The sequence below is a fragment of the Eurosta solidaginis genome, chromosome 3 (assembly GCF_040869045.1).
Source record: "Eurosta solidaginis isolate ZX-2024a chromosome 3, ASM4086904v1, whole genome shotgun sequence".
Classification (NCBI taxonomy): domain Eukaryota; kingdom Metazoa; phylum Arthropoda; class Insecta; order Diptera; family Tephritidae; genus Eurosta; species Eurosta solidaginis.
Window position 1 is genome coordinate 77,982,852 of NC_090321.1, and position 1,153,433 is coordinate 79,136,284.

The 1,153,433-nt window shown below is 38.3% G+C and overlaps 21 protein-coding genes, 1 long non-coding RNA gene and 5 pseudogenes across 72 annotated transcripts; 15 read left to right on the forward strand and 12 right to left on the reverse strand.

The window, feature by feature from the left end:
• Positions 1 to 4,201: 4,201 nt before the first annotated feature.
• ktub (Tub domain-containing protein ktub) lies at positions 4,202 to 307,298 on the reverse strand. Of its 4 annotated transcripts, XM_067772480.1 has the most exons (7): positions 307,125 to 307,298; positions 295,386 to 295,561; positions 16,570 to 16,876; positions 15,927 to 16,496; positions 15,406 to 15,596; positions 9,417 to 9,554; positions 4,202 to 9,337 (listed from the first exon to the last, which is right to left on the reverse strand). In XM_067772480.1, exons 2-7 carry the CDS (start codon positions 295,428 to 295,430, stop codon positions 9,068 to 9,070), a joined length of 1,521 nt encoding a protein of 506 aa, XP_067628581.1. In that variant the 5' UTR covers positions 295,431 to 295,561; positions 307,125 to 307,298; the 3' UTR covers positions 4,202 to 9,067. The 4 variants fall into 4 exon arrangements, with proteins under 4 accessions (XP_067628581.1, XP_067628582.1, XP_067628580.1 ...); XM_067772481.1 differs by lacking the exons at positions 295,386 to 295,561; positions 307,125 to 307,298 and adding an exon at positions 75,465 to 75,549 and having other exon boundaries at positions 15,927 to 16,493; XM_067772479.1 differs by lacking the exons at positions 295,386 to 295,561; positions 307,125 to 307,298 and adding an exon at positions 75,465 to 75,549.
• LOC137244032 (glycerophosphocholine phosphodiesterase GPCPD1) lies at positions 55,083 to 57,760 on the forward strand. Its single transcript, XM_067772471.1, is given in 1 exon segment — positions 55,083 to 57,760. A coding segment is annotated over 1 exon segment (2,028 nt). The 5' UTR covers positions 55,083 to 55,625; the 3' UTR covers positions 57,654 to 57,760.
• On the forward strand, positions 57,905 to 63,896 carry LOC137244034 (glycerophosphocholine phosphodiesterase GPCPD1-like). Its single transcript, XM_067772472.1, has one exon. It carries the CDS (start codon positions 61,930 to 61,932, stop codon positions 63,787 to 63,789), a length of 1,860 nt encoding a protein of 619 aa, XP_067628573.1. The 5' UTR covers positions 57,905 to 61,929; the 3' UTR covers positions 63,790 to 63,896.
• Positions 71,251 to 73,373, forward strand: LOC137247272 (putative glycerophosphocholine phosphodiesterase GPCPD1 homolog 2). The gene has a single exon (XM_067778369.1). The coding sequence runs from the start codon at positions 71,251 to 71,253 to the stop codon at positions 73,264 to 73,266; it is 2,016 nt and encodes a 671-aa protein (XP_067634470.1). The 3' UTR covers positions 73,267 to 73,373.
• On the forward strand, positions 139,617 to 600,368 carry LOC137244042 (uncharacterized). 5 transcript variants are annotated; one of them, XM_067772498.1, is made up of 7 exons: positions 139,617 to 139,638; positions 535,771 to 535,975; positions 561,470 to 561,577; positions 587,062 to 587,094; positions 587,173 to 587,342; positions 600,020 to 600,173; positions 600,237 to 600,368. In XM_067772498.1, exons 2-7 carry the CDS (start codon positions 535,894 to 535,896, stop codon positions 600,359 to 600,361), a joined length of 672 nt encoding a protein of 223 aa, XP_067628599.1. In that variant the 5' UTR covers positions 139,617 to 139,638; positions 535,771 to 535,893; the 3' UTR covers positions 600,362 to 600,368. The 5 variants fall into 5 exon arrangements, with proteins under 5 accessions (XP_067628599.1, XP_067628602.1, XP_067628600.1 ...); XM_067772500.1 differs by lacking the exons at positions 139,617 to 139,638; positions 535,771 to 535,975 and adding an exon at positions 561,268 to 561,418; XM_067772502.1 differs by lacking the exons at positions 139,617 to 139,638; positions 535,771 to 535,975 and adding an exon at positions 561,272 to 561,347.
• Positions 312,878 to 323,850, reverse strand: LOC137246479 (uncharacterized). Of its 2 annotated transcripts, none has more exons than XR_010951515.1 (5): positions 323,341 to 323,850; positions 323,100 to 323,289; positions 322,797 to 323,027; positions 318,178 to 318,400; positions 312,878 to 313,837 (listed from the first exon to the last, which is right to left on the reverse strand). It is a non-coding gene; the product is annotated as an uncharacterized lncRNA (long non-coding RNA). The 2 variants fall into 2 exon arrangements; XR_010951516.1 differs by having other exon boundaries at positions 323,545 to 323,848.
• On the reverse strand, positions 326,158 to 354,320 carry LOC137246480 (uncharacterized). Its single transcript, XM_067777573.1, has 2 exons — positions 354,133 to 354,320; positions 326,158 to 327,703 (listed from the first exon to the last, which is right to left on the reverse strand). The coding sequence occupies exons 1-2, from the start codon at positions 354,269 to 354,271 to the stop codon at positions 326,946 to 326,948; spliced, it is 897 nt and encodes a 298-aa protein (XP_067633674.1). The 5' UTR covers positions 354,272 to 354,320; the 3' UTR covers positions 326,158 to 326,945.
• LOC137246481 (uncharacterized) lies at positions 402,673 to 409,029 on the reverse strand. The gene is made up of 2 exons (XM_067777574.1): positions 408,668 to 409,029; positions 402,673 to 403,581 (listed from the first exon to the last, which is right to left on the reverse strand). The coding sequence occupies exons 1-2, from the start codon at positions 408,804 to 408,806 to the stop codon at positions 402,857 to 402,859; spliced, it is 864 nt and encodes a 287-aa protein (XP_067633675.1). The 5' UTR covers positions 408,807 to 409,029; the 3' UTR covers positions 402,673 to 402,856.
• LOC137245913 (uncharacterized) lies at positions 429,291 to 430,235 on the reverse strand (annotated as a pseudogene).
• Positions 434,808 to 725,802, reverse strand: LOC137244038 (uncharacterized). Of its 8 annotated transcripts, XM_067772487.1 has the most exons (6): positions 725,580 to 725,802; positions 725,300 to 725,452; positions 711,988 to 712,071; positions 495,686 to 495,808; positions 487,368 to 487,833; positions 486,542 to 487,311 (listed from the first exon to the last, which is right to left on the reverse strand). In XM_067772487.1, coding segments are annotated over exons 4-6 (1,083 nt in total). In that variant the 5' UTR covers positions 495,687 to 495,808; positions 711,988 to 712,071; positions 725,300 to 725,452; positions 725,580 to 725,802; the 3' UTR covers positions 486,542 to 486,695. The 8 variants fall into 8 exon arrangements, with proteins under 8 accessions (XP_067628593.1, XP_067628592.1, XP_067628588.1 ...); XM_067772486.1 differs by having other exon boundaries at positions 725,300 to 725,802; XM_067772488.1 differs by lacking the exons at positions 725,300 to 725,452; positions 725,580 to 725,802 and having other exon boundaries at positions 711,988 to 712,288.
• LOC137244044 (uncharacterized) lies at positions 505,312 to 516,572 on the forward strand. 2 transcript variants are annotated; one of them, XM_067772508.1, is made up of 5 exons: positions 505,312 to 505,426; positions 515,711 to 515,757; positions 515,817 to 516,052; positions 516,117 to 516,270; positions 516,334 to 516,572. In XM_067772508.1, exons 1-5 carry the CDS (start codon positions 505,407 to 505,409, stop codon positions 516,465 to 516,467), a joined length of 591 nt encoding a protein of 196 aa, XP_067628609.1. In that variant the 5' UTR covers positions 505,312 to 505,406; the 3' UTR covers positions 516,468 to 516,572. The 2 variants fall into 2 exon arrangements, with proteins under 2 accessions (XP_067628609.1, XP_067628608.1); XM_067772507.1 differs by having other exon boundaries at positions 505,318 to 505,426; positions 515,814 to 516,052.
• Positions 505,834 to 515,616, reverse strand: LOC137244045 (uncharacterized). 6 transcript variants are annotated; one of them, XR_010950781.1, is made up of 9 exons: positions 514,746 to 515,615; positions 514,249 to 514,689; positions 513,835 to 514,180; positions 513,596 to 513,764; positions 512,159 to 513,456; positions 511,379 to 512,089; positions 511,218 to 511,317; positions 507,098 to 507,459; positions 505,834 to 507,038 (listed from the first exon to the last, which is right to left on the reverse strand). XR_010950781.1 is itself a non-coding variant. In XM_067772511.1 (9 exons), exons 5-6 carry the CDS (start codon positions 512,307 to 512,309, stop codon positions 511,785 to 511,787), a joined length of 456 nt encoding a protein of 151 aa, XP_067628612.1. In that variant the 5' UTR covers positions 512,310 to 512,610; positions 513,596 to 513,764; positions 513,835 to 514,180; positions 514,249 to 514,689; positions 514,746 to 515,604; the 3' UTR covers positions 505,834 to 507,038; positions 507,098 to 507,459; positions 511,218 to 511,317; positions 511,379 to 511,784. The 6 variants fall into 6 exon arrangements, 3 of the variants coding, with proteins under 3 accessions (XP_067628612.1, XP_067628610.1, XP_067628611.1); XR_010950780.1 differs by having other exon boundaries at positions 512,159 to 512,610; positions 512,898 to 513,764; positions 514,746 to 515,614; XM_067772511.1 differs by having other exon boundaries at positions 512,159 to 512,610; positions 514,746 to 515,604.
• LOC137244043 (uncharacterized) lies at positions 700,907 to 718,612 on the forward strand. 3 transcript variants are annotated; one of them, XM_067772504.1, is made up of 6 exons: positions 704,024 to 704,376; positions 704,452 to 704,518; positions 705,822 to 705,854; positions 705,927 to 706,102; positions 706,183 to 706,336; positions 717,624 to 718,612. In XM_067772504.1, exons 1-6 carry the CDS (start codon positions 704,326 to 704,328, stop codon positions 717,788 to 717,790), a joined length of 648 nt encoding a protein of 215 aa, XP_067628605.1. In that variant the 5' UTR covers positions 704,024 to 704,325; the 3' UTR covers positions 717,791 to 718,612. The 3 variants fall into 3 exon arrangements, with proteins under 3 accessions (XP_067628606.1, XP_067628607.1, XP_067628605.1); XM_067772505.1 differs by lacking the exons at positions 704,024 to 704,376; positions 704,452 to 704,518 and adding an exon at positions 700,907 to 701,166; XM_067772506.1 differs by lacking the exon at positions 706,183 to 706,336 and having other exon boundaries at positions 704,009 to 704,376; positions 717,624 to 717,764.
• LOC137244037 (uncharacterized) lies at positions 725,796 to 733,404 on the reverse strand. The gene is made up of 2 exons (XM_067772484.1): positions 729,008 to 733,404; positions 725,796 to 728,944 (listed from the first exon to the last, which is right to left on the reverse strand). The coding sequence occupies exon 2, from the start codon at positions 727,801 to 727,803 to the stop codon at positions 726,331 to 726,333; it is 1,473 nt and encodes a 490-aa protein (XP_067628585.1). The 5' UTR covers positions 727,804 to 728,944; positions 729,008 to 733,404; the 3' UTR covers positions 725,796 to 726,330.
• Positions 730,771 to 820,911, forward strand: LOC137244041 (uncharacterized). Of its 12 annotated transcripts, none has more exons than XM_067772495.1 (7): positions 730,771 to 731,085; positions 731,137 to 731,244; positions 766,558 to 766,590; positions 766,671 to 766,840; positions 816,582 to 816,735; positions 816,799 to 816,879; positions 816,947 to 820,911. In XM_067772495.1, the coding sequence occupies exons 1-7, from the start codon at positions 731,079 to 731,081 to the stop codon at positions 817,027 to 817,029; spliced, it is 636 nt and encodes a 211-aa protein (XP_067628596.1). In that variant the 5' UTR covers positions 730,771 to 731,078; the 3' UTR covers positions 817,030 to 820,911. The 12 variants fall into 12 exon arrangements, 4 of the variants coding, with proteins under 4 accessions (XP_067628596.1, XP_067628594.1, XP_067628597.1 ...); XR_010950778.1 differs by lacking the exons at positions 730,771 to 731,085; positions 731,137 to 731,244; positions 766,558 to 766,590; ... (1 more) ...; positions 816,799 to 816,879; positions 816,947 to 820,911 and adding exons at positions 744,456 to 744,870; positions 745,933 to 746,164; positions 746,346 to 746,737; ... (1 more) ...; positions 754,597 to 754,681; positions 754,740 to 754,806 and having other exon boundaries at positions 816,582 to 816,719; XM_067772493.1 differs by having other exon boundaries at positions 730,771 to 731,244.
• Positions 820,912 to 833,710: 12,799 nt separating this feature from the next.
• LOC137244047 (uncharacterized) lies at positions 833,711 to 847,650 on the forward strand. Of its 3 annotated transcripts, XM_067772513.1 has the most exons (6): positions 833,717 to 834,025; positions 843,772 to 843,804; positions 844,290 to 844,459; positions 846,855 to 847,008; positions 847,072 to 847,177; positions 847,238 to 847,650. In XM_067772513.1, the coding sequence occupies exons 1-6, from the start codon at positions 833,860 to 833,862 to the stop codon at positions 847,248 to 847,250; spliced, it is 642 nt and encodes a 213-aa protein (XP_067628614.1). In that variant the 5' UTR covers positions 833,717 to 833,859; the 3' UTR covers positions 847,251 to 847,650. The 3 variants fall into 3 exon arrangements, with proteins under 3 accessions (XP_067628615.1, XP_067628614.1, XP_067628613.1); XM_067772512.1 differs by lacking the exon at positions 847,238 to 847,650 and having other exon boundaries at positions 847,072 to 847,218; XM_067772514.1 differs by lacking the exons at positions 843,772 to 843,804; positions 847,238 to 847,650 and having other exon boundaries at positions 833,711 to 834,025; positions 847,072 to 847,218.
• Positions 847,651 to 858,332: 10,682 nt separating this feature from the next.
• LOC137244048 (uncharacterized) lies at positions 858,333 to 863,958 on the forward strand. 3 transcript variants are annotated; one of them, XR_010950784.1, is made up of 4 exons: positions 858,333 to 860,515; positions 860,581 to 863,269; positions 863,335 to 863,610; positions 863,727 to 863,958. XR_010950784.1 is itself a non-coding variant. In XM_067772516.1 (2 exons), the coding sequence occupies exon 2, from the start codon at positions 862,108 to 862,110 to the stop codon at positions 863,215 to 863,217; it is 1,110 nt and encodes a 369-aa protein (XP_067628617.1). In that variant the 5' UTR covers positions 858,333 to 860,515; positions 860,581 to 862,107; the 3' UTR covers positions 863,218 to 863,958. The 3 variants fall into 3 exon arrangements, 1 of the variants encoding a protein (XP_067628617.1); XR_010950783.1 differs by having other exon boundaries at positions 863,335 to 863,958; XM_067772516.1 differs by having other exon boundaries at positions 860,581 to 863,958.
• Positions 863,959 to 899,077: 35,119 nt separating this feature from the next.
• Positions 899,078 to 901,224, forward strand: LOC137245914 (tRNA (guanine(26)-N(2))-dimethyltransferase-like; annotated as a pseudogene).
• Positions 901,225 to 901,309: 85 nt separating this feature from the next.
• Positions 901,310 to 905,146, forward strand: LOC137244050 (uncharacterized). Of its 3 annotated transcripts, none has more exons than XM_067772519.1 (4): positions 901,310 to 901,881; positions 901,951 to 902,662; positions 903,987 to 904,349; positions 904,409 to 905,146. In XM_067772519.1, exons 1-2 carry the CDS (start codon positions 901,722 to 901,724, stop codon positions 902,298 to 902,300), a joined length of 510 nt encoding a protein of 169 aa, XP_067628620.1. In that variant the 5' UTR covers positions 901,310 to 901,721; the 3' UTR covers positions 902,301 to 902,662; positions 903,987 to 904,349; positions 904,409 to 905,146. The 3 variants fall into 3 exon arrangements, with proteins under 3 accessions (XP_067628620.1, XP_067628618.1, XP_067628619.1); XM_067772517.1 differs by having other exon boundaries at positions 901,461 to 901,881; positions 901,951 to 902,770; XM_067772518.1 differs by having other exon boundaries at positions 901,461 to 901,881; positions 903,987 to 904,342.
• A 19,625-nt stretch (positions 905,147 to 924,771) lies between these two features.
• Positions 924,772 to 940,447, forward strand: LOC137246482 (uncharacterized). 3 transcript variants are annotated; one of them, XM_067777575.1, is made up of 5 exons: positions 924,772 to 925,053; positions 938,022 to 938,054; positions 938,775 to 938,944; positions 940,080 to 940,233; positions 940,301 to 940,447. In XM_067777575.1, the coding sequence occupies exons 1-5, from the start codon at positions 924,888 to 924,890 to the stop codon at positions 940,429 to 940,431; spliced, it is 654 nt and encodes a 217-aa protein (XP_067633676.1). In that variant the 5' UTR covers positions 924,772 to 924,887; the 3' UTR covers positions 940,432 to 940,447. The 3 variants fall into 3 exon arrangements, with proteins under 3 accessions (XP_067633676.1, XP_067633677.1, XP_067633678.1); XM_067777576.1 differs by having other exon boundaries at positions 924,773 to 925,053; positions 940,080 to 940,237; positions 940,301 to 940,427; XM_067777577.1 differs by having other exon boundaries at positions 924,774 to 925,053; positions 940,080 to 940,241; positions 940,301 to 940,428.
• Positions 940,448 to 969,511: 29,064 nt separating this feature from the next.
• On the reverse strand, positions 969,512 to 979,485 carry LOC137245915 (protein transport protein Sec24C-like; annotated as a pseudogene).
• LOC137247273 (tRNA (guanine(26)-N(2))-dimethyltransferase-like) lies at positions 972,320 to 972,984 on the forward strand. Its single transcript, XM_067778371.1, has 2 exons — positions 972,320 to 972,496; positions 972,553 to 972,984. Exons 1-2 carry the CDS (start codon positions 972,467 to 972,469, stop codon positions 972,982 to 972,984), a joined length of 462 nt encoding a protein of 153 aa, XP_067634472.1. The 5' UTR covers positions 972,320 to 972,466.
• Positions 973,689 to 978,223, forward strand: LOC137244049 (uncharacterized; annotated as a pseudogene).
• A 6,895-nt stretch (positions 979,486 to 986,380) lies between the features above and the next one.
• On the reverse strand, positions 986,381 to 992,784 carry LOC137246483 (cell division cycle 5-related protein-like). Of its 3 annotated transcripts, none has more exons than XM_067777580.1 (5): positions 992,662 to 992,784; positions 992,393 to 992,600; positions 992,216 to 992,333; positions 987,632 to 988,016; positions 986,381 to 987,572 (listed from the first exon to the last, which is right to left on the reverse strand). In XM_067777580.1, the coding sequence occupies exons 1-3, from the start codon at positions 992,704 to 992,706 to the stop codon at positions 992,320 to 992,322; spliced, it is 267 nt and encodes an 88-aa protein (XP_067633681.1). In that variant the 5' UTR covers positions 992,707 to 992,784; the 3' UTR covers positions 986,381 to 987,572; positions 987,632 to 988,016; positions 992,216 to 992,319. The 3 variants fall into 3 exon arrangements, with proteins under 3 accessions (XP_067633681.1, XP_067633680.1, XP_067633679.1); XM_067777579.1 differs by having other exon boundaries at positions 992,216 to 992,349; XM_067777578.1 differs by lacking the exon at positions 992,216 to 992,333.
• A 14,002-nt stretch (positions 992,785 to 1,006,786) lies between these two features.
• On the reverse strand, positions 1,006,787 to 1,010,582 carry LOC137246485 (uncharacterized). The gene is made up of 2 exons (XM_067777581.1): positions 1,010,298 to 1,010,582; positions 1,006,787 to 1,007,651 (listed from the first exon to the last, which is right to left on the reverse strand). The coding sequence occupies exons 1-2, from the start codon at positions 1,010,434 to 1,010,436 to the stop codon at positions 1,006,969 to 1,006,971; spliced, it is 822 nt and encodes a 273-aa protein (XP_067633682.1). The 5' UTR covers positions 1,010,437 to 1,010,582; the 3' UTR covers positions 1,006,787 to 1,006,968.
• A 34,422-nt stretch (positions 1,010,583 to 1,045,004) lies between these two features.
• LOC137244051 (uncharacterized) lies at positions 1,045,005 to 1,058,338 on the reverse strand. 7 transcript variants are annotated; one of them, XM_067772524.1, is made up of 4 exons: positions 1,058,205 to 1,058,338; positions 1,050,235 to 1,052,308; positions 1,050,006 to 1,050,163; positions 1,045,005 to 1,045,932 (listed from the first exon to the last, which is right to left on the reverse strand). In XM_067772524.1, exons 2-4 carry the CDS (start codon positions 1,051,986 to 1,051,988, stop codon positions 1,045,040 to 1,045,042), a joined length of 2,805 nt encoding a protein of 934 aa, XP_067628625.1. In that variant the 5' UTR covers positions 1,051,989 to 1,052,308; positions 1,058,205 to 1,058,338; the 3' UTR covers positions 1,045,005 to 1,045,039. The 7 variants fall into 7 exon arrangements, with proteins under 7 accessions (XP_067628625.1, XP_067628626.1, XP_067628623.1 ...); XM_067772525.1 differs by having other exon boundaries at positions 1,050,235 to 1,052,086; positions 1,057,757 to 1,058,338; XM_067772522.1 differs by having other exon boundaries at positions 1,050,235 to 1,052,177; positions 1,057,757 to 1,058,338.
• On the forward strand, positions 1,057,283 to 1,074,202 carry LOC137245916 (clusterin-associated protein 1 homolog; annotated as a pseudogene).
• Positions 1,074,203 to 1,153,433: the final 79,231 nt, after the last annotated feature.

The following is a 1,153,433-nucleotide window of genomic DNA, read 5'->3' on the forward strand; positions in this document are numbered from 1 at the left end:
ATTGACGACTATCGACACATGTTTGGTATTGGCTAAGCAAATTTGCTGTCGTCATCGCCCTCACACGACGCCATTTGTGTCGACGCTGTTTTTACTGACGACAGAAGGAAAATTTGTAAGTAAAACATTTATTTTTTAATTAATTAAATATACAAATATGTAATATGCATTGTTTTTTTGATATTCAAAATGAAAATAACGAGTGCGCAATAATTCGAGGTTCTTGTAGATGGGCTAGAAAAAATCGGAGTTATTTCTGATTTTTTTTCTATTGAGTCTAAGCTCCTCTTTATTATTTGCGTCACTAGAGCTCATAATAAAACATTTTTGTAAAATCTTGAGATATTTAAACAAATCTAAAATCACTAAAAAAGATACAGAAATAGTAAAAAAATCGAACAGCTGATCCAGAAATGGCAGAGATGGTATATTTTCCCTTCGTTTTATCGATAAATTGTCGTCGTCGTCTCAACAAGCTTAGCCAATACCGATTTGGTGTCGAAGTGACGACGACGTCGATACGATGTGACGTCGACTGAAATACGACGACGACAATGACAATAAAGCTGAATATTCTCTTTCATTTTTATTTTAAATATGTATATAGTGTAGGTACCAAGTAAATATCATAGTACTTAAAGTATTTCTTCAGGTAATCTTTGTAAAACATAAATCAATTCATTTTCTAACTTAAAAACTAAAAAAAAAGGTAATTCACAGTCAGTTTCTTATACCTAAATATGCATATAATAATATATATTCAAAAAAAAAATTTATGAGGTCTTCTCGCTTAAATTTGCAGCGTCTCCAATGCCAGTCTCTTTATTTGCAAGTCGATGTGACTTGCCTCTTTTTGTCTGCCATATTTTTCTTCTTTAATTTGCAAGATGCGCTGCTGCACCAGCAGGAACCGTTCCTGAACGTCCAGCAATCTGTCCAGCTTTTCGTCCAACCTCCTTTGAAAATCGGACACGGTTTTTAAATTTTCTTGCAGTAAGGCCATTTTTTGTTCGCTTGAACTTTTTTGCGGAGCATTTTTGACCGCGTCGTCCTATCAACAATGGCGGCGGGTGGAGCAGTTGATGAACCTGGCAAACAACTTGGTGATTCGTTATCGCTGCTTGCACTATAGCTCTCGCTTTTTTTTGATGAAGTCAGCGTTGCTCGAGCTCTGCCATACGCAATTATATTTTCATCACCTGCTACACAAACCTCAAGGCCAGCCGCCTCAATGATAACCTCCTCGGTGGCAGTTATTGTTTTTTCCTGATAGGGTCTCCCACAAGTCGTTTTTTTGACTGTTTGTTGAAGGAAAGCTTCTTTTTTGCTTGATACTTCTGATCAGCAAAAGCCTGCAATGAAATAAAAACAAGTTTATTACTTTCAAGCATCAAAAGATATAATAACGGCTGTACATACCTTCCTCCACATCTTTGCATCCTTAACTGGTGGCCCTTCAGCATTTAATCTATTAGAAAGTTCCTCCCAAAGTCTATTGGAGGTAATTCTGCCGTTTCCAGAGTTTGGAAGATTATTCTTCGCCAGCCCTGGCTGTCTCGCCATGAAATCCGCCATTATTTCCTTTTCGATTGGATTTAGTTTGTTTGAATTCGACCTTTGTTAATAATAAGAGTTCAAAATGTGTTATTATATTTTATTTATTCATATATTTCAACAATTTTCTTACATTTTTCATGAAATTTGTATGTATACGAATGCCGGTTTGTGATCGAATGAAATTGGAACGTAACGTGTACGTTCAGTCACTCTTCACGTATGTTGCGATCAAAAATTACGATCGAAGTCGTACGTTCACGTATGTCATAATCCGAAAATCATGTTTTTACGTGACGAGTTATACGATCACGGATGTTACGATTCGAGCCCAGTTATGCAAAATCCTTTAGTAGGTTCTAGGGGCATAAACACCCCTTTGAAATGATTCTTACCTCATACTTAAGTTGAGGATTATCATATGTACGTATGAGAAGGGTATGAAAAATCACTTGGACTTACATTCAAACATCTGTTGTTTATTTGCGAAACTATACAAAGCGTCTGAAGTGTTAATTTTGATTTTCACATTTCATCCTTCAACACCCAAGTCTCCCGGTTTGACATTTCCCAAAGTTGGCGGCCCTATCCAAAACTAGTCCCTTGGAGTGAATCACATAGTGAATACGTAGGCACATATATTTACCACGTGAGGCTTTGTCTTTCGCAAGAAGTGGTGAAGTAAAAGCTTTCCCAAGACTGTCGAACCAATGACCGTGTGTGCTACTAGCCTAATGTAAGGGGCAGTCGAACTAGTCTGAAGCTACGCGGTCATCCATAATGAGCTCTTATATCATAAGGCCGGAAAACAGCTTTCACCTTAAAATCGGTCGACTTTCATTCTAAAATATCGTTTTGATTTAACGAAGACTAAGGAAATCAATGTTGTAAACACAAACGTCTGAAAACTTTGGTCTACATTTTTAAAATTGTATCCAGGGTCCTTGTAAAATTTTAATTATGTAGATGCGCCGAGGATTATACGATTTTCACCCATGAGTTACGCAATGACACCCACTTAGTCTGCTTATGATTTCGAGGGCGGCATCTTTGGCCGAATAGTCACTCCCTAACGTTTCAAGGTGTTTCTCTAGTGTAGCTCGGCAGCATAGCGCGACAAAAACATCCGTTAGAAAGTCTTCGGAGCTACACCTAGAGCTTCTAGGAAAGTGACGTCGAGGAATGTATGAGTTCGAACATAGGGAATTGTAGCTCTTACAGCCGAAAAAACTGGAGGCGCCCTGTGCCACAAGAGTCATACGTCTTAATACACCATTAATAGCAACCGTAAGCCGCCTTTGTGCGTGACCTCCAAGGAGCCACAAATTATTTAAAGAAATTGTGTTCGCGACGATTATTAGGAGTTAACCCCAGGTCAAACTACGCTTTGCACGAGATATACAGACAAAAGTGTGACAATTTTATGTATCTGTATTTCTTTTCAGCACGCAGCAGTATCAATTCCAAAGACCGGGGTTAGGTTCGAATCCTCTCTGGAGTAAGTGAACGAGGGACAGTTCCTCCGTAACAACAAAACCTTTCCTAAATATTACTTTTTTAAATAGAAAAATCAAGGTTTTTAAGGTAAGAACACCGGCATATGCCGGCGCGCCGACCACGCCGCCGCCGCCGGTATATAATAGAGCCTACGCCGCCGCCGCCGATAAAGTGATAGGGGTAAACCTCTACTTCACATAAAATCTGAAATAGGTTTCTGAGATAGGCCATTCTCGTATCGGCAGCGAAGATAAGGTGATATTCCACACAGCAGTCTATATATAAAGAAACACAGTAAACGTTTAATAGCACAAGGTTCATAACCTGTAGATATCATAAGCCAAGAAGCTTGAATTGAAATGAAAAAAGTTTCATTTAATTTGAAATAAGTTTCATTTGACTTGATAAAAGTTTCATTTGACCGGAAAATACTATATTGTTATTTTATCGTTGGGTTGTCCAAAGCCTTCGTTGACTAGGTCATGCTCCGGCCAAGAAAGTATTTCAGTCGACACTGCAGTATGGAAGAGACGTCCACTGAGTTGGGAGAGGCTGGTGGAGGTAAACTTGAACTCCATTGGTGCTCTGTTGTTGTTGTTGTTGTAGCGATAAGGTTGCTCCCCGAAGACTTTGATGTAAGGGTCCTTTGCCGGATACAGATCCGGTACGCTCCGGTACCACAGCACCATTAAGGTGCTAGCCTGACCATCTCGGGAACGATTTATGTGGCCACATTAAACCTTCAGGCCATCACCTCCCTCTCCACCCAGGTTCCATGAGGAGCTTGGGATCGCCAGAGCCTCGTCTGTTAGTGAAACAGGATTCGCCGCGGATAGGTGAGGTTGACAATTGGGTTTGGAGAAGCCCGCTGGGGTCCATTGGTGCTCTCATTGGCGGCAGTTATCGCGAAGCGAGGATTGCTGGCCAAAATCGCTTTGGCGGTTAAGCGCCAATTAATGATAATAAATGTCCATTATAATCGTGTGGCGGAACGTACATTTCGTCTTCAGGGATTGGCGTATCGGGGTTGTCTTTTTCTTCGCTATTTAACAAAGTAGTTGCATAATTTTTCTTAAAATATATAAAAGAGCCGTTTGTGATTTAGTTTTTCATTACAGTTTTTATTCTTTTTTATTGCTTCGAAATCTTTTCACTAAATTATGGTCTTGTAGGTACATATCTAAGTATCTTAGTTGTTTTTTTTCTTCTTAATATTAATACTTAAAGTATAAGATTTTTCCTTACGCATCTAGATATGAATGTAGATAGTATCTGCTCACGAGACTGGGCCGACTCCCATACGTCCCATACGTAATAAAAAAGTGGTAAGAGATGGTCCCCAAATTTGGAGCTTGTTGTTTTTTAAGCTCTTTTAAGTACTGTAGTCGTTCTCACATAACATCTTTTTGCGTCTTATAACCGTTTTTTTATAGTTTGATGTAAGGAGAAGCTTAAGTAACGGGGACTCAATACGATTTGAAATTTTAAAACCAAGCCATTAAATGAATATCGAAAATTGGATGTAGGTAAACTGACCGTGAGGACCTCACATAGGCTAAATGAGTCCGTAGTGCTAAAATTGGTTGTAAAATGACAAATGGTTTCGGTAGAATTTAGAAGGATAAGAATATAAAATCGATCATAGTGCTTATGGAGATGTTCCCTTAACCCCCGTGGAGGCGGGGATAGATAAAGCAGCTCTTTGCTAGGATGTCCTGTTTTGTGACAGTTTAGCAAAAACTGCCTCTTCAGCATTTCGTTGTGCTCTTTAATGTTGAGTTCTTTGGCCTCATAGGAGACATCCGGTGGCAGTTCTGATTACAGCTTTATGACAGGCCTGCAGCCTTTTCCAGTATGTGTTTTTAAGGCCAGGCGACTAAGTGACGCGTAGCTCATGAGCGGCCGGCCGGTGATAATTACAGGTTGCGCGAGGTGAAGAAACTGGAAAAATCGAGGAGATAGCTGTTTATTTTAGAAACTAATTCCTCAATTGACTGGCCAGGTTCCGTTGCCATAATCGTGCTGTCGTCGGCTTAGGAAATGATTCTAACTCCTGGCTGAGAAGGGAGTTTTGATATGTAGAAACTAATCAGAGGCGGGGATAGGACACCATCCTATGGTACCCCTTGTTTAATATTCCCAGGCTTGGATATTTCGTTCCTAAATTGAACCGATGCTTGCCGACCACTCAGATAATTTGCAGTCCATATTTTTTTGGAGTGGCGTGCCGTGGTTGACTGTGTTAAAAGCTTTTGACAGGTCAAGTGCCACGAGCACCATCCTATGATGTGGGTTTCCCTGATTTAGTCCGTAATTAATCTGAGTATTTAAAGAATTGAGGGCGGTGATAGTGCTGTGCATTTTGGGCAAGCCATGTTGGTGCGTGGCTAGGCGAAGATTTGCCGTGAAATGAGGGAGCAATGTCTTCGCTACTGACGAAAGGAGTGATGTCGGTCGATATGGCTCGCCTTCATTAGCTGGTTTACTAGGATTTAGTAGTGGAATTATCCTTGCAAATTTCCGTTGTTCAGGAATGACACATGACTTCAGCGACAGGTTGAAAACGTCGTTAGGTTGTTTATTCCCTCAGCGTCAAGGCATTTTATCATTGGCATGGCTATTCCATCTGGGCCTATTGATTTGGGGGGTTTGGCCTTGTGGAAGGCTTCTTCAACCTCTGTGGGGGTGATGGTAATGGGTGGCACCACGTCTGGCTTTGTCTACAGAAGAATGCAGTATACATTGTCGGCGAAAGGCGCTCGCGCATTTCTTCGAATCAGATAAAGTTTTATCGCCGATGCATACTTTATCGTTGTGTTTAGTTGGATTGGACAGGGATTTCAGGGATTTGACGGTTGACCAAAATTTTACAACACCCGCAGAGAGGTTGCAGTTCTTTAGATGCTCCTTCCAATTGGCACGTTAGTGTTCATTTACCAGCTGCATAATATCCAAGTTGAAAATTTTAATATGGGGGCCTCTAGGTCGAGATGTCTCGCCAGGTCACGTTATTTAGCTAAGTGTGCGGCTTTAGCCGGGAAATGCGGTATGATTTTAGGTATTCTACCGGCACGCTGAAGCTGAAGCGATGACCTTTGGAACGCACGCTCGCCCTGCCGGACATCAGACGGTATGGGGAGAGCAGCAGAAGATTGGTTTGTGAAGGTTGTGTAGCTTTCCCAGTTAGATTTTTAAAATTGTTTTAAAAGTGATTTCCAGAGGCGATAAAATTGGCAGGTCGCTGTTCTGAAAGGAGTATGAGCAGGTGGTGAGCCCTGCGCTGACGGTTGATATGTCTGGCGAGCTGTGACAATGACTTGCAATTCTGATGGTGGGATCACCGTTTATCGTGCAGAAAGTCGTATTGTCTATTTGCTCTGCTAGCTGCCTGCCTCTGCTGTCGACTGGCAAGCTGGAATTCCAGAGATCGTGGTGAGCGTTGAAATCGCCAAGGATAAGACGGTTTTGCCACAGAGTAGCGTACTGATATCAGCGCGATAGACACTTAGACAGAAGGTGGTTTGAAGGATATAGATGTTAATTATTTATAAGGCAACATCGCCTGATCGGATGGTTATGCCTTGACTTTTTAAGGTTTTATCACTGTGGCTAATGTTAGGTTGAAATAGACTATATTGCACGGTGTGATGGTTGATAAAGGCAAGGCCTATGCATGTTGTAGCCATCGTAAGTTCGGAGGTCCGAACTGACAGTTAGCTTTGTTTCTTTAATAGCGACTATATGGATATTATTTCTTATTCATGTAGTCAACTATCTCTGCGATCTTTCCCGTTAATTCGTTACAGTTAAGTTGCAGAATTCTGAAGTGCAGAGGGGGAGGGATAGTCGTCACTCTGGGAGTCAGAGATGGGTGAAGCCGCCTTGAAGGATATAGGCTTTGTCGAGTGCGCTGTCCGATTGCCGCGGGGGTACCTGGTGTAGATGAATTGGTACTTGTGCAATGAATGCACTGGTCGTACGGTGGCCATTTCCAAGCCCAGAGCATCTATGGAGGTGGCATTGGCCAAAGCATGAACTGCATTAGACCGATGTCGTGATCGTAAATATTCTTAGCTGGCGTACGGAGCACATGGTTGTTGGGGACTAGGAGTTTAATGACTCCTTACGCGAGTGCGTGTGCCGGAGGGGAGGAACGGGGGTAAAAGCTGGTGCTCGGCATTGCTTTTGTCCGTGCTATGTAGATTGTAGTGACGGGTTGCAGCGGCGGCATTAGCTGGAGTTAAATCCTTTTCCGACATATGCAGCAGAACCACAGCCTGGGTTCAATACCTTCCCGGAGCAGGAGGGTATGGAGCAGTCCAGCTGCAAGGAGCTGCTGCGAGGATGACAATTTGAGGAAGAGGCGGAACAAATTAAATAGAGTTACACTGAAATTACAGCCCTTGGTCTGGCGTCATTCCCTCGGGCGTTATTGCACTGCACCGATGTTATGAAGTGCAAGCCAAAACTGATTTGCTGTTTCCTTTTGTTTTTGTAAAAAGCCCCGTCACATAACCAGTTTTTCATATAGATGTGTTTAACGCAATCTTATGCATTGCATGTCTTTGTATGGATGGGGAGCGCCAATTAACCTATTTGTTGCTCCCCATGCAAATGCATTCCATCTACACTTTTATCAACGCACGATGCTGCATCTTATTGTATGTTCCAGCCAAAACTTATACAATGGACAACATAACCAATTATGAAGGGAAGTGACGTTGCTTCAGTGAGCATAGAGTGGTAAGGGATCTGTCAAATTTTTTTAAGCCACCACGATTTCGCTTAGAAAAAGTTCTAAATTTTTTCTTCTGCATTTATCTTACTTTAGATTTGGATTTAGCTCTTAACAAATATTTGTTTGTCTTTCCTATACTTGCAATTCATACATATGTATGTATGTACATTTATAAAAAATATTAGTGTAAATCAAGTCAGTGCAAGTGCATATGTATGTAGGGGTAAATTTTAGCGCCTTTTAACGCTCTCAACTAAGGCAACAGTTATAAGTTTTTGTTAAATTTAATTCATGCATTTTTTTGATTTGTACGGTACTCTTTTTCTGTTAAATTTTGATTTATTAGGCCTTGTAAAACGGCAGCAATGTGGTGTGGTGATATATAATTTCACCATGGTAAGAAATTATGTTCACCTCTGTCATTAGTTGTCAAGAATTTCAATTCCGAAGTACTTTCAAGGCGAATCCATACCAGGTGGTGGCAAAGCGAATTCAACCAATTCGCCGTGCAGAAGAATGTCAAGTCAAAAGAAAATTTTCATTGATTCCGATTAACTGACGATTTAAAGTACAATTGTATGGAAAATAATCATGAAGAAGTAATCAGCTGTTGCGATAACAACACCTGGTACTGAATTCGGCCTGGGTACTTTGCTATCGCTTGCAACAGGCCCTATATACATTGTAAAGGTTTACAAGAAAGATATGTATCAGCTGTTCGTTCGCAGATGTGCTCACCTGACCATAATTCTTGTTCTATCGCATATTTTGTGGAGGTTATTCGGCAGCGTTGTACTATGGTACAAAATAGTGTACAAGCTGTAGTGCAGTAGGGTGGTAGTAACTGTAGTACTGTTTTTCGCTTATAACTTTTGAACGGGTCGAAAAACTTGACTTCCATGTTTGGACTCTTAATGTTGATATAACTACGCGTCTTTGGATACCCTATTCTACGACTTCTGTAAAATTGTCGATAGGTCCCATATAATGCACTATATATATTTTATGCTAAATGTGTCTGACAAAATTTATCATTACAGCAACTCGTATCTGAAATTCCGCTCCTTTTTTCGCTAATTATAACATCCCTTCGTCGATACCGATAGCAGCAACCACGGCAATTTTGACACTTCGTTCAGTGTCAAACGCACGTTCCACACCTTTTTGACACTTTGGTCAGTATCAAACGGTGTAGTGTTAGAAAGCGGATTAAGCAAACATATCTTGCTTGTAAACCTTTACAATGCCTATATATCTTAATGGTCATAAGTTCACTCCCTACTCGCATGCAATTTTGCCATCAAAACTACTTAAAGCTATGGCGAATGCTTGCAAAGCGCATAACGGATAACGGTAATCCATTGTAAATACATCTTCGGAGGTACGTCCAAATTGCATGACTATATAATCGGGATCAGAATCGTGTACAAGTTGGAAATTCTTCACCGATGCTTGTGTAACACGTCCATGAAAATTAAGTACATAGGATTGTGTTTCGTCATTCCAAACGGGTGTCTTATTATGCAACTCCACGATTGTGTCCATGTTCTGTTATGAGGAGAAAGCAAATTAGTAAAACTTGATCGAATATAAAGTAGTTATTCATTACGCGTATTGATAAACTCACCTTCACCTTCCATAAATCGAGTATACCCTGTTGCTTAGGATCGGCTGAGCTAATTTTAACACGCTGATCTTCTTCCGTCATGCCGGGCAGTATTACTGTCATATTGCGTGGACCTTTGAAACCTAAGATATTTGTATCCTGTAAATAGTGGAAAATACCCTTTTAGAATAGTCATATTATGCAACCTAAACGCTAATCGATCGATAAGCAACTAGTTCTGTAAGGAATTGAAGGGGTTGTGTAACGTAGTTTATAGCTTCTACAACGCAATTGTCAAGCTCAGTTAAGCGTGGTGGATTCTGCTACAAATATAAATCTAACATACACATATTTAGAAGCCGAGACTAGCGAGCCAGCGAACTCAGAAGGCACGACGTGCTCATATCAAACCGAAGAGAGAAATGGTGCTAGTAAAATCAACAAATCGGTTCTGTTGTTCTTGACTTAACGGAGATTCGGTGAAATTGATCGAATTATGGTTAATTCAACTGAGTTCTTTGTCAAGCGAACAAATTAGTTTAGTCATTTCAACAGAAGAGAAATTTTCGCTCTTAAGTTAACAAAATTTTGTAAAATTGACAGACTCCTAATCAATCTAACTGATTTTTCTGTTAACACAACTGATCTTACAGGTCATTTCAACGGCGATAAACTGTCAATACATGAGCAAATTTCAAAGAGAATTTTACGCTCACTGCGCTCTCTACTTTGTACTTATGACGATGATGCCATTTGTTAAAAAAAAACACCAAAATAAGAAAACCATCAAATCGAAAACACACACAAAATGGGAAAACAACAAAAAACTAGTTTTTCAGTTATCAATACAAAACGAAAAAACCGTTTTTTGAATTTACTGTGCAAAAAATTATGAGATACGGGGAACAATAGGGTACAATTTTGCAACTTCTCGTCCAAGCGAAATGCAAAATTGCGCCCTCTTGTTGCAAAAGTTTTGCTTGAACGAACGGGATTTTTCCAAAGTTAGTAACATTTTGTTCAAGTTTTTATGACGCGAACGAATCTAATAAGATAATAAAAAAGATCCTTTTTTAATGTTGATGTTTCCGACAAAATAAAAGTTTGAGTTGTTTTGGAATCGTTTCAACTTAAAGTGTTACGAAAATTAAACTTGCAGAATTACATGTAAAGTTCCTCCAGTGGTGAATTACCTTCCTGCAATTTGATTCTTTACTTTTCTATAACTTACAAGTTCTCTTTTTAAAATGTTATGTCAAACATTTATGCTACAAGTTTTGTTCGAAACAATCAAGTGTGTCAACTACATGCGAGAGAAGAAATTGAGAATGAGCTGAGCTGCAACTGAAAGAATTGAGAATCAGTTTTGTGACTACTATTTTCATTTCTATATTCATATGTATGTATATGTAACAAGCATGCGTATATATGTATTCACATATTTACGTATTTATATGGCGGCCACCGTGGTGTGATGGTAGCGTGCTCCGCCTATCACACCGTATGCCCTGGGTTCAACTCCCGGGCAAAGCAACATCAAAATTTTAGAAATAAGATTTTTCAATTAGAAGAAAATTTTTCTAAGCGGGGTCGCCCCTCGGCAGTGTCTGGCAAGCGCTCCGATTGTATTTCTGCCATGAAAAGCTCTCAGTGAAAACTCATCTGCCTTGCAGATGCCGTTCGGAGTCGGCATAAAACATGTAGGTCCCGTCCGGCCAATTTGTAGGGAAAAATCAAGAGGAGCACGACGCAAATTGGAAGAGAAGCTCGGCCTTAGATCTCTTCGGAGGTTATCGCGCCTTACATTTATTTTTTTTTTTTTTTTTATATGGCTGCCGCCGTGGTGTGATGGTAGCGTGCTCCGCCTACCACACCGAAGACCCTGGGTTAACACCCCGGGCAAAGCAATATAAAAATTTTAGAAATAAGCTTTTTCAACTAGAAGAAAAATTTTCTAAGCGGGGTCGCCCCTCGGCAGTGTTCGGCAATCACTCCGAGCGTATTTCTGCCATGAAATGCTCTCAGTGAAAACTCATATGCCTTGCAGATGCCGTTCGGAGTCGGCATAAAACAGGTAGGTCCCGTCCCGCCAATTTGTAAGAAAAATTAAAATGGAGCACGACGCAAATTGGAGAGAAGTTCGGCCTAAAATCTCTTCGGAGGTTATCGTGCCTTACATTTATTTATTTATATGGCAACATAGGTACTTTCATACAAAGCTGTCGCAACAACTTTTTTTTGTTCATTTGACTACTAAAACGGTCAATTACGAATCAACGATTTGTGCGTAGTTGATTCTACATCTTGTTGCGATGGATAAAAATTGACAGAAATTTCGGTTGAATTGACCCGTATTTTGGTTGATTTTACCAGTCTTTTTCTTTCAGTGTAGTTTCGTACCTGTACGATATCCGTCCAAGAACCAACAACATCGATAGCTTTCTATAAAACCTTAAGGAAATGTATTTATTGCTGAAAGAAGAAGAAGTGGAGTTATTCCAGTTAAAGAAGGATGGTAGTGTCTTATTATCGGAGTTAAATACAGCACAAGCTGGTCTTCTTTCTTGGAGAACTCAATACGAGCCATGCTCTTCGGAATTCAATTATGACGAAATATCGCAGGGTTGTTCATAAGGCAAATGACGACGCTGCCGCCAGGGGGAGAAACATTCCAAGAAGCTTTAGCCTTTTGCCAACCACGAATCGGGTATGCTTCAGCACGAGCCCCTTCTGGTAGCAATGCGGCTCCAACCTTCTGATCGCCTCAGCTTTGTTGCCATTGATTGTAAGAGGTAAAATGCGTCGCATACGTTTACGGGCCTTCGAGTTAAGATTAATGTAATAACGGAAAAGCGACGCACATTAATTTCTCAAGGCCATTTTCATAATTACGGCGAAAACTTGCCCCTATTTTACAGCGGAAGTAGTAGTGTATGTTAGAGCATGCAACCGAGTCCGTCGCTATAATTTACAAGATCCGCAAATCGCTAACCAGGAAAAAAGTAGGCGGATGGTGGGACAAAATAAGCGGGTAGTGACGAAAAGAGTAGTAATGTACAACTCGATGGATGATCTGCGGTGCCATTTCCCCCCGCACTTTCAATATCCTGTTTTCCTTCAAATAAGTTGGTAGTGGTAACTCCAAACGCTATTATCGAAGCGTACTGGACTCGTTTCTAATAATAGGCTCATTTCCGGAAAACTCGGTTACAGCAGAAGGAGCAGGATCTTAAAAAATATAGATTCTACATGAATGCGTCAAATACTTCGAAGTACGATGATCTTCTGAGTAGTGGAGACAGTATGCGATATGTAAGCCACTAATTGGCCAATTAATCCTGCATTAACCGGCGGATCAGGTCAAGTCTCTATCGCAGAAATTTAGGAAGGTATCAATACCCCCAGCGGGTTATGGAACTTAACATATTTTCACGGTAGGCACGCCTGCTGAAAGAGACGGCTAAAGTATACAAAACCGAAGGTTCTGGGGGTCAAAAAACAACCTTCGTGAGGTAGCAATCTCTTTCTCAATGCTGATACTGAAACAGCTCGTTAGTGATTCGGTTGTCGCTCAATGGTTGTTAAGCTCTCTAACTGAAAGCAGTGATAGCCATCGCATATCGGCTTGGATTTTATAAGACGACGATCTAACGCTGAATGCAGCCAGATAAAGTTTGAACTTTGTCAAAACTTTGACGGCAATAGTACGCCCTAGTACCACTGGAGGTAATGAGTACTTCCAACACAACCAGCCAAGTTACGATATATCTTCAGGTGCTCATAGCAAAACAACTCCCATCAGTATTGAAAAGGCTGTATTCGCGAACTTTGTGAAAGCACAGCAGCCAACACTAGAATAAGGTTATAGAACTAAAAACGCCAAAAAAACCGTATAAAAGGGCAAAAAAGATCTAAGGATGGGCCTCGCAGGGGTGTGTCTTTTTGTTTGATTTCTTAAACAAGGCTTATCAATATTGCCGTCAGGTATCATTCATGGACTGAATCTGCCCATTTCTTCACTTCCCGAAATTTTATTTTGTTAAAGATATGTTTTGTGTAAACTTTTATTTTTTTCGCGCGTGTAACTGCGATTGCGAGCTTTTTACTGGGACCCGGTGAATGGAATTGTCCATTGTTATTTCAGGTCTCTTCAGGCGGAATAATGCCTGTTACTCTAGCACACATTCGCTCTGAATACCTTGGTACCCTTTCTACTTAATAATAATAGCCACCTCCCCAAGAGTAATTTCTTCAGATACAACCTCATCCCGCAACGCTCTCACTCTCGCCGAATTATGTCGAAACATGATTCTAGAGCTAACCGTTATATGACCATGGTAAATCATCATGACAAGATTTGTCGGCTGACGGCTTGTTAAATGATGACACAACAATCGAAAAATCAAGCCCACATTCTAAGTAAATGGACAAACAACAAAAATCTATTGAATCCAACATGTTAGAGTATAAGGAATAAAGCCAAGCCATAGTTGTAAATACATTAAATATGAGGGTATCTTGGAAAGGTTAAGTTACTGTTGCCGTGTCGATCTTACTTACTTAATTGGCGCTTAACCATCCAAACGGTAATGTCCCTCCAAAAAGGTGCGCCAGTTGCTTCTTTTTTGGACTAACTGGCATAAATTGGCCATACCAAGGGAACCTAAACATTTTCACCTGGTCCGCCGGAGATAATAATACTTGTTTGGTCGGAGCATCATCTTTCATTCGCATAATATGATCCAGCTGACGCAGCCGCTGTGTTTTAATTCGCCGGACTATGTTGGTGTCTGCATAAAGATCGTGCAGCTCATCATTAACTCTTCTTCCGTACAGGCCCATGCATCATTCGAAGAACTTTTCTCTAGAACACTCCCAGATCCGCCTCATCTGATGTTGTAATAGTCAAGGGCGCAGGACGGTACGATACGTGACTGTCAACTGCCTACTAAGTCCAAAGTAGCATTTGGACCATACGAGCTACCTCCAGGGTTCCAATCTGCTATCACTCGTTATTTCAGGGGATATTCCATAGTTTTTCTAGCAGTGCATAGTAGGTGAAAAGACGAAGGGAAGTTGCGGTTCTCTTTGCTTTATTAATATCAGGCGCTCTATTTTCCACCTAGGGGAAAATGTTCTTGCTTCCAAACCTTTATTTTACTTGTACGGAAGAGCTTGGTACACCTATTTACCACCACGCTAATTAGACCTGCGGGTATTCCTTCAGACACGTCACTGTTGACGGATCTAAATTGGAGACTGTGAATGATGTCGTTTATTTGGGAACCACCATTAACATCAAAACATTATCAGCCTAGAAATCAAATGGAGAGTAACTCTTGCCAACAAGTGCTTCTTTGGACTGAGTACGCAATTGAAGAATAAAGTCCACTCTCGACGAACAAAAATCACGCTCTACAAGTCGCTCATCATACCTGTCCTGATGTATGGCTCGGAATGGCTGTTGGAGTTTTCGAAGGAAAAGTTCTCCGAAAGATTTATAGTCTGTCTGTAAAGTATTTCAGTCGACACCGCAGTTTGGAAGCAGACGAAGGGGGAAACTAACACTGAGTTGTGGGAGGCAGGTGTGGGTGACTTCATCTGCCTTGGTGCTTCAAATTTGCATCAATTATCGCTAAACAGAGATAGGTTGCATGACTTGTTACGAAACGGACAAAATCGCTTAGGCGGTAATGTGCCAATTAATGATCCCTATATGTTGCTATATGGACCGCTAGTAGAATTGGCAACGAAAATCCTTTGACGGTACGCACAGGAGGTTTGCCTACATTGCAGATCGAAGACCTAGATAGGTTGCTGTTATAGGAGTCAGCAGGCTAACCTCTTACCTGCATGCACTACTGTATCAAGCATTTCATAGCTTCGGCGAAGAGAGGGATGCGGACAAGTAACTTAATCGTTTTCCATAGATAAAGCTAAGAAAATCCTATCACGGTCGCTCCAATTTCTGCCAAGAGCTGGACAAAATCAATATCTGAGATTTACTTACATAAATGATGACTGCCAAATCTAGTCTTGGATTCTCCGTAGTATCTTTATTACCATTATCGAACACTGTGAATGAGGTGCCGAACACATTTGAACGCAATTTACCGCAAAAACCTTCCGCATTACGCGATAAGTCCGTAGGATCGCAGCTGATGATGTAGTTAGAGGTTTTACTCTTCTTCCGTTTGCGTCCTGGGAACAAAGTAAATAAGTTATATAATAAGTGCTTCGTAAATTTCACAATATTTCGACCGACCCTTGAAAAGGCCTAATCACAAATCACAATTTAATTCAGAACCGCCAGAATTCGATTTCAAAACCATTCACCTCATTATAAATTTAATAAATTTTCAGATAAGAGCGGGCGATCTTCAACCGAGTTCTTAAATATAATACTGAGTGTAAAGAAATTTGCAACAAATTCCGAGGTAAGTCGTAAATATTAAGATGACACCTTTTTCAACCGGTGGCCGAGAGTAGTCTGAAGATAGTCCTCAAATGTCGAAATCTTATCGTACTTACCACCCAATAGAAATATTTTCTTTCCATAATCACGCTCCAAATGTAAATAGTAGATCGGAAACAGACCACGATCCATTCCTTTCCGATCACGTGTTATGCGACACTTGAAGAGTACACCTTGCTGCGCTGGTTGCATAACAAAGTGCTCAATGTTGCCGACAAGATCACCTTCCGGCTCACCGCTCCCATCCGCCGTTAAAGCAGTTTGCTGCGTACTATTCGAATAGTTGGCAGTGTTGTTGTGTGCAGAGTTTGCCGAATGGTTCGATGCGCTGGCAGCGGCGGTAGCAGCGGCGAGGGTGGTCTGCATTGTATGAGATGCAGTACTATTTGTATTGCTAATATTTAGAGGCATTACAGGTGCTACTTCTTCAATATTGCGATTCACATAATCATCTTCTTCTATTGTGCTACTATCTTGCTCTTGACTGTAGGAACGTTGTTGATGTTGTTGTAACTGTTGTTGCTGGCATTGCCTTTGCCTTTGTTGACCATTATTAGTTATATGATTTACAGGACTGCTTTCATCGCCTTCGAGTTCGTGTGACGAAATCTCTTCAATTAAATCTACTGTGTACAACGGAAGTGCAATAAAAACTGAATGAAAAGTAAAGAAAATAAAAATGCATCGCCTAGTGATTACCTTCAGTCATTTGAGTTGTACGTGTCCGCATGTGATTCGAATTACCACTACGATGCCGTGCATTTGAGCCGAGGGTGGTATTTGTATTGGAGGTGGTGATGCCGTTGGCGCAGTTGTTGCTCAATAATTGATCTGGGTTATGTGGACAGCTAATGAATTGCATGGGGCCATCGTAGGCATGGAGCTCGCGCGTGCTAGGCGCCGTCGTGCGCAGTCCGGACATTGGACGGGTTATTTGTAAGTCGCTGGCTTGTACCATCCCTGGAGAGGCGCGCTTTTGTCGAACATATGCCTCCATCAGCAAGCGCTGCAAAGAATAGAAGACGGATTGTTATAAACGGGTATTTAATATATCATATGTCCTAAAAAGATATGAAGGCAATGGACCTAAGTACCTAAGCAGTATTGAATTATTCAAAAATTATTAAGAAAACTCGCTCACACGCGCAAATGCCTTGTTGTTGGTGTAATAGTGCCTCGCCCCATCTAATAGGTGCGACCGATAACAAATTGTCATCAATGTCCTCTAACGGCAGTCCAAGGAAACTTTCTGTTTCTGGTGTTAGAGGCGTTGGTTCCATTACAATTAAAGAAATGGTTGGTGCCATGTGGGGACACATTGCAAGCAAGACATATATTTCGTATGTCGGGGTTGATTCTGGATATGTAAGAGTACAATCTGACGCGCGTTTCCGCAGGGAGAGTGCATTCCTTTACCGTTAGGCATATGCCTTCTAGTCCATGGACTCTCTTAAATAAATAAAAAATCGATATGAGTTTGCGATGTTTGCAATATTACGGGCAAGTTTTCATGAGTTGCGCTATTGTCATTAGTTTTACTAACAGGCTTCTGAAGGAGTAGACGCTGTTGGTCTCACAAATAGTTTCCATTGTGTGTGGATTGATTGAGTCTATTTTTTGTTTGGGATAATGTAATTCAAGATCCATGTTACCAAATTTTATTTTGGCAATTCCTAGGATGGGACCTCTCATTGGTTGATGACGGACAGGAAATAGGTAGAAGAGCAAGCAAAGCGAAAATAAAGTATTGTCTTTAAGCGTCTCGTTGCGATCCACATCAAAGCGAAGTTATTTAGTCCAGTGTCTGGACGCCTCCGCATTGCTTAATATCGAGTGGGTTGGCGAATGTGATAGATAGAAAATACGCTTCTTTAGAACCCCGATTATCCTCTATCATCCGACTATCATCACAACAAGTGTAACCCTGCACAATTATGAGTAAGTGCTTGAAAATTATGGACTACACACCGAGATATTCAAATATTTAGCTGAATTGAGTTGATTAGAAGCATGTATCAAATTATAAACCACATATGATCGGACGAGAACATGTCTCCAGATTTGAAGTTAAGTTTGCTATATACAATACATAAATAGCTCTATCCTGCAAACCGCGCCAATCTGACCGGTTAGTACTGTGCGAAAGGAACAAATTATGGCTGATTGCTGTTGAAATCATATGGATCGGTCAATGAAACTGCTGATATCCTCTACGAATAATCTTGCAATTTACTGAAGTTGTGACATTATTGTCCAGAGTTTCAAACCAAATGTGCGCCGGAGCTGGGCTTTCGCACATGTGTCAAAAACTCCTGCAAATATTGTTCAAAGAAATTTATATTCTCTCAGCGTGAATTCTAAGCGGCCAATGTCCCCAGATTATGGCGGTAAATATAAAGATTCATTTTCTTGACCATATTAGCAGGTCTTCAGTTCTTAAGTCTGCCATCTTTGTTTGGTTGTCCTGCACGTGTCCAAGGACCAAGAAACCAGTTGCAGACCGCTGCCATCTGAAATGTACCATGCACGTTTAGTTTGTTTGATGTTAGTAAATTACGCATCCCGACCGCCGCCCCAGCGTAGAATAAATCCAATGCCTTTGCGACTTCGTCTCGCTTCTCATTGCCCCCAATGTTCTTGTGATCAATAACCATACTAGTGCGTTGTTTGCGAAGTTAGCTGTTGAATGAGGGGTGCTTGGATGATAGTAGTCGAGTCAGCAAGACTGAAAGCTACCCCATAAGTTGCTCATAGAATATATCTGCTTCCCCCCGGTAGTTCATATTAGTCGCTTAGGTAGGGAGCGAGATATATTCCCTCATGTACACCCCGTCCTCCCATCACCTTATAACTCCTGATAATCTGATGACGGATTTACACCGGGAAGCTTGGGATGATAGCACTGTGACCATACTGCCTCGCGTTTCAATAATCAGACTTATTAAGTCTTACTGCTGAACAAGTTGCAGTTCTCATATGTGAATGTCCAGAAGTAACTGGATCAAGAGCACGTATAGTACTTCTGCTGAACACGACCCTAGTACTATTGTTATCCCTCCGAAGGCTGCTCGCATTCTACTCAGCTTTTTGATATTGTATTGTTTGTCCATAGCCGACATACGCCGTACAGACACAAGTTTCTGCTAACGATTCTATTAGACGAGAAGTATGCTATGAAGTAATTTTCCACCCTACGTTCGATGTTAATTTTACACCCTTCAGAAATAGTAACTCTGCTATCAGATTTTCAGGATACGCTAAACCTTGATTGTGCCATTGCTGACATAGGCTGGTAATAGTGACTTTCGTTTTTTCCTGGCTTGGAGGAAAGGGCAATACAACTCTGATTTTGTGCCTTGGAAGCCACGAGACTTTCATCACAGACTTGAAATTCTGAAAGTCTCCGTCTTTTTAGAAACCATTATGAATAGCGAATATAATGCCACTCTTGCTGTTGAGTGAGACTTTGGACGGATTCGATTCAGAAGTAGATATAGGATTTAGAAGTAGATATAAGCTACGCCCTTCTAGTATCTCATGTACCTGCCTTAATACATATATGGCACGGATTCATCAACGTTGTCAACTGCTGATTGGAGTACTCGAAAGAAATTCTTCTTCAGATTTATGATCCTTCGGCTTATCATAACGAATGGTGTCGAGCACGATTTATAAGCTGTGGAGGATTCAATTCACGTAGATATGGCCATAGTAAAGCGAATGTTACCACAAATTCTTCACTACCAAGGTCGTATTATGCGATGTCAACCACGGAAAGAGGCATAAACGCCACCAATGGCAATTAAATTAGAGCTTAAAATTTTTCGAAATTGTTCGAGAAGAAATGTCTCGCTAGCATCGGCTTCTCGCGAGGTTCTCGAGATAAAATTTAATCGTTACATAGCACAGTGGTCGGTTCCATAGGCCAAAAATAAAAAAATCAAAGTGAAAAGTTTGTTACCAAATGCGTCGTTAGTATCTCGTATTAGAACAGCCATTTAAAATATATATTTGTTTTTGTTGTATTCGAAGTGTACTCTTTAAGAATAGCTTCAAAAGTAAGGTTATGGTATTAGTTGGTTTTTGCAGTGTGAGCAAGTTAAAAATAAAGTGCAAGTTGAAGCTATTTAAAAATAAATAAAAGATCATTGTATTGAAATATGTAAATAAAAATGAATATTGAAGTCAAAGGTAATTACTTCATTTTGAAATAATTTTAGAGTCTTTAACTTGTTGTGTTTTTTTGTTTTTTTAAATTTCACCAGTGCCTTTATTAGTGTTCATATGCACAAATATTTAAATTTCAGCTAAAGGTTTAGCTGGGTTCCTCACCGATTCTCACGTTGGGACTTATATGTTTTTATTAGTCAAGGTTTTAAGATTCTAAGGTGTTAATATCAGCTGCCACTTTCTGCCACTAACTAGGTTTTCGACAGTTTTCTGACAGCGTCACCCTGATAAATTATTGTCGTATGTTATATGTGCTCGCATGTAACATACGATATTATTTTATCCAGTCGACGATATGCAAATGTAAACTTTTGAGTGTGTTTGTTGCAAGATCTTTTAATAACTTAAATTTCTCTATTTAATCCTATTAAACATTGTATGATATCTCTACTGGAAGTATTTTTGGCCATCAACTCCGTATAAGACCGACCAGTGTGCATAGACAGTGTTATATAGATCTTACGATTTCTTCTCGAACACAAGCGAGGATTTCCAGAAAATCACAAGTAAAGAGAGTATATATGATAATGTCAATGCAGAGACTAAATCGGATGTCGGGAAGTTCGCCAGCTTTGCGAGTATTTCGAGTCTCGGAATTCTCGTTTGTGTTCGAGAAGAAATCGTAAGCGCTAAAATAAATTTTATGAATTGGTTAACTGGGAATTTCATTCATTTCCCTACATGTCACACATGTAATCGGACGCTATGGGCTATGATGAATTGACCTTAAATACCTCCATGTTGAGATGAACATTGGATTGCGCTGCAGGTGCACCACAACAAAACAATTAGCAATTTGATAAAATACTTCTCAGTGCAATGCAGATAAAAAATTTAACTTTTAAAACAATCGCAGTTGTATTTTCATCGCGTTTATTTCAATTGCTTCCTCATAATTGAATTTTGTGCAAATTTCAAGTTCAATGTGGGCTGTGTTATTGGTGGCATGCCCCATAGCGATTACGTATCATATTTGTTAATTTTGGGTACGAAAAATTGTGCTGATTCAGATTATACCATGCCAGGTTAAAGACTCACTGAACACGGGACTGTGTAGGCAATTGAAAATTAAAATCCTCTCTCGACGAACAAAAATTACTCTAGAAGTACTCTAGTAGCTTATCACACCTGTCCTGATTTATGACTCGGAACGGTGTCGAGAGAAGATGATATGGCTTTTGGAGTGTTCGAGAGAAAAGTTCTCCCAGAGATTAATGGTCCTGTCCGCGTTGCCGACTGCGATAATAGAAGGAGGTACAATGATGAACTGTTGTTGTTGTTGTTGTGTTAACAGTGCCTCGCCCAATTCAATTGTTGCGTTTACTCACAAATTGGTATCAAAATCCTTTAGCAGCTTCACAGGATTGTACCATAGGGATGTTGCTGCTAGAAGCTTAGGTTCCACATTACAATTGAAAAGGTGGTTGGTGGCATGTGGGGACACATGAGATGCAGAACATATATTACCTATGTCGAGGTTCTGCACAAGTTAGAGTTTAACCTGTAAAAGTACACAGAACGAAGTTGGACCAGAGTTACTCGTGTTTCGCTTGGTTCTGCTTTCTTCTTCTGTAAGGGTTGGATAGTGTTCATGCGGCGTTTTTTTCCTTATCCTTCTTGGAGGGAGGGCTAGATCTAGCAGCTGTTTGCTAGGATATACTGGTTGGTGAAAATTTAGCAAAAACCGTTTCTTCAGCATTTCATTATGCTCTTTTATGTTGAGCTCTTTTGTCTAGCTATGCAGATAATGTTCAGGGGTCAAAAGGGATGTCGGCAGTACTTTGACAGACCTGCAACCTTTTCTAGTGTGCGCTTTTAGGCCAGGCGATGAAACTGGCGACGCGGAGCACATGAGCACCCGGCCAAGTTGTTAGCAGCATTTCTTTATCTTTTCCTCAAGGGCTGGCGGCAAGCGACTTGAGGATTTTGTTGCGGCTTTGCACTTTGGATACAATTTCGGAAGCATGTGCCTTGAAGGTGAGAGTATTATCGAACTTTGTCCCTAAAATCTTTGGGTGCTTGGCAGTCGGTAACGTAACGCCATCGACGTGAACATCCGATATTTGCGTCACCTGTTCCTTTCACGTGGTAAAGAAAATGCTGTGTTGCACTAATGCATTTTTTACTGCCGTTCTGAAAGTGGACCTAAATTGTTAATTGAAGGGCAAGGTCCTGCGGTAATTATCGTGCGTTCATCGGCATAGGAAATGATAGTAACTCCTTCTTGTGGGGAATGATGCTTTGACATGTAGAAATTAAACAGAAGTGGGGATAGGTCACCACCCTGTAACACTGGTTCTAAGTACTGGAGCGATTTGGGATTATTTTGCTAACCAAGGGTTGTCATTTCAGTGCAAACCAATTGATTTATGTTGGGCTGCATGAGCTTTATGCAGATATGAAGATAGTACAGGGAGAAAAGGGCCAAACGCTTCGCTGGCTAGGCCATGTTATAGGAATGGACGAGGACGCTCCGGCCAAGAAAGTATTTCAGTCGCCACCGCAGTTTGGAAGCGAGGAAATGGGAAACTTCCACTGTGTCTGGGGTAGCAACTGGAGGAGTACTTGGCCTCCATATGAGCATACCTATAAACTTAAAAACTATAGATTTCATTCACAAAATTGTGTGTACAATTGTTTTTGCTTTTGTTGGTGTTGCGGAAACCTGTAAGTGGTAAATTGCTGTCCTGGTCGATGTAAACATCATTTATTTTAATTGCATCTGACATGATTCCGTTATTTGCGGATTTCGTTTGCAAATTGCTTCTACCCAAGATAAATTCTAAAATCATCATATAGACATTTGCATGTCCGCCTTCATGTCGTGTGTGTACAACGCAAATGACCAAATACGCCTTTGAGATTTGAAGGCAGTGCCTCAATCAATGATTCATTTTGAAATCAATATTTTATCAAAGACAGATCATTGGACACTAAATCGTCAAATACTAAATAAAGCAAAATTGTATAAACGGAGTATAATGTAATGAAACTTGTGGGTGGGGGTGGTCCAGAAAGTTCAGTGTGGTCTTATTAAATCGCGGAACAACAAGACCACAGGATACTCAAGTATACTAAAAAAATACAGTTTTCTTCCTCCTAGCACGGATCGCTGTGCGACCACAACAGTTGCGGAAAGTGCCTTGCTATGAGCAACAGCATTTCCATATACACGGACGGCTCCAAGCTAAACGGTAGAGTTGGAGGTGGAGTATACTCAAGGGACCTTGACCTCCAGCTCTCGTTCAGACTACCCGACCACTGCAGTGTATTCCAGGCAGAAGTTGCAGCCATAATGGAAGCCGCAGCTAGGATAGCGACATACAATGTCGGCAAAGAAATTTTTATCTTCAGCGACAGCCAAGCTGCCATAAAATCTCTGGGCTGCCACTCGTTCAATTCTGAACTAGCACTAAACTGTCGCCGATCTCTTCAAGAGATGGCTCAACAGAACCGTGTACACCTCACATGGGTCCCTGGACATAGGGATATCGAGGGAAACTGCATTGCAGATGAACTCGCTAGGCAGGGTACAACGCAGGTTCTTCCTGGACAAGAACGCTTAGGTATGCCCCTGTCCACATGCAAGCTAATGCTAAAAGAGCACATCTGCCGTCAAGCCGACGAAAGATGGCTACAAACACCGGGGTGTAGAACATCGAAAGAAACCTGGCCTAAATGGGATCCTAAAAGATCCCGTCACGTGTACAACCTAAGAAGGGATACAATTTCCACACTTGTGGGGGCACTAACGGGTCATTTCCTCATAGGTAGGCATGCAGAAAGGTTAGGAGCGCCTTATCGTCGTTGCTGTAGGAGTTGTAAAGAGGATGAGGAGGAGGAAACGGTGGTTCACCTCATATGCAACTGCCCAGCATTAAGCGGAGCACGGCAGCGCTTTCTGGGAGCTCCATTTCTTGATAATCTGAGTCAGGTTGTGGAGCATGACGTCAAGGATCTGGTAGCTTTCATCAGGTCCTCAAAATGGTTCGAAGAGGAAAGGTAACGGTGTTTTTCGTGGTATCACAACGGGCCTAGTACTACTGGCCTAAGTGTGCCCTCGGGCAGCCACCCGAACCTAACCTAACCTATTAAATCGCTCCCTTAATGGTGTTTCTTACCGGAACGTACCGGATCTATATCCGAAAAAGGACCATCAACTTCTATAACACCCCCCAAAATCTTAAGGTAGTGTCTTTATCGCTACAACAACAACGGAGAGTACTTGTATCGTTGGGTAAGTCTTAGTAACGCGGCTTTGATTCATTATAGTAAAAAACAAGGCATCCAAAACGTGTGAAACCTTTGATCTCGGCACACTTGACTTAAGGCTCACTCAGATTTGTTGTGTTATAGTAAATACATATTTTTTTCCAAACTGATGCAGCCTCGGTTGATCCCTAGGCGTGAACCTTGCTACGTTAAAACAAGCTCCAATGAAAAAAAAAAACATTAATCACCAGATGACCATGGTAAAGGCTAACATCACTGCCGCACAATAAATCTGTGGAATAAGAGAACGCACTAAGATTAGTAGATCTTGGAACTCTCTCTTCGCAAATATTCTTTCTTCTATGAGGTTTACGTGGGTTTCCATGCCATGCAATTAAAGTTGTGTATAAGTTGTATATAAAGAAGTCGGAAACTTCATCCTTTACGACATTAATAACATACGTATTTGCTTAATTGGCGCTTAATCGTCTAAACGGCTATGGCAGTCCAACAAGGCGGTGGCCAGCCGCATCTTCGTTTGGGTTAACTTCCGCCAATCGGTAACACCGAGGGAATTAAAGTAGCTTTCCCCCTGGTCCTTCCAGCGGAGTGGGGGCCGCCCTTATCCTCAGCTTCCGACAAGAATACTTTTTTGGCCGGAGCACCATCTTTCATTCGCATAACTTCACCTCGCCAGCGTAGCCGCTGTGTTTTAATTAGCTGGTCTATGTAGGTTTCTGCATAAAACTCGTGCAGTTAGTGGCGGCTGCCATGATATTGTGAGAGCGTGCTCCGCTTACCACAAGATTCTGGGTTCAAGCCCTGAGCAAAATAATATCAACAATTTAGAAACAAGCCTTTTCAATTAGAAATTTTCGAAGCGCGGTCGCCCCTTGCCCGTGATTTGGGAAGTACTCCGAGTGTATTTCTGCCATTAAAAGCTTCTCAGTGAAAACTCATCTGCCTTGCGGATGACGTTCGGCGTAAATCATGTAGGTTCCGTCCCGCCAATTTGTAGGAAAAATTAAAACGAGCAAGAAGCGTATCGAAGAGAATATCGGCCTAAAATCTCTTCGGGGGCTACCGCGCCTTGCATTTATTTATGTTTGTTAATCATTTCATCTTCTCCGGAAGTCGCTTTCGCCGACGCATAGAGGCCCATAAACCTTTCAAAGAAATTTGCTATCGAACATTCCCAGAGCCACCACATCTGATGTTGTCATGTTGTAGCGATAGGGACACTCCCCGAAGGTCTTGGTCATGGTCCATGTGTCTGCACCATATAGCAGCGCGGGTACGATAAGTGACTTTTAGAGCATAATCTTCATTTGTCGAGAGGGACTTAACCCTGTTCAATGCATACTCAGTCCAAAACAGCATTTGTTGGCAAGAATGACTCTTCGCTGGATTTTTAGACTGACGTTGTTGTTTGTACTGATGATGGTTTCCAAATATACTTACTGCATGACTGCTAATAAACGATATAAATTTTTGTTGCACCGTAGATAGTGCGTACAGGATGGTAATTATGGTTTTCTGCTGAATAGTTGCTCATGCAATACATGCTGGTGGGTTCTATCCAAGGTAATAGCACTTATCCTCTCGAGGCAGTCTTCGAACAAGCGCGTAATCGTGCAGTGAAAACAAAGTTCTTGTACACTTAGTACAGGTGCAGTGGACACTTTCTGATTTAAGCTAGGTCGATAGTACAACTGGCACGATGAGGAATGCTATACCCTACCGAACTACATTTGGTTCGAGCGCAAACGCAAAACAAACAGGTAACAAAGACATCACTATTATCGATAAATTTCCATGGACTTTGTAATTGTGCTAATAAAGAAATAAAAAAAGCTTGGCAATTAAAATAAACCTTATCACTAATTTACCGAAGTAGTCGCATGCATAAATACTGAATAATACACATTTGTATTAGAGACGTTGCGAAAGTGAGGTTACCGGAATCGGAATTTAAGTATATATTGTGACGAATACTATCAACACTAAGGGGTACTATCATCTCTAAGCCGATACTGAGCAGTGACTTGTATGCATATAACCAAATTAATCATTATGTCTACACATATGTACGTACACGCAGCGGAGAAGCAACGCACAACCACATGCATATATCTGAGATACTCCCGAAAGTATGCAATAATTGTGCAAGTATTACTCACATATGCACGCGCATATGAGAAGCTATAAACGTAGTTATAGTTGGTAGTTTTATAGCTGCTAACTAACTAGTAAATTCGGGAATAGAACCGCCTAGAAATATGTCAACGAGGAAACCAAACACTATAATCAGTTTGATTAAGCACGCTATCTGCCGAGCAATAGAAGTGTTATTTTGAAAGTAGTCTAATAAAGACCATTTTGCATTATCGAATATTGGAGTTGTTTATTCAACAGTTTAGTGATTCGAACGTTAGTAGAAGGTTGCAAATAAGAGGAATTGCACTACAAATCGTTACAATATATTTAAATTTTGCTTTATTTGAAGCGAAACCCTTATCGGAAGTCAATAAAGGATACAAGATATACAAAATAATAAAAACTATAATTTAACGCACTTAACTTTGGACGAATCACTAAAGTCAACAAGTGCCGCTTTTGAATATAGTGTAACAAATAAAAGCCCCAAGTGTTCGCTGACTAGGTCAGGTTGTGCGAATGAAAGAATAGGCTTTAATAATAATTCCAAACAGTTTTACCCTCCGAAACCCTCCCAACCGACACGACGGACGCATCCGCATGACGCACGGAATTGTACTTTGTGTTTGCCGAGTTGTTGAGAGGCAGGAATTAGTTAAGCTTCGAGATCTAAAACTGCTTAGCAACAGATAGTTCTCGGGATTTTTCCCGACCAAGGACTGCCATTTCAGCGCTTCCCAAGGCAGTCGGTTCTATGTACCGGAGCGACTCAGGATTTTTCCCGACCAAGGACTGCCTATTCAGTGTAACCCCATTTAATTTGTTGCGTCCCTCACACAAATTGTCATCCTCCCAGCAGCTCCTTGCAGCGGGACTGCTCCATATTCTCTTGCTCCGGGAAGATATCGAACCCAATCCGGGTCCGTCTCCTGACCCCGGTCCTGAGAAATGGTTTTGCTGCATCTGCCGGAAAAGAATCTTTTTAGGACGGTCATACTCTTGTCAGTGTGTCTCGTGTAAGGGATGGTGTCATCGGACAGGTTGTTCTGGGCTAGACCCCAAAACCAGACGTCCACGTTCTATAAATCTTTTGTGGCTCCTTGGTGTTCACGTCCTAGGACGTCCCGTAGTCTGCGCCTTAGTGCTCCCCCGCTACCTTCCAGCAGTCCCGCTGCTGAGCAAGCCACAACAAGTACCCGCTGTTGCTCGCGCCCCACGGCGCCACCAACTCATACGGCTGCTCCCACTCATACCTAAAATCTCCGTAGTAGAGTCGGAAGCAATGCCGAGTATGAGCCCCTGCCTCCGTCTTCTTCCCCCCTCTTTTCCGGCAGCAATTGTGTAGGTCAGGGAAACATACTCTTAGTCCGTACCTCCCTTTGCGCCGTTTTCCAGCACAGAATATATACGTTTGCGACATCCGCCAAATGCAGCACCTGCCATGGACCGTGCCACTTTCCTAGATGTTCTGGTCTCCGCGACGGCAACCTCCCGACGGGTTTCATTGCGCCATGTTACCAGGCCGCATATCCAAATACACCGGGTACCCAATGCCTACTCAAGGGCGTCTAGTCCCAGGTCCTCAACAACAATCGCGTTCTGGCCTTCCACAACCCAGGCGTAGTCACCCGTCACTTACTCCCAGAGTGACGACGTCTCCCCCTATGCACTTCAGAATTCTGCAGTTAAACTGTAATGGATTAACTGGGAAGATCACGGAGATAGTCGAGTTCATGAAGCGGCACAACATCCGCATTGCTGCGATTCAAGATACTAAACTCACAGCACGATCTGCATTGCAGACCTGTTCTGGGTATAATGTCCACAGAAAAGATCGCGAGAGCGGAAATGGAGGTGGCCTCCCGTCTATCATACACCGCACTGTGCAATATCATATATTTGATCCCGACATAGAATTCCCGAAATTCGGCCCCACTTCCCCGCAGAGGCCGCAAGTTTAGCGAGAGAACGAGACCTTATAAGACAGCTCGATCCCGGCGACCCCCAAATAAGGGATATACACCAAGGCATCAGATTACTTGTAGATAAACAAAAGTGGGCGAAATGGGAGGAGCACCTAAGCGGTTGTAACCTCTCTGCCGGTGTAGGTAAACTTTGGTCCACTGTAAAGTCCCTATCGAATCCGTCTAGGCACAATGACAAAGTTTCCATCGCCTTTGGCGACAAAGTGCTGTCGGATGCGAAAAAATGCGCGAGCGGTTTCTGCCGACAATACATAATGCATTCTACGGTCGACAAAAATAGACGGAGGGCCAACAGACACGCACGTAAACATAAATTCAGCGCGTCACCAATTACCATCACCGCCAAAGAGGTTGAGGATGCCATCGGTCATGCTAAATCATCAAAAGCAGTGGGCCCAGACGGCATAGCCATGCCGATGCTTAAAAGCCTAGGGAAAGAGGGTTTCAAATATTTAGCACATGTCTTCAACCTGTCTCTTTCCACCTTTGTCATACCCGAAAAATGGAAAATGGCCAAGGCGGTCCCGCTACTAAAGCCTGGGAAACCAGCTAACATATAAGAGTCATATCGCCCGATAAAAAGTTGAAGATTTAGCTGACTCACTTGAGCGGTCTCTTATTATTCAAGCGAAAGCTCATGAAATGGCAGTCGAACAAACTGTTAACGTGTGTCGCTTAAATGCAAAATCCAATTTAGTAAAAACCATTTTAGCCTCAACGGCATTTACAGATCCGAAAGACGTGGTAGCAAAATTAATTGTAGAACAAAATAACGAAGTAACTGAGCGTCTGGTTCTTTTCGATCTCGTGGTAACAAAATACTGGCTATAGCAACAAAAGTTCATTTGCATACAACAGCAACCGTAACGGTAACAATAATCAAAGATGCCGATATGACAATAGAAATAGAAACCAAAATAGTAACAACAGTAATACGCGTTCAAATACAAATTCTAATTCAAATAATAATAACAATAGAGGTAATAATTCTAGATTATCCAACGGTAGAGGTAGAAACGCAAACGTTCGCGCTTTAAACGCCAGTGCCCCTCAGGAGCAAACACTGGGGGAGGACGATCTAAGCCAGTAAGCGAACATCTATTGTTTAAATTTAAATTACTCTGATTTCATTGAATTACAACTTAACGAGTCACAAACATTTTTTTCTTTCCTAGTAGACACTCAAGCGGACATTTCTTTAATAAAGATATCATGTTTAGACAGAAATATTTCCTTAAATGCGAACGACATTATTAACATTACCGTTCTCACTTCAAATTCAGTTTCGACTTTAGGTAAAATTACCGTAAATTTAAATTTTTCAAACTTTTCTATTAAACATACATTGCATGTAGTAAATGAAGACTTTAATATTTCATCCGATGGCATACTGGGAAAAGATTTTCTGAAGATTAACAAATGCATTATTAATTATGAAAGAAATAGTATTTCCTTTTGGGTAGGCAATGAAAAAGTCGCGATACCAATCCTGCACGGAACAGAAAGCGACAGTTGTATCATTCCTCCAAGATGCGAAATATTCAGACTTTTTGATTTAGGAAATTCACCCGAGCCACTTTTCGTGGACTCGCAGGAAATTGAAAAAGGTGCTTTCACAGCTAGGTGCATTGTTAATTCAAGTAATCCGATAATTAAAGTTATAAACGCCACGGATGATGTCAAATATGTAAAAAGTAACAGCATTCGAACAGAAAAACTTTCAAATTATAATGTTTATACAATTAACAAGACAGAAACAGAAGACAAACGTACGAAAAAACTTACTTCAATTTTAAAAAATCAAATACGTCAACATGCTCATAGTAAACTAATTGACCTTTGCATGGATTATGCCGACATCTTCGCTCTTGACACGGACAAAATGACTTTAAATAACTTCTACGAGCAAAAATTAAGATCGACAGACAACGAACCGGTATATGTTAAAAACTATAGATTGCCATACTCTCAACGCGAAGAAATAAATGGCCAAGTAAATAAATTGTTAGATAACGATTTGATTGAACCCAGTTATTCGAATTACAATATCCTTCGATTGTAGTCCCAAAGAAGGATACTAATGGTCAGGAAGCATATCGTATGTGCGTAGATTTTCGTGCAGTAAACAAGAAACTCATTGCTGACAAATTTCCACTAGCTATAGTTGACGATATTTTAGACAATCTTGGTATAGCAAAATATTTCTCCACATTATATCTTTTTTCTGGATTTCATCAAATCCCCTTGCATCCTGACTCACGTGACATTACTTCTTTCAGCACCTCGGTCGGTGCATTTAGATGGAAAGTGCTTCCATTCGGTTTAAATATAGCACCTAATTCATTCTCACGAATGATGACAATAGCTTTTTCGGGTATACCACCAAATATCGCATTTTTGTACGTCGACGATATTATCGTCATAGGTTGTAGAGAAGCACACCATATTAAAAATCTTTCAAAAGTTTTCAATACTTGTAGATCTTTCAATCTCAAACTTAAACCAAATAAATGCAACTTTTTACGACCAGAAGTTACATTTTTAGGTCACAAATGTTCAGCCAAAGGTTTGTTGCCAGACGACTCCAAAATAAACGCAATTAAAAAGTATACCAAACCTACTGAAAAAGACGCGGTACGACGATTCGTCGCGTTTGCAAACTATTACAGACGGTTTATACCCAATTTTGTGTCTCTGGCAGCGCCTCTAAATCGATTAAGTAGAAAAAGAGTTGAATTCGTATGGGATGCTGAGTGCGAAAGAGCATTTTTATCTTTGAAAGCAGCGTTACTTTCACCAAAATTACTTCAATATCCAGATTTTACTAAACAATTCATCATTACCGTTGATGCTTCCACAACTGGATGTGAAGCTATTTTAAGTCAAGAACAGCAAGGTAGTGATTTACCAATTTGTTTCGCTTCTAAAGCATTTAATAAAGCAGAGCAGAAAAAACCAATTATAGAGTTGGAACTGTTAGCTATTTATTTCGCAATAAAGCAATTTCGACCATATGTGTTTGGTACCCATTTCATTGTAAAATCAGACCATAGACCTCTAGTATACTTATTCAACATGAAAGACCCATCTTCAAAACTTTCAAGAATAAGACTAGAACTAGCTGAATATAATTTCACTATTGTATATATTAAAGGTAAATCAAACGTTGGTGCTGATGCACTATCGCGTATTACAATCGATGAGATTAAGGAGTCGAACAAACAAATTTTAGCAGTACAGACAAGATCAATGACAAAACGGCAAAACGACAATAACCTTCCTAGGAAAACAGACAAAAACGACGAGAAACAAATTATTTTACATGTCTACGACAAATTTTCACTTAATTTGGCAAAATAGATTCCACGAATAAGATCTGAAATTATTTACGATAAAAATAATAAAACAACAAGTTTAAGAATTTTTGCCTATATTAAACATAAGAAACTCGAGTTACTTAGTTTTGAGCTTGTTAACAAAATAATGACTTTAGAGAAATTACTTTTGAGGCTTGAATCAGAAACAGGCAAACGCAAAATTAAGCAGATTGAATGGCCTAAAAACGATATTATGTTCGAACATTATGCTATTACAAATTTCAAAAATATTGGAAATAAGATTTTAAAATCATTAGAAATTATTTTAACAGATCCAGTGGAGACAGTAACAGATGAGGATACAAAATTAAAGCTAATGAAAATTTACCATAATGATCCCATTTCTGGTGGACATTGCGGAATGAAAAGACTATACGCAAAATTGCGAACAAAATTTTATATCGAAATATATCAAAAGTTGTAAAGATTGTCTTTTAAACAAGGTTAAACCTAAAACAAAAGAAAAACTTGTTTTAACACCAACTCCTTGTAGTGCCATTGAACGTAATCATAGAGTTTTTAATGAATACTTACGTGCATATTTAAAAGATACTTTTTCTGATTGGGATGTTTATTTAAAATACTTTACTTTCCTACATAATACTATGAGTAGCACAGTTTTCGACAATCAGTTTTCTCCTTTCGAGTTAGTTTTTGGGAAAAAGGCAACTTTGCCTAATGAATTGACAAAAGAAACAGTTGACCCAATTTATAATGTCGAAAACTATGCCAAAGAAGTTAAGTTTAGGATGCAGAAAACACCCAAAATGGTACAAAACCTAATTAATAAAAATAAATTACAAAGTAAAAATCTGTACGATAAAACCGCACGACCTTTAGTTGTATAAATCGGAGATAAAGTACTTTTACAGAAAGAACCACATCATAAACACGAAAATATTTATCAAGGTCCGTTTATTATAACTAAAATCAACAAACCTAACGTAACTATTTTCGATGAAGTTAAAAACAAAGAAAAAGTAGTACATAAAAATCGCCTAAGTAAAGTAAATTAAGATTACTTTAATACGTCGAAAACCCGTAAATTTGATGAACAAAAAAACATCCAAATTTTTTTTTAACTAGCATGTAAACAGCCAATAAGGCAAAAATAAAACCTACAATATTCTATATGGAAAACTATTTTCTACTAAGTACTTATATATATATATATACTTTTCTAATATATAGATAAGAAACTGAAGATTTCATAATTAAATTGTATTATAAACAAACAAAAAAAAAAAAAAACAAAGAAGATAAGTAAATAAGTAAATACTAATAATGTTAGTGAGTTAAAAATCTAAAATAGGGCTAATCTCACTATATAAAATGAAAAATTGCTTCGAATGAACGAATTACAAAGGAAGGTACACCCTAATTTTCGTTCATTCGAACCAATTTATATAGTATGTATAACAGAAGAATGTGGCAATTACAATCGGCCGAATTGCCAAATTCTTCTTTTTAAAGGAAGGATGATATAAGGAACTTAAGCCTTACGCCAAAATATAATAAGGTATTCTATGTGGTTGGGCCTTAAGTTGTATTTGACAGGCGCGTACAGGTGGCAACGCGCATGTCAAATACAACTGCGGCCCACGTCACTGAATAGAAAGCAGACTGACGCAATAATTTCCGCATTCAAGTGTGACTCACCTAAAATTAATTTAATTGTAAAAACTAAAGTAAAGACAATAAATTTTCGCTCAAGTCGGACGGACGTGTCCAAGTAAAGTTTTGCGCATTTTATTTAAAGATTGTTTTTCTGGATACTGTGGATGGTGTGGCGCCGGCCACCAGTAAGTCAATGGCATCGGATAATCGAGACACAAGGCAGACGTGAGTACAGGAGACAGAAACACCGGGGCACCACATTCTACGTAACAGGGCAGGTAACAGGAGGTGTCATTTTTAAGAACATATATACGGCTAGCAGAGCCGCATAGGTCACAAGACAAAGAAACGCTCATTACCAGCCACGGGCTGTCTTCTTATGTCCCCAGAACACTATCTACATAATGAGGCGAGAATACTCCCCATTAGGGTGAGAAATGAGATGCTAACCAAACAGTTCCTGTTGAATACCCAGAAACCGGGGCATCCCAACAGACATTTGATTGATGAGCCAGCACTGCCTAGGGACTTAAGGAGTCATATCCGTAAGCATTTTGAGGAAATACGGCACCTGAGAACTCAGCCGTATGAAGCAAAAAAAAACACAAGCAGGTCCTTGGTGAACTCCACAAACAGGCGTCGGACCTTTATGCCGGGAATTGCCCGGAGAATCCAGTACTCGGGGAACAGTACCCAAAACTTGCGGAAGAGGAACGCATACTCCCCAGGGAAACGCGAGTCACTCTGGCTCAACTTCGTTCTGGATACTGTAACAGGTTAAACTCTTACATATCCAGAATCAACCCCGACATACAAAATGTATGCCCCGCTTGCAATGTGTCCCCACATGACACCAACGATCTCTTTAATTGTAATGTGGAACCAACGCCTCTAACACCCTTTCATTATGGTCCACCCCTGCCGAAACAGCAAGTTTCCTTGGACTCCTGGACAATTTGTTAACGGTCGCAGCTATTAGGTGGGCGAAACATTGCTACAACAACACAACAACAGATAATTCTAATAATAAAGTAGGGTAAGGTATGGTAAGTACTGCTGACATATAAATGGTTAGAAAAGAACGATTATCAGGTTAGTATGTAGAATAAGTGAATTGCTAATTATTAAGAGAGGAAAAGCTAGATTGTTTAATGCCAAAAAGTGATTCCGAACTATCAATTATGCTTTAGTGAGAGTTATAATCCTGACAGAGGCTGCTGAATGCGGACATTTAATGCAAAATTAGTTTTACATTGTTTCAGGAAAAGGGGCATAAAATGTCTAGTTGTGCGAGAAACAACATTAAAGTTAACTTGGCTTATTAAAAAAGGATTAGAAACCAAGCCGTTCATTAATTTGGTCATACAAGTTACTCGAAGCATCTGTCTACGACTTGCAATTAATAGATTTTACCCGATTGGTATAATGGGTAAATTATGAAAATCCCTTAAGGCAAAAAGTAAAAACTGTTTTTGAATTGATTCTAACCTATCAGCATGAGCTTGATAACGCGGATTACAGATTATCGATCCATATCGACCAATAATAGAGGGTCTAACCAATGTTGTAAACAGGGTTTGCGTAACATAAGGATCGCTAAATTCTTTAGACCAACGATTTCCGAATGCTAACACACCTCTAGCCTTATTGACAGTTGCGTTAATATGAAGGTTGAAACTAAGCTTGCTATTCATCGCAACCCCTAAGTCAACAAACTCATACACTAGCTCAAGGTTATAATTGTTAATTGTATAGAAAACTGGCTGCGACGTACTACGTGAAAAACACATATATTTACATTTCTTTAACTTTAGTGGCAATTAGTTCAAATCCCCCATGGGGAGTTTAGATCTGATTGTAGCAATTTCCTATCTTCGGACTAAAAATAGGAGTGAGAAAGCATTATGGAACCAGCATACATCAAAATTTTTGAGGTTTTAAGTATTGTAGAGATATCATAATGAACAGCAAGAACAGAATCGGGCCAAGATGGCTATCTTGAGAAACCTCGGACGACACATCTTTGACATCGGGTAGCATACTTTTAAAAATCACCCTTTGGGTCCTCCAAGAAGATAAGAAGAGATCGACCGACTGAGACTCGGTTGAAACCCTAGCTGGTCAAGTTTATAGACGAGTAACGAGTGACAAACTTTGTTAAACGCTTGAGTGAAATCAGTATAGACAACGTTCGTATGCATGCCTTTTCTAAATCCATTTGATACATGAGTTGTGGATTCAAGTAAATTTGTGACGGTTGATTTACCCTTACAAAATCCGTGTTGCCAACCGGAAATCATTGCAGAAATAGAAGCAGTAAGGTGATCGGTAACGATAACTTTGAACAATTTCGGTATAGCGGTAAGTTTTGCAATACCGCGATAGTTTTCAGTGACATACCTATTTCCATGCTTGTGAAGTATAAGAAAATATTCTTTTCATGCCGATGGAAGAAGGCCTTGCTTTACAGAAATATTGAACAAGTCAGATAGTAGCTGGTAGATGGCGACAGCACAATTTTTAAGTATATGTGCAGGAATAGTATAAGGGCCGTATTTAATGATAAAGTAAAAAATCTTCGGGTAATAAAATTGGACAATTAACTGCGTTGTTCGAGTGCTACGGAGCCGGATAATTGTGGGGCTGTGAATTGGTCTTAGCAGAAAATTTGCAAAGAAGTTTGAAATACTAAGTTTTTCGCTGGATTTACATTCTTAATACTCCTTGGTTGAAGGAAATCCTTGCACTTTACGCTTAGAGTCTACGAAACCATAAAAAGACTTTGGGTTGAATATATTATTCTTTCTCGTCTTACAGATACAAGGTTTGTAACACTTTTATTTAATTCGAAGTTTTTCTGACGAAAAATCGAATACTGATAATATTCCTAATTTTTTATATAATTTAAGTGATCGTGTTTTTCTATTTTTTAAGGACCTACAGATTCTATGCCAATTCAGTACGTCATTCTTAAAGCAGAAATACTCTCAGATTATCTGCCAAAGCACTGACGCAATCAGAAGGTTCGACGTCTCGGAATCGGAATTGTAGCTTCGTAGTATCCCTAATTCATATGCAAGTACATATTTTAAAACAATAGTATGAGTATTAAAATAAGAAAATAGCAACCACAACACGTGACGATCACTACTCGTCTGTAAACGCCTGATAATGCACGAGAGTAAACAAATAGTAAGAATGAGTAAGTAAAACTGAAATCGATTAGACAATAACAAAGAAGGCAAAAGAAAAATATTTAAACAACAATTAAATTATAACAAGCCAATTGAATTATTGCTGTCTATGAATTGTGCCGGATAGATATTTTTCGAATAACCCGATGCCAAACAATTGACAAAAAATCAAATCAAGATTCGAATAAATAACAGAGCGATTTGAACGCTAACTACTTCCTCAACTTTTGAGATATTCTGATGAAATTTGGTGAGCGGATATATGCACATCTACCCCAATTTATCCGATAAAAATAAATAAATGTAAGGCGCGATAACCTACGAAGAGATTTTAGGCCAAGCTTCTCTTCCAATTTGCGGCGTGCTCCATTTAATGTTTCCCACAATTTGGCGAGGCGACACATACTTGTTTAATGCCGACTTCGAACGGCATCTGCAAGGCAGATGAGTTTTCACTGAGAAGCTTTTCAAGGCAGAAATATACTCGGAGTGCTTGCCAATCACTTCCGAGGGGCGACCTTGCTTAGAAAAATTTTCTTCTATTTGAAAAAACTTGTTTGTAAGATTTTTGATGTCGCTTTGCGCGGGGCGTGAACCCATGATTTTCGGTGTGGTAGGCAGAGCACGCTACCATCGGCGGCTGCCCAATTTATCAGATAGAAGTTTGAAATTTCACCAAATGCTTTCGTATACGGCATATCTGCTGCTGAGTGGAATATCACCCTATCTCGGCTACCATTTCAATAACGCTCTATCACAGATAATTTTTGAAAACGCTCTATTACAGAGTTTGTTTCAAAAACGCCTTATCTGAGCATAAATTCAGTATATTCTAAGATTAAGGCTCGAACGCCATTCGACCGTTGCGTCGTTTTGGCGTTGACGTCAGTTTGAAAGAACGCACCTTGAAAGTTTTTCTGCCACAATGAACTCAAAACGAAATCTCAAATTTTGATTTTTCATCCTTCAAAAAATGTAAATAACAAATTTTTAAGTTAAAGAAAGAAACAATTTTTACATATTAAACAAAATTAATCGAAAACAAAAAAAATTTGAGCAAAATTGGAGAGTTGCAAAAAAAAAAATGAATTGCCAATGCCAGCATAACATAAGGTTTTGAATTTAGTTATTTGCGTTAGTACCAATAAATTATGTATTTGATCGTGCTGCAACCATCCACAATGTGGTGCGTAAATTTTGAAAAGTAACACTATGTAAGCAGCTGATCTATGTATGATAAACATTTTCCTACAGGGAAGTTTATATCTTATTACTTTAAACGAGTAAAAATTGACAGTGTATTACATTCTAAGACTTTCTGCCTAGGTTTTTTTAGTTAGCTTACACTAAGGGAGTTTTCACAAGGTTGCCATCTATTTGAAATTTAAAAATAAATTACATGAGGTAAGCCAATAAGGTATCAAACGAAAAGTATTTCACTCCGCATTCCAATAGAGATATTTTTACTTAGGGTTGCCCCACTGCACCGCCCCCCCCCCCCCCCCCCCCACTTTATCTTAATATATTTAAATTTCTTGTCACGTTATTTGTCCGCGATGGATTACCGATTTCAATCAAATTTGCACCACGTGTGCAGTTTGATTCAACTTGAAAGATAGGATAGCGTTCCTGTGAAGTTTCTTTCCAGGAAGTGGACCAGGGACCGGTCTGTTCAAACAAATTCTATTCACGGTTCGATTTGCTTGAAATTTGGTATATAGATAGCCCTTTGCCTAGATTAGTATTTATGACACTTTTTTCGGGAAATGGAGCAGGGATTGGGAGAGAGGAAGGGAGAGTAAGAGATATTTATTATCATAACACCTGGAAGCACTGCGACCCTTGTGTAGATCTATTGTGCAGAGTAACAGGTAAAAACTGTTTAAAAGTCATACAGATAGACCAAAGCTAGGGCAGAGCAATGTCTGCCGGGTCTGCTATCTGTATATGTATAATGTACATATATTCAGGCCCGCGAGAGGGGGGGGGATGGGGGGATTCCCCCGGGCCCGGGGTTTCTCAGGGACCCGCGATTTAGAGGTACTAAGGCATTTTTTTTTAATTCAGGAGAGTCTTAAGTTGTTTCATGTGCAAATTTTAAGACGAATTTCAAAAGCAACGAATATTAATAATGTTTTTTTTGCCTGGGCCTGAGGAGACAATAAAAACATCAAACAAAAATGTGTTTCTCAGGGGGCCCGCGATTAAGAGGTTTTAAGGCATTTTGTTTTTTATTTCAGGAGAGTCTGTAGTTGTTCCATGTGCAAATTTTAAGACGAATTTCAAAAGCAACGAATATTAATAATGATTTTTTCCTACCTCGTTGTTAAACATAATCTTGCCAAATGGAGAGAAAGTGGAGCGTGACTGGTTAGTGTGGAGTGCCAGTAGCAATGCTTTTTATTGTCTACCATGTCGTCTGTTAAGCAACAATACTTTAAATCGACCTAAAATTTGTTGTGCGGATATTCGAAATTCCAGGTATGGAAGAAGCTATACTATAAACTGCCATCACACGAAAATACTCAAGATCACATTAAATGTTATATTCAATGGCGATCTTTACAAAATCTAATTCAAAAGGAGGCTACATTTGATACACTTATCAATGAACAGCTAATCACTGAAACTCAAAATTGGAAAGCAATTTTATATAGACTTTTGGACACTATTTTATTTGTGGGTGAAAGAGGTCTAGCTTTCAAAGGCGAATATATCTTGGTGAATGAAACGATGGACATTTTTTTGGGCATCTAAGATCTCATAAGCCATTTTGATCCGATACTTAGAGATCATTTGGAGAAAGTAAGGATTTCACAACAGCAGCACAAACGTTTACAAGTTCACTATCTTTCCCCAGACATTCAGAACGAATTTATAGAAATTTGTGTAAAGCACGTGAGGGAAACTATATTGGATCAAGGCAAGAAAGCCAAGTATTTTGCTATTATCGTTGATGCTATGCATGATGCTAGTCACGTTGACTACTTTCATTTTGAGCTAACTCCATTTCAATTCGAAAGCAACAAATTTTACAATTCAAGAACGGTTTTTGGCTTTCGTGAATTGTAACCAAAAAGCTGGTCAGAAAATCGCTAATCTAATTTGCCATACTCTTGGTAAACATGAAATCCCATTAAAAGGGTACGATAACAGCGCCAATATGAAAGGAGCTTACAAGGGAGCACTACGTCATATTCTCGACAAAAACTCGAATGCTGATTACTCGCCTTGTACAACCCACAGTCTCATTTTATGTGGTGTTGATGCGGCTGCAATTGCTTTCTTCGGAGTTGTACAAAAATGTTTTACTATTTTCAGCAGCAGTCCACTACGATGGGACATCCTCAAAAAAAATGTATTGAGCTCTCTTCATAGTCATTCTCAAGTACATCAACAAGCTCGAATGTATCTTGCTGTGCTCAATTTGGTTCAAAATATTGACTACCATTAATGAAAGAAACGTGGTCCTCTAAACTACAGACGCCACTATAGATGTTGAGGTCCGACATCTAGATGCCTTATTAGCTGATTTGAAGTGGATCAGGAATCAATGGGAAACAATTTTAAACGAATGAAAAACAGTTCCTATTCAATTGAACATCTCGCCAAATTTCATTCGAAAGAGAAAACCCAAAAGACGTTCTGAAGATAATTTAAATGAGATGATTGCGCATTATTCAGAGTCTGATTTAAAAAAAAATACATTCCAGGTAATCTTTGATTTGGTAATCACGGGCATTACTGAACGATTTGATATGGGAAATTTGAACGAGACGTTTTCCTTTTAGTGGCAATTTGAAGACATAGATGAAACTACGGTTCGGGCGAGCGCAGCAAAATTTGTCGAAAAATAAAAGTCGGTTATTTCTCAAAGCTTAGAATGCGAAATAATTCACTTGAAACACATTTACGAAGCAAATTTTGATAAAGGTCTGTCACCATTAGAATTGCTAAATGCCATATATGTTCAAAATCTTTATACACTTTTCTCCAACATTTGTTTTGCTTTACGTATCTTTTGCACTATACCTGTCACTGTAGCTAGTGCAGAACGTTCCTTCAGCGTCCTTTCAAGAATCAAAAACTTTCATAGATCGTGTTCATCTAAAGAGCGAGTTTTAGGACTTGCCACGCTTTGTGTTGAATCCGTTTTGGCAAGACAGTTAAATTTTGATATTATTATAAAAAATTTTGCAACGAAAAAAGCAGGAAAAGCCTCTCTTTGATATCCGAATCTTCTATATTGAATAATTAAAATTTATAATCATCATTAAATTTATCAGAAATGTATTAAAATGTTACCCAATAACTAGAAAAGATTATTTGAAACAATATGTGGTGTTAAAAGAGAATTTTATTTCTACGTTACAATAAAATAGTATAAATAGTAAATATTCGGTGTTAATTTTATTTTCAGCCTTAGTCCAAAAATCATTTAGTTGATGTGGAAAAAAATTTTTTTGATGTAATCCATCAATAATGATTCATGAATGAGACACCATTATTTCAAGTTAATCAAATGTATTAGAGGATTTTTTATAGGGGCGCCCGTAAATTGTTTAGTTCCGGGCCCGGATTTTCTCTCTACGGCCCTGCATATATTACACTGTATATCTACTTTACACGATGCCCATTTATGTCTTTTCGGTAGATTGCTTGCTCGTGGGAAAATTGAAAATTCAGGGGTCTAAATTAGGATTATAACGCCGTCGATAATTTGGTTTTCATGCTTGGTATGCCATATGTGGCTTTTTCTAGAGTAATGCGACCATAACTCCAAGAAAAATTTACATATCGTAACAAAATAGGGTACACATACATATTTTCCTTACAGCAGGAAATATTTCTAGTAAAAATGGATAAGATTGGTTAAGGACCACACCCACTTTTATATAAATGACATTAAAAAGGGCCGTAGGCAAACATAATAACAAGAAATGGGAAAAAATTCAAATCTTGAAAAATGGGCGTGGCACTGCCCTTTCTTACAATGCATTTCCCAACGTTTCTGGAGCCATAACTCGACGAAAAATTTGGTGCACATATGCCTTTTAACAGGAAATATTTTCAGTAAAAATGGACTAAATCGGTTAAATCCCCTTCTCTTATATAAAAGCTTTTGTAAAAGTGCGTAGATGCAGGTAATAAGCTATTTCTAGTAAAAGTTGGAAAATTTCGTTAATAACACTGCCTTTCTTATACTTTTTTTGTATATACTTACTTGCAAACAGTAGGGAAATCCCCATATCTGAAGGAAAACTGCATTATTACCCGCTCAAGGTCATTGGTGTTAGCCTCTGTATCCTTTTTGCTTCTTTTAAACGAAAATTAGTTCAGAATAGAACCATATGTATATGTATTATTGCGCAGCCTTGTAACGCTATTAATCACACAAAACAAACAACAACAGCATTTCAAGTGTACAGCTGGGTATGTAATGTTCGGTTTCACCCGAACTAAGACTTCCTTACTTGTTTTTTATAGTTTTTTTTTTCAAGTTCTTTTTGCGGTTAGAGATCGATATGTTTTGAAATTTATTTTAAAAGAACTCAACAGTAAGTAAAAATATATGTACATATAAAAAAAGTTGAATATTTCTGACGAAATATAGAACAAGGTTTATTATTCGGATATTCGAGGAATATCGAGCATAAATCCTCATTCGAACGGGTAATAATGCAGTTACAAAAAAAAAGCATTGGTTCTTAATTTACGGAAGCTATGGGCGGAGGTATAGAAATAGTGTGATAGCCTACCATAACGATGGCCAAAGGTTTAAAAAAGAGACAACTCATATCAAAAAACACTTAAGAAAATCAATCCGAACGGAGTCGCAGTGGTCTGGCAAGTCGTGCGCAACAGGAAATCATTTGCTTAGCCATTGTCGTACGATGTACGCAACCGGAGCCGGATCCCGACCATAAAATTTAACCGAATCCGGAATCGAAATATAGACTGAAGATATGGACATGATACCTCCAGCTTTTAGGAAAAAGTAGAAAGCAGAACACTAAAAAGTTAAAAATATGTTTGGCCATAATCTTTTGCTGTGCTGTGCAGCTTTATCAGCGTAAACGTGATGTAATTGCTCCCTAAAGTGAATCATTATTTCAATGACAATTAATTGGGGTTTATGAACTCAAAATATTAAATTTCATAAGTGTTTGTGGGCGTGTTGTTTATGTAAGTATGTTAAATAATCAGTGATCACATCTGCATGTATATGTAAACAAAACTAATTAGAGAGTGCAAAGTTTTAAGGCATTATCTAATTAATTGATAGTGATGTTTGTTGCTGTAGCAACAAAAACTCTTACCAAAATATTTATTCATGATGGAATAGGAAATATGATGGGAACTCAAATATTTTTTCGCTTACATTTCCAACGATGTGAACGCTTCTCCTTCTTTCGTTTCCATAGGTGAGTACCGATGAGAACACCTTCTGGGATGCAGCATCTTCACACATAAGCATAATAGTCTAAGTAGTCCGCTAGACTCATTAGATACATCTTTGCGGTGCTTCATCTCTCTCGATGGAGAAGAAAAGTACCTGACATGATTGATGAAAGGCCGAAGATGATTATACGTAAGTATATATGTTAAATACAAATATATTTTTCCCAAGCGAAAGTCCGATTCACAAAGCTTAAAACTTGGTGTGTGAGTTGAGAGGAGTTTTAGCTCTTAAGTATTTTTCTAAACCACTGTAGTTTAGACATCTTCAGCGTACAGATATTAGAATTTGGGTTTATAAATCGGAAAAAAGAAAGGTCAAAAAATTAGGTAAGTAAAACCGAACTTCAACAAATCGATACCAATGGGACGCTAGCTCGCTATATCTCACTCAGAAAATAATTTCAGAAGGTTTATCGTGGTCATGTGAAATCGTTCCCGACATGATCGGGCTGGGACCTTGCTGATGCTTGTTATCGGAACATACTCGATAAATGTAGTGTTGCGTGGAATTCACCTCACTTCAAATGCGTTTAACGTTACAAATTTACATACACTCAAACGTTCATATATTACTGACCCAGATAACCACTATGAGTTCATTCGCATTTGCCAAACCGCCCAATATATCGATTCGCCATACCAACCAGCTTATGTGCGGATCATATCGACAATATATAGGTCACTACATTAAAATGCTGACAAACAATTATTTATTATGAAATCATATAATTTTTAGTATGTAAGCATTAATGTAAGTATGTAGGTGTAGGTTAAGAACTTTTGTATAAATAAAAATGGATTTCTTTAATAAAGAAGTATGATAATTTAACGCAAGTCATCAGCGTTTCTCTTCATTTACTTCAACATTTATTACATGGCGATCCTGCCAGTTCGATCATTAAGCATAAAGTTGCTGATCAAGCAACGCTAAAAAGATCCTACTGGAACAGATCCTGCCAAGTTTCTTCTTATTATTTTAAAAAGTATGAAAAGTAATGGCAACAAACTGATTCGAAGCTAGAGGATATTCCATTCTGTAACTGGTATAAACAAATCCAACAAAAGCATTGGAAACCAGAAAAGATTTTCAACAACCAGAAGAGATTTGATGGACTTTCAACAAAATAACAGCAACAGCAATTGGCAGCATAAAAGAAGTGGAATACAAAATTGACCAATAGACTGGCAGCAAAAGAAAGAAGATTCAAGAACGACTGGCGGCTGTTAGCTTTAAATAAGTATATTTAATATTTAGAATCAATTGAGCGGCCTTATGGACGCTTAACCATGAGCAAAAACTTTTATTTTTGCTTAGGAATTTTTTTTTTAAAGTAGGACTTGTAATTAAGTGAAAAAATATAATGCAAAAAGCTACTTTGTCAAAATTTAAAGAAAAATGTTTTGAAAAAAGAAAAAGAAAATTGAAATGTCTTTATTTGAAAAGGAAAATTTTAAATATTAAAATCTAAAGAAGGTTTTTAATGCTATCATTGAAAATGGTATAGAAATTTTATTTTTTTTAATATTTTGAAAATTGAGAAAAAAAAAATACATTAAAATGCTAAAAATCTTAAATTAAACAAATTTTTCCAACAAAATTTTTCTTAGATAATAAAAGTAAAATGGAATGCATAGGATAAAGAATAAAATCAAAAATTTTGTTAAAAATAAAATTTAGCCCCTTTCTCACAAAAGCAGATAAATAATATTAAAGAATTTCAGCATGGCTTGGTAGATAGCACACGGCATAATGATAGCATTAGATATGAATTAGGAAAGGAAAATTCAGGAAACTTAGAAAATAAAGAAACAGAAAATTGAATATTAGAATATGAACCACCAGCTGAACCAGAAACAAAAGCTGCTCCAAACATTCCAGATGTTTGGCTAGCAGTTTTAATCTGCGTAATCGTACTATTGAGCATTGCAATAGCTACGTTACTCAAAAACTATATGAAAATTAAATATAGGCAGCTGAAAACCGTACCAGACCGTATCTAAAATTCGTTTATCCAATTCAAGGAAGAGCAGTAGACATTTAAATATAAACCTTCGTCACATAGTAAACCACAAAATGTCCCAATCAACAATAAAGACAGTTTCTTCACCCCTGTATAATTCAGCTGCCAATCAAGAATTTGCACAATTTCTTTGAAAGCTCCTGATATCATTGAAGACAAAGATAATCAGGAAGCTTCACAATAGTAGTTCTTATGGAAGTTATCAAGGCCGTCAAAGTAGAAAATTTATACCACAGCCCTGATAAAATTCGTGTCAGTGGATATATGCAAAATACAAAAACTATAAAACCAGCCCATAACAACAGCAAGAATAAAGAAAAGTCACGAAGAGAACCTTAAAATATATGTGAAGCGCTAAATAAATTTGTTACAATGAGACATGTCGCGCTCCTTTTCATAGAAAAATAGTAGCGTAAGAAAAACAAGCAACCTGATTGTTAATGATAAGATTGACTTAGGACAATTGCTTATCAGGCTGTGCCTGCAATCTAGGACTTGTAAAGAATAAAAAACACAGTTGTCCTGAGGGACAAATTTGTGAAAAATAATTGAATATATACTGCAGTATGCGAATTTATAAATTAAAAAGGTACACGAGTTCTCAAAGATCAAATAATTGCATCAACTCTAGAAGTTATGCAAGAGACAAATCGCGATAAAATACATGAAATTCTTCATAAAATCATGACGATTCTGTCCTGGTGGCAGCCGAAGAAATCGCATGATATATAAGATCAAAAATATTGCTGGAAAATGCGAAAGACATAAAGATATGAAAATTTTTGCATCCACTGTACCTTTCGTCTTAACCACCACCTGAACTAATTCTACTACTATAAACTACCTTGCCGTAAGTTAAATAATAAGAAATTTTTTTCTTTAACTTATCTACACAGAAAAATTTCGATTTTCGATTATCTTCTAACTATACAAACAAATATTCCACGTTACTCCCAATAAGCACCAAACAAAACAAAAAAAAAAAACAACAACAATAAAGAAATGTAAACAAAAAAAACGAGAATCAGCATAATATGCACTATATGTAAAGCAAATGTAAACAAATAAAAGCAAAGAACACAAAAGCAAACAATTCATTACTTATAGCATCATGTTACCACTATGACATACATACAAAGCAATTAGCCAGCCGATTACGTGCTACGCGTCACCCATATGGTCGTCAAGCCTAAAAATTACCCACTGGAAGAAGCTACAGGCCTGCCGAAATACTGCTCTCAGAATTTCCACGGGCTTTCTTATGTCCCCAGAACACCATCTGCATAATGAGGCGAGAATACTCCCCATCAGGGAGAGAAATGAGATGCTGACCAAACAGTTCCTGTTGAATACCCAGAAACCTGAGCATCCCAACAGACATCTGATTGAGAACCAGCACCGCCCAGGGGCTTAAGGAGTCATCTCCGTAAGCATTTTGAGGAAATACCGCACGTGAGAACCCAGCCGTATGAAGCGAAAAAACACAAGCAGGTCCTTGGTGAACTCCATAAACAGGCGTCGGACCTTTATGCCGGGAATTGCCCGGTGAATCCAGTACTCAAAGAAAAGTATCCAAAACTCGCGGAAGAGGAACGCATACTCCCCAGGGAAACGCGTGTCACTCTTGCTCAACTTCGTTCTGGATACTTTAACAGGTTAAACTCTTACCTATCCAGAATCAACCCCGACATACAAAATGTATGCCCCACTTGCAATGTGTCCCCACATGACACCAACCATCTCTTTAATTGTAGGGTGAAACCAACGCCTCTAACACCCCTTTCCTTATGGTCCACCCCTCTTGAAACAGCAAGTTTCCTTGGACTCCCGTTAGGGGATATTGATGACAATAGGTGATCGGTCGCGGCTGTTAGGTGGGGCGAAGCATTGCTACAACAACAACAACAACAACAACCACTATGACATAAATTACAATTGAATGGGAAATACAAAACAAAAAGAATGTAAAATTTGGTAACACCAAGCAAGTTGACTGGATCATTAAACGTATAATGAAACAACACGGCACACTTATATCAATGACATTAGAGTGAAAGTCTATAATTAAGTGCCAAATTATATACGTTCACTCTTGAAAGGCCGGTGGTGTAGTGTTGCGTGGAATTCACCTAACTTCGAATGCGTTTAACGTTACAAATATACATACACACAAACGTTCATATTTTACTGACCCAGATAGCCACTACGAATTCATTCGCATTTGCCAAACCGCACAATATATCCATTCGTCATACCAACCAGCTTATGTGCGGATCATATTGACAATATGTAGGTCACTACAATAAAATGCTGACAAACAATTATTTATTATGAAATCATGTACTTTTTAGTATGTAAGCATTAATGTAATTATGTATGCGTAGGTTAAGAACTTTTGTATAAATAGAAATGGATTTCTTTAATAAACAAGGTTAGGTTAGGTTGAACTGGCCGGTCCATGAGGAGCTCACATAGACTGAATAAGTCCGTAGTGTTATCGGAGGTTTGTTTTAACGACCAAACTGTAAAACCCTATCAAAAACCAGGACCTTTGTTGCAAAATAACTCTGTTCCCTTTGCAAATACTAGAAGCTTCCTAGAATTTAAGCCACTTGCTGCTTCTAGATCTGATAGCTGTATCGCTCCTAATAGCTGGAGTCATAGCCTGGCAAGCGCAGGGCAAGAGCACAGAACGTGCTCAATCGTTTCCTCCTCCAGACCGCACTTCCTACATCTGCTATCACTGACCAGGCGGAAGGTAGTGTCCAGTCAGAATACCCGTCATGAGTCTACAGTCCTCTCTTTTTAATGATAGAAGCAACTTTGTTAGTCTAAGGTTGTAAGACCTGCACATAATCTTCAACACTTTACAGCCCCGCGCTTGAAGCCACGCCTATCCTGCTTGGTCGATGCGATGTGCACCTCTCGCCTTCGCTTAATTTCGCCCAGTCTAGTTGGGACGTCTACATAGCAAGCCTCAAGGGATGCGCGCTTTTTAGCTAGTTCATCCGCTTTTTCATTCCCATCTATTCCCATATGCCCTGGGACGCAATATAGATGTATGCTTCTCCCTGTCCCGATTCTATCCAAGGACTGCTTGCACTCTAACACGCATTTAGATGCTGTGCTATGCGAGATTATTGCCTTAATTGCTGCTTCACTGTCAATATAAAAGTTAACACGATTGCAGCTTGGGCTATTTTCTTCCAGGGTTTCTACTGCTTTGGTTACGGCTACTATTTCCGCTTGGAAAACGCTACAGTAACCCGACAGCCTGTAGGATCTGTTTATTTCCGGATCAGCACAGTATACCGCAGACCCTACTCCTTCCACTACTTTGGAACCATCTGTGTACACTTGTATCGCCTCGTCTGCCATTTGAGCACCCTTGCGCCAACCCTCCACCTCTATTGTGGCCTTAAGATCGCCCTTGAAGCGCAGATAGGGAATCAGGTAGTCTGTTCGTCTTGTGATTGATGACGCTATACTACTATGGCCGTATGGTCGGCGTTCAAGCTGCCCCGAGGCATCGAGCCTGGTTGCAGTTGTTAACGCTATGTTCTTTGCTACCAGGTCTACAGGTGGAATGTGCAGAATGGCATACAGTGCAGCTGTTGCGGTTGTTTTCAGGGCTCTCGTAATGCTAAGCATTGATAGTCTGCATACCCCCTCTAATACGCATGGTCGGAGAAGGATGGTCTATCAAGAACCATCCAATCATACGGAGCTCAGTGTAATATCCAAGACTTTGCTGGATGTTGGACCAATATATGTGCTCCTGCAATCTGCAAATTGGTTTGCAGGATGTAACAAAATAGAGATTCGCCTCTCTCGTTCGTATCTGCTCCTCCCCACGCATTGCGGTGCGCATTTGCATCCGCGCCTATGATCAACCGCATTTCGCACCCTTCGTCTTGTACTAGCCTCTTGCACTCCATCGGTGGAACCCCCGCAGCATGGGCCATGTAGCAGGATGTCAGGATAAGTGCCTGCTTATTCCTTTGCTCGGCGGCCAGCACTACGAGGTCCTCAGGCAGCATTATGAATGCAGCTGTTTCCTTACCAATACTATAGCTCGCACCCCTCCTGCGCATAGTAAACGCCAAATCCGCGCGCGCTAAGTCCAGAAATCTTTCCTCCCAATGAGAGCCACGGCTCCTGGATCAGCGCCACGTCAAACGAACCCTCCTCAAGGGTTAGGAGTAGTTCGTTCGACGCCACTTTATTGTGTTGGAGGTTTACCTGTAGGACTCGCAGCACCATTGGGCTGTTTGTCCCCTCCAGCACCTTCGTCGTGACGTCGTCATCCTCCCCTTGCCCTTTTGGTTTAGAGTGTTCGAAGCCCCCTTCAGCCTGTTGTAATTGTTAATAAACGAGAATGATAATTTAACGCTACTCATCAGCGGTTCTCTTCATTTACTTCAACATTTATTACAACTTCCTAAAACCTTCACGGAAAAAAAAATGTTTGTGGCTAGAAGTGCAGCATAAGGTGAAAGAAAGATGGATAATTATTTTAAGTGGTGAAAAGCGTCATATCCTTTGTGGCTCGAGAGCGCCCCACTCATCCTTCATTCCAATTGCTATCCTTCCATAATCAAGTTGTTTTATCCACTCTCCCCTTTCGAGAATAAGATTTTGTTGAAGCTAGTGTCAGAGTTATCTGTTTTTTCGGAAAGAAGTCTTAAGTGCTAAAAGTTTATAGCTAATTCCATGAAGCCCAATCAAAGAGCCCCTCTGATTCAACCCGGAGTATATAACGGTCTCCAATCTTTTAGCAGTACTGACTGTGTCAAGTTCAATAATATCGGCTGACCCAAGATTTTATATAGCCAATGAAGAGCATGACGGTGATGAATATATTATAATGAACGAGTTACTCATTTTCTGAGTACATTATTTTTTGACATCACTATTAGGAAAATTGCACTCGAATTTAAGGTAAACGTGCTTGAACTAGTTTTTTTGAATAATAACATTGAATTTCAAACACTAATGATATGCGCAACAACTGTAGTTGGTCAAATACGGTCTCGCTTATAAAAATAGAAGCACCATTTACATCTAGTTTTTGAAATTTTTATAACTTATTTATTTATTTATTTGAAAGTCAGAAGGCAGGGGATACGCAGAATTCGAGTCCGCGAGGTTCGCGAAAAATCTGTCGAGAAATTCGATAGACTTCCATCCCAGTTGTGAAATGTTACTGGTGTGTAGGCGATAGGCAGCGGATAATTCCTGAAGCGTTATATGGATACCCATATTCTAGATGCACAGAATCTCTACCTGCAGTGTGGACCATTTTTCGCTTAGAAGAAATGCCTGTCATGAGCTCTCATCCTTTCTCACAAGAACTTCTGACGAATTAGGACTTCGCTGATCGTTGCTAAAACCCCAGAATATTTTATTGATGTTTGAAAAGGATGTGACGGCGCGACTACCGGCATCGTATGACGCCCATTGCAAAGCAAGGTTACTTGAAATAGCCCTTGATACTTTGAAAATAAATATAAGGTTCTCTAGAACTCAAATAACTCGCTCTAGGTGTCTTTCTAGTATTTTAAAATTACCGAAAGAGTTAAACGTCAAAACCCTCCCTGAAGCTTTGGAGGTATATTACAGATGAAGGCAATACTTTGTTCGATATGAACGCGGAATGCTCCGGTATTAGCATCTTCCAGTACTAGCTCTACTGCAGCCGAAGTGATCTGTTTAGTACCTCAAACCTTTGGGTTAACTCATCTTATTAATCTGTTCTTCCAAGGATGTTGTGAAGCTATGGGATGTTTGAAGCTATGGGCGCCTCCGAAACATATTTTTGCGACTATCCATTGTGGATTCGTTTGAAGTTAAACACAAACTATTTTGCAGCAGAGCTATCACATAGGGGTGGCAGTTCATCCCAGATAAGACTATAGTACGACACCAGAAGGCTCTGTTAACTATACTCTGGTTTGGGGTCGTAAACGATTTCCTCGTGTACCTACAATCCAGTGTTATTCGTATATAGTGACTAGGTAAGCAGAGCCGCGTAGACTGGCTGTATACTCTTGCAAAAAAAAGTTTACTGTTGGTAGTCAGGGTTTAATAAATAACTCAGAAGAAAGCAGTGGGAATGTTTCGTTGTGCTAAGGGGGAAGGAGCTGGTCTTTTTGGGCAGAGGCAATACGCTGACTATTTGAAACACCGCCTAAGTCGTTTTGAACCCGGTGTAAGCTGCAAACTAAAGTTGCCCAATCTTTGTAATGTTTTCCAAACTGAAGTCACCGCTATTAGAAATACGGTGGAAGTTTTGCTTTCCAGTGTTCTTAGGTCTACCAAATTTAATATTTAGTGCTATGCCCTAAGTCGCATATTAGTATGAACAAATCTGGTCTGGAAGTGCCTGACTTCGTTCACTCCCTACGATCATACGTACTTTCTTACCTAAATGGCGCTTAATCGCTTTAACAGTTTTGGACGCCTAAAAATGTACGCCAGTCATTTGAAAACAATAATAGCACTCATAGCGTTTTCCAACGGAGTGGCGGTGTTCCTCTTCTTCTGATTTTTCCGTTGATTGCCGACAACAAAACATTTTTGGCCGGGCCATCTGCGTCCATTGGTCTAGCATGGCCGTTGGGGAAATGTATTAAACTATGTCTTTGGCAATTTAAAAATCTTCTTTGTTACACGGTTACACGCTTTAGCCAAAGCCCTGATCTTTCGAAATACTTTGCTCTCATATAGAATTTCGTTTCGTTTTCGAACGTTGTAATTCTCAGTTGGCTACTCGACTAATATTTCATTTTTCATTTCATTTCATTTCATTTATTTAACAAATTTGTACAACTAAGAACTTAAGTCTTTTATATGTACATCAACTGACATTAAAAGCTTGTGCTAATACATTTTATGTAAATGGGAAGTTCGCAATATAAAAATTTAAAGAAAACTAAAATTTACCTACTGACATAAAAGTATGCGTTTAATATATGCACTTACTTAAATTAATCTTATAACTATTACAAATTAATCGAGACACATGAATAGCAGAGGTACAGAAAACAATGAAAGGAGAAGCAAGGAAATTAGATGACATAAAGATTATTTTAAAAATAGTATTTTAGTCAAAATATAGAAGAAATATCAACATCTGCGAAGTATTTCAATATAATGCTTTTGAAGTTTCTATTATTCAGCCCTACTTTAATTGATTCGGGAATAGCGTTCCAAAGTCTAACAGCGCTAATAAAAAACAATCTGCTAGACGCTAAGTATTTAAACATCGGAACCACCAATTTACGGTTTCTTTGAGACCTGGTAAAATGCAGTTTGTCATAAAGATACTTGGGGAGCTTACAATAGTTTAAACATGAACATGCAGTTTCTGGCAGCCAAGTAATTAAGGATGTTGCATCCCAGAATTTTATCCATCCAAGGTGATATGTGATCGTATCGACCTACCCCATACACGTACCTGGTAACATTATTGAAGGTTATATTGACTCCGAGTCATCTGAGTATCGTAAACTGGACGAGGAAGGTTGTAGAGAATTCGGTGTGCCTTTGGTAATTTGGGATATGATATGTTGTGGGGTAGGAATATAATGCAAGGTAGAGAGCTTGGGGACTATTACAGCATATCATCCATGGCATCTAAAAGAATAATCAACAGAGGGCTTCGAAGTTGCAAAGGGGTTAAATGGGGTTACAATGATATACACAAACCTCTGGACCTCTCTGCCAGAAATCGTCGGCGGACCCCGTTCTTAAGCATTAATAACCTGAACTCGCAGAAGAGGAAAGCATTCTCCCTAGGGAGACGTGGGTCACTCTATCTGAACTTCGATCTGACAGGTTAAACTTTTACCTAGCCACACATGATACCAACCACCTCTTTAATTGCAATGTGGAATCAACGCCTCTAACTTACCTCTCACTCTGGTCCACACCTGTTGAAACTGCAAGTTTCCAATTTGTGAGTAGTCGCACCTATGTGATCGGGTGAAGCACTGCTACACCAACAACAACAACAAGGTTGAAAGGCTAGTTTGTCTGTGAATGTCATTCGCATTGAGCTCCGCAACTCAGGAAGGGTTAAATGTAATCATTTAATTGATGCCTTAAGAAGTGTTCGTGCTAACCTAACGTCCGAGATCGACCATATAACGGCCATTTTTAACGTCCAGGTGCAGAACGTAAGATACCCTTCTAGGGAAGAAAGCATAGAAAATGGTACGGGCCAGGCCCCCTTAGAGGCATTAAAATCCAACTTGATAAAGTCGAATCGCTGTCAGGATGAGGGGGAAACGGCGCGTATTCTTCACTTTCTTCGACAATTTTAAGGACTGCTAAGAAGACGTCTGAGATTTCTGGGCGTGCGGCCAGCGTGAGATATTTGGGTAGAGGTTGGGAAGGTGGATCTTTCACTCCTAGTTAAGCTGATCAGGGAAAGAAAGTGATTCATTTGGGACCACTAGGAAGTAATCCGGTTGGACGAATGTGTCCGGAATTCTTTAAAGGGCACTCAAAATGGACAAAAATTTCTTCGGGTGGAAGTGTGAGAAACTCCATTCACCCTCTAACCTGTCCGGGAAGCGCTTAGCCGAAATCGATTAAAGGCTCAGCTAATCGTTTTGATTGTTGTTTTGAGATGGCACCTTCCAAAGGGACTCCAATCTAAAGCTTAGCTGTTCAAGGTTTGCTTGGATTAGGCGAAAACATTACGCCCCCCTCACAAGCTGATCGCTGAAGTTACAGTGCAGCATTTCAATAAGTAAGCTAAAACTTAAGATAACGTAAGAAAACAAAGGGATATACAGTATGTTTGGCGGCTCTACCTTGTTGTCTTGCCGCCTGCAGACCTAATCACCAAATATATGGCCAGACAAGGCTTAAGCTCTCGGGAAGCTTGAGTGCAGTTCATATGACCATACCAGTATAGCGCCACCTAATATCGGTCAAACGGAATATATAGTCCCCTGCCTACACTACGAAAGAGATCTTGGGCTCACAATTGAGCCGGACGGTTGGTGGCACGATGCACAAATGGCAGAACAAACTATACACGTGTATACCGATGTTTCTGCATTAACGAAAGCGGTCGGGTCGATGAGTTCACAAATCGCCTGAATCTACGGTAGACGTCCCAATCTGTTTGGGAGAAATCAAAAGGAGGCAGTAGTTGCATATGATTTATCAAGCAGGAATGGCGTGAACAGAAGTGCGGGCTGCAAATTTTTAAGATCATTGGCAAATCCTACGACATTAGACTCACAAAGTGGCTCATATCTCTGAAGAGAGTAGACTTAAGGCTTACGATGGGCATACTAACTGGACACTGCCTTCTGGCGTCACATGCTTATAAGCTAAGCGTCATCACTAACAGCAGATGTAGGAAGTGCGAGATGCAGGAAGAAACGGTTGAGCACGTTCTGCATTCGTATCCTGCACTCGCCAGTTCAAGGCTCCAGACATTAAATGCGTCAGAGTTACCAGATCTAGGGGCAGAAACTAAGCTAGGTCCTAGAAAACTTATAGTATTTGCCAAGAATACGAAGTTATTTTATATCATAAGTCCTGGCATCTGATTGGGGCTCATCCATTTGGTCGTAAAACAAATTCTGTTAACACTATTTATTGATCTGCCAGTTCAATCTGAACTAATGTTTTTTTTTGGATGCAACTGTACATATAATAGAGAAATTTAAAATTTGCATAGGTATTGTAATTGCAATAAGTTCTCTGCTATTTATGCAATAAACATTTTGCGCTGGAACTAAGTTTTTGGGGGCCAAAGTATTAGATGGTTTATTGTGCAATAAAGTGCATGCAATTTATTTATTGTTTATTTTTGTTCTTTTTTTTGTTTTTGAATGGTAATTTGTTTTGTTTTAGAATTTTTGCGCTGATAGCAAATAGTGAATTGGCTCGTGCGGGTGATCATTAATATTGTGATGAGTGACTAGATACCTTTATTAAATGACGAAAGCTCGAAAATGATCAGTTCAATTTCTTAATGCATAACGCGAACAACGAAATGCGCCAAACGCGCAAGAGTGATAAGAACTAAAAAAAAAATAAAAAAAAAAAATATATATATAAAAATTAAGGCGCGAACAAGCCCATAAAAACATAAAATGTTTATGCTTAAAACTAATTAAGAATTATTGCTGAAAAAATTAACAATAAACAATTATAACTTAGTCATAAAATTAATGGTCTTTATTGATTGATAATGTCAAGAAATGATTAATAAATGATAATCCAATAATGCGAGTATTTGTTGTTATAAAGATCACGATAAATTTACTTAGCTAAAGACTCTGCTTTGAAGGTGTGAATTTTAATCATTTTACGACGTCAATATGAATATGAGTTCGTAGTGATCGCGCGTATTAAAGAAGGCTTGCATGGGGAACGTGCCACAAGTGCACACATAAGTGCTGTGCAAAAGTACACATCACCGGATAGCGTTACGTAAAGGATACGCGAATTTCCAACCAGCGCGCGATCACAATGTTCTCACTTACAAAACTTGTAACGCTTTGCGTTTTGCTAAGTATTTTTGTCGCACTACCACGCGCCGCGCAATGTGATTCTTCCTACTATGAGAAATACTATAATGCGCGTCGTTTCATACCGCTTAAACGTAACTCGTTGATTCCGTACAACTTTACTGTTTCACTTAATGATCATCCCATCGTCAGCTATGAGCTACTTGCTATGATCGGCAATGTCAAACAGCTGGGTTCATGGCGTGCAGATAAAGCAATCTTATTGAATCGCACACAAGATCATAAAGTGTGGACGGCTAGCGTAGCTTTGCCCGTAAATACAACAATCAACTATCGTTACTTTATTGCCGCCATCGATAATGAGACGGGAGTTGTGCATGTACGCCACTGGGAGTCGCATATTCAAGCGCGTAACTTCCGCGTTGGCACTGTGCCGAGTAATCGTACAGACATCTGTGGTTGGATTGATCCAAAACAACGTGAGCTGCAGCGCGGTTGGCTAAATGCAGGTTATATTGTACAATTCAAATTATTTCGTAATCCGCTAAATGTGAATGAATCACGTGAGGGTAATGAGGAGTTGCGTCTGAAGTTGCAATCGGTAGAGCCGCGTCGCTTGTCTGCTATTCTACCTTCAGCCAAAGCGTATACCGAATATGTACGCATGGTATATGGTGATAGTTATTTACGCCCACAACCGGATTTTGGTGTGCGCTATAAACCCAATGACATACTCATATTCCATTCGACGGTGTCGCAGTTGGATAAAGTTGCATATTTGCTGAAATTGTATGCCACGCAGAATGGCAATGAACTTGTGCGTCTAGTCGGCTATCAATATATATATCCAGAGTTTTTGCAGGGCACTGAGGGCAGTTTCACTATTAATCTCGTGTCGCCAGTTTGGTTGAATGCCATAGGCAGTTTGGAAGTGCAGTATTTGATTATAAAACCGCTACCCAATTCTACAGTTGATTTCCATACGTGCTTCGTGGATTATTGGCGCAAGACATGGACGGGTTTGGATGTGGGACATCGCGGTTTGGGTAAGAGTTTGAAACAGGCTACTAATGCGCCAGCAATTATCGAAAATACTGTCGCAGCGATGAAAGCTTCCGCGGAGTTGGGCGCTGATATGGTCGAATTTGATGTGATGCTCACGAGTGATTTAGTGCCCGTCATATATCACGACTACTTCATATATGTGTGTATGGATCCGAAGACACCCACAAGCAAAGATGACCTTACTAAAGTGCTCATCAAAGATGTTACATACGAGCAGCTGAAGAACTTGAAAACCTATCAAGTGATAGGCAATAAAATTATTGAATATCCCGCACACAATAATGTCGAGCAAGAAGATCAACGTCTGTTTCCGCTTTTCGAAGATTTCCTCACCAAAGTGAATAAGACACTTGGTTTCGATATTGAAATAAAATGGCCGCAGTGGCGTATGGATGGCGTGCTGGAGAGCGTACAAACAATTGATAAGAACACTTATATTGATCGTATTCTGGATGTTATGTTACGTCATGGCTGCGGGCGTTTGAGTTTTTTCACAAGCTTTGATGCGGATATTTGCACTTTGTTGCGTTTCAAGCAAAATATCTATCCGGTAATGTTTCTCTCATCCTCAATATTAGGCGCCTATATGGATCCACGCGCCGATTCAATTTACGATTCAGTGAATAATGCGCAAGCTTTTGATTTGGCGGGAATCGTACCGAGTGCTGTGCACATAAAAAATGATCCCAGTTTGGTTGAGGTGGCGTTAAAGCAGGGTAAGAAGATATTCCTCTGGGGTGATGCTCTGAAGGATTCAGAAACAATTGCTTGGTTTAAAGCTCAAGGTCCAACAGGTGTAATTTATGATCGTTTAGATCTTTCGCTGCCACCAAATAAGCACAGTCTTTTTGGGCTAGAAGACGATGCAACGGAATTGTTTCAATTGCAATGTGCAACGCACCAGTAAAGAGGACCAGTCAATGCGACAATCGAGAGTATACTTAGTAATGTGAATTTGCTATAGAAGCTGTGTAGTTAATTAGAAATGTGTTGTATATGTTACGAACCCAACTTGTGTTAAATGAAATGGAATGTTCCTTATTGTTGTTTTTGTGTGCAATGTTTATCTTATCAATTTGTTTTTTTTTTTTTTGTATGCGATTTCAAACAAATCTGCTCGAAGACAATCTCGTTCATTATGCTTTCTATAATTGTCTGTAGCGGAATATTCGTGCGTAGCTTAATCAAAAAAGCATGCGGATGATAATAATAATTTGTTCAAGATTAAGGTCGAGCTTATCTCCAAATGCTGTGCTGTGGTTCTTTAATTTTATTCTTGCAAATATGCGGAATCCACATGTTTTATGCGGAATTTGCACCACGGGATGCCAAATCACATATGAAGGGGCACCGCTTAGAACAAATGTTATAAATACTAGCGAACTTGGCAGGCGGTGTACTGCTCGAAGACTGGTTTTCCTACATTTAAGAAGTGCTTCTCCCTCCTTAGATCGCTCTTCATCCCATCCTCGTCTACATTTTCGCTATTTCCCCTTCTCGTTCCTGTCCGTTATTCGATTTATTTCCATTATCTTCTCGTTCCACTTCTCCATCCCACTTCAAAGCTCATTTACTTTCCGTTTGCCACTGCGACTAACTCACCTCAAACTCCTCAAGCAAGTAAGTAATCTCTTTTCCAAATATTGGATCCCTGTCTCAAGTAATTGCGGAGTTATAGCGAATTAAAATTTTTCCAAATAGAGAGCATGGTTCCGCCCACTTTTTCAAAATTCCCTACTGCCGTCCATAGCAAAAAAGCAGTACATCATATAAAACAGAAAAATATGAAGTGCGAGTTCTACATTTGTTTTAACTAAATAACACAACCAAACTTAATGAATATGTACTTTTACATGACTTTATGGAGAACCATTATCATGTGATTCTGGTACAAAATTCTTTTCGGAGCCCGAAATTGCGCGCGAATGAAGTCAAGAAGAAATGGACTGCTTTTTTAATTCTTTTTTTACATATAATAGTTAGACCTGCACTGATTTTAAGCTTTAAAATCATTCTTACAGTAAAATTTTATCATAATGCTATTTTAATGTTAAAATATAAAATTTCTTTATACAGACGCGGTCAAAAACTTAGTATTCTTTAGAATTGCAGCACAGCGACGTGGCATTGAGTCAATAAATCTTTGGTCCCATACGCTTTTTACAGTTTTCCATAGTTGCGTATTCGATGTTGGCTTGCGTTGGGGTACTGCCTTCCTGACATCATCAACCCACAACTTTTCAATAGGGTTTATGTCTGGTGACTGTGGCGGCCATTCCATGACGTTGATATGGCTTTTCTCATAACATCTCTGTGCTACTTTGCTGTTATATTTCGGGTCGTTGTCTAGCTGGAACGTCCAAACAAGTGGCATTTCATCTCTGGCATATGGCAGCTTGATTTTATGGAGTATATCAATATATTAAGCGCCAGTCATAATTTTCCTTACTCAATGAATGGGTTCCACGCCCAACCAAAAAAAGCATGCTCAGACAATAATGATGTAAACTCCATGCTTTGCGGCTCATGTTGTATACTTCGGATGGTATTCGGTATAAGGTGGCTGTCTTACATATTCGTCGTGGTCCTTTTCCACCATACATGACAGTCTTCGACTCGTCCGAAAATAAAATGTTGCGCCATACAATATTAATTCAATTAACCTCATTGTTCCTTTTTCCCACTTTTTCAAGCGCTACTAAGATTTTGACTGACTAAAAAGCTGTCGCAACTAAAATTCCATACAAGCATGTTTTGAAGCCGACTTCTTAGTCTAATGGATTTTACAGTGCATAACGAGATATTGTTGCGATGAAAAAAAACTTGGGCACTTAAATGAAATGACCCATATGCACTACTAAGATTTTGACCGCAACTGTATATAAATTTTCAGAGAGCAAAAGCAGTACTATTTATTTCATACTACTTTCTTGCCTAGCAAAATTTATTTGCCTCTTTTAGTTAGGAAATTGAAGATATGCGATATATAAAACAAATTTTAAATCTGGTTTTATATTTAAATTAAAAATTTGAATGATTAGTTTTATAGTTAATGGGTAAATTGGTGCCGCTGAAATATATTGGCATCAAAATTTCTAAAAGGCAGTAAGCGAACTTTTGGCAAACACGCCGAGTGTGTTTCTGCCATGAATAGCTTCTCAGTCAAAATACATATGCCTTGTAGATGCCGCTCAAAGTCGGCATAAACATGTAGGCCCCGTACCGCCAATTGGTGAATTTGCCTAAAATCTCTTCGGAGGCTACCGCGCCCTTGCATGTATTTATTTATTTAGCAATATGTTCATATATTCGCTAATTAAAATACAGATAATAATATTGATATAATAGTGAACTGCGGAAGTACTGCTTATAACAGCTTTGCTATAAATCCAATGCTACTAAGTTCTTGATAGCGCGCCTATTAGTATTCCACACAATTAGGATTAAAAACATATAGAATTATTATGTACCTAATGGTGTATAAAGAAATAACAACAAAAAGGCAACACTTAGAGACCAATTGCAAAGCGAGTAGCGGAGCATTCATAAGGCTGAGTAGATAAACGCATATGCCTGTATGCTAGTATAAAGTATGGATGTTATAGATCTCAAATTCAATACTCAGCTCCCGAGAAGCTACCTGATGAAGAAGTGAAATTCAGATTGTAACTTTTCTCTAATACAATTGTTGAAAATAGCAATATGAGCATGCCTTGCTAATTAATATACAGATATTTTTATTTTTTAAGATTTTCAGCTATTTAGTGAACTATACTTGGATTAAATCAGAATATATAATAAACGTGCTTAGGTATGTATTTTTCCAAAAGACAGTAAATGGTATAAAAAAAGAGAGAAACGCTTTTCTCCACTTCAGCACTGTACATTGGCCAAACTATTCGAGACAGATCAAATGCTAACCAAACAGTTTCTGTTAAATACCCAGAAACCTGGGCATCTGATTGATGAACCTATACCGCCCAGGTTCTTAAGGAGTCATCTCCGTAAGCATAATGAGGAAATCCGGCACCTGAGAACACAGCCGTATGAAGCTAAAAACACAAGCAGGTCCTCAGTGAAATCCACAAACAGGCTTCGGACCTCTATGCCAGGAATTGCCCGGTGAATTCTGTACTCAAAGAGCAATACCCAATACTAGCAGAGGAGGGACGCACTCTCCCTAGGGAAACACGCGTCACTCTAGCTCAACTTCGATCTGGGTACTGTAACAGGTTACCTCTTACTATCCAGAATAAACCCCGACATACAAAACATATGACCTACTTGTAATGTGTCCCCACATGACAGCAACCATCTCTTTAACTGTATTGTGGAACCAACGCCTCTAACACCCCCTCTCATTATGGTCCACCCCTGTTGAAACAGCAAGTTTCCTTGGACTCCCGTTAGAGGACATTGATGAAAATTTGTGATCAGTCGCACCTATTGGATGGGGCGAAGCACTGCTACAACAACAACAGAGAGATCGCGATTTAATTTCTTGAAGGTGAACATTGTTTATGTCTTCCTAGCAATCAATCTTCTTAGATACCAGTGCCATAGCAACAAGAAGACGGGCCTTGGTATTTTGATCAATTAGAGAATATTGAACCATGCCTGGTCATTGGAAAAAACATCTATTCGCGATTTTTAACCCTTGCGAGCCATTTGTGACACTTTTGTTCCTTGTTGACCAAGCTGATAAATAAAGATCCCAAACAGACTGAGTGTGGTACATGGCATGTTTGTTATGTTATCAATCGCTTTGAAGACTTTGATGAAAAAGATGGTCTTGGATATTTTTTATTTTAAACTTTTTCCTTACCCTAACAACTACGGGTTAGTTTTGAACTGATCACATTTGTGTTAATTTTATAAAAGGAAGAAACATTATTTAAAACGAATATGGTTTTTATTGAGCTATGCTGTGAATCCTTTCAAATCCTGACGTTTTAGTTCTGATTAAATGTTGAATGCTGTGATTTGCTTTAGTTTTTGGATATTTTTTGTGTGTTTTTTTACGTTCAAGAAAATTTATAGTTAGAACCACCTTACAACGCAACAACATATTTGTACCTCATGAATTACAGAAAACTTAAAGTGTCACACGATTTGAGTGAGTATTTCAGTACATAAAAACAAAACAGAACCAGAGGGTTTTGGAAAAAATATTCATAAACAAAAATTAAGTTCTTAGCTTTCCCGCCTCGATATCGGATCTCATCTTCAAGAGCGCTAATATGTGTAATCCGCAAGGTCCAGTCGGCAATTTGCTACTAACGGTCGAAATGGTTGGTGCGCGTATTGCACCATACGAATTGGTCGGTGTTATGGGTAATCAAAAATCGCTTGGAAAATGGAGTATACAAGAGGCGCCACTACTCACACGCAGCGAAGAGGACTACAACGTATGGACGACTAACCTTACATTACCGTTACACAAGTGGATACGCTATCGCTACTTTATCGGTGTACAAGACAAGAAAACACAAATTGTGCAAGTTCGCCGTTGGGAAGTTGCAGAGCGAGCGCGTGAATTACGCTTGACACGAACAACGAATGAATGTAATGATCGTTTCGGTTTCATATGTCCATCTAAACCAAAATTACGTCGTGCATGGCTCAATATCGGCAGTATTGTGCTATTCAAGTTGTTCTATGAAGCACTAGAATTCTCAAACTCACGAGATCAGATTATTGAGGAGGGTGAGGTAATAAAATTGAAAATTGAACCTGTTGACCCAGAAAGTTTGCAACCGATTATGTCATCTGCGCGCGCGCAAACTCAATACACCAAAATGATGTATGGTAATAGTCAGCTAAAGGAACAGCCAGATTATGGTGTTGAATACAAATTCAGCACTCTTATATTCCAAACTATTTTGTTAGATCGCCTAAATGTGGGTTATTTGGTGAAAATTTTTGCATTTAATAAGCTAACGGAATGTGTACATCTTGTGGCACAATCTTATTTGCCACCTGATGCTGTGGAAGGTAGCGAAGGTGTATTGGAAGTGCGTCTCTTAAAACCAGACGAAACCGAGCTCGCTGTGTTGGCGATGCAATATTTGGTCATAAACCCCGCACCTGATTGGCAAGTGAAGCTCAATGTTACATGCATGCAGTATTGGCCTGCGCGTTGGAAGGGTCTCAGTATCGGACATCGTGGTATGGGACGTAGTTTTGTGATAAACAATCCAGCGGATACGCTTGAGAATACTGTAGCCTCAATGAAGCAAGCATTTAAACTAGGCGCAGATATGGTGGAATTCGATGTAATGCTCACCAAAGATAAGATACCAATAGTCTATCATGATTTTCATATAAATATTTGCCCTAATTCAGAAACACCCACTGAACAGTGTAGTATTAAAAGCGTGCCCATCGCAAGTCTCACATACGATGAGTTGCAGTCTACAAAAACTTACTTTACAATCGGCGATAATACAATTGAATATCCAGCGCCGAATAAGGTCGAAAACGAAGATGAGCGCCTATTTCCCACTTTAAAGGATTTCTTCAAGAAAACTCACAAGATGTTGGGTTTCAATATCGAAGTGAAATGGCCGCAAGATTTATATGAGGGGGGCGCCGAATGTTTGCAGCATATCGATAAAAACCAATATGTAGATGCCATACTCGATGTGGTAAAACGCTTTAGTTGGGGTCGCATGTGCTTCTTTAGCTCTTATGATGCCGATATCTGCATTATGCTACGTTATAAACAAAACATTTATCCAGTTTTGTTACTGATTTCCGACAAGTCTGTAGAATTTGTTGATCCGCGCACGCACTGCCTGCATCCGGCTGTTAACACAGCACAAGCCTTCGATCTCAATGGTATTGTGATGAATGTGAATATGCTGCGTAAACATCCGGATGCATTGACAGTTGCAAATCGTCAAAATAAATGGGTTATGTTATGGGGTGATCCCTTATCGGATCGCGCCACAAACTATTGGTGTGCGTCGCAAGGCTATAATGCATTGATCTTTGATCACATGGATTTGATTTTGGCAAATGATAAACGCAATATATTCGAGATCGATGAGAAGTTGCAAAAACTCTTTGAGCTGCAGCAAAGTTGTGGTTGCCGTTAAATTTTTTCACAAATTATTAGCAGATTTAATGAATATGTGTAACAGCCAGTAGAAAGGTATTTAAAATTTATAGGAAATATAGTATGCATGGGATAACAGGCAAATAATGCAATGCGCTTTTTAATTTATAATATCTTGGTGACCTAGGTTGGTTCAACTTTGCCATTATTATTTCTGCTGAAATCCACCCCAGTCTTGAAACTTTTCTGTCCTCCCCCGAATTTTTTCCCGTTTATTATTCCTACCAGTCAGCATCTTAAGCACCTGGCACACACGCCGTTCTGCCTCACACCTCTTTCTTGTAAGTAGGCAGATATTTTCTTTCTCTCCTTTAGGATAACGCTGTCATACATGGCGCTTTGCTGCGCCTGTACGCAATGTGACTATAGGAGGCGCCATTTGGACTCGAAAACTGTCGACGAACTGTAAAATATTTTTTTTTTATAACAAGTGTGGGCTTCTTGGGTTTAAACTTGAAATCAAATCTGTGCCCTCATTCTTACGAAAACTGGTAAAATTTAAATTAATAAAAAAAAAAAATTGGTTTGGTTACATACATATATAATAGCTCAGCAAGGTTCCAGATTTAGGTTGAAACTTTGAACCCTGTATGGTATGGCGGTACATTGTCAGGTCGAATAATGCCGTCAGTGATCAGGTGTGAGAGACTGTGGAGTGACATAAGGTCGACGACCAAAAGCTAAATTGACGTTATGACTGTTTCATATGGCCATATTTTCAGTTTGAAGGTTTAAAGTGGTCATAAGGTCAATTGACGTTATGGCCGTTGATCTTATGTCACCTCTCAGTGAAAAACGAGCCTGGAATTTTTTCGGTCTATATATACATAACTTGGTATCAATTTTAAACCAGTGGGGATCTGCCGAAATATTAAACCCTGAACAAAACTCTACTAAGCGAATTCACTAACTTTTAACGATGCGACTTGTCGAAATTTTAACTATTAATTTCTTACTTGCGATAACGACTTTGCTATTCCATAACCCATTTTTGACATCGTCAACGAGGTGACTAATTTATTAATGTCGTCAATAAAGTTACATAGTTTCAGTACAGGTAAGATAACCGGTTTGGCAGTGCAAATGGAATCTATATGAATTCCCCTAAGTTTTAATGCAGTTCACTAGGAATGCTCTCTCCCAATCGTTCGAAACCTGATGTGTAGCAATTTATTTTACACAATCATGGCAAGGTTTTTTGTACAGACCTTTTAAAGGGTGCGCAAAAGTTACATTCCGATAATAGGAAAAAAATTAGTGGAAGTTGAAGGGAAGTCGGAAAAGTTAAGAAAACAAGAGAAAGATGGGGTAAGAATAAGAGCAGTGGCGGATCCACGGGGGAGGAGGAAATTCCTTCTGAAAACAATAACATTTTTCTAATACAAAAGAAACACCTTTTTAATATGTATGGAAGTTTTCTTCAGTATTATAAGACGGCAACCGTCGTGGTGTGATGGTAGCGTGCTCCCCCTACCACACCGACGATCCTGGATTCATGCCACGTGAAAAGCAACATCCAAATTTTAGAAACAAATTTTTAGAATTAGAAGACAATTTTTCCAAGGAGGTCGCCGCTCGGCAGTGTTTGGCAAGCACTCCGAGTGTATTTCTGCTATGAAAAGCTCTCAGAGAAAACACATCTGCCTTGCAGATGCCATTCGAAGTCGGCATAAAACAAATAGGTCCCGTCCCGTCAATTTGTAGGAAAAATTAAAAGGAAGACGACGCAAATTGAAAGAGAAGCTCGGCCCAAAATCTCTTCGGAGGTTATCGCGCTTAACATTTATTTTTTTTTTATTATAAAAATAAATATCATATATTGCGGAAAAGTTTCTTTGCCTATTGCAAAAAATCTATCCAAAAAACTTAAATTTTCGCAACCTTTTTTTTATTCCTTTGTATTAATTAACTGAAAAAATACAACATTGTAACGAATATACTGAAATTCCTCTTATTTGCAACCGAATCACTAAACTGTTGAATAAATAACTCCACTATTCAATAATGTAAAATGGCCTTTATTCAAGTACTTCACAAATAACACTACTACTTCTCGACAGATAGCGTGCTTAAATCAAACTGAATTGCTGATTCTCAGCTTTACCTCCTTTTATACTCTGTACTGTCTCGTTCGCATACTTCTAGGCGCTTCTATTTCTAGAATTTACTCGTTCACCAGCTATAACTACAGATGCGCGTGTATATGTGCATATTGCATACTTTTGTGAGCATCTCAGGTAAGATATTTGCATGTGTTTGTGCGTTTTCTCTCCGCGCGTTTACGTACATATGTGTAGACATAATGATTGATTCGTTTATGTAAATACAAGTGACTCCTTGCTTTATTGTTGTTGTGGCTTCATTTACTTAGCACAGACTAGTGATGTGAGTATCACTTAGTGTCACTAATATTCGTCACACTGTCCTCCACCTAAGTCTGATAGTCCCGATCAGACAAATCTTTCGATCTAACAGCTGCTAGCTTCTCCAAATGAACCACCCTTCTATTTCGTGGTTTCCCAATTGTTTGTATGTGGTAGATGACATCACTGATCCTCTTCATAACTCTGCACGGGCCTTCCCAACTGCACCGCCGGTGAGGGTTGTATAGCAGTACCAAATCTCCCTCCGAGAAACCTTCCGAATTACAGTTCTTGTCATACCTGTGTTTCATCCTACTACTCATTACTCTGGGCCGTTCCCTCACACTCTGTTATTTGGTCAATGAACTACTTCGCAGAACTTGCGCTTGACGGATTGGCTTCGCATAATCAGTATCGTTCCCACGTTTCACAATAGTAGGGCGCCCTGGGTTGAAACTACCCTCGCATTCCTTCTGGGAAATTCTTTCCCTCGTTTTTGTGCGTCCCTTTGGTTTTGTCAATGCCAGTGTTTCTCTCGCAGTACTTTTGATTTCGCTTTATTTGGCCCATTCGATCCATCAACTTTACCTTTGACTTTCGTGGTCTTTGTCGAGTCTTCTCCACCAATACTCTATTACTGCTGAACCCTTTCTCCAAACTAAAGTTAAGTGGTATATCCTGTTTCTTATAGCGCATATTCCTTCTTTGCATGTCGATCCCGATGTCATGGTCAACTAAGATGTCCCCTCCCAATAGACTTCATCAACATTCTCCACCACAATGAATTCGTGTAGAACCATAACCTTGTTATACTCGCCACTGACTGTTATACTCGCTACTGACTTTGTTATACTCGCCAGTGACCGTACGCAACCTTGCTCCAGTTAATGGCTTTACTCTCCTGTTGACCAAATCAGATTGAATCAAGGAATGAGATGCGCCCGTAGCTACAGTCAGTACACGTTCTTTGCCATCCATATTCCCTCTGACGGTAAGACTGCTTGATTTCCTTCCAATTTGCGACACAGATATCACAGGTCATTCAATAGCTGGAGCTAGCTCTCGGTCTCTACATTTTACTCGCTCTTGCTCATCCCCTCCAGCTTTGTTATTAAGACCACACATGCTGTTGAAACCACTAGGATCAAGATCGCAATGACGTGCACTGTGACCGAGCTTCACGCATTTGGAGCATTTGATAACTCTTTCACTCTGCTTTTGCGATCCTTTCAGCGGCTCCAATATTGTGTTCACCCAGTCTGGCCTTTCTACCTCCACACGGCGTGCTTTGAACGCTGGCTTACACAGAAACGATGCTGTTTCCTGAATCAGAGCATGTGATACCGTTTCTGTGAATGTAGGTTTTGGGTTTGCGTATGTTGCTCGCTTCGTTTCCACGTCCCATATGCCATTTATGAAGCTCTGGATTTTTACACTCTCGGTGTATTCAACGGGTACGTCAGCATTTGCTAGATGGGCCAGCCTTTCGACATCCGACGCAAACTTCTGCAAAGTCTCGCTAGCTTTTTGGTAGCCGTTTTGCAATTCCATTTGGTAGATCTGTTTCCTGTGTTCGCTTCCATACCGTCGTTCTACAGCAGCCATGAATGCTTCATAACTGTTACGTTCGAACTCTGCGATGGTCTGTAAGATCTCAGCAGCTGATCCTTTTAAAGCCACGAACAGTGCAGCAACTTTATCTTCGGTATTCCAGTTATTCGCTGCTGACGTCTTCTCAAATTGGAGCTTAAATACCTGGAAATGAAGAGAACCATCAAACGTTGGGGATTTTACCTTCAGAGTAGACGTTGAAGTGATTGGACGGTTCAATTGTAACTCCTGAATACGATCTTTTAAAGCATCTATCTCGTCCTCCATTTTATCTTGTCGACCACTGAACCCTTCCTGGAACTGCGTTAGTTTCTTTTCCATACGCGCTTTCAGTTGTGCAGAGATCTGCGATGATACCTGTGCTGAAATTTGTGCCGACATTTCTAATATACGTGTCTCTTGTGCTTCAATTTTATATTTCTGACGACATTTCTGAAATACGTGTTTCTTGTGCTTCAATCTTTGATGTTATGCGTGTCTCCTGGATTCTGGTTGGCATGCCAGTTGATATGATATATCTGTCTTTTGTACTTAGAGCTGTGTTGACATATCGATTGATATTTGTGACGACATTTGCTTCAGCACTGCTAGTATGGCGTTAGTGTCTACTCTTGCCGATGGATTCGGTCTCTATCTTCTCCTCCAATTTAGTCGCTGGCTCTTCCACATCAGAATAAAAGACATACTCGTCCACATCAATTCCTTCCAACTCCATTACCTCTCGTAGCCGTGCTTGAAGTTCGATCTTATTGCCGGTTGTATTCAATCCACGGCTGTCCAACTCCTTCTTCAGTTGCTGCATCCTCAATTCACTCAACTTTGCCATGTCCAAGTTGTATTCGCAATCTTCCGAATTTATTCAACAATTCCTCTTCTGACACCTATTGTAACGAATTTACTGAAATTCCTCTTATTTGCAACATTCTACTAACGGTCGAATCGCTAAACTCTTGAATAAATAACTCCACTATTCAATAATGCAAAATGGCCTTTATTCAAGTACTTCACAAATAACACACGATCGACAGATAGCGTGCTTAAATCAAACTGAATTGCTGATTCTCGGCTTTACCTCCTTTTATACTCTGTAATGTCTCGTTCGCATATTTCTAGGCGCTTCCATTTCTAGAATTTACTCGTTCACCAGCTATAACTACAGATGCGCGTGTATATGTGAGTGATACTTGCACAAATTATTGCATACTTTTGTGAGCATCTCAAATAAGATATATGCATGTGTTTGTGCGTTTACTCTCCGCTGCGTGTACGTACATATGTGTAGACATAATGATTGATTCGTTTATGTAAATACAAGTGACTGCTTGCTTTATTGTTGTTGTGGCTTTATTTACTTAGCATCAGACTAGTGATGTGAGTATCACTTAGTGTCACTAATATTCATCACAATATGTTCATTTCTGTACATATACTAAGTCTGTACCTGGAATATGTATGTGAATATAAGCTGGAATACGTTTCCAGAAGAGAATTTAAACCAAGCTTCTCTTCCAATTTACGTTGCTTTTTTAATTTTTCCCATAAATTGGTAGGACTGGTCTTACATGCTTTACTCCGACTCCAATCCATATTTTCAAAGCAGATGAATTTTCACTGAGAAATTTTCCATTGCAGAAATCACAGCCGAGGGGCGTCTCCGCTTAGAAAAAGTTTTCTAATTGAGAAAACTTGTTTCTATATTTTTGAAGTTGCTTTGCCCGGGGCTTGAAACCACAATTTTTGGAGGAGGTGGAGCACGCTACGTATATAGTATAGGGGAAATCGAAATTTGAAAAGTGAATGTATTTTTGAACACAATGTTTTTTTTCGAATAAACGTATTTAAATTTTGTTTGCTATTTTAACAAACATTGACTACTAGCAAATGTATTAGGTTTTTTTTTTTAATATTAATAGTTTCGCTGAAGTTTCACCTGATATCAGTGTACCTTACAAACGAATGCTTTTTTGCGATTTTTCACACACGTATACAAATATATCAAACGCAGATTTCTATATATTTGTGTAGATCAGTGATCATCAAAATTGAAACTGTGTCTTTGTTAATCATCGTAGTGGAAATGGTTTAGTTGTTGACAAAAGAGCAATGAGGTCGAACATATGCTCGCATGTTTGTTGACATTCAAAATATAAATTGTAAATATGCCATACAAATATTATTTTGTTGCTTGATTCTAACGAAAAGTTTAAACAAAATACATTGTTAACATTAAACGATTAAAACATTCTGCGCTTTAGCGTTTGTTTGCAAAATATCTTATATGAAATGTGCAAATAAACTCCTCCGATGTTGTTACTCTGATTGTTCAGCGACGACTAAACGAAAGAGAATAATAATATGTGTGGTGTAAGCGCGAATAATTATTCCACTAACTGGCGACCACTGGTATAGATTAATCATTGGAGGGAGCGAAGACATCGGCATTCGAAGGATACTGCGCGAGAGCATTCCAGCATTCCATGTCGGTCCATGAAAATGCTCTCTAACTCCATGATACATATGTCAGTCGGAACATAGGCAATTCCCCATCAAGTGTTGTTATCCTTAGAGGATATGGCCGTTGCCATATATATAGCTTATCTTATCAATTACAAGTTACGTTTTCTCGTTTTCTTTTGATGATTTCTTATTTGCATGTGACTATTCTCATTTCCATATGACTCTTTCGCATTTACGACTGTCTCAAGGCGAATTCAGTACCAGGTTTTGTTATCCCAACAGCTGATTGCTTCTTCTTGATTATTTTCCATACAACACCTGGTACAACAATATGTCAGTTAATCGAAATCAATGAACATTTTTTTTGACTTGACATTCTTCTGCACGGCGAATAGGTTGAATTCGCTTTGTCATCACCTGCTATGAATTCGCCTTGGACTGTCTATTGTCATTTGCAACTGACTATTCTCCTCAATTAAAAGTGACGTTTTCGAAATTTAATTTGACTGCAAGGCGAATTCATTACAGGTGGTGTTATCCCATCAGCTGATTGCTTCTTCTTGATAATTTTCCATACAACGCCTTGTACTGCAACATGTCAGTTAATCGAAATCAATGAAAATTTTCTTTTGACTTGACATTCTTCTGTACGGCGAATTGGTTGAATTCGCTTTGCCACCACCTAGTATGGATTCGCCTTGATTTGACTGTTTCTTATTTTCAAGTGACTATTATCATATCGAAGCGACGCTTTTGTATTTACCCTTGACTGTTCTCATTTCCATATGACGCTTTCGCTTTTACATCTAAAGCTTTCTCATTCACAACTGGAAGTTTTACAGATAGATAAAGGAAGACTGTTGTAAATTTTATTTATTTGGAAAAGACACTAAGAACTCGAGAACGCACTGTATATTTTGTATAATTTTTCATTCCAACTCAAATTTGTTTTTTCTCTACACCGAATTTCTACCAAAGAGGATAAATTAATTTATCCTCTTTGCTTCTGTATGATTGATCTATCAAATAAACATTCGTTGTCAAAAACTATTTGCAGCAAATTAGTAAATAAGGGAAATTGTAAAATTTCAATTTTAAATTTTTGTATAAATGTGCATAAAAATAAGCGAACAATTTTGTTTGATTCCACGAATTTTCATCAAACGAACAAAGCAATGATCAAGTCAACGGTGCTGGTAAATTTTAAAGTAAATTTATTAGGGACGCATATTGCTCCCTACGAAGTTGTTGGTGTCATAGGAAATCAGCGCGCGCTTGGCGATTGGAATATACAATTGGCACCACTCTTAGAACGTTCCGCAGATGATTATAACGAATGGTCTGGATGCATTGAGCTTCCTACACAAAAATGGTTGCGCTATCGTTACTTCATTGCCGCCCTAGACAAAGCGACGCAGCTAGTACAAGCGCGACGTTGGGAAATACAAGAGCGTGCACGCGAAGTACGACTGCTATCGAGGATAACGAAATGCTCAGACAAATTTGGTTGTATTTGTTTGAATAAACCGAAAGTGCGTAGGGCGTGGTTAAACACCGGACATGTGGTGCTTTTCAAATTATTCTTCAATGCCTTGCAATTCACCGCCGATATACCTATGATGCCGGAAGAGGAGGTGCGTATTAAATTGGAGCCAGTCAATCCAGTATTAATGTTACCAATATTGCCATCAGCGCGCGCGTATGCGCAGTACTCTAATATGAACTACGGTGACAGTCAAATGAAGGCCCAACCTGATTTGGGTGTGATCTACAACAACAATACATTAATGTTTCAAGTGATGATGGTGGACAAGTCTATGGTGGGATATATGTTGAAATTAAATTTATCAAATGAGTCGACGGGTTGCGTACAACTTCTAGGACGGCAGTATATACCGCCTGAGGCGTTGGACACAAGCGAGGGTCACTTGACAGTGAGCTTTGCTAGCAACTCGAATGGTTTGGAGATTGCGCAGTTGCATCTAAAATATTTGGTTATCAATGCAATGCCTGATTGGCGCGTGAAGTTAAATACCACCTTTCTGCAATACTGGCCCAAACGCTGGAAAGGTATCGATATTGGACATCGTGGCATGGGACGCAGTTTTACTGACGTCAATGCCGCGCCCATTACTGAGAATACTTTACTATCGATGAATGAAGCTTTTAAAGCTGGCGCAGATATGGTTGAATTTGATGTTATGCTAACCAGAGATATGGTACCAATAATCTTTCACGATTTCGAAATTCTTATAGCGAATGAAACATGCGAAAAGCCGTCTAGCAAAGATGAGCTCTGCTCGAAACTAATCAAAGATTTTAGCTACGCAGAGTTACAGATTTTAACTACATATCGTGTCATAAATGATAAGTTGGTGGAGTATACGGCGGCAATTTATTGCGCTAACGATGATGAACGCTTGTTCCCAACGCTGAAGGAATTTTTCTTAAAAACCAGTCGTTATCTAGGTTGCAATATGGAGATCAAATGGCCACAAGCGTTTTATGAAGGTGGCGTAGAGAGTCGACAAACTATCGATAAGAATGAATATTTGGATGCGATATTACGTGTGGTAAAGGAAGTCAGTTGGGGTCGCGTTTGTTGTTTTAGTTCTTTCGATGCGGATGTCTGTATTATGTTGCGCTTTAAACAAAACATGTATCCCGTCTTTTTTACGGTCTCCGAAACTGTACCCGCCTATTTGGATCCGCGCACCCACTGTTTAGATCCGGCTGTAAATACAGCGCAAGCTTTTGATTTGAATGGCATTGTACCGGCGGCAAGTATATTTGAAAATCATCCAGATGCTGTGGAACTGATTAACCGTCAGAATAAATGGATTTTGTTGTGGGGTGAAGAATTGCGTGATCGCCTTTCCGTTAGTTGGTATAAGAAACAGGGTGTACATGGCGTTATTTGTGATCGCATTGAAAATATTGTAGAGAGTGATAAGCGTTGCATATTCGAAAAAGATGTACGGTTACAAAGACTCTTTGCACTGCAGCTAAGTTGTGGTTGTCGTTAACGATTGTATAGAAAGGTTCTATAAAGCCGAATACTGATGCACTGATGGTGAAAAAAAATTTGAGTTTATTTTAAAAATTTTTGTAGGAATTTATATTTATATATCTACTTGAAGACCCGGCAGACGGTGTTCTGTCCTAAATTTGGTCTATCTGCATAAATTTTAAAGCCCGCGGGCGTTATTTCCTCGGGCGTTCTTGCACTGCACCAGGTATTATCAATTCATGTCTTTATTTCGGCTTCGCATGCTTATTTGCCCATTTTGCCAGGTTGATGCAACTAAATCGAACATCACAATAAAAATTACTTTACTTTAAAGCTCTTATCAAGAGCAGCTACTTTGTTGTATGCGTGGACTAACTATCAAAGTACTAAAATGTACTAAACTGTGGATACTCGGCTGAAAACTGAAGACATAGCTTCCGCCAGAGGCGCTCCTATCGCATTTTCTTATTAGTCCCTCGCAAATTATCGAGAGTTGTTTCGCAAGCTTGTTAGAGGAATTGGTGTTAGAGTATTTGGCTCCACATTCCAATTGAAAATATGGTTGGTGTCATGTGGGGTCACGTTACAAGCAGGGCATACATTAGGTATGTCGGGGTTGATTCGGAATAAGTAAGAGTCTAACCTATTAAAGTATGCAGATCGAAGTTGAGCTAGAGTGACGCGAATTTCGGGGATATGTCCTGCTATAGCAGTCCGACGCCTTTTAGTGGATGTCCATATTGAGGACGCGTAGCATACAGGCGGCTGGACAATTGCTTAATAAGTGGTTATGAGCGTTTCTGCATCCTTGTCCCAAGTGCTGCCGGCAAGAGAGTTAAGGATTTTTTTACAGCTCTTGAGTTTACATACAATTGTGGCTGCATGGTCGCCAAAATGTAGATCATGATCGAACGTCTCACGTAGTATTTTTGGATGTAGGACAGTAGGTAGCGCAATGCCATCGATCTTGTATGTGTTGTAACTAAAGTCGCCGCGGATTTGGTCTTAGATTAGGATTAGGATTTAAAAATACTTAGAAGATGGTCGTTAATAATATCTAGTAGTGGGGATAGGACACCACGTTGTAGCATCCATTGTATAATTCTTCTGTGTTTTGATTTTACGTTCCTGAACTGCACCGACCACACAGATCATTGTAGTCGACTTATTTAGACTGGGAGGAAAGTTGGACCCTTCCCTTCCCTTCGATATGAGTCTCCTACGCTGGTTTCCCGGGATTTAGTAGCGGGTGGTATCATTTTCCATTTTTGAGGGATGATGAAGGTGGACAGAGACAGGTTGAAGACGAGCGACAGATATTTTAATGCTTCATGGCTAAGGTTTTTAAGCATCGGTATGACAGTCCCGTCCGGGCCTCCTGCCTTAGATGGTTTAGCATAGTTGGGGACAGTTAACGATGTTGATTGCCGGATTAACATCTGGTACATTCCCTATAGTAACATGGGAAACTCGGAACCAAAAATAATGGGATTTTCACCAGTGAGTGGCCCACTGATATCACTGATGTAGATGTTGGAATTTTCTAAATTCGCATTGTTCGACCGGCCAGGTATCCTTTGCGTTCCAGGACATTGTCCTTGGCAGATGTCAGTGTGTGATAAAAACGAAGAATACCGCATAGATATAGACGTAACTGGGAATGCTGCGAAAGTTCCCCCCGATACTTATATCATTGTAACGAATTCTAGGAAATTCCTGAAAATTATACACCTTCTGCTAACGTTCGAATCGCTGAACTGTCGAATAAATAACTCTAAGATTCAGTATTGCAAAATGGTCTTTGTTAGACTACTTTGGGAGTAGTACTTCACAACTAGCGTGTTTAAATCAAACTGATTAGTTATTCCTCAGCTTGCGCTGCTTTTATACTCTCTGTTGCCTCGTTGGCTTATTTCTCCTAAGGTCAAGACTTTTCACGAAAATGGAACAGTTGTATCGCATACTTGGTTATTTAGCTATATGCGCTTGTATGCGTGAGCAACAACTTCTGTTCTTAGCTGATTACTACATGTGTATGTGAGATATATCTTCGTTGCCTTGTACATAAGCGTGGCTGTTGCTATTTCTGTTGTTATGATTATTTACTAACAGCATAGTGATGCTAATATTCGCCACACTATATAGCTGATGCAGCAGGTCAAACAGAGCAGTCGTTACAGATATATACAAAACTAAATTTTTTTCAGGTATTACCAGGATGCCGATTTCTAGCATATAGGAAAATGATCTCAGCATGTACATAAATATTATGGAATACCATTATCGTGTTTTCCTACCGAAGGATCTTAATATCGATTTTATCGCGCAAAAGTACCTGTAAAGAAAAATAGAGACAGCAGTTAATCAAATGTTGAAGCAAATTTTTTTTTACAAGAATTTGGGTAAAACATATAAAAATAACAAAATTTCTTATAAGCAAGCTTTTTATAATTAAATATTAGTCTTGTAAGCTATTGAACCATTGGCTAATGAGTCAGCCCTTTATCGACCACTATGTTCAAGATCTAACACCCGCCTCTCATCGCAGAACTGCACATGGATTATTATAGAAATTCGCGTTATCCTATGAAATAAATCCTATAAAATAAAGTCGCTAAATATCGTTGTACGCCCATCACTTCACACATAATGCTTCAATTTTGAAACTTTTTTTTGCATTTTAAAGCCAAGCAACGTGAGATGGACATTTTTAATATAATTTGAAGTTATATATTATAGGGGCGTGCAAAATGTAGTAAACTATTATGAAATTTTTGTTTATACAGCTATAAATTCAAAACGGATAGATCGATTTTAAAATTTCTTGTTTGAGGTAAGACTTTGAAATATTTACCTTAGTCCTGCATCAAAAAAAACTTGATTTCTTTCTTATATGAGCAAAATTGATTAAGAAAGTAACATTTTATTCAAAAAATGCAGTACGTGTGTTTGTTCGTTGTAAATTGTACGCGCAAGTTTGGTTTGAGTGGGACATTCACCAAATTTTATTATGCCCCACACACATACATATGTTCATGTTGAATTAGACCGAATGATGAAAAAAGCCAGCATTCGCTAGCGTTATTTAACTTCGGGAGTACATTTACAGGTATGTATGTATATCAACATTCTAGTTGATATTTAAAAAATCTTTTATTTTGATTTTGTTTTTAAAAATTTATATTTTGTTTATTTTTGAGTTTAGATATTTTCTAACTAATTAGAATTTTCTTTTTTTGAAGTTATTCAAAATTTTAAGTTAACATGAAAACTCAATTAAAATTATTTTAAAAATTAAAGTAAAGAGTACAAAGTAGTTAACACTATATTTACTCCCCCTCCAAGAAAATTTGAAACAAACAAATTATTAATTAATATTAAATGTAACCTTTTTTTGTTTTTTGTTGTTTAATGTATTTGTATTTAAATTAGTGTTAATAAGTATGTTTGCTGGTTTAAGTAAATCAATTGAAATATTTTTAATAGTATTATTGTATTGAATTGTAAATGTTTTATGTTTCTTAGATATAACTTTAAAAGGTCCTTCATAAGGTGATTCTAAATTAGATTTACGAAGAACTTTAACAAAAATATACTCACAATTTTCTAATTGTTTAGGAACGAAAACATTTTCTTTGTTATGATGAAAAACTTTAGAACGAACAAGTGAAAAATATTCTCTTATTTTATGAAGAGCGTCATTAGAAAAATCATGTTCTTTATTACTATTTGAAATAATTAATTCACCAGGTATTCTAAGTGTTTGGCCATAAACAAGTTCAGCAGATGAACATTTTAAATCTTCTTTAATAGAAGTTCGTAAACCAAGTAGAATGAATGGTAAAATGTCAGACCAATGAACCGAGTCGTTTGATGCTATAATTGCTGCTTTTAAAGTTCGATGAAATCTCTCTATCATGCCATTTGCTTGGGGATGGTAAGGAGATGTATGAATTTTATGAGAACCTAAAAGTTTAGTTAATTCTGTAAAAAATGTTGAGGTGAATTGTGAACCTTGATCTACTGTAATATTTAATGGTATACCAAATCGTGGTATATAATTTTGAATAAAAGTTTTTACTATAGTATTTGTTGAAATATCTTTAAGCGGATAAGCTTCAGGCCAACGTGAAAATCTGTCAATAATTGTTAAAATATAACAATTTCCATTTGAAACTGGAAGAGGTCCAACAATATCCATATGAATATGTTCAAAACGGCCTGATGGTATTTGAATTTTTTGGATAGGAGATTTAGTATGTCTTGAAATTTTGGATTTTTGACAATTGATGCAAGATGAAGTCCAATCGTTAACCTCTTTACGCATGTTAGGCCAATAATATTTATTTTGAATTAATTTTCTAGTTGTTCTTATACTTGGATGAGATAATGAGTGAATTTTTTCAAATATAATTCTTCTCATAGAATGTGGAACATAAGGTCGAAAAGGTTGTAGAGAAACATCACACCATATATTTAAATTAATAACTGGAATATGAATTTCCTTTAAATTATTTTTAGAAGTTTGATCAGAAATGGTTTTTTGTAAAAATGTATCAGTTTGTTGTTCTTTATATAAAGTTTCTAAATTTATATCTTGAGTTGAAATTGCATTTATTTCTGGAATACGGGAAAGTGTGTCGGCAACTATGTTGTCTTTTCCACGTATATATTGAATATCATTTGTAAATTGAGCAATATATTCAAGGTGACGTAGTTGACGAGGAGATCTATCTACTTAAGAATTTAGAACATGAATTAAAGGTTTATGATCAGTATAAATAGTAAAAGTTCTACCTTCAAGAAAATGTTTAAAATGTTTAATTGAATTATAAATAGCCAAAAGTTCACGATCAAATGTTGAATATTTAGTTTCTGTTGTAGTTAATTTTCTTGAAAAATAAGCTAAGGGTTCTAGTATATTATTGCTAGTTTGTTGAAGAACTGCTCCAATAGCAACATTTGATGCATCTACTGCTAATGATAAAATACCATTTTTGTCGAAATGTGTAAGTAAAGTATTTTTGGCAAAAAGTTTTTTAACATTTTCGAAAGCTGTTGTGGTTTCATTTGTCCAATTTAATTGTTTAAGTTTGTTTTTAATTGCATGTGTTAACATTTCATGCAGAGGACTAAGTTCTGTTGCTAACATTTTAATATATCTGTGATAGTAATTTATCATACCTAAAAATTTTTGTAATTTATTTATAGAAATTGGTTTTTCAAAATTTGTTATGATTTCAATTCTATCGAAAGATGGTTTAATACCTTCGCCTGAAATTTCGTAACTTAAAAAATTTAATTTATTTACACCGAGAGTACATTTTGAAGGTTTGATATTTAAATTATATTCTTCAAGTCTTTTGAAAACTGATTTTAAATGATTTATATGTTGATCTTCATTATCACTGGCAATAAGAATGTCATCAATGTATGTAAATACAAAATCGAAATCAGAAAATACTTCATTAATAAAGCGTTGGAAAGTTTGAGCACTGTTTCGTAAACCGAAAGGCATTCTTACGAATTCAAACATTCCAAAAGGGGTAGTTATTGCAGTTTTATGAATGTCTTCTTCTGCCATTGGAATTTGGTGGTAAGCACGCACAAGATCAATTTTGGAAAAAAATTGTTTGTTTTTTAAATCAATTGTTAAATCGTGAATATGTGGTAAAGGATACCGATCTGGTGTAGTAATAAAATTAAGTCTTCGATAGTCTCCGCAAGGTCTCCAATCATTTGGTTCTTTTTTAGGAACGAGATGAAGTGGAGATGCAATAGGAGAATTTGAGGGTCTGCATATACCCGTTTTAACTAAAAATTCAAATTCAGCTTTAGCAATTTTAAGTTTGATTGGATCAAGACGTCTGGGTTTCGAAAATGGTAAAATACCTTTTGTTTCTTTCCTGTGAACCGTATGGTGTTTAACTTTTTTAGTATAATCTGGTTCACAGGTAATAGATGGAAATTCATTAAGTAATTTTGAAAACTTATTTTCGACAATAGGAATTTTGAGTGAGAAAATATCAGAAAATCCAGAAGATCCAGTAACTTTAATTTTTGTAGTAGAATCCATTATTTCTTTATTTTTAATATTGACAATAATTCCGAATTTTTCTAAAAAGTTTGCTCCTAAAATTGGTGTATCAATATTCGCAATAATGAATGGAAATTCAAAATCTCTTCTTAAACCTAAATCAATTTTAAGTAGTTTTGTACCGAAAGTTTCAATTGAAGAACCGTTTGCTGCGGTCAAAGTAAGATCCGAATTTCTTTTATAAATTTTAAATTTAGAAAAAGGAATAACTGATACAACTGCACCTGTATCGATAAGAAAATTAAGTTTATTGAATTTATCAAATATGAATAGGCGACGAGTAGGTTTAATAATAGTTCCATTATCCGTCACCGTCATAATGGATCGTTTCAGTTTAAATTTTGTTCGGAATTTGAATTGTGATTTTGATTAAAATTGCATGGGGGTATACATTTAAGAGCGTTATTCTTAAATTTTTTGTGATACCAACAAATATTTGTTTGTGAAGTAAAATTACGATTGTTTGAAAAATTTCTTGATTTTGAAAAATTTCGAGATTTAAATCTATTTCTATCTTTAGATCTTGAACGGATTTGTAATTGATTAATATCATTAGAAATTTTATTTAAATTTTGAAAAATAGCCGTGGTTAATTCAGTTAAATTTTTAACGCATTGTTCTAAAATATTATTATTTATACTTGAGACTACAGGAGATTTGGAAGAATGAGGTTTATTGATTAAATCAAAAAGTTTGTCAGCTAAAATAATAATTTCATCTCTGTTTTGATTATTATTGGAAGTCAAATGAATTTGTATTTCTTGTGGTAATTTACGAATCCACAATTTAAAGAGTAATTCTTGGCTAACTATGGAGGCAGAACTTATAAGTGATTTCATAAATCTGAATAATTCAGATGGTGAACGATCACCAAGTTCAGTTTTTGAAAATAATTGTTCTAATCGTTTTTCTTCGCTAAGAGAAAATCTTTCACATAGAATTTTTTGGATTGTATCATATTTATTAAAAAGAGGAGGAGGGTTAATAACATCTAAAATTTTAGATATAGTATCTCGTTGAAGAGTAATTAGAATATTTTGAAATTTTAAATTATCATCATTGATATTATTAATTTCAAATTGTCCTTCAACAAGTAAAAACCAGGCATCAGGAGAATCTTGCCAAAATTGTGGTAATTTAATAGATTTAGTAGAAGAAAAATTTGTAAAGTTATCTTGTCTTGAAATATCTTGTGTTATATTAGAGATGATGTTTTGTGTTGTATTAATGTTAGAATTTTGAGTTGTATTGTGAGTCATGATGTTATTTGTATGGTTGATATTTTGATTTTCTGAATTTGTAAATTTACGAGTTCGTATTGGTGAACGTAGAACCATATGAAAAGAAATTTAAATGAAAAATTAGAAAATAAGAAAATATTTAAGATTTTTTTTTGGAAAGGGAGTTACCAATTTAAATAAAATATTTAATTTTATATAAAAAATAAGTAAATTTAAATAACTATATTAAAATTGTTAAAATATAAAAATAATCTTAAAATAAATTTAAAAGTTTAAAAGGTTTAAAATTTTAATTTAAATTATAATTGGAAAATTTGTAATATGATATTAAAATAAAAATTATACTTACATAAAATTAAATTAGTAAAAAAATATTCAAATTAATAAGTATTTGATTGATGATTGTAGAGATTTTGAGGGAATAAATGGCGTTTTTTGGGCGTGATAACAATTAAATTCATTGTTGTTGCTGTTTATGCAATGGCTTTGTTGTTTTCTTTATGAATCTCATCATTTTCATCGTGATGTCTTATACTTTAAATCCGTTCTTGTGTGTATTTTGCGTAAAATTGTTGTAATAGCTCTTGTTGTAGTGAAGTGGAAAACTTAACTATTGTTTTAAGCGTAGTATATTGTTTTTTAGAGTTCTTTATTAATTAACGATTCGTAGAAAAATTTTATTTTTATTTATGTTGCATAAAATTTATAGCATGTCTACTAGTAAATTTCTGCTATAAGTACTTTATGTTTTATTTGATTGTCCGCACTTATTTTTTGTTTTTGTTTCGTATATAGAATTTACAGCGACTGTTATATGCAATTTGCACAAAATATTGTTTATTAATTGAAGTATATTTAAGTTTCATTTTTTTTTTAAATCGATGTGCGATTTACAATTATGGTACTATGATTTAACTTTTTAATTTTTTTATTGTTTCTTTAAAAGTTTTAACAATTGGTTAAACTATTTTGTTCATCAAATCTGCTAAAATTTGATTTCCGTTTTCGGGTGTTTCCACACAGTCCATCTACGAATGTCTATGGACTTTCACTTATTTTCACAATAGTAAATGTTTTAAGTACTTTCAAAACGAAATATTTTTAAAGTTAATTATAGCTTCGTATTATAATCACTAAATTCATAATTTTTTGTTGATGGCGAATGTATTTCCAAATTGGATTTTAAGTAAACAAACTGATGGTTGTTCGTTTAGTCTGTTTCGCACAACTATTTAAATCGTTGTAAATATGACGGAGTAGTTACTTTAAAATTGCGAAATTTTTTGTTCAAAAATCATTTATCACAAGCACGAGGTATTATATATACAAGCACGGACAGATATAGATTTAGATAATAAATGCATTTTAATTAAAAATTAGCGAATGGAAATTTTCGTAATCATTACAGTCATTAATGAAATAAAATATTTGCGCAGGATCGTTGGTAGGATCGCCAATATATCAACATTCAAGTTGATATTTAAAAAATCTTTTATTTTGATTTTGTTTTTAAAAATTTATATTTTGTTTATTTTTGAGTTTAGATATTTTCTAACTAATTAGAATTTTCTTTTTTTGAAGTTATTCAAAATTTTAAGTTAACATGAAAACTCAATTAAAATTATTTTAAAAATTAAAGTAAAGAGTACAAAGTAGTTAACACTATATTTATCCATAAATATATAATGTTAAACTATATATTTAAATAATTTTATTCTATGTATTATTTAGTATTTTCACTTTTCAAAAATTTTAAAAATAACTAACTAGAAAATTTTCATTTTGAAATAAGATTAAAAGTATTATAACATAAAAAATAATTTACAAAATTAAAGTATATTTTACAAAGTAGATAACCCTACAGTATGGATGTATGTATGTATGTTCATTTCATATCAGCTTGTTAATGTTGTTATTGGTTAAGAATGCGTACAACTCTTGAAAAATACGCTTTCGTAAAAAATTGTATGTATTTCGTTAAAATTCTTAAATAAAATAATTTTTTTTTGGTATGTTTGTATGTACGTGCTAATGTTTGTGACTTAAGGAGATTTAACCTATGTATCTCTATATATATTGTGACGAATACTAGCAACACTAAGGGGTACTATCATCTCTAAGCCGATACTAAGCAGTGACTCGTATGCACATCAACAAATCAATCATTATGTCTACCCATATGTCCATACGAGCAGCGGAGAAGAGACGCACAAACACATGCATATATCTTATCTGAGATGCTCCCAAAAGTAGGCCATTATCTGTGGAAGTGCCACTCACATACACACACGCATATGAGAAGCTATACACGTGCATCTGTAGTTATCATTTTATAGCAGTAACTAAGTAAATTCTGGAAGCGCCTAGAAGCATGCGAACGAGAAATAACAGAGTATAAAAGAGCAAGCTATTAGTTGCGAAGTATAAGTGTTATTGTGAAGTACTTTAATAAAGGCCATTTTTGCATTATTCAATATTGGAGTTATTTATTCAACAGTTTAGCGATTCGAACGTTAGCAGAAGATTTGGAATAAGCGGAATTTCAGTAAATACGTTACAATTGGTGTCAGAAGAGGAGTTGGTGAATAAATTCCGAAGACTTCGAATACAACTTGGTCATGGCAAAATGGAATGAATTGAAGATTCAGCAATTGAAGAAGGAGTTGGAGAGCCGTGGATTGAATACAACCGGCAATAAACTCGAACTTCAGGCAAAATTACGAGAGGAAATGGAAACTGAAGGAATTAACGAGGAAGAGTATGTCATCTTGATGGCGACGAGACAACAACAAAAATTGAAGAGAAAAACGAAACATTGCAGACAGTTACGAGCACAGACCTGGACATGATACTGACTGCAATAACTGCTCAAACATCGACAGTGGCATCTCAACTGGAATCGCAGGAGACACGTTTAACATCCAAGATGGAAATTCAACTGGAAGAACAGAAGACATATATGACATCTCAGTTGGCTGAACAGTTGAAAGCACAAGAGGCTCGCATATTCTCGCAGCTGGAGGTGCAGGAGATAAGGGTATCATCGAAGCTGGAGGCACAAGATACAAAAATTGTACAACTCGATGATAAAATCGATACTTAGATTGAAACATTGGGAGGTCGTATACAGGAGCTGCAACTAAATCGCCCAGCTGTTTCAGCGAGTAATCCAAAGGTAAAAGACCATCCTTTGCCGGTTCTGTTTCTTTCCAGGTCTTTAAGTTACAATTCGAGAATACCGCTACAGTGAGCAACTGGAATGCTGAAGATAAAGTTGCTGCATTGTTCGTGGCTTTAAAAGGACCAGCTGCTGAGATATTACAGACCATCCCATAGTACGAACGTAACAGTTATGAAGAATTGATGGCTGCTGTAGAACGGCGATACGGAAGCGAACACAGGAGACAGATATATCAAATGGAGTTACTGAATCGCTTCCAGAGGCCTGGTGAAACATTGCAAGAGTTTGCGTCGGATGTTGAAAGGCTGGCACATTTAACGAATGCGGAGGTACCCGTGGAATACACTGAAAGGGTAAAAAACCAGAGCTTTATAAATGGCATACGGGACGTGGAAACTAAGCGAGCGAGATACGCAAACCCAAAACCTACATTAACAGAAACGGTATCACATGCTCTGATTCAGGAAACAGCTTCGCTTCTGTGTAAGCCAGTTTTCAAAGCACGCCGTGTGGAAGTAGAAAGGCCAGAGTGGGTAGACGCAATATTGGAGGCGCTGAAAGGATCGCAAAAGCGGAGTGAAAGAGATCAAATGCTTCAAATGCGGGAAGCCCGGTCGCATTGCACGTCATTGCGATCTTGGTCCTGGTAGTTCCAACTTGGGTGGCCGTAAACGCAAAGCTGGAGGAGATGAGCAAGAGCGTGTCAGATGTAAAGAACGAAAACTTGCCCCAGCTATTGAATGTCCTGTGATATCTATCTCGCAAATTAGAAGAAACTCGGGAAGTCTTACCATCAAGGAAAAGGATGGCAAGGAGCGTGTACTGACTGTAGATACGGGCGCATCTCATTCCTTAATTCGATCTGATTTGGTCAACAGGAGAAAAAAACTGTTACCTGGAGCAAGGTTGCGTACGGTCACAGGCGAGTACATTAGGGAGGGTCGATTTAAAAATCGCTCATTGCTCTGTGAAAATCGTATTCTGGGGATCAAAATAAGAAACTTTGCCGAAGGAACCATACCTCTAAAACGAATTCTGATGTCCCCCAATTTGGGTCGAACTTTTGGGTAGGGGCAAATTTTGAAAAATTCCACTTTGAACCATTTAGAGTGCTCCAATCGAGTCCAAATTTATGACCGACCCCCAATAACTTGGAGGCCCGACCCACCGATGCCAATGGCACACCCCCTGGAACCCCCCTGGGGGTTCACCATACAAACATTTCAAAAAATCGCCGGTTTTGCACTTTACATGAAAAAATCAGCTAAATGGCTATGTGGTAATAAGGCCAATTGACCTTATGGCCGTTGATCTTATGTCACCACACCATCACATTAATGCATTGTCATCGAGCCTTGATAGGTGTGCAAAGTTGCAATCAAACTTATCGCCATTCAAAGTGGTGATAAGGCTAATTGACCTTATGGCCGTTGACCTTATGTCACCACACCATCACATTAATGCATTGTCATCGGTCCTTGATACGTATGCAAAGTTTCAAATTAATAAGACTTCTAGAAACCGGTGAAAATTAAGCTCAAAGATTCCGTAACATACAGGCCAAGCTAATAAAAGCGTGCTAAAAATGAATTTAACTTAGTAATAGAAAAGAAATTAAAAAAAATTATTAGAAATTCGCGTTTTTATAACCCTTTTAAAACCAAGGCATCACTGTGATGCATTTGCATGTCGTAAACACAATGTGTGGGTTTTTTATTTAACCGTCGCAAAATTGCTTGTGTAGTTTTTTTAAGCCACCACAAGACACAGCAGGTAGAATTGAAATTACCATTTCATTCTTATTACCTCGTCTCGTAGACCATATATAACGCAACAGTTTTTGTGAATGCATTAAGTCGTTGTGAAGAACTCAAAGTGTGAAGTGCTAATTTCAGATAAAAAAATATTTAAAAAAAAATAATAAGTGAAGTGACCATTCCAAATCAAAAAGTTTACAATGAATCCACCATCATCTACACCGCATGATGAAGCAACTACATCAACAACTATCGAAAACCCAATGAGTCATATACCCAACAAGTATCCCCACAAATCGACCCGGCCTAGAGTCTATAAATATTACATGGTAAAACCGGTGAGAGCCGAAATGACGTTTAAAAAATTTTTAAAATTCCCACTGCTCTCACATTTTTATTTTAGTTTTGTTTTCATAAAAAAAATATAACAAACTGTAATATATTTGGTAATCCTATACAACAGCATGACACTATTAATACACGTCCAAAAATATTAAGAGGCGTATCAAAATACGCGTTTTGGATCCAGGATCTTTGGGTCTGTCAAGAGATATTTTCAAAAGAAATTTTGAAAATTTGCATGTGGTTGTTGTAATTTTGATGATTTTGTGGTACCCACAAAAAAAATTGTGAGCGTAAGTGTTTTCCGCGGATATAGTTTTGGTCTCCAAACCGGTGTTGGACCCACCCAAGGTAATTTTTTATAAGCGCAGCCAAAGACCGCCAATGCAGAAAGGTGTTCTGCGTAAAAATACTATGGTTCCCACCCTCGGTTACGGAGCACTCCGGGGTCATTTTTCGGTTTTTCGTTAATATCTTTTGAATAATCTAAAATTTTGATTTCCCGCCTTTGGATTATTGTTGTCGAGGTCAGTACGAGTCTTATGACACCTCTCTCGGTATTGTTGGACGCGTATTACCAGTGTCATGCTGTCATATAAAATTACCATATATTTTTGCGTTCTAACATTAATATTATGATATTTTATATAAAACCGAATTTTTTATTGGCGGAAATAACTTTTTTGGTGGGAAAGAAATTTTAGCGGTCAACCGTTTTCCAGACTTGCTAAGCTGCGAAGAGCTACACCGTTTTTGCTGGCGTGGGCAAGTTATGGGAAGATCTCCACTAGGTTCAGAGAACCAGGTGGGGGAAGACTTTGATCTCTCTTGGTGCCCCCTGTTGACGTCAGTCATCGCGAAACATGGTTAGTGACTTGATACGCAACGACCAGCATCTCCTAAACGGTTAAGCGCCCATTAAAAAATTTATCTTCCAACCGCGAGGAAAAGGACCAAAACAAACCAAAGAAACGGAAGTTGTTGGCTATAGAATGGCAATAACCACAAAAGTTATGCTGTTTGAGAAATAAAACTTAACACGCCAAAGATGTTAAATGCCAACGAATGAAAAGTAAAAAAAAAAACTAGAATATCTCAATACCCAAAACTTGTGGATGTGCAAGGAGAGTTGTAGAGGATACCTGTATGTATATACAAAATGATGAATGAAAATGAACAAAATTAAAATGAATAAAAATAATTAAGAAACAAATTAACAACTGATTTCCGTCAAGCCAAAATAAATTATCTCAAAACTAAATTTAATGATAACGTTCCTTCAAAAATTCTGTGGAAAAATTTAAAATCGTTGGGAATTCGTCCGAAGGCTGATAAAACTTGCGTTATTGATGCAAATTTAATGAACTCGTATTTCATAGGAATAAATAAAGGGCATGACCATGTTTCAAAATTTGTTGTGGATCAGAGCTTAGAATACAACCACTCTAATAAATTAGCATTTGTTTCAGGCACTGAAGATGAGATCGCCAAGTGTGTATACGACATCAAGTCGAATGCTGTGGGTGTGGATGGACTTAGTCTACGCTTTTTAAAATTAATATTGCCCTCTGCACTCCCCTCTCTTACACATCTCATAAACTTTGCCATAACCTCATCTACGTTTCCAAACCAATGGAAAGTAGCAAACATTGTCCCTATAGCCAAGAGCAAAAACTATGACTGCCCTCAAAATTATAGGCCTATAAGTATTTTACCAGCTTTATCGAAAGTGTTTGAAAGGTTTATTGCTAATCAAATAACATCTCACCTGAGCAAGAATAGCCTGCTGGCTGACAGTCAATCTGGCTTTAGAGCTGGTCACAGCTGTTCCACAGCCATGCTCAAAGTAATGGATGATATTCGCCCCAGTCTCGATGGCAAATTACTTACATTTTTAATTCTTTTAGATTTTTCTAAAGCTTTTGATACTGTCAATCACGATATATTACTTTTGAAGCTGAAACATTATTTCGGTTTTGACTCAACTTCAATTAAGCTTATTGAAAGTTACCTCTCGAGTAGGCAACAACAAGTTCAGTGTGGTGAAGTAATTTCTGAACGTAGTAAAATTCCCTCAGGGGTACCTCAAGGATCAATCTTGGGTCCTATACTATTTACAACTTTTATCAACGACATCGTTCATTGCTGTCAAAATTCGTCAATACATTTATATGCTGACGATACTCAGATTTATTTTTCACGCCCAATAGGACTTGGGGAAGATCTTGTCTTTAGGCTAAACGAAGATCTTGATAAAATATCAGTTTGGGCAGAAACAAATGGCCTTTGCCTGAATGCGGAAAAAACACAGGTCCTGCCAATATCGCACGATTCGGTTGATCTACACCCATAGTTCTCGATGGAAATATATTACAGTATCAATCCGTCGTTACTAGTCTCGGCTTTAAAGTCAACACCCGCTTAACATGTACACACCACATTTCCTGTAGTATATCAAAAATATACAATACTTTAAGAAACCTGTGGCATACCTGTTTTTGCCTACCTCATAACATAAAACTTAAATTAGTTAAGGCTCTGATTGTGCCTCAAATAAGATATTTTGAAAATGTGTATGGAGATTTAGACTGCGAATCTAAAAATAAACTAAGTTTGACTATTAACAACGTGGCAAGATTCATCTATTGTAAAAGAAAGTTTGACCACATTTCACCATACTCAAAAAATATACTTGGATTTAGCATAGAAGTCTATCTAAATGTCCGAAATGTTTTGTGTTTATATAAAATAATTTAATTTCAACAACCTAGATATCTTTATGTGAAACTAAAATTTGTACAATCTTCACGAACTCACAACTTCGTAGTCCCTAGGCATAGCACAGTAGCGGCTTCTAGATTATTCTTTGTTAGTGCTGTGAAATTGTGGAATTCTCTACCTATTCCAATAAAATGCATTAAGTCATATGGATGCTTCAAAACGGCAGTAACAGATCTCTTCAAACACTAACCCTCCCCTCCTCCTGTTTCAACCTACCTACCTACAACGCCTGTGTCGTATTGTCTAGAACTAATGTTAGCTTAAGCTTAAATTTAAGAAGAAAAATTGTAATTAACCTCGTGAATATGTGCAATGAAAGACTCCAAGTCTTAATGTACTTTGAGATAAATAAATAATAATAATAATAATAAAATTGCTTTATCAAAAAAGTTCGATATTAAAGAAACTTAAAATCGACCGAATTTTTATTTTTTATGCTTCGTTTCGTACCGTTGTTTTGACGTTATCGAAGAGGCAAAAATGAAACACCAATGACACAAAGGCAGGTTACAATATTTAATAACAAATAAGGAAGTCTAAATTTGGGTGAACCAACCATTGTATATACCAAGTTGTAATATATTATGAGATTTCACGTCTTAAGGCCCCTTTTTTATGTACATATACTTTGGTTAGGTTAGGTTGAGAGACCTCACATAGACCGAATATGTCCATAGTGTTACCAGAATTGTTTGACGACTAAACGTAAACCCTAGTTAGATGCCAGGACTCATGTTATAGAATAACTCCATCCTCTTGGCAAATACTAGAAACTTTAAAGGGCCTAGCTTAATTGCTGCCTCGACATCTGGCAACTCTGCGGCCCATAGAAGCTGGAGTCTTGACCTCGCGAGTGCAGGAAACGAACAAAGAAAGTACCCAACCGTTTCTTCATACAGCTTGCACTTCCTACATCTGCTGTCACTAACGAGGCCTAACTTTTCAGCATGCAATGCCAGAGGGCAGTGTCTAGTAAGTTCCTGAGCCCATCGCAAGCCTCAAGTCTTACTTCTTTGAAGATATGAGCAAATTGGTGAGTATAAAGTTGTAGGATTATCGCAAGGTCATATAAATTTTGCTGTCCGCACTGCTTGATGGATCATATGCAACTTCTGTCTCCTTAATGCTTCTTTGCACTCCGGGACACTTCTTGATGAAGTACTGTGTGAGATTATTGACGCCAATGCATCTTTATCCCGCTTCCTTCCAAATTTTCTGTTTTGTTCACGGATATTCGCCTGAAAGACACTACAGTTATCTGAAAACCAGTAGGATCTACTTATTGGTGGATCTACACAGTAAACAACAGACCAGATCGCTTTCGCTCGCTTGAAAACATCGGTAAGTATGTTCTGCCATTTTCGCACCCTTACATCAGCCCTCCGGCTCTATTGTGGCCCCCACGATCTCTTTGTAAACACACCATGTAGTGTATGTAAGTTCCCATATGAGCTTAAATGGAACTTTCTAGTGCTACCAGCAGTAAGGGCATAAGTAGATTAACTCACATGATGCATTTGTTTTTCAAGTATTTGGATAAAAATAGCAAAATGAGGCAAGGTGAATTCATACAAGGTTATGGCAAAGCGAATTCAGCGAATTCGCCGTGCAGAAGAATGTTATGTCAAAAGAAAATTTGCATTGATTTCGATTAACTGACATGTTGCTGTACAAGGCGTTGTATGGAAAATAATGAAGAAGAAGGAATCAGCTGTTGATATACCAACACCTTGAAATGAGGCACTGAATACAAAACTTGTGGCCAATAATATTTTATGGTTTTGTCAGTAAATGTCAGTTATTTGAACAATCGAATCATGATTATTTTTATATCTTTTTGAAAATCTCAAGACCATGATTAAATGACTTCATCATCAGGCCAAAGGCGGATTTATTTTGTTATATTTTTATCATGCCTATTGGACGATTTGCTGCCAGGGGATATATTCGGCTGTATTTCAATGGAGACATCCCGATACCGGGTCACCGCGATGTAATAATAGCTTTACCACAGTGAGGGCGCTGCTGTGGCGAACAGTTTCTCCCCTATATTTAATGTTTGTTAGTCGTGTGGCCAAGATGAACAACTCAATATCTTACGTTAATAGGGGGGATGAGGGAGGGAGAACAGAGTCGCAAGGCGAGAAGAACAGCGAAAGTAGGAAAGAGTCAACTGATGGAACGAGCTCTGTCGCAGTAGGGTACAGCTCAAAGAGCTATCCAACTCTTGGTAGCAGTGGCCGACCCAAAAGACATGGAAACTGAGTGCTTGGAATGGCCCGTGAATCGGTAGAAGTAGGACGAAGGCTGTACAAAAGCTTTTTTGAGAGAAATTCTTGGTGTTGCAGCCTGGCCTCAAGAGGAAGAGAGGACTCAGTGCCAGCTGCGAGGCATGTCACCCTTAGACAAATGGGTCTATAGACGATGAGTGATGTGGCGAAGAAGTCAACGACTGTGGCTCTGGTTGATCGCACCCATCACTTCAGGTTGATGTCTACTGTAAGATGAAGATCAATAGAAAGGGAGCTTACGGGAAGAACCAAGTAAACCAGCCTTTGATTTGACGTGAAGGTACAATGTTGTAAAGATGCGTGCAGAAAAATTACGAGTTTATGATCGCTAGAGAAATTTGTTCTAAACCTCTAAAAGCCCAGAGAGAGTGAGGTGTTGGATAGTCAAAGTATAAATACCGACACAGGATTGGAAGGTACGAGCAAGCGGAGGATATGTGGTACACGCAGCTTCGGAAAATGTCCCGGTACACAGGCAGAACTTCATCAAGGAGAAATACCGAAGATAAAAATAGTAACACGCAAGTAACTAGCGAGGTTTAAGAGGACCTCGAAAGCCTTATACCAAAAGAGCAAGAGAAAGACGTCGACGTCACGACGGGAAGACGATAAACAGCTCGCTGGAGCTGCTAGTATTACGGACAAACTTCCAGCACAGTAAAGTGGCGTTGAACGAATTCCTCTACACCCTTGAGGTGGCGCTTATCAAAGAGCCATGCCTCAAATCGGAAAGCAGGATGAGAGCTGCAATCATGGTAAGGAGATTAATTATACCAATGGGGACCTCGCGGTGGTGGCGGAGGAATAAGCAGGCATTTCTCCAGGAGGCATAATGTCATACCAAACCACATATTAAGTTTCATCGGCTTTTGGTAATGAATTATCGAATTTGTTCCATATATCGAAATTTCGATATCTATAGTTTTGCAACTCTCCTTTCGTAGTTAGAGGAGACCTTTTGCAACTTTTTAGTTTCCCGTAGTAATGAAATGTTACGAAGACATGTGCTTATTAGACTGGCCGTATGCATGTTCTCCATTTCCTAAATTTATATGGTTACAAACACAGCCTGATGTAGAATAGCATTCGAACTTAATGTGGACTAAATGAGTGATTGTAATCCATGTAATGGACAACTGATTTAAGTCCTTTGTGTTTCATCAATGTCACGTATGTGACTTTAAAAGCCTATGTCACAGCTTATATGGCAGCTTTTTTGAAAATTTTACAAAAAATTGTTTTTCTTTTCGACTGTATAAAAAACACGCAAAGCGGTTAACTGAGCCTGAAAAGCGCGCACCGCATGTGGCAAAACAAAAGACCAACAAATGAAACATCAACGCAAATGAAACCATTCATTTCAGGTAGGGATCGAAGCGGTTATAAGTAGGGCTCTTAAAAATATTCGAAGAATTCGATTACATGTACGATTATTAATCGAATTTCGCAAATCGAATAGTTAATTTATTTGGTTTATTCGAACAACCGCATTTCAAAGATTATTCGATTTTCAAAATTGAACTCCGATTACAAAAAATTACGTATATGCAGTGTAGCAGCGAATGTTTTTTCTTTGTTGAATCTTTCTACGATGAAAAACACGGTCGGATGTGATGAGAAACAATCGGATGACATGAGAGTTTTGAGAAACGATTTCGAAATCCTCCTAATTAATAGCAAAAATGCAGATGATTTTACAAGAAACTAAATATAAGCAGAGAGTGTCAGTTTTAATAGCCGATAATATACTACCGGAAGCCGTGGTGTGATGGTAGCGTGCTCCGCCTACCACACCGAACACTTGGGTTCACACCTCGGGCAAAGCAACATCAAAATTTTAGAAATAAGGTTTTTCAATTAGAAGACATTTTTTCTAAGCGGGGTCGCCCCTCGGCAGTGTTTGTAAGCGCTCCGGGTGTATTTCTGCAATGAAAAGCTCTCAGCGAAAACTCGCCTGCCTCGCAGATGCCGTTCGGAGTCGGCATAAAACAAGTAGGAAAAAACTAAAAAGGAGCACGATGCAAATTGGAAGAGAAGCTCGGCCTAAAATCTCTTCGGAGGTTATCGCGCCTTACTTTTATTTATTTAATATACTACCGATGCATTTTGTTACTACTACGTACTGATTACATTACGAGTCTTTCTCGATAATTTCGGGGATTTTATTTCGATAATATTTCTAACAACTTTGAAACTAATTCCAAAAATTTCAGTTCCGCGAATCCCTAAATCTTTCTAGACATATTTCTCACCTACCATTAAATTATATCGATAATAGGCACTTCAGTGCATCAGTCACGTATAAGACAACACACTTGCAACTCCAACTTGTGGCGAATATTAGCATCACTATGCTGTTAGTTAATAATATCAACAACAAAAACAGCAAGCAGCCACACTTATGTACATTTACACATTAAAGCGAGCAGCTACGCTTATATACAAGGCAACGAAGAATATTCCACACACATAACCAGCAGCTCGAAGTGAAGAGATATCTCACATACACACATGTAGTCATCAGCTAAGAGCAGAAGTTGTTACTCACACATGCACATGCATATAGCTAAATAACCAAGAATTGCGATAAAACTGTTACATGTTCGTGAAAAGTCTGGACCTTAGGAGAAATATGCGAACGAGGCAACAGTGAGTATAAAAGCAGTGCAAGCTGAGGAAAAACTAATCAGTTTGATTTAAACACGCTATTAGTTGTGAAGTATAATTGTGAAGTACTACTCCCAAAGTAATCTAAATAAAGACCATTTTGCAATACTGAGTATTGGTTATAGTTATGTATTCAACAGTTCAGCGATTCGAACGTTAGCAGAAGGTGCATAATTATCAGGAAATCCCCAAAATTCGTTACAATATTGTGATCAAAGAAGCCATAAGTTCTGCAAATTGGTACAAATAAGTAGTGTAGGTAAAATTTTGAAGCCGTCTGACAAAGCAGCTGCTGTATTGTGTAAGAAATAGATGACCCTGGAAGTACCGTGAAATAGTCGCCAAGATCATCATGAAATAACTAAAAATTTATTCCGAATTGACCCCGAAAGATCTACAGAAAAGTATTCAAAATTATCCCGAAATTATGGGGAAATGAAATGGTCTCCAAGATCACTGTGTAATGATCACAACCAAAACTATCCCGAAATTATTCTGAAGTGATCTCGAAATGACCTCGGGAGAATCCTGAAATAGTCCCCAGAATCATCAGAAAATGATCGAAAATTGTCCTCGAAATGACCCTGGAAGAGCCACGGAATAATCCGCAACACCATCCCAAAATTACCCCCAAAGTGATCGCTAAATGACACCGGGAGAATCCTGGAGTAGTCCCCAAGATCATCGGAAAAAGACCACAAATTGACCTCAGAATGGCATCGAAAGAACCGCGAAATAGTTCCCAAAAAATCAACCCGAAATGAAAACGAAATAGTCCCCTAAACCTTCTTTGAGTGACTGAAATGAAATAGCTACGACAAACAATACCCTACCTACCATATCGCTCTACTACAGAAACTTGTCGTTCGTAGTTTATTATTTTGCTATTTTCTGTGTTCTAAAAGACGACGTAGCTCATATACGGCCCAAGAGCATGACTATCACTTTTTATGCAATGGCTCGACTCCATAATCCACTCATATTCACAGCCAAAGCAGTAGCAGATTATATTTTTCATTGCTACTGCTGCTCTGGAATAGCAAATACAAACAAGGGTTTAAAACGAACGATATTTAGTTTTTAATAATCGTTCAGCAACGATTATTCAAATAATCGACAATGAGAAATTATTCGAATAGTCGACAATTCACCATTATCCGATTTTAGCTATTCGAATTCCGAGAATTTAAATTAGAGCAATTGAATTATTTCAGCATTCCATTAACCGAATATCATAAGATCTAGTTAAAAGTGTTATGCTCTCCAAAATATGAACTTTCGCTTCCATTGATTGCCCTTAAGGATGAACCTTGGGCAAAAGCTTTACATTACGAATGTCAAAAAGTATCTTACGAACTTCTGGGCTCGGCTTGGTAAACATGGCTTCAAACAAAGTATGGGAGAGAAAAGTTTTTTGCAAGATGTACTGAGCTATATGAGGTTTATCTGGATATGTGCACGGTGCAGCATAAGTCTGTGAGTAGTTTTTAGCGTGGAACTAAGACCGCTTGGTTTAAATTATTTTGTGGGAAAATGCCACATTTGTCGTTATCTAGATAACAAAACAGTTACTGGTTATTTCTTTATTAAAGGTAATTGTTTGAAAACTTCGCGTCATGCTGTCAGAGAGTTATTATACAGATATTCAGTTATTGATTGTCACCATGCAATGTTCTTTAAAACACCAATAAAACCTCGAGTATAAGTGAACCTAATTATGCCTAGAATGTGGGATGCAGCGCTTAACATCAACACTTAGACAGAGGGATCTCGCCACCTTAGACAATGATATTATATGTCCTCTCGATGAATTTGCTCGTAGGAACCAATAACCCTGTTGAGGTTATAATTTTGCACCTCGCTAAGAGTCATGATTTGTGAAGGGGATTCAAGGGGTCGATAAGCACAATACACAGCTTCTGCAACCTGATTATTAACCTCACCTAAGCAAAGCAAATTATGTTACAAATATGCATGTATCATACACATATTTAACAGGCGTGGCTCTGGCGACCCCAAGTTCCTCATGGAACTAGCGGCTGGAAGGCGGAATGGCCTAGAAGGTTCAATGTGATCATATTAAATCGTTCATGAGATGGTCGGCCTGTACCTTAATGGTCCTTGTTACAGGAACGTACCGCATCTATTCGATAAGGGACCAACCACATTGACAACATTCCACAAAGTTTTCGGGGTGTGTCTTAATCGCCACAACAACATTTGCGAATGGATACAGAAACTTATGCGAAATGTGGCTATCGAAAGTTGCATATACTATCAGAGTAAGTGGGATACCTCCATTGAACAGACGAAAACAAACGAATGTTGAGTATCAGTTATCGCAATATGGGTTTAAGTCACTAAGTATAATTCGGTTATCAGCTTAGGCATATGTGTACATATATCCGGTGAGATGATAAACAGTTTTTTACTTCTATGCAATGGGCTTGACTCTTAATAACTATTCAAAACTCTTTATAACTATTCAAAAGTTATTTAAAATAACAGGCGCTTTCGATGTCATCTTAACACGGACTTTCTATCACCCAATTCAGCAAGTTATTAAAACAAAATACTAAAGAAAAGTTATATAATAAATTTATATGCTCACTTTGAATTTTTGAAAAAATTAATAATGAACAATTAATTCAAATAAAATGACCCAAGGCGAACATGTTTTTAAATTGTCCTCAAGAATAAGCGAAATCAGTGATGCAAAATCCTTTAGTAGGTTCTAGGGGCATAAACAGTCCTTTGAAATTATTCTTACCTCATACTTCAGTTGAGGATATATGTACATATGAGAAGGGTTTGAAAAATCGCTTGGGCTTACATTCAAACATCTGTTGTTTATTTGCGAAACTATACAATAGCGTCTGAAATGTTAATTTTGATTTTCACACTTCATCCTTCAACACCCAAGTCTCCCGGCTTGACATTTCCTAAAGTTGGCGGCCCTATCCAAAACTAGTCCCTTGGAGTGAATCACATTGATTATAGCCTATCAACCAAGTTTAAATATCAGCTAAACGTTACGGCTCCTTTTACAAATGTGAATACGTAGTCACATATATTTACCAGGTGAGGCTTTGTCCTTCGCAAGAACACTCAAAGTGGGGAAGCAAAAGCTTTCCCAAGACAGTGGAACTAATGACCGTGTGTGATACTACCCTAACGTAGTGAACAGTTGAACTTGTCTGAAAACTGAAGCTACGCAGTTATCGATAATGAGCTCCTATATCGTAAGGCCGGAAAACAGTAGTTAACAACTTTCAACTTAAAATCCGTCCACTTTCATTCTAAATTTGATTTAACGAAAACTATTTAAATCAATGTTGTGAACACAAACGTCTGCAATCTTTGTTCTACATTTTAAAAATTTTATCCAGGGTCCTTGTAAAATTTTAATTATGTAGATGCGCCGAGGATTATACGGATTTTCACCCATGACGCAATGACATCCACTTAGACTGCTTATGATTTCGAGGGCGGCATCTTTGGCCGAATAGTCACTCCCTAACATTTCAAAGTGTAGCTCGGCAGCATAGCGCAACAAAAGCATCCGTTGGAAAGTCTTCGGAGCTACACCTAGAGCTTCTAGGAAAGTGACGTCGACGAAGGTATGAGTTCGAAGTCGCAGTCGTATAGCTTCTGTACTGGCATATGGTGTGAGGCTCAGGAGGCGTGGTAGCGACTGGTGGTAGGGATTCCTACTGTTCGCACATCGGAAATTTTAGCTCTTAAAAACAGCCGAAAAAACTGGAGGCGCCCTGTGCCACGATAGTCATGAGTATTAATAGACCATTCATAGCAACCCTAAGTCGCCTTTATGCGTGACCGCCAAAGAGCGACAAATGATTTAAAGAAATTGTGTTCGCGACGATTATTAGGAGTTAACCCTACGTGAAACTACGCTTTGCACGAGATATACAGGCAAAAGTGTGACTATTTTATGTATCTCTATTTCTTTTCAGCAGACGCAGCAGTACCAATTCCAAAGACCAATTCGAAGCCTCTCTGGAGCATGCGAACGAGGGACAATCCCTTCGCAAGGAGCTACTCCTGAAAATTTTTGAACGGTCTGCTAAAACCCCGGATCTTTCCGAAATGGCCAACACGTTGATTTCCTTAAATACATATAAACAAAAACTTTACTAAATATTATTTTTTTTAAATAGAAAAATTAAGCTTTTAAAGTAAGAACGCCGGCGTACGCCGGCGCGCCGCCTACGCCGTCGCCGCCGGTATATAATAGAGCCTACGCCGCCGCCGCCGATAAAGTGATCGGCCCAAACCTCTAGTATGAAGCAGCTAGAGAGGATGGGCACCAGCAAGTGCGAGCGGCTTCATGACGGGAAAGGGCAATTGCTTAATGTAGGAGAGATCTCTTTAAAGTGGGCAAAACAACATGCATTTAAATTAAATTCTAGTGCAGATATCATGACTCACTTTTATAATTTTATTAGGTTGTTCAATTTTGGCAAAAAAAAACATAATTTCTAGTCCATGTTTTTGGTTATTTGAGATTTGTTTCTTTTGGCATATATACACACACAATTATTTGACATGAGTATGATAAAAATAATATAAGCTCGCATGTTTGCTCCTTTCACGACTATATTGACACATCAGCACTAAGCGAAACATTTCAGATGGTTCCTTCGGCAAAGTTTCTTATTTTGATCCCGCCCTAATACATATGTATGTCCATAAATAAAAATAAGAAAAAAATGTTTACCAATTTGTAGTGCCAATAAAATGAAAATCGTTCGTAAATGCAACGCATCAACTTTCTCTGCATGCAATTGCAGTAGAACATTCAAAAAAGGATTCCTCGAACGCATACACGTAAAATTGCAATTTAGTATTTACGTGAGGGGTTTTCGTGAATATTACAAAATGCAGTCGGTTTTGACAATACTCATCCTGTTGTTGTTGTTGTAGTGATAAGAACACTCCCCGAAGGCCTTGAGGAGTGTTATCGCTGTTGAAGGTCCTTTGTCGGATGCAGATCCGGTACGTTCCGGTAACAAGCACCATAGAGGTACTAACCCGATCATCTCGAGAACGATTTGGTATAACCACATGAAACCTTCTAGGCCATCACGCCCTATGTAAACCAAACATTGAGGTAGGTTCATTAATCAGAAAGTGGTGGCTGGTGTAAAAATATTTAGCGGCAGAGGTTTCAAAGCAACGATGCTTCAACAAATCAGACTATTTGGCTCTAAGTGACCCATCAAAGCACAGATAGGGTACTAGGCAGTCTGACCGTCCAAGATTTGATGACGTTATACTACTATGACCGTGTGGTCTACGCTCAAACTGCCCCAAGGCATTAAGTCACGTTGCAGTTGTTAGCGTTATGTTGGAAAGTGTAGAATGGCATACAGTGCAGCCATCTCTGTAATTTTCAGGGCTCCCATTGTGCTAAGTATTGATATTTTTAACCGTTTACCAAACAAGAACTCCATAGAATATAATAGGCTTTACACTCGCTCTAAATAACCAATGAGAGAGAGAGAGAGAGATGTCGATATATCTAGGAAATCAGACATAACAGGTTTAATTACATGGTACATATGGTCTTAGAGGATTGCTAATGAGATCAGCAATTTCTACAGCTATTCTGCATTATTTTTTGTTTATTTTTTTTTTCGTAGGTATTTTTTTATGTTTCCCTTTCCGGCAGGGTTGACATTCATAAAAGTGTGCATATAAGCGTGCTAGCGAAAATCATTTTTATTTAATTTAATTTTTTTTAAATCTTGCATACTGCGCGTTATTTATTTATATCATGACAAAAATAGTGCTATAAATCCCCAAAGAGAGTCGGTCATATATAATTCCGTCATAAACAGTGGCCTACAATTGATCTCTTTTACATAATTTCCAGTTGTAAATAAGAAAGCGTCAAATGAAATTTAGGAAGATCTGTCCTCCAGTATCAGTTCAGGCGTAAACAGGTACAATTAGGATTTGTTCAAAACAAAAGAAAACTTACATATATCAAAATCCTCAGCATCGAAAAAAAGTTTGATTAAGCCATGTCCGTTCGTCCGTTAACACGTTAACTTGTGCAAATATTGAGATATCTTCACCGAATTCGGTATACGGACTTATCTGGACCCAGAATAGATTGGTATTGAAAATGAGCGAATTCGATATCGAAAATTTAGAAAAACGAGATAATTCAAAAGCGAATACCGCTAAGCTAATGAAATTTGGTAGGTGGTAAATTTCAAAAAAGTCTTGGAATATGGGCGTGGCACCACCCACATTTAGAGGAAGAAAATTTGAAAGTTTAACAAGCCGTAAATCAAAAGCCGCTATTCGCTTGAAATTTGGCGGAGGCACTATCCTTCCCAAATTATATAAACTGAGTGAAGATAATCAAAATCGGTTAAAGACCACGTCTACTTTTTCTTAATGTCTAACCGTAACAAAGTTTGCAATAACTCAATGGTATTTAATTACATTTGACTGTTATTCTACCTCGGTAGAGCTTCGGCTTCGTTGAGCTCAGGACAAAAATTAAACAAATTTTGAAAATGGGCGTGACCCTCCACTTTTTTTGTTACTATTTCCAAAAAACTTTCAATGCCATTAGGCGAACAAAACTCTCCCAATCCGAAAGAAATTTGGCATAAGCGCTTTTTCATAGCTGCACGTTTTTGTTCTGAAAATAAGCCTGCAAGCCACTACTGAAAGCCTTGCGCAGCCTTATAATACAACAAAACTACATTACAACACACAAAACCAACAACAACAGCATTTCAAGTGCACAGCTGGGTATGTAATGTTCGGTTTCACCCGAACTTAGACTTTCATACTTGTTTTCTACCATATCTGAATGTATTTACATGTACGGTAATTCGCACATGACATTTGTTGGCTTTGGCCATGGTGCAAATGCGCACCTGGTGCTCTTATATTCACGCTACACAGACACACATATACACTCTTAACTAATACAGATAACATGCACTTGAAAATGTGGGACTGTCAGGTGCTTTCTTTATGCATAACGCAAGCGCACACTCATAGCCATAGATAAATTAAACTTTTAAACAAAATATGAAGAACGCTTCAACTGCCGGAAAAGAGGAACCAAATCTTTGCTGTACGTTACACTAAAGGACATCAAGGTGATTAACAAAAGCAAATACACAAAGCACCAAATACAAAGTTTGTTTTGTTTTATATTGCAAAAATGTTAACTAAATTGATAGCGAAGGGCTTTATTTTATTGTTATTGCTGATTGGCGCATTCGTACCAGCTCACATACTATGATACATATGTACATCACAGTAATATGAGAGCTTGTTTGTGCAATCGTATGTGTATGTGTGTGCACGGTTGGTGCACGAGCTCAGTAAAAAGTTGCACGCCATTACAGTATCCTGCAGTAAAATCAACTGGTTGAAAACTGATTCATTCATGAAATGACGTTAATCACAGATGATGGTGGATGTCAGTGGATAGAATCGGTGAATTGGCGATAAACATATAACGAATCAGTTGATCAATTTCCAAGCAACCGTTTGTTGGTGAAATCGATGTCCGGAAAGTCGCAGCTGATGAAACGGTGGATGTCAACGTAGGTTATTTATATGGTGGACTGGCCCCATAGGTAAGGTGGCGGTGAACACACCTGTGTCTGGGAGAAGGAGGGCCTAGGAACTATGTCTTCTCACGCCCAATCTCCGGACACACCAAAAACTACTCAGCTTCCGAGGTCACCTACTGCTCAAAAGTGGCGGAATCACATCTGCTCACGCAAAGTGTTGGCGTAGGTCACGCCTTCGACGATATATCAAACGAAAACTGTTCCTACTACAGTATACATATGTAAGTCGTTATAAACATTTTGAGAAGTTTGCGAAACGCGGTTAGGGGACTGGTGCTCGAATGAAATGCTTGCTCATGCTCATTCGCTATTAGTGCTGCAATTTTTGGCTGCATCAGTAATTTGCGAATGATGAAAGCCTATCTATTTCGGACTAGTTCCATTGAAGTAGTAAAGTGAGTGTTTTCCTACAGAGTACGTACACAGGGATCCGCATTTATGACTTACACTGAATTGTGTTGTATGGTTTCCCTACTTTTATATAACTTTCGTGTTTTACGTTTTTTTTTGTGTAGCTTTTATCGATAAAACTTGTATTTTCAACGATCCTTGTTAACATTGTAATGATAAAATAGTATTTTGAAGTTTTATATACGCACAGACATGCCTACATATATATATTTTCGAAATTACTCTACAACTTTGTTGAGAGCAGTTGTTGTCAAGGTCTAACATTGGCTTCCAAGTATATATCTCTGCAGGTATGTATGTATGTATTAGCTGTTGTTGTATGCAGAAAGTGTAACTAAAAATGAGAGTTTTGAAAATTTGCATTTGTATTAGGAATAAAAAAGTGTAAAAATAATTGAATTATGTTTACATTCACACATGACAAATGCTAATTTTTGAATTCTTCTTAGGTGCATGAGAAGCAAGGCGAATCCAGGTGGTGGCAAAGCGAATTCAACCAATTCGCCGTACAGAAGAATGTCAATTCAAAAGAAAATTTCAATTGATTGCGACTAACTGACATATTAAAGTACCCGGAGCTGTATGGAAACTAATCAAGAAGAAGCAATCAGCTGTTGAGATAACAGCACCAGGTACTGAATTCGCGTAAAGGTTTAAAAAAGGTCGATGAGAAGTATTAAAGGCACTTCGAGTTCAGAAAGGCATGGAAATGTCAAATCATATTTATTTTGTTTCGTTTATTAAATTTTGGACAGCAATTAAAAATTTTTAATTATGTTTAAAAATTGCTTTGTTATTTTAGACTTCTTGTTCAATTGGGTTAGGCAAATTTCATTAAAGCTACCCGATAGGAGAAACTCATTTGGACTGCATGCAGGTCCGTTGTAATACAACCAAGTAGGTTAGGTTAGGTTGAACTGGCCGGGTCAATAAAGACCTCATATAGACTGAATGTGTCAATAGTGTTACCAGAATTTGTATGACGACCAAACGAAGGACCCCAATCAGGTGCCAGTACTTATGTTACAGAATAACGCCCTTTTTTTGAAAAATGCTCAAAATTTTCTAGGACCTAGCTTAACACTGTGCAACAGCCGACTGGATATTGGACCGAACCCACTTTTTTATAGAGATTGAGGCTTATGTAGGCAAAGTACTATCTCCGTTTTTCGAAGTTAGCCTCCAAAAAATAGATATCGGCTTTCGAAGTTCGAAAATCAACATTTCGAAATTTTATTTTTTTGTTAACGCGTTCAGCAAATTAAAATAGTAAAAATGTGGTCGTGGACCCCTTTTTCTTTTATTTGAATGTCTGAATTCTTTCTTTGAAAAATTACAGTACGAGAAATTCCAGTGCAGAGTATGTGCATATCTGAAAGAAGGATCCACTATCATGGGACTATCTGACCTTTCACTTCGTATAACAGCTGTTATACTAAATTTCTCAAAAAAAAAAAAAAAAAGAATTCAACACTTCAAATAAGGGAAAAGAGCGGACCACGACCACATTTTTACATTTTTAATTTGCTGAACGCGTTAAGAAAAAAATAAAATTTCGAAATGTAGAATTTCGAACTTCGAAAGCCGATATCTATTTTTTGGAGGCTAACTTCGAAAAACGGAGATAGTACTTTTTATACCTAAGCCTCAATCTCCTCAAAACAGTTGGTTTAGTCCAATACCCCGAAAAAAGTTGATTTTGTCGCATAGTGTAATTGCTAGGAGGCAGGACGGCACACATTGTGTTCAACCGTTTCTTCCTGCAGCTCACACTTTCTACATCTGCCGTTACTGACGAGTCCTAACTTATAAGCATGTGACGCCAGAAGGCAGTGTACCAGTAATTGGAGAAGTAGCATTTGAAGTAGCAATTGGGAACGTCACGGTACTACACAATTTTATAGTGGCAGGGATTGTTGATAAAATCATAATTCGAGTGGACTTCTTAATCGACCAAGGCATCAAGATCGATATCCAAAGCAAGACGATGAGATATAAGAACATGGATGTGCCACTTAATTTCGGATACGAGAGAGGCTACAGCAGTAAAGGAGTGTTGGTGGAAGAGAGTCAGCAAATACCACCGAAATAAGAAGCAGTAATCTGGGCAAAGGTTGATGGAGATTGTGGGACAAACAAATTGTGGGTTGTCGAAGCAGCAAACAAATCAACACCGAATGTACTTGTAGCGAAAACCCTGGCTATAATTAAATAAGATGGACGTATTCCGGTAAGAGTACTCAATGAGTTCAAGTCACCACTCAAACTGACCAAAGGAGCTATATTGGGAAGATGCCAAGAGGCTGAAGTAGTTATTAACTGTGAGCAGCTCCAGGAACACGTTTCAACTAGCAAGACTAATCTTTCAAATGACATCACGGCATGGACGGAGGGGCTAGAGGAAGCCTATCAGAGTAAGGCAAAACAACTGCTCATAAAGTACGCGAACATATTTGACCAACATGGCTCCAAACCAAGCCGCACCAACGTTGTGAAACATCAAATTGACACTGGAGATGCGAGGCCGATCCGTCAAGCTCCTGTTGTTTTTGTTGTTGTAGCGATAAAGTTGCTCCCCGAAGGCTTTGGGGAGTGTTATCGATGTGATGGTCCTTTGCCGGATACAGATCCGGTACGCTCCGGTAACATAGCACCATTAAGGTGCTAGCCCGACCATCGCGGGAACGATTTATATGGCCACAATAAACCTTCAGACCATCCCTCCCCGCCCCCAAGTTCCATGAGGAGCTTGGGGTCGTCAGAGCCTCGTTTGTTAGTAAAACTGGATTCGCCACGGATAGGTGAGGTTGACAATTGGATTTGGAGAAGCTATATATTGCGCTGGCAGCCTGAAAGGGTTGCGCTACACAGCCCCTTGAATCTGGTATTTTAGTCGCCTCTTACGACAGGCATACCTTCCGTGGGTATATTCTGACTCCCTAATCCGCTGGGGACCGTCAAGCTCCTCATAGTGTTCCACTGGCGGAGCGGGAAGTTGTGAGTCAAATCATATAAGAAATGAGCGACAGCGGCGTCATCGAACCGTCAGCTAGTCCATGGAGCTCACCGTTGGTACTTGTGAAGAAGAAGGATGGAAAATGAGGTTTTGCGTGGACTACCGGAAGTTGAATGACGTCACGAAAAAGGATAGCTACCATTGCCAAGGATTGACGATACTCTGGACTCGTTATCTGGTACGAAATGCTTTTCCACGCTGGACTTGAAAAGCGGCTACTGGCAAGTGGAGGTGAAGGAGGAAGATAAAGAGAAAACAGCCTTCAGTGTCGGTGATGGTCTTTGGCAATTTACAGTGATGCCTTTTGGACTTTGTAATGCACCATCTACTTTTGAGAGACTCATGGACCAGGTACTGAAAGGACTACATTGGAAAACATGCTTGGTGTACCTGGACGACATCATCGTATTGGGGAAGAACTTTGATGAAAATCTGAAGAATGTGGAGGAAGTTTTCCAGAGAATAGCTGGCGCTGGTCTGAAGTTAAGTCCCAAAAAGTGTTCGCTGTTTAAAGAGGAAGTAAATTACTTGGGTCACAAGGTAACGACAAAGGGCATCTGCACTGCGAACGAAAAGATAGCGGCTGTAAAGGATTGGCCAAGGTCACAGAACATACATGAATTGAGAAGTTTCCTTGGGCTGATATTACCGCCGGTTTGTACCAAACTTTGCCAGCGTAGCACATAGTTTCCAAGAGCTTACAAGAAAAAATAAAGCTTTTCAATGGAAGAAGGAGCAAGAAGTGGCTCTCCAAACATTGAAAGAGCGTTTGTGCACTGCCCCAATGTTGGCATATCCGATTCCAGGAGCAACGTTTATTCTAGATACAGATGCGAGTGGAACTATTGCGTTACACGGAGAGAGCTGTTGGCATTGGTGGAGTGCATTAAATATTTTCACAAGTACCTGCACGGCCAGAGATTCCGCGTCAGGACAGATCACGCAGCGTTGAAATGGCTCCTGCAGTTCCGTAATCCGGAAGGTCAATTGGCACGGTGGATCGAGCGACTCCAAAGCTATGACTTATCCATTGAGCATCGAAAAGGCAATACCCATGGAAATGCTGATGCAATGTCACGAAGACCATCTAGTTTGGAATGCAAACACTGTTCAAAAGCCGAGGCTAAAGAAGACATTATAGATGTCCGGCTAATGACTATAACGTCTACGGATGAATGGGACAAGGAACAACTAAGGAAGTGTTAGCTAGAAGATACAGATCTGTCACATGTTATGCTAGGGCTCGAACAAAAGGAAACACCAAATAGAGAGATGTCAGCAGAGAGTCCCATTGCGAAATCATATTGGGCACAGTGGAACAGTTTAGAATTGATATCCGGTTGCTTGGATCGAGTATGGGAGAGTGAGGATGGTCAATACAAGAAGAAACTGATAGTTGTTCCCAGGAAAAGGATTCCTGACGTGCTCAGCGAGCTGCATAATGGTCCAAGCGGAAGTGTTCTTGGAATCACGAAGACGCTCGAGAAGATTAAGCAGAGATTCTATTGGGTTGGTTTCCGCCAATCGGTCACCGAATGGATTGCCAACTGCGAGGTTTGCAGCAGAACGAAAGGGCCCAAAACACGAAGTCACGGCCAGATGAAGCAGTATATTTCACGTGCACAATTTGAAAGGATCGCCATGGATGTCGCAGGTCCATTTCCTACTAGCAACCGCGGAAACAAATACGTGCTGGTGGTTATGGATTATTTCACTAATGCCCAGAGGTATACCCAATCCCAAATCAAGAAGCGGAAACAGTAGCAGAAGTGGTTACAAATGATTGGGTTGCAAGGTATGGTGTACCAATGGAGTTACATTCTGACCAAAGTAGGAATTTCGAATCAGCGGTGTTTCAAGAAATGTGTAAGAAGCACTTAAGGAGGAGCGCTTAAGGAAAGTAGTCGACAAGTATACACATATATCATTATTCTTGATGGCTTACCGATCGGCAGTGCATGAAACAACGGGCCAAACTCCCGCAAAGGTAATTTTTGGCAATGACCTTCGGCTGCCAGCTGATTTGAACTTTGGGATAGATGCCGATGCGGAGAGAAATACCAAGAAATCCATTGGTGTCTTGGAAGAAGAGATGAGAGAAATACACGATCTTGTAAGGCGACGAACGAAGATTATGAGTGACAAGATGAAAGCCAGATACGATAAAGTAATTAATTCGGATGGTTTTCAGGAAGGAGATTTGGTGCTGTTATACAACCCACAACGGAAAAAGGTTTGTCCCGAAATTGCAGTGTAATTGGGAAGGCCCATACAAAGTTGTAAAACGGCTCAACGATGTAGTTTACCGAATACAAACCATTGGTAAACCATGAACCAAAATGAAAGTGGTTCATCTGGAAAGGCTGGCGGCGTTTAGATCGAGAGAGTTGTCTGACCGGACCGATCAGACTTGGGTGAAGGGCAGTGTGACGAATATTAGTAACACTAAGGGATACTATCATCTCTAAGCCGATACTAAGCAGTCACTTCTATGTACATAAACAAATCAATCATTATGTCTGCATATATGTACATACAAGCAGCGGAGAGATACGCACAAACACATGCATATATCGGAGATACTCACAAAAGTATGCAATCATCGGAGAGGTAGTACTCACTTATACACATGCATATATGTATCTGACATACTCACAAAAGTATGCAATCATCGGAGAGTTAGTACTCACATAAAGGTACACATGCATATATCTGAGATACTCACAAAAGTATGCAATCGTCAGCTGAAGTACTCATATATACACATGCATATATCTGGTTACTAAGTAGTAAATTCTAGAAGAATAAACGCCTAGAAGTATGCGAACGAGACAGCAGAAAGTATAAAAGGAGCGGAAGCTGAGTAATCATGAATCAGTTTGATTTGAACACGCTATTAGTTGTGAAGTGCAGTATAATCGTTAAGTAGTCTAATAAAGTCAATTTTGGCATACAGAATATTGGAGTGTTTTATTCAACAGTTTAGCGATACGAACGTTAGTAGAAGGTGTAAAATAAGCAGGAATTCACTAAATTCGTTACAATATATAAAATTAACGATTTTATATGTATTTAGAGTCGATGACTAGAGATATTATTTCCTTCCTCTTTTTCCTTTATTGCTCATCTCCATGTTTTGATAAGTTGGTTGTGGTTATGAATACTTATTATCTATAAAGATACTACAATATTCACCTTTTGGTATGTAAGCAGAGTTACAGTATGATCGTTAAGTAGTCTAATAAAGTCAATTTTGGAATACAGAATATTGGAGTGTTTTATTCAACAGTTTAGCGATACGAACGTTAGTAGAAGGTGTAAAATAAGCAGGAATTCACTAAATTCGTTACAATATAAAAATTAACGATTTTATATGTATTTAAAGTCGATGACTAGAGATATTATTTCCTTGTTGAATAAAAGACGTGTTACGGTGTTCAATGTTCTTCCTCTTTTTCCTTTATTGCTCATCTCCATGTTTTGATAAGTTGGTTGTGGTTATTAATACTTATTATCTATAAAGATACTACAATATTCACCTTTTGGCATGTAAGCAGAGTTACAGTATGTTTACAGTACGTTTACAATTTGCATCTTTACAACTCAGCCAATCCTGATAACGGATCGACTTCGATCACAGAAAGGACTTAAAGTAACTAGTCAATCCGTAGGGGATCATGCTCTGGTTCGTCAGTACACTGTAATAAATTGGACCGAAAATGTTTTTAAACGCCGATGTATAGCGTTAAAATGCGATTGATATTATTTTGGAATTGTCTTTCCTTTTATACAAAATTATCTATTCTACACATACGTATTTACACTAATACTAATACATTACATTCTTAAGATTTACATACTGAGTCAGCATATTAGTTTGACCTACTTTAACAAATATAACTGTATAAATATTTTGGCAGGCGCATTGACGCGGTCACGCTATTAACAAACTCGTCAATGCGCCGGTAGAAATGTAACCGTATACAGGTCTTGCTGTCGGCATTAGTAAGTGATGTTGGACTCCCGCTGCGTTGGGGTAAACGAAATGTATATAGGTCGATATTGCAATGTGAATGCAATATGGGGGTCTGCATAGAAAGTACATTGGCGTATTAGAGTATGCTGCATAATACTACAAACGTATTGACATAAGGAGGTACCCTGCATAATACTACACCATCCACCTTAAAAAGAAAACAGCGTATATGACATTTTCAGAGTCTTAATGACTCACTTTAGTTTTGCTTGAATAAGAAAAGGATTTTAATTGCTTTTAGGTTATACTATAATTTATTGCATAGCGGTTACTTTATATGGGAAACAAAGAGTTATTTACATTATTTTCTGTATACATTTGTTTCCAATATGCTGAATTTTGTTATTAACATTTTTTTTGTATGTTTGTATGTTTAAAATTATGAGTAATGTTTCACATCAAGTGTTATCTATTGAAATTTGTTGTTACATATCAGAATTTTAAGTGTGTCGACCCACTTAAAATCTGCTTATGTTTACAAATTTATATTTAATATTTAGGAAGTAACGGTAACTTGATGCCAACATGAATTTGTATGTTTTTTTTTTGTGATTTTGTTTTTTTACATTTTCTTTCTTATGTATCTATTGTGCTGATTTTTGTTTAGCGAGTAAAGTGGAATGCTTTGTGTAGGAAAAAAAATAGTTTGTTTTGAATTATGTGACTTACTAGCAGGTGTTTTATATTGGTTTTAGCCTATTCTTATGGACTATTATTTCCTTATTTTTATTATTCCTATCGCTATTTTCTACTCTATGGGGTATTAATGTGAAATTGTTATTTTTACAAATTTTCTTTTCCTTATACTGTCCCTTATACTTATTATCTAACTTATGACCCGGGTCATTTCTAACTAATACTAGGTCACCTATACTTATTTCCTTACTGTAGCTACTTCTATAATAGTTGGTTTTTTGTTTTTCTTTAGTCTATTGGACTAATTTCCTAGCTCGTTGTTGGCCTATTTGTAGTCTGTATTTTATTTCTTTATCATAAGCCTCGTGATTATACACTGGGCTTATTTTATTTTCATCTAGAAATTCGTAGGTCGGGTGGTTTTTCGCGAATATAAGCTCGTAAGGACAATACCCGTGTACGGTGGATGGCGTCGTATTGTAACAGTACGCGAAATACCTGAGGTATTCATCCCAATCATCTTTGTCACTGGATATGTATGAACGTACATATTCATTAAACGTTCTGTGACTACGCTCTACAGTGCCCAAAGTTTGATGATGGTATGGTGTTGAGGCTTTATGCTCAATTTTTAGCAGTTTACCATGTCTGTTACGATTGTTTTCATGCAACCATAAGTCAGAATGAAGTGCTCGAATACGGCTTTAGCATCTGTTATCGCATGTTTGCTCGGGACTGGGATTGCTACCAAGTATTTGGTGAGATCGCATATAATGGTAACTGCATATTGTTGTTGTTGTTGTAGCGATAAGGTTGGTCCCCGAAGGCTTTGTGTTATCGATGTGATGGTCCTTTGCCGGATACAGATCCGGTACGCTCCGGTACCACATCACCGTATGCCCAATGTAGCCCTTCAGAGATATAAGCCACTTTGTGAGTCTAATATCGTAGGATTTTCATATGATATTAGAAATTTCGCAGCCCCGTGCTTCTGTCCACGCCTTTCCTGCTTGATGGATCATATGCAATGACTGTCTCCTTTTGATTTCTCGCAAACGGATTGGGACGTCTACCGACGATTCAGCGAGTGCTGCAACCTTCCTTTGCCAACTCATCGGCCTTTTCGTTAACTTCTATCCCCTTATGACCGGGAACACAGTATTGATGTATGGCCCGGAGTGAGTGAAATTTTCTAATGCTTGCTTACATTGCAGGACAATTCTTGATGGAGTGCTGTGTGAAATTATTGCCTTATTCGCCGCCTAACTTTTAATATATACATATATTGACGCGACTATAGCTTAAGCACGTTTCCTCCCAAATTTCTGCTGCTTTGTTCACGGCTATAACTTCGGTCTGCCAGACGATGCAGTAATCTGTAGGAACTATTTATTTCTGGATAGACACAGTAAACAGCAGACCCGACAACTTCAGTTAGTTTGTAACCATCCGTATACACATGTATAGTTTGTTCTGCCATTTCTGCTCCCTGGCACCAACCCTCCGGCTAAATTGTGACCCCAAGATCTCTTTCGAAGCTCTGGGCGGGACCTTATATTCCATTTGTCGGTATTATATGGCGCTGTATTGCTATGGCCATACGACTTGAACTAAAAATTGCCACGAGGCCTTAAGCCTTATTGCAGTAGCTAATACGATACACTTGGTCATTAGGTCTGCAGGCAGGATGTGTAGAATGGCATGCGATGCGGTTGACGGGGTGGTTCTCAGTATAACTCTTGATACTTTGTGCTAAATTTTTCTTGTAGGGTTACCCCTCTAAGCTTAGATTTAGCCCAATTAGGGGCCTTATATTTTCTAGTAAATAACACTATATCGGGTTTTTCTGCATATGCCGAAAGTTTGACAGGACCTCCATCGAACTCGCATAGACCCCATTGCGATGTGATCATTCTAAAGCTTAACATGGAGCCGATTCAGTTTGTCAACGCTGCATGAACTTCAATCGGGTTGGGATTGTCCATGAATGCTCTTTGCGAGACATTGCTGAAAGCTCCAGCAAAGTCCAGAAAAACACATAGGGCACATTCCTGGTGTTTCAGGGCTTTCTCTATATTCATGACTACCCTATGCAATGCAGTATCGACTTGCCTTTGGTGTAAGCATCCACCGAGCAAGCCGATACTGAAATGCTCGATTCTAGTTCAGACAAAAGCAGGAGAGTGAAGCATGAAGTAACGCGATAACCGCAAGCTTCCTTGGACTCTCCTAAGAGTTAGGGGAGTGTTGCAGATGTGGGCAATCTGTCGGATATGAGTCTGGTACGATTCCGTACAAGCTCCTTCTGACAATAGCCCGACTCCCTCCGAAAAAATTCTCCTCGAACATTCGGATCTATGGATTCTAGACGTAATATTCCAAGCCCCTTAACCCTGTGGAGACATTTATCCTCATCATCATCCATGCAGCTGCAGGAAGAAGAGTTTTACAGTAATTTGACACGCACCACATGAACTCTCGTTAGACAGTGCTTCGTTCGATCCCCAATTAATTAACTTACCTCCAAGGGGATTTAGGCCGTGCTTCTATTCCAATTTGCGTCGTACTCATTTTAATTTTCCCTACAATTTGGTGGGAAGGGACCTACATATTTTATGCCGACTGGGGGATAAGTGAAAATTAGTGCGGTGGTGGCTGCACCATTTTAAATTTGTTGACTAGAAGCCCATCTTTAAGAAAGAAGCCAACAGGTGGTGGAGCTGCGAGTTCACTCCAGCCCACCACGATCGGTTAAATCGTACTCATTAGGAAAACACGTGTGACATTTGCCAAGGATACTATATACCCTCGAACCGAGATGATCTTTTTCTTATAACCAAACCACCCCGATCGCAACACGGTGAAGGCCAGGGTCTTAATTGCAGTTTGACTTCCTAGGTATATGTCAAATCTTTCAACCGTAGTAGCGCTATAAATAATTATTACCACCACATCCTGAACTGCGGAAACTTCCTTTTGGAAGGCCTTAAGTGACGGGACAACTTGAAATTGCGACTTGCATCAAGCTCAGACCGAAAACTTCGTCACCGATCTTACGGCCTATCCTCGAACTAGTTACCAATTCGGCCATTGGGCTCTATTTACAGGATGAATATTTGTGTGATTATGCTGGGAAAATCACCTCAGGCTCTCTGCAGGCTGCTTTATTAACAATGTGTAACTGGGAAAGAAGCTTGGAGCTGGGGGTCAACCCAAAAAAAACTGAGCTGGTACAATCGCGGCCCTGAAACTTGGAAAAATGGGCCATGCTAATGTCTTGAGCACCACAGCGCCAGTTTCAATGCCAGTATTCACTGACTATTGTACTCTCTGCAACATTTTCACTAAAAATTACACGACAAGAATGGGCAAATAGGCTATATGGTGTTCAAGGTGTCATCAACATATTTACTGAAGGTTGATGGGGGGAGGGGGGGTGTATATATTTTCCCCGGACCTGGGACCAGAGATCTCCTTCCGCTTCCCGACCGTTATAGCGTTTAACGAGCTGAAATGTTAGCAATACGCGCTGTTGGAAATCATCTGGCACCTGCGATAATTTTCTCGGACATCCAGGCCGCGCTAAAGGCCTTCAACTCATGTGCTGACAGCAGAAAGTCGATCCCTAAATGCCGCAGGTCTCTCAATGCGTTGCCCATGCATTTCAGTATTAGACTTGTATGGGTACCTGGACACAGGAACATTAAACGCCACAGTATAGCTGGTTAGCTGATCAAAAATGGGGAGCGACTGCCAACAGCCTTCCTCAAAATGTTTTGGTAGGTATTCCTATATCCTCTTTTCAGTTCCGTGCGAGCACGAACCCAATAAGCAGGGCTAATATGCTCTGGTTAGCGCTTCCTACATGAAAGGCATCAAGGTGAGTTTGAACTTCCTATGACAGAAGACACACTAACACTCGTTTGACCCTGAATAAGTCAGGGCTTTTGTCGCTGGTAAGGGTTCATACTGGTCACGGTTTAATAGGTAATAACGCCGCTAGGATGTGCATAGAATCTTACGATTACTGCCGCATCTGCAGATGTATTGATCAGGAGGAAAGCATGTAGCATTTTCTTTGTCACTTTCATAGTAAAATTTACTGATTCCCACTAAGAGGCTCGGCCCGCAGTAGCTGCTAGAGTAAGGGTAACTTACCGTTTAGGGCATCACAATGTGACACTAGCAGCTGAATTCAGTAAGCCGTCTCTAGTCACTATTAGAGACTATTTGGGGTGAAAATCACTTTTGAGACAATTTGCCATTCTGTAAGCTGTCTCGCGTCTCCAGCCTCATAAACGCAATCACTAATTTGTGAGCTGGGCCGGGGCAGGTCACAAAAGTGAAAATTTCAGAAAAAGTATGAAAATTATTTGCGAAAAACGCTTTAAATATATTTTTTTTATTCCTCAAATTAAAATAAGCATAAAAAAATTAAAAAAAAAAGAAAATACTTAAGAAAATATCGAACTCTATGTGGCGCCGCTGAGATTCGAACCTACACACTTTGGGATTTTCTATAAAAATTGTGAATGGCGTCTCAGCAAGCTCAGCCACAATACCACCCAAATTTGTGTTGACAAAATGCCATGCTATATTATTTGTTCAATGTATGAGTAAATTGTCATTTTGGTGAATTTTGTTGATATGGTGAATTGTTTTTGTGACTTTCGTTTACTGAATACCGAAATAATCTCAAGTCACAAAAATTTTCTCTAAAGGAAAATCTCAAATTTAGAGACTTGAGATGAGACCGAATTACAGAATTCAGCCGTATGACTTAACTTCTCTCGCAGTCATTTTAACCTAACCTTATATCATCTCATTTCTAACTAGGCTTAACCTATTTGCTTTAACGGCTTGAATTAATGCCAAATACAGACGTCATGTGCATTCTTCATGTTGAAGGGCATTATTTTCATTCCACAACAGCCATAACAGGAAAGCCGAACCTACCGTACGCCATTTGTTGCCATAAATATAGCTTCGGTATAAAGCCAACTAATAATCTTATTCTGCCTTTTCTTTGTATTTTCGCAGTTTTTTCCCATCCATTTCAGTTTTAGTTTCTTTGCAGCGATCAGAAGTGGTTGGGGTATACTTTGAAATTCAATTAAATTTCAATTTATTTAAAACAATGTATTAGTGCAATAAGATCGATAAATGATCTTTTCTAGCACAACAGTTAAATATACAAGAAATATATAAGTTACTCATAGCAAGCTTAAAACTAAATATTAATAGTAATGGTAAAACATTGAAATAAAATGTAAAAATTTAACATTTGCAACACAAAAACAAAAATTATATGTAATTAAAGAATTCAACTAACTATATGATAAATATTATATAAATGAAAACATAAATAGCAAATCTCATCGTTGTACATATATAAATCAGAGAAAGTATGAATATACAGTTTTCTTATAGTTGGATTTATTTAGACTATTCTTAATAGAAGCTGGGATGGAATTCCAAACACGAACAACGTCGAAAAAAATAGTCTTGCAGAGGGTAGGAGAGAAAAGTTGGGAAAAATCAAGTAATTTAGTCGGCCAGACCTTGGAAATATCAATTTCTCATATAGGTAATTAGGCTTTTTCTCCGCCATCAGACGATAAAGAAAGATACAATTTCTTGCCTTTGAATACTCCAAAATTTCACAGCCCAAGAGGCTAGATTTCCATGCAGAGATGTGCTCGTTTCTTGTTAGTCCATATACATATCTCGTGACATTATTGAACACCACTTCAATTTAAGAGCAGACTGGGAGTCCATCTTTCTACAGATGAGTTCAGGATAACAAATGATCGGTAATATAAGTTGTATAGCGAGCTTTCTCCTAATGGCAACCTGAGTATATGAGGCAGAAAATCGTAGGTTACGTAAAACATAATAAACTTTACTTATGATAGAGTTGACATGATCGGTACATGTTAGGCTAAAATTAATGATAAAACCTAGATTAGTATCCTTTGACACAAATTGTACACTCTTATCTCCTAAAAATAGCGGTGGAATGGTTAAGGGGTCCACGCGTCTGTTGCATATAGGGAGAACATAAGACTTAGAGCAGTTCAAGCGGAGGCCGTTTTGCAAAGCCCAAGATGCGATAAATTATAGGTCTTTGTTGAAATCAGAACATAATTCATTAGTCTCCTCAAGAGAGCATAAGCATGAATTTGAGCGGACTGGCACGTACTAAACACGTCATTGACAAACATGCTAAACAGCAGTGGGCGCAGTATAGAACCTTGTGGAACACGAACTAAAAGAGGTCTCAGCTCAGAGCCTTCAGAGGCAACTTTTACACGCTGGTAGCAACCTTCCAAATAACTTTTCATTAGCCGCACAGCAGATTCTCTAAACCCAAAGTATCTTACTAGCTTTGATTACAGTAGTTCATAATTGACGGAATCTAACGCCTTAGAAAAGTCTAGCAAGCACAGCAGCGTCATATGGTTCTTGTCAAATGGTATGCGGATGTCGTCAAGTATTTTCATCATAGCCGTGGTACAGCTGTGCTTGGCCCTAAAACCAGACTGGAACGGAGATAACAAGCCAAAAACATTAACATGTGTCAGAAATTATTTTATATGTACTAAATTGTTGTCAGTGCAATACTTCACGAACTGTTTTGAAGTAAATGCTGAGCCACGGTCGGTGACTATGCGAGCAGGTAACCCAAAATAGCTAGATACCTCGTTCAACGCCTGTATAACCAGTAAAGTTTTAGTACTACGTACCGGTTTCACCACTATGTATTTTGTAAAAGCGTCACTAATCGCAATAATATGTGTATTGCCTCGTTTACTTTTAACAAATGGCCCTAAATGATCAATATGTAAAAGTCGAAATGAAATTGGCTCCATGGGTTCGGTGTATAACACACCTTCTGGTTTTCCACCTTTCGATTTGGAGTAGCAGCATTCCACACAAGATGCCACGTAGTCTTTTACATACTTTCTCATTTTTGGAAACCAAAAATGTTGAAGAATTCGTCTTATGGTTTTCTCGATACCAAATTGACCAAAATCGTCGTGACAATAACGAGCTACACGCCATCGTACTGCCTTAGGAACAACAAACAATAAATTACCATCTATTCGCCGATATAGGCGATTTCGCTGAAGACAGTAATCCTTTCGAATCTGTTTTGATTGAGGTGATTCGTTGTCGCCTTTCAACACTGCTATTACATCTCGTATGGATTGGTCTTTTAGTTGCATTGTCAACAACCAATCATCATCAGCATCATCAATACGAAGAATTTTGTTCGATGGTGCAGGAGCACGACTCATTGCGTCGACGTGAGACATTCTAGTCCCAGATCTATGAATTATTTCAGCGTCGTATTCCATTAGACGGACTAACCATCTCGAAATACGTGGTATGGGTGGAGTTTTAGCTTTTAGAGACGAAATCGCAGAACAATCAGTGAAATTTTTAAACGGCTTACCTAGTAAGTATATAGGGAACCGCTGTAATGCTTCAACAACTGCCAATACTTCGAGTTCATAGCTATGATAACTCGATTCTGCAGGTGTACAGTGACGACCAAAATACATAACCGCTTGCCACTTGTCACCTTCACATTTCGCTTGCAACAAAACTGCTGCGATACCTACACTGCTTGCATCAGTGTGTACGTGATGTTGCGCATTAAAATCGTACAAAACTAGCACTGGTGAGTTACAGAGTCTGTCAATTAAAGTGGCAAATGCTCTCTGTTGACACTCGCCCAATCAAATTTTTCACTACAAGCTTTCGTTGTAAATTTCGTTAACGGTCGTGCAATTAAAGAATAGTTTTCCACGAATTTTCTAAAAAAAACCGGTTAACCGGAGGAATCTTCTAATTTGAGTTTGTGTCGTGAGTGCCTTAAAATCCTTTATCGCTTGCACTTTTCTTTCACCCGGGTTTATACCGTCACGTGATATCTTATGTCCAAGAAAATCAATTTCATCTTTCAAAAATTCGCATTTATCTAAACGTAAAGTTAGACCGTTTTCTTTAACAACACACAAACAATTTTCTAGTTTTCGTATACCCTCTTCTACCGATTGACTTGGAATAATTACATCATCCAAATACGCAATAATGTTCTTCGATTCACACGATTTAATAAGTTTGTTCATAGTTTCTTGAAACACGGCAGGGGCATTCACTAACCCAAACGGCATGCGGTTGTATTCGTAGTGACCTTCGGTGGTCACAAATGCAGTGTATTTCTTCGAACACTCACTCACTTCAATTTGGTGATAACCGATTTTAAAATCTAACGTAGTAAAGAAGTTATTACCCGACAGCTGTGCAAAAAGCTCATCAATAATCGGCATCGGGTACGGCTGTTTTACAGTAATCTTATTCAATTGGCGATAATCAACACACATTCGGAAGTTGTTATCCTTTTTTTCCACGAGCACGATTGGAGACGCGTACGGAGAACTCGACGGACGGATTATTTCGCATTCCAATAAGTCTTCGATAATGTTCTTTACAATAGACCGGCGCGCGAACGGAAGTCGATAGGGTTTCACATTAACAGGTATATCTGACGTTAATAATATATTCATTTTTACTATATTTGTTTTACCTACTGTACCCATTTCGTTGCTAAAACACTGTTTATATTTTTGCAACATCTTGCTCAAGTTACCAAATTCACCATCTTTAAGTTTCAATATTTCGTTATTCGGTTTTTCAATAACCCACATTTGATTGCCTTTGAACACGAAATGTTTATCGTTACCATGTATTACGTTGATACCCAGTAGCACCGGATAATCAATCATATTATCGTCTACCACTAACATTTCCGTGTTACACATATTACCGTATATATTCAACGCAACATTAAGTTTCGAAGTACACTCATATGATGCTCCTCCGAAAACCTTCAATGTTATACAACAATTATCCAATTGTCCAAATTTACGCGCCAAAGATTTTCTAATCAACGTACGACAACTACCAGTATCTACGAATGCATTAGTTTTCAAACCATTTACTTCGATTTCTTTAATAGTAAAATCATTCTCAACTTTATTCACAGAATTACAATTTGTTTTTGCTACCGTCGTCTTGCAATTATTCGTGGAATGACCCACCTTCAAACATTTTGTACATCGTTCACGTTTTTGCGGCTCTGAACAATCTCGCGAAAGATGTCCGGGCTTGTTACAATTATAACAAATAATTTTCTTCGTTTGATTATCTTTCTTTGCACTGGCCTGAGTTGACTCTTCAACGCGCTTTACCACATTTGATGTTTTCACCGTATTATATTTGCAATAATTAATTATCGCCCGTAAAAGTTCATTACACGTATTGTAGTTATTAACCGATACACTTCTCTTTAAATCAACGTCATTCATTTCGTTTAAAATGCATTTTATTATAGATGCATCGTCAATATTACCGCGTCGACCCGTCGCTAAAACTCTATAGTGAAAAGATTCGGCACTTTCACTGTAATTTCGCTTCATATTTATTAGTTCCATATGAACATCAGCAGCATTTACAAAACATTGAAATTCATTCAACAATTCATTAGCAAAATGTGACCAATTTAGAAATATTTCTGCTCTGGCATCTATCCACATTTTTGCTATACCCTCAAGTTTTATTTGCACTGCATACAACAATATTTTACGTTCCAATTATATACATTTCGTAGTTGTTCGACACGTTTTACAAATTGTTCAGAAGTTAAATTCTTTTTACTCGGGTCGTATGTAGGCAAAATTGCAATAATATCGCGAACATCACTGATTTATTTGTATTCGTTTCATTGTTTACATTTCTATACACTTCGTGTGGCAACATTCGTTCTTCTAATGTTGTCATTCCATTATTTCTTATTTCGTTGCTTCTCGCATTCGTTTGTTGTATTGGGTAATCACTCGGTGCTTGATTTCCCCAACAAAAATGTTGACCGTTGCCATTTAAAATTTCGTTTCGACCGAATATGTTAGGCATTCCAACATGTTGCTGCCTGTTCGCGTTGTAGCTATACTGAAGCTCGTTTCTTACTACGTCGTTTCGCTTTCGATCCGCGATGACTGCGCCGTCAGCAGAGAACGTCGGCTGCGACATTATCGTTTGCGTACCCCAATGAACATGTCTGTGATTTTCGCTAGCAGCTGAAATTTGAATCGTAGGCTGGCTTTGAACACCAGACATAGCGTTGTTTGTGTATGTATGTGCCACGGTTGGTACACTATATACATTTGTACTTACATTTACTCGACCATTAGCGTCGGCCGATGACATATATATTTTCGCTTGCCCGTGAACGTTGGGCAAAGTGACTGGGCAAACCGGCGCCGCGCCGCCATAATACGTCGGCAGCGAGATGCCATCGTTGGTTCCCCAACTACTTTTATATATATGCGTTTGCAAAGGCGCCATAAACGTTGCACCATTTGCCGTTGTGGTAACACACGTATTCGAACTTGAACTGGAGACGAGCTACTCAGTGGCCTACCTTCATCATGCGTATGCTGATAGGAATTTTCTAACTCCTTACTTTCATTAAATACCGCACTATTACCGGCGGCAGATAAACCTAATTCTCGCAATTTCTGACTCAATTGCTCCACTTTTAATTCGCTGAATTTCGGCATATTGTATGTATTAAAATAATTTTTATACGAAGTTACGAATGTATTTTTGTATGCACGAGTGTATGCACAATCTACCGCTCGACCGATTGTCGTTCATGCGCACGTATTAACAAGAACTTTTCTTTTTTTATTTTCGCGTGGGCGCAAGCACATATCACTTATGAAAATTGTCAGAAATTATTTTAATTTAAAGTTAATAATATAATGTTTTATTCAGTCAGGATTTCAATTACAGTTTTTATTATCAAGAACATTACAAAAAGACAACGTTGTTACTCTGCGACTACTCGTTTCTCACCATTGTAAACTTTACCAAGTAGCGCAACTAACAGCTGATCGCTCAAAATTTGCACACACACACAAACATCACTAATGGCCATATTACGGAAATTATTATTATTATTATTATTATTATTATTATTAGGAAATCTTAGGGAAATTGAAGTTAAATTTTTAAACAGACATAAAATGTTATAATTTTGGAATATATAGCATCTAGGACACCTTAATTGCAGTAATTGAAAGAAAATGTTTGGTTATACTCAAGTATTTAATTATTTTTTCTAAATTTATCTTTAATATTGATACAATGATTGATCCAATGCAACTCTGGTCTTCCTACTGTTCTTCATTCCACTCCATTCGAGTGCCTATTTTCACGGCCTGCGAGTGCCTTCCACTCTATTCGCAACATAACCTCGAATTAAGCTGCCAAACTATATAGTAAACAATGTTTCTCACTCTCTTTTATGACTAACTAAAATGAAGAAGTACGTGTCAACATGGTCGGCATTACGGCATTGCCACCTTAATAAAATTATGTGACACATGTATATGGATTTGCTCAGACGTAATAGACTCAATTACTTTAGACAGTGCAGGCAAGATACTTATAGGACGAAAATCACTGGGACTACATGCATATTTAGCTTTAGCCACAGGAATCACATTTGCAATCTTCCATACATCAGGAAATCAAGATGTCATGAAGCAGTGGTTTATGATATGGGTAAGCGTAGGTAGGATAATCGGAAGAATAATTTTAATAAATTTTAGGGGAATACCATCTACACCAACTGCATTAGACAGTATTTTAAACACACATTTTGCAACATCTAATTCTGACACAGTACTAAACTCAAATATCTCACCAACAATATTAGCAGGACACGAGTAACTCAGGCGGTGTGCGGGCGAACATGAAAAGGTAGTACGGTTGACAAATGTATGGATGCCATAGCTCATGTCCCCATGACCATTATTTGCATGTCAGAGCAATTCGAATTCAAATTCAAATTTTTCGCCACATACTCCTACATACAATCATAAATTTTTCTGTCTCTCGAATGCATACTTAATCTCAATTTTGCAAGGCGTTTTTAATCATTGCATGGTCTTTGGGGAGCGTAACAAAAGTGCGATAGTTTTATTATATTTGTTGTGTTTTTGAAATGTTTAAAGGGTCTAAGCACCAAGAGTTAAGGACGATCTATGATGTAAGTGAAGGTCCCAAATTGGTTTGAACTGGAAGAGTAGGTTTGCTCTTGCTTTGCATTTTCTGCTGCTTCACATATTTTGGGATGGCAATGCAAAACCGCATCGCTAGTAAGATAAGATGCCGCAGTGGTACACAATAGAGGGCATGTACCTGTAATGCTCGGAACTTTTTAAAGGAAGGCACCCTTGCCGGGTTGGTTGATTGATTGAAAAGGCTGACATAATCGGCCTACAGGTAATGCGATGGTCTGTCTAGAGTATCAGCGTTCTGTAAATAAACTTGAAAGCCATATTCAAGACATGGGATGTGTGATGGGAAAAAAGACTTCTCTGCCAAGTAATAACAAGCCTCCATAATAAAAATTTGTTTTTTAATAGACAAAACAAGAGAACTACTTGAATATGGACTCCATTTTATAAAAATTAGACAAACGCACACTGCCGAGTCTATGATATTAAAATAATGTGTTATAGTTTATGTGGGTACCTGCCAAAGATGGCCTAATACCACGCTGTTCTAATAGAAATGGATCAATATCCATTGATCATCAGGCCAACTAAGTTTGTACCAATGGGCTGAAGTTGGGTGTTCAAGTCAACCAGCCCTGGTGAGGTCGAGGACCTATTTTACCCCACCGTTCCATTTCTTTGTAAATGGTACTTGGTTGCTCGGCAGCTACACCGCAAGTTTTGATATCGTCTTAGTATCCCTCTCTCATCTCATTTCTGCAGCGAAGCCGAAAATGCGACTGGCACAATGAGGATTGGCATGCCGCATTGGAAAATAAGGAAGCCTAGCTTCATACAGAGGCTGCAACGCGCAAAGTAAATGAGCGTTAATGTGACGCAAAGATGGAACAGAGACGCGAACATGAAAACAATAAATGTAAGATTGAAGGTCGAGGATAAAAGAAGCCACAAAACGGATGGCTTATGATGCTAGATTTCAAAATCAGCTCAATTTCTGTGGCAAAATAATGGTAAAATAATAACGGTTGTACAAAGCGTACTTGACTCACCGCGTCCGCTAAGACCACACCTAATGTCTTAGGCTCTAAACGAGGTAGCCATTCGACGGTGGTTTGACAGGCAATTCGAAACTTCTGCAACGAAAAGCTTCTTAGCAAGTGCGTTTGCCTAAACAGAAGCCAGAATAAAATAGTTGTTTCCACCAATTTGCATACAAATGTAAAAATAGCAGCGAAGCCCGCCCAAATCTTCTTAGAGGTATATCATACCAACCATATTTAGGAGTCTTCTTTCACCATACTCCGCCAGGCAGGTACAGCATTTTTTTTCCTAATTAGTCTCTAATTTGTGCCGAACTTAAGTTAGTCTCTACGTTTTTCAGGAATTTATGTAGCATGTATAGATGCATATCTGCCTGGAGGGGGAAGACGTTTATGTATGGTCATACATCATGTTATCTACGCATCGATGACTACTCACACCATGGCATAATGGTAAATACATGGATCTACAAATATAAATTATAATTCATTCTACTTTTGTACATAAAATTGTTTTTTGTAATTCTTTTGTATATATATTAACACGTATAGATACACCTCTAAAAATTTATATGAGCGTGAGAAGGTGATATTCTATACCTTCCATGAACATGAATAAGTATTACAGCTATGTAAGTTATTATAGTAGGATATTTAATAATAGAAGAAGCGATCAATACCCTTATAAGAGCCAATATAACTGCTTCGATTCCTCTAAAAGGGATGAGGAAACATCTCCGTAAACAATATGATGAGATCCGCACATGCATACGCAGCTGTTTGATCCAGATAAGCATAAGGGGGCCTTAAGCCTAATCCACACATAATCGGTGAACGCCTTTGGTAGGTCGCGCACGGTTATCAATATATACTATCAATAGCTTGCGGAAGGAGAAAGCAGACTGCCACGGGAGACCTATGCCCTCCATGCGATGTGTCCGCGCACCAACTATATTTCAATAGTAATTAGTAACCTACAACAGCAACTTTCCTGTTGTCAGTTTTCTTGAACTCCCGTTAGAGGACTTTGATGCCAATTTGTGAATGATCGAACCTTTTGAAGGGGCCGCAGCACTTTTAGCACAATAACAATAAAACGAGCACATACTCGTGTACTTTTCTGAAGCACCGAGTATTTTTCGTAGTCTACTTCTTACCTCATACAAGAACTCCCGAGGTAACGAGTTCATAGGCACTGTATGGAGGTATAGATTAGTCATGTCAAACATCGCATATCATGTTACTTTGCTTTGACAATTTCCGCCAAAATTTAACTTACCAACATTTAGCAGTTTTCCGTATGAAAATTTCGCTCATGAGTTGACTTGTACAAAAGCCGTCGCAAAACTACATATATGCCTATTTTTAAACGGTTTTATTTAGGTTGACTTGACAGGCACGGCTGGCTGGCCAGCGCGAATTTTGTAATTAAAATTTAAGTAACTTCCCGATAAGCTACAAGCTTGAAACTTGGAATATAGTTCAGAACCCGATGACAATGCAATAATAAGAAAAAAATGGCCGCTAGGTGGCGCAAGGATCGAGATATTCACAAGAATCATATTTGTGGTCCGATTTGGCTCATATGTGGAACACATAATACATACAAGAATAGAAAGCGACCTATGAAAAAAATCGCCGCTAGGTGGCACAAGGATCGAGATATTCACAACAATCGTATTTCTGGTCCGATTTGGCTCATATTTGGAACACATAATACATACAAGAATAGAAAGCGACCCATGAAAAAATCGCCGCTAGGTGGCGCAAAGATCGAGATATTCACAAAAATCGTATTTGTGATCCGATTTGGCTCATATTTGGAACACATAATACATACAAGAATAGAAAGCGACCTATGAAAAAAAAATTTAAGCTAAACGGTTGTATTGAAAACAATACTTACATGAAGTAATAATAATACTAAAAGCTAGAAAATAATTAGGTAGGTACTAGTCATCACACTCCTCATCAATCTAGGGCGTGTATCAGACAATTAAATAAAAGCGTTGGTCGCGTCGAATTCCTATTGATAGTCATATATAAGACCTAATCAGGCTATGCTACGCCTCACATTTTTAGAAATTTCACGCGCCCGACGCTTTTATTTAATTGTCTGATCAACGCCCTAGATTGATGAGGAGTGTGATGACTAGTACCTAGGACCTACCTAATTATTTTCTATTTTTTAGTAATATTACTACTTAATGTAAGTATTGTTTACAATGAAACCGTTTAACTAAAATTTTTTTTAAAATTATTTTATTACTAATTACACCGGCACACATAAACAAAAGAAGAGTGAAACTCAAGTACTCACAAGTATTTATTCCAAGATTGAGAATCCTATGTCGGAACCCAGTTTTTATGCATCCATGCAGAAAAACGTTCCGTTAGTAAGGGTAATTGAGGTTATGAATCAGGGGAAGCTGTTTTTTGCACATAGCTTTTACAGAGACTTCTTTTGTTATAGGTGCCTATGTTTAGGATAAATTTCAGTAAGCTTTGTTGAGCTTTTAAATTAGTACTTTGGCGACGATTTTTTGGTATCCATTACTATCCTGGATTCCTTTAAATGAGTAAGGCTAAATAGGAAAGAAGGCGGTATCGGAACAAAACCACCTCTTACTAGATGCCTGCTGATTTTTAGGGATGACGCTTACAATCCTCTCTTGTTGCGCTCAAACGCAACGTGGCTCCGTTGAACTCGATTCAGCGCGACATTCCTCAAGCCATGTTTATCACATTAAATGTGTACCACTTTAAAGATTGCAGTGGCTCCACCAAAAACGATAGGTCTCATTGGTGGTCTCATCCGAACCCTTTTAATGAATTGATTATGAAGATTTTGGGATTTAAGTTTTTATCCTTCTCTAGAATGCAATAAAATAAAAGTATAGTGACATTGATGAAGGGTATACTCATATATTAGTAACATTTTCAAGACGACCGAAGGCACACCTTGTCTCATTTGCTTCTTTTGTTTTAATCAAAACATATTTTCTCGTTTGCCAGCTGCGCTCAGCTACAGCATATATTTCATTTAAATTTATCTTTTATATCACAAAACAATGATTTAGCAAATACGTCCTTAACACACATTAGGGATATGAAAATATGTTTATGTCTTATGAGAACTAAATAATACCGTTATATAGAAATTAGGGTGATTGATCAATATATTAAAATCGACTTACAAAATTTTGTACGCTAGATATTGTGTATAATAGATATTTTTCGAATTTTATCATAATCTTTATATATAAAAATCACGTGTCACTATGTTTGGCGCCAATGGACTCCTAAACTACTGAACCGATTTTGAATTTGTTTTGCACCCCGTGGGTTCTGAGGGGGCCGCGATTTAGAGGTACTATGACATTTTTTTTAATTCAGGGGAGTTGTTCCCTGTGCAATTTTTAAGCCAAATTTCAAAATCAACGAAAATCAGCATTTTGTTTTAATATTATAGTGAAGTGTGAAAAATAAAAATCTATATATATAAAAAGAAAGGCTAAAATGTGTGTTAGTTGGTCGCCGGTGTTTGAAGAGATGCGTCGGTCGATGTTCAAACTTTCACACAAGTTGCGTAAACCTCACGCGGTGGTTACTACATAGGTTTGGTTGCGATCAAGGTACAGGGTCTCGAGATATAGCCGAAACATGGACCCGAGTACCGCTAGAATGTGTTTATAGAATATGGATAACAAATGAAAGCTGTTGATGAGTGCTTTAGTACAGAGTAATATATTATCCAGAGACGGATTGGGACTGGGAATAGGTCTAGGACTGGGACTGAGACTCGGAGTGGGACTGGGACTGGAATAAAATACATACCACCCTCTGGGACAGGCAATATGGGATGCAGAAGAATGAGAAGGAATTGAGAGAAGAGAAAAGGGAGAAGGAGTTTGAGAAAGAGATAGAATGAGAAGTAGATGGAGATAAATGGAGCGAAAAAGACGGAGGGAGGAGTAAATAAAAGGATTAGGAAAAAGTGAAGAGGGGGAGGGCAGATTCAGACGGAAAAAGCTTATTAAAATGTATGCAGATAGGCCAAATTTAGAGCAGGACAACGTCTGCCAGGTCTTCTAGTATAATATAAAATGTTCTTGACTTTTATTATAAAAGTAAAAAATTATAGTTAAAAATTGGCTTTTAATTTAAAATCAAAAATAATAGTTAAAATTTGACTTTTAACTTAAAATTCAAAATTAAATGTCAAAACGGGGTTTTAATTTTTTTATAATCAGATATGACTTGGAAACGAAAAGTACGGAAATTGAGCACGCACTTAACACATACGCAGTAATACCTTCTTATATACAAAGTATACAAAGTTGCTACCGGGATCGTTTTTGCAGCCATTCTGAGGGCTTTCGGGATTATTTAAGAATCATTTCAGAATTATTTTAGGATCACGCCAAGGTTATTTCCGGATCGTTTTCAGATTGGTTTTGATACCATTTCATTAACTATTAAAAGAGCTTGTAATTCTGAACTAGTTAGTGAAATAGCCTCAAGCCATAGCTTAAAATTTTAATTCCAAATCGGGGTTTTTCATAACAAAATACGGTGGCTCAACACGCAGCCAAGACCTCAGATCCCAAAGGTGTAACGGGTGCTTCGATCCTCTGTTCTTCTGCAAAAATAAATAAATTACATAACAAATAATAAAGTTATACAAAAAATATTCGCCCTTCATATAACCAAAGCTTAGATAGTTGTATTGGAGTTATTTCGGAATTATTTCACAATGATTTCAGGACTGATTCCGGATAACTTCGGGCCTATTCGCGATTATTTTGCGTAAACATTTGGGCCTCTTTCACGATCAGTTCAGAATCATTTAGAGACCGTTTCGGGACTTTTTTTGTATCATATTTGGGATATTTTAGGATAATTTTTAATAAACTTTTTAATGTGCCTTATCTCCGTAATTATTTGAAGAATATATACAACACTTATTATGGATATGCCATATGTAAGTAAAGGTTGCAGTGAAAGAAAGAGTGAGTGTGGGAGTGGAAACGAGAGTTGAAGTGGGAGAAGGAGTGAGATCGGGGTGCGGGAGGAAGTGGGAGTGGGAGGTGGAGTGGGAGTCAGCTTGGGATTGGGAGTGGGAGTCGAAATAGGAGGAAGTTAAATGGTTAGAGATGGACAAGAATAAGAAGAACAAGTAAGGAAGGCTAAGTTCGGGTGTAACCGAACATTACATACTCAGCTCAGCTGATAGATTTGGAGACAAAATAAGGGAAAATCACAATGAGAAATGGAATGTGTTTGCATGACATGGGTATCAAATGGAGGGTTTTAAAAAGTATTTCAAAAGGAAGTGGGCCTTAGTTCTATAGGTGCACGCCTTTTCGAGATATCGCCATAAAGGTATACCAGGGGTGACTCTAGAATGTGTTTGTACGGTATGGGTATCAAATTAAAGGTATTAATGAGGGTTTTAAAAGGGAGTGGCCTTTAATTATATATGTGGAGGCGTTTTCGGGATATCGACCAAAATGTGGATCAGGGTGACCCAGAACATCATCTGTCGGCTACGCCTAATTTATTTATATATGTAATACCACGAACAATATTCCTGCCATGATTTCAAGAGCTTTTGATTTCGCCCTGCATAACTTTTTCATTTTCTTCTACTTAATGTAGTAGGTGTCACTCCCATTTTACAAATTTTTTTCCAAAGTCAAAAACCAATCCAATCACAATGTTTCATCCCTTTCTTCGTATTTGGTATAGAACTATGCCATTTTTTCATTTTTCGAAATTTTGGATATCGAAAAAGTGGGCGTGGTCATAGTCGGACTTCGCCCATTTTTAATACCAAGATAAAGTGAGTTGAGATAAGTACGCGAACTATTTTAAGTAAAGATATATCGATTTTTGCTCAAGTTATTGTGTTAACGGCCGAGCGGAAGGACAGACGTTCGACTGTGTATAAAAACTGGGCGTGGCTTCAACCGATTTCGCCTATTTTCACAGAAAACAGTTATCGTCATAGAAGCTATTCCCTTACCAAATTTCACAAGGATTGGTAAATTTTTTTCGACTTATGGCATTAAAAGTATTCTAGACAAATGAAATGAAAGAGGGCGAAACCACTCCCATTTTATTTTGTTGCACCATATCATTACTGGAAGGTAATTTTGACATAATTTACTTAAATACTGTAAATATATTAAATTTTTTGTAAAAATTTGACTTAAAAATTTTTTTTTTAAAGTGAGTGTGTTCGTCATCCGATTTTGCTCATTTTTGTTTAGCACACATATAGTAATAGGAGTAACGTTCCTGCCAAATTTCAGTATGATATCTTAAATGACTGCCAAATTAAAGTTGCAAAACTTTAAAATTTCCTTCTTTTAAAAGTGGGCGGTGCCACGCCCATTGTCCAAAATTTTACTAATTTTCTATTCTGCGTCATAAAGTCAACCCAACTACCAAGCTTCACCGCTTTATCCGTCTTTGGTAATGAATTATCGCACTTTTTCGGTTTTTAGAAATTTTGGATATCGAAAAGGTGGGCGTGGTTATAGTCCGATTACGTTAATTTTAAATTGAATATACTCTATGAGCTCTGCTCAGCTGAGTATAAAAATGGAGGATACAGTAGACGAAAATGGAATAGAGACGAAAGAAGGGAAATGAGGCTGACTTTTTGAATGTAGGCAAACCAATTTTTAGGCAGGACAAAGTCTGCCGGGTACACTAGTAACAAATGAATGCGCTCCCTTTATTGGCCACCGTGGTGTGGTGGTAGCGTGATCCGCCTGCCATACCAATTATGGTGGGTCAAGCCCAATGCAAAACAACATCGAAAATTTAAAAAACAGTTTTTTCAATTAGAAATATGTTTTTTTAAACAGGGTCGCCCCTCGGAATTGCTTTGGCAAGCAGTCCGAGTGTATTTCCCCGATTAAAAACTTTCTTCCGAAAATTGTTCTGCTGTGCAGATGTCGTTCGTCGCAAGGCGGGGGTTATCGCGGGTTGAATTTTTTTTGAAACAACTACATATCTTAAAATTTTCTCGTAGCCATAGAAGTATCTTAAAGACATTTTTGCTTTGGTGATACTAGTAACAATAACTTGGAACGAGAAACTTCAGAGGATATTTAAGCCGAGCTTCTCTTCCAAGTTTATGCCGGCTTCAAAAAGCTGACAAGACTTTTACAACAGTATTTGCCAAGACATTGTCTAGAGTGTTTTGTTGTTGGTTTATCGGCCTTTGGGCCGTTTAAATGGGTGAGAGTGAAAAAATTTACTTGTTTTATATGGACCACTCTAATGTACATATGTATTAGACTGATAAAAAAAAAACATTTGTTATACTTGTAATTTTATTTGGTAACAAATTGTTTTGCTTAAGAATGGTTAGTTGTCGACATAAAATTTGACCTTGAATAAGTTTGGAACAAATAGAAAATTTGTGTCGGAAATAAGAAAAAAAAAACAAGTAAGGACGGGACTGTCTTCGGCTGTGTCGAAGACTTCATACCTTTCATGAATGGGGCTGAACAATAATCTTATCTCGTTCGTAATCTCCAAATAATCGGATGTATAAGATAAGAAATATATAGATGTACATACCTAAACGATTTTTAAGATAAATATAAAATAAAAAAATGGCAAAAAATCCCCTTATCTGAACGATCGGTTGTATGGGAGATATATGTTATAGTGACCCGATCCTACCGGATCCGACAAATGTCTAATATAATACAAAAATACATCCTTGTGCCAAATTTCATTGAGATATCTCAAAATTTGAGGGGCTAGTTTGCGTTCAAACAGACAGACGGACAGAAGGACGGACGGACAGACGGACGGACGGACAGACGGACATGGCTATATCAACTCAGTTCGTCGCCCTGATCAATTCGGTATACTTAATGGTGAGTCTATCTTCTATATTTCTCAACGTTACAAACATCGGACCAAAGTTAAAGTAAGGAAGGCTAAGTTCGGGTGCAACCGAACATTACATGCTCAGCAAAATTTTTAAATTACCTTCTTTTAAAAGTGGGCGGTGCGGAAGTCTATGCTATAGAGAGAACAGCCAGACTGCTACAGTATACTATAGTATGAACCCAGAAAGCAATGTAAAGGTATTTGTCGACAGCCAGACTGCCTTAAAGGTATTGGAACCCATCATAAAAAATCGGTTTCTGGGCACAGCGTTATTTAAGCGGATGAATTTGGAGATTAGATGACAAGGAAAGGTTTCGAAATGTACATAAACGAGGTGGAAGGCTCCGTACGACCACCGCTAAGTTATCTTCTGAGGAAACTAGAGTAATATGATATTAGGGCAACGGACTTGCTGTGGACCAACAGTGTTGATTGCGTGGTTTCAAAATCAATATTTCCATGTTTGCATAAGAAAAGAACTAGCGTTCTTCTGACATGACAGATCATTGCGCTATTGCACCAATGCTCCGACGGTGGCGCATACCAAAAAGCTGCAGAAGTTGCCAGGTTGAAAAGGAGGAGGAGCGGATTCATCACTTTTTTGGCCGATGTTCAGGAATGCAAGCAAGACGACTCATATATCTGGCTGCATGGTTTTTGGACAGTCTTACAAAGCTTGGGAAGGGGGATCTCTCACTCCTACTTAAGTTTATCAGAGAAAGCAAGTGGTTTGTTGAGGATCACAGGGGTATAGATAGTAAACTGGGCCCCTATTACATGTTACGATCAGTGACTGAAAACCGGTTCCACTCAAGTGATAAATATGCAACTGGTTTTATGATAAAAAAGTTCAACTTAATAATGGAAGATCATCCAACGGAGGGAGGTTGATTGCATAGCGAAAATTTTTTTTGATGGTTTCAATACTGTTTCGGGATCTGTTTGGAACCTTGGGAGTTAGTTTTCGAACTATTTCTGGATTGGTTTTGGAATAAAAACTCGCTTGATTTTCTATAAAGAAAGAATAACTGATTTAACTTAAACTAAGGGAAAAGTTGTAACGAAAAGTTGAGCAAGTTTTCGTTTGCAATAAGAAGAACATATTTACCCCAACGTCCACTCAATCTTGCAGAATTTTTTGCTTGTCTTATATTTGCTGATCGTAAATTGCTGCATGGTATGGTATGGTCTTTTTTCCCGAAATGGTCATAAGATCAAACGGAAATTTCGTAAATGACTATAAAGTCAATTTAAGAAAGCACTTAAGGTCAGGCCATTTGAAGTGGTCATACCGTCAATTGACCTTTTGGCCAAGGTCATCACTTTTTTAGGTACAAAGTTCATTGAGGTTGTTTTTAAACGGTTTAATTAGCTTGACTTGACAGCTGGCACGAATTTTGTAATTGAAGTTTAAGTAACTTACCGATAAGCTACAAGCCTGAACCTTGGAATATAGTTCAGAACCCAATGACAATGCAATAATAAAAAAAACTCCGACAGGTGGCGCATGGATCGAAATATTTCAAAAAACCGTATTTGTGGTCCGATTTGGTTCATATTTGGCACATAATACATACATGAATAGAAAGCGACCTATGATGTCCGATTTGGCTCATAAGTGGAGCAAATATTACATACAGTCCGGTAGAAGTGACATCAAAATATTTTGGAGTTGGAGGAGGGACAAGCCTACGCGGCGCAGAGTCGAGTAAAGTCTTTGGAAGGATAATGTATTGAGGACTTAGATTGTAAAAAATTGTCAGGAAAGAGTCCTTGTAATAATGAGTCACTAAATGAACTAAATAGAATAAGAAATAATAGGCAATTCAATAAAGACTAAAAACTTGAAAATAAACTAATTAAAAAAAATTGTTTAAGTTAAATGGTTTTATTGAAAACAATACTTACATTAAGTAATAATAATAATAAAAGCTAGAAATTAATTAGGTAGGTCCTAGGTACTAGTCATCACACTCCTCATCAATATAGGGCGTTTATCAGACAATTAAATAAAAGCGTTGGACGCGTCAAATTTCTATGGCTAGTCATATATAAGACCAACTGAACCTTAATAAGGTTATGCTATGCCTCACATTTTTAGAAATTTCACGCGCCCAACGCTTTTATTTATTTGTCTGATAAACGCCCTAGATTGATGAGGAGTGTGATGACTAGTACCTAGGACCTACCTAATTATTTTCTAGCTTTTATTATTATTATTACTTAAGGTAAGTATTGTTTTCTATAAAACCCAACAGGCATTTCTGTAAATGTTTTTGGAAATAACTTTAAGTAACTTTATAAAATAAGGGAATTATAAACGCTCTCAATATTAAATAAATTTTAATTTTCTTCAATAATCTTGTTGTAATCGTTGAGACCGAATGTTTGTTAATGATTTAGTTTAAAAATAAAAATCAAATGTATGTAGGATAATAGTTAAGGCGGCGACTGTAGTTGATAGGACAACGACATCTGTTTGTCAACCTCAGATAACAATAACTGGCAACGTCTACATGCGTCCCATTAATTACAACACTGATCAGTCACTTGCGCAACCCTTTCGCGTCGCTGGGAAGGTAACCGAAATATTCAAACGTTGTCAGTTGCAATTAGATCCGCGTCACGACAAGTAAAACGCCTCCAATACCGCGCCGGTAGTTCGAAAAGTGAATTTAATTACTTAAATTAAAACTTATTTCTAATCAACTTAACTTAACATTATCTTAATTCTAACTTAATCTAAATATAATATAATAAACTGTTTGTGTTTAAATAACAAGTCTCAAACATTACTTGGAATAAAAGGGGGTGAAAAAGGTAAGAATCCCCACAGTGGTGTCAGAAGTGAAAGAAAATTTGTGAAAAGTACCAGAAATATCAAATAAAAGTTTTGTTAAACTAAAACGTGAAGAAAAAGATTTGCAAAAGCTATTAGAATATAAAAGAAAGCCTTTTAAAAAAGGTAAAAAGTAATTTTATAAAGAATCAAAGATTCTAAGAAGCATTACAGTACTGTGCACAAAAATAGATACACAAATTTTTCAAGTAAATGGAAACGTGAAAATACATAAGATTAAACTATTGAAACTACTAAAAGTAAAGACTAAGAAATTTTTAAAAGGCGTCGGTAAGTGGAGGTGCGGAAATGTATGAAAAAATGTGTCATTGTTTAAAATAAAAGCGAAAAAGCTTTGGTGGCGATAACCATCATAAGGGAATAATTGCGAGTGGGCAAAAAATACGTGCATATACAGCTGCAGATTTGATACGCAAATTGCAGCGTGCCTAAGACAGTGGCGTGCAACAGAAAGTTTAAAGTAGTCCTTAGCGGATGTGTGCATGAAGTGCAGTGGACAGTTTTGTCAGTTTCTATTAGAGGGAAAAGAGCTGTAGATTGGCAGCAGGTACAGTGTTTGGAAAAAACCGAAGAGTCATACTGTGAAAAGTGTATACTGTACGGAAAGTACAGTGACATCGACAGTGGCATCAGGTCACGAAGAAGCAAAGTAAGCTTCGGGCTTATGAAACTCTAAACGGGCGTCCATTGTGGCGTGGTTTGCAAAAAGAAAAATCGTGTGCGATAGAAAAAGATAGTTGACGGCGTCGGGCAAGAAGCCATAGCAACGCTCCGAAGAGTGTTAGTGCATAGCAACAAAAAATAAAACGTTATAATTTGGCGTGGCTTCGTTTTGATAGAAGTAGCCATAACAAAATTCGCATTAGTAAAGTGAGTGCGAAAAAGAGAGCCAAAAGAAAAACTTAAAAGAAAGCTATTGTAACAAAGTTCTCTCTTATGTAAAAAATTTTAAAAATATTTTTATTTGCCTTCAAATATTATAATTTATTAAATTTTAATGAGCTCGAGGCAGTTTAAAAAATTGAAACACAGTTTAAATTTTTATATTTCAATTTTATTTGGTCGATATTTCGATCTCATTCTGAGATCATCCTCGGGAAACAATTGAATTGGGTCGGTAAAACATATTCAATTGTTTCCTGAGGATGATCTCAGAATGAGATCGAAATATCGACCAAATAAAATTGAAATATAAAAATTTAAACTGTGTTTAAATTTTTTAAACTGCCTCGAGCTCATTAAAATTTAATAAATTATTATGTAAAAAATTTAAAAATTGACTGTACACTGTGTGCAGCAATATAAGCATCAAATTTAAAAAGCATCATCATATGCAACCAAAAACGAAGCTAACAGCGGGCAGAAGATCATCAAAATTCAGCGTGAAACAGCAGAGGCAGCAAATACAGTTGCGGACAAGAACATATACCCGAAGTTACGTAAGAATAAATAATGCATGTTATTACAATGTTAAAATTTTAAAGCAGTTCTTAGTTTTGGAAAATTATATAATTTGTTTCTTTTTAAATACTAAATTGTACCAAAAGCGAAGACTAATTTGAATTTATTAAAAATAAAATACAATTTTGTAAAGATTTGTAAAAGAAGCGAAAACAGAAGATTTATTTAAAGATTAAATAATACAAGAAAAAGAAATAGAATAAACATTCCAGATTTTAAAATTGATTGTATCACTTAGCGAAGCTTTACTGTTCGTTTTTACCGCAGTAGTCTCTGGATATTTATAACTTATGTTGTTCAAAAATTGCTTTTGTACCAATTAATTAATAAATTTCATTAATTCTACACTAATAGTATTTAGTTATAAAGTAGATTAGTAATTTGACTAAACTAATTTTTAAATTTAAAACCAATTTTAAAATTTTTGAAATTTTTTTTTTTTGACTGCCGGTCGTAATGGAGCGCGAAGAAATTCTTAGTTTAACGGTAGTCGGGCTTAAGGAAAAGTAAGCAGAACTAGGGTGCTCGATCACGGGTCGAAAGACGACTCTGCAAGTTAGGCTTTGCGAACATTACGGTTTAGGAGTTATGGATGACGATTCGGATTCGGGCGATGGTGACTCAGCTCATTCATGTGTTAGCACGGCTCCTCAGGTAGTATTAGGGCGGTCCAATTTTACTTTGCGTGATATTGAAGATTCACTGACCTCATTCAGTGGCAGTAGTAACCAATCAATCGAAGAGTGGCTTTTAGAATTTGAAAGCAATGCTACGGCTGTTGGTTGGGATGAACTGCAGAAATACATTTATTCTAAACAGTTGTTAAAGGGAGCAGCCAAGATGTTTATTGGGAGTCAACGTAATGTCGTGAATTGGAGCATGCTTAAAGAAGCACTGCGTCAGGAATTTGGGGTGCATGTTTCCTCTATAGATGTTCATCGGGCATTAAGGAATCGTCGTAAGCGAGCAAATGAAGATTATAGGGAATATTTGTACAGCTTAATGGAAATAGGTGCGCCAATTAGATTAGACGAGAGGAGTATAATAGAATATTTTATTGAAGGGATCCCTGATTCAAAGATGGGTAAAAGTAACTTATACCAAGCACGCACCCTGCAGGAACTTAAAGAGAAAATACACGTATATGAAAAAATTCAGGTGGGTAAACCGATTTTTAAGGCAGGTGAATAACAACGCTCAGGCAGTCACCAGACAACTTCCGACGAAACCAAAAAGGATAGAAAATGTTTTAAATGTAGCAAGATTGGACATCTCGCTAAGGATTGTCAGAAATCATCGAACAACTGTTTTAAGGCTGGACACCGTGCTGCAGCATACACATCGGTTAACAAAGAAGTTAAACAAGAATCTAAAGTCGAAAAGAACAGGGCCAACATAATGAGTAGTGAATGGTGCCGTAAGGTTTTTGGTAAAGGAAATTGTTCGATTTTTAAAGACATTTCCTACAAAGGGGTCACCTTTGGAGCACTTTTGGATACGGGCAGTGATTTGTCTTTAGTAAGGGAAGATGTATGGAAAAAGTTCGGAAACATTAAACTAGAACTGGATATAAGAAGGTTGATGGGTGTGGGCGAAGGGACAATCGCAACTATAGGAAGTTTTGCGATGGACGTTGAGATCGATGGCTTGAGACTGGATGTTAGCTTCCATGTCGTTAAGAAAGAAGATATTATTTATGCAGCAGTTATAGGAAACAACGTACTAAAATTAGTGGACTTGTTAGTAACTGAAGATGAGGTAGTTTTTCGGAAAAAACAAAGTACTGAGGTAGTAGAAATGGGAGTCTGCAATACAGCTAAAAACGAGCAGAGGCTTGAAGTTCTCCAAGAGTTTGAAAGTCTGTGCATAGCTAAAGATATTAGCGAAAGGGAGCTGGCAAACCCTAACCTAGAACATCTCGATAAAAATACGTCAGCGAAAGTAGAAAATTTGATAAATAATTATTCTCCGAAAATGCAATACGAATCACCAGTAGAGATGAAGATTACGTTGATAGATGATATACCAGTCTATCAGGGACCAAGAAGAACTGCTTATAGTGAGAAATGTGAGGTAGATAACGCAAGTACAGGAATGGCTCGAGAAGGGTATAATTCAGCAAAGCACGTCAGAGTATGCGTCCCCAATCGTTTTAGTGAAAAAGAAAGACGGGAGTAAGCGACTTTGTTGTGACTATAGGCATCTTAACAAAAAGATCATGAGAGACAATTTTCCTATGCCTCTCATAGACGACGTAGTCGTTAAATTACAAAATTCGTTAGTTTTTACAACGCTTGACCTGGCTAATGGTTTCTTTTATGTACCTGTTGAGGTTAATTCGCGCAAATACACATCATTTGTGACTCATTGTGGTCAGTACGAGTTTCGATACGTACCTTTCGGTATTTCGAACTCGCCAGCAGTATTTTCGCGGTATATCTTTGCAGTTCTGAGGGATTTGGTTTAGGATGGTACATTAATCACATATATGGATGATATAATCATTCCTTCAAAAAATATAGACGAGGGTATAGAGAAATTGGTAAGGGTATTAAAAAGAGCTGAGGAATATAACTTACAAATAAAGTGGAAGAAGTGTCAGTTTCTACAGAGAAAGGTGGAATTTTTGGGCTATGTTATAGAGAACGGGACTATCAAACCTTCGATAGAGAAAACGCGTGCTGTAGATAACTTCCCATTACCTCAAGATCGTAAATCAATTCAGCGATTTTTGGGTTTAACCTCTTATTTTAGATGTTTTATTCCTGGTTTCGCAACAATAGCTAAGCCACTATCGGATCTCCTTCGGCAGGATAGAAAAGTTTGCTTGGCCGATTTGGAAGTTTCAGCATTCCAGCAACTTAAAATGTCATTAGCTAATGCACCCGTCCTTGGTTTGTATAACCCGAAATCTCAGACGGAGGTGCATGCAGACGCATCGAAGTATGGGTATGGTGCGGTCCTTTTACAAAAGTGCAGTGACGATCAAGAGTTTCATCCTGTACAATATATGAGCCGTAAAACGAAGCCAGCAGAAGAGCGTTATCATTCCTACGAGCTTGAAGTTCTAGCTATTGTAGAGGCTTTGAAGAAGTGGCGCATATATCTCTTGGGTATGAAATTCAAGATTGTCACAGACTGCAACGCGTTCGCTATGACAATGGGTAAGAAGGATATACCAGCAAGGATTTCGAGATGGGCATTATTTTTACAGGATTTCGATTACGAAATTGAGCATAGAGCCGGTACCAAAATGCGTCACGTGGACGTATTAAACAGAGTTTCATGTCTAATGTTAGAAGATTCCTTGCAACATAGATTGCGGCAAGCACAGTTAGGTGACGAATGGGTTAGGGCCGTGTTAAATGTCGCAGGGCAAGAGGAGTATGAGGATTTTTACATTAAACAGGGCATACTTTTTAAGGATCCAATCAAGGAACTGGTTGTTGTGCCAAGCTCAATGGAAGATGAGATAATCAGACTAGCGCATCAGCAAGGGCATTTTGCAGCAAAGCGTACGCAAGAAGTAGTAGGGAAACACTTTTATATTCCAAATTTACCTTCGAAAGCAGCAAAAGTAGTAAAAAGTTGCATAGAATGCATAGTCTCTGAGAGCAAGCGGGGTAAAAAAGAAGGATTTCTTTCACCAATACAGAAGGGAGACATCCCGTTAGGAACTTATCACGTAGACCATGTCGGGCCAATGGAAGCAACAAACAAACGCTATTGCTACATACTTGTAGTGGTAGATGGTTTCTCTAAGTTTGTATGGCTTTACCCAACAAAAACAACAGGAGCCGATGAAGTCCTTGATAGGTTGAAAAAACAAGCAGCGGTTTTTGGTAATCCTAGGCGGATTATTTCAGATAGAGGGGCAGCGTTCACGTCAAATTCATTTAAAAAGTATTGTGGAGAGGGGAATATACAGCACCTTCTAATAGCGACTGGGGCTCCAAGAGGAAACGGTCAAGTAGAACGGATGCATAAAATTGTAGTACCAATGGTACCCAAAATGTGTGGTGATACTCCGAGCTCCTGGTACAAACATAAAGAGAATGTTCAGAAAACGATAAATAACACTGCGCCTAGGAGTACGAAAGTTTCACCATTCAAGCTGTTGACAGGCGTTGAAATGCGTATTCAAGGAATTCCAGGTTTGCAGGAAATGTTAGAAGAGGAAGCCATTAAGCAATTTGAGGACGAAAGAGAGGATGTACGTAGGCAAGCCAAAGAGAATATTGAGAAAATTCAGGCTGAGAACCGGAAAACATTTAATCATAAAAGACGCGCCGATACAAAGTACCGTATCGATGATTTAGTAGCCATAAAGCGGACACAGTTTGGAACAGGTCTTAAATTGAGACCAAAGTTTTTAGGTCCTTATAAGGTGAACAAAATTTTACGGCACGGTAGGTACGAGGTCAGTAAAGTTTGTGAACATGAAGGACCGAGATCTACCTCAACTGTGGCTGAGCAGATGAAGAGGTGGGAGCCATCGTCCGAGGCCGAACGATAGTCAGGATAGCCGAGTTGTAGGATAATAGTTAAGGCGGCGACTGTAGTTGATAGGACAACGACATCTGTTTGTCAACCTCAGATAACAATAACTGGCAACGCCTACATGCGTCCCATTAATTACAACACTGATCAGTCACTTGCGCAACCCTTTCGCGTCGCTGGGAAGGTAACCGAAATATTCAAACGTTGTCAGTTGCAATTAGATCCGCGTCACGACAAGTAAAACGCCTCCAATACCGCGCCGGTAGTTCGAAAAGTGAATTTAATTACTTAAATTAAAACTTATTTCTAATCAACTTAACTTAACATTATCTTAATTCTAACTTAATCTAAATATAATATAATAAACTGTTTGTGTTTAAATAACAAGTCTCAAACATTATTTGGAATAAAAGGGGGTGAAAAAGGTAAGAATCCCCACATGTATTGCTTTCTTTTAAAATTTTATGTAATTTTTAATTTTATGTAATTTTATTTTTAAGCTTCTAACCAACCAAACTCAGCGTTTTGTAAGCTTAATATCTATTTCTGTAAACTTTTTCAAAACTTAATTTTTTTACTTTGCTTGTTAGGAACCGTGTAACTACAAAATTGTTTTAAATTATTTTATTTCAATTAACCAAAGTAAACAAAGTAAGACTTTCACTGCTTATTACATTTTCGGTTCTTACTGTTCCTACACATATTTCCAATTGTTTAATTATTTAACATAGAAAATGTTTCAATTTCAATTTCATATGTACAAAAGTTCAATTTACATACTAACATTCCCCGCGAATTTTGTATGCATTTCAACGGCGAGGGTGCTACACTGTGTATACGCAATTTACCTATATTAATGGCCTCAACATGATTTTTAGCAGAAACAAGTAAGAAAATCTAAGTGCGGGTGAAACCGCACTTGAAACGCTGTTGCTGTTTGCTTTTGTGTGGTTAATAGTGCTATAAGGCTGCGAAATAACATATGGTTCTATTCTCAAATCATTTTCGTTCAAATGAAAGCAAAAAGGATATAAAGGCTATAAATCAGGGATGCCCCTTAACGTTAAGCTAATCGTTTATCAAAAAATTTCCACCGTTTCCGTTGAAACACTTCGAAATATTATCGATAAAGGAATTATCAAGATAAATTGTATCTCGTTTTTAACCGAAACGAAAAGCTTTCGTTAACGTTAAAAACGTTAACAAAAACGTGATACTTTATGTTTGAATTGTGCTGGCAATGCTAAGCCATGGTGAAGCCGTAAGGTGGTAACAGCGAGCGGACATACATACAAACTCCATGTAATTTGTTTGTGTAATTCGTTGGTGGTAATGTCAAAAATACTCTGAGAAATGTTCTTACTGTCAAAATTCATGAGAAAAGTTGCAATCAGCTTGGCTAATGCTTTCACCTTTAATGACTCCGCCATCAATCAGCTTTGCCAGCATAGTTTGAAATTACTAATCAACATAAACGATTTGTTTTCGCTTTGATATGGCAGAAAACGAATCAAAATCATTTCGTTAATTTGACGTTCTTAACGTTAATAAACGAGACGAAATGACTTTGTTTCGTTTATTAACGTTAATTATCGTAACGAAATGATATCGGTTCGTTGGTTAAGCATGCCTGCTATAAATATAGGGTGCTTTAGTTTTAATACCTCATTTCGCTTCGGAGATATGTGAAAGTGAGCGTGGTTTTCAATCGATTTGCTTCATTATTATATATATAATACTGTAATGTCACAACAGTACGCTTACCGTTCTTAAATACAATTTCTCTTTAAACAATCGTCCCCTAGAGACAACATAAAGTGTTTACCGCGAATTGAGCGGCCCACTAACAACAAATATTAAATCTATTTATGCAAGTGAATTTCGTTTTGAGGGTCTTATATTCGTGAACAATTTTATTTATATAGCTTTTTTCGTTAGCCAAATATAGCTTTTCGGATTTTACAGACACATTTGCAGAGCTACATATTACATAAAAGTAGGAGTGGCTTTCTGGCGAGTTCGGTCATGTTCAGAGCAAACAGATGTAGCTATGAAAAAAATGTTCTATGCTTAATTTCGTTCGGACTGCGAGATTTTTCTTCGACTTATAGCATTAAAAGTATTTTGGAAAGAGTAATAAAAAAGGGGCGCGTTGCCCTCATTTTCAAAATTTGTTCAAGTTTTGTTCTTAGTTCAACCGTACCACTACTGAGGTAGAATATAAGGCAAATGTAGTTAAATACCGTATAGTTATTGCAAACTTTGTTAAGGTTAGACCCTTAAGAAAAGTGGGCGTAGTCTTTAACCGATTTTGATTATCTTCACTCAGTCTATATAATTTGGCAAGGATAGTGCCCCTGCCAAATTTCAATGTAATATCTTTGCTGCTTGTTAAACTTTCAAATTTTCTTTTTCTTAATGTAGATGGTGCCACGCCCATATTCCAAAAGTTTTTGGAATTTATGTTTTGCGTTATAAAACCAATCCACTAACCGAATTTCATTAGCATTCGCATAATTCGTTTTTGAATTATCTCACTTTTTTCATTTTTCTTAATTTTCGATATCGAAAAAGGGGGCGTGGTTATCAGCCGATTTCACTCATTTTATATACGAATCTATTCTGGGTCCAGATAAACCCGTTTACCGAATTCGGTGAAGATATTTCAATATTTGCTCAAGTTATCGTGTTAACGGGCGGACAGACGGACATGTCTTCATCAATTTGTTTTTTCGATACTGACGATTTTGATATGTACATATATTGAAGTCTATGTCGATCGCGATTCCTTTATACTTGTACCACAACCGTTATCCAATCAGAGTTTTAACACCCAGTGTACAAGTACAGCTGGGTATAAAAATAAAAAGAAAAAAATGATTTGCAAAGAAACAGTCAATTTTCCGCACTCATTGCTTTTGTTACAAATAGTTTTTTTTTAATAATTTAGCATTACGATCCATTCACGCCTCAGCGCACCAAATGAGAAGTTCCTAAGCAATAATAATAACTAATTTTCTACGTTCCCCGCTCTGTCGTTTTACGTACAATAAGCCAAAAGTAAAACAAAGCGAGTTTCATTGAAATATTTTGCTGCAAACATTCAATCTAAGCTTTCAGTGAAATGCTCGTAAATATAAAATGCCAATTGGAGGGGTGACATTGACTCCACAGATTTTATATATTAAAACAATTGTACCTATGTAAGTTTGTATGAGTGTGCCTAAATGCGGGTGGTCCTTATAAATTAATTAAATTATTTGTATGAGTTTAAGCGGGGATTGCTAATTGCTTTAAATGTGTGAAAACATTTATTTGAAGCAATTTTTAATTTATAATTTATTTAATAATTTGGGGCAAATTTAAACAACGTGACATCAGGACGGACAAGGCGACAGCTGTTTCGAGTATACCTTGTAAATCTCTTCAAAGCCTTTTTTCCCGGGAGTGGGATTTGAACCCGCACTCTAACGATGGTTGAAGTGTTACAAACGCATTCAGCCACGTCATGCCTTAGTTGCTGAAATTTTAAAAATTAAATTATTATTATTTTTTTGTCAGTATAGCCCCTTCAGACGGCAATGCTTAGATCACAAATACCTATGATATTTAAATTCTGGTCTACATTGGAGACAATTAAACCGTGCCGCACAGGGGTCAAAGTTGAGATCTCTTTGGAAATTAAAAAACTTAAAATTTATATATTTGATTTACAATCCCCAAAAGGCGTCTCCACTACCCGGCTACTAGTGGACATAGGTTGGTGCAGTACTCATACCAAAGACAAGGCAACCCAAGCATTTGCCCTCGTTGTATCGACGAATGTGCTTCAGTTCGTTTCTTCTAATCGTTATGGAACAAATTTTGGATCAGCAAATTAGGGACGTCCACCTAAATAAAATCTCTCAGTGACGAAATCAATTTGACTATCCGTAAAAAAAGCACGGAGGCGCCTATTCATAGCCTCACGGAAAAAATTTAAAAAGCTTCGGAGTCTAAAAATATAGCCCTTTCCATCTTTTTTGACATCTCAGTGGCTTACGATAACGCGACACATCAAGCTTTCGCACAATGATCTCTCGCTGGGAGCTATCCATACTAAAGAGAAGAAAAATCAGTCTTAAGCTGGGAGGGAAAACTGAGTAAATTGTGTCCACTAGGGGATACCCCAAGGGGATATACTCTCTGCTCTCTTATGGACTCTATTCCCAGATGACTTTCTTCAGATACTGAAATCCAATGGATTTGACACATACGGGTCTGGTAATGTCTTAATATTCTGCCTCACAGGGATGCACAAGGAAGCGATACCCATAAGCCTTGTAATACCAAAGGATTGTTCTCATATCCTAATAAAACTGTCCTAGTGCCTTTTATCGGGATAGGAATATCATCCATGCTGGAGCCATCCCTGGGTGGCACAGAAATCCGATTTTCAATGTAAGCAAAATACTTTTAGGTACATTGGTAATAAAGTAACAAGAGCTTTCTTCGGCTGCACTCCACCTATGCATCGAGTTGGTTTGGTTGGCATTACGGAAGCGATGAGTACGTCCTCTACTGATGCACCCAGTGCCTTCCAGGGAGTACCTTCCTTCCCAAATCTAAAAAAGAAATATGCAACACTTGCTGCTAAGACTAAGACTTCAAAATATATCTGAGCTAAAAAGCGGAGGCATCACAAGGCACAGGAAAGTAATAAAAAATTGCTAAAGTAATCTCATATATGATGCAATGGCCGCTACACTCAAAATCTCACGGAACTTTGAGATATACGTTTGGAACTGAACTCCTTAGGAAACAAGGAATCCATACACTGACCCTGGGTTAGAGATTTGGCTCACGGATGGACCGAAATTCGATGACTATCTATGGGCCATACTTCGAGAAATCGATGCCAATGGGATGTTACCCCACAATGAAATGTAGTCCTAATTGATCTGGGAGCGAAAAGCCAGGGTTTTGTTGGGATGGGTTCCCGGGCATCATGGGCATGAAGGGAATGAACAGGCAGACAACGCAGCCATTCCAACTGGGAAAGAAAGCAGTTCAGACAACACTGCATTGAATGCCCAGGACAAAGGTAGATCAAGCTGTTTATACTCTCAGCAAAGAGTTATCAGTTAAACTCATTAATCTATGACTAGAGGACCTATACACTTTCACTGGGTACTATATGGGACACTGGAGTCTACGATATCACCGCAGGGATTCCCCATCTAGGTGGTGTAATTCTTGATCCCTACGCGATATGGAGTAAAAAGCCTTAAGAGGTGTTAAAACACATTTGAAGCCTCCACATGCAGTAATAGGCTAAAAGGTCAAGCGCAATAGATCAAAATTTAGGTTGCAGTGCATTGGTGCCAGTAATAATAATAATATTTAAAATTGATAACACTATAGTTAGCTATATCACACATATTTTTTGGTACCGATAGGAAATGATTAAGGGGTGTCGCACCAAGTTCTGTTTTTAATAAATTAAGTCGTCATTGGTTAATCTGAGCTTGAATCTCTGTGCGATACCGTCTAACCGTTTCCAAAGGGCACCAAATTTATCTGTGATTTCTCTGATGTAGGTATTACCGTCTGATGGGGTTCGCCTGGAAAAACTTATTTATATGATTTTTAAGGCGCACCCTAATGTACATATGTCAAATCGAATTTCTTGATATTAAAATGTCAAGCAGTCAATGAGTCTACTATAACACATTGCATTCGAAATTTGTTGCCAAAAAACTTTTGTTGGCGCTATAAGACTTACGAAGCGATAATGAGCTATTTTCATGGCGAGCAGTGTATGGCAGGAGTAATGAGTAGTCGATAAATCGTGGTGAGGATAATAAAAAACAATACAATGTATGCCTGGTGTATGTATGTATGCATGCATTTGTTCTAATGGATCGATATCAACAACATAGTGTTGGGCTATGTTGAGACTGATTAACACGTACTGCATACTTCTGGGAACAAAGTTTTTGCTGAGATTATGACACTAAACTGTTTTTATGGCTGCAAACACACTTCTCCCTTCATTTCTAGGCTAACTTCCCTTCTCTTTGAAACTAAACCGCAGAAGCCAGATCTTACTCCACAGCTTTTGGGGAGGTATAGGTTTGTAAATTTAGCTACAGTAAAGACATAGCGACATATAGGCATATAAGGGAGATTGATACCTTCGGCTTATGTATTCTTCGAGATGTGTAAAGACAGGGGTTTTTAAGCGTAGAAATCTAAAACGATCTAAAACTTCTCAGCTACAGAGAAAAACTCACTACGTACATAAGTATACACTGAAAACAATGAAAAAGCTTTATATGAACGGGCTAAGAAGGATGCATCCTTCGTGACTTTTACCGTGGTAGTCCAAATCAGATAGGGTGAGATAACATGACCGACCGAGCAGGAAAAGGAAAAGCGTGGTATCAAGAATGGGGTTGAAAAATCACATTTATATTACAAAAAAAAAAAAGAGAACTATCAGTGTCAGCACGTTCTGTGCTCGTGTCATGCGGCTGCCGGCTAAGACGTTCGCAGGAAAGGCACAGCTATCAAATCTAGAAGAAGCAAGTAGTAGAATTCCTAGAAAGCTTTTAGTATTTTGTCATGAGGGTGGAGTTATTTTATAACATAGCTTTTGATAGGGACTCTTGAGAAAACGTTTGGTAACACTTTGCACACCTTCAGTCAATGTGAGGTCCACACAGTTAGACCTTACTTTTGGCTACAGAGTAGTTGCGGGGATTATGAAATCTAAATCAGAATTATTTCATCATCAATGGAGTCAAATTTGAACTCTTCTAAAGTAGACCAGACAAAATAAAGCTTTCGACGGTATTTGCAGGTGAAACCATATTCAGACATACTACCTCTGCTCTTGAAGCCACGCAGGTAAGAACGAATCAGGTTGTGGGCGAGATTGATTCCTGAATAATTGACAAGTTTGATCGTTATTATTACTCTTGTCGTAGTAATATTTCGCACTGTTCATTTGGTATGTCCATTCATGGATTGTCATCATAAAGATTTTCTAACCAAGAACTTCTAGTACAGTCCTAGAAAACTTGATGTTTTTAGACAGTCGTGCTTTTGATGTTTCAAACACTTTTCTAACGAAGCACGCGAGAAGATGGGAAGCATCGTTCTGTGATACTTCACCTGCAGCATGCGCAGTTCCAGGGGGGGGGGGGGTGGGGGGGCTTTTTTTGTATTGACTGTAATGAAGTAGATAATACAAATCTACATAGTAGTTTCTTATCACACGACGAATTTTGACTAATTTTTAATTTTTCTTGCTTTTTTACGTTCTAAGGGGGGTAAAAAAAGAACTTATAAGTTTAACCCCTCATGTCAGGCTAACTCTAAGTTAAAAAGTAACTTGCAGTTCAGCATGGCGGCCTAAGAGTTAAACTCGTTAAAGTATCCACACCGAGTTTAAGGTATTTAAAATTATGAAACACTGCGACTACTATTGGCTGTTCTTGTTGTTGTTTTAACCACAAAATCTCCCCGAGAGTTACAGGAGCATGACGAATATGTGAAGTCCTTTGCGGCACTTCTGTTGCGTCAATGTTTTTTAAGGGCAAAAACACTCCTCGAAGATTTGTGACTATTTAATCAATTTATCTTAGTAAGTTTGGAGAGAGTCCCAGCAAGAAGTACCTGTTTCGTTTTACTGAGTGTTCGAGAGTCAAAACAATTGTTTGATTCTGAAAAGCCCTTTAAAAGTCGGTATTTCAAATGCGGCGACCAATAGCTTACGCACATGCAAAGGGAAGTAAACGAAATCTCACTTACAGCAGTTCACAGCACAAGTCTCTGGAAAGCTGAGATATGACCTTCCAACTGATGCCATTTACGCAAAGCTTTTGATAAAGTATCCCATAGAATATTTGATTCGTAAGCTCGCCTTAAGTTGAAGAAAGTAAAATGTGATCTTTGAAGATGGATTAATTCAATTCATCAATGTTACATCTGGCGTACCTTAAGGAAACCATCTTGTTAACTCTTTCAAGATTTTGATGTACGCCGATGATGTAAAGCTTTTAAGACCAATTCGATTTCCTAAAGATAGACGGACAATAATATGGCCCTCTATCTAAATAAATGCAAATTCTAGAGTTTTACTGCAAAATTATAAATTGAAAAAAAAAAATTAAATAATTATTAGAAATTGGGGTTCAGACTTACACGCACGTTCCGGACACACCGCGTCCGCTCGTTACTGAGCTCTTTGCATCGGCGCAGTTCTGCGTATATAAAAGCGTTCGTATACAACACTCTTAAATTCTCGTTTATTCCTTTTCTGCATTCATCCCAATTAGTTAGAGTTCTGTCTTGTTTCCATATTAGCAACTGGTATTTTTAACAAGGCAATGTCCTAGGAAATATCAATTGCCAGTCTCTGCATCACCAGTCGTTATATATACGAAAATCATACCAAATGCCATACTAGTCAGTAGACTGGGTCGAAAAAAAAGTTGCTAATGTCCGACCCTAAATTTAAAGATTATGTTTAGAGGGTTTCGGAAAAATTTTTTTTTATTTTTTTATCTTTCGAAATACAGCCGAAAAGGGTTTTTCGTTATAGCTATTTGACGTCCGATTTTTAAAGTGGTTATGTCATTATTTTAGCCTTGAGAAGCTTCTCATTTCCGTTTAATATCCTTTTAAGCTATGAAGTCGTTTTCACATGATTAGGCCAGCTAATAAAATTGTACCCACCCTAAAGTATCCTTTTTTCTTTACCAAACGAAATTACTTAAAAATTCAAGAAAATGTTGCTTTCAAACCATGTTACTCAAATAATAAACAAAGAAGTTATATCACTTTCAATATTTATAGCAGCTGTTATTTTACGTGATTCTTATTATACTTAGACCTGAAACTCATGATATTTTTGGAGGAATAATTATTATTAGGGTTTGCATTGAAAAGTTAATAAAGATATGCCAAATATCATAAATAGTCAAAGTAAATAAGTGAGTCAAACCTGTTGTTTCGTATTTATAATAATAACACTATGCGACAAAATCAACTTTTTTTCTGGGTATTGGACACAACCCACTTTTTTGTAGAGATTGAGGTTTAAGTAAACAAAGTACTATCTCCGTTTTTCGAACTTAGCCTCCAAAAGTAGATATCGGCTTTCGAAGTTCGAAATTCTACATTTTGAACTTTTTTTGTTTTTTTTTTTTTGTTAACGCGTTCAGCAAATTGAAAAAGTAGAAATGTGGTTGTAACAGAGCCTTAATAGATAATAAAATGTCACCCTGTGTTCGAGTTGCTGCAACACCCGTTGTCTACCCACGGGTGTGGAACAACTTGAACACAGAGCAAATCGGCTGGCAGAAGATTAATTAAAATTTTGGACTTGGCGACGCACACACGAAAAAAAGGAAGTAAAGCTATTTAAAAACTAAAATACTTAATATACTCTTACTAAACTAAACTAAGTGAAAATTAAATTATAGAACAGTTGTTAAATTAAATAAAACCAACCTAAATAAAGAACTAAACAAAAATACTGTGTGTGTGGCAATTTGGCGTTTGGGTGAGTGGGGTTACCTGCCCGAAAATGAGTGGCTTTAAGCAGCCGCATTATATGGCGACCGTGAGGCTGGAGCCTGGTCAAAAAAGTGGTGCAGTGGCAGTGGGTATACCAAGTGTGGAAAAAAAGGGGAAAGAAGACATTTTTAATTAAAACGCAAATAAAGTTCTTTAAACGGAATTATTCCTTAATTATGGAAAATTCCAATCGAATCATCTATTATAGAAATATGGTAAAAATTGAGCGGTGCTGTACCATTACATGACAAACGGTGAATTTTGTCACACCATAAAAATATAACGCGCATAACGGCACACAAATACCCACCCCACGCCCTCAGCAGCAACATCAGCAGCAGCGAAACCACCAGCGACTTCGGCACCAATAACGACTCGACATCAGCAGCATTAGCGACAACAGCGGACACTAGCAGCAGCAGCAGCAATAGCGGAAATAGGCAGCAGCAACGCCAGCAGCGAAACAAGTATATATGTATATGTATTAATAAATGTTTGCCTACGGTTTTTTTTATAACTTAAATGTATGTATAGAAAACAGAAAATTTCTTTTATGCGGTGCGTTACAATATATATACATTTTGGATTTTTTACTAAAACGATAAAGTAATGCGATATGGTGCGTTCTAAGTTTATCTATTTCAGTTTCCAACAATTTTTAAATTTTCGAAGCATTTTATAAATTCCAACGTTTTCACCAATTTCTTCAAATTTTTCATGTTTTCAAAATTCTAAATTAAAAATTCATCAATCTATTTTACAAATTCACATATTTACAAGCTTCCGTTCTTCGAATTTGCAATTCATTTCTCAAACCTATTTAAAATTTCAAATTTTGGATTTTCCATTTTTTTTTTAGACTTTTATTTACTACATGTAAAAGGGAAATTTTTTTAGATACGCCCATTTTCCAACATAATATTAATTTTCACCATATAAGACTGCTGTAACGTGTAAATTTTGGATTTTTGATATTACGGTGGTTTTCGAAAAAACCAAATAATTTTTTTAAATATGCGGTGGTTCCGTTAAAAACCAATTAAAATTTTTTTTATTACATGCGGTGGTTCCGTGCAAAACCAATTCGATTTTTAATACATGCGGTGGTTCCATGAAAAACCAAATTGAGATTTTTTTTGAATAAAGCAGTGCGTCCGTGAATACATTTGAGAATTTTACCAATTAATACACATACTTTTGAGCCATTTTAAAATCAATCACTTTTGATAGATTTTTTTCATACAAGTTTACTGCAGTTTTAATTAATTCTTCCGATACATGGTTAAATACCCCCTTAGTGACTATTCACGTGCAAATCAGTTCTCTTATACAAAATTTCCTTTCTCTTTTTCTCAACATTTCAAGTGCAAAAAAATTTTCAAACATTCAAATAAGTACTTCATTAATTTCTTAGTTTGAACTGAATTATCTGCCTTATTCTGATAATTTCATATGTACAACCTTAGAAGTGGTAAGCAAGTGCAAAAAACTTCAGATTCAGAATCCGATTCCGATAAATCAGGCTCAAGCTACGAAAGTTTAGCTTCATATTCGACCGAAAAAGTCACCAACCACGAAAATAGATTTTCTTTATCAACAGATTTTCCAGGCTTCGAAAATTCTTCCATTAAAAATTCAACTTCTAATTTAGTTTCAAATCTTAACGATTCAAATAGTGCAAAACTAATTTCAACTTCTTTTACTTCAAAATCAGATCTTAACGATCCAAATAGTACAAACGTGGCATCACCTTCTGCTAATTCAGCTCAAGATTTTAACGATCAAATCATGGCAACACGTGAGGAAAAGAAAATTTTCATTAACACATGTGCTAATTCTATTAGAGAAAACTACAGTGGTGATCCTCTAGCACTTGATTCTTTTATAGACAAAATCGCATTACTTGAACAATTCGCTACTGCAGATTTAAATGATACTTTTATAGCGTTCTTAAAATCAAAATTAGAGGGTAAAGCCCGTGAAGCACTACCAACACAAGTAACTTCAGTCAATGATATTAAAACAGCTCTACGTAATAGGATCAAACCAGACAAGTCGAAAGTTGTAGCAGGGAGAATTGCAGCGTTGCACGTTAATAACAATAATTATACAGATTTTGCGAAAAAAGTTGAAGATTTAGCTGACTCACTTGAGCGGTCTCTTATTATTGAAGGGATCACTCAAACGAAAGCTCATGAAATGGCAGTCGAACAAACTATTAACGTGTGGCGATTAAATGCAAAATCCAATTTAGTAAAAACCATTTTAGCCTCAACGGCATTTAGAGATCCGAAAGACGTAGTAGCAAAATTAATTGTAGAACAAAACAACGAAGTAACTGAACGTCAGGTTCTAGCTTTTCGATCACGTGGTAATAGTACATTCAGAAATCCACGTGGTAGTTATCGAGGTTTTTACCCAAACCGCGGCTATACTGGTTATAGAAATAATAGTTCATTTTCATATAATAGTAACTATAACGGTAACAATAATCAGAAATATCGCTATGATAACAGAAATAGATACCAAAATAACAACAATAATAATATACGTCCAAATTCCAATTCAAATACAAACAGCGGTAACAATAGAGGTAACAATTCTAGAACATCCAACGGTAGAGGTAGAAACGCAAACGTTCGCGCTTTAAACGCCAGTGCTCCTCAGGAGCGAACACTGAGGGAGGACGAATTAAGCGAGTAAGCGAACTTCCCTCACCAATAGCCATCTATTGTTTAAATTTAAATTACTCAGAGTTCATAGAATTACAACTTAACGAGTCACAAAAATTTTGTTCTTTCCTAGTAGACACTCAAGCGGACATTTCTTTAATAAATATATCATGTTTTGACAGAGATATTTCCTTAAATACGAACGACATTATTAACATTACCGGTGTCACTTAAAATTCAGTTTCGACTTTAGATAAAATTACCGTAAATTGAAATTTTTCTAACTTTTCTATTAATCATACTTTACATGTAGTAAATAAAGATTTTAATATTCCATCCGATGGCATACTGGGTAAAGATTTTCTGAAAATTAACAAATGCATTATTAATTATGAGAGAAACAGTATTTCCTTTTGGGTAGGTAATAAAAAAGTTGCGATACCAATCCTACACGGAACAGAAAGCGATAGTTGTATCATTCCACCAAGATGTGAAATATTCAGACTTTTTATTTAGGAGATTCACCCGAACCACTTTTCGTGGACTCGCAGGAAATTGAAAAAGGTGTTTTCACAGCTAGGTGCATTGTTAATTCCAGTAACCCAATAATTAAAGTTATAAATACCACGGATGATATAAAGTATGTGAAAAGAAAAAGTATTCGGACAGAAAAACTTTCAAACTACAATGTTTATACAATTAACAAGACAGAAACAGAAGACAAACGTACGAAAAAACTGACTTCAATTTTAAAAAATCAAATACCTCAACATGATCATAGTAAATTAATTGACCTTTGCATAGATTATGCCGACATTTTCGCTCTTGACACGGACAAAATGACTTTAAATAACTTCTACGAACACAAATTAAGACTGACAGACAACGAACCGGTATATGTTAAAAACTATAGATTGCCATACTCTCAACGCGAAGAAATAAATCGCCAAGTAAATAAATTGTTAGACAATGATTTGATTGAACCCAGTTATTCGAATTACAATAGTTCTTTGATTGTAGTCCCAAAGAAAGATACAAATGGTCAAAAAGCTTATCGTATGTGCGTAGATTTTCGCGCAGTAAACAAAAAACTGATTGCTGATAAATTTCCACTAGCTAGAGTTGACGATATTTTAGACAATCTCGGTAGAACAAAGTATTTTTCCACATTAGATCTTTTTTCAGGATTTCATCAAATCCCCTTGCATCCTGACTCTCGTGACATTACGTCTTTCAGCACTGACCGTGGCGCATTTAGATGGAAAGTGCTTCCATTCGGCTTAAATATAGCACCAAATTCATTCTCACGAATAATGACCATAGCTTTTTCGGGTATACCACCCAACGTCGCATTCCTGTACGTCGACGATATTATCGTCATAGGTTGTAGTGAAGCACACCATATTAAAAATCTTTCAAAAGTTTTCGATACTTGTAAGTCTTTCAATCTCAAACTTAACCCAAATAAATGCAACTTTTTACGACCAGAAGTTACATTTTTAGGTCACAAATGTTCAGCCAAAGGTTTGTTGCCAGACGACTCTAAAATAAACGCAATTAAAAAGTATACAAAACCGACTGACAAAGACGCGGTACGACGATTTGTCGCGTTTGCAAACTATTACAGACGGTTTATACCTAACTTTGCGTCTCTGGCAGCGCCTCTGAACCGATTAAGCAGAAAAAGAGTTGAATTTGTATGGGATGTTGAGTGCGAAAGAGCATTTTTATCTTTGAAAGCAGCGTTACTTTCACCAAAATTACTTCAATATCCAGATTTTACTAAACAATTCATTATTACAGTTGATGCTTCCACAACTGGATGTGGCGCTATTTTAAGTCAAGAACAGCAAGGTAGTGATTTACCAATTTGTTTCGCTTCTAAAGCATTTAATAAAGCCGAACAGAAAAAACCCATTATAGAATTAGAGCTTTTAGCCATTTACTTTGCAATCAAGCAATTTCGACCATATGTGTATGGTACCCATTTTATTGTAAAATCAGACCATAGACCTCTAGTATACTTATTCAATATGAAAGACCCATCTTCAAAACTTTCAAGAATAAGACTGGAACTGTCTGAATATAACTTTACTATTGTATATATAAAAGGTAAATCAAACGTTTGTGCTGATGCACTATCGCGTATAACAATCGATGAGATTAAAGAAACTAACAAACAAATTTTGGCAGTACAGACAAGAGCCATGACAAAAAAGGCAAACGACAAAAATTTACATAGGAAAGCAGACAAAAACGACGAAAAACAAATTACTTTACATGTCTACGACAAATTTTCATTTAATTTTTCGAAAAAAGTCCCACGAATAAGATCCGCAATTACGTACGATAAAAATAATAAAACAACAAATTTAAGAATTTTTGCGCATATTAAACATAAGAAACTCGAGTTACTTAGTTTTGAGTTTGTTAACGAAATAATGACTTTAGAGAAATTACTTTCGAGGCTTGAACCAGAAGCCGGCAAACGCAAAATTAAGAAAATTGAATGGCCTAAAAACGATATTATGTTCGAACATTATACTATTACAAATTTCAAAAATATTGGAAATAAAATTTTAAAATCATTAGGAATTATACTAACAGACTCAGTGGAGACAGTAACAGATGAAGATACAAAATTAAAACTAATGAAAATTTACCATAATGATCCCATTTCTGGTGGACATTGCGGAATGAAAAGACTTTATGCAAAACTACGAACAAAGTTTTATTGGAAAGATATGACTCGCGATATATCGAAATATATCAAAAATTGTAATGATTGTCTTTTAAACAAGGTTAAACCTAAAGCAAAAGAAAAACTTGTTTTAACACCAACTCCTTGTAAACCATTTGATATACTAGTAATTGACACAATAGGACCCCTACCTGAGTCCAAATATGGTAACAAGTTCGCACTTACCAAGATTTGCGACATGACTAAATACCTGGTAACAGTCGCTGTACCAGACAAATCGGCAAAAAAAATCGCTTCATCTATTTTTGAAGGATTCATTTTAACTTACGGCACAATGAATGCCATAAAATCAGATTTAGGTACTGAATTTAAAAATGAATTATTCGAAGAATTAACAAAGCTTTTAAATATTCAATATAATTTTTCAACTGCATACCATCATGAAACTGTTGGCACGATTGAACGTAATCATAGAGTTTTTAATGAATACGTACGTGCATATCTAAAAGACACTTTTTCTGATTGGGATGTTTATTTAAAATACTTTACCTTCCTACACAATACTATGAGTAGCACAGTTTTCGACAATCAATTTTCACCTTACGAGTTAGTCTTTGGGAAAAAGGCAACTTTGCCTAATGAATTAACAAAAGAAAAAATTGACCCAATTTATAACGTCGAAAACTATGCCAAAGAAGTTAAGTTTAGGATGCAGAAAACGCACAAAATGGCCCAAAATCTAATTAATAAAAATAAATTTTTGTTGTTATATCGGCCTACTGATTTTAAGATCGCGGGTTCGAATCGAGCTCAAGGCCTAACAATAATTTTTTATCATTATTATTGTTATGATACATTTTTTCTTAATTGAAAAAATTTTTAAATTAGAATAGAAGAAAGAAAAAATTTAGACAACTGCCAAAGCTCGTTGTATAGATCCATTTCGGGAACTGCTAAATTCCTTCATCGGCAACGTTTAGGCGCCGCTGCTATAACCATTCAGCCATCACAGCGGTTTTTTGTTTGTCTTCATTAATCCTACTTCTATTCTGGTTCGTGCCAATTGATACTCACAACACTGCGACATCTGTTGCAGAATGGATGTGAAAATTGGACTTGTTTGATGGCAATGCCGCCATAGTGTCATATTTTATTGACACTTTTTCCCCGTGCTCTGGGATGTATTAACAATTTTTGTTGTTATATCGGCCTACTGATTTTAAGATCGCGGGTTCGAATCGAGCTCAAGGCCTAACAATAATTTTTTATCATTATTATTGTTATGATACATTTTTTCTTAATTGAAAAAATTTTTAAATTAGAATAGAAGAAAGAAAAAATTTAGACAACTACCAAAGCTCGTTGTATAGATCCATTTCGGGAACTGCTAAATTCCTTCATCGGCAACGTTTAGGCGCCGCTGCTATAACCATTCAGCCATCACAGCGGTTTTTTGTTTGTCTTCATTAATCCTACTTCTAGTCTGGTTCGTGCCAATTGATATTCACAACACTGCGACATCTGTTGCAGAATGGATGTGAAAATTGGACTTGTTTGATGGCAATGCCGCCATAGTGTCATATTTTATTGACACTTTTTCCCCGTGCTCTGGGATGTATTAACAATTTTTGTTGTTATATCGGCCTGCTGATTTTAAGATCGCGGGTTCGAATCGAGCTCAAGGCCTAACAATAATTTTTTATCATTATTATTGTTATGATACATTTTTTCTTAATTGAAAAAATTTTTAAATTAGAATAGAAGAAAGAAAAAATTTAGACAACTGCCAAAGCTCGTTGTCATATTTTATTGACACTTTTTCCCCGTGCTCTGGGATGTATTAACAATTTTTGTTGTTATATCGGCCTACTGATTTTAAGATCGCGGGTTCGAATCGAGCTCAAGGCCTAACAATAATTTTTTATCATTATTATTGTTATGATACATTTTTTCTTAATTGAAAAAATTTTTAAATTATAATAGAAGAAAGAAAAAATTTAGACAACTGCCAAAGCTCGTTGTATAGATCTATTTCGGGAACTGCTAAATTCCTTCATCGGCAACGTTTAGGCGCCGCTGCTATAACCATTCAGCCATCACAGCGGTTTTTTGTTTGTCTTCATTAATCCTACTTCTATTCTGGTTCGTGCCAATTGATATTCACAACACTGCGACATCTGTTGCAGAATGGCTGTGAAAATTGGACTTGTTTGTTGGCAATGCTGCCATAGTGTCATATTTTATTGACACTTTTTCCCCGTGCTCTGGGATGTATTAACAATTTTTGTTGTTATATCGGCCTACTGATTTTAAGATCGCGGGTTCGAATCGAGCTCAAGGCCTAACAATAATTTTTTATCATTATTATTGTTATGATACATTTTTTCTTAATTGAAAAAATTTTTAAATTAGAATAGAAGAAAGAAAAAATTTAGACAACTGCCAAAGCTCGTTGTATAGATCCATTTCGGGAACTGCTAAATTCCTTCATCGGCAACGTTTAGGCGCCGCTGCTATAACCATTCAGCCATCACAGCGGTTTTTTGTTTGTCTTCATTAATCAGAATAGAAGTAGGATTAATGAAGACAAACAAAAAACCGCTGTGATGGCTGAATGGTTATAGCAGCGGCGCCTAAACGTTGCCGATGAAGGAATTTAGCAGTTCCCGAAATGGATCTATACAACGAGCTTTGGCAGTTGTCTAAATTTTTTCTTTCTTCTATTCTAATTTAAAAATTTTTTCAATTAAGAAAAAATGTATCATAACAATAATAATGATAAAAAATTATTGTTAGGCCTTGAGCTCGATTCGAACCCGCGATAATAAAAATAAATTACAAAGTAAAAATCTGTACGATAAAACGGCACGACCTCTAATTGTAAAAATCGGAGATAAAGTACTTTTACAAAAAGAACCACATCATAAGCACGAAAATATTTACCAAGGTCCTTTTATTATAACTAAAATTAACGAACCTAATGTAACTATTTTCGATAAAGTTAAAAACAAAGAAAAAGTGGTACATAAAAACCGCCTAAGTAAAGTAAACTAACATTACCTCAAAATTTTTACTTTAAATTTGATTAAAAAAAAAAACAAATCCAAAATTTACTTACTAGCATTTAAGCAGCCACGAAGGCTTAAAAACTGTTAAAACAACAAAAAGCAAAAAGAGAAAATTACGCAAATTTTGTATACTCAAAAAAAAAAAAAATAAAATATTTCATAAAAATTGTTTATAACAAAAAAAAAAAACATATTTAATATGTAATACAAATGTAAAACTTTAAATTTAATATATAACCCACAAATATTTACAAAAAAAAACATTCGACATATTTTGTCATAAATTAAAATATTATTAATATTTATACCTTTTATTTAAGTTACAATGAACTATAAAAATGTAACTAAATTTAACTATTCGATGTATACAATCTTTTTTCAATTATTAATAAAAATGGTTCCGAACCAACGAATTAAAAAGGGGAGGTAGACCCTAATATAAATATATATTCGTTTGTTCGCAACAATTTTTATAAGTTTTTGGCCAAAGAAGAATGTGACAAAATTGATCACTTTGTCAATTCTTCTTTTCCTCAAAAAGGATGATGTAACAGAGCCTTAATAAATAATAAAATGTCACCCTGTGTTCGAGTTGCTGCAACACCCGTTGTCTACCCACGGGTGTGGAACAACTTGAACACAGAGCAAATCGGCTGGCAGAAGAGTAATACGGCCCATACATGACACAAAAACCATGCGCAAATATAAAACGACGAAATTTGTGCAAATGAAAATTTTGACATACACGGCTCAAAAACATTGCGCAATATTCATTTTTAAAGTAGCGCAACAAATGAAACATGTATTTTAATTGTATAAAAAAGGCACTAATTGTATAAAAAATCACTATTTTCCACAGTGCTGGTAATTCACACGCACAGAAGCGTTTATTTTCCATTGTATTTATAAAATATATATTTTAATTGCAAGCCCAGCTCAACCCTTGCAGCACTGCGAAATATTCATTTTTCAACTAGCGCAACAAATGAAACATGTGTTCTAATTGTATAAAAAATTATTATTTATTATTGAATTTATGTGAATTCCTGTTACAAGCTAGAGATGGTCCTTGCGCCTTCGATATTAACATTTTTAAGCAATAATTACTGATGTTATATTATCAGGAACCACAGGTAAACTGTGTAAGATTCACCACACACGAAGAAAAAAGCATGTGCAATATTTGCAGACATGCGTAAATATCAAAATCGTTTTGATTTTAGCGCAGTTCTCTGCGCAAATAACGCAACCAGTGCACACACCGGGCAAATACTTGTGCGAATTGGTAATTGGCACAAGGATACTTGAGCCGTGTAATTGGCGTATAATTAAAATTTTGGACTTGGCGACGCACACACGAAAAAAAGGAAGTAAAGCTATTTGAAAACTAAAATACTTAATATACTCTTACTAAACTAAACTAAGTGAAAATTAAATTATAGAACAGTTGTTAAATTAAATAAAACCAACCTAAATAAAGAACTAAACAAAAATACTGTGTGTGTGTGGCAATTTGGCGTTTGGGTGAGTGGGGTTACCTGCCCGAAAATGAGTGGCTTTAAGCATCCACATTATATGGTCGTGGTTCGCTCCTTTCCCTTATTTGAAGGGCTGAATTCGTTTTTTGAGTATAACGGCTATTATAAGAGGTGAAAAGTCAGATGTCAGAGTCTGACTGTAGTCAGAAGCCAGAGTCTGACTTTTCACCTCGTATAAAGTAAGATGTCAGAGTAAGACCGTAGTCAGAAGTCAGAGTCTGACTTTTCACCTCGTATAACAGCTGGTATACTAAATTTCTCAAAAAAAGAATTCATCCCTTCGAATAAGGGAGATGAGCGAACCACGACCACATTTCTACTTTTTCAATGTGCTGAACTTGTTAACAAAAAAAAAAAAAAAAATTCAAAATGTAGAATTTCGAACTTCGAAAGCCGATATCTATATTTTGGAGGCTAAGTTCGAAAAACGGAGATATTACTTTGTTTACTTAAACCTCAATCTCTACAAAAAAGTGGGTTGTGTCCACTACCCAGAAAAAAAGTTGATTTTGTCGCATAGTGTTATTATTATAAATACGAAACAACAGGTTTGACTCACTTATTTACTTTGACTTCCCCTATTTATGATATTTGGCATATCTTTATTAACTTTTCAATGCAAACCCTAATCATAATTTTTCCTCCAAAAATATCATGAGTTTCAGGTCTAAGTATAATAATAATCAGGTAAAATAACAGCTGCAATAAATATTGAAAGTGATATAACTTCTTTGTTTATTATTTTAGTAATATGGTTTGAAAGCAACATTTTCTTGAATTTTTAAGTACTTTCGTTTGGTAATGAAAAAAGGATACTTTAGGGTGGGTACAATTTTGTTAGGTGACCTAATCATGTGAAAACTACTTCATAGCTTAAAAGGACATTAAACGGAAATGAGAAGCTTCTCAAGGCCAAAATAGTGACATATCAATTTAAAAAGTCGGACGTCAAATAACCAAGTTACAACAAAAAAACCTTTTCGGCTGTATTTCGAAGGATCAAAAAAAAAGTAAAAAAATGTTTTCCGAAACCCTCCCAACATAATCTTTAAATTTAGGGGCGGACATTAGCAACTTTTTTTTTGTATGGGGACCACCCCAGTCTACTAGTTCGTCAGTCCTGAAACATTTGTTGGATGCATGCTACAATGCAACGTAAAATGGTCCATGACATGCGATGTAGTAGCGGAAAGAATAAAGTGGCTACGAAGTTTGGAAAGGCTCCTACGTAGCAGCGGGCATGAAACAGCCAAGTTTTGCGTGTTGGGGAAGAAACTGCAAAGGTGGAGGGGATTGAACTAAGCACGTATTGGAGACAATGCCTCTCCAACCGTACGATCAAAAGCAGTAAAGATATACTCTCGTGCAAGGAAAAGCTGCGTCGTAGTAACGCCGACTAGGCAACATTCAAATATCAAAGACGCGAATGGGGAACAGGTTATTTTCATTCGCGCAAGAAAGAAAGTGTAATGAAGCCGTTGCGGACCCCAGCGGTTTAGTGGGTTTATAATATAACCGCGGCAGGTATGTTTGTCATAAGTGGCGACTAAAACACCCAAATTATTTAAGGAGTTGAGTAACACAACCCTCTCAAAGGGTTGCCAGCGCAATTTATGGTCTTTAAACCTCACCTACCCGTTGGTAATCCTGTTTCTTTAGAAACCGAGGCTCTGGCGACGCCAAGTTCTATGGATATAGGGGCTAGGGGAGCCGGATGGCATAGATACTCCTCAAAACCTTCGGGGAGTATCCTTATCGCTGCAAAAACAACAACAACAAATGGTTGCGGCATATCTACGAACTAGAGACAAGGCTTCTCCAACCGTAGAAGTAACGACGTAGGAGTGAAGACGCGGTAGCTCCAAAAGAACCCTACAATGCAACAAGTCGTAAGTACAGACGTAGTATGTGTCAACGCAAGGGTGAGATTAAACCGGCATATACGCATGCGGGTTCGAGCCCTACTTTAAACTATACCATGCTACTGTGAAAGACCCCGAAAGACTTGACGGAGGCACCGGGGGGTAAATGGCACTTAGACGGTAGGAGGTTTAGTGCTGTTGAAGTCCCCCACGGACTTTGAGGCTCTCAATGCTTCCTCCTCTGAAAAAAAAAAAACATGTTCTACGCCTTCGGAGAGTTAAGCGAGCACACTAACTCTATACCAAGATGGCCTATCTAAATTTATGACAAATAAATTTGAGGCCATGGGGCTCCACTTCATTACCGTAAAAAACACTATGTAAGAAAAAGTATTTCCAAACACTTTCCACAGCCTTTCGTTTAACACTTTTACAAAAAATCTTTGTAATCTATAAATCGATTTGTACTGTTTTATGGTCTTTGTATTTACTTACGTAAAACGTTTCACAGCAGCTTTTTTGTTTCTTCTCATTTTGCCACTTTGTGTGCAGCTCTCATTTGCATATCAAACAAAAATGAATATGCATGAGAGGCACGGGAAAATAGCTGGCGTTTTTGAGAAGCATGAAGCGTAAAGCGCCAAATTGTGAGTATTTAAATTACGTATTTGGCTATAAAAAGGAAAAACTTTTACTGCAGAAATGGCACGCCAGAAATGGAGTTGTTAACGAAGCATACAACTGGGCGACACTTCCAAGTGCACTGAAGCTATAAAGGCAATGTGGTATTATGAAATTGTACGTGAGAAGCGATGAATGATGGCGACCAAGAACTGAATAACTGAAGACGCTTTACAAGGAATCTCATTTCATGTCACGTTATAATATTTCTTTTTTTTTGTGTAGTCACGGTGGTAGGCGTGTGACACTTTCTTGAGGCTTGTTTTCAGCCTGCTTGCTGGTTCTTATTTGTCTACTCGCTTGTGGCGTTGCCATGACAATAATTCTCAATGTTAACAAACAAATTTGCTTGCCAAGCACGCGCCTACGCGTCACGTCAATTTGCCACTCATACAAAATGTATGAAAGCAAATGATGTGGAGTTGTGCTTTTTGCAAGATGTGGTTACTTGGTTAGTCTGCTTGAGTGGCAGTTCGCTGCGCTTGACAGGAACAATAATTATTTTAGTCCGGAAAGCACTGCCGCTTCAAAGCCGCAATTCAATTTAATGAGCTCCAGCAGCTGCAATAGGCTCAATGGGGCGTACGATAAGTAGGGTTGCTGATTTTGCACCAATTTATCTAACAAAATGTACTAAGTCAGGCGAAATTAGTTTACGAACTGATTGGACCTTATCAGTGCGGTTTCAGACTTGGTAAATCTACTGTCGACCAGATTTTCACGATATGCCGAATCCTGGAGAAACCTCATGATAAGAGAACTGGGACTGCTAAGTTTGAATTTAAGTTTCCTCCTAAACTCCTTTGTCAAACTTTTATCAACACCACCAACTCCGTAAGAAAATGACCTCTCCCAGCAATTCGATCACAAAAAGGCGTGTAGAAAAGGTAGTCCTTATTGTGCAATATATTTAATAATCTGGTGTTGAAGAAGATAATTCTAGGTGAAACTGGGACCGTAGTTTTGTCTCCACCAGGTAAAGGACGGAGCGGACATTTCAACCGAAAGCATGGTTTCGGGAGAGGGTGATCTACTATAGATGCCATAGTAGAAGTGACAGACGCAGTTAAGGAAGTCGAGACAGCTTGCCACGGCGAAAAACCCATAGTCTTACTGGTCACGCTGGCCTGCAAAAATGCTTTTAACTCAGCCAGGGGACCCAATTTTTATTGCACAAAAATTCTCTTTCAAAAAACCACAATATCTGTTTTAAATCTTAAAGAACTAACTTAGGGAGCGGTGTCTAAGATACGAAACCACTCACGGTCGAAGAAAGGTGAGGATAACAGTGTGAGGAACCCAATGTTCGGTACTAGCTAACGATCTCTGAAATATTAATAACACCAGTAAATATATTAATGACTGATCACGGTCTGCAGCTTGCAACAGCAAAAATTGAGGTCTTCATCATTGTGAAGATAGGGACTCCAACTACAAGAAATATGACATTGGGGACCAACAAATATAAACATTTACCTCAACTAATTTTCGAAGGATGAGAATTAGGCTACTTAACGCAGCACATTCGGGAAGGCTCTGAATGGTCTGCAAACACTATAGCGAATTTTGGTAGATTAATGACAAAGTGGCAGCTGGAATTTGGTCAGCAGATATGTAAGGGGTATACTTCTTAAAAAACGAGAATATTTGGAGCCCTGTCCGTGTAGCTGAAGGCTAGCATTGTGTGAGGTATAATAATGACTTGTATGAGCTTTACGCAAAAAAATTCAAAAGCTACGCTTGCTAGGTATGCGAATGGATGTAAAAACTTCCGTTTAGAAACTATTCGTGCAGCTAACCGCGGAGAAATGGGGGACTTTTACTCAGTTGTAGAGGCAGGTGAAATAAGACTTGCTCTGCCTTGGTGACGCCGATTGGAATCAGTTATCGTGAAAGAGATATAGGTGATTTGACTCAAGTATAGCTCTTACCCAAACAGTGGACGAGATTGAGAGGAGTCTTTAAAGATCAAACAATATGATGGGGGAAAGCGGGTGACATGGACTATATTTATAATTGCAAGCATGAGAAAAGATGCTTTCTTACTACAAACAATTGCCCAGTAGGGCGCAGCCGTGAAGTGTTCAGAAAGGAACAGTCGCAAAAGAGCTCAGAAAAGAGTCGTCGAAGGAGCTGACATGCTATGCTCATAAAGGAACTGCATAACCAGTACGGGGCTAACTAGATTAAGTTAGGTTGAACTGGTCCCAGAGGACCTCACATATGTTGAATGAGCGCGTAGTGTTTTCAGAAGTTTGTCCGTCCTTTTAACAAATACCAGACGTTTTATAGAAACTATGCCACTAGCTGCTTCTAGATCTGACAGCTGTATTACTACTAATAGCTGGAGTCTTAGCCTGGCAAGTTCAATGCATGGTCACAAAACACGTTCGATCGTTTCCCTCTCCAATCAGCGTTTCCTACATCTGCTATTACTAACCAAGCTTAGCATATGACACCAGAAGGCAGTGTGCAGTCAGAATACCCGTCAGTCAGAATACCCTCTCTTTTTAATGCTACAAGTGACTTTGTTAGTAAAAGATTATAAGGCCTATACATAATTAAATGGGGTTACTGCCAAAATATTGCCCTCAGAACCGTCACGGGTTGTTTTGTTATGTCCCCAGAACACCATCTACATAATGAGGCGAGAATACTCCCCATCAGGGAGAGAAATGGTATGCTAACCAAACAGTTTCTGTTGAATACCCAGAAACCTGGGCATCCCAACAGGCATCTGATTGATGAACCAGCACCGCCCAGGGGCTTAAGGAGTCATCTCCGTAAGCATTTTGAGGAAATACCGCACGTGAGAACCCAGCCGTATGAAGCAAAAAACACAAGCAGGTCCTTGGTGAACTCCATAAACAGGCGTCGGACCTTTATGCCGGGAATTGCCCGGTGAATCCAGTACTCAAAGAACAATACCCGAAACTTGCCGAAGAGGAACGCACACTCCCTAGGGAAACGCGAATCACTCTAGCTCAACTTCGATCTCGATACGGTAACAGGTTAACCTCTTACCTATCCAGAATCAACCCCGACATTCAAAATGTATGCCCTGCTTGCAATGTGTCCCCACATGACACCAACCATCTCTTCAACTGTAATGTGGAACCAACGCCTCTAACACTCCTCTCATTATGGTCTACAGGAAGTTTCCTTGGACTCCCGTTAGAAGATATTGATGACAATTTGTGATCGGTTACACCTATTGGATGGGGCGAAGCACTGCTACAACAACAACAACAACCTATACATAATCTCTGACACTTTACAGTCCGCGCTTGGGTCCACTCCTCTCCCGCTTGCAACTCTCGCCTCCTTTTCATCGCGTACAATCTAGTTGGGACGTGTACGCAGCAAGCTTCGAGGGATGCGCCTTTTTATCTGCTTTTTCATTCCCATATATTCTCATAAGCCCCGTGACCCAATATAAATGTATGCTTCTAGCTGTCATGACTCTTTGCAGGGATTGCTTACACTCTAACATACTTAAAATGCACGACTACACTTTAATCAAATTTTTTCCAGTGTATCTATTGTTTTGGTGACGGCTACTACTTCCGCCTGAAAAACGCTACAATTATCTGGCAGCTTGTAGGATCTGTTTTTTCGGATCAGCACAGTATATCTCACACCATATTCCTGGTGCTGATTAGTTGTCCATATTAAACGTACAAACAATGGCTGCTCTCTTAGCTCGAGTATTTAGAAGCACATTTGTTTATTTCTGAAGTACACCTGTAAAAAGTGTCCATCGTCAGACCAGCTTACAAAAATCTTCGGCTTTCAGAAAGCAGTTTAAAGACGCGATAATAAGGCAATCCTATCCAATTGGTCGTCGCTTTATGCTTTGCATGTATTCGACAGCAGTTGCCGCTGAGCCATCTTCTTATTGAGAATTTTCATGCTGCTACTTATTTACTTGCCTGCCAAAAGTTGAAGTGATGTGGCAGTTGCAATTTTTCAACCGCCATCTACTTTGTTGCACTTAAAATTGCTTGAACCTGTAGAAATGCAAATGAAAATGAGCAAAACATTGAAACAAAGCTCTTACCACACAGGTGACATTTGCACCGTGCAAGACGGGCGTAGTTGCAACTTTTCAACTGACGAAACCCTTAAACTCAAATTAAATATTCCCTGTCTTACTAAGTTCGTTGTCTCGTTATGAGTATTAGGAAGCGTTTGTTCAGTTTGTTTCTCTGCTTGGGGATTTCGTGTGACGTACACACACACACCATCAAACATTATAAGGTTTACAACTAAGTTGCTGATATTTTTGCAATTATCGTTTTGAAGCACAATTTTCGAAAAATGTGAATGAAAGGATTCCAGTTGAGCATTAGTCTAAAGCTCTCGTAAGACCTTTCATGGATAAATTTAATTTAATGAAGAATCGATACTTAAGTTCGCCCAGGGGTTGAAGTTAACCTTACCATAAACAAATAGTTTTACGCTTTTTGACAAACATTTCGTAAGCAACAAGCGGTCATGCCAGCATTTTGGGAACCATCCCCAAAAACTTACGTCAACTAGATTACACCACATCGATCCTCTCTATAGACAACAAGTTCTCAATTAGAATCCCAGAGAGGCGCGTATGGGATAACGCCACTAACCTAGACCCAGAGTGCACAACCATCTTTACGGACGGCTCCAAGCTCAATGGTAACGTGGGTAGTGGAATCTATTTAGAGGATCTTTCACTTTCCTTAAGCATAGGGCTGGCAAGCGACTGTAGCGTATTCCAAGAGGAATTAACTGCAATAATGGAGGCCGCCCATTGGCTGCTATTTAATAATCCCACATCAGTAGAAATTACTCTGACAGTCAAGCGGCAATAAGATCCCTCCATGGCAAGAACACTTCATCGAAATTAGCAATAGAATGCAGACAGTCACTAAACGAACTTGCATCGTTGTGCGAGACAACTGTTGTATGGGTCCAAGGTAACAGCGGTGTACCCGAGAACTGTGCTGCCGATGAACCAGCGAGGAAGGCTACTGAACAGACAGATGGACGCTGGAACCCACATGCGAGGTGTCCAAACAAACTTGGCCTGACATAAATGAGAATCGAACTAGGTTCCTCATTAACCTCAACCGTCTCTGCTTAGGTCCACTGATCCGGATACTACCGCGCCATTTCCTGATGGGAATACACGGCGAACGCATGGAAATTCCAACCAACGATTTTTGTCGGAACTGCAGGAATGAAGAGGAGATAGAAAGCGTCAAGCACTTCCTCTGTAGATGCCCTGTTCTGGCCAGTATACGATGGAATATCTGAATAAGTATTTCATCAACTGCTTAGCAGAACTTAGCTCTGCGGAAATCGAAAATATTCTACGCTACATCAGAAGGACAAACTGGTTCAAATTCTTACACATCTAAAGGAGGAAAGGCTATAGCCCCAACAGTGGTATCACAATGGGCCAGCCGGCCTAAGTGTGTCCCTCATATTGCTGAGGGGCAGTCACTTTGACCTAACCTAACCAAACCTATGCTGCTAAGAATCACCCTTGCCAAAAAATGCTACTTTGGACCTGGTAGGCAATGGAAAAGTGAAGTCCTCTCTCGGCAAAGATAAATTACCGAAGAAGATTTAATTAAGAGCTCGACGAGCTTTGCGCAGACATCAATATAATCCAGCATTTAAAAACACAGCGTCTACGATGGCTAGGCTTTGAAAGTATTTTTATCGTAACCCACCTTTGGAAACAGAGGAAGAGGGCAGCTCCACTGCGCTGGAAGGACCAAGTGAAAAACGATTTAAACTCCTTTGGTGTAAGCAATTTGCGTCAGTTAGCACAACGAAGAAGCAACTGGCGCGCCTTGTTGGACGTCCATAACCGTTTAAACGGTTAAGCGACAATTCAGTAAGAAATTAAGTATATGTTTGTTACTGCAGAGTCATCGGCTTCTTATTGATTTCTTATCGGTTTGTTATCGATGAGTTACAGATGTGTCGTCGCTTAAATATTAAGTTTTATCGGTTTCTGTTTCATTAATTTCAGCCGGTGAATTGTCGTTAACAAATTTATAAAACACCAATAATACGTGGAAAAGAAATCAAAATTTGTTTGAAAACAAATCGATAACTTTCGATAACAAATTGAAAACTTGTTGATAAATTATACATAGGTTTCCAAAATAAAAAATAGTAAATGAAGGCGCGATAACCTCTGAAGAGGCTTTAGGACGAACTTCTATTTAAACTTGCGTCGTGCTCTTTTTAAATTTTTCCTACAAACTGGCGGGGTGGGACCTACATGTTTTACGCCGACTCTGAACGTCAGCTGCACGGCAGTGAGAAGCTTTTCCTGGCAGAAATACACTCTGACTGCTTGCCAAATCACTGCTGAGGGGCGACCCCACTTAGAAAAGATGTCAAAAGTTGCTTCGTAGTCGTAAGGAGGTGGTGCGTGTCGTTTCTCTTTTCATTCGTCTGCTACAGGATATGTAATACCTTGAAAATATGATCGGTAGTAGATTTATGAAGCCTGAAGCCACACTGATAAGACGCAATGGATCTAAGAGCTTAAATCTTTTGAACAATATCCAAATAGAACTTTACAAATGATATTAAGCGGAGCACTCCTGATCTCGAATCTGGACGATAATACACGCCCGATGATGCTTTTCAAAATAATTCGTACATGTACACGTCTGTCATCAAGGATAGGGGTATCGGGCTCCTCGTCTCCGCATTTATGTCTTCTAATTAGGCCTCTCTTTTCCTTCTTCGCGTGGTGACAACGACCACTTCCATGTGCCCAATACAGTTGCATTTCTCATATTCATTTCTCAGTATATCCTATTCTGCTTAAGCTCCATCTTATTTCTCGTATTGAAAAATTATATTTGCCACATATCAAACTTAGCTGAAATGACGCTCACCCAAACTCATGACATGTGGCACCCTCATTTATCGGTTTGACATTATTGACAATAGTGACATGCACAACAACAACAGTCAAACATTGCTCGATATTTCTAGGAAATAATACGGCGCTCGTACCCATAAATCCATAATAATGAGTCATATCGTGTAAGTGTCAGGCAAAGCCATAGCTCATTGGTTGGCATGTCCCTGTTTATTTACATCTCAAAAACAAATAATGTACCATGAAAGTAGCTACTTGTGTTAGCAGATATATACATACATATGTATGTAGTTATAAACGTGGTTTTAGTTTGCTTTCCTGCGAGTTTTTTTTTCAGGCTGCTTGTCCATTGCACATTGGGCCAAGAGATGCAAAAATGTAGATACTGACTCAATCAAAATATAAATGCATGAAATGTATTTCCTTGGAGATCTTGTTGATATGCTAGTCTTCAGGCGCCGTTGGATTGGTTCTATGTTCAAGTACTGGGCAAAGCAACACCAATAATTAAAGGAAGGTTGTTTCAATTAGTAAAAAGTTTTCTAAGCGGGGTCGCCCTTCGGCAATGGTTGGATAAACACTCACTCCGAGGGTATTGCTGCCATGGAAAGCTTCTCAGCGAAAACGCATCGGAGTCGGCATACAACATGAAGATCCTATGCAGTGCTAATCCTGAGTATGCCCGTCATATGCTGGAAGAGCAGTGCATTTTCATGCAGATAATTGCATTATTACAGTGTTGAGCAAGATATTGACTGCCATTTCCGATTCCTTTCGCTGCGATGACTGAGCTGTCCCTGCTTTTTTATAACCATATCTAAAGTTCTTAATATTCACTTCGTAGATAAATTTTCAAGCAGCAGCGTTTAACGATGTCTCTTTGTTACGAAATCTGAGATTATAAACCTGGGGATACCCAAATTTTGACCTCTATACCGAAATTAGGAGACTGATTGATCATTCTGCACAAACCGAATGGAAAGAGCACCTGAAGGCCTCTGTCTTTTTTTAATGGGGAGAGCAAGTTATGCCGTCAAATCTCTGCCTTACCCGACTAAACGCAATGACAAGGAATCTATCTATTGCCTCTGGCAACAAAGTTGGATAGGTCCTGAAATTAACGCACTATCGTTTTTGCAAGAAATTTATATCGCATTCTCCGTAAGATGGGCCCAAGTGGCAAGAAATTCAGTACGAGCACAAACAGAAAAGCAAGGAGCCACCGTAAAAGATTAGATGATCGTCTATAAATTTTTTTACCCTAAATATGTAAAAGGTCCTACACGGGGATACAAAGGGTAGGTAGTTCAGATACAAAGCTTTATTTTTCAACTTCCCCGACACTACCTAAAATTTTGTTTCCGAAGGGGGGTGGATGTGAGATGGCAAAGAAGACTTGATATGGAAATATCAAGACGTTCCCGTAATAGTAAATTTAAGACCTTATGCTGAATATCGGATCAATATCTGGGAAAGCGCTAGCAAGATCCATCACATTCAGGTATCTTCCCATTTTAGTCATTCCCGAAGTATGGAAGCATGCAAGAGTAAGTAGTATACCCACAAGGACCTACCAAAGGCACACCTAATCAGTTGGAATCGAATGGAACGTTAACCATCCTTTTCCCAGAAGCGTATGAGCTAGAGACCGTTCTCAATCCTTGCTACGGCGGAATCCGGTATCTAGTTTATTGCACAAAACCCATGACACAACCACGGTCTTAACAAAAACTGTCTTTACAACAAAATCCTTCTCGTCGTAACTGACCTGTCGTAAGCGTTTAACAAGGGTAAGGACGAATCTCTCTTTCAGTACATAAAACAAGCTTCGCTTCTCTCAAGACTATTAGAATGAAACGCATATTATCGAAAGCTACTTCAGAATATCTCCACGATATATCAAGAGGAGTGAAAGAACTCGCGAGATTAACACCAACTAAATCTATAGCCACCTATTCACGACTTGAAATCAGAAGAAAATGGCAATAGGCCAAACCTACGTCGATGGCACAAGACCACCAGCCTATAATGGAGTTTCATCTTCAACGCAAAAGCAAGCGCGACTGCCTCTGAAGAACCGAAAAAAACCTCCTGTTTCTTTCAAACCTCATATATTGTAATCGACCTGCCAACCATGAGCTACGCAACGCATATATAGTATCGACGTATTTGCATCCTGTTTGGGCACATTTCACAATAAGATGCAAAAGATCAAGTTTAGGGAGTACAACGATATACTAAATAAGCACAAAGAATGACTGGTTACCATCATTTCCCAGTTTCAATTTGAAATTTCTAAAGAAGGTCTAGTTTATTTTTGACATGGTAGGTATTATCTAGTCCAGAGGGGTGCTTCAAATTCACGGCGTAGTAAGCCGATGTTGCAGTAACCATAAGTGGAAAACGCCTGCCAAAAATTTGGTCTATGACGTATTGGACGCTTTGGATAATACATCGCTGGATATCTAACGTCGGGTTGGCCGCCAACCGCAACGGCGCTTTATGTGTGTAAATGAATGCTGGAGTGTAGGTGGGGTCTGTTGTCCTCCCCCTCTTATTTGGGTATTTACTACGGTTATGAAGCCTATCCTTTACTGTGAAGTCTTTGCTTGATGAACAGCGAGTATCTTGCTTGGTGAGCAAAATAAAAAATCGTAAGAAATAAGAGGGGTGTTCGCCAGATTAAGACTATAGCTATTATGAATAGATGCTGTATACAGGATGATGAGGTGGAATCATCAAATCACTTTGTGCTTGATTGCCCAGCTTTTGCCAGAACTAGGCGAAAGTCTTTCGTTCGCCACTCACATGGATCTCCGAAGTATTCCAAGGTTGAGATAGGTCTCATTCGAAACTATATCGTTGTTACGCAACGATTCTCTAAGTAGCTACAGCTACGTCACCGTTATTTTATTTTATTTTATGTGTTTTCACAACGGGCCTTCATATTGTCCACGTGAGTTTCCCCTACCATGGCAGCTACCACCTAACCTATTATGAGTAGCACAGCTATCAAATCTAGAAGTAGCAAGCAGGATATAAATAATCTATTTTATAAGATAATTCCAGGTTTTGAAGGATTTTTGTTAGCTTGGTTCTTTTAGGCCTGGTAGTCGATGCCGGTCGGAAACGGAAAAAAATTTAGTAGAAGTTCTGCTGCCCGTTTATTTATATATGTATAGCGTTTTAAGGTTACGAATTTATGTGCTTTGTTTTCGACCGCCTAACCTTGACTTGTTATTATTTTAAGGGAGTAGTAGGCTAGGTAAGCCTTCTTTATTCGTCATCTACTAACGACGCTCCTGCTAAGGCTAATCTAAATTTCTATGCTGAAACACGTAAGACCCAAAGTGAAGGTGAGTGCGGTCTTCTCCCTATTGCCCTTAAATTTGATGTAATTAACCCCACAGTACAATGTGTATGGCCAGCCGCTTCACAAAACTACTTGGCACTGTTCGTGTGAGCGCATGTGACTGCGTGGCATTCAACAAAGTCCTTTGGCCCACGCCATCCATATGGACTTATGTCAGTACCAATAGCTGTCTGGTTCATTAAGCAAACGAGAAAGCTTGGTTATCTGTTTGGTCAGTTGTTTGCATTCGTATGTTTGTCAAGTAGGAAACCAAGCGAATGGGTTGGGTGGATCTCATAGTTGCATAGTTTCGTTGGTTGTAGCTTTTCGTTAATACAAATACTCTTGCTCATTGCTGTTATATTTGTATGTATTTATGTGTATATATGTATATACCTATTAATTTATGTACAATCATGGGTACTTGACAGGTGTACCTTTTTTGTTATGGAACTTTATAAATTACGTACCACGTAAATATATTTTGTAGATATGTATGTTTGCGTATCGAAGCAGCCATCATAAATATATTCTTGCTTTCTATATTGAAATGGGATTATGGATTTTTATTTTGACCTCAACGCTTCTACCATTTTGTTCATTAATAAACGCCCAAGTTATCAGGGTATCAACACATGTAGGTATGTATGTACATTAGACCGACTCGTTTGAAAAAAAAAAAAATAAATGATATTAAATTTTTGCCACTTTTAACTAAAAATATTCCTTTGGTCAGATTTATATCGAACTTCTCGCTCCGTTGATTCGACGGATAGATAAGTTCAATGTATGTCCCCACCAACTTACTTACTTAATTGGCGCTTAACAGCTTAAACGGTTATGGCCGTCCAACAAGGCGCGTCAGTTGGTTATTCGATAGGTTCACTGTAGAAAATTGGTCACAACAAGGCTATTCAAATCGTTTTCTACCTGGGCCTTCCACCTGGTTCCTATGCTTCCATCGACGAGTTCCGATAAAAATTCCTTCTTAGCCGGAGCATCATCTTTCATTCGCATAATATGTTCTAGCCAGCGTAACCGCAGCGTTTTAATTCGCTCGTATATAATTAAATATTCTTCGGTACTAGCTTTCGCCAACACGTTATTACATTAGGTTGAACTGACCGGTGCATGAGGGCCTCACATAGATTGAATGAGAACATAGTGTTACCAGAAGTTTAGTTTAACCACCATACTGAAATACGCTATCAAAACCAAGACCTATGTTGTAAAATAACTCCGTCCTCTTGGCAAATACTAGGGGCGAAGAACACTATCGTCAGAATAGGTGAGGTTGACAATTGGGTTGGAGAAGCTATAAATAACGCTAGAAACTCTTTGAAATGGTTGCGCTACACAGCGCCTTGAATCATTTGAATTACCTCTTACGATAGGCATACCTGCCTCGGGTATATTCTAAGCCTTCAACCTGCTTGGGTATAACAAAAACAGCTATCGCCTTGTGTTGGGTTGTTTAAATTTTCCTCAAAATATTTAAGGGGCTGCAATTTTCCTATGAGTTTGACCCTGAAAATACTGAAAAAGTTTGGGACCACTTTTTTAAGGCTTTCCAAAAGGTGTTTCGCGCAAAAATATCGGAAATTTCTCGATTGATATCATATTCGACGTTTGAAAAGTCGCTGCATCCGACATAGAATGGTCCCATGTTCCTTAAATATTTTGACGATATCTTGAGAATGAAGAAATGTCTAAAACACATAAAATCACTCATTTGAATCGTCATTGAAAATGACACAATGCCGAAACCCTCTCTTGAGAGAAGCTGACGAAAAAAATAAATCAATTATCCACTCTGCCGAAAATTCAAAAAAATTATACCCATACTTTCCTAGAAATCTATAATTTGAAAAATTGGACTCATATTTAGAGATAAATGGCAGCATCGTATTCAGCGAGTAGCTGGCGATATGTACTTTATTTCAAACGGACCGGTGTAATGTACAAGAATATGTGAGAGTGTGCTTAATTTCACCAACATACATGAATAATGCCCTCTGCCTGGCATGTTTCTCATAATTAATATTTCATGTACACCCTTATTTAGTTGAATTAGAAGGTTGGAAAATCATCGAAAAATCAATGAATCGATGAATAACTTCATATCTTATTCTAAAATTCCTCGTTACTTAAATTTTCTATGAACTCGTATCCTTTTTCTAAATATAAATAAACATTTCTTTTCCTTCCTTCAAAGCAAATAGAATTGAGCGTATTGTGCGAAAGAGTGAAGCCCACCGTGAATCGGCTGATTGGGCATTTTCACTGTGTGCCAAATATTTGAAAAACCTACGAAAATAGAATTGACAAACATCACCTCTACGTTGATTTTAAAGCCGGCTTCGACAGCATGAAAAGGAGCTGCCTATGTGCAGCTTTGTCTGAATTTGGTTTCCCCTTAAACCTTTTACGGCTGTGCAAAATGGCGTTGTGCAACACCATCAGCTCAGTCAGAATTGGGAAGTACCTCTTCGAGCTATTCAAAACTAAATGAGGTTTCAGAGAAGATGACCCCTTATCGTGCGATTTCTTTAATTTGATGCTGAAGAAAATGTATGAAGCTGCAGAACTTAACCAGTCTGGGACAATATTCTATAAAAGCAATCGCGGGCACATCGGTCTGAACATCCGAGCTGTAAGTTCTGCTTCGTCCAAACTGAAAAAAAGAAGCGGGAAAGATGGGTTTGATGGTGAATGACGACAAAACGAAATGTCTTCTGTGATCGAGCAAAGAGTCAACACATTTCCGTTTTGGCAACAGACGCTACTGTTGGCAGCCTTTATTTGGAAATACTAAAAGATTTTGTTTATTTGGAAACCAGCCATAACACAAACAGCAACATCAGCCATCAGCTCTAAAACTAAAGTAAAGTTCTCTCTCGGCAAACGAAAATCATGCTCTACAAGCCACTTATCGTACCCGTCCTGCTATATGGTGCGGAAGCATGGACCATGACAAGCGGTTATGGGAGAAAAATTTACGAACCTCTACTCCTTAGCGACTGCGAGTACCGTAGAAGATTTAATGATGAGCTGTACGAGCTTTACACAGACATCAACATAGTCCAACGAATTAAAATGCAGCGGCTACACTGGCTAGGCCATGTTATCCGAATGAAATATGACGCTCCGGCTAAGAAAGGATTTTTATCGGAATCTATGAAAGCAGAGGAAGAGGGCGGCCCCTGCAAAGCAAATGGGTTTTAAATGAAAATTTAATTGAATTTAATTATGTTTTTTATAATGAAGGATGTCTTAGTTTTGCACCGAACATTTCAATACCAATTAAGTATCATCCAAAGCAATTCAATTTGAAAAACTGGCATGCGAAATCCTTCCTCTCTATAAACTTTTTGTATATGTACATATATTTGTGTACATTAGGGTCGTTCTTGGAAATAAAATAAACCAATTTTTCCTGTTTCACCTCTTAAGGTGGTAATGCCTAGGGCAGAAATATGACATTTAAATTTTGGTTCCGATTGGAAAGGTTAAGGAGTGCCGCACAGGTGTCGAAATAAAGACTACTCTATGGAGATTCAAAAAAATCAAATTGATTTTCAGTTTGACAAACAGTTCGAGTGTATTGCTGCCATAAAAAGCTTTAGCAATTCGTAGGAAAAATTAGAAGGGAGCACGACACAAATTGGAAAGCAGCTCGAATTAAATCTCCTCGGGGGTGAATCGTAACAATTTCAGTCCAAAGAGTGATGTTTACAAAATAGCTATCAAAGCTACGTCACATTCAAATTAAAGTATATCACAGTTAGCTTTTATGCTGGCTGAATGAAGTCAGATCTTATTGTCCCGTAAAATAGCCAGCTATAAGCTAACTTTTTAGCAGTTACTACTTTGTTGTGCAGCGTAAATATACAAATCAGAAGATGTGAAACTAAAGATCTAATTTTCTATTAGGAAACGAAAGTTCGTTTCCCGCAGAGACGAATCGCTAATGTATTTGCGCTGTGTTAAGCGATGGCGACATATCATTTGATAGATGCGTTCACCTTCCTGTTAGATATTAAAGGCCGAATGAAAATGATAGAGAATGCAATTGCTAGACGAAATCGTTTAAATGCGAATGAAGCCTGAAGTTTCTGCATACAGTTTGTATCGGAATTTGAAAAGTGCCATTCGGACCACCTTAATATTAATATTAGCGGTTTGAAATTTTAAGAGAACTCTTGTGTAATCTAAACAAAAACTGTAGAGCTATGTTTTTTCATTTGAGACACTCTAATGTATACTTGCATATACTCAGATAAGAACAATGCCCAAACAATACATTTCGATTTATCTTAAGACTTATCTCTTCTCATTTCACTGAAAAGTTAATCCCAATTGTCAATATGTTCATATTGTTTGCTATGAAAATCAACTGATTGTGGCAGAAAAAGTTAATGAACGAATGAATTGAGTGACAGCAAAAAATATCCACAAGAAAGACCAACACAAAAGATTTTCAGCGCTCATTGTGTTTCTTGGCTTTTGGCCAAAAATTGTTTAAGCATTTTTGGCCAATTGTATTCCATGACCAAAGGCCAAAAGCTAAATGTTATAAAAAAAATTGAGAGATAATGAAATGAGATTTAGCAGCGAAATAAAGTAATGAAAATATGGCAATAATTACATTTGTCTGCATTTCTATTAATATTCTTAGTGCTAATGACTAAAATAAATTACTTTTTAGGTAGCTGAGTTTTGTAATGATTTAAATTTTCAGGAATGACAAAGCTGGGCACTTGATATACATTTTTCTCTATTTAGGAAATTAAAATAGATGAGTGTGTGTGTGTGTTTTATAGACGTCCAAAGTAAACTTTTATATTGAAGTGCAAATCACAATACATATACAAAATTATATGTATGTTGGTGTAAATGTGAATGTCATACCGAAGTGCCTTGGCTTCATTTGGAAGTGCTTTTTCTTTGCACTTTTCATATGAAATTCAGGCACTGGTATATGAATCGAATATTTATATGTGAGGGCATATGGGAGAGCTATGAAATTTTGTTATATTCAAAGTGTGATTTTGTATATGTGCCAAATCTTCAGGGAAAAACAAAAACAAAAGTGCGATAAATGTATTGATTGAGCACCTTATTATGAGCGTGAAATACTTTTTCGTTGGCTATACGAAAAAATTTGAAGTTTTGTTTTGTTCATAAAAGTTTTGCTCGATAAAGGTGTTGTGATCATCAATCTTTTGCAATATCTCAGCATACTGTCCTGTTATTTGTGTGATTGCATTTTTTAAGCATTCGAGTAAGAACGGAAGCATACGACCGGGCGACCATATTTTGAAAAAGCGATAATGCACGCTTTTAACCAACGCCATGATCGAACACATTGGCAAGTAGTGCATCATTTCCTGGGTCAGTGTTATTTGCCAACCGAAGTATGTATTACCATTTTTATTTTGGGACGTTCCATCTTATGAAATTGGGGAATCGGCCTCATCATCTCCCTTGCTGCTTAGCAGTGAGGAGAAGTGTTACCTGGCCCCAAATCGCTCTTGATATATTCCGTCATTCGCCGAATTTTGTTTTAGCATTTTCGTTCATTGTTCCGATCATGCTGATGAGGAATATTTTGTTTTGATGTTCGGACCTCTTGAGCCCATAAAAAGCGTTCTCTGGAGTTATGCCTAACCTTGATCATTTTGTCATTGATTGATCATTGAGCCATGGATTTGGTTCCGGGCTTTTTGATCAGGACAAAGTAAAGTAGCCTTTCAGTGTTTTCGATTTGGTACCTAATAATACTGATACCAATAGATCAAGGCGCGTCGAAGGCGTACGGACTTCACTTTTTAATTGCCTTTGTGTACAGTAACCAGATAGAGTATTTTACATTTTCTAAATTATGGAAACCAACTTTGTTGTGGTTAACAAGACGAAATTGCAATGATTCTTTTCAGGATGACTCTTTACATAAAAAAGCCTTATCTTGGATAGCCAAGTTTATTGCAAAAGCTGAACCCCACCGTAAACTAACCTATTGGACCAGAATTTCTTCATACTCAAAATCTTTGAGAGCATCCGCCATCTTGCACAATGTAACAACAGCAAAACATAGCAAATGAAATTTCGAAGGCTTTGCTGGATAAGTGATCTTGATGGAAGTCTCGACTGAATTGGGATAAACAGGTTATTAAAAACTTAGTTTAACGGCTTATCAATAAGCGTCAGATATGTATATCTAGGAAAAGATTGATGGACAAAATTGTCTCTATTAGCTAAGAGCTATAAAGCTCTAAATTTTATTAAAATTACAACTTTTTATGCCAACGAAAAAACATATTTATTGATCATAATAATTATCAAGCAACGTAAAAATAAACGTTGAGAACTAATTATTGAAGGAAAAATAAACACTTATCTTTGACATAAATTTATTACTGAACCAAAATTTTTCAATTTTCATTCACAAATTATTATGAAGCAGCGTTTATGCGATAAAACTTATAACCAAGGCGAAGTTAGTACCAGGTGTTGTAATCCCAACAGCTGATTGCTTCTTCTTGATAATTTTCCATACAACGCCTTGTACAATAATATGTCAGTTAATCGCAAACAATGAAAATTTTCTTTTGACTTGACATTCTTCTGCACGGCGAATTGGTTAAATTCGCTTTGCGACCACCTGGTATAGATTCGCCTTGCTTATAACTATTAAGTACCTGTTTGAAACAGGTATGTGAAATTTGGTATAGAAATTCCAAATATAGAAAAAACAATTAAGGAAGGCTAAGATCGGGTGTAACCGAACATTACATACTCAACTGCCAAATTACAGCTTGCAAAACTTTTAAAAGTGGGCGGTGCCACGCTCTTTGTCCAAAATTTTACTAATATTCCATTCTGCGTCATAAGATCAACCCACCTACCAAGTTCCACTTTTTCGGTGTTTCGAAATTTCCGATATCGAAAAAGTGGGTGTGGTTATAGTCCGACTTCGTTCATTTTAAATAGCGGTCTGAGATAAGTGCTCAGGAACTTACATACCAAATTTCATTAAGATACCTCAAAATTTACTCAAGTTATCGTGTTTACGGGCAGACGGACGGACGGACGGACATGGCTAAATAAATTTCTTTTTTCTCCCAGATCATTTTTATATATAGAAGTCTATATCTATCTCCATTAGTTTGTGCCGCTACGGGGTACCGTTATGCGAACAAAATTAATATACTCTGTGAGCTCTGCTCAGCTGAGTATAATTAAGTGGTAAAGCTGGAGGGAGTAGAAATGAAATTCAAAGTAGGAGCAAGAGTGAAAGTGTAGGTTGGAATGAATGGGAGTGAAACAAAATTTTAAGCATGCTATATTTGGTATACGTATTCCGTATTGTTAGATAGAGTGAAAGTGGGAGTGAGAGTGCGAGTGGGGATATCCAATATTTGGTATACAAATTTCATGTACGAAGTAATTTAGAAGGGAGATATAAAGAATGAGAATGAGAGTGGCAGTGAGAATGAGAATGGGAGTGGAAGTGGGAATGGGCTAGGGAGTGTGAGGGAGAATAAGGGGTGCAGAAAAAGTGAATAAGGAAAGGACAAAAATAAGAATTAGCAATGAAAGAAAAAGTAATAAAGTTGTAGTCTATTCGATGATATAGAGAGTGATAGAAGGAAGGGAAGTGCATTTTCCAAAGATAGGGCAGGACAACGTCTGACGGGTATGACAGTCTATATATAAATACGCTACACGTAAATTTTGAAAGTGCATAGAGATAGCGGCCGCCGTGGTGTGATGGTAGCGTGCTCCGCCTACTACAACAAAGATTCTGGGTTCACGCCCCGGGTAAAGCAACATCAAAATTTTAAAAGCAAGTTTTTTCAATTAGAAGAAAATTTTTCTAAGCGGGGTTTAGCAAGCACTTCAAGTGTATGAAAAGCTCTCAGTGAAAACTCATCTGCCTTGCAGATGCCGTTCGTAGTCGACATAAAACAAGTAGGTCCCGTTCCGCCATTGTGTAGGACAAATGAAAAGGAATACGACGTAAATTGGAAGAGAAGCTTGGCCTAAAATCTCTGCGGAGGTTATCACGCCTTACATTTATTTTTATTTTATACAGGTATTTTTGGTATTGAGCAGGGATTATGCGAAAGGGACTGTGGCACATCTTAAATAAAAATACATTTTTGTATGTGCCATGAATAGATATTTCTATACATACATACATGTAAGGCGCGATAACCTCCGAAGAGATTTTAGGTCGAGCTTCTCTTCCAATTTGCGTCGTGCTCCTTTTTAATTTTTTCTACAAACTGGCCGGACGGGACCTACTTGTTTTATGCCGACTCCGAACGGCATCTGTGAGGCAGATGAGTTTTCACTGAGAGCTTTTCATGGCAGCAGTTCACTCGGAGCGCTTGCCAAACACTGCCGAGGGGCGACCCCGCTTAGAAGAATTTTCTTCTAATTGAAAAACCTTATATCTAAAATTTTGATGTTGCTTTACCCGGTGAACCCAGAGCATTCGGTATGGTAGGCGGAGCACGCTGCCATCACACCACGGTAGAAATATCTATCCAAGTTTAAATTTGCATATCCCTCATCTAAGAATTTTGATTAGTCGATACTAATTACATATGTTCAGTTTTTTTATAAACAAAAGTCCTGCAAGTGTGGTCCTGTATTGCATACAGTACGTTATTTATGTTCATGAGTAATCTCAACACTACTTAAATGATTAATGAAAACAAAAGAAAAATGCTTAAAAAAAATTCTGCGTAGCGCAACCAGTTTTTCATTTCTGGTACGACATGTCGTATGAGTGACATTTGGTCTGCATGCAAAATCAGCGAAATTTATTGTCACAACAAATTATTTATGCAAAGTTAGTGCAAGAAAATATGTGTGATTTATGAAATAGCACGATATTTGCATCAAATAAAGATAAAAACAACAAAACAAGATAAATTACGATTTTCACATAACTTTCGATCATTAAAGTGAGACTTGACAACTGATTTTAAAATTTGGAAAGCGTTTAGTTAAAAAAATTTTTTAATTTACACTTCTTCAGGCGCGTTATTGAAAAATGATAGGAGTGACACCCTAAAATATGTGACACAAAAGTCACAGGTTGGAAATGCAGTTCGCGTGATGTTGGCTGTGAGTTGCATCAAACTTTTTCTTAGTGGGATGCATATGGATGTATGTATGTGTGTATTCGCATAAAAGCTAGCATTCGCTAGCGTTTTTTTCACTTCGGGAGTGCATTTATAAGTATGTACTAATGTATGCATGTATTTTCATTTTATATCAGCTTGACATACATACATATTTTTGCGTGTTAATGTTGCTAATGGTTAGGAATGCTTATATCTCTTGAAAAGTACTCGTTAGTTAAAAATTTTAAACTTTTTGTTAAGTTTTTTAAAAGTTTTTTAAACAAAAGCTGAAAATAATGGTTTTTGGTTGTAGCGGCTATGTTGAGTCATGTTTTAAGAATGACGCCTCTTAAAAATGGGTGAAAATACTCGAGTTCTGTAGCGAAACCCATGATGTTGGTTCTCAAGACAAGTATTTTCAAAAATGGTCATCCTGACCTGTACCAATAAATATATTTTTCGACAAGTTTATGTCTATCTCGACCCCTTTACATCATTACACCACGTTATCCGATTAAATACCTATGAATAAGTTTAGCTGGGTATAAAGTGTATGCTGGCAAGTAGGAAATTTCATTGCTGATAGAGAAATTTTCAAATGAAATACCATTTGACCTAAGTTTTGAATAATGTCATATATGAAAGGTGAGTTAAAGATCATTTTAGCATAAGAAAAAAAGTTTCATTAAATTGCTGATAGAGGGTATTGAATATAAGCCGACGATATGTTTGTATGCAGCTAATGGATACCGCAACCATTCCGCCGATTTTATTCAAATTTGTATGATATCTTCATAATAACCCAGAGAGAATTCTGTTGAAGTTTCTTTCAGGGAATTGGATCAGAGACCGATTTATTCACAATTATATTTGCCTGAAATTTGCTATCTATATAAGTAGCCCTTTTTTTATAAGCTACTGATAACTGATGTTCCGATTCAGTCATTACCGGAAATGCTATGGCAGTGGACATAATTTAAAAATAATTACTTTCGGTTAATTCAAGAATTTATTTTACACTTAACGTAAGAAAATAAATATCTGTTTATTTATTTTTTCAAATTAAAACTGAGCTTTACTGACTTTGCAGACTTTCCAGTAATTTTTTTATTTTATTGTAATTTTTTTTTTTTTGCATGCAGTTAAAAACTATTCGAACATCTTTTAACGTTGAGATTTTTATATTTCGTGAGTTTATAGGATTACCTGGACTAGGACAACTGCACTACATGATCGACGATCGTAAACTTCACTGTGTTACACCAAAAAGTACCTGGGAAGTCATACCATTTTTCTTGCAGATCTTAAAAATCTAAGTTATGCAGTTATTATATAATATTTTTCCCGGACACCTCCAAAATAGCGAATTGCTGGTCAAAAAGCCGGTTTTCGCACCTTTTGACACTTATGAGCCTATAACTGGTCTAACCTAGTGAGGGTTTTTTAGGCCAATTATATCAGTATTGTAACGATTATTTTGTGCTTTCTATTATTGTTCGAATCATTGAACTGTTGAAAAAATAACTCAAATATTCAGCACAGCAAAATGTTCTTTATTTTCAACACTACTATAATAGTAGTAGTTCATAATTAAATTACTCGCGTACTACACTTACAATGCTTAAAATCATACTAATTCATTATAACTTGGACTGCGCTACTTTTATACTCTCAGTATACCTCGTTCACCTTTTTCTCCTAGGGTCTAGACTTTTCGCGAATAGTTGCTTATTTATTTCTCATTTCTGTATCTTATATTATTCAAAGCATCGTTTGGTTTTGAATGACTCCGAGAGCCATCCTTACGGAACTGATGATTATTTTGCAAAGCCCTATTAGCTTTACAGGGAGCCTAAATTCAGGCATAGCAACATACAAGCAATTTTTTTCGCGCTGTGAAAGGCTGTTTTGAAGTGCTGCGTGACGATTTCCTTTTCATGTATTTTCTACATTATCTGGCGTATCGATAAAATCTGAATAACAGTATATTTACCATATCCGAAGACGCAATGATAAAGTCCTATCAGTTCGTTGACTTGTGGCTTCAGTCTTTCGCACAGTATGCTAGATGGAACTTTATACGCAATACTAAGCAGGCTCGTTCCACGCTAAAAAGCCCATTTTGCCGGATTGGGCAAAGAACACTTGTGGATTGGCCTGAGAAAACTTAAACTCCCATTTGGAGACAACTCTTCGCCTCCTTATTGCGTTCGTCTTCTCTCTCGCTATCCTGCAGTGATGAGAGGTGCTTCCTCCGTAACGTATGCACACTCTATAGGTCAATTACCTGGTCGTCATTATCATTCCTACAGAAATCTGCACACTCTTAAAACCTTCCGTCATTCACCGGTTTTTTTGGTTGAGCATTCGGGCATCATTCCTATCAGCCTGCATCTAAAACTACAGTGAGCAAATGTGAGAGCCAAGTGGTGTAATCATGACCTATCACTTTCGAGATTAGCTTTTCAATGGTTAACACTCCTTGTATCACTACGCGCACTTTCTTCGCTGCACAGAAGAAGGAAAGTATTTTGGCTGCCACAAAGTAAGGTCAAAATAGATATTTGGAAGTTGTAGAGTGCGGACATCCTGAGCACTAGAATAATGCTTTCGATCGAGCACGATGGAATTCATTTGGGTTCGTTTTCTGGGATCAGGTCCCCCAAGTAGCAGTTATTACTAGAGCGTATGCTAAGTTAATCAGCTTCCACCCGTTGGGAGACCACCCCGCCTTTAAAGTCGCCAATCATGATTTAGATATCATAGCAGGGTTCGTCGTCTTTTCAGTTTCTCATAGAAGGAGACCTTATGCTTAGACGTTGTAGACACTATTGGTGCGCGAGTACATAAAAACTTTATATTGTAAAATGTGGCCTTGCTGCGGAAGGTAGGGGTAGTCTCGTTCAAAGCTGTAAACGACAGTACTTGGCAGCGAAGTTTCTTTGCCATCACAAAACCAACATTATCGACTTTCTTCCTTGCTCCGTGATATCAACCAGCCAAGCATAGTTGAGACATTCAAAAATTTGCGGTGAATTTTGGATTTAATTTAGTTAAAATAATTAGAATTTTGCTTAAAATTTTGTTTATTAAGCTACAAATTTTCACAGATGAGCTCATGTAATAGCGCGTTAGTGATACTTTTCTACATTTCCACTTACATGGTCTTTATTGACGCAAACTGCAGTGCGCAATAACAAACTCTGAAATACTTGCTATGTGGCTGTATTTTACTTGCTGCCACGTTTTTGAAAATCAAACGCTGTTTTCGACACTTCTATAGCGCGTTATAGAAAAAGGAATCACAAAAATATGAGCACAAAAAAAACAAGAGAAAACCATGTAAAACTAGTTAAAAATGATTCATACGCCCTGGTGCCCTTTGGCTTCAACAACGCGCGCTGAAGTGAAGAGCAGAAGGCGAGTGAATGTGCTGAATCAAATTTTCATGTTTTTGTTGACAGCAAGTAAAATGCAGCACAACATCATGACGCAATAAAACTAGACAGGTGTAGTCATTAGTAAAACAACAAAAATTTTATGGCCCTTATAATGCGGTCATTTATTTTAAAGTAGTAGGAAGGGAATATTTTTGGTACTATTTTGCTACTTTTTAATAACGTGTTCCAGGCAGGAAGCGTGCTTAAGCTGCAGTCACCTCAATATATAAATTGATAGTCAGGCGGCTACTAAGTGCACAGTTTAAGCCTCCAGTTATAAGGAGTGCCACAGCAAACAGATATAGAAGCAGCAAGTAGCACAGGTCCTAGAAAGCTTTTAGTATTTGCCAAGAAGGAGGAGTTATTTTGTAACATACGTCCTGGTTTATGTAAGGGGTTTTTTAGTATGGTCGTTAAGCAAACTTCTAGGAACAACATAGACGAGATTCTCACGGACCAGCCAGTTCAACGTAACTTAACTGAAGAAATATTTCAATCGACTAATTTAGGTGCCCGCTGCAGTGTGGTGGTAGCATGCTCTCCTACTACACCGAAGGTCCTGCGCTAAGAAAGAATAACATCATAATGGTTTTGAAAAAGTTTTTCTAAGCGAGGTCACCTCTCAGCAGTGATTTGGCAAACACTCCATCTGTATATCTGCCATGAAAAGCTTCTCAGCGAAAATACATCTGCATTGTAAACGCCGTCCGGAGCCGGCAAAAAGCGTATTGTTCCCGTCCCTTTAATTAAAAAAATATATAAATCACATTATTTCATTGTTAATGAACTGAAGCTATATATGTATACGTAAGACTCTTAATATTAGCCATCCATACAATTTGTTGTGTTTTTTTTAACAAAACGAAATCGAAACCGTAATCGTTTAAAATGGTTGTAATTCCCAAAACGGAAATCGCTCAAACACAGTCACAATTTCATATTATAAGCCTAAGATTATATATATTGGGACGATTATGAACGACACTAAGTGATACTCACATCCCTAGTCTGATGCTAAGTAAATAAAGTCACAACAACAATAATGCAGACAGTCACTTGTATCTACATAAACGAATCAATCATTATGTCTACACATATGTACGTACATGCAGCTGAGAAGCAAGGCACAACCACATGCATATATCTGAGATACTCCTGAAAGTATGCAAAGAGAGAAGCTATAAAATCGTGCAATTGTAGTTACAGCTGAGAAATTTGAGAGCTGATGTTACTAGTAGATTCTGGAAATGGAAGCGCCTAGAAGATGCGAACAAGGAAATCAGAGAGTATAAAAGGCAGCAAATGTAGAGGCCCTGGAATTCAGTTTCATTTGAGCTATCAATCAGTTTGGTTATTAAGCAAGCTATTCGTTGCAAAGTTTGAGTGTTATTGTGAAGTACTTTAATAAAGGCCATTTTGCATTATTAAATATTGGAGTTATTTATTCAACAGTTTAGTGATTCGAACTTAGCAGAGGGTTTCAAATAAGAGAATTTGCAGTAAAATCGTTACAATATTATAAAAATAAGTCGGGTTTTCCTTCCTGACGCTATAACTCCAGAACGCACGAACCGATTTCCACGGTTTTGCATTCGTTGGAAAGGTCTCGGGCTCCGTGAGGTTTATAGCAAATTCAGGATCGACGCACAGGGTCTCGAGATATAGGCCAAAACGTGGACCCGGGTACCCCTAGAATGTGTTTATAGGATATGGATATCAAATGAAAGCTGTTGATGGGTGCTTTAGTAGAGGGTAATTTTTTTCCCTTAGGTCTCTACACGCTAGTCGCGCTTCGAGAAAATGTATTATTTCTTTTCTGGTATCTTTTCATGTACATAACTTGAATTTAAAATTATTATAACTTAATATATACATGCATGTGAGTATAGTTGGTGATATGATTTTATGAAACAATACTGTCTGCAACTGGATACAGGCGTGAGTTTAAAGTTCAGGTATTTAACTTAGCATACAGTAATGAATATTTGTTATTGCAATGAATTTTTTTTTTTTAATGAATTTAAGATTTTTAGTGTACTAAATATATTACTAATAAATTTCTTGAAAGACTCGATCAATTCTTGATTCCGTGAAATATCTATTATGTGGTATGGTTGTATGTTGAGCTCCTGGCAAAGGGTTTCATGAATTATTCTCGAATTCTGGTACTTGGGACACGAGTAGATTAAGTGACTAATTGACTGTGCTTCTCCTTCGTTGCATGGACATAAGTCTGTATCAATAATATGGAAGCGCTTCAAGTAGGCTTTGTAGAAACTGTGACCAGTTAAGCACTGCGTCATTTCGGATGAAATTCCAAATCTTTCACTGTATATCTCTGCTTCCTTTGGCGACTGGAAGAACATTTTTGTGGTACTGCCTCTCGATTCATCTGTGTATTCGCGACGCCATGCTTCTTGCGTTTCTTGTTGTATAATTGCTTTAGTATAGCTCATTGGAAACTTTTTTAAACAGGACTTGTAGTCAGCCCTGCCGCTTCCTTGGCTGCTTTATCCGCTTGCTCATTTTCGTCGATACCAGTATGAGCTTTTACCCAAAAGAAATTAATTTGGTTTTTTTGACGTAGAAAGCACAACCGCTTATGTATTTACGCTATTAATGGCGTCGTACTGCTTCTATTTTTGATAGCTTCAAGACATGATTGGCTATCACTAAAAATGTGTAGGTTTTGTGTTACCAAGTACCTTTGAGCCCAGAATAGCGCAGGATCGATTGCGTACGCTTCAGCTTGGAACACGCTGCATACATTGTGAAGCTTAAATATTTATTTTTCAGAAGTTCCATCTGGATGGATGATAACAGAGGCCGATACGCATTCTCCCGTTTCTAGTTTGCTACCGTCTGTAAAGATCTCTTTGGTATGATGTGCTATTAAGCTATCAATTTCGGCCTGTCTACTGATTTTGCTATATTCAATGGTTTGCCGATCGGCTGGGTGTAGCAAGTCTTTCGGATGTATATCTCTATCTAAATCAACTTCTACTGGTAACCCAGGTTTCCCGCCTTGTTTTTTGACCTCGTATACTTTGCTTATTTCTGCAACTTTAAGATGGAATGGCGTGAACGCAGCTAGTGCTAGTGCAGAAGTTGCGGACACAGTCAGTGTGAAAGCCACGTATCGCTCTTATAGCAAAACTTCTTTGAAAAGATCGGAGAAGCTTACGGACGCAGTAGTAGTTAGTTGCTCCTCCCCAGACACTTGATGCGTAAGTAATCATGGGCTCGGCAACTTGTCTGTATATTATCGCAACATTTTCGGCATGAATTCCCCATATAGGTCTCACATATTTGCATATATAAATTATATATATATAAAAATTCGTTGGGTTTTTCAAATGATATAGCGTGCATGGCTGATAAAATTTAAATTGTTATCTATTATAATTGCGAGAAGTTTTATAGACTATACGAACGGCAAGTTAGTTCCATTTAAGTAAATTTTCGCTGTTCTTGATTTTTGTGTAAACGCTATTGCCTTCGATTTATCATCACCAAATTGTAGTTTGACATCGGTTCCCAATTGATGTATTTGGCATAAAGCAGCATTAGCTCTACATTCGAGCTCCGCGCGTGTTTTTGCGGCCACGGTAAGGAGCACATCATCGGAAAATGCTTGAATTTGGCATCCATTTGGTAGTGGCATGGTCAATAGGCTATCTAAAATTATGTTCCAAAACGTAGGACCACATATGGAACCTTGGATGCACCCTTTTGACATTGATTTTTTGGCAGTGGCATCAGCATATTCTAATCTAACCGATCGGTTATCTAGATAGCTTTTAATTAAGTTATAAATATTTGATGGAGTACGATGGCATTCCAGCTGTTTAAAAAGTATAGGCCACCAAGCATTATCAAAAGCGGCTTTGATGTCAAGAGAGACGCAAATCACCTGGTATTTCGTGCTTCTTCTTTCTTTTATATGATGGATTACATTGTATAACACGTCGGTTGTCGACGATTGCTGTTTAAAGCCAAATTGCTTATTAGATCACAAATTATTGCTTTCTAAGTGGAAATTCAAACGCTTAGTGAGTAGTTTTTCCAACACTTTGTCTAATATTGGTAAAAGCCCTATTGGTCTATATGATGTTACATCTCCAGCCACTTTATTGGTTTTTGGTATCACTTTGATATACGCTTCTTTCCATTCCTTCGGAAAGTAACCAATTTTTAAACAAGCGTTTTTTACTTTAGTTATTAAATCAGGATAATCTTTGATTACCTCCAAGCATATATCCGATGTTAGGTGATCTAATCCAGGAGCTCTATTAGGGTTCATTGTATTAATAGCCTCGACGACCTCGGCTTCTGTGAAGTCTTTGCCGTCAGGTGTACTTATGCTATTTTTTACCTGACTGCGGATTTCACGTTGGCTTATGGTTATGTCTTCACAATCGTCTGGGTAGAAGTGCTGCAGTAGAACGTTTGCTATTTCGATACTGGTCTCTGTGGTACTTCCTGCATGGTGTAGTGTCGTGGGCGGACGCTGTACGGGTGCATCTTTTATAATTCTATTTGTGACCGACCAAACATCTTCTTTACCCTGGTTTTTGCAAAAATCCCTGAAATGTTGTAATGAAGCTGCCTTCGGTGTTGCTGCATACTCGCGCTTTGCATCGGAGCGCATTTTAACAGTTTCTTCTAATGGCATACCTTGCTTGGACAGCCTATTCAGTCTGTGGTGAAGTTTTATACACTTTTCTTTAAGCGCTTGTAGGTCTTTGTTCCACCAAGGGTTGTATGGTTTAGAACCGCGCCTTATCTTCATTGAGTTATCGAATGCAAATTTTATACTATTTGTTAGACTTGTTACAACGTTATCTATGACGTGGTAAGTGCAGTTTTGAAAATCGGTGTTAAGTATATTTGGTTCTTCAACGCAGCTTTTCAATGTGGCATTAAATTGATCCCAATGGGCGGATTTAGTATTATACATACAAGGGCGTTCTCGGAGAAGGGCAGGGGGGCCGTTGCCCCCCCCCCCCTAACGGATGAAACTGAGCTTTAAAAAATCAACAACAATCATTTTTTAGAATTCCTAGAATACCAGAGATCTAGAAGTTTTTATTAGTTTTAAAAAGTCCAATTAATAATTGGTATGTTTTCATGCAGTTGCATAAGTTGATCAGCCAAATTCAATTAAACGTCATTTGGTTTGATAACTTCGAATAACAAATGCATTTGACCCTTCAATTGTACTAGCAAAGTGCAAAAACGCAGCTATTACTGTACATATCTGACAATATCGATAACCATCGATTACACGTAAATAGCTAAAACAGCTGACAATTGCGATCACTCTTTGTAATTTTTTTGCAAGTGCAACATAAAATATAAGCTATGGATAAGAAAGTTTTTTTGCACCTCTGGGTGTAAGTATCTTTTTATTAGTTAAGATTAGACCATAACCCTTATTTGTTAATACAGCTTCAAAAAGAAGACATAGCCCAACTAGTTCTGATCAGAGTGTGGAATATCCAGCGGAATCACCTGTGGCAAGCAATATTTGAGTTGTAAATTATCATCACAATGACATTGAGGAATGGGTCAATGCCCGAAGCTCAATAACTTTCTCCCAAAAAAGGGAGCCTCCTTCTAAACTGTTGGGTACCACCGGTGCACTATGATTTTTCAGCTGATGCTGAGCATTTACAACGAAAGTTTAATTATAATTGGCTCGAAATGTATAAACCATGGATGGTATATTCAAGCAAGCTAAAAGGAACTTTCTATTTGTATTGTGTCTTATTTAAACCACAAAAAATACGTGGGATTGTAAGTTCCTTTGTTATTCGACCTTTCGTGAAGTATAAGAATATACATGAATACAGCAAGAACCACGCCGCGTCAAATGTACATAAGCAAGCAGCACAGTCAGCACACTTATTTCTAAAGCAACAGCCAGTTGATGTACAAATGCAAAGTGGACACGATAAAATTGTGGCGGAAAATAGAACCTTTTTAAAATCTATTTTGTCTGCAATAATTTTTTGTGGTACACATGATCTTACACTACGGGAAAAGTTAAACAATGAAGGCAATTTTATATATGTACATGTCGTTACCTTAATTCACAAAGGCTCTAACTGACATGAAAAAAATTTTACAGGAGAAACAAAAAACAAAACATTGAACGCATGCAAATAAAGCTTTGTAAATTTGATATATCTCCGTTATTATTACTAGTAACCCTTTAAAATTTGTATATATAAATATATTTGTATATATAAATATATTTGTATATATAAATATATATATATATCATACTAAAATATGTAAAAAAACGCATTTTCGAAAAATGTGTCAGTTAGGGCCTTTGTGAATTAACGATATGTATTTCATGAACTTTCTGGGTAATTTCTCGATACATGTTCTTGTAAATAAGTGTGAATCTAAAACTGAAAGACTGGATGTCCTTTTTCCAGGCATATTACACGGCTTACTGATGCTGAAAATAGAACCTGTAGATGAATGCCTAAAATCAAAGACTGAAGGTAACCAAAATGCACCATATACGTCTCCAAGAATCCAAAATGAGCTGTTAGAAATTTGCGCAAATGTGTTAAAATCATATATTTGCAAAGATATAAAAGAAGCAACGGCATACAGTATATTGGCGGATGAAACAGCGGACATGGTAGGAAAAGAGCAACTTTCTATAGGGATTCGTTTTTTTGATCAGAGGCAAATGCTTATTCGGGAAGAATTTATGGGCTTTGTAGAACTCAAGTCCATGAAGGCAGAAGTAATAGATGATAATATCAGGGAATTTGTTTTTGCATTAGACCTTGACCCTCTAAAATGTGTTGGACTTGGCTTTGACGGATGTGCTACCATGGCTGGTAAAATCAATGGTGCCCAACAAATTTTAAAGAAGTCGTTTCCGAAAAGCCTTTATTTTCATTGTGCAAGCCATAGACTTAATTTAGTAATCAATGACTTGAACAAGGTTGCCGAAATAAGGAACACAATTTCCACAATTAAAGACATAATCGTTTTCTTTAAAGAATCACCTATACGTAGACAGTACGTGCCCAATATCCATTCGCTTTGTGAAACCCGATGGTCGGAAAAATATGCCAGTATAAGCGATTTTAAAAAACACTTTGTTCCAATAGTTATGGCTCTTGAAAAACTAAGTATAGAGGGAAATGCGGCCACTAGAAAGCACGCGTATCAGTTGCACAGCGCGTCATGTAAATCTGTCTTTATTTTATGCCTTTGCATAATTTCCAAATATTTTGTTATTATTGAGCCCGTAGCGAATAAAATGCAATCGAAGGAAAATGACATTATAAAATGCGCCGAACATATAACTAAAATTTTGGAACTAGTGCAAGCGCATAGATCGACCACTGATATTGTATTCAACAACATATTCAAAGATGCTTCTGAGCTGGCTGAAAGTGTTTCTGTTGAAATGAGCATCTATTTTAGAGTATTACCGGCGAGCAGTTTTTGTATCTTATCTAGACTCTCTAGTATGTTCCCTTAATGAGAGGTTCTCGGAGCAAAATAATTCTGCCTTTTCATTGACTGCGTTGCATCCAAATATTTTAAAAAATATGAGTATTGAAGACATTAGCAGCAAACTTGTGGATGCCAAAGTTTTTTATGAATTAGATGGCATCGACAATGAAGTGGAATTGTGGTATATGGCCTGCCAAAATCAACAAAAAATAGAACTTGTGTGTGCCTTCGAGAATATAGGATTTTATCCAAAAATAAGAAACGCTTTTGGAATGTACAATGGTACAAATGGAATGGCAATGCCCTGTACAACCGCTACGGTGAAGCGCTCCTTCAGCACCCTGAAGAGGGTTAAAACGTGGTTGAGAACAACAATGACGGAATCTATACTTAAGGGTGAATAAACTTCTTTTCCAAGAATATATTTAATGTAAATTCATGTATATTTTTTAAGGTTTATGCATGCTAAGTGCGCACAGAAAATTGGTTCAGGAAAACGATGCGGAGATAAAAGATTTAATTTTAGATGAATTTGCAAAAAACCCAAGAAAAATGAAAATTATTTAGCAAATATATAAATTGGCCCCTCCCTTTGTGAAGAGCTGGAAACGCCCTTGTATACATACAAGTCGAATTGCTTGTTGATGCTTGAGTCTTATAATTTTTTATGATTTTAAATGTTATGGCGTTGTGGTCTGAATTATGCATTGCTTCGACATCGACGCGCCAGTCAACAATACGCTGTACAAGGCTCTCTGAGGCAATGGTTATGTCTACAATTGACGTGGCAGATATGTCATGACGGATAGCGTTGAATGTGGCTACATTACCCTCGTTACAGACTGCCATACTTCTAGACGAAATCATGTTTGCTAACAAAGTACCACGTTCGTTATCATTATTTGAGCCCCATGAGGTGTGCCATCCGTTAAAGTCGGCTCCAAGTAGCTGCAGTGAAGACGCTCTTTTCTCGAGAAAATTGCTGATTGAGGTCATTGTGTTAATTTTGTCTACTACGGGCTCCACGTAAGCGCTTCCAACGAATAACTGGCGATTGTCAATATGAAGCCTTATGACACTTAAATTTGGCGTTGAAAACTGGGACATGCCCAAAGATGTCACTAAAATGCAAGCTTTGACTCTTCTGTTCTCTGCAGGAAATTGAAAAGTTAAGATACCACTTGTGGAGGTAATTGTAGTATCTTTTTACATTGGCGGTTCGCTAAATAATGCTATATCTATAGAGTGGGACGTAAAATATTGTAGTAGCTCTTTGTATGCAGTATAGCAGTGGTTTACATTGACTTGTATGCATTTTAGGGGCTTAACACCCATAATCGGTCCGTGCGTTAATACGCTGTTGAATTTCTTTGAGTTGCGGGCAGTATTTAACGCTGGTCGTGGAATGCTTTACATCAACTTTTGTGTTTGATGATTCATTTCGCTCTAAGCAATTGAAACATTTTAGCTTTTCGCAATCTTTTTTAAAGGGGCAATTCCTGAATTGGTGTTCCTTGCTTGCGCAGGGTGCGCTTTGAGAAGTACATTTTCTCTTGGTTTGTCCAAATTGGAGACATTGGAAACATTGTAGAAAGGCACTAAAGTCGGATACGTTAACACGCTGATAGTCTATGTTAAGACGCTCAGACACAAGCATTGTTTTACGGACTAGGGGACCTACTTCAAGGACAGCATTGAACATAAAATCAGGGTTTCGGCGATTTCGCTTCACAAAGCGGAGTTTTACATCGCTGTCTTCCATCATGGCTGAGCCTACATTGGGGTTTTGGATTCTGATAATCGGAACGATTTCCTCTACTTGCACTTCTTTCGATATTCCTTTTATAATCACTAATGGCCATCTAGTTTTTGCATTCTCTGCTCTAATGTCAGATACAATTGATAACTTATTCATTGTTGTGTCGCGTTGCTCTAAGTTGTCGAACTCGATTCTAACTTTGTTATTTGACACAGGGGCTATTTTTAATGGAGCAAAGTTGGTATCTTTAAATGATAAACTTTTTTTAAAACTATTTAACAAAGCCGAGTGATTTTGATTATCCTTAGTTGAGCTGGTTACAATTGCTGGATTGCATTTTTTATCTCCTGATTTGGCTACATTTGCATAACTTGCATTAGGGGACTCATTGTTTGAATTCAAAGATTCTATTAGCAGAGAGAACTCTCTTATTGTGGCACGTATATTGACCGAGGTGTTAGCAGGATCATCATTTGCGTACGAAAGGCAAAAAACTATTTTCATACATTTCACACACGCGCCAATTTTTATGAGTGCCTGGTAATATAAAAATGTTTCTTGCCCAATTATTCTTCTTCTTACACTTTGAAGACAAGGCAAGATGGATGGATTTTTACAATGTCTTTGAAAAAATTAATTCTATAAGTTTGCTTTTGGCCAAGGTGTAGTAGGCGGGAAAGGAAGTTTTTCTCTTAGGTTGTAGTAGTTTGCCCTATATGTACGAGGCCAGACAGAAAATTTGAAAGTGTTGTTAGTAAGCGGAATAAAGTAGAAATAAAAATTTTGTCTGACTTTGATTTTTTGTTCTTCCTCTTATGTTTGTGATTTTGTGGATGAGACGTAGGCGGGAATGTAAGATTTCCTCGCCAAAATCTAAGGTTGTGTTAGTTTTGGCCTATATGTACGAGGCCGGACGAAATGTTTGAATGTGTTGGTAATAAGAATCGACACCAAATCAAAATTTAAGATTTTGTCTCTGGTTTAACTTTTGTGCTTGTGGATGAGGCGAAGGCGGGTATGGAAGTTAGGAAAAATGCTTGCATATTTTAGCGACATTTGCTATTTTATATGGTCGCCTATTACCATGCCAGCTTTCGACGGCTTTGAAATGCCCTTTTTAGCTTTGAGAACAATTTCTAACAATTGAAAGTAATTCAACAATTGTTTGAATTTGTTTAGCTTTTGATTTTGTCAATTGGTTTTAGCACATTATTATATTCTTGCAAAAAATTTTGCTTTGATATTGCATTGTAAGAAAACGGGCTTGTCGGCAAAATTTTGCTATTTGGCGCATTATCAGCATTTTTCAAATTTCAGCTAAAAAAAAAAATAAATAATCCAACTTGTGCGGGATTCGAACCCACGACGACCTATAACAATTCAATAGCCTATACAGCTGTGGCTCAATAGCTTATAGTGTTTAATAGCCTAACAGGCAGTTATAAGCACGAGTTTCAATCTAGTGAGTGGTGAGTGAATGCGTGGGACATATATACAACTAACGGTAATTTCTGACTTGGAAACATATTTATATGTTGTACAAAGGAGATAGCTCTATTATCCTCTTTAAGCCGGAGTCATTGGTGCCGTATGTCGTATCGCTGTATCCGTATCCCTAACGTAATCAGCTGTTTATCGTTACGACGGTAAACCAAAACCCAATTGGTTGGCTATGATACGGTTACGACCTTAGCGGCACCAATAATCGATTGCATTGATTCTCATAAGGTTGGTCGAATCAGCTGTTATAGGGTTACCGATACGGTTACCGATAAAGCACCAATGTCTCCAGCTTAAGTTTGTATAGTACTTTTTACTTAGCAGCATTCATTTAGTAATTAGAGATGCCAAATGCAATTTATATTACTCCAGTAACCCTATTAATTTTTATGATGGCCTGGTGAATCGGGCTCTTTTTCAAATTTTCTGCCTTCCTCTGTGGCTTAGAAAGAAGAAGAAACTTTTTATTGATTTTTGATTGATTTTCAACCACCAAAGCAGAAAAAATACAGAATAAATAAATATCATGGAGTCGACGCGGTAGTCGAACTCAGAGTTTATAAAAGTTGTGCGCGCAGCATAAGGCACTTAACCATATACCATGTGATTTCGATAAATAAGGCGAATGATGCGTTAGGGAGGAAGAGGGAAAAATAAAATTGTATTCACATGAGGAATATGACAAGACAATATGGAAGTAAGGAAATTCGATATGAATAAAATTGTATCATATTGTATGCAAATGAGTAAGACGGTAAAATGAATTGTCTGCAAGTGAGGAAGATGACAATATGGAAATTCGATATTCGAAAGTTAGTTGAGGATGGGGAATTTGTGGTAATATTATTCGAGTAAATATGTTGTTCCCTTTTTCTGATGGCCTGGTAAAATCGGCTGTTTTGGGAAAAATGGGCACTTCCTGTTATTGATGGGTGGGTATGAAGGGACAATATATATATAAAAAATAAAACAACGAGCGGCATTTAAACCACAAGTTGAAAAAAGAAAAAATTAATTGATACAAGTGCTTTACACCTGCACCAAATATGCTATTGAATAATTGCCTCCTAAGACCTTACTTAATGGGGGCAAGTCAATTTACAATGAAACAATACTAATCATCATAATTTATTTACAAAAAATCAGAGAATTAAAATTTGCAATATATTTGCTCTGAGCAGAGAATTTTTTGGTAACAGCGAACAGAGAAAATCTTTAAGAGAATTTTCTGTTACGTCTTGCACCATGTTAAGTTAACATGAATTTTGGGAATAGTGGTGAAGTGCAAGGCGTGTCACATGCAAATGGATCGTAACCAGTGGATGCCAAAAAAACTCCTTCTCATTGTGTATAAATTCTCTGTATAAATGTTACTTTTACATGGGCGTCTTTTTGGAGAAATGTTTTATTTTGCACTTATTTGGTTGAATTCGATTACCCCTAAAGCTGGGACAAGAACAGCCTCGATATATGTAACAAAATCACTTTTTACACCTTGTAAACTTTGTAAACTTTAGAAATTTTATCCGGACTTTGGATATGGAAGAAAACACGTCTGACAAGTACGAGTGTTGTCAACAAAGCTTAGTACCCTTGGAAAGTGATCGAAGCTGTTGCTGTATGCTTTAGTACAGAGTAAGATTTACACCGCTGGGTGACTAGGGTCTCGAGATATAGGCCAAAATATGGACCCGGATACCCCTAGAATGTGTGTGTGTTGTATGAATATCAAATGAAAGCTGTTGCTGAGAGCTCTAAAGTTCATTGTGATATTCGATTTAGTCGCATCAACCTGGCAAAACTGATAAATATTCATGCGAAGCCGAAATAAAGACATGAATTAATAATACCCACATACCTATTTACATACGTCGAATTCGATTTGCCTGAAATTTGGTATATAAATTTGCCTATATTAGTATTTACGATGCTTTTTTCCGGGAAGTAGACCAGAGACGGACTGGGACTGGAATTAGGACTAGGACTGGGACTGAGACTGAGACTGAGACTCGGAGTGGGACTGGGACTGAGACCTGAAATGGGACTGGAGCAAAATACATACCACCCTCTGGGAATGAGATAGATGAAGCGAAAAATACGGAGGAAGGAGTGAATACAAAGATTAGGAAAAAGTGTAGAGGGGCGAGGGCGGAGTTAGACGGAAAGAGGTTAATAAAATGTATGCAGATAGACCAAATTTAGGGCAGAGCAACGTCTGCAGGGTCTGCTAGTTTTTTATAAATTTTTTATTTTGGAGACCCGCAACCGGAATGACAACACAAACAATTTTAAGAACAAATCAATATCAAAATCGAAATTAAGCGTTTTATTGAATCAATTTCATACTTCTTTCTAAATACAAAATAGTGTAATGCTTGGTTTTCACTCGGTAAAATTTAACCAAAGACTTTGCCATATCATGAAAACGGCTTGCCATGCAACTTCAAATGGGTTTGCCGTCCGTTTTGACAACACAGGGCAATTAATTTGACCGATAAGTGATAACGAGTGAGGCTTCAGACAAGGCAACAACTCCTTTTCGTACAGCTTCTTTAACATAATACTGGAGAAAATACTTGTAGCAGCAGAAGTAAACCGCAATCGTAATCGCGTATGCTGATGATATTTATATTATTGACCTGAACAAACGCGCTGTGAGTTCTGCATTCCCGGGATTAGAGAAAGAAGCAAAAAAAGTGGGTCATGCGGTAAATGAAGGCAAGACGAAGTATTTGCTGTCATCCAAGAAGAATCGGTGCATTCGTGCCTTGGCGGCCACATTCCAGAGACTGTGAAGGACTTCGCCTGTTTGAGAACCAACAATGTCAGCTTAGATGGAGAATAACTCTTGCCAACAAGTTCTACTTTGAACTGAGTAGGCAATTGAAAAGTCTTCTATAGTCGAACAAAAATCACGCTCCATAAGTCGTTGTCGTGAGGTATGGCTCGGAATCATGAACGGGGTCGAGAGAAGTAAAGTTTTCCGGAATATTTATAGTCCATGATGCCAACGGCGGGTACCGAAGGAGATAGGCTGTATGAACTTTACGCAGATATCACGATATTGCAGCGTATAAAAACCCAGAGGTCTTCCTGGCTGGGTCATGTTATGCGATTGGACGAAGACTATCCGGCCTAGAAAGTATTTCAGTCGACGCAGCAATTTGAAAGCAGAGCAAGGGGGTTGGCCTTCACTGAGTTGGGAGAGGCAGGTGGAGGAGGAATCGCGAAACAGGAATAGCTGACGTGACTGGTTACGATACGGCCAAAATCGCTTAGGCGGTTAAGCGCCAGCTAATGATGATGAATGGTGATGATGATATAGCAGTGTATTATATATACATAAGCATTATTTAAAAACAAATTTCAAACAGTATAAAATGTCTGGGCTCGTTAAAGTTTCTACTTTGATACTTATTAGTAAAATTTGATAAATTAACACAAAATTGAATGACATTATGTGCATAATAAACGAAATACGCTCGCGGATAAGATGTCAATTACTCATTAAGTTGATTATAAATTGTTTTTCACTTCTTCCCTTCATTAAGATATTCGCAAACTTTCTCAGCTCAATGACTTCAATTTTAAACAATATTGAATATTCTCATTTAGTGATTTGAAACTCTTGCTTAATTTTTCTTTGACAACATCAAAATTAATTAATTTTTGATAAGAATGTAAGGAGCAAAGTAAAGAGTAACAAGTAAGGGGGTCTAAGTTCGGGTGTAACCGAACGTCATATACTCAGCGTTAGTTTCAATTGTACAGTTCATTTCAGATAAATTACTTTTTCGAATTTTGTTACAAGGGATTTAATTTTTTTGAGGCTCTAGAAATGTTGTGTAACGCTTGATCGGAATAGGAGCGTGGCACCGCCCATTAAAAAATGTCTCCAAATTTCCTTTACAATAAAACTTGGTAAGTGAAATATCATTGATACAAAGCACTTTTTCGCTAAGATATAGCTTATTATTCTAGTCTATGACCCTTTTATGCTATACATATATAAAAGTGGGCGTGGCATTTAACCGATCCCGTCCATTTTTACTAGAAATATTTCCTGCTATAAGAAAAATATGTGCACCCAATATTTTACCGATCCGTTATTTTTTCTTCGAGTTATGGTTCGCGAAACATCGAAAAATTGCTTGGTCAAAAAATGGCGGTGCCAAGGCCATTTTAAAAAATTTGAATTTTTTTGTTATGATTCTTGGGAAATGAAACACCATTGATATAAAGCTCTTTTTTGCAAAAATATTGCTCCTTTTATTCATCTACGACCCTTTTAAAAATCTTTTATATAAAAGTGGGCGTGTTTATTAACCGGTTTCCTTATTGTTTTTTTCGAAGCATTCTTTGTAGTAAAAGCAACCTCTGTCAAATTTTGTTGATTGGGTTAAGGATTTTTGATTTATGATTAACAACGTTTGCAAAATTGATTTTATCACAAGTGGGCAGTGCCACCCGCCTTTTCAAAAAGTTTTAAAATTTTGATCAAGGGTCTCAATATCAGTCCAACCATCAAATTTAAACATTCTATATAAATTATTCACTTAATAATCAGGTTTTTTGAGTTTTCCGAAATATTATATATGTAAAAAGTGGGCGTGGTTATCATCCGATTTCACTCATATTAAGTAGCGATGGGAGATGAGAGCCAAAGAACCCATGTACCAAATTTCAAGTTATCATGCGCAGTCGAACGGACGGACATGAATAAATCAATTCCTTTTTTCATCCAAGTCTATATTTATCTCGATTCGTTTATGCCGTTACTATCAACCGTTATCCAATCAGAGCTAATATTCTCTGTGTGCAAAGCACGTTATAAAAAAGAGAAATGCAAAACTAGAAAAAGCGCTTATTTTTAATTTTTTTAGGAATTATTTTCTTCATTTCAGGTCGTTTTTTTTTTTTTTAGTTTGAACTTTTCTCATATCGTTGTTGTAGATAAGACGCTCCCCGCAAGTTTTGAGGAGTGCTATCGATATTGATGGTCCTTTTCCGAATAATGATCCAGTACGTTCCGATAACAAGCACCATTAAGGCACAAGCCCGACCATCTCGGGAGAGATTTAATATGACCTGAACTGAGATTTTCATTGGAGTGTGGTTTAACGTGGCGTGTCCCAAGCCCAGCGCATAACCCGATTGCCGCCTATGGAAGCAGAGGAAAAGGGTGGCCGCCACTCCGCTGGAAGGACCATGTGGAAAACGATTTAAACTCCCCTAGTTGAACAATTGGCGCCAGTTGGCAGAGCGAAGAAGAAGGAAGGAAATAAAAATTGTATCACTCATTAATATGTATTTACGCATAAATATAAACAAGAACCTCAAAAAAAAAAAATTACAGGCACTAACGAAGTCCTTAAGTCGCACATTGTTTGTAATCGCTTGTGCTTTACGGATGTGTTAACTTAAACTCACATACAATTTCGTTGAAAGTTTACAGTTGGCAAGGTTTTATTGACAATAAAAAAGGAACAGCATAGCTACTGCTTTTAAAGAATTTTTCAGCACAAAGCTATTGGCGTAAATCGCTGGCTGTTGGTGCGACAGTAAATACGCGTAAATAAAGCGTATTGGCGCTAAGGCTCAAGCGCCTTAAAGGCGACTACATAAATTTTTCGCTTTTTATGATATTTTTATTCTTATTTAGCACATCTGCATTCAATAAAGTTTTATTTAATTTTTTATACCTTTCATGAAAATGAAATGGTATATTAACTTCGTCACGAATCTCAAAATTGTAAGTCCTTAAAGGAAAATAGATATACCTACCAATAAGTACACCGAAATGATCAGGATTATGAGCTTAGTTGATTTAGCCATGTTCGCCTGTCTGTCTGTCTGTCTGTTTGTATGCAAACTAGTCCCTCAATTTTTGAGATATCTTGATACATTTTGGTGAGCGGGTATATTTAGGTGTCCGATTAGACATTTGTCGGAACCGGCCGGATAGGACCACTATAGCATATTATCCCCATACAATCAATTTTCAGGAAAGAGAATTTTTATCATATCTTCCTCAATTTATCAGATTGAAGCTTCAAACTTCACCATATACTTTAGTATATTACACATATTATTGCCTGAAGAAAATGGATAAGATCGGTCGTATATATAGCATATGTCCCCTACAACCGATTGTTCAGATAAGAAACTTTTCCTAATTTCTGCCCCATTTTAACAGCTAGAAGCTTCAAATTTCACCCAATGATTATGTTTACGTTATATATTGTTAATATAAGTGATTCATTGTCATAGCTATTTCATAGAGACCACAAAAAACGTGAAACTTTGCATCCTCACACAAACTACCTGCCTATTTTTTTTATTTTATATTTATCTTAAAAATCGCTTAGGTATGTACATCTGTTCACTATATACATATTTCTTATCATATACAGCCGATTATTTGGATATTGTAAATGGGATAAAATTATTGCTCAGCCCCATTCATGAAAGTTATGAAGTCTTCGGCACAGCCGAAAGCAGTCCCTTCCTTACTTGTTTTTATTTATGGTTTCCTTTTTCATTCTATCTTAAGCAGATGAGTGCACCATTTGACATGTGTCATAATATAGCTTTTTCTTGTATGACGTAAAAATTCAATTTTCCACAACATTTGCTTTGTGTTGGCGTAAGAAAAATGCATCAGACAAGCGATATTAGATGTGGTTGTGTAGAATAGAATGGACTTGAGTGTTGCAAAAATCGCTTAGGTGGAAGAAGTGCACTGATAAACATAACGCAGAAAATAATAAGTAGAGCAAGACTTTTGTAAACTACAATGAAATGACAAAGTAAAAATGGCAATATCCGCATTCAATTACAACAAGGGATCGGGCTTTTTTGAATTACCTGGCTAACTCTTCCCGTATGAACATGAAAAGTAGATAAAAAGGCGTGCCTACCAAATACTCGTGAAGATCGATGTGTTAACATAGAGGCATAGAGGTTTACATCTAGAAAACTAATACTTCTAAATTAACTAGAGCTTCGTCAGTGGTTGAACTTAAACGACAAAAGAGGCACACAACCAGAGCATGCATCTAAAAAAAATCGAAATGGTAAAAAATAATAAAATACTAGTTTGCCAAAAATTCCAACTAATTAGCAACTGGTGTTTTTAACACGGCGATGACTTACGAAATATCAGTTGGCAGTCTCTACATCAGCATCATACCTGCTAACAAACTAGTCATTATATGCATCAGGGTCATACCAATTAATACACTAGTCAGCCTCTGCGCCAACATTATACCAGATGTCATACTAGTCAGATATACATCAATATTATACCAATTGACAAACTAGTTAGTTTATGCAAGAGTATATTAATAACAGCGTTCTCCGGGTGCGACCTACTTTCCGCACGAAGCTACTTTCCGACTCAGTGTGGATTATGATAATGATCTCCTTATGTTAATCTGGATCAACCGGCTGAGTTGAAAGGTGCCGTATCTCATCGTAGTGCTTGGGGAGATGTTTCCTTAATCCTCTTGGAGTAGTGCGCGGTGGTTTACTGGGTCAAAAGCTTGACAGGTCAAGTGCTTCGAGCTCCATCCCGTTGTGGAGTTTTGAATGGTTCAGACCGCAATCTTGGATTTGTCGCGGTGGCAGTCCACCCTTTACGATCTTAAGCAAAACTTTGAAGTTGTTAATACCCCAAAACCAAAAAAATTCAAAAGATTATTTTGTACTCAGTGATTCGCTTTCACAGGGTAGCCCATCCAACTTTTCGTTAGCCCAACCTTGGGAAAAAAATTATTGTAAAAAGAAAACTTACAATTTGAAAAACCCTCTAAAGCAAAAAAAAAAAAAGAAATGCAAAATAATTGTTTTCTCGCTGTGGTTCGGTTGCCCAAATTTGGCCCAAAATAGCCAACCTTTGAAAATCAAGCCCACTCCTAGGCCAAAATTATCGGAGAACAAATTTTCATGTTGGAAAATCCCCAAATTCAAAAAATGTTTCTTCATTGAGGTTTGTTTGCCCAAGGCTAGCTCAGGACTGCCCACCCTTTTTTCTCAGGGTGGACTAACGAAAACATATGTAGTTTTTTGTACAGCCTTCGGTATATTGTTTTGTTTAGAATATTGAACGAAATCTTACAAAATTCCAATTGTACATTGAAATGTAAAAAAAAGTGCGGATTTTTGGCATTATTTTATATTCATTGAACGCTTGAGGGCTCAGTTAGAAATACTGGGATTTTTCCGTAAACATCTCGTTAATATTTGAGCGCTATTTCAGTAACATTTCGTGGCTGTTTAGGAAAAATTTCATTGGCCTACTTATTGCTGAGATATCGGTTCATTATCCGCTTGTTATCGCCTAAACATCGGCGTCCTCTACATTTCTCACGGCTTGTAATTATGTCACACCGAGTTTATATTGAAGTTGTATCCGTATCAGCTGCATGTTAAATCGATGACAAGCCGATTACAAATTGATGACACGCCGACTGCATACTCGTATCACTGTGATAGCAAATCAATAGCATTTTGATAACAATCAACAACTCTTTTATAAGAAGTCGTCAACCTTTTGACAACAAATCGCTACATTTACGCGACATTTTGATAGTAAATCGGCATAATTTTAATAACAAATCACTTTTTTAATAACTTTTCGAACAATTTTTGATAGTAAATTAATAATTTTTCGATAATAAACCCATTAGTCGTCGATAAAACATCGATTATCTGCGTCGCCGACAGCATTTTTATAGGACTTTGAAAATAAATCGATAACTCGTCTATACCTCGTAGACAACACACCGATAACTCGTCCAAAAGAAATGGATAACATGTCAATAATCCCTCGATAACAAACTGATAGTTCATCGATAACAAACCGTTAATACTTCGCTAACAAATTGATAACACGCCGTCCTGTTTCAGTTTTGGCTTCGGTTTTGCCATTTAATCTTTCCTATCATCTCCCTTCCTCTTTTTACGTTCTTTCCATAGACGAACTGTTCAACCCAAATCTTGAAGAAGACCAATGAGAACTTGCAATTTTTTTGCGATTAAAACCCAGTTTTTAATACTACGTTTCCACCGAACCTTAAATTTTTTGTGTTCGTTCGATCAAACGCCCTTATTGGAGTGCCGAGGAATAGCAGCGAGGAGATTTAAGCTGATTACCACTGAGGAGCTTTTATTTTCAAAAAGCACTCGGAGTATTTTGCGGCCATGGCCGAGGGGCGACCAAGCTTAGAATAATATTTTACAGATTGAACCCAGGACCTACGGTGGGGGGGGGGGGGGGGGGGGGGGGGGCAATGCACGCACCACACCACGGCAGCCGAGAAAACAGGAAGCAATTTAAAAATTCTAATCCAGCGAATCGAAAGCCTTCTGTAAAGTATAGCCTAATTTCTGGAAATTAACACCCCTATTATGAATTTTCATACGATAGACGATAAACGCTATCTAGCGTATCGTAAAAAATCAGCTTTCATATTGCGATTTCCACACGCCCGATAGATGTACTATTGTGAATGACAGCAGAGTTTTATTTACAAATTTTTGTGAATCTATACGAAACAGATAGCAAAACAAAACGTAAATACTAACAATTCAATTGTTTTGTACGTAAAAGTGGCAAACGTTTTTAAAACCTGTAATAATAAAATGTTTTCTGCAACTCTGTTGCCTTTTTTATAAACTCAAATGAACAACTTTATGAAACTTGCATAGAGGTCATAGAAAGAAGACAATTTAGAGATGCTTCCAATATTCTTGAAATGAACTCTACACTGTAAGTATTGACATACTAAAAGTAAAAAAAAAAGTTGAATAAAAAATAGATTTCAGAGTATGTCTTAAAAGAAGTAAAAGGCAGTTTGCGCGCCCGTAAAAATAGGTCATCCATCCCAAATATTTTTTAAGGTTTGTGCCACTTTAAGGTTTCTTTCCCCGGGTGTTGCAACAGAGTGTTAAGGCTTTAGTTGGATTCTTTTGGATTTTTTAATAATTTTATATTTACTTTTATTTAAATAGCTCCCAACGTATCATGCAAAAATTTATCAACGATAGCTAGCGTAGAAAATTGAACAGCTGGTGCGGTAGCGTATGGCAATACCACGATAAACGCTAACGATAGCTTTCACACGCTAGAATTTATTTCATAATACGGTACAACAGATTGCAAGCGTTTATCGTGTATCGTATGAGTTCATAATAGGGGTGTAAATTGTTCGGCCTGTAATTCGTTTTAAGACTTAAACTAAAAATTAAGAGGGCGCCATATACACTTATAGGTACATAGTGGAGCGGCAGGCAGAAAAAGAAGTTCTTTTATCTCAAAACTTTGTACGTTGGCTAGGTCATGTTGTGCGAATGGATGAAAGAGGTTAACCCGTACATTCAATTCCTTACATCTTCAGTTTGAATTATTACTCTTCCCGCTACTGGACTACGCCATAATTTATGCAATACCAAATTCATAGAAAATCCACAAAAATTTACGTATTTTCTAAAGAGCTTCTGAACCATCTATGCGGCTATCCCGTCCACATTATTATTTTCCAATGTATAGTTTCTCGCTGAACGCTTTCAGCTTGTTTTTCTTCATTTTTTAACTCTTTGCTTTTAGACATCATTCGAAAATGTAATTGAGCTTTTTTTCTCTCAATTACGCCTGCACTATTTACCGCTTCGGGTAGGTAGTGGAAAGTAGGGTTGAGTGGCAGCCGCAGATGTTGCTAATTACGGTTAACCTCAGAATAAAATGCGCGCCTAACAATATGCAATTGTTTGCGTTTAAATCAGACTGAGAATAGCCTATAAAACATGCTATAACTTGTTTGATGACCAAGCAGAAAAAACTAATTAAGCACCAGCTCCTGAATTCCAACTTCGCCAACGATAAAACTCCATCGCCAAAAATACCTAAATTAGTATCTAGTGCGCAGTGGTTACTGGAGATAACAGCATAACTCCCATACTTTTACATAGGACTTAGGCGGTTATGCCTTATGGGAATATGATACTACATATAGCAATACTTTTCTGTGCAGTTGATCAGTTTTTAGATATTGTAACAAATGTTAGCAGCACTGAGTGATGCTATCGTCTCTAAGCCGATGCTAAGCAGTGACGTGAATTCACATCAATAATTTAATCATTATGTATCTACATAAACGAAACAATAATTGCGTCTACACATATGTACCATGTACGTATACGAGCAGCGGAGAGTCAATGCACAAACACATGCATATATCTGAGATACTCCTGAAGGTATGCAATGAATAAAGCTATAAAATTGTGCAATTGTAGTCACAGCTGAGAAGTTTGAGAGCTGATGGACTAGTAGATTCTGGAAGCGCCTAGAAGATGCGAACGTTGAAATCAAAGAGTATAAAAGGCAACAAGTGTAGAGGCGCTGGAATTCAGTTTGATTTGAGCTATCAATCAGTTGGTTATTAAGCAAGCTATTCGTTGCACAGTTTGAGTGTTATTGTGAAGTACTTTAATAAAGGCCATTTTGCATTATTCAATATTAGAGTTATTTATTCAACAGTTTAGTGATACGAACTTAGAAAAAGGGCAAATAAGAGGATTTCCAAGTAAATTCGTTACAATTGGTGTCAGAAGAGGAATTGTTGAATAAATTCCAGTGGACAACAAGGACATGGCCAAGTTCAGTGAAGATCCAGCAACTGAAGACGGAGTTGGAGAGCCGTGGATTGAATACAAGCGGCGTTAAACTTGAACTTCAGGCACGGCTACGAGAGGCAATGGAAGCAGAAGGAATTGATATGGACGAGTATGTCTTTCATCTTGATGGCGATGAGACAACAAAATTGGAGGAGAAAAATGAAACACCGCAGACAATGGCGAACACAGACTTGAACATGATATTGGTTGCAATATCGGCACAAATGTCCGAAATGTCATCACAAATATCCACCAACATGTCATCACAACTGGAAGAACAGAAAACGTATATGTTATCACAGATGGAATCCCAAGAGACACGAATAACATCGAAGATTGAAGCACAAGAAACGCGTATTTCAGAAATGTCGACACAGATTACATCAAAGATGGACACACAACTGAAAGAACAAGAGGCACGCATAACAGTACAACTCGAAGCGCAGGAGGCGCGTATATCATCAAAACTCGAAGCGCGTATGGACGAGAAAATAACGCAGTTTGAGGAAAAAATCGAAGCCGAGGTGGATGCTTTGAGAGGTCGTATACAGGAGTTGCAATTACATCGCTCAGCTATTTCAGCAAGCAATCCAAAGGTAAAAACACCATCCTTTGACGGTTCTGTTCCTTTCCAGGTCTATAAGCTTCAGTTTGAGAAGACCGCAGCAGTGAACAACTGGAATGCTGAAGATAAAGTTGCTGCACTGTTCATGGCCTTGAAAGGACCTGCAGCTGAGATTTTACAAACCATTCCAGAGGGCGAACGGAACTGTTATGAATCATTGATGGGCGCTCTAGAGAGACGATACGGAACTGAGCAAGGGAGACAGATATACCAAATGGAGTTGCTGAACCGCTTCCAGAGGCCTGCTGAAACATTGCAAGAGTTTGCGTCAGATGTCGAAAGGCTTGCACATTTGGCGAATGCCGACGCACCCGTGGAATACACCGAAAGGGTAAAAATTCACTGCTTGATAAATGGCATACGGGACGCCGATACATAGTGAGCTACATACGCAAACCCAAAGCCAACATTCGCAGAAACGGTGTCACAAGCTCTGATTCAGGAAACAGCGCCGCTTCTGTGTAAGCCAGTTTTCAAAGCACGCCGTGTGGAAGTAGAAAGGCCAGAGTGGGTAGACGCAATATTGGAGGCGCTGAAAGGATCGCAAAAGCGGAGTGAAAAAGTTATCAAATGCTTCAAATGCGGGAAGTCCGGTCACATTGCCCGTCATTGCGATCTTGATCTTAGTAGTTCCAACAATGTGGGTGGCCGTAAACGCAAAGATGGAGGAGATGAGCAAGAGCGAGTAAGAGGTAGAGATCGAGAGCTAGATCCAGCTATTGAATGCCCTGTGATATGTGTGTTGCAAATTGGTAGAAAATCGAGCAGTCTTACCGTCAGATGGAATGTGGATGGCAAAGAATATGTACTGACTGTAGATACGGGCGCATCTCATTCCTTGATTCGATCTGATTTGGTCTACAGAGGAGTAAAGTCATTACCTGGAGCAAGGTTGCGTACGGTCACAGGCGAGTATAACCAAGTCCAGGGAGAAGTGATATGTGAAGTCCTAATTGGGAAGGTCATGGTTTTACACAAATTCGTTGTGGCGGAGATCGTTGATGAAGTCATATTGGGAGTGGACTTATTGGTTGACCATGACATCAGGATCGATATGCATTATGAAAACCAGGATATACCACTTAACTTCAAGTTGGAGAAAGGTTTCAGTAGTAATCGAGTACTGGTGGAAAAGACTCGACAAAGGCCACGAAAGTCAAAAGAAAAGGTTGATGGATCGAATGGGCCAAATAAAGCGAAATTAAAAGTACCTGCGAGAAAAATACCGGTATCGACAAACCCTAATGGACACACTAAAATGACTGAAAGAATTTTTCAGAAAGAATGCAAGGGTGGTTCCAAGCCACCGCGCACTACTGTTGTGAAACATCAAGACGATAATGATGATGCAAAGTCAATCCGTCAAGTGCAAGCTCTGCTAAGAATTTCATTGGCCAAACAACAGAGTGCGAGGGAAAGGTCAAGAATAATGAGTATTAAGATGAAACCCAGGTACAATGAGAACAAAAATTCGGAAGGTTTCTTGAAGGGAGATTTGGTACTGTTATACAACCCTCACCGGCGGAAAGGTGTTCCATCCAAGATTCGGTGCAGTTGGGAAGGCCCGTACAAAGTTGTGAAGATGATCAGTGATACCATCTACCGCATAGAAACTATTGGGAAACCACGGAGTAGAAGAGTGGTACATTTGGAGATGCTAGCGGCATTTAGATCGGGAGATTTGTCTGATCGGGACGATCAGACTTAGGTGGAGGGCAGTGTAACGAATGTTAGCAGCACTGAGCGATGCTATCGTCTCTAAGCCGATGCTAAGCAGTGACGTGAATTCACATCAATAATTTAATCATTCCCCCCTATTGCGAGTGTCGATTGCAGTAGATAGTCGACCGCTGAGCGATAATCGATTATCTTTATAATGTATACAAATTATGTTATATACATCGAAAAGTTGAAAAAATAGCAAAATCTCTCTTGTATAAAATAACTGTTTATAATTGTCCAAAGATTTGGAGATTAATTTGTATAGTAATACTATTAAATGCAAAAAATGGAATCGACAAATTGTCGATTCTATTCCGATCGACACTCGCAATTTTTGATAGTAAAAGAATAATTTTTCGATAATAAACCCATTAGTCGTCGATAAAACATCGATTATCTGCGTCGCCGACAGCATTTTTATAGGACTTTGAAAATAAATCGATAACTCGTCTATACCTCGTAGACAACACACCGATAACTCGTCCAAAAGAAATGGATAACATGTCAATAATCCCTCGATAACAAACTGATAGTTCATCGATAACAAACCGTTAATACTTCGCTAACAAATTGATAACACGCCGTCCGGTTTCAGTTTTGGCTTCGGTTTTGCCATTTAATCTTTCCTATCATCTCCCTTCCTCTTTTTACGTTCTTTCCATAGACGAACTGTTCAACCCAAATCTTGAAGAAGACCAATGAGAACTTGCAATTTTTTTGCGATTAAAACCCAGTTTTTAATACTACGTTTCCACCGAACCTTAAATTTTTTGTGTTCGTTCGATCAAACGCCCTTATTGGAGTGCCGAGGAATAGCAGCGAGGAGATTTAAGCTGATTACCACTGAGGAGCTTTTATTTTCAAAAAGCACTCGGAGTATTTTGCGGCCATGGCCGAGGGGCGACCAAGCTTAGAATAATATTTTACAGATTGAACCCAGAACCTACGGTGGGGGGGGGGGGGGGGGGGCAATGCACGCACCACACCACGGCAGCCGAGAAAACAGGAAGCAATTTAAAAATTCTAATCCAGCGAATCGAAAGCCTTCTGTAAAGTATAGCCTAATTTCTGGAAATTAACACCCCTATTATGAATTTTCATACGATAAACGATAAACGCTATCTAGCGTATCGTAAAAAATCAGCTTTCATATTGCGATTTCCACACGCCCGATAGATGTACTATTGTGAATGACAGCAGAGTTTTATTTACAAATTTTTGTGAATCTATACGAAACAGATAGCAAAACAAAACGTAAATACTAACAATTCAATTGTTTTGTACGTAAAAGTGGCAAACGTTTTTAAAACCTGTAATAATAAAATGTTTTCTGCAACTCTGTTGCCTTTTTTATAAACTCAAATGAACAACTTTATGAAACTTGCATAGAGGTCATAGAAAGAAGACAATTTAGAGATGCTTCCAATATTCTTGAAATGAACTCTACACTGTAAGTATTGACATACTAAAAGTAAAAAAAAAAGTTGAATAAAAAATAGATTTCAGAGTATGTCTTAAAAGAAGTAAAAGGCAGTTTGCGCGCCCGTAAAAATAGGTCATCCATCCCAAATATTTTTTAAGGTTTGTGCCACTTTAAGGTTTCTTTCCCCGGGTGTTGCAACAGAGTGTTAAGGCTTTAGTTGGATTCTTTTGGATTTTTTAATAATTTTATATTTACTTTTATTTAAATAGCTCCCAACGTATCATGCAAAAATTTATCAACGATAGCTAGCGTAGAAAATTGAACAGCTGGTGCGGTAGTTAGCGTATGGCAATACCACGATAAACGCTAACGATCAGCTTTCACACGCTAGCATTTATTTCATAATACGGTACAACAGACTGCAAGCGTTTATCGTGTATCGTATGAGTTCATAATAGGGGTGTAAATTGTTCGGCCTGTAATTCGTTTTAAGACTTAAACTAAAAATTAAGAGGGCGCCATATACACTTATAGGTACATAGTGGAGTGGCAGGCAGAAAAAGAAGTTCTTTTATCTCAAAACTTTGTACGTTGGCTAGGTCATGTTGTGCGAATGGATGAAAGAGGTTAACCCGTACATTCAATTCCTTACATCTTCAGTTTGAATTATTACTCTTCCCGCTACTGGACTACGCCATAATTTATGCAATACCAAATTCATAGAAAATCCACAAAAATTTACGTATTTTCTAAAGAGCTTCTGAACCATCTATGCGGCTATCCCGTCCTCATTATTATTTTCCAATGTATAGTTTCTGGCTGAACGCTTTCAGCTTGTTTTTCTTCATTTTTTAACTCTTTGCTTTTAGACATCATTCGAAAATGTAATTGAGCTTTTTTTCTCTCAATTACGCCTGCACTATTTACCGCTTCGGGTAGGTAGTGGAAAGTAGGGTTGAGTGGCAGCCACAGATGTTGCTAATTACGGTTAACCTCAGAATAAAATGCGCGCCTAACAATATGCAATTGTTTGCGTTTAAATCAGACTGAGAATAGCCTATAAAACATGCTATAACTTGTTTGATGACCAAGCAGAAAAAACTAATTAAGCACCAGCTCCTGAATTCCAACTTCGCCAACGATAAAACTCCATCGCCAAAAATACCTAAATTAGTATCTAGTGCGCAGTGGTTACTGGAGATAACAGCATAACTCCCATACTTTTACATAGGACTTAGGCGGTTATGCCTTATGGGAATATGATACTACATATAGCAATACTTTTCTGTGCAGTTGATCAGTTTTTAGATATTGTAACAAATGTTAGCAGCACTGAGCGATGCTATCGTCTCTAAGCCGATGCTAAGCAGTGACGTGAATTCACATCAATAATTTAATCATTATGTATCTACATAAACGAAACAATAATTGCGTCTACACATATGTACCATGTACGTATACGAGCAGCGGAGAGTCAATGCACAAACACATGCATATATCTGAGATACTCCTGAAGGTATGCAATGAATAAAGCTATAAAATTGTGCAATTGTAGTCACAGCTGAGAAGTTTGAGAGCTGATGGACTAGTAGATTCTGGAAGCGCCTAGAAGATGCGAACGTTGAAATCAAAGAGTATAAAAGGCAACAAGTGTAGAGGCGCTGGAATTCAGTTTGATTTGAGCTATCAATCAGTTGGTTATTAAGCAAGCTATTCGTTGCACAGTTTGAGTGTTATTGTGAAGTACTTTAATAAAGGCCATTTTGCATTATTCAATATTAGAGTTATTTATTCAACAGTTTAGTGATACGAACTTAGAAAAAGGGCAAATAAGAGGATTTCCAAGTAAATTCGTTACAATTGGTGTCAGAAGAGGAATTGTTGAAAAAATTCCAGAGGACAACAAGGACATGGCCAAGTTCAGTGAAGATCCAGCAACTGAAGACGGAGTTGGAGAGCCGTGGATTGAATACAAGCGGCGTTAAACTTGAACTTCAGGCACGGCTACGAGAGGCAATGGAAGCAGAAGGAATTGATATGGACGAGTATGTCTTTCATCTTGATGGCGATGAGACAACAAAATTGGAGGAGAAAAATTAAACACCGCAGACAATGGCGAACACAGACTTGAACATGATATTGGTTGCAATATCGGCACAAATGTCCGAAATGTCATCACAAATATCCACCAACATGTCATCACAACTGGAAGAACAGAAAACGTATATGTTATCACAGATGGAATCCCAAGAGACACGAATAACATCGAAGATTGAAGCACAAGAAACGCGTATTTCAGAAATGTCGACACAGATTACATCAAAGATGGAAACACAACTGAAAGAACAAGAGGCACGCATAACAGTACAACTCGAAGCGCAGGAGGCGCGTATATCATCAAAACTCGAAGCGCATATGGACGAGAAAATAACGCAGTTTGAGGAAAAAATCGAAGCCGAGGTGGATGCTTTGAGAGGTCGTATACAGGAGTTGCAATTACATCGCTCAGCTATTTCAGCAAGCAATCCAAAGGTAAAAACACCATCCTTTAACGGTTCTGTTCCTTTCCAGGTCTATAAGCTTCAGTTTGAGAAGACCGCAGCAGTGAACAACTGGAATGCTGAAGATAAAGTTGCTGCACTGTTCATGGCCTTGAAAGGACCTGCAGCTGAGATTTTACAAACCATTCCAGAGGGCGAACGGAACTGTTATGAATCATTGATGGGCGCTCTAGAGAGACGATACGGAACTGAGCAAGGGAGACAGATATACCAAATGGAGTTGCTGAACCGCTTCCAGAGGCCTGCTGAAACATTGCAAGAGTTTGCGTCAGATGTCGAAAGGCTTGCACATTTGGCGAATGCCGACGCACCCGTGGAATACACCGAAAGGGTAAAAATTCACTGCTTGATAAATGGCATACGGGACGCCGATACAAAGTGAGCTACATACGCAAACCCAAAGCCAACATTCGCAGAAACGGTGTCACAAGCTCTGATTCAGGAAACAGCGTCGCTTCTGTGTAAGCCAGTTTTCAAAGCACGCCGTGTGGAAGTAGAAAGGCCAGAGTGGGTAGACGCAATATTGGAGGCGCTGAAAGGATCGCAAAAGCGGAGTGAAAAAGTTATCAAATGCTTCAAATGCGGGAAGTCCGGTCACATTGCCCGTCATTGCGATCTTGAACTTAGTAGTTCCAACAATGTGGGTGGCCGTAAACGCAAAGATGGAGGAGATGAGCAAGAGCGAGTAAGAGGTAGAGATCGAGAGCTAGATCCAGCTATTGAATGCCCTGTGATATGTGTGTTGCAAATTGGTAGAAAATCGAGCAGTCTTACCGTCAGATGGAATGTGGATGGCAAAGAATATGTACTGACTGTAGATACGGGCGCATCTCATTCCTTGATTCGATCTGATTTGGTCTACAGAGGAGTAAAGTCATTACCTGGAGCAAGGTTGCGTACGGTCACAGGCGAGTATAACCAAGTCCAGGGAGAAGTGATATGTGAAGTCCTAATTGGGAAGGTCATGGTTTTACACAAATTCGTTGTGGCGGAGATCGTTGATGAAGTCATATTGGGAGTGGACTTATTGGTTGACCATGACATCAGGATCGATATGCATTATGAAAACCAGGATATACCACTTAACTTCAAGTTGGAGAAAGGTTTCAGTAGTAATCGAGTACTGGTGGAGAAGACTCGACAAAGGCCACGAAAGTCAAAAGAAAAGGTTGATGGATCGAATGGGCCAAATAAAGCGAAATTAAAAGTACCTGCGAGAAAAATACCGGCATCGACAAACCCTAATGGACGCACTAAAATGACTGAAAGAATTTTTCAGAAAGAATGCAAGGGTGGTTCCAAGCCAGCGCGCACTACTGTTGTGGAACATCAAGACGATAATGATGATGCAAAGTCAATCCGTCAAGTGCAAGCTCTGCTAAGAAGTTCATTGGCCAAACAACAGAGTGCGAGGGAAAGGTCAAGAATAATGAGTATTAAGATGAAACCCAGGTACAATGAGAACAAAAATTCGGAAGGTTTCTTGAAGGGAGATTTGGTACTGTTATACAACCCTCACCGGCGGAAAGGTGTTCCATCCAAGATTCGGTGCAGTTGGGAAGGCCCGTACAAAGTTTTGAAGAAGATCAGTGATACCATCTACCGCATACAAACTATTGGGAAACCACGGAGTAGAAGAGTGGTACATTTGGAGATGCTAGCGGCATTTAGATCGGGAAATTTATCTGATCGGGACGATCAGACTTAGGTGGAGGGCAGTGTAACGAATGTTAGCAGCACTGAGCGATGCTATCGTCTCTAAGCCGATGCTAAGCAGTGACGTGAATTCACATCAATAATTTAATCATTCCCCCCTATTGCGAGTGTCGATTGCAGTAGATAGTCGACCGCTGAGCGATAATCGATTATCTTTATAATGTATACAAATTATGTTATATACATCGAAAAGTTGAAAAAATAGCAAAATCTCTCTTGTATAAAATAACTGTTTATAATTGTCCAAAGATTTGGAGATTAATTTGTATAATAATACTATTAAATGCAAAAAATGGAATCGACAAATTGTCGATTCTATTCCGATCGACACTCGCAATAGGGGGTATTATGTATCTACATAAACGAAACAATAATTGCGTCTACACATATGTACCATGTACGTATACGAGCAGCGGAGAGTCAATGCACAAACACATGCATATATCTGAGATACTCCTGAAGGTATGCAATGAATAAAGCTATAAAATTGTGCAATTGTAGTCACAGCTGAGAAGTTTGAGAGCTGATGGACTAGTAGATTCTGGAAGCGCCTAGAAGATGCGAACGTTGAAATCAAAGAGTATAAAAGGCAACAAGTGTAGAGGCGCTGGAATTCAGTTTGATTTGAGCTATCAATCAGTTGGTTATTAAGCAAGCTATTCGTTGCACAGTTTTAGTGTTATTGTGAAGTACTTTAATAAAGGCCATTTTGCATTATTCAATATTGGAGTTATTTATTCAACAGTTTAGTGATACGAACTTAGAAAAAGGGCAAATAAGAGGATTTGCAAGTAAATTCGTTACAATATTTTAGGCGATGGAGTTTTAGCGTGAGTAAAGGTTGGAAGTTGGGGGCAGGACTCATTCGTATGTACAAAATAATTCTGTCCCTTTGGCAAATACTAAATACGTCTTTGCATCATAATTTGACAAGAGATTTTTAGTTATACAAGAGAGCAGGGCCTTTCACGCAAGTTTATCAGCTGGCTCAATATGTAAAATAGCTACCCACACCTCAGAGCGGCGTGCTATCGCCTCTTCTGTTCATACTGTCTGTTAATTAAGATCTAGAAATCTTGACAGCATTAGGAAAGTTGGTAGTTGCACAAGTCAATGCCTAACTGAATCTGATAACATGTAACAACGAATAGCGAGCTCAATAAGAACAATTGAGAACACAGCCGTATGAAGTAAAAAAAAACACAAACAGGTCCGCAGTGATATCCACAAAAAGGCGTCGAACCTCTACCTTGCCCGGCGAACCCAGTTCGTAAAAAATACCCAGAACTCGCAGACGAGGAACGCACTCTGCCTAAGGAGACGCATGTCACTCTAACTCGATCAGGTTAAACTCCCAACTAGAGAATCTCCGACATACAAAATGTATGTCCTGCTTGCAATGTGTCCCCTAATCCCCAACCATCTCTTTAATTGCAATGAGGAACCAACGCCTCTAACACTCCTCTCACTCTGGTTCATCCCTGTTGAAATTGCAAGTTTCCCTGGACTGCCGTTTGAAGATATGACGACAATTTGTGATCGTCGCGCTTATTGGATTGGGCAAAGCACTGCTACAACAACAATAAAGAGCTCATGGATACGGCACTTTGCCACATTTCGCTATGGGCAGGGAAATCGAGCTGGAGGAAACCCAACAAAAAAGAAACTTGTCCTGTTAACAAGAAAAACAAAAATCCCTTCTTTTACTATACCGAGGATAAGCGAAATTTCTAAGACAATGTGCAAACCCTACGATATTAGACCCACAAAGTGGTTTTCTTCAGAGATAAGAACGAAGACTTAAGGCCCACGATGGGCTTACCAACCAGACACTGGCTTCTAGCGTGTTGGTTACTTACTTAATTGGCGCTTAACCGTTTAAACGGTTATGGCCGTCCAACAAGGCGCGCCAGTCGTTCCATCTCTCTCTGCCAACCGGCGCCAATTGGTGACACCAAGGGAGTTTAAATCGTTTTCCACCTGGTCCTTCCAGCGGATTTGGGGCCGCCCTCTACCTCTGCTTCCACATGCGGGGTCCGATATAAAGACTTTCTTGCCCGGAGCATCATCTTTCATTCGCTGCGTTTTAATTCGCTGGACTATGTTGATGTGTGCGTATAGATCGTACAGCTCATCGTTAAATCTTCTTCGGTACTTGCCATCGCCAACGCGTAGAGGTCCATAAATGTTTCGAAGAACTTTTCTCTCGAACACTCCCAGAGCCGTTCCATCTGATGTTGTCATGGTCGATGCTTCTGCACCATATAGTAGGACGGAAACGATAAGTGACTTGTAGAGTATGATTTTGGTTTGCCGATAGAGACTTTACTTTTCAATTGCCTACCTAGTCCAAAGTAGGATTTATTGGCAAGATTGATTCTTCGCTGGATTTCAGTGCTGATTCTGTTGCTAGTGTTGATGCTGGTTCCCAAATAAGCGAAGTCTTTTACTAATTCGAAATTATGGCTGCCAACAGTAGCGTGGTTGCCAAGGCGTATATGCGCTGCAGCAGGTACTCCGTTTTGTCCTCATTCACCATCAAACCCATCTTTACCGCTTCTTTTTCCGTTTTGGAGTAAGCAGAACTAACGGCGCGGGTGTTTAGGCCGATGATATCAATGTCATCAGCATGCCAGTAATTGCACGCTTTTATAGAATATTGTTCCAGAGCGGTTAAGTTCTGTAGCTAGTATAGTTTCCTCCAGCATCAAATTAAAGAAATCGCACGATAGGGGGTCGCCCTGTCTAAAACCTCGTTTAGTTTCGAACGGCTTGGAGAGATCCCTCACAATTCTGGCTGAGCCGATGGTGTTGCTCAACGTCATTTTGCACAGCTATATAAGTTTTGCGGGGAAACTAAATTCAGACATAGCGGCATACAGGCAGCTCCTTTTCGTGCTGTCGAAGGCGGCTTTAAAATCGATGAAGAGGTGATGTGTGTCGATCCTTTTTCGCTGGGTTTTTCCAAGATTTGGCGCATTGTGAAAACCTGGTCGATGGTACATTTACCAGGTCTGAAGCCGTACTGATAAGGTCCAATCAGCCGATTCACGGTGGGCTTCAATCTTTCGCACAATACACTTGCCAGGACCTTATTTGCGATATTAAGAAGGCTGATTCCGCGATAGTGTATGCAGTTTGTAGTATCCCCCTTCTTGAGGACTGGGCAAAGAACACTTAGATTCCAATCGTCGGGCATACACTCGTCCACCCATATTTTGCGAAGAAGCTGATGCATCAGCGCCCGCGGCCTTGTTGTTTTTCAATCTGGTTATTGATATTCTGACTTCGTCATAATCGGGTGGGGGCACATTTATTCTATCATCATCGATTGCGGAATCGGATTCGTCATCCCTGTGCGGTAAAGCGCTTTCTCCATTTAGGAGAGCAGAGAAGTGTTCCCTCCATAATCTAAGTACTTTCTGGACATTAGTTACAAGGTCGCCGTTTTCGTTCTTACAGCAGCTCAATCTCCTCGTACTTACGCCTTTCAGCCTCTGCTTTTTTCTTCCTGAAAAGGCGTCGCGCTTGCCTTTTTAACTCGCGATAGCGTTCAAAAACTTCTCTTGTTACGCTCGCTTATACGTAGCTCTGTGGCAGAGTCTTTTTTTTCGGTTGTAAAGCGGCATTCTTCATCGTACCAGTTGTTTTCCGTGGCCGCCGGTAACCAATTTTTTCCTCGACGGCAGTACGAAGTGCTTTGGAGATATGCTCCTGCATCCCTTCAGGCTGAGTTAAGCTCTCAGAGAGCAGGTGTGAGATTCGCGTTGCGAAATCATTGGCAGTCTGTTGCGATTGCAGCCTTTCGACGTCTAGCTTTCCTTGTTTTTTTTTTTGTTCCTTGGTTTTAGCCGCGCAGAGGCGGGTGCGTATTTCGGCTGCGACGAGATAATGGTCCGAGTCGATGTTAGATCCTCGGATCGTGCGCACATATATACCACTGGAGGCATTCCGTCCGTATATTACAACGTGATTGATCTGATTGCGAGTATTTCGATCGGGGGACAGCCATGTAGCTTGATGTATCTTTTTATGCATGAACCTCGTGCTGGATATGACCACTTTTCGACTACCGGCAAAGTGAATCAGCCTCAGTCGATTAGGAGAAGTTTCATTGTGTAGGCTGAACTTTCCCACTGTAGGGCCAAAAACACCTTCTTTGCCACCCTGGTGTTAAAGTCGCCAAGCACGGCTTTTATATCATGCTGGGGGCAGCGCTCGTATGTGCGTTCTAATTGTTCATTAAAAGCGTCTTTCATCTCATCGTCTTTCTCCTCTGTCGGTGCATGGGCGCAGATGAACAATATATTAAAAAAGTTTGCTTTTATTCGGATAGCGACGAGACGTTCGTCCACAGGCGTAAACGCCAATACTTGGCGACAAAGTCTCTTTCCCACCACAAATCATACGCTGAAACTGCGCTTATTTGTATGGCCACTCCAATAGATGTCACAATTTCTAATCTTCTTTCTGCCTTGCTTCGTCCAATGCATTTCTTGGATGGAGTGATCTCAGATTTTGCTTTGACGAGGACATCAACCAGTCGGACATCTGCACCAATCCCATTCAGGGAGAGGACGTTCCAGGTGCATGCCCTCAATTCATTGTCCTTCCAACGTTTGACATGATCGTCATCAATAAAAGGCATTCTTTTTATCCGAGGCTTGTTGTTGTTTTTCCTTGGAGTGTGGTTTGACGTGGCGGGTCCCAAGCCCAGCACACAACCCGCTCAGCGGGGGTGAAAATATTACTTGCACGTTTATATAGCGAGCCGCTTGATCGAAGACAAACGCCCGCTTGCAGCCGCACCTTGTGGTGGGCAAACGCTGCTGATGAAAGATCCCCTGGCTAGTGTAGTGTAAACAGCCAACAATTTCTATGCCAAATGAGTAAACCAGTTTATATGCTACCCTGTAACAAAAAGATTCTAAATTTTCATCAACACAAAAGGGGCATTTGCTAATTGTTGCTGACAGAGCAATTCACACGATTTAATACAGGTGTGTGTACAACGCACGACTAAACCAAATTTGCATTCAGGAAAATTTGCTGAAATTGCGTTTCCCACAGACGTCACAACTCAACACAAATATGTAGGTACATATTTGGGTCGATTTGTATGTAGGTATGTAAGTATGTATAATTAAAGTAAATATGTATGTAAGAATATGTTTAGAATAATCTATATATATAAAAGAAAGTCGTGTTAGTTACACTACCGCATAACTCAAGAACGGATGAACCGATTTGGCTGAAAACTGGTGGAGAGGTAGCTTGGAACCAGGGAACGAACATTAGATACTTTTTATCCCGTTCTGGCTAGGATCTTGAGATCAAAACGTGGACCTGGGTAATCCTGGGATATGTTTGTACAATATGGGTATCAAATGGAAGCTGTTTATGAGTACTTTGATACTAGGTATTTTTCGTACCCCTGGGTGGCTAGGGTCTCGAGATATAGGCCAAAGCGTGGACCCGGGCACTCCTAGAATGTGTTTATACAATATGGATATCAAATGAAAGCTGTTGATGAGTGCTTTAGTGCAGGGTAGTTTGCATACCTGTTGGTGACTAGGGTCTCGAGATATAGACCAAAACGTGGACCCGGGCACCCTAGAATTTGTTTATACAATATGGATATCAAATGAAAGCTGTTTATGAGTGCTTTAGTACAGGGTAATTTTCATGCCTATTGGTGACTAGGGTCTCAAGATATAGGCCAAAACGTGGACCGGGTACCCCTAGAATATGTTTATAGAGTATGGATAACAAATGAAAGCTGTTGATGAGTACTGTAGTAGGGGTAATTTTCATACCTCTGGGTGACTAGGGTCTCGAGATATAGGCCAAAACGTGGGCCCGTGAACGACTAGATAGTGTTTTTACATTATGGGTATCAAATTGAAGCTGTTGATGTGTGCTTTAGTGCAGAGTAATTTTTATATCGCTGGGTGACCAGGGTCTCTAGAAACGTGGACCCGGATACCCCTAGAAGGTGTGTGTAATATGGATATCAAATGAGCTGCGAGCTTTAAAGTAATTTCCATTGTCATATTCGATTTAGTCGCATCAACCTGGAAAAACTGATAAATAAGCATGCAGAGCCGAAATAAAGACATAAATTAATAACACCCACATACCTATATACATATGTACGTCCTATTCGATTTACACGAAGTTTGGTGTATTAGTTTGCCTGTATTAGTAATTACGATCCTTTTTTCCGGGAGCTAGACCAGAGACGGACTGGGACTGGGATTAGGACTAAGACTGGGGCTGAGAATCGGAGTGGGACTAGGACTCGGAATAGGGCTGGAACAAAATACATACCACCCTCTGGGACTGGCAATAAGGAATTAAGAAGTATGAGGAGAACTTGGAGAAGAGGAAAGAGGGAAAGAGAAGGAGACTGAGAAAGAGTTAGAGTGAGACGAAATAGAGATTGATGAATCGAAAAATACGGAGGGAGGAGTGAAGACAAAGACTAGGAAAAAGTGTAGAGGGGGAGGGCAGAACAACGTCTGCCGGGTGTGCTAGTTTAGTATAAATAAGCTAACAATATTTGAATAAAGATTCATTCACTCATTCGCACTTACATCTCACAAAACAGACAATTCATTTTCCACCTTTTATACTAGCCCTTAAACCGATTATGTCAGAGTGGCCTAGACAGGTTGTCGCCTTCTCACATTAGCTCACCACTAAACGGATGTTTAGTGGCTACCCAGAGGATACTTGGCCGCAAGCTACCGTAAGTAGTGAGGTGCTTGAACCGCATGCAAAAAAACCGTTCCCAAGTAAACGGCGATCAGAAGCTTTCCCCACTTTCGTGGACTTCTACATACGGCTCCACCCTCTAGCGTCACGTGCTTATAAGTTAAGCCTCGCCAATAACAGCAGATGTAGGAAATTAGAGCTGCACGAAGAAACTGTTGAGCACGTTCTGTGTTCGTGTGCTGTGCTCGCCAAGTTAAGGCTCCAGCTATAAGGGGCGGCAGACTTGCCAGAACTGAAGGCTGTAATTATGCTAGGTCCTAGAATAGTTCTAGTATTTGCCAAGATGACGGCATTATTCTATAACATAAGTCCTGGCACCTAATTAGGGCTCATCCGTTTGGTCGTCAAACAAATATTGGTAGCACTATGGACACATTCAGTCTATGTGACATCGTAACCTAATGCGAACTTTTAGAGGCTTATAAATTTGATGGACCAAAATTTATTGAGCTGCAATTCGCAGTTCTGCATACTCAAAAAAAAAAAAAATCAGAAAACTAAATAAAAAGTTCGAATTTTTCGTATTTTCAAACTTTTTCGAAAATGCTTTTTAGCTGTATTTGCATAGTTTCAGTTACAAAATGTATAGAAGTTTTTTTTTGTAAATTATCGAAAATAAAAAAGAAGAATTTAACTGTCGAATTTTTATTTTTAACGCCAATGTTATTTTCCTGCTCACTGCTGTATAAAGCCTTTGCCGAAGGAGTTCGTCTTGGAAAGCTTTTAAATCAATATCAACTAATTTTCCATAATATTTCGAAATCGATATAAAAATAAATTTTAAAATTCTTTATTTACTTAATTATTTACTCTTTTAAATGCAAATTGCTTCTCCTTGCATGGCTTGGGTTATTTATTTAAAAACCAAAAGAGAAGTTTTTCAATTGCATATCAATCATACGCCATGTGCACCACCAATCAAAAACATAAATCCGCAATTTAATATGTCAACAAAATCAAAATTCATATCATATATGTACATACATATCTATTTGTACGTAAATATTTTGAGTGTTCTCGAAAACCGCATCATTTTTCATGCTCAATGAAATGCAATAAAATGTGGCTTTTGATTTATATTATTAATGCGTATGTACATGTATTAGTGATGATGCTATGCGTGTGAGAGCATCAATACCGTAAAACTATTTAAAATTATAAATAAAACCGTTTAAAAATAAGAACATGCACTCCTATTATCAATTTGTTGTTCATACGCCCTGGCATACATTTTTCAATACGTGCCAGAGAAATACATCAAGCTTCCGTCATGTTAAACATACTTAAAAATTCATCATATTCGCTGGGCTTGGATGGGTACAAGCAAGTGTGCGACTTGCTTGATTATAAAAATGCTTCTGATCTTTACAAAAGGGGGGCTAACCCTCTCCTTCTCAAATCTGTGGGAAAAATCTGTAGGAAAAAATCAAATTATGACTTTTTATTTAAAACTAGCAGACCCGCAGACGTTGCTCTCCCTAGCTTTGGTCTATCTGCATAACTTTTAAGCAGTTTTTACCTCTTATTCTCGCGTTCCCTCTCTACCCCTTTTCCTTATCTTTTTACTCATTCTTCCCTCTGCCTTTCTCTTTTTTATGCGTCTCTTCCTCCCTCTCCGTCTTTTCCCTGACTTATTTTCTCTTCTATCTCTTTCTCCTTCCCTCTTTTCTCTTCACTGTAGTTCTTCTCCAACCCGTTTTCCCAGTACCAGTCCCAGTTCCAGTCGGTCCCTGACCTCCAATCTACTAGTTTTTGGTATGATTTGGCAGGGATACATTCTTTTCCGGTCTCCCAGGCTAATCTTAATTAGTTGGATTCGTCTCTGTGAAAGCCACTTTAAAAATGTTTTAAGGGATTACCTTCCAAAACCTCTGAACGCCAGCCTAAAAATTCTATCATTTATTATTTGACCCATTTCCCGTTTTGACATAAGCTTTGATTCTTCATCCTGCTTGGATATCCATCGAAACGGTGTATTAGACTCTGCGAATCAGTAAGTTTTCACTCTAAAGCCTAACTTCGAAGAGGAATTTGGGAAAATCATTTTGTGAAAAAATTGTTAAATTTTGGATCTAAATGTTTGAGCAGTAATCAAGTCATTTTCTAGTAAGACGAAACTAAAGCAGAGATCCTTCAACGCAGAACGATTCACACAAATTACGAAACTTATATCGATATGACGAGTGATCTATGGATGCAAGATTTTAAGTGAAACCACGCTTTGAAATTCAGCATTTAACATGATGTTTCTATGAATGTCTCAGCAGTATAACGAGAGCTCAAACTCAACGTGTTACGCAACTGTTAAAATCGCCTGAGCGGTTAAGCGCCGTTTTATGATGATGAAGTTTCCAAGAAAAATGGTGTGGTTTGCGGGCAATGGAATAACATTATTATTAAACCACCCAAGTTAATTCGAAATCTCTTGCATAATTATGTAAGTATGTATGTATGCAAAAATATTCTCACGTAAATCCTACCTGAGCATGCGGCGGAAGCCTTCCATATACTGCAAATGGCATAGTGATAAATTACATTTTGAAGTTGTTTGATGAATTTATGTGAAAACAGTGAACCAAGTTGTTCATCCCTTAGGAAAGTGCTAAGCTCGGAACTTTGCGCTTTTGGATCGTTAAACATACATACATATAAGAGTAATGATCTTTTCAGGGTGCTAAGTAAGGTTAAAAAAATATCAAGTGAATTAACTAGTTCGAAATGCAATGTATGTATGTATGAATGTATTTATGATATAGAAGGGTGGATGACTTTGTATAAACCCAAATTTTGTCAACATCGTGCTCTTCATAAAATTCTATGCAAAAGGTCCATGTGATCACATGTCTAAAAGCAATTTTAAGAACAGTTAACTATCTGGATTTTATTGTTGCTCCATATCTCAAAACTCTTTTAAGATATCGAAACTTGTATCGATTTCTGCCCTATTTTGAACGCTGTATGAATAAAACGTCATGATGATTAATTGGGGTCACAGAGGGATGCAAATATTCAGCACGACTCGACCTGGGACTGTTTTTCGTAGAATAGAAAGAATACGAAGCTTTAGGTGCGCCACCGAAATCGAAAAAAAGGAACGTGAGTACCTGGTTCTCGTGAGGCTCGATGCTTAAACATACAGGTGTACCTCCCGGAAAGTAATATTTTAAAGTTAAGAGCTTGCTCAGGGGTTGAAGTTAACCCACTACATAGGTAACTTTACCAAAAAGAAATAATTTCGGGATTTTCGAGAGAAGCTTCATCGCCTTCTTATTGATAACAAAGCATATGGTTTTATCATCGACTTATTATCGTTGGTAGGTTTCACGTTTTTCATGGAATTTATATAAAACTTTAGAAGGTATCTGTATCATAACACACCGAAAACGTGCCGATAACACTGGTATCATTCGACAATTTTCGTTAGCAAGTCGGTACATTTTTGATAACGAAATCGATAGCTTTCCCATAACACGCCGAACAATAACTTTTTGATATGAATTCGATATCTCTTCGATAAAACCCTAATAAGAAATTGCTATAAGTTTGATACTAAATCGATAACATATCTATAATTTTTCGATGATAAATCAAAAAAAATTTCGATAACAAATGAATAACTCATCGATTTAAAAACGATTTAACTTAATTTTATTTTATTCTATTCTAATATTTTTTATTCTATTTTATTTGGTTTTATTTTATATTATTTAACTTTATTCGAGTTTTTCCGTTTTATTTTATTTTTTTAAATTAAAATTTTAATTATTTTATGTTTTAAGTTTTTTTTTAATTTCATTTAAATTACTATTTTTTCTTAGCTTGCACTTTACTACTTCATATAGCTTCACCAAACCCTAAAAAGAAACTAATTTCAACTTAACCTGAATATCTAACCACGTGCTTTGTTTTTGTAAAAACTTTGTGTATCAGTACCAAAATCACACATTCGCTCATGTTTGCTCTGTCTCTCGATTTCCAACAAAACTGCAGTGTATATGTCTGTTCGAGTACTTGCATGCACAAAAACTGTGAATATTTTCAGAAAATTTTCTATATACATGTATGTATTTATTATTACTATGCCTGGAGGCACTGCGACCTTTGTGCAGATCTATTGTGCATTAGTTCTTCTTTATATGTAAGTGACATGTTTTCCTTTAGCTGCCATGTGAGTTCGCTTATTTCAAGTCCACCACGTACTTTGCTCCTACATTACGCTACTTACACTCTTATTCTATATTAGCCCACACTATGCCTACGCGTATACATTTTCTAGTACTCTTTAGAGTACATTTAACAATATTGCACACTGCGCCTGCTTTTACATTCTATAGTATATCTCTTACAAAGACTACACTTACGCTTAGATTTACATCTTACGCTTACATTCAGGATTCCGTCATACAAAGATGTTTACACATCAAAAAGTTTTACACACCTTAATGTCTAGGGTATCCAAATGGGCTAATTAGGTACATTCAACACGGCGTCCACAACCACAATAAAGCAAAGCTTGACGATAGCCCGATCCAAGCTTTGGATACTTGATTACTTTGAATGCGGCAGCCACAAATATGAATTATAGCAAACAATACCCAAAAAACTTGAAAAAAACATTATTTTGATTTAAAAAACGCCCGAAAGAATGATTTTAGTTATTTAATTCTATTTTAGTTTTTATTGATAAAATAAAAAGGACGCCACTCAGTCACTACCCAAGAATAGAATAAGGTCTATTATGGTTACAACGACATTCGTGATTGATTGTCGTGCTGTAGCGCAGAAAATAACGACTCTCATAAGAAAATGTGTAAAAATAATATGACAGATGTCGCTTTGTAGCCACCGTCGTGAATTTATTCAGGCCTTTATGTACGAATTTCTTTAACATAGCATTTGCTACGAAAACGGATGTAATTAAAAATCGTAAAAACTCTTACTGCGGTTGTGGGGAATAAAGTTCGGAAGCAGAAGCTAACTGCTGCTCTTGATTCTGCTGCTAATTGTTACCATCTATATATGTATGTACATGTGTAAGCTGCTTTCTATATGTTTGGGTGTGCATGTGCATAAATGTTTGTTTTTGATTTTTTGGCAATCTGTTGCATTTGCGGTTGCTAGAATTGGTGTCGATTGTCGCATCATAAAAAAATGTCCTTTCCGTAAATTCAATTTAATTCAGGTAAGCGCACACACATAGCCATTAAAGAACACACATACATTTTTACTTAAAAGTAATTATGCAAATTACGTGTATAGTTGTTTTATTCAAATGGATTTTTAAATACTTATTTCAACCAAAAATCATTACTCGCAATCAATTTCAACTCACAAAGGATTTTCAAGTTTTCATAATTTGCCTATTTGAATCCACAAAAGCTTTTAGGGTTTATAATAAAATGTGCGGAAAAGTACGAAAAAGCTAAGCAATTATTCATGCTCGTATCTGTGAAAAATTCAGAAAAAAAAAGAATTTGCCTGAAATTATTTGAAAATTTAATAAATACTATTAGGCTATGGCAGAGAAGGCGGACCAGGGGGGAACTTTCAATATGTGAGTTTTGAAATGAACTCTTGTCCTTCATATAATTCATCCAGTAAAAAGAAAAGCTGAAAATTCAGAATTGAGGGCAAAAATTGGGCAGAGTTGGGTGCCACTCCTCTTTCAGGAAAAAAACTGATTCTCCATATCTTCGATACATTTTAATTATATACTCGTTTACAAAATAGTCCTATATATAAGAGAGATCCGAAGGAAGGGAACGGAGAGGTGGGAGTAGTAGGTGAAGAGATGAAGTGAGATAGCAAGACAAAAGGGAGGACGGACACTGTAAAGGAAGAATAAGCAAAAGGGAATCGAAAAATTGAGAGGACAGTGAAATACATAAGAAAAAGAGGGAATGAAAGAAAAGAAAAGGTAGGGGGGAGGGGGGGGGGGGGGGAATGTGGGAGGAGGGGAACGATTCTGTATAGAAAATTCGAAAATTTTTTTTGTGCTTTTCTTTTCAATTCTTTTTTGCTACTTTTCTTTTAATTAATTTTGGACATTAAAAAAAAACTGATATCAGACGAAGAGCAACTTTCGAATCTTAAAGATGCGAGGGAAAAATAAAAAGAGATTGGCGCAGCGAAGTTGGGAAGGGTTTGCTAGTATAACATGTAAAATTTATATATTAAAGTTTTCCACCATAGAGGTGAAAAGCTAGAAAAAGTATGCTCTTCTTCATTTCCTTCTCTCTAATCCATACTCCGGTCTCCATTTCCATCTCCCTCTCAATCAGGCGAATAAACTGAGAAGTGTTGGGTGTAAGACCATTACGCTCGATTACTAGCACCTTCGGGTGGTTGCTCAAGTGACAAGTGCGAACGATGTGATTATATCAAGTCGAACAGTAATGAAGCAATAAAAAAAATTTCATAAACTAGATATTAATGATAACGAAGGAGAGGCTGCTATCATTATAGTCCCTTCCGTTATTATCTGGCTTCGGCTGTAGAGCGATTGATGGATAACCGCTGCGCGTCTTGGGCGGACCCACTAGCTCAAGGCTGATACAACACTGCTTCCATACATACTCCTACTATGTAGTATGCAAATCATGAAGGCATTGTTACCAGCTATTGCAGGGAATAAACCGTTTTTTTAAACCCCATCCGTTATCACCGCATCTGTAATCTACTCCATTGGTATGCTCGCCGTTGATACCAATCGTTCTAGTGATCAACTGTTGTCGCATTAAAGCTAAATGAAATCCCTCGATTTCAGCTTCGCTCAACTGAAACCATCAGCCGAGCTCAACTTCTCTGCTTATTCTGCCACTCAACTGTTGCCGACACTGGTCAGCCGTTTAGGTAGTAACAGGGACATTGCAATTCATACGGACGGCTGAAAATTAGAATTGGTCATTGAAATCAGACCGCCACTACTACTGTCATCTGTGAAAGGGGAGAAGGCTATTTGAAAGGCTATGTGAATTTCTGACTTCTAGGTCTAGAATATGCATAAACATATATGAGAGGAATGAAGGCGGCTTAGACAGGGATAGAGTGGTTTTCATCTACAGTGTAAATGTTATCGATAGCCAATGCGTTAAGGACATTCAAAACACGAGTGACTAGGTGAAATATGTTGCAATAGTATATGGCCTCATTTATAAAATGCTTAATGATACTAGATCTAGAAACATAGAGCCTTTCAATATCGAAGGAGCCACAGCATGCTAGTAAACTGATACAATCTACTTACGAATGAAGCGCTGCACGACAAAGTTATTATAATATGCTAAGAATGCATCGATACAACGATGAGCTGTACGAGCTATACGCAGAGATCAACATAGTCCAGCGAATTAAAAGGCAGCGGCTGCGCTGGCTAGACCATGTTATGCGGCCAAGTGTTCCTATCGGAACCCGCCTATGGAATCAGAGGTAGAGGGCGGTCCCCACTTTGCTGGAAGGACCAGGTGGAAAACGATTTAAACTCCCTTGGTGTGACCAATTGGCGCCGGTCGGCAGAGAGAAGGAGCGACTGGCGCGCCTTGTTGGACGGCCATAACCGTTTAAACGGTTAAGCGCCAATTAAGTAAGTAAGAATGCATACGACTCCGGTCAGTAATTCGGGAGAAAGCATGATATTAACGTGGTTGAAATGCACTTCATTAAAATCAACACAGTACTGTCTTGTTTCTTTTCAGTGATTCAGGCTGATGAACCCATGTATCCAATCATCCTTATACGATATCGTATTTGGTCTTTTTATGAAAGAAATAATGCCGGCATATTAAAAAATAAATGAGCTTGTATCTCTTAGGTTAGGTAGGCGAGTATTGCATTACGTAAAGTGGCAAAAGTACATCCAAGACTTAACAGCTATACAAGTCATTGCAGTGCGAACACCACATAAGCAGAGGATTATTTTTAGCAATACTGGGTACTCTATGAGGAAGCGCAAAATACAATCGGCTGATAAGGTCAGCAGATCCAATTTCTCCAATAATGAGCTTATGGATGAGCAATATCTTAGTAATATTCTCCGGTTTTCCAGAGTGGGTAAGCTAATAAGAAGAAGTACTTCTGTATAGAAGAAGGTGGAGACTTGAGTCCCAATTAAGGTCACGTAACGCGAATATCAAAAATTGCTTTTCAACTGACTCACGACGCTTTATATGATTTTGAGAAGCAGGACACCAAGTGCATGAGCAACACTGGAGTATTGGACGTGAGGATTGGACGCAGTGAGGCACGGATCATCGAACTCTTTAGTTCATCTTTTACCAAATCTAAGTATAGCCAACGCTTTGTTGGTAATAGAGGAAATTTGTATATTAAAACTCAGTTTCGGATCAAAACGGACATCTAGATCATTTGCAATAGATAAACGCTCCAAAGGGGTACCATCTATTACATAAGGTTTCAAAACTGGCTTCAATCGGTGAAATGTCATATGCTTACATTTAGAGCCATATAAAGCTAGTAAATTTGTTATGCACCAATATTGGAACGAGTCCAAATCAGCCTGAAGAAAATCCAAGGAACTCAAGTCGGTAGGACAATAAGTGTAATAAAGTTTTACATCATCCACATACATTATGGTATAGGAATTTAATATAATCTATGGCATGTACTTTATGAACAAAGTAAAGAGCAAAGGGCCTAGATGACTTCCCTGATGTACACCGGAGGAAACTCCGAACGATTCCGAGAGATTGCACTTGAACAGGACTTTTTGGGTCCGGTTAAAGGATAGCTTTTCAGCCACACTAAAAGGTGAAACGGAAAGCCCAGTAAATGAAACTTATGAATTATGTAGCTCATGGTTGACGGTATCGGTGGTAAATATACATCCGGCATCCGATGAGAGTTGGTATTCCTACTCAAATAAGACAAAAATATCTGGGTTTGCAAGTATCCGCGACGCATAAAGGTAATCTACATAGGTACGTCAAATGGGAAAAGAGTACATTTTGAACACAGTGGGCCCCGTTCACTGAGTCCTAGATTTGATTTTGAAATGTGAAATTGGAATGAAGTTGTCACAAGACCGTGTTAAGTTGGTATTCCTACAAAAACTTGTTTACATACATAAATATTTTATTTATTTCTTTTTCCGTTTTGCTTCAAACTTAGCTAAGTAAATTGAAATGAAATATGATTTTTCTCTGTCCTTTGATCAGTGTTTTAAACAAACAGACGAACTGATATGAAAATGCATGAATGCGAATGCATTTGATGCCTGGCATAACATCAATCATTCCAATAAGTGAATTTATATGAAAAAAAAACTAATTTTCTTATATTATTTATATTAAAAAATGCCTTTGACTTCCTGTGGCTCCTCACTTCCTTCGTTTCTTCCTTTGCTGAGCTTTCAGAAAAACATTTATTTCCTCTTTCTAACATCGGAAATTGATTTGTTGCCCACAAAACTGTGAATAAGCTTTATAAAACGGCTTTAATGTGGCAAACTCTAAGTGTTTTCAAATGGTTCGCCACTCTTGTGGTTTAGTAGGGAGGTTTCGAATCTAGAACTTTTGATATCAACGAAAGCGAATGCCTAAAAGTTAATTTGAAGCTTCAAATGAGAATAGCATTTGACTCAAGTTTGTGACATAACATCACTCTCCTTCCATAAGTATGAATGTTCATTTTTTGAACGGTTTTATTTAGGTTGACTTGACATGCTGCACGGCCGGCCGGCCAGCGCGAATATTGTAATTAAAATTTAAGTAACTTCCCGATAAGCTACAAGCTTGAAACTTGGAATATAGTTCATAACCCGATGACAATGCAATAATAAGAAAAACACGCCGCTAGGTGGCGCATGGATCGAGATATTCACAAAAATCGTATTTGTGGTCCGATTTAGCTCATATTTGGAACACATAATACATACATGAAGAGAAAGCGACTTATGAGAAAAATCGCCGCTAGGTGGCGCAAGGATCGAGATATTCACAAAAATCGTATTTGTGGTCCGATTTGGCTCATATTTGGAAATCATATTTGACATACAGAAATAGAAACCGCTTTAGTAAAAAAAGTTCACGCTAGGTGTCGCAAAAATTGAGATATTCAAAAAACTCAAGTACTCTGCCCGATTTGGCTCTTTGAACAAATATTATATACAGTCCGGTAGAAGTGACATCAAAATACTTTGGAGCACATAAGTTAAAATTTTGTTAGTGAAATTTCTGTAAAAAATTCATTTCCCGGTAGAAGTGAAGCCAAAATACTTTGGAGCACGTAAAGTCAAACTTTGCTAGTGAAATTTCAGTATAATAAAATAAATAAAAAAAATTTTAAGTTAAACGGTTTTATTTAAAACAATACAATACACGTCCAATGCTTTTATTTAATTGTCTAATCAACGCCCTAGATTGAGGAGTGTGATGACTAGTACCTAAGACCTACCTAATTATTTTCTATATTTTAGTATTGTAACGAATATTAGCAGCACTAAGGGATACTATCATCTCTAAGCCGATGCTAAGCAGTGACTTGTATGCACATCAATAGATCAATCATTATGCCTACACATATGTACGTACGCGCAACGGAGAAGAGACGCACAAACACATGCAAATATCTGAGATGCTCCCAAAAGTATGCAATTATAATTGTGGAAGTGTCGCTCACAAATACACGCGCATATGAGAAGCTATACACGTGCATCTGTAGTTATAATTATATAGCACTAACTAGTAAGTTCTGGAAATGGAAGCGCCTAGAAATATGTGAACGAGGAAACCGCACAGTATAAAAGCAGCAACAGTAGAGGCGCCACAATCATTTTTTGATTTAAGACGCATCTGGCGAGCAATAGTAGTATTATTGTGAAGAAGTTTTAATAAAGGCCATTTTGCATTATCGAATAGTGGTGTTATTTATTCAACAGTTTAGTGATTCGAACGTTAGTAGAAGATTTGGAAGAAGCGGAATTTCAGTAAATTCATTACAGTATTATTACTACTTAATTTTTTTTATTATTTTATTTTAGATATTAAATTAAAGGGATTGTTAACAGAGGGAGCATTTACCGGTCAACAAGAAAAAACCATTCGGTTTATCACGGATAACAACCGATATCTTTAAGCAAAAAACGGCTTTTTTAAAACGGTTATTTTGCGACCGAAATGGCATATCTCTTATCTGCTCTTTTAAAATTAACATGAGTTGAATTTCTTTGCAAGCTAGAAAGAGCTGAGTTTCATAGAAAACAACAACACAAAACAAGCTCGTTGAGTTGGCTAATGGGTTTTAGAGGAAATCGCTTAAGAAACAGTCGATCAAAACAGGTCACTATTGTGAACGAAAGTAACAAAATAACAGCATGGCGGCCGGATGACATACTTAAAAAGAAACATACGCATTCCATGTATTTTGGTTTTTTGCTTCTCTGGCTTGGTGCCAGAAATTGAAATGTCAAAACAGCTAAAAAGAAGTATAGATTAGCTGATTTCCTGCCACCACCTGAATGGTTCCGCCATGACGAAACTGTTTAGTTAGGTGAAGTGTTTTTTCAAGCTCGCTTGCAAAAACAAAAAACACTATTAAATTATTAACATTAGGTTATTATTAGGAACTGCAAGTAATTGTTATTCCTCAAAATGTATACCTCAAAAACCATACTAGGTCCCGATTGTATGTTTTTGGGGCCATACAGGTAGTATTTTCAGCACCCGTTTTCGATAATTTCTGGACTGCTCGGGGATAATTTCGAGAGTTTTCTGATATCATTCCGAGATTGGTTTAGATACTATTCCGAGATCAATTTGAGAATGTATATGGGGAATTATTTGCACGATTTTTTCGGAACTATTTGGAAAGGTTTTTCGTCGCGAAACCTCACGTTTTTTGAGGTCAGAAATATAACAAGAACTAAGAATTCTGGCCACGGACTCGTGTTCAGTGACCCAAAGTCTATAAGAATGAACCAGTATAATCCTTTGACTGTCCCACTTCTTTTCTCTGTAGGGCTGTGTTATTATCGGCACGTTATCGGCATTTATTGGTTTGGAATCGACGAGTTGTCTGCCTGTTATCAATAACAATTTTTCTCGAAGATTTGTTGGTATATTATCGGTGCATTATCGGTTTATTATTGAAACGTTAACGCATTTTGTGGAAAAAGTATCGATTCGCTATCAAAACTTTATCGATATGTTATTGAAAAAAAATCGATTTACTATCGAAAAATTATCGATTATCTATAGATTTTTTTCGTAAAAATTTCGACTTACTATCGGAACAGTATCGATTTATTATCGGAACAACGATTTTTCATAGAAATAACCGATTTGTTGTCGAAAAAATATCGACCTGTTCTCGAAAAGTTATCGACTTGTTATCAAAAAAATTTCCATTTGTTATCAAAAACAATTCGCTAACTCGTCTGTAACACGCCGATAGACAAACCATGGATTACCAATTTAAAAGATCCAAGGAAATTTTCACTGGCCGCAATTTCTTTTCACACCTTGTTCTTCATAAGTTTCAAATTCCCCAACGTTAGTGATGCATTTATGCAAATGAGAATGTTAAAGTTAATGCACTAAAGTAAAAAGTTACCAGCATTTAACCAAACCTAGGGCCAATTTAACTGAAATTTCTGTCAATTATTATCCATCTCAAATAGCTGTTGAATCAACATTGCAAAAAATTGCTGATTCTAAATTAACTGTTTCAACAGTCAAATCAACTAAAAATTCATTGTCCTGCGTAATCCACAGTTTTGTACTCATCAATTAGTACTATCGTTTTAACAATGACACTGAAAACCGCTGAAATCACAGATTTTCATCCACACTAGAACAGCTGTTGAAATGACGATGAAACAGTTCTTTTAACAGAGAAATCATTTTGAATGAAACTTAAAGTATAATTATTTAATTCAAGAATTTAGGTTATAACATTTTAAAATAGTGTAGTAAATTAAATATTTCATTGTGAGTGCGAAAGTTCAGGCGGCTTTGATTATCTTCGATCGACTGTCGGTTACTGTTCAATTGTTGGCGTTGGTTTTATCCTAGTGTTGCATTCTTGGCAGAGTTGCCATTAGTATCTTACATTCAGCCTCTCCTGATACATTGGAGCGCCCCCGCTCCGGCCCTGAGGTATTTTGATCGACCTCGTCTTCATATGTTTCGCTATCATCGTAGAGTGGTAACTCGCACCGCGGTTTTATTTTATCTGATGCGTATACTGACGAATAATGTCGCTGTGTTCGACGATAACCTGGCAAGTCCTCAACTACATACCGGACATTACCAAGAGCCGCGTGATTATGAACGGACCCTTGTAATGAGGCTCTAATTTTTAGAACTTACGATTTCTCGAACTTGTTCGAGAAGAGCTTTCTCGCGAGTCTCGCCTTCTCGCGAGATTCTCGAATCTCGAATTACTCGTAAGGCTCGCGAGCTTCTCGACATTCAATTTAATCGATTCATTGGCTGTTTTATATAGAGCTTACGTTTTTTTTTTTGGAGCACAAGCGAAAATTTCCAGAAAACCAGAACTAAAAAACACCGAAATGTATAGAATACTGCCAATGAAGCGACTGCTTCTCGGGTCCCCCTTGCCTTTTATTTTATGGGTACGGAAGAGTGTTTTTACTATGTCATACATTTCAGATGTAAATAGCTCCCGTGTCAGCATCCTGGCTCAAATCTTTTTTAGTATCAAGGGTTCCTGTTCACATCTTCTCGGAGCTGTTGTTGTTGTCGCAGTGCTACGCCCCATCCAATAGGTGTGACCGATCACAAAATGTCATCAATATCCTCTAATGGGAGTCCAAGGAAACTTCCTGTTTCAACAGGGGTGGACCATAATGAGAGGAGTGTTAGAGGCGTTGGTTCCACATTACAATTGAAGAGATGGTGGGTGTCATGTGGGGACACATTTCAAGCAGGGAATACATTTTGTATGTCGTGGTTGATTCTGGATAGGTAAGAGTTTAACCTAGAGAGAGTGACTTTGATTTCCCTAGGGAGTGTGCGTTCCTCTTCTGCAAGTTTACGGTACTGTTCTTTGTGTACAGGATTCACCGGGCAATTCCTGATATAGAGGTCCGACGTCTGTTTGTGGAGTTCACTGAGGACATGCTTGTGTTTTTTGGCTTCATACGGCTGTGTTCTCCGGAGCCGTATTTCCTCATAATGCTTACGGAAATGACTCCTTAAGCCCCTGGTGGTGTCGGCTCATCGATCAGATGTCTGTTGGGATGCCCGGGTTTCTGGGTATTCAACAGGAACTGCTTGGTTAGCATTTCATTTCTCTCCCTAATGGGGAGTATTCTCGCCTCTTTATGTAGATGGCGTTCTGGGGACATAATAAGACAACCCGTGGCATTTCTGAGGGCAGTATTTTGACAGGCCTGTAACTTCTTCCAGTGGGTAGTATTTAGGCTAGGCGACCATATCGGGGACGCGTAGCATGCAATCGGCTGGCCAAATGCTTCGTAAGTGGTAATGAGCGTTTCTTTATCTTTTTCCCGCAAGTACTGCCAGCAAGAGATTTGAGGATTTTATCACGGCAAGACAGTCGGTAGCGTGGTGACATTGACGTGGATGTTCAAAATGGTCAACATTTGGGACGTCCATGTTGTAAATAAGGTGCTCCAATGATTTAGTCGGCGATAATATCAGGTTTCGCGAGGTGAAACAACTGGAGAGATCAGGGAGGTAGCAGTTTATTTTGTTGCAAAGCTCATCGATCTGTGGGCCTGGGCCTGTGGCCATTATTGTACAGTCATCGGCGTAGGAAACGATAGTAGCTCTTTCTGGTGGCGAAGGTAGCTTATATATGTGGCACCCCTTGTTTAATTCTTCTTGCTTTTGATGTTGCATTTCTAAATTGCATCGATGCCTGCCGGCCACCCAGATAATTTGCGGTCTTCTCGGGGCTCCTCCATTTCCGCTTCTTGCTGTTAGTACTTTTTCTCTGGCTTGGAGTCAAAAATGACTCCTAACTATTTAATTTGATTTAAGTCATTCGACTGAGAAATCTTTATGAAAGGTAGGTAGGTTGAACTGGCCGGTCCATGAGGACCTCACATAGACTGATTGAGTCCGTAGTGTTACCAGAAGTTTGTTTTAACGACCAAACTGAAAAACCCTATCAAAAACCAGGACCTATGTTATAAAATAACTCCGTCCTCTTGGCAAATACTAGAAGCTTCCTAGGACTTAAGCCACTTGCTGCTTCTAGATCTGACAGCTGTATCACTCCTAATAGCTGGAGTCTTAGCCTGGCAAGTGCAGGGCACGAGCACAGAACGTGCTCGATCGTTTCCTCCTCCAACCCGCACTTCCTACACCTGCTATCACTGACCAAGCCTAATTTAAAGGCATGTGACGCCAGAAGGCAGTGTCCAGTCAGAATACCCGTCATGAGTCTACAGTCCTCTCTTTTTAATGATAGAAGCAACTGTGTTAGTCTAAGGTTGTAAGACCTACACATAATCTTCGACACTTTACAGCCCCGCGCTTGAACCCACGCCTTTTCTGCTTGGTCGATCATGTGCACCTCTCGCCTTCGCTTAATCTCGCCCAATCTAATTGGGACGTCTACGGAGCAAGCTTCAAGGGATGCGCCCTTTTTAGCTAATTCGTCCGCTTTTTCATTCCCATCTATTCCCATATGCCCTGGGACCCAATATAGATGTATGCTTCTCCCTGTCCCGATTCTCTCCAGAGACTGCTTACACTCTAACACGCATTTAGATGCTGTGCTATGCGAGATTATTGCCTTAATTGCTGCTTGACTGTCAATATAAAAGTTAACACGGTTGCAGCTTAAGCTATTCTCTTCCAGGGTTTCTACTGCTTTGGTTACGGCTAATATTTCCGCTTGGAAAACGCTACAGTAATCCGGCAGCCTGTAGGATCTGCTTAATTCCGGATCAGCGCAGTATACCGCAGACCCTACTCCTTCCACTATTTTGGAACCATCGGTGTACACATGTATCGCCTCGTCCGCCATTTGCGCACCCTTGCGCCAACCGTCCACCTCTATTGTGGCCTTAAGATCTCCCTCAAAGTGCAGGTAGGGAATCATGTAGTCTGTTCGTCTTGTGACTGAGGACGCTATACTACTATGGCCATATGGTCGGCGCTCAAGCTGCCCCGAAGCACCGAGCCTGGTTGCGGTCGTTAATGCTTTGTTCTTTGCTACCAGGTCTACAGGTGGAATGTGCAGAATGGCATACAGTGCAGCCGTCGGGGTTGTTTTCAGGGCTCCCGTAATGCAAAGCATCGATAGTCTGCATACCCCCTCTAATTTTTTGAGGTATGTTGTTTTTTGTGTGGCTTTCCACCAAACAAGAACTCCATAGTATAGAATAGGGCTTACAATCGCTGTAAAAACCCAATGAGAAAGAGAGGGCGATAGGCCCCACGTACACCCCAGCATTCTTTTACATGCATAGAGTGCCGTTGAGGCCTTCTTCACCCTCTCCTCCACGTTGAGCTTCCATGACAGCTTACTGTCTAGGATGATTCCTAGATATTTTGTGCAAGGTTTCTCCTGTAAGGTCACCGCTCCTAACTTAGGCCTGGTCCAATTTGGGACCTTGTACCTCTTTGTAAACAAGACCATATCCGTCTTCTCCGCATTGACTTTCAGCCCGACATTAGATGCCCAGGTATGAATATCCCGAAGCGCCCGATCCATCAAAGAACTAATCGTTGGAAAGCATTTTCCACTTATGACAATTGCAACGTCATCTGCGTAAGCCGTAAGTTTTACGGGTCCCTCATCGAATTGCCTGAGCAGTTGGTTGATGACCAGTGTCCACAGCAGAGGTGATAGCACCCCTCCCTGCGGCGTGCCCCTGTCCACTGATTTCGTGGCCTCGTACAATCCCCATTGTGATGTAATCTTTCTGCAATTTAACATGCAGCCGATCCATCTGATTAAGGCAGGATGTACTTTAATGTAATTAAGACCATCCATAATCGCACATTTTGCAACATTATTGAAAGCCCCGGCAATGTCCAAGAATACTCCTAGAGCATACTCCTTATATTCCAGGGATTTCTCTATGCTTATTACCACCCTATGCAATGCGGTGTCTACCGACTTGCCTTTGGTGTACGCATGCTGTGTTGTGGAGAGCAGCTTTCCATCCACGTTGGACTTTATGTACACATCTATCAGCCTCTCAAAGGTTTTGAGCAGAAATGATGTTAAGCTAATGGGTCTATAGTCTTTGGGATACACGTGACCGATCTTCCCCGCCTTTGGTAGAAAAGCTACACGAGCAGTTCTCCAAGAGTGCGGAACATGATTCAGTCTTATGCACCCATCGAATATTATTTTAAGCCATTCCACGACCGCCCTGCTTGAGAATTGTAGCATGGCCGGGAATATACCATCTGGGCCCGGCGATTTAAACTTAGAAAACGTCTTCACTGCCCACTCGATCTTGGTATCGGTCACCAAGCCCGGCACCACTAGCTCCGTGATCGAAGTGTGAGTGATGTCTGCTGGTTCTTCTAAACCGTCTCCCGATGGGAAATGTGTATCGAGAAGCACCTCAAGGGATTCCTCACTATCACGTGACCATTCCCCGTTCTCTTTCTTTATTAGTCCCTGGACTATGTTTCCCTTTGCTAGGACTTTTTTCAGCCGTGCTGTTTCACTGGAGCACTCTATGTCCGTACAGAAACTTTTCCATGAGTTTCTCTTCGCCCTGGTAATTTCACGCTTGTAGATCCTCAGTAGATCCCTGTACTCGTCCCGACACGCTTCGCTTTCCGCGGTCTTTGCGAGTTTAAACATTTCTTTTACCTGTCTTCTTAGAAGACTCAGCTCATTGCTCCACCATGGCGGCTTTGCTTTTCCTCTGAATCTTCTTAGAGGGCAAGCTTTGTTATACGCAGTCATAAGCGTCCTTGTTAGGAATTCATTCGACTCCTCCAGTTCCTCTACATTAGCAACCTCTTTGGGTTGTCCCAGTTTCGTTTCTACATGTTTCTGGAATTTAGTCCAATTCGTTGCCCTAGGGTTTCTAAAGGTTCCTCCCTTCTCTACCCTCTTTAGTGGGATGCTGAAGCTTATATACGCATGGTCGGAGAAGGATGGTCTATCGAGAACCATCCAATCATACCTTGATATATCACGCTCGGAGCTCAATGTAATATCCAGAACATTGCTGGATGTTGGACCAATGTATGTAGGAACATTTCCCCTGTTGGCTATCTGCAAATTGGTTTGCAGGATGTAACAAAATAGAGATTCGCCTCTCTCGTTCGTATCTGCTCCTCCCCACGCATTGTGGTGCGCATTTGCATCTGCGCCTATGACCAACCGCCCTTTGCGCCCTTCCTCCTGTACTAGCCTTTTGCACTCCATCGGTGGAACCTCCGCAGCATGGGCCATGTAGCAGGATGCCAGGATAAATGCCTGCTTATTCTTTTGCTCAACGGCCACCGCTACGAGATCCTCGGTGGTGTAATTAGGCAGCATATATGAATGCAGCTGTTTCCTTACCATTACTACAGCTCGCACCCGTCCTTCCGTTTGTGCGTAGTAAACGCCAAACCCGCGCGCGCTAAGTCCAGAAACCTTTCCTCCCGATGAGAGCCACGGCTCCTGGATCAGCGCCACGTCAAACGAACCCTCCTCAAGGGTTAGGAGGAGTTCGCTCGACGCCACTTTACTGTGTTGGAGGTTTATCTGTAGGACTCGCAGCACCATTGGGCTGTTTGTCCCCCTCCAGCACCTTCGTCTTGACGTCGTCGTCCTCCTCTTGCCCTTTTGGTTTAGAGTATTCGAGGCCCCCTTCAGCCCCTCGTGAATGTTGTGCCGTGTGTTCCTCTGTGCGAGTCACAGCACCATTTAGCGGTTGGTCCTCTTCTAGCACGTTCGTGGTGACGTCGGGGACCTCCACCTGTCTTTTTTCCCTTAGGCTTCTGAGGTCCTTTTCGACTTCGCCCACTTCCAGCGTGTTAGGATTTTTATCCTCGGGACTTCTTTTCCTGAGTCGCATGTAAATTTTGCCAGTGCCAAAGGACATTTTGCCAAGCTGCGTGTACAAAATATCCTCCGCCTGCTTGTTTATTTGGAAGATGTAGAACTGACCATCCTCGGTAGGCCGAGATACAGTAAGTACCTTCCAATCCTGTGTCGGTATGTTCGGATTCTGATTCTGCAGAAGTCGCAGTGTATCCTCCGACTTCATCACGCATGGTATCCATACCTTAACTTTTGGTACCGTGGGGATTTGCGCTTTATCCACCACCTCAAACCGCGCGTTCGTGCCTTGCCTTTGGAGGTTTGGAACGACTTCCTCCAGCCACCGCAAGCTCGCGATGTTGTCGCACGCTATCATCTTCACACCATTATACCATCCCCCCGAATCAAAGGTTGGAAGGGGCTTACTTGGTTGTTCCCGCATCATCTTAAGCATTAAGCTAATAAGCTCCCTTTCCACAGATCTCCACCTTTCAGTAGTCATTTGTCCGAACGGACTGCTACGATCAACCAGCGCCACAGTCAGTGACTGCTTTGCCACATCACTCATCTTCTCGGGAAAAGCAGGAGTCTTAGTGTTATCTCCCTTTAGAACCTCCGAGAACACCGGAGTCTTCGCGTTAACTCCCTTTAGCGCCTCCGAGAAAGCCGGAGTCTTAGCGTTATCTCCCTTTGGCTTATCTCCTACTTCCGTAGTTGGAACTTCCCTCTGACTGGCAGCTTTCGAGGTAGTTGCTACCTCGCTATTGGAACCCATCTGTCTTACAGCTTTGGGCCTACTTGTCTTGTCTATGCGACTGCCCTGCCTCGCGGCTCTAGGACTGGGTCCTTTCTGCCTCTTGAAAGCAGGCTTGTCGCCTTCTGCCGAACGTTGCCTCTTCATTCTGCCATTCGACGCTTCTTCTTCCTCGTACCGGTTGCAGAACCGAGGGTTTCTCGCAGCAAACCTTTTGAACTGCCTTCGACCTACTTCTACCGCTTCATGGGCCCATTCCAAGCGCTCGATCTCCACTTCTGTTGGGTCGACCACTGCTCCCAAGCGTTGTACAATTCTTAGTGCTGCACGGTACTGCGAGAGAGCTCTTTTACTTCCTCTGCTCCGTACCCTTCTCCACTCTTCTACTCCGTTTTCATTTGTGTGCTTCTCCAACACGGAGTTCATTGAATCAGCACTACTCTCGCTCCCCGAGTCCGACGCATCGCTTAATTCGTATTTGTCGTCCTTGGATTGCGACTCAGTCCTCCTCTTTACATCCTCCTTATTACATTCAGGTAATGAGTTGTTCATCTTGGTCGTACGACCACCTGCCCGACAAGGCGGGCTCAGCGGTCCAGTATTATATACGGGGAAAGAACCGTCCGCCACAGCAGCGCCCCTTACTGCGGTAAGGCCATAAATACTTCCCGAGATGGCCCGGTATCGGGAAGGCTCCGTTCGAATACAGCCGAATTTATCCCCTGGCTGCAAATCGTCCAATAGGCACGGTCCGCATAACACCCTGGATTAGGGGGTTGGCAGTTCTTGGTCACCGACATCCCGCCGCCCTCCTATGAGGCGAAACGGCGTAGATGTCAGTCCTTAACAGCTCCGCCTCATAGTCGGGCGCTATGGAGTTCGGCTAAGCCCTCACACCAACGACAAGGTGCCTACCCTAGTGAGGGATCTTTATGAAAAGTTCCAAATGAATCCAGCCGAAGTTTATTCTCAAAACTTATTTTTAAAAATATGTCAGTTAAACTTAATATAAAGTCACGAACTCTAAATAAACATATCTATACACATTCCTTATTATTTTTCTTAACAAGAGCATTAATGCCTACTGTTGGATGTCACAGCGATCAGTATGAACGCCACATAACATGACCAGTACGGGAACACACCATTATTTGGTCATCTGTATATTAACATAGACATTTGTAATCTCTATATTCACATTCATGTTATCGATAAGTCAATATAACTTCATAATACCTTTTGTCATCACTGTTTTCGCAAATTCTTTGTACATACACGGCATACGGCAAATTTTCTATACGTACTAATAAACCTGTAAAACTATTGATACCACTAAATCAAATTCAGTGTCTTATTATATTGAAATCCGGTAGTAGTGCAGTTATACTAAGCATCTATTTCGAAACCAAGACCATCGACTAAATTGTAAAGGTCTACAACCATACTCAACGGGAAGAGCTTTTTTGGTTGGTTCATCACGCCATTTAAACAACTGCTGAAAGGTAAGGTGACGAGATCGTTGGCTTCGCGGAATATGACCCGGCATTTCATATAGAATCTAATTTGGATTCTGCTCCCGCCACTGGTCCTTCGAGCCGGATCAGTTTTCGCGAAATACCACTAACTCTGATGTCAAGAAATCGCTTGTGTCCACCTAACCTCAAAAGGCATCGCCAAACACGTTTAGTCAATTCTTCGCAACGCGAACAAAGCTGACTGTTTGGAATCGCCAAGAGCGAACGTTCAACACTACAAAGCTCATCATCATTTCTATCAGCATACACCATCAAGGCCATCCGAATCCGTAAACCCCCCAATTGTGACGAAAGGCAACAGGATTTCGAGGTAAGTGACTGTATCATTTCGTTGGCAATTTTTTTTTCTATACCGACATGCCGGAAACCGACTCACCGGCTGAGAAATCAGTGGCTCTCACTGAAGAAGAGCAACTGGTGGCGGAACAACTCGATCTGCTCGAACGTTTACGTAAAGAGCGACCAAATTTCGATAAAGATGGACCAAATCGACGTTCTAAAGGGCAGTTTGCTACACGCCTCAATCGAATCTCGCAAACTCTTTTAGCCTTCAATGCGAACCATCGCACATTGGTGCGTTCCAGATTATCTCGAGATGACGAATATTTCAAACGGGACATCTTTGGGTCTTTTCAATCTGAGCATGCAGATGCAATCGACCATATCGAAAATGTATTCGACCAACTGTATCCAAATGAAACCCACGAAACCCAAACCGCCTTTCCTAATTCTACTGCATCGGCTTCTGCAACAACGGAAACGATTAATACGATCATACGTGAAGTTCACACCGATAGCACGTTTAGACCTCCTGAGCTGAAAATAGAAAAATTTGACGGCGAACCAACTAAATGGCCAACCTTTTTTGCATCATTTCAAGCTATTCATAATAATCCAAAGTTATCAAAGCATCAAAAATTTGTGTATCTAAAATCATTTCTTACCACAGACGCAACGTCATCCATCGCTCATTTGGAGGTTATGGATGACACGTATGACGAAGCCCTCAATGATTTAAAGGATCGTTATAGTAATGATCAGGTTCTGTTTACAGCATTCATGAGAAAATTTATGAATTTGCCGACTTATAGTCAACGTGAATCGGCAGCTGAGCTTAAATCATTGCATGACTCTGCACGTGCCTACGTTGTTCAATTGAAGAACCTTAAGTTCAATACCGAGGCGAATTCTGAGTTTTTTGCGTTCCATTTACTCGAGAAGCTCTCACCAGTTACACGTCTTGATTTTGAAAGATATCGCAAGGAACCGAAGACAGTTGCAAAACTTCAACAATTACTAGACTTTTTGAAATCGACATTTCTCATTGCTGATGCTGCCGTTCATGCAAGTCACCACAACAATTCCAAAGCATCACTTAATGCAAAGCCTAACAATATATCCACCAAGCCTGTTAACAGAAGGGAAATACGAAATCTTCACGTCGCAAAAAAATCCATCATCTGTCCGATCGAAGGGTGTAAGGGATCACATGTCCTTCGCAAGTGCCAACAATTTTTGCAATGGACCCCCTTTGAGCGCAAATCGTTCGCAAGTACCCATAAGCTGTGCTTTAATTGTCTCGGTCATTCAACCTCAACACCATGTTCTAGCAAACATTCTTGTTTTACCTGTGGTGGTAGGCATCACACTTTATTGCATTTCAACCATTCAAAGTTATCATCAAATACAACATCTCTCCGAGATCCAGAACCGTTATCGAACTCACCTTACGTTAACCATGCGCCTTTGGTTAATCCGCAAATGGTTTCCAACAATTTGGTACACACAAGTTCCACAATTCTACTTGCAACAGCAATTGTCAATGTCATTGATGCATCTGGCCAGCTTGTCCGTCTTCGTGCATTAATCGACAATGGATCGCAGCAATCCGTCATTACTACACGCGTTGTTCAACGACTGAAATTACCTTCATTCCTTTCTGTATAGGTTACCGGCCCATGGGGGAATCTCAATACAAAATTGCTGATAAGGGAGTTATTCTTAGTATTCAATCAATTGTCAATCCTAACTTTAATTTTAAATCGAAATTTGCAGTTCTTCCATCAATCACCTCGGAGTTGCTTTTGCATCCAGTCAAAGTGAAGTCTTGGCCTCATCTTAAAAATTTATCACTGGCTGATCGTCACTATGCAACTCCGGGCCAAATTGATTTGTTATTGGCCGGCGATGTATACGGTCGCATTCTTGAAAGCGGGGTGTGTAAGGGTGAGATCGGTGATCCCGTTGCTCAATGCACGGCTTTGGGGTGGATCCTGTTTGGGGAATTATTTCAACAAAATCATGTTCTAACCTTTCCATTAACTCAGTGTAACCATATTTCCACAACAGAAATACGAGATTTGCTTACAAGGTTTTATGAACTAGAGGAAGTACCTATTGTCAGATCGATATCCAAGGAAGATGAATGGACAGAAAGGTTTTACCAGGAGACTACCCTTCGTCAACGAAATGGAAAGTTTATGGTGCGCCTACCCTTCAAATCCTATTTAGATCCGTCAATTGCATTAGGTTCCTCCTACGAAGTGGCACTTCAACGCTTTCAATCGCTACAACGTCGCTTCAGCCGTGACGACAAATTCAAGGAAGCATATTTTAAGGTCTTTAACGAGTATCAAAAATTGAATCAGGTCAAGTTAATGCACCAGATGCAAGAAAAGCATTATTATTTGCCCCACCATGCAGTGTTTAAAGAAACCAGCCTCACCACCAAACTTCGACAGGTTTTTGACGGCTCGGCCAAGTCTACAAACGGAAAATCGTTAAACGACATTTTGACCACCGGTCCCGTTTTACAAGCCAATTTAGTCTCAATTATTCTAAACTGGAGAACGCACAAATATGCCTTCATTGCAGATATTGAAAAAATGTATCGCTGCATCGACATGCATCCAGACGACACCCACTATCAATACATTTTATGGCAAGACGACGACAATTCGGGCATTCAAACATATGCGCTTCAAATTGTAACGTTTGGCCTCGCACCATCACCGTATGAGGCTATTAAAACTCTTCACGTATTGGCCGAAGAAGCCAAACTCACTTCGCCAGCGGTCTACAGCGCTCTTAAGTTTGAAACATACGTGGATGACGTCACGACCGGAAGCGAAACAATCGAGGACGCCATACAAATGATTCAAGAGCTCATTAAGTTGCTTCGCAGTGCTGGTTTTGAACTTCGCAAATGGGCGAGCAATTCACCCGAAATTCTTAAGCAAATTCCCGTCGAATATCGCGATGAAACCACGATGTGTTTATTCAATCCTGAAGATTCCATTAAAGCACTTGGGTTGGGATGGTCAAGACTCAGCGATTTTTTTACCTTTTCGATGAAATTTCCAACGGCGACGCACGCAATGTCTCCTCGATAGTGGCACGTCTGTTCGACCCACTCGGTTGGCTGAATCCCTTCGTCACCAAGGAAAAAATTTTTCTAAACAAGCTATGGGAACAGAAATTGCATTGGGATGAACCCATAACGTGTATCAATCTACAGTCTGAATTTAACCAAACTATGGATGACCTTCAGTTAATCAAGTACATTGAAATCCCTCGCTGGATCCGTACATCCTCAACGAACAAAAACAACCAACTTCACGTTTTCTGCGACAGTTCAACCAAGGCCTACGCCACCGCGATTTATCTCCGAACGGTCGACGTAAACGGATACGTCTATGTCAACCTATTAGCAGCAAAGAGTAAACTGGCACCCATTCGAAAACCGTTAACAATACCTAGAGCAGAACTATGCGGTGCGACGCTGGCGGTCACATTACTTGATGCTGTCAAACAATCATTGAGACTTAACATCGACAAGGTTTTTATGTGGACCGATTCCACCGTCGTATTATCCTGGATTCGAGGAGATCCCAATCGCTGGGCTGTCTTCGTATGCAATCGCGTTCACAAAATTCTGGCGTCGACTGAAGTTGAACAATGGAATCATGTCTCTTCCTCAGCTAATCCAGCCGATCTCAACAGTCGGGGTTTAACAATTACCGAATTGCGCGATTCGTCACTATGGTGGCACGGACCTCCATTTCTATCTTTGTCACAAGCGGAATGGCCAAACTCATCATACGAACTTCACGACGATGATGATTCCGAACTTCGTGCTCGATTCAAAAGCATAAATCTTACTACAAAGGAAGAGGGTGGATTGGAACCACTCCTTAAACGATTTTCCAACTTCAATCGCCTTCGTCTAGCTGTCGCATACGCCATTCGTTTTGTGAAAATTATGAGATCTTCAATCAACCTCACACGGCAACGTCCATCAATTGCAATGCTTTCGAACCCAATAAGCCACCTCATTCAACATATCCCTCCTCCTACAGTTATCGAAATTCAACATAGCGAATTGTCACTCATCCGCTGGATCCAATCCACGGAATTCTCATCCGAGCTCAAAACAGTTCACACTAAGAAATCAATTCCAAAATCTAGCAAACTATTTCGTCTTAATCCATTCATTGACGATAATAATATTCTTCGTGCAAATGGCCGCTTGCAAAATGCCCTTATGTCGTTTGAAGAGAAATTTCCAATAATACTCCCGTCAAGGAGCCACCTCGCGACGTTAATCGTATACCATTATCATCGCCTCACGTTACATGGAGGGCCCCAAGTCACCGTCAATCAAATTCGACAAATTTACTGGATTTTAGATGTGCGCAATCTCGCTCGTCGTCTCATCCGAAGCTGTGTTATTTGTTTCAGGGCGCGTCCAGTTTTATCTCAACAACAAATGGCCGCCTTACCCACGGTGCGTGTGAACCACAACACTCGACCATTCGCTTCCACCATCATCGATTACGCAGGTCCATATGACATTCGTTCCTCAAGAGGTCGCGGCCAAAAGTCATACAAGGGCTACGTCGCTGTGTTCACTTGCATGACCACCAAAGCAGTTCACTTGGAGGCAGCTGGCGATCTCTCGACCCAAACATTCCTACACGCATTCGACCTTTTTGTGGCCAGGCGAGGATTTTGTCACGACGTATTCAGTGACTGCGGAACGAATTTTGTTGGTGCTGATCATGAGAATCAAAGAAGCCAATCCCAATATCTCCGATCAATAGCAAAGGAAATTATCCCAGCTCTCACGAATCGACATATTCAATGGCATTTTAGCCCACCCGGTGCTCCTCATTTTAATGGTTTAGCTGAAGCGGCGGTGAAATCCATGAAATTTCACTTGGCTAGAGTAATCGGAAAGGCCAAATTGGCTTTTGAGGAGTTCTCAACCGTCCTAACCCGCATTGAGGCGGTGCTAAATTCCAGACCGATCTCACCAATTACGGATAATCCCAACGACTTTACTGCAATAACGCCTGGACACTTCCTCACGGGCAACGCTCTTCTATCTCGACCGCAACCACCATGTGAATCGAATCCAATTAAACGACATCAGCTAATGGACCAAATGGTTCAGCACTTTTGGCAGCGATTCAAAGAGGATATTTTGTCTACTATGCAGATCCGTACTAAATGGCAAGAAAGGAAGCCGAACATTAAGGAAAACGATTTGGTTATCATCAAAGATGATCGCTTTCCAGTTGGTCAGTGGCCCATGGGTCGCGTGATCTCGTTACATCCCGGAAGCGATGAGCTCATTCGCGTGGTAACCATCAAGACAGCCACGGGCAAGTTCAAAAGACCGATCACAAAGCTCGCCTTGGTACCCATCGTTGCTCATTAACCTGTTAACTATTGCCATACGAATTTGGGTCAGTCACTTATTCTCCTATTCGAGTAAAACTATGTGGATTTCATATATATACAACCTGTTTACTTATTGCCATACGAATTTGGTTCAGTCATTTATTCTCTTCTCCGAGTAATGCCATGTTGATTCATATACAACCAGTTTAACGCAGGACTAATGCCAACAATGTTGCCATGGCCGGGAGAATGTTGGATGTCACAGCGATCAGTATGAACACCACATAACATGACCAGTACGGGAACACACCATTATTTGGTCATCTGTATATTAACATAGACATTTGTAATCTCTATATTCACATTCATGTTATCGATAAGTCAATATAACTTCATAATACCTTTTGTCATCACTGTTTTTGCAAATTCTTTGTACATACCGGCAAATTTTCTATACGTACTAATAAACCTGTAAAACTATTGATACCACTAAATCAAATTCAGTGTCTTATTATATTAAAATCCGGTAGTAGTGCAGTTATACTAAGCATCTATTTCGAAACCAAGACCATCGACTAAATTGTAAAGGTCTACAACCATACTCAACGGGAAGAGCTTTTTTGGTTGGTTCATCACGCCATTTAAACAACTGCTGAAAGGTAAGGTGACGAGATCGTTGGCTTCGCGGAATATGACCCGGCATTTCATATAGAATCTAATTTGGATTCTGCTCCCGCCACCTACCTACATTTAATTTCACACCTTGCCATAGAAATAATCATCTTGGGTTATCTCAAAGTATTTTCTGGCTCAAGTGCGACCATGCAACAACAAAGTGCTTTTGCAGCTTACTCATTAAGTGAGAAATGTCTCACGAAGTTATCTAAACTTTCACGCTTCTTAGTTTTCGCATTTCAATTATGTAAACCTTACATGGATTTTTTTCTTTTACTTTATTTGGGATTAATATCCTTAAGTTGCATAATTAGGTTGTCATGAGTATGCGAAGTTCTTCTCCTTAAGCAGTTTTCAATATATGTAGAAAAAACCGAATATCAGTGCACTTAGTTGACCAGAAAAAAAGGTAACATATTTATTCTTCACCTTCTGTATACTAAACACTAGACTGGTCAAAAAAAAAAAAAAGTTGAAAAAGACCGCCACATAATTTAAACACATGAGGGGTAGTCGCTGCTTTTTGCAGATTAAAGGACGTAAGCTTGAACTGGCCGGTTAATGAAGTCCTCCCATATACTCAATGTGGCAATGTGTTAACGGAACTCGTTTGACGACCAAACGGAAAACCCATTTCAAGGTACCAGTGCTTATGTTAAAGAATAACTCCATCCAGTTCGCACTTCCTACATCTACTATTACTGACCAAACTTATAAGCATGTGATGCCAGAGGCTAGTTAGTATACCTATCGTGAGCCTTAAGTCTTCTCTCTTTAATGCGGCTGCGGCTTAAGCGTTTTCCTTCCGGTGGTTCTACTGCTTTGGATACGGCTACTACTCCCGCCTGAAAAACACTTATCTGGCAACTTATAGAATCTGTTTATTTCCGGATCAACACAGTATCCCGCAGACCCTGCTACTGCCCTTCCTTTGAAACCATCGGGTTAGGGGGCTTAGAATATACTCGCGGCAGGTATGCCTGTCGTAAGAGGCGACTAAAATACCAAATTGATTCAAGGGGTTGCCAGCGCAGTATATAGCTTCTCCAACCCTGTTGTCAACCTCACTTACCCCTGGCCCTGTTTCTTCAACAACCGCGGTTCTGGCGACCCCAAGTCCCTCATAGATCTAGGGGGTGAGAAGGCGGGATGGCCTAGAAGGTTTTATTTGGTCATACCAAATCGTTCCCGAGATGGTAGGATCTGCATACGGCAAAGGACCATAAACAAAAATAACACCCCCAAGGACTTCAGGGATGTCCTTATCGCTACAACAACAACAATAACGGGTATTGTTTCGTCCGCCATTTGGGCACCCTTGCGCCAAACATCCACGTCCATTGTGGCTCTAAAAGCCTCTTCGAAGCGCAGATATGGAATTAGGTACTCTGTTTGTGCAGGAGTTGATGACGCTTTACTACTATGAGCATATGGCCTGCGCTTAAGCTGCCCCGAGACTGAGTTGACTGGATATTAGAAAGCAAAAAATGTAATTTTAATTAAATTGTAATTTTTTGAGTATCCACTTTGACGCCTATACGACACTCCTTAATTGTTTCCAATCGGGGCCAAAATTTATCTGTGATATTTTTTTCTTTGGTTTTAACGTATGAAGGGGTGAGGCTGGGGAAAAGCGGTATTTTGATTCGACACCCTAGTATATATACTTAACCTTGTAATAGAGGTTTAAATATAACATTAAAATAATCGAATAAGCATTTAAACGAAGCCAAATGGGATCCAACAGACTTTTCAGCTGCATCCTCTTACCGCTTTTTATAGCACATCCCCTTCCATAAGCTTAACTTCGCTGATAAGCACGAAAACATAAAATACGAAAACATTTCACCTCAATTTTTTCACCAAAAACTAGTTTACAAAAGCAAATTCTATTACTCTATAGAAAAACCATTTAATACAAAATTTTATTGGTATATCACGAAAGAAAAGAGTTGAAAATCACATTAGCACTATAGTTCTGCAATTGTTACCTCATAAAATAGTCTGGATGTATGGGCGTAGATGCAGAGGGGGAGCATGCAAGTAATTGAGATCTGATGACGAGTCAAAGATGGCAAGACATTATATCTCTGAAAACTTTACTGGTGTTTTCTTTCGGGTAAGTTAGATGTGCCACCGGTTAAGTCCGCTCCAATGCTTCATAACCAAAAAAAGCTTTAGGCCAGAACAGATCCTTACACAAGGTCCCTAAATCAAAACAATCGACCAGCTTATCTCGAACTACGAATTATGAAACACTGCTTTTAGAAGTGGCACAGGATTTATCTTTTGTACAGCTAAACTTGCGTCATGGTGGGACTCGGCTCCTCGTTTTCAAAAAAGTTCAACTTTATATGAGCTTTCATTGGGCGTTGCTCGAAGATAGTTACTTATCAAAATCCAGGACTAAGGTTATAAAACACGCCAGTCCTCTGAGGAAATACTAAGGAATTTCTACAACAAAAAATATCTGCATTGGAATATGATACCCGGATGACAGTCGCCCTAATAGGGAGGTAGTGTGCTGACTTAATATGACCAAGGTTTATGGTTCAAATTCCGCGGAATACAACATCAAATATTTTAGGAAAATATGTGTTATTTTAACGATATCGTTTAAACAGTCGTTTGCTGATACCGTTCGAAGTCGACATAAAACATTTTTGTAGGACGCCACAATATGCACATATGGACTGCTGAGAAGAATATCACACTATCTCGTTTAAAAACGACCTATCTCAGAATTTGGTTAAAGAACGCTCGTGTCAGAATTTTTTCCATAAACACCCTCGCTTTTATGTCGAAATGTATTGAATTTTAGATATATAGGGTATTCTTCAACCGAATTCTGAAATTGGGCGTTATTCAAAAGTTTTCTGAGATGGGGTGTTTTCGGAGGGGCAGTCGAGATAGGATGATGTTCCACTCGGCAGCCGATATGTTTATTACATTATTCATACTCTCCCTGGTATTATTCATAAGTCCATTCAATGTAAGGTGATGCTTTACTGTAGCCATACGCAATATACTCTAGCCAATACAAGCCATTGAGGATTGTTGCAGTTGCTTACCATATGTTCTAGGCAATGAGATCTGCAGTATTAGCTGTTGTTTAACCTACACCCGTTATATTGAACTTTAGATAACCAAATATACCCGCTGGTGGCTGTTCACAAAAGAATAAACCTAAAAGCACGATTGAAAGGAGGAGTGGAGGCCTTAGCTGCAGCCCAGCATTCTTTCTGTGAGGACTTTTCTTGCTTTTAATAATATATTAGAATTCTAAGATAATTTGGATGTCTAGCATGATTCCTCCATATATATTTTAAACTGTGTTTCTAACGTGGAACTACTCCAAATTACGACATTATTAGCTAGATCCGTATTTTCAACGTAAGAAGCGAACCCATTATCAGATGCCCAGATATGCGCATTCCAAATTGTTTAATTAATCAGGGAACTATTTTTTGCAGACATTCACACTTTACAATTATTGACTGGTTTCCTCAAAAAACCGCCTAGGTTGTTGGTTGATAGCCACTAGTTTCCCGCTCTGCGTATACCCCATTACGGAGTCATTTTTATGAAACTTAACAAGCGTGATGTGCTTCAATTGGGACCCTCAATGAATGCCCACTTCGATGCCAAGCGACCTATACTGAGATATATTGTTCGTCACCCTTGTCTTGTTGTAAGCTTCAAATAGAGGCAGGAAATAAAGCATTTGCTTTTGCTTCTCTACTGCGATGTGAGCGATATCATGCACAGAGAACACGGAGACCTTCAGTCGCAGCGTAGTCCAATCAAAGTCATAGCCATAGCTTTCTTTATTGGTCAAGATAAGTGCTCTACACTAAGAGTGCACTCAGGTGGGAGCTTCGATATAGCTATATCTGGAACATCAAAACTTTGAAGGGACAGCTTAGAAAAGTGTGCATGTAGAAGCTACTTGACTATGCTAGCATGTATCCTTTCAAATAAGCCCACTCTAAATTGAACTGAAAGCGTAACTAGAACATACAGTCAATAGACCCTACAGAGTTAAGAGTGTCTAAAAAATTACAGTATCCGAAAAGCTAGGTCTGAAGTCAAGCTAACGTTATGGATGTTCAAATCACTGAAACAACCAATCTTATTATATATAGCATTCGTGTGTTGGAAGGAACTCGAAAAGAGCTGCATCAAAAACATGTTGACGACTATCAATCCTTGTAGCAAGGAACTTCATTCCAGAGTGTCCCTAGGATTCGTAAGTGGGACCTCTGTAGGGCTAATAAAAATGGATTATATCTACCCTTTGATAGTCTATTAAACAACCTATCGCTCGTACTATTAATGATTAGGAAGATGTTTAACTCTGCCAGAGTCCAGACAATTCAGTTTCACGGGCTGTGACTATTCCTTCACAGGTTCATAGCTGTGCGTTTCTCGTATTAAACTAATGCGTTTTAGTCTGAAATTTTCGTTATCTTGGTGCAGGCAAAAAGTGACTTTTCAGCATATGGAGTTAGCAGCGCTAAGATCTAGTCCTGTCAAAGAGCTGTCCATGAGCATGGTGGTGGCGTTTATTATGTTTGGTTGCTGGGGCATAGTAATTGAAACGCAAAAAAAACGGAGGCGCGTCTTATCAAGGCTCGTATCTCCCAGCACGGACTTAACAAAGTTACATATATAACTGCAGTGCTTTGAAATTTCTAGGAGTCTTGAGAGAGAGCGTTCCCCTAATTCTAAGATGGGGTATTTTTGGAAATTGTCGATATAGAGTAATATTCGACTCATCCGACAAGGTACACAAGGTACACAAGGTACACATGTAAACCCCTGCCATACAAGCTGGCTACGCCCAAGTCTGCATGTTTGTATGTTTGGACATGTTTGTGGTTTAAGCCAATCACATATGTATGTACCTGCAGTCCATTCGTAAGCATATAAATTCCAAATTGCTATTGTTAATGCTCTGCAAAGCTCTATTCTTTTCACGTACTATTTTTGTGCTGTTTGCTATTCTTTTTTGTCCTAAGTATAGCGGCTGATTCTTTTCGCAAATCCCTGTTGAATCGTTTATTAGCAGGAACAAGTTGCTTTGTTGCTTTTGTAATTTGTTTGGTGCAGGATATTGATGCTATTTTCTGGAGTTATAAAAATTCGCTTGGATTGGGTTAGATTTGTGGCAAGTTTTTATCAAGTTTTAGGGCGTTTGAAAATTATGACCTTTTATTAAATTTTTGGAGCTAAGCTTGTAAAGTGTCCCTTTTCATAATCTACTCCCTCTCTTGATTAAGGCTTCTTTTTTTTAATTTCAAAGGGTTTTACAAAACACAGGTCGCCGTCCTCTTCCTAATTTCTGTCTTGCATCTTCAAAGTACTTCATCCTGTCTAATGGGTACGTTCACTTGAAGGATTATCTTCAGAACGCTCTGACGCAAGACTGGAACATATGGTATTTTAATATTGTGATATACTGCACATCAGTTCGAAGTACTGAATAAAAATTGGGCAAAGAGAGCCTAATGAAAGCTATAAATCAATAGTATCTAGAGATATGAACATATTCCTCATGTTCTCAGCTGTTAAATAAGTGGTAGTATTTCAGTGATTTGGGAAGCAAAGAGGCATGTCTTAATGAGGAAAAGCTACGGCTGTGTATAATAAAAAAATAGCTTCTCAAACTCAATTGTCATTTCCGCAAGTGGTAGAAAATCCTTTTTATATAGCACGCGAGGCTCTAGCGAGCCCAAGTATAGCGTGGTAATATCAAATCGTTCCAGAGTTCGACTAGTACTTTTATGGTGCTTTCCATTTCGCTAAACCTTCGGGAAGAAGAAGATTGTAAATTACGTCGCATGACAGAGAGTTAATTAAATTTTCCACTACCCATAAACTGCATTTCAGGTACCCTTATACTTTGGGAGTTTGCTTCCTTGCCTACTTACTCCTACATTATTCCATGGGATATTAGAAGAGCTGGATGCTAACTCCAAGATTCGAACTAAAATCTTGCAACACTTTCGGCTAAGTCGACAGTTATGCGTCCCCTGGTTTCAATCTGAGATTTTTGCTATTCAGCATACATGAGGCATGTATGGCCTTACTGGGTAAAATTACTACCGTAAAATTACTAGCGTAGAGTAAAGTAGAGTTCCTTGGAAAGTCATACGATGTAGTATAATTTTGAGCTAATCCTAAGACACGATAAGATAATTAGAAAAGATATACTCTGATTAGTTGCTGTTGACATTTGGTGCTCACGCTGTTAGATGAGATTTATAATGCTGCTTAAAAGACAACATAGTAACGACACTCATAAAGGCTACATCATCCATGTCGTCGGATACTCTAAATGTCTTAGGCAAGAAACAAACCTCACCTTGAAAGGATGTAGAAACTTGGCATTTCTTACATATTTTACAACATCCGTCCTCGTGTACGCAACTTCATAGTCGGTCGACAGCGGTATCTGGCAGCAAGGCAAGTCAAAAACCTCCACTGAGTTGAGAGTGGCAGGTGGAAGAATACTTGATGTCCAAAAACATTTCCGAATGCACAAGCGAAAAAGAGGAGCAGAGTTTCTATAGTGACGTGAGTCACCCTGGCATAACCTAGATTGGGCTATTTTAAGAGATTAAGCTCTTTTTTTCAGACTCAACCCCGACGTAGTCGATGTACGTCCTGCATGTGATATACCTATAAGACAAACTGTATTTTGAATTGCTAAATGAAACCAATGGTTCCTTTGAAACGATTAGTCCCCTGGATGAGTGTAGGCGTGGTGTGTGGTGTAAAGGGGAATACATAATAAATACGTAAGTGTTATTTCAATAATGCAATGTGGGAACAATGAACGTGGTAGAGTTAATATAAGCGAAAACAGACAGTAAATCAGGACAACGTAAGTAAAGGAAAGAAAAGGAGAAGAGTTGAGAGGAAAGAAAAGATTAGTAGTAAGAACCGAAACCTGACGGCGTGTTATTAAGTTACTAGTTTGTTATCGACGGTTTTCGGGCAAGTTACCTATTTCTTATTGACGAGTTATCGGTTTGTAGCAAGTGTTATAGATTTTCTATCGATAACGTAGGTTATTAATGAGTTACCGAAATTTTACTATCGACTTAATGGTTAATTATTGAAAAATTTTAACAAATAATTATTTATTATAAAAGAGCTATCGATATCTTTTAAAAAGTTACAGAAAAGTTATTGACTTCGTATTTATTTTATTATCAAGTTAGCGATATGACATCAAAAAGTTGTCGACTGGCTATCGAAAAAGTATATTCGTATGTTAACGAAAATGTATTGAATCGTTTTCGAAAAGCTATCGGTCACCTATCAAAAAGTTATCGACTTTATCGTAGTGTTCCAAGTTATCTATCCATGTCAAGGTTTATCGACGAGTTATCTGTTTGCTATGTTGGCAAACAAATATTGATTTGTTATCGAAAGCGAAAGTTTATCAATTTTTTTTTTCATAAATGTATCGTTTTGTTTTTGGAAACAAATCGATTTGAAATCGAAAAGCCAACAATTTTTTACCGGACTGGTGCGAATTTATTATCAGCAACCTTCGATTTTTGAGACAAACACCGACAAAACTTCAATTCAAAATCAAAGACAATAATCTGTAACCCATCGACAAGAAATCAGTAAAAAGCAACTAACTCGGCGATAATAAGCCGATAACAGTTCGATAACTGGAATATAATAATATGATATAGATATTGAGCCGATAATAAAACAAAAAATTGTCGGTATCGGTTGTTACCGATAAGAAGTCGGCGATGCTCTTCTCAAAAAGCCCGAAATTATTATTTTTTTGATAAAGTTATCTCCATTGTGGTTAAACTTCAACCCCTAGGTAAGCTCTAGTAAACTTAAAAAAATTAGTCTAAAAATGTACACCTGCATGTTTACACAGCAAACTTAAAAAGTACCTAGTACGCAGGCCTTTTTTACCATTTTGATGTAGTAAGTCCACAATAATTCCAAAGCTTCATTGGTTGTGAATTTTTACTATTTTTAAGGAAACAAAATATATGTTTGTATATGTGAGTACATTTTCGCATATGTACATGCATTTGATATTTTCTTAACCCCAAATCCTGCTGAAGCATACAAGTTTATATTTGTTTTTATTTGCAGCCAAAATGCACCACATACAAATATGCAAATTCTTGAGCTGCATCACTTTCATGCAATTGTTTATTTGTTTGATTTTATTGGTTTACGGTTTGACAGCTTCGCGCTCCTGCGGCTTTGAGAATTTGCACAGGCGTTAAATTTGCTTGCCGCAATTGCATTTAAATTTACTTCGTAGCAATGCAATGAATGGCTTAAGAATGTGTTAATTTAAGACCATGTTGTAGATATTTTAATGCAAATGTAAAGTAATAAGTTCGCGAATCTTTTGCCATGCTCTTCCCATATCACAGAGAAGACGCGAATCTGAAATCATTACGGAACATAGAAGCGGCAATCGCGTGGAGCGTCGTCGAGGTTGAGTAACTCCGCACAGTCACATGGCGATCCACCACAAAGGTGGACTGCCAACAATTTTGATGGCCTACAATTGTCGGCTCATTTCAGGATCAAGCAATTAAACCCATAGAGAGAGAAATGGGTCTTACCAGTTCATGATCTGCCACCCTTCCTCTTTAAGATATATACATCAATGTGAATGAAATTAATGTCAACTAACATTATTTCTTCTTCGAAAAAGAATTTAATTCGCAACCCGAAAAATAATTAAGATCAATTGACGCTTTGGAACTATTAAACTTAGCCCTCGAAAATGAGAGCTGGGAGTAATAAAACTGTGAATAACACTATTGGCGGAGACGAGTGAAGAAATTCACGTAAGTGGGGAAAGCTTCTAATCGCCATTCAACAGTAAATGGCTAGGACGATTCTTTTGCATTAGGTTCAAACAATTCACTGCTTCCGGTCGCTTTCGGCCAAGTATCCTATGTGAAGCCACTGTAAATCTGTTTGGTGAGGAGCTAATGTGAGTAGCGACAACCTGACATAATTGGTTTAAGAGTCGCTCCCGCCATGATATAAAATTCGTGCTTGGCGATGTTAAAACCATGGTGAGCGAAAAAGGGGTCCTTGGGCCCAGAATCGAAAAGTATTGTCTGTAAAATGAAGCCTCGCCTTATTAGGTGAGGCAGGTCGAATTAGCCGGTACGCGAAAAGTGGTGATATCCACACCCGATTCAAACTTAAAAATATGCATCAAGCTATCGAAACACTATCGCAAAATCACGCGCCAGCCTCAGCACTGCTAAAAAGAAAAACCTAAAAACCAAAAGAAAGTATGATGTCGAAGGATTGTATTCACAACAGACTGTCAATAAGTCGAGTCTCACACCTGAGAGCAAAAATCAACCCGTGGGAATGCAGGTACAATAGGAGCATATCTCTAAAGCACTTCGCACCGCCGCCTAGGAAAAATGTGGTAACCGGCGACCCCAAAAAAACGTTTAAAGGCTGGAAAGTGACTGCCAATGAGGTCGCACCTCACGCCTGCTCTCTGAGAGCACAAGTCAATCCGTGACTACAGAAAAACACCAGATTCGATGAAGCATGCCATGTTGGAACCAAAAGCAAAGACGCTTTCTGGAGCTGAAAAGAGATACGATACGCATTTTCTAAAAAAAAGAAAGCAGAGTCAGAAATGCTTGATTGCGGAGAGCATGAGCTGATAACCACCAAGAACAGCGTCCAAAAATTTTGCCAAAACAAATTTGTTTGAATGAAAGTTGCAGCAAAAAAGCATGTGAGGATGACTCCTTGGACAGATAGGTTGACGGAAGGTGATGAATGGTGCTTATTCAATGTGCCAATTTTTTTTCGGTTGACTTAAATCGGCTATCGAAACAAAACGCTAGACGCTGCCGACGATCAAGTCGATGGAGGCTACCGTAAAAATTGGTTATTATTTCGTAAAGTTAACCCCCCCCCCCCCCCCCCCAATGTCTCTCTGGATCCGTCTCTGACTGTCAGAACTTATTTAGAAAACTGTAGACCATATTCTGTGTCATATAGTTCATGAGTATATTTGCATTATTGTTGTCTTCTCCGGTGTATTCACAGAGCACATTTTGGCAAACTTATAAATGAATTTTTTTCCTGATATACAAATACATGCGAACATAATAAGTTTTGTCCTTATGGACCTTGCCATGTGTTACAATACGTAGGTAAGTGCGTGTATTTGTTTTTGTACCAGCTTAGAACATCCTGTGTTAAGTCTGTTGTTGGCAGTTTCCATAAATCGGATTGTGTTTTGTTTCTTATTTTTCATTTTGTTTTGTCAGGAAATTGCAATGTTGCAAGCAGCTTCTAACGAACACACAAAAACGCACTTGCCTACCTATACAACAACAACGGTACGTGGGGCGGCACGTCAACATGGAATTCCACCCACAAGCAAAGTTATTTAGCTATTCGTGTAGAATTTACTGTTGCTCCCCAAGCAACTGCTATTGTGGCTTGGATACGCAAATTTTGCGCAAATAAATATTAGCAGCATGAAGTCGTATTTGTTGGATATTCCATGGTGCAGTTCATCATAATTTGATATTTATTATTATTTCCGTCATTTAAAATCCGAGTGGATGGAGCTTAAATGTGTCTAATTTAGCTAATTTCCTTAATGCCCCTTACCCATAAATATTAGACTGTTTCTTGTAATTTGAAAATATACTTTAGAAATTCCGAACGCCGTTGAGGGTAGTTTGTTGTTGTTGCCCCAAGAGAAGTGTTACGGATAAGATCAGTCCTTTGCTGAATATGAATCTGATAATCCCCGGTGCCAGCAGCTTCTGGTACATATCCGACTGCAACAGGCGCAATTTTTCTGACCTCTCGAAACTACGGCTCTGTAAACCCTTTAAGCCAGCAACAATTTATGAACCATCTTATGCCATCTCATCGGTCGTCTAGTACTTTTATTTGCAGGCTTCCTGCACTCTTTAATTATTCAGTCCAATAGCACGAGAAGCAGATAAATATCTCATGCCGCCTGGATATTGAAAAGGTCGCTTTACAAATTCTGTCAGCTTGACAAGCATTGACATCGATATGAATAAAAAAAGTAGTACCTGTTAAAAATCTTGGAGATCTATACAAACGGGGTTGGACTCCTCGACATAACTAATGTAAAGTTAGGTCTTCTGAAATAGCTTTCTATTCGGTTTTTAAACTGATAAAAGGATCACCCGAGTGCAAAGAGTTCATACTGGGTTCCTTTTTTTGACATCGAGGTGGCTGTCAATAATTGTCTGCCGGCTGCTATCGAGAGAAAGCTTCAACAGGGCGACAGAGGGGTGTTCACTTCGCAAGTGGCAATCCTCGTCAGGGGATAATTTGCAGACCTCCGACTGGACCTTCAACAGGGCACCTAGGTACTTTGCTTCGGTGGTCTGGATCCTGCAGATCATCTGTAAGCTACAATAAAACTTAACTACATCCATTTACTTAGAGGCACAACATCCATGGGAGCCATTCGCTCAACTCTAACTCTATCATTGAATGCAATTATGGATATATAACCGATGGATTTTGTTGAAAAGGCAATCGCAGTCCGGGCGTTCTTATTAACTTCTACTTCATTCCTAGCAAGACAAAGTACTGTGCGGCAGATCCTGTCCCGCGTGTGAACGTCACAACTTACATATATACCGCTACAGAAGGACCAGGTTGAAGTACTCATCTAGGATAGGGGTCCGTTTACGGATGGATCCAAAATGGATGTAAAGGTTGCCCGACCACTGCAGCATTTTCCAATCTAAATTCGACGTTGTTAAAGATGTGGCGTAGGGGATACTGTCCAGTGCTTCATATGTTGGGGAGTTTAACACCTTCTGGGACAGCCAGGCGGCTATTAATGAGCTGGGCTCTAAACCTGTGCGGTCAAACATAGTCAGCGAGTGGCTGAAATAGATCACTGTTAAACGACCTACATTTCGATGAAGATTATATTCATCACATCCAATTGTCATTTGGATCTCTAACACTAGCTGGTTCACGCGAACTGGAGGTGAATGCCAGTAGGGACTTTGAAACACCGCTGGTTCCCGGTATGATGGACTTCGTTCAGATAAAAAACCCTAGGCTTAGAGATCCTTCTGAACACTTGTTCATTCAGAACGTTCAACGGAAAACCTAAAGCACCTCTTTCAATAGTGATTGGCGGCTGCCTTCAAACTGTCATAAGAGAATGTCGAAGTGGAGACTTCAAATCACTTTATGGTTAACTGCCTAGTTAGGCGAGGAGAAAGGGTAAATCTCTTGGTGGGGATGGATATGAATCTACGTGAACTCGAGGATTTCTAGTATCGATCTCTATCCAGACGTATATATGTAGTTGTTACGTAGAGCTGCACTTAATGATTAGAAACCAGTGTTGCCTTTAATTAAGGTGGCACCACAAGGAACCGTAAAACTGTTCAAGTGAGTTGTTTTTACCAAGTTGGGCCAGCGGCAACCCAATCTTATATAACCCAGAGTTAAAAATATCCTTCAAAGGTATTGCATATGCAAAGAAGTTGAGTCTCTCTGCTCAACTTTATTCACTCCTTTGTTACAACAAAAACATACTACATATATATGTGCTACGATGGTTTTGGGTACAAATTAGAGAATTCTCTTTCCCACGAGAAAATTTCGGAGGTATTAGGTGCTCACTAAGAGGTTCGATGTGTCAGTTTTCACGGACGAACCTAAACTTACTTGTACAGTGAAAGCGACAGTATTTGCAGTACTAACAGCGAGGTACAAATCGATGCTTCATTCGGACTTAGCGGTTGTGTTTCAATACGAACTTATCGATATATAAAGCAGATATATAAAGCATTACTGGATACAAGTAGTATCTACACAATCGACATGTAGTTTCTTTAATTTGTGTGGCGGAACATTGTAACATAACGAAAAGGAGATGGATGATGAGTTAACACGACGTGAGTCCGCGCATGATTTTACCATAAAAGAGGGTATGCTTGCTTTCCTGGGCACCTACGAGCATGTCGCTTCAATACAACATAATGTGATCTTAATCCCTTCTAAAGATGAGTATAATGTACATACATATGAATATATTTAGGTAGCTAAGTTGCGATATTCACCAGGCACTCTGTAATCGGCGTTCATGCGCCACGGTTCGGATTAAAGTATGTGCTGTGGAATTAAAATAACGCACCAATTCTAATTAGAGTCAGACAAGACGTACAATATCAACCAAATGTCTCAATCCCGGCCTCATATCCGGGCCTTATTAATGCGCGATTCAAACATATCCCCTTAAAATATACCATCTAACACATCTTTCCATCTTGCGATGCTTTCCAAGCCCACCATTACTCTTATTTTTTGCTGAACCTTAATTAATAATTCCGATAATGGATAATTGATTCCTACCTACTTAGCTTAAATTTAAATTAGTATAAAATATTTGTTTAACAAATTAATTATTCTAATTACCCTTGAAGATCGACTAAAATGCACAAACCTGGAACGAAAAGAAAATTTGTATATTAAAAATATGTATGTATCTTGTATCATATTTTGAGAGCGGCAAAGGGTGAGATTGAGAATGGTAGTGGTATAGGCAGATATATGAAGAGGTATGGGTAGAGGTAGCGGGAGAAATATAGGTAGATGTGGAGGAAGACCTTTGGGTTCAAATATCTTAGTCATTAAATATGGCGTGTGATGCTACTGTGCACAGAAGTCGTGCCAAAGAACATTGCACTCCTATATACATACTGGTGGAGCGACGAAATACGGAGGAGCGTATAAAAAGCCACAAAGCACGGCGAAGGGTACAGAGGGCACGCTCAATACCACCATACCTACAAAGCCCAAAGAACAGCGCTAAAACATGCTATAAAAAGTGCAAGAAAGCGTGCTTCAAGGAACTAATGTCTTTGGGGACAAAACGGCGATGGCTAAAACAAAAAGGGCAGAAATCAACCTAAATGCCCGCTACTAGTGAAGATATGGAAATCTCACTAACAACAGAACAGGAGAAACCGGATGCAACATATGAGTTGCAGATAATAAGTGCCCGGGTCCGGCGATAAGGTCTAGAACATCAATACTTATGGACCTATTGAACGCCTGTATCTAAGAAGGCGTCTTCCCATGCTCATTGAAACATCAAAGTTTGGTCAGTTTGTTAAAATCTGGTAAGAAGCCTGACCAGCCATGATCATACAGGCCAATTTGTATATTGAGCTCGACAGGAAAGATTCTCGAGCATATTATTAGTCAGCGTCTGCAGCAGGCCTTGGAAAGCCCAAGTGGCTGGTCAAATAGTCAGTTTGGATTTCGAAAATCAAAATCCACGATAGATGCAATACAAAGAATAGTCAATATAGCCAGTGACGCCATAGCCGGAGGTGGAAATAAACGAAAGCTATATGCTCTAATTACTTTGGATATTAGAAATTCTTTTAACACCGCTAACTGGATGCAGATAATAGCTGTGTTTTTTTTTACATCGACGTTTACGCTTAAACTTTATATGGACTGCTAAGCGTCAAACTTTAAATACACCTCTGAAATTTCTGCGCATAAAATTTTTACTACTCAATTTCAATACGCATTATACTCAGATGTAACTGAAATATGTGTCTATGTTTCACCTCTACACCAATTCTATGTATCACCTCTTAAAATGGTGTGTGTCCACTATTCATCGCAACTGATTCAGCTATATGTTATACATTACGGCCACCAGAGGTTTGTGTCTCCGATTTTAGGTACACCCTGTTGTGTAGTTAGTTATTTAACCACTGCCGCTAGATGGGTCTCCTAAGCATTATCTAAGCGAGGATAAGCGCTTTTTTTACGCGCAAACGTAAACGTATACGCTTGTAACAAAACACGGCTAATGACAGCGCTAGGAAATTTTGGTACACCTGCTTACCTGTTCAGAATAAATGGCTAGCAATAAGACAGAAGTAGTTTTGGTGACCTCAAAGCGAACTGTGGATGAGTAACTCCTAACCATAGGAGATTATGAAGTAAAGTCAAAGCCTTATTGAAATGTTTAAGAGTAAACATTGACTTAAAACCTAAAACCAATATCGGTGGCCCGGGCGAAGCTACCAGTCGGCTATTATCCAACGTAACCAGCTCAATGTTATTATATGCAGCACCAGTATGGCACTGATCTAAAATCACACACCAAAAAGAATTACTAGCAGCCTACCGTATTACTGCTGCATGTGCTTATCGGACGAAGTCAAAACACGCGATCCTTGTTGTGTCTCGGAAAATCCCAGTGGATCTACTGCCAAGTGAAATGGCCAATCTGTATGGCATTGGAATGGGCCGAACATCTGAAGATGCCGAGAAAAGCGCAAAGTCACAAACAAAAGTTAGGTGGGAAGAATCGAGGAAAGGGGCTGGACCTTCATGTTAGTTCTAAATAAAACAGTTTGATCCGAGAGGAAGCACGGCGATTTCAAGGAATATCAACATAAACATATGATAGAGGAGGACCGTTTCTATCCACACTGTCCCACCGAATTGGAAAACGCAGAACTCGTAATATTTCATTGTCCTCGCTTTCACGGCGAAAGACTCTCTGTACATAGAGTTTGTGGACAAGAACCTTCCGTAAGGAATCTAGTTCCACAAATGTGCATACAAATAGATTGTTGGACTGCTGTGATGCATGCTGAAAGGGAAATGCGCATGTGAAGTAGTTTCGACTAAATCGCCTTTCCCCGGGGCGTTATGCCTAACGACGGTCCCACACGTACAGGATTAGCCTGGTTTCATTGCGCCACTTGAGGGCAGTGCGCTGCCCCAACGTCCAATAAAAAAGGTAGAGGTGGAGGTAGACGTAGACGTAAAATTAGAGAGAAAGGAAAGAAAAATTAAAAAAGGTGAACATGGAGAAAGGGACGGAAAGCAAAGGGGTTCCATCTCTCATTACAACGAAAGGTAGAATGTAAAAATTCATCCCAAGTTATTGTTAAACAAAAAACTATGCAGGTTAGATGCGTGTGAAGGCATTGGGTTACTTTGTTTGACATTTACCTTTTTTTTTCAGGGTACGAAAGAAGGAAATTAGAATTCGCACATACAAGGAAATTATAAATTACGACTTCCAGAACTATGTAGCAGATAGGTTTGTGTGTTCTTATGCTAGTTAGGCTTACAACGAGTTCATATAAAATGAGATATTATGAAAATCAGTTACGTTTATTTACTTATTCAGAGTTACGGAATGGAGGTGTAGAGTGTTAGTTAAGAAACCGCATCGGAAATAATTTTGATTAGTATTGGCCGTGCAAACAGTATCTATCTTTTTGAAGAAGATGCCTTGTGATTTCGGCAGCGGCAGTAGGTATCTAGGACGCTGGTGCCCCCTTCCTCCATTATGACTTGGGCAAATTTGACTTCGTGTCATTCAGAGAGTAAACAACCTTGGGTATTTTTTATGCTACCTGGAACATCAGATTACCCCCATTCGAACCGCTGCGAAGTCAATCAGCCTGAGCCCGTTGGTAGATATTACATCTAGGAGGCTGACATTTCTGAATGTTGGATCTAAGACCCATTCTAGCGATAAGTCACCAAACAGGATTTCTAGTTTCTCATAATCTTTATGCGAAGGTGCAACTGCAAAAAAATAAAATGCAAAATAAATACCTCCAGGAAGATTTAGACCCAGCTTCTTTTTCAATGTGCTACTTTTTAATGTTTCCTAAAAATGTTTGTGGTGACTACGAACTGCAGCTGCAAGGCAGATGCTCTTCACGATGGAAATAAATTCGAAGTGTTTGCCAAACCACTTCCGAGGGGCGACCTCGCTTAGAAATTCGTTTTGTAATTAAAAACACTTTTTCTATACAAAATAATGCTACTTTTCGCGGGCTTTAAACACAGGACCTTCGGTGCAGTAGACGAGCGCGATACCAGCGCATCACTGTGGCTGCCAAATAAAGTCTCTCTCCCACTACAAATGCCGTTACACGTTTTGCACTTTTGTAGTTGACGTCGCAAGGACCTATTGTCCTCTTATTTTGCCCATCCATCTGCCTCCTGCATAGCGATAATGTCAGCCTTTGCGTCCGCGTAAACAGGAACCAGCCTGACTTCGTTATTTCTCTGCCCTCATGCCCTCAAATCATTGCCTTTAAAATGTTTGCCATTATTGTCATAAAAAAAAGTCTCCGTCGGAGCTTGCTCTGCTTTTTCATTGGAGACATATTTATATGTGACGGGTCCCAAACTCACCTCAAAAGCCGGAAAAGGATCGTTTCATTTAATACAGAAACTAGCTTGGAACCATGCCTCATGGTGAACAAACTCTGCGAATACCGGCAAACCTTAAGCCGAGTAAGCGGGTGTGTCCCTTCCTTCTCCCCTTCGACTGCCCTTCGTTCTACCACGGCCCTATATATCACACGGCATCTTGCAAATAAAAGTCAGAATTGAGCATGACCGCCCCACTGGGAGTGCTTACCCAACGGTACAATCGCACTCGAAATGAATGGAACAATAAAAGGCAATCATTAAATTCTGAAAGGACAAAAAAGTAATATTAACAGACTCAAGAGACCTTTATATTGACTGGGCACATCTTTTCCACTGTACTGCTATACGAAAGAAGGAAAGCACCCAAGCACAATAGATTGGAGGTCATAGTGCAATCCCCTTATTGCAATATATTCATTAATCTTGTTCTAATCGTATTTGTTATGGTAAGAAACGCTAACAAATCGTTTGAAGTCCATCGCATTTAAATTCACTTAACCCAATTCTGCTGATAATCCCTCGCTTTACTTAGTGGAGTGCACGTCAAAAAAACTTACATTTACTTGTTAGACATTCAAATAAAAAAAGCACAAAATGTTGAAAGGAAGCCTAAACGTCAAAATCATTTTGACAACGGTCACAGTTAGCATGCAATCAAAACCGTAAAAAAACAAAAAATAAAAAAATAAATAAAAAGCACACGAAAAGTGGCCGAAAAAGCTTACCAATAATGGAAAATAACTTGTTGCTGGGGTCAGCTAACTTTACACGTCTCGCCATCTCCATTCACGAAAAAAGCCCACTTTCACGCATTCCCCCATTCACCCCATGTAGACGGAGTAAATCACCACCTGTCAGTAGCTGTTATGAGCAGGGTCGGTCGCCAGGGGTGCCGCAGTAGTGAATGCCCGCAGGGAGTCAAAGCACTGAAGTGACGGTGAGCGTGTGTTGGTCGTCATGGCATACCGCTATGGGCTTTGCTTATAAAGCTAGTGAAGCAAAATTATATTTTTTTTGAGTAAGAAGTATGTACATTAAGCTGGGTCGATTTATTAACCTATATCACGCCATCGATTTTTCGATAGGTTTTGGGCTCAGGAAAAAAAGTTCCACTAAGCATACCCAAAAAAATAATTTTCGAACCTGCAAAATTTGAGTTTTTTGACTTTTTTTTCTTTGATTTTTAAGGTTAAAAAATCCTCTTATCTCAACAATCAGTTGTATGTGATATATCTTATATATATGTCCGATCTTGACGACAACCAAACCATCTATGCCCAATACGTAAGCTTGTAGTAAAATTTGATGTTGCTAGCTGTTAAAATGAGGCAAGAATGGGACAGAAATGACGAAAACCCTCTTCTTGAACAATCAATTGTATGGGAGGTATATGCTATAGTAGTCTATCTATAGTAGATATCTCAAAAATTGATGGTCTAGTTTGCGTTCAAAGAAACGGACAGACGGACGGACAGACGGACATAGCTAAATAAATTTAGCTCGTTCCCTGATCATTTTGGTATACTTATTGGTGGGTCTAACGGAAACATATACATACGAAATGATTTGAAGCCTTGAAAATGAAAAAAATTAATTTCGACCAAAACAAGTCCCAAAAACCAAAAAAAAAAAATCTTTTTATAAAAACTGTTAATGTCAACGTTTTTATCGCATAATGGTAAGTGGGATAGGAACTATGAGACAAGTTCGATTTCATCGGCAACACTTTTGCACGTTTCTGAAGAAACCTTATAAAAAATGGCGAAAAAATTAATTTTTTCACCAAAACACTCCTCCAAACCCAAAAAACAATTTTTTTTGTCAAAAACCTGTTATCGCCAAAGTTTTTATTGGATAATTTTGAGTCGGACAGGGTATACAGGAAAATTTTAAAACCAAACGAAAATTTTTTAAGTAGGTCATGAAAAAAACCTTAAAAATCAAAGAAAAAAAGTCAAAACACTTAAATTTTGCAGGCTCGAAAATTATATTTTTTGGTATGCTTAGTGGAACTTTTTTTTCCAGAGCCCAAAACCTATCGAAAAATCGATGGCGCGATATGGGTTAACTTTCGTCCATGCAAATCAACCCAGCTTAATGTACATACTACGAAGTGATATGCGTTGCCGATTATTCAAAAAATCGGTTTATTTGGGTCCGACTCAAAGCGGGTTGGGTTATAAGAAAAAATTCATATTTTCGACAAATAAATTAACCTCAATTTAGATGCCGCTTAGTTCATTTTTGATGTTGTTATTAGTCAGCTACAGTTCGATTAAGTTGAACTGACCGGTCCAAGATGATCTCACATAGACTGAAGTATTAGCAGAAGTTTGTTTAAAGGCCAAACTGAAAACCCCTATCAAAAACCAGGACCTATATTATAAAATAACTCCTTCCTCTTGGCAAATGCTAGAAGCTTTCTAGGGCCTGCTTTCTAGGACCTATGCCACTTGCTGCTTTTAGATCTGACAGCTGTATCACTACTTATAGCTAAAATAGTAGCCTGGCAAGCGCAGGGTACGAGCACAAAACGTGCTCGATCGAAAGTTTTGAGAACGACCGAATAAGATTTTACGACGATCCGCATAAGCTCTCTGTTCACATCATCATAGTCCACCGGATTTAAACATAGGCCAGCGAATGAAAGAAGGTTATGCGGCCCTCAAAAATTTGTCGGCACCCACCTATAGAAAGGAAGAAAAATTAAGGACCAAAGAGAAAAATATTTGAGTTTCCTTGGTGTTTCCAGTAGGCTGGATTATTGGGCGTTATGACTCGGCTAGGCTCCCACCCATCCCCCTATCCATAATTCGATAGTAACAAGAGTAGACAAACACAGTTTGAGTGCTTGTGTTAAATAGCCACTTCTTTCGCTTTTCTCGAAGGCTGAGATAGCACTCCGTTAAACGGTTTGCGATGTCTGAAGGACTGCAGCGTACCATAGCAAGAGAGTGCGAAACGATTGACGGAGTAGTTGCGTGCTAAAAGTGAAGGATTACTTCTACGATAGGGTGATTTATGTGCAGCAACAATTGTCAAACAAGCCCTGGCATAGGCTGGTGTGTACATATGCAGTTTGACGCAAAGCTAGCTCTGTCATTTTTTTCGAAGGTAGCACTCTGTTAAATGGTCTAGGGTATTACACCGACAACTACCGGCCTACCAAGAGAGTGGACAAAGGAAAGCTTTACGGTGGAATGATTGGTGGGGACAACGACGTAGGAGCTATTGGGTGCCCGAAGCAAAGCTTCTACGGTGGAATGATTGGTGTGCGAAAACAATTGGGAAAACGGTCGCTAGCTGAGGCGTAAGTACCATAATGAACAGCGCTAAGGATCCGGACGGCAGCAGTTGGGCATTCCGCTATATGGAAGAGATTTACGTTCACCTTGTTGCACCGGCTGATCTTTCAGGGGTACTTGTCGGTATGTGCTCGTTCGGCGGGGCCGTTGTCTACAAAAAGAACTGTGAGGACTTGGATGGCTCACCCTCCGCAAAGCGAAGGCAGCGAAACCTCTGTAAATTTTCAGAATCCAGCTTCCGCCTTGCAAATAATTTTGCGTATCGTGTCTGTTTGCTTTCAAATTTTTAAGTACCCAACTTATTTAGATCGATATTTTAAACGAGTATAAAATCGATACCTTTCATTCGATATCGATAACAGAAATATTATTCATTGAATTTACCATAGCCCAGTTTTTACTTAACAAAGATTCTGTTTTGGGGCTGAAAGAAAGCCAAACGATCGTTTTTTTGCCACTGCTATACAAAGCTTCATTTTCAAAAACCGGGTCCATTTCTGTACTTCACTAATATTTACTGCGCGCTTTTGGCATAGCTGCCCTTTCATGCGTGCTCGCGTGTGTATGCATGTGCGTGAGTGAGTACAACTTACACAAAGAGGGATTCCCGTACCCTTTGGGTTGTTGAAATCGCATTTGAGCGCTTTTAAAAGCGGGAATTTCATAACCCATACTACGGGCCATTCGGCCTTTGTGGGAGATGGGAATATTACATATTTGAAGAATTCCTGTTTCTCGATTTAAGTTTTAGGTATGCTTTAGTCAATTGCTGCGTATCAAGTTCTTATTAGTAATTTATGCAAATGATTTAACTACGAGAAATAGCGCAACAATTTTGTAATTTAAACAACGGATATGCGCAGTAGTTCAGGATTTATGGCTATATTTGGACTAATTAGGTTTCGTTGTCCATAATCACATAAAAATTTCTGTTTGCCAATTCGGTCTCGAGCAAGGGAAATGCTTTTTGGCGTCTGTTTTTCACTTCGTTTTGGAACTTTTTTCTTTTTGTGCGTTTTAATAGCAATTCTCTGCTTGATTCGTGTGACTTATACATGTGTGGTTTTGGATAGTTCCGCAAAATCTCTCGTTAACATGGATCGGTTATTCCTAATTAGGGATAGGACATCTTTCTTGAACTGGGTGGTGTTGATCTCTTTGGGCGGCCACTTCTTGGCTTCCTTCACTAAGCCACCTTCGTTGATGCGCGAAACCGATCGTGGGGCAGTGTCATAGGATGATCGTGTGAGTTTCGCCAGCTTTTTGCAAGTAACATCAGGATTATTCGTTCAAATGCACAAAAAAATTTTCTACGTAGCTCTTCGTTCGTATTCATTTTCAACGTTGTTGAAGGCTTGACCATAGTACAGGTTTACAAGTCGGATATGTATGAGAAGGAAGCAAGTCCTTCTCTTTCTAACACATTGCCGTTTTACACTAAGCGAAGTGTCAAACTAGTGTGGAACATGAGTTTGACACTGAGCGAAATGTCAAAATTACCGGGTTACCGTCGTCGAAAGCGACGCAGGGAAACAAAAAAGGAGCGGAATATCAAATATGGGTTGCTTTGATGATAACTTTTTTTAAACGAATTTAGTATGAAAATGTAGTGCACCTATATGGGTCCTATAGAAAAGTATACAAAAGTACTGAATTGGGGTATTTGAGGACGTCCAGCATTAAGAATACAAACACGGGTGCTAAGTTTTTATACCCGTTCAAAAGTTCTCCTCGAAAAACAGTTTGAAACCGAGGTCGACTGCAATAACCCGTCCAAAAATAGGAAAGAGGTATGAAAAGACGCGTTTTGTCCTGGTATCTATAATGCAAAGGCAAGAAAGTATTCGAATTATAAATACCTCCCCCGAGGGTTTTGGTCGTGTTTTAGTAATCATCCCCGGAAATAAAGTATCACAATTTGTTAACTGTTTTGTTAAAATCATATGAATTTTAAAGAGAGATTTAATTAAGTGCTCGTTTGATAATAAATAATGGTGTTTCTTTGTAATTTTACAATTAAATTTTTACGCAGTTTTCGTTAGCAGCTACTACACTTTTTTGGACCTAAGAAGTACAACAGTGCCAAATAGCATCCACAAAAAAAAAAAAAACAAGAACAAGCATTTTATCAGGTGAGCGTGGCTGTGTGTGTGCGTGCTGCTACATATCCTACTTGTAGACCTTTACAATGGTTGAAGGCTTGACTTAAGAAGCTAATATATTTTTAAAAATTGCATAAAATGCTAATTCAAAAATAGTTTATTCAAAGCATACTATGTCATTACTAAAAAACTTATAGGCAGTACTTAATTTGCAGAAGTTTCTGAACCAGCCATATTCCCAAATTTGAAAACTATCAAAAATCTATCGGTGAAGAAGCTAATAGATATACCAGAACAAACCAGATTCTATAACAGTGCTGAACTCATAATGATCCGACACACATATATTTACACTGTGAGAAATAATAAATTAAAAATGTATGCACACAGTCCTTAGAAAGAAAGAACTGTGGAATTTCGGTTAGATACCTTCCGTCAGCTCAACATGCTAAGGCCAGTAAATTATTGCTACAATTTCTATTGAATATCTGTATAAGAAATATTAACTCACTTATTTCAAGCAATTTATTTTACTCATTTCTACATTGCTTCTATCGCATTAAATTAACATTAATAAATTTATCCTGTGCTCTGAAATTCGAATTCATTCACTATCAATAATTACTTAGCAATTAAAACTAATTACTATAAATGTGTGCATATGCCACGCAAATAGCTGATATGATACCTGTGTATGTATATGTTTAATAACATACCCTGCAAAAGATCGTGTGATTAATTCCTAAATTTTTAATACAAGTTAATAGCCTTGAATATTGTAAATTCTTAGATTGAATGAATATAAACAAAAAAAATAAGTTTTATTCATCTTGAAGCCTTTTAGCTCAATAAATCTAACAAATTAATTCCTAAAGGCCTCTGATTGATCTCTTTTGTCTACATTTGGGCATAATTGATCCCCTTTAGTTCCTTTAGGGTACATTTGGGTTTAGTCAGTTTAAAATCTATGTAGCTCATTTTAAGAAATAAAAGAGATTACAGATGATTGAATCGAATTTAGAAAAATGTGGAGCCCTATACCGAACTTAAATTACTGGGACTGAACGACTACTCCGGAGTTAGGGTCAAAATATGTTAGCAAGTATTTTTGTTGTATAGGGAGAATGTTTATAACGGTGCTTCGCGAAACTTTGTATGTGAATGGGCAAGGCGAAATAAATTTCAATTGCCAAGTCTGAAGTTCCTTCATATTTACAAACGCAACATCTTTGTTGATTGTGTCGATGTTATTGGAATGCATAAGCTTGTGTTAAACGCATCTATATGAAAAATGTCATTATGCCGCGGTCTTTTGTGTGTATGGAAAATTATAAATTCGTTTGCTGTTACATACATTATTAATCAATAATATCGGCGGTTGCGATTGTAGCGTGCTCACCTACCACACCGAAGGCCCTGGGTTCAAGACCCGAAATATCAGCTTATAATATAATCAATTAGGTAGTGATTTGGCAAAGACTCCGAGTGTATTTTTGTCACGAAAAGCTTCACAGTGAAAACTCATCTGCTTGCAGATACCATTCGGAAACACCATAAATTCGCGAATTAATTGAATGTTACTATTTTTAAATTATGTACACTGCCATAGCATCTTCCCGCAATGACTGAATCGAAACTTCAGTTATCAGTGGCTTATGATAAAAAGACAAATTTATACTGGTCCCTGTACTAAATTTCAAGCAAATCGCACCATACACTATTCTATTTGAAAAGGTCGGCCCCTGTTTCACACAGCGTACATACGCACGAACAGCATTTTCAAATTGTGACTTCTATGTCACATTTTTTAAAATACCACTATAATAAAGTTTTCATAGCGCGCCTAAAGAAGTTTAACTTCAAAAAATCTCTTCGTACAGCACGTTTCACAAATGCATTTTTTCATTTTTAGACCTTCAACGGTAGGTTTTAACTTTCAGATTTTTTTTTTAAATAAGGTGTGTTTACTAGAGTATAGTTTTAGCTTATTTGGCTTTCTTTAAATCTTAGGCCACGTTTACATATGCCTTAATCTACAATAAATCGGCAATAGATAATCTACGCATTGACATATGTTTCATCCCTAGGAACTAGATTATGTTCTGTCAAATTTTCACGTTTCTCTTTTATTTTGTGCTTCCAGTTAGAGATTACACTCTAGAGGTGGAGCTTTTTCTATGAAAAAAATCCGAATCTCTATAATTGTTTCATTATTACCGATTATTGAAACGAAAAATTTATATGGAAAATCTAGTTACATAATTAAAGATTAGGAGTTAAGTGCGAAAATGAAGATAATATCCGTTAATGTAAACTAGGTCTTAGAAGTGTCTACAAGTTTATATTCTTGGATTACACAGGCCAACAAAATTTAACCAACATTCAGATCCAGAATCCAGACTTATATATTTCCGAAAGTTGTGATGCGCTGAATCCAAATCTGGCCTCATAATTGCTCTATCAGCTCTGGTTTTCGAGATATCCTAACCTAAAAGTGCAAAAAACACCGTTTTTGCCCATATTTGAGGTTATGTAGCCTTGCAGATGTTTTCTTTCACCAAAATTAAAGGATGCATATTTAAATACAAGTAGTCTTCTTCTTTCAAATGGCGTTGAGTTTGCTCAAATATCAAAATATCAAATATCATCTAAATTTTCCTACACCTGAAAATCAATTGAGATAACATAGACATGATATAGTCGATTACTAATTTTCTTGAACTGAGTCTTATTTTTCTTAAAATTTTGTCTCACACCATAAGTTTGCTAACTCACCACACCCCTACACTATGTAACCCTCGGGGACCAAGTCACACATAGCCATAACCCCTAGAAACCACCCCTATGATACCTCAATCAGGCTAACCCACTTAACCCTGGGGACAGCGTTTACTCGCATATTTTTCTTAAAATAAGTCTTATTTATCTACATATCTCACACCACTAGTGGGCTAACCAACTTAACTGTTAACCCATCAACTCCCGTATCCCCTAACCCCTAGAAACCAACCCTACCACACCACAAGCAGGCAGAAACATGAAAATTTCAAAATGCGATATCTCAGCGAAAAAAAAAATAATATTTGAGCAAAATCAACGTCATTTGAAAGAAGAAGACTTGTATTTAAAGATGCCATCCTTTAATTTTGGTGAAGAAAACATCTGCAAGGCTACATAACCTCAAATATGGGCAAAACGGTGTTTTTTGCACTTTTAGGTTAGGATATCTCGAAACCCAAAGCTGATACAGCAACTTTGAGGCCAGATTTCGATTCATCGCTTCAAAATCCTTCGAAAATATATAGTCCGGTTTCTGGGTCTGAGATGCTGTCGGCCTGTGTTATTTTAATGTTTGGGCACTAAAACAATTTTGAAAATCAAAAGTTCTTGCTCAGCTAAGGTTATAGTTTATAACGAATACAATTGAAAAACGGAGGAATCAAACTCAAAAAGTTTAAAAAATTAAAATCGAGTTTCGTAATTTAGATGACCTACCAACAAATTCGACAAATGGTATTGCCAATTGTTATAGGGTGCGAAGCTTCTTCTAAGTTCGTCTAAGTTCACCAGACTTACCTACATATAAACAAAATTTTGGTTCATATAATACATAGCCAGATTAAAAGGGAAAGCTGAAAAAAAACGTATGTGCGTGTCAGTTTGAGCCATCGCTTCCCTCCTGCGTAAGAATTCGACGCATCCTAGGATGTCGCTCCGACTCCTACACTTATTTACGTCCCCTTAGCCTGACATATCCGTCTGTCGACGTCTCATTTCATCATGGTATCCTCATATTCACGCACCATCTAATACACCCGTACAATAACTAACACTAACTGAGTATCTTATCCCGAAATCTTTCTAGAAGCTCAGCTCATTAAATAAATCCGCCGTGGTTTTAAATTAAATTACGCGGGGCCATCGCTACGTGGCTGATTGATTCTGATTCTTGAAGATATACTGACTAAAAAAGTTTTATTGATATGTATGTGTAGATTTTCGCTGCTGGGGTCATGTGATAATTTAAGTTTTCGATATCTGTCGACCTTCTTCTACTCTAACTTTTGACATCACAACCTTTAAGTTTTCTACCACTTGACTTAAACTGACTTCCACAGAAAGCCTTTTATAAGAATTTGCAATTGAGTACAAAAGTTAAGATAAAAATCTCTGCACCAGAGAATATGTCAAAGGTTGTTTCGAAGAATTCATTCTAAAATTATCTTATTCAAATTCCCGCACAGCACTAAACTTAAACAAATTGTACAATTTATTACTAAGTAATTATTAAAAACATAACTTTAACATTTCTATATAAATTGTGAGTGTGTTTGTGACTGACCTTTCGAAAAAGTTACTCACATGGTAGACGGCCGCCATGGTGTGGTGGTAGCGTGCTCCGCCTACCACACCGAGGTCCAAAGCTCAACTCCCGGACAAAATAACATCAAAATTAAACAAAAAAAGTATTTTCAATTAGAAAACGCAATTTTCTAATCGGGATCGGGAGTGATTTGGCAAACACACCGAGTGCCACGAAAAGCTTTTCAGAGAAAATTTATTTGCTTTGCAGATGCTGTCCGGAGTCGGCATAAACATGTAGGTCCCGTCCCAAAAGAGAAGACGGGCCTAAAATCCCTTCGCAGGTTACGGCGCCTTCCATTTATTTATTTACTCAAAATGGCCAAAATAAACAACATCAATTCAAAGTAATGCGTTCACTGAGTGGAGTTCTAGAGAGAAGCACAACAATTTATTATGAAAAGTGAATATGAAAGTGAATAGCGAGGAGGAAGTTTTAGTGGTTATTAAAATTAATGGTCATCTCTAAATTAAAATGTCAAAGAAAATGTAGAGCACATTTCTAAGGTTTGAATGTGGGCTGTGTGAGTGAATAATTATCCTGTAGTCAAACAAACTAACTGAAACTAGCACTTCTACTACTAGTATATATTTTCATTCTTCATTCAGCTGTCCCTAAGCCATTCAACCTACTTTATATATTGCAAAAATTTCGATTAAATAAACACTACCTTGCAGTGAAGGATTAAACTCAACGAAAAATACAAGTTTACAACTATAATTTTCTGAAATCAAACTAGTACCAAAAATACCAAACTTTTACAACTATATATATGCTTTTAAAGTGAGTATCTACCTCTTTAGGCTCAACCTCACGGTGTCAAAACACAACCGATCTAAGTGCATGATCAGTGTCCCGACTATCGGCTCCATGTTCTCTGACCAAAACACTTCGTCGCTGAATCATTGATATCACATTAAATTGTAATCGGGTGTTCAATCACAAGGTCCTACCTTGGTTAGATACGGGTCCTATCAAAACCCTTACCATTTTAAGGCCAATGACATCCGTATGCAAAGCAACTCCACCTTGAGTTCCATTACCACTCCTTCCAAGCATAAATAATTCTGGACAATCGGCATAACGCATTCAGATACGTGATACAATTCTATGTGAAGGGTTGGGAACAACATTTCCATCACATCGAATTGAAATTTTCCTTCACTGTAGGATAGGGGAATTTCCCAGTTTGTAACCACATTGACTCTAGATCCGATGCCAACCGTCAGCATAGCCTAACGTAGTTTTAAACATTTCGAAAAGAAGAGTGAGCATTTACCCCCTCTTTTAATAATCAATGTTTATCCATCAACGATAGGCATCAGCTTATCTACAGTACCCAGCAAAGTTTTATTAAATTACATACAACACAATTTAGGGATGTGCATCTCAACCTTTTTTTTTTTGACATTCCATAGAAGAATCTTTGAAAAATGTATGCTTAGACCAGAGCTGGTTTACCCTTGTAGCAGGCCAGAGGGAAAACTTTATTGCCAACTTTCTTACTAAGAAAACCGCGTTACTTCGAAGAAGACTTTATTGTCTACATTGAAAGGAGAAGAGATCACATTACTCTGAAGGTATTGCTTTATTGCCAACTTTAGCGGAGAAGAGACTGCATTGCTTTGTTAAATATGGTTTTTTGTCAACTTCCCCATAAGTTAACTCCCCAGCATATATGGAAAAAACCAAACATGCGAGATGAAACTGCACCGTACCGTGAATCTCCCACAAGAAAGCAGATCCCCAGGACAGGAGATAGGACCTGAATGCAAGCATCAAGCGATTCATTATATCAGATCGCAATTTGTTTTGTGTCGACCATTATAGCGTCGCGCAAGCTATACACGTTTTCGCATTGCTCCCTTTCGAGTTATCAGCACTCAGGTATGGATAGCCTATTGGTATTTTGCTCCCCTTTTCTGAACGGTATACCTACTGTGGGCATATTCTAACCCTTACCCGCAGAGGGGGTCAAGCTAAGCAAAGAAAGTTCAGACTTTTGGGTTAATATTGAATTATTTAGTAGACTGGGTTGGAGCCCATATGAAATAAAAAAGTAGCAAAAGTTCGTCCCTAAATTTGAAGCTTATGTTGGCAGGATCTCGGAAAGATAAAAATTTTGAGAAGGTCTATAATTCCTTCTAATGTCCTTTTCAGCTCTGCAGCCGTTTTCTACAGCTGCTTTTTCATAATTTGATAAGAAGAAAGTCATACTTTATGGGGAATACAACTGGTTCGGTAGGCAAAACTATTACAAAGCGACTCCAGAGAACTAAATGACATTGAAAAGAATTCAGTAAGAAGTTTTCCAAGACAAATGATATATCAACTTTAAAAATAGGTTAGCAAATAACTTGGTTACGTTGAACTACCGGTCATTAAAGACCTCACGTAGACTGAATGTGTCCAAAGTATTACCAGAATTTGTTTGAAGACCAAATGGAAGAACCCCAATCAGCTCCCAGGACTTATGATATAGAATAACTCGGTCTCTAGAAGTTGTCTATGAACTAGCTCAATTGCTGCCACGAGATCTGCAACTCTGCCGCCTCTAATAGCTGGAGCCTTGAACTTGTGAGCGCAGGACACGAACACACTTCCTACATCTGCTGTTACTGATGAGGCCTAACTTATAAGCATGTGACGTCAGAAGGCAGAGTCCAGTTAGTATGCCCATCGTGAGTGTTAAGTATTCTCTCTTCAGAGATGTGGATCATATATTTGTGAGTCTAATATCGTAGGATTTGCAAATGCTCTTAGAAATTTTGCAGCCCCGCGCTTCTGTCCACTCCTTTCCTGCAAGGGTAGGTGAGGTTGACAATTGGGTTGGAGAAGCTATATACTGCGCTGGAAACCCCTTGAAAGTGTTGCGCTATACAACCCCTTGAATCAACTTGATATTTTAGTCGCCTCTTACGACAGACATACCTACCGCGGGAATATTCTAAGCCCCCTAACCCGCTGGGGACTCAACTCAGCTCGATATCCTGATCATCTCAGTATACTTATTTGTGGGTCTACCTCTTCTCCTTTAAGGACTAACAATTTTGAGATTCGTACCTAACTTAATACATCACTTCATTTTCATGAAAGACTTAAATAGCACCTATCGGTAGTGCAATTTTAGCAACATAAAAAATTTACTTCCCGAAAACCACAGCCCTACACGGTTAATTTTGCCCTGATAATGTACAGAATTCATGAACTTCGAATGACTGCCGCGACTCGGTAATTACAAGCTCAATTAGTGCTGGTTTGTGTTAATTGCAGCGAGTTATTATACATACAGGGAGACAAGGTTGTATTTGCAATCATTAAATCAGTGCCTTTACTCAAATAGACCTTAATCCGTTTGTTGCGCCACAATGTCATGGCAAATTGTTATGTATTTAATATCAATTCTAATTGATGCTTACATTAACATAAATATACACATATTGTAGTATTTAAAAGATCAAATATTGTGTACATATGTAATTACATGAAAAGCTTATCGGTAATCTGGCAACTTCTTTAAAAGGGAAAGTCAAATTACGGCAAAGTTGGTTGTACGATGGGGTTGGCACAAAAAATACTTTGAATGGATGAAGCTTTACGAGTTCGGTAGAAATGTCTTACTTGATGGCGGTCTTCTATGTAAAATTTTGGCCGGGTCTTAATAAACACCAAGGGATGCCAAGTTATTATCGAGCTCGAGTATTTTCAACGAAAGATAACAATGAAATGCGTAACAAGCACTTTCTAGTGAAAGGCAGCATTGCCTGAGGAGAAATAATAAAATCTGGCTATACCCAAAATAACCATTTGAATCTCTAAAACATAGATATATAGGACACCAGCGACGTTAAAAAATTTCAACTTTCGTCCGATGAATACCGTAATTATAGGGCTATTAAAATGTATTGCAAAGAAAGGACGTAACTTTTCTCGATATACTCTCTCTGACAAAACTAAACTCTGAGAGTAATGATGTGCTCAATAACACTGTTAGCCCTATTAAACAAACCTATCTAACGCGAAGCTCACTTTTTGATCTTACCCTGTTGAATCAGCACGTTTTCTAGAAATAGCGTTGGATGATCCCAGTGAGAATTTCACTTTTCGGGTCATTCGGATTGCACGCCAAAAAGCTGTGCCTTGATTTTGAGGAAGGACCACTTTTTTGCCTCGTCATCTAATTTAAATATATCGGAGTTTACGCTCTGAATACTCTTATAATAAATTACTGTTCTGAGGATAAAACAGGTTACTATAACTATCTTCTCTAATTTCAAGTCAAAGAAACGGCACAAAAGGGAGTCGCGTGGTCTGAAGCCTCGTTTGATTTCGAATGGCATGAAATGGTACTTCTCAATCTCTATGGAGCTGGTAGTGTTGCTGAATTTTATTTGGCAAAGCTTAATAAGCTTTGCAGAAAATCGACAGTATGCTGGTACGTGTCGATTACCCTACCCATGCTCATTACCAACTACTCACATATGTGTTTGAATCAGGGACGGAAACTATTATTCCTTTTATAATATATCTAATTCCTTGCACAACTATTAATTTTGGACTTTTAATATATTTGGATCAAGATAAAAATTATTTTCCGATTTTTATTACCTGAGTCCGATAGAACTAGTTAAACTCGGACTTTTAAAAATGAAAGTCGGAAATAAAAGTTAAATCCGGCTTGATAACAAAGAAACGGCTTATCCGAAATAAAATTTTATTTTGGCCTTAAAAAATAAAAGTCCGGATTTAACTTTTATTTCCGGAATTTTATTTTTAAAAGTCCGAGATTAACTAGTTCTATCGGACTCAAAAAATAAAAATACAGATTTTACTTTTATATATGGACTTTTATGGAAAAAAGCCGAAAAATAAAAAGGATGCATGATTCGACATGATATTGCTATAGGGATACCTAAATACTCAAACAGTTTCACCTAGGTCAATTTTTTGACTCGGACTTTTCCCACCCCGAAAAAAAAAATTATTATTTTCCGTCCATGGTTTGAATAGCTCGGCGGGTAGTCCGTCGTAGCCCGACACGATGCTATTATTTAGTAGGAGCACTGTCATTCTCACTTCATCACAAGCAGACGGCGGAACGTATATGTCAGTGCCTTGTATATCGGGTTCTTCTTCTCCGCGAATATTTTGGGCATTTTTATCGACGTTGATGGGCTTTTGCCGAATATTGATTTGGCACTTTCTGGAAAACAGCACCATTAAAGTACTACCCCGACCAGGCTAAATCTTCTAAGCTATCCAGCGCCCTCCTACCGTGAGGAAGTCGCGGTCGCCAGAGACTCGACTGGTAAAGAAATAGGATTTGCCGCGGGTAAGTGAGGTCGCTAATTGGGATAGAGAAGCTATGACTGTGGTTGGGGACAATTTCCACTGCCTAGTTATAAACCCTAGAATACCCGCAAAAAAGAATTGTCATCTCTTCGTCGATAGCGGCCTTCGATAGTACGAAAAGGAGTTGCCTATATACCGCTATGTCTGGATTTAGTTTCCCGCAAAACATACACGGCTGTAGAAAATGACATTGAGCAACACCATAGCTCTATCATAATTGGGAAGCAACTCTCCGAAGCGCTCGAAACTAAACGAGGTTTCCGGCTCTCGAACGATATTCCATAAAAGGCAATTAGTGGCGTATGCTGATGACATTGATATCATCGGCCTGAACACCCGCGTCGTAAATTCTATTTACTCCAAACTGGAAAAAATAGCGTAAAAGATGGGTTTGATGGTGATTGATCATAAATAGAAGTACCTGCTCTCATAGAGCAAAGAGTCAGCGCATATGCCCCTTGGCAACCGCGCTACTGTTGGCAGCCATAGTTTCGAAATAGTAAAAGAATTCGTTTATTTGGGAACCAGCATTAACACAAACACCGATATCAGCTCTGAAATCTACCAAAGAATCTCTTGCCAATAAATGCTAATTTGGACTAGGTAGACAATTGGAAAGTAAAGTCCTCTCTCGGCAAACGAAAGAAAACGCAGCGCCTAAGCTGGCTGGGCCATGTTATACGAATCAAAGATGACGCTTCTGCTAAGAAAATATGAAAGCAGAAGAAGAGGGCGGCCCCACTCTGCTGGAAGCACGATTTAAATTCCCTTGCTGTGACCATTTGCGGCTAGTTAGCAAAGCAAAAAAGGGACTGGGCGCCTTATTGGACGGTCATAGCCGTTAATCAAGCGCCAATTAAGTAAGTAAGTAAGTTAGGAGCTGCTTTACCAGGTTCTAGCATTAAAATGAACAGCAAGCTACACGGCTGTGTCCTGATTGAAAAACAAGAAACCAAATCGCTCACGTAGTGATCGACTGCAGACATATTTTCAGCGTCCTGGATGTGCGCACTCTACGAGGTGCAAATATTGACTCGGAGCACTACCTTGTGGCAGCCAAGATACGTACACGCCTCCGTGCAACAAAGACAGTGCGCGTAGTAACACAGTGATGCTCTACAAGTCGCTCATCATACCTGTCCTAATCTATGGCCCGGAATCATGGACGGTGCAGAGAGAAGATGAGATGGCTCTTGGAATGTTTAAGAGAAAAAGTTCTGTTCGTGATGCCGACGTCGGGTTCAAAGGACGTATAATGATGAGCTGTATGAGCTTTACGTAGATTTGACAAAAGTGCAGCCAATAAAAATCCAAAGGTTTCGCTGGCTGGATCATGTTATGCGAATGGACGAACACGCTGCGGCCAAGAAAGTATTTCAGTCGACGCCGAAGTTTGAAAGCAGAGAAATGGGAAGACCTCCCCTGATTTGGGAGAGGCAGGTGGTGGAAGACTTGACTTCCCAACATCGCTTAAGCAGCTAAGCGCCAATTAATGATGATGATGATAATAATTCCGAACTAGCGCAAAACTATCGCATTACACATGTAAAAGAGATTGAGGACGAACTTGTAATAGTCCCAATTCACTAGAAGACACCAGTTCACAACTAGATATATATCCTACAGGGTATATACATACATATACCCTGCAGCACTTTGGGTACAATTGCCATTTCGGTACTACTTTTGCGAGTTCAACATCGACCGATACCTGCCCAGATTAAAATGGATATTGATCGGTGCGTTAAAAGTAGCCCATGTTACAAATTGTAGTCATTTGTGGCAGTTGTTCTCATTTGTGAAGGACAACTCCATGTTAAATGCGTCACTTATGGGACGTACCAGTGGTGATTGCATAAAAAATTAACTCAGTAGTACCTTCCACTACAGGATATCGATTCATCCACTCAGATTATTTCTCTCAACGACAAAAGTGGGCGCAAGTGAGAGTTGATTTGTTAAGCAATTTGAAGGAAGAAGGAACTTGTATGTCCTCACACGGGCGTATTGAATGCAATAAATTATTTACCGATATTTTTGTTGAAACACCTTGATTATATTCCCTCCTTAACGATAAAACAAACAACTATTGCGGTGTAACTGTAACTGATTGCAGATGTATATATGTATGCGTACAGAATTATGACTGTTATTCGACATACAGGAAAATAGTAAATCGAAATGGAAAATTTATCTGATCCCTAACTGATTGATTTACAAATGATTGAATTGAATCTAAATGCTAATCCGTTTCAGGTGGAAAACTGCATTATACTCAAGGAAACTGCAAAAAAAAACTTGATTGCTAAAAACCAGATGGTAATTTTGATCTACATAAGTCATACTTAGCATTTCAACCCTGAAGGAAACCGCCAGCATTCATACAAGAAGCGATTTTTGAGCGATGGGATCATACAAATATTTTCTTGCAAACTGCCTCCTTACATCTATGGTCAAAGGTCAGCTGAGGGAAGAGCACTGGCATGTATCTATATACCTGCTTCATCTTGTAGCGAAAAGGAGACTTACCGAAAGTTTGGAGGTTTTATCGATGTTGGTGGTCCTTTGTTGGATAGTAATTCGGTATCTACGTTCACGTAAGGGACTAGCCCGACCATCTCGGGAACGATTTGTTATAACCAAGTTGAACCTTCTTACAAACAACAACAACAAAGTCCCATGTCATACCCGTCCTGTTGTGTGGTGCAGAAACATCGACCATATGATGACACGGCAATGGGAGTGTTCGAAAGAACCGTTCTACGAAAGATTTACGGACCTCTAAGCATTGGTGATGGCGAGTAGCGAAGACTCTTTAATGTTGAGATGTGCGAACTTTATGCAGAGATCTACATAGTCCAGCGAATCAAAACACAGCGACTATGCTGGATAGACCACTTTATAAGGAAGCAGAGGAGGAGGGGTCCACTCAGCTGGAAGGACCGATTTAAGTTCTCCTGGTACTACCAATTGGCGCAAGTTAGAAAAGCGAAGTGCCTGGCGCGACTTCTCGGATGGTCAAAATTATTGAAACGGTTAAGGGCCAATTAAGTAAATAAATAACATGACTGCCGAAGCGCGAATGCTCAGAAACGCTCTTAGATAACAACAAATATTTTTCCCTCTCGAATCTAGATGGAGCCTTCAGTGTCTTCTTGACGTTCGTGCTTCAACAGCTTGGGGGTTTCAATAATAACGGACCATGCTGTAAACTTTGGCTTATAAGCAACGGCATGTCTTCGAACTGATGAGTTCAGATCTGAGAGTCGAGTACAGCACGTACAAATATATGTGGGTAGATTTCGCAATTTCTACAAAAAATTGTAGTCCTTCTTTTCATCTGACCCGTCTATCTACTTGTATTTCAATGCATTGAGTCCGAGTCTAAGATTATGTAGATTACTTACTTACTTAATTGGCGCTTAACCGTCTAAACGGTTATGGCCGTCCAACAAGGCGCGACAGTCGCTCCTTCGTTCCGCCAACCGGCGCCAATTGGTCACATCAAGGGAGTTTAAATCGTTTTCCACCTGGTCCTTCCAACGGAGTGGGGGCCACCCTCTACCTCTGCTTCCATAGGCGGGTTCCGATAGAAACACTGGCCGGAGCATCATCATTCATACGCATAACATGGCCTAGCCAGCTGCGGTTTAATTCGCTGGACTATGTTGATATCTGCGTATAGCTCGTACAGCTCATCATTAAATCTTCTTCGGTACTCGCCATCGCCAACGCGTAGAGGTCCATAAATCTTTCGAAGAACTTTTCTCTCGAACACTCCCAAAGCCGCTTTATCTGCTGTTGTCATGGTCCATGCTTCTGCCCCATATAGCAGGACGGGTACGATAAGTGACTTGTAGAGTATGATCTTGGTTTGCCGATAGAGGACTTTACTTTTCGATTGCCTACCTAGTCGAAAGTAGCATTTATGGGCAAGATTGATTCTTCGCTGGATTTCAGTGCTGATGTTGTTGCTAGTGTTGATGCTCGTTCCCAAATAAACGAAGTCTTTTACTATTTCGAAATTATGGCTGCCAACAGTAGCGTGGGTGCCAAGGCGCGTATGCGCTGACTCTTTGCTGGATAACAGCAGGTACTTCGTTTTGTCCTCATTCACCATCAACCCCATCTTTACCGCTTCTTTTTCCAGTTTGGAGTAAGCAGAACTAACAGCGCAGGTGTTTAGGCTGATGATATCAATGTCATCAGCATATGCCAGTAATTGCACGCTTTTATAATATATTGTTCCAGTGCCGTTAAGTTCTGCAGCTAGTATAATTTTCTCCAGCATCAAATTAAAGAAATCGCACGATAGGGAGTCACCCTGTCTGAAACCTCGTTTAGTTTCGAACGGCTCGGAGAGGTCCTTCCCAATTCTGACTGAGCTGATGGTGTTGCTCAACGTCATTTTGCACAGCCGTATAATTTTTGCGGGGAAACCAAATTCAGACATCGCGGTATATAGGCAGCTCCTTTTCGTGCTGTCGAAGGCGGCTTTAAAGTCGACGAAGGGGTGATGTGTGTCGATTCTCTTTTCACGGGTTTTTTCCAAGATTTGGCGCATTGTGAAAATCTGGTCGACGGTAGATTTACCAGGTCTGAAGCCGCACTGATAAGGTCCAATCAGGCGGTTCACGGTGGGCTTCAATCTTTCACACAATACACTTGAAAAAACCTTATATGCGATATTAAGAAGGCTGATTCCGCGATAGTTGGTGCATTTTGCAGTATCCCCCTTCTTGTGTACTGGGCAAAGAACACTTAGATTCCAACCGTCGGACATGCACTCGTCCGCCCATATTTTGCTAAGAAGCTGCTGCATGCGCCTTCCCAACTCCTCGCCGCCGTACTTGAATAGCTCCGCAGGCAATCCGTCAGCGCCCACGGCCTTGTTGTTTTTCAATCTGGTTATTGCTATTCTAACTTCGTCATGTAGATAGATAGATAGATAATTAATTGAGGATCGCGCTGCCACCATTGGCCTATCGTGTCCTCGGCTTCTTCACAGCACCTCATCCAAACCGACATTTCTGATGAACCCTAGCAGTTCACCTGGCTTGAGGGATTTAATGTGAGAAAGCTCTGCCCATGGTGAGCCCATAAACTTAGCCCTGCATCTAGAGATTGCATCACACTCCAGGAGGATATGATCCGCCGTCTCCGCTGATCGATCACAAAATCGGCATGTGTTGTTCCATAGAATGTCCAGCTTCTGCATGTGGCTGTTCAGTATACGGTGTCCTGTAAGAATAGCTGTTACTATTCTTCGGTTATCTTTCTAGAGGCCTATTAATGCACGTTTCTTTGCTGCCTCTCTGGCCAGGCTTTCCGCCTGCTCATTACCCTCAACTCCCCTGTGACCAGGAACCCAGGCCAACAGTAGTTCATTGTGTGCTCCTAGTTGATTTAGCTTTTCAACGCACTCAAGGACCAGTGCTGATTTTATCTCATTTATATTTTTCAGATTATGTAAGACATACCTTAAGCTCCCGCATTACGCCTTTCGACCTCCGTTTCTTCTCTTTAGGTGGGCGTCTCGATTGCCTCTTCATTTCACGACAACGGTCGCCTACGTCAAGTTGCGCATTTAAGCACCATGGTCTGTAAATATGATCCTTCTTTTCGAGGTGCAGGTAGTGTATCATCGTTACTTCTCGTTCTTAGCTGCGGTTGAGTCTGAGAGACAAATAAGCTCTCCTAATCAGTTACTCAGTTAGATCAAAGATTGTTTCTAGATAACGGGAGCAAAATGCGAGTGAAAAATCTCGTGGATCCAACATGAACTTCGCTTTGATCCGGATTGAGGCAATATGCGCAACCAAAAATGCGAACGAAAGACTTTGATGGCGCAGTCTCTTCGTTTCCAAATCCATGTTTGCAGCTGCGCTCCTCTTCCTCTAGATGGTCAGTAGTAGACGTCACAAGACCTGCTATACTTATTTTTGGATCTTCTAGGCCACCCCAGCCCCTAGTTCCATGAGGAGTTTTGAGTCGCCAAAGCCTCGGCTGCTGAAGAGACAGGGTTCGTCACGGATACGTGAGGTTGAAAATTGGGTTGAAGAAACTATAAATTGCGCTGGCAACCCCTTTAAAGGGTTGCGCTACAAAATCCCTTGAATCGTTTGGGCATTTTAATCGCCTCTTACGACAGGCATACCTGTCGGGGGTATATTCCAAGCCTCCTAACCCGATACCCAACATTCCCACTTGCATGGGAGCCAGGGCTTCTATTAGAACATCAATTAGCCGGGCAGGAATACCCAGCCAATTAAGAGTACGTATATTCCAGGCAAATTTAAGTAATAGGACTCGTGGCCTAACATGGCAAGTCCTAGGTACAGCGCATAATCTGGTCCACGGGGTTGAGGGAAAAATATTTGCACGAGCTTATTCGAAGCCAGTCGCCCGTTCGTAGCGGCACCTCTTAATGGAAACACGCTAACTACTTCGGAATCTTTGAATTACTCCTACAGAATTTGTTAACGCAGCTCATACTAGGGATGATCACGTTGGCCAGAGTAATCGAACGAGGATGCAAGTATTGGGATTGTATGTGGTGACAAAACTTTATCTGCTTACTGCTATGTAAAAAGAACCACACTCCATTATACTCTTAAAACTCTTCAGAGACAACAGAGAGACCAATAGCAAAAAATTGTATAAATCTTTAAAAGCTTCAGGTCATTATCTTTTCAATTATTTAGTTGCTACCATTTGGCTTCATATCATTTTAATTCTCATTGTGTCCACAATATAAAATGGAATAAATAAATCCCGTATTCTAGTATTTATTTGGTTTTGAATCTATTATTTCTTTTCATTACTTTTGCTTCTGGTAGATTTTTTATTCATTATTTGCTATTGTAGTTTTGTTAGTGGTTTTGTGTTATTTATACTTTTGTGGTTTTTTATCACATTTAATTTTCTAGTATTTTCATTTAGTTGTGTATGTAGTTGTAGCTTCAACTCTAAACTTTATCCTGATTTCTAAGCTTTACGATTTGTCACTATTACAGTAGTTAAGTTTTATTCACCCATTTGACCCAGGAAAAAAATTGGCAAATAAAGCAATATAAATATGTAGGTAGTATACTAATATACCACACAACAAAATCTATGAGTATGAATTAGGTGGGAGTAATGTCTAATTGACCCTTACAGCCTAATTTAAAGGCATATGCGAAGGCAGTGCCCAGTCAGAATACCCGTCATGGGTCTACAGTCCTCTCTTTTCAATGATAAGAATAACTTTGTTGGTCTAAATTGTAAGACCTGCACATGATCTTCAGCATTTTACAGCCCCACGCTTGGGTCCACGCCTTTTTCGAGCCTGTGCGATTCTCGCGTTCTCTCAATAACGAATAAAGATAAAACACAAAGTTTTTCTTTTCGATGACTTTTTTCCATCTACATCAGGGAGACTGTATAGTGTTGTGTGCACAGTTTATAGCAAATTTTATTACCTTTTAAGAGGTTCAAACCGTTTTGGAATTGTTAAGTGGACCCAATTTTTTTTTTTTTTTGGAAAAAACCGTTATTCGTATATATCTCAAAAACGTTACCATAGAATTAAAAATAACCTTGATTTTCCAAATCAGGGGGTGATTTTACATAGGAATTTCATAATGGCGTCTCTGGTGCACAAAAAAATTGGAATTTGTGATGCAGTGTTATTTTTTTGGGTATGCGTAGTGGAACTTTTTTTTCCTGAGCCCAAATCCTATCGAAAAATCGATGGCGCGATATCGGTTAATAAATCGACCCAGTCTAACTTACATATTAATTAAATTCCGAAATTGTTGGAGTCCCCTGATTGGAAAACATTGATCGATTCGATTGAAGGCAAGCAGCGGTAATAGATCGTGCTTTCGGGAGCATGATATTTGCAGCAAAGCTTTTAACAGAAATTCATGTTAAAGACTCAGTATCTGACTGACATAAAGACAATATTCTGGTGAATAGTAAACCACGAGTTATTTATTCATTGATTGGATGCTTTCCTCGCTTTGGTACTGAAAACTCAAATTAGACTTTTTAGTTCCCAATCATGTATTGAACTAAAAAACTCAACCTTAATTTTCCTCATTAAGGGCGAAGAGGATTTTCATCATCACCAGATCTCTTTATACCTTTCATGAAAATGAAATGGTATATTAACATTGCAACGAATCTCAAAATTGTAAGTCATTAAAGGAAAATAGATAAGTTTACCGAAATAATCAGGATGAAGAGATGAGTTGATTTAGCTATGTCCGTCTATCCGACTGTCTGTTTGTATGCAAACTAGTCCCCTCAATTTAGTTATCTTGATATAATTTGGTGAGCGGGTATATTTAGGTGTCCGATTAGACATTTGTCGGAAGCGGCCGGATCGGACCACTATAGCATATATCCCCCATACAACCGATTTTTCAGAAAAGATGATTTTTGTCATATCTTCCCCAATTTATCAGATTGAAACTTCAAACTTCACCATATGCTTTCGTATTTTGCACATATTATTGTCTGCCGAAGACAGGCCCGTCCTTACTTATTTCTATTATCTTAATCAGATACAGAGTTTTCAGCTTACGTTGAACAAGTCAGTACGTGAGGACCTCACATAGACTGAATGAGTCCATAGTGTTGAGTTTAATTAAGTTTCTGGAATCAAGCGAACTTTATTACGAGATCAATTCAAAGCGTCAGCTCTTTCGTTAAATAGGTCAAAAGCTTGTTGTTGTTAAAGGATAAAGAATATATAGGATATAGATCTAGCACGTTCCAGTAACAAGTATCGTTAAGTTACAATCCCCCTTTTTATATGAAAAGTATGTTACTGATATATTCATATTTATTTCATCTCGAGTAGGTGAGCATGGAAGTTGGGTTGCCGGAGCTGTGAACCTATAAAGTATTGTGTTGCGCTAATCAACCCCTTGAATCCCATAGCTCAAGAGCTCTCCAAGGCTAGCAGAAAACAAAACAGCCGAGCAATAGACAACGCCAGCTCGGACTGCCTGGCTTCATTGACTACACTACAAGAACCTTCGCTGATCTTCTCTTTTCAACTTGTGATATCTGCATTATGATAGATGGTCAAAGTTCAATTTATCAAGCCGATCGGGGATTTAAAGTAAAGACTACACAGTTTTCTCACAATTGTAAGTAAGGTAAATGAGTCTGTAACCTGTTGATTCAAAAGGCTGTAAAGAGCAATATCCTTGTAGCGCAATATCGCCTATCCAATCCAAGCATCAACCACAAATGAATGAAGAGAGGGCTGATGAAAAAATCACGAAGAAAATTAAGCTTACTGCAAATAGCTGCCCTAGCTTTTCTTTTCGTACTACAACAAATACATTGAAAAAATAATCTTCCCCACCAGATGCTAGATACTGCGAGAAAAATGAGAAAGAGGCTTTTGAATCAACGGCTCACAGCAGATATAGAAGATGAGGAAGACTGCCACATCGTTAGTATGGTATCCGGATTGGCACTCCACAATAGATGGCATAGCAGAAGAAGTAGCGACAATCAAGAAAGGGTCAGTGAGATACAACGCTCAGGACTTTTTACAAGGTACCAAAATACCTACAAGATAACTTAAGTGATAATATACATTCTCGCTGGGAAAAGAAATGACATTATTGCTTCAGTGCTACCCCAAATGGGTTAAGGGTGAACCATGTTTCTTCAACAGGCGAGGCTCTGGCAACCCCATGAAACTAGGTACTGAACGGACGAGATGACATAGATGGTTTAATGTGGTCATATTCAGCCCAATTCTAAACGAAAATTCCGTGCGAGTTTTTTCCCTTCTCCCATTCCTCGTATTCTAAATAAAAATTCCTTGTGAGTTTTTTCACTTCTCCCTTTCCTCCTATTCTGAACAATGTTCGAAAAAGCGGAAACCGGTTATGGGAGAAAAGTAGGTATTATGAATGTGAGGGAGAGGGATATTTCTCTGCCATTTCATAGGAGTTTTTTCACTAGTTAAATTAAAGGGAATGCATCAAAATAGTTAAAGGAAATTGGTTATTTTAAGAAAGAACACTTATTTGTACAAATTTGTGCTAAAATATGTATTTACATTCTACCACAATATTCTCACTGTTATTACAACAACCACAATATTCTTTAAGTCGAAAAATTTATCACAAGCAACGGAAGAGCTCTTCGCATATTTGATGCAGCCATCCAGAAATTGCGCAAGGATTTTTTAAGAAGGCTTAAATAGATTTTGGCATATGGCGAAAGGCAAACTCAACTGGACTTGGCCGCCAGAAAATTGCTTTGCAGAATGAATTCAGGCAACTCCGGCGGATTTGTGTTATCCCGCCGGTCTTCTTCTTATGCTCCTCTGTTGATGATGCTGTGGCACCAATTCATTACTCATTTCAGTGAATACCACATGAAAAGCAATAATGTGCATTGTTTATACCTTACTTCTTAATTTCAAACAAATTGGGAACAATAATTAAACTTTACAATTTTTTAAACAAAATAAGAAATGCGCAACGAAATTTCAATTGACAAAACAGTTGACTTCGAAAATTCGAAATTCCTATTCCCCAATTATTCTTCTCCCTAGGAGAATAGAATTGGAGGAGCTTTTCCGTGGGAATAAAAAAAATCCGCGAGAACAAATTTCCGCGAGAATATTTAGAATTAGTCTGATTGAATCGTTGATTTCTAGTTGTCGCAATTCTAAACATAGCATTGGTACTGCGTCAATATCTGCACCCCAAACTCCTATACCGGGGAGATATAGGCTGCGTATATCGCACCTTTATCTTAAGCGAGCGAAGGAGGGAAGAAAACGGTACTTGGCGATATATTCTCGAACAGGGTTATGAATAAGATGACCAGGTGAGATGAAAAATGGGTATGGTTTGCAAATAGGTGAGACACATATTAGGAGGGCTTGCCGAACCGAAAAGGGGAATGAACTCGCGGATGAGATGGCTAGGAAAGGTTCCGACTTAGACATAAGTGAGGTGGAGAGCTCTGTCCGACCGCCGCTGAGTTATCTCCTAGGGAGGATCGACGAATATGAGAACAGCGCAACGGACTTGCTATGGACCAATAGGGTTGACTGCGAAGTGTCAAGGTCCTCATGGCCATGCTTGGATAGGAAAGGCACCAGCTTCCTTCTCAAACTGAACAAATCTGCGGTAAGGGTACTTACGGGTGTCATCACAGGTTATTGTGCTATCGCACCAATGATCCGACGGTGGCGAATACCAACAAGCCCCCTCTGAAGAAGCTGTCAGGATGAGGAGGAAGAAGAGCCGATCTACCACTTTCTCTGCCGGTGCCCGGCGCTTCAAAGAAGAAGGCTCAGATTTCTGGGCTCACGCTTCTTCGACAGCCTGGCAGGGGTTGGGAAGGTGGACGTCTCGCTTCTTCTTGGGTTCATCAGGGAAAGCAAGTGGTTCGATGAGGACCACTAAGAGGTAATGGGGCTAACCGAATTTGCCGCCACTCTGTACTTACTGAGGGCACTCACAATGGACAAAAATATTTCCGAGTGGAAGTGTGGGTAACACCACCGCACGCCCTCTTAACCTAACCTAACCTACCCTAAACTCTCACTCGTCCAGCATCAGCCCCGACCTACGTAATGTGTGTCCTGCATGCGATGTGTCTCCACATGACACCAACCATCTTTTCAATTGTAATGTGAAACCTGCGACTATAACATCAACCTCCCTATGGTCGACCCCTGTTGAAACTGCTAGTTTCCTTGGAATATTGGTGACAAGAACGGGGCGAAGCACTATTAACACAACAACAACAGACGCCTAGTTATATAAGGGAAACGTGAATCCGGCAGCGTGAGAAGAATTTTAGATACTGGCTTGGAGGAGTAACGCCCGAAAGTTCCACTAGACAATCCATCCGAGGACGGTAGTCCCAAGGGCTGAGGCATATTACTGCAGGAACCAACTTACAAAGCGTACTAAATTTATTGATAGAAGACTTATACATACTTTTAAAAACAGATGGATGCATCGAACACGATACCCCAATATCTTAAGTAGAAAATTACGTCCCACTATCCGAATGCAACAAAGCAAGAATGGCAACATTCCAACTTAAAAATGAAAATAAAGCGTAAGGAAACTGCGGAACTGTTTCGAAATCTGTTATGCAAAATATGGTCTCGACTCTCAACTTATCGGCATTGAGGACTTAGTGTGGATGAGGCTTTTCACGTTATTTTGATACAATTTGAGTTCTTCAAAATGCTGTCTGTAACGATGCACAGCGCTCTGGGAATTTAATATAAACTGCTGGTTCAGTACTTCATTTGTTTCTTTCAAGCTCGACGGCCTACTAGACACACGTAGCACACAATTTGCTGACTGATTGCTTTATGCCAGCAAGAGACTTGAGGATTTTGTTATCGCTCTGAATTGGAGGTAACATTGCTTAAAGTTGTCCACTTCATTGAAAGTTCTTAATTTCTTTCTACAGCCCTCTCCTTCTTAATAAGCATAAAAAATAAAAAATAAGTAAGGAATACTAAGTTCGGGTGTAACCGAACATTACATACTTAAAGGTGGACCAGGGGTGACTCTAAAGGTATTAATGAGGGTTTTAAAAGGGAGTGGTGGTAGTTGTATATGTGAAGGCGTTTTCGAGATATCGACCAAAATGTAGACCAGGGTGACCCAGAACATCATCTGTCGGGTACCCCTAATTTATTTATATATGTAATACCACGAACAGTATTCCTGCCAAGATTCCAAGGGCTTTTGATTTCGCCCTGCAGAACTTTTTTATTTTCTTCTACTTAATATGGTAGGTGGTACAGACATTTTAAAAAGTTTTTTTCTAAAGTTATATTTTGCGTCAATAAACCAATCCAATTACCATGTTTCATCCCTTTTTTCGTATTTGGTATAGAATTATGGCATTTTTTTTTTCATTTTTCGTAATTTTCGATATCGGAAAAGTGGGCGTGGTCATAGTCGGATTTCGGCCATTTTTTATACCAATACAAAGTGAGTTCAGATAAGTACGTGAACTGAGTTTAGTAAAGATATATCGATTTTTGCTCAAGTTATCGTCTTAACGGCCGAGCGGAAGGACAGACGGTCGACTGTGTATAAAAACTGGGCGTGGCTTCAACTAATTTCGCCCTTTTTCACAGAAAACAGTTATCGTCCTAGAATCTAAGCCCCTACCAAATTTCACAAGGATTGGTAAATTTTGGTTCGACTTATGGCATTAAAAGTATCCTAGACAAATTAAATGAAAAAGGGCGGAGCCATGCCCGTTTTGAAATTTTCTTTTATTTTTGTATTTTTTTGCACATATCATTACCGGAGTTGAGTGTTGACATAATTTACTTATATACTGTAAAGATATTAAATTTTTTGTTAAAATTTGGCTTTAAAAAAATTTTTTTTAAAGTGGGCGTGTCGTTCTCCGATTTTGCTAAGTTTTATTAAGCATACATATAGTAATAGGAATAACGTTCCTGCCAAATTGCATCATGATATCTTCAACAACTGCCAAATTACAGCTTGTAAAACTTTTAAAAGTGGGCGGTGCCACGCCCATTGGCAAAAATTTTACTAATTTTCTATTCTGCGTCATAAGTTCAACTCACCTACCAAGTTTCATTGCTTTATCCATCTTTGGTAATGAATTATAGCACTTTTTCGGTTTTTCGAAATTTTCGATATCGAAAAAGTGGGCGTGGTATAGTCCGATATCGTTCATTTTAAATAGCGATCTGAGATGAGTGCCCAGGAACCTACATACCAAATTTTATCAACATACCTCAAAATTTACTCAAGTTATCGTGTTAACGGACGGACGGACGGACGGACATGGCTCAATCAAAATTTTTTTCGATACTGATGATTTTGATATATGGAAGTCTATATCTATCTCGATTCCTTTATACCTGTACAACCAACCCTTATCCAATCAAAGTTAATATACTCTGTGAGCTCTGCTCAACTGAGTATAAAATTATATAAAAACGAAACACTCCAAATAACCTACCTGTTGTTCCATTTTTTGATTCCGGCTGCTGCTAATTGCAGACATATTTGTTGTTGTGCTGATCAAAGCGGATTCTTAATAATTGTAAATAATTACTTAAGACTAAAATTTTCTTGTAAAAACTTCAATCACGCTCTTTCGTTTTTTTCACCTCGATTTATATTTCATCATTCGCACTAAAAAAGTTATTCACCAAAAAACACATAATAAAATTTTGTTTATTATTGTTGTAGGTACTAGCTATCATCCGGTGGCAAAATCCTGAGCCAGATAAATAATTTTGCATGTAAATGCAACAACAACGATTTGAGCCAGATAAATCCAGATAGAAGTCTGGTTCAATTTGTGAGCCAAATAATTTGTTAATTACTTCTTTTTAGGTTGGCAACGCGGTCTTTAATATACCTACTTTTGCAAAAATAGATGTCGCTGCTTAGCCTTTCGCCGTATGAGTTAAATGAAAAACGCGGCGACATCTGCCTATCACATTTCACGTGTGCGAAAATTTCACGACATATGCTTCTCAAGTCTCTCAATGAGAATTGAGCGTGAGCAGGAGCTGTAAAACTCACTGAAAGACGGCAACTAATACAAATTCCCTGCAAAAATCGTTGGATCATGTGGTCCACTGGATTACTTACCATTGTACTCCACTGTAATGCAGCAATGGACCAACTCATGTTTCTACACGAACATATTGTAAGCCGATCATTGCTCGTTTTTAATGATTGTAATCACTACACGATGTTTATTGGACTATGGGTACTCCATGGATTACTCTGATGTAATGCGGAGCTGGAGTATATGGTCCAGTCCTAGGACATCGCAATGTTAATTGGACCATATTTTTTGTATGAATTGTGGTTAATTTTGGAGCACTCGGTTGGTCCAAGCCAGTACTACATACATGCATGCATGGAGTACTCGCGATTTTTGCAGGGTTATTTATGTGCACGTCCACACGTCAAATTATTGCAGTGGCCGACGAAGGAGCAAAGAAGAGAAAAATGTGACAGATGTTCACAGTGAACTGATCCAGCCATCCATAAGTAAAACATGAAGCGAATACAAAACATCCGCCCGCACAGAACAAAACACTCCACGGTGACAACAACAACATCAATATGACAACATAATCACTGAAGAGATACCAAACATGACGAGATACTAAACTCAAATGAACAAACATTTTAATATAAGTATGTTCATTTTCACAAGTCCAAACAATAAATACGAGGGTGACTACCTTCATTTTGCGACGCGCCAATATATGTAAACATTTTTTATTTTTAGGGCTTACGCTTTCTGTTCGAGCACAAGCGATAATTGCGAGACTCAAGAAATCGAGAGCTCGACTTAGCGCGATATTTTCGATTCTCGTCGCCGCATTGTAGAGATATACGCCGCCGCCGCCGTCGCCGAATGTCAAACATATCGGCGCGGCGGCGGCGTTCGGCGCGTTACTATATTTCCTACTCATTAAAGACTAAGTCGTCTGTAATGTCCCTACGGTTGTTCAGGCCCTCACCCCGTGTTTCCCTCGAATAAAACCTTATGTTCTGTATCTGAAAGTCAACAATTGCCGTTATATAGTCCGTGTTGGACTTTAGTTTTCTTTGAACACCGTTTAAACGTCCTCTTGACATGTTGTCGTGTATCGTGGTGTGCCCGTCGTCAGCTTATGTATTTCGACATGTTAAATTCTCTTTGCCGCCAAACTCTGTACGAACGGAAGCAGGGCCATCAAGAAAAGGATGGCAGTTATCCCTTGCCGAGATGCACCACTTACTGCACTGATATTCGCAGACCTGTGCACCTTCCAACATTTTTTTAGTTGCTCCTTAGTCGTAAAGTCTGCCACCTGACCAGAGCACCATACTTTAGTATCCGTCGCATGACTGGCAGGAGTCCCCACCTCTTCCCGAAATTCATTTTATAGGTATATACGTTTGTGTCACAAACTAACCCGTTTTGTCATTTCACGATTTTACCGCGTGTCTCTTTGCACAGCACAATGAAACTTGGAGAACTAATGAACCATAGAAACAAGTTGACCCATAGTGTCTAGAAAAGCGTCGAATCTTAAGTTTATTTTGTTCAAATCTTCACTAGTTAATTCTTTTTTTGCCGAGGTATGTCAAAGATTTGTAATTAACACAAATTGTCCATTCATGGTAAAACTCTGATGTCATTTTACGTATACAAAAACTAGACACTTTAAACTACAACATCAAATTGACATATTCACATTGGAATCTCGAAGTTTCCGAAAATTTATGTAGGTAGGAACCCTCGTATGAGGAAACATTACACGCGTCCTTTTGTTGCTATTTTGCCTGTTGTCATATCACCAAATAAAAGTTCGATTTATTAAAATGTAACTAACAAATGCGACCGTGCCCATGTGGCGCTCTGCGGTGTTTTATTTACACTTTTAAACGATTTGGTTTTGGTTTGAACGTTCTTTTTTTTTCATTTAATTTTATCGGCGGTTTGGTTGGCGTGTTGAAGCTCCTTTACTTATTATTGAAATCCTATTAAAGCAAGAGCGGAGAAGGAGCGGTTGATCGGAGCACTGGCATAAATAGAGACAGGGTTGGTCTTCGGGAGTACGGTAGACGATAAGAGGAGAACTGAGACGCCAATAGGTAATACATTTTACCTTAGTTTGTGTATGTGTGTGTTAAAGAGCAAAGGGAGAGTGACGGCAGATGCGCCGTGAATTGGCTGTTGGTTTTATGGAAACAAACAAAATACACACACTCCCATCCTCACGCTTACAGTGTAGTGCAATCGATGACTTCTTATTAAATATTCAATAAAAACGCTTTCTGCCATAAGGACACTTGGGAGCATAATATAAATGCATAAATTTAAATAAAATATTCTATATTCAGCATGAAATTAATATGAAACTTGTTTGAAACAACTATTTTAGTTGGAGAAGTCGATATATTCATATATGTAAATATGATTTGGTCAGACAGCAGGTGTACGAACTAATTATTAATCCTTAATTTCAACATTCGTTTGTTGAAAATGTATATCAAGTAGTATATCACAAAAGAATAATAGAAACTTGGTTATGGGGCTGTGGACTGAGTTAGGTTATGATGAAATTGTGCTTCATTACACGCACGAGGGAACCCGAGAGTTTGAACTTTACATCGATCGTAGTAGATTAACTCTGTTTTTCGAAACATCATTGTCATCACTACAACGATTTAGTCTGCCTCCAAATTCCAGCCTTCACACAGAAACTTAATGAAATAATTAGTCAAGTTTTCTACATTAAAGCCTTAATTGAGCTCAATCTTCCATACAAAATACAAATTCTTAATTATCTCATTATTGCTTTATTGAATTCCTAATGTGAGTGAAAAATCCAGTCGGTTTTGCTTGGTGCTCCGAATTTTATTGTCAATATAACAAATGACAATTAAAAATAAATTATTTTCAATAATTTACGAAAAATATAAAAACAGGAAAAAATTCAAAATTTATTTTCGCTGCATTTGCTGCAAAATATAATATGGTTTTTTTCGAAAATAGGTACATATTTGGTTAGGTGCAACATCTATGGGTAGTTGCGCATGCATTTTGTGTTGATTATATATAGTTAAGAAGGAAACGGCTGCTTTCCATTTTAACTATTTTTTGTAAAAACGAAATATTTTTTTGGGGCTGCTGACAGATGTTCGCTTAATGAAACAAAAGGCCCTGTATAAAAAGGGAAACTAAATTATTTCATTAAACATAATTGTGATTTGATTAATTTTCTATGTAAAAACGGTATAACGCTAAAACTCCATCTTCTAAAATCTCTAAAACAATATCAAGTGAACAAAGTATGCAACATTTCGTACCATATGATTACAATGAATAACAGCCTAACTCTTGTACTTTTATATAAGTTAAGATACTTGGCTTGGATATCATACGTGGTTCCAGGCTCTGGATCAGGGACTGGTATCAGTCTTAGACCGGCCATAGTGACGAATTGTCACACGTGATTGGTTGTCACGTCCTGCACGAGGTGCCCCTGCTTCTACTGATAATGGCGGATCTAGAGAGGACAACTCGATAAAACCCGCACCCCTGAGTCATTGTGCCGAGCTCAGGGGAGGGAGGACCCTGTTAAGGGTCAAGATCGGTACTCAATGGTGACGAACCGGATTGTTAGGGACTTGATTTTGACTATGGATAGGAATTGATGACTTTGGGCTGGTAGGTGCAGTATTCTGCCACCTTAGTAGGTCGGGGTGAAACCCTATCGAAATGGCTGGTAGGCTAATGCTGCACCTGCCCACGTCCCGTTAAAACCGTGGCGGGCCTCAAGGTACGTTCCGGCTCCGTCGCCGTTAAGTTGGTGGTGTAGGTGCGGTTGAAGATTTTCCCGCTTTGCGTCCGGTCTGGCTCTGAACGCATTACTCATAAGGTAATGCGTCAACCCTCGCGTGGCCTCCCTGCGCAGCATAGATAACCACGGGACCGTTGAAGGGCGACTACACAATCGGCTCCGGATAGCGGCCTTGAGGGGGGACTTCTTAGAATGGACACGAAGACGAATAAAAAGGAGGGTAGGAGTGACGGCGAAAGTCGTCATGGTGCGGGGGACGCGACAGGTGCGGGGAGTGCTCCGAAGCAGGTCGCCGCCAGCCGGGAAAGCTCCCGGCGGGTCAAAAGGGCTGATCAGACGGATCAGCGCAGGGGTTTGGTTTCAAACCCCGTAGGTACGGGTAGTTCGGTTAGTGGAGGGGTGTCGAAACCGACACCCAATGTAGGCCCATATGGGGCTGTGACAGGGAAAGGCAGAGGTCCGACGAATGCGACGGAGCAGCCCAGTACTAGTAAGGAAGCCCTGTCGCGAGGAGCTTTCCCAACGGGAGCCCTGGGGTCGAAGCCTGCCGGGAAAGGTAGGCGATCGACGCCGCGTAGGAAAGCTCTGGGTGATCGGCGCTTAGCTGAGAAGATCTTGGAGCGCTACGGCGGAAGGGATGCAGCTCAGATGTCTGAGAAGCATTCCCGGACGCTGGAGTGGGCCAGGAGCGTCGTAGCTTGCGACGACCACACACCGGTGTCGAACGATGCGGGTGAGCAGCAGGGTTTGGGGGCTATGAAGCGGCAAAGGTCGGATGAGCGGAATGCCTCAACGACAAAAAGGGCCCGAGGAGGTGGGGACGCAATTTCGTTTAGCGAAATCGCTAAACGTGCAGGCTCCATCACCCTCGGGGTCCTGGATAGGAGTAGGGAGGATGGTGCCATCTCCCGAGAGGAGTGGCCGTGGGTCGCCAGCGCCATATCAGCGGCCTATATGACCGCTGTTATGGAGAGCCCAGGTACGCGGCCATGCTTCGAATACTCGGGGTGGTATCATGGTTTTAGACTGATTACTTGTGCTGACGAGCGGTCGGCCTGTATCTTTAAGAAAATAATTTCTTTGGTAGGGGAGGTCTGGAGGGGGGCCAGACTCGAGGCCGTGGAACGGAGGGATCTCCCCCTTCGACCGAGGGCTCGGGTGTGGTTGCCTGCCGGGCCATCTCAGCCGGAGAAAATACTCGAACTAATGCGTTACTGCAACCCGAACCTTCCGACGCATAACTGGAGGGTCCTCAGAGTAGAGGAGGCTGTTGGGCCACGTCGGCAAGTGCTGATTCTGCTAAACGCAGAGTCCACCGGTCCTCTCTCTGACACGAGGGGGGTTATCTCCTATGGCCTCGAGCGTGTGGTTCTTAAAATCTACCACGCCGATTCCAGGGGGGATGGTTCCTCTCCCACAGAGACTGTTCGGGAGGTGGAGGCGTCCGCAGGGGAGCCAGTACCCATGGTTGTGGATGCTGACTCCGCTAATTTGGACAGCGAAAGCACTGTTGACGTCCCGTCAATAGCGGGATCTGTCATCAGTGCTAGTCGTCTGGCTGATAGGGCCGAGGAGGAGCTCCTGGCCTCCGAGGGCGAATCATCGATGGCGGGATCCGTCATCAGTGTAAGTCGTCTGTTGGGGGAGGAGGAGGATCTCCTAGTCTCCGAGGGCGAAGCCGCCAAGGATGGGGTGCAGAAGAAGAAGAGTGGTGTTGATGGAAATCCGTCAAATCAATCTTCAGCATTCTAAGGCGGCTTCCGCAAACTTGTTGCTCTGTCTTGAGAAAGGCGGAGTGGATATTGTCCTTGTCCAGGAGCCGTGGCTGAGTAGTAACGGCGGAAAAATTTCTGGATTAAGGACGGGAAAATTCAACACCTTGGTGCATGGGGAGGCAGGTAGGCCTAGATCCTGTGTGCTTATTAAAAAGGAATTTAAAGCTTTCATTCTCTCTAATTTCAGCAATGCTGACGTAACCACGGTCTGCCTCGAGCGAGGCAGTAGCGAATTGTGGGTGGTCTCAGCGTATATGCCCCATGGGGACGTAACGGGACCACCGCCTGTGATACTGGGCGAAATCACCGCTGAAGCAAGGCGGAGAGGTGTTGGCGTAATCATAGGTGCCGATGCTAATGCACACCATAGCATATGGGGGAGCTCGGATACGAACACCAGAGGTGAGTCTTTATTTACTTTTATTGTAGATGAGGGACTTTGTATATGTAATAGGGGGAATGACCCGACTTTTATTACTGCGGTAAGGGAGGAGGTCTTGGACCTCACCCTGGTTAGCAGAGAACTGGAAGATCGGATATCTGGATGGAGGGTTCTCAACGAGCACTCTTTCTCTGATCACCGATATATTCAGTTCTCGGTGAATGAAGAACGTCCCGGTAAAATATCTTTTAGGAACCCTAAAAGTACCAACTGGGACTTGTATTGTAGGAAGTTGGGAGAGCTATTGCCTGAGGTGCCTATCGCTGGTTCGGACCTGTCCGAATCTGAAATAGACGATCTGGTGGAAAACTTCACCTTGGCAAGCAATAGCGCCTTTCAACAGTCCTGCCCACTGAAAACTTACAGGGGGAAGGGCAAGCCGCCCTGGTGGTCTGATTCCCTTGACGACCTAAGAGCGTCCAGTAGGCGGCTCTTTAATAGAGCCAGGAGGAGTAGACTACCCTCGGACTGGGAGCTCTATAAGGTGAGTCTGGGGATTTATAAATATGAAATAAGGTTAGCCAAGCGGGATTCATGGCGAAGCTTCTGCGAAAACGTGGAGGGCTGCAATGAATCCGCGAGGCTTAGAAAAATACTCTCTAGGAATCCCGCCCCTCGGGGGTATCTGAGAGATGATGGTGGGGACTGGTCGATGAGTAGCGAGGAGTCCCTGAGACTTTTACTGGACAATCATTTTCCCGATGTCCCAGTTGCGCAGGGATCTTCGCTTGCGTGGTCGGCGGTTGCTGGCCATGCAGAAATGCCTGCCATCCCACTACGGGAAAGTCAAATATCCTGGGCTATAAATTCGTTCAAGCCCTATAAGTCACCCGGTCCGGATGGCATCATTCCTGCGCAACTTCAAAGGTCTTTAGGGATTTCCTGCCGCTGGTTGGCCATCATCTACACTAACTGCCTCAGGCTTAACTATATCCCTAGGTCGTGGCACACGGTCAGGGTCATCTTCATTCCGAAGGCCGGCAGGGGCTCTCATGTAACACCTAAGGATTTCAGGCCAATCAGTCTCTCGTCGTTTCTTCTTAAGACGCTTGAGCGGCTGATTGACCTGTACCTACGAGAAAGGATACCTGGGGGGTTACTGTCGGCTTCACAGCATGCGTACTGCAAAGGCAGATCGACGGAAACGGCTCTCCATTCGATTGTAAAGCAAATAGAGGGGTCTCTAGAACATAAAGAGTATGCTCTGGGTGCCTTTCTAGACATCGAGGGGGCTTTTAACAATGTTCTACCGGGGGCAATCGAAAGAGCTCTGCTGGGTTTAGGAGTCGAAGCGGCTCTGGTTGAATTTATTAGCAAACTTCTATGCGGCAGAATTGTCGCAGCGGAGTGGGGAGGAGCCATAATAAGGAGGAAGGTGTGCAGGGGCACGCCACAGGGAGGTGTCCTATCTCCTCTGCTCTGGGTTGTGGTAGTCAACGAGCTTCTTGTGGAGCTGGAAGCCAATGGCTGTCGGGTGGTTGCCTATGCAGATGACCTCGCTATCCTAGTCAGGGGCAAATTTCTGGGCACCCTGCGCGATGTTCTGCAGGGATACCTGGATACTGTGGCTAGGTGGGCTGAATCATGTGGAGTGGCGGTCAACCCGGTAAAAACAGAATTGGTTCTTTTTACAAGGAGATATAAGATACCCGACTTCAGAACTCCTTCGATTGGAGGGGTACCGTTGGTACTTACTGACAGGGTTAAATATTTGGGAATTGTTCTGGACAAGAAGCTGTCCTGGAGGCCCAATGTGGAAGATAGGGCCAGGAAGGCCGCGGTTGCCTTGTACTGCTGCAGGGGGGCTATCGGAAAGAGATGGGGGCTCTCGCCAGGAGTAGTACACTGGCTTTATGAGATGGTTGTCAAACCGATTCTGCTATATGGGGTGCTGGTCTGGTGGAAAGCACTGGACACGGCGAGCACCTCCAAAATGCTAGTGTCAGTGCAACGGACGGCGCTTATCGGCATCAGTGGCGCTATGAGAACAACACCTACCTTGGCACTGAATGTCATGCTGAATATACATCCAGTAGATATTGCGGGAAAGGCAGCCGCGGCCCGGTCGTTGGTCAGGCATCGTGATATGGGTTATATGCTTTCTGATTTCGGACACTCTAGCCTTCTTACTAGTTTCGACTTTATCCCGGACAGGACGGACTATTGCATGCCGGTGGCCGCTCCCTATACAACCTTCACCCCAGTCATTCCCCCGAGGGAGGAGTGGAGAAGAGGAATTATCTGGGGCATGGGACCGGTTAACTTGTTCACGGATGGGTCGAAGTTGGACGGAAAGGTTGGCGGGGGGGTCTTTTGTCAAGAGCTAAATGTAAGCCGCAAGTTTAAGTTGGCTGATCACTGCAGTGTATTCCAAGCGGAAGTTGCTGCGATTAAGGATGCGGTGGATGAAATGCTATCCAGCGCTACTACGGTTAGGGAATTTAACATCTACTCTGATAGCCAAGCGGCTATAAAGGCCTTGAGCTCAACTACAGTGCGATCGAGGGTGGTCTGGGAGTGCCTGACCACACTTGCGATTGCATCGAATTATTTTACAATTAAGATTATCTGGGTCCCGGGCCATAGTGATATTCCGGGTAACTGTCAAGCGGATCTCTTAGCCCGAATCGGTACAACTGAACCGGATGAAGATGGCTGTAGGGATTTCGGGATTCCGCTAGCCACCTGTGGATTGCTCTTCCATAGCTGGGCCTCGAGTCAGCTCAGCAAACGTTGGGCGGACACTACGTCTTGTAGGATATCAAGATCTTTCTGGCCGAAAGTGGATGGCAGGAGGTCTGCTGAAATAATTGGGTTCACTAAGGCTCACCTATCAATGGTCATTGGGGTTTTGACAGGGCACTGTCCCATGGGTATCCATGCGGTACGTCTCAATATATTGGAAACTCCATCCTGCTGCAGCTGTATGGAGGATGATGAGGTGGAATCACCAAATCACTTTATGCTTGACTGCCCAGCTTTTGCCAGAACTAGGCGAAAGTATTTTGGTCGTGACTCACTTGGATCTCCCGAGGAGCTATCCAAGGTTGAGATCGGGATCATTCGGAACTTTATCGTTGCTACCCAACGATTCTCTAAGTAGTTATATCTACGTCACCGTTAGTTTAGCTTATTATATGTGGTATCACAACGGACCGTCATGTTGTCCAAGTGAGCTTCCTCTCATCAGGGAAGCTACCACCCAACCTGACCTGACCTAGGCGGTTATCTTTTGATCGTATGGTACAAAATGTTGCATACTTTTCTGTTTACTTGATATCATTTTAGAGATTTTAGGAGAGGACTTTTTAGCGTTAGCGAAAGCTGGAATTTAAGGCCTGGAATTGGACGGCAGATTTTCGTTCTACCATCATTTAGTGACAGTCATATAAATAGAGAGTACACAATCACGGGTCACGTTGTAACTCTAAAATCAAAGGAGGTGTCAATTATAATTCTTATTACGTTAGAGTCGTGTTGCAGGGAATTTTAAGCTTATTCTTTTTTAAACTGCTTGTGAGTTCGAGAAAGGGTTTAGAAAATCTCTTACTCCTTCGCAAAGGGCGATTATTTCTGCAGCTTCGGGGCGACAACACATTGTACACTTATAAAACATAATAGAGTCGTTACTGTAGAAAAGTTGAATTTGATCTTTCTATTTTTCCCGCTTTATTCGGCCTTAGGTCTTAGGTGTTTTGAGCACAGCGACTTCGAAATATTTTTTTAACATATGAACAAATAAAAAACAGGTAAAAATTGATAGTTTGAGAAGAAAACGAAAAAACTCCCTGTATACTCGAAGTTTAAAATATGTATGAACTGGGCTGAAAATTAAAAAAAAAATCATTTACACCTTTATTTAAATATATGCAATATTTTTCTTATTCACTGCATGGGACCAAATTTGAGTCTAAGAAATAACTTGGAACCCGATAGCACCCTTTCTTAATTTATCACAATTTTTCTAAGTATGAACTTTAGTTCGCTTTATCAAACTTGTAAAATATATGAAAATTAAAATCGCTTTTCGCCTAGTATAGTTTATAGCGAGCACTCTGCCGTCAGCCTAAAGCTCGCTGAGAAAAGGAGTCAGAAAAGAAGTCGGACTCGGCATAAAACATGGACTTACATACGCCCCGCCACGCCAATTTGTAGGAAAATATTCTACATGAGCGCTAAATATGACACTGTCAAAACATTTCGTAAAAATGAGTTATGGATCTAATAAGTACTGGTAGACACCATCTCACATATTTACCCATTGCGATTAACCATTTCAGAGCTATTGCGGTTTTAAAAATTGAAAAAGATTTTTTGCGTTCCTTTATGAACAATTCCAAAGTTAATGTTTGGAAATTTATTTTTTTTTCTATACTTTATAAAGAGGTATTTTTAAAGGGATCGCCTTGACAGTGATTTTGCAAACACTCTGAGTGTATTTATGTGATGAAAATCTTCTCAGAAAAAACGCGTCTGCCTAAGAGACTGTGCGGAGTCGGCATATATTATAGTGTAAATTATGAAGTGTAGAAAAAATTATAAATGCTATGTCTAAATCTTCTCGAAATAAAACGTGATCATTTAAAAATTCTGTTATTAAAACGGGAAGATACGCGTTTTTTTTATTTTTTATACTCATATTGTATTACAATTTTTTTGAATTAAATTTTGAGCACTCAGTCGTTGAAAACACTTCACTGTTTCGCTCTACCGCAACTTCACATACACAAGCAAACTCATTTTCACACATGTGTATGTGCGTGTTTTTATTTATACTTTTCAAATACTTGCCGCATAAAAAGTGCTAATTTTTAATTTTCAGCTAACTTTGTTGCCTTTCTGTTATCAACTTTGTTTTGGTTGTTGCATTCGCTAATTCGCGATCGAACTGCAATTTTCATAGACCTACAATTCTAGCGGATACAGTGGCCTTTTTCTCAATACTATTTTGATTTTGTTTAACAATTAAATGTTAATTAGAAATTGGCGATTTCACAAAATGCAAATTACGGACGAATGTATGTAAAGCAACGTCACTGTTGGGCACTTACAAAAATAAAAATAAAAATTTAAGAAACACTGAGGTTAAATTAAGTAGTAAAAACATAGAAAAACGAAGCAAAATGCAATATATTTTCGTTGCGCTTTGTAGTGACTTTCACCTTTGGAAATTCAAATTTCTAAATACGTTTCAAATAGCTTATCACGCAACGTGTGTAGCTGAGTAACTCAAATACACCTTTTATTCTCACACGAAATTTTTCATACCGTACACGGCTTACCAACGAGAATGACTAATTCAAATTTGAAGTGCCGCACAAAACTGAGTTTGTACTATGAACTCGCAACCAGTCGTCCTGTTGGCTGCATATCTTTTTTGTCACTTCTGTTAGCAGCAACAGCAGCAGCGAAGGAACAGCTTGGAAACGAAGAGATCCTTTGCAGACCGCTAGTTTGAAGTAGTATTAGTGTGTTAGGTTTTTGGTTGTGTTGGTGCGATGCCCTTTTAACTCTCACCCGAAAAAGGGTGCAGACGCACACTCTGAGTTTCTGCGCAACAGAGCTACTATGTTAAGGCAAAATGTTCACAACATTAAAATTTCACTCAAACTCTTTTTCTCATTTTCTCTCCGCTCTTGACTCTCACTAACTCTTCCGTAACACCACAGCTGATTTAACAGTCTGCAAGGGCGTTCAGTTAACGAGTAATGTCACAACCCAGCCCAGTCTGCTGACCTCCTACCTACTTTATTCACGGAGTTAAGGCATGCGCTCTCGGTGTAGTAAATGTATATGTACTTATTTGCATATATACATATGTATATCCAAACGAAGCTATAGGAAAATTCACATACTTAAGTACCTATGTTGACTTTGGTTTTTTGCTTACTTGTTATTTATTTATCTGTATCTAGGCACAGCGGCAGATGTTACTTTGACAACAACATCAAGGTGGCTACACAGCGAGTATACCCAATTGGCCATCTGACAAACGAACTACCACAGAAAGCAAAAACGAGCAATCATAAAAAAACATAAATTTAAGGCGCGATAACCTCCGAAGAGATTTAAGCCGAGTTTCTCTTCCATTTTACGTCGTGCTCCCTTTAGTTTTTCCTAAAAATTGGCGGGAAGGGACCTACTCGTTCAATGCCGACTCCGAACGGTATCTGCAAGATAGATGAGTTTTCACTGAAAAGCTTTTCATGGCAGAAATGCACTAAGAGTGTTTGCAGCTTAGAAAAATTTTCTTCCAATTGAAAAAATTTGTTTCTAAAATTTTAAAGTTACTTTACCCGGGGCGTGACGACAGGATCCTCGGTGTGGTAGGCGGATCACGCTACCATCAGACCACGGCGGTCGCTGGGATTAATCGAGCAATCATATGGAGTAGAATAAGAATGGTTAGACGCAGTATTTCAGTAAGATTTTAAAAAACAATTTCAATCAATTCTTAACTTCACTAAAATTGAAAATTTAGTGCTGCTTAAACTATTTTCCAACATAGAAAATCAAAATGGAAATGTTGGAGCTATTCGAACTACGGGAAAAATTGGTTTGAATTGGCCACATATTTCTGACCAATACTATTCGAGAGACTACATACATATGTAAATGCACTTCTTATACAGCTTCTTACATTGCTATGTTATGAATGTCGAAATCTACGAGTTTGTTGCTTATCAATTAGACTGCAGAAAGTATCTTAAGTTTCCCAAGTACTTGCTGGACCTCTCTTATTTCTGTACTGGCTTTCTACGATTATTACACCGTATTAAAGACAAGTGTAAATCAGACCATGATTGTCATTCTGACCATCGAACAACGCCGAACTTTATTGATATATGGCTCACCTCAAATGATGCTCTTGTCTCGGTGCCGTCGATTAAAAAAAAGAGACATGCTACTGTAGCGCCATATTTTACCAATCTCTTACTTTTGGAGTCTTTTGTGGATGTCTTTCCAAAAAGGCATTGATGGTGCCACACTCTGAGGTAGTAATTCGCATCTATCAATTTTAAAAAGTCCTTTTACATTTGTATCCAGTCCTTAGACGAGAGCAAAGACCTAGGTGTTATCTTTGCGCTCTTTCAAAAACTATTTCACCTATATTATTTCAACTGGGTATGCTCTCTTAGGTTTCCTGAGCCGTAATAGTATAAACTTCTGAAATTTTATACCTTAAGATTGCTATACCCATCATTCGATTTAAACTTGACTTAATTTCAAGACCTTATCTCAAATCTGAAATTGACAGGATTGAGGATTGAGAGATTTTCGCAAATTTTTTTTAAAGATCCCCACATCTCTCCGACATTAGAAGAAGGACGTTTTCTTAATTCCTGCAGTCGTTTTCATAAGAAACATTTAGAAAAAAAATATTTTAATAATCTAAGTATTCAAGTATGATTTTACACAAATATTTAATTCAACTACGTACAAATTTTAAATAAGTAGGTTGTGCACAATTACCTCCTTTTGGTGAGACAAAATCTTCCAACTACGCCTTTTTTCAGATATTGAGCATATATGTATATGTATATGATGAATGCAAATGAAAAGGCTTAATATTAAATGTATTTCTTCCAACTAAAGCAAAATTGCACTTATTTTTCATTTAGTAGAATTTTGTTTAGTGAGAAACCCTCACCAGCATAGTTTTAGTAAAATTGATGGAGCCATGATTTTTTCAAAATGTTCTTACACAGTTAAAAAGTTTAGTTTGAATTTTCAACCATTCATCGGCTTAAGCAAATTTTTTAAAACTTTTTTCATCGAAATTAAAAACGTCACCACAATTTTTTTAGTTTTAATCCAGTCTAAATTCCAAACTTAATTATAAATTTAAAACTTCAATATTGTTTTGAATCAAAACCAAAAAGAGAAAATATGCCGACAGCAAGATAAAATGTCAAAAAATTAAAAATTTATTTGTTAAAAGTGTTGGTTTTCATACAAAACTAATTACAAACATATGTATGTACTTGGTAATCCCAAATATTTACGTAAATACCAAGTACATATGTTTGTAATGGTCTTTAAATTAAAATTAACATTTGTAATTTCTTCTTTTTACCAGCAAATAAAACGGAAATGCCCCTGAAGATGCTAAAAAAGTTTTGCGAAACGTCGGGAAAAATAGTGGAATATTTCATTTGCACTAAGCCGCGATTAGATCGGATTAGCCTATGAAAAAATTCAACAATAACAAAACACAAACATTTATATGTTTATATTTGCTGTTGTTAGTTTTAATTCTGAAATTTATCAAGAAATGAAGTGTTATATATATATATATATATGTTATCGAGTTCCGGAAATCCCGAGTCCCGGGCCTCCTGAGCCATTTTGCCATACCGAAACCCCGGGGCTACATTTAAAAAAATTGTAAGATCAAGGTTGGTTTATTTTTTATGTTTTAATTTGAAATCACAGTAAGTCCCCTTTTCCTGGTTAAATAATTCGATTTCAAAGGAAACACACATTTTTCTAAAAAATGTTTTTTGTTAAACTACTCATATTATCATAGGTTTAATTTTTTTTATTTTTGAATCAAAATAAAATAAATCAATAAAAAATAATAATGGTAAAAGTCTCTATGAGATCCAAAATCCGAAATCCAGGGATTGTGTTTTTTAAAAAGATGTGAAAGCTCTAATAAAACTCGATATACCTTTAAGCTTACGGGGTTTACACTTTTTACGAGCATTTCGAGCTTTCATGAGGGGCCTTATTAATAGATAGAGTGACGTATCTGAGCAAAGTTCACAGAGTATATTAACTTTGTTGATGTTACAGTAGGTTTTAGCGGCATAACTCTATCGAGATATATATATATACTTTTATATATGTAGGTATGTATCAAAAAGCTCAGAGTGAAAAAAATTAAAGCCATGTCCGTCAGTCCGTCCGTCTGAAAACACGATAACTTGAGTAAACATTGACCAGCAGCGATTCACATGTTTACTATGTGCTATCACCAGTAAACAAATTGTCTTTTCATAACGCTGACTGGGATAAGACACATTTTCAGACAGTGTTGCATTTACTACATTCTGTTGAGTATGGTATGCTGTTTTGCACAACGGATGTGGGCAATGCAGTTTAAGTTGTACAAGGCGGCTACCATTTGAATACGGGTGGCTCTGATGACTTCGTTTTTTGTGGAAAATTTTTGACAGCATACCCTCTGTACTTGGTACAGCTTACAGACATATGCACTGGGGCATCCGATATTTAACTTTTTTCCACTTTACAACCTATAAAATTTAGCTTTAAGGCTGAAAACAAATTATTTAGACCATAAATTAATTACACTACATTCATTTTAAATCACGATAGAAATAGATAGACATTTTGTATTTGAAAAAATACAAGAACCACCATAATGTGCATTTGCTTTTTGCACAAAGCTCCTGACAGAAGTAACATTTTTAATATCAGCTTTGGGACCATAGTTATTTAGTCCAGTTTGAAAGTTTCTTTTGGTAAATATCTCGAAATTTTTTGACGTGTTTTAACTGCCGACGCCTTTGTTAAGCATTAATACTCTAACTTTTTTTCAGTGCAAAATATATCCCATTTGTCGCATGCTTTAAAGAACTCATAATACTAGCCGTGTTTTTTAACACGCGCGTATACGTTTCGTTTGCGCGTGTTAAAAAACGCCTATCTTCGCTTAGATAATGCTTAGGAGACCCATCTAGCGGCTGTGGTAAAACAACTAGCTACAGCAACAGGGTGTACCGAAAAGCGGAGACGCAACGCTCTGATGGCCATAGAATTAGTGTACAGGGTGAAACAAAGACACATATTTCAGTTACATCTGAGTATAATGCGTATTGAAATTTAGTAGGACAAAATTTATGCGCAGCAATTTCAGAGGTGTATTTATAGTTTGTCTCTTAGCAGTCAATATAAAGTTTAAGCGTAAACGGATATACGCGTGTTAAAAAACACGGCTACTAGTTATTAGTTTGATAATTTATTTCAACTTTTTGAATATTCAATTATTATAAGCCGGTGTTAAGCTCATGAATTCTTAATAATAATTATAAATTGAACACACCATTAAAACAAACGAACATATATTTTTTTCGCTACATACGCTCCACGTGTTTTTTCGGCGATCTGACAGTTCTTTGATATTTTAAAATGTTGGCTATGAATCAGTGGCGTAGTGAGGTTTTCTTGCGCCCGGGGAAAATATTTTTTGGGTTCACGCCCCGGGCAAAGCGACATCAAAATTTTAGAAACGAGGTTTTTCAATTAGTAGACAATTTTTTTAAGCGGGGTCACCCCTCGGAAGTGTTCGGCAAGCTCTCCGAGTTTATTTCTGCCAAGAAAAGCTCTCGGTGAAAAGTCATCTGCCTTGCATATGTAGGCATAAAACAAGTAGGTCCTGTCGCGCCAATTCGTAGGAAAAATGAAAAGGAGAACGACGCAAATTAGAAGAGAATCAAATGCTTGTTGGGTATATTCGACGCCATTTCGAACGAACGCAAATAACTGCCCTACAAGAGAGGTACCCGTTACCTAATCGATTACTTAATCGTTACCAATAACTTGGTCACCAATTATCGTCTTAATGACTTTTACATTGCTGTCGTGAAAAAGGTAACGCATGCGCTCTCTCAAAATAGTGTACGTGTGACTCGCTTTCTCGCTCTTACCTATTGTGTTTTCGACATTCCTTCTCGCTCGATGTTATTTACATTTTTAAGTTACTTCATTAGGTATGTTTTCGTTATCGCTAACCAAAACATATGCAACAACAACACAGGTAACTGGCCTATTGGTTATCCGTACCGGTTACCTTCTGTCAATTCGCTTTTTATATGAATGAAACGCGTCCCTTTTGTTTAATTAATATTTAATTATGAATAAATTATGTATACAATGGTTTTTACAAATAAGGTAATAGTCTAGTTGAGGGGTCGACTGCTAATACGCTACCAAAAATATCAAGTGAGGTGTCAAAAGACGCGTATTAATCTCGAGAACAATAATCCGAAGGCGGCAAAGAAAAATTTTATCTCTGTCGGGAGATATTTGCAGTTGAAGTTGGCGATTTCCATGTGGTTGTTGTTGTGTTTGTACCCACAAAAAAAATTGTGCATCACCGTGGCGGTAGCCACGGTTATACCACACACCCGGACTTGGCATGGCGTAGCCCAGGGTTATTTTTTATAAGCGCGGCCGAAGGCCGCCAACGCAGAAAGGTGTTCTGCGCAAAAATACTATGGATCCGACCCCGCTTTCGGAGGTACCCGCGGGTCTTTTTTCGGTTTTTCGTTAATATCTTTTGAACGCGTTAAAATTTTTATTTTCCGCCTTCGGATTATTAATACTGATGTCAAGACGCGTCGTTTGACACCTCTCTTGATATTTTTGGTAGCGTATTAGCAGTCGACCCCTCAACTAGACTATTACCACAAATAATTTCCTTAATTTTCTAGTAAACCTTACATATGTGCATATTTATATGTACAAACTACATATGTAAAGACATAAACTCATTCGTAGTCGTGCCCTTTCTGAACCCATTTTGAGTTTCTAAGCTCACACTGATGGTGCTCAATTTTTCCTGCGCCGGTGGTGTTGTTAGTATCAGTTTGCATAGATATGTATGAGTGTTGTAGATATAATACCGGAATATATGCAGCCCCATTTCGTGCTATCAAAGTCGATTTGCAGGTGATGTTGAACCTTTGAACTTGACCCTTTCCCATAATATGCGTGGTAGGGCCTTATATGGGATACTAAAAAGGCCGAGGGACAGTTGTCGCAGTTTTCTTGTAGTTTGAGCAAATGTACGTTCTTCTTACAGCCACAGCTGGAATATTGCTATGCCCACATCGTCAAATCGAATTACCTAGAATGAAAAAGAAACGAATATCAGTAAGGATAGATAATAAGTTTTTAATATAACCGGAAGTGCTTAATAAATACAAGATACTCAAGGGGATTTCAGATAACCAGAATCAGGACCTGTAAAGTAAATTCAAGTGAACCTCCACCATGCCAAGGCATCTTCCGGTAGCGGGGGTACCCGAAGATTATAACAAGGGATAATTGATAGATGTTGGGGTAATAGATAGTAAATTAGGCGTGCTACAAAAACAAAAACGAATAAATGCAGATGACTGTTTAATCCATTATGCGAAGTTCTTTGAATGGATGTGCAAATTGAAACGGGCAAAGTACTGCTAAAACTGCTTTCCCCGAGTAACCCGGGAACGAATTGATATGACTACGTCTATTCTTCTTTAGCAGCAGTGCCAAGCACCAATTCCCTTTTGGACAGGAAAGTAAAAGTTTGGTTGTCTGCAAGTTTATCATATGCCAGTACAGAACATACTCGTTTGCTGGATCTGAGCAGTACATCTAATTTTCCCAGATTTTCTGGGCTCAGCGAGGGTATCCTCCTGAATGGTACATGTGTACCCTGCTGCCTTGCCTGGCCGCTCACCCAACAACACCAGGCACGACGGAACTTGCCTTGCGACATCCAAAGTGCACTCACGCTTCTCATGGCTCCAGCGGGTTAGTGGGCTTAGAGTATACCCGTGGTAGCTATGCCTGTCGTAAGAGGCGACTAAAATACCAAATTGATTAAAGGGGTTTTGTAGCGCATTCCTTTCAATGGGTTGCCAGCGCAATATATAGCCTCTCCAACCCAATTGTCAACGTCACCTACCCGTGGCGAATCCTGTTTCTTTAACAGCCGAGGCTCTGGCGACCTCATGTTCCTTATGGATCTACATTTGAAGGCGCTTAGTTAGCTGACATCGCTTTCTTAACCGGTAAATTCTAAAGTAAAAACCAAAACACAAAATATAGGTTAGGTTGAAGTGGCCGGTTCATGAGGATCTCACATAGACTGAATGAGTCCGTAGTGTTACCAGAAGTTTGTTTTAACGACCAAGCTGAAAACCCTATCAGGAATCAGGACCTATGTTATAAAAGAACTCCGTCCTCTTGACAAATACTAGAAGCTTCCTAGGACTTAAGCCACTTGCTGCTTCTAGATCTGACAGCTTTATCACTCCTAATAGCTGGAGCCTTAGCCTGGCAAGCGCAGGGCACGATATTTCTCAGGGGGCCGGGTATTTCTCGGGAGCCCGCGATTTAGAGGTAGTAAGACATTTTTTTTAATTCAGGAGAGTCTTTAGTTGTTCCATGTGGAAATTTTAAGCCGAATTTCAAACGCAACGAATATTGATAATGATTTTTTACCTGGTCCCTCGAACAGTGAGGAGACAATAAAAACATCAAACAAAAATATATGTTTACATGAATCCGAAATCGTAGTTTTCGTGGTAACACTGATGAAGGTTCATCTTCAAAAAGCCTTCCAACAATACCACCAACTCTGTATCAAAGTCTAGATTATTTAAACGACTTCGATATCGGTACCGTGAATAATGAGTTTTTGCGATCTGAAGAAGTCAACGAAATAATTCATCGAGGTCATCAAAAGTGTCCTGTTATTTTTCCACGTGATTGTCATGACGAGGCATTTCCTACCTCGTTGTTAAACAGAATCTTGCCAAATGGAGAGAAAGTGGAGCGTCACTGGTTGGTGTGGAGTGCCAGTAGCAATGCTTTTTATTGCCTACCATGTCGTCTGTTAAGCACCAATACTTTAAATCGACCTAGAATTTGTTGTTCTGGCGAATATTCGAAATTCCAGGTATGGAAGAAGCTATACGCTAAACTGCCATCACACGAAAATACTGAAGATCACATTAAATGTTATATTCAATGGCGATCTTTACAAAACCTAATTCGAAAGGAGGCTACAATTGATACACTTACCAATGAACAGCTAATCACTGAAACGCAAAAGTGGAAAGAAATTTGAATTTTGGACACTATTTTTTTTCAAAAAGCGAAAGGATGGACATTTTTTTGGCATCTAAAATCTCATAAGCCATTATGATCCGATACTTAGAGATCATTTGGAGAAAGTTAGGATTTCACAATAGCAGCACAAACGTTTACAAGTTCACTATCTTTCCCCAGACATTCAGAACGAGTTTATAGTAATTTGTGCAAAGCATGTGAGGGAAACTATATTAGATCAAGGCAAGAAAGCTAAGTATTTTGCTATTATCGTTGATGCTATGCTTGATGCTAGTCACGTTGACTACGTTCATTTTGCGCTCACTCCATTTCAATTCGAAAGCAACAAATTTACAATTCCAGAACAGATTTTGACTTTCGTGAATTGTAACCAAAAAACTGCTCAGAAATTCGCCGATCTAATTTGCCATACATGATTGAAGATTGTCGTGCACAAGGGTACGATAACGGCGCCAATATGAAAGGAGCTTACAACGGAGCACTATGTCACATTCTCGACAAAAACTCGAATGCTGATTACTCGCCTTGTGCAACCCGCAGCTATGATAGCGTTTTCTTTTCTGGATAAAGTGTTACGCAAGCGTTGTTGTTCTATTCTAAAAAACAGGCAACGCCTTTACGGGGTATTTCGTTCTTTTGTGAAAATTCTTGCCTGCTCGCAACGCAAAAGCGTTACACTTTTACCCTGTATAAAATGGCGGTGTGGCAGTGCAACTTTGTGAAACTCTCAATTCGCTCTTAAGTTCCACATATACTCTGTTAATATGAGTGAATTTGGTGAGTTGAAATGTTCTTTGTATGCACTATAAATGTTGACCATTTTCTGGGGTAGGAGTAACTCTATTGTTGTTGTTGTTGTTGTAGCGATAAGGTTGCTCCCCGAAGGCTTTGAGGAGTATTATCGATGTGATGGTCCTTTGCCGGATACAGATCCGGTACGCTCCGGTACCACAGCACCATTAAGGTGCTAGCCCGACCATCTCGGGAACGATTTATGTGACCACATTAAACCTTCAGGCCATCCCCTCCCTCCCCATCCCAAGTTCCATGAGGAGCTTGGGGTCGCCGGAGCCTCGTCTGTTAGTGAAACAGGATTCGCCGTGGATAGGTGAGGTTGACAATTGGGTTTGGAGAAGCTATACATTGCGCTGGCAACCTGCAGGGTTGCGCTACACAGCCCCTGGAATGTGATATTTTAGTCCCCTCTTACGCATACGACAGGCATACCTACCGCGGGTATATTCTGACCCCCTAACCCGATGGGGTAGAGTATTACCATTTACTTAGGCAACAATTTATTTCAGAAAAGAAAACGCTATCAATTTATGTGGTGTTGATGCTGCAGAATATTGTTGGGCTGCAATTATTTTCTTCGGCAGCACTCCACAACGATGTGACATCTTCAAAAATAATGTACCTAGCTCTCTTCATAGTCTTTCAGCCAAAAGCCAAATTTGACTGCGCAAGCATACGGCGATGTTACCGGCATTCTCAAGTACATCAACAAGTTCCTCAATTTGGTTCAAAACCCTACCATTAATGAAAGAAGTGTGGTCCTCCAAGCGAGAGACGCCACCACAGATGTTGGGATTCAAGGGGTTGTGTAGCGCAATATATAGCTTCTCCAACCCAATTGTCAACCTCACCTTCGAGCGGCGAATCCCGTTTCACTAACAGACGAGGCTCTGGCGACCCCAAGCTCCTCATGGAACTTGGGGGTGGGGAGGGAGGGATGGAGCGTATCGGATCTGTATCCGACAAAGGACCATCACATCGATAACACTCCCCAAAGCCTTCGGGAAGTAACCTAATCGCAACAACAACAACAACAACCATAGATGTTGAGGTCCGACATCTAGATGCCTTATTAGCTGATTTGAAGTTGATCAGGAACCAATGGGAAACAATTTTAAACGAATGCAAAACAGTTTCTATTCAAGTGAACATCTCGCCAAAGTTTCCGGACATTCGAAAGAGAAAACCCATAAGGCGTTCTGAAGATAATTTAAATGAGATGATTACGGATGATTCAGAGTCTGATTTCAAAAACAATACATTCTTGGTGATCGTTGATTCGGTAATCACTGGCATTACTGAAAGATTTGCAGCTATGAGAAATTTGAACGAAAAGTTTTCCTTTTTGCGGCAATTTAAGACATGGATGAAACTACGGTTCGGGCGAGCGCAGCAAAATTTGTCGAAAAATACAAGTCGGATATTTCTCAAAGCTTAGAATGCTACGAAGCAAATTTTGATAAAGGTCTGTCACCATTGGAATTGCTAAATGCCGTCTATTTTCAAAATATGTATACAATTTTCCCCCAACTTTTGTATTGGCTTACGTACCTTTTGCACTTTACCTGTCACTGTATCTAGTGCAGAACGTTCCTTCAGCGTCCTTTCAAGAATGAAAGACTTTCATAGATCGTGTTCATCTAAAGAGCGAGTTTTAGGACTTGCCACGCTTTGTGTTGCATCCGTTTTGGCAAGACAGTTAAATTTTGATATTATTATAAAAAATTTTGCAGCGAAAAAAGCAAGTAAAGCCACTCTTTGATATCCGAACATTCTATATTGAATAATTAAAATTTATAATCATCATTAAATTTATCAGAAATGTATGAAAATGTTACCAAATAACTAGAAAAGATTATTTGAAATAATATGTGGCTGTTAAAAGAGAATTTTATTTCTACGTTACAATAAAATAAAACAAATAGTAAATATTCTGTGTTAATTTTATTGTCAGCTTTTAGCCAAAAATCATTTAGTTGATGTGGCAAAAATTTTTTTTGATGTAATCCATCAATAATGATTTATGAATGAAACGTCATTAATTCACGTTAATCAAATGTATTAGTGGATTTTTTATAGGGGGCCCCTAAATTTTTTTAGTCCCGGGCCCGGATTTTCTCTCTACGGCCCTGGTTTGAAGACGCCAGAGGGGATTGAAGCCAGAGTCTCCGGACCCAGAGCCAAAATATCAGTACCTCTTAAAGCACATACGAGCAGCTTTCAAGCGGAAGTATTCGCCATACGTTGGTGCGCTAAGCTGAACCTTCAGCGCTGATACTCCAATGAAACAATTGCCATACTCAGTCAGACAGTCAGGCCCCACTAAAGGCAATTGTGGCGTTCGAAATAAAGTCAGCACTGGTCCTTGGGTGCACAACGTAGTACTGTTGCACTGGGTTCCAGGCCACAGGGGAGTACAGGGTAATGAGCAGGCGGACTCTAGTGTTTAGTTTGTTGCGTCCCTCCCACAAATTATCATCCTCCCAGCAGATCCATACAGCGGGTCTGCGCCATACTCTCCTCCTCCGGGAAGGTATCGAACCCAATCCGTGTCCTTCTCCTGACCCCGGTCATGAGAAATGGTTTTGCTGCGTTTGCCGGAAAAGAATCTTTTTAGGACGGTCATACTCTTGTTGTGCAAGGGATGGTAGCATCGGACAGGTTGCTCTGGGCTTGATCCCAAAACCCGACGTCCTCGTAACTTTTACAAATCTTTTATGGCTTCTTGTTGTTCACGCCCTCATTACATTATGAGAAAATACGGTACTTGAGAACACAGCCGTATGAAGCTGAAAAACACAAGCAGGTCCTTGGTGAACTCCACAAACAGACGTCGGACCTCTATGCCAGGAATTGCCCGGTGAATCCTGTACTCAAAGAAAAAAACTAACAGAGTAGGAACGCACTCTCCCTAAGGAAACGGGAGTCACTCTAGCCCAACTTCGATCTGGATACTGTAACAGGTTAAGCTCTTACCTATCCAGAATCAACCCGGACATACAAAACATATGTCCTGCTTATAATGTGTCCCCACATGACACCAACCATCTCTTTAGCTGTATTGTGGAATCAACGCCTCTAACACTCCTCTGATTATGGTCCACCCCTGTTGAAACTTTCTGTTTCCTTGGACTCCCGTTAGAGGGGATTGATGACAATTTGTGATCTGTCGTACCTATTGGATGGGGCGAAGCACTGCTACAACAAGAGCAGGCGGACAACCCGGAAAGAGAGGCAGGAACTGCATGACCTATCGATCCCGAGCCGTTCCTGTCAGTTGGCTCACAGGGGCATTTATTAGGAGAAGGGGGGGAGAGAAGAACACTGGAGCAATACGCCAGGTTTGAGACAATCTAAGTTACTGTTAGGAAGTTATAGCACAAGTCGATACAGGGCAATAATAGACCTATCGAAAGATAACCGAAGAATCCCAAGAGCTATTCTTACAGGGCATTATAGACTGAGCAGCCGTATGCTGAAAGTGGGCATACTATCGAATAACACATGCCGATTTTGTGATCGATCAGCAGATGGCGGACCATATCCTCCAAGAATACGAAGCAATCTCAAAACGTAGGGCTAAGTTTATGGGCTGTTGTTGTTGTTGTTGTTGTAGCAATGCTCGCCCCACCTAATAGCCGCGACCGATCACAAATTGTCATCAATATCCTCTAACGGGAGTCCAAGGAAACTTGCCGTTTCAACAGGGGTGGACCATAAGGAAAGGGGTGTTAGAGGCGTTGGTTCCACATTACAATTAAAGAGATGGTTGGTGTCATGTGGGGACACATTGCAAGCGGGGCATACATTTTGTATGTCGGGGTTGATTCTGGATAGGTAAGAGTTTAACCTGTTACAGTATCCAGAACGAAGTTGAGCAAGAGTGACACGCGTTTCCCTGGGGAGTATGCGGTCCTCTTCCGCGAGTTCTGGATATTTTTCTTCAAGTACTGGATTCACCGGGCAATTCCCGACATAAAGGTCCGACGCCTGTCTATGGAGTTCACCAAGGACCTGCTTGTGTTTTTTCGCTTCATACGGCTGGGTTCTCAGGTGCCGTATTTCCTCAAAATGCTTACGGAGATGACTACTTAGGCCCCTAGGCGGTGCTGGTTCGTCAATCAGATGTCTGTTGGGATGCCCAAGTTTCTGGGTATTCAACAGAAACTGTTTGGTCAGCATCTCATTTCTCTCCCTGATGGGGAGAATTCTCGCCTCATTATGCAGATGGTGTTCTGGGGACATAAGAAGACAGTCCGTGGCGATTCTGAGAGCAGTATTTTGGCAGGCCTGTAGTTTCTTCCAGTGGGTAGTTTTTAGGCTTGGCGACCATATGGGTAACGCGTAGCACGTAATCGGCTGGCTAATTGCTTTGTATGTGGTCATGAGCGTTTCTTTATCTTTTCCCCAGGTACTGCCAGCAAGGGATTTGAGGATTTTATTACGGCTCTGAATTCTCGGAACAATTGCGGTTGATCCTGATCAAACGTCACACCCAAGATTTTGGGGTGTAGGACAGTCGGTAACGTAGTGCCATCGACGTGGATGTTCAATATGGTCGACATTTGGGGCGTCCATGTTGTAAATAAGGTCGCGGAAGATTTAGTCGGTGACAATGCCAGGTTTCGCGAGGCGAAAGAACTGGAGAGATCAGGGAGATAGCCGTTTATTTTATTGCATAGCTCATCGATCTCTGGGCCTGGACCTGTGGCCATTATTGTGCAGTCATCGGCGTAGGAAACGATTGTGACTCCTTCCGGTGGTGAAGGTAGCTTAGATATGTAGAAATTAAACAAAAGTGGGGATAGGACACCACCCTGTGGCACCCCTTGTTTAATTCTCCTTGGTTTTGATGTTTCGTTTCTGAATTGCACCCATGCCTGCCGACCACCCAGATAATTTGCGGTCCACCTTTTAAGACATGGGGGAAGGGTAGACCCTTCCAGGTCTTGCAGTAATGAGCCATGGTTGACCGTATCAAAGGCTTTTGATAGGTCTAGCGCTACGAGTACTGTTCTATGGTGGGGGTATTGATTCAAACCGCAATTTATCTGGGTGCTAATGACATTTAGCGCGGAGGTAGTGCTATAGAGTTTTCTGAAGCCATGCTGATGAGGGGCTAGCTGCAAATGTGCTTGGAAATAAGGGAGCAAAATGGCTTCAAGCGTCTTTGCCACTGGCGATAGGAGAGATATCGGACGATACGACTCACCTACGTTAGCTGGTTTCCCAGGCTTTAGTAGCGGGACCACCTTGGCCATTTTCCATTTCTCGGGTATGGCAAAGGTGGAGAGAGACAGGTTGAAGACATGCGCTAAATATTTGAAACCCTCTTTCCCTAGGTTTTTAAGCATCGGCATGGCTATGCCGTCTGGGCCCACTGCTTTGGATGGTTTAGCGCCACCAATGGCGTCCTCAACCTCTCTAGCGGTGATGGTGAATGGTGACGCGCTGAATTTGTGTTTATGTGCGTGTCTATTGGCTCCCCGTCTATCTTTATGGGCTCAACATGGCCAGTGCATTCCCACATTTAATCCCTCAAGCCAAGAACTCTGCTAGGGTTCATCAAAGAAGTCCGCTACGATGAGGTGCTGTGAAGGAGATGTGCAAGTCACTGTGCAATCCTCAATAAAATATCTATCTACGTTCCGGTAACAAGCACCATTGAGGTACTAACCCGACCATCTCCGGACCTATTGATATGACTACATTGAACCTTCTAGGGATTGAATATTAATAATGACCGCAATGCGAAAGTCTGCTAAAATTTACCATTCTCCATGGAATGCTACATATATAACTTCCCACGTTTTGAAGCAGTAATGAAAAGGGCAAAATTTACTAAAATTTTAACTGGTTGTGGGTAAGGTGTTGATGTCCTCTCTTAACGCAATGTAATGGCAACGGCGACGCAGGGAAAATAATAAAAATTCTATAAATCTACTGATCATAATTAATTAATCCCTCCCTTTCTATGCAGTTGTATGCATACATACATATGGGTTTTGTTCTCCAAACGCTATTTAAAGAAATCAATTGGTATTTACATGAACTTCGAACTCTTTGGTATTTGCCTTCTTCAGTTGATTATCAACAAAGGCATGACAAATTATCACTAACAAATTCATACATGTTGTTTATATAATTAATATGGTAGGCAATTTACTTACCCTTTCTGGTGCGATGATCCTGGACAATCGGGCCTGACTAGACAAGATTTATTTTGCTTTAACATAGCGTGCTTAACGCGAACCATATCATGCTAGGGCACAATTTCGATTATACAACCAATCAAAGAAATGTCGTGCTTGTAATATTGCTATGATAGCAGCAGCAGCTACCGGTGGCGGCACATAAACAACAGTTGCATGCGGATCAGTTGCATTTTTTGCTTCGGCTACCTATTCAATTTTAATTCACATTACATTATCTACTATTTCAATTTTTAATCAATACAAATCAATATAAATTACCGAAGCAAATACTGGCAAACCAAGATGCGTAGTTCCACCCTTTTTTGGGAAAATACATCCAACCAATTTTGTACCGTATTCCAAAGCATGTTGGTTGTGGAAAGTATCTTGTTTACCGGTAAATCCTTGGCAAATGACACGTGAATCTGCATTTAATTGTAGGTTTCTTGTTGTTTTGGCATATCCTGAGCTGAATCGCACCCCGGCAGAGATGATATATATTATTTAAAAATACACATACGTATGAATGAAAAGCAGAGAGTAAATAATGTTGCTTTGGTTGTAGCTATAAGGACACTCCCCGGGAGCGATTTGGTATGACCACCTGAAACCTTCTAGGCCATCCCGTCGATTCTATACAACTTTCAGATTCTAAAAACGGATCTCGACACGCGTCTTTTGATACCACCTTTGTTTAGGTTGTGCACTGTCTTGAAAACGTTACCTTTTTTTGTTTTGGAAATCGAATCTTCCAATTCCAATTGGTGGCAAGAGGACTTGGCTGCCTCTAGTTAATGCGCCAGGTTAATTTAGAAGTGCCTAAACAGCTAACACACGTCACACCTAAAAGCCCGTAGCACAAGCACTTTTTTAGTTTTTTAGTTTAATTACCACAATTATAGTTTTTCATCGTTTTAAAATGTTTCCCGGAATAATTAATAAATTGCCTTATTAAGATGACGCTGTCATTTCGATGACAGCAAGAAACGTCGATGTGTTAGTGGAGAGCGAAAAAAGCTTTGAATGTGTGGGTGAACTAGTTACCTCCGTCTTGCAGGGTGATAGCTTAACTAGAGTTTAACCCTGCCAGATCGGCCGCTTAATCTCTGCTTAAACTTCACTTAAAGTAGACTGGAAAACGGCAGAATAAGTTTAAGCGTAGTTTAACTGACAAACTGAGTTGAACTTGTACTGAAAAACCGGGCCTAAGTCGTTATTATCCTTGCTTAACAAATTTCCAACGTCTAAGAAAAATCCAAATCAAAAATTAAGGTCATTTAGAACGCGAGAAATTTTACATTCTGCGGAAAAACCTACATCTCTATTCGATTCTCCGGGCATTTTAGGGCGCCTTGTTACACGTTTTACTATTCAATATCCCATTTCTCACAAAGAAACTTCGCTTTTTCTATTGCTTCTTCACAGAGAGTATCTCGTATTCCGGATAGTTCAGTCACTAATGATTTAAGATCATGATACAGTTCTCTAAAATTCATCCCTGTATCTTGTAATCTGAGCTGCACACGATCAATCCTCTCAAAATTTCATACCAGAAATGAACTAATGTTATGAAACTAAAATTTAGTATATTTTGCAACAGAATTGTAGCTTAGCTTCTGATGTCACTTGTGGTGTTAGTGTCCTCTGCTAATTGTTCTAAGTGTTCTACTACATTCTCTAGTCCATCGACGATCACGCCAACCGCCTGTATTCTGGCGCTCCATTGTGTTTCAGATTCACGTTTGACAGTTTTTGTTAAAGCATTTTTTTAATAATTCCCATCGTAACGTTGAACGTGAGAAAAAAAGATATATGTTTCAATTATTCCACAACCTGCCGCAAGTGTTCCGGATATATGCATGCAATTTTTAGTATAGAATTTTTTTTTCAAGAAATTAATATTTTCCAGAAATCTGTTATAAAAAAAATACAAATAATCCAGAAAGCTCTGCTTTGCGGACCATTTGGCGCCCCCTGTGAGTAGCGCCCGGGGCAAGATGCCCCTCTTCCCCCCCCCCCCTCACTACGCCACTGCTATGAATAAAATTTTCTTCTTAATATTATAGCAAAGTGTGAAGAATTATTTAAGAAGTCCTTTTGATTAAAATTTAAGGATAATTATTTCATTTGGTAGTTAGCTCAACTTGCTGTGCAGAAATCAAATTTTCTATAACTCAACTGATGGAAACATATTTGCAACGTATCAATGAAAAGAGTGTTCGCTGAAAGCGCCAATTGTCAGTGCCTACGTTTCGGTACCATATAGCAGGACTGGTAGGATAAGTGACTCGTAGAACTGGATTTTTTTCATTCTTACATTACTTTTCAATTGCCCACCCAGTCCAGTGAATTTTTAAGTTCGCGTTGTTTTTGTCTAAATGCTGGTTTCCAAATCAACGAAGTAATCGAAATGATGGTTGCCAACAGTGTGGTGGTTACGTGGTTTTAAACGTAAACGGTCTGACACTTTGATGTTACTTCGTGCTGTTCCGGTTCACCATCAAACCCTTCTTTTTCGCTTCTTTTTCCAGTTTAGAGTAGGAGGATGTCCTTCCAAATTCTAACTAAGCACATGATGTTGCTCAACGTCGTTTTGCACAGGCGGTGTAATATACATTTAATTATAGGTTTAGGAGATACTGGTTCCATTTTATAAGTACATATATAGGGTTTATCAATATTTTAAAGCTGAATTTCAATCAAAATCTCATTGAAGATCATGTTGGACCAATAGCTCGAGTTCACAAGAGCTCACCTAAATCTGAGTCAGATATATAATATGTATAAACATAAACAGAACTAACTTCAAACTTGGACGAACATTTCAGAAAGTGTGTCAAAAACTCCACTTGTGGTGTGGTGACAGACGTGATTCGCTTCTTAATTGCGTAATCTAAAAGACTTCGAGCTATCAAGATGCATATTTTAATAATAGGTTAATGAGCTTATGTAGCGTTAGCTTCTACTGTACGATTTTCCCAGTCAAATGTTGGAAAACTACACTATTAATCGAGTCGAGAATGATTAGAGAACTATTACAAATTCAATTCACATTAGAGTTCCATTAGAGAAACACATTAAAATTCGATTGAAGAACTAAATTTTCGATTTGACAATAAGCTCGCAATTTGTTTGAGAACGCTACGTTTTCCAATGTTTCTGGAGTCGTCCTCTAAGATAAAAGATTCGAGAACAGGGGTAGCTATCTAATCTTCTTTTAATCTTTATCTAATTTCAGTGTTTGTTGGGTTAATTCCAACGGGAGAACTGACGGAGACCGATACTACACTCACTGTGGTATAATGACTTACTTACCATTGAAAGAAAATCAAAGATATATGAAACTTTTATTTTATTTTAAAGTATAAAAAACTGTTTGTACATTTTTCATGAAAAATTCGATTCAAGTGTTTTTACCAAATCACTTATGGAGATTTCGTTTCAGCAAAAAAAAAAGAAGAAGGCGCCCGGTGGACACTCTCGCACTCTGGCACTCAGCCCTGTGAAAGTGCAACTGCTTGTTTTCTACGAAACGAACACAAAACACTGCTACTTCTTCTATGTGTCATAGCCAAGTCTGCTAGAAAACCAAATTAATTTTGTCGAAATAATTTATATAATAAAATTTGCAGGGCAATCATGCATCTTTTTATGAAACGAACAAATATTTGGTTTGCCGTTTTGCTTTTATATTGCAAGCGAGCAAGCAAAATCAGAAGACAGTACAAATGCGCAAGATGCATGATTGCCCTGCAAATTTTATTATATAAATTATTTCGACAAAATTAATTTGGTTTTCTAGCAGACTTGGCTATGACACATAGAAGAAGCTTGATTGTTTTCGCAGTGTTTTGTGTTCGTTTCGTAGAAAACAAGCAGTTGCACTTTCACAGGGCTGAGTGCCAGAGTGCGAGAGTGTCCACCGGGCGCCTTCTTCTTTTTTTTTTTGCTGAAACGAAATCTATACAATTTATGCTGTTAGCCCTCATTGTTAATGCCTCTTATATTAAAATATATGTAGTTTAAATACTTAAATTAAGATATTAAATTAAACTCTGTAGCCCCTTTCATGCTGCCATTTACGTTTATATCCAGGGCCAACCTCAACCCTATTTCAGTAACATATTAATTATTCAACGCGCCCATTTCCTCAAGCAAACTTTCCTGGCATCGCATTCTCACTCGTAGTTGTTGTATAGGATCCAATTTTTTCATAAACGGCAAAAGTGAGCGGAAAAATGCCATATTTTCAGTTTCATCAGCAGAATCATCACTATCTTTCAGGGCACTCCGGTTAACGTTGGATTCCTTTGCTATTCTTTTTGAAGGACGAGCACTATCGGCTTCCTGGCGTGTCTCAACATCCAAGTCGTCAGTTCCCACAAGCGTATAAACTCGTTTGATACTTGTGAATGCGGGTACTGGTAGTTGGGGCTTCACCATCGCTAACGGAGGAAGGCTATCTTCAATTGGGACTGGGGTCTCAATACATGCCGACTCAGGTTCTTCCTTTATTCCAACTACACTGATATTTGTTCCATTACCCTCCTGTAGGGGCGTATTGCATTGGACTGTATTTTGTTTTGTAGGAGGCACGGTTTTGGAAGCAGCTTTTTCTATGTACGTAGTTCTTTCATCGCCGTCGCAACTATCCGAGTCGGAGGAAGCCCGTATGTCAATTATGGACTCATCTTTAATATTTATAACTTTTTGTTTCGGATTGTAGGTATTTAGAAGGAACATTAAGTTGTTAAAATGTGGCCAATTGGGTTTTTCGTTTTCCTCGATATAATAGGTATCGCCGGTAGTGTATACCGGCACCATTTTCAGGAGCTTGTAAAAATGATCGCGTAGACTTCGCCACTTAATTTTCGCTGTTTCCTCTGAAATTAAATGAAATACGCAATAATTAGTAAAGCCTAATATGCTATTATCGTCTACAGAAATAGTATTTCAGTGTCACTAGGATAGTTGAAGCTAAAACTTCTTAAACAAAATAGAGTCTTATAGACGGGAAGCTCCCATGAAGTATTTTCCAACATCGAGTTAACCCAATAGGCAAAGGCCTTTGGCAAACTCCCAGATTCAATGTACCTGTGAGCTGGTGAGAGTTAAGTTAGGTTAGAAGGGTATTCATGCGATTCCCCACACTTCCACATATTGTGATTCATCGTGAATGCCCGGAATGAGTGCTAGGTGAGACTCATTATACCAACGCTATATTTTTCAAGTAATCCCTATTCCATATGAGTAGAAGCTGAAGTTTAAATGCTCTTATCACCGGAAATTATGAGGCGCTTTCTCTTCCTCCTGATCCTAACAATATATGCAGGGTATATGCCATATTCGAATCATCGGTGAGATGACATAGGTTAAAGGTACTACCTCTGGACTTCTATTGCTTGAGGAAGCCGCCAATCCCAACCGCCAAGATCGTTGTTCTTACAGTGTTTTTTTTTTTCGATTTTAGATGTCACTGCGAAGTAGTTAACCGAATTTAACTTACGTATTTTCACTTAAAACTCGATAGAGGCCCTGCTCAATATGCTTATAAGAACAAATTTCCAAAGACATAGCTTTGCCTAAACGCATACTGCCAAGGCAAATCAGCAAAGATAGCCAGCCATCCATATATCACCCAAAATTGAGCACGGCGTGCCTTTACATACTTTATCCAATGCTTGACTCTGTCTGTGTGAAGCACGTTTGTATTCTACAAGTCTTGTTATTATGATGGCAGCGGATGCGATATTCTTTCTGTGTTTGTGCTCCCGCCTTATAGCTCGCCGTCTGACCTTGTCAACCGAAAGATGCATTATAAATTGCCGGCGAAAAGCGCTAGCTCGATTCCGGTTCCCTAAAGGCGATTAATGCTTTTGCGAAGGCCTTCACGGCTTACCACAGCTTACCAGCATCAGCTTAGAGGTTACTGCTTTGGATATACTTTTCCTATTTGGATCATTTGTTTCGTTTACAAGCTGTCTTATCTCCACATTTAGCTTCCTTATTTGGGTTGGGGGCAAATGATCTGTGTGGAAGGCAGACATTGGTGCAATTGAGGAACGTAATATCTAAACTCATAAGAATTAAACAAGGGGTGATGTCGTTTCCCCGCTCTTGTTTAATTTCTATACACCGAAGCTCTCTTCGCCAACTGAAGGAGTTAATATTATATCCTACGCCGATAACTGCACGATAATGGCAACAGGTCCCGCCCACCCATTGATGAGCTATGCAATAAAATAAACTACTATCTCCCTATCCCTCCAATTTCTTCGCCTAGCAAACCTGACATTGTCCCCAACCAAATCATTATTTACAACGTGGACAAAATAAATGTTTATCACATTGGACGTCCACGTCGATGGCATTACGCTACCGACTGTCTTACATCCAAAAATGCTGGGTGTGAGGTTCGATCAGGATCTATAATTCGGCAAGCATGCATACGCATCATAGCTAGGAAGGACACAGATCTGGCCAAGATGAACATAGCTCCCTCTTTTGTTGTGTGAAAGCATTGGCTTGTGCCCTTTCACTGAGATAGCAAAACATAAATACTCGCATGTCGCTAATGCTGAATCTTTTTCGTCTCCGGTGCGCTGGTTGCAGTTCTTATGGGCATTGCACACAGATATGCGTCCAATGCTTCCAAGCTTTCTGGTTTGTTATTTTTACTGAACATTGAACTCTAGTCTCTAGCGGAAAATATCTATAGCGCCTATTTTTAGAGCAAGTGTAAAATTAAATCTTCTCTTGCCAAACGAGGAGCGCTAATTTATGCAAACTCCGCACAGCATTCCCTAAGCCAAGCGGTTTTAGCAAAAACAAAAAAAAGCACATAAGTATAATGCTAAAAGGTCGAAAAAAGTTGCAAAATACAGCCTACATAAGAATCCATCGGCGGTGGTTTCGCAAGCACTTCGATTGTATTTCTGCAATGAAGTCGGCATAAGATATGTAGGTCCCGTCCGGCGTATTTGTAGGAAAATGAACAAGGAGTACGACGCTAATTGGAAGAGAAGATCGGCCTAAATCTCCTCTCTCCCGGATTTAAATTGTGATAAGTATATATTTTTTAAATACAATGAGATAACGTAGTTACTTGAAATCCGATTTATAAAATTGATATGCCAATATTTTGATCTTGAGAAGCTCTATATATCACTCCAATGTCTTTTCGAGTTCTGAAGTCGGCTTCATATTGTAACGAATTTAAGGCAATTTCGCTTATTTGAAACCTTCTGCTAACGCTCGAATCGCTAAACTGTTTAATAAATCACTCCAATATTCAGTATTGCAAACTGGTCTTTATTTAGATTACTTTGGGAGTAGTAATTCACAATTATACTTCACTTCGCAACTGATAGCGTTTTTAAATAAAACTGATTAGTTATTACTCAGCTTGCACTGCTTTTATACTCTCTGTTGTCTCGTCCGCATATTTCTCCAAAGTTCTAGACGTTTCACCTTCTAGAACTCTTGTATCTCCTGCTTGGTAATTAGTGATATGCGTGTGTATGTGTAAGAACTTCGGCTGATGATTACATCTGTGTGTGTGAGATAGCTCTTCGTCGCCTTCTACATAAGTTTTGCTAGCTTGTGTACATGTACATACGAGTGGCTGCTTCATTTTTTTGTTGTTGTACATTTATTTAGTAGCAGCTTAGTGATGCTAATATTCGTCACATTATAGGCTGCTAAATCAGCTGAAGGCCCTTAAAGGATCATTCTCGGTTTTACAAGCTATGAAAAGCCAACTTTGCATGAATCTTCTTTTTCCGAAGCCCTCTCAACCTAAACTTAAATTTTTGGTGCGGACTTTTGCAAATTTTTTATTTTCAATGGGGACGGGTCCAGTCTAATGTGTTTTATTCTGATTGTCTTATGTTTTTATTCATTCCCCAAAAATAAGCAAAACTTTAAATCATTGGTATCCCAAGTAGCTTGTGAAAAGGTGAACTGCCTATCAATTCATGAAGCTACTGATCTCACGCATGTATCGATTATTTTTTAATTTACTGCAAAAAACTTGCTCTATGTATATGTACCTACTACTACATATTTGTATTGCATTTCTTTGTGCGCATGCCCAACTAATCCAGTTTCGGTCTTGTACTAACTAGAGATATACGCCGTCGATAAACGCCGCCGCCGATGTTTGTCGTTTTTGGCACGCCGCTGCCGAATGTCAAAAATATCGCCGTGGCGGCGGGGGCGGTGGCGTTCGGCGCGTTACTATATTTTATACTCGTTTTAGACCGTTTAGGCCATTTATTATTCATGTCGAAAATTGGTCGGATATGAGCTAAAGTGGTATCAATGGATGCGCATCACTGCAAGTTATAAGAAACTAATTGCGAAATTTAACTCTTTCTAACTGTTTAAAAGTTATTTTAAAACAAGTAAGGAAGGTTAATTTCGGGTGTAACCGAACATTGCATACTCAGTTGATAGCTATGGTGAAAACATAAGGGAAAATAACCATGTAGGAAAATGAACCGAGGGTAACCCTGGAATGTGTTTGTATGACATGTGTATCAAATTACAGGTATTAAAGAGTATTTTATGAGGGAGTGGGCCATAGTTCTATAGGTGGACGCCATTTAGGGATATCGCCATAACGGTGGACCAGGGCTGACTCTAGAATTTGTTTGTACGATATGGGTAACAAATGAAAGATGGTTAATGAGAATTTTAAAAGGCGTGGGCTTAGTTCTATAGATGGACGCCTTTTCGAGATATCGCCGAAAAGGTGGAGCAGGGTTGACTCTAAAATTTGTTTATACGATATCGGTATCAAATGAAAGGTGTTAATGAGTATTTTAAAAGGGAGTAATCTTTAGTTCCATAGGTGGACGCCGTTTTGAGATATCGCCGTAAAGGTGGAACAGGGGTGACCCTAGAATTTGTTTGTACGATATGGGTATCAAACGAAAGGGGTTAATGAGTATTTTAAAAGGGGGTGGGCCTTAGTTATATAGGTGGACGCCTTATCGAGATATCTCCATAAAGGTGGACCAGGGTGACTCTAGAATGCGTTTGTACAATATGGGTATCAAACGAAAGGTGTTAATGAGTATTTTAAAAGGGCGTGGGGCTTAGATAAAGAGGTGGACGCCTTTTCGAGATATTGTCATAAAGGTGGACTAGGGGTGACTCTAGAATGTGAAAGGTGTTAATGAGTATTTTAAAAGGGAGTGGGCCTTAGTTATATAGGTGGACTCCTTTTCGACATATCGCCATAAAGGTGGACCAGGGGTGACTCTAGACTTTGTTTGTACGATATGGGTAACAAACGAAAGGTGTTAATGAGTCTTTTTAAAAGGGAGTGGGCCTTAGTTCTATAGGTGGTCGCCTTTTCGAGATATCGCCATAAAGGTGGACCAGGGGTGCCTCTATAATATGTTTGTACGATATGGGTATCAAATGAAAGGTGTTAATGAGTATTTTAAAAGGGAGTGGTGGTAGTTGTATATGTGAAGGAGTTTTCGAGATATCGACCAATATGTGGACCAGGGTGACCCAGAACATCATCTGTTGGATACCGCTAATTTATTTATATATGTAATACCAAGAAAAAGTATTCCTGCCAAGATTCCAAGGGCTTTTGATTTCGCCCTGCAGAACTTTTTCATTTTCTTCTACTTAATATGGTAGGTGTCACACCCATTTTGCAAAGTTTTTTTCTAAAGTTATATTTTGCGTCAATAAACCAATCCAATTACCATGTTTCATCCATTTTTTCGTATTTGGTATAGAATTATGGCATTTTTTTCATTTTTCGTAATTTCCCATATCGAAAAAGTGGGCGTGGTCATAGTCGGATTTCGGCCATTTTTTATACCAATACAAAGTGAGATCAGATAAGTACGTGAACTGAGTTTAGTAAAGATATATCGATTTTTGCTCAAGTTATCGTGTTAACGGCCGAGGGGAAGGACAGACGGTCGACTGTGTATAAAAACTGGGCGTGGCTTCAACCGATTTCTCCCTTTTTCACAGAAATAAGTTATCGTCCCAGAAGCTAAGTCCCTACCAAATTTCAGAAGGATTGGTAAATTTTTCTTCGACTTATGGCATTAAAATAATCATAGCCAAATTAAATGAAAAAGGGCGGAGCCAAGCGCATTTTATTTTATTTTTGTATTTTGTTGCACCATATCATTACTGGAGTTGAATTTTGACATAATTTACTTATATACTGTAAAGATATTACATTTTTTGTTAAAATTTGACTTGAACATTTTTTTTTGTAAAAGTGGGCGTGGTCGTTTTCCGATTTTGCTAATAGTTATTAAGCATACATATAGTAATAGGAGTAACGTTCCTGCCAAATTTCATCATGATATCTTCAACGACTGCCAAAATACAGCTTGCAAAAGTTTTAAATTACCTTCTTTTAAAAGTGGGCGGTGCCACGCCCATTGTCCAAAATTTTACTAAGTTATATTCTGCGTCATAAGATCAACTCACCTACCAAGTTTCATCGCTTTATCCGTCTTTGGTAATGAATTATCGCACTTTTTCGGTTTTTCGAAATTTTCGATATCGGAAAAGTTGGCGTGGTTATGGTCCGATATCGTTCTTTTTAAATAACGATCTGAGATGAGTGCTCAGGAACCTACATACCAAATTTCATCAAGATACCTCAAAATTTACTCAAGTTATCGTGTTAACGGACGGACGGACGGACATGGCTCAATCAAATTTTTTTTCGATCCTGATGATTTGGATATATGGAAGTCTATATCTATCTCGATTCCTTTATACCTGTACAACCAACCGTCATCCAATCAAAGTTAATATACTCTGTGAGCTCTGCTCAACTGAGTATAAAAACGGGTGCTTTCGATGTCAGCTTAAGACGGACTTTGCATCACCCAATTCACCCAGTTATTAAAACAAAACACTAAAGGAAAAGTTATATAATAAATTTATATGCTCACTTTGCATATTTATTTTCTTCAAAAAATTAATAATGAACAATGAATTCAAATAAAATGACCCGATGCGATTGTTTTCAAATTGTAAAAAGTTGTTAAAAAAAGAAAATTACCCAAAAAAAGAGCCGATTTTTTCCAAAAGTTTATATTGCGATTGGCTGAAAGAATAAGCGAAATCAGTGAAGCAAAATCCTTTATCCTTAATCCAGATTCTTACCTCATACTTAAGTTGAGGATATATTTACGTATGAGAAGGGTTTGAAAAATCACTTAGGCTTACATTCAAACATCTGTTGTTTATTTGCGAAACTATACAATAGCGTCTGAAATGTTAATTTTGATTTTCACACTTCATCCTTCAACACCAAGGTCTCCCGGTTTAACATTTCCTAAAGTTGGCGGTCCTATTCAAAACTAGTTCCTTGGAGTGAATCACATTGATTATAGCTTATCAACCAAGTTTAAATATCACCTACGCGTTACGGCTCCTTTTACAGATGTGAATACGTAGGCACATATATTTACCAGGTGAGGCTTAGTCCTTCGCAAGAAGAACACTCAAAGTGGCGAAGCAAAAGCTTTCCCAAGACAGTCGAACTAATGACCGTGTGTGCTACTACCCTAACGTAGTAAACAGTCGAACTAGTCTGAAAACTGAAGCTATGCGGTCATCCATAATGAGCTCTTATATCAAAAGGCCGGAAAACAGCAGTTAACATCTTTCAACTTAAAATCGGTCGACTTTCATTCTTAAATATCGTTTCGATTTAACGAAGACTATTGAAATCAATGTTGTGAACACAAACGTCTGCAAACTTTGGTATACATTTTAAAAATTTTATCCAGGTTCCTTGTAAAATTTTAATTATGTAGATGCGCCGACGATTATACGATTCTCACCCATGAGTTACGCAATGACATCCACTTAGACTGCTTATGATTTCGAGGGCGACATCCTTAGCCGAATAGTCACTCCTTAACGTTTCAAGTTGTTTCTCTGGTGTATCTAGGCAGCATTGCGCAACAAAAACATCCGTTAGAAAGTCTTCGGAGCTATACCTATAGCGTCTAGGAAAGTGACATCAACGAAGGTATGACTCCGAAGTCGCAGTCCTATAGCTTCTGTGCTGGCTGTGTGCCTGGTGGTCGGTATTGCTATTGTTCGCACATCGAGAATTGTAACTCTTAAAAACAGCCGAAAAAACTGGAGGCGAGAGTATTAATAGACCACTAATAGCAACCGTAAGTCGCCTTTGTGCGTGACCTCCAAGGAGCCACAAATGATTTAAATAAATTGTGTTCGCGACGATTATTAGGAGTTAACCCCAGGTGAAACTACGCTTTGCGCGAGATATACAGGCAAAAGTGTGGCCATTTTATGTATCTCTTTCTTTTCAGCAGACGCAGCAGTACCAATTCCAAAGACCGGGGTTAATTTCGAAGCCTCTCTGGAGTAAGTGAACGACGGACAATCCCTCCGCAAGGAGCTACTCCTGAAAATGTTTGAACGATCTGCGAGATTTTGAGGCGAAAACCCAGGATCTTTCCGAAATGGCCAAAACGCTGGTTTTCTCAAATACATACCAACAAAACCTTTCCTAAATATTATTTTTTTAAATAGAAAAATTAAGAAAAGTAAGAACACCGGCCCACACCGCCGCCGCCGTATATAACAGAGCCTACGCCGCCGCCGCCGATAAAGTGATCGGCGTAAACCTCTAGTACTAACGTAGAGAATGATACAATGTATTTAGTATGTACGCTTATAGCCCAGCACCTGCGCAACTACTGTAGAATGTGTTCGAGACTAGTTCTTTGGTTAGGTTGTGCTGAATTATAAATTACCAGTAAAATAAAACTTTTGCGACTTCTTGAAACACAAATTCTCACACCAATTCTCCTCCTTTCCTAATTCTGGAAACCAAACCAATGTCCAGAAGAAAGCCATTTTAAAGCCTAGGCTCATGCATTTTAAGTAATTGTACAATTTTTGTTAGTTTTCTGTAGTAAGGTTTGATCATAATTTTTAAATTCTTACGAAGAGCCTCGGGCTCTTTCCAATTTTTTTGGGAAGCTTACCCTGGCGAAAATAAGCCCGCCGACTGTTTTCGAAAAAATATCTTAAACATTTTTGCTGTTTATTTTAACCTGTCTTTAACCGTCGGTATTGTAGTCCAGCATACTACTTTTGTTGACTATCTATTTAAAGCGAATGAGAATTTGATACTATGGTATTAATAGCCGACTAGCCGAACGTGCCACATGTGACGTTACGCTCTCCCTCTTTTATGGCGATAACCTCTGCAAAGCACTGCAATGACATTTACATAGATTTTCGAATCACTAGGTCACTTCAGTATACCGCGACTCCATTAATTCGGACCTTCATTCAAGTAACGTTATGGCGCAAGATCGTGTATAATGAGGCTATCGTACAAAGCCTATATACCTTTCATATCAACTTCATGTGTGACTTTTTGTTTATAGCAGCCCGCCAAGGCAGGCTAAGCGGGATGGCCTTAAAGGTTCAATGTGGGCGTGTACGTTTATGGTACTTGTTACGGGATATATATCCGGAAAAGGACCATCAACATCGATAACAATCCCGCAAAACCTTCGGGGTTTATCTTTATCGCTACAACAACACCCGTACTAGTTTTCGCTCAATACCCAACCAATGGGTTCAACTGTCTACTGTACATGCCGATGGCATTAGCACTGCCAATTGTCATCATTCTTCGCAAGTTGTTTGTGACTGGTTCTGCAGCAGATAGCTCTTAGGTAGTTTCGCTTTGGCTAGTTCTCAGCCGGTTACAGTTCTTTTAATTGCGATTATTAGTAAGCCATTATGGATTACTGATAATTCGAAGTGTCTTTTGTGTACCGCGTTTTTAGCCGGTGCAGAAGGATATACGAATTGTCTAGCTGTAGTAATTTTAATACAAGGATGTTATACCCGAAGAATAGATATTATTTTATTAATACATCCTTCCATACGTTGAAGGTCAAAAGGATGCTAATACATTTATAAAAAGATTTAATTTTTAAGTTATTCTGACAAAATACAGCAAGACATTTACTAGCTATACCCTGTTCGTTGTGCCGTCTTTATGTGGGAATGTGGCAGGTGCCTTCCACCCAGGGCTCCCACTAAAAACTCGTCTCCCAACTTTTGCGCGATAAGAGTGTATTAAATTAAATTTGTTTGACTCTGTCATGGTGATAATGGTATAAATAAACGTCACCGATAGTTATGTTTAACCCACTTTGGGGCAGGTACATATGAATGTACGAGTATATGTACATTCATATTGTCATTGAACACACTATCGGCTATTAGTTCGTTGTTCATACTTGGAAAATAGCGATTAAATTCGTGATAATGTTATCTCTTATAGAGTTAGCATATTACGCGGCGTTGAGATAAAGCCCAGACTTTTTATACTCAGTTGAGCAGAGCTCACAGAGTATATTAACTTTGATTGCATAACGGTTGGTTGTACAGGTATAAAGGAATCGAGATAGATATAGACTTCCATATATCAAAATCATCAGTATCGAAAACAAATTCGATTGAGCCATGTCCGTCCGTCCGTCCGTCTGTCCGTTAACACGATAACTTGAGTAAATTTTGAGGTATCTTGATGAAATTTGGTACGTAGATTCCTGGGCACTCATCTCAGATCGCTATTTAAAATGAACGATATCGGACAAGAACCACGCCCACTGTTTCGATATCGAAAATTTCGAAAAATCGAAAAAGTGCGATAATTCATTACCAAATACGCATTAAGCGATGAAACTTGGTAGGTGAGTTCAGCTTATGACGCAGAATAGAAAACTGGTAAAATTTTGGACAATGGGCGTGGCACCGCCCACTTTTAAATGAAGGTAATTTAGAAGTTTTGCAAGCTGTAATTTGGCAGTCGTTGAAGATATCATGATGAAATTTGGCAGGAACGTTACTCTTATTACTTTATGTCTGCTTAATAAAAATTAGCAAAATCGGAGAACGACCACGCCCACTTTTTAAAAAAAATTTTTTTAAATTCAAATTTTAAAAGAAAAGTTAATACCTTTACAGCATATAAGTAAATTATGCCACCATTCAACTCCAGTAATAATATGGTGCAAAAAAATACAAAAATAAAATAAAATTTCAAAATGGGTGTGGCTTCGCCATTTTTCATTTAATTTGTCTAGGATGCTTGTAATGCCATAAGTCGAACAAAAATTAACCAATCCTTGTGAAATTTGGTAAAGCTTCTAGGAGGATAACTGTTTTCTGTGAAAAAGGGCAAAATCGGTTGAAGCCACGCCCAGTTTTTATACACAGTAGACCGTCTGTCCTTCCGCTCGGCCGTTAACACGATAACTTGAGCAAAAATCGATATATCTTTACTAAACTCAGTTCACGTACTTATCTGAACTCACTTTGTATTGGTATAAAAAATGGCCGAAATCCGACTATGACCACGCCAACTTTTTCGATATCGAAAATTACGAAAAATGAAAAAAATGCCATAATTATATACCAAATATGAAAAAATGGATGAAACATGGTAATTGTATTGGTCTATTGACGCAAAATATAACTTTAGAAAAAAACTTGGTAAAATGGGTGTGACACCTACCATATTAAGTAGAAGAAAATGAAAAAGTTTTGCAGGGCGAAATCAAAAGCCCTTGGAATCTTTGAAGGAATACTGTACGTGGTATTACATATATAAATAAACTAGCGGTACCCGACAGATGATGTTCTGGATCACCCTGGTCCACATTTTGGTAGATATCTCGAAAACGCCTTCACATATACAACTAAGGGCCACTCCCTTTTAAAACCCTCATTAATACCTTTAATTTGATACCCATATCGTACAAACACATTCTAGAGTCACCCCTGGCCCACCTTTATGGCGATATCTCGAAAAGGCATCCACCTATAGAACTAAGGCGCACTCCCTTTTAAAATACTCATTAACACCTTTCATTTGATACCCATATCGTATAAACAAATTCTAGAGTCAACCCAGGTCCACTTTTATAACGATATTCCGAAAAGGCGTCCACCTATAGAACTAAGGCCCACTCCCTTTTAAAATACTCATTAACACCTTTCATTTGATACCCATATCGTACAAACAAATTCTAGACTCACCCCTGGTCTACCTTTATGGCGATATCTCGAAAAGGCGTCCACCTATAGAACTAAGGCCCACACCCTTTTAAAATACTCATTAGCACCTTTCATTTGATACCCATATTGTACAAACACATTCCAGGGTTACCCTAGGTTCCTTTTACAACATGGTGATTTCCCTTACTTTGTCTCCACAGCTCTCAACTGAGTATGTAATGTTCGGTTACACCCGAACTTAGCCTTCCTTACTTGTTCCCGTATCGAGTTGAAATTCGCTCTGAATATAAAAAGAGCTCTGACTTTATCAGCCTTACTAAGCAACATCCATACATACATATGTATGTATGTACTAGAGGTTTACGAAGATCACTTTATCGGCGGCGGCGGCGTAGGCGCGCGCCGGCGTATGCCGGTGTTCTTACTTTAAAAGCTTGTTTTTCTATTCAAAAAAATAATATTTAGGAAAGGTTTTGTTGGTATGTATTTGAGAAAACCAACGTTTTGGCCATTTCGGAAAGATCCTGGGTTTTTGCCTTAAAATCTCGCAGAGCGTTCAAACATTTTCAGGAGTAGCTCCTTGCGAAGGGATTGTCCCTCGTTCGCTTGCTCCAGAGAGGCTTCGAACCTAACCCCGGTCTTTGGAATTGGTACTGCTGCGTCTGCTGAAAAGAAACAGAGATACATAAAATAGTCACACTTTTGCCTGTATATTTCGAGCAAAGCGTAGTTTCACCTAGGGTTAACTCCTAATAATCGTCGCGAATACAATTTCTTTAAATCATTTGTCGCTCCTTGGCGGTCACGTATAAAGGCGACATAGGGTTGCTATTAATGGTCTATTAATACCCATGACTCTCGTGGCACAGGGCGCCTCCAGTTTTTTCGGCTGTTTTTAAGAGCGACAATTCCCGATGTGCCAACTGTAGGAATCCCACCACCAGTCGCTACCACGCCTCCTGAGCCTCACACCATATGCCAGTACAAAAGATATAGGACTGCGACTTCGAACTCATACCTTCGTCGACGTCACTTTCCTAGAAGCTCTAGGTGTAGCTCCGAAGATTTTCCAACGGATGCTTTTGTCGCGCTATGCTGCCGAGCTACACCAGAGAAACACCTTGAAACGTTAGGGAGTGACTATTCGGCCAAGGATGCCGCCCTCGAAATCATAAGCAGTCTAAGTGGATGTCATTGCGACATGGGTGAAAATCGTATAATCCTCGGCGCATCTACATAATTAAAATTTTACCAGGACCCCGGATACAATTTTTAAAATGTAGACCAACGATTGCAGACGTTTGTGTTCACAACATTGATTTCAATATTATTCGTTAAATTAAATTTAGAATGAAAGTCGACGGATTTTAAGTTGAAAGTTGTTAACTACTGTTTTCCGGCCCTACGATATAGGAGCTCATTATGGATGACCGCGTAGTTTCAGTTTTCAGACAAGTTCGACTGTCCACTACGTTAGGGTAGTATCACACACGGTCATTAGTTCCACTGCCTTGGGAAAGCTTTTGCTTCACCACTTTGAGTGTTCTTGCGAAGGACAAAGCCTCACCTGGTAGATATATGTGCCTACGTATTCACATTTGTAAAAGGAGCCGTAACGTGTTTAAACTTGGTTGATATGCTATAATCAATGTGATTCACTCCAAGGGACTAGTTTTGGATAGGGCCGCCAACTTTAGGAAATGTCAAACCGGGAGGCTTGGGTGTTGCAGGATGAAGTGTGAAAATCAAAATTAACATTTCAGACGCTATTGTATAGTTTCGCAAATAAACAACAGATGTTTGAATGCAAGACTTTGTGATTTTTCAAACCCTTCTCATAAGTACATATATCCTCAACTTAAGTATGAGGTAAGAATAATTTCAAAGGAGTGTTTATGCCCCTAGAACCTACCAAAGGATTTTGCATCACTGATTTCGCTTATTCTTGAGGACAATTTAAAAACATGTTCGCCTTGGGTCATTTTATTTGAATTAATTGTTCATTATTAATTTTTTTCAAAAATGCAAAGTGAGCATATAAATTTATTATATAACTTGTCTTTTAGTGTTTTGTTTTAATAACTTGCTGAATTGGGTGATGCAAAGTCCGTGTTAAGCTGACATCGAAAGCGCCTGTTATTTTAAATAACTTTTGAATAGTTATAAAGAGTTAAATTTCGCAATTAGTTTCTTATAACTGGCAGTGATGCGCATCCGTTGATACCACTTTCGACCATATCCGACCAATTTTCGACATGAACAATAAATGGCCTAAACAGTCTTAAACAAGTAGAAAATATAGTAACGCGCCGCGCCGCCGCGCCGATATTTTTGACATTCGGCGGCGGCGGCGTTTATCGGCGGCGTATATCTCTAGTATGTACATACGTACATATTACATTTATCAGTATTGACTGCCATATTTCTTTAAACCTCAGATTTACTGCTTTGTCAAAATAGAAATTCTTGACCATGATCGTCACCGCCCCCACAACTGCTATATTCTGACATATGAGCTGTTGTGATAAAGGCACAGGGTACGTGAATATTTGTAATCTATGAATTCTCATTTGAAGAGCTCAGAACATAAAAAAAGAATACTAGTCAGCGAGCAGTGCTCTGAGCACTTATTTATATTACAAGGGTTATGACCCCTGTGCAACGAATAATAACCCAGAGCCTCCACTGTCTAGGCAATGAAAATAAAGGTGGTCTAGCTTCAAAAGTATTCCCATAGGCACTTTTACTTGGCAGCTGAATTTATAAAGCTGTAATACCAAAATTTTACTGGATTAATAATACGGAAGTGGAAGTCGACTTGGAAGTTGGAGTTAGAATTGGTTTGGACTAGGGATGGAGAAGAATAAAAAGAAAAATATAAGATAAAGTAGAGGAAACTAGGATAGAGAGTGAAGGGATGAAGCGAAACTCACGTTTTAAATCCATGCAAATCTATTTTTGGGCGAAACAAAACTATGCTGAATACTCTAGTAATTATATATAGAATGTAGCTATGAGTGTATTGATATGCATCCCATACCAGCTGATCGATCATAACCCAACATTAAAAATTGGTAACCTTATAAGGATGGACATGGACTAAACATTTTCGATATATACGTATATCAAGGGGACTGCAAAATTTCTAAAATTATGTGCAATTCCTAAGATATTTGACTCACAAAGTGGCTCATATCTCTGAAGAGGGAAGACTTAAGGCTCACGATGGGCATACAATCTGGACACTGGCTTCTACCCCAGCGGGTTAGGGGGTCAGAATATTCCCGCGGTAGGTATGCCTGTCGTAAGAGGCGACTAAAATACCAGATTCAAGGGGCTGTGTAGCGCAACCCTTCAGGTTGCCAGCGCATTATATAGCTTCTCCAAACCCAATTGTCAACCTCACCTATCCACGGCGAATCCTGTTTCACTAACAGACGAGGCTCTGGTGACCCCAAGCTCCTCATTGAACTTGGGGGTGGGGAGGGAGGAAATGGCCTGAACGTTTAATGTGGCCACATAAATCGTTCCCGAGATGGTCGGGATAGCACCTTAATGGTGCTGTGGTACCGGACGGTACCGGATCTGTATCCGGCAAAAGACCATTACATCGATAACGCTCCCCAAAGCCTTCGGGGAGCAACCTTATCGCTACAACAACAACAGGTTTTAGAAAACTTCTAGTATTGACCAAAGGGACGGAGCTATTCTACAACATAAGTACTGGCACCTGATTGGAGTACTTCCGTTTGGTCGTCAAACAAATTCTGGTAGCACTATGGACACATTCAGTCTATATGAGGTCTTTATTGGCCAGCCAGTTGAATTTAATCTAACCTCTGTCAAGGGAGCATGGCAAAGCCCGTACCAACTGAATCGTTCATACTTACTTACTTACTTAATTGGCGCTTAACCGTTTAAACTTATGGCCGTCCAACAAGGCGCGCCAGTTGCTCCTTCTCTCTGCCAACCGGCGCAATTTGGTCACACCAAGGGAGTTTAAATCGTTTTCCACCTGGTCCCTCCAACGGAGTGGGGCCGCCCTCTACCTCTGCTTCCATAGGCGGGTTCCGATAGAGACACTTTCTTGGCCGGAGCGTCATCTTTCAATCGCATAACATGGCCTAGCCAGCATATCCGCTGCGTTTTAATTCGCTCGACTATGTTGATATCTGCGTATAGATCGTACAGCTCATCGTTAAATCTTCTTCGGTACTCGCCATCGACAACGCGTAGATGTCCATAAATCTTTCGAAGAACTTTTCTCTCGAACACTCCCAGAGCCGTTTCATCTGCTGTTGTTATGGTCCATGCTTCTGCACCATATAGCAGGACGGGTACGATAAGTGACTTGTAGAGTATGATTTTCGTTTGCCGAGAGGACTGGAGTGATTTTTCGCTGGATTTCAGAGCTGATGTTGTTGCTAGTGTTGATGCTGGCTCCCAAATAAACGAAGTCTTTTACTATTTAGAAATTATGGTTGCTAACAGTAGCGTGGTTGCCAAGGCGCATATGTGTTCATACTGCATATACATATTTGGTACTCACACCTTTAGGAAAATTTGCAATAAGTTAGCGTGGCACCTTTCATACAATTGCATTCAAAGTAGAATATTGAAATTTATAATCAGTTTGGCAATGAAATATGTGACTAAATAGGAGAGTATAGAGTGAAGAAGGAAAGAGAGAGATAAGTGCAGGGGTATTATATGGTTGAACATAATGCAACAAATAAAAGCTCTAACCGAAATTCTGTATAAGATCTTATTTGCATTACACACCTGTACGTACATTATCATCTATTTATGCCTGAGACAACAACTTAGAAAGTCAAGTTGTACTAGTTGCCCGTTACTACAATAGCCAACACGACATACAGCACCTAAACATAATATATTTTACACAAAACGACACACAACACTGTGAATGGCAATGTCCTAACCAGACTGTGGGCTACAGGTCAGTCCAGGGGCTTCAGCGGCCACCTGACTGGAAACACCTTCTGGGTTTTAAAGAGAGAAATTTGTCCGACCTCCATACTGCAGGGAACACCCGTAACAGCAACGCATCCGATCTTGTATGGCAAGTAGGATATCTAAAAGTAGTAAGAACCTACTGCAGTCTTATCTGGGTACATTTTTCTTGAAAGGAGTGTTGAACGAAATTGAATTAAGTATTCGCGCCACCAGTTAAGAACCACTGAAAAGAAGTGCAAAAAAGCTCACTCATACATGGAAAGATAGTACGATTCGGTAGGAAGAACATAACCTTTTATATGTGTTCCTTTTCATCACGTTGTCGGCTAATTGATTTCAAAGAACATACACCTCCATAAATTACTTGTTGACTTTTTTCGAATTTCATCGATTAATACCTGTTTATGTATTTTGTACAAATTTGCTTAAGCCGTAAATCTTGGTATACAAGCGGCTTATGCTTAGTATACAAGTCTTTAAAAAAGGATGAAACCAAATCTCTTTGTTTTTGATTTTAGAGGTGTCTACTTGTTGATGAGATTACCATCGATATTCTTAAAAAAAATTGCAATCATTCTTTACGAGAGTTCAGTACTAACAATAGAGTAGCCATAGATAGCAACTGAAACATACTCCATAGGTATGTTATAAAATAACTCCGTCCTCTTTGCAAATACTATAAGCTTTCTAAGACCTGTCCTAAATGCTGCTTCGAGATCTGATAGATATACTACTCCTTATAGCTGGAGTCTGGAAATCTCAGGACACGAAGACAGAACGTGCCCAATCGTTTCTGTCTTTCTACATCTGTTATCATTGGCGATGCCTAATTTAAAATCATGAGACTACAGTCATATCTCTTTACTGATAGGAATATCTCTGTTAGTGGAGTCTGGTAAGGACTTCTACGGTATAAGCTTCGAGGGTTACACCCTCAGTTTTTTCAATTCCAAACCATCCCATATGACCGGCAACCCAAGATAGATATAAGTTTTCCTCTGTTCCAACCATTTCCGGTGATTTTTGGCACTTTTACACACTTCAAGATGTTGTGCTATGCGAGATTATTACCCTCCTACTCTATTGAGGCTCTAAGATCCCTATCGAAGCGCAAGTACTGCATCAAGTAGTCTGTCCCGCAATCGATGATGATGGAATTAATATCCCTACACCCGCTTACTACGAAGTCAGAATAGCAATTATCAGATGAAAAAAACAACAAAGCTGCGGGCACTGATGGATTGCTTGCGGAGCTATTCAAATATAGCGGCGAGGATGTGGTAAGGCGCATCATCGCGGAATCAGCTTTCTTAATAACGCATATACGGTCTTCTAAGAGTATTGTGCGAGACAACGAAGCCCACAGTGAAACGGCTGATATGACCTTATCAGTGCGGCTTCAGACCAGATTTTTACTATGCGCCAAATCTTGGGGAAAAACCGAGGTAAAAGAATTTACTCACATCACCTCTTCTATATGGCTTTGGAAATGATTGCGAATAGCACCAAGCCGTTCGATACTGAAAGCTGTGTTGCGATTATTTTTAAACATCAGAACATAACCGCTTCTGATGTCATTGATATCATCGGCCTGGCGCGGACTGGAAAAAGAAGCGGAAAAAGGGGTATGTTGGTGAATGAGGACAAAACGAATTACCTGCTGTTATCTAACAAAGAGTCAGGGCATTTACGCCTTGCCAACCACGCCTCTATTGGCAGCCATAATTTATAATTATAGTAAAAGACTTATTTTATTTTGAGGGAGGGACGCAACAAATTAAATGGGGTTACACTGAAATGACAGTCCTTGGTCGGGAAAAATCCCGAGTCGCTCCGGTACATAGAACCGACTGCGACACCAACCATCTCTTTAATTGTAATGTGGAACCAACGCCTCTAACACCCCTCTCATTATGGTCCACCCCTGTTGAAACTACAAGTTTCCTTGGACCCCCGTTAAAGGACATTGATGACAATTTGTGATTGGTCGCACCTATTGGATGGGGCGAAGCACTGCTACAACAACAACAACAACAACTTCTTTTATTTGGGAACCGGCAATAACACTAACAACAACATCAGCTCTGAAAGCCAGCGAAGAATCACTCTTGCCAATAAATGCTACGTTGGACAGGTAGGCAATTGAAAAGTAAATTCCCCTCTCGGTAAACGAAAATCATGCTCTACAAGTATTTGAAGCTCTCGTTACCCATCAGCTCACACTTTCTATATCTTCTTTAATTGCAAGCTCTCAACATGGGTTTTGTAAGGGTAAATCTACCATCGCCAATATACTGGAGTTCACTTACGTTACAACGATTTCTGATGTAATTTACACTGATTTCATTAAAGCATTTGACAAAGTATGCTACTCTCTACTTGTTTACAAGCTTTGTCAGCTTAGATTTCAACTCAGCTTTATCCGTTGGATATCTTCCTATCTCAGCGGCAAAAAGTAATTTATAAAACATCACCTTTCTTCGTCATAGCTGTTTTCTCTGTCGTTTCGCAGGATAGCCATCTTCATCCAATTCTGTTCTTGCTCTTCATAAACCATATTGCTAATACTGTAAACTTTTTAAGTCCTATTTGACGATTGAGAAACGTTATTTACTTCAAACGAATTTAAACAATTCAGTTTATTGGTTCAACGTAAATTATGTGCAGCTCAATCTTAAAAAATTTAAATGCATGTGTTTTTCTCGAAGAAGTTTGCTAATAGCTCAATAACAACCATAGTCTAGAAATTTTAAATGGATTTTTTGACTTGGGAGTCATGATGGATTCCAAACTTAGCTTTTGTTAAAAGGTGGTCAACAGAGTTTAACGACCCTTATTAAACAAAACTGTTTTTACAAGGGCGGCCGCGTGTTACGCCTACCACACCGAAGATCATGGGTTCACGTTCCGGACAAAGCAACATCTAAATTTTAAAAACAAGTATTTTCAATTAAAAGAAATTTTTTCTAAGCGGGGTCGCCCCTCTGCAGTGTTTGGTCAGCACTCCGAGGGTATTTCTGCCATGAAAAGCTCAGTGAAAACTCATTTGCCTTGCAGATGCCGTTCGGAGTCGGCACAAAACAAGTAGGTCCCGTCCCGTGGCGCAAATTAGAAGAGAAGCTCGGTCTTAAATCTCTTCGGAGGCTATCGCGCCTTACATTTATTTATTTATCTTTTCACAACATTAGTTAGGCCAATATTAGAATACCGTTCGATAATCTGGGACCATTGCTATCAATATCATGCAGACAAACTTGATTCAATACAAAAACGATTTTTAATATTTGCCTTAAGAAATTTTCAATGCGACTCTTTATATAACCTTCCACCTTATACTAACCGGTTAAAGCTCTTTTAACTCTTGCTAGTCGAAGGGAAATTGGAGGGAACACTTCTCTGCTCTCCTAAATGGAGGCAGCAATTCACCGCGCAGAGATGAAGAACCCGATACCGCAATCGATGATGATGGAATATATGTCCCCCCGCCCGATTATGACGAAGTTAGAATAGCAATAACCAGATTGAAAAACAACAAGGCCGTGGGCGCTGATGGATTGCCTGCGGAGCTATTCAAGTTCGGCGGCGAGGAGTTGGTAAGGCGCATGCAGCAGCTTCTTAGCAAAATATGGGCGGACGAAAGTATGCCCGACGGTTGGAATCTAAGTGTTCTTTGCCCAGTCCACAAGAAGGGGGATACTGCAAAATGCACCAACTATCGTGGAATCAGCCTTCTTAATATCGCATATAAGGTCCTTTCAAGTGTATTGTGCGAAAGATTGAAGCCCACCGTGAACCGGCTGATTGGACCTTATCAGTGCGGCTTCAGACCTGGTAAATCTACCATCGACCAGATTTTCACAATGCGCTAAATCTTGGAAAAAACCCGTGAAAAGAGAATCGACACACATCACCTCTTCGTCGACTTTAAAGCCGCCTTCGACAGCACGAAAAGGAGCTGCCTATATGCCGCTATGTCTGAATTTGGTTTCCCCGCAAAACTTATACGGCTGTGCAAAATGGCGTTGAGCAACACCATCAGCTCAGCCAGAATTGGGAAGGACCTCTCCGAGCCGTTCGAAACTAAACGAGGTTTCAGACAGGGTGACCCCCTATCGTGCGATTTCTTTAATTTGATGCTGGAGAAAATTATACTAGCTGAAGAACTTAACCGCACTGGAACAATATACTATAAAAGCGTGCAATTACTGGCATATGCTGATGACATTGATATCATCGGCCTAAACACCCGCGCTGTTAGTTCTGCTTACTCCAAGCTGGAAAAAGAAGCGGTAAAGATGGGTTTGATGGTGAATGAGGACAAAACGAAGTACCTGCTGTCATCGAGCAAAGAGTCAGCGCATATGCGCCTTGGCAACCACGCTACTGTTGGCAGCCATAATTTCGAAATAGTAAAAGACTTCGTTTATTTGGGAACCAGCATCAACACTAGCAACAACATCAGCACTGAAATCCAGCGAAGAATCAATCTTGCCAATAAATGCTACTTTGGACTAGGTAGGCAATTGAAAAGTAAAGTCCTCTCTCGGCGAACGAAAATCATACTCTACAAGTCACTTATCGTACCCGTCCTGCTATATGGGGCAGAAGCATGGACCATGACAACAGCAGATGAAGCGGCTTTGGGAGTGTTCGAGAGAAAAGTTCTTCGAAAGATTTATGGACCTCTACGCGTTGGCGATGGCGAGTACCGAAGAAGATTTAATGATGAGCTGTACGAGCTATACGCAGACATCAACATAGTCCAGCGAATTAACACGCAGCGGCTGCGCTGGCTAGGCCATGTTATGCGAATGAAAAATGATACTCCGGCCAAGAAAGTGTTTCTATCGGAACCCGCCTATGGAAGCAGAGGTAGAGGGCGGCCCCCACTCCGTTGGAAGGACCAGGTGGAAAACGATTTAAACTCCCTTGGTGTGACCAATTGGCGCCGGTTGGCGGAGCGAAGGAGCGACTGGCGCGCCTTGTTGGACGGCCATAACCGTTTAGACGGTTAAGCGCCAATTAAGTAAGTAAGTAAGTCGAAGGGAAATGCTTAATATAATAGTTATGGCAAAACTACTAAATGGGTCGATTTCAAGCCCATTTCTTCTGAACGTAGTGAAATTTAGTGTTCCCTCTCTATCTAAGAGACAATACAAACCTATTCTTCTGAAATAATGTAGAATAGAACGAACTTCGAACTAAACGACCTTTTCGGTGTTTTTGGCAAGGTTATAACTGTCACTGAAAAACATTTGATAGCTCGGACTCCTTTTTTCTTAAAAAAAAATACGGTTCTTACCCTACTTAAAGAGCTGTATGCAGTTCTTAAGAAAACCAAAAAATCCATACAAAATAACAGTCAAGAAATGCTTGAGGAAAATTTCGTTAGTACGCAGCTCTTAAGATATTTCTACTACTATCTTCTAAAGATTATCAGGAACAAATTCACCTGGCAATTCTGGTTTTGCGAAGAAATAATTGTGCATTGTTTCTTAAGAATAAATCCAAATTTTTCTTAAGCTTTAAAATAGAAAAAGTTAGAATGCATAAATATATATAAAGTGCTTTCAATAAAACTTTAATTTTTAAGAAATGATCTTAATTTTTTGATTTTTTTGCTTCAAAACAGACAGTTCTTACTACGAAAAATGTCAATTTTGACAGCTGTTGCACAAGGTTTCCCAATGCATATATGTATCATACTGTATCCTGTAAATATAGCTGTGTTTTTTTTTTACATCTATCTATGCTTACGCTTTTCCTGCGCAACTTCAAAAGTCTTTGGGGATTTCCTGTCGCTGGTTGGCCATCATCTACACTAGCTGCCTCAGGCTTAACTATATTCCGAAGTCTTGGCACACGGTTAGGGTCGTCTGTCTTTATTCCGAAGGAGGGCAGAAGCTCTCATGTATCACCTAAGGATTTCAGGCCAATCAGTCTCTCATCGTTTCTTCTTAAAACGTTTGAGCAGCTGATAGACCTGTACCTACGGAAAGGATTCCTCGGGGGTTACTGTCGGCTTCACAGCATGCCTATTGTAAGGGCAGATCGACGGAAACGGCTCTCCATTCGATTGTAAAGCAAATAGAGGGGTCCCTAGAACACAAAGAGTTCGCTCTGGGTGCTTTTCTAGACATGGAGATGGCTTTTAACAATGTCTTACCGTGGGCAATCGAAAGAGCTCTGGTTGGTTTAGGAGTCGAGGGGGCTCTGGTTGAATTTATTAACAAACTTCTATGCAGCAGAATTGTCGCAGCGGAGTGGAGAAGGGCCATAATTGAGAGGAAGGTGTGCAGGGGCACGCCACAGGGGGGTGTCCTATCTCCTCTGCTCTGGGTTATGGTAGTAAACGAGCTTCTTGTAAAGCTTGAAATCAGTGGCTGTCGGGTGGTTTCCTATGCAGATGACCTCGCTATCCTAGTCAGGGGAAAATTTCTGGACACCCTGCGCGATGTTCTGCAGGGCTACCTGGATACTGTGGCTAGGTGGCTGAATCATGTGGATTGGCGGTCAACCCATGAAAAACGGAATTGGTTCTTTTTGCAAGGAGATATAAGATGGCCGATTTCAGAGCTCCCTCGATTGGAGGGGTGCCGTTGGTACTTTCTGGTAGGGTTAAATATTTGGAGTTTATTTTGGACAAGAAACTGTACTGGAGACCCAATGTGGAAGATAGGGCCAGGAAGGCCGCGTTGTCCCTGTACTGCTGCAGGGGAGCTTCCGATAGCTGGGTACTCTCGCCAGGAGTAGTACACTGGCTTTATGAGATGGTGGTCAAACCGATCCTGCTCTATGGGGTGTTGGTCTGGTGGAAAGCACTGGACACGGCGAACATCTCCAAAATGTTAGTGTCAGTACAACGGACGGCGCTGATCGGTATCAGTGGCGCTCTCAGAACAACACCTACTTTCGCACTGAATGTCATGCTGAACATGCATCGAGTAGATGGCGCGTCATTCCCCCGAGATAGGAGTGGGAAGAGGAATCATCTGGGGCATGGGGCCGGTTAACTTGTTCACGGATGGGTCGAAGTTGGACGGAAAGGTTGGTGGGGGGTCTTTCGTCAGGAGATAAATGTCAGCCGCAAGTTTAGGTTGGCTGATCACTCCAGTGTAGTTGCTGCGATTAAGGATGCGGTGGATGAAATGCTATCCAGTGATACTACAGTTAGGGAATTTAACATCTACTCTGATAGCCAAGCGCCTATCAAGGCCTTGAGTTCAACTACAGTGCGATCGAGGGTGGTCTGGGAGTGCCTGACCTCGCTTGCGATTGCATCGAACTATTTCATAATTAAGATTATATGGGTCCCGGGTCATAGTGATAACACGGGCAACTGTCTTAGCCCGCATCGGTACAACTGACCCAGATAAAGATGGCTGTAGGGATTTCGGGATTCCGCTGGCCACCTGTGGTTTACTCCTCCATAGCTGGACCTCGGGTCAGCTCAGCAAGCGTTGGGCGGACATCACTTGGATCTCCCGATGATTTATCCAAGGTTGAGATCGGTATCATTCGGAACTTTATCGTTGGTACGCAACGATTCTCTTAGTAGCTATATCTACACCATCGTTATTTTATTGTATGTGGTAACGGACCTTCACGTTGTCCAAGTGAGCTTCCCTTATCAGCAGGTACCACCTAACCTAACCTAACGTTTACGCTTAAACTTTATATGGACTGCTAAGCGTCAAACTCGTGTCTATGGCACAATGTGAATGCTATATTAGCTGTGTTTTTTTTACATCTATAGACGTTTAAGCTTAAACTTTATATGGACCGCTAGGGGTCAAACTTTAAATACACCTCTGAAATTGTTACGCATAAAATGATTACTACTAAATTTCAATACGCATCATACTCAGAAGCAACTGAAATATGTGTCTATGTTTCACCTCTATACTAATTATATGTATCACCTCTACAAATGGTTTGTGTCTGCGCTTTTCGGTACAACATGTTCTGTAGCAAGTTGCCGCCAGATGGGTCCCCTAAGCATTATCTAAGCGAGGAAAAGCGTTTTGTTACGCGCAAACGTAAACGTATACGCGTGTAAATTAAAAAAATACGGCTTCTATTTGGAATTGAATGCTATCACAAAACCTTGAAAAGTTTGCTTTATGCAGCCAAAACTCCAAATTCCGCAATGCATCGGGAGAAATACAAACTTTAAAGCACTGTAAATTTCACAGCTATGTTGGTTACAGTAAACCACCAACAATTATCCATAACCAAAAGTAATCCGCAAACTGGATTTTTGTTTTGTCCAAGAACTGTAAGCACTGCATACGTAGAAATTTGTCTGCATAGACATTTTTTCAAATTCAGATAAGGGAATGCACATCTGTTGAAACTACCGAATTCATTTCAACCCCTCTGTTTCAACCAATTTATTAGCTTGGGCTGTATGTACATATGTATGTAACGGAGTCTTTGAGCGTAATTTTCACCAACTTCAACAAATTTGGTCAATTTAAAACTTGGCACAATGCAATAATTTGATAGTGGGGTGTCACAAGCTTAAGGAACATAAAGTCAATTGATCTTATGACCACTTCAAATGAACATGAATGAATAACTTGATGGTGGGGTAACATAAACTCAAACGCCACAAAATCAAGTGACCTTATGACCACTTCAAATGGCCATAAGTTTTATTGAAAGTTTGCACACATATTAAGGACTGACGACAATGCAATAATTTAATGGTGGGATGACATAAAGTCAACGTACATAAGGTCAGTTAACCTTATGACCAGTTGAAAGGGGCCATAAGGCCAATTCACCTCATGGCCATTTGTATTGGTCATAAGCTCAACTGGCCATTCAAAGTGGTTATAGGGCCAATTGACTTTAAGGCCCTTCAAAATTTGGTGTAATGACCATTTAGAAAAATTCTGTTTGATCATCTAACCATTTCGGGAAAATGGTTATGGCATATTTTTTTATGAAGTGAGACGACCACAAAGGCAAACAAGCTCCGCAAGATCAATTTTACGTTAATTACGTACTCGAACTAAACAATTAAAAATAAACAATGATTTAAAACAAAACTACGCTTTTTACTCTGAATTTCTGTTAATTCTGTTAATATCTTAAGTTTGAGTAAATTATTTATATAAAATAACTCCACGTTCTACGAATATGACATAAAAAATGTGTGATTAAATTTTTAGTTCGGTTAGCTATAAAAGCGAGTTTTTTTGTTTTGTTTTTTCAAACTGTTCTTTATTTTTTTCTAACTAACTTCTGTCATATCAGCGTTACCACGGCGGTAGTCGGTGGTGAGTTTTTTTAAATCAAACGCGGCATCTATCATCATTAAGAAGTAACGTACTCGGTAATAAAAAAACATTCATTGAAAGTATCGATTACATTCAAAAATTTATCGCATCTTCTTATCACTTGTATTGGTTTCAGCGAAATGCTAATCGTAAAACGAAACGTAAATATGAATTTCTATGCAGAAACTTATTCACAAGCTATACAGCAGGGATGCACCTTAACGTTAAGCTAATCGTTTATCAAAAAATTTCCACCGTTTCCGTTGAAACACTTCGAAATATTATCGATAAAGAAATTATCAAGATAAATTGTATCTCGTTTTTAACCGAAACGAAAAGCTTTCGTTAACGTTAAAAACGTTAACAAAAACGTGATACTTTATGTTTGAATTGTGCTGGCAATGCTATAGCCATAGTGAAGCCGTAAGGTGGCAACAACGAGCGCACATACACACACAAACTCTATGTAATTTGTTTGTGTAATTCGTTGGTGGTAATGTCAAAAATACTCTGAGAAATGTTCGTACTGTCAAAATTCATGAGAAAAGTTGCAATCAGCTTGGATAATGCTTTCACCTTTAATGACTCCGCCATCAATCAGCTTTGCCAGCATAGTTTGAAATTAATAATCAACATAAACGATTTGATTTCGTTTTGATATGGCAGAAAACGAAACGAAATCATTTCGTTAATTTGACGATCTTAACGTTAATAAACGAAGCGAAATGACTTCGTTTCGTTTATTAACGTTGATTATCGTAACGAAATGATATCGTTTCGTTGGTTAAGCATGCCTGCTATACAGTATTCAAGCAAATGAAAAAATTTTTTTCCACCTTTTTCCCATTGGTTTTGCCACAAATGAACACATTATGCACTATGTACATATGTACTTAAATTAGTATACACATTTGAAAAATATTTAATATTATTTACTAATTTTAACAAAAATATCAAAAACTCACTTGGAATCTTACAAGCTTTTCCGACCTCTACCCATAGTTTTTCACAAACTATTCTTTGGTCTCCATTAAGTGGAATTTTTTTTCTATTCCACAAACCTTCTCTTTTGCGTACTTCCGCAACAAACTGTGTCATATTCATCGTGGTGCTATTCACTACTGCGGGCACTGCGTTTATTTTAGTTGACGTTGGGCCATCAATTTCCGCCGCAAACGAAAGCAACTACAAACACACACATATGCACATACATTGCCGTTTCATGCTTGTTTGTATGTATGTAGGTAATTATGTATGAATGCATGTATGTATGTAAGTATGTTTACGGGTGGTGAAAATAAGTGGAAATGTGCGCTTGTTTGGTTTTTAAAAGGAGGTGAGACTTATGTACAGTTGCTAGTCCAAGACCGTGCACGCTTACAAAATATATTTTGAAAAAAAAAAACTTCAATAACATGAATATCCCATCAGCAGCGTGGAAATATCACACTCTTCAAATAACTGGTATTGTATGCCATTTTTTTTGAACCAATAACTAGTATGAATGAGTACATAATGTGAGTAGAAAGATATACATTTTTGGTTGAACTATGGCAATTACGTGCTATCTATCAAGACCATAATTAGAATAATATATCCATAAAGCTTTGCGCAGGTCCATTACCATTTCATTCCCAGATTCGCTCTCTGAGCGTGACGTCACCTTATTAAAGTAAAAATATAATAATAAAACGCGTGCGTACGGTTTTCTCTCGCTCTTGAGATCTACATATTTAAGCGGCAGTTACCCACCAACGTGTGCCGTACGTACGGACGTTTGTCGTACGAAACACGTTTGACCGAACCCTCAAGCCCGTAGGAATCAATGTGTGCGTCTGTGTACATGTACATGTGTGTGTATTGTTTACAGATAAGCGCTGTCGCCATCATTGTTTACTATATAGTTTGGCAACTTAAATTAAGGTTATGTTGCGAATAGAGTGGAAGGCACTCGAATTCAGTGAAAGAGACACTCGAATGTAGTGGAATGAAGAACAGTAGGAAGAGCAGAGTTGCATTGGATCAATCATTGCATCAATATTAAAGATAAATTTAGAAAAAATAGTTAAATACTTGAGTATAAGCAAACATTTTCTTTCAATTACTGCAATTAAGGTGTCCTAGATGCTATATATTCCAAAACTATAACATTTTATGTCTGTTGAAAAATTTAACTTCAATTTCCCTAAGATTTCCGTAATATGGCCATTAGTGATGTTTGTATGTGTGTGCAAATTTTGAGCGATCAACTGTTAGTTGCGCTACTTGGTAAAGTTTACAATGGTTGCCATTGACCAGTTTGCATGCATGCTTATGGAAACATCAACATTTTCCAATTTAATTTTTGATGTTGTAAAAGGCTGGAATTAATATTAAATAAATATAAATAGATTACATATTTATAATCTGCACTTTTACCTAATTATTTCGAATTATTTTCACAATTTTTCAAACTAAGGCAAACGGTCAAAAATTAGCGCACAAAAGTTTACTATGCAACTCTGTCTAGTGAGAGAGCGATCAGCTAACACCTTCTTACGGAAAAAATCAAAATTGTTTTGATTTCTACGTTCCGGGCTACGTACGTACGGGCGTTGCACGTCGGTGTGTTTTCGTTTACATTGCACACTCATAAGATAGGTCGTGTCAGCTGACACGTTTTTGGTACGTACGTTCGTGAGTAACTGCCGCATTATGCTTTGCAAACAGTGTTGCCACAACTTTTTCAGAAAAAAGGCTCGATAGACAAAAATAAAATGCGAAAATATTGGACATAGAGAACAAGAGAAATGCACGAATGACAATGGAAAGTCTTCGCATACAGCAACAACTACACAGAGTGATGAATTTTAAGGAGGACATAGATAAAATTAACAACGTATATACAGCTGTGATACAGTACGGAGGTGGCAGCAAAGCCACCAACATTAAATAAGTTAAGTACAGTGAGTTTAGACATACAAAATATGGGTTTTTTAGTTATTACTAAATAGTTGAATGTGCGTGTGATATAAAATAACCGTTGATTGTAATGTGTATAACTGTTAACGATTTACTTTCTTTTTTAAATAAAAATCAGACTCCCTGAAGAAGATACGACAGCATCGAAACGCGTAGGAGGGAACAGGAAGGAACACATTTTTTTAGGAGAGGAAAAATGTTATTGCCTTAAGTTCATCGGCCGTTAAGCTCCAAATCAGCACATATAGAAACTGGAATTTTTGCCCAATTTTTAAATAAACCATTATATAAAAAGCTAAATAAAATATTTTAAGGCTAAGAAAAAAAGTTAAAAGTTTAAGACAACTTTCCATGTGTTTTGTTATTTTCTTTCATAAAAGACATAACAGAATAAAAAAGTTTAATTAATTTTTACTCCAATTTCATAAAAAATAAATAAACAAACTTACAGAAGATATCTGTGGTTTAACAAAAAAAGATGCATCATTAATCAAACCCCACTATAGTCTATAAGTTTTCGTAATGTTTTTGAGGAAAGTGGTTTTTTTATTTGCAAAATAAGAGCACCGATAAAACCACGAAAGTTGTAAGTTTCAGATTTTACAATGTATGAGTGAGAACCTCTTTTTCAAGTTTTTGGTATGTGCTTTACACCGACTCCAAAGGATTATTGGGAAATTACAACTTGTAAATGAATTTTTGGCACTTTCTGGGCTGGTCGAGCCACTGCTGACGAGTGACCCCCTGTTAAATAAAAATTTTAAAATAAGTTATTATGAATATGAATACATGAATTTTAAGTCTGATGGTTTCTTATAATACGCCCGAGCAATTTTATATGTGCAACTTATAATTAGGTTATACTTATTCATGTAATCTATTTTTATTTTCTTGTATTATCTTATTATAACACTTACATAAGCCTGATTTTGGGTGGCCTATAAGCCTTATATAAAAGGTCCTAATACTAAAAGTAGCATCTTTTAATAAAGCGTAATGTATGTAAGTAAGTCTTATTTACTTTGCTACATAAGCCTTATAATAAATTTGTTATATTATACCTTATGGCTTATAATAATTCTATCTTCTTATTTTATAACAGCTATTAGCCTTACACATAACGGTATCTTTCAAATTAATCGTATGCCTTTTAAATATAAGTACAGAAAAATCAGGAGTCATGCCACTTGTGTGAAATTTGCAAGGGGTTGAGTTCGTCGTTTAAGATAAAGATATCATTGCATAGCTCTTTTGTTTACATGCAGACTTAGAAAACTTATTAAAGTAACGTTCCAATGACGCGTGAACCAGATACGGATAGAAACTTAATATGTGAATGCAAGAACCTTGTGATCCTGATATTTATCTGGTTCAATTTCTGATCCGTATAGCAGTTCTGTTCGTTTTGTTTTCTGTAGTAAATTTTTTGACAGCTAACTACTTTTGAGATGGTAGCGCTGTAATACATATGTGTACATAGGTATATACATAAAAGATTTGCCATATTTAAAAGCAAAAACACGGAAAGAGTAAACAACTTAAAGAAAATGTAAGGAAAATAAATAGTTAAACAAAGAGTGAAACTATTTGAATGAGAATAAAATAAATTTCACTGTTAGGGAAAAGAGAATGTGCGACCAGCACCATCAACAAACCAGATGTTTTATATTAGTGCGGCCAGCTCTCATAAAGTTGATCCAGATCGTTCCAATGAGATTTGAATGTGAGCCAGAGCTCGATAACTCAATGGAGCGCTCCTTAAATGTTTCTAAAATCAAAAACCCAATTTCTCTCGCAAGCAGTTTCGAAGCAGATGAAACAACCAATCGAATCGAGTGGCAAACACACGGAACGAAAGCGATATTATATTGATGTTACTTTAATAAGGTTACTAAGCCTCGATTTCTACCCACGTACATACCATAATGCTAGCATTACCTGTACCTTAGCCCCTCAAAATTTAGTCCAAATTCATTAAATTTTCTTTAAATTGAATCTACTCCAAAGTGGTTATATAGATTTTCCAAAATTTTGAAAAAAACTAAAAAGGGCTAAAAAAAAAGCTAAAAAATTTCTGAAAAAAGCTGAAAGCTAAATCCCAATTTTTTAAGGTAAACGGATGAAAAAAGCTAAAATGGCAACACTGTTTGCAAATGAGTATTAAATAAATGAATGCGGAGATCGTATAAATGTATTTAAAAATCTGCTTTTACTATTACGGTGACGACCTCCTATTTACTTACTTCCTTACTTAATTGGCACCGTCCAACAAGTCACGCAAGCCAATTCGCCGTTGGGTTAACAGCCGCACAGTGGCGCCTCTGCCGTTAAAGCATGGCAAAAATCAAAAAAATCATGAAAGCGTTCGCTAAATCTAATACATATTTCTAATAGAGAATTTTCCGGGGATCAAGAATATACAAATGGTTTTTCACAGAAAATTATAATTACCAGGTAGAGCCGCTCAAAGTTGACCAATTTTCAACATTGGGAAAATTTTGAAATTTGTCTTCTTTTTCGTTGTATTTAAAATGGTTTTGTGAGTAAATAAGGCGACCGGTTGTCGTTTTCTTGTATAGGAATTAAAGATAATTTAATTTAGGATTGAAACAAAAAAAAAAATTGTTTTTTTTTTGTTAAAAGTTGGCGGATATACCTGTTTTTCGAAATGCCTATTTTTAGGCCCTTTTTAAAATTTTGATGGAAACAAAAAAACAATGTTAAAATATTTGCTCCGTCAAATTAACAGTAGTTATTTGTGAAATATTCAGTTATCTAAATTCATAAAGTCTACCTGCGTCCAGCTGCCACTTCGCCTTTTACATCAAATAAAGTTAAACAACCTTGAGCATAAATACGCGCCTGAGCAGGTATATATAATTCAGCACGGCAGTAAGGTCATTTTTATTGTTGGAACTTGTTAACAACATACATTTTTTTAGTTACGAATTGTATACCTGACATTCATTGTAATAATTTGAGTAGGTATATAAAGCTATCCATCATACAATGCACATTATCATTCGTCTTTTGGAGATTAAGGAACTAAGTATTCTGTTTACTTAAATTAAGTGAATAGTATCTTTAAATATAGTTCACAGTTTAATATTTAGTCAGATACACTCGAAGCCAATTCTAATATGTATCTAAAAAACTCGAAACTATTTGCGGTGTTTAAATCTACAAAGTCAAGACGGGACTTCGTTGAGGCTATTATGAGAGAATTAGCGAGTGAAACAAGCATTAAAGAAAAGGAAGCCCGCAAGAAAAAATTGGTTTACAATACATTATGATAGAAATGGAAGGACGTCTATCGTAACAATTCAAAATTTCTAAGTAAGCATGAAAAGTGGCTAGCTGACAAAACTTTTTTGGACGAAGAAACGCATAGCACGTCAACCAATCCAACTAGAGGGAGACCAACAAAACCCATAGAAGAGTTTTCTACCTACAAAAGGAAAAGAAGCTGTCTGATACCACAAAAGCTATGGCCACGACTCATCTTTCGGAAGCACTGGCTATTAAATATAAAAAAGATGAAGAAAACGTGAAATCTCATATAACAGAAGCAGTTGCGGTAGCAAGTCCAGTGCGACTAATGAGGATCAAATGCGCTACCTAGGAAATACACTCCCGAAGAAGCTTTGGCGCTGTTTATAGATCTCGGTTTAAAGAAGAAAAAATATATTCAGCCCAATTCTAAACCAAAATTCCGTGCGAGTTTTTTCCCTACTCCCATTCCTCGTATTCTAAATAAAAATTCCTTGTGAGTTTTTTCACTTCTCCCTTTCCTCCTATTCTGAACAATGTTCGAAAAAGCGAAAACCGGTTCTAGGAGAAAAGTAGGTATTATGAATATGAGGGAGAGGGAGATTTCTCTGCCATTTCATAGGAGTTTTTTCACTAGATAAATTAAAGGGAGTGCACCAAAATAGTTAAAGGAAATTGGTTCTTTTAAGAAAGAACACTTTGTTGTACAAATTTGTGCTAAAATATGTATGTACATTCTACCACAATATTCTCACTGTTAATACAACAACAACTACAACCACAATATTCTTTATTTTAAGTCGAAAAGTATATCATAAGCAACGGAAGAGCTCTTCGCATATTTGATGCAGCCATCCAGAAATTGCGCAAGGATTTTTTAATAAGGCTTAAAAAAATTTTGGCATATGACGAAGGACGAATTCAACTCAACTTGGCCGCCAGAAAATTGCTTTGCTGAATGAAAGCAGGCAACTCCGACAGATTTGTGTTATGCGGCCGTCTTCTTCTTATGTTCCGCTGTTGATGTTGCTGTGGCACCAGTTCATTACTCATTTCAGTGAATACCACATGAAATGCAATAAATACTGTGCATTGTTTATATTTTATTTCTTAATTTCCAACAAATTTGCAACAATAATTAAACTTTTCAATTTTTTAAACAAAATAAGAAATGTGCAACGAAATTTCAATTTACAAAACAGCTGACTTCGAAATTCCTATTCCCCAATTATTGTTCTCCCTAGAAAAACAGAATTGGAGGAATTTTTCCGCGGGAATAAAAAAATCCGCGAGAATATTTAGAATTGGTCTGATTATATTGCGTAAGTCATTATTGCAACGTAGTACCGATATTTTACCTGGATACAAAAAAATTACTCAAGCCAAGAAAGAAGCAGTTCCTTTAAGTCCCAAAATAACCGAAGTATCAGCTGAAATTGAGCTACAAAACGTCTACATGACACCTTCAGAGTTTTACTGAAGAAAAGTTGAAATCACTGCCAAAGGAGCTAGCATTGATAACTAAGTGGGGCTGTGATGGATCATCAGGACAAAGCGCATATAAACAAAGAATAAATGTAGACGATGAAACAATTACAGATAGTAATATGTTTATGGCTTCTATTGTTCCATTACGACTGAAAGATGAAGCTTCAGAATATTGGGAAAATCCACGTCCGTCATCAACTATATTGTGCCGTCCGATATTATTTAAATACGAGAAGGAGTCTTCGGAACTCATAAAAGCTACAGTGAGTGATATAAAAAATCAAATTGCCAAATTAGAACCAGCAATAATTGAAATTGAAGAGGGGAATGCCATTACAATAAAGCATGACTTTCTTCTAACAATGGTCGATGGAAAAGTTTTGAACTTAAATACGACATGTACAATCAAATGTCCAATTTGTAAGAAGAGCCAAAACGACTTTGAAAATCTTGATGATTCAATAACTGACGAACTAACTTATGAGTATTGAATATCCCCTTTGCATGCTAGGATAAGATGTATGGAATTTGTTTTGAAGCTGACTTATACACTACCACAACAAGGAGAAGTTTTCGACGACAATACAACATGTAAGGAGAAACAAAACAGGAGAAAAAAAATAATTCAGGATGCATTCTATAAAGAGATTGGCTTTAGAGGTGACTGTCCAAAGTATGGATACCGAAATACAAATGAAGTAACTCCTCAAGAAGATTTTTTGAAAACGATGAAGTGACTGCTCGCATAACAGGAATTGATAGAGATATTGTGAAAAGATTGGGAGTAATTTTAAATATTTTAAACTGCCATGAACCAGTTAATGGACCCAAATTTGGAGAATATGCATCTAAAACTACAGAGTTTCTGCATAAAAAAGTATCCTGAGAAGAAACTTACACCAACGGTACATAAAATTTTAGCACATGGAAAAGATTTAATAGAGTACCAGTGCTTACCATTAGGAGAATTGTCTGAAGAAGCTCAAGAATCTAAGAACAAGGACTACAATAGATATAGATGTATGCACCTGCAAAGTATCAGGAGTTAGACAAAACGAAGACTTTTTCAACATGTTAGCTATCTCTTCTGATCCAGTCATATCATCTATGAGGTATGTAAGAATATAAAAAGATCTTACAGATGCGTATAGCTCAGAAATGGTTGCTTTGTTAGATATATGTTCCAGTGACGATGACTATGTTAAGATAAAATAAGTTCCTCACTCATCACAACAATGAAAAAGAGATTTACTAATCAATTTTGTTACTTTATTGAAAAATAAGATATCTATGTACAAGTTAATTTTTTATTTCAAATAAAAGAATTAATTAATTTAGTAATTTATAAATATAAACTTTTCGTTATTGCATTTATCTAAAGTTTATCAAATTTATTTTAAAGTTTAAGCATTTCGCCTTCAAACGAGCATTAAATTTTTATAGAAATCAATACGTCTATCGAGTTTGGTACAAATTGGTAAAGCGGTTACTAAGATCAAACTTTTTAGCATAACTGGGCAGTGCCACTCCCCTTTTCCAAAATTCGTTGGCTGTTTAATCTTTAGCTCAAATAAAATTTTTTTGCACCACTTTCAATAACTTTTAGTAATTAATAAAATACATATTTGGCTAGTTAATTTAAAAAAAACATGTAAAATTTTACGACGAATTTTAAAGCACCTTGTTATTGTGGCACCAACAACGTACATTTGAGTTTTATAAGAATATTGCCATTTAAAAGAAACAATACGTCTATCGATTTTGGTAGTTGATTATGTGACTACTTAGATACAACTTTTTATCATAAGTGGGCAGTGCCACGCTATCTTACCAAAATCATTAGTTTATCTTATTTAATGCTTAAATACGTCATTATAAGACAAATCTCATTTTATTTTTTTACTAAAAACATTTTGTTTTTGCATTTTTTTTTTTTTTAAGCACCCTGTATCTGTGAAATTCTGAGCTTTCACACAATAAAACTTCAAATAATTGGCTTTCATTTTAAATTTTTAAAATATCTTCATTGGTTCAAAAGTTATGATTTTTGCAAAGAAAAAACTCAAAAGGCGCCACTGTGAGACGCCCATTGGTAACCCCAAGGGAAATTAAAGTACTTTCTTAGTCGGATCGCGATCTTACATTCGCATAACATGGCGCCGCTGCGTCTATGTTGATGTATGCGTAAAGCTCGTGCAGGTCATCTTTAAATCTTCTTCGGTACTCACCGTCACCAACGCGTAGAGGTCCGTAAATCTTTCTCTCGAACACTCCCAGAGACGCTTCATCTGATGTTGTCATGGTTCATGCTTCCGCACCATATAGCAGGAAGGGTACGATAAGCGACTTGTAGAGCATGGTTTTCGTTTGCCAAGAGAGGACTTTCCTTTGAATGTCTACCTAATCCAAAGTAGCTTTTATTCGCAAGAGTGATTCTTCGCTGGATTTCAGAGCCTGGTTAACAAATAAATGAAGTCTTTTACTATTTCGATATTATGCGCTGACCCTTTACTGGATGACAGCAAGTACTCCGTTTTGTCCTCATTCGTCATCAAACCCATCATTACCTCTTGGTTTTCCAGTTTGGAGTAAGCAGAATTTGCGGCGCGGGTGTTCAGGTCGATGGTGTCAATGTTGTCAGTATTCGCCAGTGATTGCACGCTTTTATAGAATATTGTTCCAGAGCGGTAAAGTTTTGCAGCTTATATAATTTTTTCCAGCATCAACTTAAAGAAATCACACGATAGAGAGTCACCTTGTCTGAAACCTCGTTTAGTTTCGAAAGGCTCAGAGGGGTCATTCCCAATTCTGACTGATCTGATGGTGTTGCTCACCGTCATTCTGCACCGATGTATAAATTTTGCGGGGAGCCAAATTCAGACATAGCTGAATATAGGCAGCTCCTTTCGTGGTGCTGTCGAAGGTGGCTTTAAAATCAATGAAAATGTGATGTGTTTCAACTCTTTTTTCTCGAGTTTTTTTCAAGATTTGGCTCATAGTGAAAATCTGGTCGATGGTAGATTTGCCAGGTCTGAAGCCATACTAATAAAATCCAAATTCCCTAGGTTATGAAGGCTTATTCCGCAGCCGTTGGTGCAGTTCACAGGGTTTCTCGTCTTGTGGAGTGGGCAAAGAACACTTAAGTTCCAATTGTCCTACCATATTTTGCATAGAAGTTCATGCATGCGCCTTACCAACTCCTCGCCGCCGTACCACCCGTTACGGTATTCATAATTTTTCACAACAGAAAAAACGTTAGTAAGAAATTGTTCGAATTAAATTTCAATCCATCATTGAACATTTAATAAAATAATGATTCCGAAAAGGGAATAATGACTAAATCATTTTATTTCATTATTCAGGAATATTCAAAAATATTGCAATTCTCTAGCGCTGAAAGCCAAGTAATAATTATTCCCAACGGAATTAATTCCCTAACAACTCTGGCCGCCCTTGCCCAACAAGAGGAGAGAAGTCAAAATCGAACACCTTCATGACATCAGTTCACTCATATAAAAGGGCATGGTTCATTCCTTATTCACGAACTACTGAGTTGCATGACAGTTACAATGCATTGCATCCTCGTGACGTTCACAGCTGTAACACGTTCGGAAAGAGTGTAATTATTCCAGATAAATACTCAGACCACGTTTCCCTATGTATTAACCTCCTATAAGTAAATGCACTAAAGATGTTCACATGTGGTCCCATCGCTGTAAGCTAAATTAATCTGTCGTTAACGTTTGAGGTTTCTATTTCATTTCATGTTTCCATCAAGAGATGACATCCCATAACCATCTCTTAAAGCATCGTCACATACGCAGTTTTTCATATACATATATGCGTTTAACTCAATCTTATGCATTATGGGTAGATTGCACGTATTTTTATGAGGAACGGTAGATTGATCGACATTGGTGCCATCTGACATGAAAAAGTAGCCAACATGCAAACTTTTGTTGCAAGCAAAGCATAAGAAGAAGAATCTGCTTTGGCTAAGGGTGCTGGCATATTTTGCAAGTAAATTTTTTTTCCCCACTCGTTGGTAACTTTTCTGACATTTTTCGCAATTAAAGACTGCAATATAACAAATGAATACGACACAAAATATGTTAGCAAGTATTTTTGTTGTATAGGGAGAATGTTTATAACGGTGCTTCGCGAAATTTTGTATGCCAAGTCTGAAGTTCCTTCATATTTATAAACACAACATTTGGTTGATTGTGGCGATGTTACTAGAATGCAATAAGCTTGTGTTAAACGCGTCTATGTATATGAAAAATTTCATTGTGCCACGGCCTTTAGTGTAGGATAAAGCATCAGCATCTCTAGAGAAGAGGCATCTGAAGGGATAACATTATATGGGAATCTAGTAATTAAGTAAGTTAAGTACGAAAACAAAGATGAACTGGTATAAGGCAACTTGGTCTCAAAAAATTAATATAATCTATATCAGCTCATCAAACAAATGAATAAGGAGTAGGAAAAGGGCGTGAAAAAGAAGGGTAAAGATTGAGGAGCCGGACAAAGATACCAGAAAATCAAACGACTAAACGAAAAAATTTTAATTAAAAGAGATAGAAAGAGTGCAGTGGGATAACGCTCGGGGAAATAACGATCGCGGGGTCTGTTTCTTAAAAAAAAGGAAGTAGAGCCCGCGAGCGTTATTTCCTCAGGCGTGCTTCCATTGTACCGATAGGAAGTAAGTAGTAACAAATTATATAGAAAGGATAAGAAAAGCAAGGAAAAGCAGATAAACTAACAAATTACGTAAAGGTGAATAATGATCATGATAATGATAGTGAGCATGATAATTATAATAAAGAATATGTTGATAACTAAAGTGATGACGATGAATTGAAACTTTATCAGGGCGATATAAATTTATTTGCGCTTTACTGGCCGAGACATGCCATTTAGTGGCCACGTCCCGGAAACTGACAGAACCCATCGCAGTGCCAGTATATTATGATACCTTAATCCTCTGGAAAAGCAAATGTCGAAATGTGAAACTTAAACAATAATGGGAATAGAACACTACCCTGTTGCTACCTTATTGAATCTTTCATAGATACTTTGTTTGAAATCATTGCCGATAATTCAATTGAAACTGAAATCTCTTTGAAGACATTTTTGAAGATTCGTGATCCTTCCGTAAGTAAACACTCTTTTATTTGCCAAGAGGACGGAGTTAGTTTATAACATAGGTCTTGGCTTTTGATAGGGTCATTCAGTCTATGTGAGATCCTCACGGACCGGCCAGCTCAACATAACCTAATCGTGAGTGTGGTATTTAATATATAAATCACTATTTAATAATAAGCACTATTTATTTTTATAAAATATTGTAACGAATTTGCTGCAAATCCTCTTATTTGCAATCATCTGCTAAGTTCGTATCGCTAAACTGTTGAATAAATAACTCCAATATGTAATAATGCAAAATTGCCTTTATTCAAGTACTTCACAATAACACTTGTACTTTGCAACGAATAGCTTACTTAATAACCAAACTGATTGACAGCTCAAATGAAACTCTACTATTCAAAATAACACTGCTATTGCTCGCTAGATATCGTCTTAATCAAACTGCTTGACAACTCAAATCAAACTGAATTACTTCTTATGCGGCAGTTACCCACCGACGTGTGCCGTACGTAAGGACGTTTGTCGCACGAAGCTCGTTTGACCGAACTCTCAACCCCGTAGGAATCAATGTGTGCGTCTGTGTACATGTACATAACATATTTGTGTGTGTATTGTTTACTGATAAGCACTGTTGCCATTGACCATTTTGCATGCATGCTTATGGAAACATCAACTTTTTCCAATTTAATTTTTGATGTTGCAAAAGGCTGGAATTAATATTAAATAAATATAAATATTAAATAAATATAAATCTGCACTTTTACATAATTATTTCGAATTATTTTCACAATTTTTCAAACTTAATTAGGTGTTTTTGCATAAAACTGCAAACGGTCAAAAATTAGCGCACAAAAGTTTACTAGGCAGCTCTGTCTAGTGAGAGAGCGATCAGCTGACACGTTCTTACGGAAAAAATCAAAATTGTTTTGATTTCTACGTTCCGCATAATGCGGCAGTTACTCACGAACGTACGTACCAAAAACGTGTCAGCTGACACGACCTATCTTATGAGTGTGCAATGTAAACGAAAACTCACCGACGTGCAACGCCCGTACGTACGTAGCCCGGAACGTAGAAATCAAAACAATTTTGATTTTTTCCGTAAGAACGTGTCAGCTGATCGCTCTCTCACTAGACAGAGTTGCCTAGTAAACTTTTGTGCGCTAATTTTTGATCGTTTGCACTTTTATGCAAAAACACCTAATTAAAGTTTGAAAAATTGTGAAAATAATTCGAAATAATTATGTAAAAGTGCAGATTATAAATATGTAATCTATTTATACTTATTTAATATTTATTCCGGCCTTTTACAATATCAAAAATTAAATTGGAAAAAGTTGATGCTTCCATAAGCATGCATGCAAACTGGCCAATGGCAACAGTGCTTTGTTGTAAACAATACACACACAAATATGTTATGTACATGTACAAAGACGCACACATTGATTCCTACGGGCTTGAGAATTCGGTCAAACGTGCTTCGTACGACAAACGTCCGTACGTACGGCACACGTCGGTGGGTAACTGCCGCATTACTCGCTTGCCACGCTTTTATAGTTTACGCTGCATACTTCTAGGCTCTTCGATTTCCAGAACTTATTAGTTGTTTCGGCTACAAAATCGCCAGCCACAACTACGTGCACAAATTATTGCTCTCTCTTGTGACAACTCAGATAAGATATATGCACGTGTTTGTGCATTGCCGCTCCGCTGCTCGTATACGTACATATGTGTAGACGCAATTATTTATTCGTTTATGTAGATACATAAAGATTGAATTATTGATGTGAATGTTTGTAGTTTGCGCACATAGGCATATAAGTAAATGCACCTGTGTGTGACATCTCTCTGGGCTGCCTTATATATGTGTATACTTGATTTAATTATTAACGTAAATACTGCTTGGCATGGCCTTAGCATCGCCTTAGTGATGGGATAATTTAGTGATGCTAATATCCGTGACAATATTTTTATTTAACCGCTCCTAAAAGTATGTTACAAAACGTTTTTAAATATTTCAACCGAATGAAAATTTTTGAAAGACAATATTTTACAATTGAAAAATAAAAATTAACAAGAACAAAAAAAATTCAATTTATTTAAAGTAGGTACATTTAAAGTTGAATATAAATATAACCCTACAATACTCCCCCTTCCGGAGATTTAATGTTAAATAAATTAAAAGTAACTTTCTTTTTTGTTTTTGTGTTAGGTATCTGTATTTTATCAATCATTGCTGGTTTTAAACGATCAATAGGAATAGATTTAATTTCATTGTTTATTTCAATTTTAAAGTTTTTAATATCTTTTTCAATAACTCTATAAGGACCTTCATACGGATGTTGCAAGGAATGTTTGTTTATTACACGTACAAAAACAAAATGACAATCTTTTAAATCTTTTGGAACAAAAATACCACTAGAATTTTGATGATGTTCCAAATTTGATTTAAAATTTTTAAAATGTTCACGCAAACTACTTAAAACATCCGTTGAAGTTATATTCTCTGTAGTTGAGACAAATAATTCACCAGGTAATCTTAAATTTTGTCCATAAACCATTTCAGCCGGTGTTGCTGAAATATCTTCTTTAAAAATCGATCGCAAACCCATAAGTACTATTGGTAACTCTTCATACCAATCTCTGGATCCATTCCTAGCCATTATTGAAGATTTAAGCTGTCTATGAAAACGTTCTATGATTCCATTAGCTTGGGGATGATAAGGAGAAGTTGTTATTTGATGACTTCCAAGAAGTTTCGTTAATTCTGAAAACAAGTTTGAAGTAAATTGAGATCCCTGATCTGTGGTTATTTGTAATGGAACTCCAAAACGTGAAATATATTCTTTAAAAAATTTATTTACAACCGTAACTGCAGAAATATCTCTTAGTGCGAATGCCTCTGGCCAACGTGTAAATCTATCAATTATAGTTAATATGTAACGATATCCTTTTGAAACAGGTAAGGGTCCAACAATATCTAAGTGAATGTGTTCAAATCTAGATTTTGGAATTGGAATTTTCATAACTGGAGATTTTGTATGACGATGTACTTTCGATTTTTGACAACTTATACATTCTTTAGACCAAGTATTAATATCTTTATTCATTTTAGGCCAAAAATATTTCTTAACTATCAAACGACGTGTAGCTCTACTACCAGGATGTGAAATCCCATGTAACATATCAAATATTATTTTTCTTAAATTGTTTGGAATGAAAGGCCTAGGATTTTCTCCTGACACTTCGCACCATATATTAAAGTTAAGAACAGGAATTTTTATTAGTTTCAAATTTAAAAATGTTTGCTCTGAGGTAAGTTTGCTTAATTCACTGTCTTGTTGTTGTTCACTTTGTAAAATTTTTAAATTAATGTCCGAATTATTAATCGCTTCTACTTCAAACGCTCGAGATAATGTATCAGCTACAACATTTTCTTGTCCTTTAATATACCTAATGTCATTCGTAAACTGAGCAATGAATTCCATATGTCTAGTCTGTCTTGGACTGCGTTCTGTTTTTGAATTTAAAGCAAATACAAGAGGCTTGTGATCTGTGAAAACTGTAAATTCACGTCCTTCTAGAAGGTAACGAAAATGTTTAATGTTCAAATAAATAGCTAATAGTTCCCTATCAAATGCACTATATATAATTTAGGATGGAGACAATTTCTTTGAAAAGAATGCAAGTGGTTCTGACTTATTATTAAACGTTTGATGTATGACACCACCTATTGCCGTATTGGATGCATCTACATTTAAAGAAAGTTTTGCATCTTTGTTAAAATGATTTAACAATATCGCAGATGCCAACTTTTCTTTAATGTATTCGAAAGCTTTATTAGATGTATCGTCCCAAATTAAAATCTTGTCTCGCTTCTTATTTGTTCTATTAATTAAATCATACATAACTGTCGTAAACTCAGCTAATTTTGGTATATATCGATGGTAATAATTAACCATACCAATAAATTTTTGTGCCTGCTTAATAGATTTTGGACGATCAAAATTTCGAATGGCTAAAACTTTTTCTTCTGAGGGTCTAATTCCCGTTTCAGAAATATTATGTCCTAAAAAGTCAACATTTGTTACGCCAAAAGTACATTTACTTGGTTTTATATTTAAACCGTACTCCGTTAGGCGCTGAAATAGTACGCGAAGATCTTTGAAATGTTGTTCCTCATTTTCGCTTGCCACTAAGAGATCATCAATATATGTAAAAACAAAGTCTAAATCATTAACTACTTCATTAATAAATCGTTGAAAAGTTTGCGCGGAGTTCCTAAGCCCGAAAGGCATTCGTACAAATTCAAACATGCCAAAAGGCGTAGTGATTGCAGTTTTATAGATATCCTCTTCTGCCATTGGAATTTGGTGATAAGCTCTTGCCAAATCTAATTTTGAAAATATTTTCTTATTTCTTAGATTCATGTTGAAGTCATGAACATGGGGCAAAGGATAATGATCAGGAACTGTTACGACATTTAATCTTCTAAAATCTCCACAAGGACGCCAGCCATTTAACTCCTTCTTGGGTACAAGATGTAAAGGAGATGCTACTGCTGAATTAGAAGGTCTACATATCCCTGTCTTTACTAAAAAATCGAATTCAGTTTTAGCTACTTTGAATTTAATGGGGTCTAAACGTCTTGGTTTAGAAAATGGCAAATTTCCTTCAGTGACTAATCTGTGAACTGTTGTATGTCTAACTGGTTGTGAATAATCTGGTTCAGAAAATAAAGAAGGAAATTCTTTTAGTAACTTTGTAAATTTGTTATCAACAGCGAAAACTTTTGGTAGCGAAACATTACAAACACATGAAATTGTGTTAACTGAAAGACTTGTTATCGGATCTACTAAGCATTTGCGTTTAACATCAACTAAGAGACCATATTTACACAAAAAATCAGCACCGATAATTGGTTTAGCTATATCCGCTATTAAAAACGTGAACGGAAATTCGCGACGCAGTCCTAAATTAATATTTAAAAGTTGTTTACCGTATGTCGAAATCGTTGCAGTTAAAATAATATCTGATGACTTTTTCGAACTTGAAGATTTTGAAACCGGAAGCACTGAAATTTCTGCTCCACTATCTATTAAAAAATTAAGTTTGTTTGTTTTATCAAAAATAAATAAGCGACGTGTAAAGGTGTCTAAATGTCCGTTGTTTGTCGCCGTAACAACGGATAACTTTAGTTTGACGAACTATTATTTTTAAAAGCGCATGGTTGTTCGCACTTCAAAGCCTGATTACCAAACTTATAATGATACCTACAGAGCCAATTTGGGTTGTCACGAGACTTTGATCGATATCTAGAAGGACTTCTAAAACGATTCCTACTAAAAGATCGGGACCTTGAATAATTTTGACTCATCTGATTTTTAATTTCACTGATCTCTAATGACAATTTTTCAAAATTTTTGCACATCATGTTAGTTGTTTGAACCAAATTTGAAATAATTGCATTTTCGCTTTTAGAATTTGGAAAATTACTAACTGAGGCTATTTCATTTTTATTATAAACTTCCCAAATATTATCGGCTAATTTAACTAATTCACTTATTTCATTCAAATTCGAACTAGTAAGAATAATACTTAAATTTTTGGGCAACTTCCTTATCCAAAGCTTTTTAAGAATTTCTTTGCTAAAATTGTTTCCAGAGAGTAGCACTAGAGACCGATAAAACTCAGAAGGTTTACGATCTCCCATTTCTGAATCGGATAACACTCGATCTAATTTGGCATTCTCACTTAATGAGTGCCGTTCAATTAAAATTTTCTTTAATGCAGAAAATTTGTCATTTTCAGGACGATTTTGAATAAAATCAAGAATTGTCATAATTACATCCTGTGGAAGTGCAGTTATGACATATTCATATTTTGTCCCTTCCTGAGTAATGTTCTTTCGACTAAATTGCATTTCAGCATGGATGAACAATGCTTCAGGGCAATTAGTCCAAAATTGGGGAAGTTTTACCGATGTAGCAAAAATTTCATTATTTTGATTCACATATGAATTTGGTAAATCATTTTGATAATTTTCATTATCCAAATCAATAAGTGAATCGTTTACTTGATTTCGTGGTGTAGATGTACGTATATTATTTGATGGTGAATGAAACATTGTTAATAGAAATAACTACAAAAATTATATTATATGAAGAAATAAAAATGTCCGGAAAGGAGCGTTTACAAAACCCAAATTATTAATCTATTTTAATACATATACAGATACATATAAATAATATTAATACTAGATACAGCTCACCAAATATTTGTCTCAATGATTTTAAAATTGATTGATGAATTTAGACAATGTATTGTGCAATGGCTTTAAAATTGATTGATGAAATCGGACAATGTATTGTGCAATGGCTTTAAAATTGATTAATGAAATTAGACAATGTATTGTGCAATGGCTTTAATTGTTTTGTATTTGTAGCTTTTGTTGTTGTTGCTCTTGCAATGTTTGATTGAAAGGCTGATGTTAATGATGCAGCGGTAACGCCTGAAATAATGAAAATCTAAAAATACGACGAAGACGACGTCGTGCAGTTGAAAATAAACTAATTTTATAGAAGTGAATCTAGTTTTTGGACCACCAGGTCTACGTCAAATACGCGCTAGAGAGGGCTCTTGTGATGTTCACGATATATTTGGTATATATTTTCAACTTGTTTTTCAGATAATTCTTCGAGTAGTGAGGACACTTCACACTAGTTTAAAGGTACGAATTACAAAACTTTTAGCGAGTTAGAGCTGGACGTTGCAAGATGTTACGCATCAATCAATTAAAGTTTGTTCAAGTGCACCACCTTTAACAATTTGTTTAAGAATTTGCTGATAAAAACGTAATAAGTTGGATATAGTAAACAGAACTATGGTATCGTTTTCAGAAGTCAATATGGTTTCCACTCGCATAATATATAACTAGGAAGAGAATAAATCGATTTTTGCTGAACATCAACTGGTGGCGTTATTATTTCATACAGCATACAAGAATTAAAATTTGATTCGTTGTTTTTCAAGGACGGTTTTTATGTTTGGCTGGCTAGATCGCCAATGTGGTATTTAATATATAAATCACTATTTAATAATAAGCACTATTTATTTTTATAAAATATTTTTATTTAACCGCTCCTAAAAGTATGTTACAAAACGTTTTTAAATATTTCAACCGAATGAAAATTTTTGAAAGACAATATTTTACAATTGAAAAATAAAAATTAACAAGAACAAAAAAAATTCAATTTATTTAAAGTAGGTACATTTAAAGTTGAATATAAATATAACCCTACAGTGAGTAATTAGGAGGTGAGTATTGCTCTTTATTCGATCATTCTAGTCTACAAACCAGTAAACCTTAGAACATCAATTGTATGGTCCGTACATTCGAAAGTGCACACTCTACTACTGGGTTTGAGTTACATGTTTAAGTTTTCAACTTCACCACAATATTTTAAACAATAACTTGTCCCTAAAGTTGATGTACAATGCTGAAGTTGCATACGGCTTCGTCAGTAAATCGAGTTTAAAATATAATGCATTCAAAATTGAACGAATATAAACGAGTTTTCTAATACGTATGTAGGGAGTCATAAAATAATTGCATTCCCAGCAGAAATTTGTATTAGCGTTTTAAAATATAAGCAATAAGGTAGCAATACCAGTTGCTCCGATTGGATGCAATGCTTTTTATATTATAAAAGTAAAAACAAAAACTTAGGTCGCATCTTGCCACATCTATCTTGTTGTTTGATTTGTGGTGGAACAGCCACAGCGGACGTTATAAAGTTACAATCATTCTCGAAAAGCAACATGAGGAATGTATCGACGCTTCGGTAAATAGCAAAACACGGTATATATGAGCGTTTTCCTGATAAGAAGAATTAATAAGGTTACTCTCCAGATTGTCGTGTTCAGCGTTTTCCATATTTTTAGATCATCTTGAATGGAAAAAATCATTCTCTAGTGTATAAATAATTCTTGAGACCACCCTCTTTTCTGAATATCTGAGTGAGCTGGTAAATAAGTTCATTCAGCTGTCGCTCATTCCATTAAGCCACTTTGCTTGTAGTATGTATTCCAACTTTCTTCAGATAGCTGCACGTTATTATCGGCATTTTGCCGAACAGGGACCGGGCCGTTGTGTACCGCCCGAAAAAGTTACATATTTGCTATTGGTATAGCTGAATGTGGCTGTTGTTGTTGTTGTAGCGATAAGGACACTCCGAAGGTTTGGGGAGTGTTATCGAAGCTGATGGTCCTTTGCCTGATGCAGATCCGGTACGTTCCGGTAACAAGCACCATGAAGGTACTAGCCCGAACTTCTCGGGATCGATGACGTATGACCACATGGAACCTTATAGGCCATCCCGAACTCCCACCTCCTAGATCTATGAGGAACTTGGGTTCCCAGAGCTCCGGCTGTTAAAGAGTCTGGATTCGCTATGGGTAGGTGAGGTTGATAATTGGGTTGAAGAAGCAATAAATTGTGCTGGCAACGCCCCGAAAGGGTTGCGCTACACAACCCCTGAATCAATTTGGTATTTTAGTCACCTCTAACGACCTGTTTATATTTCTTTCTGGTATGTATTTTGTCTCCGAGCTGGTTACGACACAATAGAACTGGCGCTAGCTTTAACGTAAGGTATTATTTCCTTTTTCTAACTTTAATCATCTTATCTCCACCAACTTGGAGTACCTTTGCAAGTCTGGCCATGGATCGGATTCTTAACTATTTATTTAATTAGCATCAGCCCAGCCCATGCCTTGTCATAAATTTTTAATAAGGTCAGAGCTTTTTTGCCGGATAAAGAGTGTCCCACCCAACGGTATTGGGATTTAGAGAAGAACTCTTACTGGTTCAGAGGCTCGATCACTACCTCTGGTTAATACTGCGTTCGCCGCTCATAATCAAGATCGACGATAGTCATAATCGGAGGAGCATATCAACCGTTCGTTTTTGCTCACGTGATAACAGCAGTCTCACGAGACTTAGCATAGAGTTGTTGCTGAAAACTGCTACATACAAATTTCGGCCGCTTTTCATAAGCTTTTTTATTCAAATAATAAAGTGCACATTTTTTGGTGGGTTTAATTGTATGTATATATGAACGACTGTGTGCTCGACTAGACGTAAAGATATGCTATAGTGAACTTAACCATAACTATCTGTTTTAAAATACACCCAATGCCCGTTTAATGTATTAGGGGGGAGCGTCAAGGTGTGAAGTAAAAGACAATTGAGCAGTGTTGCTGTGAGATTAGAAAAAAGTTTAGCAATTTCAAAGCAAAAAATGTATAAAATGCTTCAACGCATCAAATCAATCAATATTTTCTTTAAAAAAGAAATACGTTAAGTAATCCGTACTAATTTCAGTAAAATAAATTTATATATTGTCGCCCTCTTGACAGAAGCTTGAATGAGTTTTTCGATTCTGCGTTATTGCATACTCGGGTTTACGATTGAATGTTCTATAATAAATTCAAATCCCGTTTACCAAGATTATTTAAAAGAAAATCATACTTTTTTAAATCGTTTTCCACCTTGTCCTTTTAACGGAGTGGGAACCGCCATCTTCCTCTGATTCCATAGGTGAGTTCCGATAAAATTTCCTTAGCTGAAGCACAATCTTTCATCCACATAACATGGCAAAGCCAGCGTAGCCGCTGTGTTTTAATTCGCTGGACTATGTTGATGTTTACGTAGAGCTCGTACAGCTTTTCATTAAATCGTCATCGGTACTCGCCATCGCCAACACGTAGAAGTCTGTAAAACTTTCGAAGAACACCATCATCGTAGCTACTATCTCATGTAGACGGCAAAAACTGTGGAACTTTGTGTTAGAATTACCAGAGAATTATTTATTTATATATACAAACTAGCTTTACCAGGCGCATGTTGTAACGCCCGAGATCGAATGGATGTTGCGTTATTTTTTCTGTTTTGTTTGTTGATAATTTAATTTATTGTTCTGTAAATTGAATTGAATTTTGTACGCATATTTGGTGAAATTTTCTGTTAAAACATTTTATTCTTGTATCTTATTGTATCTTATTTTATATTATTGTATTGCTTTTACCGCTGATGATTGTTGCTTTGATTACATTCCGAAGAAGCATGAAGAAGCATTCCTTTTGGTTCTAAGGAGTATAGAAATTCATTTGGATAATTCACAATTTTATCTTCATCTGTAACTGTGTCGATCGATTTATATTTCGTCACTTCACCAGGAAATTGATTTTGAAAGCGATCATTGATTTTGTTAACATGATCATTTTTGGGAGCTAAGATAGTTTTTTCGCATAGCCAAAAAACAAAAATATTTAAATTTAAAATTCTTAATTCTGAAATATGAAAAACTTTCGTCTTGATCGAAGGAACCTGGAGCCAAAATTTGGTGATGATCGAAGTATAGCAAACACGTTTTCATAGGCAACACACACACAGAATTTGATTTTTATAGAAGATGTAGATAGACTGAAGCTAAACAATTTTTTTAACAGCGGCAGATTACTAAACGTCCAAAAGGCATAACAGCTAAACTCAACAATGCAGTCAAACTTTAGGTGTTAAAATAACTTAAGTTTGTACGGCAGCCATAGTTTTTCCCGATTCCACATTTTACTGGAGGTTTTAGGACTTAACGTCACATTGCTCCTTACCAATTTTAATTATCCTACCATTACGACATCCAGATATATGCAGTATAATATATTCCATTTGTATGGGAGGTGCCACGCCCCCTTTTTCCCAATTCCATATTTTCTTGGTGGTGTTAAGGATTGACCTCATATAACTCCTTACTGAATTTCAATATTCTGGCATGTATACCTTCAAAGTTATGCAGTACCAAAGATTCCATTTGAATGGGAGGTTCCACGCCCTTTTTCCCAATTCCGCATTTTCTTGGTGGTGTTAGGTATTGACCTCATATAACTCCTTACTGAATTTCAATGTTCTGGCATGTATACCTTCAAAGTTATGCAGTACCAAAGATTCCATTTGAATGGGAGGTTGCACGCCCCCTTTTTCCCAATTCCGCCTTTTCTTGGTGGTGTTAGGGATTGACCTCATATAACTCCTTACTGAATTTCAATGTTCTGGCATGTATACCTTCAAAGTTATGCATTACTAATGATTTCATTTGTATGGGAGGTGCCACGCCCCCTTTCTCCAAATTCCGCATTTTCTTGGTGGTGTTAGGGATTGACCTCATATAACTCCTCATTAAATTTCAATGTTCCGGCATGTATACCTTCAAAGGTATGCAGTACCAAAGATTCCATTTGTATGGGAGGTGCCACGCCCTTTTATGTATCGAAATTATTTTTAGCCTAAAACCTTCCCGTTGATCGAAGGAACCCATAACCAAAATTTGGTAATGATTGATGTGTGAGAAATACGTTTCCATAGCGAACACACACACACACAGAATTTGATTTATATATATATATGGCTAAACCGATTTGGGATTTCAAAATCAACTAACCATCATCGCTCCTTCCTGTATCTTTCCTAAAAATTTCATGGCAATCTGTCGAGCCGTTCTCGAGTTATGGAGTGACAATCAAAATGTACACTTCTTTTTTATATATAGATACATAAATCCAATGCGACCAACTATTTTGATGTAATGAATTTTTGAAATTTTATCAGATTATTGTTCTGCTTCCTTTATGAAATGTGTGAGGTCTTCGGCATAGTCGAAGGCAGTCCATCCTTACTTTTTTTCCAGTCTAACAATGATATATGATATGGGACGAATGGATATTTGGCAGTAATAGCGGTTATATGCAAGCAGCCATTGCTTGCAAGCGCTTAAAACCTTTTTTCGCGATTACCCTTCATATGCTTAATTGCCATAGAAAATTTTGATCACAAAAATATTTAAATATCATACCCAAGATGATTAAAAACGTTCAAGTTTAAAAGCATTTTCTGTTCGAAAATTAACGTATCGTCGGGAGAAAAATGTACCATAAATGTGGTTATTCTTGAATAATCATTTATGATTCTTATTTCGAAACGCTTTTTATTCATTGTTAGCAATAACTGTACCGCGGAAATAAGTATAGATAACTGAACAGATTGAACCGTTTATTAAGAATGATGAAATATGAAAATTTGTTACGGTCTGCTGCTACGGTATATGGCTGCGATCCACTTGGGAGCGTGTTCACGGGAACACACCTAGAGATGTGGCGAAGGTTGCGATGAAAAATATCGAAAAGAAGGAAGAGACAGACCGGCCATCACGAAAAAAAAATTGGGCTGGCTACCATGAGTTTCCGCCCGATACACACGAGAAAAAAAAACGAGAGAAACTGATAAAAAAGAAAATTACCGATTTTATTAAAATTCGGGCGCAAAATTATAAAAATAATGGAAGTATTATTTTAAAAAATACTATTACTACAATTTCGATAAATTCGTTGAAAGGTATTTGAAGAAAAAGCAACAAAAGGGACGGTTGAACGTGAAGCGCATACAGACAGTTTATTCTCATCGGTGTACAATAAATGCTATAACCGGACTGGAATTGCAGTTGGAAGAATTACGTATTATGGTTATTTGGAAGGAACTAATGTATAGAATTTCATAGATCATTGACTTCTGTTTGGGCTGAAAGTGGAGCAACTTAATAAAATAGCTTAATCGTTGTGTGATAAACCTTAACAAACATACATTATTACTGCTCAACACCTGGCTTTGTTTACATCTGCAAAGTTTTATTAAAATTACTTGAAATGATCAGTCTCCGGTGACAGTATCAAATCATCGTCACCAAGCATAAAAACACACGTATATAAAGCAAAGCAACTAATCCACACCAAAGGACCAATCTTAGTCAACCGCAACCACGCAATTGTTTTTCGTAGTAACATAAGGACAGTCAAGAAACGGCAGCAGTACGCGGCAGCGTAACACCACGAACGCCCAAAATTAGCACCAAGTCATCAAGATCGTAAAGGTCAACACGAAGTTACATTGCCACCAGGTTCATTTGATCACCTCGGACCAGAGCGCAACAACCACGAACAGTACCAACACCAACCTGCAACGACAGCGACAACGGCAGAGCCAACACTAATGGCCTGCAACCTGACTTGGGTGAGTTCGTTCCAAAACCTAAGTAATAATAATAAACAGCAAATGGAATTTTTGAATTAGAAAGCTTAGAAGTTGACAAAAAGAAGAAACTTATACTTAACTTAATTGAACACAATCTAATTAAATAATGCTAGTAATTACATGAATATATAATACATACAACTGTAGGGAGCAGGAATAGGAGGAGCAGTAAGAAAATGTGTAGTATATAGCATAAACATGCATAATTGTACAATGAAAGGGCAAAGCAAAAGCACAAGTATAGCGAAAGTTCGAAAACAATATTCTAGCGTTTAAGTGTGCAAATATAAGCAAACAAAAATCTATACATACATACATATATAGTAGCAAATGCAACTAATATACATATATAAAGATAACATACAACAACCAGAGTAAATAAGTATTTACGGAAATTTGAGTTAAATCAATTGCATCAATTTGCATTAGATCAGATAAGTTCAGAAATCAATAAGTGAAGGCGTAACGTAATTAAAATATACAAACATACATACAAAAATAAAAAAAAAAGTGCGTAGGAGTTGAATTTGTTGTAAATCGAATTATATTATTATATATATATGCAAAAGCGGTAACAAATTATTAAAAGAACATAACTAAATAAAGAAGATAAAGTTAAAAATATGCTAACTTTACAACAGATACTAAAATGACTTTATTAATACACGGAAATAGTATATTATAAAACATACCTACCTATACACAAATTTAAGAAAGTTAAATGTCAGCAAGCTTTCATACAACTTGCAAGAATATAAGTATGTCTACTAGTATATGAGCAAACGAAATGCATATATATATACAGACATATAAAAGAAAAAGGAAATAAATTATAAACCTAAAATCAGCGCGCGTATATAAACGAAATAACGAATATAATTTAAAATAAAATCAGGTTAAAGTAAATTAGAATAAAACTACATTAAAATCAGTTAAAGCGAAATAAATAAATAGAGTAAATAAATAAGACAATAAATACCTTAATACGTAAATAAATACAATAAATCAATAAAATAAAATAAGATAAAACCTCATAAATAAAATGAATTATTAACAAAACCAAAAGGCAATTATAAATGAATAGCAATTGGAAAGGGTAAAACAACTAGCTAAACTTAAACTAAATAACTAAGAACAGGTTAGGAAAAGAAAAGAAAGGAATTCAAAGTAAATTTTTTTTTTGGCTCTAATAGTTTTGCGTTCGGTAGTTAACCTAAACTTCTGATATGGTATTTTATTTCTTTGGAGCCTTTTGCATATTTATACATACCAGCAATTTTGAGGAAATTTTTCAATTTTATTTAATTATTTTGAGATTTTTTTCTTTTCCTTTCATAAAAGTGCGTAAAGCACCAAAATGTAAAATCAGTAGTTAGGGTAACTTATAAATAATAGAAAATATTTCAACATTTGTGTATTTCTAGTATACCTCTGTCTTAATAATGACTTGTGAATAAATTTTGTAATCTAAATGGGAATGCTGGCGTCTACGTTATTTAGAAGGCACTAGGTAGGCATACAGGTAAGGGGCCACCGAAATTTTAGGTGCGTCGGTGGCCATGGTTATTTGAGGGTGGGACAAAGCACCGGGCGTCGCAACACCACCCGCGGCGCCCCCTATGTATATTCGGCCCTTTTCTTTTTTATTTTTATTTTTAATTTTTTTCAGCCTTTTTGTTATTATTTAATTTTTCAGCGCTTCTGTTGAGTTTGATTTAAACTGTTAGTAACCGGTCATCTCCGGTTCGGTAAAATTTTTTTTTGCGGTTATTTTTTTTTGAATTTTAAATTTTTGAATTTTTTTGAATTTAGATTTTGAATGTCAACGGTCTGTCCGTGACATCCGGTTCGGCCGGATGTTGTTTTATTTTGAATTTTTAAGCGTTTTGAGTTGTCTCTGCGCTTCTGTTAGGTTTTTTTTTGAATTTGACAGCTGCTCGTCTTGATAGGCATGATATGACTTTTTTTCTGCTTATGGCGCAGGAACAGTAAGGTTGGCAAGGACCCGCCCCAGCCGACAATGACTAGCCACTGTGCACCAACACATCATGCCGACCGCCTTCCTTACTGCTCCGTTGTAAATGCGTATCCATAACAAATTACAAGCGCAAAATGATATGACACAAAATTGAAAGAAAAATACTGGTACATATATGTATGTGACAGTGCTGCCATACAGTCAAGATAAAATTTCCTTCAGTTGACGGGACGTAACGTTTCATTTGTTTGATGACGTTTGGTAAAACATTCCAAGGAGTAATCCTAAACATCCTGCCCGGTCGAGTCGGCGGACTCGAAATCTTCTTGATCGAAGAGGCGGCACAGTTTCTGGACAGCTCGCTTCATAATTCCACTGGCGGTCTTCAAGGTGACATTGCGTATGGCACCATCGTCGCCAGGATGGACTCCTGTCACACGACCCATGCGCCACTGAGTTGGCGGTAGGTTCTCGCTCTTAACCACCACAATATCACCGATCTTTATATCTGGTTTGCGCCTTTGCCACTTATTGCGCCGTTGCAGTGTGGTCAGGTACTCCTCACTCCATCGCCGCCAGAATTCTTGGTGCACTTGTCTGACCCATTGCCATTGCTTCAAGCGGTTGGTTGGAATATGGCGTACGTCTGGTTCTGGAACAGCCAGAAGCGGAGCGCCGATAAGGAAATCGCCGGGTGTTAACGCAAGTTTGTCGTGAGGATCATCGTAGAGCGGAGTTATCGGACGAGAATTCAGACACGCCTCAATGCGTGCGGCTAAACTCTGTAATTGACCATACCACAAAGTTTGCGAACCAACACAGCGGACCAAGTGATGTTTAGCGCTCTTGACAGCAGCCTCCCAAAGACCACCTTGATGAGGAGCACTCGGTGTGATGAAATGCCAATTCGTCCCTGTGCCCGCTAAGGAGTGTTGAGCGCTTTGCCATGCCGAAAAGTCTTCTTGGAGAAGTCGATTAGCGCCTACGAAGGCAGTGCCGTTGTCGCTGTATAAATCACAACACGGACCACGACGGCTGATGAAGCGGGTGAATGCGTCGATGAAGGCTTGTGCGGACAGGTCGTCAACCACTTCTATGTGAACGGCCTTAGTAGCCATGCATACAAATATTGCCAAATACGTTTTAACGAGAGTACGAGAGCGTTTCGCACCGATACGCAGAGTGAACGGTCCACAGTAATCTACGCCAGATGAAACGAACGGTCTTCCAGGCTTAACTCTCTGCCCGGGTAACGAAGCCATTTGCTGTTGGAACACTTGACCTCGATGACGACGACACACCACACATCTGTGTATACAAGTTTTGACGGCCTGTCTAGCATTCAATATCCAATACCTGCGTCGTAAAGTATGCAGCATCAGCTGGGTTCCACCATGGAGCGTGGTCTCGTGGACTTGTCGTATTAGAAGCTGAACTAATGGAGTAGATTTCGGAAGTATTATAGGAAAACGTTGATCATCCTCTACATCTGCCTTAGCGAGCCGACCTCCGACACGTAACATCTGATGCTCATCTATAAATGGATTCAATGAAATTAATTTATTGGAAGATGACAAACCTGAAGCAGTCGTCAACTGATTCATTTCGACTTTGAAGTGTCTCTGTTGCTCAATGCGAATCAAAACATCCAATGCGTCGTCTCTTTCTCTGGCACTTATGACAGGTTGGCGAAGGTGTCGATATCTACCCAACCAACGCAGTATGATGGCCACCGTACCCAATAATCGCTGCATGGAACTGAATCGTTCGTCCAATGGTATGACCTGACCATCTAGGCGTCGAGTTGCTAGTGGATAGGCAGAAGGAAGACTAGCCACTCCTGAAACGATGCGCATTTCACTACGATGTGCTTCTGATTCGTCTTGACTGAGTAGAATGTCTTGCTCGGCTGACTGAAGTTCTATGAAACCTGGCCCACGCCACCAAAGCCGATGATTCAGCAATTCCTTTGGAGTGATGCCCCTACTCGCGCAATCGGCAGGGTTCTGTGCTGAGCGAACGTGGTACCAGCAATCGGGAGATGTTAGCTCTTGAATCCTGCGAACTCTATTTGATACGAATGGTTTTAGTGTTGTTGGGTGCTTCTTCAGCCAGCACAATACGATCGCCGAATCGGACCATAAAATGTACGGAGATGCGTCCAAACGCAAAGCACCTCTCACATTATGCAAAGTCTCAGCCAGAAGAAGCGCAGCCGAAAGTTCAAGGCGGGGTATCGTCGCACCTTTCAATGGTGCTACCTTTGTTCGTGCAGTTAGTAATGATAAGCGCACCCCATCCGCGTCATTTATTTGGATGTATATAACAGCAGCATATGCTTGTGAACTGGCGTCACAAAACCCGTGTAACGTGGGTTGATTATTCCGAACCATGCCCAACCAGCGATTGATACGGATTTCGCTAAGGGCCTCCAAAGTAGAACGATACTTGAGCCATTCGTCACGGAGTTCTTCGGGTAAAGGCGAGTCCCAAGATAGACCCGCAGACCACATTATCTGAATGAATAGCTTTCCTGTTATGATTACTGGTGCTATTAGTCCAACAGGATCGAAAAGACGTGCCACCTCGCTGAGCACATGTCGTTTTGTAGGTATCTGACTTGCCTGATTAAGATCGACATGGTAGAATAACTGATCGGATACCGAATCCCACCTCAGTCCCAATACCGTTGCCACAGATGCCGTGAACGTGTAACTAGAAAGAGACGGGTTATTAGATAAATACAACAAAACCTTACTATCATTGGAATTCCACTTCCTTAGCTTAAATCCACCGTTGGATAAAATGGTGTCCACGTTCAACGCTAGGTCAACGGCTTGGGAGACATTGTCGCAACTTGTTAAAAAATCATCAACGTAGAACGAATGGAGTATCTCTTCACGCGCGACAATCGCTTTCGTAGTATCAGGAACGGTCGAGTAGTTATCATGTGCGCATTGTTGTAAAGCACGAACAGCGTTGTATGGACTGCACGCCATGCCATATGTGACTGTTTTCAAACGATATATGCTCAGTTCGTCGGAAGGAGACTCTCGCCATATGATTCTCTGATAGTCTCGATGCTCCGACGCCACCAAAACCTGGCGGAACATCTTCTCAATGTCACCAGTAATTGCTACTTGATAACGCCGGAAACGCAACAGGATGTTGAGTAGCGAGTCCTGGATTGTTGGACCCACCAGCTGAATGTCGTTGAGCGATAAACCAGTAGTGGTCGGCGCCGAAGCATTAAATACAACTCGAAACTTCGCGGCGACCGCATGATGTGGGATATAATAACAGCCCTTATGGTCGTACGGTGATTCTACCTTCTCCATATGGCCCAAAGTAGCATACTCTCTCATGAATTTTACGTAGTTTTCTCTCAGTGTAGGGTCTGAAACTAAGCGTCGTTCCAACCGCTCGAACTGGCGCATGGCCAACGAGAAAGACTCTCCAAGCTGTGGAGCGTCGCGCCGCAAGGGCAGGTGTACGACATAACGTCCGTCTTATGTACGGGAGTGTGTGGTATCAAATATTTTAACACTCATCTTCGTCAGATTCATCCGCCGTTGGAACCTCTTCAATCTTCCAGAACCTGTGCACCAGTTCTTCTAGGCGAACGTCATCTTCGCCAACGACGGTCTTAAACGAAAGTGATGAAACATTGGAAACTGAAGATACTGTTGCAGGGCCAAATACCACCCAACCAAAGTGTGTACGCTGGGCGCAAGGTTCGTTTGGTCGTGCACCGATGACCTCACCCTGTACGATTTGTCCCCATACATCTGCACCGATGAGAACGTCGATTGCTCCTGGCGTACCAAACCAAATATCAGCCAGATCGAGTCCTTTCAAATGTGACCACTGGCTTACGTTAACCCTCACTGCGGGAATCTCAGACGTAATGGACGGTAACACCAGTGCTTCAAGTTGTATGCTGAAATCCTTCGTTGTCGACTTAAGTGTGAGCGTTGCGCTGCCATTTGCTCGGGTGTTTACTGTAGCCCCGACGCCTTCCACATTTACATTACATTTACGACGATGAAGCTGCAAAGAGTTTGCCAAGCGATCCGTTATGAAGCTTACCTGCGATCCCGGATCACATAAAATACGAGCCACGCGTTGAATTAAGCTTTCTCCAAAGGCATATGCACGCGCTGTTGCCAAAAGAGTGATTTCCTGGGATTGCGCAACGCAGGCTTTCGCAGGTACGGTTAGTCATGATGTTGATTTTAGCTTCGCTTGATCACTAGCCTCGTCTGGCACTGCAGGCAAAGCCGTCTTGTTGGGTTTGTCACGACATAAAAGCGTGTTGTGCTTACGGCCACAGCTTCTACAACCACCAGAGGGGCACTGACGTGAAGATGGACCACTACGTAGACAATTGTAGCATAACTTTAAAGTTTTGACTGCTTCAAAGCGCGCATCTATCCCCATTGCTGTGATAGCGGGGCACCTTGTGATTCGATGAGCACCTTGGCAATGTGCACATTGTCCAACCTCAGTGGATGCCATGTGAGATTTCACTTGTCGTTGTTGTCGCGCAGATTGCCCACTGGATGGTTCTGGAACAATGCTATGAGCGCGTCTCTCCAAAAATTTAAGTAAATCGTCTAGAGTTGGTATTTCATGCGTCGAACACTTCATGGACCAATCTCTCTTCGTTAGCGCTGGTAATTTCGATACCACAATTGGCACTGCCAAAGCATCCCAATGTTGAACAGGGATTTCCATTACGCGTAGGGCACGAAGAGTCTCGTGCACCGTATCAACAATGGCAAGTAATGCCTTAGCCGATTCCTCTGTAGCAACTTTGAGGTTAAGGAAACGTGACACGTGTATTTCCGCAAGTTGCTTCTTATTGTCGTAGCGCTCCTTAAGAGCTTTCCACACCTCTTCGTAGCCGCCTGAGTAGATTCCTCCGATTAATGGCACTGCGCTGGCACTAACAGCTTGCCGAAGTTTGCCCAACTTGAATGCTTCTGGGAAGGAAGCCCGATGCACTAATGTTTCGAAGGCATCTTTAAACGCCAACCACTTGCACATGTCACCATCGAATTGTGGAATAGCTAATGGATCAAGTTTTAGATCCAACGAACAACCTTCTAAGCTTGCAGTCGGGCTGTTGCGTGTAAGCGCATTCGATGTGGGCAGTGATTTTTCTTTGCATGCGGCAATAAGGCGATTAAGTTTGCTGCACGCTTCTACATACACCTGCTCGATGTCTTCCCACAGGGCTTCATGTGCCGCAACTTCCGCGGTTTCAGCTAATCCAATTAGGTGGTCGTGATTCTCCGTAAATCGCGTAAAATGCGATTCTAGCATTTTCAGCTCCTGTTCCAGCTGAAATACATCCAACTCGTTGACTGTCTCCCTATTTACGCGCTCAAAAATGCGCCTTATTGATTTGACTGCCGTTGAACGCAATTTCAATTCTGCCATTTTGTACTTAACCAAAAAAATTGTCCTCACAGGAGGCACCAAAATGTTAGCAATAACTGTACCGCGGAATTAAGTATAGATAACTGAACAGATTGAACCGTTTATTAAGAATGATGAAATATGAAAATTACAAGCGCAAAATGATATGACACAAAATTGAAAGAAAAATACTGGTACATATATGTATGTGACAGTGCTGCCATACAGTCAAGATAAAATTTCCTTCAGTTGACGGGACGTAACGTTTCATTTGTTTGATGACGTTTGGTAAAACATTCCAAGGAGTAATCCTAAACATTCATATTTGATATCATTGTAAAATTGAGCTTTAATAGTTTTAGAGTAATATTTGACTGCTTTTCACAGTCATTTTCTGATCATATTCGTGAATATATTTCAATCGTTTTGGTTGAGATTTTTGAATCATTTTTGAATGCCATTATAATGCATTTATTCTTCATATCTCATTCAAAATAGGATGCTACATAATAATCTTATTTCATCAGGGGAAGAAAGCATGCGAAAGTGAGCTATTCGAACCACAGCTAACTCGCAAACAAACTCGACCGATATACACCTGCGACTACAACATCCAACATCAGCATTACCGTCTGCATCTTAAAATACGGATACGATACGGGATGTTGAAGCCGTATCCAGGTATGTCAAGATAGTTTCACTTACCTGGGGTTCAAATAGCTCACAACCTATGTATTGTCCAATCATTATGTAGGGGAGAAATGGTTGGGGAAATCTTCGTTCACAGCATTACATTATTTTTGTCTTGAAGAATGTCTTTTGCATAAATAATAAAATATTTATATATATTTTTTTTAGCTTCATGATTGAAAAAATATGTGTATGTAAAAAAAAATAAAATTTTTAATAAAAAATAAAATTTCAACAAGTATAAAATTCATTACTCAGTCAACAAATATATTCATAAAAGATTCAGAAAGCTGAATGAAAAATGATTATAAATTTTTGATCACCTAAGGTAAACACATTTGATTAAAATATGATTCCAAAATGTGATTGAAAAACTGTATTCAAATTTTGATCATCAAAGGTAAGCATATTTGATTATTCTTTTTGTTGGTTTTTATGAAATATTAAAATTTAGTCATTAAAGGACTTCAAAAATGATTCCAAAAAGTGATCGAAAAATCCTTTTTAGTTTTTCATCATCAAAAGTATTCATATTTGATTATTTCTTTTGTTCAATTGTATGATAACTCATTCTTTAGTCAGAAAGAGTAATCAAATTGTATTGATATGTAGGGAAATTCAAAATTGAATCACCTAAATGCTGAGTGGGATATGAATATTTATTTATTTTTAAGTTCGTTGCTTCAGTCTTCTGTTTTCGATATACTCCAAGCAAGAGGATAGCTTTATTATGCAATTCGAAAGAAACTCTTTCGCTTCTGAAAAAAAAATGTATGTCATTTGACAGCTTTCGAATCGAGATACAAAATAAGGCCCCAGAGCTATGCCGCAAACCACCTTCAACACACACACAATATTTCATTAGAATCGGTCCAGTCCTTTAGGAGTTCAAGTACAAAGACTCGTACAAAAGAAATATATATTATATTGTTTGGTTGATTTTCCGACAGGGTGGATAAATGATGTATATTGGAACGATTTTCCGTCATCCCTTGTCAAATTTGGTTTTGAGACAAACCGGTTTCGGCGTTGTGCCATCATCAGTGTCGACTTTCATTTTGATCTGTTGTTGTCATTTGTCCTGTATTTATAGTTCGTAGGTATATGAGCAGGTATTGTCAAATTGATGCTTGTGTATATTTAGTTATGTGTATGTGCTGTGTGTTCGTTCAGAACCGAGGGTGGTTTACTAATCGATTTGTGTGGCTGACTGGGGTAGGTAGAAATCTGTGATTTTAGTCGTTTGACCTTCTTTGTCGGTTTTTTGTTTTGGTGTGTTAATTGTTTTGTGTTTATTTGTTGTTGTGTGTTTGTCTGTTGTACCTGTGTGATTAAGTTGTTTCCTGTAAACAAGTTTTAAAGGCTCGAATATTGTGTCAGAAATTGTGTTTATCTGTTCGTTTATTATTCTACCGTCGAATGTTTTCTGTTTGTAGATTTCCATGTTTTCGAGTACGTTGAGACGTCGGCCCTTTCCTTGTATGTGAAGAACCCTAACTGTTTTGTTGATGTTTGCTGGGGAACATTCATTCTCGACCATGTGATTCGCGAAGTTAGACTCGGGTATAATGTTTGGATTCCGTATTTTTTTGTTGTAATCTCTAATATACATCATATATTATATATTAACTCATCAGAAAAAGTGTCAAGATTCTAACTGTTGAAATGTGGAAGAAATTACGTAAGACCTTTTATCTGAACAATCGATTCTATGGGATATATATTATAAATATGATCGATCTTAAAATGTTTTCATACAATAATGCGTACTTTATAAATATGTAAGCATACTGTGAAATATAACAAAATTAGGAAGAAGTTACGAAAACCCTCATATCCCAAAAATCTGTTTTATGGGAGATAGTTATAGTGGTCCATATATGTAATACTTCTATATCACTACTACTGAACTGTGCAGCCTGTTAAACATACAGTACAGATATACAACGAGAGAAGGAGACAAAATCTCAAGGCTGTGGTTAAATTTTTGTATAAAAGGGGCTTAAATATATGTATGTATATTTCAACAAGCCGTCTTGCTTCTATCAATATTAGCCGTGTTTTTTTCACACGCGTATACGTTTACGTTTTGCGCGTAAAAAACCCTTATCCTCGCTTAGATAATGCTTAGGAGACTCATCTAGCGGCAGTGTTTAAATAACTAGCTACAGCACAGGGTGTACCGAAAAGCGGAGACACAACCCTCTGATGGCCATAGGGTATAACATATAGCTGAATCAGTTGCGATGAATTGTGGACACTCATAGAATACATAGAATTAGTGTAGAGGGTGAAACATAGAAATTTAGTAGGACAAATTTTATGCGCAGCAATTTCAGATGTGTATTTAAAGTTTGTCGCTTAGCAGTCCATACAAAGTTTAAGCGTAAACGTACATAGAAGTAAAAGAAAACACAATTATTGTACATTAGACTGTTTCGTTCCCCAAATGAGAAGTAAGCTTTTGTTTTCCATTAGTATTATAAAATTTTTATTGTTTTAAGAACTCCGCATAATAGCATTACCGATTTGTGCTGAGTGCGCAGATATACGTATGTAAATGAGCCCTTAGTGACCAAAAAGCGACAAAAAATGCAGATAATGCCAACTGACAACTACGAATTTCTCATGCACAGAATTAACAGTTACAAAATATGCGTAGGCGCCACGAATGGCATGAATTGAAAACAAATCTAGTTAGCGGTCGTAAGATTTTCAGCTGTTATAAGTAAATTTAATATCAAACATGTCGAAGCGTTGTTTTTTGTGTGATAAAAATAGAGAAAAATTTAATAATATAGGCTTGGATTCGTGAGTATTTTGCGGAAAGTAAATTAGTTAAATTGTGAAGTTTTTGTTTTAAGTTGTTATTGGGCTTTTTTTTATATTTTTTTTTTTTTATTTTTATTTTCCAAGTGAATGACTTCAAGGCCGGGTCAAGCAATAGTATAGGTCGATTAATGATATTAATGATAATGATTCGTATTATTTCAACACCAATAGCAGCCAGTCCAGTACTCATATTTTGTTTACTTCATCAAAAATTTACTTCATTAAAAAACTCAATATAAGTAAAATTTTGAAAACGTTTATATATCGTTCCAGCTATGTAGGTAGGTAGGTTGAACTGGCCTGTCCATGAGGACCTCACATAGACTGATTGAGTCCGTAGTGTTACCAGAAGTTTGTTTTAAATACCAAACTGAAAAACCCTATCAAAAACCGGGACCTATGTTATAAAATAACTCCGTCCTCTTGGCAAATACTAGAAGCTTCCTAGGACTTAAGCCACTTGCTGCTTCTAGATCTGACAGCTGTATCACTCCTAATAGCTGGAGTCTTAGCCTGGCAAGTGCAGGGCACGAGCACAGAACGTGCTCGATCGGTTCCTCCTCCAACCCGCACTTCCTGCATCTGCTATCACTGACCAAGCCTAGTTTAAAGGCATGTGACGCCAGAAGGCAGTGTCCAGTCAGAATACCCGTCATGAGTCTACAGTCCTCTCTTTTTAATGATAGGAGCAACTGTGTTAGTCTAAGGTTGTAAGACCTACACATAATCTTCGACACTTTACAGCCCCGCGCTTGAACCCACGCCTTTCCCGCTTGGTCGATCATGTGTACCTCTCGACTTCGCTTAATCTCGCCCAATCTAATTGGGACATCTACGGAGCAAGCTTCAAGGGATGCGCCCTTTTTAGCTAGTTCGTCCGCTTTTTCATTCCCATCTATTCCCATATGCCCTGGGACCCAATATAGATGTATGCTTCTCCCTGTCCCGATTCTCTCTAGAGACTGCTTGCACTCTAACACGCATTTAGATGCTGTGCTATGCGAGATTATTGCCTTAATTGCTGCTTGACTGTCAATATAAAAGTTAACACGGTTGCAGCTTAAGCTATTCTCTTCCAGGGTTTCTACTGCTTTGGTTACGGCTAATATTTCCACTTGGAAAACGCTACAGTAATCCGGCAGCCTGTAGGATCTGCTTATTTCCGGATCAGCGCAGTATACCGCAGACCCTACTCCTTCCACTACTTTGGAACCATCGGTGTACACATGTATCGCCTCGTCCGCCATTTGCGCACTTTTGTGCCGACCGTCCACCTCTATTGTGGCCTTAAGATCTCCCTCGAAGCGTAGATAGGGAATCATGTAGTCTGTTCGTCGAGTGATTGATGACGCTATACTACTATGGCCATATAGTCGGAACTCAAGCTGCCCCGAAGCACCGAGCCTGGTTGCGGGGGTTAACGCTTTGTTCTTTGCTACCAGGTCTACAGGTGGGATGTGCAAAATGGCATACAGTGCAGCCGTCGGGGTTGTTCAAGCTAACTCAATTTAAATTATTTTCAAAAACGTGTGAAGAAAAGCTTGCTGGGATGTATGTATAAGTATGTTTTTATACATGTATATTTGAATTTTTTTCATTTCAAAAATATGAATTCATCGCTTTTTTTTTTTTACTATTTATGTAAATAATGTACTTTTTATGGCTGCAGCCCATGTTTAAATAACAAATACATCAAGCCTTATATTGTATTTGTTGGCTTTTTCATTGTTTAATCGACTACACTGAGATTTTATAACATTTAGTATGCAGAAGTTTGGTAAAGGGGATAGTTACCCGTTGTTACCCCTTTAATACTTTTTTTACACACGCTACTACAATTCACTAACACTAACAAAGCCCGCGCATGCGCAGAACATACATTTGCACAGTTTCAGCAAATAACGATTGACAGAAAATTTGCACATTAGGAAGATAGGAAGGTATTGATATAGAAGTATTATATATATGTGTGGTCCGATCTAGTCGGTTCCGACAGGGGATCAGTCGAACACATTCCAACCTCTCACTGAATTTCATCAAGATATCTCAAAAATTGAGGGACCAGTTTGCGTTCAAACCAACAGTCGGAAATGGCTAAATCAACTAAGCTCGTGATCCTGATCATGTCGGTATCTGCAATGGTAGGCCTATCACTTATTCTCTAAGGACTTACACTGAAAGAATAAGACTGGTAAAATCCACCGAAAACTCTGTCAATTTTTATCCATCGCAACAAGATGTTGAATCAACTGCGCGCAAATCGTTGATTCGTAACTGACCGTTTTAGTAATCAAATGAACAAAAAAGTTGTTGCAACAGCTTTGTATGAAAGTACCTATGTTGCCATATAAATAAATAAATGTAAGGCGCGATAATCTCCGAAGAGATTTTAGGCCGAACTTCTCTTCCAATTTGCGTCGTGCTACTTTTTAATTTTTCTTACAAATTGGCGGGACGCGACCTACTTGTTTTATCCAAGGACTTCGGTATCGACATCTGCCCTTAATATTGTAGTAGCTACTTTGAGATTTTTTGCAGAAGGCAGTTACCAGCATGGAATAGAGGCGGATTATAATGTAGGAATGGGAGAGTCAACAGTGTCAAAGTCACTGTCTACGTTTCTGGATGTAAGGCAACCAAAATTATGCCCTCAGTGGAGAACATTTAAACAAAGTGAAGAGGAGAAAATACAAGCGAAGCAAGAATTTTATGCCAAGGCTGGCTTCCCAGGAGTCATCATATCCCGCTTTGTTGCCATTAAATTAGCCAACGTCTCATACTGAACTTGTGTTGGAAACATATAAAAACAATCACCATCAATCCTTTTACGTTTCTCAACAAGTTTTACTTACATTTTCGTTAAAATTCTGCTATAAATTAATAAAAAAATAAAAATAAAATATTTTTCCGCCAAAAAATTTGCAACTTAGAAAAACGGAACTATGATCGAAATGCAGAATACACAAAATCGAAAGATTCGAAGTTGGATCGAAACAAGCCAACCTAATATAAACGCACGCAAGTCATTTTCTGTCAAAAATGTCTCATGCACATTGTTTAGTATCTTTTTAGTATCTAGGAAACATTTATCATATGATAGATCTGGTAACCTCCAATTTTAATAAAGAGAAGAAAAGGTCTGGAAGCCCTGGCCGTGGACTGTCAGATTGAATTTGGATTTTGCATAAACACAAAAAAAGTGGTGATTGATTTTTTTATCTTTTATTTGTTTTATTGGAATCATTGAGGTGAGATTATTTTCCGTTGGGTGCGAAAGAAACATTGGTCCATGTAGAGCCGGATTGTAATCGCGAAGCAAACGAGGACTGAATAAGCTTAAACATCAGGAGTGCATTGTGTGATTTCGCTGTTGGCTTTTATGTACACAATTACATTCAAGTGTATGCAGGTTCGTCTGGATCGTGGATTGGGAGCTGTTTTTTGTAAGTATACATGTGCAAGGCTGGGTGCAGGATGATTCACCCGTTCTCTATGTGATCTATGGGGGTATAAAGGTGAAGTTCTCTTGACAGAGTACATACATAGCCCATAAGAACTGTGCGTATGTGTGTAGTTTCGAGAAAGTTCTTGAAGCGTTTGGAAAATTTAATTTAACGACAAAAGAGAAAGAGTCCGATGTTGACATAGATTCAACTGGACAAATGTGAAAGATGCTTTCGAGCAAGAGAGAAAGAGTCCGATGCTGACATAGATTCAACTGGACAAATGTGAAAGATGCTTTCGAGCAAGAGAGAAAGAGTCCGATGTTGACATAGATTCAACTGGACAAATGTGAAAGATGCTTTCGAGCAAGAGAGAAAGAGTCCGATGTTGACATAGATTCAACTGGACAAATGTGAAAGATGCTTTCAGGCAAAAGAGAAAGAGTCCGATGTTGACATTGATTCAGCCGGACATTTGGGAAAGATCCCTTTGGGGGGTTAAAGAGAAAGAATCCAATATAGTAGTAAGATTACTTGGACATTATGTAAATGAGAAAAAATGGCTTGGGCATGTGGGGTTGAATACATGTATACATATACACAGGTGACAAAAGTGCCAATGTATAGTGAGTCGTTCGGCTTATGCTTCGAATAAAGTAAGGTCGAGTGGTTTGAATATTGCGGCCGAGACTTAAGTGAAATTACTGAAGTAAATTTAAATAAAATTAATCTCGATTATTTATACCTTTTTTCTCGACTTTCAGGCAAAATGGCGGGTGTGCTAGAAAGCATTCGCAAGTCCATATCGCGAATTGAAGAATATACCAGGGCTGCAGAGTTTTCAGAGGCGACCTTGGAGCAGGTGAAGGTTCGAGCTGAAAAATTAGAAATATACTATGAACGATTTGTCAATGCGCATCAAAAGCAAATGGAGCGGGATGCAAAGAAAGCCAATACGTATGATGATGTTGCAGCAGTAGTTGAAACAAGCTTTTTTGCTGCACAAGCGGCATTAGCAGCTAAAATAAAGGAACTCGCTCCTGCGCCGATGATGGCACAAATGACACAACCCCATTAGCAGTGCAAGTGAACCTACCGTACCGCCAGCACGATATGAAGAATACGTGGGGGGATTTCGACGGAACACTGACCAAATGGTCAGGATTTCGTGATCGATTCGTAGCAGCTATTCACAACAATGAGAACGTTTCGCCAGCGTTCAAATTTTCGTACTTAAAGAAATCTCTCGTGGGAAAAGCGGCACGTACCTTAGGTGAATGGCAGCTGACCGATGATAATTATATGGAAGCATGGGATAGGCTTAAGCAGTTGTACGATAGGAAGTACCCTATTTGTTGGGAGCATTTGAGGCAACTGTTAAGACTTCCTGCTATTGAGGGTGCTCCGCGTCCAAATGATTTACAGCGCATGTCGAATGTTACCCATGAAGTACTACGCCAACTACGTGCTCAGGGCATCCCGGTTGAAGGTTGGGACATGATGGTGGTTCATCTTCTTCACGAGCGTTTAGATTCTGAGACCGGGAAGCAGTGGGAGCTCCAAGGACAGACGGAGACACCCACTATCAAGCAGATGCTAGAATTTTTAGATCGTCAAGCGGCAGCTTTGGCAAATGTGGCTGATATGCATAGCAAGCGTACACCTGACAGGCGTGCAGCACCGAACAATAAAAGAGAGATTGGCAACGGTGATAGGGTAAAGCGTGGTCAAGATTCAAGTGGCAATATGGAAAGGCAATTAGGTCAATGTGTGGCATGCAAACGCCATCATGCGCTATGGTCTTGCGATGAATTCAAGGCACTGAACCTGCGCGCAATAGAGGAGTTGATCAATAGGAATAGTCTTTGCCGTAACTGCTTCAAGCGGGGTAATGGTGCTGATAATTGTTTTCAAGGTTCATGCGTACGCTGCCCGGGTCAAATGAAACATAACAGTCTTTTATGTCCAATGAAGGAGATTTCCAAACAGGCCCTCGTGATCAAGGAATCAGGCAGGAGTAGCCGGCAAAATTTCAGAAATGGTACAGAATGGCGTCCAGGGAAGAGACAGAGAAATTCAACTGGTGATCGTATTTATACAGCACAGTATGTTCATGTAGGAGGAAGCGATGCCATTGACGAAGAGATTAAAAAGGTGGACAAAGAGCTAAGCCTACTGGATAAACGAGAGCAACTGATTAAAAAACGCAAACTATTTTCAGAAAAAGTAAACAATTGTAATGAGAACAAGGGAATGGAAATAAACTTGTATGAGAATTATGGCGGAGCCTTTGACTTTAGGAAAGATAAGAAAAATGCGCTGCTGCCAACGATAATGATTAGGTTGGAGGTGAATGGTCAATGCTTTGGGCCAGTTAGGGCTTTACTAGATTGTGGGGCGCAACCGAATTTAATTGCGTCTAGTCTCTATGTCCAACATAAGTTCCCTGTTTCGCCAACTAGCCATAAGATGGTTGGTATAGATGGCAAATCATTCGGGGTTAGTCGGCGTGCGGTCATGAAAGTAAAGCCGTGGTTCCACTCCACGACCTGTATCGAAGAAGAGGGCGGAAAGTATAAATGTATCACTTGCAAACCACCATAGAACAAAAGCCATGTGGCTCTTGCTTAGTCAGGAACAGAAGAAGTATTATAAAAGGGAGATCGTATGCCTAGAATCTGGAAAAAGCATTCCAAATAAAAGTAGGATTGAGTCTCTCAAACCAGAGCTAAAAGACGGGTTGCTAAGGGTGCACGGACGATTGAAAAATGCCAACTTGGATGAGAGTACGCGTCATCCAGTCATTATTCCCGATGGTTCAAGGTTAGCATGGCTTATTATGGATCATGCACATCGTGAAACGAAGCATGGAGGAGTGCAAGTCATGATGCAGTTCATACGTCAAACGTACTGGATCCCACGGCTGCGTAGTTCACTGCGAAATTATTTGCACAAATGCTTGGCTTGTGTACGCCATAACCATCGAGTCGAAGCCCAAATCATGGCGGACTTACCATCTGATCGCGTTACTCCAGGCAAGGCATTCCTGCATGTTGGCGTAGATTATGCAGGACCTGTAGACATCAAAATGATAGACAGAGAAGGCAAGCAAATTGTTAGGCAAAAGGTGTGGATCGCCGTGTTCGTATGCTTGAAGACAAGAGCGGTGCATTTAGACGTGGTTACCGAATTAACCACGATTGCATTCATAGCCTGCTACGAGCGATTTGTTTCCCACCGCGGGCGTTGTGAACGAATTTACAGCGCCAATGGCACAGCGTTTGTAGGAGCAGCAAAAGAGATCAAAAGGGCAATGGACAGATGGCACAAAGAAGACGTTTTCCAGCACTTATCATCGAAGGGAACGGAGTGGCGATTCATGACACCAGCAGCGCCTCACCAAGGAGGAATATATGAAGCCGCTGTGAAATCGATGAAGCACCACCTAGTTCGCGTCATTGGACTCAGAGTGCTGCCTTTTGAGCAATTGAGAACACTACTTGCTCAAGTGGAAGCGATACTCAACTCTCGACCATTACATCCATTAAGTGATGATCCTGACGATCTACAGGCACTGACGCCTGGTCATTTTTTGAATGGGGAGCCGCTTGTTCTTCCCCTACCTTTTTCGGTTCCCGAGAAATCATCCTCTAGAGGAGTGCAGTTGTGGCAAGAGCGACAGCGAATGGTGAAAACCTTTTGGGAGCGGTGGCACAATGAGTATCTGGCAACACTCCAAGAGCGCAAAAAATGGCGCAGATCGTCTGAAAGGGTGCAGCTGGGCCAGCTAGTTCTCATAAGGAGCGAAAATTTCCCGCCTGCTCAATGGGCCATGGGACGCATAATCCATCTCCATCCAAGCGAGGACAGTCATGTACGATCAGTAACCATTCAGACAGCAACGAATACACTTAGAAGGCCAGTACAAAAAATTTGCATTCTGCCTGTTGATGTCGCTGAAGGGTGTTTAACCAAATAAGAATGTCGCTGGAAAACCGTAGGTTTTGGGCGGGAGTGTTTAGTATCTAGGAAACATTTTTCATATGATAGATCTGGTAACCTCCAATTTTAATAAAGAGAAGAAAAGGTCTGGCAGCCCTGGCGGTGGACTGTCAGATTGAATTTGGATTTTGCATAAACACAAAAAAAGTGGTGATTGATTTTTTTATCTTTTATTTGTTTTATTGGAATCATTGAGGTGAGATTATTTTCCGTTGGGTGCGAAAGAAACACACATACAACTTGTATGAGAGCAACCCAAATTGAATTTGCTGCGTGAAAACCTAACTCGATTTCCAATTTTTGTTCTGCGTGACATTTAGATTTGACGTTTGCACACATGCTTTACATTGTCGCAACGCATGCTTATTTGGGTTCGGGCAAAAAACGCCGGTTGTTTGCGTGCGCTAAAAAACGCAGTGCGGTTTTATTAGGTTGGCTTGAAAGAGATTGGAACACAGAATACCAAAGTTGCCAAATCGAAAAAATTCCAATCCAAGTCGAAATGCAGAGTAGGAGTGAATATCAAATTCGATAACACCGTTGTTGTTGTTGTTGTTGCTGTTATAACAATGCTTCGCCCCACCTAACAGCCGCGGCCGATCACAAATTGTCATCAATATCCTCTAACGGGAGTCCAAGGAAACTTGCCGTTTCAACAGGGGTGGACCATAAGGAAAGGGGCGTTAGAGGCGTTGGTTCCACATTACAATTAAAGAGATGGTTGGTGTCATGTGGGGACACACTGCAAGCGGGGCATACATTTTGTATGTCGCGGTTGATTCTGGATAGGTAAGAGTTTAACCTGTTACAGTATCCAGAACGAAGTTGAGCAAGAGTGACACGCGTTTCCCTGGGGAGTATGCGTTCCTCTTCCGCGAGGTTTGGATACTTTTCTTTAAGTACTGGATTCACCGGGCAATTCCCGGCATAAAGGTCCGACGCCTGTTTATGGAGTTCACCAAAGACCTGCTTGTGTTTTTTAGCTTCATACGGCTGTGTTCTCAGGTGCCGTATTTCCTCAAATGCTCCTTAAGCCCCTAGGTGGTGCTGGTTCATCAATCAGATGTCTGTTGGAATGCTCAGGTTTCTGGGTATTCAACAGGAGCTGTTTGGTCAGCATCTCATTTCTCTCCCTGATGGGGAGTATTCTCGCCTCATTATGCAGATGGTGTTCTGGGGACATAAGAAGACAGCCCGTGGCGATTCCGAGAGCAGTATTTTGGCAGGCCTGTAGTTTATTCCAGTGAGTAATTTTTAGGCTTGGCGACCATATGGGTGACGCGTAGCACGTAATCGGCTGGCTAATTGCTTTGTATGTAGTCATGAGCGTTTCTTTATCTTTTCCCCAGATACTGCCAGCGAGGGATTTGAGGATTTTGTTACGGCTCTGAATTCTCGGAACAATTGCGGCTGCGTGCTCACCAAAATGTAGATCCTGATCAAACGTCACACCCAAGATTTTGGGGTGTAGGACAGTCGGTACCGTAGTGCCATCGACGTGGATGTTCAAAATGGTCGACATTTGGGACGTCCATGTTGTAAATAAGGTCGCGGAAGATTTAGTCGGTGATAATGCCAGGTTTCGCGAGGAGAAAAAACTAGAGATATCAGGGAGGTAGCCGTTTATTTTATTGCATAGCGCATCGATCTTTGGGCCTGGGCCTGTGGCCATTATTGTGCAGTCATCGGCGTAGGAAACGATTTTGACTCCTTCCGGTGGTGAAGGTAGCTTAGATATGTAGAAATTAAACTAAAGTGGGGATAGGACACCACCCTGTGGCACCCCTTGTTTAATTCTCCTTGGTTTTGATGTTTCGTTTCTAATTTGCACCGATGCCTGCCGACCACCCAGATAATTTGCGGTCCACCTTTTAAGACATGGGGGAAGGATAGACCCTTCCAGGTCTTGCAGTAACGAGCCCTGGTTGACCGTATCAAAAGCTTTTGATAGGTCTAGCGCTACGAGTACTGTTTTATGGTGGGGGTATTGATTTAAACCGCAATTTATCTGGGTGTTAATGGCATTTAGCGCGGTGGTAGTGCTATGGAGTTTTATGAAGCCATGCTGATGAGAGGCTAGCTGCAAATTTGCTTGGAAATAAGGGAGCAAAATGGCTTCAAGCGTCTTTGCTACTGGCGATAGGAGAGATATCGGACGATACGATACCTATGTTAGCTGCTTTCCCAGGCTTTAGTAGCGGGACCACCTTGGCTTTTCCATTTCTAGGGTATGACAAAGGTGGAAAGAGACAGGTTGAAGACATGCGCTAAATATTTGAAACCCTCTTTCCCTAGGCTTTTAAGCATCGGCATGGCTATGCCGTCTGGGCCCACTGCTTTGGATGGTTTAGCGCGACCAATGGCGTCCTCAACCTCTTTGACGGTGATGCGCTGAATTTGTGTTTATGTGCGTGTCTTTTGCTCTCCGTCTATCTTTGTCGACCGTAGGATGCATTATATATTGTCGGCAGAAAGCGCTCGCGCATTTTTTTGCATCCGACAGCACTTTGTCGCCAAAGGCGATTGAAACTTTGTCTTTGTGCTTAGTCGGATTCGATAGGGACTTTACGGTGGACCAAAGTTTACCCACACCGGTAGAGAGGTCACAACCTCTTAGGTGCTCCTCCCATTTCGCCCGCTTGTGTTCGTTCACAAGCAATCTGATGCGTTGGTTTATATCCCTTATTTGGGGGTCGCCTGGATCAAGTTGTCTTAAAAGGTCACGTTCTCTCGCTAAGTTTGCGGCCTCCGCTGGGAAGTGGGGCCGGATTTCGGGAATTCTCCCGGCGGGAATGAAACGTGCCGAGGCGGATTCAATGACCTTACGGAAGGCACGCTCCCCTTGGCGGGCATCAGTCGGGATAGGGAGTGCAGCAAAGCGGTTGTCTGTAAAAGATTTATATTATTCCCACTTTCCTTTTTTGAAGTTTATGAAAGTGCGTTTTTCGGTAACGATGAAGTCGGCGGTACGCTCGAGCGAAATAAGTATGGGTAGGTGGTCGGATGCCAATGTTACCATCGGCTGCCAGTTGACGCAGTTTACGAGTTCTGCGCTCACGATTGAGATATCTGGCGAACTGTGACAGCTTCCTACCATACGTGTGGGGGCGTCTCCGTTTATTGTGCAGAACGTCGTGCCCGGGGGCAGGGGCTGATGCTCAGCATTGCTACCGACTCTACTACGAAGGTAGTAGTTATGAGTGGTAGCAGCTGTTTGAGTTGCTGGAGCCGTGGGGCGCGAGCAGCAGCGGGTACTTGTTGTGACTTGCTGAGCAGCGCGGCTGCTGGGAGGTAGTGGGGGGCGCTTAGGCGTAGACTACGGGACGCCCTTGGGCGTGAACAGCAAGGAGCCACAAAAGATTTATAAAAGTTACGTGGACGTCGGGTTTTGGGATCAAGCCCAGAACAACCTGTCCGATGCAACCATCCCTTGCACGAGACACACTGAACAGAGTATTACCGTCCTAAAAAGATTCTTTTCCGGCAGATGCAGCAAAGCCATTTCTCAGGACCGGGGTCAGGAGACGGACCCGGATTGGATTCGATGCCTTCCCGGAGTAAGAGAATATGGAGCAGTCCTGCTGCAAGGAGCTGCTGGGAGGATGACAATTTGTGGGAGGGACGCAACAAATTAAATAGGATCACACTGAAATGACAGACCTTGGTCGGGAAAAATCCCAAGTCGCTCCAGTACATAGAACCGACTGCCTTGGGAAGCGGATAGCACCGTCATCATTGTGCTTGAGTTTAAGATCCAAAAAGGGTAACTCGTTGTTGATTTCATTTTCGCATTTGAACTGAATACTATCCTTATATGAATTGAAAAAATTCAGCGTTTTTGCAATTTTGTCTCTCTCAATAATAACAATGCAGTCATCAACGTATCGACAGTAGAAACGTGGAAAAGCGAGCTTTGAGTTAACTGTTTTTCGATTGTATTCATGAACAGATTACAAAGAAAAGGGCTTATACTTAAACCCATTGGCAAACCATCAGTTTGTTCGTAGAAATCGCCTCTAAACTGAAAAAATGATTGATTTAAATCCCTCTTAAAATCCACAAAGGACAAATGTGAACGCCTAGAAAAACCGGGGGTATACTCCGTGACCTGTTCACGGAAAAACAAGGACGGAGAAGAATGCGGCGCAAAATACATTGGCCAATCGATCCGCTCTGTAAGCATCAGGTTAAAGGAACACTTAAAATATATTGAAAATATCTATCCTAGAAGTGGAATTGCCGAACATGCACACTCGATAAGTGAAAGCGACTGCCAAATCATAAAATCCGAATCCAGTGTGAAGAGATTAAACATTTTAGAATCCTTTCACATCTACGTAAATAAAAATGTTTGCGTAAATCGCGATACTGGCCCACTGTATTCAAGTTTGTTCTCAGCTGTTCAGTAAACTTCAGCCGTGTTTTTTAACACGCGCGTATACGTTTCGTTTGCGCGTGTTAAAAAACGCCTATCTTCGCTTAGATAATGCTTAGGAGACCCATCTAGCGGCTGTGGTAAAACAACTAGCTACAGCAACAGGGTGTAGCGAAAAGCGGAGACGCAACGCTCTGATGGCCATAGGGTATAACATATAGCTGAATCAGTTGCGATGAATTGTGGACACACATATAATACATAGAATTAGTGTACAGGGTGAAACAAAGACACATATTTCAGTTACATCTGAGTATAATGCGTATTGAAATTTAGTAGGACAAAATTTATGCGCAGCAATTTCAGAGGTGTATTTATAGTTTGTCTCTTAGCAGTCAATATAAAGTTTAAGCGTAAACGGATATACGCGTGTTAAAAAACACGGCTTTCGTTTGTTTCTGTTTATTGTTGGTATACTTACCAAGTCATTTATTGTTTACTCTTTTTCTGTATTTCTTATTCAATTGTATTTGATTTCTAAGTGCATTGTGTTTGCATTATATTAACTTTTTAATGATTTACTTCGTTTTTGTTAGATTCTTTATGATTATCTCCTATGACAATGTTTAGTTGAATACTACAACTGATGATGACACCACGCGCGTGTCGAAACATGTGTTGAATAAAAACATAATTTAAACGACTAAAAGGTTTTGTTTTTAATTTATATGTTGTGATATAAAAGTCGTTTAGCACTCAATTAAAAAAAATATATATATACTTAAATAAAAAATGGTTTAAAAAATGTATTTATTTAAGAAAAACTAAAGAAATTCATAGTATGAATGAATGAATATTCGTATGTATAAACTACATATAAGAAATAAAATATTTCATGTATTTTGTCTTCAGCAATTAACGAACATTTTTTTCTATTTCAACGCTTTTGTCCCAATTGTTCAAGTAAACTCTCCTGAAATCGCATTCGAACTCGTAGTTGTTGTACCGGATCTAATTTTTTCATAAAAGGTAACAGTGAACGAAGGAATATGAAGTTTTCATTTTCATCATCCGATACTTCAACAGCTCTTGGTTCGCTTTGGTTAGCTACCGACTCAAGTGCCCCTTTTTTGGATGGACATGTAGTTTGCTCATTTTTGGATTTGGTGACATCTAAATCGTCCGTTTCATCAAGTGTATAAACTCGTTTGATACTTGTAAATGCTGGTGCCGGTAATTGGGGCTTTACCATAGCTAATGGCGGTAGGCTGTCTACTAATGGCATTCGGGGCTCCTCACCAATAATAAATTCCGGTTCTTCTTTTATTTCCACGGCGCTGATATTTGTATCATTATCCTGTTCGTACGTTATGCTTGGAAAAGTGTTCGTTTCACTCTGAGTTTTGTCTTCACCGTAGGAACAATTCGAATCGACGGACAACGGTATATCATTTGTAGGTATATCATCAATAATGACAACATTTTGGTCGGGTTTGTAGCTGTCAAGGACAAACATCATAGGTTCAAAGTATTGCCATGGAGGTTTATCGTGTTCCTCAATATAGTAGTTATCGCCAAATATGTATATCGGCACTTTTTTCGCACTTATGCGCTTGTAAAACTGATCTCGTATACCTCGCCATATAGCTTTAGCTTTAGGCCCTGAAATTAAATGGTTGAGATAGTTGGTTTTTATTACAATGTGTTATATCGAAATTTGTTTCTACTAGAGCAACTCATGGAACTCATTAAACCGTCGCAAAGTTTGTAAAATGTGTAAGCCTCGCAAACTTCTCTGAAAAGTATTTTATTTGGTGGTTTCCATGCTTACAACGCTATTGCAGGCATTGTATACAAAACAAGTGTGATATCTTATCCGTCAACTGTCTGGCAGAATGTTCAATATGGCGGCGCACACGGTCGGCTATTTTCAGCGGGTGATATAAAGAGAAACAGGATGAGATCAAGATAGTCACTTTAAAAATCAGGTAATTTGAGGTCTTTGCAGAAGATATCACCCTTGCCTTATCCACAATGATTGCGAGTTTCAATCAGACAGTTTATAAAGAAAATAGATAATAATAACAAGTAAGGATGGGACTGTCTTCGGTTGTGCCGAAGACTTCATACCTTTCATGAATGGAGCTCTACAATAATCGTATCCCATTCGTAATATCCAAATAATCGGCTGTATATGATATTAAATATATAGTGAACAGATGTACATTCCTAAGCTATTTTTAAGATAAATATAAAATAAAAATATGTAGGTAGTTTGTATGGGGATGCAAAGTTTCACGTTTTTTGTGGTCTTCATGAAATAGATATGACAATGAATCACTTATCTTAACAATATATGACGTAAACGTAAGTATTTGATGAAATTTGAAGCTTCTAGCTGTTAAAATGGGGCAGAAATTACGAAAAGTTTCTTATTTGAAAGATCGGTTGTATGTACTATATATACCACCGATCTATAACATTTTTTTCAGACAACAATGAATGTCCTATACGTAAGCATTCGGTGAAATTTGAAGCCCCAGTCAATATGGAAGTAGATGAGAATCAAAAAGCGGATGGGATAGCTAAAAAGAGCGCACCTTTCGAAGCTTGCTCCGTAGTCGTCCCCATTAGATTGGTCCAGATTAAGAGGAGAGGACAGTTGCACATGATCGACTAAAGGCGTGTACCCAAGCGCGGGTTGTAAAGTGACGAAGATCATATGTAGTCTTACAACCTTAGACTTACAAAATTACTCCTATCATTAGGTAAGGTTAGGTGATTAACAAGAGAGGACTGTAGACCCATGGCTGGTATTCTGACTGGATACTGCCTTCTGGAGTCACATGCTTGCAACTTAGGCTTGGTCAGTGATAGTGGATATAGGAAGCGCGGGAAGTTCGGAGGAGGAAGCGATCGAGCACATTTTATGCTCTTACCCTGCGCTTGTCAGGTCTTATTAGGAGTAATACAGCTGTCAGATATAGAAGCAGCAAGTAACATAGGTCTTAGAAAGCTTCTAGAATTTGCCAAGAGAACGAATTTATTTTATTACATAGCTCCGGGTTTTTGGTATGGTTTTCAGTTTGGTCATTAAACAAACTTCTAGTAACACTATGGAATCAATAATTCGATGTGAGGTCCTCACGGGCTGGCCTGTTCAACCTCACCTAACCCTGAGCGGACACACAGCTGCCTTAATATTTTTGAGTTGCAGCTCTTAATTTCGTTTCCGCCATGCCATCTGATCCAAATATGTACTATTTGCTCTCATCACTAAAAAATAGACGATGAGTAAGGATTTTCTTTCTCACCGTCAACGATTTTGATCGTCCGCTCCTTGCCATATTTTCTAATGCGTTTTCTTTTCTTAAAAAAAATGTTACCCTGAACTTGCACTTTTAAATTCTAATTTTTAAACTAGGTCAACCCTAGAGCTTTGCAAAGTGGCTGTATTTGTAAGCTTAAACAAATAAATGTTTCCTTTTTCCATAAATAAATAAATACAGTTGTTTTATTCCGCTTCCGAACAGCAATCAAGTGAATTTTCACTGAGAAGCTTTTAACGGCAGAAATACACTCGGCGGCCGCCCATTTTTAATAGTTGGAACAATTATGGACGAGGTAGAAGGAATGCGGTAAGGAAAGAGAATGGTAGTGGGCATGGGTATGGCAGTTGGAGGGGGAGGGAGAAGAAAAATTAGAAGTTTAAACAAGGATATTATAGAAAGGGACAACCGGAAGGGAGGAATAGTTTTTGAATATAGGCAAATAAATTTTCGGACAGTGCAACGCCTGTCGGGCGATCTAGTCTATTATAAATATGTAGTCCTATGCCGATATCCACAATGAAACCAACCATTCCACTTGCCTGGAGTATGGCACGATGGCAGCTTATTACTGGTCAGAGGATAATTTTTACTTCGAGAATTTAACCACACCCTTTTATATATATGTGTACAAAAAAACATGAAAAAAAACAATAACCATACAACTTGCAACTGCTTTTCACAAATTCATATGTATCAATCTCCTGTTAACATTTTACAAGACGGTGCACCATCTAATTTTTATCAAAAATTATCGAAGGGGTATCATAAAAGACGCGTCTCGACCTCCGTTTTAAGAATCCGAAAAATTTTATTTCTGTCGAGAGTGATTTACAAAAAACCGTAAAAAGACCCCGAGAGGGTCCGAAATATGGGGCCCGATCCATAGTTTTTTTTTTTTTTTTTGCATAGAACACCTTTCTGCTTTGGCCGCGCTTATAAAAAATTACCCTGGGTGGGTCCGACACCGGTTTGGGGATCAAAACTAAATGCGCGCAGAACACCTTTCTGCATTAGTGTGTGTGTGTGTGTGTGTACAACAAATCTGGCAAAAAACAATAACCACTTGAAAATTTTAACCGATTTTTTGCTTATATCTTTTGACAGAAACAAAAATTTAAATTTTCGCTTTCGGATTCTAAAAACGGAGGTCGAGACGCGTCTTTTGATACCACCTTTGATAATGTTCGATAAAAATTAGGAGTTGCACCGTCTTGTAAAACGTTACCGAAGTTAAATCTTTAAATTGTTCAAACCGAAGTCGAAATTCATCCTGCCATTTTTTTACCTATTTAATAGTCAATCCCTGTTATAAATTGCTACCAAATAGGTATCGATATAAGTACCGAAACTTTCGGCCCGATACTTAGTAGGTATCAATATTTTTTTGCTTGCTACTTGCAAGTACAGGTATCGATACCTTCATGCTATCGATTCATTATTTTATTTTTATTTTTCATATTTTTATTTATTATTATACTAGCTGAGTTCTGATGAAGCCTGATCCAGATCCCGATAAATATTTATCAGGCAGATTCAACATCAACATTGTGATCCTGATTTTTATCTGGATCAATTTCGGATCTGTATGGCGGTTCTCTCCATTTAGTTTTTCGTTGTAGATTATTGACAGCTCATCCTTTTTAATTGGTAGCACTTACTGACATATGCACTAGGGTTTCCTATATTTATCCACTTTTTTTTATTCAACACCCCATACATATTTAAGTTAAAGGTTCGTGCACATTATACGACGCGACATATAGCGATAAAATACTCTTTGCATGACCCTGCAAAAATCGCGAGTACTCCATGCATGCATGTATGGAGTACTCGCTATGGACCAAGCGAGTGCTCCAAAATTAACCACAATTCATACAAAAAATATGGTCCAATAAACATTGCGATGCCCTAGGACTGGACCATATACTCCAGCTCAGCATTACATCAGAGTAATCCATGGAGTACCCACAGTCCAATAAACATCGTGTAGTGATTACAATCGTTAAAAACGAGCAATGAGCGGCTTACAATATGTTCGTGTAGAAACATGAGTTGGGCCATTTCTGCATTACAGTGGAGTATAATGGTAAGTACTCCAGTGGACCCCATGATCAAACGATTTTTGCAGGGGTGTTGTTATGCAGCCATACATCTAGCGACAGTCGTACGACACGACACGACCAAGTTTACCAATTAGGCAAAAATGCCGCGAATATTTTGTCGAGACGTGTCGCGTCGTATAATGTGCATGAACCTTAAATCTGACAAAACATTAAAATGGCAATAAAATAATTACATTATATTCGTTTTGAGGCATGCATGAAAAACGATACATTTGCAAGGTCAAAATTTATGGACACGCCAAATTTTTCCCAGAAAATTTCTATTTACAGCAATAAGCTAGGCAATCTTATCAGATATTTAATAAAGTTTTGATAAACGCAATGCTGAATATTTTTGAAGACAGACTATAGCAGAGTTGCACTGCCACACCGCCATTTAATGCAGGGTAAAAGTGTACAGCTTTTCCGTTGCGAGCAGGCAACAATTTTTACAAAAGAACGAAATACCCCGTAAATGCGTTACCTGCATTTTAGAATAGAACAAAATAAATTTACAACCCTTGCGCGGCGTACAAAAAGCGTAACACTTTTGCCAGAAAAGGAAAGGCTATTAATATAAGCATTCGATTGTTATTAGGTTAAAACGCTTTCTTTGATACATCTTTCGAAATTTTTGGACGTGTTGATATCTAGTTCCTTCTTAAGAGAAAACTTCTATATTTTTTATAGAAAATATATCGCATTTGTAGCATAGGTCAAAGAACTAATAATACTAGTTATTGGTTTGATATACATAAGTATATATTTTTTTTTAATTTTAAACTCAAATTTTAGGTGCGATTCGGGGAAAAAATTTTTAAATAACAGGTACCCTACTATGCGTACACATAATTTGAGTGCTGCCAACTCTCATAGAACTGATCCAGATCGTTCCAGTGAGATTTGATCGTGATACAGAGTTGGAAAGCTTATTAGAACTCAACTAACTGTTCAAAAATGTCCTATCGCAACATTTTTTCATAAACGCCTTATCTATTGAACTCGAGCGTTTTTAAAAAATTCTGAATTTTTGAATAAAATTCTGAAGTGAGACCTTATTTAAACTAATTCTAAATTAGAACGTTTTTAATGGCCGGTTTTGCAGTGCGTTTTTAAACTCCACTTAAAGTTAACTAGAGTTTAAACTTGCCACTTTGCTCGATAAGTGGCAGGGTTAAACTCGAATCAACTTCAATTGGAGTTAAAACTCGAACTGAAAAACGGGCATAAGTTTTATGCGATAGGGCGTTAACGCAACACCTGTCGAGATAGGGTAACTTATACTACCTAACCAAACCCAATAACAAAATTTACCTGAAAGACCAAATATTGCGCCGACTTCTTTCCATAGCTCTTCAAATTTTCTTTTATCGTTTGCGTGCAGTTGTCTTGTTTTTCTATTCCACAAAAACTCTCTTTTGCGTACTTCTGCAATAAACGCTGCTTTATCCATCGTGTTTCAACACAGTACTGCGGGTACTGCGCTTGTGTAAGTAGTTCAATGTGGTTCTATGCAAGAAATGAAACCCAAAAGCAAGAGCATGTTTTGTACAGTGTCGATACTCAAACGCATGCATATAAATTACTAACAAGGCATGTATTTGAGAATAGTATACTTAATGCATATATATGTACTCCCATAGCTACATTGTGTATATACAAGAGTGACTCAGGTATATAGGTTGGTATGCATTTATAGTGATAAGTGAACGCGAAGGTTGGCTCACTCATTGTTACATACATGGACAGCTAGATACGCTACTCTGGCCTCTCTGAGAGCGCTGCCAAAATCACTGATAATCATCAGTGATCAAAATGCTCATTTTCGCGGCAGTGTTGCCAAATGTTGTATTTTAATACAACCGTAAAAAAGCCATCAACAAAAAGCATTAAAAAATCGTTAACTTATGCAAACTCTAATACCTTTGTAGTTGTTATTTTACATTTTCTTACGAAAATTCTTCGAAATTATAAAAATTAACAAGTAATTTTCTTTGACTATAACACATCTCACACGATGTACATAAGGGAAGTTCCATGAGAAAGTGAACCTAGGTGCGTAAATAATTTTTCTTATAAATTTGGATACAAAGAACATGTAAAAACTTGAGTAATTATTATAAAGCAAAAGTATATAGACCCACAATTGAGCCATACTTCATATATTGTCCTACTATTTTCTTTATCTTGAAATACTCGCAAATTGATAAACTAAAAAATGCAGAATAAAGATATGCGCTTTATATTAGGCAAACGTTCTAATACCCCCATTAAAGGCATTCTACAAAGTTTGAATTTGATGAGCGTAATAGCGTTTTCTTTTCTGAAATAAATTGTTGCCTAAGTAAATGGTAAAGCCTTAATAGTGTTACTCCTACCCCAGAAAATTCTCAACATTTATAGTGCATACAAACATTTCATCTCACCATATTCACTCATATCACAAACCACCCAAGAAGATTGCGCATGTAAACATTAGATCATCTCTTTTTTATGGGCAATTCTTACGTCATCATCCTTTAGCTCTTGTTTTTTTCTCTCTTTCGTTCAGTCGCTCAAACAGTCAACCTGGCGTAGCTGCGCAGAACGAAGCAATGTTGAACTCGTGAATGCGCAATCTGGTAGGTCATCTGCACTCATATTAACAGAGTATATGTGGAACACAAGAGCGAATTGAGGGTTTCACAGAGTTGCACTGCCACACCGCCATTTTATACTGTTTTCACACAGAAACTTAATGATCTCATTTCACCTGCTAATGAAATCGTAATTTTTTTGCTTTCACACAGAAGTAACTGCTCGATTAGTATGAAGGGTGAGACAGACAATCATGGCGGAATGATACAAGGTGGGAGCATGGTGACATACCTACAAACAAAAAAATTCCATGTACTTGTAAATTCGATGGACAAATGTCAAAATCGTACTGCGCCGGCAGTTGATGTATCAAATCAAATAAAAAAGGTTATAATCAGCTGTTCGATGCGGCCACCTTGTATCGTTCCGCCATGCAGACAATGACATTTGCTTTGAAAACTAAGAAGCGGAAACGGAAGCGGAACGCTGCCAACAGAGTTGCATTGTGCTTTTGACTTCATTAGGCATTCGATTAGCTACTAATGAAATAATAATAGATTCGAATTTTGTAGGGAAGATTGAGCTCAATAAGCGTCTTAATGTAGAAAATTGCCTTTATTATTCAATAAGCCGTCTGTGTGAAATTAGTATTAGGCATTCGATTAGCTACTAATGAAATAATAATAGATTCGAATTTTGTAGGGAAGATTGAGCTCAATAAGCGTCTTAATGTAGAAAATTGCCTTTATTATTCAATAAGCCGTCTGTGTGAAATTAGTATTATACAGGGTAAAAGTGTAACGCTTTTGCGTTGCGAGCAGGCAACTATTTTCACAAAAGAACGAAATACCCCGTAAAGGCGTTGCCTGTTTTTAGAATAGAACAACAACCCTTGCGCGGCGTACAAAAAGCGTAACACTATAGCCAGAAAAGAAAACGCTATAAAACAGCAAATATTTTTCCACAGTATGACGGTATGCCTAATTATCTAAAAACAAGTATTAAATTTAACTACGAGTTTCACGGCAGAAATACGAGGCAGAGTAAACGGAGTCAGAAAAAAATTGTATTTTTTACAAAGGGTTAAAATGCTTTAACGAATTATATGCATATATTAAAAATTGTGATAATAACTTATTTAAGAAAAGATTATATGCTCACGCGAAATTAATGAATATAAAATAAATGTTTGGATTTAAATGGATTTGTGTTACATGTTTCAAATTTAAGTTCAGATTCATAGAAGTGGGAAGAAAGATACAGACTTTATGTATGTTGTCCAAGCACATCATTATGTTATGCTCTTAATAAAATTTACCAAAACTGTGTTACATGTTTCAAATTCAAGTTCAATTTCATATATAGTACATATTATTAATTAATGCAATAATCTAGGCTCTAAGAGTCGTAATAAATAAAACAAATAAATAAAAATTGATGAATTACAAATTTCAATAAGGTTTACCACTCGATTTATAAAAATAACAATAATAATAATAATACCCAACGGATTGATACCCTTCAAAGTACGCCCGACCGGCGCGAGGGGCGCATCCGCATGACGCACGGATTTGTTTTTGCGGAGTTGTTGATAGGCGGAGGTTTGTTAAGCGTTGAGATCTAAAACTGCTCAGCTACAGAATAAAAATCATCAGCTGAGTATACATAATAGTTAGAAATTATACATATAAATACTACATTGTTAAATAAGTGAACATTTTTAGTTTATTTGATTATTATTTTTTTTTTTTTTAAGAGTTAAGATAGGATAAGACAGTTTTCTTTATGGTAAAAAGTGAATCCGTTATATCAAATGAATTATAATGAGTGTTAAAATCATGACACAAACACCGAAAAGGTTCATTTAATTCGAAATTAGTTCTACACTGCCTGTGTATATCTTGACACCCGTGATGGGACGTCAATGTTTACTTCGTTCAAAAGAATTGGACTAGAAATCAATCCATTCAGGAGTTTAGACATAAATGTAACGCCTAGCATTTCCCTACGACTTGCAAGAGTTGGAAGATTGATAAGCTTCAACCGACTACTATAAGGTGGAAGTTTATACGTAGAGTCCCACTGAAAATTCCTTAAAGAGAAAAGTAGAAATTGCTTTTGTATTGATTCAAGTCTATCTGCATGAACTCGGTATTGTGGATTCCAGACTATAGCTCCGTATTCTAGTATCGGTCTAACTAAAGTGATGAAAAGAGTCACTAAATTCTTTGGACCACCGTTTCACGAATGAAAGAACACCTCTAGCCTTATTGACAGTAGCATTAATATGAAGGTTGAAACTAAGTTTAGCATCTATCGTGACTCCCAAGTCCACAAAATAGTTTAATACCAATTGATAAAAGCCCTATATTCTTATTATTATATGTATCGAACAGTATTAGCTGTGTCCCACCCGTGACAAGAAAAAATCGAAAGTTGTTATACCCAAATTGCAAGTAGTTATTTTATTTCATATTCGTTAAACAATGTTTAACACTCGTTTTAAATATATCCAACAATTCAGTTTTGAATTCTTTGAAGTTGTTTAGGAATTATTCAAGAATGAAATATGTCCCAACCGTGACAAGTACGCAGAAACATTTGTTGAAAATAAATAGGTATTGCTAATATCCCATATAAACTTCATAGAGAAATCCACTAATTAGGTCCAGGAGAAATTTTAATCAAAATACGACATCCATGAAGTTGGTTTTTTCACAGCCCTTGAATCTGAGTCAAAGAAAGTACACATTTTTAGAAATGTCCGTAACTCAAATTCATTTAGCCCATGAACTGATTTCATGATGTAAACCATATTTTGATCCTTTGTAATACTTTATTTTCTATAAGCAAGTTCATTGAATGCTTTCAACATTTTGGATAAAACAAATGTGATATCTTATCCGTAAACTGTATTGTATTGTATTGTATTGTATTTATTCCAAATCAATTTTTTACAATTCGTTTACAATGGAAACAGTTCCCGCGAAGCTTGGCGCTTATCTGCGGTTATTCAGATATAACAACAATAAATCTTAAAATTGATGCATTGAGTCTTAAGACTAAATTCACAAATTCTATAGATATGTCTAGACATTAGTTAAAGGAAGATAAGATAAGAGTTGATAGTGTAGGAACAAGGGAATGAGTGGAAAGAAAGATACAGAATTTATGTATGTGCTTGGACAATCATTATGTTATGCTCTTAATAAACTTTACCAAAACTGACCTCCTGGCAGGAGTATTAGGCAAGTTAGTGAGATTGACCGGAAGGTTATTTAAAATTGTAGGGAATTGTACGGTAAGAGTTCTTTTTGTGTAGTTGTTCGAGAATTTTGGGATTCTCAACCTGTTTTCGTTATGCCTACGGGTACCAATGTGATGATCAATGGGTATTCGCCACTTGCCTTCATCGTAAAAATCATTTAGAACTGTAACTGTATATATAGATGTAGGAATAGTACCAACTCAAGTACTAAAATACTAAAACAAAGTAATCTATTTTTGAAGAAACAAAGAAGGTAACTCAGGAAAAAGAGTATAAATGGAATAGAAAAAATCAGATCAGTTCAGTTGTAGAAAAAATATAAAAATAATTACACCGGAACACACAAACACAAAACCTTAATTTAAATTAATTTTAAAAATCTTTTTAAAAAAGAACAATTTCATGTACTAATTTAGTATACATAATTATTAAAATAAATATTTGAATCTAAAAAATGTGTTAAAACCAAATGTTACTACATCTTTGGGGGCTCAACTGCAGCAATATTATTCGTATATATGTGTGCGATAATCCATTTAAATTGAAAACCATAGAACATTTGCGGAAAAATTTTAAAAATATCTGCATGTGTAAATCTCTCATGAAAAGATATTGAGCAAAACAAAAGACAATAAATTGAAAGAAAAATTTTCTAAAATTCATCTACTAATCAAAAATAAAAGTTTTGAATTTCAATCCAAACGTTGTTTGTAAAAAATATTTCAACTCAAACAAATTAATTCTATTGAAAATCGGCGTGAAATACATACCACCATTGAAAGTAAAAAAACTGAAACAATTTACTCTGGTATCAAAATAAAAATGGGTTTGCACCAAATTGAGGAAGACTAACACTAATGATGTAAAGCAGCAGAAAGCAGAACGTGTACCGAAAAGGCAGAAGAAACAGAAAACATATCGAACATCTAAAGGGCCAGATACGTAGAAAAGTTGGTGGAGATCAATACTTACGGAGGGTTTGCATTTTTGAGAAAAAAGAAAATCAGTATTGTGAGTATGCAATGACAATAATGATGTATAAACAAAAAGACAAGAATTAAAACCGATTTAAAAAAAAGAAGACAAAACAAAAAATGTAAACAATGTTTCTAAATATTCTAATGTAATTATTCAAGCCAGTAGGAAATATTATAAAAAAATTTTATTTGAAAATACTTTTCAACTCATATCGTAATTAATTTTGTAAAAATATACATATATGATTTGTATTTAACTTTTGTATTACATAAAACAAATATTTGTAACCGGCGTTTAGGTTTAGTTTTGCTTAGTTGATTTAAAAAAAAAAAATATTAAGAGATGGATCTCCAAACTATTAGAAGTGCAACTGTAGCAGTATTGCGGGAAAAGCTTAGGGAGTTAGGTTTGACTACAGATGGCAATAAGTCGAATTTGCAGTTGCGCTTAATCGAACATTTGGGCCTTTCTGATCGCGAAGATAGTGATGTTGAATCGAGTGTTAGTCGGTACGAGGAAGCTGCTGAAGTGGGTTTACAAACCCGGAATGTTTCACGTTTTACCCTTAAGGATATTGAAGAGAGTGTATCCTCTTTTACAGGTGTAGACTCACTTGACGTTAATCAGTGGGTAAGTGAGTTTGAAGATAGTGCAACTATTGTAGGATGGAATAGTTTTCAAATGTTCATTTATGCCAAGCAATTATTAAAAGGTGCTGCTAGGTTGTATATTAGGGGTGTTAGGGATATACGAGATTGACACTCATTGAAAAAGGCTCTTATAGATGAATTTGGAGCGAAGTTGTCTTCAGCAGATGTACATAACCTTTTGCGAAATCGTCGCAAAAAGCATAATGAATCATTTCTTGAATATCTTTACTCTATTATAGAGATAGGAAAGCCTATCAGTTTAGATAGCGAAAGCATAATTGACTATTTTATAAATGGGATACCTGACCCTAAAATAAACAAATCAGTTTTATATCAGTCCAAAGATGTGAGTCAATTAAAAAGACAAATTAAGATTTATGAGAAGGTTAATCAATCCCAACAATCGCAGAATAGAGGTATATTTTCACCACCAGTAAAACGCATTGAATCAAGGTCAAGTGGTTTAAATACGGAATCAAAAAAATGCTTTAAATGTGGAGATGCATCTCATTTTGCTAATAATTGTCCAGGGAAACAATATCGTTGTTACAAATGTAATAGGATGGGACATAGGTCCTTCGAATGTAACGAGGTAGTATCAAAAAACAATGCTATTAAGACAGGCCAGAGTGTTAATATTTTGCGTGACAAGTGTGGATTAATATTTAAAGATATTCAATTATGTGGGTATAAATTTTCTGCTTTAGTAGATACAGGTTGTGATCTTTGTATTATCCGTAAAGATATCTTAGATATGATGGATAATGAAATTAAATTAAATAGCGACAGACGTCGACTACTGGGTTTGAAGGAAAGTGCCATTGACACTATAGGAAGTTGCGATGTGAAGGTTGACATTGATAATGTAATCATGGACGTTACATTTCATGTCGTAAACGAAGTAGATTTACGTTATGCCGCTATAATAGGTAATTGTGTTCTGAAGAACGTTGACATGTTGGTTAGAGAAGGTGAGGCAATTTTCATTAAAAGATTTGCTAAAACCTTAAATGAGCGTTGCTATTTGTTGAATGAGTTTGAACATATCTCCATGTATGTAGAACAGTTCAAGAAAAACGAAATAGCAATTGATTTAGAACACCTAAGTAGGGAAAATGCAAGTTTGGTGTCATCAATAGTGAATACATATAAGTCAGTAAAGGAAAGAGAAAGTCCTGTTGTTATGAAAATTGTACTTAAAGATGATATACCAGTGTACACTACTCCTAGAAGAACGTCTCATGTTGATCAGGTTTATATTGAAAAGCAAATAAACGAATGGTTAGAAAATGGAATAATTCAGTCAAGTATATCTGAGTATGCTTCACCAATAGTTTTGGTGCCTAAAAAAGATGGTACCAAAAGAATGTGCTGTGACTATCGCAAATTGAATGAAAAAATAATTAAGGATAATTTTCCAATGGCATTGATCGATGATGTAATTGAGCGATTACAGGGTTCAAGTGTTTTTACAACTTTAGACTTAGCAAATGGATTTTTTCATGTATCTGTAGATAAGGATTCTCGAAAATATACTTCTTTTGTTACTCATAGTGGACAGTTTGAATTTTTATACGTACCCTTTGGTATATCGAACTCTCCAGCAGTATTTTGTAGATTTGTTAATTCAGTATTTAGAGATCTTATTCAAAATCGTACCATTGTTGTTTATATGGACGATATTATTATTCCAACAAAGGATGAAAAATCCAATATTGAAAGCTTGAAAATTGTGTTAAAGCGTGCTTCAGAATACGGTCTTAAAATAAGATGGGACAAATGTCAGTTTTTGAAAAGAAAAGTATCATTTCTGGGTTATTTGATAGAAAATGGAACAATAAAACCATCTGTCGAGAAAACTCGCGCTATTACTAATTTCCCTGTGCCAAATAATACGAAGCAAATACAACGTTTTTTGGGACTAACATCCTACTTTAGAAGATTTGTACCTGACTATGCATCTAAAGCTAGGCCTCTTACTGATTTATTAAAGAAAAATGTAAAATTTAAAATGAGTGAAGAAGAATGTTTGGCTGTTGAACAATTAAAAGCAGCCTTAGTAAGAGCTCCAGTACTTAAGATATATGACCCACGAGCAGTGACGGAAGTACATACGGATGCTTGCATGTATGGGTACGGAGCAGTATTATTGCAGAAGGATACTACCGATCAGCAATATCATCCCGTTCAGTATATGAGTCGTCGCACAAGTCAACAAGAAGAAAAATACCATTCGTATGAACTGGAGGTTCTTGCTATTATTGAGGCACTTAAAAAATGGCGTATTTACCTAATGGGGCTTAAGTTCAAACTAGTAACAGATTGTAATGCTTTCACTCAAACTATGAAGAAAGTTGAGGTTCCACTTAGAATTTCAAGGTGGGCTATTTTCCTTCAGGATTTTGATTTTACAATTGAACACCGTTCTGGAACAAAGATGAAACATGTAGATGCATTAAGTCGTGTCGCGTGTTTGTTAGTAGAAGATTCAATTAGGCATCGTTTAAAAGAAGCTCAGATGAGCGATGAATGGATTAAGACAATACGGAAATTACTTTAGAGGGAGCAGTAGTCAGACTTTTTTGTGAAATATGATTTATTATATAAAGATCCAACGACGGAACTGTTGGTAGTACCGTTTGCTATGGAGGAAGAGATAATTAAGATCGTGCATAGTAAAGGACATTTTGGCGTAAAGAAAACGCAGGAATGCTTGGAGAAAGAATTTTATATTCCACAATTACGTTCAAAAGTAGACAGGGTAGTTCGAAATTGTGTTGAGTGTATTATTACGGAGGGCAAAGCTGGAAGGAAGGAAGGATTTCTCTCTCCAATCGATAAAGAAGATGCACCTTTAGGAACTTTTCACATAGATCATGTATGTCCTTTGGCTTTGACTTCTAAAAGGTACAAATATATTCTGGTAGTTGTTGATGGGTTTTCTAAGTTCGTCTGGTTGCACCCAGTAAGGTCAACAGACGCTGCATCAGTTATTGATAGTTCGGAAAAGTTGTCATTGGTTTTTGGTAATCCAAAAAGAATAATGTCCGATAGGGGAACATCATTTACGGCTGGGGTTTTTGAGGAATATTGCAGGGTACACTTTATTCAGCATTTAGTAACTGCGACTGGTGTACCAAGAGGCAATGGCCAGGTGGAGCGTATCCACAGAATTGTAGTTCCAATGTTAGCGAAATTGTGTATGGATAATCCATCCCATTGGTATAAATACGTTGGTCGTGTGCAGCAAATTATCAATAATACTGCACCTAGAAGTACCAAGTGCTCACCATTCAAAATACTGACAGGATTGGATATGAGGTTTACAGACGATTTAGGGTTAAATGACATATTAGACGAACTTATAATAGATGAGATTCATGAGGAAAGGAATGATTTGCGAAAAGAAGTTAAGAGAAATATTCAGAAGATTCAAGAAGAAAATTGCAGGAACTTTAATAGGAAACGAAAACCAGAAAGAAAATACAAAGTCAATGATCTTGTAGCTGTAAAAAGAACTCAGTTTGGGGTGGGATTGAAGTTGAAACCTAAGTTTTTAGGGCCTTATAAAATCATTGCAATGCTTCAACATGGCAGGTATAAGGTTAAGAAAGTTGGGGATCATGAAGGCCCAGTAGAAACCATTACGTTGGCCGAGCATATGACAATGTGGAACGATTCATTCTGGGCGAATGATTCCTCAGGACGGCCGAATGTAGGAATAGTACCAACTCAAGTACTAAAATACTAAAACAAAGTAATCTATTTTTGAATAAACAAAGAAGGTAACTCAGGAAAAATAGTATAAATGGAATAGAAAAAATCAGATCAGTTCAGTTGTAGAAAAAATATAAAAATAATTACGCCGGAATACACAAACACAAAACCTTAATTTAAATTAATTTTAAAAATCTTTTTAAAAAAGAACAATTTCATGTACTAATTTAGTATACATAATTATTAAAATAAATATTTAAATCTAAAAAATGTGTTAAAACCAAATGTTACTACATAGATTTGACATTTATTGAGGGATATTACCGAATCAGGTATATTTTTCTTTCTGCCTAGAATTTTAAGGATCTGGTTCTATCTTGTAAATAGTTGCAATATGTGGATGAACCCCACGCGGTAATACCATGTCTCAAGTACGACTCTGACAGTACCAAATAGGCTTGTTTTAATACATCATACGAGCTGTAAAAACTAAGATGTTTCAGGAAGTATGATGTCGAACTAAGCTTTTTTTGCAGATGGTTGATATGCGTATTCCATTTGAAGTGGTCGTCCAGATGCACACCCAGATATTTGTATGTGTTCACCTTTTCAAGGACCTCGGCACAGTTGCATGCTGCGGCGTTATTATGTATGCAATTGAAGCTATGAAACAGGATATTTATCTCTGAGGATGGAATATGCAGAGGCCTCATATGCATAATTTTAGTTTTAGATGCGTTTATTCTCAAACCGTTGTCATGGGACCACTTGGTAAATATGTTAAGATTTCTCTGCATGATTTTTATTGCTTGGTTAAGGTCTATGTGGGGAACTAATACAGCTGTATCATCAGCATAGGCAAACACTTCACAATTCTTTAGCAGTTGAAGCATGCTGTTAGTGTATAGAATGCTAAAATTGCGTTGTTCTTAACGTCCTTTGGTCTTATACCGTCTATACCGGGTCCTTTTTTGCCATCTAATTTTTGTATGATATCCAGGACTGCCTGACAGGATTGTCAAGATGGCTACTTTTTAGCGTTTTGACAGGATGTTCAATATGGCGGCGCATAGGGGCGGCTATCTTCAGCGGTTGATGGAAAGAGATATAGAGTGAGACCACTATAGTCAAATAAAAATCAGGTGATAGGTTCTATTTGTAATTTTGACGTCAATACAGAAGTTATCACACTTTTTTTATCCACAATGGCTTTCAATTCTAACAGGTCCCACCCGTAACAAATGCTGTCCCACCCGTGACACTTATATTTTAGATTTGAGCAATGAAATTATTTAAAAAAAAATTTATAATTTTTACGAATATTTATTTATTTATTATTTAAAGTCGACGACAAACTATGGTCGACTGCATAATATAAAAGATATATAAATATACAACTCAAAAGATAAAATTTAAGATATATCGAGCTTTCAACAATGTTATATTACAAACAAAGAAATATTAATGAACATTACTATTTAATTCCAGAATATAATACTAATAAGAAATATGAGCAGAAATAAGATCTTATGCCGAAATCTTATACTGGCGGAATGCATCAGATTCCGCTCAGCATGATTTCGGAATGCAGTGGATTCCAATCTCCCTGTTGGAATGCAACAAGATTCCAATCAGCATGTCATGGGAATCCGGCAGTGCTAAGAGTAGTGTAATGAGGATACGCCATCACAAGGCATAAAAAAGTAACATGACCTGTGTTGTTGGAATGCACCGGATTCCAATCAGCTCGATGCCTGACCCATAAGATTATACTGCCGGAATGCATACGATTCCGGTCAGTGACTCATGAAAAAGCATGTTTTTTACGTTGTTGGAATGCACCAGATTCCAATCAACACAGTACTGTCTTGTTCCTTCTTAATGATACATGTTGATAAATGTTCCTCCATCCTTAAGCGAGACAGTTCCTGTTTTTTTATCGAAGGAATAAAATGCCGGCAAATTAAATTAGCTTGTATCTCTTAAATTACATAGGCAAGTATTGCATTACGTATAGTGGCAAAAGTACATTCAAGACTGATGCAGCTATACAAGTCATTGTAGTGCGCGCACCAGATAAGAAGAGGATTATTTTTAGCAAAGTTTCGTCGACAAAGGGGTAAATAGAAAGGAACGTAGTGTCTGGATACTCTAGGGGGAACCGCAAAAAACAAGCGGCTGAGGAGGTCCGCGGAATCAATTTCTCCAATAATGAGCTTATGGATGAACAATACCCCCAGTAATATTCTCCGATTTTCCAGAGTGGGTAAGTTAATAAGAAGAAGTCTACTTCTGTATGGAGGAAGGTGGAGGCTTGAGCCCCAATTAAGGCCGCGCAATGCAAATATCAAAAATTGCTTTTGAACTGACTCAAGACGCTTTATATGCTTTTGAGAAACAGGGGACCAAACGCATGAGCAATACTCGAGTATTGGACGAACCAGCGATGTGTAAAGAACCTTAGTGAGGTACGGATCATCGAACTCTTTAGCCCATCTTTTAACAAATCCAAGTAAACCCAACGCTTTGTTGGCTATAGATGAAATATGCATGTTAAAATTCAATTTCGGATCAAAAAGGACACCTAGATCATTTGCAATAGATATACGCTCCAAAGGCGTACCATCTATTACATAAGATTTCAATGCTGGCTTCACTCGGTGAAATGTCATATGCTTACATTTAGAGCAATTTAAAGCTAATAAATTTGTTGTGCACCAACATTGGAACGAGTCCAAGTCGGCCTGAAGAAGATCCAAGGAACTCAAATCGGTAGGACAGTAAGTGTAGCAAAGTTTTACATCATCCGCATACATTATAGTATGGGACTATAATATTGTCTGTGGCAAGTCATTAATGAAAAGGGCAAAGAGCAAAGGGCATACATGACTTCCCTGGGGTACGCCGGAGGAAACTCCGAACGATTCCGACAGATTGCACTTGAACAGGACTTTTTGGGTCCAGTTAGAAAGATAGCTTTTCAGCCCCATTAATAGGTGAAACGGAAAGCCCAGTAAATCAAGCTTATGAATAAGCAACTCGTGGTTGACGGTATCAAATGCTTTGCTGAAGTCCGTGTAGATGACATCCGTTTGCTTGTTCGCTAAAAATCCTTCCATAACTATAGAGGTGAATACAAGCAAATTTGTAGTGGTTGACCTTTGACGAATAAAACCGTGTTGGCATGGAGATAAAAGACTAGAACACTGATATTGCAGTTGATTGGTGACAATCTGTTCAAAGACTTTAGGAATGACTGAAAGTTTAGCAATACCCCTGTAGTTTTCAACTTTTGACCTACTACCTTTTTTATGCAGGGGTATAATAAAATACTGTTTCCAAAGTGCCGGGAATGACGCAGATCCCAGAGATAGCTCAAATAATTTTAAAATAGGCTCATACATGTTTTCGGCGCAGTACCTAAGCACGCAACTAGGAACACCGTCCGGTCCCGGAGAAAAGGTGGGCTTCAAAGATTGAAGACCCTGAAGAACAATATTATCATCAATAGCAGGATTCCTAATGTAATTCGAGCTATCTAAGCGATAGGGATATTGACCAGAATGAAAACCACTGGATGAATACGTGGACTTAAAGAACCCAAAAAATAGTTCAGCAACGTCGTCATCAGTGCAAGCTTTTTTACCTCCAAAGGTTAATGAGGAAGGATACCCAGAAGTTTTCCGCTTTGAATTTACGAAACTGTAAAACTTTTTTGGATTTCTAAAAAATTGGGCTTTACAACAACTCAAGTAATTTTTGTAACAAAGCTGATTAAGACGGTCAAATTTAGAACGAGCTATTAGATATTTAGAGAGGTCTGCAGATGCTCCAGATTTCTTGAACCTCTTATAAAGCCTAGATTTGATGTTATTAAGTCTGATAAGTTGCCTTGAAAACCAAGGGGGCTTATTCGAACATAGGGTATAGCGAGTAGGAATGCAGGTATCAAAGAAGCTATCAAGCGTACTGTAAAATATAGAGATAGCCGAATCGACATCAGTGCAAGCATAGAGATCCGACCAATCATGGGAAGCCAACAGATCATTGAGCATAATGAAATTCTCTTTGTAGAAGCATCTAGATCGGGGACGAGACTGTACTTGAATCCTACGGGGTAGGCTGATATCAAGTGATATCTCTAGCGTAGGGTGAAGAGGGTCTTCTGGAAGGGATAAAGGTGGTATTTGCGTAAGGGCAGTACTCACCGAGCCATCCACAAATACTAAATCCAGCATTTTATTTCCACTATTTGGAACATTGATAATCTGTAAAAGAGATGAGTCTAACAAGCAATTGAGAAACTCATGTTGAGCAGTGGGAGTTAAAAAGTTTGAATCACTTATATTAACCCAAATAACTGTTGGCAAGTTAAAGTCACCAACAACAACAAGTCGATCGTTATCTCCCAACTGCGAATGCAAATCACAGATGGCAGAGCTATGACTAGCATAAACATCCATATCCGAACGAGGTGGTATATACGAACAGCAAACAATTACGCTATAGCTACCGAATGAAAGCCTAACTGCTATGAATTCGATATGAGAGATATTGTCCAGCGAAATCAACTCAGACGATAGGTTAGATTCAACAGCAATAAGGACACCTCCCGCTCTAGAGATGTGATCACGCCGATAAACAGCATATTTATTTGAAAAAACCTCAGAATTGTAATTATCAAGCTTTAGCCAGGTCTCCGTAAAAGCTACAACTTGTGCAGAAAAGTTGAAAGAATTAAGGAAGAATGGAACAAGTTTTGATCGTAAACCACGAACATTTTGATAATTAATGAGAAGGCGGGACAGATCAGCAATTACCTTTGTGTTGTTATTACTGTGTTCGTCATACCGTTTTTTGGCTGTAATAAAACAGGTTCGGCCCTCGCCTTTCTCGTGAACAAGTGAACCACAGTATGCTTTGGCCAAAAAGAGGAATCAAGTATCTTATCGAAATATTCATCTGAAAGGGATATTTTAAATGAGGAGATGTCTCTCTCATATTTAAAGTTAAATTTATACACATGGATGTTACTAGTGGGTGCAACACCAAGTTTAGAGCAAACGTAATGAGCAATGTCATTTTCGGTAAGCGAGGCGTGTAATCGGGACACAAATACAGCCCTACGAGGTGGCACGGCAGTCACCTGCAAAGGAGTAGCGGATAGCGCACCAGAGAGCTGGGAAGGTGCGGCCGTTATAGCGTTGGTTATCGAGCCCGTACTATTTTTTTAAGGTACACTTGTATCGCTAGCAACAACCCCAGTATCGGTAACTGTTATTGTTGGAGCTAAAGATACCGGTGGATGTGTAGGATGAATTGGGGAGTCCAGCGAAATCAACATTGGTGACGTAGAACAAACAGCCGCAAAAGTACCACTATTAGTTCGTGCATCGTTTAATAGTCTTCTCTTTGTTCGTTTATCTAAAGGTATCTAAACAAAACAAGCTGCTTTCATTTATTCGCAGAGATTTTATAATCTATAACGTCACTAATGGATTGTGTCTATTTTTTGTCCCAGCCATGACAGTTATAAAATTTATTGTAATTTGCATAGATACAATTATATTGACAGTAATTGCTGAATATTTAGTGTGTCAACCTATCAATTAGAACCAGACATCTCCAGCTGTTTTTTTTTTAAGAATGCTTCAGAAATATTGCGTACGACTGCCCCACCCGTGGTGATGGAACAATCCATAAGCTACTGAAGTGTATTTTTTTTTTACAAAAACTGTATGTGGAAAGCAACAAGTCATGTGTACTTACTTACTTACTTAATTAGTCCTTAACCATTAAAACGGTTATGGCCATCTTCGCTCTGCCAACTAGCGCCAATTCGTCACACAAAGGGAGTTTAAATCGTTCTTCAACTGGTCCTTCCAGCGGAGTGGAGGCCGTCCTCTTCCTCTGCTTTCATAGGCGGGTTCCGAAAAAACTCTTTCCTAGCCGGAGCGTTATCTTTCATTCGCATAACATGGCCTAGCCGCTGCATTTTAATTCGCTGGAATATGTTGATGTATGGGTAAAGCTCGTACAGCTCATCATTAAATATTCTTCGGTACTTGCCATCCATCAACAAAGCGTAGAGGTCCATAAATCTTTCGAAGAAATTTTTTCTCGAACACTCCCAGAGCCGCTTCATCTGATGGCGTCATGGTCCATGCTTCCGCACCATATAGCAGGACGGGTATGATAAGTCACTTGTAGAGCATGATTTTCGTTAGCCAAGAGAGGACTTTTCTTTTCAATTGCCTACCTCGTCCAAAGTAGCATTAATTGGCAAGAGTGATTCTTCGCTGGATATTAGAGCTGATGTTGTTGTTAGTGTTAATGCTGATTCCTTACTACTGAGTCTTTTACTATTTCCAAATTATGGCTGCCAACAGTAGCGAGGTTGCCAAGGTGCATATGCGCTGACCCTTTGCTCAATGACAGCAGGCACTTCGTTTTGTGCTCATTCACCCTCAAACCCATCTTTAGCGCTTCTTTTTCCAGTTTGGAGTAAGCACAACTTACGGCGCGTGTATTCAGGCCGATGATATCAATGTCATCAGCATACGCCAGTAATTGCACGCTTTTATAGAATGTTGTTCCTGAGCGGTTAAGTTCTGCTAGTATAATTTTCTCCAGCATCAAATTAAAGAAATCGCACAATAGGGGGTCACCCTGTCTGAAACCTCGTTTAGGTTCGAACAGCTCGGAGAGGTCCTTCCCAATTCTGACTGAGCTGATGGTGTTGCTCAACGACATTTTGCACAGCTGTATAAGCTTTGCGGGGAAACCAAATTCAGACATAGCGGCATATAGGCAGCTCCCTTTCGTGCTGTCGAAGGCGGCTTTAAAGTCGACGAAGAGATGATGTGTGTCGATTCTCCTTTCACGGGTTTTTTCCAAGATTTGACGCATTGTGAAAATCTGGTCGATGGTAGATTTACCAGGTCTGAAGCCGCACTGATAAGGTCCAATCAGCCGGTTCACGGTGGGCTTCAATCTTTTGCACAATACACTTGACAATACCTGTATCGCAGTGTGCAGTATCGCCTTTCCTTTTTACTGGGAAGTCATGTGGGTTGATAGGTAAAAAATAATAGCACATACGTTGGATAGGAGATCTTATGAATTGCACAAATGTAAAAAAAAATTGTGATATGGTCAAAAGAGACTTATAAAATCTTGTAATAACTTTGCAATATCTAATGATCATATAAAAGCAATAAAGTCAGTAATAAATGATATTATTTCTAAGATATGATTCAAGTCGATTTTTCAATACAACTTTATAATAAGTATTTATTATTCGCTAGAATTCTTCCTTTTACCATTCCAATCCAATTTATAAATATTTATGTATGTTTTTTAATGAATAGATGGTTTTAGTTTGCTTTATAATAATGTTACGAATATTAGCGACACTACGAAGTACCTGCTGTCATCGAGCAAAGAGTCAGCGCATATGCGCCTTGGCAACCACGCTACTGTTGGCAGCCATAATTTCGAAATAGTAAAAGACTTCGTTTATTTGGGAACCAGCATCAACATTAGCAACAACATCAGCACTGAAATCCAGCGAAGAATCAATCTTGCCAATAAATGCTACTTTGGACTAGGTAGGCAATTGAAAAGTAAAGTCCTCTCTCGGCGAACGAAAATCATACTCTACAAGTCACTTATCGTACCCGTCCTGCTATATGGGGCAGAAGCATGGACCATGACAACAGCAGATGAAGCGGCTTTGGGAGTGTTCGAGAGAAAAGTTCTTCGAAAGATTTATGGACCTCTACGCGTTGGCGATGGCGAGTACCGAAGAAGATTTAATGATGAGCTGTACGAGCTATACGCAGACATCAACATAGTCCAGCGAATTAAAACGCAGCGGCTGCGCTGGCTAGGCCATGTTATACGAATGAAAGATGATGCTCCGGCCAAGAAAGTGTTTCTATCGGAACCCGCCTATGGAAGCAGAGGTAGAGGGCGGCCCCCACTCCGTTGGAAGGACCAGGTGGAAAACGATTTAAACTCCCTTGGTGTGACCAATTGGCGCCGGTTGGCGGAGCGAAGGAGCGACTGGCGCGCCTTGTTGGACGGCCATAACCGTTTAGACGGTTAAGCGCCAATTAAGTAAGTAAGTAAGTGGTACTGCCCTCTCTAAGCCGATGCTAAGCAGTGATTGTATGCACATCCATAAATCAATCACTATGTATCTACATAAACGAATCAATCATTACGTCTACACATATGCACGTACATGTAGCGGAGAAGCAACGCACAACCACATGAATATATCTGAGATACTCCCGAAAGTATGCAATGAGAGAAGCTATAAAATCGTGCATCTGTAGTTACAGCTGAGAAATTTGATAGCTGATGGCCAACTAGTAGATTCTGGAAATGGAAGCGCCTAGAAGCGAACGAGAAAATCAAAGAGTATATAAAGGTGATACCAGTAGAGGCGCGGGAAGCAGTTTCGATTAAGCACGCTATCTGTCGGGCAATAGTAGAGTTATTTATTGTGAAGTACTTGAATAAAGGCCATTTTGCATTATTAAATATTGGAGTTATTTATTAACAATTTGGTGATTTGAACTTAGCCGAAGGTTGCAAATAAGAGGATTTGCAGTAAATTCGTTACAATTGGTGTCAGAAGTGGAATTGTTGAATAAATTCCGAAGATTGGGAATACAACTTGGACATGGTAAAGTTGAGTGAATTGTGGATCCAGCAACTGAAAAAGGAGTTGGAGAACCGTGGATTGAATACAACCGGCTATAAGATCGAACTTCATACACGGATATGAGAGGTAATGGAGTCGCAAGGAATCGATGTGGACGAGTATGTCTTTTATCCTGATGGGGACGAGACAACAACAAAAATTTAATGGAAAAACCAAACATCGCAGACAGTTACGAGCACAGACTTGAACATGATTTTGGCAGCAATATCTGCACAAACATCGACAGTAACATCAATGTCATCGCAAATGTCAGAAATGTCGACACAGATTACATCCAAGATGGAAACACAGCTCGAAGAACAGAAGACATATATGGCATCCCAACTGGAAAAGCAGAAGACATATATGGCATCCCAACTGGAATCAGAGGAGGTACGTATTTCAGAAATGACGTCGCAATTGTCATCTCAACTGGAAGACCAAAAGACATATATGGCATCTCAATTGGAAGCGCAAGAGGCACGTATATCTGAAATGTCGGCAGAAATTTTGGAACAGGTATCATCAAAACTGGAAGCGCAGGATACAAAAATGGCTCAATTTCAGGCAGAAGTAGATGATATAAAAGGTCGTATGGGGCAGTTACAACTAAATCGCCCAGCTGTCAGCAAGCAATCCAAAGGTAAAAACACCGTCCTTTGACGGCTCTGTTCTTTTCCAGGTGTTTAAAATTCAGTTTGAGAAGACCGCAGCAGTGAATAACTGGAATGATGAAGATAAAGTTACTGCACTGTTCATGGCATTGAAAGGGCCTGCAGCTGAGAGTTTACAAACCATTCCAGAGGGCGAACGGAACTGTTATGAAGCATTGATGGGTGCTCTAGAGAGACGATACGGAACTGAGCATAGGAGACAGATATACCAAATGGAGTTACTGAACCGCTTCCAGAGGCCTGGTGAAAAATTGCAAGAGTATGCGTCGGATGTAGAAAGGCTGGCACATTTATCGAATGCGGACGCACCCGTGGAATACACTGAAAGGGTAAAGATTCAGAGCTTTATGAATGGCATACGGGACGTCGAAACAAAGCGAGCTACATACGCAAACCCAAAGCCAACATTCGCAGAAACGGTGTCACAAGCTCTGATTCAGGAAACAGCGTCGCTTCTGTGTAAGCCAGTTTTCAAAGCACGCCGTGTGGAAGTAGAAAGGCCAGAGTGGGTAGACGCAATATTGGAGGTGCTGAAAGGATCGCAAAAGCGGAATGGAAGAGTTATCAAATGCTTCAAATGCGGGAAGTCCGGTCACATTGCACGTCATTGCGATCTTGGTCCTAATAGTTCCAACAATGTGGGTGGCCGTAAACGCAAACTGGAGGAGATGAGCAAGAGCGTGTCAGATGTAAACAACGAAAACTTGCCCCAGCTATTGAATGTCCTGTGATATCTGTGTCGCAAATTGGAAGAAAATTGAGCAGTCTTGCCGTCGAAGGAAAGCTGGATGGCAAGGAGTGTGTACTGACTGTAGATACGGGCGCATCTCATTCCTTAATCCGATCTGACTTGGTCAACAGGAGAATAAAACCGTTAGCTGGAGCAAGGTTGCGTACGGTTACTGGCGAATATAATCAAGTCCAAGGAGAAGAGTTATGTGAGGTATTAATTGGAAAGGTCATGGTTCTACACAAATTCATTGTGGCGGAGATTGTTGATGAAGTCGTATCGATGGCTTAATATAGAAAAAGCGTATCTACACTTTTCGTTGCTTTTCAGGAGAAGGAAAAAACTGAATAATGCTTAAGATGCAAAAAACATTTCTATGCAATTTTTATTCAAAAAAGGTAACAAATTCAATTCTGGTATAATTTTGTTATTATTTTTAATTTTTTTGAAGTTATTTGAGATGGGGCTTTTTGTTATTATTTTTCTTGAAAATAAATTTATGTTAGGGTTTTTTGTTGTAAGTTAAAATTAGGACAAACTAATATAATAATTCATGTTTGAAGTATAATAAATAGATAATTAAAACTAAAATACATATTTCAAGGCAGATGTTATTATACTCAAAACAAATTAGGTTTTATAAGGTAAATTATAATAAAAATGGTGGAAATCTGCTGGAAGAAATTTTTTTAGATCTTGCTAATGGTCCCACTTTTTTTAGATATGGCTATTTTCTCTTTATAAAGACAATCGGGGGACACATTTTCAATCAGAAACTTTGATCTCTGTGGGAGTAACTGATATTCATTTGTTACATTTGTTTTAAAATAAATTGATCCTGACGAGTCATACGCCAAGGCTCGAAGCATGCTTACTGTATGATCTCCAATGCCCCTGCCTGTAATTTAAGAAAAGCTTAAGTACATATATATATCTAAAGAGTTGTTTCAGTGTGCAATATTCACCTGGTCGTATTGATGTGTATATCTTTGAAATATTTTCGAAATTTAAAAAATAATCATAACGCAAATGGTGCGCTTGTAGAGGTGCTGGAAATTTTCTAGCTTCCTTAATGAGTTGAACAAATTGAGACGGCAAGTTTATTTGTTTTTTATTTATTTTTCTCTCTATAAGGGAATGCGTTGCATCACATTCCATTTACGTATGACCACTTATTAAAAACTTCTGTTCAATTGTTATTTCGTTTTCCTTTGAAAAATTTAACAAGGCGTTAGACAAAACAGTATTACGATTTTGGTGAAAGCAACCATCCGAGTAAATAATAATGTGATGGGTTTCAGGCGATCGAGCATGGAAATTCTTTAAGTGCTTAATAATACATGTAGCAAAAACGGAAGAGACTAAATTTCCATCTGTTTCGTCCCACACATAATTATCTGATTCATGCGTTACAATATTATAGACAGTAAAGTTATATAGTTGAAGCTTCATTTTATATTATGCAGCACTCGCGTTTAGTTGAGGCACTAATTTAACTGCCTGCAAATCCATACAGAATACTGCACATAGTCCGGATTCAGCATTTTTGTTATCGTTTTGCTTTTCTACACGCATTTTTTTGATTTCTCCTCTATGTTTTTCGTATTGCTCATCGGAAACATTATTAGCTTTATGTGATACGCATAATTTGCACTGTTCTTTTCTTGGCTTAAAAATAGAATAATTTAATTCTTTTATTAATTGCGTAAATATTGGGTACGACAATTTTAGGCCTCCATTTTCTTTTTTGGATTCACACTCGTTGACATAAAGCTTGTAAATCTCCTGATATGAGAAAAAATCCGATTCGAAGTAAAACTTTTTGCTATCTTGTCGACAATAATGTGAATCCATTTTTGGCAACTCCTCTAGTCATTCTTTTAGAAAGTCACGTCGGTTTTTGTTGCGCTGACCTATAACTAATGATCGCTTAGCATTTTAGCGAATTTTCAAAGGTTTTCCTTTTTGTTTCAGAAAAGCTTGTAAGACCTGCAACATGCTGCCTCTTTTGCTCCCAGGACATCTCCCAAAACAAACTAAAAATTTCTTTTCGCGTGGACTTATTAAACGTCGAACACTTTCTCGCCGCACTTTTTACACAAAATCGTGATAAACATGGCTCTCCTAATTGCCTAGAAGGTTTTTGACAAAGTTCTTTTTCTGATATACCCAAATATTCCACGTCTTCCATTCTTTTTTTTTTATTTACATTTTGTTTCCATTCGGATTTGTTAGCAATATTTTTCCTTTTTGGTACACCATCTGAATAAGAATTTTCTTTTGCACAATCCATTTTATTAAAACTTTCAATAAAAAAACTGTTTCCAACACAAAAACGTTAATTGAACTGACATAAAAAACAAAAACGCACCGACGAACGCAACGTAGCACAGAAAATATTCTTGTGCTAGACAAACTCGGGGAAATCCCTTTTTCTTTTAAAGTAAATACAAAAGTAAAACAATAAGAATAGACACACAATCAAGGCAACAAAAAAATTCGCCAAGCAAAAACCTAAATTTCGCCATATTAGAAGCAATTATATTCTGACATAATTTTAGTGTTGGCTCGACGAATAGCTTGGCGAAATTTGGTATGGCAATTTCTGTTGTGGCTTTGATTGTGTGTCTATTTTAAATTCAACTTTAAATGACTTAGGGCTTTTTCCTTTAAAAAAAAATTCGAATGAGTTAGGGCTTTTTTTATATGACTATAAATCCGTTATTTGCGATCATAGCCCACTAATTTTTTAAGGGGAGGTGTACTTGATTTCGAAAAAAATGTAGATACGCCTTTTCTATATTAAGCAATCGATATTGGGAGTGGATTTCTTGGTTGACCATGGCATCAAGATCGATATGCAGAGAAGGATGATGCGTTATGAGAACCAGGATGTGCCACTTAACTTCAGTTGGAAAAAGGGTTCAGCAGTAAGCGAGTGCTGGTGGAGGAGATTCGACAGAGACCACGAAAGTCAAAGAAAGTAGATCGAGCAAAGGTTGATGGAACAAATGGGCCAAACAAATCAAAACCGAAGGTACCTGTGAGAGAAATACTGGCATTGAAAAGCCCTAACGGACGTACTAAAACGAAGGAAAGAATTTCGCAGAAAGAATTCAAGGGTGGTTTCAAGCAAGGACACACTACTGTTGTGAAGCGTCGGAACGATATTGATTATGCAAAGCAAATCCGTCAAGCGCAAGCTCTACGAAGTAGTTCATTGGCCAAACAACAGAGTGTGAAGGAACGAACCAGGGTAATGAGTAGTACGATGAAACACAGGTACGATGAGAACAATAATTCGGAAGGTTTCTTGGCGGGAGATTTGGTACTGTTATACAACCCTCACCGGCGGAAAGGTGTTCCATCCAAGGTTCCGTGCAGTTGGGAAGGCCCGTACAAAGTTGTGAAGAAGATCAGTGATACCATCTACCGCATACAAACCATTGGGAAACCACGTCGTAGAAGAGTGGTACACTTGGAGATGCTAGCAGCGTTTAGAACGGGAGATTTGTCTGATCGGGATTTGGTTTTTGGGACTTGTTTTGGTCGAAATCGATTTTTTTCATTTTCAAGGTTCCAAATCATTTATAATGTATATGTTTCCGTTAGACCCACCAATAAGTATACCAAAATGATCAGGGGACGAGCTAAGTTGATTTAGCCATGTCCGTCCGTTCGTCCGTCCGTCTGTCCGTTTGTTTGAACGCAAACTAGTCCCTCAATTTTTGAGATATCTTGATGAAATTTGGTAAGCAGGCATGGTATGATGGGGGATTTGACATTTGTCGGAATCGACCCGATCGGACCACTATAGCATATACCTCCCATACAATCGATTGTTCAAGAAGAGGGTTTTCGCCATTTCTGCCCCATTTCTGCCTCATTTCAACAGCTAGCAACATCAAATTTTACCACAAGCTTACGTATTTGGCATAGATTGTTGTCTGAAAAAATCATCAAGATCGGACTAAAAATCCATTTCGACAAAAATGATGAAAATCCTCTTACCTGAACAGTCGGTTGTATGGGATTATATTATAAATATGTCCGATCTTGATGATTTTTGCAGACAACAATCTGTGCCCTATACGTAAGCTAGTGGTAAAATTTGATGTTGCTAGCTGTTAAAATGAGGCAGAAATGGGGCAGAAATTGCGAAAACCCTCTTATTGAACAATCGTTTGTATGGGAGGTATATGCTATAGTAGTTCGATCCGGTCGATTCTGACAAATAACCAATCCCCCATCAAAATATGCCTGCTTACAAAATTTCATAAAGATATCTCAAAAATTTAGGGACTAGTTTGCGTTCAAACAAGCGGACAGACGGCAGACGGACGGACGGACGGACGGACAGGCGGACATGGCTAAATCAACTTAGCTCGCCCCCTGATCATTTTGGTATACTTATTGGTGGGTCTAACGGAAACATATACATAAAAAATGATTTGGAGCCTTGAAAATGAAAAAAATCGATTTCGACCAAAACAGGTCCCAAAAACCAAAAAAAATTTTTTTTTTAATCACTGTTAATGCCAACGTTTTTATCGCATAATTTTGAGTGGGATAGGAACTATGAGACAAATTCGTTTCATCGGCAACACTTTTGCACGTTTCTGAAGCAACCCTTAAAAAAAATGGCGAAAAAATAAATTTTTTCACCAAAACACTCCTCTAAACCCAAAAAATATATATTTTTTTTTCAACAAAAAACTGTTATCGCCAAAGTTTTTAGCGGACAATTTTGAGTCGGGCAGGGTATACATGAAAATTTTAAAATCAAATGAAAATTTTTTAAGTAGGTCATGAAAAAAACCTTAAAAATCAAAGATAAAAAGTCAAAAAAAATTCAAATTTTGCAGGCTCGAAAATTATTTTTTTGGGTATGCTTAATGAAACTTTTTTCCTGAGCCCAAAACCTATCGAAAAATTCATGGCGCGATGTGGGTTAACTTTCATCCATGTAAATCAACCCAGCTTAATATGCATTCTGCTCGTTTGCTACAACAGCAACAAGCACAGTGACTTATTTCGTTTTCAACGTTAACGATTAAATTTTGAAACGAAATAGATATGAATAGTTTTTCAAGCGTTTCTGTCATAGTGTACCATACTTATCCACAATGAGCTCTGCCTTACAGGTTATATCGCGGTATCCACATCATAACGCTCTAGAAAAATTTCGTAAATATTTCTTGTGTGAAAAATAGAAGCAGCGAAGTAATTTTGACATTTCCGTTATCTATTTTAGTGGTGCACTCGAGAGCTTCGGAAAACTATTCGGCGTTCACATACATACTGATGACACAGATTGATTGAAGATATCTTAAAATTAGCTTCGTTCGGGTACTCCAGTTTTCTGTTCATTTTGCAGGTTTTTCTGTTCGCGTACCCGGCTCTCCAACAAAAAATGAAGAAAAACAGAGATTAAAGTGACATTTCATTTTGCTGAGAGCTGCAATTTTCTGCTGGTAAAATTTTTGCCTACAGCAATAGTATATTTTAAGACCACCCTGCCCCTTTAGTTTTCACGTAGTAGTTCATAAGTATGATTTTAAATTATTTTTTGCTAACTTAAACAAATTTTATTTGATTTATATTTGTTTTTATTAATTCGGCACCCACACGAATTGTGCGTGCATACATATAATTACAAGTTAATAACATTAAGAAGAAAAAATGTATTTAAAAACATATTCGAACAACAACTTAATTTATAAAGTCTTTTTCTTTTTTATTTCTTTTCATCTAATTCAACTTTATAAAGACTGGGATACATCGTAGATTATGGGAGCAGTAGCATCAGGAGTTTCCTCAGACGTGATAATTTTTTCCTCGTCGACTGCCTCGATGTCTATCCACTCCGCGCTTTGCTCCACGATACATCAGATCTCTTCTGGTCTCCTGGAGAGGACATGTAGAGGTCGCACGCGAGACACGTCGTCCACTGCATTACCGTGCTCGTTTTTCTGATGATTTTTCATGGAAATTTTTGACACGAAATAAATTCCACAAAAACACTGCAAGATTTTCTAGAGATTATTGACTACGTGACAAAGCCCCAATCCCTCCCCTCCCCCTGTGACCAGGTGTAAAACCTAAAGGAACCCCCTCCCCCTAAAGGGGTCACTTAATTTGGGTACGTTCCCTAACGTTGTTGGTTTTTTCATTTAAAAATGCCGTTACCAGATCATTGTATTACACAAATATAATGAACTTGGGTACAGAAATTCAGAAATCAGAAAATATTTTACCGATATACTTTGTTGTTTTGTATAAAAAGTTTTTCACAATAATTTGACGTTTTCTGTGCGTGTAAAAAGCAGGAGTAAATTGTGTTTGCAAATTACAGAACTGCGATGTTTTTGAAAGTTAATATTTTTATTAAAAGCGCATAGCATACAAAAGTAGTTAAATAAAGAAAGTTGCTCGAATTGGAATAAAAATTAAAAAATTTCCATAATGCCTTAACATATTTAAATGTAATATTAAACAAAGAAAACACATACATACATACTATGTATATAGTCGGCTTATAATTAATGACTCTTCGGTCATATTTGACAGCAATACCAGCTTTAAAACGGTATTATTGCTTAATACGAATAACGTCCCATTAAACATAGAAACAATATTTCTCCAGCCAAAGTTGAGGGAATAACATTTAAAAGAAGCAAGGATGCAAATTGTGTAAAAAAATTAAGTCAATATATACATAACGTCATAAATAAAAAAAAAAAATCATGTATACATATGTAATACTGCAGTGTACGAATTTTACATTTGAATTCAATTGGAGAATCGTATTTGAATACCAGTTGAGAACTATCCTTTTCTCAACTTGAGAAACAGAATATTTGCCATGAAAAATAGTTTTTTTTTAGAGAACGCTATGATTCTCAAGTTGAGCCACGGTTGAGAAACAAAGTTATTTGCGAACTTCTCAACTTGAGCTCTAATGTGGTTCAAGCATTTTTTTTTTACTAGGATTGGATTTTAATGGTATAAGGAGTCGAAATAGACATAAGCCGGCGCATATTAAAATTATCAGTGTCGAAAAAGTTTTTGAATGAGCTACGTCCGTCTATCTGTTTGCCCGCTGTTAACATTTTTGATAATAACTGCCTTGAGAACCCTGTGAAGCTCTAGATTTCAATAGACAAGACGTCATGCTCAAAACATGGTACAACATACACGCTACATTCAAAAAAACCGAATATTTTCTTTTCTCTATAAAAACTTTGTAAACAATATTTTTTATAAAAATAACTGGCAGGCCCGGCAGACGTTGTTCTGTCCTAACTTTGGTCTGGCTGCATACGTTTTAAGAAGTATTAACCTCTTAATCTCCATCCCCCTTTCCGCCTTTTGCTCACAAAATTTCATGAGAATCGGTCGAGCCCTTTCGAGGGTGTTTAACTACAAACACTGTGACACGAGAATTTTATTTATGTATAATATTTTCATTGGAAAAGCAAAAGGCTCTATTTGGTCATGCATTTTGTTTTATGATTCGTGATCGAAACCAATTTTTTAAATCGCAATATCTTTGAAATGGTTAATCTGGTTAGGGAAGAATGTGAATGAAATAGTAGCTACCAGTACCCATTAGATTCATAAATTGTTCTTTTTTTGAATCGTTTTACAGATTCATATTTGTTGTTTGAGTGAAATTGCTTTTTGACACGTACATAAACTAAGCCTAAAAAAACGGATTTTATTGCATAACGAGATCTTTCATTACTCATAAGTGTACTTTATATTCACCCCTATTCTGCATTTCGATTACGTTCCCGATCTACGCTCCGCTTTAATCGAAGTTGGGTATTCTGCATTACGGCGGAATCGTAACGAGAAGAGGAAGAGCAAAGTATTTTTCGAAATCAGCTGTTTGTACGGAATGTGTGAACATTGGAACAAAACAAATTAAAGACAATTTTTAAAAAACACTGAAAAACGTTTATATTTTATTATCCACGCCATTTTGTACAAAAAAAAGCAATAGAATATATTGCCGCAGTGTTATATTTTTTTGAATGAAGTGCTTTCATAATTGTAAGCGTGTTTTTGTCGTTCTTTTGGCCAATTCCCCGCCGTGGCTACCAAGTTTTGTTAAAATGGATTCCTGCACGAATACAGTTGACATTTTCTGAATTTTATGGATGCTAATTTCATTGCACTGGCCTAAAATACTTTATAAAGGTTTATTTATTCTTTCCGCAAGGATTGCTAACGTTTTCGCTTCACCTTCCTCTACTCCGGCATCTTGCTTTGGCATATAATTGGACCCAACGAACAGACACAAATTATAGCTGTCTATTATAATGGAATCAATAGCCGCGGCATTATTTGTGGAGTTGGAAAGCAACGCATACGAAAATGGCCAGGCGAGAATGGAAAGGCAAATATTGCGAGATTTGTGTAATTCATTGGAGATGAGTGACGAATTGTAAGAAATTGAACTTAAAAGTGGTAAAGTTTAATGACTTCTTTTATTTAGGTTCAAAAAAACTTTCGACTTAATAAGGATGCTTTCAAGTATGTGTTAGATACTTTTGCGGGGCAAATATGTATGTCCAAAGACTTCGACATCGAAATGTTGTTTTTGACCTGGAAACATATAAAAAACAACCATCATCAAGCCTTCTACGTTTCTTAACAAGTTTTACTTACATTTTTGTTAAAATTCTGTTATAAATTAATAAAAAAATAAAAAGAAAATATATTTCCGCAAACTAATTTGCAACTTAGAAAAACGGAACTACGATCGAAATGCAAAATACACAAAATCGAACGATTCGAAGTTGGATTGAAAGAGATTGGAACACAGAATACCAAAATTGCCAAATCGAAAAAATTCCAATCCAAGTCGAAATGCTGAATAGGGCTGATTATTAGGACTTTACAATTTGGTTTTTGCTGACAAAGGTTATTGATTACAAGCCGACGATATTTATAAAACTATTTCAACGGTAAACATACGGTCATAACTTAAATAAAGATTGGAAAATATGTATTTCAATTATTTTATGAGACAAGTTCTTCAAGTATAATTTCCTGCAGTCTCAATCGTAACTCTAGTTGTTTTACTGTATCCAATTTATTCATAAGAGGTAAAACTGAGCGAAAAAATGATAAATTCTCACTGTCATTATTAGATTTGTTACGCAGTTTCAACCAACTGGTGTTAATGTCCGACTTCAAACCTTGTTTTTTTGATGCGGGTCTATATTCTCCTAAATCCAAGTCATCACTTGCTTCGAGTGCATTCGCTCGTTTCATACTGTTTACGGACAAGTTAGTTATTTGAGGTTGTATCATTACTAGAGGAGGCGGCCCATTTACAAATGGGAGTTGATCTCTTGGGCAAGGAATCCGTACCACCTCTTCTAGTGGTGGAGCAGATACAAACGGAATATGATTGTTCAACTTTTCTTCTGTTTTTTGTATAGGGCTCACAATGTCATTGATAACCTGTTTGAGCGTTTTAGGCGGTTGAACGGGCATAGGCATCCGAACATTTGTGAGAACCAATGTCTCCTGCGGAATATTGCTAGTACTATCAATTTCAGATAACGAGCTCATATCAGTTACCGATTCATCATTAATATCGATAACTTTATATTGAGGTTTGATGGTCTCCACGAGAAACAATAGAAGGTTAAAGTATGCCCACCTAGGTTTTTCGCTCTCCTCAATGTAATAACTTTCGCCGGAAGTGTATACAGGCACCTTTTTCATATGTCTGTGAAAAACATCGCGTAAACTTCGCCATTTAGTTTTGGCTTCTTGTACTAGAAAGAAAAAAATATGAGAATATTAATAAATTTTGTTATATACAAATCGACTAATGAATAGGAATATTCAGGGGCTGAAACTGTTACTCCTTTTATTATATAAGTCCTTCCAAAACTATTAATTTTGGACTTTAATTATATTTGGATCAAGATAAAAATTTTTTTCGGATTTTTTTATTTTGAGGGCGATAGAACTAGTTAAACTCGGACTTTTAAAAATAAAAGTCCAGAAATAAGTTAAATCCGGACTTTTATTTTTTAAGGCCAAAATAAAAGTCCCGCTTGATAACTAAGAAACGGCTGATCCGAAATAAACAATTTTTTTAATTCGGATAAGCCGTTTCTCTGTTATCAAGCGGGACTTTGATTTTGGCCTTAAAAAATAAAAGTCCGGAATTAACTTTTATTTCCAGACTTTTATTTTTAAAAGTCCGAGTTTAAATATTTCTATCGGACTCAAAAAATAAAAATACAGATTTTACATTTATTTGTGGACTTTTATGAAAAAAGTTCGAAAAATAAAAAGGATGCATGATTCGACATGATATTGTTATAGGGATACCTGGGAACTTAAAAAACATTTTCAGCTAGGACAATTTTTTTACTAGGACTTTTTCGACTCCGAAAAAAAATAATTATTCTTTTCCGTCCCTGTGAATATTACCTTTTTTGGTTGCCGTTACGAAAACGCGCTATCTCAGAAAACTTTATAAAAACGCCCTATTTTAGAATTTGTTTTAAGAATTTTCCTCAAAAACGACCTATCCGAACATTAATGCAATACATTTTGGCTTAAGATATGTCTGAAATACGATGATCTTTAATTGAGTTCTGAGGTGGAACGTTTTTTAAACAAATCCTCAGATAGGGAATTGGAAAGTATTCTGAAATAGGCAGTTTCGAAGTGGCAGCTAAGATAGAGCATTGTATACTTAAGATTAAAGTGATATGAAAATAGTATTCTTAATAGAGCTACCGATTTCTCGAATTTGTTCGTGAAAAAATGTATCGCTAGATTCTCGGAATACTCGTAAGGCTCTCGAGCTTCTCTACATTCAATTTAATCGCTTCTTTGGCAGTATGAAACAAGTAGATACCATTTTTTCAGAAACATGTTTTCGTGGAACTTATATTTTTAAATACATCCGAACATATCGTCGCTGCCGCGGTTAAATCTGCTAACTCCATCCACAAAAATTGTACGCCCTATCTCAATACTTTTTCAAAAACGCCCCATCTGAGCTCAAATTAAAACGTTCTCTGAGATAGGGTATTTTCGAAACGGCATCCGAGATTGGCTGATATTCCACTCATACCTATATGACACCATCGTATAAAATGAAGATAGTTCTACTTATAAATTTTTAACATATTTGGGAAAATTGTGGTATTTCGGGATGGGAATTTCTTTCAGAATGAAAACACAACGGTCATATGAGACAGTAATAATATGCTATAGCACGATTTATGTGCATACATACATATCTATTGAAAATACAGAAAAATATGTAATTTCACTTTGGAAAACAATAATTAACACCCTCATTATGTTTAGCGAACGAGACGTTTAACGTTAGATTCGTTTGAACTGACTGGTCAATCAAGACCTCACATAGACTGAATGTACGAGTGCAGAACACGAACACATAACGTGGTCAACCGTGTCTTCATGCAGCTCGCACTTCTACATCTGCTATTACTGACGAGGCCTAACTTATAAGCACGTGATACCCGAAGTCAATGTCCAGCTAGTATTCCCATCGTGAGGCGAACCTTTTATATAATGTACATATTCATTGTTTTAAAGTTAGAAAATATTTTCTAAAAACTTGCAAATATTAGGTTAGGTTAGGTTGAAGTGACCTGTAAGAAGGCCCACTAGTGGGCTTATAGAGATACGGCTTAACAATATCACCGATTGCGATGTCTTTTCATCCAACTTAGGCCAGATTTGCTTGGATATACTACATGTAGGTTCCATGGCCCATCTGGCGTTTGCTTGATCCGTGAAAAGAGATCGCAGGTAGTGTTTGCAGATGTTTAGAGGAGGGCTGGCCCAACCAGTGGAGGTTATTATTTGCAGGGTGGTGCCTTCCCTAGCTAGTTCATCCGCAACGCAGTTTCCTGAGATGTCACAGTGGCCAGGAACCCATATGATGCTTAGGTTGTAATTTTAGCTAGTTTGTTGAGTGTTTCTCTGCACTTCAATGCCACTAGTGACGAGGTGTAACTGTATTGCAGGGTTTTTATGGCAGCTTAGCTGTCCGAGAAAATTGAAATAGAATTGGTCACCTGCAAGTTCGCAAGATAGAGGGCTGCTTCCCAGATACGTATAAGTTCAGCCTGAAAAACACTGCAGTGGTCGGGTAAGCGAAAGCTCTCTCTTAGATTGAGGTTCTCCGAGAATATTCCGCTGCCGACTCTGTTGTTTAGTTTAGAGCCATCTGTAGAAACAAAATAAGAGTCAGGTCAACAAAATAAGAGTTTTTTACTTGTAACCAAATTTGGTAGTACTCGGTACCCTGATAAAAACTGTATACTTACTTTTTTAATGCTACGTACAGTTTTCTAGATAGGGTCAAGAACCCCTTTTTAAGAGGTTAAGGCATGTATGGCCCCATAACTTTGTTTCTGTTTATTCTATGCACAATTTTGATGTCGTTCAAAAGAGTACATTTCGCCCCTTCTATCAGTATACAAGTTGTTAATATGTCTTCACAAACGTCAGAGAAATTGCCAAAATAATGTGAAAAATTCAAATTTTTGTTAATTTTTTTCATTTTTAATCACGGTTTTCTCGAATGATTTGTCAACCAGTGCATATGTAAATTATTTTAAAACAATCTCCTATTAATTCTCTTTTCAAAGACATTTAACTATTTATATCCGCGTAGATCTTCCTGGGATTTTCTACGTTAGTACATTTCTACTGTGAAAAAAAAAAAAAACAATTATATTTTATAAAAATTTTTTCCTTTCCCCTTAATTTTTTAAATTTTCTGTAATTAGTACTTTCGGGAGCGCGGTTTCAAGTGTTAGTGCCTTTCTATAAATAAATAAAAAAATTTCAATATCATGTCTTCATCACGAGGTAGTTGTGTCAATGACCCAAATGTGTTTTGCTACATTTGTGGGGAATACACAGTCCAAAAATTCAGGAAAAGTATAAAAGATTTTATAAAAAGTGCTTATTTTTTGTACTTTAAATTGCAAGCTGTAGACAAAAACAAGCCGTGGATACCTGGAATAGTTTGCAAAATGTGCTGTGAACACTTGAGACAGTAGGTCAATGATAAAAGAAGCCATATGAGATTGGGGGGCCTATGCAATGGAGAGAACAAACAAATCACTTCGATGACTGTTACTTCTGCTGTGTCGATTTGCGTGGTGTTAATGTTAAAAAAATTATATATCCAAACGTTCAATCCGCTAAGAGACCTTTACCACATTCAGAGGAAGCACCTGTTCCAACATTTTATTCTACCCGTGAATCATTGAATAGTGAAGTGTCTAGCGATAGTGATATCGAAGAAATAGCGTCTACTGAGTCATTAAACGATCTAATAAGGGATCTTGAATTATCTAAGGAATCTGCAGAAGTGTTGGCTTCTAGATTAAAAGAAAAAAACTTGTTGGCTACAGGTACGAAAGTGACTCTCTACCGTACAGGAGAGCAAGACTTGCTGCCATTTTTTAATTCGGTAAATGATATAGTTTTTTGTTCAGATGTGCAAGGCCTCCTTCTCAAAATGGGTCTTTCAGAATACCACCCAAATAAGTGTGTTCTTTTACACAATGGCAACCAATATGGTTCAGTTCCCATTGCTCATTCAACTAAATTAAAGGAAGAATATCAAAATATTGCACTTGTTTTAGACAAAATCAAGTGTAACGAACATAATTGGAGTATTTGTGTAGATCTAAAGATGGTTAACTTTTTGTTAGGACAACAAAGTGGATACTCCAAATACTCATGTTTTTATTTCCTGTGGGATAGTCGTACCAAGCACCAACACTGGGCAGAAAGGGACTGGCCTGTACGTGAGATGTTGGAAATGGGAAAGCAGAATGTGATAAACCCACCTTTAGTTACAAGAGATTCAATTATTTTGCCACCCTTGCACATTAAAGTGGGTCTAATGAAACAATTTGTGAAGGCGTTAGATAAAAATGGACGATGTTTTCTTTACATAACGAGAAATTTCTTAGGCTAAGCATAGAAAAAAAAAGCGGGTACTTTTGATGGCCCACAGATAAGAATGTTGATAAAAGATACTGATTTTTCAAATTCAATGACCAGTTTGGAACTGCTTGCGTGGAATTCGTTTGTTGAAGTTACTAAGAACTTTCTGCGAAATCGCAAGTTAAGTAACTACTCTGATATTGTTAACAACATGCTAGAGAATTACAAAAACTAAGGATGTAACATGTCCATCCATTATCTCCACAGCCACCTTGACCAGTTTCCGGAGAATCTTGGTTCCTATAGCGAAGAACAAGGCGAACGGTTTCACCAGGACCTAAAAACTATGGAAGAGAGGTACCAAGGCCAATGGGATCAGCATATGATGGCTGACTACTGCTGGGGAATGCAACGTGATTGTCTTGCCATACCTCATTCACGAAAATCACGTAAGTTTTTATGTAAATAAAAAGTTAATAAAATAAATAACAAAAAACTTTTTTTTTTTCACAGTAAAAACTTACCGCGGGTTCGAATCGAGCTCAAGACCTAACAATAATTTTGTATCATTATTATTGGTTATGATAAATTTTTTCTTAATTGAAAAAATTTTTAAATTAGAATAGAAGAAAGAAAAAATTTAGACAACTGCCAAAGCTCGTTGTATAAATCTATTTCGGGAACTGCTAAATTCCTTCATCGGCAACGTTTAGGCGACGCTGCTATATTTCAATAAGGAAAAAATTTATCGTAACAATAATAATGGTAAAAAATTATTGTTAGGCCTTGAGCTCGATTGGAACCCGCGATCTTACAAATCAGTAGGCCGATATAACAACAAAAATTGTTAATACATCCCAGAGCACGGGGAAAAAAGTGTCAATAAAATATGACACTATGGCAGCATTGCCATCAAACAAGTCCAATTTTCACATCCATTCTGCAACAGATGTCGCAGTCTTGTGAATATCAATTGGCACGAACCAGAATAGAAGTAGGATTAATGAAGACAAACAAAAAACCGCTGTGATGGCTGAATGGTTATAGCAGCGGCGCCTAAACGTTGCGATGAAGGAATTTAGCAGTTCCCGAAATGGATCTATACAACGAGCTTTGGCAGTTGTCTAAATTTTTTCTTTCTTCTATTCTAATTTAAAAATTTTTTCAATTAAGAAAAAAATTATCATAACGATAATAATGATAAAAAATTATTGTTAGGCCTTGAGCTCGATTCGAACCCGCGATCTTACAAATCAGTAGGCCGATATAACAACAAAAAATTAGTAAAAATTTACTAAAATTGAATATATTAGGAAGATCTACGCGGATATAAAAAAGTTATATGTCTTTGAAAACAGAATTAATAGGAGATTGTTTCAAAATAATTTACATATGCACTGGTTGACAAATTATTCGAGAAACCGTGATTAAAAATGAAAAAATTTAACAAAAAATTGAATTTTCACATTATTTTTGCAATTTCTCTGATGTTCTTGAAGATATATTAACAACTTGTATACTGATAGAAGCGGCGAAATGTACTCTTTTCAACAAAACTGTGTAGATAGAATAAACAGAAACAAAGTTATGGGGCCATACATGCCTTAACTTTTTAAAAAGGGGTTCTTGACCCTATCTAGAAAACTGTACGTAGCATTAAAAAAGTAAGTATACAGTTTTTATCATGGTACCGAGTACTACCAAATTTGGCTGCACCAAAATCACTGTTGACCAGTGTAATTTTTTAATGATGATCAAGTTCAAATTGCACAATTTAATTAGCTATTCTATGACATCCTTTAGAAGGGATATACCGATTGAAACATAAGGCCATCATCAATAAAAATATTTCGCAATAAGGACACATTAATATATGTTTTGAGCTGTCAGAAGGGTGTTTGAAAAAAATGTCAATCCCGATTAGCATCGTTCTCCATAATGTTTGGTTTTCATGACCAAGTTCACTGGCCTCTGTAACAACCTTATAGCAAATTACGTACAGCTCATATATAATTGAATTAGTACTTCCTGTCATCTTCGTATTCAAATTATAAAATATTTCCACGTAGCGACCGCACACTAGCGACGTGAACCTTTTGCGATGGGGGCATAATTACGTAATTTCAAATGAACCAATCTAATGTTAGTCTTTTTTAATTAAATTAACTATATAAATATTTGGCTCGTATTCATTGTCCCCGCAAAAGTCAGGTGGGTAACGTCACATTAACGGCCTAATTCTGAGCATAACCGTTAACTTTGCAAAAAGATAGTTGCGCAATTGAACTAAAATGAAAGTGTGATTTAAATTATCTTATATATTATTTCTAATTGCTGTTTTTATGTACAGGTCCCTTTTTCACTCTTAATTGGAATCCAAATCTATAAATAAAGCTTGGGTTGTAAAGATGGAGATTCTTGCTATTAGCGAGCTTTGGCCATTATTGGTCGTAGTGCTTTTGCTTAGCTATATTTTATTAAAAGCACACAAAGAAATTTATTTGTACTATGGCACTATTGTGAATATATGATTAGAACTTACACTGCATTACCGACAGTTGCTAACAATTGCCAGATGGCACCGCAAGCGCATGTAAGCATTGTGAATGATAACTAAGTGTGATATCTTCTGCATAGACGTCAAAATTCCAAAATGATTGGATCACCTGATTTGTAATTGACTATCGCTATCTCATTCTGCATCTCTTTCTATCACCCGCTGAAGATATGCGCCGCCATATTGAACATCCTGTCAAAACGCTAAGAAGTAGCCATAGCGGAACGATACAAGGTGGCAACATGGTGACATACCTACAAACATAAAAAAAAATCCCATGTACTTTGTTTTTGTAAATTCGATGGAAAAATGTCAAAATCGTACTGCGCCGGAAGTTGATATATCAAATCAAATAAAAAAGGTTTATAATCAGTTGTTCCATGCTGCCACCTTGTATCGTTCCGCCATGGAAGTAGCCACATTGAACAGCCTGCCAGGCAGTTGACAGATAAGATATCACACTTAGTTATCATTCATAATGCATGTAAGTTTTTTTTTAAAGATGATTGATTGATACAACACTGGTTTCTGATGATATTTGTTATGAGCATTGTTTACTATATAGTTTGGCAGCTAAAATTTGCCCGAAATCCTGAATCACAAAAGGGAGTGTATTAACTACGAAAATGAAAAAATGTAGTTAGGTGTTGCTCCTTTTTTAGCAGGAGATTTGCATTTTAAAAATGTAATATACAAACCAATGTTTATTCTATTACTTTTTTAGCACGAGATTTTCATTTTAAAAATGCAATATATAAACCAGTGTTCCTTCTATTACTCATTTTATCTATGGAGCTTCACATGCACTTTATAAAAACGTGCTTTTTGTTTTTACGAACTTATTCCTCAATGAAAATAAATGAAACACGTATTAATGTAAGCATTAATCATGTTTCTTACTTCTTAAATGTTCTTCTTAAATATTATAAATGTGTTAAAAGTAGCAGGACTAAAATAATATTGACAAATCTGACATGTCAAACTAATTTTGCTGTTTAAACGTTTTTGTTTTTGTATTCAATAATCGAATGTACCTAAATTTAAAATTTTTCTTGTCACACTTGTGCTGCTACATTCACAAAAATTTTATAGGCTGTCTTGTTTCTATTTCGAATTCAAAACACATTGCGAGCATTTTCTATTGTCAATATAGGAGTATTACATATATGGCATTATATTTTAAATTTTCTTTTACCATTCGTTTTGTGCTGACTAAATTTTGCTTATCCATAACTTTCTTTGGCTATATAAGATAACAATTCCAGAGCCGTTTTCACCATCCTCGGTGAACGCTAACAAACACTTTATTTGAAAGAAATCGTTCAGTGATTCGTCAAATAAGGGTTACTTTAAAATAACGGACGTTAAAAGTTCCCCTGTCACATGAGGAAAAATTAAACAACTATTTTTATAACATGAAGAAAATTTATTGGGGATTGCACTGCGACCGTTGATCTATTGTGCCCTCATCAGATTGCGTCGCATTCCAGGATGATATGTTCCACCGTCTCTCCTGATCGATCACGAAATCGACATGAATACAAAATTATGTTTTTTATTTAGTTGAACAGCGATAGAAATTCTTATATTTTTCCAGAAATCCAGAAAACTTCAAGAAGAACCCTAAGTTTTGAATTATTTGTGTTTTGCTCTGACGTTGGCGGTGCGTTACTTATAGATTGAAGCAATTAAAGCGCTTGTGTTCAAAGTCAGATGTAGACGCAACGCAAGTGCCAAAACGACTCAGAAGTCACCTTGCTTCACGTGTTATTTATCGTTATTAATTAAAAATATTGGATCTCGTACGAAGCTAAACCTAGGCAAGATACACACGAGACATAGCTTCGTAGACGCGTACAAAATATTGAATGCAGTTACGATTTTCTACGCCTCAAGATTTCTTATGCTGTACCTAATATGCGTCTATAAAGATACGCCTCGTGTGCATCTTCCCTTAGATTATTTTCAAAGAAAAATGCTTTGTTTTTTAAACTGTGTTAATATTCACATACATTTCTACTACTATAGCCGTCGCTTCCATACTACTATTTCATTATTTAAAAAAAAATTAGTTCTGAAAATGCAACCTTGTCACATGCGTTCTCAAACACGGCTGCCACACCGTGCTTTCATTTAGGACCAAAATACATCGACAAAAAGACCAGATCTCAAAAAAGGACCAAATTTTAGGTTTTTTATTGGTATACAAACAATTGGGATGTTTAAATGGTTTAATATATAAAATTTTAATAAAGTAGAAACTTGGTTTTAATTCAAACTGCACAAACAAAAATAAAGTGCACCTTTAGGTATTATATGTTCACCTTTCTAGGATTAGTCTATGTCTTTCACCAACCAAACGTTGTGAACCTAGTTTTGCTTGGTTGGAATGGAATAAAGTGCATAGCGCAGTTAGGTTTTATTAAAGAACGGTTAAAAAATTTGCGTTGTGGCAAACTCAGTAAATCGTAAATAAAACTAAGCAGTGGTGTTAATGCTATTTTTATAGATGTTTACTTTTTCCCTAACAGTTTAAACTTCATAACAGAGCCTAGATTCAGTATGTGTGAGTTGGAACTCAGACTAAAAATCAAGCGTCTTAAAAGTTTCAACTGTGTAATAACTGAATACCGATCGAAATATCTAACCACTAAAACAAGTATTTTTTCTGATAAGTCCGTTGTTTCATCAAAAATTAATGACAATGTGTTTGCCCGAACATTCAACACTTCCCTTTTTAATGCCTTGCCTAAATTATTTACCGGGTGAAATGTCATTGTTCTGCTACATTTTGTAGATAGAGCAATCTCCGTGGTAAGAATCCCATTGAAGTGTAAATTGGTTAGGTATTTCAATTATTTTATACGATGTTTAATGATTAAATTGAAACACGACTTTTCTAGTCTTTAGATTTACCGGAAGTGCCGGCCACCATATTTATTTTCAAGGTTGGCCTCTATTTTCATATCGATAGTTTTACAATATTTACAATAGTGTGGCTTAACTTCTAATAACTTAAGCTACATGTACATAATGGGTAGTAAATTGAAAATTATGTGTGTGTAATAGATTTGCCGAAAATTTTATTAGCAGTATTTTGAATTTTTGTTTCAGTGAAAAAGAAATAAAAGTACCAAATCCGTGCCGAAAGAAACAAAATTGAGAAAAAGGGACCAGCTGACCATATGGGGTTGAAAAGGGACATTTTTTGTCCAAATGGACTGAGGTGGCAACCGCGTTCTCAAATGCAAGCTTCCACATCAAATAAATACACATATAAGTACTTCGACATTACGAAATACATTGCCGCGTTGTAAGCCAAAGTATTTTTGCATAACACCTTTTTGACCACCACAATACCACAGATTAACGGCGTTATTATCATTGTAAATTTTACCAAGTAGCGCAACTAACAGCTGATCGGTGAAAATTCGGACATTCACACGCACAGTTCACGACTCAGTTTCAAAACAAAACTTTAGATTATTTAATTCAAATTTTAAAGTGGGATAATCCTTACAAATTTATGTATACAGAATATATATGGCGTTTTTGTTGTTATTAAAACAATAGTTTTATTTATATTAAAGCTTTTATCATTTTTTTTAACTTTGAAAAATCTCTGAACCCCATTCCTTCATTACATGACATTCGACTGCCTAGTCCACTGCCTTCCACTCTATTCGCAACATAACCTCTACTTAAGCTGCCAAACTATATAGTAAACGACGCGAAGAGTCACTTTCACCTAAGTGAAACCAAATTCGTATCATATAAGAGCATTCATTCACTTCGGTGACTCTCAGTGACTATAGGTGACTGTAGGTGATTGTATTACGTTTTTTCGTATTACATAGCGCCGCAAAGTGTCACGAACACTCATTTTTGCTGTCAAAATATTCACTTGCTTCTGGGTCGCGTTTGCTTCATTCACTTCGCTTTTTTATTGTCGTTTTTTTTATAATTTTTGAGTAAAAACTGAAGAATCTTAACATTTCGTGAGAAAAATTATTGAAATATTCCATAGACAGCCCATAAAGGTTATATTTAGAACTTCGTTAAATGTGGATGCATATTTCGTCAAATTTTACAGGAATAAAAAAGCGAAACCTATAAAAATTACAGCCAGGGACCCAAACTGTTATTTGTTTTGTAATAAAAGTCCTTCAGAAAAATGTATTGGCGGTATGGCCTAGAAGGTTCAATGCGTTCATATTAAATCGTTCCCGAGATGGTCGAGCTTGTACCTTAATGGTGCTTGTTACCGGAACATCCGGTGAGGGACCATCAAAATCGATAACGATTTATCGCTACAACAACAACAATGAAATGAAATGCTAACCAAACAGTTTCTGTTGAATACCCAGAAATCTGGGCATCCCAACAGAGATCTGATTGATGAGGCTATACCGCCCAGGAGCTTAAGCGGTAATCTCCGTAAACATTATGAGGAAATACGGCACCTGAGAACAGACTCGTATGAAGCAAAAAGCACAAACAGATCCTCAGTGATATCCACAAACAAGCGTCGGACCTCTATGCCAGGAATTGCCCGACAAATCCGGTACTCAAAGAAAAATTCCCAGAACTCGCAGAGGAAGAACTCACTCTCCCTAGGGAAATGCGCGTCACTTTAGCTAAACTTCCATCTGGGTACTGTAACAGGTTAAATTACTTATCCAGAATCAACCCCGACATACAACTTGAAAGAACACTGAAGGAAATTTAAAATAAAATTCGAACACAAAATATTGAAAAAAAAATTTTGAAATTTGGTAATACTCTAGAACAGAGGTCGACTACACTGTTTGTAACGTTGACCTGTTCTTTCTCATAATATAAAATTGAAATTTTTTACGACAAACAAAATTTCTGGTAAAAGTCCAGAACAGGGGTCGACTGCTAATACGCGTCCAAAAATATCGTGAGAGGTGTCAAACGAATTTATATATTTACTCGTTCAAAGTTTATTAACGAAAAACCGAAAAATGACCCCGGGTCCCTCCGAAACCGGGGGTGGCATCCGTAGTATTTTTGCGCAGAACACATTTCTGCGTTGGCGGTCTTTGACCGAGCTTATCAAAAATTACTCTGGCCGATCCACCAATGGGGTGGGATAAAAATTAAATGCGTCCAAAATCCCTTTTTACACAAAATTTTTTTCAGTGCAGACCATTACAACAACCACATAAAATTGCCAACTTCAACTGCAAATATCTACGAACCTACGGATTGTTGTTGTCGAGGTCAATATGCGTCTTTTGACACCTCTCTCTATATTTTTGGACGCGTATTAGCAGTCGACCCCTGTTCTGGACCTTTACCAGACATTTTGTTTGTCGTATAAAATGTCAGCTTTTATATTATGACTATTTGATTATGAGAAAGAACAGGTCAACGTTACAAACAGTGTAGCGTTAACAACTGCAACGAGGCTGTGCCTACGGAATCTTGAGCGCAGCCCATACGGCCATAGTGGTATGAACTTCAAGGCGCATGGTACCAAAATTGCAGCTGTAGTGCAAGGCCGCAACAAAATCCTCAAATCTATTGCCGGCAGTACTTGGGAAAAAGATAAAGAAACATACAAAATTCAACCGCAATTGAAATTAAACAAGCAACTGGTTTTAAAAACATTAACAATCAGACAATCAATATTGCAATTTACACTGTTTTCTTTTTTTTTAAATTGTCAGGTGTTTCGCTGCAATATTGCCAGCTCGTTGAAACGAGGTTATTCCGAAAAAATTGCACTGCGAAGTTTTCCGAAATAACAAAAGTAATAAGTGGCTATACTGGCTATGTATTGGGTTTGATAGTCTCAGTGAATACCTAGTGACTACATAAAAGGACAAACGCGAATACGTAAGAAGTTATAAAATACGAGTTCTGGGTGAATGTGAATGTGAGTGAATGCGACGCAAACATTCACGGTGACATACATAATACGGGCCTAAGTGTAAATTTTCACAAAAATAATAAGGCCCGTATTTTGTATGTCACCGTGAATGTTTGCGTCGCATTCACTCACATTCACCCAGAATTCGTATTTTATAACTTCTTACGTATTCGCGTTTGTCCTCTTACGTAGTCACTACGTATTCACTAAGACTGTCAAACCCAATACTTAGCCAGTATAGTCACTTATTACTTTTGTTATTTCGGAAAATTTTGCAGTGCAATTTTTTCGGAATAACATCGTTTCAACGAGCTGGCAATATTGCAGCGAAACACCTGACAATTGCAAAAAAAGAAAACAATGTAAATTGCAATATTGATTGATTGTTAATGTTTTTAAAAGCAGGTTTCTTTACTTTTCAATTGCAGATGAATTTTGTATGTTTCTTTATCTTTTTCCTAAGTACTGCCGGCAATCGATTTGAGGATTTTGTCGCGGCCTTGCACTACAGCTGCAATTTTGGTACCATGCGCCTTGAAGTTCATACCACTATGGCCGTATGAGCTGCGCTCAAGCTTCCCTAGACACAGCCTCATTGCAGTTGTTAACGCTACACTGTTTATAATGTTGACCTGTTCTTTCTCATAATATAAAAGCTAAAATTTTTCGCGGCAAACAAAATTTCTGGTAAAAGTTCAGAACAGGGGTCGACTGCTAATACGCGTCCAAAAATATAGAGAGAGGTGTCAAAAGACGCGTACTGACCTTGATAACAATAATCCGAAGGCGGAAAATAAAAATTGTATCTCTGTCCGTAGATATTTGCAGTTGAATTTGGCATTTTATGTGGTTGTTGTAATGTTGTGTACTGAAAAAAATTTTGTGTAAAAAGGAATTTTGCACGCATTTAATTTTGATCCCATCCCATTGGTGGATCGGCCAGAGTAATTTTTATAAGCGCGGCCGAAGACCGCCAACGCAGAAATGTGTTTTGCGCAAAAATACTATGGATGCCACCCCCGGTTTTGGAGGGACCCGTGGTAATTTTTCGGTTTTTCGTTAATAAATTTTGAACGAGTTAATATTTTTATTTTCGTTTGACACCTCTCACGATATTTTTTGACGCGTATTAGTAGTCGACCCCTGTTCTAGAGTATTACCAAATTTCTAATTTTTGTTCAATATTTTTCGTTCGAATTTTATTGTAAAATTCCTTCAATGTTCTTTCAAGTTGTATGTCGGGGTTGATTCTGGATAGGTAGTTTAACCTGTTACAGTACCCAGATCGAAGTTTAGCTAGAGTGACGCGCATTTCCCTAGGAAAAGTGAGTTCCTCCTCTGCTAGTTCTGGGAATTTTTCTTTGAGTACCGGATTTGTCGGGCAGTTCCTGGCTTAGAGCTCCGACGCTTATTTGTGGATATCACTGAAGATTTGTTTGTGCTTTTTTGCTTCATACGGGTGTGTTATCAGGTGCCGTATTTCCTCATAACGTTTACGGAGATTACCCCTTAAGCCCCTGGGCGGTGGAGCCTTATCAATCAGATGTCTGTTGGGATGCCCAGGTTTCTGGGTATTCAACAGGAACAGTTTGGTTAGCATTTCATTTCATTGTTGTTGTGAAGGTTTCGGGGAGTGTTATTGATGTTGATGGTCCTTTACCGGATATATATCCGGTATGTTCCGGTAACAAGCACCATTAAGGTACAAGCTCGACCATCTCGGGAATGATTTAATATGACCACATTGAACCTTCTAGGCCATACCACCAATACATTTTTTTGAAGGACTTTTATTATAAAAGGAATACCAGTTTGGGTCCCTGGTTATAATTTTTATAGGTTTTTTTATTCCTGTAAAATTTGACGAAATATGCATCCAGCTCTGCATATAACCTTTATCGGCTGTCTATGGAATATTTGAATAATTTTTCTCACGAAATGTTAAGATTCTTCAGTTTTTACTCAAAAATGATAAAAAACGACCATAAAAAAGCGAAGTGAATGAAGCAAACGCGACCCAGAAGCAAGTGAATGTTTTGAAAGCAAAAATGAGTGTTCGTGACACTGCGTCGCTATATAATACGAAAAAACGTAATACAATCACCTGCAGTCACCGATATTCACCGAGAGTCACTGAAGTGAATGAATGCTCTCATATGATAGGAATTTGGTTTCACTTGGGTGAAAGTGACTCCTTGCGTCGCTTTGCGTTATACATAATAACGCCGTAAATTTTTTCGAAAAATCACACCGAATAACTGCAGTCCTTGTTTACGAATTTAGAAACAATGAGAATGGCAAACACGAACGAGTATGAAATATAATGTCAAAACCATGGTTCAACTATATACAGGTTGGCTCATCTGTAAAGCAACAAAATATGCCTGTTCAAATTGTCAAAATCTGTGTATTGGTGTTGGTGCGAATGGTATGGAATGGAAACATAAAACTTAGCAGTTTTTGTATGTGTAAGTAAAATGTTGCCAATGTGTTGGTTTCATTTTGAGTTTGCCATCTCCTTTTGACAATCCCTTCGACCATGCAAAGACATAAATAAAATCAGCTGATGAGATGAGCCAACCTGTACATAATTGAACCATGGTCAAAACGTATATGCACATGCTATATAAAAATGCTTTAAAAACGCACGAAATTGTTAAATTAAAGTTGAAAAAAAATGTTAAAAACTTTAATATAAATAAAAAGCTTCATTTAATAACAACAAATGCGCCTTATATATTCTATTTATACATCAATTGGTAAGGTTTATCTCACTTTAAAATTTAAGCTAAATAATCTAAAGTTTTTTTTTGAAATTGAGTCGAAAACTGTGCGTGTGAATGTGCGAATTCCACCGATCAGCTGTTAGTTGCGCTACTTGGTAAAATTTACAATAGGGGGACTCATGTAACCGTATAAATGCCTTATAAAGTGTGTAAACGTATAAATTTATCTAGTGCGTAAACGAGCTGTCAAATTTTGTATGAAAAATCATTTACACAATTTGTATAAATTTACGCACACATTTGGTTGTGTAAACGCGGTAAACTCAAAGGAATGCAACCTTGCAGACATTACAGCAGGCATTTTCATCAGAAATCTCCAACATCAACAAGTAAAGGCGTTTTAGTTTTGATTTTTCAATTAATCTTGGCATTTTTTAATTAGTATAACAATCAAAAAATTTTTCTTTGGCAATAATACAGCTGATAAACAATCAAGTTTATCAAGAGTATTACTAGGTGCGTTCATATAACAGCGTGTGTAAATGGATATAATTTTACACCTTATAGGTTTATATGCTTTCATGAGTCCCCCTAATGGTTATGAGACTTTTGTATTTTGTTGCGCAAGATGCGCACGGGTCCGGCCAAGAGAGCCGTCACTCGTTATTTTTTTTGGAATTTACTCGATGTATACTGAGAGGTAGTCGCTACTTTTTTTTGGGCGAGATGTTTATAAATGTCTTCTATACATTTTCGTGGGGTATTTGTGTTTATTTTTCGACTGTGTTTATTTAATTTATTTAATTCTCTTTCCAAAAATCACAGTTGCACAAGGGGCCTACACGGCATGGATAAATGCAAGACAATTAAAAATGTCCCTCTCAGAAAACATTCGGCATCAATTTTTTCAATTTCCAGCGAGATACTCGCCACAAAATAACGAGTGACGGCTCTTATTGTATTTGTCCGGCTAGTTATAAACTTGTATGTATACAATTGTGTTATGTTTTATTCATAAATAAACTTATTAAACACGTAACGGTAACAATAAGTTACCAGCTACCCTAACGGTAACGATACATATTTTACGCAAGCTCTTGCAAGTTTGCAAGTGTTCAGTCAATATTGTAGGCATTTTGTAAATATTTTTGTGAATAGCAAATATCATACATATTGCCTGTATACTCGTTTAGAAGTATTTAGATATAATATCGTCGCTCGCTAGCCAAAAGCATGAATGTGCAAATTTTCCGATTTCGTGTTAGAAGCTTCGTTGGATTACCCTTTAGATTCTTTAGGTTCTACTTAAATCTACTGCTTCCTACCTTACATGGAAACCCCAATAATTTGCAATGCCGTTTTTTTTAATGTATAATTCAATGACATAAAGTTGGGCCAGAAAAATGTTTGTATGACATATTCGTTGATATGGCTCAACAATTTTTGAAAAAAAGGTAGAATATCACACATTCGTACTCATATTTACTACTAATTTTAATTATTTTAAATATTTAATTATTTCAGCACTACTTTGCTGATAATTACTGTGCTATAACAACGGTATCCGAAAAAAGGTCGTCGTTGTTTAAATGAAGGCAAACCGGTTTATTCTAAGCCGTTGCCTATCGCCCAGGCAAAACTAAAAGACTTGATAAAAATGTGCGAAAAACTGGTTATACAAAGAATATCATTCTTTTTATAAAAATCCAAATGGCAACAGTGAGATTCGTGACGCTTTACCCGAACCTAACATTTCAGAAGATTCTGGGGCCCTATTCAGTAACTGTGAGTTTTAAAATGTACACTTTTTCTTCATATAATTTGTATGAAAGAAAAATGTACATCTCAAAACTCATAGTTACTGAATAGGGCCTCTGATTCCGAAAATGAGTACTAGTTCTAAGTTTGCAATAATATCTTAGATAAAAACACATTAGTGTATATGAAATTTAATTTAATGTGTAACTTTTTTAATTTACATACATTCTATGAGTCACAGCCACGGATGTTTTCTCATGTATTGTAATGCTCTGAACCCGAATCCGCCAAAGGAATTGGCCTGACGGAATTTTTTTACGTCTTTTGAAGTTAAGGCCATACCATGACCAGTTGGGCCAATTCTTATAGCGTATTCGGACTCAGCGCATAAAAAGGCACAGAAAACATGAGCCGCATTACGTGATCCGACTACTTTGAATTTTTTTGTATAGCTGTGTTAACAAAAAATTAGATCAGTTTTTAAAACTTTTGTTGTGCCAGAAAAATTAATGTGCTAAATCTCGGAGAATAAAAGCAATGCGAGCAAAACAGTTATCTCAGTTGAAAGAGCATATTGGGAGTATAATTTATTGATACATTTTTACATTAAAAACTAATACTTCTAATTTTAAGGGAGCAATAAACTTTGAGACTCCATTTCCCCAACATTTTCATTTTGGCACATTCACGCTTCTGGCAAGCGGGCGACGATATAAGAACTTTTTTGTAAACTATTTCTTTCACATTTTTAATCTTATCCCCAATTGCAAAGCTTGCCTCTGGCAACGTTACCGGTTACGCTCAGGATAGAGCCGTAAGTGGACCTTTCTCTATTTTTTGTGTGATGATATGACACTACTTTATTTTGTCTGGGTTCCAAGCATGAAAAACTGACGAAACTTTATCGGAACATCAAATTACAAGAACAATTTCGCACAGGAGAAAGCGAAACAAATATTCCCCTAAAATAAATGATTTTGACATGTTAAGGCCGGAACACATAAAATTTTCGATTTTTGCCTAGGGGGCGATGTGTTCCGGCCTTTATTGTTTACTTTTAAAATTTTATTTTTAATCAAATTCTCATCACAATAGAAACAATGCAAATAACACGAAAACATAATTCTGCGCGCCCTTGGTTCACTTATTTCACATAGATATTGATTTTAGGCTTGGTCCCGAACAAAGGAAAAAAGTCTTCACCCTTTTAGAAAATTTCTAAGTTTTAAATTTATAAAAGATAGCTTTCATTTTTAAATAAAACACCATCAATTGCGATTATAACAAACCCAGATCTTACAAGCCTATGTTATTATTGTTGTTGTAGCGATAAAGACACTCCCTGAAGGTTTTGGGGCGTGTTATTGATGTTGATGGTCCTTTTCCGAACATAGATCCAGTCCGTTCTAATGACAAACACCATTAAGGTACAGCTCGATCAACCCGGAACGATTGAATATGACGACATTTAACCTTCTAGACAATCCCACCACCCAACCCCCAATTCCATAAGGAACTTGTGGTCTCCAGAGCCTCACCTGCTTAATATTTGTATGATACATTCATATTTGTAATAGGATTCCCCTCGGGTAGGTGGTTGACAATTGGGTTGCGGAAGCTGTAGACTATAAAGCTGTTTATTACCCTTATCAACTCCTCGAATCCTCTCACAATTCATCAATACGAAAGCGATGGTAAAAAAGCTATGGGAATGTATTGTAACAAATTTACTGCAAATCCTCTTATTTGCCCTTTTGCTAAGTTCGAATCACTAAACTGTTGAATAAATAACTCCAATACTGAATAATGGAAAAATGGCCTTTATTAAAGGACTTCACAATAACACTTATACTTTGCAACTAGCTGGCATAATAACCAAACTGACTGATAGCTTAAATGAAACTAAACTCTCGCGCCGCTACTGTCGCCTTTTTATACTGTCTGATTTCCTCGTTGCATACTTCTAAGCTTTTCCATTCCAGAACTTACTAGTTAGTTATCAGCTACAAAATCACCAGCCACAACTATGTTTATTGCTTCTCATAATACTTGCACAAATTATTACCCTCTCTTGTGAGCACCCTAGATAAGATATATGTATGTGTTTGTGCATTGCTTCTCAGCTGCGTATACGTACATATGAGTAGACATAATGATTGATTCGTTTACGTAGATACAAGTGACTGTCTGCTTTATTGTTGTTGTGACTTTATTTACTTAGCATCAGACTAGGGATGTGGGTATCACTTAGTGTCACTCATATTCGTCACACTGCCCTCCACCTAAGTCTGATCGTCCCGATCAGACAAATCTCCCGATCTAAACGCCGCTAGCATCTCCAAATGTACCACTCTTCTACTACGTGGTTTCCCAGTGGTTTGTATGCGGTAGATGGTATTACTGATCTTCTTCACAACTTTGAACGGGCCTTCCCAACTGCACCGGAACTTGGATGGAACACCTTTCCACCGGTGAGGGTTGTATAGCAGTACAAAATCTCCCCCTCGGAAACCTTCCGAATTATTTTCGTTGTCGTACCTGTTTCATCTTACTACTCATTATCCTGGATCGTTCCCTCGCACTCTCTTGCTGGGCCAATGAACTTCTTCGTAGAGCTTGCGCTTGACGAATTGGCTTCGCATAATCAGTATCGTTCCCACGTTTCACAACAGTAGTGCGCTCTGGCTTGAAACTACACTCGCATTCTTTCTGGGAAATTCGTTGCTTCGGTTTTGTGCGTCCATTAGGTTTTGTCAATGCCAGTGTTTCTCTCGCAGGTACTTTTGATTTTGCTTTATTTGGCCCATTCGATCTATCAACCTTTGCCTTTGACTTTCGTGGTCTTTGTCGAGTCTTTTCCATCAGTACTCGATTACTACTGAACTCTTTCTGCAAACTGAAGTTAAGTGGTATATCCTGGTTCTTATAACGCATCACCCTTCTCTGCATATCGATCTTGATGTCCTGGTCAACCAAGAAGTCCACTCCCAATATGACTTCATCAACGATCTCCGCCACAATGAATTTTTGTAAAACCATGACCTTTCCAATAAATACCTCACATACCACTTCTCCTTGGACTTGGTTATACTCGCCTGTGACCGTACGCAACCTTGCTCCAGGTATCGGTTTTACTCTCCTGTTGTCCATGTCAGATCGGATTAAGGAATGAGATGCGCCCGTATCTACAGTCAGTACACAATCCTTGCCATCCAGCTTTCCCTTGACGGCAAGATTGCACGATTTTCTTCCAATTTGCGACACAGATATCACAGGGCATTCAATAGCTGGGGCAAGTTTTCGTTCTTTACATCTGACACGCTCTTGCTCATCTCCTCCAGCTTTGCGTTTACGGCTACCCAAATTGTTGGAACTATTAGGACCAAGATCGCAATGACGTGCAATGTGACCGAGCTTCCCGCATTTGAAGCATTTGATAACCCTTCCACTCCGCTTTTGCGATCCTTCCAGCACCTCCAATATTGCGTCTACCCACTGTGGCCTTTCTACTTCCACACATCGTGCTTTGAATGCTGGTTTACTCAATAGTGAGGCAGTTTCCTAAGTCAATGCATGTGATACCGTTTCTGCAAATGTTGGCTTTGGATTTGCGTATGTGGCTCGCTTCGTTTCGACGTTCCGTATGCCATTTATAAAGCTCTCAATTTTTACCCTTTCGGTGTATTCCACGGGTGCGTCGGCATTCGCCAAATGTGCAAGCCTTTCGACATCTCACGCAAACACCTGCAAAGTCTCATTAGCTTTTTGGTAGCGGTTTTGCAACTCTATTTGGTGTATCTGCTTCCTGTGTTTGCTTCCGTATCGCCTCTCTAGAGCGCTCATCAATGTTTCGTAGTTGTTCCGCTTTCCCTCGGGAATAGTCTGTAGGATTTCAGCAGCAGATCCTTTCAATGCCACGAATAGTGCAGCAACTTTATCTTCAGCACATCGCAGTTGTTCACTGCTGCGATCTTCTCAAACTTAATCTTAAACACCTGGAAAGGAACAGAACCGTCAAAGGATGGTGTTTTTACCTTTGGATTGCTTGCTGAAACAGCTGGGCGATTTGGTTTTAACTGCTCCATATGACCTTTTAAATCATCTACTTCTGCCCGAAATTGAGCCATTTTTGTATCCGGCGCTTCCAGTTTTGATGATACCTGTTCCAAAATTTCTTCCGACATTTCAGATATACGTGCCTCTTGCGCTTCCAATTGAGATGCCATATATGTCTTTTGGTCTTCCAGTTGAGATGACAATTGCGACGTCATTTCTGAAATACGTGCCCCTGTGATTCCAGTTGGGATGCCGTATATGTCTTCTGTTCTTCGAGCTGTGTTTCCATCTTGGATGTTATCCGTGTCTCTTGTGATTCCAGTTGGGATGCCATATTTGTGGATATTTGTAATGACATTTCTGTTATGCGTGTTTCCTGGGTTTCCATTTTTGCCGATATCTGTGATAACAAAGCCAATATCGCATTATTATCGCCTCTTGCGACTGGACTCGGACTTCCGTTTTTCTCTTCAATTTTTGTTGTTGTCTCGTCCCATTAGAATAAAAGACATACTCGTCCACATCAATTCCTTGCGGCTCCATTACCTCTCGTAGCAGTGATTCATGTTCGATCTTATTGCCGGTTGTATTCAATCCACGGTTCTCCAACTCCTTTTCAGTTGCTGGATCCTCAATTCACTCAACTTTGCCATGTCCAAGTTGTATTCCCAATCTTCGGAATTTTTTCAACAATTCCTCTTCTGACACCAATTATAACGAATTTACTGCAAATCCTCTTATTTGCCCTTTTGATAAGTTCGAATCACTAAACTGTTGAATAAATAACTCCAATATTGAATAATGGAAAAATGGCCTTTATTAAAGTACTTCACAATAACACTTATACTTTGCAACTGGCTGGCTTACTTCTAGGCTTTTCCATTCCAGAACTTACTAGTTAGTTATCAGCTACAAAATCACCAGCCACAACTATGTTTATTGCTTCTCATAATACTTGCACAAATTATTGCCCTCTCTTGTGAGCACCTCAGATAAGATATATGCATGTGTTTGTGCGTTGCTTCTCAGCTGCGTATACGTACATATGTGTAGACATAATTATTGATTCGTTTATGTAGAATCTACATTGTAGATACAAGTGACTGCCTGCTTTATTGTTGTTGTGACTTTATTTACTTAAGGCTCCATTACTGATACTTAGCATAGACTTGACTTGACTTGAAAACTTTCACTTACAGTTCTGTTAAATGAACATTGCATGGTACTGATTACTCAAAACTTAGCAACACTTTACTTGACTTAAGGCCCCATTACTGATACTCAGCATAGACTTGACTAGACTTGGCGTAAACTTGGCAACATAGCCTTGATTATACTCCACTTAGCGCATACAATCTGGCATCATAATCAATAAATGTCAATTTGTATAACAAAATGTCAAAATGAAATGGAAACAAACAAATGGCATCTCAAAATGTAAACGTCGCTTAGAACTTACATAGAGAATCAAAATTCAACAGACTTCTAAGTCAAGCTAAGTGTTGCAAAGTTTTGAGTAATCAGTAACATGCAATGTTCATTTAACAGAACTGTAAGTGACAGCTCTCAAGCCAAGTCAAGTATATGCTAAGTATCAGTAATGGGGCCTTTAGAAGTCTGTTTAAATTTTGATTTTCTATGTAAGTTCTAAGTGAAGTTTATATTTTGAGATGTCATTTGTTTGTTTCCATTTCATTTTGACATTTTGTAATACAAATTGAAATTTATTGATTATGATGCCAGATTGTATGCGCTAAGTGGAGTATAATCGTGGCTAAGTTGCCAAGTTTACGCCAAGTCAAGTCAAGTCTATGCTAAGTATCAGTAATGGAGCCTTTAGCATCAGACTAGGGATGTGAGTATCACTTAGTGTCAATCATATTCGTCACAGTATTAAAAATTAATCCCGCTTTTGCAAAAAAAATTTTAAGGAAACGGATTTTATCAGCTGGCTGTCAGATCTGAGTATTTACAAACGTGCTCGGTTGTATCCAGGAAGAAAAAATTTAAGATAATAAAGTAGTGTCATATATGTAGGTATCAGCAGTCGATCTAAGTGTGATAAAACTTCATGATCCAATCGTTGTGACATGTTTTGGAATAATGGAGTGCCAGAATACAAACGGTTAACGTTGTCGTCGACGTATTGGAATATATTAGGGTGTTCGAGATGCAGTTTATGAAGCAGTGTTACTTTTTATGACAGAGCATCACGTTCATAAGTTTGACCAGCTGTGGTTAAGTCGCATGTTCGTTGATCATTAGCAAATTAAACGCAAAAAAAAATTTTTCACTGCGCTATTGCAGCGCATTATCAGCTTGAGTATCAGCGTTATTCCATCAATTAAGTAGCGCTTTAGCAATATTATTTGGCGGCTCGAACACACCCTATATCTAGTACAATTTTCGGAAAAAATTGCAGAGGACACTACCATTACAAGTGAAAAAGAGGGAAGATTGATAGGTACATATCTTTAGATAAAATCTGGTATAAAATCTTAAGCGATATTGTTGTTGTGCATCACTGGTTACAATATCCTAGAAGGAATTTAAAAAGAAAGCGTTCCATGATTTTCATTCATTAACGACGGAATTACGCGCAAACCAAGACACGCTCTGTGATGAGGGATTAAAAAAGCGAAGTCTATGAAAAATGGAAAATAGATACGTTTTATATACTTTTTGCGATTACAAATGGGTCAATGAACTCAAGGAGATTTCTAAATTGTGTTTGCAAATAGTGCCAAAATTATTGAAATGCGATTTTGTTGAAAGTTTGTATATTTAAAATGTTTTTATTAAATGATCATAGTGTAGAATTATCTTCAAAAGTTTCTATATTAAACCAAATAAAAACGCTGACACAGAAACTGTACATTCTCCAATTAAATTTTATTTTTCTTATTATTTTCTGTCGACCCGTCACCGTTCAAAATGAAAACTTTATTAACTTGCGCATCATAACCGAAAAATTATTTCAGCTGAAGTAAATTGATGCCGCTAGCATATATACATATGTATACATAAATAGTTGCAGTAACTAATGTAACATCTACCATGCCTACTATGATATGCAATCTGCTTTCTCACTTTATTGCATGTAGATGATTGATTTCTGTTTCTTTTGCTTGTCACTGCAACATCCACATACATATACATATATATGTACGCATGCTGCAGATTATATAATGTTATATAATAGCAAGACGTATTTCATCATCTATTCTAAGAAATATAAAACTTACATTAGGGAAGGTCGGTTTTATTGAGTAAGAAAATATAAGTCTATGTCACAGTGACTTCAACACATAGCATACAAAAGTAATTAAATAAAGAAGGTTGGTCGAATTGAAATAAAAATTTTAAAATTTCCATAATGCCTTAACATACTTAAATGTAATTAAACAAAGAAAACAAATATATACATACTATGTATATATTCGGCTTATAATTAATACCCTCCATAAGCAAAATGATCTCTGACTCTTCGGTCATATTTGACATCAATACCAGCTTTAAAACATAGCTCAAATGGTATTTATTCCCATCTCGAAAATTTCTCTATCAGCATTTACATACACACATACATTTTTTTAAGAAGCAAAATCCTCAATTAATATAAATTTTTGTACTACTTAATACGTATAGTGAAAAAAAAATCGAATAATGTCCCATGAAAGATATTTACATAGAAACAAAATTTCTCCAGGCTTTGAGGAAATCGTAGTTTTCGGGTTGTTATCCAATATAACAACAAATGAAGTTTTAATTCATATACATATGTACATATTTTAAGAAGAAATATTTTATGTTTTGGTAAAATGTACGAATGTAAGAATAATGAACGTTGAAGGAATCGAATTTGAAAGAAACGAGTCTATAGTTTATGCAAAAGCAAAATTTAAGCCTATGTATACATGTCGTCATAATTAAAAAGTAATATATACATTCATACATATGTGCTTGTTTTAATTTTTTTCTTTAAGTACGGCACGTTCGAATTGCATTTGAGTACAAGTTGAGAACTATCGTTTTCTCAACCTGAGAAACAGCATTCTTCACCATATAAAAAATGCTACGATTCTCAAGTTGAGCTACTGTTTAGGAACAACGGTTGAGATTTGAGAAGTATGGTAGTTATCATTTGGAGCTCTAATGTGATTCAAGCCTTTTTTGTTTACTAGTATTAGTTTTTAATAGTATAAAGCAGTCGAAATAGACATAAGCCTGCGCATATTTATATTATCAATGTCGAAAAAGTTTTTGAATGAGCCATGTCCATCTATCTGTTTTCCCGCTGTTAGCATTTTTGATAATAACTGCCCTGAGAACCCTGTGGTTCGATAAAAAAAAATATATAAAAGGCGTCATCCTCAAAACATGGTTCAACATAAACACTAAATCCAAAAAAACCCAATATTTTCTTTGCTCTGTAAAAACCTCTATCAACAAAATTTTTCATAAAAATAACTAGCAGACCCGGCAGACGTTGTTCTGTCCTAACTTTGGTTTAGCTGCATAACTTTTAAAATATTTTACCTCTTACCACCCCTTTTCTTTACCCCTTTATTCCTCGTCCCTTTGCGTCTCTTTCTCCCTCTCCGTCTCTTTCATCCCTACTATTTATCTAGCTCCCTGCTCGCTCAAACTATTCCCGTCTCTCTATCTTCGTCTAACTCTATATCTATCTGTGAGTTAAGCTGGCTCGAGGTCAGGTGTAATAAAACACAAGAAGTTCTTGTATAACCGATATATTTCGATTACCTTCGGTAATCGTCCTCAGATTGATTTTGTTTTATTGAAAATATGTTTTAGAGTCCGTCCTGATATCGCGTTGTTTAAATTTTTCCCAAATTATTAAATAAATTATAAAATTAAAAAATTGCTTCAAATAAATGTTTTCATACATTTAAAAAAAAAAAGCAATACGGGCAATCCCCGATTAAATCATACAAGATCTCGGTTTGTTGATCGCGTTCTTCTTATTAAACTTTTTATAATATTCTCTGGAAAATCATTATCTCTTAATAGTAATTTAATTTCTTCTATAATTTCTTTGTGGTAAGTGTCATCCGATATTTGTAGCATTCATCTTATACAGTCCGTTGCTGTATTGATAATCATCGTCCTCGGATGTTTGGAGTTAAAATTGATGATGCGTCCTGATGATATTGGTTTCTTATACCACTTCGATTTAATTTGATTGCCTTCTCTTATTACAAGTGAGTCCAAGTAGGGTAATTTTACATCTTCTTCGAGTTCTGTAGTAAATTTCATATGTCGATTAAAGGAGTTTAATACGTCAAGTGTGTTTTGTTTCAAAGCCTGAGAGGAACAAGATGATTACAACAACGGCACTACCACCGAGGATTTACGGGCTACCTAAAATTCATAAAGAAGGTACACCTCTCAGGCCCATATATTCAACTATAACATCACCATCCTACGGCCTTTGTACATATATTTCAAATATTTTAAACAAATTAACATTAAATTCGAGCTACAACGTTAAAAATACCATTGATTTTAAAGAAAAGATAAACAATACATTTATTTGTGACGATAAAAACTTATTTCTTTCGATATTGTATCACTGTTCCCCAGCATACCCACACAACTTGCACTTGACGTAATAAGAGAAAAATGGACAATAATAGAAGAGTACGCTAAAATACCTAGACAAATGTTTATGGAAATAGTAAAGATCTGCATTGAGGAAAATAGATATTTTAAATTTAATGACACGATATATACTCAACTCCAAGGATTACCAATGTGATCACCGACCTCACCTATCATAGCAGACATATTGTCACGGATATTAGCATCACTAAGCTATACCATCACTAAGCTATACCATCACTAAGGCGATGCTAAGGCCATGCCAAGCAGTATTTACGTCAATAATTAAATCATGTATACACATATATAAGGCAGCCGAAAGAGATGTCACACACAGATGCATTTACTTATACGCCTATGTGTATTCGAGAGACTGTAAACTACAAACATTCACATCAATAATTCAATCATTATGTATCTACATAAACGAATAAATAATTGCGTCTACACATATGTACGTATACGAGGAGCGGAGCGGCAATGCACAAACACATACATATATCATATCTGAGTTGTCACAAGCGAGGGCAATAATTTGTGCACGTAGTTGTGGCTGGCGATTTTGTAGCCGAAACTAACTAGTAAGTTCTGGAAATAGAAGAGCCTAGATGTATGCAGCGTAAACTATAAAAGTGGCGCAAGCGAGTAAGAAGTAATTCAGTTTGAGTTGAGCTATCAATCAGTTTGATTAAGCACGCGATATGGCGGCCAATAGTAGAGTTCCATTTGAGTTATCAATCAGTTTGGTTATTAAGCCAGCGAGTAGCAAAGTATAAGTGTTATTGTGAAGTACTTTAATAAAGGCCATTTTTCCATTATTCAATATTGGAGTTATTTATTCAACAGTTTAGTGATTCGGACTTAGCAGAGGATTGCAAATAAGAGGATTTGCAGCAAATTCGTTACAATTGGTGTCAGAAGAGGAATTGTTGAATAAATTCCAGAGGACAACAAGGACATGGCAAAGTTCAGTGAATTGAAGATCCAGCAACTAAAGAAGCGGCGTTAAACTTGAACTTCAGGCACGGCTACGAGAGGCAATGGAAGCGGAAGGAATTGATGTGGAAGAGTATGACTTTCATCTTTATGGCGAGGAAGTAACAAAAATTGAAGAGAAAAACGAAACATCGCAGACAGTTACGAGCAGAGACTTGAACATGATTTTGGCTGCAATATCTGCTCAAACATCGACAATGTCATCACAGATGGAATCCCAAGAGACACGAATAACATCGAAAATTTAAGCACAAGAAACGCATATGTCAGAAATGTCGACACAGATAACATTCAAGATTGAATCACAAGAAACGCGTATGTCAGAAATGTCGACACAGATTACATCGAAGATTGAAGCACAAGAAACGCGTATGTCAGAAATGTATGTATGTATGTATTGTATATTCTTTATTTTCTTATAAATACGTACAATTTTCCAAGTAGTACAATATAAAAAGTAACAAATTCAAATAAGAAAATAGTTATTGACATTAAATGCTAATTATAAAAGCAGTGGAAATGTCATTTCCTTTAAATATAATTATAAATGCTTGTGGGGCGCATAATAATCACAAGATATAATTTGTACAATCTCTAGTTAAAGTAACGACCAGAGAATAACTATTTCAAATAAAAAAAAAAAATACTATATTAAATAAAAAGCCATACTATAAATAACAAAGTACTTACATAGACAACAGAATTTCTACACCCTCATGATTGAAACCAAGTAGCCACCGTTTCACTTCCCTCATAAACTTAGAAAGTTTTCTAATGAGTTGTATTACAGCAGGTAATTTATTATACAGTTTACATGACACGATTGTGTAAAAGTTACGGAAAAGTGTGGTCCGAAAACGAGGAATTTTTACACTTGATAACGGTCTACTTCTTAGGCTGTAAGGGTTATATATCGGGCTTTGTGAATACCCACTCCTTATAAAAAAAATTTTCAAAACTTTGTAACAGTACAAGTGTCGAATGGGAAGTATGTTTAATTTTTTGAAAAGGTCCATAGAGTGGGATAAACGGTCTGCGTTACACATTTTTCGGATAAAGCACTTCTGTAGGATTAAAAGCGCATTTACCTTACTAGCATACGCTCCACCCCAGCAACTGATTCCATATTGTAATTTTGAGTGGACTAACCCATGATATATTAATGCTAACATTCGATTTGAACACAGCCTTTTTAGGTAAAAGAATGAACGAACCGCTGACAACATGTACGATTTCAAAGCAAAAATATGTGATGGCCAACTTAGGCTTTGGTCGAATATAACTCCTAAATATTTAAAATTAGGGACCACATCAATTTTAAAGCAACTACTGTCACAACTTATTGTCTCGTCAAAGGTGTTGACAGAGTTTTGATGATTACAGTTACTTGAACACATACGAAACCGCATACAGTTCGAGCCGTGAAAGAAAATATCGTTTCTAGGTAACTCCTTTCCGCATTGATTAAAGTACATCAACTTTGTCTTGTTGCTTACCACGAGTTTGTGGCTAGCAAACCAAGACCTCAGCATAAAAACATCGTGATTGATATCAGCAAAAAGATTAAATTCATTTGTAGATCCATATGCAATGGCAAGGTCATCTGCAAATGCCGTTACTTTACCAACAAATGGCAACGAGAATAGTGAGTTAATGTATATTAGAAACAAGATAGGTCCAAGAACCGAGCCGTGTGGCACCCCTAAGGTAATAGGTCTGGGTTCACTTTGAATATTTACAACTTTAACTTTCTGAATTCTATTCGTTAAGTATGACTTAAACCAACTAAAAACGTTGCCACGAAAACCAGCGGAGCTAAGCGTACTCAGTATAATATTATGGTCCATCATATCAAATGCTTTAGTAATATCTACAAACAGATTAGCGCAACACATTTTTTCGTCAATCGCCTTATGTATAAAGGAAGAAAAGTCTAAAAGAGCATCTTCAGTTGAGAGATCTGACATAAAACCAAATTGCTTGGGACTAAAAATTTTATTTTGTTGAGATAAGTTAACACCCTAGCCTTAACTGCCTTTTCAAAGATTTTGGAGATTGAGGTTAGCAAGGATATAGGCCTGTAATTATTCTTGTCTTTTTATCTCCCTTTTTGAACAGCGGTATCACGGTAGCACATTTTAAATCTTCTGGAAAAACTCCGGAGGTTATACTCAAATTAAATATATGCTTTAAAATATCAAAGATATTAAAAGCTATGCTTTTTAAGGTCCTATTTGAAATGTTGTCACTGCCACTTGAATCAGACTTGCTCAAAGTTTGAATTATTTTAAGAATTTCTGAACCTGTAATTGGATCAAAGAAAAAACTATTACTGGGAGTTCTGAATTCTGTGATGTTTCGATTTTTACGGCACATGCAGATATTTGGATTCCTCATTGTATTAGAGGCTGCTCCTACATTTACAAAAAAGTTATTAAGTTCATTAGCTACTACCAGAGTCTCCGATATATCCACGCCATCCACATTTAACACCGTCGAGTCGGACCTTTTCTTATAGTTTCGGTTCATTATTCTATTTACAGCTGCCCATTCCTTTTTCGCAAGATAGAAAGAGATTTTGATAATATTTTTCCCGAGTTGAACTTATTTCTTTATTAAGATTATATGTCAACCGGCGGACACGGTTTCTCAGCTTAGTATTGGCCGGATTTCTTTTGCATTTTTTGCGTTACCTATTCTTCAGTCGGATCTTATGTAACAAAGTACGAGTTATCCATGGCTTGAGAGTTAAAGATGATGGTCTTGGCAAGAAACAAATACTCGAATTGTTAATGTGCACCGTGAGTTTATTCATAAATAAATTATATGCCTTGGCAACGTCTGTTTCACCATAAACCATTTCCCAGTTTTCCTTGCGAAAATATTCATTGAGAACGTTAAAATTTATTTTCCTGGTACCTGATGGGGTATATAAATTGGTAATACGCCTACTTACATTTATGTTTTTAAGTTGAATACCAGTCATGCAATGATCAGAGATTCCGAAATCAATATTTATACCCATATGTATGTTATCTTCCAAATTATTTAACCTACCATATACATGGTCTAAACAGGTTCCTGAATCTGGGCGGGTAGTCTCATGAATGAATGAAACTAGACCATGGTCCGCAAGAAGTGTAAGATAATTGTCTAATAAAACATTATGACTATGTAAGTCAAAATTAAAATCACCCATTATAACAGTATTTGCTGCTTTTTCTCTACTTAAAAAGAGAGAAAACTCCTCATGAAAGAGTTTAAAAGAAATTGAATGGAACCTATACAGGCAAATAAAAGTGTATTGAACATTGGATATTAGCATTGAAATTTTTATGACATCAGCGCTTGATAAGCTAACGCATGTCACTTCATACTTATAGATATCTCGCACATAAACACCAACACCTCCGGCAGAATACGAGTCATTTGCATTAGCAGAAAAATTATAACCAGGTATATTATAATCGTTAATTTCGTAGGAAAAAATCCAAATTTCTGAAACAAATATTATATCGGGAAGTTTACCAAGGGATTCAAGGTTGCAAACCAAGGAGTCAAAATTCCGTCTTAGACTTCTTACATTTTGGTGAACAACAGTAAATATATTATGTTCAGAGGTTAATAAATTAGAGACATTGATGACATTTGCGATGGGGCTGTTATCAATAAAAACGGATCTTGAGTTCATAATAAGTTAAAAGTAAAAGAAAACAAAACAAAAATGTATAATAAAAGGTTCTATTTAAATTGAAATCAGCAAGATCGTCAAAAGTTCTTATAATAACAGCAGTATCGCTTTCATTTTTTTTCATTAGCAGTCTCGAAGTTTTTAACCATAAGTATTTAAATCTTTTTTCTTTTTTTACTTTTTTTGCAGCTGAAAAAAGAGCTCTAAAATAACTTGTAAAGCTATTGTTTATGTATATATTTTTATTTCGGTCATCTGAAAAAAGCGACGTATTTAACTTTTTCCTTGCAGTTCGTTTGGCCATCATGATTTTCTTTTTGCTTTCGAACGATTTAAATTTTACGCAGACAATCTTACTGTCGTTGACATTTGATGATTGGGATCGCCGTGCACTGGCGTGCTTAATGCTAATGTTTTCGATATCATCGTTCATTAACTCCACATTTAATGCATCACTGAAAATTTTCGCCATACATTCTTTAGCATTTTCTATGTTGGCGTTCGGTACACCAACAACCTCAATACAATTCTCTAATTCCGATTGCTCTTTAAAATTTAGCCGACTCTCCAGCTTATTCACTCTTTTCTTTAACGCTACATTTTCACCGCTTAATTGTTGTATTTTGTTTAAGCAATCGATGTTAATTTGTTTCAGGCTAAGTATTTCCTCGTACAAAAGCTGAAGAGTTATTTTACCTTCATCCAAATTTTCGCAGTTTACTGCCTGCTCAGCTTTGTTTGCTGCTTTACGCTGCTCACCTGTTTTTTGTTTACCTTGCGCGTCTCGGTTTGCAGAACTTGGCCCGCAGTCAATAGCACTGTGTTGTTTTTTTAACACATTTGGTACACTTGCTAAATTTGGTTTTGAGGTAGCAGACTGCGTTGTCGCAGTTATTGTAGTTGCCTGTAGTGTTTTTCTGCGCAAAGCTGTGCATTTGTCACAACGATACTTTTTATTATTTACCTTAAAAAATTCTATATCGGCGGCTTTGATGTTAACACAAATGCAATGAAAATAGTTGATACAGTCCGAGCAATCAATTTTATTTGCACTATTCCGATCGATTATTTCTTTGCAAATTAAGCAATTCATATTGAATTATAAATGATTAAAAATTTACTTAAAATTTGTTTTGAAAGTGAGCGCCCCACGATCACTTGCTTTCGCTTGCGTTTACTCAAGTTGTGTTTCTGTCGACACAAATAACATCCAGGATGGAAACACAGCTCGAAGAACAGAAGACATAGATGTCATCCCAACTGGAATCGCAGGAGACACGCATAACATCAAAGATGGAAGAACAAGAGGAGCGCTTATCATTGCAGGTGGCACAAATGTCTTCACAGTTAGAAGCACAGGAAGCAAGGGTAACATCAAAGCTGGAAGCGCAGGATGCAAAAATCGCTCAATTTCAGGCAGAAGTCGATGATTTGAAGGGTCGTATGGAGCAGTTACAATTAAATCGTCCAGCAGTTTCAGCGAGTAATCCAAAGGTAAAAACACCATCCTTTGACGGTTCTGTTCCTTTCCAGGTCTTTAAGCTACAGTTTGAGAAGACCGCAGCAGTGAACAACTGGAATGTGGAAGATAAAGTTGCCGCACTCTTCGTGGCATTGAAAGGACCAGCTGCCGAAATCTTACATACTATTCCAGAGTACGAACGGAACAGTTATGACGCATTGATGGCTGCTGTAGAACGGCGATACGGAAGCGAACACAGGAAACAGATATTTCAAATAGAATTGCAAAACCGCTACCAAAAAGCTAACGAAACTTTGCAGGAGTTTGCTTAGGACATTGAAAGATTGGCTCATCTTGCAAATGCGGATGCACCGGTGGAATACACGGAAAGAGTGAAGATTCAGAGCTTTATAAATGGCATACGGGACGTCGAAACGAAGCGAGCCACGCGAACCCAAAGCAAACATTTTCTGAAACGGTATCCCATGCATTGACTCAGGAAACGGCGTCATTATTGAGTAAACCAGCATACAAAGCTCATCGTGTGGAAGTAGAAAGGCCAGAGTGGGTAGATACAATTTTGAAAGCTCTGAAGGGATCACAACAGAAAAATGCCGGAGTTATGAAATGTTTCAAGTGCGGTAACCCAGGTCACATTGCACGTCATTGCAGTAGCAATTCCAATAGTTCCAACAATGTGGGTGGTCGTAAACGCAGAGCAGAAGGAGATGAGCAAATCTCCAAGACAAATCAATCGTTAAACTAAAGCGAGTCAGCCGCAAGGGGCGACAGCTGGCTCCCTCAATTGAATGCCCCATAATCTCCATCTCGCAGATTGGAAGAAGATCGAGCAATCTTACTGTTGGAGGACATGTGGATGGAAAGGAACGTTTACTGACTGTAGATACTGGTGCATCTCATTCCATCATTCGAGCGGATTTAGTCAACAAGAAGATAAGAACATTGCATGGAGCAAGATTGCGTACAGCCACTGGAGAAGACAGCACGGTTCTAGGGGAAGTATCATGTGAAGTCGCTATTGGGAACGTCACGGTAGTACACAATTTTATAGTGGCAGAGATTGTTGATGAAATCATAATTGGACTTTCTTAATCGACCAGGGCATCAAGATCGACATGCAAAGCAAGACGATGCGATATAAGAACATGGATGTACCACTTAATTTCGACTACGAGAGAGGCTACAGCAGTAAACGAGTGCTGGTGGAAGAGATTCAGCGAATACCACCAAAATCCGAAGCAATCATCTGGGCAAAGGTTGATGGAGATTGTGGGACAAACAAATTGTGGGTTGTCGAAGCAGCAAACAAATCAGCACTGAACATACTTGTAGGAAAAACCCTGGCTATGACAAAACAAGATGGATGTATTCCGGTAAGAGTACTCAATGAGTTCAAGTCACCACTCAAACTGACTAAAGGAGCTATTTTGGGAAGATACCAAGAGGCTGAAGTAGTTATTAACTGTGAACAGCTCCAGGAACACGTTTCAGCTAGTAATACTGATCTTTCAAATGTCATCACGGCATGGACACAGGGGCTAGAGGAAGCATATCAGAGTAAGGCAAAACAACTGCTCCTAAAGTACGCGAACATATTTGACCAGGATGGTTCGAAACCAGGCCGCACCAATGTTGTGAAACATCAAATTGATACTGGAGATGCGAGGCCGATCCGTCAAGCTCCACGTAGTGTTCCACTGGCGAAGCGGGAAGTTGTGAGTCAAATCATACAAGAAATGAACGATAGCGGCGTCATCGAACCATCAGCTAGTCCATGGAGCTCACCAGTAGTACTTGTAAAGAAGAAGGATGGAAAAATGAGGTTTTGCGTGGACTACCGGAAGTTGAATGACGTAACGAAAAAGGATAGCTACCCATTGCCAAGAATTGACGATACTCTGGACTCGCTATCTGGTACGAAATGGTTTTCCACACTGGACTTGAAAAGCGGCTACTGGCAAGTGGAAGTGAAGGAGGAAGACAAAGAGAAAACAGCCTTCAGCGTCGGAGATGGTCTTTGGCAATTTACAGTAATGCCCTTTGGACTATGTAATGCACCAGCTACTTTCGAGAGACTCATGGATTAGGTATTGAAAGGACTACATTCGAAAACATGCTTGGTGTACCTGGACGACATCATCGTATTGGGCAAGAACTTTGATGAACATCTTAAGAACTTGGAGGAAGTTTTCCAGAGAATAGCTGGCGCTGGTCTGAAGTTAAGTCCCAAAAAGTGTGCGCTGTTTAAAAAGGAAGTCAATTATTTGGGTCACAAGGTAACGACAGAGGGCATCTGCCCTGCGAACGAAAAAATAGAGGCTGTAAAGGATTGGCCAAGACCACAGAACCTACATGAATTGAGAAGTTTCCTTGGGCTGTGCACATATTACCGCCGATTTGTACCAAATTTTTCCAGCGTAGCCCATAGCCTCCATGAGCTTACAAGAAAAAACAAAGCTTTTGAATGGAAGAAGGAGCAAGAAGTGGCTTTCCAAACATTGAAGGAGCGTTTTTGCACTGCCCCAATGTTATCATATCCGATTCCAGGAGCAACATTTATTCTAGATACAGATGCGAGTGGATATGCTATAAGAGGCGTTTTATCACAACTGGTCGATGGACAGGAGAAGGTAGTTGCATATTACAGCCGTTCGATTGGAAAACCAGAGAGGAACTACTGTGTTACGCGGAGAGAGCTGTTGGCATTGGTAGAGTGCATTAAACATTTTCACAAATACCTCTACGGCCAGCAATTCCGTGTCAGGACAGATCACGCAGCATTGAAATGGCTTCTGCAGTTCCGTAATCCGGAAGGACAATGGGCACGGTGGATCGAGCGACTTCAAAGCTATGACTTTTCCATTGAGCATCGAAAAGGTAGTACCCATGGGAATGCCGATGCAATGTCACGAAGGCCATGTAGTTTGTAATGCAAGCACTGTTCAAAGGCCGAGGCTAAAGAAGACATTATAGATGTCTGGCTAATGAATATAACGTGTACGGATGAATGGGACAAGGAACAACTAAGAAAGTGTCAGCTAGAAGATGCAGATCTGTCACATGTTATGCAAGGGCTCGAACGAAACAAAAGACCAAGCAGAGAGGAGATGTCAGCAGAGAATCCCATTGCGAAGTCATATTGGGCACAGTGGAACAGTTTAGAATTGATATCCGGTTGCTTGCATCGAGTATGGGAGAGTGAGGATGGTCAATGCAAGAAGAAACTGATAGTTGTTCCCAGAAAGAGGATTCCTGACGTGCTCAGCGAACTGCACAATGGTCCAAGTGGAGGTCATCTTGGAATTACCAAGACACTCGAGAAAATTAAGCAGAGATTCTATTGGGTGATTTGCCGTCAGTCGGTCACCGAGTGGACTGCCAATTGCGAGGTATGCAACAGAGCGAAAGGGCCCAAAACCCGAAGTCATGGCCAGATGAAGCAGTATATTTCAGGAGCACCATTTGAAAGGATCGCCATGGATGTCGCAGGTCCATTTCCTACTAGCAACCGCGGAAACAAATACGTACTGGTGGTTATGGATTATTTCAGTAAATGGCCAGAGGTATACCCAATCCCAAACCAAGAAGCAGAAACAGTAGCAGAAGTGGTTAAAAACGAATGGGTTGCAAGGTATGGTGTACCAATGGAGTTACATTCTGACCAAGGCAGGAATTTTGAATCAGCTGTGTTCCAAGAAATGTGCAAGAAGTTCGGCATTCGAAAAACACGGACAACTGCATTGCATACTCAGTCCGATGGTATGGTGGAACGTTTCAATAGAACATTGGAGGAGCATTTAAGGAAAGTAGTAGACAAGTACCATAAGGACTGGGATACACACATATCACTATTCTTGATGACCTACCGATCGGCAGTACATGACACAACGGGCCAAACTCCCGCAAAGGTAATTTTTGGCAATGACCTTCGACTGCCAGCTGATTTGAAGTATGGGATAGATGCCGATGCGGAGAGGAATGTCAAGAAATCCACTGACGTTTTAGAAGAAGAGCTGAGAGAGATACACGATCTGGTAAGGCAACGAGCAAAGATTATGAGTGACAAGATGAAAGCGAGGTACGATAAAGCAATTAATTCGGAAGGGTTTCAGGAAGGAGATTTGGTGCTGCTATACAACCCACAACGAAAAAAAGGTTTGTCCCCGAAATTGCAGTGTAACTGGGAAGGCCCATACAAAGTTGTAGAACGGATCAACGATGTAGTGTACCGCATACAAACCACGAACCAAAATGAAAGTGGTTCATTTGGAGAGATTAGCAGCGGTTAGATCGAGAGATTTGTGTGATCGGGACGATCAGACTTAGGTGGAGGGCAGTGTCACGGATATTAGCATCACTAAGCTATACCATCACTAAGGCGATGCTAAGGCCATGCCAAGCAGTATTTACGTCAATAATTAAATCATGTATACACATATATAAGGCAGCCGAAAGAGATGTCACACACAGATGCATTTACTTATACGCCTATGTGTATACGAGCAGCGGAGCGGCAATGCACAAACACATGCATATATCATATCTGAGTTGTCACAAGAGAGAGATTTGTGCACGTAGTTGTGGCTGGCGATTTTGTAGCCGAAACTAACTAGTAAGTTCTGGAAATAGAAGAGCCTAGATGTATGCAGCGTAAACTATAAAAGTGGCGCAAGCGAGTAAGAAGTAATTCAGTTTGAGTTGAGCTATCAATCAGTTTGATTAAGCACGCGATCTGGCGGCCAATAGTAGAGTTTCATTTGAGTTATCAACCAGTTTGGTTATTAAGCCAGCGAGTAGCAAAGTATAAGTGTTATTGTGAAGTACTTTAATAAAGGCCATTTTTCCATTATTCAATATTGTAGTTATTTATTCAACAGTTTAGTGATTCGAACTTAGCAGAGGATTGCAAATAAGAGGATTTGCAGCAAATTCGTTACAATATTAAGGGAAAATTTGTTGGAAAATAGCATTGAAAAGCTAATACAAAAGCCAAAAACTGTAGCAAAATATGTTATGACATTTTTGCGATAGTAAAAGAAACCGAGGTACAAAGCATACTTGACGTATTAAACTCCTTTGATCGACATATAAAATTTACTACGGAACTCGAAGAAGATGGAAAATCACCCTACCTGAACTCACTTGTAATAAGAGAAGGCAATCAAATTAAATTGAAGTGGTATAAGAAACCAATATCATCAGGACGCATCATCAATTTTAACTCCAAACACCCAAAGACGATGATTATCAATACAGCAACGGGCTGTATAAGGCGAATGCTACAAATATCGGACGACACTTACCATAAAGAAATTATAGAAGAAATTAAATTACTATTAAGAGATAATGATTTTCCAGAGAATATTATAAAAAGTTTAATAAGAAGAACGCGATCAACAAACCGAGATCTTATACCAAAAATATTTAAATCTGTTATTTACGTACCTGGTTTATCAGAGCGTCTTGCCAAATCAGATTGCTATAATAGCGAAGAAACAAAAATTGCCCATAAACCAATAAATACTCTAAAACATATTTTCAATAAAACAAAATCAAAAATACCGAACACCGAAAAAAACAATGTTGTATATAAAATTCCTTGCAAAGGTAATGATAAAGAATCGTGCAATAAGATTTATGTGGGCACAACCAAAGCAAAATTAAAAACTCGACTGTCACAACACAAATCTGATTATAAACAATGTAATTCTACTAACAACCATAAAACAGCTCTCATGGCCCACTGTGCCAGCAGTTATCACAGTCCGAACTTCGACGACGCTTCAGTTATTGAGAAAGAAGAGAAATGGAAGAAGAGGTACACATTAAAAATGTTACATATCGTTAAAACACATTCAAACATACGAATTAACTGCAAAACAGATATTGATAATACTGCACAGTCATACAGACACATGTTGACAAAAAATAAACAGTATAATACTCCACGTCAGACAGTGTAAAAGTGAACGAAATGTATGTAATTAGTTTTTTGAAGAAAAATTATTGTTATTTGTGATATATTGTTTCATTATAATTTTCATGTTGTTTTTTATTGTTAATAGTTGCCCTGAGGACGATTACCGAAGGTAATCGAAATATACCGGTTATACAAGAACTTCTTGTGTTTTATTACACCTAACCTCGAGCCAGCTTAAAGCGGCATTACCAACCGAAGTGTGCCGTACGTACGGATGTTTGTCGTACGAAACACGTTTGACCGAACCTAAAAGCCCGTAGGAATCAATGTGAGCGTCTGTGTAGATGTACATAACATATTTGTGTGTGTATTGTTTACAGATAAGCACTGTTGCCATTGGCCAGTTTGCATGCATGCTTATGGAAACATTAACTTTTTCCAATTTAATTTTTGATGTTGTAAAAAGCTGGATTTAATATTAAATAATTATAAATAGATTACATATTTATAATCTGCACTTTAACATAATTATTTCGAATTATTTTCACAATTTTGCAAACTTTAATTAGGTGTTTTTGCATAAAACTGCAAACGGTCAAAAATTAGCGCACAAAAGTTTACTAGGCAACTCTGTCTAGTGAGAGAGCGATCAGCTAACACGTTCTTACGGAAAAAATCAAAATTGTTTTGATTTGAACGATCCGGGCTACGTACGTACGAGCGTTGCACGTCGGTGAGTTTTCGTTTACATTGCACACTCATAGGATAGGTCGTGTCAGCTGACACGTTTTTGTACGTACGTTCGTGGGTAACTGCCGCTTAACTCACAGATACATTATTAAAGATCACTAAATTAACTCTATATCTTTCTCAGTCTCTTTATCCCTTACTCGTTTCTCTTCTCCTCAGTTTTTTTTTTTGGTTTGTTATACTAAATCCCTTATTCCCAGTTCCTGTCCCGGTCCCAGAGGGTATGCTGTTTCAAAAAAAAACATTTTGTCCAAAAAACAAAACATAAGGGGTGAACCACCCTTACCATTAAGGTGTATGAAAAATAAATGTTGGCCGATTCTCAGACCTACTAAATTTGATCAAAAACTTGCATGAGAGTCGGTCGAGCCCTTTTACCACAAACACTGTGACACGAGAATCTGGTCATGCATCTTGTTTTATGAGCAGTGATCGAAACCAATTTTTTAAATCGCAAAAGCTCTGAAATGGTTAATCTGATTAGGGGAGAATGTACCAGTACTCATTAGATTCATAACTTGTTGTATTTTTTTGAATCGTTTTACAGATTCATATATGTTATTTGAGTGAAATTGCTTTTTGCCATATGAACGTATAACACTATATTGGTTTTGATTTCCGAACTATACTAAGCCTATAAAAAAATCGGATTTTATTGCATAACGAGATCTTGCATTACTTATTAGCGTACTTTATATTATTAGGACCTTACAATTGGATTCTTGCTAACAAAGGTTATTGATTACAAGCCGAAGATATTTATAAAACTACTTCAACGGTAAACATACGGTCATAACTTAAAAAAAGATTGGAAAATAGGTACTTCAATTATTTTAGGAGACAAGTTCTTCAAGTATAATTTCCTGCAGTCTCAATCGTAACTCTAGTTGTTTTACTGTTTCCAATTTATTCATAAGAGGTAAAACTGAGCGAAAAAATGATAAATTTTTACTGTTATCATTAGATTTGTTAGGCAGTTTCAACCAACTGGGGTTAATGTCTGTCTGCAAAGCTTGTTTTTTGGATGGGGGTCTATATTCTTCTAAATCTAAGTCATCACTTGCATTGAGTGCATTCGCTCGTTTCATACTGTTTACCGACAAGTTAGTTATTTTAGGTTGTATCATTACTTGAGGAGGTGGCCCATTTACAAATGGGAGCTGATCTCTTGCGCAAGGAATCCGTATCACCTCTTCTGGTTGTGGATCAGTAACAAACGGAATATAATAATTCAACTTTCCTTCATTTCTTTGTATAGGGCTCACAACGTCATTGATAACCTGTTTGAGCGTTTTAAGCGCTTTAAGCGGTTGAACGGGCCTCAGCATCGTGACGTTGGTGAGAACCAATTTCTCCTGCGGAATATTGCTGGTACTATGCGTTTCGGATAAAGAACTCGTATTAGTTACTGATTCATCATTAATATCGATAGCTTCATTTATGGGCTTGGAGGTCTTCAACAGAAACAATAGAAGGTTAAATGGTGCCCACTTGGGTTTTTTTGCTCTCCTCAATGTAACAACTTTCGCCGGAAGTGTATACAGGCACCCTTTTCATGTGTTTGTTAAACACTTGGCGCAAACTCTGCCATCTAGTTTTGGCATGTTGCTCTAGAAATAAAAAAAATCAGAGTTATTAATCAATTTGTATACACAAATCGACTGTTGAGTGGAACATCACCCTTTCCTGGCTGCTGTTTCAAAAACGCGCTATCTCAGAAAAATTAAAAAAAACGCCCCATTCTAAAATTTGTTTGAAGAAATTTCCGCGAAAGCGACCTATCTGAGCATAAACGCAACACATTTTGACTTAAGAAAGGTATTATGAACGTTATGAGATACGGTAATCTTTAATAGAGTTCTGAGATAGAGCGTTTTTAAATATAAATAAATGCTGAGATAGGGCGTTTCCGGAAAGTACTCTGGAATACAGCTGAGATAGAGGGATATTTCACTCAGCAGTGGAAATGTATACTTAAGATAAAATTGGTATAAAAATATTGTTTTTAATATAGCTACCGATTTCTCCAATTTCGGTTTCTCGAATCTCGAAGTGGTCGCAGGGCTCGCGAGCTTCTCGATATTCAATTTAATCGAATTAAATAAGTACTATTTTTTCAGAAACATGCTTTCGTTGAATGGAAAGGATATTAGTGGAAAATTGTACCGAATTGTCTTACAATCGATTTTTGTGTTTCGCGATAACTGACGCACATTGAGAGCAACAAGAAGATCAAGTTTACCTACACCTGCCAACTTAACTCATTAATGATCTTCTATAACTTGCCCACGTCAGCAAAGACTGTAGCTCCTGGCAGCATAGCTGAACAACATCATCGTCCAGTTGGAGTGTCTTAGTTCGTGGAGGCTGAGATCACCAGCTGTACGGCCAAATCCTGTCGCCGTGGTATAGAGGTAGTGTGCTGACCATCTCTCAAAAATTACATCGATTGTCCGTCCACATTGCCTTGGCACCAAAAGTTCGTCCGCCTTAGCAGATAAAGTTTTGGGTGGGCATAAAACATGTATTTATGTATTTAGGTCCGCGAATTTGTGGAAAAACGAACACTCTAAATTGGAAGGAAAGCTTGGCCTTGATCCCTTCGGAGATTTAAATTTCTAAAGAATTCGTTGAAGAACATCCATCAGAAGAGGATCGTGGCATGATGCAGGAAATATAATATGTGAGCTGAAAAGTCTGGAATGCGGCTGGTCGCTTGATTCCTTGTCCACCAAAAAAACTTCTCTCTAACGACTGAAAATTCTGGTCTGCATAAAATTGCAAAATTTGTATGTAATAAAAAAATATGACTGTGCTTTTTGTTTTTGTTATGAAAAACCCCAAAATAAAACAAGTAAGGAAGGCTAAGTTCGGGTGTAACCGAACATTACATACTCAGTTGAGAGCTATGGAGACAAAATAAGGGAAAATATGACATGTGTATCAAATGGAAGGCATTAAAGAGTATTTTAAGAGGCAGTGGGCCATAGTTCTATAGGTGGACGCCATTTAGGGATACCTCCATAAAGGTGGACCAGGGCTGACTCTAGAATTTGTTTGTACGATATGGGTATCAAATGAAAGGTGTTAATGAGTATTTTAAAAGGAAGTGGGCCTTAGTTCTATAGGTGGACGCCTTTTCGAGATATCGCCATAAAGGTGAACCAGGGGTGACTCTAGAACTTGTTTGTACGATATGGGTATCAAATTAAAGGTATTAATGAGCATTTTAAAAGAGAGTGGTGGTAGATGTATATGTGAAGGCGTTTTCGAGATATCGACCAAAATGTGGACCAGGGTGACCCAGAACATCATCTGTCGGGTACCGCTAATTTATTTATATATGCAATACCACGAACAGTATTCCTGCCAAGATTCCAAGGGCTTTTGATTTCGCCCTGCAGAACTTTTTCATTTTCTTCTACTTAATATGGTAGGTATCACACCCATTTTACAAAGTTTTTTTCTAAAGTTATATTTTGCGTCAATAAACTAATCAAATTACCATGTTTCATCCCTTTTTTCGTATTTGGTATAGAATTAAGGCATTTTTTTCATTTTTCGTAATTTTCGATATCGAAAAAGTGGGCGAGGTCATAGTCGGATTTCGGCCAATACAAAGTGCGTTCAGATAAGTGCGTAAACTGAGTTTAGTAAAGATATATCGATTTTTGCTCAAGTTATCGTGTTAACGGCCGGGCGGAAGGACAGACGGTCGACTGTGTATAAAAACTGGGCGTGGCTTCAACCGATTTCGCCCCTTTTCACAGAAAACTGCCATCGAATCTAAGCCTCTACCAAATTTCACAAGGATTGGTAATTTTTTGTTCGACTTATGGCATTAAAAGTATCCTAGACAAATTAAATGAAAAAGGGCGGAGCCACGCCCATTTTGAAATTTTCTTTTATTTTTGTATTTTGCTGCACCCTTGCCATTACTGGAGTTGAATGTTGACATAATTTACTTATATAGTGTAAAGATATTAACTTTTCTTTTAAAATTTGACTAAAATTTTTTGTTTTTTAAAAAGTGGGCGTGGTCGTTCTCCGATTTCGCTAATTTTTATTAGGCATACATATAGTAATAGGAGTAACGTTCCTGCCAAATTTCATCATGATATCTTCAACGACTGCCAAATTACAGCTTGCAAAACTTCTAAATTACCTTCTTTTAAAAGTGGGCGGTGTCACGCCCATTGTCCAAAATTTTAATATTTTCTATTCTGCGTCATAAGTTCAACTTACCTACCAAGTTTCATCGGTTTGTCCGTCTTTGGTAATGAATTATCGCACTTTTTCGAAATTTTCGATATCGAAAAAGTGGGCGTAGTTATAGTCCGATATCGTTCATTTTTAATAGCGATCTGAGATGAGTACCCAGGAACCTACGTACCAAATTTCATCAAGATACCTCAAAATTTACTCAAGTTATCATTTTAAAGGACGGACGGACGGACATGGCTCAATCAAATTTTTTTTCGATCCCGATGATTTTGATATATGGAAGTCTATATCTATCTCGATTCCAACTGAGTATAAAAATGTGTGAACAGTGAGAATTTAAAATTTTTTTTAAACATCATTTGCCTGTCACTGGTTTTACCTGGTAATATTTTTAACATGATGCCGCGGTAAAATCTGCCAACAAGAACAACAACTCACTCCACCAAAATTTGACAGATCGAAAAAATTCTGGAAGTTAAACACATATTTTTCTTTTCCATCAATCAACCAAGATGTTGCGTTTGTAAATATAAAGGAACTTCAGACTTGCCAATTGAAGTTTATTTCGCCCTTCACATTCACGTACAAAATTTCGCGAAGCACTGTTATGAACATTCTCACTATACAAGAAAAATACTTGCTAACATATTTTGCGTTCTATTCATTTGTTAAATTTGCAGTTTTTAATTGTGAAAAATTTTAGAAAAGTACCAATATCAACGATTTTAGATGTAACTTCGGCACCTATTGCCAACAACACCTGAGGAAAGGATAAAGAAATGTTGCTAAGTACTTAAAAAAAGCACGCATTGGAATCTGCAGGCCTGCCAAAACATTGCACTCAGGATTGCCACGAAATATCTCCTTATGACCCCTGAACATATGCTGGATAATGAGGCTGAAAAGCTCATTATAAAGAAGCTAAATAAAATGCGGAACACAGTTTTTACCGAATTGTACAAACCGGGGCATCGCAGCTAATAACTTCTTGATCGAGCCCCGCTTACCAGGGGTATACGACACATTTCCGTAAGCACTACAATGAGTTCCGGAACTTACCAACTTAGCCGTTTAATCGAGATAATCACAAGTCTAATCCACACCAAGTCGTTTAATACCTTTGCCGCGTCGCGCCTGGTGCATCCTCTTATCAGCAGCTGTTGCAGAATAGGCAAGCAGACTACACAGGTAGACACCACTCACTCTGCTCCAACTTCGATAAGCATACTGTAATAGGCTATAGTTTTACTTTCACAAATATACTCCATACGATGTGCCCCCACAAGCTTTGTGAAATTAACGCCACTAACAGCAGCGTCCGCTATGGCACAACCCTGTTGAAACTGCTAGTTTCTTTGGACCCCCGTTAGAGGACTTTGATGATTTGTGAGTGGCTCCGCAGCGCTGCCTAGAAAAAAAGAGTGCTGCTTACAAAGGAGTTCTCATAATTACAGCATCATTTGCATATTTTACTTTTGCAGCAACTGTATCTCCACCAAATAAAATTTTGAAAGTTTCAGTTGCTGATGCTTCTAATAATATCTTTTAAAATTACCTACTTGACCAAAATTTAAGCAATAATGTATAAAAGTATCAAAAAAAAATTTTTCCTGCATTTGGTGGAGACAATATAAACATGTTATTTTCCTTTGGAATATTTTTATACTCAGTTGAGCAGAGCTCACAGAGTATATTAAGTTTGATTGGATAACGGTTGGTTGTGCAGGTATAAAGGAATCGAGATAGATATAGACTTCCATATATCAAAATCATCAGGATCGAAAAAAAATTTGATTAAGCCATGTCCGTCCGTCCGTCCGTTAACACGATAACTTGAGTAAATTTTGAGGTATCTTGATGAAATTTAGTATGTAGGTTCCTGAGGACTCATCTCAGATCGCTATTTAAAATCAACGATATCGGACTATAACCACTCCCACTTTTTCGATATCGAAAATTTCGAAAAACGGGAAAAGTGCAATAATTCATTACCAAAGACAGATAAAGCGATGAAACTTGGTAGGTGAGTTGAACTTATGACGAAGAATAGAAAATTAGTAAAATGTTGGAGAATGGGCGTGGCACCACCCACTTTTAAAAGAAGGTAATTTAAAACTTTTGCAAGCTGTAATTTGGCAGTCATTGAAGATACCATTATGAAATTTGGCAGGAACGTTACTCCTATTACTATATGTACGCTTAATAAAAATTAGCAAAATCGGAGAAGGACCACGCTCACTTTTAAAAAAAATTTTTTTTAAAGTAAAAAATTTAATATCTTTACAGTATATAAGTAAATTATGTCAACATTCAACTCTAATAATGATATGGTGCAACAAAATACAAAAAATAAAGAAAATTTCAAAATGGGCGTGGCTCCGCCCTTTTTCATTTAGTTTGTCTAGAATACTTTTAATGCCATAAGTCGAAATAAAATTTCCCAATCCTTTTGAAATTTGGTAGGGGCATAGATTTTATAACGTTAACTGTTTTCTGTGAAAATGGGCGAAATCGGTTGAAGCCACGCCCAGTTTTTATACACAGTCTTCCATCTGTCCTTCCGCAAGGCCGTTAACACGATAACTTGAGCAAAAATCAACATATCTTTACTGAACTTAGTTCACGTACTTATCTGAACTCACTTTATCTTGGTATAAAAAATGAACGAAATCCGACTATGACGACGCCCACTTTTTCGATATCGAAAATTACAAAAAAGGAAAAAAATGCCATAATTCTATACCAAATACGAAAAAAGGGATGAAATATGGTAAGGTAATTGGATTGGTTTATTGACGCGAAATATAACTTTAGAAAAAACTTTGTAAAATGGTTGTGACACCTACCATATTAAGTAGAAGAAAATGAAAAAGTTCTGCAGGGCGAAATAAAACACCCTTGAAATCTTTGCAGGTATTACATATATAAATAAATTAGCGGTATCCAACAGATGATGTTCTGGGTCACCCTGGTCCACATTTTGGTCGATATCTGGAAAACGAGTTCACATATACAACTATCACCACTCCCTTTTAAAACTCTCATTAGAGTCACCCCTGGTCCACCTTTATGGCGATATCTCGAAAAGGCGTCCACCTATAGAAATAAGCCCCACGCCCTTTTAAAATACTCATTAACACCTTTCATTTGATACCCATATCGTACAAACAAAGTCTAGAGTCACCCCTGGTCCACCTTTATGGCGATATCTCGAAAAGGCGACCACCTATACAACTACCACCACTCCCTTTTAAAACCCTCATTAATACCTTTAATTTGATATCCACATTGTACAAACACATTCTAGAGTCACCCCTGGTCCACCTTTATGGCGATATTTCGAAACGGCGTCCACCTATAGAACTAAGGCCCACTCCCTTTTACAATACTCATTAACATTTTTCGTTTGATACCCATATTGTACAAACGTATTCTAGAGTCACCACTGGTCCACCTTTATGGCGATATCTCGAAAAGGCGACCACCTATACAACTACCACCACTCCCTTTTAAAACCCTCATTAATACCTTTAATTTGATACCCATATCGTACAAACAAATTCAAGGGTCGCCCCTGCTCCACCTTTTTGGCGATATCTCGAAACGGCGTCCACCTATGGAACTAAGGATCACTCCCTTTTAAAATACTCATTAACACCTTTCCTTTAATACCAATATTGTACAAACAAATTCTAGAGTCACCCCTGGTCCACCTTTATGGAGATATCTCGAAACGGCGTCCACCTATGGAACTAGGGATTACTCCCTTTTAAAATACTCATTAACACCTTTCATTTTATACCCATATCGTACAAACAAATTCTGGAGTCAACCCTGATCCACCTTTATGGCGATATCCCTAAATGGCGTCCACCTATAGAACTATGGGCTACTCCCTCATAAAATACTTTTTAATGCCTTTAATTTGATACACATGTCACACAAACACATTCCAGGGTTTCCCTCGGTTCATTTTCTTACATGGTTATTTTCCCTTATGTTGTCACCATAGCTCTCAACTGAGTATGTAATGTTCGGTTACACCCGAACTTAACCTTCCTTACTTGTTATCTATAACATTATATAAATCTTGTAAAAAATTTATAATTTTATATTCATCATTATAAAATTGAAATTTTAATAAATGTTCTAAAATTTCTATTGATTCATTTCAGTATAATAATAATCATATAGATTTCCAATAGGAGCACTAAATATTAAATTTTGAGGTTCTATACATTTTAAATATAAATATAATTCTTTAAGATTTAAGGTATTTATATCATTATTTACAATTTTTAAACAATTTTTAATTAATGTGGATTCAGTATTCCAAAATTTAAATTCGGATGATAACTAAACAGATGTATTTAAAATATGATGTATTGGAGCTGTAGGATGCTCACTTTGTCTCCCTTTCCTCTCTTTTTGTTCACGGAATTTGATTGATCTGATTGGTCGCAGATAGCGATAACTTCATGATCAATTGGTGGTTCGGATCCAGTGGAGAATTTATTAAAAATGTCGAACGATAATTGGCTTCCTTCCACCATTCCGTCTTCGGCTTTTTTGAGATCTTCGAAAAATCGTAAACATCTAGCTTCACCACTTGGTAGCCACGTTCTCCCGGCGATGTTATAGTATAAGTACTCCCTGGAATCCTTCTGGAGATAGATTGACAAATTAACCCAATGCTGGAGCGAGAATTGCCAGCTTGGAACGACTCTTCTAGCATATCTTCTATTGATTTGTTTACGCAATTGATTTGTAAAGGAACATCTACATGAGTTGTTTGAGTAGGAACAATCATTGACGATGTGGATGTGGTTGCCGTGATGCGCGATGATGATCACGGCCCCTGAAAATTTTCTGCATAATTGTTCGTTATCCAATTTGATGTTTCCATGCTCATCGTTTGTTCCATATATGTCGTGGACCACTCGCTGTTTAGTAGGATGCTTACCAAACTCCTCATTGAACACTTTCCTAATTATAAAAATAAAATTATAGATATTAACATAACTACAATATTTAATTCTTACCTAATTCTTTCTTCTGGGCTAACAATGTTTTCTGCACAAATGCTAATGACTCCATTAGGGTATGAAGGTACCTCTTCGCCTCGTATTGCTTCTCCTTCAAGGAGAGTGAGATCAAAATCTCCAATGTCATAGTTATATCCAGCAAAAATTCTTTGCTCAGAAATTACCAACAGAACCGATAGAAGCGAACCATTCATATTCATGTTCCTTTTCCGTTTTTCCTCTTTCGTTACTGCTATCTCCACTAATTGAGTATTCGGAAATTGATTCTTCTGAGTAGTTGGAAGAGATTGAACTTGATCTTCGTCTTTTTTCGACATCTCTTCTAATATCACTTCCCCTTCGTTTTCTGTCATTACGGGCGACACATCGTCGATCGGCACCGGTTCCCGATTCATCTTCACTTGTTTCTTTAACATTATTTTCAGGTGAATAACAATAACTGCACACACTATTTTCACTGTCACTGTTAAAAAACATTTAACATTGAATTAAAAATTTCAGCTCTTATGTATATACGATTTTCGTGTCTAAAAATATATGTTCTACACCCGCACTATGCGTGGTAAAAATAATAAAACATTATAACGACGACGACGACGACGACAAGAACGACAAGAATGCTGGTAGAGGCGGAGACAACGCCGGCTGAGGAAGCAATTTTCCCAGATCATGACATTAGCATCATGGCCTACGGCCGAAGCGAAGAGAGAAGATAGACGCCTACTTAGAAGAAAAACAACGTGAACGTCATGAGTGCGAGGGGGATAAGTTTGGGACAGCTTCCTACATGAACGATAAGGCGACTTTGGAATCAGCGAGCAGAAGTTGTGAAAGGAACGCCACTACTTATTGCTAAACTAGAAGGGAGATGTCGATCCCTGGCGATGAAATGTACGTTCCGCCACACGACTATGACGAAGTGAAAATGTTAATATTTTTTGCGCCCGAAATAGACAGACCACCCACCGAACTGAACACGAAGGCGATAAGTTGGAAAAGAGCATACATCAATTGTCGTGCAAAATATGGTCGAACGAACATATGCGGACTGGAATTAAAGTAAGCTTTGCGCAATCTTCAAGTAAAGTGTAGGTATATCTGGCATATTGGTTAAAAGACTGTAGCTTAACAAATAAGAACTCTTTGTCTTATAATAACATTGTTAACTAATTCCTCGTAGCCATGTAGTTAAATGTGATCAAAATTCCATTACTACACAGTTGAAACTTTTAAGAGTTTTCAATGGTTAATCTGAGAACTGTGGCTAAATTCAATTAATGTGATTTTTGAAATGTACACCTTTCATCTAAAACAATTTATATGAAAAAAGTGTACCTTTCCAAAGTCGCACATACTGAATCTAAGCCATAGATGGGGAAATTTAAGCGTAAGGGTGGTAAACGGAAGAGTAAAGAATTAAGTTTGCGTATCATTAAAAAAATTTGAACACCCAGCTATTGGAAATTTATACAACAGAGTGCTGCAGAAATTTAGTTTAAAATTAAGATTTTCATGTAAAAAAACTGAACTTGTTTGGCTTGCGGCACGTGATTTTCTCTACGGTATTTTGTTAAAAGATAAATTTATATAAGGCTTTTTGTTAAAACGAAAGTGTGTGACATTGTACTTTACCAAAGCAGACTAATCTTGGAAATTTAGGAACGTAATATCTAAAAATACACTTAGTCCCACTTGCAGAACATCCAAGGTTAAATATATAAATTCAGAGTTAAGTAACTCGATGTTAAAACGTTATTTTTTTAACCCAGGCAATGTGTTGCGGAACATCTTTTTGACATCGAGTTAGTTAACTCTAGGTACGGGTGGGTATTTTCGCGTTTAGTTGTACACACTGTATTTTTATACTCATTTGAGCAGAGCTCACAGATTATACCAACTTTGATTGGATAATGGTTGGTTGTACAGGTATAAAGGAATCGAGATAGATATAGACTTCCATATATCAAAATCATCAGTATCAAAAAAAAATTTGATTGAGCCATGTCCGTCCGTTCGTCCGTCTGTCCGTTAACACGATAACTTAAGTAAATTTTGAGGTATCCTGATGAAATTTGGTATGTGGGTTCCTGGGCATTCATCTCAGATCACTATTTAAAATGAACGATATCGGACTATAACCAAGCCCACTTTTTCGATATCGAAAATTTCGAAAAACCGAAAAAGTGCGATAATACATTACCAAAGACGGATAAAGCGATGAAACTTGGTAGGTGAGTTGAACTTATGACGAAGAATAGAAAATTAGTAAAATGTTGGACAATGGGCGTGGCACCACCCACTTTTAAAAGAAGGTAATTTAAAATTTTGCAAGCTGTAATTTGGCAGTCGTTGAAGATACCATTATGAAATTTGGCAGGAACGTTACTCCTATTACTATATGTACGCTTAATAAAAATTTGCAAAATCTGAGAACGACCACGCCTACTTAAAAAAAAATTTTTTTTAAGTCAAATTTTACCAAAAGATTTAATATCTTTACACTATATATAAATAAATTATGTCAACATTAAACTACAGTAATGATATGGTGCAATAAAATACAAAAATAAAAGAAAATTTCAAAATGGGCGTGGCTCCACCCTTTTACATTTAATTTGCCAATCCTTATGAAACTGATAACTGTTTTCTGTGAAAAAGGGCAAAATCGGTTGAAGCCACGCCCAGCTTTTATACACAGTCGACCGTCTGTCCTTCCGCTGGGCCGTTAACACGATAACTTGAGCAAAAATCGATATATGTTTACTAAACTCAGTTCACGTACTTATCTGAACTCACTTTGTATTGGTTTAAACCAGTGGTTCTCAAACATTTTGCAGTCGCGACCCACCAAAACTGCCAAAATGTCTGAAAAACGTAGAAATCGTACAAAACCCAAAAAGTGAAGAGAAGACACTTTTCTATTTCCCTTCATTGTGGCATTCTATTACCAAAAACCAATATAAAATACTAAAACTAAAACCATTGCGCCGTTTAGCGTAAAAGTGTATCAACGCCACTCTCGGTATCAGCGCAATAATGCAACACCACATAGGGAAAACAGATTCAAGACGGCAACGGCGACGCGGCATCTGTCAAATTATTTTTACACATGTTCTTATGGGGATGCATTTTTTGAGCACGACACGCCAAAGCGGCAATCAATCAGAATAGCCGCCGTCGCCAGATTAGATCTTTTTCTATTTTTGACAGCGACGATCGTGGCGTTCTTTTTTCTTCTTTATTAATTAAAATGATAAAACAAGTAAATAAATTTAAATATGTGTTAAAATCGACAAGTTATACATTTTTTAACACATGCTATAATTTTTTGAAAATTTGTTGCTGTTGTTTGAGAAAATTCGCAACTGTCGCATCTCTGCAGCACTTACAATTTGGTTCATTCACTTGCTTTGGAAGTATTGCTGCAGAGATTTCATCAGACGAACTGGTAAGGAAATGTATTCCTTTCATGACTGAAGCACTGCAAAATTTAAAAAACGAATTGCACCGTTATTTTCCAAGAGAGGTACAGGAAGATAACAGCAAGTGCTGGATATTAAATCCATTCCTCAGTAACTGCGCTGAGGTTGCAGATCTCGGCAACATTTTGAACGAAAATTTATGTGAGCTAGCAGCTGACAGTATGCTTAAAATGGAATTTTTATCCGAAAATATTTCAACATTTTGGATAAAGCGAAAGCTCCAGTATCCTGGCCTAGCGAAAATAGCGCTTAAAATACTCAGTCAGTTTTCAACATCATATCTATGCGAAATGACTTTTTCACAAATGGTGAACATAAAAACAAAGAAACGAAATAAACTTAATATAGAAAATGATTTGATTGTTTGCATGTCACGTATGGAGCCGCGTTATTCCAAATTACTTCAAAATAAGCAAGCCCATCCTTCGCATTAACTTATGTCTGTAAAATTAATGTAATACGTATAATATAAAATATATCGCGCAGGTAGATCTAAGCATCGATAAACTAAGAAAATCACAATTTTCAACTTCAAAATTTCAGATTTTTGAGTTAGCTCCCCTTAGATTTAGGTGCGCGATATGTACATATGTCATTTTTGGATTTTTTAAAGAATGAATAAATTATTTTTCTGTTTAAAAAAATTTGGTTCAAGTTATTCAATCAAGCCCGCGACCCACCAGGAAGGGTGACGCGACCCACCAGTGGGTCGCGACCTACAGTTTGAAAACCTATGGTGTAAACAATGGCCGAAATCCGACTATGACCACGCCCACTTTTTCGATATCGAAAGTTACGAAAACTTAAAAAAATTTCATAATGAATGTCAATTACGGGGTTCACCGGACGCGATTCAATAAAGGAATTTACAGACTCTGTGTGGATGCGGCGTAGGGTCTCTTGAAGCTCCGTTAGGTCAAACGGCTGTGTTGTAGGTTGTCGGATCTCGTCATAGATGTCCCCTTATGAGCCTGGGCGGCGGGTTTTCCTCAAGTAGAGTCCATTTGGATGACCACGTTTCGCTAGAAATGTCTTACTTATCATTCCGTTACGCTCCCTTACATTGAGCAATTCCGATTATTTCTATTATGCAAATGATGCTCAGGCGTCATAAGGAGACATCTCGTGCCAGTTCTGAGTGCAGTATTTTGACAGGCCCATAGCCTTCTCCAGTGAGTGTCCTTTAGGCCCGGCGACCATACCGGCAACGTAGATCCAGTACTAGAATAATATCAAAAACTATTATTCAGTTCGACCACCACACAAAGACACCATCGTGGCCAGAACCATTTGTACATAGCAGCTTACCAGTAAATATAATGAATTATATATATATGTAATTATTTAATTTCTTGTAGATGGCTGAGATGATATGTGTCCAATTGCCAAGATATTTCTTTTGAATTAAAATATTTCGAGGTTTTCGCGGTTGTTTTGACGTTCGTTTACTTGTCATTTCACAGATTGCTAAAGAGTTAGCAAATTAACCCTTCAACATTAGCGAGTTAAAAAATTAACCTTTTAACCCTGGTTTAACTGCTAACTCGTCGTTGTACAAGCAAATTTATCTTTTTAACCCCTCATGTCAAGTTAACTCTGAGTTTAAAAGATAGCCTGCCGTTCTGCAAGTGGGCCTTAGTTTTTTTTTGTGCAATCTTTCGTTTAATCAAAATTTCTCGTAGGAAACCATGGAAACAACCTAAAATTTAAGATTTTACAACGAATTCGACAAATTTGTGAATTGCCGAATTGTTTTTAAACCAATTAAAGAATAATAAAATTTGGTCCATTTCTTTATATTTGGTCCTTTTTATACCTAGCAGTATTTGTATACAGGGTATCATAACTTTGATTGGATAACGGTTGGTTCTACAGGTATAAAGGAATCGAAATAGATATAGACCTCTATATATCAAATTCATCCGTATCGAAAAAAAAAATGATTGAGCTATGTCCGTCCGTCCGTCTGTCCGTTAACACGATAACTTGAGTAAATTAGCGAAATCGGATGATAACCACGCCCCCTTTTTATATATATAACATTTTGGAAACACACAAAAAAACCTGATTATTTAGTAAACAATACACCTAGAATGTTGAAATTTGACGTGTGGACTGATGTTGAAGAGACTCTTGATAAAAATTTGAAAATATTTTTTAAAATGGGCGAGGCACCGCCCACTTGTGATAAAATCAGTTTTACAAATATTATTAATAAGAGCATACTATAAGGAATGCTTTGAAGAAAAATTAACGAAATCGGTTAAGGACCACGCCCACTTTTTTATTAAAGATTTTTAAAAGGGTCGTGGACAAATAAAATAAGCTATATCTTAGCGAAAACGAGCTTTGTATCAATAGGATTTTACTCTCTAAATTGAGTTATAACATTAAATTGGAAAACACTAAAATTTTTGAAAATGGGTGTGACACCGCCCCTTTTATGACTAAGCAATTTTCTATGTTTCGGGAGTCATAACTCGAAGAAAAATTAACATATCGTAATGAAGTTGTGTACACATATTTTCCTTATAGCAGAAAATATTTGTAGTAAAAATGAACGGAATCGGTTAAAGACCACGGCAACTTAGTTATAAAACAAGTTTAAAAGGGTCGTAGACTAGAATAATAAGCTATAACTTAGAAAAAATAGTTTCGAATCAATGATATTTCACTTATTAAGTTTTATGGTAAGAGTAAATGGGGAGAACATTTTTTTAAACGGGCGGTGCGAGCTGTTATGTAGTAAAGTAATTTATCTGAAATGAAATGTACAATTGAAGCTCACGCTGAGTATATAATGTTCGGTTACACCCGAACTTAGACTTACTTGTTTTAAATGAATTTTGGTTCCAAATGAAAACATGGTGTGGCAACCGTGTCCGTACCTTCAAGCACTGATGACCTGATATGAAGCTTCTCGCTCTCTGAGAGCGCGTGAAAATGTGCATATTTTATAACATCCGCCATAGATGCCATTATGCTCAAAATCAAATTTGGGCATTTCAGAATAACTTTGGGGTATTTTCCATGGTAAAGGTTTAATTTATGATTTTCACCGAAAATTTACTCAAGATTGTCAAATGGGATATCAAAAAACTCGAATTTTTGTCAGGATTACAAATCCGAAGAAAAAAATAACTCCTTTTCACCCGTGGAAAATTTATCAGTGACAACACCTTTCATTGAAGGGCTGTACACGAAACGGGTTTTGGTAGCAACTTCCGATTGATATAAAAGTCAGCTTCTTAGTCTTCGCATTGATGTAAATGGATGCATAAAGGCCATGTTTTTGTGGAGCGTTGCGACATTCCATTTTTGACAGCTGAGATAAATTGTAGATATACGTATAGGTTAACGCAACATGTTTAATTAATAGCTTTTTGCGGACGACAACGCAGATACTTCACCAAGTGATATAATTTCGTAATTTCTTATACATTTTTTGCGTTTTTTATTGTATGTTGATATACATACGTTCATAAACGTTTTGGTCGCATCAAAGTGAAAAAAGGGGCTAGCCGCTTATTGTTATCTTATGGCGGTGCCAGAGCAACAAAGCAAAGCAACGCAATTGAAATATATTATTTCATATTTTTTCACTTATCTACCACAAAATATTTCTACAAAACTTTACCTTTTTTATAAATTTTAATAAGTTTTTATCAGCTTACTTGCTGATTTATTTGAAAATAATGAAACCGAACGGATTTCTTGGAGAATTTTTTTTGCGTATTTTAGGCAACTCTATAGCCATCTGACTTCAGAGCCCATTCTTAGAAACGAATGAACTTTTGTTTACAATTGAATGAACAAACAGCTGATTTCAAGCCCCTTTCCTGGAAACAAATTGAGAGAGAATGAAAGTTTCGTATCAGGTCATCAGTGCCTTCAAGTCATTTCAATTTTTTCATGCTATCTCTTCCTCGCTCTGCTTGTTCACACTTTCTTTCAAGAAAATCAAAATAAAAGTAAATGCGAATGGAAAGCACAAAAGACGCCAACAGAGTTGAATTCAGGAATTGAATAGTGTAAAACGGAACTATGCAATTGAACAGTAAGGTCTTCGTTAGAAAAACAAAAACAACGCTTTAACAACGTTAAACTTCCTTAACCCTAACGACATAGTCGTAACCATATTTTTACTTATCCATATCAAATTGGCATCAGTTATTGGTGCCTTAACCTAAAAATCGTGAAAATTTCATATAAATGAAGAAACCGCAAAAAATTACAAACATATATCATAACAAATAAGTCTCTTAGTCAAAACGTATCCAAAACAATAAATAAAATCCACAAAAAGTGAATAAATTCTCCAACTCAAATATTTTTAGGTTATGGATATGGCGAAAAATCAAAAACCAATTGGTTGGCTATGGTATGATTATAGCGTTAGCGTTATGTTATGGCACCATTAATCGATTACATTGATTTCCATAAGGTTGGTTCGATCAGCTGTTTTATATGGTTATGGATAAGTCACCATTAATTGGCTCTTTAGTCATTATACCTTTCCTGATGTACAGGCTGAGTCGACGGTATCGATAGAAGATCGGATGAAGTTTGGAATATTCGAAAGAAAACTTCTCCGAAGAATATATGAAGTCTATCTATGAGGGATAGAAGACTTCAACTCCTTTGGTGCTCCCAATTGACGTCAGTTTTCACAAAACATGAAAAATTGGCATGACTTGTCACGTCTAGGCGGTTTAGCTCCAAATAATGACGCATTATGATGGCCCAAAGGCCCCTTGTGACCTTCTTCTATTTTATATTCGCTTATCTCTAACACATACATATGTATGTAATTATAAATAAATTTAAACTTACTTGAAATATTACAAGCCTTAGCGACTTCGTCCCATTGTTGTTCACGAATTTTTCGTTCTTCCTCTCTCGATGGTACACATGGTCCCTTTTCTTTTCTATTCCACGCATACTCAGCTTTGCGCACTGTTAAAAATAAGTTAGAGTTTTAATATATTTTTAGTGATGTTCCGGCTAGAGATTTTTCCGGGTTACGGATAGGGAGTGAAAAATCAGAACAGGATTCGGATATTCGGTTAACTCTATCCCATGTAGGTTAGGTGAGGTTGAACTGGTCGGTTCGTTGGGACCTCACATACACTGATTTAGTCCATGGTTTTACCAGAAGTTGGTTTAACGACCAAACATAAAACCTGTCAAAAACCAGGACCTGTTTTAAAATAACTCCGTCCCCTTGCCAATACGAAATGCTCCTACTCCAACCCGCACTTTCTACATCTGCTATCACTGAACAAGCCTAATTTAAAGGCATGCTACGCCAGTATTCAGTCAGAATACCCGTCGTGAGTCTATAGTCCTATCTTTTGATATGAGTACACTGAAAGAAATGGTGCTAGTAAAATCAACAAATCGGTTCTGTTGTTCTTGACTTAACGGAGATTCGGTGAAATTCATCGAATTATGGTTAATTCGACCGAGTTCTTTGTCAAGCGAACAAATTAGTTTCGTCATTTCAACAGAAGGGAAATTGTCGCTCTTAAGTTAACAAAATTCTGTAAAATTGACAGATTCCTAATCAATCTAACTGATTTATTTGTTAACACAACTGATCTCACTGGTCATTTCAACAGCGATCAACAGTCAATACATGAGCAAATTTCAAAGAGAATTTTACGCTCACTGCGCTCTCTGCTTTGTACTTATGTATGCTGTGTACTATATGTATGCACATATTTGCGTATGTATGTAATAATAATTAGTAATAATTCTTGTTTAAAGTTGTTTATTGGTTAAATATTCAATGTTCGATGAATTCAATAAATTACAATTAATAGTTTGGTAGTGAAAATTTGATAATTAACTTGGATTTGAAAATATTCAACTTAATAGTTCAACTTAAATGACACGACTTGTACTACTTAACGACCGACGATTCTCTCTTCGACTTTCAACTTCAACGACTGGATAACGACTTGACTTCTTGATTTCAATGACAACAATAACTGGAGTGCATGGCTATTATCCGAGTATTGCAGGGCTGCCACCCTTTTACACCCGGCCATCCTGATCATCATCTGTCTCAGATGATAAATCACCAACATCGTCTTGGTACTTCCATGGTTTTATGTTATCTGCACTTGTGGACGTGTGTTTTGGCCCCTCGAAATCTGCAACTTTTTCTACATCATATCTGCCATTCTGTTTCACGTCGATAATTTTGTATGGGCCAATGTACTTATTGCTGAGCTTTTTTCCAGCTACAAATTGGGTCTTCTTAACTGCTACGAGATCAAGCTTTTTATACCCAGCATGAGGTTTGCGTTTTTTGTCATAGCTCTTTTTATACTGTGCTTGTGCTTTTGCTATGGCCTCTTTCGCGTTTACTCTGACCTTTTGTCGTTCATCTGAAAATAAAGTTAAGATTTCTTCTTCAATCGCTCTTACCAAATCTGGCTGTGCCTCGCTACGCATTTTTACTCCGAACAAAACTTCGAACGGCGTGAATTTAACCCTTATCGCTAACGATCCTTTGTGGGTTGCCGAATATATCCACCCATGTTTTCAGGTGTTTTACAACATCTGCTGCATCTGTCGACTTTGTTGCAAATAACCAAATGAATTTACTAAAACCATCCACTATTGCAAAAATGTATTTGTAGCACTTTGTTGTGGCGTCTAACGGCCCTAGATGGTCGACGTGTATAGTACATAGTGGTGCATCACCCTTGTTTATCACATGAAGGAAGTCATCTTGTTTCCCTATTTTCCGATTATGTAATATGCACTCAATACAGTTGGAAATGTGTTGCCTAACCTTCTGCTCCAGATGCGGTATAAAGTAGTCTTGTTGAATTGCGTGCATAGTTTTTTGCACACCCATATGCCCGATATTATGCGCCTTTTCTACGATTTCCTTCTCCATTCTTTTTGGCACTGCCAAAACATCATTTCCATTCAACTGTTTATAAATTAACCCATCTTTTATAACAAAATCTCCGTATGCGTTTTTCTTAAGAATTTCGGCTACTGCTTTTAAATGTTCGTCACTTTGTTGCGCTCGCAACAGCCTTGCTCTAATCTCTGATGAGATAAAATAAACTGGATAGCGAGTTAGTGAGTCCACATGATTAATTCTACTGCCAACACGGTGTTCAGTTTTAAAATTGAAGTCCTGCAAATACATTAGCCATTGGGCGACTTCGCGTGGAACGTCTTTCTTGGTAGTCGTCTGCTTGAACGCGGCGCAATCTGTTACTAGAACGAACTCTTTGCCAAGCAGGTAATGGCGTAACCGTTTTGTTGCCAGGTATGCAGCTTTTACTTCCAAAATATAGCTGTGTTGCTCCTCTTCATGTGGCGTAGTTTTTCTGCTCCAGTAATACACCGGATGCCATTTGCCATCATGCATTTGTAGCAGCACTCCCCCAAAACCATACTTCGATGCGTCTACATGAAGTTGTGCTTTCGCCGATTGCTTAAACATTTTTAAAACAGGCTCTTTTACCAATGCCTCTTTCAACCTAGCTACTGCTGTCAGTTGTTCGTGCCCAATTTTAAACTCTGCGTGTTGCTTCAATAGCTGAGTTAATGTTTTTGCCATCAACGCATAATCTTGCACGAACTTTCCAAAGTACCCTGTCAACCCCAAAAAAGCTTGCACACTTTTGATATTATTTGGTGTAGGAAAGTTTTTAACTGCTTTCAATTTCTCATGACCAGGCGATACTTTGCCATCTTGTATAATGTGCCCTAGAAAATGTATGCGACTCTGTAAGAATTGGCATTTTGACCACTTTATTTCTAGCAGGGATGCACCTTAACGTTAAGCTAATCGTTTATCAAAAAATTTCCACCGTTTCCGTTGAAACACTTCGAAATATTATCGATAAAGAAATTATCAAGATAAATTGTATCTCGTTTTTAACCGAAACGAAAAGCTTTCGTTAACGTTAAAAACGTTAACGAAAACGTGATACTTTATGTTTGAATTGTGCTGGCAATGCTATAGCCATGGTGAAGCCGTAAGGTGGCAACAACGAGCGCACATACACACACAAACTCTATGTAATTTGTTTGTGTAATTCGTTGGTGGTAATGTCAAAAATACTCTGAGAAATGTTCGTACTGTCAAAATTCATGAGAAAAGTTGCAATCAGCTTGGATAATGCTTTCACCTTTAATGACTCCGCCATCAATCAGCTTTGCCAGCATAGTTTGAAATTAATAATCAACATAAACGATTTGATTTCGTTTTGATATGGCAGAAAACGAAACGAAATCATTTCGTTAATTTGACGATCTTAACGAAATGACTTCGTTTCGTTTATTAACGTTGATTATCGTAACGAAATGATATCGTTTCGTTGGTTAAGCATGCCTGATTTCTAGTCCATACAACTGTGCGCATTCCAGAACCTTTTGTACATTCGATAGGCACGATTCCGCACATTGCCCGAATACAACTATATCATCAACGTACAGCTCCATTATACCCTCGTTACGTAAGTTCTGAAATATTATGTTGAGATATCGTACGAACACCGCAGGCGAATTGCAAAAGCCGAAAGGTGCTTTATTAAATTCAAAAACGCCCTGCCTGGTGATAAAAGCGGTATACTTTTTACTTGCCTCCTCAACTGGCGCATGAAAAAAACCGTTCTTCAAGTCCATAACCGTGAAAAACTTGGCACTTTGCATTTTCTCTAAAACATCTTCTACAATGGGCACTGGAAAACGATCTTTTAAAACTAGGCGATTAAGCTTTCTATAGTCGATGCACATCCTGAATGTGCCATCCTTCTTCTTTGCCAGCACCACTTTACTGACAACATCAGACGTAGACTCACGAATTACACCTTCTCGTAGCCAGTCTTCAACTTGTTTTTTTACAACTGCGTTCTCCACTGCTGATAACCGGCTTGGATTTTCTCTAATGCAAATTTGCTCGCTACTAGGAACTATTTTCAGCTGGACAGGACATTCTATTTTGTGATTTTTTGGTGTATAATTTCGAATCATTTGATCAACAGTTGTTCTATATTTAGGTGGAACATCGATTTCATCCAACCCATTAACATTAAAAACTGCTGCTGTATTAACCACTGCTCTCTTCTCGGTGAATGTGTACCCATTCGTACACAGAGTTAAAGTAAACTTTTCGATGAAATCAATACCTATAAGCACATTGAACATCAAATTGCTGTCATCTACAACCAAAATATTGTGTTCTGTTTTTAAATCGTCTACTTCAATCATGGTTGTAAACATACCGCGAACACTTGTATTTTTGTTGCCTAAACCGAACAACTTCATGTCGCTTGATTTTAAAAAATAGTCGGCAAACATATTTTTATAAGTACTAAAGTTCATAAGCGTAACTTCAGCTCCAGTATCCACAAGACAATCCAACTCGTTCCCACCTATTTTCATTTGCTTGAGTCTCTTGGAAATAAGGTTGACGTTTTGCTTGTGCAGTTTTTCGCAATGTGACCACTTCCGTTGCATTTGAAACATTTCGTTTCGTCTTTACATTCTGGTCTCATATGTTTTGTAGATCCGCAATTGTAGCAGCGCTGCTTGCGCTCACTACTTTTGTGTATATCTCCAACTTGTTCGCTGTTTTTGCGCGCTGTTGCTGTTGTTCAAAAAGCTCTTTCACTGCTCTGTTTGCTGCTGTTCGTAGTTTCGATAATTTCATATTGTTCCATAAGCTCTTTATAGGTTTTCGCATTAAACACCCTACAAAAAATTAGGTCATAAAACTTACCCGCGCCCAAGCAAATGTGATTATGAAAATAACCTATGACTGTCAAATGACTAGTCAAATGACGTGGAATGACGAGAGCGTTTTTGCAGGGCAGAAGGCATTTCAACTCGTTTCGAAGTTTTAACCCTTCGACAATATATCGGATGATTGACGTTTGGTCCACGTTGCCTTTGGCAGCAAGCTTTCGCATATGTAAAACATATTCGTGCATACTCTCGGAATCTTTCTTTTTCCTACCTCTTAATAGCTGATGGATCTCAGCGCTGCTTAAATGTTTATCAAATTCTGCTATAAGCGCCTCGCGTAGAGTGTTATAATTTGCTATCGCAACTGTCTCTAGGAAGAGTTTCGCTGTGCCCTTCATTTTGTTTCGTGCGTTTACATACTTTTGTTTTTCGTTTAAAGTTGGAGACATTGGTGCTTTATCGGTAACCGTATCGGTAACCTTATAACAGCCGATTCGACCAATCTTATGAGAATCAATGCAATCGATTATTGGTGCCGCTAAGGTCGTAACCGTATCGTAGCCAACCAATTGGGTTTTGGTTTACCGTCGTAACGATAAACAGCTGATTACGTTAGGGATACGGATACAGCGATACGACATACGGCACCAATGACTCCAGCTTAACTCATATGCTTCTGCATTTTCTTCGAAATTCTGAAGCCACAATTTTACTGTCATACTAATTCCATCGTAGTCCGGCACGATTTTGGAAAAGCTCTCGATTGAAATGGAACTTTTTGCATTGCTGCAGAGCTTTTCTGTTAATAAACGTAAAAGTTCGACATTTCCATTATCTTTTTCTGTATCAACTGCGGTTGAATCGTTATTAGGCATTTTGCTATTATTGATGTTTTTTTGGTCTAAGTTATTTTCACTTTCGCTTTCTGTTAGGACTTCTTGAGATACTTCGTTATTAGAAGTAATTAGACCACCTTTTTCTTCTTCGGTTTCACTCTCTGTTATTTTTGCACCACCTATTTCTGATATTATTCCCTTTCCAGGTCTTAGTAGCATCATACGATACTGGACATTTTAAACTGTTATCTTTTTGGATTAGTTCCGTTATGCGAAGGATTATTTTAATTGTGTGTAGGTTGAGCCCCCATTTAATAATAATTAGTAATAATTATTGTTTAAAGTTGTTTATTGGTTAAATAGTCAATGTTCGATGAATTAAATAAATTACAATTAATAGTTTGGTAGTGAAAATTAGATAATTAACTTGGATTTGAAAATATTCAACTCAATAGTTCAACTTAAATGACACGACTTGTACTACTTAACGACCGACGATTCTCTCTTCGACTTTCAACTTCAACGACTGGATAACGACTTGACTTCTTGATTTCAATGACACCAATAACTGGAGTACATGGCTATTATCCGAGTATTGCAGGGCTGCCACCCTTTTACATGTATATGGTGGCCGCCGTGGTGCGATGGTAGCGTGCTCCGCCTACCACACCGAAGACCCTGGGTTCACACCCCGGGCAAAGAAACATAAAAATTTTAGAAATAAGGTTTTTCAATTAGAAGACAATTTTCCTAAGCGGGGTCGCCCCTCGGCACTGTTCGGCAAGCACTCCGTGTATTTCTGCCATAAAAAGATCTCGGTCAAAACACATCTGCCTTGCAAATGCCGCAACATAGGTACTTTCGTACAAAGCTGTCGCAACAACTTTTTTTTTTGTTCATTTGACTACTAAAACGGTCAAATGCGAATCAACGATTTGTGCGCAGTTGATTCAACATCTTGTTGCGATGGATAAAAATTGACAGAAATTTTGGTTGAATTGACCCGTATTTCGGTTGATTTTACCAGTATTTTTCTTTCAGTGTAACTTGGTTAGTTTAGCATTGTCAGTCCTACACATTATCTTCGACACTTAACAACCCCGCGCTTGGGTCCACGCCGTTCCCACTTGGTCGATCACGTGCAGCTCTCGCCTTTTCTTAATCTCGCCCAATTTAATTGGGACGTCTATGGAGCCAGCTTCAAGGGTTGCGCTCTTTGTAGCTAGCTCACCCGCTTTTCATTCCCATCTATTCCTATATACCATGGGACCCAACATACATTCTCTTCAGGGATTGCTCACATTCTAACATACTTTTAGATGCAGTGGTATACCAGATTATTGCCTGCATTGCTGTTTGACTATCAATATAAAAGTTGACGCGACTGCAGTTTAAGCTATTTTCTTCCAGTGTTTCTACTGCTTTAGTAACGGCTACTACTTCTACCTGAAAAACACTAAAGTGATATTGCAGCTTGTAGGATCTGTTCACTTCCGGATCAGCACAGTATACCGTAGACCTTACTCTTTCCACTACTTTGGAACCAGTGTACACGTGTACCTCCTCGTCCGCCATTTTGGTATCTCCTCGTACGCCAACAATCCACCTCTAATGTGGTTGTAACCGAACTGTAGATACGGAATCAGGTAGTCTGTTTGTCCTATTGATGACGCTACTATGGCCGTATGGTCTGCGCTTAAGCGGTCGCGAGGCACTGAGCCTCTTTGCAGTTGTTAACGCTATGTTTTTTGCCACCAGAATGGCATACAGTGCATCCGCCGGATTGGTTTTCAGGGCTCCTGTAATGCTTAGCATAGATAGCCTGCATACCCCCTCTAACTTTTTTGAGGTAGGTTATTTTTTGTGTGGTTGTCCTCCAAACGAGGACTGCATATTAGGGCGATATACCCCATGTACACCCCAGTATTATTTTACATGCATAAAGTGCAACCGAGGCCTTCTTCACTCTCTCTTCCACTACAACTTATTGTCTAGAATAATTCCTAGATATTTTGACCAAGTTTTCTCCTGCAGGTTCACCGCTCCTACCTTAGGCCTGGTCCAATTTGGGAATTTGTACTTCTTTGTAAACAAGACCACATCCATCTTCTCCGCGTTGTCGGTCAATTCGATACTAGATGCCCGTCTAAGTATGTATATCCCGAAGGAAGGCACTTTTTACTTGTGAAAATTGCAACGTCATCTGCTTGCGCCGTAAGTTTGACGGGTCTCTCATTGAACCGCTTGAACAGTTCCCATATCTCACCCATATGAATATTTTACAAATGTTAGTATAATTTTAGTATAATTGTAGAAAATGACATAAAAACTTTCTCTTTACTTCTGTAGAACGTGGCTTAAGCAATGTTTTATATTTTAATGCCATTTAAAAAAAATTTAATGCAGGCCAGTTTGGACAAGAATGCGGGCCATATGTATTCCTGCAATAGCCTCGTGCAACTCGTTTTCTTCCTAAAGATATACGTTTCGCAACGCAATTCTTTTCTAGCACCAAAGAACTTTAAAGTATCGTCGGTCCAATGCCGAAGAAACGAATGTGCATATTTGATGTGTTGAGAAAAACGCGTAAGACATTGTTAAAAAAGAGATTTAATTAATAGAGATTTAATTTTGTATTTTTCAACCACTATTGGAAGGTTTACTTTTGTAAACCACTACGTAATGTTAATTGAAAAATGATTTTTAAATTTTTTTGTTTTTCAAAAAAATGCACATTTGTTGTTTTGGCTTTGCAAAATTTGACATATATAATATTTCGGTTAAACAAAAATTGCACATTCGTTTCTTTGGCATTGTACCGACCATGGCTCAATTATATGGTTGGCTCATCTCATCAGCTGATTTTATTCATTTCATTTCATGGGCGATGGGATTGTCAGAAGGAGATGGCAAACTCAAAATGAAACCCACACATTGGCAACATTTTCTTACAACATACAAAAACTGCTAAGTTTTATGTTTCCATTCCATACCATTCGCACCAACACCAACACGCATATTTTGACAATCTGAACTAACATATTTTGTTTATGTACAGATGAGCCAACTATATAGTTGAACCATGGTACCGACGATATTCTTCGTGTTCCAATGAAACATGAACCAGATACGGATAGAGATTTAACATGCAAATTCAACAACAATGTGATCCATATGATGATTGATAAACTAATGCGATTAAATTTATTATATGAATTGTAGTTTGCTGGCCGGGTACATAATAGCTGTGTTTTTTTACATCTATATACAATGCACTTAAGCTATATATGGACTGCCAAGTGCATAACTCTATCTACACTTATGAAATTGCTGCGCAGAAAATTAGTACTCCTAAATTTCAATACGCATTATACTCAGATGCAACTGAAATATGTGTCGATGTTTCACCTCTAAAAATGGTGGGTGTCTACTATTCACCGCAACCGATTCAGCTATAGGTTATGATATACTATGGCCAACAAAGGTGCGTGTCTAGTTATTTAACCACTGCCGCGAGTCTTCAATAATTGCCGCTAGATGGGTCTCCTAAACATTATCTAAGTGATGATAAGCGTATTTTTACCTGCAAATGTAGATGTATATACGGTATATGAAAAAAACACGGCTATTGTAAGATTTCATCCTAACTTCTTTCTGTCCCATTTTCGGTGTGAAGCACTGTATATATATGAACTGCGACGCAAGAGTATTTTTCCATGCATACATATGTATGTGTGTATATAACACATTCCACCTTGGATGAAGTCAAATGTACGAGTATGCATACACGAATAATGCATTCTGTATGAGTGAAAAAGTATGTTTGAACAATTCATTCTATAGAATTTCAACACGTTGTTGTATTAGATATGTACATACCTACATTCTTGGAAAACTTCACAAATTTGGTTTTGTAATACTTTTAGTATTGTGCAAAGGTCTTTAGTGAGCAGATGTATAGTGTCTGAAGTATTTAGATACATTTTTACAAAAAAATGTTACAGCACCGCAAAAGGTAACAACCCTATTACCTACACTAAAATACCCTGCAAAAACGCTCCACGTCATTTTACTAGTCATTTTACGGTCATTGTGACTTTCTGCAGAGGTTATATTCATAGTCACGTTTGCATGGGCGTGATGAACTTTTGTGACCAAATTTTCCGTTTCGTTCCTATTAATGTGATCGTGCATTCCGCTCCCACTTATAGGATGTGAGCATAGCACTGTGCTGCTCACACACGTCACAATGCTCGTCAATTGGCGGTCATTTTTCCGTCACTTCACTCTACATTTTCGAGCCATTTGACAATCAATTTTACTGCGGTTTTACCATTTATATAACCGCCATATAACGTGAATTTTACCTGCAGATTTACTTTACCTGGAGCAGCCATATGAATAAAATATGAACCAAAAAAATTGAATTTTCAATATTTATTATTTTCAATATTTATTATTTTCAATATTATTATATATGTACATGAAATTGGAACTTATATTAATCCAGTTCATATAAAACAGAAGAACTTTAATAATAAATAAACTCGCTTAATTGGTTTTTGTTTTCCAATCTCTTCTAAGCGAGCAAAAAAATAATATTAAGCTTTAGACAAAACTCCAGTTATTTGAATAATCTACAACTTAAAGCTTAGTAGAAATTCAGATCAAGAATATTCAAAGGTGTCGTGGATCCGATTGCTGTCGTAATTGATGAACTTAAAAATGTACGACTAGTAATTGACTCAGACTTATTATTGTTCTAAATCTAATCATTCAAGCAATAATTCTGCAACCCATAGCAGGAGTATTGATTGGTTTCAAATCTAATTCCAACAGCAATCGTACCACGACATACTTTATTATATATGCACATGAAATTGTAACTTAAATTAATACAGTTCATATAAAGAAAAGTACGTACTTTATTAATAACATAAACTCTCTTAATTGGTTTTTGTTTTCCAATTGAAATCTTTTCTAAGCGAGCAGAAAATAATTTTAAGCTTTAGAAAAAACTCCAATTATTTGAATAATCTACAACTGAAAGCTTAGTAGAAATTCAGATTAGGTTTACTCTTTTTTCAGATCAAGAATATTCAAAGGTGTCGTAGAATCCGATTGCTGTCGTAATTGATGAATTTAAAAATGTACGACTTGTAATTAAGTCAGACTTATTATTGTTCTAAATCTAATTATTCAAGCAATAATTCTACAACCCTTAGCAGGAGTATTGATTGGTTTCAAATCTAATTCCGACAGCAATCGTATCACATCCCTTATTATATATGCACGTGATATTGCAACTTAAATTAATACTGTTGATATAAAGAAAAGTAAATACTTTAATAATAAATAAACTCTCTTAATTGGTTTTTGTTTTCCAATTGAAATCTTTTCCTGTGCAAGCACATCGCTATCCTGTGTTGGCAAAAGATATGATTATACTGTCATCGATAGATAGTCGGACGAGCCGTTACTCGGCGAAGTAGAGATGACCGTTGTGTTGGTGGCAGCTGTTACAACAGCAGTTTCTAACTTTACACCATCCGTACAGTGTGATGAATGCTTCACTGCCTTTTCCAATTGCTTGGCGCCAGCAATTTCTGCTGTTTGTAAAGCTTTAGCTGTAATGCAAATATATAGATGGGTTAAAGTGGTTTTCGTATGTTATTCAACAACTCACCCTATACCATCATCACAGCCTCCTCATCGATTTTGAATATGTGTACTGTTTCAGTATTCAGACCCAGTTCGTTTGATGCAATATTTTCGATTTGATGAATATGTATACTATCCGTTAGGCAGACAATTAGGTGCGTTCGATTCATTCATATACTGTGGGTATTTGAGCCGTAGACGCAATTGATATATTGTAACATTTGTAAACAGTTGGGTTTTTCTGCTGTCACCATCACCACTAGAGAGCTTTTGAAGAAACGCTCGACCAAGATATGTTGCGATTTACGCGCATAGATTTTTTCCACCTTGTCAGTTATTGATGGAGAAAATGCGAAAGCCATTTGACAATCCAATACGGAAATGGAACTGTGGAGGAAGAAACATTTTATAAAATTTAATAAAATCAATAAATGATAGTTGTGTTAAAATGGGGTAAAGTATCGTATGTTAAAGTATAGCGAAGTTTGAATAGGTCTCATTCTTCATTCTTAGAAACATGTACGAAGGTAGGTAGGTTGAACTGGCCGGTCCATGAGGACCTCACATAGACTGATTGAGTCCGTAGTGTTACCAGAAGTATGTTTTAACGACCAAACTGAAAAACCCTATCAAAAACCAGCCACAACAACAACAACAACCTATGTTATAAAATAACTGCGTCCTCTTGGCAAATACTAGTAGCTTCCTAGGACTTAAGCCACTTGCTGCTTATAGATCTGACAGCTGTATCACTCCTAATAGCTGGAGTCTTAGCCTGGCAAGTGCAGGGCACGAGCACAGAACGTGCTCGATCGTTTCCTCCTCCAACCCGCACTTCCTACACCTGCTATCACTGACCAAGCCTAATTTAAAGGCATGTGACGCCAGAAGGCAGTGTCCAGTCAGAATACCCGTCATGAGTCTACAGTCCTCTCTTTTTAATGATAGAAGCAACTGTGTTAGTCTAAGGTTGTAAGACCTACACATAATCTTCGACACTTTACAGCCCCGCGCTTGAACCCACGCCTTTCCTGCTTGGTCGATCATGTGCACCTCTCGCCTTCGCTTAATCTCGCCCAATCTAATTGGGACGTCTACGGAGCAAGCTTCAAGGGATGCGCCCTTTTTAGCTAATTCGTCCGCTTTTTCATTCCCATCTATTCCCATATGCCCCAATATAGATGTATGCTTCTCCCTGTCCCGATTCTCTCCAGAGACTGCTTACACTCTAACACGCATTTAGATGCTGTGCTATGCGAGATTATTGCCTTAATTGCGGCTTGACTGTCAATATAAAAGTTAACACGGTTGCAGCTTAAGCTATTCTCTTCCAGGGTTTCTACTGCTTTGGTTACGGCTAATATTTCCGCTTGGAAAACGCTACAGTAATCCGGCAGCCTGTAGGATCTGCTTAATTCCGGATCAGCGCAGTATACCGCAGACCCTACTCCTTCCACTATTTTGGAACCATCGGTGTACACATGTACCGCCTCGTCCGCCATTTGCGCACCCTTGCGCCAACCGTCCACCTCTATTGTGGCCTTAAGATCTCCCTCAAAGTGCAGGTAGGGAATCATGTAGTCTGTTCGTCTTGTGACTGAGGACGCTATACTACTATGGCCATATGGTCGGCGCTCAAGCTGACCCGAAGCATCGAGCCTGGTTGCGGTCGTTAACGCTTTGTTCTTTGCTACCAGGTCTACAGGTGGAATGTGCAGAATGGCATACAGTGCAGCCGTCGGGGTTGTTTTCAGGGCTCCCGCAATGCAAAGCATCGATAGTCTGCATATCCCTCTAATTTTTTGAGGTATGTTGTTTTTTGTGTGGCTTTCCACCAAACAAGAACTCCATAGTATAGAATAGGGCTTACAATCGCTGTAAAAACCCAATGAGAAAGAGAGGGCGATAGGCCCCACGTACACCCCAGCATTCTTTTACATGCATAGAGTGCCGTTGAGGCCTTCTTGACCCTCTCCTCCACGTTGAGCTTCCATGACAGCTTACTGTCTAGGATGATTCCTATATATTTTGTGCAAGGTTTCTCCTGTAAGGTCACCGCTCCTAACTTAGGCCTGGTCCAATTTGGGACCTTGAGACCAAGGTACCTCGTAAGATATTAAAAATCCTCAACGCTTTTTGGCAATAACTTAAAAAAAACTCATATTCATCAAATTTCTGTTTAACTTCTACATATCAATAGCTACCTTTACCACCAGGAGTCACTATTGCTTCTACACCTATGCTATTGTTTCCTACACCGATGAGCTTTGTAATAAAATAAACAGCTATCTCCCCAATCTCTCCAGTTTTGTCGCCTCGCGAAACCTGATATTGTAACCAACCAAATCATCGGTGATCTTATTTAAAACATGGCCGCGCCAAATGTCGACCATATGACATTACCCTACCGACTGTCTTACACCTTAAAATTTTGGGTGTGACTTTCATCAGGATCTACATTTTGGTGAGCACGCAGCCGCAATTGTTCCGAGAAATCAGAGCCGTACCAAAATCCTCAAATCCCTCGCTGGCAGTACCTGGCGAAAGGATAAAGAAACGCTCATGACTACACACAAAGCAATTAGCCAGCCGATTAAGTGCTATGCGTCAACCATATGGTCGCCAAGCCTAAAAATTACCCACTGGAAGATGCTACAGGCCTGCCAAAATACTGCTCTCAGAATTGCCACGGGCTGTCTTCTTATGTCCCCAGAACACCATCTGCATAATGAGGCGAGAATACTCCCCATCAGGGAGAGAAATGAGATGCTGACCAAACAGTTCCTGTTGAATACCCAGAAACCTGAGCATCCCAACAGACATCTAATTGGACAACCAGCACCGCCTAGGGGTCTAAGGAGTTATCTCCGTAAGCATTTTGAGGAAATACGGCTCCTGAGAACCCAGCCGTATGAAGCGAAAAAACACAAGCAGGTCCTTGGTGAACTCCATAAACAAGCGTCGGTAGCATAAGCTAGGAATTGCCCGGTGAATCCAGTACTCAAAGAAAAGTATCCAAACCTCGCGGAAGAGGAACGCATACTCCCCAGAGAAAAGCGAGTCACTCTAGCTCAACTTCGTTCTGGATACTGTAACAGGTTAAACTCTTACCTATCCAGAATCAACCCCGACATACAAAATGTATGCCCCGCTTGCAATGTGTCCCCACATGACACCAACCATCTCTTTAATTGTAATGTGGAACCAACGCCTCTAACACCCCTTTCATTATTTTCGAAATTCCTATTCCCCAATTATTGTTCTCTCTAGGAGAAAAGAATTGGAGGAATTTTTCTGCGGTGCTATTAAGGCAATGACCTTTGACCTCGAGTAATTTTTTTTTAGCTCGAATAGGATAGATGGGGACTTTTAATTTTAATATTTTTATGGTAAACTTGATGTCCTCACTAAAATTTGGCTTTGTAGTAATTTTTGTTATTTTAATTGTCTAAATTAGCCGTTCTAATATTAAAATCGCCACTCTCAATACAAATCAAAAAACAAGTATGAAAAAGTTGTTAACGTTACAGTGCTTATGGATTCATTTTAAGAGTGCATTAAAAGAAAAAAGTTTTGTTAAGCACATTTTTAAAAAGGAAAGGTCGGTAAAAATGAGACTTACCATATATTCATATCGGCTGCTGAGTGGAATATCACCAAATCTCGGCTGCCGTTCCAAAAACTTCCTTTCTCAGAATTCGTTTGAAGAACGCCCTATCTTAGAATAAACATTCCAGCTATTGTCAAAATGTGTTGTATTTGAGCTCAGATCGGTCATTTTTGAAGCCAAATCTGAGTTAGGGCATTCTTCAACCGAATTCTGTGATAGGGCTTTTCTAATATACGGGGTTATTCAAATATTTTCTGAGAAAGGTGCTTTTCGAAACGGCACCCGAGACCGGGTGATATTGTTGTAGCAGTGCTTCGCCCCACCTAACTGCTACAACAACAACCGGATGATATTCCAATCAGCAGGCGATATGGATGTAAGGTTTCATTCAGTTGTCCCATTTTTACTGAGCTTTTGTTTTTGTGTCTTTCGTTTTACGGATATGTTTAGATATAAGTTTTTTTATTAACTTTTAAAATAAATCCATTTTTAACTGCCAGCCATTCAAACTCTGAACCCTATTGTATATTCTTACGATTTCAATGAGAATGATTTCCCACACTCTGAGCGCGAGTATGGTCGCTCGCCGGTATGCATACGTATATGGCGCTTTAGCTTAGATGAAGTTGTAAAATCTGTGAATTAACGATCAGTAAAATGAATATCATTTACAATCACAGTCTTATAAACCTTTACCCTTGTTGTAGAAATTGCACGTATATTTTCGTTTGGGTTTTGGCGGCTGCTGAATTTTAGTGGCCAAATTTTGCTTTAATTTAGCCTCCTCCTCCTTTAAGGCTGTCATATTTCGCTCCCGGGTTTCTGAATCTTCGTCTTTGTGCGTAGTTAAATGCGTACGTAACTCCGTAAAGTGAGGAAAAGTTGATGGGAAAAACTCACATCTATGAATATTTTTGCCCAGATGTGTACGTAAATGCGACAGCACTGGACCGCTTACAGCAAAGGTGCATTCGCAGTATTCGCATTTGTATAGTTTTCCACCGGTATGAGTACGTATATGACGGCGTAGATTTAGAGTGTAGGTAAAGCTTTTTTTTTAAAAGCTTGTTGTCGCTGAAGTTTCACTGCCTTTTTGAGCGCTTTAAAAGCTTATGTGTGATGATGCATCATCACCACCCAAGGAACTATTAGACTGATCTTCGCAATTTTCCTCTAGTATATTAGATGGTCTGAGAAGTCTCATCAATTTCAAAGGTGAAGTTTGTAAAGTGGTATCGCCCACTATTGTGGAGTCCCACATTTTAGATGGCGCTTCATTATCTTCTAGTAGTGTTACATCAATACTTTTTAAAGGAGTTTCATTATCCAATTGATGCTGCTCCTGTACGCATAAGTCATGCAATAGACGTTGCAGTGATTGTGCTTCTTCATCTATTTCTTGTAGTTCTACGATTATATTATTAAATTTATACCACGCAATCTTATCAATTTTCAATATGTTGTATATTCACTTACCTTGTTTACAAGGGATTTTAAAATAGTTTCCATCGGCGCTGCGCTTTTTAGCATCTTCTTTAACCATATCCTTGTTCTCGCTATGTATGTACTTAAATAGTGTGCTGTCCGGATCGGATGCTGTTTTATCACACATTTTTTCCAAAGCCATAAAACTTTCATCAGACGTACGTTACTGTTGGCATTCGAATATAGTTTCGTCACAAGATGCCTTAGTTGAAAAATTATAAGGAATCCTCTTTATAGTGTTTGCATTGTTGGATTTATTTTCATCCTCCATTTCAAATATTTTGTTCATTGTATTTCCGCTAACAGCAACGTTACTTTCGTGTTGATCTACATTCGCTACACGAGGAGCTGCGCGTGCTTCTAGCAAAGTTTGTAGATCCTCCTCTAAATCCAACCTAAAGCGTTGGCAAGGTACCGGCTCTTTAGCAGGCGTTGTAGCCTTTCTAAATGTGTTCGTGAATCGAGAAAAAAATGTTGAAGATATTGTTTGTATTAATTTTTAATAATAGGTATATATTACCATGCTAAAGTGATTTATCTTTTTAAAAGTATAGTAATAAAGTTCTACAAGCTAGTAGCTACTTTTTAGTCAAAGATTTGGAAAAATTTCAAATTCTTATATAGTAACCCAATTTACTCTACAGTATTTAAAACATCCATCTCCGTGCTCACTCAAATGTCTCATCATAAACAAGCATACAATTTTAATGATATATTTATAAGCATTTACCGTTGCATGACAAGTAATTTCTTGACTTTTGCACGCCAAGCTTTATTTGCTTGAAATTTTTCCAATCCAGACATTTGTATTCAGGAAAATTGAAAAAGAGCAACAAACATCCAAGTTATATTTTGTTGAACCAAAGCAGACAAGACGCGGTAATCTTCCAGGGTTTTCGTTACGAAATATCTTTTCCAGATAAGCTTATACCTCTTGAGCACGCTACGTTGTGTTATTATTTTATCCAATAGTTTCTTAATGGTTGCCACATCATTTGAAATTGTGGCCTTACCACTGGAATCAACAATATGCTTGTCCATATTACGTGAACCCAATGTAGTGCGTACAGCGTCCACAATTGAATGCGAGGTATTGATGTTGGATATGATGAATATTTTTTACATAAAAACTCAGGTACCCAATACAAGTTCAGGCATACCGCCGATAACACACCTTTTAAACGACGTTGTGTGTCCAAATCACTTAGCGGTTTTTCTTCTATGATTTGTAGCAATTCTTCAACAAACGTTGGATCATGTATGGGATGCGACCAAAGTGGACCGCCCATCTATAACCCTCTGAAAAAGCGACTGACGAGCCTTTTTGAACGGACATAACCGTTTAAACGGTTAAGCACCAATTAAGTAAGAAGGAAATAATTTGATTTATTCGAGTTTAAATACTTAAGTGGGATAGTTGAAACTTACATGATGTTTATCACCGCAATGCGCACAATTTGTATTAACATTTGGTCCAGTTGGTATACCGAATTTTACTTCCGCATTGCCTTTATCTGAGATCTTGCTTTTTACAATACCCATAGGCTGTAGCGTATAGGTATCACAACCAGTGCATTGAAATACCATTCATTGTTTGCTGTGTTCATAATATAAAGATATGGTAAGTAATTGGATTGTGGTAAAAGGCCAAAATGCTGTATACCAACCTCATGCTATATTTACACTTCGCTTGACTACTATACATACGCACAAATACGCGTATATAAAAATTGGCAGAAATGCTCAAAAGTGGCTCAATATATTTTCCATAACGATTAGAGTGCGTTTCAATGCAATGCAATAGTATACGCAATCCCATCTCATGGCAGCATTTCATACGCAAAGGCACAGAACTATATTTGCACAGCCATATCAATCGCAGTTACAAGTAATGAACCCCCACTCGTCAGTGATTGTATAGCGCCATCCAGAAACCGATTCGGACAACCATAAGGATCTAGGTCTATAACATCGAAACGCTTCTCATATGAAGTTGAAAGGTACATGAGAGTCCTATTGCGAATTTTATTATTGATTATTACAGTTAAATCACTAGCTATTGATTCGTATATCAAACCTACATTACATCCCCTTCGCTTGGCACAATTAAATGTTCCACTCCATTGTGTCGCATATTTACGCTAATGGAATCTACTACCACCTTAGATAGATCATTTGCAACAATTTCACGCACGCCTGCTACTTCTTTTGCATAACTTATGCTACGTAAACCTCCTGCAGCAAGCGCTTCCAATATTCGCAGTCCATCGTCGTATTTTACACCACCAGCCGTGTATGGTTTCTTGTCATTAGCATTGCTTGTTTTCCTTTTTATTTTGTGGATTTTTATGCGCCGCCGCTTCCCGCTCTCTTATCAACCGCTTTGAGTATACATTAAGTACTGAAATACTTAAATCACGATTAAATTCTTGTACTGGCTTGTAGAATACGGCCCCGCCGGCAATAATTTCTGTAGTGCTTTCTTTGATCACACGTTCGGGTGCTTTGTCGTTCGTAGCGATCTGTTAATTCATAAAATTTATGGCGATTTTGTTAATAACGCGAAACATATATTTACCTTATTTTCAGATATTTCCTCAACTTCCATTTTGGCTTTAAACTGCTGTGCATCCAAGTTTTTGTTATCAGCTGTTCGGTGGTGGCATACGCTGGTTGCTGCTTTCGTTGAACAGTGAATCGTGGAAACTGTTTCAACAGAGGAAATATTTAAGCGTTAAAGATGCAAAACACTGTTTTTTTATAAATCAACGATGATAGCCAGCCTTGGGAGGTTGTTGCTGCTGCTATCGTGGCCTTGCATTACCCGGTTGCTGTTGTGGTATATACCTTGGTATAACTGGATGTGGCGTCATTGCCCCACCTGGTCCAGTTGATGCGGACCACGAACAACAACCACCACGACCTACACTGTTTGGGTTCACTTTGCTGCTGCAAACACACCTCCGTCACAATAATTAATGGAGACCATGGAGGTGTATCTCAACAAGAGAGGCTATTTTATTGCACACATAGCCGTTTTTTTACACCGAATTTTCTAATCTTTTTTTTCTTGTATGTATGTGGAAATCAAAATTTACTATTCTGCATTAGAATTGCTCACGATTATTTATACTATGCAATTACATATTTCACTTTCTTTCTTTATAAACATGCACACATTGATGAGTTTTTTTTTGCTAAAACACCCTTTAGTAGACCAAAAAATATTAAAGAATGCGTATATTAATTTCTGCAAAATGTAAATCACACAAACTGAAACAATTTTCCACTTTTCTGCAGAATTAGAAATGGCCGATTTTTTGCACGCAAAAATGACTTATTTTGCTATCCCTATGAAAATAATAGGTGCGAGAGAGCACGATACATTGTGGGAAAGCAAAATTTGTCAGCATGCTATTTTATTTGCACAATTTTTCATTCCAAATCGTCACCCCTGTCAAAAATTCGTGTGGCTGTGTGCGTTTTTGGTCACACGATTTTTGCAGGGTATGTATTAGAATATATGTATGTGTATATTTACAGTATTAGCAGTGCTTCAGAACAGACTGTAGGCAATTTATTGAAGGAAGGTAAACTTTTTTAACACATCTCTATGAAAAAATCACTTAGTTAAATCAAATTTTAGTAGCAAATTTAAAAAGAAAGATGGATGAGGAATGTAAAAGAAATGAAGAGAGACACAAAGAAGTGATGGAACGAAATGAAGTGCTTTACAAACAAATGATAGCACAAAACCAATTGATCAAGAGACTTGGAGCGCAGTGTTTAACAGATTCAGTTGACTACAAAATTCTTCCGTTTCGATCGATTGAAGAAATAGAAGATGTGGAAGAAACATTATATAAATATCCTAAAGAGGAATTAGTAAGTATTTATTAACTTGATTATGCTTTATTATAGCCCTTTTTATCAATATACAACACCTCAGTTGGAATACCTAAAGACGCACCTTGGAAGAGTAGAAATATTCAAATCTATACCTATACTCTTCACGGAGAAACTATTGCTCGAAGTCAACTGGGATGGTAAAAAGCAGAAAAAAGCTTTGAATAAGATCAAATTTTTTCATACATATGTGTTTGGTAAATTAAATTGAAATTATTTCAAGTTTCAAATATTATAATTTAATACATCTTATTCTACAGAGGCTATAAAGAAGAAGAATATGACTTTTCCTGAATTCGAAAATGAAATGCGAAAAGGTTTCAAGATAGCAAAAAACAAAGTATACAAAAACGCATCGCGAAAGAAAGAGAAATTGGAAGAAACTATAGAATAAATATCTTGATTTGTATTAGCTAATGTGTATATATGTAATACGAGCCGGACCCGTGCGCATCTTGCGAAACCAATATAAAAGTATCTTATCAAATATCAGCAGAAATCAGCTGTTCTATCAATCAATTAAAACTTACATCTTGCGCTGCCATCGGGCGTATGGTAGCAACTGTCGGTAATGCAGTGCCATAGCACGCTTCCCAAGGCAGTCGGTTCTATGTACCGGAGCGACTCGGGATTTTTCCCGACCAAGGACTGTCATTTCAGTGTGACCCCATTTAATTTGTTTCGTCCCTCCCACAAATTGTCATCCTCCCAGCAGCTCCTTGCAGCAGGACTGCTACATATTCTCTTACTTCGGGAAGGTATCGAACCCAATCCGGGTCCGTCTCCTGACCCCGGTCCTGAGAAATGGTTTTGCTGCATTTGCCAGAAAAGAATCTTTTTAGGACGGTCATACTCTGTTCAGTGTGTCTCGTGCAAGGGATGGCTGCATCGGACAGGTTGTTCTGGGCTTGATCCCAAAACCCGACGTCCACGTAACTTTTATAAATCTTTTGTGGCTCCTTGCTGCTCACGCCCAAGGCCGTCCCGTAGTCTACGCCTAAGCGTATCCCCACTACCTTCCAGCAGCTTCGCTGCTCAGCAAGCCACAACAAGTACCCGCTGCTGCTCGCGCCCCACGGCGCCAGCAACTCAAACAGCTGATACCACTCATAACTACTACCTTCGTAGTAGAGCTGGTAGCAATGCTGAGCATCAGCCCCTGCCCCCGTCTTCTTCTCCCCCCTCTTTTCTGGCAGCAATCCTGCAGGTCAGGGAAACAGACTCTTAGTCCCTGCCTCCGTTTGCACCGTCTGCCAGCACAGAATATATAGGTTTGAAACATCCGCTCAATGCAGCTCCTGCCTTGGGTGGTGCCACTTTCCTAGATGTTCTGGTCTCCGCGACGGCAACCCCTCGACGGGTTTCATCGCGCCATGTTGCCAGGTCGCAAACCCAAATCATCCGGGTACCCCAATGCTTGCCCAAGGGCGCCCAGTCCCAAGGCCACAACAGCAATTGCGTCCTGGCTTTCCACAACCTAGGCGTAGTCACCCCTCACTTACCCCTAGAGTGGCGGCGTCACCCCTCATGCACTTCAGAGTTCTGCAGTTCAACTGTAATGGACTAACTGGGAAGATTACGGAGATAGTCGATTTCATGAAGCGGCACAACATCCGCATTGCTGCGATTCAAGAGACTAAACTCACAGCAAGATCTGCATTGCAGACCTGCTCTGGTTATAATGTCCACAGGAAAGACCGCGAGAGCGGAAATGGAGGCGGCCTCGCGTTTATTATACACCACTCTGTGCAATATCATATATTTGATCCTGGCATCGACCGCAGTGACAATGTCTTAGAACGTCAAGGCCTATCTGTCCGGTCAGGCGATGCAAATCTAGAAATCATCAACATCTACATCCCTCCTGTCACCTGTTGCCCCAGTGGATACCGCCCTAATATCGAGGCCTTACTCACTGGCAACAATCGCATTATCTTAGGCGATTTCAATGCCCATCACGACCTATGGCATTCAAACTTGCGGGCGGACAGTAGGGGTGAGATGTTGGCGGATCAAATAGACGAAACGACGTTCTGCACAATAAACGGAGACGCCCCCACACGTATGGTAGGAAGCTGTCATAGCTCGCCAGATATCTCAATCGTGAGCGCAGAACTCGTAAACTGCGTCAACTGGCAGCCGATGGTAACATTGGCATCCGACCACCTGCCCATACTTATTTCGTTCGAGCGTACCGCCGACTTCATCGTCACCGAAAAACGCACTTTCATAAATTTCAAAAAAGGAAAGTGGGAAGAATATAAATCTGCAACAGACAGCAGCTTTGCTGCCCTCCCTATCCCGACTGATGCCCGCCAAGGGGAGCGTGCCTTCCGTAAGGTCATTGAATCCGCCTCGGCACATTTCATTCCCGCCGGGAGAATTCCCGAAATCCGGCCCCACTTCCCGGCGGAGGCCGCGAGCTTAGCGAGGGAACGCGACCTTATAAGACAGCTTGATCCAGGCGACCCCCAAATAAGGGATATAAACCAACGCATCAGATTGCTTGTGGACGAACACAAGCGGGCGAAATGGGAAGAGCACCTAAGAGGTTGTAACCTCTCTACCGGTGTAGGTAAACTTTGGTCCACCGTAAAGTCCCTATGGAATCCGACTAAGCACAAAGACAAAGTTTCCATCGCCTTTGGCGATAAGGTGCTGTCGGATGCGAAAAAATGCGCGAGCGCTTTCTGCCGACAATATATAATGCATCCTACGGTCGACAAAGATAGACGGAGAGCCAATAGACACGCACATAAACACAAACTCAGCGCGTCACCAATTACCATCACCGCTAGAGAGGTTGAGGACGCCATTGGTCGCGCTAAACCATCCAAAGCAGTGGGCCCAGACGGCATAGCCATGCCGATGCTTAAAAACCTAGGGAAAGAGGGTTTCAAATATTTAGCGCATGTCTTCAACCTGTCTCTTTCCACCTTTGTCATACCCGAGAAATGGAAAATGGCCAAGGTGGTCCCGCTACTAAAGCCTGGGAAACCAGCTAACGTAGGTGAGTCATATCGTCCGATATCTCTCCTATCGCCAGTGGCAAAGACGCTTGAAGCCATTTTGCTCCCTTATTTCCAAGCATATTTGCAGCTAGCCCCTCATCAGCATGGCTTCAGAAAACTCCATAGCACTACCTCCGCGCTAAATGTCATTGCCACCCAGATAAATTGCGGTTTGAATCAATATCCCCATCATAGAACAGTACTCGTAGCGTTAGACCTATCAAAAGCTTTTGATACGGTCAACCATGGCTCGTTACTGCAAGACCTGGAAGGGTCTACCCTTCCCCCATGTCTTAAAAGGTGGGCCGCAAATTATCTGGGTGGTCGGCAGGCATCGGTGCAATTCAGAAACGAAACATCAAAACAAAGGAGAATTAAACAAGGGGTGCCACAGGGTGGTGTCCTATCCCCGCTTTTGTTTAATTTCTACATATCTAAGCTACCTTCACCACCGGAAGGAGTCACAATCGTTTCCTACGCCGATGACTGCACAATAATGGCCACAGGCCCAGGCCCAAAGATCGATGAGCTATGCAATAAAATAAACGGCTATCTCCCTGATCTCTCCAGTTTTTTCGCCTCGCGAAACCTGGCATTGTCACCGACTAAATCTTCCGCGACCTTATTTACAACATGGACGCCCCAAATGTCGACCATATTGAACATCCAAGTCGATGGCACTACGCTACCGACTGTCCTACACCCCAAAATCTTGGGTGTGACGTTTGATCAGGATATACATTTTGGTGCGCACGCAACCGCAATTATTCCAAGAATTCAGAGCCGTAATAAAATCCTCAAATCCCTTGCTGGCAGTACCTGGGGAAAAGATAAAGAAACGCTCTTGACCACATACAAAGCAATTAGCCAGCCGATTACGTGCTACGCGTCACCCATATGGTCGCCAAGCCTAAAAACCACCCACTGGAAGAAACTACAGGCCTGCCAAAATACTGCTCTCAGAATCGCCACGGGCTGTCTTCTTATGTCCCCAGAACACCATCTGCATAATGAGGCGAGAATACTCCCCATCAGGGAGAGAAATGAGATGCTGACCAAACAGTTTCTGTTGAATACCCAGAAACCTGGGCATCCCAACAGACATCTGATTGACGAACCAGCACCGCCTAGGGGCCTAAGGAGTCATCTCCGTAAGCATTTTGAGGAAATACGGCACCTGAGAACCCAGCCGTATGAAGCGGAAAAACACAAGCAGGTCCTTGGTGAACTCCATAGACAGGCGTCGGACCTTTATGTCGGGAATTGCCCGGTGAATCCAGTACTTGAAGAAAAATATCCAGAACTCGCAGAAGAGGAACGCATACTCCCCAGGGAAACGCGTGTCACTCTTGCTCAACTTCGTTCTGGATACTGTAACAGGTTAAACTCTTACCTATCCAGAATCAACCCCGACATACAAAATGTATGCCCTGCTTGCAATGTGTCCCCACATGACACCAACCATCTCTTTAATTGTAATGTGGAACCAACGCCTCTAACACCCCTTTCCTTATGGTCCACCCCTGTTGAAACGGCAAGTTTCCTTGGACTCCCGTTAGAGGATATTGATGACAATTTGTGATCGGTCGCGGCTATTAGGTGGGGCGAGCATTGCTACAACAACAACAGTGCCATAGCACAAATAGATCTCTTTGTGCGCTCACAATCGTTTATTTTTAACAAATTATTTTAATAAAATATAGCTAAACAAAAGCACTACGACCCAAATTGCCTAAAGCTCGCTAATAGGCCGAATCTCCATCTTTATAACCAAAACTTTATTTATAGATTCCAAATAAGAGCGAAAAAGGGACCCGTACATAAGAACAGCAATTAGAAATAATATATATGATGATACTGATTCTTTCGCATTAAAGGTGTATTTTAGTCGAGTGAAAAATAAGTATGCTAGTTTTATACTGCTTTCACACAGACGGCTTATTAAATAATAAAGGCAGTTTTCTACTTTTAAAACGCTTATTGACCTCAATCTTCCCTACAAAATTCGAGTCTATTATTATTTCATTAGTAGCTAATCGAATGCCTAATGAAGTCAAAAGCACAATCCAACTCTGTTGGCAGCGTTCCGCTTCCGTTTCCGTTTCTTAGTTTTCAAAGCAAATGTCATTGTCTGCATGGCGGAACGATACAAGGTGGCCGCATCGAACAGCTGATTATAACCCTTTTTATTTGATTTGATACATCAACTACCGGCGCAGTACGATTTTGACATTTGTCCATCGAATTTACAAGTACATGGGATTTTTTTTGTTTGTAGGTATGTCACCATGCTCCCACCTTGTATCGTTCCGCCATGATTGTCTGTCTCATCCTTCATACTAATCGAGCAGTTACTTCTGTGTGAAAGCAAAAAATTTACGATTTCATTAGCAGGTGAAATGAGATCATTAAGTTTCTGTGTGAAAACAGTATTAGATTTGAGGACAATGCATACAGATGAAGCTTGTCTGATATGTCGGTTCATTGTCTCCGTTTTAATGGATGCACAGTAATTTGACCCTTCAAAATTAGACAACTTTTGTTGCAAAGCATAAGAAGAAGAATGTAACATGTTTTGGCTATGAGTGCTTTATCAGATTTATTAAAAACTGATTTTTAGAAAGGTTGTATGTAATTCAGTTGAGAGTTCTGTTTAGCCAAAATAGTCTGATGTTCCGTTCCAAATATTATCAATTTCAGGATTGTAAGCTTCAAACGAAATGGGTCGAAAACAGGAATGATACTCTTTTGGATACAAAAAAAATTGTGCAGGTGGCAACACCGAATGCAAGCATAACAACCAAACTGATTCTAATTAAATTGAGTACAGTGGGCTTTGAGCTCTCTGAGAAAAGTAAATTTTCAACCCCACTCACTACGTATTATGAGAAAAGTGTGCAAGTATATATCCATGTATATGTATATTTTATCTTGGGGTTATCAATTCGTTTTGTTCATGCTAAAAATATTCCGGTAAAACCGGTGCAAAGCAAATGGCGTTTAAAAAAATTTTAATTTTAAGATTTTTTTAATGCATACAAATTTTGCAAATTTAAGCAGACCACAATTTTCAGTCGTTAGAGAGAAGTTTTTTGGTGGGCAAGGAATCGAACGGCCAGCCGCATTCCAAACTTTTCACCTCAGATATTATATTCTAGTTTCCCGCACCATGCCACGATCCTCTTCTGATGGATTTTCTTCAAACAATCCTTTAGAAATTTATATCTGCGAAGAGACCAAGGCTCCTTCCAATTTGGAGTATTAGTTTTTCTACAAATTGGCGGGCCTTCATCAATACATGTTTTATGCATATCTACCCAAAACTGTATCTGCTAAGGCGGGCGAGCTTTGTTGCCAATGCAATACAGACGGACAATTGATTCCATTTGTGGACCACCACACTACCTCTATACTAGATCTTTACGCCGATCACTTTATCACATAGTGGCGGTGTAGTCTCTATTATATACCGGCGTGACGGCGCGAGTTCTTTCTTTAAAAAACTTGATTTTTCTATTTAAAGAAATAATATTTAGGAAAGGTTTTGTTTATATGTATTTAAAGAAATCAACGTTCTGGCCATTTAGGAAAGATCAGGGGATTTTGCGGATCGTTGAAAAAATTTCAGGAGTAGTTCCTTGCGGAGGCACTGTACTTCGTTCACTTACTCCAGTGAGGATTCGAACTTAACCACGGTCTCAGGAACTGGTACTGCTGCGTCTGCCAAAAAAAATATAAATACTTAAAATGGACACACTTTTGGCTGTATGTCTCGTGCAAAGCTCAGTTTCACCCAAGGAGATGTTCCGGGCTAACTCCTAATACTCGTCGACACGATATCTTTAAATCATTTGTTGCTCTTTGCTGGTCACGCACAAGGGCGACTTACGGTTGCTATCAATGGTCTATTAATAGTCGTGACTATCGTGGTACAGTACCAATGTTGGCCTATTGTTAATCACGCCAAAGGGCGCCTACAGTTTTTCCAGCTGTTTTTAAGAGCTACAATTGCCGATGTGCGAACAGTAGCAATCCCGACTACCAGTCGCTACCACACCTCCTGACCCTCACACCATATGCCAGCATAGAAGCTATAAAACTTCGACTTCAAACTCATACCTTCGTCGACGTCACTTTCCTAGAAACTCAAGGTGTAGCTCCGAAGACTTTCTGAAGAATGTTTTGGTGGCACTATGCAACCGAACCACACCAAAGAAACACCTTGAAACGTTAGGAAGTAACTATTCAGCCAAGGATGCCACCCTCAAAATCATAAGCAGTCTATGAGGACATCTTTGCGTAACTCGTGGATGAAAATCGTATCAACGCCGGCAAATTACATAATTTGAATTTTACAAGGACTTTGGAGACAATTTTTAAAATGTAAATTTACTCGCACGTTTCATCGTGTAAACACGGTGAACTCAAAGGATTGCAACCTTGCAGCCGTAATTTTCATCAGAATTCTCCAACATCAGCGAGTCATTTACAAGAATATCTTTAAAAAGCCGTTTTAGTGTTGATTTGTCTCTTAATCTCGGCATTTTTTAATTTGTGTGATATGTAATCACAATTTTTTCTGACAAAAATACCATTGTGGATAAGACAAATGTGGTATGTTGTTGTTGTAGCGATAAGGTTACTCCCCGAAGGCTTTGGGGAGTGTTATCGATGTGATGGTCCTTTGCTGGATACAGATCCGGTACGCTCCGGTAACACAGCTCCATTAAGGTGCTAGCCCGACCATCACGGGAACGATTTATATGGCCAAATTAAACCTTCAAGCGATCCTCCCCTTCCCACCCCAAAGTTCCATGAGGAGCTTGGGGTCGCCAGTCTCGTCTGTTAGTGAAACGGGATTCGCCACTCGAAGGTGAGATTGGCAATAGGGTTTGGAGAAGCTATATATTGCGCTGACAACCTGAAAAGGTTGCGCTACACACCCTGTCAAAACGCTGCTAAAACGCGAAAAAGTATCCATATTGAACATCCCGTCAGACAGTTGAAGGATAAGATATCACACTTGTTTTATCCGCAATAAAAAATACAGGTAATCGACAGGTAAGTTCATTGTGAATGCATACAAGTGGCAAAGGTTTGAAAAAAAAGTTCACAATAGTAAATAGCCCTTGATCACCTATTCAATCGCTGTTCGGTTTCTAAAATCGTTTGCCAATAGAGTTTTTCAAAAATTTTTTGTAAACGACTAGTATATTGAATTATTTACATATTTTAAAATGTTTTCTTAACTGGCTGCTCGTTTTATATCTAATAACTAGATTTTAGAAATTAAAATCATATGTAGTCTGATTTTCTGTGTACACAATTAAAAGAAAGGTGATTTGAAACACAGATGGGCGACTCATGGCACTTCAATTTAATAACGGCGAACAAAAACAAACCTTTCTTCCATTCTATAGCCATTCGCGACCGTAGGTATGTATGGCAATGGAGGAATAAAAAGATTTTTCACTTCTGTGAATTAAAAATGTATTTTCTTAATCAATTATAATAAAAAAAACATTTTTAAGATGGTAACCACATAGTATATTACGTATGCACATACCTACTTAACGTTTACATTAACATAACAACAACAAATTTAAGTATAACTCACATGACATATTACAAGCTGATGCGACTCTTTTCCATAATTCATCACGCAAACTTCCCTGCCCTTCGACTCGTACAACATTATTTTTCCATAAACACTCTCTTTTGCGTACTTCGGCCACGAAACGCTCCAGATCCATAGTGGCTCGTTACAATACTGTGAGCACTGCGCTACTACAAAAGCCGATGAACTTTCAGCACATGCGACAAAACGCAACTAACACATAAACGATGTTGATATTCGAAAGTATACAACATGGCGGAACCATACAAGGTGGCAGCATATGTATACAAGAGTGCCTACGCCTATATGTATATATACATATATTAGATCGTTTAAAAAAAAAAGTACTTCGTCCAAGAACGAAACTCTTAAACATAGATTCTCTTTCGTAGTAACAAAGTGATTTTTACAGACTATTAAGCGAGATAGGTATGGCCCAGCTCTTCATTTTTGTTAAAAGCCGTTTATATTGATCAATTTTCCAGTCAATATCTGAAAACTGAATAATGTAAACGGACGTGGTTCTCATACTGATTCCAAAGACCACGATTGTAAACAATAAGATTTAAACAAAGGCCGACTTTTCTAAAAGTTCTATCTAGTGCAAATCATTTCAATCTTTAGCTTTAGACTTAGAAGTATTTAACAAGGCGCGACGTTAGTTTTTGGTCTTACGTTTGCCATAATTAACGGTATATTAAAAAACAAAATTCAAATATTGCATTGAAATTTTGTTTTTGTTCCTTTTTAAAAATAACTTTCAAAAACACTGATCAATGTTTAGAGGTGGCTCAACTTTTTTACATCAATTTTTGTCGTGCAACTGAAATCGAAATTGGAAAATTTAACAATGTCAACACCCCTATAGATAGAGCAGTCGGCAGACCCATCGCATTTATACCTACAAAATCTCAGCAATAACTGTCCGCCTTGGGAGAAGCCTGGTGAAAGGCGTCCTTTATTTGTAGAAAATTATGTATTAAAAAGTATCACCCATCATAATGAAGAACCTTAAAACGTTTTTTTTTTTTTTAATTTGAAACTTTTAACATAAGTTAATAATAATCTCGTATCAGGGTGATGCGAACTATTCAACAAAGTAAAAACAAAAATCTCGTTATGTGAACTTAATACCAAGAAACTACGATGGTGTAGTAATGGTGTTTTTAAAATTGTTTTCCACGTTAGTCGCTCAAGTTAAAGGCCCTACTCTTCTCAAGTAAACGTTAGAAAAATATGGTCATAAGGAATAACTAACCGCTTAACTCCTATGTAAAAGTATAGGTTGTCATTCCATGTGACCATATGGTAATAAATGTTGCTGTCTTTCTGCGCACTTGATACTGTTTTAGATATTTTTGGCGATCGATTTTAAGCGTTAGCAAAGGGTAGAATTTCGGGGCCGTTTAAACATAATTTGCTGCATAGGATCAGTGTTGTGAAACAAAAGCACCAAACAAAATGCTAGTAAGCATATAATTTTCCTTCATTTCAGTGGTTTTACTTATTTAAAACATAAAATATATTCGAAAATATAAAATATTTCGATTAATTATATCACTTTTAAGTAAATTCGAAAAACATCGTTCGAAACTTGACTTAAAGGCACCATTACTGATACTTAGCATAGACTTGACTTGACTTGGCGTAAACTTGGCAACTTAGCCTTGATTATACTCCACTTAGCGCATACAATCTGGCATCATAATCAATAAATGTCAATTTGTATGACAAAATGTCAAAATGAAATGGAAACAAACAAATGTCATCTCAAAATATAAGCGTCACTTAGAACTTACATAGAAAATCAAAATTCAACAGACTTCTAAGTCAAGTTAAGTGTTGCTAAGTTTTGAGTAACCAGTAACATGCAATGTTCATTTAACAGAACTGTAAGTGACAGTTATCAAGCCAAGTCATGTCTATGCTAAGTATCAGTAATGGGGCCTTAAGTCTCTGCACGAACCAAGCTGTCAGGAAAATATATGCAGCTGCGCATATGAACATATGTATAGTTACTCAACAAAATAAGTACACACTTGGTTTATGCTGAAAAAAACTCAAATGCAGTGACTCATAGCTTAACTGATAATTTTCATTTAAAATATCGCAAATTCTCTAAAAGAAACCACATTCAAAAAATGTCAAAGGTTATTCAAAGGTAAGGAGAATTAATCAAAATTTCAAAAATGACCATCAAAATTTTCAAATTTTTTTCAGAATTTCTAGAAAAATTTTGAGTATGCACTTTTGTAGCCCAATAAATTTTAGTATAATAATGTGCAAGTTAGAAATAGCTCAAAATTTTTCCTGAATTTTCAGAATTTTTTTCGGCGAGGGTGTTGAGCAATTTCCCACATACAAAATGCATTTTTGTTCATGCGATGTATGTAAGAAATTGCTCAACTCCCTCGCCGAAAAAAATTCTGAAAATTCAGGAAACATTTTGAGCTATTTCTAACTTGCACATTATTATACTAAAATTTATTGGGCTACAAAATTGTATACTCAAAATTTTTCTAGGAATTCTGAAAAAAAATTTGAAAATTTTGATGGTCATTTTTGAAATTTTGATTAATTCTCCTTACCTTTGAATAACCTTTGTCATTTTTTTGAATGTGGCTTCTTTTAGGGAATTTGCGATATTTTAAATGAAAATTATCAATTAAGCTGTGAGCCACTGCATTTGAGTTTTTTCAGCATAAACCAAGTGTGTACTTATTTTGTTGAGTAACTGTATATATGTTTGCAAAACTAGCAGCACTGCAGGCAACATTGTTGCACATGTATTTTTTGACCATATTTCATTGTATAATTTGACATAAACTCAGACCAGTTAAAGATATTATGTAATCTCTTCATATATATTTCCTAAAGGCAAAGAATGAATTGAATAACTTTAGCACTTTCCTAAAAATCAAAATTCATATCAAGGATATACCAACTGTTGCCTATGCTACATATATATATTAAATTTGATCGAAGTTGCAGAAAAAGTTAAGGTTTAATATTTCTGTATATAAAACTTAGAAGCAAGAATTGCCCCCTACAATTCTTGTGCAAAATCTTAATATGTTGCACACTTAAAGATAATTTTACCAGCTCGTACTTCAAAAGTGAATGTTTGGGCCTATTTGAAAGAAAAAAAAAAAACAATTTTCCTGAAACGGTATAGCCTATGTATATTAACCTGGGTCGATTTGTATGGACGAAAGTTAACCGATATCGCGCCATCGATTTTTCGATAGGATTTGTGCTCAGGAAAAAAAAGTTCCACTACGCATACCCAAAAAAAATAATTTTCGAGCATGCGAAAAAAATGGCGAAAGGGTCAATTTTTCAACCAAAACCCAACAAAATTTATTTTTTTTTTTTCAAAAAAACTGTTGCAAAAACGTTGGCGATAACAGTTTTTTAAAAAAAAAATTATTTTTTGGGATTTGCGGAGTGTTTCGGTCGAAAAGTTAACCCTTTCGCCATTTTTTTTTTCGATGGCGCGATATCGGTTAATAAATCGACCCAGTCTAATGTATATACACATGCATATGCACGCTCACCATCGAATCTCAAAAGAGAGGAAGATTCACGATGTTATATGTACATACATAAATACATACATATGTATGTATATGGTTGACATCAGTGTTGCCAGGTTAGCCTTTTCGAGGATAGATTTAGCCTTTTGTTTTTGCCTTTAGCCTCGAAATTTTAGGTTTAGCTTCGTGACTTTCTTCTAGCCTTTTTTAATCCGAATGTATTTTTAATAATTTCTAAAATAAAATAATTTCAATAGTTCCTGTGAACACCTAATACCTAATAATATGAGTTCTCTACAAAAGATTAATTCTTTTTCTGCTGAAAATTCGTTGAAAGTTTCAAAGCCAGATGTATTTTCTTACTTTGAAAAAGAGAAGTATAGTTATTCTTCAAGTCAAATAGCATTAATAGAGCTGCAGTGGCGAAAATATACAATGGAAAAATGTACACTCCATCATGGAATTTTGGTCGGAAGTCCGAGAACATAAAAATGCATTAAACGTACCAACTTTTTTAGAACTTGTCGAATTCATATTTAGTTTTTTAGTATTACCACTCAGTAACGCGGAGGTTGAAAAAATTTTTAGTGGCATGAAAATTCTGAAAACTAAATTAAGGAACAAACTAAAAATTAAAATGCTTAATGCGCTGCTTAATATTAGATGCTCGTTAAAACGCTTATCTAAATGTTGTAATGATTTTGAAATTACCGATGATCTCATATCTATGGTAAATAGCCAAACTTTATACGCAGACTTAAGCTCTTCTGATTTTTCAGGCGGGGAATATTTTATATAAATAATTAGTAATATTTTTTTTTTGTGTATATACACATATGCAATCATTTAAAGTAATTCCATGTGCTAGTCAAGGAAAATGTGCCTGATATGTTTTGAAACAAGAAGTTATGTTTAAGTTATGTTTATAAGTTTTTATTTACAAATGTGTAAACTAAAATATAAAAAAAAAAATTTTATGAATTAACCAAAGAAATTTCTGGCCTTTTTTTAGCTTCTTTTTTTTCTAAATTTAGCTTTTTCTAACCTTTTTTTTTTTGCCAATCTAGCTTCTTTTTTTTCATCACCTGGCAACACTGGTTGACATTTGCAGAATACAATGAAAATTATTTGACTTTATTGAAAACAAATCTTCCGAAATTCTACCACAGTATTTTTTATACCATCTCTAAATATTTTTCAGAGGTGGCAGCACTATGTTGTGTTAAGAGAGCAATCAAGTGTATTTACTCAAATACCTATGCACTAGTATATATCTACATCCGTGGTCGGCAAAAATTAAAATGTAAGCTATTAGTGAGAGCGATAGCATGAGCATCCCAGCAGAAAATCAAAGTTATACTGTTTTCACACAGAAACTTAATGATCTCATTTCACCTTCTAATGAAATCGTAAATTTTTTGCTTTCACACAGAAGTAACTGCTCGATTAGTATGAAGGACGAAATGTCAAGCGAATAAAATAAGACAGACAGTCATGCCGGAACGATACAAGGTGGCAGCATGGTGACATACCTACATACATAAATAAGAATTCCATGTTCTTTGTTTTTGTAAATTCGATGGACAAATGTCAAAATCGTACTGCGCCGGAAGTTGATGTATCAAATCAAATAAAAAAAAGGTTATAATCAGCTATTCGATGCGGCCACCTTGTATCGTTCCGCCATGCAGACAATGACATTTACTTTGACAAATGACATTTTTAAGCACTGAACACACTAAAAACTAAGAAACTGAACGCTCCCAACAGAGTTGCATTGTGCTTTTGACTTCATTAGGCATTCGATTAGCTACTAATGAAATAATTATAGATTCAAATTTTGTAGGGAAGATTGAGCTCAATAAGCGTCTTAATGTAGAAAACTGCCTTTATTATTGAATAAGCCGTCTGTGTGAAAACAGTATTAAAATTATAACATGCAGATGGTGCATTTATTAAAAACAGTTATACCAAAGATTTTGAAAAATTTCATGTTTGATTCAGAAATAGTTTGAAATATTCTCAAGTCCTTCAATTCATTAAGTTTTACTCACTTCGAAGGGTAACCTTTATTTTTTACATGCAAGTGCACATGAAATTTGGTTTGCCAAAGCTGCTCAACGCGGCAAATATCGTAAAAATAGCGGCGGTCACTCGCTTAACAAATCATATCTCGGATACTTATAAATTTCCAGCAACCAGGGAAATGCAAAATGTTTAAAAAATATGTAGGTGACTTAAAAAAAAACATAAAGATACATTCATGTCAATTTTTTTACTATTTCGCTTAGTTTCTCTGAACATTATTAGTAGGTTTTTACAGTGCAAAAGTTAAAGTTTTTTTGGCTTAGAAAAAAAATAGTACAGAATGAATTTGGTACAACTTTTGTTAAAATAATTTTAAAAACTCATACTGTGTCGAAAAGTTTTTAAATATAGCATACCTAAAAAGTTAAAGCACAAACCTAGACATGTTTGGAAGATGAAAAGCCCGTCATACCAATTGCGTTTCCCAATCGTAATATTTCTTACAGGGAAGCTTAACATTTGTCCCCACTGTTTATTCGTTGCCGTGTTGCTAACGACAGCGATGGAGAGTAAGCATATGTATGAAGCAAGTCTGGTTCAATTGAGTACGGCGCGCCGAACACCCATTTACAACGATACATTTGCATGCAGCAACCAGCGTTGACAGATTGACGACGCCGTCGTAATTTTGACGATTTTCAACTAGAATGACGCTTGGACGATTTTGTAATGAAAAATGACGATTTAAGCCTGCCTTCTATGTAAGATTTATTTTAAATATTCAAACACCAAGAAATAGATCCAATAATGTTGATTTTAGATGGACACTACCGTAATAAATATTGAAGTGATCAACTTAGCTCGTGAAAACGGAGTGGTGATGATATTTGATACATTGCCTCCGCATTCCACTCATAAAATGCAACCGCTAGACAGAGCATTCATGAGCCCACTCAGGACTTATTACAGTAACAAATTAAAGCGTTTTATGACAGAAAAGTTACTAAATTCGATTTAGCTGGTCTCTTTTCCAAAGCGTATTATACGGTTCAGACTGGCTAAGTTGCAGTTAACGGTTTCAGATATACTGGTATATACCCATTCGATCGAAATATTTTTACTGATGCAGAATATATTGCTGCAAATGATATGTATGAACACGTAACTGCCAAATACTCTGAAGTTTCCGAGCAAAATAATGCAACTTCGAAGACTGGACGTACTCTTACTTCACCGACATATAATACAAATCGAATGACTTCTCCAGAACCTGTGGCATCAACCAGTAAAGGAGTCATTTCACCATGGCAGATTTTACCATTGCCAAACAATAGAAAACCAGTTGCTACCGGAAGAGGATGAAAGTCAAAAGCGACAGCATTAACAAAATCACCATATAAGAATCAGTTGGAAGAAAGCATTCGGAAGATCCGTCAAAAAGTGAAGCCAAAAATTAAAAAAGAAAAGGAACCTTCAAAAAACCAGCAGCGAAAGCTAGAAAAGCTGAATGTGAAGAATTAACCAGTGACTCCGAAGTAAACATCGTCTACGCAGAATCGAACTAAGGGGATTTTATTGATATGCCTCCAGACGGAGCAATTTGCTTCTTTGGCGAAAAGTTATGGAAGGACGAGCTTGAAACACAATGCCCGGATGCCGCGAAATAAACGCGACGAATATCGCCTTGTCAAAAATAGAATCCCCATAATTCTTGAAGGTGAACACAATGAACGCCGAGAGCGAAATTTACGCGACGTCATTTTGCGACGATAGATTTATTTCTATCGTCGCCGCCGGGCGATGACGACAAACATCCCAAGGGTTGCTGCTGTTCAATTTTTTAAGTATAAAAAAAGAAAACATAATATCCAAAAACAAATTTTTTTCTTTACATATAATTTTTAATTGAATTTCTTAACATTTTTGTTTTGTTTTGTTAATTTCTTAACATTTTGGGCGTGTTTTAGCAGTGCTAAAGCAGAGAATTAAAAAAGTTTTAATTGTTTTCATCTTTATTTCCAAATAATAGCCCCTCTGAATAAACAGCGTCAATTTCGCCCGGCATTGTGTTTTAAGTAGACGAAATGTCTGGGCGTAATTTGAAAAATGTCATCGCCCGACGCGACGTATATCGTCGTCGCTCGGCATGGTGTTTTAAGCATAACGTCTGCATTCCCAAAAAAAAATCCAATTTTTATTTGCAAGACTTGCACAATTTGAAGTTTTCAAGCAATTTTGATATTTCCAATAACTTATTCATTTTTAATATCAACGAGCCAAGGAGGCATTTTATTTTATCTTTTATTAATAAAATTGGTAAATTTTAAAAGAATGTATTTAATATTTTCTTTAGTAAAACTGATCTGGTTATTATTCGGTTAGATGGTATATTATACCAAATTAGCCTACGTTTGCGTACCACATTAGCCGCCAATTTTTGGGGAAGCGGCATTTCGGGCTCACCCGAATTTCGTCTTATAAATTGTAAACTGTTGGTGTTATACAACTTTTGATAAAGTACGCTATAGCTGATATTTCACAAAACAAAATGACAAAAAAGAGGTGAATTTGACTTTTGGTTAGGCCAAAATTACCCAAAAACTAAACGCTATACCACAAATGCCGCAGTTCCTCTATTTTGAAGTCATTCCTAAGGTTCCCCAAGAAGTTTTTTGGAAAACTATTTCCACTATAAAAAGAGCTAACTCTACATATGCTTTTTCTAATTTATGTCCATTCGTTGCAGATCTAATATGCTTGTCAAACGGTTCATCGAGTGTAGAACGATTTTTTTCTAAAATAAATTTAAACAAAACAATAATCCGAAACCGTCTGGAATCTGATACATTAAAAGGAATATTGCTAGCTTAAGATTATTTAAAATTGAATAACTTCTCCTGTCATAATATTGAACCACAAATAAATATGCTAAAAAATGTATAACTAAGAAACTAATATGATATAGGAGGTTCGATTCGAGCTCAAAGAAAAAAAAAATAATACTAATTGTTAAAATGACTGAAAACAAGTACCTTTTGTATGTAATACAAAATTTATCTTTTAAGACGTTTTTGTTATTTATAAAATAAAACGAAATGAATTGAAAACGATTTTATATGTTGTATGTGGCAACAAAAAATAACAATCAAAGACAATTATCAGAAAAGCGCTTTTAAAGTTAATATTGTTGAATGAAATCCGGCGATCTCATTTTGGTTTCCTACGAACACACGTCCCTGGTAATAACCCAACTTAGTCCTAACTCAACTTTGGTTGTTATTGGTTGTTCCTTAGATATGACGATTTTTTACTATTTTTTGGACGGCGTCTGACGACTTGGAAAAAAATATATATGGTAACGCTGGCAGCAACAGACATTCATGCGCATGTATGCCATTCTCTTTTTTGCGTACCATACAATCAGTGTTGCCAGGTGATGAAAAAAAAAGAAGCTACATTGGCAAAAAAAAGGTTAGAAAAAGCTAAATTTAGAAAAAAAGAAGCTAAAAAAAGGCCAGAAATTTTTTTGGTTAATTCATAAAATTTTTTTTTTATATTTTATTTTACACATTTGTAAATAAAAACTTATAAACACAACTTAACTAACATAACTTCTTGTTTCAAAACATATCAGGCACATTTTCCTTGACTAGCACATGGAATCACTTTAAATGATTGCATATGTGTATATACACAAAAACTAATTATTTATATAAAATATACCCCGTCTGAAAAATCAGAAGAGCTTAAGTCTGCGTATAAAGTTTGGCTATTTACCATAGATATGAGATCATCGGTAATTTCAAAATCATTACAACATTTAGATAAGCGTTTTAACGAGCATCTAATATTAAGCAGCGCATTAAGCATTTTAATTTTTAGTTTGTTCCTTAATTTAGTTTTCAGAATTTTCATGCCACTAAAAATTCTTTCAACCTCCGCGTTACTGAGTGGTAATACTAAAAAACCAAATATGAATTCGACAAGTTCTAAAAAAGGTGGTTCGTTTAATGCATTTTTATGTTCTTGGACTTCCGACCAAAATTCCATGGTGGAGTGTACATTTTTCCATTGTATAGTTATAAGTTTTCGCCACTGCAGCTCTATTAATGCTATTTGACTTGAAAAATAACTATACTTCTCTTTTTCAGAGTAAGAAAATACATCTGGCTTAGAAACTTTCAACGAATTTTCAGCAGAAAAAGAATTAATCTTTTGTAGAGAACTCATATTATTAGGTATTAGGTGTTCACAGGAACTATTGAAATTATTTTATTTTAGAAATTATTAAAAATACATTCGGATTAAAAAAGGCTAGAAAAAAGTCACGAAGCTAAACCCAAAATTTCGAGGCTAAAGGCAAAAATAAAAGGCTAAATCTAGCCTCGAAAAGGCTAACCTGGCAACACTGCATACAATAGCAAATGAATCTCCGTGAGTGTTTGGATGAATTGGCATCGCAACATGACTGCCCAACAAAAAATTTTAAACTGTGGAATTAGGCCGTAAGTCTATAATGTGTGTCAGTTGTTTGGAATATTCTTTAAAACAGGCATGCTTAACGAACGAAACGATATCATTTCGTTACGATAATCAACGTTAATAAACGAAACGAAATGACTTCGTTTCGTTTATTAGCGTTGATTATCGTAACGAAATGATATCGTTTCGTTCGTTAAGCATGCCTGCTTTAAAATATACCTTATTGCTTTGTTATTTGGTCATCAGGCAGAAATTCTGCACTTACATATGTTTTAGGTAAAAGGGGGTTGCTCTGTACTCAGTTTTCAAAATAAACAAACAGGTTTATTGTCATGCGTTGAGATCGCTTTTTTCTCTGAAATATGTACATATACACTTATACAATAAAGCCATGGCAAATTTGATATACATATCCATATCCGTATAAAACAGCTGATGCAACCAACCTTATGGAAAGCAATGTAGTTAGTCAATGGTGCCATACAATAACGCCCTAGCCATAACCATACTTTATCAACTAAATGGTTTTTGATTTTTCGCCAGATCCATAACCTTTAAATATTTCATTTGGTGAATTCACTAACTTTTTAAATATTTCATTTATGGTTTTGACTAAGTCATTAGTTATTTGTGGAATTTGTTCGTAATTTTTTGCATTTTCTGCTTTCTTATGAAATTTTTACATATTTTAGGTTAACGCACCAATAACCGATGCCAATTGATATGGATAATGGATAAGTAAAAATGTAGTTATGACTATGGCGTTATGTCAACTTTGCCAGGCCCTTTAGGCTTATTTGTGCCGAAGTGCTTATTGTATTATTCTCTTAAATAACCTAATTATAAACAAACAGCACTTACATTCCTTATTGCATGCAACCGCTTAGGCCATTTTTTGTTGGGTGTCATTGTGACTACCGCATGGATACCTATAACACAACATTTCGTCTGTATCTCATGAGTATGTTTTTTCGATGAACAAAATCAGTTACGTTATTTTCGTGTTGGGGTATGTTTTTTCAGATTAATCATTACTTTTATGATCGGGAAGCAGTGAGTTTGAGTTTAATGTGAAGTTTTACCAGTGCGTATTTACATACATATATATGTACATCAAAAGTTTGTTAACTTCTTCCTACCAACTAAATGATTAATAATAAAAAAATGCGCTCCTATACCAACGAAGAAATTTTATCCTTTATGGCTCAAAAGTTTCAGGAGATGAAAGGTGAGAACGTACATAAGTACGTACATACCTATGCATATGTATTTTTGTAGAACAAATCATGATAAAAACACTTACAAAGTATGACCGTTCCCTCTTCTGGTAGGCATTTCAATATTTAAAAATCAATCTTCAAACAAAATGAAATATGTACAAAAATAAAATAAAACGTCAATAATGTCAGAAGTGGTTATTCCTACCTAGTAAGTGTTTTTATCATAGGAGAAATATAACCATTGTGAATTCATGCAAGTGAAAAATCTTCCTATTCCACCATTGCCATACCTACCTGTATAATAATAGCTGACAGGGAGACCGGCTGTCGCGAATGGAAAAAGGTTTGTTTACGTTCGCGGTTAGTAAATTGAAGTGCCATGAATTACCCATTTCTTTTCAAACCAACTTTTCTTTTAAATTTATCAACAGAAAAACATTGCATATTAATATTCATTTTCAAAATTGAGTTAATTTAGAAAATATGAGCACCAAGTGAAGCTAACATTTGAAAATATGTCGAAAATGCAATATATCAGTCTCCTACAAAAGTGTTTCAAAAACATGATACAAAAAAGAAGGTAGTTCCACTCAAAATTTTTTGACGTATTTGGGGATTTTTGAAGTTTCATAATGTTTGTTGTTTTGCCAGAAGCGTTGTCATACGGTTACTGTTTAAGGCGAAATTGTTGTTTTTCGGGATGGAAATTCCCTTTAGGATGAAAACGCAATGGTCATCTGAGACAATAGCCGTGTCTTTTTTACACGCGTATACGTTTCGTTTGCGCGTAAAAAAAAACGCCTATCCTCGCTTAGATAATGCTTAGGAGACCCATCTAGCGACAGTGGTTAAACAACTAGCTACAGCACAGGGTGTACCTCCTCGTGGAACTTGAGGGTGGGGAGGGAGGGAATGGCCTGAAGGTTTAATGTGGCCACATAAATCGTTACCGAGATAGTCGGGCTAGCACCTTAATGGTGCTGTGGTACCGGATCGTACCGGATCTGTAGGGTAGAGGGGGGAGGCTTCGACAGGTTAAGAGAAAATGATTTTTTAACAGAAACTAGAATGAGAAATAGATAACTCCTCTCATAATTACTGATGCCATTTATGTTTATGACACTTCGGATTTGTAGTTAATATTCCACTTGTTTTTTTTTTTTATACTCAGTTGAGCAGAGCTCACAGAGTATATTAACTTTGATTGGATAACGGTTGGTTGTACAGGTATAAAGGAATCGAGATAGATATAGACTTCCATATATCAAAATCATCAGTATCAAAAAAAAATTCGATTGAGCCATGTCCGTCCGTCCGTCCGTCTGTCCGTTAACACGATAACTTGAGTAAAGTTTGAGGTATCTTGATGAAATTTGGTATGTAGGTTCCTGGGCATTCATTTAGATCGCTATTTAAAATGAACGATATCGGACAATAACCACGCCCACTTTTTCGATATCGAAAATTTCGAAAAATCGAAAAAGTGCGATAATTCATTCCAAATACGGATTAAGCGATGAAACTTGGTAGGTGAGTTGAACTTATGACGCATAATAGAAAACTAGTAAAATTTTGGACAATGGGCACGGCACCGCCCACTTTTAAAAGAAGGTAATTTAGAAGTTTTGCAAGCTGTAATTTGGCAGTCGTTGAAGATATCATGATGAAATTTGGCATGAACGTTACTCTTATTACTATATGTCTGCTTAATAAAAATTAGCAAAATAGGAGAACGACCACGCCCCCTTTTAAAAAATTTTTTTTTTTTTAATTCAAATTTTAAAAGAAAAGTTAATTTCTTTACAGTATATAAGTAAATTATGTCAACATTCAACTGCAGTAATGATATGCTGCAACAAAATACAAAAATAAAAGAAAATTTCAAAATGGGCGTGGCTCCGCCCTTTTTCATTTAATTTGTCTAGAATACTTTTAATGCCATAAGTCGAACAAAAATTTACCAATCCTTGTGAAATTTGGTAGAGGCTTAGATTCTAGGACGATAACTGTTTTCTGTAAAAAAGGGCGAAATCGGTTGAAGCCACGCCCAGTTTTTATACACAGTCGACCGTCTGTCCTTCCGCTCGGCCGTTAACACGATAACTTGAGCAAAAATCGATGTATCTTTACTAAACTCAGTTCACGTACTTATCTGATCTCACTTTGTATTGGTGTAAAAAATGGCCGAAATCCGACTATGACCACGCCCACTTTTTCGATATCGAAAATTACGAAAAATGAAAAAAATGCCATAATTATATACCAAATACGAAAAAAGGGATGAAACATGGTATTTGTATTGGTCTATTGACGCCAAATATAACTTTAGAAAAAAACTTGGTAAAATGAGTGTGACGCCTACCATATTAAGTAGAAGAAAATAAAAAAGTTTTGCAGTGCGAAATCAAAAGCCCTTGGAATCTTGGAAGGAATACTGTTCGTGGTATTACGTTTGTGGGACGCCACATTCATGTCAATGCTTGAAGGGCACAGAATGTGTATAAGCGGGCTGCCCCAAGGTGACCCCTGGTACAACGGGCAAAAACACTCCCATAACTAGTGGATAACCTGCAGAGCTACAAGTTAATGTTCTCACTAAAAATTGTTTAACAATTCCCCCATAAAGTGCAACTCTTGAATTATACAATAAATAAAAAAAATAAAAAATGTGGACTTTTAGCCAATTTATCAAGAAATTGCGGTTTCGGTTTATAAGGACCTTCTTTGAGCAAGCAATTGACAAACGTGTATGCTTTGTCAACATGTTGTTGTTGTTGTTGTAGCAATGCTCGCCCCACCTAATAGCCGCGACCGATCACAAATTGTCATCAATATCCTCTAACGGGAGTCCAAGGAAACTTGCCGTTGCAACAGGGGTGGACCATAAGGAAAGGGGTGTTAGAGGCGTTGGTTCCACATTACAATTAAAGAGATGGTTGGTGTCATGTGGGGACACATTGCAAGCGGGGCATACATTTTGTATGTCGGGGTTAATTCTGGATAGGTAAGAGTTTAACCTGTTACAGTATCCAGAACGAAGTTGAGCAAGAGTGACACGCGTTTGCCTGGGGAGTATGCGTTCCTCTTCCGCGAGTTCTGGATATTTTTCTTCAAGTACTGGATTCACCGGGCAATTCCCGACATAAAGGTCCGACGCCTGTCTATGGAGTTCACCAAGGACCTGCTTGTGTTTTTTCGCTTCATACGGCTGGGTTCTCAGGTGCCGTATTTCCTCAAAATGTTTACGGAGATGACTCCTTAGGCCCCTAGGCGGTGCTGGTTCGTCAATCAGATGTCTGTTGGGATGCCCAGGTTTCTGGGTATTCAACAGAAACTGTTTGGTCAGCATCTCATTTCTCTCCCTGATGGGGAGTATTCTCGCCTCATTATGCAGATGGTGTTCTGGGGACATAAGAAGACAGCCCGTGGCGATTCTGAGAGCAGTATTTTGGCAGGCCTGTAGTTTCTTCCAGTGGGTGGTTTTTAGGCTTGGCGACCATATGGGTGACGCGTAGCACGTAATCGGCTGGCTAATTGCTTTGTATGTGGTCAAGAGCGTTTCTTTATCTTTTCCCCAGGTACTGCCAGCAAGGGATTTGAGGATTTTATTACGGCTCTGAATTCTTGGAACAATTGCGGTTGCGTGCGCACCAAAATGTAGATCCTGATCAAACGTCACACCCAAGATTTTGGGATGTAGGACAGTCGGTAGCGTAGTGCCATCGACGTGGATGTTCAATATGGTCGACATTTGGGGCGTCCATGTTGTAAATAAGGTCGCGGAAGATTTAGTCGGTGACAATGCCAGGTTTCGCGAGGCGAAATAACTGGAGAGATCAGGGAGATAGCCGTTTATTTTATTGCATAGCTCATCGATCTCTGGGCCTGGGCCTGTGGCCATTGTTGTGCAGTCATCGGCGTAGGAAACGATTGTGACTCCTTCCGGTGGTGAAGGTAGCTTAGATATGTAGAAATTAAACAAAAGCGGGGATAGGACACCACCCTGTGGCACCCCTTGTTTAATTCTCCTTTGTTTTGATGTTTCGTTTCTGAATTGCACCGATGCCTGCCGACTACCCAGATAATTTGCGGTCCACCTTTTAAGACATGGGGGAAGGGTAGACCCTTCCAGGTCTTGCAGTAACGAGCCATGGTTGACCGTATCAAAAGCTTTTGATAGGTCTAGCGCTACGAGTACTGTTCTATGGTGGGGGTATTGATTCAAACCGCAATTTATCTGGGTGCTAATGAAATTTAGCGCGGAGGTAGTGCTATGGAGTTTTCTGAAGCCATGCTGATGAGGGGCTAGCTGCAAATGTGCTTGGAAATAAGGGAGCAAAATGGCTTCAAGCGTCTTTGCCACTGGCGATAGGAGAGATATCGGACGATATGACTCACCTACGTTAGCTGGTTTCCCAGGCTTTAGTAGCGGGACCACCGTGGCTATTTTCCATTTCTCGGGTATGACAAAGGTGGAAAGAGACAGGTTGAAGACATGCGCTAAATAATTGAAACCCTCTTTCCCTAGGTTTTTAAGCATCGGCATGGCTATGCCGTCTGGGCCCACTGCTTTGGATGGTTTAGCGCGACCAATGGCGTCCTCAACCTCTCTAGCGGTGATGGTAATTGGTGACGCGCTGAATTTGTGTTTATGTGCGTGTCTATTGGCTCTCCGTCTATCTTTGTCGACCGTAGGATGCATTATATATTGTCGGCAGAAAGCGCTCGCGCATTTTTTCGCATCCGACAGCACCTTATCGCCAAAGGCGATGGAAACTTTGTCTTTGTGCTTAGTCGGATTCGATAGGGACTTTACGGTGGACCAAAGTTTACCTACACCGGTGGAGAGGTTACAACCTCTTAGGTGCTCTTCCCATTTCGCCGGCTTGTGTTCGTCCACAAGCAATCTGATGCGTTGGTTTATATCCCTTATTTGGGGGTCACCTGGATCAAGCTGTCTTATAAGGTCGCGTTCCCTCGCTAAGCTCGCGGCCTCCGCCGGGAAGTGAGGCCGGATTTCGGGAATTCTCCCGGCGGGAATGAAATGTGCCGAGGCGGATTCAATGACCTTACGGAAGGCACGCTCCCCTTGGCGGGCATCAGTCGGGATAGGGAGGGCAGCAAAGCTGCTGTCTGTTGCAGATTTATACTCTTCCCACTTTCCTTTTTTGAAGTTTATGAAAGTGCGTTTTTCGGTGACGATGAAGTCGGCGGTACGCTCGAACGAAATAAGTATGGGCAGGTGGTCGGATGCCAATGTTACCATCGGCTGCCAGTTGACGCAGTTTACGAGTTCTGCGCTCACGATTGAGATATCTGGCGAGCTATGACAGCTTCCTACCATACGTGTCGGGGCGTCTCCGTTTATTGTGCAGAACGTCGTTTCGTCTATTTGATCCGCCAACATCTCACCCCTACTGTCCGCCCGCAAGTTTGAATGCCATAGGTCGTGATGGGCATTGAAATCGCCTAAGATAATGCGATTGTTGCCAGTGAGTAAGGCCTCGATATTAGGGCGGTATCCACTGGGGCAACAGGTGACAGGAGGGATGTAGATGTTGATGATTTCTAGATTTGCATCGCCTGACCGGACAGATAGGCCTTGACGTTCTAAGACATTGTCCCTGCGGTCGATGCCAAGATCAAATATATAATATTGCACAGAGTGGTGTATAATAAACGCGAGGCCGCCTCCATTTCCGCTCTCGCGGTCTTTCCTGTGGACATTATAACCAGAGCAGGTCTGCAATGCAGATCTTGCTGTGAGTTTAGTCTCTTGAATCGCAGCAATGCGGATGTTGTGCCGCTTCATGAAATCGACTATCTCCGTAATCTTCCCAGTTAGTCCATTACAGTTTAACTGCAGAATTCTGAAGTGCATTAGGGGTGACGCCGCCACTCTAGGGGTAAGTGACGGGTGACTACGCCTAGGTTGTGGAAGGCCAGGACGCAATTGCTGTTGTGGCCTTGGGACTGGGTGCCCTTGGGCAAGCATTGGGGTACCCGGATGATTTGGGTTTGCGACCTGGCAACATGGCGCGATGAAACCCGTCGGGGGTTGCCGTCGCGGAGACCAGAACATCTAGGAAAGTGGCACCACCCAAGGCAGGAGCTGCATTGAGCGGATGTCGCAAACCTATATATTCTGTGCTGGCAGACGGAGGTAGGGACTAAGAGTCTGTTTCCCTGACCTGCACGATTGCTGCCAGAAAAGAGGAGGGAGAAGAAGACGGGGGCAGGGGCTGATGCTCAGAATTGCTACCAGCTCTACTACGAAGGTAGTAGTTATGAGTGGTATCAGCTGTTTGAGTTGTTGGCGCCGTGGGGCGCGAGCAGCAGCGGGTACTTGTTGTGGCTTGCTGAGCAGCGAATCTGCTGGAAGGTAGTGGGGATAGGCTAAGGCGTAGACTACGGGACGCCCTTGGGCGTGAGCAGCAAGGAGCCACAAAAGATTTATAAAAGTTACGTGGACGTCGGGTTTTGGGATCAAGCCCAGAACAACCTGTCCGATGCAACCATCCCTTGCACGAGACACACTGAACAGAGTATGACCGTCCTAAAAAGATTCTTTTCTGGCAAATGCAGCAAAACCATTTCTCAGGACCGGGGTCAGGAGACGGACCCGGATTGGGTTCGATACCTTCCCGGAGTAAGAGAATATGTAGCAGTCCTGCTGCAAGGAGCTGCTGGGAGGATGACAATTTGTGGGAGGGACGAAACAAATTAAATGGGGTCACACTGAAATGACAGTCCTTGGTCGGGAAAAATCCCGAGTCGCTCCGGTACATAGAACCGACTGCCTTGGGAAACGTTTTGTCAACATGTTCTGAGCCAGCGGACAGTTAAGAAGGCTATATTCCCTTGCTTTGCATACTTTGATCCATGCGTCTTCCTCCAAAACAATTTTCGGGAGCTCGAAAAACTTATTAAAAACCTCTTATAGGCTGATATTTCGTATTAAAATATTTCCAAGGCATGGGGCTAATTTTTTTCTTTTTTATTTAAAATAACTATGAAAGTCATTTAGTCGTATTCGTACGAAATCCATCAAAATTAGAAAAATTCGTAACATTTTTCAATCTGGTAGCTTGTTTTTGGTGAAATTGTCATTGTTCCCACAAAAGTCAAGTAGCTACGTCACACTAAATGGAACTATCAATTTTTTGTATCATGTTCAAAAACACTATTGAGCAAATGATTTGAGTTATCGAACAGCGATTTACAGGTGGTCCAGGATGTTTATTTCAAACATTCCCCACTTGCTTGAATTCACAATGAATTTAACAGTTATTATTAATTAAACAATGGCAACAGTGACTGAACACAGCCAACGTGCCTAGATCAAAATAAGAGTACCGTTAAATTTTAATAATATACATGGCGGAACTATACAAGGTGGCAGCATGGGACAGCTGATTGTACCTTTTTTATTCGATTTGATACATCAACTTCAGGTGCAGTACGATTTTGACATTAGTCCATCGAATTTACAAAAACAAATTACATGGAACTCTTATTTATGTTTGTAGGCATATCACCATGCTGCGACCTTGTATGTTTACATGAACAAAATATTTCCTTGGCGAAACCAAACAGGTGAATTCATACAAGTGGCGATAGTTTGAAAAAAGTTCACAATAATAAACATCCTGGACCACCTGTTAAATCACTGTTCGATCACTTAAATAATTTGCTCAATAGTGTTTTTGAATCATTTTTGCTGGGGACTGATAAATTGCATTTTTGACATATTCTCAAATGTTAGCTTCACTGGCTAAAGAGCCTGGATCACCTGTTAAATCACTATTCGATTGCTTAAATCATTTGCTAAATAGCGTTTTTCAACTGGTGCTCGTATTATCTATATTAACTAGATTTTGAAAATGAATATTAATATGGAGTCCGATTTTGTGTAGACATAAAATTGGTTGGAAACACAAATGGGGAGTTCATGGCAATTCATTTATTAACCGTGAGCAAAAAACAAATCTTTCTTCCATTCTCCCTGTCAGCTATTATTTGACAGGTAGATATGGCCAGAGCCGGCTCAAGAGAATTTGAGGCCCTAGGCGAGTTATTATTTGCGGCCCCTTTCTCCCGTATTTATAGAAAGAAATTGGAGATCAGAAAATTAGAGATCAGATATTAAATTCAAACTTAGTGTCAATGAAACAAAAAATATTTCTTTTGCATATTAAATATATTTTTTTTTTCAACAAAAGAACGAAAATATAACAAAGAACGAATATATAACACAAAAGTATTTTTAATTATCTTAGAGTTTACTGAAACTTCATTTTCCGCGCCTTCAATTCAGGGAAAGTTGATATAATTTTACTTAAATCTAATTTTTGCTCAATTTCCTGCTCTATTGAGTCATGGCCGAACGCAAGTACGTTTTGATTAATTTCAGTTTCGAAAAGCTACGCTCGCCACTCGCAACCGACATTGGTATCGTCAGCAAAATACTAAATTGGGCATGAGACCACACAAGTTGTGTTGTAAAATATAACTAAGGTGAAAATTAAATTTTTTAATGAAACTAAATATAGGGCCCCTACAAAATTTCTTTTTTTTTTTTTGCAAAAATTATTTTTAGTACAAAGGGGTTTATCGAACTTGGTGCCCTAGGCGGTCGCGTGTTTCTCGTTTATGGTAGAGCCGGCCCTAGATATGGCATTGAAAGAATCGGAAGATTTTTCACTTGTATGAATTTACCACGGCTCAATTATATGGTTGGCTCATGTGTACAAAAACAAAATATGTTAGTTCAGATTGTCAAAATCTGCGTGTTGGTGTCGGTGCAAATGGTATGGAATGGAAACATAAAACTTAGCAGATTTTGTATGTTGTAAGAAAATGTTGCCAATGTGTTGGTTTCATTTTGAGTTTGCCATCTCCTTTTGACAATCCCATCGACCATGCAATGAAATAAATAAAGTCAGCTGATGAGATGAGCCAACCATATAATTGAGCCATGGAATTTACAATGATATGATTTGACATTTCAACTTCCGGCGCAGTACTGTTTTGATATTAGTCCATCGAATTGAAAAAAACAAAGCACATGGAACGGCCGCCGCTGTGGTGTGATAGTAGCGTGCTCCGCCTTCCACACCGAATATCCTGGGTTCACGCCCCGGACAAAGCAACATCAAAATTTTAGAAAGAAGTTTTTCAATTCGAAGAAAATTTTTCTGAACGGGGTCGCCCCTCGGCAACGTTCGGCAAGCACTCTTGAGTGTATTTCTTCCATGAGAAGCTTCTCAGTGAAAACTCATCTACCTTGCAGATGCCGTCCGGAGTCGGAATAAAACATGTACTAGGTCCCGTCGCGCCGATTTGTAGGAGAAATTAAAAAAGTAGCACGACGCAAATTGAAAGAAACCCTCTTCGGGGGTTATCGCGCCTTGCATTTTTTTCTTTAATATGTGACTAGATTCCTTCAGCTTCTCTATGGTTTAACGTCTTTGGGTTGTGCGTGTTTTATTTTATGCATACATCTGGAGTTTGGTTTAGGCTTCATAAAGGCTATCAACGTATTTAGAAAGGGTTCCTCTGTTAGTCATTCGAAGACTACTCTAGAGTAGACAAGATAATACAAAATTTGTCGTATCGCTCCCAGAGGCGCAGACAAATACTGCCGATGGCCCGGGATATTTTCACAAGCTCGCTTATTGTCATAATATTTTACATCAACACTTCTAATGCTTATTATGTACATTAATAAAATGCATTATAATAACTGTGTTACTACTGTTTTCAGAAACATACCAAGAAGAAACTACAAGTTTGCGAGGTAATATCCATAAATTTAATCACTATATATGTAAATATACCTAATTAATTTTATACACTTTTGTCATTGTAGACCAAATAAGTATTGTAGAACAGTCGCTCGCGGAACGGAGAGTGCTGATTGACAAACTATCGGGCATGCAATCAGATCAGGGAGCGCTTTCACGTCGCCTTGAATTCCCTATTTATACAGAAGAAGATCTTGCCAATTTAAATGACGAAATAAATGACACGAATAGAGACACTTACGTAAGTTCTGAGCTTAGTGGGAACACGTCATGTACCCTTTCGAATAGTTTCTACTTTTCTTATTTTTTTATATTGCTTAGATTAAAACAATGGAAACGCTTATGCAACCAAACGGCATTAATAGAAACTTGAAAAAAGTTTTGGCTCCAAGTCTTATTATGGACTTCAATTTGGACGGAATCCTGGGGAAAAAATCCTTAAAAAATTACACAAACTTTTATAATGCCTTGCTGAGTATGTGTTTGTTTATATATCTAGAAGCCGTATCGAAACTATACAAGAACCACATATTTAAAACTTCGTTAAAATATATACAGCTTTTAGAGTTATAATTCTATAGTTTCAAACATATCTGTAATTTCAGCAGCAATTTTTATGCTATGAAGTAAAGTAACACAGTTCTAAGGGTAGGAGTAAGGTGTGTAATTTCATTTCGTGAATTCAGGTCATAGAGAAAGGGAAACGGTCAGGCTTGCAATGACAGTTTCAAAAACATAAACTGGAAAAAACTACAGGGCCTGCAAAATACTCAGGACTGACACGGGCTATCTCCCTAGATCCCGAACATCACCTACATAGCGAGGCCAAAGAGCCCAATATTTAAGAGTATAATGAAATGACGAACATACAGTGTTTGCTTAATTGCCACAAACCGGGACACGCTAGCAAACAAATGCTTGATCTAGCCCCTTCTCTAAGAATGTTAAGAGACCATCTTCATAAGCACTACGATGAAATCCGGCACCGGCGTCCGGTGAACGCCGTTGTCAATATACACTATCCTACTCTAGCAGAAGAAGAAGGGATACACGAGTCACCCTGGTCCAACTTCGATCTGGATACTGTAGCAGGTTAAACTATTACTTGTCCAAAATCAACCCGAACATACGTAATGATTGTCGTTCATGTGATGTCTCCACATGACACCAACCATATTTTCAATTGAAATGTAGGTGGCCGCCGTAATGTGGTGGTAACGTGCTTCGCATACCACACGGAGTATCCTGGGTTCACACCCCGGGCAAATCAACAACACAATTTTAGAAACAAGTTTTTTCAATTAGAAGAAAGCTTTTCTAAGTTGGGTCACACACCCCCCCCCCCCCCCCCCCCCCCCCCCGGAAGTTATTTGGCGAGCACTCCGAGTGCATTTCTGTCATGAAAAGCTCTCGATGAAATTAAAAAAGGAGCACGACGCAAATTGAATGAGAAACTCGGCCTAAAATCTCTTCGGAGGTTATTCGCGCCTTACATTTATCTATTTTTTATTTTTGTGTAGAACCTACGCCTCATACAGATAAGTTTTCCTAAATCAATCAAGGATTGCGTGCCTCTGGGAAAACCAAATTTATTATCATTGATATTAGAGAAAAAAAAACAAATTTATTATCTACCACTTTTACTGAAATAAATTATATATGTAATTATCTCAATACTTCTTAGAGAAAAAGAATTACTTTAAACTAGGTTACATTACATTTACTGTGGCCCCAAATACATAATTTCAAAAGGTTTACATTGGACTTATCCGCATCTCGTTCGTACTTTCCTACAAGGCTCGACTGCCAGGTATATTAATAATAATATTTTGATAAATACTTTGGAAACCGGTTAGTTGAGAGCTTAAAAATTCATGTATATACAAAAACATTTCAAACTCGTAAAGTTATTTGTGTTGTATAGTTTTGCTACACTTAGGGCCGTTTTCACCATATCCAGTTCATTTAAATTTATCTGGAGGATCGCAATCTAAAAGCTCCATTTGACATTCTCGTTTTCACCAACACAGAGCGACCAACCTCTACTTAAATCGAGAATTGTCAATATTTCGTAGAATAAATTGGAAAAATCGGTTGTGAATACACGATAACTAGCCAAACTCTGTATCTTGACATTCGCATGTATATTTTGACTTTCGCATTCACATTTTGCCCATTCGCAATTTTTCTCCCTTTTCGCATTGCCGGCACTCTGTAAAGCGAAAGCGAATGTCAAACAGCATTCATTTTCGCATTTTTCTTGCTACAAGTAATAGGCATTCGCATTGTTCAAATATGTAAGTATTGATTGATGATTTTATAAATTGATATCTTTATATTCATTTAAAAATATATAGGACAACTCAAAAAACAAAACAAACACAAAAGCAACAATTTGTAATCCTAGTGGACTTAAAATACATAAATAAATAACAATTAAATCGAAACCACTTTTTTATAAAGCATTTCTATTTGAAATCATGTCATTTTTTATTTGTTCTCTGATACAACTAGCAATATTTCCCATTCTATGATTTTCCACGTTTTCTGTATATATCACGTTCACTTCTTCCAGTTCAATTTCTGAACTGGGAGGATTTCTTCATTTAAATCAATCCTTTCTTTATTTAAATTGTTCCATAATGCTACAGAATCCTTTTTTTAATTTGTTCAACAAAAATTAATCGTTTGCCGAAATTGTAATCGCCTTGTTTCTTTTGTTCTCTTTCTTTGAGTTTGGTCAGTGATGCATACTCAAGCAAAAAATTAGCGAAAAATAAAAAAGCGACATTGTTAGCGATGCGATAGCGCTACAGAGTTCCAATTACCTTTCGCATCACAATTTATTTTCGCATCGCACTGCCTTTCGCATCGCAATACAGAGTAGGCCCCCAGACGGACAAGGCACCAGCTGTTTCGATTATACTTTGTAAATCTCTTTAAAGTCTTTTCTCCTTTTTTGTTTACACTTTTTGATTTAGACATAACTGAGGCCCGCAGCTTTGGTTAGCATCATTGTGAATTCACACAAGTGGCGAATGTTTGATAAAAACGTTCACAATAGTAAACAGCCTCGATCCTGTTAAATCGCTGTTCGATTACTTAAATCATTAGCTCAATAGTGTTTTTCAAACATTTTTGTAGACAACTGGTATATTGCATTATTTACATATTTTAAAATGTTTGCTTAACGGGCTGCTCAAATTTAATCTATTAAATAGGTTTTAGAAATTAATATGCAGTCTGATTTTCTGTATACACATTTAAAAGAAAAGCTGATTTGAAACACAAATGGGCAATTCATGGCACTTCAATTTAATAACCGCTAGCAAAAAACAAACCTTTATTCTATTCTCTGGCGATTCGCGACAGCCGTTCTCCCTGTCAGCTATTATTAGACAGGTAGGTATGGCAATGAAAGAATAGAAAGATTTTGCCCTTGTATGAATTCACAATAGTTAGCATGGAGAAAACGAAAATTTCGATAACTTATAGATAAGTGACTAACTGAAAATGGTGAAAAGGTCATTGGTTATTTTAGATTATTTATAATGTAATGCATATTTAATTTCAGAATCAATTCCAGTGACAAATTTATCAGGACCAGCCGAAACACAGCTACGCGATGCCATTAAACTCGTGAAGAAAAGGAATTTTCAGTCAGTTTACTACGAAGAAAAGAAAAACAATAAATTAAACAAAATTGAATCTATAGATGATGGTAGCAGTTCCAATTCACTTAATTTCGCCTGACTCTGCAAGCACCAATTACCTTGTTAATACCGACAAAATAATCGTGTTATGTAAAACCGAGATCGTCCACCACGTATTTGCTTGAAGCGTTTATACCCAAATTGCTATTTAATATCGGTATCAAAGCAACCGTCCTAAAATTACTGAAGGATTTTTAAACAGCTTAAATGAAAAAATATCTGCAACCAATTTTATAACGCCTTTTTATTTCCCAAACCCTAATTAAAACGTAGTAAATGTCAAGGTAAAAGTAAATTTTGAAACCGTACTCATTAATAAGTAACGGAGTTTGTCCAACAAACTTTGTCGCCAGTCTCTTATGCTAATATGCTCTGTACTTTATGCGTCACCTACTGAATCCCCCTTATGATTAATATTATGAGACACGCAACTGATTGAAATAATACCCGAAAACAACGCCATAAATTGCAATACGTATAAAGTGGAAAAAATTGGATAAATCTGTTCTTTTGCCCATGGGGCACTTTATAATTTTATCCACAAAATCAATAGGGGGACTCATGTAACCGTATAAATGCCTTATAAAGTGTGTAAACGTATAAATTTATCTAGTTTACGCACGAGCTGTCAAATTTTGTATGAAAAATCATTTACACAATTTGTATAAATTTACGCGCACATTTCATTGTGTAAACGCGGTAAACTCAAAGGAATGCAACCTTGCAGACATTACAGACGGCATTTTCATCAAAAATATCCAACATCAGCAAGTAAAGGCGTTATAATTTTGATTTTTCACTTAATCTTGGTATTTTTTAGTTTGTATAACAATCAAAAAAAATTTTTTGGAAATAATACAGCTGAAAAACAATCAAGTTTATCAAGAGTATTACTAGGTGCGTTCATATAACCGCGTGTGTAAATGGATATAATTTTACACCTTATAAGTTTATATGCTATCATGAGTCCCCCTAATGTGATATTGATGATGCTATTGGTGTTGGACCGAAAGTATCGATACCTATTTGTATCCTTTCATCTCTGTGAATTTCTTCTCAAGTAGAGCTCGACAAGTGCAAAGAAATGCCAAGAATGATAAATAGCGTTCTAAAATGTTGATTTATGCGCTTCATGGACTATGCCTTCTTTATTTTAAAAGCCCCGTATCATAAACAGTTTTTTCATCTAGATGCGTTTTACTGTATCTTAAGCGTTATGAGTCGATTGCAGGCACACTTTCAAGTGAATTTTTCGCAATTAAAAACTGCAATATAACCAATGGATTCGACACAAAATATGTTAGCAAGCATTTTTGTTGTATAGGGAGAATGCCTTTAACAGTGCTTCGCGAAATTGTGTATGTGAATGGGCAAGGCGAAATAAACTTCAATTGCCAAGTCTGAAGTTTCTTCATATTTATAAACGCAACATCTTGGTTGATTGTGGCGATGTTACTGGAATGCATAAGCTTGTGTTAAACGCGACGGCCTTAAGATTAGACCGTAGTGCAATGGTGCGGTATCCATATTTCTTGCAATCCCGTATACGATTTTTTGCTGGGTACATGCGCTTTTATGCTATGTTCAAACAGTAAAATAAATTGAGGCAATATCAATTCAAATTGAGTGGTGTTCATACAACTCAATTTAGCTTACACAATAGTAATTTGATGGCCGGTTGGCTCATCTCTACAGCAACAACATACCTGTGTTCAGAATGTCAAAATGTGCGTGTTGGAATTAGGTGAATGGAATGGAATGAAAACATAAAACTTTAAAATTTTTGTGTGTTGTAAGATAATGTGTTCAATGTTTTGGTTTCATTTTGAGTTTGCCATCCTCTTTTGACAATTCCTACTCCAGTGAAATGAAAAAAATAATATCAGCTGATGAGATGAGCCAACCATATAGTTGAGCCATGCGCAGCTGACGTTTAAATCTACTCAATAAACACACTTTACAAGGTTGTATTTACAGTTTGAAACAATTTATTACGCAATTTTTTTCAAATTGGCAATTTGTTATTACAATTTATTATATGATAAATTGCGTAATAAATTGCCCAAATGGTATAAATTGCCAATATGGCGTGTGTTTGTACCTAGTATTAAGTTCACACATGTATACACATATATATTGTTACGAATATTAGCAACAATAAGGGGTACTGTCATCTCTAAGCCGATGCTAAGAGTGACTTGCAGGCATGCTTAACCAACGAACCGATATCATTTCGTTGCGATAATTAACGTTAATAAACGAAACAAAGTCATTTCGTTTCGTTTATTAACGTTAAGAACGTCAAATTAACGAAATGATTTTGTTTCGTTTTCTGCCATATCAAAACGAAATCAAATCGTTTATGTTGATTATTAATTTCAAACTATGTTGGCAAAGCTGATTGATGGCGGAGTCGTTAAAGGTTAAAGCATTAGCCAAGCTGATTGCAACTTTTCTCATGAATTTTTGACAGTACGAACATTTCTCAGAATATTTTTGACATTACCACCAACGAATTACACAATCAAGTTTCATGGAGTTTGTGTATATGTCCGCTCGCTGTTACCACCTTACGGCATTGCCAGCACAATTCAAACATGAAGTATCAGGTTTTTGTTAACGTTTTTAACGTTAACGAAAGCTTTTCGTTTCAGTTAAAAACGAGATACAATTTATCTTGATAATTTCTTTATCGATAATATTTCGAAGTGTTTCAACGGAAATTTTTTGATAAACGATTAGCTTAACGTTAAGGTGCATCCCTGGTGACTTGTATGCACATTAGGACGGGTCGATTTGTGGGGAGGCAAAAAAATCGCCCATTGCTCTGTGAAAATCATATTCTAGGGATAAAAATAATAAACTTTGCCGAAGGAACCATACCTCTAAAACGAATTCTGATGTCCCCCGCTTTGGGTCGTAGGGGCAAATTTTGAAAAATCCCACTTTGAAATGCCTATGTTTTTTCTTTTTGGAGTTTATTTTTCTCTCTAGAAACTTATTTAGTCAGAACATATGATAAAAATGAATTTAACGTAGTAATAGAAAAGAATTTAAAAAAATTATTAGAAATTAGCGTTTCTACAATCCCCTTTTAAAACCAAGGCATCACTGTGATGCATTTGCATGTCGTAAACATAGTTGTGTGGGTTTTTTATTCAACCGTTTTAAAAAATGAAGGTATCACTGTGATACAATTGCAGATCGTAAAATTGCTTTTGTTGTTTTTTTAAGCCAGCACAAGACACAGCAGGTAGAATTGAAATTGCACTTACCACAAAATTCGACCCAAAGGGGGGGGACATCAGAATTCGTTTTAGAGGTATGGTTCCTTCGGCAAAGTTTCTTAATTTGATCCCTAGAATACGATTTTCACAGATTAATGAACGATTTTTAAATTGACCCGCCCTAATGCACATCCATAAATCAATCATTATGTATCTCTATAAACGAATCAATCATTATGTCTACACATATGTACGTACACGTAGCGGAGAAGCAACGCACAAACACATGCAGGTATCTTATCTGAGATGCTCCAAAAGTTGTAATTGCGGAGGTGTCACTCACAAATACACGCGCATATGAGAAGCTATACACGTGCATCTGTAGTTATAATTATATGGCAGTAACTAATTAAATTCTGGAAGCGCCTAGAAGATGCAACGAGGAAATCACAGAGTATAAAAGCACCAACAGTAGAGGCGCGAGAGTCAGTTTGATTTAAGTGTTCCATCTGTCGAGTAGTGGCAGTGTTTTTTTTGAAAGTACTTTAATAAAGGCCATTTTGCATTATTAAATATTGGAGTTATTTATTCAACAGTTTAGTGATTCGAACTTAGCAGAAGGTTGCAAATAAGAGGATTTGCAGTAAATTCGCTACAATTGGTGTCAGAAGAGGAATTGTTGAATAAATTCAAGAGGACAACAAAGACATGGCAAAGTTAAGTGAATTGAAGATCCAGCAACTGAAGAATGAGTTGGAGAGCCGTGGATTGAATACAGCCAGCATTAAACTCGAACTTCAGGTACGACTACGAGAGGCAATGGAATTAGAAGGAATTGACGTGGAAGAGTACGACTTTCATCTTGATGGTGAGGAGACAACCAAAATGAAGAGAAAAATGAAAGATCGCAGACAGTTACGAGCACAGACTTGAACATGATATTGGCTGCAATATCTGCACAAACATCGAAAGTAACATCAATGCCGTCGCAAATGTCATCTTAACTGGAAGAACAGAAGACATATATGGCATCCCAAATGGAATCACAGGAGGCCCGTATTTCAGAAATGACGTCGCAAGTGTCATCTCAACTGGAAGACCAAAACACATATATGGCATCCCAACTGGAATCACAGGAGGCCCGTATTTCAGAAATGACGTCGCAAGTGTCATCTCAACTGGAAGACCAAAAGACATATATGGCATCTCAATTGGAAGCGCAAGAGGCACATATATCTGAAATGTCGGCAGAAATTTTGGAACAGGTATCATCAAAACTGGAAGTGCAGGATGCAAAAATAGCTCAACTTCAGGCAGAAGTAGATGATTTAAAAGGTCGTATGGAGCAGTTACTACTAAATCGCCCAGCTGTTTCAGCAAGCAATCCAAAGGTAAAGACACCATCCTTTGACGTTTCTGTTCCTTTTCAGGTCTTTAAGCTACAGTTTGAGAAGACCGCAGCAGTGAACAACTGGAATGCTGAAGATAAAGTTGCAGCTCTGTTCATGGCATTGAAAGGGCCTGCCGCGGAAATCTTACAGACTATTCCAGAGTACGAACGGAACAGTTATGAAGTATTGATGGGTAACAGATATACCAAATAGAGTTGCTGAACCGCTTCCAGAGGCCTGGTGAAACATTGCAAGAGTTTGCGTAGGATGTGGAAAGGCTGGCACATTTAGCGAACGCGGACGCACCCGTGAAATACACTGAAAGGGTAAAGATTCAGAGCTTTATAAATGGCATACGGGACGTCGAAACAAAGCGAGCTACATACGCAAACTCAAAGCCAACATTCGCAGAAATGGTTTCACAAGCTCTGATTCAGGAAACAGCATCGCTTCTGTGTAAGCCAGTTTTCAAAGCACGCCATGTGGAAGTAGAAAGGCCAGAATGGGTAGACGCAATATTGGAGGCGCTGAAAGGATCGCAAAAGCGGAGTGAGAGAGTTATCAAATGCTTCAAATGCGGGAAGCTCGGTCACATTGCACGTCATTGCGATCTTGATCCTAGTGGTTGCAACAGCATGAGTGGTCTTAATAACAAAGCTGGAGGAGATGGCCAAGAGCGTGCCAGATCAGAAAGATCAAGAGCTAGCTCCAGCTGTTGAATGTCCTGTGATATCTATCTCGCAAATTGGAAGAAAAATCGAGCAGTCTTGCCGTCAAAGAAAAGCTGGATGACAAGGAGCGTGTACTGACTGTCGATACGGGCGCATCTCACTCCTTAATCCGATCTGATTTGGTCAATAGGAGAGTAAAGCCATTACCTGGAGCAAGGTTGCGTATGGTCACAGGCGAATATAACCAAGTCCAGAGAGAAGTAATATGTGAAGTCTTAATTGGGAAGGTCATGGTTCTACACAAATTCATTGTGGCGGAGATTTTTGATAGTCATATTGGGAGTGGACTTCTTAGTTGACCATGACATCAAGATCGATATGCAGAGAAGGGTTATGCGTTATGAGAACCAGGATATACCACTTGACTTTAGTTTGAGGAAGGGTTCAGCAGTAATCGAGTACTGGTGGAGAAGACTCGACAAAGACCACGGAAGTCAACGGTAAATGTTGATGGATCGAATGGGCCAAATAAAGCGAAATCAAAAGTACCTGCGAGAGAAACACTGGCATTGGAAAAACCAAAAGGACTCACGAAAACGAAAGAAAGAAATTCCTAGAAGAAATACGAGGGTAGTTTCAAGCCAGGGCGCACCACTGTTGTGAAAGGTGGGAACGATACTGATTATGCGAAGCCAATCTGTCAACAGCAAGCTCTACAAAGTGGTTCATTGGCCAAACAACAGAGTGCGAGGGAACGATCAAGGATAATGAGTAGTAAGATGAAACGCAAGTACGATAAGAACAATAATTCGGAAGGTTTCTTGGAGGAAGATTTGGTACTGTTATACAACCCTCACCGGCGGAAAGGTGTTCCATCGAAATATCGGTGCAGTTGGGAAGACACGTACAGAGTTGTGAAGATGATCAGTGATGTCATCTACCGCATACAAACAATTGGGAAACCACGAAATAGAAGGGTGGTTCATTTGGAGAGGCTAGCAGCGGTTAGATCGAGAGATTTGTCTGATCGGGACGATCAGACTTAGGTGGAGGTCAGTGTTACGAATATTAGCAACAATAAGGGGTACTGTCATCTCTAAGCCGATGCTAAGAGTGACTTGTATGCACATCCATAAATCAATCATTATGTATCTACATAAACGAATCAATCATTATGTCTACACATATGTACGTACAAGCAGCAGAGAAGCAACGAACAAACACATGCAGATATCTTATCTGAGATGCTCCCAAAAGTATGCAATTGTAATTGTGGAAGTGTCGCTCACAAATACACGCGCATATGAGAAGCTATACACGTGCATCTGTAGTTATAATTATATGGCAGTAACTAAGTAAATTCTGGAAGCGCCTAGAAGATGCAAGGAGGAAATCACAGAGTATAAAAGCACCAACAGTAGAGGCGCGAGAGTCAGTTTGATTTAAGCGTTCCATCTGTCGTGTAGTAGCAGTGTTATTTTTGAAAGTACTTTAATAAAGGCCATTTTGCATTATTAAATATTGGAGTTATTTATTCAACAGTTTAGTGATTCGAACTTAGCAGAAGGTTGCAAATAAGAGGATTTGCAGTAAATTCGTTACAGTAGGGGGACTCATGAAAGCATATAAACTTATAAGGTGTAAAATTATATCCATTTACACACGCTGTTATATGAACGCACCTAGAAATGCTCTTGATAAACTTGATTGTTTATCAGCTGTATTATTGCCAAACAAACATTTTTTGATTACAAATTAAAAAATACCAAGATTAAGTTAAAAATCAAAACTAAAACGCCTTTACTTGCTGATGTTGGAGATTTTTGATGAAAATGCCGTCTGTAATGTCTGCAAGGTTGCATTCCTTTGAGTTTACCGCGTTTACACAATGAAATGTGCGCGTAAATTTATACAAATTGTGTAAATGATTTTTCATACAAAATTTGACAGCTCGTGCGTAAACTAGATAAATTTATACGTTTACACACTTTATAAGGCATTTATACGGTTACATGAGTCCCCCTAATATGTATGTTCATGTACCTATTAAACATTCTGAACAAACCTCGGTATAAGCCATCAATCAAAAAATGTGGACCTTATATAAAGCTTATTTCATGTAGCCGTAATAAGAATAACAAACGGAACTGTTATAAGGCATTAGATAGAATATAATAATCTTGTTTTAAGGCTTATAGATAAATTAAAATAAAGCTTATGAAACAAATGAGTACATCTACCTGATTATAAGATTTATGGACCAGGTGGAATGAGGAATAGTATGAAATATTTTTAACTATGTTTAATTGGCTAGCTAAGGCGTTTAATAAAACACCGTCTGGGTTAAATTCCCTTATTCATCGTTATAATCACCTATTTTATCACGTTACTGCAAGACTTGCAAGGGTCCACCCTTACTCCCGGTGTAAAAAGATGGACTGCAAATTATCTGTGTGGTCAATAGGCATCGGTGCAATTTAGGAACGTCATATCAAAACCCAGAAGAATTAAAGAAGGGGTGCCACAAGGTCGTCTTCTATACCCCCTTTTATTTAACTTTTACATATCCAAGTTCCATTCCCCACCAAAAGGAGTTACCGTTGTGTCCTGCGCCGATGACTAATCGACTATCTGACATCCAAAAATAATGGGTGTGACGTTCGATCAGGATCTACATTTTTTCGAGCATGCACCCGCAATGCATGTTACGCGTCCCCAATATTGTCGCTGAGCTTAAAGGATACACACGGGAACAAACTATAGACCTGTCAAAACACCACTCTCAGAACTGCGATGGTTGACTTTTTACATCACCAGAACACTATCTACACAGGTAGGCGAGAGTGCTCCCCATAAGGGATAGAAATTAACCAACAGTTTCCGTTGAGCATCCCAACATACATCTGATTGAAGAGGCCTCGCCTCCCAAAGACTTAAGAGGACATACCCGCAAGCATTATGTGGAAACACGGCATCTGAGAAATAAACCGTATTTAGAAGAACAGCACAAAGAGGTCCTCAGTCATGTCCGCAAAAGCATAGACTTGACTTGACTTGGCGTAAACTTGGCAACTTAGCCACGATAATACTCCACTTAGCGCATCCAATGTGGCATCATAATCAATAAATGTCAATTTGTATGACAAAATGTCAAAATGAAATGGAAACAAACAAATGGCATCTCAAAATGTAAAAGTCATTTAGAACTTACATAGAAAATCAAAATTCAACAGAGTTCTAAGTGTTAAGTGTTGCTAAGTTTTAAGTAATCAGTAAAATGCAATGTTCATTTAACATAACTGTAAGTGAAAGTTCTCAAGTCAAGTCAAGTCTATGCTAAGTATCAGTAATGGGCCCTTTAAAACTAGCGAATTATACATAAGTCAAATTACTTCATATGGTATTCGCGATTTGTTGTTTTACTGGATCCCGCTATTGACTCTTTTGGTTATTCTCTAGGCCTACTTACCTACTTATTTTTATATTTTCCTTATGATTAAGGCTTATAAAAAAATAAAATAATTGTAAGGCGCGATAACCTCCGAAGAGATCTAAGGCCGAGCTTCTCTTCCAATTTGCGTCGTGCTCCTCTTGATTTTCCCTACAAATTGGCCGGACGGGACCTACATGTTTTATGCAGAAATACACCCGGAGCGCTTGCCAAACACTGCCGAGGGGCGACCCCGCTTAGAAAAATTTTCTTCTAATTGAAAGACCTTATTTCTAAAATTTTGATGTTGCTTTGCCCGGGGTGAGAACCCAGGGCATACGGTGTGATAGGCGGAGCACGCTACCATCACACCACGGTGGCCACCATTAAGGCTTATCTTTAGCGTAAATAAATCTTAAATAAACCCTTATTATAAGGTATATGTTAATCCGTCTTAACATAAGCTGCATACATTGGTGCTTTATCGGTAACCGTATCGGTAACCTTATAACAGCTGATTCGACCAACCTTATGGAAATCAATGCAATTGATTATTGGTGCCGCTAAGGTCGTAATCGTATCATAGCCAACCAATTGGTTTTTGGTTTACCGTCGTAACGATAAACAGCTGATTACGTTAGGGATATGACTACAGCGATACGACATACGGCACCAATGACTCCCGCTTTAAGCTGGAGACATTGGTGCTTTATCGGTAACCGTATCGGTAACCTTTTAACAGCTGATTCGACCAACCTTATGAGAATCAATGCAATCGATTATTGGTGCCTCTAAGGTCGTAACCGTATCGTAGCCAACCAATTGGGTTTTGGTTTACCGTCGTAACGATAAACAGCTGATTACGTTAGGGATACGGATACAGCGATACGACATACAGCACCAATAACTCCGGCTTTAGACAATGGAGAGCATTGTAAACTTTACCAAGTATCGCAACTAAGAGCTGATCACTCATAATTTGCACACACACACAAACATCACTAATGCCCATATTACGGAAATCTAAGGGAAATTGAAGTTAAATTTTTAAACAGACATAAAATTCTATACATTTTGGAATTTATAGCATCTAGGACACCTTAATTGCAGTAATTGAAAGAAAATGTTTGCTTATACTCAAGTATTTAATAATTTTTTTTTAATTTATCTTTAATATTGATGCAATGATTGATCCAATACAACTCTGCTCTTCCTACTGTTCTTCATTCCACTCCATTCGAGTGCCTGTTTCACTGAATTCGAGTGCTTTCCACTCTATTCGCAAAATAACCTCAATTTAAGCTGCCAAACTATATAGTAAACAATAGTTATCATCCGGTGGCAAAATCCTGAGCTAGATAAATAATTTTGCATGTAAATGCAACAACAACGATTTGAGCCAGATAAATCCAGATAGAAATCTGGTTCAATTTGTGAGCCAGATAATTTTTTAATTACTTCTTTTTAGGTTGGCAACGCGGCCTTTAATATACCCACTTTTTCAAAAATAGATGTCGCTGCTTAGCTTTTCGCCGTATGAGTTAAATGAAAAACAGCGGCGACATCTGCCTATAACATTTCACGTGTGCGAAAATTTCACGACATCTGCTTCTCAAGTCTCTCAATGATCCAGAGCATTCCCGTGAGAATTGAGCGTGAGCCGGAGCTGTAAAACTCACTGAAAGACTGCAAATGATGGAGAGCTTCAAAGCGAAGGGCGCAATAGATATGTCATAATAAAGCACCAAGGCGCAGTTTGTGGACTACCTAGTAAAAATTGCATTAGCACATGTTCTATAGCGATTGTGGCTATTTTACTCTAAAGCGGCAATTACCCACCGATGTGTGCCGTAAGTACGGCCGTTTGTCGTACGAAACACGTTTGACCGAACCCTCAAGCTCGTAGGAATCAATAGCTATCATCCGGTGGCAAAATCCTGATCCAGATAAATAATTTTGCATGTAAATGCAACAACAACGGTTTGAGCCAGATAAATCCAGATAGAAGTCTGGTTCAATTTGTGAGCCAGATAATTTGCTAATTACTTCTTTTTAGGTTGGCAACGCGGCCTTTAATATACCTACTTTTTCAAAAATAGATGTCGCTGCTTAGCCTTTCGCCGTATGAGTTAAATGAAAAACAGCGGCGACATCTGCCTATCACATTTCACGTTTGCGAAAATTTCACGACATCTGCTTCTCAAGTCTCTCAATGATCCATAGCATTCCCATGAGAATTGAGCGTGAGCCGTAGCTGTAAAACTCACTGAAAGACGACAAATGTGTGCGTCTGTGTACATGTACATAACATATTTGTGTGTGTATTGTTTACAGATAAGCACTGTTGCCATTGACCATTTTGCATGCTTGCTTATGGAAACATCCACTTTTTCCAATTTAATTTTTGATGTTGTAAAAGGCTGGAATTAATATTAAATAAATATAAATAGATTACATATTTCTAATCTGCACTTTTACATAATTATTTCGAATTATTTTCACAATTTGTATAAGACTGCAAACGGTCAAAAATTAGCGCACAAAAGTTTACAGGGCAACTCTGTCTAGTGAGAGAGCGATCAGCTGACACGTTCTTACGGAAAAAATCAAAATTGTTTTGATTTCTACGTTCCGGGCTACGAACGTACGGGCGTTGCACGTCGGTGAGTTTTCGTTTACATTGCACACTCATAAGATAGGTCGTGTCAGCTGACACGGTTTTGGTACGTACGTTCGTGAGTAACTGCCGCATAAAACTTCAAAAACGTTGCGCCTAAAAGGAAAAAAATTGCGGCAGATGTAAAATTATCAACGTTAATAGTTGCTTAACTTTTCGTTACGTGCTTGACAAAGCACTCGTTTTGTGAACTTTCACGAAATTTTTATGCCCTAACTTTTTTGCCAAAATTTAATTCGTACGTAAAGCCAACATAGTACGACGCCGACTTGAGTCCGAATGTTTGCTGGGATAAACTGTTTTTTTTTTTTGTATTGGTGTATTACTGCGACATTACATGTAGGTAGCGAAAACTACGCTATTCATTTCTTTTCATCGCTCTCCCATGCAATACATTCAGTTGTCTCATGGTGGTCTTGTTGTTTGCTGCGTTGTAAATTGTTCAGCTATTTTGTGCTCAGCGTAGTGAGTTGATATTTTCTCCGGCAAATAATAAACATAAATATTTAAATAAATAAATAACTGCAAAATGATAAGTAAAAGGCATTTGAATCATCTTAATTATATTCAAATAAAAAATTTTATAGCCCAGTTGAGAAGCTTGCAGCAAGAGTTTGGTGGATCTAATCCCGAACCCTCTAAATCGAACGAAGAAATTTTAATATTTATGGCTCAGCATTTCGACGAGTTGAAAAGTGAGTATGCCCATATATATGTACATACAAACATACATATGTATAAATGTTTACATACAGTGAATCAATAAGTTTTTGTACCGCAATTCTTTATTTTTTACATTTCCAAAATCTAATGCTTTGTTTTCACTATGTCAAAATCACTGTCATCAAATACTGACATAACTGTCACCATGGCGATTTGGTGTCAAATGTGGTTTCATTACATATTAAAAACTGGCATGAAGTCGATATAGCAGTGTGTGCCAAAGACTGTCATCAAATTGTGGTGTCAGTCGATTGACATCCAGTTTTCACCACTGACGTCAAACGTTAAGTAAATATTTTTGACAGCGACGGGGTAATTTCGGGATTATTTGGGGTACCTACCGGCATCATTTCTGGTTGCTTTTCGGGTTCCGTCCGGGATCCCATCGGGGTCATTTCGGGACTTTTTCGGGATCATTTGGGGTACCTTCCGGCAGCATTTCTAGATGGTTTTGGGTATCCGTCCGGGATCCCGTCGTGGTCATTTTGAAACTTTTTCTCGACTAATACGGGATCATTTGGGGTACCTTCCGGCATCATTTCTAGATGGTTTTGGGTATCCCTCTGGGATCCCGACGGGGTCATTTTGGGACTTTTTCTCGACTAATATGGGATCATTTGGGGTACCTTCCGGCATCATTTCTAGATGGTTTTGGGTATCCTTCCGGGATCCCGTCGGGGTCATTTCGGGACTTTTTCGAGACTAATACGGGATCATTTGGGGTACCTTCCCGCATCATTTCTAGATGGTTTTGGGTATCCGTCCGGGATACCGACGGGGTCATTTTGGGGCTTTTTCTCGAATAATACGGGATCATTTGGGGTACCTTCCGGCATCATTTCTAGATGGTTTTGGGTATCCGTTCGGAATCCCGTCGGGGTAATTTCGGGACTTTTTCGCGACTAATACGGTATCATTTGGGGAACTTTTCGGCATCATTTCTGGAGGGTTTTAGGGATCCGTCCCGGATCCCATCAGGGTCATTTCGGGATAATTTGTGGTACCTCCCGGCATCATTTCTAAATGGTTTTGGGTATCCGTCTGGGATCCCGTCGGGGTCATTTCGGGACTTTTTAGAGACTAATACGGGATCATTTGGGGACCCTTTCGGCATCATTTCTGGAGGGTTTTAGGGATCCGTCCGGGATCCCATCAGGGTCATTTCAGGACTTTTGCGGGATCATTTGGGGTACCTTCCGGCATCATTTCTACATGGTTTTAGGTATCCGTCCGGGATCCCGTCGGGGTCATTTCGGGACTTTTTCGCGACTAATACGGGATCATTTTGGGACCCTTTCGGCACCATTTCTGGAGGGTTTTAGGGATCCGTTCGGGATCCCATCAGGGTCATTTCGGGCCTTTTTCGGGTACATTTGGGGTACCTTCCAGCATCATTTCTAGATGGTTTTGGGTATCCGTCCGGGGTCATTTCGGGCCTTTTTCGCGACTAATACGGGATCATTTGGAGACCCTTTCGGCAGCATTTCTGGAGGGTTTTAGGGATCCGTTCGGGATATCATCGGGGTCAATTCGTGGCTTTTTGTGGATAAATTCGGGATCATTTGTTGGATCCTATCAGGTTATCAACTCATATAGATCTTTTTTTTTTACTCAATTACAAAAATAAAGTGCATTAGACAGAAACAAATGTTTAAACAGATAACTTGATAAGCAGGCTAACGTGAATAGCCCATACATTTCATTTTCTCCTAGCGGACGGGGCCGCGGGTAAATGCTAGTATATTTATAAAGAGAAAAGGAACTCACGCGGAAAGAGCAGCGCAGGCTGTTCCACTTGGCAGATACTTCAAATCGGTACATTTTTAAAATATCCGCCACATCTTGCCATTGAGCCTCCCTCAAATTCCGGTCCCTGTATTGAGACGAAAGAAAATTCAAGGTCCCCTTTCTGACCTCTACTTCCTGCAATAGCCTCTCCGTTTGCTCGGCTGTCCATTTTTCAGTCAGTTTTCTCACCTGCTTCCTTTTTTCAGTGGTACTACCGACTGGGTGAACGAAAATTGCAGAATTTGAAGCTGACTTATCCATTACGTCCTCCAACTACTCCAACCCCAAACGGCAACCCTACTCAAAAATGTCCCTATTGTAATGCGGAGTGAAATACCTTTCGTTTTTTACCCATGTCGGCATATCTCATGCAATTTTTTAAAATTTCGAATAGGTGGCAACCCTAAATGGCAACCCCTCTCAAAAATTACCCTATTGTAATGCGGAGTGAAATACCTTTCGTTTGATACCCATATCGGCATATCTCATGCAATTTTTTTAAATTTCGAAGAGGTGGCAACCCTAAATGGCAACCCTACTCAAAAATGTCCCTATTGTAATGCGGAGTGAAATACCTTTCATTTGATACCCATATCGGTATATGTCATGCAATTTTTTTTAAATTTCGAATAGGTGGCAATCTTTTGAGACATTCTGAGTGGCAACACCTAAGTAGAAAGTCTTAGAAGGTGATACATTATCTCCGTGCCAAATTTCATTTAAATCGGTTGAGCCGTTCCCGAGAACGTTCGGCTATACAAATAAACAAGAATTGCTCGTTTAGTGAGAGATTTGCCAGCATGTTGGCAAATCTTTTTTGTGTTTCAAACGTTTCCAACAGCGCTGGCAAACTGAAATTTGGCCGTTTTCACTTGGATGGCATTTTGTCTGACAGTGAGCTGTCAAAACTGACTGCAAACGCAACTGACACTATTTGGCAGCCCGTTTTCATTATTTTGGCAACATTTGACGACATATATGCCATAATGAAAACGAGGCTTAAGAAGCCGTGCTCATTGTGGAATAGCATTCTAACGAGTTGTAGTGGATTTCTTATTATTATGCACCTGCTGTTAATGTTCGAATCGCTGAACTGTCGAATAAATAACTTCAATATTCAGTATGTGTAGTAGCTGCTAACGAAAACTGCTTAACATTTTTATTGTTATATTACAAAGAAATATCCTTATTTACTTTCAAAGGAGAACTTAATTACAACTCTCTTTAAAATCCATATGTTTTGGACATTTTTAATTAACAAATTGTGATGCTTTATGCCCCTATTACCGTTTACAACTCAACTTTGGTTGGGTTGAAATTTCCCAATTTGGTATTACCGATTACAACTCAACCTGTCAAAAAAAAAAAATGTCCGTTGAGTTGTCTAGTCTAACAACCTTTTTGTGGCATTACCGTTAACAACCTTGTGTTGGTGTAGTTATCAAAGACGTCAAAATCTTACAACTGATTACTAGCAGTTGTCTCATACAATTTTGCAGTTGCTTTGAAAAAATGTTAAGTTTTAGAAGACGGTTCACCACCTAATTTATAACAAAAATTTTTAAAGTTGGTATCAAAAGACACGTTTCGACTTCCGATTTAAGAATCCGAAAACAAAAATTTAAAATAAAATTTAATTAAAAATTTAATTTTTGTCATATCATTTCGGTTTAAATTTTCATATGGTTGTATTTTACCAGATTTTTTGTACACACTAATGCAGAAAGGCGTTGGACCCACCCAGGGTTATTTTTACAAATCGCGGCCAAAGGCCGCCAACACAGAAAGATCTTCTGTGCAAAAAAAAAAACTGTGGATCGGGCCTCATATTCCGGACCCTCTCTGGGCCATTTTGTGGGTTTCGTAAATATTCTTCGACAGAAATAAAATTTTTAATTTCCGCTTTCGATACCTAAAAACGGAGATCGAAACGCGTCTTTTGATACCATCTTTGAAAAAAGTTAGATGGTGCATGGGCTCATAAAACGTTTAAAAAAAATTTAAAGCCGGTAGTTAAATCTTTTTTAATCAAACAATAATCGACAATTTTGTACACATTTATAGAAAAAACAACGTTTACACGAAGGATTGCATTGAATAACTTTTTGACTTTATGGAGCGACATTCCGAAGTTAGACGAGGCTGGCCGCAGTTCGGATGCAGCGAAAATAGGTGGAATTATGCGAACGTGGGTCCCATTGATACTAATCACTACTCCTGGGAATCCTGTTTTAGAGTAAAATACAACTTTTGCTGTTTGGGTTTTAATCCACTAAGCACAAATATGCTCCTCAATAATATCTAAAACCAGTCCAACACCAAATCATTTCCACAGCATTTTTGATAGCTGCCGTCAGCAAAGAATCGGAGTGTGGCGCATAATTTTAAAATAGGGGTAAATCCTTCCCTCGAACGCGTTTGCGGAAATGGTTCTTAATTGTGTTTAGTAATGAAAAAAATGCTTCCTTTCAAATCTGCAAAATAACTTCATTTGAAGCTCATCTTTTGTCACTTAAACATTTTCTTAATTTGTGCTTGGTAGTTCCAAGGGATTGGAATGATCACGCGAATGTTTTCCGTATTATCGACATGTTAATCACCAACATTTTCGCCATTATAAAATAGATTTCATATCATATAATATCTTGTAATAACAAAATCACTTTTGCAAATGCTTAAATTTTCGCCACAAATTGATCAGCTGTTCATTTATCTGTCAAATCATCACTTTCTTAGGTTGGCAGCACCAATTCAACATCAACTGAAATAAGTTGTAATTCGTAATACCAAACAGGAGTTGAGTTGTCTGAAAGTTGAGTTGTTTTAATTACAACCCAACTAAGTTGAGTTGTATACCGTAATAGGCCCTTTATTACCGGGGACGATTGCTAAAATACGACCAAAACAGTCGGGGGAGGTATTAATAGACGCGTTTTTGCCTCGCTTTCAATAACTCGAAAACTTTTTCTCTTCGGACTATTGATAACAGGACAAAACGCGTCTTTTCATTTCTCTTTCCACATTTCTGGACGGGTTATTGCAGTAGACCTGGGTTTCAAACTGTTTATCGCGGAGAACTTTTGAACGGGTATAAAAATTTAGCACCCGTGTTTGTATTCTTAATGCTGGACGTCCTCAGATACCCCAATTCAGTACTTTTGTATAATTTTCTATAGGACCCATATAGGTGCACTACATTTTCATACTAAATTCGTTAAAAAAAATTTACCATCACAGCAACCCATATCTCATATTCCGCTCCGTTTTTTGTTTCCCTGCGTCGCTTTCCACGACAGCAACCCCGGTAATTTTGACACTTCGTTCAGTGTCAAAGGTATGTTCCACGCAGGTTCCACTGGGTTCCACGCTAGTTTGACACTGACCGAAGTGTCAGACAGCAGTGTGTTAGAAAGAGAAAGGAATTGTTTCCCTCTCATACATATCATACTTGTAAACCTGTACTATGGTGCAATCTACTCATAATACACATAGTACAGGTTTACAAGTATGATATGTATGAGAAGGAAACAATTCGTTTCTCTTTCTAACACACCGCTGTTTGACACTTCGGTTAGTGTCAAACTATTGTGGAACTCAGTGGAACCTGCGTGGAAGATGCGTTTGACACTGAACGAAGTGTCAAAATTACCGGGGTTGCTGTCGTGGAAAGCGACGCAGGGAAACAAAAAAGAAGCGGAATATCAGATAAGGGTTGTTGTGATGGTAAATTTTTTTGAACGAATTTAGTATGAAAATGTAGTGCACCTATATGGGTCCTACAGAAAATTATACAAAAGTTTTGAATTGGGGTAAGTTATTCCAGCATTAAGAATACAAACACGGGTGCTAAGTTTATCTACCCGTTCAAAAGTTCTCCGCGAAAAACAGTTTGAAACCGAGATCGACTGCAATAACCCGTCCAAAAATGTGGAAGGAGAAATCAAAAGACGCGTTTGGTCCTGTTATCAATAGTCCAAAGGCGAGAAAGTATTCGAATTATTGGAAGCGAGGCAAAAACGTGTCTATTAATACCTCCACCGACGGTTTTGGTCGTGTTTTAGCAATCGTCCCCGGTAATAAAGTATCACAATTTGTTAATTAAAATTGTCCAAAACATATGGGCGCATAATCATAGTCAAAATAAAATAGATTTTAAATTTAGTTGCAGCTTTTTGACATAAGCTATGAGCTATCTGGCAAAAAAGCTTAAACTAAATTTAAAACCTATTTTATTTTGACTATGATTATGCGCCATGGATTTTAAAGAAAGATGTAATTAAGTGCTCGTTTGAAAGTAAATAAGGATATTTCTTTGTAAGTTTACATTAAAAATTTTATGCAGTTTTCGTTAGATGCTAGCACACGTTTATTGGACCTAAGAAGTACAACAGTGCCAAATAGCATCTACAAAATAGCGAACAAGAACAAGCATTTTATCAGGTGAGCGTGGCTGTGTATGTGCGTGCTGCTACATATCCTACTTGTAGACCTTTACAAAATGGGGACTCATGTAACCGTATAAATGCCTTATAAAGTGTGTAAACGTATAAATTTATTTAGTGCGTAAACGAGCTGTCAAATTTTGTATGAAAAATCATTTACACAATTTGTATAAATTTACGCGCACATTTCATTGTGGAAACGCGGTAAACTCAAAGGAATGCAACCTTGCAGACACTACAGCAGGCATTTTCATCAGAAATCTCCAACAACAGCAAGTAAATGCGTTTTAGTTTTGATTTTTCACTTAATCTTAGCATTTTTTAATTTGTATAACAATCAAAAAAATTTTGTTCGGCAATAATACAGGTGATAAACAATCAAGTTTATCAAGGGTATTACTAGGTGCGTTCATATAACAGCGTGTGTAAATGGATATAATTTTACACATTATAAGTTTATATGCTTTCATGAGTCCCCCTAATGATAATACACAAGATTGAGTAGAACGCATCTATGTATATGAAAATCTGCTTATGTGTCGGGACTTTAAGAACATGTGTAAAAATAATAATATGACAGCTCTGGCGGCTACACCGCCGTCGTGAATGTAATCAGCCTTAATATCTATGGTAACCAATGACCGTTCAAATCAATGTGACCAGGTTTGCCCTTTTAATACAATAGTACCTACCCATTTGGATACATTTTCAATGCGTGGTTACAAAGATGCAAAAAATCTCAAATGGATACATTTTTAGGCTGGAAGGTTTAATCAAAGTTTGAGAACTACACATTTTCAGTTGGAAATTTACAGCATTTATAACACATAACATTTTAGGTTAATCAGGTATGTCGCAGAATCCGACTCGGATTTGATTTTTGTCGGAAATGAAAACCGATATCTGTTCGAATTGCTGTCGCGAATTTCGATCGGATTTGGCGTTTTTCGCAATTAAACAAAACCGATATTCGAATCAGCTGGGTTTTGTTTTACTTTTGGTATTGTGTGTAAAATTGATATTTGGTTGCAAATGCTAATAAAATTAATTAACTTCTGCTTTTTTCCAACTATTAATTTGCAAAAAAAAAAAAACATAAAGAAGAAATATGAGCACTATTATAATTGCTTTTTTAATTATCCAAGAGAAACAGGATGCGAGAGTGAAACGACGGCGCTTAAGAGACCACACAAATCCTCTAGAACTTCCGGAGTCTGTGTAAGCGCAAAAAGCATTAAATATATATGTATGTCGGTCACTATGCTAAGCTTGATGCTTGTAAAAAGCCGTTTTGAAGCTATTCGTTGAATCAGATATAATTGCCTAATTCAAACAACTTGTGAACATTTCGTATCTTTCATGAAATCAATCCTTCCGATATACATACATATCAAAGGTTTATTTTTATACCGAGTTCAGAAAATTTTTTGCTTGCAGATTTGTGGCCCATTATCGTTTAAGCAAAGTTGCATTTGCAATGATGCTGAATACCATTGATAGGTATATACCTCCAACATCCATTCTTTCAATTTTGAAGCTATGCGCTTTGCTTCGATTCCTAGCAGAAGGATCGTATCAACGCTCTGTAGGGAACGACATTAATATAAGTTTGGGCAGAAGTACCATATCTGAAACCTTGACGCGAATGTTAAGAGTTACAGAAACTCATATTTGTCGCAAATGGGTCAGTTTAAAAATGGACGAGAATGAAAAAAGACAAACGAGGGACTATTTTTACCGCAAATATAAAATTCCTGGCATCACAGGATGTATCGATGGTACCCATATTAAAATAATGAAACCTCATACCAACGAACATTTATTCTTTAACAGAAAGGGCTATTTTAGTATGAATGCGATGATTGTGATTATTTTTAACCTTTATTTTAGTAAATGTTATTCGAAATTTATGGTTTTAGATTTGCGACAGCAATATGATGGTTCGTGCTGTAGAAGCGCGTTACCCTGGTGCAAGACATGACTCCTTTGTGTGGAATATAAACAATGCACGACAATATTTTCTAAATCAATACGAAAATGGGGATCGGACATCTAGACTACTGGGCGATTCAGGATATGCCATCGAACCGTTTTTGTTGACAGCTTATCGCGACCTCCGTATGCATCTCAAGAATACAAATTTAACATGGCACATTGCTCGGGACGGAACATAATAGAACGGACTATAGGAGTTTTGAAAAGCCGATTCCGTTGCTTATAAGGGACCTTGCATTATCAACCTGAGAAAGTAGGTAGGTCAAATTATAAATGTTTGTTGCGCACTACGTAACATCTGCCGGCAGTATAACGTCGAGTGGAATCAGAATGTAAATTTGCCTGTATCCCAAGATACTAATGAAAATGCTTTAATATTGCAAAACACCAATATGCAAAATGAGGGCCGAAGAATAAGAGATGAGATTGCTAACAGTCTTTAGGGAATATCGCCATCAGTGTACGTACAAAAGAATTAGGTACAACTCTTTGATTATATAGACATAACATGACTCCAAAATTCATTAACTTTTTTAAATAAAAATGATTTCAATTATGAATTTTTTGGCGACCTTTTATCTTTAAATATGTATCTATAGCTGGCTTTAGGTCCGTGTTTTATAATTGAAAAATTAAAAACACCCTTTGATTCTTCTTTTAAATCGATATATTTCGATTGCTCAACGGCAATCATCTTCAGGATTGTAGCAATTCTATTAACACGTATCAGTACCATACTCCACGTCAGACAAAGCAGACGTGTTAATAAAATTGCTACAATCCTGAAGATGATTGCCGTTGAGCAATCGAAATATATCGATTTAAAAGAAGAAGGGTGTTTTTAATTTTTCAATTATAAAACACGGACCTAAAGCCAGCTATAGATACATATTTAAAAATGATTTCATATATATAAAAATTAAATGCAATATTCACGTAAGCGTACTTGTCAAGTAATCCACTTATGTAGTTATATTTTTTATTCTATTACAAAAACAAAATACATTAGAGAAAACTAATTTTTGAACAGATAACTTCATAAACAGGGTGGCGTGAATAGCCCAAACGTCTTCATTGTTGTACAAACTTTAAGTTTATAGGTACTTAAATATATACAAATGTGTTCAAAAAAATAGTAGCGAAATCCTAATGTATAGTCTCAAAACTATCTTTTTTTTTAATTTAAATAATTTTCATTTAAAATATAGTGGAATAGCAAATATAAAGCACATAAATAAAAATTTAAGGCTAACACGAAATTCTAGAAAGTAAATCGAACTTCAAAAAAATGTCAAAAAAATTTCAAATCCTTTATTCAAAACTTTGACACAATTTTCGAAAATGCAGTTTTGTAGTCCATCAAAACAAAGTGCAAGTTTACAGACGGTACAAAGTACCGTTGATTTTATAGATTTTTTTGCTGTGCGTGTTGCATGATTTCTTCCATAAAACTCATGAACAAAATATATTTTTACATGGGAAAAAAAGAGCAACAACCTTAGAAAAAAATATTCTATAAAATCAACGGTGATTTGCACAGTCTGTAAACTTGTACATTGTTTTCATGGGCTACAAAACTATATTTTCGAAAATTGTGTAAAAGTTTTGAATAAAAAATTTAAAATTTTTATGAAATTTTTTTGAAGTTCGATTTACTTTCTAGAGCTTCGCGTTAACTTTAAATTTTTATTTATGTGCTTTCTATTTGCTATTCCACTATATTTTAAATTTAAAAAAATCTAAAATGGTTTTTAAACTATGTCATTTAGAATTTCGCTACTAAACAATTGAACACAGCTGTATGTAAATGAAAATTATTTACATACATAAAATAGAACAAAATATGATGAGATGTAAATATAGTACGAGAAAGTAAACAAAGTTTGTATAAGAAAAGTACCTAACATCTTTACGATTGCTCAAACTCGCCCAAGGGGTCATATATCTCCCTTTCACGTTGGCTTATAAAACGTAAAATTTTAGAGCTAAAGGACACAAATTCCTGCGTTAACTTATCAACGGCTTCAAGTTCATTTGTGTCACTTCTTTCATTTTGTATCCGGAGGATATCATCCATTTTGTTAGAGACACTTTTCTTCCACTCAGTGTCCAAATCGATAAATTTGGTAAGCCGCTCATTTGTTGTGTCGGCTTTAACGTGATTTCGAGCCATCGAGCATTCGAGGCGGGAACGTTTAGCAGTTGAAGGCATTTCATCGTCGCTTGATATTAAATATTCCTCTTCAACGCCAACGGATGTTCCGGAAACACCTTCAACACTTTGCGTCACGCCGCAAATACGCGTTATAGTTTCATCCACAGGGCTTAGGGTTTGTTTACTAAATGGCCCTCCATCAGTGGCGCGTTCCTCAAATTTGTTGTGTGACAACTTTCTCTTTACCTCACTTTTCCAATCTGTCCCTATCTATAAAAATAAATAGGAGTAGGGCTTCTACTAGCACAAATGTACACCATTTATTACTTTTTCCCAACCATTCACATCTTTTGTGGGAGGTCCTGCGCTATACAGTGATTCTACTAATTGGTGCCACAGGGAATCAACAAGTGTCTTATCCCTTTTTGTCAATCCCCTGGCGATGTCCGGGTACTTATCCATGAATTCCATAAGTATTTCATTTTGAGCTCTGTTTTTATGCTTTCCCCTGAAAACAGAATTTTAGTGTTAAATATGAACTGCATTTTTCACAAAATATGATCAACATTCTTACATTTTGCAAAATGTTACAAATTTCTAATTTAAACAAATGAAAACGTTAGCATTTACTTCACCGTTTTGTTTCCGATAACAAAACCAATAATCTCGGTTTGCCCGACACCTGAAATCGATAAAAAAAATTCGAACATTAAAATCGATAAGGTCGGATTGCGCGACACCTAATGATAAAAATTGACGGATTGAAAACCGATACTGAGAATATCGGATTCTGCGACAGAGCCGAATATCTGTGCAAGTTAGAAGCCAAGGCGAATCTATACAAGGTGACGGCAAAGCCAATTCAACCAATTCGTCGTGCAGAAGATTGTGAAGCAAGGCGAATTCAGTACCAGGTGTTGTTATCCCAACAGCTGATTGCGTCTTCTTGATAATTTTGCATACAACGCCTTGTACAACAATATGTCAGTTAATCGAAATTAATGAAAATTCTCTTTTCACTTGACATCCTTCTGCACGGCGAATTGGTTGAATTCGCTTTGCAACCACCTGGTATAGATTCGCCTTGTTGTGAAGTCAAAGGAAAATTTTCGTTGATTTCGAGGCGAATCCAGACCAGGTGCGGCAAAGCGAGTTCAACCAATTCGCCGTGCAGAAGAATGTCAAATCAAAAGGAAATTTAATTGATAACACCTGGAATTGAATTCGACTTGCTTGATTTCGATTAACTGAGGTATTGTTGTATCAAGAAAACGCAATCAGTTGTTGGGATAACAACAGCAGTCAGTACGCGGATCCACGGAGGGAACTGGGGGAAAAATTTTTCAGAAAGTAATCTTGTGGTAAAGAACAAACTCAAGAAAACAGTTATTGAAAATAAAAAAGTGATGCAAAACTTTACAGTTCTACAGATACATCAACCGTTTGTACACAGTTTTAAACAGAAAACTGTCCTCTTAGCGATGACAACTAAGGTTGGTTGAAGTTGAAGTTTTTGTATGCTCTTCTAGACCTGCAACTTAATGTATGTGGGATTAACGTGCGCGACTAACTTGACAAGTAGATACCGAGCCTTACGAATGCAACCCTTACGCATGCAGAGTAGAACGCACTGAACACCGCCAATTTACTTTGACAAGACGAACGAAGGACGATCAAAGTCATTGTTAATAAAACCGCCATCAAGCGAAGTTGTCTAAAAACTGTTTCATGTAAAACCGTGTTGTGAGCCAATTAAATATATTTAAACTAATGTAATTTTGATCATGTACAATCAAACAAATTTGTGAACATTAAAATGTCGAAGAACTACAAGCTGCGTTTTAATTAAAGATCCCACAAAGTGGTGTCGCCAAAATCCACAAATCTGAGAATCCTAACGGTAAAATAAATTTACACTGGAAACAGCGGCACAGTAATAAGTTCACCAACATTTATAACCGCAGTAGCTACAAAAAACGCCAGCAGTAGAGGTGCCAGCAGCAGAGGCGCCAACGTCAAACATCATCGGGCACAGGCGAGTGTTAGCACAACAGCAAAGCAAACAACAGCAGAAGTAACAACAACATATATATCCAGCAGACGGTAACGAGTGACGAAATAAATGCAAAGAATTTTACTGTATGTATGTACTTTGAATTTTATATATATTTGGAAATACCGTACTGTTTTGCTTATACGTATGTGAGTCAAAGGCAAAGAAATAAAATTTGGTTGTTATTATTGGAAACTGTTTGAAGCATTGCAGTACACTAGCGAGCACAATTTTAGCATAAGTATTTGATAGAGCATTTAGAATATTTCGTGCAACAAAATCTGTCCATACTTTAATAATTGCGATATAGTAGAGTGCGTAACATCATTACATACAATTTAAAGATTTTAAACTATTCAAATTTCTTACAAAACGTATATGTATAAATTTTAATAATTTTGATTTTCCAATAAATTGTAAGACATGGACCGCGACGAAATACTTAGATTAACCGTCGATAGTTTGAAGGAAAAGCTGACTGAATTAGGGTTGTCGACGAACGGGCGTAAAGCCACATTACAAGACAGACTTTTAGAGCACTTCGGCCTGAATGTTAGCGATGGTCCGGAATCAGATGATAATGATACTCTAAGTCAACATAGTGTGCGCGAGGTCGTAGTTGAAAGATCGATGTTCACTCTTCGCGACTTCGAAGATTCAATGACGTCATTCACCGGGTCTGGTCAACCAAGTTTCGAACAATGGTTAGAGGATTTCCAAAATAACGCAGAGGCTGTCAGGTGGAATGAATTGCAGAAATTTATTTATGCGAAACAACTTCTTAAAGGGGCTGCCAAAATTTTTATCCGTAGCCAAGCTGGAATAAGCAACTGGAGTTGATTAAAACTCGCTTTGCGTCGAGAGTTCGGAGCCACCTTATCGTCCATCGAGGTGCATCGTATCCTACGAAACTGCCGGAACCAGCCCGGCGAGGACCTGCGAAAATATCTGTACGTACTAATGGAGATCGGCAAGCCAATAAGCCTGGACGACTCAAGTCTTATCGAGTATTTCATCGAGGGTGTACAAGATTCTCGCACCAACAAGAGCAACCTTTATCAAGCGAAAACCATCGACGAGTTAAAAGAGCAGATCAAGGTATATGAGAAGATCCGTTCGAGCAAACCCCAGACTGCGAGTGGGAATTATGTAAAACCAACGTCTTCAAACAGGGATTCACATAATTCAACCACGACTAGGAAAGTGTGTTATAATTGCGGCGATCAATCTCACTTTGCCAGAAATTGCCCAAGAAAGCGGGTGAATTGTTTTAAATGTGGCAAGGAGGGTCATAAAGCCAACGAATGCGGAGGCATGGCGAAAGAGGTGAAGGCTGAGAAAAGCTCAGCGAACATGATGGCAATTAGACAGAGTGGTATAATTTTTAAAGATGTATTTTTCAGCGAATCTAATCAAACAATTACAGCACTCGTCGACACTGGGTCGGACCTGTGCCTAATGCGTCACGACACCCTGTTAATGCTACAATTAGACGTCGAGTTGAGTAAAGAAAAGCGGCGGTTGGTAGGCATCAGCAATAGTATGCTAACGACGATGGGCAGTTTCACGCTCCCCATGTGTATTGACGGAATTTCTCTGGAAATAACCTTCCACGTAGTACAAGAACGAGATTTAAGCTATTCGATAGTGATAGGCAATGATGTCCTCAAACACGTTGACCTTATTGTAACAGAAGATGGAGCCGTGTTTAGAGAGAAGATGATAGAAGATGCACACAAACGTAAGGCATAGGCTGTTAATTACGAAGTTGTTGGGCAAGTCGGGCAAGTCGAGCAAAGTTCGGGCGAAAGTACAGCGGCGCGCAAGGCAGAGGCTGATGATTGCGCAAGTGCTCGTCCCGTTGATTCGATTGCAGACGATGTGAATGCGGTCTATGGGGCAATAAAAAATGCTGTTAGGAAATCTAAAGAGAAAGAGTTTTCTAAGGCTCCATGTAGGAGGGAGGAGATGCGAGACGGTGTCCGTGGACATAGTGGCAGTGCACAGGCAGACTTCGAGCGAGATGAGTACATGTGAACGAGAAGTGGAGCAGGTGAAACGGTGTGAAGGTAGTTCGCCTGGGAAAATCGACGAGTTGCAAGGGGAGTTCGGAGACTTATGTTTGGTAGCGGAGAAAGAGCTAGACAGCGGGTATGAGATTGATCTATCGCATTTAAATGCGACATTAGCAAGGGAGGTACGGAGTTTAGTAGCAGCCTACAAGCCAGCTAAGAACTCGGTATCGCCAGTAGCGATGAAAATCCTTCTGATGGACGACGTGCCGGTGTACGAGCGACCAAGGAGAATGTCATATGCAGATCGACAAGTGGTAGATAATCAAGTAGCAGCATGGTTAGATGAAGGGATCATACGACGTAGCAACTCCCAATTATGCATCACCAGTTGTTCTCGTAGCGAAAAAAGATGGAAGCAAACGATTCTGTTGTGACTACCGACGTCTCAATGAAAAGATCATCCGTGATAACTTCCCGATGCCTATGATTGATGATGTCATCGAACAGCTCCTGGGAGCCAATATATGCTCTACGCTTGATCTCACGAACGGGTTCTTTCATGTGCCTGTTGAGGAAAACTCGAGGAAATACACATCCTTCGTAACGCATGGTGGCCAGTTCGAGTTCATATATGTACCGTTTGGTATATCCAATTCACCAGCAGTGTTCTCGAGGTTCGCGGCTGCAGTCTTGAAAGATCTGGTGCACAGTGTAACAGTCATGGTGTACATGGATGACTTGATTATTCCCTCCAAGGATGAAGTCGAGGGCATCCGGAAACTGAGACAGGTGTTGGAGGTTGCTGAGGTGAACGATTTGCAAGTGAAATAGAGGAAATGCCAGTTCCTGAGGAGGGAGGTCGAATTCCTCGGATACATCATTACCAACAATACCATACGGCCCTCTGGAGCAAAGACTAGCGCGATTAGGAACTTTCCAGTGCCAAGTGATAAGAAGTTCTTACAATGTTTCCTTGGCCTTACGTCCTACTTTCGAAGCTTCGTCGATAACTACGCGGTAATCGCAAAACCCCTATCCGACTTACTCCGAAGGGATGTTAAGTTCGCGTTACAGGATGAGCAACTAGTGGCATTCCAGCAATTAAAAGCAGCCCTTACATCTTCTCCGGTATTGAAACTGTATAATCCACGAGCGATCACTGAGGTGCACACTGATGCGAGTATGGTAGGTTATGGCGCAGTGCTTCAGCAGAAGGACGTTGAGGACCAGGAGCTCCGCCCAACCCAGTTTATGAGTTGGAAGACGAAGCCCTCTGAAGAAAAGCTACACTCCTATGAGTTGGAGGTATTGGCCGTAGTCGAAGCATTGAGAAAATGGCGAGTATACTTGTTGGGAATAAGCTTCAAAATCGTGACGGACTGCAATGCTTTTACTATGACGTTCAAGAAAAAAGATGTCCCTCTTCGAGTTTCGCGCTGGGCAATGTTCCTACAGGACTTTATATATGAGATCGAGCACCGGATTGGATCAAAAATTCGAAATGTATATGCTTTGAGCAGGGTCTCCTGTCTGATGCTGGAGGATTCACTCAGTCATCGACTGAAACAGGCTCAGCTCCAGGACGACTGGATACGAGCGGTTCGGAAGGTTCTAGAAAAGGATGAGTACGAGGACTACTACGTACATCACGGTGTCCTATGTAAAGATGAAGGAGTTAATCGTAGTCCCATCACTGATGGAAGATGAGATCATTCGTATGGCGCACAAACAGGGGCAATTTTCCACCAAGAAACCCAAGAGGCGCTGGACAAGTCTTTCTACATCCCTCACTCGACCCCGAAGGTAGCCAAAGTAGTGTGGGGTTGTGTGGAGTGTCTTTATCATGGATGCTAAGGCTGGGAGGAAGGAGGGTTATTTGAATGCCATCCCTAAGGAGGACATGCCTTTGAGCACCTTTCACCTAGATCATGTCGGACCAATGGAGACCACAAAAAAAGCTTATAATTACATACTAGTGGTGGTAGATGCTTTCTCGAAGTTTGTTTGGCTGTATCCCACGAAGGACACAGGTGCAGATGCTGTAATCGACCGTATGAAAAAGCAAGCGTCAGTATTTGGAAACCCTAGGCGGGTGATAACAGACCGAGGATCAGCTTTCACTTCGCATCTCTTTAAGGATTACTGTGAAATTGAGGGGATTGAGCATCTCTTGATCGCTATGGGTGTTCCGAGGGGCAACGGACAGGTTGAAAGGATGCACCGGATAGTGGTACCCATGATAGCGAAGCTGAGCCATGAAGCCCCAGGGAACTGGTACACGCATATCAACCGCCTCCAGCAATTCATCAACAGTGTCGCACCTCGCAGTACAAAGGTATCGCCGTTTAAAATATTGACTGGTGTGGAGATGCGAATTCAGGGGAGTCCCCCATTGCAAGAGCTACTCGAGGACGAGCACGTAGCCGAGTTAGACGCGGAGAGAGAGGAAGTGCGTCGTCAAGCGCGAGACAATATTGCTTTAATACAGGAGGAAAACCGTAAGACTTTCAATAAGCACCGCCAAGCAGAGAGGGGGTATATGATCGACGAGCTGGTAGCAATCAAGCGAACGCAGTACGGATCAGGTCTAAAGCTGAAGGTCAAATATCTGGGGCCCTACAAGATTGTGAAGACCATGAGGCTCGGGCGTTATACCGTTGAGAAAGTTGGAGATCACGAAGGCCCGAACCGCACTATCACCGTTGCTGAACACATGAAAAAATGGGATCCATCATCCGAGGTCGAATGATAGCGCAGGATGGCCGAATGTGGGATTAACGTGCGGGACTAACTTGACAAGTAGATACCGAGCCTTACAAATGCAACCCTTACGCATGCAGAGTAGAACGCACTGAACACCGCCAATTTACTTTGACAAGACGAACGAAGGACGATCAAAGTCATTGTTAATAAAACCGCCATCAAGCGAAGTTGTCTAAAAACTGTTTCATGTAAAACCGTGTTGTGAGCCAATTAAATATATTTAAACTAATGTAATTTTGATCATGTACAATCAAACAAATTTGTGAACATTAAAATGTCGAAGAACTACAAGCTGCGTTTTAATTAAAGATCCCACAAAGTGGTGTCGCCAAAATCCACAAATCTGAGAATCCTAACGGTAAAATAAATTTACACTGGAAACAGCGGCACAGTAATAAGTTCACCAACATTTATAACCGCAGTAGCTACAAAAAACGCCAGCAGTAGAGGTGCCAGCAGCAGAGGCGCCAACGTCAAACAGCATCGGGCACAGGCGAGTGTTAGCACAACAGCAAAGCAAACAACAGCAGAAGTAACAACAACATATATATCCAGCAGACGGTAACGAGTGACGAAATAAATGCAAAGAATTTTACTGTATGTATGTACTTTGAATTTTATATATATTTGGAAATACCGTACTGTTCTGCTTATACGTATGTGAGTCAAAGGCAAAGAAATAAAATTTGGTTGTTATTATTGGAAACTGTTTGAAGCATTGCAGTACACTAGCGAGCACAATTTTAGCATAAGTATTTGATAGAGCATTTAGAATATTTCGTGCAACAAAATCTGTCCATACTTTAATAATTGCGATATAGTAGAGTGCGTAACATCATTACATACAATTTAAAGATTTTAAACTATTCAAATTTCTTACAAAACGTATATGTATAAATTTTAATAATTTTGATTTTCCAATAAATTGTAAGACATGGACCGCGACGAAATACTTAGATTAACCGTCGATAGTTTGAAGGAAAAGCTGACTGAATTAGGGTTGTCGACGAACGGGCGTAAAGCCACATTACAAGACAGACTTTTAGAGCACTTCGGCCTGAATGTTAGCGATGGTCCGGAATCAGATGATAATGATACTCTAAGTCAACATAGTGTGCGCGAGGTCGTAGTTGAAAGATCGATGTTCACTCTTCGCGACTTCGAAGATTCAATGACGTCATTCACCGGGTCTGGTCAACCAAGTTTCGAACAATGGTTAGAGGATTTCCAAAATAACGCAGAGGCTGTCAGGTGGAATGAATTGCAGAAATTTATTTATGCGAAACAACTTCTTAAAGGGGCTGCCAAAATTTTTATCCGTAGCCAAGCTGGAATAAGCAACTGGAGTTGATTAAAACTCGCTTTGCGTCGAGAGTTCGGAGCCACCTTATCGTTCATCGAGGTGCATCGTATCCTACGAAACTGCCGGAACCAGCCCGGCGAGGACCTGCGAAAATATCTGTACGTACTAATGGAGATCGGCAAGCCAATAAGCCTGGACGACTCAAGTCTTATCGAGTATTTCATCGAGGGTGTACAAGATTCTCGCACCAACAAGAGCAACCTTTATCAAGCGAAAACCATCGACGAGTTAAAAGAGCAGATCAAGGTATATGAGAAGATCCGTTCGAGCAAACCCCAGACTGCGAGTGGGAATTATGTAAAACCAACGTCTTCAAACAGGGATTCACATAATTCAACCACGACTAGGAAAGTGTGTTATAATTGCGGCGATCAATCTCACTTTGCCAGAAATTGCCCAAGAAAGCGGGTGAATTGTTTTAAATGTGGCAAGGAGGGTCATAAAGCCAACGAATGCGGAGGCATGGCGAAAGAGGTGAAGGCTGAGAAAAGCTCAGCGAACATGATGGCAATTAGACAGAGTGGTATAATTTTTAAAGATGTATTTTTCAGCGAATCTAATCAAACAATTACAGCACTCGTCGACACTGGGTCGGACCTGTGCCTAATGCGTCACGACACCCTGTTAATGCTACAATTAGACGTCGAGTTGAGTAAAGAAAAGCGGCGGTTGGTAGGCATCAGCAATAGTATGCTAACGACGATGGGCAGTTTCACGCTCCCCATGTGTATTGACGGAATTTCTTTGGAAATAACCTTCCACGTAGTACAAGAACGAGATTTAAGCTATTCGATAGTGATAGGCAATGATGTCCTCAAACACGTTGACCTTATTGTAACAGAAGATGGAGCCGTGTTTAGAGAGAAGATGATAGAAGATGCACACAAACGTAAGGCAGAGGCTGTTAATTACGAAGTTGTTGGGCAAGTCGGGCAAGTCGAGCAAAGTTCGGGCGAAAGTACAGCGGCGCGCAAGGCAGAGGCTGATGATTGCGCAAGTGCTCGTACCGTTGATTCGATTGCAGACGATGTGAATGCGGTCTATGGGGCAATAAAAAATGCTGTTAGGAAATCTAAAGAGAAAGAGTTTTCTAAGGCTCCATGTAGGAGGGAGGAGATGCGAGACGGTGTCCGTGGACATAGTGGCAGTGCACAGGCAGACTTCGAGCGAGATGAGTACATGTGAACGAGAAGTGGAGCAGGTGAAACGGTGTGAAGGTAGTTCGCCTGGGAAAATCGACGAGTTGCAAGGGGAGTTCGGAGACTTATGTTTGGTAGCGGAGAAAGAGCTAGACAGCGGGTATGAGATTGATCTATCGCATTTAAATGCGACATTAGCAAGGGAGGTACGGAGTTTAGTAGCAGCCTACAAGCCAGCTAAGAACTCGGTATCGCCAGTAGCGATGAAAATCCTTCTGATGGACGACGTGCCGGTGTACGAACGACCAAGGAGAATGTCATATGCAGATCGACAAGTGGTAGATAATCAAGTAGCAGCATGGTTAGATGAAGGGATCATACGACGTAGCAACTCCCAATTATGCATCACCAGTTGTTCTCGTAGCGAAAAAAGATGGAAGCAAACGATTCTGTTGTGACTACCGACGTCTCAATGAAAAGATCATCCGTGATAACTTCCCGATGCCTATGATTGATGATGTCATCGAACAGCTCCTGGGAGCCAATATATGCTCTACGCTTGATCTCACGAACGGGTTCTTTCATGTGCCTGTTGAGGAAAACTCGAGGAAATACACATCCTTCGTAACGCATGGTGGCCAGTTCGAGTTCATATATGTACCGTTTGGTATATCCAATTCACCAGCAGTGTTCTCGAGGTTCGCGGCTGCAGTCTTGAAAGATCTGGTGCACAGTGTAACAGTCATGGTGTACATGGATGACTTGATTATTCCCTCCAAGGATGAAGTCGAGGGCATCCGGAAACTGAGACAGGTGTTGGAGGTTGCTGAGGTGAACGATTTGCAAGTGAAATAGAGGAAATGCCAGTTCCTGAGGAGGGAGGTCGAATTCCTCGGATACATCATTACCAACAATACCATACGGCCCTCTGGAGCAAAGACTAGCGCGATTAGGAACTTTCCAGTGCCAAGTGATAAGAAGTTCTTACAATGTTTCCTTGGCCTTACGTCCTACTTTCGAAGCTTCGTCGATAACTACGCGGTAATCGCAAAACCCCTATCCGACTTACTCCGAAGGGATGTTAAGTTCGCGTTACAGGATGAGCAACTAGTGGCATTCCAGCAATTAAAAGCAGCCCTTACATCTTCTCCGGTATTGAAACTGTATAATCCACGAGCGATCACTGAGGTGCACACTGATGCGAGTATGGTAGATTATGGCGCAGTGCTTCAGCAGAAGGACGTTGAGGACCAGGAGCTCCGCCCAACCCAGTTTATGAGTTGGAAGACGAAGCCCTCTGAAGAAAAGCTACACTCCTATGAGTTGGAGGTATTGGCCGTAGTCGAAGCATTGAGAAAATGGCGAGTATACTTGTTGGGAATAAGCTTCAAAATCGTGACGGACTGCAATGCTTTTACTATGACGTTCAAGAAAAAAGATGTCCCTCTTCGAGTTTCGCGCTGGGCAATGTTCCTACAGGACTTTATATATGAGATCGAGCACCGGATTGGATCAAAAATTCGAAATGTATATGCTTTGAGCAGGGTCTCCTGTCTGATGCTGGAGGATTCACTCAGTCATCGACTGAAACAGGCTCAGCTCCAGGACGACTGGATACGAGCGGTTCGGAAGGTTCTAGAAAAGGATGAGTACGAGGACTACTACGTACATCACGGTGTCCTATGTAAAGATGAAGGAGTTAATCGTAGTCCCATCACTGATGGAAGATGAGATCATTCGTATGGCGCACAAACAGGGGCAATTTTCCACCAAGAAACCCAAGAGGCGCTGGACAAGTCTTTCTACATCCCTCACTCGACCCCGAAGGTAGCCAAAGTAGTATGGGGTTGTGTGGAGTGTCTTTATCGTGGATGCTAAGGCTGGGAGGAAGGAGGGTTATTTGAATGCCATCCCTAAGGAGGACATGCCTTTGAGCACCTTTCACCTAGATCATGTCGGACCAATGGAGACCACAAAAAAAGCTTATAATTACATACTAGTGGTGGTAGATGCTTTCTCGAAGTTTGTTTGGCTGTATCCCACGAAGGACACAGGTGCAGATGCTGTAATCGACCGTATGAAAAAGCAAGCGTCAGTATTTGGAAACCCTAGGCGGGTGATAACAGACCGAGGATCAGCTTTCACTTCGCATCTCTTTAAGGATTACTGTGAAATTGAGGGGATTGAGCATCTCTTGATCGCTATGGGTGTTCCGAGGGGCAACGGACAGGTTGAAAGGATGCACCGGATAGTGGTACCCATGATAGCGAAGCTGAGCCATGAAGCCCCAGGGAACTGGTACACGCATATCAACCGCCTCCAGCAATTCATCAACAGTGTCGCACCTCGCAGTACAAAGGTATCGCCGTTTAAAATATTGACTGGTGTGGAGATGCGAATTCAGGGGAGTCCCCCATTGCAAGAGCTACTCGAGGACGAGCACGTAGCCGAGTTAGACGCGGAGAGAGAGGAAGTGCGTCGTCAAGCGCGAGACAATATTGCTTTAATACAGGAGGAAAACCGTAAGACTTTCAATAAGCACCGCCAAGCAGAGAGGGGGTATATGATCGACGAGCTGGTAGCAATCAAGCGAACGCAGTACGGATCAGGTCTAAAGCTGAAGGTCAAATATCTGGGGCCCTACAAGATTGTGAAGACCATGAGGCTCGGGCGTTATACCGTTGAGAAAGTTGGAGATCACGAAGGCCCGAACCGCACTATCACCGTTGCTGAACACATGAAAAAATGGGATCCATCATCCGAGGTCGAATGATAGCGCAGGATGGCCGAATGTGGGATTAACGTGCGGGACTAACTTGACAAGTAGATACCGAGCCTTACAAATGCAACCCTTACGCATGCAGAGTAGAACGCACTGAACACCGCCAATTTACTTTGACAAGACGAACGAAGGACGATCAAAGTCATTGTTAATAAAACCGCCATCAAGCGAAGTTGTCTAAAAACTGTTTCATGTAAAACCGTGTTGTGAGCCAATTAAATATATCTATTTAAACTAATGTAATTTTGATCATGTACAATCAAACAAATTTGTGAACATTAAAATGTCGAAGAACTACAAGCTGCGTTTTAATTAAAGATCCCACATTTACGTCTTGCAAATATATAAAACCTAAACTAACTCAACCTAACCAGCTAAGCTAAGTGTATTTATACCAAAAAAAATTAATAAATCAAAATTTTTTGGGAATGGGCGGGGCACAACCCCTTAAATCGAAGACCGGTTGTGTATCGTGACAAAAAGGGATGAAATTGGAAAAGAACGACGCCATTTGTATATAAAAGAGGCTTAATAAGGCCGTATATGGATTTAACAGGCTATATCTTTGTGGAAAAATAATTTTATATCAATGCTATTTTATTTTTAAAGTGTATATATAACGAGAAAATGAGCAAATAAATAAAAATTTGGAAATGGGAGTGGTACAACTATTGTTGTTCCGATGCCACCTTGTACTCAATTGAAAGGATCGAGCAGGCATGCTTAACCAACGAACCGATATCATTTCGTTACGATAATTAACGTTAATAAACGAAACAAAGTCATTTCGTTTCGTTTATTAACGTTAAGAACGTCAAATTAACGAAATGATTTTGTTTCGTTTTCTGCCATATCAAATCGAAATCAAATCGTTTATGTTGATTATTAATTTCAAACTATGCTGGCAAAGCTGATTGATGGCGGAGTCATTAAAGGTGAAAGCATTAGCCAAGCTGATTGCAACTTTTCCCATGAATTTTGACATTACGAACATTTCTCAGAGTATTTTTGACATTACCACCAACGAATTACACAAACAAATTACATGGAGTTTGTGTGTATGTCCGCTCGCTGTTACCACCTTACGACTTCACCATGGCTATAGCATTGCCAGCACAATTAAAACATAAAGTATCACGTTTTTGTTAACGTTTTTAACGTTAACGAAAGCTTTTCGTTTCGGTTAAAAGCGAGATACAATTTATCTTGATAATTTCTTTGTCGATAATATTTCGAAGTGTTTCAAAGAAAACGGTGGAAATTTTTTGATAAACGATTAGCATAACGTTAAGGTGCATCCCTGGGATCGAGGAAAAGTAATCGGTACAAAAAGAAGTATCGAGAGAAATTACTCGATACAGAGAGCATGTTTACACATCCCATAATCTACAATAACGACCCGATTCTTAGCGTTACCGGTAAAATAGTACCCAGAACATTATGTAACCGAAAATCGTTACGAGTTGTTTTATTCGCGATTCTGGCCAAAGTGGTAACGCTGTCATCACCGAAAAACTCACCAGGGTCTGTGGTGAAATTTAAAAGTTGATTTTCTTCGCTTTACCCATGGCGGAACGATACAAGGTGGCAGCGTGGGACAGCTGAATAAAAACTTTTTTATTTAATTTGATACATCAACTTCCGCCGTAGTACATGGAATTTTTATTTATGTTTGTAGGTATGTCACCATGCTGCCAACGTGTATGGTTCCGCCATGGCTTTACCGACGATGTGTCACTCGTAGATACGATGTTAACGAATAAACGGGAAGATGTGTATATACATATGTGCATACATGCATACGTTTTTACATAGCTATATTGTAATATATACTGTGAAAGTACATGGAAGCAAATATGTATAGCAAGAGGCAACACTTTTTTACTATTATGTTTACTTATTTGCGCTCACAATCCTTTATTTTTCAGTATTGCCTTTTCTAAACAACAGCTTTTGTGTGGTTACATCGATGGTACCACCTATTTTAGTGGGTAAACAATTATCCGGCTACTTTCGTGGGCAGAATACCAAAAGGGTACAAAAGTTACCACATGAAGAAAGTTGCCGTGGTGAAGAAAGTTGTTACCACATTAGAATCAGGCTGTAAATCGTTAATAGATAATGTATGCGTTTACACATGTTCTATCCCTAGGAGCTAGATTATTATGTGAGGTGGTACTTTGTCTGAAAAACTGGTCTCTATTTAATTTGTTCATAGTTACCGATAATCGTGGGGGAAAATTAATATGGGAATTTTAGTTATATAATTAACGATGAGAAGTTAAGTGGAGATAATCTCGTTAGATATAAAGTAGGACTAAACTCACGTCTACGTCCTCCTCTTGCCCTATTGACTTTCGAGGTTCTCTTCAACCTCTCCCGCTTCTTATCGTCAGTATTGTGTTAGAATCTCGTTTGTAATATCCGCAGCATTATTTTGCTGTTTGTCCTCCTCCAACACCTTTGTCATTATCTGCAAACTCATCCGCTTCTAGAATGTTAGGATTGTTATCCTTGGGACTTATTTTCCTAAGTCGCAGATAAATTTTGCAAATGCCCCAGGAAATTTTGCCACGTTGCATGTGCAATATATCCTTCGCGAGCTTGTTTATTTGGAAGATGTAGTGTTGATCTTTTTCCATAGGCCATGATACAGTAAGTACCTTCTAATCCTATGTCGGCATATTCGGGTTCTGACTCTGCAGAGGGTGCAGCGTATCCTCCGAGTTCATCACGCTACAGCCCGAGTCTTAGTGTTACCCCTTTTTGGCCCATCCGAGAAGCCGACCAGTGATTTAATAGGTGATCCAAGCTGTTTGCTATTGTGATCGTTTTTCTCAAACATTCGCCACTTGTATGTACTCACAATGGGTACCTATGTACCTTATTTCTTTGGTTCACTGTAGGTATTATGCAGCGACATGGTTCATCTACATATTATGCATTCCTATTTATTTTCAGAAACATTCCAAAAAGAAAACGCCACTTTACGCGGTAATGACATTACCATTACTTTCTTCTATATATGAATGTACATAAGTGTGTGAAAATAATGTTTTTTTTTCATAACAGGACAGGTTAATGATTTAGTGAAGGAGTTCGCTGAACAAAAAGTTATTATTGACCGACTCATGAATAAGGATGCAGCAGAAGTACCACTCAGACGTAACTTCCCCATTGAAACGGAGGAAGATCTTGCCAATCTAAATAAGTCAATAAATAATTTCAATAGAGAATACTATGTAAGTTTTATATTTAAAACCAAGACATGCAGCATGTCTCAGAAATACTTGCTATGAAAATTGTATCGTTTGTTTAATTGACTTTGCAAACTCCTGCAATTTTCAGCAGTAGCGGTACTCACTAACTTTTGACGATTTTTAAAATCGAGATTCACTAACTTGGTTTTAACAATACGTGTTAGACGGCCCATACATGACACAAAAGCCATGCGCAAATATAAAACGACGAAATTTGTGCAAATGAAAATTTTTAAATACACGGCCCAAAAACACTGCACAATATTCATTTTTAAAGTAGCGCAACAAATGAAACATGTGTTTTAATTGTATAAAAAAGGCACTAATTGTTTAAAAAATCACTCGTTATTTTCCACAGTGCTGGTAATTCACGGTATAAGTAAAAAACTCGCACCAGAAGCGTTTATGTTCAATTGTATTTATAACATATATATTTTAATTGTAGGACCAGCTCAACTCATTGCAGCACTGCGCAATATTCATTTTTCAACTAGCGCAACAAATGAAACATGTATTGTAATTGTATAAAAAACTATTATGTATTATTGAATTTGTGTGAATTCATGTTACAAGCTAGAGATGGTCCTTACGCCTTCGATATTAACATTTTTAAGTAATAATTATTGATGTTATATTATCAGAAACCACAGGTAAACTGTGTTACTATTCACCACACACGAAGAAAAAAGCATGTGCAATATTTGCAGACATGCGTAAATATCAAAATCGTTTTGATTTTGGCGCAGTTCTCTGCGCAAATAGGGCCAACACTGCACACACCGAGCAAATCCTTGTGCAAATTGGTAATTGGCACAAGGATACTTGTGCCGTGTAATTGGCGTATTATGTATTCAATCTTGTGTGTGTGATTTGTGAGTGGACCACATGACCCATGGCGGAACGATACAAGGTGGCAGCACGGGACAGCTGATTATAAACTTTTTTATTTGATTTGATACATCAACTTCCGGCGTACGATTTTGACATTTGTCCATCGAATTTACAAAAACAAAGTACATGGAACTTTTATTTATGTTTGTAGGTATGTCACCATGCTGCCACCTTGTATCGTTCCGCCATGCCATGACCCAAAGATTTTTACAGGGTGTTATCTTTGGTAATGCACAAATCACACACACAAGATGGCGCATTGCGCATGTAAACAAAAGATCAGCTGTTTTTTATGGGCAATTTTTTCGCCATTTTCCTTTAGCTCTTGTTTTTTCTCTCTTTCTTTCATTCGCTCAAGCAGTCAAGTGTGACGTAGATGCGCAGAACGAAGCAATTTTGAACTCGTGAATGCGCAATCTTCTGTGTGTGATTTGTGCTGCTCATTGTGAATTCATACAAGTGGCGAATGTTTGATAAAAACGTTCACAATAGTAAACAGCCTCGATCACCTCGATCCATGGCTGTTCGAATACTTAAATTATTTGCTCAATAGTGTTTTTTAAAAAATTTTCTAGACGATTGGTTTATTACATTATTTACATATTTTAAAATGTGTGCTTAATTGGCTGCTCAGATTTTATCTGTTAACTAGATTTTAGAAATGAATATAAATATGTAGTGTGATTTTCAGTAAAAGAAAAGCTGATTTGAGACACAAATGGGCAATTCATGGCGGTTCAATTTAATAACCACGAGCAAAAAACAAACCTATCTACCCTAACTTAGTTTTTAAAGTTTTAAAATACATATAATTAAAATTCCGCCCTTGAAAATGCTAGGATGACTAGCGAAACGTCGCGCTGTAACAGTGAATGAACTTGTTTTATTTGCACTGAAAACGCAATAGGTCAAGTAGCTTTGCATAATATTATAAACCTATCTTTCATTCTCTTGCCGTTCGCGACAGCCATTCTCTCTGTCAGCTATTATTTGACAGGTAGGTATGGCAATGGAGGAATAGAAAGATTGTTCACTTGTATGAATTCACAATGGTGCTGGTAATGAAATGTGAAAATTTACGAAAAGGGCAAAGGGAAATTGAGAAGATAGAAGTAATCATTTGTTCGCGAACCTGTAACTTAAGAGCCTCCTGCGATTTACAACCAGATTGACTGAATTTTTGTATGTGTGTGTGTCGGGTATTTGACGCTTGCCCCGCGACTATCAAATAAAACGCCATCAATCAACATTTGCATTGAGAAACCGCAGCGTTCGGTCGTGAATATGTCGTCATCGGATGATGACTTTTTTTCAGTTGCAACTACAGCAGTTTTATTAAATAATAAAAAAATTAATAAAAATTGTATTAAATAATAATAAAAGCTTTACATTCCATAAAGTTGGTAAACATTGATAATTTTCAATAAATTTTAATATGAATTGCTGTTCTTCCGCGCACTTGTTCATTTTGAATGTCGCCACAAACTAAATACAACACTGCTGTTTTGTCAATCACACTCCGCGACTATCAAATAAGCTAGCGTCAAATGAAAAAAGCAAAAATTTTTGATTTTCATCAACGTGTAGCCGACAGCAAATACGTGTGTCATGAAGCGACCCGACTGCACTAACACACACAAAATTCAGTCAATCTGGTTGTAAATCGCAGGAGGTTCTAAAGAGAACCGCCAACAGAACGAATATTAGGAAACAGTAAAGCAACAAATAACGGATAGGTTATTCACCATTGGGGAAATGTGTCATGAAATATTATTAATAAACACATTTTACTATTTTTTAACGTTTCCAATAACTTTTTTTGTGAAATTTCAACGAAAACCGCGTTTTTGCTAATCTTCAAGTAGGTAATGTGGTGAATTACCTACCACCAGTTTGGCAATTTCTCTTGCTGTCCGTCGTTGGTTATTCTCTATAAATTTACGGGTCTGGCGCCACACATTTTGTTCAGGATTCAGTAAAGTTAAGCATTGGACATTCACTGCCCTTCTTAAACGCTTTTATTTAGCTTGTGTTTAATTAAAATTTAGGTAACTTCCCGATAAGCTACAAGCTTGAATGTTGGAATATAGTTCAGAACCCGATAGGTGGCGCAAGGATCGCAATATTAAAAAAATAGTATTTTTGGTCCGATTTGGCTCATATTTGGAACACATATTACAAACAGAAATAGAAATCACTGTCAAAAAATCCCGCTAGGTGTGGCAAGGATCGATGTATTAAAATTTGGAACAGATATTCCATACAGTCCGGTAGAAGTGACATCAAAATATTTTGGAGTTCGAGGAGGGAAAAGCATACGTGGCGCCGAGTAGAGTAGAGTCTTTGGAAGATTATGTGACCCAGACTGTAACAAATTGTCAGGAAAGAGTCCTTGTAACAATGAGTAAATGAACTAAATAGAATGAGAAATAAAAGGCAATTAAATAAAGACTAACAACTTGAAAATAAAACAATAAAAAAAAAAATGTTTAAGTTGAACGGTTTTATTGAAAACAAATACTTACATAAAGTAATAATAATACTAAGAGCTAGAAAATAATTAGGCAGGTCCTAGGTACTAGTCATCACACTTCTCATCAATCTAGAGCGTTGATCAGACAATTAAATAAAAGCGTTGGACGCGTAAAATTCCTATTGATAGTCATAAGTACGACCAACTGAACCTTAATCAGGTTATGCTACGCCTCTCATTTTTTTTAGTTTCACGCGCCGAACGCCTTTATTTAATTGTCTGATCAACGCCTTAGATTGATGAGTGATGACTAGTACCTACGACCTACCTAATTATTTTTTGCTTTTAGTATTATTTTATTTCAAGTAAGTACTGTTTTCAATAAAACAGTTTAACTTAAAAACATTTTTATACTCAGCTGAGCACAGCTCACAGAGTATGTTAATTTTTTTCGCATAACGGTACTCCGTAACAGCATAAACTAATCGAGATAGTTACCGACTTCTATATATATATTTCATTCATTTAGCCATGTCCGTCCCTCTGCCCGTACACATGATAACTTGAGTAAATTTTGGGGTATCTTAATGAAATTTTGGTATGTAAGTTCCTGGGCACTCATCTCAAATCGCTATTTAAAATGAACGAAATCGGACTATAACCACGCCCACCTTTTCGATATCGAAAATTTCGAAAAACCGAAAAAGTGCGATAATTCATTACCAAATACGGATAAAGCAATGGAACTTGGGAGGTGGGTTGGCCTTATGACGCACAGTACAAAATTAGTGAAATTTTGGACAATGGGCGTGACACCGCCCACTTTTAAAAGAAGGTAATTTAAAAGTTTTGCAAGCTGTAATTTGGCAGTCGTTGAAGATATCATGATGAAATTTGGCAGGAACGTTACTCCGTGGCTCCGCCCTTTTTCATTTAATTTGTCTAGGATACTTTTAATGCCATAAGTCGAACAAAAATTTACCAATCCTTGTGAAATTTGGCAGGGGCTTAGATTCTAAGACGATAACTGTTTTCTGTGAAAAAGGGCGAAATCGGTTGAAGCCACGCCCAGTTTTTATACACTCTCGACTGTCTGTCCTTCCGCTCGGCCGTTAACACGATAACTTGAGCAAAAATCGATATATCTTTACTAAACATAGTTCACGTAATTATCTGAACTCACTGTGTATTGGTATAAAAAATGCCCACTTTTTCGATATCGAACATGGCGAAAAATGAAAAAAAAAATGCCATAATTCTATAGCATATAGGAAAAAAGGGATGAAACATGGTAATTGGATTGGTTTATTGACGCAAAATATAACTTTAGAAAAAAACTTTGTAAAATGGGTGTGACACCTACCATATTAAGTAGAAGAAAATGAAAAAGTTCTGCAGGGCAAAATCAAAAGCCCTTGGAATCTTGGCAGGAATACTGTTCGTGGTATTACATATATAAATAAATTAGCGGTACCCGACAGATGATGGTCTGGGTCACCCTGGTCCACATTTTGGTCGATATCTCGAAAACGCCTTCACATATACAACTACCACCACTCCCTTTTAAAACCCTCATTAATACCTTTAATTTGATACCCATATCGTATAAACATATTATAGAGTCACCCCTGGTCCACCTTTATGGCGATATCTCGAAAAGGCGTCCACCTATAGAACTAAGGCCCAGTCCCTTTTAAAATACTCTTTAATACCTTCCATTTGATGCAAATGTCATACGAACACATTCCAGGGTTACCCTAGGTTCATGTTCGGTTACACCCGAACTTAGCCTTCCTTACTTGTTTTTTATTATTTTATTTACTGATAGATTAAATAACAGCGCATGGAGGAATGTTATCTATCCATATCTTATTTATAACAAGTAAGGAAGTATAATAGCGTTTTCTTTTCTGAAATAAATTGTTGCCTCTGTAAATGGTAAAGCCTTAATAGAGTTACTCCTAACCCAGACAATTTTCAATATTTATAGTGCATGCAAAGAACATAAATGGCTACCCCGTGTATTAGCTGATTTTCACAAACGCGCTGTCAATGATAATAAAAATTCATTAGCAATTATTTCCTTCATTTCAATTTCCTTCGCTAAAAATACATATGTGAAGTTACGAAAATAAATTGTCACGATCAGCTGGTTTAGCAGAGTTGCACTGCCACACCGCCATTTTATGCAGGGTAAAAGTGTAACGCTTTTGCGTTGCGAGCAGGCAACAATTTTCACAAAAGGACGAAACACCCCGTAAAGGCGTTACCTGGTTTTTAGAATAGAACAAAATATATTTACAACCTTTGCGCGGCGTACAAAAAGCGTAACACTTTCGCCAGGAAAGAAAACGCTATAAGTTCATGTGAAACCGAACATTACATTCCCAGCTGTACACTCAGAGAAAAAATCGTTCTAAAAAGAACGAAACACCTTCAAAATTAAGAAAATTCGTTGACAAAAGTCTGTTAAGTACGTTTTTTCTTAACTCGTGACCGATGGGCTTGTTTTAAGAACAGTGTTTCCAAGCACGCCGTTCGTATTTTGTGACCACTTTGGTATTGATGTGTGAACCTTCTGTGCTCATTTCAAGCACTACTTGGGCTTGATTTAAGATTTTGCGTTCTCACGCTTCGAGAACAATTTGTGGTCGATTTAACTTTTTTCGGTGTCAGTTCATGAACGTTTTGTGCTTGATCTTTACAGGGAGTGGGGAAGGTAATTTTTTCAAGTAGGCACCCATTCATTTATTTTCTTTATTAATAAATAATTTGTTCGTCATTAATAAAAAATATTAATAACAAAACAAATTATTATTAAAGTTCCAAAAAGTTCTGAAAAAAGGCATAATACGCATTTTTTCATATATTTCTCCTATCGAGAAATTCTTATTTGATAATGCAATCTGAATATATATTTAAAACATTTCATAACAAGTTTGAGAATTACCTGTGCATATGTGAATGGAGCTGAACGAAAAACAAGAGTTAAAAAAAATAGAATAAAAAAAATGGTTTTAAAAAACTTCAGAGTTTGACGGCTATCGAACTCACGTCACACGATCATAACCGCAACATCATAGCCGCTGGGCCACTATAACTGCTTGGTAGCTTGTGCCAAATGTTGTATTTAACATAGTAGTACACACGAATTTTACCGTTTCTTTTTTCTTGTGCTTAATTTAAGAACATTGTTCTTAATTTAAGAACATTGTTCTCATTAATAGAACATTTGTTCACATTTTAAGACCAGCCGTTCTCTTTTCAAGAAAATGGTTATCATTTCAAGAACAAGGTTGTTGTTTTGAGAACAGGTCGTTCGTTTTTCAAGAAAAAAAAGTAAGAACATGAAAAGCTTGAATCGAGTTCGGTGGTGCTGGATTTTAGAACGGCATTTTTCTCTGAGTGTACACTTGAAATGCTGTTGTTTGTTTTGTGTGCTTAATAGTGTTACAAGGCTGCGCAGTAATACATATACATGGTTCTATTCTGAACTAATTCTTCTTCTAGTTATGGCTCCCGAAACATCGAAAATTGCTGAGTCTAAAAGGGGCGGTGCCACACCCATTTTCAAAAATTTTAGTTTTTTCCAATTTAATGTTATAATTCAATTTAAAAAGTAAAGTTCTATTGATACAAAGCTCTTTTTCGCTAAGATATAGCTTATTATTTTCGTCTACGACCCTTTTAAAAATCTTTTATAAAAAAGTGGGCGTGGTCTTTAACTGATCTCGTCCATTTTTTCTAGAAATGGTTCCTGCTACAGGGAAAATCTGTGTACCCAATTTTATTACGATCCGAAAATTTTTCTTCGAGTTATGGCTCCCGAAACAAAGAAAACTGCTTAGTCATAAAAGGGCGGTGCCACGCCCATTTTTTAAAATTTGAGGTTTTTCCTATTTATTGGGTTAAATCCACTTGGGAAATGAAGTACCATTGATATAAAGCTCTTTTTTCAAAGATATAGCTTATTTTATTCGTCCACGACCCTTTTAAAAATCTTTTATATAAAATTGGGCGTTGTCCTTAACCGCTTTCGTAAATTTTTCTTCAAAGCATTCCTTATAGTAAAAGCAACCTCTCTGCCGAATTTTGTTAAGATACGTTTAACGATTTTTGATTTATGATTAATAATATTTGTAAAATTGATTTTATCACAAGTGGGCGGTGCCACGCCGATTTAAACAAATTTTTTAAAATTTTTATCAAGTCTCAATATCAGTCCACACGTCAAATTTCAACATTCTAGATGTATTATTTACTAAATAATCAGGTTTTTTGTGTGTTTCCAAAATGTTATATATATAAAAAGTGAGCGTGGTTACCATCCGATTTCGCTCATTTTCAATACCAATTTATTCTGGGTCCAGATAAGCTCGTGTACCAAATTTGGTGAAGATATCTCAATATTTACTCAAGCTATCGTGTTAACGGACAGACGGACGGACGAACGCACATGGCTCAATCAATTTGTATACTCAGTTGAGCAGAGCTCACAGAGTATATTAACTTTGATTGGATAATGGTTGGTTGTACAGGTATAAAGGAATCGAGATAGATATAGACTTCCATATATCAAAATCATCAGTATGGAAAAAAAATTCGATTGAGCCATGTCCGTCCGTCCGTCCGTCCGTTAACACGATAACTTGAGTAAATTTTGAGGTATCTTGATGAAATTTGGTATGTAGGTTCAGCTCGCTATTTAAAATGAACGATATCGGAATATAACCACGCCCACTTTTTCGATATCGGAAATTTCGAAAAATCGAAAAAGTGAGATAATTCAGTACCAAATACGGATAAAGCGATGAAACTTGGTAGGTGAGTTCAACTTGTGACGCAGAATAGAAAACTAGTAAAATTTTGGACAATGGGCGTGGCACCGCCCACTTTTAAAAGAAGGTAATTTAGAAGTTTTGCAAGCTGTAATATGGCAGTCGTTGAAGATATCATGATGAAATTTGGCAGGAACGTTACTCTTATTACTATGTGTATGCTTAATAAAAATTAGCAAAATCGGAGAACGACCACGCCCACTTTTTGAAAAAAAATTTTTTTAAGTCAAATTTTAAAAGAAAAGTTAATATCTTTACAGTATATAAGTAAATTATGTCAACATTCAACTCCAGTAATGATATGGTGCAACAAAATACAAAACTAAAAGAAATTTTCGAAATGGGCGTGGCTCCGCCCTTTTTCATTTAATTTGTCTAGGATACTTTTAATGCCATATGTCGAACAAAACATTACCAATCCTTGTGAAATTTGATAGGAGCTTAGATTCTAGGACGATAACTGAAAAAGGGCGAAATGGGTTGAAGCCACGCCCAGTTTTTAAACACAGTCGACCGTCTCTCCTTCCGCTCGGCCGTTAACACGATAACTTGAGCAAACATCGATATATCTTTACTAAAGTCAGTTCACGTACTTATCTGAACTCACTTTATATTGGTGTAAAAAATAGCCGAAATCCGACTATAAATGAAAAAAATGCCATAAAAATAAAATATACCAAATACGAAAAAAAGGATGAAACATGGTAATTGGATTGGTCTATTGACGCAAAATATAACTTTAGAAAAAAACCTTGTAAAATGGGTGTGACAGCTACCATATTAAGTAGAAGAAAATGAAAAAGCTTTGCAGGGCGAAATCAAAAGCCCTTGGAATCTAGGAAGGATAACTGTTCGTGGTATTACATAGTCCACATTTTGGTCAATATCTCGAAAACGCCTTCACATATACAACTACCACCACTCCCTTTTAAACCCCTCATTAGCACCTTTCATTTGATACCCATATCGTACAAAAAAATTCTAGAGTCACCACTGGCCCACCTTTATGGCGATATCTCGAAAAGGCGTCCACCTATATAACTAAGACCCACTCCCTTTTAAAACACTCATTAACACCTTTCGTTTGATACCCATATTGTACAAACGCATTCTAGAGTCACCGAGTCACCCCTGGTCCACGTTTATGGCGATATCTCGAAAAGCCGTCCACATATAGACCTAAGGCCCACTCCCTTTTAAAATACTCATTAACACCTTTCATTTGATACCCGTATCGTACAAACAAATTCTAGAGTCACCCCTGGTCCACCTTTATGGCGATATCCCGAAAAGGCGTCCACCTATAGAACTAAGACCCACTCCATTTTAAAATACTCATTAACACCTTTCATTTGATACCCGTATCGTACAAACAAATTCTAGAGTCACCCCTGGTCCACCTTTATGGCGATATCCCGAAAAGGCGTCCACCTATAGAACTAAGACCCACTCCCTTTTAAAATACTCATTAACACCTTTCATTTGATACCCATATCGTACAAACAAATTCTAGAGTCACCCCTGGTCCACCTTTATGGCGATATCTCGAAAAGGCGTCCACCTATAGAACTAAGACCCACTCCCTTTTAAAATACTCATTAACACCTTTATGGCGATATCTCGAAAAGGCGTCCTCCTATAGATCTTAGGCGAACTTCCTTTTAAAATACTCATTAACACTTTGATTTGATACCCATGTCGAACAAACAAATTCTAGAGTCAGCCCTGGTCCACCGTTATGGCAATATCCCTAAATGGCGTCCATCTATAGAACTATGGCCCACTCCCTCTTAAAATACTCTTTATACCTTCCATTTGATACACATGTCATACAAACACATTCCAGGGTTACCCTAAGTTCATTTTACTACGAGGTGATTTTCCCTTATTTTGTCTCCATAGCTCTCAACTGGTTATGTAATGTTCGGTTGCACCCGAACTTAGCCTTCCTTACTTGTTTTATAATCAGTTGAGCAGAGCTCACAGAGTATATTAACTTTGATTGGATAACGGTTGGTTGTACAGGTATAAAGGAATCGAGATAGATATAGACTTCCATATATCAAAATCATCAGGATCGAAAAAAAATTTGATTGAGCCATGTCCGTCCGTCCGTCCGTTAACACGATAACTTGAGTAAATTTTGAGGTATCTTGATGAAATTTGGTATGTAGATTCCTGGGCACTCATCTCTGATCGCTATTTAAAATGAACGATATCGGACTATAACCACGCCCACTTTTTCGATGTCGAAAATTTCGAAAAACCGAAAAAGTGCGATAATTCATTACCAAAGAGGGATAAAGCGATGAAACTTGGCAGGTGAGTTGAACTTATGACGCAAAATAGAAAATTAGTAAAATTTTGGACACTTTTAAAAGAAGGTAATTTAAAACTTTTGCAAGCCGTTATTTGGCAGTCGTTGAAGATATCATGATGAAATTTGGAAGGAACGTTACTCCTATTACTATATGTATGCTTAATAAAAATTAGCAAAATCGGAGAAAGACCACGCCCACTTTTAAAAACAAATTTTTTTAAGTAAAATTTTAACAAAAAATTTAATATCTTTACAGTATATAAGTAAATTATGTCAACATTCAACACCAGTAATGATATGGTGCAACAAAATACAAAAATAAAAGAAAATTTCAAAATGGGCGTGGCTCCGCCCTTTTTCATTTAATTTGTCTAGGATACTTTTAATGCCATAAGTCGAACAAAAATTTACCAATCCTTGTGAAATTTGGTAGGGGCTTAGATTCTAAACTTATTTCTATGAAAAAGGGCGAAATCGGTTGAAGCCACGCCCGCTTTTTATACACAGTCGACCGTCTGTCCTTCCGCTTGGCCGTTAACACGATAACTTGAGCAAAAATCGATATATCTTTACTAAACTCAGTTCACGTACTTATCCGAACTCACTTTGAATTGGTATAAAAGATGGCCGAAATCCGACTATGACCACGCTCACTTTTTCGATATCGAAAATTACGAAAAATGAAAAAAATTATATAATTCCAAACCAAATACGAAAAAAGGAATGAAACATGGTAATTAGATTGGTTTATTGACGCAAAATAAACTTTAGAAAAAAACTTTGTAAAATGGGTGTGACACCTACCATATTAAGTAGAAGAAAATGAAAAAGTTCTGCAGGGCGAAATAAAAAAGCCTTGAAATCTTGGCAGGAATACTGTTCGTGGTATTGCATATATAAATAAATTAGCGGTATCCAACAGATGAAGTTCTGGGTCACCCTGGTCTACATTTTGGTCGATATGTGGAAAACGCCTTCACATATACAACTACCACCACTCCCTTTTAAAACCCTCATTGATACCTTTAATTTCATACCCATATCGTACAAACAAATTCTAGAGTCACCCCTGGTCCACCTTTATGGCGATATCTCGAAAAGGCGTCCACCTAAGAACTTCGGCCCACTCCCTTTTAAAATACTCATTAACACCTTTCATTTGATACCCATATCGTACAAACATATTCTAGAGTCACCCCTGGTCCACCTTTATGGCGATATCTCGAAAAGGCGACCACCGATACAGCTACCACCACTCCCTTTTAAAACCCTCATTAATACCTTTCATTTGACACCCATATCGTACAAACAAATTCCAGGGTCACCCCTGGTCCACCTTTATGGCGATATCTCGAAAAGACGTCCACCAATAGAACTATGGCCCACTCCCTCATAAAATACTCTTTAATGCCTTTCATTTGATATACATGTCATACAAACACATTCCAGGGTTACCCTCGGTTCATTTTCCTACATGGTTATTTTCCCTTATGTTGTCACTATAGCTCTCAACTGAGTATGTAATGTTCGGTTACACCCGAACTTAACCTTCCTTACTTGTTTTTTTTTTTTTGATACTGATGGTTTTGATATATGGAAGTCTATATCTATCTCGATTCCTTTATACCTGTACAACCAACCGTTATCCAATCAAAGTTATAATATCCTGTGTACAAGTACAGCTGAGTATAATAAAATAATAAAAACAAAATATGTTATTATTAGTTGTCTCATTTCAATGTCAAAAATTTGACATTCAAGAGCACACATTTAAGTTTATTTAAACAGAAAAAAATAAGACTTTGAATAGTCATAAATGACGCTGAAAAGCATCCGAAAGGAGGCCCTTTAGAAACCTGAGCTTTGTATGAGGCCGATATATGCTTCATATTAGTTCTCATATTTAGGCTCCTATCAAACACATTTATATTATATTAAACTCATATCAGACAACCATCGCAAGAAGGGAAATGTATTCCGTTATGAAGGCCTAAATTAGCTCATAAATGGCGTAAAAGCTCCGATTTATGACTACTTTCTGACTCTTTTGACTTTGAATATTTGCTGAGCTAAAAAAATATACATATGTAGTAATGTGTGCAATTTTAAAAATATATTTTGTTCCTCAATTTTGTAGATTAAAACAATGAACATCATTTTACAACCAGAAGGTATTCTTAAATCCATGAAATGTATCCTGGCGGATCAACTAATTATGGATTTCAATGTGGAAGGACTTCAAGGGAAAAAATCACTAAAACAATACGAGAATTTCTATAGAGCATTGCTGAGTAAGTTCTTGCAAGCATACAAATGTCTATTATGTTCTGACTGTTTTTATTTTATAATTTCAGGAGCAATTCCGATTTCGGAAACCTCTGGACCTGCCGAAAATCTGTTACGAGATGCTATTAAATTGCAAAAGAATAGAGTTTGTAAAAATGCTTGCAGGAAAAGAAAATATAAAGAAACGTTATAATATAAAATTTGTTTAATTTTCAGGTTGTCTCTTTTCGTTAGACGAATTTTTGAATTTCTGAATTTTTTGATTTTGAGCTTTGCATTCCCAACACGACTGTTGAATGACTTTTAGGCTTCATCAATATACCTCCTTCGATACTTGCCGTCCGCATCACAGACAGGACCATACATTTTCCGAAGAACTTTTCGCTCGGACACAACCATTCATGATTCCGACAGGACGTAAGGACAGGTATAATGAGCGACTCGTGGAGCGTGATTTTCGTTCGAGAGAGGCCTTAACTTTTCGATTGCCTACTGAGTCCAAAGTAGTTGGCAAGAGTTATGGTCACTTTGCATTCAAGGCTGACATTTTTTCGTTGTTAATGCTGGTTCCCAGACGGACGAAATCCTCCACAGTCTCGGGTTTACATCCGTAAACAGTGACGTGGATACCAAGGCGCGAATGGGCCGATTCGTCTTTCCTACATTTACCGCAAACCCCACTTTTTTGCCTCTTTAATACAGAAAAGGCAGAACTCATGGTTCGTTTGTTAAGGCCAAGCCATAGTTTGTTTTACATGTGTATACATCTACATTTGGAGACACCAACCATATAGGTCATACTGTATAACGCATACCAAAATTGAAGGTAGAGAATAGTGGAAACCCCTTTCATCCATACAAAACGTTGAATTGTGTATACGCTCATATTCATATTTAAGCGACGTGTTAGCCTTGAGTTGCTGTGCAGATTTCGCTCATTTCAACTGTACCACCGACCTTGGTCCCACATTACGCTATAGTGTAGTGACTACATTTACGCTCTCATTCTTTATTCCTCCATACAACATACCAAAACTAATGTTGGCCGATCCCGTGATTTTTCAGGAACAACGTTATATGTGATTATGACCTCTCGGTCACAGCGGTTTTTACTCGTGACTGTGACTAAAACAAAACAAAAACAACAAAGGAAAACGAATTTATATTTTTCCCTACGGATTAAGTTGCGAATAAGTAGCAAATGTTTCAGAAAAACTCTAAGGAACAGTCTCTACTAACGCACTCACTAGTAGCATATATAAAGTGAAATAAAAATAAAGTCGTTAGTGAAATAAATATAGTGATATAAATATAATAAAAATGTATCAAGCTCTATTAGTGTCCCAAGAAGAAGAATTAAAAATCCAAAGGCGGATATTGAGAGACCGCTCGAACGTTCTTCACTCACCGGACGCTGAGTAAAATAACAATGACATTGTTTACAAAATAATTTTATTTGTAGATTTCTTCAAAATTTTCGCGTTAACAAAGAAATATTTCACCATATTGTAACGAATTTTAGTGCAATTCTTCCTATTTGCAACCTTCTACCAACGTTCGAATCACTAAACTGTTGAATAAATAACTCTACTATTCAATAATGCAAAATGGCCTTTATTAAAGTGCTTCACAATAACACTTCTACTACTCGACAGATAGCGTGCTTAAATCAAACTGATTCATTGCGCTCAGCTGCTTTTATTCTTTTTGGTTTCCTCGTTGACATATTTCTAGGCGTTTCTTTTCCTAGAATCTGCTACCAGCTATAACATAACTACAGATGCACGTTATAGCTTCTCATATACGTGTGTATATGTGAGTGATACTTCCACATATAATTGCCTACTTTTGGGAGCATCTCAGATAAGATATATGCATGTGTTTGTGCGTCTCTCTCCTCTGCGTGTACGTACATATGTGTAGACATAATGATGGATTCGTTTATGTAGATACAAGTGACTGCCTGCTTTATTGTTGTTGTGGTTTCATTTACTTAGCATCAGACTAGTGATGTGAGTATCACTTAGTGTCACTAATATTCGTCACACTGCCCTCCACCCAAGTCTGATCGTCCCGATCAGACAAATTTCTCGATCTAAACGCCGCCAGCCTTTCCAGATGAACCACTTTCATTTTCGTGCGTGGTTTACCAATGGTTTTTATGCGGTAAACTACATCGTTGATCCGTTTTACAACTTTGGATGGGCCTTCCCAGTTACACTGCAATTTTGGGGACAAACCTTTTTTCCGCTGTGGGTTGTATAACAGCATCAAATCTCATTCCTGAAAACCTTCCGAATTAATTGCTTAATCGTATATGGCTTTCATCTTGTCACTCATAATCTTTGTTCGTTGCCTTATCAGATCGTGTATTTCTCTCAGCTCTTCTTCCAAAACACCAGTGGATTTCTTGACATTTCTCTACGCATCGGCATCTATCCCAAACTTCAAATCAGCTGGCAGTCGAAGGTCATTGCCAAAAATTACTTTTGCAGGGGTTTGGCCCGTTGTCTCATGCACTGCTGATCGGTAAGCCATCAATAATAATGGTATGCGGGTAAGTGCTCCTCCAATGTTCTATTGAATCGTTCCACCATACAATCGGACTGAAGATGCAATGCAGTTGTCCGTGTTTTCCGAATGCCCAATGATTTACACATTTCCTGGAACACAGCTGATTCGAATTTCCTGCCTTGGTCAGAATGTAATTCCATTGGTACACCAATTGTTTATAAACACTTCTGCTACCGTTTCCGCTTCTTGATTTGGGATTGGGTATATCTCTGGCCATTTGCTGAAATAATCCATAACCACCAGTACATATTTGTTTCCGCAGTTGCTAGTAGGAAATGGACCTGCGACATCCATAGCGATCCTTTCAAATGGCGCACCTGAGTTATATTGCTTCATCTGGCCATGACTTCGGGTTTTGGGCCCTTTCGCTCTGCTGCAAACCTCGCAGTTCGCAATCCACTCAGTGACCGACTGACGGCAACCAACCCAATAGAATCTCTGTTTAATTTTCTGGAGCGTCTTCGTGATTCCAAGATGACCTCCGCTTGGACCATTATGCAGCTCGCTGAGCACGTCAGGAATCCTCTTTCTGGGAACAACTATCAGTTTCTTCTTGCATTGACCATCCTCACTCTCCCATGCTCGATGCAAGCAACCGGATATCAATTCTAAACTGTTCCACTGTGCCCAATATGACTTCGCAATGGGACTCTCTGCTGACATCTCCTCTCTATTTGTTCTTTCGTTTCGTTCGAGCCCTTGCATAACATGTGACAGATCAGTTTCTTCTAGCTGACACTTCCTTAGTTGTTCCTTGTCCCATTCATCCGTACATGTTATAGTCATTAGCCGGACATCTATAATGTCTTCTTTAGCCTCGGCCTTTGAACAGTGCTTGCATTCTAAACTACATGGTCTTCGTGACATTGCATCAGCATTTCCATGGGTACTACCTTTTCGATGCTCAATGGAAAAGTCATAGCTTTCTAGTCGCTCGATCCACCGTGCCAATTGTCCTTCCGGATTACGGAACTGCAGAAGCCCCGCTGAGAGGGTCACGTTGTGATAGACGGACGGCATGCCTCCAGTGTTTTAGATGTGCGCACGATCCGAGGACCTAACATCGACTCGGACCATTATCTCGTTGCAGCCAAAATACGCACCCGCCTCAACGCGGCTAAAACCAAGGAACAAAAAACACAAGGAAAGCTAGACGTCGAAAAAATTCAATCACAACAGACTGCCAATGATTTCGCAACTCGACTCTCACACCTGCTCTCTGAGAGCACAACTCATCCTGAAGGAATACAGGAGCAGTGGGAGCATATTTCCAAAGCACTTCGTACTGACGCCGAGGAAAAAATTGGTTACCGGCGACCACGAAAAAACAACTGGTACGATGAAAAATGCCGCGCTGCAACTGAAAGAAAAGACACTGCCTACAGGGCTACGTTAAAAGCGAGCGCGACAAGAGGAGTGTGTGAACGCTGTCGTGAGTAGAAAAAGGAAGTGAGACGCCTTTTCAGGAAGCCACCAGGAATAACGCCCGAAAAATTTTACCAAAAAATACGGCGGCAGACGGAATGTTTTAAGACCGGGGCAAACTCCTGTACGAACGAAAACGGCGACCTTGCAACTGATGTCCAGAGAGTGCTTAGATTATGGAGGGAACACTTCTCTGTTCTCCTAAATGGAGGCAGCAATTCACCGCGCAGAGATGAAGAACCCGATCCCGCAATCGATGATGATGGAATATATGATGGAATATATGACGTTGAGCAACACCATCAGCTCAGTCAGAATTGGCAAGGACCTCTCCGAGCTGTTCGAAACTAAACGAGGTTTCAGACAGGGTGACCCCCTATCGTGCGATTTCTTTAATTTGATGCTGGAGAAAATTATATTAGCTGCAGAACTTAACCGTACTGGAACAATATACTATAAAAGCGTGCAATTACTGGCATATGCTGATGATAGAGATATGCGCCGCCGATAAACGCCGCCGCCGATTTTAGTCGTTTTTCGCACGCCGCCGCCGAATGTCAAAAATATCGGCGCGTCGGCGCGGCGTCCGGCGCGTTACTATATTTTCTACTCGTTTAACACTGTTTAGGCCATTTATTGTTCATGTCGAAAATTGGTCTGATATGGTCGAAAGTGGTATAAACGGATGCGCATCACTGCCAGTTATAAGATACTAATTGCAAAACTTAACTCTTTATAACTATTCAAAAGTTATTTAAAATAACAGGCGCTTTCGATGTCAGCTTAACACGGACTTTGCATCACCCAATTCAGCAAGTTATTAAAACAAAACACTACAAGGAAAGTTATATAATAAATTTATATGCTCACTTTACATTTTTGAAAAAATTAATAATGAAGAATTAATTCAAATAAAATGACCCAAGGCGAACATGTGTTTAAATTGTCCTCAAGAATAAGCGAAATCAGTGATGCAAAATCCTTTAGCAGGTTCTAGGGGCATAAACACTCCTTTGAAATTATTCTTACCTCATACTTAAGTTGAGGATATATGTACTTATGAGAAGGGTTTGAAAAATCATTAGTCTTGCATTCAAACATCTGTTGTTTATTTGCGAAACTATACAATAGCGTCTGAAATGTTAATTTTGATTTTCACACTTCATCCTTCAACACCCAAGTCTCCCGGTTTGACATTTCCTAAAGTTGGCGGCCCTATCCAAAACTAGTCCCTTGGAGTGAATCGCATTGATTATAGCCTATCAACCAAGTTTAAATATCACCTACACGTTACGGTTCCTTTTACAAATGTCAAAACGTAGGCACATATATCTACCAGGTGAGGCTTTGTCCTTCGCAAGAACACTCAAAGTGGTGAAGCAAAAGCTTTCCCAAGACAGTGGAACTAATGACCGTGTGTGATACTACCCTAACGTAGTGGACAGTCGAACTTGTCTGAAAACTGAAGCTACGCGGTCATCCATAATGAGCTCCTATATCGTAAGGCCGGAAAACAGTAGTTAACAACTTTCAACTTAAAATCCGTCGACTTTCATTCTAAATTTGATTTAACGAAGACTATTGAAGTCAATGTTGTGAACACAAACGTCTGCAATCTTTGGTCTACATTTTAAAAATTTTATCCAGGGTCCTTGTAATACGATTATACGATTTTCACCCATTCCGCAATGACATACACTTAGACGAGGGCGGCATCCTTGGCCGAATAGTCACTCCCTAACGTTTCAAGGTGCTTCTGTGGTGTAGCTCGGAAGCATAGCTCGACAAAAGCATCCGTTGGAAAGTCTTCGGAGCTACGCCTAGAGCTTCTAGGAAAGTGACGTCGACGAAGGTATGAGTTCGAAGCCGCAGTGCTATAGCTTCTGTGCTGACATATGGTGTGAGGCTCAGGAGGCGTGGTAGCGACTGGTGGTAGGGATCCCTACTGTTCGCACATCGGGAATTATAGCTCTTAAAAACAGCCGAAAAAACTGGAGGCACCCTGTGCCACGAGAGTCATGAGTATTAATAGACCATTAGCAGCAACCCTAAGTCGCCTTTATGCGTGACCGCCAAGGAGCGACAAATGATTTAAAGAAATTGTGTTCGCGACGATTATTAGGAGTTAACCCTAGGTGAAACTACTACGCTTTGCACGAGATATACAGGCAAAAGTGTGACTATTTTATGTATCTCTATTTCTTTTCAGCAGACGCAGCAGTACCAATTCCATAGACCGGGGTTAGGTTCAAAGCCTCTCTAGAGCAAGCGAACGAGGGACAATCCCTTCGCAAGGAGCTACTCCTGAAAATTTTTGAACGGTCTTTTGATGCAAAAACCCCGGATCTTTCCGAAATGGCCAACACGTTGATGTCCTTAAATACATATAAACAAAACCCTTCCTAAATATTATTTATCTAAATAGAAAAATCAAGATTCTAAAGTAAGAACACCGGCGTACGCCGGCGCGCCGCCTACGCCGCCGCCGGTATATAATAGAGCTTACGCCGCCGCCGCCGATAAAGTGATCGGCGTAAACCTCTAGCTGATGACATTGATATCATCGGCCCAAACACCCGCGCTGTTAGTTCTGCTTACTCCAAACTGGAAAGAGAAGCGGTAAAGATGGGCTTCATGGTGAATGAGGACAAAACGAAGTTCCTGCTGTCATCGAGCAAAGAGTCAGCGCATATGCGCCTTGGCAACCACGCTACTGTTGGCAGCCATAATTTCGAAATAGTAAAAGACTTCGTTTATTTGGTAACCAGCATCAAAACTAGCAACAGCATCAGCACTGAAATCCAGCGAAGAATCAATCTTGCCAATAAATGCTACTTTGGGCTAGGTAGGCAATTGAAAAGTAAATTCCTCTCTCGGCGAACGAAAATCATACTCTACAAGTCACTTATCGTACCCGTCCAGCTATATGGGGCAGAAGCATGGACCATGACAACAGCAGATGAAGCGGCTTTGGGAGTGTTCGAGAGAAAAGTTCTTCGAAAGATTTATGGACCTCTACGCGTTGGCGATGGCGATTACCGAAGAAGATTTAATGATGAGCTGTACGAGCTATTAGCAGACATCAACATAGTCCAGCGAATTAAAACGCAGCGGCTGCGCTGGCTGGGCCATGTTATGCGAATGAAGGACGATGCTCCGGCCAAGAAAGTGTTTCTATCGGAACCCGCCTATGGAAGCAGAGGTAGGGGGCGGCCCCCACTTCATTGGAAGGACCAAGTGGAAAACGATTTAAACTCCCTTGGTGTGACTAATTGGCAACGGTTGGTGGAGCGAAGGAGTGACTAGCGCGCCTTGTTGTACGGCCATAACCGTTTAGACGGTTAAGCGCCAATTAAGTAAGTAAGTAAGAAGCCATTTCAACGCTGCGTGACCTGTCCTGATGCGGAATCGCTGGCCGTAGAGGTACTTGTGAAAATGTTTAATGCACTCTACCAATGCTAACAGCTCTCTCCGTGTAACGCAGTAGTTCCTCTCTGGTTTTCCAATTGAACGGCTGTAATATGCAACTACCTTCTCCTGTCCATCGACCAGATGTGATAAAACGCCTCCTGTAGCATATCCACTCACATCTGTATCTAGAATAAATGTTACGAGGAGCTTGAAGTATCGGCATCGCGTCTCCAGTGTCAATTTGATGCTTTACAACATTGGTGCGGCCTGGTTTGGAACCATCCTGGTTAAATATGTTTTCGTACTTTAGGAGCAGTTGCTTTACCTTATTCTGATAACACTACTCGAAAAAAAAATCTCCAAAAATAAAATAGGCCTTTCCTAAAGTAAAATTTTCTCCTGATTCCGAATATGACTTCCATTATCCTGTGGCATATCTAATTTCCGAGATATCGGCGAAAATATGATAATTCCCATTTTTGCAGAACAATGCTTAAGATCTTGGATGATCTGAGAACTCCTTTTGACGATAATCATTTAACATTGTTATCAGACCAATTCTAAATATTCTCGCGGAATTTTGTTCTCGCGGATTTTTTTATTCCCGCGGAAAAATTCCTCCAATTCTTTTCTCCTAGGGAGAAGAATAATTGGGGAATAGGAAATTCGAATTTTCGAAGTCAGCTATTTTGTCAATCGAAATTTCGTTGCGCATTTCTTATTTCGTTTAAAAAATTTTAAAGTTTAATTATTGTTGCCAATTTGTTTGAAATTAAGAAATAAGGTATAAACCAGGCATGCTTAACCAACGAACCGATATCATTTCGTTACGATAATTAACGTTAATAAACGAAACAAAGTCATTTCGTTTCGTTTATTAACGTTAAGAACGTCAAATTAACGAAATGATTTCGTTTCGTTTTCTGCCGTATCAAAACGGAATCAAATCGTTTATGTTGATTATTAATTTCAAACTATGCTGGCAAAGCTGATTGATGGCGGAGTCATTAAAGGTGAAAGCATTAGCCAAGCTGATTGCAACTTTTCTCATGAATTTTGACAGTACAAACATTTCTCAGAGTGTTTTTGACATTACCACTAACGAATTACACAAACAAATTATATGGAGTTTGTGTGTGTATGTGCACTCATTGTTACCACCTTACGGCTTCACCATGGCTATAGCATTGCCAGCACAATTCAAACATAAAGTATCACGTTTTTGTTAACGTTTTTAACGTTAACGAAAGCTTTTCGTTTCGGTTAAAAACGAGATACAATTTATCTTGATAATTTCTTTATCGATAATATTTCGAAGTGTTTCAACGGAAACGGTGGAAATTTTTTGATAAACGATTAGCTTAACGTTAAGGTGCATCCCTGGTATAAACAATGCACATTATTGCATTTCATGTGGTATTCACTGAAATGAGTAATGAATTGGTGCCACAGCAACATCAACAGAGGGGCATAAGAAGAAGACCGGCGGGATAACACAAATCCGCCGGAGTTGCCTGCATTCATTCTGCAAAGCAATTTTCTGGCGGCCAAGTCGAGTTGAGTTCGCCTTTCGCCATATGCCAAAATCTATTTAAGCCTTTTTAAAAAATCCTTGCGCAATTTCTGTATGGCTGCATCAAATATGCGAAGAGCTGTTCCGTTGCTTATGATATATTTTTCGACTTAAAATAAAGAATATTGTGGTTGTTATTGTATTAACAGTGAGAATATTGTGGTAGAATGTAAATACATATTTTAGCACAAATTTGTACAAATAAGTGTTCTTTCTTAAAATAACCAATTTCCTTTAACGATTTTGATGCATTCCCTTTAATTTAACTAGTGAAAAAACTCCTATGAAATGGCAGAGAAATCTCCCTCTCCCTCACATTCATAATACCTACTTTTCTCCCATAACCGGTTTTCGCTTTTTTGAACATTGTTCAGAATAGGAGGAAAGGGAGAAGTGAAAAAACTCACAAGGAATTTTTATTTAGAATTCGGCTGTATGTCTGCTTGATTTCTCCAAGGCATTTGATTCGGTCAATCATACGCTCTTATCGAGCAAGCTGAAATTTTTTACCATTCAGATACCAGCGTGTTCGAATTGGTTCTGAGATGTCACAACTGAAAGAGCTGACTATGGGAGTACCCCAGGGATCCATTCTTGGCCCTCTGATTTTCAGCCTCTTCCTTAATGATATTTTTGGAGTCTGTCAATATATGAGACTTCATGCGTATGCGGATGATATCCAGCTCTATTTATCTGACTCGTTCAAGCAAGTTCACCGTCTTTGCTGTCACATCAATGATGACTTGTCAATGATATACAAATGGGCGGCTGAAAATGGTTTGTTACTAAATTGTGATAAGTCCTTTGTGCTACCTATCAGCAAAAATCTTGGGTCACTTGACATACGAGTACATATAAATAATGTGAACCTCCAAGTTGTTGATAAAATCAAGAACCTAGAATTTATAATAAATTCTAAGCTTTCGTGCAAAGACCATATAAATTCGGTTGTCAGCAAGGTGTATCTAACCCTCCGCAATCTGCGGCTGTCTAGTCTATATGCCCCTACTAGCACAAGGCGTCAACTTGCTTTGCAACTCCTTTTGCCTATAATAACGTCTTCTGAGCTGATATATAGTAAGCTGGTTTCTCACTCCGCGCATAAGGTTGAAGTCCTGTTTAATAACATCACGCGTTATGTATATGGTGTGCCCAGGTTCGATCATATTTCCCCCTGGAGACACCGTCTCCTTGGTTGTGGCATCCTAAATTATTTGAAGACAAGGAATTGTATATTTTTATTTAAACTCATGATGTCGGCCACGCCGAACTATTTCCATACAACATTAGTTTTTACTAGGTCAGCTCGTCTAAGTGACTTAATTGTACCACAATTTAACTCGGTAACATCAGCTAGACTTTTTTTCGTCAACACTATTCGTCTTTGGAACTCCATTCCGTCAAGTATAAGGAATAAGTTAAACAAAAGCAACTTTAAACAAACGCTTTATGCATATTTCAGTAGCCTTGCTACTGGAACATAGAAGAATGGCCAGTTATCTCTTTTTGTTGAAACCGTCACTTGTAGTTTAAAATTTCGAGCTCAAGGCCTAACAATAATTATTTTATCATTATTATTGTTATAATATATTTTTTCTTAATTGAAAAAATTTTAAATTAGAATAGAAGAAAGAAAAAATTTTGATGGTTATAGCAGCGGCGCCTAAACGTTGCCGATGAAGGAATTTAGCAGTTCCCGAAATGGATCTATACAACGAGCTTTGGCAGTTGTCTAAATTTTTTCTTTCTTCTATTCTAATTTAAAATTTTTTCAATTAAGAAAAAATATATTATAACAATAATAATGATAAAATAATTATTGTTAGGCCTTGAGCTCGATATTAACTCGCGATATTACAAATCAGTAGGCCGATATAACAACAAAAATTTTTTAAAATTTTATTTGATTACTATTCATTATTTTAACTCTGACTCTTACTTTTTAATTTTTATAAATCGCAAGCTTTATTTTAATGTGAATTTGTTTATGAATGCTGTTGTGCTATATAAGATTTAAGAATCTTATTGTACTGATATATATTGAAATAAATGCAATACAATACAATACTACTTCATATAGATAGGGCGAAAATTTGTAGTTTTCATTTTTTCGTTTTAAACTGTTGAATTATACATTATACTAATTCCCATAAACATTTCTTGCCTTCACCTCCTTTCAGTATCTTCAGTAGTTTGGCCACTATGCCAAAAAACGTTGAAAAAATTTTGAGAAAAAAAAGAAATTTTTTACAAAATTTCAGATTTAACCACTTTAAAATCGGAAAAATTCTATGGACGAAAAAAAGTTAGCCCTCCTATGTTGTAGGTAATTTAACTACGAAGCATACCAGTACAACAATCGGACGTGCCGTTGAGACTATAGCCCCGTTAACTTGCAAGCGTCTATCCTAAAATTTTAGTATTACTTTGATAAAATTGGCGATATATTTCATTTGGTCACTCTACCTTAGGGTCTAATAAATTTAAAAAGACATCAAATATTTAATTGTCACTACTGTTTGTTGTAAATTTTGTTTTGCAAATTGTAGTGCAAATTTATACATACTATATCGGTAGATGTGTTTACGAAATGGCTTGTTGCAAAAGAGATTTTAAATGTAAAAATAATCCGTATGATTTTTCTTTATTTGCGGACTTTATATTTTCGGAAACTCAGCTCGGAAAATAACTAATTCTGTCAAAGATGCATACTTTCATTATTTCGGTTTCTGTGTAAAAAATCTCGATAAATCTTGGACACCTCATTTTATTTGCGCCTTCTGTAGATTAACTTTAATGAGATGGGTATCGGGTAAAGGTCATAACATGAAGTTTGGTGTTCCAATGATGTGGACTGAACTCTTTAACTACGACCAGTGCTATTTTTGTGTGATAGACCTTAAAGGTAAAATGAGAAAAAAGAGGAAATTAATAAGTTATCCAAATGTGGCATCAGCTAAAAAACCAAAACTACATGACCATACCTTACCCATACCTAGGCCGCCTATAAGTTTTGAAACCTCAAGCGAAAGTGACTCCGAAGCAGATAATTCAGACAGTGAACAGGAAGGAGAGGTCCCACATAGGGTCTCACAAGCGGAACTTAATGAATTGGCCAGAGATTTGAAATTATCGAAATTTGATAGCGAAGTTCTAGGATCTCGTTTGCAGCAATGGGGCAGCCTGAGCCCTTCGACAAGTGCTTCCAAAATTCCAAATAGACACAAGACTTTCTCTTATTTTTTTACTAAAAGTGAAAATATTTGCTACTGCAATGATGTTCAAGGTTCATTTGAAGCACTAAAATTAGAAAATAAAGTGGATGATTGGCGCTTGTTTATAGACAGTTCAAAGCATAGTTTAAAAGCAGCATTACTCTATAAGGGAAATTCGTTCATCGCTCAATCTGACTTTTTAGATGTAGATATGTATGTATTTAATGTTGTCGTTGTTGGTTTTTACTGAGTTGCTGATTTATACTCATTACTCAATTGAATACATTTTACGTGCGAACATATGTCTATAATAAAACGTTATAAAACAAGCAAGGAAGGCTAAGTTCGGGTGTAACCGAATATTACATACTCAGCTGAGAGCTTTGGAGACAAAATAAGGGAAAATCACCATTTAGCAAAATGAACCTAGGGTAACCCTGGAATCTGTTTGTATGACATGTGTATCAAATGAAACGTGTTAATGATTATTTAAAACGTAGTGGGCCTCAGTTCTATAGGTGGACGCCTTTTCGAGATATCGCAATAAGAGTGGACCAGGGGTGACTCTAGAATGTGTATCGTACCACGGGTATCAAATTAAAAGTATTAATGAGGGTTTTAAAAGAGAGTAGCCCTTAGTTTTATATGTGAAGGCGTTTTCGAGATATCGACCAAAATGTGGACCAGGGTGACCCAGAACATCTTCTGCCGGGTACCGCTAATTTATTTATATATGTCATACCACGAACAGTATTGTTGCCAAGATTCCAAGGGCTTTTGATTTCGCTCTGCAGAACTTTTTCATTTTCTTCTACTTAATATGGTAGGTGTCACAGCCATTTTACAAAGTTTTTTCTAAAGTTATATTTTGTGTCAATAAACCAATCCAATTACCATGTTTCATCTCTTTTTTCATATCTGGTACAGGATTATGGCATTTTTTTCATTTTTCGTAATTTTCGATATCGGAAAAGTGGGCGTGGTCATAGTCGGATTTCGGCCATATTTTATACCAAGATAAAGTGACTTCAGATAAGTACGTGAACTAAGTTTAGTTAGATATATCGTTTTTTGCGCAAGTTATCGTGTTAACGGCCGAGCGGAAGGACAGTCGGTCGACTGTGTATAAAAACTGGGCGTGGCTTCAACCGATTTCGTCCATTTTCACAGTTATCGTCATAGAATCTATGTCCCTACCAAATTTCACAAGGATTGGTAAATTTTTGTTCGACTTATGGCAATAAAAGTATTCTAGACGAATTAAATGGAAAAGGGCGGAGTTACGCCCATTTTGAAATTTTCTTTTATCTTTGTATCTTGTTGCACCATATCATTACTGGAGTCGAATGTCGATGTTGGTTTGTTTGCTGCTTCGACAACCCTCAATTTGTTTGTCCCACAATCTCCATCAACCCTTGCCCAGATGACTGCTTCTGATTTTGGTGGTATTTGCTGACTCTCTTCCACCAGCTCTCGTTTACTGCTGTAGCCTCTCTCGTAGCCGAAATTAAGTGGCACATCCATGTTCTTATATCGCATCGTCTTGCTTTGCATATCGATCTTGATGCCTTGGTCGATTAAGAAATCCACTCCAATTATGATTTCATCAACAATCTCTGCCACTATAAAATTGTGTAGTACAGTGACGGTCCCAATTGCTACTTCTCCAATTACCTGGGTGTCCTCTCCCGTGGCTGTACGTAATCTTGCTCCAAGCAATGGTCTTATCTTCTTGTTGACTAAATCTGATCGAAAGATGAAATGAGATGCACCCGTATCTACAGTAAACGTTCCTTTCCGTCCACATGTCCTCCGACAGTAAGATTGCTTGACCTTCTTCCAATTTGCGAGATAGAGAGTATGGGGCATTCAATTGGTGGAGCCAGCTGTCGCCCCTTGCGGCTGACTCGCCTTAGTTTAACGATTGGGTGGATTTGGAGATTTTCTCATCTCCTTCAGCTCTGCGTTTACGGCCACCCACATTGCTGGAACTGTTAGGATTGGTACTGCAATAACGTGCAATATGCCCTGGTTTTCCACATTTAAAGCATTTTACGGCACCATCGGTTTTCTGCTGCGTTCCTTTTAAGGCTTCCAAATTTGTGTCTACCCAGTCTGGCCTTTCCACTTCCACGAGATGAGCTTTGTATGCGGGCTTACTCAAAAGTGACGCTGTTTCCTGAGTCAGTGCATGGGATACCGTTTCTGCGAATGTGGGTTTTGGGTTTGCAAATGTCACCCGCTTCGTTTCTACGTCCCGTATGCCATTTACAAAACTCTGAATTTTTACCCTCTCGGTGTATTACACGGGTGCGTCAGCATTTGCCAAATGAGCCAACCTTTCAACATCCGAAGCAAACTCTTGCAAAGACTCATTAGCTTTTTGGTAACGATTTTGCAGCTCAATTTGTTATATCTGGTTTCTATGCTCGCTTCCATAACGTCTCTCGACAGCGGCCATCAATGCTTCATTGTTGTTCCGCTCTCCTTTGGGAATTTTCTGTAGGATTTCGGCTGCTGGCCCCTTCAATTCTACGAATAGAGCTGCAACTTTATCTTCAGCATTCCAGTTGTTCATTGCTGCGGTCTTCTCAAACTGTAGCTTAAAGGCCTGGAAAGGAACAGAACCGTCAATGGATGGTGTTTTACCTTTGGATTACTCGCTGAAACTGCTGGCCGATTTAGTTGCAACTGCTCCATACGATCTTTTAAATCATCGACTTCTGCCTGAAATTGAGGGATTTTTGCATCCTGCGCTTCCAGCTTTGATGTAACCCTAGCTTCCTGTGCTTCTAACTGCGAAGAAATTTGTGCCACCTGCAATTATAAGCGCTCCTCTTGTTCTTCTATTTTGGATGTTATGCGTGTCTCCTGTGCTTCCATCTTGGATGTTATACATATCTCCTGCGATTCCAGTTGAGTTTCCATGTTGGATGTTATCTGTGTCGACAGTTCTGAAATACGTGTTTCTTGTGCTTCAATCCTCGATGTTACTGTCGACGTTTGTGCAGATATTGCAGCCAATATCGCGTTCAAGTCTATGTTGGTAACTGCCTGCGATGTTTCGTTTTTCTCTTCTATTTTTGTTGTTGTCTCGTCCCCATCAGGATGAAAGACATCATCGTACACATTAATTCCTTCCGACTCCATAGCGTCTCGTATCCGTGCTTGAAGTTCGATCTTATTGCCGGTTGTATTCAATTCACGGGCTTCCAACTCCTTTTTCAGTTGCTGGACCCTTAATTCACTTAACTTCGCCATGTCCTTGTTGTTCTCTGCAACTCTGGAATTTATTCAGCAATTCCTCTTCTGTAACGAATTTTAGTGCAATTCCTCTTATTTGCAACCTTCTACTAACGTTCGAATCACTAAACTGTTGAATAAATAACTCTACTATTCAATAATGCAAAATGGCCTTTATTAAAGTACTTCACAATAACACTTCTACTCTTCGACAGATAGCGTGCTTAAATCAAACTGATTCGTTGCGCCTCACCTGCTGCTGCTTTTATACTTTTTGGTTTCCTCATTGACATATTTCTAGGCGTTTCTATTTCTAGAATTTGCTACCAGCTATAAAATTACCAGCTATAACATAACTACAGATGCACGTTATAGCCTTTCATATGCGCGTGTATATGTGAGTTATACCTCGACAGATAATTGCCTATTCTTTGGAGCATCTCAGATAAGATATATGTATGTGTTTGTACGTCTCTATCCGCTGCGTGTACGTACATATGTGTAGACATAATGATGGATTCGTTTATGTAGATACAAGTGAATGCCCGCTTTACTGTTGTTGTGGCTTCATTTACTTAGCATCAGACTAGTGATGTGAGTATCACTTAGTGTCGCACTTCGGTCAGTGTCAAACTAGTGTTGAATTCAGTGGAACCTGCGTGGAACATGCGTTTGACACTGAACGAAATGTCAAAATCAGTGTTTAAAAAACTGCAGTCGGAATAGTAAAAGTCAACAAAATTTCGATTTTCACAGACTTTACTGTTCATCGACTTATTAATACGAACACTTGCTTGGTCTAGATATTGTATTTTTCAAATACTTTACAGAACAAAAATGAAATATCCAAAGAAAAAAATTATTCAAATGTTCAATACTTAAAGTATTTGAAAAATAAAATTTTGTATGGAAAATCTGGGAGCGTGTCATTATTCTGTATTACAAAATTCTGTAAATTGCAAAAAAATTCTGCTTGAACAAAATTCTGCTTTCTAAAATTCTGCTTTTTCAAAATTCTGCATGTTTAATTCTGGAAGTCAAAATTCCGGAATCATGGCATGGCGTAGCCGGTGTTGGATCGGCTAAGGGTTATTTTTTTAAAGTGCGGCCGAAGGCCGCCTACGCAGTAGGGTATACTACGCAGAAGGACATCACCGTGGCGGTAGCCACGGTTATACCACACACCCGGACTTGACATGGCGTAGCCCAGGGTTATTTTTTAAAAGCGCGGCCGAAGGCCGCTAATACAGAAAGGTGTTCTACGTAGAATTACTGTGCATGGCGCACTTTTTCCAAATAATTACATGACCTCTTTAACATTGTTAACATTATATTTTAATACAGAATTTTGTAATACAGAATTTTAGAAAGCAGAATTTAAAAAAAGCAGAATTTTAAAAAACAAAATTTTGTTTTTAGAATTTTGTACATACAGAATTTCGACACCAACCCGGAAAATCTTTAAGTCCAAGGTGTGGAAATGAAAACATCTAGCATCAATACTGCGGGCCATTTTTTTCTCAGCGGAATATCATAGAGAGTAAAATTTTGCATATGTGCTTTTCCTTGCGTGCAAAAATATGCTCAAGAACAATTTTTTTGCACGGTTTTTGCAACAATTTTAAAAATAGAAATTTATTTCACAGAAATAAAAAATGTGCTCTCAAAGAGTTTTTAATTACAAGCAAGTTGGTGTTTGAATTGTCGGTAAAAGTCTAGTTGAGGGGTCGACTGCTAATACGCTACCAAAAATATCGAGAGAGGTGTCAAAAGATGCGTATTGGCCTCGACTATAATAATGTGAAATGTGAAAAATAAACTCAATAACATAACATACATAAATTTTTCAATTCACATTGTCAGTTTTATTTCATATAAAATAAGATTTACTGGAGCACTTACATAAATGAAATGTTAGATTTCATTGTTTGATTTGTTTACATTAACTTTTTCTAACTTAACTTTGTATATTTTAAGAGCTTGAATCAGCCAAGGAAAACCTTCCGTGCTTTTTGGTCCGCGAATATGGAAATTACCGATTCAAAACTCATGCTGCGAGCAAGGCTCGACTCCAACGCCAATGTTCCAAGGCTTGTCAAGCGATTTTGGCTCATAGTAGAACGTAAAAATTTTTTTTTCGCGAGACAATAGACTAAAAGAACGCTCCCCTTCAGCCACACTGACTGGAAGTGTGCAAAATATTCTTAATGCTATGCAGATGTTCGGAAATAATATTCTTCAAGTCATGAACTTTGTTCAGAAGTTGAAATGGTGGCAGCGAATCACATCCCAAATTTGCTAAGTGGATGGCTTTGGGATGAATGATTTCATCTATTAGATCCCTAGAAATATCGATACCATAATTCGTGCAGAATTTCGCTGCCTTTTCTCTGTGCTCTTCCTCCGTCAGATCCTGATACTTCCACAAAAAACTAAATTTAATCGAAATGTCATTTATGGCTTCGAAACGTCTTGTCATGTTGCCAATCAAGCAGCCCAAAAGAACGTAAAAAACTTGCTGTTTGAATTGAGTTTCGGAATGACACTCAGGTGATTGGCCAGGTGATTCATCGAACTGGCGCTTTCTTATCTTCCTTCTTTTCTCTGCGAAGGTATTCACAACTCCTATACTCCCTGCCAGAACGTTACATTCTTGAAGTATGATCGACCATTGATCCCTGAATTCTTCAACTCATCAATCAGGCTACGTATATTTTCTGTTTCCACGTCCAGTGTGGTATTTCTAGCTTGCAGTACCAGATTTCGATGGTTGATTACTGTCAACACTTTGAGCCATATGGAGGCTAAGAGGATACACTCAAATTTCCCTATATATGCTTCAATACCTTTCAAATCCGTTACTGTTTCTGAACTCAGATTCAAAAGCTTGATTTCATCAATAGCTTTCTTGGGGAATGTGAGTTGCGAAAAGTTTGACACTATCCACACGAGCAGGCCATCGTGTTTGTGACATGTTGTGCAAGGAGCAATTAGTTTTTTCCTTGATAATTTCCCATCTCTGAGGGCTTGCGCTAAATTATTATACAATTTCTGCATAATACCGAAAAATGTGATGACTTCTACAGAACATTCAGCAGCTTGCACTCCACATAAATTTAAACTATGACAAGCACAAGGTCCAAATATTGCCAGGGAGTTATCTCTCAGGATATGACCCTGCGCTCCTTTGTAATGACCGCTCATATTACTGCCATTATCATACCCTTGGATGACTGCCGCGGATCCAGTGGAATATTGTGCTTTTTTAGAGTGCTGCCAATCAGCTCAGCGATAGCTTCTCCTGTTTTTGCGTTACAATCGACAAACTCTAAGAAGCTTTCTTGGATTTTCCATTTTCCGGAGTCCCTGTCTAATAAAACATAACGCAATATAAAAACAGTCTGCTCAATATGCGCCGAATCAGGGGTTGCATCCACTATTACTGTGTAATACTTGACGGACATTCTCTCGCTTCTATCTTTCTAATTACTTGACTTGCACAGATTTCTATGAACTCTTGTTGTATTCCATCAGACAAATAATGTGCTTGGAGACGATTCTTTTTCGTTTGAGATTCCCTCACCTCCTCCAAATGTTCATGCAATAGGGGGTCATAATTGCTGATCAGTTCCAAAATACCAAGAAAGTTTCCATTTTTTGGATTTCCGATCAATGAATTATCCCCTCTAAATGCCAATCCTTTTTCTCCAAGAAATAAAAAAAACATCAAGAATTCTGCGAAGTATCTCTCCTGAAGATTTTGCCAAAACTGATCGGGTATTTTCGGAAATTTTGCTGAAAAGCCGGCATGGAAAACAAAAAAGCGCTTTTTTTGTTGCACTCCAAACGAGCCAATCACGCTTTACTTTTTCTCGGTTTTTTAGAGTAGTATGGAGTGTGATTTGAAGGAAATGGCGACCACTTATGTCGTTGAGAAGTCGAAATAAAATGTCATTTTAAGTTAGTTGAAGCATTTTTGACAGATAGCGCTTATAAAATTGTGTCAAAAACGTTTATCTAACTTAAAATCATCCCTCTCCGCGGCCATGAAAGTATTTAAAAACAGAATACATACATACTTTCGAAAATACTTTGAAATCGAAAGCTTACATTTTGGTATTATTAAGCGCTGTACGCAGATCAAAAGCAAACATTCAAGGAAAATTTTGCATTTTTCTTGAGCATGAAAAGAGCAGTAAAGCAATTTTGGCATTTCACGATGCATGACAATTTATACATGAATACCGCTTTTATAAAAATAAAACAAAATGTATGAAACTTTTTGATACCATCCCCCTCCCCCCACAGCCAAGCTCACGATCCACCACTGTATGTATATCCGAACACTGGTAGGAGTTAGTTGTTGCGTTCGTTCTCAGTATTGAAAACGGTGTCTTTTTTATTTGGTGGTCAATATTGCTACTAAAAGAACATATTTAAAAGATTTAATTTGGAGACATTGGTGCTTTATCGGTAACCGCATCGGTAACCTTATAACAGCTGATTCGACCAACCTTATGAGAATCAATGCAATCGATTATTGGTGCCGCTAAGGTCGTAACCGTATCGTAGCCAACCAATTGGGTTTTGGTTTACCGTCGTAACGATAAACAGCTGATTACGTTAGGGATACGGATACAGCGATACGACATACGGCACCAATGACTCCGGCTTTAGTATGACTTGGTGCGGTAAGCTATTCATTTCGCGATGACAACTAGAAGTAATGTTTGGATATATTTCGAAAATAATACAGACACGGGTATAGCTACGTGTGCAACATGCCAAAAGAAGCTTAAAAATAATAGAGTGTCTAATTTAAAAGCGCACTTAATAAATTCGCGAAAAATTTATTTAAACGAAAGTGAAATGGAGTCGTCAAAAAGTTTAGTTAAAACCATTCGCAAAAAGAAAATTAAAATTGAAGTCAATAAAAAACAGTTAATGAGGTCATATATAGGATTGGTAACTGAGCAATGGGGGTCAATTCCCTAACTTTAAATTTAAAATGTTTCAAAATAAAATATACACACATGTGCATATGTATATATGTATGCAGAAATATATCATATATTCTATTTTTTTAACAGGGGGACTCATGAAAGCATATAAACTTATAAGGTGTAAAATTATATTCATTTACACACGCTGTTATATGAACGCACGTAGTAATATTCTTGATAAACTTAATTGTTTATCCGCTGTATTATTGCCAAAAAACAATTTTTGATTGTTATACAAATTAAAAAATTACAAGATTAAGTAAAAAATCAAAACTAAAACGTCTTTACTAAGATATACTTGTAAATGACTTGCTGATGTTGGAGATTTCTGATGAAAATGCCTGCTGTAATGTCTGCAAGGTTGCATTCCTTTGAGTTTAAGCGCGTTTACACAATGAAATGGGCGCGTAAATTTACACAAATTGTGTAAATGATTTTTCATACAAAATTTGACAGCTCGTTTACGCACTAGATAAATTTATACGTTTACACACTTTAAAAGGCATTTATAAGGTTACATGAGTCCCCCTAATATACTTGAAATGTTGTTACGAATATTAGCAACATTAAGGGGTACTGCCATCTCTAAGCCGATGCTAAGCAGTGACTTCATGCACATCAATAATTCAATCATTATGTCTACACATATGAACGTACACGCAGCGGAGAAGCAACGCACAAACACATGCATATATCTTATCTGAGGTGCTCACAAGAGAGGGCAATAATTTGTGCCAGTATTACTCACGCGCATATGAGAAGCTATAAACGCAGTTGTGGCTGGTGATTTTGTAGCTGATAACTAACTAGTAAGTTCTGGAATGGAAAAGCCTAGAAGTATGCAACGAGGAAACCAGACAGTATAAAAGGCGACATCAGTAGAGGCGCGAGAATCAGTTTGGTTTAAGCAAGCTATTGGTTGCAAAGTATAAGTGTTATTGTGAAGTACTTTAATAAAGGCCATTTTTCCATTATTCAATATTGGAGTTATTTATTCAACAGTTTAGTGATACGAACTTAGCAAAAAAGCAAATAAGAGGATTTGCAAGCAAATTCGTTACAATTGGTGTCAGAAGAGGAATTGTTGAATAAATTCCAGAGGACAACAAGGACATGGCAAAGTTAAGTGAATTGAAGATCCCGCAACTAAAGAAGGAGTTGGAGAACCGTGGATTGAATACAACCGGCATTAAACTCGAACTTTAGGCACGACTACGAGAAGCAATGGAATTAGAAGGAATTGATGTGGAAGAGTATGTCTTTCATCTTGATGGCGAGGAGACAACAAAAATTGAAGAGAAAAACGAAACATTGCAGACAATTACCAGCACAGACTTGAACATGATATTGGCTGCAATAACTGCTCAAACATCGACAGTCATCTCAACTGGCAGAACAGAAGACATATATGGCATCTCAACTGGAATCACAGGAGGCACGTATAACATCCAAGATGGACGCACAGGAGGCACGCATGTCAGAAATGTCGTCAAAAATGTCATCTCAACTGCCTACGCAAGAGACACGCATAAAATCCAAGATGGAAAAACAACTAGAATCGCAGGAGAACCGTATAACAGCGAAGATTGAATCACAGGAGACACGTATCTCAGAAATGTCGTCAGAAATAACATCTAAAATTGAAGCACAAGAGGCACGTTTCAGCACAGGTATCATCGCAGATCTCTGCACAACTAGAATCGCGTATGGAAGAGAAACTAACGCAGTTTCAGGAAGGGTTCAGTGGTCGACAAGATAAAATGGAGGGCGAGATAGATGCTTTGAAAGATCGGATTCAGGAGTTACAATTGAACCGTCCAATCACTTCAACGTCTACTCTGAAGGTAAAATCCTCAACGTTTGATGGTTCTGTTCCATTCCAGGTATTTAAGCTCCAATTTGAGAAGACCGCAACAGTGAACAACTGGAATGCTGAAGATAAATTTGCTGCACTGTTCGTGGCGTTGAAAGGGCCTGCAGCTGAGATTTTACAAACCATTCCAGAGGGCGAACGGAACTGTTATGAAGCATTGATGGGCGCTCTAGAGAGACGATACGGAACTGAGCATAGGAGACAGATATACCAAATGGAGTTGCTGAACCACTTCCAGAGGCCTGGTGAATCATTGCAAGAGTTTGCGTCGGATATTGAAAGGCTGGCACATTTAGCGAATACGGACGCACCCGTGGAATACACTGAAAGGGTAAAGATTCAGAGCTTTATAAATGGCATACGGGACGTCGAAACAAAGCGAGCTACATACGCAAACCCAAAGCCAACATTCGCAGAAACGGTGTCACAAGCTCTGATACAGGAAACAGCGTCGCTTCTGTGTAAGCCAGTTTTCAAAGCACGCCGTGTGGAAGTAGAAAGGCCAGAGTGGGTAGACGCAATATTGGAGGCGCTGAGAGGATCGCAAAAGCGGAGTGAAAAAGTTATCAAATGCTTCAAATGCGGGAAGTCCGGTCACATTGCACGTCATTGCGATCCTGGTCCTAATAGTTCCAACAATGTGGGTGGCCCTAAACGTAAAACTGGAGGAGATGAGCAAGAGCGTGTCGGATGTAAAGAACGAAAACTTGCCCCGGCTATTGAATGTCCTGTGATATCTGTGTCGCAAATTGGAAGGAAATCAAGCAGTCTTACCGTCAGAGGGAATGTGGATGGCAAGGAGCGTGTACTGACTGTAGATACGGGCGCATCTCATTCCTTTATCCGATCTGACTTGGTCAACAGGAGAGTAAAACCGTTAACTGGAGTGAGGTTGCGTACGGTCACTGGCGAGTATAACCAAGTCAGGGCAGAAGTGATCTGTGAAGTCTTAATTGGGAAGGTCAGGGTTTTACACAAATTCGTTTTGGCGGAGATTGTTGATGAAGTTATATTGGGAGTGGATTTCTTGGTTGACCATGACATCAAGATCGATATGCAGAGAAGGGTGATGCATTATGAGAACCAAGATGTGCCACTTAACTTCAGTTTGGAAAAAGGGTTCAGCAGTAAGCGAGTGCTGGTGGAGGAGATTCGACAGAGACCACGAAAGTCAAGGAAAGTAGATCGAGCAAAGGTTGATGGATCGAATGGGCCAAATAAAGCGAAATCAAAAGTACCTGCGAGAAAAACACTGGCATTGACAAACCCTAATGGACGCACTACAACGACTGAAATAATTTTCCAGAAAGAATGCAAGGGTGGTTTCAAGCCAGCGCGTACTACTGTTGTGAAACGTCAAGACGATACTGATGATGCAAAGTCAATCCGTCAAGATCAAGCTCTGCGAAGTAGTTCTTCATTGGCCAAGCAACAGAGTGCGAGGGAACGATCCAGGATAATGAGTAGTAAGATGAAATACAGGTACGACAACAAGAATAATTCGGAAGGTTTCTTGGAGAGAGATTTGGTACTGTTGTACAAACCTCACCGGCGGAAAGGTGTTCCTTCCAAATTTTGGTGCAGTTGGGAAGGCCCGTACAAAGTTGTAAAAAGGATCAGTGGTGCCATCTACCGCATACAAACAATTGGGAAACCACGAAATAGAAGGGTGGTTCATTTGGAGAGGCTAGTAGCAGTTAGATCGAGAGATTCGTCTGATCGGTACGATCAGACTTAGGTGGAGGGCAGTGTCACGGATATTAGCATCACTAAGCTATACCATCACTAAGGCGATGCTAAGGCCATGCTAAGCGGTATTTACGTCAATAATCAAATCATGTATACACATATATAAGGCAGCCGAAAGATGTCACACACAGATGCATTTACTTATACGCCTATGTGTGTGCGAGAGACTGTAAACTACAAACTCACATACATCTGAGAGACGCTGAAAAGTAGACAATTGGAAACAAGTAGAAACTGTATGAGAACTATAAACACACGAAATAGTTGGTAAGTTCTGGAAATAGAAGAGCCTAGATGGATGCAGCGTAAACTATAAAAGCGGCGCAAGCGAGTAAGAAGTAATTCAGTTTGATTTGAGTTTCGATCAAGACTATATCTAGCGAGCAATAGCAGTATTATTTTGAAAGTCAGTTTCATTTAAGCTATCAGTTTGGTTATTAAGCCAGCTAATTGCAAAGTATAAGTGTTATTGTGAAGTACTTTAATAAAGGCCATTTTTCCATTATTCAATATTGGAGTTATTTATTCAACAGTTTAGTGATACGAACTTAGCAAAAAGGCAAATAAGAGGATTTGCAAGCAAATTCGTTACAACAGGATGCCGAAACGAAACGAGCTACATATGCGAACCCAAAGCCAACATTTGCTGAAACGGTATCCCATGCACTGACTCAGGAAACAGCGTCACTTTTGAGTCAGCCCCCATACAAAGCTCGTCGCATGGAAGTGGAAAGGCCAGATTGGGTAGACACAATTTTGGAAGCACTGAAGGAATTGCAACAAAAAAATGCCGGAGTTATGAAGTGTTTCAAGGGCGGTAACCCAAGTCACATTGCACGTCATTGCAGCACCGGTCATGGTAGTTCCAACTTGGCTGGTCGTAAACGCCAAGCTGGAGGAGATAAGCAAGAGCGAGTCAAATGTAAAGATCGAGAACTTGCCCCAGCTATTGAATGTCGTGTGATACCTATCTCGCAAACTGGAAGGAAATCGAGCAGTCTTACCGTCAAAGGAAATGTGGATGGCAAGGAGCGTGTACTTACTGTAGATACGGGCGCATCACATTCTTTAATCCGATCCGATTTGGTCAACAGGAGAGTAAACCCATTACCTGGAGCAAGGTTGAGTACGATTACTGGTGAGTATAACCAAGACCAGGGAGAAGTGGTATGTGAGGTCTTAATTGGGGAGGTCATGGTTCTACACAAATTCCTTGTGGCAGAGATCGTTGATGAAGTTATATTGGGAGTGGATTTCTTAGTTGAATATGACATCAGGATCGATATGCAGGGAAAGATTATGCAGTATAAGAACAAGGATGTGCCACTTAACTTCAGTTTTGAGCAAGGGTTCAGCAGTAAGCGAGTGCTGGTGAAAGAGACTCGACAAAAACCACAAAAGTCAAAGGTAAAAGTTGATGGAACGAATGGGCCAAACAAAACAAAATCAAATGTACCTGCGAGAGAAACACTGGCATTGACAAACCCGAACGGACGCACCAAAACGAAGGAAAGAATTCTCCAGAAAGAATGCGAGGGTAGTTTCAAGCCGGGCGCACTACTGTTGTGAAACGTGGGAACGCTACTGATTATGCGAAGCCAATCCGTCAAGCGCAAGCTCTACGAAGTAGTTCATTGGCCAAACAACAGAGTGTGAAGGAACGGCCCAGAGTAATGAGTAGTAAGATGAAACAAAGGTACGACAAGGAAAATAATTCGGAAGGTTTCCGGAAGGGAGATTCGGTACTGCTATACAACCCTCACCGTTTACCATCCAAATATCGGTGTAGTTGGGAACGCCCGTACAGAGTTGTGAAGAGGATCAGTGATGTCATCTACCGCATACAAACAATTGGGAAACCACGAAATAGAAGGGTGGTTCATTTGAAGAGGCTAGCAGCGGTTAGATCGAGAGATTTGTCTGATCGGAACGATCAGAGTTAGGTGGAGGGCAGTGTTACGAATATTAGCAACACTAAGGGGTACTGCCATCTCTAAGCCGATGTTAAGAAGTGACTTGATGCACATCAATAATTCAATCATTATGTCTACACATATGTACGTACACGCAGCGGAGAAGCAACGCACAAACACATGCATATATCTTTTCTGAGGTGCTCACAAGAGAGGGCAATAACTTGTGCAAATATTACTCACGCGCATATGAGAAGCTATAAACGTAGTTGTGGCTGGTGATTTTGTAGCTGATAACTAACTAGTAAGTTCTGGAATGGAAAAGCCTAGAAGTATGCAACGAGTAAACCAGACAGTATAAAAGGCGACAACAGTAGAGGCGCGAGAATCAGTTTGGTTTAAGCAAGCTATTGGTTGCAAATTATAAGTGTTATTGTGAAGTACCTTAATAAAGGCCATTTTTGCATTATTCAATATTGGAGTTATTTATTCAACAGTTTAGCGATTCGAACGTTAGCAGAGAATTTAGAATAAGAGGATTTGCACTAAATTCGTTACAATAGTAATGTTAGAATGCAAAAATATATGGTAATTCTATACGACAGCATGACACTGGTAATACGCGTCCAAAAATACCGAGAGAGGTATCAAAAGACTCGTATTGACCTCGACAGCAATAATCCGGAGGCGGAAAATAAAAATTGTAGATCAATCAAAAAATATTAACAAAAAACCGAAAAATTACCACATGAAAATTTTTGAAATTTCTTTTGCAAATATCTCTTGATAGACCCAAAATTGTTTACCTCCGCTTTCGGATTCGCGATTCTGGGTCCAAAACGCGTCTTTTGATACCCCTCTTGATATTTTTGAACCTGTATTAAGAGTGCCATGCTGTCGTATAGAATTACCAAAAATATTACAGTTTGTTATATTTCTGTTATGAAAACAAAACCAAAATAAAAAAAATTAAAATATGAGAGCAATGAGAATTTAAAAATTTTTTTAAACGTCATTTCGCCACTCACCGGTTTTACCTTGTAATATTTATACCATGGGTGAATGTTTGTTGATGAGTGTTTGTTATTGACACTTTGTTTTCGTATTGGTAGCACCTTTTCGTGATACAGAATACCAATCGAGCACTTTCGTTACGTAACAGTCAGCTGTTATCGTTTTGTCTATCGTATTGCAATTCATAATACGAACACAGGAACGATGATCGACTGTATTGTTATTCAGTCGCCGCTAAAATAATACGCTCATTGTATTGGTTCATAGTGTAACGAATTTACTGCAAATCCTCTTATTTGCAACCTTCTGCTAACGTTCGAATCACTAAACTGTTGAATAAATAACTCCAATATTCGATAATGCAAAATGGTCTTTATTAGACTACTTTCAAAATAACACTACTATTGCTCGCCAGATAGCGTCTTAAATCATACTGATTGTCGCGCCTCTACTGTTGCTGATTTTATACTGTGCGGCTTCCTCGTTGACATATTTCTAGGCGCTTCCATTTCCAGAACTTACTAGTTAGTTATCAGCTATAAAATTACTCAGCTGTAACTACAGAGGCATGATTTTATAGCTCCTCTCATACCCCATGCGCGTGTATATGTGACCGACACTTTCACAACCATTGTATACTTTCGGGAGTATCTCAGATATATGCATGTGGCTGTGCGTTGCTTCTCCGCTGCGTGTACGTACATATGTGTAGACATAATGATTGTTTTATTGGCTTTGGGCTACGCTGGAAAAGTTTGGTACAAATCGGCGGTAATATGTGCACAGCCGAAGGAAACTTCTTAATTCAGTTCTGTGGTCTTGGCCAATCCTTTACTGCCTCTATCTTTTCATTCGCTGTACAGATACCTTTTTGTCGTTACCTTGTGACCCAAATAATTTACTTCCTTTTTAAACAGCGAACACTTTTTGGGACTTAGTGTCAGACCAGCGACAGCTATTCTCTGGAAAACTTCCTCCAAGTTCTTAAGATGTTCATCAAAGTTCTTGCCCAATACGATGATGTCGTCCAGGTGCACCAAGCATGTTTTCCAATGTAGTCCTTTCAGTACCTTGTCCATGAGTCTCTCAAAACTAGCTGGTGCATTACAAAGTCCAAAAGGCATCACTGTAAATTGCCAAAGACCATCGCCGACACTGAAGGCTGTTTTCTCTTTATCTTCCTCCTTCACCTCAACTTGCCGGTAGCCGCTTTTCAAGTCCAGTGTGGAAAACCATTTCGTACCAGATAGCGACTCCAGAGTATCGTCAATTCTTGGCAATGGGTAGCTATCCTTTTTCGTGACGTCGTTCAACTTGCGGTAGTCCACACAAAACCTCATTTTTCCATCCTTCTTCTTCACAAGTACCACCGGTGAGCTCCATGGACTAGCTGATCGTTCGATGACGCCGCTGTCGCTCATTTCTTGTACGATTTGACTCACAACTTCCCGCTTCACCAGTGGAACACTACGAGGAGCTTGACGTATCGGCCTCGCGTCTCCAGTGTCAATTTCATGTTTCACAACATTGGTGCGGCCTGGTTTGGAACCATCCTGGTCAAATATGTTTGCGTACTTTAGGAGCAATTGCTTTCCCTTACTCTGATAATCTTGAACTAGCCCCTCCATCCATGCCGTGATGTCATTTGAAAGATCTGTCTTGCTAGTTGAAGCGTTTTCCTGGAGCTGTTCACAGTTAATAACTATTTCAGCCTCTTGGCATTTTCCCAATATAGCTCCTTTTGTCAGTTTGAGTGGTGACTTGAACTCATTGAGTACTCTTACCGGAATACGTCGATCTTGTTTTGTCATAGCCAGGGTTTTTCCTACAAATATGTTCGGTGTTGATTTGTTTGCTGCCTCGACAACCCACAATTTGTTTGTCCCACAATCTCTATCAACCTTTGCCCAGATGACTGCTTCGGATTTTGGTGGTATTTGCTGGCTCTCTTCCACCAGCACTCGTTTACTGCTGTAGCCTCTCTCTTAGCCGAAATTAAGTGGCACATCCATGTTCTTATATCGCTTCGTCTTGCTTTGGATATCGATCTTGATGCCTTGGTCGATAAAGAAGTCCACTCTAATTATGATTTCATCAACAAAGTTGCAATTCCTGTATACGACCTCTCAAAGCGTCCACCTTTTCCTCGAATTTTTCTTCAAACTGCATTATTTTTTCCATGCGCGCTTCGAGTTTTGATGATACATATACGCGCCTCTTGTGTTTCTAGTTTTACTGTTATGCGTGTCTCTTGTTCTTTCAGTTGAGTTGCCATATATGTCTTTTGCTCTTCCAGCTGTGATGAAATTTGTGTTTCCTGTGCTTCAATCTTGGCTGTTATCTGTGTCGACATTTCTGAAATACACGTTTCTTGTGCTTCAATCTTGGACGTTATGCGTGTCTCCTGCGATTCCATATATCGTTAGCTTAATGTGAAAATGTGCTAAGTCCTTTTTTGAAAAATTGTATTTTAATCCAGTTTTAAAACTGAATTTTTTGAAAAATTGTATTTTAATGCAGTTTTAAAACTGAATTCAAAGTACATCGAACACAAAAAAAAAATATTTTAATTTTTAATTTTTACGTGTTGTTTGCAATGATGTGTAAAAGTGCTAAGTCCTCAACTGTTCAAAAAAAATGTGCTAAGTCAACCAGTCAATAATATCAATCTGAATTACTAGTCATGTCTTTGTGTGCGCATTTTATTTACTTATTTAATTCATTCAGTCTAAGGTTAACACCGGCTTATAATAATTGAATTTCAATTATTATATTTTCTAAGAGAAACTGAAAATAAAGAAACATTTACTGGCATATTGCGATGGAACCTTATCGAAAACCGCCAACGTAATCATCATCAGGCAATTTTGTAATGTTATCAAAGGTTTCACCGGGATTCGAACCGTGAATCACATGGCGAAACTGCAGTCGCCTTTAACCACTACGCTATCCTGCTGGTATTTGTTTTCATGCTTAATTCAGTTTTTCTCATTCCTACACTAACAACACAATTGAGACATTTTGTCTTGCTTGCTTTGTTGTTGTTGTTGTATTAACGATAAAGGCACTCCCCGAAGGCTTTGGGACGATGTTGATGGTCCTTTGCCGCATATAGATCCGGTACGTTCCGGGAACAAAGCACTATTAAGGTACTAGTCCGACCATCTCGGTAACGATTTATATGAGGTACTTGGGGTCGCCAGAGCCTCGGCTGTCAATGAAACAGAATTCGCCACGGCTAGGTGAGATTGGCAATTGGGTTGGAGAAGCTATATATTGCGCTAGGAACCCCTTGAAAGGGTTGCATACACAACCCCTTGAAATTGGATTCACCCAATTGAGACATGCCTTTGGTGTTTGATAAATGCTTTGCGCTGACCATAATCTACTTCAATTCTTACATGTCGATAACTACATGCTTTCTTACAGACTAGTTAAAAATAGAAAACAATTCAAGCTGAAACTTATATAAGCTGTTATTAAAATTAATAACACTACTGAATCGATGTGGTAGATGTATATTCCTAGTTATAGGTTCATTGATAGCATAATTCGTCTTATGAGTTATTTCGATAAATAATCTATTATGCCGAAGATCAAGCAGTGGAATATATGGAATGAACAAATTAGATAAATCAGAGCAATTCGCGCTAAAAAGTTTATTACATTATAGGCAAGTATAAGTGAGATAAAAGTTCTTCTGTCATGCAAAGCCTGAAGAGCAAGCAATTTGCGCCTGCTGGTATATTATGGTAGGCCGTATGGCCAGTGAAGCATACGTAAAGCAATTTTTGTAAAAAATGTTTGAACTTTCTCAATTTTATAGGAGTTAGATTCATAGAAAGGATTCCATATTATTGAGCAATATTCAAGACCACTTCTGACCAAGGATATATAAGGTGCCTCCAACGTCATAGGGTCCTTAAAGTCACTGGTATTATTTCTACTGGGCGACCACCGTGGTGTGATGGTAGCGTGCTCCGCCTATCACACCGTATGCCCTGGGTTCAACTCCCGGGCAAAGCAACATCAAAATTTTAGAAATAAGATTTTTCAATTAGAAGAAATTTTTCTAAGCGGGGTCGCCCCTCGGCAGTGTCTGGCAAGCGCTCCGATTGTATTTCTGCCATGAAAAGCTCTCAGTGAAAACTCATCTGCCTTGCAGATGCCGTTCGGAGTCGGCATAAAACATGTAGGTCCCGTCCGGCCAATTTGTAGGGAAAAATCAAGAGGAGCACGACGCAAATTGGAAGAGTAGCTCGGCCTTAGATCTCTTCGGAGGTTATCGCGCCTTACATTTATTTATTTTTTATTATTTCTACTGAACCCAACCATTGCAACAAATTTTGAAACAATGGAGTCAATGTGACTAGAAAAAGAGAGTTTGGAGTCAAAAATGACACCCAAGTCTTTACTCTCTTGACAACGATTAAGAGATTTAGCATTTAGTTTGTAGATAAAGTATGTGGCAGTTGTCTTTATGGAATAAGACACAGCACAACATTTGTTTGAATTTAAAAATAAATTATTGTCTGCGCACCATCAGGCAAAAGAGTCCAGATCAGAACCGTTAGGAATAGTTTGACAAACAAATAGTATTTTTTGTGAAATATATATATTTAGTGTTATGTTTCAATCATCAAAGGGGCGGAGTGATGGGGAAACATATTGAGTAAAAAGTGCTAAGTCAGGAGAAAAAATGTGTTTTGAGTGCGGAAATTGTGCTAAGTCATAAAATAGCTGCTTCTAAACTCAAAAGTATTGCGACTAAGGTATCCTCATTCACAGTTTTGAAAAACAGGTTATTTCAAAAATTATTCATTTTTTTTGTCTCCTGTAAAGTACGTAAAAGATGACTTAGCACATTTTCACATTAAGCTATGTAACGACAGCCTGTCTCCATACTGGCTTAAATGAGTGGCAGAGTGTATATCCGTCTATGTGTTTATGTGTTTTGTGTCCAGGTCCGTGCCGTGGCCGCCATGTTGCCATTAAAATAATATTAACATAATAACATTAACATTGACAACATTGTACCTATAGTGAACACAATGTTGCAACGGAAATATGATGTTGCGCTTGGCATCATGCTGTTATAATAAGTAACATTTCACCATGTTGCTAACAACCTAGCAGCCTTGACGAATGATATGTAACTATGTGTTTGTTCTGTTCGGTATTATGTATGTGGATGTGTATTTGTGAAAGGCTATGAGCGTGTGAATGCATCAGTGCGAGCGGTCAAGGCACGAACCAAATGTATCTGTGTAGGTGTTCGTTTTGTGGAGCGGTAAGCGTATGGATGTATGAGTGCATGATTGTATAGATGGAAAATACGGGAAAGCCGAAAAGAAGGTTTAGCTTGTATAGGTAGGAATTTTCCGTTTCTGGGTAACGTTCCTTACCACGGCGGTGGCTATAAGAAGGGGAAAACTGAGTCAACGGGCCAAAGTCTTGTTTTAACAGTGTCCAGTGCAAGTCTAGTGGTGATATTCAAAAGTGTAGTGCGCGGTTTTAAACGAAAGTGGAAAAAAAACAATAAAAAAAAAAAGTTCACAAAGTTTGCAGTGCGCGAATTTAATTGCATTTTTGAAAATTTGTGCGTGTCGAAAGTTTCCGCGGTACGTGCAAAGAGCTGGAAGCAGTTTTCTGCCAACAAATTCTGCAAGAGCGCGCAATTGATTTTTCTGTGGAGAAGACCCTCTGGGCACGGTTCTTGGCGGCGTACCGCCCAAAAACAAATACATTATACTTGGCGAAATACCGCCCGGCAACAACAACCACGCACTACACTACATTTTTAATTTGGTGGCGCACACCACAACAACAACCACTACAGCACCTTTTTTATTGGCAATATACCGCAACAACCACAACCGGTATTTATTTTTTTCTTGGCGGCATAACGCCCAACAACAACTACATCACATTGGCGGCATACCGCTCAACACCAACTATACCATCTCCACTTCATCGGCGGCGCAACGCCAGTTACAAGTACTACCTTTTTTTTTCTATTGGCAATTACAATTTCCACCAGCGGCCACATATTTTGTCATCGGCAATATATTGCACCACCACAACAACTGAAAAAACATCACTCATTTGGTCTCTTAGGCGGCACAAAACGGATACCACAACACTACATGTTCTTTGACAGCTCACCATTTTCTTTCACCAGCCACCACACATCGTTCTCTTATTTTGGCATCGGCGGTGCAACACCAACAACAGGTACGATACCTCTTACTGTTGACCATTACAATCACCACCTGCGACATAAGCAGTAGCAGCGATAACACTTTTACTGTTGGCGGCCACATATTGTATCAGCAATATATCACCACAACGACAACAACACCATCTTCATTCACCAACCAGCCCGACAAATTAATTTTTTTACCATCACCCAGCTAAGAAGTTACAATATAAGGAAGTCTAAAGACGGTATTAGCGGAGGTCATTTCCACCAACCAAATCACACTACAACGGCAGCAGCAGAAAACCATCGAAACTTAACTTCAACAGTCTTTTGTTTTGCACCTTTTGTATTTTTCTTGCATATCGTTTATATATGTATCTGTTCATATGTATATTCCTTTTTTTATGTAGATTTTTGCTAGGAAAAAAAAGCTAAGGGCGGGGATCGAATGGTCTTTAGGTCTGCGCTTGTTAGTGGGAAAATTGCGCTAAGCAAATTTTTGATAAGGTCTAAATAATACTTCACTTTGTTTTTTTTTTTAATATTTTTTTATTTCACTCTGCTCTTTTTGTAAATTTCTTAGATTAATTTTCCTTTTGCAATTTTCCTATCTTTTGACATTTATTTGGATTCTTTTATTTTTGAATCTTTGCGTTTTTTTGTGGCTAGTTACTATATTTTAAGTACGCCGATCTTTATCGGTGTGCTCTGCCTATAGCCGCACTTCCGCACATGCGTTTTTTTTTTTATATGCCATCTCGATTAGACCGCGGCTAACTCGAAATTATGGAATTTTGAACTTTCTTTCTTTTTTTTTGCTGGCACAAATCACACTTATATATATTTGCCAGGACGCTTCCGGCAAACTTACCCTTATACTTCCGGCACGAGCATTAGGGATTTGCTTATAAGCACCCACATAAAATTGTTCAATTTCTTGCATATTTATTTTTTTTTTACAAGTTTTTTTTTGCCCACGTTTTTTTTTTATATTGTCATCACGACTATACATTTATTACTATCTATACGCTCATTAGCCAAGATCGTAAGTGAGCGATCTTAATCAGTGTTTGAGCGTGGTCATATGTACATATGTATGTTTGAGTGTTTCTCTCTTTACAGCTCGCGGACTCAACTGCAGCGGCGCCGTTGGATGAGAAGAGTAACTTGGTGAGTGTTTTGAGTGAAACATTGTAATTTATCAAAATACACCTGTTTAGTTGTATGTACATGTGTTAGCACAGATTCCTGCTCTTGCAAAAGTAGAACAGGAATTAGCAAATCAGAAAAATAAAAACAGATTGCAACGAACATATGTACATGCATGAAAAACGTCAGAAACGTACATTTGCACTTACATACATACCTTTTGTTTTCATAAACATATAAATTCTTTTGCTTTGATGACCTACTTTTGCGTTCTACATATTTGATCTTATGTTTACTTGAGCGGTTGCGGTAGGTCAGGGATTAGGGCACTTGATTTTTTTTGTTCGCCCTCTTATCTTATTTTATTTTATTTGAATTTGTATCTTTAGGATTTGGAATTAGCTCCTATTAATAATAGTGCATTAGGGTGGCCCTAAAAGTTTAAATTCTATATTTGAGGTCAGACACTTTGTCTATTAGTCATAGGTATATTGTATTGCATTAAATTTGAAATTTACCAACTTCTTCCTGCATTCCCATGAATGTTAATGTTAGCTAGTAATAAAGTTCAGCATTATATTTGAGCATTTTTTTTTATTTTTATTTTGAGTAAATAGAAATTTTAGAAATTGATACTAGTTAAGGCTTTTGAAATCCTTGGAAAATTATTTTGTAGTAAACTTTGAGTTTAAAGTTTTGTTGAAATTATTGAACTGGTAGTAGGGTGTTAGTCGGTAATTTGTAAACCAAAAATTTTGTAAATAAATTATAAGAATTATGTTTGGATGAAATTTTAATACATTCATTATGGAGGGCTAAAGTTTTAAGTTTGGTGTTGGTGCTGCGCTTGTGCGCGGAAAGGTTAGGTGAAGGTGAGTGTCTAGGGAAAATGACTGAGTGACAGGGGACAGACTCATGTCAGGTTTGGGGGCACGGTAAATAGATAGGAGTCAGCACAGTGCCCATGGTGCAGTGCAAGTTGCACTGCAGAGGGAGGGTAGACTCCACCTGACAGGACAGGCCTCCAGCTTTTTCTGTCCCTTATGCTTTCCCCTTCTAACTTTTCCCCTCACGTTTATTTCTATTTTTCAGCTTTTTCTCTCCTTTCTATACAGATGCAGGTATGAACCCTCTTTTTGTTCATGTGGCTGCGGGTGAGGTCGGTGGTGCAATACCCCGCCCAAGACGAAGAGCTAGCCTGGGCCCGCAAGCATACCTGCTTGCCGCCGCTCCTCACACCCCAAACAGTCAGCCACGTAACAATGGCGCCCAACGGTAATAGCCCGATCACCTTTTTAGTTTTTTTATCTTTCCATATTTTTTTTTGTTTTTTTTTTTTTGCAAATCATTTTTAAATTTATAGTTTGCTTTGCAGTTTTTTATTCTCCATTAATCCTTCAAGTTCCGCTTTTATTTTTGTTTTGTTTCCAATATTTGCGTCCAGTTTTTAGCTCTTGTATTTCCAACGATAATAGCCCGATAATCTTTTTTATTTCCCACATTTTTTTCAAGTAACTCTATTTGTCACTATTCTTTAATCTTTCCACTTTTATTCCAAATTTCCTTGTTTTAGTTTTTTATCCCATGTTCCTTTCAAACCCAATCCTTATTTCCGTCTTTTGACTGGACAGGGGCCGTCATGATGGCAACGTCGTTTGGGTTTGCCTGGCCGACAAGTGTCATCTTGACAATAAGATAGGGATTAGCGAAGTGCTCATACCAGGGTTCCTTCTTCGGGTTCCTGCAATTTGACTAAGTGCTACCTGGTATGACAGTTAGCTAGTGACGGACTTAGGTAGGAGATCGTGGCGAGCTGTCCAGGCTACCTTACCGGGAGTCCAGCATTCCCTGTAAGTAAGGCTTACAGTCGTCGCCACGATAGTTAGGAGAGGAGGTGTGGTATCCACTCTTAGGGATAAGCCCATGATCGTGATGTGCCCCACTTCCACGGACAGCATGACGGCGGACTTGACACTAGATTTTTAGATACGGACGAACATACTGCATTCACCGAACCTTCGCCAAGGCAGCACCAAAAACACCAAGACATATATATTCAAGTTCAGTTAACCTATTTTCAACCATTAAGTTCGATACTTTTAAATTTTCAGTTTTATTAATTTTATTTATATTTTTTTTGTTTTGGTTGTTGGTTATTTCATAATCATTCAGATTATTTTCAAAAAGTGTTCACGTTGATTTTAGAAATTTTGGAGTTTATCAATTTTTTATTGTGTTTTTGCTTTTAGTTTTTTTTGTTGCATTATTTTATTTTCTACATTTATCCTATACATCCATACATTGTTGGATATTCCTTTTATTATTGTTTTTTTGGCAATTTTTACCGCAAATATAGGGGTTGAAATTAATTTTGGTTTTAATTAATTTCGATACTTGAATTTTTTCTAGTATATATACTAGAAAAATATTTTTTTTTGGTTTCAAACTTGAATTTCCTTTATCCTTAAGATACACATATACACATTACCTGAATTTTTACACACACACATATATATACGCATTCATACTAAATTTAATTGTAATATTTTCATTATGTTTTTTTTTTTATATTAGTTGATATTATAGGTATATTTGGTTATTGGAATTTGCAGTTAGCCTTAACTATATCCATTATATCCTTGCTTGCTTCATATTTTGTTTCAATATTTACATCTTTGGGAGTATTTTCAAATAAATACTTATATATCTTCTTTGAGAACTTTCCCTTTTAGTCGCTTTGTTGGGGTTTCATAACTTTTGTTACTTTCCGCGTTTAGATTTTTTGTTTTTTTTTTTTTGGTAAAATTTTTTTTCACATACCGACAGTGGATGTCGGAGAAGGAAGTCGAAAATAGAGTTGTTGGGGGATTGGGTATCCTCGACTCCCAGAGGCATCTAACTAGGAGCCATGCGCGAGCCCTAGAAAACCAAATAGTTGTTTCAGTTTTTAACCAAATTGACACGGGTATACCGAGGCCCGTTGACTTTGTCCCTACGGACTATTTTAATAGGTGCGCGTCGCGGATCTTCGGAACTTTTGGCCCTGAACGTCCAATTAGGGTCTCTTCTCGAACGGGGTGTCGTTAAACGAGTCCGAAAATAGTCTAAACTTCTCCCAAAAAACTGATTTGGTGTGCCAAATGGTCGACAAGGAAAACGTAGGTGCCCAGGGGGGTGATGTTCCGGCGCAGAACGCACCATCAACGAATGTCGGCACTAGCCTTGATGCTCCTCAAAGCCACACGGCCCAAAATGCAAATAATGTCGAACAGCTGAGCCGAATGATGGCGATGATGGCGCAACAAAACGACTTGGTGGCGCAAATGGCAAATGAGGTGATGAGCATTAAGACCAGTGTCGATAACCTTGGTGGCCGCGTAGCAGACATAGAAACGTCTGCGCAAGCGTCTGTACATCGGTCCTCCTTGGCATCTACGCCCGAGCCTCGGAGCCGGAGGGGGGGGAAACGCAGAGCGCGTCAATGAACCAACGGTCAGTTACAGTACCGGGCGAGATGCCAGCGATCCTCCCAGGTGGAAGAAGCTTGACCTTGAAAAGTGGCACATCAAATTCGATGGGACCGGTAAAGGTATAAGCGTCGAAAGCTTCATCTTTCGGGTGGAGAGGATGCGCGAGCAGCATAATATTTCCTACTTCCAGCTCTTCACGGACTTTCATAGTCTGGTTTCCGGCGGTGCTTTGAAGTGGTATTGGCAGGTCCTTGAGGACCACGCAGACGAAACCGATTTCGGCTACTTCGAGCTGAAAGCCGAAATGCTAAGCCACTTCAAATCCGCCGAGTCCGACTATGAAATCGTCCGTGAAATCATGGAAAGGAAACAGCTGCCCGCGGAAGCTTTTGATGACTTGTATGCCGAAGTCCACAATATGACGTTTAGTTTGCGGAAGAGGATCCCTTAGAGGGAGTTGGTTGGCATCATCAGGGGCAACCTCAAACCGTACCTGGCCAACTTGACCTTCGCCATAAAAATGGATTCGTTGGCGGAGCTCAAGGCGGAATGCAAGAGAGCCGAAAAACTGATCAAAGAAAATAAGAGCAGGTCTAAAGTGGTCAGCGGGGTAGGCTTCGAGCTTCCTGAGCAGTTAGGAGAAGCAAAAATAGAAGCTTTTGATAGGAAGCCTCAACGTCCACCCCAACACCAATCTCAACCTCAACATCAACTCCCCACAAATTCCAATAGTGTTCGTCCTTCTGTTAGTCCCACGTCCAAGTCCACTGTCAACTCCTTTTGTGCTTCCCCTTTCCACTTAATGTTGCGTTTTTCGTGTGGTATGCCGGTGGATCACTTTGTGAAAAACCCGGCAGAAGCACAAAAACCAAATAAATGCTCGTCCTCGTTCCACAATATAGTATGTTTTGCGTGTGGAAGCGATTCGTCCTTTTGTGTTTTTAAACCGAAGCAGGGAAACCCCAGGCTGGCGGAGGTGACCGGGGACTCCAGCCAGCAGACAGGCCACCCGGCAGCACAACTGTAAAGTTTTTGAGAAGGGAAAAGGTAGATAGGAGAGTTGAAAAGATAGAAGGAAAGTTGAAACTGCGCGAGGGAAAGAGTTTACATCAGAGGAAAATTGAATATGAAGAAGCTAGGACAAGAATTTTTTGTGAAACAATAGATATTAATAGAAAGAAGAGAAATTTTAAGAAAATAGAGAAAATGCGTGAGAAGAGAAGATATTTTAAACGGCTGAAAAATAAAATAATTGCCACCATAGTCACCGTGAAAGGTGATAATAGATTTTTTGCGAAAACTACTATAGGAGGTCTTGAAGTCCTGGCTCTCTTGGACTCAGGGGCGAGCGCCAGCTGCTTAGGAAAGGACTCAGCTGCACTCCTTCGGGGAGAGGAAGCCTTGATTATGCCAATCAAGGCCCAGAATATCCGGACCGCGAACGGGGAGGAAACCGCTGTGGTGGGGGTAGTAAAGTTACCTGTGGTTTGGGATAATGCCACAAAAGATTTGGAATTTTTGATAGTACCAGGCTTGCAGCAACAGGTTTATCTCGGCATAGATTTTTGGCAGGAATTTGGTATGAGTGTGGTGAGCAAAGGTATGAATGGGAATGTGTGTCCAAGTGTTGCCAGTGTGGCGGAGCTTGTACCCGCCGAGGGTGACTTGTCTTTCGATGCCGTGTAATACGTTTTAACGACGGAACAGCATAATAGGTTGGAGCGTGTAAAAGCCCAATTCCCGTCCTTCGAGGTATTAGGGTTAGGCCAAACAGATAAGGAGGAACAAGTCATCGAGGTGGTTGACGAGAATCTGCCAGTAAAGCAACGCCATTAGCCGATTTCACCAGCTATTCAAAAACTCATATACGCAGAGTTAGATCGAATGTTGGACCTGGGAGTCATCGAGGAGTCCAACAGCAGCTGGAATTCGCCGGTATCGCTGGTAATAAAAGGGACGAAAACCCGCTTGTGCCTTGACGCTCGCAAAGTCAACGAACGAACAATTAAGGATGCCTACCCCTTACCCCACATTGATGGAATCCTCAGCCGACTACAAAATACACGATTTATTTCCGCGATAGATTTGAAGGACGCTTTCTGGCAGATTTCTCTGGAGAAGAAGTCAAGAGAAAAGACTGCTTTTACTGTCCCTGGCCGACCCCTTTACCAATTCACGGTTATGCCTTTCGGGTTGTGCAATGCAGCACAACGAATGTGTCGTCTCATGGACAAGGGCATTTCGGCCGCTTTACCTGAATGTGTTTTTGTTTATCTTGACGATTTGTTAGTTTGTTCTGTAGATTTCGAGTCCCATATGTGTTTATTGGAAAAGGTCGCTCGGTGTCTTCGCGAAGCTAAGTTAACAATTAATGTCGAAAAGAGAAACTCTGGGTACCGTCGGAATTGCGACCGGGGCTTGTAGAGCTCGCCGTCCGCTGGTCATGGTGGCATACACAAAACGCTATCCCGACTACGTCAGAAATATTACTGGCCAGGAATGGTCACAGATGTATGCGCCCATATAAAAGATTGCGAAACTTGCAAAGCAAATAAGACACAAAACGTTTTCAAACAACCAATGATGGGTAAACAAAAGTTCACAGAGCGACCTTTCCAGCGTCTTTTCATTGATTTTATGGGTCCTTATCCGCGATCTAGTGATGGTAATGTGTATATCTTTGTATGTTTAGATCATTTTTCAAAGTTCGTGTTCTTAAAACCAATGAAAAGGGCAACTTCAGCTGAAGTAGTCAAGTTTTTGGAAAAGGATTTTTTCATGTTTTTGGCGTGCCCGAATACGTACATTCGGACAACGGAAAGCAGTTTGTTTCTGAGATGTTCGGTAACTTTTTAGAAAAATATGGCACAAAACATGTAAAAACAGCCTTTTATTCACCTCAGTGTAACGCTGCAGAGATGGTAAACCGATCTGTCCTACAGATCATTAGATCATTTATAAAAGAGAATCAGAAAAATTGGGACAAATGCGTCAGTGATGCCGCATTTGCGCTCCGCAGCGTTACACATGCAGCAATCAACATGTCGCCGTACTACGCCACTTTCGGTATGCCTATGATATAGCATGCTGCATCATATGAGCTATATCGAAAGCTGGCAGCGGTGAAGGATGTGGACTGCGAGGTAGAGGCCCCGGGTGATAAACTGCAACTAATTCGGAACAAAATTATGAAAGAGCTGAAGTTGGCCCATGAAAGAAGCCAAAAGGTATATGACACTAGGAGTAGGGATGTTAAGTTTCAAATTGGACAAGTGGTATATCGCCGAAACTTTAAGCAAAGTTCCCAGGTCGATAACTATAACGCCAAGCTAGCTCCGAAACAAGTAAGATGTATTGTTTTAAACGTTATAGGGAACTCAATGTATGAACTTGGCGACAGCAATGGGAAAAATATTGGCGTATACCACGCTAAAGACATTTTTGCAAAATAGTTTAATGTTTTTTGTAGTGCTAGTACTCTTGTTCTATGTTATTTATTTATTTATCGACGTATTTTATTTATTAATTTATTGACGTATGTGATTATATTAGTAAATTATTTTTATTTGTTTTTTTTTCACCTTTTTATTTATTTGATTATTTTTGCATTTATTTATTTTTTAATTTTATTTATTTATTTATTTTACCTACTTGACTATTTGATCTGTGATATTTTTTGTTATATACATTTTTTTTTTGCCATCTGTGATATTTTACTTTATAAATTTTTTTTTGTTCTGCTAACTGTGATATTTTATTTTATTTTATTTTATTTATTTTTTTTTATTTATTTTATCTGTGATATTTTATTTACTATTAGATATGTAGAGTAGTATCTGTGATATACGTTTAAGTAGTAGCTAATAGTGATTTAGTTCGTAGTTAAACAGAACAAAAGTTTAAAGGCGTGAAAAAAAAATAGGCCCGGCATTGAGTCGTGGGTCGAGGCCACACGTTGGACGCAGGAAATAAACTTAGCAGGCTGCGTTTGGATTCTTTACGCACACGCTCCATAGTGCAGGCACCATCGGCGGTTGCGAGCCTGTAACGACAGCCTGTCTCCATACTGGCTTAAATGAGTGGCAGAGTGTATATGCGTCTATGTGTTTATGTGTTTTGTGTCCAGGTCCGTGCCGTGGCCGCAATGTTGCCATTAAAATAATAATAACATAATAACATTAACATTGACAACATTGTACCTATAGTGAACACAATGTTACAACGGAAATAAGATGTTGCGCTTGGCATCATGTTGTTATAATAAGTAACATTTCACCATGTTGCTAACAACCTAGCAGCCTTGACGAATGATATGGAACTATGTGTTTGTTCTGTTCGTTATTATGTATGTGGATGTGTATTTGTGAAAGGCTATGAGCGTGTGAATGCATCAGTGCGAGCGGTCAAGGCACGAACCAAATGTATCTGTGTAGGTGTTCGTTTTGTGGAGCGGTAAGCGTATGGATGTATGAGTGCATGATTGTATAGATGGAAAATACGGGAAAGCCGAAAAGAAGGTTTAGCTTGTATAGGTAGGAATTTTCCGTTTCTGGGTAACGTTCCTTACCACGGCGGTGGCTATAAGAAGGGGAAAACTGAGTCAAGGGGCCAAAGTCTTGTTTTAACAGTGTCCAGTGCAAGTCTAGTGGTGATATTCAAAAGTGAAGTGCGCGCTTTTAAACGAAAGTGGAAAAAAACAATAAAAAAAAAAAGTTCACAAAGTTTGCAGTGCGCGAATTTAATCGCATTTTTGAAAATTTGTGCGTGTCGAAAGTTTCCGCGGTACGTGCAAAGAGCTGGAAGCAGTTTTCTGCCAACAAATTCTGCAAGAGCGCGCAATTGATTTTTCTGTGGAGAAGACCCACTGGGCACGGTTCTTGGCGGCGTACCGCCCAAAAACAAATACATTATACTTGGCGAAATACCGCCCGGCAACAACAACCACGCACTACACTACATTTTTAATTTGGTGGCGCACACCACAACAACAACCACTACAGCACCTTTTTTATTGGCAATATACCGCAACAACCACAACCGGTATTTATTTTTTTTCTTGGCGGCATAACGCCCAACAACAACTACATCACATTGGCGGCATACCGCTCAACACCAACTATACCATCTCCACTTCATCGGCGGCGCAACGCCAGTTATAAGTACTACCTTTTTTTGTCTATTGGCAATTACAATTTCCACCAGCGGCCACATATTTTGTCATCGGCAATATATTGCACCACCACAACAACTGAAACAACATCACTTATTTGGTCTCTTAGGCGGCACAAAACGGATACCACAACACTACATGTCCTTTGACAGCTCACCATTTTCTTTCACCAGCCACCACACATCGTTCTCTTATTTTGGCATCGGCGGTGCAACACCAACAACAGGTACGATACCTCTTACTGTTGACCATTACAATCACCACCTGCGACATAAGCAGTAGCAGCGATAACACTTTTACTGTTGGCGGCCACATATTGTATCAGCAATATATCACCACAACGACAACAACACAATCTTCATTCACCAACCAGCCCGACAAATTCATTTTTTTACCATCACCCAGCTAAGAAGTTACAATATAAGGAAATCTAAAGACGGTATTAGCGGAGGTCATTTCCAACAACCAAATCACACTACAACGGCAGCAGCAGAAAATCATCGAAACTTAACTTCAACAGTCTTTTATTTTGCACCTTTTGTATTTTTCTTGCATATCGTTTATATATGTATCTGTTCATATGTATATTCCTTTTTTTTATGTAGATTTTTGGTAGGAAAAAAAAGCTAAGGGCGGGGATCGAATGGTCTTTAGGTCTGCGCTTGTTAGTGGGAAAATTGCGCTAAGCAAATTTTTGATAAGGTCTAAATAATACTTCACTTTGTTTTTTTTTTTAATATTTTTTTTATTTCACTCTGCTCTTTTTGTAAATTTCTTAGATTAAATTTCCTTTTGCAATTTTCCTATCTTTCGACATTTATTTGGATTCTTTTATTTTTGATTCTTTGCGTTTTTTTGTGGCTAGTTACTATATTTTAAGTACACCGATCTTTATCGGTGTGCTCTGCCTATAGCCGCACTTCCGCACATGCGTTTTTTTTTTAACTCGAAATTATGGAATTTTGAACTTTCTTTCTTTTTTTGCTGGCACAAATCACACTTATATATAATTGCCAGGACACTTCCGGCAAACTTACCCTTATCCTTCCGGCACGAGCATTAGGGATTTGCTTATAAGCACCCACATAAAATTGTTCAATTTCTTGCATATTTATTTTTTTTACGAGTTTTTTTTACCCACGCTTTTTTTTTATATTGTCATCACGACTATACATTTATTACTATCTATACGCTCATTAGCCAAGATCGTAAGTGAGCGATCTTAATCAGTGTTTGAGCGTGGTCATATGTACATATGTATGTTTGAGTGTTTCTCTCTTTACAGCTCGCGGACTCAACTGCAGCGGCGCCGTTGGATGAGAAGAGTAACTTGGTGAGTGTTTTGAGTGAAACATTGTAATTTATCAAAATACACCTGTTTAGTTGTATGTACATGTGTTAGCACAGATTCCTGCTCTTGCAAAAGTAGAACAGGAATTAGCAAATCAGAAAAATAAAACGAGATTATAACGAACATATGTACATGCATGAAAAACGTCACAAACGAACATTTGCACTTACATACATACCTTTTGTTTTCATAAACATATAAATTCTTTTGCTTTGATGACCTACTTTTGCGTTCTACATATTTGATCTTATGTTTACTTGAGCGGTTGCGGTAGGGTAGGGATTAGGGCACTTGATTTTTTTTTGTTCGCCCTCTTATTTTATTTTATTTGAATTTGTATCTTTAGGATTTAGAATTAGCTCCTATTAATAATAGTGCATTAGGGTGGCCCTAAAAGTTTAAATTCTATATTTGAGTTCAGACACTTTGTCTATTAGTCATAGGTATATTGTATTGCATTGAATTTGAAATTTACCAACTTCTTCCTGCATTCCCATGAATTTGTAATGTTAGCTAGTAATAAAGTTCAGCATTATATTTGAGCATTTTTTTTTTATTTTTATTTTGAGTAAATAGAAACTTTAGAAATTGATACTAGTTAAGCCTTTTGAAATCCTTGGAAAATTATTTTGTAGTAAACTTTGAGTTTAAAGTTTTGTTGAAATTATTGAACTGGTAGTAGGGTGTTAGTCGGTAATTTGTAAACCAAAAATTTTTTAAATAAATTATAAGAATTATGCTTGGATGAAATTTTAATACATTCATTATGCAGGGCTAAAGTTTTAAGTTTGGTGTTGGTGCTGCGCTTGTGCGCAGAAAGGTTAGGTGAAGGTGAGTGTCTAGGGAAAATGACTGAGTGACAGGGGACAGACTCATGTCAGGTTTGGGGGCAAGGTAAATAGATAGGAGTCAGCACAGTGCCCATGGTGCAGTGCAAGTTGCACTGCAGAGGGAGGGTAGACTCCACCTGACAGGACAGGCCTCCAGCTTTTTCTGTCCCTTATGCTTTCCCCTTCTAACTTTTCCCCTCACGTTTATTTCTATTTTTTCAGCTTTTTCTCTCCTTTCTATACACATGCAGGTATGAACCCTCTTTTTGTTCATGTGGCTGCGGGTGAGGGCGGTGGTGCAATACCCCGCCCAAGACGACGAGCTAGCCTGGGCCCGCAAGCATACCTGCTTGCCGCCGCTCCTCACACCCCAAACAATCAGCCACGTAACAGCTAACGATATATAATATTTCTATTAAACAAAAATGGCACATTCGTTTCTTTGGCATTGTACCGACGATATTCCTCGTGTTCCAATGAAACATGAACCAGATACGGATAGAGATTTAACATGCAAATGCAACAACAATGTGATCCATATGAGGATTGATAAACTAACGCGATTAAATTTATTATATGAATTGTAGTTTGCTGGCCGGGTACATAATAGCTGTGATTTTTTACATCTATATACATATGCACTTAAGCTATATATGGACTGCCAAGTGCATAACTTTATCTACACTTCTAAAATTGCTGCGCAGAAAATTAGTACTCCTAAATTTCAATATGCATTATACTCAGATGCAACTGAAATATGTGTCTATGTTTAACCTCTAAAAACGGTGGGTGTCTACTATTCACCGCAACCGATTCAGCTATAGGTTATGATATACTATGGCCAACAAAGGTGCGTGTCTAGTTATTTAACCACTGCCGCGAGTCTTCAATAATTGCCGCTAGATGGGTCTCCTAAACATTATCTAAGTGATGATAAGCGTCTGTTTATCCGCAAATGTAGATGTATATACGATATATAAAAAAAAACACGGCTATTGTAAGATTTCATCCTAACTTGTTTCTGTCCCATTTTCGGTATGAAGCACTGTATATATATGAACTGCGACGCAAGAGTATTCCCAATATGCACAAGTACAACTTTTTTCCAACCTTTGAGAAATATGTAGTTCTCAAATGGAAATCCAACTTTTACAACAATTGGAGATCAAATCGTTTTTCCAAAGTTTGTTTTCAAATTGAGTGCTCTTGGAGGTCCATTTGAGGTATTACTTAAAATTTTTTTAGATGGTAACGGGTTTATTCATTTATGCGTGCGGCGATGCCGGCCAATCATCTGTCAAAAGATTGGATAGCATTGAAACTGAAAGTAGTGAAAAAAGTAAATTAATTGATATATTTCGGGAAAGTACCTAATTTTAATATTGTAAGTATTTAATTAATTTAATATATATATGTGCAACTATTAAAATCCATAGAAGCAAGAAAATTAGAAGTGATGTAAGGCCGGCGGTGGCTTTGCTGACGGAGCGCTCGCCAACAATTTAAAGAAACTTCCTCGGAAAGCGATTCAGAAGAGATTGCTGAGGATTTGCCCAACTAAAATTATGAGTAAGTTAGTTGGGCAGTAGAATTCAATATTGCAAATGTAGCTGCCAATAGCCTTTTAAATATATTGGGTAAATATATAAACTATTTTATTTATATATTCTATTCTACTGTATACTTCGTACTGTCTTTTTTCTCTAGGTTGTTGAACTCCAAACTATAGTTTGTGGCAATTCCATGCGCTTCATAAAAATGGTGTGGTGAAAAGTGATGAGCGATGAAGCTGCCAGGCACTTCTCTTTGAAGGGTACGCCCAACAAGAAATCTATTAGAGTGCTCAGTACAACGGGAGCCTGAAGAGTAACTATTACATGTCCATTATTATTTTAATTTATAATGGAAATCCTTTTTATTTCAGAGGCTTACAATCAAAACTTTGCCAACCCTTCCGATGAGAATTTTGAAAGGACTAATATGTCCTTCTTTCATCAAGCCAACAATCGCCTGGTGGAAAATATGCAATACAACAAGAAAGAGAATGCTACTGAAGTTAAATAAAAATAAGATATTGATTTATTGCATTAATTTAATGATTCTAAGTTAATCGTAAAAAATTTGAACTAATTGTAATTCATTAATTCGATTCTTACAAAATTTTAAATATTCTTTGCACCAAAGCTGAGATAATTTTGTTCGTGCTCAAAGCACCGAGAAACATCAAAAAATGTAAAAAAAGTGGGGTCAAACGGATAAATTCTGAGATAATTGAAGTTATGTACACGAAAAGCGTCGTTTTCCCTACTTTTGAGGTCTTTTTCAGGATATAAAATTTTTTGGTGATTTATTTCTCCAATAATATTGTGACGACTATGAGTGACACTAAGTGATACTCACATCCCTAGTCTGATGCTAAGTAAATAAAGTCACAACAACAATAAAGCAGACAGTCACTTGTATCTACATAAACGAATCAATCATTATGTCTACACATATGTAGGTACACGCAGCTGAGAAGCAAGGCACAACCATATGCAGACATCTTATGTGAGATGCTCCTAAATGTGGGCAATTATAATTGTGAAAGTGTCGCTCACACATACAAGCATTGGGTATGAGAGAAGCTATAAAATCGTGCAATTTAGTTATTGCTGAGAAGTTTGAGAGCTCATGGACAATGCTAGTAGATTCTAGAAGATGCGAACGAGGAAACCAGAGAGTATAAAAGGCCGCAGATGTAGAGGCGCTGGAATTCAGTTTGATTTGAGTTGTCAAGCAGTTTCGATTAAGACGATATCTAGCGAGCAATAGCAGTATTATTTTGAAAGTCAGTTATATTTAAGCTATCAGTTTGGTTATTAAGCCAGTTAATTGCAAAGTATAAGTGTTATAGTGAAGTACTTTAATAAAGGCCATTTTTCCATTATTCAATATTGGATTTATTTATTCAACAGTTTACTGATTCGAACTCAGCAGGAGATTGCAAATAAGACGATTTGCAAGTAAATTCGTTACAATATCATTTAATACTAATCTTACCCTTCAATTCAAGATATTACGATCTTAATTACGAATCTATTCGTAAAGTTATGGTTATTTTAAGTTATGTTCTTTGACGAAGTTATGTAAACAGCATATTTGACACTTGAAAAGTGCATTGAAATTTGAAAAAAAAAAAATCTCAGCTTTGTGGCAAAGAATTTTTAAAATTTTGTAAGAATCTAATTAATGAATTACAATTACTTAAAATTTTTAAATACTTTTAATTTATTTTTAAATATGTAAAATGAATTTCTATTTATTTTAATTTATGTTTATTCTATTAATTTATATACAACGCTGTTATTTTTATTCAATTGGGGTGGGAGATTTAATTCTTGAAGTTTTCTATTTCATTTGAATCCAATTGGAGATTGATGTTGGAGTTCAAATTTATATCAAAGAATTTCTCAAGTGGAGAACTAAGATTATTTACGTATAAAAAATGTGCCGTTTTGTTTGAGAATGGGTTGGTTCTCCAATGGAGGTACAATGGATATTAAACATTGGAATTTGGAAAACGAGTTGGATTTCCATTTGACCTCAAACCAATTTCCAACAAAAATGTTTATTGGGTTTTTCCATGCATACATATGTATGTGTGTACATAACACATTCCACCTCGGATGAAGTCAAATGTACGAGTATGCATACACGAATAATAGCTATCATCCGGGGGCAAAATCCTGAGCCAGATAAATAATTTTGCATGTAAATGCAACAACAACGATTTGAGCCAGATAAATCCAGATAGAAGTCTGGTTCAATTTGTGAGACAGATAATTTGTTAATTACTTCTTTTTAGTTTGGCAACGCGGCCTTTAATATACCTACTTTTTCAAAAATAGATGTCGCTGCTTAGCCTTTCGCCGTATGATTTAAATGAAAAACAGCAGCGACATCTGCCTATCACATTTCACGTGTGCGAAAATTTCACGACATCTGCTTCTCCAGTCTCTTAATGATCCAGAGCATTCCCGTGAGAATTGAGCGTGAGCCGGAGCTGTAAAACTCACTGAAACACGGGAGATGCATGCTGTATGACTGAAAAAGTATGTTTGAACAATTCATTCTATAGAATTTCAACATGTGTTGTATTGGATATGTACATACCTACATTCTTGGCAAACTTCACAAATTTGGTTTTGTAATACTTTTTGTATTGTGCAAAGGTCTTTAGTGAATGGATGTATAGTGTCTGAAGTATTTAGATAAATTTTTACAAAAAAATGTTACAGCACCGCAAAAGGTAACAACCCTATTACCTACACTAAAATATGTATTAGAATATATGTACGTATGAGTATATTTACAGTAGCTATCATCCGGTGGCAAAATCCTGAGCCAGATAAATAATTTTGCATGTAAATGCAACAACAACGATTTGAGCCAGATAAATCCAGATAGAAGTCTGGCTCAATTTGTGATCCAGATAATTTGTTAATTACTTCTTTTTAGGTTGGCAACGCGGCCTTTAATATTTATTTATTTATTTTATTTAATTTCAAAAATAGTCTAATGTTCTTACAGACTACTTGAGTTTGTACTTAAAAGTACAGACCTTAGCAATACAATCAAAAAATTATAACACTCAACAAAGATTTGAAGGTGGTCTTTGGCAAAGAAAAGTCAATGGCCAAAGAATTTGAGATAGTATTGAACTCCTTCAGTGCTCTAAAAATGGGAGCGTTAGAGGCATATAGGGTCCGGGCGCAATCAATATAGAACATATCCCAATTTCGAAGTGATCTAGGGGGTATATGGAGACAAATACTCTCGAGTAAACGTGAATCAATCACAGCATTAATAATATCATAGACAAAAGTAAGAGAAAGAATGGTCCTCCTACTTTGAAGTGATTGAAGGCTAATGAGTGCACATCTGGCATTATAAGAGGGAATCGGCTCAGAAAAGTTCAGAGACCGCAGGCAAAACCATAAAAAGACTTTTTGGACTCGCTCGAGCCTTTTGATATGGCAGTCATGATAAGGCCTCCAGATAAAGCAAGCATATTCCAACTTAGAGCGTACGAGAGACGTAAACAGCAACTTAAGAGTATAAGGATCTGTTAAGTCAGAGCTAAATCGCCGAATAAAAGCCAAAACCGAGTAGGATTTAGCAATTATCGAGGTTATGTGAGTGGTAAACGTAACCTGCGAGTCGAAAACTACGCCTAAGTCAGAAATCTCAGTACGTGTGGACAGACGAGAGCCGTCAATATAATATGAAGTGGGAATTGTGCCACGAGACTTAGAGAAGGTTACGTGAAAGCACTTACCAATATTTAAAGGCAGATTATTATTACGGCACCAATCAGCAACGTTGTTCAGATCAGACTGAATATTTTCTGCATCAGAGGGAGTAGAAACAGTTATAAACACCTTCAGATCATCAGCGTACAGCAAAAAATGGGAATGCTGAAAGCAGGCTGAAATGTCATTAATAAAAATTACAAAAAGCAGTGGCCCCAAGATACTGCCTTGGGGTACTCCTGAGGATGCAATAAAAGGCTTGGCGTGAGTATTTTCAACAACAACTACAAATTTGCGTGAGTGAAGGTAGGACTTAATCTAAGATAAAAATATAGAGTGAAAGCCCAGTCTGGCTAGTTTGGATATCAAGATTTGATGACTGACTTTATCAAACGATTTGGAGAAATCCGTATAAACCGTGTCGACTTGAAGACGGTTGTTGAAGGCTGCAAGGCAAAATTCAGAAAAAATTGCTAAGTTTGTAACCGTGGATCTACCAGGCATGAAGCCATGTTGACTATAACTAATTAATTGCTTGACAGCAAAACTAATTTTTTGTTTTACAACATACTCAAAAAGTTTAGAGATAGTAGATAATTTCACAATTGGTCTATAGTTGCCAACATTGCTTTTATTACCACTTTTAAAAATGGGGGATATGAAGGTTATCTTCCAAGCATCAATGAACTCACCACACTCGAGAGATTTGTTGAAGATTAAAAGAAGCGGGGTGGCTAGAATCAGACAATTTTTAAAGAGATAAGACGATAAGCCGTAAATATCTGTCTGGGAAGACGACTTGAGGTTCCGGATTCCATCAACAATGTCATCTAGAGAAAGAGTAAGAGCCCCAAAGTTGATGGGAGAGTCTACCATTGAGGAGGACTCAGGAACACTAACTGGCTGAGTAACGAAATTGGAGTGAAAAAAGTCTGCAAAAAGGTTAGCCGACTCCATAGGTGAAGAGGTATGAAACCCACTATAAAAAACTGACGAGGGAATACTCGAGGTAGCTTTCTTGGATTTTACATAATTCCAAAAGGCTTTAGGGTTATCTTTGATACAAGATTCGAAGTTTCGGGTGAAATTAATACGCAGCCTCTTAACGCTTTAAATTTCCTGTTGTAGCGAATGTACTTGATTTTAAACACCCACGACTTTGTAGTCTTGAGTTTATTAAAAAACCTATTCCTCAAATTCTTTAGCCGCTTGATCCCAGTAGTACACCAAGGAATTTTGTAACACTTTTTAATTTTCCGCGGAATATTGTTACTACAAATCTCATTGATAAGGCCTTTGAAGGCATTGAAACAGCGTGAGAGATCACTTCCAGAAAAAATAGATTCCCAATCAATTAGAGAAACTTCTCGGGAAATATTAGCAAAGTTCGCACGCCTAAATGAGAAACTAGGAGTAGCATTATCTGGAACAATGCTTTCAAAATTATAAAATTCAACACCCAAAACTAGCGGGATATGGTGAATACCGGAACACGACAGTGGACCCAGACATTCAGTTAGGGAATAATTAATATTATCGTTAATAAATAAAAGATCAAGTGTTCTTAATAACTGATTCCTGAAGCTATTTATCTGGAAGAGATTGACACTTAAAAGATTATCAGTGAGGAGAATTTCAGCGCAACTATTTACATTTTTAGGAAGTAGAGCGAAGTTATTGTCAACATTTGACCATTCGATATTTGGTAAGTTAAAGTCGCCTAAGATACAAAAGTTACTACCATCCTGTGTATGTATTAAACTAACAATATTGTCAACATGCGATTTATAAACAGAATCCGCACTAGACGGAGGAATATATGAAGCGCATACAAACAATTTCGAGCTGCCTTGAACAGAGACGCAAAGCTGGTCGATCAACGAATCCATGTCAGACAGGTCCACGAGCGATGACCGAAAATGACGGCGCACGGCAATTAAGACTCCACCACCTCTAGAAAATCCAGTTTTGCAGTAGTCTCGATCTTTGCGGTAGACATTATATAAGTTAGGATCAAAGAATTCACCATCAAAAAAATTAGAGTTGAGCCATGTTTCGATTATAACGAATAAGTCATATTCCAAATACCAGAGACATTGTGAAAATAAATTCTGACTTGCCTAGGAAAATGTTTGTCTGGCACTACTGATTGCTAAGCATCACAACCGCCACCTTGAACAACTTTACGACGGTTTTTGAAAGGCTTAATTTTAACATCTGCCGGCCAGAGCTTGGGATCTAAAACTTTATCCACTAGTGCATGCGATACACCAAGCTTGAAATTTAATCGTGTCAGATCTTTGATATCCGCGTCCTTTTTGACCAGAGGAAAACATGTGAGATGATGAGCACTAATGTTAGTGTTTTTGGAAACAAAAGCAATAAGACCATCCGCAGTAACACTTGGTTTGAAGGAGGATAGATGATACCATTTCCTAGAGCTAACACCGTCAAGTTCCGTGTTATCACTAACGCCGATTATCAAATTGGAGGAGCGAGTCTTGCTTTGATGATTTACCCTAACAGAATCTTTAGGGGAGATTTTGGATTCATTGTTAACTCCAGTATGCAAAGGTTTATTGATATCTTGCTTTTTATTTTTGCGTCCTTTTCGCTGAACTTTGGTCCACTGACCAGACGAAGGCAAGTTTTTAGCAGTACCCAACGACAAAGGCTTTTGCAAATCGGCACAAAGCTGAGTCACATTGTTATTATTGTTGTTAATAATATTTGACGAATGCTGATTATTGCTAACAGCAGATGAAGCAGCAGAAGAGGAGATAGCAGAACTGTTGTATGGAGCAGCTGCAATAGCATATGACAGAGAGCCATTTGGCATTGTTGAAGATTGTGTTGTCAAAGGCAACGAACAATAATTATTAGAACTAGCGGCAGCGGAGACAGCAGAGAGAGCGGCAGCATTATAGGTGACTCCGACTCCAGCAGAAGACAGAGAGCCGTTTAATAACGTAGTTGCAGTTGTAAGTGTGTCTAAAACAGTGACATCCGCAGAACTCCCTGTCAATCTGGTTTGATAGTTACCCGCCACCATTAGAGCATGATTATTGTCCAAACAGTTGTTCTTGTATTTGTTTTCATTTTGCATTTCCTTCACTTCAGTGGCTAGTGAAGCAATAGCAGAAAGCAGCTCATCTAAACAAAGCTGTTTTTCTAATGAGCGAACAGCGGCTTTAAGCACGCCAGTCTGCTCAATGAGTATTTTGCATTCATCTCGCAAAGAGTTGACGATATCAGCCAAGCGTGAGTCGTGAGTTTTCAAATTTAAGAGCACTGATTTCCTTTAGCGCCAAATCTAAGGCAGGCATTGGTTTAGAAAATTCAGATGATGACGATGTATGAGTATGCGAGAGCTTGAATCTGTCAAGAGCTTCAAGATCAACAATAGGTGGCGGCGAGCGAAGGGAGTTTCGCCGAGCAGCAACACACCTGTCACATATATACTGCTTGCCTGCTTCTCTTAGGCACTCAAGATCAGCCGGCAGAATATTCACACAATCCAAATGAAAAAGATCATTGCACTTTGCGCATTGCACTATTTTATGCGATCTCACTACCTTATTTGCACAGAAACACGGCATTTTAGAGAGCAAGCCGAGCAAAGCAACAAAAGTTAGTATGGTAAAAAAGAGACACTGTCTAACTAATGCATAAACTGAGCAAAATAGCACATTTATTGATTATGACTTATTATGCCCGAGTTAAATAAAATATGTTTTATAGAGTCACTGTTTCACATTATGATTGTAAATCATACTGCGCTGATCCGGAATTAAGCAGATCCTACAGGCTGCCGGATTACTGTAGCGTTTTCCAAGCGGAAATATTAGCCGTAACCAAAGCAGTAGAAACCCTGGAAGAGAATAGCTTAAGCTGCAACCGTGTTAATTTTTATATTGACAGTCAAGCAGCAATTAAGGCAATAATCTCGCATAGCACAGCATCTAAATGCGTGTTAGAGTGTAAGCAGTCTCTGGAGAGAATCGGGACAGGGAGAAGCATACATCTATATTGGGTCCCAGGGCATATGGGAATAGATGGGAATGAAAAAGCGGACGAATTAGCTAAAAAGGGCGCATCCCTTGAAGCTTGCTCCGTAGACGTCCCAATTAGATTGGGCGAGATTAAGCGAAGGCGAGAGGTGCACATGATCGACCAAGCAGAAAAGGCGTGGGTTCAAGCGCGGGGCTGTAAAGTGTCGAAGATTATGTGTAGGTCTTACAACCTTAGACTAACACAGTTGCTTCTATCGTTAAAAAGAGAGGACTGTAGACTCATGACGGGTATTCTGACTGGACACTGCCTTCTGGCGTCACATGCCTTTAAATTAGGCTTGGTCAGTGATAGCAGATGTAGGAAGTGCGGGTTGGAGGAGGAAACGATCGAGCACGTTCTGTGCTCGTGCCCTGCACTTGCCAGGTTAAGACTCCAACTATTAGGAGTGATACAGCTGTCAGATCTAGAAGCAGCAAGTGCCTTAAGTCCTAGGAAGCTTCTAGTATTTGCCAAGAGGACGGAGTTATTTTATAACATAGGTCCTGGTTTTTGATAGGGTTTTTCAGTTTGGTCGTTAAAACAAACTTCTGGTAACACTACGGACTCAATCAGTCTATGTGAGGTCCTCATGGACCGGTCAGTTCAACCTACCATGATTGTAAATCACAATATAAAAATGTAACATACAGGTAAGTAAAATTGTTTGATTACACTTGAGTCAACAAGTGGATAAAAGCTTTAGCTTTGAGAAAAATTAACATCGATTACAGAGCGGTCAAAAAACACGTCCGAACGTCACGCCCATTGTACAGGTTTACAAGTATGATATGTATGAGAGGGAAACAATTTCTTTCCCTTTCTAACACACGGCAGTTTGACACTTCGGTCAGTGTCAAACTAGCGTGGAACCCAGTGGAACCTGCGTGGAACATGAGTTTTGACACTGAACGAAGTGTCAAAATTACCGGGGTTGCTTCGTCGAAAGCGACACAGGGAAGCAAAAAAGGGATCGGAATATCAGATATGGGTTGCTGTGATGGTAAATTTTTTTGAACGAATTTAGTAGGAAATTTTAAGTGCACCCATATGGGTCCTTCAGAAAATTATAAAAAAGTCTTCAATTGGGATATCTGAGGACGCGTAGTTATTCCAGTATTAAGAATACAAACACGGGATCTAAGTTTTTCTACCCGTTCAAAAGTTTTCCGCGAAAAACAGTTTGAAACCGAGGTCGACCGCAATAACCCGTCCAAAAAAGCGGAAAGAAAAATGAAAAGACGCGTTTTGTCCAGTTATCAATAGTCCAAAGGCGGAAAAGTATTCGAATTATTGGAAGCGAGGCAAAAACGCGTCTATTAATACCTCCCCCGACGGTTTTGGTCGTGTTTTGGCAATCGTTATACCGGTAATAAAGTAATAAAGTATCACAATTTGTTAATTAAAATTGTCCAAAACATATGGATTTTATCTATAAGACATTTTATTGTGAACAAGCAAGAACAAGGGAAATTCAGCCCAATTCTAAACGAAAATTCCGTGCGAGTTTTTTCCCTTCTCCCATTCCTGGTATTCTAAATAAAAATTCCTTGTGAGTTTTTTCACTTCTCCCTTTCCTCCTATTCTGAACAATGTTCGAAAAAGCGGAAACCAGTTATGGAAGAAAAGTAAGTATTATGAATGTGAGGGAGAGGGAGATTTCTCTGCCATTTCATAGAAGTTTTTTCACTGGTTAATTTGAAGGGAATGCATCAAAAACGTTAAGGGAAATTGGTTATTTTAAGAAAGAACACTTATTTGTACAAATTTGTGCTAAAATATGTATTTACTTTCTATCACAATATTCTCACTGTTAATACAACAACAACCACAATATTCTTTATTTAAGTCAAAAAATATATCATAAGCAACGGAAGAGCTCTTCGCATATTTGATGCAGCGATCCAGAAATTGCGCAATGATTTTTTAAGAAGGCTTAAATAGATTTTGGCATATGGCGAAACTCAACTTGACTTGGCTGCCAGAAAATTGCTTTGCAGAATGAATGCAGGCAAGTCCGGCGGATTTGTGTTATCCCGCCGGTCTTCTTCTTATGCTTCTCTGTTGATGGTGCTGTGGCACCAATTCATTACTCATTTCAGTGAATACCACATGAAAAGCAATAATGTGCATTGTTTATACCTTATTTCTTAATTTCAAACAAATTGGCACCAATAATTAAACTTTACAATATTTTAAACAAAATAAGAAATGCGCAACGAAATTTCAATTGACAAAACAGCTGACTTCGCGGGAATAAAAAAATCCGCGAGAACAAAATTCCGCGAGAATATTTAGAATTGGTCTGATTGTTTTTCTTCGTACATGGTTGCCTTTTCCGTACTTCGCCAACTTAAAACAAATTTTATAAAATTATCAAAAAAATTTAAGAAAACATGGAAATTTTTGACACAAACTATATCTCTTGTAAGAATTTACTATAAATTATTTATTCCAATATTTCAACATTTTTTACGCAGTTTTCTTTGGCAGCTAATACGCTTTTTTTGCACCTATGAAGTACAACAGTGCCAAATCATGCCAAATAGCATCCACAAAAAAACGAACAAGAACAAGCATTTTCATCAGGTGAGCGTGGCTGTGTATGTGCGTTCTGCTACATATCCTACTTGTAGACCTGTACAATGGTCACGCCAACCACTTATTATACCTACTTTTTCAAAAATAAATGTCGCTGCTTAGCCTTTCCCCGAATGAGTTAAATGAAAAACAGCGGCGACATCTGCCTATCACATTTCACCTGTGCGAAAATTTCACGACATCTGCTTCTCAAGTTTCTCAATGATCCAGAGCATTCCCGTGAGAATTGATCGTGAGCCGGAGCTGTAAAACTCACTGAAAAACGGCAAGTATTAGCAGTGCTTCAGACCAGACTGTAGGCAGTTTAATGAAGGAAGGTAAACTTTTTTAACACATCTCTATGAAAAAATCACTTAGTTAAATCAAATTTTAGTAGCAAATTTAAAAATAAAGATGGATGAGGAATGTAAAAGACATGAAGAGAGACGTAAAGAAGTGATGGAACGAAATGAAGTGCGTTACAAACAAATGATAGCACAAAACCAATTGATCAATAGACTTGGAGCGCAGTGTTTAACAGATTCAGTTGACTACAAGAGGGTTGAGGATGCCTCCGGTCATGCTAAATCATCCAAAGCAGTGGGCCCAGACGGCATAGCCATGCCGATGCTAAAAAGACTAGGGAAAGAGGGTTTCAAATATTTAGCACATGTCTTCAACCTGTCTCTTTCCACCTTTGTCATACCCGAAAAATTGAAAATGGCCAAGGTGTTCCCGCTACTAAAGCCTGGGAAACCAGCTAACATAGGAAAGTCATATCACCCGATACCTCTCCTATCGCCAGTACGCCAAGACGCTTGAAGCCATTTTACTCCCCCACTTCAAAGCAAATTTGCAGCTATCCTGCCATCAGCATGGCTTTAGAAAACTCCATAGCACCACCACCGCGCTAAATGCCATTAGCACCCAGATATATTGTGGTTTAAATCAGAAGCCCCACCATAGAACAGTATCCATAGCGCTAGACCTATCAAAATCTTTTGATACGGTCAACCATGGCACGTTACTGCAAGACTTGGAATGGTCTACCTTCCCCCATGTCTTGAAAGGTGAACCGCAAATTATCTGGGTAGTCGGCAAGCATCGGTGCAATTCAGAAACGAAATATCAAAGCCAAGAGGAATTAAACAAGGAGTGCCTCAGGGTGGTGTCCTATCCCCACTTTTGTTTAATTTTTACATATCAAAACTACCTTCGCCACCAGAAGGAGTTACTATCGTTTCTTACGCCGATGACTGCACAATAATGGCCGGAGGCCCGGCCCCAAAGATCGATGAGCTTTTCAACAGAATAAACGGCTACCTCTCTGATCTCTCTAGTTTTTTCTCCTCGCGAAACCTGGAATTATCACCGACTAAATCATCCGCGACCCTATTTACAACTTCGACGTCCCAAATGTCGACCATTTTGAACATCCACGTCACGCACTACGATACCGACTGTCCTACATCCCAAAATCTTGGGTGTGACGTTTGATCAGGATCTACACTTTGGTGAGCACGCAGCCGCAATTGTTCCGAAAATCCAGAGCCGTAATAAAATCCTCAAATCCCTTGCTGGCAGTACTTGGGGAAAAGACAAAGAAACGCTCATTACCACATACAAAGCAATTGGCCAACCGTTTGCGTGCTACGCGTCCCCTATATGGTCGCCAAGCCTAAAAACTACCCACTGGAAGAAGCTACAGGCCTGCCAAAAAACTCCGCTCAGAACCGCCACGGACTGTCTTCTTATGTCCCCAGAACACCATCTACATAATGAGGCGAGAATACTCCCCATCAGGGAGAGAAATGAGATGCTAACCAAACAGTTCCTGTTGAATACCCAGAAACCTGGGCATCCCAAAAGACATCTGATTGACGAGCCAGCACCGCATAGGGACTTAAGGAGTCATCTCCGTAAGCATTTTGAGGAAATACGGTACGTGAGAACTCAGCCGTATGAAGCAAAAAAATACAAGCAGGTCCTTGGTGAACTCCACAAACAGGCGTCGGACATTTATGCCGGGAATTGCCCGGTAAATCCAGTACTCGGGGATGAGTACCCAAAACTTGCGGAAGAGGAACGCATACTCCCCAGGGAAACGCGAGTCACTCTGGCTCAACTTCGTTCTAGATACTGTAACAGGTTAAACTCTTACATATCCAGAATCAACCCCGACATACAAAATGTATGCCCCGCTTGCAATGTGTCCCCACATGACACCAACCATCTCTTTAATTGTAATGTGGAACCAACGCCTCTAACACCCCTGTCGAAACAGCAAGTTTCCTTGGACTCCCGTTAGAGCATATTGATGACAATTTGTGATCGGTCGCAGCTATTAGGTGGGGCGAAACATTGCTACAACAACAACAACTACAAATGCGTCCGTTTCGATCGATTGAAGAAATAGACGATGTGAAAGAAACATTATATAAATATCCTAAAGAGGAATTAGTAAGTATTTATAAACTTGAAAATGCTTTATTATAACCCTTTTCATCAATATACAACACCTCAGTTGGAATACCCAAAGACGCACCTTGGAAGAGTAGAAATATTCAAATCTATATCTATACTCTTCATGGAGAAACTATTGCCAAAGAGTATATATTTGTAAAGAGGCGTCACTCGATACTTTGTTGTTGCCAAAGCAACCCTGTCATGTCGAATGTGATTCTCAAGGAAGTTTTGTTTAGTTTTTTTTAATTGAATCCTATATAGTTATGCGGTAAAGTGACTTTGCATAATTACGATTTTTGGAAAGAGAATTAATTAATTAATTTAATACAAATACCCCACGAAAATGTATAGAAAGCGTTTTTATAAATACATCTGATAAAAAAAACCAACGACTACCTTGAGAAAACATCGAGTAATTTGCTTTGGCAACAACAAAAGTATCGAGTGACGCCTCTTGACAAATATATACTCTTTGCTATTGCTCGAAGTCAACTGGGATGGTAAAAAGCAGAAGAAAGCTTTGAATAAGATCACATTTTTTCATACATATGTGTTTGGTAAATTAAATTTATTTCAAGATTGAAATATTATAATTTAATACATCTTCTTCTACAGAGGCCATAAAGAAGAAGAATATGACTTTTCCTGAATTCGAAAATGAAATGCGAAAACGCATCGCGAAAGATAGAGAAATTGTATTAGCTAATGTGTATATATGTAATATGAGCCGGACCCGTGCGCTTCTTGCACAACCAATATAAAACTCTCTTATCAAATATAAGCAGAAATCAGCTGTTCTATCAATCAATTAAAACTTAAAGCTTGTGCTGCCGTCGGCCGTATGGTAGCAGCTGTCGGTAATGCAGTCTCATAGCACAAATATATTTGTCGTTGCGCGCTCACAATCGTTTATTTTTAACAAATTATTTTAATAAAATATAGCTAAACAAAAGCACTACGACCCAAATTACCTAAAGCTCGCTAATAGCCCGAATCTCCATCTTTAAAACCAAAATTTTATTTATAGATTCCAAATAAGAGCGAAAAAGGGACCCGTACATAAAAACAGCAATTAGAAATAATATATATGATGATACTGATTCTTTTCACATTAAATGGTGGACACGGTGTACAGTGGACGCCTTTCACTCAGCTAGGGGATTTAGAATATGCAGACGATGTCTGTCTGCTTCAACACAATTTAGAAGCTGTCAACACACATGCAAAGGAGGCCGGACTAAGCATCAATACAGCGAAAACCAAAGTCATAAGATGCGGCTATAGTATTTCATCAAGGCCATTGATGCTTACGGTTGACGAAAATTAAATCGAAGGTGTAGAGTCCGTTGTTTATCTTGGTAGTATTGTATCAAATAAGAGCGGTGCAGATGAGGACGTCCAGTCTCGCATAAACAAAGCAAGAATGGCTTTTGGGCAACTGGCAAACGTGTGGAGGTCCAGTCAAATATCTTTAAAAACGAAGCTTCGACTGTTTAATTCGAATGTTAAATCAGTACTGGTTTATGCTTGCGAGACGTGGAAAAGCTCAACTTTAATTCAGAAACGTCTACAAGTTTTTATTAATAAATGTCTGCGCCGAATCCTGAAAATTCGATGGCCGGAAAGAATTTCAAATGACGACTTATGGTCTAGAACAAATCAACCTAAGGCTGCCACAGAAATAACCAAGCGTAAATGGTCGTGGATTGGTCACACTCTCAGAAGACCTCCAGTAAATATAGCCAGACAAGCATTGCGATGGAATCCACAAGGAAGCCGACGACCTGGTGCACCTGCGAAAACTTGGCGCAGAACTGTGGATAAAGAACTCGAAGACGCAGGATACACGTGGAATGACATCACAAGAATTGCACCTAACAGAATAAGATTTAAGTCGGTGGTCAAGGTCCTATGATCCAATAGGAGTTGAGGAAGATGATGATGAAGATGAAAGGTGTATTTTAGTCGAGTGAAAAATAAGTATGCTGGTTTAAGATTTGAGGAAAATACATACAGATGGACCTTGTCAGCTATGTCGGTCCATTTTCGCCGTTTTAGACCACTTTTGTAGCAAAGCATAAGAAGAAGAATGTAACATGTTTTGGCTATGTGCTTTATGAGATTTATTAAAAACTGAATTTTAAAAAGTTGTATGTAATTCAGTTGAGAGTTCTGTTTAGCCAAGATAGTCAGTGAGGTTCCGTTCCAAATATTATCAATTTCAGGATTGTAAGCTTCAAACGAAATGGAATGATACTCTCTTGGATACAAAAAAAATTTGTGCAGGTGGCAACACCGAATGCAAACTGATTCTAGTTAGATTGAGTACAGTGGGCTTTGAGCTCTCTAAGAAAGGTAAATTTTCGGCCCCACTCACTACGTATTATGAGAAAAGTGTGCAAGTATATACATATATCCATGTATATGCATATTTTAACTTTGGGTTATCAATTCGTTTTTTCATAATAAAAATATTACCAGTAAAACCGGTGCAAAGCAAAAGACGTTTAAAAAAATTTTAATTTTAAGATTTTTTTAATGCATACAAATTTTGCAATTTTAAGCAGACCACAATTTTCAGTCGTTAGAGAGAAGTTTTTTGGTGGGCAAGGAATCGAACGGCCAGCCGCATTCCCAACTTTTCAGCTCAGATATTATATTCTAGTTTCCCGCACCTCTTCTGATGGATTTTCTTCAAACAATCCTTTAGAAATTTATATCTCCAAAGAGACCAAGGCTCCTTCCAATTTGGAGTATTAGTTTTTCTAAAAATTGGCGGCCCTTCATCAATACATGTTTTATGCATATCTACCCAAAACTTTATCTTCTAAGGCGGGCGAGCTTTGATGCCAATGCAATGCTGACGGACAATTGATTCCGTTTTTGGACTACCACACTACCTCTATACTAGATCTTTAGTCCTATCTCTATTATATACCAGCGTGACGGCGCACGTTCTTACTACTTTAAAAAACTTGATTTTTCTATTTAAGGAAATAAATTTAGGAAAGGTTTTGTTGATATGTATTTAAGGAAATCAACGTCCTGACCATTTCGGAAAGATGAGGGGTTTTTGCCTCAAAATCTCGCGGATCGTTGCAAAAATTTCAGGAGCAGTTCCTTCGTTCATTTACTCCAGTGAGGATTCGAACTTATCCCCGGTCTCAGGAACTGGTACTGCTGCGTCTGCCAAAAAAAATATAAATACTTAAAATGGACACACTTTTGGCTGTATGTCTCGTGCAAAGCACAGTTTCACCGAAGGAGTTGTTCCGGGCTAACTCCTAATACTCGTCGTCGACACGATTTCTTTAAGTCATTTGTTGCTCCTTGCTGGTCACGCAGAAGGGCGACTTACGGTTCCTATCAATGGTCTATTAATAGTCGTGACTATCGTGGTACAGTGTCAATGTTGGCCTATTGTTAATTACGCCAAAGGGCGCCTACAGTTTTTTCAGCTGTTTTTAAGAGCTACAATTGCCAATGTGCGAACAGTAGCAATCCCGACTACCAGTCCCTACCACACCTCCTGATCCTCACACCATATGCCAGCATAGAAGCTATAAAACTTCGACTACAAACTCATACTTTCGTCGACGTCACTTTCCTAGAAGCTCAAAGTGTAGCTCCGAAGACGAATGTTTTAGTGGCACTATGCAGCCCAACTACACCAGAGAAACACCTTGAAACGTTAGGGAGTAACTATTCGGCCAAGGATGCCACCCTCAAAATCATAAGCAGTCTATGAGGACATCATTGCGTAACTCGTGGATGAAAATCGTATCAACGCCGGCGAATTACATAATTTGAATTTTACAAGGACCTTGGAGACAATTTTTTAAATGTAAATTTACTCGCACGTTTCATCGTGTAAACACGGTTAACTCAAATAAATGCAACCTTTGCAGACAGAACAGCCGTAATTTTCATCAGAATTCTCCAACATCAGCGAGTCATTCTTTTTTTGGATGTGAGAGTCATCATGTTATCGATGTGATGGTCATTTGTCGGATACAGATCCGGTACGCTCCGGTAACACAGCTCCATTAAGGTGCTAGCCCGACCATCTCGGGAACGATTTATATGGCCGCATTAAACCTTCATGCCATCTCTCCCTCCCCATCCCCAAGTTCCATGAGGAGCTTGGGGTCACCAGAGCCTCGTCTGTTAGTGAAACTCGCCGCTCGAAGGTGAGGTTGACTATTGGTTTGGAGAAGCTATATATTGTACCGGCAACCTGAAAGGGTTGCGCTACACACCCCTTTGAATCTGGTATTTTAGTCGCCTCTTACGAGAGGCATACCTACCGCGGGTATATTCTAACCCCCAAACTCGCTGGGGGTACAAATGTGGTATCTTCTGCATAGATGTCAAAATTGCATGATGAGTCACTTTAAAAATTGCAAGTAGAATGGATCAACTGAGTTTTAACGTGACTCATTATGTCTCTCTTTTTATCACCCGCTTTAGACAGCCGGCCATATGCGCCGCCATATTGAACATCCTGTCAAAACGCTGCTAAAACGGGAAAAAGTTGCCAAATTGAACATCCCCTCAGACATTTGACGGATAAGATATCCCACTTGTTTTATCCACAATGAAAAATACAGGTGATCGACAGTTACGTTCATTGTGAATGCATACAAGTGGCAAATGTTTGAAAAAAAGTTCACAATAGTAAACAGCCTCGACCACCTGTTCAATCGCTGTTCGCTTTCTAAAATCGTTTGCCAATAGTGTTTTTCAAAAAATGTTTGTAAACGACTAGTATATTGCATTATTTACATATTTTAAAATGTTTTCTTAACTGGCTGCTCGTATTATATCTAATAACTAGATTTTAGAAATTAAAATCATATGTAGTCTGATTTTCTGTGTACACAATTAAAAGAAAAGGTGATTTGAAACACAAATGGGCGACTCATGGCACTTCAATTTAATAATGGCGAACAAAAAACAAACCTTTCTTCCATTCTCTAGCCATTCGCGACAGTAGGTATGGCAATGGAAAAATAGAAAGATTTTTCACTTGTATGAATTAACAATGTATTTTCTTAAGCAATTATAACAAAAAAGTTTTTTAAGATGGTAACCACATAGTAACTTACGTATGTACACATGTAGGTACTTAACGTTTACATTAACATAACTTGAATAAATTTAAGTATAACTCACATGATATATTACAAGGTAATGCAACTCTTTTCCATAATTCATCACGCAAACTTCCCTGCCCTTCGACTCGTACAACATTATTTTTCCATAAACACTCTCTTTTACGTACTTCGGCCAAAGAGGATAAATATAATAAGAGCCGTCACTCGTTATTTTTTAGGCATTTACTCAATGTAAACTGTGAGGTAGTCGCTACTTTTGTTTTATGAGGGACATTTTTGAATTGCCTTCCATTTATCCATGCGGTGTTGCCAAACGCCGCCATATTGAATTTTTGGAAAGAGAATTAAATAATTAAATAAATACAGTCGGATAAATAAACACAAATACCCCATGAAAATGTATAGAAGACATTTATAAACATCTCGCCCAAAAAAAAGTAGCGACTACCTCATAGCTTACATCGAGTAAATGCCTAAAAAATAACGAGTGACGGCTCTTATTATATTTATCCTCTTTGCTTCGGCCACGAAACGTTCGAGATCCATAGTAGCTCGTTACCACTGATGACCCTGTAGCCCGTTTCTGTAACCTTGCGTTATAATAACGAACGATTTGCTATCGCAAGGCACGTATCGCTTTCGATATGAAAAGTGTTTCTGTAACGCACTCAATTCACCTTGCGATATAATAGTGGTGAGTTTTTATCATATCGATGGAACAATCGAAATGGGATCTGTCACCAATAGCGAAAAAGATATAATAAAAAACAGAAATTCTTTTTAATCGCCAGAGAAGAAGTTCAAGATGCATTATATAAATTGTGAACTTTGGCTTAAACTGGTATTATAAGTGGTTTACAATCATCCCTTGACTATAATAATAAAAGAAAAATATTGTGCTACAGGTATTTACTTTGCGACGTGTTAGCTGCTTAGGCACGTCTGAATGTTGCAAGTTGTTATGGAAACGCATCTTTGGTGGAAGCAGTAAGGAAGGCGGTCGGCATGATGTGTTGGTGCACAGTGGCTAGTCATTGTCGGCTGGGGCGGGTCCTTGCCAACCTTACTGTTCCTGCGCCATAATCAGAGAAAAGTTCCTATCATGCCTATCAAAAAACTCAGCTGTCAGATTCAAAAAAAAAAAAAAAACTGACAGAAGCGCAGAGACCGACTCAAAACGCTTATAAATTCAAACTAAAACGACATCCGGTAAAACCGGATGCCACGGACAGACAGTTAACATTCAAAAATTTAAATTCAAAAAAAACTAAACGCAACGGAAATTACCGAACCGGACATGACCGGTTACTAACTCTAAAATCAAAAATCAAAAAAAAAAACTGCTAAAAATTAAAATAAAAAGCTGTAAATTAAAATGAAAGAAGAAAAGGGCCGAATATATATAGGGGGCGCCGCGGGTGGTGTTGCGACGCCCGGTGCATTATCCCACCCTCAAAATCCATGGCCACCGTCGCACGTACTCTCTAACAACAAAGGTATTCAAATTAATTTGCTTATATTTTGTTAACCAAAAATATATATAAAGTTCTGTTTTGGTTACTATCATTAGGGGTTGGTGGGTGTGTTGGGTGTTGGTGTTGTTGGTTGCGAGTGTATATAAGTTACATCCATACATACTTGTTCTAGTTTAGCCCCTTATTCATTTTTGCCTTAAAGTACATTGTTACAATAATCACCTATTATTTGCTTTTTTTTTACTTACAAAAATTATTATGTTGTTATAGTAGAACTTATTTTTGAGTGTAACAAAATATCAAATTGGTATAATGCTAATGCGTATAGTATAATGATAATAATATGTAATATGTACTAAGAAAATTTGTTACAAAAGCAATAAAGATGACATTGCGATAGCAATAGGTATTACGTGCACGTATGTTACTTTCGTCGTGTTGTTCGAAAGATATTGCCCGCAATAGGGATTCATATGTATTGTAACGAATTTACTTGCAAATCCTCTTATTTGCAATCCTCTGCTAAGTTCGAATCACTAAACTGTTGAATTAATAACTCCAATTTGTAATAATGCAAAATGGCCTTTATTAAAGTACTTCACAATAACACTCAAACTGTGCAACGAATAGCTTGCTTAATAACCACACTGATTGATAGCTCAATGAAACTCTACTATTCAAAATAATACTGCTATTGCTAGATATCGTCTTAATCGCAACTGCTTGACAACTCAAATCAAACTGAATTACTTCTTACTCGCCTGCATCGCTTTTATAGTTTACGCTGCATACTTCTAGGCTCTTCGATTTCCAGAAGTTACTAGTTGTTTCGGCTACAAAATCGCCAGCCACAACTACGTGCACAAATTATTGCTCTCTCTTGTGACAACTCAGATAAGGTATATGCATGTGTTTGTAGTTTACAGTCTCCCGCACACACATAAGCGTATAAGTAAATTCATCGGTGTGTGACATCTCATCTCTCGCTGCCTTGTATGTAAATGTTGCTCGTCGGAATGTGTACATATGTGTAGACGCAATTATTGATTCGTTTATGTAGATACATAATGATTGAATTATTGATGTGCATTCACGTCACTGCTTAGATCGGCTTAGAGCTGGCAGCACTCCTCAGTTTTGCTAATAATCGTAACACTGCCCTCCACCTAAGTCTGATCGTCCCGATCAGACAAATCTCCCAATCTAAACGCCGCTAGCATCTCCAAATGTACCACTCTTCTACTCCGTGGTTTCTCAATGCTTTGTATGCGGTAGATGGTATCACTGATCTTCTTCACAACCTTGTACGGGCCCTCCCAACTGCACCGAAATTTGGATGGAACACCTTTCCGCCGGTGAGGTTTGTATAACAGTACCAAATCTCCCGCCAAGAAACCTTTCGAATTATTGTTCTCATGGTACCTGTGTTTCATCGTACCACTCAATACCCTGGTTCGTTCCTTCACACTCTGTTGTTTGGCCAATGAACCACTTCGTAGAGCTTGCGCTGTACGAATTTTCTTTGCATAATCGGTATCGTTCCCACATTTTACAACAGTAGTGCGCTCCGGCTTGAAACTGCCCTCGCATTCTTTCTCGGAAATTCGTTGCTTCGTTTTCCTGCGTCTTTTAGGTTTTGTCAATGCCAGTGTTTCTCTCGCAGGTACTTTTGATTTTGATTTATTTGGCCCATTCGTTTCATCAACCTTTACCTTTGACTTTCGTGGCCTTTGTCGACTTTTCTCCACCAGTACTCTATTACTGCTGAAACCTTTTTCCAAACTGAAGTTAATTGGCACATCCTGGTTCTTATAATGCATCGCCCTTCTCCGCATATCGATCTTGATGTCATGGTCAACCAAGAAATCCACTCCCAATATAACTTCATCGACAATCTCCGCCACAACGAATTTGTGTAGAACCATGACTTTTCCAATTAATACCTCACATACCACTTCGCCTTGGACTTGATTATACTCGCCTGTGACCGTACGCAACCTTGCTCCAGGTAATGACTTTAATCTCCTGTAGACCAAATCAGATCGGATCAAGGAATGAGATGCCCCCGTATCTACAGTCAGTACACGCTCTTTACCATCCACATTCCCTCTGATGGTAAGACTGCTTGATTTCCTTCCAATCTGCGACACAGATATCACAGGACATTCAATAGCCGGAGCAAGTTTTCGTTCTTTACATCCGACACGCTCTTGCTCATTTCCGCCAGCTTTGCGTTTACGGCCACCCACATTGTTGGAACTATTAGGACCAAGATCGCAATGACGTGCAATGTGACCTGGGTTGCCGCACTTGAAACATTTAATAACTTCGGCATTATTCTGTTGAGATCCCTTCAGTGCTTCCAAAATTGTGTCTACCCAATCTGGTCTTTCCACTTCTACACGATGAGCTTTGTATGCTGGTTTACTCAATAGTGAGGCCGTTTCCTGAGTCAATGCATGTGATACCGTTTCAGAAAATGTCAGCTTTGGGTTTGCGTATGTAGCTCGCTTCGTTTCCACGTCCCGTATGCCATTTATGAAACTCTGGATTTTTACCCTTTCAGTGTATTCCACGGGTGCGTCCGCATTTGCAAGATGAGCCAATCTTTCAATATCTGAAGCAAACTCCTGCAATGTTTCATTTGCTTTTTGGTAGCGGTTTTGCAACTCAATTTGGAATATCTGTTTCCTATGCTCGCTTCCATAACGTCGTTCTACAGCAGCCATCAATGCTTCATAATTGTTCCGCTCTCCTTCGGGAATCGTCTGTAGAATTTCCGCTGCTGGCCCCTTCAATGCGACGAATAGTGCAGCAACTTTATCTTCCGCATTCCAGTTGTTCGCTGCTGCGGTCTTCTCAAACTGTAGCTTAAAGACCTGGAAAGGAACAGAACCGTCAAAGGATGGTGTTTTTACCTTTGTATTGCTTGCTGAAACAGCTGGGCGGTTTAATTGCAACTCTTGTATACGACCTCTCAAAGCATCCACCTCGGCTTCGATTTTTTCCTCAAACTGCGTTATTTTCTCGTCCATACGTGCTTCGAGTTTTGATGATATACGCGCCTCTTGTGCTTCGAGTTGTACTGTTATGCGTGCCTCTTGTGCTTTCAGTTGTGTCTCCATTTTTGATGTAATCTTTGTCGACATTTCTGCCATACGCGTTTCTTGTGCTTCAATCTTCGATGTAATCTGTGTCGACATTTCTGACATACGCGTTTCTTGTGCTTCAATCTTGGATGTTATGCGTGTCTCCTGCGATTCTAGTTGTGATGCCATATATGTCTTCTGTTCTGCCAGTTGAGATGACACTGTTGATGTTTGAGCAGATATTGCAGCTAAAATCATGTTCAAGTCTGTACTGGTAACCGTCTGCGATGTTTCGTTCTTCTCTTCAATTTTTGTTGTCTCCTCGCCATCAAGATGAAAGACATGCTCTTCCACATCAATTCCTTCTGCTTCCATTGCTTCTCGTAGCCGTGCCTGAAGTTCGAGTTTAACGCCGCTTGTATTCAATCCACGGCTCTCCAACTCCTTCTTCAGTTGCGGGATCTTCAATTCACTTAACTTTGCCATGTCCTTGTTGTCCTCTAGAATTTATTCAACAATTCCTCTTCTGACACCAATTGTAACGAATTTACTTGCAAATCCTCTTATTTGCAATCCTCTGCTAAGTTCGAATCACTAAACTGTTGAATTAATAACTCCAATTTGTAATAATGCAAAATGGCCTTTATTAAAGTACTTCACAATAACACTCAAACTGTGTAACGAATAGCTTGCTTAATAACCACACTGATTGATAGCTCAATGAAACTCTACTATTCAAAATAATACTGCTATTGCTAGATACATATCGTCTTAATCGCAACTGCTTGACAACTCAAATCAAACTGAATTACTTCTTACTCGCCTGCATCGCTTTTATAGTTTACGCTGCATACTTCTAGGCTCTTCGATTTCCAGAAGTTACTAGTTGTTTCGGCTACAAAATCGCCAGCCACAACTACGTGCACAAATTATTGCTCTCTCTTGTGACAACTCAGATAAGGTATATGCATGTGTTTGTAGTTTACAGTCTCCCGCACACACATAAGCGTATAAGTAAATTCATCGGTGTGTGACATCTCATCTCTCGCTGCCTTGTATGTAAATGTTGCTCGTCGGAATGTGTACATATGTGTAGACGCAATTATTGATTCGTTTATGTAGATACATAATGATTGAATTATTGATGTGCATTCACGTCACTGCTTAGATCGGCTTAGAGCTGGCAGCACTCCTCAGTTTTGCTAATAATCGTAACAGTATATATATATATATATATTGTATTTGTATGATATAAGAAAAAAATTAAATTGAAATCCTTTTACCAATTCGTGCATAATCGACGAATGGCTGCTGTCGCAAAAAAAAAATTTTCTTTAAATTTGTGGTTGAGCTCCAAAAATGGAACGCTAAAACTTTTCAAATGATACAGACCGCTTTTCTTATGACTAAAAACTCATCGAGCTAACTTCAATCATTTTAAAGCAAGAAAAAATATCATTAAAATGAAGAAGAGGAGATGTATGCTCCTTGTTGTATAGCCAACAATTTCGAGTATTCAATAATGCAATTTGACAAAAAAAAAAATCGACCCCTGTTAAATAGTTCAACCGGACTGTATAGAACCCTCTAAGTACCACTTAGAAGTTTCTTTAACTACCCTGCAAAAACGCTCTCGTCATTCCACTTCATTTGACCAGACACTCTACAGTCATATGTTATATTCATAGTCACATTTGCATGAGCGTGGGTAAGTTTTATGACCAACATTTTTTTGTAGGGTAATTATTTTGAAGTTCATACATGGCTGTTACTTACATGGCCGCCAGAGTACGTACCGTGGGCCTGTGCCGGCGTGGTTACTGGTGCTGTTGATTTTGCTGGTGAAATTGACGCTGTCGTCGGTTATGGCGCGCGGTCTTGGGCGCGCTGTGTTGGTACTGTTGGTGGTTGTTGCGCTCTGGTCCGATGTAATTGAATGAACCTGGTGGCCATAAAACTTCGTGCTGACCTTTACGATCTGGATGACTTGGTAATTTTGGCGTTAGTTGTATTACGCGCCAACGTACTGCTGGTGGTAGTGTACTTCGTAAACGTAGAGAAAGGAATTTATCTTCGGATACCAAGGGTTTCTCATCAACAATTAGTTTAGTGCCGCCCGAATCTGAATCACTAGAACTTTCCTCACTCGGTGTGACTGTGAAACGCCGACCTACTTCAACTGGATATTCTATACGTTGAGCTTGTGTCAACACAACACACCCGTTGTAAAGTTTATTACCACCCAAAATATACGAGTAGAAACTAGATTTGTCGGAATGAACTGTGTCGGTACTTGGCGCTATCGACTCTTTCCTAGTTTCTGTGTATTTACCTGTTTGTTCTTCTAGTAGTTGGGTTAAGGAATCGGCCTGCAATTCCTCGTTGGAGTCTTTTGGTTCTTCAACAATACTCGCTTGAATACGTGCACAGCCGGCTTGGGTGTTTTGCGATTAGTTGAATATAAGTGGGGATGTGCAGTTGATGTAGCAATAATGTTAATGAAGCAGTATAAGGTGTTTGACGCCTTTGCTGTTGAAGTTGTGCCAATAGATGTTACACGATCCTTTGGCGATTAGCCGGGCCGCCAAAAATTAAGCTCAAGCAAATCACAAATGCCGGAAACTCATGGCAATTTTCCCTCGTTGTGGTTTCTCAAATTTTTCAGACTCCTTGTTGCTTTGTAATGCCGGAAACTCATGGCAATTTTCGCTAGTGATCGCCGGTCTGTTTTTTTCTTGTTTTCGATACTTTTGTATCGCAACTTTCGTCCCATCGCCAGTCACTAGGTGTGTTCGCGCTAACACGCTCCCAAGTGGACCGTAACCGTAGACCATAACAGCAGACCGTAACAAAGAATATCACCCTTATACGTTTGTTAACCTTGCGATTTAAGAGGCAATCTAAGCCTTCTAAACCTTCCGAACTAAAAGCATACACCACGGAGTATCCAAGTAAGTAATCTAATATTCTAAAATTCAAAATTACAAAAAAACTATACTTCCTGACGCAATAGCAATGGCAGCATGTAACATCACACGGCAACGCCTCAGGTGGAGCCAAGTACTTTATTGAAAACCTTTTGTTTCAAATATATGAACTCTTTGACGATCAGAATTAAGTTGATGTGACATTCAAATTAACAAATCCATCTTCCTTGTAAGTAAACTTTCATTTGAATTAACGCTATTGCAGCTTGTATGTCACATACATTAACTACGCTTGTTATATATGTATTTACAGAATTACGGCTCATCGTCTAATTCTATCGGCGGCAAGCCCTTATTTTGGTGAACTGTTCAAAAGGGACAACAGGATTTGTCCCCTTATAGAAACCACCAATATCGACAGCGACACTTTCGAGCGCTTAATCACCTTTTACTATACCGGCAAAACGCTCATAACCATTGACAATGTGGATCGGATGTTAAAAGCGGCTTTAATACTACAATTGAAAGGCGCTGTTGCAAACTGCTGATTTTATAATAGAGAATATAGCCGATTTCACATTGCAGCCAGCATATAGTCTGGAGAAGTAGACTCAGTGTGAGACACTAAATGAAAAAATTCTGGCTTACGAAACACAAAACTTTATGCATGTAAATTAACATGTGCGATTATTTGGGCATTAAATTTATTGTTTTATTATCTCGCAGGTAACCCAGAGCAGTGAATTTTTAGATTTTGACGCCAAAAAGTTGCATCCTATCATACATAGAGACAATTTGCATGTACGGTGCGAGAAAGGTGTTTTTAATGCTGTAAAACGTTGGTATTGTTACGAATTTACTGCAAATCCTCTTATTTGCAATCCTCTGCTAAGTTCGAATCACTAAACTGTTGAATAAATAACTCCAATATTGAATAATGGCCTTTATTAAAGTACTTCACAATACACTCAAACTGTGCAACGAATAGCTTGCTTAATAACCACACTGATTGATAGCTCAATGAAACTCTACTATTCAAAATAATACTGCTATTGCTCGCTAGATATCGTCTTAATCGCAACTGCTTGACAACTCAAATCAAACTGAATCCCTTCTTACTCGCTTGCCTCGCTTTTATAGTTTACGCTGCATACTTCTAGGCTCTTCGATTTCCAGAACTTACTAGTTGTTTCGGCTACAAAATCGCCAGCCACAACTACGTGCACAAATTATTGCTCTCTCTTGTGACAACTCAGATAAGATATATGCATGTGTTTGTGCATTGCCGCTCCGCTGCTCGTATACGTACATATGTGTAGACGCACTTATTTATTCGTTTATGTAGATACATAAAGATTGAATTATTGATGTGAATGTTTGTAGTTTACAGTCTCTCGCGCGCACATAGGCATATAAGTAAATGCATCTGTGTGTGACATCTCTCTGGGCTGCCTTATATATGTGTATACTTGATTTGATTATTAACGTAAATACTGCTTGGCATGGCCTTAGCATCGCCTTAGTGATGGGATAATTTAGTGATGCTAATATCCGTGACACTGCCCTCCACCTAAGTCTGATCGTCCCGATCAGACAAATCTCTCGATCTAAACGTTGCTAGCCTTTCCAAATGGACCACCTTCATTTTGGTTCGTGGTTTACCGATGGTTTGTATGCGGTACACTACATCGTTGATCCGTTTTACAACTTTGTATGGGCCTTCCCAATTACACTGCAATTTCGGGGACAAACCTTTTTTTCGTTGTGGGTTGTATAACAGCACCAAATCTCCTTCCTCAAAACCTTCTGAATTAATTGCTTTATCATATCTGGCTTTCATCTTGTCACTCATAATCTTTGTTCGTTGCCTTATCAGATCATGTATTTCTCTTAGCTCTTCTTCCAAATCACTAGTGGATTTCCTGACATTTCTCTCCGCATTGGCATCTATCCCAAACTTCAAATCAGCTGGCAGTCTAAGGTCATTGCCAAAAATTACTTTTGCAGGGGTTTGGCCCGTTGTCTCATGCACTGCTTATCGGTAAGCCATCAAGAATAATGGTATGCGGGTATCCTATTCTTTATGGTACTTGTCCACTACTTTCCTTAAGTGCTCCTCCAATGTTCTATTGAATCGTTCTACCATACCATCGGATTGAGGATGCAATGCAGTTGTCCGTGTTTTTCGAATGCCCAATGACTTACACATTTCCTGGAACACAGCTGATTCGAAATTCCTGCCTTGGTCAGAATGTAACTCCATTGGTACACCATACCTTGCAACCCAATTGTTTATAAACACTTCTGCTACCGTTTCCGCTTCTTGATTTGGGATTGGGTATACCTCTGGCCATTTGCTGAAATAATCCATAACTACCAGTACATATTTGTTTCCGCCGTTGCTAGTAGGAAATGGACCGGCGACATCCATAGCGATCCTTTCAAATGGCGCACCTGAGTTACATTGCTTCATCTGGCCATGACTTCGTGTTCTGGGCCCTTTCGCTCTGCTGCAAACCTCGCAGTTCGCAATCCACTCAGTGACCGACTGACGGCAACCAACCCAATAGAATCTCTGTTTAATCTTCTCGAGCGTCTTCGTGATTCCAAGATGACCTCCGCTTGGACCATTATGCAGCTCGCTGAGCACATCAGGAATCCTCTTTCTGGGAACAACTATCAGTTTATTCTTGTATTTACCATCCTCACTCTCCCATACTCGATGAACCGGATATCAATTCTAAACTGTTCCACTGTGCCCAATATGACTTCGCAATGGGACTCTCTGCTGACATCTCTTCTCTGTTTGGTCTTTCATTTCGTTCGAGCCCTTGCATAACACGTGACAGATGTGCATCTTCTAGCTGGCACTTTCTTAGCTGTTCCTTGTCCCATTCATCTGTACATGTTATAGTCATTAGCCGGACATCTATAATGTCTTCTTTAGCCTCGGATTTTGAACAGTGCTTGCATTCCAAACTACATGGTCTTCGTGACATTGCATCGGCATTTCCATGGGTACTACCTTTTCGATGCTCAATGGAAAACTCATAGCTTTGTAGTCGCTCGATCCACCGTGCCAATTGTCCTTCCGGATTACGGAACTGCAGTAGCCATTTTAAAGCCGCGTGATCTGTCCTGACACGGAATCGCTGGCCGTAGAGGTATTTGTGAAAATGTTTAACGCACTCTACCAATGCCAACAGCTCTCTCCGCGTAACGCAGTAGTTCCTCTCTGGTTTTCCAATCGAACGGCTGTAATATGCAACTACCTTCTCCTGTCCATCGACCAGTTGTGATAAAACGCCTCCTATAGCATATCCACTCGCATCTGTATCTAGAATAAATGTTGCTCCTGGAATCGGATATGCTAACATTGGGGCAGTGCACAAACGCTCCTTCAATGTTTGGAAAGCCACTTCTTGCTCCTTCTTCCATTCAAAAGCTTTATTTTTTCTTGTAAGCTCATGGAGGCTATGGGCTACGCTGGAAAAATTTTGTACAAATCGGCGGTAATATGTGCACAGCCCAAGGAAACTTCTTAATTCATGTAGGTTCTGTGGTCTTGGCCAATCCTTTACAGCCTCTATCTTTTCGTTCGCAGTGCAGATGCCCTCTGTCGTTACCTTGTGACCCAAATAATTTACTTCCTTTTTAAACAGCGCACACTTTTTGGGACTTAACTTCAGACCAGCGCCAGCTATTCTTTGGAAAACTTCCTCCAAGTTCTTAAGATGTTCATCGAAATTCTTGCCCAATACGATGATGTCGTCCAGGTACACCAAGCATGTTTTCCAATGTAGTCCTTTCAATACCTGATCCATGAGTCTCTCGAAAGTAGCTGGTGCATTACATAGTCCAAAGGGCATTACTGTAAATTGCCAAAGACTATCTCCGACGCTGAAGGCTGTTTTCTCTTTGTCTTCCTCCTTTACCTCCACTTGCCAGTAGCCGCTTTTCAAGTCCAGTGTGGAAAACCATTTCGTACCAGAGAGCGAGTCCAGAGTGTCGTCAATTCTTGGCAATGGGTAGCTATCCTTTTTCGTAACGTCATTCAACTTCCGGTAGTCCACGCAAAACCTCATTTTTTCATCCTTCTTCTTTACAAGTACTACCGGTGAGCTCCAGGGACTAGCTGATGGTTCGATGACGCCGCTGTCGCTCATTTCTTGTATAATTTGACTCACAACTTCCCGCTTCGCCAGTGGAACACTACGTGGAGCTTGACGGATCGGCCCCGCATCTCCAGTGTCAATTTGATGTTTCACAACGTTGGTGCGGCCTGGTTTAGAACCATCCTGGTCAAATATGTTCGCGTACTTTAGGAGCAGTTGTTTTGCCTTACTCTGATATGCTTCATCTAGCCCCTGCGTCCATGCCGTGATGTCATTTGAAAGATTAGTATTACTAGCTGAAACGTGTTCCTGGAGCTGTTCACAGTTAATAACTACTTCAGCCTCTTGGCATCTTCCCAAAATAGCTCCTTTAGTCAGTTTGAGTGGTGAATTGAACTCATTGAGTACTCTTACCGGAACACGTCCATCTTGTTTTGTCACAGCCAGGGTTTTTCCTACAAGTATGTTCAGTGCTGATTTGTTTGCTGCTTCGACAACCCACAATTTGTTTGTCCCACAATCTCCATCAACCTTTGCCCAGATGACTGCTTCGGATTTTGGTGGTATTCGCTGACTCTCTTCCACCAGCACTCGTTTACTGCTGTAGCCTCTCTCGTAGCCGAAATTAAGTGGTACATCCATGTTCTTATATCGCATCGTCTTGCTTTGCATGTGGATCTTGATGCCCTGGTCGATTAAGAAGTCCACTCCAATTATGATTTCATCAACAATCTCTGCCACTATAAAATTGTGTACTACCGTGACGTTCCCAATTGCGACTTCACATTCTACTTCTCCAATTACCTGGGTGTCCTCTCCCGTGGCTGTACGTAATCTTGCTCCAAGCAATGGGCTTATCTTTTTGTTGACTAAATCCGCTCGAATGATGGAATGAGATGCACCCGTATCTACAGTCAGTAACCATTCCTTTCCGTCCACATGTCCTCAAACAGTAAGATTGCTCGATCTTCTTCCAATCTGCGAGATAGAGATTATGGGGCATTCTATTGCGGGAGCCAGCTGTCGCCCCTTGCGGCTGACTCGATTTAGTTTAACGATTGAGTGGTCTTGGATATTTGCTCATCACCTTCTGCTCTGCGTTTACGACCACCCACATTGTTGGAGCTATTGGGACCGCTGCTGCAATGTCGTGCAATATGACCTGGGTTGCCGCACTTGAAACATTTAATAACTCCGGCATTTTTCTGTTGTGATCCCTTCAGTGCTTCCAAAATAGTGTCTACCCAATCTGGTCTTTCCACTTCTACACGATGAGCTTTGTATGCTGGTTTACTCAATAGGGAGGCAGTTTCCTGAGTCAATGCATGTGATACCGTTTCAGCAAATGTCAGTTTTGGGTTCGCGTATGTAGCTCGCTTCGTTTCCACGTCTCGTATGCCATTTATAAAACTCTGGATTTTTACCCTCTCGGTGTATTCCACGGGTGCGTCCGCAATTGCGAGATGAGCCAACTTTTCAACATATGAAGCAAACTCCTGCAATGTCTCATTTGCTTTTTGGTAGCGGTTTTGCAACTCAATTTGGAATATCTGTTTTCTATGCTCGCTTCCATAACGTCGTTCTGCAGCAGCCATCAATGCTTCATAGTTGTTCCGCTCTCCTTCGGGAATCGTCTGTAGGATTTCGGCTGCTGACCCTTTCAATGCCACGAACAGAGATGCAACTTTATCTTCCACATTCCAGTTCACTGCTGCGGTCTTCTCAAACTGTAGCTTAAAGACCTGGAAAGGAACAGAACCGTCAAAGGATGGTGTTTTTACCTTTGGATTACTCGCTGAAACTGCTGGACGATTTAGTTGTAACTGCTCGATACGTCCTCTCAAAGCATCCACCTCGGCCTCGATTTTATGCTGTCAACCACTGAAACCTTCATGAAACTGGGTTAGTTTTTCTTTCATATGCGCTTCCAGTTTAGATGATATACGGGCTTCCTGCTCTTCTAGTTGTGTGGAGATCTGAGATGATATCTGTGCTGAAATTTGTGCTGACATTTCCGAAATACGCGTTTCTTGTGCTTCAATTTTTGATGTTATACGTGTCTCTTGGGATTCCATCTGTGATGACATATACGTTTTCTGTTCTTCTAGTTGAGATGTCATATACGTTTTCTGTTCTTCCATCTTGGATGTTAAACGTATCTCCTGCGATTCCAGCTGAGATGCCACTGTCGATGTTTGAGCAGTTATTGCAGTCAATATCATGTTCAAGTCTGTGCTCGTAACTGTCTGCGATGTTTCGTTTTTCTCTTCAATTTTTGTTGTTGTGTCGTCCCCATCAGGATAAAAGACAAACTCGTCCACATCAATTCCTTGCGACTCCATTACCTCTCGTAGCCGTGCTTGAAGTTCGATCTTATTGCCAGTTGTATTTAATCCACGGTTTTCCAACTCCTTTTTCAGTTGCTGGATCTTCAATTCACTGAACTTTGCCATGTCCAAGTTGTATTCCCAATCTTCAGAATTTATTCAACAATTCCTCTTCTGACACCAATTGTTACGAATTTACTGCAAATCCTCTTATTTGCAATCCTCTGCTAAGTTCGAATCACTAAACTGTTGAATAAATAACTCCAATATTGAATAATGGAAAAATGGCCTTTATTAAAGTACTTCACAATACACTCAAACTGTGCAACGAATAGCTTGCTTAATAACCACACTGATTGATAGCTCAATGAAACTCTACTATTCAAAATAATACTGCTATTGCTCGCTAGATATCGTCTTAATCGCAACTGCTTGACAACTCAAATCAAACTGAATCCCTTCTTACTCGCTTGCCTCGCTTTTATAGTTTACGCTGCATACTTCTAGGCTCTTCGATTTCCAGAACTTACTAGTTGTTTCGGCTACAAAATCGCCAGCCACAACTACGTGCACAAATTATTGCTCTCTCTTGTGACAACTCAGATAAGATATATGCATGTGTTTGTGCATTGCCGCTCCGCTGCTCGTATACGTACATATGTGTAGACGCAATTATTTTTTCGTTTATGTAGATACATAAAGATTGAATTATTGATGTGAATGTTTGTAGTTTACAGTCTCTCGCGCGCATATAGGCATATAAGTAAATGCATCTGTGTGTGACATCTCTCTGGGCTGCCTTATATATGTGTATACTTGATTTGATTATTAACGTAAATACTGCTTGGCATGGCCTTAGCATCGCCTTAGTGATGGGATAATTTAGTGATGCTAATATCCGTGACAGTATGAACATGATGCTTCTGCGCGAAAACATCATCTGCCAGAATTAATTGCTTGTCTGCGGTTAACCCAATGTAATATGGTCTTTAGTATGGCTAATATTCATCCGTTACCGGGTTGTGAAAACTTGGCATTAAAGGTTTTAACTTGGTGGCGGGAAACCACATTAACCCTTCTACCCTCTTTCCGAAAGGAACTTGGGGTGGCTTTATCCTGGCCTGCGAAATAAATAGGATTCGTTGGCTTGTCTACTTTTACCTACTTCTGTATCTTTCTCAATATGCAAATAGCATTAATTTACTTTCATTCGCTTCCAGACCGTAAAAAGGATTTGGTTGAGCTGCAGGCCGGCGAATACGTTTCCCTGGGATTGTAGAAAAGAGGATACTGGCCGTTGATTGGCTACGGATAATTGTACAATTTAGACTAGCAAGAACAAAATTACCAAGGTGAAAAAGGCAAAGAAGTTGCATAAAATTATACACAGCAGACAGAATGAGACCATTCAATAAAGTTCTCACAGAACCATATATGTAATACTCCTATATTGCTAATAGAAAATGCTCGCAATGTGTTTTGAATTCGAAATCAAAACAAGACAGCCTATAAAATTTTTGTGATTGTAGCAGCATAAGTGTGATAAGAAAAAATTTAAATTTAGGTACATTCGAATGTTGAATACAAAAACAAAAACGTTTAAACATCAATATATCGGCACTCTGATGTTTGGGAATGTACCTAGCCTTTTGTAGCAATATAGGAGTATTACATACATATATGCACAGAACAGCCCCAGCGGGTTAGGGGATCAGAATATACCCGCGGTAGGTATGCCTGTCGTAAGAGGCGACTAAAATACCAGATTCAAGGGGCTGTGTAGCGCAACCCTTCAGGTGGCCAGCGCAATATATAGCTTCTCCAAACCCAATTGTCACCAATTCAAAAATGTCCCTCATAAAACAAAAGTAGCGACTAGCTCACAGTTTACATCGAGTAAATGCCTAAAAATAACGAGTGACGGCTCTTATTATATTTATCCTCTTTGCTTATACATATATACTCTTTCTCTCTCTTACCAAAGTGATTTTTACAGACTATTAAGCGAGATAGGTATGACCAGCTCTTCATTTTTGTTAAAAGCCGTTTATATTGATCAATTTTCCAGTCAATATCTGAAAATTGAATAATGTAAAGGGACGTGGTTCTCATACTGATTCCAAAGACCACGATTGTAAACAATAACCTGTAAACAAAGGCCGACTTTTCTAAAGTTCTGTCCAGTGCAAATCATTTCAATCTTTAGCTTTAGACTTAGGAGTATTTAACAAGGCACGACGATAGTTTTTTGGTCGTACGTTTGCCATAATTAACGGTATATTTAAAAAAAAATCAAATACTGCATTGAAATTTTGTTTTTGTTCCTTTTTAAAAATAACTTTGAAAAACATTGATCAATGTTTACGAGTGGCTCAACTTTTTTACATCAATTTTTGTCGTGCAACTGAAATCGAAATTGGAAAATTTAACAATTTCAACACCCCTATAGATAGAGCAGTCGGCAGACCCATCGCATTTATGTCTACAAAATCTCAGCAATAACTGTCCGCCTTGGGAGAAGCCTGGTGACATGCATCCTTTATTTGTAGAAAATTATGTATTAAAAAGTATCACCCATCATAATGAAGAACCTTAAAACGTTTTTTTTTTTTTAATTTGAAACTTAACATAAGTTAATAATAATCTCGTATCAGGGTGATGCGAACTATTCAACAAAGTAAAAACAAAAATCTCGTTATGTGAACTTAATACCAAGAAACTACGATGGTGTAGTAATGGTGTTTTTAAAATTGTTTTCCACGTTAGTCGCTCAAGTTAAAGGCCCTACTCCTCTCAAGTAAACGTTAGAAAAATATGGTCATAAGGAATAACTAACCGCTTAACTCCTATGTAAAAGTATAGGCTGTTAATCCATGTGACCATATGGTAATAAATTTTGCATGCCTTTCTGCGCACTTGACACTGTTTTAGATATTTTTGGCGATAGAGTTTAAGCTTAAGGATAATTTTAACAGCTCATACTTCAAACGTAAATGTTTGGCTCTATTTGAAAGAAAAAAAAAACAATTTTCCTGAAACTGTATAATCTATGTATATTGTAACGAATTTACTTGCAAATCCTCTTATTTGCAATCCTCTGCTAAGTTCGAATCACTAAACTGTTGAATAAATAACTCCAATATTGAATGATGGAAAAATGGCCTTTATTAAGTACTTCACAATAACACTCAAACTGTGCAACGAATAGCTTAATAACCAAACTGATATCTTAAAGGAAACTGACTTTCAAAATAATAGTGCTATTGCTCGCTAGATATCGTCTTACTCGTAACTGCTTGACAATTCAAATCAAACTGAATTACTTCTTACTCGCTGGCGCCGCTTTTATAGTTTACGCTGCATACTTCTAGGCTCTTCGATTTCCAGAAGTTACTGGTTGTTTCGGCTACAAAATCGCCAGCCACAACTACGTGCACAAATTATTGCTCTCTCTTGTGACAACTCAGATAAGGTATATGCATGTGTTTGTAGTTTACAGTCTTCCGCACACACATAAGCGTATAAGTAAATTTATCGGTGTGTGACATCTCATCTCTCGCTGCCTTGTATGTAAATGTTGCTCGTCGGAATGTGTACATATGTGTAGACGCAATTATTGATTCATAATGATTGAATTATTGATGTGCATTCACGTCACTGCTTAGATCGGCTTAGAGCTGGCAGCACTCCTTAGTTTTGCTAATATTCGTAACACTGCCCTCCACCTAAATCTGATCGTCCCGATCAGACAAATCTCTCGATCTAAACGCTGCTAGCATCGCCAAATGTACCACTCTTCTACTCCGTGGTTTCTCAATGCTTTGTATGCGGTAGATGGTATCACTGAGCTTCTTCACAATCTTGTACGGGTCTTCCCAACTGCACCGAAATTGGGCTGGGACACCTTTCCGCCGGTGAGGGTTGTTTAACAGTACCAAATCTCCATTCCGGAAACCTTCCGAATTATTTTCCCTGTCGTACCTGTGTTCCATCTTACTACTCATTATTCTGGATCGTTCTCTCGCACTCTGTTGCTTGGCCAATGAAGAACTACTTTGTAGAGCTTGTTCTTGACGGATTGGCTTCACATACTCAGTATCGTTCCGACGTTTCCCAACAAAAGTGCGCGCTGGCTTGAAATCATCCTTGCATTCTTTCTGAAAAATTCTTTCAGTGAATTTAGTGCGTCCATTAGGGTTTGTTGATGCCGGTCTTTTCCTCGCAGGTACTTTTAATTTCGCTTTATTTGGCACATTCGATCCATCAACCTTTGCTCGATCTACTTTCCTTGACTTTCGTGGTCTCTGTCGAATCTCCTCGACCAGCACTCGCTTACTGCAGAAACCTTTTTCCAAACTGAAGTTAAGTGGCACATCTTGGTTCTCATAATGCATCACCCTTCTCTGCATATCGATCTTGATGTCATGGTCAACCAAGAAATCCACTCCCAATATAACTTCATCAACGATCTCCGCCACAACGAATTTGTGTAGAACCATGACCTTCCCAATTAGGACTTCACATATTACTTCTCCCTGAACTTGGTTATATTCGCCTGTGACCGTACGCAACCTCGCTCCAGGTAATGACTTTATTCCCCTGTAGACCAAATCAGATCGAATCAAGGAATGAGATGCCCCCGTATCTACAGTCAGAACACGCTCTTTACCATCCACATTCCCTCTGATGGTAAGACTGCTTGATTTCCTTCCAATCTGCGACACAGATATCACAGGACATTCAACAGCCGGGGCAAGTTTTCGTTCTTTACTTTCGACACGCTCTTGCTCATTTCCGCCAGCTTTGCGTTTACGGCCACCCACATTGTTGGAACTATTAGGACCAAGATCGCAATGACGTGCAATGTGACCTGGGTTGCCGCACTTGAAACATTTAATAACTCCGGCATTCTTCTGTTGAGATCCCCTTAGTGCTTCCAAAATTGTGTCTACCCACTCCGGCCTTTCTACTTCCACACGATGAGCTTTGTATGCTGGTTTACTCAATAATGACGCCGTTTCCTGAGTCAATGCATGGGATACCGTTTCAGAAAATGTTTGCTTTGGGTTCGCGTATGTGGCTCGCTTCGTTTCGACGTCCCGTATGCCATTTATAAAGCTTTGAATCTTCACTCTTTCCGTGTATTCCACGGGTGCGTCCGCATTTGCAAGATGAGCCAATCTTTCAATATCTGAAGCAAACTCCTGCAATGTCTCATTTGCTTTTTGGTAGCGATTTTTCAACTCAATTTGGAATATCTGTTTCCTATGCTCGCTTCCATAACGTCGTTCTACAGCAGCCATCAATGTTTCATAACTGTTCCGTTCGTACTCTGGGATGGTCTGTAAGATTTCCGCGGCAGGCCCTTTCAGTGCCACGAACAGAGCTGCAACTTTATCTTCAGCATTCCATTGGTTCACTGCTGCGGTCTTCTCAAACTGTAGCTTAAAGACCTGAAAAGGAACAGAACCGTCAAAGGATGGTGTCTTTACCTTTGGATTACTCGCTGAAACAGCTGGGCGGTTTAGTTGTAACTGCTCCATACGACCTTTTAACGCTTCTATTTCGGCATCAATTTTGTCCTCGAGTTGTAAAATTTTTGCATCCTGCTCTTCCAGTTTCACAAAGAGCTGCGCTGATACCTGTTCCGAAATTTGTGCCGACATTTCAGCTATACGTGCCTCTTGCGCTTCCAGTTGAGATGCCAAATATGTCTTCTGTTCTTCCATCTTGGATGTTATACGTGTCTCCTGCGATTCTAGTTGTGATGCCATATATGTCTTCTGTTCTTCCATCTTGGATGTTATACGGTTCTCCTGCGATTCCATATATGTCTGCTGTTCTGCCAGTTGAGATGACACTGTCGATGTTTGAGCAGATATTGCAGCTAAAATCATGTTCAAGTCTGTACTGGTAACCGTCTGCGATGTTTCGTTCTTCTCTTCAATTTTTGTTGTCTCCTCGCCATCAAGATGAAAGACATGCTCTTCCACATCAATTCCTTCTGCTTCCATTGCTTCTCGTAGCCGTGCCTGAAGTTCGAGTTTAACGCCGCTTGTATTCAATCCACGGCTCTCCAACTCCTTCTTCAGTTGCGGGATCTTCAATTCACTTAACTTTGCCATGTCCTTGTTGTCCTCTAGAATTTATTCAACAATTCCTCTTCTGACACCAATTGTAACGAATTTACTTGCAAATCCTCTTATTTGCAATCCTCTGCTAAGTTCGAATCACTAAACTGTTGAATAAATAACTCCAATATTGAATGATGGAAAAATGGCCTTTATTAAGTACTTCACAATAACACTCAAACTGTGCAACGAATAGCTTAATAACCAAACTGATATCTTAAAGGAAACTGACTTTCAAAATAATAGTGCTATTGCTCGCTAGATATCGTCTTACTCGTAACTGCTTGACAATTCAAATCAAACTGAATTACTTCTTACTCGCTGGCGCCGCTTTTATAGTTTACGCTGCATACTTCTAGGCTCTTCGATTTCCAGAAGTTACTGGTTGTTTCGGCTACAAAATCGCCAGCCACAACTACGTGCACAAATTATTGCTCTCTCTTGTGACAACTCAGATAAGGTATATGCATGTGTTTGTAGTTTACAGTCTTCCGCACACACATAAGCGTATAAGTAAATTTATCGGTGTGTGACATCTCATCTCTCGCTGCCTTGTATGTAAATGTTGCTCGTCGGAATGTGTACATATGTGTAGACGCAATTATTGATTCATAATGATTGAATTATTGATGTGCATTCACGTCACTGCTTAGATCGGCTTAGAGCTGGCAGCACTCCTTAGTTTTGCTAATATTCGTAACAATATTAACCTGGGTCGATTTGTATGGACGAAAGTTAACCGATATCGCGCCATCGATTTATCGATAGGATTTGGGCTCAGGAAAAAAAGTTCCACTATGCATACCCAAAAAAATTATTTTCGAGCCTGCGAAAAAAATGGCGAAAGGGTTAATTTTTCGACCAAAACATTCCCCAAAACCCAAAAAATATATTTTTTTTTCTTCAAAAAACTTTTGTAAAAACGTTCGCGATAAGTTTTTCGAAAAAAAAAAATAAAAATATTTTTTGGGTTTTGGGGAAGTTTTGGTCCAAAACTCAGGCTCGAAAATTGTTTTTTTTTGGGTATGCGTAGTGGAACTTTTTTTCCTGAGTCCAAATCCTATCGAAAAATCGATGGAGCGATATCGGTTAATAAAGCGACCCAGTCTAATGTTTATACACATGCATATGCATGGTCACCATCGAATCTCAAACGAGAGGAAGAGTCACGATGTTATATGTATATTAGGGCGGGTCGATTTAAAAATCGCTCATTGCTCTGTGAAAATCCTATTCTAGGGATCAAAATAAGAAACTTTTCCGAAGGAACCATACCTCTAAAACGAATTCTGATGACCCCCCTTTGGGTCGAACTTTTGGGTAGGGGCAATTTCAATTCTACCTGCTGTGTCTTGTGGTGGCTTAAAAAAAACAACACAAGCAATTTTACGATCTGCAATTGTGTCACAGTGATACCTTCATTTTTTAAAACGGTTGAATAAAAAACCCACACAACTATGTTTACGACATGCAAATGCATCAGAGTGATGCCTTGGTTTTAAAAGGGGGTTGTAAAAACGCTAATTTCTAATAATTTTTTTTAATTTCTTTTCTATTACTAAGTTAAATTCATTTTTTCATTTACATATGTTCTGACTAAATAAATTTCTAAAGAGAAAAATAAACTCCAAAAAGAAAAAACATAGGCATTTCAAAGTGGGATTTTTCAAAATTTGCCCCTACGACCCAAAGGGGGGGACATCAGAATTCGTTTTAGAGGTATGGTTCCTTCGGCAAAGTTTCTTATTTTGATCCCTAGAATATGATTTTCACAGAGCAATGGGCGATTTTTTTTATATGCCATATGTATGAATATGTGTGTATGCCGTATCATATGCATATGGCAGAGAGACCCCTACGCAAGGTTGAATTTGTATCGGTGTAACCACCTTACCACAATTGTGATAGATCTACTAGGATTTCGATTAAATTCCTTTTCTATCTCCGTTTTTGAAATCTACCATAATTTTATTTGCAAACATGTTGATATCAGAAATTTACAGAGCAGAATATTTTCCTAGATCCAAATTTCAAAATATTCTTTTAGTCACTTGGAATTATCTAAGGGTTAAGCTGTTTTTTTTTTTTTTAAATCATACAGAAAACACATTTGGGCGACCTCGGTTGACATTTGCAGAGTACAATGAAAATTGTCCGACTTTAGTGAAAACAAATATTCCGAAATTCTACCACAGTATTTTTTATACCTATCACTAAATATGTTTCAGAGGTGGCAGCACTATGTTGTCTTAAGAGAGCAATCAAGTGTATTTACTCAAATACCTATGCACTAGTATATATTTACATCAGTGGTCGGCAAAAATTAAAATGTAAGTTATTAGTGAGAGCGATAGTATGAGCATCCGAGCAGGCAATCAAAGTTAAAATTACAACATGCAGATGGTGCATTTATTAAAAACAGTTATACCAAAAATTTTGAAAAATTTCATGTTTTATTCAGAAATAGTTTGAAATATTCTCAAGTCCCTCAATTCATTAAGTTTTACTCATTTCGAAGGGTAACGATTATTTTTTACATGCAAATGCTCATGAAATTTGGTTTGTCAAAGCTGCTCAACGCGGCAAATATCGTAAAAATAGTGGCGGTCACTCTCTTAAAAAATCATATCTCCGAAACTAATAAATTTCCAGCAACCAGGGAAATGCAAAATGTTTTAAAAATACTTAGATGACTTAAAAAAAAACATAAAGATACATTCATGTAAATTTTTTACTATTTCGCTATGTTTCTCTAAACATTCTATAGTAGGTTTTTACAGTGCAAAAGTTAAACTTTTTTTGGCTTAGAAAAAAATTAGTACAGAATGAATTTGATACAACTTTTGTTAAAATAATTTAAAAAATTCATACTCTGTCGAACAGTTTTTAAATATAGCATAACTAAAAAGTTAAAACACAAACCTAAACATGTTTGGAAGATGAGCTACATATGGAAAGCCCGTTATGCGTTTCCCAATCGTAATATTTCTCACAAGGAACCTTAACATTTGTGCGCAGTGTTTATTCGTTGCTGACTTGCTAAGTACAGCGATGGAGAGTAAGCATATGTGTGAAGCAAGTCTGCCCTGCAAAAATCGTTGGATCATGTGGTCCACTGGAGTACTTACCATTATATTCCACTGTAATGCAGCAATGGACCAACTCATGTTTCTACACGAACACATTGTAAGCCGATCATTGCTCGTTTTTAACGATTGTAATCACTACACGATGTTTATTGGACTGTGGGTACTCCATGGATTACTCTGATGTAATGCGGAGCTGGAGTATATGGTCCAGTCCTAGGACATCGCAATGTTAATTGGACCATATTTTTTGTATGAATTCTGGTTAATTTTGGAGTACTCGGTTGGTCCATAGCGAGTACTCCATACATGCATGCATGGTACTCGCGATTTTTGCAGGGTGGTTCAATTGAGCTACGGCGCGCCGAACACTGATTTACAACAGTGATGATAATCATGGTACATTTGTCCCTTTTTTGGTACATTTCGCTTCCCTAAAGTACGTTGGTACTACATTGACATATTTGGTACATTTTTGTAAAATACAGCACTACACTTCAAGTCATTTGCAAAGCAGCTCTGAATGTAAAAACAAATTTTTAATTTTTAGAAGAAAATATATAGTTATGTTGTTTTGTTGCCGAGCACAATTTGCCATTTGCATCAATAGAATTAAAGCACAGAAAATAATAACTGAAATAACAGGGACAGAAAATAATAAATCCATAATTGCATATTGCCAGAAGAATATTACTCTCTAATAATAGATCAAACGACTGATATATGTATATCAAAAAATTTGGCAGTTTCGATTCGAATTTTTGATAAAAAGTGCATTGATAGATTTTTAGATTTGATACCTTTGACCGATAGTAGCACGTAGGGTATTTTTAATGCCATTATTAAATATTTGAAAACCATTCAATAACACTTGAAAAAATTATTGGTTTCACTGCCGACAATTTCTCGGTTATGATGGGAGCAAAAAGCGGAGTGCAAGCAAGGCTGAAGCAAGTTGTTCAAAATCTGCATGTTAATGGATGTGTTTGTCACATTTTAAATTTAGCCTCAATGGCAGCTTGTGATGTATTTCCCAACAAAATTGATTAATTTTTAAAAGACGTAAACTATCATTTTTGTAACAGCCCCCTTAGGAGGGCAGACTTTCAGAGCTTTCAAGAACATTTCGGTACAGAAATGCATGTTATACTAAAGTACGCCCCACAAGGTGGCTTTCTAGACAAGCAGTCATAGATAGAATTCTTGAGCAATGGCATGCCCTCAAGTATTATTTAAATCTTTACGTATTTGAAAATAAAATAAGTAATTAAAATATTAATCTCACATATGAAATTTTTCAAAGTCCTATTTATAAAGTATATTTTACATTTCTTTCTTATATTTTAAATGAAATGAATAATGTGAATATAGAAATGCAGTCTGCAGATATTCGCATACATTTACTTATTAACAAATTAAAAATTTTATAAAAAAATCTTATTTAGACTCCAGTCCTATTTGGATGTTAAATATTGATTCAGACGAAAATCACTTAACCCCAGATGAAGTTTCCGCGGTGTTAATGTGGATATTATTCCATCAAACAACTTTTTCGAAAAGGATGACGTACACATATTTGAGAGCTGTGCTAAACAATTTTATATACAATTTTGTAGTACTTTATTATATTGTGGGCTGCAAAGCTTTCACCAGAAAGTATTTTAAGCGGTGAAACAAATAGTATTGTGCCTTTAGTTATGGACTTGTCTCCGAAATCTGAATTTGATAAAGTAGAGAAAATTAATTCTGAATTTAGAGCTTTAGCAGACAATGAGTCTTAAAAAATTCAAGAATTTAAATATATGCAGCTTTTGGAAAGAATTAAAATCAGTTATAATTATAATAATACTTATAGATATTTCAAGGCATATTGTCGATTCCACATTCATCCACAAACGTAGAAAGGATATTTTCTATACAAAATTTAATTAAAACTAAGTGTAGAAGTAGACTTCAAATAAACACAGTTTCGAATTTAATAAAAACTAAAGACTTGATGAAATCAGCTAACTGCTAGTTGTCATAATATAGATACGAAAAAAGCTTTTTGTCAACTGAGGTATTTAAAGAACTCAAAGAAGAAGAACTGTTAATGTAGCGATTGAAACATGAGTTATTAGTATAGATGTAGGCGACAATTTGTCAACTTTTATACCTGAATCTAAATCTTTTGTACCTAAAACGTTTTTGCATTGAATGTAGCTGTTATTTTTTTAAATATTAATTTTATGTTCCTTATCTACTGGTACTCAATAAAGAAATGTTAAGCTATTCCATAGATTTTATCGCGGGCTTGGCGACTAAATCAAAAAAAAACCGTAACGGATATTTGTCAAAAAAGATCCGAAAAGGCTCGAAAAGGTTCGTAAAGGTTCGTAAAGGTTCGGTGTTAGCAACAGGCCAAATACATAAAATTGGATCTCTATCATAAACAGCGGTGGGCACCACTACATTTACACGGTTACCAAATTGAGAATGTGTTAGTAAACACGAACGAGTAGCGAGCACGAAAGCAAAATCAATTATTTATTTAGTTTGATTTCAATGCTTTAACGGTGAACACGTGTCATACGCACTCTTTGGTACTCTGTTTTAAGCGCGCGTGCGACACTTCCTCACCGTACGACCATCGAAATCATTGTGTACAGTACCAGCGTGTCAACTAAGCGATAAATGTCAAAATTACAAACAGCCTCGCTCACCTGATGCAAATCTCAGGTCTAGAGTTGTATTTTTGGTACATAAGAGTACTTTCAGCTGAGTTGCATTTAATAGTTTAATAAAACTTTGTAGTTTTAACAGATGAAATAGTTGCGGAAATATAAATAATAGAAGATTTGTAGCCGCCAACAATGCGGAAACATACCGAAAGCAAAATTTATTTAAATTAGAGTCAAAAAGGTTTAGAGACTTAACAAAAAAATATAACATGTTTCCCTCAGGAAAATTTTCACTTCTATGGCTGTTTACACAAATGCATAAAGCAAAATTATATAAACGCTTTGGTCGCTTCAAAGCAAAGACAACGCAAGGCGTTTGATTGTTTTTCGTATGGCGTCGTCAAAGCGTAGGAATGCAACCAAATCGTGTATGTAAATCTTTTGATGCTTCGCCCGACAGATGAGCTAAATTTATGAGAGCTGCTATATTTTGCCAAGCAAAGTTTGTTGAATGTTAAAGGACTCAAAAAGTTTGGAAATTCTCAAAGGAGGATTTACAACTCTCTTCGCTTCAAAGCGAAGAAATTGAAAGGAGTCTAATTTTTATATTACGGGCCTGCCAAGGCTTCTGATCGATGCAACACAACCAAAGCGTATATGTAAATCCGCCTTAATTTCTGTCGCTGTGAAAATCTCGCGCAAATAAAACGGTGCTGCGAGTGGAAGCAAACCAAAAAAGCGGGCAAATATATGAATGAATGAAAGTTTATCTATTAGATACGTTTTTATGCAATAACATTGTTGTTTTTTCGTTTAAAAATGCTGTTACCAGATTCTTTTATTACACAAATATAATGAACTTGAGTACAGAAATTCAGAAATCCTGGAAAATATTTTACCGATATACTTTGTTGTTGAGTTTAATTTTTCACAATAATTTGAAAAACTCTACGTTTTCTATGCTGTTTACACTTAGAGAAGTAACCTTTTATAATAAATTAAATTTTTAATTAAAGTCAATAAGTCTAAACCGAACAATTTTCGCCATGAAAAAATTAAAATGCTGTGGAACAGGAGCAACACTTTTGTGACTACATAAACCCTGTTTCAATCTTTTACGTCCCTGGACAGAACCCTAATTGACCGTTTTCAACCGAAACAACAATGGCAACCCAGATTTTCCCGTTATGCTCACTTAAGCGAGTGCCTGTCAGAAAGAAGTCAACACACTTGTACTTATAGCTGGAGACATTGGTGCTTTATCGGTAACCGTATCGGTAACCTTTTAACAGCTGATTCGACCAACCTTATGAGAATCAATGTAATCGATTATTGGTGCCGCTAAAGTCGTAACCGTATCGTAGCCAACCAATTGGGTTTTGGTTTACCGTCGTAACGATAAACAGCTGATTACGTTAGGGATACGGATACAGCGATACGACATACGGCACCAATGACTCCAGCTTATACACTATGATCGAAATCAAACTAACAGCTGAATTCAGTAAGCCATCTCTAGTCACTACTAGAGACTATTTGGGGTGAAAATCACTTTTGAGACAATTTGGCATTCTGTAAGCTGTCTCGCGTCTCCAGCCTCACAAAAGCAATCACTAATTTGTGGGCTGGGCCGGGGCAGATCACAAACATGAAAATTTCAGAAAAGTATGAAAATTATTTGCGAAAAACGCTTTAAATATATTTTTTTATTCCTCAAATTAAAATAAGCATAGAAAAAATTTAAAAACAGAAAATTCTTAAAAAAAACATCGAACTCTAAGTGGCGCCGCTGAGGTTCGAACTTACACACTAGAGGATTTTGTATAAAAATTGTGATCGACGTCTTAGCAAACTCAGCCACAATACCACCCAATATTATGTTGACAAAATGCAATGCTATATTATTTGTTCAATGTATGAGTAAATTGTCATTTTGGTGAATTTTGTCGATATGGTGAATTGCTTTTGTGACTTTCGTTTACTGAATACCGAAATCATCTCAAGTCACAAAAATTGTCTCTAAAGAAAAATCTCAAATTTAGAGACTTGAGATGAGACTGAATTACAGAATCCAGCCGTAAAAGAGTTGTCGTTGATTTTCACGAAGTAGCCATTGTGCTATCGCTTATCGTATACATATATGGTCGCTTACAAGCCAACCTAATAAAACCGCACTGCGTTTTTTTAGCGCACGCAAACAACCGGCGTTTTTTGCCCTAACCCAAATAAGCATGCGTTGCGACAATGTAAAGCATGTGTGCAAACGTCAAATCTAAATGTCACGCAGAACAAAAATTGGAAATCGAGTTAGGTTTTCACGCAGCAAATTCAATTTGAGTTGCTCTCATACAAGTTGTATGTGCATGAGACATTTTTGACAGAAAATGACTTGCGTGCGTTTATATTAGGTTGGCTTGTTACCAGGTGCTAAGCTCACGCCCACCCCGGATCATAAAGTTTAAGTTAAAGTTAAAGTGATAGTTAAAGTTAAAGTTAAAATTAAAGTTAAAGTTGAAGTTAAAGTTAAAGTGAATGTTAAAGTTAAAGCGAAAGTTAAAGTTAAAGTCAAAGTTAAAGTTAAGGTTAAAGTTAAAGTTAAAGTGAATGTTAAAGTTAAAGCGAAAGTTAAAGTTAAAGTTAAAAATAAAGTTAAAGTTCAAGTGAAAGTTAAAGTTAAGGTTAAAGTTAAAGTTAAAGTTAAAGTTAAGGTTAAAGTTGAAGTTAAAGTTGAAGTTAAAGTCAAAGTTAAAGTTAAATTTAAAGTTAAAGTAAAAGTTAAAGTTAAAGTGAATGTTAAAGTTAAAGCAAAGTTAAAGTGAAAGTTAAAAATAAAGTTAAAGTTAAAGTGTGTTAAAGTTAAAGCGAAAGTTAAAGTTAAAATTAAAAATAAAGTTAAAGTTAAAATGAAAGTTAAAGTTAAAATGGAAGTTAAAGTTAAAGTCAAAGTTAAAGTTAATGTTAAATTAAAGTTACAGTCAAAGTTAAAGTTAAAGTTAAGGTTAAAGTTAAAGTTAAAGTTAAATTTAAAGTTAAAGTTTTTTTTTTTTTTTTTTTTTTTTTTTTTTTTTTTTGTGTTTCGTGGAAGGAGGAAATGCTTTATGCACTGACCGGGATATTTAAGCCTCACTGCGAGACTCTCCGAGTGTAGGACTCCCTTCTGCCATGAAGGCCTACCCACTAAAACCTAACCTCCCACGGCCCGCGCAAATCCCCGTACCTGGGACCGCGTTTAGCATTACTTCGGGTACGGGTGCGCGCTACGTGAGCTCTATGGCTACTCTCACGCTAATGGGCTAGGCATCCGTCTTCTCGTTTACTGGTAAGTATATGCCTCACATATGTGCTGACCGTATCCCATCTGTCTCTTCGACAGGTCATGTTATTAATGACACTGCCCGGGGATAGGTCGCCAAGTACCTCTTCTACCCTCCTTCGCTGATGGGAGAAGTGCCTGCATTCGAAGAAGGTGTGGCGTACATCGTCTATTTCCCCACAGTACAGACAGCTCGGGCTATCAACCTTACCCATTCTGTGTAGGTATTTGCGGAAGTAACCATGTCCCGTTAGAAACTGGGTCAGGTAAAAGTCTACCTCTCCGTGCGGTCGCTTCAACCATGGATCAAGTTCAGGGATTAGTTCCCTAGTCCACTTTCCTACGATGCTGTTGCTCCACTGATCTTGCCAACGTCGGATCGATTCTTCTCGCGCCTGCATGGCAACAGCTCTACTTGCTTGCGATCCGTTGTCATATATTGTTTTTCTTTCCTCAACGAGAAGATATATCGGTATGGTTCCCGCAACGACCAGGACAGCTTCAGCTGAGACCGTGCGGTAAGCCGAAGATATTCGCAGCGCCCCTCTGCGTTGGACCGAGGTGAGGGCGACTCGGTTCTTCCGGTATTTCATTGCGTCCGCCCAGATTTCTGCACCATATAAGAGTATAGAATCCGAGGCTGATGCAAGCAACTTCCTTGTGCATGGTTTTGGGCCACCTGTGTTTGCCATTAATCTACTCAACTGCGCTATTATGCGCGCAGCTCTTTCGCAGGTCCCTCGTATGTGATCCGAGAAGTTGAGTTTGCTGTCTAACCTCACTCCCAGATATTTCGCTGAAGCGAGTGTTTCTATTGGCTGGTCCCCAACCATCATGTTCCTGGTAGTGGGAATACGTCTCTTTGTGAGGATGACGATCTCCGTTTTGGCTGTTGCTAACTGGAGACCGTGCTCAGCCATCCACCTATTTACATTACGCATGACCTGGTTTAATTTTAGCTGTGCCAGCTCGCAGCTTGGTGCTGTTATCACAGCTGCCACGTCGTCTGCAAATGCAACGAGGAAGGTGCTTTCTGGCATGTCTAACCGAAGAAGACTGTCGTAAGTTATATTCCAGAGATCGGGACCTAGTACCGAACCCTGGGCTGCTCCACCTGTGATTTTTACCTTTTTTTGACCGTGAGTACTTTCATATATTAGATACCTCTCTCTTAGGTAGTCCCTTAAAATTTCTAACAAATATTGCGGTACTTTGAAAGTGCTTTCTAGTGCCTCAAGCATGTCCTCCCACCTAGCTGAGTTAAAAGCGTTTTTGACGTCCAGCGTGACCAGCAACACTATAGGTCTTGCTCTGTGGCACGCTGTCTCGGCTTTCTTGACTGCGTCTATAACTTCTGCTATGGCATCCATTGTAGAGTGCCCCCTCCGAAAACCATGCTGTCTGGGCGACAGTCCTCCGGCGTCCTGTAACGCTCTGGTGAGGCGTTGCTTCAGGAGACTCTCCATCAATTTCCCTGCTGTGTCCAACATACATAGGGGACGGTAGGATGATGGAGAGTTGGGATCTCCTTTCCCTTTTGGAATGAGAACCAGTCGTGCTGTCTTCCATATGGTGGGGAAAATTCTTTCTTCGAGACATTTGTTGTACATGTGCAACATAAGTTCTGGGCAGTCGTTTGCAGCTAGTCTAATTGCCTCCGCGGGTATTCCGTCGGGCCCAGATGCTTTCCTAGGTTTCATAGTTCGCACGGCAGTTTTAAGCTCTTCTTCTTGGAATGGTTCCACGTTGCGATCTTCATGGGTAACGTACCCGCCCTCCCTAGGCAGTTGGGTGGGAAACAGGCCATCCACAATGTTCCTTATTTGGTTCTCGTCCATCAGCTGGTTTGGCGGACGGAACTTCTTCATTACTATCTTATATCCCTGCCCCCATGGGTCTCGATCCACTTCCTCGCAAAGCGCTTTCCAGCACTTAAGCTTGCTTTGCTTAATGGCAGCACTAAGAGCTTTCTTCGCTCCTTTGTACGCTTCCGACTTTTCTAGAGCCTCAGGCCTGCCGCGCGCGCGAGTTGCTAGCCTTCGCATCCTGTGGCATATTTTCCGCAGCTCCGCGATTTCGCTATTCCACCAGTATACCTGCTTTTTACCCCTCCACACTCCCCTCCGTGGCATAGAGAGGTTGCAAGCGTGGCGAAGACAGCTCATTGTTTTTTCAACCGTCTCTTCCGTCGGACTGGAGTTGTTGATTATCCGTCGGGCATCCCCCAGAACTGATGCGGAGAACGTGGCAGAGTCGACCTTGGATGCGTCCCATGCTTTTGTTCTGCGTGGCCCGTTCGGAATCTGCCTCTGACCGGGATCGTTTAGGTGGAAAGTGATGTAGTTGTGATCGCTGCCAGTCAGATCCTCTATGACTCTCCATCCAGCAGCGGTCAGCAGCAGGCTTTCTGACACTAGTGTTACATCGGGGATCGAGTATCCAAAGCCTGGCCGTCGGTATGTAGGGGTCGTACCAGTGTTAAGCACGTTCAAACCGAGCCTGGCTGCCATCTCAAGGACTAACCTTCCACGGGTGTTAGTCTGCGGCATTCCCCATTCGACGGCTCTTGCGTTAAAGTCTCCCGCCACAACCAGGTTACTAGTTAAGTCCCTCAGGTCGTCTTCAATAAGTTCAAGCTTCTCCCTGAACGTTTGAATGGGATCATTCGGGGACAAGTAGCAGCTTACTATTGTGGTATTATTCGTAGTTAGGCGGACGTAGCCTTGTCCGGCAACACGGTTCACAATATTGGCGTTTGCATCTGTCATCCAGATTGCGGCGGTGCCGGTGTTGTCTATATGCCAATCATTTCGGGCTCTATAGGGTTCGCTGATGATAACGCTGTTAGCTTTATGGTCTAAGACCAACTGTTGTAGTAGCTCATCAGCAAGTCTGCTCCGATTTAGGTTGCCTTGGATAAAACTAATCACTATTGAATTGAGACTTTGGCCTTTGCAACAGCGAGTGCCGCTCTGAAAATGCTGCATGCTCCAGATCCAGGGACATGATCGAGCTTCTGTGTATTACACAGGTAACATTTTGGAGCTGCGGTACAGGCCGAAGCTTTGTGGCCGCTTTGCCCACACTTCCAGCAGGCGTTACTCCTGTCTGGACCCTTGCATTCTGCCTTCCGGTGTCCGTAGCCGAGACACCTAAAGCAGCGTTGTACTTCTGCTCGCTGTCTGATTCGGCACTGTATCCATCCGATCGGAATTTTACCTTTTTTGAGTAGGGCGTTGCCAATATTCTCGTCCACTTCGACGACCGCCATTTTCTGTTCTCTTTGGTTTGCTGCGAACACAGAGACACGGAGAGGTCTAGTGATTTCTTCTTTCCCGACCTCCCTCCTTATTGCGTCCTGGATTTCTGTTTCAGTTGTGAGACAGTCCATGCCAAGTACTTCCAACTTCATCCGCTTGGAGAGCTGTTGTGCTTCACCGACCTCTCCTACTGCACTACCTATAGCTGCTCTGAAGGCCGTCTGGTCACTGCAGCGCGCCGTTTCAATCAGTACGTTACCAGATTTGGTTTTTCGTACTGACCGTACCACCGTACCTGTGTCATTAGGGCGGAGCTGGCCGCGTATGGCCCCTAGTACCTGGGCATAGCTTTTGCCTTCCACAGGTTTTACCACAAAAGTTGCTGCTTGTCTCCTCTTTCTCGCCCGTTTTTGAGCTTTAGGAGCTTGGACGGGGGTTGCCTGCTTGGCTGGCTGGGCCCGCTGTTTCAGCCTCCGGCGCGCTACCTTGGACCAAGACTCACCTTGTGAAAGCGTATTTGTTCTTTCATCTCGTTTCTTTTTGGCTTCCAAGTCCTCCGAGTGGGAATCTGAGCTCGTTCGTGCCCTCTTGCTTTTTCGGCCCGATTCTCTGCTCTCATCTACCTTTTGGGCCCTTAACGATCCCATGCAGCTTAACGCTTCCTCGAGAAGAGCCATACCGGTTTTTATGTCCTTGGACACGGTCTTCTGCTTGAGGGCGGTTTCCTGCATCTCGCGCAGCACTGATACCGCGTACTCCAGCAGTTCGTCTTGGCTCTTCCCTTCGAGGCTTGTGTATGAGAGTGAGCCTCTTGGCGGAGTCGCACGTTTCTCCTTCCCAACAGTGCGCTGTGCAACGACATTGGGTGAGCTGACCGACGCTTTTTCCCTTGCAGTAGCAGGTGTTGACTGGCTGGGGTTATTGCGCAGCTGTGCTTTCGCTGCCTTTGTCTTTTCCGCCGATTCGGTGCCTTGTGTGGGCATTACCGACAAGGTCGCTTTAGCGGGGGTTGTTAAAACCGGCGATCTCAGCAGTTTAGTGCTCTTCTTGAACACCGCTTCATCGCCCCTTTCTTTCTCGCTTTCTCTACTTTTATCTTCCTTTGTTGTTTTTATTTTGTTGCTCATTTGTTCTATTGGGTCTCCGCTTCAAGCCGCTATCTCCGCACGATGTGCAGTCGCCGTCTTCAATTCCCGTGGTTATCTTTGCAGAAGCAGGGAGGCCACGCGTGGGTTGACACAGGTCCTTATGGGAGTCTGTGTTCAGAGCCAGAATACAGCGTTAGTCAGGAGTCGTCTCAACTGAGCCTGCACCACCAACTTAATGGCGACGTGCTTCGAACGTACTTGAAGACCTGCCAAGGTTTTAACGAGACGGAGACGATGCCGATATTAACCTACCAGCCGTTTCGGCAAGGTGTCACCCTTGCTTATTAAGGTAGTAGCCTATCGTCATCGCCAGCCCGTAGCAATCAGTTCATAATCATATTTCCAGTTTTGGTCAACAGGATCTTACTGGTCTCGATCCTGTGGATGCTTGATGGGGTATTTTAGGGCGGCATCCTATCGCCCTTCCACCGGAACTTTGGGATGTGTTGCCCTTAGAGCAACACATTCCCATTTTTCCACTGGATTGCTCGTTTTGGTTCGCCCTGAGTACTTAATTCACTCAGTACCTCCCGTCTTGTGGGAAGCGTTCCTCTATCCACCACCTGAGGAGGCGCCCGGTAGGGGACCGATACCCCCCGCGGGAAAGTTAAAGTTATAGTTAAAGTTAAAGTTAAAGATAAAGTTAAAGTTAGAGTTAAAGTTAAAATTAAAGTTAAAGTGAATGTTATAGTTAAAGTTAAAAATAAAGTTAAAGTTAAAGTGAAAGTTAAATATTAACTTCTCATTTATTCAATAAAAGTAAAAAATTTGTTTTCTTATCGGTCACCACGCTTAAAAAGGTTAACTTGAATTAATATCAAAGACAAAACTTGAATTAATATCAAAGAAAACAAAATGTTGCATAAATATTATAATTTCATAAGTTGATAATATACAATAGCTTTACCACGGCAGTCCCCGAGTGCCACACGTCCTTTTTTTTATATATGTATGCTTCAATCGATAAACTTCTTTTATTATTTTTACTGGTAAAGTATTTCTTCATAAATTATATTTCCCTGTTATACTACCATTAATTTGTGTTAGAAAGTTTCCTGACTAAAAGCAGTTTTTGCATAAAGAAACAGAATATAACTCTAGTTTGGTTCAAAATCCAAAGACTTTTGGTACATTTTTAGATGATTTGGTACATTTTTTTTCCTCGTTTGGTACAAAATGAAAAAATCCATTTATCATCCCTGATTTACAACGATACATTTGCATGCAGCAACAGACATCCATGCACATGTATGCCATTCTCTTCTATGCGTACCACACAATAGCAAATGAATCTCCGTGAGTGTTTGGATGAATTGGCATCGCAACATTACTGCCCAACAAAAAATTGTAAACTGTGGAATTAGGCCTTAAGTCTGTAATTAGTGTCAGTTGTTTGGGATATTCTTTAAAATATACCTTATTGCTTTGTTATTTGGTCATCAGGCAGAAATTCTGCACTTACATATGTTTTAGGCAAAAGTGGGTTGCATATCCATATCCGTATAAAACAGCTGATGCAACCAACCTTATGGAAAACAATGTAGTTAGTCAATGGTGCCATAACATAACTCCCTAGCCATAACCATACCATATCAACCAATTGGTTTTTGATTTTTCGCCAGATCCATAACCAATAAATATTTCATTTGGTGAATTCACTAACTTTTTGAATATTTTATTTTTTGTTTTGACTAAAGGCTTGGTTTCCTCGGAAAACGGTTCCGCTAAAGAACGGTTGCTATACTCACCGTCATTAGCGGCACCGCTCTTTTGTAAAGCTGGAAGAGCATATCCAGCCGATTCTATCGATGATATTTTGACTAAATCGGTCCCAGTTTTCCCGTTTTTTTTTCTTGTTTTTTTTTTATTTGTAAATAGATTTTCAATAATAAAATTTATGTCTGAATATTTGTTTATTTTTGAGATATATGACAAAATATTCACCGCTTTCGGAATAGCAGTGGTGAAAAACGTTGATGGACGAGTTTCTACCGTCATGACGTCCGTAATATTTTATGCCCTACCGCTATATTACGTTACGGTGAACTTCACCGTCTTTTTAGTTTCCACATAATGACTTTTACATTGCAAAATTTTTAGAACGTACTTTACCGCTATGTAGAGGCTGGTATATAGCAGCACCGCTTTCGAGGAAACCAATCCTTAAGTGACTAGTTATTTGTGGAATTTGTTCGTAATTTTTTGCATTTCTGCTTTCTTATGAAATTTTTACATATTTTAGGTTAACGCACCAATAACCGATGCCATTTGATATGGATAATGGATAAGTAAAAATGTAGTTATGACTATGGCGTTATGGCAATGTCAACTTTGCCAGGCCCTATAGGCTTATTTGTGCCGTAAGTGCTTATTGTGAGTCTTATCATGCCCTATTCTCTTAAATAACATAATTATAAACAAACAACACTTACATTCCTCATTGCATGCAACCGCTTAGGCCATTTTTTGTTGGGTGAAATTGTGACTACCGCATGGGTATAACACAACATTTCGTCTGTATCTCATGAGTATGTTTTTTCGATGAACAAAATCAGTTACGTTATTTTCGTGTTGGGGTATGTTTTTTCAGATTAATCATTACTTTTATGATCGGGAAGCAGTGAGTTTGAGTTTAATGTGAAGTTTTACCAGTGCGTATTTACATACATATATATGTACATCAAAAGTTTGTTAACTTCTTCCTACCAACTAAATGATTAATAATAAAAAAATGCGCTCCTATACCAACGAAGAAATTTTATCCTTTATGGCTCAAAAGTTTCAGGAGATGAAAGGTGAGAACGTACATAAGTACGTACATACCTATGCATATGTATTTTTGTAGAACAAATCATGATAAAAACACTTACAAAGTATGACCGTTCCCTCTTCTGGTAGGCATTTCAATATTTAAAAATCAATCTTCAAACAAAATGAAATATGTACAAAAATAAAATAAAACGTCAATAATGTCAGAAGTGGTTATTCCTACCTAGTAAGTGTTTTTATCATAGGAGAAATATAACCATTGTGAATTCATGCAAGTGAAAAATCTTCCTATTCCACCATTGCCATACCTACCTGTATGTTATTAAAACACTATTTTTATTTATATTAAAGCTTTTATCATTTTTTTTTTAACTTTGAAAAATCTCCGAACACCATTCTTTCATTATATGACATTCGACTGCCTAGTCCACTGCCTTCCACTCTATTCGCAACATAACCTCTACTTAAGCTGCCAAACTATATAGTAAACAATGCTGTGTTCAGTCACTGTTGCCATTGTTTAATTAATAATTACTGTTAAGTTCATTGTGAATTCAAGCAAGTGGGGAATGTTTGAAATAAACATCCTGGACAACCTGTGAATCGCTGTTCGATGTACCGGGAGACCGGCTGTCGCGAATGGAAAAAGGTTTGTTTACGTTCGCGGTTAGTAAATTGAAGTGCCATGAATTACCCATTTCTTTTCAAACCAACTTTTCTTTTAAATTTGTCAACAGAAAAACATTGCATATTAATATTCATTTTCAAAATTGAGTTAATTTAGAAAATATGAGCACCAAGTGCAGCTAACATTTGAGAATATGTCGAAAATGCAATATATGAGTCTCCTACAAAAATGTTTCAAAAACATGATACAAAAAAGAAGGTAGTTCCACTCAAAATTTTTTGACGTATTTGGGGATTTTTGAAGTTTCATAATGTTTCGTTGTTTTGCCAGAAGCGTTGTCATACGGTTACTGTTTAAGGCGAAATTATGGTTTTTCGGGATGGAAATTTCCTTTAGGATGAAAACGCAATGGTCATCTGAGACAATAGCCGTGTTTTTTTACACGCGTACACGTTTCGTTTGCGCGTGAAAAAAAAACGCCCATCCTCGCTTAGATAATGCTTAGGAGACCCATCTAGCGGCAATGGTTAAACAACTAGCTACAGCACAGGGTGTACCTCCTCATGGAGCTTGGGGGTGGGGAGGGAGGGAATGGCCTGAAGGTTTAATGTGGCCACATAAATCGTTACCGAGATGGTCGGGCTAGCACCTTAATGGTGCTGTGGTACCGGAGCGTACCGGATCTGTATCCGGCAAAGGCCCATCACATCGATAACACTCCCCAAAGCCTTCGGGGAGCAACCTTATCGCTACAACAACAACAGGGTGTACCGAAAAGCGGAGACACCCCTCTGTTATATTTCTGTGTATAACATATAGCAGAATCAGTTGTGATAAATAGTGGACGCGCATAGAATACATCGAAATAGTGCAGAGGGTGAAACATAGACACATATTTCAGTTACATCTGAGTATAATGCGTATTGAAATTTAGTAGTACTAATTTTATGCGTAGCAATTTCAGAGGTGTATTTAAAGTTTGTTGCTTAGCAGTCCATATAAAGTTTAAGCGTAAACGTATATAGATGTGCAAAAAAAAACACAGCTAATATGATTTAGCACGATTTATGTGCATACATATCGAATACAGTAAAACATGCAATTTTATTGAAAAATAGTGGATAATGACTCATACATTGGTTAATGACTCATATCTTTATGGCAGCTTGACCCCTAGCCAGAAACAAAATACACGAAAAATCCTGTTGTTCTAGCATGACCCTATTATCATGCAACTACAGTGGATATTTCTCAAGGAATGTTGAGAAAAAGTGTACCTCCAAAGTCTGCAGTGAGTGGTATGTGTTTAATTTGTTACGTTTGTGGGACGCCACATTCATGTCAATGCTTAAAGGGCACAGAATGTGTATAGGCGGGGCTGCCCCAAGGTGACCCCTGGTACAACGGGCAAACACACTCTCATAACTAGTGGATAACCTGCAGAGCTACAGGTTAATGTTCTCACTAAAAATTGTTTAACAATTCCCTCCTAAAGCGCTACGCTTAAATTATACAATAAATAAAATAAATAAAATTTATCAAGAAATTGCGGTGTCGGTTTATAAGGACCTCCTTTGAGCAAGCAATTGACAAACGTGTATGCTTTGTCAACATGTTCTAAGCCAACGTACGGACAGTTAAGAAGGCCATATTCCCTTGCTTTGCATACTTTGATCCATGCGTCTTCCTCGAAAACAATTTTCGGGAGCTCGAAAAACTAATTAAAACCCTTTTCTTGGCTGATATTTCGTATTAAAATATTTCGAAGGCATGGGGCTAATTTTTTTTTTTTTTATTTAAAATAACTATGAAAGTCATTTAGTCGTATTCGTACGAAATCCATCAAAATTAGAAAAATTCGTAACATTTTTCAATCTGGTAGCTTGTTTTTGGTGAAATTGTCATTGTTCCCACAAAAGTCAAGTAGCTACGTCACACTAAATGGAACTATCCATTTTTTGTATCATGTTCAAAAACACTATTGAGCAAATGATTTAAGTTATCGAACAGCGATTCACAGGTTGTCCAGGATGTTTATTTCAAACATTCCCCACTTGCTTGAATTCACAATGAACTTAACAGTAATTATTAATTAAACAATGGCAACAGTGACTGAACACATCATTGTTTACTATATAGTTTGGCAGCTTAAGTAGAGGTTATGTTGCGAATAGAGTGGAAGGCAGTGGACTAGGCAGTCGAATGTCATATAATGAAAGAATGGTGTTCGGAGATTTTTCAAAGTTAAAAAAAAAATGATAAAAGCTTTAATATAAATAAAAATAGTGTTTTAATAACAACAAAAACACCATATATATTCCGTATACATAAATTTGTAAGGATTATCTCACTTTAAAATTTGAATTAAATAATCTAAAGTTTTTTTTTGAAACTGAGTCGAGAACTGTGCGTGTGAATGTGCGAATTTTCACCGATCAGCTGTTAGTTGCGCTACTTGGTAAAATTTACAATGGAACACAGCCAACGTGCCTAGATCAAAATAAGAGTACCGTTAAATTTTAATAATATACATGGCGGAACTATACAAGGTGGCAGCATGGGACAGCTGATTGTACCTTTTTTATTCGATTTGATACATCAACTTCAGGTACAGTACGATTTTGACATTAGTCCATCGAATTTACAAAAACAAATAACATGGAACTCTTATTTATGTTTGTAGGCATATCATCATGCTGTGACCTTGTATGTTTACATGAACAAAATATTTCCTTGGCGAAACCAAACAGGTGAATTCATACAAGTGGCGAATGTTTGAAAAAAGTTCACAATAATAAACATCCTGGACCACCTGTTAAATCACTGTTCGATCACTTAAATAATTTGCTCAGTAGTGTTTTTGAATCATTTTTGTTGGGGACTGATAAATTGTATTTTTGACATATTCTCAAATGTTAGCTTCACTGGCTAAACAGCCTGGATCACCTGTTAAATCACTGTTCGATTGCTTAAATCATTTGCTAAATAGCGTTTTTCAAACATTTTTGTAGACGACTGGTATATTGCATTATTCACATTTTTTTAAATATTTGCTTAACTGGTGCTCGTATTATCTCTATTAACTAGATTTTGAAAATGAATATTAATATGGAGTCCGATTTTGTGTAGACATAAAATTGGTTGGAAACACAAATGGGGAGTTCATGACAATTCATTTATTAACCGTGAGCAAAAACCTTTCTTCCATTCTCTGGCCATTCTCCCTGTCAGCTATTATTTGACAGGTAGATATGGCCAGGGCCGGCTCAAGAGAATTTGGGGCCCTAGGCGAGTTATTATTTGCGGCCCCTTTCTCCCGTATTTATAGAAAGAAATTGGAGATCAGAAATATTAAATTCAAACTTAGTGTCAATGAAAAAAAAATTTCTTTTGCATATTAAATATATTTTTTTTTTAACAAAAGAACGAAAATATAACACAAAAGTATTTTTAATTATTTTAGAGTTTACTAAAACTTCATTTTCCGCGCCTTCAACTTAGGGAAATTTGATATAATTTTACTTAAATCTAATTTTTGCGCAATTTCCTGCTCTATTGAGTCATGGCCGAACGCAAGTACGTTTTGATTAATTTCAGTTTCGAAAAGCTACGCTCGCCACTCGCAACCGACATTGGTATCGTCAGCAAAATACTAAATTGGGCATGATACCACACAAGTTGTGTTGTAAAATATAACTAAGGTGAAAATTAAATTTTTTTAATGAAACTAAATATATGGCCCCTGCAAAATTTCTTTTTTTTTTGTTTTTTTGAAATGATTTTTAGTACAAAAGTGTTTATTGAACTTGGAGCCCCCTAGAACTTGGTGCCCTAGGCGGTCGCGTGTTTCGCGTATATGGTAGAGCCGGCCCTGGACATGGCATTGAAAGAATAGGAAGATTTTTCACTTGTATGAATTTACCATGGCTCAATTATATGGTTGGCTCATGTGTACTTAAACAAAATATGTTCAGATTGTCAAAATCTGCTTCTAATGCTTATTATGTACATTAATAAACTGCATTATAATAACTGTGTTTTTACTGTTTTCAGAAACATACCAAGAAGAAACTGCAAGTTTGCGAGGTAATATCCATAAATTTAATCACTATATATGTAAATATACCTAATTAATTTTATACACTTTTGTCATTGTAGACCAATTAAGTATTGTAGAACAGTCGCTCGCGGAACGGAGAGTGCTGATTGACAAACTATCGGGCATGCAATCAGATCAGGAAGTGCTTTTACATCGCCTTGAATTCCCTATTTATACAGAAGAAGATCTTGCCAATTTAAATGACGAAATAAATGACACGAATAGAGACACTTACGTAAGTTCTGAGCTTAGCGGGAACATGTCATGTACCCTTTCGAATAGTTTTTACTTTTCTTATTTTTTTATATTGCTTAGATTAAAACAATGAAAACGCTTATGCAACCAAACGGCATTAATAGAAACTTGAAAAAAGTTTTGGCTCCAAGTCTCATTGTGGACTTCAATTTGTACGGAATCCTGGGGAAAAAATCCTTAAAAAATTACACAAACTTTTATAATGCCTTGCTGAGTATGTGTTTGTTTATATATCTAGAAGCCGTATCGAAACTATACAAGAACCATATATTTAAAACTTCGTTAAAATATACATATACAGCTTTTAGGGTTATAATTCTATAGTTTCAAACATATCTGTAATTGCAGCAGCAATTTTCATGCTGTGAAGTAAAATAACGTGGGTCCCTCCTGACACAGTTCTAAGGGTAGGAGTAAGGTGTGTAATTTCATTTCATGAATTCAGTTCATAGGGAAAGGGAAACGGCCAGGCTTGCAATGACAATTTCAAAAACACACACTGGAAAAAGCTACAGGGCCTGCAAAATACTCAGGACTGACACGTGCTGTCTCCCTAGACCCCAAGGCAGTCGGTTCTATGTACCGGAGCGACTCGGGATTTTTCCCGACCAAGGACTGTCATTTCATTGTGACCCCATCTAATTTTTTTCGTCCCTCCCACAAATTGTCATCCTCCCAGCAGCTCCTTGCAGCAGGACTGCTCCATATTCTCTTACTCCGGGAAGGCATCGAATCCAATCCGGGTCCGTATCCTGGCCCCGGTCCTGAGAAATGGTTTTGCTGCATCTGCCGGAAAAGAATCTTTTTAGGACGGTCATACTCTGTTCAGTGTGTCTCGTGCAAGGGATGGTTGCATCGGACAGGTTGTTCTGGGCTTGATCCCAAAACCCGACGTCCACGTAACTTTTATAAATCTTTTGTGGCTCCTTGCTGTTCACGCCCAAGGGCGTCCCGTAGTCTACGCCTTAGCGCCCCCCACTACCTTCCAGCAGCCCCGCTGCTCAGCAAGCCACAACAAGTACCCGCTGCTGCTCGCGCCCCACGGCGCCAACAACTCAAACAGCTGATACCACTCATAACTACTACCTTCGTAGTAGAGTTGGTAGCAATGCTGAGCATCAGCCCCTGCCCCCGTCTCCTCCCCCCTCTTTTCCGGCAGCAATCGTGCAGGTCAGGGAAACAGACTCTTAGTCCCTACCTCCGTCTGCCAGCACAGAATATATAGGTTTGCGACATCCGCCCAATGCAGCTCCTGCCTTGGGTGGTGCCACTTTCCTAGATGTTCTGATCTCCGCGACGGCAACCCCCGACGGGTTTCATCGCGCCATGTTGCCAGGTCGCAAACCCAAATCATCCGGGTACCCCAATGCTTGCCCAAGGACGCCCAATCCCAGGGCCACAACAGCAATTGCGTCCTGGCCTTCCACAACCCAGGCGTAGTCACCCGTCACTTACCCCCAGAGTGGCGACGTCTCCCCTTATGCACTTCAGAATCCTGCAGTTAAACTGTAATGGACTAACTGGGAAGATTACGGAGATAGTCGATTTCATGAAGCGGCACAACATCCGCATTGCTGCGATTCAAGAGACTAAACTCACAGCAAGATCTGCATTGCAGACCTGCTCTGGGTATAACGTCCACAGGAAAGACCGCGACAGCGGAAATGGAGGCGGTCTCGCGTTTATCATACACCACTCTGTGCAATATTATATATTTGATCCTGGCATCGACCGCAGGGGCAATGTCTTAGAACGTCAAGGCCTATCTGTCCGGTCAGGCGATGCAAACCTAGAAATCATCAACATCTACATCCCTCCTGCCACCTGTTGCCACAGCGGATACCGCCCTAATATCAGGGCCTTACTCACTGGCAACAATCGCATTATCTTAGGTGATTTCAATGCCCATCATGATCTATGGCATTCAAACTTGCGGGCGGACAGTAGGGGTGAGATGTTGGCGGATCAAATAGAAGAAACGACGTTCTGCACAATAAACGGAGACGCCCCCACACGTATGGTAGGAAGCTGTCACAGCTCGCCAGATATCTCAATCGTGAGCGCAGAACTCGTAAACTGCGTCAACTGGCAGCCGATGGTAACATTGGCATCCGACCACCTGCCCATACTTATTTCGCTTGAGCGTACCGCCGACTTCATCGTCACTGAAAAACGCACTTTCATAAACTTCAAAAAAGGAAAGTGGGAAGAATATAAATCCCTTACAGACAGCCGCTTTGCTGCCCTCCTTATCCCGACTGATGCCCGCCAAGGGGAGCATGCCTTCCGTAAGGTCATTAAATCCGCCTCGGCACATTTCATTCCCGCCAGGAGAATTCCCGAAATCCGGCCCCACTTCCCGGCGGAGGCCGCAAACTTAGCGAGAGAACGTGACCTTATAAGACAGCTTGATCCAGGCGACCCCCAAATAAGGGATATAAACCAACGCATCAGATTGCTTGTGGATGAACACAAGCGGGCGAAATGGGAGGAGCACCTAAGAGGTTGTAACCTCTCTACCGGTGTGGGTAAACTTTGGTCCACCGTAAAGTCCCTATCGAATCCGACTAAGCACAAAGACAAAGTTTCCATCGCCTTTGGCGACAAAGTGCTGTCGGACGCGAAAAAATGCGCGAGCGCTTTCTGCCGACAATATATAATGCATCCTACGGTCGACAAAGATAGACGGAGAGCCAATAGACACGCACATAAACACAAATTCAGCGCGTCACCAATCACCATCACCGCTAAAGAGGTTGAGGACGCCATTGGTCGTGCTAAACCATCCAAAGCAGTGGGCCCAGACGGCATAGCCATGCCGATGCTTAAAAGCCTAGGGAAAGAGGGTTTCAAATATTTAGCGCATGTCTTCAAACTGTCTCTTTCCACCTTTGTCATACCTGAGAAATGGAAAATGGCCAAGGTGGTTCCGCTACTAAAGCCTGGGAAACCAGCTAACATAGGTGAGTCGTATCGTCCGATATCTCTCCTATCGCCAGTGGCAAAGACGCTTGAAGCCATTTTGCTCCCTTATTTCCAAGCAAATTTGCAGCTAGCCCCTCATCAGCATGGCTTCAGAAAACTCCATAGCACTACCACCGTGCTAAATGCCATTAGCACCCAGATAAATTGCGGTTTAAATCAATACCCCCACCATATAACAGTACTCGTAGCGCTAGACCTATCAAAAGCTTTCGATATGGTCAACCATGGCTCGTTACTGCAGGACCTGGAAGGGTCTACCCTTCTCCCATGTCTTAAAAGGTGGACCGCAAATTATCTGGGTGGTCGGCAGGCATCGGTGCAATTTAGAAACGAAACATCAAAACCAAGGAGAATTAAACAAGGGGTGCCACAGGGTGGTGTCCTATCCCCACATTTGTTTAATTTCTACATATCTAAGCTACCTTCACCACCGGAAGGACTCACAATCGTTTCCTACGCCGATGACTGCACAATAATGGCCACAGGCCCAGGCCCAAAGATCGATGCGCTATGCAATAAAATAAACGGCTACCTCCCTGATCTCTCCAGTTGTTTCGCCTCGCGAAACCTGGCATTATCACCGACTAAATCTTCCGCGACCTTATTTACAACGTGGACGCCCCAAATGTCGACCATTTTGAACATACACGTCGATGGCACTACGCTACCGACTGTCCTACACCCCAAAATCTTTGGTGTCACGTTTGATCAGGATCTACATTTTGGTGAGCACGCAGTCGCAATTGTTCCGAGAATTCAGAGCCGTAACAAAATCCTCAAATCCCTCGCTGGCAGTACTTGAGGAGAAGATAAAGAAACGCTCATGACTACATACAAAGCAATTAGCCAGCCGATTACGTGCTACGCGTCACCCATATGGTCGCCAAGCCTAAAAATCACCCACTGTAAGAAACTACAGGCCTGCCAAAATACTGCTCTCGGAATCGCCACGGGCTGTCTTCTTATGTCCCCAGAACACCATTTGCATAATGAGGCGAGAATACTCCCCATCAGGGAGAGAAATGAGATGCTGACCAAACAGTTCCTGTTGAATACCCAGAAACCTGGGCATCCCAACAGACATCTGATTGATGAACAAGCACCGCCTAGGGGCTTAAGGAGTCATCTCCGTAAGCATTTTGAGGAAATACGGCACCTGAGAACCCAGCCGTATGAAGTGAAAAAACACAAGCAGGTCCTTGGTGAACTCCATAAACAGGCGTCGGACCTTTATGCCGGGAATTGCCCGGTGAATCCAGTGCTTAACGAAAATTATCCAAAACTTGCGGAAGAGGAACGCATACTCCCCAGGGAAACGCGTGTCACTCTTCCTCAACTTCGTTCTGTACTGTATATTGTAACAGGTTAAACTCTTACCTATCCAGAATCAACCCCGACATACAAAATGTAGGCCCCGCTTGCAACGTGTCCCCACATGACACCAACCATCTCTTCAGTTGTAATGTGGAACTAACGCCTCTAACACCCCTTTCCTTATGGTCCACCCCTGTTGAAACTGCAAGTTTCCTTGGACTCCCGTTAGAGGATATTGATGACAATTTGTGATCGGTCGCGGCTATTAGGTGGGGCGAGCATTGCTACAACAACAACAACAACAACCCCTGAACATCACCTACATAGCGAGGCCAAAGAGCCCAATATTTAAGAGTATAATGAAATGATGAACATACAGTTTTTGATTAATTGTCACAAACCGGGACACGCTAACAAACAAATGATTGATATAGCCCCTTCTCTATGAATGTTAAGAGAACATCTCCATAAGTACTACGATGAGATCCGGCAACTGCCAACACAACTGTTTGATCTAGACAAGCATAAGGAGGTCCTAGACAAAATCCACTCAGAATCGCTAAACGCGACACCGAATCCGGTGAACCCCATTATCAATATACACTATCCTACTCTAGCAGAAGAAGAAAGAGAACTACCAAGGGAGTAACGAGTCACCCTGGTCCAACTTCTATCTGGATACCATAGCAGATTAAACTATTACTGTTCCAAAATCAACCCGGACATACGTAATGATTGTCCTTCATGTGATGTCTACACATGACACCAACCATATTTTCAATTGAAATGTATGTGGCCGCCGTGATGTGGTGGTAGGGTGCTTTGCATACCACACGGAGTATCCTAGGTTCACACCCCGGGCAAAGCAACATCAAAATTTTAGAAACAAGTGGTGGCCCCTCGGCAGTTATTTGGCGAGCACTCCGAGTGTATTTCTGTAATGAAAAGCTCTCAGTGAAAACTCATCTGCCTTGCAAATGCCGTTCGAAGGCGGCATAAAACAAATAGCTCCCATCCCGTCAATTTGTAGGAGAAATTAAAAAAGGAGCACGACGCAAATTGGATGAGAAACTCGGCCTAAAATCTCTTCGGAGGTTATTCGCGCCTTACATTTATTTATTTTTTATTTTTATGTAGAACCTACGCCTGTTGTTGTTGTTGTAGCGATACGGTTGCTCCCCGAAGGTTTAGGGAGTGATCGATGTGATGGTCCTTTGCCGTTTACAGATCCGGCACGCTCCGGTAACACAGCATCATTAAGGTGCTGGCCCGACCATCTCGGGAACGATTTATATGGCCACATTAAACCTTCAGGCCAATCCGGTATTTTAGTCGCCTCTTACGACAGGCATACCTACCGCGGGTATATTCTAACCCCCTGACCCGCTGGGTCACAGAACCTACGCCTCATACAGAGAAGTTTTCCTAAATCAATCAAGGATTGCGTGGCTATGGGAAAACCAAATTTATTGTCCTTGATATTAGAGAAAGATATACTGAAATAAATTATATAATTATCTCAATACTTCTTAGAGAAAAAGAATTACTTTAAACTAGGTTACTTACATTTACTGTGGCCCCAAATGCATAATTTCAAAAGGTTTACATTGGACTTATCGCATCTAGTTCGAACTTCCCTACAAGGCTCGACTGCCAGGTATATTAATAAAAATATTTTGTTAGATATTTTGGAAAACGGTTATTTGAGAGCTTAAAAATTCATATACATATATACAAAAACATTCCAAACTCGTAAATTTATTTGTGTTGTATAGTTTTGCTACACTTAGGGCCGTTTTCACCATATCCAGCTCATTTAAATCTATCTGGAGGATCGCAATCTAAAAGCTCCATTTGACATTCTCGTTTTCACCAACACAGAGTGACCAACCTCTACTTAAATCGAGAATTGTCAATATTTCGTAGAATAAATTGGAAAAATCGATTGTGAATACACGAGAGCTAGCCAAGCAGCTGACCTTTTTGTTTACCCTTTTTGATTTAAGCTGCAGACATTGGTGCTTTATCGGTAACCGTATCGGTAACCTTATAACAGCTGATTCGACCAACCTTATGGGAATCAATGCAATCGATTACACTGGACCACGAATTTCAACTTTTTCTCTTTACCAGAAACGCCGTTATGAAATTCGTATGTAAAACCACCCCCTGATTTCGTTTTTGAGATATTTGCAATTTACCGTTATTCGAAAAAACCAAAAAGATGGCTCCATTTAATTACGTATATCTCACGAACGGGTAAAGCAATTGCAAATAAGTTTACAGAATCGGAAAGACGATAAAATTTTCTATAAATGCATCATACATTGTTTTTTGCTCAACCAGATAGTTTTCGAGATATTAGCTTATCATTTCATATCTTTGTTTTTTTTTTTATGAAAAAATATGAAAAAAATTACTTTTGCGAGGGCAGCATTCCAAAACCACAACTTTTTTTCCAAATATTTTTTATTTACGTAAAGCTCTGTTTAATTAGAAAAAAGATAAGCTATCATCGAAGAAAATCGATGCAAAACTACGTAAGTTATAAGCGATCAAATAAAAATACCCAGGTTGCGCAACTTCAATGTATGTATACATACATATATAAAAGGTATAAAGTGCAAATGGTATAATATCCGGATAAACGAATAACACCATAGCAATGATAATACTTTTTCTTTAAATAAATCAAATAGTACTTTTAATACTCGAATTGTTTTATAGTAGGTAGAGTGGTTGCATCGAAAGTAAGAGTGGTTGGGTTCGAAACCTGCTGTAGGCATGTAGTTATAAACATGTATTTCCGTCACTTATGGGTAAATATGCAGGTAGATTTTCAAAATTATTAGACACAGAAAATTTTTAAAGCCTACATCTAAAGGAGGTAGCATTTTCTTTTCCCGACTTCGTATAAAAAGGAACCTTTCTGTCTAGGTAAGATTTAATTTTTTCAATTTTATTCTTGTTCCGAGTATAAATATGAGTTAATGCGCCTTTAAACTTCATAACATCTGCAAGGCTCGTCGGAGATAGTTCAGTTCATAAGTCAAATTACAAAACCGTGATTTATTAAAAAAAAAAATAAAATGAGTAAAAGAACGCGAGAATTTGAGTGTAATAACGATCCAGATATGTTCTGTTTCATGTGTGGCCGATATACTATTATAAGGCGACGACGAGTGTTCTCAGATCATATCAAAACTTTATACTCCAAGTATTTTGGCATTGAGCCTAAAAATGCTGAAAAACCATGGACACCGAACACTTTGTGTACATCGTGTCGAGTAGAATTGATTCAGTCGGAATCAGGACAACAAACAAAATTTGATACACCAATGGTATGGAGAGAACCTACTTGCCATTCAATAGAGTGTTATATTTGTCAAACAAAAGTACTTGGCGTTGGAAGATCAAGAAGAGTAACCTATGCCAGCGTACCTACAGTGACATTACCACTACTACATTCAACGGCAGTTGCGGATCCAGTTCCATTGTCAACAGTAATATCTGAGTGCGGGGAATCAAGTTGTACTGAATTTCGCATGGGAAACGAGAGAAACGTTCTGTCACAAGCACAACTTAATGATTGGATAAGAGATTTGGAACTATCCAAGGAAAAGGCCGAGATCCACACTTCTCGTATGCAACAATTTAAATTTGTGTCATCCGATGTTAAGGTGATATATTGTAGAACTCGTCACGAACCATTTTCCAAACACTATACCAAGAAAGACAGTATATGCTACTGCAACGACATTCCTGGTTTATTCAAAGAGTTTGGTCAAATATATGATTCAAAAGAGTGGCGATTGTTCATAGACAGCAATAAACTGAGTTTGAAGGCTGTATTATTGCATATTGGTAACAAAAAGCCTTCTATCCCGATCGCACATGCAGTAAATACAAAGGAATCCTAGGAGGAAATGCAAAAACTACTCAAATTTATCAAATATGAAGAGCATGATTGGAAAATATGTTCTGATCTCAAAGTCGTTGCAATGCTATGCGGTCTACAAAGTGGCTACACCAAGCACTGCTGCTTCCTCTGCAAGTGGGATAGCCGAGCTCGTAAGGACCACTACGTCAGAAAGGATTGGCCGGAAAGAGTCGAGTTTGCCGTTGGTGTGGATAACATCAAATACACCCCTCTTGTCAAGAAAAAGAAAATCATACTTCCACCCTTACACATCAAGCTCGGTCTCATTAAAAACTTTGTTAAGGCTTTGGACAAAGAAGGCGAAGCATTCGACTATTTGAAAACAATTTTTCCAGATATTTCTCAAGCCAAGATAAAGGAAGGTATTTTAGTCGGACCACAAATAAAAAAGTTGATCAACAATAATCAATTCAAAGGACTACTCTCATCAGTTGAGGCAGCAGCGTGGGAATCCTTTGAAAAGGTCGTTGCTTCTTTTCTCGGTAGACACAAAAGCCCTAACTACGAGCAGATAGTGAATGACTTAATCAATAATTATGCGAAAATGGGTAAATATTAAAGGCCTATTAAAATTAATTTCCCAAAATTCTATAACTTGTTTACCTAACTAATATTTTCTTTCCAGGCGTAAATATGTCGTTAAAAATTCACTTTCTGCACTCACATTTGAGCTTTTTTCCGGCAAATCTTGGCGACGAAAGTGAAAAACATGGCGAAAGGTTTCATCAGCAAATGAAATTAATTGAAAATCGATATCAAGGATTCTAGGACGTCGCAATGATGGGTGATTACTGCTGGTTTCTCATAAGAGAAACCGATCCTAAACTGAATAAGCGTCAAAGTCGAACACATAATTATTTCGACTACATAGTAAAATAAAATTAAGATAAAGATTGTTAGAATATAGTACAAACATAAATCAATTTAAAAAAAAAAGTTAAAAATATGGGTAATTTCTAAAAACTAAATAGAAACAGAGCATAGCTAGATATTTCACTCTTCTTTATACCATACATACGTTTTGAGGTATACGTTGAAATTGCGCAGCCTGGGTATTTTTATTTGATCGCTTATAACTTACGTAGTTTTGCATCGATTTTCTTCGATGATAGCTTATCTTTTTTCTAATTAAACAGAGCTTTACGTAAATAAAAAATATTTGGAAAAAAAGTTGTGGTTTTGGAATGCTGCCCTCGCAAAAAGTAATTTTTTTCATATTTTTTCATAAAAAAAAAAAACAAAGATATGAAATGATAAGCTAATATCTCGAAAACTATCTGGTTGAGCAAAAAACAATGTATGATGCATTTATAGCAAATTTTATCGTCTTTTCGATTCTGTAAACTTATTTGCTTCACCCGTTCGTGAGATATACGTAATTAAATGGATCCATCTTTTTGGTTTTTTCGAAAAACGGTAAATTGCAAATATCTCAAAAACGGTACCATAGAATCAAAAATGAACTCGATTTTCGAAATCAGGGGGTGGTTTTACATACGAATTTCATAACGGCGTCTCTGGTAAATTTTGGCCGTCGACCAGTGTTATTGGTGCCGCTAAGGTCGTAACCGTATCGTAGCCAACCAATTGATTTTTGGTTTAAGCGGCAATTACCCACCGACGTGTGCCGTACGTACGGACGTTTGTCGTAGGAAACACGTTTGACCGAACTCTCAATCCCGTAGGAATCAATGTGTGCGTCTGTGTACATGTACATAACATATTTGTGTGTGTATTGTTTACAGATAAGTACTGTTGCCAATGACCATTCTGCATGCATGCTTATGGAAGCAGCAACTTTCCAATTTAATTTTTGATGTTGTAAAAGGCTGGAATTAATAGCCGTGTTTTTTAACACGCGTATATCCGTTTACGCTTAAACTTTATATTGACTGCTAAGAGACAAACTATAAATACACCTCTGAAATTGCTGCGCATAAATTTTGTCCTACTAAATTTCAATACGCATTATACTCAGATGTAACTGAAATATGTGTCTTTGTTTCACCCTGTACACTAATTCTATGTATTATATGTGTGTCCACAATTCATCGCAACTGATTCAGCTATATGTTATACCCTATGGCCATCAGAGCGTTGCGTCTCCGCTTTTCGGTACACCCTGTTGCTGTAGCTAGTTGTTTTACCACAGCCGCTAGATGGGTCTCCTAAGCATTATCTAAGCGAAGATAGGCGTTTTTTAACACGCGCAAACGAAACGTATACGCGCGTGTTAAAAAACACGGCTAATATTAAATAAATATAAATAGATTACATATTTATAATCTGCACTTTTACATAATTATTTCGAATTATTTTCACAATTTTTCAAACTTTAATTAGGTGTTTTTGCATAAAACTGCAAACTGTCAAAAATTAGCGCACAAAAGTTTACTAGGCAACTCTGTCTAGTGAGAGAGCGATCAGCTGACACGTTCTTGCGGAAAAAATCAAAATTGTTTTGATTTCTACGTTCCGGGCTACGTACGTACGGGCGTTACACGTCGGTGAGTTTCGTTTACATTGCACACTCATAAGATAGGTCGTGTCATCTGACACGTTTTTGGTACGTACGTTCGTGAGTAACTGCCGCATTACCGTCGTAACGGTTACTTTAGCGATACGACTACAGCGATCCGACATACGGCACCAATGACTCCCGCTTTAGACATAACTGAAACCCGCAGCTTTGGTTAGCATCATTGTGAATTCATGCAAGTGGCGAATGTTTGATAAAAACGTTCACAATAGTAAAGAGCCTCGATCACCTGTTAAATAGCTGTTCGATTCTTAAATCATTAGCTCAATAGTGTTTTTCAAACATTTTTGTAGACAACTGGTATATTGCATTATTTACATATTTTAAAATGTTTACTTAATGGGCTGCTCAAATTTAATCTATTAACTAGATTTTAGAAATTAATATGCAGTCTGATTTTCTGTATACACATTTAAAAGAAAAGCTGATTTGAAACACAAATGGGCAATTCATGGCACTTCAATTTAATAACCGCTAGCATAAAACAAACCTTTATTCTATTCTCTGGCGATTCGCGACAGCCGTTCTCCTTGTCAGTTATTATTGGACAGGTAGGTATGGCAATGAAAGAATAAAAAGATTTTGCGCTTGAATGAATTCACAATAGTTAGCATGGAGAAAACGAAAATTTCGATAACTTATAGATAAGTGACTAACTGAAAATGGTGAAAAGGTCATTGGTTATTTTAGATTATTTATAATGTAATGCATATTTAATTTCAGAATCAATTCCAGTAACAAATTTATCAGGACCAGCCGAAACACAGCTAGCCGATGCCATGAAACTCGTGAAGAAGTCAGTTTACTACGAAGAAAAGAAAAACAATAAATTAAACAAAATGGAATCTATAGATGATGGTAGCAATTCCAATTCACTTAATTTCGCCTGACTTTGCAAGCACCAATTACCTTGTTAATACCGACAAAATAATCGTGTTGTGTAAAATCGAGATCGTCCGTATTTGCTTGAAGCGTTTATACGCACATTGCTATTTTATATCGGTATCAAAGCAACCGTCCTAAAATTACTGAAGGATTTTTAAACAGCTTAAATGAAAAAATATCTGCAACCAATTTTATAACGCCTTTTTATTTCCCAAACGCTAAAAGAGGCGTCACTCGATACTTTGTTGTTGCCAAAGCAACCCTGTCATGTCGAATGTGATTCTCAAGGAAGTTTTGTTCAGTTTTTTTTTTAACTGAATCCTATATATTTATGCGGTAAAGTGACTTTGCATAATTAAGATTTTTGGAAAGAGAATTATTTAATTAATTTAATACAATCAATAAAATAAACACAAATACCGCACGAAGATGTGTAGAAGGCGTTTTTATAAATACATCTGACAAAAAAAACCAACGACTACCTTGAGAAAACATCGAGTAATTTGCTTTGGCAACAACAAAAGTATCGAGTGACGCCCCTTAACAAATATATACTCTTTGGTAGTGTAATGGGTGCGGTATTCATATTTCTTACAATCCCGTATACGATATTTTGCTGGGCACATGCGCTTTTAAGTTCACACATACAACATTTTGAACAAACCTCGGGAGGAAGATATCAATCAAAAAATTTGGACGTTATATAAAGCTTATTTCATGTAGCCGTAATAAGTCTTACAAAAGGAACTGTTATAAGGCATTAGTTAGAATATAATAATCTTGTTTTAAGGCTTATAGATAAATTAAAATAAAGCTTATGAAACAAATGAGTACATCTACCTGATTATAAAATTTATGGACCAGGTGGAATAAGGAATAGTATGCCATATTTTAAACTTGTTATTAGTTTAATTGGCTAGCTAAGGCCTTTTAATAAAACACCGTCTGGGTTAAATTCCCTTATTCATCGTTATAATCACCTATTTTATCACGTTACTGCAAGACTTGGAAGGGTCCACCCTTCCTCCCGGTGTAAAAAGATGGACTGCAAATTATCTGTGTGGTCAATAGGCATCGGTGCAGTTTAGGAACGTCATATAAAAACCCACAAGAATTAAAGAAGGGGGCAACAAGGTCGTCTTCTATACCCCCTTTTATTTAAATTTTACATATCCAAGTTCAGTTCCCCACCAAAAGGAGTTACCGTTGTGTCCTACGCCGATGACTACTCGACACCGCTCTCAAAACTGCTACGGTTGGCTTTTTATATCATCAGAACACTATCTACACAGGTAGGCGAGAGTGCTGCCCATAAGGGATAGAAATTAACCAACAGTTTCCGTTGAGCATCCCAACAGACTTCTGATTGAAGAGGCCTCGCCTCCCAAAGACTTAAGAAGTCATACCCGCAAGCATTATGAGGAAACACGGCATCTGAGAACTAAACCGTATTTAGAAGAAAAGCACAAAGAGGTCCTCAGTCATATCCGCAAAAGCATAGACTAGACTTGACTTGGCGTAAACTTGGCAACTTAGCCACGATTATACTCCACTTAGCGCATCCAATGTGGCATCATAATCAATAAATGTCAATTTGTATGACAAAATGAAATGGAAACAAACAAATGGCATCTCAAAATGTAAACGTCACTTAGAACTTACATAGAAAATCAAAATTCAACAGACTTCTAAGTCAAGTTAAGTGTTGCTAAGTTTTGAAGAATTATACATAAGTCAAATTACTTCATATGGTATTCGCGATTTGTTGTTTTACTGGATCCCGCTATTAACTCTTTTGGTTATTCTCTAGGCCTACTTATTTTTATATTTTATATTCCTTATGATTAAAGATTACCTATCTTTAGCGTAAATAAATCTTAAATAAACCCTTATTATAAGGTATATGTTAATCCGTCTTAGCTTAGACAATGGAGAGCTTCATAGCGAGGGGCGCAATAGATATGTCATAATAAAGCACCAAGGCGCAGTTTGTGGACTACCTAGTAATAATTGCATTAGAACATGTTCTATAGCGATTGTGGCTATTTTACTCTAAAACTTTAAAAGCTGTTATGCTTTAACGCATTTTCTATGGGGCAGTAAGGAAGGCAGTCGGCATGATCTGGTGTTGTACAGTGGCTAGTCATGTCGGCTGGGCGGGGTCCTGCTAACCTTACTGTTCCTGCGGCATAACAAGAAAAAGTTCCTATCATGCCTTTAAAAAAAACCGTCAAAAAGCGCAGAACGAATTCAAAACGCTTATAATTCAAACTAAAACATCCGGCAGAACCGGATGTCACGGACAGACCGTTAAACATCCAAAATTTAAAATTCAAAAAAAAAAAAATAACCGCAAAAAAAAAATTACCGAACCGGACATGACCGGCTACTAACTGTGAAAGTCAAAAAAACAAGCTGAAAAAAAACGCTGAAAATTAAAATAAGAAAGGGAAAGGCCGAATATAACTTGGGGGCGCCGCGGGTGTTGTTGCGACGCCCGGTGCTTGTCTCACCCTCAAATCCATGGCCTCCGACGCACCAGTATTTCGGTGGCCCCTTACCTGTCCTACCTAGTGCCTTCTAAATAATTATGGAAGTCAGCATTCCCATTTTAAATTACAATTTTATTTAGACATCATTCCAAAAAAAACTGAAATATATAGTATGTTTACTTGCGAAGTTGCAGATCAAAGAAGCTCTTATACATATATCTATGCATGTATAATTGCATTAATCTTCGATAAGGGCAAATGAAAATTGTTGAACACTTTTAATTAAAATGTGTATATAGCATAAGGATTATCCTGTATAGTCTTTAAAAGCTAGATGCACATATACGGTCAATGCATTTATCATGATTAGGCATTTGATATCAAATCCTTAATTTTTTTTCCATTTGATTTTAAATTTAATAGTGATTTTAAAATTTGATTATCCAATTTGGGGTTAGCCTTAAATATTAACGTTTCGATAATCATGAACAGATGTGGCTAAAAGGTCAATGCTTATTGGCCGTCACTCAATAGTTTCGCCTTTCAAAAGTGTGCCCCTTATAATCTAAGTATATTTAAATGAACACGCCCTAAGCGTCATATACGTATTTACTATAGAAAAAAATTCTTTAAAAAAAAACGTGAATGAAGTTCTTATAATCTTAGGTGTTATCCTTTCTACACTTTTGCATATACATACATTTAGGCACTTAAATGGGGTTATGAGTAAATACGTGCTATATACATATATGGTTAATTAACTGAAAAAGGTTACAGCTTTCGGGTGATCCAGGAAATCGGAAGAGCACGGACACAAGTTGTAAATATGATCCTTTCAAGTTTAAGAAATGTAACTAGTTATCTACAAAAGAGGTTATCCATCATTAGTTCACATGCCCAGCGTTGCAGCAATGCCATACCCAAAGAATGCCACGCACATCTGGTGTAAGTGGCCTCATCGACATACGTGCTCAGAATTTCTGCGTAAGCACATAGGATAGGATAGGTTAGGTGGCAGCTGCCCTGATAAGGATAGCTCACTTGGACAACACGAAGGTTCGTTGTGATACCACATACACCAAAAATAACGGTGACTTAGATCTAGCTACTTAGAGAATCGTTGGGTAGCAACGATAAAGCTCCGAATGATACCGATCTCAACTTTGGATAAATCCTCGGGAGATCCAAGTGAGTCGCGACCGAAGTACTTTCGCCTAGTTCTGGCAAAAGCTGGGTAATCAAGCATAAAGTGATTTGGTAATTCCACCTCATCATCCTCCATACAGCTGCAGCAGGATGGAGTTTCCAGTATATTGAGACGTACCGCATGGATACCCATGGGACAGTGCCCTGTCAAAACCCCAATGAACATTGATAGGTGAGCCTTAGTGAACCCAATTATTTCAGCAGACCTCCTGCCATCCACTTTCGGCCAGAAAGATCTTGCTACCCTGCAAGACGTGGTGTCCGCCCAACGTTTGCTGAGCTGACTCGAGGTCCAGCTATGGAGGAGCAATCCACAGGTGGCCAGCGGGATCCCGAAATCCCTACAGCCATCTTCATCCAGTTCAGTTGTACCGATGCGGGCTAAGAGATCCGCTTGACAGTTACCCGGGATATCACTATGGCCCTGGACCCAGATAATCTTAATTGTAAAATAATTCGATGCAATCGCAAGCGAGGTCAGGCACTCCCAGACCGCCCTCGATCGCACTGTAGTTGAGCTCAAGGCCTTGATAGCCGCTTGGCTATCAGAGTAGATATTAAATTCCCTAACCGTAGTAGCACTGGATAGCATTCCATCCACCGCATCCTTAATGGCAGCAACTTCCGCTTGGAATACACTGCAGTGATCAGCCAACTTAAACTTGCGGCTTAAATTTAGCTCTTGACAAAAGACCCCCCACCAACCTTTCCATCCAGCTTCGACCCATCCGTGAACAAGTTAACTGGTCCCGTGCCCCAGATAATTCCTCTTGCCCACTCCTCTCTCTCTGGAATGACTGGGGTGAAGGTTGTATAGGGAGCAGTTATCGGCATACAATAGTCCGTTCTGTCCGGGATAAAGTCGAAATTGGTAAGAAGGCTAGAGTGTCCGCGGTCAGAAAGTCCATACCCCATATCGCGAAGCCTGACCAACGACCTTGCCGCGGCCGCCTTTCCCGCAATATCTACTGAGTATATGTTCAGCATGACGTTCAGTGCCAAGGTAGGTGTTGTTCTGAGAGCGCCACTGATACCGATCAGCGCCGTCCGTTGCACTGATACTAACATTTTGGAGGTGCTCGCCGTGTCCAGTGCTTTCCACCAGACCAGCACCCCATATAGCAGAATCGGTTTGACCACCATCTCATAAAGCCAGTGTACTACTCTTGGCGAGAGTCCCCATCTCTTTCCGATAGCCCCTCTGCAGCAGTACAAGGCAATGACGGTGTAAGCACATATGAATTCACAATGCTCGCGAACGAGAAGCTAACCTTAGATAAAACGTACCAAAAGAACAATGGACAAAAAAGGACAATTAGAACCGCGATCGAAAACCTAGTTCCCTTGTTCAGTTGAGAAACCCGGTAAATTGAACAAGTCAGAATGGAACGACCCACTCTAATATAGATAGCAAGTATTTCCTCCTCCCCTCCCCCCTTCCAAAAAAAAAAAATTTTTTCTGGATGTTGCCCTATGCCTACATTTATGTATATTTTAGGTAGCGTCAATTCTAAATCTAATATAAATTCATTTTTCTTTTGAATGTTGGCATATACCTACATTTATGTATATCTATGATGGTGTTAATTCAGAATCTACTGACCATTCAGTTCTTCCTGATGTTGGAATATGCCTACAGTTATGTATATTTTAGATAGCGATAATTCAATCTAATATACATTCATTTCTTTTCCAATGTTGGCATATACCTAAATTGAGGTGTATTTAAGATAGTGTTAATTAAAAATCCAATATGAATTCCTTAAACTTAAGGTACCAAAAAAAATGGTGTTTTCCGTATCTGGAACGAACTCACCAGGTTCCAAACGTTGTTGTTGTTGTAGGTGCTGTTGCAGCAGGACTATATTCGGCGGCCCTGCTGTTGTTGTTGTTAACGCTGGTGGTGTTGCAGCAGGCCTATGTTCGGCGGCCCTGCTGTTGTTGTTACTAAGGCTGCTGGTGGTGTTACGCTCGTGGTTGCGCGGACGAGGTGGTGGATTTGGCGCTCGGTTTTGGTGTTCGAGGTTGTTATCGTGACCGCCTGTTTGGTGGTTGCGCGCGATTAATGGTGGGGGTTAGATATGGGTGGTGGTTATTGCGCAAAAGGAGTTGTGTTAATTAGTTTATGCTGCAGCGAATTCGTGAAGTTCGCTTTTCAATATTGCTTTATTGCAATAGTTGGTTTTAAATAGATTAAGGCTTCTGCGAAACTCAAAGGACAGCTGTGAAAGTTTTGTTGTGGCTGAGTGCATAGTGTGTTATGGAATACGCATCTTCGGTGGAAGCAGTAAGGAAGGCGGTCGGCATGATGTGGTGGTGCACAATGGCTAGTCATTGTAGGCTGGGGCGGGTCCTTGCCAACCTTACTGTTCCTGCGCCATAATCAGAAAAAAGTTCCTATCATGCCTATCAAAACTAGCTGTCAAAAAGCGCAGAGACGACTCAAAACGCTTATAATTCAAAATAAAACAACATCCGGCCGAACCGGATGTCACGGACAGACCGTTAACATCCAAAAAAATTCAAATTCAAAAAAAACTCAAAAAAATCTAACTTAAATAAGATTTACCGAACCGGACATGGCCGGTTACTAACTCTGAAAATCAAAAAAAAAAAATACTGAAAATAAATACAAAAGGGTATAAACAAAAAGGGCCGAATATAACTTGGAGGCGCCGCGGGTGTTGTTGCGACGCCCGGTGCTTATCCCACCCTCAAATCCATGGCCTCCGACGCACCTAATCTTTCGGTGGCCCCTTACCTGTTTCCCTAAGTGCCTTCTAAATAAATGACGCCAGTATTCCCATTTTAAATACTTATTTATTTATAATTCATTTCTATTAACGTATGTATGCTACAAAAAAAATGCGATAGTGCAGGTTTCTTAACCAGGGCTACAGCATTGTTGAACTACGAATGGCTATTTACGCTATGAAAATGTAGGTAAGAATGTGTAGTGTATAAAGTGAGAGAAAAAAAATAATCCAACAGTTCACACTTTATTGGGCCGAAATCGAAACGAAATCTAACATGAATACTTAAGTCTGGTTAAGCTTGTTCTGTTGGGGGTTCTTTTCTTTTCTCTTACTTTTGCTCGTAATATTTCAAATTATACAATTATTTATGTCTCCCCTTTTTTTTTTGATAATCGCTATAAACGCTATGTGTGAGAAAAAATATGTAATTAAATGTACTTATGTATTGTAAATATACTACGTATATTATTTTCTTCTGGTTGTTCGAACGATATTGCTAGCAATAGTGATTCATATGTATATATATATATATATATATATTGTATTTGTATGATATAAGAAAAAAAAAGTTTAAATCTTTTAGCCAATTCGTGCATAATCGACCAATGGCTGCGGCCGCAAATTTTTTTCTAACAATTTATGGTTGAGCTCCAAAAATGGATCGCCAAAACGTTTCACGTGATAAATTATTATTATGAATAAAATTTATAGAGCTAACTTCAATCATTTTAAAGCAACAAAATATATTATTAAAATGATATAAAAAATGTATGCCCTTTGTTGTAAAGCTAACAATTTCAAGTATTCAATAATAAAATTTGACGGGAAAAATCGACCCTTGTTAAATGGTTCAACCGGACTGTATAAAACCCTCTAAGTACCACTTAGAAGTTTCTTTAACTACCCTGCAAAAACGCTCTCGTCATTCCACGTCATTTGACTAGCTATTATACAGTCATAGGTTATATTCCTAGTCACATTTGCATGGGCGTGGGTAAGTTTTATGACCAAATTTTTTGTTGGGTAGATATTTTTAAGTCTCTACAAGGCTGATACTTACATGGCCGCCAGAGTACGTACCGTAGGCCTCTGCCGGCGTGGTTACTGGTGATTTGTTTTTTTGGTTTCGGGTTTACAGTCCAATGAATCAGAAAAACGCCTTTTTTATTTTATCGCCAACGTTTCGACCTTTTATTTTGGTCTTCTTCAGGGCCTAATGACAAAAAATATAAAACTTAGTATATAAGGCCTTGCATTGCAAAAGAGGGTTAATAATTATTAATTACATATACACACAAAAGTACATATATAACACAATTATTGAAATCACAGATTCTTACTCAAAATTACTGCGTTCTTCCTTGTCCAGTTGTTTTGTATAGATGTTTTGTTTTCTGCATTGTGCAGAAATGGTCATATATAAAATTTTTAAATTATAGGACTTATTTATAAATTTGAATAAAATTTAAAAGAAATAAGTAATAAAATGAACACAATGTAAAATTCAAACAACAAACTATATATATATACGTATTTGACGTTTGTTGATATTTTGTCAGCCGGTTCGTGCTTGATGGACTATGTAGAGCAGCTGATGATTGTTGACATTGTTAGAAATTACACGTATAGATGTCGCTGATGTTTTTAGCTTCTACGCTTCTTTTATTAACACAGTTTTTATCAGCTTTAATAAATATTTCTTCTAATAGGATTCTTTTTCCCCAACTTTTCTCTCTAGCCAATACTTTAGTTCCTTCGAAGTCAAATCTATGTCCAAAAGTAATAGCGTGGAGGGCGAGTGCACTTTTTTCTGTTTCTTTCTTCTCAACAGTTTTTCTATGTTGATTTAGGCGTTTGTATAAATGTTGAGATGTAGTGCCTATGTAACTTTTTCTTCGCTGGCAGTCAATACAATCTATTTTGTATACAACGTTCTTTTCTTTATTTGTTGGTATTTTGTCTTTAATCTTGTTGTACATTTTCCCAACATTGTTTTTATTTTTGTACGCAAAACGGACGTTGGCAGTGAACTCTTTGAATTTGTTTGTAATACATTTTGTAATATACGGGAAATATGAAATTGTCATAGTTTTAATTTCTGCTAATTGTTGTTGAGCGTTGGTGCTCGTTAATATTGGGTCGGTGTTTTTTTTTGTTGATGGATATTTTATAATGATTTATTAATCTTGAAACCAATTTTGGCGGATAATCGTTTGCTTTGAGGATGCCTTTTATAATTAATTTGTTCTTGTTGTGGTATTTTTCATCACTTAAGTTAAGAACTCTGTTTATTAACCCTTTTGCGGTGCTGATTTTTTGGGTTAATGGATGTATTGACCTATAATTCAAAATACGACCTGATGAGACTGGTTTACGGTACCATTCCGTGTTAAAGGTTCCGTCCTGTGCGTTTCTGAAAATAACCATATCCAAGAATGGTAGCATATTTTGTTGTTCTTTTTCAAATGTGAACTCGATTCCTGGTTCTATGGCATTGAATATTTTTAAGACCGATGGAAGGATGTGTTCAGGTAGTAGTAGGTATAGGTCGTCTACGTATTTCTTAATTATGCTAATGTTGAATTCTAGTTCTTCTTTTACTCTCTGAATGGCTCGTTCTAAAACGTTGTCCATTAGAATTTCTACTAGAATACAGCTGATGGGTGATCCCATTGGGCAACCGAAATTCTGTGCATAGAACTGTTCGTTAAATTGAAAATAGCTGTTTTTTGTGCAAAGAGTAATCATTTCGATAAATTCACTTTGCGAAAGATTTGTGATGGATTCAATATCCCTCCACCTCTCGTTTAAGATTCTTAAAATAGAATCAACTGACGCATTTGTAAATAGGCTTTTTACATCAAATGATACTTGTATTTGGCCCGGTTCGTGTGTTTGTTGGGCGATGAATGCTTTAAATTCAAATGAATTGCATATGTGGAACTGCGATTTTGGTATTTTGGCTAGAATCGCTGTTGCATATTTCGACAGTGCTGTTGTTGGTCCATCATAGTCGGCGGAGATCGGTCTAAGTGGCATTGGAATTTCGTTTTTGTGGTGTTTTGGTGCGAAGTATATCCTTGGTGGGTTTGCGTTGTACGTTGTAAGTTTCCGTTTAGTTAGGGAGTCTATTTTACCTCTATTGAATAGGGTTTTTACAAACAGATTGTTTTTGATTTGTATTTTGTTTGTTGGGTCAGTTATGGCGTTGTATATGTCAGTGTCGCTGAGCATCTCCTCTCCAAGTTTTAATAGGTCTTTTTTGTACATAAACACAGATTTATTTCCTTTATCCGATCTAGTGCATATTATTTCAGGATTGTTCTTAAAAAACTGTATGCAACTTTTTTCTTTTTGTAGTAGGAAGTTTTCTAAATTGGATTTTCTTGCTGTTGATTTGGCTTGAAATATTGTGCGTGTCACCGTTTGTCTGATTTCGTTTCTGTTTTGGGGATATACGCAATTTTGCATAATGCACTCCACTTCTGCTATTATCTGTTTGGTTGGTAGCTTGTTAGGAGTTGTTGGCAGTCCAAAGTTTGGGCCTAAGCCCATTAAGAGCATAACGTCTTTTGGTAAATTTATAGTTGTTGCATTGTGTATAAAGCATGTTGTGTCAGATGTGATGTGTGTTTGTATTTGAGTTGATTCTAGCTTGTTGTACTTTGTGTTCAAGTTATTTATGGTTACTTCGTGTCTATTTTGATAGCTAATTTCTTGTGTTCGGAAAAAATCATTCGTGTTAGGTAAGCTTCTGGATTGGATAATTGATCTTAGATTATTGATTTGTTGTTCTAGTCGATTTATCTTCCAAAAGGAGATTTTTATTTCCAAGTTAAGTATTTTCCTTCGAAAATCTGAAATTAACTGGCCAATCTGTTTGTTGTATGGTGTGTCATCTTCCAAACTTTGGAAGGTGCAGCTTACGTTATTTATTATATGTTTTGGAATGATATTGTTTTTCCGACATTTGAGTAAAAAGAATTTCCGCGCCCAAAGTTTTGCTAATTTTATGTTGTTTTACTGGTGATGTTGATTTTGCTGGTGAAATTGACGCTGTTGTTAGTTGTGGTGCGCGGTCTTTGGCGCGCTGTGTTGGTACTGTTGGTGGTTGTTGCGCTCTGGTGGCAATAAAACTTCGTGTTGACTTTTACGACCTGTATGACTTGGTGCTAATTGGGCGTTCGTTGTATTACGCTGCAGCGTACTGCTGGCCCTGGAGGCGGACGCTGTTCCAAAGGTGGTAGTGTACTTCGTAGACGTAGAGAAAGGGGTTTATTTGCGGATACCAAGGGTTCTCATCACAATTAGTTTAGTGCCGTCTGAATCCGAATCGGAATCACTAGTACTTTCCTCACTAGGTGTGACTGTGAAACGCCGACCTACTTCAACTGGATATTCTATACGTCGAGTTTGTGCCAACACAACACAACCGTTGTAATGTTTATTACCACCCAAAATAGACGAGTAGAAAAGAGGTTTGTCGGAACGGACTTTGCGCTATCGACTCTTCCTAGTTTCTGGGCATTTACTTGAATACGTGCACAGCCGGCGAGGGTGTTTTGCGATTAGTTGGGGATGCGCAGTTGATGTGAGCCATAAAGTTACTGAAGCAGTATCGGTGCTTGACGCCTTTGCTGTAGATGTTGTGCCAATAGATGTTACACGATCCTTTTGTATAATCGCAGGGCCGCCAAAAATTAGGCTGAAGCAAATCACAAATCTTCTCGTTTGTATAACGCCTTAAATGAATAATTTTACAATAAACCTTTTTGTTTTATAAAATTTTTCCGATTAACTGGGCAAAACTCTTGCTTTTTTCCCGGCCGGAAAAAGTGGCTATCGTTTTCGCTGCTTTTTTTTTCTAAATTTCCCACTCCTTCTTCGTTTTACTTGCGGCCGGAAAACTCGTGGCTATTTTTTTTCTTTTCTTTTCTAAAATTTTCTACTCCTTCTTTGTGTTTCTACGGCCGGAAACTCGTGGTTTTTTTTCGCTAGTTATCGCCGAATTTTTCTTTCTTTGTTTCGATACTTTTGTATCGCAACTTTCGCCCCATCCCCAGTCACTAGGTGTGTTCGCACGAAAACGCTCCCAAGTGGACCGTAACCGTAGACCATAACAACAGACCGTAACAAGTGTTCGGTTACAACCGAGCTTAGATGCCTTTACTAGTTTTCAATTAAATTACCTCCCGCGCAGACAATTATTTGGTGCTCGTATTATTTATAAGAATTTGCTTATAACTCCGGATTTCTTCGCGTCTTGCACGTTTTCTTCAAGGGTCTTTGCTCGTTATTCTTGCGTACTTTGGTACACATAAGTGCAAACTATCTTCGCTTTAAATCGATAATCACATTTAATCGGTTATTGCGTACATTTTTGTTAAACCCCACTTATTTGTGCACTTTTTATTATTATTCATATACTGAGTACTGCCTTCGGGACGTCAATGTCCAACTCGACTCTTTTCTTTTTTTATTAGTATTGAGTATTCATAGCAAAATTTTCTAGAAAGTTCCAGAGTGCATGGGGTACATCCGCGTGGGCGAGCAGCGCACAAACCGACCAATACCTCCTGAGAACCACCACGTCTTCCTTGGGCTTCTTCGTTTTATTGCCTTTATATCGTGCCCGATTTTTTTTACTGATTTTTGTAGTTTGACCAAATTGTCCTGCCTTGTAAGTTTTTTCTTTGTTGATTTTGTTATTTCGCATTCGTTGATGTCCAGATTATCATCAGAATAGTTCCGGGTGTTCTCGAAACAGAGTTTTAGTTACCAGCAAAAAACCGGAAAAAAAAGAAACCACCACCGCACAGCAAACGACGCCACGTTTTTTCTTTTTTTTTTTTCTTCCTTTTTTCCAAAAATTTTTTATCTCCTCCTAGGGATGCGAAAAAACCAGTTATCTCCTTGTGGCGGCCATTATCGAATGGTTCATTGTTATGGTTAGCTCATCCCTACAGCACTATACATGTCGCGTTCCGGTTGTCAAATCTTTGTATTGATGTTAGGTGAATGGAACGTAGAGAAAGCGTAAAACATTGCAACTTTTGCTAAATTAGGTAAAATTTTACCACCACGACAGTGCATAATTGCCAATGCTTCGGTTGCATTTTGCGATAGCCATCTCCTTTTGACAATCTCTGTGCCAGTACAATGAAACGAGTAAGATCAGCTGATGAGATGAGCCACCTACACCATTGCGCCAGGTGTTATTGAAAATTCGTCAATGTCATGGGAATTTCTGGCGATACCACCCACACGAAACTAACAAAATTTTGTTTTAAGCACCCCAGGCAGACATGAGTGAGGGTGAATCCTGCCTTTTCCCTATCACTAGCCAACTGGTACGTTCCAAGGTTGAATCTCCCAAGTGGACCATAACAAAACGTTGCGACTAAAAGGAAAAAAATTGCGGCAGATGTAAAGTTATCAAACGTTAATAGTTGCTTAACTTTTCGTTACGTGCTTAATAAAGCATTCGTTTTGTGAACTTTCACGAAATTCGTATGCCCTAACTTTTTTGCCAAAATTTAAGTCGTACGCAAAGCCAACATAGTACGTCGTCGACTTGAGTCCGAATTTTTGCTGGGATAAACTGTTTAAGTGTTTTTTTTTGTATTGGTGTATTACTGCGGCATTACATGTAGGTAGCGAAAACTACGCTATTCATTTCTTTTCATCGCTCTCCCATGCAATACATTCAGTTGTCTCATGGTGGTTTTGTTGTTTGCTGCGTTGTAAATTGTTCAGTTATTTTGTGCTCAGCGTAGTGAGTTGATATTTTCACCGGCAAATAATAAACAAAAATATTTAAATAAATAAATAACTGCAAAATGATAAGTAAAAGGCATTTGAATCATCTTAATTATATTCAAATAAAAAATTTTATAGCCCAGTTGAGAAGCTTGCAGCAAGAGTTTTGTGGATCTAATCCCGGACCCTCTAAATCGAACGAAGAAATTTTAATATTTATGGCTCAGAATTTCGACGAGTTGAAAAGTGAGTATGCCCATATATATATTGTAACGAATTTGCTGCAAATCCTCTTATTTGCCCCTTTTGCTAGGTTCGTATCGCTAAACTGTTGAATAAATAACTCCAATATTGAATAATGGAAAAATGGCCTTTATTAAAATGCTTCACAATAACACTCAAACTGTGCAACGAATAGCTTAATAACCAAACTGATAGCTCAAATGAAACTCCACTAATCAAAATAATACTGGTATTGCTCGCTAGATATCTTTTTAGTCGTAACTGCTGATCAACTCAAATCAAACTGAATTCCTCTTACTCGCCTACACCGCTTTTATAGTTTATGCTGCATACTTCTAGGCTCTTCGATTTCCAGAAGTTACTAGTTGTTTCGGCTACAAAATCGCCAGCCACAACTACGTGCACAAATTATTGCTCTCTCTTGTGACAACTCAGATAAGATATATGCATGTGTTTGTAGTTTACAGTCTCCCGCACACACATAAGCGTATAAGTAAATTCATCGGTGTGTGACATCTCATCTCTCGCTGCCTTGTATGTAAATGTTGCTCGTCGGAATGTGTACGTATGTGTAGACGCAATTATTGATTCGTTTATGTAGATACATAATGATTGAATTATTGATGTGAATTCACGTCACTGCTTAGCATCGGCCTGGAGATGGCAGCACTCCTCAGTTTTGCTAATATTCGTAACACTGCCCTCCACCTAAGTCTGATCGTCCCGATCAGACAAATCTCCCAATCTAAACGCCGCTAGCATCTCCAAATGTACCACTCTTCTAATCCGTGGTTTCCCAGTGGTTTGTATGCGGTAGATGGTATCACTGATCTTCTTCACAACTTTGTACGGGCCTTCCCAACTGCACCGAAATTTGGCTGGAACACCTTTCCGCCGGTGAGGGTTGTTTAACAGTACCAAATCACCCGCCAAGAAACCTTCCGAATTAGAGTTCTTGTCATGCCAGTGTTTCATCTTATTACTCATTACCCTGGGCCGTTCCTTCACACTCTGTTGTTTGGTCAATGAACCACTTCGTAGAGCTTGCGCTGGACGGATTTGCTTTGCATAATCGGTATCGTTCCCACATTTCACAAGAGTAGTGCGCTCCGGCTTGAAACTACCCTCGCATTCTTTCTTGGAAATTCGTTGCTTCGTTTTCCTGCGTCTTTTAGGTTTTGTCAATGCCAGTGTTTCTCTCGCAGGTACTTTTGATTTTGATTTATTTGGCCCATTCGATCTATCAACCTTTGCCTTTGACTTTCGTGGTCTTTGTCGAGTCTTTTCCACCAGTACCCGATTACTGCTTAACCCTTTTTCCAAACTAAAGTTAAGTGGTATGTCCTGGTTCTTATAGCGCATAATTTTTCTCCGCATATCGATCCTGACGTCATGGTCAACCAAGAAGTCCACTCCCAATATGACTTCATCAACGATCTCCGCCACAACGAATTTGTGTAGAACCATGACTTTTCCAATTAATACCTCACATACCACTTCGCCTTGAACTTGGTTATACTCGCCAGTGACCGTACGCAACTTTGCTCCAGGTAACGGTTTTACTCTCCTGTTGACCAAGTCAGATCGGATCAAGGAATGAGATGCGCCCGTATCTACAGTCAGTACTCGTTCTTTGCCATCCACATTCCCTCTGACGGTAATACTGCTCGATTTTCTACCAATTTGCGACACAGATATCACAGGGCATTCAATAGCTGGATCTAGCCCTCTACCTCTTACTCGCTCTTTCTCATCTCCTCCAGTTTTGCGTTTACGGCCACCCACATTGTTGGAACTATTAAGACCAAGATCGCAATGACATGCTATGTGACCGGACTTCCCGCATTTGAAGCATTTGATAACTTTTTCACTTCGCTTTTGCGATCCTTTCAGTGCCTCCAATATTGCGTCTACCCACTCTGGCCTGTCTACTTCCACACGGCGTGCTTTGAAAACTGGCTTACACAGAAGCGACGCTGTTTCCTGAATCAGAGCATGTGATACCGTTTCTGCGAATGTTGGCTTTGGGTTTGCGTATGTAGCTCGCTTTGTTTCGAAATCCCGTATGCCATTTATAAAGCTTTGAATCTTTACCCTTTCAGTGTATTGCACGGGTGCGTCCGCATTCGCTAAATGTGCTAGCCTTTCAATATCCGACGCAAACTCTTGCAATGTCTCGTTAGCTTTTTGGTAGCGGTTTTGCAATTCTATTTGAAATATCTGTTTCCTGTGTTCGCTTCCGTATCGCCGTTCTACAGCAGCCATCAATGCGTCATAACTGTTCCGTTCGTACTCTGGAATAGTCTGTAAGATTTCGGCAGCTGGTCCTTTCAATGCTACGAAGAGTGCGGCAACTTTATCTTCCACATTCCAGTTGTTCACTGCTGCGGTCTTCTCAAACTGTAGCTTAAAGACCTGGAAAGGAACAGAACCGTCAAAGGATGGTGTTTTTACCTTTGAATTACTAGTTGAGACTGCTGGGCGATTCAGTTGCAACTGCTCGATACGTCCTCTCAAAGCATCCACCTCGGCCTCGATTTTTTCTTCAAACTGTAAAATTTTTGTATCTTGCGCCTCCAACTTCGAGGAAATACGTCCTTCTTGCTCTTCCAGTTGAGCAGAGATTTGCGATGATATCTGTGCTGAAATTTGAGCCGACATTTCGGATATCCGTGCCTCTTGTGCTTCAATCTTCGCTGTTATACGGTTCTCCTGCGATTCCAGCTGAGATGACATTTGCGACGACATTTCGGATATACGCGTTTCTTGTGCTTCCATCTGGGATACCATATACGTCTTCTGTTCTTCTAGTTGTGATGACATATTTGTGGATATTTGTGATGACATTTCTGTTATACGTGCCTCTTGTGCTTCCAGTTGAGATGCCAGTTGCGACGACATTGATGCTACTGTCGATGTTTGTGCAGATATTGCAGCCAATATCATGTTCAAGTCTGTGCTGCTAACCGTCTGCGATGTTTCGTTTTTCTCTTCAATTTTCGTTGTCTCCTCGCCATCAAGATGAAAGACATACTCTTCCACATCAATTCCTTCTGCTTTCATTGCCTCTCGAAGCCGTGCCTGAAGTTCAAGTTTAACGCCGCTTGTATTCAATCCACGGCTCTCCAACTCCTTCTTCAGCTGCTGGATCCTCAATTCACTGAACTTTGCCATGTCCTTGTTGTCCTCTAGAATTTATCCAACAATTCCTCTTCTGACACCAATTGTAACGAATTTGCTGCAAATCCTCTTATTTGCCCCTTTTGCTAGGTTCGTATCGCTAAACTGTTGAATAAATAACTCCAATATTGAATAATGGAAAAATGGCCTTTATTAAAATGCTTCACAATAACACTCAAACTGTGCAACGAATAGCTTAATAACCAAACTGATAGCTCAAATGAAACTCCACTAATCAAAATAATACTGGTATTGCTCGCTAGATATCTTCTTAGTCGTAACTGCTGATCAACTCAAATCAAACTGAATTCCTCTTACTCGCCTACACCGCTTTTATAGTTTACGCTGCATACTTCTAGGCTCTTCGATTTCCAGAAGTTACTAGTTGTTTCGGCTACAAAATCGCCAGCCACAACTACGTGCACAAATTATTGCTCTCTCTTGTGACAACTCAGATAAGATATATGCATGTGTTTGTAGTTTACAGTCTCCCGCACACACATAAGCGTATAAGTAAATTCATCGGTGTGTGACATCTCATCTCTCGCTGCCTTGTATGTAAATGTTGCTCGTCGGAATGTGTACGTATGTGTAGACGCAATTATTGATTCGTTTATGTAGATACATAATGATTGAATTATTGATGTGAATTCACGTCACTGCTTAGCATCGGCCTGGAGATGGCAGCACTCCTCAGTTTTGCTAATATTCGTAACAATATGTACATACAAACATACATATGTAGATATGTTTACATACAGTGAATCAATAAAGTTTTGGTACCGCAATTCTTGATTTTTTACATTTCCAAAATCTAAGAAGCCGTGCTCAATGTGGAATAGCATTCTAAAGAGTTGTAGTGGATTTCTTATTATTATGCACCTGCTGTTAACGTTCGAATCGCTGAACTGTCGAATAAATAACTCCAATATTCAGTATGTATAGTAGCTGCTAACGAAAACTGCTTAAACTTTTTATTGTTATGTTACAAAGAAATATCCTTATTTACTTTCAAAGGAGCACTTAATTACATCTCTCTTTAAAATCCATATGATTTGGACATTTTTAATTAACCTATCACAATTGGTTATGCCCCTATTACCGTTTACAACTCAACTTTGGTTGGGTTGAAATTTCGCAATTTGGTATTACCGATTACAACTCAACCTGTCAAAAAAAAAAATGTCCGTTGAGTTGTCCAGTCTAACAACTTTTTGTGTCATTACCGTTTACAACCTTGTGTTGGTGTAGTTGTCAAAGACGTCAAAATCTTACAACTGATTACTAGCAGTTGTCTCATACAATTTTGCAGTTGTTTTGAAAAAAATGTTAAGTTTTAGAAGACGGTTCACCACCTAATTTGTAACAAAAATTTTTAAAGTTGGTATCAAAAGACACGTTTCGACTTCCGATTTAAGAATCCGAAAACAAAAATTTAAAATAAAATTTAATTAAAAATTTAATTTTTGTCATATCATTTCGGTTCAAATTTTCATATGGTTGTATTTTACCAGATTTTTTGTACACACTAATGCAGAAAGGCGTTGGACCCACCCAGGGTTATTTTTACAAATCGCGGCCAAATGCCGCCAACACAGAAAGATCTTCTGTGCAAAAAAAAAACTGTGGATCGGGCCTCATATTCCGGACCCTCTCTGGGCCCTTTTGTGGGTTTTTGTAAATATTCTTCGACAGAAATAAAATTTTTAATTTCCGCTTTCGAAACCTAAAAGCTTTTGCTGTTTGGGTTTTAATCCACTTCGCACAAATATGCTCCTCAATAATATCTAAAACCAGTCCAGCACCAAAATCATTTCCACAGCATTTTTGATAGCTGCCGTCAGCAAGGAATCGGAGTGGGGCGCATAATTTTAAAATAGGGGTACAGCCTTCCCTCGAACGCGTTTGCGGAAATGGTTCTTAATTGTGTTTAGTAATGAAAAAAATGGTTCCTTTCAAATCTTGAAAATAACTTCATTTGAAGCTCATCTTTTGTCACTTAAACATTTTCTTAATTGGTGATTGGTAGTTCCAAGGGATTGGAATGATAATATAATATCTTGTAATAACAAAATCACTTTTGCAAATGCTTAAATTTTCGCCACAAATTGATCAGCTGTTCATTTATCTGTCAAATCATCACTTTCTTATGTTGGCAGCACCAATTCAACTTCAACTGAAATAAGTTGCAATTCGTAATACCAAACAGGAGTTGAGTTGTCTGAAAGTTGAGTTGTTTTAATTAAAACCCAACTAAGTTGAGTTGTATACCGTAATAGGCCCTTTATTACCGGGGACGATTGCTAAAATACGACCAAAACAGTCGGGGCAGGTATTAATATACGCGTTTTGCCTCGCTTTCAATAACTCGAAACCTTTTTCTCTTCGGACTATTGATAACAGGACAAAACGCGTCTTTTCATTTCTCTTTCCACATTTCTGGACGGGTTATTGCAGTAGACCTGGGTTTCAAACTGTTTATCGCGGAGAACTTTTGAACAGGTATAAAAACTTAGCACCCGTGTTTGTATTCTTAATGCTGGACGTCCTCAGATATCCCAATTCAGTACTTTTGTATAATTTTCTATAGGACCCAAATAGGTGCACTACATTTTCATACTGCAATCTACTCATAATACACATAGTACAGGTTTACAAGTATGATATGTATGAGATGGAAACAATTAGTTTCTCTTTCTAACACACCGCTGTTTGACACTTCGGTCAGTGTCAAACTATTGTGAAACTCAGTGGAACCTGCGTGGAAGATGCGTTTGACACTGAACGAAGTGAAAAAAGATATATAAATATACAACTCAAAAGATAAAATTTAAGATATATCGAGATTTCAACAATGTTATATTACAAACAAAGAAATATTAATGAACATTACTATTTAATTTCAAAATATAATAATAATAAGAAATATGAGTAGAAATAAGATCTTATGCCGAAATCTTATACTGGCGGAATGCATCAGATTCCGCTCAGCATGATATCGGAATGCAGTGGATTCCAATCTCCCTGCTGGAATGCAACAAGATTCCAATCAGCATGTCATGGGAATCCGGCAGTGCTAAGAGTAGTGTAATGAGGATACGCCATCACAAGGCATAAAAAAGTAACATGACCTGTGTTGTTGGAATGCACCGGATTCCAATCAGCTCGATGCCTGACCCATAAGATTATACTGCCGGAATGCATACGATTCCGGTCAGTGACTCATGAAAAAGCATGTTTTTTACGTTTTTGGAATGCACCAGATTCCAATCAACACAGTACTATCTTGTTCCTTCTTAATGATACATATTGATAAATGTTCCTCCATCCTTAAGCGAAATAGTTCCTGTTTTTTATCGAAGGAATAAAATGCGGGCAAATTAAATTAGCTTGTATCTCTTAAATTAGATAGGCAAGTATTGCATTACGTATAGTGGCAAAAGTACATTCAAGGCTGATGCAGCTATACAAGTCATTGTATTGCGCGCACCAGATAAGAAGAGGATTATTTTTAGCAAAGTTTCGTCGACAAAGGGGTAAATAGAAAGGAACGTAGTGTCTGGATACTCTAGGGGGAACCGCAAAAAACAAGCGGCTGAGGAGGTCCGCGGAATCAATTTCTCCAATAATGAGCTTATGGATGAACAATACCCCCAATAATATTCTCCGATTTTCCAGAGTGGGTAAGTTAATAAGAAGAAGTCTACTTCTGTATGGAGGAAGGTGGAGACTTGAGTCCCAATTAAGGCCGCGCAATGCAAATATCAAAAATTGCTTTTGAACTGACTCAAGACGCTTTATATGCTTTTGAGAAACAGGGGACCAAACGCATGAGCAATACTCGAGTATTGGACGAACCAGCGATGTGTAAAGAACCTTAGTGAGGTACGGATCATCGAACTCTTTAGCCCAGCTTTTAACAAATCCAAGTAAACCCAAAGCTTTGTTGGCTATAGATGAAATATGCATGTTAAAATTCAATTTCGGATCAAAAAGGACACCTAGATCATTTGCAATAGATATACGCTCCAAAGGCGTACCATCTATTACATAAGATTTCAATGCTGGCTTCACTCGGTGAAATGTCATATGCTTACATTTAGAGCAATTTAAAGCTAGTAAATTTGTTGTGCACCAACATTGGAACGAGTCCAAGTCGGCCTGAAGAAGATCCAAGGAACTCAAATCGGTAGGACAGTAAGTGTAGCAAAGTTTTACATCATCCGCATACATTATAGTATGGGAATATAATATTGTCTGTGGCAAGTCATTAATGAAAAGGGCAAAGAGCAAAGGGCCTAGATGACTTCCCTGGGGTACGCCGGAGGAAAGTCCGAACGATTCCGACAGATTGCACTTGAACAGAACTTTTTGGGTCCGGTTAGAAAGATAGCTTTTCAGCCACATTAATAGGTGAAACGGAAAGCCCAGTAAATCAAGCTTATGAATAAGCAACTCATGGTTGACGGTATCAAATGCTTTGCTGAAGTCCGTGTAGATGACATCCGTTTGCTTGTTCGCTAAAAATCCTTCCATAACTATAGAGGTGAATACAAGCAAACTTGTAGTGGTTGACCTTTGACGAATAAAACCGTGTTGGCATGCGGATAAAAGACTAGAACACTGATATTGCAGTTGACTGGTGACAATCTGTTCAAAGATTTTAGGAATGACTGAAAGTTTAGCAACACCCCTGTAGTTTTCAACTTTTGACCTACTACCTTTTTTATGCAGGGGTATAATAAAATACTGTTTCCAAAGTGCCGGGAATGACGCAGAGCCCAGAGATAGCTCAAATAATTTTAAAATAGGCTCAAAGATGTTTTCGGCGCAGTACCTAAGCACGCAACAAGGAACACCGTCCGGTCCCGGAGAAAAGGTGGGATTCAAAGATTGAAGACTCTGAAGAACAATATTACCATCAATAGCAGGATTCCTAATGTAATTTGAGCTATCTAAGGATATTGACCGGAATGAAAACCACTGGATGAATACGTGGACTTAAAGAACTCAGAAAACAGTTCAGCAACGTCGTCATCAGTGCAAGCTTTTTTACCTCCAAAGGTTAATGAGGAAGGATACCCAGAAGTTTTCCGCTTTGAATTTACGAAACTGTAAAACTTTTTTGGATTTCTAAAAAATTGGGCTTTACAACAACTCAAGTAATTTTTATAACAAAGCTGATTAAGACGGTGAAATTTAGAACGAGCTATTAGATATTTAGAGAGGTATGCAGATGCTCCAGATTTCTTGAACCTCTTATAAAGCCTAGATTTAATGTTATTAAGTCTGATAAGTTGCCTTGAAAACCAAGGGGGCTTATTCGAACATAGGGTATAGCGAGTAGGAATGCAGGTATCAAAGAAGCCATCAAGCGTACTGTAAAATATAGAGATAGCCGAATCGACATCAGTGCAAGCAGAGCAGAGCAAGCCGACCAATCATGGGAAGCCAACAGATCATTGAGCATAATGAAATTCACTTTGTAGAAGCATCTAGATCGGGGACGAGACTGTACTTGAATCCTACGGGGTAGGCTTATATTAAGTGATATCTCTAGCGTAGGGTGAAGAGGGTCTTCTGGAAGGGATAAAGGTGGTATTCGCGTAAGGGCAGTACCCACCGAGCCATCCACAAATACTAAATCCAGCATTTTATTTCCACTATTTGGAACATTGTTAATCTGTAAAAGAGATGAGTTTAACAAGCAATTGAGAAACTCATGTTGAGCAGTGGGAGTTAAAAAGTTTGAATCACTTATATTAACCCAACTAACTGTTGGCAAGTTAAAGTCACCAACAACAACAAGTCGATCGTTATCTCCCAACTGCGAATGCAAATCACAGATGGCAGCGCTATGACTAGCATAAACATCCATATCCGAACGAGGTGGTATATACGAACAGCAAACAATTACGCTATAGCTACCGAATGAAAGCCTAACTGCTATGATTTCGATATGAGAGATATTGTTCAGCGAAATCAACTCAGACGATAGGTTAGATTCAACCACAATAAGGACACCTCCCGCTCTAGAGATGCGATCACGCCGATAAACAGCACATTTATTTGAAAAAACCTCAGAATTGTAATTATCAGGCTTTAGCCAGGTCTCCGTAAAAGCTACAACTTGTGCAGAAAAGTTGAAAGAATTAAGGAAGAATGGAACAAGTTTTGATCGTAAACCACGAACATTTTGGTAATTAATGAGAAGACGGGACAGATCAGCAATTACCTTTGTGTTGTTATTACTGTGTTCGTCATACCGTTTTTTGGCTGTAATAAAACAGGTTCGGCCCTCGCCTTTCTCGTGAACAAGTGAACCACAGTATGCTTGGGCCAAAAAGAGGAATCAAGTACCTTATCGAAATATTCATCTGAAAGGGATATTTTAAATGAGGAGATGTCTCTCTCATATTTAAAGTTAAATTTATACACATTGATGTTACTAGTGGGTGCAACACCAAGTTTAGAGCAAACGTAATGAGCAGTGTCATTTTCGGTAAGCGAGGCGTGTAATCGGGACACACATACAGCCCTACGAGGTGGCACGGCAGTCACCTGCAAAGGAGTAGCGGATAGCGCACCAGAGAGCTGGGAAGGTGCGGCCGTTATAGCGTTGGTTATCGAGCCCGTACTATTTTTTCAGGTACACTTGTATCGTTAGCAACAACCCCAGTATCGGTAACTGTTATTGTTGGAGCTAAAGATACCGGTGGAGGTGTAGGATGAATTGGGGAGTCCAGCGAAATCAACATTGGTGACGTAGAACAAACAGCCGCAAAGGTACCACTATTAGTTCGTGCATCGTTTAATTTGCCAGAGATCGTCTCACTGGAAGTCTCGACACAACCTTGCGGAGATTCTTGTGGAGATTCCTGAGCTGCATTGTTCATAACGTCTTTGGTAAGCCTGTTCGTATCAGTCAACGCGGTTGAAGGGACATTCGTAGGAGGACAGCTTTGCCCCTGACTCGAAGACAAGTTGGAGTTATTGTTGGGCATACATTTCTTACGTTTTGGGGATTCAGATATCACTTTCAATTTTTTAAAGTGAGCCTCCATCGTTTTGAATCTTTCGTTAAGGTCACGAAACCCAATAAAAATGTTGTTGAACTCTTTCTGAGTTTGCCTCATAAAAGCTCGCATGTCATTTTCTACGAAACGACTATCATGACATGTCCAGTTCAGTCCAATTTTGCTGGATATTAGGTCAACCACCCGACCACCTATGTGAGAGAAACCGGCACAGATAACATGAGCCATATTATCACAGAGCCAACAACAAACATAAGTATCACCACGGGAAATTTTCTTTTGATCGGTGTACTTCGTGACACAGCAATCCAACATAATTGCAAAGTTAAACAAACCCAAAAGAAAAATAGGCAAAAGAAACTATGAGTATGGGATAAATTGAACAGCTGTTCAAAAATTATGGGCGATAGTTATTTTGGAGCACTGGATGCAAATCGCAAGACAGCGTATAGCCAAAATAGCTAGCAGCGAACACAACACAAAGCAAAAAGGGCACACAATGACTTGCTAATAGCAAAGAGGATAGATATATAAGAGGCGTCAATCGTCAAAAAGTAGCGAATTTGCTCGCTGGAACGAAGCAACGAATGTTGACTGAGACATAGTCGGCCAGTTGTTGCCCATTTATATTCGTATTTCATTTTACTCATTTGTGGTGTATTTTCTCGGCGGCCATTATGAATGTGGGGAAATATGCCAAAATGAAATGAGTATCCATATTTACTTGAGCTCTTTGCAGATTTTGAGTTTTTGTGTATTTGCAGCAAATTGCAGAAATTTTGCTTATTTGTTTACAAACAAAAACCTATTCATATAACCAAAATATGCCCTTTCATGAAATGTATGTAAATTAATCATACATTTATGAATTATCCCATCCCCTTTTGTTAATAAATTAAAATGTTAGGAAAATGTATGCAAATAGTGTTTTGCCGACGGCATTTGCACACTAGGAATTTTTGTGCAAACGAAAACCATTGCATATTCATAAAACGTTAATTTAGTTATTATTTGAACTATGGGTGGGAGGGGAGGTATCTATAAAGAAATTTCCTAAAACATTTTATATGTGTTATTCAGTACAATGATGTAAGTACCTATGTACTTGAATATTCTCAAAGGCAGGTTTGATAAGCCAAGTCAAACTTAAATACATTTGACCTGCCTCAAATCAACCCTTAAATATGTAAATAAGACCAACAATACACAAAAGACATGTGCATGTTGATCAGATGTTGAGCATTGTATCATTGAATATATATATATGAAAATACAAACCAAAGCAAAAAAGTACAATTGTACATACATATATACATATTCAATAATACTCCAATTAAAGGCAGACATGTATAAAAACCTTGGTCGCTTTTATGCTGTGGCAGTGTCTTAAGATATTAATAAAACAACTTGCCGCTTTACGCGTTATGAAGCGACCAAATCAATTATGGCAATCCGCGTATACGGCCATGTATATGTAAATATCAATGCTCGTGGCAATTAGCCGACGAAATACAATAGGCACGAGCCAAATTATGTGTCGTCGGTGGTTAAAAGTGTTGCCGTTTATACTTTTAACAACTCATAGCTAAAAGGGGAATTTATTATAAAATTAAAATAAACGAATTTATTGCTCTTTTGCGAAATAATGTTATATTTCTTCGCAAAATTTCTTTCATTCATTTCGCCGCTCCCATATATTAATTTGTATCTATGAAAATAATGTAAAATTCTTACTTTGTACTGACATGTGATAAACAAGTCAGCATATACAGTATGACGTCACAGTGCGAATTCGGGCCAGAAACGGGTAAAACACCATTCTTATGTAGCAATTGCAACACAGTTGCTGCAAATTTGGCTGCGTGACTGCGCGAACAATTTTTCGGCAGAATATGATAGGGGATTTCAAATAGCAAATAAAAATGTCCATAAGCTGTGACAACTCGGCAATTCAGGATATGGGAAAATTATTTGCAATAATTTATATGAACAATGGATGGAAATTTTTAGATTATATTGCTAATATGTTAGTGGACATTTACTAGGCAATATCTGTGCATGTTTATTTGCATTTTTTACTACCATATTAGTACTTTCATACAGGCTTATAAATAGTTTGGTATTATTTTAAAGGAAAAGTGCGGGGTTATGAAAGTAGTTATGCTCGTCATAATTAATACGGGAAAATTTTAGAATAGCACCCCCCGAGTTCGGGGTTAAACTTGGTATCAAATGAAAGAGGGAGTTCTCCCGATCACAAATATATATAACTTAAAGTGCGCAGACTTATAGTTTACGAGTTATTTGATGTTAAAGTTTGCAAATTTAGCAAATTTCTATAGCACTTTCAGTTACAATTTACACATCTTTCAAAACCTTTATGCACATAACTATCTATGTAAATTGGCAACGATACACTTAAATTTCATTTTAGTATATTTCACATATAATTCTTGCATTGTTTTTGCTTAATATAAAAGTTTTTATTAAATCAATCGCGCTTTTGTAGCAACATTCACATTTATGTATATATATATTTTATTGATGACAATACAAAGCTGTGCTGCCACATCTAAAAAACGGAACAAGTGCAGAATCGAAAAATAACTTATAAAGATATCTTTCATCTGATATATATATATCTTTAACTTTTCTAGTCTTTATTTACCAAAAATTTGAAAAAGCTCTTTTTTGCATTCGTTAACGAGCTGATATTGCCTTATAACTCTTATGTTTATTGTTATGTTAGCCGATCCAACAACGGCTGCGCCATGCACAGTAATTCTGCGTAGAACACCTTTCCGCGTAGGCGGCCTTCGGCCGCGCTTGTTTAAAATAACCCTGGGCTACGCCATGCCAAGTCCGGGTGTGTGGTATAACCGTGGCTACCGCCACGGTGATGTCCTTCCGCATATTACCTTATAACTCTTATGTTTATTGTTATCTTAGCCGATCCAACACCGGCTGCGCCATGCACAGTAATTCTGCGTAGAACACCTTTCCGCGTAGGCGGCCTTCGGCCGCGCTTATTTAAAATAACCCTGGGCTACGCCATGCCAAGTCCGGGTGCGTGGTATAACCGTGGCTACCGCCACGGTGATGTCCTTCCGCATAGTAGTAAAAATATATATTTTCCTCTTTCTTTATTAACTGAAAGGTGGCACGTTAATATTTATATTTGTTTTTTCTTTGTTGATGTGGCAGCACAGCTTTGTAATGTCATCGATAAAATATATACATACATAAATGTGAATGTTGCTACAAAAGCGCGATTTATTTAATAAAAACATTTAAATTAAGTAAAAACAATGCAAGAATTATATGTGAAATATACTAAAATGAAATTTAAGTGTATCGTTGCCAATTTATATAGATATTTATGAGCATAAAGGTTTTGAAAGATGTGTAAATTGTAAGTGAGAGTGCTATAGAAATTTGCTAAATTTGCAAACTTTAACATTAAATAACTCGTAAACTATAAGTCTGCGCACTTTAAGTTATATATATTTGTGATCGGGAGAACTCCCTCTTTCATTTGATACCAAGTTTAACGCCGAACTCGGGGGGTGCTAAACTAAATCGCTGCCATTAATACCCCCAATATGCATTGAAGTTGGAATTTATAAAATCGCAAAAATTTGTCTTTTGACGATTTCATCAAATGCCATGTTGCCAAATTGCAAAATTCTATCATCAATTTGGACAAATTAAGAAGAAGCATTTATGAATGAAAAATCAAGAGGAAGCTAGTTTTCAGGATTTTGCGATGTACATACAAAACATGAGCATACATATGTACATATGCATGTGTGCTTGTGCGTATGGTTGGTTGAAGGGAATTTTGTTTTATTTTTCAACATGCGAATATAAAAATATTTCTTAGCTTACATATGAACATAGATTTGTACATATGCTTGTGCGTAAGAATAATTTTTGTTGGAAGTGGTTGATTGAAACAAAGTTTGTCTTTTATTTGAACATGTGAATGTACAAACATTTGTTAGCTTATGCTTAGAGCAAATTTAATTATTTTATTTATTTAATTATTTAACAAACTGTTTTACAATGTTGTTTTCAAAATTCATATACATTTATATATAAATGAACTGCTTTTAAAACACAAGTTCAATTTATTGATAAAAGTATACTTATTTTGTTATCAATGTTATCACTGTTATCACTCACAAAACACAACCCTTGGCTTTTGCATATTTATGACACACATAATTACATATATACATACGTGTGCCACATGCCACACACAATGTCTTTGCACAAATTTCACTTCACTTCACTTATGTAGTTTTTTACACTTTTTAACCACTTCACTGCACTGAACACAATTATTATTAAAATAGTAAACATTTTTAACACAATTTAACACTTTATTTTAGAGATTTACACAATTTTTCACTTTTTCACTGTATTATTGTTTTCATTTTTACTTTGTTTTGGCTGCTTTGACATTTTGCAGAAGTTGCAGCCACACTCAACCAAAACTCAACTTCCACTCAGTCAATTTTTATTTCCCCACACCTCGCTGTCAAATTGCGGACAAGATGTGAAGGCAACTGGCCGACTATCTCTCGGTTAACATCGAGTAAAATTTCTTTCAGCGATCAAAAATTTCTGAAAAGAAACGAATAGCCGATTGACGTCTCTTATTATATCTATCCTCTTTGCTAATAGCAGCTACCAACAAAAAGGTATGCAGTTATCACAAATTTTTGTGAAAATCTATGATATATGAACACACAGAATGTTTAAATTGCACAAAAAGCCACTATGTATATTGCACTGTGTAAAGATTTAATACCAAATTAAACTTATAAACTGTTTTCTATTATATGAATAAATATTTATAAATGATAAAACTTGTTTACAAAGTAAAAAGAATAACAATTCGAAGAGCGATGAAAAACACGTCCGCGCACGGCAAGGTTACCAGATTATATAAACAAATTTTCAACGCAAGGCGAGCAATATTGTCTTGAAACTCATCTCGGTAATTTAGTGAAAACCAATGTATGACTTTAGCATTCGTCTAAACAAGAAATAAGTAAAACAAAGATGAAAACACGGAAGCACACCAAATTTTGCTTATAACATTAGATTTCAAGCAACGTGACTGAAGCACCAGCAGCAACAGCAAAGTCCACAACAGCTAATACAATTGGAACCATCCATTACTGCTGTCGCCGACATCGCCACCATCTCATTGCCATCACCGTCAGCTCCTCGCAATCTCCGCAGTCGCGGCAGGAACGTCGGGACAACAGGTGAGTGTTGTATCATCCATCCTAGTGTAACTAATGGTCCTTCGTCGCCTTTGACGGAACCAGCCCCCTTAAAAAAATAATAATACTCCTCAAAGTATATCCCCAATTAAAATTTGGCGATTCCCAAGAGCTATATATATAGATTTTCCCGCCATTTACATAAATTTCCCGCCAAAAAATACACTTTCCCGCCAGAAAAATATATACATATATACATATCGCGGTGGAGTACAGACCCAGCAAATCCCACTCATACTTTTACAAAATTAACTTGTGTCCCTTGCGGTATAACATAAATACATATCCCCACATCAGTATTACTCTGGATACCCAGCAGCAAATTCGGCCACATTCTCATAGTTTAAATTACCCAGCAGTAAAATCTGCCCAACTGGTCCCAGACTAATCCCAATTGAGTCTAACTGGTCCTAGCCGACTACACTCTCGACCAATAGGAAAACTTATCCCTTCGGTTTTCCCATAGAAATAAACACTCGGCAATCTCCAAAATAACAAAAATTGCTAAAATAAAATTAAGCAAGTCCCTCTTTAGAATGACTACCGTGGTCGAAAATAAATTTATATCTGAAACGGATCTCTTTTCGGATTACTGCGCTCGGTTCGGCACAACCGAGATCCAAGATAACACCGAGGCATCCCTAAAAATAAAAGATAAAAATATCGATGTGTTCTGGGAACGGGTACAAAGCGCATATGACGCCGTCGTAGAGTCAGATGACAACGAACTTCCCGACGACTTTAAGGCCTCAGCCTTCAATAAATACCGCGCCTGCCTTATAGCATACGAAGACACAAAGGCAAGAATAGGCGATCAGCTCCAGCTAAGGGTACTAAGCAATCCCGTCCCCGCTACAACTACCACTCCCCGAGAAAATTCCGGGATGCACCTCAAAGTACCCGCCTGTGACACCGAAGTCTTTTACGGGAGTTATGATCAATGGCCGTCCTTCCGTGACATGTTCACGGCGGTCTATATCAACCACCCCAAACTCTCGAGCGCCCAAAAACTGTACCACCTCAGGTACAAGACCCAAGGAAAAGCCGGCCAGATAGTAAAGCAATTTCCACTGAGTGATGACAACTTTGCTCTGGCTTGGGAAGCTCTTAAATCCCGTTACGAAAATAAAAGAGTCCTGGTCGACAATCAAATAAAAGTCCTCATGAACCTCAAGCCCATTCCGACTGAAAACAGCGAAGACATTCAGCGACTGCAATCCTCCGTTAATAACTGTCTCCAGATATTAGCAACCCAACAAGTCTCGACAGATAGTTGGTACCCCATATTAATATATCTGGTAACCTCAAAACTGCCGGAAAATACGGTTGCGCTTTGGGAGCAATCCTTAAGCTCTAGAAGAGACCTACCGAGCTGGCCCCAAATGGATCAGTTTCTGACTACTCGCTACGAGATAGTGGAAAGGGTGGATCAATGGCGACCAGCCAAATCCCGATATAATCCACCCTCCACCAATTTCTCAAAGCCTCCCTCAAGTCAAAACAATCCCCAGTTCAGGCAGGCTCAAACCCCTAACCAAAACCGCAACCCCCCGCAGAACAACAACTACTCCCAAAATCGTACAAATGCTCATGTGGCCGAGCATCAAAAAGCATACGCCTGCAGAATGTGCAAGCAGAACTCCCACACGCTACAAAGCCGCTTGCATTACAAAAAGCGGGCAATCCCTGAACGGAAAAAAATCGTGAAGGAAAACAATCTGTGCGAAAATAGTCTATCTCAAACCCACCTCTTAAAAGATTGCACAAGCACAAGAACGTGTCTCTACTGCCAAGGTCGCCACAACTCCACCCTCCACGATACCGGAATATCACACCAAACCAATGGCCCTCGAAGAGCGGCAGCCCAAGTAGCAACTAGTCAGGACGTTGCCAACCCAGATCCCAACGAGGAACTTCCCACCACCTCAAACGCTGCCCGCATCCAATCGTTGCATACAGAAAAGGATAGCAAGATTATTCTCCCCACAGCGATAGTGTCCATAGAACACCGAGGGACTGCTTCAGGCTCAGAGCCTTAGTGGATCAAGGGTCAGAACGTAGCTACATCTCGTCGAAAGCTCAAATGAAGCTAGGCCTCCCATATACCCACTCCCTATTTGAAATATCGGGAATGGGAGGCGGAGTAGTACAAACCTCCAACAAGCTATGCTCACTGACCCTAGTCTCAAATGATCACAAGGTGAAAATAAAGGCCCAAGCAATAGTGCTACCTCGGCTCACTAGGCAACTCCCAACACTCAGGCTAAATAACGACCAAATGCGTAAATGGTCCCATCTCAAGCTAGCAGACCAGAACACTCAGAACCCCTCCCAAATTGATCTGGTATTAGGCAGTGATCTTATCCCACAAATAATGCTAAATGGCATAGAAAAGATCTCGCCCACACTGCTAGCACAAAACACGATATTTGGCTGGATAATAAGTGGCCAAACCCCCGAAAAGGTCGGATCACACTCCTCTCAAGCGTGGGAAGTGACGAATGTCCAGCTGAATGAACAGCTAAGGCAATTCTGGGAAATCGAAGAAATACCCAGAACGTGAGTGGAAACCCCAGAAGATAAAATGTGCGAAGACTTTTGTCAAAGCACAACCACTCGCATGGATGACGGTCGATATATGGTTCGGCTCCCCTTTAAACAAACATTCCCGAACGATATCGACCTAGGTCAGTCCCGTACTGCAGCCCTACGACAGTTCCATGGCATGGAACGTACTCTCGCAAAAAAGGGCGATCTCAAGCAGCAATACGACCAGGTACTCGAGGAATATCTGTCCCTAGGCCACATGGAAGAATGCAGTCCCAATGAAATAAAATCCCTGGGTAAATACTGCTCATTCTATCTCCCTCACCATGCAGTCGTAAGGCCAGACAAAAAGACAACAAAAGTCAGAGTTGTGTTCAACGCCTCCAAAAAGTCGGGTTCCGGTCACTCCCTCAACGATGTTTTATGTACCGGACCAACCCTCCAACCCGATCTACGACTTATGTTGCTGAAATGGCGAACATATAAATATGTGTTTAATGGCGACGTCGAGAAAATGTCCCGCCAAATTCTCTTGCACCCCGATGACCGAGACTACCAACGGATAATATTCCGAACCCCCGAACACAGTCCAATAAAGGACTACAAGTTAAAAACGGTCACCTTCGGGGTTAACTGCGCGCCTTTCCTGGCTATTCGCATTCTACACGAGCTGGCGAAAGACATAGCCGATTCCCATCCACGCGCAGCCCCAATACTAAAATTCGAGACGTATGTTGGCGATATTTTATCTGGCAGTCATGATCTTCAATCAGCCGAGCAATCCCTAACAGAGACTATAGACGCTCCAATTCAGCCGGCTTTCCCCTAAAAAAGATCACGGCAAACCATCCCAACATCCTCCAAAAAATATCGAAAACTGATCTGCTGGAAACAAACTTTCTCGAGTTCGAAAAGACTAGCACCGCCAAGACCCTGGGCATCCAGTGGAACGCCCTAACGGATACATTCTCGTATACCGTCGACTCAAATCCGGCATCCACTGCAGCCACGAAGCGGCAAATCCTCTCCTCTATTGCGAAACTTTTCGATCCCGCAGGGTGGCTGACGCCCATAATGATCCAAGCAAAAATCTTGATGCAAGAACTATGGCTAGACGGGACTGACTGGGATGAGCCAGTGAAACCCCTCCGTCTCATCAAGTGGGCGCAGTTCGGCGAAAATCGCCCAACGATCTCGGAGATTCAAATACCACGCTGGATAAACTACAACCCCGATAAACCAGTTGAGCTCCATGGCTTCTGCGACGCCTGGGAAAAGGCTTCTTGCGCGACACTTTACGTAAGAACCACCGTAGGAACTCAAGTCTTCTCTCACCTTTTAGTCTCTAAAGGGAAAGTGGCCCCCCTAAAAACCATAAGTTTGCCACGACTAGAGTTATTCGGCGCGGTCTTATTAGCCAAGTTAGTCGCAGTTGTCCAATCCCATCTCGGCCTCAATCAGCGAAAATTAACCATGTGGTCTGACTCCGAAATCGTTCTAGCCTGGCTTGAGAAACCACCTCATTCCTGGAAAACCTATGTCTCCAATCGAACTGCGCAGATCATCGACCTCATCGGCAATGCCACTTGGTGTCATGTACGCAGCAAGGATAATCCCGCAGATATGAGCACCAGAGGATGCACCCCACTCGAGCTAGCTAACTCATCGCTATGGTGGAATGGCCCAGAGTGGCTTTCCCGACCCCCCGAGGACTGGCCAACACCAATGGCCAGAAATATTGTACCCCCCGAACTTCGCCGAGTCGAATCACTGCATGCAGCGGAAGAGTCAGAAGACTTCTTGGAACGGTTCTCCTCCTATCCCCGCGCCCTACGCGTAACAGCGTACGTGTTAAAATTTGCAACTCGGCTTAGAAATGCTGTAGGAGGCAATCGTACCCCTAACGATCCCGCCCTCTCTTACGCCGACGTCATGCGCGCGAAAATCCGTCTGCTGAGCTTGACTCAGTCGAAATTCTTCGCTTCCGAAAGAGCCTCCCTCGAAAATTCAAAACCAATCGGAAAGCGAAGTCCCCTACTGGCACTTGACCCCTTCCTGGATACAAACGGGATTCTCCGTGCCAACGGAAGATTAGTAAACGCCGACATGACCTACAATGAGTGTCATCCTATCATTCTCCCCGAAAAGGCTAGATTTACTACTCTTTATATAAGGTTTCTACACGAGAGCTTCCTCCATGCGGACCTCCGCCTCCTGCAACAAGCTATGAGGCAGGAATTCTATACCCCCCGACTCAAACCTCAGCTGAAAAAATGTATTTTCCAATGTAAAGTCTGCACCATTCATAAGCGACAAACGCAATCCCAAATAATGGCAGCTTTACCCCCCCCCCCCCCCCCCCTCAACGATGCACTTTTGCGCCCCCTTCACTACTACTGGCGTAGACTTCGCCGGCCCGTTTCAAATCAAAGCTTCGATGCTCCGATCTCCAACCCTCGTAAAAGGTTATGTGGCCGTTTTCGTTTGCTTCACTACCAAGGCGATCCACCTGGAATTGTGTTCGGATCTCACTAGTAAGGCTTTTCTCACTGCCTTCGCCCGGTTTGTAGGGCGTCGAGGGTACCCGAAGCAAATGATGAGCGACAACGGCACAACATTCATTGGTGCTAAGCGAGCTACCGAAGTAGATTTCGTCACCTTCCTCAACGAAGTCTCGACAGATATTGTCCAAAAGTATGCGCCACAAGGCATCGATTGGAAATTTATACCCCCCGGCGCACCCCACATGGGCGGATTATGGGAATCTGCCGTCAAAAGCTTTACAACCCATTTTAAAAAGGCTGCCGGAACACACAGATTCACCTTTGAAGAATTCTCGACTCTATTAATTCGTATCGAGGCCGTTCTCAATTCTCGCCCTATCTCCCCGCTTTCCTAGGACCCAGCGGATCTCACCGCCCTCACACCTGGCCATTTTCTCCGAGGCGCACCCCTCCTCGCCATCCCCGAGCCGAACTATGAACACCTCTCTATGATCAACCGTTGGGACCGGTTGAAAGTTTTACATCACCAATTCAACAAACGCTGGAAGAATGACTATCTCATGGAGTTACATAAGCGGTATCGATGGCAAACCGCTCAACCTGCCCCTAAAATCGGCGATCTAGTCGTAATTAAGGAAGACAACCTACCCCCTACCGAATGGCGCCTAGGACGCGTGGAAGACACCCATATAGGAAGAGACGGCCATATCCGAGTAGGCGACGTACGCACGCAAAACGGTGTGCTCACCAGGCCTATCACAAAATTGTGTCTCCTGCCACCAGCGGAACTTAATTCAACCTCGCATGGTCCCCTATCATCTCCCGACCTAACTACAGTCCACTAAGACTAAAGATTGACACCATCTCAGAACATAACTGAACCATCCCGTATCTCTCACAATCAGTCTCTAACCTGGCGATTCCTCTCAGATATACCACTAATGTGCATTCATATCCTCTCCTTTCACAGATGGATTGTCAGCGCCCTCCGGTTCCTACACCACGTCGCTCGCTGGAATCGCGAGTCGTAGTACCCGCAGCCCCGACACGTCGCATTACCCCCGCGGTGGCTGATTACCGCAAATGTCGTCTCTGTTTGCAGCATCACGCGCTTTTGGTGTGCCCTCTCTTTCAGGCAATGCCCACGCATCAGCGGTTGGTTATAGTCAAGGCACACCAATTCTGTAGCAACTGTTTGGCATTATCGCATCGGACCAACCAATGCTCATCTACTGAACGATGCCGGGACTGCGGGGGCTTCCACCACACCGTGCTACACGGCGGCACCGGAGGCCGCCAAGCACCCACCAAAGAGGAGTCTCATCCACAACCACGCCGCCGCGTCGCTACACATCACCGTCGTCGTCAACAGCAGCCTCCGAGGTCGCCTTGGCGCGCGCCTACCGCGCATTCAACCCCGCGACGCAGCGTCGGGGAGCGTACCATCCGGTGCACCGCGACCGGCTTGCGCACCGCCACATACAAAACGAAGGTGGGAAAAATCCTGATCCAGGAAGCAGTACGCGCCTTGCAGGAGCTGAAGCACACATTAGGCGCTTAGTGCGCCTAGGCGGCCCAGGATGGTTACGCGGTGTAGGCTGACATCCGTCCCATCTCTCTCCTTTTTTATACGTAGCTCTATGAATTTATATATAACCCGTATCTTGCATTGTATTCGATTATTGAATTATATTTTTTATATTGAATTACCCACAAAATCAATGAATTGTATTTAACCTTAAATTCCCTATTGGGTCTCCTCATGGACGTGTGGCAGCCTCCACCGCGAAAATCTACCAAATCGAATTCGCCGCAAGTACAGGATGGCGATCTGGCATGATCGCCATCTGTCAAAAAACCACCACCTTTTGTATCATCCATAGTGTACAAGTACAAGTGTGTTAACTTATCTGTCAAGCATTCTGACAGGCACTCGCTGGATTCGGAATGGATACCATTGCCGAGTGCGCCGAATGATTGAAAAATTGAAAAAGTCGATACGATTGGTAGTCAAAAATGTTTTCGTTGAGACCAAAAATGCGACTCTAGACCTGAGATTTCCATCAGGTGAGCGAGGCTGTTTGTAGTTTTGACGTTTATCGCTTAGTGAACACACTTGTATAAGTACACTATGGTATCATCTTTAAAAATTGTCATTATCATTTTTTCTGGAAAATCAAAAAAAATCTAATATCTTGTTTTCGGTGATCTAAATTCATAAAATGTCTTTGTTATATTTTGCCATAATCGATATTGTACTATTCGCGGTTGTAAATCGTGCAAAAAAAAATATAAAACGAATAAACCAATGAACCGGTATTAATTCCTTTAAATTTATTTTACGTGCGACAATCAAGAAACTAACCCTTGCCCGTGGTTGGCGGCAATTCTTTTGAAAACCCCTTTTAAACAAATTTTCAACGCAAGGCGAGCAATATTATCTTGAAACTCATCTCGGTAATTTAGTGAAAACCAATGTACGACTTTAGCATTCGTCTAAACAAGAAATAAGTAAAACAAAGACGAAAACACGGAAGCACACCAAATTTTGCTTATAACATTAGATTTCAAGCAACGTGACTGAAGCACCAGCAGCAACAGCAAAGTCCACAACAGCTAATACAATTGGAACCATCCATTACTGCTGTCGCCGACATCGCCACCATCTCATTGCCATCACCGTCAGCTCCTCGCCATCTCCGCAGTCACAGCAGGAACATCGGGACAACAGGTGAGTGTTGTATCATCCATCCTAGTGTAACTAATGATGATTAATTTTTTTTGACTTAGGCCTAAATTTAAAACCTATTTGATTTTGACTATGATTATGCGCCATGGATTTTAAAGAAAGATGTAATTAAGTGCTCGTTTGAAAGTAAATAAGGATATTTCTTTGTAATTTTACATTAAAAATTTTACGCAGTTTTCTTTAGACCTTAGAAGTACAACAGTGCCAAATAGCATCCACAAAATAGCGAACAAGATAAAGCATTTTATCAGGTGAGCATGGCTGTGTATGTGCGTGCTGCTACATATCCTACTTGTAGACCTTTACAATGATAATACCATTGTTTACTATATAGTTTGGCAGCTTAATTCGAGGTTATGTTGCGAATAGAGTGGAAGGCACTCGCAAGCCGTGAAAATAGGCACTCGAATGGAGTGGAATGAAGAACAGTAGGAAGACCAGAATTGCATTGGATCAATCATTGCATCAATATTAAAGATAAATTTAGAAAAAATAATTAAATACTTGAGTATAAACAAACATTTTCTTTCAATTACTGCAATTAAAGTGTCCTAGATGCTATATATTCCAAAATTATAACATTTTATGTCTGTTTAAAAATTTAACTTCAATTTCCCTAAGATTTCCGTAATATGGCCATTAGTGATGTTTGTGTGTGTGTGCAAATTTTGAGCGATCAGCTGTTAGTTGCGCTACTTGGATAATACACAAGATTGAGTAAAACGCATCTATGTATATGAAAATCTGCTTATGTGTCGCGACTTTAAGAGCATGTGTAAAAATAATATGACAGTTCTGGCGGCTACACCGCCGTCGTGAATGTAATCAGCCCTAATATGTATGGTAACCAATGACCGTTCAAATCAATGTGACAATATTTGCTCTTTTAATACAATAGTACCTACCCATTTGGATACATTTTCAATGCGTGGTTACAAAGATACAAAAAATCTCAAATGGATACATTTTTAGGCTGGAAGGTTTAATCAAAGTTTGAGAACTACACATTTTCAGTTGGAAATTTACAGAATTTATGACACATAACATTTTAGGTTAATATCTGTGCAAGTTAGAAGCCAAGGCGAATCTATACAAGGTGGCGGCAAAGCCAATTCAACCAATTCGTCGTGCAGAAGATTGTGAAGCAAGGCGAATTCAGTACCAGGTGTTGTTATCCCAACAGCTGATTGCGTCTTCTTGAAAATTTTCCATACAACGCCTTGTACAACAATATGTCAGTTAATCGAAATTAATGAAAATTTTATTTTCACTTGACATCCTTCTGCACGGCGAATTGGTTGAATTCGCTTTGCCACCACCTGGGATAGATTCGCCTTGTTGTCAAAATAAAATTTTCGTTGATTTCGAGGCGAATCCAGACCAGGTGGTGGCAAAGCGAGTTCAACCAATTCGCCGTGCAGAAGAATGTCAAGTCAAAAGGAAATTTTAATTGATTCCGATTAACTGACATATTAAAGTACAAGGCGCTGTTTGGAAAATAATCAGAAGAAGCAATCAGCTGATGGGATAACAACACCTGGTACTGAATTCGACTTGCTTGATTTCGATTAACTGACGTATTGTTGTATCAAGAAAACGCAATCAGTTGTTGGGATAACAACAGCAGTCAGTGTGCGGATCCATGAGGGGAACTAGGGGAAAAATTTGTTAGAAAGTAATCTTGTGGTAAAGAACAAACTCAAGAAAACAGTTATTGAAAATAAAAAAGTGATGCAAAACTTTACAGTTCTACAGATACATCAACCGTTTGTACATAGTTTTAAACAGAAAACTGTCCTCTTAGCGATGACAACTAAGGTTTGTTGAAGTTGAAGTTTTTGTATGCTCTTCTAGACCTGCAACTTAATGAATGTCTTGCAAATATATAAAACCTAAACTAACTCAACCTAACCAGCTAAGCTAAGTGTATTTATAAAAAAATTTATAATTAAACATTTTTTGGGAATGGGCGGGGCACAACCCCTTAAATGGAAGATCGTTTGTGTATCGTGACAAATATGGACGAAATTGGAAAAGAACGACGCCCATTTGTATATAAAAGAGGCTTAATAAGACCATATATGGATATAACAGGCTATATCTTTGTGGAAAAATAGATTTATATCAATGTTATTTTATTTTTAAAGTGTATATATAACAAGAAAATGAGCAAATAAATAAAAATTTGAAAATGGGAGTGGTACAACTATTGTTGTTCCGATGCCACCTTGTACTCAATTAAAGGATCGAGCAGGCATGCTTAACCAACGAACCGATATCATTCGTTACGATAATTAACGTTAATAAACGAAACAAAGTCATTTCGTTTCGCTTATTAACGTTAAGAACGTCAAATTAACGAAATGATTTTGTTTCGTTTTCTGCCATATCAAAACAAAATCAAATCGTTTACGTTGATTATTAATTTCAAACTATGCTGGCAAAGCTGATTGATGGCGGAGTCATTAAAGGTGAAAGCATTAGCCAAGCTGATTGCAACTTTTCTCATGAATTTTGAGAGTACGAACATTTCCCAGAGTATTTTTGACATTACCACCAACGAATTACATAAACAAATTACATGGAGTTTGTGTGTATGTCCGCTCGCTGTTACCACCTTACGGCTTCACCATGGCTATAGCATTGCCAGCACAATTCCAACATAAAGTATGTTATGGTATCGCATCTACAACGGAGCAGTAAGGAAGGCGGTCGGCATGATGTGTTGGTGCACAGTGGCTAGTCATTGTCGGCTGGGGCGGGTCCTTGCCAACCTTACTGTTCCTGCGCCATAAACAGAAAAAAGTTCCTATCATGCCTATCAAAACGAGCAGCTGTCAAATTCAAAAAACCTGGCAGAAGCGCAGAGACCGACTCAAAACGCTTATCAATACAAAATAAAACAACATCCGGCTGAACCGGATGTCACGGACAGACCGTTAACATTCCAAAATTTAAATTCAAATTCAAAAAAAATAAAAAAAAACTGACGCAAGAAAAAATTACCGAACCGGACATGACCGGTTACTACTCTGAAATCAAATATCAATAAAGCTGAAAAGTAAAATAACAAAACTGAAAGGAAAATAAAAGGCCGAATACACAGAGGGGCGCCGCGGGTGTTGTTGCGACGCCCGGTGCTTAGTCCCACCCTCAAATAACCATGGCCACCGACGCACCTAAATTTCGGTGGCCCCTTACCTGCATACCCTACGTGCCTTCTAAAAGAATGAAGATGCCAACATTCCCATTTTTAATTACAATTTTTATTTATAATCCATCATTTAAAAAAAATTAATATGTAGATGTATATACTAATCAATCCTGAGTTTTATCTAAATTTGCTTTCTTCAAAATAAGTTGTACGCATTAAGTTACAGAGGAAACGGTGAATAAAATGCTTGTTTAAGAAGTAAAAGAAATAATTTCGAACAAAGAAATTGTACATAAGTATCTAATTGACATAATTCATTACGATCCCGGTATTAAGAAACATGAATAGTAAATATTACTTTGTAAAGCCAAAGTAATAATTCCTTTTAGGGGCTTTAAACGTTTTTAGATGGTTCTAAAATAAGTTTGGTTGCAAGTTTATTGCAGCTTATCAAATAAATGATCCTTCTTTTACTAATAAAAGGTGTTTAATATCTTCGACTGCTATTCTTTTGTTCGCAGCTGTATGTACATATAACATTTTTTTTGTGGTAAAAAAAAATTATACAGGAAGTTGTATTCCTTCTTATTATAACTAAGTTTGATAACATTGTTGCGGTTGTTGCTCTGGTTTACAGGTCATTTGCTGAAAATAATGTGGAATTCATCTAAATGCTCTTTCGAATCTATTTCCATACTGCTGAATAGATTTTAATTTCATAGGTATGCTTGTACATAGCAAATAACGTGGAAACCAAGCGAAGCACACTGGAGTAAAAAAAAATACCTTAAGAAAAATGTAATTATTTGGCTCAAAATTCCTATAGTAAATCGTAGACCGCCTTACAGAGTTTGCAGACTTCTTAACATTTACATTTTCTTATTTCTAACTTAGAATGTTCCTTTTGTTAGGATTTAATTAGATTTTCTTATTTCACATCTATTTTAAATTATAGTTTTCCAAACTTCAAATTTACTTTTGGATTGTATTTAGTAAAAATTTTTATTTTTTTTTTCTAAGTTCCAATTTATGATAATTGCATTCGATTGTATCCAATTACGTTAATTATACTTTTCTCATATCAGCAAGTTCAATTGTATTAAATTCATTTCATTTGTCTTATCTCGAGTCTATGGAAATTTGATTGCCACACCAATGGATACGGTCGGCAAAACTCTCGTAACAATTTAATAAGCTTTTATAGCTTTAGTCTTCGTTGACACATACTAACTTGTGCCGTGTGATCATATAGAGAAAAAATATTTATGAACCTTCAGGTGACGTTTCAGTCGCAACAGTATAGTGGAGCAGTAAAAAAATATTTCAAAAAAAAAATTATAGAAAGAGTTTATTTGTTCCTGATCACCAAGACGTAGATCCTCTATTTCTTGTTGCGACTAGATTCTAATTTCTCGCGGAAAGGCATATGTCGCTAATGTGTAATGCATTACCCATCCGCATGGCTTTCGCATGTATGTATATAAAAAAAAATATGGTTCCGAGTGACACATTCAAAAATGTAAGGTACTATATGTACTAGTGACACTATTCTGTAACTTGACTGGAATAAAATTATTTGCAGAACTCAAACTTTTATAATTTAGGTTTTCTATTTCTTGGCTGTGTTGACCTTTCACAAGCTTTACAGAACAATGTTTCTTACTCGCAAGATTACAGAACGGGTTTTACATTGCACTTATCCGACGGGTCAACAGAGTTAAGAGCACCAAAGTGTCCGAATTCATATACCGTATGTTCGAATCGAGTTACAGAAAGGGGTCTTTAGGTTCATTAAGCGTGCTTGGAATGAATTACAAAAATTTGAAACGATAATCTGTAAGTGACGAATTTTATCACTTCATATAAATACATAATATAATTTCACCGAGTTGGAACGGACTCACCCAGTTTCAAACGTTGTTGTTGTAGTTGGTGTTGGTACTGTTGGTGGTTGTTGCGCTCTGGCCCGAAGTGATCGAGTGAACCTGGTGGCAATAGACTTCGTGATGACCTTCACGAACTTGATGACTTGGTGCTAATTTTGACGTTCGTTGGGTTACGCTGCCGCGTGCTGCCGCCGTCTCTCAATTGTCCTTATGTTATTTGCTTCATATATGGGTGTTTTATGCTTGGTGGCGATAATATGATATTGTTACCGGAGACTGATCTTTTCCACTGCTTTCAACAATTCACCCGAGCGTGTGGGAATCGATGTATTACCCCAGTCAAAGAAAAGTGCTGTAACCTTTTTAAATTTTCTCCACACAATTGAGTGTTGTTAGATTCAGTCACACATAAATTAGCAGCATCTTTTTGTTTGTGCTTTTCGTTAAAATTTCATTTTCGGCCATCAGCGTATGAACTTAATTGATAAGCGACTTTCTTGTCGCTGTTCTACAAAATTTTTTTATAATAATCGTAGTGTATTATGTGCAATACAAATAGCGGGAAAACAATCGCTTATTGTTGTCCAATTTTGTGAGTTTTTTCTTTTTTCTTTTCGCTCCAATCTAGCTGAACTTTCATGGCCGGAACCTCGTGCTAAAAGACCAAATTTTTCTTCCTTTTTCTTTTTTTCTCGTGCCTATCTGCTGGCAAAAAAAAAAAACTCCATCCATTCTCTTGTGCTCGTGATGGCAGGTCTGTCTCTTCCTTCCTTTTTTGATATTTTTCATCGCAACCTTTGCCACATCGCTAGGTGTGTTCCCGTGAACACGCTCCCAAGGGGATCGCAGCCATATACCGTAGCAGCAGACCGTAACAAACCTGCTTCGCTTAGAAGGCCCGACGATGGAGCGAACAGGAAACCGGATCCGCTGTGGGAAGCCACTGCCAGGGGCCTCCAATGCCAATCAACGTGGGGCACGACTCACCCCTGAGATAAGAGTCTCAAAGTCCTACTACGAAGCTAGCCGGGCAACAGGTCCATCAAAAAAAAATTAAGTCAAATTTGGGAATTAATTCTGTTTCCTAGTTTAAAAGGGCTTTGCGGCAATTAGACATTTGTTATGGAGAACTCGTCAAAACTCCGAAAGATGATTCCTAGTGGTTATCGCTCCCACCGGAATGCAAAAAAAAAGGTGTAGACATTTTGATCTGGAGAACTCGTCCAAACTCCGAAAGGCTAGTGGTTATCGCCCCCACAGAAGGCCAAAACAAAAAAAAAGTGTAGACATTTTGATATGGAGAACTCGTCCAAACTCCGAAAGGCTAGTGGTTATCGCCCCCACAGAAGGCCAAAAAAATATTTGGGTAGTCAATGGGAACACTGACATCCCATTCCCCGAAGGCACTCGGGCTCCAAAAAAAATGAAAAAAAAACACAAACTCATTCATTCTTGTCCCTAGTGCTCCCAACCGCAACGCATAAGGGGGTCTTAAGGACCTGCCTCTGGGACTGGTTGGGGCCACTAGGGTCAATGTCCTACACACACAGGTTAGTCCCAACACACCCAGCCGCAACGCAGAGGCGGTCTCTGGGGACGCGCTAGTGGGACTGGCTGGGGGTGCTGAGGCCTCCCGTCCATTCACCCTGGACACCCCTCCTGCCTCCGCCACTATGGGTGGAGCGGCTTCAAGGGCCACTCCCCAGACTGGTGGGACAGGGAAGGGTGTCACTTTGAATCCCAGCTCAACCCGTCACAATCCAGGTGGTATTCTATGGTACCACCTGAGACGTGGGATGAGCTGGGGTCCTCATAATACACACACTCACTCATACCTGACATCACAAATTCGGCATGAGGGAAACTAAAAAAAAACTAGAAAAAATTTGACATAAAAAAAAACCCAGTTAGCGGACTAATATTTTTCCAATGCCGACTAACGGACAACATTCCGGTAACAAAAAAAAAAACACCCCAATTACAAAAAAAACTAAGTGCGTTCAGCACTGCCTCATTGGGTGAAAATAAAAAAAAATTCCGGAGACTTGACGTAAAGTCTCGTGGCTCCCTCCGCTACTGCCCCCGATGACCAGCCCGGACAACCTGATCCGTCTAACCATCCCACCGCAACGTAGGTGGCAGCTCTGTGGCTGCTCACTCGGACTGGTGGGATGGTCAACCTCACAGGTTGACCCGACTGACCCTCGTGGTCAGCGCTTCGGGCGCCACGTTCGGCGCCATCTGTTATGGCGCCCTCAGCAACTGTCAACGATGATCACTCTGGACAACCTGATCCGTCCAACCATCCCACCGCAACGCAGGTGGCTGCTCCTGCGGCTGCACACCTCGGACTGATGGGATGGTCAACTTCACAAGTTGACCAAAATGACCAGCGCGACAGCGCCTCGGGCACCAAATCCCGTTGGGCGCCATCTGTTATGGTATCGCATCTACAACGGAGCAGTAAGGAAGGCGGTCGGCATGATGTGTTGGTGCACAGTGGCTAGTCATTGTCGGCTGGGGCGGGTCCTTGCCAACCTTACTGTTCCTGCGCCATAAACAGAAAAAAGTTCCTATCATGCCTATCAAAACGAGCAGCTGTCAAATTCAAAAAACCTGGCAGAAGCGCAGAGACCGACTCAAAACGCTTATCAATACAAAATAAAACAACATCCGGCTGAACCGGATGTCACGGACAGACCGTTAACATTCCAAAATTTAAATTCAAATTCAAAAAAAATAAAAAAAAACTGACGCAAGAAAAAATTACCGAACCGGACATGACCGGTTACTACTCTGAAATCAAATATCAATAAAGCTGAAAAGTAAAATAACAAAACTGAAAGGAAAATAAAAGGCCGAATACACAGAGGGGCGCCGCGGGTGTTGTTGCGACGCCCGGTGCTTAGTCCCACCCTCAAATAACCATGGCCACCGACGCACCTAAATTTCGGTGGCCCCTTACCTGCATACCCTACGTGCCTTCTAAAAGAATGAAGATGCCAACATTCCCATTTTTAATTACAATTTTTATTTATAATCCATCATTTAAAAAAAATTAATATGTAGATGTATATACTAATCAATCCTGAGTTTTATCTAAATTTGCTTTCTTCAAAATAAGTTGTACGCATTAAGTTACAGAGGAAACGGTGAATAAAATGCTTGTTTAAGAAGTAAAAGAAATAATTTCGAACAAAGAAATTGTACATAAGTATCTAATTGACATAATTCATTACGATCCCGGTATTAAGAAACATGAATAGTAAATATTACTTTGTAAAGCCAAAGTAATAATTCCTTTTAGGGGCTTTAAACGTTTTTAGATGGTTCTAAAATAAGTTTGGTTGCAAGTTTATTGCAGCTTATCAAATAAATGATCCTTCTTTTACTAATAAAAGGTGTTTAATATCTTCGACTGCTATTCTTTTGTTCGCAGCTGTATGTACATATAACATTTTTTTTGTGGTAAAAAAAAATTATACAGGAAGTTGTATTCCTTCTTATTATAACTAAGTTTGATAACATTGTTGCGGTTGTTGCTCTGGTTTACAGGTCATTTGCTGAAAATAATGTGGAATTCATCTAAATGCTCTTTCGAATCTATTTCCATACTGCTGAATAGATTTTAATTTCATAGGTATGCTTGTACATAGCAAATAACGTGGAAACCAAGCGAAGCACACTGGAGTAAAAAAAAATACCTTAAGAAAAATGTAATTATTTGGCTCAAAATTCCTATAGTAAATCGTAGACCGCCTTACAGAGTTTGCAGACTTCTTAACATTTACATTTTCTTATTTCTAACTTAGAATGTTCCTTTTGTTAGGATTTAATTAGATTTTCTTATTTCACATCTATTTTAAATTATAGTTTTCCAAACTTCAAATTTACTTTTGGATTGTATTTAGTAAAAATTTTTATTTTTTTTTTCTAAGTTCCAATTTATGATAATTGCATTCGATTGTATCCAATTACGTTAATTATACTTTTCTCATATCAGCAAGTTCAATTGTATTAAATTCATTTCATTTGTCTTATCTCGAGTCTATGGAAATTTGATTGCCACACCAATGGATACGGTCGGCAAAACTCTCGTAACAATTTAATAAGCTTTTATAGCTTTAGTCTTCGTTGACACATACTAACTTGTGCCGTGTGATCATATAGAGAAAAAATATTTATGAACCTTCAGGTGACGTTTCAGTCGCAACAGTATAGTGGAGCAGTAAAAAAATATTTCAAAAAAAAAATTATAGAAAGAGTTTATTTGTTCCTGATCACCAAGACGTAGATCCTCTATTTCTTGTTGCGACTAGATTCTAATTTCTCGCGGAAAGGCATGTGTCGCTAATGTGTAATGCATTACCCATCCGCATGGCTTTCGCATGTATGTATATAAAAAAAAATATGGTTCCGAGTGACACATTCAAAAATGTAAGGTACTATATGTACTAGTGACACTATTCTGTAACTTGACTGGAATAAAATTATTTGCAGAACTCAAACTTTTATAATTTAGGTTTTCTATTTCTTGGCTGTGTTGACCTTTCACAAGCTTTACAGAACAATGTTTCTTACTCGCAAGATTACAGAACGGGTTTTACATTGCACTTATCCGACGGGTCAACAGAGTTAAGAGCACCAAAGTGTCCGAATTCATATACCGTATGTTCGAATCGAGTTACAGAAAGGGGTCTTTAGGTTCATTAAGCGTGCTTGGAATGAATTACAAAAATTTGAAACGATAATCTGTAAGTGACGAATTTTATCACTTCATATAAATACATAATATAATTTCACCGAGTTGGAACGGACTCACCCAGTTTCAAACGTTGTTGTTGTAGTTGGTGTTGGTACTGTTGGTGGTTGTTGCGCTCTGGCCCGAAGTGATCGAGTGAACCTGGTGGCAATAGACTTCGTGATGACCTTCACGAACTTGATGACTTGGTGCTAATTTTGACGTTCGTTGGGTTACGCTGCCGCGTGCTGCCGCCGTCTCTCAATTGTCCTTATGTTATTTGCTTCATATATGGGTGTTTTATGCTTGGTGGCGATAATATGATATTGTTACCGGAGACTGATCTTTTCCACTGCTTTCAACAATTCACCCGAGCGTGTGGGAATCGATGTATTACCCCAGTCAAAGAAAAGTGCTGTAACCTTTTTAAATTTTCTCCACACAATTGAGTGTTGTTAGATTCAGTCACACATAAATTAGCAGCATCTTTTTGTTTGTGCTTTTCGTTAAAATTTCATTTTCGGCTATCAGCGTATGAACTTAATTGATAAGCGACTTTCTTGTCGCTGTTCTACAAAATTTTTTTATAATAATCGTAGTGTATTATGTGCAATACAAATAGCGGGAAAAAAATCGCTTATTGTTGTCCAATTTTGGGAGTTTTTTCTTTTTTCTTTTCGCTCCAATCTAGCTGAACTTTCATGGCCGGAACCTCGTGCTAAAAGACCAAATTTTTCTTCCTTTTTCTTTTTTTCTCGTGCCTATCTGCTGGCAAAAAAAAAAACTCCATCCATTCTCTTGTGCTCGTGATGGCAGGTCTGTCTCTTCCTTCCTTTTTTGATATTTTTCATCGCAACCTTTGCCACATCGCTAGGTGTGTTCCCGTGAACACGCTCCCAAGGGGATCGCAGCCATATACCGTAGCAGCAGACCGTAACAAGTATCCCGTTTTTGTTAACGTTTTTAACGTTAACGAAAGCTTTTCGTTTCGGTCAAAAACGAGATACAATTTATCTTTAACGGAAACGGTGGAAATTTTTTGATAAACGATCAGCTTAACGTCAAGGTGGATCCCTGGGATCGAGGAAAGTAATCGATACCAAAAGAAGTATCGAGAGAAAGTACTCGATACAGAGAGCATGTTTACACATCCCATAATCTACAATAAATCGTTAATAGATAATATATGCGTTTACACATGTTCTATCCCTAGGAGCTAGATTATTATGTGAGGTGGTACTTTTTCTTTGAAAAACCGGCCTCTCTTTTATTTGTTCATAGTTACCGATTATCGAGGGGGAAAATTAATATGGGAATTCTAGTTATATAATTAACGATGAGAAGTTAAGTGAAGATAATCTCGTTAGATATAAAGTAGGACTAAATCATTTCGAACTCACGTATACGTCCTCCTCTTGCGCTATTGACTTTCGAGGTTCTCTTCAACCTCTCCCGCTTCTTATCATCAGGATTGTGTTGGAGTCTCGTTTGTAAGATCCGCAGCATTATTTTGCTGTTTGTCCTCCTCCAACACCTTTGTCATTATCTTCAAACTCGTCCGCTTCTAGAATGTTAAGATTGTTATCCTTGGGACTTCTTTTCCTGAGTCGCAGATACATTTTGCAAATTCCCCAGGACATTTGTCATGTTGCATGTGCAATATATCCTTCGCGAGCTTGTTTATTTGGAAGATGTAGTGTTGATCCTTTTCCATAGGCCATGAAACAGTAAGTACCTTCTAATCCTATGTCGGCATATTCGGGTTCTGACTCTGCAGAAGGTGCAGCGTATCCTCCGAGTTCATCACGCACCGTATTAATACTTTGGCTTTTGGTATCATGGGAATCTGCGCGTGATCGTGCCTCGCCCTTAGCAGTTTGAAGCTTCTTCTAGCTACCGCAAGCTCGCGATGTAGTCGCCCGCTACAATTTTTAAACGATTGAACCATCCCGACGAATCAAAGGTTGGCCGAAAGGATTGCTACGGTCAAGCAACGCTACAGCCCGAGTCATAGTGTTACCCCCCTTTGGCCCATCCGAGAAGCCGGCCAGTCATTTAATAAGTGATCCAAGCTGTTTGCTATTGTGAATGTTTTTCTCAAACATTCGCCACTTGTATGCACTCACAATGGGTACCTATGTAACTTATTTCTTTGGTTCACTGTAGGTATTATGCAGCGACATGGTTCATCTACATATTATGCATTCCTATTTATTTTCAGAAACATTCCAAAAAGAAAACGCCACTTTACGCGGTAATGACATTACCATTACTTTCTTCTATATATGAATGTACATAAGTGTGTGAAAATAATGTTTTTTTTTTTCATAACAGGACAGGTTAATGATTTAGTGAAGGAGCTCGCTGAGCAAAAAGTTATTATTGACCTACTCATGGATAAGGATGCAGCAGAAGTACCACTCAGCCCTAAATTCCCCATTGAAACGGAGGAAGATCTTGCCAACCTCAATAAGTCAATAAATAATTTCAATAGAGAATACTATGTAAGTTTTATAAAATTGTATCGTTTGTTTAATTTACTTTGCAAACTCCTGTAATTTTCAGCAGTAGCGCTACTCACTAACTTTTGACGATTTTTATACTCAGTTGAGCAGAGCTCACAGAGTATATTAACTTTGATGGATAACGGTTGGTTGTACAGATATAAAGGAATCGAGATAGATGTAGACTTCCATATATCATAATCATCAGTATCGAAAAAAAAATTCGATTGAGCCATGTCCGTCCGTCCGTCCGTCCGTCTGTCCCTTAACACGATAACTTGAGTAAATTTTGAGGTATCTTGATGAAATTTGGTATGTAGGTTCCTGGGCACTCATCTCAGATCGCTATTTAAAATGAACGATATCGGACAATAACCACGCCCACTTTTTCGATATCGAAAATTTCGAAAAATCGAAAAAGTGCGATAATTCATTACCAAATACGGATTAAGCGATGAAACTTGGTAGGTGAGTTGAACTTATGACGCATAATAGAAAACTAGTAAAATTTTTGACCATGGGAGTGGCACCGCCCACTTTTAAAAGATGGTAATTTAGAAGTTTTGCAAGCTGTAATTTGGCAGTCGTTGAAGATATCATGATGAAATTTGGCAGGAACGTTACTCTTATTACTATATGTCTGCTTAATAAAAATTAGCAAAATCGGAGAACGACCACGCCCACTTTTTAAAAAAAAAAATTTTTTAATTCAAATTTTAAATGAAAAGTTAATATCTTTACAGTATATAAGTAAATTATGTCAACATTCAACTCCAGTAATGATATGTTGCAACAAAATACAAAAATAAAAGAAAATTTCAAAATGGGCGTTGCTCCGCCCTCTTTCATTTAATTTGTCTAGGATACTTTTAATGCCATAAGTCGGTCAAAAACTTACCAATCCTTGTGAAATTTGGTAGATGCTTAGATTCTAGGACGATAACTGTTTTCTGTGAAAAAGGGCGAAATCGGTTGAAGCCACGCCCAGTTTTTATACACAGTCGACCGTCTGTCCTTCCGCTCGGCCGTTAACACGATAACTCGAGCAAAAATCGATATATCTTTACTAAACTCAGTTCACGTACTTATCTGAACTCACTTTGTATTGGTGTAAAAAATGGCCGAAATCCGACTATGACCACACCCACTTTTTCGATATCGAAAATTACGAAAAATGAAAAAAATGCCATAATTATATACCAAATCGAAAAAGGGATGAAACATGGTAATTGTGTTGGTCTATTGACGCAAAATATAACTTTAGAAAAAAACTTGGTAAAATGGGTTTGACACCTACCATATTAAGTAGAAGAATTTGAAAAAGTTTTGCAGGGCGAAATCAAAAGCCCTTGGAATCTTGGAAGGAATACTCTTCGTGGTATCACATATATAAATAAATTAGCGGTACCTGACAGATGATGTTCTGGATCACCCTGGCCCACATTTTGGTCGATATCTCGAAAACGCCTTCACATATACAACTAAGGGCCACTCCCTTTTAAAACCCTCATTAATACCTTTAATTTGATACCCATATCGTACAAACACATTCTAGAGTCACCCCTGGTCCACGTTTATGGCGATATCTCGAAAAGGCATCCACATATAGAACTAAGGCCCACTCCTTTTTAAAATACTCATTAACACCTTTCATTTGATACCCATATCGTACAAACAAATTCTAGAGTCACCCCTGGTCCACCTTTATGGCGATATCTTGAAAAGGCGTCCATCTATAGAACTAATGCCCACTCCCTTTTAAAATTATCATTAACACATTTCATTTGATACCCATATCGTACAAACAAATTCTAGAGTCAGGCCTGAATAAAGGAATGGCTGACCAATGTGGGACTGGAGTTGGCTAGTCAAAAGACGGAAGTGGTATTAGTAAGCTCCAAACGGTCGGCGAACGAGTTAGTCTTAACTGTCGGGGATCACCAAATCACCTCAAAGGATTCCTTAAAATACTTAGGAGTGCACATTGACTCTAAGTTAACTTTCAAAGAGCACTTCAGAGCGGTGGGGGAGAAAATTACCAAAGTTAATGGATCACTTATGCGAATAATGCCTAACATTGGTGGCCCGAGCGAAGCTACACGTCAGCTATTGTCCACAGTAACCTGCTCAATAATACTATACGCAGCACCAGTGTGGTATGGATCTAAACAGACCCATCAAAAATATATATTAGCAGCGTACCGACTTGCTTCTTTAAGAATAGCAAGTGCTTATCGGACGGTGTCCGACGACGCGATCCTGGTTCTAACCCGGAAAATCCCAGTGGACTTACTGGCAAGCGAAATGGCCGATCTGTATAACACTAATATCGAGCGACCATCTGAAGAAGACAAGAAAAGAGCAAGGACACAAACAATAGCTAAGTGGCAAGAACGGTGGGAGGCCTCGAGTAAAGGGCGTTAGACTTTCACACTAGTTTGGAACGTAGCCCAATGGAAGGAGCGGAAGCACGGCGAACTGAAATACCATCTCACGCAGATAATGAGTGGACATGGCGGTTTCAAAGAGTATTTATGGAAGCGTAGGATAGAGGAAGATCCTCATTGCCCAATGTGTACCACGGAGTTAGAAAACGCAGAACACGTCATGTTCCACTGCCCCCGTTTCCACGAAGAAAGACTCATCTTGCATGGAGTATTTGGGGAGGAACCTACCACGAGAAATTTAGTATCACATATGTGCAACAGGAAAGAGTGCTGGACTGCAGTGAGCAAAATGGCATTTATAGTAATGACACGCCTGAGGGATGCTGAGAGGGAGCGCAGAGAAATTCGCATGCGAAGCAGTGGCGATTAAATGGACACAATAGCGGGAACCTGGACGCAGGGACAACAGTAGGCTTTTAAAAAATGAGAAATATGGAACGCCACCCTGAAGTAATGCGAAAGTGGTGCCGGGGTGGGCGACGGTTCCAGAACGGGGCTGTTTTTTAGTCCACGGACACACGGTTGCTGCGACGGCAGCAATTATGGTGCATTAGGCATTTTTCAGCCTCCCCGCAAAAAAAAAAAAAAAAAAGTCAGGCCTGGTCCACCTTTATGGCGATATCCCTAAATGGCTTCCATCTATAGAACTATGGCCCACTTTCTCTTAAAATACTCTTTAATACCTTCCATTTGATACACATGTCATACAAACACATTCCAGGATTACCCTAGGTTCTTTTTATAACATGGTGATTTTCCCTTACTTTGTCTCCACAGCTCTCAATTGAGTATGTAATGTTCGGTTACACCCGAACTTAGCCTTCCTTACTTGTTAAAATCGAGATTTTTAACGTAGTCAATTATTGGTTGCAATATCGATTAGAGTGATTCACTAACTTGGTTTTAACAACACGTGTTATGTATTCATTCTATTTTAGAACAAGTAAGGAAGGTTAAGTTCGGGTGTAACCGAACATTACATACTCAGTTGAGAGCTATGGTGACAGCATAAGGGAAAATAACCATGTAGGAAAATGAAACGAGGGAAACCCTGGAATGAGCTTGTATGACAGCGGTATCAAATGGAAGGTATTAAAGAGTATTTTATGAGGGAGTGGGCCATAGTTCTATAGGTGGACGCCATTTAGGGATATAGCCATAAAGGTGGATCAGGGTTGACTCTAGAATGTGTTTGTACGATATGGGTATCAAATTAAAGGTATTAATGAGGGTTTTAAAAGGGAGTGGTGGTTGTTGTATAGGTGGTCGCCTTTTCGAGATATCGCCATAAAGGTGGACCAGGGGTGACTCTAGAATGCGTTTGTACGATATGGGTATCAAATGAAAGGTGTTAGTGAGTATGTGTGCTCGCTATGGACCAAGTGCTCGCTATGGACCAAGAGAGTGCTCCAAAATTAACCACAATTCATACAAAAAATATGGTCCAATTAACGTTGCGATGCACAGTGTTTCGTGTAGAACAAGCTAGCTGGACAAAATTATTTTATGAGATTTTCCGTTTCATATGCAGTCATTTATTACAACTACGTCATTTTTTTCAGCCATATGTTCTCTTTTTTTGATTTTTTTCCAAAATTTTACTTCATATGCATACATTTGCTTATTTCATATACAGTAACTCATGTGAATAAGTGACATAGATCCAAAAAATTTAAAGGACTTAACAATATTACTTCATTGTACTTAAATTGAATGGACTACAAATCTCAATACTCTAAAAAATTCTAACGGTTCCGAAAAAAAATTAAAATTTTTTATGAAAATTCGTCGAATTTTTCAAACATTTTTTAAATATAATTTAGTTTTTGTTATATATCGTGACAAATTCTCTTATGGGAAATTAGTTAAAATAAATTTGCGAAAGCGAAAATTGTAAGAATTGTCCAAAAAGGGGTGTCTACTTATTTATGTGAGTGACTGTACATATGTACATACATATTTTGTATTTATTTGAGTATTTATCAGGCATGCTTAACGAACGAAACGATATCATTTCGTTACGATAATCAACGCTAATAAACGAAACGAAGTCATTTCGCTTCGTTTATTAACGTTAAGAACGTCAAATTAACGTTAATTTGACGATCTTAACGTTAATAAACGAAACGAAGTGACTTCGTTTCGTTTATTAGCGTTGATTATCGTAACGAAATGATATCGTTTCGTTCGTTAAGCATGCCTGGTATTTATCCTGGCACTACAATTTTTACAAAATTATTTTATAGTACCAGTCAGGAATGTAAAAGTGAATTACAATAATAATAATAACAATGTAAGTATCTAAATTAATTATGTGAAAATTACTTATTAAAAAAATTTAAAAGTAAAGTATCATACAAATTAGAAAAGCCAATAGATTTAAATTAAATAAAACCTGATCCAACAAAAAGTTATAGGGTAGGTTATCTTTTATAATTATGTTATTATTCGCTATCATCACTTTCATTCGATGAGTCACTTGTGGAATAGTCATGAGCATCAGCAACTCTACTGTGAAAGCTTGAAACAACTGGGGTATTTATTGACTCCTCAACATTATCGAGGGACAGTAAATTTAAGACTTCTGAAGTCAGACTTTTAAATGTTTTCTTAGGTATCTCCCTAAAACTGTTAACTAAAGGATCCGATGTTATAAGCAACATATTCATAAGATCTCTATTCATGGCTTCACGCGACTGCTTTTATGTGTTATCAACCCTGAATCGTCTCAAATCTTTGTTACGGGCTTCCTGTGCTTCCTCAGAAAGTTGACCAATAGGTAAAATTTCTGATTTTATAATATCAGTACTATGCACTAAGATTTTATGAACTGTAACAGGCATATTAAACCATGGATAGAGATCTATGTATAGTTTTTTAGTCTCGACCGCAAATTTTTCAAATCTTTTGATATTTATATTTACCCAGATGCTAATGCACGAAGGAGTGTCGAATCTTTTGATGAGCGTTACATCCAATTCCGTAATCTCAGCGCTAGCCTCAGAATTTTCGAAAAACCTACGAGCAGTGTTGCCGTCATTGGTATTGCCGAAACCTGATTTTGGTTTATCTACTATCAATCCAAGTACACTTTTAAATTTATTCTGGATTTCGTTGGAACGTAGCTTTACGCTCTCTTTATCTGCCTCATTCCTAAGCTCCCATTTTTTTACTTCGAGGCGATAACTTATGTGAAGCAAGCATTCAAAACATCTTGCATGGAGCATGGAGAGTAGACAAACCAAAACCAAGATTATCTCGGTTAGGCGTTAAGTCCCGTAACTCATTATTCATATCTTTTGGAGTGGCACCGCAAATATAACACTTTTGTGCGGAAGAAGTTTCAGTCAAAGCATTGCAAACTCAATCATTGTTAGAAGCATATTGTGATTTACGGAAACTTCGTATTCTTCGAGCATGTACTTTGTTGGCAACAACGCATTTATCTCCTCTAAAAGTTTGTTCGTTTCAAAAACAATAAAATCTTTTGTTTCCTTAGAAAAAATAAATTTAATTGGACGACAATACATGATAGAAGAAGGTCGAGGATTCTGCCAAACAATGTTACCTTTTTCATCCTTTAATTGAAGAGGAACGAAAGAAAATATAAACAAAAACTCATCAGTGTCAGAACTGCATGTAAACTTTTGCTTATATGTGCTATGGCCAGAGCATTCAAGGCAACCCTACTTGCTGATTAAAGTATACGTCAAGTTTTTAGGTAATAAACTAACAAAACCTTCTTGATTTGCTAAAACTAAACGCTCAACAGTTTTATCTAATACGGACTGGACTTTAATTTCCGCACGTGTTTCACCCACATCAATTTCATTTGGATAGCATTCTGCCTTAGATTTTCTTAGACTATAAACTGATGGATAAACCTATGGCCTGCCTTGATGCTCCACTTCCGAGTCGTTTTGTACCCATGAGTCGTCAACTTGCTATCTACGTAGTATGCTAAAGCTTCTACATTGCTCAAGCATCTTGCATCTGGCTCACATGTCATCTTTTGCCGGATATTTGAGTGGTTTCCTATGATTTTTGTATAATGTTAGCAACATTTCTGTTTCCGGATATACGCGTTGATACTTCTGCCGCATAAAGTAACTCACCAGGACTTCTAGATTGCAAGAGGTCATCCACTCGACGCCGTTTGGTTTTTTCACTGCAGCTAACAAAGTCCTTCCTTCGTCTTCCGGGGCCGGGGTTACCTGAAGAAGTGGTTCGTTGGTCTGATGGCAACTTTGAATCCACCGTTATTGTAAATGTGAAGTCTGGACCCGAAAGCCACTCCGAGTTTTTATTCAAAAATCGCTCCTTATGGCTTCCAGAAGTGTTCCACTTTTGATCCAGCTTCGACGAATATGCCGATATTTGTAAGCTTAAACTTTTTATCGAATACTCGGCTGCTTCGCTTAAATCGTACCTAAGTAAAACAAAACTCAATAATTCTTTATATCTAGTTTCCTTCGAATGTTGAACCCAAATGTCAAAAGGCTCCGTTCTTAGTACGGTTATAACTAAACTGCTTTGTGTTGTTGATTTTCCGACAGGGTGAATAGTTGATGATTGTTTTGCTGCCATCTTAAGTGTCGTTGATCGTTCTGATTTGTTATCAGTTGTGCAGTATTTATATTACATTCAGGTATTGACGTAGATGATACCAAATTCGGTTGTTTTGTGTAGCGTTCCTGTGTGGTTATACCTGCATTAGGATTGCTTAGTATGTACCTGTTTTTATGCCTTGGAGACCGGTGCGGTTGATTGTGGTAGGTTGAAGTCAGTGATCTTCGCCTTTTTGCTTTTGGTGTGCTCTTGTTGACCTTGCGCGTTTATTTTTGTGTGTTTTATGGCTACGTGTTTGTTCCCTGTACCTGGGAATTGGCTTTGCCGTTTGCAGATCAGCTTTAACAGTTCAAATATCTCGTCGGAGCCGGTACGTACATACATCCTATTTTATATGTAGAGATAACTATATCTACAAAAAAAAATTAAAAATAGATGTGCAAAGAATTCGCAATGGTTTTTTCTTTCGACTATTAGAGAATACTTGCGACTATAACTTTTTTGTCCCTAAAGTCAAAAATATAGAGAAAAAATACCTTTTCTTCTTAATAACGGAATGTTAAATATATTGAAAATAAAGAATTACTATTAAAAAATTTTACTTACCTTCGAGCTTAGAATTCATCAAAAAAATTATATAAAAGTGTCCACTTAAAAGAAATATGAAGCTTAATATTCAACAAGAATTTCGCAAATTAATCAATGCATTTTACGGCCACTCCTGCCTTCTTACTTCAATTACTCAAATGCAAAAATATCAAAAAAAAACAAAAATCCCGTTATTTTGTTTGTTTTCTTTCATTTCTCATTACACTTTTCTTGGAACAAGAACTTTGTTTTTGTCCAGCTAGCTTGTTCTACACGAAACAATGTGCGATGTCCTAGGACTGGACGATATACTCCAGCTCAGCATTACATCAGAGTAATCCATGGAGTACTCCAGTATGACACAAGTGGACCACACAAATCACACTCAGAAGATTGCGCATTCGCGAGTTCAAAATTGCTTCGTTCTGCGCATCTACGTCATACTTGACTGCTTGAGCGAATGAAAGAAAGAGAGAAAAAACAAGAGCTAAAGAAAAATTACGTAAAAATTGTTCATAAAAAACACCTGATCTTTTGTTTACATGCGCAATGCGCAATCTTGTGTGTGTGATTTGTGAGTGGACCACATGACCCAACGATTTTTACAGGGTGGTATCTTTGGTAATGCACAGATCACTCACATAAGATTGCGCATTGTGCATGTAAACAAAAGATCAGCTTTTTTTATGGGCAATTTTACGTCATTTTCCTTTAGCTCTTGTTTTTTTTTCTCTCTTTCTTTCATTCGCTCAAGCAGCCAAGTGTGACGTAGATGCGCAGAACGAAGCAATTTTGAACTCGTGAATGCGGAATCTTCTGTGTGTGATTTGTGCTGGTCATTGTGAATTCATACAAGTGGCGAATGTTTGATAAAAACGTTCACAATAGTAAACAGCCTCGATCACCTCGATCCATGGCTGTTCGATTACTTAAATTATTTGCTCAATATTGTTTTTCAAAAATTTTTCTAGACGATTGGTTTATTACATTATTTACATATTTTAAAATGTGTGCTTAATTGGCTGCTCAGATTTTATCTGTTAACTAGATTTTAGAAATGAATATAAATATGTATTCTGATTTTCAGTAAAAGAAAAGCTGATTTGAGACACAAAAGGGCAATTCATGGCGGTTCAATTTAATAACCGCGAGCAAAAAACAAACCTATTTCATTCTCTTGCCGTTCGCGACAGCCATTCTCTCTGACAGTTATTATTTGACAGGTAGGTATGGCAATGGAGGAATAGAAAGATTTTTCAATTGTATGAATTCACAATGGAGCTGGTAATGAAATGTGAAAATTTACGAAAAGGTCAAAGAGAAATTGAGAAGATACAAGTAATCATTTGTTCGCGCCACCTAAGAACGTGTAACTAAAGAGAACTGCCAACAGAACGAATAGTGGGAAACAGCAAAGCAACAAATATTATTAATAAACACAATTTAACTATTTTTTAACGTTTTCAAAAATTTTTTTTGTGAAATTTCAACGAAAACACCGCGTTTTTTGGTAATCATCAAGTAGGTAATGTGGTGAATTACCTACAACCAGTTTGGCAATTTCTCTTGCTGTCCGTCGTTGGTTATTCTCTATAAATATAGGTCTCTGGCGCCACACATTTTGTTCAGGATTCAGTAAAGTTAAGTATTGGACATTCACTGCCCTTCTTAAATGGTTTTATTTAGCTTGTATTTAATTAAAATTTAGGTAACTTCCCGATAAGCTACAAGCTTGAATCATGGAATATAGTTCAGAACCCGATAGGTGGCGCAAGGATCGAAATATTAAAAAAATCGTATTTTTGGTCCGATTTGGCTCATATTTGGAACACATATTACATCACTTCATGAAAACAATCCCGCTAGGTGGGCAAGGATCAATGTATTAAAAATACTCGTATTTGTGGTCCGATTTGGCTCACATTTGGAACAGATATTCCATACAGTCCGGTAGAAGTGACATCAAAATATTTTGGAGTTCGAGGAGGGACAAGCATACGTGGCGGCGAGTAGAGCAGAGTCTTTGGAATCGTATGTGACCCAGACTGTAACAACTTGTCATGAAAGAGTCCTTGTAACAATGAGTCACTAAATGAACTAAATAGAATGAGAAATAAAAGGCAATTAAATAAAGACTAAAAACTTGAAAATAAAATAATAAAAAAATGTTTAAGTTGAATGGTTTTATTGAAAACAATACTTACATAAAGTAATAATAAATCTAAGAGCTAGAAAATAATTAGGTAGGTCCTAGGTACTAGTCATCACACTCCTCATCAATCTAGAGCGTTGACAATTCAATAAAAGCGTTGGACGCGTACGACCAACTGAACCTTAATCAGGTTATGCTACGCCTCTCATTTTTTTAAGTTTAATGCGCCAAACGCCTTTATTTAATTGTCTGATCAACGTCTTAGATTGATGAGTGATGACTAGTACCTACGACCTACCTAATTATTTTCTACCTTTAGTATTATTTTAGTTCAAGTAAGTACTGTTTTCAATAAAACAGTTTAACTTAAAAAAATTTTTATACTCAGCTGAGCAGAGCTCATAGAGTATGTTAATTTTTTTCGCATAACGGTACTCCGTAACAGCATAAACTAATCGAGATAGTTATAGACTTCTCTCAAAATGATCTGGGCGAAAAAAGAAATTCATTTAGCCATGTCCGTCCGTCTGCCCGTAAACATGATAACTTGAGTAAATTTTGAGGTATCTTAATGAAATTTGGTATGTAAGTTCCTGGGAACTCATCTCAAATCGCTATTTAAAATGAACGAAATGGGACTATAACCACGCCCACTTTTTCGATATCGAAAATTTCGAAAAACCGAAAAAGTGCGATAATTCATTACCAAATACGTATAAAGCAATAAAACTTGGGAGGTGGGTTGGCCTTATGACGCAGAATACAAAATTAGTAAAATTTTGGACAATGGGCGTGGCACCGCCCACTTTTAAAAGAAGGTAATTTAAAAGTTTTGCAAGCTGCAATTTGGCAGTCGTAGAAGATATCATGATGAAATTTGGCAGGAACGTTACTCCTATTACTATATGTGTTCTAAATAAAAACTAGCAAAATCGGATGACGAACACGCCCCCTTAAAAAAAAAAAATTTTTTAAGTAAAATTTTAACAAAAAATTGAAAATCTTTACAGTATATAAGTAAATTATGTCAACATTCAACTCCAGTAATGATATAGTGCAACAAAATACAAAAATAAAAGAAAATTTCAAAATGGGCGTGGCTCCGCCCTTTTTCATTTAATTTGTCCAGAATACTTTTAATGCCATATGTCGAACAAAAATTTACCAATCCTTGTGAACTTTGGTAAGGGCATAGCTTCTATGACGATAACTGTATGGAAATGGGCGCAATCAGTTGAAGCCACGCCCAGTTTTTATATACTGTCGACCGTCTGTCCTTCCGCTCGGCCGTTAACACTATAACTTGAGCAAAAATCGATATATCTTTACTAAACTTAGTTCACGTACTTACCTGAACTCACTTTATCTTGGTGTTAACAATGGGCGAAATCCGACTATGACCACGCACGCCCACTCTTTCGATATCGAAAATTTCGAAAAATGAAAAATGCCATAATTCTATACCAAATACGAAAAAAGAGATGAAACATGGTGATTGGATCGGTGTTTTGACGCAAAATATATCTTCAGAAAAAACTGTAAAATATTAAGTAGAAGAAAATGAAAAAGTTCTGCAGGGCAAAATCAAAAGCAGGTTCCTGGTATTACATATATAAATAAATTAGCGGTACCCGACAGATGATGTTCTGGGTCACCCTGGTCCACATTTTGGTCGATATCAGTAGTAGGGAAATGGGGATTCTAACTCAAATGGTGAAAGGAAAAATGTGAAAGGAAAAGTATATACACACCTACACACATATATATACAGCAAAACAATTCCGCTAGGTGGCGCATCCGTTTTTCCGGTTTGTGTTCTAGCTGATCTTCCGCTAGGTGGCACATCCGTTCTTCCGGTTTGTGTTCTGGCTGATATTCCGCTAGGTGGCGCATCCGTTCAAAACCACAAATGTGTGCATGTGTGTGTGTGTGTGTTTGAACTTTGTAAACCCAGCAGAGCTTAGCCGTAAACATGACAGCATATAAATTACTGTTCGAGCGGGGACAAATGAAGCCGGAGTTCCTCGTGAACTCCGGAAACGGGGAAACTATGGGGAGCCGTTCTTGAAACTCGCGATAATGAGAAACTTACCAGCTGTACCTAGCTGTCCAACAACAAATGAAATATGGAAATTAACTATGCAAAGATGTAGGTATATATATATATATATATAGGATAGCCATTCACACAGGCCTTTATTAAAAATATAAAATGATGAACTAAAAGCTATGGTAAAACACTCACCTGGTGGTCACTGGTAAAAGAATAAGGAAGAGCCTATAGCTGTTCGTCCCTTTTATAGGCCCTAAGGAACTGATGCCATTTAACGGAACAGTTTTTAGTAGAGCAAAATCCAAAAAACGAAAAAAAAACGCAACGAGTGCTTGCAGCGAGTTTCCACCAGCGACCTCTCCAGGGGAGGTTTAGGGATGATAATGCAGGCTTTAACACATACATTCAGAAAGATAAATGTTACTCGTCTCAATGTATATAAATTGGACATCTTTTCGGTAAAAAAAATGTAGTAAATTGTTTAAAGCCGCTCAGCAATCATCTATATTTCACGGATAATTATTTTATAAGGATTTTCAACCGTGTTTAATCAGGATCACTTCTAATAAACAGTAATAAACTTTAATACTTATACATCGTTACTTCTTTAACAGCGTTGCTTATTGTAGGCATATTCCACATTATGAATCAAGCTCTTAAGGATTTAAAAGCGATTTCAAAGGAAAGAAGCTCGAAAAAGCCAATTAATAAAAAAATAAAAATGTGTCCGTGTAGTACTTGTGAAAAGATATATACTCGGAAGAGGAGTTTAGATAGACATATTACAATGAAACATCAAGTTATAAAAAAGCCCCCATTTTTTGCGAGCAATGTAAAATTCAAGTGAAACAAAATGTATGGTCATCACACTTGAGAACAAATATGCATAAAAAGAATTGTATGTATAATGTAAATAGTAATGTATTAACGCTATTGTAACGATTTTAGTGCAATTCCTCTTATTTGCAACCTTGTACTAACGTTCGTATCACTAAACTGTTGAATAAATAATTCCAATATTTAATAATGCAAAATGGCCTTTATTAAAGTACTTCACAATAACACTTATAACTCGCAACTAATAGCTTGTTTAAATGAAACTGATTTTCACGCCTCTACTGTTGTCGCCTTTTATACTGTCTGGTTTCCTCGTTGCATACTTCTAGGCTTTTCCATTCCAGAACTTACTAGTTAGTTATCAGCTACAAAATCACCAGCCACAACTACGTTTAAAGCTTACCATATGCGCGGGAGTAATACTTGCACAAATTATTGCCCTCTCTTGTGAGCACCTCAGATAAGATATATACATGTGTTTGTGCGTTGCTTCTCCGCTGCGTGTACGTACATATGTATGTGTAGACATAATGATTGAATTATTGATGTTCATCAAGCCACTGCTTAGCATCGGCTTAGAGACGATAGTATCCCTTAGTGCTGCTAATATTCGTTACACTATGTTTAATAATCGTATTGAGACATACGTTTTGGAAAACGATCAACCCAATGATTTAATTGTTGAACATTTTAACGAATTATCTGCACTTTTACAGAAATCTATAGAAAAGCATGAAATACTCAAATTTAACTTTGAGTTATTTTGTAAATATATTCAAATAAAAGAAAATATTGAAGAATTCGCTATAATGTCACACCAAACATTAATAACTGAAGCATTTATGGAGAACAATAATGTTGGTGAAATAATTAAGGAAAAGTTTAGTAAATTGATTGAAAAAATGAAAACATTTCAAGAGCGAAATAGTGGTTGGAGTCTAAGTGAAATTATTCATCTAAAAGTAAACATAAATAAATACCAACCAATTAGAGGCTCATTATATATACCACTACCAAAAGTAATGCAGATAAAAGAGCTTGTATTAATATTGTTAACAATGATATATATTGCTTTAAGTGGGCCATAATTTTATCTCTTTACCAACCCTCAAAAAATAGAGAAAGGTGTTCTTCATATCACATTAGAAATATCCAAGATTCCATTATAACTTTAATTAATAATAAAGTAGTCAATTTTGAAAATTTAAGCTTCCCATTACAAATAAAAGATATTGAAATATTTGAATCAAATAATCCAGATATTAGTGTAAATGTGTTTGGTATAGAAGACAATTTGGTAGTAGGACCCTATTATTTAACAAAAGAAGAAAAATCACATCACATTAATCTTATTTCTTTATACAGTGATGATTTCAATGAAAGCCATTATGTTTGGATAAAAAATTTAAGTAGATTAATGGGGCATAAAGTTACAAGACATAAGAATAAATATTATTTTTGCAATACATGTCTAATACATTTTGATAAGGAAGAATAAAAAACATTGTAGAAAAATTGTAACACGCAAGCCTACACCTGAGAAAAGAATGCTAAAATTTGAAAATTTCAAAAAACAATTAGATGTACCATTTACTATATATGCAGATTTCAAATGTATTCTAAAACCAATAGATATTCAAAATTATATTAGGACTCAATGTGTGCAAGAACATATTCCTTATGCCTATTGTTATTTTATTAAGTGGTCATATAATAACCAACTGAATCGTTTTAAAATGTGTAGCGGTGTTGATGCTCCAAAACATTTTTTTAAAAGTATTTTCGATGATATTTTAGATATTGTTACGGTCTGCTCTTATCGTCTACGGTTACGGTCCACTTGGGAGCGTTTTCGTGCGAACACACCTAGTGACTGGTGATGGGGCGAAAGTTGCGATACAAAAGTATCGAAACAAAGAAAAGAAAACTTCGGCGATCACTACCGGAAAAAAGCAATGAGTTTCCGGAAAAAAGTGTGATTGGCTGCAGCTAAAATTGTGGCGGCCTGGCGATATAAAAAAAAGGGGATCGTGTAACATCGGTTGACACAACTTCAATAGCAAGGCGCCAACTGCTTTATTAACATTATTGCTACGTCAACTGCACACCCCCACTTATATTTAACGAATCGCCAAACACCCTAGCCGGCTGTGCACGTATTCAACGAGCATTGTGGAAGAACCAAAAGACTGCAACGAGGGATTGCAGGCCCAACTACTAGAAGAACAAACAAGTGGGAATAAACCTTATCACGGTGGTGTCGTGTTGACACAAGCGCAACGTATATAATATCTAGTGAAGTAGGTCGGCGTTTCACAGCCACACTTAGTGAGGGAAGTGTTAGTGATTCCGATACGGATTCGGAGGGCAATAAACAAATTGTTGATGAGAAACCCTTGGTATCCGAAGATAAATTCCTTTCTCTACGTTTACGACGTACACCACCACCTTTGGATAAGCGTCCAACACCACCTCCGCCTCCAGGGCCAGCAGTACACTGCAGCGTAATACAACGAACGCCAAAGTTAGCACCAAGTCATCCAGATCGTAAAGGTCAACACGAAGTTTTATTGCCACCAGGTTCACTTGATCACCTCGGACCAGAGCGCAACAACCACCAACAGTACCAACACAGCGCGCCCAAGACCGCGCGCCATAACCAACAACAGCGACAACTTCACCAGCAACAACAGCATCACCAGTAGGTACTCTGGCGGCCATGTATGAACTTCAAAATAATTACCCTACAAAAAAATTTGGTCATAAAACTTACCCACGCCCATGCAAATGTGACTAGGAATATAACCTATGACTGTATAATAGCTAGTGAAATGACGTGGAATGACGAGAGCGTTTTTGCAGGGTAGTTAAAGAAACTTCTAAGCAGTACCTAGAGAGTTTTATACAGCCCGGTTAAACCATTTAACAAGGGTCGATTTTTTTTCGTCAAATTGTATTATTGAATACTCGAAATTGTTAGCTATACAACAAGGAGCTTACATTTCCTTTTTTTCATTTTAATGATATTTTTTCTTGCTTTAAAATGGTTGAAGTTAGCTCTATAAATTTTATTCATAATAAGCCGTCTTCATCACGTGAAACGTTTTAGCGATCTATTTTTGGAGCTCAACCATAAATTGTTAGGAAAAAAAAATTTGCGACCGCAGCCATTGGTCGATTATGCACGAATTGGCTAAAAGATTTAAACTTTTTTTCTTATATCATACAAATTCAATATATATATTTATATATATACATATGAATCAATATTGCTAGCAATATCGTTCGAACAACCAGAAGAAAATAATATACGTGCATATAATACGTAGTACTATCACAATTTGATCTTTATTGCTTTTATAACAAATTTTCTTAGCACATATTACATATTATTCTCATCGTACTATGCCATTATACCAAATTGATATTTTGTGACACTCAAAAATAAGTTCTACTATAACAACATAATAATTTTGTAAGAGAGCCCCAATTATCAGAATTTGTATCCAAACTTTATAGCCCTAAAATATGTTTTGTGAATGAAAAAAAGGGTATTCGACCAAATTCTTACTTTGTATGTAGTATATTTACTATACATAAATACATTTAATTACATATTTTTCTCACACATAGCGTTTATAACGATTATAAAAAAAAGGGGGAGACGTAAATAATTGTATAATTTAAAATATTACGAGCAAAAGTAAGAGAAAAGAAAAGAACCCCCAACAGAACAAGCTTAGTCAGACTTAAGTATTCATATTAGATTTCGTTTCGATTTCGGCCCAATAAAGTGTGAAATGTTGGATCATTTTTTTTTCTCTCACTTATGCACTACACACACTTACCTACATTTTCATAGTGTAATTAGCTATTCGTATTTCAACAATGCTGTAGCCCCGGTTAAGAAACCTGCATTATCTTATTTTTTTTTGTTGCTTACACACGTTAATAGAAATGAATTATAAATAAATAAGTATTTAAAATGGGAATGCTGGCACCGCCATTTATTTAGAAGGCACTTAGGGAAACAGGTAAGGGGTCACCAAAATTTTAGGTGCGTCGGTGGCCATGGATTTTGAGGGTGGGCATAGCACCGGGCGTCGCAACACCACCCGCGGCGCCCCTCTATATATTCGGCCCTTTTCCCTTTCTTTTAATTTTTCAGCAGTTTCTTTTGATTTTGATTTTCAGCGTTAGTAACCGACCGTGTCCGGTTCGGTAATTTTTTTTGCGTTTGATTTTTTTTTGAAGTTTAAATTTTTTGAATGTTCACGGTCTGTCCGTGACATCCGGTTCGGCCGGATGTTGTTTTATTTTGAATTATAAGCGTTTTGAGTCGTCTCTGCGCTTCTGTCAGTTTATTTTAAATTTGAGAGCTGTTAGTTTGATAGGCATGATAGGAACTTTTTTCTGATTATGGCGCAGGAACAGTAAGGTTGGCAAAGATCCGCCCCAGCCGACAATGACTAGCCACTGTGCACCAACACATCATGCCGACCGCCTTCCTTACTGCTTCCATCGAAAATGCGTTACCATAACAATATTTATCACCTATATTTGAGTAAAACAGTTAGAATGCATCCAATAACTGCCAATCAACTTAGACGTCAAAACAAGGATATAGTTTCTCATATTTGTGGAATGGAACTTTTATTAAATGATAGGGTAGCAGACCATTGCCATTTAACTGGTGAATATAGAGGTCCAGCACATAATAAATGTAATTTAGAATATCAGATATCAAATTTTATTCCAATATTTTTTCATAATTTATCTAAATATGATTGTCATTTATTTATTAAAGAGTTGTCATCTGTAGAGGGGGATATAAATATTATTCCTTTAAACAAAGAGTTGTATATTTCAATATCAAAGAGAATATATGTATGTTAATAATAAAGATAGCATTGAACTTAGGTTTTTAGATTCATTTCGATTCATGCCTTCTAGCTTAGACAGTTTAGTTAAGAATTTAAGTAATAATGATTTAGAAATAACAAAGGCTTATTTCCCCCACGATCATCAATTTGATTCAATGAAACGTAAAGGTATTTTTCCATATGACTACTTAGATTCAGAAGAACGTCTCAACGAAACACAATTACCTGATCGTTCACATTCACATAAATTATCAAATGAATCGTGTAGTATCGATGATTATCAGCATGCACAAAATGTTTGGACAACATGTAATTGTTCCAATTTATTAGATTATTTATTATTATATCTAAAAGTAGATGTGCTACTCCTCAGTGACATTTTTGAAAATTTTAGAAAATTATGTAAAGGAATTTATCGACTAGACCCTGGTCAATATTATATGTACATCTCAAGGATTATCTTGGGACGCAATGCTCAAAATAACTAGAATAGAATTAGAATTGTTTACTGATGAAAACATGCATAATTTTATAATTTCGGGAATTAGGGGCGGAATAGTTCAATGTTGCAAACGGTGTTCAGTTGCTAACAATAAATATATAAGTGATTACGATGGCTATGTCACAATATCTCCCTCATAATAATTTAAATGGATTGAAAACGTAGAGGAGTTTGACGTTTTTAGCATACCAGAAGATTCTTTAGTCGGATACATATTAGAAGTAGATTTAGATTATCCCATAACCACTCACAATATTCATAATGATTTACCATTTTGTTTTGAAAATAAAAAAGTTGGCTCAATGAAAAACTCAAAGTTGATTGGTGATTTGAGAAACAAAATAAAATATATTATTCATTATAGAAATTTACAGCAATGTATTAAACATAAATTCATAGAATTCTACAATTTATGAGAAACTATATCCTTGTTTTGACGTCTAAGTTGATTGGCAGTTAATGGATGCATTTTAACTGTTTTACTCAAATATAGGTGATAAATATCTTAAACATCATCGAAAATACTTTTAAAAAAATGTTTTGGAGCATCAAAACCGCTACACATTTTAAAACGATTCAGTTGGTTATTATATGAGCACTTAATAAAATAACCATAGGCATAAGGAATATGTTCTTGCACACATTGAGTCCTACTAGAATTTTGTGTATCTATTGGTTTTAGAATACATTCGAAATCTGCATATATAGTAAATGGTACATCTTATTGTTTTTTGAAATTTTCAAATTAAAGCATTCTTTTCTCAGGTGTAGGCTTGCGTGTTAAAATTTTTCTACAATGCTTTTTATTCTTCCGTATCAAAATGTATTAGACATGTTTTGCAAAAATAATATTTATTCTTATGTCTTGTAACTTGATGCCCCATTAATCTACTTAAATTTTTTATCCAAACATAATGGCTTTCATTGAAATCATCACTGTATAAAGAAATAAGATTAATATGATGTGATTTTTCTTCTTTTGTTAAATAATAGGGTCCTACTACCAAATTGTCTTCTATATCAAACACATTTACACCAATATCTGAATTATTTGATTCAAATATTTCAATATCTTTTATTTGTAATGGGAAATTTAAATTTTCAAAATTGACTACTTTATTATTAATTAAAGTTATAATGGAATCTTGGATATTTCTATTGTGATATGAAGAACAGCTTTCCCTATTTTTTGAGGGTTGGTAAAGAGATGAAATTATGGCCCACTTAAAGCAATATATATCATTGTTAACAATATTAATACAAGCTCTTTTATCTGCTATTACTTTTGGTAGTGGTATATATAATGAGCCTCTAATTGGTTGGTATTTATTTATGATTACTTTTAGATGAATAATTTCACTTAGACTCCAACCACTATCTCGCTCTTGAAATGTTTTCATTTTTTCAATCAATTTACTAAACTTTTCCTTAATTATTTCACCAACATTATTGTTCTCCATAAATGCTTCAGTCATTAATGTTTGGTGTGACATTATAGCGAATTCTTCAATATTTTCTTTTATTTGAATATATTTACAAAATAACTCAAAGTTAAATTTGATGATTTCATGCTTTTCTATAGATTTCTGTAAAAGTGCAGATAATTCGTTATAATGTTTTTCAAAAAAATGTTCAACAATTAAATCATTGGGTTGATCGTTTTCCAAAACGTATGTCTCAATACGATTATTAAACATAGCGTTAATACATTTAGCATTACTATTTACATTATACATACAATTCTTTTTATGCATATTTGTTCTCAAGTTTGCTGACCATACATTTTCTTTCGTTTGAATTTTACATTGCTCGCAAAAAATGGGGGCGTTTTTTATAACTTGATGTTTCATTGTAATATGTCTATCTAAACTCCTCTTCCGAGTATATATCTTTTCACAAGTACTACACGGATACATTTTTATTTTTTTATTAATTGGCTTTTTCGAGCTTTTCTCCTTTGAATCCTTAAGAGCTTGATTCATAATGTGGAGTATGCCTACAATAAGCAACGGTGTTAAAGAAGTAACGATGTATAAGTATTAAAGTTTATTACTGTTTACTAGAAGTGATCCTGATTAAACACGGTTGAAAATCCTTATAAAATGATTATATAGATAATTGCTGAGCGGCTTTAAACAATTTACTAAATTTTTTTTACTGAAAAGATGTCCAATTTATATACATTGAGACAAGTAGCCCTTATCTTTCTGAATGTTTGTATATGGATGGATGTGAATGTGTCGGTATGTATTTTGCGGTTTGTTGATATATAAGTTATCTCCCGTCTCGGGGGAGATGTAAAAAATTTAAAGGTGCGGAGGAACTCACTGTCCTCCGATACTTGTGAATTGAAACAAGGAACGATTTCAGATTAAACGTCACAACTTCTTTATTCGTGCCACTTGCACGCTAATTAACTACTGCCCTAAACATACGTTACAACTTACTTAAATAACTTCTTAGCCTAACTAAAATGTTTACATTGCAGTTCCCATGCTTTGCTCAGAACTGCTCGCGCGTGTAGACAGGAATTGCTTAGCGTGCGATTCCCATAACTAACGTAAGGTGACCTGATCGATGGTTGCGCGTGTGCCGCGTCAGCGACTTTATCCTATTGAACTAAATAAGTCACACGCTTAGCAGCGTGATCATAGGGTGTGCCGTTGCGTGGTATTATGGTACCTATGCGTGTAACTCCTCCCCCTTTAAAGATCTGCGTCTCGTAGATCAAATGTCGAAAAGCGTGAGGGGGAGAAATTTTGTAAGGAGTGATTGCGATCTTCTGGTGATGATTTAGTACTGACGCTTGTGACTGGCAGGCTAGGATCTGAGCGATAAAATTCAGGTGCAGATTTGCCTTTGGGGATCCTATTTATGCTAATGTTTCCCGTCCAGTGCGTAGGAATTTGAACCGGTGGAAGGTCTAGTTTCTTTGTGTAACATCTCCACAGCCTTGCGGTAATAAGGGCTATTGCGCAAATCGAGACAGCCTCTGTAACGATAGAAAAATTTATTTTTTCATTGACATAGCCTAGATACTTAACATTCTCCATTGTGATGTCGTGGATGTACTCCAAGTTGACTTTCATGGTATGGTTTTTTATGTTAGAAAGTACGGCTGAGAGGGCGTGTGCAGTAACAGCCTCATTGCTGGAAAATTCCTGATCGCCAATCTTGATTGTCTCGTTGTTTAATTGAATTACGTATGTGCCATTAATAGTATTTGTGGCATTGTTGCTCCTTATTATGGCCCTGGTAGTTTGAAATGAAAATGGTGTTTTCGTTTACCAGCTCTATATGGGATCCGTTTCGTCTAATAAATTGACAACTAGCAGCCCCACCTTTTAAGAGTCGTGGCAGGCAGCTGTTTTCTTCCAGCGCAATCAAGGACTTGGAGCTGCATACTGTGGATGAGCCGATAACCATGCAATCTTTCGTCAACCCGTATGTCTCCTCTTGATTGACCAGCATTCTGTCGAACGGTAGGTCCACTTGTTTACCAGCGTAGATTCCAGCGCGGGTAATCAGAAGATTGTATTTACTGGCCGTCACTTTTGGCATCGATAGGACGTAGAGTAGAAGTGTCCCGTTTGTGAGGACCGATGGTTGGCCATATTCGATTGCCTCAATTACATTCCTTCTGTTTCCTTTACTACGTAGTTGGTGCGGTTCACCACTTCTTCAATTCGTTTCAATACTTCTTCAGTGGTTGTGAATAGCTTTCTATTGACCTTATATTGATGGTTGTTGTTCGCTATTATCTGGTTTTGGCTGTGGAGGATGTTATTCCAATCTGTTGCGTCAGGCGATCCTGCCAGCCATTTCCATGCTGACCCAATCCAGTCAATGGATCGGGTGACTCTAGTCTTGCTTGAGCTTTCCATCAACTCTCCGAGTCGTTCGAGTGTTTGGTTGATGTAGTGCTGGGCTAAGGGTTGCTCGTTGGTTCGTCTGATTAGATGACTTGCTAATTTATCCATTTGAGTCACCATCGTGGTATATTTTTGTAGGTCGATGACGTGTATGAGTTTGAATGAGCCCCCTATGATCCACCCATCTCCGCTCTAGATGGTTAATATTGAGGCCTTGTAGTTAAATATGTGTAGTGCGCTGATGGCTGATGCCAGCAGTGGGAATCTGCAACGCAAGATATTAATTCTAATTTAATGTAGTTAGTAGTTGTTATGTTCTAAGTAAGTTACGGTTATCTATCTAATAAAAAGGAAACATGTTATTGATAGTAGGAAGGTATTATTAGTAAGCGGAATTCTTAAGATTAGATTGGTTATCATTAAACTAGCGTTACTGTTTTAGTTTAGGATTTTCGCCTTTATAGCGATTTTAGTTTGTTAATGTGTCAGTGGTTTACAAATTATGATTAGTGGGGAAGATTAAAATAAAATTTTAAAAATTTACTTTATACTGTTATAACAAAAGGTTTCAAAAATAAGAAAGGAACACAAAATTAGGAAAACTAAAAAGGTGAAAAATTTTGGTTTTCTTTTTTTCATTGTTAACAATTTTTTCGTTTTTCTTCTTTTCTTTGGATTAATATTTTAATTTTATTTTTATTTGTTTATTTGTTTTTGTTAAAAAAATTTTGTTTTATTTTTGCTTAGCGGATTAGGCGCATAAGCTTAAGTTTGTTTTTCTTTTTTTTTCTCTTTCATCTACGGATTAGGCGCAAAGAATTAAATATGAATTTGCTTAGCGGATTAGGCGCATAAGCTCAACTTTTTCTTTTCTCTTTTTCATCTACGGATTAGGCGCAGAGAATTAAATAAATATTTGCTTAGCGGGTTAGGCGCATAAGCTCAAATTTTTCTTTTTTCTCCTGGACCAGAGGTGTTAACATTTCTCGAACCAGCTATGGGGAGATCGCCAGAATCCCGCTTGGAAATAGTGTAGCCATTTGTCAAATTCGATGGCACTACGAGCCTACTAAGGCACGATTTGTCCCACTTACAAGCCCGCTCTTGTTAGATAAACTCCCTCTTGGTGCCAGATCTTTTATAATTTCTTTTCATGTTTGTTTGTTTTATTGTGTGGGGGTAGTTTGTCCCTTCTTTTTATATTTTTAATGTGGAGTTTATGAATTTTTTTCCCACTAAGTGTGGTGACTGAAACTTTATTGTCTTTTGAAACGATTCCTTTTTTGTATAGAGGTTTTTGCTTCCCCTTTATTTGCTTATCCTTCACGTATATGACGTCATGTTTGTCATAACGCTCCGGTAGCATCCTTTTCTTATTGTGTCTTTTTATCTGAGCCATTTGCTTTTCCCTCAATAGTGCTTTAATTTGGACATTCATTTTTCTGCTCTGGTCAAGGAGTTCTTGGAAGTTGGAAGCTTGTGAGCGATTAAAAAAAATGTCTGTTGGTCTTTTGTTCGTTGCCGAGTGAACTGAATTATTATAGCGATCTACAGCTGTGATAACAAGTTCCTTGATCCTGAGGGCTCTCTTCTCCGCCTTTAGGCATCTAAAAATTTCAAGTAACGTAGAGTGAAATCTTTCGATTTGGCCGTTCACCTCACTCCTCTGAGTTGGGGTGCGGTAAAGCTGAATTTCTAGAAATTCTAACAAGCTTTGTACAACAGGGCTAATCAACCCGCGTTCGTTATCAGTGACTAAAATTCTAGGGGTGGTGAAATAGTGCAGAAGTTTCACTATTTTTTGCCTAAGGTGCAGGGTTCCTTTGTTTCTGATGTGGAAAAGCTTTGCGAATTTAGAAAATTTATCGATGCAACTCAAAAAATTTTCCCCCTGAATTTCGAATATATCTAAGTGAAGAATCTCGCATGGTCGCGATGGGATTGGTGTAGCCGGTAATTCTGGCCTATGGGGGTTCCTGTCGTACTTACTGAGTTTACACGTCTCACAAGCCAGTACATATTTCCTAATTTGACTGCTGATCTTGGGAAAATAGCAACGCTCAAGAAGTTGTTTCCTATTCTCCGTGGCATTACGGGAGCCCTCTTCTGCTCCTTTGTTATTGCCTCACACACTATCTGGATTTCTTAAGTCCTCCACAAGGGTTTGCGCTATTCGTACCTTATAGTTGGTAAAATGGTCTAAATAAACTCTCTGTAATAGGCCTAACTGATCTTCCGGTATTTTGATACCATTGATGACATTTGGGCTCAGTTTTTCTTTCAAAATGCTAATTAGTTCGTTTTCACTAATGTTTTCTATCCCTACGTAGTGGCGTGAGTGTCCAGGGTGCGGTTCTTCGTAGATTTGAAGTCTGCCCCCGAACACAATTTGGTTTCTGAAAACATTTAGTGGTACTTCCACGAAGGGGATCAGGTCTGTGTTATCCTGTTCTGCGCTATGGACTGTATCGGAATCTGATCCCATGGTTGCATTCTGATTACCGACCTCGGATGTGGGTGGCATTGAATCCGTCAGTTGGTTTACTTGGGTTTTTAGACGAGAAAGGGCATCACCCACGACGTTACATTTTCCGGGTTTGTAGATGAGTTCATAATTGTACTCCTCAGTCCGGGCTTTCCATCGCTTCAGCTTAGCATTGTAGTTGTGATTGCTGAGGGAGAAGTTAGTGGTTGGTGGTCGGTGAATATACGTATTTTCTTGGCACCATACAAGTAATTTCGCAGATTGTCTAACGCCCAAACGATGGCGAGCATCTCTTTTTCGTTTGTAGCGTACCCTTACTCTGTGGTTGTTAAGCTTCGCGATATAAACGCAATTGGCTTGTCTTTACCATCATAGTCCTGCGACAATACCGCGCCAATAGCGTAGTCTGAGGCGTCTGTTGTTAAGTTAAAGGTTTTTTCGAAGTTGGGAAGTGTTAAGACTTCTGAGGTTGTCAACATTTCCTTAAGGTCATCGAATGCCCTAAGGGCATCCCTATTTAGGATATTGGCACTTTTTGGACTGCGTAGCCTTTACTTGTGCGTGTTCGCCCCTTGTGAGGTTAGTGAGCGGTTTCGCAATTTTGGCGTAGTCCCGAATAAATTTCCTATAGTAAGAAGTTAAACCTAAAAAACTTTTGAGCTCTTTTAGATTTGAGGGTGGCAACAGATTTCTTATCGAATTTATTTTCTTAGGATCTGGCAGGATTCCTTCGGAGGTTACAATATAACCCAGAAATTCAACGCTTCTTTTTAAAAACTGTGTTTTTTGAGGTTAACTTTGAGTCCCGCGTCTAGTAGTCTAAAAAGAATTGTTTCGATGTCCTCTAAATGGGTGGCCTCGTCTTTGCTGAAGATAATTATATCGTCGATATATACAAAACAAATCTGACCTATAAATTCTTTGAGGACATCGTCTATCATTCTTTGGAAGATAGAGGGCGCATTCCTTAGCCCGAAAGGAAGTCGCAGGAATTCATATTTTCCATTCATGGTGGAAAATGCCATTTTAGGGATGTCACACTTTTTCATTGCGATTTGATGGAATCTTGACGTTAAGTCCAGTCTGGTTAAATATTTGAATTCGCCAAGGCTGGCAATAGTCCCGTTGATGTCCGGGATGGGATATGTATCGGTAATCGTTACCGCGTTTAACCTTTTAAAATCAATGACCATCCGGTATTTCTTTTTTTCATCCGAGCCGGATTTCTTTGGGACAATCCATAGGGGGGAGTTATAGGGACTCTTTGACGGACGGATGATGCCTTGTGAAAGCAGTTCCTGAATTTGTCTTTCGACCTCTCCACGCATATTGACGGGGTAGGGATAGCTTTTGGTGTAAATGGTGTTTTCGGTTACTGTTTTTATCTCAGCCTGGAGTTTGGTTTGAATTTCCGTGGATTGGTCGACTGGACCGAATCAAGTTTCGTACTTTTCTAGTATCCCATATAGCTTGCTTTTCGTACGTTCGGTGACATAGTTGTCAAGGGGGATGTCTATATTAATGGAGTTAACCTGTTGCGCAGTCTTTCGCTTAAGAGGCAGAAGGATGTCTGGTTTAAGGATGAGGGTATTAAGCTCCCTATCTAACACCACTTTAATTTCTGAGAGAGTATCATCCCCTATTATCCCGTCAAATGATTCTACACCGGGAAGGACAAAGTATGTAGTCGGCAGATCCCTACCAACAAACTGAAAAAAGTTTCCGCAAACTTTCTTGGCGATTTTGATTCTCTCCCCCCCCCCCCCCCCCCCCCCCCCACCCCCGCCGAGATTACGTGGAATGGTTTTTCCACTGGGGTAGTGTTTAAAGCTACGCGCTCGCTAATGTAGTTTTTGTTTGCGCCGGTGTCAACTAAGAACTCTAATATACCTTGATCCTGAGGGACTTACTCTAAATATGGTACGCCGGACACGAGGCTCCATTGTAAAATTTAGTTGGTCAACTGTTGAATCTTTTTGTTCACTGGAGGCATCTTCTCCCTCTTCTTCGTCTACGGCCACTAGATGAAACAATTTTTGTTTCTTGTTTGTTTCGTTGTTTGAAAATTTTGTTGGAAACTGACTTTTCCTTGGCCAGTCGTACCTAGAGAACCTGTCTGGCGGGTTTGAGAAGATGCAACGGCATCAACTCTTAAAGCCGGGGGGGTCACTGTTGTTGCGCCATCTTTGCGCATATTGGTGGCTATCCCTGGTTTGCCCTGACCTAGCGTATGGGGAGTTGAACCCCTCTGATTTTGATGTCCGTCTGCAAAGCTCCCATTGGAGTGGGTTGCATTATTGTACCTTGAATGGTTCGGGCTGGATTCTGCGGTGTGCCAGAGTAGTCTGTGCTGCCGCGAGGAAAATATCGCTGTGATGGAGTTTGGTACGAATCGCCGAACATTCGGCCACTTCTGTTTAATGCTGTGGGGGCGGTAAATAGCGTTTCGCCGATCCACGTTCATGAACCTGAGGCATTACGAATATGCCTCAGGTAAGGATTTTGGCTTCTGCATAAGAAGCAAGGTCGGTAAGTCGCCGTTTAGCCCCCTGATGAAGACAACCAAGGCCTTCGTCTATGTGCCTCGGCCAATGCCTTCACCGTTTCTGTGTGCACATATTTATCAGTGCTTATCGTATTTATCATGAGTGACAATTGTTTGTTGATTTGGGCATAGAATTCGAACAACTTTTGTCGCCCCTGGGTCATGAGGGTAAGTTGCTGATCAAGGGTTTCGATATCCCTAACGTCCGCATAATGCAAGGAGAGAATCTCCTTGATTTTCTTCCAATACGAATCTAGAATATTGTGAGACACCAAGGCGGCATCTGCCGCTCCTCTAATCTTGCATCTTATGTGCCTTAAAATTGCCCTATATATTGGCTTTTGCCGAACGTGCTTATAATCACTTAAGACTTGTTCTACACTATGGATCCAGGAGGTATAGTGCTCCCGAGATCCATCAAATACTTGAAGTTCTTTCACGCAATCTGGTAACCTCGCTATTTCTTTGAGATCCTCCTCCGTCTGAGGAGTCAAAAGAGGCTCTTCTAGTGGTGTTGCCTCGCAATCAACAGATTGCCGACGACTTTCTAGTCTCTCTAGGGTTTGGTTAAGTCCTTGTATGGACTCGTCAGCGTTTGTCGATTCTACGCTTTTGAGGCGTTCCTCGAATTTTCTCAGCTGAGCGAGAATGACGTTCACGGCGCCATTCATTTCAGCCAGCGACTTCTTCATTTCGTCGGCGTTCATGATAAGGTATGCTGAAAAGGTAAGAACTGTAAGAAAATATACGTGTGACCTACACAATCTAATGTCTCATTTGAGGATTCTTTCGCGTTAAGATTGGAGAATTTTCAATTTTATCTCTTTCTCTTTTCCCTGTTAGATTGGGATATTTGAAATTTTCTCTATTTTTCTTGCACTTTTCACTTAGCACACGCGACGCGAACCCTGCACTCCGAAGTTCGGACGTCAGTTATCTCCCGTCTCGGGGGAGATGTAAAAAATTTAAAGGTGCGGAGGAACTCACTGTCCTCCGATACTTGTGAATTGAAACAAGGAACGATTTCAGATTAAACGTCACAACTTCTTTATTCGTGCCACTTGCACGCTAATTAACTACTGCCCTAAACATACGTTACAACTTACTTAAATAACTTCTTAGCCTAACTAAAATGTTTACATTGCAGTTCCCATGCTTTACTCAGAACTGCTCGTGCGTGTATACAGGAATTGCTTAGCGTGCGATTCCCATAACTAGCGTAAGGTGACCTGATCGATGGTTGCGCGTGTGCCGCGTCAGCGACTTTATCCTATTGAACTAAATAAGTCACACGCTTAGCAGCGTGATCATAGGGTGTGCCGTTGCGTGGTATTATGGTACCTATGCGTGTAACTTATATATATATACTAGCAGACCTGTCAGACGTTGTTCTGCCCTAAATTTGGTCTATCTCCATACATTTTAATAAACTTTTTCCGTCTAACTCTGCCCCCTCCTCATTTTTTCTTAATCCTTTTATTCACTCCTCCCTTCGTCTTTTCGCTTCAGTTATCTCTATTTTCGTCTCACTCTATCTCTTTCTCAGTCTCCTTCTCCTTCAGTCTTTTCTCTTCTCTAAAGTTTTTCCCATTCTTCTTCATCCCTTATTACCAGGCAAATCGAATAGGACGTATGTAAATAGTTATGCAGATATTATTAATTCATGTCTTTATTTCGGCTTCGCATGCACATTTATCAGTTTTGCCACGTTAATGCAACTAAAATTACTTTAAAGCTCTCGGCAACAACTTTCATTTGATATCCATATTACACACACATTCTAGGGGTATCCGGGTCCAGGTTTTGCCCATATCTTAAGACCCTAGTCACCCAGCGGTATAAAAATTACTCTGTACTAACGCGCTCATCAACAGCTTCAATTTGATACCCATAAAGTAAAAACACATCCTAGGGGTACCCGCGTGCACGTTTTCGCTTATATCTCGAGACCCTAGTTACACGCGGGTACAAAAAATACCCCGTATCAAAGTACTCATAAACAGCTTACATTCGATACCCATATTGTACAAACAATACCCCGTATCAAAGTACTCATAAACAGCTTACATTCGATACCCATATTGTACAAACATATCCCAGGATTACCCAGGTCCATGGTTTGATCTCAAGACCCTATCCAAGGTTCTAAGCTACCCCTCCAACAATTTTCAGCCAAATATGTTCATCTGTTACTTCCTCTTCAATCACTCTTTATCTATTAAAAAAAGCGCATCAAAATCCGTTGCGTATTTTTAAAGGTTTAAGCATTCAAAGGGACATAGGGACAGAAAACGCGACTTTGTTTTATACTATGTAGTGATGTACATCCATACATACTAGAGATATACGCCGCCGATAAACGCCGCCGCCGATTTTGGACGTTTTTCGCACGCCGCCGCCGAATGTCAAAAATATCGGCGCGTCGGCGCGGCGTCCGGCGCGTTACTATATTTTCTACTCGTTTAACACTGTTTAGGCCATTTATTGTTCATGTCGAAAATTGGTCTGATATGGTCGAAAGTGGTATAAACGGATGCGCATCACTGCCAGTTATAAGATACTAATTGCGAAACTTAACTCTTTATAACTATTCAAAAGTTATATATTTTTACATTTTTGAGCTGAAGGCCAATTTAAATAAAAACACAACTTTTTGTATTATAGTTGTATAATTTATTCTTGTCGATATTTCGGCTTTATTCTAAAGCCATCTTCGGGATCATATAAATATGGTCGATCGAACATATTTATATGATCCCGAAGATAGCTTTAGAATAAAGCCGAAATATCGACAAGAATAAATTATACAACTATAATACATAAAGTTGTGTTTTTATTTAAATTGACCTTCAGCTCAAAAATTTAAAAATATATTATTTAATATAAAGGCTATTAATTCTTATCAAAATATTCAAAAGTTATTTAAAATAACAGGCGCTTTCGATGTCAGCTTAACACGGACTTTGCATCACCCAATTCAGCAAGTTATTAAAACAAAACACTACAAGGAAAGTTATATAATAAATTTATATGCTCACTTTACATTTTTGAAAAAATTAATAATGAAGAATTAATTCAAATAAAATGACACAAGGCGAACATGTTTTTAAATTGTCCTCAAGAATAAGCGAAATCAGTGATGCAAAATCCTTTAGCAGGTTCTAGGGGCATAAACACTCCTTTGAAATTATTCTTACCTCATACTTAAGTTGAGGATATATGTACTTATGAGAAGGGTTTGAAAAATCATTAGTCTTGCATTCAAACATCTGTTGTTTATTTGCGAAACTATACAATAGCGTCTGAAATGTTAATTTTGATTTTCAAACTTCATCCTTCAACACCCAAGTCTCCCGGTTTGACATTTCCTAAAGTTGGCGGCCCTATCCAAAACTAGTCCCTTGGAGTGAATCGCATTGATTATAGCCTATCAACCAAGTTTAAATATCACCTACACGTTACGGTTCCTTTTACAAATGTCAATACGTAGGCACATATATCTACCAGGTGAGGCTTTGTCCTTCGCAAGAACACTCAAAGTGGTGAAGCAAAAGCTTTCCCAAGACAGTGGAACTAATGACCGTGTGTGATACTACCCTAACGTAGTGGACAGTCGAACTTGTCTGAAAACTGAAGCTACGCGGTCATCCATAATGAGCTCCTATATCGTAAGGCCGGAAAACAGTAGTTAACAACTTTCAACTTAAAATCCGTCGACTTTCATTCTAAATTTGATTTTAAGAAGACTATTGAAGTCAATGTTGTGAACACAAACGTCTGCAATCTTTGGTCTACATTTTAAAAATTTTATCCAAGGTCCTTGTAATACGATTATACGATTTTCACCCATTCCGCAATGACATACACTTAGACGAGGGCGGCATCCTTGGCCGAATAGTCACTCCCTAACGTTTCAAGGTCCTTTTGTGGTGTAGCTCGGAAGCATAGCTCGACAAAAGCATCCGTTGGAAAGTCTTCGGAGCTACGCCTAGAGCTTCTAGGAAAGTGACGTCGACGAAGGTATGAGTTCGAAGCCGCAGTGCTATAGCTTCTGTGCTGGCATATGGTGTGAGGCTCAGGAGGCGTGGTAGCGACTGGTGGTAGGGATCCCTACTGTTCGCACATCGGGAATTATAGCTCTTAAAAACAGCCGAAAAAACTTGAGGCACCCTGTGCCACGAGAGTCATGAGTATTAATAGACCATTAGTAGCAACCCTAAGTCGCCTTTATGCGTGACCGCCAAGGAGCGACAAATGATTTAAAGAAATTGTGTTCGCGACGATTATTAGGAGTTAACCCTAGGTGAAACTACTACGCTTTGCACGAGATATACAGGCAAAAGTCTGACTATTTTATGTATCTCTATTTCTTTTCAGCAGACGCAGCAGTACCAATTCCATAGACCGGGGTTAGGTTCAAAGCCTCTCTAGAGCAAGCGAACGAGGGACAATCCCTTCGCAAGGAGCTACTCCTGAAAATTTTTGAACGGTCTTTTGATGCAAAAACCCCGGATCTTTCCAAAATGGCCAACACGTTGATGTCCTTAAATACATATAAACAAAACCCTTCCTAAATATTATTTATCTAAATAGAAAAATCAAGATTTTAAAGTAAGAACACCGGCGTACGCCGGCGCGCCGCCTACGCCGCCGCCGCCGATAAAGTGATCGGCGTAAACCTCTAATACATACCTATAAACCTACGGCCGAAGTTAAATAACGCAGCGAATGCTATATATGCACATATGTATGTGTCGCATCAAGCCTCACTCAAAAGCAATTAGCGCGGACAGTTCACAGCGAACAAACACACATATGCATTTTTTGATAAAAAGTGCTACTTTTGTTTAAACAATTTGGCTGATATAAGAAAGGAATCAAGTATTTTTTTGATGCAGATCGAAGGTAAATATTTCAAAGTTTTACTGAAAAGTAAAATTTTTTAAATCCATCCATCCGTTTATGAGTTATAGCTGTGTAAACAAAAATTTTATGATTTTTTACTACATTTTGGCAATTTGCCACGCCCCTATAATATATACCTTCAAATTATATTAACTGTACCATCTCACGTAGCTAAGCTTTCAAATGCAAAAAACCGTTTTAAAATCGGAGCATTCTGTGTGAAGTTATGTGTAAGTTACCGGCAGCCTCCACACACAAACCTGACCATAACTGTAAACAAAATTGATCTTTCCAATCAATTCATGCTGCGAACTGAAATCGCTTCTTAAGAAAGCACAAGCTCGCCTCTTTGTTATTGCAGCTGCAAATGGTAAACAATTTGATCTTGAATCAATGATTCAAGCTACCCAAAAATAGTTTTATGATTCATATTTGTTATTGTACGAATACAAAGTATCCTGATTTGTTTACTTGATCAAATACTGGCGCATCGATTCAGATGTAGCTTAACTAGAGTCTTGATGGAATTTTCCATCAAATAGAAATTGATATCTTTATTTCAAGGCCAAGGTATTTCACAATATGATGAAATTAGAATGTAAGCAAGCATTGTAATCCTATAAATAAGAGCAAAATGCAAATAGAGTTTTAGTTTTTGAGTAACCTTCAACATACTTGAATAAACTCGGCCTCAAGGCCTAAAATAAAAAGTATTTTTTAAAAGGTTGAGCCAAAGGCCACAACCTTAATTGGCGCCCAACGTCGTAAGGCACGAAAAGTAGCGCGAGTGTTCGCGATTAAGAAAAAAAGGATAAAAAAATTATCCTAGTTCATAAAAAAAGGGATAAAAAGTATCCCTGTTGTATTTAAAAAAAATTGTTTGATAAAGAATAAGTTTCTGAATGGAAAGCTTGAGCTTCGCTAAATAAAAAAATTATTATCCTAGCCCTTAAGATGGACAAGTAAAAAAATAAAAAAGGGAAATATATCCCAGTTATATTCAACAAATTCAATAAAAAATAAAATTCTAAATGGAAAGTGTTAATGGACGGTGTGTCCTGTGCGGAAGAAATGCGATAAGAACCTGTCAGAGGTGTGGGGATTTTTATTGCACTGAATTGTGCCAACAAAGGGATTGGCACCGGCATCCCTACATATGCTTCCCTATGCCACCTCTGGTATCGGCTCCACCAGTCAGTGTCCAAAACGGACATCATAGTGAAAGTGATCCGGAGAATTGATAAAGCTGCAAGGAAAAGAAAGGACTATCCGGCGATCTGTAATAAAGGAGTTACGGCTATATAATATGAAGGATTATAGAGTAAGAAAAATTTTATATTTGTATTAATAAAAATGTTGAATATTTGAAAGAATGGGAAATGTTCAAAACAAGCCTAAGTATTTCAGGCTAAAATATTGTGACTATTGTGGTGGGGAACATGATATTTTGAAATGACCTAAATTATGTAGGAAAAAATAAATAAATCAAATTAAATCTGAAATTGATAATTTAAAATGGCAAATAGGCCAGATGTTAGTGATAATTTTGAATTTACTCCTGAGGAATTTGATATTGAAATAAATAAAATTATTGAAGGTTTTGAACCTGAGGAAGGTGGTCCTGTTTTAATACCGTGTTGTACCCCAGAGTTATCTCCTGATGAATGTGATGAAATAATGAAAATTTTGGAAAAATTGGAGCAAGTAAATAGTGGTGAAACTTTAATTTAAATAATTTTTAGAAAAGAAAGAAAACATGGCAAATGATAATGCCTTAAGTGTCGATTTAATCAGTAGATTAATCGCAGATAGTACTATTTCCTTAAGACAGGAAATTGATCGGTTGCGTTCTCAATTGGAGTCTAATACACCAAGTGCTACTGACTATACGGCAGAAACAATAGATGAGAATGTTCAATGTCAGGAATCTCTTGACATAATAAAATCTTTGCCAGAATTTTCAGGAAAATTTAATTCCTATGTCAGTTGGCGTGAAGCAGCTCATAATGCTATGAGCTTATATGTTAGGAAGAGTAGAAGATACTTTGCTGCTCTGACTATCTTGAGAAATAAAATAAACCATGATGCCAATGATATTTTAACAAATCATGGCACAGTTTTAAATTTTGATGCGATAATTGCACGTTTGGATTTTGCCTATTCAGACAAACGTCCCATTCATATAATTGAACAGGAATTGAGTGTCTTGCGTCAAGGCTCAATGACTGTAATTGAATATTATAATTTAGTCAACAAGAAGTTGACATTACTAATAAATAAAACAATAATGACGCATGGTAATGGTGCAGAGATAACTAAACAATTGAATAAAAGAATAGGGATCAGGCCCTTCGAATATTTATTACAGGATTAAACTTGCCATTGAGAGATATCATATTCTCATTGAATCCTCAGGACTTGCCAGATGCTTTGGCAAAGGCTCAAGAACTTGTGTCTAATAATCAAAGAATTAGGTTTGCACAAAATTTTGCAAACGAAAAATCCAAATTGAAGCAAGATCATACAAGTAATAATTTACGCTTTCCTCAGCGAACAAATTCCCCAAGAAACCCACAATACGTTAATACTAAATCTGAACCCATGGACGTAGATCCATCCACCTCTAGAATGTTTAATAGAAACTATAATTACAGAGGTCAACAAAATACAAATTTACAAAATATTAAGCCAGTAACGGCTAACGTAAATACAAATTCGAATGGGTTTCAAGCTCAAAGTACACATGGAGTAAAGCGACCAAGGGATAGCAATAATAGTTTCCGGCCGCAAGAAAAAAATCAAAGGGTAAATAATTTAAATGAGGATTATTTTTTAGAAGAAGAGGGGACGTCCTCCCCTACATCACAGTCCGAGATGACAGAATAAATAAAAAATTGAAAACTCTTGTCGATACAGGAGCCACTTCTTGCTACATAAAGCAAGATAGAAATGAATTAGCCATTTACAAAAGAGTAAAAACGGTGAATGGTTTTTCAATAATAAAATATTATCATGTAATTCGTTTGTTTGGAGTAGAACAGGTTTTCTATGAGATAGATAACTTGGAATCAGATCTGCTCCTGGGATATAATTTTTTGAAAAAAATAGAAGCGCATATTGACTTGCGCAAAGGAAAAATAATTTATAAAAATATAGATGATAAAGATAATGTGAAAAGAAGCATTAATATTAACTTTCGTAATGATAGTGTTGCAAATCTGAACCCCTTGGGACAGGAAAGTCCTAAGGCTCCTGCCGAAGTTTTTACCGGCAAAACAAAAAAAGAAAGTGAAACAAAAAAAGAAAGTGAAACAAAAAAGGCAAATAAGCCTATTAAGAGTAAAAAATTAAACCCCTTGGGTTTAAAAAGTCCTAAGGCGCCCGCCGAAGAAAATACCGGCAATAAGAAAGAAGAATGTGTAGGAGAGTGTGAAATATTAAACCCCTTGGGATTAAAAAATCCTAAGGCGCCCGCCGAAGTTAATTCCGGCAAAACCAAATTAAAAAATCTTAAAAAGGCAAAAACGCCTAACATATGTGAAGAATTAAATCCCTTGGGACAAAATAGTCCTAAGGCGCCCGCCGAAGTAATTACCGGAAATAAGATAGAAAAATGTGTAAGAAATAGTGAAATATTAAACCCCATGGGATGCGAAAATCCTAAGGCGCCAGCCGTAGAAAATACCGGCAAAATAAAAAATAAATTTGAAAATCAAAATTTGAACAAGGTACAAAGGCCTTTTAGAAATTCAAAAAATGAAATAAATCCTAAAAAGGATATGCAAAATATTGTGGGATAAAAAGTTTCTACAAAGCCAGCCGATGATTTTACCGGCAACATTGTATTAAACAAATATTTTATTTCGTTAGGACAAAAGGATCCTAAATTACAAAAAGAGGAATTTATGGGAAATTCATTTGATAATTGTTCTATAATAACTGAAAAAGATTCAGAAATAGCTGCAGTGCTCAGTGATAGGAATAATGACAATGAAGAATTGTCAAATTTTAAAAAATATGTGAGAAATAAAAATAGTGAAGAAAATTTTGAAACATTAAAGATTGAAAGTCAAGATGAGAACCTTTCGGAATTCAAAACGCAGATAAAAGAAAAAATTGCTAAAATACATTCAAGAATAAATACAAGATTTCCGTTTATGACCAACGTAAGAGCAGAAATAAGAATCAAAAATATTGAACCCATATGGAGTAGGCAATACCCATATCCTTTGTCAGTAAATTCATTCGTTAATAAAGAAATTAATAAAATGTTGAATGAAAACATAATAAGACCTAGTAAAAGCCCATATAATTCACCGATTTGGGTTGTACCCAAAAAAGGAACAAATGATGATGGCTCACCCAAACTTAGAATGGTCATCGATTATAAAAAGATTAATGAACATACCATTTCTGATCGTTATCCAATTCCGGATACTAACATAATTTTATCAAATTTAGGTAAATCAAAATATTTCTCAAGCATTGATTTGGAATCAGGTTTTCATCAAATATTAATGTCGGAAAATGACATAAAAAAAACTGCTTTCTCCGTAAATAATGGAAAATATGAACTTTTGCGAATGCCATTCGGTCTGAAAAATGCACCTAGAATTTTTCAAAGAGCAATGGATGATATATTGCGTGAACATATAGGAAAGATTTGCCATGTTTACATGGATGACATAATTATTTTTTCAGAAAATATAACACAACATTTGCGAGATTTAGAAATAGTGACGGAAGTTTTGAGGAAAGCAAATATGAAAATTTCACTTGAAAAATCTAAGTTTTTTGAAAAGGAAATAGAGTTTTTAGGATATATGATAGCACAAAATGTTATTAAAACAGACCCCAACAAAATAAGATTGATTTTAAATTACCCGATACCGGAAAATTTACGAGAACTAAGAGGATTTTTGGGAATTGCAGGATATTATCGCAAGTTTGTTAAAGATTTTGCAACAATAGCGAAACCATTGAGTAGATACTTATCCGGAGAAAATGGAAGGGTTTCCAGAAATAAGTCGAAAAAGTTTGAAATAAATTTGGATCAAAATGCGATTCAAGCATTTAATAAATTAAAAAAACATTTGGCGTCAGAAATGGAATTGACGCAACCGGATTATTCAAAGGTTTTTGTTCTTACTACCGATGCCTCTAATGTAGCAATAGGCGCTGTGCTCTCACAGGAAGGTAGACCAATCACTTTTGTTTCGAAAACTCTTAATAAAACAGAAAGAAATTACGCAACAAATGAAAAAGAATTATTTGCCATTGTTTGGGCACTAAAGACTCTTAGAAATTATTTATATGGTGTCACTAATCTGGAAATTCATACTGATCATCAACCATTGACATTTGCTTTGTCACCTCGTAACCCTAATCCGAAAATGAAAAGATGGCACGCATTTATAGAGGAGTTTGCTCCAAAATTTATTTATAGGCCTGGTAGAACCAATGTTGTAGCAGACGCATTGTCGCGTCTTGAATTATACAATATGTCCGATGATCCACAGGACTCGCAGAGTAACGAATCACAACATTCCGCACAAAGTAGTGAGAGTATTAGAATTCAAGAAACAAAAAAACCTGTAAACCAATTTAAACAACAGATAATTTTGTATAAAAACAGATTCACAATTCATGAATTAATTGAAAATTTTGGAAATAAAAGGCATTTAATAGAATATGATACAGTGGAAAATTTGCTAACCATTTTAAAAGAATTTATTCAACCAAAATTGGTAACCGCAATTCACTGTACAATAGAGGATTTATATGAAATCCAAGAACCCTTAAAACAAACCTTTCAAAACAAATTTGTTTATACAAGTCTTTTTCCGATGGATATTATTAATAGGGAAGATCAGTCTGGAATAATTGAACAAACTCATAATAGAGCTCATCGTAACTTTAATGAAAACATAAAACAAATAGAAAAATTGTACTATTGGCCAGAAATGAGAAAAAGGATGAAAGAATACATTCGTAATTGCACAATATGTAATAAAAATAAATATGATCGTCATCCAAAAAGAATACCAATAGGCAAAGCTCCAATTCCAGAAGCAGAAGGAGAACAGATACTTAGATATTTTTTACGCTTAGAAGTTGAAATTCATCACATGCGTAGATGCTTATTCAAAATTTTTAGTAATGAAACATATAGAAGACAAATCTAATGTGGAGGAAAAGGTTTTGGAATTACTGCAAACTTTTACAGATGTTAAACGAATAACTTTGGATAATGAACCAAGTTTCACAACGCCAACATTTAAATCTCTGATGCAACGATTAAATATCGAAATTTTTTTTTGTGATCCCCGACACAGTATAACCAATGGGCAAATAGAAAGGGTTCATTCGACAATAGTAGAAATAGCTAGATGTATAAAAGAAGAATACAGTATAGTTAGTGATTTAGAAACAATTATTAGAGCGGCACAACAGTACAATGTAACGATACATTCAGTAACTAATTTTAAACCAAAAGAGGTTCTCTATAACAAGGTGAATCATGAAAATTTACCAATAAAACTTAGGCAGGCACAGGATAAAATGTTAACAACTCATAATAGAAATAGAGTTGAAAAACAATATTGCCCAGGACAAATCATTTATGAAAAAATTATAGGAGAAAGAAATAAGTTAAAGCCTAGATATAAAAAACAGCAGGTTAAGGAAAATTTAGAAAATAAAATAATAATTAACAATAGAGATAGAATCATACATAAGGATAATATAAAATCATAATTATTCGTAGATATTCAAAATGATATTGTTCATGATTGCATTCCTGCTCGGCTCAATAGTCGCCGACATCGTGGATTATACCCGACAAAATTACGTACTGATTGAGAATGGAGACGTTTCCATATATGAAGATTATGGAGATATTTTTCACATTACAAATTTAACATATTTAGAGGAAATCATAAAAGAAGAAAAACGAGATTTTGTTAATCATCCAATTCCATATAATGACAACAATAAAATTAACAGCTTAGACGCTGAATCAGAAATTTTAATAATTAAAACTTTGTTAGGACAACTTAGACAAAATTCCTTTAGGCAGAAAAGAGGGATAAATGAGTTGGGAACAATTTGGAAATGGATAGCAGGAACTCCAGATCATGATGATTTTGTAAAAATTAATGACAAATTAAATGAATTAGTCGAAAATAATAATAAGCAATTTACTACAAATTCAGAAATGTTTAAGGTAATCACAGAATTAACAAATACAGTAAATAAAATGAAAGGAGACACATTTGCTAGAGCGTTAAAAATTAAAAGATATCAGTACATTAAGCAAGAACTTCAAAATTTAATAAATACCATCACTTTCGGAAAAATAGGAATTTTAAACCCAGTAATCCTTCACTTAAATGAGTTAAAAAACATAACAAACCATCAACATGGTTTAATGTCAATTACAGATTTAATGGATATATCAGAATTCAAAATAGTTCAAAAAACAGATATAATTGTATTATATATAAAATATCCGAAAATAAAATTTACTTGTAAATATTATGAAGCTAGAGCTATAGCACAGATAGATGGTAAGCTTATAATAGACAAAAATATAATAAATTGTAATAATGAATTTTTTAATGTACAGGATTGCAAAATGGAAATTACAAATACTTATTGTAAATTAAATAAAGAAACCACATGTTTATCACAACTTTTAAATGAAAAACAAGGAAAATGTAAAAAAATTAAAGAACGAAATAATAAAATTGAAATAATTAAACAGGGAGGTATTTTAGTTTCAGGAGAAAATTATGTTCAGAATCAAAATTTAACAGGAACATACTTAATTACTTTCGAAAATCAAACAATAATTAATAACAAAACTTATGTAAATGTTGAAACAAAAATATTGAATTATTTAAAACATAATAATGTAAATAATTTTGAAATTTTAGAATATATTGAATCAACTAATGAACAACTGAAATTTGAAAATATAAATCTTTTAAATCAGCGAAATGAAGATATCAAAAAACATTCATTTTTTTTGTATATTTTTGTGCCTTTTTGCATAATTTTGATAATTTACTTATGCGGAAGGTTACTGAAATCAGGTAAAATTAAAAAGCAAAACGTAGATTCAGAATTGCATAAAATCACTTATAATGTCATTTTGGACAAAATAAATAATTTAACTGAATCCGGGACGATTCATCTTAGAGAGGGGGGAGTTACCGGCAGCCTCCACACACAAACCTTACCATAACTGTAAACAAAATTGATCTTTCCAATCAATTCATGCTGCGAACTGAAATCGCTTCTTAAGAAAGCACAAGCTCGCCTCTTTGTTATTGCAGCTGCAAATGGTAAACAATTTGATCTTGAATCAATGATTCAAGCTACCCAAAAATAGTTTTATGATTCATATTTGTTATTGTACGAATACAAAGTATCCTGATTTTTTTACTTGATCAAATACTGGCGCATCGATTCAGATGTAGCTTAACTAGAGTCTTGATGGAATTTTCCATCAAATAGAAATTGATATCTTTATTTCAAGGCCAAGGTATTTCACAATATGATGAAATTAGAATGTAAGCAAGCATTGTAATCCTATAAATAAGAGCAAAATGCAAATAGAGTTTTAGTTTTTGAGTAACCTTCAACATACTTGAATAAACTCGGCCTCAAGGCCTAAAATAAAAAGTATTTTTTAAAAGGTTGAGCCAAAGGCCACAACCTTAATTTGCATACATGGCATTTAGCGACTTTATTTTATAAGATTTATAGATATATGTACATATATATAATTTATATGCTGTCATGTTTACGGATAAGCTCTGCTGGGTTTACAAAGTTCAAACGCACGCATACACAAACACATGCACACATTTGCGGTTTTGAACGGATGCGCCACATTGCGGAAGATCAGCCAGAACACAAACCGGAAAACGGATGCGCCACCTAGCGGAAGATCAGCCAGAACACAAACCGGAAGAATGTATGCGCCACCTAGAGGAATTGGTTTGCTGTATATATATGTGTGTCGGTGTGTATATACTTTCCCTTTCACATTTTTCCTTTCACCATTTGAGTTAGAATCCCCATTTCCCTACTACTGATATCTCGAAAATGCCTTCACATAAACAACAAAGGGCTACTCCTTTTTAAAACCCTCATTAATACCTTTAATTTGATGCCCATATCGTACAAACACATTCTAGAGTCATCACCCCTGGTCCACTTTTATGGCGATATCTCGAAAAGTGGTCCACCTATAGAACTAAGGCCCACTCCCTTTTAAAATACTCATTACCATCTTTCATTTGATACCCATATCGTACAAACACATTATAGAGTCACCCCTGGTCCACCTTTATGGTGATATCTCGAACAGGCGCCCACCTATAGAACTACGGCCCACTCCCTTTTAAAATACTCTTTAATACCTTCCATTTGATACCCATGTCATACAAACAAATTCCAAGTTTACCCTAGGTTCATTTTCCTACATGGTGATTTTCCCTTATTTTGTGTCCAAAGCTCTCAGTTGAGTATGTAATGTTCGGTTACACCCGAACTTAGCCTTCCTTACTTGTTTTTTATTATTTTATTTACTGATAGATTAAATAACATCGCATGGAGGAATATTATCGGCCAAGAGATCGGGTCAATTATCTATCCATATCTTATTTATAACAAGTAATAGCGTTTTCTTTTCTGAAATAAATTGTTGCCTAAGTAAACGGTATGGCCTTAATAGAGTTACTCCTAACCCAGACAATTTTCAACATTTATAGTGCATGCAAAGAACATAAATGGCTACCCCGTGTATTAGCTGATTTTCACAAACGCGCTGTTAATGATAATAAAAATTCATAAGCAATTATTTCCTTCATTTCAATTTTCTTCGCTAAAAATATGTGAAGTTACGAAAATAAATTGTCACGACCAGCTGGTTTAGCAGTTTCACTGCCACACCGCCATTTTATGCAGGGTAAAAGTGTAACGCTTTTGCGTTGGGAGCAGGCAACAATTTTGACAAACGAACGAAACATCCCGTAAAGGCGTTTCCTGGTTTTTAGAATAGAACAAAATATATTTACAACCCTTGCGCGGCGTACAAAAAGCATAACACTTTTGCCAGAAAAGAAAACGCTATAAGTTCGTGTGAAACTGAACATTACATACCCAGCTGTACACTTGAAATGCTGTTGTTGTTTGTTTTGTGTGCTTAATAGTGTTACAAGGCTGCGCAATAATACATGGTTCTATTCTGAACTAATTTCTCTTCTAATTTCTTAGTCATAAAAGAAGCGGTGCCACACCCATTTTCAAAAATTTTAGTTTTTTCCAATTTAATGTTATAATTCAATTTAAAAAGTAAAATTCTATTGATACTAAGCTCTTTTTCGCTAAGATATAGCTTATTTTATTCGTATACGACCCTTTTAAAAATCTTGTATATAAAAGTGGGCGTGGTCTTTAACTGATCTCGTCCATTTTTTCTAGAAATATTTCCTGCTATAGAGAAAATCTGTGTACCCAATTTTATTACGATCCGACAAATTTTCTTCGAGTTATGGCTCCCGAAATATAGAAAATTGCTTAGTCATAAAAGGGGCAGTGCCACGCCCATTTTTTTAAATTTGAGGTTTTTCCTATTGATTGTTATAAATCCACTTGGGAAATGAAATACCATTGATACGAAGCTCTTTTTGCAAAGATATAGCTTATTTTATTCGTCCACGACCCTTTTAAAAAGCCTTTAAATAAAAGTGGGCGTTGTCCTTAACCGCTTTCGTAAATTTTTCTTCAAAGCATTCCTTATAGTAAAGGCAACCTCTCTGGCGAATTTTGTTACGATAGGTTTAACGATTTTCGATTTATGATCAATAATATTTGTAAAATTGATTTTATCACAAGTGGGCGGTGCCACGCCCATTTAATCAAATTTTTTAAAATTTCTATCAAGTCTCAATATCAGTCCACACGCCAAATTTCAACATTATAGATGTATTATTTACTAAATAATCAGGTTTTTTGTGTTTTCCAAAATGTTATATATATAAAAAGGGGGCGTGGTTATCATCCGATTTCGCTCATTTTCAATAATAATCTATTCTGGGTCCAGAGAAGCTCGTGTGCCAAATTTGGTGAGCATATCTCAATATTTACGCAAGCTATCGTGTTAACGGACACACGGACGGACATGACTCAATCAAATTTTTTTTTGATACTGATGATTTTGATATATGGAAGTCTATATCTATCTCGATTCCTTTATACCTGTACAACCAAACGTTATCCAATCAAAGTTATAATACCCTATGTACAAGTACAGCTGGGTATAATAAAATAATAAAAAAAAAAATATGTTATTATCACGGATATTAGCATCCCTAAGCTATACCAAAGAGGATAGATATAATAAGAGACGTCAATCGGCTATTCGTTTCTTTTCAGAAATTTTTGATCGCTGAAAGAAATTTTACTCGATGTTAACCGAGAGATAGTCGGCCAGTTGCCTTCACATCTTGTCCGCAATTTGACAGCGAGGTGTGGGGAAATAAAAATTGACTGAGTGGAAGTTGAGTTTTGGTTGAGTGTGGCTGCAACTTCTGCAAAATGTCAAAGCAGCCAAAACAAAGTAAAAATGAAAACAATAATACAGTGAAAAAGTGAAAAATTGTGTAAATCTCTAAAATAAAGTGTTAAATTGTGTTAAAAATGTTTACTATTTTAATAATAATTGTGTTCAGTGCAGTGAAGTGGTTAAAAAGTGTAAAAAACTACATAAGTGAAGTGAAGTGAAATTTGTGCAAAGACATTGTGTGTGGCATGTGGCACACGTATGTATATATGTAATTATGTGTGTCATAAATATGCAAAAGCCAAGGGTTGTGTTTTGTGAGTGATAACAGTGATAACATTGATAACAAAATAAGTATACTTTTATCAATAAATTGAACTTGTGTTTTAAAAGCAGTTCATTTATATATAAATGTATATGAATTTTGAAAACAACATTGTAAAACAGTTTGTTAAATAATTAAATAAATAAAATAATTAAATTTGCTCTAAGCATAAGCTAACAAATGTTTGTACATTCACATGTTCAAATAAAAGACAAACTTTGTTTCAATCAACCACTTCCAACAAAAATTATTCTTACGCACAAGCATATGTACAAATCTATGTTCATATGTAAGCTAAGAAATATTTTTATATTCGCATGTTGAAAAATAAAACAAAATTCCCTTCAACCAACCATACGCACAAGCACACATGCATATGTACATATGTATGCTCATGTTTTGTATGTACATCGCAAAATCCTGAAAACTAGCTTCCTCTTGATTTTTCATTCATAAATGCTTCTTCTTAATTTGTCCAAATTGATGATAGAATTTTGCAATTTGGCAACATGGCATTTGATGAAATCGTCAAAAGACAAATTTTTGCGATTTTATAAATTCCAACTTCAATGCATATTGGGGGTATTAATTATGACGAGCATAACTACTTTCATAACCCCGCACTTTTCCTTTAAAATAATACCAAACTATTTATAAGCCTGTATGAAAGTACTAATATGGTAGTAAAAAATGCAAATAAACATGCACAGATATTGCCTAGTAAATGTCCACTAACATATTAGCAATATAATCTAAAAATTTCCATCCATTGTTCATATAAATTATTGCAAATAATTTTCCCATATCCTGAATTGCCGAGTTGTCACAGCTTATGGACATTTTTATTTGCTATTTGAAATCCCCTATCATATTCTGCCGAAAAATTGTTCGCGCAGTCACGCAGCCAAATTTGCAGCAACTGTGTTGCAATTGCTACATAAGAATGGTGTTTTACCCGTTTCTGGCCCGAATTCGCACTGTGACGTCATACTGTATATGCTGACTTGTTTATCACATGTCAGTACAAAGTAAGAATTTTACATTATTTTCATAGATACAAATTAATATATGGGAGCGGCGAAATGAATGAAAGAAATTTTGCGAAGAAATATAACATTATTTCGCAAAAGAGCAATAAATTCGTTTATTTTAATTTTATAATAAATTCCCCTTTTAGCTATGAGTTGTTAAAAGTATAAACGGCAACACTTTTAACCACCGACGACACATAATTTGGCTCGTGCCTATTGTATTTCGTCGGCTAATTGCCACGAGCATTGATATTTACATATACATGGCCGTATACGCGGATTGCCATAATTGATTTGGTCGCTTCATAACGCGTAAAGCGGCAAGTTGTTTTATTAATATCTTAAGACACTGCCACAGCATAAAAGCGACCAAGGTTTTTATACATGTCTGCCTTTAATTGGAGTATTATTGAATATGTATATATGTATGTACAATTGTACTTTTTTGCTTTGGTTTGTATTTTCATATATATATATTCAATGATACAATGCTCAACATCTGATCAACATGCACATGTCTTTTGTGTATTATTGGTCTTATTTACATATTTAAGGGTTGATTTGAGGCAGGTCAAATGTATTTAAGTTTGACTTGGCTTATCAAACCTGCCTTTGAGAATATTCAAGTACATAGGTACTTACATCATTGTACTGAATAACACATATAAAATGTTTTAGGAAATTTCTTTATAGATACCTCCCCTCCCACCCATAGTTCAAATAATAACTAAATTAACGTTTTATGAATATGCAATGGTTTTCGTTTGCACAAAAATTCCTAGTGTGCAAATGCCGTCGGCAAAACACTATTTGCATACATTTTCCTAACATTTTAATTTATTAACAAAAAGGGATGGGATAATTCATAAATGTATGATTAATTTACATACATTTCATGAAAGGGCATATTTTGGTTATATGAATAGGTTTTTGTTTGTAAACAAATAAGCAAAATTTCTGCAATTTGCTGCAAATACACAAAAACTCAAAATCTGCAAAGAGCTCAAGTAAATATGGATACTCATTTCATTTTGGCATATTTCCCCACATTCATAATGGCCGCCGAGAAAATACACCACAAATGAGTAAAATGAAATACGAATATAAATGGGCAACAACTGGCCGACTATGTCTCAGTCAACATTCGTTGCTTCGTTCCAGCGAGCAAATTCGCTACTTTTTGACGATTGACGCCTCTTATATATCTATCCTCTTTGCTCTCAGATGTATGTGAGTTTGTAGTTTACAGTCTCTCGCACACACATAGGCGTATAAGTAAATGCATCTGTGTGTGACATCTCTCGGCTGCCTTATATATGTGTATACATGATTTGATTATTGACGTGAACATCGCTTAGCATCGCCTTAGTGATGGTATAGCCAAAGAGGATAGATATATAAGAGGCGTCAATCGTCAAAAAGTAGCGAATTTGCTCGCTGGAACGAAGCAACGAATGTTGACTGAGACATAGTCGGCCAGTTGTTGCCCATTTATATTCGTATTTCATTTTACTCATTTGTGGTGTATTTTCTCGGCGGCCATTATGAATGTGGGGAAATATGCCAAAATGAAATGAGTATCCATATTTACTTGAGCTCTTTGCAGATTTTGAGTTTTTGTGTATTTGCAGCAAATTGCAGAAATTTTGCTTATTTGTTTACAAACAAAAACCTATTCATATAACCAAAATATGCCCTTTCATGAAATGTATGTAAATTAATCATACATTTATGAATTATCCCATCCCTTTTTGTTAATAAATTAAAATGTTAGGAAAATGTATGCAAATAGTGTTTTGCCGACGGCATTTGCACACTAGGAATTTTTGTGCAAACGAAAACCATTGCATATTCATAAAACGTTAATTTAGTTATTATTTGAACTATGGGTGGGAGGGGAGGTATCTATAAAGAAATTTCCTAAAACATTTTATATGTGTTATTCAGTACAATGATGTAAGTACCTATGTACTTGAATATTCTCAAAGGCAGGTTTGATAAGCCAAGTCAAACTTAAATACATTTGACCTGCCTCAAATCAACCCTTAAATATGTAAATAAGACCAACAATACACAAAAGACATGTGCATGTTGATCAGATGTTGAGCATTGTATCATTGAATATATATATATGAAAATACAAACCAAAGCAAAAAAGTACAATTGTACATACATATATACATATTCAATAATACTCCAATTAAAGGCAGACATGTATAAAAACCTTGGTCGCTTTTATGCTGTGGCAGTGTCTTAAGATATTAATAAAACAACTTGCCGCTTTACGCGTTATGAAGCGACCAAATCAATTATGGCAATCCGCGTATACGGCCATGTATATGTAAATATCAATGCTCGTGGCAATTAGCCGACGAAATACAATAGGCACGAGCCAAATTATGTGTCGTCGGTGGTTAAAAGTGTTGCCGTTTATACTTTTAACAACTCATAGCTAAAAGGGGAATTTATTATAAAATTAAAATAAACGAATTTATTGCTCTTTTGCGAAATAATGTTATATTTCTTCGCAAAATTTCTTTCATTCATTTCGCCGCTCCCATATATTAATTTGTATCTATGAAAATAATGTAAAATTCTTACTTTGTACTGACATGTGATAAACAAGTCAGCATATACAGTATGACGTCACAGTGCGAATTCGGGCCAGAAACGGGTAAAACACCATTCTTATGTAGCAATTGCAACACAGTTGCTGCAAATTTGGCTGCGTGACTGCGCGAACAATTTTTCGGCAGAATATGATAGGGGATTTCAAATAGCAAATAAAAATGTCCATAAGCTGTGACAACTCGGCAATTCAGGATATGGGAAAATTATTTGCAATAATTTATATGAACAATGGATGGAAATTTTTAGATTATATTGCTAATATGTTAGTGGACATTTACTAGGCAATATCTGTGCATGTTTATTTGCATTTTTTACTACCATATTAGTACTTTCATACAGGCTTATAAATAGTTTGGTATTATTTTAAAGGAAAAGTGCGGGGTTATGAAAGTAGTTATGCTCGTCATAATTAATACCCCCAATATGCATTGAAGTTGGAATTTATAAAATCGCAAAAATTTGTCTTTTGACGATTTCATCAAATGCCATGTTGCCAAATTGCAAAATTCTATCATCAATTTGGACAAATTAAGAAGAAGCATTTATGAATGAAAAATCAAGAGGAAGCTAGTTTTCAGGATTTTGCGATGTACATACAAAACATGAGCATACATATGTACATATGCATGTGTGCTTGTGCGTATGGTTGGTTGAAGGGAATTTTGTTTTATTTTTCAACATGCGAATATAAAAATATTTCTTAGCTTACATATGAACATAGATTTGTACATATGCTTGTGCGTAAGAATAATTTTTGTTGGAAGTGGTTGATTGAAACAAAGTTTGTCTTTTATTTGAACATGTGAATGTACAAACATTTGTTAGCTTATGCTTAGAGCAAATTTAATTATTTTATTTATTTAATTATTTAACAAACTGTTTTACAATGTTGTTTTCAAAATTCATATACATTTATATATAAATGAACTGCTTTTAAAACACAAGTTCAATTTATTGATAAAAGTATACTTATTTTGTTATCAATGTTATCACTGTTATCACTCACAAAACACAACCCTTGGCTTTTGCATATTTATGACACACATAATTACATATATACATACGTGTGCCACATGCCACACACAATGTCTTTGCACAAATTTCACTTCACTTCACTTATGTAGTTTTTTACACTTTTTAACCACTTCACTGCACTGAACACAATTATTATTAAAATAGTAAACATTTTTAACACAATTTAACACTTTATTTTAGAGATTTACACAATTTTTCACTTTTTCACTGTATTATTGTTTTCATTTTTACTTTGTTTTGGCTGCTTTGACATTTTGCAGAAGTTGCAGCCACACTCAACCAAAACTCAACTTCCACTCAGTCAATTTTTATTTCCCCACACCTCGCTGTCAAATTGCGGACAAGATGTGAAGGCAACTGGCCGACTATCTCTCGGTTAACATCGAGTAAAATTTCTTTCAGCGATCAAAAATTTCTGAAAAGAAACGAATAGCCGATTGACGTCTCTTATTATATCTATCCTCTTTGCTGAGAGACGCTGAAAAGTAGAAAATTGTAAACAAGTAGAAACTATATGAGAACTATAAACACTCGAAATAGTTGGTAAGTTCTGGAAATAGAAGAGCCTAGATGTATGCAGCGTAAACTATAAAAGCGGCACAAGCGAGTAAAATGTAATTCAGTTTGAGTTGAGCTATCAATCAGTTTGATTAAGCACGCGATCTGGCGGCCAATAGTATAGTTTCATTTGAGTTATCAATCAGTTTGGTTATTAAGCCAGCGAGTAGCAAAGTATAAGTGTTATTGTGAAGTACTTTAATAAAGGCCATTTTTCCATTATTCAATATTGGAGTTATTTATTCAACAGTTTAGTGATTCGAACTTAGCAGAGGATTGCAAATAAGAGGATTTGCAAGTAAAATCGTTACATTATTATTAGTTGTCTCATTTCATTGTTAAAAATTTGACACTCAAGAGCACACTTTTAAATTTATTTAAACAGAAAAAAATAAGACTTAAGACTATAAGAATAGTCATAAATGACGCTGAAAAGCATCCGAAAGGAGGCCCTTTAGAAACCTGAGCTTTGTATGAGGCCGATATATGCTTCATATTAGTTCTCATATTTAGGCTCTTATCAAACAGATTTATATTATATTAAACTCATATCAGACAACCATCGCAAGAAGGGAAATTTATTCCGTTATGAAGACCTGAATGAGCTCATAAATGGCTTAAAAGCTCCGATTTATGACTGCTTTCTGACTCTTTTGACTTTGAATATTTGCTGAACTAAAAAAAATATACATACATATGTAGTAATGTGTGCAATTTTAAAAATATATTTTGTTCCTTAATTTTGTAGATTAAAACAATGAACATCATTTTACAACCAGAAGGTATTCTTAAATCCATGAAATGTATCCTGGCAGATCAACTAATTATGGATTTCAATGTGGAAGGAGTTCAAGGGAAAAAATCACTAAAACAATACGGGAATTTCTATAGAGCATTGCTGAGTAAGTTCTTGCAAGCATACAAATTTCTAATATGTTCTGACCGTTTTTATTTTATAATTTCAGGAGCAATTGCGATTTCGGAAACCTCTGGACCTGCCGAAAATCAGTTACGAGATGCTATTAAATTGCAAAAGAATAGAGTTTGTAAAAATGCTTGCATGAAAAGAAAGTACAAAGAAACGTTATAATATAAAATTTGTTTAATTTTCAGGCTGTCTCTTTTCGTCAGACGAATTTATGAATTGTTTGATTTCGAGCTTAGCATTCCCAAGACGACTGTTGAATGGCTTTTAGGCTTCATCAATATACCTCCTTCGATACTTGCCGTCCGCATCACGGACAGGACCATACATTTTCCGAAGAACTTTTCTCTCGGACACTTCAAGAGCGATCTCATCTCAATAGTACAGGTTTACAAGTATGATATGTATGAGAAGGAAACAATTCTTTTCTCTTTCTAACACACTGCCGTTTGACACTTCGGTCAGTGTCAAACTATTGTGGAACTCAGTGGAACCTGCGTGGAACATGCGTTTGACACTGAACGAAGTGTCAAAATTACCGGGGTTGCTGTCGTGGAAGCGACACAGGGAAACAAAAAAAGGAGCGGAATATCAGATATGGGTTGCTGTGATAGTAAATTTTTTTGAACGAATTTAGTATGAAAATGTACTGCACCTATATGGGTCCTACAGAAAATTATACAAAAGTCTTGAATTGGGCTATCTGAGGACACGAAGTTATTCCAGTATTAATAATACAAACACGGGTGCTAAGTTTTTCTACCCGCTCAAAAGTTCTCCTCGAAAACCAGTTTGAAACCGAGGTCGACTGCAATAACCCGTCCAAAAATGTGGAAAGAGAAATGAAAAGACGTGTTTTATCCTGTTATCAATAGTCCAAAGGAAAAAAGTATTCGAATTATTGGAAGCGAGGCAAAAACGCGTCTATTAATACCTCCCCCGACAGGTTTGGTCGTGTTTTAGCAATCGTCCCCGGTAATAAAGTATCACAATTTGGCAATTAAAATTGTCCAAAACATATGGATTTTAAAGAGAGATGTAATTTAGTGCTCGTTTGAAAGTAAATAAGGATATTTTATTTGTAATTTTACAATAAAAATTTTACGCAGTTTTTGTTAGCAGCTACTACACTTTTCTTGGACTTAAGGCTCCATTACTGATACTTAGCATAGACTTGACTTGGCTTGCGAACTGTCACTTACAGTTCTGTTAAATGAACATTGCCTGTTACTGATTACTCAAAACTTAACTTGACTTAGAAGTCTGTTGAATTTTGATTTTCTATGTAAGTTCTAAGTGACGTTTACATTTTGAGATGCCATTTGTTTGTTTCCATTTCATTTTGTCATACAAATTGACATTTATTAAAAATAAATTTCAACGCTGATTATGATGCCACATTTTATGCGCCAAGTGGAGTATAATCGTGGCTAAGTTGCCAAGTTTACGCCAAGTGAAGTCAAGTCTATGCTAAGTATCACTAATGGGGGCTTTGAGAGGTACAACAGTGCCAAATAGCATCCACAAAAAAAAACGAAAAAGAACAAGCATTTTATCAGGTGAGCGTGGCTGTATATGTGCGTGCTGCTACATATCCTACTTGTAGACCTGTACTATGCTCATCTCAACCGTTCATGTCAAACTATTGTGCATAGTAAATTTTACCAAGTAGCGAAACTAACAGCTGATCGGTGAAATTCGCACATTCACACGCACAGTTCTCGACTCAGTTTCAAAAAAAACTAGAATATTTAGCTTAAATTTTAAAGTGAGATAATCCTTTCCAATTGATATATATATAGAATATATAAGGCGTTTTTGTTGTTATTAAAAGAATCTTTTTATTTATATTAAAGTTTTTATCATTTGTTTTTGAACTTTACTTTAACAATTTCATTCGTTTTTAAAGCATTTTCGTGCATTTAAATACAACCATGTGCATGGTTTTGACATTACATTTTATACACGCTCGTATTTGCCATTCTCATTGTTTCTAAATTCGTAAACAATGACTGCGGATATTCTGTGTGATTTTTCGAAAAAATGTATTATTTTTGTGAAATTTTATACTTAATCTGTGGTATTGTGGTGGTCAAAAAGCTTTTATGCAAAAATACTTAGCCCCACAACGCGACAATGTATTTCGTAATGTCGAAGTACTTCTACCCTTCAAAAAACGCGAGTACTCCATAAATAATGTAAGGAATACTCCTTTAGGAGTATAGGAGTGTTCCAAAACTAATCTGTATTCATACAAAAAATGTGCTCCAATTAACATTGCGATGTCCTAGGAGAGGAGTAGGTGATCCCACTCTCGCTTTGTTTGTGAGTATTCCATAAAGTACATACGTGAGAGTACTTTCCAAAGCTCCCACAGAGGATCATATGCCAAAGTACTCCTACGCGAGCTTTAAATATCTGCAATTTTGGTAGTTGGTTTTTTAACTATATGTATGTCTGTCTTCGGGTGTAGGTAGTATGTGTTTGTATTTTATTTGGTAGATATATGTAAATATTATGTTATAGTATTATATTTTTGAATTAAGTGTCGTATATATGTTTAATAGTAACCGTGCAAAATGGGAATTAAAACGATTTGGTTTTCAAATGGAATATTTCTCTATACTATAGTATGTATACATAAAACCAGTTGCGCGATTGCATTTTATCAGAGTTACCATAGTAAATTTTATTATCAGTTATTTGTATGCAATATTTTACTTTTGGAAACTCTGTTCGATCGTCATCGTGTCGTGATCACGGTCGTTAAAACACGAGGAATGATCGGCTGATGGTGGTCTGCAAATGCATTGCAAAGGAGTATTGTTAGAGTACTCCAACATGAAAAAAATGGAACACGTAATCCAACAATTTTGGCAGAGTATGTATATGTATTTGATGTGGAAGCTTGCATTTGAGAACACGGTTGCCACATCAGTCGATTCCCTTCCACCCCTATATGGTCCTCTGGTCCCTTTTTCTCAATATTGGTTCTTTTCGGCACGGTTTTGGTACTTTTATTTCTTTTTCACTAAAACAAAAATTCAAAACACTGCTAAAAAAATTGTCGCAAATCTATTACCCACATACAATTTTCAATTTGCTCCAAGGGAATTTTTACCACGAAAATTGCTCTATCAATAAAATGTAGAAGAACAATGGCATTTCACTTGGAGATAATTTAGGCGAGGCATTAAAAATGAAGTGTTGAATGTTCGGACAAACACATTGTCATTAATTTTTGATGAAACAACGCACTTATCTGAAAAAGACTGGTTTTAGTGTTAGATATTTCGATCGGTATTCAATTATTATACAGTTGAAACTTTTAAGACGCTTCATTTTTAGTCTGAGTTCAAAACTCACACTTACTGAATCTAGGCTCTGGTATGAAGTTTAAACTGTGAGTGAAAATGAAACCGTCTATAAAAATAGCATTAACACAATTGCTTAGTTTCTTTTAAGATTTATTGAGAATTGCCACAACGCAAATTTTTTAACCGTTCCTTACTAAAACCTAACTGCGCTATACATTTTATTTCATTGCAATCAAGCAAAACTAGGTTCACAACGTTAGATTGGCGAAAGACATAGTCTTATCCTAAAAATTTGAAAATGTGATACCTAAAGGTACATTTTATTTTTGTTTGTGCAGTTTGAACTAAAGCCAATTGTCTCCTTTATTAAAATTTTATATAGGACACCCCTGAAACATCCTACAATTTTTGCTTTTTACAACAAATACGATACTCTATTAACTTGCCGAATTGTTTGTATATCAATAAAATAAAACTAAAATTTGGTCCTTTTTTTGAGGTCTGGTCCTTTTTTCGATAAATTTTGGTCCCAAATGACAGCATGGTTTGGCAACCGTGATAAGGTTGCATTTTTCCGAACTTAATTTTTTTTTAAATAATGAAATAGTAGTATGCAAGCGACTGCCATAGTAGTAGACATAGTACAGGTCTACAAGTAGGATATGTAGCAGCACGCACATACACAGCCACGCTCACCTGATAAAATGCTTGTTCTTGTTCGTTTTTTTTTTGTGGATGCTATTTGGCACTGTTGTACCTCTTAAGTCCAAGAAAAGTGTAGTAGCTGCTAACAAAAACTGCGTAAAATTTTTATTGTAAAATTACAAATAAAATATCCTTATTTACTTTCAAACGAGCACTAAATTACCTCTCTCTTTAAAATCCATATGTTTTGGACAATTTTAATTGCCAAATTGTGATACTTTATTACCGGGGACGATTGCTAAAACACGACCAAACCTGTCGGGGGAGGTATTAATAGACGCGTTTTTGCCTTGCTTCAAATAATTCGAATACTTTTTTGCCTTTGGACTATTGATAACAGGATAAAACGCATCTTTTCATTTCTCTTTCCAAATTTTTGGACGGGTTATTGCAGTCGACCTCGGTTTCAAACTGGTTTTCGAGGAGAACTTTTGAGCGGGTAGAAAAACTTAGCACCCGTGTTTGTATTATTAATACTGGAATAACTACGTGTCCTCAGATAGCCCAATTCAAGACTTTTGTATAATTTTCTGTAGGACCCATATAGGTGCAGTACATTTTCACACTAAATTCGTTCAAAAAAATTTACTATCACAGCAACCCATATCTGATATTCCGCTCCTTTTTTTGTTTCCCTGTGTCGCTTCCACGACAGCAACCCCGGTAATTTTGACACTTCGTTCAGTGTCAAACGCATGTTCCACGCAGGTTCCACTGAGTTCCACAATAGTTTGACACTGACCGAAGTGTCAAACGGCAGTGTGTTAGAAAGAGAAAATAATTGTTTCCTTCTCATACATATCATACTTGTAAACCTGTACTATGGTAGTAGACATGTACATGAATATTATGAACAAAGTTTAAAGCTAAAAAAAATGTCTTTGAAATATAATCTAAGTGAAGATGGACACGAGGCGTAGCTTCATAGACGCGTATTAGGCACAGCATAAACCCAGCGGGTTAGGGGGTCAGAATATCCCCGCGATAGGTATGCCTGTCGTAAGAGGCGACTAAAATACCAGATTCAAGGGGCTGTGTAGCGCAACCCTTCAGGTTGCCAGCGCAATATATAGCTTCTCCAAACCCAATTGTCAACCTCACATATCCGCGGCGAATCCTGGTTCACTAACAGACGAAGCTCTGGCGACCCCAAGCTCCTCTTGGAACTTGTGGGTGGGGAGGGAGGGGATGGCCTGAAGGTTTAATGGGCCACATAAATCGTTCCCGAGATGGTCGGGCTAGCACCTTAATGGTGCTGTGGTACCGGAGCGTACCGGATCTGTATCCGGCAAAGGACCATTACATCGATAACACTCCCCAAAGCCTTCGGGGAGCAACCATATCGCTAGAACAACAACAGGGACAGCATAAGCAATCTTGTGGTGTAGAGAGATCTTAGCTGCATGCCATATTTTGCAGGCGTCTACGAAGCTACGCCTCTTTTGTATCTTGCCTAAGTTCAACTTTTTAGGAGATCTAACATTTTTAATTAATATTGATAAATAACACCTAAAGCAAATACGCTTAAGGTGTATTTTGCGTCGTTTCGGCACTTGCGTTGCGGCTACATCTGACTTTGAACACACGTGCTTTAATTGCTTCAATCCATAAGCAACGCAACGCCAACGTCAAAGCGACACACAAATAATTAAAAACGTACGTTGTTCTTGAAGCTTCTTGCATTTTAGAAAAAAAAAAAACGATTTTCTATCGCCGTTCAACTAAATAAAAAACATAATTTTGTATTCATGTCGATTTCGTTATCGATCAGGAGAGACGGTGGAACATATCCTCCTGGAACGCGACGCAATCTGATGAGGGCACAATAGATCAACGGTCGCTGTGCAATCCCCAATAAATTTTCTATCTATCTTCATGTTATAAAAATAGTTGTATTTCATTTTTCCTCATGTGACAGGGGAAATTTCAACGTCCGTTATTTTAAAGTAACCCTTATTTGACGAATTACTGAACGATTTCTTTCAAATAAAGTGTTTGTTAGCGTTCACCGAAGATGTTGAAAACGGCCCCTGGAATTGTTAGCTTATATAGCCAAAGAAAGTTATGCATAAGCAAAATTTAGTCAGCACAAAACGAATAGTTAGAGAAAATTTTAAATATAATGCATATGTATAAAATGCATGCAATTTATGAAATAATTTTACTATATAAAATTAGTTTGACATATCAGATTTGTTAATATTATTTTAGTCCTGCTACTTTTAACACATTTATAATATTTAAGAAGAATATTTAAGAAGTAAGAAATATGATTAATGCTTACATTAATACGTGTTTCATTTATTTTCATTGAGGAATAAGTTCGTAAAATTAAAAAGCACGTTTTATAAAGAGCATGTGAAGCTTTATAGATAAAATGAGTAATAGAAGGAACATTGGTTTATATATATACATTTTTAAAATGAAAATCTCCTGCTAAAAAAGGAGCAAAACCTAACTACATTTTTTTCATTTTCGTACTTAACTGCACTCCCTTTTGTGATTCAGGATTTCGGGCAAGTTTTGAAAAAACTCCGAACATCAATTCCTTCATTATATGACATTCGACTGCCTAGTCCACTGCCTTCCACTCTATTCGTAACATAAGCTCTAATTAAGCTGCCAAGCTATATAGTAAACAATGCTATTGTGGAACTCAGTGGAACCTGCGTGGAACATGCGTTTGACACTGAACGAAGTGCAGTGCAACTATATGGGTCCTACAGAAAATTATACAAAAGTCATGAATTGGGGTATCCGAGGACGCGTAGTTATTCCAGTATTAATAATACAAACACGGGTGCTAAGTTTTTCTACCCACTAAAAAGTTCTCCGCGAAAAACAGTTTGAAACCGAGGTCGACTGCAATAACCCGTCCAAAAATGTGGCAAGAGAAATGAAAAGACGCGTTTTGTCCTGTTATCAATAGGTCAAAGGCGAAAAGGTATTCGAGTTATTGGAAGCGAGACAAAAACGCGTCTATTAATACCACCCCCGACGGTTATGGTCGCGTTTTAGCAATTGTCCCCGGTAATAAAGTATCACAATTTGTTAATTAAAATTGTTCAAAACATATGGATTTTAAAGAGAGATGTAATTAAGTGCTCGTTTGAAAGTAAATAAGGATATTTCTTTTTAATTTTACGATAAAAATTTTACGCAGTTTTCGTTAGCAGCTCTACACTTTTCTTGGACCTAAGAAGTACAACAGTGCCAAATAGCATCCACAAAAAAAACGAACAAGAACAAGCATTTTATCAGGTGAGCGTGGCTGTGTATGTGCGTGCTGCTACATATTATACTTTTAGTCCTGTACTATGACCTGGGCCCGAATTACGTTTTCCGCGATCGAAACGGCAATCGTACGAATAAAGATTACGTGACTGTTCGTACGTATGGCAATATTGGTATTATGAGGTACGTTCAGTAACGTATCGTAACTTATGACAGACAGTAATAGATTGAATGGTGATTTGTAATAGATATTTTGACATTTAAATGTCAATTTCTATTTGTAAATAATACAAATTATTTACAAAAAAAGTACACGTGGAATAAATGCATAAAAAATATTTTAAAGGAATCTACAAGGAAAAAACAAGTGCTGATTCCAAGAAATTAACGCAGGTAATTCTAGTGATGAGTGCACAGTGATTTAACAATAAATATAAATACGAGGTGGTAGAGAGATCCTCCCAGTTGCCGGATTATTGTTGTCGAGGTCAATACGCGTCTTTTGACACCTGTCCCAATATTTTTGGTAGCGTATTAGCAGTCGACCCCTCAACTAGACCTTTACCGTAGTTTGTTCAAACAATTGTACCTGCGGGAAGATTACCATCTACGCCGCTTACGCTGGAATACATTCCCCTTATGCATAGAATAGAAATTTATGTGCTCATTGTTTTATTGAAATATTAAATGTAACAATTTAAAACAGGGGTGGACTGCTAATACTCGTCCAAGAATATCTGAAGAGGCATCAAACGACATGTTGTTCACATAAAAAAAATTGTGTAGAAAGGGGTTTTGCACGGCTTTAATATTGACCCCAAACAGGTGTTGCACGAGCCGGTATAGTATTTTATAAGCGCGGCCAAAGCCCGCTCATGCATATAGGTGTGCTGCGCAAATGCTATGGGTAATTTTTCGGGTTTTCGGGAATATCTTTAGATAGACTCAAAATATGGTTTTTTCGCCTTCGGATCAATGATAGAGGGGTCAAGGCGCGTTCTCTGCCACCTCACGATATATTTGGAAGTATATTAGCAGTCGTCCCTCTTGTAATTATTCGTTATTCTAATAAAGATGACAACAATTTTTATAAGGTGTTCGAAGAAGCGGTACTCCTGGGTTCCTTTACGTTGTTGTTCAATTAAAACTATCTAAATCTGTAAAAATTTTAAATTATTATTTTTTTTAGTTATTAACGATTTCTCTACGCGATCAACTCAATGATTCGATGAAAAGGAGCCCGAAAATATCGAGTGCCGAAATTCAGTTTGTCAATGCAAATTTGGCTATCAAGCGAATACAGAAAGAAAACTTGTATACGTGTGACGTAAAAGTGACGAACAGTAATCTAAAAAAAATGTTTAATTGTAGAAACTTCTACTGCTTTGTCCAGATTGGGTCGAAATTGCTTGTTCTTGTGTTAACAGTGCATCGCCCCTTTTAATAGTTGCGACCACTCACAAATTGTCATCAGTATACTCTAACGGCAGTCCTAGGAAACTTGCAGTTTCAACATGGGTGGAGCAGAGTGAAAGGGGTGTTAGAGGCGTTGGTTCCACATTGCAATTAAAGAGATGTTTGGTGTCATGTAGGGAAACACTGCAAGCAGGACATACATTATTAATGTCGGGGTTGAAACTGGATAGTTTAACATGTTACAGTATTCAGATCGAAGTTGAGCCAGGGAGTGTGCTTCCTCTTGTGTGAGTTCTGGGCATTTTTCCTTAAGAACTGGGTTCGCCGGACAATTCCGGACAATGCCGGACAGGTCCTGTTTGTGAGCTCGAGCGTTTATTACAGCTTGTACTATGTTGTGCAGTAAATTGTGTTGACAAGCAAGATTATATACGACAAATAATGTGCTTGGGGGAATCACTTCAAGCTAATATAATTCGAGCACTACTCTTGAGTCAACTTGGCATGGACACTGTCCATCTCTTAGTTCGTCAAGTACAGCTAATTTCGATTATAAAAAAGTGTTTTAAATCTGATTAAAAAGTATTTAGTGCAATTGAGTTTTACTTAAAAAAAGTTATTTTAAATTTGATATTTTACAGATTATATTACTCATAGAAGAAAAATCTAACATGTAACAAGAGCTCAGTAAACTGAAGCATGAAATTCTTCGGTTGGAAAATACACTTGCTGAAATTGGTGATGATGGTGTATCACTGGGTCCTGTTCAAGCTGGTTCTGTACGTTATTCTGAACTTCGTCGACAGCTCTATCGAACGAAAGAAGACCTTATACAATCAGATGCTGCACGAAAGGACCTGAAGTTGAAGGTTCATCAGCAAGAAAATGAAATTAAAACAATACAACAGCCTAATGACGATCTGATAGTAAATATCGTCCATATTCATAATGCAACCAAGGATTTGCTATTTTCGTTCATGTATTAATTTTATCTTTTTGCATTAAACAAAAACACTTCTCGAGTTAATACAGGTTAAAGATGAAGTTGACTTGCTTAGGAATCTAACGATAAATTCATAGAGTGCGAAATCCAATTGAAAACAAAGAAGAAAAGATTTCATAAATACGTGGAATTTTCCGAATTTTGAGTAAAATTGTAAACTTTAAACTGGTTCAATTCTCATTATATACTGACAAATAATTTTCTAAAAAAAAACGACGAAAATAATTTAAGCGAAACGAAGCTCGCTGTGACAAGGTTTCCAAAGCGCCACCCCGTCTTTCCAAGAAAAAAGTTGGGATTTTCCCACCTCTTGTATACTAACATAATGACAACTTTTATCGTGGGAAATATTTTACTTGTTGATTACATTTAATTTTGGTTACAAAAAATTTAAAATTTCTCAGGAAAAGCAAAACCTTATATTTTTATATTCAATATATGGAGAAATTACTCTTTAAAACGCCGTTGTTGTTGGTTCTAATTCTTTCATATTTTTACTGGGGTGATTTGAATATATCATACCAAAATCTGTGAAAAATCTGTTGGTTAGGTGAATTAAGCTAACGATATGTATCTGTATATCTGTAAGATAACAAATAAAAAGAATAACAAATTTTATCAGGTCTTTTTGTATTTATTAGCTAAAATTATTACACGATTTTTATAACTAAATTTATAGTTTTTAATAAAAATAACTATACTAAAGAAAAGGTACTGCAGTTCCTACAAATATGACTGGAATTCAATAAAAAGATATATATATATATAATAAATACTATCCTTTAAAATTATAGAGACTTTTTCATTCAAAATTAAAACAAGGTTCAAAGTTTCCATTTAAGTTTTTATATCCATACCCAACAGGCATTTCTGTAAATGTTTTAAAACGTAACTTAAAATAAACTTGTTGTGTTAAATTTTATATAAACGTTTTCAGTATTTAATATATTTTAAAAGTTTTGAAAGTAAATTGTAAATGTTTACAAAAAAAGGCGAGAAAACTATTTTTCAATATTTTTCAACTTGGAAAATTTCAAATTATTTTCATAAACGTTTATTCATGAGAGGAAATGGCTGCATTTAAGCCGTTTCCTGGATTCTCCTACAACCCATTCGAATTGTAGCCCTTCTTCATTTAATGTATGCATGAAATTCAGTATAAGTTCATATGTATATTTACATACACATATGTATTTGTTAATATTAAAATGATTGAAATAAAAATTATCATTTATAAAAAGCTTTCTTTTAGAAATTACATTTGTAAGTTCAAAAGCAACGAGCCGTTTCGATTGTTTCACGCTTAATTCTAAACAATTTTTAAACAAAAAATCAACGTTTTGTAAGCGTTTTGGAATGGGAAAGAGACAAACACATGTGTACAAAATTTAATGCCTTTATTCGGAATCGGAAAATCGTTCAGGGCACAACAACGTTTGTATTTTTCTTCCCTGATCTGTAGCGTCCGCTCCTGGATTTGCAACATCCGGTCTGGAATCTCCACGAGTCTTTCCTTGGGCACAATTTGGAATGACGTTTTTGGCTAGGTTGGGGTGCTGCTGCATAAACTCTCCCATAATTTCCTTTTGCTTATAGTTTATGTAGTTTATTTAGATGCTTTCTTTGCGTAAACAAATATTTTACATTATAAACACTTTTAACTATTTTTTTTATTTATTTACTTACATCATTAATCTTGAAATTTGCGTTTTTGTTTGTGGTAAGATCACTTTTCTTTTTTGAATACAAATTTAAAACGTTACAACTATAAACTAATTCGTTTATTTTCAAAACACATCAAATTTTAAATGCACTCGAACGTCTTGCTATCGTATGAAATTTTTTGACATTTACGATTTGTTGTGTACGTTCACTGAACACATAATACCGAATTTCGATTGCAGCTATTCGTTCACGTATCACGTAATACCAAATAAAGGCTCCATTCCTGATACTTAGCATAGACTTGACTGGCTTGCGAACTGTCACTTACAGTTCTGTTAAATGAACATTGCATGTTACTGATTACTCAAAACTTAACTTGACTTAGAAGTCTGTTGAATTTTGATTTTCTATGTAAGTTCTAAGTGACGTTTACATTTTGAGATGCCATTTGTTTGATACCATTTCATTTTAACATGTTGTCATACAAATTGACATTTATTTAAAAATAAATTTCAACGCTGATTATGATACCAGATTTTATGCGCCAAGTGGAGTATAATCGTGGCTAAGTTGCCAAGTTTACGCCAAGTCAAGTCAAGTCTATGCTAAGTATCAGTAATGGGGGCTTAAGTACTTTTAAGAGACGAGTGTTCAGTTCACGGAATACGTAATTCGGGCCCTGTTGTTTGTTTTTGACACTTTGTTTTCGGATTGGTAGCACCTTTTCGTGATATAGAACACAAAGCACACACAGAAGATTGCGCATTCACGAGTTCAAAATTGCTTCGTTCTGCGCCATTGTAAAGGTCTACAAGTAGGATATGTAGCAGCATGCATATACACAGCTACGCTCACCTGATAAAATGCTTGTTCTTGTTCGTTTTTTTTGTGGATACTATTTGGCACTGTTGTACTTCTTAGGTTCAAGAAAAGTGTAGTAGCTGGTAACGAAAACTGCGTAAAATTTTTATTGTTATATTAAGGGCGGTACGCAGATCACAAGAAAGTAAAAATTCCATATAAAAAACGCTCAAGAAAATTCCTTGTGGTAAATTTTTTTGGGGTAGTACGCAGTTTACAAGAAATTTAGTACGCTACTTTACTAATATTTTTCCATCAAATTTGCATACGGCAACACCGGTTTCCGCAAGAAATATGCCATATATTTCTTGAAGAAAAAAAGGTAAATAAACTGGAAAAAATAGGTAAGCACATGGTTTATTAATTTTTCTGCAATAAATAATTATTATTTTATTTCAGAAATGGAAATAACAATAGCTGTAGCACCAAAACGCAAAAAGCGCATAGTGAATTTCACGGCGGAGGAGAAACGGGCATTTATAACGGAAGTGACGTTCTTTACATTTCTTTTGTTTATGTGCTCTTCTTCTTGCTTGTTTCACTATTCACCGTAGATTTTTAAACCTTAAAATTACTTCCATACTACTATTTTTCACGCAAGAAAAAAGGCTAAATTTTTCTTGAGCAATTACTTGTGATCTTCGTACCGCTCTTTACAAAGAAATATCCTTATTTACTTTCAAACAAGCACTTAATTACATGTCTCTTTAAAATGCATATGGTTTGGATAATTTTAATTAACAAATTGTGATACTTTATTACCGGGGACGATTGCTGAAATACGACCAAAACCGCCGGGGGAGGTTTTAATAGACCCGTTTTTGCCTCGCTTCCAATAATTCGAATACTTTTTCGCCTTTGGACTATTGATAACAGGACAAGACCCGTCTTTTCATTTCTCTTTCTACATTTTTGGACGGTTTATTGCAGTCGACGTCGGTTTCAAACTGTTTTTCGCGGAGAACTTTTGAACGGTTAGAAAAACTTAGCACCCGTGTTTGTATTCCTAATACTGTAATAACTACGCGTCCTCAGATACCCCAATTCAAGACTTTTGTATAATTTTCTATAGGACCCATATAGGTGCACTACATTTTCATACTAAATTCGTTCAAAAAAATTTACCATCACAGCAACCCATATCTGATATTCCAGTTCTTTTTTTGTTTCCCTGCGTCGCTTTCCACGACAGAAACCCTGGTAATTTTGACACTTCGTTCAGTGTTAAACGCATCTTCCACGCAGGTTCCACTGAGTTCCACAATAGTTTGACACTGACCGAAGTGTCAAACGGCAGTGTGTTAGAAAGAGAAAGGAATTGTTTCCTTCTCATACATATCATACTTGTAAAGCTGTAATCATTGGTGCCGTTTGTCCTATCGCTGTAGTCGTATCCCTAACGTAATCAGCTGTTTATCGTTACGACGGTAAACCAAAAACCAATTGGTTGGCTACGAAACGGTTACGATCTTAGCGGCACCAATAATCGATTGCATTGATTCTCATGAGGTTGGTTGAATCAGTTGTTATAAGGTTACCGATAAAGCACCAATCTCTCCAGCTTAATGTGGCAGTTATGCGGCAGTTACCCACCGACGTGTGCCGTACGTAAGGACGTTTGTCGTACGAAGCACGTTTGACCGAACTCTCAAGCCCGTAGGAATCAATGTGTACGTCTGTGTACATGTACATAACATATTTGTGTGTGTATTGTTTACAGATAAGCACTGTTGCCATTGACCATTTTGCATGTATGCTTATGGAAACATCAACTTTTTCCAATTTAATTTTTGATATTGTAAAAGGCCGGGATACATATTAAATAAGTATAAATAGATAAAATATTTATAATCAGCACTTTTACATAATTATTTCGAATTATTTTCACAATTTTTCAAACTTTAATTAGGCGTTTTTGCATAAAATTGCAAACGGTCAAAAATTAGCGTACAAAAGTTTACTAGGCAACTCTGTCTATTGAGAGAGCGATCAGCTGACACGTTTTTACGGAAAAAATCAAAATTGTTTTGATTTCTACGTTCCGGGCTACGTACGTACGGGCGTTGCACGTCGGTGAGTTTTCGTTTACATTGCACACTCATAAGATAGGTCGTGTCAGCTGACACGTTTTTGGTACGTACGTTCGTGAGTAACTGCGGCATAAACCTGTACTATGGTTCTGCGGATCTACATCACACTTGACTGCTTGAGCGAATGAAAGAAAGAGAGAAAAAAACAAGAGCTAAAGGAAAATGACGTAAAAATTGCCCATAAAAAACAGCTGATCTTTTGTTTACATGCGCAATGCGCAATCTTGTGTGTGTGATCTGTGGTGGGCTATGCTTACATATTACCCCTTAAACATTTTTGAATCGCTTATAATTTAAAGCCCGAAATGATCATACATATATGTAAAAGTCTTTTATTGCTGCGATATGATGAAAAAAATGGCCTTATGATAAGAGTGTTCAGAAAACAAAGCAACTTTAGAACCGATATTCATATTTTATTTTGAAAACATTTTCTTTCCCATTAAATTTGAATATAACCCAAACATTCCCTGCTGTTCTCTTATCTTGAAAAGAGGTATGGAAAAACGCTTCGCCTAATCTTATTATTCACATATTAGCAATGTATGTAAGTATTGGGGACTCTTTTAATTGCAACCACAAATTGTCTCCTAAGTATAACCTGGTTGGTGCGTCGAGCTTTCGTATGTTTTCACGACGGTATGCTCCACCTTTAAGGACTCCATCCCAAATATCCTGCGTTCCAACAATGCTCCCGGATCCTTAATTTTAATCTCTAGCAAAATCCGCACTGAACTGGCCAATCCTAATCCCTTATGTAGTCATATAAGAACTAAATTATGAGCTTAATAGGAGTCTGATCAGATTGAATGAATCGGATGAAAAGAGGTTTATATCGGACGATCATTGTAAGAAGGGTAATTTTTGGTTCTTTAATGAGCTCATAATGAGTGTAAACGCTCTGCTTTAGGTGTGCTTTGACATTTTTTTTACTCCGAATGTTTATTGGGTATGTAGTACTCACGGTTGCCACACCATCTTTTCATTTGGAAACAAAATTCATCGAAAAAAAGGACCAAATTTTTGTTTTATTTTATTGGAATATAAAGAGGTATACAAGAGTGTCGTATTCGTTGTAAAATATAAAACTATAGGATGTTTCCATGGTTTCCTATATAAAATTTTACTATGTAGACATAGTACATAAATGCTTTGCTTTAATTCAAGGAACAAAGAAAAATAAAATGTAGTTCATGGTATTATATTTTCACATTTCTAGAATAAGTGTATGTCGTTCACCAACCTAACGTTGTGAACCTAGTTTTTCTCACAAATCTTTTAGTTCCAGCATTATGTTGTTGATTACAATGAAATAAAATGTATAGCACAGTTAAGTTTTAGTAAGGAATGGGTCAAAAATTTGCGTTCTGGTCGATCTATGTGGAAAACTCAGTAGAGCATAAATGAAACTAAGCAATTTTGTTAGTGCTATTTCTATACATGCTTACATTTTCTCTTAACGTTTAAACTTTATATCATAGCCTAGGTTCAGTAAGTGTTAGTTTTGATACCAGGCCTCAGGGGTTAATGGGGTTCTGCTAGCACCTACGGGGATAATTTTACACAAAATATTTCTTCCAAAATCAAATCTCTTGCATTTGCCTTCAATAAGTATTTATGCCTTCCAGTTAAAATATCTTATGCCAAGATACTTAGTTTTAATGTATCTTGCGTGACTTAACCCAACAAAAGTCCTGTAATTCAATAAACTCATTGAGCTGGGTGAGAAAGATTTAAATATCGACGTGCTTTCACAAACTCTCAATATCTCTCGATATGCTTGAATTAATTAAGTGGCAAGTACACTTAATATAAAATAAATTAGTTTCATTCTTTTACTTAGTTTTCAATTCATTAAACTTCACGCTTCATCAGTTGCAAGCCCTGTCGAATTTTTTAGAGGCGCACCTGCATTTGAAATACATACATTTAGCTCTATTAATGACAAAAATCTTTCACTACGTGTTTAATAACAGATGGAAATATCTAGTAATTATTATTATAATTACCAAACATGAGTTTTTTCATAAGCCGGTTGTTTCATCAACAATTAACGACAATGTCTTTGCTAACAATTAATTAATTTTTAATGCCTCGCCTAAATTACTTCCTAGGTGAAATGTCAATGTTCTCGTACATTTTTATTGACTGAGCAATTTTTTGTGGTGAGAAATATCATTTCAGTAAACTCAAAATTATATGTCGGTTAACGAATGTGCTGCAAATTTTTTGGGCAATATTGTGAATTTTTACCTGAGTGAAAAAGGAAGAAAACACCAAAATCGTGGCTTAAAAGGACCAAAGTTGAAAAAATCGACCAGCGGACCAAATTGGGTTGGAAGGGACCATTTTTGGTCCAAATGGAGGAAAAGTGGCAACCATGGTAGTACTCTATAGAGTACATATACCAATACCACACACTACGAGTCATGGCGAAACGATACAAGGTGGCAGCATGGTTACATACCTACAAACATATATAAAAATTCTATGTACTTTGTTTTTGTAAATTCGTTGGACAAATGTCAAAATCGTACTGCGCCGAAAGTTGATGTATCAAATCAAATAAAAAAAGTTTACAATCAGCTGTCCCATGCTGCCACTTGTATCGTTCCGACATGCTACGAGTATGCACACACTCTCTAGTAGTCCATAGTAAATATGTATACCATACTCTTCTACTGCCTATTGGTAGTTTTATTGTTTCCTTTGTGTACTTTCCAGTTATTTTGTGCACAGCGTAGTAGTGAGTTGATGTTTTCATTGGCAAAGAATATACATAAATATTTAAATAAAGAAATAACTGTAAAATGATAAGTAAAAGGCGTTTGATTCATATTAACTCTGTGAAAATGAATAATTTTATAGCCCAGTTCAGAAGCTTACAGCAAGAAGTTAGTGGAACTAATCCCGAACACTGTAAATCGAGCGAAGCAATTTTAGTTTATTTGGCTCAGCAATTCGACGAGTTGAAAAGTGAGTATGCTCACAAATGTACACAAATGTGTGCTAACATACAGTGAATCAATAAAGTTTTGGTACCGCAAAATCAGTTTTGTTACCGTGCCAGTCAGTGTGACCCTGTTAGGATTGTCGTGGCTGCTTTAGCTTTTTTATCGTCCACCTTACTCGCAAACTAAACAAACATTATAGGTCCGACACATAAGCAGTTTTTCATATAGATGAGTTTAACACATGCTTATGCATTATGAGGGGAAGATTTTAGAATAGCACCCCCCGAGTTCGGGGTAAAACTTGGTATCAAATGAAAGAGGGAGTTCTCCCGATCACAAATATATATAATTTAAAGTGCGCAAACTTATAATTTAAAAGTTATTTGTTGTTAAAGTTTGCAAATTTAGCAAATTTCTATAGCACTTTAAATTACAATTTACATATCTTTCAAAACCATAATCCACATATCTATATAAATTGGCAGCCATAAACTTAAATTGCATTTTTGTATATTTCACATTTCATTTTTGCATTGTTTTACTTATTATAAATGTTTTTATTAAATCAATCGCGCTTTTGTAGCAACATGCACATTTATATATATATATATATATATTTTATTGATGACATTACAAAGCTGTGCTGCCACATAAAAAAAAAAAAAAAAACAAATATAAATATTACCTTACCACCTTTCAGTTAATAAAGAAAAAGGAAAATATATATTTTTACTACTCATTTAGAGAAGTTGAAACACCTTTCCGCGTAGGCGGCCTTCGGCCGCGCTTATAAAAAATAACCCTGGGCTACGCCATGCCAAGTCCGGATGTGTGGTATAACCATGGCTACCGCCACGGTGATGTCCTTCTGCGTAGTACAACCTTTTGCGCAGAAGGGTTATACCACACACCCGGACTTGGCATGGCGTAGCCCAGGGTTATTTTTTATAAGCGCGACCAAAGGCCGCCTATGCAGAAAGGTGTTCTACGTAGAATTAATAACAATAAACATAAGAGTTATAAGGTAATATCAGATCGTTCACGAATGCAAAAAAGAGCTTTTTCAAATTTTTGGTAAATAAAGACTAGAAAAGTTAAAGATATACCCTACAAGAATACTGACTATCATCTGATTGTCAGCAATGTCAACCTAACGATCAGCGCCTCATACAAACTTTCTATCACGAACTTAAGGGGACTTGCGCAAATGTGATGTAAACAACTGTGTACGTGTGAGTTTTTGTCTCCTTCTTATACACCAACATGACCTCCTGATTGAGTATATAGCCGAACTGCTCACTCTCATTCCTTTTCCTGGATCATTGATGACACTGTAACTATCAAAAAGTGTCATAAATGATAGTTTACTGTAGATATCAGGCTTGACTGTTATACTATCATAAATGACCATTGTTATATTCCGCCAAAAATGAAACAATGATTTTTGCTTTTTATTTACTTTATTTCATTACGTTTTTAATTTTGTACGTGATAAAAGCATACGTGTTTTTTATTTGTTTAAAATAAATAGTTTTATAAGAATTCGAGTTGAGAATGTTCAATTTAAATTCAGAAAATAACAAAACAACAGAAGAACGCTTTCCTCATGCGGAAACACATTTAAAAATGAATCACCACTAACCACTATTATTTTTCGCGTATCAATTTTTTGAGTGCACCCCATACATTCTGACAGCTATTGGTATTTTTTAAAATTAATTTCGATTTTTTTTTCTTTTAGCATGGAGCTTTGAAATGCTCCCTTTTTCATTTTTTAAACTTATTTTTTATATGGTTTTCGTCGGTTGCAAATGGCGGAATTTAAAAAATAACAAAACAACCGTGATAATAATTTGATTGTCATATGACAGTCAGTAGTGACAACATGATTAAATCGCATAAACTGTTCTCGCATACATAAAATTCCGTTGAGAATTATTTATCTGTCTCACATGCATAATGGTATCTGCTATATGTTCTTTTGTTCTGTACCAGGTGTCCGAAGCTTTCCCAGTTTGAGTCCTTTTTCATGATTATAGGCTGTCGTTGGGAACATGCGGACATGCGTGAGCGAACAAAAGAACATACATAAATTTGAGTATCAATGTTTACATCATCGCAGGATCAGTATTGTCAATTACAAGTGTGAGTGTATTAGTAAAACTATCAGCGTTTCTTGTAGGGTATATACATCAGATGATGGGTATTTTTATAAGTTATTTTTCGATTCTGCACTTGTACCGTTTTTTAGATGTGGCAGCACAGATTTGTAATGTCATAAAATATATACATGTATACACATATAAAAGTTGTATAGAAATTTGCAAACTTTAACAACAAATAACTTTTAAATTATAAGTTTGCGCACTTTAAGATATATATTTGTGATCGGGAGAACTCCCTCTTTCATTTGATACCAAGTTAAACCCCGAAATCGGGGGGTGCTAAACTAAATCGCTGCCGCACACTTTGCTAGTGAAATTATTTTTCCCACTGGTTGACATTTTTCGCAATCAAAAACTGCAATATAACAATCGAATACGACACCAAATATGTCAGCAAGTATTTTTATTGTATAGGGAGAATGTTTACAACAGTGCTTCGCGAAATTTTATATGTGAATGGGCAAGGCGTAATAAACTTCAATTGCCCAGTCTGAAGTTCCTTCATATTTAAAAACGTAACATCTTGGTTGATTGTGGCGATGCTATTTGAATGCATAAGCTTGTGCTAAACGCATCTATATGAAAAATGTCATTGTGTCAGCGCCTTTAAGTAATAGGCGAATGTATGCTTCAACAACTAACCCGAGTTTGGGGAAATTCTGAACATGCAGTTTTTGCGAATTCACCTACAGCGTGAAATGCCATGGCGGAACCATACAAGATGGCAGCACGGCGACATACGTACAACATAAATACAAATTCCATGTACATACTTTGTTTTTGTAAATCGATTGACTAATGTCAAAATCGTACTGCGCCGGATGTTGAAGATGCAAATCATATTAAAAAAGTACAAAGCAGTTGATTTCCGGCTGCCATCCGTTTCTTGTTCCGCCATGGCAAATACAAACATGAGCAGATTCGTAAGTTTTATTACTGTTATACATTTTTTTTAAACAAATCGCTTGATTATGTATTGAGGCTTAAGTTGAAAATTTTTTCTTTTTAAGGTCTTGTTGGTTCCATGGCGGAACGATACAAGGTGGCAGCATGGAACAGCTGATTATAAACTTTTTTATTTGATTTGATACATCAACTTCCGGCGCAGTACGATTTTGACTTTTGTCCATCGAATTTACAAAAACAAAGTACATGGGATTGTTATTTATGTTTGTAGGTATGTCACCATGCTGCCACCTTGTATCGTTCCGCCATGGTTGGTTCTAACATGTTTTTATATTATGTGACTAGATTTATATAAAATAATGAAGTGTAAACAAAACAAGTAAGGAAGGCTAAGTTCGGGTGTAACCGAACATTACATACTCAGCTGCCAAATTACAGCTTGCAAAACTTTTAAATTACCTTATTTTAAAAGTTTTACTACTGCGTCATTAGGTCAACCCACTTACCAAGTTTCATCGCTTTATCCGTCTTTGGTATTGAATTATCGCACTTTTTCGGTTCTTCGAAAATTTTCGATATCGAAAAAGTGGTTATAGGTAGTCCGATTTCGTTCATTTTAAATTGCGATCTGAGATGAGTGCCCAGGAACTTACATACCAAATTTCAAAAATATACCTCAAAATTTAGTCAAATTATCGTGTTTACGGACAGACGGACTGACGGGCATGGCCAAATGAATTTCTTTTTCGGCCAGATCAGTTTGATATATAGAAATCTATATCTATCTCGGTTATTTTATGCCGTTACGGGGTACCGTTATGCGAACAAAATTAATATATTTTTTGTGAGCTCTGCTCAGCTGAGTATAAAAATAATATAAACAAAAGAAAATTACGAAAAATAAAAAAAAATAAATAAAATAATCTAAAATAAAATAAAGTGAAATGAAATAAAGTAAATTCATTTATTTAATAATATATGAAAAATTAAAACATCGTGACATCAGGGCGGTGAATCCGACAGCTGTTTCGATTACATCCTTGTAAATCTCTTGAAAGCCTTTCGAAATCCGCGCTCAATTAATACAAATTAAATTAAATTTTAATCGACTGGTAATCCGTTTGCTATCGAAAAGTTTTGAATCTATCATTGAAAAATTATTGATAAGTTATCAATATGTTTTCGATTTAATATCGGATTATTACCAACTTTTTATCAGAGTCTTTTGAAAAGTTATCGATTTGTTATCAAAAATTTACCGAAAAATTATCGATATGTTATCAAAAGGATATAAGTTTGTGTTCGAAAGCTTAAGATTTCCCAATTTGTTACCGGCAAGTTATCGAAAAATACCAATTTTGCTAAAAAAACTTATCGGATTCTTATCGATTTTAACGACGACTCATCGGTTTGTTAATAAACAGATATCTAGAAGGCTTCAATATAAAAACGATGACATATATGTTACCCTCCGATAACAAATCGAAAACTCGACGATAACAATTCGCTATCCATAATAAACCGATAATAAAACAATAACATGTCGGTATCGTTTGTTACCGATAAGAAGTTGCGAAGCTATTCTCGAAAACCTCCAAACTACATTTACCCTCTGTTGTGGTGTAACTTACACCCCTGGGCGGGCTCTATTTACATTGAAAACATTAGCTTCCTAGATGTATGCCAGTATGTTAACACATCGAACTTCACGATTACTTAGTACTCACGTTTTTTTCATGTTCATTTGTTTTTAATTAAACGGTTTTATTTAGCTTGACTTGACAGGCTGGTTGGTTGGATGGCTGGCTGGTTGGCTGGCTGGCACGAATTTTGTAATTGAAATTTAAGTAACTTCCCGATAAGCTACAAGGTTGAAACTTGGAATATAATTCAGAACCCGATGACAATGAAATAATAAGAAAAAAATCGCTCCTGTAATGCTAAGCATTGATAGTCTGCATACCGCCTCTAATTTTTTGAGGTAGGTTGCTTTTTGTGTGGCTTTCCACCAAACAAGGACTCCATAGTATAGGATAGGGCTTACAATCGCTGTAAAAACCCAATGAGAAAGAGAGGGCGATGCGCCCCACGTACACCCCAGCATTCTTTTATATGCATAAAGTGCCCTTGAAGCCTTCTTCACCCTCTCTTCCACGTTGAGCTTCTATGACAGCTTACTGTCTAGGATGATTCCTAGATACTTTGTGCAAGGTTTCTCCTGTAGGGTCACCGCTCCTAACTTAGGCCTGATCCAATTTGGGACCTTGTACCTCTTTGTAAACAAGACCATATCCGTCTTATCCGCGTTGACTTTCAACCCGACATTTGATGCCCAGGTATGAATATCCCGAAGCGCCCGATCCATCAAAGAGCTAATCGTTGGAAGGCACTTTCCACTTATGACAATTGCAACGTCATCTGCTTAAGCCGTAAGTTTTACGGGTCCTTCCAGTTGTTTGATGACCAGCGTCCACCGCAGAGGTGATAGCACCCCTCCCTGCGGCGTTCCCCTGTCCACTGATTTCGTGGCCTTGTACAATCCCCATTGTGATGTGATCTTCCTGCAATTTAACATGCAGCCGATCCATCTGGTTAAGGCTGGATGTACTTTAATTTAATTAAGACCATCCATAATCGCCCATTTGGAGACATTATTGAAAGCCCCGGCAATGTCTAAGGAGACTTCTAGAGCATATTCCTTATATTCCAGGGCTTTCTCTACGCTTATTACCACCCTATGCAATGCGGTGCCTACCGACTTGCCTTTGGTGTACGCATGTTGTGTTGTGGAGAGCAGCTTTTCATCCACGTTGGACTTTATGTACACATCTATCAGCTTCTCAACGGTTTTGAGCAGAAATGATGTTAAGCTAATGGGTCTACAATCTTTGGGATACACGTGACCGATCTTTCCCGCCTTTGGTAGGAAAGCTACACGAGCAGTTCTCCAAGAGTGCGGTACATTATTCAGCCTTATGCACCCATCGAATATTATTTTAAGCCATTCCACGACCGCCCTACTTGAAACTTGTAGCATGGTCGTGAATATACCATCTGGGCCCGGCGATTTAAACTTAGAAAACGTCTTCATTGCCCAATCGATCTTGGTATCGGTCACCAAGCCCGGCACTACCCGCTCCGTGATCGAAGTGTGAGTGCTTTCTGCTGGCTCTTCTAAACCATTTCCCGATGGGAAATGTGTATCGAGAAGCACCTCAAGGGATTCCTCACTATTACGTGACCATTCCCCGTTCTCCTTCATTATTAGTCCCTGGACTATATTTCCCCTTTCTAGGACTTTTCTCAACTGTGCTGTTTCGCTGGAGCACTCTATGTCCCTACAGAAACTTTTCCATGAGATTCTCTTCGCCCTGGAAATTTCACGCTTGTAGATCCTCAGTAGAGTCCTGTACTCGTCCCGGCACGCTTCGCTTTCCGCGGTCTTTGCTAGCTTAAACATTTCTTTTACCTGTCTTCTTCGAAGATTCAACTCATTGCTCCACCATGGCAGCTTTGCTTTTCCTCTTGCTTTTTCCTAGAGATTCGCCTCTCTCGTTCGTATCTGCTCCTCCCCACGTATTGTGGTGCGCATTTGCATCTGCGCCTATGACTAACCGCCCTTTTCACCCTTCGTCCTGTACCAGCCTCTTGCACTCCATCTGTGGAACCTCCGCAGCATGGGCCATGTAGCAGGATGCCAGTATAAGTGCCTGCTTATTCCTTTGCTCAACGGCCACCACTACGAGGTCCTCAGTGGTGGACCGCAAATTATCTGGGTGGTCGGCAGGCATCGGTGCAATTCAGAAAGGAAACATCAAAACCAAGGAGAATTAAACAAGGGATGCCACAGGGTGGTGTCCTATCCCCACTTTTGTTTAATTTCTACATATCTAAGCTACCTTCACCACCGGAAGGAGTCACAATTGTTTCCTACGCCGATGACTGCACAATAATGGCCACAGGCCCAGGCCCAGAGATCGATGAGCTATGCAATAAAATAAACGGCTATCTCCCTGATCTCTCCAGTTTTTTCGCCTCGCGAAACCTGGCATTGTCACCGACTAAATCTTCCGCGACCTTATTTATAACATGGACGCCCCAAATGTCGACCATATTGAACATCCACGTCGATGGAACTACGCTACCGACTGTCCTACACCCCAAAATCTTGGGTGTGACGTTTGATCAGGATCTACATTTTGGTGCGCACGCAACGGCAATTGTTCCGAGAATTCAGAGCCGTAATAAAATCCTCAAATCCCTTGCTGGCAGTACCTGGGGAAAAGATAAAGAAACGCTCATGACCACATACAAAGCAATTAGCCAGCCGATTACGTGCTACGCGTCACCCATATGGTCGCCAAGCCTAAAAACTACCCACTGGAAGAAACTACAGGCCTGCCAAAATACTGCTCTCAGAATCGCCACGGGCTGTCTTCTTATGTCCCCAGAACACCATCTGCATAATGAGGCGAGAATACTCCCCATCAGGGAGAGAAATGAGATGCTGACCAAACAGTTTCTGTTGAATACCCAGAAACCTGGGCATCCCAACAGACATCTGATTGACGAACCAGCACCGCCTAGGGGCCTAAGGAGTCTTCTCCTTAAGCATTTTGAGGAAATACGGCACCTGAGAACCCAGCCGTATGAAGCGAAAAAACACAAGCAGGTCCTTGGTGAACTCCATAGACAGGCGTCGGATCTTTATGTCGGGAATTGCCCGGTGAATCCAGTACTTGAAGAAAAATATCCAGAACTCGCGGAAGAGGAACGCATACTCCCCAGGGAAACGCGTGTCACTCTTGCTCAACTTCGTTCTGGATACTGTAACAGGTTAAACTCTTACCTTTCCAGAATCAACCCCGACATACAATATGTATGCCCCGCTTGCAATGTGTCCCCACATGACACCAACCATCTCTTTAATTGTAATATGGAACCAACGCCTATAACACCCCTTTCCTTATGGTCCACCCCTGTTGAAACGGCAAGTTTCCTTGGACTCCCGTTAGAGGATATTGATGACAATTTGTGATCGGTCGCGGCTATTAGGTGGGGCGAGCATTGCTACAACAACAACAACAACAGGTCCTCAGTAGTGTAATTAGGCAGCATATATGAATACAGCTGTTTCCTTACCATTACTACAGCTCGCACCCGTCCTTCCGTTTGCGCATAGTAAACGCCAAATCCGCGCGCGCTAATATGGAACACATAATACATACAAGAATAGAAAGCGACCTATGAAAAAAATCGCCGCTAGGTGGCGCAAGGATCGAGATATTCAGGTAGGTCCTTGATACTAGTCATCACACTCTTCATCAATCTAGGGCGTTGATCAGACAATTAAATAAGAGCGTTAGACGCGTCAAATTTCTATTGATAGTCATATATAAGACCAACTGAACCCTAATCAGGTTATGCTACGTCTCACATTTTTAGAAATTTCTCGTGCCCAACGCTTTTATTTAATTGTCTGATCAACGCCCTAGATTGGTGAGGAGTGTGATGACTAGTACCAAGGACCTACCTAATTATTTTCTAGCTTTTAGTATTATTATTACTTATGTAAGTATTGTTTTCAATCAACCGTTTAACTTAAAATTTTTTTTTTTAATTATTTTATTTGAAAAATTTCTACGGAGTTATTTTGAAATGTCTGGGATTATCAACTTTTAAACAAAATATATCGAATCCTAAAATAGGTGTTTGCTTAAACAAATTTTTAAATAGAAAATTTTGAAAAAAGTTCGGAGCATCCCCCTAAAAATTAGTTGTATATATTTTAAATGAAAAAACTTACCATACCTATATACACGTAAATATTAAGAACAGAATTAATACAAATAAAATTACCTATCGAATGATATACGAGTGAAGTTCCTGGCATAAATGGTTTCGCTTTTACTGACGAAACACTAAACATTTTTCTGAAAAATCGCTGTTTTTCCTAACTTTGACCTCAATGAGGCACGTGTTAACATTAACGGGTTGGCCTGAAACTTTGCCATAATCATTTTCTGATCTATTGTCATATTTTAGGAGGGTGCCCCGAAGGATAGAACAAAAATTTTAATTCACCATATACCTTGTAGGATAGGTACCTTGTTTTATTTTGCTTCACTGCAGATACCTAATTATATCAAATTTTTAATAATTTATTTAATAATTTGGGAAATATTTAAACAACGTGACATGAGGACGGACAAGGAGACAGCTGTTTCCATTATGCCTTGTAAATCGAAACATCGGTATAATCGCAACATCGCCTTGTCCGTCCTGATGTCACGTTGTTTAAAATTTTCCCAAATTTTTAAATAAATTATTAAAAATTGCTTCAAATAGTAAATGTTTTCATACATTTAAAGCAATGAGGACAACCCCGCCCCCCCCCCCCCCCCCGCTTAATTCATACAAATAACAAATTTTATTGACAATATGCAACGACATAGTATTCTTCATGGCGGAACGATACAAAGTGGCAGCATGGTTACATACCTACAAACATATATAAAAATTCTATGTACTTTGTTTTTGTAAATTCCATGGACAAATGTCAAAATCGTATTGCGCCGGAAGTTGATGTATGAAATCAAATAAAAAAAAGTTTATAAACAGCTGTCCCATGCTGCCACCTTGTATCGTTCCGCCATGGTATACTTTTTCACATAAAATATAATCCATTTATTTTCAGGAACCTTCCAAAGAGAAAACGCCACTTTACGCGGTAATTACATTGGCGCATAGTCATAGTCAAAATAAAATGGGTTTTAAATTTAGTTGGAGCTTTTTGACATCATTTTCAATGAGCCTATCTGCCAAAAAAGCTGCAACTAAATTTAAAACCTATTTTACTTTGACTATGACTATGCGCCATTACTTCCAGAGATGTATGTCTGACGTTCTGCGAAATAAGGCCCCTATCGGGAATGCTGTTGATTTTACACATCGAGCAGGTATTATGGCATGCGCTAGCTTTCGGATGATCGCCTGTATACGGCGCAATTACTGTCGAATTTGATCGTGCAAAACTCAAAAAGTTATAAACATATCGATTTCCGCGTTTTACCATTTTCGAGAACGAACTTTGATTTGTAATAAATTGGTTAAAAAAATTGACATTTTGTGATTAAAGGGTCTTTTCTGGCGTAGCGTCAAATATGTATATATATGTAGGTAAGTATGTGAAAATAATGTTTTTTTCTCTTACAGGACAGGTTAATGCTTTAGTAAAGGAGCTCGCCGAGCAAAAAGTTGTTATTGACCGATTCATGCACACGGATACAGCAGAAGTCACAGTTAGCCACGACTTCCCAATTGAAACGGAAGAAGATCTTGCCAATCTAAATAAAACAATAAATAATTCCAATAGAGATGACTATGTAAGCTAATAGTTTTTTTTCTTTAGAGCCGTCACACGGTGGGGTATTTGATCAATCTAGCTGGCCAAAATTAAAACAGCAGTTACTTCCGTTCAAAAAGTTATGAAAGGAAATATTTGACAGTAAATTGTGTTCTATGCAGAATTACTATGGATCGGGCCCCCTGTTTCGGTTGGAACCGGGTTCATTTTTTTTGGCATTACATGAGATATGTCAATATGGATATCAAACGAAAAGTGTTTTACTCCGCATATCTATTGCCATTTTTAAGAAGGGTTGCCACTTAGGGTTGCCACCTCACCTTTTTCATATTTCTTTGTATAACCCCTACCATCTTGGAAACGGCTTAACCGATTTTAATCAAATTTGGTACACCCATGTAGTATTGTATTTTAAGAATTTCCACCTAGGTGTTCCCACTGAGGATGCTTTCACAAGGTTGCCACCTTTTGCCAATAAAGGTATCAGTCTCTTGCAAAATTGATCACCACTCAAAAAATCGCGAATATGCGCAGCCGTTTTTGTTATTAAACTTTAAAACAAACACAACCTTATGTATTGCCAAAAAATTACTGACATGATATGCCATGAAAAAAAAAGATATATCTAATTGTTTGCAAGGCTTTTAAAAAATTTATTATTGAAAAGTAGTAGTATTACAAGTAGAATAACGCAGTTAATAGAATAAGAAACACATTTTCCTATCCTAAAAGAAAATGTAACTAGATTTGATTAAGGCTAAACGAGCGAACAAGTATTTAGGTTAGAAGGGTATATTGCTTTTTAGTCCAATACATCGAACTGCACACAATTTTTATACAACTTTAGATGCGCGCGGTTAGCTCCGTTGACGTTGCAGATAGGTTTTGGTGTATGTATACTATTGAGTGGATATCTGGGAACGCGAGGGAGTATATTTAAAAAAAAAAATTGGAATATTTTGAAAAATCGACTTTTGTCCAGGTAGATTGATCAAATACTCTACCGTGCGTCACCCGATACTTTGGCAACAACAAATTAACCAAATCATGCCAAATGTTTTCTCAAGGAAGTTTTAGCAAGTTTTGGTTAACTGCATCCTATATACATATTTACGCGGAGTAGTCAATTTGCGTAATTGCAATCTTTGGAAAAAAAATTAATTAATTAATTATAGAAGACATTTTTATAAATGTAACTGACAAAGAAAAAAAAAACAGCGACTACTTGAGAAAACATCAAGTAATTTGCCAAAGTATTAAGTGACAGCTCTTAAGAATCCAGTTTATATTCAAAATAAAGTGGGTTGTAGTCTGAGTTGCAGCCCTTTCTGGCGGCATTGTTTTTGTTTGAAATTCCTAATAGGGGATTTAAAATGAAATACTAGGACAAATAATAAAAACTAACTTCAATACTGTCGTGCATAGCAAAAAAGCGTAAAAGTGTAAAAAGTGAAATCAGAGGTATGAGGTACGAGTTTTGCGTTTGTTTAAACTAAATAAATAGATTTACTTGCTATGCAAGACAATTAATGAATACTGAACTACTAAACGATTTTATGAAGGGCCATTACCTTTATTACATAGTTCTTTTGGGAGCATGAAATAAGACGCAAACTGCCTCATTACTCAAAAGCAGTAAAATGAAATTTTCCGCTTTTTTTTTTTGTTTTTTTTTTTTTCATAGAATAAAAAAAAATAAATAAATGTAAGGCGCGATAACTTCCGAAGAGATCTAAGGCCGAGCTTCTCTTCCAATTTGCGTCGTGCTCCTCTTGATTTTCCCTACAAATTGGTCGGACGGGACCTACATGTTTTATGCCAACTCCGAACGGCATCTGCAAGGTACCCCGCTTAGAAAAAATTCTTCTAATTGAAAAACCTTATTTCTAAATCTTTGATGTTGCTTTGTCCGGGTGTGAACCCAGGGCATACGGTGTGGTAGGCGGAGCACGCTACCATCACACCACGGCGGCCGCCACCATAGAATAATTTCACTTAAACTGCTTTTATGCTCTAAAATCGTTCTAACAGTACAATTGTATTACAATGTTATTTTAATGTTTAAGTAATATTTATTTAATACTGTTTTCTTGCATTGGAAAATTGATTTACTACTTTTCTGGTTTGAAATTTTAAGATACTCGAAACATAAAACAAATTTTAAACCTTTTTTTATCTTTTCATTTCAGTTTTTAACGATTATTTTTTTAGTTAATGAGTATCTTGAAGGTTAGTAGAAATTTATTGGCATCAAAATTCCTAAAAGGCAGTATGTGAACTTAGTCCGCTACACTTCAAGTTTTCGGTTTCATTCATTAAAATTAAGTTTCAAAAGCTCCGATTTGTGACTACGTTCTGACTCTTAATTATTTTTGTGGACTTCTAGAAATATATTTTGTTCCTTAATTTTGTAGATTAAAACAATGAACATCATTTTACAACCAGAAGGTATTCTTAAATCCATGAAATGTATCCTGGCGGATCAACTAATTATGGATTTCAATGTGGAAGGAGTTCACGGGAAAAAATCACTAAAACAATACGGGAATTTCTATAGAGCTTTGCTGAGTAAGTACTTGGAAGCATACAAATTTCTATTATGTTCTGACCGTTTTTATTTAATAATTTCAGGAGCAATTCCGATTTCCGAAACCTCCGTACCTGCCGAAAATCAGTTACGAGATGCTATTAAATTGCAAAAGAATAGAGTTTTTAGAAATGCTTGCACGAAAAGAAAGTATAAAGAAACGTTATAATATAAAATTTGTTTAATTTTCAGGCTGTCTCTTTTCGTCAGACGAATTTTTTGATTTCGAGCTTTGCATCCCAAGACGACAATGACTGAATGGCTTTTAGGCTTCATCAATATACCTCCTTCGATATGGGCCCCATACTAAAGTGAACAAATTCTCAAAATCATAATTACCATCATTTACATATTTATATGCATTTATATTTACATGTATATTTAAGCGTATACATGCATACATGTATATTAAGCTGGGTCGATTTATTAACCTATATCGCGCCATCGATTTTGGGCTCAGGAAAAAAATTTCCACTAAGCACACCCAAAAAAATTATTTTCCAGCCTGCAAAATTTTAATTTTTTGACTTTTTTTCTTTGATTTTTAAGGTTTTTTCATGACCTACTTAAAAAAATTTCATTTTATTTTAAAATTGTCATCCGACTCAAAATTGTCCGCTAAAAACTTTGGCGATAACAGTTTTTTGAAAAAAAAAAAAATAAAAAATATTTTTTGGGTTTTGAGGAGTGTTTTGGTTAAAAAATTTATTTTTTCGCCATTTTTTTTTAAGAGTTTCTTCAGAAACGTGTAAAAGTGTTGCCGATGTGTTGCGAATTTGTCTCATAGCTCCTATCCCACTTAAAATTATGCGATAAAAACGTTGGCATTAACAGTTTTAAAAAAGGCTCCAAATCATTTTTTATGTATATGTTTCCGTTAGACCCACCAATAAGTATACCAAAATAATCAGGGGACGAGCTAAGTTGATTTAGCCATGTCCGTCCGTCTGTCCGTTTGTTTGAACGCAAACTAGGCCCTCAGTTTTTGATATATCTTGATGAAATTTGGTAAGCAGGCATATTTTGATGGGGTATTTGACATTCGTCGGAATCGACCGGATCGGACCACTATAGCATATACCTCCCATACAATCGATTGTTCAAGAAGGGGGTTTGCGCCATTTCTGCCTCATTTTAACAGCTAGCAACATCAACTTTACCACAAGGTTACGTATTGGGCATAGATTGTTGTCTGAAAAAATTATTAAGATCGGACTAAAAATAGATTTCGACAAAAATGATGAAAAACCTCTTACCTGAACAGTCGGTTGTATGGGATATATATTATAAATATGTCCGATCTTGATGATTTTTTCAGACAACAATCTACAATACGTAAGCTTGTGGTAAAATTTGATGTTGCTAGCTGTTAAAATGAGGCAGAAATGGCGAAAACCCTCTTATTTAACAATCGATTGTATGGGAGGTATATGCTATAGTGGTCCGATCCGGTCGATTCCTACAAATGTCAAATCCCCCATCAAAATATGCCTGCTTACCAAATTTCATCAAGATATCTTAAAAATTGAGGGACTAGTTTGCGTTCAAACAAACGGACAGACGGACATGGCTAAATCAACTTAGCTCTGTAATAAATTTACCGTATATTAATACAAAAGAGATTTTGTGGGCGCTTATGTTCAGCGCTAAAATCAGATTATTCCTTTTATTGATAAAATACATTCCTATTTATACAAAAGTTCTTAACCTATACATATATACATTAGGCCAGGTCGATTTGTGGAGAGGCAAAAAAATCGCCCATTGCTCTGTGAAAATCGTATTCTAGGGATCAAAATAAGAAACTTTGCCGAAGGAACCACACCTCTAAAACGAATTGTGATGTCCCCCCCCCCGTAGGGGCAAACTTTGAAAAATCCCACTTTTAAATGCCTATGTTTTTTCTTTTTGGAGTTTATTTTTCTTTAGAAATTTATTTAGTCAGAACATATGTAAATGAAAAAATTAATTTAACTTAGTAATAGAAAAGAAATTTAAAAAAATATTAGAAATTAGCGTTTTTACAACCCCCTTTTAAAACCAAGGCATCACTGTGATGCATTTGCATGTCGTAAATATAGTTGTGTGGTTTTTTATTCAACCGTTTTAAAAAATGAAGGTATCACTGTGACACAATTGCAGATCGTAAAATTGCTTGTGTTGTTTTTTTTAAGCCACCACAAGACACATCAGGTAGAATTGAAATTGCCCCTACCCAAAAGTTCGAATTCGTTTTAGAGGTATGGTTCCTTCGGCAAAGTTTCTTATTTTGATCCCTAGAATACGATTTTCACAGAGCAATGAGGGATTTTTAAATCAACCCGCCCTAATATACATATTTACATGCTAAAGGTGCATGACTCAATAGTGAGGAATGGTTTGTCAGCAAATTATTATATTGACCTACATATTGTCAATATGATTCCCGCTTGAGCAGTTTGGTATGACGCATCAATATATTGGGCGACTTGGGAAATGCGAATGAACTCATGGTGGTTATCTGGGTCAATTAGATATGAACGTTTGTTTGTAAGTATATTTGTAACATTAAGCGTGTCTGAAGTGAGGTGATTTCCACGCAATACTACACCATTGGCCTTTTAAGTGAGCGTATATAATTTTATGCTTAATTATAGACGGTCACTCTAATGTCACTGTGATAAGTGTGCCGTGTTGTTTCATTTTACGTTGAATGACCCAGTCGACTTGCTTGGTGTTACCAAAAAAAAATTTTTTTGAATTCAGTTGTAATTATGTCATAGTGGTAACTTGATATTAAGAGTTTATGTGTTTTCTTTTTTGTTTTTATTCGTTTGTATTTGCTTTACATACAGTGCCCGTTATGCTTACTCTCGCTTCATAATATGCTGATTTTTGCTATTATTATGTGTTTTCGTATATTTACTATGACTACTAATTTTTTTTTTTTTTTTTTTTTTTGGTGCACAGCCGACCCTTAAGAGCGTCGACTCACTTAAAAATCGGCATGTGTTTACATGAGTTAACATTTCTTTATTGTTTTTTTTTTTTGTGCTTATTGTGAGTCACGTGGAATGTTTATTGTTCGTATATTTAGAAATTTTTGATTAACGTATTTTGGTTATTATTGAAGGTTTAAATTAGTTCCTTATCTTTATTGGTTCTATAGCTCATTTAGTAAATTGTGCAAAGCTATTTTCCTATCAAAATATTTCTATGTATATAAGTTAAGTTAAAAAATGTTTTTTCTTATTATTTAACTTACGAGAGGCCTTTCCCTAGTTAGCTAAATCTCCTATTCTACCGAGGGTTAGAGTACAAATATTTTTCCTAACTTTAAAGCATATTTCTAGAGTAAACCGGCTTGACTTATGCTTATTTCTTTGAAATAGTATTTCTAACAAATAATATAGGTAAAAAATGGTTTATATATCCTTGCCTTTTCATTATTATTCTTATTAAACGATTTTTTAAGTTTTTTTTTTGTTTTAAAACGTGCCGAATATGAAATTTGTAACTAACTGCATAGATAATATAGGGGTTGTAGCTGTTGACGAAAGAGCAGGATAGCTATGTATTGGTTGTAGTTCTTATTAATGGGTAAGTGGAAGGTACAGTGGATGCAAAAATTTTTCGTATCTTTGGATTTTCTTTTCATATATTCTAGCAACTTCTTTGGTCTTATTTGTCATGTGATTTCTGACGCGGCCACCAAGACAGAATCGTCATGACTTTTATGAAGAATTATTTTTATTTTTATACCGGGGTTTGTCACATGTACAAGCTCTTGGGTTTGAGCAATTATTTGATCTTAGAGAACGTGGGTACCAATTATTGTCACATTAAATTTGCCTACTCGAGTAAATATTCAATTATTTACCACCAATTTGTCCCTCAGGACAACTGTGTTTGTTTTTTTTTCTTTACAAGTCATAGATTGGCGGCATTTGTACAACATGTCTACAGCCTGATAAGTAATTGTCCTAAGTCAATTTTATCATCTACAATCAGGTTGCTTGTATTTCTTACGCTACCATTTTTCTATCCTAAGATGAAAACGAGCGCGACTAGCCTTTTGTTGCAAATTTATATAGCGCATTAATATATATATATATATATATATATATATATATATATATGTTCTCTTTGTGACTTTTTCTTCATTTTTGATGTTGTTGGTAATATTATTATTTTATTATTATTGTTATAATTTTTTTTTTTTTTTTGCATACTTCCACCGACACGGAGTTTCTTTTCAAATATAATTTGAAAGAATTGTTATTTTTGGTATACATTTTCTACCGTGATGGCGTTTGTTGTTGGTATTCCCATGTGAACTACTGTGGATTTTTGCTATTGCTTCCTGATTATCTTTGTTTTTAAAGATATCAGGAGCATTCATAGAAATTATGCAAATTCTCGATTTGGCGTTGACTTTAGGCGGGGCTAATAAAGCTGACTTTACTGTCAATTGAAACATTTGAAGGATACTTTTACTTGACTTGTTTATTGCTCTTCCTCAAGTTTGGGTTTGGAAATTTGGACAGGGAGAAAAAAAAAATTTTAGACGCGCTTTTGCACGTTATTCAGTTGCCTATATTTTAATTTCATATAGCTTTTAAGTATAGCGGCTATCGCTATGATTAATAGCCCTATCGTGCATATTAAAGCACCTAGCCAAATGTCTGTGGTTTTTGTGCCCACTTGAGCTTGTGGCTCATATTTTATCAATTTGTTGTCAACTTTTTCCTCTTCAAAGGTTTCTTTACCGAATCCATAGCCAGCTATCGCTATCGTTATACCTTGCGCAATCTTTGTCCACCAAGACATTTTGAAACTTCTGTAATTTCTTTCCTATTTCAGTAAATAAGGGTAAATTCCAATAAAATTTCTTTGATTTTTTCTTTATCCTAAATAATCCATTTTATTTATAATTTTTATATTATAAAAATTGTTATTCTAAAAATTTTATAATTTACTAGCTTAGTATAGTTTATTTTACGAAATATTAAAAATATTTTTATTTATTCTTTGTAAAAAAAAATGTTTAAACGCTATTATAATTCAAATTTTCGCGTTTTCAGGGAACACACTTCTCATCATCCTCATAATTTCTTCTTCTTTGGTCTTAGGGTTTACTACGTCCTCTAGGGTTGGCTACCTAGTCATACCTATGTTCTTCTAAAAAGACTTTAACCATTGTAATTTTTTTTCATAATCTACTATTCCTGCATCTAAAATTAATTTATCCTCCATTTTATAGGGTGTTCCCAATATTTCCTTGGCATTCCAATTTACGTACTTAAAAATGAAAGTTAACTGACTATTTTATGAAACGTCCTAAACATTCCAATTTACATAAATTATAATTTTTGGCGACCTTTTTTACTTCAACTAATTGTCCTGTTTTACTGGCTCGAGGTCCGTGTTTTATAAATTAAACACAATTGTTTCTTTTTTCACAAAACCGATATATTTCGATTGCTCTACGGCAATCGTCTTCAAGGTTACAGAGCTAATAAAAACATAATAACAACAATTAACAAATATACATATCAAACATTTAACATATTTACATACTTTTCTTAACACGTTTGCTCTGTGTGACGTGGAGTATGGTACTGCCTTTTACTTAGCAGGTGTTTGTAAATATGAGCGGAATGGTCCACATGACTCTTATAGTTGAGTCGTATCTTTGTCGGTACGTTGATAATAACATTTCAAGAGTAAATCGTTTATTATAGTGTTGTTCTTGTTGTAGTATTTTGGTCTCGTCAAAGTTGGGTATGTGGCCGCTAGTTGCACAGTGGGCCATGAGTGCAATTTTGTGATTATTTAGTTGATGGCATTGTTTTAAATCCGATTTGTGTTGTGATAATCTAGTTTTTAATTTTGACTTGGTTGTACCGACATAAATGTTATTGCAAGTTTCCCCAACATTGCCTTCACAGGGAATTTTGTATACAACGTTGCTTTTGTCCATATTTGATATATTCGATTTGGTTTTATTGAAAGTACTTTTTAATGTGTTAGAGGGCTTATGTGCTATTTTTACGTTTTCTTTGTTATAACAGTCAGACTTGGCCAGACGCTCCGACAGTTGCGGTACATAAGTCAGCGACTTAAAAATAACGGGTTTCTCGGGGTTTTGAATGTTTTTTGGAAGTTTAGCTTTTTTTATTAATTTTTTAATTGTGTATTTCGGAAAATCGTTATTTCTTAATATTTTGAATATTTCTTTCTTTATTTGATCGTGGTATACTTCGTCCGAGGTGTGCAGCATTCTACGTATACAGCCCATTGCTGTATTAATAATCATAGATTTAGGATTCTTTGAATTAAAATTTATTATTCGTCCTGAAGCTGTGGGTTTTTTATATCACTTTAATTTAAGTTGATTTCCACGTCTATTTATTTCGGAGTCCAGATAAGCTAATGTTCCATCATTTTCTATTTCTAAAGTAAATTGTATACTCTTATCAAAATTGTTAAGTGTGTCCAGTGTATTTTGTACCTCATTCTCACGTACTATGGCGAAGAGGTCGTCGACATATTTTGTAAGTAACCTTGGTTTGTAGCGTAATTTTTCAATACTATTATCTAAAAGTTTTTCCATAATAATATCTGCTATAATTGGAGATGTTGGTCCTCCCATAGGCATTCCTTTCAATTGTGTGTATATGGTATCCTTAAACTTGAAATATCTGCTCTCTTGAATGCAAAATTTTAATATTTCCATGAACAGCTGTTTCGGTATCTTGGTATATTCTTTAATTATTTCCCATTTTTCTTTTATTGTGTCAAGAGCCTGATGTATAGGTATGCTCGGAAAGAGTGATACGACATCGAAGGAAATAAGTTTCTCGTCGTCAAATACGTAAGTGTTGTTCACCCTTTCCTTGAACTCCAGTGTATTTTTTACGTTATATGTCGAACTTGCCGTTACGTTTTTTAATATTTCCGCGATATATTTGCAAAGTCCGTACGAGGGCGATCCAATGGCTGAACAGATTGGCCTTAATGGGGTTCCTTCTTTATGGATCTTCGGGAGGCCATAGATTATGGGTGGCAATGCTGTGGTTGTTGTAAGTTTATTTCTCCGTTTTTGTTATTAATTCCATTTTAAATAGTTTTTCTACTAGGCAGTTATTTTTGTTCTGTAGTCGTGATGTTGGATCTTGCCTTTGCACCCTATATGTTAAATCCACTTCCATTGCTACCGTTTTATTCCCTTTATCAGACGTTAAAATTCGAATATTATTGTTTTCCCTAAGAAATTTCTTGGTTTGCCACTGTATCTGCAATTGCACTGTCAACTGCACTTAGCTTGTTTGTTGTTGTGTGGTTTGTTATTAACACATTGACTGCCAAGGCACTTTCAGCAAATAAGATGCTGGGGCCACAGCCTTTTTTTTTTAATCTCATCAGAGACATCAAAATTGGAATTTAGGGTAGTGCTGGTAATATTTTCTGCTTAGAAACAGTTTTTAACTAATTAGTGTGTCACACATATATGTTCGACGTGGCGCCTACCGACTTTTTTTTATTTCAGGGCCATGGCGGACATATATGCACGACAAAAACATTGGCTAAACATCAAAATACATCGTCGTCACACAAGCTCTACTTTGAGGAAGGGCGTAAAGTGGTACCGCAAACTGGGTATAGAATATCTGTAGAATATTATCAGTAGTGAATGCTTTGTAGTGTACAAGAAAGCTACGAAAAAAATAATGCAAAATTACGGTGGTTTAGAGAACAAATTACTTCATCACTTCTAAATTTGCAGAAGCCAGAAAAACATATGAAGCCCAAATCAGGCAATATTCATATTTTAAAAATAAAACTAATTGCAAGTAATACAAAAGTACGTCGAACATGTACTTTATGTTATCCCAGAATAAAACAAATGGAAGAAAGGGAGATCGCCAGAGAGAGGGCTAAAAGAGTATACACGTATTGCCCGGATTGTCCCTAGGAGCAATTCATGTGTTTAGAATGTTTTGGGAATCACCGCAAACAAGTTTAATGGGTTCATTTGTATAAAAAATAATATGTAAACAATTTTTAATAAAATGAATTAAATTTTTTTTTTCAAAACCAACTTTTTCCAATTGTTTTTTGAGCTACGCCGAAGCCACTATCACAGAAATTTCATGGGAAGCCATATAATTTATTATTGCAATAAAATCATATTTATCGTCAATCGTTGCTGTGACATGGCGGGAGAGATTAATAGTCGTGTCGGACATATGTGTCTGACGTGGCGTAAACCGCATAGTACAGTGTCACAGCTATATGTACGACGTGGCAGCCAATGTGTTAACAACGAAAGTTTTGTGCGAGCTTCTTCTTGCTTATCTTTATTTTTTATGGTTTATATTAGCCGTGTTTTTTAACACGCGTATATCCGTTTACGCTTCAACTTTATATGGACTGCTAAGAGACAAACTATAAATACACCTCTGAAATTGCTGCGCATAAATTTTGTCCTACTAAATTTCAATACGCATTATACTCAGATGTAACTGAAATATGTGTCTTTGTTTCACCCTGTACACTAATTCTATGTAGTATATGTGTGTCCACAATTCATCGCAACTGATTCAGCTATATGTTATACCCTATGGCCATCAGAGCGTTGCGTCTCCGCTTTTCGGTACACCCTGTTGCTGTAGCTAGTTGTTTTACCACAGCCGCTAGATGGGTCTCCTAAGCATTATCTAAGCGAAGATAGGCGTTTTTTAACACGCGCAAACGAAACGTATACGCGCGTGTTAAAAAACACGGCTATTAACTCTTCGCCATCCGCTATATACTGAAAGAGCGGGAAACTCTTGTTATCCACAGGTAAACCGAACTTCGGTCCCTTTGCCAATAACGCCTTCACATCTTTCGGAAATTCTAATTTCGTTTTGTTTATAAACCACTCATCGTGGTTGTTGTTATTAGTGAGTATTTCATTACGTTTCGCTCGGATTTTCTTGTATTTTAACTCTTGGCGCTTTCAAAGTTTTGTTTTTGTTTTGTTTGCGAGATTATTTTCCCTTTCCATTAGCTCTTTGAAGTCGTTCTCACCCAAATGTTCTCTGAGTTTTTTTGTTGTTTGATCCACTCGCTGATTTAATCTTTGTAATATGTTGTGTTTGTGTTTTATCAGTAGGCTCAAGATTTTCATGAGGTAAAACTGCGTATGTCTGTTTAATAATTTATCTATGTCCATGTGTCTGTCCGAGTCAGATACAAATAATTTCTTACATTTTGTGGAATTACTTATAAACTTAGGAATAATTCTTGTTTTTCTACATTTTAAAAGGAACTTTATATTTGATTTGACTTTTACCAATTTTTTTGATGTTGACTGCAACTTGTTGATTGTTGATCTAGCTGTTTCGTTATAGTTCTTTATTGTAGCATATCCCATGTTTGGTGATTAATGCCCACGGCGCGCCTTCCGTCTACGTAAATTATAATTTTTGGCTACCTTTTTTACTTCAACTAATTGTACTGTTTTGCTGGCTCGAGGTCCGTGTTTTATAAGTTAAACACAATTGCTTCTTTTTTCAAAAAACCGATATATTTCGATTGCTCTACGGCAATCGTCTTCAAGGTTACAGAGCTAATAAAAACATAATAACAACAATTAACAAATATACATATCAAACATTTAACATATTTACATACTTTTCTTAACACGTTTGCTCTGTGTGACGTGGAGTATGGTACTGCCTTTTACTTAGCAGGTGTTTGTAAATATGAGCGGAATGGTCCACATCACTCTTATAGTTGAGTCGTATCTTTGTCGGTACGTTGATAATCACCCCTATTCTGCATTTCGATTACGTTCCCGTTCTCCGCTCCGCTTTAATCGAAGTTTGGTATTCTGCATTACGACGGAATCGTAAAGAGAAGAGGAAGAGCAAATGATTTTTCGAAATCATCTGTTGGTACGGAATGTGTGAACATTGGAACAAAATAAATTAAAGTAAATTTGTAAAAAACACTGAAAAACGTTTATATTTTATTATCCACGCCATTTTGTACAAAAAAAAGCAATATAATATATTGCCGCAGTGTTATATTTTTTTGAGTGAAGTGCTTTCATAATTGTAAGTGTGTTTTTGTCGTTCTTTTGGCCAATTCCCTGCCGTGGCCACCAACTTTTGTTAAAACGGATTCCTGCACGAATATAGTTGACATTTTCTGAATTTTAAGGATGCTAATTTCATTGCACTGGCCTAAAATACTTTATAAAGGTTTATTTATTCCTTCCGCAAGGATTGTTTACGTTTTCGCTTCACCTTCCTCTACGCCGGCAGCTTGCTTTGGCATATAACTGGACCCAACGAACAGACACAAATTATAGCTGTCTATTATAATGGAATCAATAGCCGCGGCATATTTGTGGAGTTGGAAAGCAACGCATACGAAAATGGCCAGACGAGAATGGAAAGGCAAATATTGCGACATTTGTGTAATCCATTTGAGATGAGTGACGAATTGTAAGAAATTGAACTTAAAAGTGGTAAAGTTTAAAGACTTATTCTCTTATTTAGGTTCAAAAAAAACTCTCGACTCAACAAGGATGCTTTCAAGTATGTGTTAGATACTTTTGCGGGGCAAATACGTCCAAGGACTTTGACATCGACATGTTGTTTTTGACCTGGAAACATATAAAAAACAATCATCATCAAGCCTTCTACGTTTCTTAACAAGTTTTACTTACATTTTTGTTAAAATTCTGTTATAAATTAATTAAAAAAATAAAAAGAAAATATTTTTCCGCCAACTAATTTGCAACTTAGAAAAACGGAACTACGATCGAAATGCAGAATACAAAAAATCGAACGATTCGAAGTTGGATCGAAAGAGATTGGAACACAGAATACCAAAATTGCCAAACCGAAAAAATTCCAATCCAAGTCGAAATGCAGAATAGGGCTGAATATGTAACATTTCAAGAGTAAATCGTTTATTATAGTGTTGTTCTTGTTGTAGTATTTTGGTCTCGTCAAAGTTTTGTGATTATTTAGTTGATGGCATTGTTTTAAATCCGATTTGTGTTGTGATAATCTAGTTTTTAATTTTGACTTGGTTGTACCGACATAAATGTTATTGCAAGTTTCCCCAACATTGCCTTTACAGGGAATTTTGTATACAACGTTGCTTTTGTCCATATTTGATATATTCGATTTGGTTTTATTGAAAATACTTTTTAATGTGTTAGAGGGCTTATGTGCTATTTTTATGTTTTCTTTGTTATAACAGTCAGACTTGGCCAGACGCTCCGACAGTTGTGGTACATAAGCCAGCGACTTAAAAATAAAGGGTTTCTCGGGGTTTTGAATGTTTTTTGGAAGTTTAGCTTTTTTTTATTAATTTTTTAATTGTGTATTTCGGAAAATCGTTATTTCTTAATATTGTATTTCTTTCTTTATTTGATCGTGGTATACTTCGTCCGAGGTGTGCAGCATTCTACGTATACAGCCCATTGCTGTATTAATAATCATAAATTTAGGATGCTTTGAATAAAAATTTATTATTCGTCCTGAAGCTGTGGGTTTTTTATACCACTTTAATTTAAGTTGATTTCCACGTCTATTTATTTCGGAGTCCAGATAAGCTAATGTTCCATCATTTTCTATTTCTAAAGTAAATTGTATACTCTTATCAAAATTGTTAAGTGTGTCCAGTGTATTTTGTAGCTCATTCTCACGTACTCACGTTGACAGTGCAATTGCAGATACAGTGGGGCAAACCAAGAAATTTCTTAGGACAAACAATAATATTCGAATTTTAACGTCTGATAAAGGGAATAAAACGGTAGCAATGGAAGTCGATGATTACAACAAGAAAATGGAAGATATTTTAATGGATTTAACAACATATAGGGTGCAAAGGCAAGATCCAACATCACGACTACAGAACAAAAATAACTGCCTAGTAGAAAAACTATTTAAAATGGAATTAATAACAAAAACGGAGAGAAATAAACTTACAACAACCACAGCATTGCCACCCAGAATCTATGGCTTCCCGAAGATCCATAAAGAAGGAACCCCATTAAGGCCAATCTGTTCAGCCATTTGATCGCCCTCGTACGGACTTTGCAAATATATCGCGGAAATATTAAAAAACGTAACGGCAAGTTCGACGTATAAAGTAAAAAATACACTGGAGATCAAGGAAAGGGTGAACAACACTTACGTATTTGACGACGAGAAACTTATTTCCTTCGACGTCGTATCACTCTTTCCTAGCATACCTATACATCTGGCTCTAGACACAATACAAGCAAAATGGGAAATAATTAAAGAATATACCAAGATACCGAAACAGCTGTTCATGGAAATATTAAAATTTTGCATTCAAGGGAGCAGATATTTCAAGTTTAAGGATACCATATACACACAATTGAAAGGAATGCCTATGGGAGCACCAACATCTCCAATTATAGCAGATATTATTATGGAAAAACTTTTAGATAATAGTATTGAAAAATTACGCTACAAACCAAGGTTACTTACAAAATATGTCGACGACCTCTTCGCCATAGTACGTGAGAATGAGGTACAAAATACACTGGACACACTTAACAATTTTGATAAGAGTATACAATTTACTTTAGAAATAGAAAATGATGGAACATTAGCTTATCTGGACTCCGAAATAAATAGACGTGGAAATCAACTTAAATTAAAGTGGTATAAAAAACCCACAGCTTCAGGACGAATAATAAATTTTAATTCAAAGCATCCTAAATCTATGATTATTAATACAGCAATGGGCTGTATACGTAGAATGCTGCACACCTCGGATGAAGTATACCACGATCAAATAAAGAAAGAAATATTCACAATATTAAGAAATAACGATTTTCCGAAATACACAATTAAAAAATTAATAAAAAAAGCTAAACTTCCAAAAAAACATTCAAAACCCCGAGAAACCCTTTATTTTTAAGTCGCTGGCTTATGTACCACAACTGTCGGAGCGTCTGGCCAAGTCTGACTGTTATAACAAAGAAAACGTAAAAATAGCACATAAGCCCTCTAACACATTAAAAAGTATTTTCAATAAAACCAAATCGAATATATCAAATATGGACAAAAGCAACGTTGTATACAAAATTCCCTGTAAAGGCAATGTTGGGGAAACTTGCAATAACATTTATGTCGGTACAACCAAGTCAAAATTAAAAACTAGATTATCACAACACAAATCGGATTTAAAACAATGACATCAACTAAATAATCACAAAACTGCACTCATGGCCCACTGTGCAACTAGCGGCCACATACCCAACTTTGACGAGACCAAAATACTACAACAAGAACAACACTATAATAAACTATTTACTCTTGAAATGTTACATATTATCAACGTACCGACAAAGATACGACTCAACTATAAGAGTGATGTGGACCATTCCGCTCATATTTACAAACACGTGCTAAGTAAAAGGCAGTACCATACTCCACGTCACACAGAGCAAACGTGTTAAGAAAAGTATGTAAATATGTTAAATGTTTGATATGTATATTTGTTAATTGTTGTTATTATGTTTTTATTAGCTCTGTAACCTTGAAGACGATTGCCGTAGAGCAATCGAAATATATCGGTTTTTTGAAAAAAGAAACAATTGTGTTTAATTTATAAAACACGGACCTCGAGCCAGCAAAACAGGACAATTAGTTGAAGTAAAAAAGGTCGCCAAAAATTATAATTTACGTAGACGGAAGGCACGCCGTGGGCATTAATCACCAAACATGGGATATGCTACAATAAAGAACTATAACGAAACAGCTAGATCAACAATCAACAAGTTGCAGTCAACATCAAAAAAGTTGGTAAAAGTCAAATCAAATATAAAGTTCCTTTTAAAATGTAGAAAAACAAGAATCATTCCTAAGTTTATAAGTAATTCCACAAAATGTAAGAAATTATTTGTATCTGACTCGGACAGACACATGGACATAGATAAATTATTAAACAGACATACGCAGTTTTACCTCATGAAAATCTTGAGCCTACTGATAAAACACAAACACAACATATTACAAAGATTAAATCAGCGAATGGATCAAACAACAAAAAAACTCAGAGAACATTTGGGTGAGAACGACTTCAAAGAGCTAATGGAAAGGGAAAATAATCTCGCAAACAAAACAAAAACAAAACTTAAATAGCGCCAAGAGGTAAAATACAAGAAAATCCGAGCGAAACGCAATGAAATACTCACTAATAACAACAACCACGATGAGTGGTTTATAAACAAAACGAAATTAGAATTTCCGAAAGATGTGAAGGCGTTATTGGCAAAGGGACCGAAGTTCGGTTTACCTGTGGATAACAAGAGTTTCCCGCTCTTTCAGTATATAGCGGATGGTGAAGGGTTAATACAAACCATAAAAAATAAAGATCAGCAAGAAGAAGCTCGCACAAAACTTTCGTTGTTAATAACAAAGCACATAACAACAAACAAGCTAAGTGCAGTTGACAGTGCAATTGCAGATACAGTGGGGCAAACCAAGAAATTTCTTAGGGAAAACAATAATATTCGAATTTTAGCGCCTGATAAAGGGAATAAAACGGTAGCAATGGAAGTCGATGATTACAACAAGAAAATGGGAGATATTTTAATGGATTTAACAACATATAGGGTGCAAAGGCAAGATCCAACATCACGACTACAGAACAAAAATAACTGCCTGGTAGAAAAACTATTTAAAATGGAATTAATAACAAAAACGGAGAGAAATAAACTTACAACAACCACAGCATTGCCACCCAGAATCCATGGCCTCCCGAAGATTCATAAAGAAGGAACCCTGTTCAGCCATTGGATCGCCCTCGTACGGACTTTGCAAATATATCGCGGAAATATTAAAAAACGTAACAGCAAGTTCGACATATAACGTAAAAAATACACTGGAGTTCAAGGAAAGGGTGAACAACACTTACGTATTTGACGACGAGAAACTTATTTCCTTCGACGTCGTATCACTCTTTCCTAGTATACCTATACATCTGGCTCTTGACACAATACAAGAAAAATGGGAAATAATTAAAAATATACCAAGATACCGAAACAGCTGTTCATGGAAATATTAAAATTTTGCATTCAAGAGGGCAGATATTTCAAGTTTAAGGATACCATATACACACAATTGAAAGGAATGCCTATAGGAGCACCAACATCTCCAATTATAGCAGATATTATTATGGAAAAACTTTTAGATAATAGTATTGAAAAATTACGCTACAAACCAAGGTTACTTACAAAATATGTCGACGACCTCTTCGCCATAGTACGTGAGAATCAGGTACAAAATACACTGGACACACTTAACAATTTTGATAAGAGTATACAATTTACTTTAGAAATAAAAATTGATGGAACATTAGCTTATCTGGACTCCGAAATAAATAGACGTGGAAATCAACTTAAATTAAAGTGGTATAAAAAACCCACAGCTTCAGGACGAATAATAAATTTTAATTCAAAGCATCCTAAATCTATGATTATTAATACAGCAATGGGCTGTATACGTAGAATGCTGCACACCTCGGACGAAGTATACCACGATCAAATAAAGAAAGAAATATTCACAATATTAAGAAATAACGATTTTCCGAAATACACAATTAAAAAATTAATAAAAAAAGCTAAACTTCCAAAAAACATTCAAAACCCCGAGAAACACTTTATTTTTAAGTCGCTGGCTTATGTACCACAACTGTCGGAGCGTCTGGCCAAGTCTGACTGTTATAACAAAGAAAACGTAAAAATAGCACATAAGCCCTCTAACACATTAAAAAGTATTTTCAATAAAACCAAATCGAATATATCAAATATGGACAAAAGCAACGTTGTATACAAAATTCCCTGTAAAGGCAATGTTGGGGAAACTTGCAATAACATTTATGTCGGTACAACCAAGTCAAAATTAAAAACTAGATTATCACAACACAAATCGGATTTAAAACAATGCCATCAACTAAATAATCACAAAACTGCACTCATGTCCCACTGTGCAACTAGCGGCCACATACCCAACTTTGACGATACCAAAATACTACACAAGAACAACACTATAATAAACGATTTACTCTTGAAATGTTACATATTATCAAAGTACCGACAAAGATACGACTCAACTATAAGAGTGATGTGGACCATTCCGCTCATATTTACAAACACCTGCTAAGTAAAAGGCAGTCCCATACTCCACGTCACACAGAGCAAACGTGTTAAGAAAAGTATGCAAATATGTTAAATGTTTGTTATGTATATTTGTTAATTGTTGTTATTATGTTTTTATTAGCTCTGTAACCTTGAAGACGATTGCCGTAGAGCAATCGAAATATATCGGTTTTTTGAAAAAAGAAACAATTGTGTTTAATTTGTAAAACACGGACCTCGTGCCAGCAAAACAGGACAATTAGTTGAAGTAAAAAAGGTCGCCAGAAATTATAATTTACGTAGACGGAAGGCACGCCGTGGGCATTAATCACCAAACATGGGATATGCTACAATAAAGAACTATAACGAAACAGCTAGATCAACAATCAACAAGTTGCAGTCAACATCAAAAAAATTGGTAAAAGTCAAATCAAATATAAAGTTCCTTTTAAAATGTAGAAAAACAAGAATTATTCCTAAGTTTATAAGTAATTCCACAAAATGTAAGAAATTATTTGTATCTGACTCGGACAGACACATGGATATAGATAAATTATTAAACAGACATACGCAGTTTTACCTCATGAAAATCTTGAGCCTACTGATAAAACACAAACACAACATATTACAAAGATTAAATCAGCGAATGGATCAAACAACAAAAAAACTCATAGAACATTTGGGTGAGAACGACTTCAAAGAGCTAATGGAAAGGGAAAATAATCTCGCAAACAAAACAAAAACAAAACTTAAATAGCGCCAAGAGTTAAAATACAAGAAAAGCCGAGCGAAACGCAAAGAAATACTCACTAATAACAACAACCACGATGAGTGGTTTATAAAAAAAACGAAATTAGAATTTCCGAAAGATGTGAAGGCGTTATTGACAAAGGGACCGAAGTTCGGTTTACTTGTGGATAACAAGAGTTTCCCGCTTTTTCAGTATATAGCGGATGGTGAAGAGTTAATACAAACCATAAAAAATAAAGATCAGCAAGAAGAAGCTCGCACAAAACTTTCGTTGTTAATAACAAACCACACAACAACAAACAAGCTAAGTGCAGTTGACAGTGCAATTGCAGATACAGTGGGGCAAACCAAGAAATATCTTAGGGAAAACAATAATATTCGAATTTTAACGTCTGATAAAGGGAATAAAACGGTAGCAATGGAAGTCGATGATTACAACAAGAAAATGGGAGATATTTTAATGGATTTAACAACATATAGGGTGCAAAGGCAAGATCCAACATCACGACTACAGAACAAAAATAACTGCCTGGTAGAAAAACTATTTAAAATGGAATTAATAACAAAAACGGAGAGAAATAAACTTACAACAACCACAGCATTGCCACCCAGAATCCATGGCCTCCCGAAGATCCATAAAGAAGGAACCCCATTAAGGCCAATATGTTCAGCCATTGGATCGCCCTCGTACGGACTTTGCAAATATATCGCGGAAATATTAAAAAACGTAACAGCACGTTCGACATATAACGTAAAAAATACACTGGAGTTCAAGGAAAGGGTGAACAACACTTACGTATTTGACGACGAGAAACTTATTTCCTTCGACGTCGTATCACTCTTTCCTAGCATACCTATACATCTGGCTCCTGACACAATACAAGAAAAATGGGAAATAATTAAAGAATATACCAAGATACCGAAACAGCTGTTCATGGAAATATTAAAATTTTGCATTCAAGAGAGCAGATATTTCAAGTTTAAGGATACCATATACACACAATTGAAAGGAATGCCTATGGGAGCACCAACATCTCCAATTATAGCAGATATTATTATGGAAAAACTTTTAGATAATAGTATTGAAAAATTACGCTACAAACCAAGGTTACTTACAAAATATGTCGACGACCTCTTCGCCATAGTACGTGAGAATGAGGTACAAAATACACTGGACACACTTAACAATTTTGATAAGAGTATACAATTTACTTTAGAAATAGAAAATGATGGAACATTACATTATCTGGACTCCGAAATAAATAGACGTGGAAATCAACTTAAATTAAAGTGGCATAAAAAACCCACAGCTTCAGGACGAATAATAAATTTTAATTCAAAGCATCCTAAATCTATGATTTTAATACAGCAATGGGCTGTATACATAGAATGCTGCACATCTCGGACGAAGTACACCACGATCAAATAAAGAAAGAAATATTCACAATATTAAGAAATAACGATTTTCCGAAATACACAATTAAAAAATTAATAAAAAAAAGCTAAACTTCCAAAAAACATTCAAAACCCCTAGAAACCCTTTATTTTTAAGTCGCTGGCTTATGTACCACAACTGTCGGACCGTCTGGCCAAGTCTGACTGTTATAACAAAGAAAACGTAAAAATAGCACATAAGCCCTCTAACACATTAAAAAGTACTTTCAATAAAACCAAATCGAATATATCAAATATGGACAAAAGCAACGTTGTATACAAAATTCCCTGTAAAGGCAATGTTGGGGAAACTTGCAATAACATTTATGTCGGTACAACCAAGTCAAAATTAAAAACTAGATTATCACAACACAAATCGGATTTAAAACAATGCCATCAACTAAATAATCACAAAACTGCACTCATGGCCCACTGTGCAACTAGCGGCCACACACCCAACTTTGACGAGACCAAAATACTACAACAAGAACAACACTATAATAAACGATTTACTCTTGAAATGTTACATATTATCAACGTACCGACAAAGATACGACTCAACTATAAGAGTGATGTGGACCATTCCGCTCATATTTACAAACACCTGCTAAGTAAAAGGCAGTACCATACTCCACGTCTCACAGAGCAAACGTGTTAAGAAAAGTATGTAAATATGTTAAATGTTTGATATGTATATTTGTTAATTGTTGTTATTATGTTTTTATTAGCTCTGTAACCTTGAAGACGATTGCCGTAGAGCAATCGAAATATATCGGTCTATTGAAAAAAGAAACAATTGTGTTTAATTTATAAAACACGGACCTCGAGCCAGCAAAACAGGACAATTAGCATTCCAATTTACTTATTTGAATTTGAATTTTAATTTATTTTATTAATTAATTCTTTTTTTTTGTTTTTTTGAGTGAAGCATAATTGACTTAAAATTTCAAAGTTCCTTTTAATTAAACTAGTTCTACAGTGAGGAAAGAGAAAAAAAATTCCCTAAGCAAAAACAAAGGTACTTAACATACGTAAAACTCGTTGCGAATCTTGGTGCTAGTCGTACTGCTAATCGTGTCCTGCTGGTTTGCTATTAGTCTTTTAGTTGGTTTCCGGCCGTCATTTAGATATTCTATTTATTCCACTTCACTTATGCGTTTGCTGCCAGTCAAATTTATTGTTCAATTTTCCGTTCTGTGATCTTTATTCCACCCTTTTTATGCGTGGTAATTGCGGTTTGCCGATTGCTATGAGGTATGCCTTTGCTCTATTTTATTGTTTCCTTTTGCCTTGGTTTGTTTTTAAGCTTCAAATCGGTTGCCTTCAAGTTGACGTATTGCCTCTGTCTTCCATATCGGTCTGGTGTGTGAAGGAAGGTCACTTTTCGGAGTTGTTTCAGTTATTCGTGCTGCAACAGCAGTTGGAATCCTTTGTATTTGCTTATTTTATTATTTCAGGATCCTTCAGCGTATTTTAAAATTCAATTTTTCCTTGGCAGGATCTCCCTCCAGCTAGATTTTTAGCAGTTTTGCCAATTTCCAATCTAGCCTGGCAGGATCGCCATGTAATAAATTTACCGTATATTAATACAAAAGAGATTTTGTGGGCGCTTATGTTCAGCGCTAAAATCAGATTATTCCTTTTATGGATAAAATTCTTTCCTATTTATACAAAAGTTCTTAACCTATACATATATACATACTTACATTAATATTTACATGCTAAAGGTGCATGACTCAATAGTGAGGAATGGTTTATCAGCAAATTATTATATTGACCTACATAATGTCAATATGATTCCCGCTTGAGCAGTTTGGTATGACGCATCAATATATTGGGCGACTTGGGAAATGCGAATGAACTCATGGTGGTTATCTGGGTCAATTAGATGTAAACGTTTGTTTGTAAGTATATTTGTAACATTAAGCGTGTTTGAAGTGAGGTGAGTTCCACGCAATAGTACAGCTCGTCCCCTGATCATTTTGGTATACTTATTGGTGGGTCTAATGGAAACATATAGATAAAAAATGGTTTGGAGCCTTGAAAATGAAAAAAATCGATTTCCACCAAAACAAGTCCCAAAAAACAAAAAAAAAAAATTTTTTTAAAACTGTTAATGGGAGCTATGAGACAAATTCGTTTTCATCGGCAGCACTTTTGCACGTTTCTGAAGAAACATTAAAAAAAAATTGCGAAAAAATTTATTTTTTCACCAAAACACTCCTCAAAACCCAAAAGATATATTTTTTTTTTTCAATAAACTGTTATCGCCAAAGTTTTTAGCGGACAATTTTGAGTCGGACAGGGTATACATAAAAATTTTAAAATCAAATGAAAATTTTTAAGTAGGTCATGAAAAAACCTTAAAAATAAAAAAAAAGTCAAAAAACTCGAATTTTGCAGGCTCGAAAATTATTTTTTTGGGTATGCTTAGTGGAACTTTTTTTCCTGAGCCCAAAACCTATCGAAAAATCGATGGCGCGATATGGGTTAACTTTTGTCCATGCAAATCAACCCAGCTTAATGTATATTATATTCAATGAATATATAGTTACGAACTTTAATTTATCTACACACCAGCCTTTACCCGCGGCCCGGCCGGTAGGAAAGAAAATGAAATATATGGGCTATTCACGTTAGCCTGCTTATCAAGTTATCTGTTTAAAAATTTTTTTTCTGTCTAATGTATATTATTTTTGCAATTGAGTAAAAAAAGAACTAAATGGGCTGATAACTTGATAAGATCCCCAAATGATCCCGAAATTATCAAGAAAAAGCCACGAAATGACCCCGACGCTATCGCGGACGGATCCCGAAAACCATCCAGATATGTCCCGATTCTAGACTTATCCAGAGAACCACACAGAAATGATCTCTGAAGAAAAAGTTCCGAAATGACTCTGACGGGCTCCCGGACGGATCTCAATAACCATCCAGAAAATATCCATGGTTTTCGCGATCCGTCGTGGATCCCATCGGAGTCAATTCGGAACTTTTTCTGGAGTATGTCGGGATAATTTAGAAGGGTCCCGAGGGGATCCACGACGGATCGCGAAAACCATACAGAAATGTTTCCGGAAGGGTCCCAAAATGATCCCGAAATAGTCCAGAAATTACCCCGATGGGATCCCGCGCGAATCCAGAATTGATCCTGGAAGGGCCCCAACATTGTCCCGAAAAAGTAACATAAAAATCCTGAAATTACTCCTACGGCATCCCGGACGGATCCAGGAATGATCTCGGAAGGGTCCCCAAATGATCCCAAAATGGACCCGAAATGACCCTGATGGATCCGGCAAAACATCAAGAAATGATGCCGGAAGGGTCCACACATGATACAGAAATAATACAGAAAAAGTCACGAAATGACCCCAAAAGGGTCCCCAAAGGCCCCGAAAAAGACCCCGACGGGATCCCGAAACCATTCAGAAATGATCCCGAATAAGTCCCGAAATATCCCGCCAGGGTTCTCGAGCGGATCCCTAAATGACCCTGACGGGATCCCGGACAGATCCCGAAATACATCCAGAAATAATCTTGGGAGGGTCCCAAAATGATCCCGAAATGGTCTGGGAAAAGTCCATAAATTACCCTGACGGGATCCCGGACGGATGCCGAAAACTATCCTTAAATGATACCGAAAAAGTCTTGAAATGACCCTGACGGGATCCCGTACGGATCCCGAAAACCATCCAGAAATGATGCCGGAAGGGACCCTAAATGATCCCGAAATGACCCCGACGGGATCCCGGACGGATCTCGAAAACCATCTAGAAATGATGCCGGAAGGTACCCCAAATTATCCCGAAATAACCCCGACGGGATCCCGAAAACCATCCAGAAATGATGCCGGAAGGGACCCCAAATGATCCCGAAAAAGTCCCGTAGTGATCCCGGAAACCATAAAGAATTTATCTCTCAAAGGTACCCAAATGATCCCGAAAACACCACGATGGGATGCCGGACGGATCCCGAAACCCATCCAGAAATGATGCCCGAAAGGTTCCCAAATGATCGGGATATAGTCCCGGAATAGTCCCGAAAATGTGCCAAAATAACCCCGACGGGATCCCGAAAATTATACAGAAATGATCCCGGAAGGGTCCCAAAATGATCCCGAAATTACCCCGGCGGGATCCCGGACGGATCCCGAAAACCATCCAGAAATGATGCCGGAAGGGACCCCAAATGATTCCGAAAAAGTCCCGTAGTGATCCTGGAAACCATCAAGAATTTATCTCTCAAAGGTACCCAAATGATCCCGAAAATACCACGAAGGGATGTCGGACGGATTCCGAAACCCATCCAGAAATGATGCCGGAAGGGTCCCCAAATGATCCCGGAATAGTCCCGAAAATGTCCCAAAATAACCCCGACGGGATCCCGGACGGATCCCGGAAACTATACAGAAATGATCCCGGAAGGGTTCAAAATGATCCCGAAATTACTCCGGCGGGATCACGAAAACCATCCAGAAATTATCCCGGAAGAAAAAAATTTCGCCTGTAGCCTATTGTCTCTGTCCCAAATTTCATCAAAATCCGTTCAGTCGCAAAAACGAAAAAATATAATAATTAAATTATAACTGTTCATAGGGGGCGGGGACCCCCCCCCCCCCTTTTCAAAAAAGCTAGTAGATCCTTCTAGACCATTGGCTATATGTGCTCCAAATTTCGTCAAAATCCGTCCAGCCATTCTTGCGTGATTGAGTCACAAAGACATAATAACAATATAATATATTGTGACGAATATTAGCAACACTAAGGGATACTATCATCTCTAAGCCCATACCAAGCAGTGACTTTTATGCACGTCAACAAATCAATCATTATGTCTACCCATATGTCCATACAAGCAGCGAAGAGTAACGCACAAACACATGCATATATCTGAGATACTCCCAAAAGTATGCAATCATTTTTGCAAGTATCACTCACATATACACGCGCATGGGCTATGCGAGAAGCTATAAAATCGTGCATTTGTAGTTATAGCTGAGAAATTTATAGCTTGTAAACGAGAAGTAAATTCTAGAAATAGAAACGCCTAGAAGTATGCAAACGAGAAATCACAAAGTATAAAAGGAGGTAACACTGAGAATCATGATGAGTTTCATTTAAGCACGCTATCTGTCGAGAAGTAGTACTATTGTGAAGTACTTGAATAAAGGCCATTTTGCATTATTGAATAGTGGAGTTATTTATTCAACAGTTTAGTGATTCGAACGTTAGTAGAAGGTTGCAAATAAACGGAATTTGCACTAAATTTCGTGCTTAATCAAAACTGATTCTCGCGCCTCTACTGTTGTCGCCTTTTATACTGTCTGGTTTCCTCGTTGCATACTTCTAGGCTTTTCCATTCCAGAACTTACTAGTTAGTTATCAGCTACAAAATCACCAGCCACAACTACGTTTATAGCTTCTCATATGCGCGTGAGTAATACTTGCACAAATTATTGCCCTCAGACATAATAATTGAATTATTGATGTGCATCAAGTCACTGCTTAGCATCGGGTAGAGATGATAGTATTCCTTAGTGCTGCTAATATTCGTTACAATATATTTGTAGAAAATAAATTATTATATTGACTGCGAGAAATATTACACTTTAAAAATCGGTGAATAGAGGTGTGAAAACTAATGAAAAAATAAGTACAGTTTATTACTTATAGAGATTTATTTAAATATTGCATTAATTGTATGAAATAAATTTCTTTAAATTGCAATACAAATATTTTTTGGTAGTAATTTGATATATTAAAAGAGTTTTATTAACACAATTGGGCTTTCCTGGCCTTAACAGCTGCGAAATTATCTATGATAGTGCCATAATCCAACTGCCTCGCTGTTGGTGCTTCAATACAGAGCATGCCAAGTCCTGTAAGTCATTCGTGAGTTGAACACGATCGATGGAAGTTCTTTATCCTTGCGAGAACACTGAAGGAACGTTCAGCACTAGCTACTGTAACAGGTATGGTGCAAAAAATACGTAGAGCAACACAACTGTTAGGAAAAATTGTAGCTATATTTAGAGCACAGATTCCCTTTGGTTCTGTCAATGCCAGTGGTTCTCTCGCAGGTATTTTTGATTTCGCTTTATTTGGCCCATTCGTTCCATCAAACTGAAGCTAAGTGGCACATCCTGGTTCTTATAGCGCATACTCTTTCTCTGCATATCGATCCTGATGTCATGGTCAACTAAGAAGTCCACTCCTAATATGACTTCATCAACAATCTCCGCCACAATGAATTTGTGTAGAACCATGACCTTTCCAATTAATACCTCACATACCACTTCTCCTTGGACTTGATTATACTCGCCAGTGACCGTACGCAACCTTGCTCCAGGTAACGGTTTTACTCTCCTGTTGACCAAGTCAGATCGGATTAAGGAATGAGATGCGCCCGTATCTACAGTCAGTACACGTTCTTTGTCATCCACATTCCCTCTGACGGTAAGACTGCTCGATTTTCTACCAATTTGCGACACAGATATCAGAGGACATTCAATAGCTGGAGCTAGCTCTCGATCTCTGCATCTTACTCGCTCTTGCTCATCCCCCCCAGCTTTGTTATTAAGACCACCCATGCTGTTGAACCCACTAGGATCAAGATCGCAATGACGTGCAAATTGACCGGGCTTCCCGCATTTGAAGCATTTGATAACTTTTTCACTCCGTTTTGCAATCCTGCACACGGCGTGCTTTGAAAACTGGCTTACACAGAAGCGACGCTGTTTCCTGAATCAGAGCATGTGATACCGTTTCTGCGAATGTGGGTTTGCCATTTATAAAACTCTGGATTTTTACCCTCTCGGTGTACTCCACGGGTGCGTCCGCATTTGCCAACCTTTCAGCATCCGAGGCAAACTCCTTGCAAAGTCTCATTCGCTCTTTGATGACGGTTTTGCAACTCAATTTGGAATCTGTTTTCTATGCTCGCTTCCATAACGTCTCTCGACAGCGGCCTTCAATGCTTCATAGTTGTTTCGCTCGCCTTCGGGAATTGTCTGTAGGATTTCGGCTGCTGGCCCCTTCAATGCTCCGAATAGAGCTGCAACTTTATCTTCAGCATTCCAGTTGTTCACTGCTGCGGTCTTCTCAAACTGTAGCTTGAAGACCTGGAAAAGAACAGAACCGTCAAAGGATGGTGTTTTCACCTTTGGATTGCTTGCTGAAACTGCTGTGCGATTTAGTTGCAACTCCTGTATAAAATCTTTAAAAGCATCCATCTCGGTCTCCATTTTATCTTGTCGTTCACTAAAAGCCTCCAGCTGCGATGAGACTTTTGTTTCCTGTGCCTCCGGCTTCTTTGAGATACGCTCTTGCTGTGCTTCGAGCTGTAATGTTATGCGTGCCTCTTGCTCTTTTAATTGTTCTGCAATTTGTGACGCCATGTATGTTTTCGGTTCATCCAATTGTACTTCAATCTTCGATGTGATGCGTGTCTCCCGCGATTCCATCTTGGATGTTAAACGTGTCTCCTGCGACTCCAGCTGAGATGCCACTGTCGATGTTTGAGCAGATATTGCAGCCAAAATCATGTTCAAGTCTGTGCTCGTAACTGTCTGCGATATTTCATTTTTCTCTTCAATTTTGGTTGTCTCCTCGCCATCAAAAGGAAAGACATTCTCTTCCACGTTAAATCCCTCTAATTCCATTGCCTTTCGTAGTCGTGCCTGAAGTTCGAGTTTATTGCCGGTTGTATTCAATCCACGGCTCTCCAACTCCTTCTTCAGTTGCTGTATCTTCAATTCACTCCACTTTGCCATGTCCAAGATGTATTCAAAGTCTCCGGAATTTATTCAACAATTCCTCTTCTGACACCAATTGTAACGAATTTACTTCAATTCCGCTTATTTCAAATCTTCTACTAAGGTTCGAATCACTAAACTCTTGAATAAATAATTCCAATATTGAATAATGGAAAAATGGCCTTAATTAAAGTACTTCACAAAAATAATCCTGCTATTGCTCGCCATATAGCGTCTTAATCAAAACTGCTTATTGCGCCTATGCTGGTGTCGCCTTTTATACTCTCTGATTTCCTCGTTCGCATCTTCTAGGCGCTTCCATTTCCAGAATCTACTAGTTGGCCATCAGCTATCAAATTTCTCAGCTGTAACTACAGATGCACGATTTTATAGCTTCTCTCATTGCATACTTTCGGGAGTGTCTCAGATATATACATGTGGTTGTGCGTTGCTTCTCAGCTGCGTATACGTACATATGTGTAAACAAAATGATTGATTCGTTTATGTAGATACAAGTGACTGTCTGCTTTATTGTTGTTGTGACTTCATTTATTTAGCATCAGACTAGGGATGTGAGTAGTGTCACTCATACTCGTCACAATATCTACAAACAAGATGCCCTACAAGACAGGTACCCGTTACCTAATCGATTACTTAATCGTTACCAATAACTTGGTCACCAATTATCGTCTTAATGACTTTTACATTGCTGTCGTGAAAAAGGTAACGCATGCGCTCTCTCAAAATAGTGTACGTGTGACTCGCTTTCTCGCTCTTACCACCGCTCTTACAAATAATTTCCTTAATTTTCTAGTAAACCTTACATATATGCATATTTATATGTACAAACTACATATGTAAAGACATAAACTCATTCCAGGCATGCTTAACGAACGAAACGATATCATTTCGTTACGATAATCAACGTTAATAAACGAAACGAAGTCATTTCGTTTCGTTTATTAACGTTAAGAACGACAAATTAACGTTAATTTGACGATCTTAACGTTAATAAACGAAACGAAGTGACTTGGTAAGAGCGAGAAAGCGAGTCACACGTACACTATTTTGAGAGAGCGCATGCGTTACCTTTTTCACGACAGCAATGTAAAAGTCATTAAGACGATAATTGGTGACCAAGTTATTGGTAACGATTAAGTAATCGATTAGGTAACGGGTACCTGTCTTGTAGGGCATCTTGTTTGTAGATATTGTGACGAGTATGAGTGACACTACTCACATCCCTAGTCTGATGTTAAATAAATGAAGTCACAACAACAATAAAGCAGACAGTCACTTGTATCTACATAAACGAATCAATCATTTTGTTTACACATATGTACGTATACGCAGCTGAGAAGCAACGCACAACCACATGTATATATCTGAGACACTCCCGAAAGTATGCAATGAGAGAAGCTATAAAATCGTGCATCTGTAGTTACAGCTGAGAAATTTGATAGCTGATGGCCAACTAGTAGATTCTGGAAATGGAAGCGCCTAGAAGATGCGAACGAGGAAATCAGAGAGTATAAAAGGCGACACCAGCATAGGCGCAATAAGCAGTTTTGATTAAGACGCTATATGGCGAGCAATAGCAGGATTATTTTTGTGAAGTACTTTAATTAAGGCCATTTTTCCATTATTCAATATTGGAATTATTTATTCAAGAGTTTAGTGATTCGAACCTTAGTAGAAGATTTGAAATAAGCGGAATTGAAGTAAATTCGTTACAATTGGTGTCAGAAGAGGAATTGTTGAATAAATTCCGGAGACTTTGAATACATCTTGGACATGGCAAAGTGGAGTGAATTGAAGATACAGCAACTGAAGAAGGAGTTGGAGAGCCGTGGATTGAATACAACCGGCAATAAACTCGAACTTCAGGCACGACTACGAAAGGCAATGGAATTAGAGGGATTTAACGTGGAAGAGAATGTCTTTCCTTTTGATGGCGAGGAGACAACCAAAATTGAAGAGAAAAATGAAATATCGCAGACAGTTACGAGCACAGACTTGAACATGATTTTGGCTGCAATATCTGCTCAAACATCGACAGTGGCATCTCAGCTGGAGTCGCAGGAGACACGTTTAACATCCAAGATGGAATCGCGGGAGACACGCATCACATCGAAGATTGAAGCACAATTGGATGAACCGAAAACATACATGGCGTCACAAATTGCAGAACAATTAAAAGAGCAAGAGGCACGCATAACATTACAGCTCGAAGCACAGCAAGAGCGTATCTCAAAGAAGCCGGAGGCACAGGAAACAAAAGTCTCATCGCAGCTGGAGGCTTTTAGTGAACGACAAGATAAAATGGAGACCGAGATGGATGCTTTTAAAGATTTTATACAGGAGTTGCAACTAAATCGCACAGCAGTTTCAGCAAGCAATCCAAAGGTGAAAACACCATCCTTTGACGGTTCTGTTCTTTTCCAGGTCTTCAAGCTACAGTTTGAGAAGACCGCAGCAGTGAACAACTGGAATGCTGAAGATAAAGTTGCAGCTCTATTCGGAGCATTGAAGGGGCCAGCAGCCGAAATCCTACAGACAATTCCCGAAGGCGAGCGAAACAACTATGAAGCATTGAAGGCCGCTGTCGAGAGACGTTATGGAAGCGAGCATAGAAAACAGATTCCAAATTGAGTTGCAAAACCGTCATCAAAGAGCGAATGAGACTTTGCAAGGAGTTTGCCTCGGATGCTGAAAGGTTGGCAAATGCGGACGCACCCGTGGAGTACACCGAGAGGGTAAAAATCCAGAGTTTTATAAATGGCAAACCCACATTCGCAGAAACGGTATCACATGCTCTGATTCAGGAAACAGCGTCGCTTCTGTGTAAGCCAGTTTTCAAAGCACGCCGTGTGCAGGATTGCAAAACGGAGTGAAAAAGTTATCAAATGCTTCAAATGCGGGAAGCCCGGTCAATTTGCACGTCATTGCGATCTTGATCCTAGTGGGTTCAACAGCATGGGTGGTCTTAATAACAAAGCTGGGGAGGATGAGCAAGAGCGAGTAAGATGCAGAGATCGAGAGCTAGCTCCAGCTATTGAATGTCCTCTGATATCTGTGTCGCAAATTGGTAGAAAATCGAGCAGTCTTACCGTCAGAGGGAATGTGGATGACAAAGAACGTGTACTGACTGTAGATACGGGCGCATCTCATTCCTTAATCCGATCTGACTTGGTCAACAGGAGAGTAAAACCGTTACCTGGAGCAAGGTTGCGTACGGTCACTGGCGAGTATAATCAAGTCCAAGGAGAAGTGGTATGTGAGGTATTAATTGGAAAGGTCATGGTTCTACACAAATTCATTGTGGCGGAGATTGTTGATGAAGTCATATTAGGAGTGGACTTCTTAGTTGACCATGACATCAGGATCGATATGCAGAGAAAGAGTATGCGCTATAAGAACCAGGATGTGCCACTTAGCTTCAGTTTGATGGAACGAATGGGCCAAATAAAGCGAAATCAAAAATACCTGCGAGAGAACCACTGGCATTGACAGAACCAAAGGGAATCTGTGCTCTAAATATAGCTACAATTTTTCCTAACAGTTGTGTTGCTCTACGTATTTTTTGCACCATACCTGTTACAGTAGCTAGTGCTGAACGTTCCTTCAGTGTTCTCGCAAGGATAAAGAACTTCCATCGATCGTGTTCAACTCACGAATGACTTACAGGACTTGGCATGCTCTGTATTGAAGCACCAACAGCGAGGCAGTTGGATTATAGCACTATCATAGATAATTTCGCAGCTGTTAAGGCCAGGAAAGCCCAATTGTGTTAATAAAACTCTTTTAATATATCAAATTACTACCAAAAAATATTTGTATTGCAATTTAAAGAAATTTATTTCATACAATTAATGCAATATTTAAATAAATCTCTATAAGTAATAAACTGTACTTATTTTTTCATTAGTTTTCACACCTCTATTCACCGATTTTTAAAGTGTAATATTTCTCGCAGTCAATATAATAATTTATTTTCTACAAATATATTGTAACGAATATTAGCAGCACTAAGGAATACTATCATCTCTACCCGATGCTAAGCAGTGACTTGATGCACATCAATAATTCAATCATTATGTCTGAGGGCAATAATTTGTGCAAGTATTACTCACGACAAATTAACGTTAATTTGACGATCTTAACGTTAATAAACGAAACGAAGTGACTTCGTTTCGTTTATTAGCGTTGATTATCGTAACGAAATGATATCGTTTCGTTCGTTAAGCATGCCTGACTCATTCGTAGTCGTGCCCTTTCTGAAACCATTTTGAGTTTCGAAGCTCACACTGATGGTGCTCAATTTTTCCTGCGCGGGTGGTGTTGTTAGTATCAGTTTGCATAGATATGAGTGTTGTAGATATAATACCGGAATATATACAGCCCCATTTCGTGCTATCAAAGTCGATTTGCAGGTGATGTTGAGCCTTTGAACTTGACCCTTTCCCATAATATGCGTGGTAGGGCCTTATATGTGATACTAAAAAGGCCGAGGGACAGTTTTCGCAGTTTTCTTGTAGTTTGAGCAAATGTACGTTCTTCTTACAGCCACAGCTGGAATATTGCTATGCCCACATCGTCAAATCGAATTACCTAGAATGAAAAAGAAACGAATATCAGTAAGGATAGATAATAAGTTTTTAAAATAACCGGAAGTACTTAATAAATACAAGATACTTAAGGGGATTTCAGATAACCAGAATCAGGACCTGTAAAGTAAATTCAAGTGAACCTTCACCATGACGAGGCATCTTCCGGTAGCGGGGGTACCCGAAGATTATAACAAGGGATAATTGATAGATGTTGGGGTAATAGATAGTAAATTAGACGTGCTACAAAAACAAAAACGAATAAATGCAGATGACTGTTTAATCCATTATGCGAAGTTCTTTGAATGGATGTGCAAATTGAAACGGGTAAAGTACTGCTAAAACTGCTTTCCCCGAGTAACCCGGGAACGAATTGATATGACTACGTCTATTCTTCTTTAGCAGCAGTGCCAAGCACCAATTCCCTTTTGGACAGGAAAGTAAAAGTTTGTTTGTCTGCAAGTTTATCATATGCCAGTACAGAACATACTCGTTTGCTGGATCTGAGCAGTACATCTAATTTTCCCAGATTTTCTGGGCTCAGCGAGGGTATCCTCCTGAATGGTACATGTGTACCCTGCTGCCTTGCCTGGCCGCTCACCCAACAACACCAGGCACGACGGAACTTGCCTTGCGACATCCAAAGTGCACTCACGCTTCTCATGGCTCCAGCGGGTTAGTGGGCTTAGAGTATACCCGTGGTAGCTATGCCTGTCGTAAGAGGCGACTAAAATACCAAATTGATTAAAGGGGTTTTGTAGCGCATTCCTTTCAATGGGTTGCCAGCGCAATATATAGCCTCTCCAACCCAATTGTCAACGTCACCTACCCGTGGCGAATCCTGTTTCTTTAACAGCCGAGGCTCTGGCGACCTCATGTTCCTTATGGATCTACATTTGAAGGCGCTTAGTTAGCTGACATCGCTTTCTTAACCGGTAAATTCTAAAGTAAAAACCAAAACACAAAATATAGGTTAGGTTGAAGTGGCCGGTTCATGAGGATCTCACATAGACTGAATGAGTCCGTAGTGTTACCAGAAGTTTGTTTTAACGACCAAGCTGAAAACCCTATCAGGAATCAGGACCTATGTTATAAAAGAACTCCGTCCTCTTGACAAATACTAGAAGCTTCCTAGGACTTAAGCCACTTGCTGCTTCTAGATCTGACAGCTTTATCACTCCTAATAGCTGGAGCCTTAGCCTGGCAAGCGCAGGGCACGATATTTCTCAGGGGGCCGGGTATTTCTCGGGAGCCCGCGATTTAGAGGTAGTAAGACATTTTTTTTAATTCAGGAGAGTCTTTAGTTGTTCCATGTGGAAATTTTAAGCCGAATTTCAAACGCAACGAATATTGATAATGATTTTTTACCTGGTCCCTCGAACAGTGAGGAGACAATAAAAACATCAAACAAAAATATATGTTTACATGAATCCGAAATCGTAGTTTTCGTGGTAACACTGATGAAGGTTCATCTTCAAAAAGCCTTCCAACAATACCACCAACTCTGTATCAAAGTCTAGATTATTTAAACGACTTCGATATCGGTACCGTGAATAATGAGTTTTTGCGATCTGAAGAAGTCAACGAAATAATTCATCGAGGTCATCAAAAGTGTCCTGTTATTTTTCCACGTGATTGTCATGACGAGGCATTTCCTACCTCGTTGTTAAACAGAATCTTGCCAAATGGAGAGAAAGTGGAGCGTCACTGGTTGGTGTGGAGTGCCAGTAGCAATGCTTTTTATTGCCTACCATGTCGTCTGTTAAGCACCAATACTTTAAATCGACCTAAAATTTGTTGTCCTGGCGGATATTCGAAATTCCAGGTATGGAAGAAGCTATACGCTAAACTGCCATCACACGAAAATACTGAAGATCACATTAAATGTTATATTCAATGGCGATCTTTACAAAACCTAATTCGAAAGGAGGCTACAATTGATACACTTATGAATGAACAGCTAATCACTGGAACTCAAAAATGGAAAGAAATTTTATATAGAACTTTGGACACTATTTTACTATTTTTTTTTTTCAAAAAGCGAAAGGATGAACATTTTTCGGGCATCTAAGATCTCATAAGCCATTATGATCCGATACTTAGAGATCATTTGGAGAAAGTTAGGATTTCACAATAGCAGCACAAACGTTTACAAGTTCACTATCTTTCCCCAGACATTCAGAACGAGTTTATAGAAATTTGTGCAAAGCATGTGAGGGAACTATATTAGATCAAGGCAAGAAAGCTAAGTATTTTGCTATTACGTTGATGCTATGCTTGATGCTAGTCACGTTGACTACGTTCATTTTGCGCTCACTCCATTTCATTTCGAAAGCAACAAATTTACAATTCCAGAACAGATTTTGGCTTTCATGAATTGTAACCAAAAAACTGCTCAGAAAATCGGTGATCTAATTTGCCATACATGATTGAAGATTGTCGTGCACAAGGGTACGATAACGGCGCCAATATGAAAGGAGCTTACAACGGAGCACTACGTCACATTCCCGACAAAAACTCGAATGCTGATTACTCGCCTTGTGCAACCCGCAGCTATGATAGCGTTTTCTTTTCTGGATAAAGTGTTACGCAAGCGTTGTTGTTCTATTCTAAAAAACAGGCAACGCCTTTACGGGGTATTTCGTTCTTTTGTGAAATTTCTTGCCTGCTCGCAACGCAAAAGCGTTACACTTTTACCCTGTATAAAATGGCGGTGTGGCAGTGCAACTTTGTGAAACTCTCAATTCGCTCTTAAGTTCCACATATACTCTGTTAATATGAGTGAATTTGGTGAGTTGAAATGTTCTTTGTATGCACTATAAATGTTGACCATTTTCTGGGGTAGGAGTAACTTTATTGTTGTTGTTGTTGTGGTAGCGATAAGGTTGCTCCCCGAAGGCTTTGAGGAGTATTATCGATGTGATGGTCCTTTGCCGGATACAGATCCGGTACGCTCTGGTACCACAGCACCATTAAGGTGCTAGCTCGACCATCTCGGGAGCGATTTATGTGACCACATTAAACCTTCAGGCCATCCCCTCTCTCCCCATCCCAAGTTCCATGAAGTCGGGGTCGCCAGAGCCGCGTCTGTTAGTGAAGCAGGATTCGCCGCGGATAGGCGAGGTTGACAATTAGGTTTGGGGAAGCTATATATTGCGCTGGCAACCTGCAGGGTTGCGCTACACAGCCCCTGGAATCTGATATTTTAGTTCTCTCTTACGCATACGACAGGCATACCTACCGCGGGTATATTCTGACCCCCTAACCCGATGGGATAGAGTATTACCATTTACTTAGGCAACAATTTATTTCAGAAAAGAAAACGCTATCAATTTATGTGGTGTTGATGCTGCAGAATGTTGTACGGCTGCAATTATTTTCTTCGGCAGCACTCCAAAACGATGTGACATCCTCAAAAAAAATGTACCTAGCTCTCTTCATAGTCTTTCAGCCAAAAGCCAAATTTGAATGCGCAGGCATACGGCGATGTTACCGGCATTCTCAAGTACATCAACAAGTTCGAATGTATCTTGCTGTCCTCAATTTGGTTCAAAACCCTACCATTAATGAAAGAAGCGTGGTACTCCAAGCGAGAGACGCCACCACAGATGTTGAGGTCCGACATCTAGATGCCTTATTAGTTGATTTGAAGTTGATCAGGAACCAATGGGAAGCAATTTTAAACGAATGCAAAACAGTTGCTATTCAATTGAGCATCTCGCCAAAGTTTCCGGACATTCGAAAAAGAAAACCCAAAAGGCGTTCTGAAGATAATTTAAATGAGATGATTACGGATGATTCAGAGTCTGATTTCAAAAACAATACATTCTTGGTGATCGTTGATTCGGTAACCACTGGCATTACTGAACGATTTGCAGCTATGAGAAATTTGAACGAAAAGTTTTCCTTTTTGTGGCAATTTAAGACATGGATGAAACTACGGTTCGGGCGAGCGCAACAAAATTTGTCGAAAAATACAAGTCGGATATTTCTCAAAGCTTAGAATGTGAAATAGTTCACTTGAAACACATCTACGAAGCAAATTTTGATAAAGGTCTGTCACCATTGGAATTGCTAAATGCCGTCTATTTTCAAAATATGTATACAATTTTTCCCCAACTTTTGTATTGGTTTACGTACCTTTTGCACTTTACCTGTCACTGTATCTAGTGCAGAACGTTCCTTCAGCGTCCTTTCAAGAATGAAAGACTTTCATAGATCGTGTTCATCTAAAGAGCGAGTTTTAGGACTTGCCACGCTTTGTGTTGCATCCGTTTTGGAAAGACAGTTAAGTTTTGATATTATTATAAAAAATGTTGCAGCGAAAAAAGCAAGTAAAGCCACTCTTTGATATCCGAACATTCTATATTGAATAATTAAAATTTATAATCATCATTAAATTTATCAGAAATGTATGAAAATGTTACCAAATAACTAGAAAAGATTATTTGAAATAATATGTGGCTGTTAAAAGAGAATTTTATTTCTACGTTACAATAAAATAAAACAAATAGTAAATATTCTGTGTTAATTTTATTGTCAGCTCTTAGCCAAAAATCATTTAGTTGATGTGGCAAAAATTTTTTTTGATGTAATCCATCAATAATGATTTATGAATGAAACGTCATTAATTCACGTTAATCAAATGTATAAGTGGATTTTTTATAGGGGGCCCGTAAATTTTTTTAGTCCCGGGCCCGGATTTTCTCCCTACGGCCCTGGTTCGAAGACGCCAGAGGGGATTGAAGCCAGAGTCTCCGGACCCAGAGCCAAAATATCAGTACCTCTAAAAGCACATACGAGCAGCTTTCAAGCGGAAGTATTCGCCATATGTTGTTGCGCTAAGCTGAACCTTCAGCGCTGATACTCCAATGAAACAATTGCCATACTCAGTCAGACAGTCAGGCCCCACTAAAGGCAATTCTGGCGTTCGAAATAAAGTCAGCACTGGTCCTTGGGTGCACAACGTAGTACTGTTGCACTAGGTCCCAGGCCACGGGGGAGTACAGGGTAATGAGCAGGCGGACTCTAGTGTTTAGTTTGTTGCGTCCCTCCCACAAATTATCTACCTCCCAGCAGACCCATGCAGCGGTCTGCGCCATACTCTCCTCCTCCTGGAAGGTATCGAACCCAATCCGTGTCCTCCTGACCCCGGTCATGAGAAATGGTTTTGCTGCGTTTGCCGAAAAATAATCTTTTTAGGACGGTCATACTCTTGTCAGTGTGTCACGTGCAAGGGATGGTTGCATCGGACAGGTTGCTCTGGGCTTGATCCCAAAACCCGACGTCCTCGTAACTTTTACAAATCTTTTGTGGCTTCTTGTTGTTCACGCCCCCATCACATTATGAGAAAATACGGCACCTGAGAACACAGCCGTATGAAGCTGAAAAACACAAGCAGGTCCTGAGTGAACTCCACAAACAGGCGTCGGACCTCTATGCCAGGAATTGCCCGGTGAATCCTGTACTCAAAGAAAAAAACTAGCAGAGTAGGAACGCACACTCCCTAAGGAAACGGGAGTCACTCTAGCCCAACTTCGATCTGGATACTGTAACAGGTTAAACTCTTACCTATCCAGAATCAACCCCGACATACAAAACATATGTCCTGCTTATAATGTGTCCCCACATGACACCAACCATCTCTTTAGCTGTATTGTGGAATCAACGCCTCTAACACTCCTCTCATTATGGTCCACCCCTGTTGAAACTTTCTGTTTCCTTGGACTCCCGTTAGAGGACATTGATGACAATTTGTGATCTGTCGCAACTATTGGATGGGGCGAAGCACTGCTACAGGAGCAGGCGGACAACCCGGAAAGAGAAGCAGGAAGTGGGATTCAAGGGGTTGTGTAGCACAACATATATCTTCTCCAACCCAATTGTCAACCTCACCTTCGAACGGCGAATCCCGTTTCACTAACAGACGAGGTTCTGGCGACCCCAAGCTCCTCATGGAACTTGGGGGTGGGGAGGGAGGGCTGGCCTGAGGAGAGAGAAGAACACTGGAGCCATACGCCAGGTTTGAGACAATCTAAGTTACTGTTAGGAAGTTATAGCACAAGTCGCCACAGGGCAATAATAGACCTATCGAAAGATAACCGAAGAATCCCAAGAGCTCTTCTTACAGGGCATTATAGACTGAGCAGCCGTATGCAGAAAGTGGGCATACTATCGAATAACACATGCCGATTTTGTGATCGATCAGCAGACGGCGGACCATATCCTCCAAGAATACGAAGCAATCTCAAAACGTAGGGCTAAGTATATGGGCTCACCATGGCCAGTGCATTCCCACATTTAATCCCTCAAGCCAAGAACTCTGCTAGGGTTCATCAAAGAACTCGGCTACGATGAGGTGCTGTGAAGGAGATGTGCAAGTCACTGTGCATCCTCAATAAATTATCTATCTACGTTCCGGTAACAAGCACCATTGAGGTACTAACCCGACCATCTCCGGACCTATTGATATGACTACAATGAACCTTCTAGGGATTGAAAATTAATAATGACCGCAATGCGAAAGTCTGCTAAAATTTACCATTCTCCATGGAATGCTACATATATAACTTCCCACGTTTTGAATCAGTAATGAAAAGAGCAAAATTTACTAAAATTTTAACTGGTTGTGGGTAAGGAGTTGATGTCCTCTCTTAACTAGTGTTGGGAACTATCGAATGAATTCAACTATCGATAGTTAGTTACTGAATGATTTTAACTATCGAACGAATTTTTTCATTCATTCATTCATTCATTTGATTTGTTCTTTAGCTTGCCAGAAGCCAAAAGAACAATCTCTGGATTGTTTTAGTTACCCCTCGGGGTAGCTAAAGAACAAACCTATATAAGACAAAAAACGTCGTGTTCCAATGAAACGTGATCCAGATACGGCTAGAGATTTAACATGCAAATGCGACAACAATGTGAACCATATGGATCAATTTGTTGTTGCATTTGTATGTTAAATTTCTATCAGTATCTGGATCACGCTACATTGGAACGTAACAAAAACGTTAAATATGACTAAAATGGTGTAAATTTTGCTTCAAGTAAATAATGAAAATATTCAATTTAAATGCCTTTGTTACATGTTATGCAAAGCGCATGAATGATATGCAAATGACCTTGGTTCGCAACCCACTGAGTTTTTTGGTCTCCCCAAACCTGTGGGGAGATTTTATGCCTCTACAACAACAACAACAGGAAAGAGGGTTACTTAAGATGGTTTTTTATCTGTATTATTCAAATCTGTTTCAGAGGCATTATTGATTGCCTTAACTTATACATAAGCTATTGTTTTTTTTTTTTTTTCAAAATTCAGGTCACGTTTAATTAATATAAAAATTGCACATTAAATTTCACTTATAAAAGAAACATAAAACAAATATTTCAAGCACTTAAATACTAAAAGTCGCTATAGTTGTTCTAGCCAAAATCGGATAGTGCAAGAGGGTCTATTTTAAATTTTCGCCGCAGAGATGGCAACTGATTGCGTTATTAAACCCCTAAAAAAATTGATTGTAAAGTAAATAACACAAGTATGTACCAGAGAATTTAAACACAATGAGAAGGCGTTATTTTGGCATCCACTGCTTACGATCCATTTGCATGTGTCACGTCTTGCACTTCACCACTATTCCCCAAATTCATGTTAACTTAACAGGGTGCAAGACGTAACAGAAAATTCTCTTGACGATTTCCTCTGTTCGTCTGTTACCAAAAAATCTCTGATCAGAGCAAATATATTGGAAATTTGAATTCTCTGATTTTTTGTAAATAAATTAAGACAAATTTTTGCGATTTTATAAATTCCAACTTCGATGCATATTGGGGGTATTCATTATGACGAGCATAACTACTTTCATAACCCCGCACTTTTCCTTTGAAATAATACCAAACTATTTATAAGCCTGTATGAAAGTACTAATATGGTAGTAAAAAATGCAAATAAACATGCACAGATATTGCCTAGTAAATGTCCACTAACATATTAGCAATATAATCTAAAAATTTCCATCCATTGTTCATATAAATTATTGCAAATAATTTTCTCATATCCTGAATTGCCGAGTTGTCACAGCTTATGGACATTTTTATTTGCTATTTGAAACCCCCTATCATATTCTGCCGAAAAATTGTTCGCGCAGTCACGCAGCCAAATTTGCAGCAACTGTGTTGCAGTTGCTACATAAGAGTGGTGTTTTACCCGTTTCTGGCCCGAATTCGCACTGTGACGTCATACTGTATATGCTGACTTGTTTAACACATGTCAGTACAAAGTAAGAATTTTACATTGTTTTCATAGATAGAAATTAATATATGGGAGCGGCGAAATAAATTAAAGTAATTTTGCGAAGAAATGTAACATTATTTCGCAAAAGAGCAATAAATTCGTTTATTTTAATTTTATAATAAACTCCCCTTTTAGCTGTGAGTTATTAAAGGTATAAACGGCAACACTTTTAACCACCGACGACACATAATTTGGCTCGTGCCTATTGTATTTCGTCGGCTTATTGCTACGAGCATTGGTATTTACATATCCATGGCCGTATACGCGGATTGCCATAATTGATTTGGTCGCTTCATAACGCGGAAAGCGACAAGTTGTTTTATTAATAACTTAAGACACTGCCACAGCATCAAAGCGACCAAGCTTTTTATACATGTCTGCGTTTAATTGGAGTATTATTGAATATGTATATATGTATGTACATTTGTACTTTTTTGCTTTGGTTTGTATTTTCATACATATATATTCAATGATACAATGTTCAACATCTGATCAACAGGCACATGTCTTTTGTGTATTGTTGGTCTTATTTACATATTTAAGGGTTGATTTGAGGCAGGTCAAATGTATTTAAGTTTGACTTGGCTTATCAAACCTGCCTTTGAAAATATTCAAGTACATAGGTACTTACATCATTGTACTGAATAACACATATAAAATGCTTTAGGAAATTTCTTTATAGGTACCTCCCCTCCCACCCATAGTCCAAATAATAACTAAATAATTTTTTATTAATTCAATTGTTATCAAATATTTTATTTATTTCAATTTTTCAATTTATTAATAATTCATACTTCATGGTTAATATGCATACATTTTATGCAAATTAACGTTTTATAAATATGCAATGGATTTCGTGTGCACAGAAATTCCAAGTGTGCAAATGCCGTCGGCAAAACACTATTTGCATGCATATTTCAATTTGCATACATTTTCCTAACATTTTAATTTATTAACAAAAAGGGATGGGATAATTCATAAATGTATGATTAATTTACATACATTTCATGAAAGGGCATATTTTGGGTATATAAATAGGTTTTTGTTTGTAAAGAAATAAGCAAAATTTCTGCAATTTGCATCAACATAAAACAAGCAAATATATTGCTATTATTATATTAATTAAGTTCAAATTCATATTAAATCATAAAACAAGCAAATATATTGCTACAAGTAATAAAATTTAAATTTAATTAATCCTACTAAATACCTATATTCCCACAAAGAAATCATATTAAGAGAAAATCCAGAGAATTTATACACCAGCTGAAACTGTTGACAGAGAATTTTCTGCTGTTAACTGGTTAACATTGAAATTGGATTGTGTGTGGTGAAGTGCAAGACGTGTTCACATGCAAAAAAGTTGGAATCTAGCAAAAACGCCTTCTCATTGTGTTTAAATTCTCTGTATGTACATCGAGTTGACATGAAAAATACCTTCAATGTTTAAATTGCTGTTCAAAAATATTATCATATCTAACATGGCAGAACGATACAAGGTGGCAGCATGGAACAGCTGATTATAAACTTTTTTTATTTGATGTGATGCATCAACTTCCGGCGCAGTACGATTTTGACATTTGTCCATCGAATTTACAAAAACAAAGTACATGGAGCTTTTATTTATGTTTGTAGGTATGTCACCATGCTGCCACCTTGTATCGTTCCGCCATGATATCTAGTTTATCTCCTTTAAGTCGGTTTCTCCTGTCGTTAATTATTTGCCCTGCTTTCGAGAAAACTCGTTCTGACGGAACCGATGTTGCGGGTATACATAAATATTTTTTCGAAAGCATATATAGTTCCGGAAATGTTGACTGGCTACGATCAGAGAATTTAAACACAATGAGAAGGCGTTATTTTGGCATCCACTGCTTACGATCCATTTGCATGTGTCACGTCTTGCACTTCACCACTATTCCCCAAATTCATGTTAACTTAACAGGGTGCAAGACGTAACAGAAAATTCTCTTAACGATTTCCTCTGTTCGTCTGTTACCAAAAAATCTCTGATCAGAGCAAATATATTGGAAATTTGAATTCTCTGATTTTTTGTAAATAAATTATGATGGTTGGAAGGTTGAAGTCTTCGGCACAGCCGAAGACAGTCCTGTCCTTACTTGTTTTTTTTTATATTCAAAGTGTGAATTTGAATCTGTGCCTATGATTCAGGGCAAAACAAAAACAAAAGTGCTACAAGTGTATAGGGGTTGAGCAGCTCCGATGTAAAGAAATATTTTGACAAGTATAAAATGCATTATTCAGTCAACAAATATAGTCAAAAAAGATTCAGAAAGCTGAATTAAAAATTATTATAAATTTTTGATCTCCTAAAGTAAACACATTTGATTCAAATATGATTCCAAAATGTGGTTGAAAAAATATATTCAGTGTTTGATCATCTAAAGTATTCATATTTGATTATTTCTTTTGTTCAATTGTATGGTAACTCATTATTTTGTCAGAAAGAATAATCAAATTATATTGAAATGTAGGGAAATTGAAAATTTAATCACCTAAATGGTGAGTGGGTATAAACAAACCTAGATTGGTATATATGTACACACATATATTCCTAAACTAAAGATCAGCCTACACCCCCATTTCCCACCCCCTTCATTGATATCAATATATCCATGCATAAGCTAACAAATGTTTGTACATACACATGTTCAAATAAAAGACAAACTGTCTCAATCAACCACTTCCTACAAAAACTATTCTTACGCACAAGCATATGTACAAATCTATGTTCATATGTAAGCTAAGAAATATTTTTATATTCGCATGTTGACAAACAAAACAAAATTCACTTCAACCATCCAACCATACACACAAGCACACATACATATGTACATATGTATGCTCATGTTTTGTATTTAAATCGCAAAATCCTGAAAACTAGCTTCCTCTTGATTTTTCATTCATAAATGCTTCTTCTTAAGTTGTCCGAATTGGTGATAGAATTCGGCAACATAGCATTTTGCAATTCGGCAACATGGCCTTTGATAAAATCGTCTGAAGACAAATTTTTGCGATTTTATAAATTCCAACTTCGATGCATGTTGGGGGTATTCATTATGACGAGCATAACTACTTTCATAACCCCGCACTTTTCCTTTGAAATAATACCAAACTATTTATAAGCCTGTATGAAAGTACTAATATGGTAGTAAAAAATGCAAATAAAGATGCACAGATATTGCCTAGTAAATGTCCACTAACATATTAGCAATATAATCTAAAAATTTCCATCCATTGTTCATATAAATTATTGCAAATAATTTTCTCATATCCTGAATTGCCGAGTTGTCACAGCTTATGGACATTTTTATTTGCTATTTGAAGCCCCCTATCATATTCTGCCGAAAAATTGTTCGCGCAGTCACGCAGCCAAATTTGCAGCAACTGTGTTGCAGTTGCTACATAAGAGTGGGGTTTTACCCGTTTCTGGCCTGAATTCCCACTGTGACGTCATACTGTATATGCTGACTTGTTTATCACATGTCAGTACAAAGTAAGAATTTTACATTATTTTCATAGATAAAAATTAATATATGGGAGCGGCGAAATAAATTAAAGTAATTTTGCGAAGAAATATAACATTATTTCGCAAAAGAGCAATAAATTCTTTTATTTTAATTTTATAATAAATTCCCCTTTTAGCTGTGAGCTATTAAAGGTATAAACGGCAACACTTTTAACCACCGACGACACATAATTTGGCTCGTGCCTATTGTATTTCGTCGGCTAATTGCTACGAGCATTGATATTTACATATCCATGGCCGTATACGCGGATTGCCATAATTGATTTGGTCGCTTCATAACGCGGAAAGCGACAAGTTGTTTTATTAATAACTTAAGACACTGCCACAGCATCAAAGCGACCAAGCTTTTTATACATGTCTGCCTTTAATTGGAGTATTATTGAATATGTATATATGTATGTACATTTGTACTTTTTTGCTTTGGTTTGTATTTTCATACATATATATTCAATGATACAATGCTCAACATCTGATCAACAGGCACATGTCTTTTGTGTATTGTTGGTCTTATTTACATATTTAAGGGTTGATTTGAGGCAGGGCAAATGTATTTAAGTTTGACTTGGCTTATCAAACCTGCCTTTGAAAATATTCAAGTACATAGGTACTTACATCATTGTACTGAATAACACATACAAAATGCTTTAGGAAATTTCTTTATAGGTACCTCCCCTCCCACCCATAGTCCAAATAATAACTAAATATTTTTTTATTTATTCAATTGTTATCAAATATTTTATTTATTTCAATTTATTAATAATTCATACTTCATGGTTAATATGCATACATTTTATGCAAATTAACGTTTTATAAATATGCAATGGATTTCGTGTGCACAGAAATTCCAAGTGTGCAAATGCCGTCGGCAAAACACTATTTGCATGCATATTTCAATTTGCATACATTTTCCTAACATTTTAATTTATTAACAAAAAGGGATGGGATAATTCATAAATGTATGATTAATTTACATACATTTCATGAAAGGGCATATTTTGGGTATATGAATAGGTTTTTGTTTGTAAAGAAATAAGCAAAATTTCTGCAATTTGCATCAACATAAAGCAAGCAAATATATTGCTATTATTATATCAATTAAGTTCAAATTCATATTAAATCATAAAACAAGCAAATATATTTCTACAAGTAATAAAATTTAAATTTAATTAATCCTACTAAATACCTATATTCCCACAAAGAAATCATATTAAGAGAAAATCCAGAGAATTTATACACCAGCTGAAACTGTTGACAGAGAATTTTTGCTGTTAACTGGTTAACATTGAAATTGGATTGTGTGTGGTGAAGTGCAAGACGTGTTCACATGCAAAAAAGTTGGAATCTAGCAAAAACGCCTTCTCATTGTGTTTAAATTCTCTGCTACGATTCCAATAGCAGAGAATTTAAACACAATGAGAAGGCGTTTTTGCTAGATTCCAACTTTTTTGCATGTGAACACGTCTTGCACTTCACCACACACAATCCAATTTCAATGTTAACCAGTTAACAGCAAAAATTCTCTGTCAACAGTTTCAGCTGGTGTATAAATTCTCTGGATTTTCTCTTAATATGATTTCTTTGTGGGAATATAGGTATTTAGTAGGATTAATTAAATTTAAATTTTATTACTTGTAGAAATATATTTGCTTGTTTTATGATTTAATATGAATTTGAACTTAATTGATATAATAATAGCAATATATTTGCTTGCTTTATGTTGATGCAAATTGCAGAAATTTTGCTTATTTCTTTACAAACAAAAACCTATTCATATACCCAAAATATGCCCTTTCATGAAATGTATGTAAATTAATCATACATTTATGAATTATCCCATCCCTTTTTGTTAATAAATTAAAATGTTAGGAAAATGTATGCAAATTGAAATATGCATGCAAATAGTGTTTTGCCGACGGCATTTGCACACTTGGAATTTCTGTGCACACGAAATCCATTGCATATTTATAAAACGTTAATTTGCATAAAATGTATGCATATTAACCATGAAGTATGAATTATTAATAAATTGAAATAAATAAAATATTTGATAACAATTGAATAAATAAAAAAATATTTAGTTATTATTTGGACTATGGGTGGGAGGGGAGGTACCTATAAAGAAATTTCCTAAAGCATTTTGTATGTGTTATTCAGTACAATGATGTAAGTACCTATGTACTTGAATATTTTCAAAGGCAGGTTTGATAAGCCAAGTCAAACTTAAATACATTTGCCCTGCCTCAAATCAACCCTTAAATATGTAAATAAGACCAACAATACACAAAAGACATGTGCCTGTTGATCAGATGTTGAGCATTGTATCATTGAATATATATGTATGAAAATACAAACCAAAGCAAAAAAGTACAAATGTACATACATATATACATATTCAATAATACTCCAATTAAAGGCAGACATGTATAAAAAGCTTGGTCGCTTTGATGCTGTGGCAGTGTCTTAAGTTATTAATAAAACAACTTGTCGCTTTCCGCGTTATGAAGCGACCAAATCAATTATGGCAATCCGCGTATACGGCCATGGATATGTAAATATCAATGCTCGTAGCAATTAGCCGACGAAATACAATAGGCACGAGCCAAATTATGTGTCGTCGGTGGTTAAAAGTGTTGCCGTTTATACCTTTAATAGCTCACAGCTAAAAGGGGAATTTATTATAAAATTAAAATAAAAGAATTTATTGCTCTTTTGCGAAATAATGTTATATTTCTTCGCAAAATTACTTTAATTTATTTCGCCGCTCCCATATATTAATTTTTATCTATGAAAATAATGTAAAATTCTTACTTTGTACTGACATGTGATAAACAAGTCAGCATATACAGTATGACGTCACAGTGGGAATTCAGGCCAGAAACGGGTAAAACCCCACTCTTATGTAGCAACTGCAACACAGTTGCTGCAAATTTGGCTGCGTGACTGCGCGAACAATTTTTCGGCAGAATATGATAGGGGGCTTCAAATAGCAAATAAAAATGTCCATAAGCTGTGACAACTCGGCAATTCAGGATATGAGAAAATTATTTGCAATAATTTATATGAACAATGGATGGAAATTTTTAGATTATATTGCTAATATGTTAGTGGACATTTACTAGGCAATATCTGTGCATCTTTATTTGCATTTTTTACTACCATATTAGTACTTTCATACAGGCTTATAAATAGTTTGGTATTATTTCAAAGGAAAAGTGCGGGGTTATGAAAGTAGTTATGCTCGTCATAATGAATACCCCCAACATGCATCGAAGTTGGAATTTATAAAATCGCAAAAATTTGTCTTCAGACGATTTTATCAAAGGCCATGTTGCCGAATTGCAAAATGCTATGTTGCCGAATTCTATCACCAATTCGGACAACTTAAGAAGAAGCATTTATGAATGAAAAATCAAGAGGAAGCTAGTTTTCAGGATTTTGCGATTTAAATACAAAACATGAGCATACATATGTACATATGTATGTGTGCTTGTGTGTATGGTTGGATGGTTGAAGTGAATTTTGTTTTGTTTGTCAACATGCGAATATAAAAATATTTCTTAGCTTACATATGAACATAGATTTGTACATATGCTTGTGCGTAAGAATAGTTTTTGTAGGAAGTGGTTGATTGAGACAGTTTGTCTTTTATTTGAACATGTGTATGTACAAACATTTGTTAGCTTATGCATGGATATATTGATATCAATGAAGGGGGTGGGAAATGGGGGTGTAGGCTGATCTTTAGTTTAGGAATATATGTGTGTACATATATACCAATCTAGGTTTGTTTATACCCACTCACCATTTAGGTGATTAAATTTTCAATTTCCCTACATTTCAATATAATTTGATTATTCTTTCTGACAAAATAATGAGTTACCATACAATTGAACAAAAGAAATAATCAAATATGAATACTTTAGATGATCAAACACTGAATATATTTTTTCAACCACATTTTGGAATCATATTTGAATCAAATGTGTTTACTTTAGGAGATCAAAAATTTATAATAATTTTTAATTCAGCTTTCTGAATCTTTTTTGACTATATTTGTTGACTGAATAATGCATTTTATACTTGTCAAAATATTTCTTTACATCGGAGCTGCTCAACCCCTATACACTTGTAGCACTTTTGTTTTTGTTTTGCCCTGAATCATAGGCACAGATTCAAATTCACACTTTGAATATAAAAAAAAAACAAGAAGGACAGGACTGTCTTCGGCTGTGCCGAAGACTTCAACCTTCCAACCATCATAATTTATTTACAAAAAATCAGAGAATTCAAATTTCCAATATATTTGCTCTGATCAGAGATTTTTTGGTAACAGACGAACAGAGGAAATCGTTAAGAGAATTTTCTGTTACGTCTTGCACCCTGTTAAGTTAACATGAATTTGGGGAATAGTGGTGAAGTGCAAGACGTGACACATGCAAATGGATCGTAAGCAGTGGATGCCAAAATAACGCCTTCTCATTGTGTTTAAATTCTCTGACAATAGTCTAGGGGATTATTTGAGCGATCAACAAAATTTTGCCTTAGATATTGCTCCAACTGAATATTTGCATTGACATTGGGCGCGTTTTGACAAATTGTTTTTGCTTCAGCAACTCTTACATCGAGAAGGTCCCAGAGAGATACTTCGCTTTTATCGACCGATGCTTCTCTTGGGGTGTTGGTAGAAACACTTGTGTTTTGTTGCCGTATTAGGGAAGTTACTCCTTCCACTAGCCATTTTGTTGTATTATTTGCATTAATTTCATTACCGAACGCAATTTTTTTAAACCTAGGATCTAAGAATGTTGATTTGGCGCACATTTTGTCAGACTCCAACTGCCCTAATCGTATCCAAACTACCTCTAACAATCTGCTCTTCAAACTTTCTCCCTCTACAGTTTTCATTTTGCGATTTCGTACTGCGTATTGAAGACCTCTGATCAGGGGGCACTACCAGTGACATCGTGGGATAATTTTCTCCTGACAATTCGGTTGTCAGAGGCTACGGGCTTGAAAAGATTAGTGTAGTCCAACAATGTTTCCCATTCTGATGAATTGAGGAAATCAGGAGCATTTGGTAAAGAAGTTATTATGGCAGAGAGTGGTTTTTTTACCAAGCATATGCGCTCCATCATTATAAGGGTGGAATTCCACCGGGTAGGGACATCTTGTTTTAACCTCAGTTCAGTAACGCCCATTTGCTTTTGCATATTTTTTAATTTTTCCGTCGCTTGAGAACTATGGTTAAAGTAAGTGACTATGGCACGACACTTGGCAGTAACTTGTGGAACAGCTTTGATGGCATCAATTACACATAAATTTAATGTGTGCGCTACACATGGGTGGTGGTGCTTCTGTAGCATTTCAATTATAGTCTTTTTAATATTAGCCCCGTTATCACTTACTACAGTAACTATTTTGTCAAAAACGGACCACTCATCAAATATTAACTTCAATTCTGTAGCTATATTTTGGGAGGTATGATTTCCTAAGATTTCCTTTGTTGATAACGATACGAAAGCCATTACAGACTGTTTCTTTTTCAGCATATCAGTGCAACCTAATGCCAATACAAAAGGGATACACAAGACCAGTGCGAACTTATATTACTTTAGGCATCGAATAAAATTAAAAACTTAAACTGCGATGAGTAGTAAAATTCAAGAATGCGTCTAAAGTAAACTGACCTCAACTTCAACTTCAGTTGAAGCTTTTATCGAAAAACCGGACATAGGTGGGAGAGGTGTTATCCATTATATAGTTGAACTGTAGGAACTTTGCGCACTTAAATGGGTTTCGGGTTTGATGAAAAGTTTTACAGTCACACTTGGAAGTGATCGTAATACTTTTAAATGTGTTTCGATCTCTAAAATTCCATTGTTCTTTCCATCTGCTCTGTTGATTTGACATTGAGAGTTGGAAGTAAAACATATGACCTTTTAATATATCATACAAACTTGATCAGAAGATCTCCCATAAGCTCTTGACAGTTAATTCATGATGTATTACTAATGGTCCCAAGTTATTATTTACTAAAATATGTCAGGGGATATAATAGGAGTCGGCCTAGAACCAGAAGGTGCTAATCCAAGCGAGCCGGATTCATATATTCTAATTTACAATCCATAACAGCAACATTCTTCTTATCATAGTGGTCTAATTTTTAGGCCAAAACAAACATAGTGAGTAACAATTTTTCGTAATTGTATTTAGAAATCCATTGTTTTAGCGAAGTGTTTACATAAATAAGGTGTAATACGATAGTTTTGTTGTTCTTGCACATTTTTCGAAAGTCTTCAGTAGCGCTGCACAGGCGAAAATCCTTGTTGGATATGACGCGAATTCAAATAGTTTGTTTTAACAAAGACCTGTTTCAAATTTTTTTGGAACAAATTAAACATACTTATATGATGGAAACATCAATAATATAAACGCAATAGTTAAGCACGACCTTACTTATGGAAGCCCACGCCAAAGATACCCAAATATGAATCTCTGTAATTAAATCCGGTAAAGGTCCATCGATATTCACCTACTGGTTTAGATGAAAAAATGACTAAAACTACCATATTTCACTCCTGAAAAATGCAAAAAAACCACATTTTTCGGGGACAACATTGGTGAAAAATTTTCAGATAGCCGAATGATAGAACAAAGAAGAATTTAGAGCGAGACAATTGACGGCTTACTTCACCTGGTTATTCCACCATGGTTCTGAGGAAGACGGATGCTTACGGCGTAGATGGTCATTTAAATTTGATGTGTTGCCAGAAAATTTAAAATTTTTTTGCATATATGGCATTTAACTTCATTGCCATTTTTGGTAAAAACTCCCAAACGGAAGATCTCTTCAATTCAGGCCGTATTATAAATATCTACACAAATGAAATCGTTAAAATCACTTCCTCAGTTAAAAATATTTAATAATTACCACGCTTAAAACGTTTGTCGATTAGGTTGACGTATGCTAAATTTATTTTAATATCTTTTTAACACTGATATATGCACAGCAAAAATTTAAATAGAACGAACGATTCGAAGAAATAGTAATGAGCGAATCATTCATACCAAAAACTAGTAATTCGAAAAAATAGTAATGAACGAATCATTCATAACTAAAACTAGTAACTCGAAAAAATAGTAGTGAACGAATCATTCATAACTAAAACTAGTAACTCGAAAAAATAGTAGTGAACGAATCATTTATACCTAAAACTAGTAACTTGAAAAAATAGTAGTGAACGAATCATTCATACCTAAAACTAGTAATTCGAAAAAATAGTAATGAACGAATTTCAAATGACTATCGAATGAATGAAAATTAGTGAACTATCGAATAACTCGATAGTTTTCATTCGATAGTTCCCAACACTACTCTTAACGCAATGTAAAGGCAACGGCGACGCAGGGAAAATAATAAAAAGCCTATAAATCTACTGATCATAATTAATTAATCCCTCCCGTTCTATGCAGTTGTATGCATACATACATATGGGTTTTGTTCTCCAAACGCTATTTAAAGAAATCAATTGGTATTTACATGAACTTCGAACTCTTTGGTATTTGCCTTCTTCAGTTGATTATCAACAAAGGCATGACAAATTATCACTAACAAATTCATACATGTTGTTTATATAATTAATATGGTAGGCAATTTACTTACCCTTTCTGGTGCGATGATCCTGGACAATCGGGCCTGACTAGACAAGATTTATTTTGCTTTAACATAGCGTGCTTAACGCGAACCATATCATGCTAGGGCACAATTTCGATTATACAACCAATCAAAGAAATGTCGTGCTTGTAATACTGCTATGATAGCAGCAGCAGCCCCCGGTGGCGGCACATAAACAACAGTTGCATGCGGATCAGTTGCATTTTTTGCTTCGGCTATTTTCAATTTTAATTCACATTACATTATCTACTATTGCAATTTTTAATCAATAAAAATCAATATAAATTACCGAAGCAAATACTGGCAAACCAAGATGCGTAGTTCCACCCTTTTTTGGGAAAATACATCCAACCAATTTTGTACCGTATTCCAAAGCATGTTGGTTGTGGAAAGTACCTTGTTTACCGGTAAATCCTTTGCAAATGACACGTGAATCTGCATTTAATTGTAGGTTTCTTGTTGTTTTGGCATATCCTGAGCTGAATCGCACCCCGGCAGAGATGATATATATTAGAATAATATAACATTTTTTTTATTATTTAAAAATACACATACGTATGAATGAAAAGCAGAGAGTAAATAATGTTGCTTTGGTTGTAGCGATAAGGACACTCCCCGGGAGCGATTTAGTATGACCACCTGATACCTTCTAGGCCATCCCGACGATTCTATACAACTTTCAGATTCTATAAACGGATCTTGACACGCGTCTTTTGATACCACCTTTGTTTAGGTTGTCCACTGTCTTGAAAACGTTACCTTTTTTGGTTTTGGAAATCGAATCTTCCAATTCCAATTGGTGGCAAGAGGACTTGGCTGCCTCTAGTTAATGCGCCAGGTTAATTTAGAAGTGCCTAAACGGCTAACACACGTTACACCTAAAAGCCCGTAGCACAAGCACTCTTTTAGTTTAATTACCACAATTATAGTTTTTCATCGTTTTAAAATGTTTCCCGGAATAATTAATAAATTGTCGTATTAAGATGACGCTGTCATTTCGATGACAGCAAGAAACGTCGATGTGTAAGTGGAGAGCGAAAAAAGCTTTGAATGTGTGGGTGAACTACCCTTCAAAACGCGAGTACCCATAAATACCCTGCAAAAATCGTGTGACCAAAAACGCACACAGCCACACGAATTTTTGACAGGGGTGACGATTTGGAATGAAAAATTGTGCAAATGAAATAGCATGCTGACAAATTTTGCTTTCCCACAATGTATCGTACTCTCTCGCACCTATTATTTTCATAGGGATAGCAAAATACGTCATTTTTGCGTGCAAAAAATCCGCCATTTCTAATTCTGCAGAAAAGTGGAAAATTTTTTCAATTTGTGTGATTTACATTTTGCAGAAATTAATATACGCATTCTTTAATATTTTTTGGTCTACTAAAGTGTGTTTTAGCAAAAAAACTCATATCAATGTGTGCATGTTTATAAAGAAAGAAAGTGAAATATGTAATTGCTTAGTATAAATAATCGTGAGCAATTCTAATGGAGAATAGTAAATTTTGATTTCCACATACATACAAGAAAAAAATTTTTTTTACCATTAAGATTTATTATCCAAAATTGAAAAAAAAAGATTAGAAAATTCGGTGTAAAAAACGGCTATGTGTGCAATAAAATAGCCTCTCTTGTTGAGATACCCCTCCATGGTCACCATTAATTATTGTGACGGAGGTGTGTTTGCAGCAGCAATGTGAACACAAACAGTGTAGGTCGTGGTGGTTGTTGTTCGTGGTCCGCATCAACTGGACCAGGTGGGGCAATGACGCCACATCCAGTTATACCAAGGTATATACCACAACAGCAAACGGGTAATGCAAGGCCACGATAGCAGCAGCAACAACCTCCCAATGCTGGCTATCATCGTTGATTTATAAAAAAACAGTGTTGTCCATCTTTAATGCTTACAGCAGTTTAAAGCCAAAAGGGAAGTTGGGGAAATAGCTGAAAATAAGGTAAATATATGTTTCGCGTTATTAACAAAATTGCCCTAAATTTTATGAATTAACAGATCGCTACGAACGGCAAAGCACCCGAACGTGTGATCAAAGAAAGCACTACAGAAATTATTGCCGGCGGGGCCGTATTCTACAATCCAGTACAAGAATTTAATCGTGATTTAAGTATTTCAGTACTTAATGTATACTCAAAGCGGTTGATAAGAGAGCGGGAAGCGGCGGCGCATAAAAATCCACAAAATACAAAGGAAAGCAAGCAATGCTAATGACAAGAAACCATACCCGACTGGTGGTGTAAAATACGACGATGGACTGCGAATATTGGAAGCGCTTGCTGCAACAGGTTTACGTAGCATAAGTTATGCAAAAGAAGTAGCAGGCGTGCGTGAAATTGTTGCAAATGATCTATCTAAGGTGGCAGTAGATTCCATTAGCGTAAATATGCGACACAATGGAGTGGAACATTTAATTGTGCCAAGCGAAGGGGATGCAATGTAGGTTTGATATACGAATCAATAGCTATTGATTTAACTGTAATAATCAATAATAAAATTCGCAATAGGACTCTCATGTACCTTTCAACTTCATATGAGAAGCGTTTCGATGTTATAGACCTAGATCCTTATGATTGTCCGAATCGCTTTCTGGATGGCGCTATACAATCACTGACGAGTGAGGGTTCATTACTTGTAACTGCGAATGATATGGATGTGCTGGCAGGCAATACGCCTGAAGCCTGCAATGCCAAATATAGTTCTGTGCCTTTGCGTATGAAATGCTGCCATGAGATGGGATTGCGTATACTATTGCATTGCATTGAAACGCACTCTAATCGTTATGGAAAATATATTGAGCCACTTTTGAGCATTTCTGCCAATTTTTATATACGCGTATTTGTGCGTATGCATAGTAGTCAAGCGAAGTGTAAATATAGCATGAGGTTGGTATACAGCCTTTTGGCCTTTTACCACAATCCAATTACTTACCATATCTTTATATTATGAACACAGCAAACAATGAATGGTATTTCAATGCACTGGTTGTGATACCTATACGCTACAGCCTATGGGTATTGTGAAAAGCAAGATCTCAGATAAAGGCAATGCCGAAGAAAAATTCGGTATACCAACTGGACCAAATGTTATTACAAATTGTGCGCATTGCGGTGATAAACATCATGTAAGTTTCAACTATCCCACTTAAGTATTTAAACTCGAATAAATCAAATTTTTTCCTTCTTACTTAATTGGTGCTTAACCGTTTAAACGGTTATGTCCGTTCAAAAAGGCGCGTCAGTCGCTTTTTCAGAGGGTTAACTGGCACCAATTGTTCACACCAAATTGTTTCTTATATTCCCAAATATAGATGGGCGGCCACTTTGGTCGCATCCCATACATGATCCAACGTTTGTTGAAGAATTGCTACAAATCATAGAAGAAAAACCGCTAAGTGATTTGGACACACAACGTCGTTTAAAAGGTGTGTTATCGGCGGTATGCCTGAACTTGTATTGGGTACATGAGTTTTTATGTAAAAAATATTCATCATATCCAACATCAATACCTCGCATTCAATTGTGGACGCTGTACGCACTACATTGGGTTCACGTAATATGGACAAGCATATTGTTGATTCCAGTGGTAAGGCCACAATTTCAAATGATGGGGCAACCATTAAGAAACTATTGGATAAAATAATAACACAACGTAGCTTGCTCAAGTGGTATAAGCTTATCTGGAAAAGATATTTCGTAACGAAAACCCTGGAAGATTACCGCGCCTTGTCTGCTGTGGTTCAACAAAATATAACTTGGATGTTTGTTGCTCTTTTTCAATTTTCCTGAATACAAATGTCTGGATTGGAAAAATTTCAAGCAAATAAAGCTTGGAGTGCAAAAGTCAAGAAATTACTTGTCATGCAACGGTAAATGCTTATAAATATATCATTAAAATTGCATGCTTGTTTATGATGAGCCATTCGAGTGAGCATGGAGATGGATGTTTTAAATACTGTACAGTAAATTGGCTTACTATATAAGAATTTGAAATTTTTCCAAATATTTGACTAAAAAGTAGCTACTAGCTTGTAGAACTTTATTACTTTACTTTTAAAAAGATAAATCACTTTAGCATGGTAATATATACCTATTATTAAAAATTAATACAAACAATATCTTCAACATTTTTTTCTCGATTCACGAACACATTTAGAAAGGCTACAACGCCTGCTAAAGAGCCGGTATCTTGCCAACGCTTTAGCTTGGATTAAGAGGAGGATCTACAAACTTTGCTAGAAGCACGCGCAGCTCCTCATGTAGCGAATGTGGATCAACACGAAAGTAACGTTGCTGTTAGCGGAAATGCAATGAACAAACTATTTGAAATGGAGGATGAAAATAAATCCAACAATGCAAACACTATAAAGAGGATTCCTTATAATTTTTCAACTAAGGCATCTTGTGACGAAACGATATTCGAATGCCAACAGCAACGTACGTCTGATGAAAGTTTTATGGCTTTGGAAAAAATGTGATAAAACAGCATCCGATCCTGACAGCACACTATTTAAGTACATACATAGCGAGAACAAGGATATGGTTAAAGAAGATGCTAAAAAGCGCAGCGCCGATGGAAACTATTTTAAAATCCCTTGTAAACAAGGTAAGTGAATATACAACATATTGAAAGTTGATAAGATTGCGTGGTATAAATTTAATAATATAATCTTAGAACTACAAGAAATAGATGAAGAAGCACAATCACTGCAACGTCTATTGCATGACTTATGCGTACAGGAGCAGCATCAATTGGATAATGAAACTCCTTTAAAAAGTATTGATGTAACACTACTAGAAGATATTGAAGCGCCATCTAAAATGTGGGACTCCACAATAGTGGGCGATACCACTTTACAAACTTCACCTTTGAAAATGGTGAGACTTCTCAGACCATCTACTATACTAGAGGAAAATTGCGAAGATCAGTCTAATAGTTCTTTGGGTGGTGATCATGCATCATCACACATAAGCTTTCAAAGCGCTCAAAAAGGCAGTGAAACTTCAGCGACAACAAGCTTTTAAAAAAAATAGCTTTACCTACGCTCTAAATCTACGCCGTCATATACGTACACATACCGGTGGAAAACCATACAAATGCGAATACTGCGAATGCACCTTTGCTGTAAGCGGTCCAGTGCTGTCGCATTTACGTACACATCTGGGCAAAAATATTCATAGATGTGAGTTTTGCCCATCAACTTTTCCTCACTTTACGGAGTTACGTACGCATTTAACTACGCACAAAGACGAAGATCCAGAAACGCGGGAGCGAAATATGACAGCCTTAAAGGAGGAGGAGGCTAAATTAAAGCAAAATTTGGCCACTAAAATTCAGCAGCCGCCAAAACCCAAACGAAAATATACGTGCAATTTCTGCAACAAGGGTAAAGGTTTATAAGACTGCGATGTAAATGATATTCATTTTACTGATCGTTAATTCACAGACTTTACAACTTCATCTAAGCTAAAGCGCCATATACGTATGCATACCGGTGAGCGACCATACTCGTGCTCAGAGTGTGGGAAATCATTCTCATTGAAATCGTAAGAATATACAATAGGGTTCAGAGTTTGAACGGCCGGCAGTTAAAAATTGATTTATTTTAAAAGTTAATAAAAAAACTTATATCTAAACATATCCGTAAAACGAAAGGCACAAAAACAAAAGCTCAGTAAAAATGGGACAACTAAATGAAACCTTATATCCATATCGCCTGCTGATTGGTATATCACTCGGTTGTTGTTGTAGCAGTTAGGTGGGGCGAAGCACTGCTACAACAATATCACCCGGTCTCGGGTGCCGTTTCGAAAAGCACCTTTCTCAGAAAACATTTGAATAACCCCGTATATTAGAAAAGCCCTATCACAGAATTCGGTTGAAGAATGCCCTAACTCAGATTTGGTTTCAAAAATGACCGATCTGAGCTCAAATACAACACATTTTGACAATAGCTGGAGTGTTTATGAAACAAATTCTAAGATAGGGCGTTCTTCAAACGAATTCTGAGAAAGGAAGTTTTTGGAACGGCAGCTGAGATTTGGTGATATTCCACTTAGCAGCCGATATGAATATATGGTAAGTCTCATTTTTACCGACCTTTCCTTTTTAAAAATGTGCTTAACAAAACTTTTTTCTTTTAATGCACTCTTAAAATGAATCCATAAGCACTGTAACGTTAACAACTTTTTCATACTTGTTTTTTGATTTGTATTGAGAGTGGCGATTTTAAACCAAAATTTTAAGGTGTAAGACAGTCGGTAGGGTAATGTCATATGGTCGACGTTTGGCGCGACCATGTTTTAAATAAGATCACCGATGATTTGGTTGGTTACAATATCAGGTTTCGCGAGGCGACAAAACTGGAGAGATTGGGGAGATAGCTGTTTATTTTATTACAAAGCTCATCGGTGTAGGAAACAATAGCATAGGTGTAGAAGCAATAGTGACTCCTTCTGGTGGTAAAGGTATCTATTGATATGTAGAAGTTAAACAGAAATTTGATGAATATGAGTTTTTTTTAAGTTATTGCAAAAAAGCGTTGAGGATTTTTAATATCTTACGAGGTACCTTCGTACATGTTTCTAAGAATGAAGAATGAGACCTATTCAAACTTCGCTATACTTTAACATACGATACTTTACCCCATTTTAACACAACTATCATTTATTGATTTTATTAAATTTTATAAAATGTTTCTTCCTCCACAGTTCCATTTCCGTATTGGATGGTAAATATGGCTTTCGCATTTTCTCCATCAATAACTGACAAGGTGGAAAAAATCTATGCGTGTAAATCGCAACATATCTTGGTCGAGCGTTTCTTCAATAGCTCTCTAGTAGTGATGGTGACAGCAGAGAAACCCAACTGTTTACAAATGTTACAATATATCAATTGCGTCTACGGCTCAAATACCCACAGTATATGAGTGAATCGAACGCACCTAATTGTCTGCCTAACGGATAGTATACATATTCATCAAATCGAAAATATTGCATCAAACGAACTGGGTCTGAATACTGAAACAGTACACATATTCAAAATCGATGAGGAGGCTGTGATGATGGTATAGGGTGAGTTGTTGAATAACATATGAAAACCACTTTAACTCATTTATATATTTGCATTACAGCTAAAGCTTTACAAACAGCAAAAATTGCTGGCGCCAAGCAATTGGAAAAGGCAGTGAAGCATTCATCACACTGTACGGATGGTGTAAAGTTAGAAACTGCTGTTGTAACAGCTGCCGAGTAACGGCTCGTCCGACTATCTATCGAAGACAGTATAATCATATATTTTGCCAACACAGGTTAGCGATGTGCTTGCACAGGAAAAGATTTCAATTGGAAAACAAAAACCAATTAAGAGAGTTTATGTTATTATTAAAGTACTTACTTTTCTTTATATCAATTGTATTAATTTAAGTTGCAATATCACGTACATATATAATAAGGGATGTGATACGATTGCTGTCGGAATTAGATTTGAAACCAATCAATACTCCTGCTATGGGTTGCAGAATTATTGCTTGAATGATTAGATTTAGAACAATAATAAGTCTGACTCAATTACTAGTCGTACATTTTTAAGTTCTTCAATTGCGACAGCAATCGGATGCACGACACCTTTGAATATTCTTGATCTGAATTTCTACTAAGCTTTAAGTTGTAGATTATTCAAATAATTGGAGTTTTGTCTAAAGCTTAATATTATTTTTTTGCTCGCTTAGAAGAGATTGGAAAACAAAAACCAATTAAGCGAGTTTATTTATTATTAAAGTTCTTCTGTTTTATATGAACTGGATTAATATAAGTTCCAATTTCATGTACATATATAATAATATTGAAAATAATAAATATTGAAAATTCAATTTTTTTGGTTCATATTTTATTCATATGGCTGCTCCAGGTAAAGTAAATCTGCAGGTAAAATACACGTTATATGGCGGTTATATAAATGGTAAAACCGCAGTAAAATTGATTGTCAAATGGCTCGAAAATGTAGAGTGAAATGACGGGAAAATGACCGCCATTTGACGAGCATTGTGACGTGTGTGAGCAGCACAGTGCTATGCTCACATCCTATAAGTGGGAGCGGAATGCACGATCACATTAATAGGAACGAAACAGAAAATTTGGCCACAAAAGTTCATCACGCCCATGCAAACGTGACTATGAATATAAGCGCTGCAGAAAGTCACAATGGCCGTAAAATGACTAGTAAAATGACGTGGAGCGTTTTTGCAGGGTAATGTAAGGAATACTCCTTTGGGAGTATAGGAGTATTCCAAAACTAATCTGTATTCATACAAAAAATGTGCTCCAATTAACATTGCGATGTCCTAGGAGAGGAGTAGGTGATCCCACTCTCGCTTTGTTTGTGAGTATACCATAGAGTACATACGTGAGAGTACTTTACACAGCACTTTCACTGTAGTACTCCATGGAGCACCCACAGAGGATCATATTCCAAAGTACTAAAGAGGAATTGTGTGGGAAAGAATTATCAGAGTGAGTTTAATTTAAAATGAAGAGGGGCAATACAACATTTATATTTTATACTACGAATATTCTTATGTTATTTATCATTTGCGTGAATAAAGAAACAAATATTTCTCTATACTATAGTATCAGAGAATATAGTATGTATACATAAAACCAGTGTGTGGTTGCATTTTATCAGAGTTGCCATAGTAAAATTTTATTATCAGTTATTTGTATGCAATATTTTAGTTTTGGCAACTCTGTTCGATCTTCATCGTGTTGTGATCACGGTCGTTAAAAAACGAGCAATGATCAGCTTATGGTCGTCCGCAAACGCATTGCAAAGGAGTATTGTTAGAGTACTCCAACATGAAGAAAATGGAACACGTAACCCAACAATTTTTGCAGGGTAGTTACCACCGTCTTGTAGGGTAGTTACCTCCGTCTTGTAGGGTGTTTGTTCTGGCTCTTTATTTCCGACAAAACAGCAGTGTGTATGTATGTACATCCAAAGAGGATAAATATAATAAAGCCCCCATTACTGATACTTAGCATAGACTAGACTTGACTTGGCGTAAACTTGGCAACTTAGCCACGATTATACTCCACTTGGCGCATACAACCTGGCATCATAATCAGCGTTGAAATTTATTTTTAAATAAATGTCAATTTGTATGACAAAATGTCAAAATGAAATGGAAACAAACAAATGGCATCTCAAAATGTAAACGTCACTTATAACTTGCATAGAAAATCAAAATTCAACAGACTTCTAAGTCAAGTTAAGTGTTGCTAAGTTTTGAGTAATCAGTAACATGTAATGTTCATTTAACAGAACTGTAAGTGACAGTTCGCAAGCCAAGTCAAGTCTATGCTAAGTATCAGTAATGGAGCCTTTAGCCACGATTATACTCCACTTGGCGCATACAAGCTGGCATCATAATCAGCGTTGAAATTTATTTTTAAATAAATGTCAAATTGTATGACAAAATGTCAAAATGAAATGGAAACAAACAAATGGCATCTCAAAATGTAAACGTCACTTAGAACTTACATAGAAAATCAAAATTCAACAGTCTTCTAAGTCAAGTTAAGTGTTGCTAAGTTTTGAGTAATCAGTAACATGCAATGTTCATTTAACAGAACTGTAAGTGACAGTTCTCAAGCCAAGTCAAGTCTATGTTAAGTATCAGTAATGGGCCCTTTATTAAGCCCCCATTACTGATACTTAGCATAGACTTGACTTGACTTGGCGTAAACTTGGCAACTTAGCCACGATTATACTCCACTTTGCGCATGCAACCTGGCATCATAATCAGCGTTGAAATTTATTTTTAAATAAATGTCAATTTGTATGACAAAATGTCAAAATGAAATGGAAACAAACAAATGGCATCTCAAAATGTAAACGTCACTTAGAACTTACATAGAAAATCAAAATTCAACAAACTTCTAAGTCAAGTTAAGTGTTGCTAAGTTTTGAGTAATCAGTAACATGCAATGTTCATTTAACAGAACTGTAAGTGACAGTTCTCAAGCCAAGTCAAGTCTATGTTAAGTATCAGGGGTTGGATTTTATATAAGGTACCACGATTATCAAACTTTTGTTGATTTGTAGGGGTAGAGGGGGTCCTAAAAATCACAAAATTATCATCCGCAGCTCTAGGAAACTCTTAGTTTATGAAATATAAGCTTTTTAATTTCCAAATTTAGTAAAATTTCAACTTAAGTACTGCACTTAAAATTCGGGTCGTACATGTCGATAGCGATATCAAAAGACGCGTATTTGCGTCAAGATTCAGAATCCCAAAGCAGAAACTACATTTTTTATCTCGGTCATAGTGTACCTATACCAAGTGTGTTCACTAAGCGATAAACGTCAAAACTACAAACAGCCTCGCTCACCTGATGGAAATCTCAGGTCTAGAGTCGCATTTTTAGTCTCAACGACAACATTTTTGACTACCAATCGTATGGACTTTTTCAATTTTTCAATCATTCGGAGCATTCGGTAATGGTATCCATTTTGAATTCGCTGTCATTCCGAATCCAGCGAGTGCCTGTCAGAATGCTTGACAGATAAGTCAACACACTTGTACTTGTACACTATGATCTCGGTTAAAAGTTATTCGCGGAAAACCCGTCGGTACTATTGTCGCTTTTTTCGTTGTTGCAATTAAACAAACGAAAACAAATGAAGGTGGTGAATAGTGTTGCCAGCTCCGCAACAATATCTTTTTAACTTGTAGAAGATTATAAGGTGGTGACACGTCGACATAAATGCAAACAAACATACACTATCGATGTATTTTGTTTTGTAATTCTCTGAATAATTTGAAATTAATGTATTTGGCAGCGATTTAGTTTAGCACCCCCTCGAGTTCGGGGTTAAACTTGGTATCAAATGAAAGAGGGAGTTCTCCCGATTACAAATATATATAACTTAAAGTGCGCAGACTTATAGTTTACAAATTTAGCAAATTTCTATAGCACTCTCACTTACAATTTACACATCTTTCAAAACCTTTATGCTCATAAATATCTATATAAATTGGCAACGATACACTTAAATTTCATTTTAGTATATTTCACATATAATTCTTGCATTGTTTTTACTTAATTTAAATGTTTTTATTAAATAAATCGCGCTTTTGTAGCAACATTCACATTTATGTATGTATATATTTTATCGATGACATTACAAAGCTGTGCTGCCACATCAACAAAGAAAAAACAAATATAAATATTAACGTGCCACCTTTCAGTTAATAAAGAAAAAGGAAAATATATATTTTTACTACTATGCGGAAGGACATCACCGTGGCGGTAGCCACGGTTATACCACACACCCGGGCTTGGCATGGCGTAGCCCAGGGTTATTTTAAATAAGCGCGGCCGAAGGCCCCCTACGCGGAAAGCTGTTCTACGCAGAATTACTGTGCATGGCGCAGCCGGTGTTGGATCGGCTAACATAACAATAAACATAAGAGTTATAAGGTAATATGCGGAAGGACATCACCGTGGCGGTAGCCACGGTTATACCACACACCCTGACTTGGCATGGCGTAGCCCAGGGTTATTTTAAATAAGCGCGGCCGAAGGCGCCTACGCGGAAAGGTGTTCTACGCAGAATTACTGTGCATGGCGCAGCCGCTGTTGGATCGGCTAACATAACAATAAACATAAGATTTATAAGGTAATATGCGGAAGGACATCACCGTGGCGGTAGCCACGGTTATACCACACACCCGGACTTGGCATGGCATAGCCCAGGGTTATTTTAAATAAGCGCGGCCGAAGGCCGCCTACGCGGAAAGGTGTTCTACGCAGAATTACTGTGCATGGCGCAGCCGGTGTTGGATCGGCTAACATAACAATAAACATAAGAGTTATAAGGTAATATCAGCTCGTTCACGAATGCAAAAAAGAGCTTTTTCAAATTTTTGGTAAATAAAGACTAGAAAAGTTAAAGATATATATACATCAGATGAAAGATATTTTTATAAGTTATTTTTCGATTCTGCACTTGTTCGGAAACCCCTTTCTCTTCTAAAGTGAAACTTTGTGAGATTTTCCCACTTCATGTCCTAAAAATAGATAACTTGGATTAGAACATCGCGCGATTTTAACCGATTTAACTGATTAAGCCTCCTTTCGCCTGAACCGTTAATGATAAAACCTTGAATCAACTTGTGGATTAATCTACACGTGAATACCTACAATATGCAAAAACAAAATCGATTCCATCTTGCTTGGTTCAAGAGATATGCACACTAATCGGTTTCTAATCAGCACTGATGGACTAACCCATCAGTGTGCGGTAGAAATTGAACCGGTATAGATAGAACATTGGATCAAATTGTGAATGGTGCTAAATGGGGATGGCTATCTAATGCAAAAATAAAATTTAGAAAATATTGCGTAGTTCAAGAGATATGGCTCCAAATCGGGTTTCGGGGTCATATGTGTACCGATAAACTCCATTTTTTCATTGAAGGGTTAATTATGGAACTCTCAATCAAATTGTCGTTTAATCTACAAATGGATACCCACATATTGCCCAAAAAAATTCCCTATCCTGCTTGGTTCAAGAGATATGCACACTAATCGGTTTCTAATCAGCACTGATCGACTAACCCATCAGTGTGCGGTAGAAATTGAGCCGTTATAGGTAGAACATTGGATCAAATTGTGAATGGTGCTAAACGGGGATGGCTATCTAATACAAAAATATAATTTAGAAAATCTTGCGCAGTTCAAGAGATATGGCGCCAAATCGGGTTTCGGGGTCATATGTGTACAGATAAACTCCACTTTTTCATTGAAGGGTTAATTATGGAACTCTCAATCAAATTGTCGTTTAATCTACAAATGGATACCCACATATTGCCCAAAAAAAAATTTCCTATCCTGCTTGGTTCAAGAGATATGCACACTAATCGGTTTCTAATCAGCACTGATCGACTAACCCATCAGTGTGCGGTAGAAATTGAACCGGTATAGATAGAACATTGGATCAAATTGTGAATGGTGCTAAACGGGGATGGCTATCTAATGCAAAAATAAAATTTAGAAAATCTTGCGTAGTTCAAGAGATATGGCTCCAAATCGGGTTTCGGGGTCATATGTGTACCGATAAACTCCATTTTTTCATTGAAGGGTTAATTATGGAACTCTCAATCAAATTGTCGTTTAATCTACAAATGGATACCCACATATTGCCCAAAAAAATTCCCTATCCTGCTTGGTTCAAGAGATATGCACACTAATCGGTTTCTAATCAGCACTGATCGACTAACCCATCAGTGTGCGGTAGAAATTGAGCCGTTATAGATAGAACATTGGATCAAATTGTGAATGGTGCTAAACGGGGATGGCTATCTAATGCAAAAATATTGTTACGAATATTAGCAAAACTAAGGAGTGCTGCCAGCTCTAAGCCGATCTAAGCAGTGACGTGAATGCACATCAATAATTCAATCATTATGTATCTACATAAACGAATCAATAATTGCGTCTACACATATGTACACATTCCGACGAGCAACATTTACATACAAGGCAGCGAGAGATGAGATGTCACACACCGATGAATTTACTTATACGCTTATGTGTGTGCGGGAGACTGTAAACTACAAACACATGCATATACCTTATCTGAGTTGTCACAAGAGAGAGCAATAATTTGTGCACGTAGTTGTGGCTGGCGATTTTGTAGCCGAAACAACTAGTAACTTCTGGAAATCGAAGAGCCTAGAAGTATGCAGCGTAAACTATAAAAGCGATGCAGGCGAGTAAGAAGTAATTCAATTTGATTTGAATTGTCAAGCAGTTACGAGTAAGACGATATCTAGCGAGCAATAGCACTATTATTTTGAAAGTCAGTTTCCTTTAAGATATGAGTTTGGTTATTAAGCTATTCGTTGCACAGTTTGAGTGTTATTGTCAGGCATGCTTAACGAACGAAACGATATCATTTCGTTACGATAATCAACGCTAATAAACGAAACGAAGTCAACGTTAAGAAGTGACTTCGTTCCGTTTATTAGCGTTGATTATCGTAACGAAATGATATCGTTTCGTTCGTTAAGCATGCCTGGTTATTGTGAAGTATTTTAATAAAGGCCATTTTTCCGTTATTCAATATTGGAGTTATTTATTCAACAGTTTAGCGATACGATCCTAGCAAAAGGGCAAATAAGAGGATTTGCAAATAAAAATTCGTTACAATTGGTGTCAGAAGAGGAATTGTTGAATAAATTCTAGAGGACAACAAGGACATGGCAAAGTTAAGTGAATTGAAGATCCCGCAACTGAAGAAGGAGTTGGAGAGCCGTGGATTGAATACAAGCGGCGTTAAACTCGAACTTCAGGCACGGCTACGAGAAGCAATGGAAGCAGAAGGAATTGATGTGGAAGAGCATGTCTTTCATCTTGATGGCGAGGAGACAACAAAAATTGAAGAGAAGAACGAAACATCGCAGACGGTTACCAGTACAGACTTGAACATGATTTTAGCTGCAATATCTGCTCAAACATCGACAGTGTCATCTCAACTGGCAGAACAGAAGACATATATGGCATCACAACTAGAATCGCAGGAGACACGCATAACATCCAAGATTGAAGCACAAGAAACGCGTATGGCAGAAATGTCGACACAGATTACATCAAAAATGGAGACACAACTGAAAGCACAAGAGGCACGCATAACAGTACAACTCGAAGCACAAGAGGCGCGTATATCATCAAAACTCGAAGCACGTATGGACGAGAAAATAACGCAGTTTGAGGAAAAAATCGAAGCCGAGGTGGATGCTTTGAGAGGTCGTATACAAGAGTTGCAATTAAACCGCCCAGCTGTTTCAGCAAGCAATACAAAGGTAAAAACACCATCCTTTGACGGTTCTGTTCCTTTCCAGGTCTTTAAGCTACAGTTTGAGAAGACCGCAGCAGTGAACAACTGGAATTCGGAAGATAAAGTTGCTGCACTATTCGTGGCATTGAAGGGGCCAGCAGCGGAAATTCTACAGACGATTCCCGAAGGAGAGCGGAACAATTATGAAGCATTGATGGCTGCTGTAGAACGACGTTATGGAAGCGAGCATAGGAAACAGATATTCCAAATTGAGTTGCAAAACCGCTACCAAAAAGCAAATGAAACATTGCAGGAGTTCGCTTCAGATATTGAAAGATTGGCTCATCTTGCAAATGCGGACGCACCCGTGGAATACACTGAAAGGGTAAAAATCCAGAGTTTCATAAATGGCATACGGGACGTGGAAACGAAGCGAGCTACATACGCAAACCCAAAGCTGACATTTTCTGAAACGGTATCACATGCATTGACTCAGGAAACGGCCTCACTATTGAGTAAACCAGCATACAAAGCTCATCGTGTAGAAGTGGAAAGACCAGATTGGGTAGACACTATTTTGGAAGCACTGAAGGGATCACAACAGAAAAATGCCGGAGTTATTAAATGTTTCAAGTGCGGCAACCCAGGTCATATTGCACGACATTGCAGCAGCGGTCCCAATAGCTCCAACAATGTGGGTGGTCGTAAACGCAGAGCAGAAGGTGATGAGCAAATATCCAAGACCACTCAATCGTTAAACTAAATCGAGTCAGCCGCAAGGGGCGACAGCTGGCTTCCGCAATTGAATGCCCCATAATCTCTATCTCGCAGATTGGAAGAAGATCGAGCAACCTTACTGTTGGAGGACATGTGGACGGAAAGGAACGGTTATTGACTGTAGATACGGGTGCATCTCATTCCATCATTCGAGCGGATTTAGTCAACAAAAAGATAAGACCATTGCTTGGAGCAAGATTACGTACAGCCACGGGAGAGGACACCCAGGTAATTGGAGAAGTAGAATGTGAAGTCGCAATTGGGAACGTCATGGTAGTACACAATTTTATAGTGGCAGAAATTGTTGATGAAATCATAATTGGAGTGGACTTCTTAATCGACCAGGGCATCAAGATCGACATGCACAGCAAGACGATGCGATATAAAAACATGGATGTACCACTTAATTTCGGCTACGAGAGAGGCTACAGCAGTAAACGAGTGCTGGTGGAAGAGAGTCAGCAAATACCACCAAAATCCGAAGCAGTCATCTGGGCAAAGGTTGATGGAGATTGTGGGACAAACAAATTGTGGGTTGTCGAAGCAGCAAACAAATCAGCACTAAATACTTGTAGGAAAAACCCTGGCTATGACAAAACAAGATGGACGTATTCCGGTAAGAGTACTCAATGAGTTCAAGTCACCACTCAAACTGACTAAAGGAGCTATTTTGGGAAGATGCCAAGAGGCTGAAGTGGTTATTAACTGTGAACAGCTCCAGGAACACGTTTCAGCTAGTAATACTGATCTTTCAAATGACATCACGGCATGGATGCAGGGACTAGAGGAAGCATATCAGAGTAAGGCAAAACAACTGCTCCTAAAGTACGCGAACATATTTGACCAGGATGATTCTAAACCAGGCCGCACCAACGTTGTGAAACATCAAATTGACACTGGAGATGCGAGACCGATCCGTCAAGCTCCACGTAGTGTTCCACTGGCGAAGCGGGAAGTTGTGAGTCAAATCATTCAAGAAATGAACGACAGCAGCGTCATCGAACCATCAGCTAGTCCATGGAGCTCACCGGTAGTACTTGTAAAAAAGAAGGATGGAAAAATGAGGTTTTGCGTGGACTACCGGAAGTTGAATGACGTAACGAAAAAGGATAGCTACCCATTGCCAAGAATTGACGACACTCTGGACTCGCTATCTGGTACGAAATGGTTTTCCACGCTGGACTTGAAAAGCGGCTACTGGCAAGTGGAGGTGAAGGAGGAAGATAAAGAGAAAACAGCCTTCAGTGTCGGTGATGGTCTTTGGCAATTTACAGTGATGCCTTTTGGACTTTGTAATGCACCAGCTACTTTTGAGAGACTCATGGACCAGGTACTGAAAGGACTACATTGGAAAACATGCTTGGTGTACCTGGACGACATCATCGTATTGGGCAAGAACTTTGATGAACATCTTAAGAACTTGGAGAAAGTTTTCCAGAGAATAGCTGGCGCTGGTCTGAAGTTAAGTCCCAAAAAGTGTGCGCTGTTTAAAAAGGAAGTCAATTATTTGGGTCACAAGGTAACGACAGAGGGCATCTGCACTGCGAAGAAAAAAATAGAGGCTGTACAGGATTGGCCAAGACCACAGAATCTACATGAATTGAGGAGTTTTCTTGGGCTGTGTACATATTACCGCCGATTTGTACCAAATTTTTCCAGCGTAGCCCATAGCCTCCATGAGCTTACAAGAAAAAACAAAGCTTTTGAATGGAAGAAGGAGCAAGAAGTGGCTTTCCAAACATTGAAGGAGCGTTTGTGAACTGCCCCAATGTTAGCATATCCGATTCCAGGAGCAACATTTATTCTAGATACAGATGCAAGTGGATATGCTATAGGAGGCGTTTTATCACAACTGGTCGATGGACAGGAGAAGGTAGTTGCATATTACAGCCGTTCGATTGGAAAACCAGAGAGGAACTACTGTGTTACGCGGAGAGAGCTGTTGGCATTGGTAGAGTGCATTAAACATTTTCACAAATACCTCTACGGCCAGCGATTCCATGTCAGGACAGATCACGCAGCATTGAAATGGCTTCTGCAGTTCCGTAATCCGGAAGGACAATTGGCACGGTGGATCGAGCGACTTCAAAGCTATGACTTTTCCATTGAGCATCGAAAAGGTAGTACCCATGGAAATGCCGATGCAATGTCACGAAGGCCATGTAGTTTGGAATGCAAGCACTGTTCAAAGGCCGAGGCTAAAGAAGACATTATAGATGTCCGGCTAATGACTATAACGTGTACGGATGAATGGGACAAGGAACAACTAAGAAAGTGTCAGCTAGAAGATACAGATCTGTCACATGTTATGCAAGGGCTCGAACGAAACGAAAGACCAAGCAGAGAGGATATGTCAGCAGAGAGTCCCATTGCGAAGTCATATTGGGCACAGTGGAACAGTTTGGAATTGATATCCGGTTGCTTGCATCGAGTATGGGAGAGTGAGGATGGTCAGTGCAAGAAGAAACTTATAGTTGTTCCCAGAAAGAGGATTCCTGACGTGCTCAGCGAGTTGCACAATGGTCCAAGTGGAGGCCATCTTGGAATCACGAAGACACTCGAGAAAATTAAGCAGAGATTCTATTGGGTTGGTTGCCGTCAGTCGGTCACCGAGTGGATTGCCAATTGCGAGGTATGCAACAGAGCGAAAGGGCCCAAAACCCGAAGTCGTGGCCAGATGAAGCAGTATATTTCAGGTGCACCATTTGAAAGGATCGCCATGGATGTCGCAGGTCCATTTCCTACTAGCAACCGCGGAAACAAATACGTACTGGTGGTTATGGATTATTTCAGTAAATGGCCAGAGGTATACCCAATCCCAAACCAAGAAGCAGAAACAGTAGCAGAAGTGGTTAAAAACGAATGGGTTGCAAGGTATGGTGTACCAATGGAGTTACATTCTGACCAAGGCAGGAATTTTGAATCAGCTGTGTTCCAAGAACTGTGCAAGAAGTTGGGCATTCGAAAAACACGGACAACTGCATTGCATCCTCAGTCCGATGGTATGGTGGAACGTTTCAATAGAACATTGGAGGAGCATTTAAGGAAAGTAGTCGACAAGTACCATAAGGACTGGGATACACACATATCATTATTCTTGATGGCCTACCGATCGGCAGTACATGACACAACGGGCCAAACTCCCGCAAAGGTAATTTTTGGCAATGACCTTCGACTGCCAGCTGATTTGAAGTATGGGATAGATGCCGATGCGGAGAGGAATGTCAAGAAATCCACTGATGTCTTAGAAGAAGAGCTGAGAGAGATACACGATCTGGTAAGGCAACGAGCAAAGATTATGAGTGACAAGATGAAAGCGAGGTACGATAAAGCAATTAATTCGGAAGGGTTTCAGGAAGGAGATTTGGTGCTGCTATACAACCCACAACGAAAAAAAGGTTTGTCCCCGAAATTGCAGTGTAACTGGGAAGGCCCATACAAAGTTGTAAAACGGATCAACGATGTAGTGTACCGCATACAAACCACTACCAAACCACGAACCAAAATGAAAGTGGTTCATTTGGAGAGATTAGCAGCGTTTAGATCGAGAGATTTGTCTGATCGGGACGATCAGACTTAGGTGGAGGGCAGTGTTACGAATATTAGCAAAACTAAGGAGTGCTGCCAGCTCTAAGCCGATCTAAGCAGTGACGTGAATGCACATCAATAATTCAATCATTATGTATCTACATAAACGAATCAATAATTGCGTCTACACATATGTACACATTCCGACGAGCAACATTTACATACAAGGCAGCGAGAGATGAGATGTCACACACCGATGAATTTACTTATACGCTTATGTGTGTGCGGGAGACTGTAAACTACAAACACATGCATATACCTTATCTGAGTTGTCACAAGAGAGAGCAATAATTTGTGCACGTAGTTGTGGCTGGCGATTTTGTAGCCGAAACAACTAGTAACTTCTGGAAATCGAAGAGCCTAGAAGTATGCAGCGTAAACTATAAAAGCGATGCAGGCGAGTAAGAAGTAATTCAGTTTGATTTGAATTGTCAAGCAGTTACGAGTAAGACGATATCTAGCGAGCAATAGCACTATTATTTTGAAAGTCAGTTTCCTTTAAGATATGAGTTTGGTTATTAAGCTATTCGTTGCACAGTTTGAGTGTTATTGTGAAGTATTTTAATAAAGGCCATTTTTCCGTTATTCAATATTGGAGTTATTTATTCAACAGTTTGGCGATACGATCCTAGCAAAAGGGCAAATAAGAGGATTTGCAAATAAAAATTCGTTACAATATAATTTAGAAAATCTTGCGCAGTTCAAGAGATATGGCGCCAAATCGGGTTTCGGGGTCATATGTGTACAGATAAACTCCACTTTTTCATTGAAGGGTTAATTATGGAACTCTCAATCGAATTGTCGTTTAATCTACAAATGGATACCCACATATTGCCCAAAAAAAAAATGTCTTATCCTGCTTGGTTCAAGAGATATGCACACTAATCGGTTTCTAATCAGCACTGATCGACTAACCCATCAGTGTGCGGTAGAAATTGAGCCGTTATAGATAGAACTTTAGATCAAATTTTGGATGGTGCTAAACGGGGATGGCTATCTAATGCAAAAATAAAATTTAGAAAACCTTGCGTAGTTCAAGAGATATGGCTCCAAATCGGGTTTCGGGGTCATATGTGTACCGATAAACTCCATTTTTTCATTGAAGGGTTAATTATGGAACTCTCAATCAAATTGTCGTTTAATCTACAAATGAATACCCACATATTGCCCAAAAAAAATTTCCTATCCTGCTTGGTTCAAGAGATATGCACACTAATCGGTTTCTAATCAGCACTGATCGACTAACCCATCAGTGTGCGGTAGAAATTGAGCCGTTATAGATAGAACATTGGATAAAATTGCGAATGGTGCTAAACGGGGATGGCTATCTAATGCAAAAATATAATTTAGAAAATCTTGCGCAGTTCAAGAGATATGGCTCCAAATCGGGTTTCGGGGTCATATGTGTACCGATAAACTCCATTTTTTCATTGAAGGGTTAATTATGGAACTCTCAATCAAATTGTCGTTTAATCTACAAATGAATACCCACATATTGCCCAAAAAAAATTTCCTATCCTGCTTGGTTCAAGAGATATGCACACTAATCGGTTTCTATTCAGCACTGATCGACTAACCCATCAGTGTGCGGTAGAAATTGAGCCGTTATAGATAGAACATTGGATCAAATTGTGAATGGTGCTAAACGGGGATGGCTATCTAATGCAAAAATATAATTTAGAAAATCTTGCGCAGTTCAAGAGATATGGCGCCAAATCGGGTTTCGGGGTCATATGTGTACCGATAAACTCCATTTTTTCATTGAAGGGTTAATTATGGAACTCTCAATCAAATTGTCATTTAATCTACAAATGGATACCTACATATTGCCCAAAAAAAAATTACCTATCCTGCTTAGTTCAAGAGATATGCACACTAATCGGTTTTTAATCAACACTGATCGACTAACCCATCAGTGTGCGGTAAAAATTGAACCGTTATAGATAGAACATTGGATCAAATTGTGAATGGTGCTAAACGGGGATGGCGTGAAACTTTAAAGCTTTCCATTTAAACTTGGCTATAGATGCGTCAATCTACAAGGCTCCGAGGAAACCCTTTTCTTTCCTAAAGTTAAAATTTGTGAGATTTCCCACTTCATGTACGAAACATAGAAAAATTTCCGCCTGCGGCGCTTTTCTTTTATAAAATTCAAATTTGTGAGGTTTTCCTATTTCATGTCCAAAAAATGCGACGCTTTTCTTTAATAAGCTTTAAATTCCAGATGTTTTCGATTTCATGTAAAAAGCTAACAAAATCAATATGGTAAACAGAATGAAATGAATAAGCATTAGGTCTGAGACTTATGGCAGGATTTTGTAGCCTTTGACAGACATAGAGGAAGATTTGCAAATATGCTTTGGTTATTTCAAAGCGAAGTAAGTAAACTGTATTGTTTATTTTATGGCGGTGTCAAAGCGAAGTAACGCAGAAAAAGCACTTATGTCAGTCTGTGTTAAGATTACAACAGAACGGCTTGCAGTTTTATTCGCTTTGATCCGCAAAATTGTTCTATAACAGATTAACTTTTCGTTACGTATTGAAGTCGAAGCATTGCCAAAGTTAAAGTCGTACGCGAAGCCAATGGCAAAAATAGTTATACCGTACACATCTGGCACTATCAAATACTCGTTGATAGTTTAACGAATACGCATGTATGCATTCCTTGTTTTCGTTTGTTTAATTTCAACAACGAAAAAAAAGCGATAATTGTCCCGGCCGGTTTTTCGCTAATAACTTTAAAAATGTTTAAAAAAAAATAGTTTCCGCTAATGAATTCTGAATCTTGACGAAAATACGCGTCTTTGGATACTAGTTTCGACAAGTTCGACGCAAATTTTAAGTGCAAAACTTAAGTCTCTAATATTACCAAATTTCGGTATTTAAAAGCTATTTTTTCATAAACCAAGAGTTTCCTAGAGTTGCGGATGATAATTTTGTGATTTTTAGGACTCCCCCCACCACCCGAAAAAAAAAAGTTGGAAAATCGTGGCACCTTATATAAAATATTCCCCCTTTCATCCATACAAAACGTTGAATTCTGTATACGTTCTTATGCATATGTAAAGCGCCAAATACACGACACGAACATTTCCGCGAAAATTTCCGTTATGTCATGTTTCTGCGACCTTCTCTGTCGTGTATGGTGCTGTTTGCCAGTTCGCGCAAATGTTCGCCAAAAATCAAAATATTTTAATTTTTGGCGAAAATTTGCGGAACTGTTCGTGCGTGTATGGCGAAATAGCTCATAATCGTAGTAATTTCTGAACGGAACAGAGTAGCGACTACCTCACAGTTTACATCGAGTAAATGCCTAAAAAATAACGAGTGACGGCTCTTATTATATTTATCCTCTTTGTAATAACTGCAATTAGTCCAAACATAGCACACAAAATATTTAATAGGCAACTCTGTTTTGTGAGAGAGCGATCAGCTGACACGTTGTTACGGAAAAAATCAAAATTGTTTTCATTTCTACGTTCCGGGCTACGTACGTACGTGCGTTGAGCGTCGGTGAGTTTTCGTTTACATTAAACACTCATAAGTTAGTTCGGGTCAGCTAACACGTTTTTTCTACGTACGTTCGTGGGTAACTGCCGCTTTACACTTTTACCCTGCATAAAATGGCGGTGTGGCAGTGCAACTCTGCTAAACCAGCTGAACATGACAATTTATTTTCGTAACTTCACATATTTTTAGCGAAGAAAATTGAAATAAAGGAAATAATTGCTAATGAATTTTTATTATCATTTGACAGCGCGTTTGTGAAAATCAACTAAACGGCTCCGGCGATTAACAACGAGATTGACTGAGTTTTGTGTGGGTTAGTGCAGTCGGGTGGCTTCGTGACACACGTATTTGTTGTCGGCAACACGTTGATGAAAATCAAAAATTTTTAATTTTTTCATTTTACGCTTGCTTATTTGATAGTAGCGGGGTGTGATTGACAGCAGTGTTGTATTTAGTTTGTTTGACTACAAATGCGCGGAAGAACAGCAATTCATATTAAAATTTATTGCAAATTATCAATGTATTACGTTTTGCGTACAAGCTTTTCATCAACAATTTCTTTTTATCACTCTTTTCCCTTTTCTTTTTATTTAATAAAATTGCTGTACTTGCAAGTAAAAAAAATCATCATCCGATGACGACATATTCACGTCCGAATGCTACGGTTTCTGAATGCAAATGTTGATTGATGGCTTTTTATTTGATAGCCGCGTGGCAAGCGTCAAATACCCGAAACACTTACATACAAAAATTCAGTCAATCTCGGTGCTAATCGCCAGAGCCCTTAATAAACGGGCTAGTCATTTATGTTCTTTGCATGCACTATAAATGTTGAAAACTTTTTGGGGTAGGACCCTACAAAAATCGCGAGTACTCCATGCATGCATGTATGGAGTTCTCGCTATGGACCAACCGAGTGCTCCAAAATTAACCACAATTCATACAAAAAATGTGGTCCAATTAACATTGCGATGTCCTAGGACCGGACCATATACTCCAGCTCCGCATTACATCAGAGTAATCCATGGAGTACCACAGTCCAATAAACATCGTGTAGTGATTACAATCGTTAAAAACGAGCAATGATCGGCTTACAATATGTTCGTGTAGAAATACGAGTTGGTCCATTGCTGCATTACAGTGGAGTACAAGGGTAAGTACTCCAGTGGACCACATGATCCAACGATTTTTGCAGGGGAGTTACTCTATTAAGGCCTTACCATTTACTTAGGCGGCCACCGTGGTGTAATGGTAGCGTGCTCCGCCTACCACACCTTATGCCATGGGTTCACACCCCGGGCAAAGCAACATCAAAATTTTAGAAATAAGGTTTTTCAATTAGAAGAAAATTTTTCTAAGCGGGGTCGCCCCTCAGAAGTGTTTCGCAAGCGCTCCGGGTGTATTTCTGCCATGAAAAGCTCTCAGTGAAAACTCATCTGCCTTGCAGATGCCGTTCGGAGTCGGCATAAAACATGTAGGTCCCGTTCGGCCAATTTGTAGGGAAAATCAAGAGGAGCACGACGCAAATTGGAAGAGAAGCTCAGCCTTAGATCTCTTCGGAGGTTATCGCGCCTTACATTTATTTTTATTATTTACTTAGGCAAACATTTATTTCAGAAAAGAAAACGAGTCCTTTATGGCTGCGATATGATGAAAAATATGAGCCTTATGATAAGAGTGTTCAGAAAACACAGTAACTTTAGAACCGATATTCATATTTTATTCTGAACACATTTTCTTTCCCATTCAATTTGATTAGAACCAAAGCATTTCCTGCTGTTCCTCTTATATTGAAAATAAGTATGGAAAAATAATTAAAACAAAATTTTTAAGTTAAAGGTTTTATTGAAAACAAAACTTACATGAAGTAATAATAATACTAAAAGCTAGAAAATAATTAGGTGGGTCCTAGGTACTAGTTATCACACTCCTCATCAATCTAGGGCGTTGATCAGACAATTAGATAAAAGCGTTGGGCGCGTGAAATTTCTAAAAATGTGAGGCGTAGTAGCATAACCTGATTAAGGTTCAGTTGGTCTTAAATATAACTATCAATAGAAATTTGACGCGGCCAACGCTTTTTTTTAATTGTCTGATCCATGATGCAATTACAAGGTGACTGTCGTTGGCAGCTTTCCTTTCTAATCCGCCATATTGAACTCGCACTCTGAAACTCAATTTGCCTCTTTGCGAAACGGCTTTTTTATTCAGAAGAAAAAGTGTCCTAAATACCACACAAATCAATTTTTCTGAAAAACTATGCAACGACGTCACTTTTTTCTCCAAATCTTTTTTGTGTTGACTTTTATACAATTCGAATTCGTGACAATTTTCATAAAATAATTTTGTTTATCTAACAAAATTATAGAAATTTTAATATTTTCGTCGTAAAATAAAGGTAATTTGTTTAAAATAATCATTATAATACATAATTAAATGATATTTTTAATCGGGTCATTTGCTTTTCCTTTCCAAATGCTTTTTTTCCTGCTCTTTGCCGTTCTCAGGCGTATTCCGAAAGCATTTCTTCCGCCTGTAGCAAATATTTCAGGTGTCACACAGGCACACTTTTGTTAACCCTGGAGTTTACGTCGCTAAACCCCACTCATATATATTGGCAGAGTTAGCGCTCGAAAGTTCATTACAAGCGCTAGTACAATGTAATATTATTCGTCTGTAGCTCGTAGATTAGCACATCTCGGTCAGCAAGCAATAGTGGTTAAATACTCATTGTAAAGCGGTCCATCAGAAAACTTTGAAACAGTTTATGGCGGAGTGAACATGCCTGGTTTTAGCCTTAAGCACATTACCATACTGATGGTCAGTGTACCCGTGGGCCATTCGATGGTGAATGACGAGAAAGTTTCATACTTATGTACATTCTTTACAACCTTCTTTAAATTTTAGCCCGCAGGTTATCCCATCCTGTCTGAGGTGCTTACTGGTTAATCTTGGATGGGGCTGTGAGACGTGCCTTAGTCTTTATTTAATTGCCTATTATTTCTTATTCTATTTAGTTCATTTAGTCACTCATTATTACAAGGGCATCTTTCCTGACAATTTGTTACAATATAAGTCCTCAATACATAATCCTTCCAAAGACTTTACTCGACTCTGCGCCACGTATGCTTGTTCCTCCTCCAACTCCAAAATATTTTGATGTCACTGCTACCGGACTGTATGTAATATTTGTTCCAAATATGAGCCAAATCGGACATCATAGGTCGCTTTCTATTCATGTATGTATTATGTGTTCCAAATATGGACCAAATCGGACCACAAATACGATTTTTGTGACTATCTCGATCCTTGCGCCACCTAGCACCGATTGTTTTCATAGGTCGCTTTCTATTCCTGTATGTAGTATGTGCTCCAAATATGAGCCAATTAGGACCGCAAATACGATTTTTGTAAATATATCGATCCTTCCGCCACCTAGCGGCGTTTTTTTCTTATTATTGCATTATCATCGGGTTCTGAACTATATTCTAAGTTTCAAGCTTGTAGCTTATCGGGAAGTTACTTAAATTTCAATTACAAAATTCGTTCACAACGGCCGTGCATGCGGCCGTGCGACCTGCTTGTCAAGTCATGCTAAATAAAACCGTTTAAAAACGCTTCGCCTAATCTAATTATTGTTCATATATTAGCAATGTATGTACATAAGTATGTATTTGGGATTTTTTTAATTGCAACCACAAATTGTCTCTGAGGTATAGCCTGGTTGGTGTGTCGAGCTTTCGTATGTTTTCACGTCGGTATGCTCCACTTTAAAGACTCCCTCCTCTAGCAAAATCCGCACTGAACTGACCTATCGTAATCCCTTATGTAGTCATATAAGAACAAAATTATGAGCTTAATAGAAGTCTGATCGCACTGAATGAATCGGATGAAAAGAGGCTCATACCGAACGACCACTGTAAGAAGGGTAATTTTTGGTTCTTTAATGAGCTCATAATGAGTGTAAACGTTTTAGGCATTGTGAATGAAACTAAGTCAAATATTGATCGAAGAGTAAAGATGTTGCAGGCGCAAATTTCGGTGGAAAGCAGCGGAGCGTAACAAAATTCTAGTAGGTCACTTCCACCACACCAAAAACTTTAACACAATTTTGAACATAATTTAAGCACAGAAATACACTGATTCGAGTTTTAGAGAGTAAAAGTTAAAATTCTGAACACATTAGCTGAAAAAAGTGTACAAATAATTATCAAATAACAAATACAGACAGTGGTAGTTAACAAATTCTGCTGTGGTAAGTGGTGAATGTGACCTACTAGAGGTTTTGTGAAGGTTGCTTCACACTATTTTTCGTCCCTGGAACATCTTTACTCTTCGATCAATCTTTGACCAAAGAGGATAAATACAAATTGTATTTATCCTCTTTGCTTTGACTAAGTGTGATATCTTCTGCATAGACGTCAAAATTCCAAAGTGATTGGATCACCTGATTTGTAATTGACTATCGCTGTCTCATTCTGTATCTCTTTCTATCACCCGCTGAAGATATGCGCCGCCATATTGAACACGCTGTCAATACGCTAAAAAGTAGCCATATTGAACATCCTGTCAGGCAGTTGACAGATAAGATATCACACTCAGTTTTATTCACAATGGCGTTAGGTGTGTTTTGACTTTTTTTTTTACTCTGAATGTTTATTGGGTATGTAGTATTCTATATAGTACATATACCAATACCACACACTACGCCTATGCCTACACATTCTCTTGTACTCCATACAGTACATATGTACTATACTCTTCAGCTGTCTAGTGGTAGTTTTGTTGTTTTCTTTGTGTACTTTTCAGTTATTTTGTGCGCAGCGTAGTAGTGAGTCGATGTTTTCATTGGCAAATAATATACATAAATATTTAAATAAATAAATAACTGCAAAATGATAAGTAAACGGCATTTGATTCATATTAACTCTGTGAAAATGAATAATTTTATAGCCCAGTTCAGAAGATTGCAGCAAGAAGTTAGTAGAACTAATCCCGAATACTGTAAATCGAACGAAGAAATTTTAGTTTATATGGCTCAGCAATTCGACGAGTTGAAAAGTGAGTATGCTCACAAATGTACATACATACATACATACCTACATAAATGCGTGCTAACATACAGTGAATCAATAAAGTTTTGGTACCGCAAAATGGGTTTTGTTACCGTGCCAATCAGTGTGACCCTGTTAGGATTGTCGTGGCTGGCTTAGCTTTTTTATCGTCCGCCTTCCTCGCAGACTAAACAAACATTATCAGACCAATTCTAAATATTCTCGCGGAATTTTGTTCTCGCGGATTTTTTTATTCCCGCGGAAAAATTCCTCCAATTCTTTTCTCCTAGGGAGAAGAATAATTGGGGAATAGGAATTTCGAATTTTCGAAGTCAGCTGTTTTGTGAATTGAAATTTCGTTGCGCATTTCTTATTTCGTTTAAAAAATTGAAAAGTTTAATTATTGTTGCAAATTTGTTTGAAATTAAGAAATAAAATATAAACAATGCACAGTATTGCATTTCATGTGTTATTCACTGAAATGAGTAATGAATTTGTGCCACAGCAACATCAACAGAGTAGCATAAGAAGAAGAAGACGGCGGGATAACACAAATCCACTGGAGTTGCCTGCTTTCATTCAGCAAAGCAATTTTCTGGCGGCCAAGTCGAGTTGAGTTCGCCTTTCGCTATATGCCAAAATCTATTTAAGCCTTCTTAAAAATCTTTGCGCAATATCTGGATGGCTGCATCAAATATGCGAAGAGCTCTTCCGTTGCTTATGATATACTTTTCGACTTAAAATAAAGAATATTGTGGTTGTTGTTGTTGTATTAACAGTGAGAATATTGTGGTAGAATGTAATTACATATTTTAGCACAAATTTGTACAAATAAGTGTTCTGTCTTAAAATAACCATTTTCCTTTAACTATTTTGATACATTCCCTTTAATTTAACTAGTGAAAAAACTCCTATGAAATGGCAGAGAAATCTCCCTCACATTCATAATACCTACTTTTCTCCCATAACCGGTTTCCGCTTTTTCGAACATTATTCAGAATAGGAGGAAAGGGAGAAGTGAAAAAACTCACAAGGAATTTTTATTTAGAATACGAGGAATGGGAGAAGGGAAAAAACTCGCACGGAATTTTCGTTTAGAATTGGGCTGTATAGGTCCGACACATAAGCAGTTTTTCATATAGATGAGTTTAACACATGCTTATGCATTATGAGTAGATTGCACGTATTTTTATGGAGAATGGTAGAATGAGCGACACTGGCGCCATCTGATATTGAAAAGGAGCCAACTTCCCAATTTTGTTCCAAGCAAATCATAGGAAGAAGAATTTGACATTTGCTTTGGCTAAGGGTGTTGGCACACTTTGCAAGTGAAAATATTTTTCCCACTGGTTGGTAAATTTTCTAACATTTTTCGCAATTAAAAACTGCAATATAACAATCGAATACGACACCAAATATGTTAGCAAGTATTTGTATTGTATAGGGAGAATGTTTACAACAGTGCTTCGCGAAATTTTGTATGTGAACGGGCGTAATAAACTTCAATTGCCAAGTCTGAAGTTCCTTCATATTTACAAACGCAACATCTTGGTTGATTGTGGCGATGTTATTGGATTACATAAGCTTGTGTTAAACGCATCTATATGAAAAATGTCATTAGGTGTATTTTTTTTCAAGCGAGCTTGAAGAAAACGCTTCAACTAGCTAAACAGTATCATTATGCCAAAACCATACAGATGGTGGAGGTTTATAAGCTAATTGTTACTTTTTTACATGAAATGCGTGTGTTTGTTTGTATATATGTCACCCTGCCGCCACGCTGTTATTTTGTTATTTTTGTTTATCTGCACATTCATATGTTCATTTCATTCGCTCGTTCACAATAGTGCCCTATTTTTGAATATGCAACACTATACAACACTATCAATCAGGTCGACAATTACATAAGCGGTTTCAACTGAAAGCGCTTAGCCAACTCAACTCGATTAATTTTTATTGTTGCTTTCCATGCAATTCGGTAAGCTAGCTAGTGTTTTAATTGTACTAGTTAGCAACGAAATACAGCTATTGTGTCACCGCCTTTAAGTAATAGGCGAATGTATGCTTCAACAAATGGTACAGGCGTTTTGAGCGCTAACTCCAGAGTTTGAGGAAATTCTGAACGCACGTACACATACATACAAATACGAAGCACGGCGACATACTTACAAACATAAATACAAATTCCATGTACTTTGTTTTTGAAAATCGATGGACTAATGTCAAAATCGTACTACGCCGGATGTTGAAGATGCAAATCATATTAAAAAAGTACAAATCAGTTGATTTCCGACTGCCATCCGTTTCTTGTTCCGCCATGGCAAATACAAACATGAGCAAATTCGTAATTTTTATACTCAGTTGAGCAGAGCTCACAGAGTATAATAACTTTGATTGGATAACGGTTGGTTGTACAGGTATAAAGGAATCGAGATAGATATAGACTTCCATATATCAAAATCATCAGTATCGAAAAAAAATTTGATTGAGCCATGTCCGTCCGTCCGTCCGTTAACACGATAACTTGAAAGTTATGCAAGCTGTAATTTGGCAGTCGTTGAAGATATCATATGTATGCTTAATAAAAATTAGCAAAATCGGAGAACGACCACGCCCACTTTAAAAAAAAAAATTTTTTAGGTCAAATTTTAACAAAAAATTTAATATCTTACAGTATATAAGTAAATTATGTCAACATTTAACTCCAGTAATGATATGGTGCAACAAAATGCAAAAATAAAAGAAAATTTCAAAATGAGCGTGGCTCCGCCCTTTTTCATTTAATTTGTCTAGAATACTCTTAATGCCATGAGTCGAACAAACATTTACCAATCCTTGTGAAATTTGGTAGGGGCTTAGATTCTAGGACGATAACTGTTTTCTGTGAAAAAGGGCGGAATCGGTTGAAGCCACGCCCAGTTTTTATACACAGTCGGCCGTCTGTCCTTCCGCTCGGCCGTTAAAACGATAACTTGAGCAAAAATCGATATATCGTTACTAAACTCAGTTCACGTACTTACCTAAACTCACTTTGTATTGGTATAAAAAATGGCCGAAATCCGACTATGACCACGCCCACTTTTTCGATTTCGAAAATTACGAAAAATTAAAAAAATGCCATAATTCTATACCAAATACGAAAAAAGGGATGAAACTTGGTAATTGGATTGGTTTATTGACGCAAAATATAACTCTAGAAAAAAACTTTGTAAAATGGGTGTTACACCTACCATATTAAGAAGAAGAAAATGAAAAAGGTCTGCAGGGCGAAATCAATAGCCCTTGGAATCATGGCAGGAATACTTTTCGTGGTATTACATATATAAATAAATTAGCGATACCCAACAGATGATGTTCAGGGTCACCCTGGTCCACATTTTGGTCGATATCTCGAAAACGCCTTCACATATACAACTACCATCACTCCCTTTTAAAACCCTCATTAATACCTTTAATTTGATACCCATATCGTACAAACACATTATAGAGTCACCCCTGGTCCACCTTTATGGCGATATCTCGAAAAGGCGTCCACCTATAGAACTAAGGCACACTCCTTTTTAAAATACTCATTAACAGCATTCATTTGATACCCATATCGTACAAACAAATTCTAGAGTCACCCCGCGTCCACCTTTATGAAGATATCTCGAAAAGGCGTCCACCCATAGAACTAAGGCCCACTCCCTTTTAAAATACTCATTAACACCTTTCATTTGATACCCATATCGTACAAACAAATTCTAGAGTCACCCCTGGTCCACCTTTATGGCGATATCTCGAAAAGGCATCCAACTATAGAACTAAGCCCTCGCCTTTTAAAATTCTCATTAACATCTTTCATTTGATACCCATATCGTACAAACAAATTCTAGAGTCACCCCTGGTCCAACTTTATGGCGATATCTCGAAAAGGCGTCCACCTATAGAACTAAGGCCCACTCCCTTTCAAAATACTCATTAACACATTTCATTTGATACCCATATTGTACAAACGCATTCTAGAGTCACCCCTGGTCCACCTTTATGGCGATATCTCGAAAAGGCATCCACCTATATAACTAAGGCCCACGCGCTTTTAAAATACTCATTAACACCTTTTATTTGATACCCATATCGTACAAACAAATTCTAGAGTCACCCTTGGATGCAGATAATGGCAGCGCTGCAAAGCTTCGGCACTCCAGCTTACTTACGCAGAATTATAGGTAGCTATCTTAAAGACAGAGTACTTCTTTTTGACACGGATCAAGGAGCTAACGAGTACAAGATCACAGGAGGCGTCCCACAGGGATCTGTTCTCGGTCCAACGCTTTGGAATGTAATGTATGACGGGGTGCTAAAGATTGTTCTACCAGAAAACACGCAAATTGTGGGATATGCTGATGATATTGCAGTGGTAGTAGTGGCCAAGAAACTGGACCTGCTTCAAGCATTATGTAATGACGCCGTAGCAAGAATAAAGGAATGGCTGACCAATACAGGACTGGAGTTGGCTAGCCAAAAGACGGAAGTGGTATTAGTAAGCTCCAAACGGTCGGCGAACGAGTTAGTCTTAACTGTCGGGGATCATCAAATCACCTCAAAGGATTCCTTAAAATACTTAGGAGTGCACATTGACTCTAAGTTAACTTTCAAAGAGCACTTCAGAGCGGTGGGGGAGAAAATTACCAAAGTTAATGGATCACTTATGCGAATAATGCCTAACATTGGTGGTCCGAGGGAAGCTATACGTCAGCTATTGTCCACAGTAACCAGCTCAATAATACTATACGCAGCACCAGTGTGGTATGGATCTAAACAGACCCATCAAAAATATATATTAGCAGCGTACCGACTTGCTTCTTTAAGAATAGCAAGTGCTTATCGGACGGTGTCCGACGACGCGATCCTGGTTCTAACCCGGAAAATCCCAGTGGACTTACTGGCAAGCGAAATGGCCGATCTGTATAACACTAATATCGAGCGACCATCTGGAGGGTGGGGCCGTGTGTAGAAGTCCACGAAAGTGGGGAAAGCTTCTGACCGCCATTCACCTGGGAATGGCCAGAGCGATTCTTTTGCATGCGGTTCAAGCAGCTCACTACTGCCGGTCGCTTGCGGCCAAGTATCCTCTGGGTAGCCGCTAAACACCCGTTTAGCGGTGAGCTAATGTGAGAAGGCGACAACCTGGCTAGGCCACTCTGACATAATCGGTTTAAGGGCTAGCCGGGGGAGATTTCATCGGCAGCGTCTGTACACCTCTAGGTGCGGCTGCAAGCGGGCGTCTGTCTTGGAGCAAGCGGCTCGCTATATAAACGTGCCAAGTAATATTTTCACCCCCGCTGAGCGGGTTGTGCGCTGGGCTTGGGACCCGCCACGTAAAACCATACTCCAATGAAATATAACAACAAGCCTCGGATAAATACACTCTCTATTGATGACGACCATGGCAAACGTTTGAAGGACAATGAATTGAGGGCATGCACCTGGAACGTCCGCTCCCTGAATGGGATTGGTGCAGATGCCCGGCTGGTTGATGTCCTCGTCAAAGCAAAATCTGACATCACCGCCATCCAAGAAATGCGTTGGACGAAGCAAGGAAGAAAGAAGATCAAAAATTGTGACATATATTGGAGTGGCCATGCGAATAAGCGCAGTTTCGGCGTCGGATTCGTGGTGGGAGAGAGACTTTGTCGCCAAGTGCTGGCGTTCACGCCTGTGGACGAGCGTCTCGCCGCTATTCGAATAAAAGCAAAATTTTTTAATATATCATTCATCTGCGCCCATGCGCCGACAGAGGCGCTGCCCCCGTCATGATATAAAAGTCGTGCTTGGCGACTTTAACGCCAAGGTGGGCAAAGAAGGTGTTTTTGGCCCTACAGTCGGAAAGTTCAGCCTACACAATGAAACTTCTCCTAACGGACTGAGGCTGATTGACTTTGCCGGTGCTCGAAACATGGTCATATCAAGCACGAGGTTCATGCATAAAAAGATACATCAAGCTACATGGCTGTCTCCTGATCGAAATACTCGCAATCAGATCGATCACGTTGTGATAGACGGACGGCATGCCTCCAGTGTTTTAGATGTGCGAACGATCCGAGGACCTAACATCGATTCGGACCATTATCTCGTTGCAGCCAAAATACGCACCCGCCTCAACGCGGCTAAAAACAAGGAACAAAAAACACAAGGAAAGCTAGACGTCGAAAAGCTTCAATCACAACAGACTGCCAATGATTTCGCAACTCGACTCTCACACCTGCTCTCTGAGGGCACAACTCATCCTGAAGGAATACAGGAGCAGTGGGAGCATATCTCCAAAGCACTTCATACTGCCGCCGAGGAAAAAATTGGTTACCGGCGGCCACGAAAAAACAACTGGTATGATGAAGAATGCCGCGTTGCAACCGAAAGAAAAGACGCTGCCTACAGGGCTACGTTAAAAGCGAGCGCGACAAGAGGAGTGTGTGAACGCTATCGTGAGTTGAAAAGGGAAGCGAGACGCCTTTTCAGGAAGAAAAAAGCAGAAGCAGAAAGGCGTGAGTGCGAGGAGCTTGAGCTGCTAGCCACCAGGAATAACGCTCGAAAATTCTACCAAAAAATACGGCGACAGACGGAAGGTTTTAAGACCGGGGCAAACTCCTGTACGAATGAAAACGGCGACCTGGTAACTGATGTCCAGAGAGTGCTTAGATTATGGAGGGAACACTTCTCTGCTCTCCTAAATGGAGGCAGCAATTCACCGCGCAGAGATGAAGAACCCGATCCCGCAATCGATGATGATGGAATATATGTCCCCCCGCCCGATTATGACGAAGTTAGAATAGCAATAACCAGATTGAAAAACAACAAGGCCGTGGGCGCTGATGGATTGCCTGCGTAGCTATTCAAGTTCGGCGGCGAGGAGTTGGTAAGGCGCATGCAGCAGCTTCTTAGCAAAATATGGGCGGACGAAAGCATGCCCGACGGTTGGAATCTAAGTGTTCTTTGCCCAGTCCACAAGAAGGGGGATACTGCAAAATGCACCAACTATCGTGGAATCAGCCTTCTTAATATCGCATATAAGGTCCTTTCAAGTGTATTGTGCGAAAGATTGAAGCCCACCGTGAACCGGCTGATTGGACCTTATCAGTGCGGCTTCAGACCTGGTAAATCTACCATCGACCAGATTTTCACAATGCGCCAAATCTTGGAAAAAACCCGTGAAAAGAGAATCGACACACATCACCTCTTCGTCGACTTTAAAGCCGCCTTCGACAGCACGAAAAGGAGCTGCCTATATGCCGCTATGTCTGAATTTGGTTTCCCCGCAAAACTTATACGGCTGTGCAAAATGACGTTGAGCAACACCATCAGCTCAGTCAGAATTGGGAAGGACCTCTCCGAGCCGTTCGAAACTAAACGAGGTTTCAGACAGGGTGACCCCCTATCGTGCGATTTCTTTAATTTGATGCTGGAGAAAATTATACTAGCTGCAGAACTTAACCGCACTGGAACAATATACTATAAAAGCGTGCAATTACTGGCATATGCTGATGACATTGATATCATCGGCCTAAACACCCGCGCTGTTAGTTCTGCTTACTCCAAGCTGGAAAAAGAAGCGGTAAAGATGGGTTTGATGGTGAATGAGGACAAAACGAAGTACCTGCTGTCATCGAGCAAAGAGTCAGCGCATATGCGCCTTGGCAACCACGCTACTGTTGGCAGCCATAATTTCGAAATAGTAAAAGACTTCGTTTATTTGGGAACCAGCATCAACATTAGCAATAACATCAGCACTGAAATCCAGCGAAGAATCAATCTTGCCAATAAATGCTACTTTGGACTAGGTAGGCAATTGAAAAGTAAAGCCCTCTCTCGGCGAACGAAAATCATACTCTACAAGTCACTTATCGTACCCGTCCTGCTATATGGGGCAGAAGCATGGACCATGACAACAGCAGATGAAGCGGCTTTGGGAGTGTTCGAGAGAAAAGTTCTTCGAAAGATTTATGGACCTCTACGCGTTGGCGATGGCGAGTACCGAAGAAGATTTAATGATGAGCTGTACGAGCTATACGCAGACATCAACATAGTCCAGCGAATTAAAACGCAGCGGCTGCGCTGGCTAGGCCATGTTATGCGAATGAAAGATGATGCTCCGGCCAAGAAAGTGTTTCTATCGGAACCCGCCTATGGAAGCAGAGGTAGAGGGCGGCCCCCACTCCGTTGGAAGGACCAGGTGGAAAACGATTTAAACTCCCTTGGTGTGACCAATTGGCGCCGGTTGGCGGAGCGAAGGAGCGACTGGCGCGCCTTGTTGGACGGCCATAACCGTTTAGACGGTTAAGCGCCAATTAAGTAAGTAAGTAATCTGAAGAAGACAAGAAAAGAGCAAGGACACAAACAATAGCTAAGTGGCAAGAACGGTGGGAGGCCTCGAGTAAAGGGCGTTGGACTTTCACACTAGTTTGGAACGTAGCTCAATGGAATGAGCGGAAGCACGGCGAACTGAACTACCATCTCACGCAGATAATGAGTGGACATGGCGGTTTCAAAGAGTATTTATGGAAGCGTAGGATAGAGGAAGATCCTCATTGCCCAATGTGTACCACAGAGTTAGAAAACGCAGAACACGTCATGTTCTACTGCCCCCGTTTCCACGAAGAAAGACTCACCTTGCATGGAGTCTTTGGGGAGGAACCTACCACGAGAAATTTAGTTTCACATATGTGCAGCAGGAAAGAATGCTGGACTGCAGTGAGCAAAATGGCATTTATAGTAATGACACGCCTGATGGATGCTGAGAGGAAGTGCAGAGAAATGCGCATGCGAAGCAGTGGCGATTAAATGGAAACTCAGAGCAAATAGCGGGAACCTGGACGCAGGGACAACAGTAGGCTCTTAAAAAATGAGAAATATGGAACGCCACCCTGAAGTAATGCGAAAGTGGTGCTGGGGTGGGCGACGGTTCCAGAACGGGGCTGTTTTTTAGTCTACGGACACACGGTTGCTGCGACGGCAGCAATTATGGTACATTAGGCATTTTTCAGCCTCCCCGCAAAAAAAAAAAAAAAAAAAAAAAAAGAGTCACCCCTGGTCCACCTTTATGGTGATATCTCGAAATTCGTCCAGCTATTGAACTAAGGCCCACTCCCTTTTAAAATACTCATTAACACCTTTTATTTGATACCCATATCGTACAAACAAATTCTAGAGTCAGCCCTGGTCCACCTTTATGGCGATATCCCTAAATGGCGTCCACCTATAGAACTATGGCCCACTCCCTCTTAAAATACTCTTTAATACCTTCCATTTGATACAAATGTCATACAAACACATTCCATGGTTACCCTAGGTTCATTTTGCTACATGGTGATTTTCCCTTATTTTGTCTCCATGGCTTTCAGCTGAGTATGTAATGTTCGGTTCCTTATTTGTTATTATTGTTATACATTTTTTTAAACAAATCGCTTGATTATGTATTGAGGCTTAAATTGAAATTTATTTCTTTTTAAGGTCTTGTTGGTTCTAACATGTTTTTATATTATTTGATTAGATTTATATAAAATAATGAAGTGTAAACAAAACAAGTAAGGAAGGCTAAGTTCGGGTGTAACCGAACATTACATACTCAGCTGCCAAATTATAGCTTGCAAAAATTTTAAATTACCTTATTTTAAAAGTGGGTGGTGCCACACCCATTGTCCAAAATTTTTCAAGTTTCGTCGCTTTATCCATCTTTGGTAATAAATTATCGCACTTTTTCGGTTTTTCGAAATTTTTGATATCGAAAAAGTGGTTATAGGTACCCTGCAAAAATCGTTGGATCATGTGGTCCACTGGAGTACTTACCATTATACTCCACTGTAATCCAGCAATGGACCCACTCATGTTTCTACACGAACATATTGTAAGCCGATTATTGCTCGCTTTTAACGATTGTAATCACTACACGATGTTTATTGGACTGTGGGTACTCCATGGATTACTCTGATGTAATGCGGAGCTGGAGTATATGGTCCAGTCCTAGGACATCGCAATGTTAATTGGACCATATTTTTTGTATTAATTGTGGTTAATTTTGGAGCACTCGGTTGGTCCATAGCGAGTGCTCCATACATGCATGCATGGAGTACTCGCGATTTTTGCAGGGTAGTCCGATTTCGTTCATTTTAAATAGCGATCTGAGATGAGTGCCCAGAAACTTCCATACCAAATTTCAAAAATATACCTCAAAATTTAGTCAAATTATCGTGTTTACGGACAGACGGACCGACGGGCATGGCCAAAGGAATTTCTTTTTTCGCCGAGATCAGTTTGATATATAAAAATCTATATCTATCTAGGTAATTTTATGGTGTTTACGGGGTACCGTTATGCGAACAAAATTAATATACTTTGTGAGCTCTGCTCAGCTGAGTATAAAAATAATATAAACAAAAGAAAATGCGAAAAAAATAAAATAAAATAAAATAAAATAAAATAAAATAAAGTGAAATGAAATAAAGTAAAATAAAATACAATGAGGTGAAATAAAATTAAAGTAAATTTATTTATTTAATAATATATGAAAAATTAAAACGTTACATCAGGGCGGTCAATGCGACAGCTGTTTCGATTATATCTTTATAAATCTCTTGAAAGCCTCTCGAAATCCCCGCTCAATTAATACAAATTAAATTAAATTTTAATCGACTGGTAATCCGTTTGCTATCGAAAAGTTTTGGATTTATCAATGAAAAATTATTGATAAGTTATCAATATGTTTTCAATTTAATATTGGATTATTACCAACTTTTTATCAGAGTTTTTTCGAAAAGTTATCGATTTGTTATCAAAAAGTAATCGCTAATTTACCGAAAAATTATCGATATGTTATCAAAAAGATATAAGTTTGTATTCGAAAGCTTAAGATTTCCCAATTTGTTACCGGCAAGTTATCGAAAGTTATCGACTTTGCTACAAAAAACGTATCGGGTTGTTATCGATGTTAACGACGACTCATCGGTTGGTTAATAAACAGATATCTATAAGGCTTCAATATAAAAACCATGACATATGTGCTACCCTCCGATAGATAACAAATCGAAAACTCGACGATAACAATTCGCTATCAATAATAAACCGATAATAAAACAATAACATGTCGGTATCCTTTGTTACCGATAAGAAGTTGCGAAGCTATCCTTGAAAACCTCCAAACTACATTTACCCTCTGTTGTGGTGTAACTTACACCCCTGGACGAGCTCTAGTTACATTGAAAACAGTAGCTTCCTAGATGTATACCAGTAAGTTAACACATCGAACTTCACGAGTACTTAGTACTCACTCTTATTTTCATGGTCATTTGTTTTTGAAAAATATCTACGGAGTAATTTTGAAATGTCTGGGATTATCTAGCGTACAAAATTGCATCAAATTTCATACAAAATATATCGAATTCTAAAATAGATCTTTGCTGAAACAAAAGAACCTACTAATAAATTCTGATATAGGGCGTTTTTCAAAAGTTTAGCACAGCCTTTGATATGTGTGGATAGGTACCTTGTTTTGTTTGCTTCACTGCAGATACCTAATAACAATTTTTTATATTCAGCGTGCTTTGCACACAGAGTATATTAACTTTGATTGGATAACGGTTGGTTGTACAGGTATAAAGGAATGGAGATAGATATAGGCTTCCATATATCAAAATTATCAGTATCGAAAAAAAATTTGATTGAGCCATGTCCGTCCGTCCGTTAACACGATAACTTGAGTAAATATTGAGATATCTTCACCAAATTTGGTACACGAACTTATCTGGACCCAGAATAGATTGGTATTGAAAATGAGCGAAATCGGATGATAACCACGCCCACTTTTTATATATATAAAATTTTGGAAAACACAAAAAACCTGATTAATTAATAAATAATACACCTAGAATGTTGAAATTTGACATATGGACTGATATTGAGACTCTTGATAAAAATTTGAAAATTTGTTTAAATGGCCGTGGCACCGCCCACTTATTATAAAATCAATTTTACAAATATTATTAATCATAAATCAAAAATCATTAAACCTATCGTAACAAAATTCGGCAGAGAGGTTGCCTTTACTATAAGGAATGATTAAAAAAAAAATGAACGAAATCGGTTAAGGACCACGCCCACTTATTATAAAAGATTTTTAAAAGGGTCGTGGACGAATAAAATAAGCCATATCTTTGCAAAAAGAGCTTTATATCAATGGTATTTCCTTTCCCAAGTGGATTTATAACAATAAATAGGAAAAACTTCAAATGTTTAAAAATGGGCGTGGCACCGCCCCTTTTATGACTAAGCCATTTTCTATGTTTCGGTAGCCATAACTCGAAGAAAAATTAACATATCGCAATGAAGTTGTGTACACATATTTTCCTTATAGCAGAAAATATTTGTAGAAAAACGGACGGGATCGGTAAAGACCACGCCCACTTTTATATAAAACAAATTTAATAGGGTCGTAGAATAGAATAATAATCTATAACTTAGAAAAAATAGTTTTGAACCAATGATATTTCACTTATCAAGTTTTAATGTAAGAGGAAATGGAGAGACATTTTTTTTTAAACTGGCGGTGCCATGAGTTATGTAGAAAAGTAATTTATCTGAAATGTACAATTGAAGCTCACGCTGAGTATATAATGTTCGGTTACACCCGAACTTAGCCTTCCTTACTTGTTTATAATTTATTTAATAATTTGGGAAACATTTAAACAACGTGACATCAGGACGGACAAGGAGACATGCCTTGTAAATCGAAACATCGCCTTGTCTGTCCTGATATCACGTTGTTTAAATTTTTCCCAAATTATTAAATAAATTATTAAAAATTAAAAATTGCTTCAAATAAATGTTTTCATACATTTAAAGCAATGAGGGCAACCCCCGCTTAATTCATACAAATAACAAATTTTATTGACATTATGCAACGACTAGTATACTTATCTACATAAAATATAATCCATTTATTTTCAGGAACCTTCCAAAGAGAAAACGCCACTTTACGCGGTAATTACATTGGCGCATAGTCATAGTCAAAATAAAATGGGTTTTAAATTTAGTTGGAGCTTTTTGACATCATTTTCAATGAGCCTATCTGCCAAAAAAGCTGCAACTAAATTTAAAATCTATTTTACTTTGACTATGACTATGCGCCATTACTTCCAGAGATGTATATTTGACGCTCTACGAAAAAAGGCCCCTATCGGGAATGGTGTTGATTTTAAGCTGTAGTCATTGGTGCCGTTTGTCGTATCGCTGTAGTCGTATCCCTAACGTAATCAGCTGTTTATCGTTACGATGCTAATAAACCAAAAACCAATTGGTTGGCTACGATACGGTTACGACCTTAGTGGCACCAATAATCGATTGCATTAATTCTCATAAGGTTGGTCGAATCAGCTATTATAAGGTCACCGATACGGTTACCGATAAAGCACCAATGTCTGCAGCTTTACACAGCGAGCAGGTATTATGGTATGTGCTAACTTTCGGATGATCGCCTGTATACGGCGCAATTACTGTCGACTTTGCTTGCGCAAAACTCAAAAAGTAATAAACATATCGATTTCTGCTTTTTACCAATTTCGAGAACGAACTTTCATTTGTAATAAATCGGTAAAAAAATGAACATTTTTTTGATTAAACGGTCTTTTCTGGCGCAGCGTCAGATATGTATATATAGGTATGTAGGTAAGTATGTGAAAATAATGTTTTTTTCTCTTACAGGACAGGTTAATGCTTTAGTAAAGGAGCTCGCCGAGCAAAAAGTTGTTATTGACCGATTCATGCACACGGATACAGCAGAAGTCTCAGTTAGCCACGACTTCCCAATTGAAACGGAAGAAGATCTTGCCGAACTAAATAAAACAATAAATAATTCCAACAGAGATGACTTTGTAAGCGAAGTTTTTTTTTAGAGCCGTCACCCGATACTTTGGCAACAACAATGCAACCAAATCATGCCAAATGTTTTCTCAAGGAAGTTTTAGCAAGTTTTGGTTAACTGTATCCTATATACATATTTACGAGGTGTAGTCAATTTGCATAATTGCGACCTTTGGAAAGAAAATTAATTAATTAATTATAGAAGAAATTTTTATAAATGTATCTGACAAAGAAAAAAACAGCGACTACTTGAGAAAACATCAAGTAATTTGCCAAAGTATTAAGTAACAGCTCTTAAGAATCCAGTTCATATTCAAAATAAAGTGGGTGGTAGTCTGAGTTGCAGCTCTTTCTGGCGGCTCATTGGCAACTATGGCTATGAATCTGCACTATTGTTTTTGTTTGAAATTCCTAATAGGGGATTTAAAAAGAAATACAAGGACAAATAATAAAAACTAACTTCAATACTGTCGTGCATAGCAAAAAAGCGTAAAAGTGTAAAAAGGTAAATCAGAGGTATGAGGTACGAGTTTTGCGTTTGTTTAAACTAAATAAATAGATTTACTTGCTATGCAAGACAATTAATGAATACTGAACTACTAAACAATTTTATGAAGGGCCATTACTTTTATTACATAGTTCTTTTGGGAGCATGAAATAAGACGCAAACTGCCTCATTACTCAAAAGCAGTAAAATGAGATTTACCGCTTTTTTTTTTTGTTTTTTTAATAGAATAATTTCACTTAAACTGCTTTTTTGCTCAAAAATCGTTCTAAGAGTACAATTGTATTACAATGTTATTTATTTAATACTGCTTTCTTGCATTGGAAAATTGATTTACTACTTTTCTGGTTTGAAATTTTAAGATACTCGAAATATAAAACAAATGTTAAACCTTGTTTTATCTTTTCATTTCAGTTTTTAAGGATTGAGTTTTTAGTTAATGAGTAACTTGAAGTAGTAGAAATTTATTGGCATCAAAAGTCTTAAAAGGCAGTATGTGAACTTAGTTCGCTAACATTCAAGTTTTCGGTTTAATTCATTAAAATTAAGTTTCAAAAGCTCCGTTTTATGACTACTTTCTGACTCTTTAATTATTTGTGTGGACTTCTATATATAAATATACTTTTTCTTTTATTATTTAGATTAAAGTAATGAACCTCATTTTACAGCCAGAAGGTATTCTTAAATCATTGAAATGTATCCTGACGGATGAACTAGTTATGAAATTCAATGTGGAAGGAGTTCAGGGGAAAAAATCTCTAAAACAATACGGCAATTTCTATCGAGCTTTGCTGGGTAAGTAGGTACTTGCAAGCATACATATTTCTGTTTTGTTCTGACAGTTTCTATTCCTTAATTTCAGGAGCAGTTCCGGTCTCGGAAAGCTCTGAACCTCCTGAATGTCAGTTACGAGATGCTATTAAATTGCAAAAGAAACGAGTTTTTAAAAATACTTATATGAAAAACAAGAGAAAATATAGAGACATTTTATAATAAAAAATTTGTTTAATTTTTTACTGTCCCTTTTCGTCAGAAACTTTTAATATAAAAAGTGCAGAATTTTTTGTTTTCGGACAGAAACGTAATTCATAATTAAGCTTTGCATACCCAAGATGACTGATGAAAGGGCAATTGTTTGTAGTACAGAGGTATTGATGAAATTAACCAGACTGAGGGACGTTGACAGTCGAGAATTCTGCTAAAATGCATCTCTTTTAAACACCATTTTGATTTTCTGCAATGGCCGCTATGTTTATCCTGTCGGAATTTCAACAGGCAGTCAATCCACCCGTTAAAATTTGTTGTTTCGACAGCGCCATCTGTTGTCTTTATACCAAATAAACAACTGATTGTTACGTGCATTTTTTTATTTCCTTGATTCACGTCATTGCATCTGGCTTTGTATTAAGTTTTTAAATTCTTCCACAACTTTTCAAGAACTATTTCATTCTCCGTTCTAAGCTTTTCACCTCTTATTGCCTTTTTGGCACAAAATTCCCTTTTTTTTTTTTTGATATAAATGACACTGTCTTCGCAAGCGTCATATGGCAAGGTGCTTAAAAGAGCGCTTATACTGCCAGGTTGTCTAAAATCACTTATTCAATTCCGTTATTCATTTGTATTTAATTCCGTTATTTTCCATAAAATCATTGGGGCATATTCATAGTCCTGAGTTAGAGTATGCTTCACTTGGTGCGGCACTAAAAAGATAGAGTACATTTCATTTCTAAGTATATCATAGTCAGTTTAGTGGCATGCTGTAACGAGAGCCTACTTTAGGCAAAATTCTATTACATACAAAAAATCTATTACCTACGCAATGTTGTCAAATCACTCGTCTTGACGTTTGCTTGTTGTTATTCATTTCTTGCGCCTGATTGCTAAAAATTCAAAAAGTAAGCAATTTGTTAATAAAAAGTGTATTTTAATCTCTTTAATTAATTAAAATTTGTATTTATTACTACAGAACAATAAAAGAGAACAAAACTGCCACATAGAAAATTTACGAAATTTAATAAAAATTGCACCGCTATTTTTCTGTTCGCTGCTTTATATGTATATATACGCATATCTGCTTGGAAGAATGATTCCATTTAAGTGTTTTGTAGTAATTAGTTTTCTTATTTATTTTATACACAAATCCAGATACAAATACAATAAGTGGTTAGCACCAAATGATAGAACGGTGTTAACATGTAGTATATTTGAAATATTTAGATTGAATATGTTTGTTATTCATATTAGAGAGATGGTTACAAGCACTTGATTCTGAATTTCACATCGTCATCAGCTTGTTTTTCAAATGCAGGTACTTGATTTCGAAGCTCGCCATACAATGAAGAAGTGAAATTCAGAAACACGCCCTAGTAACCATCGCCGTGTGCACTTTTTGTCTAATATCAAAAAGAATACAAATTGTATTAAATAATGAGCTTTGCTCGCAAAACGAATTATGTTTTTTTTAGTATTTAAAGAAACCTTGTACCCTAAAACAAATGGATCAAATCGTTCTTTATATATTTTTGGCTTTCTCATTAATCGCGAATCGTCAATAATTTCTAATTTCAATAATAATTTCTCTTTCGATTTCCTCAAAGTAAGACATTTTCACTCTTCTTGAATCAAAAATACAGCTTAAATTACTGAATACACATGTAAATTGAAATTTCATTTCATTTGACAGATTTTAGTAATAGCTTTAGTGACAGCTTTTCGCCTCTCTAACTTTAGTGAAGGCTCTAACCGATGAATCCGGCTTTTTTGCGACTATGATAAAGATAAAGTATACTTTTTATTGAAATATGCTCTAAATTTTTTAGCGCATACTTTAACTTGACTATAAATATGCCCCATTAATTTCACTTAAGATTTGTTCAATATGTATTCTTGGTATTTTAAGTGGCACCACAACAATTGTTTAGGCCACAGGCCTAAATATGGCGGTGCACCCTCGTATCGCTTTACTTTTCTTTTTCATTTATTCATATCGGTTTATACCGATAACCGTTTACCCCGCCGGATAATAGTTATGCCTAGGATTCGGCGGTGGCTGCGAACTAAAGTCTTTTTCACCTCTTTCACTTCTTTTGCGAACGTTTAAGAAACCGCCAGCAGCCAAGCCACCGAAGGTAAGTCCTTTGTCAATCAAAATTATAAAATTCATTATACAATCCGCAATCGGAAATCTTGAATTGTTACTAATTGGATTAATTCTACAATTGCATTTACTTTCACTTCAATAAACATTATTGTGTATCTTTTTATAACGAATTCGTTTGTGTTTTCTCCTTTCTTTTCTCCCCACCATTATTGCGAGCGCGCCGGCTCGAAGGACCAAATGTTACGGCGGCAAGACCACAGATAGGGTGCGCTCGCAATAATGGTGGGGAGAAAAGAAAGGAGAAAACACATCCTTTATCTTTGCCCGTAAAAAGACTGTCGTGGCGTAGCTTTTTCCGAGGCGTCGCAAAAGCCGTGTATTTCAACGTCGTTGGTTGGCGTAAAATACACCCAACGTGGGATACGAATTCCGTTAATGGAGGGGTATTCCTGCATAAAATTATGCCATCGGTCTAGAGTTCCTGCCGACATTGGTTCGTCCCAGGCAGTCCCTTCTAGCCAAATGTTTTGCATAATGATTTTGGCAACAATGACGACTGGGGCGAGCCAACCTAGAGGATCAAAGAGTTTGGCGATTGCAGAAAGTATTGCCCTTTTCGTTAACATATCCCGATTTTCAATTGGTTTTGCGGTGAAGTAAAAATAATCCGCATGCGCGTTCCATCGAATGCCTAGGGTCTTGACCGTACTCGTGTCCTCGAATTCCAAAAAGTCTTCGTTGAGCAGATGAGATTTGGGTATTCCTTTCAGTATTCTTGAGCAATTTGATGTCCATTTGCGAAGGGAAAAACCTGCGGACTGTAAAGCATCTGTGATTTCATCGCGAGCTTTGAGTGTGGAGTCAATGCTATGTCCCCCGGCAAGAACGTCATCGACGTACATACCTGTCCGTAAAATATCTGCGGCAATTGGTGATGAAGTTTCAACGTCGTCTGCTAGCTGGTGCAGTGTCCTTATCGCCAGATAAGGAGCACAATTGATTCCAAAGGTGATTGTCTTTAATTCGTAGACGCTTATAGGGTCACTTGGGTTGTTGCGAAAAACTATTCTTTGAAATTGTGTTTGGTTTGGCTTTACCCATATCTGCCGGTACATCTTTTCGATGTCGCTATTAAAAACATATTTAAAGAATCTCTATAGAAGGAGTAGAATCGTTAAGTCGGCCTGAAGTACTGGGCCTGTATAAAGTACGTCGTTGAGGCTTGTGCCATTGGCTGTGGGACACGAAGCGTTGAATACCACACGAACTTTTTTCGTGGTGCTTTCTTCTTTTATAACCGCATGATGGGGTAAGAAGTAGCAATCGTTCACGTGGGGTGGTATGATTTTTGTAACTTTTGACATATGTCCCAATGTTTCCATATTCCTCTAGTACCCTATTGTACTCTGTCTGTAGGGCCGGTGTCTTGGCTAGGCGCGTCTCATTCCGGTAGAATTGGGAGCAGATGCCGTTTAGGGAAGTCCCTAAGGAGATGTTGTTGGGAAAATCCTGTTTAAATGGAAGGGCGACAATATATTTGCCATCGGAGTTTCTTTCTGTTGTAGCTCTGAAAAGTTCCTCGCAATAGGCATTATCATCGTTAAGTGCCCTTTTCTTAGGTACGTTTTCAAGTTCCCAGAAGGCGGTTAGTTGCTTGTCTAGGCTAATTTCGTTAAAAAAAGATACTCGTGTATTAGTTGGGTGAGGTGCTTCTGCACGACCGGTTAAAATCCAACCGAAGACGGTTTCTTGGGCGAGAAGCGTATTTAGAACGTTCTTCCGTATACCGTTCAGTATTATCTGGGGATAAATGTCACCTCCAAGTATGAGGTCGACTGGTTCATTAATAAATAACCTCTTATCTGCCAGAATCAGATCAGGGAACGCTTGCTGAGTCGTTGCGCTAATTTGGCAAGTCGGAAGGTCCCCTGTTAATTGAGGCAGGACTAGGACCACTGTATCGATGCTAACTAAGGGGTCTGTAAGCGAACCTAACGTAATCGCACATGATTCCTTTACCTGTGTAGATGGTGTATTATTGATTCTGGACACTTGCACATGCAAACGTTTGGATGGAAGGTTTATTCGCTTTTTTAGTATTTCTGTTATGAAAGAGCATTCGGACCCAGAGTCTATCAGCGCTCTGGGGAAAAATTTTACTCCATTATAGTGTATATTAACACGTGCTGTTCCTAATAACAACCCTTTAGTGGTGTTAGCATGACACGAAGAGGCGTTATTAGCATTATCTTATCTTTTTTTAGACTCCATCCTTACCCTAGCCTGCTGTGAGGTTGAAGGTGTATTGCCGGTGGCGTTTTGAGTCCACCTTTGAGGAGTTGTCTTTGGTTGTGCTGTATGAAGATGGAGCAAGGTGTTGTGCCTTGCGTGGCACATGCTGCAATTGAATTGGCTAGTGCATCGTGTCACGGTGTGTCTACCCGACAGACAATTCAGACATTAACTATTGTTTTTTACAAATTCGATTTTTTGAAAATTCATTCAAAAATGTCTGTATACTCATTTCATGAATGAATGACATTTGAATGAACGAAACAAGGTTGCCACTAGATGAAATTTGCTCTTTTCGGTTCTTACGCTGTACAAATTGCGCGCGATCCCATGGGATCACAAGTCGGATCAGCGGGATACAACAAACTCTAGTGTTAGTACCCGAACAAAAAAAAAACTAACGAAAACCCCGGAGATACAGCCTGGTTCACTGAAAACAAACGCGCCAGGTTGTATTTCGATAGTTTTTTGACATCCGGCCGTTTTTTCTTCTTTATTTCTCTTTTGACAAAAGCTTGTAGTTTGAAAATTTGTTGCACAACAACGCAATCAAAATCAACTTTCTTGGGTAAAAGGTGAACCACTCGAGAACGAAATAATTTTCGCGTGCTATTTGCATTGATTTTATTGTTAAAAATGTTAATGCAAAAATAAAAAGAACATAAACAAAAACATGTCAAACCATTATTTTTGGGTGAAGAGTGGTCTCGCTTTCATGATAGAGATTGTTTTTGTGTTTTGATGTTCCGATAAAGTTTCGTCAGTCATTTTAGCTTGGAATCCAAGGAAGAATAAAGTAGTATGCCATAGATACTACAAGCAAGGGAGAAATTAAAATTTTTAGAAAAGACTATAAATTTTATGTCGCGTCAGAACTCAGACGCGAGTTTTCCCTAAATACTTTCATGACATAACCATTATGTATCATTACGCTGGCCAATGGGCAGCACCGCACAGCTGTCTCATTCCAATGAGTGGAAGAGTTAGCAGCTGACAGCTCTACAAATTACCACTCTCGATAGTGTAGGCTATCCCCGCCAGGGTTGTGTTGAAATCAACAAACACACCACAATTTGTGCTTCTCACCCCAAAATTGCCAAAATCAACACAAATAGTGTTCCAGGGCAGCGAATAAGGGCCACTTTACATCTGTCGCACATTTATTTGCACGACGTCGCTTAAACGACAATCTACTCACCAGCTCTGAGTTACAAAGAGCCGTGAAAATACACGGGTAACCCGTGATACCATATGTTACACAAATATAGCATATATTACCGCATATTGCCTGCATTAGGCAAACACCAAATAATATAGTTTGTCTTTAGTCTATATTCAATAATTTGTTAATTTTTATTTTTTTCACCATTGGTGACTGCTTTCAATATCAGAATTTCATTATGATGAGAATATTTACCAAAACTAAAGATACCTTTAGGCGTATCTCAATAAAATTATATTAAATATAACAGTGCTTTCAACCACTACAAACATATCATTACATCGACAGAATAACTTAATAAGATTATTCGTTCCACACAACCCTTTATCCCGAGTACGCCAACCACAATCTCAGCCAATTAAGCTCCTAGTACCGGCTCATAAGCCACCCAACCTAAGGGCATCTACGAATGTTCTACTAACGATTTGATATTCCAGAATGACTGGATTGTCCCATAAACGCGCCAAGACGGAGGCACGCGGCAACACATTCAGCGCCCCCTGCCGGCTATGTCAAAAGTCGCACAGCATAAGGCTCTGCCCGATTGACGAACATGGATCGACTAAAGACGATCATAGATTTGAGATACTGCACGAATTGCTTATCGCCATTCGACCAACGGAAGACATGTCCCAGCGAAGATCGCTGTCATCGGTGCAACGAGCAGCACCACACGTCAACACACCTCGACGACGTTCCACCACCATCCCACGAGAGTGATGGCGAAGAGAGTTCCGACAGAGCCCTATCAATCCACGTCACGGAACAAACCCTGTGGTGGGAAGGGGACGTCGCCGAGGAAGAGATCGAACGACGGGAAGATCCTACTGCAATACTAGCAACGACACCACCGGGCGGTTCAGGACCACAACGTTTCCGACCGCTCCTATGACATGAAAGGCCTTCAAACGTACAACGCGGGGATGGCGGGGAGACACGTTCTTCCCCCCCATCGCACCGCTCTACCAGGGGGTGCCGTGGCGACGCGGAACCGCGTCCGTCTCGCTCGTCAGGATGGTCAGTTGGTAGGGCGGCCCCGTATAACGCTCGTGCCCAAGTAACCACGCTCGCGCGCCAACCAACAACGCCAGCCGGCTTCAGAACGGGGCGCCTCCGGGAAACGCCTCTAGCAACGACCATTACACGCGCATTTGTAGCCATAGCTCCAACGGCGGTCGTTGGGATAGCAGCAGGAGGGAAGCTTCACGCAGTACGCGCCCTTATCGATCCGTGCGCTCCGAATTCCATCATCGATGCAAACCTCGCAAGGGACCTTGGGTTAGAGCATACCGGAACGTCCTATCACGTGAAGTGCACGCTTGTTCTGCGAGGGAAATACGGGGCAACGGGAGCAGTGACGACCCAGGTCACAGTGGCGTCACGATATTCACGGCTTAGTCCGACAGCAACTCTGGATCCATCGGTAGCCACGCCATTCCAATTTATGAAGCTGGCGGGTCCAGCTTTCCACCGGTCTAGATCTGTCCGGCTCACACTAGGTGCCGATGTCTACGTCAGCCTAACAGTTAGCGGCACACCACCGTCGAACGTAGGCGGGCTGCTGACTCAAGCCACCATATTCGGGTTGGTAGTGTCTGGAGCCCACCAGCAATAATCAGGCACCTGTCCATTCAATAAGTAAAGTGTACTAAAATCAACCCACGTCTATTTCGACTAACATCTCTTTATTCACAAGAACCCCACTAAGAAGCGTCTGGCGTCGGTTGAATTATGTATCCTGGTCATTCCATTTTTTCTTCCATACGCATTTACTGCAGGGTCTAAATTTAAGTTGAGATTCGTTAATTTTAAGTTGAGATTAGTTCTCGCGAGCCCTTTGGGCCTTGGTTGTTGGGGGCGGTACGATCGTTTCGAAGTTGCTCGCCGCAAGGGGCCGGCATGTTTAGGCCACAGGCCTAAATATGGCGGTGCACCCTCGTATCGCTTTACTTTTCTTTTTCATTTATTCATATCGGTTTATACCGATAACCGTTTACCCCGCCGGATAATAGTTAAGCCTAGGATTCGGCGGTGGCCGCGAACTAAAGTCTTTTTTACATCTTTCACTTCTTTTGCGAACGTTTAAGAAACCGCCAGCAGCCAAGCCACCGAAGGTAAGTCCTTTGTCAATCAAAATTATAAAATTCATTATACAATCCGCAATCGGAAATCTTGAATTGTTACTAATTGGATTAATTCTACAATTGCATTTACTTTCACTTCAATAAACATTATTGTCTACCTTTTTATAACGAATTCGTTTGTGTTTTCTCCTTTATTTTCTCCCCACCATTATTGCGAGCGCGCCCTATCTGTGGTCTTGCCGCCGTAACACGAGTTATTCATTTGTTTCATTCACTTTCGAGAATTTTCTTTCACCTCATTTCGCATTTTGTATATAACGTATGGTATTTTAAATGGCACCACGCCAGACTTTCAATTTTCATTTATTCAGTTCTATATAAATGTGTATTGTTCTCCGTATGCGGCTAGACGCCATGTTCTTTCACTATCCCGTTATGTTTAATTTCGAGAATTTTCTTTGTATCATTGTATTCAGATTTCCTTTAGTATATAAAAACAAGGTTGGGTTTTTCATGGCACCACGTCAGTATTCAAATGTCACTGATTCCTATTAGGAGTGCATAAAACTGCACTCCAGGCTCCAGGTCAGGGAAACATTGCATCTCCTAATTCCGCCTAAACGTCCGAGGGAAGCACAAAAGCCAACCTTGAGGCCTATTTTAATTTTCCACTCAACGCACAAAAGCCCGAAAATTGACCTTGAGTCGAGGATGACACCGTACGGCCGCTCACGCGAAAAGACAAGACCGGAATGATGTCAAGATTTTAAAAGTCATTGCCATGGTCATTGCAAAATTCACATTTTAAACAAAATAGTTTTTGTTTACAATTGGTTTTGACAGTCCCTTATACATCCATTTGGAGAGCTGCCACACTTCTTCGATATTTTAACAAATATTTAACAAGGTGTTGAGAAACCGACTAAGCAATTCTTGGGGTAAGAATTCCATTGAAGTAAATTGAAATGTATATGTAGGGTAATGAATGCGCGGTAAATTTTGTGAGAAGTATTTATAATTTTTGCCTCAGTGAAAAAGAAGGAAGAGTACAAAAATCGTGGCTACTGCTTTAAAGGGTACAAAAAAGGGTAACAACGGACCAAATAAGGATGGAAGGGACCATTTTTGGTCCAAATGGACCAAAGTGGCAACCATGATTTTGCTTTCTTCTTTTCATAAATTCTTTCAACTTTCACTATATGCTATTCTTTACATTTTCAAAATAATTGTTCGAATATTATTTAAATTTTTTTTTGTAACTATATTGTTTTAGGCATAGAGTTTGAATTCGAACGAAGGCACATTGAGTTGTTGATTTCTCATAAACACTTTTTATTTCAAACAAGGTGTATAGTTTTTATTTGGCTAAAACTAAACCCTCTCGTACTAAGTTATATCACTAAATACAGTCAACAAAGCTAAGGACCGGCGTGAAATCAAATATAAATATTCTTTTTAATTTCAAACATCATACTCCACATTTTCCTTTAAGGCACTGTATGAATAGTCACTCAATTTTCACACGCATTTACGTCATTGTTTTTGGATTTGTGTGGCGGCTAAGCCCGCAAACACTGGCATAAACTGTTGTTTGCAATAACGAATATAGGTTTCACTCCTGATAATATAATCCTTAGAAACGGTAAATATAGTGGATCATACTCCTTATAACAAGGCATTATTTAAGGCGTTTTTAGGCTACAAATAAAGGGCCCATTACTGATACTTTGCATAGACTTGACTTGACTTGAGAACTGTCACTTACAGTTCTGTTAAATGAACATTGCATGTTACTGATTACTCAAAACTTAGCAACACTTAACTTGAACTAAGGGCCCATTACAGATACTTAGCATAGACTTGACTTGACTTGGCGTAAACTTGGCAACTTAGCCACGATTATACTCCACTTAGCGCATACAATCTGGCATCATATCAATAAATTTCAATTTGTATGACAAAATGTCAAAGTGAAATGGAAACAAACAAATGGCATCTCAAAATGAAAACGTCACTTAGCACTTACATAGAAAATCAAAATTCAACAGACTTCTAAAGGGCGAATTAATGGTGACTTATAACCATAAAGCCATAACCAGATAAAACAGCTGATCGAACCTACCTTATGGAAATCAATGTAATCGATTAATGGTGCCATACCATAACGCTAACTCGACTATATTGATTTCCATAAGGTAGGCGTGATCAGCTGTTTTATCTGGTTATGGCTTTATGGTTATAAGTCACCATTAATTCGCCCTTAAGTTAAGTTAAGTATTGCTAAGTTTTGAGTAATCAGTAACATGCAATGTTCATTTAACAGAACTGTAAGTGACAGTTCTCAAGTCAAGTAAAGTCAAGTCTATGCAAGTATCAGTAATGGGTCCTACCTTATGGAAATCAATGTAATCGAGTTAGCGTTATGGTATGGCACCATTAATCGATTACATTGATTTCCATAAGGTTGGTTCGATCAGCTGTTTTATCTGGTTATGGCTTTATGGTTATAAGTCACCATTAATTCGCCCTTTATCCTTAAGATAAATAAAAACAAGTAAGGACGGGCATGGCCGAAGACTTCATACCTTTCATGAATAGGGCTGAACAATAATCTTATCCCATTCATAATATCCAAATAATTTGAGATAAATATAAAATATAAAATAGGTAGGTACGTGCGAAGATGCCAAATTTCACGTTTTGAGTGGCCTGCATGAAATAGCTATGACCATGAATCACTTATCTCAATAATATGTGACGTAAACGTAAGTATTTGATGAAATTTTAAGCTTCTAGCCGTTAAAAAGGGTATATACTATATATACCACAGATCTCTATCACTTTTTCAGACATCAATATATGCTATATACATTAACATTTATCGGTTGCTTATATATAGCATATATACCCTGCTATATATACGACCGATCTCTTCGATTTTTTCAGACTACAATATTTGCTCTATATGAAAGCATAGAGTGAAATTTTAAGGTTATAGCCGTTAAAATGGGGCAGAAATTACGAAAAGTTTCTTATCTCGCTGTATGGGATACATACCATGCATATGACCTATCTCTCTGATTTTTTCAGACAACAAGAAATACTATATACGTAAGCATTTGGTGAAATTTGAAGCTTCTAGATGTTAAAATGGGGCAGAAATTACGAAAAGTTTCTTATCTGAACAATCGGTTGTATGGGATATATACTATATATACGACCGATCTAGAATTTTTTTCAGAAAATAATGGATGCCCTATACGTAAGCATTCGGTGAAATTTGAAGCCTCAAGCTGTGAAAATGGGGCAGTAATTACGAAAAGCTTCTTATCTGAACAAGCGATTGTGGGGGATATAGGGGAAGCATTTGGTGAAATTTAAAGTTTCTAGCTGTTAAAATGGTGTAGAAATTGCGAAAAGTTTCTTATCTGAACCATCGGTTACAGGGGACATATGCTATATATACGACCGATCGCATCCATTTTTTCAGACAATAATATGTGCAAAATACGAAAGCATATGGTGAAGTTTGAAGCTTCAATCTGATAAATTGACGAAGATATGACAAAAATCCTCTTTTCTGAAAAATCGGTTGTATGGCCGTCGATCCGTCCGGTTCCGACAAATGTCCAATCGGACAGCTAAATATACCCGCTCACCAAATTGGCAGAATAAAAGGGATAGAGAAATTGAGTGAGCCGATTAGGGTAAACTGTAAAACGGAGGGACGAGAGGAAATAAGTGACGAAAAAGGGTTAGGCAGATGGATAGGTAGAGAAGGTCTGAACAATGTCTGTCGGGTTTAATCATACGTCTGGCAGTATTTCATTTTTGTCCACGCGTTTCCAGGGCAAGCCAAAGCTGTTTAAAATAAAGTTCTGATAAACCAACCTTTTTTGTTTTTTTGCCATCAGATAAATCAAAAAGCTCTGATTTGCTGTCACATCGTTGCTGTAAGACCCCTATCGATATAAATTTTTTTACCAGCTACCTCTTTCTGCTAAATGAGCCCACCTTCACGCTTGTTGTTGTTGTTGTAGCAATGCTTCGCCCCACCTAATAGCTGCGACCGATCACAAATTGTCATCAATATGCTCTAACGGGAGTCCAAGGAAACTTGCTGTTTCGACAGGGGTGGACCATAAAGAAAGGGGTGTAGGATAGGATAGGATAGGTTAGGTGGTAGCTGCCCTGATAAGGATAGCTCACTTGGACAACACGAAGGTCCGTTGTGATACCACATATCCAAAAAATAACGGTGACTTAGATCTAGCTACTTAGAGAATCGTTGGGTAGCAACGATAAAGCTCCGAATGATACCGATCTCAACTTTGGATATATCCTCGGGAGATCCAAGTGAGTCGTGACCGAAGTACTTTCGCCTAGTTCTGGCAAAAGCTGGACAATCAAGCATAAAGTGATTTGGTGATTCCACCTCATCATCCTCCATACAGCTGCAGCAGGATGGAGTTTCAAGTATATTGAGACGTACCGCATGGATACCCATGGGACAGTGCCCTGTTAAAACCCCAATGACCATTGATAGGTGAGCCTTAGTGAACCCAATTATTTCAGCAGACCTCCTGCCATCCACTTTTGGCCAGAAAGATCTTGCTACCCTGCAAGACGTGGTATCCGCCCAACGTTTGCTGAGCTGATTCGAGGCCCAGCTATGGAGGAGCAATCCACAGGTGGCCAGCGGGATCCCGAAATCCCTACAGCCATCTTCATCCCGTTCAGTTGCACCGATGCGGGCTAAGCGATCCGCTTGACAGTTACCCGGGATATCACTATGGCCCGGGACCCATATAATCTTAATTGTAAAATAATTCGATGCAATCGCAAGCGAGGTCAGGCACTCCCAGACCACCCTCGATCGCACTGTAGTTGAGCTCAAGGCCTTGATAGCCGCTTGGCTATCAGAGTAGATGTTAAATTCCCTAACCGTGGTAGCACTGGATAGCATTCCATCCACCGCATCCTTAATCGCAGCAATTTCCGCTTTGAATACACTGCAGTGATCAGCCAACTTAAACTTACGGCTTAAATTTAGCTCTTGACAAAAGACCCCCCCACCAACCTTTCCATCCAGCTTTGACCCATCCGTGAACAAGTTAACCGGTCCCATGCCCCAGATAATTCCTCTTCCCCAATCCTCTCTCTCTGGAATAACTGGGGTGAAGGTTGTATAGGGAGCAGTTATCGGCATACAGTAGTCCGTTCTGTCCGGGATGAAGGCGAAACTGGTAAGAAGGCTAGAGTGTCCGCGGTCAGAAAGTCTATATCCCATATCACGAAGCCTGCCCAACGACCTTGCCGCGGCCGCCTTTCCCGCAATATCTACTGGGTATATGTTCAGCATGACGTTCAGTGCCAAGGTAGGTGTTGTTCTGAGAGTGCCACTGATACCGATCAGCGCCGTCCGTGCACTGACACTAACATTTTGGAGGTATTCGCCGTGTCCAGTGCTTTCCACCAGACCAGCACCCCATATACCAGAATCGGTTTGACCACCATCTCATAAAGCCAGTGTACTATTCTTGGCGAGAGTCCCCATCTCTTCCCGATAGCTCCTCTGCAGCAGTACAAAGCAATGGCGGCCTTCCTGGCCCGATCTTCCACATTGGGTCTCCAGGACAGTTTCTTGTCCAAAACAATCCCCAAATATTTAACCCTATTAGAAAGTACCAACGGTACCCCTCCAATCGAGGGAGTTCTGAAATCGGGCATCTTATATCTCCTTGTGAAATGGACCAATTCCGTTTTTCCCGGGTTGACCGCCAATCCACATGATTCAGCCCACCTAGCCACAGTATCCAGGTAGCTCTGCAGAACATCGCGCAGGGTGCCCAGAAATTTGCCTCTGACTAGGATAGCGAGGTCATCTGCATAGACAACTACCCGACAACCATTGGCTTCCAGCTCCACAAGAAGCTCGTTGACTACCACAACCCAGAGGAGAGGAGATAGGAGACCCCCCTGTGGCGTGCCCCTGCACACCTTCCTCTTAATTATGGCCCCTCCCCACTCCGCTGCAACAATTCTGCCGCATAGAAGTTTGCTAATAAATTCAACCAGAGCCGCCTCGACTCCTAAACCCACCAGAGCTCTTTCGATTGCCCCCGGTAAGACACTGTTAAAAGCTCCCTCGATGTCTAGAAAGGCACCCAGAGCATACTCTTTGTGTTCTAGGGACCCCTCTATTTACTTTACAATCGAATGGAGAGCCGTTTCCATCGATCTGCCCTTGCAGTACGCTTGCTGTGAAGCCGACAGTAACCCCCGAGGTATCCTTTCCCGTAGGTACAGGTCAATCAATCGCTCAAACGTCTTAAGAAGAAGCGACGAGAGACTGATTGGCCTGAAATCCTTAGGTGATACATGAGAGCTTCTGCCGGCCTTCGGAATGAAAATAACCCTAACCGTGTGCCAAGACTTCGGGATATAGTTAAGCCTGAGGCAGTTAGTATATATGATGGCCAACCAGCGGCAGGAAATCCCCAAAGATCTTTGAAGCTGCGCAGGCATGATTCCATCCGGGCCCGGAGACTTATAGGGCTTGAACGACCCTATAGCCCAGGTTATTTGACTTTCCCGTATTGGAATGGCAGGCACTTCTGCATGGCCAACGACCGCCGACCATGCAGGCGAAGATCCCTACGCAACTGGGACATCGGGAAAATGATTGTCCAGTAAACGCCTTAGGGACTCCTCGCTACTCATCGACCAGTCCCCACCATCATCTCTCAGATACCCCAGAGGAGCGGGGTTCCTAGAGAGTATTTTCCTAAATCTCGCGGATTCATTGCAGCCTTCTACGTTTTCGCAGAAGCTTCGCCATGCATCTCGCTTGGCTATCCTTATTTCATATTTATAAATCCCCAGACTCACCTTATAGAGCTCCCAGTCCAAGGGTAATTTACTCCTCCTGGCTCTGTTGAAGAGCCGCCGACTGGACGCTCTTAGGTCGTCAAGAGAATCCGACCACCAGGGCGGCTTGCCCTTCCCCCTGTAAGTTTTCAATGGGCAGGACAGCTGAAAGGCGCTATTGCTTGCTGAGGTGAAGTTTTCCACCAGAACGTCTATCTCAGATTCGGACAGGCCCGAAATAATGATAGGCACCGCAGGCAGTAGCTCTCCCAGCTTCCTACAATACAAGTCCCAGTTAGTACTTTTAGGGTTCCTAAAAGATATTTTACCGGGATGTTCTTCGTTCACTGAGAACAGAATATATCGGTGATCAGAGAAGGAGTGCTCGTTGAGAACCGTCCATCCAGATATCCGACCTTCCAGTTCTCTACTAACCAGGGTGAGGTCCAGGACCTCCTCCCTTACCGCAGTAATAAAATTCGGGTCATTCCCCCTATTAAATATACAAAGTCCCTCATCTACAATAAAAGTAAATAAAGACTCACCTCTAGTGTTGGTATCCGAGCTTCCCCAAATGCTATGATGGGCATTAGCATCGGCACCGATGATCACGCCAACACCTCTCCGCCTTGCTTCAGCGGTGATTTCACCCAGTATCGCAGGTGGTGGTCCCTCTACGTCCCCGTGGGGCATGTACGCTGAGACCACCCACATTTCATTACTTCCTCGCTCGAGGCAGACCGTGGTTACGTCAGCATTGCTGAAATTAGAGAGAATAAAAGCTTTAATTTCTTTTTTAACAAGCACACAGGATCTAGGCATACTTGCCTCCCCATGCACCAAGGTGTTGAATTTTCCAGTCCTTAATCCAGAAATCTTACTGCCGTTACTACTCAGCCACGGCTCCTGGACAAGGACTATATCCACTCCGCCTTTTTCAAGGCAGACCGAGAGTACTCCCTCCCCTGAGCTCGGCACAATGACTCAGGGGGTGCGGGTTTTATCGAGTTGTCCTCTCTAGATCCGCCATTATCAGTAGAAGCAGGGGCACCTCGTGCAGGACGTGAAAACTAATCACGCGTGACATTCGTCACTATGGCCGGTCTAAGACTGAAATCAGTCCCTGATCCAGAGCCTGAAACCACTTATGATATCCAAGCCAAGTATCTTAGCCCCAAAGAAAGGGGTGTAAGAGGCGGTGGTTCCACAGTACAATTAAAGAGATGGTTGGTGTCATGTGGGGACACATTGCAAGCGGGGCATACATTTTGTATGTCGGGGTTGATTCTGGGTATGTAAGAGTTTAACCTGTTACAGTATCCAGAACGAAGTTGAGCTGGAGTGACTCGCGTTTCCCTGGGGAGTATGCGTTCCTCTTCCGCAAGTTTTGGGTACTGTTCCCCGAGTACTGGATTCACCGGGTAATTCCCGGCATAAAGGTCCGACGCCTGTTTGTGGAGTTCACCAAGGACCTGCTTGTGTTTTTTTGCTTCATACGGCTGAGTTCTCAGGTGCCGTATTTCCTCAAAATACTGGAGATGACTCCTTAAGTCCCTAGGCGGTGCTGGCTCATCAATCAGATGTCTGTTCGGATGCCCAGGTTTCTGGGTATTCAACAGGAACTGTTTGGTTAGCATCTCATTTCTCTCCCTGATGGGGAGTATTCTCGCCTCATTATGTAGATGGTGTTCTGGGGACATAAGAAGACAGCCCGTGGCGGTTCTGAGCGCTTTTTTGGCAGGCCTGTAGCTTCTTCTAGTGGGTAGTGTTTAGGCTTGGCGACCATATAGGGGACGCGTAGCACTCAAACGGCTGGCAAACTGCTTTGTATGTAGTAATGAGCGTTTCTTTGTCTTTCCCCCAAGTACTGCCAGCAAGGGATTTGAGGATTTTATTAAGGCTCTGGATTTTCGGAACAATTGCGGCTGCGTGCTCACCAAAATGTAGATCGTTATCAAACGCCACACCCAAGATCTTAGGGTGTAGGACAGTCGGTAGCGTAGTGCCATCGACGTGGATGTTCAAAATTGTCGACATTTGGGACGTCCAGGTTGTAAATAGGGTCGCGGATGATTTAGTGATAATGCCAGGTTTTACGAGGCGAAAAAACTGGAGAGATCAGGGAGGTAGCCATTTATTTTGTTGCAAAGCTCATCGATCTTTGGGCACCCATATAATTTGCGGTCCACCTTTTAAGACATGGGGGAAGGGTAGACTCTTCCAAGTCTTGCAGTAACGTGCCATGGTTGACCGTATCAAAAGCTTTCGATAGGTCTAGCGCTACGAGTACTGTTCTATGGTGGGGCTTCTGATTTAAACCACAATTTATCTGGGTGCTAATGGCATTCAGCGCGGTGGTGGTGCTGTGGAGTTTTCTAAAGCCATGCTGATGACAGGCTAGCTGCAAATTTGCTTTGAAGTGGGGGAGCAAAATGGCTTCAAGCGTCTTGGCTACTGCCGATAGGAGAGATATCGGGCGATATGACTCTCCTATGTTAACTGGTTTCCCAGGCTTTAGTAGCGGTACCACCTTGGCCATTTTCCATTTTTCGGGTATGACAAAGGTGGAAAGAGACAGGTTGAAGACATGTGCTAAATATTTGAAACCTTCTTTCCCTAGGCTTTTAAACATCGGCATGACTATGCCGTCTGGACCCACTGATTTGGATGGTTTAGCATGACCGATGGCATCCTCAACCTCTTTGGCGGTGATGGTAATTGGTGACGCGCTGAACTTATATTTACGTGCGTGTCTGTTGGCCCTCCGTCTATTTTTGTCGACCGTAGAATGCATTATGTATTGTCGGCAGAAAGCGCTCGCGCATTTTTTCGCATCCGACAGCACTTTGTCGCCAAAGGCGATGGAAACTTTGTCATTGTGCCTAGACGGATTCGATAGGGACTTTACAGTGGACCAAAGTTTACCTACACCGGCAGAGAGGTTACAACCGCTTAGGTGCTCCTCCCACTTCGCCCGCTTGTGTTCATCCACAAGCAATCTGATGCGTTGGTTTATATCCCTTATTTGTGGGTCGCCGGGATCGAGCTGTCTTATAAGGTCACGTTCCCTCGCTAAACTTGCGGCCTCCGCCGGAAAGTGGGGCCAAATTTCGGGAATTCTACCGGCGGGGATGAAACGAGCCGAGGCGGTTTCAATGACCTTGCGGAAAGCACGCTCCCCTTGGCGGGCATCAGTTGGGATAGGGAGGGCAGCAAAGCGGCTGTCTGTAAAGGATTTGTATTCGTCCCACTTTCCTTTTTTAAAGTTAATGAAAGTGCGTTTTTCCGCTACGATGAAGTCGGCGGGACGCTCGAGCGAAATAAGTAATGTATAATGTATAATGTAATGTATTTATTTATTACGGCTTTCCTAAGCCTAACTTAAATCTATTTTACATGTTTATAATTGTCTTCTGGACTATGCAATCTAGAATAGTTACATCTATGTCCTACCTTGGAGTACTATGGATGGGAGACTTCCAGATCATGCGAACAAAGCGTTGCGATTATGTAGTATGTAGGCATTTTACGCATGTTAGTAAAGCGCGAAGGCAACATCTGCACGGCGATGCACTGAGTTAATCGAGTGATGCGTTTCAGTATGTGCTTCGGCAATCTTTTTTGTATGCGCACAAGAGCTTGGAAGTCTTGGCGCTACACAGCAGTATAGTTTCGCTGCACTTCTATCGATGCTATGGAAGTCCGCCTGTCCAGCACTAAATTGGTAGTGTTCTGCAATAATTGTACAATTGTATAGGCAGGTGGTCGGATGCCAATTTAACCATCGGCTGCCAGTAGACGCAGTTTACGAGTTCTGCGCTCACGATTGAAATATCCGGCGAACTGTGACCGCTTCCTACCATACGTGTGGGGCGTCTCCGTTTATAGTGCAGAACGTCGTTTCTTCTATTTGATCCGCTAGAATCTCACCCCTAATGTCCACCTGCAAGTTTGAATGCCATAGATCGTGATGGGAATTGAAATCGCCTAAGATAATGCGATTGTTTCCAGTGAGTACGCCGCTGATATCAGGGCGGTATCCACTGGGGCAACAGGTGACAGGAGGGATGTAGATGTTGATGATTTCTAGATTTGCATCGCCTGACCGGACAGATAATCCTTGACGTTCTAAGACACTGCCCCTGCGGTCGATCTCGGGATCAAATATATGATATTGCACAGTGTGCTGTATGATAAACGCGAGGCCGCCTCCATTTCCGCTCTCTCGATCTTTTCTGTGGACATTATACGCAGAACAGGTCTGCAATGCAGATCTTGCTGTGAGTTTAGTCTCTTGAATCGCAGCAATGCGGATGTTGTGCCGCTTCATGAAGTCGACTATCTCCGTGATCTTCCCAGTTAGTCCATTACAGTTTAACTGCAGAATTCTGAAGTGCGTAGTGGGAGACATCGTCACTCTGGGAGTAAGTGACGGGTGACTATACGCCTGGGTTGTGGAAGCCCAGAACTCGATTGCTGTTGAGGCCCTGGGACTAGACGTCCTTGGGTAGGCATTGGGGTACCCGGTGTTTTTGGGTATGAGGCCTGGCAACATGGCGCAATGAAACCCGTCGGGGGGTTGCCGTCGCGGAGACCAGAACATCAAGGAAAGTGGCACCGTCCATGGCAGGAGCTGCATTGGGCGGATGTCGCAAACGTATATATTCTGTGCTGGCAAACGGTGCAAAGGGAGGTAGGGACCAAGAGTATGTTTGCCTGACCTACAGAATTGCTGCCGGAAAAGAGGGAGGAAGAAGACGGGGGCAGGGGCTGATGCTCGACATTGCTCCCGACTCTACTACGGAGATTGTAGGTATGAGTGGGAGCAGCCGTGTGAGTTGGTGGCGCCGTGGGGCGCGTGCAACAGCGGGTACTTGTTGTGGCTTGCTGGAGCGGGGCTGCTGGAAGGTAGCGGGGGGCGCTGGGGCGCAGACTACGGGACGTCCTAGAACGTGAACATCAAGGAGCCACAAAAGATTTATAAAAGTTACGTGGACGTCTGGTTTTGGGGTCTAGCCCAGAACAACCTGTCCGATGCAACCATCCCTTACACGAGACACACTGACAAGAGTATGACCGTCCTAAAAAGATTCTTTTCCGGCATCCATTTCTCTGGACCGGGGTCAGGAGATGGACCCGGAATGGGTTCGATACCTTCCCGGAGCAAGAGAATATGGAGCAGTCCCGCTGCAAGGAGCTGCTGGGAGGATGACAATTTGTGGGAGGGACGCAACAAATTAATGGCAGTCCTTGGTCGGGGAAAATCCCGAGTCGCTCCGGTACATAAAACCGGCGGCCTTGGGAAGCGAACACACGCTTCATTCACATATGTAGATACATTTTGGGTCTTGTGACAGTATATCGTCAATCGCTAGTTTTCGTATTACATTTTTCTTATAAGCCTTACATAATAGGTCATAGTACAGCATATAGTAGGTACTTCACTATGAGACCTTATTTGTATGTAATATTCTACACAATGTCTTATAATAATGCCTTATGTAAGCCTTATTTTATTTATTTATTCATCTCTTAAATAAACCTTAAATAAACGATGAACAGAAAAATAAGGAGTGTTATAAGAAATACGCCATACAAATAATATTCCTTATAAAATTAAAGCCTGATGTCATAATCATATCCTCTTGGCCAAATATGAAATCAAATAAGCCTTATTTGCGTTCCAAACGTTTTTGTGTACAAAGTAAGTTGTATATGGAAAGTGGATATTTGTCTGCATGTGGACAGCCTTATTAGTCATTGTTTCCCTGCAAAAACGCTCCACGTCATTTGACTAGTCATTTGACCGTCATTGTGCGGTCACGGCCCTTGTTAAATTTTAGTCACGTTTGCACTAGCGAGAGTAGACTTTTTACATTTTTTTCCCATTTCGTACCTATATATGTGATTGTGCATTCCGCTCCCACTTATAGGATGTGGGCATAGTACTGTGCTGCTCACACACACGTCACAATGCTCGTCAAATGGCGGTCATATTCTCCGTCATTTCACTCTACATTTTCGAGTCATTTGACAATCAATTTTACTGCGGTTTTACCATTTATATAACCGCCATATAACATGAATTTTACCTGCAGATTTACTTTACCTGGAGCAGCCATATGAATAAAATATTAACCAAAAAAATTGAATTTTCAATATTTATTTTTAAATATAATAACCAAACTTAACATATTGTAACGAATTTACTTGCAAATCCTCTTATTTGCAATCCTCTGCTAAGTTCGAATCACTAAACTGTTGAATAAATAACTCCAATATTGAATGATGGAAAAATGGCCTTTATTAAGTACTTCACAATAACACTCAAACTGTGCAACGAATAGCTTAATAACCAAACTGATATCTTAAAGGAAACTGACTTTCAAAATAATAGTGCTATTGCTCGCTAGATATCGTCTTACTCGTAACTGCTTGACAATTCAAATCAAACTGAATTACTTCTTACTCGCTGGCGCCGCTTTTATAGTTTACGCTGCATACTTCTAGGCTCTTCGATTTCCAGAAGTTACTAGTTGTTTCGGCTACAAAATCGCCAGCCACAACTACGTGCATAAATTATTGCTCACTCTTGTGACAACTCAGATAAGGTATATGCATGTGTTTGTAGTTTACAGTCTCCCGCACACACATAAGCGTATAAGTAAATTCATCGGTGTGTGACATCTCATCTCTTGCTGCCTTGTATGTAAATGTTGCTCATTGGAATGTGTACATATGTGTAGACGCAATTATTTATTCGTTTAAGTAGATACATAATGATTGAATTATTGATGTGCATTCACGTCACTGCTTAGATCGGCTTAGAGCTGGCAGCACTCCTTAGTTTTGCTAATATTCGTAACACTGCCCTCCACCTAAGTCTGATCGTCCCGATCAGACAAATCTCTCGATCTAAACGCTGCTAGCATCGCCAAATGTACCACTCTTCTACTCCGTGGTATCTCAATGCTTTGTATGCGGTAGATGGTATCACTGAACTTCTTCACAATCTTGTACGGGCCTTCCCAACTGCACCGAAATTTGGATGGAACAACTTTCCGCCGGTGAGGGTTGTATAACAGTACCAAATCTCCCGCCAAGAAACTTTTCGAATTATTGTTCTCATGGTACCTGCGTTTCATCGTACCACTCAATACCCTGGTTCGTTCCTTTACACTCTGTTGTTTGGCCGATGAACTACTTCGTAGAGCTTGCGCTGGACGGATTTGCTTTGCATAATCAGTATCGTTCCCACGTTTCCCCACAGTAGTGCGCTCTGGATTGAAACTACCCTCGCATTCCTTCTCGAAAATTCGTTGCTTCATTTTCCTGCGTCTTTTAGGTTTTGTCAATGCCAGTGTTTCTCTCGCAGGTACTTTTGATTTTGATTTATTTGGCCCATTCGATCTATCAACCTTTGCCTTCGACTTCCGTGGCCTTTGTCGAGTCTTCTCCACCAGTACCCAATTACTGCTGAACCCTTTTTCCAAACTAAAGTTAAGTGGCACATCTTGGTTCTCATAACGCATCACCCTTCTCTGCATATCGATCTTGATGTCATGGTCAACCAAGAAATCTACTCCCAATATAACTTCATCAACAATCTCCGCCACAACAAATTTGTGTAGGACCATGACCTTCCCAATCAATACTTCACATATCACTTCTCCCTGAACTTGGTTATACTCGCCAGTGACCGTACGCAACTTTGCTCCAGGTAACGGTTTTACTCTCCTGTTGACCAAGTCAGATCGGATCAAGGAATGAGATGCGCCCGTATCTACAGTCAGTATTCGTTCGTTGCCATCCACATTCCCTCTGACGGTAAGACTGCTCGATTTTCTACCAATTTGCGACACAGATATCACAGGGCATTCAATAGCTGGATCTAACTCTCTACCTCTTACTCGCTCTTGCTCATCTCCTCCAGCTTTGCGTTTACGCCCACCCAAATTGTTGGAACTATTAAGGCCAAGATCGCAATGACGTGCAATGTGACCGGACTTCCCGCATTTGAAGCATTTAATAACTTTTTCACTCCGCTTTTGCGATCCTTTCAGCGCCTCCAATATTGCGTCTACCCACTCTGGCCTTTCTACTTCCACACGGCGTGCTTTGAAAACTGGCTTACACAGAAGCGACGCTGTTTCTTGAATCAGAGCTTGTGACACCGTTTCTGCGAATGTTGGCTTTGGGTTTGCGTATGTAGCTCGCTTTGTTTCGACGTCTCGTATGCCATTTACAAAGCTCTGAATCTTCACTCTTTCCGTGTATTCCACGGGTGCATCCGCATTTGCAAGATGAGCCAATCTTTCAATGTCAGAAGCAAACTCCTGCAAGGTCTCGTTAGCTTTTTGGTAGCGGTTTTGCAATTCTATTTGAAATATCTGTTTCCTGTGTTCGCTTCCGTATCGCCGTTCTACAGCAGCCATCAATGCGTCATAACTGTTCCGTTCGTATTCTGGAATAGTCTGTAAGATTTCGGCAGCTGGTCCTTTCAATGCTACGAAGAGTGCGGCAACTTTATCTTCCACATTCCAGTTGTTCACTGCTGCGGTCTTCTCAAACTGTAGCTTAAAGACCTGGAAAGGAACAGAACCGTCAAAGGATGGTGTTTTTACCTTTGAATTACTCGCTGAAACTGCAGGACGATTTAATTGTAACTGCTCCATACGACCCTTCAAATCATCGACTTCTGCCTGAAATTGAGCGATTTTTGCATCCTGCGCTTCCAGCTTTGATGTTACCCTTGCTTCCTGTGCTTCTAACTGTGAAGACATTTGTGCCACCTGCAATGATAAGCGCTCCTCTTGTTCTTCCATCTTTGATGTTATGCGTGTCTCCTGCGATTCCAGTTGGGATGCCATATATGTCTTCTGTTCTTCCAATTGCATTTCCATCTTGGATGTAATCTGTGTCGACATTTCTGACATTCGCGTTTCTTGTGCTTCAATCTTCGATGTTATTCGTGTCTCTTGGGATTCCAGTTGTGATGCCATATATGTCTTCTGTTCTTCCATCTTGGATGTTATACGGTTCTCCTGCGATTCCATATATGTCTGCTGTTCTGCCAGTTGAGATGACACTGTCGATGTTAGAGCAGATATTGCAGCTAAAATCATGTTCAAGTCTGTACTGGTAACCGTCTGCGATGTTTCGTTCTTCTCTTCAATTTTTGTTGTCTCCTCGCCATCAAGATGAAAGACATGCTCTTCCACATCAATTCCTTCTGCTTCCATTGCTTCTCGTAGCCGTGCCTGAAGTTCGAGTTTAACGCCGCTTGTATTCAATCCACGGCTCTCCAACTCCTTCTTCAGTTGCGGGATCTTCAATTCACTTAACTTTGCCATGTCCTTGTTGTCCTCTAGAATTTATTCAACAATTCCTCTTCTGACACCAATTGTAACGAATTTTCTGCAAATCCTCTTATTTGCAATCCTCTGCTAAGTTCGAATCACTAAACTGTTGAATAAATAACTCCAATATTGAATGATGGAAAAATTGCCTTTATTAAGTACTTCACAATAACACTCAAACTGTGCAACGAATAGCTTAATAACCAAACTGATATCTTAAAGGAAACTGACTTTCAAAATAATAGTGCTATTGCTCGCTAGTATCGTCTTACTCGTAACTGCTTGACAATTCAAATCAAACTGAATTACTTCTTACTCGCTGGCGCCGCTTTTATAGTTTACGCTGCATACTTCTAGGCTCTTCGATTTCCAGAAGTTACTAGTTGTTTCGGCTACAAAATCGCCAGCCACAACTACGTGCATAAATTATTGCTCACTCTTGTGACAACTCAGATAAGGTATATGCATGTGTTTGTAGTTTACAGTCTCCCGCACACACATAAGCGTATAAGTAAATTCATCGGTGTGTGACATCTCATCTCTTGCTGCCTTGTATGTAAATGTTGCTCGTTGGAATGTGTACATATGTGTAGACGCAATTATTTATTCGTTTAAGTAGATACATAATGATTGAATTATTGATGTGCATTCACGTCACTGCTTAGATCGGCTTAGAGCTGGCAGCACTCCTTAGTTTTGCTAATATTCGTAACAATATGATATAAACATTTATTTAAAGCATATCATTAGATTTAGTAATTTTTTCCAAATAAAGAATATATGAGGCCCCTAGATGCAAAACCAGATATGTTCTAAAAACCGTTATTGAAAATTCATAGCAATTTTAAAAATTTCAGCTTATTTGTGCTTTTCTAAGTTTTAAATATCATGGATTCATCTGGTTTTGCATCTTGGAGCCTCATATACACATGAAATTGCAACTTAAATTAATACATTTAATACAAAAAGGCAGTAAGTACTTTAATAATAACATAAAAGTATATTAATTGCTTTGAGCTATATTGCTGCTGCAGCTAACTTTATATTTGGACAATTCAGAAGTGTGTTATATTCATGTAAAATTTGAGTTGTTTACATGGTTTCGAATACAAAATTTGATTATTTGAATCAATTAAAGTCTACACCTTAAAGCTAAGTAGAAATTCAGATTAGATTTACTCTTGTTTTCAAATCAAGAATATTCAAAGGTGTCGTGGAATCGGATTGCTGTCGTAATGGAATTTGAAAGTAATAAAGTAAAGTAAAATATGAATTTAAAAATGTAGGACTAGTTATTGAGTCAGATTCATTATTGTTCTAAATCTAATCATTCAAGCAATAATTCTGCAACCCTTAGCAGGAGTATTGATTGGTTTCAAATCTAATTCCAACAGCAATCGTATCACGACATACCTTATTATATATGTACATGAACTTGTAACTTAAATTAATACAGTTCATATGAAGGAAAGTAAGTATTTTAATAATAAATAAACTCACCTTATTGGTTTTTATTTTCCAATTGAAATCTTTTCCAAGCGAACAGAAAATAATTTTAAGCTTTGGAAAAGACTCCAATTATTTGAATCAATTTAAATCAACAACAGATTAGATTTACTCTTTTTTTCAGATCAAGAATATTCAAAGCTGTCGTGGAATCCGATTGCTGTCGTACTTGAATTTTAAAGTAATAAAGTAAAGTAAAATATGAATTTAAAAATTTAGGACTAGTAATTGAGTCAGACTTATTATTGTTCTAAATTCAATCATTCAAGCAATAATTCTGCAACCCTTAGCAGGAGTATTGATTGGTTTCAAATCTAATTCCAACAGCAATTGTATCACGGCATACCTTATTATATATGTACATGAAATTGTAACTTAAATTAATACAGTTGATATAAAGAAAAGTAAGTATTTTAATAATAACATAAAAAATATATTAATTGCTTTGAGCTATATTACTGCAGCGTCATTTAAGTGGCCAGCACTGTACATAGCAAATCATTGTTATATTACAATATATTATATTTATAATAATTAAATGCTTACAAAGCTTAAGCTTTTTTTGTTTTAAATTTACTGTCAAAATGAAATTTTAATAAATATCACACTTCAAACGCCGCCGCAACAACTTACACTAAACCAGTAAAAGAATGCGTAATCCTTTTTCATGCTCAAACAAAAATTGTTTAAGCTTTCGCTGCGGCAGTCAAACGTTCTGTCATGTTGTTGATCATTAAATAGCCATTGATTGTTGATGTTCATGTAATAGCCATTGGTGGGAATTGAATTTCGTCATAAAGTAGCGAAGGCTCGGTTCTGCGCAAGCACATCGCTTATCTGTGTTAACAAACGATATGATGATATGATGATATTGGGTATTTGAGCCGTAGACGCAATGGCAGATATTTTGATTCTTTTTTTAGTGTAACATTTGTAAACAGTTGGGTTTCTCTGCTGTCGCCATCACCTCTAGAGAGCTATTGAAGAAACGCTCGACCAAGATAATATGTTGCGATTTACGCGCATAGATTTCTTCCACCTTATCACAGTTATTGATGGAGAAAATGCGAAAGCCATATTTACCATCCAATACGGAAATGGAACTGTAGACGAAGAAACATTTTATAAAATTTAATAAAATCAAAAAATGATAATTGTGCTAAAATGGGGTAAAGTATTGTATGTTAAAGTATAGCGAAGTCTCAGCGGCTTTGTCCTGGTGAAAATTGAGTTTGAATAGGTTTTATTCTTCATTCTTAGAAACATGTACGAAGGTACCTGGTAAGATATTAAAAATCCTCAACGCTTTTTTTGCAATAACTTAAAAAAACTCATATTCAAACTTCTGTTTAACTTCTACATATCAATAGCTACCTTTCCCACCAGGAGTCACTATTGCTTCTACGCCTATGCTATTGTTTCCTACATCAATGAGTTTTGTAATAAAATAAACAGCTATCTCCCCAATCTCTCGAGTTTTGTCGCCTCGCGAAACCTGATATTGTAACCAACCAAATCATCGGTGACTTTATTTAAAACATGGCCGCGCCAAATGTCGACCATATGATATTACCCTACCGACTGTCTTACACCCTAAAATCTTGGGTGTGACTTTCGATCAGGATCTACGTTTTGGAGAGCATGCACTAGCAATTGTAAGGAAAATCCAGAGCTGTAACAAAAATTTAATATAATTCGATAAATCCGCAGTACTTGGGGTAAATTTAAATAGACGTTTGCATGGTACGCGTCTCCGATATTGTCGCTAAGCCTAAAGGTCACTCACTGGAAGAAAATACAGTCCTGCCAAAATACTGCCCCCAAAACCGCTACGGGCTGCCTTCTTATGTCCTCAGAACACCACCTGCACAATGAGAAAACTCCCAATAAAGGAAAGAAATGAAATGCTAACCAAACAGTTTCTGTAGAATACCCAGAAACCTGGGCACCCCAACAGACATCTGATTGATGATCCAACACCGCTTAGGGGCTTAAAGAGTCATCTCCGTAAGCATTATGAGGAAATACGGCACCTGAGAACTCAGCCGTATGAAGCAAAAAAACACAAGCAGGTCCTCAGTGAACTCCACAAACAGGCGTCGGACCTTTATGCTAGGAATTGCCCGGTGAATCCAGTACTCAAAGAACAGTACCCAAAACTTGCGGAAGAGGACCGTATACTCCCCAGGAAAAATCGAGTCACTCTAGCTCAACTTCGTTATGGATACTGTAACGGGTTAAATTCTTACCTATCCAGAATCAACCCCGACATACAAAATGTATGCCCTGCTTGCAATGTGTCCCCACATGACACCAACCATCTCATCAATTGTAATGTGGAACCCACGCCTCTAACACCCCTCACATTATGGTCCACCCCTGTTGAAACTGCGAGTTTCCTTGGACTCCCGTTAGAGGATACTGATGACAATTTGTGATCGGTCGCACCTATTAGGTGGGCGAAGCACTGCTACAGCAACAACAACAATCTCGGGAACGATTAATATGATCACTTTAAACCTTCTAAGCCATCCCGCCCCACCCTCTATTTCCACGAGGAACTTGGGGTCGCCATTACACATTACACTGAACGAGTCCACGGCGACGTTACAGTTTAACGCCTTACATGTAGTTGGCAAAAGAAACGGCATATACGACCAGAAGGCACTCGAAGACGATGCCTCAAAACTACAACCAAAAGCAATAATTATCATTTCACTGACACACATTTTATAGCTTCTTTCTTCGGGATTTGGACACAATTTTTTCATTATATTACTTAACAGTTTAAAGGCTTCATTTGTATTGCGAACGTTTGTATGTGTTGTATAAAGTATGTAATATACCATCTTTTACGCGAAAGCCTATGCAAACGTGCACGATTCTGGGAATAGCTACGGTATATTGATAGCGTTGTTGTTCTATCATCACCTCTATACCCACTTTGCGACTTATTGCTACAGCTGCTGCTGCTTTTACCGTAACCGCTTACAAGCTAACTTAATAAATCTAATATTTCCTTATGCATGTGGCATAAAAAGTCTACGTTGCTGGGACTGCCATCTGTGCCGCGATCTTCGACAAGGAAATGTCGAAATACCGTTTCCAATTTATCATTTTGTCTGACGCATGTTACCTAAAGTAAACATTTTATATAGACAGCCACTTACTATCAGTTCAGATCACTTAAATATATTTAACATACCCTCATATTTCTAGTACGCTCCCTCATAATTGTATCAATAATAGCCGTGTTTTTTAACACGCGTATATCCGTTTACGCTTAAACTTTATATTGACTGCTAAGAGACAAACTATAAATACACCTCTGAAATTGCTGCGCATAAATTTTGTCCTACTAAATTTCAATACGCATTATACTCAGATGTAACTGAAATATGTGTCTTTGTTTCACCCTGTACACTAATTCTATGTATTATATGTGTGTCCACAATTCATCGCAACTGATTCAGCTATATGTTATACCCTATGGCCATCAGAGCGTTGCGTCTCCGCTTTTCGGTACACCCTGTTGCTGTAGCTAGTTGTTTTACAACAGCCGCTAGATGGGTCTCCTAAGCATTATCTAAGCGAAGATAGGCGTTTTTTAACACGCGCAAACGAAACGTATACGCGCGTGTTAAAAAACACGGCTAATATTATGCACACGCTGCGCTAATGGCGTATCACCAATTATTGCAAAACGTTCTGCATTTACTTGTTGTGTACATTGCACACCAAATATTGGTTGTATGAATGTTTGTGGTAACGATTGTCCCAACCAAACAAATAGATGCACACCATTTTCGAGTATGTAGGCACCATCTTCCAGCATATTTTCATGTGTACAACGTATCGACATCGGTAGCTCATTATCATCAACATCTACATTATGTATAGGTATGAAACGTGGATAAAAATAGCTAACAGACATATTTAAATCCATTGTTAATACAAATTGCATAACATATGAACGATCATCGATTGTCATATCGGAACCACCAGAAATGGCATCGTTCTTTAGTAAACATGATACATAAAGTGGTAGCAATTTTAGGCATTCCGGTAATATAAGTTGTCCCGCTGACATTGGTGAAGTACAATGTTTGCGGTAACATGCCAATATTTGTGCTGAACGATTTATTAAATTATCTTTAACTTGTTTGGGTGTTAACTCAAGCAATTTGAAACAAGCAAAGAATAACATCATGGCGTCCAATTCACAAGATTTGAAAACATCTGCTATGGTATTTGTGGCACGTAATGCTAAATTTAATATACGCAAACGTCGTTGACCACTAATCGATGTGAAGAGCAGTGCAATTTGTAAATATATATTCTCTTCAGGCGGTAATTTGTCGTCATGCTTGATTTCGATGGCAACAGATTTGTTGCAGTCTATTAGTGTGAGCAAATGTATATTAAAAACAATGTAAAATTTGTTCTAAATCGGGCATGTTCTGTATCTGACTTTCTTTCAAACTCGCTACCTGTGCCCGGCATATTTAAATGGGGTGGAAAGTGAACGGCAGATCATGCCTGTATATTTTAAACTTTATCCTACCTATACTAGCCAATTCCACATCGGTTGTATTTGTCATAAAGAAGTGTCCATAGAAGTCAGTTGGGCGTATGCCGGCTGAGGTGCGTACTCGCATTACTGCATCAAAAGCAATTGGCCGTGAAACATTTTTAATAATGTTCTCAATTAAACGATTGCCATCCAAATCAGCCTGTTATAAAATAAGAAACATTTATTTATCGATTTATAATAACTAAGTAAAATTATTATTACCTGAAAGTATGTATATTTGTAGACTTCACCGCCACTCAAACGACACACTTGTTCCAGTGCTGCTATATCAATATATGAATTATTGAAACAAAATAAATCGACTGATACACCATTTTGTACACATTCTTGACCCAGTTGATTATATGAGACACATTGTGGCGTGATCACGGTTTTTTCTTTTTCAGTACCAAGCAATTTACGATCTTCACGATTCTTCAATTTACCACGTCCTTCAACGATGGGTAGAGTTGAATTGAATACCAATAATTTGCCAGCACAATTTGATGCTTTCAAAGCTTCTAAGCCAGCTTGTATAGCTAGATAGGGTACAGTTTCAGTTTCTCTTGTATCGACAAACATTTTGGGTATTTGTTCCATTAATGCATCTAATAAAGCTTCAGATTTTTCGGGTTGACAAAGGAAGCCATCGAGTAGAGGCATAAACATATCATATTTAAGATGAATAAGTGCATGTAAACTTTTGAAGTAATATTAAACAATGCATCTACATACCTGTACATCGCCTACAAGCATCATTTGCGGCTGTGCCAAACTACTTTTAATATTATAAAAATGTACAGTACTATTGTAGGTAATGAAACCTACGCGCATTTTAGATTTTTCCTGACCCTGATCGAAGGGTAAATGTTTTAGAATTTCTTTCACTTGTGAGCATAATAAATGCACTAATCCCGATTTGATGGTGTTATAAGATACATCAATTACAAATACAAATGCTGGTATCTCCGGGGGTGTATTATTCTGTGTCAACAAAATAAGGAATTTGTAAATAACTTATATGAGATTTATTACCTGCAAAAATCGTGTGACCAAAAACGCACACAGCCACACGAATTTTTAGCAGGGGTGACGATTTGGAATGAAAAATTGTGCCAATGAAATAGCATGCAGACAAATTTTGCTTTCCCACAATGTATCGTGCTCTCTCGCACCTATTATTATCATAGGGATAGCAAAATACGACATTTTTGCGTGCAAAAAAATCTGCCATTTCTAATTCAGCAGAGACAGCAAGACAAATCGATTTTTTGGTAAATTTTTTCAACCTGTATTTACTACATTTTGCAGAAATTAATATACGCATTCTTTAATATTTTTTGGTCTACTAAAGTGTGTTTTAGCAAAAAAACTCATATCAATGTGTGCATGTTTATAAAGAAAGAAAGTGAAATATGTAATTGCATAGTATAAATAATCATGAGCAATTCTAATGCAGAATAGTAAATTTTGATTTCCACATACATACAAGAAAAAAATTCTTGATTATATGGATCTACTTACAAAATACATACCATTAAGATTTATTATCCAAAATTGAAAAAAATGATTATAAAATTCGGTGTAAAAAACGGCTATGTGTGCAATAAAATAGCCTCTCTTGTTGAGATACCCATCCATGGTCTCCATTAATTATTGTGACGGAGGTATGTTTGCAGCAGCAAAGTGAACCCAAACAGTGTAGGTCGTGGTGGTTGTTGTTCGTGGTCCGCATCAACTGGACCAGGTGGGGCAATGACGCCACATCTAGTTATACCAAGGTATATACCACAACAGCAACCAGGTGATGCAATGCCACGATAGCAGCAGCAACAACCTCCCCAGTCTGGCTATCATCGTTGATTTATAAAAAAACAGTGTCATGCATCTGTAATACTTAAATATATTCGTCTGTTGAAACAGTTTCCACGATTCACTGTTCAACGAAAGCAGCAGCTCAGCGTATGCCACCACCGAACAGCTGATAACAAAAACGTGGATGCACAGCAGTTTAAGGCCAAAATGGAAGTTGGGAAAATAGCTGAAAATAAGGTAAATATATGTTTAGCGTTATTAACAAAATCTCCCTAAATTTTATGAATTAACAGATCGCTACGAACGACAAAGCACCCGAACGTGTGATCAAAGAAAGCACTACAGAAATTATTGCCGACGGGGCCATATTCTACAATCCAGTACAAGAATTTAATCGTGATTTAAGTATTTCAGTACTTAATGTATACTCAAAGCGGTTGATAAGAGAGCGGGAAGCAGCGGCGCATAAAAATGCACAAAATACAAACGAAAGCAATGCTAATGACAAGAAACCATACACGGCTGGTGTAAAATACGACGATGGACTGCGAATATTGGAAGCGTTTGCTTCAACAGGTTTACGTAGCAGACGTTATGCAAAAGAAGTAGCAGGCGTGCGTGAAATTGTTGCAAATGATCTATTTAAGCTGGCAGTAGATTCCATTAGCGTAAATATGCGACACAATGGAGTGGAACATTTAATTGATATACGAATCAATAGCTAGTGATTTAACTGTAATAATAATAAAATTCGCAATAGGACTCTCACGTACCTTTCAACTTCATATGAGAAGCGTTTCGATGTTATAGACCTAGATCCTTATGGTTGTCCGAATCGCTTTCTGGATGGCGCTATACAATCACTGACGAGTGTGGGTTTATTACTAGTAACTGCGACTGATATGGCTGTGCTGGCTGGCAATACGCCTAAAGTCTGCTATGCCAAATGTAGTTCTGTGCCTTTGCGTATGAAATGCTGCCATGAGATGGGATTGCGTATACTATTGCATTGCATTGAAACGCACGCTAATCGTTATAGAAAATATATTGAGCCACTTTTGAGCATTTCTGCCGATGTTTATATACGGCAATAAAGGCAATGCGGAAGTAAAATGCGGTAATATATACCTATTATTAAAAATTAATACAAACAATATTTTCAAAATTTTTTTCTCGATTTACGAACACATTTAGAAAGGCTACAACGCCTGCTTAAGAGCCGGTATCTTGCCAACGCTTTAGCTTGGAATTAGAGGAGGATCTACAAACTTTGCTAGAAGCACGCGCAGCTCCTCGTGTAGCGATTGTGGATCAACACGAAAGTAACGTTGCTGTTAGCGGAAATGCAATGAACAATATATTTGAAATGGAGGATGATGAAAATAAATCCAACAATGCAAACACTATATTCGAATGCCAACAGCAACGTACGTCTGATGAAAGTTTTATGGCTTTAGAAAAAATGTGTGATAAAACAGCATCCGATCCTGACAGCGCACTATTTAAGTACATACATAGCGAGAACAAGGATATGGTTATAGAAGATGCTAAAAAGCGCAGCGCCGATGGAAACTATTTTAAAACCCCTTGTAAACAAGGTAAGTCAATATACAACATATTGAAAGTTGATAAGATTGTGTGGTTTAAATTTAATAATATAATTTTAGAACTACAAGAAATAGATGAAGAAGCACAATCATTGCAACGTCTATTGCATGACTTATGCCTACATGAGCAGCATCAATTGGATAATGAAACTCCTTTAAAAAGTATTGATGTAACACTCCTAGAAGATATTGAAGCGCCATCTTAAATGTGGGACTCCACAATAGTGGGCGATACCACTTTACAAACTTCACCTTTGAAAATGGTGAGACTTCTCAGACCATCTACTATACTAGAGGAAAATTTGCGAAGATCAGTCCAATAGTTCTTTGGGTGGTGATGATGTATCATCACACATAAGCTTTCAAAGCGCTCAAAAAGGCAGTGAAACTTCAGCGACAACAAGCTGTTATGAAACAGCACATGACACCACAGGCGCAAGTGCACCCAGGAAAGTTTCACATTATACCCAAAGCGAGTCCTCCGAAGAATCGCATGAACTGGAAAAAAGTATAATATTGATAAACCTAGATGACACACCAGAGCCGCCAGCAAATGAGCATGCAAGTGTGACTGAACTTATCACCAATGATTATAAAAATATGCATGGCAGTGAAAAAATATCTTCCAGCGCGTCCTTTGATGATTCTTTAGGAGTAATTGAGTTGTCGGATGATGAGTCAGATGAAACGGGCGGAAATTTAAACAAAAGTGTCTTTATTAAAGAGGAGAAAGAAAAACAACAGAAGGAAATTACAATAGAGCCAATAGCACGAAATGCGGAAAGCATGCTCAGTAATTACCATAACAAAAGTTCTATTGGCTTTGAAGAATCATTTGAAAATGATAAAGAACATCGTAGTTTGTTCAATGAGAGTACCGAAAAATCATTGCACGTCAATGATACCATGGAAGAAGTTGGGTACATGATGAAAAAAGGTATGCAGTATATGCAAGCCGCTGAACCTACAACAAAACTGGGTAATCTATCGCCAACCGTAAATGAAACCCAAATGGTGGTGAAACCATTACAGGAACGTGAAAAAACATTTACGTATTCGCCGAAAAAAGCAAAAAGCAACTGTGGCTCGCCAGCTAAAAAGTTTATCAATGGAAAACCTACAGCTGTTGTAACAGGCACTAAAGGTATGCAGGCAAGAGTTTTTATTTTTATAATCATTTGTTGGAATAATCCTAAAGAGCGATAAAGACACTCGAAGGTTTTAGGGAGTGTTAACGATGTAGATGGTCCTTTTTCGGATATAGATGCGTACACTCCGGTAACAAGCACTATTATCCCCAGTGCATAAGGGGGCTTAGAATATAGACGCGGTAGGTGTGCCTGTTGGAGGAGGCGACTAAAATACCAAATTGATTCATGGGGTTGCCAGCGCAATATATAGATACTACAACCCAATTGTCAACTTCCCCTAAGCATTGTGCATCCTGTTTCTTTAACAACTGGAGCTCTGGCGATCTCATAGCTTTTGGGGTGAGAGGGCGGAATGGCCTTGGAGGTTTCATGCTGCTATAACATGTTTGCCTGTTACTTTTAGCTCATCTTAATTGGATTGCCATTTGGAGGCGATAGTTTTGAGCACAGTAGAGAATGAGTGCATACCCCAACTGCAAGTAATTAAAATAAAATCAACTTTAGCACTGGTTGTTGTTGTTTTTGTAACAGAGCTTCGCCCCATCCAATAGGTCTGACTAATCACAAATTGTCATCAATATCCCCTAACGGGAGTCCAAGGAAACTTGCTGTTTCAACAGGGGTGGACCCTAAGGAAAGGGGTGTTAGAGGCGTTGGTTCCACATTACAATTAAAGAGATGATTGGTGTCATGTGGGGACACATTGCAAGCGGGGCATACATTTTGTATGTCGGGGTTGATTCTGGATAGGTAAGAGTTTAACCTGTTGCAGTATCCAGAACGAAGTTGAGCTAGAGTCACTCGCTTTTCTCTGGGGAGTACGCGATCTTCCGCAAGTTTTGGGTACTGTTCTTTGAGTACTGGATTCACCGGGCAATTCCTAGCATAAAGGTCCGACGCCTGTTTGTGGGGCAGCATTTTGGCAGGCCTGTATTTTCTTCCAGTGAGTAACCTTTAGGCTTGTCGACCATATCGGAGACGCGTACCATGCAAACGTCTATTTATATTTACCCCAAGTACTGCCGATTTATCGAATTATATTAAATGTTTGTTACAGCTCTGGATTTTCGTTACTAGTATTCGTGCTAGTGCATGCTCTCCAAAATGTAGATCCTGATCGAAAGTCACACCCAAAATTTTAAGGTGTAAGACAGTCGGTAGGGTAATGTCATATGGTCGACATTTGGCGCGGCCATGTTTTAAATAAGATCACCGATGATTTGGTTGGTTACAATATCGGGTTTCGCGAGGCGACAAAACTGGAGAGATAGCTGTTGATTTTATTACAAAGCTCATCGGTGTAGGAAACAATAGCATAGGCGTAGAAGCAATAGTGACTCCTGGTGGTAAAGGTAGCTATTGATATGTAGAAGTTAAGCAGAAGTTTGAATATGAGTTTTTTTTAAGTTATTGCAAAAAAAAACGTTGAGGATTTTTAATATCTTATCAGGTACCTTCGTACAAGTTTCTAAGAATGAAGAATAAAACCTATTCAAACTTCGCTATACTTTAACATACAATAATTTACCCCATTTTGACACAACTATCATTTTTTGATTTTATTAAATTTTATAAAATGTTTCTTCCTCTACAGTTCAATTTACTTATTAGATGGTAAAGATGGCTTCGCATTATCTCCATCAGTAACCGTGACAAGGTGGCCACAGAGTGACTCGGAGCGTTTCTTCAATAGCTCTCTAGTGGTGATGGTGACAGCAGGGAAACCCAACTGTTTATAAATGTTACACTTCAAAAAGAATCAAAATATCTGCCATTGCGTTTACGGCTCAAATACCCACAGTATATGAATGAATCGAACGCACCTAATTGTCTGCCTAACGGATAGTATACACAACTAAATCGAAAATATTGCACCAAACGAACTAGGTCTGAGTACTGAAACAGTACACATATTCAAAATCGATGAGAAGGCTGTGATGATGGTAAAGGGTGAGTTGTTGAATACCATACGAAAACCACTTTAACCCATCTATATATTTGCATTACAGCTAAAGCTTTACAAACAGCAAAAATTGCTGGCGCCAAGCAATTGGAAAAGGCAGTGAAGCATTCATCACACTGTACGGATGGTGTAAAGTTAGAAACTGCTGTTGTAACAGCTGCCACCGACACAACGGTCATCTCTACTTCGCCGAGTAACGGCTCGTCCGACTATCTATCGAAGACAGTATAATCATATCTTTTGCCAACACAGGTTAGCGATTTGCTTGCACAGGAAAAGATTTCAATTGGAAAACAAAAACCAATTAAGAGAGTTTATTTATTATTAAAGTATTTACTTTTCTTTATATCAACAGTATTAATTTAAGTTGCAATATCACGTACATATATAATAAGGGATGTGATACGATTGCTGTCGGAATTAGATTTGAAACCAATCAATACTCCTGCTATGGGTTGCAGAATTATTGCTTGAATGATTAGATTTAGAACAATAATAAGTCTGACTCAATTAATACTCGTACATTTTTAAGTTAATCAATTACGACACCTTTGAATATTCTTGATCTGAAAAAAGAGTAAACCTAATCTGAATTTCTACTAAGCTTTAAGTTGTAGATTATTCAAATAATTGGAGTTTTTTCTAAAGCTTAAATTATTTTCTGCTCGCTTAGAAAATATTTCAATTGGAAAATAAAAACCAATTAATAGAGTTTATTTATTATTAAAATACTTACTTTTCTTTATATCAACTGTATTAATTTAAGTTACAATTTCAAGTACATATATAATAAGGTATGTCGTGATACGATTGCTGTTGGAATTAGATTTGAAACCAATCAATACTCCTGCTAAGGGTTGCAGAATTGTTGCTTGAATGATTAGATTTAGAACAATAATAAGTCTGACTCAATTACTAGTCGTACATTTTTAAGCTCATCAATTACGACAGCAATCGGATTCCACGACACCTTTGAATATTCTTGATCTGAAAAAAGAGTAAACAACCATGGAAACAACTCAAATTTTACATGAATATAACACACTTCTGAATTGTCCAAATATAAAGTTAGTTGCTGCAGCAATATAGCTCAAAGCAATTAATATATTTTTTATGTTATTATTAAAGTACTTCTTTTTTATATTAAATATATTACTTTAAGTTGCAATTTCATGTACATATGAGGCTCCAAGATGCAAAACCAGATAAATGCTTATATTATATGTTATGTTTGGTTGTTATAATTAAAAATAAATATTGAAAATAAAATTTTTTGGTTGATATTTTATTCATGTGGCTGCTCCAGGTAAAGTAAATCGGCAGGTAAAATTCAAGTTATATGGCGGTTATATAAATGGTAAAACCGCAGTAAACTTTATTGTCAAAAGACTCGAAAATGTAGAGTGAAATGACTGAAGAAATGGCCGCCATTTGACGAGCATTGTGCCGTGTGTGAGCAGAACAGTGCTATGCTCACATCCTATAAGTGGGAGCGGAATGCACGATCACATTAATAGGAACGAAACGGAAAATTTCGTCACAAAAGTTCATCACGCCCATGCAAACGTGACTATGAATATAACCGCTGCAGAAAGTCACAATGACCGTAAAATGACTAGTCAAATGACGAGGAGCGTTTTTGCGTTTTTGCTTACGCGACAATAGTCCTTTGTAGCTAGAAACTCATATGTACCCAACACAAGTTCGGGACGTTCATATTTATCGACACGCTGTCCTGTGTGATCCAAATGTTGGAAATATTCACTTGGCACTGTTAAGAAAACACATGAATCAATGAACACAAGTAAGTAAAAGTGAACGATTTTTTTTACCTTCTGTTGTTACTTTACACATAAGACATTGCAAACGACGACCAGCATCTACAAATTGCATATTCGGTGACATATAAGCCTTGCAACGATTACACCTAATTAGACCCAATTCACAAAAATTACAATGGGTGGCTCAAATTCACCCTCAACCATGCGTGCCATTGGTGTGATGGTAAGCGTAAAGGGCAAAGCTGTTGTTTTTAATAAATCAGCTGTTGCAGGTATGCAATACAAAGAGGACCTGCAAACGAGAAAGATCAATGTATTTGCCAAACATAATTGCGTTGGGCTTGATCATACTGTTGCGACTGTTGATATTTACCAGTAACAGGTGCAGGTGGTTGCTAAAGAAAATAACACAAAAATAATCATCAGCAAATTTGTAAATTATTAGTTGTATTAGCATAAATTATAACCAGGACGTCCGGACGTGTCCGGGTATTGGGGGTTGAAACGGCTTGGGTGGTTGACTGAGCATTGGCGTCTGTCCAGGTTGTGTTGGTGGCATCATTTGACCCATGTAACCACGTGGTGCACCTGGCTGTTGTAGAGGATTGGCTTGAGGCTTAGCTGTTTCACCATATTGACCAGCTATAAAATTATTGTTCGCTTTTTGTTGTTGCTTGTTGCGCTTGCATGCAAGTTCATGGTCTATTGGATAATGGTAGAGCATTTTGGTGAGTAGCATTATATGGAGGAGCACCTGGTAGGTTAGCATTTGTATATGGTGTATTGGGTTGCGGAGCATTCGGACCCGGTTGCTTCAACGGATTCATGGATAAGCCGCTCCTAGAATTTGTTACCTGTTGGATGAAGAAAAGAGGAAAAATAAATATATGATTAACATCGGTTGATTTTTTGGGCTAACTTAAGTACTTTATTGAATTACTTTAAAGTTTGGGCGGCGCGAGTTAGAGCAGATTCATTTATTAGAATTACCGAAAGGGTGTTAATTATTGTTTTTTTATCCAATTAATGAATTGAAATTGAAATTACAAAAATTTTCCACCGCTGTTCTCTCGATGCTCAATAAAAAATGGCGGATTCGCAGAAAATTTGTTTGCATGCAACAATGACGTATTTTGCTATCCTTATAAATATAATAGGGGCGAGAGAGCACGATACATTGTGGGAAAGCAAAATTTGTCAGCATGCTATTTCATTTGCATAATTTTTCATTCCAAATCGTCACCCCTGTCAAAAATTCGTGTGGCTGTGTGGGTTTTTGGTCACAGGATTTTTGCAGGGTTACCATATATGTTGCCGTCAAAACCAGGCCTTATCGTTCGATCACGATGGCAACCCCCGCGCGCACAATAATATTTCTTCTGTTGCTACAATCTGTTCGTTCGTACATTTTTTGCACTTGCTCGTGCGTACATATATACGTATCCGGCAACTCGACATTTCAATTCGGAACAAAATAAAGAAGGAAGAAACTAAAATTTTTTAAAGCGCTCCCGCTATTTTTTTATATACTTTATTAAATACTTTATTAATGTATTGAATTGATAAATAAAGTTATAGCTGCCATTAAACATCAAATATTTCTCCTTCTTTGCCCGTAACAAATCTTTAAAAAAATTTAGTGTTTTGCTTTGATTAATTACTTGGAATCGCGATCATTGTTCAGCACTTGCACGTGCCAATAAAGGCTCTTGCATAAACCGGCGACAGTGGCTAAAGCGTTCGCAAGAATTTATCCAGCGAAATCAGCGGCATCAATTCCGAAATCAACAAATTGTACTCGAGTTTTTTCCTAGTTCACACTGTTACCTCGTGCAAACATGTGCATTTGCAAGGTATGCGGAAAAAAGGAGGACAAATCTGCAGGGGAAAACTGGTTGCAGTGTGACGAATGTGAAGAATGGTTTCACTTCGAATGTGCTGGAGTGGATGAAAGTGTTGAGCAGCGTGATTGGAGTTGCGCTTCCTGTACTGAAAATAACAATACGGGACCAGGGCATACAAATGCAATGCAAGACACAAATTCTTCTGGTTCGTCACAACAGCAAACGCAACCCGCTCAACCCAAGGGCAACGGATTAGAAGTTGGTGAGTATGTCCAGTCGCAACGTCAATCCAATGAAGGCAGTCGTCATCAACAACTTATGTTAGCTATGCTCGAAGAGAAACGTGCTGCTGAAGAACGTTTCATAGAGCAAAAGTATCAGTTACTTGCTCAAATGAATATTAGTGGCACAAGCGTTACAACTTTACCATTTGTTGCCACCAATACCCCATCACCCGCGCAAGTAGCAGCCAGGCAGGCCATACCGAAAGAGTTGCCTACCTTTAGCGGCGACCCAGAAGAGTGGCCGATGTTCATCAGCACCTATGAGCACAGTACGTCCATAGCAGGGTTTTCTAACGTAGAAAATATGCTGCGTTTGCAGCGTTGCCTAAAAGGTAAAGCACGCAAGTTGGTGAAGGACAAGTTGCTCCTTCCAACTATGGTACCCGATGTTCTCAGCACACTAAAGATGTTTTTCGGTAGACCAGAATACATTTTTGAATGAGTCATCGCTAAAGCAAGGAAAATAGCTCCTCCAAAAGACAAACTTGAAACACTCATAGAGTTTGCACTAGCTGTCCGTAATATATGTGCGACAATACAAACTTGTAAGCTGAACGAGCACCTCAACAATCCGATGCTGGTGAAAGAACTCGTTGACAAATTACCTAATCATCACAAGCTGGCTTGGGCAATGCACCCGCGTGACGGTGCACCACACATACAACAATTTAGCGAATGGCTTTATCGTATTTCCGAAGCAGCATCAACCGTAGTATCACCTGCCGTCATTTACAAAACAAGCTCAGTTAATACACCCAGCAGCAACAATGACATACAACCAAAAACCGATGCACAGCATAACCATGCTCAGGGTCGGTCAAAGCAGTATATGTCGGAATGTTTCGCGTGCAATGCTACTGATCACTACGCTGCGCTTTGCTCAACATTCAAAGACTTGCCAGTAAATGAAAGGTGGTCTATGGTAAGAAGGGAAAAGGCATGTTATCGCTGCTTGAAGACTCACCGCAAAGGCTGTTTCTCGAAAAAGGGTTGTGGTACGAACGGTTGCACACAAAAACATCATCCACTTCTGCATAGTGGCGGCAATGAAAATGCAATTAAGGCAGAAAACGACCAGGTCATTGTAAGCACACATCGTGCCGATAACAACAGCAGACAGTTCTTTCGTATAATGCCAGTGAAACTGCATGCGGCAGGTAAGACAATCGAAGTGTTCGCGTTTCTGGACGAAGGGTCGTCTGTGACACTCATCGATGAGTCAACATTAAAAAGGCTCGGCATGAACGGCGTACCAGCACCAATATGTCTACAGTGGACGAGTGAAACTACGCGCAGCGAAAGCACATCGGTGCGAGCGTCAATACAAATATCCACAACAGATAACAGACTGCTTTGGATAAATAACGTACATACAATAAAAAATCTGGCTCTACCGAAACAATCGATGAACGCAAGCGAGCTGCGTCGCGCCTACCCTTATTTAAGGGACATACCTTTACCATCTTACGATGATGTTTAACCAATGTTGCTTATAGAAGCCGACAATTGGAAAATCGCTGTACCTCGAAAAATACGCGAAGGTCGTCGTCACGAGCAAATCGCATCTAAGTGTTGGTTAGGGTGGAGCATCCAAGGCGCTTCGACCGCAGCAACATATGTAACCATGCATCATTGTGAATGCAAATGGCAAGAATTACACGACGTCGTTAAAGAAAGCTTCAGCTTGGACGCCGTGAAACAACAAAATATAATGTCAAGCGACGACAAACGAGCTATTGAGATGCTGGACCAAACGTGCGCTAAAGTAAATTGGCATTTCGAAGTCGGCCTGTTATGGCGCTACGAGGACTACAGCCTGCCCGAGAGCTACAACAACGCACTTCAGCGTCTCAACTGTTTAAAGGCTAAAATTAAACGCGAGCCGTCACTGTACGAAAAAATCGATAACCAAATCCACAATTTAATACAAAAGAATTACGCGTTTCAACTCTCGGAGGCCGACATGGCTATTAACAATAAGCACGTCTGGTATCTACCGATTTTCATAGCAACAAATCCGAACAAGCCTAATAAAATCAGACTAGTGGGGGATGCGGCAGCGAAGTCGCATGGTACGTCATTGAATGATCATTTACTCACGGGACCAGATCTGCTACAATCTCTTATCGAAATTCTACTGAGGTTCAGAGTGGGAAAGGTGGCAATATCCGCCGACATCGCTGAAATGTTCCATAGGATAAATATTCGCGAAGAGGACGTGCACGCACAACGTTTTTTGTGGTTCGACCAAATCAGCGGTCAAACAAGCGCATATGTCATGAGAGCCATGACATTTGGCATAAACTGCGGTCCATGCATTGCTCACTACGTCCGAAACAAAAATGCCGAAGAGAAACGCCAGAGGTATCCCAGAGCATACGAGGCAATCCGAAACGCACACTATGTTGATGATTACATAGATAGCACCGAAAACGAAGAAGCCGCATTTGCGGTGGCAGACGAAGTTCGCACTGTTCATCGCGCTGGTGGATTTGACCTGAGACACTGGGCTTCGAACTCGTCTAAAGTCCTTCGACAGCTTTCAAATATTGACCCAGCAGAACAAGTCCCAGTACAATTCGGAATAACGACATTTTTAAGTATATTTTCAGGTTCGCACGGCTGCGTAGAGATGTCTTAGCGGAGCAGGCCGTTCCAACAAAACGTGAGGTTCTGCAGGTCCTCATGTCCATCTTCGACCCGTTGGGGCTGGTCACTTGTTACACAGTAGGTCTGAAAATACTTTTACAGCGCGTGTGGCGAGTTAATATTGGGACGAAGAGCTCTCTGAGGAGCTTGCCGAAGGTTGGCGACATTGGAAGCGTACGCTGTTTTAATACAAGCAGTCGAAATTCCGAGGTGCTATTCAGAACAATTTCATGATGGGGCGCGTGTAGAATTGCATACGTTCGTTGATGCAAGCGAGTACGCTTACGCAGCGACTTGCTACTTAAGAGTAGCGCAAGAAGATATTGTCGATCTTTCGTTAGTGGCTGCGAAAAGCAAGGTCGCCCCTCTAAAACCTCTTTCCATTCCTCGTATGGAATTACAAGCTGCGTTAATCGGCCTACGCTTGTCTCAATGTGCGCAAACTCAACATACAAAACGTCACATATTGGTCAGATTCGAGGACGGTTTTACAATGGTTGAAGATGGACCCACGCAAATTTCAACAATTCGTTATGCATCGTATTGACGAGATACTTGAAAACTCAGACGTCAGGCAGTGGCGATGGGTCCCAACGAAATTTAATGTGGCAGACGCAGCAACCAAGGTCAGCAGTCCAGTGCCAATTACACAGTGGTTGCACGGTCCCGATTTTCTACGGAAGGCGAGCTTTGAATGGCCCGAATTCGAGTGCACCATCACTGATGACGTCGATATGAGCGAGTTGCGGAAACATGTATATGCAGTGAGCAAAGTTCCATCTATACCGATAAACGTTAAATATTTTTCCGACTGGCGCAGGCCGCCGCCACATTTATCTTATACATTGCCAAGCTAAGAGCTCCTGGACACAACTACGTCAAGCCGAACACAATTACGCCAGAGATGATCCAGAGCGCAGAAAATCTTCTCATCAAGCAATTGCAGCTTGAATCATTCTCACCTGAGATCAGTGCATTATGTGCTAAGCAACCACTAAGCAAACGAAGTCGATTGTCTGGGCTAAACGCTTACCTGGACAATAATGGAGTAATGCGCATACAAGGTAAGTACTTTATTGGATTACTTTAAAGTTTGGGCGGCGCGAGTTAGAGCAGAATCATTTAATAGACTTACCGAAAGTGTGTTAATTATTGCTTTTTTTATCCAATTAATGAATTGAAATTACAAAAATTTTCCACCGCTGTTCTCTCGATGCTCAATAAAAAATGGCGGATTCGCAGAAAATTTGTTTGCATGCAACAATGACGTATTTTGCTATCCCTATAAATATAATAGGGGCGAGAGAGCACGATACGTTGTGGGAAAGCAAAATTTGTTAGCATGCTATTTCATTTGCATAATTTTTCATTCCAAATCGTCACCCCTGTCAAAAATTCGTGTGGCTGTGTGCGTTTTTGGTCACAGGATTTTTGCAGGGTTACCATATATGTTGCCGTCAAAACCAGGCCTTATCGTTCGATCACGATGGCAACCCCCCCGCGCACAATAATATTTCTTCTGTTGCTACAATCTGTTCGTTCGTACATTTTTTGCACTTGCTCGTGCATACATATATACGTATCCGGGTTTAATACATGTTTTCCTGGCAATTATTACATTTTTTCAAGCTAACGGTAACACTAGTCGGTATCCACACCATAAAACAATGCTGAAGAAAAATTCATTGAAATAGTAGCGGCAAAGAAATTTTGGCATGTGGCGTCACATTAGAATCAAAGTCAACAATGCATCAGAAGAAAATCTATAAGAATTAAAATTATTGATTTTAGGAGTTGGGTGCAAAAAAGGATCAAGGTGCGAAGATTCCTCAAATAGGGAGAAGAGTTCCAGTCTGAAACTGATAATGGTAAAGGTTAAAAGTAGGATATGTCCCTGTAAAAACGACCCACGTCATCTGACTAGTAATTTACGGTCATTGTAGTAGTCATATTCATAGTCACATTTGCATGAGCGAAAGTAGATTTTTGACCAAATATTATGTTTCGTTTCTATTAATGGGATCGTGCCGTGTGGCTGTGTGCGTTTTTGGTGACACGATTTTTGCAGGGGTATCAGCTGTGCGTTCACAGCTACCATTGTGAGTGATAACTAAGTGTGATATCTTCTGCATAGACGTCAAAATTCCAAAGTGATTGGATCACCTGATTTGTATTTGACTATCGCTGTCTCACCCGCTGAAGATAGGCGCCGCCATATTGAACACCCTGTCAAAACGCTAAAAAGTAGCCATATTGAACATCCTGTCAGGCATTTGACAGATCAGATATCACACTTAGTTATCATTCACAATGACAGCTACGCTCACCCATGGCTCAACTATATGGTTGGCTCATCTCATCAGCTGATTTTACTTGTTTCATTTCCCTGGAGTAGGGATTGTGAAAAGGAGACAGGAAACTGAAACAAACACATTGACAACATTTGAAAAGCTGCTAAGTCTTATCCCTGCAAAAACGCTCCACGTCATTTTACTAGTCATTTTACGGTCATTGTGACTTTCTGCAGCGGTTATATTCATAGTCATTTTTGCATGGGCGGATTAGGTTTTGTGACCAAATTTTCCATTTCGTTCCTATTAATGTGATAGTGCATTCCGCTCCCACCTATGGGATGTGAGCATAGAACTGTGCTGCTCACACACGTCACAATGCTCGTCAAATGGCGGTCATTTTTCCGTCATTTCACTCTACATTTTCGAGTAATTTGACAATCAATTTTACTGCGGTTTTACCATTTATATAACCGCCATATAACGTGAATTTTACCTGCAGATTTACTTTACCTGGAGCAGCCATATGAATAAAATATGAACCAAAAAAATTGAATTTTCAATATTTATTATTTTCAATATTATTATATATGTACATGAAATTGGAACTTATATTAATCCAGTTCATATAAAACAGAAGAACTTTAATAATAAATAAACTCGCTTAATTGGTTTTTGTTTTCCAATTGAAATCTCTTCTAAGCGAGCAAAAAAATAATATTAAGCTTTAGAAAAAACTCCACTTATTTGAATACTCTACAACTTAAAGCTTAGTAGAAATTCAGATCAAGAATATTCAAAGGTGTCGTGGATCCGATTGCTGTCGTAATTGAAGAACTTAAAAATGTACGACTATTAATTGAGTCAGACTTATTATTGTTCTAAATCTAATCATTCAAGCAATAATTCTGCAACCCTTAGCAGGAGTATTGATTGGTTTCAAATCTAATTCCGACAGCAATCGTATCACATCCCTTATTATATATGTACGTGATATAGCAACTTAAATTAATACAATTGATATAAAGAAAAGTAAGTACTTTAATAATAACATAAACTCTCTTAATTGGTTTTTGTTTTCCAACTGAAATCTTTTCTAAGCGAGCAGAAAATAATTTTAAGCTTTAGAAGAAACTCCAATTATTTGAATAATCTACAACTTAAAGCTTAGTAGAAATTCAGATTAGGTTTACTCTTTTTTCAGATCAAGAATATTCAAAGGTGTCGTGGAATCCGATTGTTGTCGTAATGGATGAACTTAAAAATGTACGACTTGTAATTAAGTCAGACTTATTATTGTTCTAAATCTAATTATTCAAGCAATAATTCTACAACCCTTAGCAGGAGTATTGATTGGTTTCAAATCTAATTCCGACAGCAATCGTATCACATCCCTTATTATATATGTACGTGATATTGCAACTTAAATTAATACTGTTGATATAAAGAAAAGTAAATACTTTAATAATAAATAAACTCTCTTAATTGGTTTTTGTTTTCCAATTGAAATCTTTTCCTGTGCAAGCAAATCGCTAACCTGTGTTGGCAAAAGATATGATTATACTGTCTTCGATAGATAGTCGGACGAGCCGTTACTCGGCGAAGTAGAGATGACCGTTGTGTCGGTGGCAGCTGTTACAACAGCAGTTTCTAACTTTACACCATCCGTACAGTGTGATGAATGCTTCACTGGCTTTTCCAATTGCTTGGCGCCAGCAATTTTTGCTGTTTGTAAAGCTTTAGCTGTAATGCAAATATTTAGATGGGTTAAAGTGGTTTTCGTATGTTATTCAACAACTCACCCTATACCATCATCACAGCCTCCTCATCGATTTTGAATATGTGTACTGTTTCAGTATTCAGACCCAGTTCGTTTGGTGCAATATTTTCGATTTGATGAATATGTATACTATCCGTTAGGCAGACAATTAGGTGCAATCGATTCATTCATATACTGTGGGTATTTGAGCCGCAGACGCAATGGCAGATATTTTGATCCTTTTTGAAGTGTAACATTTGTAAACAGTTGGGTTTCTCTGCTGTCACCATCACCACTAGAGAGTTATTGAAGAAACGCTCGACCAAGATAATATGTGAGATTTACACGCATAGATTTCTTCCACCTTTTCACAGTTATTGATGGAGAAAATGCGAAAGCCATATTTACCATCCAATACCGAAATAGAACTGTAGAGGAAGAAACATTTTATAAAATTTAATAAAATCAAAAAATGATAGTTGTGCTAAAATGGGGTAACGTATTGTATGTTAAAGTATAGCGAAGTCTCAGCGGCTTTGTCCTGGTGAAAATTGAGTTTGAATAGGTTTTATTCTTCATTCTTAGAAACATGTACGAAGGTACCTGGTAAGATATTTAAAATCCTCAACGCTTTTTTTGCTATAACTTAAAAAAACTCATATTCAAACTTCTGCTTAACTTCTACATATCAATAGCTACCTTTACCACCAGGAGCTACTATTGCTTCTACGCCTATGCTATTGTTTCCTACATCGATGAGCTTTGTAATAAAATAAACAGCTATCTCCCCAATCTCTCCAGTTTTGTCGCCTCGCGAAACCTGATATTTTCACCAACCAAATCATCGGTGACCTTATTTAAAACATGACCGCGCCAAATGTCGACCATATGGCATTACCCTACCGACTGTCTTACACCCTAAAATTTTGGGTGTGACTTTCGATCAGGATCTACATCTTGGAGAGCATGCACTAGCAATTGTAACGAAAATCGCCGTTGTGTGAGGGCTTAGCCGATCTCCATAGCGCCCGACTATGAGGAGGAGCTGTTTAGGACTGGCATCTACGCCGTTTCGCCTCATAGGAGGGCGGCGGGATGTCGGTGACCAAGAACTGCCAACCCCCTAATCCAGGGTGTTATGCGGACCGTGCCTATTGGACGATTTGTAGCCAGGGGATAAATTCGGCTGTATTCGAACGGTGCCTTCCCGATACCGGACCACCTCGGGAAGTATTGATGGCCTTACCACAGTAAGGGGCGCTGCTGTGGCTGACGGTTCTTTCCCCGTATATAATACTGGACCGCTGAGCCCGCCTTGTCGGGCTGGTGGTCGTATGACCAAGGTGAACGACTCATTACCTAATTTTCATAAGGACGATGATAAGAAGAGGACTGAACCGCAAGCCAAGGACGACAAATACGCGTTAAGCGATGCGTCGGACTCGGGAGCGAGAGTAGTGCTAATTCAATGAACTCCGTGTTGGAGAAGCACACAAATGAAAAAGGAGTAGAAGAGTGGAGAAGGGTACGGAGCAGAGAGCTCTCTCGAAGTACCGTGCAGTACTAAGAATTGTACAACGCCTGGGAGCAGTGGTGGACCCAACAGAAGAGGAGATTGAGCGCTTGGCATGGGCTCATGAGGCGGTAGAAGTAGGTCGAAGGCAGTTCAAAAGGTTTGCTGCGAGAAACCCTCGGTTCTGCAACCGGTATGAGTTTGAAGAAGCGTCGAATGGCAGAATGAAAAGGCAACGTTCGGCGGAAGACGACAAGCCTGCTTTAAAGAGGCAGAAAGGGCCCAGTCCCAGAGTCGCGACGCAGGGCAGTCCCATAGAAAAGACAAGTAGGCCCAAAGCTGTAAGACAGATGGGCCCCATTAGCGAGGTAGCAACTACCTCGAAGGCTGCGAGTCAGAGGGAAGTTCCAACTATGGAAGTAGGAGATAAGCCAAAGGGAGATAACGCTAAGACCCCGACTTTCTCGGAGGTGCTAGAGGGAGCTAAGACTCCGGTTTTCTCGGAGGTGCCAAAGAGAAATAACACTAAGCGCCGGCTTTTCCCGAGAAGATGAGTGATGTGGCAAAGCAGTCACTGACTGTGGCGCTGGTTGATCGTAGCAGTCCTTTCGAACAGATGACTAGTGAAAGGTGGAGATCTATAGAAAAGGAGCTTATTAGCTTAATGCTTAAGATGATGCGGGAATAACCAAGTAAGCTCCTTCCAACCTTTGATTCGGGGGATGGTATAATGGTATGAAGAAGATAGCGTGCGACAACATCGCGAGCTTGCGGTGGCTGGAGGAAGTGGTTCCAAACCTCCAAAGGCAGGGCACGAACGCGCGTTTTGAGATGGTGGATAAAGCGCAAATCCCCAAGGTACCAAAAGTTAAGGTATGGATACCATGCGTGATGAAGTCGGAGGATACACTGCGACTTTTGCAGAATCAGAATCCGATCATACCGACACAGGATTGGAAGGTACTTACTGTATCTCGGCCTACGGAGGAAGGTCAGTGATACATATTCCAAATAAACAAGCAGGCGGAGGATATATTGTACGCGCAGCTTGGAAAAATATCCTTAGGTACAGGCAAAATTTATATGCGACTCAGGAAAAGAAGTCGCGGGTATTAAAGTCCTAACACGCTGGACGTGGGCGAAGTCGAAAAGGACCTCAAAAGCCTGAGGGAAAAAAGACAGGTGGAGGTAGCCCACGTCACCCCGAATGTGTTAGAAGGGGACCAACAGCCAGATGGTGCTGTGAGTCGCACAGAGGAACACCCGGCACAACAGGTACAAGAGGCTGAAGGGGGCTTCGAACACTCTAAACCAAAAGGGCTAGGGGAGGACGACGACGTCACGATGAAGGTGCTGGAGGGGGACAAGCAGCCCATTGGTGCTGCGAGTCCTACAGATAAACCTCCAACACAGTAAAGTGGCGTCGAGCGAACTCCTCCTCCTAACGCGCTGATCCAGGAGCCGTGGCTTCCATCGGGAGGAAAGGTTTCTGGACTTAGCGCGCGCGGATTTGGCGTTTACTATGCGCAAACGGAAGGACGGGTGCGAGCTGTAGTAATGGTAAGGAAACAGCTGCATTCATATATGCTACCTAATTACACTACTGAGGATCTCGTATTGGTGGTGAAATCGCCGGGCTCAGATGGTACATGTCCGGCCAAGCTACAAGTTTCAAGTAGGGCGGTCGTGGGATGGCTTAAAATAATATTCGATGGGTGCATAAACTGAATCATGTACCGCACTCTTGGAGAACTGCTCGTGTAGCTTTCCTACCAAAGGTGGGGAAGATCGGTCACGTGTATCCCAAAGATTATAGACCCAATAGCTTAACATAATTTCTGCTCAAAACCTTTGAGAGGCTGATAGATGTGTACATAAAGTCCAACGTGGATGAAAAGCTGCTCTCCACAACACAACATGCGTACACCAAAGGCAAGTCAGTAGACACCGCATTGCATAATAGCCAGCATAGAAAAAGCCTGGAATATAAGGAATATGCTCTAGAAGTCTTCTTAAGCATTGCCGGGGCTTTCTAAATGGGCGATTATTGATGGTCTTCATTACGTTAAAGTACATCCAGCCTTACCCAGACGGATCGACTGCATGTTAAACTGCAGTAAGATTACATCGCAATGGGGATTGTACGCAGCCACGAAATTAGTGGACAGGGGCACTCCGCAGGGTGCTATCACCTCTGCTGTGGACGCTGGTCATTAACCAACTGCTTAGGGGATTCTACGAGGGACCAGAAAAACTTACGGTTTACGCAGATGACGTTGCATATGGTCTTGTTTACAAAGAGGTACAAGGTCCCTAATTGGACCAGGCCTAAGTTAGGAGGGGCGACCCTACGGGAGAAACCTTGCACAAAATATCTAGGAATGATCCTAGACAGTAAGCTGTCATGGAAGCTCAACGTGGAGGAGAGGGTGAGGAAGGCTTCAACGGCACTTTATGCATGTAAAAGAATGCAAAAGAACTGGCATATACGATCAGAAGGAACTCGATGACGATGCCTCAAAACTAACAACCAAAAGCAATAATTATCATTTCACTGACACAAATTTTATAGTTTTTTTTCGGGATTTGGACACAATGTTGTTGTTGTTTTTGTAGCGATAAGGTTGCTCCCCGAAAGCTTTGGGGAGTGTTATCGATGTGATGGTCCTTTAGCCGGATACAGATCCGGGACGCTCCGGTAACACAGCACCATTAAAGTGCCAGCCCGACCATCTCGGCAACGATTTATGTGGCCACATTAAACCTTCAGGCCATCCATCCCTGGCCCCCTAACCCGCTGGGGGGTATGTGGACACAATCTTTTCATTATATTACTTAACAATTTAAAGGCTTCATTCTGTATTGCGAACGATAGGTCAGACGAACGATTCGCTTCCAAACGATTTCGTCTAGCAATGGTATTCTCTATCATTTTCGTTCGGTCTTTACCTTTCTAACAAACAGGAAGGCAAAAGTAATTGTCAAGTGATAAGTTGCAATTGTTTAACATAGTGCAAATACACTAGCGATTCGTCTCTGATCCGCATCGAAAGTTCGTTTCGTAATAGAGAATGAGGCCCTAAGATTTTTTTTTCAATTTGTATTTTGACTTACCAGCAACAACAGAATCATGTTTAATTGTACGCCGCACAAGCATTATAGCATCATGTAACGAAGCTCAGTTTCTTCCAAAAATTTTTCAACACTCCCACGTAAAATCAATGTACTTGTTCTAGCATTAACGCAACCTTTAAATAATTATAAACTATAAAAATGAAATTAATGCCAAACCTTGGAAAATGTTGAAACGTTCACCACCAACAAAATGCAAAAACTTGTCATCCTCCTCCCGTGACCATTTTGTCTTCTTTATGCTAGGATCAAGCCATTCGTACCAGCGTGCCTTACATTGCTTGGCAGATTTGCGGTGCAGCAGTGATGCAATACGTGACCACTGGTTTTTGCCATATTTCATTACAGCTGCTTTGAGGATTTCATCCTGAAAGTTATCAATTTAGTTAATAAACGGCCAAGAGTAACCAGTCGCGTCAAATGCTTACCTCAGTGTTTCTCCACACACCACCTTTTATCATAATTCGCGGCATGATGCTATATAATTGTGAATTCTTTCGATGAGCACAAAAATCAAATCAAAAATTTTTGTCGAAATAAACAGCAACAAGTAAGGAAGGCTAAGTTCGGGTGTAACCGAACATTACATACTCAGTTGAGAGCTATGGAGACAAAATAAGGAAAATCACCATGTAGGAAAATGAACCTAGGGTAACCCTGGAATGTGGTTGTATGACATGTGTATCAAATGGAAGGTATTAAAGAGTATTTTAAGAGAGAGTAGGCCATAGTTCTATGGATGGACGCCATTTAGGGATATCGCCATAAAGGTGGACCAGGGCTGACTCTAGAATTTGTTTGTACGATATGGGTATCAAATGAAAGGTATTACGGAGCATTTTAAGAGGGAGTGTGCCTTAGGTCTATCGGTGGACGCCTTTTCGAGATATCGCCATTAAGGTGGACCAGGGGTGACTCTAGAATGTGTTTGTACGATATGGGTATCAAATGAAAGGTGGTAATGAGTATTTTAAAAGGGAATGGGCTTTAGTTCTATAGGTGAACGCCTTTTCGAGAAATCGCCATAAAGGTGGACCAGGGGTGACTCTAGAATATGTTTGTACGATATGGGTATCAAATGAAAGCTGTTAATGAGTATTTTGAAATGGAGTGATCCTTAGTTCCATAGGTGGACGACGTTTCGAGATATCGCCATAAAGGTGGACCAGGGGTGTCTCTAGAATATGTTTGTACGATATGGGAATCAAATGAAAGGTGTTACTGAGCATTTTAAGAGGGAGTGGGCATTAGTTCTATAGGTGGACGCCTTTTCGAGATATCGCCATTAGGGTGGGCCAGGGGTGACTCTAGAATGTTTGTACGATATGGGTATCAAACGAAAAGTGTTACTGAGCATTTTAAGAGGGAGTGGGCATTAGGTCTATAGGTGGACGCCTTTTCGAAATGTCGCCATTAGGGTGGGCCAGGGGTGACTCTAGAATGTGTTTGTATGATATGGGTATCAAATGAAAGATGGTAATGAGTATTTTAAAAGGGAGTAATCCTTAGTTCTATAGGTGGACGCCTTTTCGAGATATCGCCATAAAGGTGGACCAGGGCTGACTCTAGAATTTGTTTGTACGATATGGGTATCAAATGAAAGGTATTACTGAGCATTTTAAGAGGGAGTGTGCCTTAGGTCTATCGGTGGACGCCTTTTCGAGATATCGCCATTAAGGTGGACCAGGGGTGACTCTAGAATGTGTTTGTACGATATGGGTATCAAATGAAAGGTGGTAATGAGTATTTTAAAAGGGAATGGGCTTTAGTTCTATAGGTGAACGCCTTTTCGAGAAATCGCCATAAAGGTGGACCAGGGGTGACTCTAGAATATGTTTGTACGATATGGGTATCAAATGAAAGCTGTTAATGAGTATTTTGAAATGGAGTGATCCTTAGTTCCATAGGTGGACGACGTTTCGAGATATCGCCATAAAGGTGGACCAGGGGTGTCTCTAGAATATGTTTGTACGATATGGGAATCAAATGAAAGGTGTTACTGAGCATTTTAAGAGGGAGTGGGAATTATTTCTATAGGTGGACGCCTTTTCGAGATATCGCCATTAGGGTGGGCCAGGGGTGACTCTAGAATGTTTGTACGATATGGGTATCAAACGAAAAGTGTTACTGAGCATTTTAAGAGGGAGTGGGCATTAGGTCTATAGGTGGACGCCTTTTCGAAATGTCGCCATTAGGGTGGGCCAGGGGTGACTCTAGAATGTGTTTGTATGATATGGGTATCAAATGAAAGATGGTAATGAGTATTTTAAAAGGGAGTAATCCTTAGTTCTATAGGTGGACGCCTTTTCGAGATATCGCCATAAAGGTGGACCAGGGCTGACTCTAGAATTTGTTTGTACGATATGGGTATCAAATGAAAGGTATTACTGAGCATTTTAAGAGGGAGTGTGCCTTAGGTCTATCGGTGGACGCCTTTTCGAGATATCGCCATTAAGGTGGACCAGGGGTGACTCTAGAATGTGTTTGTACGATATGGGTATCAAATGAAAGGTGGTAATGAGTATTTTAAAAGGGAATGGGCTTTAGTTCTATAGGTGAACGCCTTTTCGAGAAATCGCCATAAAGGTGGACCAGGGGTGACTCTAGAATATGTTTGTACGATATGGGTATCAAACGAAAGGTGTTACTGAGCATTTTAAGAGGGAGTGGGCATGAGGTCTATAGGTGGACGCCTTTTCGAGATATCGCCATTAGGGTGGGCCAGGGGTGACTCTAGAATGTGTTTGTACAATATGGGTATCAAATGAAAGGTGTTACTGAGCATTTTAAGAGGGAGTGGGCATTAGGTCTATAGGTGGACGCCTTTTCGGGATATCGCCATTAGGGTGGGCCAGGGGTGACTCTAGAATGTTTGTACGATATGGGTATCAAACGAAAGGTGTTACTGAGCATTTTAAGAGGGAGTGGGCACTAGGTCTATAGGTGGACACCTTTTCGATATATCGCCATTAGGGTGGGCCAGGGGTGACTCTAGAATGTGTTTGTACAATATGGGTATCAAATGAAAGGTGGTAATGAGTAGTTTAAAAGGCAGTTATCCTTAGTTCTATAGGTGGACGCCTTTTCGAGATATCGCCATAAAGGTGGACCAAGGGTGACTCTAGAATGTTTGTACGATATGGGTATCAAACGAAAGGTGTTACTGAGCATTTTAAGAGGGAGTGGGCATTAGGTCTATAGGTGGACGCCTTTTCGAGATATCGCCATTAGGGTGGGCCAGGGTGACTCTAGAATGTGTTTGTACGATATGGGTATCAAATGAAAGGTGGTAATGAGTATTTTAAAAGGGAGTAATCCTTAGTTCTATAGGTGGACGCCTTTTCGAGATATCGCCATAAAGGTGGACCAAGGGTGACTCTAGAATGTTTGTACGATATGGGTATCAAACGAAAGGTGTTACTGAGCATTTTAAGAGGGAGTGGGCATTAGGTCTATAGGTGGACGCCTTTTCGAGATATCGCCATTAGGGTGGGCCAGGGGTGACTCTAGAATGTTTGTACGATATGGGTATCAAACGAAAGGTGTTACTGAGCATTTTAAGAGGGAGTGGGCATTAGGTCTATAGGTGGACGCCTTTTCGAGATATCGCCATTAGGGTGGGCCAGGGGTGACTCTAGAATGTTTGTACGATATGGGTATCAAACGAAAGGTGTTACTGAGCATTTTAAGAGGGAGTGGACATTAGGTCTATAGGTGGACGCCTTTTCGGGATATCGCCATTAGGGTGGGCCAGGGGTGACTCTAGAATGTTTGTACGATATGGGTATCAAACGAAAGGTGTTACAGAGCATTTTAGGAGGGAGTGGGCATAAGGTCTATAGGTGAACGCCTTTTCGAGATATCATCATTAGGGTGGGCCAGGGGTGACTCTAGAATGTGTTTGTATGATATGGATATCAAATTAAAGGTATTAATGAGGGTTTTAAAAGCGAGTGGCCCTTAGATGTATATGTGAAGGCGTTCTCGCGATATCGATCAAAATGTGGACCAGGTGATCAAGAAAATCATCTGTCGGGTACTGCTAATTTATTTATATGGGCAATACCACTAAAAGTATTCCTGCCAAGATTCCAAGGGCTGTTGATTTCGCCTTGTAGAACTTTATCATTTTCTTCTACTTAATATGGTAGGTGTTACACCCATTTTACAAAGTTTTTTCCAAAGTTATATTTTGCGTCAATAAACCAATCCAGTTACCATGTTTCATCCCTTTTTTCGTATTTGGTATAGAATTATTGCATTTTTTTCATTTTTCGTAATTTTCGATATCGATAAAGTAGGCGTGGTTATGGTCGGATTTCGGCCATTTTTTATACCAAGATAAAGTGAGTTCAGATAAGTACGTGGGCTAAGTTTAGTAAAGATATATCGGTTTTTGCTCAAGTTATTGTGTTAACGGTCGAGCGGAAGGACAGACGGTGGACTGTGTTTAATAACTGGGCGTGGCTTCCAGCGATTTCGCCCATTTTCACAGAGAACAGTTACCGTCATAGAATCTATGCCCCTACCAGAGAAGGATTGGTAAATTTTTGTTCGACTTATGGCATTAAAAGTATTCTAGACAAACTAAATGAAAATGGGCGGAGCCACGCCCATTTTGAAATTTTCTTTTATTTTTGTATTTTGTTGCATTATACCATTACTGGAGTTGAATTTTGACTTAATTTACTTATATAAAGTAAAGATATTAAATTTTTTGTTAAAATTTGAATTAAAAATTTTTTTTTTTAAAAAGTGGACGTGTTCTTCATTCAATTTTGCTAAGTTTTATTTAGCGCATATATAGTAGCAGTAGTAACGTTCCTGCCAAATTTCATCATGATATCTTCAACGACTGCCAAATTACAGCTTGCAAAACTTTTAAATTACCTTCTTGTAAAAGTGGGCGGTGCCACGGCCATTGTCCAAAATATTACTAATTTTCTATTCTGCGTCATAACGTCAACCCATCTACCAAGTTTCATCGCTTTAACCGCCGTTGGCAATGAATTATCGCATTTTTTCGGTTTTTCGAAATTTTCGATATCGAGAAAGTGGGCGTGGTTATAGTCCGATATCGTTCATTTTAAATAGTGATCTGAGATGAGTGCCCAAGAATCTACATACCAAATTTCATCAATATACCTCAAAATTTACTCAAGTTATCGTGTTAACGGACAGACGGACGGACGGACGGACGGACGGACATGGCTCAATCAAATTTTTTTTCGATACTGATGATTTTGATATATGGAAGTCTATATCTATCTCGATTCCTTTATACCTGTACAACCAACCGTTATCCAATCAAAGTTAATATACTCTGTGAGCTCTGCTCAACTGAGTATAAAAATCATTGTATATTAAAGACTTTGGGAAATTTTTAGAATAGCACCCCCCTAGTTCGGGGTAAATCAAATGGAAGAGGGAGTTCTCCCGATCACAAATATATATATTTTAAAGTGCGGAAACTTATAATTTAAAAGTTATTTGTTGTTAAAGTTTGCAAATTTAGCAAATTTCTATAGCACTTTAAATTACAATTTACACATCTTTCAAAACCTTAATCCACATACGTATCTACATAAATTGGCAACGATAAACTTAAATTGCATTTTTGTATATTTCACATTTCATTTTTGCATTGTTTTCACTTATTATAAATGTTTTTATTAAATCAATCGCGCTTTTATAGCAACATGCACATATATATATATACATATATTTTATTGATGACATTACAAACCGTGCTGCCATATATATATACGTATACACATATAAAATTTGTATAAATTTGCAAACTTTAACACCAAATAACTTTTAAATTATAAGTTTGCGCACTTTAAAATATATATATATATGTGATCTGGAGAACTCCCTCTTAATTTTAAATCTTTCCGGAGTATTCCATTTAAAACTCTCAAAATTGAAAAAATTTTTTTTTTTTGCTGTCTCTGCTGAATTAGAAATGGCGGATTTTTTCGCACGCAAAAATGACGTATTTTGCTATCCCTATAAAAATAATAGGTGCGAGAGAGCACGATACATTGTGGGAAAGCTAAATTTGTCAACATGCTATTTCATTTGGAGAATTTTTCATTCCAAATCGTCACCCCTGTCAAAAATTCGTGTGTCTGTGTGCGTTTTTGGTCACACCAGAGAATTTAAACACAATGAGAAGGCGTTATTTTGGCATCCACTGCTTACGATCCATTTGCATGTGTCACGTCTTGCACTTCACCACTATTCCCCAAATTCATGTTAACTTAACAGGGTGCAAGACGTAACAGAAAATTCTCTTGACGATTTCCTCTGTTCGTCTGTTACCAAAAAATCTCTGATCAGAGCAAATATATTGGAAATTTGAATTCTCTGATTTTTTGTAAATAAATTAAGACAAATTTTTGCGATTTTATAAATTCCAACTTCGATGCATATTGGGGGTATTCATTATGACGAGCATAACTACTTTCATAACCCCGCACTTTTCCTTTGAAATAATACCAAACTATTTATAAGCCTGTATGAAAGTACTAATATGGTAGTAAAAAATGCAAATAAACATGCACAGATATTGCCTAGTAAATGTCCACTAACATATTTTCAATATAATCTAAAAATTTCCATCCATTGTTCATATAAATTATTGCAAATAATTTTCTCATATCCTGAATTGCCGAGTTGTCACAGCTTATGGACATTTTTATTTGCTATTTGAAACCCCCTATCATATTCTGCCGAAAAATTGTTCGCGCAGTCACGCAGCCAAATTTGCAGCAACTGTGTTGCAGTTGCTACATAAGAGTGGTGTTTTACCCGTTTCTGGCCCGAATTCGCACTGTGACGTCATACTGTATATGCTGACTTGTTTAACACATGTCAGTACAAAGTAAGAATTTTACATTGTTTTCATAGATAGCAATTAATATATGGGAGCGGCGAAATAAATTAAAGTAATTTTGCGAAGAAATGTAACATTATTTCGCAAAAGAGCAATAAATTCGTTTATTTTAATTTTATAATAAACTCCCCTTTTAGCTGTGAGTTATTAAAGGTATAAACGGCAACACTTTTAACCACCGACGACACATAATTTGGCTCGTGCCTATTGTATTTCGTCGGCTTATTGCTACGAGCATTGATATTTACATATCCATGGCCGTATACGCGGATTGCCATAATTGATTTGGTCGCTTCATAACGCGGAAAGCGACAAGTTGTTTTATTAATAACTTAAGACACTGCCACAGCATCAAAGCGACCAAGCTTTTTATACATGTCTGCCTTTAATTGGAGTATTATTGAATATGTATATATGTATGTACATTTGTACTTTTTTGCTTTGGTTTGTATTTTCATACATATATATTCAATGATACAATGTTCAACATCTGATCAACAGGCACATGTCTTTTGTGTATTGTTGGTCTTATTTACATATTTAAGGGTTGATTTGAGGCAGGTCAAATGTATTTAAGTTTGACTTGGCTTATCAAACCTGCCTTTGAAAATATTCAAGTACATAGGTACTTACATCATTGTACTGAATAACACATATAAAATGCTTTAGGAAATTTCTTTATAGGTACCTCCCCTCCCACCCATAGTCCAAATAATAACTAAATAATTTTTTATTAATTCAATTGTTATCAAATATTTTATTTATTTCAATTTTTCAATTTATTAATAATTCATACTTCATGGTTAATATGCATACATTTTATGCAAATTAACGTTTTATAAATATGCAATGGATTTCGTGTGCACAGAAATTCCAAGTGTGCAAATGCCGTCGGCAAAACACTATTTGCATGCATATTTCAATTTGCATACATTTTCCTAACATTTTAATTTATTAACAAAAAGGGATGGGATAATTCATAAATGTATGATTAATTTACATACATTTCATGAAAGGGCATATTTTGGGTATATAAATAGGTTTTTGTTTGTAAAGAAATAAGCAAAATTTCTGCAATTTGCATCAACATAAAACAAGCAAATATATTGCTATTATTATATTAATTAAGTTCAAATTCATATTAAATCATAAAACAAGCAAATATATTGCTACAAGTAATAAAATTTAAATTTAATTAATCCTACTAAATACCTATATTCCCACAAAGAAATCATATTAAGAGAAAATCCAGAGAATTTATACACCAGCTGAAACTGTTGACAGAGAATTTTCTGCTGTTAACTGGTTAACATTGAAATTGGATTGTGTGTGGTGAAGTGCAAGACGTGTTCACATGCAAAAAAGTTGGAATCTAGCAAAAACGCCTTCTCATTGTGTTTAAATTCTCTGTCCGGACAGAGATAAAAATTTTAGTTTCCGCCTTCGGATAATTGTTGTCGAGGTCATAACGCGTCTTTTGGCACCTTTCTCGATATTTTATGACACGTATTAGCAGTCGACCCCTCAACTAGACTTTTACCAGCAAGGCTTCCGAACACGATTGATAAAAGTGCACATCACGCTCTATATCCCGACTTTCCACATCAAGTACTTCGACATTAAGATATAAGGCAAAGTATTTTTGCATAAAATCATCTTGACCACCACAATTCCATAAATTTTACAGAAATAATTAATTTTTTACAAAAATTACACCTAATAACTCTAGTTATCATTGTAAACTTTACCAAGTAGCACAACTAACAGCTGATCGCTCAAAATTTGCACACACACACACAAACATCACTATTGGCCATATTACGGAAATCTTAGGGAAATTGAAGTTAAATTTTTAAACAGACATAAAATGTTATAATTTTGGAATATATAGCATCTAGGACACCTTAATTGCAGTAATTGACAGAAAATGTTTGCTTATACTCAAGTATTTAATTATTTTTTCTAAATTTATCTTTAATATTGATGCAATGATTGATCCAATGCAACTCTGGTCTTCCTACTGTTCTTCATTCCACTCCATTCGAGTGCCTATTTTCACGGCCTGCGAGTGCCTTCCACTCTATTCACAACATAACCTCGAATTAATCTGCCAAACTATATAGTAAACAATGCTAGTTATTGTTTACGAATTTAGAAACAATGAGAATGGCAAATACGAACGATTATGAAATATAATGTCAAAACGTATATGCACATGGTTGTATTTCAATGCACGAAAATGCTTTAAAAACGCATGAAATTGTTAAATTAAAGTTGAAAAAAAAAATGATAAAAACTTCAATATAAATAAAAATCTTCTTTTAAAAACCACAAATACGCATTATATATTCTATATATACATCAATTGGTAAGGTTTATCTCACTTTAAAATTTAAGCTAAATATCTAAAGTTTTTTTTTGAAACTGAGTCGAGAACTGTGCGTGTGAATGTGTGAATTTCACCGATCAGCAGTTAGTTGCGCTACTTGGTAAAATCATTGTTTACTATACAGTTTGGCAGCTTAAATAGAGCTTATGTTGCGAATAGAGTGGAAGGCAGTGGACTAGGCAGTCGAATGTCATATAATGAAGGAATTGATGTTGGGAGTTTTTTCAAAATTTGCACGAAATCCTGAATCACAAAAGGGAGTGTAGTTAAGTACGAAAATGAAAAAATGTACTTAGGTTTTGCTCCTCCAATGTTCCTTCTATTACTCATTTTATCTATGGAGCTTCACATGCACTTTATAAAAACATGCTTTTTATTTGTATGAACTTATTCCTCAATGAAAATAAATGAAACACGTATTGATGTAAGCATTAATCGTGTTTCTTACTTCTTAAATGTTCTTCTTAAATATTATAAATGTGTTAAAAGTAGCAGGACTAAAATAATATTGACAAATCTGATATGTCAAACTAATTTTATATAATAAAAATTATTTCATAAATTGCATGCATTTTATACATATGCACTATATTTTAAATTTTCTCTATTTGTTTTGTGCTGACTAAAATTTGCTTATGCATAACTTTCTTTGGCTATATAAGTTAACAATTCCAGGGGCCGTTTTCACAATCTTCGGTGAACGCTAACAAACACTTTATTTGAAAGAAATCGTTCAGTGATTCGTCAAATAAGGGTTACTTTAAAATAACGGACGTTAAAAGTTCCCCTGTCGCATGAGGAAAAATGAAATACAACTATTTTTATAACATGAAGATAGATAGAAAATTTATTGGGGATTGCACTACGACCGTTGATCTATTGTGCCCTCATCAGATTGCGTCGCGTTCCAGGAGGATATGTTCCACCGTGTCTCCTGATCGATCACGAAATCGACATGAATACAAAATTATGTTTTTTATTTATTTGAACGGCGATAGAAAATCGGTTTTTTTTCTAAAATGCAAAAAACTTCAAGAATAACGTAAGTTTTTAATTATTTGTGTGTTGCTTTGACGTTGCTCGGCCTTAGATCTCTTCGGAGGTTATCGCGCCTTACATTTATTTTTTTATTATTTGACGTTGGCGTTGCGTTGCTTATGGATTGAAGCAATTAAAGCACGTGTGTTCAAAGTCACATGTAGACGCAACGCAAGTGTCAAAACGATGCAAAAGTCACCTTAAGCGTATTTGCTTTAGGTGTTATTTATCAATATTAATTTAAAATGTTAGATCTCCTAAAAAGTTGAACTGAGGCAAGATACACAAGAGGCGTAGCTTCGTAGACGCCTGCAAAATATGGCATGCAGCTAAGATCTCTCTACACCTCAAGATTGCTTATGCTGTGCCTAATACGCGTCTATGAAGCTACGCCTCGTGTCCATCTTCTGTTAGATTATATTTCAATGACATTAGCCGTGTTTTTTAACACGCGTATATCCGTTTACGCTTAAACTTTATATTGACTGCTAAGGGACAAACTATAAATACACCTCTGAAATTGCTGCGCATAAATTTTGTCCTACTAAATTTCAATACGCATTATACTCAGATGTAACTGAAATATGTGTCTTTGTGTCACCCTCTACACTAATTCTATGTATTCTATGTGTGTCCACAATTCATCGCAACTGATTCAGCTATATGTTATACCCTATGGCCATCAGAGCGTTGCGTCTCCGCTTTTCGGTACACCGTGTTGCTGTAGCTAGTTGTTTAACCACAGCCGCTAGATGGGTCTCCTAAGCATTATCTAAGCGAAGATAGGCGTTTTTTAACACGCGCAAACGAAACGTATACGCGCGTGTTAAAAAACACGGCTATTGTTTTTAGCTTTAAACTTTGTTCATAATATTCATGTACATGTCTGCTACTATGGCAGTCGCTCGCATACTACTATTTCATTATTTAAAAAAAAATTAAGATTGGAAAAATGCAACCTTGCCACGTGCATTCTCAAACACGGTTGCCAAACCATGTTGTCATTTGGGACCGAAATTTATCGAAAAAGGACCTCAAAAAAAAGGACCAAATTTTAGTTTTATTTTATTGGTATACAAACAATTCGGCAAGTTACTAGAGTATCGTATTTGTTGTAAAAAGCGAAAATTTTAGGATGTTTCTGGGGTGTCCTATATAAAATTTTAATAAAGGAGACACTTGGCTTTAGTTCAAACTGCACAAACAAAAATAAAGTGTACCTTTAGGTATCACATTTTCAAATTTTTAGGATATGACTATGTCTTTCACCAATCTAACGTTGTGAACCTAGTTTTGCTTGATTGCAATGAAATAAAATGTATAGCGGAGTTAGGTTTTAGTAAGGAACGGTTAAAAAATTTGCGTTGTGGCAAACTCAATAAATCATAAATGAAACTAAGCAATTGTGTTAATGCTATTTCTATAGATGCTTTCATTTTCATTCACAGTTTAAACTTCATACCAGAGCCTAGATTCAGTGTGTGTTTTGAACTCAGACTAAAAATGAAGCGTCTTAAGTTTCAACTGTATAATAATTGAATACCGATCGAAATATCTAAACACTAAAACAAGTCTTTTTCTGATAAGTACGTTGTTTCATCAAAAATTAATGACAATGCGTTTGTCCGAACATTCAACACTTCATTTTTAATGCCTCGCCTAAATTATCTCCCAAGTGAAATGTCATTGTTCTGCTACATTTTATTGATAGAGCAATTTTCGTGGTAAGAATTCCATTGGAGTAAATTGAAAATTATATGTGGGTAATAGATTTGCGGCATTTTTTTTAGAAGTGTTTTGAATATTTGTTTCAGTGAAAAAGAAATAAAAGTACCAAAACCGTGCCGAAAAAGAACCAAAATTGAGAAAAAGGGACCAGCGGACCATATAGGGTTGGAGGAAATGGACTGAAGTGGCAACCGTGTTCTCAAATGCAAGCTTCCACATCAAATACATATACATATAAGTACTTCGATATTACGAAATACATTGTCGCGGTGTGAGGCTAAGTATTTTTGCATAAAAGCTTTTTGACCACCACAATACCACAGATTAAGTATAAAATTTCACAAAAATAATAAATTTTTTCGAAAAATCACACAGAGCAGTCATTGTTTACGAATTTAGAAGCAATGAGAATGGCAAATACGAACGTGTATGAAATGTAATGTCAAAACGTATATGCACATGGTTGTATCTATATGCACGAAAATGCTTTAAATCGCATGAAATTGTTAAAATAAAGTTCAAAATAAATGATAAAAACTTTAATATAAATAAAAAGATTCTTTTAATAACAACAAAAACGCCTTATATATTCTATATATATATCAATTGGTAAGGATTATCTCACTTTAAAATTTTTAGCTAAACAATCTAAAGCTTTTTTTTGAAACTGAGTCGAGAACTGTGCGTGTGAATGTACGAATTCAGGCATGCTTAACCAACGAAACGATATCATTTCGTTACGATAATCAACGTTAATAAACGAAACGAAGATCGTCAAATTAACGAAATGATTTCGTTTCGTTTTCTGCCATATCAAAACGAAATCAAATCGTTTATGTTGATTATTAATTTCAAACTATGCTGGCAAAGCTGATTGATGGCGGAGTCATTAAAGGTGAAAGCATTATCCAAGCTGATTGCAACTTTTCTCATGAATTTTGACAGTACGAACATTTCTCAGAGTATTTTTGACATTACCACCAACGAATTACACAAACAAATTACATAGAGTTTGTGTGTGTATGTGCGCTCGTTGTTGCCACCTTACGGCTTCACCATGGCTATAGCATTGCCAGCACAATTCAAACATAAAGTATCACGTTTTCGTTAACGTTTTTAACGTTAACGAAAGCTTTTCGTTTCGGTTAAAAACGAGATACAATTTATCTTGATAATTTCTTTATCGATAATATTTCGAAGTGTTTCAACGGAAACGGTGGAAATTTTTTGATAAACGATTAGCTTAACGTTAAGGTGCATCCCTGTACGAATTTCACTGATCAGCTGTTAGTTGCGCTACTTGGTAAAATTTACTATGGGTAAAATTTTCTATGCTTATTATATTTATCCTCCCCTACAAGAATACTGACTATCATGTGACTATCATCTGATTGTCAGCAATGTCAACATAACGATCAGCGCCTCATACAAACTTTCTATCACGAACTTAAAGGGACTTGCGCAAATGTGATGTAAACAACTTTGTACGTGTGAGTTTTTGTCTCCTTCTTATACACCAACATCGCCTACTGATTAAGTATATAGCCGGACTGCTCACTCTCATTCCTTTTCCTGGATCAATGCTGACACTCTACCTATCAAAAAGTGTCATAAATGATAGTTTACTGTAGATATCAGGTTTGACTGTTATACTATCATAAATGACCATTGTTATATTCCGCCAAAAATTAAACAATGCTTTTTGCTTTTTATTTACTTTATTTCATTACGTTTTTAATTTTGTACGTGATAAAAGCATACGTGCTTCTTATTTGTTTAAAATAAATAGTTTTATAAGAATTCGAGTTCAGAATGTTCAATTTAAATTCAGAAAATAACAAAACAACAGAAGAGCGCTTTCCTCATGCGGAAACACATTTAAAAATGAATCACCACTAACCACTATTATTTTTCGCGCATCAATTTTTTGAGTGCGCCCCATACATTCCGACAGCTTTTGGAATTTTTTAATATTATTTTCGATTTTTTTCTTTTAGCATGGAGCTTTGAAATACTCTTTTTTCATTTTTTAAACTTATTTTTTATATGGTTTTCGTCGGTTGAAAATGGCGGAATTTAAAAAATAACAAAACAACCGTGATAATCATTTGATTGTCATATGACAGTCAGTAGTGACAATATGATTAAATCGGATAAACTGTTCTCGCATACATAAAATTCCGTTGAGAATTATGTATCTGTCCCACATGCATAATGGTATCTGCCGTATGTTCTTTTGTTCTGTACCAGGTGTCCGAAGCTTTCCCAGTTTGAGTCCTTTTTCATGATTATAGGCTGTCGTTGGGAACATGGGGACATGCGTGAGCGAACAAAGGAACATACATAAATTTGAGTATCAATGTTTAAAGAAAGATTTGTGTATCGGATAGATTTAACTTACTTGGGTGATATCGTAGACTAGCATCCCGCAGTACCTATTGAGAGGTCGTAGATCAAAATACTTACCGTAAATTAACGAAAAATATGTATAAACATTTATCATTGTGGCCATTTTATTTATAAATGATAAAATTAATATAATACTTTACATATATTGTTGAGCTTCGTCATTAGCGGCTCCCACTTTTTTAATGACATTTTACACAAACACTGGAATGTCAGTCCCTACAAATACTTTACAATATTTAGTTAAACTTAAACAATTACTTAACCCAATAATTACGTTCTAAATTCGTCAAGTAAAATTTCTTGAAAACGCATTCGGGTCCTTAGTTGTTGTATTATATCCAATTTATTCATAAAAGGCAATAGTGAACGAAAAAATGTTAAAATTTCATTATCATCAGCAATTTCTTTGTACTGCTGCAAATCACTGTGGTTCAAACCCGACTTCAGGGCTACTTTTTTTGTCAGACAATTATATTGTTGAACATCTGATAAATTCAAATCGTTGTTTTCTTCATCTTGAAGTGTATAAACTCTTTTGATATTTGAGACCGAAACGTTACTTACTTTAGGCTCGATCATAACTAAAGGAGGCGGGCCATCAACGAATAGGACCGGGTTGGAGGAGCGTGTAGCGTTTTTCATGCTTGGTTGTTCTTCTTGTATCAAATTTGTAAAACTGTCCTGTGAGATAGTGTACACCTCATCAATATTTGGAAATGTGGCCTCCGTTGCCGATACACTGATTATTGACGGTGACGATTGGGGCGATGCAGTTTTTTTGCCATCAGATCTTTTTGGAGAGTGGAGAGAGGAGTATCCCGCCCTATCCAGCATGAAAGACATGCTCTTATAGTGTACCCAAGTGGGTTTTTCGTTGCCTTTCATGGCGGCAGCTTTCTTCATCTTGACAAATGTATCACGTAAACAGCGCCATTTAGATTTGGCTTTGTCCCCTGAAAACGAATTAAGTATCAATTATGACTTATTTAAATAAAAAAGACAAGTTTTTGTATGTTACTATATTAAGAATGCAAATGACACCAACAAATGCAGGTAATATAAGCAATGAAAAGGCGAATGAGCTGAGAAAGGAAAGCTTTAACAATAGAGATCCCAATAAGATTGAATGGACTCACAGCTATTGTGAATTAAAAAGTGAGTTTCGATCGCGAATTGTAAAACGTAATACGACCCAGTTTACGATGTGTGTTCGAGTTTGTTTGCACGTTCATCGCAGTCTCCAACCGAATTTTCAGGTGTGGCGTTCTTTAAACCTATTCTCAGGTGGGCGGCCTTCACTCAGCCTTCCATATATATATGTATGTATTAGGCCGGGTCGATTTGTGGGGAGGCAAAAAAATCGCCCATTTGCTCTGTGAAAATCATATTCTAGGGATCAAAATAAGAAACTTTGCCGAAGGAACCATACCTCTAAAACGAGCGATTTTTAAATCGACCCGCCCTAGTATGTATGTATATATATGCTTCACATACCCTATTCCCAGTAAGCATAGTACGGGTTAATTTATTAGTTTTACACACTTGACTATAACCTTGGTCAGGAGCCATACGGCAGGTTAGGTTAGGTTGAACTTGCCGGTCAATAAAGACCTCAAATAGACTGAACCAAACGGAAGAACCTCAATCAGGGGCCAGGACATACGTTATAGAACAACTCCGTCCACTTGGCAAATACTAGCAGTTTTCTGGGACCCAGCTTAATTGCTGCCTCGAGATCTGGCAACTCTGCCACCCCTAATAGCTGGAGCCTTGACCTGGCTAGCGCAGGACAGGAACACAGAACGTGCTCAACCGTTTCTTCCTGCACTTGCTGTTACTAACTAGGCCTAACTTATAGGCATGTGACGCCAGAAGGCAGTGCCCAGTCAGTATGCCCATCGTGAGCTTTAAGTGTTCTCTCTTCAGGGATATGAGCCACTTTGTGGATCTAATATCGTAGGCTTTGCACATGATCTTAAAAATTTTGCAGCCCCGCGCTTTTGTCCACGCCTTTCCTGCTTGATGGAACATATACAACTCCTGTCTCCTTTTGATTTCTTCCAAGCGGATTGGGACGCCTTTCGTCGACTCAGCGAGTGTTGCGACCCTCCTTTGCCAACTCATCGGCCTTCTCGTTATCTTCTATATCCCTTTATGAACGGGAACCCAGAAAAGATGTATGGTCCGGCCTAATGCTTCTAATGCTTCTTTGCATTGCAGAAATGATAAAGAACTGTGTGATATTGGCTTAATCGCAGGCGGGCTATCAATATATGTATGTATATTAGACTGGGTCGATTTATTAACCGATATCGCGCCAACGATTTTTCGATAGGATTTTGGGCTCAGGAAAAGTTCCACTACGTATACCCAAAAAAATAATTTTCGAGCCTGTGAAATTAATTTTTTTTTTTTACTTTTTTTCGACTTTGATTTTTAAGGTTTTTACTAAAAAAAATTCCATTTGATTGTAAAATTTTCATGTATACCCTGTCCGACCCAAAAATGTCCGCCAAAAAAGTTGGCGAGAACAGTTTTTTGAAAAAAAAACAAAAAAAAATTATTTTCGAGCCTGTGAAATTTAATTTTTTTGACTTTTTTTAGACTTTGATTTTTAAGGTTTTTTTCATGACGTAATAAAAATTGTTTCATACATATGTGTACCCTCTCCGACCCAAAAATGTCCGCTAAAAACATTGTCGATAAGTTTTTTTTAAATTTTTTGGTTCGGACAGGGTATACATATGAAAATTTTTTTAGTAGGTCTTGAAAAAAACCTTAAAAATCAAAGTCGAAAAAAGTCAAAAAAATGAAATTTCGCAGGCTCGAAAATTATTTTTTTGGGTATGCGTAGTGGAACTTTTTTTCCTGAACTCAAATCCTATCGAAAAATCGATGGCGCGATATCGGTTAACTTCCGTCCATAAAATTCGACCCACCCTAACGTAGGATACCTTATGAATTCCCTACATATGTATGTAAATGAAAACAAACACAAATTTCGGTTTTCCTGCGTTCATTATGAAATGCAAATTTTCAATGTGCGTTATTTCAAAGTGGCGGCAAAACAACGCAAGCGAATTCCTTTGATGCAAGGCGAATTCATTACAGGTGGTGTTATCCCATCAGCTGATTGCTTCTTCTTGATAATTTTCCATACAAAGTCTAGTACTACAACATGTCAGTTAATCGAAATCAATGAACATTTTCTTTTTACTTGACATTCTTCCGCACGGCGAATTGGTTGAATTCGCTTTGCCACCACCTAGTATAGATTCGCCTTGCCTTTGATGATTAATTTTCATTTCTTTGCCTATTTCTTTCATATCAGTTTGTGTATGTGTCGCTTGCATTACTCAAGCGATGAACGTTATTGGCGTCACCGTCGACATCAACGCAATAACGCCACGCAGCCAAACTTCGTCAAATCATTTCACAAAATATTGCTCTCTGTATAAAAAGAAATTTGTAACAATTGAAAAGGGTCTCGCCCGATACAATATTAACTTTTAGGAGAGAAGCAACGAGTGGACATTAACTAGTATACTTATGTATGTATGTACATATGAATTAAAAATTATCATAAAAACAATACTCACTTGAAATATTAAATTTGTTAGCAATTTCCTGCCATAATACATCACCAACTAGCCTCTCCTTACTATTTGGGTAGATGGTTTTTCTATTCCACAAACGTTCTCTTTTGCGAACCTCAGCTATAAAAGCGGCGACATCCATAGCTGTTCTTTACTACACGAAAGCTAAAAAATACTGCGATGACTGCGTTTATTTTAAAGCCGACTGTGCTAGCAATTATCGCAACAAACGAATTCAAAAACATTGTCGCGCGCAACCGAATAAACGACTTTGCAGACCCTGTAAGCCTGTGAATGTTCGCAGATACGTCGTACAGATTTCTATATACATAAGTATGTTCAGTTGTGTACCTCACTTTATATATGTATGCGCATGTATGTTCGCTCATACCAGTGGGGAAGGAAGGGAGAATCCATGGCTTGGTGCGCTTGTATGTTTGCTTTGTGTATACCCAGTATAAAATGTGGGAAGTAGATGGCTCATGCGCACACTGAACAAACCGCAAGAACCGAGTATTAAATTTTCCATTGGCGCTTTTAGCAAACACAAATGTTGATCAAACGTGGAGTATTAATTTTTCGAGCGAAACGTTGAGTATTTTTGATCCAATCAACGGTTGGGATTTCAAGTCAAATTGCGGAGTATACATTAGTAGCGTTCCATTGGAACGATCAGGATCAGTACTATGAGTGTTGGCAGTAATTAAGAATAACAACAATATGTGTACACAATAGTAGGGTGCCTGTTATTTTCATTTAACGAATCGCTCCATAAAATTTTACTAAAAAAGTTAAAACAAATTATCGAACTAATAACTAGTATTATTAGTTCTTAAACCATGCCAAAAATGCGATATATTTTCCATATAAAACTGTATGGGGGTTTGCACTTAAAAAAGCTAGAGTACTAATGCTTACCAAAGGCAGTAAAACACATTCAAAACTGTCGGGAGAGGAACCAAAAGAAACTTTTTGAACTAAATACCCATGATACAAAAAAGAAGGTAGTTCCACTCAAAATTTTTTGACGTATTTGGGGATTTTTGAAGTTTCATAATGTTTGTTGTTTTGCCAGAAGCGTTGCCATACCGTTACTGGTTAAGGCGAAATTGTGGATGGAAATTTCCTTTTGGATGAAAACGCAATGGTCATCTGAGACAATAATAATATGCCTTAGCACCATTTATGTGCATATATATTGATTGAGAATACAGTAAAATATGCAATTTTATGGAATAATAGTGGATAATGACTCATATCTTTATGACAGCTTGACCCCTATACAGAAAAAAAAATACACGAAAAATCCTGTTGTTCTAACATGGCCCTATTATCATGCCCCTACAGTGGATATTTCTCAAGGCATGTTGAGAAAAAGTGTACCTCCAAAGTCTGTACATCTATGTCAATGCTAAAAGGGCACATAATGTGTATAGGCGGGGCTGCCCCAAAGGTGATCCCGGGTACAACGGGCAGAAACACTCTCCTAACTAGTGGCTAACCTGCAGAGCTACAGGGTAATGTTCTCCCTAAAAAATAGTTTAACAATTCCCTCCTAAAGCGCAACGCTTGAATTATACAATAAATAAAAAAATAAAAAATGTGGACTTGTAGCCAATTTATCAAGAAATTGCGGTGTGGGTTTATAAGGACCTCCTTTGAGCAAGCAATTGACAAACGTGTATGTTTTGTCAAAATGTTCTGAGCAAACGTACGGACACTTAAGAAGGCTATATTCACTTGCTTTGCATACTTCGATCCATGTTTCTTCCGCCAAAACAATTTTCAGGAACTCGAAAAACTTATTAAAAACCTTCTTTTCTATGCTGATATTTCGCATTAAAATATTTCCAAGGCTCATTTTTTTCTTTTTTATTTAAAATAACTATGAAAGAAATTTAGTCGTATTCGTTATTATGAAATCCATAAAAATTAGAAAAATTCGTAACATTTTTCAATCTGGTAGCTTGTTTTTGGTGTAATTGTCATTGTCCCCGCAAAAGTCAAGTGGCTAACGTCACACTAAATGGAACTACCTCCATTTTTTGTATCATGTAAATAACTATCGTACCCAGCCTGATATTAAAAATTATACTCCTGTCAGGAGCTTTGTGCAAAAAGCAGTTGAACATTACATTTTTTTTTTGTTTTAACTACATTCGCTCAATGTGTTTATTCCGATATCTGACAGTTCTTTGGCATTTTAAATTGTTGGTGATGATTACCCATGATTCAATTACTAGAGGTTTGTTCTTCAATGACGGCAGAACTTTGACACTCCCAAATTGAAAAATCTGGACGGGTTGCTTTTACGAAGTAAGGAAAACGGGTAATAATTCAATCCCCTTTAACGAAAATTGTAGTACAAAAGTACCTTTAGTAGTATATTAGTAGTGATAAAAAATTTGTAAATGGCAACAGGTTTTGGAGGAAATAATTAATTTTCTACTAAATATTTCATCAATTTATAAAGAGCTATGTTGGTTTAGAATTTTATTCAAAAATACACTATCACAATTTGTTTCAAAAACTCCCTATGTGAGCATAAGTTCAATGCATTTTAACATAAGGGGGAGTTAATGAAAATCATTCTGAGGCGTTCTTCAATCTAATTCTAAAATAGGGCGTTTTTGTGACAAATCATGAAATGGGAAGTTTTTGAAAAATGTTTTGAGATAGGACTATATTTAAAAGGCAGCCGACATGGTCTGCAAAAAAAAAATGTAAAAGAAAATGGCTTATTCTCTTAGAACTTTATATTCACCTTTTTACTCTGAAATTTCGGAAAGCTCCTTTACGTTGAGTATTCATGGAAGTCGTCCGTTAATTTAGAATATTCGGAACACGTTCGTTTCATACTACCTCACGAAGTCCGAATATATCAAATAAGTATATACTACATAATATTCCAAATATAAACCGATTCCCCAAATTCTTAAATGGTGACGAATTTTCCGAACGTACGGAATGAATAAGTTAACATGCTCAATGAGTACATTTCGTTATGGCATCTCCGATATTTACTAATTACATTTTTACGTAAATCGATTTACTAGTCGAGTTTTTGACGTTGAACGATGAATTTTGAAGTGGTTTAGGCTTCGTCTGTTTATAGGTTTACGAAAGTGCACGATTCCTTGATGTCCGTACTTTTCAAAAAATTACCTATGTTCAGCCACACTAATAGATCATGGCATAGTTAATAAATTCATCATAAAATTAAAATAAATGTTCTAAGGAATTATGCACTTCAGTACTTATCGGGGATTTGTAAACTGATTGCTTCCTATTTCTACTACTAATATTTTTCGAAAAATTGCAAAGAAACAACACTGTTAACGGATGTCAATTAGATTTGGGAGCAAAATGGCTGCAATTGTCAAAAAATTAGTCTGTCGAGCAAACCTCTTCTGATTGAATCATGATGATTACCATAATAAATGAGCCAACATGACGGAACGCCATGTGAGCCAAGATTCCGCATTCCGGAATTGTTGTATTTGTAATCGAATTTGAAAAAAAAGTTTGATGACGCAGCGATTTAGAAAGTTTTCGATTTATTACATTTCTCTTATACCTATATGACACTATTTTCATGTATTTTTTCTTGTATTTTATCTCGTATTTTATCTTAAATTTTTTGTCGCACTCCCTCCTAATGCGGCTTCAGTACTGGTGTAAGTGTGTAAACTATATTTCAAAAAACTAACGAAATACAAAGAAAATACCATTTAGTTCATTAAAAACAAACGAGCCAGTTTGTATTTCGATAGGTTTTTTGACATTCGGCCATTTTTGCTTTATTTTTTCTGACACATAAAAATTTTGTTTTTAGTTTCAAAATTTGGTGCATAAAAACACAATTAAAATCAACTTTCTTGTGAAAAAGTTAACCACTAGAGGCCGAAATAATTTTCGCGTGTTATTTACATTGCTGTTATTGTTAAAAGTGTTAATGTAAAAATAAAATGTAAAACATAAACAAAAACATGTCAAACTCACTAATTTTTGGGGAATAGTGGTCTCGCTTTTTCATCATAGAAATTGTTTTTGTGTTTTGAAGTTCCGATAAAGTTTCGTCAGCTTTTTTAGCTTGGAATCCAAGCAGAAATAAAGTAGTGTCATATATGCTTTAATATTTCGCTACCAGTGTTAGGAGTATTTAAAACTGTTACCTGAGTAAACGACTGCGCCAGAGTAAAAATTAAATTTTCGGAGTATATTTTTCCTTCCTTTTTGAAAGCGGGCGAACAACTAATATCAAATTGATTTGGTGGATTGGCAAACCTTTTGATTGTGTTTTTGCAATGTTTCTAAGCAAAAATGATATCTGCCTTAGCAGATGCACATGGAGTCGGCCTAAAACGTGTAGAATGACCAATTAATGCTCCCATTAACACACCACATTCTATCTCCCCGGATATTTATCTATCGCGAAAAAATATTATTATTATTTTCGATTTACCATACATATTTCATGCTCTTTTAATGACAGAAGGTTTCAAGACCGCGGCAGATTCCTGCAGGAACGATAATGGCGACCTGGTAACTGACGTACAGAGTGTGGGGGAAGACAAACCCGATACGCCGATCGCCGATGATGAAAAACACTCCCCGGCATCCAATATCACGGCTAAAAAATCAGAAGGTGCCAAGTAATGACGGGATACCCGCCGGGCTGTTCAAAAATGGAGGCGAAGAGTGGGTTTAAGATAAAGAAGCAAAACAAAGTGGGTATTGCAGTAAATTTTGACAAGACGAAGTACTTGCTGTCATCGTGGGCTTTGTAGCCAAGTCACTGTTGACGGATATAAATTCAAGACTGTGAAGGATTTCGTTCATTTGGGAAGTAGCATTAAAAGCAAAACCAATGTCGGCCTAGAAATGAAACGCAGAATAACTCTTGCCAATAAGTGCTTCTTTAGGCAATTGAAAAATAAATTCCTCTGTCGACGAACAAAATTCTCGCTCTACAAGTCAATCATCATATCTGTCCTGATGTATGGCTCGGAATCATGGAAGGTGTCGAGAGAAAATGAGAGTATGGCTCTTGGAGTATTCGAGAGAAAAGTTCTCCGGCAAGGTTTATAGTCCTATCCGTGATGTCGACGGCGAGTATCGAAGGAGGTATAAAGATGAGCCATATGAGCTTTACGCAGACATGACGATATCGCAGTGATTGAAAATCCAAAGGCTTCGCTAGCTAGGGCATGTTATGCGGATGAACGAATACGCTCCGGCAGTTTGTAAACAGAGGAAAGAGAAAACCTTCCCTGAGTTTTGAGAGACATTTGGAAGAAGATTTGACCTCGTTTGGGGCCCCCAACTGGCGACTGTTATCGCAAAACAGGGTTAGCTGACCTCACTGACTCGACGTACTTCATATTTATATAAAGCTTCAAGAAGTGCCGTATGTTGAATTTTGGCAGGATTGACAGATCGCGTCCGGACACATTTTTTGCTTACATTTTATTCCTTCAATTCTCATTCCGTACGAAAAAAGTACAAAAACTGTGAGTAAAATGTGAAAGAACATATCTTAGGACACGAACAATTAACTAACGTCATTTCATCCAATCGGCACTTGTAAATAATCAGCTTTTCATACGTATACAATAAAAACCTCAACCAAAATATATTAGGTAGTAATATTATTCAGTTTCCAAATCGACCAAAATAAACCTTTTAGATAAAAAATGTAGTAGGAGGTAAGAGCGGAACAAAATACTCCGCTTGGAATATAGTCTGAACATTGCGTCAGCAATGAAACATGTCAAAAGCGTGACGTCACGCCGAGAAAATTTATTTCACAGCTAACTATGATTTTTTGCTCTCTCATTTTTTAATGCGGGATCTGTGTATTGGTTCATGAATACCAATTGGTTGGCTACGATACGGTTACGACCTTAGCGGCACCAATACCCCTCAAAAAAATGCCCCATAAATAATGTAAGGAATACTCCTTTGGGAGTATAGGAGTGTTCCAAAACTAATCTGTATTCATACAAAAAATGTGCTCCAATTAACATTGCGATGTCCTAGGAGAGGAGTAGGTGATCCCACTCTCGCTTTGTTTGTGAGTATTCCATAGACTACATACGTGAGAGTACTTTCCGAAGTACTTTCACTGTTGTACTCCATGGAGCACCCACAGAGGCTCATATGCCAAAGTATTAAAGAGGAATTGTGTCGGAAAGAATTATCGGAGTGAATTTAATTTAAAATGAAAGTAAATGAAGAGAGGCAATACAACTTTTATATTTCTTACTACGAATATTCTTATGTTATTTAGCATTTGCGTGAATAAAGAAACTAATATTTCTCTATACTATAGTATGTATACATAAAACCAGTGCACATTTTATCAGAGTTGCCATAGTAAAATTTTACTATCAGTTATTTGTATGCAATATTTTACTTTTGGCAACTCTGTTCGATCGTCATCGTGTCGTGATCACGGTCGTTAAAAAACGAGCAACGATCAGCTGATGGTGGTCCGCAAACGCATTGCAAAGGAGTATTGTTAGAGTACTCCAACATGAAGAAAATGGAGCACGTAATCCCACAATTTTTGCAGGGTAATCGATTGCATTGATTCCCATAAGGTTGGTCGAATCAGCTGTTATAAGGTTACCGATACGGTTACCGATAAAGCACCAATGTCTGCAGCTTTATACTGGTGATGGAGACGAAAACTGTCAATAAAAGTGTGAGTAACCAATATGATTTGTATCAATATACGGGACCTTTACAAGTCCTTCAAAAGTGATATCGTAAGCGTGCGACTGAATTCGTTAATTTACTTAACAAAAAAAGCTGCATCTACTACGGCGGCACTCATGGTGAGGCGGTAGCGTGCTTCCTCTCGTAAGGGTCTAAAGGTACGAAAACCCGGTTCTTTGCGGTTTTGGGAGTGTCCGGGGAAAATCTTTTATGCCATCATTCTTAGATCTTCGAGATCTATTAGAAAACCCGTATGACTTCCCAGGTATTTCCACTTTTGTCTTTTTGTGTAACATTGTGTTATTTGTAAGAAAATCTGTAGATCGTTTAGTATAAGAAAATACTTTAGACCTTTCCTTCGCTCCTACGAAAGTAACGCTGACTTTGAAGATGCTTTAAGTTTTTGTTGTTGTAGCGATAAAGACACACTGAAGGTATTGGTGAGTTTTATAGATGTTGATAGCCCTTTAAAAAAATAAATATAGGGCGCGATAATTTCCGATGAGCCGATGAAAATTCATATTTTTTTACAAATTGGCGGGACGGAATGCCGACTCAGCTGCCAAGAACCTTAAATGTTTAAACCCGACAATCTCGGGAACTATTTAATGTGACCAAATTGAACCTTCTAGGCTTAGTTTCATGAGGAACTTTTGGTCACCAGAGTCTCGCGTGCTGAAGAAACAGGATTCGCCACTGGAAGGCGAGGTTGACAATTGGTTTGGGGAAGCTAAAAAATTTGCTGGCAGCCCTTTGAAAGGGTTGTGTCTTTATAACTACAACAACAAAAATAACACAATTTAAGTGATTTATAAGCTGTTAGTAAGAAGCTGATAAGTAGTAAGCAAAAGAATTGCATGGAAACGGAAAGCAAGTGGCCAGGTAAATTTTTAATCACCAACAAAAGCTGTTTTATAATTTGTCAAAAATGTATTAATAAGGCAGGATATGATATGTGATTTACTTTACTGCCTTCTGATTTACAGGCCATCACGGCATTTCCCGCCTTATTTTAGGAGCCGAAAGGATTTGTGTATAAAAGCCATGTGTCCATAAAGTCCTTTAATAGTTCAAATTTATCATAGAAAATACAAAAAAATATCACTTCGAACTAACTACATCAACACTAGCTTCCAGAAGGTTAGTCGCACATTCATATGATTGGTATGCATACAAAACAATTGGCGGGAAAACCTACATATAAATACGGCCCAATAAATTCTTATGTGCGATACTGTGAGCGTAACCGCGCTTGCCTGAGTGCATTAACTTCGTTGATTGTATGCACGAATAACGAAGTAGTTGCAAATATTCGTGAGTTTGTTCCGATATTTACAGAAATACGACCTATTCATACGAAGAATGAACGACACTCGTACTTATCCACATGTATAAACGTATGTAGGTATGTATGTACGCCTTGTGCATAAATGTAGAGATACAGATACCCAGGAAAAAATGGCATAAGCAGTTCTAATGGCCTAGACACAAGGAAGTTCTTCATATAGATGCGTTCAACGCAATCTTATGCATTCCAGTAACATCGCCACAATCAACAAAGGTGTTGCATTTGTAAATATAAAGGGACTTCAGACTTGGCAATTTAAGTTTATTTCGCCTTGCCTATTCACATCCAAAATTTCGCGAAGCACTGTTATAAACATTCTCACTATACAATAAAAATACTTGCTAACGTATTTTGTGTTCTTTTCATTGTTTTAGGTATTCGCGACATATCAATCGCCAACATTTTCGCCATTATAAAATATCCGTTTTGCTTTTAATAACAAAATCACTTTTGCAAATGCTTAAATTTCCTCCACAAATTGATCAGCTGTTCATTTAGCTGTCAAATCATCACTTTATGAAGTTGGCAACTCAATTCAACTTCAACTGAAATAAGTTGTAATTCGTAATACCAAACAGGAGTTGAGTTGTTTTAATTACAACCCAACTAAGTTGAGTTGTTAACCGTAATAGGGGCATTAATTACAACCCAACTAAATTCAGTTGTAAACGATAATAAGGGCAAATGTCAGTTATACATTACCGTCGCTCTCTTTCCAATAACTTGAAAGAGCAGTTTTTTCGATTTTGAATTTGAATTATTGGGTTGTCTAGTCTAACAAGTTTTTGTGGCATTACCGTTTACAACCTTGTGTTGGTGTAATTGTCAAAGACGTCAAAATCTTACAACTGATTACTAGCAGTTGTCGCATACAATTTTGCAGTTGTTTTGAAAAAAATTTACGTTTTAGAAGACCTTTCACCACCTAATTTTTAACAAAAATTTTCAAAGTTGGTATCAAAAAACACGTTTCAACCTCTGATTTAAGAATCTGAAAACAAAAATTAAAAATTTAATTTCTGTCATATCATTTCGGCTTAAACTTTCATGTGGTTGTTGTATTTTGCCAGATTTTTTTGGCACACTAATGCAGAAAGGCGTTGGATCCACCCAGGGTTATTTTTATAAATCGCGGCCAAAGGCCGCCAACGCAGAAAGATGTTCTGTGCAAAAAAACTGTGGATCTGCATTCGTATTTCGGACCCTCGGGCCATTTTGTGTGTTTTTGTAAATATTTTTCGACAGAAATAACATTTTCGTATCATAAAAACGGAGATCGAAACGCGTCTTTTGATACCACTTTTGATAAGAGTTAGATGGTGCACGGGCCCATAAAACGTTACAAAAAAAAAAAAAGAAATACAAAAAATTTAAAGCCGGTAGTTAACCCTTTTTTAATCAAACAATAATCAACAATTTTGTACATATTTATAGAAAAAACAACGTTTAAACGCAGGATTACATTGAATAACGTTTTGACTTTATGGAGCGCCATTCCGAAGTTGGACGAGGCTAGCCGCAGTTCGTATGCAGCCAAAATAGGTGAAATTATGCGAACGTGAATCCCATTGATACTAATCACTACTCCGAAAATACAATTTTTGCTGTTTGGGCTTTAATCCACTTCACACAAATATGCTCCTCAATAATAAAAAACCAGTCCAACACCAAAACCATTTCCACAGTATTTTTGATAGCTGCCATCAGCAAGAAATCTGAGTGTGGCGCATAATTTTAAAATAGGGGTACAGACTTCCTCGAAAGCGTTTGCGGAAATTAGAGTTGTGCTTTTTCGTTCATTTCAGAGATTCGATTCTTTAGTTCTTTTTCTGATGAACGAACAAGTTGTTCTTTTTGTTCATCTGTTCTTTTTTGTTTTCAAGCAAATTTGTTCACTGCTGCTTGCACCCGCGAAAAAAGCCAACAAGTATAGATGAGGGCATTGTACAGGTCTACAAGTAGGATATGTAGCAGCACGCACATACACAGCCACGCTCACCTGATAAAATGCTTGTTCTTGTTCGTTTTTTTTGTGGATGCTATTTGGCACTGTTGTACTTCTTAGGACCAAAAAAAGTTTAGTAGCTGCTATCGAAAACTGCTTAAAATTTTTTTTCTTATATTACAAAGAAATATACTTATTTACTTTCAAACGAGCACTTAATTACATCTCTCTTTAATAACCATATATTTTGGACAATTTTAATTAACAAATTGTGATACTTTATTACCGGGGACGTTTGTAAAACACGACCAAAACCGTCGGGGGAGGTATTAATAGACGCGTTTTGGCCTCGCTTCAAATAATTCGAATACTTTTTCTCTTCGGACTATTGACAACAGGACAAAACGCGTCTATTCATTTTTCTTTCCGCTTTTTTGGACGGGTTATTGCAGTCGACCTCGGTTTCAAACTGTTTTTCGCGGAGAACTTTTGAACGGGTAGAAAAACTTAACTCACGTGTTTGTATTCTTAATACTGAAATAACTACGCGTCCTCAGATACCCCAATTGAAGACTTTTTTATAATTTTCTGAAGGACCCATATGGGTGCACTTAAAATTTCCTACTAAATTCGTTCAAAAAAATTTACCATCACAGCAACCCATATCTGATATTCCGATCCCTTTTTTGCTTCCCTGTGTCGCTTTCGACGAAGCAACCCCGGTAATTTTGACACTTCGTTCAGTGTCAAAACTCATGTTCCACGCAGGTTCCACTGGGTTCCACGCTAGTTTGACACTGACCGAAGTGTCAAACTGCCGTGTGTTAGAAAGGGAAAGAAATTGTTTCCCTCTCATACATATCATACTTGTAAACCTGTACAATGGATGAGGGTGTGTATGCAGCAATGCTTTGTGTAGGTATATTTAAATGTGTTATGAATAAATAAGTTAATATATGCATATATGTTTAATTAACTTCAAAAAAGTTACAAATTTCGGAAGATCCAGGAAATTGAAAGAGTAAAGACACAAATTGTAAATATGATCTTCTCAAGTTTAATAAATGTAATTAGTTTCTTACAAAAGATGTTTTTCATAATTAGTCCATACATATATTGTTGTAGCAGTGCCACACACAAAGATGACCACACATATCTTTAGTGTAAGTGGCATCATCGACATTCGTACTCAGAATTTCTGCGTATGTATGTATGAATTTACAATGTTCGCGAACGAGAATTAAGAAAGAATAACATTAGATAAAACGAACTAAAGGAACAAATGAACTAAAAGAACAAATAGAACCGAAATCGAAGATCTAGTTCACTTGTTCAGTTGAGAGACCCGGTCAATTGAACAAGTTCAGAACGAAACGACCCAACTCTAGCGGAAATGGTCCTTAATCGTGTTTAGTAATGAGCAAAATGCTACCTTTCAAATCTGCAAAATAACTCCATTAGAAGCTCATCATTTGTCACTTAAACATTTTCTTACTTGGTGCTGGATAGTTCCAAGGGATTGGAATGATCACGAGAATGGTTTCCGTATTCGCACCATGTCAATCATCAACATTTCCGCCATTAAAAAATATATTTCATATCATATAATATCTTATAATTACAAAATCACTTTTGCAAATGCTTAAATTTCCGCTACAAATTGATCAGCTGTTCATTTATCTGTCAAATCGTCACTTTCTTAGGTTGGCAACTCAATTCAACTTCAACTGAAATAAGTTGTAATTCGTAATACCAAACAGGAGTTGAGTTGTCTGAAAGTTGAGTTGTTTTAATTACAACCCAACTAAGTTGAGTTGTATACTGTAATAGGGACATTAAACCAGGGATGCACCTTAACGTTAAGCTAATAGTTTATCAAAAAATTTCCACTGTTTCCGTTGAAACACTTCGAAATATTATCGATAAAGAAATTATCAAGATAAATTGTATCTCGTTTTTAACCGAAACGAAAAGCTTTCGTTAACGTTAAAAACGTTAACAAAAACGTGATACTTTATGTTTGAATTGTGCTGGCAATGCTATAGCCATGGTGAAGCCGTAAGGTGGCAACAGCCAGCGGACATACACACACAAACTCCATGTAATTTGTTTGTGTACTTCGTTGGTGGTAATGTCAAAAGTACTCTGAGAAATGTTCGTACTGTCAAAATTCATGAGAAAAGCTGCAATCAGCTTGGCTAATGCTTTCACCTTTAATGAATCCGCTATCAATCAGCTTTGCCAGCATAGTTTGAAATTAATAATCAACATAAACGATTTGATTTCGTTTTGATATGGCAGAAAACGAAACGAAATCATTTCGTTAATTTGACGTTCTTAACGTTAATAAACGAAACGAAATGACATTGTGTCGTTTATTAACGTTAATTATCGTAACGAAATGATATCGGTTCGTTGGTTAAGCATGCCTGCATTAAACAGTGGGACTATGGAAAGCGTGATGACCAGGGATAGGATTTATAGGCGCTAAAACCTGAGAAATAGGCAAATTTAGTTTAAAAAAAAGGCATTTATTTTTTAGTCTTGTTTGGTACATATTTAAGTATGGGTGTACAATCCGACAATACTCGATATGTACAAAGTACATTGTAAATACATGTATGCATATGGGGTATTCCATCCCATTACGACCAATTTTGAACCCGACCCCTTTAGAATTGTCTGAAAGTTTTTCTTCTTTTTCTAGCTTACGAAAGGACGTTTTTCACAATTTTTTCATCCAACTCAAAAAAAGTTATGAATTTTAAAAAAAACACCGTTTTTGTTTTCAAAATGCTATAACTTTTTCAAAAATTGACCGTTTGGAATCTTTTTTTTTTTTTAAATTTGTTTTTAAATGTCCTTTTCGGAAAAAATACAAAAAAAATTTTAAAGTTTCGAGATTTTTCGAATTTCGCCATTTTTTTTTTTCTCATAAAAAACTTCAATCAATTCTGCAATCATCCCCACTAATCCCGGAGTGGGTCGATTTTTTTTATATTTTTTTTAATTGAAAAAAAAAAAACTAAAATTTTTTTTGTATTTTTTCCGAAAATTACATTTAAAAACAAATTTAAAAAAAAAGATCCCAAACGATCAATTTTTGAAAAACTTATAGCATTTTGAAAAAAACACCGTTTTTTTTTTTTAAATTCATAACTTATTTTGAGTTGGACACCGTTTTTGTTTTCAAAATGCTATAACTTTTTAAAAAATTGACCGTTTGGGAACGGAATATGCGAATGACGGAACAAAGAAGAAAGAAATGGGGTGAGCAAAGGACAACTAAACAGAGATGCATTTGTGGTGAAGTATGCATTTGGTAACTTAAGGTTGCCATCTAGTTTACATTTCAAATAATTCAATCTATTACATCCCCGCCCCCGTGAATCACGCTGGATTCACCACCATGTCGAGCTTGGCCAGCTTTGATGCAGGACGATGAACCGAGCCAGTAGGTGTCAGCACGTCTGCCCTCCGAACTTGACCATCCTTGCCAGGGTATGTCCTTTGGATCCTGCCACGACGCCACTCTTTCCTTGGCTCGTTGGGGTCACAAAGTAGTACCAAGTCCCCTTCTCGCAGCGGGTCTGTAGGCGAACACCACTTTGACCGCCTGGTCAGTGTTGGCAAGTATTCATCTACCCATCTCTTCCAGAATCGATCTCGCATCTGCCTGACGATATGCCACTGCTTACGTAGTGAACAGTACTTCTCCGGCGGCTCCATGCAGCTTGGAGTTTGCGCTGTGTTGGCGCTACCCAACAAAAAATGGTTGGGGGTTAAAGGCTCCTCTTGTTGTGGGTCAACGGGTAAATGCGTTAGTGGCCGAGAGTTCACTATATTCTCAGCATCAATGAACAAACTCTGAAACGCGTGCTCCTTTGGATGTATCTCTTTCATTGTATGACGTAGTACCTTCTTCACGCATTGCACCATGCGTTCCCAAGCACCCCCTGCCGATGGATTTTCAGGACAGTTAAATACCCACTCAACGCTCTTACTTGAGAGCTCGCTCTGTAATTCATAGCAATCAAACACATCTTTGAAGCGCTTTAACTCGCCGTCCACACCGACGAAATTTTTCCCATTATCCGATCGTATCCGCTTTGGAACCCCTCTTCTATTCATAAAGTTGCGTAACGCAAGGATACATGCGTCCGTTGAAAGGTCATGTGCAACCTCAAGGTGGATAGCCCTCATCGTCAGGCATGTGAACAAGGCCACCCATCTCTTCTCTGTGCGTCTCCCAACTGTGACGCTTACGGGCCCAAAGTAGTCCAAGCCGGTGTACGTGAACGGTTTCACATATGGAGTTACTCGATCCTCCGGAAGTTGTCCCATCTGCGGTGCCTGCGGCTTCGCCCTCTTAATTTTGCATGTATTACACCCTGCTATGACTCCACGAAGGACCTTTCTTAGATTCAGGATCCAAAACCTTTGTCGTATCATACAAATTTTCTCCTCGGTGTTCAAGTGCTTCATACGGCTATGCTCATGGGAGACGATAAGCTTTGTTACGGGATGTTTTGGCGGTAGGATTATCGGATGTTTTGCGTCGTATGCCAACCAGCTGGCTTCATTCAAGCGACCACTGACCCGCAGGAGTCCATGAACGTCTATGGACGGCGAAAGAGCGTACAGTGAACTGTTAGCTGGCACGGCGACGCCATTCTTCAACCGACTTATCTCGTCGGCAAAGGCTTCGTTCTGCACTTGGCGGCACAATAACTGCTCTGCTGATACAAGTTCTGAAGCAGTCAACCCGTATTGCAATGTACTGCTGACTTGTCGGGTGGTTATTTTGCAATTATTAATGAAGCGTAGGACCCAGGCGACGGCTCTTTTCAGTTTTATATACGCTGAAAACCTTTCAAAGTCAATACCGATTTGTTTAATAGCCAAAAGTGTAAATTTAGGGCGCAGTTCTTCATGATCCTCTGTAGCTATATCATTGGAAGTACCTGTTGGCCACTGACTTTCACGCCGATGCAAAAACGCTGGACCCGTATACCATCGAGAGGACGGGCCCACATTTACGTCTTTGTGAACTCGAGTGGCCTCGTCGGCAACGTTTTCCTTTGTGGGTACCCATCTCCAATCCGACGGCTTTGACACACTCAGAATTTCGGCGATTCGATGGGCTACGAAAGGTTTATAGCGGCAATGCTCACTGGCTAACCACTTGAGGACCGTCCTCGAGTCGCTCCAAAAGACAATTTTGTTTACTCGCGCTGTATGCTCCTCCACTATTGTCGACATCATGCGCGATCCCAGTAATGCCGCCTGCAACTCGAGTCTGGGTATGGAGAGCGGCTTCAGAGGTGCACTTCTAGTTTTGGCAAATACGATTGAAACGGCTACATCACCCGATGAGGTCTCCGACCTCCAATACGCTACAGCCGCAAAGGCATCCTCACTAGCGTCAACAAATACATGTAGTTGCAAGGACTCTGGCTTTCCTTTGTAGAAGTAGTGACGTGGAATTTGGCAGTCTGATACATTCAACATTTGTCTACGAAATTGGAACCAAATGGCGCTAACTTCCGGTGTAACTGGCTCATCCCACCCTAGATCTCGCTTCCATATCTCACGCATCATAAGCTTAGCTGTTATAGTTAAGTGGCTCAAGAGTCCCAATGGATCGAAAATGGACATTATTACACTCAACAGCAATCGTTTCGTTGGCGTAATATCACCACTGATTACAGATGCACAATATCCATGAAATTCCGGCCGGTACGTAAATGTATCGCTTTGTGGTAGCCACGCCATCCCCAGAACCTTCTCCGATGTGTTGGATTCCTTTGACTTGATTGACAATGCTGTGGTTTCACCATCCAATGCAGCAACAACTTCACGGGCGTTAGACATAAATTTCCGCAACTGAAAACTTGCACCTTTATGTATTTGACGAACCTGTTCCGAGATGTGTATGGCTTCGGAGACGGTATCGAAACTATCAACATAGTCATCAACGTAGTGGCGTTCGATTATAGCTTTAACTGCACGTCGATCATGATTTGTATGTTCTAAAGCATTCCTCACTTTAACATAGTTGGCCGAACACGGGGAGCATGCCGCACCGAACGTCATGGCTATCATTTCGTAAACATCGGGAGCCTTCTGACCATCACCATCGCGCCACAAAAACCTCTGTGAGCAACGATCTTCCGGGCGCATTACGACTTGGTGAAACATCTCCTGAATATCTGCGCATACTGCGACAGCACCTTCTCTTAAATGAAATAGAATTGACACCAGAGAGCGATACTGCTGAGGACCCTTAAGCAATTGGGAATTCAGCGAAACTCCATTTGATGTCGCTGCTGCGTCGAACACCAATCGCAGTTTACCTGGCTTTTGGGGGTTTACCACCCCAAAGTGCGGAAGATACCAAGTCCTTGCCGTTGTTTCCGCGGCTTCACGTGGCAGCAGCTTACGCGCATAATTTTTGACGACATACGTTTCGATGATATTTTGGTAGGCCTTGCCAAATTCGTTATCCTTAGCCATACGTCGTTCGATGCCCACAAGGCGTCTCAATGCCATGCTGTAACTGTCTGGTAGCTCGATCCTGTCGTACTTCCACAACAACCCGGTTTGAAATCTATCATTCAACTTCAATGTAGTTTCTTCAAGAATACGTTTTGCCCGCATATCATCTGCGCTTTCAATCGGCGGTGCAGCTCTTACTCCAAATGAATCGACGCTGAAATAGTCCTTTATCATATTGTGCATCTGGCAGTCTGATGCGTTGACGTGAAGGCAAGACAGCTTCCTTGGGGGCGGGGTGGTCGACGGTCCAAATATGACACAACCGAGATCTGTAAACGCTGCGTATGGTCCCTCCTGGTTCGTCATCGTGGCCCGGATAGGCAGACCGAGATGGCAGTGGTCTAGTCCAATTAAAACTTTAGGCGTTACGTTTTGATACGGCTGTACCGGCATTTTACCTTGATACCTTTCGACATTACGGATATCACTCTGACTGAGGCTTTGCATTGGCAAGTTTAAATTGGCCATGGACGTTCCGTGGCATATGACGTTTCTGCATTCCCAAACCACTGACAAACAAATCAACCAAGGCGACGGGCTGATTTACGGCGTTACCTCCAAGCCATTGAATTTCTACGTGACGTTTTTCGGCGCGAAGTCCAAGTTCCTTTACTAAAGAGTCGTCCATCATCGTAATCGATGATCCTTCATCGAGTAGTGCATACGTATTGAGTCGCTTATTTGGTCCATAGAGCGTAACAGGAATCACTCTAAATAGCAGATTTGCATTAGCGCGTGCGGAGCAGTTGAGGACCGGATTGTTAGGGCTTGGTGATTCAGGCGCTTGAGATTTGGCTGGCTGATCACCCTGACACTCATGCAACAAACGATTGTGGAACTTAGAGCAACCTTTCACTGAACAAGGTTTGCGGCGGCGGCAGTCGCGAGTAGAGTGACCAGGCCAAAGACAGCTAAAACAAAGACGTAATCGTTTTACCAGTTTCCAGCGCTCCGGTACATTGGCTTCGAGCAGACGTCGACACTCAGTAGATTTATGATCACCTTGACAAACGATGCATTTGGTAGTACGTTGTTCGCCGGCTGTATGCAATACTGCGCGTCGTTTAGATTCTTTTGCATCACTAGTCTGGACCATCTGTACGAAGCTCGCAACCTCAGTTAACCATTCACTAAAATTTACTATGGTTGGAAATGGCCGAATAGAAGAAGAATGACGAGCCCAATCCAATTGTTTATTAAGAGGAAGCTTCGCTATTAGTTCGTCCAATAAGGTTGGATTGGCCAAATGTTTATCTTCACCTATAGACTGAAGGAAAACTGTAAGGTTCTTAGTTGTGGTTGCGAACGAGACTAATTTGCCAATATAAGCTTCTGAGATAGGTATAACTTTGAGTTGGCTCCGAATGAGCTGCTCAGGACGACCGAACCTAAAGCGTAGTTGCTCAATAATAAAATTCACATTGCTTGGGTGTATTAATAGGGACTTAACTACCTCCCTAGCTTCCCCTTTAAGGCATTTGTTAAGACGCTGGTTATTTTCAAAACTGGAATAATTATAGGCCGCCGTCGACTCTGTGAATGCTGCATAAAATATGGGCCAGTCCTCCGCTTGACCTGAAAACAATGGTAAATCTAACAATTTCCTGGGTGGTGGCATGTAATTTATTGGCGGGGTATGGCTTGACAAGTTCGCTCGTAAGTTATGAGCGGAGGTGACGACCGGTGCGCTGGTATTGGATACACCATAATGTTGAGCCATGCTAGGTGACCAGGATGACCGACCATAGCACGACGTGGAGCTCGACGAAACGGTATGCGGGGCTTCATGTGAGGCGCTATATGACTCGCCTACTAATTGGGTCAGGGTACCATCAGGAGTAGCAATGTAGCTGGGCTGAATAATTGTTGCATAGTTGGCTGGCTGCTCATTCAACGAAGCTGTTGAATTCACTATATATGGCTGCTCATTTGCTGGCGATGCACTCTTCGATACTGGTTGCCCGACGTGAGGCCTATGCGACCCCATGGTACCACTGCCCGATACTATACTACCGATCGACTCAATGAATTTATTGTGCGTTGGAGTGGCTACCTGCGCAGCCGGCGTCACGACACATTGGTGATGCGTATATGTATTTGCTGCTACTGTACGTTGGCGTTCGGTATCTGCGATTTTAACTTCTGCTTGCCTAAGTTGCAGCTCCAATCTAGAAATTTGTTGTTGCATTGCTAAAAGAATATTAACTTGCGATGCGTTATACGTATTTTTGCACACTGCTGTAGCGGCACTGCTGGCGTTCCACGGCGCAGAGACGTTGGCAGAGGATTCTACGGATCCGGCGGCGGCATTGGAGTTAACAAATGAAGCAATGTTAGCGTTAACAGAAGTGGCAGTGTTTCCATTAACAGAGGCGGCGGCGTTGACGTTGGTAACAGCGCTAGCATCGGCAGAGGCAGCGGCGTTGATGTTGGCAAAGCTGGCAGCGTTTCTATTGGCAGAGGCGGCGGCGTATATGTTGGCAGAGCTGGCAGCGTTTCCATCAGCAGAGGCGGCGGCGTTGACGTTGGCAGAGGTGGTAGCGTCAGACAAGGAGACGATCTTATGTACGTCGACTATGACCGGGGTGGTGATACCCGGACCAACACTGACATGGGCATTATTATAATTAGTGGAAAGTTCGCTTACCTGGTAAATCGGGCTAGGACTTGGTTCAAAAATATTAACATTCATATGTGATGTACTTGTTGTTGTTGGCATGGCGGCAAATATACTGGTTGGCTGAGCGTTATATGGCGGCGCGCTTGTGGGAGCACTAGGTGGCGACATAGTAGCAGTGGACGGCGGCGCACTGGATGGCATTTTGTTGGAAACACTTGACATATTTGACTGGACACATGACGGCACTACAAACGGTGTACTGATAGGTGGAGTACACGACGCATGTGATGACGTATTACATGACGAGACATTTACGGGTACACTGGGCACGACAATCGAAGTTCCGGTGGCTAGTACACATGACTGATTCAACGACATATTACTTGGCACATCTAGTGGAGCGCTATGTAGGGGTGCGCTTACCGATATACTTTGAGTACTAGATTGTGTCACATTTGATTGTGCAGTCGGTGCATTTAATTTAGACATAGCATTTGACTTAGACGATACAGTCTCAACTTTAGTAGTGGCGGCACTCTTCATTTTGTTGCCTTCTGGCTGAAGGCGCGGACTTCGGCGTACCGGTGACCTCTGCACATACATACACAGGCAATTTATGTGTTATCCAATAGATTGGGAAATAAAGATGTCGCGTAGCAAACAATTCGGATTTGGGATGAACATGAATTGCCAGAAGATTGAAACTATGTTCAAGTTCGTATATTCAAGCTTATTCCAGCTTATTCAAGCATATTCAAGTTTATTTCTGTGTAAAAAAGGTTATGTAACATTCAATTTGACAATAAATTAGACACATTACTTACCCCAGTATCTTTCTCCGTCCGTTCGCTACGCGTGGTAATTTTCCAATGACGGAATTTTGTAGATCAATTTATACCGCTCAACGTAACGGAATATGCGAATGACGGAACAAAGAAGAAAGAAATGGGGTGAGCAAAGGACAACTAAACAGAGATGCATTTGTGGTGAAGTATGCATTTGGTAACTTAAGGTTGCCATCTAGTTTACATTTCAAATAATTCAATCTATTACAGGCCGTTTTATTTTCCGAAGCGTTGTTCCTAAGTTTAATATTGGACTTATGGCCGGAAACCCTTGTCTTTAATTTTAATTTAGTTGTGCCCACATATACCTTCTCGCATAAGTGAGACCCGTCACCGTTGCATGGGATTCTGTATATTACGTTGGATTTCTCATCCTTTGGAATTCTGTCCTTTGTATTACTGTAAATTTGTTTCAATGTATTGTTGTATGTGAACGCTATTTTGACCTTTTCTTTGTCATATAAATCCGATCTCTTGATCCTCTCTGCTATTCTTGGAACATAGGTTATCGCTTTGTATATTCGGTTATTTGCTTCTTCGGGTTTACGTTCATTACGTTCTCTGGTATAGAAGATGGCTTCAGACTGAAGCCGAAATATTGACAAATTAAAAAAACCAATGAAATTTTAAACATTGTGTTTTATTTAACCACGGCCTTTAAGCTCATTATTATTAACATAACATAAACGCATAAGGCTATAAAAATTACCAAAAAAGTTTTTTTTTTCAATTAAAAAAAAAAAAAATCGGCCCACTCCGGGATTAGTGGGGATGATTGCAGAATTGATTGAAGTTTTTTATGAGAAATAAAAAATAGTGAAATTCGAAAAATTACAAAAAAAACTTTAAAAATGTTTTTGTATTTTTTCCGAAAAGTACATTTAAAAACAAATTTAAAAAAAGATCCCAATCGGTCAATTTTTGAAAAAGTTATAGCATTTTGAAAACAAAAACCGTGTTTCTTTAAAACTTCATAACTTTTTTTGAGTTGGATGAAAAAATTTTAAAAAATTCTGAAAAACGTCTCTCGTAAGCTAGAAAAAGAAGAAAAACTTTCAGCCAATTCTAAAGGGGTCGGGTTCAAAATTGGTCGAAATGGGATGGAATACCCCATATATATTCAAAAATATTTACATATTTATACTGGTTGATTGCTTTAGCCGCTGGTGCTTTCATAGTAGCACAATGCTACTAAATGCATTTTGAAATTTTCGGGCAGTAATCTCATGTGATTATCTCGAAGCAAAGCTTTGAAGGAACTAAATGTTCTCTCAACATCTACAGATACCAAATGTGCCCAATTCAAAACATCAACTTCATTTATAGCTATATTTTCTGGTAATTCCACAAACTTATCACCATTCACAATTGCGGCAACTTTTTTATAACTTGCAGGCCTTGATTCAATTGGAATACTTTATAAAATGTTTCCAATATAATTAGGCCTGTTTTAAATTGTTTTCTATGTTGCTGAGAATTGCCAATAGATTGCCAATAGGTTCACCTATATAAATACAAACCAATAAATTAGAAACTTTATATATACGAGTAAACACAGGTATAAGAATAACACAATACCTCTTTTCTGAAGCATTTTGAAAGCATGTCCCTCGCTTAATGGGAAACCAAAATTTGCCTGGATATAAGCCAACTCCTCTTGGATGCCCTTATTTGCAAACAATCTTTTTCGCAAAAATAATGCAGGCCGCATCGTCATCAAGACCTTCAACTATTTCTTTGATCTCGTTGAAGTTTTTTTGCAAAATAAGATGCTGCCTCAAGCCAAGTTCCCCAGCGCGTTAAAAACTTTGAAAGCAATTTTTTTTTAATCACAATATATGCATATATATTTTAAATATTTACAACTTATAGGTTGAGGAGGTAGAGGGAGATCCGGTTGCTTTTCTTTATTTAAAAACGAATTTTTGAGGGGCTTTTTGAAAATGCTTTTTTTACATTAGCGATTAAGGAGTCAACGTTTGCGTATTGGCTTCGAAGTTTTTCGCATATCCTGTGAACTCCGTGAGCAATACATGCAATATGGATTATTCGTGGGTAAAATAACTGAATCCCTACTACGCTTTTTTTCATATACGATGCGGCATCTGTTACAAATATCAGCACTTTGTCTCGTTGAACTTTTTCTGGCTATAGAAGCTTCAAGGAATTATCAAAAAGCTTAGCAATTTATGAGGCATTTGCTTTTGGAATTACTTCGGAGGTTAGGAGATACCCTCGACCACCTTGACGCAAAGGACCAACAACGGAATTGCAGACATATCTGCCGGCTTTGTCAGTAGACTCATCAGTTGATACAAAAATACTGCTATCTCCAATATTCGACCGAATTTCTTCTAAAACATTTTCGTAAACTTCCTTTAAATAATGTTTTCGCATAGTTGATTGATCAGGAACCTTCTTCTGGGCATATTTTGCCATAAACGATTTGAATTCCGTATGGTTAGCTTTGAATAATGGTATATTGCAGGCTACCATCATTTTGGCGATATCTCGGAAAAATTCGTTAGAATCCGGTGTATTTAAAAATGAGGTAACAGGTCGCACCTTCGTAGAAAGTTTTAATGATACAGCTATTTTGTGCTTTTCCGTTTGTCGGTGATGTTGAATGTGGTGTTTCTTGTCGTGATTTACTTTAATTCCACAGTAAACACAAATTAATATTTTTCCATCAGTCGTAAGTATATTTGACCCCAATTCCTTTATATAACCGTTGACTTTTACGGAATTATAACAAATTGCTTTAGGCATTTTAATTGTTCGTAAAATACACACTCGACTTTGATATACACACACAAATTTGAAATTGCAAACAACAACCGACTTTTCATGTCGGTGTTCACTGCGACAAGGAATTCACAATCAGCTGATAAGATGAATTCCAGTGTTGTACAACATAAACTCGTGGTAATGAATAGATAGTGCCGTTTACACGTAGCAGACTTATGCCCCTATTACCGTTCACAACTCAAATGTCGGTTGAGTTGTCTAGTCTAACAACTTTTTGTGGCATTACCGTTTACAACATTGTGTTGGTGTAGTTGTCAAAGACGTCAAAATCTTACAGCTGATTACTAAATTAACGTTTTACAAGACGGTTCACCACCTAATTTTTAACAAAAATTTTCAAAGTTGGTATCAAAAGACACCATCGACCTCCGATTTAAGAATCCGAAAACAAAAATTAACAATTTTATTTCTAATAAAATCTAATTTCATGTGGTTGTTGTATTTTGCCAGATTTTTTGTACACACTAATGCAGAAAGGCTTTGGACCCACCTAGGGTTATTTTGACAAAGGCCGCCAGCGCAGAAAGATGTTCTGTGCACAAAAAAACTATGGATCGGGCCTCATATTTCAGAGCATCTCGGGCCATTTTGTGGGTTTATGTAAATGTTTTTGACAGAAATAAAATTTTTAATTTCCGCTTTCGAATCCTAAAAACGGAGATCGAAACGCGTCTTTCGATACCACCTTTGATAAGAGTTAGATGGTGCACGGGCTCAAAAACGTTACAAAAAAAAAAAAAAAAAAAATTTGAAGCCGGTAGTTAAACCTCTTTTAATCAAACAATAATCAACAATTTTGTACACATTTATAGAAAAAACGTTTAAACGAAGGATTACATTGAATAACTTTTTGACTTTATGGAGCGCCACTCCGAAGTCGGACAGGGCTGGCCGCAGTTCGGATGCAGCTGTCAGTCCCATTGATACTAATTACTACTCCTGGGAATTCTGTTTTAGAGTAAAATACAATTTTTGCTATTTGGGTTTTAATCCACTTCGCACAAATATGCTCCTCAATAATATCTAAAACCAGTCCAACACCAAAATCATTTCCACAGCATTTTTGATAGCTGCCATCATCAAGGAATCTGAGTGTGGCGCATAATTTTAAAATATGGGTACAGCCTTCCCTCGAAAGCGCTTGGGGAAATGGTCCTTAATTTTGTTTAGTAAGGAGCAAAATGCTTCCATTCAAATCTGCAAAATAACTTCATTTGAAGCTCATCATTTGTCACCTAAGCAATTTCTTACCTGGTGCTAGGTAGTTCCAAGGGATTGGAATGATCACGCGAATGTTTTCCGTATTCGCGACATGTCAATCACCACCATTTTTGTCATTATAAAATAGATTTCATATAATATCCGCTTTGCTTTTAATAACAAAATCACTTTTGCAAATGCTAAAATTTCCGCACAAAAATTGATCACCTGTTCATTTATCTGTCAAATCATCACTTTCTGAAGTTGGCAACTCAATTCAACTTCAACTGCAATAAGTTGTAATTCGTAATACCAACCAGGAGTTGAGTTGTCTGAAAGTTGAGTTGTTTTAATTGCAACCCAACTAACTTGAGTTGTATACCGTAATAGGCCCTTTACTTTCAATACTTAAACAATGTAAAACTTCACATATGTAGATATAAATAGGCAAAATATTACAAAAAGGCAGAAAAAGGCAATCACCCCTATTTTGCATTTCGATTAAGTTCCCGTTCTACGCTCCGCTTTAATCGAAGTTTGGTATTCTGCATTACGACGGAATCGTAAAGAGAAGAGGAAGACCAAATGATTTTTCGAAATCAGCTGTTGGTACGGAATGTGTGAGCATTGGAACAAAATAAATTAAAGAAAATTTGTAAAAAAACACTAAAAAACGTTTATATTTTATTATCCATGCCATTTTGTACAAACAAGCAATAGAATATATTGCCACAGAGTTATATTTTTTTGAGTTAAGTGCTTTCATAATTGTAAGTGCGTTTTTGTCGTTCTTTTGGCCAATTCCCTGCCGTGGCCACCAGATTTTGTTAAAACGGATTCCTGCACGAATATAGTTGACATTTTCTGAATTTTAAGGATGCTAATTTCATTGCACTGGCCTAAAATACTTTATAAAGGTTTATTTATTCTTTACGCAAGGATTGTTTACGTTTTCGCTTCATCTTCCTCTACGCCGGCAGCTTGCTTTGGCATATAACTGGACCCAACGAACAGACACAAATTATAGCTGTCTATTATAATGGAATCAATAGCCGCGGCATTATTTGTGGAGTTGGAAAGCAACGCATACGAAAATGGCCAGGCGAGAATGGAAAGGCAAATATTGCGAGATTTGTGTAATCCATTTGAGATGAGTGACGAATTGTAAGAAATTGAACTTAAAAGTGGTAAAGTTTAATGACTTCTTTTCTTATTTAAGTTCAAAAAAAAACTTTCGACTTAACAAGGATGCTTTCAAGTATGTGTTAGATACTTTTGCGGAGCAAATACGTCCAAGGACATCGACATGTTGTTTTTGACCTGTAGCGGAATTCACTAACTTATAACGATGCGATTTGTCGAGATTTTAATTAACGATTTTGTCGGTTGCCTTATCGATTGTGCTATTCACTAACTTAGTTTTAACGAATCGAAATAAATTACATTTTAATTTTGTTTTAATAGTATAAAGGTGGCAGCACAGCTTAACGAAACCTAAAAAATGCGAAAAGCACAAAAGGAGTGCCAAAAATAAATAAATTCCGCATACTAACTGCTTTTAAAAGTTTTTGCATATTTTAACAAAAGGTAAGTAAATGCGGTATTAATTTTTTTCTCTGTTGATATCGCAGTTATTCTTGTACCCCTTAATTGACCATCAAGTTGAGATATAATATCATGAGCCAAGTCTAGGGTTAGTCGGTACAGCTTTAGAAACTCCGTTGCATTCAAGTGGAATGGGTCATCTACTTCTCTATGAACCACTGGCGATGGACTTAGTAATTCTCCATTTTGTGATAAAACGTACGCCAAGTACTCAAATGCCATTGGATTTATAAATAAAGCAGCTTTTCGTGTTTGAAAGTATTTAATTAAAGTTCCGATTTTCTTTTTTAACTAAAATTGCCAGAAATATTAATATCGTGATTTTTAACGCAGCCAATTTACTTGCCGTTTATTTAACGACACAGCTGATCGTCGATAAACGAATATCGATACAAAATAGTTACTGAATAACGAAATCGTTATAGTTATCGATTCGCAAATAAAGCGATGGCAAATGTCGTTAAAAAAGTTAGTGAATTCCACTACTGGCAACATATAAAAAACAATCATCATCAAGCCTTATACGTTTTTAACAAGTTCTACTTACTTTTTTGTTAAAATTCTGTTATAAATTAATAAAAAAATAAAAAGAAAATATTTTTCCGCCAACTAATTTGCAACTTAGAAAAACGGAACTACGATCGAACTGCAGAATACAAAAAATCGAACAATTCGAAGTTGGATCGAAAAAGATTGGAACACAGAATACCAAAATTGCCAAATCGAAAAAATTCCAATCCAAGTCGAAATGCAGAATAGGGCTGAATATAGTCAAAAAAGGCAATTTAAAAATCATAGTTTTAGTGTAGAAAGAGATAAAACGCGTGATTCTTTAGTTTATTTATACATACGGCGAAGCAGACAAAATAGGCAAATGCCTTAAAATCCTATCCCTGGTGGTGACTTTTCAGATGAAATGAACTTTTAATATTTGGTTTTTATATTCACGTTTCTGAGAAAAGCGTGATAAAAAATTTTGCAAAAAACCCGTCTACATAGTTATTGTATCAAATTTACGCATTCAGACCTTTTTTGAAATTTTATAGAACAAATTTAATAATAAAAGAAAAAATGTAAAAATTTCACTTGTCGTTAAATTTAACGATTAACTATCAGAGATCAGGACAGTTTACCAAAATAACAAATTACAAAAGACAAAATTTTTAAAAAAGTACATACATATATCAAATAAAAAGAAATTGTCTTGTTGCACTTTGATATTCAAATTGAAAGAAACAAATTTATAAGGAATATAGGAACGCGCATTGCCTACTTAGGTAAAGATTATATCGAACGTCTATACATTTCCACATTTATATTTTTTCTTCATACAAATTTTTCAACAATATTATGTCTTTGTATTGTTTTTCGTTTCTTCTGGTACATTTATATTAAGAAAGTACTTAAAATTTTTGTTTCTTTGTTTTATGTTCCCCTTTATGGTGCACTTTCAAGGTGACCTGAACTAAATGTAAGGTTTCATGTTTCTAGCTTCGTTCATTATATATTTTAGGTATTTTTCAATTATATCAATGATTTAATGTCAAAATCGTACTGCGCCTGAAGATGAAGTGTCAAATCAGATAAAAAAAATTCGAATCCGCCGATTTCCGGCCGTCACCTGTATGGTTCCGCCATGCTTTGAAACTTGCGTGCTAGAACCTCTAGTATCATAAAAAAGGTTACCACATTTTTTAATTTACATCTCGATCAGTTTAAATCGTCGGTCGCAATCGTATTGGCCCCATTAGTGGCAAGCCCTAACGAATTACTTAGAGATACAAGTGAACAAACAAATTATTGAATGGTGTTATGAACCGGCGCACTTTTATTAAGCTCAACTAACGACAAAAATCTAACACGAATAGTGTTTGATACATTTTTTTATGGCTTTTATGAAAATGGTCCGAATCTCAAAATTAAGTCCGAGTCTCAAAGTTGTGAGTCTCATATAGCATACATTGTTATCATTATCATTGTTATGTTTTTCATAAACGCCCTATCTTATGTCAGTATAGGTTGAATTTACTGACTGGGCGTTCTTCTAACAAATTCGTACCCTGCAAAAATCGTTGGATCATGTGGTCCACTCGTGTCATACTGGAGTACTCCATGGATTACTCTGATGTAATGATGAGCTGGAATATATGGTCCAGTCCTAGGACATCGCAATGTTAATTGGACCATATTTTTTGTATAAATTGTGGTTAATTTTGGTGCACTCGCTTGGTCCATAGCGAGTACTCCATACATGCATGCATGGATAACTCGGGATTTTTGCAGGGTAAATATGCCATTTTTGATAAGTTTTCGGAGAAACGGAGTTTTCCAAACGGTTTTTTGGGTTAGAGAAAATCAATTTTTTGTACGTTTTTAACGCGTTTAATGTAAACGAACAAAGAGGAAATAAAGGGCCCGATTGGCGTTGAAAAGAACGAGTTTTGGTTCGAATTGACCAAATTGGCAACCGTGAAAGGAAAATGATTTTTAATGCATTACCCTACAAGAAACGCTGATAGTTTTACTAATACACTCACACTTGTAATTGACAATGCTGATCCTGCGATGATGTAAACATTGATACTCAAATTTATGTATGTTCTTTTGTTCGCTCACGCATGTCCGCATGTTCCCAACGACAGTCTATAATCATGAAAAAGGACTCAAACTGGGAAAGCTTCGGACACTTGGTACAGAACAAAAGAACAGATACCATTATGCATGTGAGACATATACATATGTAATTCTCAACGGAATTTTATGTATGCGAGAGCAATATCCGATTTAATCAGGTTGTCACTTCTGACTGTCATATGACAATCAAATGATTATCACGGTTGTTTTGTTATTTTTTAAATTCCGCCATTTTCAACCGACGAAAACCATATAAAAAATAAGTTTAAAAAATGAAAAAGAGAGCATTTCAAAGCTCCATGCTAAAAGAAAAAAAAAATTCGAAAATAATATTAAAAAATACCAAAAGCTGTCGAAATGTGTGTGGCGTACTCAAAAAATTGATATGGGAAAATAATAGTGGTTAGTGGTGATTTATTTTTTAAAGTGTTTCCGTATGAGGAAAGCGCTCTTCTCGCAAACTACATTGGTGCAATTGTACCAGAAAGTACTTCCATATTCGGTGAAGCCAGTTCTTGCAATCCATCTGCAAGTGCGCTTTCATCAGAGTTAAGCGTTCCATGTGCAAGGTCTCTGAGTTATGATCATATTGCATCCGAAAGTCCGTTTTTAGCTTGTGATACAACTGCAACAGAAAGTGGCTTCTTGATTGAGGCAGGCGTTACTATTGCAAGTACTTTAAATTATGGTGCAATTACATTAGAAAGTGAAGTTAACAATGCCAAGGAAATAAGGGCATGGGCCATTAGGAATAATGAGTCCCACCATTCTGTTGATGATTTGCTTAAAACTTTGAACAGAATGAAAATAAAAGGTTTACCATTTTCCGCTAAAACCCTTATGAAAACGTTGAATATTCGAACTATTCCTAATGGTGAATATCTATACATCGGTATTCAAACTTATTTTAATTTTTACCCTTTTACAAATCTTGAAGATGTTGATGAAGTCCTAGTTGATGTAGGTATTGATGGTTTAAGCCTTTTTAAAAGTTCCGACCGAGTTTTATGGCCAATACTTGGCGCACTTTCTAATTTTCCCGATATTGATCCCTTTTTAATTGCGTGCTTTTCTGGTTAAAAAAAACCCGAAAGTCTTAATGATTTCATGAAAGATTTCTGTTTGGAAGTTCAGTGGTTAAGAGAAGCGGGAGTTAAAGTTGGTCCTACTGAAATCCTAAAAAAATTCAATGTGCCATTATTTTGCTGTGACTCCCCTGCAAGGGCATTCGTTACGAGTACTTTGTCTCATAGTGGCAAAAGCGGTTGTCCCAAATGTAGCCAAAGAGGCTCGTACATCGATAGGGTGTGTTATTCAGAAGAAGTTGGCCCTCCAAGATCGGATTTGACTTTTGATTTGCGTTGTGATCCTCCCCATCATGTTGGCGAATTCAAAGAAAAGAAGAGTATTTTGGAAGAAACAGGATTTGGCATGGTTTCTCAATTTCCTCTGGATTGTATGCATCTGGTTGGCCTGGGTGTTACTAATAGATGGTTGAAACAAATTTTAAAATATATAGATGTGCAAACTGTGAATGAAAAAATTTACTATGTCGCTCAGTTTGTTCCCTCTGAGTTTGGACGCATATCCAGAAAATTAAGCGAGCGTAAAAATTGAAAATCCACTGAGTTTAGGCAATTTTTGTTATACACGGGGATTTTCCTGTTAAAAGATTGTGTAGAAAGCCACTTATACTACCATTTCCTATTATTGCATTGTACTATAAGGCTTTTATCGAGTGAATGGACGTGTAAAACAAAACATGACGTTGCCCAAAACCTTTTAAATGACTTTGTTAGTTACTATGGTGATTTATTCGGAGATGAGTATGTTTGCAGTATTTAAAACATCTTGTAAACAAGCCTAACTGTATTCTACAACACATATTCCTCAGACTTGATGAAAGGCAAGGATTTAATGCAACTACGGGAAAGTCTTCGAAAATGGGAGCATTTGTTGTAAACCCTCTGAAGAGAAAGGATTCCTTTTGTTTTAGCGGAAAGGTGGGCCTCATTAAAGTTCTTAATATAATTGAATCTTCTTATTCGAAAAAAGTTATTTGCAACGTATTTAAAAGGACTGAAAACTATTTTGAAGAGCCCCTTGAGTCTGCTCATAATCTTGGAATAGTAGTTGCTAGTGATTTAATGACAGAAAAGGTCGAATTATCTTATGAGGATATTGATTACAAATACTTTTGTATTCCCCTTGATTGAAGTTTCTCATTATTCCACTTTTGCATCACATATTCCACGATTTGTCGCATAAACCCACACATTCTGCATAAAAAAATAATAAAAAATAAAAAAAATAAATTATAATAAAAAAATATATGAAAAAAATAAAGAAAAAAAATAAAAACAAATATAAACAATAACAATAAAAAAAAATAGAAAAAAACTTTAAAACTAATTAAAATATTATTTTACATGAGTGCAGAAAATTTTTTTAATTTTGATGATTGGATTGTGGAAGACAGCCAACCTGAAAATGGTAAGTGTAAAATCATGTAAACAAGTTTCTGTAGCTTGAATATAATTGCAGGCTTATCTGATCATTTCCTATTTTCAGCACCACGGTCTATTAAGAAACGAAGATTTCTTGAAAAGAAATCACCACAGGCAGAGCAACAACAAGTTATGCATACTTCATACATTCACCATATGCAATTTGATCAACCCCAGCCACAGCAATTAATTCAACCACAAACACAACAACCATGTATACCTTGCTATCAGCCGCAGCTATCCGAGGGCAGCCGTATCCAACCACAGACACAGCATTCAACTCCCGACACTCCAAACACCAGAATTCAATGATGGTAATTTCAAGTTGCTTGCTGGCAGCACTTTAGATTCAAAAAAATGGTATGCATGTATGCAAACTATAGTGGTGCGATTATTTTCGAATTATATTCGAATAAATTTATTCGTTTCAAATAATTCGAATAATATTTATTCGAACTTTTTATTCGTTTATTCGAATTCCTTATTATTCGAATAGTCCCACCCCTAATGCAAACCCTTATTAACTTATTAAGTGCCAAGTAAAAACTGTAATTACGTACTTGTTTTTATTTCAGAATTTTTACGCACACTAAGGGAAATTGCTGGAAATAAAATTGAACCAAAGACTAACGCCCCGATTCTAAGCGTTACCGGTAAAATAGTACGCAGAACATTATGTAACCGAATATCGTTACCAGTTCTTTTATCCGCGATTCTGGCCCAAGTGGTAACGCTGTCATCCCGAAAAACTCACCAGTGTCTGTGGAGAAATTAGAAAGGTAGTTTTCTTCGCTTTCACGGTTGCCACTTTGGTCCATTTGGACCAAAAATGGTCCCTTCCAACCCCATTTGGTCCGCTGGTTCCTTTTCTTCAATGTTTGTCCTTTTTATGCAGTATACACGATTGGTACTTTTCTTTCTTTTTCACTCAGGTAAAAATTCACAATATTGCCCAAAAATTCGCCTCACTTTCGTTAGCCACCATATAAAAAATTGCTCAGTCAATAAAATGTACCAGAAAAATAACATTTCACCTAGGATATAATTTATGCCAGGCTATAAAAAGAAAAATGTTGGTAAACACATTGTCGATAATTGTTGATGAAATAACCGACTAATCAAAAAAAAAAAAAAACTCTTGTTTTATAATATTAATAACTGTCACGCTATTTCGAAATTTAGTTGTGGCCAGATTATGATTACTACGTTGCTACGGCGGACTACTACGTGGCCATTTGGCCACGTTCGTATTACTTAAAAAATGCCCTGACCAGACCTGTTAAAAGCTTTTGAAACGTAAAATTGTCAATAATGGCGCTACCAGACGACGTTAAAGCTCCCTTTCCCACCAGGAGCCATCGTTGTTTCCTATACCGATGGCTGTACAACAATGATATTGGGATCGGGCCTCCGAATATGAGCATTACTTCAACAGTAAGTCTTTCCAGTATTTACGCCTTGTGTGATTTTGCGTATCACCGGCAAAGTCCACAGTGACCTTGGACGGGGCAGATGACTGAATACGCGACTTTCAGACAACCAAACAATTATGCGTGACTTTCGACAGTAGCCATAAATTATATGCAGTGTAAATGCAATTGGCTCTAAACTACATAGTCACAATAAAAGCCCCAAGTATCGCTTTGATAGCACTGGGGACAGGAGTAAAAGCCTGCAAGAAATTGCCATTGTTGCATTTACAAATACTGAACAGTTTCTGCTAAATTCTTAGAAAGCTGGGTATCCAAACAGATAATAGATTGATGCGACCCTTTCTCAAATAATATAGCCGTATGTATTATGATTCGGCATTGAATAAGTCAGTTGTTTTATTTCAAAGGGCATAACAAGGCCCTCAATCCCATTCAAGCACCGTCGGTAATTTTTTATCCCGAACTATGCTTTATAAATCAAATTCTTAGAGTTAAATACCGAAATCTTGCAGTACAGGAAAGCAGACTACCCAGAGAGTCGCGAGTTACCTTGGCCCGACTTCGATCTGGACATTGTAACAGATTAAACTCATACTTATCAACCACGATATGCCCAACGTGAGATTTGAATGTTCAGTGTCTCCAAGTTAAATTTAATGTGGGACCAATGTCTCAACAGCAATAGGAATAAAGTCCAAAAACTCTATCAGTTATATCGGCGAATGATTATAGGTTCTAAGATTACGGCCAAATACTTAAGAAACAATCCTGTTAACCGTACTTAAGCTAAATGACAACGAGTCAAAACTAATAAATCACCCAGTAATATTGGAATACCCGCTAAGCTGTGTAATCTTCATGCAGGCGAGCTTGCACCAAGCTTCTTAATATGGTATAAAAGGCTTTATCTGGCCGATTGTGTGGCTTGAGCTCTGATAAGTTACTTATCCAGTAGATCTTTACGATACTCAAGAGCACGCTCTTGACAGGGCTGTTTATCTGAATTCCTTCTAAAACAAACTCTGCTGATTAACACATCCAGCTATACCACATTCAGCCTATTTGTGGTCTTTGTTGAAGGCCAGTACAACCTAGCACTTATAGCTTCGTCAAAATTGTTTTAAAACTCTCAGAGGAGTTCGATACTAAAAAAAGTTTCCGCCCAAACAGTTTCCCATCAATGTGTATTGCTGTCTTACTTTCATACTTAATTAATTGGCGCTTAACCGTTTAAACGGTTATGGTCGTCCGACAAAGCGCCAAAGCCAATTTGGCACGACAAGTGAATTTAAATCGTTTTCCACCTGGCCGTTCAGGCTCTTCCTCTGCTTCTATAGGCGGAGATAACATGGTTCAGCCAGTGCAGTCGCTGTGCTTTAATTCGCTGGACTATGTTGAAGTCTGTGAAAAGCTCGTATAGCACATCAATAAATCTTTTTCGGTAGTCGTCACCGATAACGCGCAAAGGCCTGTAAATCTGTCGAGGAACTTTTCTCTCGAATACTCACAGATTAATTCCATCATCATCGATTGCGGGATCGAGCTTAACATCCCTGGGCGGTACATCGTTGTCTTCAGTTGCTCCATATAGGAAAGCAGAGCAGTGTTACCTCCATAATCTAAGTACTTTCTGGATATCGGTTACAAGGTCGCAATTTTCCTTGTTATAGGAGTTTGTCCCGCTAGCTGTTAATATTAAAAAAAATATTTTATTTATGTGTATTTTCAAATTTTATAATATTTACATTTACATATCATCGCCTAACTGTAAGATCACCGAATACCGGTTGTCAGTTGGAAAAACACTCACTGAGAAGCTGTTAGAGAACGGTTCTATATAAAAAGTTATTGAATAAAGTTTTATTACAGAATTCGGCATTTTGGAAATAAAATCCAAGATAGTAAAATAGGGCGTTTTGGAAGAAATTTTAAAAAATTTTCTGAAAAAAGCTCTGAGGCAGGACTTTTGTGAAAAGCTTTCTGATATAGAGTATTTTCGAACCAACAACTATGATAAGGTGATCTGACACTCAGCCTTCGATATTATATAACTACTCACTTAAAAAATTTCCTATAAATTACAGATGTAGTAACAAATTAATATAAATTAAAATCGAATAAATACAAGAATTAATATTTTGACTGAAGTAAAATAAAAAAAACTATAACACAATTTTTTTGCATTTAATTTCAAAAAATAAAATTTTGGCATCTTTGGTCTTTATTAGTTTAAGTTAAACTTAGAATTAGTTTTCTCTGCCTGCTCATTAAATGCTTTGAGTATTAACTTCAAAGGTTAGGTAAAAGCTTTTAAGCTAGGAGAGCATTGAAAGTAGTTTTTCTCGTTCTATATCAAAAGTAATGATGGACACGATTTTGTTTTTATATAGATCGAGATATGTGCATGGGTAAAAAAAAAGTAAGGGCCCACGAGGTACAACTGAAGAAGTTTTTCGCTGCTGATAGGGCTACCTATACGATTCACAAGTAAAACTTCTTATACTCTACAAAACACCGCTCTACCAAAACCGCCAACCTTTTTTCTTTTCTTCAAATACAACTTCTTGCTTGCGGCTGGGTAAAGGTGGTGGACTTTCACTTTGACGTACATTACCAGGTACCGGTCGTGGTGGTGCTACCGTCGAAGGCGCCCTCATATCATTTGCCAGTGATGTCGGTGTTTTTGGACTAATATCAACTTCTTGTAATGTCGGCAAACTCGTCTTTCCATGCTGATCCATACCTTCACCTTCGAGGTCAGCATTCTCATCCGGTGGCAGTTCTATACCAATTGTTGAACTAAGCTTAATTGAAGCTTGTTTAAATGTATCACTCAACTTAATTTGTACCACATTGATAAACATCGATGTAAGCGCCAAACCGAATATCAAATACAACGTACTACACATCATAAAGATCGGATGTTTCGGTACAAGATCACCAAATCCTATAGTTGACATTGAGATAAAAACAAAATAGAATGCTTCAAAGTATGTCCAGTCTTCCCACATGCAATAAAATAATGCACCAATCAATATATAGCTAATCAATAAGGTGGAAGCCACCGAAATGGGTAAATTGAATTCATCATCGATTTCGAATGTTTCATCGAAGGGTGAGGATGGTGTTTCGGGTGCTGTTGATCTTGATTCGATATCAGCTTCGCGTCCAAAGAACATACTCGAACGTCGTGCGAATTTCATAGCATCGCGCACCGATTGATGTTTTCGTATATTCCGACATGTTCCAGTGTAGTACAATCGACGCACATAGACCCACAGGAACTTGAGTGCTCGCGTGAAGAGTTTACCATAATCTGCCAAAATCAGTAGGAACAAAGGTATGCCGATTATAGCATAGACGATAGCTAACGTACGACCCAAATCTGTTACTGGCGCAATATGTCCGTAACCTGAAAAGATCAAAAGGTCAGAAAAATATCAGTTTATAGTTTATATGGACTAACAGAACTATGTTTAAAGTCGATGTGATTAAATTCTATTGGAAGGACTTTCATTCATCGAATAATCATTTATAAAATGTCTTTAGACTATAGCATGGCTAGGGAAATTTAGATTTTTCTAAAATTTTCCAAAAGTATCCGCTCCTATCGAGATAAGGGGGCCGATATTTAAAGGCATTGTATAGGCTTACAAGTAAGATATGTTTGCTTTCTTCCCTTTCTAATACACTGCCGTTTGACACTGACCGAAGTGTTAAAACTACCGGGGCAGGGTGTATTTATTAGCGGAAAAGGGAGCAAAATTTAAGATATGGGTTGCTGTGATGGTAATTTTTTTGGACATATTTAGTATGAAATATGTGGTGCATTATATTTGACCTATAGAAAATTTTACAAAAATCGAGGAATGGGATATCCAAGGACGTGTAGTTATATCAACATTAAGAATCCAAACGGAAGTAAAGTGTTTCCATCCGTTCAAAAGTTAACTGTGAAAAACAGTACTACAGCTACTCCACACCCTACTACACCGAATAGCCTCCACAAAAGGGAGATAGAACAAGCATCATGGTCAGGTGAGCGCAGCTGTGAACGAACAGCTGATACATATCTTACTTGTAAACTTTTACAATGGTTTTAAGGTTTTTCTAATATTCATTGAAGTAAAGGTTTGTCGGTCCAAATTGCTCGAACTTCTCTTCCAATTTGCTCTGGGAGCTTTTTATTGTTTTTTTCTGCAAATTAGCTGGCCTCAACCTAACTGTCTTATGACGACTCCGAGCGGCATCTGAAAAAAGATGAATTTTTGATGAGAATATTTTTATGACGAAAATTCAATTCCCACTTCAGTAAGAAACTCTCTAAACCAAAACAACTATAGGCAAATTTTTAAAAGTTTTTTTTTACAGTCATAATATTTAAACCTAACCCACATAGCATATGGAAGATTGATTAAAGTATAAATCACCAGAATGAGACATTTTCGACTCCTTTTGTCTACTAAAGACTGTTTAATCAATTCTGCGATCAAAAGAAGACTCGAAATCGACTCCCTCTTATGAGTGAAATATGATTTATTGAAAAAGCAACAACAAAATGTAAAGCGATCACAAAAAATGATAAAAATAAGATTCCAAATAGACTCTTAAATGTCTCGAGAAAGAACGCAAAAGCTTTAAAACACACTTAAAAATTATTCCCAAAAGATTCAAAAATGATGGTAAATATGACTCGAAAAAGACTAAATACTGATTCGAAATATAGGTTAAAAGAGTAGAGTACCATTTTCTCGCGACGAGGGAGTCTTTCCTGATCAGAAAATGAGCGCATATATGCTTATTTTGATCATGCTGGAGACTCGAAAAAGACTCTAATATGATTAATAATTTCAAAACATGCTGGGTGGGAACTGGTCTGAAACCTTAACTCACTATTTGCTGTATAACCCTAACCCTTCTTCTTTCCCTTTTTCTTTTCTATTTTTCTATTTAAGTTATTTGTTCCGTTAAAATGTCTAGCTTAGTCATAAATTAAAACAGGCATGCTTAACCAACGAACCGATATCATTTCGTTACGATAATTAACGTTAATAAACGAAACAAAGTCATTTCGTTTCGCTTATTAACGTTAAGAACGTCAAATTAACGAAATGATTTCGTTACGTTATCTGCCATATCAAAACGAAATCAAATCGTTTATGTTGATTATTAAATTCAAACTATGCTGGCAAAGCTGATTGATGGCGGAGTCATTAAAGGTGAAAGCATTAGCCAAGCTGATTGCAACTTTTCTCATGAATTTTGACAGTACGAACATTTCTCAGAGTATTTTTGACATTACCACCAACGAATTACACAAACAAATTACATGGAGTTTGTGTGTGTATGTGCGCTCGTTGTTACCACCTTACGGCTTCACCATGGCTATAGCATTGCCAGCACAATTCAAACATAAAGTATCAAGTTTTTGTTAAGGTTTTTAACGTTAACGAAAGCTTTTAGTTTCGGTTAAAAACGAGATACAATTTATCTTGATAATTTCTTTATCGATAATATTTCGAAGTGTTTCAACGGAAACGGTGGAAATTTTTTGATAAACGATTAGCTTAACGTTAAGGTGCATCCCTGAATTAAAACATATAATTCCCATAAATTGTTATAATTCACATAAATTGTTACTCGGTTGTTGTACGATAAAAGACTCGTTGTCTTAATGAACTAATAATGATTGTTAAATATATAAATAAAAAAATAAATACATTCGGAAGGAATATCCCACTTAGAAATGTTTCTTCCTAATTAGAAAAACTTGTTCCTAAAGATTTTGATAGTGCCTTAAACCCAGGACCTATGGTGGTAGCCGAGCATGCTGTCGGCACACCACGGTGGACGCTTAAAGGTAAATTAGTATGACATTTTCGGAAAGTCTATCTTAAAAAAGTGTAAAACGCGGTGAGGTACACAAGGTCAAAGGGTCATAAGGTCAATTGGTCTCTTCAGAAAATGTGAGTTGACTTTATGACCATTTCAGAAAAGCAAAACGGTCATAAAGTCAATATTCTTGAAATTGTGACGATTTGATTTGGTCAAACCTTAAATTTGCCCTTTGGAAAGTGGAAAGTTGAGGGAGAAGTTAAAGAGAGGGAACAACGGAGAAAGAGAGGGAGTGGAAAAACGTGGAAGAAGGAAGGCGCAGACGGCTCGTACCATAATAGCTGACGGCATCACACTCTGACGGCCAACACTTGAAATAAGTTGCACTATTCGTAGGATGAGTTCAGTGCAACGTTCAACCCCATTTTTTATTACAGTTGCTCCCCTCTGAGCTCGGCAAAAGCTCTAACGGTTTGGGCGACAACAAATTTGGGTACATTAGTATTATGGAGAGCATATCTGAGACCTTTTGTCAAACGGTATACGCAACTTCTATTCTCTCTCGCAAATAAGTTTTCCACATGCGTCTCAAAGACGTAACGAAAGGAAGATCGTTAATATTGCTCCAAGATGTATGACGATAGTTACTACGAATGTCTACTTCTCCTAAAACATAAGCCAGCAAACTACTGCGTCGTCTATCACGCCACACGAAGAAGCGCAACAAAAGGCTTTAGATGGCTGCTCTTAAAGAATTGTACAACCTTGAAAATAAACCCAGTCACTAAAGCGGGTTTCAAAGCGTTCCGGGCAGAACAGCTTCAAGGAAGGTAGCAACCAAATGCAGTTTGTCAAAAAACAAACTGTTATCCCTGTGCGCCAAAAAAAGGGGGGGGGGGGTGGATCCCAGGGCAACAGTAGGTTAGTACTGCTAACGGCTAACTGATAAGACCAAAATGATCACATTGCTTACCACAACTCTTCCTCTCTCTACGTAAAAAGATCAGTCTTATTTGAGACGGGGAATGAGAGTTGGACAATGCAACACATGTAAGGTATTCTAGGGTATGCCATACTTCAATAGGACCAAAGCTGAGTCTATTATGAATCCTAACTGTTTCTTTCTAGGTACATTAGTTGGGATCTTAACGGGCGATTTTATGATATTACTACTTGGTGAACGCATAGACGGAAACTCGATCCCGGCAACATATTGATTTTTTCGTCGATTGCAAGGCGAGAGCAAGCGGAAGAAAAGGCATTTTTTGCCAGGAATTTGTATCCGTGTATAAACGACAACATGGGAACCCACAACTGTAGGTACGAGGAAAGCGGAGTCGATCACTTCCTTTGCAGTTATGCAGGTGTCGCCAGGACAGGCATAGTATGTATCAATAAGACTTTATTGACTATTTAGCATAGCTGGGCTCTGCATTTTATTCGTCCGCAGGAGTGAGAGTTCTAGCCAACATTAGAGCTTAAAAAGATTTTCAGCGGTTACAAACTAAGATGTATTAGTGCTTCGAAGGAATAAGAGATCACAAAATGTATCTTCTTATTGAGTTTAAAATAGCGTTTTTATGTACGACGACATGAGATGATCTATGTATATTGGTTGATTAAGCTTTCATGCAAATAGTATTCTCAAACCTATGCTTGTTATTAAGGTCCAACAGAATAAAATGCAATTGACAAAGTTCCATGACTTTTGACCAGGATATCGACGTATACCCAATTCGGCGAGTGAATTCAGTTCTTCCTCGAATTTGCGGAGCTTTTGTCGTGCCAATAACTTCCAGTCGTCTTCCCTGTAGAAAACAAGAAAGTATTGACATGTAAAATCCAGAAAATCTCGAGTCTACTCGTTATATTTAACTACCTCATGTTGTGACTAACTTCCCAAAGATTGTCGACAAAGTCACGCTTCACCTTACGCACTTCGCATTTGTAAATGTTCTCGGATGTACCTTCCGTATAACGAAATATCAACCCACCAAAACCACAAAGCAATATGAGAATGATCATCTCTACAATACACATATTGCGCAAAAGGCGTATTGTGTTTAACTCAGCAGGAAAGTCCAGTTTCATGCGTCGCCATTGTTGACGTGCATCCCAGTAGAGGTGACGAATTATTTCTTTGGAAAGTAAACTTTTGGGTAAATCTTCAGCGGTTAAGTCTTGCGGTAAAAGTAACTCCTCGGAGGCGAAATGAACTTCATGTTTTGCGATGACCTCTTGCTTTAAGGCGCGTCTTTTGCTAAAGAAATCAATCAATTTGCACATTATAGTTGTCATTAGTGGCACAGCAGCTGCAGCTTTTCGCGCTTCCTCCTCAAGTCTAGCGATTTCCGCTGCCTTAGTTGCAGCTAGTATTGTAGCCTCCTCTTCAGCTCTTTGCAAACTTTGCTTTCGTCGTCTAGCAATTTCTGTGAGTGAGTCTTTGCGTGGTGTACTATAACGTCGACGTATCTCACCTTTCTCTGTTTGTAGTTCCGTTTTGGGATACTCGGGCACCTGTTGCTCTACTAGTGATGCAGGCGTTTCAGGCTCTGGTGTAAAGCTGCCTGATTTATTGTTGGCTTCATTTTCGGTCAATCGTCTGATTATTTCTGCACGTTGTTCTGGAGTTTTTGAACGCCTTTGGGGACGCACGGGCGAAAGTGAATTGTTACGACTCACACTATGTCGCTCTGGTGGTTGAGGTGGTGGTCCACGTACACCTGCGACATAATTTAAATTCCCAGTGTTAGCTGATACCTGTCGACGTACTGCGTGTGGTGGTTTATCAATTTCTTCGGAAGACGAGAATTGTGTAGATGATTCGTCATAGCCGCTATGACGGTGACGTGGCTGCAATATTGGCGCTTCGTTTCGCTGCAAACGCAAACTATGTATCATGCGTCGGCGTTCCTCTGCATCCGAGGGTAATTGTATGCGATCACTCAGTTTGCGATAGCTCTGCAAAATGCGCTTACGTTCATCACTATCGTGCAGTTGCTTGTAGCGTAAGCGATGTTCACGTTTTTCACGTTCAAAATTACGCTTGTCGGACTCAAAGCGTTTACGTTCTTCCTCGAAGCGGCGCAAATTCTGTTCTAATCGGCTAAGATTTTCATCGGCGGCTGGACGTGTATGCGTCGAAGGATGACATTGAAGTCTTTTAGTGTTGGGTGCGGCACTGCTGTTGCTATTAGTAGCTGCTGTCTTAATCGGATTAGCAGTTAGTTCGCCTTCACTAGATTCGTCTTTGTGTCGTGGTGAGGAGAGACTACGGTGCTTTACTGCACGTATAATTTCGTCTGCTTCTGGACTAGTTAGACGCTCAGCCTCGCGGGGCTGCGAGTGGCTTCGCGCGGCCGTGGTTGCAAATGTTTTATCACGGCGCCGCAAAATTTTACTTTCATGCGCCGACATTGTGCCAGGTGGACGTATTTGCATGCGTACTGTTTGTGTTCCGCTGGTTTCTTCGGAAGCCGTGGTGATATCAATTGCACTACTTTCATCCTCAGAGTAACAACGCACCCCGCCTGCCGTGGCTGTCGGATCAGGAGTTTTTTCACGTGGTGGACGCATTACCTTTCGCAGGCGACGGCGGACTACCACACCTTCGGGTGGCAGGGGCTGATCCATACTGATTAGTTGCGTGAGTGACGCTTTTGTAATAAACTTTTAGGAAGTTCTTTGATACTTTGAGTTGAGCTATCAATCAGTTTGATTAAGCACGAGATCTGGCGGCCAATAGTAGAGTTTCATTTGAGTTATCAATCAGTTTGGTTATTAAGCCAGCGAGTAGCAGAGTATAAGGATTATTGTGAAGTACTTTAATAAAGGCCATTTTTCTATTATTCAATATTGGATTTATTTATTCAACAGTTTAGTGATTCGAACTTAGCAGAGGATTGCAAATAAGAGGATTTGCAAGTAAAATTCGTTACAATTTTATTATTTTGCTGCATAAAATGTTTAATTTTTTATAAAGTTTTTTTTTTAATAAAATTCCTTTCATTTAGCTTAATTTATCCCCAAGGTCGAAAAAAAGATTAATAATCATGGAAAAATATTTGCGAAGATCTCCGGAACAGGAACCGACCGAAGTTCAATATGCAAAACAGTGCGCTGCAGGTAGCAGAGCTTTGGAAGTCGAGGAGCTGTCGAAAAAGAGATCGGAGAAAAATTCGAGGAGAAGCTTCGTGTTTCTCCGTTATCGGCAAGCTAGACCGATCAAATATCAGCTATGGTCGAAAACATGAGCAAAATCGCTACGTAGCTATGGACCACGGCGATCGGGAGGCAGGCTGCAGGAGTCCTAACAGAAGCAGTGCTTGCAAACAGCTTAAGAACAAAAAAAAAACTCTCTACAGCTATTGCCTATCTCCGAATGATACTATTCCATAAAAAAGACAATCTAGATTAGCTTGATGAAGATCACAGTGATTTTAAACGTAACTTAGGAGTCAAGGAAGCTTTCAAAAACTAGGCAGATCTAGATCTGGCTACCAGGTTCATTTGGGTCATATACAAGCAAGCCATGCCTGAGTTGAAACCATTAAATACGTGAGCAAAAATATAATGCTGATGTCTATCAGTATTGCGTCATTGATTAATAGGAGTCCAAAAAATATTCGGCAGTGTTGCAGTATTAGCTCATTGAATAAAAATGTATTAAAAATAAAATAAATGTAAGGCGCGATAACCTCCGAAGAGAGTTTAGGCCGAGCTTCTCTTCCAATTTGCGTCGTGCTCCTCTTGATTTTCCCTACAATTTGGCCGGACGGGACCTACATATATTATGCCGACTCCGAACGGCATCTGCAAGGCAGATGAGTTTTCACTGAGAGCTTTTCATGGCAGAAATACACTCAAGAGCGCTTGCCAAACACTGCCGAGGGGCGACGCCGCTTAGAAAAATTGTCTTCTAATTGAAAAACCTTATTTCTAAAATTTTGACGTTGCCTTGCCCGGGGTGTGAACCCAGGGCATACGGTGTGGTAGGCGGAGCACGCTACCATCACACCACGGTTTATTAATTGCGCCCGCTACCAAGTGCTGATAAGCAATTTTTGAAGGAGTGGTTTAATACTATTAAAAACAGGAATGCAAAACAATCTCTGGGAAAACACCGTCCACCAAACCAGCACATACTCACGGAGAGGATGCGACACTGGGTAGATTCTTCACAAAAAAGAGAATATGCACTTTATTCGTAAAGGAATAGCTTAAGTAGACCTACGAAGCATGAAGCTTGGAAGTAGCGTCGGGCCCAATTCTTCATTGTCTTTCCTAGGTGTAGGTGGAGTAAAAAAGCGGATATCAATATCAATAGTCATCCTGGTTATGTAAGATATTAAATCCTCTGGAACACTATTTTAAGAAGTCAATAGTCAGAAGTTAAGATAACTAATGGATGAGCCCCAATGTTATGTACAACTCACTCTTATCTGGCAAGATAACTTAACTACAGATCAGCTGGCTACAGCAAAGAGGGAGATCCTCCTCAAAGGATAAGCTTCCCACTATAAATATGTTAGTCGAAGACCACCAAGTAGAAACTACCAAGAAGTGAATTGTGATAAGCCGCTCACATCCGCTAGGTGGCGCATCGGTCGAAATACACGAAAAAACCCTTAAGTGTTTTTTTTTATATTTAACTTCCTGGAAAGCTAAAGGTTTGAAATTTTGGACGCACGGAGTTGAAAGTAGCAGGTGGAAGAAGACTTGATCGCCCCTGGTGCTCCCAATTGGCGTCAGTTGTGGCAAAACAGGGATGCAAGTGATACAGATTTAGGATAACACTTAGAAATGGCAATCATTCCACAATGATCAGTAAGACTCATTGGAGCGAAGTATCGATAAAATTGGCAAAATAAAAGATCGTCCAGCGGATAAGAAAATTTTTTCTGGAAATCAAAACGGAGTTCACTGCTTAGTGTTCTATACGTATTGTCATATTCAGCCTGTGAAGTTTAAGATTTTCGGAACATACTTGGGGCTGTTTCTGCAGTGATTGATTTTTCCCATCATCTACCAAAAGAACGCAACCTTTTTATGACGAAACCCAAAACAAAGTTACGCAGCCTAAGAAAATTCAACTTAAACTTCGGTATATTTATTTCTTTTGGGCAAAATGGGTAAAAAACGTTTAAGAAGCACGCCAACTTTTGATAATAATTAGTGTCAAAATACATAATCCGGCCCTAAGAGTCACACCACTTATATGTCGAGAGTCTCTGTTTTGTCAGAGCGACGCATTCGCATTTACATAATTTACTTAGGTGATCTCTGCTTAGATTAATGAATTTGGCTGATACTCTCGTTGCTGGGAGTATATACAATTTGGGCTGCTTTTACCAAGGGAATATGATCCATTGTTGTCGTAACTTATGATTTCCCTTTGCCTTTGTAAGTCCATCGAAGGGCTCTGAACCATAGAAAGCTGCTATAGCACCTTGCTTGGCTAGGTCTAGTCTGCCTATTTATTAACTTCATATCCCTGATGCCCAGGAACTCATACTAACAAAACCCTGTTTTTGGCTCCCAGATCATTTAGAACTCCAATGCATATATTCACTAGCCAAAAGTAATTGTGTAAGACTGCAAGGCACGTAAGGCTGTCGGGCTGTGTGACATAATAGGGATACTCCTCTTCGTAGACATTCTCTATCGCAAACTTCTATTGCATGGATTTCTTGAAGAAAGAATATGAAAGAGTGGATTCTCATGAATGCACAAAGTGCATTAGCAGGGGACGTTCTCATTGCAACCATTATACCAAAACAAACTAGTCGATGCAGCTTGCATAATTTTGTTATTGATGTTCTTTGCGTGGTCCTTGGCCACCCAACCAAGGAAGCATATGTCACTATTGGCTTCACAACAATATTAAATATCCAGTATATCATTCTGGTAGATACCTCCCATGTTTTGCAATAGAGTCTAGTGCGGGTGAAGAAAGATCGTGTTGCATTCCACGTGAGGAAAAGGAAAGGATTGATAAACCGTCCTTTGATATCATACCATCTATGATGCGCAGGGCTTGTTTCATGCGATTGGATACTGTTTCCTCGTGCATCTCTGCGATGCAGATTATTAATCTACATACCGTTGTGAGTAAAATTCATTGGATTTCAGTAACCGAAGGATTACATCTATGACTAGAGCCCACAAGAGAGGAGGGAGTACATTCCCTGGTGGGCATCACTAATAGCCACAATTGTCTCAGTTGTCCCTCCCAGCTCAAGACAAACTTTTTAGCATGGATAGCACCCAGCGAATGATCAAGGGGTTTATATTAGTGTTGGAAAGCTATCGATAGTTAGCGATAGTTTTTATTTTAATATAAGTTAGAGTCCCTAGTCACTAAAAATAAGCAAAGAATCTACATTGGGAACAAAAAAAGACATTTGGTAGGCTAAGCATTGCATTTAGGATTTGCGGAGGCAAGAGAAATTGAAGGGACGAAGTTGAAAATCGGTCAGAACAACACTCTGAAAAAATAGGAATGCTTATTTAAGCCAGTGATGCTCCGGACGCAGACTTTAATAGTACCTATAAGCATATTAATAAACACTCCCAAGCAGACCGTTTACATCGGACAACTCATAAAGCACCAGTATTATCCTTCGTCGACGGACTCGGTATGCAATTAGAGTACTTATCTCTTATCCAAGATAAAGAACGGAGAACCTCAGCTTCATGTATCTAAAAGTTGATATCTACGACGTCAGTGCCAATAGCTGCTCCTTTTTTTCTCAAACACAAATTGGCTGCCAGCCAATCGGAAATATCTGGCAAATTCATTGCATCATGTTCATCCATGGCACCATGGCGGCCGCCGTGGTGTGATAGTAGCGTGCTCCGCCTACCACACCGAATATCCTGGGTTCGCTTTCCGTGCAAAGCAACATCAAACATTTTAGAAACAAGATTTTCCAATTAGAAGAAGATATTTCTAAGCGGGGTCTCCCCTCGTCAGTGTTTGGCAAACACTCTTGAGTGTATTTCTGCCCTGAAAAGCTCTCAGTGAAAACTAATCTGCCTTGCATATGCTGTTCGGAATCTGCATAAAACATTTAGGTCCCGTCGCGCCAATTCGTAGGAAGATAAGCTCGGCCTAAAATCTCTTCGGAGGGTATCGTAAGACCCCAGCGGGTTAGGGGGTCAGAATATACCCGCGGTAGGTATGCCTGTCGTAAGAGACGACTAAAATACCAGATTCAAGGGGTTGTGTAGCGCAACTCTTGAGTGTATTTCTGCCCTGAAAAGGTCTCAGTGAAAACTAATCTGCCTTGCATATGCTGTTCGGAATCTGCATAAAATATTTAGGTCCCGTCGCGCCAATTCGTAGGAAAAATTAAAAATGAGCACGACGCAAATTGGAAGAGAAGCTCGGCCTAAAATCTCTTCGGAGGGTATCGTAAGACCCCAGCGTGTTAGGGGGTCAGAATATACCCGCGGTAGGTATGCCTATCGTAAGAGGCGACTAAAATACCAGATTCAAGGGGTTGTGTAGCGCAACCCTTCAGGCTGCCAGCGCAATATAAGCGTCTCCAAACCCAATTGTCAACCTCACCTATCCGCGGCGAATCTTGTTTCACTAACAGACGAGGCTCTGGTAACCCCAAGCTCCTCATGGAACTTGAAGGTGGGGAGGGAAGCGATGGCCTGAAGGTTTAATGTGGCCACATTAATCGTTCCCGAGATGGTCGGGCTAGCACCTTCACGGTGCTGTGGTACCGGAGCGTACCGGATCTGTATCCGGCAAAGGACCTTCACATCGATAACACTCCCCAAAGCCTTCGGGGAGAAACCTTATCGCTACAACAACAACAAAGTTATCGTAAGGCGTTACATTGATTTTTTTATGTCCAGCCGCACTGGATGCAAAGCACAAAACGAAATAAAGCAACAAAGCACAATAACAGAAAATGGAAAAAATCAACAGTAAAAGTAAATCTAGCCAACAAGTATGCCCGGATAAACCACAAAAAAACCATAGATAGTCACACAAAACTACCAATGGCGCCGATAGTGCGGGACTATCGATAGTTTGCCAACACTAGTTTATAACCATCCTTGGCAATCATAGCTTGTTCGATAGCTTGATGAGTCGTGATATCGAAAATCCCCGAGACGTCAATAAAATCGCAAATAGATATATTTTTAGACTCCAAAACAGTTTTTTCCGCGAGGCTATGAATAGCCGTCTCCGGGGATTTTTCTGACTGATAGGCAAGTTGGCAAATTGAACTAAGTATATAATGTTGTTTTGGTTTTTTTATTTTTTATTTTATTTAAATTTACTACTGTGTTTTTTTTTTAGATTAATTGTTTTGATTCAGTCTTGTTCTTATCTTATTTCATTTGTCTCAGCGTTCTTCCGTTTTATGTTTTTTAGTTACCTTATTTGGCTAAATTTTTTATAAATTTTCTCCCTTATTTCGTTGTAATCTCACAACGTTAATTTGTACACATAAATATTTATAATAATAATGCCTTCTTCATTTTATGCTTCAAAATTGTTTGCTATTTTTAATTGCACCCAAATAAATTTTGAAATCCTTTCATATTCTTTTGATTTTGCATATTCCCTTTATTCACGCTGGTCCACTTAAATCCGTCTTTTTTTCTACACCATTGCTCCGAATGCCAAATTCTATAATTATAGCGCGACTGCTTTGACACCGAAAATTTTTGGAGTATGCACAGATGTTCTCGTTCTTTAAAAAATTCCATAAACTCTTTACGAAAACTCTAAGAAGTTTGATTTCACGGTATAACTTGACATTTATGTTTCACAAAGGCCGTAGTTAACATTTTAAAAAAAATATTTTATTTAAATGTCATTACGTATTCAATGTATGTATATTTAATATATACACACGCGCTCATAAAAATTTATATTTAATATTTAATGTGTTTGCCGAATCAGATTTCTTTGGCCGCCGCACGCACTCGTCTGCCACAAGCGATCTGCTCGTTGTCTGAAAATAAACTGACAGTTTTGTAATTGTTGGCCGGTGTTGTTGAATTTTGTGCTGTGGTTTTTGGTGAAATTAGAAATTTATCATTTTGTGATCTCTTTGTTGTTTATACACTTTACTTGTGCTAAATCTAATTAATTATACAAGGTTACCCATGTAGCACAATGTCACCCTGTACTTTTCACCTTCCAAACTCCCACATTGCTCCTAAAAACTTACTGTTACTTGTTTTTAAACTCCTTTCAGAATATCGAACAAAAATTTTAAAAACGAATTTAAAGTTTTACTTTTTTTAGGAAAAAACTAGAAGTTGGGTACACTTATATATTTTTATAGTTTATTTTGTTCTCATCCGTTAAAAAATAAAATATTTTTCTGCAAATCTGCGTTAAGTCATAAATTTAAATTAAATTTTTAAATAGTTTAATAATAATAGTTTGCTCGTGGGATTTACAATATAGATGAAGAAGAGAACTGTCGCAGTCCCAATCAAATGACATCGGTGATAAGATGGATGACCTGCGACGCGCACGTGAACTCTCAGCAGATTTGACACAGCGTGGTCTAGCGCTACAAGAGCTGCTCGCCAAAGAAATGTTACATCGAGAGGAGCGCTTAGCGCAAGCCAAACCGTCCTATGGAATTGTCATTTGTAGAGCGCGCACTCAAGAATGCTATAGTGTCGCCGCAACTCAAACTACAATCGGGTCGCGCACAATTAGAAAACGCGCGTTAAAATGATTGCGCTAACCCCGAAATTGCAATGCAAGAGCGCCAAGCAGCGGCTAAAAGCGCTGCAAAAATTCGAAGAATGCGAGAAATAGCTGTAAGAGTTATTTCAACAATATTTCAAACGCCTGCATTGTGCAATATGAAGCGCGCGCGTATGAATTGCAGCACACCTATGACATCGCCACTACAAAAGCCACAGGAGTCGTCGATGTCCTTCATACCGGAAGGTCTCATAGAAGATGATGATGGTGGTGAAGCGGAGCTTGATGTTAGCGGTGTGTTAAGACATGGCAATTTTGGTTGTGATGCTGAGATTCCCGAAAAACGTGATGAGGATTTAATGTTAAAAAATAGAAGATCGTATGGTGGTTATATGGAAGAGGTTGCGGGAGGGCGTACGCCTAATAAACGGCCAGGCACAGCGACTTCACGAAGTGGGCGGCCTTTAACAGGTCGGACGCGGCGACCGAGAATGGGTCCACAAGCAGAAGGTGATGCTGCTAATGAAAGCGTAGTGGATGCCGCTGGTGTTTCAAAAGGGGGCATTTGGAGCAATCGCGTTGGCATGCGCGATGAGGATGATAGCTCATTTCGCAGTTCTGACAGTGAAATGGATATGGATGGATTGCTCGGCATAGGACGTGGAGCGGCAGGTGGCGATCATTTAAGCAATTTGAACTTAGAGTTTGTAGAGAAGGTATTAAAGGTGTTTTTCTCGAGAAACTTTGACTACAACTCTGTGTTTTATTTTACTTGGTATTGATAATATTAAGCGCATAGAGCAGATGCAACGACAAAGGCGAGTGGAACGTAGCAGACCGCTTATAGGTAATTCTTCACTGTGCTTCCGGGCTAGTTTTGCAAATAACATGCTAAGACCGGGGTTTTCAGTGCGAGTTTAAACTCCAGCTAAAGTTGACTAGAGTTTAACCTTGTGACTTTGTTCAATAACATAAAATTTTACAGCTGGCACTGAAAAACCGGGCATTAAATTTACTACCTTCGTCAGATATTATATGCTATTTTAATACAATATTAGTTACTTCTATCCATACATTTTTGTAAAATTTTATTACCTTTTTGAAAATGGGATTAAATTACTCCCCTTTTTTCCTCTCCTTAAAAACAACCATTATTGCGGAGTGTCACATTTAAAAACAAGCTACATCGGGAACCTCCTGTAATTGAATCATGATTTAATACATCACTATCAGCTGTTCAGTGTTCGATATAATTGACCTGTACTTTTCACAAATCACACACACCTGTGTGTGATTTGTGTGTACTTTTGGTAAGGAAAGAAGGTGGCGCAAAATGAGTACCAATTTAATCTTACTTTTTGAGTGACATTTCTTGATTATTTTTTTGGGATATGTTGTTGTTTTTTGATTAAAGTTGAATTACGAAAAAAAAAGTCCAAGATACATACGTTTATGATGAAATGAATATTCAGGTATTCTCATTCCGTTTTGGTTTTACCTTATTCTGACAAGATCGGAAAGCATATATTGCAAGATTGTCTGTCATACATAACTGCCTTTGAAGTCTACTACGATCGGATTAGATCTTTTATACTTTTCGAAGTCTACCACATTATATAAACCGCCGCCAGATTATTTTAGATAAAAAGACAACTTTATATTTCCCAATGTAATATAGACCAATTTTTACAGAAAACTAACTTCGTTCAGAAAATTTGTAGCAACCAGGATTTTATTACATGTAAATACTGGCGATAGGGGTACTGAATGGATTCAGGAGCGCAATTTACAGCTTCCGCAACCCAATTGTCAAACTCACCTACGCGAGGCGAACCCTGTTACCAGTTTGAATGTATCATACACATATTCAGCGGTCGGGGCTCTGGCTACCACAAGTTCCTAATGAAACTACGGGGTGGGAGCGGTATGGCCTAGAAGGTTTAAGGTAGTCATATTAAATCGTTCCCGAGATAGTTGTGCTTTTGTCTTAATGGTGTTTTTTACGGGAACGTACCGGATCTTTGTCCGGCAAAGGACCATCGCTACAACAGCAACAATATAGAGCTGGTGATGGAACGATACGAGTACTGAGTGAGTAGTATCGATACTTTTCCAAAAAATACTCGAGGATTTCGTACTCGATGCTTTTTTCCAAGTACTGAGTAAAGTATCGATACTTTACCTCGATGCTTTTCCCCGATACTTTACCATGTGTCGATGGTCTACATGTTTAAGATCAACAAAGTTCAGTCCATTAGCACCACAACTTGAGCATAATTTGAGATTGTGGACGATGCGGTAAAAGCTCCGCGTTTAACTTCAACCGACTTTTTGCTGATGGTGGAATGGGAGACGATTTCTGCATATGGTAATTATGAAAAGTTGCTAACTCCATAAAATTTCAATACATTTGAACTTCTCATGCAATATAGCTTTTTCGTTCTATTGTGAAATTTTGGTGGATGGAGTTAGCAGCTTTTACAGCATCGTCGACGATATTTTAGTATTGAAAATGGTCGAAGTCAGACTATATCTACGTCTACTTTCAAAAATGGGAAAAAGAAACAATGCTTTAACAAATACTAATGAGATGGGACCTACATGTTTTACGCCGACTCCGAACGTGATCTACAAGGCAGATGAGTTTTCACTGAGGAGCTTTTCATGGCAGATATACACTCGGAGTATTTGCCAAATGACTTGGGGGGGCCCAGCTCGAAAACTTTTTTTTTCAAATTGAAAAACCTTGTTCCTACAGATGTCGCTTTGTTTTTGGCTTGAACCCAAAATCTTCAGAATGGTAAGCAGAGCAAGCTATAACCACACCACGGCGGCCGCCAACATAAATCTTTTTTATTAAGCTGAAGAAAATTTAGAAGTTTCGCAAACCGTTAATCAAAAGCCGTTGATATCACTTTGCAATACGTGGAAAATATGGTTCTTGGTATTACATATAGATCCGATCAAAAGCAGATAACAGCTACCCCTACTTTGAAAAAATGGGGCTAACAGTTTTAATCTTAACAAAATTGTCAATATATATATGGTACGTAACAATAATACCAGTAGATATAGACTTATCAAAAGATTTTTATACAGTCTACCACGGCACCTTACTGCAAGACTTGTAAGGGTCTCCTCTTCCTCCTAGTCTCAAAAGGTGGACCGCAAATTATCTGTCTGGTCGGCAGACATCGTTGTGATTCAGGAACCTAAAATCTAAACCCAGAAGCATTAAAAATGTGGTATTCAATACCCGGTTTGGTTTAACTTCTACATATCGAAGCTTCCTTCGCCATCGGAAGAAGTTACCATTGTTTCCTACACGAGGACTACACGATAATGGCTACAGCTCCCGCTTCACCCATCCATGAGCTATGTTATAAAATAGACATGTATCTGCTTAAATTCTCCAGCTTTTCCCCCTCGCGAAAACTGACATTGTCACCGAACAAATCATAGGCTACCTCATTTGCAACATACATGAAACAAATGTTAACTATATTGGCCATCCACGTCGATGGCATTACGCTACCGACTACCAAAAATGCAATGCATCGAAATTGTACATAGAATCCAAAATCCTCAAATCTTTTGCCGGCAGCATTTGGGGCAAAGATAATTTCATTGCCACTTACAAAACAAGCGGCCGACCAATTCCATGCTACGCATCCCCGATGTGGTCAAAACACCGCTCTCAGAACCGATACGGGCTGTTTTCTTATGTCCCCAGAGCACCACCTACATAGTGAGGCGAGAGTGCTCCCCATTAGGAAGAGAAATGAAATGGTTTACAGTTTCTGTTGAATACACAGAAATCTGGACATATATTTAAAAGGCCCCGCAACCCAGGATCTTAAGAAGTCATCTCCGCAAGCATTATGAGGAAATGCGGCACCTGAGATCTCAGCCGGAGGAAGAAGAAGAACACAAAAAGGTCTTCAGTGATATCCACAAAAAGGCGGCGGACCACTATGCCAGCAATTGTCCGCCGAACACCGTTCTTAATGTTAAATACACCGAACTGTAACAGGTTAAACTCTTGCCTTTCCAGAATTATCCCCGATATATGTACATAACGTATATCCTGTTTGCGAAGTGTTCACACATAACACCAACAATCTTTTCAACTGAAATGTGGAACCAACGCCTCTAACACCCCTTTCTCTGTGGTCCACACCTGTTGAAACTACAGGTTTCCTTGGGCTCCCGTTACAGGATATTGGTGAAAATTTGTGAGTGCACCTATTGGTCGGGGCGAAGCACTGTTACAACAACAACAACCAGTAGAGATATGGCAGTGCAAGTACATAAGTTCTATTTAAGGTTCTATTTAGTTAATCTCTCCACAAAACCTCTAATGCCATAAAAAAATAATATTTATCTCCGAGGACAATTAGACTCAGTTTGTTTACAATTTGCGTCGTGCTACATATTTTATGGTGAATCCGAGCGGCATCGGCAATCTGAATTTTCACTGGGAAGCTTTTCATGGGAAAAATACACTCGGAGTGCTTGCCAAACCACTGCCGAGGGGCGATCCCGTTCAGGAAAACTTTTTTCTAACTGAAAAAAATTTCTTTTTTAAACGCTATAAGTCCATCAACAAACCTTTCAAATCATTTAGTGTTCGTGACGTTTCTCTTTAAATGTATCCCTAAAATATATGTAAAAGCACACAAATGGGTATATAATGTTCGGCTTCGTGCAAATTTAAACTTCCTTACTTGTTTTCTATTAAATTCAAACCATAGATTTCATTTTAAAAAAGTTTCTTCACTTTTGGTAAAAATTCCGAAGTACTCACTTGGATCGAGTATACTCGATACCTTTTACTGAGTATGAGTACTAGCATCGATACTTTGAACCGAGTATTTTATATGAGTACCGGTATCTATACTTTTTCTAAAAGTTCTATCACTATGAACGGGTGGTGTCGGACTGGTCCTCTGTATACCCCTACGGCTACTGTCGGACAGATCCTTTTTGTAATGTTCAACACTTTCTCCTTGCACCTCTTTGGGTACTGTTCGACACGCATTCTTTTTACCCCTACGGGTACTGTCGGACAGATCTTTTCGGTACTGTTCGGCACTTCCTCTTTGTACCCCTATGGGAAGTGTCCGACAGTTCCCTTTTGTATCCATACGGGTGGTGTCGGGACATATTCTCTTCCTGCCTCTACAGACAGAGTCACAAAATTCTCTTTTATTCGCCTATGGATACTATCGTACAAGTCCTCTTTCTACCCGTACGGAATTTTTTATGGATTTTATATTTTTTTAAACTCATGGTCCTAGTATTTTAGGTTCGGTATAGAGCTCCGTATTTTTTTAGATAATGCTATTTAATCACTCTTAATCTTTTTATTTTATTCATTTCGTTGCTGTTTTTTTTTATTGTTTTTTTTTTCAATTGGCTACATAAACTTCAAACTGGCTGATGTCAAATATACCCAAAAGGGACTAGAGGGGATCAATTATAATCCAATGTCATCAAAAAAGATCAATCGCAGGCCTCTGCTTAGGGATTAATCGCGCGATTTTTGCAGGGACACACATATGTGTGCATGTGTACTTGTACATACATACATGCAAATCAAATATGTACAGCGTGTGCATATATGTATGTAATTTTCATATGTATGCATATGTCTCAATTAGTTTACTTTAATAAATATTTTGTTTTCCCGCATGCATTTAGCAGATGTTCACGGTGTACTCGTAAGATTAATTGGATGAAGCTTTCTTTGTTGTGAAAATTATTTTCCACCTGCTCCATAAATCACACATATGTATGTACATATTTATATCGAAATTCTCAGAGATTTTGTGCTGAGGTGCGTTTATTCAAATAAAGACCAGTAGTGGAATTCACTAACTTATAACGATGCGATTTGTCGAGATTTTAATTAACGATTTTGTCGCTTGCCTTATCGATTGTACTATTCACTAACTTAGTTTAAACGACTCGCAATAAATGACATTTAAAATAGTAGAAAGGTGGCAGCACATCTTAACGAAACCTAAAAAATGCGAAAAGCACAAAAGGAATGCCAAAAATAAACAAATTCCATATACGTACTGCTTTTAAAAGTCATTATTGTGGAAGCTTTTACCTATTTTAACAAAAGGAAAGTAAATGCAGAATTAATTTTTTTCTCTGTTGATATCGCAGTTATTCTTGTGTCCCTTAATTGACCATCAAGTTGAGAAATAATATCATGAGCCAAGTCTGGGGTTATTCGGTACAGCTTTCGAAACTCCGTTGCATTCAGGTGGATGGGTTATCTACTTTTCTAAGAAGGCGTCTGTCCACTGGTGATGGACTTAGTAACCCTTCATCTTGTGATAAAACGTATGCTAAGTACTCAAATGCCATTTGATTTATAAATAAAGCAACTTTTCGTGTTTGAAACTAAAATTGGCCGAAATATAAATTTCGTGATTTTTAACGCAGCCAATTCACTTGCCGTTTATTTAACAACACAGCTGATCGTCGATTAACGAATATCGATAAAAAATAGTTACTGAATAACGAAATCGTTATAGTTATCGATTCGCAAATAAAGCGATGGCAAATATCGTTAAAAAAGTTAGTGAATTCCACTACAGGTGTATGCATAGCATCGATTTCTTGTTAACGGAATTACTAAATGCTATTTGTCATAAATACGTGCATGTAAGTATATTTTATTCAAATTAATTTATTAGGGTATTTTCGCTTGACACCCTGTGAAAGCTCATGGGGATTTGGTTCAATGATATGTTATGTTTGCTTATGCATACATACGCCATGTGCTTAAACCAAAAAGCACTGAAGAGTAAGCTGCATTCGAATTTAATCATGTAAGTTTCCTGCAACGAATTGCCCTACTTCTGAACTAGCGCAGATTGCTAGGTGGTACTGAAATAGTCGCTTGTGAGGGCTTTATTGGGCTTTTTTACATACTGCCTCACCCAGACAAAAAAACGCTTTTTACGCACAATCAAACTTCGCTTGCTCGAATAATATTTTAGTCGACGTTCAGCATTTGTATCTGATCTGTCCGGAGGTAGCCATTAAATCTGTAGCGAGAAACTGTCGCTTTGCTTTCACTTAAGGTTTTTTTTTTTAAGAATCGAAGTTCTTTCCTAAACCTTATATTAAAACATTGTTCACCAAATGGGTTGAAGGGTCTGGAAATTTAGTGAAAGTGCTACGCAGAGCTTATTGTTGTAGCGATAAGGATACTCCTCGAACTTTTTGGGGAGTTTATCAATATGGATGGTCCTTTGCCAGATATAGATCCGGTAAGTTCCGGTAACAAGCACCATTAAGGTACTAGCCGGACCAACTCGGGAACGGTTTAAATGACGCCATTCAACATTCTAGGCCATCCCACCCCACCCATTAGTACCATGAGGAACCTAGGGAAGCCAGAGCCTCACCCGCTAAATATGTATATGTTATATGCATTTTGTAGGAGGATTCGCCTCGCGTCGGTGAGATTGACAATTGGGTTGCAGAAGTTTTGAATTGCGCTTATCAACCCCTTGAATCCCATATGCACAGCTCTTTCGGCCTAACGATGAGTTAAAATGAATCGAGATATACCTATGTACATACATATATGTATAACTTGCCTATTTCCATGACAGTTTGTCCGTCTGTGCACACGAAAATGTATGCAAATTTTGTGATATATTATGGTTGCCGGCACTCGTGTTGTTACTTCAAATGATCGAAGTCGAATGATAACCACGCCCACTCTTTATATCGCGTTAATAAAAGTGAATATGTATGTGTCCTACGAGCGTCCAAAGTACTCAATCGATCATGATAAAATGTTCGTAGTGGCTCAAACTATTAATATTTGATCATATATGTATAATAATCTGTTGGAGGAGTGGGCGGTGCCACGCCCCTTGTTATCAATAGGTTTAATTTGCTTTATATCCGTTATTCTATATATGAGGTAGAAAGGGTAACGAAAGTGGAAGTGGAAATGGGAGTGGGGCTGGGAGTGAAACTTGGTGCGAAAAGGAATGAGATTGGGAATGGGAAATTGACACGGTTGTGGGAGTGGATGAGCGATATGGAAAGAATTAGGTATAATAAGTATAAGAACATTATCGGCAGGACAATGTCTGCCGGGCACGCTAGTATGAATATTAAAAAAAAAACACATAAAAGTGATTATTCAGTGACTATTCAGTTCTACAACTAGCATTTGTGAGCTAAATCCATGAATCGGTTTAGAAGAAATGCAGAATATCTTGTACGAGTCGTTTCTAGGAACTTTAGTTTGGTAGGCCATCACTCTATCTACCGCGCATAAAATCGTAAAGGCTTCGCTGGCTAGGTATTGCTATGCAAATGTATACTACGCTTCGGCCCACAGAGTATTTACTTCGACACCCGCAGTGGCGGGAGAGACCTCATCCAAATTGCTCAGGCTGTTAAGCGGTATTTAGTGATGATGTTGTAAATGTTTTCAGAGATTTTTAACGAAGGTTTAGCAAAAGTGACCAGACGATTAATGTCCTTGGACACAAACTGATATATCGGCATGTCCTAATTGTAAAAGTTTTGTTAATAAGGAGATATTTCAGACATCCTGTTATTATTTTTTTACGAAGTGATTTTTTTTTTTGAGAAAGTGAGTTTAATTTATCTTCTTTTTGGAACTCCTTAAGGATTTAAATCGGTAAACTATAATATAGTTTCATATTTTTTAAACGGTTTAATTTGGCTTGACTTGACAGGGTGGACGGCCGGCACGAATTGTGTAATTGAAATTTAAGTAACATCCCGATAAGCTACAAGCTTGAAACTTGGAATATAGTTCAGAACCCGACGATAATGCAATAATAAGAAAAAATCGCCGCTAGGTGCCGCAAGATCAAGATATTCACAAAAATCGTATTTGAAGTTCCTTTTGGCTCATATTTGGAACACATAATACATACATGAATAGCAAGCGACCTATGAAAAAAAAAAAAATCGCCAAAGATTGAGATATTCAAAAAAATCGATTTGGTCCATATTTGGAACACATAATACATACATGAATAGCAAGCGACCTATGATGTCCGATTTGGCTCATATTTGGAACAAATATTGCATACAGTCCGGTAGAAGTGACATCAAAATATTTTGGAGTTGGAGGAGGGACGAGCATACGTGGCACAGAGACGAGTAAAGTCTTTGCAACGATTATGAATTGAGGATTTAGATTGTATTGTAACAAATTGTCAGAAAGAGTCCTTGTAATAATGAGTCACTAAATGAAGTAAATATAATGAGAAATATAGGCAATTAAATAAAGACTAAAAATGAAAACTTGAAAATAAAATAATTAAAATAAAAAAGGCTCGGCCTGAATCTCGTCGGAAGTAAATCGTTCCATGTATTTAGTTTTTTTATGGGGCAGCTCAGTGGGTAGTACACAGAACTCTAATCCAAAGCAACTGCCAGATTTTTTTTGTAAATGTGAGTTCTTTTTCACCAAACCAGAAGAGTTTTAATTTTGCACCCAATTTGGTTTGTTTATATGAATATATAGTCCAAAAAGTTTTAAGCTTAAACTCGAACTTTAACCGTGTATTTAAGGCGTTCAACTATATTATGAATAAAATAATTTTAAAAAAGTTTTAAGTTAAACGGTTTTATTAAAAACAATACTTACATGAAGTAATAATAATACTAAAAGCTAGAAAATAATTAGGTAGGTCCTAGGTACTAGTTATCACGCTCCTCATCAATTTAGAGCGTTGATGGGACAGTTAAATAAAAAAAAACATTTACAAAAAAAATCTGGCCGTTGCTTTGATTAGAGTTCTGTGTACTACCCACTGAGCTGTCCCATAAAAAACTAAATACATGGCACGATTTACTTCCGACGAGATTCAGGCCGAGCCTTTCTTCCGCTATGCGATGCGCTCCTTTTTTAATTTTCCAACAATTTGGCGGGACAGGAACAACATGTCTTATAACGACTCCGTACGGCAGCTGCAAGGCAAACGATTTTTTACTAAGAAGCTTTTCATGACAGAAATACACTCGAAATGTTTGCAAAAAAACTGCCAAACGTCGCTCGCTTAGATAACACCTCTTTTTTGAGCCATATTACAGGTATAACAATATAAATATGCTCTGAGTTGCAGTATTTTTCGCAAAACAGCCATGTTTCAACTCTTTGGTTTGGTTTTAACCCCTTTGTTCAATTAGGTGTTATATCTAAACCGAATAATTTGCCATTGTCAAAACGGATGAAATAGAAAATATGATCAGGGAACTCAACAGCTGCAACAAGAACATCAGATTTACAGTTGAGGTCGAAAAAGATGGTCAACTACCATACCTGGACACGCTAATAAACAAGCACAACAATAAAATATATATTGACTGGTACAGAAAACCCACGGCTTCGGGCAGATTAATTAATTACAACTCAAATCATGAAAGGAAAACAATTTTAAATGCAACCAAAAATTCATCATTAGGGTATTCACTATTAGCGACAGAATATACCTTTGATATTCTTCAATTTCCTTTCCTTTCTGTTCCTTTTAATACTAGAGTTCGCCCAGTGGTTGAAATTCAACCACTAGAGACATCCCTATTTTCCCTTCATCGCCTTTCCTTTCCCTTCCTTTCCCTTCCTTGCTTTTCTTTTCTTTTCTTTTCTTTTCTTTTCTTTTCTTTTCTTTTCTTTTCTTTTCTTTTCTTTTCTTTTCTTTTCTTTTCTTTTCTTTTCTTTTCTTTTATTTTCTTACTTTTCTTACCTTTCCTTGCATTTCACTTCATTTTCATACCTTGTCCCTCTTTTGCTTCCTTTCCGTTTCTTTTATTAAATTTAATTTTATTTTATTCTGTTTTATTTAATATTTTTATAACCTCAGAAGAGATTTTGGGCCGAGCTTCTTTTCCTATTTGCGTAGTGCTTCTTTCTAATTTTTTCCTACAACTTCACCAGACGGAACTCGTGACGTGTTTTACGCCGACCTAACGGTATCTGCAAGGCAGATGAGCTTAAACTCAGAATCCTTTTCATGGCAGAAATACACTCGGAGTGTTTGCCAGATCACTGCCGACGGGCGACCCCGCTTAGAAAAACTTTATTCTTTATTTATACGAGGTCAAAGGTCTATAAAATGAGCAAACATTGTAGATCATAAAATTATCGATTCAAAAATGTACGAGCGCCATTGTACGCATTACGTATACGTCATGTACATGCTTACTTCATTAGTTGTTATATAAGAAATCAACTGTTTGAATCGAGATATCTCAGAAAAGGTGAGTTTTAGGAAAACAATTATTGAGACCTTTTTGATATTTAGAAATTTTTTTTATCAGTGCTGCTCAAACAGACAGACAGTTTCATGATCAACAAGTAAAGAAAGCTAAGTTCGGGTGTAACCGAACATTACATACTCAGCTGAGAGCTTTGGAGACAAAATAAGGGAAAATGACCATTTAGCAAAATGAACCTAGGGTAACCCTGGAATGTGTTTGTATGAAATGTGTATCAAATGAAAGGTGTTAATGATTATTTAAAACGTAGTGGGCCTTAGTTCTAGAGTTGGACGCCTTTTCGAGATATTGCAATAAGGGTGGACCAGGGGTGACTCTAGAATGTGTTTGTACGATATGGGTATCAAATTAAAAGTATTAAAAGGGAGTAGCCCTTAGTTGTATATGTGAAGGCGTTTTCGAGATATCGACCAAAATGTGGACCAGGGTGACTCAGAACATCTTCTGTCGGGTACCACTAATTTATTTATATATGTCATACCACGAACAGTATTCCTGCCAAGATTCCCCTGCAGAACTTTTTCATTTTCTTCTACTTAATATGGTAGGTGTCACACCCATTTTACAAAGTTTTTTAAAGTTATATTTTGCGTCAAAAAACCAATCCAATATTTGGTACAGAATTATGGAATTTTTTTTCATTTTTCGTAATTTTCGATATCGAAAAAATGGGCGTGGTATTAGTCGGATTTTGGCCATTTTTTATACCAATTTAAATTGAGTTCAGATAAGTACGTGAACTAAGTTTAGTTAAGATATATCGTTTTTTGCGCAAGTTATCGTGTTAACGGTCGAGCGGAAGGACAGACGGTCAACTGTGTATAAAAACTGGGCGTGGCTTCAACCGATTTCGCCCATTTTCACAAAAACAGCTATCGTCATAGAATCTATGTCCCTACCAAATTTCAAAAGGATTGGTAAATTTTTGTTCGCCTTATGACATTAAATGTATTCTAGACAAATTAAATGAAAAAGGGCGGAGTTACGCCCATTTTGAAATTTTCTTTTATCTTTGTATTTTGTTGCACCATATCATTACTGGAGTCGAATGTTGACATTATTTACTTTTATACTGTAGACATATTAAATTTTTTTTTAAAATTTGACTTAAAAAAATTTTTTTTTTAAAGTGGGCGTGTTCTTCATCCGATTTTGCTAGTTTTTATTTAGTACATATATAGTAATAGTAGTAAGTAGTGTGCCTACCAAATTTCATCATGATATCTTCAACGACTGCCAAATTACAGCTTGCAAAACTTATAAATTACCTTCTTTTAAAAGTGGGCGGTGCCACGCCCATTGTCCAAAATTTTTCTAGTTTTCTATTTTGCGTCATAAGGTAAACGCACCTACCAAGTTTCATTGCTTTATCCGTCTTTGGTAATGAATTATCGCAATTTTTCGGTTTTTCGAAATTTTCGATATCGAAAAAGTGGGCGTGGTTGTAGACCGATTTCGTTCATTTTAAATAGCAGACGGACGGACGGACATGGCTAAATGAATTTCTTTTTTCACCCAGATCATTTTGATATATAGAAGTCTATATCTATCTCGATTAGTTTATGCCGTTACGGATTACCGTTATGCGAACAAAGTTAATATACTCTGTGAGCTCTGCTCAGCTGAGTATAAAAATTTGTGTCTAAAATTTTTTTGCTGTAAAATTTTTTTCCATTACCGGAATGATAAAAAGTTTTTAGAAAATGTTTTTAATTGTGTTTTCATACATTTTAAACACTTTCAGCTTGTTGGGAATTAATGTTACTGCGAATGTCTATTCTGACCGGACTATAAAAGCATGAATTATTACTAAAAGATGGCGAATGCATAAATATGTCCAAAAGTAATCAGCATAGCGGTGAATTCGCTTAAGAATGCATTAAAATTCCAATAACATTTCGATCATTATTTACTGCATAATAGAATCAAATTATCATATTCGACACATAATAAATGCTTAACATTTTTGAAATGAAAATAAGCAACGCAAATCACTTGAAAATTTCGAATGCATATTTGCGAGCATCCATATGCATACATATGTATATGTAGGTAAATATTTTTTATACCCAACTGCACTTGTACACAAGGTATTATAACTTTGATTGGATAACGGGTGGTTGTACAGGTATAAAGGAATCGAGGCAGGTATAGACTTCCATATATCAAAATCATCAGTTTCGAAAAAAAATTGTGATTAATCCATGTCCGTCCGTCTGTCCATCCGTTAACACGATACTTGAACAAATATTGAGATATCTTCACCAAATTTAGTATACAGGCTTATCTGGACCCAGAATAGATTAATATTGAAAATGAGAAAGATCGGTCGAGAAAAAGTGAGATAATTCAAAAACGACGCTAAGCTAATGAAATTTGGTAGGTGGATTGGTTTTTATGACGCAAAACATAAATTTAAAAAAATTTTGGAATATGGGCGTGGCATCACTCACATTTAGAAGAAGAAAATTTGGAAGTTTAAGAATCCCTAAATCAAAAGCCGTTAAAGGCATTACATTGAAATTTGGCAGAGACACTATCCTTGCCAAATTATATAGAAGATAATCAAAATCGGTTAAAGACCACGCCCACTTTTCCTAAAGGCTTAACCTTAACGAAGTTTGCAATAACTCTATGGTATTTAACTATATTTGACTGATATTCTACCTCAGTAGTGGTATGGTTAAGCTAAGAACAAAACTTAAACAAATTTTGAAAATCGGCATGACCCGCCCCTGTGAAGAGAGACAAAGATATTAAGTGTCGCTAAGAGGAAAAACAAAAAAATATTTTTTTTTGATCACCCTAATATATATATAAATCTAATTTATGTGATACACAATCAAGAATCTGTTAAGAAACTCGGAATTATTTAATTGATTGAAATGCGTAAAAATAAATAAATAGGAAAATTGGTTAACACTTTAGATGAGCTCATCAAACTGCTCCATATGTTCGGTACTTTGGCTTATTGATAAATTGATTTGATATTCTGACGTTGTTATTATGGACATACATTTTCCGGAAGCCGCACAATTTTCAATTTACACTTCCAGGCATTAAAAATAAACATTTGACTTCAAAAAGAAAAAAATTAATAATAATAAATTTAAATTTAGCAACAATTAGGGAAAAGCATTGGTGAGTTGATATTAAAGGCGGTTGTGAACAACAAATATAATATAAACAACAACAATTAGAAAAGTGATCAAATTGAATAAGTTATTCGAAATTTTGTATATTAAACAAACTTAATCTTTTTGAAGATAAATGAAGTATTTATACTGCTTTAGATATTGGTGAAATTAAAGGGAAAATAAATGGATTTATATCATGGGATTTGTAGTGAACAAATGACTAATATTACATAGAAAAAAGGAAAGTGTAGATAAATAGTTGATTATGTTGCGATACTAGTTTTTAGGGAGCACTTAGCACTACCTCTACATATTTCCCCCAAGTAGGAGAGTGATTTGCAATGACTTGCACTGAAATACATATCAGAGAATACAGCCGCCTGTTTCCGATCTGTGTAGAGCGCTAGAGTTATTATTCTACAGTGGGCGGAGTTTGGCTGTCCTCATATTCACAAGGTCAGAGCTAATATAAATACGTATGTATCGACGGTAGAATAATAAACGAACAGATAAACACAATTTCTAACACAATATTCGAGCCTATAAAACTTGTTTACAAGAAACAAAGTAATCACACAGGTACAAAAGACAAATACACAACAACAAATAAACACAAAACAATTACCACACCAAAACAACAAACCTGCAAAGAAGGCCAAACGACTAAAATTACGGATTTTTACTTACCCCAGTCAGCCACACAAATCGGTTAGTAAACCACCCTCGGTTCTGAATGAACACACGGCACATACACATAATTAAATATACACAAGCACCAATTTTGACAATACCTGCTCATGTACCTACGAACTATAAATGCAGGACAAACGACAACAACAGATCAGAACGAAAATCGACACTGATGATGGCATAACGCCGAAACCGGTTTGTCTCAAAACCAAATTTAACAAAGGATGACGGAAAATCGTTCCAATATACAACTATCGGCAACCCCACAAAACGATCGATGGCGACGATAGTGTGATAGTGATCGATACCATCTATAGTTTTCCAACAGAAGTGAAACTAGTATTATGGCGATCGTATACCACAATTTCTTGAAATGTGTTAGAGTGTAATTTAAAGTTTAGGCAATGTTGAACTGGCCGGTCCATGAGGACTTCACATATACTGAATGAGTCCGTAGTTTTACAAAAAGTTTAACTGAAAAACCCTATCAAACGCCGGGACCTATGTTACAAAATAGCTCTGTCCTCTTGGCAAATACTAGAAGTTTTCTAGGACCTGTGCCACTTGCTGATTCTAGATCTGACAGCTTTATCACTCCCAATAGCTGGAGTCTTAGCCTGGCAAGCGCAGGGCACGAGCACAAAACGTGCTCGATCGTTTCTTCCTCCAACCCGCACTTCCTACATCTGCTAACACTGACCAAGCCTAATTTAAAGGCATGTTACGCCAGAAGGCAGTGTCTATTCAGAATACCTGTCATGAGTTTACAGTCCTCACTTTTTAATGATAGAATCAACTTTGTTAGTCTAAAGTTGTAAGATCTACACATAATCTTCGACACTTTACAGTCCCGTGCTTGGACCAACGCATTTCCCGCTTGGTCAGCCATGTGCACCTCTCGCGTTCTCCTAATCTCGCCCAATCTAATTGAGACGTCTGTGGGGCAAGCTTAAAGGGATGCGCACTTTTTAGCTAGTTCATCCGCTTTCTCATTCCCATCTATTCGCATATGCCCTGGGACCCGTCCGGATTCTTTCCTGGGATTGCTTACACTCTAACACACTGTGCTATACGAGATTATTGCTTTAGTTGCTGCTTGGCTTTCAATATAAAAATTAACAGCAGTTTAGCAGTTCAAGCTATTCCCTTCTACTTCTTTGGTTACTGCTAATACTTTCGCTTGGGAAGCGCTACAGTGATCTGGCAGCTTGTAGGATCTATTTATCTTTTTGCCCAGAGAACATATTTCTTTCTCATTGTGAAAAGAAAAGAAATGTATGCCACCTTGGTCGGTCTGTGATAAATCGCTTCAATCTGAGCTCTTCATTTCCCTTAACATATCGGAACTGTCAGATCTTCATGTATAATACTAGACCACTATTTTCAAAGCAAACTTCTGGCACAATGACCTTCAGAATGTTGGCAGCATGTCATAGATAAATGTTCAAACGTGCGATTAGTTCTTATAGGCGACTTTCTCAATTTCTACGAGTTTCTATCAAAGGCGCTACATCTAACAACCTGTCGTTTTTTCTAGTTGAGTTTATAATAAACACCTGAACTCGCTGTTGAAATATAATTATGTATAAGGTCTATATGCAAAGAGTATTCACATGCGTACATTAGACCATATTGCTCTATATATTTTCAACTATAAGTAGGTTTTGAAACCAGTTCTGAGATAGGGCTTTTTCGAAGCAGACAAAGGATTCCATTTTACAAGCTTCACTTTCTGATTCCGGGAATCGGGCTAAAGACTTAAAACATACAACGTAAGTGATGGGTGAAATCGTAAATGTGCTGCCTACAGTGATTCGGTTTATTCAACACTAAATATAATACAATTTCGCACTTTACTTCCACGCCATGTTTCGAGATATTTGGAAAAGTCTTGTGAAATGTGAATCTTGCGATCGAATTCCAAGTAACTTCCTGATAAGTTAAAGACTTGAAACTTTGGTTTTAATTCAAATCCTCACGAATGAGTTATATGGGATAAAACCCGCTGTGCAATTTTAGGGAACTTCCAGATCAGCTAAAAACTGAAACTTAAAAGATAGTGAAGAACTTAGTGACAATGCACGAGGTGATGCTGCTGGTTGGAGTACGGACTAACATAATTGCAAAACTCGCTTCAAATTTGGAGTCTCGGGTGAATTTATCTTGATCAAATGTAATGTACATACATATATCGGAGCTTAGAGAGGGGACTCGGATTTTAATTTTCCCGCTCAGTTCAAAGTAAAATACGTTTTATTTATGGTCAATTTAGTTAAAGGGTTAGGCACTTAAGAGGCGACTAAAACCCACATATACTTCATGATAGTCAAGAATAATTTCCCCGCCAGGAAGCCATCTCAGCCCCATTTTATTTTTATTTTTTATACCTCCCTACTATTCTTAGCTACTGCAACACTCTAATGTTTGCCGACGACATCAAACTCTTTATGCCTATCCGGACCCCAGAGGATAAATTGTGTCTTCAAACTGATCTAAATAACTTGCTTAACTGTGTGATGTTAGAAACATGAAACTTAACCTGAAAAAATGGGTACAAAACAAATTTTCACTTTTCCCATGAGAGACTTACTTTGGGATCCAGAAGTAAATCTTTCTCCCCACTGCAACTACCTACAACTTATTCAGCTGTACCCATTACAGAGTCGCAGAGAGATGCTTGGTGTCTTATAAACTTACAATAAGATTGGTATAGAGCCCATTTTTTCTTAGTGTGATTATGTTTAATGTCCCTTTAGGCCTTCGAGATATTTCCAACCACTTTAGATCGAGATTTTCTTCCAATGTGCGTCTTGCTCCTTTTATTTATCCTACAAATTGGAAGGATAGAGCTACATATATGTTTTACGCCGACCCCGAGCGACATCTGCGGGGCAGATAAGTTTTCACTGAAAAGCTTTTCATGGTAGAAACATAACACTGTGGAACAAATTCAGGTTAGCAAAAGTTAGGTTGATTCTGAGAGTGAGGGGTGAAAATAGAACCTAAATTAGAAGACCCGTATCGCGGCCTTTGTTTATGTTAGTTCGAATTTTTTTTTAATCGAACTTTGCAGTCAAATGCCGATTTTCAGCATATTGTTTGTATGGTTTTCGAAGGTCGATTAAAAAAAATTCGAACTAATATAAACAAACGCCGCGTTACGGGTTTTCTAATTTAGCCTCTATTTTCACCCCTCACACTCAGAATCGACCTAACGAGGAAAAAGAGGAAGAAGGGGAAGAAACGCGTTGCATTTGACTGCAAAGTTCGAAGGTCGATTAAAAAAAATTCGAACTAACATAAACAAACGCCGCGATACGGGTCTTCTAATTTAGCCTCTATTTTCACCCCTCATTCTCAGAATCGACCAAACTTTTGCTAACCTGAATTTGTTCTTGGTTCGGTGGTACAAAATCTGTTTGAAAAAAACATTTTTTTTTTGAGGACGGTTTAATGTATGTATGTATATATTGCCAAGCATACATTGTTTCAGAGCATAGATTTAATATATTTGGACGTGGGCAGTAAAAATATTTTTAAAAATAATTTAATAAGTTAAAAACGTCATCATATGTATGTGTGTGTTATGCCGCATTTTAATTCTGTCGCTAATCGAATACAAATGTACCAGTAAGTGATTTGCTTGTCGCCTCAAAACGTATTTGTCTCGTCTTATTTTTAAGGAAAACAATTTTTTGTGTTTGCAAATCTCTAAAAGCTAAAATTCAAGCATCATAAAAATTCACATTCACTGAATGAATATAATCACTTTATGGCATATTCTGTGTACTTTATTTTCTTCCCTCAATTGCGGTTGAATCGACTGTTTAAAAGTGGCTCATAAAACTAAAAATTATTATAGCTCGATAAAATTTGAAATCATCATTTATTCGCAACGGAAAATAAATTATCAAGTAGTAAACTTAGTGGCTCAATTGTAAATTGCTCCTCAAACGTATTAAAAGGCAAGTAAGGAAGCCAAAGTTAGGATGTAATCGAAAGGTATATACTCAGCTGCGAGACTTTGCCGTACACGTCATTTAGTTTTTCAGTTTATGGGCACTACGTATTACATATCAATAGTTGATTCTTCAATAAATTCTCATTGAGCTTAAAACTTGAAACCTCGCACATAGTTCAGAGCAATAAGGCAATCCAACCAAAGGACCAAAAAAAAAAAAAAAACAGTGCATGGATCGAGATAACTAGAAAATTAATTTATACCATATCTGGTATCTTAAGATCGGGATTTAACAAGCGTCCTTGAGAGCTAGAGGCTTGCATTTGAAAGTGACTGAGAGGGAAATAACACAACAATAAATATGACAAAAAGTTTCACTAGGGAGCTCGCGGCTCTAAATATTTAGAAAAATTGTACGGAAAGGGTAATATCTTGCCAACTTAACATTGAGTTGTGGAAGTATTATATCACGTAGCTTACAACCAGGTAAAAATGCATTAATTAAGTGTAAAAATTCGGAAAGTTCGCGCCCAGGGTATAATATGTACACAGTTATAAACTTGAGAACCGACTTTTCAAAAATTCCTTCTCTTTGAGCTGAGCACGTAAATTTGGAACGTAGTTCCGCGGCCGATAACAATACAGTACGTAGTGATACAAATTCCGCTAGGTGGCGAACAGATTGAGAGATCTAGAAAACAGTACAAGGATTCCCCCCTTCCTGCGATCGATTTTTGAAAGAATTGCTAGGTGGCTAACTGACCGAGATTATTACCCCCTGTGGGTTAGGGGTAGTAGAATATGCCCACGGCAGTCATGCCAGTCGTAAGAGGCGACTATAATCCACAAAGGGGTGTATTGTTGGTTTTCTAATTAAATTGGTTTATGTTTATCTTCGGATTTTCATACTCCAAGCCGACAGTGCCCCTCTGTAACAAATTGCCACCATCGTGTTAGTGACGAAAAGGGTGGATAGACCACCCTGACAAAATTGCCGTCATCGTATTAGTGACGAAAAGGGATTGTACTGATGGTTAAATTGGTTTGTGTTTGATCTTCGGATCTTCACACTCCAAACCTATCAGTGCACCCTAAAATCGTATCGAATGTACGTCATATTATTAGTGACGATAAGGCTAATCAATCCTGAGTGGCTTTAGTCGAAAAGGAGCAGGGAGAACGCTGGTATCACCCTGTGGGACCCCAAGTATGGTGTTTATAAAAACTGTCATCGCGGGAGCAGGAAAATAAGCCGGGTGATCTGAAGTCTTCAGGTCTCACCTTCCTGTCCTGGGATGGGCCCTTGTGGGAGCATCGCGGTGGCTGTGATTTCATATCATAATTCTGGAAAGGTAACCCAGAATGCGTAGGATCGCCTGTGTGGAAATTCGCTTCTTCGTTGGAGTTGACAGTGTTCTCTTCGGAGTAATACTGTCTTCTTTGGTGGGAGATGGGCAAGAAAGCTTACTCATATACTTCTCATATGGAGTAAGCTGCCCAAGTACGTGCTAATCTGCACACAAGAAATTCAGAGACGCTTCTGCGGAACGTCAAAGAAAAGGTTGGTTACATCCCTAAATTGTGCACGTTGGTTAAAAAAGGATGCATAACAGGAGGAGAAATATTCAATGGCGAGTTTATTAGAGTTGGACAGATGTAGCAAATAATGTTGGTAAAGTCGAAGGTTGCATATAAATGAACAAGAAACGTTTAGCTAGTAGTTCAGTTGCAACAGGGTCCCTCGTCGTGGAAAATTATGGATAATTGTAAGGGTGGGTATTTCCCACGCTTCTTTTTTGAAATTTTTGGAAACTTCGTTGCATCTGCTATATGATCAGGTATCTTGAGTGCATTTGTACTTATAGATTACATTGGTAGTCATTCATGGCGAACGGGCGTATAAGTGAGCGAACGTAGTACCTACGACTAATGAGATGTATCTTAATGTGCAAGCGGTTTAGTAATATGATTAATGAAGATGTATCCTGTGAGTGCTTGTGTCGTAAGTACTTGTGAGCATCACTGTCTGTTGGCCACACAACAGATAGTTTTATTCACAAGAATTATATGACGCTCTCACTTTTGGGAACATTTAAGTAGTTATTCATAAAGAAAGACATTTGCAATGATAGATTACGTCGATATTTAGTTCATGGCGAATGTGCGTTGTGGATCATAAGGCTTTAAAAGGTTGTTTCACATCCCTAAATTGTGTTCCAAATTCCTGGTGCTCAGAAAGGGTTGCTCACAGTCCCCTAATAATTGTATTTAGCATGTATCTGATCTTTACACACAGAACATGTTGCAGGCGAATTACTTGTGAACAGAGAAGAACGTACTATGATCCGGGGTGGAGTTGCCCAACAACCGGATGCCATTACCATAAAATGGCTGGAACTTGATACACTCCTATCTTACCAAGGTAAGGACATGTGATTGAATCGCCCGATTACAACCAATTTGGTACCAAATGATTCGTGCACTGAAGTGTTGAGAGAAGACAACATGGAGCCGATTGTTTGGGCCATTGATTGCAGTAGATCAGTGTTTGACACCTTAGAGTTAGGTCTACAAACACAGGTATCTGCGTTATAATTCACCTTCAACTGACCGAGATCATTAGAAAAGTCATGTGAGGTTTGAGTTGATTTTTAAGTAGCTTTTCTGTGACAGAAAATTGAAGTTATAAACATGGTTCAGAGGGAAGTGGTTGTGCAATACATATTGGAAAAGTGTCCGCTGGGGGGCGGATTGGTCTAAATATTTGAGAAAACCCACTGGAACTGGGGAGTTTTGCTATACATTTATATGAAACTTTCCATCGATATATATACTTGAATCTTCACACACTCAGTGAAAATGCAGTATAAGGGAAAATAGTTTCGTTAGGGGGTCGCATGGATTGAAATAAGAGGAAAATTTGCCAGGAGTTTACAAATTTGTGAACGATTTTTAAGTAGCTTCCAGATAACTAACTCACAAAAACGAAGCTTAAAACGAGGTTCAGAGAGCTGTGTTAGTGGAACACATCACAATCAAATTTTATTATTATTAAGAAAAAGTTCCCTATCAGCAAACAAAAGTTAATCTCTAAACGTCTCACACCTCACGAACTTGTCCTGATGTATGGCACGAAATTATGCACGAAGTCAGTTGAAGATAAGATAATCCCTGTAATGCTAAGGAAGCGAGTTTTACATGGATTCGAAGAGAGTGCAGTGAATACAAGCATGTCTTAGTGAGTGTTTGTATCTACACGCGGGTTTTGCAGCAGACGAAAGGGGAGACCTTCATCGATCAGGGAGATAAATCAAGGAATACTTGATATCTCTTGTTGCTCCCGATTGCAGCCAGTTATCGCTAAAGAGGAATGACTGCTTGTATGAATTAAGCGGGGACTGCTTTTGCTTGCTTTTTAAATGTATGAAAACATTTATTTGAAGAAAGTTTTAATTTATAATTTTATTTAATAATTTTGGAAAAATTTAAACAACGTGACATCAGGGCGGACAAGGCGACAGCTGTTTCGATTATACCTTGTAAGTCTCTTCAAATTCCTTTCTCCCGGGAGTGGGATTTGAACCCGCACTCCTACGATAGTTGACTGCTATTCTTTGTTATGAGATGGCCGAAAGTGCCTAGGCGATTAGGCGCCAAATAATGTCCGACCCTTCCATTTGCGGTTAACCAGTTTGTAGCTCTTTTCCAAGTAATTTTTTATGACTTGGACTATAATAAAGGCCTAGGTGTACCGATTACGTATCCTGCAGAAAATATGGTAGATATTGAAATTAACCAATCAAAGGCAGCGACCCTTTAAGAACCATCTGGACTGAACTAGATAAGAACGCGTGCTAAAAGTCTGATAAGAGGGTAGAAGGGGGCCATTTCATAAGACATTACCATTTTTAAAAGTACCATTTGAGAGTGGATAGAATTCGAACTAGTACCGCCTCTTATTGCGATAGTTCTGCCTTAGATAGGAACAAGTATGTATCAGTAGCGAACAGAGAACTAGCAGTCGTTACTTTTTATCGATTGTTTCTATTTTCTTCTCGATATTTTAAGAAAAAATGTTTATGAATGTTGTACCTGAAAGTAATGGTGTTTTCTTTTCTGAAAAAAATGTTACCCCCATGTTGCACTCTTAAATTCTATCTTTTGAACTAGATCATCTAGAACTCTGAAAAATAAATTAACTTGTAGGTGCTGGTATCCCTTTTCTCGTTCAAAAGGAAATTTAAGTGAGAGCAGAGAAAACTCGACAATGTGCCATTTCTTTCGGAAAAGAAAACGCCATAAGTTAACCAATCTTAAGAACCTTTCCAAAAAATTCGATTACCCGTGAAAGCTTACGAAAGTTTCGACGATTCAGTTCTCTGAAATTTTTTGAGTATACATTTTTATAGCCCAATTCATTTTAGGCTAATACTTGTACTTGTTTTAGTCCTCTGAAAATTCGGATTGATTTCTGACAATATTTTTTCCGAACGATGTTTCACATTTACTTTTAGGTTCATATCTGGTGCGCTTCTAGTGCATTTGGAATCATTACCAGTGCGCCTTCAATCTCCTTCACATGCCTTCACCTTGCGAATTTAACATGGTGCTGTCCGAGGTGGTGGAAATTGTCCCCGCTGCATTACCATTTCATAGATCTGAACTAGTGAAAATCTACCTACTGTCGAATTAGTTCTTATTTAGTACTTTAGGTCCAGTTCTGAGCCAGAAGTTTGTACCACTAGTTAATGACTTCCCTAAGGGTTGTTGGAATACAATTGATTGGGCTAGAAAAGAGCGTATTAAAAACATTCTGAAAACTCCAAATAAAATGTTTGAAAATTTCATAAAATTGTCGCGAATTTTTGAACGCTTTTGAGCTTGGTTTGCTTAGTTTTAGTTATAAAATTAATAGTTTTTTCTTAAAATACCGAAAGTAAAAAAGAAGAATTTGATTGAAGAAACTTTTAAAAAATTTGCCACTCTTTGTTTTTTTGTTTACTGTTTAAACGTGAGATAACAACACATTATTATCTCACTTTTCAAATTGAAATGTGGAATCTTTTGATGGTAATTAAATAAAAAATATATATATATTACATATGTATGAATATGATTAAATGTGTCTGAAGCATACAGGTAGCGCTTGGCAAATCGCCACGTACACATATACATTAGGGTGGGTCGATTTATTAACCGATATCGCGCCACCGATTTTTCGATAGGATTTGGGCTCAGGAAAAAAAGTTCCACCTCGCATACCCAACAAAATAATTTTGGAGCCTGCGAAATTTAATTTTTGTGCCTTTTTTCGACTTTGATTTTTAAGATTTTTTTTATGACCTACTAAAATATTTTCATTCTGTCCGACCCAAAAATGCATAAAAACGTTCGATTTTTTTTTAGCGGACATAAATACGTAAATACGTTGTTAATGTCCTGAAAAATATCACTAAAGAGTCCAAGTACAATGTTCAAGACACGATTGAGTTCAAGAATAAGATTAAAAATACATATATTTATGATGATGAGAGTCTGGTATCATTTGATGTTATGTCCCTGTTTCCTAGTATCCCAGTAGACCATGCCCTAGAGATCATATCGTCCAAATGGGACCAAATAAAACCCCACACAACCCTTAACCAAGAGCTATTTTTAAGTGTTTTACGCTTCTGTATAAAATATAACAGATACTTTAAGTACAACAACAAAGTTTATGAACAACGATCGGGTATGCCTATGGGATCACCAGCATCACCGGTAATAGCCGATATAATAATGGAGGAATTACTATTGAAATTTGAGGAAGAATCACGGCACAAACCTCGTCTGCTCACAAAGTACGTTGACGATTTATTCGCTATTGTGAAAACCGATTCCGTTGAAGAAATGCTGGGCCTCTTGAACTCATTTCATAACTCAATAAAATTCACATCTGAGATGGAAAATAATGGAATGTTGCCGTTTCCGGACACGGTAGTAATAAGAAACAACAACCACCTAACCTTTGACTGGTATAAAAAGCCTACGGCTTCCGGGAGGTTAATAAATTTTAACTCGAAACATGATAGGAGTATAATAATAAACACTGCCAAAAATTTTATCAGGCGAGTTCTCTCTATCAGCGATAGAATATATCACCCGAAAAATATAAGCATCATCAAAAAAATACTTCAAAACAACGAGTTTCCGATCCACCTTATTAATGGTTATATCCACCAATTTTACGCTACGAATAAAAATAAAGAACAAAATATATAAGACTGCCGTATTTGTACCTGGTTTGTCTAACCGAATAAAACATTCAAACATGTATGACAAAGAAAAATTTCAAATCGCGTTCCAATATAAAAATACCCTACAATAAATATACAGCAATACAAAAAGCAAAATCGAAAAATACGAGAAATCCGACGTAATATACAAAATTAAATGTAATGGCGACGGGTCCCACGTATGCAACAAAGTATATGTGGGTACTACTAAATCAAAACTAAAGACAAGGATTTCCGCTCACAAATCGAACATCAAAAATCGCGACCACTCTAACGACAACAGAACGGCTTTATCACAACATTGCAAGACCACGGGACACTCTCCGGACTTAGAGAATGTTACAATATTGCAAGAAGAAAAACAATATTCCAAGCGGTACACTCTCGAAATGCTACATATTATCAATACACCTAATGACATACGCATGAATTTTAAGAGCGACACCGACAACATCGCTCACGCATACAGATATTTGGTAATGAAGAGAAGTTAGCAACAATAATGCTGAGGGTGTCCAACAAGTTAATATATACGTTGTTGTTAGCAGATATTTTGTTTATTATTACTGTTTATTATTTGTATACCTCTTTGTTTTCTGTTTATGATTTTCTGTGTTCTGCACTGAAATTTTAAATTAGTCGACAAGGTGCATTCACAAGTGTAAGTGTTAGATTATGTTTGTGCATTTGTGGTTTTTATACATAGAAAAATTTATTTTTTACAGCCCTGAAGATGATTTCTAATTGAAATCGAAATATCGACAAAATAAATGAATACAACATATATGGTATAATTAATTGATTTTTTATTATTAATATATGTATATGTGTGGCCTAGAGCACGGAAATTCTTCTTGATATCAAATGAAAATTTTTTTAGTAGGTCATGAAAAAAACTTTAAAAATCAAAGTCGAAAAAAGTAAAAAAAATGAAATTTCGAAGGCTCGAAAATTATTTTTTTGAGTATGCGGATTGGAACTTTTTTCCTGAGCCCAAATCCTATCGAAAAATCGATGGCGCGATATCGGTTAACTTTCGTCCATACAAATCGACCCACCCTAATATACATACATCAAACTAAATATTTTTATTTCTAAAAATTTAAACTAAAATGCATAAAACAATTTAATGATTGCATTTCTGGATGCCAATTAGCGTGGTATTTATTTATATTTATATCTATATGGTTGAATGTCACCATGATGTGAGTATAAAAATAAACATACGCAAATACTCATGTTGACGAAAGTGTCTGGCTTGTAATGGAAAGAGAGCCAGGTATTTACTCAGCAAAAGAAAAAGGATACCCTCACTGCACTGAAAAAAACGGTGCAGTGAGGGTGTCCTTTTTCATTTGCTGCTACCCTCAGCTTTACATAACACAACTTGCTTCTCAACAGTTGCTCAACTTGAGAATTATAGAATCAAATGATGTTTCTCAAATCGGAAAAAGATTACTCTCAACTTATACTCAAGTTTGGTTCTCTGTTGGCTTCGCTGGAGCAAACTTGGAGAAGATGTTTATTTTCTACTTCACCTCAACTCGATATCCATTATGGGATATCACCTGGAGAAATGTGGTGGATATAGATTTGAGAACTATAAATTTCTCATAATTTCTCTAAAGTTGGATAATGATTAGATAAAGGTGTTAGGTATAAAATTTAGAACTGTTATGTTGGAGAATAATTGGAGAACGATATTAGATATCAGCACGAGAAACATATTTTTCGACGTTTGTTGGGATAGCTTAGCTGAGAAGACACAAAGCTCCTTATTCTTTGATATATCAAAAGCTCCGGCCAATAAGATGTTGAAAAAGGTCTCTTGGCTTCATTGAGCAATAGTAACAAAGTCCAATAAGTTCGTTGACGTTAGTAATCTGCAATGTGAACAATATCCTAGCTAACGGACAGCTCTATTGGGCGGACAGTTTTTCATGCACCAAGTTTTAAACAAAATTTTTAGAAAAAAAATGCCCTCCGTCAGGCGGACAATCTTTAGACCGGACGCGGACAGTTATGTATATGCTATAAGATGAAATGAAAAACCTCTACTGAGCGGATACGAACCCCTTTTCAGCGGACATTGGTGTCAAAAATGTCTGCGGAACGGACGCGAACTCTTCGACGGCAGACAAATTGTGAGCATATATCTTGAGAAATGAGCAAAACAAGTAAATTTTTTACCTTAATGATTAATTCAGATAAAACATTTTCAAATTTAAAAGTATAGGCAACCAACAATATCTGGGACACAATCTTTTGCCACAGGGTGAAGAAGGTAGGGTAAAGTTTAAAATTGATATTAACCCCATTTGGGCCAAAAGTGGAGCTAGGACTGTTTACATCTGATCTTGAGAAAATGGGGTTCCTCGAAAAAACCAATTTTGCATTAGATAAGATCATATGTATGCACGAAAGTTTAAGAAATGGCATGGTTTGACACACATAGAACAAAATTTTCATTAGATAAGTTTTCAGGTATAAAAAGCTAACTACTCAGTATCACTTTTATGTAAATGAAAATTAATGGCAAGGGCCTCATATAAACTTAATGTATACATTGTGTAACCAGAAGCGACCGGCATACATGCATTGGGCGGTAGTTGAACAGAGCCTTTCCAAATAAACAAGGAGGCGGAATAAAGGTTGAACGCAGACTAAAAAGAAGACGGAGTGGTGATCGCAGTAATGGTTTTCAGGGAGGTTTTCTGGAGAAAGTTGTCGGATTTTAAGAAGCACTATTTTAGTTGCTTTTAATCAGTACATAATTTTTAGCAGCTCAGTAAATATTTATCCTACTAATTTTGAGAGTTGAATAAAAAATACTCCATAAAAAACTAAAAAAATTGTTGACGTCGTAATGCCCGTTCAGCATTTGACAAATTTCATCTCTGACAACTAACACAGTTTATGTCAACGGGAGTCCAAGGAAACTTGCTGTTTCAACAGGGGTGGACCATAATGTGAGGGGTGTTAGAGGCGTTGGTTCCACGTTACAATTAAAGAGATGGTTGGTGTCATGTGGGACACATTGCAAACAGGGCACACATTTTGTATGTCGGGATTGATTCTGGATAGGTACGAGTTTAACCTGTTACAGTATCCAGAACGAAGTTAAGCTAGAGTGACTCGAGTTTCCCTGGCGAGTGTGCGTTCCTCTTCCGCAATTTTTGGGTACTGTTATTTGAGTACTGGATTCACCGGGCAATTCCTGGCATAAAGGTCCGACGCCTGTTTGTGGAGTTCACTGAGGATCTGCTTGTGTTTTTTGCTTCATACCGCTGAGTTCTCAGGTGCCGTATTTCCTCATAATGCTTACGGATATGACTCCTTAAGCCCATAGGCGGCGTTGGCTCATCAATCGCATGTCTGTTGGGATGCCCAGGTTTCTGGGTATTCAACAGGAACTATTTGGTTAGCATCTCATTTCTCTCCCTTATGGGGAGTATTCTCACCTAATTATGTAGATGGTGTTCTGGGGACATAAGAAGACAGCCCGTGGCGGTTCTGAGAGCAGTATTTTGGCAGGCCTGTAGCTTCTTCCAGTGTGTAATTTTTAGGCTTGGCGACCATATAGGGGACGGCTGGCCAATTGCTTTGTAAGTGGTAATGAGCGTTTCTTTGTCTTCTCCCCAAGTACTGCCAGCAAGGGATTTGAGGATTTTATTACGGCTCTGGATTTTGGTACAATTGCGCCTGTATGCTCACCAAAATGTAGATCCGGATCAAGCGTCACACCCAAAATTTTGGGGTGTGGGACAGTCGGCAGCGTAGTGCCATCGACGTGGATGTTCAAATGGTCGACATTTGGGACGTCCATGTTTTGAATAAGGTCGCGGAGGATTTATTCGGTGATAATGCCAGGTTTCGCGAGGCGAAAAAACTGGAGAGATCAGGGAGGTAGCCGTTTCTTCTGTTGCAGAGCTCATCGATCTGTAGGCCTGGGCCTGTGGCCATTATTGTGCAGTCATCAGCGTAGGAAACGACAGTGACTAATTCTGGTGGCGAAGGTAGCTTTGATATGTAGAAGTTAAACAAAAGTGGGGATAGGAAACCACCCTGTGGCACCCCTTGTTTAATTCTTCTTGGTTTTGATATTTCGTTTCTAAATTGCACCGATGCCTGCCGACCACCCAAATAATTTGCGGTCCACCTTTTAAGACATGGGGAAAGGAGACCCTTCCAGGTCTTGCAGTAACGTGCCATGGTTGACCGTGTCAAAAGCTTTAGATAGGTCTAGCGCAACGAGTACTGTTCTATGGTGGGGCTTTTGATTTAAACCGCAATTTATCTGGGTGCTAATGGCATTTAGCGCGGTGGTGGTGCTATGGAGTTTTCTGAAGCCATGCTGATGAGAGGCTAGCTGCAAATTTGCTTTGCAGTAGGGGAGAAAAATATCTTCAAGCGTCTTGGCTACTGGCGATAGGAGAGATATCGGGCGATATGACTCTCCTATGTTAGCTGGTTTCCCAGGCTTTAGTAGCGGGACGTTCTTGGCCATTTTCCATTTTTCGGGAATGACGAAGGTGGAAAGAGACAGGTTGAAGACATGCGCTAAATATTTGAAACCCTCTTTCCCTAGGCTTTTAAGCATCGGCACGGCTATGCCGTCTGGGCCTACTGCTTTGGATGGTTTAGCATGACCGATGGCATGCTCAACCTCTTTGGTGGTGATGGTAATTGGAGACGCGCTGAATTTATGCTCATGTGCGTGTCTGTTGGCCCTCCGTCTATCTTTGTCGACCGTAGAATGCATTATATATTGACGGCAGAAAGCGCGCGCGCATTTTTTCACATCCGACAGCACTTTATCGCCAAAGGTGATGGAAATTTTGTCATTGTGTTTATATGGATTCGATAGGGACTTTACGGTGGACCAAAGCTTGCATACGCCGGCAGAGAGGTTACAACCGCTTAGATGCTCCTCCCATTTCGCCCGCTTGTGTTCATCCACAAGCAATCTGATGCGTGGGTTTATATCCCTTATTTGGGGGTCGCCGGGATCGAGCTGTCTTATAAGGTCACGTTCTCTCGCTAAATTTGCGGCCTCCGTCGGAAAGTGAGGCCGAATTTCGGGAATTCTACCGACAGAAATGAAGCGAGCAGAGGCGGATTCAATAACCTTGCGGAAAGCACGCTTCCTTTGGTGAGCATCAGTCGGGATAGGGAGGGCAGCAAAGCGGTTGTCTGTAAAGGATTTGTATTCATCTCACTTTCCTTTTTTAAAGTTTATGAAAGTGCGTTTTTCTGTGACGATGAAGTCGGCGGTGCGCTCGAGCGAAATAAGTATAGGCAGGTGGTCGGATGCCAGTGTTACCATCGGCTGCTAGTTGACGCAGTTTACGAGTCCTGCGTTCATGATTGATATATCTGGCGAACTGTGACAGCTTCCTACCATACGTGTGGGGGCGTCTCCGTTTATTGTGCAGAACGTCGTTTCTTATATTTGATCCGCCAACATATCACCCCTACTGTCTGCCTGCAAGTTTGAATGCCATAGATCGTGATGGGCATTAAAATCGCCTAAGATAATGCGATTATTGCCAGTGAGTAAGGCGCTGATATTAGGGCGGTATTCACTGGGGCAGGAGGAATATGGATGTTGATGATTTCTATGTATGCATCGCCTGACCGGACAGATAAGCCTTGACGTTCTAAGACACTGTCCCTGCGGCCGATGGCGGGATCAAATAAATGATATTGCACAGAGTGGTGTATGATAAACGCGAGGCCGCCTCCATTTCCGCTCTCGCGATCTTTTCTGTGGACAATATACCCAGAACAATTCTGCAGAGCAGATCTTGCTGTGAGTTTAGTCTCTTGAATCGCTGCAATGCGGATGTTGTGCCGCATCATGAAATCGACTATCTCCATGATTTTCGCAGTTAATCCATTACAGTTTAACTGCATAATTGTGAAGTGAAACGGGGGAGACGTCGAGACTCTGGGAGTAAGTGATGGGTGACTACGCCTGGGTTGTGAAAGGCTAGGACGCAACTGCTGTTGTGGCCCTGGCATTGGACGTCCTTGAGAATGCATTGGGGTACCCGGTGTATTTGGGTTTGCGGCCTGGAAACACGGCGCTATGAAACCCGTTGGGGGGTTGCCGTCGCGGAGACCAGAACATCTAGGAGAGTGGCACCGTCCAAGGCAGGAGCTGCATTGGGCGGATGTCGCAAATATATATATTCTGTGCTGGCAAACGGTGCAAAATAAGATAGGGACTAAGAGTCTGTTTCCCTGACCTACACGATTTCTGCCGGAAAAGAGAGGGGAAGAAGACGGGGGCAGGGGCTGATGCTCGGCATTGCTCACGACTCTACTACGGAGGTTGTAGGTATGAGTGGGAGCGGCCGTATGAGTTGGTGGTGCCGTGGGGAGCGAGCAGCAGTGGGTACTTGTTGTGGCTTGCTGAGCAGCAGGGCTGCTGGAAGGTAGTGGGGGTGCTAGGGCGTAGACTACGGGACGCCCTTGGGCGTGAACAGCAAGGAGCCACAAAATAATTATAAAAGTTACGTGGACGTCGGGTTTTAGGATCTAGCCCAGAACAACCTGTCCGATGCAACCATCCCTTGCACGAGACACACCGACAAGAGTATGGCCGTCCTAAAAAGATTCTTTTCCGACATACGCAGCAAAACCATTTCTCAGGACCGGGGTTAGGAGACGGACCCGGATTGGATTCGATACCTTCCCGAAGCAAGAGAATATGGAGCAGTCCCGTGGAAGGAGCTGCTGGGAGGATGACAATTTGTGGGAGGGACGCAACAAATTAAACGGGGTTACACTGAAATGACAGTCCTTGGTCGGGAAAAATCCCGAGTCGCTCCGGTACAGAGAACCGACTGCCTTGGGAAGCGACCTTTAGGGCTTCATTATGTATTGCGAAAGATAGCTCCGTTACAGTGTTTATAAAAGCTTGAAATTCCCCATACAATTTGTATGGAAAAAACTAAAATCGTGCTAAGGCATCTCTAAACATGAAAATAAAAAAGTGAAACTTTTACAGGCTTCGTTTTTGATGTACTGGACAGTATTTTTAATATACTAAAAGAAAAAAAAAGGGATGAAGTTTTTGGACCACCCCAGTGTACATAAAAAATTTGTAAGGCGCGATAACCTCCAAAAAGGTTTTAAGGCCGAGTTTCTCTTCCAATTTGCGTCGTTCTCCTTTTTTAATTTTTCCTACATATTGGTGGTCTCATGTTTTATGCCGGCAATGCAGAAGAATCTTCACTTAGAAGCTTTTCATGGCAGAAATACAATCGGTGTGCTTGCCAAATCACTTCCGAGGGGTGATCCCGCTTAGAAAAGTATCTTCTAATTGAAAAAACTTGTTTCTAAAATTTTGTTATTGCTATGCCCGGGGAGTGAGCTCAGGATCTTCGGTGTGGTAGACGAAGCACGCTACCACCACCACCCTAATGTGCATATGTATGTCTTTTAATTGGTATGCAAAAAATATGACATAAATGCTATAAATTTATGTCTTTTATTTATTTGTGGCCAGTTCTCCTTGGCTGAGAAAACATACATAAATATATATGAATGTACTGAATAGAATCGGCTACTCTTTGACTTCAAAGGTGTATGAAAACGTGCAAAAAATAGCAAAGAAATGTTTAATGTTTTTAAAATGCGTTGGACCTCATAATTTTGCACACAAAATTTCAATTTTCAGTTTTATATTGGTCAGCGACATATCTTACACAGTTGGCAGATAATCACGTACCTGTGATTTCGTCATAGCGACTTAAATATCACAATATATCGCTGCGACAGAATCGACAAAATCAGCTTGAGTGACTGGCTGTGCCAGCATCTTCGAGCTACGCAGTAGGTACGTGATTTGTGCGGCGACTCAGTAGCTGTATTCGTTGCAGTAGCACCCTATGTACTGCCGTTTAGACCAAATGGGAGTGCTGATGTAAAACTACACCACACGCACAAATTTTGAATATTAAGAAAAACTCAAGTGTTATTAAAAGGTGGACATTTTTTTTTCAAATAAGGCTAATTTTTATTGGACAGTTGCAAGACAATTTGAAAAATTCGGAAACCAATTTGTGATATCGTCTTAAAGGACTCGGCAGGAAAAACAAATGTTAAAAAAAACTGACGTGGTCTGGGCTTAGCATATTAGCCTACCATGCCGAAGGTCTTGGTCTCAAGTTCCGGGAAAAGCAACATCAAAATGCTTTAGAGTTTTTCTAAGTGTGTGTTTTGAAAAATTTTCTGAGTCTACTTCTACCAAGACAAGTTTCTCAGCGAAAATTCATTTGCTTGCAAATTCCGTGCGGAGTCGGCAGAAAAAAAAATTTTTTTTTTGCTTTACAATTGAAACTGTTTTCCAAACGAGCAGGAAAAATTTTGTAGCTTTAGAAACAAAACGTCCATGGTTTATTCACTTCGGCCGCCATGATATGATGGTAGCGTGCTCCGCCTACAAAGGTCCTGGGTTCAAGTTAGAAAAATCATAAATAAAATAACTCCATAAAATTTTAAATTACTGAAATTTAAAATTGTCTTTCCGGCCATAATAGTTTTTTTTATTTACAAAAAAAAAATTAAAATCATTCTCAAAAACTTTGTCGAAATGCAAAAAAAAAAAAAAAAAAAACACAAAAAAAAATTGTCGATGTGACATAGTTCACGTTTTTTAAAAGCCAACAAATAAAATTTTTATGAAATTTGTGGAAAATTGTTTCGAATAGGTTTGAAATCGGTTTCTGTGTATATTGCAAAAAAATTAGTTGCCAACGTAGTGGATGCCCCAACACGTCCAATTTTTGCAAAGGGACGAACGCCAAGTTTTTTGCCTATTTGTATGCTCCGTTCATTTTTCAAAGGAGCACTTAATGTCTTGCAACAAAAAAATTATGCTTTGTAAGAGCGCAGCACCTTTTAAGTAAGTAATAAATTTCTACTTTCTATACATATTTTTTTTCTACTGCGGAAAGAAATGATCTTGGAGATATTTTTATACTCAGCTGAGCAGAGCTCACAGAGTATATTAATTTTGTTCGCATAACGGTACCTCATAACGGCATAAACTAATCGAGATAGATATAGACTTCTATATATCAAAATGATCTGGGCGAAAAAAGAAATTCATTTAGCCATGTCCGTCCCTCCGTCCGTCTGTCTGTCCGTAAACACGATAACTTGAGTAAATTTTAAGGTATCTTAATGAAGTTTGGTATGTGAGTTCCTGGGCGGTCACCTCAGATCGCTATTTAAAATGAACGAAATCGGACTATAACCACGCCCACTTTTTCGATATCAAAAATCTCGAAAAACCGAAAAAGCGGGATAATTCATTACCAAAGACGAATAAAGCGATGAAACTTGGCAGGTGGGTTGGCCTTATGACGCAGAATAGAAAATTAGTAAAATTTTTGACAATGGGCGTGGCACTGCCCACTTTTACTAGGAGATAATTTACAAGTTTTGTAAGCTGTAATTTGGCAGTCGTTGAAGATATCATGATGATATTTAGCAGGATCGTTACTCCTATTTAAAAAAAAAATTTTATATCTTTACAGTATATAAATAAATTATGTCAAGATTAAACTCCGGTAATGATATCTGCAACAAACTACAAAAATAAAAGAAAATTTTAAAATGGGCGTGGCTCAGCCCTTTTTCATTTAATTTGTCTAGAATACCTTTAATGCCATAAGTCGAACAAAAATTCTATGACGATAACTGTTTTCTGTGAAAATGGGTGAAATCGGTTGAAGCCAAGCCCAGTTTTTATACAAAGTCGACCGTCTGTCCTTCCGCTCGGCCGTTAACACGATAACTTGAGCCAAAATCGATATATCTTTACTAAACTTAGTTCACGTTTTTATCTGAACTCACTTTATCTTGGTATTAAAAATGACCACGTCCACTTTTTCGATATCGAAAATTTCAAAAAATGAAAAAAATGCCATAATTCTGTACCAAAAACGAAAAAAGGGATGAAACATTGCGATTGGTTTTTTGACCATATACCATATCGACCAAAATGTGGACCAGAGTGACCCAGAACATCATCTGTCGGGTAACGCTATATTTTATATATGTAATACCACGAACAGTATTCCTGCCAATATTTAAAGGTTTTTTAGTTCGCCCTGCAGAACTTTATCATTTTCTTTTACTTAATATGGTAGGTGTCACACCCATTTTACAAAGTTTTTTTCTAAAGTTATATTTTGCGTCAATAAACCAATCCAATTACCATGTTTCATCCCTTTTTTCGTATTTGGTATAGAATTATGGCATTTTTTTCGTATTTGGTAATTTTCGATATCGAAAAAGTGGGCGTGGTTATAGTCGGGTTTCGGCCATTTTTTATACCAATACAAAGTGAGTTCAGATAAGTACGTGAACTAAGTTTAGTAAAGATATATCGATTTTTGCTCAAGTTATGGTGTTAACGGTCGAGCGGCTGTGTATAAAAACTGGGCGTGGCTTCAAACCGATTTCGCCCTTTTTCACAGAAAACAGTTATCGTCCTAGAATCTAAGCCCCTACCAAATTTCACAAGAATTGGTAAATTTTTGTTCGACTTATGGCATTAAAAGTATCCTAGACAAATTAAATGAAAAAGGGCGGAGCCACGCCCATTTTGAAATCTTCTATTATTTTTGTATTTTGTTGCACGATGTCATTACTGGAATTGAATGTTGACATAATTTACTTATATACTGTAAAGATATTAAATTTTTTGTTAAAATTTTACTCAAAAAAATTTTTTTTTTAAAGTGGGGGCGGTTGTTAATTTTTATTAAGCATACATATAGTAATAGGAGTAACGTTCTTGCCAAATTTCATCATGATATCTTCAACAGCTGACAAATTCCAGCTTGCAAAACTTTTACATTACCTTCTTTTAAAAGTGGGCGGTGCCACGCCCATTTTCCAAAATTTTACTAATTTTCTGCGTCATAAGTTAAACTCACCTACCAAGTTTCATCGCTTTATCTGTCTTCGGTAATGAATTATCGCACTTTTTCGGTTTTTCGAAATTTTCGATATCGAAAAGGTGGGCGTGATTATAGTCCGATATCGTTCATTTTAAATAGCAATCTGAGATGAATGCCCAGGAACCTACATACCAAATTTCATCAAGATACCTCAAAATGTACTCAAGTTATCGTATTAATGGACGGACGGACGGACATGGCTCAATCGAATTTTTTTTCGATACTGATGATTTTGATATATGGAACTCTATATCTATCTCGATTCCTTTATACCTGTACAACCAGCTGTTATCCAATCAAAGTTAATATACTCTGTGAGTTCTGCTCAACTGAGTATAAAAATGGCCTTAATCTCCTCGGAAATATATCACGCCAAACTATAATTAATAGTACACACCTCCTATCCCCACCTTGGTAGTTAGTCGGCAAGCATAATTTTGATTTCAGGGCAAAAGCTATGATCTTCTTATTACTTTTGTAATACACGTAAATACTGGCGAATAGAGCTGCCAAAAAAGTGAGGTTATGTTGTTGATATCACCTTAGTTATTGCATTATGAGTTAGAATTTCAAAATTTTTTTAAACGTCATTTGCCTCTCACCGGCATTGTGTAACAAGTGTGATATCTTATCCGCCAACTGCCTGACAGGATGTTCAATATGGCGGCGCATACAACCGGCTACGTTCAGCGGGTGATAGAAAGAGAAACAGGGTGAGAAGACGATAGTATCTATAAGAATTAGTTAATCGTTTCTATTTGAAATTTTGACGCATTTGCTGTCTTATTCACAATGCTCACCGGTTTTACCTCGTAATATTTTTTCATGGATTTTATGACATTTTTCAGTTAAATTTTTATAAGCACTGAAATGAAAAGCATAACAAAAATTGAACTTATGTGAACACCCACAAAAGATATGTAGAACTGACAGTCGAAATACTGCTGAACTAAAATAATAAAAAAAGTGTGAAATGTGGACAATCTAAAAATAGGGCGACTTGAGAGCAATAAACATTTTTAATTTTGATTTTCTTATGCACATTTTTCGAAATATTTTTTTAGTTTTAAAATATTTTTTTTTTTGTGTGCGTAGAAGTCTGCCTCGTGTCGTGACATTTTAGTATATTTCTTTTGTTACCAAAATACGTACATTATAACAATTTTTGTTGTTATATCGGCCTACTGATTTTAAGATCGCGGGTTCGAATCGAGCTCAAGGCCTAACAATAATTTTTTATCATTATTATTGTTATGATAAATTTTTTCTTAATTGAAAAAATTTTTTAAATTAGAATAGAAGAAAGAAAAAATTTAGACAACTGCCAAAGCTCGTTGTATAGATCCATTTCGGGAACTGCTAAATTCCTTCATCGGCAACGTTTAGGCTCCGCTGCTATACCCATTCAGCCACCACAGCGGTTTTTTGTTTGTCTTCATTAATCCTACTTCTATTCTGGTTCGTGCCAATTGATATTCACAACACTGCGACATCTGTTGCAGAATGGCTGTGAAATTTGGACTTTTCAATTAAGAAAAAATTTATCATAACAATAATAATGATAAAAAATTATTGTTAGGCCTTGAGCTCGATTCGAATACGTACATTATAGATAAAAATATTAAGGAAGACTTTCGTTAATAATTTTGAGTAGCTATAAAATGTATTGCATATACATAAAGGTGGCCCTTAAAAACCAAATATATGAATTTGTCCAGTCCCACCCCTTCAGTAATAGTAATATTTAAGCCAAAAATTTTACATATGAATTTTTGTCTCGATTGGGAACCGTTAAAGGGTGTCGCACAGGCGTTTAGGTAAAGATTTTTCTATGGAGACTGTTACCCAAAATCGTTAATGCTCTAGTTGGCGATATTACAAATACATGTTGCTCCAATTAATCGATTGCTGAGTGGCATATAACCCTATTTCGGCTGCCGTTTTGAAAATACCATAGATCAGAATGTTTTCATAAACACCCCAGGTAATGTGAAAATGTATTGAATTTGGGTTGAGATAGGGCGTTTTTGAAACGCATTCTGAAATAGGGCGTTATTCAAACGTTTTCTGAGATAGGGTTATATTCCACTCAGCAGTCGAAGTGGTTAAAGGGTTTTGTACAGTGAATAAAGTTCAGATTTTAATGTATTGAGTCTTCATAGCGCAATCGTGACCAAAATTTAAACATATGTGATATTACCAACTTAAACGTCATCGATTTTGGGTACTGAAAATCAAAATTTTCATTTAAATTGTTTGCGTCTCCCTAGAACAACCTTAACTTCGAGCTTGTGTCAGACACGACCAGGCGGTATTACCGTCTGAAGGGGGGATGCTGGAAAAATTCGTATATTTGGTTTTAAGGGCCGCCCTAATGTACATATACATGTACAGTGTATTTATATATATCCTAAAACCTTAAGAATACTCACCAATAGTCGTATAAATTGTACCGCAAAAGAACATTGAATTCACAAATGTCCAAGGATGTTTCTCTTTTTCCAGTTGCTCAAAAGTCTTGTCATTGTTCAGGAATGAGGTAACTGCATCTTTGTGATCTCTCATGGCATTTAAAATTTGTCCTTCCAGCAGATCTCTATTCGACTAAGTTATATTTGAAAGTAAAAAATGATTTGTTTTAACATCGTCGACTGCGTGGAAGAACACCCTATTCTTGCTGCCTGTTCAAAACATGACGGAACTATACAGGCTACCACCGGAAGGGTATGTTTTTCATCTCATTTGACATTTCAATTTCAGGCACGGTACAATTTTGACATAAAACAAAAGAATTAAAAAATCTTCTATGGTTCCGCCATGGTTCAAAAACTTCCTATATCAGAATCCACTCAGCTGAAAATGTTTTTAACTTTTATTTAGATAGAGTATTTCTGAGAAGAAATCCGAGATATGGGCTTCTCCAACCAAATTCTGAGATGGGGTATTTTTAAATAAAAGGTGTCGTAAGAGAACTCCCAACGAGGCGCTCTGCAGTCGTATGCTGAAATGGGCAGTATCTGTATCGAAATAGGGTGATCTCACACGCAGCCATCGATATGTTTGAGTTTACTTACTCTTATGTGCGGGTCATTAGCTAAACTGGACATTGCCTTAAGGAATTCTCTTCGCTGATAGCTCAGGTTTTGTTGAATGCGGTGAGCATGGCCACCTGAAATGAAAACCATACAAAAAAAAAGTAGTTTATATCTTACTGCTAACTGGACGGTTACTGAGGACAACACGAAATATCTGTTGTCAAGAAGCAAAGAATCAGCGCATTTTCGCCTCAGCAATGTCGCCCCTGTTGGCAGCCATAGTATCGAAATAGTAAAATACTTTGTTTATTTGGGAACCAGAATTAACACAAATAACAACGTCAGCCTTGAAATTCACCGAAGAATCACTCTCACCCAGGGACAGAAAATAATAATAATTTTTTTTTCGGAGTTGAAAAAGTCGTAGACAAAAAATTGTCCTATGTGAAAATGTTTGAGTTCCCAGGTATCCCTATAGCAATATCATGTCAAATCATGCATCCTTTTTATATTTTGAACTTTTTCCATAAAAGTCCACATATAAAAGTAAAATCCGAATTTTTATTTTTTGAGTCCGATTGAACTAGTTAAACTCGGACTTTTAAAAATAAAAGTCCGGAAATAAAAGTTAAATCCGGACTTTTATTTTTCAAGGCCAAACTGCTTATCCGAATTAGAATTTTTTTTTATTTCGGATAAGCCGTTTCTTTGTTATCAAGCGGGACTTTTATTTTGGCATTAAAAAATAAAAGTCCGGATATAAATTTTAATTCCGGACTTTTATTTTTAAAAGTCCGAGTTTAACTAGTTCTATCGGACTGAAAAAATAAAAATCCGAAAATAATTTTTATCTTGATCCAAATATATTTAAAGTCCAAAATAACAGTTTCAGCCCCTGCTCTCACCAATTAAACGTTTGCTTAAGTAGGCAATTGAAAAGTTAGGCAAACGGAAATCATGCTCGCGAGTACCGCTATGGCGGGTACCGAAGAAGATTTATGATAGGCTGTAGAAGCTTTAGGCAGACATCAACATAGTGCGGGAAATTAATATGAACCGGCTACCCTGGTTAGGCTATGTAATGATAATTAAAGATGATGCTTTGAATAAGATAGTATTTTTATCGGAACCTGCCTGCGGCAGCGGGGGAAGAGGGTGGCCCCACTCCGCTGGAAGAACAAACAATTAAATTATCTTATTGTTACCAATTGACGCCAGTTAGCACAGCGAAAAGGCGACTACCGTGGGTGGGTGCGCCTAGCTGATACAAGGCTATGTCGCATGAGCTGTTTAGGCCCTGGGACAGGATATCCTTGGGATAGAGCCTGGGAGTCCGGTGTTGCTGGGTGCGTGGCTGAACCAGAACATCTAGGAAAATGGCTTCGACTATTTGTTGTGGCTTGCTGAGCGGCTGTGCTTCTCGAAGGTAGTTGGGGGCACTAAGGCGCAGGCTATAGGAAGCCTTGGGATGAGAATAGGAAGGTGCCATAAATGTTTTGAAGATATGACAGGATTTAGCCCAGAACACCTCGTTCGATGCAACCATCCTTTGTACTTGACACACTGACATGAATGTGACCGTCCTAAAAGATTTTTCGGCCTTGAACCCAGGGCCATTCGGTATGGTAAGCGCACACGCTATCACCACACAACCGCTGCCGAATGTGTCCTCACAAAGGCTTTACCACCCTTCCTTTCATTTAGCTTGCAGCCATCACTAGTGTACCGAATCAGAATGGATTGCTCTAAGAGTTACGGTCATGGACATCCTACTAGATCTCTGCACTTTGGCCAGCATATTTAGATGGGACACCTAGCTAGAGCACAGCTACGCAATTTTCGTTCTATTGTACATTTATACACACCCATTGGTGGAATCCACATTCTCAGCGATTTTCTGAAAGCGATGGGTCAAAGCCACGTGCTCATCCATACCTTGATGCTTACATACATAAGTGTGTATGAAGTTCAACGCTTTTAGAGGTCAAGATATTTTTGGCATGCATCCTAAATGCTAAAAAGTAAAATGTAACTTATGACTTTGTGCCGTTATTGTTTCACTGAAACAAACTAACATATGAAGGTTATTCGCTAAAAACATTGCAGTGTTGGAATATCAATTCATACCAATATCATAATATTTTCCGCCATATATATTTAAAGCTTTGCTGAAAAATTATGGTTGGCGCTTATAACGTGTGAGGCGTGAAAGTGTTATACCCAGTCGAGCATAAGAGAAGATATGCCCTCCGGTTTGTATACTTCTAGGGGAAAGTTAGTGATGTCTTTGGCTACACGCTGTTGGGATAACTTTAATCAACTCGTACGTTCATTTCAACTTTTTCCGACAACGTTCATGACTTCGATCTGTACATTGAAATAGATATGATGACAGGCTTGCGGGACAGTACCTTTTTCTTCAATTGTCCACTTTCATACTGCAGGTATTTGCACTTCCTAGAGGGAAAATTAGTCACGCATGCGCATGAGATCACATATGCATACTCACATGCAACAGTAAGATGTGCTGCACATGTCTACGCTCTCTGTTGACCTTCAATGAATTCTACTACGAACTATTTAAGTTAGCGAAAGCTTTTCGAGCTGTCTTTGAGAGTTTCTGTTATCTGTGTTTGTTTATCACATCTTCAAGATAACGTAATAAATTTGGCGTATTTCAACAAAAGACATCTCATAGAGTAGTTGAAGTGTACTGGCTTACTATACTAAAGGTCCTAGGTTAATATCACAGAGCAAGAAACATTAAAAATACTTCAATGATGTTTTTTAATATAGAAGATGTGAGCATGTTTAATTTTTAAATAATTTAAGACCTCATGTAAAAAGTGTCCGCTTAAAGCCCTGCTATGGGGGAGAAAGAACGTGTATTACGGGAGTCCCTGTCGTGAAGACTTACCTCCGGTGTAAAACACAGATCAATGTCCGTTGATCTTCGGCCCAACAAGTTGGTACCAATGCGGTGAGCTGGGGTGTTCAAGTCAACCAGCCTTGGTTTGGCCGAGGAGGACTATCCATCCTCCTCTTCCATTTTCGGGTAATGGCACCCGGTTGCACGGCAACTCCACCGCGAGTTCCGTGCTTGCCTCAAGGTCCCTCTTTCATTGATTTTGATATCTCGGTATCTGGTTAACAAGTTAACCAGATTGAGATATTTGGCGGCGCTTGGTTTTGCTTAGATGTTGCTTAAAGGGCCGCACTACGTTGACAAACAAAGTGAGCTTGGCATCCAATTATGCGCCGTCTTCAACACCAAACACCATCACTATTTAAATCAAGGGATGTGACCAACCTTTTCCGCACACAGACCTGTGAGTGCCGAGTGCCCGCCTCAACAATGCCCCTCGACATCGCTTGAGGCCACACTACGTTGACAAACATTGTGTGCCATATCGTCTTCTATTGGCTTCCATTTTCGCTTCTAATTTCGCTCCAATTTCCACTCAATTACACAACAATTATGCACCGATTTGCCTCCAAATACACTCCTACCACAATTAAGGGATGTGGCCAACCTTTTCCGCTCACAGACCTGTAAGTACCGAGTACCTGCCCCAGCAACATCTTTGCACTGCAGTCCGCCACACTACAGTGATTTGACAACGTCAAATCTTGCCACATATAGGGTGTGGCCATCCACACAGCGAACGCCTTCTATTCGCTTGCGCAGTCTAAAGCAGCCTCAAAACATCTCAAAAGACGAGATGAGCACCGGCCCACTCGTACAATTATCGATTGCTTTTTGGCTGACGATAGACATGCGCTCTTTCACCATCTTTCGTCGACTTTTGTACAGCATTTTGTCACAATTTAAGGGATGTGACCAACCTATCATCTGCCCCTCAGGGTCAGCTTCTCAATGAAATTGGGACCGCCGTGGCAAGCATGAGACCGAATTCCCTTGGGTCTAGGGTCCCCAAGGGAAAACAAGTCTACTCAGAGCGTGTGTCATAAGTGAACTCTATTTGAAACCACAGCCACCGCGATGCTCCCACAAGGGGGCCATCCCAGGACATGAGGTGAGACCTGAGTACAAAGCATCGTTCGATGCAGTGCACCAGATCACACTGGCTTCTCCTGCTCCCGCGGTAGCACTTTTTATAAAGACCTTGCCTAGGGTCTCACAGGGTGATACACCGCGTCCACCCTGCTACCTTTCGAGTAAAACGCCTTACTCATGGATTGGGTACCCATGGAACTAGTACCATTTCCTAATGCAATAGTTATACGTTTCTACGGAACTAGTGTGATTCGCTGTAGGGTAGGTACAGACATCGCTGTGAAGTAGAATATGCATTCTGCAATGCAAAGAGCATAAGGTCGACATAATCGCAGCTGTATTCCTAAATTTTTTTCCTTGGGTTGAATCAATGTGCAGAATGCACACAAATGCATGTTGATAAATTTTGTCTGCTTACGTACTTACTTTTGTTAGCCTGAAAAACATCCGAATTTTTGTGACTACTGTTGTTTGAAGTTGATTTTTAATGTTTTTAGCAGAACATAGCAGAGGTTAGTAGTACAACAACAAAAATTTGACGGCCTTCACAATCTGGTCATGAATTTTAAAGCCGTAGGGTGGGAACATTTTTCGCACTGTTTTGCTACTTTTAGGAATGTAATGTGCAAAAAAAGCCAAACTCGATATATATCCACATTGGAAACGGGGACATGAAAGAAAAGAGAAGAGAAATCGCTGGGAATAGAGGCAGTTGGAGGGAAGTCGGAGGAGTAAAAGCTACAAGAGAAAAATGAAGTGTGAGAGTAAAAGTAAGAATAGGGGCAATGGTTTGGGACAAAGAAGTAAGAAGAGGTTAACAGGAAGATTAAGAGTAATTGTGAGAAATAAATTTGGATAGGAGAAAGAGCGGGACGAATATGGGGAAAGCGAGAAAATCTCCGCAAGAATGAAAGGGATAGGGAAATTGAATGAGCCGAATAAGGTAAGCTGGAAAATACAGAAGGGGGAGGAAATAAGAGAGGAGGCAAGTTAAACAAAAGGCGAGACAGGTGGATAGATAGCAAAATTAAGAACAGTGTCTGTCGGGCTTAATCATACGACTGGGAGTATTTCATGTATGTCTAAACATTTCTAGGAATAGCCAGAGCTGTTTAAGATAAAATTCTGATAAGCCGTTAGTTAAACCTATAAGCTCTGATTTGTTGAAGCATTGTTACTTTAAAACCTCTGCCGCTTTATATTTTTACATCAGCCACCTCTTTCTGCTCAATGAGCCGACTTCATAGATACATTTTGGGTCTTGGAAACGTATACCGTCAATTACAAAATTTTCGTATTACGTACCTTTCACAAACTTATCTGCAACTTCATGATATTGCTCCAGGTCGTCAGTCATCTCATTGACGTCAAAGGGGAATAAACCCTCTCACAAAAGAAAATGCGGACCGCAGCAGCTATTTTCCTGCTCATTACTTCAAATTTCAAAAAGGCATTAAGGTTGTATTATGATACTGAGGAAATAAGTGCTGCGGATACGTCAAGAAGCAACACTTAAATTTATGAGGGCGAGTTTCGTCAAATGCGACTCCTTTTTGTAATATTGCCTTCTCCTGTCTGGTTTTATTGCGTCATGAGCAGAACGATAACAACAAATATATGTTTATTTGCATAAGCCAGCCGACACTGAATAAGCTAATTAATTGACTACTATATTCCAATTTATATTTGCTTCTGAACGAAAATAAAATAATATTTATTCTAGTTGGAGTGATGTGAAAAATGTGCGAGACTTTTTCAAACGAAAATAAGTATTCGAAGTATAGACTGAATTAAAGTGATTCAATGTAACTGTAGTTAAATTCAGTACTTTTAGTACCGGAGCGAGTGGTGGACTGAAAAGATTTAGAAATTTAAAAATATCGTATCATATTGAAAATAAATTGATGATGATAATTGATTAGGTTGTGATTGACGGCGGCATAGCACTCTCAAATATTGACTAAGACTACCACGAAGGGGTACGGAATAATACAACGAAAAGATGCCCACAGAAAGACAGCTGATGATTTCCCCACTCCAGTCCTACACCTGCTAACTGAGAGCAATTTTGGACCTCACGTTGTAGCCGAACAATCGGAGCACATCACTCTCTTACTACCCGCAGCCGCACGAAATATTTCGAGCAAACCAGAAAAAACAACTGAATCGATGAGGAGTTTCACGTTACTTTTGAAACTGTGCTAACTATTGGTGCAATACTGCTTCCGAACACAGCAACGCGCTGTACAAGAAAATACACGAATACATAGAAAAAAGAAACATGAGGCAGAACGGCGTAAGTACGAGTAGCTTATGGTACTAGCTGAAAGGAATAATGTCCGAAAATGCCATCAAAAAATTTGGCAAATGGCATAAAGTCTTAAGACCGGGGCAGTTTATTGGTGAATGATAGCTGCGACCTGGTTATCGACGTTCAGAGTGTGCTTAAGCTAGACATAGAGCACTTCTCATTGCTTGATAGCGAGGGAGGTGACGAAAACGGCACCCAAACTGTGATGACATAGGATCTTCGGTACGGTAGGTAAGTAAGCTACATCCATACCAGAGCGGTTAATGGTTCAGTAAATTCAAGTTAAAAAACCGGTTGGGTCGACACCGGTACCTATGATTGGTGCTGATATCACGAACACTGCAAGTGTTTACATTTCAAACGCAAACCCTACAAACATAAACGGAGCATCTCGTTGCTCCCGTTGATACTAGGAGTAAAACTGTTTTTGTTGCAACTTCCAGTGACTACTTTGTGCACCATGTATTTGCTGTTATTATTTTATTAATATACTCGTTAGTAATTTGTATAGCGTGCGATAAATAGCAGAACAAAATGGTTTACATAGAAATAAAAAGCGTGTTGATATAACAATTTTCTGTAGGCCATGGCGTATGAGTAACCAAAGAGAAGAATAGGGTGTTTTGTTACGAATTAACTTATTACGCTTTGAGGCTTTTTTATACTCAGTTGAGCAGAGCTCACAGAGTATATTAAGTTTGATTGGATAACGGTTGGTTGTACATATATAAAGGAATCGAGATAGATATAGACTTCCATATATCAAAATAATCAGGATCGAAAAAAAATTTGATTGAGCCATGTCCGTCCGTCCGTCCGTCCGTCCGTCCGTCCGTCCGTTAACACGATAACTTGAGTAAATTTTGAGGTATCTTGATGAAATTTGGTATGTAGGTTCCTGAGCACTCATCTCAGATCGCTATTTAAAATGAACGATATCGGACTATAACCACGCCCACTTTTTCGATATCGAAAATTTCGAAAAACCGAAAAAGTGCGATAACTCATTACAAAAGACAGATAAAGCGACGAAACTTGGTAGGTGGGTTGACGTTATGACGCAGAATAGAAAATTAGTAAGATTTTGGACAATGGGTGTGGCCCCGCCCACTTTTACAAGGAGGTAATTTAAAATTTTTGCAAGCTGTAATTTGGCAGTCGTTGAAGATATCATGATGAAATTTGGCAGGAACGTTACTACTATTACTCTATATGTGCTAAATAAAAATTAGCAAAATTGGATTAAGAACACGCCCACTTTTTAAAAAAAAATTTTTTTAAATTCAAATTTTAACAAAAAATTTAATATCTTTACTGTATATAAGTAAATTAATTCAAAATTCAACTCCAGTAATGATATGATGCAACAAAATACAAAAATAAAAGAAAATTTCAAAATGGGCGTGGCTCCGCCCATTTTCATTTAGTTTGTCTAGAATACTTTTATTGCCATAAGTCGAACAAAAATTTACCAATTCTTCTCAAATTTGGTAGGAGCATAGATTCTATGACGGTAACTGTTCCCTGTGAAAATGGGCGAAATCTGTGGAAGCCACGCCCAGTTTTTATACACAGTCCACCGTCTGTCCTTCCGCTCGGCCATTAACACAATAACTTGAGCAAAATCCGATATATCTTTACTAAACTTAGCCCACGTACTTACCTGAGCTCACTTTTTCTTGGTATAAAAAATGGGCGAAATCTGACCATAACCACGCCCACTTTATCGATATCGAAAATTACGAAAAATGAAAAAAATGCCATAATTCTATACCAAATACGAAAAAAGGGATGAAACATGGTAACTGGATTGGTTTGTTGACGCAAAATATAACTTTGGAAAAATCTTTGTAAAATGGGTGTGACACCTACCATATTAAGTAGAAGAAAATGAAAAAGTTCTACAAGGCGAAATCAACAGCCCTTGGAATCTTGGCAGGAATACTGTTAGTGGTATTGCATATATAAATAAATTAGCAGTACCCGACAGATGATTTTCTGGATCACCTGGTCCACATTTTGGTGGATATCACGAGAACGCCTTCACATATACATCTAAGGGCCACTCGCTTTTAAAACCCTCATTAATACCTTTAATTTGATATCCATATCGTACAAAAACATACCAGAGTCACCCCTGTCCCACCCTAATGGCGATATCTCGAAAAGGCGTCCACCTATAGAACTAATGCCCCCTCTCTCTTAAAATGCTCAGTAGCACCTTTCGTTTGATACCCATATCGTACAAACATTCTAGAGTAACCCCTGGCCCACCCTAATGGCGATATCTCGAAAAGGCGTCCACCTATAGACCTAGTGTCCACTCCCTCTTAAAATGCTCAGTAACACCTTTCGTTTGATACCCATATCGTACAAACATTCTAGAGTCACCCCTGGCCCACCCTAATGGCAATATCTCGAAAAGGCGTCCACCTATAGACCTAATGCCCACTCCCTCTTAAATGCTCAGTAACAGCTTTCGTTTGATACCCATATCGTACAAACATTCTAGAGTCACACCTGGCCCACCCTAATGGCGATATTTCGAAAAGGCGTCCACCTATAGAACTAAGGATTACTCCCTTTTAAAATACTCATTACCACCTTTCATTTGATACCCATATCGTACAAACACATTCTAGAGTCACCCTGGCCCACCCTAATGGCGATATCTCGAAAAGGCGTCCACCTATAGACCTAATGTCCACTCCCTCTTAAAATGCTCAGTAACACCTTTCGTTTGATACCCATATCGTACAAACATTCTAGAGTCACCCCTGGCCCACCCTAATGGCGATATCTCGAAAAGGCGTCCACCTATAGACCTAATGTACACTCCCTCTTAAAATGCTCAGTAACACCTTTCGTTTGATACCCATATCATACAAACATTCTAGAGTCACCCCTGTCCCACCCTAATGGCGATATCTCGAAAAGGCGTCCACCTATAGACCTAATGCCCACTCCCTCTTAAAATGCTCAGTAACACCTTTCGTTTGATACCCATATCGTACAAACATTCTAGAGTCACACCTGGCCCACCCTAATGGCGATATCTCGAAAAGGCGTCCACCTATAGAACTAAGGATTACTCCCTTTTAAAATACTCATTACCACCTTTCATTTGATACCCATACCGTACAAACACATTCTAGAGTCACCCTGGCCCACCCTAATGGCGATATCTCGAAAAGGCGTCCACCTATAGACCTAATGCCCACTCCCTCTTAAAATGCTCAGTAACACCTTTCGTTTGATACCCATACCGTACAAACATTCTAGAGTCACCCTTGGTCCAGCTTTATGGCGATATCTCGAAAAGGCGTCCACCTATAGAACTAAGGATTACTCCCTTTTAAAATACTCATTACCACCTTTCATTTGATACCCATATCGTACAAACACATTCTAGAGTCACCCTGGCCCACCCTAATGGCGATATCTCGAAAAGGCGTCCACCTATAGACCTAATGCCCACTCCCTCTTAAAATGCTCAGTAACACCTTTCGTTTGATACCCATATCGTACAAACATTCTAGAGTCACCCTTGGTCCACCTTTATGGCGATATCTCGAAAAGGCGTCCACCTATAGAACTAAGGATTACTCCCTTTTAAAATACTCCTTACCACCTTTCATTTGATACCCATATCGTACAAACACATTCTAGAGTCACCCCTGGCCCACCCTAATGGCGATATCTCGAAAAGGCGTCCACCTATAGACCTAATGCCCACTCCCTCTTAAAATGCTCAGTAACACCTTTCGTTTGATACCCATATCGTACAAACACATTCTAGAGTCACCCTGGCCCACCCTAATGGCGATATCTCGAAAAGGCGTCCACCTATAGACCTAATGCCCACTCCCTCTTAAAATGCTCAGTAACACCTTTCGGTTGATACCCATATCGTACAAACATTCTAGAGTCACCCTTGGTCCACCTTTATGGCGATATCTCGAAAAGGCGTCCACCTATAGAACTAAGGATTACTCCCTTTTAAAATACTCCTTACCACCTTTCATTTGATACCCATATCGTACAAACACATTCTAGAGTCACCCCTGGCCCACCCTAATGGCGATATCTGGAAAAGGCGTCCACCTATAGACCTAATGCCCACTCCCTCTTAAAATGCTCAGTAACACCTTTCGTTTGATACCCATATCGTACAAACATTCTAGAGTCACCCCTGGCCCACCCTAATGGCGATATCTCGAAAGGGCGTCCACCTATAGACCTAATGCCCACTCCCTCTTAAAATGCTCAGTAACACCTTTCGTTTGATGCACATATCGTACAAACACATTCTAGAGTCACCCCTGGCCCACCCTTATGACGATATCTCGAAAAGGCGTCCACCTATAGACCGCATGCCCACTCCCTCTTAAAATGCTCAGTAACACCTTTCGTTTGATACCCATACCGTACAAACATTCTAGAGTCACCCCTGGCCCACCCTAATGGCGATATCTCGAAAAGGCGTCCACCTATAGACCTAATGCCCACTCCCTCTTAAAATGCTCAGTAACACCTTTCATTTGATTCCCATATCGTACAAACACATTCTAGAGACACCCCTGGTCCACCTTTATGGCGATATCTCGAAACGGCGTCCACCTATGGAACTAAGGATCACTCCTTTTCAAAATACTCATTAACAGCTTTCATTTGATACCCATATCGTACAAACACATTATAGAATCACCCCTGGTCCACCTTAATGGGGACATCTCGAAAAGGCGTCCACCGATAGACCTAAGGCCCACTCCCTCTTAAAATGCTCAGTAACACCTTTCATTTGATACCCATATCGTACAAACAAATTCTAGAGTCAGCCCTGGTCTACCTTTATGGCGATATCCCTAAATGGCGTTCATCCATAGAACTATGGCCTATTCTCTCTTAAAATACTCTTTAATACCTTTCATTTGATACACATGTTATACAACCACATTCCAGGGTTACCCCAGATTGATTTTCCTTATTTTGTCTCCATAGCTCTCAACTGAGTATGTTATGTTCGGTTACACCCGAACTTAGCCTTCCTTACTTGTTCAAACATAGCTTTGGTTTCGGTTCCGATACGTCGGAACTTCTGATCGATTAGGCTTCTGATTTCGGTTCTCATTGGATGAAATTGGTCAGTAAAAACGTTTTATAGAAAAACAAATAGAGCCCACGCAGTCGTGTTGGTTTGTCAGCTGCAAATATTTATTTATTTTTTTCATTTAGCTTAGCAAAATAGAAATGTTTTCAACTAATTATTTCACTACATTTTTCCTTTGAAACAGGAGAAGCAGCGATTGAAACTCAGACCTATATAAAATAAATTATATCGCATTAAATTTTCTCTGTATTATTTATTCGTCATCCTCTTCGAAAAATACACGTTTGCCATGTACCCTACTCCCACTTCTGATTCCGGTTCCAACAAAACAAATTAGTAAGTTCTGATTCCGGCAAACTCACTTCCATTACATCGCTTATTCAAACACACTTCGAAGGTTTACCTTAAAGTTGTGCTTGACCTTGTAGCCTATTACTGTATGTGGAGGCTTTAAATTGTATTTAAGTACCTCTTCAGACTTTTTACCCATATCAAGAAGGAATTAAGAGTCACGCCATCTAGATAGGAGAGTCTTTGCCTTGCCAAAGCGACGAGTTCACAGAGAATGTGAACCGGAATTTCATCTTACTTGGGTGAAATGGCAGATTATAATGCGCCATATAGTACCCAGTGGAGGTTCGTCGGTCCTGTATGCTTAGATTAATGAGTTTGGATTATACTCTCGTTGCTCGAAGTATAAACAATTTGGTCTGTCTATGACCTGGGCATTCAATCCAGACAGACAACTCTGCTTTGTTTCCCATTAAATTATGGGTTCAATAGTGTGTGCTTTTTTGAATCCACATCGTGTCCTAAGAAAGCTGACATAGCGCCCTGTTTGGCTAATTCTGTGCATTACCTTCATTTTTGGCTCCCAGATCATTAAGAACTTCAATGCATTCATCCGCTAGCTTAAAAGTAGTTGTGTAAGATTGCAAGGCACGCAAGGCTGCCTGGATTTCTGCTAAAAGATAATGGATTAGCGTCCCACTAATAGCGATTTCTTAAAGTTTGGCCCACATATCAAAAACTGTCTCAACTGTTATATACACCATTAAAAAAGCCTATATTTCTTCTCTCTAAAACCGTTAGACAATTTTATTTAAAACTATATTGAACTATTTTATAGACGTATGAGTGCCGTAATGCACGTAAACCCAGTTGTCCGTATTTTTTTAGGAGAGTCCGAAATGGCGGTCTTTGCTTTTGATGGGTAAATGCTCCTACGCTGCCAGGGATAATTCAATATTCGACTTAGACTTGGTTTATGCACATCGCAACGGGCGATGGGTTAAAGAAATATTGAAAACAACTTTTTCTTGTGTTCGGTCAGTTTGAACTGGCCGTTATGTGAACACCTCACATATACTCTATGTGTCCGCAGTGTTGCTTCTGAATATAATGGCTTTGTTACTACCAATAGTTAGACTCTTTTTATGGCGAGTGCAGGACACGAGCATGTAACCTGCTACTTGCGTTACGCACTTCCTACATATTCAATCGCCGCGAGGGCTTATTTCAAAGCATGTGATGCCAGGAGGAGGTGAGCAGTCAGAATACCCATCATGAATATACAGTGCCCTCTTTTTAGTAATGACAGAAACTAAGGTCGTAAGACCTGCAAGTGTTTCTACTGCTTTGGTAGTGGCAGTGTTTCCATTAATTTGTAGTAACTAAGTATATTTGTTCTCTTAATTTACGCCTTTTTTGGATATATTAATGTCCTTTAGATTATATTATTATTTATCGTTTGAGCCTAAAGCGTAAGAAATCCACATTAGGCGATACAATTATTTCGAGGCATATTCTCATGGCCAAGCAACACGAACATAGAAATGGCTAGAAATCCTCGGATGATCAAGTTAAGCCAAAACTTTTGGGTATAATTCTATATAAAATTAGCCACAGAATAAAATTTAAAAGCCCACAGATTGGCAACAAAACACCCTATATACGAAATCAATGAACATCAAGTTGGACTGCTACTTAAGTCACACACGCATATATATATAAACAAACATGCATACGCACATTAAATGTGAGTCATAAAAATTTGTTTGTTAGCGCCATGTGTACATTTCAAGCGCGCCTTTCTCCGGATTTTTGAAAGGCAAAATTCAGAAACTCTATGCTATTTATTATTTTTTTACACTTTTGTTTATTATTGAAATGCATATTTAATATTTGGATTTGCTGTTTCTTTATTTTGCTTATGTTTCCTTATATTGATTTACGAGTACATCCCTGCAGTCAAAAGCCAAAGTAGTCAGCAAACATTCTAGTTCATTGACTAGAATTTTGTGGGGTTATTCATACTAGTTAGTGTATGAGTAGTTATTTGACTAGAATTTTGTGGCGTTCATCATACTAGTCAGTTTTAGAATGGTTCATTGACTATGATTTTGTGGTGTTAATCATAGCAGTTAGTATTTGAATAATTTATTCGACTAGAATTTCGTCTGTCGGACTCGAGGAAATGCGCGAATGCCAGTTTGCAATCCATACTTCAATTGACAATGCTAGATATCGTCCAAATCAACGGGCACATAAACACAAGCATGACGAGTCGACCCTCACCGTTACCTCAACAGAAGTTAAAAAAGATATCGAAAACGCCAAGCCTTCCATATCAATAGTCCCAGACGGATAACTTATGCCGATGCCAAAACACCTTGGCCATGAGGGCATCAGCAGCCTAGTACATTTTTTCTACTTGGCGTTAAAAGCATTTGCCATTCCAGAATAACGGAGAATGGCAAGGATAAAACCACTACCAAAGACCGGAAACCCAGCCCGTACCTAACGATATTATGCCTTTGGTCAGTAACGAAAACATTTGAAGCCGTTACGATTCCCTCAATTAAATGAAATTCTTCAGGTATCCAGCCATCAGCATGACTTCCGTAAAGTGCACATCACTACCACCGTTCTGAACTCCATTAGCACTAATCATAGGACGGTGCTAGTGCAGCTTGGCCTGTTTTGACGTAGTCAACCACGACTGGTACGTCGTTCTCCGTTAGATAGATACATAATTTATTGAAGATTGCACTGCGACCATTGGTCTATTGTGCCCTCACCTCCTTCACAGCACATCATCCAAGCCGACTTCCTTGATGAACTCTAGCCGTTCTCTTGGCTTGAGGTATTTAATGTGGGAACCTTCCGGCCATGGTGAGCCCAAAAACTTAGCCCTGTGTCTTGAGATTGCGTCACAGGATATGGTCCGCCGGCTCCGCTGATCGATCACAAAATCGGCATGTGTTATTCCGTTACTTTTTAGGTTTTATATATATGTACGTATTTTTATCAAAATTTATTCCAAAGTATAATGTATTGAAGTGATAAATTTTAAAGTGATATATGTATGTATATTAACTTGGGTCGATTTGTATGGACGAAAGTTAACCAATATCGCGCCACCGATTTTTCGATAGGATTTGGGCTAAAGAAAAAAAGTTCCACTACGCATACCCAAAAAAATATTTTTCGAGCCTGCGAAAAAAATAATGGCGAAAGGGTAAATTTTTCGACCAAAACACTCCCCAAAACCCAAAAAATATTTTTTTTTTTTCAAAAACCTGTTGTAAAAATCAATGGAGCGATATCGGTTGATAAATCGACCCAGTCTAATATACATACTTTTTATATATATAAAATATAATGAATAAAATGAATTTGAGCTAATTTATCAATTTTCAAGTAATTTTTCAACCCAACTAGGACTAGTGTATTAACTAGTAGGATGCTGATGCAAATATCGAATAGTATGTCAACTGGTATTACAGTGATGCACAGACTGAGTAGTATGCCAACTGGTATGTTGATGCTGAATACACTAATTAGTATGTCAGTTGGTATGATATTGATGTATATAATAACTAGTATGCCATCTCGTATAATGCTGGCGCAAAGGCTGACTAGTATGCTAATTGGTATGACCCTGATGAGTATGCTGACTAGTATGGCATCTGGTACGATGTTGGTGTATATAATGACTAGTTTGTCAATTGGTATGATGCTGATGCAGAGACTGGCAATTGATACTTCGTAGGACATCGCCATGTTAAAAATACCAGTTGCTAATATGAAAAAATTACAGAACTCATACTAGTTGGGATTTTGGGCAAACTAGTATTCATCTAGTATACATCTAGTTGGTTTGACTGCAGGGATGCAACGGTTTTGTGTCAATACAAAGGCTAAGTAGTTGTACTGAGATTTTTTTGAATTTATAAATTTATAATTTAAAAAAACAAATACGAATAACCTTTTATGTTTGTATTATCAAACCGCTCTACATACATAAAGATTTTTGGTACAAATAAATTCAATATTTCAATGCAGATTCATTACATAAATAATAAACATTGCATTCTGTGAATGGATGGTTAATAAATGTAAGTAAATATTGTTGGTGTAGACATGTTCATGAGTTGTTAAACAATTCTGAATACATGCGGCTATACAACCTTGGCGATTTTGTTTTACAAATTAGAATTTGTTTGTTCCATTAGTAATTTTATTTAAGTGCGAATGTTCTACTTGTGAGTATTAATTGGGCGTGAACTTGGAACTAAGCAATTCAATCTATGAGATGTACTCCTATACCATGCTTGGTACGGAAGAAATCGTACACAAAACTTTATAGTATTGGTCCTTAACTAAATACAAACCATGACTTTATTATATAACAGATTAAGTGCATAAAAAGTAAATAGAAAATTGCTTTTGAAATATTTGTATATGAGTGTTTCCGTCGAATTGTCAACAAAACGAAGAATGTAAGCTTTTGTCTAAGAAAATTTTATAGATGTCAATCGAAAACAGCACAATTTGTCCTTTTCGGCACAAAATATTGATCCTTTAAAATAAATGCTTTGCTATTTTATTAATTTGTGGTCACTGAATACGAAAATATAAACCAAACTTCGAAGTTTGTTCTTATTTTAAAGTACAAATTTTCTTGCAACGACTGTAGCTCTGATCCTGCCTTCCCTTTTTGCGCGCTGATTCCAGAACCTTTTTCTCCAGCTGAGACCTATGGCTTCTGTATCGGCGCCATATCAAACGAACCGCCCTAAAGAGTTACAAGCAGTTCGTTGGACGTTAGTTTACTATGTCGAAGGTTTATCTGTAAGACTCGCAGCTGAATGGAGCTGTTTGTCTCTCTCCTGATTATGTGCCACTGCGCTCACGATTGGGGGGTTCCGCTGATTTCAGTCTCTGGAGGTCCGGTTCATGAGTTGCTATAATATTTTTTTTATTCATTTTACAATTTCGACACTTTGCTGGCGTTCTGCTTTATTATATTATTATTGTTCATAGCTTTAGATTTTTACAACGCTTTCTATCAGCAGCGCTTCTCGCTTTCATTATATTTTTAGCCTAATTAATTAGAAAATTTTCACAGTCGTTCAAGACATTTAAAGTATTTGCCTATTTGTGGGACCACTTTGCATTCAAAAAAGAAAAAAAAAACACAAGTACGGATGGCCGAAGTCTTCATACCTTTCATGAATGGAGATGAACAATAATCGTATTCCATTCGTAGTATCCAAATAATCGGCCGTATAAGATATTTAATATATGATGAACAGATGTATGTACTTAAGCGACTTTTTATATAAATATAAAACAAACAAGTAAGGCAGGCTAAGTTCGGGTGTAACCGAACATTACATACTGAGAGCTTTGTAAAGAAATGTTCGAGTTGAAAGTTGGCATAATTTACTTATATACTGTAAAGATATTAAATTTTTTGTTACAATTTGACTTAAAAAAAAATTTTTTTTAAGTGGGCGTGTTCGTCATCCGATTTTGCTAGTTTCTATTTAGAAGGCATACAGTAATAGGATTAATGTTCCTGCCAAATTTCACCATGATATCTTAAACGACTGCCAAATTACATCTTGCAAAACTTTTAAAATACCTTCTTTAAAAAGTGGGCGGTGCCACGCCCATTGTCCAAAATTTTACTAATTTTCTATTCTGCGTCATAAGGTCAACCCACCTACCAAGTTTCATCGCTTTATCCGTCTTTGTTATCGTTATCGTGTTTACGGGCGGACGGACAGACAGACGGACGGACGGACGGACATGGCTAAATGAATTTCTTTTTTCGCCCAGATCATTTTGATATATAGAAGTATGTATCTATCTCGATTAGTTTATGCCGTTACGTTTTACCGTTATGCGAACAAAACTAATATACTCTGTGAGCTCTGCTCAGCTGAGTATAAAAATAGGTTAGGTACTTTGTGTGAGGATACAAAATTTCACGGGCCGAGCTTTTCTTCCAATTTGCCTCGTGCTCCTTTTAATTTTTCCTACAAAATGGCGGGGCGGGGCCTACTTTCTTTATACCGACTCCGAACGGCATCTGCAATCCAGATGAGTTTTCACTGTGAGCTTTTCATGGCAGAAATACACTCGGAGTGCTTGCCATACACTCCCGAGGGCCGACCCCGCTTAGAACAATTTTCTTCCAATTGAAAAACATGTTCCTAAAACTTTGATGTTGCTTTGCCCGGTGCATGAACCCAGGCTCTTCGGTATGGTAGGTGGAGCACACTACCATCACACCACGGCGGCCGCCGTCAACAATATTTGATGACATTTCAAGCTTCTAGGGACAGAAATTACGTTTTATATGGGGTATATACTAGCACAACACTTTGTTCGCATGATCTGGAAATCTCCCATCCATAGTACTCTAAGGTAGGACATAGATGTAACTATTCTAGATTGCATAGTCCAAAAGACAATTATAAACACGTAAAATAGATTTAAGTTAGGCTTAGGAATTCCGTAATAAATAAATAAATAAATAAATATACCACCGATCTCTGTGATTTTGGTGAATCTTGAAGCATCTTGCTGTTAAATTGGGGCAGAATTTCGATAAGTTTCTTAACTGAACAATCGACTATAGGGGAGATATGCTATATATGCGACCGATCTCTACGAAATTTTTTATTTATGTTATATAAGAACGCATATGGTGAAATTCGAAGATTCTAGCTGTTAAAATGGGGCAGAAATTAGAAAAATACTTTATATGAACAATCGGTTTGTAAGGGGTATATACTATATATACGACCGATCCCTAAGATTTTTTCAGACAACAATGTGTGATGTATACGAAGCATTTGGTGAAATTTTAAGCTTCTAACTGATAAATTGAGGACGTTGTTACAAAAAACTTCTTTTCTGAAGAATCGGCTGTATGGGGGATATATGATATTATGGTCGGTTCCGGTCGATTCCGACAAATGTCTAGTCCGACACCAAAATATAAAAATAAATAAATGTAAGGCGCGATAACCTCTGAAGGGATTTTAGCCCGAGCTTCTCTTCCAATTTGCGTCGTGCTTCTTTTTAATTTTTCCTAAAAATTGGCGGGACCTATTTGTTTTATGCCGACTCCGAAGGGCATCTGCGAGGCAGCTGAGTTTTCACTGAGAGCTTTTCATGGCAGAAATACACTCGGAGTGCTTGCCAAACAATGCCGAGGGGCGACCCCGCTTAGAAAAATTTTCTTCTAATTGAAAAACCTTATTTTTAAAATTTTGATGTTGCTTTGCCCGGGGTGTGAACCCAGGGCATTCGGTGTGGTAGGCGGAGCGCGATACCATCACACCACGGTGGCCACCAAAATATACCCGCTGAAAAAAATTTCATCAAGATATCTCAAAAATTGAGGGACTAGTTTGCGTTCAAGCAGTAGAACGAACAGACGGACGGGCGGATAGACGGACATAGCTAAATCAACTCAGATCGTCATCCTGATCCATTCGGTCTATCTCTTCTACTTTAAGGACTTAAAAATTTGAGATTCGTGACAAACTTAATACATCATTTCATTTTCATGAAAGGCATGGAAAATTATGGCTCAGGTTTTTAATTTCTTAATATAGTTTGGTTTCAAAACTTGTTATACCACCCACATCCCTCAACTCTTAATCATAATTGCTGTTATCCTCCTTTTCACTCACCTTCAATGGAAACAAATAACATCGCACCACCAACACTGTACAGCACCATAATAATGAAAAGGAAAATATGTGTAAACCATTTTCGAGACCACTTGCTCACTTTTTCATATAGACCAAATGTGAATTTCTCACCAAAACTCATGCCAGCTTTGGTGAAATCGACAAAGTCGGAGAATCCTCTGGCAAAATCCGATGCCGAAAAGAAGGGCCATTGTTCACTCTCCTTGGTTTGTGCGGAAAGCGGATGTCCGGTTTGTATGTGTCCGGTTAACGGGTTGCCAGTTAGAGGGTGTCCTGTTAAAGGGCGTGTAGTTAAGGGACGTCCAGTTAACGGATGTGCAGTGAGAGGAGGATGTAATTGATTGGCATTTGCACCTTTAAGATTTAAACGCGGCGGACGGAGTGCTACACGAGGTACTTGTTTAGTTGCAGGCATTTGTATTTTTATTGATCGTGGACTCGACATTTTTACATTTGAATTATTTCTAATAAAGTTTTTTTTATTTGAGTGGTCTGAAGTGCTCTACGGACGGGTTACACACGCACAAACATAAATTTACACATTCATAAAAATCACAGTTTTAGCTTATATGCATGTATGTGTGTATATTTGTTTTAATTAGCACAAAATTTACAAATATTTAAAGTAATTCATTTCATTTTATTGCCTTAAATTTATTTGGAGCATAATTTTATGCGAGCATTTTTAATTTTTTAATTTTAATTTAAGTTCTTGTTTTCTTTTGTTTAATTATTACTCCAGCTCTTACACAATTCTCATTAACACTAAATATTTTTATAAAAAATGCATTGTTAAACAGTAAATTTCTATCTAAAGTTATCGCGCGTTTTATTCAAAATAATTTCTTGTTGGCTTTGTCTTCCGTCCACTCTGCTCTTAAATTAATTTCCAACTGAATTTAGTCGCCGATTCGTCGATGTTACTTTCCTCTTGCTCGCAGATGAATTTATCGTCATCATCTGCAGCCGCCAGCCATCAGCCTCGTTTTTCCTCCGTGATCAACAAATTTTGTTATTTACTACATAATATGCACATACATACATACATACATACCAAACATTCGCACATTGGCCACCCCATAATGTTTCGATGGCGTCGCTCATCCATAAGCCAGCATCCGATTTGTTGTTAAATATATGACGTCATCATCGTCCACGTTCTTACGATATCAAAACACGTACACACACTCAACCACTATTGTTTATTTATGTTTGGACATATTTTCGTATGCATCATAAATAAATATGTATATAAATTTACATTTGTAAATGTTTAGCCGGCTATTATCAGCTGATTTTGAATACAAATTAGTGTTTGACCAAATATTAAGGTTTAAGTTTCGGGCTCGATATTACATGCTTGGTTAGAATCAAACAACTATGTTTGTTGTTGTTGTTGAGTTAGCAGTTCTTCGGCACATTTAATAAGCGCGACCATTCACAAATTGTGACCAAAGGCCTCTAACGGGAGTCAAACAGGGGAGTTTCAACAAGGTTGGATCGTAGGGATTGTATTGTAATTGAACAGATGTGAGGATAGGGCACCACCCTGTGGCATCCTTTGTTTAATTCTTATAAATTTTGAGGTTTCTAGGCGCCTGTAGTCCACTCAGATAATTTAGGCAATATCTTTTTAGACAAGGCAGAAGGGGTGAACCTTCTATATCTTGGAGTAGCGTGGTTGGCTGCGTCAAAAGCTTTTTACAGTTGAAATGCCTGGATTTCTAAGCAAAGTTTTAAGGTAAAACGAAGGAGCAGAAAGGTCTTCGTTACTGCCGATAAGTGAGATATCGGTCCATAGGATCCAGCTTCGTTAACAGGTTTTCCAAGCTTTAGTAGTGTAATTATCCTTGCCATATTCTTTTATTGTGGAATGACAAAGCGTTCAATGGCAAGTTGAAAACGTGCGTTAGGTAACTGATGCTACGTTGTTTAAGCATCGGCATGGCTATAACATCTGGGCATATTGGTTTGGAAGGCTTGGTCTTTATGATGGCGTCTTTAACCTCTGTGAAGGTGATGGTGATGGGCGACACTTTGTACTTGTGTTTATGTGTCCGTTTATTTGCACGACGTCTAGATTTGTCAACTGAAGTATGCTGAAAACGCTCGAGCATTTATTCGAGTCTGGCAGAATTGTATTGCCAAATGCGATTGATATTTTGCCAGATGGGACACAAGGATTAGATGGTTAACCACAATTTACTGACAACCGTATTTCCCTAAATTATCCTCCCATTTGGCACGTTGGGAAGTATTTGATGGAGAACAACGAGTTGTGAGTTCTTTTGCAGCTCCATGCAAATTAAGTTCAAGGGTCTTTGAGAGATATACCGGGACGGTTCTGAGTGCAATATTTTGCTGCTAGAATTATCTTTTTCCAGAATTAGGTTAAATAAATCTCACGAAAAGGAGTCGCTTTGTCCGAAACCGGGTTTAATTTCGAATGGCTCGGAGAAGCCCTTCCACATTCCAAGGACGGATGTAAATTAGAAAGTAAGGTTGAGAGATTGGTGAGAAGAAGTACAAGATAGAAGAAGAGAATCATAAAAAGGGCGATAGGCTAAGGAAGATTTAGACCAAATGAAGTGCAGAGTGTGGGGGGAATTGTGAGGTTGTCTCTACAGCAATGAAAGGGAAGAAGAGTCTATAGGAAATAAGGACAATGTGTGACAGATCTGATTTTCTTCTATATGTAGATGTAACTGGGAGTGGGAATTGAAATAAAGAGGGTACTGGTAAAGAGAGAGAAAATAAAGGGTAGGAAGAATGAAAGGAAGGGATTGGGAGATTGTAAGAGAATACATTTTTAAATAGGTGAAAGTCAGATTTGTGGCTTTAGGTCCGTTAGTAAAATGAAATAGAAAGGTCTAACAAAGATCAAAGCGGCAATCGGGGCCGATGGGACTTGAAATAAATGTGGGATCGATAATGTGGAATATGCTTCAATAGTTGCATTTATTTAGTGTTTTTTTTCTGGAATACTTAAGCCAGAACTCTGCACCAGACAGATTATACCAGTCATGCCAGATTTTCACCTCTTTGTCAGCTATTCCATTAAAAAATGCCGTCCTTAAAACAGAAATATATAAAGACATTTTCGCAGAATTTGAAAAGAAATTGTCACTTTCTGTGGAAATCTCAACCGTTGCCAGAATTTAAAAGAAAATAAGAAACAAGAAAAACCACTAAAGGTGTCCAAAATCACTAAAATCGGCTATCAGAGAATATATATGTACATACATATGTATATATACGCACATAAATATATTATGTATCTATGTAGATATTTCATACAAAAAATTAGCATGCCAACTAAAAATAAATTTATTACAAATAAAATAAAAACATATTATTGTCTGGTATTGTATAAAAATATATTTAAAGTACTAATTAATTTTACAACTAATTCTATTTTTATGAACATACATACATAAAAATATATTCCATGGAAAATTTGCGTACAATTTTTAATGAATTAATGACTGTGACCTTTACAATTTTCAAAGGTTGGATATCAAACGTTGAAGATCTATAAATGCGTGTGGCTCCCAATTTGTTTTCTACATTACGCATTATTCCTTTTTTTATTTTTGTTATTTTTTCTGTTATAAATTTGTCATTTTTGTTTAAGAACTACAACAGCGTTTTGCCATTTCGGTTAAGAGAGCCGTGGTGGACAAGAAGAAAAATAAAATTTTAAGCTCATGAATAGGGTCGTCCACGCAACTTTAGGAACTACCAGAGGCACACCTCAGGGCGGCGTGTTATCGCATCTTTGGATACTGGTAGTTAATGGACGGAATGAACCGGGGTAGTTCAATACACCGACTCAATGAGTCTGATCACAGATAAATTCCTGACAACGATTAGCGAGCTCATGAATACGGCACTTTTCGGCTAATTGGTATAACGATAAATCGCTATAATGAAGCCAAATATCTTGGCAAAATACTCAACTACAAATTAAGCTGGAAAAGTAACCTATATGTGAGCTCAATGAAAGCTATCCGACCGTAACATATGAAGCTCTTGTGGAAGGCTCTAGACAAGAAGAGCGATCAGGATATGGTTGCGAAAGTGCAAAGGCTGGCATGTCTGGATCAGATCAGTCGCATTGAGCGGCGCACTCCAAGAAGGGTTAAATATAGTTTTTCACTTAATGCCTTTACAAATGTCGTGCAGGGATTGGCTACGAAAGGGGCTCTTCGACCAAGAGAACGCAACACGTAGAAATAAACCGAATACGGTAACGCGAAGATATTAGATGACTTGAAAAGGGGACGATTAAACGGAATCACAACGTTCGATATCACCCACCTACGGTGGTTTTTGACTTCAAAGTGCATAACATAAAACATACCTCAAGGGAGGAATAAGAGGAAGGCCTAGCCAGTATTACGAACATTGCAATCTAGACAGACGGATCGAAATTGCACCTGGATCTGAAGTGTACTCAAAGAATCTGCAGGCAAACCAATCGTATTGACCGTCTGGCTCAAGCAGTGTCTTCCTGGCGGAGGTCTTTCCCGTAGAGAGAGCAGCCAGACTGCGTACGTTGCCCGACATCAATGTAACGATCTTTGTCGACAGCCAGGCCACCTTGAAGGCATTAAAGTCGAATATGCTGCGGAAGTGTCATGTCTAGCTGGCATCTATAAGGCAGCTAATTGTCTCACTTTGCTGGATCCCAGAGCACATCAATATTTAATGGAATGAATTTGCAGATGGCAGGGCCAGGAAGATTCCGAAATGGACATAAGCGTGGCGGATAGCTCCGTACGACCCCCGCGGGGTTATATACTGAGGAAAATCGAGGACTAGGAATCGCAGAACTCATTAAAAAATCCAAAAATATATATATTCGAATAGGGTCATGAACATTGTGAACTCATACAATTGGCGAATGTTTGATAAAAACGTTCACAATAGTAAACAGCCTCGATCACCTGTTCAATCGCTTCTCGATTACTTAAATTATTTGTTCAATAGTGTTTTTCAAACCTTTTTGTAGACGACTGATATATTGCATTATTTATATATTTTAAAATTCTTGCTTAACTAGATGCCCATATTTTATCTAATAACTAGATTTTAGAAATTTAAGTCGATATGTAGTCTGAATTTCAGTATACACAATTAAAAGAAAAGCTGATTTGGAACACAAATGGGCGATTCATGGCACTTAAATTTAATAATCGTGAGTAAAAAACAGACGTTTCTTCCATTCTCTGGCCATCCGCGACAGCCGTTCTCCCTGTCAGCTATTATTTGACAGGTAGGTATGGCCATGATGCAATTACAAGGCGACGGACGTTGGCAGCTTCCCTTTCTAATCCGCCATCTTGAACTCCCACTCTGAAACTCAATTTGCCTCTTTACAAAACTACTTTTTTATTCAGAGGAAAAGGTTTAGTAAAAAACATACAAAGCAGCTTTCCTCCAAAAGTATGCAAAGGCATCACTTTTTTTTCCAATTCTATTTTGTGTTGACTTTTCTATCATTCAAATTCGTGATAAAATTATTTTGTTTACTAAACAAAATTTTAGAAATTTGAATATTTTCGTTAAAACATGAAGGTAAAATGTTTAAAATAATTATGATAGCTCACTTTCTAAGCATTTTTTTACAAGTTGGTCTTCTCATTTCCTTTTCCAGGTAATCTGCCTTTTGCTGTCGCGAGTTGGATGCCAATTTGGGTTGCGCACATCCAAATATCCAAACATGTCTTCCACCTGTAGCAATATTTTTTTATTTTTTTCGACCGAAAGGCAGGAAAGGAGTATAAAACATGTCTCGGTCGCAAGCAAAGTCAATTAGTCTCAATTCATTGCAAGAGGTATTTTTGTAGGGGCTGAACCTTCCGGATTTGCGGCCAAATATACTTTTTGTCTCTGACGTTGAAGTTGGCAGACACGACTTTTTTAACATGTGCGTTACACGCGCTCCTCTTTCTACTACCACGAATCCGAAACCAAGCCTGCGTTCGTTGGCTTGACCACTTTCATTGGCCATATTTACCTTGTCTGTACGTCGCATCTCCTGGATCTTGTTATGTTTTCAATGGAATGTGGTTTTACGTGCCAGATGCTCATTATAGCGCCTAACGCAGTTTGACATGTAAAGTGTATCATCACACCTTTGTACAGCAAGCTGCTAGCTGCCAAAGCAATCCATAAGAAGTTCTCAAAGATATTTTTATTTTATTACATCACCAAGCATCCCAAAAGAATATCTCTGGTCATTCCCACATGAAAGGCCATTAAAAGGTTTTCTCCGTGAGTGAACTTCTACATACGACCCCAACCTCCTAGGATCTGTGGGTCGACAGAATATCACCCCTCCACTGGTTCGCTACTTAGTAGTTATTATAGGATGGAGTTATAAGACTAGCGACTTATAATGTATCCGCCGATTTGATGCTGATAAACCGACACGGCAAAAAGTATTGTAGGCTTATGAGTAATTATAGAAGCCCTGCAAAATCACCACTGACGGACACATTCAGTTCGCCCAGGCCAAGAGATCAGCCTAACGTGGACGACGCTGCTGTGATCGGGAATTTCAATTTTCGGCTAACACCGAGCTAATGGCAGAATACTCCACCCCCGCCCTTCAGTCTGGATCCATCCGTGATCAGGTTCACCAGCATCTCGGTCATATTAATTCCCAACTTCATTCATCCCTTAATGAATTATGAGTCGTGAATGTAGACGGAAATTGATCCAGCATGCTCCGGAAACTAGCTACATTAAGGTAATAAACCGATCTTGTCGAGAACGATTTGATATGACCGCGTTGAACACTATGTTTGGTGATTTTAGTCACTCCGTACGACAGGTATGCCTACCGCGTGAGTATCCTAAGCCCCTAAATCCGTTTGTTACATTTCCTGAAGCTATAGGCTGCACCTTTTTACTTCAATTTCAAGACCTTTCGAATTGAAAAAGAGCTCTCGTCACTCCTAACAAACATCCGACACCAGCTAGCTATACTACGTCGAATAGCAGGCAGTATAAGGAGAGGAGTGTGGTCTTTATTAAGTTAACCCCTACCGTGCGCTGACTTAATCTTCTTGTAATTCATTTTGCCTTCGTAACACAAACTAAGAAAAATATTTCAAGTTTGCCATATACACTCGAATTCAAAAACGCTAGGTCCAAGAAGACTATGAAGAAAGAACAGTGATCTATCTTTGAGTGGCCAGCCTGCATGTTTTATGCAAACTTTGAACGGAATCTGCTTGGGCTGCTGAATTCTCTAAGAAACTTTTTATGGCAGAACTAGAAGTTTATTTGGAGAGCCTACCACTAACATATATTAATATAAGAAAATTTTCATGAAACATGTAAAAAATGTACTTATTTCTTTGATACAAAATAGTACTAAATTTAATACGACTTCACAAAAGGGCCTCTTCTTTTCTTCCCCTTTCTCTCATCCATCGTTTTGTATGGGAGTTTTCAAAATGAGCTGTCACTACATGGACCACCTTGTCGTTATTACATCATGGGTATGGCAGTGGAGGAATAGAAGGATTTTTCACTTGTATGAATTCACAAAGGTCATGAATATGAAAGTAGTAAGGAGTGATCATTTTTGGTACTATTTTGCTACTGTTTTTACTACTTTAATAATGTTATGTGCGGAATAAATCCAAACTTGATATAACTCCACTATAGAAACGCGAACATGAATGGAAAGCGAAGAGAAAACAGAGGAAATGGGAAGAAAAAGTAGAGCAAGTTGAAGGTAAATGGGAAAAGTAAAGAGAACAAGAGGAAGAGGGAGAGTGAGAGTAAAAGTAAGAATAACGGCAATGATTTGAGTCAAAGTAGTAAAAAGCAGTTAACAGGAAGAGTAAGAATAACGTAAGGATAAGATTAGGAGTAATAGTGATACTTAGACTTGGAAAAGAGCAAAAGCAGGAAGAGTAAGAGGAAAAACGTAAAGATTTACGGAAGAATGAAAGGGATTGGAAAGTTGAATGGGCCGATTAACGTAAATTAGAATATGCAGAGGGGAGTGAAAAAAGAGAGGACGAAAAGGTTTAGCCAGAGGAAAGGCAGGTTGATAGATAGAGAAAGTCGAAACCATGTATGTTGGGTATTTTCATACGGCTATTTCATGTTTGTCTAAACGTTTCCAGGGTCAGCCAGAGTTGTTTAAAATAGAGTTCCGACAAGCCACAGATTTCCTTATTGCAATCAAGGAATTTCTATATGCTATGATGTTTTTAAGCATTGATGCGGCAAAACCTCTGCCGCTATACATATATTTTTAGGCCTACTTCATAATGCCAATCAAGGATTAAATTTTTGACAGCTCCCCTACTTTACCCAGCACTTGGAGGCGTTTTACTCCATATGTAATTTTCTGTTGCTTGTGCTAGACCACTCTTTTGCTAGACTACCTGCTCGTTTTGTGTATAAATCTAATGTCTTCCCCTTCTTTTTGTTAGTGTTCCCATTAAAGTCAATTGATTTTTTTTATACTCAGTTGAGCAGAGCTCACAGAGTAAATTAAGTTTGATTGGATAACGGTTGGTTGTACAGGTATAAAGGAATCGAGATAGATATAGACTTCCATATATCAAAATCATCAGTATCGAAAAAAAATTTGATTGAGCCATGTCCGTCCGTCCGTCCGTCTGTCCGTTAACACGATAACTTGAGTAAATTTTGAGGTATCTTGATGAAATTTGGAATCTAGATTCCTGGGCACTCATCTCAGATCGCTATTTAAAATGAACGATATCGGACTATAACCACGCCCACTTTTTCGATATCGAAAATTTCGAAAAACCGAAAAAATGCGATAATTCATTGCCAAAGGCGGTTAAAGCAAAGAAACTTAGTAGATGTGTTGATGTTATGACGCAGAATAGAAAATAAGTAAGATTTTGAACAATGGGCGTGACACCGCCCACTTTTACAAGAAGGTAATTTAAAAGTTTTCCAAGCTGTAATTTGGCAGTCGTTGAAGATATCATGATGAAATTTGGCAGGAACGTTACTACTATTACTATATATGTGCTAAATAGAAATTAGTAAAATTGGATGAAGAACACGCCCACTTTTTAAAAAAAAATTTTTTTAATTAAAATTTTAACAAAAAATTTAGTATCTTTACTGTATATAAGTAAATTAAGTCAAAATTCAACTCCAGTAATGATATGATGCAACAAAATACAAAAATAAAAGAAAATTTCAAAATGGGCGTGGCTCCGCCCATTTTCATTTAGTTTGTCTAGAATACTTTTAATGCCATAAGTCGAACAAAAATTTACCAATCCTTCTTAAATTTGGTAGGGGCATAGACTCTATGTGAAAATGGGCGAAATCGGTGGAAGCCACGCCCAGTTTTTATACACAGTCCACCGTCTGTCCTTCCGCTCGGCCGTTAACACAATAACTTGAGCAAAAACCGATATATCTTTACTAAACTTAGCCCACGTACTTATCTGAACTCACTTTATCTTGGTATAAAAAATGGCCGAAATTCGACCATAACCACGCCCACTTTATCGATATCGAAAATTACGAAAAATGAAAAAAATGCCATAATTCTATACCAAATACGAAAAAAGGGATGAAACATGGTAACTGGATTGGTTTATTGACGCAAAATATAACTTTGGAAAAAACTTTGTAAAATGGGTGTGACACCTACCATATTAAGTAGAAGAAAATGAAAAAGTTCTACAAGGCCAAATCAACAGCCCTTGGAATCTTGGCAGGAATACTGTTAGTGGTCTTGCATATATAAATAATTAGCAGTACCCGACAGATGATTTTCTGGATCACCTGGTCCACATTTTGGTCGATATCGCGAGAACGCCTTCACATATACATCTAAGGGCCACTCGCTTTTAAAACCCTCATTAATACCTTTAATTTGATATCCATATCGTACAAACACATTCTAGAGTCACCCCTGGCCCACCCTAATGGCGATATCTCGAAAAGGCGTCCACCTATAGACCTAATGTCCACTCCCTATTAAAATGCTCAGTAACACCTTTCGTTTGATACCCATATCGTACAAACATTTTAGAGTCACCCCTGGCCCACCCTAATGGCGATATCTCGAAAAGGCGTCCACCTATAGACCTAATGCCCACTCCCTCTTAAAATGCTCAGTAACACCTTTCGTTTGATACCCATATCGTACAAACATTTTAGAGTCACCCCTGGCCCACCCTAATGGCGATATCTCGAAAAGGCGTCCACCTATAGACCTAATGCCCACTCCCTCTTAAAATGCTCAGTAACACCTTTCGTTTGATACCCATATCGTACAAACATTCTAGAGTCACCCCTGGCCCACCCTAATGGCGATATCTCGAAAAGGCGTCCACCTATAGACCTAATGCCCACTCCCTCTTAAAATGCTCAGTAACACCTATCGTTTGATACCCATATCGTACAAACACATCCTAGAGTCACCCCTGGCCCACCCTAATGACGATATCTCGAAAAGGCGTCCACCTATAGACCTAATGCCCACTCCCTCTTAAAATGCTCAGTAACACCTATCGTTTGATACCCATATCGTACAAACACATTCTAGAGTCACCCCTGGCCCACCCTAATGGCGATATCTCGAAAAGGCGTCCACCTATAGACCTAATGCCCACTCCCTCTTAAAATGCTCAGTAACACCTTTCGTTTGATACCCATATCATACAAACATTCTAGAGTCACCCCTGGCCCACCCTAATGGCGATATCTCGAAAAGGCGTCCACCTATAGACCTAATGCCCACTCCCTCTTAAAATGCTCAGTAACACCTTTCGTTTGATACCCTTTTAAAATACTCATTACCACCTTTCGTTTGATACCCATATCGTACAAACACATTCTAGAGTCACCCCTGGCCCACCCTAATGGCGATATCTCGAAAAGGCGTCCACCTATAGACCTAATGCCCACTCCCTCTTAAAATGCTCAGTAACACCTTTCGTTTGATACCCATATCATACAAACATTCTAGAGTCACCCCTGGGCCACCCTAATGGCGATATCTCGAAAAGGCGTCCACCTATAGACCTAATGCCCACTCCCTCTTAAAATGCTCAGTAACACCTTTCGTTTGATACCCATATCGTACAAACACATCCTAGAGTCACCCCTGGCCCACCCTAATGACGATATCTCGAAAAGGCGTCCACCTATAGACCTCATGCCCACTCCCTCTTAAAATGCTCAGTAACACCTTTCGTTTGATACCCATATCGTACAAACATTCTAGAGTCACTCCTGGCCCACCCTAATGGCGATATCTCGAAAAGGCGTCCACCTATAGACCTAATGCCCACTCCCTCTTAAAATGCTCAGTAACACCTTTCATTTGATTCCCATATCGTACAAACAAATTCTAGAGACACCCCTAGTCCACCTTTATGGCGATATCTCGAAACGTCGTCCACCTATGGAACTAAGGATCACTCCTTTTCAAAATACTCATTAACAGCTTTCATTTGATACCCATATCGTACAAACATATTCTAGAGTCACCCCTGGTCCACCTTTATGGCGATTTCTCGAAAAGGCGTTCACCTATAGAACTAATGCCCACTCCCTCTTAAAATGCTTAGTAACACCTTTCGTTTGATACCCATATCGTACAAACATTCTAGAGTCACTCCTGGCCCACCCTAATGGCGATATCTCGAAAAGGCGTCCACCTATAGACCTAATGCCCACTCCCTCTTAAAATGCTCAATAACACCTTTCATTTGATTCCCATATCGTACAAACACATTCTAGAGACACCCCTGGTCCACCTTTATGGCGATATCTCGAAACGTCGTCCACGTATGGAACTAAGGATCACTCCTTTTCAAAATACTCATTAACAGCTTTCATTTGATAACCATATCGTACAAACAAATTCTAGAGTCAGCCCTGGTCCACCTTTATGGCGATATCCCTAAATAGCGTCCATCCATAGAACTATGGCCTACTCTCTCTTAAAATACTCTTTAATACCTTCCATTTGATACACATGTCATACAACCACATTCCAGGGTTACCCTAGGTTCATTTTCCTACATGGTGATTTTCCTTATTTTGTCTCCATAGCTCTCAACTGAGTATGTAATGTTCGGTTAAACCCGAACTTAGCCTTCCTTACTTGTTAAATTTAAGGTTCATAAATCATTTTGGCGGATGAGTTTTCACAACTGCTCGTCGTAAGCAATCATTTTTTATTTTTACTTGTTTGTTTTTTTTCCATTTGAAAGTATTATTCATTAAGGCTTTTTAGCAGTTTTTTGCACACTAACGCCCCGATTCTAGTGTGCTAACAACATTCTTCACCACGGTAACGAAATCATGTGAAAACTTTTACACCCTTTTGGTATTCTACCCGCGAAAGTAGCCGGATAATTTTTTACCCACAAAAGTAGGTGGTTACATCGAAATCACCACACAACAGGTTTTGTTTAGAAAAAGGCAAAACTGAAAAATAAAGAATTGTAAGCGCAAATAAGTAAAGATAATAGTAAAAAAGTGTTGCCTCTTGCTATACATATTTGTTTACATTATGTACTTTCACAGAATAAATTACAATATACCTACATATGTAGAAACTTATCATACATAATATGCATGCATATACACGTCGTCCCGTTTATTCGTTAACCTCGTATCTATAAGTGAGACATTATCGGTAAAGCGGATACGGTTGCCACACTATGTTTTCATTTGGGACTAAAATTCATCGAAAAAAGGATCAAATTTTTGTTTTATTTTATTACTATAAAATACAAAATTTTAGGATGTTTCTATATAAAATTTTACTAAACATAGTGAAGACTTTCCTTTAATTTAAAGCTGAACAAACAAATATATTTGCATGCAACCAAAAATTATACTATATTTTGACATAGGATAAGTCTATGTCTTCCACCAACCAAACGTTGTGAACCTAGTTTGGTCACAAAGCTTTTGGTTCTAGCATTATGTTGTTGATTGCAATGAAATAAAATGTATAGTGCAGTTAGGTTTCAGTAAGAAACGGTTCAGAATTTGCGTTCTGGTGTTGCAGAACTATGTATGTGGAAACCTCAGTAAATCATAAATGAAACAAGGCAATTGTGTTAGTGCTATTTTTATAGATGCTTACTTTTTCCCTTAGCGTTTAAACTTCATATCAGAGCCTAGATTCAGTAAGTATGAGTTTTGTTCCCAGGCCTCAGGGGTTCTGCTAGCACCTACGGGAATAATTTTATACAAAACATTTCTTCCAAAATCAAATCTCTTTTGAATTTGCTTCCTTCTGTCTTCGAGTTAAAATATTTCTTGTGCCAAGATACTTAGTTTTCAATTACCTACCTTGCGTGGCTTAACACCACAACGGTCCTGGAATTCCTTGCATTCATTGAGCTGGGTGAGAAAGATTTAAATATCAACGTGCCAAGCGAGAAGTAATGCATAGAATTTCTTTGTATAAGTTTTGAAAGTGTTTGGCTCACGGCAGAGGGCTCGCTATAAGCTATGCTAGGCGAGAAGCAATTTTTATTTTTATTTATTTTACATAGTGTTGTATAACCGATCGAAATATCTAGCCGTTATTAATATTATTATCAGACCTGTTCTGAATTCTGACTCGTTTTGAAAAGTAATACGAGGCTGATTCCGAGTCGATTTCTTTTTGGTGTTCTCAATTCCGATTGAAACAAATCGATTCGAAGTCGATTTCGAATCGTTTTCATTTCGAGTCGATAATCAAGTGAAACAGCTGTTTTTATTTATTTTGGTTTTAGTTAAATTAAAATTGTGCAAAAATTTTAACAAAATGCTAGAACCAATGGTTTTCGGAAATGCAGAGGCAAGAAGACGTGCAATTGTGCATAAAAATCGCAAAAATCGATCGATCGAAAATGAGAACACGTCGGTTTCCTTTCGACCAGAATCACTTTGTTTAGCTCGGAAAATTTTTGATAGGAATTTTCAAATTAGGATTTGTTATACTAAATAAACAAATAGTCCACCAAAAAGTTGTTATAAATCTTCCAAATAAAATGAATAAATTAATAAAACTTATTTGTGGCAAAAATAATGTAACTACATATCTGTGCTTAATAGGCTAATTACTTTCGATTCCGACTACTCAGAGGCAAAACTTTTTCAAATCGACGAATAAATTGGTCGGAATCGAAATCAGGAACAGGCCCGTATAAAACAAAAGTTTTTTTTTTTTTGATAAGTCGGTTATTTCATCAACAATTAACGACAATGTGTTTGCCAACACTTTTCTTTTTAATGCCTGGCATAAATTATATCCTAGGTGAAATGTTATTGTTCTGGTACATTTTACTGACTGAGCAATTTTTATGGTGAGAGTTCCATTGAAGTAAATTCCAAATTATATGGGGGCTAACGAAAGTGTGGCGAATTTTTGGGCAATATTGTGAATTTTTACCTGAGTGAAAAAAAAGAAAAGTACCAATCGTGGCTACTGCCTAAAAAGGACCAAAATCGAAGAAAAGGGATCAGTGGAACAAATGGGGTTGGAAGGGACCATTTTTGGTCAAAATGGACCAAAGTGGCAACCGTGAAAGCGAAGAAAACTACCTTTCAAATTTCTCCACAGACACTGGCAAGTTTCTCGGTGATGACAGCGTTACCACTTGTGCCAGAATCGCGAATAAATGAACTGGTAACGGTATTCGGTTACATAATGTTCTGGGAACTATTTTACCGGTAACGCTCAGAATCGGGGCGTAAAAGTTTTCATGTTGGAAAATTCTTGAGAAAAGCGTATTTTCTTTATCATTCCAACTGTCAGTGCACGTATTATTTATAAATATTCGTTCACAGCCTAAAAACAAACTTACATACATAAATAAGAATGTGCTTTAATTATTTGATTCTCCATAAATACTTTTGTAGAAAAACATAAATAAATTTTTTAAACGAAATTCTTACGATCGATAGTAATGTTTATGTTCTACTTAAGTTCAAGTACATGAAAAAAACAAAACATCTTGGAAAATTGTTGATGTGCAGATGGATCGAGAAATGGCTCTTTGTTTTATATGTACAATTGGCAGGCGAGGCTGACATTAACTTGATGGGACATTGGCTCGCCTTTCGTTTGAAAGAGCTAACTGCCAATTCTTCTTCCTTACTCCTCTGCCACTGAAGATTTCTACTGAAGAAAACTACTTATAAAGCACTTTGAGTTGTCTTAAACGAACCCCACAAATACCAAGTATAAGTTGAAGTTCTAAGCTACATGTTGGGTTGGTGGGTGGAATGTTTGCGATTCATGTCGCCGAAAAAGTCATTGAAAAGCCGTTTTGATGCCTTTTAGTTCGTCTTAAAAAACTGACGGTTAAACAGAAGTATGCTGCAACAAGTCAGAGTTGTTGTAAAAGCTCAGAGTAATTGGAATTTGTATTAAAGATAGAAGTCTTAGTTAATCTTCCAAAAAGGGAGTCACAAAGTATTTAAGACATGTCCCAGCTAGAGCTGGGAGTAGAATACATACATATTTTGCCTATTTTACTCTCCGGTCAACTACCACTCCACTCTTCGGTAACTGCCACTCCACCCCTCACAGGATTGAGAGTGTCATCAAATCCTTCGACCCCTTTAAATCTCCTGAAATGGCTGCTGGATGTGAAGAATAACATGCGCATCTTGGCAAATCTCTACATGGGTACTCCAAAGGTAAATACACACAAATACCACAAAGGTGGTAAAAGGGATTGCTTCCTAGAACTTCATTCTAGCATCTTTATCGAAAAGAAGCGTTAAAAAACGTCTATATGCAAGCCGTAGTGCATTCATAGCTTTCGATAGTCCACTGGTGAAACAAGTTGGGCAACTTCTAACGAGAAGAACTATCCTATAATATCTGTGAGACTTCTCTATAATACGGCACGCATCCAGTCATAAACGAGGCTGCTCCATGGCTGCTATCTAAGAACTGCATGTTCGTCGTAATCTACTTCGACAGTAAAGATGCGATCAAAGCTCCACACACAAGAGACACTCTCTCAAAAGTAGCAAGAGACTGCAGATAGTCGCTAAGTGACAGAGTATCACATTGGTGGCGTGGGTTCTGGGTGAAGCTGGGAACTGTCTTGTGTGTGTAAGGTGTTTCCACAAACATTTTCTCGCATAAATGAGAACCGAACTAAGCTGCCTATCAATATCAATAACAAGACAAGATGGGAGTACACAGCAAACGCATGGAAATCTCAATGAATGATTTCTGTCGAAACTGTAGGGATGAGGTGGAAAGGGAAAGTGTTGAACCTCTCCTCTGCAGAACTATAGGGAGGAGGACAATGAGGAGAAGGAAAATGTTGAACCTCTCTTCTGCAAATGGCCAGCACTAGCCAACACGTACATTCAATGTCTGAAAAAGCACTTCATCGTCTGTTTAGCAGAGCCTTGATATTATAACCTAATCTCACATTGCGATTCGACGAGATCCGTTAGGCTATCGACTATTCGCCACCCAGAAAGTGAGGTTCGATAATGACCTACATTTCGGCGAGCATGATGGCGAAATTATACCTAAAGTACATCTCAGCAAGCGCTATGAAAAAACCCGGCAGACAAGAATTCAGCGGCTTGGATTAAATTTGGATAAACAGGTCCTTCATCCACAAAGAGTCGTATGCCGATAAATGCCCAAGATCGCACTAGAGGAAAGAAGACTTCCCTGGAGACGGTCGTCAACAACAAAAGTGTGTACCACAGGGCTTTTATGGGAAAATAAGATAATAATTTGACAGATCGATAATCGGATGAACTAACCGCCTTCCGTGGTCTTATGCTTTTATCAATTGCTATCATTTCGATACAAGTGCTAGTTTTCCTCAGTTTCCAACGAAGTCACATGTTAACATATCCAGAAAGAGTAAATATAAACATAAGCTTATAAACATAAATAACACAGTACATACCAACATTACATACTATGTAGTCCGAACACATCAAAGACCATAGTCAATATCCATTAAAGCGGCTCAGTTCGATCATCCTATTTGCACATATAGACATCCTATCCAACAACGAATTTACAAATATTTAATTTGTATACAAAATATTTACATGAAATTTCTGTTAATCTAAACAGATGTTTCAACTAAAATTCGCGAAGCATTTAATGGGGTCGAGGTGTCAAGAGGCGGAAGAAAGACCGTCATAATGTGTTAATTAACACTTCGCCATGATCATCTTGTATCGAAATAAAATAATTTAAAAAAAAATTTAAGTTAAACGGTTTTATTGAAAACAATACTTACATGAAGTAATAATAACACTAAAATACCAAAAAGGCGGCCGCCGTGGTGTGATGGTAGCGTGCTCCGCCTACCACACCGTATGCCCTGGGTTCATACCCCGGGCAAAGCAACATCAAAATCGCCCCTCGGCGGTGTTTGGCAAGCGCTCCGAGTGTATTTCTGCTATGAAAAGCTCTCAGTGAAAACTCATCTGCCTTGCAGATGCCGTTCGGGACCGGCATAAAACATGTAGGTCCCGTCCGGCCAATTTGTAGGGAAAATCAAGAAGAGCACGACGCAAATTGGAAGAAAAGCTTGGCCTTAGATCTCTTCTGAGGTTATCGCGCCTTATATTTATTTCTATTTTTTAAAAGCTAGAAAATAATTAGATAGGTCCTAAGTACTAGTCATCATACTCCTCATCAATCTAGGGTGTTGATTAGACAATTAAATAAAAGCGTTGGACGCATAAAATTTTTATTGATAGTCATAAATAAGACTAACTGAACCTTAATCAGATAATCCTACGCCTCAAAATTTTAGAAATTTCACGCGCCCAACGCTTTTATTTAATTGTCTGATCAACGCCCTAGATGGACGAGGAGTGTGATGACTAGTAACAAGGACCTACCTAATTATTTTCTAGCTTTTAGTATTATTATCATTTCATGTAAGTATTGTTTTCAATAAAACCGTTTAACTAAAAAAATTTTTTTTGATTATTTTATTTTCAAGTTTTTAGTCTTTATTTAATTACCTAGTATTTCTCATTCTATTTAGATCGTTTAGTGACTCATTATTACAAGGACTTTTTCCTAACAATTTGTTAGAATCTAAGTCCTCAATACATAATCCTTCCGAAGACTTTACTCGACTCAGCGCAACGTATACTTGTCCATCCTCGAACTCCAAAGTATTTTGATGTCACTTCTACCGGACTGTATGTAATATATGTTCCAAATATGAGCCTAATCGGAGCACAAATACGATTTTTTTGAATACCTCGATACCTGCGCTGTTTTTGTTGTTGTTATTGCATTGTCATCGGGTTCCGAACTATGTTCCAAGTTTCAAGCTGGTAGCTCATCGGGAAGTTACTTAAATTTTAATCACAAAATTCGTTCACAAGGGCTGGCCAGTCGGCCTGCCACTACACAGAGTCAAGCTAAATAAAACCTTTTCAAAAGTATTGATGTGTGCATGGAATATGTATGTATGAGAACTTTCACAATTTTGGTTGAAGAGGTGTAATACCGAACATAACAGTCGGGAAGCAACATGTTTCGGAGGAGAGGATCATTTCTGGCAACAAATTTAACAAGGAACTTAGCTTGAGAGAGGTTTGAAAGCGTTAAGATCCATCATATTGTAACGAATTTACTTGCAAATCCTCTTATTTGCAATCCTCTGCTAAGTTCGAATCACTAAACTGTTGAATAAATAACTCCAATATTGAATAATGGAAAAATGGCCCTTATTAAAGTACTTCACAATGACACTTACACTTTGCTACTCGCTGGATTAATAACCAAACTGATTGTTAACTCAAATTGAACTCTACTATTGGCCGCCAGATCGCGTGCTTAATCAATAACTGATTGATTGCTCAACTCAAACTGAATTACTTCATACTCGCCTGCCCCGCTTTTATAGTTTACTCTGCATACTTCTAGGCTCTTCGATTTCCAGAAGTTACTAGTTAGTTTCGGCTACAAAATCGCCAGCCACAACTACGTGCACAAATTATTGCTCTCTCTTATGACAACTCAGATAAGATATATGCATGTGTTTGTGCATTGCCGCTCCGCTGCTCGTATACGTACATATGTGTAGACGCAATTATTTATTCGTTTATGTAGATACATAATGATTGAATTATTGATGTGAATGTTTGTAGTTTACAGTCTCTCGCGCATACATAGGCGTATAAGTAAATGCATCTGTGTGTGACATCTTTCGGCTGCCTTATATATGTGTATACCTGATTTGATTATTGACGTAAATACTGCTTATCGTGGCCTTGGCATCGCCTTAGTGATGGTATAACTTAGTGATGTTAATATCCGTGACACTGCCCTCCACCTAAGTCTGATCGTCCCGGTCAGACAAATCTCTCGATCTAAACGCTGCTAGCATCGCCAAATGTACCACTCTTCTACTCCGTGGTTTCTCAATGCTTTGTATGCGGTAGATGGTATCACTAATCTTCTTCACAACCTTGTACGGGCCTTCCCAACTGCACCGAAATTTGGATGGAACACCTTTCCGCCGGTGAGGGTTGTATAACAGTACCAAATCTCCCGCCAAGAAACCTTTCGAATTATTGTTCTCATGGTACCTGTGTTTCATCGTACCACTCAATACCCTGGTTCGTTCCTTCACACTCTGTTGTTTGGCCAATGAACTACTTCGTAGAGCTTGCGCTTGACGGATTGGCTTCGCATAATCAGTATCGTTCCCACATTTCACAAGAGTAGTGCGCTCTGGCTTGAAACTACCCTCGCATTCTTTCTCGGAAATTCGTTGCTTCGTTTTTCTGCATCGTTTAGGTTTTTTCAATGCCAGTGTTTCTCTCGCAGGTACTTTTGATTTTGATTTAGTTGGCCCATTCGATCTATCAACCTTTGCCTTTGACTTTCGTGGTCTTTGTCGAGTCTTTTCCACCAGTACCCGATTTTTTTTTTTTTTTTTTTTTTTTTTGTGTTTCGTGGAAGGAGGAAATGCTTTATGCACTGACCGGGATATTTAAGCCTCACTGCGAGACTCTCCGAGTGTAGGACTCCCTTCTTCCACGAAGGCCTACCCACTAAAACCTAACCTCCCACGGCCCGCGCTATTCCCCGTACCTGGGACCGCGTTTAGCATTACTTCGGGTACGGGTGCGCGCTACGTGAGCTCTATGGCTACTCTCACGCTAATGGGCTAGGCATCCGTCTTCTCGTTTACTGGTAAGTATATGCCTCACATATGTGCTGACCGTATCCCATCTGTCTCTTCGACAGGTCATGTTATTAATGACACTGCCCGGGGATAGGTCGCCAAGTACATCTTCTACCCTCCTTCGCTGATGGGAGAAGTGCCTGCATTCGAAGAAGGTGTGGCGTACATCGTCTATTTCCCCACAGTACAGGCAGCTCGGGCTATCAACCTTACCCATTCTGTGTAGGTATTTGCGGAAGTAACCATGTCCCGTTAGAAACTGGGTCAGGTAAAAGTCTACCTCTCCGTGCGGTCGCTTCAACCATGGATTCAGTTCAGGTATTAGTTCCCTAGTCCACTTTCCTACGATGCTGTTGCTCCACTGATCTTGCCAACGTCGGATCGATTCTTCTCGCGCCTGCATGACAACAGCAGCTCTACTTGCTTGCGATCCGTTGTCATATATTGTTTTTCTTTCCTCAACGAGAAGATATATCGGTATGGTTCCCGCAACGACCAGGACAGCTTCAGCTGATACCGTGCGGTAAGCCGAAGATATTCGCAGCGCCCCTCTGCGTTGGACCGAGGTGAGGGCGACTCGGTTCTTCCGGTATTTCATTGCGTTCGCCCAGATTTCTGCACCATATAAGAGTATAGAATCCGAGGCTGATGCAAGCAACTTCCTTGTGCATGGCTTTGGGCCACCTGTGTTTGCCATTAATCTACTCAACTGTGAATCTACTCAACTCGTATGTGATCCGAGAAGTTGAGTTTGCTGTCTAACCTCACTCCCAGATATTTCGTTGAAGCGAGTGTTTCTATTGGCTGGTCCCCAACCATCATGTTCCTGGTAGTGGGAATACGTCTCTTTGTAAGGATGACGATCTCCGTTTTGGTTGTTGCTAACTGGAGACCGTGCTCAGCCATCCACCTATTTACATTACGCATGACCTGGTTTAATTTTAGCTGTGCCAGCTCGCAGCTTGGTGCTGTTATCACAGCTGCCACGTCGTCTGCAAAGGCAACGAGGAAGGTGCTTTCTGGTATGTCTAATCGAAGAAGACTGTCGTAAGTTATATTCCAGAGATCGGGACCTAGTACCGAACCCTGGGCTACTCCACCTGTTATTTTTACCTTTTTTTGACCGTGAGTACTTTCATATATTAGATACCTCTCTCTTAGGTAGTCCCTTAAAATTTCTAACAAATATTGCGGTACTTTGAAAGTGCTTTCCAGTGCATCAAGCATGTCCTCCCACCTAGCTGAGTTAAAAGCGTTTTTGACGTCCAGCGTGGCCAGCAACACTATAGGTCTTGCTCTGTGGCACGCTGTCTCGGCTTTCTTGACTGCGTCTATAACTTCTGCTATGGCATCGATTGTGGAGTGCCCCCTCCGAAAACCATGCTGTCTGGGCGACAGTCCTGCGGCGTCCTGTAACGCTCTGGTGAGGCGTTGCTTCAGGAGACTCTCCATCAATTTCCCTGCTGTGTCCAACATACATAGGGGACGGTAGGATGATGGAGAGTTGGGATCTCCTTTCCCTTTTGGAATGAGAACCAGTCGTGCTGTCTTCCATATGGTGGGGAAATTTCTTTCTTCGAGACATTTGTTGTACATGTGCAACATAAGTTCTGGGCAGTCGTTTGCAGCTAGTCTAATTGCCTCCGCGGGTATTCCGTCGGGCCCAGATGCTTTCTTAGGTTTCATAGTTCGCACGGCAGTTTTAAGCTCTTCTTCTTGGAATGGTTCCACGTTGCGATCTTCATGGGTAACGTACCCGCCCTCCCTAGGCAGTTGGGTGGGAAACAGGCCATCCACAATGTTCCTTATTTGGTTCTCGTCCATCAGCTGGTTTGGCGGACGAAACTTCTTCATTACTATCTTATATCCCTGCCCCATGGGTCTCGATCCACTTCCTCGCAAAGCGCTTTCCAGCACTTAAGCTTGCTTAAGCCAGTACCCGATTACTGCTGAACCCTTTTTCCAAACTAAAATTAAGTGGTATGTCCTGGTTCTTATAGCGCATAAGTTTTCTCTGCATATCGATCCTGATGTCATGGTCAACCAAGAAGTCCACTCCCAATATGACTTCATCAACGATTTCCGCCACAACGAATTTGTGTAGAACCATGACTTTCCCAATTAATACCTCACATACCACTTCGCCTTGGACTTGATTATACTCGCCTGTGACCGTACGCAACCTTGCTCCAGGTAATGACTTTACTCTCCTGTAGACCAAATCAGATCGAATCAAGGAATGAGATGCCCCCGTATCTACAGTCAGTACACGCTCTTTACCATTCACATTCCCTCTGATGGTAAGACTGCTTGATTTCCTTCCAATCTGCGACACAGATATCACAGGACATTCAATAGCCGGGGCAAGTTTTCGTTCTTTACATCCGACACGCTCTTGCTCATTTCCGCCAGCTTTGCGTTTACGGCCACCCACATTGTTGGAACTATTAGGACCAAGATCGCAATGACGTGCAATGTGACCTGGGTTGCCGCACTTGAAACATTTAATAACTCCGGCATTTTTCTGTTGTGATCCCTTCAGATCTTCCAAAATTGTATCTACCCACTCTGGCCTTTCTACTTCCACACGATGAGCTTGGTATGCTGGTTTACTCAATAATGACGCCGTTTCCTGAGTCAATGCATGGGATACCGTTTCAGAAAATGTTTGCTTTGGGTTCGCGTATGTGGCTCGCTTCGTTTCGACGTCCCGTATGCCATTTATAAAGCTCCGAATCTTCACTCTTTCCGTGTATTCGACGGGTGCATCCGCATTTGCAAGATGAGCCAATCTTTCAATGTCCGAAGCAAACTCCTGCAAAGTCTCGTTAGCTTTTTGGTAGCGGTTTTGCAATTCTATTTGAAATATGTGTTTCCTGTGTTCGCTTCCGTATCGCCTTTCTACAGCAGCCATCAATGCGTCATAACTGTTCCGTTCGTACTCTGGAATAGTCTGTAAGATTTCGGCAGCTGGTCCTTTCAATGCTACGAAGAGTGCGGCATCTTTATCTTCCACATTCCAGTTGTTCACTGCTGCAGTCAAACTGTAGCTTAAAGACCTGGAAAGGAACAGAACCGTCAAAGGATGGTGTTTTTACCTTTGGATTACTCGCTGAAACTGCTGGAAGATTTAGTTGTAACTGCTCGATACGTCCTCTCAAAGTATCCACCTCGGCCTCGATTTTATCCTGTCGACCACTGAAGCCTTCATGAAACTGGGTTAGTTTTTCTTCCATATGCGCTTCCAGTTTAGATGATATACGGGCTTCCTGCTCTTATAGTTGTGTGGAGATCTGAGATGATATCTGTGCTGAAATTTGTGCTGACATTTCCGAAATACGCGTTTCTTGTTCTTCAATCTTTGATGTTATACGTGTCTCTTGGGATTCCATCTTAGATGTTATATCTGTTTTCTGTTCTTCTAGTTGAGATGACATATATGTTTTCTGTTCTTCTAGTTGAGATGACATGTTGGTGGATATTTGCGATGACATTTCTGTTATACGTGCCTCTTGCCCTTCCAGTTGGGATGCCAATTGCGACGACATTGATGCTACTGTCGATGTTTGTGCAGATATTGCAGCCAATATCATGTTCAAGTCTGGGCTGGTAACCGTCTGCGATGTTTCGTTTTTCTCTTCAATTTTTGTTGTCTCCTCGCCATCAAGGTGAAAGACATACTCTTCCACATCAATTCCTTCTGCTTTCATTGCCTCTCGTAGCCGTGTCTGAAGTTCGAGTTTAACGCCGCTTGTATTCAATCCACGGCTCTCCAACTCCTTCTTCAGTTGCTGGATTTTAATTCACTGAACTTTGCCATGTCCTTGTTGTCTTCTGGAATTTATTCAACAATTCCTCTTCTGACACCAATTGTAACGAATTTACTTGCAAATCCTCTTATTTGCAATCCTCTGCTAAGCTCGAATCACTAAACTGTTGAATAAATAACTCCAATATTGAATAATGGAAAAATGGCCTTTATTAAAGTACTTCACAATGACACTTATACTTTGCTACTCGCTGGATTAATAACCAAACTGATTGATAACTCAAATTGAACTTTACTATTGGCCGCCAGATCGCGTGCTCAATAACTGATTGATTGCTCAACTCAAACTGAATTACTTCTTAATCGCCTGCCCCGCTTTTATAGTTTACTCTGCATACTTCTAGGCTCTTCGATTTCCAGAAGTTACTAGTTAGTTTCGGCTACAAAATCGCCAGCCACAACTACGTGCACAAATTATTGCTCTCTCTTGTGACAACTCAGATAAGATATATGCATGTGTTTGTGCATTGCCGCTCCGCTGCTCATATACGTACATATGTGTAGACGCAATTATTTATTCGTTTATGTAGATACATAATGATTGAATTATTGATGTGAATGTTTGAAGTTTACAGTCTCTCGCGCATACATAGGCGTATAAGTAAATGCATCGGTGTGTGACATCTTTCGGCTGCCTTATATATGTGTATACATGATTTGATTATTGACGTAAATACTGCTTATCGTGGCCTTGGCATCGCCTTAGTGATGGTATAACTTAGTGATGTTAATATCCGTGACAATATCAATATCATAAGTGTACTTTAGTGTAGGTCATGTGGAATGGGATGGGTACGTTCCCTTAGCTCCAAAAATTAAGTCAATAGTTTAGCATGCACGACTACGATTCAAGTAATGCTGTTGGCTTTTAGCTGAGCATATTATATACGATCAAAACTTGGCTTAGATTGCCTTAGGTTGAATTGATCGGCTCGTATGGACCTCACATAAGCTAAATAGGGCATAGTGTTACTAGAAGTTCGCTCAATGACCAAACAGAAAACTTCTATCAGAAACGAGGACCCATGTTATAAAATCAGCCCTATTCTTGAATCCATCGTATACTCGATTTTCGTAAAATCTACGAAAGTACGTTTACTGAATCCATCGTAAGTTCGAAATTCGCATAAAGCCTTCACTGAACACACTCGAACTGTGAAATCGCAGAGTTGCGTACAAATTTTCTACGACGTGTATCAGCTTGCGGGAAAAAGTAAAATCATAGAAAATTCACAATAAAAAAGGATATTAAACAAATAAAGTCTAAGTATATTATTAAAAGTGATATATGTATATGTATTAAATTACAATCTATTGTTATAATAGGTTAAAAATTCGCCAACTCGCCAGCAATGTTCCCGCTTACTTGACCTATTGCAGCAGCAACAGAGGAAAGTGTCCAAAAGAGGAGGTTAACAACAATGGAAAAACATTGCAAAGGAGCTAAATAGTCTTGCGCCACCAACAAAATATGCAACTAATTGGAAAAAAGTAATGCTTTTGTAACACGTATGCATGTATGCATATCCGCAACATAGCTTCACAGATTTGGAAGAAGACTTCAAAGAATTAAATTAAAATTAAATTACTAAAATATTTATTTTAATTTTTAAAGGTCTTGTAATGACAATTATTACAAAAACTATAAAACATGATTACACCCTGAAACCTATATTTTTCGTTCCCCTTCGTTGGTCATATCTAAGTGTATCAATTGTGGATATAGCTGCGTTTGGAAAATTAGTAAGGTATCTTTCAAAACTTTGGAAAATGTGGACTGACACATCGGAGAGTCAAAATCTTTTCCAAATCCGTGCTGATAGCTACCTTCCGCAATAAAAAGCGTAATAACGATGCTAAGCGTATTATAGGACTCATTGAAGATGACCCACCGAACGGTGTACTTCCTTCATTTATTACACCGAACACGTAGGTAAACGCACCCTTGTTTAGGCGGAAAGTTTTTATAAAACTAAATTTTTAAAACCTTTATAAGTTCATTAAAACACGGATCCTTTCACTTACATAGCCTTTTCTAATTACAAGACTCCTTGCAATCTTTAATCATGTCTTTCTTGCTCATTTTCTTCTAACAAAACTGCAAATGATATGGAATCCAATTTAAGCACTAAACTTTTTTAAATGATATAATGCAATTTTAAACTAAAATTTAATTTGAAATTTTTTATTTACAATCGCTCAGCTGACTTCGAATAACCAAAATTTGACATTTTATGTTGGCAGCACTTTTTTCGGTTTCACATGAGTTCAGTGATAGCAAATTCTTCGTATTCGTAGCGGAGGGTTGTATTCGTCGATTTTCTACGATGGATTCAAAAATAGGGCTGAATGGCATTTCACGCCATAAAGCAGTGTCCAGTCAGAATTAAAATCATGCGCCCTTTATATTTTAAATGATAAAAGTAGCTTTGTAAGTGTAAATTTGAAAGACCTGCGCATACTCTTCGATACTTTACAGTCGCACTTTTGCTTCCACGCCTTTCCTGATTAGTCGATCATCTGCAAGTCTCGCCTTCTTTTAATCTCGCCCAATCTAATTAGGACGTCTAAGGTACGAGTTTCGAGGGATGCACCCTTTAAAGCTAGCTCAGCCGATTTTTTGTTTCCTTCTATTCCTATAAGCCCACCGATCGATATTTCCGATGTTTCAACCATTCCCGATTCTTTTAAATGTTATAAAATGCGGGGTTATTGGGTTAATTGCTGCTTGCCTGTCAATAAAAAAGTTGACGCGGCTGCAATTTAAGCTATTTTCTTCCAGTGCTTTTACTGCTTTGATCACGAGTGCTAGCTGCGCCAGAGAAACGCTACAGAAATCCGACAGCTTGACGGATGTTTTTATTTCCGTATCAGTACTGTATACCGCAGACCGTCCCCTTCCATTACTCTGGAGCGCGGTTGCGCCATCTTTTCAACTGAATTGTGGCCACAAGAACCCCATAGCAGCGCAAGTACGGAATTATATAGCCTGTTCGTTCAATATAAAATGTCTCAACAACCCGCGATATAAAATGTCTCTATACTACTATGGCCGTATGGACTATGCTTAAGCTTCTTCGAGGCGTTGTGTTCAGGACTCCCGCTATGCCAAGTATTGATAGTCCGCATGAGATAGGCTTATTTATGGAGGTGGGTTCTTTTTTGTATTGCTGTCTAACAAGTATTTTCTCCATAGTATAGGATAGGCTTAACAAACATCCCAGCATTCTTTTACATGCATAAAGTGCTGCCAAGGTATTATTTACTCTCTCGTTGGACTTCCAGAACTTACTGTCTAGAATTATTTTTAGGTATTTTGTACACACTTTCTCTTGCAGGGTATTTTCTTCTAGTTAAGGCCTTGTCCAATACGGGACCTAATAACTCTTAGCAAACAGGGCTATATCCGTCTTCTCCGCGTTGGCGGCTAACAAGATGTTATATTCGCTGTAATGTGAATCTGAAGCGCTTGATCTACCTACTAAAGACCTACATGTTAGAAGGAACTTTCCACTCATGATAACTGCAACGCCAACGGTATACGCTGTAAGATAGACGGGTCCCTTTTTGACCCGTCTGAGCAGTTGTTTGCTAGAAGTTTCAATCTGGTCATATTAAATCGTTCAAGGGATGATCGGGCTTGTACCTTAATGATGCTTGGTACCGGAACGTAACGTAACTACATCTGGCAAAGCTCCATCAACATCGACAAAACTCCCAAAGCCTTCGGGGAGTGTCTTTGTCGCTACAACAATAACAACAAAAGTCTTAGACAGAGAAGAGGCAGGTGGATATATAAAATCAGAACAATGTCTGTCGGGTTGATCATACGGCTGGGAGTATTTCATGGCTATCTAAACGTCTACAGGATTAGCCAGAGCTGTTCAAAGTAAAGTTCTAATAAGCCATCGGTTTTTTTTGCCATCAGATATGTCTATAAAGTAAATTTTTTTAAAGCATTGTTGCGGTTAAACCTCTGCCGCTATATATTTTTACACCGACCACCTCTTTCTGCCCAATGAGCCTCATAACGCTTGGTTTACAAAGATAAATTTGGGTCTTGGGACCGTGTACCGCCAATCCCGCGTTTTCGTATAGCAAGCCTCCAGATAATCATCCGCCACTGCATGATATTTTTCCACGATCTCCAATAATCCGATTGACGTTAACAGTTTCTTTCCATATTCCTTATTCTTTGAAGATTCAGTAATTCAGTTCGTTGACTAAACCTTTTTCATTTTCTCTCAGAAAAAGGAAATAACACCCTCCCACAAAAGGATATATACCGCAGACGTAATTTTTCTGCACATTCCTTCATATTTAGGAAAGGCATATTTAGGTAGTATTTTTTTAGGATACGTAAAAAATCAATAATGCAGATAAGTCAAGAAGCAACACTTAAATTTATCAGGGCGAGTATTGTAAAATGCGACTCCATTTTGTAATAATGATTTGACCTGTCTGGTTTATTGCATCATGAGTCAAACTAAAAATTTTAAAAGTAAACAATTTATTTAAGGAAGTTTTTCGTAATTAAGTGTATTTGTTCCTGAAAAGAGTTTCATTATATGTTTGCTCTAGGTTACACCAACATGCTCTATTTGCTTTTGATAGCTGCTCTACATTGTTCTCTCTCATATTGGGTTCGACACACAGACATTGACATCAATGTCAACTTTCAAAGTTACCGCAAATGGTATTTATTGTCATCTTGAAAATTTCACTACCAGCAATAAAAATCCATTTTTATACTCAGCGTGCTTTGCACACAGAGTATATTAACTTTGATTGGATAACAGTTGGTTGTACAGGTATAAAGGAATCGAGATAGATATAGACTTCCATATATCAAAATCAACAGTATCGAAAAAAAATTTGATTGAACCATGTCCGTCCGTCCGTCCGTGTGTCCGTTAATAGGATAACTTTAGTAAATTTTGAGGTATCTTGATGAAATTTGGTATGTAGGTTCCTGGGCACTCATCTCAGATCGCTATTTAAAATGAACGATATGGGACTATAACCACGCCCATTGTTCGATATCGAAAATTTCGAAAAACCGAAAAAATGCGATAATTCTTTACCAAAGACGAATAAAGCGATGAAACTTGGTAGGTGTTGAACTTATGACGCAGAATAGAAAATTGGTAAAGTTTTGTACAATAGGCGCGGCACCGCCCACTTTTAAAAGAAGATAATTTAAAAGTTTTGCAAGCTGTAATTTGGCAGTCATTGAAGATATCATGATGAAATTAGGCAGGAACGTTACTACTATTACTATATATGTACTAAATAAAAACTAGCAAAATCGGATGAAGAACACGCCCACTTTAAAAAAAAATTTTTTAAGTCAAATTTGAACAAAAAATTTAATATCATTACAGTATATAAGCAAATTATGTCAACATTCAACTCCAGTAATGATATGGTGCAACAAAATACAAAAATAAAAGAAAATGTCAAAATGGGCGTGGCTCCGCCCTTTTTCATTTAATTTGTCTAGGATACTTTTAATGCCATAAGTCGAACAAAAATTTACCAATCCTTGTGAAATTTGATAGGGGCTTAGATTCTAGGACGATAACTGTGAAAAGGGCGAAATCGGTTGAATCCACGCCCAGTTTTTATATACAGTCGACCGTCTGTCATTCCGCTCGGCCGTTAACAGCATAACTTAAGCAAAAATCGATATATCTTTACTAAACTTAGTTCACGTACTTATCTGAACTCACTTTATCTTGGTATAAAAAATAGTCGAAATCCGACTATGACCACGCCCACTTTTCCGATATCGAAAATTACGAAAAATGAAAAAAATGCCATAATTCTGTACCAAATATGAAAAAAGAGATGAAACATGGTAATTGGATTGGTTTATTGACGCAAAATGTAACTTTAGAAAAAACTTTGTAAATTAAGTACAAGAAAATGAAAAAGTTCTACAGGGCGAAACCAAAAGCCTTTGGAATATTGGTAGGAATACTGTTCGTGGTATTACATATGTATATAAATAAATTAGCGGTACACGGCAGATGATGTTCTGGGTCACCCTTGTCCACATTTTGGTCGACATCTTGAAAACGCCTTCACATATACAACTAAGGGCCACTCCCTTTTAAAACCCTCATTAATACCATAATAGATTGCTATTGAAAATGAGCGAAATCAGATGATAACCACGCCCACTTTTTATATATATAATATTTTGGAAAACACAAAAAACCTGATTATTTAGAATGTTGAAATTTGACGTGTGGACTGATATTGAGACTCTTGATAAAAATTTGAAAACAAATTTTAAATGGAGGTGGCACCGCCCACTTGTGATAAAATCAATTTAACAAATATTATCTAATATCTAATCTAATATCTAATATATATTATAAATGGGAAAGTTTGGATGTTAAGATGTTTGGATGTTTGGATGTTTAGATGTTTGGATGTTTGGATGTTTGGATGTTTGGATGTTTGGATGTTTGTCCAGACGTTTGTCTTTGTGACTCAATAACGCAAGAACGGCTGGACCGATTTGGATGAAATTTTGCACACATATAGCCAATAGTCTAGAAGGATCTACTAGCTATATATTTTTCAAAATGGGCGTGGTCCCCGCCCCCTAGGAACAGTTATAATTTAATTATTATATTTTTTCGTATTTGCGACTGAATCACGCCAGAATGGCTACACGGATTTTGATGAAATTTGGGACACAGACAGTAGTCTACTAGCGAAATTTTTTTCGAACATGGAAAGAGGGGTGGGGGTCCCACGACCTTTCGAGAAATTATTTTTCATAGTTTTTACACATTATAACTTTACGTATACTGGCCTTCACCAATATCACAGACTCAAGGGGTCAAATAAGTCGAGGGCTTACAAAGTAAGCAGTGACACCCCGCCCGCCCCCCTTTATCTCCTCCTCTGGTGTAAAATCCATTGTTATAACTCAATCTAAATTTTCTCCTAAATCAATAGTTTTTGGTATCTGGTACATACAGAACGAGATCTAGACAATTTTGGAGGAACGATCAGTGGTCCTCTCCTCTACTCTCGCCATCCGCCCTCCATCAATTGTTTTTATTAGCACGCTTTTATTAGCTTTACCTGTATGTTTCTATCTAACTTTTTATTCGCTCCAATGCGCCTGCTGCCTTATTAACATGGTTTTATAATTAGCTTCACCTTATTTGTAATCCCGTAAGGGTCATATCGAGCCCCTTCCGGGACCATTTCTAGATGGTTTTCGGTATCGGTACGGGATTACGCCGGGGTAATTTCGGGACTTTTTCGGGACTATTTCGGGATCATTTTGGGACCCTTCCGAGATCATTTCTGTATAGTTTACGGGATTCGTCCGGGATCCCGTCGGGGTTATTTTGGAACATTTTCGGGACTATTCCGGAATCATTTCGGGACTATTTCGCGATCATTTGGGGACCCTTCCGGCATCATTTCTGGATGGTTTTCGGGATCCGTGCGGGATCTCGTCGGGGTCATATGGGGACTTTTTCGGGATCATTTGAGGGCTCTTCCGGCATCATTTCTGGATGGTTTTCGGGATCCGTCCGGGATATCGTCGGGGTCATTTGGGGACTTTTTCGGGATCATTTGGGGGCTCTTCCGATATCATTTCTGGATGGTTTTCGGGATCCGTCCGGGATCTCGTCGGGGTCATTTGGGGACTTTTTCGGGATCATTTTGGGGCTCATCCGGCATCATTTCTGGATGGTTTTCGGGATCCGTCCGGGATCCCGTCAGGGTCATTTCGGGACTATTTCGGGATCATTGGGGTACCTTCCGGCTTCATTTCTAGATGGTTTTCGGGATCCGTCCGGGATCCCGTCAGGGTCATTTCGGGACTATTTCGGGATCATTGGGGTACCTTCCGGCTTCATTTCTAGATGGTTTTCGGGATCCGTCCGGGATCCCGTCATGGTCATTTCGGGACTATTTCGGTATCATTTGGGGTATCTTCCGGCTTCATTTCTAGATGGTTTTCGGGATCCGTCCGAGATCCCGTCTTGGTCATTTCGGGAGTTTTTCTCGACTTATACGGGATCATTTGGGGACCCTTTCGGCATCATATCTGGATGCTTTTCGGGATCCGTCCGGGAACCCGTCGGGGTCATTTCGGGACTTTTTCTCGACTAATACGGGGTCATTTGGGGTACCTTCCGGTATCATTTCTAGATGGTTTTCGGGATCCGTCCGGGATCCCGTCGGGGTCATTTCGGGAATATTTCGGGATCATTTGTGGTACCTTCCGGCATCATTTCTAGATGGTTTTCGGGATCCGTCCGGGATCCCGTCATGGTCATTTCGGTACTATTTCGGGATCATTTGAGATACCTTCCGGCACCATTTCTAGATGGTTTATGGGATCCGTTCGGGATCCCGTCAGGTTCATTACGGAACTATTTCGGGATCCTTTGGGGTACCTTCCGGCATCATTTCTATATGGTTTTGAGGATCCGTCCGGGATCCCGTCGGGGTCATTTCGGTAATTTTTCTCGACTAATACGGGATCATTTGGGGACGCTTTCGGCATCATTTCTGGATGGTTTTCGGGATCCGTTCGGTATCCCGTCGAGGTCATTTCGGGACTATTTCGGGATCATTTGGGGTACCTTCAGGCATCATTTCTAGATGGTTTTAGGGATCCGTCCGGGATCCCGTCAGGGTCATTTCGGGACTATTTCGGGATACCTTCCGGCATCATTTCTGGATAGTTTTTGGGATCCATCCGGGATCCCAACGGGGTCAATTCAGGACTTTTTCTCGACTAATACGGGATGATTTGGGGACCCTTTCGGCATTATTTCTGGATGCTTTTCGGGATCCGTCAGGAATTCCGTCGGGGTCATTTCAGGACTTTTTCGGGACTAATACGGGATAATTAGGGGAGCCTTTCGGCATCATTTCTGGATGGTTTTCGGGATCCGTACGGGATCCTGCCAGGGTCATTTCGGGACTATTTCGGGATCATTTGGGGTACCTTCCGGCATCATTTCTGTATGATTTTGAGGATCCGTCCGGGATCCCGTCGGGGTTATTTCGGGACTTTTTATCGACTGGTATCGGATCATTTGGGGACCCTTTCGGCATAATTTCTGGATGGTTTTCGGGATCCGTCCGGGATCCCTTCCGGGTCATTTCGGAACTTTTTCGGGACTATTTCGGGATCATTTGGGGTATTTTCCGGCATCATTTCTGTATGGTATTCGGGATCATTTGGGGTCCCTTCCGGCATAATTTCTGGATGGTTTTCGGTCATTTCGGGATCATTTCTGGATAGTTTTTGGGATCCGTGCGGGATCCCGTCGGGGTAATTTCTGGACTTTTCAGAGATTGTTTCGGGATTATTTTGGGCCCTTCCAATATCATTTCTGGATGGATTTCGAGATCTGTCCGGGATCCCGTCAGGGTCATTTAGGAGTCCGTTCGAGATCCCGTCAGGGTCATTTCGGGACTATTAGGGGATCATTTGAGGATCTTTCCGGCATCATTTCTGGATAGTTTTCGGAATCCGTCTGGGATCCCGTCGGGGTCATTTCAGGACTTTTTCGGGACTAATACGGGATCATTTTGGGAGCCTTCCGGAATAATTTCTGTATGGTTTTCGCGATCCGTCGTGGATCCCCTAAGGACCCTTCCTGGATATTTTCTGGATGGTTTTTGAGAACCGTCCGGGAGCCCGTCAGGGTCATTTCGGAACTTTTTCGAGACTATTTCGGCATCATTTTGGTACCCTTCAGGCATCATTTCTTTGTGGTTCTCTGGATAAGTTTAGAATCGTGTCGTTGTCATTTCGGGGTTTTTGGGACTATTCCGGGAACTTTTGGAAACCCTTCCGTGGCATTTCTAGATGGTTTTCGGGATCTGTCCGCGATAGCGTCGGGGTCATTTCGTGGATTTTTCTGGATAATTTCGGGATCATTTGGGGATCCTATCAGGTTATCAGCTCATTTAGTTCTTTTTTTACTCAATTACAAAAATAAAATGTATTAGACAGAAATATCTTTTTAAACAGTTAACTTGATAAGCAGGCTAACGTGAATATCCCATATATTTAATTTTCTCCTTGCGGACGGGGCCGCGGGTAAAGGCTAATCATAAATCAAAAATCGTTAAGCCTATCATAACAAAATTCGGCGGAGAGGTTGCCTTTACTATAAGGAATACTTTTGAAGAAAAATTAACGAAATCGGTTAAGGACCACGCCCACTTTTATATTAAAGAGCTTTATATCAATGATATTTCATTTCCTAAGTGGATTTGTAACAATAAATAGGAAAATTTTCAATTAAAAAAAATGGGCGTGGCACCGCCCCTTTTATGACTCAGCAATTTTCTATGTTTTGGGAGCCATAACTCGAAGAAAAATTAACGGATCGTAATACAATTAGGTACACAAATTTTCCCTATAGTAGAAAATCACCCTTATTGCCATTGTCGTCGTCGACATCGTCGTCGTTTTTCAGTCGACGTCACATCTTATCGACGTCTCGTCACTTCGACACCAAATCGGTATTGGATAAGCTTCTTGATACGACGACGCCAATTTGTCGATAAAACGAAGGGAAAATGTACCATCTCTGCCATTTCTGGATCAGCTGTTCGATTTTTTTACTATTTCTGTATCTTCTAATTTCAAGATTTTACAAAAATATTTTATTATGACAGTGGTGCGAGCTCTAGTGACGAAAATAACAAAGAGCAGCTTAGACTCAATAGAAAAAAAATCAGAAATAACTTCGATTTTTTCTAGCCCAGCCACAAGAACCTCGAATTGTTGCGCACTCGTTATTTTCATTTTGAATATCTAAAAAAACAATGCATATCACATATTTGTATATTTAATTATTTAATTAATTAATAAATTAATGTTTTACTTAAAAAATTTCCTTCTGTCGTCAGTAAAAACAGCGTCGACACAAATGGCGTCGTGTGAGGGCGACGACGATAGCAAATTTGCTTAGCCAATACCAAACATGTGTCGATAGTCGCCAATGGTTATCGAAAACGACGATGGCAATACCGAATTTAACACGTCGTCGTCGTTCAGTGACGACGACGTAAATGACAATAAGGGTGAATATTTCTAGTAAAAATGGACGGGATCCGTTAAAGACCACGCCCACTTTAAATAAAAGTTTTTTAAAAGGGTCGTAGACAAGAATAATAAGCTATAACTTAGCAAAAAATAGTTTTGAATCAATGATATTTCACTTATCAAGTTTTTTTTTAAGAGGAAAAGGGGAGACACATTTTTAAACGGGCGGTGCCACGTGTTATGTAGAAAAGTAATTTTGAAATGAAATGTGCAATTGAAGCTCACGCTGAGTATATAATGTTCGGTTACACCCGAACTTAGACACCTTTACTTGTTTTTTTTTTAACAATTTTAATATTGTTGCCAGTGTTAGCATTACTATGCTGTTAGTAAATAAATGCACAACAACAATAAAGCAAGGAGGCACACTTGTGTACATGAACAGATCAAAGAAATCCATTTACATACGT

Excerpts from the sequence above, each read along its gene's own strand:
- LOC137244034 (XM_067772472.1), top strand. The coding sequence starts at position 61,930 with ATGTGTAATCCGCAAGGTCCAGTCGGCAATTTGCTACTAACGGTCGAA.
- LOC137246480 (XM_067777573.1), bottom strand. The coding sequence starts at position 354,271 with ATGAATATGACACAGTTTGTTGCGGAAGTACGCAAAAGAGAAGGTTTG. Across the intron at positions 327,704-354,132 it reads AAAAGCTTGTAAGATTCCAA|AGGAAACAGCGAAAATTAAG; the intron begins GTGAGTTTTTGA and ends ATTTAATTTCAG.
- LOC137244042 (XM_067772498.1), top strand. The coding sequence starts at position 535,894 with ATGATTAATAATAAAAAAATGCGCTCCTATACCAACGAAGAAATTTTA. Across the intron at positions 587,343-600,019 it reads ATTTCAATAGAGAATACTAT|ATTAAAACAATGAACATCAT; the intron begins GTAAGTTTTATA and ends TCAATTTTGTAG. Across the intron at positions 600,174-600,236 it reads TTTCTATAGAGCATTGCTGA|GAGCAATTCCGATTTCGGAA; the intron begins GTAAGTTCTTGC and ends TTATAATTTCAG.
- LOC137246483 (XM_067777578.1), bottom strand. The coding sequence starts at position 992,706 with ATGCCGCGAATTATGATAAAAGGTGGTGTGTGGAGAAACACTGAG. Across the intron at positions 992,601-992,661 it reads GTGTGTGGAGAAACACTGAG|GATGAAATCCTCAAAGCAGC; the intron begins GTAAGCATTTGA and ends GATAACTTTCAG. Across the intron at positions 988,017-992,392 it reads ACGTTTCAACATTTTCCAAG|TTCTATTTCGGTATTGGATG; the intron begins GTTTGGCATTAA and ends CTTCCTCTACAG.
- LOC137247272 (XM_067778369.1), top strand. The coding sequence starts at position 71,251 with ATGATTGATCTATCAAATAAACATTCGTTGTCAAAAACTATTTGCAGC.
- LOC137244041 (XM_067772493.1), top strand. The coding sequence starts at position 731,079 with ATGATAAGTAAAAGGCATTTGAATCATCTTAATTATATTCAAATAAAA. Across the intron at positions 816,736-816,798 it reads TTTCTATAGAGCATTGCTGA|GAGCAATTGCGATTTCGGAA; the intron begins GTAAGTTCTTGC and ends TTATAATTTCAG. Across the intron at positions 816,880-816,946 it reads ATTGCAAAAGAATAGAGTTT|GCTGTCTCTTTTCGTCAGAC; the intron begins GTAAAAATGCTT and ends TTTAATTTTCAG.
- LOC137246481 (XM_067777574.1), bottom strand. The coding sequence starts at position 408,806 with ATGGATAAAGCAGCGTTTATTGCAGAAGTACGCAAAAGAGAGTTTTTG. Across the intron at positions 403,582-408,667 it reads CGCAATATTTGGTCTTTCAG|GGCCTAAAGCTAAAGCTATA; the intron begins GTAAATTTTGTT and ends ATTTAATTTCAG.
- LOC137244050 (XM_067772519.1), top strand. The coding sequence starts at position 901,722 with ATGAAAGTTTTATGGCTTTGGAAAAAATGTGATAAAACAGCATCCGAT. Across the intron at positions 901,882-901,950 it reads TAAAATCCCTTGTAAACAAG|AACTACAAGAAATAGATGAA; the intron begins GTAAGTGAATAT and ends ATATAATCTTAG.
- LOC137244051 (XM_067772524.1), bottom strand. The coding sequence starts at position 1,051,988 with ATGGATCAGCCCCTGCCACCCGAAGGTGTGGTAGTCCGCCGTCGCCTG. Across the intron at positions 1,050,164-1,050,234 it reads GAAGTTAGTCACAACATGAG|GGAAGACGACTGGAAGTTAT; the intron begins GTAGTTAAATAT and ends TGTTTTCTACAG. Across the intron at positions 1,045,933-1,050,005 it reads GACCTTAATAACAAGCATAG|GTTACGGACATATTGCGCCA; the intron begins GTTTGAGAATAC and ends TGATCTTTTCAG.
- LOC137244044 (XM_067772507.1), top strand. The coding sequence starts at position 505,407 with ATGTTACAGCACCGCAAAAG. Across the intron at positions 505,427-515,710 it reads ATGTTACAGCACCGCAAAAG|TATTAGCAGTGCTTCAGAAC; the intron begins GTAACAACCCTA and ends GTATATTTACAG. Across the intron at positions 516,053-516,116 it reads AATATCCTAAAGAGGAATTA|TTGGAATACCTAAAGACGCA; the intron begins GTAAGTATTTAT and ends ACAACACCTCAG.
- LOC137244037 (XM_067772484.1), bottom strand. The coding sequence starts at position 727,803 with ATGCTCTTAATGGGCTTAGGCCCAAACTTTGGACTGCCAACAACTCCT.
- LOC137244047 (XM_067772512.1), top strand. The coding sequence starts at position 833,860 with ATGATAAGTAAAAGGCGTTTGATTCATATTAACTCTGTGAAAATGAAT. Across the intron at positions 843,805-844,289 it reads AGAAAACGCCACTTTACGCG|GACAGGTTAATGCTTTAGTA; the intron begins GTAATTACATTG and ends TTTCTCTTACAG. Across the intron at positions 847,009-847,071 it reads TTTCTATAGAGCTTTGCTGA|GAGCAATTCCGATTTCCGAA; the intron begins GTAAGTACTTGG and ends TAATAATTTCAG.
- LOC137244045 (XM_067772511.1), bottom strand. The coding sequence starts at position 512,309 with ATGGCTTTGGAAAAAATGTGTGATAAAACAGCATCCGATCCGGACAGC. Across the intron at positions 512,090-512,158 it reads TAAAATCCCTTGTAAACAAG|AACTACAAGAAATAGATGAA; the intron begins GTAAGTGAATAT and ends ATATAATCGTAG.
- LOC137244048 (XM_067772516.1), top strand. The coding sequence starts at position 862,108 with ATGGAAATATTAAAATTTTGCATTCAAGAGGGCAGATATTTCAAGTTT.
- ktub (XM_067772479.1), bottom strand. The coding sequence starts at position 75,512 with ATGTACATGCTGAGATCATTTTCCTATATGCTAGAAATCGGCATCCTG. Across the intron at positions 16,497-16,569 it reads TACAACTCAAATGACTGAAG|TAGATTTAATTGAAGAGATT; the intron begins GTAATCACTAGG and ends CGTTGTACACAG. Across the intron at positions 9,555-15,405 it reads ATTTGGCAGTCATCATTTAT|GATACAAATATCTTAGGTTT; the intron begins GTAAGTAAATCT and ends CACTATTTACAG.
- LOC137246482 (XM_067777575.1), top strand. The coding sequence starts at position 924,888 with ATGATAAGTAAACGGCATTTGATTCATATTAACTCTGTGAAAATGAAT. Across the intron at positions 938,945-940,079 it reads ATTCCAACAGAGATGACTTT|ATTAAAGTAATGAACCTCAT; the intron begins GTAAGCGAAGTT and ends TTTATTATTTAG. Across the intron at positions 940,234-940,300 it reads TTTCTATCGAGCTTTGCTGG|GAGCAGTTCCGGTCTCGGAA; the intron begins GTAAGTAGGTAC and ends CCTTAATTTCAG.
- LOC137244038 (XM_067772485.1), bottom strand. The coding sequence starts at position 524,837 with ATGGATCTGGAGCGTTTCGTGGCCGAAGTACGCAAAAGAGAGTGTTTA. Across the intron at positions 495,809-524,701 it reads ATCAGCTTGTAATATGTCAT|TGCGCAAAGCTGAGTATGCG; the intron begins GTGAGTTATACT and ends TATTTTTAACAG. Across the intron at positions 487,834-495,685 it reads TAAGGCTTGTAATATTTCAA|TGACAGTGAAAATAGTGTGT; the intron begins GTAAGTTTAAAT and ends GTTTTTTAACAG.
- LOC137244043 (XM_067772504.1), top strand. The coding sequence starts at position 704,326 with ATGGGACAGCTGATTGTACCTTTTTTATTCGATTTGATACATCAACTT. Across the intron at positions 704,377-704,451 it reads ATTTGATACATCAACTTCAG|GCATATCATCATGCTGTGAC; the intron begins GTACAGTACGAT and ends TTATGTTTGTAG. Across the intron at positions 704,519-705,821 it reads TCCTTGGCGAAACCAAACAG|AAACATACCAAGAAGAAACT; the intron begins GTGAATTCATAC and ends TACTGTTTTCAG.
- LOC137246485 (XM_067777581.1), bottom strand. The coding sequence starts at position 1,010,436 with ATGGATGTCGCCGCTTTTATAGCTGAGGTTCGCAAAAGAGAACGTTTG. Across the intron at positions 1,007,652-1,010,297 it reads TAACAAATTTAATATTTCAA|GGGACAAAGCCAAATCTAAA; the intron begins GTGAGTATTGTT and ends ATTCGTTTTCAG.
- LOC137247273 (XM_067778371.1), top strand. The coding sequence starts at position 972,467 with ATGGAAGTTGGGAAAATAGCTGAAAATAAG. Across the intron at positions 972,497-972,552 it reads GGAAAATAGCTGAAAATAAG|ATCGCTACGAACGACAAAGC; the intron begins GTAAATATATGT and ends ATGAATTAACAG.